Here is a 1,069,426-nt window from a genome sequence, read left to right as displayed (position 1 = left end):
TACTTTTTCTGGAATGCCACTGGAGGGGAGTACATAGTAATGTGGTCAGAGGAGAATTTGATAACTGGGTGGAGGAAGGACTGGGCTGGGGGGAGAATTGAATCAGCTAGACCAAAAAGCAGACTCTCAAACTACCTCAGGTTGTGTGGTGACTGGGGTCTGAACCAAGAAAGTAACAATATTGAGAGACTAAGGGGTATATGTGAAAGATGTCAGAAAGGTAGAAATAACAGGACTTTGCAACAGATTGAACATGGAGGTCAGGAGTGTGAATGTGTTGATGAGGAGTGCAGATCATTTCGTTTCTGAGCCTGGACTATTCAGAGGATGCTTTGGATAACATTAGGAATATAAGAAGATCAGAGGGTTGGAGGAAAAAGAATCCATTTTCTTTTGGATTTAGCAGAAGTACAACCAGGAGAGCGTAATGTCACTAAAATCTAGACAGTGGAGTGTCAAGAAAAGGGGACATTGACAGTGTCAAAGCCTACAGAGGAGTCATAAAGGATTAGGATTAAGAGACAGCCATTTAATTTTAGCAGTTTTGAGATTATTGATAATTTCTGAGATATAGGTTTCAGTTGAGCAATGAAATTGGGAGCTAGCATGCAGAGAGTTTCTTTTTTCTTTTTTTTTCCTTTGGACTATTATAAATACCCAAATTAACTATGAAGGACAAATGAAGAAAAATGCTATCTGCATACTGAGAAAGAACTGATAAATAGGAATATGTGTAGAATGATTTTACATAGATATACTAATTTGTGTCTAATGGTGGCTATATCTTTTGTGGGGATTGGTGGGGGGGGAAGAAAGGGGGAAAAAGAAAATGGAGAGTTACAAAGAAAGCGAGGGAAAGGAGTTGGAGATACCAATTGAAAATGGCCATCTCTAGCTGTTTACCCATAAAATGGGGGAAAAGATATTGGACACCATTTCCTGGGGATGCATGGATCATGTGAGAGTGTTTTAAGGGTTAGAGGGAAATGATTTTATTTGTGCTAATAGGGAAAGGGTCATTAGTGTGACCCTTCCACCCTGGAAGCACAGGTCTACTTTAACAAACACTTAAAAGTCAAGTAATAGGTAGGAAAATGAGCAAACAATGAAAAAAACTCTATGATGACAAGGAAAATCAAAACACACATGCAGAAGAGAATGACAAAGTCAAAGTTCCAAGAAAAATATGAATTAGTCTCAGGCCATGGAAGAGCTCAAAAAGGGTTTTGAAAATCAAGTAAGAGAGATAGAGGAAAAATTGGGAAGAAAATTAAGAGTGATACAAAAAAAATCATGAAAAAGGAGTCAACAGCTTGGTGGAGGAGACACAATAAAATACTAAAGAAAATAACACCTTAAAAAACAGACTAGGCCAAAAGGTGGAAGCCAGTGAGGAAAAGAATGCCTTAAAAAGCAGAATTGGCCAAGTGGAAAAGGAGGTCCAAAAGCTCATTGAAGAAAACAATTCCTTAAAAATTAGAATGGAGTAAATGGAAACTAATGACCTCATGAGAAATCAAGAAACAACAAAAGAAAACCAAAAGCAAGAAAAAATAGAGAACTATGAAATATCTCATTGGAAAAACAACTGACTTGGAAAATAGATCCAAGTGATATAATTTATTTTTTTCTCTTTTTTTAAAATGTTATTAATTTATTTTGATTTATCAATACTCACTTCCATATGTTTTTGAGTTTAAAATGTTTCTCCCCCTTCCTCCCCAACACCCTCCCCAAGATGGCACACCATCTGATATAGGCTATACATTGACATTCTTATGAAACATATTTTCACATTAATGGTGTTGTAAGTAATTAAAACGAAAAGGAGTAACCATCAGAAAGAGGAAATAAAATTCAACAGAAGAGAAAAAAATTAGCCATTGAACTTTCATTGTTCTTTCTTTGGATGTGGATAGCATTTTCCATCACGAGGCCTCTGCAGATGTCTTAGATCCTTGTATTGCTGGGAAGGGTTAAGTTTATCAATATTCGTCACTCAATGTGGTTGTTATTGTGTACAATGTTCTCTTGGTTCTGCTCATTTCACTCAGCATCAGACCATTCAAGTCTTTCCAGGTTTTTCTGAAGTCAGCCTGTTCATCATTTCTTTTTTTTGTTTTGTTTTGTTTTGTTTTTGTTTTTAGGCAATTGGGGTTAAGTGACTTGCCCAGGGTCACACAGCTAGTAACTGTCAAGTGTTTGGTCTGAGGCCAGATGTGAACTCAGGTCCTCCTGACTTCAAGGCTGGTGCTCTATTCACTGTGCCACCTAGCCGCCCCCTTCATCATTTCTTATAGCACATGTGTGCTGTAATGTGTGTTCCATTACATTCATTTACCACAACTTGCTCAGCCATTCCCCAATTGACGCGCATCCTCTCAATTTCCAATTCTTTGCCACCACAAAAAGAGCTGCTATGAATATTTTTGTACATGTGGGTTTCTTTCCCACTTCTGTGATCTCTTTGGGGTATAGCCCTAGAAGTGCTATTGCTGGGTCAAAGGGTAGGCACATTTTTATAGCCCTTTGGTCATAATTCCAAATTGCTCTCCAAAATGGTTGGATCATTTCACAACTCCACCAACAATGCACGAGTGTTCCAATTTTCCCGCATCTTCTCCAACATTTATCATTTTCCTGTTTTGTCATGTTGGCCAATCTGATAGGTGTGATGTGGTACCTCAGAGTTGTTTTGGTTTGCATTGCTGTAATCAATAATGATTTAGAGCATTTTTTCATATGCCTATAGATGGCTTTAATTTCTTCACAAGTGATATAATTTAAAAATTATTGGGTTATCAGAAAGAATCGAAGTATTATGGAGCCAAAGTCAGGATCACACAAGATTCAGTAGCTTTTGCCTTAAAGGATCAGACAGTTTGGAATGTGATATTCCAAAGGACAAAGGAGCTAGAAGTACAACCTAGAATCACCTACCAAGAAAAACAAAATGGATATATAATGAGATAAGAGAAGCGTTTCAAGCATTTCTGATGAAAAGACCAGAGCTGAATAGAAAATCTGACTTTCAAATGCAAGACTCAAGAGAAGCATAAAAAGGTAATAAGTAAAGAGAAATGATAAGAGACTTCATAGGTTTAAACTATTTCTATTCCTACATGGGAAAATGATATCTGTAACTTATAAGACCTTTCACATTGTCAGGGTAATGAGAAGAAGTCTATATAGACAGAGGGCACAGGTGTGAGTTGAATATGAAGGGATGATATCTAAAAAGTAAAATTAAGAGGTCAGGGAGAATGTACTGGGAGAAAAGGAGAGGGGAGAGTAGGGCAAATTATGTCACATAAAAGGCTAGAAAGAGCTTTTACAGTGAGAGGAAGAAGAGGTAAGTGAGGGGAAGTGAGTGAACCTTATTCTCATCAGAATTGGTTCAAAGTAGGAATAACATACAGCTGCAATTGGGCTTAGAAATCTCTTACCCCACAGGAAAGTTGGAGGAGAAGGGGATATGAGAAGGGGTAGGGGTTATAGAAGACAGGGCAGATTGGGGGACAAAGTAGTCAGAAGCAAACACTTTTGTGGAGTAACAGGGTGAAAGGAGAGAGAGAAAAGAATAAACAGGTGGAAGGAAATAGGATGGAGGGAAAGACAGTTAGCAACAGTAAGTGGAAAAATTTTGAAGAAAGTTTCTCTGATAAAGGCATCATACAGAACTGAGGCAAATTTATAAAAATTAGAGTCATTCCCCAATTGATAAATGATCAGAAGATATGATCAGTTTTCAGATGAAGTAATCAAAGCTTTCTATCGTCATATAAAAAATAATCTAAGTCATTATTGATTCAAGAAATGTAAATTTAAACAATTTTGAGATACTACCTCATGACTATTAGATTGGCTAATAGGATAGGAAAGGGAAATGATATTGTTGGAAGGGACATGGGGAAAATGAGACATTAATGTACTGTTGGTGTAGTTCTGAACTGATTCAACCATTCTGTACAGCCATTTGGAACTATGTCCAAAGGCCTATAAAAGCATACATACCCATTGACCTATCAATACCACTACTAGCTCTGTATTCCAAACAAGATTAAAAAAATAATAAAAGGAAGACCCATATGTACAAAAACATTTATAGCAGCTCTTTTCTGAGGGCAAAGAAGTAGAAATTGAGGTAATGCCCATCAATTGAGGAATGGCTGAACGAGTTGTAATATGTGATTATGCTGGAATACTATTGTCATAATGAGCTGGATGCTCTCTGAAAAAGGAAAGACTTGCATGGGCTGATGCAAAACGAAATGTACTGTGTACAAAGTAACAGCAATATTGTAAGATGAATGACTTAGCTATTCTCAGAAATACAATGATCCACAACAACTCTGAAAAAGACTTATTTATGGTGAAAAATGCTATCTATCCCCAGAGAAAGAACTGATGGTGTGTGAGTACAGAGTGAAGCATACTTTTTTAAACTTTATTTTTCATGAGTTTTTTTTTCTTGTTCTATGTTTCATTTTACAACATGACTATTATGGAAATGTTTTGCATGACTACACATGTATAATCTATATCGAATTCCTTGCCTTCTCAATGATGGTGCATGGAAAGGGAAGAAAGGAGAGAATTTGGAACTCAAAGTTTTGAAAATGATGTTAAAAATGTTTTTTAAATGTAACTGGGGAAAAATAAAATATTAAATATTTTTTAAAGGAGAGCAGAAAATGGGAGGAAATAGTCAAAATCAAATAAAAGTAATAGCTAGAGTTTAGACAGTACCTACTATGCATGTGTCATGCACTGCATAAATATTGTCTCATTTTATTCTCATGAGAACCCTAACAGTTAGGTGCTCTTCTTATCCTCATTTCGCAGATTAAAAAAAAATTGAGACAGAATTCGTGTGATTAACCTAATGTCATAGAGCTAGCAAGTTTGTGAAGTGGGGTCAGAACACAAGTCTTCCTGATTTGAGGCCCAGCATTCTATCCACTGCACCACCACTTGTATTCTGATTTTTAAAGAGAATAGGGTGAAAATGCTCACTCCATGGATGAGGTGAAAAATGGAAGGAGAATTTGACAAGCTTCTGGTAAAGGATGGAAATTAATTTTTTTTAAACTCTCTAACATTAAGTCAAAGCGAACTACTAATTACTATTACAAAGATTTCTTTTTCTATTGGCTCAACATAGCATTAAATAACAGATGTACTTGAAGGTCAATTGCAAATATTGATTTAGGGGGGTTTTATTACTAATAATTATATACAAAACAATCTTTGAAAGGATAGAATTTGTTTAGACATAACTTTGTTTTTTCTACTACTGATAAACTAGCTATACATTCAGTGAAACTCTACTGAATAACTAACCCACATTGTCAACCAAGTCCTTTGAAAAGTTTGGATGGAAAAAGTAACATAAACAAAGGAGAATTTCAAATTAGAAAACAACCTTACTGTTTCCATGGTCTGTTTTTATAGAAAGGTTATGGTGGTCCATAATGGTTTCATGATGACCTTTACCTTGCATGCCTAGTGATCATGATTTTCAAATAGCCTGCCATCACTGTTGTAAGAATGCAAACCCAAGTAAGGTCTGGATCTGGCAATTACAAGGTAGACCAAGAATGAGAGAACTACTCTGGTGCAGTGATAGCCATGATATTCTCTGTATTCCTGTGACACATGAATGTCCAACCTTTCTGGAAGTTTGGAAACAATTTGATGTCAGGTTGAGAAACTGTAAGAATATGTTGCATATAGTCAGAAGCAGTCGGAGTTTGAGTTACTTGCTGCACAATTCCCAAAAGCAGTGTAGTCCAGATCATTGTATTTTGGAATCAGTGCAGAAAGACTGCTGTTAAGGTTGAAACATTCACATACTTGATGTTTCAGAAGATAAATATCTTTGTAACCAAACTGGACAATTATTTACCACTTAAGGTGCCACTGACGAATTTTTAGCTCAAATCTCTTGAATCGTTGACACAATCCTTGAAGGGGTTTGTGAACCTTGAAGGGGGAAGAAGTGCAAGAGGTCCAGTATTGAAGCACTCTGTCCATTTTTGTAGAAAAAGATGATGAACTAAAATTCCTATATCAGACCCATATTTTCAGATATGGGCAATGCCATGCATTCTTTTAATTGGGTATTTTAGAAGGATTTTAATTTTATTTTATTGAGCAGATAAATTTAATGATTTTTTTAAAAGAAATAAGTAATGGCTATCTAAAAAAATCAATGGGTCATAGGTTCAAGTCCAGCCTCAGACAGTTCACATTAGCTGTGTGACCCTAGGCAAGTCACTTTACCCCAATTTCCTCACCAAAAAGAAATTAATGGGTCAGAGCAAAATCTCTTATGCCTCAGGCAAATAAAAAAAAAAGTTGGCATTCTACATGTGACATCAGATAATGCGAGAGAAAAAATAAGATTGAAATTGATCACCAGGGAAATTATATTTGGCTTACAGGTAGGATAGATCATGAAATAATTTGAATATTTAGTATATGTGCACCAAATGACATTGTGTCTATGAAGAAAGGATTGAAAGTGCAGGCAATGAAAGGGAAAGGGAAAGATTAAAGTGGAGATAATTAATCAAATACTGTGCAAAGAGCGTGGTCATTGATGATATTTGAATTCTAGTCTTACCTGTTGGGATTTTGGTGAAGTCCCTCAGACATTCTGAGCTCATAGTCTGAGTGGTGAAAGTGATGAGAATAATGGCCTTGCCTGGGTCACAGGTTTGTTGTGAAGATCCATTGTGACTATGGGTGAAGCTCTTTGTAAATTAAATCATCTTTGGGATATGAGCTAAGGGCATTTTAAATTATTAGTTCAGCCCTTTTTAGATTGTTCTCTTTGAATGAGGAAATAAAAAAGTAAATGAGTTTATGTTCTGCAAATGAAATGAAGGTAATATAAATAGATTTATGCATGTGGATAGTTTCTGTATTTGTTTTATTGTTGGGTTCTTTTTTTCAGAAGGAGAGAGCAGTCTTGAAAAGAAGGAAACTACTGTAGAGCTAAGAGTTTCTGTGGAAGAAACTCAAAAGCAAAGATTCATGAATGATGGTCCTGTTCACATCAATTGCAGAGAAATCTGTGCTACACTTGAGAGAATCCACACGAGAGAGAAATCTTATGAATGTAACCAATGTGGAAAGACTTTTACATGGAAGGGTGGTCTTGTTCAACATCAGAGAATCCATAGAGAGAGAGAAACGTTATGACTGTAATCAATGTGGAAAGGTTTTTAGAGACAGGAGTGTTCTTACTCGACATCAGAGAATCCACACTGGAGAGAAACCTTATAAATGTAATCAATGTGGAAAGGCTTTTACAAGGAAGTCTGGTTTTATTTTGCATCAGAGAATCCACACTGGAGATAAACAGTATGAATGTAATCAATGTGGAAAGACTTTTACATGCAAGGGCACTCTTGTTCAGCATCAGAGAACCCACAATGGACAGAAACCTTATGAATGTAAACAATGTGGAAAGGCTTTTAGGGAAAGCAGAGGTCTTATTGTACATCAGAGAACCCACACTGGAGAGAAACCTTATGAATGTAAGCAATGTGGAAAGACTTTTACATGGAAGGACAGTCTGGTTCAACATCAGAGAATCCACACTGGAGAGAAACCTTATGAATGTAATCAATGTGGAAAGGCTTTTAAGTGGTCTACCAATCTTACTGTACATCAAAGAATGCACACTGGAGAAACACCTTATGAGTGTAATCAATGTGGAAAGGCTTTTAAATGGTATACCAGCCTTACTCTACATCAGAGAATGCACACTGGAGAGAAACCTTATAACTGTAATCAATGTGGAAAGGCTTTTAGGGAAAGTAGAGCTCTTACTCTACATCAGAGTATCCATACTGGAGAGAAACCTTATGACTGTAATCAGTGTGGAAAGACTTTTAAAAAGAAGGCTCAGCTTGTTGTACATCAGAGAACCCACTCTGGAGAGAAACCTTACAAATGTAATCAATGTGGAAAGGCTTTTAAATGGTGGAACAGTCTTACTCTACATCAGAGCATCCACACTGGAGAGAAACTTTATGAATGTAATCAATGTGGAAAGACTTATACACATAAGGCCAGTCTTGTTCAACATCAAAAAATCCACACTGGAGAGAAGCCTTATAAATGTAATCAATGTGGAAAGACTTTCAGATGTAGGAAGAGCATTCATTTACATCAGAGAATCCACACTGGAGAGAAACCTTATAAATGCAATCAATGTGGAAAGGCTTATAAATGGTGGAACAGTCTTACTCTACATCAGAGAATCCACACTGGAGAGAACCTGTATGAATGTAATCAATGTGGAAAGACTTATAGACGGAAGGACAGTCTTATTCAACATCAGAGAATGCACAATGGAGAGAAACCTTATAAATGTAATCAATGTGGAAAGACTTATACATGGAAGGACAGTCTTGTTCAACACCAGAGAATCCACACTGGAGAGAAACCTTATAAATGCAATCAATGTGGAAAGACTTTCAGATGTAGGAAGAGTATTGGTGAACATCAAAGAATCCACACTGGAGAGAAACCTTATGAATGTAATCAATGTGGAAAGGCTTTTACGTGGAAGGATGGTCTTGTTCAACATCAGAGAATCCACACTGGAGAGAAACCTTATGAATGCAATCAATGTGGAAAGGCTTTTAAGTGGTGTACCACACTTACTGTACATCAGAGAATCCACACTGGAGAGACACCTTATGAATGCAATCAATGTGGAAAGGCTTTTAAATGGTATACCAGTCTTATTCTACACCAGAGAATGCACACTGGAGAGAAACCTTATGACTGTAATCAATGTGGAAAGGCTTTTAGGACAAGTAGAGCTCTTACTCAGCATCAGAGAATCCACACTGGAGAGAAACCTTAGGAAATTGATCAATGTGGAAAGGCTTATAAATGGTGTTCTAGTCTTACTCTTCATCAGAGAATCCATACTGCAGAGAAACCTTACAAAAGTAACCAATGTGGAAAAGCTTTTACATGGATGGACCACACTTACTCTACATTAGAGAATACACATTGGAGAGGGTCATAGGACTAACAAATTTATGATGTTGGCTTGGAACTCAGGTCTTTGTGATTTGAGGCCCAGCATTCTATCTACTGCACCACCAGTTGTATTCTGATTTTTAAAGAGAATAGGGTGAAAATGTTCACTCATGGATGAGGTGGAAAATGGAAGGAGAATTCGACAAGCTCCTGCTGAGAGATGGAAATTCTCTTTTTTTTTAACTCCCTAACTAGTCAAAATGAATTGTTAATTACTATTACAAAGATTTTTTTTCTATTGACTCAGAAGTACTGCATTAGATGACAATTGTATTTCAGCTTCAGTTGTAAATATTGATTTTTTTTTATTATTTATATACAAAACAATCTTTGAAAGGATAGAATTTTTTCAGACATAACTTGGTTTTCTCTACCACTGGTAAATTGGCTATACTTTCACTGAAACTCTACTGAATTACTAATGAATAGTCTAACTCACCTTACCAACCAATTCCTTTAAGAAGCAGCAAGAAAGAAGAAGAGTAATATAATCAAGGGAGAATCTCAAATTAGAAAACAACCTTAGCATTTGAGTGGTCTGTTTTTGTAGAAAGATTGTGGTGGTCCATGATGATTTTGTGATGACCTCTACTGTGCATGGCTGGTGATAACGGTTTTCAAATAGCCTGCCACCACTGCTGTAAGAATGCAAACCTAAGTAAGATCTTGAACAGGTGATTTCAGACTTGATGAGATGTGATTACAAGGTAACACATGAATGAGAAGTACTCAGGTGCAGCGATAGGCACTGAAGGTCTTTGCATTCCTGTGACCATGTGCACATGAATGTCCAACCTTCCTGCAAGTTTGGAAACAATTTGATGTCAAGTTGAGAAACTGAAAGAATATGTTGCACATAGTTAGAAGCAATCAGAGTTTGAGGTGCTCACTCAACAGTCTCCCAAAGAAGTGTATTCCTGATCATTACAGTTTGGAATCACTGCAGAAAGACTACTGTCAAAGTTGAAACATGTACATACTTGATGCTCCAGAAAATAAATATCTTTGTAAACTAAATTGGACAACTGTTTACCACTTGAGGTGGCCCTGACATTTTTAGCTCAAATCCCATGGACCATTGACACAATCCTTGAAGGGGTTTGTGAACCTTGAGGATCAATAGTGAAGTACATTGGCCACTTCTGTACAAAAGTGTCAACTCAAATTCCTGTATCAGACACATTTTCAGACATGGGCAATCCATGCATTTTTTTAAAACTCTTTTTTAGAATGATTTTAATTTTATTTTAGTGACCAGAGACACTTAAAGATATATATTTTTAAAAGAAATAAGTAATGGCTTTCTTAAAAAATTAATGGTCAAAAGAATATCACATGCCCTGAGGTAAATACAAAAAAAACCAATGTTGGTATTCTGAATGTGACCTCAGATAATGGAACAGAAAAAAAAAATAAGTTTGAAAATGACCTTCAGGAAAATTACATTATGCTTATTTAGCTTATGTCCACCAAAGGCATTGTATCTATGAAGAATGGGTTTAAACTACAGATAGGGAAAGGGAAAGATTGAAAGTGAAGATAATTTATTGAGTACTGTGGATACCGCATGCCCATTCTCAAGGTTTGAGTTCTAGTATCAGCTGTTGGAATTTGGCTTAAGTCACTCAGCCATTCTTATCTCATGGCTAGAGTTGTGGATGTGATGAGATGATGGCCCTATCCGTGTCACAGGTGTGTTGTGAAGATCCAATGTAATGGTGCATGAAGCTCTTTGTAAATTAAGTCATCCTTGGCTAATGGCATTTGCAAATCATTAGTTCTTCCTATTTAAGATTTTTCTCTTTTCCTGGAGAAATAGAAAATTGCTGAGTTTATATTCTGCTGATGGAGGGAAGGGAATATAATGTGTGTGTATGGTCTGTATTTGTTTTATTGTGATTTTTTTTTAAGAAGGAGAGGGGAGATCAGACTACAAATGAAGGAAACAGAGCTAAGAGTTTCTTTGGAAAAAAATTACAAGCAAAGATTCATGAATGGTGGCCCCTGTGGCTTCAGTTGGAGAAAAATCTGCTGCGCATGAGAGAAGCCACAGTGAAGAGAAACATTGTGACTGTAAACAATGTAGAAAGGCTTTTTACAGAGAAGAGCTATCTCATTGGACAACAGAGAATACACAGTGGAGAGAAATCATATGAATGTAATCAATACAGAAAGGCTTATACATGGAAGAACAGTCTTCTTCAACATCAGAGAAGCCATGCTAGAGAGAAACCTTATAAGTCTACTCAATATGGAGAGGCTTTTGCATGGATGAAACATCTTACTCAACATCAGAAAGTCCATACTAGAGCAAACCTTTATGACTGTAATCAGTGTTTAAAGTCTCTCAGATCTAGGTCCAAATTTGCTGAACACAGGAAAATCCACACTGGAAAGAAACCTTTTGAATGTAACCAATGAGGTAAGGCTTTTACACCAAGGGATCATCTTACCTGATATCAGAGTACATACATTGGCAAGAAACCTTAAGAAAATAATCAATGTGGTAATGCCTTCAGGCTAAAGACAGTCCTTGTTTACCATCAGAGAATCCATAGGAAATAAAGGAATCTTATAACTGACCTGAATGAGTAAAGGCATTGAAATGGAGTACAGAGCTTCTTAGCAGAAAATTCACTCTAGGTACAAGCCATCTATGGACTTCATATGGGAAGGCTTTTAGCCAGAGATCATCTCTTATCCTCTCATCAGGGGATTTGTAATGAAAAGAAACTTTATGAATGTGCTCAGTGGAACATGCCTTTCTCTAGAACATGAAGGTAACTAGTGAAGGTTAAATTTGGGGTCTGACTATAATAGGAAGGTAAGATAAGGAAAATAATCCATGCCCACCCTCCTGGTTGCAAAACCAAAAAAGGAGGCAATAGGCCCATAAACCGCAGAACTGTCTGAGAATCCATCTGGTTGTTCTCAGAAATAGAATGTCTTCAGAATGAGGAAAAGCCTTTGTGTCAATACTGTGTTGACTGGGAAACAATCTTTGGTGAAGGGAAGAAATCGGATTTGTTTGATCAAGGATATAAAAATTGGGGCAATTTAGGGTAATTTTGTGGTCTCCCACAGGCCACCTATATGCACTTATTCATCTTACATCCAGGCCACTACATGTGACAGTTAAGAAAATTCTCATTAAGTTGAGATAGTTTCTGCCTCCTGATTTTTGTGATGGACTTAAGAACAGAACCATTGTGTGAACAAAGCAGCCACTGCTAAACAGGTAAGAGGCCTGGCAATTTCTATCTACAAAGCTTCCCTCAGTTGGAAGGGAAATCTGAAGGAACTGAGTTCCATGTCAGAGGCATTTGGGCTACTTGTCACATGCTGTCTATGAATGAGTGAAAGGCTCAGTTCCTGATGATAGCACCCTCATCAGAGTAATGGTTTCCAGTTCAGAGACCAACAGGTTGGACATAGGGAAGCAATTCAAGAGGCACTATAGAAAGTCTCCATATCCTCCCACCAAGGCAAGTCAGAAAAGGCAAACACTGATAGGAAGAAAGGTTTCTGATGAAATTCATCTGGAGTCTAATGAGGACCCAAGCCAGCGTCTTGTTCCCTTGTCACTGAATTTATCAGAGAATCTTGAGTTGGAAGGGCCCTCAGAGGCCATCCAGTCCAAACTCATGCCTGCAGAGGCCTTTTTAAACCTTTCTCCTTGAAGACCTGCTAGGAAGGCAGCCCATTATTAGGACACTGTTCATCCCATCAGGCTGACTCTGCCTCCTGCAGCTTACACTCATCGTCCTGGGTCTTCCCTCTGGGCTCAAGCAGAACAAATGTGATTGGTCTTAGATGTGACAGCCTTTCAGGTATTTGATGAGTATTTTGTGTTGCCTGCCAAGTTTTCTCTTCTTCTGGATAAGCTGCCTCAGTTCTTTCGACTCATTTGGCATGGTCTCTAGTCCATCATATTCACAGCCCTTCTTTGGATGTGTTCCAACTTGTCAGTGCCTCTTTTTGATTATCTCCAGTTTATCATAGATAGATAGAAATAACTCCCTTGTTGCTCCATACTTATTTCTGGAGGTAGCTGCCAAAGGTGCCATCAAACTGGAATAGAAATTAGTTTATAAATCGATTCCTCAGTCATGTAACCACAACTTTGGGATCCTAAAATCTGTCAGTCTATCAGCCAGGATGATGGCATTCCTGGAAATATTGTTTCTAGGTGTTTTTGTACAATTAGAGGAAATTTGTTATCTATCATTAGTTATTTCTGCAAGATCCAGGTGGAAAGTATCAATATTTTCAAGGTGAAAAGAGGGGCTGTTTCCAGCCCACATTTCAGACTTTCAGCCAATCACATTGTCCCTGCCTCCATGATGCTGTCAGTTCTTTAACCATTTATATTGTTTTCTCCACCTATCAACTTCTGTTCTTTGTTTTATTTTTTCTTGAATATGTATTTTTTACTGAAAAACAAAATCATTCATAAATTAACATACGAAAATGTCTAAACACATGAGAAAATAAGATAATGACAAAGGACTACTTTTGTGAAAAGTGTATGGTCTGTTTGTTTTTTAAACATCTTTAGAATTCCGTGCAAAAAATGTACCCCTGGCACCTCTTGAAAACATAAAGGTCAAGTTCAAAAAACCTAGTGGTGGACAAAACTGCCTCTGGCCCAGGACTTTGAGCTCAATGGGGAAGCCATTGGCCCTCTTTTTCAGTAAATTCATGTTGACAAATAAACTGCTAGTGCTCAGATCTTTGTACTTCAGTTGACTTGATTTTCCCTGTGACAATCGTGGTCCAGACACCACTAATGCAATCTCTCCTGAAGGAAGGCTTTAGCTTATGGTATCTAAGCATGGAAACCATTGTCATCAAAATAGACCTGATTGCCTTGAGGCCATCATGACAGTCCTGGCTGATTTGTTGTTCAGTCATTTCAGTCATATCTGACTCTTTGTGACCCCATTTTGGTAGGAGTAGAGTTCTTGGCAAAGATGCTGGAATGGATTATTTCCTTCTCCAGTTCATTTTGGAGATGAAGAAACTGAGGCAAACAGGGTTAAGTGACGTGGCCAGGTTCATACACTTAGTATCTGTGGCTGGATTTGAGCTGATTAAGTTGAGTCTTTCTGATTCCAAGCCCAGTGTTCTATGCACTTTGGCACCAATTAGCTGCTCATAGTCTCACCTTAGAGGAGCCTGTAATCTTATATGACATTTCGGTTTAGGATTTAAAGTTATAAATGGTACCATACAGAATCTCCATTTGCCTAAGGGCCATTTGCTATCAGCACCTTAAGTTATAGAGCCCACTGATTTCAGTTAGACAGTGTCTGGTTCAAGGTACCTGGTACATATCAGTCATAAACTTGAGAATGCTCCTGGTCAACTCCATCTAGTCTTGTGGATACTAGCACAGCAAGGAGGATTTGGAATTCAATAAGAGGTCATCACCTACTTTGGGTGAGCCAAAATGTATGAGCTGCTTCGAGCAGCTTTCATATTTCCATGCTTTTGGTCAAAGGGCAGCCAATGGCACCACCTGCAGAGCAAGGAAGGTATGGGGAAAACCTTACTCTTCATCAGGGATTAGTTTGCAAACAGGCAGGAGCAGTCTGAAAAAGGAGTGCCAAGGTGAGAGGCATAAAGCAAGCAAAAAACAAAAGCTAGAGTTCCCAAAAGATATCGGCAAACAGCTTTAGGCATACACAGAGCTCAAGTGGGGGGGGGGGGAGCCCTTTTTCTCACAGACCCAGTCAGGACTCTTGGGAAAGACATCAGATGTTGTCTCCTTCAGGCTCCTACAGAGCTGAAGAGCAAGGTCTCCTGTGGGCTTAGATGTCCACTCAGTGGAAAGGTTTTAGGTGTGACAGGTTTAGGAGTCTATTCCCACAAGTTTGGCAGCTCTAGGCATGGTCAGAAGGACTTGATAAGGGGCCCTTAGAAGACATATGGGTTGACAATTGAGAGAAAACACCATAATGTAGGTCCTTGGTTAAAGGCACATAGAGATGGTCCAGTTTTCCAGCCACACAGGGCTAGGTTCAAACAATGCAATAAAGTTTTTCTCACAATTCCTAAAAGTGCATGATTAGATTAAGTCTGTTATTGATCAGGGTCTTCAGAGGGCTCACAATGAACTAGTTTTGAGAATGGAGATTTACATGCCATCAAGGTAACCAAGAAAGCAGATGTAAACCATGCAAAGCAATACAATCGTTAATACTAATGTTACCTAAAATCAAGTCACCTTGTACCCCAGTAACCCATTCTCAATGTCCATTTAAGTAGCACCTTTTGAATCCCAGTTGTCTCATGTAGTTATCTGGTCCCCAGATATCTTTTCTTGGACAATAGGTTTTATTCTCAGGACAGCTCTAGTACAGGGTTCTGCTTCTCTGGTTCCAAATCTAGAAGTTCCTAGTTAATTCTGAGTTAGTACAATTTAGTACAATCACTTAAATTTGGTTCTCCAATCTTGAAACTTCAGAGGATTTCAGTTTGCTGTTTCTATCCTTACCTAAATCCTGAACCTGATATAAGAATCTTTTAAAAACTTGAGGGTCCAATTATAAAATGAGCTCTTCTGCCTTTTAAAATTATCAGACAGATGCTTTAATAGTGGAAAAATAATTTCACTTTCTTCACCTTTATCCATACAATTTGTGTATAAAATCCAACTTTAAGAACTTATTACCAAAACATACTCAGTCTGAATTTCCATGATAGATAAGCTTTGGAAGCCAATAAGGTATATCCATATATAATTTTTTTGGGGAAAAAATCTAATCTTGTTGCTTTTCTCAAAATTTACTATTCCATTTAATTAGGAAAAAAACTATCACCTTACAGGTTTCTCATAGTACTTTGAATAATCATTTCCCCTTCAGAGGATATCATCCCTATATTATTATTTGACCACAAATATAGGTTAAAATTGTGAGATATTCATAACTTGGCATCCTATTATGGTAATGCAGAGATGTTCCAGTATCCATTATTCAATAGATTTAGTATAGTACTTAAAAAACTTCTTGATTATAGAATTTCTTATGAAAGGAGAAAGGAACATGGCTATAACAATGTCGTATGTCATAACAGAAGGGGAAAACTTCCTTAGCTCTATTTGATTCCAGGCATGAGTCCTATCTGGCAACCAACCAAGTATCTAAAGCAGGGCTCAGAATTGACCAGGTAGGGAATTTTTCTTTTCAGATAGGAAATAGCACAATGGGGAAATGAGTCAGGCGGCTCCTATGTAGGTCATGCCAGGTCATCCTGAAAAGTTTTCCCAGGTTCAGATATCTACTTTTTGGTTTTCAGGCTGTAGCACATGCTGTTTTCTACTATTGGCTTTATGACAATTCAGAAAGTTATCTCCAATCAAAGCTCAAAACAGTCGTAAATTACAGTCCCATAAAGTCTTGAATAGCAAGTTCCAATAAGCAGAGCTTCAGGTGGTCACATGTCTTAGACAGTAAATATTCACTATAATCTCACATTGGTAACAGTCACAGATTTATCACATGCAAAAAAACCCCAAAACACTACTGTTCTCAGAATCCTTTTAAACAATGGGGACATCTTTAAAGTGAGTCCAAAGTAGTTTGCACACATTTCTACACATGTTCTAATTCCAACATAAATCACAAACATAAGTGAAATCAGATTTCCCATCAGGATAACACAAGATAGCTCGTTAGTTACTACTCTTTACTAACATGACTGCGCTGAAATCCTATTTCTTAAAACAAATACAAAAGAGGTTCTTGACTTTAACCTCACAATTTAATAGATTTACATCTTTGTTTCACAAGTTTGTTTATCCTTCTCTAATTATACTTATTCTGAAAGAATGAGATATTTTGGGAATTGAATCCCATACATATTACAAGTTCAAACACTAATTTAACTGCTGCTTAGGCCATAGAATGACTACAAATTTCAGATCAAAACAGCAAGATCTCTCCCATTTACAGCACACTACAGTAATTTAGCAATATATTAGCTTCCAAGTGAAATTTAGTAAAAATCACACAATTTTTTAAAACATTTCTTCGTAAAAGTCCCTTTCTTAAAAACAGCTTAAAACTTATCTTGATGTTAAAAAAAATACAATCATTAAACTTTTATGAAGTAAATTACTTGGAAACCTCTAAAATGACTGATATCTCTCTTTGCAACCTTAAAGCAAAAATAAATCTTTAAAATGGGAATTTATCAAAATGAGTTGGGGTAGAATGTCTTTAAGTAACATAAATAAATCCCTGAAGTGCTATAACAAACTAAATTCCTAGTTGCCACAAAATTCCTATTTACTACCTCCCTCTAGTCAAAAAGGTGTTTGTAATGGGGAGGAGTTCAGTTTTTATAAGCCAAGAGAACATACCCAATTAAATTAGTTTTATCCTAATAACAAAGTTCACCACAACTTTAAAATTTATTTATTATCTTTTCCTCCCTTTGTCTTTTTCTTTGGGGAGGGGAAGGTAGGCAATGGGGTTAAGTGACTTGCCCAGGGTCACACAGCTAGTAAGTATTATGTGTCTCAGGCCAGATTTGAACTCAGGTCCTCCTGAATCCAGGGCCAGGGCTCTATTCACTGCACCATCTAGCTGCCCCACTCCCTTTGTCTTTAAATATATTCCTAGAAATTAAGAAAATAATGATATTCTGGAATGTCACAAAGATAGTGAATACGATAGTTTATAAACCTCCAGATTAACATACAATATACATATACACATACATACATCCATACATATATATATACACATATATATATATATATATATATTTGTATATGAAGCAGACTTGAAGATTATACCCTTGTTTTGGGCAAGGATTCCCATTTACTCAGAGGGATTACACAACACGGAAAACTTGCACACATTGTTAAGAACTTCAGGTGAAACTTCCTCTTAAATATAGACAAAACTTAGGAATTGGTATTAAATTACAGTACTTTAGAATATTACAGCACATGGTTAGCAGGGCTGACAGAATTGCTTAACAGCTTCCTAACTCATTTATTCTCCCTCCCTCCTTTTTAGGTACAATTCTTAACATATAGACTATAAGAGGAATTACTTCCTAAAAACAAAACAAACTGATACAGTTGTTTCCCAAATCACACAAAGGATTTGTTCTGTAAAACTTGGACTCAGTCAAAAGGCTGCACTCGAGGACCTAGAGGGTTACATGTGGCCTTGAGGCCACAGGTTCCCCACTCCTGCATCTAAGCAATATTACATATTTAAAATTTGAAACAAACCAAATATCAGTTTAGGTAAATGCACTTCCAAATTACCTTGCACAGAAAATCATTCATATCATCATTACTATGTTGAAGCTACGTCTTTAAACCACCTTACATACTTTCATAATAGCCAAGATTTTAAAATGAAAATTTGCTATAGTAAATAATATTATTCTCTGTTTAGAACTAAATATACTTCACTAAATATTTAACAGTTTTCAAATTATCTAATTTTATCATATCCATTTAAAAACTCAATTCACATGCAATAAAATACAGATTAAAAATTGCTTTGTTGACTTTTGGGAGCCAAGATGGCAGAGTAAGCAGGAAGTAACTCTCACCTTCCCTTACTGACCTTGAAAAACCCAGAAAATACCACCCCAGAAAAAATCCTGGAGTAGTGGAGCCAGCAGAAAGATGGGATACAGCAGTCTTTTAGCTTGTGAAGCTAGGGGGATTAACCAGAAAGATCCCTTTTGCTGTGACTGAAGGAGACCAGTACAGGATGGGAGGCATCCCATTAAGCTTGTGGCAAGCCTCACCTCAGCAAACCAATGGGAGATCCTCAGCCCTAGGGTGGTGGAGCAGGCAAGTGCCAATACCAGGATTGCCAAGTGCCTTGGCACAGCCAGGGGAACTGACAGATGCCAGCACAGAGAACCACCATATGCACTGGCAGGCATTCACCAGCAGGTGAACCTACCCATGCTCTAGCACAGCCCAGGGAAAGGAGGCAACCACCAGTGGCCAGACCACCCCCTACCCCATCCCACACCCACCCTGCAAGCTTCAGTGTAATCCCAGGGAAATGCAGAAAACCCCCACCTGGGCTAGGCACACACCAGCAAACACCACCAGCTCCAGCTCAGCACCAGCTAAGCTACTACATCCCTACAGCCTCCAACTGCCGGCACCTGAGGCACTAGCACACAAAGCCAGTAACCAGACCCCTAGCCCCCAGCACACGAAGTGTGGGACAGTGCCTCCTGTGCCCCACAAGCAGAGATCAATTTCAAAAGGCAAACACCACTGACTCGGACATCTTTTTCAGATATTTCTCAGTAGTGGCTTTCTTTGTCAGTCACTGAATCACTGAACCTCAGTTTCTCTACCTATAAAATGAGGGTTTGGACTCCATGGCCTTTCAGCTCCCTTCCAGGGATAAATCCATGATCCTAAAAGAAGTCATTGTTTGGAATTTGGGGGCATGGAATTCTTCTGAAAGTACAAAAAAGGATTAGGGTATCCTACATGATTTCATTCCTAGACTTTCTTCAAGTCAACAAACATCCAAGTGCCTACCCTGTTCCAGACCTTGTGCACAGGACCAAGCACACAAATTGATGCAAGGAACATCCCCTGCCCTAACGGAGCTCACAGTGTGGTGGGGCAGAGAACACTCCAACAGCTATGTAGAAACCCACTGTGGACAGGATAAAGAGGAGCTAGTCACAAGAGGGAAGGCTCTAAGTTTAAGGAGCGCTGAGAAAGGCTTATTGTGAGAAGTGGGTTGTAGCTGGGGCTTCAGCGAAGCCATGGAGAGCATTCTAGGCAACAGGGATGGCAAGGAAAACCATGAGGTCTAGAGGTGGAACATCCTGTCCCTGGGACAGAAAGGAGGCCCAGACCAATGAATTATAACATATATGGGAAGGTGGAAGGGTGAAAGAAGACTGGAAGAGTAGAAAGGGGGAGGTGATGAAGTGCTTTACCTGCCCTAGAGAGGGTTTAGTATTTGATACTTTACCTGGGGAGGTTGTGGAGAAGGTGGGGACATGGTCAGGTGAGAGTTTTAGGAAGATGAACTATATACCTGGGTGGAGGAAGAACTGGACTGGGGGGAGATAGGCAGCTGGACCAACCAGCAGGCTCTGACATTATCTCAGGTGTGGGGACAAGGGTGTGCACCAAGAAAGGGACAGCACTGAGAGACAAAGAGATATATGTGAAAGATGTCACCAAGGTGGAATCAACAGGACTTTGCAACAGATTAAAGATGGGCATCACAATTGTGAATGTGTAAGAGTTGATGAGGAGAGCATGGCATTTCATTTCTGAGCCTGAATGAAAGGCCACTTGATAGGATTATAGCCCCAGGTGAACTGCAGAGATTTGGCCAAGTGGGAAAGTCCAGGATTTTTCCTTTCTAGCATCCAGATCCCAAAGATATGGCCTTTTCCTTTTAGGAGTTCAGATCCCTTCCCCATTATTCCCCCTCAAACAAATGAGACCCAAATTACTTTGGGGTAAGTGATGAGGGTCTTAGTTTCTGAAACTGCTTCTTGCTGGCAAGGGGTGTTGAGCTGCAGAGCTATATTTTAAGAAATCATGAATGAAGATGACAGTTCATTGTGCCAATTTTTTAAAAAATGATAGAATAAATGAGTAGAGAAGGAATAAATGTAGCCCCAGGGACAGCTAGGTGGCACAGTGGATAGAACACCGGCCCTGGAGTCAGGAGGACCAGAGTTCAAATCCGGCCTCAGGCACATAACACTCACTAGCTGTGTGACCCTGGGCAAGTTACTTACCCCCAATTACCCTCACCAAAAAAAAAAAATGTAGCCCCCAAATTCAAGATATTTTGGGAGGTTTAAGCAATCAACATTAATATTCCTTTGGATAGAACACTCACACTTAAGGCTATGACTCCCTATGAGGGAGGGAGAAAGGGAGGAAGGAAGGAAGGAAGGAAGGAAGGAAGGAAGGAAGGAAGGAAGGAAGGAAGGAAGGAAGGAAGGAAGGAAGGAAGGAAGGAAGTTAATAGCAGCATTGCCCAACTGGAACTGGCCACTTGGTCCCCAGTGGGGCAGCTACTACTACTCATAGACTGTTGTTCCTCCTTGGTTCTCAATACAAGAAGGGCAGAGTACCAGCTGGAGGGGCAACTCTGATTCTGGGGACACTGAGGCTCTGAGTGCTCTCATCCCATCTGGGATCCCAAAGTCCCCTGTACCTCTTGGGACTCTATAGAAGGATGAGGAGAGGAGTTAGAAGAGTAAGAGAGGGAGGGAAGTAGTCTCCCCTTTCAGACCATCTTCGTATCCAAGCCTGACCCTACCTGCTTCCTCACTCCCTCTGTAGCTTGGAGTATTACTTTCAGTTACTCTGGTGCTGCAGTTTTATCCTGGCAGTCTTTCCACTCAGGAAGAGGGAGGGAGTCTGGAAGGGAGGGAGGAAAGGGTGGAGACACTGGAGAGGAGGAGCCCACAGAGATCAGCAGCCTCATGGGTAGTGGCCCAGCTGGAATTTGAGCCCTGGGGTGGAGTTTGGAGGCCTGGGAGGAGTTTAGGACTGCAAAAGGCATCACTGCACTGGAGAGGCATTCCATGTGATGGAGGGCAGGGCTTAGGGAGGAGAGCAATCAGGGTCTCTGAGTCCTAGCCCTGGGTGTGATTGGTGGAAAGGGCCCAGCCATCCAGGGGCCTTCAGGGGCTGGACAAGGTGGCACTCTTGGGAATAGGAAGACCCTCCCATAGTGGGCTGGCCAGAAGGAGGAAGTCTTTGAGCCTGGACTGCTCTGCTTTCTGGCATCTCAAATCTTTTTCCTTTCTTCCTAGTAATCTGAGATCTCTCTGCCTTCTCCGGAGCTCATTGCTCTGCCTTTTGGATGCCAGCTCTGTGCTTGCAGGTCCCAGGTAGGTCTAAAGCAGAGTTCCCCACCCTCCACCCCATATTTCCAGGCTTCTTCTGGCTGATCTTGCCATTGGGTCTCATTCTCATCTGACCTCTTGGTGAGTGTATTAAAAATTGGCCAGTAGCACACCTTCCTCCCAAGCCTGGCTATTGAATGAGCTCCCTGCCCCTAAACCTTCTCCAGATTCCCAGTAACTTCCTAAATTCCTGGCTCACCTTCCCCACAGTTACCATTGGATAACACTTTTTCAGACTTCAGACTTTGCCTGTAGGATTGTGGGAATCCTGATTTCAGCCTTCCTATCCAGATCCACTAATCTCTTAAGTTCTTGGTTAGAAATTCTGTTGTCTTGCCTTCAGATCCTGCCTCCTTTGAAGATCCAGAAATCCTCCCTTACCCCCCAGGATGCCACCTTGGACTCAGTTTCCAAAACTCTTTTCTGATCTTTCTTCTCTGCACCCATGGCTCTGGGGCTGGTTCCCTATCAGATCCCAGGCACTGGCTCCCTGTCTCCAGTTTCCCTTTAGGGATTCCAAGCCTAAGCTCTACCAGAAAATCTCAACAGTCCTCCTTGGCTCCTAGTTAGACCTCAGGACACAGTCATCCTGCTTCCCCAGGTTCAGTGTGCATCTGGAGCCCTTCTATCAGTCCAGTGTTCCCCACCTCCCTGCCATGAGCTATGTTAGAATGTCTTGCCTCCCAGACCATAGTCCTTCCCCCCTTACCCAGGCTTCAGGCTTCCCTGCCTCAGGTGCCATGCCAGGGGGCTGAATTCCAGACTGGATTTTGTGTCCTAGTCTCAGGCTTCCCCAGTCATTCCTTGGTATCTCCATTCAAGAGCCTTCCCAATCCTCAACCTTGCTTAGCTTCTCTCCTAGATCAAGGAGTCCGTTTCTTTCTTTCTTTTTTTAAATTTTTTAAATTTATTTTTTTTTAAGGAGTCAGTTTCTTATCTACATAATGTGTGAGTCAGACAGAGGGAATTCAGGGAGGGCAGAGGGCCAGTTGGAGGGAGAGCTCTAACTTAAGAGCCACTGAGGCTCTGACCTCATCCCATCTGGGATCCCAAGCCCCCTCAGGCTTTTGGATCTCTATGGGAGAACGGAGAGGGGAAGGGCAGAAGAGAAGGAGTAAGAGAGGGAGGGAAGTAGTCTTCCTGTTCAGGCCATCTACATTTTAAAGCTGGACCCTCCCTGCTTCCTCTTCCCCCGGTAGGTTGGAATTTCTCCCCTGAGGGCAAGGCATTGGCTTTTGTAACTCCTCTGGGACTTCACTCTCTGGAAAGCCCTGCAGGCCAGCCTCCTGCCTAGGAAGAGAAGAGAAAGACCTACCCCATAGGGATTCTTCTCCTCCCTGCCCAGCTCAATCTGCCAAGCACCAAGGCCAGGCCCAAAGCAGGAGCCTGGAGCCAGAGGGAATGGCCCCTGGGAGCCACAGCCCCCCACCCCAGGTGAGTGCAGTCTTCTGACTAGGGTTAGGGTTAGACATGGAGGATGGTCTATGAAGTTGGGAATACCTTCCTTATGGACCATTTCTCTCCAAAAATAGGCATGAAATTGAATAAGGCAGTAACAACACTGCCCTGCTCTCTGCTTCTCTGTGTTAAACTAGTTCACTGACACTCTGGCATATGGAGCACAGACTCCTCCTTCCCTTGTTTGTTCTGAAGTTCTCCCTCGTTAGAATGGGTCAGGCAAGTTTCCCAGGTCTCCCTGAATCCTTCCCCTTTATCCTTTGTTGGGTCCAATCAGTAAACATTTGTTATTGTTGTTGGGGTTTTTTTTAGTTCTGTCTGACTCTTTGAATCTTCATGATTCCATTTGGGTTGTTTTTGGAAGAGATCCCTGTTGCTATTTCTTTCTTTAGCTCATTTTATAGAGGAGCACACTGAGGGAAATAAGGTTAAGTGACTTTCCCAGGGTCATACAGCTGGGAACTCTAGGGGCCCCAAAAAGCCATTTTATGCCAGGCCCTGTTCAAAACTTCCCTGGACACAGAAGAAGGAAAAAACAGTGCCTGCCCTCAAGGAGTTCATAGTCTAATGAGAGAGACAACATGTCACCTTGTTGTTCATTCATTTTAGTTCCATTTGACTCTTTGTGACCCATATGGAGTTTTTTTTTGGTAACTACACTGGAGTAGTTGCCATTTCCTTCTCCAATTCATTTTACAGATGAGGAAACTGAGGCAAACAGGGTTAAGTCTGACTTACCCAGGGTCACTCAGCTAGTGTCTGAGGCAATATTGGAGCTCAGGTCTTCCTCAGTCCCTGACCAGCACTCTATCCAAAGTGCCACTGAACTGCCCCAACAAGTCACCTGCTTTGTCCAAACAAGCTCTGTAGGGTATAAAATGGCATTAAGTCTGAAAGGGAAGGTTCTAATAGTTTTGGGGACCAGAACAATAATTTTTTCAGAAAGTGAAATTTTAGCTGAGACTTGAAGGAAACCCAGACCAGGCATTTTTGTTTAGGGTTAGGGTCAGGATAGAGAACTTTCCAATCATGGAAGAGAGCCATTGGAAAGGTATTTCACATTGCCTTCTGTTTTTCTTTTTTTCCCCCCACTTTGTTTGATTGTTTCTTGATGTTTCATAGTACCAATAGCTTCCACTTGCTCAATTCTGATTTTTAAGGAATTATTTTCCTCAGAGACCTTTTGTACCTCCTTTTCTGTTTGGTAAATTCCACATTTTAGGAAGTTCTTTTCTTCAGGATTTTTGTGTACCTCCTTTACCAAACTTTTGACTTGTTTTTTATGATTGTCTTGTATCACTCTCCTTCCTTTCCCAATTTTTCCTCTACATCTCTTGATTGATTTTTAAAATCCCTTTTCAGCTCTTCCATGGCCTGAGACCAGTCCAGATTTGTCTTTGAGACTTTGGATGTAGGAGTTTTGACTTTGTTGTGTTCCTCTGAGTGTGCATTGATCTTCTTTGTCACCACAGTAACTTTCTATAGTCATAATTTTTTCTGTTATTTATTCATTTTTCCTCCCTATTCCTTGACTTTTAACTTTTCACTGAAGTGATGCTCTGCTTTCAGGGTGGAGGGCTCACTGTAAGTTTTCAGTTCTGCCAAGGTGGTATGAGCTAAGGAGGGGTGTGTATACTATCTTCCCATTCCCATCTAGGAGTTTTGAAGTCCTGAAATAAATCAAAGGTATGAATTGAGGAATGAAGCAACCTACCAGCCTAGAGGATGTCCAATGTATTTCCCAATCAAAGAGACCCATGAAAAAGTTTTTATAGTTTTAGGAGAACAGAGGGAGGAGGCAGTATGAAGTAGCAAGCCTGGTCATGAGACCCCAGTGGCCCTTAGCAATCCAGGCAAGGAAAGCCACCTCATTCCAGCTGCTCTGCCCTTCATACCTTGAATCCCAATGTCAGAGGGCAAAGACACTAGAAGCTGAGCTCTTGAGCTGGGCTCCCCACAAGGCAACTTCCCTGGGTAGGGGTGGGAGGGTGGGGAGATCTTAATGTGTGGTTCAGTTCAACCTAATCAAAAGTAAATTTTTTAAGAGTATGAAGGTTAGGACATTACTGAAAGCTGACCTTACAAGGATTGTTTAAGGGAGTGGAAATCCACATTACATGTTGTATTAGTAATTTATGTCATTATATTAACAATTTCTGTCAGAGTCATCCTGGCCTTCTGTTTCCCCACATATCCATTAAGGTGCAAAGGCCTGTCAGTTTCACCTTTGCACCATCTTTAGAATATACCCCCTTCTCTCCTCTGACACTACCACCATTCTAGTGCATGGCCCCATCTCCTATGCCTGGTCTACTAATATAGCCTACTGGTGGGTCTGCCTCCCTCAAGGCTCTCCCCACTCCAAGCCATTCCCCATTCAGCCACTAATCATTTCCTACAATGCAATTCTGATTAAGTCACTGCACTACTCAATAAATTCCACTGACTCCCTATTTGTTGCCTCCAAGATCAAATAGGAAATGCTCTTGTTGGCATTCAAAGCCATTTTCAACCTACTTCCTTCCCCCTGCTCCCAATAACCTTTCTAGTCTTCTTACAGCTTACTCCCAAACATTTATCCTTTAATCCAATGGATCTGGCCTCCTGTCTTCTCTCAGCTCTAGGCATTTTCAGTGGCTGTCCTCATGCCTGGAATACCCCAGCTCAGACTACTAACCTCACTGTCTTCCTTTAAATTCCAATCAACAACTAAAAAGCTAAGGGAGTATTTCCTAACCCCTCTTCATTCTTATTCCTTCTCTCTTCTAATTATGTTCTATTTGTTCTGGACTTAACTTGCTTTGTATATATTTGTTTGCTTGATGTCTCACCTATTAAATGGTGACCTACTTGAGGCAGGGACTGTCTTTTACCCCTTTTTGTGTCCTCAGTTCTTAGCATTGTGCCTAGCACAATGTAAATGTATATGGAATTGAATTGACAATTTCTGGTCTTTGATGAGACCTTGTCATATCACTCTCTTCTTCCTGTCCAGTCTTCTCCTCCTCCCTTTCATGCATCTTCCCTTGGTGTAATGTAGTGCCACAAAAGGACCTTCTGCTGTGTTGCCAGCAACCAGATTGTACACCGAATGGAGAGGCGTGTAATAACTAGTGACATGGGCCAGGCGGAGCAGAATTACTGACTCAGTTTATTCATCTGAGGGTACAGTATATATAGAGAAAATCTAGCCTAACTTCAAAGAGTCCTCCCCATGAGATACTCCCAGAACATCTGCTGAGGATGTGACAACATGAATTTCCTCGTTATCAGGGTTCCTAGATTGGGTTGCATTTTCCAAGGTTTTCCCAGGTGCCTTGGTGCCACCTGCATAGAGGAGTGAATGTGTAAATCTAAGGTTCAAAGAGTGAGAAGGAATGTCTCAGGGGCCTCCTAATCAGGAAGGGATTGAAGAGCCGTACCACTTAATCATGGAGCCCTTACGGGTAAAAGCCTGGGCAGAGGTCAAACTCTGCCTTGGATCTTAAACCCTTATCAGACTCTTAAGATCAGCCCTCAACACTGCTACAGGCAGGATGTCAGAAGATTCTGTCCATAATCCCCCCTGTCATCCTCTACACTGGTACCTCCACCAGATTTCCTCCTTCATCCCTGTCTGCTTGTGTACTTTGAGAAAGAAATCTCTTATTGGTCTGCCTGTTGTTACTCTGCTACTGCTGTTGTCTACATTTGTTCACTGCTCCTGTATTTGTTCAGTTTGGGTTGTTCTATAAGCAAATAATCTTCTTTCTGGTTTTCTTTCTAAAAATGTTTCAGACTCCTCTTCATTATTGAATATCCACTTTTTGTCCCATATTGTTAAGCTCACATCTTTAGGATAGGTCATGCTGGGCTACATCTTGTACTCCAGCATGCTCTGGAACACATTCCATTTCCTCTCCATTTCTAGTGGGTTTGCATTAGTCTTGCATTATTTTTAATCATTATTAAATTTCAATTTTTGGAAGAAAATAAGCATGTCATGTCCATAACACATTACAATAAAATTTTCTTCCTTATGGTTTTGTATCTCTCTTCCCAAATGGTTTCCTTTCTTTTCATAATTTTTTCACTTTCTTTTTCTTCTAATTTTTCCTCATTGTCTTTTAACTCCTTTTAAGTTCTTCTAAGATTTCTTTTTGAGTTTGTGTCCAATTGACTTTACTCTTCAGGATAGGAGTGGCTTTTGTAATCTCACTATTTCCTTCTGAATATGACCCAGATCTTCTTTCATACCAAAGTAGTTATCAGTGGTTGGGTTCTTTTCCTTTGCTTACTCATTTTTTGTTTTAAATTTGTCTCATTTTACTTTTAGCAGCTTTAGTATCACAATCAAGTTTTAATCCAAATCTGATGGGTAATGTTACTCTAAGCCTCAGGTCCTCCTTACTCTTGTTTTCTGAATTCTCTCTGGGGGCTCCACCTTAGGACCTCCTCTCTTGCTCCCCTAAGCCCCAGTCACACTGTCCTGAAAATGTTCTTGCTCCCTGTGGTACCACACTCACTGGGCTTCTTCTAGCTCCTCTCACCCACAGCCACTGCTCAAGGTCATGTCTGCTCAGCACTGCTAGGCTTGACTTCTGGAAACATCAGTGGGTCTTTCTAGCTTCCCTCACTGTCTGCTCTTCCTCAGATGGAAGTTTGTGATGTAAAATTTCCAGAGGTGAAATTGAGGCCTAGTCTCCTAGGACTACTGTTTGTTAATTCAGGGGAGTCAGCCTGGTGGTGTCTACTCTTCACTCAGCCCCTGGGGTCTTCAATGAGGTGCTCTCAAGTTGCCCTCCAACTGCTTTTTGCCTTTATTTTTGCTTTTCTATATTCATTTTGTGGTGATTTTCTGTTTGTGGAGGAAATCCAGAGAGCCTGGAAATTTCTGACCTATACTGCCGCCTTCTAGAAGGCATCCAATGGGTTTTTTTCTGGAAGTGATTTCTGAATTCTTTGAAAATTGGAATGTCATTTTCTATGTTCAGAAGTTCTGGCCAATTCTCTTTGAATATTTCCTCCATGGTTGTTTCAATTTTTTTTTGCCCAGTCATTTTGTACTGGGAGACCTGTGATCCTTGGGTTGTCTATGAACTATTCAGTAGGTTTTAAATTCAGCTATGCAAAATATAGAATCCCATTGGTTGACATAAGACTCTTAAGCTATAAGAAGCAAAAATGATCTGTCAGCAGGGTCATGAGTTGTGTGAAGCAGGGAATATCTCCACTGATGAAGTGGTTATAAGATGGATGGGCTCCTCCTTAGCTTAAGCAGGAGGAGATGGGACAATCTCTACATACATTCCAAGTACATATAGGAGGATATGGGGGGACTTTTTATACCATGCCACCACCCATGCTTGGTTTGGTCATGGAATTTGAGCAAAACAGAACAGAGATATCTTTGTCAGCATTCTTGTAGTTATGCAAGTGAACTTCATAGCTAGTAAACAAGTAATGAACATTGAATTGAAGTTTGAGGCCTATTATAGGGCCCTTTTATTAGAATTTATATTCATATGTGACTTATACAAGGTATGGATTAATACATTGTTTATTCTTACACTTAATATTTGATGATTGACTAGATGAATATATTAACATCATTACTAACGATCATTACTTCTTATAAAATCATAATGAACTGACTAATGCTGTTTGAGTCGGGGTTCTCAATGAATCATTTTGTTTCTACAGTTCTCTATGTATAATTAGATCATTTATTTCTCATAAAGAAACTGGCAACATTTTTCTGATGAATTAGCTCAAAGAAAACCCAAGGTAATTGAAGATTGCTTCTATTTTAAGCAATGAAGGAACTCCTCTTTCCAACATTGTTGTTGTTTAATCATTTCAGTCATGTTCAAGACTTTATGAACCATTAGGAGTTCTTCTTGACTGAGATACTAGAGGGGTTTGCCATTTCCTTCTCAAGCTCATTTTACAAATGAGGAAACTGTGGCAGGCAGGGTTAAGTGACTTTTCCAGGGTTACACAGCTAGTAACTTTCTAAGGCTACACTTGAATTTATGAACATGAGATCATCCTGATACCAAGTCCAGTGCTCTATCTACTAGAACACCTAGCTTACCCTTCTTCATAATTGCTTTCATTTCTAGGTAATGAATTTTATAATTAAGGAATATGTGTCATACATAGACAAATAAAAGCAATTCTAAAGCAAAATCATGAGATGTTTTGGCTATGACAGAGTGACCTCAAGCCCTCAATGTAACAACAGATAACTCTCCTTCACTTGGCTGGAGACCATCTCTTTTGAGTCACAGCAGTCTAGATTTCACATATTTTCATCCACATAAGACTTTATTTCAACCACTCAGGAAACAAACCAGATTTTTTCTTTAACTTTGTTCTCTTTCAGGTGATCACATTAAATGGGCTTTTTTCCCCCAGAATGTTATGCGCCTGCCAGCTTCACATAGACTTTTCACAGAATTTTCTTTAGAACATGTGACTTACAAATAAGAAATTAAGGAAACGTACCTGAAGTTCTAGAACCACAAGGTAAAGTAGAAAGAGAAAAAATCCACCATTCACTACCTGAAAGTAAAGCTAAGAGGAAAACATACATGAATGTCATAGCCACATTTCAAAATTCCCAGGTTGAGGAGAATATAGTGCAAGCAACCAGAAAAAGAAACAATTCAAATATTGTGGAAATCTAGTTAGGACTTCACAAAACTAGCAGATTACCCTCTAAAAGACTGAAGGTTTGGGACATTATATTTCAACAAACAAAAGAGCTATGATTGCATCCAAGAATAACTTACTTGGCAAAGTTAAGTATAATCCTGAAAGGGGAAAAAAGGGGCTATTTGATGAACTGAAAAACTTTCAGGTTTGTAAAAAAAAGAGCAGAATTCATTGGAAAATTGAAAATAAACGATCCAAAAGAAATATAAGGAAAATATTAAAGACTGATTATTAGGCCCCATTAAGATCAAACTGTTTACTTATTATTTATATGAAAAGTTATCAGTATTCTTATAACTGTCATCATTACTAAGGTAGTTTGAAAGAAGTGTTGGCTAGTTGTGTATGATGGGGTGATTATAAAAGCAAAACTGGGTAGGAAAGTCAAAAGAGAAATGATATTGGAAAAAGGGGGTGTGAAAAGAACTAATACAGAGGAAGCGAGTAGGGGTAGAGGGCTGATAATGTTGGAACCTTAGTCTCATCTGGGTTGAAAAAAAATGTATATCTCAAATGGTGTAGAAATCTTCTGAATATGTAGAGAGGTGAGAAAATTGGGGAAGAGGATCAGGGAAGTACTTTTTAGAAGGGTGAGTGAAGTGGGATTTAGGGGGATGGGGAGAATTTTGGAGGCCTTGTGGTTTGAAATTGGGGGAAGTGGAGGGAGGACTCTTAGAATGGTGGGTGAATTGGGGGGTAGGAGGATGTGAAGTGAAGAAAAAGTAAAAGCAATAGGGTAAAAAGAGAGGGCAAGAAAGAAAATCATGAGTAAAAATAAGATGGACAAAAATTGAAAGATAGTAATTATATCACTTTGAATGTGATTGAGACATCTACAGCAACTTGCTTTGTGATGACAAAGAAATGGAAATTACAGGGACCCCCTTCATTTTAGGAAAGGCTGAATGGGTTTTGTGTGGTTGCGATGAAAGGGTATTGTGCTGTAAGAAAGGATGAGCTCAATGATCTTAGAAAGGCATTGAAAGCCTTGCACAAACAGATGAAGAGTAAAGTGAGCAGAACCAAGACAATGTTGCATACAGTAACAGCAATATTGTATTCAGAAGAGTTTGATCAAATCAATCATTCTATTACAAATACAAAATTAGAAATAAAGGGCATATAAAGACAGAAGGTATCTGTATCCAGAGAAAGAACTGACAAATAGTATGTATGGGATAATTTTGTGTATATACACACATATATATGGTTATATATTTGCATGTACATAAATATACACACATATAGATATATATGCATACACATGGCAGATGTCGCTATGGTTGTGGCAGGGAAAGAAAGAAAAGAAATTTACATGGTAGCTTTGTTGCATATGTGAAGGGAATACCAACTTGTACATAGTAGATTGGCAGTTTCATGAGCAATCATTTTTTTTTCCATTGTAGTCTTATGGAAGTGCTTGTTTTGTTCCCAGTATTGTAAATAAAATGTCTTTTGTAAAAGGTGAAACACAGTTCCTAATACTAAGAAGTTCACATTCTTGTGGAAGAGATAATATGCAAATAATTTGGTACATATGAGATCTATTATATGAAATATTGTTATATGTTCACATATAATTATGTATGTATTTAGACTTAAGTATATGCATATCTAATATGAATTTGATATGGGGCTTCCCTTTCCTCCGATCCATAAGTGCTCTAATTTATTTGGTGTCTTTGTCTTTGGATTTAAGTAAATCTTCCTATAACTCCATTAACTATGAAAGGAAAGAAATTCTAGATTTTACCATTGATATGCACATAAGAGATTTTTTAAAAGTAACTTTTTTTTAAAAAAAAGAATATATCACTTATCGGTTCTCATAAGGAAAATATTTCCCATCACCCTCTCTCATTCTCTTCTACAGAACCAACCACCTCACAGATAGAACAGAAACTTTCTCCCTGATTCCACAGAGAAATACATTTCAAAGGAAAATATTTCTCAGCTTTATTCCAAACGATCATATAAAATGCTTTTCTCAAAATTCAATTGGGATCTTAAAGACCATGGTTTTAGGAGTTGACTCTGACTTTCATAAAGGGTATGACCTTTGGGCAAATCCCTTCTCTGTGCTTCAGTTTCATTCTGTAAATTAATGAGGGTTGGACTATTTAAATCTGAAGTGTCCTTCATCTTTACATTCTATGACTTTTAATGATTCAGGGTTTGGTGACGTTCAAGGATGTGGCTGTGGACTTCACCCATGAGGAGTGGGGGCTCTTGGACCATCCTCAGAAGGAGTTGTACAAGGGAGTCATGTTGGAAAATGCCCAGAACCTGCTCTCCCTGGGTAAGGAGACTTCCTCTGCTAACACTGAGTCTGCAATCAAAGGAATATCTTCATTCCTTAGTGTGCAGGATTGGGAGCATTTATCAATTATTGGGGAGGGAGTAGTGTTGGTCTCCTGCCTTATTGCCTAATGGTTCCTACAACCTGAGGGTTTCCTCTGTTGCTCCTGAAGCTGTCTCTTACCACTTCTAGGTAGCTTCAAGTCAAAGATCAAAATACTATGGAAGAATCTCAGACATGGAACTAATCTCAGAGGTTATTTGATCTAACCTCTCCCTGGGCATGAATTTTTGTCTGCCAACTATCTGAAAACTGCTCAGGTGGCTTTCCCCTACAAGCTCTTCCTCTTTGGGATGGGTCTAGTATTTGGCATATTCTTTTTTTTAACAAGCATCACTTTGTAGCTCATGGCTTCTACTTGTCCTTCATATAGGAAGTCTGTCCTTAATCTCCTTTCCTATTGCCCTCCAATTCCAGCAGAGATGATAGGAAAGGAAGGGAAGAGAACAAGCATTTATATTCACCTACTATTTGGCAGGTGCTGGGCCAAGGGCTTTCTTTACAATATTATGTCACTTTATCCTCACGACAACCTTTCAAATTAGGTGATAGCATTATCCATTTTTGACAGTTGAAGAAACTGAGGTAAATGGAGGTTAAGGGACTTTTCCAGGGACATGCAGCTAGTGAATTTAGACTCTGGCATGCCTCACTCTAGACCCAGGGCTCTCTCCACTGCACCATCAGCTGCCTCTAATCTCTACAGAATGGAAAGTGTGCAATGAGTTCATTTGTCTATGAAGTTGAACCAAGACCAAATTTTCAGATTCCAATGTGGTTCCATGATCTTCTCTCCACCTCTCCCCAAAGCTCAGAAAATAAATGCTATGAGACTGTAGTTTAGGAGTCCTGGGAACCACCCTGGGACCTTTGCTTGCATGCCCCTGGCATTCCCAGGAATAACAGACTGGCTAAGAAATAGAATTTGGACCAACTAGGATTTCTTGAATTTGCCAGCAAGAGAATCTTACCTGAGGAGTCAAAGACACCCAAGATAAACAGTACACAAGGTTTCTACAGGTGCCAGGGAATGAGGAACAGGGGAGGAGGACAGTGCAAAAGCTGAGTCATCAACGTCCCCTTTTCTGGGGCTTGAGGTTGGTCTTGCACAATAACCCTTTTTTTAATTTATTTTTAATTTTAGCCCATATTAGTCCATTTTTGAATTAGGAATTTTTACCTGAATGGAACTGGACAGGATGGCGGGCAGAGGTTTGGCTCTTTCTCAGAATAGGTTGTACAACAGGATAATGTGGCACATCCTATTTTAGGTTACTTGCATTGCAAGCACTAAAGAGTGAGTACAGACCCGTGTGTGGACATAATGGAGTGAATCTCAAAATGGAGTAGCTCAGGGTTTGAATGCCTTTCCCTAAAGAGAAGTAAACTACAAGTTTCTTTAAATGCTCATTCCTAACTGACTCCCCATGCCCAGGGCTTCCAGTTCCCAGGGAAGATGTGGTCTCCTATTTTGAACAAAGGGAAGCACCATGGATGCTGGAGCAAGAAGGCCTGAGGAGGTGCCATCCAGGTGAGTGAGATGAAAGTTGTGATTACAAGTGGCTCCTATGTGTTAGAGTGAAATGACTGATTCATTTGTGGGCAGGAAGACTTGACTTGGAATTCTTTTTCAGATATTTCTCAGTAGTGGCTTCTTGGATCAGTCACAGAACCACTGACCCTCAGTTTCTCCATATGTAAAATGAGGGGGTTGAATGCCATGGCCTTTCAGCCTCCTTCCAGGGATCATTTTATGATCTGAAAAGATGTCATTGTTTGGAATTTGGGGGCATGGAATTCTCCTGAAAGTACAAAAAGGGGTTAGGGTATCCTATAGGAATTTTTTCCTAGACTTTCTTCAAGTCAACAAACATCTTAGTGCCTACTCTGTTCCAGACCATGTCTAAAGGACCCAGCACATAAATAGATGCAAGGGACTTCCCTGCTCCCATGGAGCTCACAGTCTGGTGGGGCAGAGAATACTATGCAGAAACCTACTATGGACAGGATAAGTTGGAACCAGTCAAGAAAGGGAAGGCCCTAAATTTAAGGAGGACTAGGAAAGCCTTATTGTGAGAGGTGGGCTGTAGCTGAGAATTCAGGGAAGCCATGGAGAGCATTCTCAGCAACAGAGATGGCAAGGAAAAGTCACAGATGTAAGGTCCTATTCCTTGGACAGAAGGGAGGCCCAAACCATGGATTATAACATATGTCAAGAGGGGGTGGGGAATAGGGTCAAAGAAGACTGGAAGAGGAGGTGAGGGGTAGGTGATGAAGTCTTTTAACAGTCCTAGAGAGGGTTTTATAGTTAATACATTTTCTGGAAAGCCACTGGAGGAGAGTACGTAGTGATGTGGTCAGAGGAGAGGTTTAGAAAGAATTTGATAACTGGGTGGAGGAAGGACTGGGCTGGGGGGAGAATTGAATCAGCTAGACCAAAAAGCAGACTCTCAAACTACCTCAGGTTGTGTGGTGACTGGGGTCTGAACCAAGAAAGTAACAATATTGAGAGACTAAGAGGTATATGTGAAAGATGTCAGAAAGGTAGAAATAACAGGACTTTGCAACAGATTGAACATGGAGGTCAGGAGTGTGAATGTGTTGATGAGGAGTGCAGATCATTTCGTTTCTGAGCCTGGACTATTCAGAGGATGCTTTGGATAACATTAGGAATATAAGAAGATCGGAGGGTTGGAGGAAAAAGAATCCATTTTCTTTTGGATTTAGCAGAAGTACAACCAGGAGAGTGTAATGTCACTAAAATCTAGACAGTGGAGTGTCAAGAAAAGGGGACATTGACAGTGTCAAAGCCTACAGAGGAGTCATGAAGGATTAGGATTAAGAAACAGCCATTTAATTTTAGCAGTTTTGAGATTATTGATAATTTCTGAGATGTGGGTTTCAGTTGAGCAATGAAATTGGGAGCTAGCATGCAGAGAGTTTCTTTTTTCTTTTTTTTTATTTGGACAAATACTTAAATTAACTATAAAGGACAAATGAAGAAAGATGCTATCTGCGTACAGAGAAAGAACTAATAAATAGGAATATGTCTAGAATGATTTTACATAGATATACTAATTTGTGTCTAATGGTGGCTATATCTTTTGTGGGGATTGGTGGGGGGGGAAAGAAAGGGAAAAAAAGAAAGAAGAGAGTTTCAAAGAAAGCAAGGGAAAAGAGTTGGAGACACCAATTAGAAATGGCAGTCTCTAGCTGTTTAGTCATAAAATGGAGGAAAGATATTGGACACCATTTCCTGGGGATACATGGATCATGTGAGAGTATTTTAAGAATTAGAGAGAAATGATTTTATTTATGGTAATAGGGAAAGGGTCATTAATGTGACCCTTCCACCCTGGAAGCACAGCTCTACTTTAACAAACACTTAAAAGTCAAGTAATAGGTAGGAAAATGAGCAAACAATGAAAAAAGCTCTGACTATGAAAAGTTGCTATGATGACAAGGAAAATCAAAACACACATGCAGAAGAAGATGACAAAGTCAAAGCTCCAAGAAAAATATGAATTGGTCTCAGGCCATGAAAGAGCTCAAAAAGGGTTTTGAAAATCAAGTAAGAGAGATAGAGGAAAAATTGGGAAGAAAAATAAGAGTGATACAAAAAAAATCATGAAAAAGGAGTCAACAGCTTGGTGGAGGAGACACAATAAAATACTAAAGAAAATAACACCTTAAAAAACACATTAGGCCAAAAGATAAAAGAGGTCCAAAAAACCGATGAGGAAAAGAATGCCTTAAAAAGCAGAATTGGCCAAATGGAAAAGGAGGTCCAAAAGCTCATTGAAGAAAATAATTCCTTAAAAATTAGAATGGAGCAAATGGAAGCTTGACCTCATGAGAAATCAAGAAACCACAAAAGAAAACCAAAAGAATGAAAAAATAGATAACTATGAAGCATCTCATTTGAAAAACAACTGACTTGGAAAATAGATCCAGGTGATATAATTTAAAAATTATTCGATTATCTGAAACAATTGAAGTATTATGGAGCCAAAGTCAGGATCACACAAGATTTAGTAGCTTCTATCTTAAAGGATCAGAGGGTTTGGAATATAATATTCCAAATGGCAAAGGAGCTAGGATTACAACCTACAATCACCTACCCAGAAAAACTGAGTATATTCCTTCAGGGGAAAAGATGGATATATAATGAAATAAGAGAACTTTCAAGCATTATTGATGAAAAGACCAGAGCTTAATAGAAAATATGACTTTCAAATACAAGACTCAAGAGAAGCATAAAATGGTAAACAGAAAAGAGAAATCATAAGGAACTTCATAAGTTTAAACTATTTCTATTCCTACATGGGAAAATGATATTTGTAACTTATAAGACCTTTCACATTATCAGGGTGATGAGGAGTATATATAGACAGAAGGCACAGGTGTGAGTTGAATATGAAGGGATGATATCTAAAAAGTAAAATTAAGAGGTCAGGGAGGAATGTACTGGGAGAAAAGGAGAGGGGAGAGTAGGGCAAATTATCTCACATAAAAGAGCCAAGAAAGAGCTTTTACAGTTGAGAGAAAGAAGAGGTAGGTGAGGGGAAGTCATTGAACCTTATTCTCATCAGAATTGGCTCAAAGTAGGAAAAACATACACCAGCAATTGGGTTTAGAAATCTCTTACCCCACAGGAAAGTTGGAGGAGAAGGGGGATATGAGAAGGGGTTGGGGTGATAGAAGGCAGGGCAGATTGGAGGACAAAGTAGTCAGAAGCAAAACACTTTTGTGGAGGGACAGGGTGAAAGGAGAGAGAGAACAGAATAAACAGATGGGGGGAAATAGGATGGAGGGAAAGACAGTTAGCAACAGTAAGTGGAAAAATTTTGAAGAAAGTTTCTCTGATAAAGGCATCATTTCTCAAGCACATACAGAACTGACGCAAATTTATAAAAATAAGAGTCGTTCCTCAATTGATAAATGATCAAAAGATATGTTCAGTTTTCAGATGAAGTAATCAAAGCTATCTGTAGCCATATAAAAAATACTCTAAATCATTATTGATTCAAGAAATGTAAATTTAAACAATTTTGAGATACTACTTCATGACTATTAGATTGGCTACTAGGACAGGAAAGTAAATGACAATTGTTGGAAGGGACATGGGGAAAATGAGACATTAATGTACCGTTGGAGTAGTTCTGAACTGATTCAACCATTCTGTACAGCAATATGGAACTATGTCCAAAGGGCTGTAAAAGCATGCATACCCTTTGACCTCTCAATATGACTATTAGGTCTGTATCCCAAACAAGATTTAAAAAAAACAAGAGGACTTATGTACAAAAATAGTTATAGCTGCTCTTTTCTGAGGGCGAAGAATTAGAAACTAAGGTGATGTCCATCAATTGAGGAATGGCTGAACAAGTTGTAATACGTGATTATGCTGGAATACTATTGTAATGGTGAGCAGGATGCACTCTGAAAAACCTGGAAAGACTTGCATGGGCTGATGCAAAATGACATGTACTGTGTACAAAGTAACAGCAATATTGTAGAATGAATGACTTAGCTATTCTCAGCAATACAATGATCCACAACAACTCTGAAAAGAACTTATTTATGGTGAAAAATGCTATCTATCCCCAGAGAAAGAACTGATGGTGTGTGAATACAGAGTGAAGCATACTTTATTTTTCATGAGGTTTTTTTTTCTTGTTCTATGTTTCCTTTTACAACATGACTATGATGGAAATGTTTTGCATGACTACACATGTATAACCTATATCAAATTCCTTGCCTTCTCAATGAGGGTGCATGGAGAGGGAGGAAAGGGGAGAATTTGGAACTCAAAGTTTTAAAAATGAATGTTAAAAATATTTTTTAAATGTAACTGGGAAAAATAAAATACCAAATATTTTTTAAAGGACAGCAGAATAGGGGAGGAAATAGTCAAAATCAAATAAAAGAATAGCTAGAGTTTAGACAGCACCTACTATGTATGTGTCATGTATGTATAAATATTGTCTCATTTTATCCTCATGAGAACCCTAACTGTTAGGTGCTCTTATCCTCATTTCACAGATCAAAAAAAATAAACAAAACGGAGACAGTCCTTGTGACTAACCTAAGGTTATAGAGCTAGCAAGTTTCTGAGGTGGGATTAGAACTCAAGTCTTCTGATTTGAGGCCTAGCATTCTATCCACTGCACCACCACTTGTATTCTGATTTTTAAACAGAATAGGGTGAAAATGCTCACTCATGAATGAGGTGGAAAATGGAAGGAGAATTTGACAAGCTTCTGCTAAAGGACGGAAATTGATTTTTTTTAACTGTCTAACATTAAGTCACAATGAATTGCTAATTGCTATTACAAAGATTTCTTTTCTATAGGCTCACCATAACTACTGCATTAAATGAGAAATGTACTTGAAGGTCAATTGCAAATATTGATTTGGGGTTTTTTTTATTACTAGTAATTGTATACAAAACAATCTTTGAAAGGATAAAATTTACTTAGACATAACTTTGTTTCTTCTACCACTGGTAAACCGGCTATACATTCAGTGAAACTCTACTGAATGACTAACCCACATTGCCAACTAAGGCCTTTGAAAACTTTGGATGGGCTCCTTTCTTTTTCCACACTGCAGCTGCAGCCATGAGTATGCTCAGGCTTCAGAAGAGGCTTGCCTCTAGTGTCCTTAGATGTGGAAAGAAGAAGGTATGGCTTGACCCCAATGAGACCAATGAAATTGCCAATGCCAATTCCCATCAGCAGATCCAGAAGCTGATTACAGATGGGCTGATCATCCGGAAACTCATTACTGTGCACTCTGGTGCCAGATGCCAGAAAAATGCTCCAGCTTGATGGAAGGGCAGGCACATGGGCATTGGTAAGAGAAAGGGTACTGCCAATGCTCGTATGCCTGAGAAGGTGACCTGGATGAGGTGAATGAAGATTGTGCTCCATCTGCTCCAAAGATATCGTAAATCCAAAAAGATTGATCACCATAGGTACCACAGCCTGTACTTGAAGGTGAAGGGAAATGTATTCAAGAATAAGTGGATCCTCATGGAGCATATTCATAAGCTGAAAGCAGAGAAGGCCCAAAAGAAGTTCTTGGCTGACCAGGCTGAAGCTTGCCGGTCCAATATTAAAGAAGCATGAAAGCATGGGGAAGAATGTCTGCAGGCTAAGAAACAGGAGATCATCAAGACTTTCTCCAAGGAGGAGGAGACTAAGAAATGATCCTCCCCTAACTCCTCTATACATACTACCCTTCTATTTGGCTTATACAATAAATCTTGAGAGACTGTCAAAAAAAAAGTTTGGATGGAAAAAGTAACATAAACAAAGGAGAATTTCAAATTAGAAAACAACCTTACCGTTTCAATAGTCTATTTTCATAGAAAGGTTATGGCAGTCCATAATGGTTTCATGATGACCTCTACTGTTACACTGAGTGACTTCACCAAAATCTACTGTTGTGAGATGCACAGCACTTACATTTTGTTTCACAGGTTCAGATCTATACCCACAAAGACAGGTTCACACTTTTCCTAGCTTGAAAATGATTTAATAATAATAATCCTAAACATACACGCACATAAATGTGATTACATATGATTATACAATCTTAGAAACAAAGACTATTAACAGAAAGACAGAGAGATAAAGAAGAAGAAATACATCACCAAGGAAGCACCAAGTCCTGAACATCTGGCTGGGGGAGTCCTGTATCACAGCCTTCAGGGTCTCAGTTGGGAAAGTCTCTATGGCAGAGCATCCTTTCTGAGGGGAGACTCCCTAAGAGCCCCATTTCCCAAGAGAGACCCTTTTTATCATCCTTACACAAAGAAGACAGGGAGCCAAGGGATAGGTGATTGATCCTAAGGACCTGAGAGTTTTGGCTGAAACTCTCCAACCTCAAGAACAATGTTTGTTATGTCAAATATTTCTCAAGTCAATACCCAGGAACTGGCCAAGTCCCTGGGTGTTTACCTCGAGACATGTTTCTGAGGATAGTTCCCCAAGGTGGGTCTGGGTTTAAACAAATCCCAGAACAATATATTAGGGAAGTTTCCTTGTCTTTTGGCTTGGGCTGTGGATTGGGAAGATATTATACATTAACCCTTCACTCAGCCATTCTAAGCTCATGGTCTCAGTGGTGGAAGTGATGAGAATAAAGGCCTTGCTTGGATCACAGGTTTGTTGTGAAAATCCATTGTGATTATGCATGAAGGTCTTGGCAAATTAAATCATCCATGGAATGTGAGCTAAAGGCATTTTACATGATTAGTTCAGCCCTTTTAAGACATTTCTTTTTGAATGAGGAAATAGTAAAGTAAATGAGTTTATGTTCTGCAAATGGAATGAAGGTAATATAAATAGATTTATGTGTGTGAATGGTTTCTGTTTTTGTTTTGTTTTTTCAGAAGAAGAGAGCAGACTTGAAAGGAAGGAAACAACTGTAAAGCTAAGCTTTTCTATGGAAGAAACTCACAAGCAAAGATTCATGAATGATGGTCCTGGTGACATGAATCACAGAGAAATCTGTGCTACACTTAAGAGAATCCACATGAGAGAGAAATCTTATGAATGTAACCAATGTGGAAAGACTTTTACATGGAAGGATGGTCTTGTGCAGCATCAGAGAACCCACACTGGAGAGAAACCTTATGAATGTAAACAATGTGGAAAGACTTTTACATGGAAGGACAGTCTGGTTCAACATCAGAGAATCCACACTGGAGAGAAACCTTATGAATGTAATCAATGTGGAAAGGCTTTTAAGAGGTCTAACAATCTTACTGTACATCAGAGAATGCACACTGGAGAAACACCTTATGAGTGCAATAAATGTGGAAAGGCCTTTACATGGTATACCAGCCTTACTCTACATCAGAGAATGCATACTGGAGAGAAACCTTATAACTGTAATCAATGTGGAAAGGCTTTTAGGGAAAGTAGAGCTCTTACACTACATCAGAGTATCCATACTGGAGAGAAATCTCATGACTGTAATCAGTGTGGAAAGACTGTTAAAAAGAAGGCTCAGCTTGTTGTCCATCAGAGAACTCATTCTGGAGAGAAACCTTACAAATGTAATCAATGTGGAAAGGCTTTTAAATGGTGGAACAGTCTTCCTCTACATCACAGCATCCACACTGGAGAGAAACTTTATGAATGTAATCAATGTGGAAAGACTTATACACATAAGGCCAGTCTTGTTCACCATCAGAAAATCCACACTGGAGAGAAACCTTACAAATGTAATCAATGTGGAAAGACTTTCAGATGTAGGAAGAGTATTCATTTACATCAGAGAATCCATACTGGAGAGAAACCTTATAAATGCAATCAGTGTGGAAAACTTATAAATGGAAGGACAGTCTTGTTCAACATCAGAGAATCCACACTGGAGAAAAACCTTATAAATGCAATCAATGTGGAAAGACTTTCAGGTGTAGGAAGACTATTAGTGAACATCAGAGAATCCACACTGGAGAGAAACCTTAGGAATGTAATCAATGTGGAAAAGCTTTTACATGGATGGATCACCCTTACCCAACATTAGAGAATACATGCTGGAGAGGGTCGTAGGACTAACAAATTTATTATGTAGGTTTGGAACTCAGGTCTTTGTGATTTGAGGCCCAGCATTCTATCCACCACTTGTATTCTCATTTTCAAAGAGAATAGGGTGAAAATGCTCACTCATGGATGAGGTGGGAAATAGAAGGAGAATTTGACAAGCTTCTGCTAAAGGATGGAAATTAATTTTTTTAACTGTCTAACATTAAGTCACAATGAATTGCTAATTACTATTACAAAGATTTCTTTTTCTATTGGCTCAACATAACTACTGCATTAAATGACAAATGTACTTGAAGATCAATTGAAAACATTGATTTGGGTTCTTTTTTATTACTAATGATTATATACAAAACAATCTTTGAAAGGATAGAATTTTTTTAAACATGACTTTGTTTTCTCTACCGCTGGTAAACTGGCTGCACATTCAGAGAAGCTCTACTGAATGACTAACCCACATTGCCAACCAAGGCCTTTGAAAAGTTTGGATGGAAAAAGTAACATAAACAAAGGAGAATTTCAAATTAGAAAACAACCTTACTGTTTCCATGGTCTGTTTTTATAGAAACGTTATGGTGGTCCGTAACGGTTTCATGATGACCTCTACTGTGTATGCCTAGTGTTCATGATTTTTAAATAACCTGCCTTCACTGTTGTAAGAATGCAAACCCAAGTAAAATCTTGATCTGGTGATTATAAGGTAGACAAAGAATGGGAGAACTACTCTGGTGCAATGAGAGCCTCTCTTATTCTTTCAATGAATGTCCAACCTTCCTGGAAGTTTGGAAACAATTTGATGTCAGGTTGAGAAACTGTAAGAATATGTTGCACATAGTCAGAAGCAGTCGGAGTTTGAGTTACTTGCTGCACAATTCCCAAAAGCAGTGTAGTCCAGATCATTGTATTTTGGAATCAGTGCAGAAAGACTGCTGTTAAGGTTGAAACATTCACATACTTGATGTTTCAGAGGATAAATATCTTTGTAACCAAACTGGACAATTATTTACCACTTGAGGTGCCACTGACAAATTTTTAGCTCAAATCCCTTGGATCATTGAACAATCCTTGAAGAGGTTTGTGAACCTTGAAGGGGGAAGGCATCCAAGAGGACCAATATTGAAGCACTCTGTTCACTTTTGTGGAAAAAGATGATGAAGTAAAATTCCTATATCAGATCCATATTTTCAGATATGGGCAATGCCATACATTCCTTTAATTGAGTGTTTAAGATTTTAATTTTATTTTATTGAGCAGATGAATTTAATTATATTTTTTAAAAGAAATAAATAATAGTTATATAAAAAAAATTAATGGGTCATAGGTTCAAATCCAGCCTCAGACACTTGACACTAGCTGTGTGACCCTAGGCAAGTCACTTTACCCCAATTGCCTCACCAAAAAAAAATTAATGGATCAGAGCAAAATCACTTATGCCTCAGATAAATAAAAAAAAAATGTTGGTATTCTGCATGTGACATCAGATAATACAAGAGAAAAAATAAGATTGAAATTGATCACCAGGGAAAATATGTTAGGCTTACAGGGAGGATAGATCATGAGATAATTTGAATATTTAGTATATGTGCACCAAGTGGCCCATTAATACCACACTGTTCATCCCATCAGGCTGAACTCTGCCTCTTGCAGCTTACACTCATTAGTTCTATGGGTTGCTTCCTTCTTTGAATGTAAAGGCTTTATTTTTTTTAATTATTATTTTGGAGGCAATGGGGGTGAAGTGACTTGCCCAGGGTCACACAGCCAGCTAGTGTCTCAGGCTGGATTTGAACTCAGGTCCTCCTGCCTCTAGGGCCAGTGTTCTATCCACTGTGCCATCTAGCAGCCCTCGAATGTAAAAGAAAAAGCTAACATAATTAGGCAGAGAACATTAGGAGAGGATGTGGCGGTGCTGATGCCTTCCATAATTACCCTGTTCTAGCTATAACCCTACGGGGAGGGAGAGGAAGGGGAAATAAAAGATTGCTTATATAATAGCTTCTTAGGCATATTGGATCCTTCCTTTCCACGTGGTCACCTGCTTGAAAGGCAGTATGGTGGAATAGATGGGGAGTCAGAGGACATGGGTTGAAATTCTGGTTCTATACCTCTGTGGCTTTGTGAAAGTAATTCAACTTAACTGGGTCTCAGAGAATATCAGACAAGGTGATCTCTATGATCTCTTCCAGCTCTAGATCCCTCCATCTTGTGGATCCAAGAAGCCGAAGGGGAGCTTACAGATGAACCCAACCCCACCCCACCCCTGCCCCACCACTTATTGGTGAGGCCCCAGCTGCAGGTTAGGGCTAATGCCTCAGATGATTTCACCAAGCTTTCTGGGTGTGCCTGGTGATTTGGAGAGGCAGCAAGATGGGGAGTTTTAAACTAGATCTTTGTTGAGTTAGTAAACTTGCATGTCATTGCTAACTGAGAAGCTCTTTCTGTGCAACCAGTGAAGTAGGTTTCTTGCCATATTTATTCAGTAGAAAATATAAGATGCTTTTAAGAATGAAAAGTTTCAAGTCTGAGGTTAAACCTTACATCCATCAAGTTGGCAGAGATAACAAAAGATACCAATAGTGTTAGGAGGCTGTAGAATTGGAAGCACAGTAACACAATATCTGTAGTTGTGAATTGGGCCAACTATTCTGGAAAGTCATTTGGAATTATGATTTATTAAAAGGTCATCAAATACCCACACTGTGTGAAACAGAGACCCTACTGCAAGATACAAATTCTCAGGACATCAGAGAAAGAAAGGTTTGATCTACACTAAACTATTCATTACAGTGATTTTTTTTTGGTAGCAAAAAATGAAGTAGATACAAAAGAGAAATAAAATAGATATTCATCAATTGGGGAATGTCTAAACAAATTGTGGCATGTGAATATATTAGAATATTATTGTGCCATAAGAAACAGTGGATAGGAAGAATTCAGAGAAGGGTAAATGAACTGAGACAGATGGAAGTAAGCACTATATGCAGGGACTCACTCACATACTCTGATGGCCAGATCTGTGGTCTCTTCAGTGTGGAAGCTCCTTCCAGCAAGGTAGATCTCAAACCATCCATGTCTGGCTCTCCATCCTGTGTGACTCTTACCTGTATCCTCACATAAGTTCACCACAGAGGATCCATCCAATATGATGGAGTCCTTCCTTCCTTCCTTTCTCCTGACATCTCAAGAGGACTTGTGGAGTGTTCTGGCTGTCCACCTATCAGCTCTCTTCCTTACCCTGTGGCCAGCTCATCTTCTCCTCTTATATGATTCTTTAATGAGAAATATATGCAAGGCAAATTATCCCCACAGAAGAGACTAAGAGAGTTCAGAAAGTGGACTGATCAGCAGACATCTGACTTCTGTGACAAATGGAGACAGGTAGCTGGCAAAGGTGACACAAAACTGAACTAAAAATTAGTTTGTAAAGTCATAATTCTGTAATCTGTTCTGGGACCCTCAAATCTCTCAGTTGTGGGTATGTTTATAGATTAGGTAGAAATGGAGGGCCATCACCAGTTGTCTTGCCACTGGTTTCTGATAATTCTGGGGGAAAGAGTGAGGCTGATGCCTTTGCACAGTTCTGTCTCACTTAAATCTGACTCACTAGCAAAGAAAGAGACAGCAACAACAATCTGTGTGAAGAAGCTCAGGAGTTCCGAAGTTCAGTGTTCCTCTCTCAGAGTTTCTCAGCGTTCTTCAGTCACTTTTATTTGAAGAAAAACTCTGAGCTAAGTTTAAAAGTGCAGTGCTGGAGAAGATGTGGGAAAATTGGAACACTTAATATATTGTTGATGGGGTTGCTAACTGATCCAACCATTCTAAAGAGCAGTTTGGAACTATGCCCAAAGGTCTATAAAATTGTGCTTACCCTTTGACCCAGCAATACCACTTCTAGGTCTGTATGCCAAAGAGATCATAAAAATGTGAAACATGTACAAAAATATTTACAGCAGCTCTTTTTGTAGTTAGTGGTCAAGAACTGGAAATTGAGTGGATGCCCAACAGTTGAGGAATGGCTGAACAAGTTGTGGTATATGGATATAATGGAGTACTGTTGTGCCAGAAGAAATGATGAGCAGGCAGACTTCAGAAAAACTTGGAAGGACTTATATGAACTGATGCTGAGTGAAGTGAGTAGAACCAGGGGATCACTGTACACAGTAATAGCCACATTGTGAGATGACTAACTTTGATAGACTTAGCTCTTCTCAGCAATACAAGGATCTAAGATAACTCCAAAAGACTCTTGATGGAAAATGCTTTCCACATCCAGAAAAAGCTATGGAGTCTGAATGCTGATTGAAGGATATTATTTGCCCCCTCTCTCTCTTTTTGGTTTCTTGTTTCTCATGGTTTCTCCTATTTGGTTCTAATTCTTTACAACATGACTAATGTCAAAATATATTTAATATGAATGTATATGTTGAGTCTATATCAGTTTACATGGTGTCATGGGGTGGGGTGAGGGGAGAGATGGGGAGAAAATTTGAAACTCAAAATCTCATGGAAGTGAATGTTGAAAACTAAAAATAAATTAATAATTAAAAAAAGAGGATGGCTTGATTTCACCTTTTTGCCATCCAAGGAATTCTGAAAAGTCTTCTCTAGCACCACAATTTAAAAGTGTTGATTCTTGGTGCTCAGTTTTCCTGATACTGCATCTCTGACAGTCATATTACTGAAAGACTATGTGACCTTTTGTTGCTGTTTAGGGTGCTGTCCAAATTTGCCATTGTTTCCTTCAAAGAAGGAGGCATCTCTTAATTTCATGGCAGCAATGATCCACCAGCTCTACCAGAGGATCTCAACAGTCTTCCCCAGTTCCTGGTTAGACATCAGGATGCAGTCATCCTGCTTTTGAAGACACAGAGTCCTTCTGAAACACGTCTATCACTCCAGTGTCCCCCACCTCCCTGCCATGCACTGTGTTAGATTGTCTTGCCTCCAGATCCTGCCCCTGCCCCACATACCCAGGCCTCCTGCTTCCCTGCCTCAGGCCCCCTGCCAGGAGGCTGAATCCCAGACTGGATTTTGTCTCCCAGCCTCAGGCTTCCCCGGTCATTCTCTGGTAGCTCCATTCAAGAGTCCTCCCCAACTGCAGCCTTCCCTAGCTTCCCTCCCTCCTAGATCAAGCAGTCAGCCTGTTGTCTAGATAATGTGTGTGTGTGTGTGTCTGGGAGAGGACCAATTTAGAGGGAGAGCTCTGACTCCTAGGTCACTGAGGCTCTGACTGGTCTCACCCCACCTGGGATCCCAAGGCCGTCTGCTTCTTGGGTCTCCATTGCTATTCATTCTTCTTTCTCTAACAGAACCAATGACAGCAAGAGGATGATGTCTTGACTTGCAAGTGAATTACATTGAAGCGGGGCAGAACAGCCCAAAGCCATCATCCCCACTCTCTCCTCCAGAGTCATTCAGAGTCCAATGGCAAGACATTGGTCATGGCCCTGAATGCAGTGGGAGACCTTGGTTTTTTTTAAGCTAAGGTCATTCCCAGGTGTCAGTTTGCCTGAGACAACACCCATTCAGAGACTAAAGGTTAAGTGAGAATTGAGGCTAATGATTTGCCTTCTTGGAAGAATCAATCTGGAAGGGGAAGACCTTCAGGGTTTCTGACAAAAAAAGAAAAAAAAATGCTCTACATTCACTCTGAACCATCAAAATCCAAAAAAATGAGTGAGGTTTGGGCTGAGACCTCTTCTTGGCCAGTCAGTGAGAGCCAGAGTGATTTGAGTATAAAGGCATCCTCAAGTAGCTCCATTTGAATCCCAACAGGCTTTAGCAAAGCCTGGCTTGGCAGAGCTATATTTCATTCTTTTTTTTCAGCCAAAGACAAGGTTTATGAGAACGTCCATCATATTGAGCAGACTCTTAAGGAATCTAAGCATTTGTATCACTAATGGAAGCAGGTCAGATCTTAAGAATCTGAACAGTGGCTAGATTTTAAGAATCTCAGTATTTAGCTAGATTTTAAGAATCTGAGCACCTAAATGGAGACAAGATAGACCTTATATACAGAAAGACTGTGGGAGGGACCTAGGAGTGGCCAAGTAGTTTGGGGTCACTAGAAAGGCAGGGACCTGGACCATGGGGGCCAAGAAAAATGGAGTCTAGATAGGATTAAAGTTAGAAAGTGGCCAGGGGCAATTGGGAGGTAAAAGAATAGAATTGGGAGATTGGCCTCAGCCTCAATGAAAGGCCAGTTGATAGGATTATAGCCCCAGGTGAACTGCAGAGATTTGGCCAAGTAGGAAATTCCAGGATTTTTCCTTTCTAGGGTCCAGATCCCAAAGATATGGTCTTTTCTTTTTAGGAGTTCAGATCTCATCCCCATTATTCCCCCTCAAACAAATGGGACCCAAATTCTTTTGGTGTAAGTGATGAAGATATTGGCTTCTGAAACTGCTTCCTGTTGGCAAGGGGCATAGAGCTGCACAGCTATATTTTAAGAAATCATAAATGGAAAACTACATGAGATGGGAGTTAATTGTCCCATTTTTTAAAAAAATGGTAGAATAAATATATAGGGAAGAAAAAAATCTAACCCAAGATATTTTGGGAAGTTTAAGCAATCAGAATTGATATTCCTTTGGACAGAACACCCACACTTAAGTCTATCACTCCCCATGAGGGAGGGAGGAAGGAAGGAAGGACAGAAGAAGGAAGGGTGGAGACAGGAAGAAGTGGTGGATGAAGAAAGGAAAAAAGGAGAAGCTGAGGAAAGAAGGAAGGAAGTTAATAGCAGCATTGCCCAACTGGAACTGGCAAGTTGGTCCCCAGTGGGGCAGCTACTTATTACTACTCATAGACTGTTGTTACAAGGAGGGCAGAGTACCAGTTGGAGGGGCAGCTCTGAGTCTGGGGCCACTGAGGCTCTGACTGCTCTCATCCCATCTGGGATCCCAAAGCCCCTTGTACCTCTAGGGATTCTATATGAGGGTAGGGAGAAGAGGTAGACAGAAGAGTAGTAAGAGAGGGAGGGAAGTAGTCTTCCTGTTCAGACCATCTTCATATCCAGGCCTGACTCTCCCTGCTTCCTTCATCCCTCTGTAGCTTGGAGTATTACTTTCAGTTACTCTGGTGCTGCAGTTTTATCCTGGCAGTCTTTCCACTCAAAAGGAGGAGGGAGTGAGTCTGGAAGAGAGGGAGGAAGGGAGGGGGTGGAGACACTGGAGAAGAGGAGCCCACAGAGATGAGCAGCCTGGTGGGTGGTGGCCCAGGTGGAGTTTGAGCCCTGGGGTGGAGTTTGGAGAACTGGGGGGAGTTTAGGACTGAAGAGGGTGTCATTGCACTGGAGAAGGCATTCCATGTGATGGAGGGCAGGGCTTAGGGAGGAGAGCAATCAGGGTCTCTGAGTCCTAGCCCTAGGTGTGATTGGAGGAAAGAGTCCAGCCCTCCTGGGGGCTTCAGGGGCTGGGCAAGGTGGCACTCTTGGGAATAGGAAGACCCTCCCAGAGTGGCTGGCCAGAAGGAAGAAGTCTTTGAGCCCTGACTGCTCTGCTTTCTGGCATCTCAAATCTCTTTCCTTTCTTCCTAGTAATCTGAGATCACTCTGCCTTCCCTGGAGCTGAGATCTCTCTGCCTTCTGGACACCAGCTGTGTGCTTACAAGTCCCAGGTAGGTCAAAGCCAGAGTTCCCCACCACCACCACCACCATATTTCCAGGCTTCTACTGGCTGATCTTGCCATTGGGTCTCATTCTCATCTGACCTCTTGGTGAGTGTATTAAAGGTTGGCCGGTAGCACACATTCCTCCCAAGCCTGGCTACTAAATGAGCTCCCTGCCCCTAAACCTTCTCCAGATTCCCAATCACTTCCTAAATTCCTGGCTCACCTTTCCCACAGTTATCATTGGATAACGCTTTTTCAGACTTCAGACTTTGCCCATAGGATTGTGGGAATCCTGATTTCAGCCTTCCTATGCAGACCCTGTGTCCTGTCTCTTTGTCCCCTAATCTCTAAGTTCTTGGTTAGAAATTCTGTTGTCTTGCCTTCAGATCCAGCCTCCTTTGAAAATCCAGAAATCCTCCCTTACTCCCCCCACGATGTCACCTTGGACTCAGTTACCAAAACTCTTTCCTGATCTTTCTTCTCTTGTACCCACGGCTCTGGGGCTGGTTCCCTATCAGATTCCAGGTATGTGGCTCCTTGTCTCCAGTTTCCCTTTAGGGATTCCAAGCGTAAGCTCTACCAGGAAATCTCAACAGTCCTCCCCAGTTCCTGGTTAGATCTCAGGACACAGTCATCCTGCTTTTGCAGACACAGAGTCCATCTGAAGTAAATCTGTCACTCCAGTGTCCCCCACCTCCCTGCCATGAGCTATGTCTTGCATCCCAGACCCTACCCCTGCCCCATTTACCCAGGCCTCCTGCTTCCCGCCCTCATGTCCCATGCCAGAGGGCTTAATCCCAGAGTGGATTTTGTCTCCCAGTCTCAGGCTTCCCCTGGTCATTCCCTGTTGTCTCCATTCAAGAGCCCTCCCCATCCTCAACCTTCTTTAGCTTCCTTCCCTCCTAGATGGAGGAGTCAGTCTGTTGTCTAGACTATATGTGCCTGAATCAGGGAGAGAGGATGCAGGGATGGCAGAGGACCATTTGGAGGGAGAACTCTGACTCAGGGGTCATTAAGGCTCTGACTGGTTTCATCCCATGTGGGATCCCAAGCCCCCTCAGCTTTCTGGGTCAGTGTGGGGGGATGGGAGGGCAGGGAGCATAAGAGAAGAAGTAACAGAGGGAAGGAAGTAGTCTTCATGTCCAAACCATCTCCATTTCTAAGCTTGACCCTCTCTGCTTCCTCCCTCCCTCCATAGAGTTGTCTTTCCCCTGAGGGCAGGGCCTGGGACTTTGTAACTCCTCTAGGACTTCACCCTCTGTAAATCCCTGCAGGCCAACCTCCTGCCTAGGAAGAGAAGAAAAAGACCTTACCCTACTGGGATCCATCTCCCTGCCCAGCTCAGTCTGCAGAGTACCAAGGCCTGGCCCAAGCAGGGAGCCTGGAGCCAGAGGGAATGGCCCCTGGGAGCAGCAGCCCCCTAGCTCAGGTGAGTGCAGTCTGTGCAGACATCAGCCAATGAGGACATTGCCATAGACAGAGAGGATGGTCTATGAAGCAGGCTGTACCTTCCTTATGGACCATTTCTTTACAAAAAAAGGCATCAAATTGAATAAGGCAGTAAAAACACTGCCCTGCTCTCTGCTTCTCTGTGTTAAATTGATTCACTGGCACTCTGACATATGGAGCACTGCCTTCTCCCTCCCCTCTTTGTTTTGAAGTTCTCCCTCATTAGAATGGGTCAAGCAGGTTTCCCTGGTCTCCCTGAATCCCTGAATCCCTCCCCTTTACCCTTTCCTGGGTCCAGTCAGTAAGCATTTGGTATTGTTGCTGGGTTTTTTAAGTAACGTCCGACTCTTTGAACCTTCATGACCCCATTTGAGGTTTTCTTGGCAGAGATCCTGAAGTTGTTTGCCACTTCCTTCTCCAGTTCATTTTACAGATGAGGAAACTGAGGAAAATAGGGTTAAGCCTGACTTGCCCAGGGTCACTCAGCTAGTGTCTGAGGCAAAATTCAAGCTCAGGTCCTCCCCAGTCCACGGCCAGACTCTATCCACAGTGCCATTTAGCTGCCCCAACATGCTAGCAGCTTTATCCAAACAAGCTCTGTATGGTATAAAATGGCATTAAGTCTGAGAGGGAAGGTGCTAACAATTTTGGGAACCAAGAAAATAATTTTTTCAGAAAGTGAAATTTTAGCTGAGACTTGAAGGAAGCCCAGAGCAGGCATTTTTAGTTAGGGTTAGGGTCAGGATAGAGAACTTTCCAATCATGGAAGAGAGCCATTGGAAAGGTATTTCACATTGCCTTCTGTTTTTCTTTTTTTCCCCCCACTTTGTTTGATTGTTTCTTGATGTTTCATAGTACCAATAGCTTCCACTTGCTCAATTCTGATTTTTAAGGAATTATTTTCCTCAGAGACCTTTTGTACCTCCTTTTCTGTTTGGTAAATTCCACATTTTAGGAAGTTCTTTTCTTCAGGATTTTTGTGTACCTCCTTTACCAAACTTTTGACTTGTTTTTTATGATTGTCTTGTATCACTCTCCTTCCTTTCCCAATTTTTCCTCTACATCTCTTGATTGATTTTTAAAATCCCTTTTCAGCTCTTCCATGGCCTGAGACCAGTCCAGATTTGTCTTTGAGACTTTGGATGTAGGAGTTTTGACTTTGTTGTCTTCCTCTGAGTGTGTGTTGATCTTCCTTGTCTCCATAGTGACTTTCTGTAGTCAGAATTTTTTTCAGTTATTTTCTCATTTTTCCTGCTTAGTCCTTGACTTTTAACTCTTTACTGAAGTGGGGCTCTGCTTTTAGGGTGGAGGACTCACTGTAAGCTTTCAGTTCTGCCAAGGCAGTAAGAGCTAAGAAGGGGTGTGTGTACTGCTCTGCTAGCCTGCACTCTTCTCTGTGACCACAAGCATTGTTTTCTGCCCTGCAACTGTGAGGAGAGTCCCTTACTCTCCAGAGGCTGGAAGCCCTGATGTGCTTCTCCTCAGTGGGATTGTCACCCAGGACTTCAACCCACATCCTAGCATGGGCAAAACAACAGAGTCAACTTATAATTGATTTAGGAGTTGCTGACATTCAGAGATGTGGCTGTGGACTTCACCCAAGGAGAGTGGGGGCTCTTGGACCATCTTCAGAAGGAATTGTACAAGGGGGTCATGTTGGAAAATGCCCAGAACCTGCTCTCCATGGGTAAGGACACTTCCTCTGGTAACAGTGAATCTGCAATCAAAGGGAATATCTTCATTCCCTAGTGTGTAGGGTTTGGAGCATTTACCAATTATTAGAAGTGTTAGTCTCCTGTATCCAAGAGACAGGGTTCTCCTGCTTCCTGGTTTTCCTATAGAAAGTCTTTACATTGTGTGATAGGAACCTGAAGGTTTCCTCTGTTGTTCCTGAAGCTGTCTCTTACCACTTCTAAGTTGCTTCAAATTAGTGTGGAAGAATCTCAGACACAGAACTAACCTCAGAGGTTATTCAGTCTAACCTCTACCTGGACATGAATTTTGTCTGCAACTATCTGAAAACTTCTTAGGTTGCTTTCCCCTACAATCCCTTCCTCTTTGGGGTGGGTCTAGTATTTGGCATATTCTTTTTAACAAGCATCACCTTGCAGCTCATGGCTTCTACTTGTCCCTCTTATAAGAAGTGTGTCCTTAATCTTCCTTCCTGTTTCTCTCCAATTCCAGCACAGTTGGTACAAAAGGAAGGAAAGGGAATAAGCATTTGTTTTCACCCACTATGTGCCAGGTGCTGGGCCAAGGGCTTTCTTTACAATATTGTATCACTTTATCCTAACAATAACCTTCCAAGTTAGGTGGTATTATTATCGTATTTTGACAGTTGAGGAAACTGAGGCAAGTGGAGATTAAGTGACTTGTCCAAGGACACACAGCTAATAAGTGTCTGAGGCTGGATTTGGACTCTGGCATGCCTCACTCTAGACCCAGGACTCTCTCCACTGCACCATCAGCTGCCTCTAATTTCCAGAGAATGGAAAGTGTGCAGTGAGTCCCTCCCTGTATGAAGAAGGTGTGCCAAGACCAAATTCTTTGATTCCAATCTTTTTCCATGATCTTCTCCCCCACCCCTTCCAGAGCTCAGAAAACAAATGCTATGAGATTATACTTCAGGAGTCCTGGAAACCACCCTAGAGTCCTTGCTTGAACATTCCTGGCATTGCCAGGAGTACCAGACTGGCTGAGAAATAGAATTTGGATCAACTAGAATTTTTTGAGTTTGCCAGCAGGAAATGTCACCTGAAGAGGCTGAACAGTACACATGGTTTCTGTAGGTTTCAGGGAGTGAGGAAAAGGGTAGAGGGACAGTGCAAAAGCTGGTTGGTCAAGGTTCCTTTTTCTAGGACTTGACGCTGGTCTTGCACAATTACCCTTTTTAGAATATAATTTTAATTTAAATTTAATTATTTTATTAAATATTCATTATATTTATATAATGTATATTTTTATTACCTTTATTATTTATTTTACATTTATATATAAATGAATATTTATTCATATTAAATTTATGTAATTATTAATAAATGTAAAATTTACTTTAAATTCATTTTTTGAATTAGGAGTTTCTACAACAATTGTACTTGCTGGGATAGGAGGTAGAGTTTTGTCTCTTTCTTAGAACAGGTTGTATAACAGGATAATGAGGCACATCCTGTTTTGGGTTACATGCATTACAAGCGCTCATGGATAAGTATAGGGTCATGTGTGTGAACATGATAGTGTGGATCTCAAAATGGGGCTTCTTAGAGTCTGCACGCCTTTCCCAAAAGAGAACTAAATTACAAGTTTGTCTTCCTGCTCATCCCTAACTGACTTCCCATGCCCAGGGCTGCTAGTTCCCAGAGAAGATGTGATCTCTTATTTTGAGCAAAGGGAAGCATCATGGATGCTGGAGCAAGAAGGCCTGAGGAGCTGCTGTCCAGGTGAGTGAGATGAGAGCTGTGATTATAAGAGGCTTCTAGGTGTTGTGATGAAGCAAGTGCTTGATTTGGGGGCAGGAAGACCTGACTTTAAATTCTTTTTCAGATGTTCCTTAGCACTGAGCCTCAGTTTCTCCATCTCAATAAGAAGGGTTGGAATGCCATGGCCTTTCAGCTCCCTTCCAAAGATCAATCTATGATCCTAAAAGAAGTCATTATTTAGAAATTGGGGGCATGGAATTCTCCTGAAAGTGCAACAAGGGGATCAGACTATCTTATATAAGTTCTTTCCAAGACTTTCTTCAAGTTAACAAACATATAAGTGCCTACTATGTTCCAGACCTTGTGCAAAGCACCAAGCACATAAATAGATGCAAAGGACATTCCCTGCTCCCAAGGAGCTCACAGTCTGATGGGTCAGTGAACACGTGAATAACTATGCAGAAACCCACTATGGACAGACTAAATAGGAGCCAGTCAAAAGAGGGAAAGCCTTAAATTTGAGAAAGATGGGGAAAGGCTTATTGTGGGAGGTGGGCTGTAGTTGGGGATTCAGGGAAGCTGTGGAGAGCATTCTAGGCAACAGGGATGGCAAGGAAAACCCATGGAGTGAGGAGGTAGAGTGTCCTGTTACTGAAACAGAAAAAAGGCCCAAATGAATGGATCATGCCAAATATTGGGACAGGGGGACAAAGGGTGAAAGAAGACTGGCGGAGTAGAGAGGGGTTAGTGATGAAGTGCTTTGCCTGCCCTAGAGAGGGTTTAGTATTTCATACTTTACCTGGGGAGCCACTGGAGGTTATGGAGTAGGTGGTGACATGGTCAGGTGAGAGCTTTAGGAAGATGAACTAGATACCTGGGTGGGGGAAGGACTGGACTGGGGGGAGATGAGGCAGCTGGAACAACCAGCAGGCCTCTGACACTATCTCAGGTGTGGGGGACAGGGGTCTGAACCAAGAAAGTGACAGTGTTGAGAGACAAAGGGGTATATGGAAAGATGTCACAAAAGTGCAATCAACAGGATTGTGAACATGGGAGTCAGAAGTGTGAGTGTGTGAGAGACAATGAGGAGTCCATGACAAGAGTTTCTTTTGTTTTTCTTTTAACTATTATAAATACCCCAATTAACTATGAAGGACAAATGAAGAAAGATGCTATCTACATAGAGAGAAAGAATGATAAATAGAAACACATCTAGAATAATTTTGCATAGATATACCTATTTGTGTTTAATGGTGGCCATATCTTGGGCAGCATGGTGGGGTAGAAAAAAAAAAGAAAAAAGAGAGAGTTTCAAAGAAAGCAAGGGAAAGTAGTTGGAGACACCAATTGGAAATGGCCATCTCTAGCTAGTTAGCTATAAAATGGAAGAAAGATATTGGACTCCATCTCACGGGGATACATTGATCATGTGACAGCGTTTTAAAGATTACAGAGCAATGATTGTATTTGTGGTAATCATAAAATGGCTACTAGTGTGGGAGAGAGTGAGAATTAGTGGGGAAAAAAGGAGATACTAGAAAGAGAATGTATGGAGGTAGTTGAGGGGGTGGGATGAGATTATTCGTACATGAAAAAGGATTTTCTTTAGCAAGCAGAATAATCTTTCCATCTAAGATGGGAGGATAAGATAGCCCTTGATAAATGTCCAGTTTTCTCAGTGGTTGAGAGGGGGGTGGAAGCAAGCCATAATGGAGGATTGGGGATGAATAAAACAATTTGAAAGAGCTACTGTGGTGAGTGGTATAGAGAGTCAAGGAGATGGCAAAGGATTGCCTTCCCCAGTGAGGACCCAGCTGAAATTATGTAGCCTAAAGTGGTACTGGATCTGGCAGCCTGGTTTCATGACTCTCTCTCTCCATTTAACTGAACATGAGGAGTAGAGAAGGCTTTTGCCTCATCAGGAGTCTTCTGAGGCTAAACTTTGCATAAATCATCAAACCAAGTCCCTTTCCTATTTTCTATGGCTAACCTCTGTCCCTATTCTTGGAGAATCATTGGACAGGTTCAAGTAGGTGACCATTACATCCATTTAGAGAACTGGAAATTGGAGACCCACAGGTGTTTTGTAGCATGAGACACTTCAGGAGCCTAGAAAGAAGCTTCTATAATCTTCAATATTGGTTCTGGTCTGGTTCCATCAGGGTTAAAACCTGACTAAGGGAATTATTTTGAGGCAATTGACTACAAGAAAGAGATAGAAACAGGGCTGAGGCCTAAACATGCATTCAACAGCTGGGAGAGAGACCAGAATGTAGGGAGCAGAGGTGGAGGTTAGGGACTGCTATCAGCTCTGGATCCAGTCAGGGAATCAATAGACATTGCTCAAGTGCCTTCTGTTTTAGGCACTGTGCTAAGCCGTGAGGATACAAAGAAAAGCAAAAGACAGTTTCTGCTGTCACAGAGTTCAGAATCTAGTTTACAAACAAAAACTGATACAGGGAAAAGGGTATTTTAGAATGGAAATACATTTAGTTCAACAAGGAAATAAGGGAATAAAAGGAGTGAGGATAATACTGGTTTAAGAAGGAGAGCCTTATTGGGGAGAAAATAGTCAAAAGCAAATGAAAGTAATAGCTAACATTTATGCAGCACCTCCTACGTGTCATGCACTGTACAAATATTGTTTTATTTTATCCTCTCTAGAACCCTAGGGATTAGATCCTATAATTATGCCCATTTTACAGATAAAAAAATTAAAGCAAACAGAGGTCTTGTGACTTCCCTTAGGTCACAGGAATAGCAAGTTTCTGAGATGGAACTAGAACTCCCTGATTTGAGGCCCAGCATTCGATCCATTGCACCACCAGTTGTATTCTGATTTTTAAACACAACATGTTGAAAATGCTCACTCGTGGAAGGCGAATTTGACAAACTCTTTCCAGCAATGGAAATTCATTTTTTTTTTTCACTCTCTAACCAGTCACAATGAATTGCCACTTACTATTTTTAAAATTTCTTTTTCTGTTGGCTTATGAAAATGGCAAATGCGCTAGAAGGTCAATTGCAAGTGTTGTTTTATTTTTATTGCTTGTTTTTTAATTAGTATTTATATACAAAACAACTTTTGGAAGGATAGAATTTCTTCAGACATAATTTGTAATTTCTACCACTGGTAAACTGGCTAGACCCAGAGACCCTCATCATCAATGTGGTAAAAGAGGACAAGCTGATATAATTCTGGGTGACTTTAATGCTAGACTAGGCTCACACTAATGGAAGAGAGTCCTTGGGAGTAATACTGGAAACAATAGCAGCAATGGTCACTTCTACTGAAGACTTGTGCATCTCATGAGCTTCTCATTACCAAAACTTTCTTCTTTTTACCTAAACACAATAAAATTTTGTGGATGCACCCTTGCAGCAAACATTGACATTTAATAGACTGTGTTTGTAAGAAGAGGCAGACAGGATGTGAGAGTGAAGACTTTGTGTGGTGCAGAGTGCTGGACTGATCATAGACTTATCCTCTCCAAATTAAATATTTGTTTCCAACAAAAGCAGTAGCCCTAAGGCAAGATGACTATCAGAAGACTTAATGTCAACAGATTAGAGCACTTCTCTTAGCAGGTACAGTTTGTTGCTAACTTGGAGGGAAAGTTGAGTCAACACACAACTGGCAACAGAGGAACAGAAAAAGAATGGGCAGCTTTCAGAGATATGGTGGACAGCACTCTGTTTACTCATCTGGGTCAGAACTCTTACCAACATCAAGACTGGTTTGATGAAAATGATGGGGAAATTCAGAACCTGCTAAATGAAAAACAGGAACTCCACAGGTTTTACCAGCAGGATAGTTCATCCATCTCTAAGAAGGCAACATTTGACTGCACCAAAAGTAAAGTACAAGTGAAACTCAGAGAGATCCAGCATGCTTAGCTCAATAACAAGGCAGATGAAATTCAGTTTTGCACTTGTAGAACAATCTAAAGTGCTTTTATGATGCTCTGGAGGCTATTTATGGGTCAAAGATGTATGGTGCATCTCAACTACTCACTGCCACATTGATTACTGATAAAGATATGATCCTGAAGAGATGGGCTGAATGTTTCTGTAGTATTCTCAACAGACCATTTCCAATCAGAAGTATTAGTCTTTCCTGAACACATTTTACACCCATAGGGTGTATTAATCAAAAAATGATAAGCTAAGTAAAACAGAAAGAGGAGATGGACAATGAAGAGAAGGAGAGAAATCCTTGTTGGAAAGGGGAAGAAAAATGGATGAAATTTAAAACTATCGCACAGGACTAGTTGAAGGGGAAGAAAGAAAAGGAAATCTTTATGAGAAACTGAGAGGAAAAAATGAGAAGGAAGAAATGTAGAATGAGATGAAAGCAGAAGAGATAAGCAAGTTTCTGGAGAAACTAGAGTTAAACGATTTATGGCATCTTCTAAATGAGACAACAAAGGAATATGCATATTTCTTCGCAACACATGGAACTTCTATGAAAATTAACCATGAAGGCACAGAGATACTAGAAACAAATATAAAAAGACAGAAATAATCAATACATCCTTTCATTCCATAATGAAATAAGAATGGAAATTGATTCATGGACCACAAACAAAAGATACAAACCCAAAAGGAGACCTAACAAAGATAGTAAAGGACAAGTGAGTCAAAGAACAAATCACAGAAATGATAACTTTGTAAAAAGCAAATGATAATGATGTGACAACATGCCAAAATATCTGAGATTCAGCTAAAGCAGTCCTCAGGGGGACAACATATCCTTACCATCATGCATTAAGAATATAGAAAAAGAGAAGGTTAATAAATTTAATATGTACTTTAAAAATTAGGAAAACTAACCCAAAATAAACACAAAAGGGAAGATATAAAAAGTATAAGGGAAATGGATAAATTGGAAACAGAAAATAAAAATGACAAATAAAACTAAAAATAAATTCTCAAATGAGTGATGAAGTTAATAAAACCCATAAAACCCATTTGGTTAAAAGAGAGCAGAAAATCAAATCAATAAAATAGCCAATGATAAAGGTAAAATCACAGCAAAACTGGAAGAAATAGAAAGGATCATCAGAACATAATATGCACAGTTTTATTCTACAGAAACTGAGAACATGCACAAAAATGGAGAAACACCTCCCAAAACAGGAAATGCTCCACTGTCTGGATACCAGATAGAGAACTTGTATAGCCTGAGCACAGAAAAGGAAATAGACTTAAATGTAAAAAGACCAAAGGAAAAAACAGCTCCAGGTTCAGATAGATGCATAGAAGAATTCTCTCAAATTTGGAAAGCACTGGTAGTACCTGTACTTCACAAATGATTCCCCAAATAGGAAGGTATCCTACCAAGACTAGTATAGACCTCATCCCTAAACCAGTGAAAGTCAAAACATGGAAAGTAAACTCCAAGCCAATATCATGAATGAACATTGCTCCCCAAATTTTAAGCCAAATCTTTTCAAAATGGCTATATATGACGTCTGTGGAACAGAAGGTCACTGGTGTCTATCTCTATTCACAGATCATGTTACCCTCTCAGCGGATACAAAAAGGGTCAGTGTACCTGCCTGGCTACAAGCTGTGCTGCCTTATTTGGGCTGTTGCTAACAAGGACCCTGACAATTCTTTAACAGCATCAAATCAAAATCAAAGAAAACGGAGAAGGTAGATACAGTGACCCATAGTAGGTTCATATAAGCAGCCTTAATCCCCTTTCCAGTCTTCCCACACCTCACTCCCCTCCTCCTCCTTTTCTCTCACCCAGGGACACTGGCCTCCTTGACCAAGACCATCCTTCTCTGGACTCTGTGCTTTTCCAGTGGCTGGCCCCCATGGCAGGAATGTTCTCCTTTTTCACCTCAGCCTCCTGAATTCCATTAAGTCTCAGCTAATGTCTCACCTTCTGAAAGGAAAACTCCAAAACTTTTCCTTGTCCCTGAAACTATAAGAGCCTTCCCTCTCAGACTACCTCCAAACTACCCTATATAGAGCTTGTTTGGACACAGCTGCTGACGTGTCTCCCCTGATGGGATGATGGGACCTGGATGTCTAAAAGGAAAAGACTATGGTTTTGAAAGCAACCCAGTCCCTGAATTTTCCCATACATTTGAGCAGCCTAGATCACTGGAGCTTCCACCTAGGTCAAGTGGCCCACCCCAGCCCACCTAGATCACCTAATACTGTTACCAATTTTATTTTGAGTTGTCTGATGGACCATAATAATCTATCCATAATCAATAGTCAATTATCCACCATCTGAGAGAAATGCCACAAGCTATTCAGAGAGAATGTAATACAGTTAGAGGCCGAGAATAAAACAAATACAGACACCATACACACACAGACAGACAGACAGACACACACACACACACACACACACACACACACACACACACACATTTGTATTCCCTTCGCTCCATAAGCAGAACAAAAACTCAGTTCTTTTCTATTTCTCCAGGCAAAGAAAAACATCTTAAAAGGGCAGAAACAATCATTTTTAAATGCCCTTAGCTCACAACCCAAAGATGACTTAATTTCCAAAGAGCTTCATGCATGAATTTATATTGGATCCTCACAACAAACCTGTGACACAGGTAGGGCCATCATTCTTAATAAATTCACAACTCAGACCATGAATTCAGAATGACTGAGTGACTTGACCCAAATCCCAGCAGCTGACACCAGAATCAAAACCCTGTGAATGGGCCTGCTCTGTCCATAGTACTCCACAAATTATCTCCATTTTCAATCTCTCTCTTTCATTGTCCACACTGAATGCCATTTGGCACACATATACTAAATATTCAAATTATTTCATGATTTATTCTACCAGGAAACATAACCTAATTTCCCTAAGGATCACTTTCGATCTTTGGTTTTCTGTTGTATTCTCTCAGCTAATATGCAGAACAGCAAAACCTTTTTTTTTGTATATATGTGAGGCATAAGGGATTTTATACTGACTCATTAATTTCTTTAGATAGCCATTACTTATTTCTTTTTTTATTTAAATATTTATTTTTCATTTTCAAATTCACTTCCACAAGATTTTGAGTTCCAAACTTTCTTACCATCTGTCCCCTTCCCCCACCCCAAGACGGCATGCATTCTGAATACCACTTCCCCTAATCTGACCTCCCTTCTATCTCCCACCCACCCACCCTTCTCTTATGCCCTTCCCCTTCTATTTTCTTATAGGGCAGGATAGATTCCTATATCCCATTGCCTGTATATCTTATTTCCCAGTTGCATGTAAAAACAATTTTTAACATTTGTTTTTAAAACTTTGGGTTCCAAATTCTCTCCCTTCCTCCCTCCCTACCCATGCCCATTGAGAAGGCAAGCAACTTGATACAAGTTATACATGTATAGTTATGCAAAACACTTCCCAGCAGTCATGTTGTGAAAAAGTAATTATATTTCCCTTCATCCTATCCCACCCTCTGTTTATTCTATTTTCTCTTTTGACCCTGTTCCTCCTCAGAAGTATTTGCTTCTGATTACCCCCTGCCCCAATCTGCCCTCCCTTCTATCATCCCCACTTATCCTCTCCCCCCCAATTTTCCTGTATGGGAAGATAGATTTCCATACCCAACTGAGTGTGTATGTTATTCCCTCCTTAAGCCAAATCTGATTAGAATAAGATTCACTCATTCCCTCTTACCTTCCCCCTCTTTCCTTCCACTGTAAAAACTTTTTCTTGTCTGTTTTATATGAGATAATTGACCCCATTTCACCTCTCCTTTTCTCCTTCTCCCAGTATAATTCTCTCACCCTTTAATTTTATTTTTTAGATATCACCCCTTCATCTTCAACTCACTCTGTGCCATCTATCTATCTATCTGTCTATCTATCTATCTATACATACATATATTTTTTCCCTCCAATTGTCCTAATACTGAAAATTCCTGGCCTGTGCTCTGGTCTATGATTGACCACAAGCACTCTTTTCTGCCTTGGAACTGTGAGGGGGATTCCTCTTCACTGCCACCACAAACTCCACCACGTCAACACTATAAAAATGTACATATCTTTTGACCCAGCAATAGTACTTCTAGAGCTGTATCTCAATGAGATCATACAAATGGACAAGGGGCTCACATGTACAAAAATATTTATAGCAGCTCTTTCTGTGGTGGCAAAGAATTGGAAATTGGTGGGAGAGGCAGAGTCAAGATGGCAGAGTAAAAGCAGGGACTTGCTTGAGCTCTCCCTCAAACCGCTCCAAATACTTGCAAAAATGGCTCTAAACAAATTATAGAGCCACAGAACCCACAAAAAGACAGAGTGAAACAAATTTCCAGCCCAAATTAACCTGAATGGTTGATAGGGAAGATCTGTTGTGCCAAGCTGGGAAAGGAGAGCATGGGCCTCATGCAGGCAAAGTCTGGTCTTCAGCAAACCTGGAGCAGGCCTCGGGGGACTGAATCACCAGCAGTTGTAGCAGTTTCCACACTTCTCAACCCACAAACATCAAAGACAACTTAGAAGGTGAGTAGGAAAGGTCTGTCAGACCTGGGTGAGAGAGGAGTGTGGTCCGGCCCAGGTCCTGGCATAGCCCCAGGGCAGCAGCTGCTTCCAGAGCTCTCGGCCCACAGACAAAGGGGGGGATCAAGGAACTGATCAGAAGGGGATTGCAGGAATCTCTTTTCTGGTGCTAAGGCAGGATTCTCTTGCCTTGTCCATGCTTGGATCTAAGAAAATATTGCTAGTAGCTAGAAAGAAACAATTCAAGTATTGTGGAAACACAATCAGGATGAGACAAGATTTTAGCAGCTTCTACATTAAGGGACTGGAGGGTTTGGAATATGATATTCTGAGGTCAAAGGAGATACGAGTAAAACCAAGAATCACCTACCCAGCAAAACTGAATATAATACTTTGGGGGGGGGGGGGAATGAACAATACAGTGAAATAGAGGACTTTCAAGCATTCTTGATGAAAAGACTAGAGCCCAATAGAAAATTTGACTTTCAAATACAAGACTCAAGAGAAGCATGAAAAGGTAAACAGGAAAGAGATGTCATAAGGGACTTATTAAAGTTGAACTGTTTACATTCCTACATGGAAAGATGATATTTGTAACTCATGAGACCTTTCTCAGTATTAGGGTAGTTAGAGGAAATATGTATAGACAGAGGGTACAGGGTGAGTTCAATATGAAGGGATGATATCTAAAAAATAAAATTAAGGGATGAGAGAGGATTGTACTGGGAGGAGAAAGGGAGAGGTAGAATGGGGTAAATTATCTCACATAAAAGTGGGAAGAAAAAGCTTTTACCATGGTGGCAAAGAGGGAGGAGGTGAGAGGGAATAAATGAATCTTACTCACATTGGATCTGGCTTAAGGAGGGAATAATACACACTCATTTGGGTATGAAATTCTGCCTTACCCTACAGGAAAATAGGAGGGAAGGGGTTGAGGGGGGGATTATAGAAGGGAGGGAAGATTGGGGCAGGGGTAATCAGAAGCAAACACTTCTGAGGAGAAACAGGAGAGAATAGAATAAATGGGGGGTGGAACAGGATGAAGGGAAATATAGTTAGTTTTTCACAACATGGCTATCAAGGAAGTGTTTTGCATGACTACACATGTATAGCCTGTATCGAGTTGCTTGCCTTCTCAATGAGGGTAGGTGGGGAGGGAGGAAGGGAGAGAATTTGGGGCTCAAAATTTTAAAAACAAATGTTAAAAATTGTTTTTACATGCAACTGGGAAATAAGATATACAAGCAATGGGGAATAGAAATCTATCCTGCCCTACAGAAAAATACAAGGGGGAGGGGATAAGAGCAGGGAGGAGTGATAGAAGGGAGGGCAGATCAGGGGATAGGGTATTCAGAATGCATGCCATCTTGGGGTGGGGGAACGGGACAGATGGGGAGAAAATTTGAAGCTCAAAATCTTGTGGAAGTGAATGTTGAAAACTAAAATAAATTATTTAATTAAAAAAATTGGAAATTGAAGGGATACCCATCAATTGGACAATGGCTGAACAAGTTGTGGTATATGAATGTAATGGAATACTATTTTGCTATAAGAAATGATGAGCAAGGAGACTTCAGAAAAACCTGGAAAGTCTTGTATGGATTGAGTGAAGTGAGCAGAACCAGGAGAATGTCGTACATAGTAACAGCCACGTTGTGTGATTACTAACTTTGATAGACTTAGCTTTTCTCAGCAATACAAAGATCTAAGACATCTCCAGGTCTCATGATGGAAAATACTATCTGCATCTAGAGAAAGAACTATGGAGTTTGAAAGCAGATCGAAGCATACTATTTGATCTTTTTTTTTAATCTGTTTTGTTTCCTCTTTCTGGTAGTTCCTCCCATATGTTCTAATTCTTACTCACGACATGACTAATGTGAAAATACGTTTAATAGGAATGTATATGTACAGCCTATATCAGATTGCAAACCATTTTGGGAAGGGAGGTAGGGGGAGAAAAATTTAAACCTCAAAAGCTTATGGAAGTGATTGTTGAAAACTAAAAATAAATTAACAAAAAAATTTTAAAAATTTAAAAAATTATCATTAAATGCCTCTGCTCTCTTAAATAAAATTAAAAGCCTTCTACAAAACACAATTTAAAAATGTATGGGTTGTTCATGTCTAAAAATAGGTATCTGATATAGGAATTTGAGTTTATCATTTGAGTTTTTGAGCTCTTTTTACAGAAGTGGACAGCATGCTTAAATATTGGTTCTCTTGCACACTTTCCTCTTTAGAGGTTGGCAAACCCCTTGAAGGATTCTGACATTTGTCCAAGGGATTTGAGCTAAAAATTTGTCAGTGGCACCTTAAGTGGTAAATTATTGTGCAATTTGGTTACAAAGATATTTATCTTCTTGGATAACAAGTATATGCATGTTTCAGCCTTAACAGCTGTCTTTATGCAGTGTTTCTTGCAACATGTTCTTTTAGTTTCTCAACTTGACATCAAATTGTTTCCAAATTTCCAGGAAGGTTGGACATTCATGTGAAAATGGCCACAGGCATACAAAGATCCTTGTTGGCTATCTATCACTGTACCAGGGCTTACTTGTAATCACAACTCATCAAACCAAATCTCACTTGAGTTTACATTCTTGCAACAGTGAGGGCAGGGTATTTGAAAACCATCATCACCAGGCATGCACAATACAGTCTATCATGAAACCATCATGGACCACCACAGCCTTGTTACAAAAACAGACCTTAAAATAGCACTCATTGAAATGTTAAGGTTGCTTTTTAATTTGACCTTCTCCTCTTTTCATGTTACTCTTCAGGGTCTGTCATGGTGGGAGCATAAGTGCTGATGGTGGTGGTGTGACATTTTCCTGCAAGTGGCACTCACATTGTCAGGAGCCTGTTGTTCATTCCTTTTGGTGGGCATACAAGCTTGTTGACTAAATTAGTATTGATTACAAAAGCTACACCAAATTCCTGGTGTTTCCCTTCACTGAGGCCACTCCAGAAAAACACGTATCCAGCTTCAGTTTCAGTAAGCTGGCCTTCATTTGCCAGCCTTGTTTCACTTAGGGCTGCTATTTGGTTGTAATACCTGCTGAATTCTCTTGCAGCAAGAGCTGTTCATCCTTCAGGTCCACTGGATTTTGTGTTGATCATAAATGTGTGAAAATTCCATGTACTGATAGTAAGTGGAATCATCTTTACAAAAGTTTTTGTGCATTTTTTTGCATATGTTTTAACTGTAGGGCAGGATTCCTGCCTGCCAAGGTAATCAGGCTAGGGTTGGGTAAGTAAGCAATGTTTAGGTCACCTTTTCTGACCCTTTCATCACACCAGGGACAGCGAGGTACTTAAAAGGCTGCTCAGACACCCATGGAGCTGCCAAATCCCACTGCTGCTTCCAGTGAGAAGACAACCCTATGTCCTGGGCCACTATATGCAGGGTTGTGAGCATAGCTCCCAGTGTATCCTCACCTGCTGTTTCATCACTTGCCTGTCACCACAGGACTTTGAGGTCAGTAAAAATGGTATGAGGGATGTCTTTTGACTCACTCACAAATTGGACTTAAGTGAGATAGAGTTGCACAAAGTCATAGGCCTCACTCTCTCTTCCACAGATGTCACAGTCTAGTAGCAGGACAGAGTCAAGATGACTGGTGATGTTTCTATTCCACCTAAGGGGCAGCTGTGGGACAGAAGATGTCAGATGTGCTTTCAGAAACAATGCCTCTGGAAGCTAGCTGTGTGACCCCAGGCAAGTCAGTTAACCCCATTGCTTAGCCAAAAAAAAAGAAAAGAAAAGAAAAGAAAGAAAGAAACAATGGGTCTGCATCTTGGCTTAGCAGCCTGTGTGTGTGTGTGTGTGTGTGTGTGTGTGTGTGCGTGTGTGTGAGTGAGAGAGAGAGAGAGAGAGAGAGATCTGAGCCTCAGTTTCCTCATCTTCAAAATAGATATGGATGGGGTGGTCTTCCCAGCTCAGACTCTCTGAGCCTGTGCTCATGGGTGAATCACCAGTGTTTCCTCATTTCCACAATGAAAGGACTGGATCACACACATGTGTACATGCACGCACACACACACACACACACACACACAGAGGTGACTACTGGTGATGGTTCAAGATGCAGTGGATGACCTTGGTGTCAAGCTGTAAGCACTCCACAGCCCCTGCTGCAGCTGTCTTCATGGCCCTTGGAACAAATTGTTCTCATCTGCCCATTCCACCAGAGGAAGTCTTCACACGCTTGGAGTAGGCACCCCCTAACTCAACGAGGAGTCTGAGATCCTTTGGTTACCCTCCACCTGGTTTAGCCCACTTGATGAAATGGTTTACGGGGGTTTGGCCACTGCACTTGATACAGCTTCTTGGAACCACAGGTGAGAGTTGGGTGGATCAAGTAGACACCCAAAGTGGAAAGCAGCCCTGAAACTCAGTAGCCCCCCGTACAGGAGGTACAATTCTTCCCTGAACACACCCTACACCCCAATAAGATAGAGTCATTCTGATCCAATTACCTTTAATTCTTTTTCTTACAGTTCCTAATCACATTGCCTTAATGCCCAATTTTAAGTGTATTTTCCCTTAAAGTCTGGTCTCCTTGTGAACGTCACAATTACAATGGTCAAACATCACAATTACAATGGGAGAACTCAGTCCAATCCGATCTGGATTTACTGTTACAAATAGCATAGAGAATCGCATTTTCCCAGGAGCCATTTGCTGCCAGCTCCTCAAAGAACAGGGTCCATCACTTTCAGTGAGTCTGGTGCTGTAGCTTTTTCCTGGCAGTCTTTCTCCTCAGAAAGAGGAGGGGGTGAGTCTGGGAGGAAGGGATGGAGGAAGGGGGTGGAGACACTGGAGAGGAGGAGCCCACAGAGATGAGCAGCCTGGTGGGTGGTGGCTCAGGTGGAGTTTGAGCCCTGGGGTGGAGTTTGGAGGCCTGGGAGGAGTTTAGAGCTGAATTGAGAGGTCTTTGAACTGGAGAAGGACTGCGTGGTGCTCTTGGGAATAGGAAAGCCCTCCCAGACTGGGCTGGCCAGAAGGAGGAAGTCTCTGAACTGAGACTGCTCTGCCTTCCTGGCAGCTCTATTGTCGCTCTGCCTTCCCTGCTGGAGCTGAGATGGCTCTGCTTTCTCTGGAGCTGAGATCTCTGTGCCTTCCCCTGCATCCAAGGTCACTCTGCCTTCCCCTGCATCTGAGATTGTTCTGCCTTCCCTGCTAGAGCTGAAATTGCTCTCCCTTCCCTGCAGCTGAAATCACTCTGCTTCTGGAAGTCAGCTCTGTGCTTACAGGTCCCAGGTAGGTCTAAGCTAGAACCCCACCATATTTCCTGGCTTCTGCTAGCTGTCCATGTCATTGGGGCTCATTCTTCTCATCTGACCTTATGGTAAGTGTCTCCCAGGTTTGCCAGGAGCATACCTTCCTCCCAAGCCTGGCTACTGGATGAGCTCCCTGCCCCTAAATCTTTTCTAGACTCCCACTCACTTCTCAAACTTCCTGGCTCAGCCTCCCCAGATATACCATTGGATAGCTCCTTTCCAGACTTCAGACTTTGCCCATAGGATTCCAAGGGGTCCTGATTTCATCCTTCCTATCAGGACCCAGGTTTCTTGTTTCCCTGTCCACTGTCTAAACTCTTGGCTAGAAATTCAGTTGTCTTGCCTTCAGACCTGGCCCCTTTTGAAGATCCAAAAGTCCTATCTCCTTGCCCCCAATACCTGACCTTGGACACAATTGCCAAAGCTCTTTCCTGGTCCCCCTTATATGCACCCATGGTTCTGGGGCTGGTTCATTATCAGGTCCCAGGCTTGTGGCTCTCTGACTCCAGTTTCCCTTTAGGGATTCCAAGCCTAAGCTCTACCACAGGGTCTCAGGAGTCCTCCCCAGCTCCTAGTTGGACTTCAGGACACAGTCATCCTGCTTCCCCAAGCTCAGTGTCCACCTGGAGCCCTTCTGTCACTCCAGTGTCCCCCACCTACCTGCCATGAGCTATGTTAGAATGTCTTGCCTCCCAGACCCTACCCCTGCCCCCCTTACTCAGGCCTCCTGCTTCCCTGCCTCAGGCCCCCTGCCAGGGGGCTGAATCCCAGACTGGATTTTGTCTCCCAGTCTCAGGCTTCCTCTGGTCATTCCCTGTTGTCTCCATTCAAGAGCCCTCCTCATCCTCAACCTTTCCTAGGTTCTCTCCCTCCTAGATCAAGCAGACAGTCTGTTGTCTAGATTATGTGTACCTATGTCAGGGAGAGAGTATGCAGGGAGAGCAGAGGGCCAGTTGGAGGGAGAGTTCTGACTCAGGAGCCATTGAGGCTCTGACTGGTCTCATACCATCTGGGATCCCAAGCCTCCTCTGCCTCTTGGGTCTCTGTGAAACAATGGGGAGGCGAAAGGGAAGGAGTACGATAGGAAGGGAAGTAGTCTTCCTGTTCAGACCATCTTCATTTCCAAGCCTGATCCTCTCTGCTTCCTCCTTCCCTCTGTAGGTTGGAATCTCTCCCCTGAGGGCATGGCCTGGGCCTTTGTAACTCCTGTGGGGGTCTGCCTTTAAATCCCTGTAGGTCAGCCTCCTGCCTAGGAAGAGAACAGAAAGACCTTATCCCACTGGGATCCTTCTCCCTGCCCAGCTCATTCTGCAGAGCACCAAGGCCTGGCCCAAGCAGGGAGCCTGGAGCCAGAGGGAATGGCCCCTGGGAGCCACAGCCCCCCTGCCCAGGTGAGTGCAGTCTTGATCAACATTGGATAATGAGGCCATTTACATAGGATGGTCTATGAAGCTTATGGACCATTTTTTAAAAATTAATTTTTTTTATTTTTAGTTTTAAACATTCACTTCCCTAAGATTTTGTGTTCTAAATTTTCTCCCCCTCCCCAAGACAGCATGCAATCTGATACAGGCTCTACATATACATTCATATTAAACATATTTTTACATTAGTCATGTTGTAAAGAAGAATTAGAACCAATGGGAGGAAGCACAAGAAAGAGGAAACAAAAAAAAAACAACAGAAGAAAAAGAGAGCAAATAATATGCTTCCATCTGTATTCAGACTCCAAAGTTCTTTCTCTGGATGTGGACAGCATTTTCCATCATGACTCTTTTGGAGTTGTCTTAGATCTTTGCATTGCTGAGAAGAGCTAAGTTTATCAAAGTTAGTCATCACACAATGTTGCTGTTACTGTGTACAACGTTCTCCTGGTTCTGCTCACTTCACTCAGCATCAGTTCGTGTAAGTCTTCCCAGGTTTTTCTGAAGTCTGCTTGTTGAAGTTTAGAGGTTTAGGGGTGATAGGACTCCAAGGGTCCTGCCCAAATGAATTTGACCCAAGCCTTCTTTCAGCCAAAGATAAGGTTTATGAAAGATCCACCATATTGGCCAGACTCTTAAGGAATTTGAACATTTTTGAGCTATTGGTTAAATTATAAAAATCTGAGCCCTTGGCTAGACTCTTAAAGAATCTGAGCCCCTTAATGGAAACAAGATGGACCTTATATACAGAAAGACTGTGTGAGCGATCTAGGGAAGATCTTGATGGGAGTGACTGGGAGGTCAAGAATGAGGAGCCATCTGGAGGTAATAGACAATGGAGGACTGGGCTAGGTTTAGGGTAACAGAGAATTGGGAGATCTTTGGTGATTGTGAAAGGTTAGTTGATAGGATTACAGCCTCTGGAGAACTAGAGACTTTCTTGATCAAGTAGGAGAGTTCAAAGAGAGTCCTGAGACAAATGGGATGCAAATTTTTGGGGGGGTCAGAGGCAAAGGACTTAGCTGGGGCCTGTACTCCATCACGCCTGTTTTTCGTTTCTTTCAGAACAATAGTATTCCATTACGTTCATATACCATAACTTGTTCAGCCATTCTCCAATTGATGGGCATCCCCTCAATTTCCAATTCTTGGCCATCACAAAAAGAGCTGCTATAAATATTTTTGTACATGTAGGTCTTTTTCCCTTTTTTATGATCTCTTTGGGATACAGATCTAGACGTGGTATTGTTGGGTCAAAGGGTGTGCAAAGTTTTATAGCCATTTGAGCATAGCTCTTACAGAACATTTCTTTACAAAAATAGGCATGAAATTGAATAAGGTAGTAACAACACTGCCCTGCTCTCTGCTGCTCTGTGTTAAACTGATTCACTGGCACTCTGGCATATGGAGCACTGCCTCCTCGCTTCCCACATTGCTGCCCTCCCCTGCTTGTTTTGAAGTTCTCCTTCATCAGAATAGGTCAGGCAACATTCCCCAGTCTCCCTGAATCTCTCCCCTTTACCCTTTCTTGGGTCGCTCAACAAACATTTGCTATTGTTTGTAGTCATGTCTGACTCTTTGATCCCATTTGAGTTGTTCTTGGCAGAGAGCCTGGGGTGGTTTCCTTCTCCAGCTCATTTTAGAGATGAGGAAAGTGAGACAAACAGGGTGAAGCCTGACTTACCCAGGGTCACTCAGTTAGCCTCTGAGGCAAGATTCAAGCTCAGATCTTCACAAGTCCAGGGCCAGCACTCTATCCACAGTGCCACTTAGCTGTCCCAACATGCCAGCGGCTTTGTCCAAACAAGCTCTGCACAGTAACAAATGGAGTTAATTCTGAGAGGCAAGGCTCTAACAATTTTGGGGACCAGGAAAATAATTTTTTCAGAAAGTGAAATTTTAGCTGAGACTTGAAGGAAGCCCATAGGTGAGATTGGAGAACTTCCCAATCATGGTAGGAGATGGCCGGGGGGGGTCTTGATCCAGAATCAGCCACAAGGCCAGTGTCTCTGGGTCAGAAAGGAGGAGGAGGAGGGGAGTGAGATGTAGGAAGACTGGATAGGTTATATGTACCTACTATGCACCACATTATTCAGCTCATACATTTTCTCTCATTTGATCCTGCTGCAAAAATTGTCAGGGTCATTGCTCATCATTTCATATAGCACAATAGTATCCCATCACAATCATATACAGCAACTTGCTCAGCCATTCCCCAACTGATGAGCATCCCCTCAATCTCCACTTCTTTGCCACCTCTAGAAGGGTTGCTATAAATATTTTCTGCATAGATGTCCTTTTCCTTTTTGTTTTTTCTCTGTTTGGGACACAGACCTTCTAGTGGTATTGCTAGATCAAAGGATATGCATGGTTTTATAAGTCCTTTGTGCATGGTTCAGTTTACAACTTCACCAGCATCAATTTCTCACATCCCCTCCAACATTTGTCATTATCGTTTTTTGTCCTATTAGCCAATCTAAAAGGTTTGAGGTGGCACCACAGAATTGTTTTAATTTGCATTTTTCCAATCAATAATGATTTAGAGCATTTGTTCATATGGCTATAGATAGCTTTGATTACTTCATCTAAAAACTGACTCTTCATATTTTTTTATCATTTATATTGGGCAATGGCTCTTATTTTTACAAATTCAATTTATTTCTCTATCTATGTGAGAGATGAGGCCTTTTTCAGAGAAACTTACTTCAAAAGGTTTTTTTACACTTATGTTTGCTAACTGTATTTCCCTCCATCTTATTTCCCCTTGTTTATTCTATGCTCTCTCTCCTTTCACCCTGACCCTCCTCAAAACTGTTTTGCTTCTGATTACAGGCTCCCCCTCCCAACCTGCCCTCCCTCACATACCCCTCTCTTCTCTTATCCCTTTCCTCTCCTACTTTCCTGTAGGGTAAGATAAATCTCTATACATAAGTGAGTCTGTATGTTATTCCCTTTTTGAGCCAATTCTGATTAGAATAAACTTGAAGCATTCCCTGTCTGATCCCCCACCTTCCCTTATACTCTAAAATATCTTTCATGCCTCTTTTATGTGAGATAATTTACCACATTCGACCTCTCCTTTTCCCTTTCTCCCCATTCATTCCCTTTTCTCATCTGTTAATTTGTCCCATCATATTCAACTCACACCTGTGCTCTCTGCCTATATACTCCTCCTAAATGCCCCCATAATGAGAAAGTTCTTAGCAGTTCCAAATATCATCTTCTCATGTAGGAATGTAAACAGTTTAACCTTCAAAATAAAAAGTGCACAGCGAAGAACAAAATAAAACTTACAAGGAAGCAAAGAAAAAATGGACAGCACTCAACACAATGCCTAGTATTTATAGTATAGGCTTTCTTGAAATGGAAATTTATTTCTGTATATTTTGAATCCTCTCTCATGTCCTGCTGTGTACATGGCAATGTATTTTTTTATGTTTTTTTATTTAAATTTTTTTAAGGCAATTGGGGTTAAGTGACTTGCCCAGGGTCACACAGCTAGTAAGTGTGAAGTGCTTGGTCTGAGGCCACATTTGAATTCAGGTCCTCCTGACTTCAGGGCTAGTGCTCTATCCACTGTGCCACCTAGCTGCCCCTCAATGTTTTTTTTTTAATTTTGCATTATTTTAATTTTAGTATTTAAGTTTGTTTATTTTTTCTTTTCTTATTTTTGCTTAAGATTTTTAGATTTACAATTAAAAATAGTTTATCCTAATTGAATCCCTTATGAAATTTCTCCTTCTTGTTTATCTTTTTATGCTTCTCTTGAGCTCTGTATTTAAAAATCAGATTTTCTATTCAGCTCTAGTCTTTTCATAAGGAATGCTTAAAAGTCTTCCATTTCATTGAACATCTATTTTTTCCCCTGAAGAATTTACTCAGTTTTGCTGGGTAGGTGATTTGTGCTTCTAATTCTAGCTCCTTTGCCCTGCAGAACATCACATTCCAAGTCCTTTGATCCTTTAATGCAGAAGCTGCTAAATCTTGTGTTATCCTAGCTATGGCTCCATGCCTATTTTGTGTCTATTTTTATTTTTATTTATTATTGTCTTTTTTTTTTTAAGGCAATGGGGTTAAGTGACTTGCCCAAGGTCACACAGCTAGTAAGTGTTATGTGTCCTTGGTTGGATTTGAACTCAGATCCTCCTGAATCCAGGGCCGGTGCTCTATCCACTGTGCCACCTAGGTGCCCCTCTCCATGCCTATTTGAATTGTTCTTTTTCTGGCTGCTTGCAATTTTTTCTCCTTGACCTCAACCACTGGAATTTGGTTATAATATTCCTGGGAGTTTTCATTTTGGGATCTCTTTCAGGAGTTGATTAGCAGGTTCATTGAATTTCTATTTTACTCTTGGCTTCTAGGATATCATGGTAGTTTTCCTTGATAATTTCTTGAAAGATGATATCTAGGCTCTTTTTTTGATAGTAGCTTTTAGGAAATAGAATAATTTTTAAATTTGTCTCTCCTGGATCCATTTTCCAAGTAAGTTGTTTTTCCAAAGAGATGTTTCCAATTTTCTTCAATTTTTTTCTTTTTTAAAAAATTTGTTTTGTTGTTTCTTGATCTCTCATAGAGTCAGTAGCTTCCACTTACACAATTCTAATTTTTAAGGAATTATTTTCTTCAGTGAGCTTTTGAACCTTCTTTTGCATTTGGCCAATTATACTTTTTAAGGAGTTCTTTTCTTCAGTGAATTTTTGTGCGTCTTTCTTCCATTTGACCAGTTCTGCTTTTAAAGGCATTCTCCTCATCGGATTTTTGTACCTCTTTTACCATTTGTCCTATTCTGTTCTTTAAGGTGTTATTTTCCTCAGTATTTTTTTTTGTGCCTCCATTACCAAGCTGTTAACTCTTTTTTCTTTTTTCTTGCATCTCTCTCATTTCTCTTCCCAGTTTTTCTTCTACTTCTTTTAATCAACTTTATCAATTCTTTTTCAGTTCTCCCATGACCTGAGACCATTTCGTATTTTTCTTTGAGGCTTTGCATGTAGAAGTTTTGACTTGGTTGTCTCCTGAGTGTGTGCTTTGATCTTTCTTGTCACCATAGCAACTTTCTACAGTCAGAATTTTTTCCATTGTTGGCTCATTTTTTCCAGCCTATTTCTTGGGTTTTAACTCTTGGCTAAGCTTTTAACTTTCTTGGCTGAAGTGGGGCTTTGCTTTCAGAGTGTAGGGTGTACTGTAAGTTTTCAGTTCTGCCAAGGTGGTATGAGTTAAGGAGGGGTGTGTTCATTATTCTCCTGGCCTGTGCTGTAGTCTATGAGCAACCACAAGCACTCTTTTCTGCCCTAGAACTGTGAGCCAAACACAAAAAAGCTTTGCTGTGCTAGTGCTCCTCCTCACCCTGAGATTGCTGCCCCGGACTGGGACCCAGATTCAAGTAAAGGCAAAGCAAAAGAGTCCTGCCCTTGGTGCCAGCAAAGGGAACCACGTAATCGCCTTCTAACCAATTGTGTGACCCCTTTACCAAGTGTGGGCTGAGAGGTCCAGAAGCTGCCACAGCCACCATTGTTTTTATACTGGGGTCCAGTATGGACTGGTGCAGCCTGCAGTGGACTATGCTCCCCTCCCCTCCAGGTGCGACACACCTTTCTCCATTTTGCCTTCAAAGCAAGGCCTTCTTTCTTTCTCCACCTTTCCCCCTCCTCCTCACCCACTCTTCTGTATGCTCCTCTCTTTTTAACACCATACAGGTCACCTTCTCCATCTTCCTTCTCCTTGACTTCTCCCCAGCCTTTGACAGTGTTGATCACTCTCTTCTCTCTAGGTTTTTAGGATACCACTCTCTCCAGGTTTTCCTCCTCCCTATCTGACTACTTCTTCTCTGTCTTTTCTGGATCTCCCTGAGGTCAAACTCTTGAATCAAACTGTCCCTTGGGGCTCTGTGCTTGGTCCTTTTCTCTTATGGTCAAACTGTTTACTCATTATATATGTGAAAGTGTTATCAGTATTCTTAAAACTGTCATCATTACTAAAAAACAAAACTGGGTACAGTAAGGCAAACAGGAGAAACTATATTTGTCCAAAGAATTTTGAGTGCAGTCCAGAGTGGACCAGTCTCTAACCTGTAAATGGCTGGAACTGAAACAGAGCAGCCAGAGGTAGGTGTGTCAGGAATTGAGTAGTCATTTAATTAGTTTCAGAGTGAGAAAAATACTTGTTGGTGGAAGTCCTCCTGAGTAGGAGGACTTAACATGTTGGGATACAGACAGTCCTTATATACATAATGAACCCCAAATGGGCTGGACTACAACAGTTTGTCATTCTTGACTTACTGTGCCCGGGGGTCCTGTGGGAACAGTTCTTCCTACAAGTCTTAGGGGTCATGAATACTCTGTGGGGTATAGGACAAGAGTTCTCTGAGGGGAACAGGAGTACAAGGAACAGGGAATGTGCCCATGTCAGAGACATGATAGATGTTGACTCTCAGGTCCCTGTGAAATAGGAGGAGTGAGCACCTGGTGCAGTACACTTTGCCAGAGGGTGAGATCAACCAGAGTACAAAGGATTATTGCTATGCCAAGCTTGGGGCACAGCCTGCTTGCTTGGCCTTAGCTCTAGGAAACAGTATATCTCCAAAATATTTGGACATTTCTCCCTTTTGGCCGAAGGGAGAGGGTCTGAAAGAACCCCTACCTTTACAGCCAATAAAGAAGAGGCAGGTATATACCACAGGATATTGCCCAGGGGGTTAGTTCCATGAGGGGACCTATCAGGGAAGTATGTCCCATGTAATTTACTGCTAGCCATTGTTTAAAAAGTTGGGGTGTGGGTGTGAAGAATGTCAGAGTGAGAAGGTGCCAACACATGCTTGAATTAGGGCCTTGGTGATTGAGCAAAAGAGGAGAGGGAAAAAATCTAGGACAGTAGACTCTGTCTGCCCTTGTCCAGAATCTTGGATCAGCTGTCTCATCTGGATGTTGGCTGCTTCCAGTTCCATCCACTCAGAAGTGCAGGCTTTCATTAGATGATCCAGTTTTCTAGCCACAGAGGGCTAGGTTTAAACAATGCAATGAAGTTTTCCTCTCACTTCCCATAATTGTATAATTACTTTAAGTCAGATACAGACCAAATTACTTAGAGGGCTCATGATGGACTAGTTCTGAAAAGGGAGGTTTACATGTCGCCAAGGTAACCAAGAAAACTTAAACATTAACATCTTTATTCTCAAGAAAACTCTAAAAGGGATTTTGCTTCCCTGGTTCCAAATATCGAGGTTCCTAGATAATTCTGACTTAATATAGTTTGGTACAATCACTTAAATTTGGTTCTCCATTTTTGAAACTTCAGAGAATTTCAGTTTATATATCATTTGTTATTTCTATCCTTACCTATATCTTATAACTGATATAAGAATCTTTTGAAAATTTATGAGTGTCTAACTGAAAATGAACTTTTCTGTCCTTTAAGATTATGAGCCAGAGGGGCAGCTAGATGGTGCAGTGGATACAGCACTGGCCCTGGAGTCAGGAGAATCTAAGTTCAAATCCAGCCTCAGACACTTGACATTTATTAGCTGTGTGACCCTGAGCAAGTCACTTAATCCCATTGCTTAGCAAAAAAAAAAAGGGGGGGGGAGATTATAAGACAGATACTTTCTGTACCATTTTCCATACCATTTTTGTGTAAAATCCAATTAATCCTTAATTAATAAATCTTTAATCCAATTTTGAGAACTTATTATCAAAACATATTACTAAACTTAAAGTTAAAATTCAAAGCCTGAATTTCCATGAGAGATAAATGTTGGAAGCCAATCATATACATCTGTACATAGTTCTTGAGTTCCTATTGGTTTCTCAAAATTTGCTATTCCATTTAATTAAGAAAAAGCTCAACCACATATAACAACATCCGGATTAAAAATTGTTTTGTCTAAAAGCATTTCCGTTACTATGGTTTCTCAAATTTTACAGTATAACAGAACTTTAGAAATACAAAACAATTTAGAGATATAATAATAAAACAAACAATAAACTTCAGAGGATATCAGTTGTATTTCCAAATTATCACATATAAAAATCATTGATCTTATTACCTTTGGCATTTTAAAACTACTTTAAAGTTATCAGGTATAGAACAATTACATTAAATTAAAGAAATAATAATAATGTAGTACTTGGTAAGCATTTTACAATCATTACATCATTTTGATCTCACAACAGCCACCATTATTATTTTTCTCTTTACAAATCAAGAAATTGGGGCAAACAGAGATAAGACATCTTGCCTAAAACTGCACAGGTAATAAGTTTCTGCAATTGGAATGGAGCAGGGTAGACTCCCCAGGGACAGAGGCTAGCTGTCTCCCCAATTCTGTATGTCCATGCTAGGTGTTTCCAGGAGGACCAGAACCCTCCCAGGCAGCAGCTGGTTGGGAACTGCTGAGGGCTGGCCCTGTCCTGGAGACACTGAATAACTGAGCTCTGGCAGGGGGGAGGAGGGGTGGTCCTGGGGTGGCAGAGGGCACTGCCTGGGGACTGGGGTGGCTGGTGCCAGGACCTTCCCATTGGTGGTAGTTCCATGTTGCAGGACAAAGTGAATGCTGGCTGCGGGGCCCAAGCCCACCGCACAAACAGCTGCAGGTGCTGCTGGGATTGGGGCCACTTGCAGCTGCTAGGACAGGGTGAGTAGCATGTCCAGGGGCACAGGACTTTTGGGGTCACTACCAATGTGGGGCCCCCACTGCAGCTGCTACTCCCCCTCCACCAGGTTGGGCAGAAAGTTTCCCCCACTTCTGCAGCATTCTCTTTCCCCAATGCTTGCATTTGGGAATCTTATCTGGGATTACAAGGGTTAACAGAATAAAAGATTGGGTCTATGAACTGGGAAGGAGGGTTAAGCAGAGGGTGAACTAAGGTGCAAACCATTTACCAATTTTTTTTCTTTACTCTCTCCAGTCTGCCATTGCTGCCAAAACTAGCTTTCCTTCATTGCCCTAGAACAGTGAAACTATTCATCTTGCCAATTACTTTAAAAAAATTTTTAAACCTTTTACTAGATTTAAGCCTTATTTTTCCTTAAAACAAATTCTACAGAGCGATACTCCAAAACTAACTGAAATGTTTCAGAAATTACCCCAATGTCTCAGGAGTTCTCTCCTGCAATCTTAAAATGACTAATTGTCAAACACCTGGATGATTAATCTCAAAATCTTCAGAATCTGCCAAGATGTTTTTTAGCAGTTCTGCATCTTCAATTATCTAACTTTATCTTTGTAGTTCCAACTTGGTCAGTGCTGTAACAACAGGGGGAAAAAATGTCTTACGGGCTTTTCCTCTTTTCTTATAACCTAATCTCCTGCAGAGAGCATAAAGTGGGACCAGTCCTACTTACTGGGGCAAGAGCTTCAGCTATGAAAGTTTATTAATCTTCCCTTTGAACTTTTTCTGTCTGGCTGCATTTTAAGTCTTTCAGGGTAACAGAATCTAGTTCACAACACAAACATTCTGCATCTTATTCATTTTATTTTTTTGGCAAGGCAATGGGGGTTAAGTGACTTGCTCAGGGTCACACAGCTAGTAAGTGTCATGTGTCTGAGGCCAGATTTGAACTCAGGTCCTCCTGATTCCAAGGCCAGAGTTTTATCCACTGCACCACCTAGCTGCCCAACATTCTGCATCTTAAAAAGACACACAGATACAGACAAAATGATAAGACATATACAAAGCATGCAATTAAAATTCTAATTGCAACCAATTCCAGAAACACACAAACCAGAGCCATAAGCAATTAAACAGACCTGATGCTTACTCAGATACAAATTTACCAGATGCATGCAAAAACAAAACAAAGGCATGCAATTAAGTCAATTAGCCCATGTGCAAAAGAGGCCTTACTAGAGCAGTTTGGGACAAATCACTGTGTCAGGAAAGGGGCCCTGGAGTTTTTCCTCACAAAGAAATGTGAGCTCAATCAAGGGTGAACAAATAATGGAGTGGCAGTAAGAGCAATGAACTTGCTAGAAGTGGTGGGGCGGACTCTGGAGAAACTTCAGTGGTGCCTAATCCATCCCTCCTCTACAGGAGAGTTCAAGGCTTCACCTCCATGTTCCCCCTTAAGACTGATGCCACCAGTAAATGTCAACAGAACTTTGAATGAATAGTGGACTGCTCCCTAACCTGGGAATGGCTGGAGCTGAAACAGAGCAGCCAGAGGCAGGTGTGTCAGGAATCAAGTAGTCATTTAATTAGTTTCAGAGTGAGGAAAACACTTGCTGGTGGAAGTGCTCCTGAGTGGGAGCACTGAACACGTTGGGGTACAGGCAGTGCTTGTATACATAATGAACCACAAGTGGGCTGGACTATGACATAATCATTCTTAGGGCCTAAGTTACTGTTCCCAGGGGTCCTGTGGGAACAGTTCTTGTCTCAAGTCTTAGGGGTCATGAATACTCTGTGGGGTACAGGATGAGAGTTCTGTGAGGGAAACAGGAGTACAAGGAACAGAGAGTGTGAGTGTGTCAGAGACGTGGTGGATGTTGGCTCCCGGGTCCCTGGGAAATAGGGGGAGTGAACACCTGGTGCAGTACACTTTGCCAGAGGGCGAGATCATCCAGAGGGCAAAGGATTATTGTTATGCCAAGCTCAGGGTAGAGCCTGCTTCCTGGGCCCTAGCTCTGGGACACAGGGCATCTTCAAAATATTTTGACATATTCTGAAATGGGGCATGAAAAGAAGAACTCATACAGAGGAGACAAGAGGGGTGGGGAGAGCTGCTAATGTTGGAACCTTACTCTCATCTGGGTTGAAAAAAGAACACGTACATCTGAAAGGGTATAGAAGTCTTCCAAAATGTAGAAAGGTGAGAAAATTGTGGAACAGGGTCAGGAGGTACTTCTTAGAGGGGTGTGTGGATTGGGATTTAGGAGGGAGAGGGAGAGGATGGAGGGACTTTTGTAGGCCTTATGAATTGAAATGGGATGTGGTTGGAGGGGATGGAGGGACTCTTGGAGGGGTGGGTGAATTGGGGGTGGGGGAAAAGACAAGGTGAAAGTGATAGGGGAAAAAGAGTGACTGAGAAAGAAAATATAGAGTAAAAGATCAGATGGAAAGAAATTCACATTTAGTAATTATAACTTTGAATGTGAATGGGATATTTAATACAACTCTTTGTGGTGACAAAGAACTGAAAATTGCAGGGATCTCCATCGTTTGGGGAAAGTCTGAATGGGTTATGCTGTGTGGTTGAGATAGAATACTACTGTGCTATAAGAAAGGATGAGCTCAAAGAAAAAAGAGTAGCCCAGTGATCTTAGAAAGGCACAGAAAGACCTGCACAAAATAACAAAGAGCAAAGTGAGCAGAGCCAAGAGAACATTGTATATAGTAACAGCAATACTGTTTTCAGAACAATTTTGAGTAAGTCATATTGAATATCATAAATACACAACTTAAAAATAAGGGACATATGAAGACAGACGGGATCTGCATCCAGAGAAAGAATTGATAAATAGAAGTATGTAGAGAACAATTTTTTTACATGTGCCTATTTCTGTCTTAACGGTAGCCATCTCTAGGGCGAAAGGAGGAGGAGGTGGGAAGAAAAAAAGGAAAAGAAATAAATTTAATATGATAACTTTGTTGTATATTTGGAGGGAATGACAATTGTACATGGTAGACTTGCAGTTTATTGAGCAATCTTCTTTTCCACTGTATTCTTACGGAAATGTTTGTTTTGCTTCCTGAATTGAAAATAAAATAATTTGAAAAAAAAAAAGGCATAACACAGTTCCTAATCCTGAGGAGTTCACATTCTAGTGGAGATGATAACATGCAGATAATTTTTTACGTATAAGATATATGTGTTATATACAATATTGGCATATACACAGATACATATGTGTATATTGTATACACTTGGTCTGGGGTTTCCCTGTTCTCTGATCCATAAGTTCTCTACTTTGTTTGGTCTCTATGTCCTTTGGATTTAACTAAATCTTCCTGTAACTCCAGTCAACATGATAGGAAATAAATTCTAGAGTTTACCATGCATATACATGTAAGAGATAATTAAAAGAAAAGAAATTAAGTTTAGAAAAAGATCACATCACTTAGTTCTGATAAGGAAGATATTTCCCATCACCCTCTCTCATTCTGCTCCACAGAACCACCTACCTCACAGATAGAATACAAACTTTCTCCCTGGTTCCACAGGGAGATACATTTCCAAGTAAAATATTTCTCAGCCTTATTCTAACTGATCATATAAAATGCTTTTCTCAAAATTCAACTGGGCTCTTAACGACCGTAGTTTTAGGAGTTGACTCTGACTCTCATGTAGGGCAAATCACTTCTCTGAGCTTCAGTTTCATTCTGTAAATTCATGAGGGTTGGACTATTTAAACGTGAAGTATCCTTCATCTCTACATTGTTTGACTTTTAATGATTTAGGGGTTGGTGACATTCAAGGATGTGGCTGTGGACTTCACCCAGGAGGAGTGGGGCCTCTTGGACCATCCTCAGAAGGAATTGTACAAGGGGGTCATGCTGGAGAATGCCCAGAACCTTCTCTCCCTGGGTAAGGATGCCTCCCCTGGCAACGCTGAGTTTACAATCAAAGGAATATCTTCATTCCCTAGTGTTCAGGGTTTGGAGCATTTACCAATTATTAAAGAGAGAAAGTGTTGGTGTCCTGTGTCCAAGACACAGGGTCCTCCTGCTGCTTGGTTTTCTTATAGGAAGCCTTTGCATTGTGTGATAGGAACCTGAAGGTTTCCTTCGTTCCTCCTGCTGCTCTCTCTTATCACTTCTGGGCAGCTTCAAGTCAAATATCAAAATATTATCGAAGAATCTCAGCCATGGAACTAATCTCAGAGGTTGTTTGCTCTAACCTCTCCCTGGGCATGAATTTTGTCTGCCAACTATCTGAAAACTGCTCAGGCGGCTTTCCCCTACCAGCTCTTCCTCTTTGGGATGGGTCTAGTATTTGGCATATTCTTCTTTTTAACAAGCATCACTTTGTAGCTCATGGCTTCTACTTGTCCCTCTTACAGCAAGTTTGTCCTTAATCTTCCCCCTTATTGCTGTCAAATTCCAGGACAAATGGTGGGAAGGGAAGGAAAGGGAATAAGCATTTATATTCTCCTACTATTTTCCAGGTGCTGAGCCAAGTGCTTTCTTTACAATGTTATGTCACTTTATCTTCATAATAACCTTCCAAGTTGGATGACATTATTTTCCCCACTTGACAGTTGAGGAAACTGAGTCAAATGGAGGTTAAGTGACTTGTCCAGGGACATGCAACTAGTAATTGTCTAAGGCTGGATTTAGACTCTGGCATTCCTCACTCTAGACCCAGGGCTCTCTCCACTGCACCATCAGCTGCCTCTAATTTCTACAGAATGGAAAGCGTGCAATGAATTCGTCCTTCTATGAAGTTGAACCAAGACCAAATTTCTGATTCCAACTTGGTTCCATGATCTTCTTCTCCCACCTCTCCCCAAGGCTCAGAAAACAAATGATATGAGACTATACGTCAGGAGTCTATACTTCAGGAACAACAGATAGGCCAAGAAATAGAATTTGGACTAACTAGGGTTTCTTCAGTTTGCCAGCAGGAGAGTCTCACCTGAAGAGGCACAGACTGCCCAAATGAACAGAACACAAGGTTTCTATAGGTTTCAGGGATTGAGGAACAGCGGATGGGAGAGTGCAAAAGCTGGCTTATCAAGGTCCCTGTTCTGGGGCTTGAGGCTGGTCTTGCACAATAACCCTTTCTAGCCAGTTTTACAGTTAGGAGCTTCTACCAGAATGGAACTTGACAGGATTAGGGGGGAGGGGCAGAGGGTTTGGCTCTCTCTCAGAACAGGTTGTACAACAGGATAATGTGGCACAACCTATTTTGGGTTACTTGCATTACAAGCACTAATGAGTAAGTATAGGCTCATGTACATGAACATAATAGAGTGAATTTCAAAATGTAGCAGCTCTTGGTCTGAATACCTTTCCCTAAAGAGGACTAAGTTACAAGTTTCTCTTCATCCTCATCATTTACTGACTTCCCATGCCCAGGACTTCCAGCTCCCAGCGAAGATCTGATCTCTTATTTTGAGCAAAGGGAAGCACCACGTATACTGGAGCAGGAAGGACTGAGGAGCTGCTGTCCAGGTGAGTGAGGTAAAAGCAGGTAAGTGACGACAATTCTATGTCTTAGAGTGAAGGAAGTCCTCGATCTGGGGCAGGAAGACCTAACCTGGAAATTTTTTTCAGATATTTCTCAGTAGTGGCTCCCTGCGTCAGTCACTGAATCACTGAACCTCAGTTTCTCTACCTGTAAAATGAGGAGTTTGGCCTCCATGGTCTTTCAGCTCCCTTCCAGGGATAAATCTATGATCCTAAAAGAAGTCATTGTTTAGAATTTGGGGGCATGGAATTCTCCTGAAAGTACCAAAAGGGACTAGGATATCCTACGTGAGATCTTTCCTAGACTTTCTTCAAGTCAACAAACATCCAAGTGCCTACCCTGTTCCAGACATTGTGCACAGGACCAAGCACACAAATTGATGCAAGGAACATCCCCTGCCCTAACGGAGCTCACAGTGTGGTGGGGGCAGAGAACACTCCAACAGCTATGTAGAAACCCACTGTGGACAGGATAAAGAGGAGCTAGTCACAAGAGGGAAGGCTCTAAGTTTAAGGAGCGCTGAGAAAGGCTTATTGTGAGAAGTGGGTTGTAGCTGGGGCTTCAGCGAAGCCATGGAGAGCATTCTAGGCAACAGGGATGGCAAGGAAAATCCACGGAGTCGGGAGGTGGAACGTCCTGTCCCCGGGACAGAAAGGAGGCCCAGACCAATGAATTATAACATATATGGGAAGGTGGAAGGGTGAAAGAAGACTGGAAGAGTAGAAAGGGGGAGGTGATGAAGTGCTTTACCTGCCCTAGAGAGGGTTCAGTATTTGATACTTTACCTGGGGAGATTGTGGAGTAGGTGGTGACATGGTCAGGTGAGAGCTTTAGGAAGATGAACTATATACCTGGGTGGAGGAAGGACTGGACTGGGGGGAGATGAGGCAGCTGGACCATCCAGCAGGCTCTGACATTATCTCAGCTGTGGGGGACAAGGGTCTGAGCCAAGAAAGTGACAGTGCTGAGAGACAGATATGTGTGAAAGATGTCACCAAGGTGGAATCAGCAGGACTTTGCAACAGATTGAACAAGGGCATCACAAGTGTGAATGTGTAAGAGTTGATGAGGAGAGCATGGCATTTCATTTCTGAGCCTGGACTGTTGGGAGGATGCCTTGGATAGCATTAGGAATGGATGAAGATGGGAGGGTTGTGGGGATCCTTTTTGGATATGGTAGAAGATGAACCTAGAGAGAGTAATGTCACTAAAATCTAGGGGATGATCAAAAAGGGGGCAGACTGATAGTGTCAAAGACTGCAGAGAAGTCAAGAAGGATTAGGATTAAGAAATGGCCACTGAGTTTTGGCAAAATTGCTACTATTGGCAGATTTTTAGAGATACAATTCTGTTGAACAATAAAATTGGGAGCTAGATTGCAGAGGGTTTTTTCTTTCTTTTTTTTTTTTAACTATTATAAATACCCAAATTAACTATAAAGGGCAAATGAGGAAAGATGCTATCCACATCCAGGGAAAGCACTGATAAACAGAAATATAAACAGAATAACTTTACATAGATATACTTATTTGTGTCTAATGGTGGCTATATCTTAGGCAGTGGGCGCAGGAGAGGGGGGAAAATGAAAAGAAAGAAAGAAAAGGGTTTCAAAGAAAGCAAGGGAAAGGAGTTGGAGACATCAATTGGAAAGGGCCATATCTAACTGTTTAACCAAAAACTGGAAGAAAGATATTGGACATCATCTCATGAGGATGCCTGGATCTCATGAGAGTTTTTTAAGGATTAGAAAGAAACCATTTCATTTGTGGTCAGAGGGAAAGAGTCGCTAGTGGGGGAGAAAATGAAAATTAGTAAAAAAAAAAATGGACCAGTGGAGGAATATATGAAGGTAGATGAGGGGGTGGAATGAGATTATTTGCACATGAAAAGGGATTTTCTTTGCCAAGCAGAAGAACAATCTTTCCATCTGATACAGAGGTCAAAAAAGAGAAGACATCTGATTTATGTGAGATGAGGAGGACAAGATAGTCCTTGATGAATGTCCAGTTTTTTTCAGTGGTGGGTGGGTGGAAGTGGAGGGTGGAAGTAAACCATAATGAATGGTTAGGGGTGAATGAAAAGATCTGGGAGAGTTGCTGTTCTGGAAAGCAAAGGATTACCTTGCCACAGTGAGGGCCCAGCTGAGTTTATGTAGCCTTAAGTGTTAGTGGATCTGGCAGCCTGCTTTCATGATTTTCTCTGTCTCCATTTAGCTGCACATGAGGCTAATGGTCTTAATGAGGCTACCAACCTTACTCGAGAGTCTTCCAAGGCTAAGCTTTGCACAAATTATCAACTGAGTCCCTTTCTGAATCTCTATGGCTCAATCTCTGTCCCATTCTTGAAGAGTCATGGGTCAGGTTCATGTAGATATCCATCACATCAGTATAGGGAGCTGGGAGTTAGAGATCCACAGGTGCCCTATAGCATGAGACCCTTCAGGAGCCTAGAAAGAGGCCTCTGTGATCTTCAGTATTGGTTCTGCTCCAATTCCATCAGGGTTAGAACCTGACAAAGGTGACGACTTAGAGGTGATTGAGTATGAGAAAGGGAGAAACAGGGCTGAGGCCTAAACATGCATTCAACAGTTAGGAGAGGGACCAGAATGTAGGGAATAGAGGTGGAGGTTGAGGACTGCTGTCAGCCCTGGGCTCAGTTAGGGACTCAATAAACATTGATTAAATGCTTTCTGTTTTAGTCACTGTGTTGAGCCATGAGGATACAAAGGAAGGCAAAAGACAGTCTCTGCTGTCACAAAGCTCAGGCTCTAGTTTGCAAACAAAAGTTGATACACGGAAAAAAGAATGTTGGAATGCAGATATATTTAGTCCAACAAAGAAAAAAAGAAAAGAAAAGGAATGAGGATAATACTGATTTAAGAAGGAGAGTAGAATTGGGGGAAAAGTAGTCAAAATTGAATAAAAATAATAGCTAGCATTTATACACCACCTACTATGTGTCATGCACAGTACAAATATTGTCTCACTTTATCTTCATGCTAATCCTAAGTCTTAGGTCTTATTATTATGCTCACTTTATAGATAAAAAACTGAGGCAAACAGAGGTCTTGTGACTTCCCTAAAGTTACAGGACTAGCACATTTCTGAGGTGGGATTGGAACTCAGGTCTTCCTGATTCGAGGCCCAGTATTCTATCCACTGCACCACAGTTATATTCTGATTTTTAAATGGAATACAGTGAAAATGCTCACACAAGGATGAAGTGGAAAATAGAAGGGGAATTTTACAAGCTCCTGCTGAGGGATGGAAATTCATTTTTTATAAACTCTCTAACCACTCACAATGAATTGGTAATTACTGTTTACAATACTTATTTTTCTATTGGCTTATGACAAGTACTACTTTAAATGATAAATATATTTGAAGGTCAATTGTAAACATTGCTTTGGGGGGGGTTGTTTGTTTTGGGGTTTTTTTGTTTTTTTTGCTGCAGCAATCAGGGTTAAGTGACTTGCCCAGGGTCACACAGCTATTACGTGTCAAATCTGAGACCAAATTTGAACTCAAGTCCTCCTGACTCTAAGGCCTGAGCTCTATCCACTGCACCACCTAGCTGCCCCTAGGTGGTTGTTGTTGTTTTATCAATGTTTACATATGAAAAAAATCCTTTGGAAGGACAGAATTTTCTCAGACATAGCTTTGTTATTTCTACCACCAGTAAAGTGGCTACACATTCACTGAAACTCTACTGAATGAACGACCCATGTTGCCAACCAATTCCTTTGAGAAGTTGCCAGATAGAGGAAGAGTAAATGAACAGAGGATAACTTCAAACTAGAAAACAACCTTAGCCTTTCAATGAGTGGCATTTTAAGGACTGTTTGTGTAGAAAGGTTGTGGTGGTCCATGATGGTTTCATGATGACCTCTACCATGCATGCCTGGCAATCATGGCTTTCAAATAGCCTGCCTTCATTGCTGCAAGAATGCAAACCTAAGTGAGAACTTGATCTGGAGATTTCAAGTTTGATGAGATATGATTACAAGGTAATCCAGGAATGGTAGAACCACCCAGGCGCAGTAATAGACAGCCACTAAGGATCTGTGCATGCCTGTGACCATTTTGCATGCACACGAACGTCCAACCTTCCTGGAAGTTTGGAAACAATTTGATGTCAAGTTGAGAACCTGAAAGAACATGTTGCATAGAGTCAGTAGCAGTCAGAGTTTGAGGTACTCACTGCATGATCCCCAAAAGCAGTGTACTCCTGATGATGATAGTACGGAATCACTGCAGAAAGAAAACTTATGATTGAAACACGCACAAGCTTGTTGTCCCAGAGGATAAGTATCTTTGTAACCAAATTGGACAATTATTTGACACTTAAGGTACCATAGACAAATTTTTAGCTCAAATCCCTTGAACCATTGTCACAATCCTTCAAGAGGTTTATGAACCTCTAATGGAGAAGGGGTGCAAAAGGACCAATAGTGAAGCATGCTGGCTGCTTCTGTAGAAAAGGGTGATAAATTCAAATTCGTGTATCAGACACATATTTTCAGACATGAACAATGCCATACTTTTTTTCACTGTGTTTTTAGAAGGATTTTTATTCTACTGAGCAGGGGCATTTAGAGATAATTTTTTAAAAAGAAATGAGTAATGGCTATCTCAAAAAATTAATGGGTCAGAACAAAAACTCATGCCTCAGGTAAATATGAAAAACAGTGTTGGTATTCTCCATATGACCTCAAATGAGACAGCAGAAAAAATAAGATTAAAAGTGATCACCTGGGAAATTACATTACGCTTACAGGTAGGCTAGATCATTAAATAACTCGAACATTTAGTATATGTGCACCAAATGGCATTGTATCTATGAAGAAAGGATTGAAAGTGCAGGCAATGACAAGGGAAAAAGAAAGATCGACTGTGGAGATAATTTGTCAAGTACTGTGGATAAAGCATGGTCATTAACAGAGTTTGGATTCTAGTCTCGGCTGCCAGGATTTGGGTCAAGTCAATCAGCCATTCTGAGCTCATGGGCTGAATTGTGTGTGTGATGAGAATGATGACCCTACCTGTGTCATAGGTTTGTTGTGAGGATCCAATGTAATTTTGTGTGAACCTCTTTATAAAGTAAATCATCCTTGGAATGTGAGCTAATGGCATTATGAAATGATTGGTTTTGCCCATGTAAGGTGGGGTTTTTTTTGCCGGGGGAAATAAAAAGTAACTGAGTTTATGTTCTGCTGATGGAGAGAAGGGGATATAAATATATATGTGGGTGCATATTGTCTGTATTTGTTTTATTGTTTGTTTTCAGAAGGAAAGAGCAGGCTGGCAATGAAAGAAACTACTGCAGCACTAACCCTTTCTGTGGATCAAACTCACAAGCAAAGGTTAATGAGTGGTGGTCCCTCTGACTTCAATTGGAGAGAAATCTGTGTAACACTTGAGAGAATCCACACTGGAGAGAAATGTTATGGCTGTAAACAATGTGGAAAGGGTTTTGCAAAGAGGAGATATCTTATTGCACATCAGAAAATCCATACTGGAGAGAAACCTTATGACTGTACTCAATGTGGAAAGGCTTTTAAAAAGAAGGCCCATCTTATTGTACATCAGAGAACCCACACTGGAGAGAAACCTTATAGATGTAATCAATGTGGAAAGACTTTTACATGGAAAGATGGTCTTCTTCAACATCAGAGGATCCACACTGGAGAGAAACCTTATAAATGCAATCAATGTGGAAAGACTTTTACATGGAAGGACAGTCTTGTTAAACATGAGAGAATCCACACTGGAGAGAAACCTTATGACTGTAATCAATGTGGAAAGGCTTTTAGAGTGAGGAGAACTCTTACTCTACATCAGAGAATCCACACTAGAGAGAAATCTTATGACTATAATCAGTGTGGAAAGGATTTTAGATGTCAAAAGAATATTGGTGAAAATCAGAGGATACACACGGGAGAGAAACCTTATAAATGTAGTCAATGTGGAAAGACTTTTACTTGGAAGAATGGTCTTATTCAACATCAGAGAATCCACACTGGAGAGAAACCTTATAAATGTAATCATTGTGGAAAGGCTTTTAAACAGAAGGCTCATCTCATTGTACATCAGAGAACTCACACAGGAGAGAAACCTTATAGATGTAGTCAATGTGGAAAGACTTTTACATGGGAGAATGGTCTTGTTCAGCATAAGAGGATCCACACTGGAGAGAAACCTTATAAATGCAATCAATGTGGAAAGACTTTTACATGGAAGGACTGTCTTGTTAAACATCAGAGAGTCCACACTGGAGAGAAACCTTATGACTGTAATCAATGTGGAAAGACTTTTAGAGTGAAGAGATATCTTCTTGATCATCAGAAAATCCACACTGGCAACAAACCTTAAGAAAGTAATCAACATGGTAAAGCCTTCAGGCTAAAGTCAGTCCTTATTTACCATCAGAGAATTCATGGAGATACAGGAATTTTGTCTTATAACTGACCTGAAAAAGGAAAGTCATTGAAATGGAGTGCAGAGCTTCTTAGCAGAATATTCACTCTGGGTACAAGTCATCTATGGACTCCATGTGAGAAGGCTTTCAGCCAGAGATCATCTCTTATCCTCTCATCAGGGGATTTATAATAAAAAGAAATTTCATGAATGTGCCCAGTGGGACATGCCTTTCTCTAGAACATGAGGGTAACTAGTGAAGGTTAAATTTTGGATCTGACTTTAATAGAAAAGTGAGATAAGGAAAATAATCCATGCCCATCCTCCAGGTTGCAAAACCAAAAGAGGAGGCAATAGGCCCATAAACTGCAGAGCTGTGTGAGAGAATCCATCTGGATGTTCTCAGAAATAGAATGTCTTCAGAATAAGGAAAAGACCTTGGGTCGATATTGTGCCTACTGAGGAACAATCTTTGGTGAAGGGAAGATATCAGATTTGTTTGATCAAGGATATAAAAATTGGGGCAATTTGGGGGAATTTTGTGTTCTCCCACAAGCCACCTCCATGCATGTATTCAATCTACATACATCCAGGCCACTACATCTGACAGTCATTAAGATAAGATCATTTCTGCCTCCTGATTTTTGTGACCCAACAGTCGTGGTGACGAGGCAGGGATTCCCCTGATGGACTTGAGGCAGAGCAGAACCACTGTGTGAACAAAGCAGCCGCTGCTAAGCAGGTCAGAGGCCTGGCAATTTCTATCTCCAAAGCCTCAGTTCGATGTCTCAGGCATCTGGGCTGCTTGTCACATGCTGTCTATGAATGGGTGAAGGGCTCAGGTCCTGATGACGGCACCCTCATCAGAGGAATGGTTTCCAGTTCAGAGACCAACAGGTTGGACATAAGGGAGCCATTCAAGAGGCATTGTTGGAAGCCTTCATATCCTCTCATCAAGTCAAGCCAGAAGAGTTTTGCTTTGCCAGAAAAGGCAAACACTGATAGGAAGAAAGGTTGCTGCTGGAATTCATCTGGAGTCTCAGGAGAACCCGAGCCAGCTTCTTGTTCCCTCGTCACTGAATTTATCAGAGAATCTTAAGTTGGAAGGGCCCTCAGAGGCCATCCAGTCCAGACTCATGCCTGCAGAGGCCTCTCTTTGAAAACCTTTCTGCTTGAAGACCTGCTAGGAAGGCAGTCCATCATTAGGATGCTGTTCATCACGTCAGGCTGAACTCTGCCTCTTGCAGCTCATACTCATTGGTTCTATGTGTTGCTTCCTTCTTTGAATGTAAAGACTTTATTTTTTTTTATATTTTGGAGGCAATGGGAGTTAAGTGACTTGTGCAGGGTCACACAGCTAGCTAGTAAATGTCTGAGGTCAGATTTGAACTCAGGTCCTCTTGATTACAGGGCCAGTGCTCTACCCACTGTGCCATCTAGCAGCCCTCAAATGTAAAGGCTTTAAAAGAAAGAGCTAACCTAATTAGGCAGAAGACATTGGGAGAGGGTGTGGGGGTGCTGATGCCTTCCATAATTACCCTGGTCTAGCTATAATGCTATGTGGAGGGAGAGGAAGGGGAAATAAAAGATTGCTTATATAATAGATAGCTTCTTAGGCATATTGGATCCTTCCTTTCCATGTGGTCACCTACTTGAAAGGCAGTATGGTGGAATACATGTGAAGTCAGAGGACATGGGTTGAAATTCTTCTGGTTCTATACCTCTGTGGCTTTGGGAAAGTAATTCAACTTAAGTGGGTCTCAGAGGATATCAGACAAGGTGGTCTCTATGATCTCTTCCAGCTCTAGATCTCTTGATCCTATGGATCCAAGAAGCCAAAGGGGAGCTTACAGATGAACCCAACCCCCCCTGCCACTTATTGGTGGACCTCAGCTGCAGGTTAGGGCTAATGCCTCAAATGATTTTACTGAGCCATCTGGGTGTGACTGGTCATTTGGAGAGGCAGCAAGATGGGGAATTTTTAACTAGATCTTTGTTGAGTTAGTAAACGTGCATGTCATTCCTTACTGTCCAATCCGTGGACAAAAGCAGGCCAGGCCCATCAATCCTCCACCATGTCTCAAAGTCTGTCCAAGTTCATGTTCATTGTTTTTGTTTTGTTTTGTTTTGGTTTGGATTTTCTGGGGTAAGCAACGGGGTTGACTTGTCCAGGGTCACACAGCAAGTGAGTGTTATGTGTCTGAGGCCACATTTGAACTCAGGTCCTCCTGACTCCCGGCCCAGTGTTCTATCCACCGCACCACCTAGCTGCACCCCAAGTTCATTGCTTCCATGACACCATCCATCCATCTCATCCTCTGTCCTCCTTTGCTCCTGTTTTCTTCTATTTTTCCCAACATCAGGGTCTTTCCTAATGAATCTCATCTTCTCATTATGCGGCCAAAAGTATTTCAGCTTCAGTGTTTGACCTTCCCATGAATAGACTGAATTAATTTCTCTAAGTATTGCTTCATGTCACCTTTTTGCTTCCAAGGGACTCTCAAAAGTCTTCTCCTGCACCACAATTTTAAAATGTTGATTCATTTCCAAACTTGACCCTCTCTGCTTCCTCCCTCTGTCTATAGGTTGGAGTCTCTCTCCTGAGGGCAGGGCCAGGATCTTTGTAACTTCTTGGGACTTCACCCTGGTAAATCCCTGCAGGCCAGCCTCCTGCCTAGGAAGAAAAGAGAAAGGCCTCTCTCCCTCTGGGATCCATCTCCCTGCCCAGCTCAGTCTGCAGAGCACCAAGGCCTGGCCCAAGCAGGGAGCCTGGAGCCAGAGGGAATGGCCCCTGGGAGCAGCAGCCCCCTGCCCCAGGTGACTGCAGTCTGTGCAGACATCAGCCAATGAGGACATAGCCATAGACAGAGAGGATGATCTATGAAGCTGGCTGTACCTTCCTTATGGACCATTTCTTTACAAAAATAGGCACGAAGTTGGATAAGGCAGTAACAACACTGCCCTGCTCTCTGCTTCTCTGTGTTAAACTGATTCACTGGCACTCTGGCATATGGAGCACCGACTCCTCCCTCCCCTGTTTGTTCTGAAGTTCTCCCTCATTAGAATGGGTCAGGCAGGTTTCCCTGGTCTCCCTGAATCCCTGAATCCCTCCCCTTTACCCTTTCCTGGGTCCAGTCAGTAAGCATTTGGTATTGTTGCTGGGTTTTTTAAGTCACATCCGACTCTTTGAACCTTCATGACCCCATTTGGGTTGTTCTTGGCAGAGAGCCTGGACTGGTTTGCCATTTCCTTCTCCACCTCATTTTACAGATGAGGAAACAGGCAAACAGGCTTACACCTGACTGGCCCAGGGTAACAGCTAGTGTCTGAGGTAAGATTCAAGCTTAGGTTCTCCTGAGTGCAGGGCCAGCACTCTATCCACAGTGCCACCTAGCTACCCCAACAAGTCACCAGCTTTGTCCAAACATGCTCTTTGTGTGGAGGAAATCTGGAGAGTCCGGAAATTTCTGACCTACACGGCCATCTTCCCAGAATGCATCCATTGGGTTTTTTTCTAGAGGGGATCTGTGAATTCTTCGAATTGGAATGGCATTTTCTATGTTCAGAAGGTCTGGCCAATTTCCTTTAATGTTTCCTTCATGACTGGGGCAACTTTTTTTTTACCTAGTCATGTTGTACTGGGAGACTTGTTAGAAAAACCTGAAATGAAAATGTACCACAGTGAGTGAAGGAAAGCCTTTATTACACCTCTCACAAAAGAAGTGAGCACAACACACTCTAGGAGCATGTGGGTGCTGGTTCAGTGGTAGGATTGACTTTTAAACCATTAGTAAGATCCATACTCCACCCACCAGGGCTGTGATTGGTCTAGTTCATCTGAGTTATACTCTTCCTGGACAGCTCATTGAATGTTTGCCCATATTCTGTTAACTCCGCCCACTTCATGGGACCCATGTTCAAAAACGGCGGCTATCTCTGCCCTTGGTGTGTGTCAGTTAATATTCAATAAGTTTATTAAGCAAGGGCAATGGAGAAAAGCCTTTGCCCAGTGGAGGCCTAGCCTCCAGGGCTCTTTCTTAAGGAACTAGTCCTATGCGGAATGTTTGGAGTACTTTCTGATTGGTTGAGGGACTGTCCACAAGGGCTTGGAATTTCTTATCCTGCTGTGGAAGCCCAGCCCCCTAAAACCTTTCTTACAGAGCCCTGTGGTCCTTGGGTTGTCTGTGAACAATTCAGGATGTTTTAAATTCAGTGTGTTTGCTTCATTAAAGGACAGGTTTGCTTTTGGCTGTCCTTGGCTTTTGTTTGTTTGCACTCTCTATTGTGCTATCTTGTGTTTTCTTCTGAGAGGCTTGCCAGGGCAGATTCCAGTTTTCTTTTCCTTTAGCCTCAAGCTACCAACCATTAACAAAAAGAGATCACACACAAACAAAGGATTAAGAGGGTTCTGGATGGGAAGAAAGTGCCCACTTCTGGGGTCTGGGGGAGAAGTCAGTCAGAAAAGTCTCAAAGAAGCTGAGTCAGGTGAGAAATGAGGAGATGGCTGAGGTTAGCTTCCTCTTCAACCTGAGGTTGGGAGTTCACAGCCCCACCCCACATAGGTGAATGGGAGGTGTGGGAGGTGTTTGAGGAGGAAGGAGGTTTGGAAGAGCTTCTTTTGGGTGTGAGGGAACCAATTAGAGATCAGTTATCCATCAATACAAGGACTGCCTTCCTTTAGTGAGAACCCACACTAAGAATACTATGCAGTGAAGAAGAGTGAGTCCAGAGAGCCTAGAGAAAAGAGAGATTTAGAAATTCTTTGGAAGCTCAAAAAGTGTAAAAGAGCAAGAAATTCCTCAATCACTCAGAAGTCAAACAATAGCCAATAGGAAGTGAAAGGTAAAATGTGGATTACAAAGAAACCCTAAATCCATGTTTCAAAGTAGAAATCACAGTGATGAAAAATGAAACGGCCATTTTGTGTCCAGGATGGAGAATTGTTGCCAAATATCAGAATCTCTGATAAAGTGTGATAATCATTTAAGATCCTTTGAGCCCCAGTAAGGGCCAAAAACCTGAATTAATCTTTTCTGTCTGAGTGAACTAAAAATGCCCCTTCCTGTGTCAGCAAATTCCAAGACAAGATGGAACTGACCAGCATTCTTCCTGTCTGTGATCACTAAGGACAGGATACCTGGGACCAGACACTCTCTTGAATAGTGGGATTTTTCTTATCTTGGTATCCTGTGCACATATGTTATGTAGGGCAAACACAGATATCCTGGATCTATAATTTCAATTGACACTTTGACAACCTATTCAACTAAGAAATGTCCTTTGCCATGCTATATGTTAAAAAAATATATGGAGGCTGTATTTTTTTTTCTGGTAACACAGACATCCTGAGTCAGGGTTTAAATGTCCTCTAGAAATTGCTTGAGTTAATCAGAGTTAAAGCTCTGATTCCCTGTACATGTACTACTTAAGGGAATAAAACAACATGAATTTACTAATCACCTAGCTTGTTGTCTCTTTAACCAACTTTCAGGTCAACAATAATGGTGCTGTGATATCAGATTGGAACAGAAGAAGTTGGAGAAAACACCTTATCCCAGCAATGCTCTGAGGCTCAGGTGCCTCAGGATCCCTTTTTTCCTGGAGTTCTAACTTTGAGGGGGTCGGGTAAGTTTCTCCTATTTCCAGCTTCCATGGACCTCTCACTAGTTTATTTGAAGTCCGAAAGATAATTCCCTTTAAGTTAGCTCTGGGGTTGGGGATCAAGTTGAAGTTCAGAAACTCTGGCTACTCTATCAGGTCCCCTCTGGTAAGGATCGATCTAGAGAAATTGGCTATGGGTCAGTCAGAAACTAAAACTAGAAATCCGGTAATAATACTGCCACCTCTTATATGTCAAGCCATTGCCAATCTGGTGATCACAAGTACTGCTAGCACTGATATCAATTAACTAAAGATAGCCCCAAATTATGTTGGCCACAATGGGTTTCTTCTGACCAGTCAAAGTTACTTTATCTTAAAACCAAATTAAGTTCAAAGGCCAACAAAACATCTAACCAGGAGTGGGAATGTTTTCATCATTGGATAGCTGAGGGAGAAGGAAAGGCAGAAGCCTCTTCCCTTAAGGCTCACAAAGCCCCTTCAGCACTCTTTCCCAGGCTCTGAATAATCCCCTTCCTCCTCCCCTTTTCCCTTAAAGGTTATGGTCCTGATGGGGACTCAGATCCCCAAACTTAACTTTATTGGGGCTTGCCCCTTTAAATCTCCAACCTCAGGGGCACTCTGAGGGAGGCTAGCAAGATCCAGTTACACTATCAGACCTTGGATCCTTGCAAATTCCCCAACCCCCCTTCTCAGAAGAATAATAATAGCCAATTCTTGTTGGGGGCCTTCTAACAAGCCTCTAATTCCCTCTCCCTCTGTCATTAAGTGTGCACTATGTCACTATGTTTGTATTGTATTTGTCCCGTCAATTTGTCTGTCGGTGTGTGTCTCTGTATCTGTACCTTATAAGATTTTAAAGGCAGCTAGAGACTTGTCTAAGGGCTGCGGCTAGGGAAACAACAAACTGTAAAACTCCTTTCCTTGTGGGTCCAGGCCTGGCCAGCCTAGACTTACAGTGAAAAGGTAGATACTGCTAAAAACATCTTAGCAGATTCTAAAGGTTTTGAGATTAATCATTAAGAAAGGAAGTTGTTCATTTTGGGACTGTTGGAGAAAACTTCTGAGACTGGGGGTAATTCCAGGAGCTCACCCTCTGCTAAAACACCTCCTTCCAATCCTGATTCCTCAGCATTCCCCACTCCCCTCAGAGATAAGCATCTCAATAAGGGGACTGAAATGCTGGAGAATTGTAGGGAAAACTTAAATCAGCCTTCCCTATCTGGCAAAAGGAGGAGAGGGGCAGCTAACACAGACTAGCATGATTCTGCTATCAGCCCTATGCCCCTGGGCATCTTGCAGCCCACCCTTCTAGGCAAGACCTGGGACTAACATCCAGGTTCATACATTCTGCCCACCCTGCCCAGCAGCTGCAAATGGCACCAGCCTCAGTAAATTATGCAGCTGTGGGGAGGAGAGAAGTGGACAGGTCAGAACTATGATAAGATTCCAAGCCCTGCCACCAAGAATTATCACCACTGGAAGCCCTGGTATCAGCCACCCAAACCCCTGGAAGGCCTGGCAATAGCATTATGAGGTGAGAAGCCAACTTCTACTCTTGGTAAGCCCCATACTTCTCTGTTCCAGTTTGGAATTTATGGCAAGTTATTTTATCTCTGTTTGCCCCGATTCCTGATTTGTAATGGGAAAAATAATAATGGTTGTTACAGGATCAAACAATATAATGATTGCAAAGTGCTTAACATAATGGCACATGTTAGACAATATCATTATTATCTCTCTAATTTAATGTAATTGTTCCATGCCTGATAACTTTAAAGTGGTTTTTAAATACCATGAGTAATAAGATCAATAATTTCTATATGTGATAATCTGGAAATGCAACTGATGTCATCTGAAGTTTATTGTTTGTGTTGTTAGTATGTTTCTAAATTGTATTGTATTTCTAAAACTTCTTAGATTGTAAAATTTGAGAGATCATTGTGAGGTAGAAATGGTACATATGGATTGTCTTTTAAAAGGATGTGATAAAATTGGATAATTTGAAAACTGTTAACATTTAATGAGGTATATTTGGTTATAAGCAGGTAATTAATTGGTTCGTTTCAAGTTTTAAATACCTGATAATTGTTTATGGTATATATTTCTGAGACTTTTTTATATGGTGTAATCTGGTAACCAGATTGTATCAGCTATGTTGTTGAAAAAAAGCAATTTCTCTTATAATCCAGAGATGTTACATCAAGAATTGCTACCCCTCCAAAATTAAATAAATGAATTAATAGGGGGAAATGAATGTGTTAGAATAAACTTGCAAGTTCTATTTGCTTTTAAGAGGAAAATTCTTATCAAATCTGCATAAAAGTTTCCTGTGTTGTGGAATTCCTGAGTAAATGAGAATCCTTGAGATATGTTAATTTGGAGATTTATGGATTACCACATTCACTATCTACGTGAGATTCCAGAATGTAATAGTTTTTCCTAATTTCTAGTGATATATTTAAAGACAAAGGAAAGAAAAAAATACTGAGTAAATTTTTAAAGGCTTGATAATATATTTGTTATTGTGATAAGGCTAATTTAATGTTCTTCATGCATTATAAAAACTGAATTTTTTCTCCATTACAAACACCTTTTTGACTAAGGAACTTTGTGATATCTATGAATTCTGTAAGAACTAGGAATTTAGTTTGTTATATTACTTTGGGAATTTATGTTACTTAAGGACATCTTACATCAACTTAGTTTTAATGAATTCCAATTTAAAAGGTTTATTTTTATTTTAAGGTAGAAAAGAAAGATATCTATCACTTTAAAAATTTCTCAAATGTTCTTCATAAAAGTTTAGTGATTATTCTTCTTAACATCAGGACAAATTTTAAACTGTTTTTAAAGAAGGGAAATACTTTTAGAAAAATGTCTTGTTTTTTTTTTGAGGCCTACAAAATTTTCATTTGCAAGATAACTTACTGCTAAATTATTGTAATGAGCTGTAAAGCAGAAGAGATCTTGCTGTTTTGATCTGAATCTGTAGTCATTCATGGCCTAAGCAAGAGTTAAATTAGTGTTGAACTTATATATATAAGATTCAAATCCTGAATATCTCATTCTTTCAGAGTGAGTATAATTAGAGAAGAATAAACAAGCTTGTGAACAAGGACATAAATCCATCAACTTGTGAGGTTAAAGTTAGGAACCTCTTTGTTTTGTTTAAGGAATAGGATTCCAGTATAGTTATGTTAGTGAAGAGTAGTAACTGAGTTCTTTTGTGTTAACTTAATGGGAAATCTAATATTATTAATCTGGAATTCAAACATGCAGAAATTTATACAAACTTCTGAAGACTTGCCTTAAGATGTTCCCATTGTTTAAAGGAATTATGAGATCAGTAGTATTTTTCTGTGATCAGTCTCTTACTGTTACCAATGTGAGATTAAATTCTTATTATCTAGGATATGTGACTTTATGGGACAGCAATTTACTATTGTTTTGAGCTTTGATTACCAGGATAATTGTCTGAGTTGTCATGAAGCCAATAGTAATGGCATGTGCTGCAGGCTGAGAACTGATAAAGGTGGATGTCTGTGCCTGGGAAGAGTTTTGAGGACGACCTTGGACACAGCCTAGGTAGGATCTTCCTGACTCTATTTCCCAATTGTGCTATTTCCTTTCTGAAAAGGAAAATTCCCCACCTAATTAATCCTAAGCCCTGCTTTTAACATCCAGTGACTACATGATTGGCTATCAGATATGACTCATGCCTGGAATCAAATAGAGCTAAGGAAGTTCTTTCCTTCTGATATGATATATGACCTTGTCCCTCTGGAACATCTCTGAGTTACCATAATAGGATGCAAGTATGAATAGCTTACAATTTTAACTTACATTCATGGCCAAATAATAATAATATAGGATACATCCTCCTAAGGAGGAAATGTTTAGACAAAGTAATAAGACAAAGATGTAATGTGATAGATGTCTAATTAAATAGGATAGCAATTTTGAAAAAGCAACAGGATTAGACTGATTCCTCTAAGAATTATATACAGATGTATATGATTGGCTTCCAAAATGTATCTATCATGGAAATCCAAGCTTTAAGCATGTTTAGGTAATAAGATCTCAAATTTGGATTTTTACCAAAAATTGTATAGGATAGTGGTAAAAGTAAGTGAAATTATTTCTCCTTTATTAAAGTATCTGTCTAATAATTTTAAGAGGCAGGAGAGCTCATTTTGTGGTTGAATCTTCACATTTTAAATGATTCTTATACCAGGTACAGGATGTAGGTAAGAACAGAAGTAGCAGATATCAAAAATGAGAACCAAATTTTAGCGATTGACTAATTTAACAAAACAATTATCTGGGAACTTCTAAATCTAAACCAGAGAACAGAACTCCCTTTTTGAACTGCCTATGAATTAAACCTATTGTACATGAGCAAGGAACTTAATGTTAGTTAACATTGGTAATAATGATTGTATTGATTTGTATGGTTCATGTTTAAGGTTTTCTTGGTTATCTTGGTTACATGTAAATCTCTCTTCTCAAAACTAGTCTATTGTGACCCTCTAAGTATTTAATCTGTACCTGACTTAATGTAATTATGTGATTTTGTGAATTGTGAGAAAAACTTTGTAGTATTGTTTGAACCTTGCCCTGCATGGCTGGGAAAACTGAATCATCTCTATGTGCCTTTAACTAAAGACTTATGTTATGCTATTTTCTCTCAATTATCAACTCATACGTCTTCTAAGAGCCCCTATCAGGTCTATGTGACTACTCCCATAGCTGCCAACTTCTGGATGTGGACCGGATCATCTGAAGACCTGCTCCAAGTGGACATCTCTTCCATCCCTGAGGAAGAGAAGGTTTTTCCCACACCTTTCTTTGGTCTACAGGTGAAGCCTTCAGCTTACCTTTGACCAAAAGAAGGAAATGATAATCATTTAAGATCAATTGAGCCCCAATAAGGGCCAAAAACCTGAATTAATCTTTTCTGAGTGAACTAAAAATGCCCCTTCCTGTGTCAGCAAATTCCAAGACAAGATGGAACTGACCAGCATTCTTCCTGTCTGTGATCACTAAGGACAGGATACCTGGGACCAGACACTCTCTTGAATAGTGGGATTTTTCTTATCTTGGTATCCTGTGCACATATGTTATGTAGGGCAAACACAGATATCCTGGATCTATAATTTCAGTTGACACTTTGACAACCTATTCAACTAAGAAATGTCCTTTGCCATGCTATATGTTAAAAAAATATATGGAGGCTGTATTTTTTTTTTCTGGTAACACAGACATCCTGAGTCAGGGTTTAAATGTCCTCTAGAAATTGCTTGAGTTAATCAGTTAAAGCTCTGATTCCCTGTACATGTGCTACTTAAGGGAATAAAACAATATGAATCTGCTTATCACCTAGCTTGTTGTCTCTTTAACCAACTTTCAGGTGGACACTCATGATGGAAATGGAAAACCATCAGATTGCCAGTGCATTGGCCAAACACATGCTGTGTATGTAACAATTTGGAAACAGAGATGACCCCTTCCAAGTATCAGGGTATTTATGGGGATTAAAATTGTCCAGCCTCTAATAAGAGACTGAGACAGAGCTCTGAGCCAATGGCACTACATCAAGGGACCCATGGTCCCCTCTAATGACAGACCTCAGAACTTCCTCAGGATTTGAGATGCACCTTCTTCTGAGGCCTTGTTTTTATAGGGTTAGAGACCAGATTTGTTACCTGGACATTCTAAAGAGGCTATACAAAATTCAGCATCCCATTTGGTTGACACATGACACTTAAACTAAAAGAAAGCTGAAGGGCCTATTTTCGGGAAAGCAGTGGCCCTAAAGTGCTTTGGGGAGACCACAGAGCATGTGTGAACATTCTAGAGTTCTTTCCAGTTAGCTAACCACATGACAAAGAGGAGGCTCTTGACTCTGTGGAGATATCCAAAAAGAACTGTCAACCTTGGCCTAGGTACTCTTGGGGGATCAAGGTTATTCCTTTGATCACAGCATCCAGTGACAGACCACCCTGTAAAGGGAGAGGCCTTGGAGCCTTCTCCCCTTTGAGGCCACAAGGCCATGAGAAAGGTCCTAATTTCTTGTCCTCTATGTTTGTTCTTTTCAGTTAGAGGTGAAGGAATTTGGTGCTTCCAACCTTAGGAGTTTTGAAAGGTCAGGAGGGCGCCTCAGCATCCCAGCATTCCAGAATGTGGGTTTGCAGAGAAAGTGAACTGTCCTTCCAGACCCCAGCCCAGCAGCAGCTGATAAGGCCTCATCCCGCATCAATCTCAGCGTGGGACATGAATTTAGTAGGAACTGAGCTAAGTTGAGATAACTTCCCCACATCCCTAGAGACTGAGATTCTGTAGGGGAGAATGGGCCCCAGATGTATTGGGAAAGACATTTTTTCCTTACGATTTTTGTGAAGTGAATATTCCTTTGTAAGTGCTTGTGGGGTCCCAATTGGTGAAAGCTGTAACAAGGACATAGTGGCCAGCACACAACCTTGAGTGCCTGGGCACATTTACCAAATAGTGCTGGGTAAATGCCTAGATATCTGAGAATTGGACCCAGTACTAAGTATAAACTAAAATATTAACCAAATCATTAACTGAGCAGAAAAACCCCAAATATCCACCAATCCACGATGAAGCACCCTATGGCTCCTCTTCCCTTTGTCTGATTTCTATAATTACCATGAGGATTTCTGGGAGGTCTTTGTGGAGATCCACTGAATTATCTTGCAGCCATCCTAGATTGCCCCTTCTTGTAAGTACTTGTAACGATCGATTAAATGCCTATAATCAATCTGGAGCCCCTTGACCTCCTCCTTTGGTATCAAACTCATCCTGCGGTACTGGGGGAGGTACAGGGTTCCCCAGCCAGGGGAATTCCAGACCTTACAGTGTTTAACAAAGATGCCAGTTACAGGTCCCTAAAACAGGAGGAACATGGGCATGGGAGCACAAGACAATGAAAATTAAAGACACCTCATAAGTCCCTTAGGGTATACTGGCCCTGAGAGAGAGGCTAAAACATGCCACACTACACCTACTGTTATCCTCTCTGCCAATCACAGCTTGCTTTTTAGGAAATTGCTCAGAGCTCCAAAGTTATAGTCAATGAGATAAGGTTCTACATGTCTGTGAGGCTTGGTTAGGAATGTGGTATGAGCCCATCACCTTAAGGTCTGGATTTCTCACAGGGTTGTCCTACAAATGCTGCCACTCTTCACTTAGAAAATTAAAGTGGGTTTGAGAATTTAGGCAAGTGGCACTTCCAGATTAAGCTGTGCCCTTCTCTACGTCTGTAGGTGGGGCTCCTGGTGATGAAGACTCTCAGTGGGTCTGGTGAAAGGCAGCGTTGAAGAGGTGGTCGAGCAAATACACAAGCCTTGGGTGCAGCCTCAGGTGCTGGGCTTTCATCAAGTATTATCTGTCACCACATTCACTAGACTCCTTTGCCTGGGTAGCTTTTGTGGGGCTTGTTAAGCAAGAAGGGGCCAGGCATGTGAAGCATATAAGAGTAGGAAGAAGTGATGATAGGACTGTTTCATCTACGTGACTTGACTCCCAAACAAGCCTGATAAGGGAGTGGTATCCCTGTGTCATATGCTACCAGCACAATTTAAGTTTTAAGACTAGTGCAAAGAATGTGGATGCAACCCTGCATGACTATGTAGAAATGAGAAGGTGCAAGAGCTTTGGAGAGGAGAGACATTACTGCTTCAAGAGAGAGCTCACATGGTTTCAGACTCTTATTCTCCAGAGGAAAAGGGGGGAAAAAATATGTTGTGAGCAAAAAATATATATGTAAGGAAGTTAGCTCCTGAACATGTCCCCAATTTGCAGCTTGTCTCTCTAGAGTTTGGGGAACTCCCCCTTGGGTAAGATTGGGGTGCCTCTTGGTTATCTTACTCCCATGGTGAGAATTTATTCACTCTGTAACTTCTGGCATATTCTAATCTGTAAAATGCTATTTCCTATTTGCTTGGTTAAATGCTTAATTACTATTCACTACTTGTGATAGTCTTTTGTGTATCTAGCATTTGTTGGAAAGAAACCAAACCTGCAAGGTGTAAGCTTTGGCTACCCTCACCCAATAAAAGCAAAAGCTAGAGACTTTGTTGGAACTTTAAAAGTCCCCTTTTCTTGCTTCCCTGTAGGCAGAAATACAAGTCTCCCTTGGAAAGGGCGGGCCAAACTCCAGACACATCCATCAATGTCTACCTTCTAGCTGCTGTCTATAGATTCTGCTATCCCATAGAGGTGTATCTTACATGGGCAGCATACAACATACTGATATCCCCAGTTACTTTGATGTTGTATGCTTTTAGATCCTTTTCTGGAAGTCCACCCTGTAAGTGCACCTTGTTCATATTTGCTGGGGTTTCAAATTCACAGATTCCCTCTAATCTTGCATTTCCTCCCTCGTGCTGGTTTTCAAATGCTCTTTGGCTTGGGAAATAGCAAAGCCCTCACACACACTGGTCATAACAATTATCATTAATATTTATAACCCAAGTAGAATGAAACCAGATAAGTGGTGGAGAGCCATGAAGCAGCTGGCTCTTATATGAAGACAGCAACACTGAGATGAGTTAAAAAGTGGAGTTTTTACTCTGTGTGGTCAGGGCTCATTTCACTCTACATCCTCTTCAGCTTGAGTCTCTGTCGGTATTTCAGTTTTCCTTTGTTGTTTTGTTTCAATTATTGGTGCCCTTTCCTATTGTGCTTTTGGCACAGAGATAACAGGTTGGCTTAGGCAGAAACCACAGGCTAGTCTAGCTTGACCCCTTGGAAAGCTCCCACTGTCTAAGGATGATTGTGCATTTATGTTTCAGATCCAGAGTAATTGTGGCATACAGACAGGAGCAGCATGAAGATGCTGGTGTACCACCAGGCCCAGAACATCCTGACCTAGAGGACTCTGCACTGCCCATGGGAAGAAGTAGCCATAGCTTTTGAAGATGGCAGCTACTCACTGACTGCTGGCTCTGAGCAGAGTTGTATTCATGGGTAATGGGATGGATGAAAGGATGTGCTATCATTTTCAGGAGCAGAAACTTCCTTTGATGCTGAAAAGCTTCTAGTGTGTGAAGCAAAGACTTCTCAGTACCCTGTCATGATTGTCACTGATAGATAGGGAGAGCCTACCTTACTGTCCCCAAAGGGCAGAAGGGAGTTCCCTGAGGGCCTTCAAAACATTTTTATCTTAAGCCTGTTAAGAGTGGGAATGTTCCTGATACACTCTAGGGAGGAAGATTGTGAACCCAAGTGTGAGGAGCCTGGAGAGTTACAGTGCCAGGTCACACCCAAGCCCAAGGATGGGTCAGAGTAGGGAATGAGGAATAACAGTAAACGGGGCAGGACTGGGCTGTTGAGGAAATAAAGAAGAATGATGTGCGGCATTCTTTTTTGCAGGAAAAACTTTAGTTCTACTCTAAAGCTTCTGCCATAGCTATCGTATACATTGCCCCTCGATTTATTGGGAGTTTGGTTGGGGTGATTTTTGCATGCTAGGGATTTCTCTCAATGATCTGCTGCCTCCCTAACCTGACACCACATGCCCAGGCTTCTTTCCAGTTGGAGACACAGAAACCATGCCCCCTGAGTCTGTCCTAGCATAACTGTACCACAGAAATGCCTAGCTCTGGAGATGTCTCCTTGGTTTCAGACCTAAATTCTCCATCTGAAAGAAAAATTTTTAATAGAAATATCCCCTGCATTCACCTACTATACACTTATTCCTACTTCTCAAAACAATTATTGTTATACTTTAAAGTAGGGGTCAGCAAACTATGGTCCCTGGGTTAAACCATAAGCTAAGGGTGGTTTTTACATTTTTTAAATAAAGCAGGGCTTTAAAATGTAAGAACCATTCTTATTTTGTGGACTGTACAAAAAAAAGGTGGCCACCTCAAACTGGATGTCCCAAGTACTTCTTAAAACAGAACTCATTCTCTTTTTCCCCAGACTCTTCCTTCTCTATCTTCCCTATTACCGGTCAAGAACACCAGTTCCCCAGGCTCATAACCTAGGTGTCACCCTCCACTAGTCACCTCCCCCACCCAATTCCCAATTGGTTGCCAAGGCCTGCCAATTTTACCTTCAGTCTCTTCTGTATGTGCCTCCTCTCTCCTTTGATGGCATCCCCATCCTGCAGCTCATCACCTCACACCTGGACTACTGTAATAACATGCTAGCTGTTCTGCAAGGTTCAAGTCTCTTCCCTCCCCTGTAAATCTTCCATTCAGGTGCCAAAGTGATCTTCCTAAAGCACAAGACTGACCATGTTATGCCCTCATTCGAGTGGATCCTGATCACCTCCAGGATCAAACATAAAGCCTTCTGTTTGACATTCAAAGCCTCCCAGCTTTCCCGTCTTCTTATGCCCTATCCTGTGTTCTCTGAGATCCAGTGACATGCTTTCTTGCTGCTCCCCTACAAGACACTGCATCTCAGTTCTGAGCATGTTCACTGGCTACTGCTGATGCACGACATGTTCGCCTTCCTCATAATTGCCTCCTGGCTTCAGCTCCAAGATCCCATTTCTATAGGAAGCCTTTCCCAATCTCCCTTAATTCTACTGCCTTCCCTCTGGTGATTACTTCTAACGTGTCCTCTACATGTCTTGTTTGCATGTTGCCTCCCCCAGTAGACCATGAGTGCCTTGACAGCAGGGGCTACCTTTCGCTTTTCTTGGTATCCCTGGGGTTAGTACAGTACCTGGCACACAGTAGGCACTTACTGATGGGATAAACTGCCCAAGGTCACACAACCACGTGGCAGAGGCACAGCGCAATCCTGGGAAGTCTGCTAACCTCCATCCCCCTGGTCTTCTTGCCACACCTCACTGCTACCCTGCCACAGAATCACCTCACAGCATCCAGAAAGATGCAAATGGAGCCTGGGTGCCCCTCACCTGAGAACCTGGAAAGCATGTCTTCATTGAGGGGGAGGGGCTCACTGGCCTGCCCCTCAGTATCCTTGCAAATCCCACACTCTGTGTCTTTGTTCTGCTTCGAACACTGAAAGGATGAACACTGGGACTGATTAACTGTTTCCTTCTCTCATGGATGTGCAGTAGGAGGTATTACGTGACTTGGAAAGGCACAACCACAGGCTGTCAGCCTGTTTTAAGAGATACAGATTAACATTATGGCTCTGAATGATACACTGTAAGCTTGAAGATGATGCAGTGATAAACAAAGCCTTATGCTGGTGCAATGAGGGTTCTTGATCCAACTGCCCATACCCTCCTCACCTCTGAAAGGCCTCTTTGTTGCCATTACTTGTGCTTGCATATGGGGATGTCTCTCTCAATAGAATTAGAGCTAGCACCCTGAAGAATGTAAGCTCCCTGAGGGAAGTGACTTTTATTTTGTCTGTTTTTGCAGGATCTAGCATAGATAATATGCTTAATAAATGCCTGATTGCTTAGCATCCTCTTTCCATATTTCTGTACGATTCTTGCCTCTTTTCTATGCAAATGGAATTTAAATTGCTTCTGCTTCCATAAAGAAGCACTTGGCATTCTGACTGGCAAGGTGACTGATTTTATAAGTAGTCCTTACTACTTTAATGCCTTCTCTGCAGCAAAGAGGAATGGCCTGGAACCATGCAGACTGCTCAGGTTTAAAGCACCACTCCTCTCTCAAGACAAGGGAATGCCACATGGCCAGAGAAGGAGAGGAGAACATTTGTGCAACCCGCTACATCTGCTAAAGGCTACATTTTAATGGCTTAATCTTACTTCTCATCAATTCCTGTGGTTGACTTAGACACAAAAGAGCCTTGTGTCTCGGGATTCTTGGCAGGGATAACTTTGGGAGCAACACCACAGACAAGGACATTTTCTTATGCAGGGCTTGGATCCCAACCCCTAATTTACTGTTAGTCTTTTGTTTTCAACATGGGGCCATACTCATGAATCATACAAAGGATTCACAACAAAAGGAATGCAAACCTGTGCCTTTCTTCTGTCTGCCCTTTCAATAAGTGCATAGTGATGCCATTAAGTAGCCTTTATTTACCTGACCCATCCATTTGGTATACACTGAATCCATTCCAGCTACTTAGCTTTTGCTTTATTCCACTCAGAGCATCCTAAATGTCTTTACATAGGCATAGTGTAACCCTAGGTAGGTTAATTTCCAAAGGTGGAATGACTTCTATTACTCTGATGGCGAGTAAGTGACCCTTTCAGGCTGAAGGTCTTCTCACACTTATGACATTCATAAGGTTTCTCTCCAGTGTGAATTCTTTGGTGCAGAGTAAGCTGGCCTCTCCTACCAAAGGCCTTCCCACATTCATGACATTCATACGGTTTCTCTCCAGTATGAATTCTCTGATGTTGAATGAGGGGATCTCTCCGGCTAAAGGCCTTCCCACAGTCATTACATTCATAAGGTTTCTCTCCAGTATGAATTTTCTGATGTCGAGTAAGGTGTGCACTCTGGCAGAAGGTCTTTCCACACTCATTACATTCATAAGGTTTCTCTCCAGTATGAATCCTCTGGTGCCTAGTAAGCTCTGTGCTCACATGGAAAGCTTTCCCACAGTCATTACATTCATAAGGTTTCTCTCCAGTATGAATCCTCTGATGTAGAGTTAGGTGTTCTCTGAGGCGAAAGACCTTCCCACAGTCATTACATTCATAAGGTTTCTCTCCAGTATGAATTCTCTGATGTCCAGTAAGATGTCCTCTCTGGTTGAAGGCCTTTCCACATTCATTACATTTATGAAGCTTTACTCCAGTATGAATACTGTGATGTAGAATAAGGAGTTCTCTCAAGTGGAAGGCCTTCCCACATTCATTACATTCATAAGGTTTCTCTCCAGTATGAATTCTTTGATGACGAATAAGGTGTGCATTCTGGCAGAAGGCTTTCCCACACACATTACATTCATGAGTTTTTTCCCTAGTATGAATCTTCTGATGTTGAGTAAGGTGCGCACTCTGGCAGAAGGCCTTCCCACATTCCTTGCATTCATAAGGTTTCTCTCCAGTGTGAATTCTCTGATGTCGAGAAAGCTGTCCTTTCAAGCGGAAGGCCTTCCCACATTCATCACATTCATAAGGTTTCTCTCCAATATGAATCTGCTGACAATGAAGCTGTGCACTCTGGAGGAGGGCCTTCCCACCTTCATCAGGTTTATTCCCTCTAAGACCACTTTCATAGGAAGTAATAGAGGAACTGTGGGTTAAAGGCTCCCCACATTCACTATGTTCGCTATGCTCAATCGGTTGTGGTACAATTTGGGGAGAAGCCTTCTCTAATGTGTTACATTTGGGATTTTTTTCTCCAATATCAGTTGCCTGATAGGAATTAATGAATGGACCAAGAGTGATGGCCTTTCCACATCTGTTAGTGTCATATGGTTTCTCTCCAGCATGTTGTCCATGATATTCATTACACTCTGATTTAGAATTGAAGGAATCCCCACATTCATCATACTTAGAAATTATCTCCTTTGAGCAGACTCTACTACATTCCGTATCACATTTGTGGAGACTTTTTTCCATAGACACTCTCTGCTGTGAGAAAAGTTTTGGTTCTGGCCTGGAGCTCTGGCCATAACTGTGCCATTCAGGGCCCCTCACTACTTGCTGAGGATTTCTCTCCTCAGTGCTCTGCTGCCTCCCTAATCTGGCACCACGTGCCCAGGCTTCTTTCCAGCTGGAGACACAGAGACCATGCCTCCTGAGTCTGTCCTGGCCTGATGACTGTTCCACAGAAATGCCCAGCTCTGGGGGTGACTCCTTGGTTTCAGGCCTCACCTCCCCATCTGAAAGAAATAAAGAAAATGGAAACATCACCTGTACCCACCTGCTGAACACTTAGCAGTCCTCTTTTGTGTCTCTTCCTGAAATAATTATTGAAAAACTTTAAAGAGTAGGAAAAAAATGGGGTCTTTCTTATGTTTGTCAGATTATGCAGAGTTTAGGAAAAACTTTCCCACTGGTCCACACCACAGCTTTGGGAGGAACGGACGACAGCTAGTACATTAAAAGAGAAACCTGAGGCTCAGAACGATTCAGTGATTTGCTCAAGGTCACACAACTCAGTAGCAGAGGCACAGCACAATCCTGGGAAGTCTCCCAACCTCCATCCTCCTGGTCTTCTTGCCACACCTCACTGCTGCCCTACCATGGAGTCAGCTCACAGGATCTGGAAATATGCAAGCACAGCTAGATGACCATCACTCGTGGGGAACAGGGAAAGAATGTCTGCACTGAGGGGGGAGGGGCTCACTGGCCTGCCCCTCAGTGTCCTTGCAAAGCTGATTCTAATCTTCTTTCTGCTTAGAACGATGACAGGAATTAATGGCTGGTATAGCCCATTTCTTCCCCATGTGGACGGGGACTCAGGTCATGACACAGGAAGGCACCTCAGGCTGTCAGTTTGTTTTAAGAGACACAGATTAGACACCTCTAGGTGACACAGTGCGCAGAGGACCTGAAGCTGGAGTCAAGAAGTCCTGAACTTGAATCAAGCCTCAGACTCGATTCAGACACTTATTAGCTGTGTGACCCTAGGCAAATCCTTTAACCCCTCTTGGCCTCAATTTTCTTAATGGTAAAATCAGGATAATAAGAGCATTGCCTCCAAGGGTTCATTGTGAAGATCAAGCCAGATAACATGTAAAGAGTTGTGCAAACCTCAACACGTTACATGAATTGCTGCCATTGGTCTGAAAGACCTATTGCAAAGATGAAGACTGAAATGATGCCCAACACCCGCCACTAGGAGGACTGGGATTCCTGATCCACCCACTGCCCATGCAAATCCTCCCTACTGGCCCTGGACTGGATTTTCTGTTCATTTCACACCTATTTATGCTATCTGTATTCCTAATATTAGTGTCTATTTGCATATGAACATACATAAATACACATGCACCCATACCTGTGCAAAGACACAGACATACAGACATGAATGAACACACACACACACACACTGCATCCCCTCTCAGAACGTGACAGTGTATTTAGGGTAGGGATGGTTTCATTTCTATCTTTGTAGAGATGCAGGCAAGTAATAAAATGCCAGGATCAATAAGAATTTTCATTCCATGTTTCTTTGCAATTCTCCCCTATATGTTTCTTTATATAAATGGAATTTTAAGTCCATCCAATACCATGAAGAAATCTCTTAATCTTCCAGCTGGTCACTGCATTAAATATATAAATTTTAGAAGTATTTATTTTGCTTCCCACTTCATTCATCTGACCCATCCATGAACACTTAATTCCCTCCCATTATTTAGCTCTTTATTTCAGAGTTGTCCTTCTATATTCCCTAAAGACTCCTTGATAGGATCATTTCAAATGTTGCAATAACTTTGGTTATTACCCCAGATGAGGTTTCTTTTTTTATGATGCCTTCTTGAACTTTATGGCTAGTAAATATAGATGAGTTTAATCTTGTATTCTTGTAGCCTGAAAATTGGATGATCTAATTTAGCTTCCTCATGATCTAAGAGAACTGGCAGATGTCTAAAAGATCTCAGGGAATGGGAGGAGTGTGCCAGGATTAGAGAAAGGTAGCAGAAAGGAAAGAGAAGCTAGCCTGAAAAGCTAGCCAGGTCAAGGTTCCTCACTCCAAAGTCAGGGAAAACTTCAAAATGTTAAAGGGAGACAGTTTTCTTATTAAAAGGATGGTGAGTGCCTACACAGAGCACCACGTTCTAGGGAATCACACAGACAGAACTTCATCTCTGAAGAAAAGGAAAACTGAAGAAAACAAGTTTAGGGGCTCCTTAGTCCCCACTGGCTAAGGTGACCCCTGAGTGCGCTGATGACGACAGAGCCCCTTACCAATACTGTACATCATTCATCTATTGTGTCATTTACTATGATAAGTATACATTCATACATTTATTACAAAGTTAAATTTTATTAAAAGTGTCAGGCTACACACTCTCTTTGGGAATGCCTCTTCCTTGTCTCTTCACTATCCAAACTCAGTCATGTGATTTTCATTATATCTTGCACTTTTCATAAGAAAAAGAAATCCATGCTGCAGTGATACCAGTGCTGAGAAGACTTTGCACAGGGTGTGAGATACTCATCTCCGGCTCCTAGAAATGGCACATTTGTATAAGTGCAATATGTTGTTTTCCTTGTTTTGTGTGTTAAATAAATATGATCAAAACTATTTTTAAAAAAATAAAGTTTGGGGCAGGCCTAGAGTTACTCATGATTTTTCACATTCATGGGGGTCCCTGAGCCCTGCAAATATCGAGGGATGACTGTACATAAAATCTATATTTAACAGTTCCGCCATAAATACAAATGCAGGCAGAACTGGAAAAGTTATGGAAGTGACAAAACCCCTTTGCATCAAGACACTCTAAGAAATGCTTGACATCCAAAGTGCATCAAAAATCCACCCATTTATAAGATGGAAAGTCACCCCCAGCAGGTAAGTGGCCCAAGTTTAAGGATGAAACTGGGGTTAGATGTGGAATTCCTTTATTTAAAAAAAAAGGGGGTCCCAATCAAAAATAACAAATATACAATGAAAACAACCCTGAAATTTATCACCTCATTCTCATTAATTTGGCAAAAATGGTAAAAGATGGATGGAAAGAGCTATGGTTGGAAACACCCAATACACTGTTGGTGGCACTGGGAATGGGCACAATGCTGTGGAAATCATTTTACATTATTAGACAAAAACAGTTATGGCTGATAACCTCGATCCAGCAAACCCACTGCTAGGCATGATGATACAAAGAAAAGTAACAAATGGACCAAAATACTCCCCGCAGAACTATCTACAGCAGTGGAGTCAGACTCCAGTGGAGATGGGCCACATGTTAACTTAGAAAACCACAAATTAATGTTAACGTATTTTTATTTTGTTCACCATTTCCCAGTTCCATTTTAATTGGCAAGTTCTACACCTCTGATCTTTACAGGAGCAAAAGCTACCTCTTGTTTGAGGAATATCTAATGAAATAGGATGCATGAATGTAACAGACTGCCACTGAGCTGTAAGGAACAAGTGTGATGAAATCCCAAAGGGGAAAGGCTGGCAAGGACTGATCCTCAGAACAAAGAAGGCAGAAACTGGAGAAAAGCACGCTCCCCAGGGACAACACACAGCACGGAATTCAGACCCAAGGAGAATGCTGGTGCCCAACCAGTGACGCTACAACACTCCCTTTCCGGTAAGACCAGGGCAACCTGAGAAATGGGGAGCGGGTCCGGCTGCTGAGGATGCGCCATCACACCCAAGTCCATACACCGTGGCCATGGGGCTCTAACCAAGAAGGGCTGGGTTTGAATCCTGTGACCCCGCACAAGGTGCTACCCAGCCTGGGCCTCTAAAACAAGGAGGCGGGGCTCGATGGTCTAGCCACATCTAGGCTCCCGGGAGCCATCCCCAACTGGAGGTTGTAAGTCACTCCTGAAAGATGTCGGGAAGCTGGACTTGTTGAGGTGACAGTGAAGGGACTTCCTGGCAGACAGGCAGCCTGGGCTGTTTGTTCTCCCAGGTCTGGGCAGCTGGGAAGGGGAAGCTCCTGTTCAGTACTGTAAGGGACTTCCCCTTACTGATCTGAGAGGCTGCTAGAGGCAGCCCATAGTGCCCAGGGTACTGGGCTTGGAGTCAAGAAGGGCTAATTTCTTGCGAGGCAGCTAGAGGGAGCCACAGTGTAGGGAGCACTGGGCCTGGAGGCAGGATGGGCCAGTTCCTTGTAGGGCCACTAGGGGGTACCCCAGTGCACAGAAGGCTAGGTCTGAAGGCAGGAAGGGCTGATTCCTTGTGAGGTCACTAGGGAGTACCCCAGTGCACAGAGGGCTAGGTCTGGAGGCAGGATGGGCCAATTTCTTGTGAGACCACCAGGGGGTGCCATGGTGCACTGAGCAGCGAACCTAAAATCAAGGAGAGCTTAAATCAAATCCAGTCTCAGATGCTTACTGGCTATGTGACTTTGGGCATGACAATTACCTTGTTTGCCTCAGTTCCCTCATCTGCAAAATGGGGATCATAACAGCACCTACCACGCAGGGTTGCGGTGATAATTAAAACATATTTGGTGCTACGTAAAGTTCCCTCCCTTCCCTTCCCCTGCCAACTCCCACCAGCAGAGACCCTTCCCGAGGACTCCCCTGCCTGGGGGTCAGTCACTCACTCACCTGGATGGCTGCTCCCTGGGACTCTCCCCTCTGGCCTCCAAGGAGCCTCCCCTTGCTCCAGTTGGCAGATTACCTCGGGCTTGGACACGGCCAGTCCTGCCCAAAGGAAATGGAAGTCTCAGGTAAAGATGGAGGCATGGAAGGTCCCAAACAGGCCCGGCATTCTTTCTAGGCTTGCAGTTGGGGGGGGGGGGAGGAGGATCTTATCTTATCTTATCAATCATCTATCATTCCAAGGGAGGCTCACAGAACAGGAGTGACACAACCCACCAGTAGGAGACAGCATCGAGAAAAGAAGGGCATGAGCTGGACAAAAACCCTGCACATCCACATGGTTCCCAAAATGGAAAATGTTGCCCCAGCTCCAAACCTGCCCACTCATTTTCCCCTTTAACAGTGACTTTCTCCAGAATTTTCAGAGTCTCCTAGTTCCAAAGCCTCCTTAGCACAGACAAGATGAAGAGCTCCATATACCATATTCAACAAGAAATTCAAAGTATGTAGGAGAACTGGATATTTAAAATCATATCATCAAAACATCAGAAGAGAAGCCGATCAGAAACCTTTCCCAGCTATGGCTGGGACACGAGTTCTTAACCAAAAGATGGAGGCAATTACCAAAGCTACAAAAGATATATGCAACTGAAAACCTTTGGTAAACAAAATTAGTACACATGAGACCAGAAGAGAAGCAGAGAAATGGGAATAAAATCTTTGTTATCAAATTTCTCAGTTAAGTGTTTGGTATCCAAGGCATAAAGAAAAATAGCCAAAGCACTGAAGGCCAAAAGCCATTCTCCAAGACACACCAGCATTCAAAGGAAATGAGCAAAGACTTCACATTTTTGTAACGTAAACTATTAACACCTGTGTGAAAGCACGGTCCAAAACACTAATTAAGGGATGCAAATCCAATCAGCTCCAAGGCTTCCTCTCTCATCCAGCAAACTAGCAAAGGAGACAAAAGATGGGTCCAGTTCATGCTTAAGAGGCCGTGGAACAATGGGCCCACTTACACACCACAAGCCGAGCAATGAATTACTATGAAAATCAATGCACAGAAAGGGGCCCGACTGTACAAAATGCCAGAGACTACAGAGCCAGGAATGAGGTCACAGATGAAAAAGAAAGTTTCCACATACACAAAATACTTCTAGCAGCAGTGCTTCTGTGGGAGCAAAGGGCCAGAAACAAAGGAGCTGCTCATCCACAGGAGAATGGAACAGAACATTCCTGGGTTAAGGAACGACAGACGAGACGAGTCCAGAGAAGCCTGGGAAAACCAACATGAACTGATGCAGAGTCAAGGAAGCGGCACCAGGAACACAACGTCCTCAAACACGTGAAAAGGGAAGAATCACGACCACAAAATTCCCCAAAGCAAATGCTGGAAGGCTGTGAAGGACAAGTTTGGCAGGACAACACCTCTCCCCTCAACCCCTCAGCAGAGGAGTGGGGGAGGGGATCAGAACAAGGCAGAGGATGTCAGCATCTTTCCAAATGCTGATCAGTTTGGGGGAATTTTTTTCTTTTTTAAAACAGAGTCCATTAGGCAATGACACTGACGCTTGTTCCTGCGACATCTGTCCACGCAGAGGATGAGAGCTGGAGGAATATGGAAGCTGGGGGCCATGCTGTCCCTCGGTCTGGTGGCTTGGAAGAGCCTCTGATGGCTGTATCCAGAAGGCCTCAGATAGCTCACCCCACCCCCACTCTTTACTTCAGTGAGCCAGGAGGGAAGTAAACGCGAAGCCACCTGGCCCCCAATCAATGGGTCTGGGTCCTTCTTGGCCTTGTTATTCTTTCTATGGAACTATGGGAAAATGACCCATAGGAATCCAAGATTCAAAAGCCAGGCCCAGTTCTGCAGGGGCAAAGAAAATGCTACTCTTGGACATGAGCTTGGTGGGATCAATACCAGGTAGGAGCTAAAGAGGCACTTACTTCCCTAGAGACTGAAGTGGTCCAAGCGAGAGTACACCCCACGGGTATCAGAAAATGTTTGTGCATGGTTCTCGCTATAGCTTTGAAGTAAATATTCCTTTGTGAAGGCTACTTGATGCTAAGTGTTAAGTTAAAAGGAACTAGGGCCCCTGACAATGGGGGACACAGCCAGTGGGGGCCCAAGCACAAGCCTCTTGGCATTAAGGTCAGAATTCCATATCTAACCCCACATCTGACCCTAAAGCTACCTGAGACTGAGGAACACCACTAAACCAGACTGAGTGGGTCCACCCCATCCTTCCAAGCAGTTGCTCCACATCTTCCCTTCTTCACTCCAGCCTCCCTCAGCCCGTCCCACCCCATATGCTCTCAGCTAAGGCCTTCGCCTCAAACCAAGGCCATCTGCCAGGGCTGAATGGGGTTTTTTTTGCCCTTATTTTATTCCAACCACTATTATTCAGTTTAGTGATTCCATTGAGGAGTGATTATTTCTATTATACTTGCCTATGAATACATATTTAGTCAGCTTAATCAATTAGTATTAATTGTGTGTGTGTGTGTGTGTGTGTGTACATCTTATAATTAGAGAAAATTAGACAGATAGATCTTATATTTGGATATAATTAAGTAAGTTTAGATAGAGTCTTTCTTATATTAGGCCCTAAAACTTTAAACTACAAGTTCTAAGTTCACTTGCCTAACCCCAGAATTCAGGCTAAAGGACCTCCCCTCTTTTGGCCTGCAAGGCCAGGGTAAGATCTCTGGACAGCCACCTTTCTTTTTTTTCTCGCCTAATCATTGTGACCAAGCCCTCTGGGGCAGAGATGATACATGGGAAGTCCCCCATCTATTTTTTTCCCTTCCACCCTCTGTCATCTCTCTATTGCCCAATGTTAAGAGGCGCCCATTTTACAACCACTTAGTCCATCTTGTGACTGACCATGTAAATGCAGCATCTCCAGCCCTTGTGGAGAATCGAGGTACAGGCCTATCAACCAACGAGGTTCTGTATTTGACTCTGCCTCATCTGTATCATCTGAGTATCAGGCACTACAAAACAAAGACCCTGCAGAAAGGAGGCATCTCAGATCGTGAGGAAGATGAGGTGCCCTCCCCCTCAATAAATGGTTATTGGCTCAGAGTTCCACCTCTGGTTTTTCTTGCAGACTGTACATTTTTGTGGCCCACAGCCGCAAGCTCCGTCTTCTTCTCCCATCGCCCTACGTCATTCCCCACTCTCTCCAGCAAAGAACAGCCCTCTAGTAAAACAATTCTATACACAGCTTTGATCCCTCCCCTTTCCCCTTCTCCAGAGAATCACCCCCATTAGTATCACTCACCTCCAAATCTTCAACCTGTCCCTCACCCTAGTGGTTCCTCCCATTGCCACCTACAGACGCACCTCAGTCACCCGATACTTAAAATATTCCCTGAATCCTACACCTAGAGCTATGCTCCCCCTCTCTATGAAGCTCCTCTAATAAGCCACTGACCCTCATGGGCTCCAGCTCCTCTACTCTGCTTCTCTTCTCAACCCTCTGCAAGTCCGGCTTATGACCACCTTACTCAACTGAAACTGTCCTCTCCAAGGTTCGCTGATGACATCTTCCTTGCCCAATTTCACATAACTGAGCACTCTGGATTGCCTGGTCCTCCTCTCTCCCCTGGGGGTTTGGTGTCCCAGCTCCCCCAGGCTTCTCCTCCCTCTCTGACCACTCCTCAGTCCCCTTTGGTGGATCTTCATCCAAGATTCTGTCCTGGGCACTCCTCTCCCTGCATAGGATCCCAACCTGATCAACTCCCACAGGTTCAATTATTACCTCTATGCAGGCCATCTCAGGGCGACATAACCAGCTGTATGGGAGGCCATCTCCTCTCCACTTACCAGCTGCCTTTAGACATCTCAAACTACAAGTGTGGTAGGTGCCCTCTTTGACCCGCCTTGCCCTTCTCTAACTTCCCTGCCGCTGTGGTGGGCACCACACCCCCAGCTCCTAACACGAGGTGATCATTGCTGGGTCCAACTCTTCATGACTTCATTTGAGGTTTTCTTGGCAAAGATACTTGAGTGGTTTGCCATTTCCTTCTCCGGTACATATTACAGATGAGGAAACTGAGGCAAACAGAGTGAAGCTCAGGGTCCAACAGCTAATAAGTATCTGAGGCCAGCTTCGAACTCAGGTCCTCCTGAGTTTAGACCCAGTGCTCTACCCACGGCACCATTACAAGGTTTTCACTTAGGCCTTCTCTTCTCCCTACACTCCATCATCAGCTCCCACAGATCCAACTCTCATCTCCCAGTCTGTATGTATCCACTACCAGCTTCTCAATAGAGCGCCAGTCCTATAGCACCAATGATGGGATATTTCCAACTGAATGTCCCGTTGGCATCTCTAACTCAACATGCTCAGAACTGAGATCATCTTTCCCCAAAAAGCTTCCCTTCTTTCCGACTTCAGGATTTCTTTGGCAAGGACCGCCTTCCTTCAGGTACACTAACACACGATGCTTGACTCACCTCTTCAGGGGCCACCCTCTTCTCTCTCTCCCGGTTCTCCCCCTGCCTCTATGACCACTCCTTCTGAATCTTCCTCCAGACTATTCCATCTTCTCTCCTTCTCTAACCTACTTCACTGGGTGACCTCATCAGCTCCCTTGGATACAATTATCATCTCTATGCAGATGATTCTCAGATCTATTTAGCCAGCCCTAAGCTCCCTCCTACTTCACCTCCCCAACTGCCTCACACATCTTACACTGAATATCCAATAGACATCTTAAACTCAACCTATCCAAAACAGAACTCATTATATTTACCCTACACTCCTTTGCTGTGATTGCAGAGGGCACCACCATCCCCCAGTCCCTCAGACTCACAACGTAGGATCATCCTGGACTCCTCACTATCTCTCAGCCTCCAGATCCAACATGGTGCAAATGTCTGCCAACGTCACTTCTGCAGCACCTCCAATATACCCCTTTCTCTCCTCTGACACTGCCTCAAGCCTGGTGACATAGGACTGGAGCTCCACAGAGAGGTACAGACACTGATCACCTCACGCCTGGCTTACTGCAATAGCTCCTGGTGGGTCTGCCTGCCTCGAGACTCTCCCCACTCGAGTTTATTCTCCATTCAGCCACTGAAGTGATTTTCCTCCAACCAGGTCTGATCACATCACCTCCCTACTCAATAAATTCCAGGGGTTCCCTATGGCCTCCAGAATAAAGTACAAAATGCTCTGTGTGGTGTTGAAAGCCCTCCTCCCTTTCCAGGTTTCTTACACCTTCCTCCCCACCAGGAAAGCCCCCAGCCTCCTGCTGTGTCCCTCTCTCAGCTCGGGGCATTCTCTTTGGCCATCCTGGACCATTCTCCCTCCTCTTCTACACTCATTGACCTCCCAGGCTTCCTTTAAGTCCCGACTGAAACTTCACTTTCTGCAGGATGCTTTCTCCACCCACTCTTTATTCAATGCTTTCCAGTTTAGCCTGTAGAGTTCGTCTGTTTTTGCGTGCATGCAGTCTCCTCCATTAGACTGTGAGCTCCCTGAGGGCAAGGGCTGCCTTTTACCTCTTTTTGTATCACCAACACTTTTTGAATCCTATAGTGCCTGGCACACAGTAGGTGCCTAATAAAAGCTGAATGACTAACTCTGTTTCCACCTACCCAAGCAGCTTCTAAATGGTGACAATTCTGTCTCCACAGGTCTCCCATTTATGCCCTTCTCTCCACCCTACTCACAAGGCCATCACCTTGTCTAGGCCACCATCACCTCTCTCCTGCACCACTGCGACAAACTTAAAATGGCCTCTCTGCCTCTGCTTTCTCCCTTCCCAACCCCTCCTTCCCAGAGGTTGCCAAAGAAAAACTCATAAAGTATAGGCCAGACCATGGCACTCCCCTGCTCAGGAAGCTCCAGAATTAAAGGCAAACTTCTCCATACAGCAAGAGGAGGTTATCCCCAGGAGTTCAAGGATGCCTCCATTGTCCATCTCTAATAAGGAAAGGGAAATAGATCATCCTGAGACAATCATAAGGGGGTCTCTTTCTTAGTTACTGCCAGTAAAAGTCTTGCCAGAGTCCTCCTAATAGGTTGATCCTTCACCTGAAAGACAGTCATCTACCTGAGAACCGCTGTGGCTTCAGAAAGGGCCAAGGAGGGGCAGCCAGGTGGCGTAGTGCATACAGCACCAGCCCTCAAGTCAGGAGTACCTGAGTTCAAATCCAGCCTCAGACACTTGACACTTACTAGATGTGTGACCCTGGGCAAGTCACTTAACCCCACTGCCTAGCCAAAAAAAAAAAGAGAGAGAGAGAGAGAGAGAAGAGAAGAAAACAGAAGGGCCTAGGAACAGTCAACATGGTGTTTGCTGTCTGACAACCCCAGGAGAAATGCCAGGAGCAGAACAGAAATCTATACACAACATTCATCAATCTGATCTGGGCCTTTGATACTGTCAGTCATAGGGGCTTGTGGAAAACCATGTCAAAATGTGGTTGCCCAGAGAAGTTCACCAGCATTGTAGGTCAATTCCATGACAGCATGTTTGCCTGGGTTCTGGATAACGGACGATGCTCTCATACTTTCCCAGTCACCAATGGAGTAAAACAAAGCTGTGTGCTTGCTCCCAAGCTTTTCAGCATTATGGTTTCAGCCATGTTGTCAAAGGATGACCATGGCATCAAGGTCAGCTACTGCGCTGATGGCAAATTCTTCAACTTGAAAAGGCTACAAGCCAAGACCAAAGTGGAGGGAGTGTTGGTGCATGACTTTCTATCTGCAGATGATTGTGCACTCAATGCAGCCTCTGAAGCTGAGATGCAGCAAAGTATGGATCAATTCTCTGCTGCTTACGCTCATTTTGGTCTAACAATTCTCACCAAGAAAACATAAGCTCTCCACCAGCCACTACCACACCATTCATTGGTTACAGCAAATGGAGATGTTTGGAATGCTGCGGTAAGTTCACTTACCTTGGCAGTGTACTTTCCAGAGATGTGCACATTGATAATGAGGTTGAGGCATGCATTGCCAGAGCTAGCTCAGGGTTTGGGAGGCTCTGAAGGACAGTGTGGGAGAGGAGAGGGATTAGACTGCCTATCAAACTGAAGGTCTACAGAGCCAGTGTGCTGACCTCATTGTGTACACCTGTGAACCCTGGGCAGTCTACCAGCACCATGCCAGGAAACGGAATCGCTTCCATGTGAATGGTCTCAGGAAGATTCTGAAGATCACCTGGCAGGAGAAGGTGCCAGACACTGAGATCCTTTCCCAAGCTAGCCTGCCAAGTATTCAAACTCTACTGCAGAGAACGCGACTCTGATGGGCTGGCCATGTTGCTCGAATGCCAAATGTACGCTTGCCATAAAGACTATTTTAATGGAGAACTCACAGAGGGCAAGCCCTCACATGGTCATCAGAAAAAGCGATACAAGGTCACTCTCAAGATCTCTTTGAAGAGCTCTGGAACTGATTGTGTGACATGGGAGACCCTGGCACAGGACCGCCCAGCACGGTACCCTCATCAGAGGAGGTACTGCGCTCTATGAGCAGAGCAGAACTGAAATAGCTCAAAAGAAACATGAGATTCGAACATTTAGAGACATCTCCATTCCAAATGTTCATATGGACTATTTGTGCCCAAGCTGTGGTAGAGCTTCCACACCTCCACACAGTGATACCATTTTGGTCCTCTTCACCAGGACCAAAGACATATGACTGACTGATGCCCCAGTGGCCTCCATCCATAGGTGACCCTCCATCCCCAGGCTCCACACCTCTCTCCCCTCTACACTTGGCAGGATCCCTTTAAGGTTCTGCACAACCCTCACCCCTTGCTGACCCCCCCCAAGGTGCTGGTGCCTTCTCCCACCCCCACCCCAGAAACAATCAGCACTGACTCAGCAAAGGTCAACATCCCCCCCCACCCCAGCACCTCGCACAGCGCCTGCCACATTGTCTAAGACCAAGGGACAGACTCCTTTGGTCCAAAGTGTGTCACACAGTCACCTCTGGGCCCTCAGAGGCCAAAGGGTTTTTACCAAAGGAGACAAAGACCCTTCTAGGGCTGAGGAGGGGAGAGGAGACAGTGCCCGAGTTCCAAGGGAAGCCGTCCTCACCCAGGCAGAGCAGATTCTGATAGTTCTCCAGCATCACGTCCCGGTACAGCTCCTTCTGGGAAGGGTCCAGGTACCCCCACTGCTCCTGTGTGAAGACCACGGCCACATCCTGGAAGGTCACTGGGTCCTGAAACACCAAAAGGCTTTATTTGTGCTTGTCCAGGGTCTGGCCCTCAGATGGCCCTGGGGGTCCACGGGAGGGGCCAGAGAGCATGCAGGGGGGCTTGTTCTCGGGGGTCTGGCTTCACCAGGGGCCAAGGCAATCATCACTGCAGGAGCAACACGGCGTGGCAGAGAGAGGGCAGAGGACCCGGGTACAGCCTCCTGATCCTGCGACCCAGCATGCGTAACCTTTCTAGGCCTGTTTCCTGTCTGTAGATAGCTGGCCTGGGTGGTCTCTAAGGTCCCTAAGGTTCTGCAATTCTAATATGTGCCACCTGTGTCTTTCCTCCTACTTGTGCTATAAGTCGGCGTAGTAACCCCATTTCACAAAGAGAAAGACTGAGCCTAGGAGAGATAATTGGCAAGCTCAGGGCCATACAGCTAGCATCTGAGCTGAGGCTCAAACCCAGGTCTTCTCACTCATTGCCAGTTCCCGATCTTTCCACTAAACAAGTCCATGCCCCCCCATATTCGTCTCCCCAGAATAACATGACTGAGCCAAAAGTTTGCTCTGACTCCCCTACACTGGTGTCTGCCTCCTAACCTCTCATAACAGTTGTCCCACTCTAAAGAGGGATTCTCTGTGCGAGGCAAAGTCCTCTGGACACTCCTATGAACAAGCCACCTGAATCAGATCTGGACCGCGGATCCAGACACCAAGGACTGCGGCACAATGATGCACGCAGGGACAGCCCAGGAGATGAAGAAGGTCTCTGGTGCCAGAGGAGGGACATTGTACCTAAGGCTGCTCGTACAGGCTCACTGCAAAGGACCGTGAGTTTGACCCAGAACTGAATGAGGGCAAAGAGAGGAGATCGTCTCTGGGTTGCCGCTGAGCTCTTCTAATGGCCCCAGCCTTCTCAACTGAACACAGCTGGATCATTTTGTCCCGAGGATGCTCCCTACTCATTCTCCCAGGAGCAGGAGGCTGACAACTCTTCATCAGAGTTCTAGGGTTTGGGTTACATCTCCTGACTAACACAAGAATTGGATTTTAGAGAGGAATATTCATTTCAAAGCCACGGCAAGCACAAAAGTACACACAACTCCCCCAACACTTTAGGAGAACACTCATCCCTTTTCCATTTCAGTCTCTGGGGAAAGAGGCATCATCCCACCAAGCTCAGCAGCAGACACGGCCTCATCCCAGCTCCTGTTAGGCTAGGAGCTACACAGAGAATCTGGCAGGCTCACTCTGCTGACCCAGCCAACCTCTTCTAGACTAGGAAAGAGTGAAAGGCCTGGTTTTCCTGGGGCCACAGACTGGCCTCAGAGGGCAGAGGCAGCCACCAAAGAAAGTGAGAACAGGCTAAGGCCTTTGGAAGTCATTCCCAGGTCTGACCGGCTGCTGGCCCAAACATGCAGACTGTCCACACAGGTTCCAATGTCTCTCAGTCATCATGACACTTCCAGTCTCTTCCACGTGGACAGAGTCTTATCAGGGGTGCTCTAGCAACAGGCCAGTCTGTCCCTATCCATTCTTCGGGGATCTGGAGGGACTGGGAAATCAAAAACAGAGGTTTAAGATCACTCCAAGGGCAATGCAGAGGCAGCCTCTGGGGGGGAGCAACAGCGCCACTTCATAAACACAGAACTGGACCCAGGCTGTCATCAAAGAAAGGAATGATAGAGACAGAGGAGGGCAGAGGATAACTGGAGTCCAATGTACTGGGTGAATTTGCCTGGCAAAACCCTCAGGAGATGCAGGAAGGGACAGAGGCAATCCCCACTGACAAAAGAACACCCACCCCAGGGTGATCACAAACCCTTCACAGTTCTCAGCACCAAAACAACATGGCCATGAATCTCCACCAGCAACTGAGTACTCTTCCTATCAGGTAACAAATTCGCTCTAAAATGCACAGTGTCAGACTAATTGCTTCCTATAGGCCCCATCTCCCTCTACCCAAAAATGTCCCCTTTAACCTACGTATCCTGGGCCACCAAAACCAGAAAAGCCAGTTAATGGCACTCTCAGAAACTGACTCGTCACTTCTATGTTTCAGCCACGTATTTGCAGGTACGTTATCAGACCTTGCCCAGACAGAACTGACTATGGGAGGCAGCTTGATGCAGCAGCAGGTGGGGTGAATCGGAGGCCCAGGGCCTGAGTTCAAATGCTGACTCTGAAGCTGGATCCGTGTGAGACTATGGCTAAATTGCTTAAGCCCTCTGTGTGCCCATTCCCTCATCTACAAAATGAGAAGGGCCTTTCTAGCTCCAGAGTTAAGACATCACGACTAAGAATGTTTTCATCTAGGCTCCATCTGAAGCCCTCCAGCACTGGGGAGCTCCCCACCATGAGAGCCCATTCCACCCGCTGGGAGACTGCCATTTCCGTCTCTCTTCCCAAACAGAGCCCATGCCGGCCCCATAGAGGGCCTTGCTAACTCGTCCGGTTTTCCCAGAAGCCCTCCTCAGAGGATCTGCCCAGGAGGGAGGCCAGTGGAGCACAGGAGCTGCCCACCATTCGTGCCAGTCACAAGTCAGTGCACAGAAGGCACTTACAACATGCCAAGCCAGTCACTCCCTGATAACCCTAAAGCCCAACTTGTTTGTGGGTCAGCTCCACTGATGCCCTGGGTTACCCACAACTTGGAACCCTAATCCTGAACCTGCCACATTACCAGATGTGGAACCAGATGGTGCCACGAGGTCTACCTGCTGAAGACGGGTTTTTGAGAGCCTTTAAAAAGAAGCTCAGATGGGCAGCTAGGTAGCGCAGTGGATAGAGCACTGGCCCAGATTCAGAAGGACTTGAGTTCAAATCCAGCCTCAGACACATAACACGTAAAAGCTGTGTGACCCTGGGCAAGTCACTTAACCCCACTGCCTACCAAAAAAAAAAAAGAATAAGCTCAGAAAAGGGCACCAACACCTAGGGCAGCTTTGTGCCTACTGAGTTCGAGGTACTTTTTTAGACCCAGATCAGGACAGAAATTCCGTTTCACAACAGAACCATTTGTCCTGCTCTTTGTGGCCTGTGTTTGCTGGTGACAAAGTTCATAACAACTCATTCCCCTCACAACACTAGCTCAGCATCATGCCACCGTCCATGGTCAATCCAGCTCGTCCTCCTGATTCATCCTCTGCCCTTCTGCGGCACCTTGGCAAAGAGCAGCCCTGATGTGCCCAATGAAGGGGCTGCCCCCACCCCACGTACCTATCTGCACCCTCTTCTCCCAGCACTTGAATCTCCCAGAAGAGGTCCTATGCTTCATGGGATTAGGCCAGCCCTAGAAAATCCCTCAGGCATTTGGACCCTGGGTAGCTGAATGTCCAGGACACAGCTGCCTTTCCTAAGCCTCACCTGACACGAACAGTCACAGAAGAACAAGGTCACCTTGGGGTTTCAGGGATCAAAGAACCATGCATCACCATGAGGTTCTACCCTTAAACCATCAGACAGACAAAGAATGACAGATGTCAAAGGGGCTACATTGGACCAGCCATTCTGGAAAGCAACTGGGAATGAGGGAACAAATTGGGAACTGTGCCCCAAAAGTGTTTACTAAAATGTGTGTTCCCTTTGATCCAGCAAGACTGCCACAGGGCCTATCCCCCAGAGAGATCAAAGAAAGAGGGAAAGGCCCCTATGCACAAAAATGTTTATGGCAACTCTTTTGGGAACAGCCAAAAACTGGAAATTAAAGGGGTGTCTTCCTCCTGGGAAACAGAATATTATTGTGCCAAAAGAAAGGATGAAATGGGCAGTTTTAGAGGAATCTGGTAAGTCCTCTATGAACGGATGCAGAGATAAATGAGCAGAACTAGGAGAACAATGTGTACTATGACCCCACTGAAAGCTTTTCGAACTGCAGTTGGCAAGTCCAGAAGACGGAAGAGCAGTGCCCCTCACCTCCTACTGGAGAAGTTTCAAACTTAAAATGTAGAGGAAAAAGAAACAGCCAGCACTTTCACACAGCTCGGCGGAGGGGTCCTCAAAGGAGAAATCTCACTCTGACTTAGGGCAAGCATAAGGAAATCCTCATCTCTGCTGCCAAGCCACAGCCAGGCAACACACATTTGCCCGATAATCATAACAACAGCTCCATTTATTTTAACATTCCCAGTTTTCTCATAAGCAAATGAGCAACTGTAACATCAGAGGTGGAAAGAGACTTGGCCACAGCCCGGAGAAATTCGTGCTCTTCCCTGCAAATCTCACGTTTCTTTTCATCTTTGACCTTTGTCAACCGTGTGAAAGGTCACCACCCCCCCCACTCACCTCTTGGGCTTTGGATCTGGGAAACAAAGGGGCCATGGCTATTGCCACAAAGTTCACTTCTCTTGAGCGATGAGAAGGCGGAGCGGGAGAGGAGCTCAGCACGGGCTTGGCCATCCCCCGCTCTGGACAGGGCTAGCAAACCAAGGAGGGCTCCAACAGGGAGGAGAGCTGCGGGGCGGGAGGCCCTGGAATTCCATGGGGCTCCAGCTGGGTGGGACACCTCATATCCTCAGCCTCAGTTTCCGCATCTGGACAGTGGCGAGGAGTAGCACACGCCTTAAGGATCACTGTGGTGAACAAATGAGATAAGCAAATCTGGGTGCCGGGGAACAAAGATGCAGAGGAGGGGAGGGGGCAGAGGGTTCTCGAAGGAGCCAAGCCTGGAGCCGAGGCTCCAAGGGCGAAGACGGAGAATGCCCTTCCTGGCACAGCCTGAGCAAATGCACGGAGGCTAGAAACGCAGGTCGTGGAGGCCCAGGGAGTCAGCTAGCGAGGCCAGGATTCTGGGCTTCAAGGAACGGCCTCAGGAGGGGGCGCTCTGCCCTGGACCAAAAAGAGGGAGGGAACGAGCACTGATAGAGCGCCTACAGGTTACGCCAAGGGGGGAGGGGACAGGGGAGGGCGGGCACGGGGCGTGGCCTGGAAATGGCCGCTAGGGCGGAGCCCGGGAGGCGCCCGGGAGGGCCGGAGGCTCAGGCCGTGGCCTCAGGTCTCTCCCAGGAGGCGCCGCCTTCCTCGCCCACCCCACTTCCCGCAGCCGCACGCGGTCCCGCAGAGCCCAGGCCGCTCCGAGAATCGGAGGGGGAGGGGCACGAGGAGGAAGCGGAAGCCACGTGAGGCGCGTCCTCCAATCCCCGCCCCTCTAAGGGCCAGGCGTAGCGCCACTTTCAAGGCAACCATCGTCCTGGAAACGCAAGACCTTCTGGGAAATGTCGTGCGGCGGCGCGGGCAAGCTAGGCGCATGCGCGGAAATCCCTCCCTTGGCCTCGCGCAGTTCGTCTGTGGGATGGGGATGTTCTGGAGGCTGGAAGCTCAGGTCTGGGGCACCTGCGTGCCTGCCACCCCGCGGTGACCACCGCTAGGCGTCGCCTCTGCCCCTGGCACTCTCAGTTGTGGGTGAAGCTCTCAGGGTGCCCTGCCAGGCCTGCCAAGGGAGGAGGGGGAGAAAGATGCCAGGTTTTTTAATCTTCTAAACAAACCTCTTCCCTCTCGGAAAAGTGCGCCGGGATCCCCACCCGGGGAGTTGGACCCCGCCGGCCCTCCCATCGTCCCTTTATTTCTCCTCATTCAGAGCCTTCACTTCGGGCTGCCCGTGTCCCAAAGAAGCTCAGAATCCAAGTGCCCGCGTGCAGGCGTGAGGACCTGCCTACAATAAGGAAAACTCTTACAAAACTACAAAACTACAGACCATGAAGCGGTAAAGCTACAAAACAAAACTACAGATATTTCGTGCGGGGAGCTCTGTGAAAAGGAAAAGACGTCTTCCAGGGGACAGAGCCAAGATGGCAGCGTAAAAGGAAGCAGGGCGCTCGATGGAGAAATCCAGAGTCACCGAGAGTCCTTGGTCCCGCCAGCGTCGGCATAAGGGGACAGAGGGGTCTGCGGACCCTTGGAGAGCCTATGCACAGCACAAAAGGAGGGCCCAGACTCACAGCAGGACACTGTTACGGGCACAGATGCCAACTGGTAACTTTGTTGCCTCCTACACCATGCTAGGTCGAAGATGTAGGACCAAGTGAGGGGGAAGCTCAGAAGTGACTCAGAGTTCAGGTGCAGAGCAAGGTCTGTCTTCCAGTATCTAGCTCAGCCTGCAGAAAAATAACCAAGGCAGAAAACCCATACCAGTCTGCCTCCTTGAACCAACAGAGCTTTCCAGTTGACTGACAGGGTCAGAGTCCAGCCCAAACCCAAACCCAGGTCAGGAACTTGTAGAGCTCAGACCAGGGAAGCCACAGACTGCTCTGGATCAGATCCCTTTGGGAGCACATATCTCCAGCCTGCCCCAAGAAAGCAGTGATAGGAGCAGGCCAGACATTCCCTGCAGAAGATGGCAGAGCCAAGCCCTAACGTCCAATCTGAAGTCAGAAAGTAGGCTAGAAGAATGGGGGGGGGCGGGGAGAGCCACACTATAATGAGGCACGAACTTGGCTAGGTTCCTACAGGAGATGAAGCAAGAGATTTGTTTTGTTTTTTAAGAGTTTAAAAAAAATTTTAATAAATAAAATGGGTGCTTCAGAAAAAAAATGGAAAAGGAAGGAAAGCTATGAAAGAAAGAACTGAAAAAGGAATTAACACTTTGGCACAGGAGGCACAAAACCTCTTGCCTAAGAAACAAACTTGCTGAAAATTCGAATGAACCAAAGAGAAGGCAATAACTTTGTGAGACAACAAAAAGTATTAAAACAAAGTTAAATGGCTGAAAAACTGAGGGGGAGGGCAAGGATGTAAAATATCTCAAGGCAAAAACAACTGACCTGGAAAACAGGTCAAGGAGATTTTTGAATCATTGGACAATCAGAACAAGATTTTTTAAAATTAATTTATTTTGAATTATCAACAATCACTTCCATACGCTTTTGAGTTTTCAATTTTTCTTCCCCTCCCTCCCCAAGACAGCGTGCAATCTGATATAGGCTCTACATATACATTCCTATTAAACATTTTCAGATTAGTGATGTAAGGAAGAATTAGAACCAATAGGAGGAACCACCAGGAAGAGGAAACAAAACACAACAGAAGAAAAAAAATTAGCAAATAGTATGCTTTGATCTGCATTCAAACTCCATAGTTCTTTCTCTGGATGTGGATAGCATTTTCCAACATGAGGCCTTTCCAACATGAGATGTCTTAGATCCTTGTATTGCTGAGAAGGGTTAAGTTTATCAATATTAGTCACCGCTATGTGGCTGTTATTGTGTACAATGTTCTCCTGGTTCTGCTCACTTCACTCAGCATCAGACCATACAGGTTTTTCTGAAGTCTGTCTGCTCAGCATTTCTTATAGTACAATAGTATTCCATTACATTCACATACCACATCTTGTTCAGCCATTCCCCAAGTGATGGGCATCCTCTCAATTTTCAATTCTTTGCCACCACAAAAAGAGCTGCTATGAATATTTTTGTACATGTGGGTCCTTTTCCCATATGTATGATCTCTTTGTGATACAGCCCTAGAAGTGCTATTGCTGGGTCAAAGGATATGCCCATTTTTATAGCCCTTTGGTCATAGTTCCAAATTGCTCTCCAAAATTGGATCATTTCACAACTCCACCAACAATGCATTAGTGTTCCAATTTTCCCACATCTCTAACATTTATCATTTTCCTGTTTTCTCATCTTGGCCAATTTGATAGGTGTGATGTGGTTCCTCAGAGTTGTTTTGATTTGTGTTTCTCTAATCAATAGTGATTTAGAGCATTTTTTTTCTTTCTTTTTTTTTTCTTTAGGCAGTTGGGGTTAAGTGATTTGCTCAGGGTCACACAGCTAGTAAATGTCAAGTGTTTGGTCTGAGGCCGGATTTGAACCCAGGTCCTCCTGACTTCAGGGCTTTTTTTCATATGACTATAGATAGCTTTAATTTCTTCATTTGAAAACTGCCTGTTCATATCCTTTGAGCATTTCTCAATTGGGGAATGACTTGTATTCTTATAAATTTGACTTGGTTCTCTACATATATTTAGAAATGAGGACTTTATCAGATACACTGGTTGTAAAAATTCTTTCCCGGTTTTCTGTTTCCCTCCTAATCTTGGTTGCATTGACTTTGTGCAAAATCTTTTCAATTTAATGTAATCAAAATTATCCATTTTGCATTTCATAATGTTTTGTATCTCTTATTTGGTCATAAATTCTTCTGTTCTCCACAAATCTGACAGATAAACTATTCCTTGCTCTCCCAGTTTGCTTACAGTGTCAGCCTTTATATCTAAATTGTGTATCTATTTTGACTTTATTTTAGTATATGGTGTAAGATGTTGGTCTATGCCTAGTTTCTGCCATAATATTTTTCAGTTTTTCCAGCAGTTTTTGTCAAATAGTGAGTTCTTATCCCAGAAGCTGGGGTCTTTGGGTTTATCAAACAGTAGATTACTATAGCCATTGACTACTCTGTCTTATGTAGCTAACCTGTTCCACTGATCCACCACTCTGTTTCTTAGCCAGTACCAAGCAGTTTTGATGATTGCTGCTTTATAATGCATTTTAAGATCTGGTATGGCTAGGCCACCTTCCCTAGCATTTCTTTTCATTAGTTCCCTTGACATTCTGGTCCTTTTGTTCTTCCAAATGAATTTTATTATTATTTTTTCTAGCTCTATAAAGTATTTTTTGGTAGTTTGATTGGTATGGCATTGAATAAGTAAATTAGCTTAGGTAGAACTGTCATTTTTATTATATTAGTTTGGCCTACTCATCATCAACTGATGTTTTTCCAGTTATTTAGATCTGACTTTATTTGTGTGAAAAGTGTTTTGTAACTGGGTTCATATAGTTCCTGGTTTTGTTTTAGTGGGTAGTCTCCTAAATATTTTATAATTTTTTTTTAAAAAAGAGCCTACAAATAATATTTTATTTTTAAATCTTATTATTTATTTTTGACATTTTGTGTTTTGTTTTGTTTTTGCTTTTTGGTGAGGCAATCGGGGTTGCTTGCTCAGGGTCACACAGCTTTAAGTGGGGCTAAATTTGAACTCAGGTCTCCTTGACTTCAAGGCCAGGGCTCTATCCATTGCGCCACCTAGCTGCCCCAATTTTTGACATTTTAAAAAACAATTTTGAGTTTCAAAGTCTCTTTCCCAACTGCCCTTCTCCTACCCACTGAGAAGGCAAACAATATGATCAATTATATATGTGACATCATGCAAAGCATATTTCTATATTACACGTATCACACAAAAAGAAAGAAAGAAAGAAAAGAAAGTGAGAAAATTACACTGCAACTTGCACTCAGAGTTCAGCAGTTCTCTTTCTGGAGGTGAAAAGTAACATTATTCAAAATGAGTCCTTTGGGTTAGGGTTAGGATTAATTGTCTTGCATCATTGTCTTGATCAGAGTAGCTAAGTCTTTTGCAGTTGATCATTGCTACAATATTGCTGTTGCTATGTGCAATATTCTCCTAGTTCTGCTCATTTCAATTTGCATCAGTTCATCTAGGTCTTCCCAGGTTTTTCTGAACCACCCTCTGTCATTTCTTAAGGCACAATAGTATTCCATCACAATCCTATACCAAAATTTGTTCAACCATTCCCCAATTGATGGGCAACCCCTCAATTTTCAATTATTCACTACTGCAAAAAAAAAAAAAGCATAAATATTTTTGTACATATAGATTCTTGTCCTCCAGAATAGTTAGGCCAGTTCACAACTCCACCAAGAGTTCATTAGCATACCTATTTAACTCATCCCTTCTAGCATTTGTCATTTCTGATAGGTATGAGATGGTAGCTCAGACTTGTTTTAATTGGCATTTCTCTAATCAATAGTGATTAAAAGCATTTTTATATGACTATAGATGGCTTTGATATCTTACTCTGAAATCTGCCTGTTCATATCCCTTGACAATTTATCAATTTTAGAATGGTTCTTATTTTTATACATTTAACTCAGTTCCCTATATATTTGAGAAAAGAGGTCTTTAACAGAGAAACTTGCTGTAAAACTTCTTTTTTCTATTACTTCATTGCCTGTGGTACCTTTTGGTACTTTGCCTAATTATCTCTTTTAATCAGATCTGTTTTTGTTTTGCTTTGTCTGGGACCATGATTGCTCTCTCTGCCTTTTTAACTTCAGCTGAAGCCTAATCTATTTCCCGTGTATCTTTTGTAAATGACATGTTGGATTCTGTTCTCTAATCCATTCTGCTGTCAGTTAAAGTTGAGTTCTGCTCACCTCAGGGTGGGGGGAAGCACTTTGCCAAGCTTCAGGCTTTTCTGTGCTACTGTTTTCAAAGCTAGTTCTAAGGTTCTGCAAGTTTTTGGTGTTCCCAATATGATGTGATCCAGAATGAGATGTGGTCACTGATCTCCTGGTCTGCACTCAGGTCTTTACTCAGAAAAGACTCTTGCTCCTCTGCAGCCACAATCACTAGCGCTCCTCTTGGTCCTGGAACTGTGACCTGGGCCTCTGCTCCCCTGTGACTAGTCACAAATGTTCCTCTCCACCCTGCAATCGTGACCCAGAAATGCACATGGGCAATAGTGTTGCCAATCAGCACCAGCTGTACTCAGTGCTGCAGAGGGTCCCCATTATCTCTTCCTGACCAGCTGTCTAACCCCTTTACCATTGCTGGACTGAGAGCCCCCAAAGCTTCTGCTGCTGCTGTCACAGCCACCTGCAAGACCTGCCACCGCTTGCTGCTGCCTTCACACGTACCTCAGGCTGGCCCCCACCCTGGTGTCACAGACCTCTCTTGTCAACCTCCTAAGTTGTCTTGAGCTGGGAAAATGTCTCACCCTGACATTTTGTTGGCCCTGCCACTCCAGAATTTGATTCAAGGCATTATTTTACGTTATTTGGAGAAAAATGTTGGGAGAGTTTGGCTAGGTTCCTGCCTCTACTCCACCATCTTGACTCTGCCCCTATACGTCCTATTTCAAGAATACTGTCCACATCTGTTACAATCAGAGGGCAAAGAAGAAAGAGAAAGAATATACCTCCTCCTAAAAGAAAACACAAAATGAAAACTTCCAAGAATATTGTAGCCAAAACCCAGAGCTTCCAGGTCAAGCAAAAAATACTACTAGTGGGCAGAAAGAAAGAATACAAGTATTTAAGAGCCAGTTAGAATCACACAAGATTTTGCAGCTACTATTATAAAGGAGCAGAGAACTTAGAATATGATATTCCAGAAGGCAAAAGATAAAGGCATAAAACCAAGAATAACTTATGTAGCAAAACCAAACACAATTTTGCACGAGGAGAAATTAAAGAAACTGAAGTGGAGGACTTCCAAGCATTCTTGATGAAAAGACCAGAGAAGGGGAAAACTTTGAAGTTCAAAAACAGGAGTGCAGAGAAACATAAAAAGATAAACTCGAATGAAGAGTAATAAAGACCTAAATAAAGATAAATTACTTACATTCAAAAATGGGGACATGATCCATGTGGCCCATCTGATCCCTAACAGCATCAGAGGTCATAGATGGAGTCCAATTAGACAAGGCCTGTGAATGGGTCTGTTATGTCTTGGTGATGCTAAGAATAGAAAGAGAAGTACACTGGGAGAGGAAAGGGAATGGAAGGTTAGGGGAAATTTCTCACAAAATCAAGGTACACAAGTAGACATCTATACATACAGAGGAGAGATTGGAGGAGTGGCTGACCTTTGAATCTTACTCTCATCTGAAGTGATCAAAAGAAGGAATACACATTCACACACACAGGGTTCAGTACAGAAATACATTTCATGCACCAGGAAAATAACATGGAGAAAAGAGAAGGGAAATTAGACAGTACAGTAAAAGAGGGATTACAGATCAGGAAACTTGAGGCAAACAGAGGTCAAGTGATTTGCCATGGGTCACATGTCTCATGTCTGAATTTGAAGTCAGGTCTTTCAGACTACATGCCCACTGCTCTATCTACTGTGCCATCTAGCTGCCTCATGCAAACATCTTACAAAGACAATTAAATTGTCTAAGTTACAAATGTCATTATCTCATCTAATTGCAAGGTATAACTTTCACTTTTGGAACTCCTTTCTATTAATTGATTCAGCATCATCAAACATATCAACTGTATTATTAGAGATAGGGATCATCTCTGACTTCTTCATGGAATTGTTGCCAAACGTTCACTTGACAATTACTTTGATGTGTAGCAAAATTCATTTTTTGGCAATAGCATGAACTTCCCCATTTTGAGAACTTACTAAATACGAAGATTCAATTGCTTTTCGGCTTTCCTGTTTTTTCACGAAAATAAATGAATCATTATTTGGTGTTTTCAAATTTTATTCTTTCAACTTAAAAAATCCCACTAGGCTTATTGATGTGACTCATACAAGTGGAGTCAAAAGAGAAGGTTTGAAGTTACAATTTGTAACTTTTCCACAAATTGTACATGGCGGTTGTAGATGTTCATTATTTCCAATAAATGAAAAACTAAATTTAATTACTTCATTATGTTTCCTCTTTTTCATGACCATTGTGGTATCTCAAATATTTTTATCTTATTTCAGAATTATGACTTTTATTCATTTCCCAACCCCTGTGTGCTGAATCTGAATATTTTAATGTGTTAATATATTTTTCAACATTTTTTGTATACTACCAGTATAAAAAATATATTTAGTGATCCATTGGGACTGCTATAATTTAAAAAATAAACTGTACAAAAATTTCATTTTTTATGTTTAGTATTCTCTAAATGTTGTTTAGTACAATTGATGTAAATATGCATTCTTCCAAGTGACTTTGTTTTATAACAAAAGATTGGCATCTGTACTCTCCTCTGTACCTAAACACTGCCATAACCATTATACGTGGACTCCAGAAGTCATGGCTAGCTTACCAAGCCACAAAAAAGAATAGCAAGCTTCCATTTAAATGTTTACTTTTCTACTGGCTTCTGTATCAATGACAAATGTACTTAAACTTCAACTGCATAGACTGCTTCATTTTTAATTATGTGTGTATATCTATCTCTGTCTCTGCCTTTCATAACATCTCAATCACATGAACACCAGCTGATGAGCTATGATTACAGGGGAAGAGAGGGAAATGAGAGAGCAACTCTGGGGCATCATACAGAGATATGGTATAGAACATCAATGAGAGTAGGCACATTGACCCAACCATCCATTGAAAGCCATTTTGTGCTCAAAAAGTTGAATAATTTATAAACAATTTGATGACCAGTTAAGAAACTGAAATAACATCCTACCCTCCATCAGAAGTTAGTCAACAGCAAATCAACATGGATTAAGTGCTTGGTGAACGTCAAGAATTTGCTAAGGAGAAATCCTAGATTGATGTAATTGCTAAACAAACATCAATATTGTGTCCATGATCATAAAAGTTTAGAATCACGACTGAAACAAACCTATAATGCTTCAAACATGCACAAGCTTGTAGTTATAGAGGAAGAATTTATTTGTATAATTAGGTGGCCATTAAAGAATTTTCTGTGAACGCCTTGGACCATCATCATGAACCTTCTTGGAGGTCTGAGAATCTCTAAATGGGAACCATTAGCCTACTATCCCTGGGACAGAAAGTTTGGAGTGGTCGCAAAAGTCAGGCTGAGTAGTGTCCATTGCTTCACCCTGTTATGAACTACTGACCACCTTTCCAAGTCCTTTACAGACCTCTTTCAGCATCCTAAAATGTGTCCATGTTCTTACACTCAGAATCTAATCACCCCTACGATTAAGCAACTTCCTTGTGTCTCTGTGTCTCAAAAAACTTTCCCAAAATTTCTGACTCCATTTTGTTCAAGTATCAATGTGGCAAGTGCACTCTGGCTTGCTACATCAGACCCAGGAAGGCCACATCTCCACTTCAGGATCCTATGGTACCCCAAGGTGTTTGGAGAAGTTGCTCTTTTATTGCCATTGGTTGGAGCACCACTGACTGCATTCCTCTCCATTGCTAGGTGTCAGGGATTAGCACTCTAATTCCATTTAACCAGTTAACATTGAGCAACTTTTAGAAAGTCAGTAAGCATTTAGGAGGTGCTTACTATGTGCCAGGCATTGTGCTAAGCCCCAGAGACAAAAAGAGAGACAAAAGACAGTCTCTACTTTCAAGGAGCTCACAATCTAATTAAGGAGACAACAAGCAAATAAGTATGTGCAAATTAACACACACACACACACACACACACACACACACACACACACACACGATAAATAGTAAATAATTAACAGAGTGAAGGCATCAGAATTAGAAAAGGGTTTGGAAAGGCTTCCTGTAGAAAACAGAATTTTAGTTGAGAATTGAGGGAAATCAAAGACATCAGCAGGTGCAGATGAGGAGTAAGAGCATTCCAGGTGTGGAGGACAGCCTGTTGGGATTCAAATTATCCAATTTGCAAAAAGACCGAGGCAGAGCTCTGAGCCAATGGCGCTTTATTAAAGGTCCATAGTCCCCTCTAATGAAGTGGACTCAGATCTTCCTCACAATCTGAGATGCCTCCTCCTTCCAGGGCCCTGTTTTTATAGGGCTAGATATCTAGACATTCAAGAACAGCTATCCCAAATACAGAATAATTCCATTAGTTGACATATGATGCATAGGCTAAGATAAGCAAAAATGATCTGTCAGCAGGGCCACAAGTTGGGTGAAGCAAGGAATATCTCCACTGACTACTAAGTGGTCACAAGATGGATGGGATTTTCCTTAGTTATATATAGCAGGAGCTATATAATTGCTCCAAGAATATATCAGGGGGACTTTCCATACCATGCCACCACCCATGCTTGCTGTGGTCATGGAATTTAAGCAAAATGGAATCGAGATATCTTTGTCAGCATTCTTCTGGTTGTGCAAATGAGTTCCATGGCTGGTAAACAAGTAATGAACATTACATTAAAATTTGAGACCCATTATAAAGAAACTATATTCCTATGTAACTTACAAAAGTATGGGTTAATACATTGCTTATTCTTACCCAAATATGCGAAAGAGGTTTGGCAAAATACAGACTCTAATTGGTTGACAGACCTTGCTCTTGAGGCCCAAAAAATGACACATTAGCAGAAGGGTCATGGATTGAGTGAAACATGGGGCATTTCCACTGATGTGGTCATAAGACAGTCATAAGGTGACCACCTGCTCATGTTGGGCAAGAGAGAATGGCCCAAAGGTATATAAGTAAATTGGGGGACTTTCCATGTAGCTGAGTCACCTCTATCACACTGGGCTTGGTCACCATGACAAGGAAAAACAAGGGTGGAGGGCCTCTAGTCAACTTCCTATGATTAAGCAAGTGATCTACAGCTGACAGCTCTGGGGCCAAATATACAGAACTTATAATCACTACCCCTATAGAATCATATCAAATTGATACCGATTGAAATAGAGTAGGGGTACTCAACAAATCAATTTTCTCAGCCCGAGATAATGCCCATTCTGATGATGGAGTGTCTTTTTCATAGAACTGCCAGGAGGCCAGTGTCTCTGGATTAAAGAGTATGTAGGGGAATGTGAAGGGAAGCAGAAGGAAAGATGAGAGAGGCTAGGTTATGAAGGGCTTCAAAGGCCAGAGGATTTTAAAAGGATATTGACTTCAAAGATATAGCAAGAACATAGTACAAACATTTCCCCAGCAACCTTGTCTCCTATTCCACCTCAGTCTTGGGAGGTGGGGTGGAGTGTAAGCTCTCTCTTAGCACAGTTCCTGAAAAAGATCAGTCCCACCAAGTTCATGTTCATATGCAACCTGAGTGCTAGATGGACCTTGACTCAGCTTCCATTGAGTTATGAACTACTCCCAAACAAAGGAGTTCTCCTAACTCATGGGAAGAATTCCCTGCCAGGTATCTGTGGGCACCCACTCTTCCCCACAGATCCAGAGTACATTGATGGGAGAGTGTGACTTACATATATGTATGGATTGGCACTATTATTATTCATGCATTTGCTTTAACATGTGAGTACTTGTGGTGTGATTTCCTTTGCCTTATTGCTCAGCAGTTACATATCATATCTAAAAGTGTTGATTGTGAGTGGATGGTTTTTTGTAAATGGAAGCGATTCATTGAGGGCTAGAGAGCTTGAGTAGTATGAGCAGTGTATTAATTCCCTTCAACACAGAGGTCCCCCTAGGACTTTCAGAGAGTCTAAATAGAGTCTCATGGCAGAGATCCTTCCCTGGGAACCTAGACCTGCCAAGGTGAGGGCAAGTTGGAATGAAGGAGCCAATCAGAGAGAATGTATGTCTATACACACAGATCAAAAAATGTGATGCACCATATATGTGAATGGGGTGATTCACAGATTAGACTTGACCAACATGTTGATTTGTTCTGCTTGACTCAACTTATTTGTTGTAAGGAAGGGATCTGTTGGGGTGGACTCAGAAGGGACTGACTTTTTTGAGGAAGAGAATCAATTCAGCTGGGGCAGGGCAGGAGGTGAGGAGAAAAGTGTGATGTGGACACAACTGAGGATATCTCAGCTGGATCTATGATGAGGGGAACTGTCTTGCTCATATCTAGAGACAGTGTTCCTCCTAATAGGGACAGGTTCCCCCTCTGAGTTTCCCTCAGCCTACCGTCTGAGTTGGGGAGACAGCCAGAGTGGCATAGCATCACAGAACCTCAGTCACGCATCCTGTTTCAGAGTCCTGGGGCACTAGCACTGTCTCATACCTCCAGCCTAGGGCATACTGATTCCTGTAGTCAGAGTAGGAGTCTCATCTACATTTCTCCATTCTGCCCCAGGAAAGGGGGTTAGTGTTGCCAGAGGACCTTTATCTGTCTGCAAACATGCAAATACACACAAAAACATACTCAATCCAAACTTGGATTTCAAGTGTTCTCTTGTATCATTCAACACAAGGGCTGAGGAGTCTACAGAAATCCCAGGGAAAAGCTTTGATAGTTACTGAGCCTGGGCAGAATGCCCACTTCCTTGACTGTCCAGCCTCACCCTCACCACATCTTCACCCCTGAGGCAGCCACCAAGGGACCTCAGTATCCAAGGATGTGACTGCATCCACTTCTGACCCTGCTTCTGTGGTGGGAGAGGCAGGGACTCTGACCTCAGAATGCATGAGACTGGAGAGACAGCGACAAGATTTGGAGTCAGAGGGCTTGACTCCCAGCTCAATTCTGTAGGACTTTGGCAAGTTGCTCCACATCTTTAGACTTCAGCATCTATCCTTTTCTATAGAGCAAGGAAGTCTGACCAGTAATTGCTCAAGTTCATTATAGCTCTAAGTCCTGCGGCTCTAGGACATCTGTTGCAGAAGGGAAGCCCAGAAGATTTTATATTTTACATGACTTTGGTAAGTTGAAGCAGTAAGGGTTGTGAAAGTGGATGTTGGATGTATTAGAGATGGAGCCTCAGTACTGTGAAGGGAATTATGATTTTCATATTAACCAATATGATGTGTAATGAATATACTAATAATTTAGATTTTTAAAGGGACTCTGGCTTGGGAGTCAGACTTATAGTGCAGCTTGAAATGATCAATCAAACCCTTGACAACACTCTCACAATTACTGAATTCATGTGCCTGTATACCTTAAGTGAAGTACATCAAAGATTGTAGAACCTGTGCCTACCACAGAACTCTGGTCTTATGCCCCACCAAGTAATGACCCCCAAGGAGTTGAAACAATACTGTTCCCACAGGACTCCAGAACATGTGTATTGCGGACTTGTGGGCTTATCATGGGAAACCACTCAGGCCCTGAGAGATGACTATAATCCACCTCCCTCTCCTCCTTCCCACTTGCAATTTATATATCTCTGCCTTCACTAAAGCAAGGGGGAATTCTGATGAGAATTCCCGATTTGCAAATCTGTTCCACTACTTGATTACAGGCACCTTGTCTCTGGCCTGATGTCTTGTCATTCCCAGGTTAGAGACTGGCTCAGTAAAATTCTGTTAACATTTACCCTTTATGCTGGGCTCTTAAGACTTAACCTGGGGTCATTGGCCTTAGTACAATAACTAGATAAGGGATTCTTTTTTTTTTTTTTTTTTTTGCTGAGGCAATCGGGGTTAAGTGACTTGCCCAGGGTCACACAGCTAGTAAGTGTCATGTGTCTGAGACTGGATTTGAACTCATGTCCTCCTGACTTCAAGGCCAAAGCTCTATACATTGCGCCACCTAGCTGCCCCTAGACCAGGGATTCTTGACTAGGGGTTCTGAGAACTTTTTAAAAAATATTTTGATAACTCTATTTTAGGATAATTTATTTTGTGATCTTATGTGTTTTATTCATTTAAAAACATTGTTCTGAGCAGCCCATAGTCTTCATGAGAGTGACACATGGATCTATGAAATAAAAAAGATAAAGAACCTCTAGCCTAAGTCTATGAAGTTTTTCTCAGATATGAACACAGCATCGGAAAAACTGGATTTTCACATGTACTGGTATCCTAGGCTGGGCCTGAATGACAGCAATCCCACAGTGGTTTAGGTTTGATATTGAAACAAAATGAGTCACTCATACATAGTTCATTCAACAGTTAACAAAAAGATTTACTTAGGAGGCAGATCCAAGATGGTGGAGTGAAAGCAGTGACTTGCTTGAGCTCGCCTCCAAACCTCTGCAAATACTCATAAAAAATGGCTCTAAACAAATTCTGAAGCAGCAGAACCCACAAAAAGACAGAGTGAAACAAATTTCCAGCCCAAGACAACCTGGACGATTGATCAGAAAGGTGTATCACGCTGGGCTGGGAGCTCAGCGCAGCACGGTGTGGGCACGCAGGCTGCTGTGAACCTGGAGCAGGCCTCAGAGGACTGAATCAGAGGTTTCCAGACTCCTCAATCCACCAATGCCAAAGACAACTTAGAAGGTCAGTGGGAAAAGTCTGTTTCTGTCGGTGCTGAGAAAGGAAGGCGGGGTTTCAGCTCCATTCCCCAAGAGCGTGGCCCTGGGGGGGCAGCTGCTTCCCAAGCTTCCAGCCCACAGACTGAGGGGGAATCCAGTGGCTGATCAGAGAGGGATTGCAGGGATCTCTTTGCCAGTGCTGAGGCAGGAATCTCTTCCTTTGCCCGTGTTTGGATCTGGGTCACAGTTCTGGGAGCAGCGCTGGTGTGGTGGAGCTTGTAGTGATTGTGGAGAGTTACACAGAACACAGTTACAGGACAGAAAGGAGTACTTGTAGTCACAGGCCAGGAAAGGAGTAAACATCTCGCCCCTTATCATACCACCTTGGAAGAACTGAAAATTTACAGGGCCCTGCAAGTATCTCTGAAAACAGCTGTACAAACCCCTGAAGCTTGGGACAGTACATTCTCCACATTGGAAGCAGACTCTTACCTTAACAAAGAGTTTAAAACTCAAGTAATTGGCTGGGATCATGAGCAAGCAGCACAAAAAGAGTCAGACTATATTATCTTACTTTGGTGAAAAAGAAGATCAAAATATACAACCAGAAGAAGACAACAAAGTCAAAGCTCCTACATCCAAAGCCTCCAAGAAAAATATGAATCAGTCCCAGGCCTTGGAAGAGCTCAAAAGGGATTTTGAGAAGCAAGTAAGGGAAGTAGAGGAAAAACTGGGAAGAGAAATGAGAGTGATGCAAGAAAATCATGAAAAACAAGTCAACAGCTTGCTAAAGGAGACCCAAAAAAATACTGAAGAAAATAACACCTTAAAAAATAGCCTAACCCAAATGGCAAAAGAGGTCCAAAAAGCCAATGCCCTAAAAAGAAAAACTGGCCAAATGGAAAAGGAAGTCCAAAAGATTACTGAAGAAAATACTTCCTTAAAAATTAGAATAGAGCAATTGGAAGATAGTGACTTTATGAGAAATCAAGACACAGTAAACAAATCCAAAAGAATGAAAAATTAGAAAACAATGTGAAATATCTCATTGGAAAAACAACTGACCTGGAAAATAGATCCAGGAGAGAGAATTTAAAAATTATTGGACTATCTGAAAGCCATGATCAAAAAAAGAGCCTAGACATCATCTTTCAAGAAATTATCAAGGAAAACTGCCCTGATATAGTAGAACCAGAGGGCAAAATAGAAATTGAAAGAATCCACAGATCTCCTCCTGAAAGAGATCCCCAAAGGAAAACTCCTAGGAATATTGTAGCCAAATTCCAGAGTTCCCAGGTCAAGGAGAAAATATTACAAGCTGCCAGAAGGAAACATTCAAGTACTGTGGAAACACAATCAGGATAACACAAGATTTAGCAGCTTCTACATTAAAGGACCGCAGGGCATGGAATGTAATATTCCGGAGGGCAAAGGAGATAGGATTACAACCAAGAATCACCTACCCAGCAAAACTGAGTATAATCCTTCAGGGGAAAAAATGGTCATTCAGTGAAATGAGAGGACTTTCAAGCATTCTTGATGAAAAGACCAGAGCTGAATAGAAAATTTGACTTTCAAATACAGGACTCAAGTGGAACATGAAGAGGTAAACAGGAAAGAGAAATCATAAGAGACTTATTAAGATTGAACTGTTTACATTCCTGCATGGAAAGATGATATTTATAACTCATGAGACCTTTGTCAGTATTAGGGTAGTTGGAGGAAAAAAATTATATGTATGTATATGTAGATAGATAGATAGAGGGCACAGGGTGAGTTGAAGATTAAGGAGTCATATCTGGAGAATAAAATTAAGGGATGAGAGAGGGTAAGAAGAAGAAAGGGAGAGGTAGAATGGGGTAAATTATCTCACAAAAAAAAACAGAAAAGTCTCTTACAGTGGAGGGGAAAGGGGAAGGTGAGAGGGAATGAGTGAATCTTAATCTCATAGGATTTGGCTTAAGGAGGGAATAACATACACATTCAATTGGGTATGGAAATCTGTCTTACCCTACAGGAAAATAGGGGGAGAAGGGGACAAGAGAGCAGCGGGATGATAGAGAGGAGGGCAGATTGGGAAAGGGGTAATCAGAAGTAAATACTTCTGAGGAGGGACAGGGTCAAAAGAAAGAATAGAATAAATGGGAGGGCAGGATAAGATTAAGGGAAATAGAGTTAGTTTTTCACATGTCAACTATGGACGTGTTTTGCATAACTGCACATGTACAACCTATATTGAGTTGCTTGCCTTTTCAATGAGGGTGGGTAGGGAGGGAGGAAGACAGAAAATTTGAAACGTAAAGTTTTAAAAACATGTGTTTTAAAGAAAAATGTTTTCACATGCTACTGGGAAATAAGAAATACAGGAAATGGGGTACAGAAGTCTATCCTGCCCTACAGGAAAATAGAAGGGGAAGGGGATAAGAGAAGGGGAGAGAGGTAGAAGAGAGGACAGACTAGGGGAAGGGATATTCAGAATGCATGCCATCTTGGGGTGGGGGGAGGTGGGAGATAGGGTAAAATTTGGAACTCAAAAACTTGTGGAAGTGAATGTTGAAAGCTAAAAATAAACAAATTTATATTAAAAAAAAAAAGAAAAGAAAAGATTTACTTAGCCATAACGAAAGAAGGATATTCAATAAGGATCAACATTGTGGACATCTCAAGTTGATTCAACTGAGTGAAGCTCCTTTGCCCATCATGGTCCACCAGCTAAGCCCTCAAAAGATATCCCCTCAAATCACTAATAATTAGAGAAATGTATGTTAAAACAATTTCGGTACCACCACACACCTGTCAGACTGGCTAACATGACAGAAAAGGAAAATCATAAATGCTGGAAGGGATGTGGGAAAATTGGGACACTAATGCACTGTTGGTGGAGTTATGAACTGATCCAATCATTCTGGAGAACAATTTGGAACTATGCACTAAGGGCTATCAAACTGTGTATACCCCTTGACCCAGCAATATTATTACTTGACCAAAATTAGCACAAGCAGCAGAGAATCGATCCATACTTCCTTACATCTCAGCTTCAGAGGCTGCACTGAATGCACAATCATCTGCAAACAAAAAATCATGCACCAACACTCCCTCCACTTTGGTCCTGGCTTGTAGCCTTTTCCAATTGAAGAATTTACTATCAGCACGGTAACTGACCTTGATGCCATGCTCCTCCTCACTGAAGGTGTCTGACGTGGCTGAAAACACCATGAACACACACGTGCTCCATCAGCCAGCACCACAGCAGCCCGACAAGAAACCAACGGTTACAGCAGATGGAATTTAGAATGCTATGGATAAATCTGCTTACCTTGGCAGTGTACTTTCCAGGGATGTACAAACTGATGAAGTTGATGCATATACTCACACATTGCCAGAGCTAGCTCAGTGTTTGGGAGGCTCCAAAGGAAAGTATGGGAGAGAAGAAGTATTAGACTACCAGACTGAAGGACTACAGAGCCACTGAGCTATTGCTGACGTTGTTGTACGCCAGTAAAACCTGGACAGTCTCCCAGGGCCATGCCAGGAAACTGAATCACTTCCATCTGAATTGTCTTATGAAGATTCTGAAGATCACCTGGCAGGAGAAGATAACAGACACTGAGACCCTTTATCAAAATAAACTGCCAAGCATTCTACGGCAGAGTGCAACTCTGATGGGCTGGCTACGCTGTCTGAATGCCAAATGTATGCTTGTCAAAAAGACTATCTTATGGAGAACTCACACAGGGCAAGCACTCACATGGTGGTCAGAAGAAGCGATACAAGGACACTCTCAAGATCTCTCTGAAGATCTTTGGAATCAATTGTGTGGCACAGGACCACCCAGCATGGCTTGCCCCCATCACAGTAGGTGCTATTTTATGAGCAAAACAGAATTGAAGTAGCTCAAAAGAAATGCAAGATGAACAAATTTAGACAATCCACTTCCAAATGTTCATATGGATTATTTGTGCCCAATCTGTGGTACTCTGAGCTTGCACTGGTCTGATCAGCCAGTCAGATGCACTATAACTTGACTCTAGCATAGTGACGTCATTTTGGTCCTCTTCTAGAACAAAGAACAACCACCAAACATTACTAAGTCTGTACCCTAAAGAGATCAAAGGAAAAGGGCCCCTATGTACAAAACATTTATAACAGTGTTTTGTAATGCCAAAGATTGGAAGTTGAGAAGATGCCCATCAACTGGGGCATAGCTGAACAAAATGCGGTTTATGAGGAAAAACAATTGTTAATAACTGACTATTTGGGGAGATGCAGTTTCCTCCCTTTTTCTTAAGTTCTCATTTCATGGCTCAGCCTCAGAAGGACAGAACTGATTGATAACAGATAGGATTGACATTCTCCTCAATCTATGCATTGCTACCCAGGTGGGGGGATATAGATCCTTAGTCTAGATTTCCCTAGGCTGAGGGTGATTTGGAACGAAATGTGATGATCAAAGTCACATCCCCAATCCCCTCATTAGGACAGGTCCTCTCTTTATTATTTTCACTCTCTCTCACTGTTAACCAATCAGAGTTGATTATCACCCTCAGGAACATCCACTCTCACAAGGGCATATAAACTGTGAGCCCACTACCATGAGTCATCTTTGGATTAAGAGAGATGGTCAAATGACCATCCTTTATATTAATAATATGCTAGCATGATTAATAAAATAATTACCCAGAAAGTATGTCTCTCGAACATTTTAAATGTCATAATAGTGTCAGAATACTGTTGTGCTATAAGAAATGATAGAAGATGGTTTCAGAAAAACCTAAGACTTATATAAACTGATAAAGCAAAGTGAAGTGAGCAGGACCAGGGGAACATCATACACAGTAACAGCAACATTGTAACATTGATCAACTGTGAAAGACAGCTACTCTGATCAAGACAATTATCCTCAAGAATTCCAAAGGACTCATGAAGGAAAGTACTATCTGCCTTCAGAAAACAGATAAACTCTGAGTGCAGATTGAAGTAGATTTTTTATCCTTTCTTTTTCTTTCTTTTTTTTTTTGCAACATGCCTAATGTGGAAATGTTTTGCATGATTTCACATGTATAATGGGTATCATATTGCTTGCCTTCTCAATGGGTGAAGAAGGGACTGGAGGAAGAGAATTGGAACTCTAAATTTTTTAAAATGAGCATTAAAAAATAAACATTTTTAAAAAGACACACTCCCCCCTTCTAGGTCTTCATGACTGCTTTGTACTCAGAGGCTGAGGAAGTGACATCAGTAATCAAAAGTCCTTAGTCCCCTGAGCCAGCCAAGACATGAGAAATGTCCATTTTTAAAGGAAAACAAGCCTAACCTGCATGGGGGTGGGAGCAGAGGTGTAATATAGTGCTCCCACAATCATCAGCCTTTCCATATTACACTCAAAAATTTCTCTATGGAACTCTCCAATGTTTGGTAAGCTGTGTGCTCAGAAGATGGGCTTTCCTGCATAAATTACATTATGAGACTTCACTCCAGTATGAATACGCTGATGTTGAGTAAGGTGTGTGCTCTGGCGGAAGACCTTCCCGCATCGATTACATCCATAAGGCTTCTCTCCAGTATGAACCCTCTGATGTCGAGTAAGCTCTGTGCTCAGTCGGAAGGCCTTCCCACACTCATTACATCCATAAGGTTTCTCTCCAGTATGAATTCTCTGATGTCGAGTGAGCTCTGTACTCAGTCGGAAGGACTTTCCACATTCATTACAATCATAAGGTTTCTCTCCAGTATGAATCCTGTGATGTACAGTAAGATGGCCCCTCTGCCTGAAGGCCTTCCCACATTCATTACATTTGTGAGGCTTTTCTCCAGTATGAATACGCAGATGTTGAGTAAGCTGTGTTCTCACTCGGAAGACCTTTCCGCATTCTTTGCATCCATAAGGTTTCTCTCCAGTATGAATTCTCTGATGTTGAGTAAACTGGTCTTTCTGGTAGAAGGCCTTCCCACACTCATTACATTCATGAGGTTTCTCTCCAGTGTGAATTCTCTGGTGTCTAGTAAGCTGCCCTCTACGGCGAAAGGCCTTCCCACATTCATTACATCCATAGGGTTTCTCTCCAGTATGAATCCTCTGATGCCTTGTAAGTGATTCTCTCAGGCAGAAGGCCTTCTCACATTCATGGCATTCATAAGGCTTCTCTCCAGCATGAATTCTCTGGTGCTGAGTAAGCTGGGCACTCCAGAGGAAGACATTTCCACATGCATTGCATACTAAAGGTTTCTTATCAGTATAACTCCTTTGATGGGAAGCAAAAGAGAAGCTGTGATTGAGAGGCATCACACATTCACTATATTCATAAGACTGCAATCCAGTGTGAATTCTCTGACACTCCATGAACTGAATATCCTGGGTAGAAATTTCCCCCAATTCATTACAGTTAATGGTTTTCTCTTCAACCTCATTTGTCTCAAAAGAATGAATGAATTGGCTGAGGCTGACAGCTCTCTCGAAGTCATTATAGTCATTAGGCTGCTTTCCAGCACATAGTCTATGATATTCAATAAAATCTGGGTTAGAAATAAAGGATTCTCCACACTCATTATCATGGGAAACTATCTCCTTTGAGGATATTCTTTGACATTTACTTGGGTCTGAAGACACAATGAATTTCCTTCCATGTGCATCACATTCGTGAAGACTCTCTGCTATAGAGATCCTCTGTTTTGAGAAAAGCATTAGTTCTAGCCTGATGCTTTGGCCACAGTCACAGCCTCTCACTTTAGCAGGAGTTTTCACCTGGGTCATTTTTACTTCTTGAGAATTCTTCTCTTCACTGCTCTGCTTGAGTCTATGCTGGGATGAAGGCTCCATAAAAATAACCATCTCTGGAGGGAAGTCCTTGGTTTCAGGTCTGGATTCCACATCTGAAAGATAAAGAAAATGGAAATATTGTCTGTATCCATCTGCTGAACACAATCCTATTTCATATCTCTTTTTGACAGAAGAGGAAACTAGGCATCAGATTTGCAATCAGGAAGACCTCAGCTCGAATCCAGCCCCAGATGCTTACTAGTTAGATGACCCTGGGCAAGTCATGTAATTGCTGCCTTCCTCAATTTCCTCCTATGTAAAACAGGGATCATAATAGCACCTGCCTCTCAAGATTGCTGTGAGGATCAAATGAGATATTTGGAAATCATTTCATAGCGCCTGGCAAATAGTAGGCATTAATAGATTACAGCATTCCAAACCACAATTATTGCCACAATTTAAAGGATAGAATTAATGATACTTAGCTGGTATTATCACTCATAGGTTTTGAATGCTTCCACTGATCCTCACATCAGTTCTTGGGAGGTAAAGAAAACAGTTACTAAAGTGTCTAACCCTATCCTCTGGCTCAGAACAATTCAGTGATTTGCTCAAGGTCACACAACTAATTAGTAGTAGAAGTAAAATGAAATCGTTCCGCTTCTGGGAGCCAAGATGGCGGAGTGAAAAGGTAGTTGCTCTCACTCTCCCTTATCAACCTCTGAAAACCCAGAAAAAAAACCCTGGAACACCTGAACTAGAAGACAAGGAGCAGCAGTGCAGCAGCCCAGCAAACGGGTCTCCCAGTGCCTCAGCAAAAACAAGGGGCCCCAGGCAGATTAGTACCCTGTGGCATTCATCTGAAAGGAGGTGAAGAAAACAACCTAAAGGCTTCCTAAAGCCCCGACCTTGCTGATTCCAGCCCAACACCAGGTGAGCTGTAGGAGCCCTGAAGCCCCCAATTGTGAAGAGATCCTGAAGCCCAGGTGGTAGAGCAGGCAAACACCAACACCTGGACCTCCAAGTGCCTCAGTGAGGGTGGGAGGAACCGGTGGAAACCAGCTCAGAAAACCACCAGGAGTCTCGGCAATCCACCGCAAAGGAATCTCCTGGTGCATTAGCAGAAACGAGGGAGACAACACTGCAGGGGGCCCCAGGCAGATAAACATCCTGCAGCAGCCATCTAAAAGGAGCGGAAGAAAGCTAAAAGAAAGGAAAAGCAGGCAACCTAGAATTGCCTGAAAGTTCCAGCCTTGCTGATTCCAGCCCAACATGAGGTAAGCTGCCAGAAACCTACAGCCTCCAATTCCCAGCATAAGAGGCCCCAGAACGCAAAGCCAGTGACCAAAACCTAGGCTCCCAACACAAGAAGCTTGGGTCAGTACCCTCTGTGCCCCAGCAGGAGAGCTCAATCTCTTTAAAGGCCAGGGAATAAAGAAACACCGTGAGTAAAAAGAAACGTACCATAGATTCGTATTATGAGAAGAGTGAAGATCAAGACAGAAATTCGGAAGAGGACAACACTGTCAACAAACCCACATCTGCAACAACAAAAGGGAATATGAACTGGTCTGAAGCCCAAAAAGCCTTCTTAGAAGAGCTCAAGAAGGATTTTAATAGTCAAATGAGAGAGGTAAAAGAGTCCTTCAAAAATACAACTGGCCAGTTGGAAAAAAATACACTGAAGAAAACAAGTCTCTAAAAAACACAATTAGCCAATTGAAGGAGGAAAGACAAAAACTAACAGAAGAGTACACTGAAGAAAACAAGTCCCTAAAAAACACAATTGGCCAGTTGAAGAAGGAAGTACAAAAACTAACAGAAGAAAACAATCTGTTAAAAACTAGAATTGGACAAGTGGAAACTAATGTCTCTATGAGAGAGCAAGACTCAGACAAACAGAAACAAAAAAATGAAAAAATCGATGAAAATGTAAAATACCTCATCAGTAAAACAACCAACCTGGAAAATCGACTCAGGAGAGACAATTTAAAAATTATTGGACTACCTGAAAATCATGATGAAAAAAAGAGCCTGGACGGTATCTTTCAGGAAATCATAAAGGAAAACTGCCCAGAAGTCCTAGAACCAGAAGGGAAAATAACCATAGAAAGAATCCACCGATCACCATCTGAAAGAGATCCCAAATTGACAACGCCAAGAAATATAATAGCAAAATTCCAGAAGTAGAATGAAATCCTGGGAAGTCTCCTAACCTCCACCCTCCTGGTCTTCTTGCCACACCTCACTGCTGCCCCACCATGAAGTCAGCTCACAAGACCTAGAAATATGCAGAGCCTGGGTGACCATCACTTAGGGAGAATACGGAAAAGATGCCTGCATTCAGTGTCCTTGCAAAGTTCAGATTCTAGGTCTTCTTTTTGCTTACAATGATAGGAATTAATGGCTGATTCAGCCTGTTTCTTTCCCATGTGGATGGGGACTCAGGATATGATATTTGAAGGCAACACAGATTATCAGTTAATTTAAGAGACACAAATTAAAGCCTCATTGAGATCTGATGGATACAGAGCAAGGATGGAGACTGGGATAATGACCAAATCAAGCCTTATTGTAATATGACTAGGTTTCTGCTCATGTTTTCCTTTCTCAATCTTATATTTAATGACCTTCCGCGTATTTTGTATGTATCCTAGATCTAGTTAGTATGCACCTCCTTAGCTATGTGCACATTTCCTCCAATACAGAAGCCCTTGAGAGCAGGGATTATTGCAGTTTTCACATCCCCAGCACCCAGAACTTTGCCTGGCACATCATAGGTGCTTAATTAAAAGGTTCAGAAACCGATAAGTATAGTCAATTCTGCTTTAACTTTGGAAAGTTCAAATTTGTTCCAACATACTAGTGAATATCCTGACTTTTACTCAAATTTCACATTTACTTATGCAAGATTTTGTCCAGATACAGTGAAAATGCAGAAAATAGCATTTTATAGTAGCTCACAAAACCTGCAAACTTCTGAGGCCCACTTCCACATGCAAACTTCAGGTCTTTTTCCAGGTAGATGTCATAGTCCATATCTTCTGGTGCAGTAGGAGTGCTGATCTGTACCCACAAACTCCACCCCCTCCTACATGCTGCCATGGCCAAGGCCCCTCCCTTTCACTCTGAAGTTATGGCCCACTGAGACCATCCTCTTTGACTTCATCAGCATGGATCCTGTGGGACCCAGGGTGCAGGCTGAGCAGCAGCCTGAGACCTCAAATACCAGCAGTATTGTATTATACGTATTTTTCAATCATTTCACTCATATAAAGCTATGTTACCGTTATTGTTTGTATTTTTTGTCAGTGACAAAGTTTTGAGTGTTGTCCCCATAACCCCCATAAACCCTGTAGTTTTTACTGTGATTTGCAAAGCACAGTGACTTTTAGGAACATCTATGTTGAGTTATAGTACTAAATATCCCCCAAGTTACTTCAGAAATACATAGCTTAAACATTAGACTGCTAACAGATTTAACATGAAGATTTTTTTTCCCACCAGTTTCTTTACATTGTTTTTTCTTGGCTTAAAAGTTTTAAAATTTCATGGGATTAAATGTTTCTTACTTTTTTATTTGGTTATGAATTCTTTCCCTAACTATAGGTGTGAAAGGGGCATCATTCCATCCAATGACAATTCTTTTTTTCTAGCTTTTTTTTTTTTTGGCAAGGCAATCGGGATTTAGTGACTTTCCCAGGGTCACACAGTGAGTATCATGCATCTGAGGCCAGATTTGAACTCAGGTCCTCCTGACTCCAGGGCCAGTGGTCTATCCACTGCGCCACTTAGTTGCCCCTGATAATTCTTTTTCCCCAAAAAATATTACTTAGGTAAGAGATTCATTTGAAATTTGCTACAGTAAGATGCTGGTCTGTCTCTCTTCTCAGTCAGGATACTGACCATTTTCTCCAGGATTCTCGTCAAATAAGGAAGAATTTCTCCAATTGTTTGTGTTTCTAGAGTTGTATTACTTTTGCAGGAGGGAGAACGCTTCAGTGGAAGGAGATAATAGCTGATGTGAATGAGATGATAGGAGAGAGTCCCCGGCTCTTATTTCTGAATCCCCATTTCCAAGTCCACGTGAAACTTGAGAGATCTGGACATTGGGCATGCTAAGTCACTGGCAGAGATGGCGGAGACATGACAGAGATGGCATAAGAGGGAAGGGGATCTTCAAGAATGGGAAGAAGGCCAATCTGAAAATTCCAGGCCAAGGAGGTTGACTCCGATTTCTGGCAAAAGTCCAACATACATTTTCAAAGTAGCATTGAGTGCCCAGACAGACCACCAGGCTGTGAGGATCACATGGACAAGCCCGCCAGGGCCTTCTGAATTCACCGTATTTCCTCATTTCTCTCACTGGAGACTGGAAGAACTCCAATTACCAAACAGGGCTTACAGAAATAAAGAGCAAAATAATTGGGGAAGACTGTTGGCATGTGTGGTTCATGCATCCCCTTGAAAAAATGACATGACTTGATCTAAAAACTGAGTGTCACAGACCAATCAAATCAACACAGAGATGCCTGCCAGAACCTGAAAATCAATGATAGAAGTCACAGGAATAACTAGATGAGGAATTCAAGGAAAATAATAAAAAACCTTGGGATTAAGGGACCCTAAGCATTCCCCTATCTCGAGTTATCAATCAATGACCAGTTTAAAGCTCTAATTCTGCATCAGGCAGTCTGAGATGTAGGCCTGGAGCACAGAAGGGAGACAGGGATAAACACTTAAACCTGAGTCATCTGAAGAGATGATGAAGATAATGATGTAAACCATGACAACCAATGAAATTCCCCCAAGTGAGAGAGTATAGAAAGAAAAGAGAAGATGGACCAGGACAGAACCTTGAGAAAATCACAAAACCATGTTGACGGGGTCCACTTCACTTTTGTGTTTCATAACTTCAACTGAGCCATCACTAAAGAGGGGCAATGTGCTTTACACTTCCCTAATTAACTCACTCTCCTACTCACCATTACACTTCTAAACCTTTACATCTTTCCTCAAACCTCCCTTGGCTCCTGCTGTCCCATAGCCCCTCAAATGAGAATCTTGCCTATTCTAGTGAAAATAATGAAGTCGTTTACCATGAGCCTCTCCTCCTGCACATCTCACATCACCCAGATGCCTTTTGCCACTCTCTCCTTAAGCCATCTCACTCAAAGAGGCAATCCTTCTCCTTGTTAAGATAAACCCCTCTACACACACAAGTGTTCCCATTCCATCCCATCTCCTCCAACAGAATGCCTCCTCTATCATCCCCACTCTCTTCCTGCCTACTGGCTCTTTCCCTACTACCTACAAACAGACCCATTATCTCCCTCATTCTCAAAAACCCTCCCACAATCTATCCCCACTATCATCCCATATCTCTCCTCCCTTTTGTGGCTAAATTTGGGAATGCTGTCTACAGTAGATGCTTCTATTTCCTTTCCCCTCACTCTCTTCTCAGTTCTCTACAGTTTAAGCTTCCAATTTCATCAATCAAAACCGCTACCTCCAAAGTTACTAGCAATTATCTTTATTCCCAAATCTAATGTCCTTTACTCAGTCCTCATCCTTCTTGACCTTTTAACAGCTTTGACAGAAATAAAGGAAGACCAAAATAATTAGGGAAGACTGTTGATATGTATGGTTCATGCATCCCCTTGGAAAAATGACATGACTTGAAATGATCTAAAAACTGATTTTTAGGATGTTATTCTCTTCTCCTTTATACTCCTTTTCTCTGTTGTCTGTGATCCAACTCTTTCCAGAGTCTCCTCCTGACAGCTCCTTCTCAGTCTTCTTTACTGGACCTTCATCCAAGTCATGGCTACTAATTGTGAACGGTCCACAGGTCTTTGTCCTGGGCTGTCTTCTCCCTCTATACTATTTTGCTTGATGATGTCATCAGTTCTCATAAATTTATCATTTCTATGCTGATGATTTTGAAATATGTTTATTCAGCCTTAACCTCTCATCTCCAAACACTTACTGGACCTCTTGTACTGGATGTTCCTTAGATATCTCAAACTCAGTATGTCCCAAACTGAACTTAATATCTTTCACTCTAAGCCCTCCCCCACCACACACACACAAGGTCACCTCTATCCTCCCAAGCCCCAAGCTCATAGCCTTGATGTCATTCTAGACTCCTATGGCATCCCCATAGCCATTCTGTTGCCGAGTCCTATCTCTCCAACATACCCCCTTCTCTCCTCTTTCAGGTGGGTCTGTCTGCCTATCTCTCCTCACTCCAATCCATTCTCCAGCCACCAAAGTGATTTTCCTAAAGCACAGGTCTGATCATGTCACATACACCCCCACTCAATAACATCCAGTGGCTCCCTATCACTCCTAGAATCATAGAAAGTACTCTTATTTGGTGTTTAAAGCTCTTCATCAACTGTCCTTCCTACCTTCTGGACTTCCTGCACTTTATATTCTCCCGTATGCTCTTCAATCTAGCCTCCTCGTTTCTTTAACAACAAACTCCTGTCTCCTGACTGGGCATTTTCACTGACATTCCCTCCTGCTTTCCTTCAAGTCCCAGCTAAAATCCCCCCTTCTTTCCTATTCTCCTTAATTCTGGTGCCTTTTCTATGATTATCTCCAATTTGTCTTTTCTACAGCTTGTTTGTCCACATGTCATCTCCATCAGACTTCGAGCTCGAGTCTTTTGCCCTTCTTTGTAGCTCCAGCAGCCAGTGAAGTGCCTGGAACATAAGTGCTTAATAAATGTTTACTGACTGATACTCGTGGGTATGACAAGAAACCACAAAGACTACTGAGAAGGAATGGTCAGACAGGAAGGAGAACCAGGAGATAACAGTGTCACAAAAACCAGGTGAGGAAGGAAACAATGAGTGTCAGAGGCTGCAGAGAAATCAAGGATGAAGTCTGAGAAAAGACCATCACATTCAGCAATTAAGAGAGCCCTGGCAACTTTGGAGACACCAGATTCAGACCCAAAAAATAAAGTCAGAAGAAAGACTGCAGAGGGGTGAAAGGGAGAAAGAAGAGGCTCTAAGGGAGACAGGAGCTGGGAAGGGGAGAAGGAAGAGACAATGTACAGCAGGGATATCTAGCAACATAATCTTAGTAAAATATATACAAAAGTGAGCATTCCAATGGGGGTTTGGAGATACAGAGGTAATGTGTTATTTCCAGCCAAAGTTCCTATACACACTGAGAGACAAGTACAGAGAGGAAGAGAAGAGAGAGACATAAAAAGGAAGGAGAATGGCTACTGGGGATGTGCCATTACTCACAGGTAGAAAAGAAATACAACATAACTTGAGACCTGGATAATGTGTTTGGGTCATTGGGAGCAGGCAAATGATGAGAGCTGAGGATGAATAAACACAAAACATCAAGTGCCATCATGGGCTGAGGACCTGGCCAAATAAGACAAAGGCTTACTGGTCAGCAGCCTCTCAGGACTTCTGGGAACCCAAGTACCAAGAAGAGAGAGGGCAACCCTGCTGGGAAGTGCTAAAGCTGGGTCTTCCCTCTATTAACCACCTGCACATTTTCTCTGACTGACTGTAATGATTCCACTGAATTTTCTCTTATGACTTCTTGAAATGTGGTATTCAGGTGTTTTTGTCGTATGTGTCTGTGTTTGGTTTGGTTTTTTTTTTTACACAATGCTCCTCTGTTCAGCTAAGTGGTGCAGTGGAGAGCGCTGGTCATGGAGAAAGAATCATCTTCCTGAATCCAAATCTGGCCTCAGACACTTACTAGCTGTGTGACCCTGGCCAAGTCACTTTGCCCTGAGGGCCTCAGTTTCCTCCTCCGTCAAATGAGCTGGAGAAGGAGATGGCAAATGCATCCAGTATCTTTGCCAGGAAAGCCCAAATGGGGTCACAAAGAATCAGACACAACTGGAAATGACTGAACAACAGGCTCTTCTGGAAACACCATGATTCTTAAGATTTTCCTCAGCTCTCCATAATCATGAAATACCCAGAAAAAAGGCTTCTCACCACCAAGCTACTCAGAATCAGCCAAGCCACTCAAACTGACAGATAAAATCAAGCCAATCCGTGGAGTGCCTGATATTGCTGACGGGGGAATCAGCCAAACTCATCCCTCCATAGCCCTAAACCTATAGCTAGGAAGGAATGGCAGACATTAGGCCTCTTCCCATCTGGCTCCTTAAACACCACCTTCAAGGTCCCTCCTCCCCAAAGGTGAAAAAATACACACACACACACACACACACACACACACACACACACACACACATGTACATGTGTAAAATAAATTGAGCCACACTTACTTGGAGCTACAACCATGAATCTATCTCCTCCCCACATCTTTATATAATACCACTTCTAGACCCTCATTGAAATAAATGGTTTCCTCAGCAGAAACTTCTCCTTTCTTAGATGATTATTCTATAAATCAAGATCACTAAATCCACAGGTTGGCTCCTCCTACATACTACTGTATCATTCTTTCATTTCCATTTTTATTGTGACTTTAACAACATATATGAACATTCCAGTATACAAAGAACACAGATTGCATGTGAAACTGTAAATCTCTAATATGAATAGATTGTTTTTAAAGTGTGTTAACTGAAACATACAATGTCACACCACACAAAAAATAAAAATCCTCCCTTGTAAAACATAATTACAGCAAAACAACTTCACATGTTGGCTCTGCCTGACACCAGACAACATACACCTCATCCTGCACATCCCTTTTCTGCCAAAAGGTAGGAATAATGCTTCATTACCAGTCTTCTGAAGTTGATTGGTCATTTCACTGATTAGTCTTTAGGTCTTTCAAAGCTCTTTCCCATACCATTTTCTCTCATCATACTTAAGATGTGGTCTGACCAAAGGAAAGTAATTTGAAAACATCTCCCAATTCTTTGAAGCTCTGCTTCTAAGCAAAATGCTGACTTAAAGATTCTCTTCCAACCACATCTCCCATTACCACATCAAAATTGTGAAAAATGCCATGAAACCATGTTTGATGACCCTCTAGAGTTACTATCAGGTGATACACAAAAGAGGGAGACAAATCCTCCCAAAAGGCACTTATTTTTATTACTGTCATGAAGAACATCCAGCACCAAGAGTCCAAGGTGAAGAGATTCCTGGAAAGTGCTAGCTGCATCTAGCCCCTCAACCCTGCAGAGACACTTAGATAAGATCTATAACCACTCAAGAGTGTAGTCTAAGCATTCATAGTGAAAAACCATGTGGATGAAGAACACCTTTTGTCTAAATGCTAAGTTAGGTGGCTAGCCTATACAGCTTGACCATCAGTGTATGTGCACATGTGTGCATTTATATATGTATGGTTATATACAGACACACAGACACACACACACCTTAGAAAGACGCTGCAAGTACGCAAATGGATGAACTGGGCCCAGAATTATACAACCTAGCACACAGGGTATCATCTCTTCCTAATCAAATACATGAAAATAAACAGCACTTCTGTAGTGGTAAAATAGTGGAAACTGGATCAGTGTAAATTGACTGGAGGAATGGCCAAACAGTAGCACTAAAATGTAATGGAATATTATTCCATGGCATGAGAAATCATGAATATGAGGAATTCTAAAGACTTGTAGGCACTGCTGCAGAGAAATAAAAAAATGGAACCGTTGAAACTGACAAAACAATCTTCCCAGTCTAGTCCTGCCTTCTACAGCAGAAGTTCTAAACCTGGGGCCAAAGAGCTTCTAAAATTTTTTTTTCATAATATTTCAATATAATTTATTTCCCTAGTAACCCTATGGATTTTATGTTATTCATTCAGCAACATTATTCTGAGGAGTCCATAAGCCAACAGGTACCCATGTCAACACAAGAGATCCATGACATAAGAAAAAGTGAAGAATTCCTGGGCTAAAGGAACATCTCCAGAACATTTGATATTTATAAAATTTTTATCAAGAATGAATTGCCTTGTGTGGAATGACGCATTCATTCAAGCAGAAAGTCTTCTCAAAGTCATTACAGTTAATACTTGAGGCCAACAAAGTTCTGTATTTGGTAAAAGATCTTCTGTTATCCTTGTCCTTCTGTCTACTGTGGCATTTGTGCCATTGGGTGAGCTGTCCAGTCAAGCACGTGGCCTTTTCACAGTGGTTTCTCTCAGCTATAAACATAATTTTGTAAGTTTTCTCTCCAGGATGAATTCTCAAGTATAGGTTGAACAGCCTCCATGTAAGTCTTCCCACAGTCATCACATTCATAAGGTTTCTTCCAATACAAATTCTCTAATGGCAAGTAAACCCTGTGCTCAGATGGAAGGCTTTCTACCTAGATTTTTCATTAAGTTCTTCTCCAGAAGGAATTCTCTTCTGCGGAATAAGGTGATCTTTGAGGTGGAAAGCCTTCCCAAAGTCATTACATTGATGTAGTTCCTTTCTTGTTTTTGTTTTTGTTTTTTTAGGCAACTGGGGTTAAGTGACTTGCCCAGAGTCACACAGCTAGTAAGTGTCAAGTGTTCGGTCTGAGGCCGCATTTGAACTCAGGTCCTCCTGACTTCAGGGCTGGTACTCTATCCACTGTGCCACCTAGCTTCCCCTGATATAGTTCCTTTCTAATAAGAATTCTCTGATGTGGAATAAATTGTGTGCTCAGATGGCAACTCTCCTACATATATTTTTAAAAGGTTTCTCTGTATATAAATTCTCTGATGTTCAGTAACCTGTCTTCTGAAGCCAGAGACCTTGTCAATTCATTAGATTAATAAAGCATAATTCTGGTATGAATCTTCTCATGTTGACAGTGATCCCTCTGGTGGAAGACCTTCCCACATTCACTCATAAAGTTTCTCTCCCACAGGAATATTCTGATGTCTGATAAGATTTATCTTCACATAGAAGACTTTCCCCTCACACTCTCTGCAGTCATTAGGTCTCTACCCCATGAATTCTTTGATGTTGGATAAGATGTATTTAAAAAAGACACATAACACTTACTAGCTGTGTGACCCTGGGCAAGTCACGTAACCCCAATTGCCTCAGACACACAAAAACAATTTTTTAAAAAGATGAATTTAAAAAGAAAGTCTTCCTCACATTAATTGCATCTAATAGGTTTTCCTCCAATATGGATTCTATGGTGTCAGGTACATTCTGTTTCAACAAAAAGTCTTCTGAAATTTGTAACATTCATTTAACACTTCCCTCCAGTATGTCTCCTCTGATGTTAAAGTTAAACTCTCTGGCTGAAAGACCCCCACCCCCATCCCCCAACATTCATTACATTCCTAAGATTTCTCTTCAGTATGGATTTTTTCATTCATACTGTCCTCTTCAGCTAAAGACCTTTTCATACTGATTACATTCATAAGTTTTCTCTCCAATATGAACATGTTCAGTAGGCTGTCTTCTCCCACTGAAGGCCTTCCCAACTTGATTACATTCATAAAATTTCTCTCCAATATGAATTCTCTGGTGTCTTGTACACTCTTTGCTGAGGCGGAAGGCCTTTCCACATTGTTTACATTCATAGGGTTTCTCTCCAGTATGAATTCGCTGATGTATAGTAAGCTGTGTCCTGTGGCCAAACGCCTTCCCACACTGATTACATACATAAGGTTTTTCTCCAGTATGACTTCTCTGATGTATAGTAAGATGTGTACTGTGGCCAAAGGCTTTCCCACATTCATTACATTTATAAGGTTTCTCTCCCGTATGAATTCTCTGATGTTGAATAAGGTGATGTCTCAGGCGGAAGGCTTTCCCACAGTCTTTACATTCATAAGGTTTCCCTCCAATGTGAATTCTCTGGTGTCGGTTAAGATCTCTGTTCATATAAAAGGTCTTCCCACATTCCTTACATTCATAAGGTTTCTCTCCTGTATGAATTCTCTGATGACGAATAAGATCTGTACTCACAGAAAAAGTCTTCCTACATTCTTTGCATTGATAAGGCTCCTCTCCAGTATGACTTCTCTGATGCTGAATAAGGTGATCTTTTAGGCGGAAAGCCTTCCCACAGTCATTACATTCATAAGGTTTCTCTCCAGTATGAATTCTATGATGCCCAATAAGATGTCCTTTACGACTGAAAGCCCTCCCACATTCAGTACATTCATAAGGTTTCTCTCCAGTATGAATCCTCTGATGTCGAGTAAGATGTCCTCTCCGGCTGAATGCCCTCCCACATTCATTGCACTCATAAGGTTTCTCACCAGTATGAGTCGTGTGGTGTTGAATAAGATGTCCTCTCCCACCAAAGGCCTTCCCACATTCATTACATTCATAAGGTTTCTCACCAGTATGAATTGTCTGATGTCGAGTAAGTTGTCCTCTCCCACTGAAGGCCTTCCCACATTCATTACATTCATAAGGTTTTTCTCCAGTATGAATTCTTTGGTGTCGTGTGCGCTCTTTGCTCATGCGGAAGGCCTTTCCACATTGATTACATTTATAAGGCTTCTCTCCGGTATGAATTCTCTGATGCTGAGTAAGATCTGTTCTCACACAGAAAGCCTTCCCACATTCATTACATTCATAAGGTCTCTCTCCAGTATGAATTCTCTGGTGTAACGTAAGCTTGGTTTTGTAGCCAAAAGCCTTCCCACATTCTTTACATTCATAAGGTTTCTCTCCAGTATGAACTCTCTGATGTACAGTAAACTGTGTCCTGTGACCAAAAGCCTTCCCACATTCTTTACATTCATAAGGTTTCTCTCCAGCATGAATTTTTGGATAGGATGAACTATGAGCTAAAGATTTCCCACATTCATTATGTTCATAAAGTTTCTCTCCAGTGTGAACTCTCTGGTGTCCAATCAACTGTATATTCAAGGGAAAAGTCTTCTCAAATTCATCATATTTAGAGGTTTTCTTTTCAATGTCAATTGCTTGACTTAAATTAATGGATGGGCTTAGTTTGATGGCCTTCCCATATTCATTATGCTCATGAGGTTGCTGTCTATTATACAGTCTATGATAGTCAACACAATCTGATTTAGAATTGAAGGAATCCCCACATTCATTATACTTAGAAAATATCTCCTTTGAGCAGACTCTACTACATTCCGTATCACATTTGTGGAGACTTTTTTCCATAGACACTCTCTGCTGTGAGAAAAGTTTTGGTTCTGGCCTGGAGCTCTGGCCATAACTGTGCCATTCAGGGCCCCTCACTACTTGCTGAGGATTTCTCTCCTCAGTGCTCTGCTGCCTCCCTAATCTGGCACCACGTGCCCAGGCTTCTTCCAGCTGGAGACACAGAGACCATGCCTCCTGAGTCTGTCCTGGCCTGATGACTGTTCCACAGAAATGCCCAGCTCTGGGGGTGACTCCTTGGTTTCAGGCCTCACCTCCCCATCTGAAAGAAATAAAGAAAATGGAAACATCACCTGTACCCACCTGCTGAACACTTAGCAGTCCTCTTTTGTGTCTCTTCCTGAAATAATTATTGAAAAACTTTAAAGAATAGGAAAAAAATGGGGTCTTTCTTATGTTTGTCAGATTATGCAGAGTTTAGGAAAAACTTTCCCACTGGTCCACACCACAGCTTTGGGAGGAACGGACGACAGCTAGTACATTAAAAGAGAAACCTGAGGCTCAGAACGATTCAGTGATTTGCTCAAGGTCACACAACTCAGTAGCAGAGGCACAGCACAATCCTGGGAAGTCTCCTAACCTCCATCCTCCTGGTCTTCTTGCCACACCTCACTGCTGCCCTACCATGGAGTCAGCTCACAGGATCTGGAAATATGCAAGCAGAGCTAGATGACCATCACTTGTGGAGAACAGGGAAAGAATGTCTGCATTGAGGGGGAGGGGCTCACTGGCCTGCCCCTCAGTGTCCTTGCAAAGCTCAGATTCTAATCTTCTTTCTGCTTAGAATGATGACAGGAATTTATGGCTGGTTCAGCCCGTTTCTTCCCCATGTGGACGGGGACTCAGGATATGATACATGAAGGCACCTCAGGCTGTCAGTCTGTTTTAAGAAACACAGATTAGAGCCTAATTGAGCTTATTGATGGATACAGAGCAGGGATGACAACTAGGGTGTCAAAGAAGGTTAGTGGCACTAGCTGACATCTCAACAGAACAAGGAAACGCCAGTTCGTCTTCAGTCCCAGGACTCATGGCTTATTAACTGCACTGCTCAGAGTTCTGACTCTTTTCAAAGTTGTTCTTCTCTACAGTGCTGTTGTCAATGTATAAATTGTCCTAGTTCTGCTCAATTCCCTCTCCAACTGTTCAGAGAGGGAACTCTCTTTCTCCTGAAACTGTCCGTTGTGTCATTTCTTAGACTATTCCACTCCATTTATTCAACATTTGGCCTTTTCCCAATAGCTTCCCATTTTCAGCTACCACTAAAGAGCTGCTACAAATATGTTCACACACATGAGTCCTTTTCCTCTTTCTTTGACCTCTTTTAGTATAGGTCTAGTAGTTAAGTCAGTCAAATAAACATTTATTAAGCACTTACTGTGTGCTAGGCACTCTGCTATGCACAGGGGACACAAAAAAAGGGGGAATGATAGTCCCTGCCCTCAAGGAGCTCACAATCTAATCTTAGAATCACTGGTTCAGTGTTTAGTCATTTAGGGGGCATTGTTCCCAATTCCTTTCCAGAAGGGTTAGACCAATTCACAACTCCACCAACCACGCCGGGGTGCATGTTTCCCCATGGCTCCTCCAACACTCACCATTTTACTCTTCTGTCATCTTTGCCAATCTGACTGATGTGAAGCAGAACCTCAAGGTTGCTTAAATTTCCATTTTTCTGATTATTAGTGATTAAGTATACCTCATCATAGCCTTTGACCATTTATCAATTAGAGAACGGCTCTTGGTTTTATAAATTCCAATCAAATTCTGATCTATGTTTGATAACACACAAATATATAATTTATGATGACCTTTTTTTCTGTTGTGAGTTTCCCTTCTAATTTTAATCACATTAGATTTGTTTGTATGAAAATTTTTACATTTTATATAATCAAACTTGTCCATGTTATCTTCTCTGACCACGTTTTACCACTTGTCAGGCCACAAACCAACTCCTTCCCTCTCCACAGACCTGAGAGGTTACTCCTTCCTGACTCCTCTACTTTATTGGCGATGACAGCTTTTATATCTTGGTCATGTATCTACTTGCAAAGGACATTTCTCTGATTATTATTGCAAAATGAACACAGGTAATTTGGGAAAGTTAATTTTGTATGTTGGCCGCAACATTGATCACCTAAGTTGTTGTCTCCATTAAATGTTTTGGTTAAGATTAGGGCATTTTTAAGATATTTTTTATCAAAATATTTTACCTATGAAAATTTTACCTTCAAGTATCCTGGCCTCTTCATTTCCAATGTTAAGCAAGCTAACAGGTCTTTCTCTTTTAAATTGGCACTCATCTTTTTTTCTGTTAAAAAAATATATGTTTTGTTATATGGAATAGCTCTCTGAGTGGAGGTAGGGGAAAAGAAAGGGATGAGGGGGAAACTTGGGTGATGTAACAACAAAAATTATCAACAAAAAACTTTTACAATTAATAAATAGGCACTCGGAGATATCAATTTAAGGATTGTTTTAGCTACGTGCATAAATTTCTACATGTGCCATTACTGTCATTCTCTTTTAAATATTCTGTTGTTTTCAATTCTTTATTTAACCCTAAACATTTAATAAACCATTTTCAGTTCCTATCTAGTTTTTGAACTTTTATTCACATAATTTCATGCTGATTTCATTATAGTCTGAAAATAATTTGTCTCATTTCTCCCTTACCAAATTTTGTTAAAGGACCTCTCTTTGAAATAGCGTTTGGTTCTTAGAAGCATTCCATTATCTGCCTTGTTTTTTTACATACACAAACCAAGTCTAATCGAATAGTCAGATCTGGGAGTTCTTTGTTGTTAATACAAATCGTTATAAAATGATAGCAGAGTGCAAAAGTCCAAATGTGTGTGTAAATATATATGTACATGTATCATCGATGTTTCTTTGAATTTATCTGTCAAACTTTTGAATACATATAACTTGAGAACTGTTAATTTATTTGCTATTCATTTCCCTTTGGCTATTTTGGAACAGTCTTAGTCAACATTTTCTAGTTTGAATTCCACATTTCAATACCAATATTACTACTCCTATAATATTACAACTTAAAGCAGTATGATGTACTTTGGACCAGTGGTATCAAACTCAAGTAGAAATAGGGACCACTAAACCATAGGTCAAGATCCTTGAAGGCTGCTTATTGATTTAATTTTTAAAGGTACTATGACTTATGTTTTACTGAATTTTTATTTTGTTAAATATTTCCCAGTTCAGGCTGCACTTAGCAGTCTTATGGGTGGCATGTGACCCGCAGGCCACGTGTTTAACACCTCTGCTTTAGAGCAACCTCTTAATTTAAATCTACATTCACATATGTGTGTGTATACTTATATACACACACACACAACACACACACGTACATACACATGTATATGTATATGTGCACATATGTATTTACATATCCTTTGATAGCAGATGTTTCTCCCAGCAGGTAACATGATAGATGGGCTTTGTTTCGTGATTGTCTGTAACTTGTGCTCTCAATGGGAGAACTCAGACCATTCACATTTCCTGTTTTAAGACCTATACGGGATTTGTCAACTAACATTTTATTTTCTAGCTGTTGTTCTTAGTGTTTTCCACAGTGGAAGCTAGTCTACTTTTCTAATTCTATTTCAACTGTTAAAACTGGGAAGCGAAACGATGGTGGTTCTTGGACTGTGTTAGACATGTTTTCAAAAACAAGATCTAGATGCCTAATCGTTTCTCTTATACATTTTAATACAGATTCTATTCTAATCCTGCCAAAACCATCTATTTTATTCTTATGTGTCTGGATGTATCTTGTTATTGAAAGGAGTATGTCCATTCATTAAAGTGACTTACGCCTTTTGATGACCATCAAAATCATTTCCAAATACGCCCACACACAACAAACCCTCTCATAAAAAGGAAAAAGTTGAGCACAATCCAAGAGACTAAACGCACAACCACTTCAGAAAGTGTGTGCCCCAGGTGACACCCACGGCCAGCAATACGCACCTGCCGAGAGGCCGGCACCGCCACTCCTCTTTCCTCCAGCACAAGACTGGCCCGTATAATTTGTCAGAGCTCCTCAGCCCTCAATCTGGGTTTAGCTTTCATTTACCGCTTACCCCTGTTTGCCGGGTAGGTTTTCTCAGTATCTCTCTCTGAAGTCCTCATATTTTTGTCATAGAACTCCTTGGCAAATACACCCAAGAGGGGGATCATGGGATCAAAGGGAATGTAAGAACCTAAGAGAGATTTCTTGCATAATTCCAGAGGTTTTTCAGAATGGCTGGACCATTCCACAGTACCTCCAACAGTGAGCATAACCACCAATTACTGTCTCAGCTAATCTGACAGGAAGATATGCCGTCACGGGGCTCTGACAAAGGAGGGCTGAGTCTGAATCCTGTGACCCTGGACAAGTCCCTAGCCCATCTGGGCCTCTAAAGTGAGGAGGTGGGGCTCGATGGCCCAACACCACACCTAGGTTCCTCACTCCTCAGAGATGTCAGGAAGCTGGACTTGTTGAGGTGACAGTGAAGGAACAGCCTGGGCTGTTCTCCCCGGTCTGGGGAGATCCCTGTCCAGTATGCTAAAGGGGCTTCCCCGACTGACTGGTGGAGATGCTGTCCCCATGGACTCACCTGCCTGGTGCTCAGTCACTCACTCACCTGGACAGCTGCTCTGTGGCCCTTTCTCTTCTGGCCTCCAAGGAGCCTCCCCTCGCTCCAGCTGGTGAATCACTTCAGGCTTGGACACAGCCAGCCCTGCCCAAAGGAAATGGGAGTCCTGGGGTAAAGCTGGAGGGTTCAGGTAAGGTCCCAACCAGGCCCAGCCCCCCACCCCACACACACGTAACTACTCCCCAGCAAAGAAGAAAAAGAACCCAAAGAAGAAAACCAGGGAGCTCCCCCTGCCCAGTCCAGAGCTTCTGAAGAGAATGAATGAACATTTATGGGAGATATGTTTGGGCAGGAGTCTCGGGAGCTGGAAGGCAGCGAGACCTTGGGCCCATCAAGGTGCCCCTATTCCAATGCTACATGGCCCTCCAAGAAATGCCAAGTCAATGTGATCCCTGACCTTTGATCTCTCTGGACTGCAGCAGGGGTCCAAACAGAAGGACTTCCAGGAGGTCACCCCTGGGGCCTAGGCCAGTGTCCATGGTGGGACACAAGGGAGAGAGGCCAAGCCAGGGATTAAGGCAGACCCTCATGAAGCTGAGGCAGCATGGCAGCAGGGAACAGGCCTCATCCTGGGAAAAGCAACCCAGGAACAGGCACTGAGCTGAGCACTAGACAGAGAAGACCAAAATCACGGTCCCTGCCTTCAAGCAGCTCACATTCCGACAGGAGAGACAATGCATGAAGAAGGGGGCACATGCAAGATGCAGCCAGAGTTCACGTGAAGAATGTGAAGAGAGGGAAGGGGGGAGGGAGGAGAGGAAGACAAGGGGGAAAGGAGGCAGAAGAAAGGGGAGGGAGAAGAGGGGAAGGAGGTAGGCAGAGAGAGCAAGGAGGAAGAATGGGAAGGAAGGGGAAAAGGGAGGGAGGAGAGGAAGAGAAGGGGGAGAAGGTAGAAGAAGAAAGAGGAGGGAGGAGGGAAGAGAGGGAAGGAGGTAGGAAGAGAGGGCAAGGATGGAGAATGTGAAGAGAGGGGAGGGGGAGGATGAGGGGGAAGAGGAGAGGGAAGGAGGATGAGAAGGAAGGGGAGGGTGAAGGGGGAGGAGAGGGGAAGGAGGAGAGGGAGGGAGGACAAGGACGAGGGAGGAGGGAGAAGGGGAGGTGAAGGGGGAGGTGAAAGGGGAGGCGAGGGTTCAGGTAATCCCTGAGGAAAGGACTAACAGTGTGGAGGCTAGGAAAGGCCTCTTGCAGAAGGTTGGACCTGAGGAAGGAAGGAAAGAGACCAAGTCACTGAGCTTCAAAAAGAACACTCTGTGAATGGAGGGGAGGAGGGAAAGACGGAGGAAGAGAGGGCAAGGAGGGAGAATGGGAAGAGAGGGGAGGGAGGAAAGGGGAAGGAGGGAGAAAGAGAAGGAAGGGGGGAGGGAGGAGAGGAAGAGAAGGGGGAGAAGGGGGAAGAAGAAAGGGGAGGGAGGAGGGGAGAGAGGGGAGGGAGGAGAGGGAAGGAGGTAGGAAGAGAGGGCAAGGAGGAAGAATGGGAAGATAGGGGAAAGGGGAAGGAGGAAAGGAAGAGAAGGGGGAGAAGGGGGAAGAAGAAAGGGGAGGGAGGAGGGAAGAGAGGAGAGGGAGGAGAGGGAAGGAGGGAGGAAGAGAAGGCAAGGATGGAGAATGTGCAGAGAGGGGAGGGGGGAGGATGAGGGGGAGGAGGAGAGGGGAAGGAGGATGAGAAGGAAGGGGAGAGTGAAGGGGGAGGAGAGGGGAAGGAGGAAAGGGAGGGAGGACAAGGAGGAGGGAGGAGGGAGGAAGGAGAAGGGGAGGTGAAGGGGGAGGTGAAAGGGGAGGCGAGGGGAGGGAGGAGGGAGAAGGGGTGACACCTAGGTTGTGACCCTCAGAGAAGAGGAAGAGTCTGACGTCCTCGACAATAACAGGGAAATTCAGAAGCAGGGAATGGAAGGTTTTGGAGAAACGACAAGATCTGAGCTGTCTACAGACTATCCAATTCAAGATGCCCAACAGGGAGCTGGTGGGGCTGCTAGGAATGATCCAGAACCCAGGGAGAAGGGAGGGAGCACAGAGAAGGGCCTGAGACACAGCCTTGGGAACAATCCCAGGTACAGGGTTAACGGAGAGGAAGGGGATGGACAGGAGATCAAAGAGGATGAGGGCTGACAAGAGGCCTCTCAGGGGTCACTGGTGACTTTGGAGAGGGCAGGATGAGGCTGGGACTGCAGTGGGCTGCTCATAAGGGAGTGAGGGGAGAAAAAGGGGATGCAGATGGCCTCCTCCAGCAGTTCTACAAGCCAGGGAGCTGAGACACTGGATGACAGCTCCCAGGGAAGACAGACCAAGTGAGGGTTTCCTAAAGATGGGGCAGACCCAGGGGTCACCGAGGCAGTAAAGAAAAGAGGAACATAATGCCTATGCCTACTTTCAGGCTTTGTCTTAAAGGAAGGGTCTTAGCATTTCTCCTATAATTAGGGTGTGCCAAAAGGAGAGGCTGGCCATGAACATGAAGCATCCTCTCCTCTCAATGGCCACAGGAAGGCTAAGCACCCAGGAGCACAAGGGGTGATGCAGAAATAGGTAAGAAGAGTTATAAGCCAATGCCCTCTGTCCCCGGCGGGGGGGGGGGGAAGAGGGGAAAGAGTGCCATTCCATCTCTTTCCCTACTTCCTTTTTCTTTATAAAGAGAAGGGCAAAGAGCATAGAAAGGAATGTGATGTGAGAAAAAACACAATTCACAATCACAAACATGGATGTGAAGGGAAGGGACTCACTCAGAAAATGGAGAAAGACAAAAAACAAGCTAAAAACAAAGAATTCATGCCGTGTTGAGGGGAGGGGGTAAAGAGCAGCACATCAAGTCTCAGGTGACTGATCAGGAAGACAACAAATGCTGCAATAGAGACCAGGCCCATACCCCTCTTCTGCAACTACTGGTCTCTGAGCTGCCTAAACAATCTGAGTTCTGGAGTCACAGAACTCACAGGCATCAGAGGCAGAATTCATATCCAGGTCTTCCCAGCTCTAAGGCCAGTCCATTATCATGAATCTGTGAAGTCCCAGTATACTTATGGGAAAGCTAATCAAACTATGGGGAGCAGACAGTAAAACAAAAATTCTTGGGGACTTCAATGTACTTCTTTGAGCTTCAGACAAATCCATCAAAAAGATAAATAAGAAAGAAGTTAAACACTTAAAAGGATTTTTAGAAAGTTAGACATGAGGGTGAGAAGTGGCACAGTGGATGGAGCACTAAGCCTGTAGTGAGGGAGGCCTGAGTTCAAATCCTGTGTGACCCTGGGATAAGTCATCTCATCTCCCTCTGTGCCTCAGTCTCCTCATCTGTAAAAAAGGGATAGAAAAAGCACCTACACTACCCAGGGTTGTTGTGAGAATTCAATGGCAGCATACATATCCGGCACTGTGCAAATCTCAAAGCACAATAGAAAAATGGCCACTATTACTGTTCTGATTGGATGGACCTCCAGCCAACGAAACTGAAAGGAGTCCACATGTTTCTCAGCAGTGGGTGAATTACAAAAACTGAGCATATGAAGAAAAACAAATGCCAAACATGCCCTTTTTCAACCACAACACAATAAAAACTAGACTCGGTTTAGGGGGCATGAGAAAAAAGGGTTCGAGTGTAAATGGAGACCAAAGAAGAGAACTCTAAAAAAATGTGTGGGTGACACCTCTGGGCCACCAGGGAATGGAAGGGATGAGAGCTGCAGCCAGTATGAGTGTCTGTTTTGTTTGACTAAAGTTTGTTTGCTACAAATGAGGGCTTCCGGAAGGGAGAGGAAGAGGAGGAGGAGACAGTGAGAATGAAGCCCTTTTAAAACCATAAAGAAAAAAACAGCAATACAACATTTATCTCAATGGACATAAAAGAAAAGGAGGGCATTTGAGGCAAGGGGCGGGGGAGGGGGAATGACAACATCAGTATAGCTTTGGAATCTGCTTTAAATCAGTAATAAGAGAAATGCATATCCAAACAACTCCGAGGTTCCATCTCCCACTCAGCAGCCTGACAAAGACAACGCAAGAGAAAAATAGTGGCTACTGGAGGGGCTACGGGAAGACGGGCACACCAGGGCATGGCAGGAGCTGGGTTTGCTCCTAACATCAGGAAGCTGTCCAGATCCCAGCATAAGCAACACCGCCATCAGGCATCTACTTCAAAAAGGGCAGAGCAAGAAGAAAAGGACCTCCGGGGAAGAAGTGCTGACTAAACAAAGATGACAGACGACCAGAAGAGATGAAAAGAAACTGGACGATTTGATGACATCAGGTTCAAAAGCTTTTGCTCATCCAAAACCAGAGCAGCTAGACAGGAGATGATTAACTAGGAAAAATTCATTGCAGTCAATTTCTGTTAAAGGTCTGACAACCAAGCTATATAGGAAACTCATGTGAAAGTTCATAGGAGTTACTAAGTATAAGGCCCAATCCTCAATAGACAAAGGACAGTTTTCCAAGGAAGAAATCTAAGCATCAACAAAGATACTGAAAAATGCTCTAGTTCACTCAGAATTAGAGAAAGGTGATTTTAAGGTTCCATACTTACCTGACTATAAATTACACAAAAGGAAAATGACAATTGTTGGAGGGGCTATAGGAAAATGGGCCCAATAGTGCATTCGCACTGGAGCTAGAATTGGTCCAAACATTCTGTAAAGCCATTGGGAATTATGTCCCAAATGTCCATTAAACTATGGACAACCTTTGACACAGCAATTCTGATATCGACCATAGACCACCAAGAAACCCAAGAAAAAGGAACAGGACCTATAATGAGAAAAAACTGATAGCAGCTCACTGTGTGGTGACAAAGTCCTGGAAATTAGAGGAATGGTATATGAGTGTCATGGAATAGTACTGAGCTGTTGGCAAGGATGAAAGCAGAGTGGGAGAACCATCCCCACACTAATGAACAAACCACACCGGCAACTGTTTTCTAAAATGGTTGAGCCAACAACTGACCATGATGTCAGGGGACTGTGGCAATTAAAAGGTTCATGAGACAGTTTCTTGATAATTTAATCATTTTATTACGAAGGCTGGCACGTTTATTAATAAAAGGATGGTCATTTGGCTGTCTCTCTCTTAGATCAAAAACCATCATGGCAGTGGGTGCACGGCTCACACATCCTTTTGGAAGAAGAGTGTTCAAAATTTATAAGAATGAATCTTACAACGAGGGACTGGACCTGAACTTCAATGATGTTATCCACTTCTAAGTTCCTCCCAGCCTTGGGCAACCTATTAAAAGAATTTATGCCCTACCCAAGCCTGAGCAGAACACAATGCCTTACTAGAGAGGGGTTCTGAATAAGAAAGTTAGTCCACTCTCATTCTCAGCAATGTCCTTCAAGAGACTGAACTGTTTAAAATCAGGACTTCAGAAAAAGGGGAAAACTCTGGATCTCCCCAAATCATTGGTTCCTAATAATCATTTCTCTCAGGGCCAAGGAGGAGGAAGGCTGCCTATTTCCTGACAGAGGACTGAGCGATGGACACTGTCTTACACAGCCGACACGTGAAACAGACCTTTACTTGTAATGAGACTTTTTCCCCTCTTTTCCAAGAGCGAGGTTGGGGTGCCCAAGGAGGGTAAGGGCCGAGTTCCAAAAAGCGGGTAAGAGGGCCCTTGAAACAATTAAAGGCAAGAACAGGAGCTTGGACCAGCAGGGCTGCTCTGGAAGCTTCATGCTGAACTCAACCCTATAACCAGGAGGAAAAGGCTCCAGGTTCCACTGTCTGTGGGAAAGGTCACTTGAATTCCGTTGGCCCCACTGTCACCTCAATGACCACCCCATGTCCATCATCCACTTTACAGCCAAACCGCCCACACCTCGCTGCTCTCCCACATCACCAGAGGTCTCTCACTGGGCAAACTGTATGGTCTATGCTCACACCTCGTTCTCCCTGAACCCACGGCAGCCACTGGTACTGTGACTGAGTTCTCTGGAAACTGCTCCTCTCTCCCCAATCTGAAGTAACACTCATAAGGTACAGGTTAGACCGTGATGCTCCTCCAGGATGAAAGGCAAACCCTGATGACCTCTCCCAGGCTGATGCCCCACTGGTCTCCATCTGTAGGTGACCCTCCATTCCCAGGCTCCATGCCTCTCTCCCCTCTATACTTGGCAGGTGCTGGTGTCTCCTCCCAGCCCCACCCCAGAAATGGTCAGCATTGACTTAGCAGAGGTCAATGTCCCCCCCCCAGCGCCTCGCACAGCGCCTGCCACATTGTCTAAGACCAAGGGACAGACTCCTTTGGTCCAAAGTGTGTCACACAGTCACCTCTGGGCCCTCAGAGGTCGAAGGGCTTTTACTAAAGGAGACAAAGACCCTTCTAGGGCTGGGGAGGGGAGAGGAGACAGTGCCCAAGTCCCAAGGGAAGCCGTCCTCACCCAGGCAGAGCAGGTTCTGATAGTTCTCCAGCATCACGTCCCGGTACAGCTCCTTCTGGGAAGGGTCCAGGTACCCCCACTGATCCTGTGTGAAGACCACAGCTACATCCTGGAAGGTCACTGGCTCCTGAAACACCAAAGGGCTTTATTTGTGTTTGTCCAGGGTCTGGCCCTCAGATGGCCCTGGGGGTCCACGGGAGGGGCCAGAGAGCATGCAGGGGGGCTTGTTCTCGGGGGTCTGGCTTCACCAGGGGCCAAGGCAAGTCAACATCAGACTTCCTGTACCCCAGGTGCTAACAGTCATTTAATAAGCATTTACCAGGTGCCCACTATGTGCCTGGATCCAAAGAGAAGCAGAGATCTGGTGGGGGAAGCAGCCTCCCTTCCATCCCGTGTCCCCCAGCAAACCGCCACCCCCCCAACCTCTCCTAACCCTGCTGCCTGCAAACTCACCCATGGCTCTCGCCCCCATCCTTTAGCCCACCAGCCCCAGCCCCATCATCTTTCCTCGGCCACTCCTTAATGATAACCAGAAAGAGAACTCGCATTTATACAGTGCTTCGTAACTATCCTAGGAGGAGGGAGGATCCCGAAATTACAGCTAAGGAAACCAAGGCAGGGGTGAAAGGGACATGCCCAGATTCATCTGGCTAGTGTCTGAGGCTGGATCCCTGTCACAGCTATGAGTGGGCGCTGTGTTGTTAAGCAAATGAGATGGATATTACCAAAGGTCAGTAACAACTCTGATTACTTCACACTGAAGAGGTTCTGCACAGACAACATTAATGCATCTGAGACAAGGAGGGAAGAAGCCGAATGGGAAAAAAAACCTTCGTATCAAAGTCCCCAGACGAGGGCTTACAACCAACAAACATGCACAAAGCTAACAGCCAGTAAGTAGGCAAGACAGAAATCATTCTCAAAAGAACAACTCCAAAGTCTTCACGCGAAAGACTGCTCCAAACCACCAATGGTAAGAGAAATGCAAACTGGCAGGAAGATAAGTACTGGCAACAGTCCAGGTGGAGGGGCTGTGGATGGACAGGCGCACTAACACGTCGTTGGTGGAGATGCAAAACGGCACCGCCACTCCAGAAAACAATCTGGAATTATGCAAAGAAAATTACCACAACATCCATAGCCTCTGAACCAGGGACTCCAAGTCTGGGCTCATACCACAACGAAGCCCTCAATGACAACTCTGCCATACACTCCACAACATTGATGGCAGCATATTTTGTGAGAGCCAAAAACTGTAAACAGAGGAGATGCCCGTGCACGAGGAATGGCTCAACACACCATGGCACATGAACATGATGGAAACTTAAAAGCAACGATACGCGTGATGGAGACAGGGAATCCAGGGAAGAGTCGTGTGAAACTCGCAGTTACACAAACCACACACACCAAAACCAAAAGGGAACGCTGCCAAATCCCAAAGCACTCTGCTGGCTCCAGAGGAGAAATAAGAGAGGGCCCCCCACTGCAGCACCCCCACTGCAGGTGCGGAAGCATGGCAGGACACGTGCAGCACATATTTTTTCAATTTTTCTTCCAAGTATTGATCAGTTGTTGGTTGGGTTTTTTTTAAATAGCACTTGTTATAGGGACCAGCTCTCTGGAAGGGGGAGAGCACTGGAAGAAATTCTGGCAATATAAAAAAATCAACAAAAGATGATTTACAAAGGAAACCAGAGACAAAGAGCATCTGTCTATGGATCACTGGGACCAGAGGCTGCTTGAGGCGGGAGTATGCACACCATTCCTCTGTATCTACATGTCTTATCATCACCAAAGGACCACAAATTTGGTCCAGAATTGAAGAGGAGGAACAGGCATAGATGGCACTACCTTCCCCTTGGAATCATGTCCCCAAGCCCCTCAATTAAACATGGGCCCCCCCTCTGAATTCCATTGCTGTTCTGAACATGGAATGGAGCCCAGGCAGGTGGGGAAAGGCCCACGGAGGAAGGGGTGGGCCAGAAGACCCAGCCAGAGATGATTCCATGAAGTATGCTTTATTCCCATCAGGGGGCTGCACCCTCTTTTCAGTGGTGACTTCAGGGGTGGGTGTGACTCAGGAGGTGGCCACAGAGTGAAGAGCAGAGAATGGAGAACAGCTGGAAAGGACCGTGAAAGGCTTCAGCCCCGGGAGGACATCATCTCTGTCTCCACGAATCCTCCAGGCAGTCCCATGGTGGAGCAGTGGGTGAAAATGACCAATGGAGGCCAAGGAAGGAAGAGATACTAGACAAGCAAAGGGCTCTCTGCTGACTCCAAGCCCAGCTCGATTCTAGAGGCTCTTTATCCAAGGACTTCTCTGTCAGGTTCTGGTTTGAAGGCCAGGAGCCAGGAACTTTTCACTCACCTGGAGAGCCCTGGCCATCAGGAGCACAGATGCCATCCTCCCTTCCACAAAGGCTGCTCCTTCTGGGGAGAGAGGGAAACAAACCATGAGAGGGGCTGATCTTGGCCAACCTTGGCTAGAATCCCCCCAAGGACCCTCCTCCCCACTTGGCCGGCGCTTGCTAGACACACCAGGCACAGGGCCAGACACTTGTAGAAAGGACACTCAGGGAGCACCTTCTCCACACACTATATCCTTACAGTTACCCAGAGCAATGAGAAGTGACCACCACCACTCTAAGGCAGAGAGCCCTAGCCTACATGATGAGGCCTGCCCTCAAGAGGCTTCCACAATACACTGTGGGATGGACAGTATTAATCCCCCCCCCCGAGCCTCAGTTTCCTCATTCAGAAAATGGGGGTAAGTAGCACCTACCTCACAAGACAATTCTGAGGAACAAATGGAATACGTGCAGGGGCCAGCACCATAAACCGCCCGCTGTCCAGTGCCCAGGAGAGCTGGCAGAGGCCGACCCGCCAAGATAGATGGAAGAAAGAATCGACTCCAGCCCTAGGGGGCAGGGAAGGTCCAGCCTACACCCCAGTGGAGTGGGGCCCACAGCACATCGGGGTCTTTCCAGAGATGGGGGAAGGGAGAAGACACGGAGTCAGGGACGGAGCGGGAGGGGAGGCAGAGGAAAGCCTGAGAAAACTGAGGAGGGGGCTGTGGTTGGGGGGGAACCATCAAGGAGAGAGAGGCTAGTGGAAGGGGACTGGGGGAAAGTCACTGGTGGGAGAGGAGAGAATAGGGGAGAGGTAAAGGAGGAGGGGGAATAATGGAGGAGAGGAAAAGGGGAGGAAGGTCACTCGTGGGGGAGAAGAAGGGGAGGTGTAAAAGGGGGGGAGAACAGGCTAGCGGGAGGAGGAGAACAAAGGGGGAGGGAAAAGAAAAGGGCAGTGGGGGGAAGAGTGGGGGAGGGGGAAAGCAGGGGGAAGAAGAGAAGGTCCGTGGAGGGAGGGGCGAGGAGGACAGTGGGGAGGGGTATGTGGGGTGGGGTACGCGGGGCGGAGAGCAGGGGGAAGCCACCTCTCCGCGGGCACCGACCACCCCGCCTCGGACCCCGGAGAACAGCTCGAAGCCACAGGGGTTCCACGGTGGCCCAGTGAGCGGAAGAGCAGGAAGCGGAAGTCACGTGGGCTCGCCCTCGCCTACGCTCCGCCGTTGCCCCGACAACCGACCTGGGAGTGCCGCTATTTTCCTCCGGGTGCCCAAGGCCTTCTGGGAAATGTAGTCCGTCGGAGCCTACCTCCCTCCCCCTTTTAGGCTCCTGGGAGCAAAGCCTGCGGGCACCCTCAACCCGCCCCCTAGCACGTTCCCCAGAAGTCGTCCAGCCTGTTTGTTTTTCCATATGGCAAGATAATGTTCATAACTCTAAGAACTTTATTCCTGTAAGAGCAATTAGAAGGAGTATATGCAGACAGAGGGTGTGAATGTAAGGTGACTTTGATGGGATGATGCGCCAAAAAGAACAAAATAAAGAGGTGAGAAAGAAAACTGCATTGGAAGAAGAAGGGGGGAGAGATTGGATGGGTAAATTATCCCACATAAAAGAGGCATAAAGAGCTATTGTAATGGAGGGGAAGATGGGGGGAGGGCAAAGCTTAAACCTGACTCTCAGCAGAATTGGCTCAAAGAGTGATAACATACACTCAGTCAGATGCAGACATCTGTCTTACCCCATAGGAAATAAAAAGGGACGGGGATAATAGAAGGGGAGGGGGACTGATAAAAAGGAGGGCAGATTGGGCAAGGCAGTGATCTGAAGCAAAATGCTGGTGAGGAGGGAAAGGGGGGTAAGGGATGGGGGCGAGAAACAAGAGAAAAATAGCATGAAGGGAAATACACAGTTAGTTATCATAACTACAAATGTAAGTGGGACAAACTCACCCATGAAAGGGAAGCAGAGAGCAGAATGGATTAAAAGCCAGAATCCTACAATTCGTTGTTTACAAGAAACACATGTGAAGCAGAGGTACACACAGGGTCTATTATGCCTCAGCTGAAGCAAAGAAAGCAGGGGTATCAATCATGATCTCAGACAAAGCAAAAGCAAAAAAAGTAGATCTAATTAAATAGAGATTAGGAAGGAAACTACATCTTGCTGAAAGGTACCATAGACAATGAAGTCCTATCAATACTAAACACATATGCACCAAATGGTCTAGCATCTGAATTTCTGAAGAAGTTAAATTTAAGTTACAGGAAAAAATAGATAATAAAACTGTACTAATGGGGGACCTCAACTTTCGCCTCTCAGAACTAGATAAATCTAACCAAAAAATAAACGAGAAAGAAGTTAAAAAGATGAATGAAATTCTGGAAAAGTTAGATATGATAGATCTCTGGAGAAAATTGAATGGGAATAGAAAGAAATATACCTTTTTCTTAGCAGTACATGACACCTACACAAAAATTGACCATATATTAGGACATAAAAACCTCACAATCAAATGTAGAAAAGCAGAAATAGTAAATGCATCCTTTTTGGATCATAATGCAATAAAAATTATATTCAGTAATAGGCAATGGAAAGAGAGATTAAAAACGAATTGAAAATTAAATAACCTGATCTGATCCTAAATAATAAGTGGGTCAAAGGACAAATCATAGAAACAATCAATAATTTCATTAAAGATAATAAAAACAATGAGACAATATGCTAAAATTTATGGGATGCAGCCAAAGTGGTACTTACAGGAAAATTTATATCTCTAATTGCTTACATCAATAAAATAGAGAAAAAGCAGATCAATGAATTGAGCATGCAACTAAAAAAAAAAGCTAGAAAAAGAACAAATTAAAAATCCCCAATTAAACACTAAATTAGAAATCCTGAAAATCAAAGGAGAGATTAATAAAATTGAAAGTGAGAAAACCTTTGAACTAATACATAAAACTAGATGCTCGTTTTATGGGGGGGGGGGGAAATAAAATGGATAAACCATTGTTTAATTTGATTTTTTTTAAAAAGGGAAGAAGAAAACCAAATTGCTAGTATCAAAAATAAAAGGGGTAAAAAATGAAGAGGAAAGTAAGACAATTGTTAGGAGCTATTTTGCCCAATTGTACGCCAATAAATTTGACAATCTAAATGAAATGGATGAAAATCTGCAAAAATATCATTACCCAGATTCACAGAAGAAGAAATGAAATAAATAACCCAGTCTTAGAAAAAGAAATTGAACAAGCCATCAATGAACTTCCTAAGAAAAAATCCCCAGGATTAGATGGATTCACAAGCAAATTCTACCAAACATTTAAAGAACAATTAATCTCAATACTATACAAACTATTTGAAAAAATAAATTAACAAATAAAGAGTCCTACCAAATTCCTTTTACAACACAAGATACCTAAACCAGGAAGAGCCAAAACAGAGAAAGAAAAGTACAAATCGATTTTCCTAATGAATATTGATTCAAAATTTTTAAATAAAATATTAGCAAAGAGATTACAGCAATATATCACAAAGATCATACACTATGACCAAGTGGGATTTATACCAGTAATGCAGTGCAGGTTCAATATTAGGAAAACTATCAGTGTAATCGATCAGATCAATAACAAAACCAACAGAAATCATATGATTGCTTCAACAGCTGCAGAAAAAGCCTCTGACAAAATACAACACCCATTCCTATCAAAAACACTAGAGAGCATAGAAATAAATGGAACTTACCTTAAGATGATAAATAATATTTATCTAAAACCATAAGCAAGCATTGTCTGTAATGGGAACAAGCTAGAAGCCTTCCCAATAAGATCAGGGGTGAATAAGGATGCCCATGTAACTATAAATGTGGGGCTCATTTTATTACCTTTGAGTCTCAGGATATATCTTTATAAATCTTTATCAGAAATTCAGATTAGTTCTAACTTATCATTATTTATGAATTAAAAGAAAATTTGTATTTTCCCTTGGACAGACTTCTAAAATGCCAGGATTAAAAGAAAATAATTAAAGATATCAACATTAAAAGAAAGAGAGAAATGCAAGGATTACATTCTTAGTTGCATATTTTCCTCATTCAAAGAGAAGAAAGTTTTAGTAAAATGAGAAACATGGAGGAAAGGAAAATGCAATGATAGGTCTTGTATGAAATTTCCCATTATAGTGATTTCTATTTATCATTCCAATGATGGAAAAAAAAACACCATAGAATATTGGAGTTGAAATAGACCTAAGTGGCTAATCAGTACACTATTTCTCTTTTTGCTAACTTTGTTTCCAAAGTTTATTCTTGAAATCTATACATGGAGAGTACAACAGATCCCAAATCCCACTATGACAAATGTCAGGTTCAGAAATCCCTTAAATATGTATGAAACCAATATGAATAATATGACATTTTGGCAAGAGGATAAACCAGAAAACCTTTAGGTTTTCTTGAAGAATCTGTTTCTGCAATTTCCTTTTTCTCCATCCCGGATCTTTTCCAGTGGCTTGATTCAGAGGCTCTAGCCATTGTCACCACAACATTACCATCCCTTTTAAGTCATCAGCCTACTTAATCTCACAGCAAGGTCTCCTTCCAAAATGAATTGTCTATGGGAAAGGGCCCTAAGTGTATTTCTATAGGAATTTACAATAGAAGCAGGATTGATTCAGTCCTCTGAGGCCTGCTCCAGGTTCACTTCGGCCTGCTCACCCAAGCCCAACTGTGCCCCTCTCTCCGCCCAGAGTGATATGTCTTTCTGATCAACCATCCAGGCTGTCTTGGGCTGGAAATTTGTTTTACTCTGTCTTTTTTGTGGGTTCTGCTGCTTTAGAATTTGTTTAGAGCCATTTTTTATGGGTATTTGGAGGGGTTTGGGGGAGAGCTCAAGCAAGTCACTGATTTCACGCCACCATCTTCGGATTTTGAACTGTCTTTAGAAGCAGGATTGAAAAAGCTGTAAAAATATACAATTCAATTTCAAGATCTAATTTACACGTGGAAAATGAGAATTAAAGGTTAAAATTTAATTGTACTATTTTTCTACTGGGAATAGCACATATTAAGTGGGAATGAATACTTAAGAGTGCAAAAGAAATATATATATACATACATGGTGTTGGAACTACACGGCATGATCTGAATGATGTTGGCTTCAAAATATCTCTCCCTCCTGCCACTAATCCCTGTGCCATTTGAGATTAATTCCTTTTGTCTTTTTGTTCTTCCAAAATTTTTCCTGGATGGGCAGTTCTTTTCACCCTTATTACCTGACGTGTCACCCAAGGTTAGTTTAGTATATCACTGAGAAAACCTTAACAGGTAAGAGGCTTGATGGGGACTCACTGGGAGCTGTGAGAGAGCTCTGAAGACAAACTTTCCGAAGAACATAGATCTGCTTAGAAGAGTACAAGCAGGTCTTAAATCTCTCTACAGTAAACATAAGTTTCAGCTATTGAAATGATGATTTAAAATTGATCAGTTGTGAGTAATTTTACATTAGGAAGACACTATAAAAGTTTATAAAGGAATCCAACTTTTCAAGTACTCCTACACAGACCTAAAAAGGGCACTGGATCAAATAGTGATCAAGAAATTAGGAATGAACCACAGAAGCTACTTCATTCAGCCCAACCTGAATGCACAAAAAAAGGATGGCACAGAAAAGACAGACTCGGATGGTAAAAAAGGAGCTCGACCTCAGCTTAGGTAAATGGCTGAAAGTTGTCTAGCCCTCTAATCAAAGACAATCTTGGAGGACTTGAAGTCACCAGCACTCAAACCACTGATGACCTAAAGGACCAGCAGCTTTCTTTTAAAAAGCTCTGAGAGGTCAAGAAACCTTTAGTGAAAAGATATTCCTTGGGAGCCTGAAGCCTGCCAGTGTCTTAAGTCCGTATATTCCAGAAGAGATGGAAGCTAGAAGCAGGAACCCAAGAAATTGGGAACAGCACCAAATTAGGTCTGATTTCCCAATCTCAGATAATGGAGAAGGGGAGGCACCAGGCTCAGAGACAAAGTCCCAGATCAGGAACTGAGGATAGGGGTATGAATAAACAAATAGAAATATGTAGGCACTCATGCACACACACACACACACACACACACACACACACACACACACACACACACACACACACACACAATTAGAAAATACTCAGGATCAAGAGATGCCCAGAAGAAAAGAAGCCCATAAAAAAGTACAATCAGATCATTGGAGTCGGGGGAAGGCATGGGCACAAGGAGTCCCAGAGAAAGATTTCAACTACCAAGAAACAAGAGTCAGGCTCACAAAAGACTATGTTGTGACTTCTATAAAAGAGTGAAAATCTAGGAATAACATATTCCTAATGACAAAAGACAAATAATGTTCCTTTCTGAATTGAGTATAATCCTTCAAAGAAAAGTGGCCCTTTAATAGCGCAGAAGTCATTCAAACATTCCTTCCTGTTGAGGGCACCTGTTTGCAGTGTTCCTTTGGACTAGAGTGCCTCAGAGGTCCCTTCAACACAAAGACTCAGCTCATCACAAATTCACTAAGCATGGGTTTTGTACTAGGCACTGGGCACCTAGAGGGAGATCAGTCCCTGCTTTCAAGATACTTACATTCTACTGCCATTGTTTGTGCATGGGATGGAGGAGCTGGCCTATTCTCAACTGACTCCAGGTCCCTGACAGTCCTGTCTGGAGGCCCCACAACAGTCCACCATCTTCCTGCCATATTCACCAGTAACCCAGAGAAGAAGAGGGCCGTCCTGGGGTTGGGCTGTTCACACTGTAAGGGATGAAATCCCTGGAACAGTGAAGTCTCCTCAGGGATTTAATATAAACCATTAAATCTTGTTGCATATTTTGGAATAGCATATGCCCTACCCCAATCTCCAAGAGAGAACATTGTGCAAACTTTGCAAACATTGAAACTGTTCACCCTTGCAAGGCTAACATTTGCAAAAACAGCCAATCTGGCCTTGAAACTGCCCAGATCCTGTTTTTGAGCCCAGAGCAAACAGCTATTAAAAGACTTCCCACCTTTTCTTGTCTCTGTGCAAACCTGTGTAACCACCTTTGTTCTTTGTTGCTGGGGGAGATTTCCTCGAATAGATTGTGCACCCTGAAGCCCAGCCAATGGGATAAGGGGACGGGGGTTAGGGAGGGTGAGGAGCTCGCATCAGGGTATAAGAAGACTTGCTTTCTGTAACCAATTTGCGCTCCCTGGCCAGCGCTTCTCTAGCAATGAGTGGCATGCCCTTTTTCATGAGAAAGTAATAAAACTCTTTTCTGCTTTTCAATAACTCAGCCTCTGAATATTTTATTTAAGTAGTGGTCTCTCTCCCACACAACACCCTTGCCCTGGTGTAGGTGGAGACTAAGTGCTGTGGAGTCAGTAGCTCCCCAATGGGGAGGCACAGAGCGGGTGGGGGGGGGACAAGGTATGGGGTGCTCCCCCCTTCATTGTTCAGAGTGGTCAGTCAGCCAGGCTGCTGCAAGGTTCCTCCCTAGCATTATGTGAAACAAAGACAGAGAGCTGGGTTAGCTTGGGAAACCCTAGAGCTCCAAACCTGGGCATGGAGGGAGGCCTCTCCAAAACCCTGCCCCCTTTCCTAGGGCAAGCAAGGCTTGATCTGGAAGTGGGGGAGAAGGGTTCTGGAATCAGCCAAAGGTCTCGCTCTAGGGAGCGAGCAGCAGGAGGCCAGTGGAGAAGAGAGGTCCCCCAGTGGTTTACCAATTTCAGTGGCAGTATAGTCCCAACCACCCTCAATTTAGTGGTGATAACCTACCAAGGTGCCTTGGCATCTGAAATGTCTTTCTAAGGAGATTAACTTGCAAAACAAGGCATGGCTCCAAGGAAAGTTAGCCAACAATTGCATCAAGCGGGTTTTTGTTTGTAGGAATGGCTATAAGTTAGTGGATGAACAGAGCTCTGGTCCTGGAATCAGGAAGGGCTCATTCCTTGTGAGGCCACCAGGGGGCTCTGCAACAAGGGGAGCACAGGGTCTGGGGTCAGGAAGACACATCACCCTAGGTGTGTTGCTTCACCTCTGTCTGCCTCAGTTTCCTCATCTGTAAAATGGGGATCATAGCAACAGGGTTGTTGTGAGGATCAAATGGGATAAGTCATGTCAAGTGCTTAGCACATCTTAAAGTGTCATATGAATAGTGCCTGTTCTTGCCTGAGGAACTCCATGCTCAAGGTTATTGACACAGGGGATGAGGGATGACCCATCGGGCCTGTCTGTCCAGAGCCCTCCTAGCACATAGAAGAGCCCGTCTCATAGCAGAGCCTGGATCGACATCCGCCTGTTACCAGCCCTCTGCAGAGAGAGGGGGAGGCAGGAAGAGGGCCCTGAAGAAGCATCTGCAGACACCTGTGTCCAAACTCCTAAAGCCAGGGTGAAGGAGGCTCTGGAGCAGTCCCTGTGGGAAAGAGGATGGCATGGCTTCATCTACAGGCTTCCCTTTAGTGAGAATGCTCTCCTTTTCAGTGAAGTCTGTGCTCTGACTAAAATTGTTCCAGTGTTCATTATTAGGCTCTAAATTAATAAGATTTCTATTTGTGTGATTTCTCCAATGTTGAGGAAGCTCTGTGTTCAGGCCAAAGGCCTTCTCACACATGTCACACTCATAGTTTCTCTCTAGTATGAACTCTCTGGTTTTGAATAAGTCCTACCCTGTGGCAGAAGGGACTCCCACACCCATTCCACCATAAGATTTCTCACCAGTGTGAATTGCCTGATGTTGGGTAAGGGCTGTGCCCGGTGGAATGTCTTCCACATTCATTACATTCATAAGGTTTCTTCCCAGTATGGAATTGCACAATGTTGCCTGAAGTCTGACCTCTAGAAGAAGGCCTTTCCACATTCATCACGTTCAGAAGGCTTCTCTCCGGTGTGAAATCTCTGGGGTCACCTAAGTTGTGAGCTCTGCTGAAAGGCCTTCCCACATTCATGACCTTCCTAAGGTTTCTTGCCAATGTGAATATTAATGTTGAGTAAGTCCAGTCCACTGGCGGGTCTTCCCACATTCATAACATTCATGTGGCTTCTCCTCATTCTTAATTCTATAATGTCAATTAAGAGTAGAAGGAAGGGTGCTTGGAGACCTTTCCACATTCTTTGCACCAATAAGGTTTTTTTTCCAATAGAAATTCTCTAATATGGCACACGTTTTCCAGTCTTCACACACTTGTATGGTTTCTCTGCAACAAGAAGGATCTCTCTGTGTTTCCCACTTTTATGGAGACTCCTCTCCACAGACAGGCCCTCCTGTTCCCCCGGAACTGGCCCCAAACTGAAGTTTCGGCGGCTGAGATTATTGCATTTTTGGCTTCTCACTTGGTTGAGAGGTTTTCTCTAGGTTGTTTTTGCTCCCCCAGAAGCTTTCTCCTCATCACTCTGCTGCCTCTCTGGCTGGGGCTTCTCTCAAGTTGGAGACCCAGGCTCTGGTCCTTGGGAGTCTTTTCTGGGATGGTCGTGCCATTGAAATGCCCAGCTGTGGCACTGCCTGTTGGTGCCAGGCCGTAGTGTGTCCTCTTGTCCCCTGGGTTGTGGTTTTAGTCCCATTGTCTGTCTCTTCCTTCAAGAAAGATGCGGTCTTTAAGTTCCCCCACCCACCCACCCACCCATGCTGCCTCCCTGTAAGGGAGGTAAGCTCACTCCATCTGGAAATACGGTAGCAGCTGCCCCTTTAGAGATGATGGGGAGAGGACACCAGCATGTGGGGAGGTGGCCGCGGACAGTTCCTCCATTCCCTTCTAAGTCTGAAGCTCTACGTGTCTACACCTTTTTCCTGCATCACAGACACGCTTCTGAGGCTCCGAACAAGGAAAGGAAGAGCCAGAAGGCAAAGAAGGACAGATGGACGCCTGCGCCCTTCCCAAGCTGCATTTGGCCTTCCCTCTGCCCTCGGGGCTCTGAGCCGCTTTCTGCCGCCACCTGCAGGAATCGGCAGCAGAGAACGAGGAACGAGCCGAACGCAGAACACCAGAGGGGCACAGAGGAATTGGGGAATCAATTTCCAAAGGCTGTTGAGGAAAGATCCACATTAGGGAGGGAGGGTGGATACCCCAAAAAGAAGAGAGGCTGGGGCTGCTCAGCTCTTCTCCACGACAGAAGAACGCGCCGGTTCTAGTCTCCGCTAGGACCTAAAGGTTCTGACCAAAGGGATGGCCACGTCACTGTTGGCAATCTCGGGAAATAGCGGCGAAAAAGGAGAGGAGCCGAAGGAGAAGGGCCGCCACGAAGGGAGGAGAACAAAGCACAGAGAACAGAAGCCGATGCCCAGAAACGTTCTAGAGCTTCCGCTGAAAGACGACTACGAACAGCCCATAAATGACGGCAGGGGCGAAAAGAGCAGGTCACGAGAGACTCCTATCCTTTGCCGACAGGGCTGGGAGACTGGTCCAAGTGGTGCCCAAGTGAGCAAAGATGGCCGATGCACGGCCAGTTACTAATGTGGACAAATAGTGTGTACACGACACACACTAGGTATGCATGCACACCCGTATACATACGTGCGTATGCCAGTGTGTGTGTGTGTGTGTGTGTGTGTGTGTGTGTGTAGCTGACTAGAATAAGGTCTTTGAGGGCAGGGAGTATTTCCTTTTTGGATTTGGACTCTTAGTGCCTAGCACAGTGCTTGGCTCCTAATAGGCACTTCAATGCTTATTGATTGGTGGATGGATACACACAGGAGGCTCATGATGTCAGCACCTCGAAGAACAGTCCGGAAAAGAAGAGAAGCAATTGTGGCCGCCCTCAGATTCTGAGAAATAATTCAGTAGGACCCCTCCTCTGTTCCAATCAGTTGGATATTTTACAGAAATCATACAGTGATACTTATATGAGATAAGTTCTTTTGTAAGCCTTTATAGTGGCCCTCAAACCTTAAGGTCATGTTCACTATTTGTTTACTAGTTATGAAGCGTACTTGTACAACCACAAGAATGCTGACAAAGATATCTCCATCCTGTTTCACTCAAACTCCACCTCCAAGCCCAGCATGGGCGGCATGCCTTGAACCTTTGGAAAGTCCCCCAATTTATTTATATACTTCTGGACCATTTTCTCTTGTCCAACATGAGCAGGTGACCATCTCATGACCATCTTATGACCATTTAGTCAGTGAAGATGCCCAATGCTTCACCCAACCTGTGACACCCCCCCACCCTCCCTCCCCCTCCCCCATATCATTTTTCGCCCTGAACAGCAAGATCTATCAACCAGTTAAATTCTGTATTTTACCATGCCTCTTTTGCATATTTGGGAATCAAAACCTGTAATAACAAGGTCCCAGGGACCAAGGGTGTTAGCAACACAAGTTCATGATGCTTTTGGTGAACCAAAAAACAAACAAACAAAGCCATTTTATTAACGGCCTAGCAAGGCCGGGTGTCCCATGTGGGAGAACACCTTACAGAAGAGAGAGCAAGGCTTTTCATTCCTAGGCCTGAATCGCAGTTCCCTCCCCTGTTTCCCCATTGGCTGAGTAATGCAGGGTTTACAGCCTATCCAGAGTGCCTGATTTCCCCACCTGAGTCTCTGTCCCTAATTACATCTCCCACTCCCCACATTTCCTTGTCAGCAGCCCACAGCTGTCAATACCCCAGCAGCTACTCATCACCCTGATGATGATATGCAGAAGCAACATTCCCAGCCACATTTTCTACAAGGCTGTCTCAGATCATGAGGAAGATCTGAGGTCCACTTCACTAGAGGGGACCTTTTAATAAAGTGTCATCGGCTCAGAGCTCTGCCTCAGTGGCTTTTCTCGAAGACTGGGCAATTCTAATCCCCACAGAATCCCCTCGAAGCCAGTAGAAGCCATTGGCAACAACAGGTCCATACACCTACTTTGCCATCCTTGGAAGATGTGCATGAGCTAATCTCACAATCTGCACCATGTCTGTTGTGGTTGAGGGTTTCCCAAGCAGGCTTTTACAAATTATCTTGGGGCAGCTAGGTGGTGCAGCGGATAGAGCACCAGCCCTGGAGTCAGGAGGACCTGAGCTCAAATCCGGCCTCAGACACATAACACTTACCAGCTGTGTGACCCTGGGCAAGTCACTTAACCCCACTGCCTAGCCAAAAACAAAAAAACAAGTTATCTCAATCATTTCCCCTAAAGGGCCTGAAAGAGGTAGCAGAACCAAACTCTCATTGGGCCCACTGTCTGTGACAATAAATGAGTATTTTATTCTAGAGCAGAACTCTACCCTCAGGGCTCTGTCACCAACCAAGCATCTCCCATGCACATGAAAAAATCATATTTTAAAAAATCGTGGTTAGATGAAAAAATCAGAGCAGGGGTAAACTTTGCTACACTCACTGGTCATTAACACTAAGTAAAGCAGAAAGCAGGAAGACCTCTGTGTCCTCCCCGGAGGTGCTTAGCAGGGTCCTTGCTCAGCTGATGGCCCCAAGCCCCAGAACATTTCAGAAGCTCCCACGTGAGAGCTGTACCCGCTCCAAAGAGTTTGGCCCAACCATCCACACAGAAATAGTCAAGTGGACAAAGAAGGCTAGTCTAGGGGATGCAAGACCACCTATGAAGCTCTTCCATCAGTATGTATAGGCCTTCTTGGGCAGACTTTATGTGTCAGGTACTGCTAAGTGCTTTACAAATATTAATTGTTTAATAAACATTTATTAAGTGCCTCCCACATGCCAGGCACTGAGCTAAGTAATGTGGATACAAAAAGAGGCAAAAGACAGTCCTTGCCCTCAAGAAGCTTACAATCTAGTGGAGGAGGCAACATGCAAACAAATATGTACACACAAGCTATATACAGGATGAACAGAAAATAATTAACAGAGGAAAGGCACTGGAATTAAGAGGGCTAGGGGACTTTAGTTGGGACATTGGGAATTGAAGGAAGCCAGCAAGGTCAGTGGGCAGGCAGAGGAGGGGATTAAGAATTATCTCCTTTGATCTCCACAACAGCCATGGGAGGTAGGTGCTGTTATTATCTCCATTTTCAGATGAGGAAACTGAGGCAAATACAGGTGAAATGACTTGCCCAGAGACATAACTGGTAATATCTGAGGCCAGATTTGAACCTAGGTATTCCTGACTCCAGACCCACCACTCTATGCACTGTGGCAGAGCCTCTGTAGAAAGTGGGAGAGGGAGTTGATGAGGGAGGGAGAGCAGGATTGCCTGGTAGCCGTGAGGGCTCACTGATGTTGTGTGATATTGCTTTGTAGTGGACCTGATCAGAATGGCTGTGTGATTTTCTCCAACTTCATTCAGCAGCCTGAGTAGGCATGAAGGCAGCAAGCAGCAGGTGGGAGGGACCCAAGGCAGAAAGCTGGCAGCAGTGGAGTTGGGGAGGGTGCAAAGGAGTGGCAAGAAAGAGGCAAGGTCGAGTTGGACTGGTTCGCCAACAGATTGAAATGAGGAAGGAGTTGCATCTGAGTACCAAGGGTGGCAGCTATGGGGTAGAGTGACTGGAGTACCAAGAACCCAGGGAGATGTGGAATGACGACAAATCAGGTTCAGATAAGAGGAATTCAGAGTTCATGCACATGGAGGTGGTGTCTGTGTCAGTGAGGTTAAGGTAGGACCATCTTTGGGCATGGCTCAAGTTGGGGAGATGAGCAGGCTGAGGATTGTTAGGGTGTTCGAGAGTCAGTCAATAAATAGGTTGAAGTCTCCTAGTATGAGGGCAGGAGGTGGGAAGGGGAGACAGACCTGTGAGCCTTAGTCTCCTCTTTTGTAAAAATGTAATACCATTGACCTCCCCAGGCTGTTCTGGGGGTCAAATGAGATGACTTCAAGAAAGCAATTTACTAACCCTCAGGCACTGTAGAAACGTGAGCAATTATTAGCTATTGTGACTGGTCAGGTGCTGGCAATCCCATGGTCACCATGGTTGTTGGGAGCTCCAGCTAACACCAGGAGGAATTTGGGGAGAACACCAAGTGAGGCAGCATGGAGCCATGGACACCAAGAAAGCCTGTGTTCAAATCCTGCCTCAGACACTCCACTGGACAGATGACCCAGGGCAGGTCACTGCCTCTCCTGATCTCAGTTCCTCATCTGTGAAAGGAGGGTGAGATGAGAGGGCCAATCGACCAATATTTGTGAAGTGCACACAATGGGGCGGTGCTGTGCTGTGCTCTGGAGATACAATGAAAGGTAAAATACGGTCTCTGCCCTCCAGAAGCTCCCGTTATAATGGGGGAAATAACATGCAAAAAACTATATACACACATAGATAATATACATTTTTGTTGTTCAGTCTTTTCAGCCATGTCCAACTCTTTATGACCAACTCTTCATTTGGGAGTTTCTTGGCACAGATACAGGAGTGGTTAGCCATTTTCTTCTCCAGCTCATTTTACAGATGAGGAAACTGAGGCAAACTGGGTTAAGTGACTTGCCCAGGGTCATACAGCTAGTAAGTGTCTGAGGCCAGATTTGAACCCTGGAAGATGAGTCTTCCTGACTCTAGGCGACACTGTATCCACTGCTCCACCTAGCTGCCCCACACATTACATACATGCATGCACACACACATACATGTGTAGCAACACAGGTGTGGGCCTCACACATATGGTAAGGCTCATATGTGGTGGGGAGGACACTGTCCTTGGGTGTGGCTCAAAGGGAGGCAGAAGAGACATCTCCAGCCTTTTCTCTCCCCACCCCCCTTCTCCAAGGGAAACTTTCATTCCTGCCAAGAGGGGAGGTGAGAGGTTGGGGCCAGAGGCCACTACTGTGCCCTCGTTAGAGAGAGGGGGGACCAGCCTAGAAACATATCTAAATGCTCCCTTGAATATGATTGGGTTCTGCCATCTTGTTATCTCTGGGGGTAAGAGGAGCCCCAAGCTCCATAGCTAAGGCTCAACTCCTTTCCCACCTAAATACCAGTTTCACAATGACCACATACATAGCAAATGGCAATGAAGCCCATTTATCCAAATCGTCACAGAACAGAGAAGATATACATAGGAGAATACATACATACCTACCTACCTACATACATACATATATATATCAGACAATGGAGAGTAAAGGAATTCTCCCATTGGGAGCAAGGCAACAGCTCCACCAAGAGGGAGGGCCCTGGATTTGACCCAAGGTGAAATCCCCCCCCCCAGTCTCAGGGGTAGCAAGCTGGGAGTAGGGACATGATGGAGACTGCCCACTCTTCTCATGACTTCCTAGGGTATTCCTTCGGCAGCCTGAAGGGGGATGGCCTCTTCCATCTTCTCTTGAAGCTGGAAGCCAACTGGACACTACCTGTGAAGAAGACTCTTGCTTGGAGAGTCCTCAAAGTGGGAGGGAGGGGCTGTCCTAGAGCTTCTTGAACATATGTGAGGCAGGGCCTTCATCTCTACCATTGAGGACAGTGTTCCATGGCAAGGGGCTTTGGGACAGGGGTTACACATACATGCATACATTCATACATACGTATATACATGCATACCTACATATGTACCATATATGTACATGCAGAGAGATATATGCAGGGTAGAAGGAAGGCACCAGCAGTTGTGCTTGGGGTGGGGAAGGAAAGGATCTCAGAAGCAGCTGCGGTGTGAGCTGAGTAGCTAACAAAGCTGGGGAAGGCAAGAAGGAAAGGTGAGCAGGGAGAGCTTTTCAGACATGGAGCACAGCCATCAGGAGATGATAGCAAGAAGCCTGGTGTTGCTGGATAATACAGTACATGAGACAAGGTAAGGTATAAGAAGACTGGCAAGGTGGGGAGTCCCAGGCAGAGTCTCTTCTGTTTGATCCTGGGGGTAATATGGAGCCTCTGGAGTTTATTGAGTAGGGGTGGCAAAGTCAGACCTGCATTAGGGCTGTTACCTTGACAGTGGGGTGGAGTATAGATTAAAGTGGGCCCAACCAAAAGGCTACTGCCAAAGTCCAGGTGTGAGGTGATGAGGGCCTGCCCCAGGATTGGAGGAGAAGAGGCATCAAGTACTTAAGCACAAGCTCTGTGCCAGCACTTTACCAAGCACTAGAGATACAATGAAAGGCAAGAAACAGGCCCCACTCCCTAAGAGCTCAGTCCAAGGCAGAATTGATAGGACCTGATGCCATGATGTGAGTAGGAGAGAAGAACTGAGGATGACCCCTAAGTCGTGAGTCTCGGTGACTAGAAGGATGGGGGTGCCCTTGAGAAGTTGGGAAAACAGTGAAGTTATCTGCACATAGATGATAATGGAACCTAGGGAAATGTTGAGGTCAATCAAGGCAGAAGAGGGCCCAGGTCCCCTGATGTTAGTGGGCGTGACCAGGAGAAAGAAAGAAAAACCAATAAAGAAGACTTGGAAGGAATAGTTAGGCAGGTAGGAAGAAAGCCTGGAGAGGAAAGAGGATCTAGGAGAAGATGGTGATGGGGCTCCTTCTAAATCTACAACTCTTGTCAGTTTCTTAATGGTTCTCTAAGGAGATATAACCACTGTCATTCACCATACATATGGTCAGTATGGACTTGTCAACTTAGAATCTTGGTCCAAGGCCCCATCTATCAGAAGAACCACCCTTCTCCTTGGTCAGATTTATTCAATAAACCTCATTCACAAGAACATTTCATAATATAGTGAACCACACAAACTTTGCTTCCCTGTATGTAGTCTTTATTCATGACCAAAGAAGTACACACACACACACACACATGTATATGTATATATAAAATCAAACTGCATTACTACAAACCTTATGTGGGCTATATGCCTCCCACTTGTCTTGCGACAAAGCAGCCCTCAACCAATTTACAAGTAGAAGCCAAACCAATACATTTCTGGAAATTTCTTACAGACTTGCCCTCCCCATGAGTGCTTGGCACACAGTAGGTGCTTAATAAAGACTTTTTCATTTATTCATTTGTTCTAAAGCTGTTCCACTTCTTGGTTTCTGTACATTGAGGGATCTCCTGCTCCCAAGTGACGTGGCGGGTCTCTGGTCCCTCCTCTGGGCAGCCATCAGCAATCTGAGTTCAGACACTGAATCTGTATTCTTCTCTCCTTTTTCCTTGATGTTGGCTACTCTGCTCTAGCCACTGCTCAAGCCTCTCCAACCTCACTGGAGTCACCCTTTGAGTAGGGAAGAACAGAATGATGGGCCAGGAAAAGGAATTAGCCTTAGCAAGCAAAGCGTGGAGAGCTATTCCCCAGGGACTAGAAGGGAAAAGAGGCCAGATAATGATGCTGAGAATTTTTTAAAATGGAGTTGAGGAAGCAAGTTCCTGTCACATCAACACAATCTGCAAAGCAAATTAGCTGAAATGTGGGAGTTGTTGGAGTAAGGCGATGGGGGGCTTAACACAAGTGAAAGGTTTAGAAAAGCTAGCATAGGAAAGTCGACCACCATTACATGCATTGAATTCCCCAATTTTCCCTGAAGTACATGACCTGGCCAAAATTCTTATAACCATTTCACTCATAAGGATTTAAATTAATAACATTTCTCTTCAACATGAATCGTCTGGTGTTGGATAAGCTGCTTGTTCAGGCAGAAGGCCTTCCCACACTCATGACAAATGTAAGGTTTCTCCCCAGTGTGAATCATCTGATGGCGTGTGAGTGTCACACTTCGGTTGAAGGCCTTTCCACATTCATTGCATTCAAAAGGTTTCTCCCCGGTATGAATTATCTGATGTCGAGAAAGGGTAGTGCTACAGTTGAAGCCCTTCCCACACTCATTACATTTATAAGGTTTCTCACCAGTGTGCATTCTCTTATGTTGGGTGAGCTTTCGCCTCTCAGAGAAAGCCTTCCCACATTCATTACATTCATAAGGTCTCTCTCCAGTATGAATTCTCTGGTGCAAATTAAGAGTTGAACTGCACCTGAAGGCCTTCCCACATTGATGACATTCATAAGGTTTCTCTCCAGTGTGAATTGTCTGATGTCGAGTCAGAGCTGAGCTGCAATTGAAAGCTTTTCCACACTCATTACATTCATAATTATTTTCTCCAGTATGAATACTCTGATGCAGAATCAGCTGTTTGCTCAGGTAGAAGGCTTTCCCACATTCCTTACATTCATTTGGTTTCTCTCCAGTGTGAATTCTCTGGTGCTGGGTAAGTTCTGTTCTCTGTCGGAAGGCCTTCCCACATTCAGTGCATTCATGAGGCTTCTCTCCCGTGTGGATTGCCTGATGATGGGTGAGCAGGGTGCTGAGGCGGAAGACCTTCCCACACTCATGACATTCATAAGGTTTCTCTCCAGAATGGATTGTCTGATGTCAAGTGAGCAGTGTGCTTAGGTGGAAGGCCTTCCCACATTCCTTACACTCATAAGGTTTCTCTCCAGAATGAATTCTTTGATGTTGAGTAAGCTTAGACCTCTCACAGAAGGCCTTCCCACATTCACTACATTCAAAAGGTTTCTCACCTGTATGAACTGCCTGATGTCGGATAAGCTGTGTGCTCAGACAGAAGGCCTTCCAACATTCATTACATTGATATGGTTTCTCTCCAGTGTGAATTCTCTGATGTACAATTAGTTCTGCCTTCAAGAAGAAGGCCTTTCCACATTCATTGCATTTATAGGGTTTCTCTCACGTATGAATTGTTTGATGTTGAGTAAGATGTGCCCTCTGGAAGAAGGCCTTCCCACATTGACTACAGTCATAAGGTTTCTCCCCAGTACGAATTCTCTGGTGTCGAGAGAGAGTTGTGCTGCAGGTGAAAGCCTTCCTACATTCATTACATTCATAAGGCTTCTCTCCAGTGTGAATTCTCTGATGCTGAGTAAGCTTTGACCTCAGGCGGAAGGCCTTCCCACATTCATGACACTCATAGGGTTTCTCTCCAGTATGAATTCTCTGATGCAAAGTAAGAGTTGAACTGCACCTGAATGCCTTCCCACATTCATTACACTCATAAGGTTTCTCCCCAGTATGAATCACATGATGGGAAATAAGAGATGAGCTGTTGTTGAAGGCCTTCCCACACCGATTACATTCATAAAGTTTTTTCCCCACTATCAATTCTCTGGTGATAAATCAGGCATGTTTTCTGACTAGCCTTCCCATTCCCCCTGAGTTTTTCTGAAGTATGAAGACTCTTTATGTGTTTCTCACTTTTTTGCAAACACCTTTCCACAGAGACTCCTTCTTTGGGAAATAGGATGTGCCGTTGACTGAAGTTTCTGTCATACATATTAGATTCCCGGCCTCTCACTTTAAGAGGTGTTTTCCTTTGGGAAATTTTCACTTTCCTGTAATGTTCCTCCTCAACCCTCTGCTGCCTCATTAATGAGGCCTCAAGTTCCCAGGATTCTCTCAGGTTGGAGACACAAGAACTGTGCTTTGCTGTATCTCCTGGGATATTTGATCCACTAAAACACCGTGCTTTGGAGCTGACTCCTTGGTTTGGGGATCAGCTGTGCAATCTGAAAGAAAGAGAAAGTGTCAATAACCCTTGTACCCTGCGCTGTACTCTTAGGAATCTACCGTCCAACTGTAAGGGTACAAACACAACACCACCTTGTTTGTGGCGTCAGCTGCCATTTATAAAAAGCTTCTACCTTCATTTCACAACAGCCTTGGAGGTCAGTTATTACACTTTGCAGAGAAGGAAAGCGAAGCTGAGAGTGACTTAACGACCGACTGAAGGTCGTGCAATTAATAAGCAGCAGAGGAAGGATTGGAACCATCATCTCCTAACTTCCATTCTTGGGGTCTTTTTCCCACAGCCTGAATTTTGTTCTCCGGCCTTACCACTGTCTCTGCCATTTAAAGAATGACATCCAATACTGGTGAAAGAAGGGGGTGCCCTTGCTTTGGCCTCGTTTGTGCGGAGAAGGCTTCTAATAACTCTCCATTGCAAATCATGCTGATTCTTAGTCTTAGCAATAGACTTGATCTTAAGAGAAGGGCCTTTCCATGCCTCCAGTATAAAGGAGGGATGTATTTGGTCCGAGGCATTTTCTGAGTCTGTGGTCAATCTGTCCTGTGGTTCCTGTTGTTTAGATGATTGCCTACGCGTTTGACCTTGAGAGGCAGCAGGGTAAAATGAGATGCCCTTAGGGCTGGGGTGACCAGACACAAGCCCTGGCTCCATCATTTGGCTGAGTCACTTCAGATCTCAGGCAATTCTCCAAGACCGCAAGCTGCAGAACAATTGATCAATCCACAAGGACCCTAATAGGCATGTCCCAAACACGGCTGAGGCCAAGGTAAAAATGAACCATCCCTACCTTGAGGAGGCAGGGGTGAGGAGGAGGCACTTCCATGGATGGGATAAAGGCATGAAGATGGGACACTTTGTGGGAGGAAAGGGGAGAAAGTGAGTTTGGCTGGACCACAGGCCAAGGGGTGTGTCAAGAGGAGGAAAGAGGGACTGGAGCCCAATTATGACGAACAAGGGGCTGGGCCTCGAGGCAGGAAGGAGCCATGGAACAGGGGATGACCTTGCCCTGGTCAGACCTGGGCTTTAGGGAGATCCTGGCCTCCATGTGGATGCACCAAGACAGAAGAAAGCAGAAGCAGGGGGCACAATGAGCCTCGGGGTGCTCCAGGGTAGCCCAAAGAGGGTGGATGCAGAAACGTTAAGAAGGCAGGATCAGTGAGACCTGGGAGAGCTGACCATGACTCTGGCCTCCAGAGAAGGGTGGAGGGGTAGGAAGCCAGACGTCACTAGAAGGAGTTTCTTCACGAGGAACCAAGTCCTCACCTGACACCAAAGAAATCACAAGTCCAGGTGAAGCTGGGGTAAAACTTAAATTCCATAGTTGGGTTCAAAAATCAGTGTCACAGGGGGCAATTAGGTGGCACAGTGGATAGAGCACCGGCCTTCCCATTAAATCGTTGATAGCTGAAAATCACACAATGAAATGTTGCCTGAATTGTGGGAAAACGAGACAACAGGCCGCTGGTAGGAGAGGTGGAAAGCTGACCAGGGCCTCTGCGGCCTCTAAGCCAAACGGCCAGAACAAGACCACCTTTAGCACCTCCAACGGGGCCTGCCTGGAGAAGACCATGGGGAAATGCAGTGACTCTGCTCTGAGAATCACACCCAGCAAGAAGTCACTGAAAGAAAGCAGGGTCTTTCCTCTAAAAAGATACTCACAGAAGCTTGACCAGGAGCAGGAAAAGCCTGGGAAGAGGCCCAGAGACTGACAGCCAGACGAAGGCACCAGGCCAGTCAGTGGGGCACACGCTGCCCCCACCCAGTATCGGCCAGAGCCTCAGCCCTGCCCCAGCTTCCCACGTCCCCAGGGCCGGCCACTGGCCTTTTGGCTGACCCAGCCTCAGACGTGATGCTGGGGGCCATCCTTAGGTCTTGTGTCCCTGCCCCCTGGGACAAGAGCTCCTGCAGAGAAGACACAGTCTCCCTATTTGTGTCCCCAGCCTCTGACACAGGGCTGGTCACACTGTTGCTGGTGGTGCTGTTTCAGTTGCCCCATTTGGGGTTTTCTTGGCAGGGACACTTTGTCATTTCCTTCTCCATCTCGTTTGACAGATGAGGAATGGAGGCAAACAGGGTGAAGTGACCTGCCCAGAGTCGCTAGGGCGCTAGGAAACGTCCGAGGCCAGATTTGAACTCGGGTCTTCCTGACTGCAGGCCCAGCATCACTCGGGTAATGTCCTCTATAAGCACAGCCCCTCCAGGGCCAGGGACTGACCCTCACCAAGTCAGGGGACTGACCTGCTAAGGGGAAGGAAGAAGCCTCAGTCCTTCCTCACAAGCCTGGGGACCTTGGACAGCTCCCAAGCCAACACTTTGCAAAGCTCCCACCCACAGGGCCTCCTCATATCCCTGGCTTTCAGGCACTCACCTGTTCGACTGCTTCTGGGGCTCTGTTCGTAGCAGTGGGGGAGAATGACCCATCACAGAGGGCCTTCCTCTGACCTCTCCCTGCCAAGTAGAAACCTCTGCCCGGAGGACCTGCTCCGGGACTCTAGGGGACAACGTGGGGCCTGAGGGAGGAGAGTAGGAGAGATGCTCTCAGGCTGCCAATGTCCAGCCTCACAAAAGCCTCTCCCCCAGGATCGGGCAGCACTAGCGCCCCACCTGGTGGACACAAATGGACTGGGAATCTCCACATGCCAAATGACAACCACTCAACACCCACATAGCCCTCAGCATTTACTGTATGGAAGAGAGGAAGCCCACCCTCCCACGGGCTCGACCCGGGTCCCAGAGGCAGCCATCCTCACCCAGGCACACCAGGTTCCCATAGTTCTCCAGCATCACCTCCCTGTACAGGGCCTTCTGAGGAGGGCCCAGTTGCTCCCACTCCTCAGGGGTGAAGGTCACGGCCACGTCTTGGAATGTCACAGACTCCAGACCCAATGACCGTCTCTGAGGGGAGATTGGCAGAAATTTCAGGGGAAGGGGTCCTCGAAGTAATACAAGTTGAGTATGGAGTGGTTGCTCTGGGGCCCTCCATCGAGGGAGCCCCAGACTGTGGAACACATAAGGAACAGTGACAACAGTCTGGGAAGCAGGTGTAGAAGCTAAGGGAGAAGGGAACTGAGCAGAGGAAGTATTCATTACAAATACAACCTCACTGGATCCTCATGCCCATCAGGGACGGAGGTGCTGTGATGAGCCCCATTTGAAAACTGAGGAAACTATGATCCATGACAAGCCCAAAGGAGCAATGATGAAGCCAAAAGAACTGATATGGACTGACTTCAGACTGAAGCAGACTAGTTTTCATTTTCTTTCTTTATTTTTTTTATTTCAGTCTTCTCGTATAAAACGACTAATATGGAAATGTATACATAACTGCACATGTATAACCTATATCTGATTGCTTACCATCTCAGGGAGAGGGGAGGGGACAGAGGACGGAGGGAATTTAAATTAAAATGTTTAAAAAATTGAAAAAAAAATTGAGGAAACTGAGGCCAACAGTTAAGTGACTTGCCCAGAATCACACCACTGGGAAGCATCTGAAGTTGAATTTGAACTTGGTCTTCCTGACCCCAGGCCCAGGGCTCTATGCACAGTGGCACCCCTAGCTGCCTATATCAAGGATTCTAAATATTTGTAGACTGATTGTTTTTTCCACTTGATCAAGGGTGAGCTCAAGAGATATTTATATTCATTGACTTAATCCAAGACTTCTTCCCTCTCTTGGTCTGGGAAGAGTCCTTTCTAGACTGATCAGACCTCTCTTTAGAAACTGGCTAGATGGGGCAGCTGGGGGCACAGTGGATAGAGTACTGGCCCTGAAGTCAGGAGGACCTGAGTTCAAATCCAGCCTCAGACCAAACACTTGGCACTTACAGCTAGTGTGACCCTGGGCAAATCACTTAACCCCAATTGCCTAAAATATACATTTAAAAAAAAGAAACTGGCTAGGCCTTTGATGAGAATGAAGTAAAAATATTTCAGGAGACTGTTCCAGAATTCCTAGTTTAAGACTGTTTCCTCATTTAAATTGGGCTTTGGCCCAACTGGACTTTAGACTAAAGTGCCATTTTTACATTATTTGTCAGAGGGAAGGCAGGTGGTGGGAAATGGTGGCGCTTTATATATTTTATGTATATTTTTCTGAGGGATTCAAATAAACATGGGAAAAGTTATATGAACGGATACAAAGTGAAAAAGTCAAAACCAAAAGGACAACATGTACTCAATAACTAATAGATAAAAAGGATTAAAAGGAAACCAAACTCCCAACAAGTGGAAAATCCATAATGGTCCTACAGAACAGATAATGCAATATGGCTTCCATGTCACAGAGGTGGGGGACTACCAGGACAGAATGTTGTATACACTGCTGGTACGGTCCCTAGATCGGCTATGTTTGTTTACCTGCTTTTCTTTGTTACCAAGAAAGGTTCAAACTGGAAGTGGGAGAATGGGAAGGGTATTCCCAGAGGTGACTGAGATGTGAAAATGAAAGGTGTTAGTAAAATGGATTTTTTTTAAGGGGGAAAGTGGTCTTAGGCAAAAAGATGTAAGATTAGTGGCACTATCACTTCATAAAACAGAAATGTCCTGCAGTGTTGGGGGTCAATCACACTCACTTGTAGCCTCTGTGGGATGGTCATGCCTCAGGCTACTACAAAACTGTTCTCTATTCATTCTCTCATCCTGGGTTCCAGGATAATCCAAGGGCATATTTTGGTATTTCCTCATTACTTGCTAAACTACAATACTGCTTATTAAATAATAAATTAGCTCAGAGCTTCCCCCCACCAGTTTATTAAATATCTAATAAACTGGAGAAGCCTCCTTTCCCATAAAGAGTTGAAGTTCAGAACTCTTGACAAATCAAACCTTCTAATCTCTCAAGTTTACATAAATATCAAAGGTACTGGTCATACCATTTATTAACAATATAACCAGTAATCTCACAAAGCCATGTCATTATTTACAAAGCTATAGCTTCAAAAACGATCAATTAGATTCACCCCTAAACCTTCACAGTGACTACAGTGGTCATCCTCACTTCTGGAAACAAAGTCCCATCATGCAGTTCACTCTGGATACCAATTCAAGTCTAACCTCAATAATCCTCTTCCTAAGTTAAAGGTTAATTACAGAACAGGAGCCAGTATCTGAGGTTTACAAAGCCCTTACAGATGTTATCTTATTTTATTCTTGCCACAATCCAGGGGGTGAGGGGTGGGGTAGAGAGGTAGGAGATTTAATATCCATTCTCTTAGGAATGAAGCTTCTCCTCATTTTTTTCCTGAGTCTTCTCCCATTTTATCTCTTCAGCCAGGACAGGCATGTCTCTTCAGAAGACCTGTTCCATACAGACCCTCCCGTCAGGGGCTGTTAGGCTGGGAGCCCCTCAGCAATCTGCTGCTATACTCGAAGATACAGCCTAAGGGTCTCTGATCACTGTGGGACAGTTTGATGAGGCCAGTGTTACAGGAGCAACACCCCCCCAGGGCAACTCCCCCAAACTTACACCAGACCCCCTGAAGGTAGCTACAACTTCTGTCCAGGGGCATCCCAGAAAGACCGCGGTTCCCAGCACTGCTGCTCGCAAGCCCCAACCAGTGGGATCCCCATTGACAATCAGCCATTACCAGAGGTAATGAGCTCTTTAGAAAAGATATTTATTGAGAAAGTATAGCAAGAACTTCAGGTACATAAAGCAGCTCCCCAAACCTGGGCTACATGTGGCTCTGTGTGGGAGCCATGCTCTGCCTCTGTAGGACCCTCAGGCTCAGAGGTGGGGGAGGGTCACCCTCCCTGAAGCTGCCTTTCGTTGATGGCTTTAGCTTGTCCTTTGTGTCTCTCAGCTCCCAACACAGATGCTGTCATCAGCCCCTGCTGCTCAGGGGGTGGTGGAGATAGAGAAACAGACACACAGGGCAGGTCTGGAAACTCTGGATCTTGGGTCCTTTTGAGGTTCACAAGGTCATAACCTGGACAACTGGGGTAGGAAGAAGAAGACAGAGAAAGAAGGGAAGAGAGAGAAACAAAGAGAGATAGGGAGACAGAGAGAAAGAGAGGGAGAGACAGAGACAGAGGTAGACAGAGACAAAGAGAAAAAGAGAGACAGCTACAAAGAGACAGAGAGAGACAGAGACAGAGACAGAAGAGACAGAGAGAGACAGAGGTAGATAGAGACAAAGAGAAAAAGAGAGACAGCTACAAAAAGACAGAGAGAGAAACAGAGAGACAGAGATAAAGAGACAGAGAGACCAAGAGAGACAGAGACCAACAGAGAGAAGCAAAGAGAGACAGACAGAAACATAGGAGACAAATAGAGGCAAAGAGACAGAAAGACAGAGAAAGAGACAGAAATGGAGACAGAGAGGCAGCAAGCAAAACAGAGAAAGACAACAACAAAGCTAGAAGCAGAGAGTCAGAGACAGAGACAGAGAGACCCTCTCCTCTCTCCAAGAGCAAGCCCCTCTCCCAGCCCTTTGGCTCTCCACTAAGTTTCCAATTAGCCTAGACCCAGAGTCCTTTGGGCCTGACTCTTTAGGCTACTGGGAATTTTCTCCAATTGACAGAGGACTTGGTCATTCCTGGTCTGGCCTTTGGATTACCTCATTCAATAGAGGTATAAGGCCTTTGGTCAGCAAGTGAAGCATAACTTCACCCTTACACTAACTTGGAGACCCACTTCAACAAGGGAACCAGGGGCCATTGAGGAAGACACTGGAATGGAAGGCTCAGGGCTAATCCCCACCTCTGCCAGGACTTCGGTGACCTTGGGCCAGCAGTGTTCCCAAATGCGAAATGAGGGAGCTGGATGGCCAGCTCTCATACCAGGAATCTCAAGTTCCTGGCCTGCCACAATCAAAAGAGAAAAAACAGAGGCAGGGAAAAGGACACTCACCCTCAGCTGGTGGGTCTTAGCCTTGAGGACCAGGAGGGCCATAGAGTCTGGCTGAGCTCACACCTGTTGGGGGCGAACAGAAGCTTCCAAAGGCAGAGCTGGGGAGGAAAAGGGAACACACCATGAGATGGCCTGGCCCTGTCTTAGAGTCCCCAGAAAACTACTGTGTCCTTAAGTGCCCCATGGAGGTCACTTCTCCTTTACTGGCTGCCTACTCTATACAAGGCATACACTCACCCACTGGGCTCAGTACTGGGTGAGCAAAGACAAAACCATTCCCTGCTTCTCAGGAAGCTTGTGATCTAGGGCAAGGAGTTTGACACATTAACAGGGAGAAACAAGATAGTGGAAGGCAGGGAGAACACCAGGAACTCAGAGGACCAGACAGCCAAAAAGGAATCTAAGAATTCTCAGAGCCAGAGAACAGCGGTGGGCATCTCAGAGGCAGTGGCAGCAGGGCATGAACACCCAATAGGCTGGAACATGGAGCTTAGGAAGGTTAGTCACCAGGAGAAAGAGCTGAAAAGCCTGGGCTGGAGCCAGAGGTGATGGGAACCTCTTGTCTAACCCATGGGCAACAAGGTACTATGGAAGGTTTTAAAGGCCTATCAATTTCATCTCTGCAGAATCTCTGGTCCATTTCACCTCTGCAGCATCTCTGGCCAATTTTACCTCCCTGTCTCTCTGGCTGATTTCTTCTACAGCATCTGCCAAATATGCCCCTTTCTCTCTTCTGCCTCCCCACGCTAGTGCAGAACCTTAACCCCTTAAGCCCAGGCTATTGCAATAGCTACTGGGGAGTCTGCCTGCCTCAAGTCTCTTCCCCATTCCAGTCCATCCTTCATTCAGACACCAAAGTGATTTTCCTAAAATGAGATCAAGCACGATACCTCCTACTCAATAACCTTCAGTGGCTCCCTACTGTCTCCAGAAGCAAATACAAAATGCTCAGTTTAGCATTCAAAGTCCTTCATAACCCAGCCCCCTCTTCCCTTTCCAGTTTTCTTACACCTTATTCCCCCCACATATTCTTCAATCCAGCGGCACTGGCTTCCTGCCTGGTATTATTTTGACTAGTTATGATAGCTGACATTTATATAGCACCTCCTATGTACCTGGCACTGTGCTAAGTGCTTTACAAGTATTTTCTCATTGGATCTTCAACACGGCCCTTCAAGGTAGGTGCTCTTTATCTCCATTTCACAGATGAGGGAACTGAGGCATAGAGGTCAAGTGATTACCTAGGATCACATAGCTATTAAGTGTCTGAGATTGGATTTGAACTCAGGTCTTCCTGACCCTGTTCTCTATCCACTGAGCCACCTACAAGAGCCTCCATCTCCCATCTCCACAGCATTTCCTCTGGCTGACCCCTTACCGCCTTCCCTGCTTCCTTAAGTTCCAAACCAAACCCCACCCCCTGGGGCAGGAAGCCTTCCCCGGTCATTCTTCCCTCCCCGTCCTATTTAGAGCTGGCCTTGTATAGACTTGTTTGCATTAAACGGTGAACTTCAGGAGGACAGGGACTGTCTCTCACCTCTTTTTGTGTCCCCAGCCCTTCTTGGCACAGCGCCTGGCATACAGCAGGCATTTAATAAATGTTTATGGAAATAAACCGAATTGCCCATTAGGAAGATCTGGAAAGGGAGAGGAGGAGGAGACAGAGGAGGGGGGCGGAGCAGAAACAGGAGCAGTTTGGGACCAGAGGAGGAGGAGGAGGGGTGAGAAAGAGGGAGGGATCAGAGGCTGAGGTCGGACCCACCTCTGACCCCTTCCGCACACACCTCCGAAGCAGAACAAGGTCACAGAGCAAGAAAAGGAAGTGACGTCGTAGAGCGCATGCAAAGAACCCCGACTTCCACAGGCCTCGCCCTCTTCGTTTCCATATCAACCCGCCCAAAATCCTAGAGGAAAAAGGGGCCAGGATGAGGCAAGGCTTTCTGGGAAACGTAGTTCAGTTGCCTCCCCCTCTTCCCCTTTCCCCTCCTCCCCTTTTCCCTGCCCGCTCACACCCACCCAACCAGACTGTCACAGGCGGGGCGGGGAGGGGGGGCGGGGTACAAGTATCCTTTGGGGCTCATTGGGTGCGAATTCTGCAGGGGGGTGGGGAGCGGAGGGGTAGCTGGACCTGGGGTCAAATAAGATCTATTACTTACAAGATGGGTGACCCTGTTTGCCTTGGTTTCCTGAACTGTAAAATGGGTATAATAACAGCCCCTCCCTTCCGCAGTTGTGGGGATCAAATGAGGTCCTATTTGTTTAAAGGAAAAAAAAGTGCCTGGCACATAGGCCCTCTATAAATGCTTTGTCTTCCTCCTTGGCCTTGACCTTGCTGCCCCTTGAGCTGGTCAGAGGCCCCACATGATCCCCAAGGATCACGGGGTCATCACTTCTAAGTGACAGCCTGGGAGCTCCCACTGGTACAGCTGCCTTTAATGGTCAGCCAACAGATACTATAGTAGAATGATTAGGGGGCAACTAGGTGGCGCAGTGGATAGAGCACTGACCCTGGAGCCAGGAGGACCTGAGGTCAAATGTGGACTCAGACACATAACATTCATTAGCTGTATGGCTCTGGGCAAGTCACTTAACCCCAAATGCCTCATAAGAAAAAAACAAAAACAAAAGCCTATAGTAGAATGATTAGCAGCTACAAAACATTCTCCTCCAAATCTGGGGAACGCTGCCCCAGATCCACCCAGCACAAATTTAGGGTCACCTGCACCATGGAAAGAGTGAGCACCATGGTAGTAAGGGACACTTGTAGAGAGTTGCATGTGGACACAAGAGGGGAGAGAAGGGGAGGAAGAAAGAGGAGAGGGACACGAGAGGAAGAGGAGGGGACAGAAAGAGGGAGGGGGCACAACAGGGGGAGGAAGAGGGGCAGGGGAGGAGAGGAGGGGGGCCTCAGGGCCTACCTTTGATCATTAGGTCCTCACAGGGCTTCTCCTTGGACACAGCATCTCTGCTGGCAGGGGCTGCCCTGCCTGGGCCTGCTCTTGAACTGGCTAGCTCCAGGGAGAGTGTATATCTGCTCCCTGCTGGGCATTCTTAGACTACCCAGGCTACTTTTTTTCAGCCAATGGCCAACTCCTCTCCCTATCGTTTGTACTTCATGTAGGGATGAGAAGGCATTAAGTACACTCATAACTCAGTACTTCTGCTGTCTGCTCCTTCCTTTCCGTGATTCCATCAACCAGCTAGGTGGGGCCAATTCCCCCTCAATGTGTACTTAGGGTTAGGCTTTGCTAGAATCTCTTTGTTAGGGCAGAGCTCACCCTTCTCCTACCCTGTCATCCGTGTTCTCCCATCCTACCTCCCAAATGTGTGGGGCCTTCCTCCTGCAGTCCTGCAGATAGCTACCCCCAAAGGTAAACGACTAAGGGCTGGGAACACACTGGTCATCAACAACTTGATGAAATTATTCCCTTGATCCCAAAGAATGAGAAAAAGGCAAATTGTAGCTACTCCCACCCATCAGACTGGTAAAGATGCGGGAAATGTGGGAAAACAGCCAGCGAGTGGGAACTGGGCCCAGAAAGTTCCTGAGTGGCAGTCCCAGCTGCTGTGCTGAGGCTCAGCAATACCACTCCAAGCTTAAGCCTGGAACAACCAAGAGAGAGGAAAAGGACGCAGGTGTACAAACACTCAATGATGGCCAGCCGCAGGCTGGAAGCAAAGGGTGCCCAGAGAGGACCTGAGAGGGCAGAGAAGGGGGCAGCTGCAAGGACACACCTTTGATTCAGGCTGGCACCAGCCAGTGGGAGAGGAGAGGGAGGGGAGTGAGAAAAGGAAACACAAAGCATTAATCGCATGGATAGCGAGAAAGGAAGGGCGCTACTGGCTGATGGGCAGCCATGTCCCCCAGAAACTGGCTCAGTGTTTTACTTTAAAAAAAAAATGCATCTATTAATTTGAGGGTGGGGCAGCTAGGTGGTGCTACAATGGATAGAGCACCCCCCAGCTGTGTGACCCTGGGCAAGTCATTTTGCCTCAGTTTCCTCCTCTGTAAAATGAGCTGGAGAAGGAAATGGCCAACCACTCCAGTATCTGTGCCAAGAAAACCTGAAATGGTGCCTTGAAGTCTCATTCACAACTGAAAATAACAACAAAGCTATTAATTTTACACTTAATGATAATTGGTCCCACTGTCCTCACCACCCCCACCCCCAGAACCAAAAGGAAAAACTCACCCTGAAATGAAAAAGAAAATTCTCATCACAAACAAAACCCACTCCCGCACGGGCCATGCCCCAAATATCTGGCTCTCGTCTCTGTTCGCGTCCCTGCCTGCCCTCTTCCCCTCTGTCTGAACTTTCAGTCCATCTCCCCAAAGGCAGGAGATGAGTGGCTAGTCCGTGTGAGGAGTGACCAGTCCATGTGACGAGTGGCCAACCACGTTCAGTCCTCCGGATTCTGAGAGCGCCATTGCTGCACGTTTTGGTGACCCCCAAAAAGAGCCGCTGCTTTTGTACCGCTCTCCCTTAGCGGAACAGTGGCGGCAGGGTCAATGGACCGCAAAGAAGGGACTTTTGCAGAGGTGGGGAGACCGCTAACCCATCAGAGAGTGTTCCCCCAGGAAGCGCAATGAGGCAGGACTTTCCCTAAGGAGAGTACTTCGGGGACCTGGGGTGGGGGGAGATCAGCCGCACCGGGGGTACTGCGGGGCCCCAGAGGACTTTTATGGAGGTGGGCGGGGCCAAGATCAAGGGGAGCCTAGGGCATGTGCACACGATGACTAGGATATTAACCACATTTCCCAGAAAGCCTTGCCCTGCGCCAGCGGCTGTGGGTAGTCATGGAAACAGGGGACAGGTGGGCGGGAGCGCTTATTTCTTGCGTCACTTGTGCTGCTGCCCCACCTGTCCTGAGTCTGGAGCCCTGACTTTGAGGAGAGAAGGCGGCATAGCAAGGTCAGGGTGGGCATTATTCCCGGAGTCCTAAAGGGACACTTGGAGGAAGAGGAGGGACGTCACGCTGAGGTCACCCTGGGGTGAGGTGCAGGAGGGGTCTGTCCTCGGGGGTCACTTAAGGGTCAGATGAAGATCAATTCCAGAATCACCATGAGGTCACTGGGGAGTCACCTGGGGCAGTTCAGTCCCAGAGTCACCATGGGGTCACTATGTGGGGGAAGTCATTACCACGGTCACCATGTTCATTCGGGTCAGAGAGTCAGTCTTAGCTTCAGCAGTCACTAAAGGGTCAATCACAGGGGTCACTTTGGGGAGTCATATGGGGTCAATCCCCAGGTCATCACAGAGGTCAGGTGGGGGGGTCAGTCTCAGGGTCATTCAGGGGTCAGGTGGTGGTCCATCACTGGGTCACTTAAGGGTCAAGTAGAGGGTCAGTTCTAGGATCACCACAGGGGTCAGGTGGGTTAGGGTTAGGGAGGGTCAGTCCCAGTGACCCAGGGGTCACCATGGGCTCTGCCTCCAGACCTACATCTGTTGTCCATGGCTTAGAGCTGAACAGGCCTGGGGATCACTCACTGAGACCGCCCAGGGAGGGGAAGGAATGTGCCCTTGGGCCCAGAGGTCAGGGAAGGTGAGGCTCCTCCTCTTGAAGCCTGGGGTAGGGCTCATGGCCCTCAGGTCTCCCAGAGGAGTGACCCTTCCATGGGTGACAAAATGGGTCCAAGGGCCCGCCCCCCCAGGTTAGTGAGCTGAGCAATGAAGCCCTGAAAATGGTGCTGGGTCCTCACTACCACCCAGGAGAGAGATGCTACTGTTGTACCCTTTTTACAGATGAGGAAACTGAGGCTGACAGGGGCAAAGCAGCTGACTAGCAGCAGAAAGCCTGAGATTGAGTCCCAGCTATGATCCTAACTGATCTTGTGACCAGGAGCAGATTCAGCTGCAAGAGAGGCCTGGGCCTGGAGACAGGAAGACCTGAGTTCAAATGTGACCTCAGACCTTTATTAGCTGGGTCACCCTGGGAATGTCACTTCACCACTGCTTGCCTCAGTTTTCTCATCTGTAAAATGGGGACCCTAACAGCACTTGCTTCCTCCCAGAGTTGTGGTGAGGATCCAATGAGGTGATCATTATAAAGTGCTTAGCCCAGTGCCTGACACACAGGAGGCTGTCACTATTCTTATCCGTTCCATTTTCTCTACTTCCTCACTGGTAACATAAGAAATGGGAAGCTTGGTGGCACATTTAAGGTTAGCAGATAACAGTGGACAGAGCGCTGGGTCTGAAGCCAAGAGACCTGAATTCAAATCTGGCCTCAGAATTGTATTAGCTGTGTGACCCTGGGCAAGTCACTTCACCCTGTTTACCTCAGTTTCTTCATCTGTAAAATGGGCTGAAGAAGGAGCCAGTAAACCCCTCCAGTATCTCTGCCAAGGAAGCCCCCAGTGAGATTGCAGTCAGACACAGCTGGAAAACAACTTAACAACAACATGGGGAATAAGAGAAATTCTCGAGGGGAGCCCACAAAGAAAGGGGCCAGTAGCCTTCTGATACCCCCCATGGTGCGCTCCCCTCAATATACACCATCCCTGATATCCATCTGAGTCAGCTATACTCAGCATCAAGAAATAGGTGTTGGTACAAAGGGTCCATCCCACCGGGGCACACACAGTTCACAGCTCCTGCCTGCGGCCTCCAGGGTTCACAAGGTCAATCTCTGGTAGGGGCAGAGGGGGAGGCTGTCAAGGCTGGGCCAGACACTCAGGTAAGACCCACAGGGCATAGCCGAGTCTCTGGTGCTCCCCAGAATTACCCAGGGAGCTCATCCTTAGCAAAATGCCTTTGATTGAATTCTTGGTGGATTCAGTATCGTGTGCCTTGTTCACACCTAGGTCATCTCTGTGAGGAGTGCTAGGGGTGTGGGTCCCTCATGTCCTTATCTTGAATGTAGACTGAAGTATATTATTTCTTTCTCTTTTCTTCTTTCCTTCCTTCCTTTCTTCTTTTCTTTCAATCTTCTTGCACAAAATGACTGAGACAGAAATGCTTTACATGATTGCACACGCATAACCTGTATCAGATTACTTACCATCTCATCCTCACGTCTGAATGTGAGGGACCTGCTCTGAGGGATTGTCCAGGGTAACCCCTCCCCCATTTTACAGAAGAGGCATAGGAACTGCCCTAAGGTCACAAAGGCACAGAGCTAGGGCTGGTCTTTGGCATCTCAGGAGTCACTGGCCTTCAAGGACATGGCCACAACCACCCCAGAGGAGTGGGGGCATCTGGGCCCACCTCAGAAGCAGCTTTACCTTGAGGTAATGCTGGAGAACTACAGCAACCCTGTAGTTGAGGCTCCCAGGCTGCCCTGGAACAAAGAATCAGGCCAGGGAGGTGTCTGTGTCCTTCCTCAGTGTGCACTGTGGGAGCTCTTGGGTGCAGATGGGCTATTCACTGTTTAGAAGGCAGAGACCAGGGATTTGGGAGGAGTGGCCCCCACTCATCCACCTGTTTCCAGGTGGAAGGGCTTTGCTTTGTAAAACTGGATTGTTTGGCCTTTGAGATTATACCTGCCCCTTATCCCGTTTGGAGTTTTCTTAGCAAGGATACTTAAGTGGTGTGCCATTTCCTTCTCCAGCTCATTTTACAGATGAAGAACTGAGACAAAATTAGGTGACTTGCCCAGGGTCACCCAGCTAGTAAGTGTCTGAGGCCAGATTTGAAATCAGGAAGAGGAGTCTTCCTGACTCTGGGCCGGTGCTCTGTGCGCTGTGGTGCCCCTACCTGCCCCAGTTAGGGGACAGTTGCCACTAAATGTGGAAAATAATATGAATAGGACTATCTATTAAGTTTCTCTTTTCAATTATTTTCTGTGGAGTCCCAAAATAACCCTAACTCATTTGTTTTATTTTATTTTCAAATTATATTTTTCTCCTAATTACATGCAAAAACAATTTTGAACATTTATTTTTTTTACATTCTAAGTTCCAATTCAATCCCTCCGTCCCTCCCCTCTCCCATCCCTGAGATGGTAAGTAATCTGATACAGGTTACACATGTGTAGTCATGTAAAGCATTTCCATCTGAGTCATTTTGTGCAAGAAGATGGAAAGAAGAAAAGAGAAAGAAATGACATACTTCAGTCCACATCCAGATAACATCAGTTCTTCATCCTGAGTCCTTTGCTGAGAGGAGCTAAGTCATTTGCATCTGATCATTGCTACAATGTTGCTGTTACTGTGTGCAAGGGTACAATGTTGTCCTGGTTCTGCTCACTTCACTTTGTATCAGTTTGTGTAAGTCTTTCCAGGTTGGTTGTTTTTTTAATCATCCTGCTTGTCATTTGTTACAGAACAGTAATATTCCATTACAATCACATACCACAACTTGTTCAACCATTCCCCAGTTGATGGGCATCCCCTTGGTTTCCAATTCTTGGCTACCACAAAGAGAGAGCTGCTATAAATAATTTTGTAAAAATAGTTTCTCTCTCTCTCTCTCTCTCTCTCTCTCTCTCTCTCTCTCTCTCTCTCTCTCTCTCTCTCTCTCTCACACACACACATACACACACACACACACACACACACACACACACACACACACACACACACACACACACCCCTCTTTGGGATATACCTCTAGCAGTGGTATTGCTGAATCAAAGGGTATGCAAAGTCTTAAAACCCTTTAGGCATAGTTCCAAATTACTCTCCAGAATGGTTGGATCAGTTCACAATTCCACCAACACTGAGTATCCCATAACTCCACCATTAGTGCCCCAGTTTTTCCACATCCCCTCCAACATTTATCATTGTCCTGTTTTATCATGTTAGCCAATCTGATAGGTATGAGGTGGTTCCTCAGAATTGTTTTAATTTGCATTTCTCTAATCAATAGTGATTTATAGCATTTTTCCATATGACTATAGATAACTTTAATTCCTTCATCTGAAAACTGTCTGTTCATATCCTTTGACTATTTATCAATTAATCCTAACTCATTTGAAGGGGGGAAAAAAGGCAGGGAAAAGCCAAGTAAATACAAAATATCTCCCAAGCATGGAGTGTCAATTCTGCTCCTGATAAGTTGTGTAGGCAACCCTTAGGCAAATCTTCCCCTAGTGTAGGGATCCATGGGAAAGCTTTCTATACACCAGAGATGATGCAGATGTAAGGTGGCAGTATCTAACTTGCATTTCATTTCATGGAAGAACCAGGAAGCAGGACTAATTATACACAGTGGTGAGTACAGGGGAAATTTGCCTTCACTGTGTCTTTCAGATTGGGAGACAAGGCCTGGGACCAAGGAGTCACCTCCAAGCAGAGCATTCTTTAGAACATCCATCCCTAGGGGGACTCATGATGGATTGTCCCTGCATATCCAACCTGAGTGACTCTGAGGGATGTAATGCCAAGTCACAGAAGATGTAGAGCAATGGGGAAGCTCACCCAGAGGCCCTGAAGGCAACACATGGGACAGAAGTGGCAATCCAGGGCCAACTGTTCCCATCACAGAAAGCATCTCTAGGGGGCAGCTAGGTGGTACAGTGGATAGAGCACCGGCCCCAAATTCAGGAGGACCTGAGTTCAAATCCAGCCTCAGACATATAATGCTTACAAGCTGTGTGACCCTGGGCAAGTCACTTACCCCCAATGCCTAGCCTCCCCCAATAAAAAAGTATCTCAGAAGCTCAGATTCAAATAAATGTAATACAGTCGATTCCAAGAAGATACTTTTGTTACTTACAAGCATGATGAATGTGATAAAGGCTTCAGTCACAGTTCAATCATTTCTGTCCACCAGACAATTACTACTGGAAAAAACAACATAAATATGTGGAATGTGGAAAGGCTGCCAACTGCAGTTCATCCCTTACCTGCCACCACAGGATTCACACTGGAAAGAAATCTTACCCATGTAGTGACTGTGGGAAGGGCTTTCACCTGTGGGCAGGACTTATTGAATATCCGAGTGTCCATCCTGGACAGAAACCATATAAAGCTCATGAATGTGGGAAGGCCGTCAATTGGATCTCATCCCTTACTTGTTGTCACAGGATTTGTACTGGCAAGAAACCTTATGAATGTAATTAATGTGGGAAAACCTTCTGCCTGAGGGCTGAACTTACTAGACATCAGATAATTCATAGTGAATAAAAACATTTTGAATGTAATGAATATGGGAGGGGATTCACCTACAGCTCATCCCTGAGTTCCCATTAGAGGATTCATACAGGAGAGAGACCACATAAATGTAGTGAATGGCCTTTGGCCAGAAAACAGTACTAATTTATCATCAGAGAAGTCATACTGGAGAAAAACCTTATAAATGTAATGAATGTAGGAATGCTTTCTTCCATAGGTCAGAACTTATTTCCCATCACAGGATTCACACTGGGGGGAAACCTTATAAATGTAATGAATGTGGGATAGCTTTCAACAGAACCTCATTCCTTACTTCCCATTTTAGGAGTCATTCAGCAGAAAAAAACATATGATTGTGGGATAGCCTGAGCGGATGGATGGGTAAGTGGGCAAAACAAAACAAAAACCATTAATCATTGACCACACGCTAAATGCTGTACTGGGGATACAAAAGGAAAGACAGCCCCTAACCCAAGGATCTTATAATGAGGTGAGATAGAAGGGTAGTGCCCAAAGAAAGGCCCTTTGGTCCTCAATGTCACGGGCATGGTGTGTGGAGCCACGTGGGAATTGTCTGGGCTACTGAGAAGATGGCAGGGAGGAAAGAGTGAAATAAAGCATGGCTGGGGCCTTCCTGAAAGAATGGACTAGGACAGGTAGCCCCCAATCAGAATGCCAGGGCTGCAGAGCTGAAAGGATTAACTCCTGGGTACCTTTTTGGGTCTCTGGTATTGGCTGAGATGGCTGCTGGAGAGTAGAGTGGCCTTCTGCCATTAGGGCAACTTTATAGGAACCTATTCATATTGGAGAGAAACGTTACGAAGTTAAGGCCAGAGGAATGAATTTCCTCTGACTGGTATACATTTCCACATGTATGACCTATTGGCTTCTCCTGGGAGGCAGCAGAGTGTGGTGATTTTGAAGCCAGAGCACGTAGGCTCAGCCAACCTCAATGGGCCTGAGTTTCTACATCTGTAAAATGAGGGGCTTGGACCAGGTGGTCTCTGATGTCCCTTCCAGCTCTAGAACAATGATCCTATCCTGACAGAGACATGGTGTGGAATGACGTGTAGATTTTTTTAAAGTTCTATTTTTTTACAATCTTTTTTTTTTAGGATTTCGAGTTCCAAATTCTCTCCCTTCCTTTAGCCTCTCCCTCACCCATTAAGAAGGCAAGCAATATGATATCAATTACATACATGAAGACATGCAAAACATAATTCCACATTAGCCATGTGAGGCATACCTTTTCTACATGGTAAGTGTGTTGGTTTATTTTGCTTAATTAATACAAGGAAGAGATCCCTCAAGGACTCATGGGAAGGTGAAATTTTTTAAAGCCTCAATAAAACGTGATTGAAATAAAACAATTCAGGCAGAATTCATCTATCACTGAAAACTGAAGGATTCAAACCAAAGGAGAATCAAAGGAGATATTTGTAAAGTACTTGGAATAGTGCCTGGCACATAGTAGGCATCATAAAAATGTTTATCCCCTTTTCAGTGTCTTAAAAACCTAAGAAGAAAATATCCCAGAGAAGAAAGTGATCAGCAGTGCGAAAGGCTGTAGAGAGGTCAGGGAGAATAAGGACTGAGAAAAGGCCCTTGGATTGGGCAACTAAGAGATCACTGTTGACTTTGGAGACAGCAGTTTTGGTGGAATGAGGTCAGAAGACAGATTGTGAGGGGTTAAAAGGAGAGTGAAAGGATAAATGTTGGGGAAGATGTGGAAAAATTGGAACACTGATGCATTGTTGGTGGAGTTGTGAACTGATCCAACCATTCTGGAGAGCAATTTGAAACTATGCCCAAAGAGCTATAAAACTGTGCATACCCCTTGACCCAGCAATACCACCACCAGGTCTGTATCCCAAAGAGATTTAAAAAAAAAAAGGAAAAGGACCTATATATACAAAAATATTTATGGCAGCTCTTTCTGTGGTGGCAAAGAATTGGAAATTGAGTGGATGCCCATCAATTGGGGAATGGTTGAACAAGGTGTGGTATACGAATGTAATGGAATACTATTGTGCAAATAAGAAATGATGAACAGGCAGATTTCAGAAAAACCTGGAAAGACTTGTACAAACTGATGCAAAGTGAAATGAACAGAACCAGGAAAACACTGTACACAGTATCAGCAACATCGTGTGATGATCAACTATGAATGACTCAGCTCTTCTCAGCAATACAAGGATCTAAGACAACTCCAAGACTCTGGATGGAAAATGCTATCCACATCCAGAGAAAGAACTATGGAGTCTGAACACAGCGAAGCAGACTATTTTCTCTCTTTTTTGGGGGGGTATTCTTTTTTCTCATTTTCCCCTTTGGTTCTAATTCTTCTTTACAACATAACTAATGTGAAAATATGTTTAATATCAGATTACACGCCATCTTGGGGAGAGGGGAGGGGAAGGAGGGGGAGAAAATTTAGAACTCATGGAAATGAATGCTGAAAACTAAAAACAAATAAGTAAAAATTTTAAAAAGAAGACAGGGAGAGGAGAAGTGAAGGCACATTGTAAAAAGCCTTTCCAAGGAGTTTAGCCATGAAGGGCAGAAGAGATATAGGATAATAGCAGAGATGAAAGAGACAAGTGAGGGTTTTTTCAGGATGGGGGTGACATGAGCATGTTTGTAGGCAGTGGGGGAGGAGCCAGTAGACAGAGAGAGATTGAAAATAAGGGAGAGTGGGGATGACAGAGGGGCCGATCTATTAGGGGAATTTATATAGAACTGGATGCAATTTTTTTTAATTTTTAAAATTTTTTAAAATTTATTTTGATTTATCAATAATCACTTTCATATGCTTTTGAGTTTAAAATTTTTCTCACCCTCCCCAAGACAGTGCACAATCTAATATAGGCTATACCTTTATATTCCTATTAAACATATTTTCACATTAGTGATGTTGCAAGTAAAAATTAAAACCAATAGGAGGAATCATCAGAAAGAGGAAACAAAACTCAACAAAAGAGAAAGAAAAATAGCAATTCAACTTCCATAGTTCTTTCTTTGGATGTGGATAGCATTTTTGATCATAAGCCTCTGGAGATATCTTAGATCCTTATATTGTTGGGAAGGGTTAAGTTTATCAATATAAGTCATTGCACAACATAGCTGTTATTGTGTATAATGTTCTCTTGGTTCTGCTCACTTCACTCAGCATCAGACCATACAAGTTTTTCCAGATTTTTCTGAAATCAGCCTGTTCATCATTTCTTATAAATAGTATTCCATTACATTCATATACCACAACTTGCTCAGCCATTCCCCAACTGATGGGCATTCTCTCAATTTCCAATTCTTTGCCACCACAAAAAGAGCTGCTATGAATATTTTTGTACATATGGGTCCTTTTCCCATTTGTATGATCTCTTTGGGATACAGCCTTAGAAGTGCTATTGCTGGGTTAAAGGATATGCACATTTTTATAGCCCTTTGGGTATAGTTCCAAATTGCTCTCCAAAATGGTCAGATCATTTCACAACTCCACCAACAATGCATTAGTGTTCCAATTTCCCCACATCTTTTCCAACATTTATCATTTTCCTGTTTTGTCATGTTGACAATCTGTAGCAAGTAGAGGGGTTAGTCTTGGTCAGGAGTGAGATCACTACATAATGTTATATGGGATGAAGGGGGAAGAGAGGGGCAGAAAGTGCCTGAGTGAAGGGAGATGATGATGAGGGGAGAAGAGAGAGCTCTTGAGGAACAGCCTCAATTTTTTTTGTAAAATATGAAGCAGGGGCTCAGCTGACAGGGTGAGGGAAGGGAGCCATGGGAGGTTTAAGGAGAGATGAGGTTCTTAAGAGCCACTGAGGAGGGTGAGAGCGTGAGCTGGTGAGGGAGGTGCAGGAGGGCCGTTGAGCAGCACCGAGGGCCCAGGGACATACATTTGTAGTGCAGCCAGCCCAAATGGCTGCATGATTTTCTCCACCTTCGCTCAGCAGCATGTGTAGGAGTGTTCCAAAGCTGAGGCTCAGCTGGGCATAATCGGGGACATAATGGGGTGAGGGATTCAAGATAGGAGGATGGGGTAGAATTGCAGAGAGCAGCAAGGACAGGGTAGATGGCCTGGGAGAGAACTGAGGGGTCCAAGGGTGGAGATGAATCGATAATTAATTTGTGAAAGTATGAAATGGGGGCAGGTATGCCCAGTTCTTTGGGTACTTGCCAGGAAAGCCATGACTGGCAACAAGAAACAGGACAGCAATCACACATACCTTTAATAAGGCCCAGAGAAAAGTGGTGAAAAGTGGGGAGGGAGACAGAGGCTGGACAGGGAGATGGTGAAGGCAGGCAGGTATAATGGGAAGGGGGAGAAGCAGAGAGCATCACTCCCATCCATCACTGTGTATCAGGAGCATCGGAAGCACTGTGCAGCATGGACCCCATGGAGGTGGACGTGGGCTGGGAGGCAGGAGTTTGAGGTCTCATTTTTACAGGGTCTTGTGGGGAAACAGAACAAGTGCTCTCTGCCCCACCTCAGGATTACTTCAGGGACGCATCAAAATCCCCTCCGAGTTACTGCTAAAACTTCAAAGTTCTCGGCACCTTCTTTATGCTCTGGTGGTCTGGAGCCATGGACACGTTTAAATATCATAGGACGAGGAGCCTGGATAATCAGTCCCTAGGTGGTTTTTCCTTATTTGGCACGTTACCAGGACGTGCATTTTGGTTAATACAGGGTACAATTTGTACATTATGCTACAGTTTGTTTGTGACTTCCTGGTTCCCCTTTGCAATCTTATTTCCTGCTAAAATTTACCAGAAGGGGACTGGAAGGGTAGTGGGTGCTAAGGGGGACCAGGACAAGATACAATTTTCATACTAGATGTCATGGTGTAGATGAAGAGTAGGGGGAGATAAGGGAAGGCAGAGGGAGTGGTGGAAAGCCAAGCAATTAGGGTTGGATAAGGGGGTTTCAGAATTCTTGAGCCTGGAGGTGGCACATTTGTGGGTAATAACATCTCTGTGGCTGAGGTAGGGTGGAGGAGGAGCTCATGGCAGGTGAGCAGGTTGAGAATGAGGGTTAGGATGGTTGGGGTGTCTGACATTAGGATTAGTGGTTAGGGTGTGAGGGACAGGCATTAAGTAGGGGAGAGAACAAGCATGTGTAGCATCCCTACTATGTGCCAGGCACTGAGCTAAGCACTTGAGGAATATCTCATTCCATGAGTGACCAGAGAGGCTGTCCATTTCAAGTTCCCTCTTCTTCCCTCTACTCTTCTTCACTCATCACCCATTCTTTCCTCTGTGGCTGTAGAGTCATCATGCCCTGAGTCTGAGGGTAAACAGGCCCAATGGCCACCCTCCTGTGGACACTCCCATCTGCTCGGTCTTCCTCCTCGACCCTTTGGATGCCCAGAACTGGACCCCCAGCATGCTTCAGATGGCCTCTAAACAGGGCAGAGATCAGTAGAACCGTGACTTTCCACTTCTCACATCTGCGGCTACTCCATTTCCTTTTGCTACGCTGGTGTCTGAAGTATCACCCAATGACCATCATTTCTATTTCTCCTCTCATGGATGCCCCCAGTCAGGCTTCCCACATGTAGGACACCTTATTCCTGTACTTGGTGATCTCACTTCCACTTGGATGCATCTTGGGTCTTCTGACTCTAGCCACCCAGATCCACATCCAGTCTTGGGGCAGCTTCTAGGTCAAGAAGAGGCTTGAGTCTGAACTTAAGCTCTTGAGAGTTCACCTTTTCCTTCCTTTCCTGTTCTCAGCAATCCACTTTTGCTTACATCTAATGAGTAAAGACAACACCGGTGGAGGAACTGAACAGAGCTCGGGGAGGATGCCAATGCCCAAGCCAACGAGCAGGGGCATCCAGGGAAGTTCTGAGAGCTCCCAGTGAAGCCGGAGAGGAATGAAGAGGGGCTGTCCTGAGTCCCACCTCAGAATGGAGACCCCTGGGGGAACTCACTGATAGGAAAAAGGAGGAAGGTTCCAGGGTGAGATGGCAGGGGAGGGAGATGGGTGCTGAAGCCCAGTGGGCAGAGCCAGGAGCAATGAGGGAAACTGCACAGTCCAATTTAGGCTGGAGCTGAGGTTGCTTGGGGCAGCCCCCCTCCCCTCCCCTCCAGCCTGAAGATCTAACAGGAGGATGACCACTTGACGTAGCAGCTGGACTCAAGGCTCCACTGGGAATCTGCCCTCTCTTTGAGTCCTCCCTCTCCTGAGGACCTTCCTCCTTCTTGATTCTCCTCCTCCTCCTCTCCTTTCAGAGTCTCCTCACAGAAGCTGGAAGTCAAACCTGAACCTAGAGATTATTCCCATTCCTCAGGTCTCCTCCAAAACCCTGCCTCCAGCCTAGCCACACAGTGCTCTTCTCCTCAGCACTCCATGCAAGTCCAACTTGCACACTCCCCCCTCCCTCCCCGCTGTTTCTTTTCTCCTTCCCCATCAGACCTACAAGCCCATCCAGGTTTCCTTCCTCGACCCAGCCCTTCCCTCAAAGGCCCAATTTCTCCTCCAAAGGTCCAATTTATGTTGAAGACACCACTGTCCTCCAAGTCACCTTGAGTTTGAAACACATGGTCCAGGTGGCCTCTTCCGCCCAAAAAGGGCTCAGGCTCTGGACCTGGCACACTAAGTGCATCCACTGGGAAGCCTGACCTCTAAAAGCTCCAGGGGGATGTCTGGCTGCTCTTCTACTTTGTTGTGGGGGTCCACAGTGATGGGGTGCTGTTCCCATGGCCCAGGTCCCTGGCATTCACCAGAGGCTATGATTCTTTCTACTGTCCTTGCATTATGGCTTTGACCCTGCCCCAATCTCTAATTCTGTTATTTCTAACCTAGCCCAACCCTTTATTGTCTGTTATCTCCAGATCACCCCTGGCCAAGTTCCACCTTTAATTCCATCTAGCCCCCTTCCAAGTGGCCCAGGTCCCTAGCATTTGCCTGGGGCACCCAATCCTTCCAGGTCCTTCTCTGTTACCTCCCGGTCACCCAAGCTATTGGTCACTCCTTGGTCACATCCAGATCTTCCCACAGTCTCTGTATATGAGTCCACCTTGCCCCCATTAGATTACTAAGTCCTCATTACAAAGGCTCAGATTCTTAAAATCTGGCCAGTAGCACAGACTCACTAGGAACCTTGCTCACCCCAATCGGTGTTCTAATAAACCGTGTCTTTGGCTGAAAGGTTAGATCCAATTCATTCGAGGACCTGTGTCACTTGTCCTTGAATTTTGGGGTTCCCACCACCCCTAGACCTCAACAATAGTGTCTCTACTGCAGCGTAGAAATTTGAGGACATTCTTTAAAACAAAATTCAGGTAGTGACTTATGACCAGAGTCAAGATAAACAAGGATAATCCAGAAAAGGGTCTCAGTATACAAAATATCAGGTTTGTTTTCTCCACCAGAAAAGATTCTTAAGTGTAAATGAACACATAGGTAGTGATGGGGTGCTTTGGTGCTTGTGTTTGGGTACTTGTGCTTGTACCCCAATTTCTCCCTAGCCTCAGAAACACTATCCCTGACAGTTTCTCCCCAGCCCAAGGACACTGTGCCTAGCAGTTATTCATGCATGGACCTCAGCACGACCCTTATCTCTATCCCTGGTACAGCTACACAGAGCTGGGCTGCTCAGGCCCCAGCCCTCAGATCATGTCTCTGGAAGCCTCCCAATTCCTTAGTAGTTCCTGTCTTGTAAGAAAGCTTTCCCTTGTTCCACAGCATTCTCTCATCAAGACAGAGGGAGAGGGGTGACTTGCCCAGCCCAAGGAGTTTTGTCCTTGGCCAGCCCAAGGACTCTTCCTCCTGCCAGACTCCAAAGATCCATACCTCTGTCATCTCCCTCCCCATCCGGTATACTCCCTGTACTTTCCCATCCATAGCCCCCAAAGATGCCTGCACCTTTGGATTACCTCATCAGTGTCCCTGGCATTACTTTCCCATGCTCTTTTCCATATAAACCCTAGCTGCATTCTCAGTCTCTCGCAGGATCCTTTAAGAATCCTTGCCCGCGGAAAAGCGTAACAATAAACTTTGCCACCTTGAATTAAAGAATGCTTGAGTCTGTGAATTCATTCCAGACGACCTGTCCTGTACAACGGTCTTTGAGGGTTCACAACTTCTCAACCTCTCACACCACAACAGTAAAACACACTGTACTAGAAAAGTAAGGCCAACTCGGGGGCCTTGCCTTTGTCTTTTGCCCAGACAGCCATGGCTTGGGCTTCCATAGACCTTGTGGTTCCCGAAGAAATCCCCAACTCCGGAGCCCAGGTCTCTGGGCCATGACGTCACCCCTGGAGATGGAAACAGCTAGTCCACAAGGTTGCAATGGTCCAGCCTCAGGCTCGCCTAGGCAAGCCCTAGCTATCGCAATCTTGACATCCCGACCCCCACCCAGCCCCAAGTAAGCCCCGCAGGGAGAGTAAAGATGTGGGGGATGCCCCCGGAGCCTGTCCCACGTGACCCCGTTGGCCACAGCCTCCCTGTGGGTGCCCCCTCGCCCTATTGGCCTCCTTGGCGCTTGGCCCCACCCTCTGGGATAAGTGGGTCTTTCCTACCCCTCCGGTCTCGAGCTTTCCCACACAAGAGGTGTTCATTGGGTGGACCCGCCCCCCGCTCATGTTTTCATCCCCACGTGAGTCTCTCACATTGGCCATCCTGCTCATGATGTCCGCCCTCTTGGGGCCCTCCTCAGGCGCCAGTTCCACGCGACCTGCTTTCATTGGTCTGCTCAACTGCCAGTCGCCCGACCACTTTACGCTCCCTGCTCTTATGGGTTCATTTTTCCAAGAGCCCGCCCTATGCCACCTGCTGATTGGCCACCCCGTCCTCTATTTATGCCTTTCCATCTCCAGTCACTGGATTCACTCAAGCCACTCTACCCACCTTTGATTGGCCCTGGCCTCCCGGATCCCACCCCCTTAACCTGTTTCGCCCTCTGATTGGCCACCACGATCATTCCATGCCAAAGTAATCTTTGTGTGGGATGGCTTCGGATTGGCCAAAGAGCGCGTCACGCAAGGGGCGAGGCCTCCTGTATCTAGCTTCTTTGCATTGGTCCATTTATGTCTGAGGAGGGACGAGTTCCACTCCCCCAATGCCCATTGGCTAATCACCACCAGGGCGCGAGGAGGGCGTGTTCCCTTCTTGTTCGTGGATTGGCCAGCTGGCCGGGAAGGACGGGTGGGCGAGGCTCCGTTAAAGGTACAGAAGGCTGCAGGACCGGCAGCGACACCTGCCAGGGCAGCGGCAGCTGGGGCAGAGATGGCGCAGCGGGGCCTGGCGGCCGAGTTCTGGCAGGTGCCGGCAGTGACGCGCGCCTACACGGCGGCCTGCGTGCTGACCACCGCGGCCGTGGTGAGGTCCTGCCCCGGGGGTCCCTCACCCGAGACCGGCCCCCCACTTCGCTACTCCCGCTCCCTCCCAGAGCCCCGCGTGTTCCCAAACCTGCGGTTCGCACTGTTCCGTCCCCCACACCCAGGGTCTTCTCGTACCCTCCCCCACAGTCTCATAAGACACCCCCGTCCCCTCCCCCAGACCCCAGGTCTTCCTGTCCCCTCCTCCACAATCCCCAGTATGACCTCCCCCGTCCCCTCTCCCACACCCCCACACCCCCACACCCCGGGTCTTCTCGTACCCTCCCCCACAGTCTCATAAGACCCCCCCATCCCCTTCCCCACACCTCCAGACCCCGGGTCTTTTCGTCCCCTCCCCCACAGTCCCGTATGACCCCCTGTCCCCTCCCTCACACCCCCAGACCCCGGGTCTTCCTGTCCCCTCCCCCCACAACTTTCCCCCGCCCCTATCTCCACGTCCCCTCCCCCCAGGCCCATGGGTGGCCCAAGAAAACCCTGCCCCCACCTCCACCCCGGCCTACCTGGCCTGCCCCCACTGGGGTCTTTGTTGTGTCCCCGCAGCAGCTGGAGCTCATCACCCCCTTCCAGCTTTACTTCAACCCGGACCTCATCTTCAGGAAGTTCCAGGTGACTGGCCAGGGCTAAGGGTCAAGGTCAGGGGAGCGGGAGGGGGTCAGGGAGGGGCCCCCCTCCCTCTTCGCCTCCCCCAAGCCCGCGCTCCTCCTCCCCGGCAGGTGTGGAGGCTCGTCACCAACTTCCTCTTCTTCGGGCCCCTGGGATTCAGCTTTTTCTTCAACATGCTTTTCCTGTATCCTTTGCAAGCCCCCCTCCCCCCGCCCCAAGCCGGGCAGAGCCAAGACCCTCAGGCGCCCCATGGCCACAGCGTCAGAGTAGGAAGGAGGGACTGGTGCAGACGGGGGCTGGGGCCAACCAGCCTCAGTGCCTTCTTTAAGTCTCTTCTGCGTGCCTAGGCCAGGGGGAGAGCAGGACGGAGGGGCCCCCTCCCATCCTCCAGCAGCGGGTGTTCTCAGTGAGATCCTCAGGAAGGGGGCGGGGCCGGGAGAGGGCGTTAGTTCCAGCAGCCAGGCCTTTGCAACTACCTACCCCGCTCCAGACTTTCCGGTTGGGATGTTTCCGATAGTGCCCCTAGGTACAGGTACTGCCGCATGCTGGAGGAAGGATCTTTCCGGGGACGGACGGCGGATTTTGTCTTCATGTTTCTCTTTGGGGGAGTCCTCATGACAGTATCCTTCCTACCCCATTCCTCCCGCTGGGTGCAGAAAGGCCTGGGTTCTAGTGCTGTCTTTGACATGTCCTACAGGGCCCTGCTTAGACTCTTCTCCGGACTGGAGGTTACAGCCGTACCAAGGGGGGGGGGGCGCACCTCCGCGCCCAGAGTCCCCGGCACCGCTGCCCTTCCCAAAATAATAACGATCTGAGCTGAGGAAGGGGTGATGAGGGGCCTGTCCCCTCAGAGAGGCAGAAGGGTGCTGCTCACAGGGCTGCCAGGGTCGGCCAGCACCCGGCCCCAGAGGACCTCATGTGCCCGGCGAGGGAAAAGCCCGTGGCAGTGAGGTCTGGTGGGAACGGGAGGTGTGGATTTTGCATCCTCTTCTTTGCTTCCGTTTGCCCAGTCCTCTCAGCCCCACAGTCTCAGGCGCATCCCACACCCCCTTTGAGACCCCTGAGGTGAGCCTACTTAGTGGACAGATGGAGAAACTGAGGCCCCAAAATGAAAGTGACTAATAGAGGCAGACAGCCTTTGTGAAGATTATTCTGCTAGCGCTGTCTCCATTTTGGAGCTGGGGAAACCGAGGCAGGCAGCATTGCCCAGCCAGGAAGGATCTGAGGCTGGATTTGAACCCGAGCCCAGTATTTCCGGGCCTGTAACAACAGGAAGATCTAGGTCCTGGATTTCCTTGCTTGTGAAATGGGGAGGCACGCCCTTTGCCCGGACCCTTCCTTGACTCAGGAGCTTCCAGCTCTTTGGGCTCCTGGCCAGCCTCTTCTTCCTGGGCCAGGCCTTCACCATCATGCTGGTGTATGTGTGGAGCCGGCGGAACCCGGACCTTCGGATGAACTTTTTTGGCCTCCTCAACTTCCAGGCGCCCTTCCTGCCCTGGGTGCTCATGGGCTTCTCGCTGCTCCTGGGCAACTCCGTGCTGGTGGACCTGCTGGGTGAGCAGCCATTTGTGGCGGGGAAAGGGGGTCCCTGGTCCTGGAAGGACTCCCCTGCTGGGTGCTGGGGCCAGGGATGACAGGGTCCCAAAGTGCAGGGGATGCCCAGTCCTGGAGGGACCCCTCTACTGGGTGCTGGGGCCAGGGATGGCAAGATCCCAAGGTGCAGGTGGGGGTCCCCAGTCCTAGAAGGACCCCTCTGCTGGGTGCTGGGGCCAGGGATGACAGAGTCCTAAGGTGAATGGGGGGGGTGGGGGATGGTCTTTCTCCACTGCAAACCTGCACTGTCTAGGGAACAGTGCTTCCAGTAGAACCCACCCAAGCTATCCCTCCAAGTGCCCATACTCTCCAGACTTGCTGTCTTGAGCCTTCTCTTTGCCCGTCCCCTCTCCTGCCAGACCACTTAATGAGCCAGCTCTCTCCTGCTCAGGGATTGCTGTGGGTCACATCTATTACTTTCTTGAAGATGTCTTCCCCAACCAGCCTGGGGGCAAAAAACTACTGCTCACCCCTAGCTTCCTGTGAGTACAGCGGGCTTGGACCTGCCTATCTCTGGGGCTAGGGCCACAACTCCCTCCCCGCCTCCCAATCCCAAAGCTCTGACCTGTGGGGGACTTCCCCAGACCAGACATCCCTTCTCATCCCCTGGCCATCCAGGAAGCTGATCTTTGATGACCCTGAAGAGGACCCAAATTACAGACCCCTTCCTGAGGAGCAGCCAGGCATGGACCCTGTGGACCGCCAACAGTGACCACTTCCTCCTTCCAGCCTGGAAAAGGTGGGCCCACGGCTCTCACCAGGAGGCTTGCCTCCCCTCCCCTGTCTATCCCACATGCAGCTTGGGAGCCCAAGTACTGTGGCTGAGCACTCGGGGGGTCCCCACTTCTCTCTCCATCTCTAATGGCCCACAAGAGTGGCCCTGGCCTCTCTCCCCCACTCCAGGAAATGAGATCGATGGGATGATCCCCAAAGGATGAATCTAATAAAGACTTGGCAGCGTCTGTGCAAGTCTTGGCCTCCTGCTGCCAAAGGTCACTTAGGCCTGAACCCACCAGGGCTTCCTTGGGCAGCCTCCAGCCTGCGAAGCCTTTGTCACACCTCTGAGTGGGAAAGGGAATTTCCCACCTCTCCAGGCTGCTGGCTGTCCTCCTGGGTGGGACTTCAAGCTTAAGGAGTCTCTGCAGCTTCTCCCAGGGTTTCAATCTTCAGGGCAATTTTTGCCCTATTTGGTGCTACCCTCGTGGTACAGTGGGTCAGCCCTCTCCCAGAGCTGGCCTAGGAGAATCTTAAATGGGGTTCAAAGCCAGAGGGGGCTCCCTGAACACGTGGAGTCTGTTACTCACAGAGAAAGTGCCAGGAGCAATGAGAATGTAATGCAGTCTCTCCAGCCTGGGGCCAGACCACCCAACTGAGCAGTGGAGGCAACAGTAGGGGGCAGGAGGCAGGAAGTACCTCTGTTTCTTTAGCTATAAAATGGAGACATTGGTCTACAGTGCTTAAATAAGTCTGCTGCAAGATGGTGCTAGGGGAGTACCCGTATGAGGACCCTCCCCTGGCCTACCTAAGCCGAGCTGCTCCTCTCATCCCCAGGACTTTCATCGTCCTTTCTGGGACCACTGCTGCAAGCATCCCACACTCCTGCTTCCCCTCAGCCCCTACTCAAGTCCCATCCTTCCCTCCATTCATGCCCTGGGAACAGGATCCAATCAACTTGGCCATGGTTCTTGGATGAGATGTGCCAACCTGCTCCAGGCCCCAATGACTATTCCACAAATGAAACTCAGCCTTTATGAGTGTAAGCCCCCCGAAAACAGGGACTTCTTTGGTTTTTGTACTTCAGTCCCAACCGTGCCTGACACAATAAATGCTTTGTTCACAATTGATCCCAAACCTTGGGGCAGGAAGGGGTGGTCTGAACCAGCCTCCTCCATGGGTGGCTGTGGTGCTACATAGCCATTACTGCGTCTTTTAAGACTTGGCTGCCTGGGCACTCAGGCATGTGGGACTTCTGCTGCTCCTCCATTGGCACAAATTTAGGGCTAGCCCAGGGACGGGCACTTGCTAGGTTTTTTCCTGATCTCCATGACCACAGCTACCTCTCTCCTCTGGGAGCTGGGGGGGGGGGAGGGCATCCAGGCCTCTGATGTACCCCACGGACCATCTGTCCATCTCTGCCTGCTTTGACAAGGGAGTGGCTGGGATCCAGCTGGGGGTCATAGCCAGTGGGCTGCCGGCCCCCTCAGAAAGCCACCTTGGACCCGTGGTGGCCATGCTGACCAGGCCTGGTCTTGGGCAGCCAGGATAGATGATGGCTAGAGGGTCTGGCTTTGGATCCTGGGCGTGTCACTACCAAGGTGGTGCTAACAATTGGCTGGTGGAAACAGGTCAGCCCCTAACCTGTGGGGGTAGAGGATGCTAAGGCCCACGGACCTCTCAGGATATCCCAGCTCCAGTGTTCTGAGGAAGCCACTCAGTGGACATGGACCTGGGCACAGGCAGGCTTCCTCCACACTCTTGTGGTCAAGGCCAGTTAGTCCCAAGTTCAGATCCAGCCTCAGACACTAGCCACAATTTGCCTCGGTCTCTTCAGAGGAGATCATACCGGCACCTACTTCACCAGATTTGCAAAGCACTTAGCCCTTCCTTAGTCTCCTCCCACCAGACTGAGAACCCAGGGTCAAGAAGGGTTTGAGAAGCATCTGGTTGATGGGATGATCAACCTCTTCCAGAGAGCTAAGGTGCCCAAGGAGGCCAGGAAGAGGGACCTCCCCCCTCCCCCATCAGATAACTGAGAGGCAGGAAGACGCTCACCCCCCCCAATGCCCCTGGCAAGTGCCAAGCAAGTGATCACCCCACATTCTCTTTATTTAAAAAAAATCTTCCTAGCTGTGCCCTGGGCACCTAGACACACAAAACAAATCCTATCAGACCAGAAAAGCCCTTCTGCACCTCCCCTGACCCCGGGCCAGGGACACGATCCACAGGCAGACTGAGCAGGGCAGTGGAAGAAGGGCCCCAGTGAAGGGCTGCCTCCCTCCTCCCTGCCTGGGGCACCCACCCAGCCTCTTCTGCCCACAAAGAAAAGGAAAGAGGGTCCCATCTTCCAGAGACTCCACCGCGAGGGGATAGTGGTCTACCACGCTGGGGCGGTGTTGGCCAAACGTCTCATCCGCCTGTGGAGCAGAAGAGACAGTTAATGAGGGAAGGAGGTGGGAGCCTAGGGATGACAGCCAGGCCCTCACTGAGCACCCAGTCCAAACGCAGCCCTCCCTCTAGCATCCATAAGTGGGCCGAGCTGGGGCCTAAAGGACCCTGGGAAAGGCTGAAGCAAGCTCAGAGCCTGACCACCATGGGGAGGAAACCCTGGCTAGCTGGGGGCAGTCCCTCCTTTGGCCCAAACAGAGCCCTGGGGCTTGGAGTCTGGACAGACCTGGGTTTAAACCCAACCCCAGACACAAGCTAGGTGACCCAGGGGAAGTGAGTTCATTTGCCTGAGCCTCAGTTTCCTCATCTGTAAAGCAGGCATCCTAATAGGGGCCCAGAGCGCATGACAGAGGCACCTGGTATTCCTGTCCTGGTCTCTGATCTTTTTCTCCATCTCCGCATCAGTCAAGGTCTCCAGGAGTGGGCACCACTGGTCAGCATCGCCAGTGTTCCGAATCGCAATCTCTACTGTGGGCAAAGGGTTCTCACTGAGGAGGAACAGACACATGTGTGAAGGAGATGCTCTGGACCTTCGGGTCCTCCTCCCTCCTGGCCCCTACTGGGGCTGCCTCAGTGCTCCGCCGCGGGTTTGTCTTCAAAGGATGCCCTCTGTTCTCCCCAGAGAGGGCGGCCTGAGCCCACGCCACTGAGAGTAAGAGTCAGCACCAAGGCAGCAGGGAAAGCACGAGCCCCCGCTGGTGTGACCCAAGTTCACGAGAAGTCAGGCGTGCACCACTCTGGGTTCAGCACTGCGCGTGCGCACATACCATGCACGCTCATGTGCACACACATGTGCATGCACATGCACATACACATACATGCACGCACACGCACCCACATAACACAAGCACACATACACACTAGCGCACACGTACACGCGTGGACACACACACACACATAAATGCCCACACGTGCAGTGTGCACATACACATGCACACATACATGCATGCTCACATACATGCTCACGCACACACACACGCCCCTGGGGGCGGGGGGCATAGCAACACGCTGAACCTCAAGGACCCCAGGCAGGGCCAGCCGCCCACCTTGCCACCCTCCACGATGGCCGGCCTGGTCTTTCCTCCAGCACCACATCTGAGGTGGGGAATCCCTGGCCAGCTCAAATACCTCGTCAAGGCCTCCACCCTCACTAATCCCCCTGCCCCCACACCCTCCCATTTTTTCCGGATGTGTTTCATAGATGCATCTGTGTGACCTGCCTAGATCATAAGCTCCTCGAGGGCAGGGGCTGACTGGTCTCCTCTTGGCAGCAACCCCCACCGACTCATTGTCCTGAGGAATCAGCATGTGCAGAGACACAGACACAATCGATACAAGCATGCTGAGCTGGGGGCACTATGCTGAGTCTGGGAGGAAAGCAGAGTTTCCAAGGGGGAGACGAGGGAGACGCTGCCACGCATGGGGACAGCAGGCGCAAAGGCGCCAGGACGCCATTCTGGGAGTTATGGGAGCTCAGGCCTCAGGCCAAAAAAGCACTCTGTCTTCTCTCCCCCGTCAATAGGGAACCACTGAAGGTTGTGGAGCAGAGTGGTTATCTGGGCAGACCACGCTCTAGGAATATCAAGTTAGCATCTGCACCGAGGATGGAAAAAGGAGCCGCTGGATGCAGGAAACTAAGCCTAGGCTAGGGGATGAAAGGTGAAGCCATGGCAATGGAACATGGCAATGACACAGGGAACGGCCCCCGTGGGGTCATCCAGGGGACCAGCAGGCAGTCAGAGATACGGGCCTGGAGCTCGCGAGAGAGGTGAGGGCCAGACAGCAAAGACCTGGGCTGAGGCCTGCGCTGACCCATCTGGCTGGGTGACACTGAGCAAATCGCTGAACCTGTCTATCCCAGGCAGCTTCTGTCTCCAGATGCGCCACGGCCTGCCTTGGGAGGCTCCTCGGCGAATGCAGAATGGCTGTTTAAGGGGTGCGGTGTTCAGGAAGGAATGTGCTAGGTGCCACTAAGGTTCTTCCTCTCCCCTGTGCTGCTAGGATCTGTGGCCATGAAGGGCATTTCTGTACTAGGAATTCCCTATGCAGAAGAAAGAGTAGATCTACACAAAAAAAAGGCCTTTGATTACACTCCTCCCAAGGGAATTCCTAACCCATGCTTTCAATCCTAAGGCCACCACAACCCAGGCCTGTAACGCTGACTCAGAGGCAACTGGTGGCACAGCAGGCCTGGGCCTGGAATCCTCAGTTCAAATCTGCTGCTGGCCATGTGACCCTGGCCAAGTCACTTTACCCGTCTGTCTCAGTTTCCTCAACTGCAAGATGGAATAACAATAGAACCTTCCTTGCAGGGTTGCTGTGAGGACTGAGCACTCAGGACCATGCCTGGCACACAGCAGGCACTAGATAAGTTCTTACGCCCTTTCTTCTGCCTTACCCAAACCCTGATCCTGACGGGCACAACGGAGCTGCCCTCTCCTGGCCCTCCCCTCCTCCAATATGCGAGTGACCAACTAGTACGTGTGCAAGTGCCCAGCCCACTCCTAGATGGGAAGCTCTACGAGGGCAGGCAGGCTTGGCATCCCCCCAACCTACCATCTAGCCCGGCACTCTGCACAGAAACCGGCCTGACCTGAAGCAAAGCTGATGACCCTCATCTCTACCCACGTGCGCACATCCCCGGCCAAGGGCCAGGCAGAAGCGGCCTGGGGAAGGGAGCATCGAATCCAGAAAGAGTTCCAGCCATCCTCCAGCTGGTGAGGACATGCTCAAGACGGAGGGGCTTGGCCCCAACTATGCTGATCAAGGTCACCCCGTCCTGGAGGCTGCAGGCGACAAATAAGCTCCAGGCGCCGATGGCCGACTGGTGGGACATCAGTGGCCTGCTGTGGGCTTGGGGCTCTGGGAACTGACGACAAGCCCACACGTGAATCGTGCCCGGGGAGGAAGGAGTGGGGACCAAGCCAGCCAAGCACACGCCTGGTGCTCTACTGAAACTAGCCAGAGGCCGGCTGGCCTGACTCTGGAATCTGTACCCTTCAGCTCTCCCAAGACCCACTTAAACAGTAACAGAGCAAACCACCAGAGTCCGAAGCTGGGCCAGCTGGTCAGATGAGGTGTCTGCAAGACCCTCGGACCTGAAGGAGCCTCAAGTAGGGCCTGGGAAGTGGCAGGCAAGCTGCTGATGGAGCCAGGAAGGCAAGAGGACCCGGGAAGGCCTTCTGGCCCAAGCCAGGCCGTCCCCCCACCCCTCCCAGCCTCTGCAGGAATTACCCTGGGCACAGAGCCCACCCACCCTGCCCTCAGGCCTCCTTGTAGCTCCCGTATCCCCACTGCTCCTGAAGGCAGGCTGTCTAGGCCATTGGACGTCCGACAGCTTCTCAATGTCCAGATGGGGCCCCTTTGGCCACCCAGCTGCACCTCAACAAGACTGTGGAGCCTGCACCCCACGCCTCCTATTTCATCCCTGGGACAACCCTTCTGCCTCAGTTCATCTTAAGCCCAAAGGCCACACCTGCATGTCCTCCTCCACCAGGTGGTGTGGTTTGGGACAGTGAAGAAAGCTGTGGTCTCCAGAAAGATGACACTGTACAGAAGCCCTCTGAGCCAAGACCCGCACTGAACAAAACCAGGAAAGGGAGGTGGTGGCCAAGCTGACAGGCGAGGGAAGCTGGGCCAGGGAAGAAACACCTTCCCCTCTCCGCCACCCTGTGGACCTCAGCTTCCCATCTGGGAGGGGGAGAGGCTTAGCCAGCGCCAACTCCCTCCTACTGGGCCTCCCTCGCCCCAGGAACCACTCTGGGAGGAGTCACACACAGGGACTTTTCTGGGCAACTCCAGGCAGGCCTGGATGCCTCCAGTGCCCACCTACCCCTCGCCAGCTGCCAACAGGGACCCCACCAGTTTGATGGCCCCAGAGAAACGAGAATTCCTCCCATAAACCTCCGGGGGCTTTATGCCAGGCTGTCAAGGGGTCACTGTGGGGCCAGAGCAAGCAAGACCTTGTCTGTCATCCGCAAGCCATGGCCTCCAGCTCCCTGGCCCCTGGGCTCCAAGGGAAAAAAGGCCCTGCCAAACCAGCGCCCCTTCTGTGGCCCCACCCCAGAGCAGGCAAATGACAGACAGAGCCCACCTGCAGGCCCTGGGGGCACTCCAGGGCCCACTGCACCAGGCAGCAAGCAGCACCCCTTGTGGCAGAAGGAAGAGTCATCCCGGCGAGCTGCTGGACCAGACAAGTGGAGGATCCCCACCAGCCCCGCGCGCGCGCACACACACACACACACACACACACACACACACACACACACACCACGCACACGCACACGCACACGCACACACACAAAATGAAGCTGTGCTGGGCCTCCAGGAGAGAGAGGGAGGTGGGCTGCTGCCGCCCCTGCTCACCTGGGCTCCGCCTTCCTTGCCCTGTGGGAGGGGGGAGGGAGGTCCCATGGCAAAGGTCAAAGAGACAAAGGTCAGGCCCGCCCCTGCCTGCCATGACGCCTACCTGAAAGCGTAGGTCTTCTGATGCCAGCTGAGCTGGCCCCGAATGCTGTAAGCGATGGTGGTGACGAACTCCCCACCGAGGCCGAGCTCCGAGCACAGCTTCAGAGCAAACTTTTCCGGGGAGTTCTCCTTCTCAGACATGTCCCACTCAAACTGGTCGACCAGAGAGATGTTTCCCACGTGGATATTCAACTGGACACCAAGACCCAAGAGAGAAGGGGGAAGGAGCTCAACGCAGGCCCGCCCCCAGAGGCCCCACACACTAAGCAGCAGGGCTGGAATTAGAACCCAGCTCTTCTTCCAGTTCCCCACCCCCTCCCCATCTGCTAGAGAACGAGGGAGCCAGGCCCCACGGTCTGTAACCTGAAGATGTCTGGGGTCACATCACTGTCAGAAGGCACAGACCTGGGTTCTGTCACGACCATAATCTAGTCCATGCCAAGTGTTCTAAACTGGCAAGAGCTGCTGCTCCCCTGCTTGGTGGCCCAAACAGCCCTGAAGGGGACTCCAGGCATTGGGGAGAGGGCAACAGGCCCCACTAGGCACCTGCTGCGGGCAAGCTGGCCACGGACAAGACAGGAATCAGACCTTCCTGTCCCAGAGCCCAGCACCTAGAGGCCGAAGGCCCAGAGTCCCTCCCAACCTTAAGGGGCCTTTCTACTCCTCCTCATGCCTCCAACTCCTGAGCCTGAGTCTGCAGCAGGCCGGGGAGCACCCTCTACCTCAGAGGGTCTTTCAACCCCCCCCAAGTCCTGAGCCTGGGTCTGCAGCAGGCTGGCGGGCTCCCCTCTACCTCAAGGGGTCTTTCTACCCCTCCCCGCCCCAAGTCCTGAGCCTAGGTCTGCAGCAACCAGGGGGCCTTCCCCCTTACCTTGATGATGACTCGCTGGTCTGACTGGTCCTCCAGGAGGCTGTCCGTGGGGTAGGACTCTATCTGCTGCCGGATGGCCGAGGCAATGGCAGGGACAAAGGTCAGGGGGTTCAGATCTAAGTCATCGCAGAGAATTTCTGAGAACATTTCCGGGGTCATCAATTTCTCTGAGATCAGAGGCAAGAGGCGGCCAGTGAGTGTCCAAGCAAGGAAAGAACCCCTCCTCCCAGGACCCCTGCAGGGGAGCCTGAGGCCTGTCACACTCACTACATGACCAACAATGTTTGTGCAAACGATAAGAGAGCCAGGCCCCAAAAGCCCAGAAGCTCAGAGCAAGAGGGGGCCTTGGAGGCCCCTGGCCCTCCTGCTGGGAACCACGTCCTGACCCCAATCTTTCCAAAGGCATTCACCGTCCTCCAGGCTCCAGCAACCCTGGGCTGGTGCGCCACAGCAGGAGACTTTAGACTGAGGCAGGGCACTGGCCCCAGCCTCCCTCCCCAGTGGGCCCTCCTCCTATTTACTTCGTTGCCCCGTTCAGATGCCCTTGTCTGCCTCTATGTTAAAACATCAGCTCCTTGTGAGGATCAGTCAAGGAGGGAAGAATATGCCAGGAAGGCCCAGGCTCTGGACCTCTCTTTTCTCACAGAAGGCTCTCAGTCTCAGAGCTGGGCCTGAAGTTAGGAAGACCAGAGTTCAGATCTGGCCTCAAGACACTCACTAGCCGTGGGACCCTAGGAAAGTCACTGAACCTGTCTGTAAAATGGGGATAATAACAGCACTTGCCTCCAAATCCGCGTGATTCTATTAGTACAGTTCCTGATACATAGTAGGTGCTCTATAAATACTTGTTCCTTGGACAGGCAGACTGAGACTGGTCTCAGGGACATTCTTGGCCCCTTGAAAACAATCACTATCCTGTCCTGGCCCGTCCTCTCTCCTCCTCCCAAGCGCTTGCAGGTGGGCCTTCAGAACCGCCATCTTGGGCCAGGCCATGGGATCTCAGCCGCCTTCTTTCCACCCTCTGTCACCTCCTCGGGGTGGAGTGTGGCAGTCTCTCAGCTGGCCGGCCTCTCTGAAGATGGGGCAGAGTGGAACTCAAGACCAGCTCTTCATTCCACTGGTCAATCCAGACAGCCACCAGCCAGGAGGTGCTGCTTCACTCGTTTGCCATGGCACCATGTCAGATGCCAACTTTTTTTGGGGGGGGGGCTAGGCAATGGGGTTAAGTGACTTGCCCAGGGTCACACAGCTAGTAAGTGTTATGCGTCTGAGGCCAGATCTGAGCTCAGGTCCTCCTGAATTCAGGGCCAGTGCTCTATCCACTGCGCCACCTAGCAGCCCCCAGACAACTTCTTAAGTTAGGACCCCAAAGGATGCCCTTTTTCAAGGCTCGAGGCTCTGCTATCCTGACCCTCTCCTAAGGCAAACACCTTAACAAGCACTCATCAGGTCAGCCATCTTCTCCCAAATGTCCTGGTGATGGATGGAGGACAGATGGAGGGATGATGGATGGATGAGTGGAGAGATGGACAGACAGATGGACAGATGAATAGATGAAGAATGGATGGAGGGATAACGGATGGGTAAATAATGGAGAGAGGGATGGATGAAGAGATAGATAATGGATGGACAGATGGATAGATGGATGGAACAGGGGACAGATGGATGGCTGACAGCTGGCTCTGCTTCTGGTTTCCCCTAGCCAGGCCCTGCCTCTCCTAGGTCCAGGACTTCCTCAGGTGAGTCTAGTCTTGTCCAGAATATGCCACTGCTCCCCTGTAATTTCTGGGGAAAGCCCCAGCCCCGCACTCTGGGAGTGCCGCGTCCGTCCTCTGAGCCCCTCACTCCTCAGGCAGATACCTACAGCGCCCTGAGGCCAATCTCCGGGCAGCCTCTCCCTGGTGCTGCTGCTGCGCGCCACAGGGACCTCCAGGTATCCACCCATCTCCCTTTGGCCTTCCTCCCGGCAGCCCATCTCGAAGTGCAGGCTCCACTCCTAGGAGAAGGACCTGGACACGTGTTTTATGGCCTTCCCAGGCCTTCCCCTCCTAGGGGCCCTTCCCAAGAGCACAGTTCCTGCCTTCTTCCAGAATGTGACAAGCCGTGAGAGGAGCCTCCAGCACTTTCCTTGAGCGGCCAGGAGGCAGCTACCCTCCCTTCGGGGAGATTGCGGTCTGTCCCTGCACTACCCACCTGCCCCATGCCGGCTGATGCCTGCCCACCTGCCCTTCTCACTGGCTCCCCAAGCAAGACTGGAGCCTTGTTCTCCCAAGGGGCTCGTCCTGCCCTTGGCAGGCCATGGCTCCATTTCCCAGGCACCCAGTTTTTCTGGGTCATCTGCCCTAGTCAGGCCCCACCTGGAGCAGTCAGCTTAGCCCCAGATGGCCCATTTTAGGAATAGAAGGTGTCTAGAAGAGGCCAACCAGGCCATTTAGCGAGTCTGAAACTCAGGCCACACGCAGAATAAGCTAAAGGTAGGAAGGTGAAGATGGGGAGACCTGACAGCCAGCTGTGCCCAGGTAAGACTATGCGCTCAGCCCCAGGGGGTCTGCCTAACGCCCAGAGCTCCGCAGTGAGGGCACAGTCTGTGTCTCTCAACCAAATGCTACCTCGAGCACCCCACAAGGGGTTGGTGCCCTTTGCCATCAGAGGCCCTCTGTTCAATGCACACATCTGACAGTGATGTTCTGAGCAGGGTCCCTGGGCTTCTTCCCAAAGGACCCAGGACCCAAGCAAAGCCCATATGCCTGGCCTGGGGCCAGATGTAGCCCAGGGCAAAAGCCCCCGCCCTCCACACACCGTTCATGTTCCACGTGAAGGCATCTCTTAGTTTCTGCCCATCGATCTCCATGTCCAGCCTGATAGGAACCAGAACCTCGGGCTGGGAAGCATTTTCGTGAATCACCGCAGGGTCGTGGTCGTCAAAGCTGAAAAGAGAGAGTAAGGGGTTCAGCAGCACAGCCATCTAGCACCCCAAGGGCACCTGAAGAGACCTAGAAGTGTACACCAGGCAGATGCTGCCCCTGGCCAGAACATAGGGCTCCTAAGAGATCCCACATGCAGAGGATGCGGGGAAGGAAGCCCACACCGCCCATCACAGCCAGCAGAGACCGCCAGCTGACCACATGGATTCTCCAGGGCAGAAGTCTGGCCAGGTCCATCACATGCAGGCCCAAGCCTCAGTTTCCCCAGCTGGACATGGGGGATCGCAACATGGGCACTATCATACTCCTACTTCCTTAGCCGCAGTCCCCTCATCTGTACAGGGATAACAAGAGGTCCATGGTGAAGACCAAGTAAGATCATCTATCAAGAGCTTGAGGCGGCAGCTGGGGAATCAGGACGCCCCACATTCAGATCCAGCCTCAGACACTCACTAACAGTGTCGCCTGGACAATCGGCCTCAGTTTCCTCATCAATACGACGGGGATCATAACAGCAACCACCTCCTAGGACTGTCACGAGGACCACATGAGTGGATACAGCGCTTGGCACGCCTTCCGGTACCGGAAAAACCCAAGCCACCGTCATCCCCATCATCGCCGTCGCCACAAGCGCCAGCCGCCACTGCCGTGACCAAAGGCTCACCACAGGGGAAACGTCCTCTTCTTGTCTCTGCCCATGCGGTTCCTGTTGATGGTGGTGGAGCAGGGCACGGCGTCCAGATGGTGGGAGCTGTTCGGCAACGTCGGGACCCACTGGTTGTTCCTCTTGGCCTTCTGTTCCCTGGAGGAGGGGGGGAGAAGGCAAAGAGCAGTCAGTCAGGGGGCACTGGTGTCTCGGGGCACCCCCCCCAACTGCATCAACAGACATCCCCATGGCAGGACCTGTGCTAGAGCAGAAGTGGGAAGGGGGGAAACAGGAATGAGAACCTGGGGGCAGCTAGGCAGTGCAGGGATGGAGCACTGGCCCAGGATTCAGGGGGACCTGAGTTCAAATCCGGCCTCAGACACTAACACTTACTAGCTGTGTGACCCTGGGCAAGTCACTTAACCCCACTGCCTAGCCAAAAAAAAAATAAGTAGAGAAACGGAAGGACAGAGGGACCGGCCCGGCTTCATGCCCTGCGCTGCCTAGGATGCTGAGGGATGACGTGATGCCCCAGTCACACAGCTGGCCAGAGCCAAAGGCAGGATTGAGCCCAGAAGACCAGGTCGCCTGCCGCAGCACCCTCATCTGTCAGAGCGTGACCGTCTCAGCCCCTCCCTGCCCACAGAGGACGGGGCTCAAAGACCACAGCTGCTAGCATGGTGGCAGCTTCCAGCCCAAGTCTCTGACTCGGAGTAAAGATGGTAGGATTGAATTTGCCCTCTGGTCCTTGTGCTGCTCTTGGTCTTCGAGGCTGCACTGTGGGCACCAGGCACCCTCCTCCCTCAGAGGACAGTGGGCTGCCTTGCACATTCGGGGGGGTTTGGTGACCTGGCACTCACTTCCCATGCCAACTCCGTGCCAACCCTGACAGATGACCTGCTGCTGGCGTTGGGGCACCACCCGTGAGGCTCTGGGCAGCCCACCTCCCTTGCCTCCCTGTGGGTTGAGCCTGTTACCTGAGATAAGTGGGAGGTTCTGTGCTGATGGACACAGCCTTGTACTTCTCATCATTCCCATCGAGTATTTCCTCAACTTCCGAGGCTTTTAGCAGGGTTACGCTGGTGGCCAGGGTGGTATAGCCATGATCTAAACCCAAAAAGACGTGGCAGCCGTCACGCAGGACGCCACAGCTGGAGGGCCAAGAAGGCGCATCCAGGCGGGCATGCACCCTGGAGGCAGGACTGTGAGGCGTCAACCCTGGTCCAAAGGAACCTCCTGCCCACCCCACGGGCAGCCCCTGTGATCGGTGCCTCAACACTCAAAGGAGGCCAGGCGGGGTCTGGGGGAGAGCCTCCCCTGGATGGCAGGAGTGAGCTCACTGCAGTCAGAAGGGAACACAAAGTGGTGGCCAGGAAGCCAGGCTGACCGGCCGACCAGCGAGCCAAAGACTGGCTCCCGGGCACCCCCACCTGCCACCCCCATGGGACATCCCCAAGGCAGGCCCACAAAGCACCACAGACACAACCACAAACACAGACATGGTCTCCAGACAGACGGACAAGGCCACAAAACGACAAAGACACTCCCAAACCCCCTAAGCACAGGCATGCCATGCCACTGACATGCGTCTAAGCCCGGCGTGGTTGGCGACGCGAGCCTCCCCAAGCGCGCCGTGGGCTGTATCAGTCACCGGGTACGTCGACATGCCCACAGCCACACGGGAAAGCCTCTGAGCTCTCCTAAAACGCTTTAAGGACCAGGGCGTCTTCACAGCCCCAGCCCCTGGCCCACCCCTGGTCCCCCACCCATGGGCCTCCCCCCCTCCCCGTGAAGACACCCCGGGGCCCTAAAACGCTTTATCATCTCTCTCGAGGCAGTTTGGAAACAGGCTTACAAACCCTTGTGAAGACGCACCCTTAGCGCTAGGTTTGGATTTTTTACCATGTGATGACGCCACAATTTTCTTCCTCTCCTCCACGGTGGCGAGGCGCCTCCACAGGGAGGGGTACCTCTTGTACAGAGACCCCCGGAACATGCGTAAGTAGTTCCCCACCTGCCAAGAGGAGACAGCATCAGAGACGGAGGCAGAGAGGGAGACAGAGGGAGACAAAGAGAGATGGAGATAGAGAGAGAGACGGAGAGGGAGACAGAGATGGGGATAGAGACAGAGGGAGACAGAGAAAGATGGAGATAGTGACAGAGGGAGAGACAGGAGGGAGACAGAGACAGAGATGGAGGTGGAGAGAGAGACAGAGATGGAGATAGAGAGAGATGGAAAGGGAGACATAGATGTAGATAGAGACAGATGGAGACAGAGAAAGATGGAGATAGTGACAGAGAGAGACAAAGAGAGAGATGGAGATAGTGACAGAGAGACAGAGAGACAAGAGGGAGCCAGAGACAGAGATGGAGGCAGAGAGCCAGAGAGGCAGCCAGAGATGGAGATAGAGAGAGAGATGGAGAGGGAGCCAGAGACAGAGATAGAGAGAGCCAGAGATGGAGATAGAGAGAGATGGAGAGGGAGACAGAGATGTAGATAGAGACAGATGGAGACAGAGAAAGATGGAGATAGTGACAGAGGGAGAGACAGGAGGGAGACAGAGATGGAGATAGAGAGAGAGATGGAAAAGGAGACAGAGATGTAGATAGAGACAGAGACAGACAGAGAGAGATGGAGATAGTGACAGAGGGAGAGAGAGACAGGAGGGAGACAGAGACGGAGAGGGGGAAACAGAGGAAGACAAAGAGAGTGACAGTGAAGGGGAAAAAAATGGAGCCAGGAAGGGAGGGCTGGGGGAGGGGAGGCCCCATGGGGGGCGGGGCTCGGAGTCCCCACTGTGTGCCGGGCGCAGGGGGGGCTTCCCTGCCCCCACTCTCCCCACACCCCCCCCGTCCCCTCGTCCCCAGCGTCCCCCCAGATGGTCGGGCTCCTCTCCTCCACCACCTCCGCCTCGGAGTCCACCATGCGGACCTCGCCACCTCCTCCCCCCTCCCCCCGCCGCGGACCCCTGGGACCCTGGGGCTCCTCCTTACCTCGGACCCGATCATGTAGAACTCGCCGTCCTCCTCCAGCTGGAACTTCACCGGCTTCTGCCCGAACGTCTTGCTCAGAGCCATCATCATCATTGCGCCGAGGCCCGGTCCCCACGGACCCAGGCCGCCCAGCTGCCCTGCCGCCCACAGCCTTCTGCTCCAACCCTCGCCCGCCTCAGCCGCCGCCCACACCCGCCAGGCCGCACCACTCACTGCTCAGGCGCGCGCGGAGACGACGGCGGCAGCGGCAGGGAAGCGTGCGCGTGCGCACCTCTCCGCGGGCCGTCTGCGCCTGCGCGCTGCCTCCGTGCGTGTCTCGTCAGTGCGTGCCGACGTCTATGTGCCTCATTCGTGAGCGCGCTGGGGCGGGCGTCCGCGCAGACAAAGAGCCGGCCCCGCCCCGCCCCCAGCCTCCCCGCGGGACTCGTACAAAAGAACCGGGCGAGGCCCCCCCTCGTCCCGCCCCTGGATCCGCCCCCGCCAAGCTTGGACCAGACTCAGGCCCCGCCCCTTATATCCCCGCCTCCAGCCTCCCGCCTGCCCAGGGCAAGTACAAAACAATTGGGCGTGGCCCCGCCTCTACACCCACGTGGGGGCTTTTAGGGGCTTGAGGGTGCTAGGCTCTGACTGGGTACAGACTCCTTCCTTCCCTGCATCCCTCTTTCCCGACGCCTGTCTAAGCACCAACAGTGATGTCTGGGTCTCCTTGGGCTAAATACCCCTTCCCAGGCATCTGTGGGGAGGTGGGCCCTGGCGCCCCCCAAAACTCACAGCCCCCACCTGCTCTTGTTCCCGCCTTGACCCCTACCCTAGCCTTCCCCTGCCGAGACACCTGCACTGACCTGGACACTTCACCCCTGGGTTCTGGGGGCCCCCCAAGGCCAGCTAGTCCAGTGAGCCGACCCAGAGGCTGAGAGCCCCCACCTAGGCAGAGCGCCACCGCCCCAACTCTCCCCCTGCCCAAGCTGCTCGGCCCACAGCTCCCAGCATGCTCTCCCCTGGCCTGTTCTCAGGGTGGCCCTGCTCCCCTTGCCCCCTCCCTAAACTCTCAGAAGCCTTAGTTTGTAGATGCCGGATAGGATACAACCTCACTGGGCCCTCACTACTGCTCAGCAATCCTGCTACACCTGCTTTATCGATCCCCTCTCCCCAGAAGGTCTCCCACACTTTTTCATCCCTCCTGTGACCTCCCATGGCTCCCCCTCCCCTGCCATGCTGGCTCGGACCCCTGCCTCATCTTTTCAGAACAAATGGAGGTCATTCACACAGAGATCCCTCTTCTCTTTTCCCCCCTGTCCCTTCACTCAGGTCCTTCTGCCCCCTGTCCTCCTTCACCTTGTCTCCCAAGTCAAGGCAGCCTCAGTCCTGTGCCTCCTCAGGTCATCCCCCTGAACACCCCGCCTTCCCCCACACCCTCTACGTACCACATCTGCCCAGGAATTTGGAAGGAGGGTTCTAGGCTACTCACTGCTTGCCACTAAAACACTGAAACATAGCAGGACTGTTGGACAGTCAGTCCAATGTTCCATCCTTGGAGAGAAGCTCTGGAGCTCCCAAGGCTGTTTCCAAGTTGGAAAGGACACCCATGAGCCAGCAAACAGGGGGCCTGCAGAGCCTGACTCAGGCTTATCTGAAGGAGCCCCTGTGTCATCAGCCACATGTGGAAGGGAGAAAGGGGTGAGGAGAGAGAAAGAGACAAGAGGGAGAGGGAGAGGGGAAGGGGAGGGGGAAGAGGAAGAGGATGAGGAAGAACAGGAGGAGGAGGGAGAAAGGAAGGGAAGGAGGAGGAAGAGGAAGAGGAGAGCAGAGAAAAGAAAGGGAGAGGGAGGGGGAAGAGGAGGAGGGAGAGGGGAAGGGGAGGAAGAAGAGGAAGAGGATGAGGAAGAAGAAGATGAGGGAGAAAGGAAGGGGAGGGGAGGGGGAAGAGGAGGAGAAAGAGGGGGAGGGGAGGAGGAGAAAGGAGAAGGGGAGGGAAGAAAGACAGAGAAAGACAGGGGTGGGAGGGGAGAGATCCAAGCTAAGTTCAAGAGGAAGATGAAAGGGAGAGAATGGAAACTGGCTGCCACAAGAAAGCCCCAGGATAACCAGAAGCCTCCAGTGTGGACCCTGGATTTCACTTGCAGCCCCAGAAAGCAGTGCAGGCCTGAGACCAGGCCACCTAGACCCAGGACCTCTGAGGTCCCCAGTCATCTGTCCTGAGGAGCCATGCAGTGGGGATCAACCCTGGGAGATGGAGGTCAGCACAGGAGCCAAGGTGACCCAGGGTAAGTCCAAGGAGGGTCAGCTCCTCCACCCAAAAGCACAGCAGGGTGCAAAGCCTGGCCTTCACCCAAAGCCCCAATTTAAGAACTAAGGCTAGAGAGAGGAGCAGACAGAGGAAGCCAACAACTGCCCCAAAGAATTAGAGTAGACCCAGAGATAGGAGCAGCCCATAACCCCTGCAAGCAGACACCGAGAGGAGAATATACAAAAGAGAAAGTGGCACCCTGACCCAGGAAATGGACTCCTTGGAAAGGCACCATGAGAAAGTAAGAAGGATTAGAACAATATCAAAAGATTGAAACAATTGAAGAAAATGTGAGGTATCTGCTAGCAGAAAACAGGTCATGGGAGGCAGGAAAGAAGCATTTGGAAAGTGCCCATTCTGTGCCAGGCACAGAGCAAGACACTTTTTTACAATAATCTTTTCTTCCTCACAACAGCCCTGGGAGGTAGGTGCCATTATTACCCCCATTTGATAGCTGAAGAAACTGAGGCAAACAGAAGTGAAGGGACTTGCCCAGGGTCATACAGCTAGGAAGTGTCTGAGGCTGGATTGGAACGCAAGTCTCCCTGATTCCAGGTCCAGCACTCTATCTACTGTACCACCAGCTGCTTCAATCATATATCTTTATTTTCCCATCTTTGTTCTCTGTGAGGTCATTTCTCTTATCTCTGTAACTTTATCCAGAACTGTGAGGGCAGTGCCACTGTCCTTGGTGGAGAAGACAGTTTGCAATGGTGATTTTTGCAGATCTTTTCCATTTTTCTTCTGCTTCTCATCCTCCTCCTACATTCTTCCTTGAGTATTGGGGCTTAGTCAATCTCTGTCGCTTTGTTTCACCTGGCTTTAACTTCCGGGCTTCTTCTTTATGAGACATCATTCTCCTAATTGCCCATTATCCCTTCTAAGACGAATTTTCTCCTAAGGCCGTTGTCTGTTCTAGGCAGCTAGGTGGCTTCACAGATATTATACTTGGTGTGGAGAAGACCCAAGTTCATATCCAGCCTCAGACCTCTCTCTCTCTGTCTCTCTGTCTCTGTTTCTCTCTGTCTCTCTCTCTCCTTCCCTCCCTCCCTCCCTCTTTCTTTCTCTAGGTCCACATAGAGTGTCACACCCTTACCTGTGGGTGCTCTGCCCGAAGGGAATGTAAATGTGTTTAATCTCTGAAACTTTTTTTGTTTTGTTCTTTTATAGACCAGCCTTAACCCCAAATCACTGGGCTCTATCTATCACTCAGGTAGGTTCCAGGCCAATCCCTACTTGGTCATTGATTTGGTCCCCAGTTGGCTTAGAATGAATGTAAATAGCAATTGTTTCTGTTTCCCCCTCCCCTCCCAGATCTTTTTTTTTCTTTTCTTTTTTTAAGAGGCCATTCTCTACCTCATTTCTTACCTAGCCTTCATCACTGAATGGGCTTTGCCTCAGTCAAACTGAGACCTGTTAAAGACCTTAGCTTAAAAAGCCCAAGGTCTCCCACTACATTCTGGGCCATCTCCAGTTGCCCAAAGTGACATCTGGCCACTGGACCCAGATGGCTCCGGAGGAGAAAGTGAAGCTGGTGACTTTGCACAGCCCTCCTTCACTTAAATCCAATTGACTTGTACGTGCTGGCATCACCTCTCTGATGTCACGGTCCTCTTCCAGAGAGGACAGACAGCAAAATCACCTTTAAAACAAGTGTTGTTGAGAGGATCAGATGAGATCATATTTGTAAAGTGCTTTGTTAACCTTCAGGCACTCTCAAAATTATTAGAAATCTATTCTTGCTTAGATTTCTGGATAAAATTATCATCAATGTCGATGGCCTTCCCAGTGTCCACCTTTCATTTCCAATCACTTGTTCAGTGGTTCTGGGGGAGACATTTCAGTAGCCTACCAGATTTCCTTTTTCTAGAGTTTTTTACTCTTTCTCTGCTGAGACTCTGATAAGCTGACTGCACAGACAGCAGCTGCCTCCGGAAAACTCCCATGGCAGGGACCTGCTTTCCTTGTCCATTCAAATAGGACCTCTTTTCACATCTTACCATGAGAGCAGCAATGGATGGGGAGGTGCCTGCTGGGCATGAGCCAGTGAGGAGCGCCAAGGAAGGACAATGGGAATTAAAAGCAATGGATGCAGGAGGAGGAGCCTGGCTGCTTCCACAAGGGCAGGAGCAAGGGAGGACATCTGGATGCCACACAGCTCCCCTGGTTGCTCCCAAGGTCAGGAGTGGGTGGAGAAGGCAGCCAGCCCATCGGGTGACACCTTGCCTTTAGCCCATCTCATTGGAGGGAGTCTTCACATTAAGGACATCTCTGCTTGTCTCCACTTACTGGTGCACGTCATCTTTCCAGACAGAACATAAGCCCATGACCCTGCTGCCTGTGCAATCTCAGTGCCCAGCAAGACACGTGACACAGTCATAGCAGACACAGGGTCTCTTCGTTGGCTGCATGACTTGTATGCTACTCTCCCTGTGCCAATGCCTTATCCTTTGTCCTCTCACCAAGCCCACCTGGCGAGTCCCCAACCCTGCCCAACCTGGGCTTCCTCTGCTCTGACACTCGTGTTGCTGAAGGCGGGCCGGGGGGTTGTTATCTCATGTGTTTGGGGCCTTCAGAATGGAATAGACTCCCGCCTGTGCCAGCAAGTTCCTTCCCTTCCAGCTGGGGACCTCCCCTTCTACTTTAGGGAGATGCCATGTGGCAAGAGGTGCTTGTTCCAGGCTCCAAAGCTCCTCACCCATGCCATCCATTTGCATCCCCTCCTCACAGCTCCAGCCTCCATGACAGCCCCACTGCTGCCTCCTCAAGGCCGTGCCTTCTCTTTCTTCCTCATCTCCCACCTCTCTCTATCCACTGGTTCTTTCCCTGCTGCCTCCAAAGAGGCCCAGGTCTCCAGACTTAAAGTGTCCTCATTGAACCACCACTCCCATCCTTAGTTCTCTTCCCTGTCACTGTCAACTCCCAGAGGATGGCTGCCTTCATCTCTTCTCTCACCACCTCAGTTCCCCACACTCACCTCCAAGGTTACTAAAGGTCTCCCCAATGGCTAAGCCCAAAGACCTCTTGCCAGCCCTCCCCCTCAGTCTCCCTGCAGTCACTAATGTGGCCACTCCTGCCCTTGTCAGGGACACCACTCCTCATTGGCTTCCATGGGCCTGTCTTCCTACTCCTGTCTGATGGATCCATTAATGGGTTGGACCAGGCTCAGGGTGGGAACAACCCACTTCCTTCTCACTGCCTGTCCATAGACCCCAGGCGGCTCGTGGGAGCCAGGAAAATCTGTGGACAGTTGGCTCTTTGGTCAGGCCTTGCCAACCTGTTCTGGGGATATTGGTTTCTTGGACCCAAGTGAAGGATTTTACATTTGTTTCTCACTCACCTAAGTTGGGTCCAAGCCTTCTAGCATGTCAAGGCTGTTTGGATCCAGACTGTCATCTAGGGTATTCAGACCCTGACTCTTACACTTGAGTCTTCACTGCCCCACATCCCTGAGCAAGGCCTTCTCCACCCCCACCAAGCTTTGTTTGCTCCTGGTGAGATGGGGCTAACCCCACAACCACAGAGCTTGCTGGACTGTCATGACAAAAGCTGCTTGCTAGCCCTAATACTATGTTTAGGGCCAAACCAACTAACTTGCTGTGTGCCTGTGGACAAGTCCTCTGCCCTGCTCTGGGGGCTGGACTAAATGACTTCAAAATTCTCAGTCTCGTGCTCTTTGTCCAAAAGGGAATCCAGGGCCCCAACCTTTGGAGGCTGTGCACGCTGGAGTTTGGGCCAATGGTGGCATTCCTGAGATGGCCAATGGACAGAATAATAAGAAAAACTGACATTTCTACCAAAGGTACATTTCAGTCATTATCTCACAAAGACCCTGTGAGGTAGGAATGCCAACTACATTTTACAGATGAGGGTGAGCCCTGAAGCTCAGAGAGGTTTTGCTCAGGGATTTGCCTGAGGCCACACAGCTAAGTAAAGGTCTAAGACATCATTTGAACTCAAGACTCCAAGACCCCTCCTCCATCCAATGTTCCCCTGCCTTTCCTAACATCAGCAGGGAGCTGAGTTCAAATCCCACCCTTTCAAACCTGGCACTGATTGTGTGGCTGCAGGCAATCCATTGTGTTCTGGCTCTGGGTCATCAGTGAGAAAGGCAGCAGAGACCCACCCAGAAAGGAAGCTCAGGTAATTTCCAAGGAGGAGGCCAGACAGGTCCAGTAGAAAACAGGCCGTGTTTAATCATCAAATGGACGGCCCACTGATACAAAAGACACTTTTCATACTGTACACAGTTAGCACTTCTTTGGCAGAGAGGGCAGAGGAAAGGCCCCCGAGGCCTACCCCATCATAGTGGAAGGGTACCCAGCCAGGGCACTCTACAGCTGGCTCCATCTGCCCTGGGGCCCAAGCTCTGAGCCGGACACACTTCCTTCTCAGACTCCCAGCTGCCTGTTTCCAGGCCCTGAGGGCCTAATGGAGGGAGAGCAGAGTCAGGTTTCCCTTAAAGGCAGCCCTGTTGGGCCTGGCCCTCTTAAGCATCAGGCCCAGGCCTTGTGAGCATGTCAAGACTTAAGGGAACTTTTATGAGTCTAGGGGCTGGCTGTCCCAGACTGGCCGGGTAAGCCTACAAGGACCAGACTTGGCATGAGGAGGAGGCTTGCCTTGAGCTCTGCCTCTGGGGACTGTTGTCCCTTGGAGCCCATACCTCAAGCAGGCCTGTGGACACTAGGTTGAGGTTAGGGAAGGAAGACACCCTTGTACCTCAGGATAGAAGGCAGTATTTGCATGCAAGAGATTGCTTTCTCCAGACTGGATACAAGGGCCACCCTTTCTGCCCACCACCCCTCCCTCTCTTCTGTGGATGGGGACTCTGAGGGGGAGCCAGACTAGAGGGGAAACACAGGGGAGGCATTCCTGGGCTGGGGGACTGGCCAGGCATCTCTCCTACCATGAAAAGGGTGAGCCAACATCCCCGCGAAGGGCCAGCCCAGCATCCTGGGAAGTAGGACAGGTCAGTGGGACTTGGGGTTGCCAGGAAGGCTGGGACAAGGAGCAGGAAGAAAGGAGGAAAAGGAGGAATTGGGAAGGCCAGGTGTTGGTAGCAACTCCCTGCTAAAGGGGCCTGACTGAGAGCGGAATGCCAAAAGGCCCACTGTCTGCCTGGATGTGTCTTCAGGATTTGACCAGGAATGTCCCGAGATGCCTGGGGTGCCAGGAGGGGCTAGAAAGTACAGCCAGCTGTAAAGCACACTGGTGGGCAGGAGGTCGAATAAAACCCAGGCCTACAGTAAGGCCCGAAGGTGGATAGCATGCAAGAGCAAGGGGACATCCCAATAGGTGAGGGGCCACGTCCTGCCTCCTGAGATCACTGAGAGTGGATGGGATGAGCCTGCCCACCTCAACTGGGATCCATGGCTTGGGACGGACATGCCCCATTCAGAAGAAACAGCTTAGGGAGAAAGGAGAGGCTTCCGAGTGGGAAGGTGTGGATAGAGGGTAGAAAGAAATTATGTATTCAACGCTCCCCGGGAGAGTGGGTGGCAAAGGACTCTGGGGGAAGGGTAAGCCACCTCCATGGCCTTCCATGATGTCCCCCTGGGAACAGCAGTCAGTCCAGGGGGAGAGGCAGTTCTTCAGTGTGGAGCAGGTTCTGAGAATCCAAAGAGAACTGACACCTAGGAGGAGTCCCCAGGGGGCAGGGTATCCCAGCTGAGATTCTGAAAGGATGTATCTGGACAATGACAGAGAAGGCAGGGTTCAGAACTGACAGTGTAGGCCACAACCAGAATAGCCTGGAGTCTCTCTGCCTCCAAACACATGGACTCTCAGGCTACGAGACTCCCTAGGCCTGCATGAAAGCCCAGCTGGCAGCCAGCTGCCTCCAGCTGAGGGCATGGGGGAGCCTGAGCCCAGCTAGTTCATCCCAGAGCCTTCATTTCCATCCCTGAATAAATAGTGCTGCCTGGTTCAGGGTCATCCCCATGGGAGGCCGGCTCCCAAAGAAGGTTTGGGGGAATGCAAGGCCTCCAAGGCCAGTGCTTAGAGGAAGGCATTGGAGGGAAGGGTGACAGGTGCAGCACAGCTGAAGAAGTCCTGGCCAATGAGGCGCGGGAAGCCCTCCAAGACTCTCACTTTTACTGGGTCAAACTTCCAGTATTGGCGACCATGGAGGAAGTAGGCATAACCTAGAAGGAAAGGTGGGGGAGGGGTCAGTGAGAGGGATGGGCCCCGGCACCCCAAGGGGCATTTAGCTTGCTCCTCCCAGGCCTGCATCTGGCACAGTGTAGCCTCCTTGAAGGCTCAAAGGGGACATGAGAGCTGTTTCCACATGTATGAATCAAGGGCTGCCATGTCTAGGAGGGCTTAATCTTATTCTGTTGTTTTGTTTTGTTTTGCAAGGCAATTGCGGTTAAGTGACTTGCCCAGGGTCACACAGCTAATAAGTGTCAAGTATCTGGTCTGAGACTAGATTTGAACTCGGGTCCTCCTGACTCCAGGGCCAGTGCTGTATCCACAGGCTTAATCTTATTCTGCCTGGCCCAAGGGGAAGAAGGAGCAATGAGTTTGAAGGATCCTCCCCAGCCCAATGGGCACTTCTCTTCCCGTAGCCCAAACCCACCATGGCTGTCTTGGAAGGCAGCACTGATCTCAGAGGGTACTCCCCGCCAGTCAGTGGTCCTTCTCGGGGAAAGGCCATCAACACGCCGTGTGCTGGCATGGAAACGCCAATAACTGCCCCCATGGAAGAAGTAGATTTTGTTCTTCCCTGTCCCCCACACCAGTGCTGCATGGATGGCTGAGGTTGTTAGACCAAGGTCAGAGAGTGGCGCTTGGGCCCAGGACACGCTGCTCTCCAGCATACACCCAATATTGAGGGCCTGGGCAAAAGACCAGAGGGGAAATGTTCAGGGCAGGGGGCACTGGGAGCTCCTCCCTTCAGAGAGGCTGTGGGCACCATCCTGAGGCAGGGCAGGCCCCCAAACAATCCCTCTGTGGGAAAGCACAGAGGGAGATGAGCCTGGGAAGTGAGAAGCTTGAGGTACCGAAGCAGATGGAGACAGGGAGAGGCATGCTGAGAGCAGGGGCTGGGCATCTCCCTGCCAGAGTAGGGAGGAGGAGGTCCCTTCCATTGCCCTGTCATGAACAAGAGGAGGAGCCTCTACTCTCCAGGCACTTCAGCTGGAGGTATGTGGGCCCATCCCAAGGGGATAAGGTGAGCATGGGCCCAGGAGTGGAAGGAAGGAGGGAGGGAGGGAGAGGGGAGGAAGGGAGGAGGAGGGAGGGAGAAAAGGAAGGAAGGAGGGAGAAAGGAAAGAAGGAGGGAGGGAGGAAATGAGGGAGAAGGGAGGGAGGGAGAAAGGAAAAAAGGAGGGAGGGATGGGGGTGGAAGGGAAGGAGGGAGGAGGGAGGGAGAAAAAGGAGGAGGGAAGGAGGGAGAAAGGAAAGAGGGAGTAAGGGAGGAGGGAGGGAGGGAGAGAGGAAGGAAACAAGCCCTTGTTAGGTACTTACTGGGGCCCTGTGGCTAAGTACTCTTTACAATTATGATCTCAGTGGATCCTCACAGCAGTCCTAGGAGGGACGGATGGTTATTTTCCCCATTTTACAGCTGAAGACACTGAGGCACAGAGCTGAAGTGGGCAGGGGCCCAGGCTCCCACAATAAACTTGACCTCAGGTCCTGATGACTCCAGGCTAAGGACTGTTAGGCTCCATGGTCCACAGTGGCCCTGGCTGCCTCCTTTTCTGGCAGCTTACAACCTGTGGCCATTCTCTCTTCTCTAAGTCTCTTATCTCCTTGAATCTTCCCCACTGTCCCTCTCACCCACTCCCATCACCTCTGCCCCCAGCCCCTGCTCTCCCATAGCTCAGTCAGCCTGGGAACTTGCATGGGCAGCTGCCTGCCCGTGGAACACACCATCAGGCCCTGGCCCCATCCTCAGCCCCTTCCTGACCACCCTACTGAGCCTCACCCTGGAAAAACCAGATGTTGCCCTGTGGATCCTCAAAGGCCGCATCAAGGCTGGTGGGCAGGCCGTGCCAGTGGCGAGAAGCCAGGGCTGGGTAGCCGGGCTGCAGCTGCCCGGCCCTCAGCCTCCAGACAAAGCCCGACTTGAAAAAGAACAGTTCTCCTCGGATGGTGGCTGCAGCATCAAAGTCTGTGTCGCAGGCATCTGGCTGCAAGGGGGACATTGAGGCAGGATTGCGGGGGAGGCATTCGCACTGGCGAGCAGTGGCATTGGGGCTGGGTAGGCAGCCAGGGCCTCACCTCCAAGGAGATCTCGTTGGTGTCTATGTCACCTGGCTGGGGAGGGGGAGGCACTTTGGGGTGGGGCCTGGTGGGGCCTGGAGCTGGAGGGGCCAGGCCCGGGTGGGGCTCTGGGCTGGGCACAAGCCGCCGTCCATAGAGGTGCTGGATCCCCTGCTGGTCATCTGGGCTCAGGCTCAGAGGGTAGCGGAAGGTATAGAAAGGGGACATCAAAGCCTTGGCTTCGTTTGAGTGCTGGAGGCCCAGCACGTGGCCAAACTCATGGGCAGCCACCTGGAGCAAGTCTGTGCCTGGCAGGGATGGACAGAAGCAGGCACAGGAGCTTGCAATCTTGGGGCCTTGATACCCTAGCACCCAGCCTGGAGGCAGGGATCCCCATCCAGGGGACAGCCAGTCATCTGCCCCATCTCAGTTCCCCCAGGCCTAGCCCCCACCCATCCTGCCTTATTTTCCCCCAGCCTCACCATGCATCTTGCCTCTGATTCTCCCAGCCTCACCATCTTGCCCTGCTTCCATTTCCCCCTGCCCAAGGCTCTCATACCCAGGTTATTCCCAATGGTCCAGGTCTCATCGTAGTCAAAGTGCACATCCCCCTCCCGGTGGGTCTTGGGGAAGAAGGCATGAGCCAAAATGCCTCCAGGTCCATCAAAAGGCAGATTGTCTCCATGCCAGTACCTGAGGAGAAGCTGAGGTCAGGAGGCTCTGCTCAGCTACCTCTGGCCTGGGACATTGACAGGTGATTCATTTCTGTAGCCTAATCAGGAACCAGGGGCCCCGGAGTGGTTCCCCCACCCCCACCACTGGGGTCAGGAAGAAGGGTGACCTCTGGCCTCCAAGTGCAGTTCTTGGGTTCTAGTCTCTCTGGGTATGTGACCTTAGACAGGTCTCTAGTCCTGTGAAAGTGGGATTCTCCCCCTGCCTCCACCTCCTTAGAGCTGTCACTGTGACCAGCTCAGTGACTTAGACTTGCCTCCCTGTTCAGTGCCAGGGCCACCCCACAGAGCCCTAGGGAGCTTCAGTGACTCACCCAAGGTTCTCCTGGGCACATTCAAGACCTGGCAGCCACTGGAAGCCAGGTGTCCTGGTCCTCATTTCCAGGACAGGTTTTCGGGATCCTCAGCACACATGACATAGAGCCAACCTAAGGCTAGGGGTGGCACCAGGGCCCCTGCCCCTACACTGGGCGCTTACCTGGTGAAGTCAATCATGATATCTGCCCTGCCTTCTTGCACCTCCGTGAAGGTAAGTGGGGTCACATTGCTCCATACCCGTAAGGCCTCGGCCATCATCTGCTGTACTTGCTCCTTGACCAGCTGCCAGGGGAACCGCATGATTCTGGACAACATTGGAAGACATATTGGGGCTGGACCACGAGTCAGAACCCCCCAACTCCAATCATGTCCAGGAAGGAAGGAGGGAGGGAGGAGGGAAGGGAGGGAAAAGGAAGGAAGGAGGGAGGGAGGGAGGGATGGGGGAGGAAGGGAAGGAGGGAGGAGGGAAGGAAAGAAATGAGCATTCATTAAGTGCCAACTGTGTGCCAGCCTCTATGCTAAGAGCTTTTACAAATGTCTCATCTGAACATCACAACAACCCTTTGAGGCCGAGGCTATTATGAGTCCCATTTCACAGTTAAGGAAACTGATGCAAATGGAGGTTAAATGACTTGCCCAGTGTCACTCAGCTAATAAGTGTCTGAGACTGGATTTGAACTCAGGGCTTTCTGACTCCAGGCCTAGTGCTCTGTGCCCTGTAGCACCTCCAGGTGCCTATAGGAGGCCTCCAGCCTCGTCCAAATGTCTGTGCAGAAAGGCTGTGTGTGGAGGGAGACAGTATGAGACCCAGTGAAGGCTAGGCCTCCCTCCTGGCCTCTCTTCCTTATCCCCCTCTCCTGGAAGGTTACACTGGCCTCCTCCCATGCCCTCCCCAGCCTCATCTAAAGAGGAGAGGCACGTATGCCATCCCACTGCTGGGGCCTTTGGAAACACTGCCCCCCTACCTGTAGGTAAGGTTGACCTTCTCCCAGCGCCCACCAGACAGCACAAAGCGTTTTTGCCGGTTCTGGAGGCGCAATCTGTGAGGCAGGTTGGGCACACCGCAGCGGGGGCGGCCCTGAGCTGTGGCCCACCGAGGAGCATCCTGCATGGGAAGGATTGGCTTGGAGGCTGCAGCCTGGGGGCCAGCCTCAAGCCAGGATCCATCCTCCTTGAGTGCTGAGTCCTGCATAGAGAGCAGAGGAGCCTCAGAACCCTCCTCCTCCCAGGTGAGTGCCCCTTGCCCTCCCAGCTGCCCTGGGCTGGATCTCAATCCCAGCTCTCACTCCAGCAAAATCACCCCTTCCTCACTCACCAGCTCTCTGAATCCCTCTCATAATCTGTTCAACCCAATAAACCTTAATCACTCCCTGCTGTGGGCAGGGCTCAGCACCCAGCCACAGAGATGCAAGTTAGCCAGGACCTGCCCTTGAGGAGCTTCCATTCCACCAGAGGTCAGGACTGGGTCGCCCTCCCACAGACTAGATATGGCTGCCTCATAATTAAAAGGCTATCAGTATTTTGAGAGATTGGCTGGTTAACTGTTCTCCCGGAGATCCTCCTGCCTGTCAGAGGGAAAGAAAGACTGAGCAAGTAATAGAGAGAAAGAGGAGGCAGGTAAATTTCCTGAGAGCTCATCTTGTGAGCAGATTCTAAGAGAATCCTTGAATCTTCCCAAGAAGGTTGATAGATAGAACTGTATTACACAAGGCAAAGGGAAGCAGCTCAGGGTTGGGTTCAGGACCTTGCTCACAGCTGAAACATTGTAAACCATCATGTACAGCTGTCTTTGACTACTTGCTACAATGTTAGTAAATTGTAGCATCAGTAACTTTGACTGTTAATTTAAGCCTGGGAAAGGAGATAGACATAGAGAGTAAGTAATTGCATTCTTTAAGGGAAAGAAGTTTCTCCAGTTTTGAAAATAAATAATCTTTAATAAACTGGGGGTGGGGGCTCAGAGCTAATTGTTTAATGAGAAGATGTTTTGGTAACCAATAAGAACACACCTGCGGGTTACCTTGGGACTCAAGGTGATAGGAGTGGATGTAGTTTGCTCTAAAGCCCTGCCACGCAGAAGTGAGGACACAAGAGCAGACAAATAGTGAGAGCTCTTCCCAAAAGAAATGGACTGCCTTCCCTAAGTGGTGGGCTCCTCTCACTGAAGCTGGGTAGCCACGTGTCCTCAAAGTTGTTGAGGGGATCCGTGTGAAGGGAAGAGTTGGGACAGATGCTTTCGAGGTCCCTATCGATTCTGAGGATCAGAAATTCTATGTGTAAATTTGTATGCCCTAAGAAAACACCATAATTGGGATGGGGAAATCCTGAAAGACTTCTTGGAGGAGGCTCCAAGGACCATGGACCCAAACACAAATAAATAGGTTAGGAGGGTGGAGATGGGTAGAGGCATTCTAGGTGAAGGCCAACCTGTGGTGGCTGGAGAGTAGGGAGTAGAAATGGGGATGCTATGGCCAGAAGGAAGGAGAACCCTGTATCTATTATATCCCTTTGTCAAAGTGAAAGCACCACATAACCACCAATGGAAGCTACTGGAGTCACTCACCAGTGCTTTCTTTATTGCTATGGCTGGAGGGCACCCCAGGAGTACTCAAGTACAACTCTCTTTTTATAGGAGGGGAAACTGAGTCCCAGAGGGAGATGGGATCTGCCTAGAGCCACACAGTGGTGAAGCTGGGTCCTCTGCCCTAGGGTCTGCCTGCCTGCCCAGCCAGAAGTCACCCCCAAGCCCTGGCCCTCACTTTCCATTGCCCAACTACACCACTCAGGCTACCATCACACTACTGCAGAAGCCCCTCAGGGGCTTCCAGCCTGGGCTGCCAAACCAGCATCTGCTGGCCAGCTGCCCATCTACCTGGAGGCCCCTTTATACCCTACACTGAGTGACAGGGGAGCTGAATGTTAGATGGCCACGTGAACACAGAACAGGATACAATCCTCCTCCAGCCCTGGCCCATGGCATGGTCTCCCCTGGCTTGGGGTTTCCTGCTGTAGCTGAGTGGGACCACTCTATGGTTCAGCCTTCCTACCTGAAGAGAGGAGACCAGGTCCCTTGGTCAGACAGGCAGCTTGGCTGTGATGGGGGAGCATACCCAGGCAGGAGCCAGGATGCTCACAGAACACATTCCTTCTCCTTTGAAGATCTCAGTTTTCCCTCTGGGAAGCAGAATGGCTTGCCATACCTGGCTTCCCAAATGATTTCTTGGACCTAAGCATGTCTCAGGAATGAGGATACCCCCCCTCCTTGCCCCCACACCTATGCCTGGTAACTCCTGCCCAGCATTCAAAGCCCATCAGGGAGGCCCTGCAAGTAAGTCTACACCAATTGTACAGATGAGGAAACTGAGGCTGTGAGAGCAGACATGACTTACTTCAGGTCATACAGGGAACACATGACAGGGTCAGGATTCAGACCTAGGTCTGTTGGTACCAGATCTAGCCCTGGTAGGAATCCATCCAAGGCAAGCTGGGGTCACCCACAATAGAACAGGCCTGCCCCAAGGGCCTCCTGGGATGACCTCTGGAACCCTACCCCCATCACCTTCCCACTTCTGCCACCCTGGCATGAAGCTGGGCTGGGGCACAGTGCCTCCTGGAGTGCCACCCCCCCCAACTTAGCCAGAGGGTTTCTTGGCTACCTCTTTATAGTGTGTGTCTTTTGGGGGGGGCAGGGGCACGATAGTGAGCTGGCCCTCTCTCCACCTCCCTCATCCTTGGCTGGCCACACCAGACTGAAAGGGGAAGAATAAATATTTTCAGGCCCCTCTCACAGCATGGCAGCCTGGGATAAAGAGACCTGGAGTGAGCCCTGGAAGACCGTCAGACTGAACAGAGGAGCCAATGGTGTTGATGAAATGGAGCCTAGTTCTGGTCCTGACTTGGCCACTACCTTGCTGGGCAACCTGCAGTAGGTGTCCTCCCCTCTCTGGGCCCCACTCCCCATATTTCTAAAATGAAGAGGCTGGATCAGATGACCCATTTCTAAAGTCCTGACTAGCTGGAAATTCTTGGGTCTTCTGCTGTCTAACATCCAGTGACCAAGAAGCCTGGCACAGCTGGCCAGTGGCCCTCTCCCCAGGCTCCTGCAGGGCCCTCCTGCCAGACCCATGCTGAGCCCAAGGGGCCCCTTTTTGTCTCCTTCACTGCAAGCCCCAGCCCTCTGCTCTGCCTCTCTCTCCAAGCCTCTGTGAGGCCCTGAGGATGTCTTGCAGAGGGGGCTGCTGGAGCAGGGCCAGGCCAGCCCCGCCAGTGGACTCAGCTGGGCACCAGGACATGTGGACAGGCTCTCTTCTCTAGGGCCTTCTGTCTCAGGAGTTAGAGCAGAGACACCTGCTATAGGCCCCATGACCCTGGCGGGCTCCTAGCCCAAAGCTCGGCCACAGGCTGCCTCAATCAGCCATTGATGCTGTGGAGGCCCGGGAGGGAGAGGAGGAGGGAGAAGAGGCAGCAGCCCCAGGGCGGGCCTTTGGGGCAGGGTGGTAAAGGTAGCCCCAAGTCTCCCCCTCCCGCTCTTCTCCTTCCTGCTCCCCAAGAGCCTCCAGAAAGGGGGGAGGGGCGCTCAGAGACAAGGGCACCGAGGCAGAGAGGGAGCCGAGAGCAAAGTGAAAGGCTGCGGGAGGGGCAGGACTGAGGAGGGGGAGAGGGAAAAGGAGGAGGGGGAAGGGGAGGAGCAGGGGGCTGGGCTAGACCTAGGCAGGGAGGACACCCACAAGGGCATAGAGCAGTAAGCCGGGGCGCAGCGCCTGGGGGCCCCGGCTGGGGGATCTGGGTGCCCACCCCCAAACTGATGCGCCGCAGGAAGGAACCCTCCCATCTCACCCCTAGCCTCTCTCCCTCCCGGGGACCTGGTGGCACGGCCGAGTGGGGGCTGCGGGGGCGGAATGGGGCCGGCCTGAGACTCACAGGTAGTGGCGGGGGCGGCCGAGCCAGAACTCGGTTCAGAGACGCGAGCAGCAGCAGGAGCAGCAACAGGAGAGCTCCGGGGAGCCGGAGCAGGCGGCGGCTGTGGGCCAGGGCTGGGGCCATCCCGAGGCGGGAGCCAGGGGCCTGCGGGGCGGGCCCAGAGCCGGGGTGACTGCGGCCCTTTATAGGCTCTGCCTGTCCCGCCCCTCCGCCCTCCCCCCCCCCCAGCCCGCCGAGGTCTGGAGGCTCCCCTTCCCCCTCCCTCCCCTCCCTGCTGCTGGGGCCTAGAGGCCCCCCCTCTCCCCTGGCTCTGCCCCCCTCCCCGCCTCCCTGGTCCGGGCCTGGCCCTGCCCCCCTCCACCAGCACCCAGTCCGCCTTTTGTTCGCTCTCCCTCTCTTCCTACCCTACTCTGGGCAAGGAGGGGGAAGCCATCAGGTCGGCCTGCTCTGCCCTCTCCCCCTCCCAACTGGAGGGCACCCTACTGCAGCCCTAATCATTAACAGACATTCCCCTCCCCCCGCCCCCCACTACTGGTGGTGCCCCAGAGGTTGTAGCAGGGGAGGCCGATGGCCCAGAACCCTAGTGGGGAGAGCCAGGCTAGGGGCATAGAGCCGAGGAGGTCAAAGGCAGGGCTGAGGGGGAGAGGACTAGGGGCGCTGGGACCGGGCAATAGGCAGTCAGGGAGCAATGGCTGATCCTTGCCCCCCAGAGAGCTAGGCTGGGGGGTGGGGTCACTTTCTGGATAACCTCCAAACAGGAAACATCGTTGTGGCCACAGAAGGCCCCTTGTCAGAGGATGCTGGGCATTTGTGGCCAGTCCAAAGCAGACCTGACCTGGAGAGACCCAACTCCTGAGGATGCCCCTCACCCTGGACACACACACAGAAGGAGCTGGGCCTGAAACTAGACCAGAGGGAGCCCCCAGTGCATAGTCTTTGGGAAACCCAGTGGGGCTGGCTGAGATCCCAAGCTGCCCCCAATGGGCCTGCCTCCCTCTGAGTCACAGCTCCCAGGCTCTCCTGGTCTGTTCTGGCCTCTGAGCTCTGTTCTTTGGAGTCTGGCCACCTTGTCCAGTCTCCTCAAGCCTCAGCCCCTTCCTGCTGCTTCTACTCTTCAGCTCTGACTCCACTGGCCTCTTCTCTCCTCCACGGGTTTCAGTTCTACTCACCACCCTTTTCTGGCCTGTTTCCCAGGGTCCTCTCTGGCTTCTGGTCTTTTCTGATGCCCTCTGCCTCTGACCTCTGATTGCCCCCTCTCCCCTTTGGTCTCCTCTTCCAGCCTCTAGCCTCTTCCTCTCATCTCCCTTTCTCACCTTTGGCCTCCTTCTGTGGTCTCCTCTTTCTATCTCTGGCCTTCTCTTCCCACCTCTGGCCTCCTCTTCTCACCTCTGGCCTTCTCTGTTCACCTCTCATCTCTAGCCTCCTCCTCTGGCTACTGTGTGGCAGACTTCCAGAGATCTCCACAACATAACTGAGTGATCTCACATGGCTGACTAAGGTCAGAAGAGGCATCTTACTCTAGTTTCTATAGCTCTCAAAGGTGTACCCATTGTCTCTTCCATGTGGGTGCAGACTCTCCCCTGCTGCAGTTGGTGACCCATCCTCCTCTCTAGGATTCCAGGTCAAGTTCTCCTCCAGAGCCTCTGGACTCTCCCCTGGGTTCTGGGTCCTCCCTCTGGGGCCAGTTCCATTCCGTAGGGACTGGTGGACAGACTGGTTGTCTGCACTCATCTTGCCACCCACCAGCCTGTCTCCCTGGGAGGTACCGAGGTCCAGGCAAAGCATGCTGGCTCTGCCAGCAGAATGTGTGACTTTGGGCCGAGTTCTTCGCCCACCAAAGGAGAGTGGTCACCCTTGTGACCTCATTGCCAGGCCCTTCCAGCCCTGAGCCGTCTGCTCCTCAGTGACGTCCCTTCCAGGTGGCAGACTGCTCTCGCCAGCTTTCCTGAGTCCACAATGTCTCTGTTGTCCTATGGGTCACCTGCATCCTGGACTTCTCAGAGACTGTGGCACTCAAAAAGTCCCAGCTGCACGGCTGCAGGAGCCATTTCCAGCAGAGGATGTGCCAAATGAGATGAATGGTTTTCAACAAAAGGATTCCAAAAGATGCACTCTCCGAAAGGCCGGTATGTGGAGAAATGCATAAGCAAGGCTGAGGCTTCACCTCCTGCTCTGCAGACTGGCAAAGATGATGGATGGAGGTCTAACATGGCCCAGAAGGCCGGGCCATGGCCCCCACTCCCCTTCTGCTCTGGGCCTATGCGGGTGGCTCAGTCTCCAGTGCATTAACCCACCCCATCCTCTGGGGACAAGTTATTTGAAGCTTAGATTATGACTCATGTCATAATTTCCAAAGAGGAAATGACAGGGTCCTTAATAATAATAGCATGCATTTATAAAGCATTTTAAGGTTTGCAAAGCGATTTACAAAGATGATTTCATTTGATCCCCACAACAGCCCTGGGAGGTAGGTACTATTACTACCATCACCTTATAGATGAGGAAACTGAGGTAAACAAGGTCAAATGACTTGCTTAGGGTCCCAAAGCTAGTAAGTGTCTGAGGTCAAATTTGAACTCAGATCTTCCTGTCTCCAGGCTCCAAGTTCTGTGTCCTATGGTACCACCTGGCTGCCTTGTATGATGTGAATATGAATGGGACAGGTATTTATTTCCTATACAGAAGAGAAATGTTAAAGAATAGGGCACTCCCAGAATACACTGGGGCTAGGTGGCACAGTGGATAGAGCACTGGGCCTGGGGTCAGGAAGACTTGAGTTCAGATCTGGCCTCAGACACTTGCCAGCTGTGTGACCCTGGGCAAGTCACTTAACCCTGTTTGCCTCAGTTTCCTCACCTATAAAATGAGCTGGCGAAGGAAATGGCAAACCACTCCAGTATCTTTGCCAAGAAAACCCCAAAAGGGGTCTCAAAGAGTCAGACGTGACTGAAAATGACTAAACAAAAAAAGAATACATTGATGGAAATGCTTGAAAACAGGATTCTGTAGCTTAACTTACTCCTCCAGTCTGCTAGGAGGCTGGTATAAAAGCCAGGCAGAACATGAAGCAGTATGCTGCCATGACACTTGGCTTGGCTTGACTCTGCACTGTCCCCTCAAAGTCCATGTCTTTTGGCAAACCAGGCCAGGAGCTCGAGCTGTCCCTCTGCAGGTGGTCAGCTTCTCTGATGCAGAACCTTCCCTTCCTGCCAGGCAGCTCCATTCATTGACCCAACAATCTCTGGACCTGTCAAGAATAGGCTGGCTGTGGTTTCTTCTTTTTAAATGGTGCAACTCCTTTCCCCACTATTGTCCTCATGGGGTGGGGGAGGACAGAAGGACCCTCCTCCCAAGATTTTCCATGCCATACAAATACCAAGTCCACTCAATGCTGGGCTTAAAGTAGCCTGGGAGTCTGTTAATTCTAACATGTCCAAGAGACAAGCTGAGTCACATGTGGGCTTGGCAGGAAGCAGGCAGGGAATGTCTGCACATGCTCAGTATGCCCCATGTTTCAGTGATAATTGCCAGTGTTGGAAGGGCTGTGAGCCTACAGGCATGATGGTCCACTGTGTGCAGAGCTGGATCCAGACCTTAGGGTCCCAACTGGAAACTGTGGCAGAAATGTTCCTAACTCTAACTCACAGTTTTGTCCTGCGAGCTCCCTCAGGGCACTCTTTCTCAGCATGTATTCCAAGGGAGGGAAAGCCTGAAAGAAAGGCCCAATGTACAGTAGCTATTCTGAGAGGGTGACCTATGTAAAGTGCTCTCTACATGTTATAGAAGCTACCAACACCACCAAGCTGGGTCCGCAGAATGCTCATCAACTGGGGGAAAGGCTGTCATGGAGGAATGTAAGAGAATAACATTGTGATATAGCAGGAACTTAGACATATGAGGAATTCTGAGAAATCAGGGACAACTTGGGTAAACTGAGGCAGGGAGAAAGCCCAAGCAGTCCACATCCTCCACGGCCTACTGTGCCTGTCCCTTGGGAGAAGAGGAAGAGGAAATTTGGTGGAGGCTGACACTTCTTTCTCTTTCTGGGCAGGTTTGACTGCCATCCGCTGCTGTGCCTTTTTCTGCCTAATTTGCAGCCTTTGGAGGGAAGAGGTGCCGTGAATTGAGACCTCTGTCTGATCATCTGCCCATGGGCCTCCCATCTTGTACCACACTTGCCTCCAGCCTCCTTTGGGAAGAGGAGTGGTGTCCTCCACTAAATGATGAACATTCTGCCATCTCATATACCCTTCACATCCCAGTGACTCTGAACTCTGGACCATTTTTCAAACCTCACTCAATACCCACCTCCTGATTCTTCATTCCCGTTGTCCTTGAAGCTTGAACTGAATAACTTCCCAGCCCTTCCACTGTGCCCTCTGGAATGCCTGTTCTGTAGGCAACAAACTTCCTTTCATTTTCAATCTTTCTCTCTTCCCTTCCATCTACTAGCTCCTACTGAAACCTGAATATACTCAATGACACAGCCTCCCTAGCCTCCCTTTCCAGTACTGGCTGAACCTTCACTAATTCTTCTCAGCTCACTGGTTAAGGAAGGGGAATTGGAATACTCCTTGCTCCCTATGGCCACTTCCAGGGTTCTCCCCATTCCTCTTTCACTCAGAAATGTCTCTTCCTTTGAGATTCATGCTATTCATATCTGCCACTCAATTAGATCCTGGTAGCTGGGCCCTCACTTATCAACTTACCCTGCCACTCTCCCTAGTGGCTCTGCCCAAACCTCATCCCTCATCAAACCTCCTATGGCTCTCCCTCCCCCCATTCTCTCAGCTGAGAAATTTGTCACCTATTTGACAGAAAAAATGAAGGCCATTAGCTTTGAGCTCTCTTCCTTCCCTCTTCCTCATCTTCTATCACTCCAGTGCCTTCAGCCACTCTCTCTTCCTTCATCCCTGTCCCCTATGATAAAGTGGCCTGACTCCTGACCAAGGCTCACCCTGCTACTTGTTCAAGTGATCCCATTCCATCCCATGTCTTCCAACAGGTTTCCCCCCTTCTCTGTCATCCTTCCTCTCCCCCCTTACTTATCTTCAATCTCTCCCTCTCTACTGGCTCCTTCGCTACTGCCTAAACATGTCTCCCCCATTGTCAGAACCCTTCCATCCCTGCTAACTGTTCTCCCATGTCTCACGTGTCCTATGTTACCAAATCCCAAGAGGCGACTCCACTTTCTCTCCTCTCGCTCTCTTCTTAACCCTTTACACTCCAGTTTCCAATATCATCATTCCACTGAAGCTGCTTTCCCCAAAGTTACCAGTGATCTCCTGGTTGCCAACTCCCATGGCCTTTTCTCCACCCCATTCTCCTGGGCCTCTCTGCAGCCTTGGACACTGCTGATCACTGTCTCCTCCTTGATATTTGCTTCTCTCCAGGTTTGCAGGGCATCTCCATTCTCTCCTGCTTCTCCTGCTACCTCTCTGGCCACTCCTCTGTCTCCTTGGCTGGATCCTCTTTCACATCACACCCTTTAACCAGAGGTGTCCTTCAAGGTTCTGTTCTGGGCCCTCTCCGCTTCTCACTCTAGACTACTTCACTTGGTAAGCTCATTAGCTCCCATCAATTTAATTACCATCTTTATACAAAGAATTCTCATGTGAGGCCACATGAGCTCACAGGACAAAACTGTGGGTTAGAATTAGGAGCATTTCTGCCACAGTTCCCAGTTGGGACCCTAAGGTCTGGATCCAGCTCTGCACACAGTGGACCATCATGCCTGCAGGCCCACAGCCCTTCCAACACTGGCAATTCCTATTGAAACATGGGGCATACTGAGCATGTGCAGACATTCCCTGTCTGCTTCCTGCCAAGCCCACATGTGACTCAGCTTGTCTCTTGGACATGTTAGAGATGACAGGCTCCCAGGCTACTTTAAGCCATGTGGTGGCCCAGCATTTGAGTGGACTTGGTATTTGTTATGGCATGGAAAATCTTGAGGGGGGTCCTTCTGTTCTCCCCCCACCCCATGAGGACGACAGTGGAGAAAGGAGTTATACCACTTAAAAGGAAGAAACCACAGCCAGCCTATTCTTGACAGGTCCAGAGACTGTTGGGTCAATGAATGGAGCTGCCTGGCAGGAAGGGAAGGTTCTGCTTCAGAGAAGCTGACCATCTTCCAGAGATCTACTTTATCCTGCCCCCAACCTCTCTGCTGATCCCCAATCTTGCATCTCCAACTGCCTTTCAGACATCTCAAACTGGATGTCCAGCAGACATCTTAAATTCAGTATGTCCAAAACAGAACTCATTCTCTTATCCCCCTAAAGCCTCCCCCAAGCTCCCTGTAACTGTAGAAGGCACCCCATCCTCCCAGTCCCTCAGGCTCCCACCCAGGAGTCATCCTGGATTCTTCACTATTTCTCATCCCCCACATCCAGTCTGTGGCTGAGGCCACATGCCCCCCTTTCTTCTCTGACACTGCCCCCACTCTGGTGCAGACCCTCATTGCCTCATCCCAGGACTATTGTGGTAGCTGCTGGGGAAGGGGGGTCTGCCTGCCTTCAGTCTCTCCCCACTCCAGTCCATTCTCATTCAGCCACTAAAGTGATTTTCCTAAATCAAACGTCTGACCCTGTCACCCTCCTACTCAATACACTCCCATGGCTCCTACTGTCTCCAGTATCGAATACAGAACTCTCTGTTTGGCATTCAGAGCTCCTGGTAACCTAGTGCTCTCCTCCCCCTCTAGTCTCCTGATGCATCCAGCCTCCCAGCTGTCCCACCATGAAGCCTCTCCATCTCTGGCCGGTCCCCATGCTTGGAAGGCCCTCCCTCCTCCACTCCTACTACTGACCTCCTGGGCTTCCTGAAAGTCTCAACTAAAATCTCATCCTCTCCAGGAAGCCTTCCCCAACCCACAGCTCTGATTCACTCTTAATGATTTCCTGTTTATCCTGGAGAGAGCTTGCTGGTACTGATTTGTTTGCTTTTTGTCTCCTCCCTTAGAGTGGGAGCCCCTTGCAGGCAGCAACTGTCTTTACTCTTTGTGCAGCTCCCCGGCTTAGTCCAGTGCCTGGCGCATAGTGGATGCTTAATAAATACTGATTGATTGATCAAAACAAGGAGGCTACAGTGATAGAAGATGAGCTCTGAGCAACTGAAACTCCAATAATGTCACTGGAAGACAGATAATACAACAGCTGGTCATGACTGACCCCTCCCACCCCCCACCCCAGCCTCTCCTCCTTTAGTCCAGCCTCTGAAGACAAGGCAGTCTCCTCTCTGCGCCACCTTGCCCCTCTCCCCAATATTCATTCTCTCCTTGTCCACTGGCTTCTTCCCTACTTCCTACAAATGCAGCTGTATCCCACATTTCCCTATTTATTTAGTTGCTTTATACCTTTTGTTGTCTTCAATTAACAAGCATTTCTTTTTTCTCCTCATTTCCCTCCACCATAGGGGGGGAAAAGAAAGAAAGAAAGATAAAATCCTTGTAAGAAATAGGCAAATCCAATAGAAGGGGAAGGGGATAAGAGAAGAGGGGCAGAGATAGAAGGGAGGGCAGATTGGGGGAAGGGGTATTCAGAATGCATGCCATCTTGGGGCGGGGGAGGGGTAAGATGGGGAGAAAATTTGGAACTCAAAATCTTGTGGAAATGAATGTTGAAAACTAAAAATAAATAAATTTTTTTAAAAAGTAAACTAAAATAAAAACTTTTAAAAAAGAGAAGTAGAAGCCAAGCTCCTGATCCCAGTCCAAAGTCCTAATTAAAGTTTTCTGTCACATCTCATGAGCACACATGTCAAATCTGTATGATAGCTGGTGTGGCATCTGCACATTAAGAGAGCTGGACTTGGAGTCAGAAAAGATGTGAGTGGAAATCCTACCACTGATACCTATTCGTTGTGAGACCCTGGACAAGTGACAGAACCTCTCCGAGAACTCCATTTCCTCTCTGTAAAGTGAGGAATAAATAGTAGCCTTGTAGTAGTTACTGCACAGGGCTGCTGTGGGAATCAAATGAGATCATCTCTGCAAAAACCTTTTTGTGGCACTGAAGGTGCTAGATAAATGTCAGTTATTATTATTAAAAACATCAATGGGGACTATGGCACCCCGGGCTGAGACACAGCAGAGAAAGCCAAGGAAGCCTTTCGCTTCTAATTGGTTAAATATTTTTCTACTGCAAAAGTGATGTGTCTGGAAATACTGTAGAAAAACAACTTTATATTTCCTTGACCGCTGATTTCACAGAATTTTGGCTTAGTTTCCTCCCTGACTCACACCACCTGGCCCCCACCAAGATGTGTAATCTTTCCTTGGTTTATATTTTGGGTCCCTGCAATCACCTGGGAAAGTTAAACGTGATGAAGTTTTAACCATTTAACTTACTGCTGTTTCTGATAATGGATCACCTCCTGCCTTAAGAAAAAAAAAATAGGCAAATCCAGGGAAGCTAGGTGGCACAGTGGATAGAGCTCCAGCCTTGGAGTCAGGAGGACCTGAGTTCAAATCTGCCCTCAGACACTTGACACTAAGCTGTGTGACCCTGGGCAAGTCACTTAGCCCCAATTGCCTCATATATACACACACCACACACACATATATATACATACACACACACACACATACACACACACACATATATATACATACACACACACACATACACACACACACACATATATACATACACACACATACACACACACACACACACATATATATACCTACACACACATACACACACACACACACACACACATATATATATATATATAAATAGGCAAATCCCCACATTGGCCTTGTCTAAAAATGTAGGTATCATTCTGCCCCCTGAGTCCACCTCCTCTCTGGCATAAGGTGAAGAGTCTGCCTTCTCATGAGTTCTTGGGAGTTATAGTTAGTCATTGCATTGATCTGAATTCTTCAGTCTTCCCAAGTTGTTTGTCTTTACAATATTGCTGTTATTGCATCCATTGTTCTCCTGGGTCTGCTCATTTCACCACGTATGAGTCTTCCCCCATCTCTCTGAAACTTCCTTCCATCATTTCTTACAATACAGTAATAATCGCTCACTTCTATATGTCATAAAATTGTTTAACCATTCCCTAACTGATGCCCCCCTTAATTTCCAGGATTTTCCCCCATCACAAAAAAAAATAGTATAAATATTTTTGTGCACATGCATCCTTTTCCTCTTTCTTTGGTGTCTTTAGGGTAGAAAGTTTAGTGAGTAGAGTTCCAAATTGCTTTTTCAGAATAGCTAGATCAGTTCAAATGTCCACCAACCACATTAATGTGCCTGTTTTCCCACAGCCCCTCCAGCATTTATCATTTTCCTTTTTTGTCACCTTTGCCAGGGGCGTGAGGTAGAACCTTATAGTTGCTTTATTTTTTCATTTTTCTAATTATCAGTGACATGGAGAGTTTTTTCATATGGATAGCGTGGTTTTTTTTCTTTTCTTTGTAAACTGCCTGTTCATATTCCTTGGCCACTTAGTAGTTGGGAAATTCAGCTCTGATTCTTTAGAAACTTGAATCAATTCCTTACATGTCTTGGAAACCAGGCCTTTATCAGAGAAACTTGCTGCGAAGGTTTCCCCACCCCCAGTCAACTATTTGCCTTCTAATCTGCATTCATCCTAAACTTTCATTTTCAAAGTTAATTTGCATCTCTCCGCACAGTGCCTGACGCGTAGTGGATGCTTAATAAATGTTGATTGATTGATTGAAATAATTTGTTTATTTCTTCAGTTGACAAAGATCCACCTTCTCTCCTTCTCAGTTCACAATTGAAAAAGAAAGAGAAAAAAACCCTCTTAATACATCTGCGTAGTTAAGTAAAACAAATACCCGCGTTGGCAAAGGCCAGAAAAAGAGGCACCTCGCTGTGCATTGCGGACGCTCTCGGAAGGTGCCGGAGCTCCCAGGCTTTCTGCGTCCTGGTTGCGAGGGTCTGAGCTGATCGCACTGACTGACGGCTTGCACTGAATGCTGCTCGTGCCCTCTGGAGGGCCAGGGGCATAGTGCTGCCTACTGGGACTGCGGAACGCTCCCGCTCTCAGAAAGCACGTTATGAAAGCATTTGTTGTTGGAATTAGTGGTGTGACAAACGGTGGGAACACGGCCCAAACGGCTTCCAAACTGCAGCGTCATCGCATGGGATGATTATTTTAAGCCAGAGTCTGAGATTCAGATCGATGAGAATGGATTTCTATAGTATGATGAACTTGAAACTCTCAGTCTCAACATGGAAACACTGATGTCTGCTGTCCACTCCTGAATAAAAACCCCAAGAAATTCCCTAGAATCAGCTGGCCTGGAAAATGCTGAGGAAGGCCCTATTTTAATCCTTGAAGGTTTCCTTCTACATACTTAGAAGTCTCTTGATACTGTATGGAATAGAAGCTATTTTCAGACCATTCCACATGAAGAATGCAACGGAAGAAGATGCGCCGGGATCCATGAACCACTAGATCGGCCAGGATACTTTGTCAGGTACGGGTGGCCGATGTTTCTACCACACAGAAAAGAAATACAAGGCATCACAAGGAATATAGTTTATTTAGATGGGACAAGATCTGAGGAAGACTTTTGTCATGAATCTGCAATGAGCTGATAGAAGAAAGAGCAAAGCGGAATGTTTGCAGATAACCCCCAAGGTGTCTTCTAGCTAAAACCCAGGATTCTTTGAGAAGCACCAAGAGAGATCCTTCAGAATTCTCTCCAACCTGGGTTAGAAGAGTCTAAAGAAGCTATTCAGTTACATAACCAAGAGAACAACACTCACAATCACCACCACAGGGTAAAGGAAGACAGTACTAGAAGACTTCACATCACTATAGCAACCAGTCTTGATTCCAGAAAACCGATGAGGAACGATGGAGCAAAGGTGTGAAAGCTTCATGTCTGTATGGACCATTCTCTGATGGTCAATGTGTTGGGGGTCAGAGGGTGGTCAGGGGCTTGCTCAATTATTTTTGGTTTTTTATGAGGGAGGGTTGCATGAGAGGATCAGGAAGTGACAATGATGTAGAAAAAAAAATTAAAACCACCAGTAGGACATTGAAAGAGAGAACAAAATTATTTTTATTCTAAAAGTGCAATATCTTGGTACTATTGTCAGTCCCAATTAAGTCTTGTCAGCCTTGATGTGGTGACACATATATGAAAAGCAGATAACCCCTTTAAGCAAATAAAAGTATCATCTTCCACTACCTGCATGCACCATTAGGTGTGGAGAACCTGCTGCATGGAGGCCACAAGTGGCCTTCTAGATCCTTAAGATAATTTTTAAAAATTATCTGTGTCATTTGTGGTACTTCTGGAATAATTTTCTTCATTCCCCTCTCCTCTGCCTGGTTTTCTTTTAATTTTGTAAAATTTGGATTCAGTCAAAAGGACGCACTTAAGGATCTAGAGGGCCACAGGTGACCTCAAGGCTGCAGGTTCCCCATACCTGCAGCAGGGCCTCCACAACTTCCCCACAGTTCGACAATGTGCTCAGGCATCTCTATCTTAAAAGGCATTCCACTTGGCCCTACTACTCATTGACATCATCAACCCAATCACTCTCCCCTGCCTTCACTGCCAAAAGTCTAGAAAGAAGAATTAATACCTGCTGTCTCCTTTCACTCAGTTCCTTGCAATCTGGCTTCCATATCCCCTGCTCTACTAAAACAACTCTTTGCAAGGTCACTAAGGAAGCTAAACTCAATGGCTTTCATGTAGATCCTATTCCTCCCTTGATTCTTCTGCCTCCATTGGACGACCTCTCTTTCTGGGTAGTACCATCTCCCTTGGCTTCCCCAACACCTAGCTGTTCTTTCATTTCGCTGACCATTCATGTCCTGTCTCTTTTGCTGCCTTCTTCTCTGGGATTTTAATGTAGATGTTCCCCAAATGTCTGTCCTTGGACCTCATATCTTTTCTTCCTATACCTAGTGATGTCATCCACTCCCCTGGTTTCAATTATCACCTCTACAAATAAAACCCAAATCTATATTTTCAGCCCACCCCCTCCCTAGAACTTCCATCCCATATTTCCACTGCTTGCTAGATGTCTCCCTGGATAGCTCAGCAGTGCTTTAAATTCAACGTGTTCAAAACTGAACTCATGTCCTCCAAAATCTAGCCCTCCTCCTAATCTCTCTACCTCTTTTGATGGTGCCTCCATCGTCCTGGCCACCCAAGCTAGGTGCCTTAGAACTGAACTCCTCCCTAACCCTGACCCTCACATCACATGCCACACATCCTCTCCTTTGCCAAGCCCGTTGATTTGATGTCCACAATATCTGTCCAGCCCAGTCCCTCCTTTCTACTCCCACTAAAACTGCACCTGTTTGTGCTCTTGACTATTTTCATTAACGATTGTAATAGCACCCTGACTTGTCTCCCTGCCTACAGCCTATCACTACTGCCCCTGTACTCTTCCTAACATTATGCCCCACTCTGGAAGCTTCTGTGGCTTCTTTTCTCTGCCACTAAACCAGATATAAACTCCTAATCCTAGCATTCAAGTCTCTCCACAATCTGGTTCCAACCTACCTGCACAGCTTTCCATTACAGTCCAGATCCCAAATAATCTGGGCTGCTTTCTGTCCCCTGCCCTGGGCCTGCCTTCTCTCATCTCCATTGCCTTTGCTTCCACAAGTCCCTTCACCAGTAGTGGGCTTCCTACCTCCATGTCCAGCTGTTAATGTCCTTCAAGATCCAACTTAGGTGCCACCTCCCCTATTTGCAAACCTCCATCCCAAGTGAAAATGATTCTTCTCTCCTTAGATTTCTCCTAGCGTTTTACCTGGACCTGTCCTTTCTATTTAATTATTTATGTTAACTGTCTCCCTGATCATCAGATTTTAAACTCTTTGAAGTAAGTTCTGGTGTGTGTGTGTGGGGGGGGTGTCATTGTCCATGTCCGTGTCCATGTCTGTGTCCAGCCCCTAGCATGGCATCTGCACAAATTAAGCCCTTAATAAATGTTTTCTGAAATTGATTGATTCTTCTAGTCTGATCATCCAGATTCTTCATGCCCTTCTTCTCCCTTTCTGATTTCCAGTGAAAGTACCCACATAATGTGAATTAGTCCAAATAGTCTAGAAAACAATTTGGAATTATGCTTAAAAAAAAAGAAAAGAAAAGGTGCCTAAATTGTCCAAGCCTGGGGCAGCTAGGTGGCACAGTGGATAAAGCACTGGCCCTGAATTCAGGAGGACCTGAGTTCAAATCCGACCTCAGACACATAACACTTACTAGCTGTGTGACCCTGGGCAAGTCACTTAACCCCATTGCCTAGCCAAAAAAAAAAAAAGGAAAAAAAATAAATAAAATAAATTGTCCAAGCCTTTTGACTTAAGCTTCCATCTGCTAAGCTTCCATACCAAAGATGTTAAAGATGGAACAGAAGGTCCAAAGGATGTGCCTAAGTGAGGGGCTGAGGAGGAGGAAGAGAAGGAGGAGAAGAGATAAGCTGCTTCATAGAAAAACAACGAACTTGGAAAGCTAATTTAGAAGGAAAGTCTTAAGAATCATTGAAGTACCTAAAAGCCATGACCAAAAACAATAGTTTCACTCTATTTGAAGGCATCTGAAATCTACCCAGATCTGTTGGAACCAGAGGCTGAAGCGGGGATAGAAAAATCCATTGGAAGAAATCCCAAAATGAAAATTCCCAGGAGCCATATAGCTAAAATGCAGTTTCCAAATCAAATAAAAAATATTGCATTGCAAGCAGTCAGAAGAGGATTCAAGTAGCAAGAAGTCACACCTGGGATCACACATGATTTGGCAGCTACTACTCGAGGTGAGTGGAGAGCTCAAAATAAAATGTTCCAGAAGTCAAAGAACATAGGCTTAAAACCATGAATTACCCAAGAAAATGGAACCTAATCCCCAAGGGGGAATAAATGGATCTTTAATGAAGTAGAAGATTTCAGCACATTCCTGACTAAAGACCAGAACTGCATAGAGATGTATACACAAGAATCGAAAGAAGCACAAAAAAGTAAACATGAGTGAGCAATCCTAAGAGACAAAGACAAGCTACTGATGTTCTAATACGGGGAGATAATCCATGTGTCCCCTCTGAACCCTATTATCACAAATAGAGGAGGACTGAGAGCGATTCTGTTGTGTCTTGGTGATCTTTAAAAAGAACAGAAAGAAGAATACACAAAGGAGAATAAGGAAACAAGAAGTAAGCATTTATGGAGCACCTACTATGTGTCAAGCACTGTGCGAAGTGCTTTTCAAGTGTACTCTCATTTGATCCTCACAGCAACCCTGGGAGGGAGGTGTTATTATTATTCTCATTTTAGAGTTGAGGAAATTGAGACAAACAGATTAAGTGACTTGCCTAGAGTCACACAGCAGTATGTGTCTGAAGCTAGATTTGAACTCAGGTCTTCCTGACTCCAAGTCTAGCACTGGGCCTATCTAAGACCCATTCATTGGACTATCTAGCTGCAATGGTTAGGATAGAGAGACAGAAGGGTGAGGGTAAGGAAAATTATCTTACATAATCAGGATTTGCAAGCAGAAATTTGTACAAACAAGGAGATAGGCTGTCATGTACTGAGAGAGAAATTATAGACAGTCCGAGCATTGTCCTAAGGCAATAAAACATTTAAAGTCATAGAACAAGCTTTCCAGTGCATTGGTAGAACATCCTTGGAGTGCTTCTGGAAGGAGAGGGATTAGAACCATACCAGAGAAGAAAGCATGGGTGCCCCATGGGGGAAGGACCCACATCAATCAGATCATAGGATTTAGAGCTAGAAAGGATCTTAGACATCATCCTGTCCAACCCCTTCATCTTACAGATGAGGAATGTTAGGCAGAAAGAGCATAGATGAGTTACGGTCCAAGAGGGGTGAGACCTGAACCCAGGTTTATCCTGACTCCGCGTCTAGTTTCCTTACTGAATGCACCATACGACCGCCCTAGTGAAGGACTGACATTTAAAACATCAAAATACGAGCTCACAGCTCTAATGAAGTACTGAATATCAAAATATGCGTTTCCAAGATATTGCCCAGAAAGGGGAAGGTGTACCTTTAAAAATCCTGAAGGCAGATCATTTCCAAGAAAGTGGAACGGTCTGCCTTTCCCAGGGCTAGGGCAATATTCGATTGCTTTTATGTCAGTCATGGCAATAATACCGTATGGAAATTTATGCTGTTCTAAAATGAACTGTCACTGAAAGAAAACAGTTTTCAAGAAGTAGGCGTATACAATGACTTCTACAATGATTGCCTCTTAAGCAGCACAGAATTTGTCTCCTGGGACTGAGTATAATTTAAAATCTAGAGCGCCATTGGGACAACTATCACTGCTTTAGAGACTCGGGTTTGCAAAGCCATCGCTCAGGAGTGATTTGGGTCATCCCAGACATTTTGCTGCATTTGAGCTTTGATGTCGCCAAGTTGAAGGTAATGTGGATGGACACTGTGCCGAGCCAGGAGTCAGGAAGAGGTGAAGTTGAATCCCTGCCTCTGACACACACGAGCTGGGGGATTATGCATAAGTCATTATTCTTTCTGAACATGTTGCCTCTGCAGCAAAATGGTGATAATAAAATATGCAGCATCTTCACAAGAGGCTTACATGAAATAATGTATGTAAAGTGCATTATAAATGTAGTCTGGGTTGTCAGCCTAGATACAGATGCTGTGGAGACTAGACTTAAGGAAACAAACATTTTTTTTTAATTCTATTTTTATTTTGATTTATTAACAATCACTTCCATATGCTTTTGAGTTGAAAATTTTTCTCCCCCTTCCTCCCCCCCACCCTCTGCAAGACAGCACACAATCTGATATAGGCTTTACGTTTACATACCCATGAAACATATTTTCACATTAGCGAAGTTGTAAGTAAAAATTAAAACCAATAGGAGGAACCATCAGAAAGATGAAACAAAACTCAACAGAAGGTAAAAATAAGTGATAACGATTCAACTTCCATAGTTCTTTCTTTGGATGTGGACAGCATTTTCCATCCCCAAGGCCTCTGGAAGTGTCTTAGATCCTTGTAATGCTGAGAAGGGTTCAGTTTAACAATATTAGTCATTGTATAACATGGCTGTTATTGTGTACAAAGTCCTCTTGGTTCTGCTCACTTCACTCAGCGTCAGACCATATAAGTCTTTCCAGGCTTTTCTGAAGTCAGCCTGTTCATCATTTCTTATAACACAATAGTAGTCCATTAGAATGTAATTATTCTTGAGCACAATAATAAAACCTAGGTGTTTACCTCTGTAAAAAGGGAAAGAGGCAGCTTATTCTGGGCTACTGCCACCACTGCCTCTTGTGCCAGGAAGTGCATATTGCATCCCATGGCCTTGGGCCTCGTGTCTGCTCATCGTCTGCATGAGTGTCCCACCTCGTCCTTATAAATACCAGAGTGGAGAGGGAAGAGGATGGGGAGCTCCGGCCTTCTCTCTTCCTCATCCAGAGCCCAGGGCCCATTTGTTAGCCTCCCTTTCCTTTTCACCTCTTCTTCTCTAACCACCCTCCATCCCCATGGTGAGAGTTTGGTTTTAGCACAGGACGGATCTCTCCCTTATTCTATCCTCCCTCAGATTCCCCCTTTTCCTCTTTCCTGCCTATTTCCCTGTTGAGTGAAATGTATTTGGCAATTCAACCACATTCAAGCCTGCACATTGTGTGTATATGTATGTGCAAGTGTATGAGTATGTGTCCATATGTGTGCATGTGTGTCCTTCCATCTTTTGATCAATTCATATGAGAGTGAGGTTCAGGCTTTGCCCCCTCCTTCCTCTTTGTTTTTCTAGGGTTCTGTGAACACAACCTGATCTGGGGTGATCATTTCCTCTGGCCCCTCCTGAATCTTTCAGAAACTTCCCCATGACCCAGTTGTTCTCCCAAGCTAACACACTATTCTTGTTTGCCGCAGCCAAATGCCTAGGAAAAGATGCCAACGCATGTTGCTTCCTATCCTCAGTGACAGGAGAACTCTCACTGATTTCTCAGTCCCTAGCAATCTGACTTCCAGCCACACCACTCAGTTGAAACCATCCTCTCTGAGGTCACCAATAACAACAATAATAAAAGATGGCTTGGAGGCTAAGAAAACATTTTCTACATGTTATCTTGTCTGGTCCTCACTACAGCCCTAAAACCCACACATAGAAGTTTAATGCCAGTGGGTGCTCCTGGAAAGGGTAGAGTTGGCTGGCCAGAATGCAACCTTGTCTTCATCCTCCACCCTGCTGGACTGAGGAAGAGCTGAATCCTTTCTAGGCTTTTCCTGTCTCCTTCTGGGAAGAGAGGGGGAGTTACAGTATAAACTTTTCTCTAGTCACTGCCCTCTCCTCCTTATTGCCTTTCTGTCAGATGATGTAATAGCCACATTTTGTTATCAAAAATTGGTGCTTTTTTTAGTTTAAGAATAACATAATGATCTTCAGATTCATTCATCCTTTTCTTGATTTTATGGCATGTTTTATTCAATAAAAAGTTACTAATGTGATCACAATAGCTCAGAGCCCCCAGTTAGGAAAATGCCTAACATTCAGATAGATGTTTGGCTCACTACCCAAACTTAAATTTCTGTGTCTCTTTAACTAACCCTTGCCCTTTTTATGTTTGAGGCAAAAATTAAGGTATAGAAAATGGTTTGGTTTTTTGTTTGTTTGTTTGTTTGTTTGGCAAGGCAATTGGGATTAAGTGACTTGCCCAGAGTCACACAGCTAGTAAGTGTTACGTATCTGAGGCCAGATTTGAGGTCCTCCTCACTCCAGGGCCAGTGCTCTATTTACTGTGCCACCTAGCTGCTCCTTAGAAAACATTTAACTAAAAGAAGCAAGTTGAGTTATTGGGAGGGAAAGTCAGGGAAGGCCCATTCTTTTTGTGAGATGCCCCTCAGCCCTTGAGAGGTAGCTTCAGTACTTTCAATTTCTCCTATCAACCTCTCTTTAGTTTCTTCCTTCACTTGCTGCTCCCATGCCACTAATTCCTTCTTTTATGCCCCAGCTTGGTTGGGAATGTTCTATGCTGTTGCTGTTTCTGCTTAGCTCCTTCTCTTGAGGACCATGTGTGTTCCTTTAAGACCTCCCAGGCATGGAGGTCTTAACTTGACTTTGTTGACTCATTGTTGACTCAAGTCAATGTTTTGCTTGACCTCATAGGACGGAACCAGGAGCAGTGGGAAGAACTGTCTCCGAACCCAGCCTTGGAAGAAAGTGGCAGCCCCCTTTTCAGATGTCCTCAGACAGAGCTGCATGTCCACTTTTGGGGTGTGTGGTCGAGAGTGGAGATTTCAGGCATGGGGGGGTTCAAATGAGCTCTGAGATGCCATTCCGGAATTGGGGACCTCCTTATTCACAGGGAAGTCCTCCTTAATTCAGACCATGTGCCAGCCCTACAGGGATAAGGCACCTTGGTCAATACAAGTATGGGGCCACAGAACCTGGTGCCATCTGGGGAGGGCATTTATTATGGCTATAAGATGTTTAAGAAATCTGACCAGAGGAGATCCTCTGAGGCCACCTCCATTCTCCAGAGGAGAATGAGCCAAACACAGGGGCCCCTGGGTGTCTCTGTGCCCTTCAGACAACTGTGTGGTAGTAGAGATAGATCAGCTGTGGCCAGAGATTGGCTCAGACCTGGAATGAACTGGCCAAGTGCCTTCTCAGATTTCACCTCTCAGAGGGTGGCTGCCCTTAGAGTTGTAGGTGTATCTTTGAGGTGCAGGGGTTTCTAGTGTAAGAGTTGGGGGGGGAGGGGTTGATGGAATCAGGCATCCCACTCCACCTAAAGGAATTAACAAAATAATGTAGATGCAAAACTTTTTTTCAAGTGAGAACACTTCTCCTGAATTAATCAATAAGTCAGTCAGTCAGGAACATTGACATAACTGTGAGCAATCTAGTGAAATGGTAAAGAAAAGATGAAGTAGATTGAAGGGGGTAGAGCCAAGATGGTGGAGTAAAAGCAGGAATTCACCTGAGCTCTCCCCCAAACCCTTCCAAATACCTTTAAATAATGCCTTAAAACAAATTCTGGAGGAGCAGAATCAACAAAAGGATGGGGTGAAACAATTTTCCAGCCTAAGACAACTTAGAAGATCAGCAGAAAAGGTCTGTCTCACAGGGCTGAGAATGGAGTACAGTCCAGCACAGGCAATGCCCCAGTGAGCCAGCAGCACTAGGGGCTTCTCAGCCCACAGATGGGAAGGGGGTTGGACAACTGGTCAGAAGGAGATTACAGGAGATCCTTTGCTGGCACTGGGAGCAGGACTCTGTTTCATTGACCATACAAAGTTCTGGGTTGAAATCCTGGGTGAGGAGGAGGATAAGCAGGAACAGAGTGGAGAAGAGGGCTTATGGTCACTCACAGGCCAGAACACAGGTCAGTAGAGCAGTGACCACACCTCTCCTTAGATCATACCACGTTGGAAGAATTGAAAACTTACGGGGCCCCAGAACTAGCTCTGAAAACAACTGCATGAAAAACCTGAAGTTTGAGACAATGCCCCCTCTACCCCAGGAGCAGAGCCCAACTTTAACATAAAATTGAAAGTCAAGAAAAAGGCTAGAAAATGAGCAAACATCAAAAAAAGAACCTGAGTTACAATGGTGACAGGGATAATCAAAACACAAATTCAGAAGACAATGAGACCAAAGCAGCTATATGCAAGGCCTCAAAGAAAAATGTGAATTTTTCTCAGACCCTTGAAGAGTTCAAAAAGAATTTTAAAAATCAAATAAGAGAAGCAAAGGAACAATGGGGGAAAGAAATGAAAGTGATACAATAAAGAGTCAGCTTGGTAAAGGAGGCACAAAAATACTGAAGAAAATAACACCTTAAAAAAAACGGAATAGGCCAAATGTTAAAAGAGGCACAAAAATCCACTGAAGAGAATTCCTTAAAAAGCAGAATTGACCAAATGGAAAGAGAGGTACAAAACTTTACTGAAGAAAAGAATTCCTTGAAAAGTAAAATTGACCAAATGAAAAAGGAGGTACAAAAGCTCGCTGAAGAAAATAATTCCTTAAAAATCAGAATTGGACAAGTAGGAGCTAATGACTCCATGAGACATCAAGAAACAATAAAACAAAGTCAAAAAATGAAAAAAAAAAAAGAAGAAGAAGAAAATGTGAAATATCTCATCAGAAAAACAACTGACCTGGAAAATAGATCAGAGAGAGATGATTTAAGAATTATTGGACTAGGGGCCGCTAGGTGGTGGAGTGGATAGAGCATCGGCCCTGAAATGAGGAGGACCTGAGTTCAAATCCGGCCTCAGACTAAACACTTGACACTCACTAGCTGTGTGACCCTGAGCAAGTCACTTAACTCCAATTGCCTAAAAAAATAAATTGTTGGACTACCTGAAAGCCATGATCAAAGAAAGAGCCTAGACATCATATTTTAAGAAATTACCAGGGAAAACTGCCCTGCTATTTTAGAAGCAGAGGGTAAAATAGAAATTGAAAAAATCCACTGATCACCTCCTGAAAATGATCCCCAAATAAAAACGCCTAGGAATATTATAGCCAAATTCCACAGCTCCCAGGTCAAGGAGAAAATACTGCAAAGCTGCCAAAAGAAACAATTCAAATATCATGGAGCTACAGTCAGGATAACACAAGAGTTAGCAGATTCTACATTAAAGGATCAGAGGGTTTGGAATATGATATTCCAGAGGGCAGAGGAGCTAGGATTACAACCAAAAATCACCTACCCAGCAGAAGTGAGTATAATCCTTCAGAGGGGAAAATGGATATTCAATGAAATGGAGAACTTTCAAGCATTCCAAAAGAAAAAAACAGAGGCGAACAGAAAATTTTATTTTCAAATTCAAGACTCAAGAGAAGCATAAGAAGGTAAAGAAGAAAGATACATCAGAATGGTCTCAATAAGGTTAAACTGTTTACATTTCTACATGAGATGGTGATGATACTTGTAACTCCTAAGAACTTTTTCTTTATTAAGGCAGATAGAAGGAGTCTGCGTAGACAAAGGGCATGAGTGTGAGTTGAATATTATGGGATGATATCCCAAAAAATAAAATTAAGGATGAGAAAGAGGAGTGCACTGGGAGAAGGAGGAAAGGAGAGGTAGAATGGGGTAAATTATCTCATATACAAGAGGTACAAAAGAGACTTTGTAGTCAAGGGGAAGAAGAGGGGGTGGCAGGCAATGCTTGGATGAAATGGAGTGACCACACACAGGAAGTACATTGGGACTGACTCAGTCACACCTTCTAGGTCTTAAAGAAAATGACAAACTAGTTGGGATTGCAGCCCTGAGTACCTGGCCAGCAGTCCTCTGAGAGAGGAGGCTTGTGGGGGAGGAGAAGAGCCTCAGTCTCCTTCCTTCTCCTCCTACCAGACATTGATCCTGTAAACTTTAAAGGGCTGGAGGCTGCAGACTTCTCATTGGGGTCCTAACAGTGCCCCTAGAACTTCAGTGACTAGTGGCAGTGTTTACACTGGAATTGGCAGGCAAATTAGGTACCTGTGGGAAGGGCAGCTTGGGGATTCTACAAGAAGCCTGGGGAAAGCTATGCCACGCCCAAAGAGAACATCTCATGATGGCCCCTATGGAGGAGCCCCAGCAAAGGGGCTTCCTGAGGTGTGGGTTACCACCTCAGCCAGGTATGATCTTCACTGGATCTACCTTCCCCTATCCTGGGGATTCTCAGCCCTTTTATAGTGTCAGAGATACCTTGGGTAGTCAGTCTGGTGAAGTCTGGTTCTCAGAACCAGTTGTTGTAATGCATAAAAGAAAATACACAGGATTGCAAAAGAAACTCATTATATTGAAATATAATTTTTTTTAAAAGTCTGCAGACCCCAGAGTCTACAATCTGCCTCAGTGCCTCATCTGAAAAATGAGCTGGAGAAGGAAATGGCAAACCACTCCAATATCTGTGCCAAGAGAGGAAGAGCTGGACATGGCTGAAACCACTGAATGAGACCTCAGGGTAAGAACCCCTGCCCTACACTTGGGGAAGAGTGTGCTCCCAGGAATTTTTTTTTGGGGGGGCAGATATCTTGTACTAACTGTTCCTACTCATTTCTAGAAGCTAATTGAGTCTGGCTGGCTAACAGATTTCAGCTGGTAGTCCGTGGAGGCAGCATCACTAGAAAGGCACCCTCCAGACCTGCCTTCTGAGTCCTCTGGAACATTGAGGGAAGAAGGAAGAACCATTTTCTGGGGACCTGCCTTAGCACTGAGCAACCATTGGGATAATAACTCCAGAGCATGGAGTCCACTAATACTGAGTCTCTTGAGCTCACATCACTTTCCTTCTTACTGATTGATAATAGCAGTTGGGAATTACTGAAAATATCACAGTTGGTATGAAATATTCCTTTCAGCAGTCAGTCAATAAACATTTATTAAGCACTGACTATGCACCAGGTACCATGCTAAGTGCTAGAGATACAAAAAGAGGCAAAAAACAATCCCTGCCCTCAAGGAGCTTGCAATCTAATGGAGGAGAAAACAAGCAAACAACTATGTACAGATAAGCTACATACAGAATAAAATAGGAAATACCTAACAGAGTGGATGCACTGAGATTAAGAGGCCTTGGGGAAGGCTTCCTGGAGGAGGTGGGATTTTAGTTGGGACTTAAAAGTCAAGGTGGAGGAGAGAGAGTATTCCAGGCATGGGGGGCAGACAGAGAGAATGCCAGGGGCCTAGAGACCCTAGCAGGTCTTGTTCATGGGCCAGCCAGGAGAACAGGATGACTGGCCCCAGGAGGAAGTGGTGGGGAGTGAGCGGTGAGTGTACTGGAAGGGATGAAGGAGCTAGTTTATGAAGGACTTTGAATCCCAAGCAGGGGATAGGGAGCCCCAGGAGTTTACTGAGTGAGAAGGGGCAGGGCAATGTGATCATACCTGTGCTTTAGAAAATCACTTTGTTCACTGAATGGAAGATGGGCCAGAGCAGGGAGGGACTGAGGCAGGCTGACCCACCAGCAGCTACTGCCATCATCCAGATGTGAAGTAATGAGGGTCTGCACCAGGGTGTGGACAGTGTCAAAGAAGAGAAGGGGCATATTTGAGAGACACGGCAGCGTTGCAGTGGACAGGCCTTGGCACCATATTGGATGGGGGGAGGAGTAAGAGAATGAGGAGTCCAGAATGACCCTGAGGATGAGAGCCTGAGGCACTGGGAAGATGAGGGAGCCCTCTGCAGTGATAGGGAAGGTAGGAGGGGGAAAGATCATGGATTCCGTTTTGGACACACAGAGTGGAAGACGTGCACTGGACGTCTAGCTGGAGATATTGGACAGGCAGCTGGCGAGGCTCCATTTTCCAGCAGCAGCAGCAGCATCTCTGCCTGGTTTTGACTCCAGAGAACATCAGGTCTCCTCCAGATGCTAACTGACTCCGTTTTAGACTCTCCACACCTTCCCTCTGCCTCCCATGGGAGGGCTGGAGGCAGAGCATTAACTTCCTCCCCAAGCCTTTCTTCAGGGGGAGCTCAGAACATGTGTGGGACTCTCCATTTCCCATCACCCACTCTGCTCGGCTTCTGCTCCACTGAACACCCTGCCCCCATCCTGGGTACCCCTGCAGGACCCTTGCTTTTCTGCTTCCTTTTGTGACTGGTCTTCCCCTATTCAATGGTAAGCTCCTTGAGGGCAGGACTGTCTTTCTTTTTCTTATTTGTATGCCCAGCACTTAGCACAGTGCTCAGCACATATGTGGTATTCAATAAATGTTTACTGGGTTGAGCTAAATTGAGTTAAAAGATGTGAAACTGGGGGTCAGAAGAGAGGGCAGGGCAGGAAAGGCAGATTTGAGAGTCATCAGCCTAAAGCTGGTCATTCAATCCATGGGAGCTGATGAAATCACCCAGTGATCTCATCTCCCAGAGGGAGAAGAGCAGAGGGCCCAGGACAGAACCCGAGGGACACCCATGGCTAGAAGGCATGGCCTGGAGGAGGGTCCAGAAATGAAACCTGAAGAGAAGCAGAGAGGAAGGAAGAAAACCAGGAGGTGTGGGAGTATTCTTGAAGACCCGAGAGAGGAGAGGGTCCAGGAGAAGAGAATGCCCAACAGTGTCCAAGGCAGCAGAGAGACCAAGGAGAATAGGGATGAGAAAAAAGCCACCGAGTTCAGAAAAACTAAGATCATTGGTGGCTTTGGAGAGAGTAGTTTGGGTGGAATAATTAAGGTGAAAGCTGGATTGTAAGTGGTTAAGATGAGAGTGAGAGGAGAGACAGTGGAGGCGCCAGTGTAGATAGTCTGTTCAAAGAATTTAGCTACAGAAGAAGAGATACAGGACACTAAACAGTGATGATGGAAGGGTCAGGGAAGGGGTTTTGAGGTTGAGGGAGACATGGGCATGTTTGTGGGCAATAGGGAAGGATCCAGTAGAGAGGAAGAGATTGAAGGCAAGTGACAGAGAGAAGAGGACAGAGGGGGCGATCTGTTGGAGGAGACAATGGAAGGGGATCCCCTGAGCAGAATGAGGGTTGGCCTTGGTCAGTAGTGAGGCCTCCTCATCATGGGAGTTGGGGATGATGGAGGGGAGGGGCAGAAGGCACCTGACTGATGGGAAGGGAGGAAGAGGTGGCGAGAGGGGGTTAGGGTTAGTGCTACTTGCACAGAGGAGGTCCCTGGGGGAGAGTGAACTAAAGCTGAAAGTACCATATTGAGAATATGTAGAGTGAAGGGGGTACCTCCTGACTCTCAGCCCTGAATGCCCTTTTCTCCCTTGATGGAATCCACATGGAGTTCATTGGAGGTGCGGCTCTGCTGGGTGGGCCATCCACTGCAGGGCCAGGTCCCTCTACTGATGCTGGTTCTGGGGAAGAGGAGGATACCAGCTGTTGCTTGGAAGCTCCTCAGTGCCCCTGTGGGCTTAGTTGCTCCTGGGTTAAGCTGCTCAAGTGCCACCCTGCACCTTGTGCAGGCTGTGTGATGCCCGCAAGGTGGCTGCCTGGGCATGCATCTCCCTTTCCTGCTGAGTTACCTCCTGGCTCTGGGGGCTCCTGCTGCTGACTCCAGTTACTGGAGAGCCTTTTGTCTCCCAGCCCATGCATTCCCTTGGGGATTTTGCTCTTGAAATCCTTCTTGCCTAAAGATCAGGAAAGAATAAACACAAAAGAAATAGGGGGCCACAAAGAGATTTCAGAAAAGGGGGAAAGAACCTCTTTGTACACAAATGTTTATAGTAGCTCTTTTTGTAGTGGCCGGGAATTGGAAATTCAGGGATGCCCATCAGCTGGCTGACCCTGGATCCAACCAGTCATGGGGAGGACCCCATCCAGGGCTGCAGTTTGATTGTGACATGGCCAGGCTGGCCAATGAGACCCCCATACTTGGAGCCAGAGCAGATAACCCCCACCTGATCCTAGCCTCCAAAGAACAGCATGGAAATCTGGTCTGAGGGCAGCTCCAAAGCTTCATGACTGAGACATGTGGTATTATAAAAATGAAGAGCTCCCTACTCGGCAACTGAGCCCATCAGTGGATGCCTCAGAGAAGTCTGCTGGAAACTAACCACTTTGCCTTCCTTCCAGAGGGGAAGCCAGGACTGCTCTGAGCTGCTGGGGAGAAGAAGGGAGAAGTAGCACACCATTTCTTTTTTAAATACTATTTTATTTTCCCCCAATTACAAATGATTGTTTAAGATCATTTGAACCCCACTAAGGGCCAAAGCCTGAACTATCAACCAGAAGAAGCACCCCAACATAATAGATATGCTTTTTCTTTGTTCTCTGAGTGAACTCAAAATGCCCCTTCCCGTGTCAGCAACTACAGGACCAGATGAAGTTGACCAGCATTCTTCTGTTTATGATCGCTAAGGTGCCTTAGAGCTGGACACTACCTTGAATAATGGGACTTTTCTTATCTTAGTGTTTTATGGACATAATATGCTGTGCCATGTCATGGCATCCTGGATCTATAATTTCAATGGACACTTTGACATTCAGGAGAATCTTATTGTATTTACAACCTATTCAATTAAGAAAATTCCTTTCTCATGCTATGGTTAAACATATATGGAGACTGTAAATCTGAGTAACACAGACATCCTGAGGCAGGGGTTAAATGTCCTCCTAAAATTGCTTGATTCAGTCAGAGTTAAAGCTCTGGCTCACTAACTTCAGGGAATAAACAATATGAATTTACTTATCCCCTAGCTTCTTGCCTCTTTGGCCAACTTTCAGGTCGACCCCTCTTCCGTGGTGAAGCAGCTCTGATTAGAAGGGGAAGCTCTTCCTGCGCGAAGCCTAATGTGGCCAGATTTCTGCCATCTTTCTGGTTCTGCCCTCTGGGACCAAAGAGAATAAGTCTCACATGTTATCGTTATTCAGTTATTTTCAGTCAAGTCCAGCTCTTCATTTCCTTGGCAGAGATACTGGAGTGGCTTGCCATTTCCTTCTCCAGCTCATTTTGCAGATGAAGAAACCAAGGTCAACAGGGTGAAGTGACTTGCCCAGGGTCCCACAGCTATCGAGTGTCTGAGAACAAATTTGAACTCAGGAAAACAAGTCTTCCTGACTCTAGGTCGGGTGCTCTGTGCACTATGGCGTGCCCAGCGGCCTGTCTCTCACATAACAGACTTTGAACACTGGAAGACAGTTATCCTGCTGCCCCCTCCCCCTCTTCTGCCCAATTCTGTCGATCTTAGCGTGAACTCAAAGGCACTCGCCATCCTGGAGGCCCTTACTGGGCGCCCTCCAGCTTTTTAAAGCTGCGGTGCCCAGAACTGCCCAGAGGTCCAATGAGGGCCAAGGACAGAGGACAGAGCATCCCCCTTCTCATTCCTGGGATCTATGTCTTTCTTGCTATAGTCCAAGGTGACAGGATTTTTTATTTTTGGCTGCTATATTGTGCTGCTAGTTCCTGTTGAGCTTGTGGTCCACTCCTACCCCCACATCCTTTTTGAGAAAACTGCTGCTATCCTTGTCTACCTCTACTGGTACTTGTAAAGGCAATCTTTTGTGCAAGAATTTAATTATCCCAACTGAATTTCACTGTATTAGACTGAGCCTGAGGCTCTAGCCCAGAGATGGGGAATCTGGGGCCTTGGGATCACATGTAGCCCTCTAGGTCCTTGGGTGTGGCCTTTTGACTGAGTCCAAGTTTTGCAGAACAAATCCTTGTATTAAGGGGATTTGTTCTGCAAAGTTTGGGTTCAAAGGGCCGCATTTGAGGACCTAGAGGACCTAGAGGGACATATGTGGCCTCGAGGCCGCAAGTTCCCCACCCTGCATCTGACCTGTCCAGAGCCCTGTGGATCCGGACTCTCTGGACTCTGGTCTAATCCTATGTCCACTCTCTCTAATGCCCCTTTGGGTCATCTGCAAATTAGATAAGTGTGCTCTTCCTGCCTTCAGCCGAGTCATTGGGAACAGGCCAAACACAGATCCCTGAGGCACAGCCATGGCCCTGAACCACTGGCAGACATTCTGAGTCGGACCAGTGCTGAACCTAGGGAGTGTCTCTTCATCTAGCCGGTGTTTTATCTCCATCTTCTCCATGAGAATGGGCAGAGCTGGCTGGTCAGGTACTTGGTTAACACCTGGGTAAACTCAAACCCGCACCCTTCTTCCCTTCCCAGCTCACTGGTTTAGGATCCTGGCCAAAAGGAAGCGGGCTGGTCTGACTCAAGCTATCGGCCAGGCTGGCTCTGGGTAATCACTGCCTCCCTTTCTGGAGGTTTGGCGACCATCCCTTTGTTCCTTGGTCCTAGTGCACAATGGGGACACATTTTGGATACCTCATAAGTAACAAGATCAGCAATGATAGGGAGTGACTGGGATGTTCCCATGACCGCTGCTCCCCAAACAAAGGTTTTGGGGACATTTGTGGACATCCCATGTCACACAAAGCACCTCAGGGGCTCACATGCCACCAGCCAGAAACCAAGAGTCCCTACAAACAGGCCTCGACAAGCGAGAGTGAGATATGTGATGTGTCCACTAGGTGGCACTGTACCCAAGCCAGTAGCTTAATGTTTTCCTCATGATCTGTAATTCAGGTCCCCACAGTTTTCTTTGAAGCTCGAGTGGCAGACCCCTCCCCAAGGGCTAGCTAAGAAAGAAAGGATCAGGGTGGCACAGTGGATAGAGCTCTGGCCTTGGAGTCAGGAGGACCTGAGTTCAAATCCAGCCTCAGACACTTGACACTTACTAGCTGTGTGACCCTGGGCAAGTCATTTAACCCCAATTGCCTCACCAAAGAAAGAAAGGACCCCTTGCTTCTTACTGCTGCATCCTGAATTCTAGCCTCAAAGGTGAGGGGGGAAAAACTATTGTTCAAGAATACAAAAACCAAAGAAATCTCTGATTCTGCCCCTCCCTCGCCTCTGGGCTGCTAAGTTCAGGTCCCATCCTTCAAAGTCAGGTCAAGCCAACAGCCATTGATTTAGCACCTACTACGTACTTGTATGGACTGATGCTGAGTGAGGTGAGCAGAACCAGGAGAACATTGTACACAGTAACAGCCATGGCGTGTGATGACTAACGTTGATAGACTTAGCCCTTCTCAGCAATGCAAGGATCATCATAAGACATCTCCAAAAGTCTCATGATGGAAAATGCTATCTACATCCAAAGAAAGAACCATGGAGTTTGAATGCAGATAGAAGCAGACTATTTGCTCTTTTTTTTCTTCTGTTTTGTTTTGTTTCCTCTTTCTTGTGGTTCCTCCTATTGGTTCGAATTCTTCTTTACAACATGACTAATATGAAAATATATTTAATAGGAATGTATATATACAGCCTATATCAGATTGCATGCCTTCTTGGCAAGGGAGGTGGGAAGGGAGGGGGAGAAAAATTTAAAACTCAAAAGCTTATGGAAGTGATTGTTGATAAATAAAAATAAATTAATAAAAATAAATAAATGAAATTTTAAAAAATAATTAGCAGGCAGATTTCAGAAAAACCTAGATGGAAAGACTTCTATGAACTGATGCTGAGTGAAGTGAGCAGAACTAGGAGAACATTGTACACAGTAACAGCCACATTGTGCGATGACTAACCTTCGTAGACTTGGCTCTTCTCAGCAATGTAAGGATCTAAGACAATTGCAAGACTCGTGGTGGAAAATGCTGTCCACATCCAGAGAAAGAACTCTGGTGTCTGAACGCAGATTGAAGCAGACTATTTGCTCTCTTTGTTTTGTTTGTCTGTTTTTCCTTCTTGTGGTTTTTCCCTTTGGTTCTGATTCTTCTTACAACATAACTAATGTGGAAATATGTTTAATATGATTGTACAAGGATAGCCTATTAGACGCTGTCTGAGGGAGGTAGGAAGGGAGAGAGAGAGAAAAAAAAATTAAGAACTCAAAATCTCATAAAAGTGAATGTTGAAAACTAAAAATAAATAAATGATCATTTTCTTCATACCAAAAAAAGAACATAGGAGATGATTCAATATAAAACAATGAATTTCCATGTCAAGAAAACCTATGTCATCAACACTACACATTGTTTTCAAAGCTACCCAGTTTTTCTTGCTTTTTTGTGGGTTTTCTTTTGTTCTCGGCTGTGCACTTTTTACTTTATTTTTTTCTCCCTTCCCTCCCCCCCAGGCTACAATTAACCTCAGATGTGTATACACACACACATATAGATATCTATAAACACACACATATACCTTCATGCACACATATGTAAGACCATACTGTGCATATTTTCTGCTGTCATCTGGTTCTCTGAAAGTGGACAGCATTTTCCTTCATAAGTCTAAGTCTTTCTGTGTTTCAGCAGTATTCCAACCCAAACACATCCTGTCTGAGAGATTGTCTGTGAAAGGTTTTTTTCCCCATTTTTTCTGCATTCCTTCTATTCCTGGCTGTGTTGGTTTTATTTATACAAGATTTTAAATTTAAAATCAAAATGATCCGTTTTCCCCTTCACCACCCCTCTTGCCTTTTCACATAAGGTCTGACCCTGATGAATCTCCTTGGTTTCTTTAAATTCTTGACCTTTTGTTCTTCCAAATGAATTTTATTAGCTTTTCTGACTCAGTAAAATGTTTTTAGTAATCTAATTAGGTTGGCATTGAATAAATAGATTAGTTGGGTAGAATGGTCATTCTTACGATATTGGCTGTACCTCCCCATTAACAATACATATTACCCTGGGCTGCCCTTGGGAGCTCGTCTTTCCAAGGCCCTCAGAACTGGCAGGGGAAAATGGAGGTCAGGATGGGCCCCTGCGTCCGAGAACCGGGGGATGCTCATGGAGCCCGAGAGAGCGGAACCAGGTGGCCCAGCCCCTGCTACGTGGATCTCCGAGCCCTGGCAAGACGCTCACCTGAAGACGCCAGCCCCAGGAACAGCCCAGAGCTTGCGGCGCAGGAGCTGTCCTTACCCCCCAGCGAAAGGCTGAGGGTGCAGATGGTCATGAGGCCCCGCCCCCTCGGCCAGGCCCCACCCCCACAGCCTAGGCCGCCGTTACCTCAGGGCCTGTCCTGTCAGATCCCTCGGACCCTGCTATGCCCCGCGGAAGCCGCAGCACCGCTGCGTCTGCCCCGTCGGGCAGGTGAGCCCCAGGGGCTGGGTGGGGGGCGGCCTGGGGACTGCGGGGGGAGGGGCTCAGGTTGGGCAGTCGCGGCAGCCTGGCCAGGTCATGGTCAAGGTCATCGGGGCAGGAGGCTGAGGGAGCTGGGGAGAAAGGGAGAGGGTCCTCCCCTTGAACTTCTCTCGCTCCGCAGCCGCCCGGCTCCCCCCACGACCCCAGCTGCACCCCCGGCCCCTGCCCCGAGTGGCGGGCAGCCAGGCCTCCTGTCCCAGATGGCATCCACGGCGGCGGGGGTGGCCGTGGGCTCGGCTGTGGGCCACGTGGTGGGCAGTGCCCTGACAGGGGTCCTCGGAGGGGGCAGCACCCCCGGGCCAGAGCCGGCCCCCCGCCTGGAGCAGGTGAGTCTGGGCCGGGAAAGAGGGACGGGGTTGGAGGGGTGAAGGAGGACAAGCCCCTGAGCCGCCCCTCCTGGCTGCCCCTTGCTCTGGGCATTTGGGATCCCATGTGAGCCTCACCCAAACCTAGGGAGGTAGGGGCTATTGTTGGGCCCATTTTACAGTTGAGGAAACTGAGGCTTAGAGAGACATAGTCACACACACACGCGCGCACACACACACACACACACACACACACACACACACACACAGAGCTGAAAAGTATCTGAGCCAGGATTTGGCCTCCCAACTCCTTTTAAACCGTGGAGCAGCCCTTTTTCAGACAGAAAACCTGATGGAGTCCAGGGAAGGGCCACTAGGGGGCAGTGAAGGACAGGGCCAGAATTGCCCCCGTGCAGCGCCAAAGGTGAGAAAGCCACAGGCTTTCAAGGATCACAGGCTGCCCAATCCCTGGAGGTGGTGCCATAGCCCACGGGACTTGCACTCAGCAAGACTACTTTCTGAGTTCAAATCTGGCCTCAGACGTCTGGGGCAAGTCACTTCAAACTGTTGGCCTCAGTTTCCTCATCTGTCAAAGGGGTCACAAAGAGTCAGACATGGCTGAAAGGACCCAATCACAACAACAAAAGTGCCTCTGGGAAGCTGCCCTAGAGAGGGCAAATGAGGGGAGTGGCAATGGCCCCAAGGACTGAAGGGGCGGGTTCAAGTCGACAAGCACTGGTGAAACACCTACTATGTGCTGCGCACTGGCTTGAGTGCTGGCAAGGAAAGCAGCACACAGGCCCCACCCTTGGGGAGCTCCCAGTCTGAGGGGGACGGTGTGGAGGGAACCTAGGCAGAGAAGGCAGAAGGACCTTATGGGAATGGGAAAGGTGAGGCAAGGAGGTGAAGGTGAGGAGGGCAGACAGCCTAGGCAAAGCCTGGGAGGTGGGAAATAGAGAGTCCAGCCCAGTGCCCTGGAGGTCTCTGAGCAGAGGCTGGGGTGGGGTGGGGAGACGCTATCCATCCTGCTGCTAGAGGGAGGGTCAGCTGTCCTCGGAGCTCCCTCCCCTCTCTAATCCTCTGTCTGGTGTCTCCCCAGGCCCCCAAGGCAGCACCGCTAGTCCCTTCAAGGCCCTGCTACTATGAAATCAAGCAGTTCCTAGACTGTTCTACCAGCCAGAATGACCTGACCCTGTGTGAGGGCTTCAGTGAGGCTCTGAAGCAATGTCAGCGCAGCTATGGTGAGGAGGGAGACACAGGGGCTGGGGCTGGGTTAGGCCTGGGCCTGGGCCTGAGGCTGGGCTAGGGCTGGGCTAGGCCTGGGCCTGGGCCTGAGGCTGGGCTGGGGCTGGGCTAGGCCTGGGCCTGGGCCTGGGCCTGGGCCTGAGGCTGGGGCTGAGCTTGAGCTGGGCCTGGGCCAGGTACTAAGGCTGGGCTGGGCTGGGCCTGGGCCTGGGCTGGGACTGAGGCAGTACAGACACGGGTAGCAGACCCTCAGCAGGGGCCTGAAGACAGGCAAGGCCCCCAAAGCTCCTCCATCCCCTGTCCTCGCCTATAGTTTCTCTCCTTGCAGGCCTAACCACACTTCTGTGAAGCCAGAGGCTGCAGCCTGCCACGGGGTCCCCTCTGCTGACACCTCTGTTGCACATAGCTCGAGATCAGCTGAGACGAGTCCAGCCGACGGGGGCCAGTCGCCTTTGGAGATGTTGGGAAAGACACGAGCCAAGGCCCACGTCTGATTAAACAGGGTCTCTCTTCCTCCATCTGTGTCCAGATCTGTCTGTACCCGCGGGCACCCTTGCCTTCCGCAGGGCCCGCTCTGGACACCAGGGCTGGGGCTGCCTGCCTCATGCCCACTCAGGCTGCTGTCCTTGGAAAGCATGAGCTGCTGCTCACTGGGCTTTCGGGGAGATGGCCAGGGCTGGCCCAGCTTCCCTGACCAGGCCTTCCCAGGCCCTTCTCACCACCTCCCCACCCCCAGCCGTTCTCATCATTCCCGTGAGCCCGCGGGTTTGGGGCTAAGCTTCTCTCATAGGGTCCTCAGGGGTACCCCTGGGCAGGGTGGGCACTCAGGCCCCAGGTGTAGGCACTGGGTAGACACTCCCCTAAATCCCATCCACTTCTGTGCCCCCCACATTATGGTGGAACAGAGAGCAGCTTCAGAAAGCTGGGCCTTGGGCTGTCCTGTGTGGGCCTAGGGCTCAGTTTGGCTCAGGGCCCTTTTTTCCACATGTGGCATATAACGGGTGGAGAGGTCTGAAACAATTGATTGGTGCCTCCCTTGGGGGCCACCCCTGGGCGAAAAGGTGGAGGTTGGGAGGCAGATGGGCTCAGGGCTGGGCAGAGGTCCCACAGGGACCACCCACTCTTTGCCTGGCCACCCTTTTTGCACTGATGGCTGCCTCTGCTCTCTGTAAGATCAGCTGACCTCTCCTAGGTCATCAGCCCTCCCCTGTCACTACCTCTGAGTCCTGCCTAACTGGGCCTTTCCCCTTCAGTACAACCCAATTCGGCTGATGCTTATAAAGCACCTATCTCCTTCAGTGTGCCATGTTTGACAGAACCACCAACATGCCAGGGCCAACTAAGCACGGTGATTGAGGACGGAAGCAGGGATGAGTGGTTGGGCTCTAAGGAGAAAGAGGAATTGGAGCTGAGGAAGGGAGGGAAGGAAGGAAGAAAGGAAGGAAAGAAGGAAGGAAAGAGTGAGGGAGAGTAGGAAAAAAGGGAAAGAGGAAGGGAGGAAGAAAAGAGGGAGAGAGGAAGAAAAAAGGGAAGGAGGAAGGAAAGAAAGGAGGGAAGGAAGAAAGGAAGGAAAGAGGGAGGGAGAGAAGGAAAAAGGGAGGGAGGGAGGAATGAGAGAGTGAGAGAGGAAGGGAGAGAGGAGGGAAGGGAGGCAGGGAGGAAGGAATGAGGGAGGGAGAAAGGAAGAGAAGAAGGAAGGAAGGAGGGAGGGAGAGAAGGAAAACAGGGAAAGAGGGAGAGAGGAACAAGAGAGTGAGAGAGGAAGGAAGGGAGAGAGGAGGGAAGGGAGGCAGGGAGGAAGGAAAGAGTGAGGGAGAGAAAGAAAAAAGGGAAAGAGGGAGGGAGGAAGAAAAAAGGGAAGGAGGAAGGAAGGAAAGAAAGGAAGGAGCAAGGGAGGGAAGGGCACAGACATGGGGCTGTAGCCTTGCTCTGGGAAGCCAGAGCCCTGGCTGAGGAACCCCTGTGCCCACCTCACTGGGACTCAGAGGGTCTCACCATGGCTTTCCGAGGTCCCTCCTTGCTCTGAGGTCCTACCTCATAAAGGGCACAGTAGGATCCTGGCCTCAGAAGGTGGTCTCACCACTCCCTTCTCCTCCAGGCCCAACCTTCTCCCAGCTCCCTCCCACTTCAGCCAAGGGCTAGCTGGGCCCAGGATTGGCACCCAAGGGAGGATGGGGGTGGACAGCAGGGTTTGTGGCCAGCCTATGGTTGGAGGTGGTGAGCTTTGTGCCCATGGGGCAAAGGGCTCTGGAGGGACCCTCAGAGGTCAGCTTGCCCAACCCCCTGGCATTGAGATGGGAGGAGGAAGCCCAGAGAGGACAGGAATGGCCCAAGGTCACCCAGACCTACATAAAGTAGCCGTGCTCTGAGGCCAGGACAGGTACTCTGCTTCCTCAACCTCTACCCTACATGGGCCTTCTGTGAGGGGCTCACCACTGAATGGGCAGCAGGGGCCAGGCTGAGGCAATGGCTAAGTCCAACCCAGAAGCTGAAATCGGGTGGGCACTGGGGGCTGGGAGGGCAAGTAGTGCCAGGGCTCTGGCAAGGGTCAAGGGCAGGGGTCAGCTCAGGGTCATCCTGAACCCACACTGGGCCTGAGGCTAGGGCAAGACTTAGGGGGAGTCTGGCGGCACCATCATTGGGATCCAGGTGGCATTGAGCCTCTGCTAAGACTTGGGGTGGAGCTCAATGGGGCCAGGGTCAGTCTGAGCCAGACAAGGGGTTCAGGGGCCAGACTCCTCCTCAGAGCAGGTCTCTGGTCAGTGTGGGTCTGGGGACCACATGGAGCTCTGAAGCTTAGGGTTCCGATGGTTGAGGCTAGTGTGGGCCAGGACTCAGGGCTCGATAAGGCTGCTGAGTCAGGGCAGGGCAGTTAGGGATCAGCCTCATTCCAATCCCACCCAACATTTGGCAGCCACGGGGATTCGGAAAACCCTCGGGGTTCATTCAGGACCCCCCCTTTTCAGAGATGGAGCCAGGAGGACTTGGTCCCATTGGCACAGTTGGCAAAGCAGCAGAGTTGGGGTTGGTGCCAGGCTCTCTGACCCCCACAACCTGGGCATTTCTTCCCCTGGGCTGCCTCCTTCAGAGGCGGAGATCGCATGGTCTGCCCCCTCACTGGGCGGCCATTCTCCTTTGCCCCAGGCCTCCTCCTGGTCTCTCCACACCCTCTGCTCTCACCCATCCCATCCTGGGGCATCAGTCCTACATCAGTTTCCTTGCCATGAATGGCCCAAGCCCCCGACCCCAGCTCAGGGGCCCTGATCAAGGGCCTTCTCTTTGCTGCTGCCTGGGTCCCAGGAAGAGGGCCCTGGCTGGTCCCTGAGGACCCCTGCCTCCCAGCTGCCAGGTGCTCAGGACAGGCAGGAAGTGGCTGAGCCCAGTACCCAGCAGGGGGCCAAGCCCACCTGCCTCTCAGGGCTGGACTGTGCCCCTCACTGTGCCATTGTGGGCATCACTGGGTATGGTAGCAGTCCCTGCCACCTTGGGGCTTCAGCTCCTCCCTAGCCACTCAGTTATTAGGACCCAGAAGGCCCTGGGTGGGGCCTGGTTTGGGGCACAGCCTTCGGCAGGACCTCTTCCTGTTAGCCAGCGGAGAACAAATCCCCAAAACAGAGGCTCACAGGCCGGGGCTGGACCCTAGAAGCTCCTTTGGTTTCTAGAGAGGGCCAAGAATGTCTCAGGAAATTGCAGATTGCTTGTGGCCGGGCCCTGGGGCCTCCTCTATTCTGAGGGTTCTCAGACCACTGGCTCTGTTCTCTGAGCATGAGTCCCATTTCCCAGAGGAGAAGGCTGAGGCTCTGAGAGGGGATTACTGTTCAGGAAAGGGCTGGGCTAGGGTAACTGCTGAGGACATTCTAGCATTCTGGGAGAACCCAAGGTGGGAGATGACCCAGAGGGGCTTCAAAAGGCCTCAGTATTTACTCCTGGAAAGGGCGAGGACCGGGAGGCTGCAATGAACCACGGGTCCTGGTGCCCACAATGACCTTCAGACATGGTGCCAGTGGTACCCACAATGACCTTCAGACATGGTGCCAGGTCCAGGTCCTGATGCCCCTGATGACCCTCGGACATGGCGCCAGTGGTGCCCACAATGACCCTCAGAAATGGCGCCAGGTCCGGGTCCTGGTGCCCATGATGATCCTTGGACATGGTGCCAGGCCCAGGTCCTGGTGCCCCTGATCACCCTCAGACATGGTGCCAGTGGTGCCCACAATGACCCTCAGACATGGTGCCAGTGGTGCCCATGATGACCCTCAGATGTAGTGGCAACCCTGGGTCCTAGCACCCACAATGGCCCTCGGATGTGGTGTCAGGCCCGGGGCCTGGTGCCTATTATCACCCTCAGACATGTGTCAGTGGTGCCTACAATGATCCTCAGATGTGGTGCCAGGCTGGGTCCTTAAGGCCCATTTCATTAAAGCCCAGGGAGTTCAAAGGAAGGAACCTTCAGAACCTCGAGGGGACAAAGAGGGCGGAAGCCAGGCCTCCCTCCTTCCCTCCTCTGGTTCTTGCTGGGGCTGCAGGAAGGGCCGGGGGCGGGTCGGGCAGGTGGGTCCAGCTCATTTATTGCCTCATTCAGCAGCTTGTAGCAGACACAGGACCAGGGACACCCTGCTCTGCCCTGCCCTGCCCCTCATCCTCATGATGAGTCCTTGGAGTCCCTGAGTCCTAGGGCCCCTTGCCTGGCCCAGCAGTGCCCCAGACCTAGCTCAGTCAGTAACCAGCAGGCACACCCCCCTTGCGAGAGTCCGAGGCAGCCGCCCAGCCATCAGGGGTGCTCACGATCGCCTGAACCACAGCGATGAAGTCCTCGGTGGTCTGGGTGTTATGATTCCGGGCCCTGAGCTCGGGCCCCACAGCCTGCAACAGAGAAGGCCAGCTTCAGCGTGGCAGGACGGGGGCCCAGGAAGGCACATTGTGGACCCCTGCCCCCACCCCCACCTCCCAGCACACACCCATCTCACAGGTGAGCATCGAGGGGCCAGGCGGCCTGCCCCAGGCCTCCACCTGTCTCTGCCTGTCTGGCTGACTGTCTGTCTCCGTCTCTCTGTCTCTCTCCCCCTTACTCTGCCCACGCACCCCCCCCCCGGCTCAAAGCCCCTTCTGCCTTGGGGACAGTGGTACCCGAAGGCTCTCTGGGGCCTGGTTGGGGCCCCTCCTGCCTGACACACCTCTTCCAACTGGTCCTCCAGGGTCGTGGTGTTGGGGAGGAGCTGATTGTGAAGCCGTGGCTCTTCCACAGCCCTCTTCACGTCATAGCCAAACCACAGGTGGCTGATGATTACCTGGGGAGGGAGGGACAAGGCCCGGTCGGACCAGCGCACCTGCTGAGTGATGCCCATACAGGGCCTCCAGCGCTGCGTCAGCCCAATCTAACAGCAGGCCAGTGGTGTGCGTGCAGGGCTCCCGGGCTGGTGAGCGGCCTTCCACCCCCTAGCCCCACAGGCTGTGCTGGCACCTCTTAGGTGAGGACCATCTTGGGCCGTGCAGAGGCCCAGCTTCTGTCACTGCACCTCATCTTAGGAAGGACAGGAGGGGCCTTGAGGGCTGTTTCCTGGAAGTGAGCTCAGTTGGGCCCAGGCAGCGCCAGCAGCAATGATCAGGCTTCCCAGCCATTTGCCCTGTCCAGAAGTGGAAGGGCATGAGCTCCATCAATGAATGCCCACTCTGGGGCATGGGCTTTCTCCTTGCCTTCCCTCTTGGGAACTGGAGACAGAGCCCAGATCTGAGGAGGGCGGAGGCCCGCGGCAGCCCCACTGTGCTGCTCAGACAAACCACTGACTATGCCCCACATTTATTACAGGCCTCCACACAAATCTCTGCAGATCTCTTGGAGACTGCTTCTGCCCTCCAGCAAGGCTGGGTCATCCCCAAATAAGCCAAGCCTGCCCTCTGGAGCTCTCTCCAAGCTGCTGATCCTGGGGCCCTGATCCCAAGCCATCTGGCTGAGGCATTCTGGGCCCATCCGAGGGGATGCCCACCCCACCCCCCTTCTCTGCCTCCTCCTAAAGATCAGCACGAGGGGGTTGCCAAATGCTTGGCTGGAATCTGCACTTCATTCCCCCATCCCCCGCCTCGCAGCCCTGGCACAGGAAGAATAGGGCATGGGAAGGGCCTGAAAGAGAAGCACAGGGTGGGCATGGGCAGGAGGCATGGGGAGGGCCCACGGAGCTTCCTGTGCCCAGCTCCATTGACTCTCTTGGGCACCAGCCCCTGATGACCCTGCCTCGCATACCCTTCGGTGTCTGTCCCCACATTCCCTCTTATGCACAGATCTGGCCACGTTCCTCCTCTGCTCAAAACCTTTTGATGGTACCCTCTTGCTGAGAGAACTTGGCATTTGAGGCCCCATCTCATACTGCTCCCTCCCACCCCCACAGCATTCCAGTGTTCACACCCCTCAGCCTTCCCAGGGCACCTGAGCCACCCCTGGCCTGTGGTGGTCAGGGACAGGGGCCTCCTTCCTGCTTTTGTGGGGGAAGTAGGGGTAAGGAGCAAGAGGGACAGAGGGCCACAAGCCCACATGGCAAGTCCACATCCAAGAATCCATCTGGGGTCGTGAATGTGGGGCCAGAAAGGACCCGGGGGAGGCTTCAAGGGAGCCAGGAACCAGTCACATGCACCGACCCCCAGCCACCTCACCCGCCGCCAGGGCTGCCTACCAAGGCTGTGGCTGTGGTGATCTGGGTGCCCCCGGATGCGCCAACCACCATCCTGACCTTCTTGTCTTTGTCCACCACAATCGTGGGGCACATAGAAGAAAGAGGCTGCTTGCCTGCAGGTCACAGAGATGCCGTCTGTCACAGACGTGGTCTCATGTGAATGCTACACACATCATGGAACTGACCACACATGCACACATGTATACATGTCCTGTATACATACATGCATACCCCATCATGTGCACACACACCTGCCCCTGCACCCCAGACACGCCATTAGACATACACACTCACACACACACATACACACACATCCCTCCTCACACTTACCTGCCCCTGCACCCCATACACACTCTCAGACACACAGACACCCCCTCACATACACACCTTCATTCTCACCCTCACTTGCCCCTGTATCCCAGACAGACACACACACACATCCTCACCCTCACACATCTGCCCTGCACCCCAAATATACACACGCATACCTTCACCCTTACCCTCATCTGCCCCTGCACTCCAGACACAGACACACCCTCATATACACACATACACACACACACATACACACACCCTCAGGCACACACACACACATCCTCAGACACACACACACACCCTCAGACACACACACACATACCCTCAGACACACACACACCCTCAGACACACACATACCCTCAGACACACACACACACACATACCCTCAGACACACACACACACACCCTCAGACACACATACACACACACATACACCCTCAGACACACACACACACACACATACACCCTCAGACACACACACACACACACACCCTTCAGACACACACGCACACATACCCTCAGAGACAGACACACACACACACCCTCAGACACACATACACACACACATATACCCTCAGACACACACACATACACACACACACACACCCCTTCAGACACACACGCACACATACCCTCAGAGACAGACACACACACACACACACCCTCGCCCTAGTCAGACACACACTCAGGACAAATCACTGCCTCTCTTCTCCCCTCCACCTCTTCCACCCAGGTCCCTCCCAGGCCCATCAGGCTGTTCTTGCTGATTCCCTCCCTACCCTACCCAGGAGCACCTGGTTCGATGAAGTTGGCTGGGGACGGTGGGAGCCCAAACTGGTTGATGATGTTGGGGGAGCTGAAATCATCCATCTCATCATTATACACGATGCCATTGCTCTGGGACAGAATCTTGGAGCCAAAGCTTCAAAGGCAGCAGGGGAACAGAGAGGCCACTGGGGAGGTGACCTGGCCCTGCCCACCCTTCCCACCCCACCCAGTCCCCACCCAGACCAGCCTAGACCCATTTCCAAGCTGGGGGGTCAGCCCAGGCCCCCCCAGATGACACTGAGGCCCCATCCCATCCTAAGGTAGGCCTCTCCACCCCACCCCACCCACAGATGTCCCCAGGGCCTACTAGAGATTGATGGTGCTGGTAGCAGACACAGCAGAGCCATCCTCGGCCACCACGGACAGGTGAGCAGTGCCCCCGTCAGTGGGTGTGAAGTACTCTGGCTCATAGTAGTCAGCCTCGTGCGTTTGGTTGTCTGTGATCCGAGCCCGGAGCTCGTCAGCAAAGTACTCTGAGGTCATGTTCTGGATCACCTGCTGGAAGAACCTGAGGTGAGGAGCAGGAAGGCCAGGGAGCCACCGTCTAGAGGCCAGGGAGCTGCAGTCTGTCAGCCAGAAGCCAGGGAGCCGCAGGCCAGAGGCCAGGGAGTCTCTGTCCAGAGGCCAGAAGCCAGGGAGTTGCAGTCCGTCAGCCAGAAGCCAGGGAGCTGCAGGCCAGAGGCCAGGAAGTTGCTGTCCAGTGGGCAGTCCCTCATCAATGACACCCACCACATGCTAGCCCATAACTCAGCCTGAATAAGGAGAAGGCTGGATAGCTCAGTAGTCAGCAGGGAGAGGAGAGGAGGGGAAAGGGGCGAGCTGGCTGATGGATGGAAAGCTTGCTGGAGCCAGCTGTCAGCTGGGTGACCCTGAGAAAGTCACTGCCCTCTCAGAGGCTTGAGGATCTCTGGGTAATATCCCACCAACTCCGAGGCTGGGGGAGCAAAGTACTTTGCATGCAGGGGCAGCTTCAGCCTTGCCAGAGGCAGGGGGCTTCCTGGCCGAGATTACCCCACTGCCCTCAGAGGCCCCGTTCTTCCTGGAGCTGCCTCTAGAACCGATGCCCTCCCATGCCCCACGTGAGGGGGTCACGAAGCCCCCGGTACCCTGAAGCAGGCTCTCCTCCTGCCCTGCTTCCTTTCTGGTCCTCTGCTGCCCTGCCTCCTATCTGGCTGCACCCTGACCTGGTGCCCTCCCTCCCTGGGAACCTCTGCGGTCCAAACTAGCCTGGGAGTCACTCCCTGAACTTGACCCTCCATCTCCCACCTCCATACCTTTGCCCAGGGCTGCCCTGCCTGGGATGCCCCCCTTCAATAGCAGTGACATCACCTCCATAGCACTGTCTACAAAGCATATCATGTGCTTCCTCTCCCACGAGCCAGGTGACAACCCAGGGCCTTCCAGAGGAGGAAGCGGGCTCAGCAAGGGGCAGTGATTGGCCCGAGGTCACCCTGATGGCTTCAGGATCAGGATTCGAATCCTGGGCTCTGCAGCCCACAGCCCAGCCCCCACCCTGCCGCTCTCTGGGGTCAGCTCTGATGCACTCTTTCCGCAATCACCCTTGCTCATGCTTGCACCCCCCGCCCAGCTGAATGTCAGCTCTCTGAGGGCAGGAACTCTCACTTTTGTTTTGGGCTCCAAAGCCCGGAGCCCCACTCGGCATCCAGAGGGAACTGACTGGCTTGGTCCTGGCTTCCTCCCTCCCCCCAGCCCAACTGGGCCGTGCCCTGGGCCTCCTCCCATGGGCAGGGCCCACACATCTTACCCCAGACACATTCACAAACTTGGGGTCCCCTAGGAGCGTCCTCTTGGCGTAGGCAAAGCGGAAAGCTTCCACAATGCGGTGGTAAGTCAGGCCCTTCTGCTCTGGTGTGCTCACACTTGCCTCTGAGAAGTGGTACCCTGGCCCGGGGAGGAGTGGGAAAGCCAGCTCAGGACGGCCAGGCTCCCCCATCACCCCTGAGGGGCCTGAGCAAGAGGAGGGGTCAGCCCTGGAAGGGGGGTTCTAACTGAGCCTCTGCCCATCCAGGGGCCAGATAAGAGGATAGGAAAAGCTGCTGGTGGAGGGCCAGGGCAGGAGAGAGGTTGGCATGGCCTTGGTCATCAGCCCTGACAGTAGAAGGGCCAGGCAGGTCCAGGGTCCTCACCAGCAACTGGACTCCCCCTCTCCCACCCCCATGTGTTCAGAAGCCCTTCGCCTGGCCTGCAGAAGTAGTGGCAGCCCCTTGGTGGGGCTGAGTGGGGATGGTGCCAGAGAGCAGGGGCTGCTCACCCTTGAGGATGTTGAGGATGAGGCTGAGCACGGGGCCACTCAGGGGTGCGCTCGGCGTGTAGACAATGTAGTCGCCCAGGCTGAAGTTCAGGGGGTTCTCGATCAGCTCGGCCTGGTAGCTGTTCAGGTCCTCCAGACTCAGGATCCCACCTGAGCAGGGAACAGAGAGGCCACATCTCCATTGATGCCTATAGTTGTGAATTGCCTCGGGGTTCCAGCAGCATTAGCCTGGGAGAAGTGAATGTGTGTGGGGGGTGGGGTCATCCTCCAAGGATGGAGGAAGGGTCCCTTTTCTTCTTCTTAGCAAGCAGAGCTGTTCCAAAGAAGAATGGGCTGGATTGGAAGGTAGTGAGCTCCCCATCCACCAGAGGCTGCAGGTTTATCCACATGAGGTCCCAGGAGATCTCAGCATCAGTCAGGGAGCTCAGACTGGGCCATCTTGTCCAGTCCATGTTGAGTGAAAACTCCCTTTCCAAGGTTCCCAAGTGCTTAGAGACCAGCCTCTTCGAGAGATCTCCAGGGAGAGGATGATGGTGGCCACCACCTCCACAAGCCATGCCTTCCCTGCCGGGGGTGATTCTGATGGCAGCCAGCTTCCTCCGCTGCTCCTGGCTCTGCCTCCAGAAGCTTGCTCCTTCCCCCACATGGGGATAGCTCCGCATGGCCAGGAGGCCCCTCTCTGAACAGGCTGGGGCTCGCCCCTGCCCTTCCTAATGCTGACCGCCTGTTGTGGTCCTTGGTGCTCTTCTGAGACCATGGGATGCCCGGGACTCCCAAGACCCATCCCTCGGGGTGCAGCTTGGGAGTGGCTCAGTCCCCCCCCAAGAGCCCCTGATTCCTCTGGCGCCTCAGCCTCACCTGCGCTCTGCACGTCTTGGACAATCTGTCGGGCCAGGCTGCCATTGTAGAAGACGTCCGGCCCCTCCCAGGCCAGCTTCTCGTAGGTCATGGCCAGCTGGGGCATCTTCACGGTCTCTCCCTGGTGCAGAATCCTCCCGTCCCGACAGAACACTCTGCTGGGGTTTGGGAGGTGGGAGCAGAGGAAGCTCTTCATTAGCTCATGAGGGGGCCGGCAGCAACCCTGATTGTTGGTGCCAACCGAGGACAGCTGGCCCAAGCCGGAGACCGAAGGGAGGAGGCGTGGGGGACACCCCCCAGCTTAGAGAGGGGTGTCAGGGCGGATGGCCGGCTGAGCTGGGGCTGGATGGAGCGGCCCTGGGAGTGGGGAGGCTCATCCCAAAGCCTTTCGAGGAGTCTCCAGCACCAGGGCTAGCTAGAAACCCCTGCGGCCAGTAGCATTTCCAGGAACACCTTGGTGGTACAGTGGTAGGGCTTACCAGAGCTCTGGGCTGCTCTCAATGGTCTCCTGCTGCTTGACCAGGGCGCTCGCCAGGCCCTTGCCCACCGGGAAGCCCTCGCGGGCCAGCTGGATGCTCGGCTGGAACAGGCGGGACCACGGCAGCTTGCCGTGCCGTTGGTGGGCCAGCTCATAGCCACGGATCTCCCCGGGGACGGCCACAGACAGGCCTCCTGGATGGCGAGGGGGCAGAGCTGTTAGCACGCTGCCCTCCCACCCACCAGGACAGCTGGACTGGGGGGGCCAGAGCCACAGAGGCCTGGATCCAGCACCAGGCTGCCCCTGCAAAGCTGGCCTCTCCTCCGGGAGACTCTCTTCTTGCTAGGTTCTTGGGACACCCTCGGTGCTCTGTACTGGTTCTCCTCCTCCCTCTGTCCAACCATGCTGGGTGGACCTCATCACCTCCCATGCATTGAATGACCTTCGCTACACCCCCACCTCGCTGCTGACTTCCAGCCTCACATCTCCAGCTGGACGTCCAGCTAGTGGACACATCACACCCAACATGTCCAAAGCCAAACTCGTTCTCTTTGCCGCCAAGCCATTCCATCTTCCAAGCTTCCCTGTGACTGCCAAGGGCACCACCATCCCTCCCTCCTGGTCAAACCAAGTCAACAAGCATTTATTAGGCACCTACTATGTGCCTGGCACTGTGCCAAGGCAAAAGATAGTCAGGGGCTCACCGTCCAATGTGGGGGCCTAACACGCAAACTCCAGGCAAATAAGCTAATGACGGGGTGAACTGGGGACAGCCTCAGAGGGAAGGTCCTAATATTTAGGAGGCGTGGGAAGGCGCAATTTAAAGAAGAGAAGCTTGGAGGTGGAGATGACTGGAGAGTGAGGATCAGCCCAGAGCCTCTGGACCAGAGGGGATAAAGTAAAGAAGACTGGAAAGAAGGGCTCAGGCCAAGCAAAGGATTTTATAGTTAATGATGCCCCTCTCTCACCACGCCCCCTCCCCCAGCTCCAAGCTGTTGCCAATTATTTAGATGCTGATCTTGTTAACTAGGCTCCCTCATCTCCTCTGACCCTGCCCCCCACCCTGGTGCAGATCCTCAAGCTCACTATTATCTCAGCTGCTGGGAGTGGGGTCTGCCTGTCTCAGGTCCTCTGTCTTGCCCCTCCAGTCTACCCCTCTATTCAGCCGCCAAAAGGATTTTCCTAAAGCCCAGGTCAGACCATGTCAGCCCCTATTCAGTAACCTCCTGGGGCTCCCTAAAAGGTCAAATACAGAATCCTCTGCTTGGCATTCAAAGCCCTCTGTAATTCGGCCCCTTCCTACCTTTTCACCTGTTATTCCATGATTCCATTAGTGAGACTGACCCTGTGACTGTTCCTGACATTCGATGCTCATGTCCCGTTTCCACGCCTCTGCTCTAGCTGTGCCCCATGCCTCTCCTCTGCCTCAAGAAATCCCTGGTTTCTTTCCATGTGGTCTCTCCTTATGCCCTTTCTGCTTGTGCCCTCCCTCCACAAGGGAGGGTCCCCTCCACCCAGTTGTGGAGGCCCAGGATGGCAGGTGGCATGGTAGATAGAACACTGGACCCAGAGTTAAGAAGACCTGAATTCAAATTCAGCTTCAGACTCCTACTAGCTGTGTGCTATTGGGTAAATTATTAAACCTGTCTGCCTCAGTTTCTTCACCTGTAACATGGGAATAATAATAGCACCTGGCTGTCCTCACATGAGAGATTTGTACAGTGTTTTCCAAACCTCCTACAGAAGCTCTACAGAAATGCACGCTATTCTTATTATCCTAATGATGCCTTTATGCCCTGATCTTGCCCTCGTGAGCATTAACGGCATTAGCAACCTCATCCCTACAGGGTCATCACAGAGGAGCCTCGCCCCCAGTGTAGCACCCCTTCTTGGCTATCCCTCCACAGAGGCTGCCATTCTCAGGTTCTGAAGGTAAGCCAGGCAGGGGCGAGGGGGAGGCTCTACTCCTATGACTATTGTTCATGAGCCCCCACCAGCGTGATTCCCACTAACAATCAGCTAGTAGATACAATTAGCTTGTAGCAAAAGCACTTAATAAGATGACAGAGGAAAAACAGTAGCTACTAAACATTTTCCTCCTTCACTTGGGGGTGCATTCTCTCACAAATACACATGTGCCCACGGGAAGGATGAACTTGGACTAAAAGCACAATAACAGTGCATCACTTGTGTAGGATACGTGTGCAGCAAAGGTTCTATAGGACCTGGAAACCTTTTTTTCTCTTTGTAGAGTCTTCATGCTGGGCTCCTAGGTTCTGTTCCTCTCCATAGCAGGCTCTCTTCTCTGCTGCCAAGGTCCTATTCCATAAAGCTACTTTGTCCCTCAAGTGACTGTCTCTCTGTATCCTTGTCTGTCTAGAGCAGGGGGTCTTAACCTGGGTTCTGTGAATTTTTTTAAAAAAAATTTTAATTACATTTGGTTTCCTTTATAACTCTATGTATTTTATTTTCTACATTTAAAAACATGGTTCTGAGAGGGGGTTCATAGGTTTCACCAGAAAGACTCCCCAAGGGGTCCATGACACAATATAAAGTCCCCCTGGTCTCTTAGAGTGTGCGTCCCTGCTCCTTACTGGATATAAGAGCTCCCCTTCAAACCCTGGCTGCTATGGGGGGGCAGGGTGGGGAGAAATGCCCTCTTCTTTCCCCCTCCCACCTCCTGCAGGGATGCCCCCATTCCCACTCGATCTCGAAAATTCATCCAGGGCCTAACTATTCACAGCTCTCTGAGGCTCAGGCCCACTGGTCTCCGTCTTTAGCAAAGCCTCATCCAAGGCCGTAGATGCATCTTTGTAGCCGGACAGCACAGGGTGACATCCCGGGGCTGCTGTGGCTATGCCGCCTGAGTGGGGTAGCAGGGAGTGGAAGAATCCCTTCCTGACCCTCACATGTGGACAGAACTGCTTAGCACATACAGCAGGCTCTCAATACATGCTCACTGATTTGAACTGAGCTGGATATAACTGGTCGACACGGTTGGCACTTCTGGTGAATCACTTTCTTTGGTCTTTTTCCTTCTGTTTCCTTCTCTGTACAAGGAATGGCCTCTGCTGGAGAGCAGGGAAGAGGCACACAGCCCCCCCAAAAAAGGATGGAAAAACCAAAGGTGTCCATACAGAAGGATTCAAGAGCTTAAAAGTCCTTGCTATATGTGTGTGCATTTGTGTGAGCATGTGTGTGCATATACATGTGGTATGCAGTGTGTGTGCTTTTGTGTTTTGTGGGCATGTGTGCGAGTGTCTGTGTATGTATGTATGGCGTGTACTGTGTTCCTGTGAGTGTGCACACATGGATGCATTTGTGTGTCTGTGTGCATGTAGGCATGGTGTGCAATGTATGCATGTGAGAGTGCACACTGTGTGTATGCATCTGTGTGCACGTACATGTGGTGTGCTATGTGTTCATGTGAGTATGCATACACGTGTGCATTTATATGAGCATGTACGTGTGTGTATATAAATAGGGCATGCAGTGTGTACATGCTGTGTGTTTGTATGTGTGCACATGTGTGTGCATTTGTGTATTATGTACATATAGTTGTGCGTTCACATGCACATATGTGTATTTATGTGAGTGTGTGAGTGTGGCATGCAGTGTGTTCATGTGAGTGTGCACATGTATGTGCATTTGTGTATGTGTGCACACGTGTGCATATAAACAGGGCATGCAGTGTGTACATGTGTGTGCTTTTGTATATGTGTGCATGTGTGCGGTGTGCAGTATGTTCATGTGAGTGTGCACACGTGCGCATTTGTGTATTGTGTACATATAGTGTGTTGTGCGTTCATGTGCATGTGTGCATATGTGTATTTATGTGAGTGTGGCATGCAGTATGTTCATGTGAGTGTGCATGTGTGTGCATTTGTGTAAGTATGGGTATGTACATGTGTGCATTCGAACAGGGTATGCAGCGTGTACAGGAATGTGCTTTTGTATATGTGTGCACGTGTGTGGTGTGCAGTGTGTGCATGCATTTGTATTGCTCACATGTATCGCACATGTGCATGCACACCTGTATGTGTGCATGTGCGTGCGTGTCTATGTGTGTATTCCCTCGTGCTGGGAGCACAGATGTCAGTACCTAGGGTTCTCCGTGCTCTAAGCTCAACCGTCCCTCGTGACTCTGGTCCCCTCTGTTGCTCCTGAATTCTCCCTCCTCCTAGGACCCTGGGCACACCCAGACAGTCTATCTGTGCAGCCTCACTCACCTTTCTGAGACTGCTCGGAGGTATTGAACATTCTGGCAAATGAGAGTTTCGGGGCCACCTCTCTGGCATTGATGATTTCGGCTTTTCCTGGAAAGACAGGGCAGAGGGATCCAACCCTCAGGGACGCCCTTCATCGCAAGGGGCACTTCTGACCTTGGGCTCCCCTCTCCCCCCCACCCCCATTCCCAGGCCTGCCCCCTTCAGACTCACCAGTGCTGCCGTCGTAAATGGTGAAGAAGAGGCCCCCACCAATCCCCATGCTGTGAGCGTTCATTAGCCCCACGCAGAGGAGCGCCGCGATGGCCGCATCCACCGCCGAGCCGCCGTCCTGCAGCACATCCCTGCACAGCCCCAACGGGACCGGGTCAGAACCTGAACTAGCCCGCCAGGCTCCCCTTCCTCACCCACAAGCACCGACCCCCCCCCGGGAGCAGCAGCAATGTCAGCGCACAAACAGGGGCAAAGACCCTTCAAGCCTGGGGATGAGGACCACAAGACGCTGCTCAAAGACAAGAGTGGGTAGTCTTCCTCTGGGGGGGGGCTGCACTCCCCGCTGCTCGAAGACCCTGCCCATGGGCACAAGTATTGGCTGATGCAGCGAAGGCAGACCCGGCATCATATAGAAAGGTTTGGCCTGACAGAGAGAGAGGCCAGCTGGCAGCCCAGAATTCGAGATGGCGCACAGGCTCCCGCGATGACAGAATGATGGCAATGGGAATGACCTGACACAGACCTGACTTCAGCCCTCGACAAGTGACCCCCGGGCAATGACCCAAGAGCCCCTGGCACTGCTGGCAGAGGCTCCCAGGGTTGGCCGTGTGGTCATCTCCAAGCCCTGTGCTCAGTGTGACACGAGAGGGTCCCTGCCACCTCACAATGACAAGTAGAGTCATCGCTAGCCTCCAGAGCGCTTTAAGGTTGGCAAAGCATGGAGAACCTCACAACAATAGGGGAGATGCGTGATTATTATCCCCATTTTACAGGTGAGGAAACTGAGGCAGGATTCAAACTTGTGTCCTCCTGACTCAAGGACCAGTGCTCCATGCCCCGTGGTAGCCCATTGCTTCCTAGGTGCTATGATAGCAGCATCCAGGCAACTCATTTAAACAAAATGCCCAGAGATGGGCTTCTCTGCTCTTCCCATTTGAGGCGAGTTTGACTGAAGCCAAGCAGTGACCACAATACAGGGGCCAGAAGAGGACAAAACGGCTTCCACGCCGTGGCAGCAAGAGCCCCACTACAAGCTCATCTGCCGGACGGTAGGAGGGCGCAATGAAGGCAATCAGGAGCGTGACGGACAAGTGATGATGAGTGATGGAGGAGTTCAGAGAAGTATGGGAAGATTGCTACAACAGAGACAGAGCAGACGAACAATGGCCACAATGCAGATGAAAGTAGGTGGTTTCCAGAAGGTCCTGGACAGCAGATCATGCTCCTTCCACCACAGAGAAGTGGGGGGCTGCTGGAGCAGAATGTGGCCTGCACGGAAGATGGCACCACACTTAGAGCTGTGGTTTCTGCTCTTTGTCACAAGGCCGGATCACTGGGGAGGAGTCCTCCCCATCCCACAGGACAGAAAAGGACAGAATGTGCAGTGCTTTGGAAGACGCTTCAGACGGAAACAGAATCAGGGTCTGGCTCTGCTTGTAGGTGATCCCCAGTCCAGTTCCACACATACTGGTCACGCAGTAGCTGGGCGCAGACCCAGGCAGGCAGCAAGAACGAGGGATGTCAGTGGGTAGCTCCAACCAGACCCCCGGCTCTGGGGTGGATCTCCAGCAGAAGATCGGGGGCAGGACAAGGGGGTCACTGGGTAAGAGGACCCGAATAGCCACAGCCTGCACTGTCGGAAGGAGCGTGTGCATCAGAGAGCTCGCGGGTCCCTCCAAATGCCATCATGGGAGACCCACCAGACAACGGTGCTAGCCTCCAGGAGGGCTCACCTCCTCTCTTAGCCGACCTTGCACGGATCACACGGGACCAGCCCCCAGACGCATGGCCATTTGGAAGGACTCAGCCTTACTCACCACTGGAAACACCGCCCAGGCAGGGATGCTTCCCGGCCAGGCAGCTGGAGGGACAGTCCCCGGGCCTAGCCTTCTGGACTGACTTCTCAAACCACATGGCCTAGGAGGTGCCGCGCTGGACCTGGAGGAGCTGGCCAGGTCGCTCCACCTCCCCGAGCCTTAGCTTCCTCATCTGTAAAGTGAGGTGGCTACACCAGGCTCCTTGCCTCCCTGGCCACTGCAGCTCTCACTCCCCAAAGGGCAGTCATGGATGTCAGGAGGGAGGGAGCTCGCAGGACCACCCGGAATGCCACGATCTCCAAGGCATCCCGACGGCCCAGAGTGCTCTAAGTCTGGCACGTACGTGACGTGGGGCCTCTGGACTCCTCTGCCTTCCTTCTGTGAGCGTCAAAGAGCCAAACATGCCACGTGGACTCCGTGGCAAAGTCCTGGGCAAATGTGGACGAGTCACCTGTGCATGAGGGGCTGCAATCTGATTCAGCAGAAGGAATGCCCACACAGGGGAGATCCCAGACCCAAGGCAACGCTCCTGGGAACACAGACGGAACGGCTGCTTCCTTTCAAAGGGACATCACAGCAGGAATTTGGCTTCCATCTGAGGCCACTAAACATTGGCGTGTAAACTCTTTGAGCCCAAGACCGTTTTCACTTTGTCAGAAATGTGTATGCCAGGTGCCTAGCAGGGTGTTAGGCACACAGTTGGTGCCTAATAAATGTTTGCTGGTCTAGTGACTGATTTGGACCAAGACAGTAAATGATCCCAAAATGGTGAATCCCAAAGCCCAGAGAGACAGAGACAGACAGAGAAGGACAGAGGGCACATAGAGAAGGGGGGACAGAGAGGCAGACAGAGGGATGGGAGAGAGATGGGAAGAGATCCTGTGCCCAGTTTCCAGGGCCTAACAAAGAGAGGCTGGCCACCAGGAGGTCATCTGGTCTGCCAGTCTTTGGTCAGCTTTACAACAGGAGCTCTGACCCCAGGGTATAAGCATTGAGGAAACCCATTCCACAGAGGAGAAAACTGAGGCTGCGCAGAGAGCAGAAAGGACTTGTCCAGAGGCTCCAGTGAGTTTGCTAGGGAAGACAGGATGAGGCTGGGGGGAGAAAGCCCTGGGCTGCAGATCGGCGATCCCCTGCCAGGCTCTGTGCTGGTGCTGGGTGCCATGATGGGCCACCAGCAGGAGGGAGGTGGAGGGTCTGGGGCCCAGCCTGGAGAGGGGCTGGATGCGGGCAGGGCAACTCGGGGGGCGGGGGACTGGCCTGCAGCTGGGCCCCAGGGGCCTCAGGCTCATGGACTCACCTCCCAATCTCAGAGCACTTCTTGGCATCGGCAGCCACAGCGGCTCTCCCATAGATGTGGGACTCCACTTGGCTGTCCTGCAGGCTCAAGCTGAGCCCCAGGATCAGGGCCACAATGACAGCAGTGACCAGGATGACCAGTCCCACCACAAGCTTCTTCTTCATTGTCCTGGGGGCAGATAGAGGAAAGCCAAGGCTGGGAGGAGCCCTGGCTGGGCCAGCAGAGGGGAGAGCCTGGTCCTGCTGGGGTCAGGGTGGGGCCCTGGGGCTGCAGGCAGCGGTGGGGCAGGGGGCGCAGGACATAGGGCCCCTGGCCAGCCTGCCGGAACTTCTGGGGGGGACTTACTGGTTGTGTGGACCCGGCCTTAAGCCTGGGTGGAGATCTTAGTGCAGAGGGTTCAGAGAATTCGGCCCAAGCTGCGGCTGAGGCCTGGGAGCTCCCAAACACCTTTCTGCCCTGACTCAGCTCTGGGGACCCACTGCTTTGTCCCCTGAGGGCAGAATCCCAAGCTTGTTGGGGTACCTGGTCCTGCAAAGACAGAGAGACAGTGCTGGGTGGATGGTGCCCCCAGGCCTGCAGTGGGCCGGGGGGGGCAGGGCGTGCAAGATGTCCAGGTCTTTCTAGGCCTGGGGAATGAGGACCTGTCCCACACCCAGCTCCCGCGGAGAACAGTCATCCTCCCTCCTCCCCCGAGGATACAGAGCCATCATCTCCCAGCTCCCAGAGGGGAGACAGACCTGTGCCCTGGGCCCCAGGTCCCCAAAGTTTTATGCTCCAGCACCCTGTCCCCCCTACCTATACATCCTGACACCCCACACACACACTCGTGGCCTTCTGTTTGCCAGCAGCACCAAGGAAAGGACGAGGCTGAAGGCCCCAAGGACAGCACTCTCCAGAGGTCCCTGCAGCTCTGTGACGGTGCCCTGGGCAGCTGGGCTGGGTGAGCTCTGGCCCATGAAGTGAGGGTGGGCCCCGCTTAGCAGAGAAGATCGCTTGTCGGGGCACAAGGGACAGGGAAGGGGCATGAGAGGACCCCATGTGATGGCAGGGATGCAGTTCCTTCTGGGAGGCTGGACGTGGGGTGAGGAACATCCCAGGTCATGGCAACTGACCCAGACTGACCATGGCCTTCCTCCCAGAACAGGGCTGACCAGCGACCCACTCCACAGGGTGCAGACCTCAAGCAAGTTTAGAGAGGCAGGCAGGGGAAAGTCAAAGTGGGCCGGACCAGGCCAAGTGTGAGCTGGGACTTGAAGGTGGCCTGCCTGCAAGGACCTGTGGGGCTCCCTAATGCCCACAGGGAAAAGAGAGACTCTCCTCTGCTGGGCATTTGAAGCCCCTTCCCAGCCTCCCTCACTTCACAGTTCAGTCACGCTGACCTTGCTGTTCTGCATACCCAAATCTCCATCTCCAGCCTTTGAACCTTTGTCCAGGCTGTGTCCCCTTCACCTCCTAGAACCCCTCACTGGCTTCCCAGCTCAGCTCTTGCCTGAGGCCTCTGATGCCTCCCCTGCCTCCAGTTATTCTCTGTCCCCTCTGCATCTCTATCTCCTTCCCTTTCTGTTCACAAGTTGCTTGCTGCCAACATCCTGTCTGCCTGGAGGGCTGAGGCTACACCCTTAACCCTGGAGGGCCTGAGGCCCAAGTCCTCCCTTCCTCAACAAAGATGGGTCCTATCAGCCTCTGGCAATAAGGGGGTGAGGAGGCAGCCAGGCCCACCTGCTCCCACTGAGGCCCACGGGAAGTTTACCCACATGCCCAGCGGCCAGGAATGTGGGGTCCTTGCCCACAAGTCTCTGCTTCTGTCTTGGACTCAGAATGGGAAAGAGCAACTCAAGCCCCAGAGGGACACCTTGGACAGCTCCCTTCCCCCAGGCAGTGGCGTGGCTGGCTTGGCGTGGGCAGCTACAGCCGCCCAAAGTAGGGAAGATAAGACTGGGCAAGTGTCTGGAGACGACCAGAATGGGGAAGGGCCAGGAGGCCAGGGTGCAGGACAGGCTGAAGGAACTGGAGGCATTTACCCCAGAAAAGAGAGGGCTGGGGGGCTGTCCTGTGGAGGAGGGAGCCCCAAGGCAGGACCTGGAGCAGCAAAGGCAGGGAAGGTGCCAGAGGGCACAGCTGCCTCCAGAGGTGGTGAGCTCCCTGTGTTTGGAGGGATCTGTGGAGAGGGGAGCTGCCGCCAGAGCCACCTTCAGCCAGAAGCTGTCAGGGAACCCTTGGGGTGGGCCTCCAGGCTAGGAGCCCCCCACCTTGAGTCCCAGCCCCACACTAACTCCCTGGAGGCCTGTGGACATGAGCCTCAGCCTCCTCATCTGCCCCCTCCCCAGTGGGCTCCAGTGGCACCCCATTATCTCTTCAGATCCAATACAAAATGGCTCTGGTCGGCCTTTGAAGCCCTTCTCGAGTTGGGCCACTCCAACCTAGACAGCCTCTTGTGTCAGGCTTGCCAGAGTCCAATTCATCTGGACTTTGGGCCGCTTCATCTCCCATTGCCATGCCTTTGCACTGAGTGGTCCCCATGCCCACAGTGCCCTCCCTCCTCAGCTCCCCCTCTTAGAATCCCAAGCTCCCTTCAAGGCTCAGCTCAGGCCCATCCAGGCATGACTTTTCTAGACTTCCCCCCCAAAACACCACTGCCCTCTATTTCGTATGTTCCTGTATATGTACAGGTATGTGCGCATGTACATACTTCATACACGCAGAGCATAAGCTCACTGATGGCAGGGCCTGTTGTCATTTTGTCTGTAACCTCAGGCTTGCACATAGTAGGTGTCTGAGAACCGCTAGGGGGCGCACGGATTGACTCAGCCCTTCTGCTCTAAACTCAAGGATTCCACAAAGCCTCTGCATGTCATCCCCTGTCAGTCAGGCCCTGTGCCCGGAGCAGATGCTGCCCCTCCCCCTTCTTTTCATGTTTCAGGGGTGAGCATCAGAGACCCCCATACACCCAGCTCCAGCCTGGCTTTGGCTCTGGGAGCCAATTGCGGCTTCCTTTTCAGGGCCACAGCCAGACATTGGGCGGGGGGGGGGGGGAGGTTAGATCTGGCTCCCCCATCCCCCACTCCAGATCACCCGCCAGATGTTGCCAGGAGTACAGCTGGGACTCCCTGCTGATACACATCCTCCACTGTTCCAAAAGGATCTGACAGGGGAGGGGGAGAGGAAAGGGGCTCAGGGAGCAAGCAGGGCACTTCCCTTTCCCACCCAAAGGTTTCAAGAAGGCTCTCAGGACAGAGTCTTTGGAGATCAGCATGGAAGCCCAGAGGAGGTCAGTGACTGGCCCAGGGTCCTACAGCAAGGTCTCTCATCTCCCAGCCCAGTTGAGACAACAGAGGCACTTACCCAGCCCTTCGGACGTAGATGGGTGCAGGGCTTCCCCAGGGGCCCCCTTTCCTCAGGGAGAGACCCTAGTCTGTTGCAGTCTGTGGAGAGGGAGGGGTGGGAGTGGACGTCAGTGTGGGGCCTGCTCAGAGCATCACTGGGGGGGAGGGGGAAGAGGAGCCAGGCCTGGCCCTGCAGAGCAAGAAGCTGGTAACTTGAGGGAAGACTGAACCTCGCCGTCCCAGAGCCCAGCCCATAGGGGAGGGGAGGGACCCCAGGAGCTGGGAAGGGCTCCACAGGATATGGCCCAGTAGAGACTGGCTAAGCCTCCTGAGGCCTGAACGCCCAGCCCAGCAGCATCCGCCAGGGGTCTGCCCAGGTTCAGCCTCCAAACTTGCCCCGGGGAGGAGTTAAAGGGAGAGAGGGCTGTTCTCAGTCTACAGAGGAGGTGGACACACTGCTGGCTTCTGAGACACCCTCACACACACACACATGCTCTCCCATCACTGTGTCGGAAATGGCCTCATCAGACTCAGAGATGCTCAGAGATTCCTAACATCAGAGCAGAGCCCCAGACACCTTTTCTGGGAAAGGAAGCCAAGCCCCTGCCTAGCCCAGAATCGGGGCCTCGGAGATTGCCCTGGCTGTGTTTCTCACTAGGGTCAGGGGGACACAGACAGACCCATGGGACATCCTGGCCTGTTGTCCCTCAAATCTCCCTTGGGGCTCAGACCACATGAACATCCCACTTGGAGTTTCACAATATAAGGCCCCTCCTCAAAATGAAAGATCACCTCTAAAAACAAAACCAGAGGAATGCAGATGGATGAAGGCTATCTTTCCTAACTTTAGCTAGGGATTGTAAGCAAACAAGAGAGGAAGGGAGGGGGAGAGAGAAAGAGAGACAGAGACAGAAAGAGAGACAGAGACAGAGACAGACAGACATAGGAAGAGACATGGCAGGAGAGAGACATATGGAGGGAGGGGGGAAGAGGGAGGGAAGGAGGGAGGGAGGGAGAGAGGGAGAGAGAGAGAGAGAGAGAGAGAGAGAGAGAGAGAGAGAGAGAGAGAGAGAGAGAAAAGGAGGGAGGGAGAAAGAGAGACACAGGAAGAGAGGGAGAGGCACGGATGGAGAGAGATGCACAGGAAAGAGAGACATAGAGGGAGGGAGGAGGAGAGAGACAGAGACAAAGAGAGACATGGAGGGAGGGAGAAACAGAGACAGACAGATATGGAGGGAGGGGGGGAGAGAGAGAAAGAGGGGGGCGGGATAACAACTCTGGGATTAGAGTCAGGAGGCCATGAGTTCAAATCCAGCCTCAGACACTTTCTAGCTCAGTGACCCTGGGCAAGTCACTTAATATGGTTTGCCTGCTTTCCTCATCAGTAAAATATTCTGGGGAAGGAAATGGAAAACCCTTCCAGTATCCAACAGAGACACACCCAGGGTCACCCCGCAAGTGGATTTGAATGCAGGTCTTATAGGCTCTTGGCCAGAGCCTCTTGCTCTCTTGGGGGAGATCACGGAAGATGCCATTTTGGTGACGTGAAAGTGCAAAGCTTTTGTCCAAATAAAATCAGTGCAGGTAAGAAAGGGGGACCTGGGACCTGGGAACAAATCTTTCCATCAGCTGTCTCCGACAAAGAACATCGCTGATGTCCAGATAGGGAAGAAGGAAGGGCTAACATCCTGGCCCCCAAAAGCGCAGGGGTCAAAGGAGAGGAGCAAGAAATTCTCCGCAGGCCACCTGATGCTGGTCCAGGCCTGCCGCCTGGCAAAGAAGAGAGCCTCGACTGATGATGGAAGGGCATGCTGACAAGCCTCCTCCCCACCTCCTCTCTCCCCCATCCCTCCTCTCCCCTCCCCCTTCCCTCTTCTTCCCTCCTCCCCTCCCCCTTCCCTCCTCTCTCCCTCCTCCCTTCCCCCTTCCCTCTTCCCCTCCCCCTCCTCTCACCTCCCCCTTCCCTCCTCTTTCCTCTTCCCCTCCCCTCCTCCCCCATCCTCTCCTTTTCAGTTCAGGCACCAAAACAGTGTTCACTGGTTTTGCTGAGCCATTTCCATCCAATTCTTCTCTTTGTTAGAAGAGACAGTTTGCCCACTGGGGGAGGCATTGGTACAACCATTTGGTAAAATAAAAGATGGTCCAGATATATAGTCAGAGGAGGTCCTGATAAAAGCCCTCCTGGGGCCATCTGGATTACTGGGGAAAGGACATGAGCCTGAGGCCCCAATCAGGGACACCCTTGGGAGAACCAGCCCCAGGTGGGTCAGTGGTCTTGGGCCCTTGCCAGGAGGGCAGGGCAGAAAGTATGGCAGGCAGGTGTGGGGTGAGGGCAGGGAGATCAGCCTCCAGGTCCCCAGGGCTCCTTGTCCTGGGTTCATCTGTCACATGGGCTCATAGTGGTAAAGTGCTGAGCCTGGACAGTGCCTAACACATAGTAGGTGCTTAAGAAATGCTCCCTTTCCCCATCAAACACAGAAGCAGAGACTGAGCAGCACCTCCCCTCCTGGTCCAAAGAAAGTGACTGCTGGCCAAGCCCTGGGTCACCAGCAATTGAGGAAGCTCCCAGGAAGGCCACCGGGATCTCTGGCTTCCAAGGCACCCTCATCAGCATTCCCTTGCAAGTCTGACCCTTCCGCTTGCCCCATCCTTTCAGCCTCTTTGCCTGCCTCTCTGGCAGGCTCAATCTAAAGTCTGCCTCCTCCAGGAAGCCCAGCTCTGAGGGAAGGGAGCCAGGGATCCCCCCAGAACTTTGGGCTGCCCAGGCCTGGCCAGCTGCTGCTGACCAATGTGGTCCCTGGACTCCACAGAGGGAAAGGGTCTGGCTGGGGTCAGACCCACACATCTGTAGCCTGGGCTGGAAGGCTCTGGAGAGGCCGGCGAGGCCAACCCCCAGGAGACAGTCAGGATTTGAACTTGGTCCTCAATCTCCTGCTCTTCCACAGGGACAGGTTGGACTCAGCACCCCCTGAAGGCCCTTTAGGCTCAGACTGTCATCATTGCTTGAAGGCTTAGTTCTCCCCGGGGCCCCCAGCCTTAGGACTTCTCTGCTATCTCCCTCATACACTTCCCCCTCTTCACCTTCCTTTGGTGTGTGTAGTCTCAGATTGGAAGCTCCCTGAGGGCAACAGTTGTCTTTACTTTTTCGAATTTGTGTCTCCTGTGCAGAACAGTGCTTGGCACACTGAGGGCCCTTAATAAATGTTTATTGACCATCAGCTGTTGGCTTGGAGACAGCTCCAGAGCCTGGCTCTGGCTTGAGGGCCCTGTTCCTTGAGGAGGGACCACAACCCAGAGCAGGAAAGCCCGAAAGACACAGTGGGAAACTGAGGTCTGGAGCGGTAGAGGAAGCCACAGTGGCATAGGCAAGACTGAAGGCTGGGACCTGAGAAGGCTTCCCTCACTCCTATGGAGACCATGCCGCCCCCTTTGCCCCTACTCCCACCCTCAGATAGCTACCACTGGGCACTGAGAAGCCTGAGGCCTCAGGAATCCTACAAATCTTGCTTCTTAAGAATGTTCTGGAAAGCTAAGGGGCAGCAGACAGTAGGGGGGCTCCCAACGGCAGGCTGGACTCACTGCCCCTGGAGGCAGTTGGCATCATAAGAATGGATACCACCCAGGAGAGGGATTGGCCCAGAGAGCCAGGGGAGGTGAGGACTGCCCACTAGGTGGGGGCAGAGCTGCCACCCTGCAAGGACATTGGGTACAGATAAGAAAGCACACGATGCCAAGACACACTGCTCCAAGCAGCAGTGGATAGCACCTAGCTGGCAGGGGGACAGGCTGAGATAGTTTGGAAGATTCAGATCGACAGCAGGTGGATGGGGTGAAGCAGGGTCAGCAGAGGAGAACTGAGGTGACAGGGATGGGGGACCCCCAGCTGGAGGGGGTTGGGGCAGGGGAGAAGCCTCCCTACTACAAAGGTAGTGTGGGGGCCAGCAGCCACCACCTTCCTGCCTGGCCAGTGCCAACAGGAGCCCCAAGGCAGGAAAGAACATGGGCTCAGCCAGTTCTGAACTTCCATGTAGCCTCTGGGCCTCAGGGGCCAAGGGCAGGCAGTGGGCAGGACTCTCTGGCACACAGACCTCAAGTTTGGGGAGGGATGTCTAGCTGTGCAGTCTTCTGGTGCTCCCAGGGAAGCAGGATGCTTGGCAAGGCATGGGATCCACCACTGGCATGGGGGAGGACAGGCTGGCTACCCCCAAGCATCCTTTGGCTACAGGTGGAGGTTTCTTAGATGCTGGGGCACTCTTTGGGACCTCTGAGACCACCCACTAGGCAGGCCAAACAGCTGCCAACATGACAGCCTCCCACACAGTTGGGCCAACACTCTACAGGTTGGACTAGAGGCTGCCAGGGACCCCTCTGGCCCTGAGATGATGGGAAGACCACGGGGTCAAGCCACCGGCAGACTGGACAAAATCCTGAGATTAAATCCAAGATTGAGAGAAAGAAAGGCCCCTACCCATCACAGCAACCACAGCAGCCTGTGCCCTTCTGCCCAGGGAAGATGGCTCCACCAGCTGGAGCAGCAAGACCCTCACTCCCATGACTAGGGGTGAGGAGACATTGAGGGGAATGGCTCTGACCCAAAGCAGAGTGAAGACAGCCAAAACACAAACTGAAAACGGGGTCATGATGACCAAGCCGGGCTAGATGAGGAAAGGAGCCCAACTCCCTCCTTGGACAGTGAATGCTACTGAGCCGTAGCCAGGGAGCACTGTGGTGCCCAGACCTACTAGTCCTAGAGTCCCAAAGACCTGAGTTCATGCTTGACCTCAGACATTTAACCAGCTGTGTGAACCCTGGACCATCTGTCTGCTTCACTTACCTCCTCTATTATCCTTATCATTTGTCCTTTGTTTTCAAAGAGGACCAAAGACCTCACAGGGTGAGGTCTTGACTTGCCCATGAATTGGATTTAAGTGAGGCAGTGTTGGGTGAAGTCATCAGCCCCACTCTCTCCTCCAGAGTCATCAAGGTCCAGTGGCAATACAAGAGTCAAGCTGACTGGCTATGGTCCAGGAGGCAGTGGATGACCTTGGAGTCTTCCATGCTTGACCAAGCTCTAAGCACTCCACTAAGCTCCTGCTTCAGTTGCCTTCATGGCCATTGGACAAATGGTTCTCATCTGCCCATTCTGCCAGGGGAAGTCTTCACGTCCCTCTGACTCACCGACAGATTTGAGGCCTGTGGGTTTTCTTCAGCCTGGTTTAGCCCATCTGCCAAAATGGTTTACCAGGGAGTGGCTGCTGTGCATACTACAGCTTCTTGGAGCCATAGGTGAGAGTTGGGTGACAGGTGATCACCAAAAGTAGATGAGCAGCCCTTACCCCAGAGGGGCTGGTCTTTCCTGAACATCTCATACTCTCTAACCTAAAATTGTTTCCTCATCTATAAAATGGAGATCAATAATAGCACCTACCTCCCAGGGCTGTTGAGAGGTTCAAATGAGCTGTGTGTAAAACACTAGAGAAAGGCCAGCTCTTTTTACTACCAACCTTTTCCCCTCTCTCTTTTTTACTCTTTGCTCCAAGGGATGGCTCTCTTGGGAAGGGAGGGGAAGGGATACCTTTGGAAAGGAAGGTGAGGTAAAATTTTCCAAAGAAATTTACATGGAGGATGAATAAATATGAAAATATGGCAAAGCTGTGGACAAATAATGACTCCTTATCTGTCTTGGGCACCACAAACTGTAAGTCCGGTAGACCACTCCAACTTGACATGTCCAAAACAGAACTTATTATCTTTCCCCTAAAAACTCCCCCATTCTTACCTTCCCTCTTACTGTGGAGGCCAATGTCATCTTTTCAGCCCCTCAGGGTCCCTGCCTTGGAGTCCTCCTGGACTCCTCACTCTCTCACCCTTGTATTTAATATGGTGCCAAGGCCTGCCAATTTCACCTCCACACCATCTCTGGTGGATTTCACCTCTGCACCATCTCTGGTGGATTTCACCTCTGCACTATCTCTTCTCAATTCTTTCTTTCCTTCTTGCAGCATCTCTGGTCAATTTCATTTTTGTAGCATCTCTAGTCAATTTCACTTCTTCAACATCTGTCTTAGATTTCACCTCTACAGTATCTTTCTAATATGCCTTCGTCCCTCTGACCCTACCCCCACCCTGATGCAGACCCTCATCACTTCATAGCTGGACTATTACAATAGCCTGCCTTCAGTCTCTCCCCACTCCAGTCCATCTTCTATGCAGCAGTCCAAATGATCTTACTCAAATGCAGCAGTTCTAGATGCTTCATGGGCTTTCCCCTTCCCTTTGGGCTGGAACGCTGACTCCTGACTTAATGGCATTTAAAGTCTTTCCTCACCTGGCCCCTTCCTACCTTTCCAAACATATTCCTCTAACCCTCCTACCATCTCCCTTCCAACCAAACTGGCTTTCCTGATGTTCTGTTCTCCAGAACATCATCTCCTGCTTCCACGTCTGAGACTCCATTTGGGGCCTCCCCAGTGGTTGACACCTTTCTCACCACCATCCAGTCACCTGGCAAAGACTATTTCCTCAGTCAGGTCCAGAGGCAGAGCAGTGGGGGGAAGGGGAGGGGTTGGCCAGGGCTTGTCTGGCTCTAGCTCTATTCTCTGAATCCCCACTCCCCAGCTTACTGCTATGGGCAAAAGGGGCTGGAAGCAGATCCTTACCCAAAAAGCCTTCTCTGTCTGCCGTTCCTCTAACTCTAAGCTGCAATGGATATGACAAAGTGGAAGGGAGTAGGGGGGAAGAGGGCTGAGCCACCCCAGCTCCTTCTAGAGTGTCTCAACTACTCAAAGACAGAACCAGCTCTCTCTTTCCCCAGACTGCACCTCCTGCCAAAACTGCAAACTGATCTTGTCCTCCCACATCCAGAAGCCCAGAGACGCCAAATACCTTCCCTGGAGTTGCATAGCAATGGGGGAGGGGGGAGTGAAAAAGGGCTGCTAAGGATCTCCTCCAGGAAAAGTTCCACAAAATAAGAGAGCTTCTCCCTTCCATGGAGCACTTCCCCTATAGGATGCCATACCTATTCAGGGGATCCCCAGGATCCAAAGGAGGAGAGTTCTAAGTCAGGGGTTGGGAACCAACCAGGTCAGCTAAAGGGATCCCCTCCCTTTATAGATGAGAAGGAGGGTGGATGTTGCCCAAGGTCAGGCAGGCAGTAAGTGTCCAAGGCAAGATTTAAAACCAGATTCTTCCCGGGAAGGCTTCAAGGAAGCTGAGGATTCATTCCCAGGGAAAGAGAGTGAGGACACTCTGTGCCTGGACTCAACTCCAGGGGTGCTGGGGCTGTGATACAGATCTGGGCAGCACCTGCATGCAGGTGATGATTAAAATAATGAGAACTGGTGACATCACCATGAGAACAGTCTGGGGTGGGGGTGGGGGTGGGGGTGCACCTGGAGTGGGCAAGACCTGGAAAAAGATCCAGCCAAGAAGCTAGAGAAGGAATGGTCAGAGAAATAGGAGGAGAGCCAGGAGTTGGACAAGGACAATCAGAGAAAAAGAGGAGCCAGAAGGGAGCTGAGTCATTCAAGCTCAGACAGAACAGAAGCACTGGCCACTGCCTAGAGATCAAGAAGGGCCCAAAAGGCCCAAGGATTCACTGACCACAAAGAGGACTGGCTGGGAGAGAGCCTGGCCCCACTGTAGGACCTGAGCTCAAGCCCAGCTTTGTGCTGTGGGGGCAGGAAGCACAGGGGACTGGGGGAGGGTGGGAAGGTCCACTGGGGTGCTTCCCCTGGAGCACAGGTGGGAGGGGGAGCTGTGCCAGGAAGCACCCCAGTGCCCCTAATTACCCCTCATTAGAACTTGGAACACATGCTCCATGAGTAAGAAGCCAGCAGAGCCTATGCCTACGCTACCTGGGCAGCCCAAGCTCCTTACTGGTGCCAGGCTGGGGGCTCCAGATCTGCACTACCCGCTCCAGAAGCCCAAACTCCTGCCAAAGCCTTCTGTGTCTTTACTATACTCCTACCTCTTACTAAGTGCCCCCCAAATCCTTCACTGACTGAGCCCCCCTGACTTTCTCTGAGGCCTCATCCCCCTCACTGAGCCCCTACCCCTCACTGAGCCCCCATCCCTCACTGAGCCCCCATCCCCTTCACGGAGCCCCAATCCCCTCACAGAGCCCCTATCCCTCTCACAGAGCCCTCATCTCCCTCACTGAGACTCCATCCCCCTCATGGAGCTATCCCCCTCACGGAGCCCCTATCCCCCTCACTGAGCCCCCATCCCCCTCACAGAGCCCCCATCATCAGTTAGAAGAACTGAACGTATCAGCCAGAAGAGACACCTCAGGTGTGAGGGAGAGTAGACAGGAGAGTTAGAGAAGAATCTGAAGGAGCTTTCCTAAGGAGGAGGAACCAGCCTTGGGCTTGCTTGGCCCCAGCAGGCAGGACCAGGAGCTCCAAAGGGAGGAATCTAGTTGGGCCTCCCAAAATGGAGTCATCTGCCTGGGCTGGGGATGTGCTCCTCCTCACTAGGGCCACTCGCTGCAGACACATGGGCGCTTGTGGATTTGGGGGCTGGGTGGCCCCATTTTCTCAGGCTCCTTGTACCTCTGATGTTCTGAGATTCTATCACCCCCTGCGCATAGACTCTCTGGAACGTGATTTCAGCCATCTCAAACCCAGGACTGGAGGACACCCAGAAGGGCCCAGAAAAAGAGCTAGCCATGCTTTTCTCTCCACCCCACATACACACAACTTCCTCCTTACTTTTCCTCTGCTGGCAATCTGGGAAACACTAAGGTTTGCCTAAAACTGCACCAAGAACATGGGCAATGCCCTAAATGCTCCATCCAGTGGGCTTGTCAGCCCCTCTCCTCCTGGCCTTTCTGCTGCTGTCCCTCATCTTCTCCTCTAAGACACTCTCTCCTCTCTGGATTGCTGTGACTGCTCTGTCCTGGTTCTCTCCCTGCCCGTTGGACTGCCCCCTTGGAAATCCCCTTTTCTGGCTCTTCACCCAAGTAACTCCTGTTAAACCTGGGCATTGCCCAGGGCTTTGTCCTGGGTCCCCTTCTGTTTTCTCTCTCCTTTCTCTTCCTTGGCAATTTCATCCACTCTCATGGATTCGGTTTTCAGCTCTTTGCTGAGGACACCAAGGTCCAAATATGAAGCTCCAGTCTTTGCCCAGAGCTCCAATTCCATATCACCAGCTGCCCATTAGACACCTCAAACTGGGTATCCTTGGCCCCCAAAACTCAACAGGTCTAAAATGAAACTCATGATTGTCCCCCCCATCCCTGTTTCTCTCCTGAGCTCCCTGTTACCAAGGAGAATGCTATATTCCCAGTCACATAGACTCACAGCCTTCACTCTGAGTGAGCCGCTAGGGGGCGCCACAGTGGATAGAGTGTTGGGCCCAGAGCCAGGAAGACCTGACCTGCTTCACACTTCCTAGCTGTGCAACCCTGTGCAAGTTAGTTACTCAGGAAGTTTTCCTGCCTCAGTTTTCTCAACTGTAGAAACGGGGATCACAATACAGCAGTGTGTTACCAGCACCATTCCCTGGTCACTCCCCATCTCCATATCTAATCCAGTGCTGGTCACACCACTCAGGTCCATCGCCTCCTCTCCTGCCCCGGTCCCGCCCTGCATCAGGCCCTGATCACCTCCATCCTGGAGCGGGTTTCCCCAATTCCAGTCTCTCCTTACCCTCCCCATGGATAGTGCTGCTAAAACGTAGATCTGGCCTCTGCCCCAGGAACACCCAATCTCCTCTGTTTGGCAGTAAAGCCATCTACAAGCCCTCTCTCTTACCTCCCCAGGCTGGACACACATTACTTCTTTCACACACGTCTCCACATTCCAGGAAAATAGGCCTCCTTGATGGTTCCCATACAAAGCCTTGTCTCCCACCTTCCAACCACTGCCCAGGCTATGCTCCATCCCATGGCAACAGTGCTCTGCTTCCTCCTCACCTCTGCCTCCCAGAATCCCTCATTCAGACTCAGCTCCAGCCCCGCCCTCCAGAGGTCCTTTCAGCTTCACCATCCTTAGTGCCCACCCCCATTTATACCTATCCCTCACCAACTGTCTCCTCCCCAGAGGAAAGACTCTCACCTTCCTCAAGGCTGGCTCAAGCGACTCAAGTCCCTTTTGGACCGTAAGGATTGCTCAGCTGGGGAGGGGGACTCCAGATGGGGAGGAGGCCGCATGGATACTTTGCTTAGGCTTTGGAAAGGCTTTTGACAGAGTGTCTCCTACTGGTTTCAGCACCAGCTGGACAGCCAGACTCCAGGATTCTCTGTTAATGGCTTCCTGCACACAAAGCAGAAGGTCTCCAGGGGGTGTTCTGGGGTCTGGGCTGTTTAACTCACTGATGACAGATGTGGACAAAAGCCTAGAGGTCACTTTCTCCCAGACTCAGTTTGCAGGAATCCTCCCTCATCCCCCCTAAGGCTAGCAGTGCCTTCCACTGGGAGATCCATCCAAGGAGCTTCTTGAGGACAAGGCCAGTGTTTGTGCCTTCAGAGCTTAGCACAGTGCCAGGCACACAGAAAGTGCTTAGTAAATGCTCAGGGACCGATGGACTAGATGAAGTCAGGGTGGAAAAGGCTCTTGACACGCTGGAGCCTTGGGCTGAGATTCAGAGATTGATGTCAGCTTCCGTGGTTGGGTCTGAACAAATCAGCTCCATAAGGATCAGACAGGAGAGACAAGGAGAGGCACCAGGTGTTCTGAAGATGATCTGGGGATCTGGGTGGAGTGTTGGCTTCCAGGAAATCAGGCTGACTGTGCTCAGCCCTGGTCAGCCCTCCTCTGGGGGCTGTGTTTGGTCATTAAAGAGCTGGCTACACCCCCTTCACACTGGGCATGATCACTGAGGGTCTCCCAGGGCCCCCTGGAAAGTGACTGGCACCTAGCAGGGGCTTAATGAATGCTTGGGGTGACTCTCAGAATCACAGGAACTAAAGGAGGTGTTTCTGAGGTCCTTCCTACCTTGAAGGATCGCTAGAAGCTGCCAGGGGCCTGAAGACCATGTGGCCCAGTGAGAGCCCATGGAAAATATTTTGGCAAATGAGTTAGAGGCAGGGTAAGGCATTAACTCCAAGTGACCCATTAACACCTACGCAAGGCTGTGAATGTCCCTGTGCATTGCCCTCAGGAGCAGGGAGGGAGGGCAGAGGGGCACTAGCCTCCCCAAAGGCTGGTTCAGTCTCCCGCTTCCCCCTCATTTCCCAATCAGAATCTGACCATTAGTTCAGGGCTTTGACTAGAGTTGATTCTCCTGGAGCCTGGGGTAGGGGTGGGGATGGGGGAGAGACAAAGTCTAGCCAACAGCACGTTCTCAGACAGGGACAGGATCTCCAAGCACTGGCCCCTGGCACTGACCCCAGAAACGCTGCCACTGCCCACAGCCAGACCTTGACCATGGCCCAGTCCCTGCCCCTTCTTCTCTCTGGGCAGCTTCAGTTTTCCCCTCTGGTCCACTCATCCCTCAGCCTCATCCATCTTCCTGTCCCCAAGCCCTCACTTTCCTCCTTCACAGGCTGGACTGCAGGGCTGGCCAAATCAGCTTCTTTTCTCCTTGAACCCTTGTCTTCCCTCCCACCAGTCAAACTTTAGCCAACTCCAGCCCTGGGTTGCCTCCCCACCATCAACCTTAACTATTTCTACTCCTGTGCTGCTCAACAGTTTTAGAGGAAGTCAGGCCATCTAGCTGGTCTGATGGGCCTCACTGTATCCCAGCAGCCCCAAGGCTGGTCCTTTGGACAGCAGTGTCAAGACTTACCCTGTGCAATCTGGCTTCTTAGGCAGCTCAAAGGTTACTGTTCTCCCCAAGGTTACTACTGGTGAGCTCGGAGCTGGTAACACCACAGCCCTTTCTCAGGCTTCATTCTGCTGCCCTCTCTGCTGATTTTAGCACTATCATCAACCTCCTTCATCCCCTCCCCAACTTCCTCCCAGAGGCTATAGCCTCCCAGGCCCTCCTGGCCACTGCTCCTTCCTGGTTTTCCTCCTTCCTCTCTGACTACTCCTTCTCAGTCTCCTCTGCCTTCTTGCCTTCCTGCTCTGGCTTCCTCAGTATGGGAGCTCCTTCCCCTTTCCTGGTGACCTCCTCTTCAGCCACCATGGGCTCACTTGTCTTTTCTATGCCCCTGGTCTCTCACCTGCACTCCAACCCCACTTTGCAGAGCTCCCTGTCCCTGGAGGTACCAGCAGCATCTCAGACTCCCTACTCATTCTATTGAACCAGCATTCATTAGGCACCTAGCATAAGCCAGGTACTAGTGGAAGAGATGGGGATATACAAAGCGGAAAAAAAAAAGACAGTCCCTACCCTCCAGAAGCTTCCACTCCACTGGAGAAGCTTTGTCTTGCTCATACTTCTCTCTAAGATACCACCATCCTCTCCTGGAAATCTCAACCCCAGCTAGATGGTGCAGTGGATATAGTGCTGGATCTGTAGTAAGGAAGACGAGTTCAGATTTGTCCCCAGACACTTACTAGCTGGGTCACTTCACTTTCACTGCCACAGTTTCCTCTTCTGTGAGGATCAAGTAAAATTGTTTGTCTTAAAGTGCTTAGCACACCACCTGGCACATAATAGGCACTTAATAAATACTTGTTCCCTCCCTCCCCATCCAGTAGGATTTGCCATTGTGCTATCAGAGAAAGCAGAAACAAAAATTTGAAATATCAAGAGAAACTGAGAATGTTGTGTTTAACCCACAGAAATTAACTAGTATCAATTCTAAATGGAAGTGAAACAGATGGAATTGCATCTAATAAAAGGAAAAAATGAATTGCAAAAAAAAATAATAATGCAATAACTGTTGGAGACTTTAATGTTCCTCTCTCAGAGCTAGACAAATTGAACAGAAAGTTAAATGAAAAGAAAATGTAAAGCTAAACAAACATTGGAAAAGCTAGAAATAAATGACCTTTGACAGGAGCCTGGGTCATACAACCAATGAGATAGTGTGCTAGACATTTTCTCTGATCCCCATGACCTCTCAAACCTGTCCATAACAGAAATTATGCACCAACAATAAAGCAACTTCAGTTGTCTCTAGGGTTTAGGATACCCAGAATATAAAAGGTGGTAAAAAAAAAAAAAGTCCATGAACTTACACTTACCCTGAGCTCACTCAGCACCCCTTGAACCACCACTCACCACCCTACTTGCAGCAAGATTGCACTACCCCAGCCAGGAGCCAACAATAAAAACCAACAACACGCCCTGACCCCCTTCCCTCTTTTCAGGGCTGTGGACAGTCAGGCTTCAGACTAGACATAATTCTGCGTTGCAAAAGATCTCACAGGAGAATAAAGGAATGGAGGAAAAAAGCATGTCATGTGTCTGGGCTTGAAATACAGCTTAAGCTCCCCACCCCCCCCCACCAGAGATTCGGAGACCTAAACTGTAGAAATCAAGGGAATACCACCAGTTCAGCAGGCTCTGACCTGCCAGTGCTGGGCCAGAAAACTGAGGAACAGAGCAAGCAAGGCAGGCACCAATATTTGGGAGGGGGAAGGGGAAGAGTCTATGCAACAACCCGCCAAGCCTGAGGAAAAGAACCCAGCATCCAGTTGGGGCCAGTTCTGACCACCCAAAAGTCAACTGGGACAAAGATCTGTGAATTGTCCAGCATGGGAGGAGGCTGAAACACTCTGAGATCCAGCCCAAAGGAAACCACCATCAGAGGGGAGAAAGTCAGGAAGTGAGAAAAATGGGAAAATAAGATGGGGGCGGGGAGGGTAATGAAATTACCAAAGATCTCAGGAAGAAGAAATCTCAAAGACTTTGAATATCAGTCAGCAGATAAATCAACAGAGAAAACATTAACAAGCAGAAGGAAATGTGGCCTCCAGCTCTAGTGAACAAGTTCATTGCTGGTGTTCAGTCATTCAATCATATCTGTCTCTTCTTGACCCCGTGGACTATAGCACACCAGGCCTTTCTATTCTCCATAATCTTCCCATAGTCTGTCCAAGTTTATGTTCATTGTTTCTATGATATTATCTGTCTTATTCTCTGCCATCCCCTTCTCATTTTGTCTTCAATCTTTCCCAGCTTTTCCAATGAGTCCCATCTTCTAATTATGTGGCCAAAGTATTTAAGCTTCTGCTTCAGTATTTGACCTTCCAGTGAACAGCCTGAATTAATTTCTTTAAGTATTGACTTATTTGACCTCTTTGCTGTCCAAGGGACTCTCATAAGCTTTCTTCAGCACCACAATTTAAAAATATCGATTCTGCAGCACTCAACTTTCCTTACAATCCAACTCTCACAGCCATATATTGCTACTGAAAAAAAAAACATAGGTTTGATTATGTGGACCTTTGTAAGCAAGGTGATGCCTTTGCTTTTTAGTATGCTGTCCAGATTTCCCATAGTTTTCCTTCCAAGGAGCAAGCATCTTATAATTTCATAGCTGCAATCACCATCTGAAGTGATCTTTGAGCCCAAAAATATAAAATATGACTCTCTTCCATTTCTCCTCCCTCTGTTTGCCAGGAAGTAATAGGACCAACTGCCAAAATCTCGGGTTTTTTTTTTTATTTAAAGTTTTGAGTTCCAAGTTCTATCCTTTCCTCCCTCCCCTCTCCCCTCCCTAAGATGATAAGCAATCAGATATAGGTTATACATGTGCAATTATGCAAAACATTTCCATATTAGTAATTTTGTATAAGAATCCTCAAAAGAAAAAAAAATGAAAGAAAGTGGAAAATAGCATGCTTCAGTCTGTGTTCAATCAATATCAGTTCTTTCTCTGAAGGGTGGGTAGTATGTCCTTTGGGAATTGTCTTGGACCATTGTATTGCTGAGAATAGCTAAGTCATTCACAGTTCTTCATCAAACAATATCACTGTTACTATGAACAATGTTCTCTTGGTTCTGTTCACTTCACTTTGCATCAGTTCATGTAAGTCTTTCTAAGTTTTTTGGAAATCATTCTGCTTGTCATTTATTCCATTACGATCATATACCACAGTTTGTTCAACTATTCCCCAGTTGATGGGTATCTCTTTGATTTCCAATTCTTAGCCACTACAAGAAGAACTACTATAAATATTTTTATACAAATAGGTCCTTTCCCCTTTTTTATCTTAAATTTTTTATATTAAGATTCAAGCTAGCTTTTACACTCTCCTCTTTAAACTTTTGCCCTCATCAAGAGGCTTCTTAATTCTTCTTCACTTTCTGCCATCAGAGTGGTACCATCTGCATATCTGAGATTGTTGATATTTCTCCCAGAAACCTTAATTTCAACTTTCTGGTTCATCCAGACTGGCACTTTGCATGATGTACTCTGCATATAAGTTAAATAAATAATGTGACATTATACAGTCTTGTCATACTCCTTTTCCAATCTTAAGCCAATCAGTAGTTCTATGTTCAGTTCTAATCGTTGCTTCTCGATTGTGTACAAGGTCCTCAGGAGGCAAATAAGATGATTTCCCATCTCTTTGAGGACTTGCCATATTTTGTTGGGATGCACACAGTCAAAGGCTTTAGTGGAATCACTGAAGCAAAAATTGATGTTTTTCTGGAACTCCCTTGTTTTCTCCATAACCCATCAAATGTTGGCAATTTGGTCTCTAGTTCCTCTGCCTCTTTGAAAACCAGCATGCTCTTCTGGTAGTTCTCAGTTCACCTATTGCTGAAGCCTAGCTTGCAGAATCTTATGCATCACCTTGGTGGTATGTGAAATAAGTGTAATTGTTCAGTAATTTGAATATTACTTGGCATTGCCCTTTTTTTTTTTGGACTAGGCAATCAAGGTTAAGTGACTTGCCTAGGGTCACACAGCTAGTAAGTGTCAAGTATCTGAGGCCACATTTGAACACAGGTCCTCCTGACTCCAGGGCCAGTGCTCTATCCATTATGCCACCTAGCTGCCCTCATTGCCCTTCTTTAGGATTAGGACATCAACGGATCTTTTCCAATCCAGTGGCTACTGCTGAGTTTTCCAAATTTGCTGGCATATTGAGAGCAGAACTTTAACAGCTTCATCTTTTAAGGTTTAGAATAGCTCAGTTGGAATTCTATCACCTTCACCAGCTTTATTGTTAGCAATGCTTTCTAAGGCCACCTGACTTCATTCTCCAGGATGTCTGGTTCTAGATCAGGAACTGCACCATTGTGGTTACTGGGGATGTTAAGATCTTTCTTGTATGGTTCTTCTATATATCCTTGCCACCTCTTCTTAATCTCTTCTGCTTCTGTTAAGTCCCTACCATTCTTGTTTTTTCTCATGCCCATTTTTGCATGAAGCTTTTCTTTATTATCTCTAATTTTCTTGAAGAGATTTCTTCTCTTTCCCATTCTATTGCTTTCTTCTATTTCTTTGCATTGCTCATTTAAGAAAACCTTCTTATCTCTCCTCGCTATTCTCATAGTTTCATTTTGCTACACAAGCCCCTCCATCACAACAAGGCAGTGATTTGGGGCAGAGGGAGGGAGAAGATCAAGTTCAGAGATCTGTGAAAAAACACTGAGACAAAAAAGAAAGGAAATGATCCAACTGTCATTGAGGCAGAGGACCCTGTGAAAGATGAGGGGAATGTGGAACCACAACATGCTGTTCCTGAACAGGTTAAAGAGAAATGAGAATGACAAGAATAGAATTTCTAGCCTGCACAGCAGAAATCATGAGCAGAACAGAAACACTGGTATCTGCACTGGCAAGATTCCCCAAAGAAACCAAAGGTAGAACAACGGATTGGGAACATAAAAACACAGAAGTGAAAGACAATTTAGAAGAAGAGAAACAAAAGACAAGAACGTTCAAAGAAAATGGGCTCACTCTGTGGCCAAACACGCAGATCCTGAAGACACCCTGAGGATCACAGACCTCCCAGAACACAACCAGACAAAGGAGCTTCGCACTGCGATGAACAAAACCATAGGAGAGAACTGCCCAGAACTTCTAAACACAGAAAATGAAATTCTAATGCAGAGAACTCACAGATCACCTTCAGAAGGAAAAAAAAAAGCAAGGCTGTGAACTCCAAGACATGTACTAGTTAAATGTAATAATTCAATTCAGAAGAAGTTCTGAAAGACATCAGGAGAGAGATCTCCAAATGCAAAGGAAAGGACATTTGAATAACACAAAATTATTTTGTGCCCACCAGAAAATGTAGGAGAAAATGTGTTCTGGAGAGCAATGGAGCTCAGGATGCAGCCCAGGCAGACCTACTCTGCAAATCTGACATTACTAATAAATGAGAAAGGTTCAATAATAAAGAGATGTTGGAGACATCCCTTAAAAAAGCAAGACCACAAGGCATTATTGCTTCTCAAATATCCCAAACAACAGAAATGCTGGAGTGAATAAATGCAACAGCCAAGGACAGCAACAGCAATGACAAATGACCAGGAAGAGACTTCCTTCTAAATGTACACATGGAGACAGGCGAAAGTGGAGATCAGATGGAGACAATGGCAAGGATCTGGGACTGGGCCATCGTGCCTGCAGCTGAATCAAGGTTTTTTGTGGGACTAAATTACAAAAGAAAAGGGTGTGTGGAAGGGGGGACACAGGCAGGTGGATGAAGGGGGTGTGATGTCTCTAGGTCGAATCAAGGGCTAGCAATGAGGGTGATCCCTGTGGTCTCTCAGGAAGAGATAAGTCTCTAAGAGAATGGGTCAGGAGGAGAAAATCATGGAGGGTGCTTTGGCAGTAGGAAGGGGTTCTACTAATGAATTCTCCTGTGGATAAAAAGATGTTCTGTGAAGAGAGATAAGGATCTTGGGTTAGGGGTGGTCAGAGGAATTTAGTGCTTGAAAATTCTACTTGGAAGGGGATGCGGGCTGGAACTCCTGGAGGCAAATTGTACCTGGGAGAGTGCCAGGGCATGGACCCAGGGAGGAGATCTTAAGGCAAATCAGGAAAGAAGGTAACCAGGAGGAGAATATAGGTCAGTGGTGGATTGAATAATCTGGAAACAAGAGGAGGGGAAAGAGAGTTCTACCATGGGGCAGTGCCCTCTCTGTCACCTGCAGGAACTGGCATTGTTTTGGGAGTGAGGGACAATAGAAAAGGGGGATCTTTGTAAGGCAAGCCTTACAAAGCAGTGGCAGAAACTGCCTAGAGATGAGATCTTAGAATGGAGACCATGGGAGCTCTGATTTTATGATGGATATAGAGATTAGATAATTATAGCGGTCATGAATCAGAGAATAAGGGTCTAGAAAAGAAAGAAAGAAAGAAAGAAAGAAAGAAAGAAAGAAAGAAAGAAAGAAAGAAAGAAAGAAAGAAAGAAAGAAAGAAAGAAAGAAAGAAAGAAAGGACAGATAATAAAGAAAGTGAGAGAAATATTCTCTGGAAAGAGGCATAAAAATGAAATTTTAAAAACTAATGAGCAGAATTAGTTGAAGAGGAGGAGAAAGAGGAGGAACCTATTAACTGAGAGGAAAAATAGGGGAAGAATTAAATAACCGGATAAAAGCAGGAGGGAAAAAGGAGCTAATAAACAAAACTCCAAAGGAAAAGGGATTTTAAAATGGGAGGAGGAAATTAGTGGTGAAGGAAGGAGAGTAAGTGGCAACAGGGCCGACATAAAAAAGATGAAGCTAAGGGAACTGAAAAAACAGTCGTGTTTATAGCAATCAAAATTTGAAAATCAACATTAGAAAAAATGGAGGAAAATACAAACCTAACTCTCATAACTTTAAATGTAAATGGTTTAAACAATCCAAAGAAAAAATATAACAGATTAACTAAGAAAACAAAACCGTACAATCTGTTGCTTACAAAAAATACATTTAAAAACAAAGGCATGCACAGAATAAAACTGAGATGATAGGAAGAAAAAACTTACTATGTATCAAGTGAATCCAAAAAATTGCAATCATGCTGTCTGGCAAAGCAAAAACAAACCTTAAAAAAATAAAAGGGGATAACCAGAACTATATTATGCTGAAAGGAACCACAGACAACAAACTAGTATCAGCAATAAACTTCTTGAATCCAAATGCCTAGCATCCAAATTCATAAATGAAACATTAACTAAGCGGCAAGAAGACATAAACAGTAATGCAAAAATGACAGGAGACTTCAATAGCCCTCTCTCAGTTTTGGAAAAGTCTAACAGAAAGAGAAACAAAAGGGAAAATATGGAACTGAATGAATTACTGGAGAAACTAGAGTTAAAAAACGTATGGTATCTTCTAACTAGAGTTAAATAATTTACAGCATCTTCTAAATGATAGCAAGAGAATATGCATATTTCTCAGGACCATATAGAACATTTTTTAAAATTGACCATGTTTTATGTCAGAGAGATATTGCAAACAAAGGTAAAAAGGCAGAATAATAAGTATGTCCTTTACAGACTATAATGTAATAAAAATAGCCATTGGTTCAGGGGACCACAAACAAATGACACAGAGACAAATGGAAACTTAATAATGAAATCTTAAATAATGAGTGAGTCAAAGAACAAATCATAGAAACAATTATAATTATGTGAAAGAAAACTATAATGATGAAACAGCATGCCAAAATTTCTGGGATGCAGCTAAAGCAGTCCTCAGGGGAAAAATTCATATCCTTACAAATACACATTAATGAAATAGAAAAAAGAGAGGATTGATGAACTGAATATTCATTTTTAAGAATTAGAAAGCTAAAATATAAATACAAATAGCCTCAAAATAGGAGATATTAAAAATGTGGAGAAGAAATAGGTAAATTGGAAACAAAAAATCATAGAAATGATAAAACTAAAAGGGAGTTCTTTGAAAAAATTAATGAAATTGACAAACCCTTAGCTAATCTGATTAAAAAGAATAGAATAGAAGATAAATCAATAAAATAGCAAATGAGCAATGTAAAATCATAACAAAACCAGAAGAAATAGACTAATCAGAATAATCAGTTACATGCTAATGAAACTGAAATCATAAGAGAAATAGAAAAATACCTTCAAAAATATAAAATACCCAAACTGTCAGAAGACCAAATAGAGGTCTTAAAAAACACAATCTCAGGAAAGGAAATATACCTAGCTGCAAAGGGGAGAAAAAATTTCCTGGTCTTGATGAACACAGGAGAATTTTATCAAACTTTTTCTTTTTTGGAGGCAATTGGCGTTACGTGATTGCCCAGGGTCACACAACTAGTCTGAGGCTGAATTTGAACTTAGGTCCTTCTGACTCTAATGCCTGTGTTCTATCCACTGCACCATCTAGCTGCCACTTTTATCAAATTTTTAAAGTACTAACAGTGCACAAATTATTCTCAAAAATTATGAAAACAATCACCCTGCCAGACTCCTTTAATGAAACAAATACAGTCATAATACCTAAATCAGAGAAGTGGAGAACATAGAAAGAAAACTATAGGCAAATATAATTAATAACAAAATTTTAAACAAAATTCTATCAGGTAGACTACAGAAATTTATTCAAGAAATTATTCATTATGACTGAATAGAATTTATATCAAGATGCAAGGATGGTTCAACATTATGAAAATAATCAGCATAATTAACCATATTAAATATAAAGACATCCAAAACCAGATGATTAGCAATATATGAAGAAAAATCCTTTAACAAAGTATAGCACTATTTTATGCTAAAAACTCTGCAAAGTATAGACATAGAGACCTTTTTTAATATCATAAAAAGCACCTATCTAAACACAAAAGCAAGCATCATAAGCCATGGGAATACACTAGAATCTTTTCCAGTAAATATAGGAGTAAAGCAAGAATGTCCACTCTTCCTACTATTATTTGATATGCCTATCAAATATATATACAAATACATATACAAGTCACTTAACCTATCTCTCAGTTTTCTCAACTATAAAACGGGGATAACAGCACCTACTTCATGGGGTTGTTGTAAGGATCAATGAGATATTATTTGTAAAAAGTGCTTAGCAGAGTGACTGGCACATAGTAGATGCTATATAAATGCTTATTCCTTCCCCTTTTGGAAATGCTAGCAACAACAATAAGATAAGAGAAAGAAATTAAAGACATAAAGATAGGCAAAGGGGAGATAAAATTATCCCTATCTGCTGATGATTTAATGGTTTACTTGGAAAATCTGAGGATATTAGCGAAGATACTGAGACAATGACTTCAGCAAAGTTGCAGGCTACAAAACAAACCCTCAAAAATTAACAATATTTCTTTTTTTAATAGCATTTCTATATGATAACAAAACATAAAAAGCAATAATAGAAAGGGAAGTTTCATTCCAAATACTGACAAAGTACATAAAACTATCCAGGCATCAACCTCCCAAAACACATGAAAGACGTGTATAGATTCAACTACAAAATGCTCGTTAAAGAACTAAAGAACAACTTAAATAACTGTAGGAACATTCAGTGCTCATGATTAGGCTGTGCCAATATAATAAAAGTGACAAAATTATCTAAATTAATTTACACTTTTAATCCAATACCAATCAAATTATTAAGGTAATACTTTACAGAACTCGATAAAATAATAACAAAATTCATTTGGAAAAACAAAAGATCTAGGATATAAAGGAAAATGATGAAAAGAAGTAGGGATGAAGAGGGAATATCACTTCCAGAACTCAAACTCTATTATAAAGCAGCAGTCATCAAAACCATCTGGAATTGCTGAAAGAATAGAGAGATAGATCATTGGAATAGATGGGATAAGGGAGGTTCAGAAACAATAGAACTCACTAACCCAGCCTTTGATAAAATAGAAAGCATAAATCACCTAGAAAAAAATTCCTTATTTGTCAAAAACTGCTGGAAAAACTGGGAAACAGTCTGGCAGAAATAAGGCTTTGATCAACATTTTATATACCACACTCCTCAATACATTCTATGTGGATATGTGATCTTAATATTAAAGGTCATACTATTAAAAAAAGTTAGAATAGAAACAGATCATGTACTTCTCCCAACTATGAGTTAAGAGATATATTCCTAATCAAACAAAAGATAGAGGCAATTACAAAAGACAAAATAGATACCTTTGGTTACTTGAAACTGAAAAGCTTCTGTACAGATGGCATTAATGCATCTAGGACATGAAGAGAAGTGGTCAAATGGGGGGAAAAGTCTTTGTGCCAGATTTTCCAAGAAAGAAAGGGGATTAAAGAACTGGAAATGCAATGTATAATCCTAGTATTCAACTACACCCCCATATATGGTTGGGAATCCTTCCTTCTCACAGCTGCTCTTTAAAGTCCAGGCTTCCCTCAGTCATGACCACATTGGGGTTTTCTTGGCCAAGACCCTAGAGTGGTTTGCCATTTCCTTCTCCAGCTCATTTTTAAGAGAAACTGAGGCAAATAGGGTGAAGTGACTAGTCCAGGGTCACACAACTAGTAAGTGTCTGAGGCTGGATTTGAACTCAGGAAGATGAGTCTTTCTAACTTCAGACCCAGCACTCTATCCACTCTATCCCTAACAGCTACTTGATTGAACAACAGCTTCCCCTAAGACCCAGATCAGGCACTTCCATCTCCTCTCTGAAGTCTTTCCCTGGATGCCCCTTCTTTTCAGAAACCCAACACTCTGGCTCAGGAGGAAAAGCAGGCTCATTGCTCACCCCTCCACTCCCACAGGGCCTCAACAACCTCTTCTCCTTTGCGGTTCTCTCCCTCTTGATACATTCTCCTCCCATCCTCTTTGGATCCTGGTCCTCATGTCATTCTGCCTCTGTCTTCCTCCCCAACCTGCAGTTTCCATGCTTACATCCCCTCCAACATCATCCTTACCTTTCTGTACCTGACACACAGTTGATGCCTAATAAATACTTACTGACTGACTCATGATCTAGGACCTGCGCCTTCCCTCCAGTCCAACCACATCCACGGAGGGTCCTCAATCTTGCCATTGCCCACAAATATTACATGTCTGTAAGGCCTAACAGACCTATCTGACCACAGCTTCTGGTCTATCCAGCTTTCCTTCTGTCTCACCCCTCCTAAACCCATCCTCACCACAGCTTCTGCTCCCTCCACCCCTCTCTCCTTTGTCAGCACTTCTGAACTTTGACGAACAATCACCCAATGGCACCACTGGGTCCACTAAAGATGTGTGGGGGTCTTCCCTCCAATGGGCCCTCTATGCTGCCTCTTCCTTTCTTGACTCTCACAGCCTTGTTCTAAATTTCATCTTTCTTTTTCCTCAAGCCACTAACACTACCCTTTCCATCCCCTCTGAGTACAAAACTTCACTTCATCCTTTTGTAAGGGTAAGGCTTCCATCACCACCTGGATTACTGTAATCAGGGTAACAGCATGAGGGGAGTGCCAGTCCAGGGGTTGGTCAGCACAACAATGGAGGGACCTCAGTTAGGAAAGAGTGAAGACAAGTCATTCTATCAGTCTCAGAAGGCAACAGTGGGGTGGGGGCAGGGGAGAGTAAGCCCAGAGCAGGGTGTTATATTCTCCCACTCCCCACTATTGATCTTGCTATGGATGGAGAGACCCTGCACCAATAGGAGACAATCCAGCCAGGAGCAAAGAGACATGTGGAGGACAAACATGAATATAAGAGATAGTGCTTCAAAGAGTGTGCACCTTCATGGTGGAAAGGAGGCCATGGCTGAGCAGGTTGTGGTGTATGAATGTGATGGAGTACTGTTGTTCTGTAGGAAATGATGAGCAGGCAGACTTTGGAAAAGCCTGGAAAGACTTGTATGGACTGATGCTGAGTGAAGAGAGCAGAACCAGGTGAACATTGTACACAGTGATAGCAACATTGTATGGTGACCAACTTTGATACACTTAGCCCTTCTCAGCGATGCAAGGATCTAAGACATCTCCAAAAGTCTTGGGATGGAAAATGCTATCCACATCCAGAAAAAGAGCTATGGAGTCTGAATGCAGATCAAAGCAGACTATTTGCTCTTTTTTTCTCCTGTTTTGTTTTGTTTCCTCTTTCTTGTGGTTCCTCCTATTGGTTCTAATTCTTCCTTAGAACATGAATAATGTGAAAATATGTTTAATAGGAATGTATAGGTACAGCCTATATTAGATTGCACACCACCTTGGGGAGGGAGGGAGGGAGGGAGGGGGAGAAAAATTTAAAACTCAAAAACTTATGGAAATGATTGTTGATAAATCAAAATAAATTAAAAAAAAAAAAAAGGAAAGGAGGCCATGGGCTCAGGAAGAAGCACATTCTGAATGGTCCATCCAGCAGAGAGCTCCACCTAAGGGGAACTGCTCAACGACTCCATAGAGGCAGAAATGACTTCCAGCAGCAGGAATTATATGTTACCTGGTGACAATGTATATACTACATGTAAGCCTTACTACCATATCCTTTGGTGCTGATCACATGGGTTGACTTTCCATGGACGCAACATGTATTTGTAAAAGAGTGCTCCCTACACATTAAGGGAGGGGGAGGATGCTGTATACTAACTATTCCTACTATACCATCTTTGTAATGCCTTTGCTAAAACCTAATTGTCTACTGACTGATGGCTAGGAAGCACACACCAGTAGAGGCTTGTGAACTAGCGTTAGGAATGAAGTGCCACAGGGTTATTCCTAGATTCCTGAGAGTAAGCGCGCACACGCGCACATACATGGGCACACACACACACACAACTTCAGTGCAAATTGAGAATTAACCCCAGGGGTGTTTTTACACTTGACTGAAACAAGGCCATCCATCCTCCTTCTCCTCCCTAGCTCCTTGTCATAGTTTCCCATTCTTTTCTTCACTTGATCCAGTCTCAAGGGATTAGGTGGCTTTGTCTTTGCCAAGGCCTGTCTCGATATTAGTGTCTCTCATCCATACCAGGACTTTGCTTCTTCTATCATGCCCCAGCCCCAGTCCCCCGCAGTTTTCAATCTCTCATTATCCACTCTTTCCTCCCCTGAACCCACCTCTGTCCTCAGGAAGCTTCCCTTTCCCTGGCCTGAGAAGCCCTCCCACCACCGCTGGCTGGAGCCTAGAGCTCTTCTCCCCTTCCCTGTCAGATCCCTGCAGGAGGCCGCCTGCATTCCTCCTCTTAGCTGTTCATTTCTATCTAATCAGGATTCTCTAGCACTCAGCTGAACTCGCTTTCTCTCCATCACCAGAAGAAAATGGCAAACCACTCCAGTATCTTGGCCAAGAAAACCCATTAAAAATCCGGCACAAAGAATCAGACATCAGTCGGACTGAATCCATGCCTCCCTCTCTCTCCCGGTTCTGTTCCTACCGATCTGACCACTCCTTCTCAGCCTCCTTCACTGGCGCACGAGCACACTACTGCCTCCTCACCCTGGGTGTCTCCTAAAGCTCAGTGCTGGCCCCCCCTTCTATCTACGCTCTTTCACTTGGTGATCCCACTAGCCCCCATGGGTTTAATTGGCTCCTCTATGCAGGTGACCCCTAGATAAAAGGATAGAGGATAGAGATATGTGGAGGAGGAAGAGAGGAAATAGGGGCAAAGGAGAGGGAGGGGACAGAGGGAGAGGGAGGAAGACAAAAAGGAGAAAAAAGGGAGAATGGGGGGCAAGGGAAGAGAGAGAGGAGGGAAGATGGGGCAAGAGAGAAGGAGAGGGAGAGAAAGGGAGGGAAGGAGGAAAAGAGGGGGAGGGAGGGAGGAAGAGAAGATGAGGGGGAGGGAGAGACAGAGGCAGAGACAGAGACAGAGACAGAGGCAGCGGGAATAAATGCGTAAGTTCTGACTACAGGCCAGGCACTGTACTAATTGCTGAGGACACGTACCAGCAAGCAGGGGAACTACAAAGGAGGAATGGAAGAGACAGGGAGCTGGCCGGGAGGGGGCAAAGTATCAGGGTAGAGAATGAATGGATTACCGTGGTCTCCCTGGCATTCTAGCCCTCCTCTCCAATGGCCTTCTGGGTATCTCCACATGAATGTCTCATGAGCATTTCAAATTCAACATATCCAAAATAGAACTCATGCTCTTGCCCTGTAAGCCCACCTCTCTAGCCCTCTTTGGAGGTCCAGGGCACCCATCCTCAGGGCTCTCAGGTTAGTCACCTTGGTACTACCACTTGGTGTAACCCAGTGGAGCATCAGACTCACAATGCACTGCACATAGTAAGTCACTGCCAACGTGATCTCCTGCTCCAGACACTTCCATGGTTTGCTATCGCAACCGGGAACAAACTCAAATTTCTCTGCTTGTCTTTTAAAGCTCGTTATAATCTGGCCTCAGACCACCTTTCCAGGCTGATTACACATCTGCCCTCTGTTCCAGCGCACCTCACCTAATGACAACGATGTTCTCTCTCTTCCTGCAACCCTGTACTTCCTTCAAGGCTCAGTTCAAGTGGGATTTCCTTTCCAGATCCCCTTCCCATCCCTATCAGATATCTTTGGGTATTTCTTTTTTGTGTAGCATCCATCAGTGGTATTTATTAAGCACCTACTATGTGCCAGAATTGGGCTAAGCTCCTGCATTTGGCCTATCCTGTCCCCTCCCCCCCTACAGTCCCCCCCCCCACATGTCAGAATGTTAGCTTTGAAAGGACAGGGAGTGCCTCTTTCCCCATCCTGGCACAGGGCCCAAGGGGCTCGTGGGGGGGAGGACATGACAGATGGGGAGCTTAATGATCAGTGATGGAATGGCACAGATTGTCTCTCTGTCCTCACACTCTTTCATTGTCTGCTCTAGTCTCTTCCTTGCTAACATTCCAGGAATCTTGAATTTGGCTTTAGCCACCCAATTGGTTATCTCCTTCCTGGACCACTCCCTCACAGGGGGAGATACACCCAGAGCCCCCCAAATACCTGTGCATTCGAGATACCCCTCAGGTCCCCACACACACACACACACAAACACAGCAGGTTTCAGTAAATTCCCCAACTCCAGGCAGGGTTTGCATGCGATGGGGAAGGGGGAAAGGAGGGACTGGCTGAGCCAGGCCTGCTCTAGGCCCCCATCCCAGTCTGGCCTAGCCAATCCTTCATTCCTAAGGCTGCTGGTCATCAGAAACAAGAGTCTGTGAGGATCCTGTCAATGGGGCCCGGGCTGAATCCAGCTTCTCAGGGTTAGAGCTAAACTCCTCCCTGGAGAAGGGACCAGGTCTCAGTCTCTTCTTCTTTTCCTTGAAAAGGAAAGTGGGGCAAATAGGCCTGGGGCCAGGGGCCTAGGAGGGGCCTCTGTCTCTGAGTTGAAGAAACCCTGCTAGGGAGGAGAGAGGGGACGCAAGGATGTTCAGCCACATGCAGCGGCCAGAACAGCAGACTGGGGGAGGAGGCTTGGGGATGAGCAGCTCCGGGACGGCAAGACTGGAGGACATGGGACAGGAGTGGAGAGAAGGGGAGGAGAAGGGGGAAAGGTCGGTAAGAAAGCTGCCGGGCCCGATGGAGGGTTCGGGGCAGACACGTAGACAGACGGGCTGGGGAGGGGAAGGCCAGCCAGATACACGGAAGGCTGGGATGGACAAGGACGCCCAGACACGGGGTTCTGACTGAAAGGAGAGAGCAGGGCTTGCAGGTGGGAAGGGACCGACAGAAATAGACGCCCGAGGGACTGGGGAGGGAGGGCGGCCCAGCGAGGCTGGGGGCCAAGGAAGGGACCGACGCACCGAGGGAAGGAGAGAAGAGGCATCTGTGGCCAGCCGCAGAGAGGGGGCGCTCACCTCGGGCAGGCGCCGGAGGCGGGAAAGGACGGACTTAACCCCTAACCCCCTCACCGCAGGGCCGGGACTGGGACAGGGGGCTCACAGACAGGCGGGGCTGACGGACACACGGACGGACGGACGGACGGAGGGAAAGGAGTCACCTGTGGCTTGCTGCTCACCGCAGGCAGGGCTCGGAGGATACTAGGTGCACAGTCCCGTCGGAGCAACGGAGGAGGTTCGGCCGCAGACTGGCTTGCTCCCTGGAGCCTGCTGGGGCTCGCACTGCGGCCAGTATTTGCAGGCGCCCGTTGTCCGCCTGTCTAGCCCCTCTTGGTAACCGGCCGCCTCCCGGTCTGGAAGGTCTCCTCTCCTCCGCCCAGAGGACCAAAGTGCTCTCGAGCTCTGCGGGGGGGGGGGGGGGGGAGCCAGGTAGGGGAGAGAGGCGGGGCGGGGTGGGGTGGAGTCGGGCTGGCCCTGCCCTGGGGAAGGGGCGAGTTGGGAGGGTGCCTTCCAGTCCAACGGGGGACAGAGCGCAGCCTCCGCTTCTGGCTCCGCTACTAACCCCCTGGTGTGACCCAGGGTCCGGGTGGCCCACTGCGGGCCACCTGTTTCCTCCTCTGAGTTGTGGTATTTGCTTCTCCAAGGTCCCTCTCCGAGCCTGTAACTGCCTTCAAGGCCTATTGCAAGCCGCACGTCCTCTCTCAGGTCTTCCCTGATTTTCCCTCCCCGCCCCCCAGGCTCTAGCCAGGCTGCTGGAGGGGGACTGCCCTTCCGTTCCCCCTACCCCCCAGTCTTGGTCTGCCTTCCCTCTCCTCTGCATTCCTCCTTCCAGATATAGCTTTGCAACGATTGACCTGGTGCCATGGGAAGGGGCCTGGCTCCAGCCTCCAGATGTGAGTTCCAGTGACCTTAGGCTATTTCGGGCCTCAGTTTCCATATCTGTAAAATGGGCAGATGGACCCTAATGACCTGTCTCCAAGGGTCCTCCCGACTGTGATGCTCTGATCCAGGCCAGGGAGTGCAGCGCACCAGCGATTGGGAGGATAGCAGCGGGGAGGGCCAATCAGAGGCCAGACCCTCGGGAGCAGGGATTCTTAACCTGGCGTGGCTGAAGGTGCTTTGTAAAATGTCTGTTTCGGCAACTATCCCAATAAATTTGGTTCTCTTGACAGTGCTCTGGATTCTGTTTTCTGGATTTGAAAACCTGATTCTCAGACGGGGCTCTTACAGGTCTCCCGAGTCCAGGGGAAAACCAAGGCTGCCAGCACTGCCCTCTGCCACCCCAGCCCCTCCTGGTCCCCCAAGGAAGGGACGGAGGAAAAGGGAGAGGGAGCCCAGACCACGCTGAGACCATCCCTTGAAGTCTGGATGTGAGTGAGGAGGAAACTGAGGCCAGCCAGTGCTGGAGCTGCCTCCAGCCCTACGTCCCCCAGCTCCATCCCCAGCGCCCATGTGACAGCCTCTGGCCAAGTCAGCATCTCAGCCTGGGCCCCGGGAGGCTGCCAGTCCTACTCCCTGAGTCAGTGGGGGTGAGGTGCCTGGGCCAGTTGGAAGGAACTTCAGAGGCTGCCAACTGTGCGCTTATCAACCCAGGCACTTTTGAACAATCCCTCAGTCTGCTCATTTTGCCCCATATTTGGCCTGAAAAGTTACCAAACCAGCTTCTCCACTTCCCCACAGGAAGGAGGGCTAAAGGTGGCAGCGGAGGAGGAGAAAGAGGAAGACCCAACTCCAAGACCTCCTGCCCCAGGGCAGACCATGGCCCCAGACATAGGCCTGGGTGGGAAGAGGTCCTGGCAGCCAGGGGAAGCCATCCTCAAATGGAGTCAAGCCAAGTGCCACAGAGAGAGGTCTTCGGGGAACTGGGCCCTCCCTAGGTCTGCTGTCCAGGTCCCACTCTGGTCGAGTCTGACCTTGGCTGCAAATGAGACATTTGACAAAGAAAACCTAGAGGGAGGGGCCAGCAGATATTCTGAAAAAGAGCCAGGGACCTGTGTGGTACCCTGGCGTTGTCAATCATCTTCAGGGCCCAGCTTCCAGGGCTAAGCAGGCGGGATGCCTGCTGGGCTGTCCTCAGGGTGAGCACTCCTGGAAGGCAGGGCCTGGTTTTGCCTTTGGCTGTATCTCCAGAGCTCAGCGCAGTCAGCATCTGGCGCACTTAGGTGCTTAATAAATGCTTGATGGCTGACCGAGTTACCATCTGCAAAGGCCCTTACCAACCCTGAAGTTCGAGCTAGTTTCATCAAGATGGGCAGATCTTGTCTGAAGATGTGGGTTTACTTCTGGGCACCCCTGTCTCAGGGGGATATTGGGAGGAGGAGGGCTTTCAGGAAGGGAAAGGGCCAGGAGGCTGCATCCCTGAGCCCCTGAGGATGCTTAGGGAGGAGAAGAGAATCGAGGGTCCATCACTGCAAGGGCCTTCTGAGGTCATCTGTCCCAACCTGCTTAGTGTACGAAGGAGGAAAGTGAGGCCCCCAGCAGGAAGTGAATTGTGAATGGCAGAGCTGGGATGTGAAGCCAGGTCCAAGAGGGAAACCAACAGGGACTGTCCCCAAATGGAATGGGCCAGTGGGCTGCCTGGACAGGTGGTGAGCTCACCTGCTTTCGGTAGATTGCAGTCGAGGCTAGACAGCCCTGGACAGAAAGAAGGAAGCTTCCGGCTCAGATACTCTGTGACTTTGAGCTCAAGCCTCACGTCTGAGCAGCGGCACTGGGTTCTTGCTTGGAAGTAGGTGCTAATCTGACCTGGACACCCCTCTCCTACAGGGGACAGGGAACCAGACTGAGGATCAGAAATCTTGCCACTAAGAGTTCTCAGAGCCCATGCAAGACACTCAAGGTAATAGGAATAGACTGGGTATAGGACAGCCATCATTCCACACCACAGAAAAGGCAGAAAACCCTTCTCAACACTAACGCTGGCCCCCAAACCAACAGGAGGGTCCCTTTTTTCTCCTGAGTCCCACATTTCCCAGAGACCAGCTGGCCTCCAGACTCATAGTCCCCACTCCCTGCTCCAGGCTTTGGACTTCCCTTGAAAAGGGCATCTCTGTCCTTCCTCCTGCTACCTCCTCCCCCAATAGCCTAGTGAGCCCCAAACATCCAAACTGCCTTCTAGCCCCACAGTTCTACTCTGGGTGGGACAGCAAGGATTAGGGCTTTTGGGGGGGCCATGGCCTGTCTTGGAAGGACTACTGTGGGATAGACAGGCAACTCACTCCCCCCCCCCCGAACTGCAGTGTCTAAACAACTCATGAGAATAATGGAGGGCCAGGTTTGGTTCTGTGCTTCCCTGCACAGTCTAGACTCCCTTGGGACATCAAGAACAAAGACTAGGCCAAGCAGGGGGAACCACAAAGGAGTTCCCTGCCCTCAGGGAGCTCCCAGTCTGCCAGGGGAGATGGTATGCAAACAAATCTGCCCATAGGATCCAGCCTGGAAGGTTAAGCCACCTCAGGGGAGGCCCTGGGGTGGCCCGAGGGAAGGCACCAGTCCCGCTCTTTTCTGGCTTGCCCCCTTCTCCTGTTGTTCAGGCCCTTCTGCAGTTAGCCCAGCCTTCACTCCCCTCCCCCGCCGTTCTTGGTCCCCAGACTTCCAGACCTTGCTGTCGGATGCATCCTCAGGGCCTAAGGCCTTCTCCACATCATGGAAGGCCCAGCCTTTTCTCCCATGGCTGTTTCCAAAATCTCTGGATCTGTATTTGATGGTCCCCCTGTCTCTCCCGGAGCCTTGAATGGAGCCCTGTCCTTCCCCCGCCATGAGAACTATACTAGCCACACTCCCTACTTCTAGCTCCTCCCCTCACATCCCAGTAGCATCTTCCCTCACTTTATCCCCCTTTATTCCTGATGAAGAAGGGGTCCCTACCCTTGCCAAGGCAACCCTCAGAACTCTTTCTGCCAGGCCCCAGCTCTTCACCCTGAAGCCTCGCTCCAGTCCTGAACTTCACACATTGGGGGGCCTTCCCCTAAAACAATGGCTCCACCCAGACCCTCCATTTACAGAAAGCACCCAGGCCCACCAAGGTTTAGGCGGCACTGCAGACTTCTCCTACCCTGCCCCCACACATTTTGTCCCCCACCCACATACCTTCACATCTTTTTTTTATGTCTTCCCCCATTAGAATATAAGCTCCTTGAAGGCAGGGCCCATCTCTGCTTTTGCTTGTGTTTGTACCCCCAGCTCTTAACTAGTGCCCAGATACAAGAAGTGCCTAATCAATGCTTGTGGACTGACTCATTCCTCTAGCTTTGGGGACTAGATTTATGGTCCTCCCTTGCGCCAAAGTCACCTAGGAGCACTTGGCCGGTTGCTTTTACTTCTTGACCAGAGGTCATTTTTCTCTCTGCTGCTGGTTTTAGAATCAATTTGCTTTCCAATAGCATCTACTGGGACCCTTGCACCCCACCCAAGCATTTATGTATGGTCATGTTTGGTATTTGGTGCCCCCAGTGAGAATGCCACATGGTTTATGACTTCTTTGATTGTCTGGGCTGTTACTCCAATGCTGTTTGCTAGGACTCCTTGGATACCAGATTTGATTAGATTGTTTAGTCAGCTGTGTGTTCTTGGGGAATTGGCTAAATATTGACCTTATGGGCGTGATCTTCCCATTATTATTGGCCAGATCTTGCCACCTCAAAAATATTGATGTGCCAATCAGGGCTTCCTGATGCTTGGGACAGGCCTGTGAAAGGTCTAAGGGTACTGGGGAAGGCTGGAGGGATCACTGTTGTTGGGTTAGGGGACAGAAGGCTAGCCCACCTAGGAAGAATTAGGGTCAACCTGGGCCACTATGGATGTGCCATGGGAATGCTCAGAACATGGGAATATAACAAGTTACCAGGAGTCAGATAGAAAACAGCTATTGGATGTGAGTTTGTGACATACACATACAGCCCCTCCTCAGCCCTCGGGTGAGACAAGGAAGGCTTTAATAAAAGGGTGCCTCCAGTGAACTAAAGAAACAATAAAGGCTCAAGCTTGAAAAGACATTTGGCTTCTCACCTGTTCAAGGTGTTAAGGAAGTGGACCAGCGGCAGAGATACCAAACACGCTGGTGAGAGGGAGAGAGGCTAGAGGGAGGTTGTGGGGAGGATGTCTCCCCTGAGCCTGATGTCACTGTAGCATCAAGAGAACAGCCCGGTGCCAGGCTCATTAGGTCACTGGAAAGCAGAGGGATAGAGCTCGTTTCCCTGCAGCACCCTGTGAAAGCTCTTCTCAGCATGAAGAAGAGAAGGGCCCACGGAGTGGGACAGAGAGCTTCCCCCAACAGCACCACTCCTCACGCTCCATGCAAGCTTTGCCGATGGTCAAAATGTGCAGGGCTGGCGTCCTGGCTTCTCGACTGCAATATTCAGTATTCCGAACAGATTGGAACTGGTTCTGACTAATGCTGGCATTCCACTACCACCTAAAGGTCTGGACAAAGCAGGGGCAGAATATGCACCAGCAGCATCTTCAGAAAATCCCACAGCTTCTTCCATGTATCTCAAGCATGGGTAGTTTGGGTGATTGAGTCCTCCAAGCCCTGGCACTTCCCAGAAGCAGAAAAGATTTCCTTCAACTCTCTGTCACGGAGTGACTGGCACACAGTGGCCACTTGTGCTCCACTGTCCAGGACCCATTCCCAACTTTGACCTGTGCCTCCGTGTGAGGTCCTGTGACACCAGGTAGAAAAGAATTCATAGGAACTGCTGATGAGGCCATCGTCGATGCTCGATAGGCCTGGGGTGAACTCTGCCTCTGAATCCCAAGGGTCCACTCTTCTCCAATGTATTTAGCCTGGGTGTGGGGCTTTTTCTCCTCAGTTGTAACAAAAGTCAAGTCAATCCCCCCAGTTTTCCCCAAATGTTGGTGTAGTGCATCAGGTCCAGATCTTTTCCAGGGAGACCAGAGATATCCTTGGTACTCTCCTTCATAAGCATCCTCTACACAGAAGCATCTTCCTTGTAATTTCTGTATCCCTAGAATTATCATTCCACCTTGCATCTGCCATCCTTGTTTTGACAAGTTCCGGTACTATTTGCATATGGCTTTCCAGTGGGTATCCTTCCAGGCATTTCTGGGTCTATTTTTCATGTTACTAAAAGTGCCTAGAATTATCCTCTGTGTTTCTACACTGTCAACCTCTGTCAGCTGTCATTTTGCTTGCTTTGAAGCCTACAGATTGTCTACCCATTTAATCTGAGAAAATGGAGACTGAGCAGCCAGAAGAAACCTTCCGCGATACTGAAACCAGTGGTGAATTTGGTAAGCATCCTGCTGAAGAAATGGAGGAGGAGCAGGCCTTGAAAAGATCCAGAAACACCACTGAGATGGTTTAATTGTGCATTTTGCTTGAAAGCAAGAATGCTGGAGCAGTGATTGAGAAAGCAGGCAAAAGTAACCCTAAATGCACTTCATATAGACTGCAATGCCAGTGTTTCAGTCCCAGACAGCAGTGACCCCAAGCACATACTGAGTACCAGTGCAGATACTGAAACAATTGAAGAAATTCTGAAGAAAACCATCCCTACCTTGGAAGAGGGCCTGCACTTGTCATTACTCACTGCAACCAGCCAGCTGCCACTTGAATCTGGTGCTGTGAAATGTTTAAATTACCGACACTATAAAAGAAAAGACTTTAACTGCAGGTTAAGACTGCTAATTCACCAGAGTCTGGCAAGAGGAACTGTTAGAGTGAAAAGTACTAAAATCAGAAAACATATGGACAACTTTTTTCAGATAGAGTTGTTCTTAATAGTAGAAAGCCTGACAGGGTTGTAGAGTGCAGAAATACTGCATCTCACTAATGCATTGTTGGTGGAGTTGTGAACTGATCCAGCCATTCTGGAGAGCCATTTGGAACTATATACCCTTTGACCCAGCAATATCACTGCTAGGTCTGTATCCCAATGAGATCATAAAAATGAGAAAAGGACCCACATGTACAAAAATATTTATAGCAGCTCTTTTCGTGGTGGCAAAGAATTGGAAATTGAGGGGATGCCCATCAATTGGGGAATGGCTGAACAAGTTGGGGTATATGAGTGTAATGGAATACTATTGTGCTATCAGAAATGATGAACAGGCTGACTTCAGAAAAACCTGGAAAGACTTGTATAGTCTGATGCTGAGTGAAATGAGCAGAACCAAGAGAACGTTGTACACAATAACAGCCACATTGTGGCATGACTAATATTGATAAACTTAACCCTTCCCGGCAATACAAGGATCTAAGACATCTCCAAAGGTCTCATGATGGAAAATGCTATCCACATCCAAAGAAAGAACTATGGAGTTTGAATGCAGATTGAAGCATACTATTTACTACTTTTTTTTCTCTGCTGTTGAGTTTTGTTTCCTCTTTCTGGTGGTTCCTCCTATTGGTTTTAATTCTTACTTACAACATCACTAATGTGAAAAATATATTTAATAGGAATGTATATGAAGAGCCTATATCAGATTGTGCACCGTCTTGGGGAGGGTGGTGGGGGAGAAAAATTTTAAACTCAAAAGCATATGGCAGTGATTGTTGATAAATCAAAATAAATTAATTTTAAAAAAAGGAAAGAAAAACCTGGGAAGACTTACATGAACTGATACTGAGTGAAGTGAACAGAATCGGAGAATACTGTACACAGTAACAGCCACGCTGTGCGATGACTAACTTTGACAGACTTAGCCCTTCTCAGCAATGCAAAGATCTAAGACACCTCCAAGACTCGTGATGGAAAATGCTATCCACATCCAGAGAAAGAACTTTAGGTCTGAATGCAGATTGAAACATACTATTTTCTCTTCTATCTTGTGGTTTCTCCCATTAGTTCTAATTCTTCTATACATCATGACTAATGTGAAAATATGTTTAATATGAATGTATAAGCAGAGCCTGTATCAGAATGCACATTGTCTTGGGAGGTGGATGGGAGCGGGGGGGGAATTTAAAACTCAAAATTTTATGAAAGTGAACGTTGAAAACTAAAAATAAATAGTTAAAAAAAAAAAGAAATACTGGATCTTATATCTGAGTCTTCATCAAAGGACGTGCACAACTCTATGATTCCATTTTCTATGATGAAACCTATGACTACAGTTTCACAATGATGTTTGATGATAGATAAGGAAGCCCTGTAGGCTTTCACATGCAGGGAAGAGGAGGCTTTGATAGAATGCCCCCAGGTCGTGGTGAGTGTCCTATGCCCCCATCTAGAAGAGATCATGATGACCACAGCCCTCACAGAGGACTCCCACCAACTCCTGCAGGACACGGTGGCAGGGATGGCAGCAGAGCTTGAAATCTTCCTCTTCCTCCACCACAACCACCTGGAGGAGGAGATCTTATGGCTTATGACAGAATATGAAGATCCACCGACTGTTACAATGGCATGGTTGGTTTTAGTGCTGATGAGACTTGGGACTCTGCAATAGATACATAGGGTCCTTCTGAATGGCAGATGGCTTATGAACCACAGGGTGACTCCAGATACTTAGGCAGTGGGTCATGGCTCATACAGTGACCTTGGAGGACCCATTATTACAACAAAAGTTATTATTCCTGAAGATTTGGCTGGATCTAGCATTGGCAATGCTGGTCAGCAAATCAAACAAATACATCATGAATCTGGAGCATCAGTCAAAACCGATGAGCCTTTAGAAGGATCTGAGGATCAAATCATTACCATTACGAGAACACAGGAAGAAATGCAGGATGCACAGTATTTACTGCAAAACAGGGTGAAGCAGTATGCAGATGTTGAAGGATTCTAATGCAAAATATTTTTTCTCTTTTATAATGTGGAGCAGTGTTCTGGAAAGTTTTTCTAAGGCGAGTGAAGAACTAAAGGAGTCCTGAACCTTTGTTCTATTTGCTTCTGTTTAAAAACCAACATTCCTATGCTTCATAGATGTTCTGCATTTGAGGTACAATGATGTAATGTTTTAGTTCTTTACAAACGGGGCGGGGAAGGGGGGAGGAGGGGAAAGGCATGCAAAACTGACATTGAAATTTTGAAGCAGCAGCAGAGAGTGAATTTTATTTTTGTTCATTGTTGGTGGTAGAAATATATATTTCCCTCCTGTAACTATTGTGAACACCTTGCTTTGTGGTAATTTTTTTTGGGGGGAGGGGTTGGGACAGGGGAGAAAGAGTATCAACAGTCTCTGTGTCCCTGGCATCCATTCAGAGCAGTGTGCAACGTGTAATGCTCTTTTGTAAGAAATGTTTTGTGATTTTTAAAATAAATTTAGTGAACCTAAAAATAAACAAATAAAATAAAAGTATCTAGACACTCTTCTATACTGGGTGGATCCCCTTCAAGTCTCGGCTACTCCGTGTGAATGGGATGTGGGATGGGCACAGGGCACAGATTTTACAGACCTGAGATAGCAGCAGGGGTGTCACCAAGAGGTGGAGGCCCAGGCTCCTGGCGTACAAAGAGCTGCAGAGCCAGCGCGTGCTCGGAGAATACAAGTAAAAGCAAACCTCTGGAACTCAGTTGCCCAACTTCCCTTCTCTGGGCAGAGATAGCAAGAACGTAAGTCACAGACTGGTGGCAATGGACGCTGCGCGACACCCCCGAATATAGCCCACGAGGAACTAGAAAGCCTCAGGTGTGGCCCGAGTGTCGTGGGGGGAGGTTTTCTCAGTGTGTGGACTTCCTGCCAGGACCCACTCAGACCAAGGGAGAGACCCAGGAAATACAATGTCCAGAGAGATTGGCTCTGACCGGCAGTGAGCCGTCCAGGGGAACACCTCGCCCTCCTCGGGGGGCCCACAACCTCTGACCAGAACAAAAACAGCAGCGGAGCCGGCGCGTGGCTTTGGGTGCCTGCCTCCAGTCCTACCAAGAAGGACACCCTGCCCGCTGAGGTTTGGGCATCCCCTTCCTATTGACTCGTGCTCTGAGATCTCTGAGGACAGAGGAACTGCAGCTACTCGTGACCAGTATGTCTCCAAGTCCAGGGAGAGTCAGGAGAAGCTCATCTAGCTCACCATCAGCCCGAAGAAGGCTGAAAGAAACAGATCGGGCGGGGCCCTACCCCCAGGTAACAGAGCCCTGCTCCGACATCTTGGCGTTGGCCAATCCCTGGCTGATGGAAGAGGCCGGGCCGCTCACCTGTTGACAAAGCGGCCCCTGAGAGTGGTGGAGGCCCAGCAAAGACAATTCATCGTGACCACTTATTCCAGTTGGCAAGTTAGCTGGTCTCCCAGATGGGCAGCTTGAGATTGGGAGATGTTTACCTCAACGGACTCTAAAAACCAGTTCATCTTCATGTCATGTAAAGATGATTCTGGCAAAGAGACAGACCTTTCGGGGTAAGAAGATCCTCTATGTACCATGTCCCAGTCATCATTTCAGGTGAAGGGAGACAATGGAATTCAGCAGCAACACCTTTTTCTGCCTAATACTTTAGCCCAAGTGAGGCCTTTTCTTGGAGCCAGACAGTTTCCTCAGATCATAATAACAATAACAGTACCAACAGTAGCTGACATTTATATAGTGGTTACTATGTGCCAGGCACTTCACAGTTACTATCTCATTTGACCTCACAACAACGCTGGGAGGTAGGCCCTTTTATTATTCCCATTTTATAGTTGAGGAAACTGAAGCAAAGTGATTTGCCCAGGGTCACACATCTAGTAAGTGTCTGAGGCCAGATTTGAGCTCAAGTCCTCCTGAAACCAGGCCCAGAACTCCAGGTCCTGCAGTCCCCACCCCCTCTCTGCAGCTGCCCCTGGCAGTGCTACTAGCAGCCTGAGGCCTTTCTACCGCGACAAGACCAGCCCCTCTCATTCCTGAGCACAGATGTGGGGCAGAGAGGTCAGCAGGTCAGGGAGGGCTCCCAAGGGTGTCCCAAGTGACCACATAAGAATGATAGTGTTTTTTCTTGCAACATGAGCCTTGGGCATAGCTGCAGACGTCAGTGGTCCCAAATATACCCCTGCCTTTAGGTTTGGGCTCTAGCTTTGCCTATAGTTCTGTTTGCTTGTGACCCTGGCTGTGTCTCCTGCTGCTTTGTAGGTCTCCTTTTGTTACTATTTCTATGCTATTTGCTGTTATTTTGGTCACAGACATGCCACTGTGAAATGTGCTCATGACATGTGTAACCTGACTGGGCCTGGGTGCTCTGCTCTGGACTATGAACTTTGGGACTCCCTGTGGGGCTGGCTTTGGGTGCTATACGAATACAGACATTGGTCATGGTGGAAGCTGATTTTGCACGGGACTAAAAATTTCACACCCTGGGGAGGAATGTCACCACCCAGGGTAAGGTCCACAAAACTCTGGGATTGTAGCTCTTGGGAAGAGTTGGGAAGAGAGAGACTCAAGGCTGGACCAGGTGTACATTTAATCTGGAGCACTCCTCATTAAGGAGCCCTGGGAGAGAGGGACGAGGGAAGGCAAGCTTTGCCCTGCTGCCCCAGCCTTACTTCCATTTGTGCTTTTGTTAAATGTGGTCTGTTAGAGAATATATTTCCCAGACCTTAGATTATTTCCTAAGTCCCTGGTGGCCCACCCTGTCTTTGTGTTGCCCAGTGACCTTTTGTTTGTGCAGGAGAGCGTGATGGCAGCCTCCCGCGGAACTGGGAGGGAGCCCAAACCCCAGCCCTTTCTCAGTTTTTCTTCCCAACTGGGGGGATGCAAGCATGATCTACCTCATAACTATCCTTCTGAATATAAAATCACCAGGCATTTAAGCATCATTCTATCCCACGTTACACAAGGAAGGCTGGAGTAGGCCTCCTGCTCCCAACGTCAGTCTCCATATCTTTGGGTTGGGGGGGTGCCCTAGAAATTCTGGTACTGAATAAAGTCATGCCAGAAACCCCACATGGGAAGGGTCCTGAACAAGAATTCTCATGTGTCCAGTAGCGCACCTGAGAAGGGTGGTCCACTGCCTCTGCTCTGAGCCCTCCAGGAAGGGCTCCCCCCTCAGACTGCCCCTTCCATGCTGAGACATGCAACAAATAGAACCCAGGACTGCCCTTCAGATACTTCAGGACAGCCATTCCATGCTCACCTCCCCAGCATTCCCTTCCACAGGGCGCCTTCAGCTTGGGCTCCCCTGCTCTCACCCTCCTGTGGACCCTTCCCAGATTATCAGAATTCCTCCTCAAATGGGGGGCCAGAACTGAGCAAGCATCTGTGAGCTCCTGCCCAGAGCTGAGCATATCAGGCCTCCCCTCCCCTTCTTCTTCTTCCTCCTCCTCCTCCTCTTCCTCTTTCTCCTCCTGTCCCCCCTCCCCCACCTAACCCTCCTCCTCTTCCTCCTCCTCCCCCCTGCTCCCTTCACTATAGACCTGGGCTTGGCCAGACCAGCCCCAGAGCTTAGGCCTAAGCTGCCAGGGGCCTGAGGTTTCCTGCCTCCTTCCCTCCTGACTTAGCAGCTGGCTTCTTGCATTGCATCACCTGGAGGCCAGCCCTCTGGGGAGGAGCCTCCCTGAGCTCACTGCAGAATCTGTGGCCCCCTGCCATCTGAGGCTGGTCCTGGAATGACAAGCACAATCCATGCCTTGGCCTGAGCTGGCAGATCTGACCTTCTGCTGCCTCAGCCCTGTGTAATCCACCAGGTGGTGTGGGGAAGGGAAAGGAGGCAGACTGGGGGGAGGCCCCACCCTGCTGACTCACAGAGCTTGTGGGCCCCCAAAGTCCCTAAATCTTTTTGGAAAAGCTGTGCCTCCACACGTTGCTGATTCATGAGCTACAGGCTGGATCTGAGGATGGTGGAGGAGACAGAATGGGGGCCGCCAGCTGGTCAAGAGCACAACCACCACTCCCCAGCCCTCTGCCTGCCCCCTCCTTCATGCTGGCTAGCTATCTGGCGGCCAAGTCCATCTTCCCTGGCTCCATCCCCTGCCTCACTCACTGGGCCCCTGAATGAACTGACTGCCTGACTGAAGGGATGATACCAATTATGGAACTGGGGCCTGCCTGAAAAGCTGGTGAGCTGCCTATCCTTGGAGGTATCCAAGAGAGTTGTCCAAGGAAGATGTCAGAGACCTTGTAGAGGGGAATGCTCAGCGTGATATCGGTCAGAAACTGTGGACCACAGGCAATGATGAGATTCTGCCCTGTCATCTCATCCCCTCCATCCTTCCCTCCCATGTCAATGGCAGTCAGGGGGGGGGGGAGGCAGAAGAGAAAGGAAAAGGGAAGAGAGGGAGGGGATCAGGGAGAGGGGGAGGGAGGTAAGGGGGGCAGGGGTAGGAGGGAAGGACAGAGAGAAAGTGTGAGACAGGGAGGGGGCAGAGATGGGGGGAGGCAGCCAGGGAAGGAAGCCCACAGTCTTCTGCTGGAGGATGGTGGAGGGCTCCAGGGGGTTTTGGCAGCAGGTGATAATTACACGCAGTCTACAAATGCTGGGGTTCAGCCAGGTTTGCTGCTATAGGCAAATCGTGCTTCTGCCAAAGAGGAGCGGGGATAAGGGGTCTGCAGTCCAGAAGGCCCTCGGGGTCCTGGGTTCCCTTCTGCCTCTTTACACAATCTCCTTTCCTGAAGAGGCTGCCCAGGCAGTGTGCCCTGTGGGTATGGGTTTGCGCTCCCCAGGGTGGTCATGGAGACATGTTCCATCCTGTCCTGTTCTGTCCTGTCTGGGCCTGGCAGCTCGGGCAGAGCAGATATTGAGGCGATTGAGCCAAATGCCAGGCTTAGCTGTCCATGGCAGAGGCCTGGCCTTCCACACCCCAAGGGTGCCCCTCAGTGGTGGCCTGGGGACAGCAGGGCATCAGGGAGTGGCAGGAAGGAGAGGGGGGCAGGGGAAGGGGGTGCCCAGAGTGCAGGCCCAGGAGTCAGGAAGATCTGAGTTCAAATCCTGCCTCTGATATTTGTGTCCCTGGGCAAGTCAATGAATAGCTCTCTGCCTCAGTTTCTTCATCTGTTAAATGAGGGTGTTAGACTTGGTGATGTCTAAGGTGCTTTCCAGCCCTAAGTCTGTTATCCTGGCCCTTGCACAGCTGCCTGTTAAGGGCAAAACCCCCCAAAAACCTAAAGCCTCATTTATTAAGAAATTCTGTGGCTGCCGCTGAAAGCCTCCTGGGCTTTTTTCCTCAGGGAAAGTGGACAGAACAAAGGAAGGGCCTCCCTTTGAAAAGGAGTAAGACATACAGCCTGCGGTAGACGTCTGGGGAGGGGGAGGGGAAGGGGAAGGAGGGGGAGAGAATTTAAAACTCAAAATCTTATAAAAGTGAATGTTGAAAACTAAAACTAACTAAATAAAAAGAAATGGAGTAAGGGAGTCACCAAACTGCCCTGAGGCCTGGAAGGGGGCATCAAGTGGACGCCCCAGCAGGCACCCACCTGGAGGGGTTAGAGCCAGGACCCTCCTGGGTACAGTCTCCATCCTCCGGAAAGGTGAGGTAGAAATGGGATACTAGGAAGCAAGGAACTTGGCGGGAGGGGGGGCTAACTCTTCAAGAAGATGAACCCCAATCAGGAGCTCTTCCTAACCCAAAATTCCTAGAAATGGGACCTGCCACCTGGCTCTCCTCCCCCAGGCCTTTCTCTCCTATGCTGGCCAGAGAGAAGCCTTTCCCCAGGAGCTCCTCTAAGTCTCTGGCATTCACCTGAAGCATTGACCCATTCCAACTGACCTTTCATCAATTCTCTGTTACCTCTAACCTAGCCCAGCCTTACCTCCAAGCCACTTCCCACCACCCTTAATTCCTTCTAAACCCCTTCTCTGTTCTCACAGTCTTCTGTATAAAAGATCTATCTTGCCTCCATTAAAGTACTCAGATTCCTTAAGAGTCTGGCCAATAGCACAGATCCTTAGCATCTCGCCCACCCTGTCCAGCGTTCTAATAAACCTTGTCTTCGGCTGGAAGAAGGCTCAGGTCGAATTCATTCGAGGCAGAACCTGTGTCGCTTGCCCTTGAATTTCGGGGCCCCAGCACCCCTAGACCTTGACACCTTCACCCCTGGACTCCTCATCCCCCCTGGAAGCTCACTCTACCCTGGCCTCTTTCCTGGCTGTGCTCCCACCCCCCTGACCACTTTTCAGTCTTCTGTGTGGGATCCTCTCTCACCACAGGCATCCCTCAGGCTCTGTCCTGGGTCCTCTGTTCTTATCCCTCTGTCCTATTGCATTGGATGACCTCATCAATCCCCATTTATTGAATGACCATCTCTACTCTGGTGACTCTCAAATCTGCCTGTCCTGCCCTGACCTCTCTGCTAACATCTCCGTCTCCAACTGGACATAGTGGACATCTTACACTCAATGTGTCCAGAATAAACCATTTATCTTTCCCCCACACCCTCCCCACTCCTACCTTCCCAATCACTGTCAAGGGCAGCCCCATCTTCCCAGTCCCTCAGACTCCCAGCCTCGGGGTCCTCCCGGGCTCCTCCCTCTCGCCCCCCAGATCCAATATGGCACCATGGCCTATTGACATCACCTCTGCAGCATCTCTCCAGTACACCCCCTTCTCTCTGATGCTGCCCTCCCCCTGGCATGGACCCTCATCTCCTCACCCCTGGATTATGGCAGTAGCTGCTGGCGGCAGTGTGTGTGTGTGGGGGGGGGTCTGCCTGTCTTGGTCTCTCCCCCCTCCAGTCAGCCACCAAAATGATTTTCCTAAAGCACAGTTCTGACCATGTCACCCCCTACTCAATATCCTCCAGTGGTTCTCTATAATAGCTCACATTAGTAGAGTGCTTACTATGTGCCAGGCACTGTGCTAAATGCTTTACAATTATTGTCTTATTTGATCCTCCCTACAATCTTGAGAGAATAGGTGCTATTATAATCTCCACTTTACAGATGAGGAAACTGAGGCAAGGAATGCCAAGTCACTTGCTGAGGGTCATACAGCTGGTTCGTGTCTGAGGCCCAGCTGTGTGTCCCCTTCACCACCAGCTGCTTGGCATCCAAAGCCCTTCACAACCTGGCCCCCTCCGACCTTTCTAGCCTCCTTACACCTGACTCCTTGACATGTATCATTCGATGCAGTGACCCCAGCCTCATGGCTGTGCAGGAACAAGCCACTCCATCTCTGGGCATTCTCTCTGCCTGTCCCCCATACCTGGAATGCCCACCTGGCCTCCCTGGCTTCCTTCAAGTGGCAACTGAAATCCCACCTCCTAGAGGACCTTGCCCATGCCTCTGCTCCAGTTAATATGTCCTATTTATCTGTATAGAGCTTGTAGGCATATTGTGTCCCCCATTCTGCTCTGCCAGGGCAGGGAATGTCTTTCTTCCTCCTTGTGTTGGTAATCCCAGCACTTAGGACAGTGCCCAGCACAGGTCAAGCCCATGACTGACATCTCAAAGCACAGTTATACTAGAAGGCAGAGACAACTTGGAGGCTTTGGACATCTCCCTAAGCAGCAACAGCTCAGATCTGGAGTAAATACAACTGTTTCTGGCAGAGCTGAGCCCAAACCACAGAGCATGTTGTGAGTAGGATGAGTGAGAGCTGCAGAAATCGTGTCCACCAAAGCCACGCCTGGAGTTTTGGCGTTGGGCAGCTCATGTCTCATCAGCTGAACCTGGCATTCAAGGCCATTCACCCACTCCCAAGCTTTGTTTCCTCCTCCTCCTCTGAGGCCTCCCCAGACTCCTGCCATCTTCGTCTATTTGTGAGGGATGCCAGACACATCCTGGGCACTGTGATGCCCAGCCTTTACTAAGCCATTTTCCACACTGTTCCATCTCTGTTGGCCTTCAAGACCCAGTCCGAGCCCTACCTTCTTCAGGATGCCTTCTCTAACAACCCCTACCCTGTGCTGACCTCTCCCTCCCATCCTTAGGTGGGTTACCCCAACCAGGGAGGCAGAACCATAAAGCTGTGGGCGCTGGAAGGCAGGGGCTGCTGTGGGTAGGGCCCTATGAAAGGCATCAGTCTCTTTACCCCAGGGAGTTTCCTGTAGGCAGAAGGTCAAAGCCAGGGGTACCCAGGCTGGGGCTCTGGAAGGAGGGGAATGGAAGCTCTTCAGCAGTCTGGTCATCATGCCCACTCTCCTGCCTTGGGTGTGTCCATAGGAAGGTCTTGTGCCTGGGGCTATGCAGTCTTGGGTACAGAGCTCAGGAAGGGCAGGGCTGGTCACTAATGGCTGTGTTTCACAAGATCAGTGATAACTATTTCCTTAGTCATACCTTCTGATGCCTCCCTTACTCTCTTAGGGGTGCTCATAAGATAGTGGTAGTCAGTGGTCATAGGACCTTGGCCTCTTGGCTGTATCAGTTATCTGTCCTTTCACCATCCCTCCTCCCCCACAGAGCCCTGCAATCCACATCTCTACCCTCCCTCTCACACGCCCTCTTCCTACCCTGCCCAAGGCCTTGTAAACAGCACAGCTCCTCAGAGATGTTTACCTGCTGGTTATGACCTCTGGCAGCTGTCTGGAAGTAGCACCATTCATCATTCTGTTGGAAGAAGGCCCTGTCGCCTGCCTGGTCTATCAATGAGTGGCCATCACTGCCCATTAGCCCCTCCATGTCACCCTGAGCACAGGGACTCCCCGTCTCTGACAAAGGCCCATGGCACCTTCCTAAAGGCCCTGCTCAGATCATGTCGCTCCTTTGCTCACACACCATTGCCTACCAGACCTCGGCATTCAAGGCTCTGGCTCCAACACTCTCCACCACTTCTCCACCCTCCCCACTCATTCTTGTCTTATGCCCTCTGCTGCCTTTGTTCACACTGACCCCAGAGTCTGAGGATGGTTTCTCCCTCCCTCCATTACCACTTATTTCCTTCTGTTACTGTCCAGGACTGGAGGCACAGATGAAGACCCATCGCTCTGCCCACCCTCCCCTTGGGCACACACTGGAGGGACCTCTCTGTCCTCTGGTCCACCTTCTCCTTTGTACCTCAGACACCGATGGATGTCTTTCCTTGTCAAAATGTCTCAAGGAAATGCCTGGTGAGGAGGACAAGAACTGAGGGTCTTCCTTCCCCAGGAGTGCAGAGTGTGTGAAGTCTGTGTTCCTGCCTTATTCTTATCCCTGCTACCCGGGCTCCCCTCCCCCTGAGAAAATGGCCAAAGGGAACTCCAGCTAGATGTGGCCTCAGGGGCTTCTGACCTAACCTATAGCTTCACCCTCAATCCCTCCCCGCTCCTACCTTCCCAGTCACTGCAGAAGGCACCCCCATCCTCTCAGTGCCTCAGGCTCCCACCTACATACAGTCATCTGGGCTCGCTCTCTCACCCCCAATATGGCGTCAAGGCCAAGGCCCGTCTATTGCACCTCTGCACCATCTCTTACACCTGCCCTCTTCTCTCCTCTGACCCTGCCCCCACCCTAGTTCGGGCTCTCATTGCCTCAAAGAATTCCCCCCCCCAACAAGTGGGTGTCTAGCCCCTGGACCTCCAAGGAGGTCTCAAGGGGCAGTCCTTCCCACACTGGGACAGCTCTCACTGTGAAAAAGTTCTTCCTGGCATCCCTCCAGCCTCCCGTTGCCCCTGTCTTGTCCTCTGGGACCCGGCAGACCAAAGCTAACCCTGGGCCACGTGATGGTCCTGGAGATACTTGCCCAAGCCTTCCCCATTGGCTTCTCTGGCCCTCTTCAGTGCACTGTATGCAGAGGAAGCAGCTGTCTGTCCTCCAGACAAATGAGAAAAGCAAGCTGTGGTGCTGTCAAGTGGCCCTACTAAGTGGAAGGCATTTGTCAAGCATTGTCAAGCTGCCTTCCTGGGATGTGGATTTAAGATGCATGGGGGTGGGGGCAGCGAGGTGGCCCAGTGGATAGAGCTCTGGCCTTGGCGTCAGGACACCTCCAGCCTCAGCCACTTGACACTTACTAGCTGTGGGACCCTGGGCGAGTTGCTTAACCCTGATTGCCTCACTTAAAGGCAAAAAAAACAAAGAAAAGAAAAGAAAAATGCATCGGAGAAACCCAAAGGAAAAGTGGATAGATGGAAGCCTCTCTGCCTCTGGGGACTCCCTTAGGCACAAGGGAGCAGCCAGGAGGACCGATTAAGAAGTCCTGGCCAAGGACTGAAGACCCTAGGAGCACCATGAGAGACAAAAGAAAAAAGCAGATTTAGGAAAGGAACCCTGCTGGCCAGAAGATGTGGATGGAGGGTGCCTTCCTGGAGACCAGCTCAGCTGGGGGCACCTGATCCTTTTCCTCTCCCGGCACACGCTGATGACGAGTAACTGAACAAGCTCCCAAAATGGGCCAGAACGGGGCAAAACCAGTCTGCTTCTGCCTTTGGTTTTACTGCAGTCTGGGTCAGGCCAAGGTTCATTACCAAGAGGTTCTTGGGTATTTTAAATTTTGTTCACTAATCATTTACATCTTGAAACAAAGACTTACTCAATAAAGACAAGATCATTTTAACGAGTATTCTGAGTGTGTGTTTCTGCTCTAATGAGTGTGATGGGAGGAGGGAGGACATAAATCTGTGTATAATGGAGACACTGAATTCAGCTGCCTGAGAGAGCTCCTTGTGACTTGTCCGCCAATCAACAGAGGGCTTGGGGACTCAGAGAATTTACCAATTTTGTTTTTGATTTGTATTTTATACTAAAAAAAAAAGCTTTGTAAAGAAAGCAAGCCAGACGGAACTGGGACTCTTGCCCCAGACTAAGACCCTGAAGGACTAATGAAATTATCTCCAAACACACAAATTGCTATGTGCCAGAGTAAGCCCTCTCAGCTTTCCTCCACCAGAGAAGGGCAGGCCAAGCCAAGCACCTGGGGACGAATCAGCCGTGGCCAATCCACCCACTCTCCCCAGAGGCGCAGGGGAGGCCAGGCTGGGGAGCACGTCTCATCTCAACTGTCCTCCGGGGCGACCTCTGCCGGCCTTCGCACCCATAGACTGTACCTGGGCCCTGACGAGGGAATGTAAGGGGACCAGAGCGATCCCCCAGAGACTTCGCTGGATAAGGAAGCAGGTGAGACCTCAAGAGTGCTCAGGAGAGAGACCCCAGGGAGGACAGTCAGCGGCATCGGATAGCGGGAAAGCACTTAGCCCAGAGCCTAGTACTTAAATGTCCGTTCCTTTCACCATCTCTGCACAAACATACAACGCACTGTAGTGACCTGGGCCTGGAGTCAGGAAGATCTGAGTTCAAATCCAGCTTCAGACACCTTCCAGCTGTGTGACCCCGGGCAAGTCACTTCACCTTGTTTGCCTCAGTTTCCTCTTCTGTAAAATGAGCTGGAAAAGGAAACGGCCAGCACGCTAACCGTCCCTCCCTGCGTGGTATCCTCTGCCCTCTGAGGCCTGGGGGGGGGGTGTGGAGAAACCTGAGGCTGGCTGGACAGTGGTGCTCCCACACTCAAAAGAGACCCAAAAGGTGGGTAGGAGGATGGGGGAGGGGAAGGACAGCGTGATCCATGACCTCAGACGAGGTCATCACAAAGGGTCCAGTCAAAGCATTGGGGCCCTCCCTCCGTTTCCCTGATTCACGACCTAAAGGCCTTGTTGGCCTCAAATACCGCCCTACAGCAGAGGGATTCCCACTATGACCCATCTGACGAGTGGTCATCCAGTCTGCCTGGAGACCTCCCAGGAGGGGAAGGCCACCTCCTCTAGAGGCAGCAGCCTCTTCCACTTGGGAGGAAGGCCTGTCTGGATCTGCTTTTTCACAGCTTCCCCCCAGTACTGTTGGTTCTGCCCGTGGGGCAGCCCTCCAGATATCTGAGTGTAGCCATGCTGCACCAGAGGAATCTCCTCTTCTCCAGCCCAAATGGGCCAGCTCAGTCACCCGATTCGCGCTTGCTGTCCCTTCCTTGTGGTGGTGGCCCTCTTCTGGACATGGCAATTTCCCAAGGTCCTTCTTAAGCCATGGCCCCCCAAAACTGAAGACAGGAGTCTAGATAAAGTCTAACCAGTGAAGCAGAAGACATACAGTGCCTTAAAGGTTAAGAGAATATTACTTTTCTAGTACTTTGTGAAACTCCAGTTTATTCTATACCTTGAAAGGTGTCCTAAAGTCCTTTCCCCCTTATCTTGAACCAGTAGCAAAAGAATTGCTTTTGTGTCCTTTGGCTTATGTTCTCCCGTCCTTTCATTTTTAACCTGCGCCCTCAGGCCCTGTAAACCATGAAGAATTCCCTTCATCTCCCTCCTCCTATGCCGTAAGAGCTTTTCTTGACCCGTCTCTAATCTTTAACCCCCATAAAACTTCTACAACTGTCTTGTAAGCAACCATCTTCCTCATCCCGTCCTTGTAAAGCTGTCCCTACCTCTCTTTAAGTAGCTAGTCCTCTTTCCAGAGCTAGCCCACTGCTTTTGCGGCAATAAAGCTCCCAATGGTTACAAAGGTCTAAGTGAATTCTTTCACCTCTGAACCAGCTCTCCCAACTCTAAACCTCAACCCTGGGGCAGAGGACAGCTGAGCGGGTCCCCTTCTTTTGCCTGGGGGTGTGGCGCTATTGACCCATATTGAGATTATAATACACTGAAATCTGAGGATCGGGGATCCTTTTCAAAATGACTTGTGTCTATCCATACATGCCCCATCTTATGTTAGTGGAGCTGATTCCACACAGCTTAAGCGTGCCAGACTTTACATTTACCCCTGCTGAATCTAATCTTATTCATTTTAGCCAAAGGCTCCAGCCACTCCAGAGCCTTTTGGGTCCTGACCATCATACAGGGTAGTAACTATCCACCCCAGCTTGGCATCATCAGCAAACTGGATGAATGCGCTCTAGGGCCCGGCATTGCATTGATCCCTGGGGCCCTCTGCTGCAAACCTCCTGACAGGAACACTCCCCTATTATCTCCCAGGCCACATCTCTCTATAGTCTCCACAAGAATAATTCAAGATACTTTGTAAAAAATGAAATCTAGTGACGGACTGTTTAGGGGAGCCAGACGAGTGGGCGCCTGGTGAGCTCATCCTTATGGGGCTGGCCACCTCTCTGGGGGATCCGCCCAGCCAGCCAGCCCTGCAGAGACACTCCACCTACAACCCCACTGGACAAGAGAGCACCCTCCAGCCATCTTGAAGGTGGGGAAGGGGGCAGGAATAAGCATTAATTAAGCTCCTACTACATGCCAGCACTGTGCTAAGCACCTTACAAATATTATCTCACCAGATCCTTACAACAACCCTGGCAAGTGGTGCTATTATTTATTATCCCATTTTGCAGATGAGGAAACTGAGGCAGACGGAGATTCAGAGACTTACCCAGCTCACCAGCTAGGAAGCGTCTGAGGCCAGATTTGAACTCGGATCCTCCAGATCCCAGGCCCAGTATTCTATCCACTGCACCACTAGTCCCTGGGCAGCCAGGAAGGCACTTTAGGAAGGTGAATGTGGTCCCATCTGAGGCCAGACCCGCAGGCTGCACTGTGGGGAGGCAGGCCTAGCCTGAGGCAGGCACACGTTTGGCCCAGGCTCAGCCAGGGAACAGCAGCCTGTGACCCGGCACCCTCTTACTTCTCTCCATCTATCTCATGTGGCTGCTGGGGGGCCAGTCCAAAGGGCAGCGCCCACACCTCAGCTCACATCCGTGACTGGAGCCCTCCAGGGAGTCTCCCTGGGTCCTCCAGGTCTGTGCTGTCCTCAGCGCATGTGTTAATGGGTCACCAGGAGTTAATGTGTCACCCTTCTAGCTAACTTATTGGAGAGGAAGGCCTGGGGAGCGTCCCCCCTCATCCTCCTTCCCCCACCCTAGGATGCTGAACTCCTCAGCCTGCGCCTGACACTCCCCCCACCCCCACCCCAGCAGCCATCTGCCTCGAGAGGTCACCGTCACATGCTCCAGGTTTTGGACCATAGGCCTCTGCTCAGAGCATCCCCCTCCGGGCCGCTCCGAAATGTGAGGATCTCAGGCCTGGGAGGGCCCCCGGGCCATCTAATCCAAACCAGTGCTGACAGGAAGAGAAGGCTCTCCACCTCACCACCCTCCCCCCACACTCCTCCCCAGACACCCTGGGACCGCCCTTGGTGGGGAGTCTCCCCAGCCAGAAATGCTGACTCCAGCCCTGACCAGTTTCCAGCCTCCCCAGACTTTAGAGACTCTGCAGACAGCCGCGGAGTCCCCCAGGCTAACCATGGCCAGTCCCTTTGACCACTCCTCAAGTGCACTGAGCTCCAAAGATGCCCCCTGTACGCTGTCCAGCCTAAACAAGCGTCCCCTGAGTTAGGCCACCATAGGTACCCTGTGTCATGCCCTCCCTGTGAGGTGGGCCAGCACACACACATGCCAGTCAGTCAGTGAGCACTTGTCAAATGTCTACTGTGTGCCAGGCACTGTGCTGAGGGCGAGGTGCCCTCCAGGAGCTGTCACAGTCTACTGGGGAAGGGAAGGGAACGAGGGTTTACTGAGTGTTTACTATGTGTCAGGCCCCGTCCTGAGAGCTTTACAAATACGATCGCATTTGATCCTTCCAACAGCCCTAGGAGGCAAGTGCTATTATTATCATCCCCATTTTACAAATGAGGAAACCGAGGCAGACAGAGGGTCTTGCCCAGGGTCACATAGCTAGTAAGTGTCTGAGGATTTGAACTCAGGTCTTCCTGACTCCAGGCCCAGCACTCTATCCGCTGAGCCATGGACCACTAGAATGAAGAAGGGCCAGGGAGGCTTCCTGGAGGAGGTGGGATTTTTGTGGGACTTGGAGGAAGCCCAGAGTTCGGTAGTGGGAGCGGAGGAGGGAGAGCAGTCCAGGCTTGGGGACAGTCAGAGAGAACGCCAGAGCCGAGGGACTGAGGGGCTTGCTCACAGAGCAGCCAGGAGGTCAGGGCCGCCGAATCGAAGGGCACATGTCAGGGAGTGAGGTGTATAAGGAGACTGCAGAGGGCAGAGGGGGCAGCTAGCAAGGGCTTCAAAGGCCAGACAAAGCCTTCTGTATCTGCTCCTGGAGGCCACAGGAAACCATCGGAGCTCACTGGGCTTTAGGGAGATGGCTCTGGGGGCTGAATGGAGGATGGATGGGAGGGAGGGGAGGAGAGACAGACAGACCCCCAGCAGCTACTGCCACAGTCCAGGCATGAGGGGATGAGGGTCTGCTCCTGGGCAGTGTCAGAAAAGGGAAGGGGGAAAGCCATCAAGTCAAACCCCATGAAAGGTGGAAGCCCATGGTGGCTTGTTAATGATCATAATTCAGATACTGAATCATAAATTCAGAAGCTGACTCATAACTCAGATAACGTATCAGGTAAAAGCCATGACAAGAAAGGTTGACTTATTTGTGACCACGTTGTGACCTGTACACAATCTCGTGCTTGGGCATTTACCTATCAACATTGGCTTAACACCCAAGCTCGGAAATGAGTGCCTTGCTCTGCAGAAATCTGAAATAGCCGCCAAGAAGCCGGGATGTGCTCTCCAGCTCTGCCTGCCTTTGTCTGCTTTCTATAATCACCACTGGGCTTTCCTGGGGTCTTTGCGGGAAGCCTCTGAATGTCTGGCAACCCCCCCCGGATTACCCATTTTTAAGTATTTTTAATGATTGATTAGACTGCTCTAATCAGCCTGGAGGTCCTTGGCCTCTTCCTTTGGCATCAAGAACATCACCCAGGTGTGGGGGAGGTGCAGCATTCCCCAGCCAGGGAACCCCAGACCTTACAGAGCCATGTTAGAGGGATGCTGCAAACGTGAATTCCACAGGCCTCGGCACCATGTTGAATCTGGGGGTGAGAGAGTGAGGAGCCTGGGATGACTCCAAGGGGGAGAGCGTGAGGGATGGGTGCATGGGGCCATTCCATCGGAAGACCTGTTCACTAGTCCGTGAGCTCCTACGGGGCAGGGACTGTCTTTGACTGTACTTAGCACAGTGCCCAGCACCGAGCAGGCATTCAATAAATACCAACCAACTGACTAGTGTCCTCAACATTAATAGGGGAAGTAGGAAAAGGGAGGATTTAGAGGGCAAGAAAACAAGGCCAGTTTTGGATCCGTGCAGTGTCAGATGTCTCTGGGACGTGCAGAGGAAGACACAAGACTGGGGTCAGCAGAGATGGTCATTAAATCCATGGCATCTGATGAGGTCACCCTGAGAAGTAGGAGAGAGGGAGAAGAGCACTCCAACTGGTCCAAGAGGCCCCCCAGGATGGCCGCACAGAGACGGTTTGGCGGCTCAAACAAAAGAAAAGTAGGTGTGAAGAAACCCTCCTTTAGTCTAAGAGGATCATGGGGGCTCTGATTCACTGGGCGCAGGGGTCATCTTGGGATCACTTGGAGATTAAGTCACGCTTCTTGGGCTGCCTAGCAAGGCAGCAAGCCAATTGAAAGCCAGTTGATCTAGTCAGAGAGGACTCCACATTCAGGAGCTGAGGGCTCCAGGCCCCTTTGAGGGAGGAGGGAGGAGGGAGGAAAGAGCACCCCTCCCCCAGCCCTCATCCTTATTCACCCTGAGTAGCAGGACATACATAACTCGTGCTGGGAGTAGTGGGAGGCGTGCCAAGGGCAAAGATAAGCTTTGAGAAGTCATTTGAGTTTCCAGAGTCATAAATAATCCGTTTATGACCTTGTGGACTTTGGAAAGTTGCAAGGCCTGAAGGTCCTGCCCTGGAGCTGGGAGCAGCTCCACCTGGAGCAGCAGCAGCTTCTGCTCTGGGAGCCGAGAGACAGCAGAAATGTACTAAACACAAGGATGCTGTGAGGTGTCCAATAGAAAGCTCCATCTAAAGGGGAATTCAGGAGGACTCCATGAAGGGAGAAAAGAACTCCCTAATCCAGCACTGCGCCTCCTCCTCTACATGTGTCTCACTGTCACTCTACCACGGTTTGAGCCCATGCTCCTCAGTAGCCTTGTGTGTGCAAGGGGAGAGTGCTCTTCCAGTCTGGGGAGACTGTTTTTATTACCCCTGCTTAGTAAATACCCTTTCTAAAAGCTTATTGAGTCTGGGTGATATTCTATGGGAAGCACACCGGTGGGGGCTCACGAGTGATGATTCTAAAGAACCAGAGCAGGGGCAGCTAGGTGACTCAGTGCATAGAGCACCAGCTCTGAAGTCAGGAGGACCTGAGTTCAAACCCAACCTCAGACACATAACACTCACTAGCTGCATGACTCCGGGCAAGTCACTTAACCCCAAATACCTCACCAAAAAAACCCAAACAAACAATAAGGAACCAGAGCTTTCAGGGTTATCCCCAGAACCCAAAGGTGGCAATAGTCGGCTGTTGCCCAGGACTCAGCTACCAATGAAGTCAGATGGTGGGGAAGTGGCTGGGGGCAATGAGGACCTCTGAACTTCTGGAGGGAACAAGGAATGTCAGGGTCGCATTTTGGTATGAAAGGCTCACTACCGGGGTCAGAGACAAGGCGTTGCCAGTGTGCTTTCGGTCTGAGGAGGCCTTGCTCTGACGGGTGAGGGGCTGATGGCACATCTGTGCAGGGGAGGAGGCCTGCTGACCGTTCCTGTCCCTCTCCTCAAGGCCCTGTCCAGTACTCTGGCCAACTCCAGGTCCCTAGACTTGATACGAGGCATGAGACTCAGGACTGGCCCGCTGGCCTCTGGACTCCTCCTTGTTCCCAGCCAAGCCAGATTTCCCTGTAGCTGATTCTCCCCACCCTCAGCCACGCTCAGTGCCCCTGAGAAGCCACCGAGAGCCAAGGTCAAAGCCGCTCAACTGTGCAGGGCATCCTGTTTGCCCTCCGCTGCACATGCCAGGGCACAGAGGCAGGATGGCCAAGAGTCCTGACCCCTCCGCCCTCTGCTTCCCCAGGAAGAGCCAGCTCCTTCCAGCCCAGGCTGCTTCAGCTCCATCATGGCTCCAGGATCTCACACCAGAAGCATGAAGCCAAGTTAATGTTTAAAGAATGTGAGTGATTGTTCAATGGTTTTTGTTCCCTGTGCTGCCAAACTGACTTCGTCAACGCCCAGGGGCGTAGGAAGGAGGGTCACACATGGGGGATCCTGGCTCAGTTTTCCTTGGCTTCGTTCAATCCAACCAGACTCCATACGCCAGGCCTCGTGCTGGGCACTGGGGGCACAAAGACAAAACACTGTCCCTCGTCTAGAAGAGGGGCTGGGAGCAAGATGGGCACAGATAAATGGGCCCAAGAAAGGCCTGATGGAGGGAGGGGTGCCCAAGTGGAGCCTGGAGGAGAGCTGGGATTCCAGCAGACCGCAGCAAAGATGGGGACGATCCCTGCAAAGAGGACGTTCTGGGCCAAGGCCTGGCGGGGCTGCTGCAGAGCAAGGGGAACGGCCAGCCAGCCAGGCTGGCTCGAGGACCAAGCAAGTGAGGCCCAGGGTGGTGGGACCAGTCTAGAGACAGAGGCGAGAGGCAGGCTGGGAAGGGCTCTGGGGGACAAGCCCAGGAGAATGCTTCGCAAGCCTGGGGGAAACGGTCGTGGGCAGCCCGGTCAGCACTTGAGGAAAATCGCTCTGGCAACCAAGTGGAGATAGATTAGAGAGTGGGGAGGCTTGGGGCCGGGAGACGGGTGGGGCAGAGGGATGGGGAAGAGGGGGAGGAAGAAGGACAGAGATGGGGAGAGGAGTGAGGGATGGGGGAGATGGAAAGGGAAGAGCCATGATGGCCCTGCATTTCGAGCCTGGGTAATTAGGAGGATGGTGGTGCCCGCCACAGAAATGGCGGCCTTCAGAAGAGGAGAGGGTTTGGGAGGAAAGGTGGTGGGCCCTGTATCAGGCTGCTGTCTGTCCTTTTCCATCTTATACTGGGAAGTGACTTTCCAAAGCCATGAGAGAGCCTCTGTGGTTCCCTCCTAATTTCACCCTCTGAGGTTCAGTGCACAACTTGCTGGCTGTCACCCAGGGCACTGGCTGCTGCCACCACTGCCAGCTTTGGGGCTTGGACACACTCACTAACGTGATGAAGTGCCCTCACGCCTTCAGCCCAGGGCCATTCCCCAGACCAGCTGCCACACCCGCCTCCTCTAACTACAAAGGCCTAAACTTCGAGTCTGACCATTCTCCCACCAGCTCTAAGCCCATCTTACAGGCCCACATCTCTCCTTTCCGCAAGACTATTTTCCTGAGCCACACCCTTCCCTCGCTCTGCTGTGGTCTGGGCTGGTTCCTTGGGATGCCCCCCTTCCATCACATGCCCTAGAACTTCAGGTCCTGGCTCCCAGGCCTGGAGTTTGCCAACTCTGTTCTTTTCCTTTTTAGGAGTCAGGATGTTTGCCTGCTCCAGTCCTGTGGTCCTGCTCCTCTTCTCCATGCCTCCAAATACCAGACAGGGGCTCTTCCCCAAGGCTCCCTCCCCGTGGACCCTCTGCCTCCCATTCTCCAGCCAGACACCAAAGGCATCTTCCTGAAGACTGTCCCTCCCTGCTCAACAAACCGTTATGGCTCCCTATTACTCCCAGGACCGAATGCAATCTCCTCTGGCTTAAAAGCCTGCTCCAAGCCGGCTCTCGTCGATTCCAGCTCTATCCCTTAGTTATTACTCTCATTCCCACACTCAGAGACCTGGCCAGAGGGGCCTTCCTGATGTTTCTCTCTCTCCTCTCCTTTCCCTCTCTTTCTCTCTCTGTCTCTGTCTCTCTCCTCTCTTCTCTTTCTCTCTTTTCTCTCCTCTCCTCTCCCTCTATCTCTTTCTCTCCTTTTCCCTCTCTTCTCCTCTCCTTTCTGTCTCTCGTCTCTCTCCTTTCTCTCTCTCTCTGTCTCCTATCTCTGTCTACACACACACACACACACACACACACACACACACACACACGCTGCTTCATTTCCCATCTCTCTGTTTTTGCCTGTGCTGTATCCCTGCAGGTACACTGGAGGTACCAGCCCAAGTCCTCCTCCCCATACTGTCTTTAGTATACTAAGCCGCCATTTGGCAAGACTTGGGCTGGCCCTGGTATCTTTATCTCTGGTACCTGAAGGCCTAGAGGGCAGGGACAGGGCCCCTCCGAAGCAGCTCCCTTCAGTGGGGTTGCCCCAAAGCTCCAGCCTTGGATGCCAACCTGGCACAGTGGGAGCATCCACGGCAGGGTGGGGTTCTCATGGGGAGCCTGGAGGGGAACAGGGCTGGGGAGGGGGCAGGCATGACCAGGTTGTCTCTTGTGGAAAAGCCCTACCACAGGGGCTGGGCCAGCCACCTCTCTGTCCTGAGATTAGCTCCTCAGTGAGAGTCCCAGCCCTGCCCCTTTCTCTTCCCAATGTGGCCTGGCCTCTCTACACCTCATCCTCATCACAGGGTCTGTCTTAGGGGTGTCAGAGGGACACACACACACACACACACACACACACACCCAGCATCTGGAGAAAGGGCCCCTGGGATGGCCAGGTGCCCACACCCCTCCTGCCCCCTGCCTGCCCACCTGGGCAGGAGTCCTGGACAGTCCAGACAGCAGCTGGGAGGCCCAAGCTTGCCTCCTGGCAGGCTGGCATGGTGCCAGCCAGGGAGGAAGAAGAGATGAGTTTCCTGAACCTTGCCCAAGCCCAGGACCCTCAGTGGGGAGGCTCCTGCAGCCTCCTCCCTGCTTCCCTTAAGGTAGTCATGGATAGATAGCTGGCCCCAGCCTTGGCTCTGGGAAGGAGGTGGGGAGGAGAGGCTGTTGGCAAGGCCAGCATCCTGAGTGGTCAGGTATGGGGCTGGGAACCAAGGTTCCCCAGGATAGGGCAGCTGCATGCCTTGAGCCCAGGAGCCACTCTACCCAGAATGCACCCCTTCCTCTGTTTGTCCAAACCACTGAGCCACTCTCCAAAGCTTAGCTCTTCTGCCACTGCCTCCACCAGTCCTCCTGGATTGCACCTAGTCTCCCTCTCAGGCAGCTCAATCCCATCGTGCCTGGGCCAGCTGCCTGGCTGCAGTAGGGTAGGGAGGAGGGCAGGGGAGGGACACGGATCTCTCTTTATCCGTGTGTCCTTGGGTGAGCTAATCTCAGAGAAGGACTAGGTAAATGCCCAAATGGATAGAATTCAGAAGAGATTGGGGGCTGCACAAAAAAAGGGCCCTGGAGGGTTCTGGAGGGGGTCAGACCCACAGAGGCCGTGGACCGGGACTCATGACAGCAGGAATGGAAGGGAGCCCAAGGCAGGCAGATATGGGGGGGGGTGTTAGACATATCAGGGGCGTGGCCTGGGAGGGGGAGGCCGACAGAGCCTGGCAAAGGGCAGCTGCCCCAGGCCCCTTTCCTTCCCTGGAGTCCAGGCTAAGGTCCTTCTTGAAGCTCTCCCCTCCACCCAGCCCAGGGCCCCCAGCCCCAGCAGCAGTCTGTGTGTGTAGGGGTGCTCCGGCCCCCTGCCTCAGGGCGCTCCGCCTGGGAAGCCAGACCGCTTCCATGGTCAGGGGAGCAGAGCCTGCACAGCCCCGGGTCTGCCTGGGCGGGCTTGGGAAGATGGCAGGGCACCAGCTATTCACCTGCCTGGACGAGTGCTCGGAAGGTGCCCTCACTTTACCTATAGAGTGTGAGTCAGGTAAGGAGGCTGGCTGCCCCGGGATGCCTTCCTCCAAGGCACCGAGCCCTGTGCCCCTCCACTAGAGACCTGCTTCTCAGCTCCCCTCAAACCCCAGAATTTTGGCATCTGCCTATCACTCCATCCTCTCTTGCCTGGCCCCTCCACCCGGCTGGCGGGGCTCAGCAGCGCCACCTGCTGGAATTCACCCAGCAGCGCAGGAAGGGCTCTGTCTTGATGAGGCAGGCATAGACTGTTATCAGGGATCGTGGATGGGACCTGAGGGGCCACTGAGGCCAACTCCCTCATTTTACAGACGAGGAAACTGAGGCATGAGGAGCATCAGTGACGTGCCCACCATCACAAGGCTAATATGGTAAGGGACTGAGGCAGTGTTTGAAGCCAGGTGTCCAGTGCTCTGGCCGCTGGCCCACCGTGCCCTGTTCGCCATGTTTGCTGTATGTTCATTAAGCACTTTCTGTGGGCACAGGTCATCCTTCCCGCCTTCTCCCCCCATGGCCCACTGTGATCCTCTGTCCTCCTGAGACAGGTATGCTCAGACCTCCTTGAGAACTAGCTGCTTGTTTAATATCTAACGCCGACTGTCTATCGAGACGTGATGGAGGAAATGTTGCTAATGCTGACTAAACTAACGTGCATTGTACTTACACAGTCTTTTATCTTTTGGGAAGCTGGTTATCATTCCCGACCCCACTATGGAGCTGAGTCCTTGCCTGCCTACGTCAGAGAACAGAGCCCAGACCCAGACAAAGCTTGCCTTCCCTGCCCACGAAAGGGCCTCGGGTTAGCGGTGGTAGTAGTGCAGGCAGGAGCAGTGTCCTGACGTTCCCAACAGCTCAGCCAACTCCCCTGCCCTCTCCTCTGTCAGGGAATGGGATGGGACAAGAAGTGTGTCTCAGTGAAGCCAACAAACCCTGGCAACCCAGCAGAGTCAAACTCCAAAACCCCTCCCAGCCCTGACATCCTCTGTTCTCAGGGCCCTCCCAGCCCTGACATCCCCTGTTCTAGGCAACCCCCTCACTCCAACTTTAGAGGAGGAAACCCAGGCCCATAGGAAGCCACACAAGTGACAAATAAGAGGGGGGCCTGGATCCACACGCATCAGCTCCTTCTGCTTCCCTCCGCAGCTTCCTTCTGTAGGAGCTAGAGAGGCCCAGCGACCCTGGAGCCACCTGACTAGCCTGGCCTGGCCCAGCCCATGGAAGCTCAGGCATCGCTGCCCCATTTTGCAGACAGGGTTTGCTTGCTAGAGAGAGTGCAGGAGCCAGGGCCAGGGCCTAGGTCTCGTGGTGCTCCTCCCTCATCCCACTGCTCTAGAATGGGAGCTGAGAAGAGAGCCGAGGGTCCCCTGCTCAAGACCACCTTCCTGAAGTTTAGCTTCCCCTCCTTCCTTGGCACTGCAAGCACAGGATTTCCTCCCTCTCCAGGTAGCCCAGGATGGCTGCTGGGTGACCTCTCCCAGGAACCTAAGACAGTGCCCCAGCACCTGGGGGCTACCTTCAAACATGAACCCGAGCTGGTAAATGCCCCTGTTCTCCAGAGAAGAAAACTGCAGTGCAGAGAAGGCAGTGCTCTGGCCACAGTCACAGCAGAGGAAAGAGGCAGGAAGAAGGTGGGCCCCTGTGCTGAGATGCCCACCAGAGGTGAGGCCAAGTTGTCAGCACGTGCCACCCTGAGAAGCCAGTGCCAAGTCCTGGCAGAGTCCCAGGGGCTAGGAGGAATGGAGAGAAGCAAGGGTAACTGATTGTGTTTGTTGGCAGAAGGCAGCAGCAGTCTGGGCCCCATCTGGGCCTCCCCTGGTGCCCAGGCCTCGGTGTGTGGCTCAGCAATGAACCCAGTGAGTCAACCCCAGGCCAGCCAGGCGGGTACCAGGGACGTGGCAGCAGCAGCAGCAGAGGAGGGAACTCAGGGGAAACAGATGGAAACAAAGGAGCAGTCATGAGCCAGGCTGGAGGAGGGGGCAGGGAAGGAGGGGCTCAGGCTGGGACACAGACACTTTATTAACAACCCGAGGGGACCGAGGAGGAGGAAGAGGCTGGCACCTCAGCCCGCCTACTGGGGGCCCCGCCTCCTGTCCTCCCTCTGTCTCTCTGGGCCTCCATCCCTCCAGAGAAGCAGCCAGGGCCTCCTAAGCTGGGACCGTAAGCGCGGCTGGGGCCACTTACCAGGCTCTGAGGGGAGAAGGCACCAGGGTCCAGCGAAATGCAAGCTTCTTTTCAGGCTTGCCCACTGACCCCCTGCTGGGGAGGTGGCCCCAGGGAGTCCCGCCCCTGCCTGGCTGGGCAGTGTCTCGAACAGAAATCTGGAGGGGGGGCCCCCAACCCCAGGCAGACACAGGGGGCCTGGTGAAAACCCAAAGAGCCTCAGGGATGGCTGGGGTAAGGCTTCGTGTTCTAGGCCTGGCAGGCCAAGCCCAAAGAGAGCCTTCAGATGGTCAAAAGATTGACCCACCATGCAGACAACCCCAAGGAGCCAGGGGTCCCAGGCTTGAGCCCCAGCAAGCCAGAGACAGGGAGCCAGGACCCCAGCGGCCCCAGAGACCTGAGGGTCTCAGTCCTGAGGCAGGGCAAGCCAGAGGCTAGGAGCCAGTCTTCCAGAAACCCAAGTAGACAAAGTCCCAGACCTGAGCTGGAGCCAACTCATGGAATCATGGCATGATTGGGCCCAGCAGGCTGGATCCCCAAAAGGATGGAGTGTCTTCTACGAAGGTCAGTGATAAGCCGGATACAGAGCCTGGAGAATGGCCCGGGAAGGATGGGGTGAGGGGTGGCAGCACAAGCTGGGAGGCTGAAACTCATCTAGGACCCAGGCAATGTCTGCCTGGGGGCAGGAGAAGCAGAGACCCTTGTGGAGGGAGGTGTGATGCCTCCCTGCCCTGCCCAGGGCCTCCTTCCCGGGGATGGGCACACAGAGCCCCCTGGTGGGCAGCCAATGGGCACAGGCCTCCAGAGTCAGCCAGGAGACATGGAGGGGAAAGGTTCCTTCCCAGCCATGGGACAGTCCCACATTACAGATGAGCACAAAGAGTTTCAGGGCCTGGCCCAGGGTCACACAGCTAGGAAGTAACGAATTCACTGGCCATTGGTGGAAGACAAGGTGAGGGAGTATGAGGCATGTCCTTGGGATCTGATGGGGCAGGAGAGGCCATCAAGCTCCCTGCCACCAAGAGGTACCTGGGAGGCTGGTAGTCGATGTGTGGCCAAGATATGGTGCTGGCTGACCGGACACTGGCCCAGAGGCGGCCCAACTCCCCTGGCGGGGGCTGGCACAAGCTAGGGCAGACTGCTAGCCACATGGGCCATATGGAGACCAGGGGGGTTTGGAAGGGGAAGGATGCTGGAACCAAGGGCCTGAGTGACTTGAGCTGGGCCAGCTTCATCGAGGCCCTAAGGCTGGCAAACTCTGGACGCGTGAGATTCTCAGACACTCTGAGCAGAGCTCCAAGCCGCTTCATGTTAAACATTGGATCAGAGCCCAGATTCCTCTTCCACAACACCCACACCCTCCACAAGTGGTCAGCCAGTAGCCTGCTTGCAGACCTCCAAAGACGTGGGGCTCACCACCTCCCCACCAGCCTCTTGCACTCTGGATTTGCTGACATCCAGTAGCTCTTGGCTCTGTCCTCTAGGGTGGAGGAGAACAAGGCTGATGAGGCCGCTGCTCCTGTCATGACTCAGCAGAAGGAAAGAGCCGTCCACCCCGCTGGTGGCCAGGGCTGGCCAGCCCACTTCTGGTGAGATGTTCCAGCTCTGCTGAAGCGGCCTCTGCATTTGTGGGAGCAGGGCTCCCTCCTCCTTGGCCACCAGCCCTGATGGCAATTGGGGTGGGCTCTGCTGAAGGCCCTGGTCAGGGGAGTGGCTGGGGGGGGCGGCAGAATGTGCCGCCACTGACCCCCCTCCCCACCCCAATCCAGGAGGAGATTCCCTCTGCCAACACAGGTAGCTCTGAGGCAGCGGGTCTTTTCCCCTGGGACTGTTTTCTCCTCTATAACCGGGGTTCCTGTCTTCTTTCCCCTTCCTTTCTCAGCCGTTGACACCCACTTCCTCCCCTGCACTCTCACATCCTCACCCTTCTGCAGCCTTTGAGAAAGTCCCATGACCCCCTCCTCCCTCTGTCCTACTGCACTGGATGGCCTCATTGGCTGCCACGGACCAAGTGCCTGTCATGGCTCCAGGGCTGGTGTGCCACCCAGCTGCCTGTCCCACCCGGGCCTCTCTACTGCCCTCCCCTTGCATCTGGATGTCCAGCATGTCCAAAACAGACCTCCTGACCCTTCTCCCCAAACAGTCAAGGGCAACAGCCCCTCCCTGGGCCCTCTGCTGACTGTGCGTCGTCCTGTTCTCTGTAGCACTTAGCACAGTGTCTGGCACTCGCTGACTTGCCCCCCTCCCCATCTCTGATCTGTTGTCCAAGTCTGTGGACTTCCTCTGCAGCATGTCCCAAACGGGCCGCCACCCCGTACCAGCCTTCACCACCTCATGCTGCTAGGGTGGGGGTGGGGGTCTGCCAGCTTCACTCTCCCCACTGCCCCTCTCCAGTCAGTCACCAAGGGCCTGATGTCACCCCCTACTCAACACATTATTCTGTGGCTCCCTATTCCTCCAGCATCAAGTCCAGGATCCTTCATATTCCGGTCCCCTCCCACCCCGCCAGTCTCCTTACACCTTCCTCACCCCCATGGGCCCTGGCCTCCCAGCTGTTCATCACACACAACCCTGCATCGATGGGCTCTGAGCATTTCTCTGGCTGCTCTTCCTCCTCACCTCAGAGGACGCCTTTCCCAATCCCTTTCTCCAATCTCCTGACCTCAACAAGCCTCCCTAAGCAGAGGAGGCCCATTTCTCGATGGCCAGCCCCAACACCCCCCAAGTTTCAGGCCCACATCACCAGTTACGTGGTAGGTACCTCGAAGACGACGTCCCTACAGCCTCACGCGTCTGACCTGCCTGTGCTGGAAGTCGGGAGCTTCCTCTCTTCCTTGACTTCCAATTCTATGGGATTCACCTCCATCTTTCAGGCCCCCAGACTACCCTGTCACTGTCCTGGACCCTTTCCTCTGCCTCGACCCCAGCTGTGGTATCGGCTGCACCTTGCCATCATCTCCCACAGTCAAGGCCTTCCCTCCACTCACAGGCCTTCATCCCTCTACCTCAGTCCCCCAGACCAGCACCTCCTCCTCCAGGGCAGCTCTGACCGAGCGCCTGGCCTCCAGATCAGCTTCAGTGGATGCTCAAAGAGAAAATTCTCTGTCTGCTTTTTAAAGCCCTTCAGAGCCTGCCCTGAGCCTCCCCTTTCTACTTCAAACAGAATGACTGCATGCATGAACATACTTTAAACACATTAAATAACATAGCTGTTACCTCCCCATTAGAACTCACGGCTCTTTGAGAGAAGTTTCACCGTTCCCTCCCCGGTGCCTAGCACAGTGTTCAGTGAGGAACTGCCCACCAGCCCCAAGTTCCCCAGAGCTTTGGACATCTCAACAAGTCTCAAAGGGACCATGCTACCCGTGTTTCCCCAGATCATCCCCCCTTTGTGTGGAAGGCCTCCTCACCCTTCCTGCCTCCCGGCTTGACAACCTTGGTGTTATCCTCCCACAGCCGCCCCTTTGGGTCAGGCCCCGAGCTGTGGCCACACATCTCATCCTCCCTCCACACTGCCTAACTCAGACCACATTCCCTACCTCCACAACCATCTCCAGTGACTCCCTACTGCCTCTAAGTGTAATGAAACTCCTACCCAGGCGTCTTTCCAGCACTGAATGGTCCAGCTAACACAACACTCATCTCCCACCTCCAAGTCTTTGCACTGGCTGCTGTCTGTGCTTGGAAGGCACTCCCTCCTCATCTCCCCGGTCTCTTCCTTCAAGAGCCCCACAAGCACCACGCTCTGCATGAAGCCTCTCGATTACTCTCCCTGGCCCCACCCACCCAGCTCTGATTTTGTGCACAGTTATGTCCCTCTGGTCCCCCCATTAGACTCAGCTCCTTCTGGGCAGGAGTGGTTTTATTTATCCATTAGCCGTGTCCCCAACGCCCAGCGGCAGATGCTTGTTGACCAGACAGCCTGTCCACGCCTTACCTGAAGAGTCAGACCCAGCTTAGCAAGAACTCTAGGCCCTTCTCTGTGGTCCGTTAGAGAACTCCCCGAGACTGGACAAATAGGAAGGTCGACAGGCCCTTCCCAGGACTGCTCAGAGGCCCAAGTCAGAACTGGGAGTGGGATGGGCAGACTGAGGAAGCCCAGAGAGGGGAGGGGCCTGGTCTAACACCCAGGGCTCAGAAGAGCTGCTTACAGCGTCGTCAGCACCCGAGGAAGTGTCCCTTTGACCCCCACGGGCTGCCTTCCCTCCTCCTTCCGGCCTCTGCCACATCTCCTACCACCCAAGGTCAGCCCCTCCTCCCCTCTCACCGGGACTACAGCAACAGCCTCCAATCCTGTCTCCCTGCCTCCAGCCTCCGCTCTCATCTCCCATCCGCCCATTCCCCAGGTGCCCTACGGAGCCTCTGCTAGCAGCCAATACAAGGGGCTGAGCCCTGGAGCAGACCTCTACATGCCCTCTATGCCCCAGCCCAGCACTCCATCTCTAGCTTCCTTCAAGCCTCAGAACAGGAGGGCGGTCGGATCCCCAGCTGCCTGAAGGGGCCATTGTGGGGAAGCACTCTCTATCCCCCACCCCCAGCCCTGGCCTTCCCAGCAGCACCCCAAGGAAAGGGCAGGACCAGTGGAGGACCGCATAGGCTCAAGTATGCCAAAACACCTTTTATTTGGCTGGTGAGCCTCTTGCCCCTCCCTCACCTAAAGGAGAGGTGATACCCAAAGATGGAGCTCCAAGCCCTCAAATCGGACCACAAGCACAGAGTCCTGCTCCTCAGAGGAGATTATCTTCGTTTCTGGAAAATATTGCCCCTGCCCATTCCACGTCCTCTTCCTCTGGCAGCCACTAGACAGGGGGAAGAAAAACCAGAATAAGTGAGGCCAGGCATGAGGGTACACACACATGCAGGTGAGCGAGTGTGTGGCCTCCCTTCCCTTCCCCCTCGGGCCCAGTCAGACCTTCCCAGAAGCCTCCCCCACGTTTACATCTGGGCAAAGCTGAGAAAGCCCATGCCTCAAAGCCCAGGGCAGGCTGGCGGGTGGGCGGGCTGGCTGGCTACCCACCCTGGGCCTTCAGAATGGCTGCTTTCCCCCGGCCGGCCCCGGAGCCTTGGTTTTTATTCTTCATGCTTTTCAACATCGGGGCATTCTTCAACATGTCCGGCAAGATCAGGAAGCGGATTTTGCTCCCACGGATGTAAACCTGCTCCAGCTGGGCAACTCGTCCATCTCTGTACGTGACTGTGATGTTTGACATCTGCAAGGGAACCCAGTGGCCAGTCAGGGGCCCTGCCCCTGCCTCTGAGGGAAAGAAACTGACAACACATTTGGCAAAACAGTCCAGAGGCACAGCAAGGTAAAAGGTACAGAGGTGGGAGACGGACAGAGCTGGTCTGGCTGGATCACAGCTCGCAAGGCTAAGTAAAGTTAATGAGGTTGCAGGGGGCCAGATTATGAAGGGCGTCAAATCCAAATAAAGTCTGTCTGACCCCAGAGGCAACGAGGGGCCTCTGGAGGTTGAGGAGGGGGGCAATGAGGTCAGATCTGTACACTCTTTGGCATGTGTGCCCGGGATAGAGTTCAGGCAGGGGGACCCACCAGCAGGCCCCTGGCACAGCACAGGCACGAGGCGGTGCTCCCGGCACCAGAGTGGTGGCCATCACAAAAGTAAAAGCAGGTCTTGGCAGCACACTGGACCCAGGGGCGATGGGAGCTAAAGCTAATGAGGCCAAGGGCAGGAGCCTGGGAGGATGGCGCTGAGGAGGAAGGGGGACTGGGGAGGGCCACGTTCAGTTTAAGATGCTTATGAGTCATGACATCCAAATGCAATTGGTGATGTGGGACAGAGCACCCAGAGGTGCAGAGATAACGGAAGCCACAGATATTGGGAAAATCACTGAGGTGGGGGCAGAGCCAGAGGGGACATCTACCGCCGGCCTTAGGAGACCCCTTCCAACGCTGAGATTCTGGGTGCCAGACGCCCCCCCACCCCCACGGCACCTCTGCTTCCCTGACCCGGCACACTTCCAATGAGGCCCCTGGACTCCTCCCCCTCCCAGATCCAATGGAGTACCAAGGCCCATCCATTTCACCTTGGCAGAATCTCTGACCCTGCCGCTCCCCCTGTACAGACCCTCCTCACAGTCTCCCTGCCTCGGTCTCTCCCCTCTCCAGGCCGTGCCCTGTTCAGCCACCAAAGCGATTTTCCTAAAGTGAAGGTCTGACCACATCACCCCCTCCTCTCTACTCTACGGCCTCCAGGAGCATATACGAGAGGCTGTTTGGCCTTCAAAGCCTCTATGATTAGGCCTCTCCCACCTCTCTTGGCACCTTCTGCTTTCTCTGCTCCTCATACTCTATGATCCAGCTGTAAATACTGTTCGTCAAACAAAACACTCCACTTCCCACCTCTGTACCTTTGAACTCATTGGCCCTCTCCATGCCTAGAACACCCTCCCTTCTCCCCACCTCTGGGAGTCCAAACGCAAGGTTCGAAGCCCACCTTCTCTGAGAAGCCTCTGCTGGTCCTCCCCTCTGGGAGGACCTTCCCCTGTTGTACAGAGTCTCATCCCTGTAAGTTCCCTCAGGGGAAGGGCAGAGTCTGCCCTGTTCTCCCCAGCACTGACTCCGCCAAAGCCTGCCTGCCTGCTTTTTAGTCAGCTCCTCTCATCGTGTTCCCTGCTTCCTGGCTTGCCCACCTCCTGTCTCTGGGCTCCGGTTCACAGCCTGCAGTTCAACTGTCCAGCCCCCTGCCTGCTGGCACCACCATCCAGTCCCTGAACCTGCAACCTCAGGGCAGCCTTGGCTCAAACCATTCCCTCTCCAACCCCTCCTACCACCTCCTCCTTGAAACCTTCCCTGCATCCTCGCACTGGGAGCACTAGGCCTGAGTCAGGGAAGGCCAAATTCAAATCTGACCTCAGAAAACAGGCAGGTGACCTTGGGCATTAGTTGGGGTCCCCAACCGGGAAATGGGATCATAACAGCGCCTGCTCCAGGCTTGCTGTGAACCTCAAAGGGGATAATTAATACCTATCAAGTGCTCTGCAAACCCAGAAGCATGACACAAACGTTATTACTGTTATAATTATTATCACTAGGGAGGACACCTCCAAGGCCACCAGCCCCTGCACCTGGCCTGCCACCAAAAAGACCTCAGCACTTGCCTGCATGGGTGGCCGGGCCCAGCAGTGCCCCCTCCCACAAGGAGGCTCAGGCCTTCCACCGGCACCAAGTGAGAAAACCCCCTCTGCCTGCGCTGCTTGCTACCTGTACCTGGGGCGTGGTAAGGCTGAAGTCGGCAGGGGAGGGAGGGAAGCAAGACTCGAACCCAGGTTCTCGGGCTGTTTTGGGGTTGAATTCCATCACCCCAAAAGACGACATTCACAGAGAGAACAATGATCGTCCCTCATCACAGTATCAAGTTTGGAGACTCCAGCAGCCTTGAAAAGAAGGTAAGGAACCGGGGCCGAGGTCCTGGGGGGCCACAATGTCACCCTATCTGATGCCCTTGGCTGTTGCTGCCAGTGGACTTCCTCTTCAAGGTTTCCTGGGTCTTGGTTACTAACTATGGGAACTCTCTCCACACATGACCTTGTGTCATCAGGGGCCACATCCCCAACCGTGGCCTGGGCCCTACCTACCTATCCCCCTGGCACACAGGGCACCCGTAACCCAAATCCCCCTCACCAAATGAAGGTGGGGAACAGACCAAGGCTGTGCCATCTTCCACCAAGGTCAAGTGGAGCTGCGATGAGGTACCTGGCAGTTCATGTTGTCCTCGGCCTCGATCAGCTTGCCGCGGTATACCTCCCCAGTATTGGTTTCACAAGTGACGATGTGTCCCTCCGCTTCATGCAGGACCTTGATTGGGACGCCAATCGACATTCTGAGACAAAGAAGCTGCAGGCACCAAACAGGGAACGCTGGTAAGGAGCGTCAGGAAACCAGGCTCTGCTGACCTGTGGGCGCTAGGAAGCCACTCAACCAGGCGGTGCGGTAGCCAGGCCTTCTCCAAGCCTAGCACCTTCCAGAGCTGGGGGCCCCTGGCTCAGTGCTCACCAGGACCCAAATCAGGCAGGGACAGCCCAGAAACCCCGAGGGTCCCCTCCAGCTCTCCGTACCAAGGCCCAGGCCCAAGGGAAAGGAGGCTGTCACACAGAGAAGACTGACAAGCAAGGGCAATTCTGGGGGCCAGAAAGAGAAGGGGGCCCCATCTCACCAGATATACCCCCTCCCTACCCTGGGGAGGCATCCAGAACCAGGAGGAGACAGACATTTCTGGCCAAGATCAAAAGACTCCAAATGTCTCTAGAGGGGGCATCTTAGTGGCGCACCCCTATGCCCAAGGTCCAGGAGGCCTGGGCAGCACCTGGGATAAGGAGGAGGAAAAGAAGGAATAAACATTTATGTAGCACCTACTAAATGTCAAGCACTATACGAAGTAAGCACTTTGTAGATACTGCCTCAGCTGACCTTTGCAACAACCCTGAGAAGTAGGTGCTGTTATTATCCCCATTTTACAGAGGGGGAAACTGATTCATACAGAGGTGATTCAGAGCTTGTAACAGAGCTAGTAAGTGTCTGAGGCAGGACATCAACTAGTTGATCAGGAGCCCACTAGGAGCCAGGCACCATGCAGAAAGAAGGACGCTTGCCATCTAGGGAGACCGAGCTCAAACAACTCTACACAAAGCAATCTACCGGCAGAATAGATGGGAAGTGTGTAGCAGAAATAGGGCAGTTAGGGAAGGCAGCCAGTGTGTGGAAGGGGGATTGGAAGCCCGGGAGACCAGCAGCAGGCAGGGAGAGGAGGGGGAGGGGGGAGGAAGGAGGGGGGGGAACAGGAGGTGGGGAGAGGGAGGGAGGGGCCGGTGGGGGAGGAGGGGGCTCGGCACGTCAGCACAGGGCTGTGCAGTGGGGGGCGACAGGGGCGGCCTGCGCTTAGGGAGATCCCTCTGGGGTCTGAGTGGAGGATGGACTGGAGGGGGAGACTAAGGCAGGCAGCCCTCGCGCCGCCCGCGCCAAGGTCCAAGGGAGAGGGGGTCTGCACCAAGGGAGGGAACAAGGCTTACGGCGTGGGGTGGGGCGGGGATGGGGCTCCACCCCCAGCCCGGCTCCACCCCGGCCCCTTCCTTCCCCGGGCCCAGGGCATTCCCTGAGGAGGCGCACAGAGACCCCGAGGCCGCTGGGGAGAGGGAGGCCCTGCCAGGCAAAAGCGCGGGGGCGGGAGGCATGGCCTTGAACGCCGAGCCAAAGCCTCTGGCCCACGCACTGCTCTCCTCCTCCTCCTCTCCCCGCCCCCCAGTTCCCATTCCCCTCCACCCCCACCCCGGGCCGCGCGGACCCCTCGGCCCGGCCTCACCTGCAGCCCCGGCCCCGGCTGCGGTTCCGGCTCCGGAGGCGCGAACGTGCGACGAACAGGGGTAACTGAATGGCGGGCCTCGCGGTCCCAGCATGCACCGGGCCCGGAAGTGGGGCGGGCACTTCCGGAAAGCCCTCTGCCCCTAGGCGGTCCGGTGGGGGCGGGAGAAGAAACTCGAAATGATGCCGGGGTGGGGCCTGGGGCGCGTGCGCGAGAAAGGGGCGGGGGGAGGAGGACGGGAGGGGCGGGGCTCGGGCGTGCCGCTGCGCCGTGCGTAAGCGTCGGCAGCGTGCTGTGCGCTGGCGCATGCGCCGTGTGCGATATCGCGTCCTCCCGGGAGCGGCAGTGGCGGCGGCGGGGCCGGAGAGGGGCTGAGGAGCCGAGGCAGGGGCCGAGGCCCGTGCAGGAGCGGATCGGGCCGGGGCCATGGCCGAGGCGCCCCCACAGCCCGAGCCCCGGCCCGTCCGCCCGCAGGCGACATGAGGGAGGAGGCCGAGGGAGCCGGGGCCGAGCCCGGTGAGGGCAGCCGGGGAGACTGAGGCACGGGCAAGGGGAAGGGGAGGGATATGGAGTGAACCCCTTCTGACAGCCGGGGAGACTGAGGCACGGCGTGGGGGTTCATTTACGGGCTCCTAGACTGCTTTGACCGCGGAGGAGACTGAGGCAGGCACGATCAGGGGGGTCCATTTACTGGGTCCTACACCGTTCTGACAGTAAGGGAGACTGAGGCACGGACAGTAGGGGCGTGTATGAAGTCAGCCTGTTCGGAGGGGAGGAGACTAAAGCACGATCTTGGGGCCCCATTTACGGGGTCCTTGACCGTTCTGACAGCCGGGGAGACTAAGGCACGGCCTGGGGACCCATTTACGGGCTTCTAGACCGTTCTGATGGTGAGGGAGACCGAGGCACCGTGGGGATTCATTTACGGGGTGCTAGCCTGCTCTGACCGAGGCTAACGAGCATTTTATGAGCATCTCCTGGATGCCCAGCCTGGAGCTCTTCGGGAGATCCGGAGACAAAGGGCAGAGGAGCCCCGGGACTGGGCAGGGCGGGACTGGGCAGGGGCTGGAGCTGAATTTGAACTCGGGGCCTCAGGCTGACGCTCCCAGGGCGGAGCCAGCACATTTGGAGGGCGGGGCGGGGCCACTGTTGGCCATTGAGGGGCCCCCACCCCGCCCTCCTCCGATGCTCGTTCTCTGTCCCAGGCGACTTCGTGCAACTGAAAGTACCCATCGTGCAGCAGCTGTACCACTGGGACTGCGGGCTGGCCTGCTCCAGGATGGTGCTCAGGTGAGGCGGGGCCCGGGCCAGTGACCCCTCCCCTGGGCGCTGGGATTGGCCGCTGGCCTACCCTTCCCGCCCCTCCCCCGAGCTCGATGCCACTCCTGCTCCGTCCCTTTCCGCCCCCCTTCTCCCTTCAGAGCTCGGTAATTGGCCAGCGGCCCACCGCCCTCTGTTCTTCCCCCCCGCCCCCCTCCCACGCTCCTGGACATCGTGATTGGTAGCTTCCCCACCTGGCCCCTCCCTTGTCTTCCCCTCCGAGCTTGGTAATTGGCCGGCGGCCCACCCTTGCTTGCTATCTCTTACCCCGCCCCACCCCCGCTCCCGAAGCTCGGTGATTGGTCGGTGGCCCACCCGCGCCCTCCCCCACTCCCAGGTACCTGAAGCTCCTAGAGGACGACTCGGCGTTCGAGCAGGCCCTGCAGGAGCTGCAGCTCACCCGCAGCATCTGGACCATCGACCTGGCCTACCTGATGCGCCACTTCGGGGCCCGCCACCGCTTCTGCACGCGGACGCTGGGCGTGGACAAGGGCTACCGCAACCAGGTGGGGCGGGGAGAGGGGGGATGGGCAGGCTCTGCTGCCCCCCTGGCAGCCCCACCGCCTCCCCGGCCGGGGCAGTACCAGGCCAGTGCCTGGCAAAGCCTGAACGCCGCCTTCTCCGGTCAGTCCTTCTACAGGAGACACTTCGACGCTGAGGAGAGCCGGGTGAACCAGCTGTTCGCACGGGCCTCGTCCTGCAAGGTGTTGGTGGAGAAGAGGTGAGGCCCCTCACCTGCCCCTGGGCCCCCCTGAGCCACCGATCGCCCCAGGGCTAATAGAGAGAGTGGCGGCCGGCCCGGGCTCCGGAAGGGCCGGAGGTACTGAGGTGTAGAGAGGACCTGAGTTCAGATCCTGCTGCATGCCCACCTTGACAGCGCCAGCTGCTTTGCTGTCCCAGCTCTGACTCCCTGGTTGGAAAGTGTTGGAGAGTGTAGCCTTGATGCTGATTCTACAGATGGGGAAACTGAGGCTTAGAGAGGTCACCCAGCGAGTAATCATTGCCTTAGCTCTCCCTGCTGGGCAACTTGGCCAAGGAGCACCTGCCATCTCACACATGGCAAAGGGGCACCCACCGCCTCCACTGGCAGCACCTTCCCTCAGTGACCACTCTGGTGCTATCCCTGCCTCCTCCATCCTCCCGACTCTACCCTGAGCCCTCCTACACTCTCAGCTCAAGGCCTTTCACTGCCCTGACCTGACCCCAGACTTCACCAGAGCCCTGGCAGTGAACGCTATCAGCCGCCAAGCTCTGGGATCTGGCTGTTGTCATTGTAGAACTTGTCCGTGGGCTTCTCTGCACCCACCCCTTCCTCATTTCTTATAGGCCCATAGTATTCCATCACATCTACGGCCCAGCTTGTCCAGCATTCCCCGGGTGAAGGGCCTTGCCTCAGTTTCCAATTCTCTGCTACCACACACAGAGCTGTTATAGATATTTCTGTACATGTGGGTCCTTTTCCTCTTGCTTTAATCTCCTTGGGGTAGAGACATAGGAGCAATACTGGTGGTTTCCTCTCTTTTGGGGCATCATTGCAGATTGCTTTCCACCTGCCTGGGCTAGCTCCCAGTTCCCCCAGCTGCCCCAGCCCCTCTCACACTGCTCACTTTTGGCCAGCTTTGCCAGTCTGACGGGGCTGAGATGGAACCTCAGAGTTGGCTATTTCTCTAATCAGCAGTGATTTAGAGCATGTTTTCACGTGGCTCTTAATGACTTGGATTTTTCTGTTGAAAACTGCCCATTTATCAGCTGGAGAGGGGGCTCCCAGTTCCATCTCTGTAATCTTAGACATGAGACCTTTATCAGAGAAACTTGCTCTCTCGGAAGATCTCCACCCCCCCCACCCGCGCTATGCTGCTTCTCCTCTGGGACCTTTGGGTCTCTATCTGGCGTGAGCCCCACTGCCTGCTGGGCAGCCTCCCTCTGACTCCATCGCATATTTGAGAGCTGGCCCTGTCAGGATCCTCCCTCCCTTTCCCGCTCTCTGTCATTGTCTGGCTGGCCATGACCTTTGTCATCATTCCACCAGCCCATCTCTCCCATCTCACTCTTTTCAAGGTGATTCTTGGTGCCCAGACCCCTCCCTGGGCTGTCGGGAGCTTCTGAGGCAGTGGCAGGAGCTTCGCAAACCCAGGCTGCTGTGACCCCTCCCTGCTTTGTGTCCTTCCCTGGCCGTCTGTGCCTTGGTCCAGACCATCGATGTCAGATCCCTGGGGCTCTCCACGGGAGACCTCTTCCCACATTTTCATCAAACATCCAGGCTTCTTGTTTGACCCTTCAAGCCCATTCTGAATTCGTTTCATGGTGTTCTCTAGTCCATGGGGGCCCACTAGGTGGCGCCATAGTGCACAGAACCTGGGTTTCTGCGTTGAAATCCAGCCAGAGACACTTCCTAGCTGAGGCACTATGGCCAGGTCACTTCACCCTGTTTGCCTCAGTTTCCTTATCTGTCACATGAGCTGGAGAAGGAAATGACCAACCCCTCCAGAATCTCTGCCAAGAAAACCCCAGAAGGGTCGTGAAGAATCAGACGTGACGAAACCACAGAAAAGTCCACATCTCTGCCTTTAGCCCAAAATTAGCATGACATGTGATGTCAGAAGCTTCGATCGAGGCAAGTTCTGCGTCCCAGCGGCGACCCCCCACTTCTAGCTGTCCACAAAAGGCTGTGGGATTACGGGGACTTGAGGACAGCTTTGCCAAAATCAGCCTTCACTTTGAGTTTCCTGGTTGCTGGCATTGCGCTTTTCACCCCCTCCCTTTCTCCTCTCACAGAGCCATCCTGCAAAGGGAAGAATGGGGAGCGGGGGTGGGGGAGCCTGGCATTGGCTGCCCACGGTCCATGCCTGTGACCCCTTCCCTAGGGGAAGGTAGCTGATGGACCCAGTGGCCTTTGCCCTGCTACCTTTTCCTTCCTCATGCTTCTCCTGGAGGTCAAACGCTTTTCTTCTGCAGCTCTAACCATATCTCGCCAAGGCCTCTCAAATGCCCCCTCCCCAAATCCAGTCTCCTGCCCAGCTCTTGTGCCCTCCAGGTCTCTTTCCTAGGGGCATCCTTCTGCTCTCGTCCAGCTCCTTTTCCTGGGAGAACCAGGAGTGGTCTCCTGCTGGTCTCCTGCTCCCAAGGCTGGCACCCCAGCCGCCTTGTCTGTTTTGGCATTGAAGCCCCTCTTCTCCAGTTTCACTTATGTTTTCCATCTCTCTAATGAAGTGCCCAGTGGAGAGGATGGCTTCTCCTTTCCTTGAAGAGAGGACAGCTCTCACTGTCTGCAGGGCACCAGTGCATTACCTTACCTCTGCCTGCTGGCTGGGAGTGGGACCCTCAGACTTTTGTACTTCTTGCCAGTGGCTTCCTGGAGAGCATGTCATTGCTCCAGCTTGTCTTCTCCCCCAGGGACCCTCCTGTGACCCCGTGGCCCTTTCTGCCTGACCCCCTTGAAGGGTCCCTCAGCGGTGAGAGTTTCCTTGGAGTTTCAATAGCTGTCTTCACTCCATGATCAGAATTTGGAGTTTGCAGGGGAGGGCAAGCTTGGGAGGTCAGCAGAGAGCATTATGGGGCCAGTGGATCACCTGTGCTTGGCAGCCTCCTTAGACACCCAGACCGCCAGGTCCCTGTGATGGCACAGGAAAGAGCCTGCTCTGTGTCCTGAGTGTGGCTCTTCCTTTTTTGGGGGGTTTCTGCACCTTCCTTCTCTGCCTGCCTGTCAGTGAGCATGTCTTAGCCACGTACTTTGTACTGAGCACTATGCGAGGGGCTGGGGAAACAAAGGATCCAACAAGCCTTCCTCACAAGAGCCCTCCAACCCCAGCCTGCACTGACTCTGGGAGACAGCCAAGCAACAGAATGAGGTAGACAGGGAAATCTGGCTGCATGCAGCAGCAAGGGAGGAGGGCCTCCAGGAGGCAGAGGGGAGGGAATTTGAGGCCTGGGAGCCAGACCATCAGCGTAGAAAGCGTTATGGGAGAGGGAAGAGGAGCCTGGGATAGCTGGGTGGGACTGTGGGACATCCCCTCTACATTGGGACTGTCCCCATCGCAGTTTCGATGTATTGAGGGTCAGCATAAGAAATGGAAATTTAGGGGAGGTTTTGCAGAAGCCGCAGACACACAAAGGCCAGCAGACAGCACAGAAAAAGTTTAGAAACTCTGAGGTGCATAAAATGTATGTATATTGTTGTAAAATATCAACATATTTTATCTTTTAATACCATAATAATTGAGACTTCTTCTCTGATACAGAGGGAGGGCCAAAACATTTTACGCAGATTATCCAGAACGCTGGGGGGGGGGGACCATGCCCTTACCGCCAGGATGTGGAAAGGATTACTAATGTCCAGGGAGACTGGGAAAATAGATCAGGGCCAGGCGCTGAAGGGCTCAGAAAGCTGAACAGAGGAGTTTCTGAGGAGAGAGGCGATAGGAAGCCAGCGTAGTTGGTCGAAGGGGCCAGGCGCGTGGTCTGAGCTGCCCTGAAGGAAATTACCTGGGCAGCAGTGTGGGGGATAGCATCTGGGGGGAGGGGATGAGGACTGTGAGGCTGCAAGAGGAGGGCAGAGTTGGGTGCTCAAGATAACGGAAAGAAACAACTGGTAGCGTGGATGGCATGGAGAGAAAGGCCGCGGATTGTAAAGCCATGGGGACGCCAGCTCGGGAGACAGACTCACAGCACCACTATTGATTTGTTGGGTTTTTGTTTGTTTGTTTGTTTTTTAGGCAGTTTGGGTTAAGTGACTTGCCCAGGGTTGCACAGCTAGTATCAAGTGTTTGGTCTGAGGCTGGATTTGAACTTGCATCCTCCTGACTTCAGGGCCCATGCTCTATCCACTGCACCACCAACTGCCCCAAGTAATCATAGAATTGCTCTTTTTATTTTTTTGCTAGGCCATGGAGTTAAGTGACTTCCCCAGGGTCACACAGCTAGTAAGTGTTATGTGTCTGAGGCCAGATTTGAACTCAGGTCTTCCTGACTCCAAGGCTGGAGCTCTATCCACTGCGCCACCTAGCTGCCCACGTCTATTGATTTGTGTCTACTCGCCCTACAGATGTTACTGAGCCATGGGAGCTGAGGAGCTTACCAAGCGAGAGTCCTAGGTCAGTGTGTTGCAAATGTTTGGATCTCAGGATGGCTTTACACTCTTAAACATGATTGAGGACCCTTCCTCCCAAAAAGCTTTTGTTTAGCTTGAATTATGCCTTTTGATATTTACCATTAGAAAGAGAAATGTCTGTAGTAGTATTGTGAAAACAGATTTGACCTTATGGGCCCTCTGAAAGGGTCTGGGGAAGTCCCCAGACCACACTTTGGACCCAGGAGAGAACCTTAGGGGATAGAGGGGTGACAGTGACACCCACAGTTAGTGGGTAAGACCTAGATGAAGGTCCATCCAAAGAGACTGAGAAGGAGCAGCCACACAGGGAAGAAAATCGGGAGAGAGCCGAGTAAGGAAGACCTAGAAAGCATCCAAAGGGGGTGCTAGGCGGTTTCAGAGGAGGTCCAGGAGAATGACCATGGAGAGAAGGCCCTGAGGCTAACTGGGATGGTGGGCCTCTGTAGAGGAAACAGCTCCAGGTGAATGATGAGGTCAGAAACCAGACGGCAGAGTTAGGAAGAGAGGAGATACCAAGAGTGGGCGGACTTCTCCAGGATCTCGGCTGCAAAGGAGAGGCCCACAGCTTCAAGGAGATGCATGGGAGCACAGAGGGTGGATGGAGGATGGACATGGACATGTTTGTAGGCAGCAGCCAGAAGATGGAGAGAGAAAAGGTGAGGGATGGGCTGAAGGGTTTGCCTTGGCTGGGAGAAGGACATCAGCCAACAAGCACCTATTCTATACAAGGCACTGTGCTAAGTGCCAGGGATACAAAGAAAGATAAAAGACAGTCACTGCCCTCAAGGAGCGCTCAGTCCAGTGGGGGAGCTAGCACGCAAATAACTGTGTGCATACTAAGTATAGGCAGGTTAAATTGGGAGGTAAGAGAGGAAAGGCCCTGTTCTTAAGAGGGATGGGAGGAGGCATCTTGCAAAAGGTGGAATTTAAGCTGGGAGTTGAAGGAGGGCAGGAGACCAAAATGAGGAGGGAGAGCACTCCAGGCATAGGGCACCTCCATAGGAAATGCCCAGCGCCAGGGATGGACGGTCTTGTGTGAGGAGACCCAAGGAGACCAAGGTCTCTGGATCACAGAGTACATGGGATGGGAGTAAAGTGTAAGAAAGAAGACTGGAGAAGGGAGGGGCTGAGGCTATGAAGGGTTTGGAAGGCCAGACAGATGATTTTCTGTTTGATCCTGGAGGCCATAGAGAGCCACTGGAGTTTATTAAATTAGGGCAGGGAGGTGTTACATGGTTGATCCTGCACTTTAGGAAAATCACTTTGGTGGGTAAATGAGGATGGCTTGGAGTGGAGAAAGATAGGCAGGCCTCCCCAGCAGCTACTGCAATAGTCCAGGCATGGAGTGAGGTTCTGTGCCAGGGTTGGGGCAGAGTGAGAGAAGGGACCATATTGGAGAGATGCTGCAGGTGAAATGGACCAGAACTGTAGTAGAGGTGAAATGGACCAGAGATGTAGCAGAGGTGAAATGGACCAGAGAAGCAGCAGAGGTGAAATGGACCAGAGATGCAGCAGACGTGAAATGGAGCAGAGATGTAGCAGAGGTGAAATCCACTAGAGATGCTGCAGAGGTGAAAGGGACAGGCTTTGGAAAGATACTGAATGTGGGGGTCAGAGACAGTGAGAAAGCCTAGGTTGACTCCCAGGAGAGGAAAGAAAGGGAGGGGTACCATGTGAAGGGGTTTTGGGGTAAATAAAAGGAGCTCATCTAAGGGCATCACCCAGCTCAGATCCTTAATTTAAAGTCTATGAGACAGTTCCAGAAGATTAGATTGTTGTTCAGTTAGAGGACAGTCCTTGAGAGAGAGCATGTGTTTAGTCCAGAGGTCAGAGCACACTAGCCCTAGGGGATTGGCTGGGCTTAGGAATCCAGGCCATCACAGGGCACTGTTGAAACTTGGCCCCATGATGGGGATATTTAGCTTGGAAGAGCCAAGGGGGAAAGCGATGGAAGCTGTCAATGAAAAAGGTTCAAGCTGTTGTCCCTTGCCCCAAAGGGCAGATAGAACATGAGAGCTCTCCTAATGTGGAGCAGCCAGGCCAAGGAGGATCTGTCGCCTCAGTGCTTCCAGATGTCAGAGCCACACAGTATTAGTGCTCATGTGGCCCAGTTACCCCCATCTGCCAGAAAAGGTCAGTAAACATTTGCTGTGGACACAAAGAAAGGCAAACGACAGTGTGTGCCCAGGAGGGGCCCATAATTCCACGGGGCAGACAGCCAGCCTCCTTCTGACAGGTTGGTGGGGCTGGTGAGGGAGGCTTTGAGAGGCCCACGCCCCCCCCAGGGTCAGGGTTTCCCCAGGACTGAGCTCAGGCTTCCCCTCCCCCAGCACAGTGACTGTCCGAGACATCCAGGAGCACCTGGCCCAGGGGCATGTGGCCATCGTCCTGGTCAATGCAGTCCTGCTCTTGTGTGACCTGTGCTCCAGCCCCGTCAAGTACTGTTGCTTCCTGCCCATCGGCCAGAAGTGTTTCTGCAGGGGTCCTGACTACCAGGGCCACTTCATTGTGCTGTGTGGCTACAACAGAGCCTCCGAGAGCATCTTCTACAATAATCCAGCCTACGCAGACCGTGAGTAGCTTCTGCCAAGCCATGCTGGTGACGGGCAGCTCACTAGCTCAGAGTCAGACAGGCAGAAGGGAAGATGTACGTGGGCTGGAGTGAACCTTACTTAAGAAGGGCTTGGGGGGCCGCTGTGACAGCCCGGCACCTGAGAAGATGCATGTGGGCCGGAGTGGCCTTAAGAAGGGCTCGGGGGGCCGCTGTGACAGCCTGGCGTGTGGGAAGATGCACGTGGGCCGGAGTGGGCCTTAAGAAGGGCTTGGGGGGCTGCTGTGACAGCCTGGCATCTGGGATGTTTTTTCCACAGGCATGTGCAGCACCAGTGTGACCAACTTTGAGGAAGCCAGGACTAGTTATGGCACTGATGAGGATATCCTTTTTGTCTACACCGACAGCTGACCTCCGGCCTGGCCAACACCCAAGCTGCTGCTGCTGCTGAACCCTCAGACAGCAGGTGTGGACAGGGAGCCCCCCAAGCCCCAGGCTTTGTGCCTACACCCACTGCCCGGCCTGCCCCCAGCAATGCTGCGGCTGCCCCCTGGGGCTGGGGGCCCACACAGAAAGGAGTGGCCCCAGCAGGCAGAGGGAGCCTCTCCCACAGCTCGACAAACCGAGATCCACATTCATTAGGTCCCAAGAGGATAAGCCCATCGGCTTCGTCATGGCCGGCCAGCACGTCACCTTTGCTGTTTCTGTTGTGAGAGGAGGGGCCCCATCGCCCAGCCTGTGGGTGGAGAGGGCCCAGCCCCACCGTTCCCCTCATGCTCCACACAGTGACCAGCAGGCCCGCCCGCCATCTGTCGTCCGCTCTTTACTTTGCCTTGTCTCCATCAGGGAGGAGGTCTTTGGGCACCTCCACTCCATTGTGCCTGGTCTTGGGGCTGCCTCTGGGAGAGGCTCCCCTACCCCCACCCCAGCACACACACACACTGGAAGTCTCGAGATAGAGGCCAGTAACCACTAGTTTAAACCAGCACGTCGGGAAGTCAGAGGGGAGATCTCTTCTTGGTCGGTCCCTGCTGGGTTAAGTCAGAGGCCCTCGAGGTGCCTTTCCTCCAGCTCAGAGATTCTGGGCTTGCCCAAGGAGCCAGGGTTCTGCTCTGAGTTGGGCTCAAGCCTGGCCCCTTTCTGTAGGAGATGGAGACAAAGATGCTGAGAGCTCTAGGGTGTGGCTGGCTGGTAGGCAGGAGGAGGGGACTTGGGTTACTGCTCCAGACAGAAAAGCAGAGGCCCAGCGGGCCCCATGGGATGGCCAGGAGACAGGCACAGGAGCCTCGTGCCGCCAGCCCAGCTGCAGTCCCACAGCCAGGGTTGATTAAGGCTGATTCCAAGGACGCCTTCATGGATCTGCTGACTGCTCGTTGGCTGATTCAGCTTGCCAGGGTTGTAGTAGCCTTTATTGCCAGGATGTGGCCAGAAGGTGTGCCCACAGAGCAGCCCCTGACACTGGCCACCAGTGCAGACTCTTGTCTCAAGTGGGTCCAGCAGCAGGGAGCTGAACCTCAGAGCCCCTCCCCAGTGGGATGCCAGGGCACAGCCAGGTTGGGCTCTGCGGTTGGGGGGCTGGCTGCTGCCTGTGGGAAAGCCCCATTCTTTTTAAAGAGAAGTCACAGGGAATGTGAGGCTGGGTGCCAGCCCGATGCAGGAGGCCCGAAACCTCTGTGGTTGTCAGTTCTCAGCCCCAGCAGCAGCTGTGCAGACAGGTTCAGATGCTCTCCTGCCCCGGCAGGGTAGTGGCTCGTCCTGTTGAAAGCTCAGAATGCTGGTCAAAGGTGGCCAGTTCTGAAGGGCCTCTGGGCGTCCCCCTTAGCTCCTCTCCCAAGCTGGGAGCCAGCTACTTTTGAACCCAGGCCAGTGGGGCTGCAGGTACTCCTTGGCTGGGGCTGGGGCTGGGGCTGCAATGAAATGGGTCCCTTTCAGAGCATCTAGAGTGAAACAAAACTGGTTAATCAGGATAGGCCAAGTGAGCCAGGCTCAGAGCATCATCTTCATGGCCAAATTCAAGGCTGAAAATACAACTACGGAAAGAGAAATGGTGGCCAGAGGCCCTGGGATCCACCAGCCTGCAAATGTGCGTGCCTTTGTCCTGCTGCTGGGAGCTGGGTGGGGGGCGCCTGTGCCAATCTGGAAGCCTGGCTGGGTGAGTCCAGGGCGGGCAGCTACTTGTGTCCGGATCCAGAGGGATCACTGCCAGCCAGCTAGGGCCGTGGATGGGTGATCATGCTGGAAACCTGCACTGCCCCATTTGCTATTGGGTGGGTTTTGTTTCCTCTGACCACAGGAAAGGGATATTTTACATGCAGAGAAATTTTATACATAAATATATTTTGTTTGTAATGAGCCATTCAATAAACACCACTGATCTCTATATTAAAAAAAAATCCCTCATCAACTTTGACAATTGTAAGCAAAAGTGATACACAGAGACAATGAGAAGGGAGGAGGAAGAGGAGATAGGAGGAGGAGGTTGGGGAGAGGGCCTCTTCAGAGAAAAGTCAGATTGGCTGTTGGAGGCAGAGATGCACAAAAGCTTGGATTCTTTGCTTTAAACCATAGAAAATTCCGAGGCGGGGAAGGAAGGGAAGAAGCAGCTCTGGAGGCAGGTTTTCGGTTCACATAGTCCGTCAATCAGCCCCAAGGGCGCCCTGACTGCACCAGTAACTTGGGACTCCTCTGAGGCCTTGGGAAGTGAGTTGGAGAGCAGAGGGGTGTGGTGGGTCAAGCCCTCCTGGAGCAGAGCCATGAGAGGAGCCAGAGTTGCCCCGGATGGGTAAGAAGGGAGCCATTCTAGGGATGGGAGACAACTGGTGCAGAGACAGAAGAGTATGTGTTCTTAAGGCAATGGGGAGTTTGCAAGTTTCTCTGACAGGAGAGTGACATGGTCAGACCTGTCCCTGTGCCCCAGAGACCAATTAAGAAGCCATTGCAATAGTCTAGGTGAGAGGTGAAGAGGGCCTGCACGAGGAGGTCAGTGGTCTTGTGAATGGAGAGAAAAGGCCATAGACAAGGGAAGTAGGGAGAGAAAGCAGAGGCAGAATGTGCAAGCCGGGAGTGGGGCACGAGAAGGCTCCTCGGGAGGTGAGCCCAGACAGGCAGAGGCCGGATGCTCTGAGTGCACGCTCACTCGCTTCTCCCTGGCTGGAGACCTTTGGGCGCCTCCTACCGATAAGGTCCTAAAGATGCTGTTCAGCCTCCTCCACATGATGCCCCAGTCATGCCCTTATCCAGCCTTCACCTCGCCATCTTTTCTGCAAGGACAGTGGGGGACGTTTGTCAAATGCTTAACTCGTTTCTAGGGAAGTCGTGCCCCCAGCCTGCCCTGGCTCACCCATCTAGTCATCCTGCCAAGCAAAGGAAGCAGTCTGGCTGACGCAACGCTGCCACTAATCGCTGCTTCCTTTTCTAAGGGGTCACTAACCATCCTTTGAATAAATGATGCACACGGACATAGTCTCAGGAACAGAAGTTGGGTTCTGGCCTACAATGTGCATACTCTGCCCTGACAGGCAGAGCCGGAATACTCCTTGCTCCCCATGGCCGTTTTCAGAATCCTGCCACCATCCCTCGGTAACCTCTGCTCCTCTCAAGTTCCTGCTTGTGGAAGCTCCCTCAAGCGGCCCCAACTGCCCCACCTCAGCTACCCATGGAAATGATCTCGCCCTTGACCACCGGGGCTGCACTTGGAGTGCTCCTGTGGTCCAACAGTCCTTTCTCAGTCCTAATCCCCACCATTTTCTCCCTTCTGAAGACCTCTCTCCATCGCTGTGGCCTCCAGGCCCTCGGCCCCTCGGTTTTCTCGTGTGCCATCTCCCCTGCAGTGGCTCCACTCTCCTCTCATCCCATCGTGAGCCCCAGGCACACCAGCCCAACTCTGTGCTCAGTCCCTGGCCCCCTCTTGCCTGGTGTGGCAGCCCTGCCTCATCCTTGGGTCACTTTTTGCCACCTTCTCATGTACACACAGGCTCCTGATGGAAGATGGAGAAAAGCTCCCCTGCCAACCTGTTACGCGACCTCGACAGGGCTGTCATGGCTGCCAGGCAGTCCCGCTCCAGCCCCTCGAGCGGTTCTTCCAAACCTCCTCCTCCCTCCTCAAACCTCCCACTCTCTCGGTGAAGAATCTGCCTCCTGTTTTACAGAAAAATGGTGCCATTTGCCAGAGCACCCCTTCCTCTCTCTTCGTCATCTGCCATCACCCAGACACCTTCTGCCCCGCTCTCCTCCTTCTGGGTCTCCCATGACTAGGCGGCATCACTCCTGACCAAGGCCAACCCCTCCATTGGCTCAGATTGTCCCCACTGTCATTTACCTTCTGTCAGCTTCTGGCTCCTCACCTGCTGCCTACAAATGCCTCCATGTCCCCAATCCTGAAAAACTCTCCTTGCTCCTCCCATCCCTGCTAACCCTCATCCTCTCTCATCTGCATCCTCGCTATTTCCACGTGGAAGGCAGATGCTCAGCACTGGGGATGCAAACAAGAGGCCCTTCCTTCCGGGAGTGAACAGTCTTGGGGGGGGGGACCTTCCCTTCCCACTAACAAAGTCTCAGACAGATCCGTGACCTGATCCACCCAGGCAGATCGCAGCCCATCCCCTTAACCTGGTGACCACCAGCCTAGGCTTGAGAACACATTCCAATCGTTAGGCTTCAATCTAGATGTGCAGTCCTTCCCCTGGAGGATGGTGCTCGGGCGGGCCAGGAAACTTAGCCACATCCCACAGGTCATCTATACATTGCCAAGCTAGTCAGGATTGGATCTAACCAAAGGGTGGAGCAAAATCCCCTAGAAAGGAATTGTTTGGGGAGGGGAGAGAAAGAAGAGGCCTCAGCTGGGCATTGGGGGGGCGCCACTATGCACAGAGCACTGGGCCTGGAGTTAGAAAGACCTGAGTTCACATGTGGCATCAGGCACTTCCTAGCTGTGTGACCCTGGGCAAGTCACTTCATCTGTCTGGCTCAGTGTCCTCATCTACCCAGTGGGCCCCTGCTTGAGGAGAAGGAGCTCACTCACTACCTGTCTAGGCAGCTTCGCCCTCGGGGCTCAGCGATCCTTCTGCTACCTGAGGGCCTTTGGAACGTTTGAAGCCAGCTCCACACACATGCCTTCTCTTGTCAGTCCACAAGCACTGAGCACACACTTACTATGTACCATACATCATGTGCTAAGCACCAAGATAACAAAGGAAGCTGACCTGACTGAAGAGGAGGTGAGACGGGAGGAAGGCGGAGGACCGTGGGCTCTCACCTCCCTCTGGGCCCCTCTGTCCTCCCCACAGCTGTCTGGAAGGTTGGGGTCAATCGGGCTTTCAGAAGGCCATTGAGGCCAGGCTAGGGGGCGCCCAGAGGAGGCAGCCATGCTGGAAGGGAACCGGAGCCCATGCCCCAAGAGGAGGAACCAACTTGTGTAGCTGGACAAGAGAAGACTTGGGGTCATGGTGGCATCTTCAAAGTTAGCCTGGGGGCTGACTGAGGCTGGATGTCAAAGAAAACTTCCTAGCCATTCCAGTGCAGAATGGGCTTTCCTCCAGAAGGGTAGCCCTGCCCCATTCCCCAAGGTGGAGGTCTTTTTGCCAAAGTCGATAGAGATGTTGTCTGGACTAGAGGCTGCTATGGCCCCTTCCATAGAAGAACCTCCAGTTGTGTGGTTTGGGGTTCCACGCCAGCCCATCTTTTTCAAGCTTGTGGCCCACTAATGCCCCCTGATCCTCTTACAACTGCTGTCTCTCCACACCCCCTCTGTACTTGTGAGGCTGCCCTTTTTTGTAACCAAGGGGGAAGGCTCTGCACTTAGCCTTGATAGATTAGATGGGTCTGAGTGGAAATGGAACCACGATCTGGTAGAAAACTTCACCTTGTCAGGGTGGCCGGTTTGGGGCCACATAAACTGGTGAAGGGTGCCTGGGCCAGCAGCCGGCCCATCCCCACCTCCCCACCCTCACCCCCAGGTAATTCCCGGTAACCCAGTCTGCCCAGTTCTGGCCTGGGTTTGGCCAATCAGTGCTGGTAAGGGGAGCAGCCTCGCCCCCACCCCTACCCCCGGTCTGGCCATTCTCAGCTCTGACCAGTGGCTTCCCAAAAGGCCCCAGCCCAGCACCTTCTCATGACCCCACTATGGACCACACAGGAGACAGAGGCTGAAGGCATTACTGGCCCAGCCAGAGGCGAGACTGGAACCTGTATCCTGACTCCAGGCTGGGAACAGTGGCCCCTGCATTCCCCATGATTCTCAGATCTGGGCTGGCACTCTGCCTTTGTTTCTGCATGTTTATTAGGTGCCTCCTGTATACAAGAACCAGGCTGTCCCAGAGCCTTTGCACACTGGCCAAGAGGAGGCCAGGAGCCAGGGCTTCTGCCTGGGTATGGGATGGGGCGGGGTGGGGTCAGGGGGCATTGGGCTCTTGGGCTCTCACTGTTACCCTCAGTAGGGGGCAGTGCTCTGGAGCACAGGATCAGGTCCCAAGCTTGTGCTGCTAATACCCCCCAGGGCTTCCGGCAGCCCTGGGACCCGGGTCTGCCCTCCAGGCTGCCAGCCAGCATGGGCTAAGGCTGGCCTGGAAGACGGAAGTGGGGAGGGAAGGATGGAGATGATGAAGATGGAGACAGGGTTCTTCTGTGAGGCCAGGAGACCCGCCTGGCCTGGGCTTCTACTCCTTAATGATGTGGGGCCTGTAGTCCGGCTGGGATGCCTTGGCCAGCTCCTCTGCATACATCGCATGTCGCCCAGTCATCTGAGGGGCACAACACAGACGGTCTCCCCCTGTCCAGGCCTGCCCCAGGCTCTCCCCCGAGGGGCACAGCCTGATCCTCCTCCCAGGGGATGGAGGGGGGACCGTGCGGAGCTGGGCCTTCCACCCTCTGTTGCCCTCATCCTGTCCTGCCCTTGTGGCCAGGGTGCTCCCTCCCTGCGCCATGCCAGGGTGAATCCTCCCGCCCCTCGAGATCCACTGCCCCACTCTCAGCTCCTGTGGATGGACTTTCTTCCCCCACTGGAAGGGAAGCTTCTCAGGGACAGGAACGGTCTTTGTTTTTCCTTGTGTTTGTATCCCCAGGACCTTGCTTAGCACAGAGCCTGCCACACAGTAAGTGCCTAATCCGTGCCCATGCCCCATCTCTGCCCACCTGCAGGGGTGACCTTGGCCCAGTTCTCATGTCTCCAGCTTCCCATAGAATGTCACTCACTGTCTTCCCCCAAACCCTCCCTCCTGGCTCCCCTCCCTTGTCTCTGCCCAACTGCCTGCCTCCAGCCCCGCATCCTCCAGGCGGCCTCCAAATGGAATCGGCCTGTCAGTGGCTCCCTGTGGCCCCAGATCAGAACCCCGCTTATTCTCAAGGCCTTGTGGGCCCGGCCCCATCCCAGCACCTCCCCACAATCCTCCCCAGCCTTCCCAGAATCCCTTTCTTCTTTAGGACTAGCTCAGCACCCCACCTCTGTGCCCCGCCCTCCGCCCCCACCACCACCACCCCAGGGCCCGCCCTGAGGCAGCCTCCCTGGGGCTGGACCTTAAAGTTCCAGAGGTCACCCATCTGCCGGCAGAGGTTGAGGTCCAACTGGGCCACCAGCAGTCCATCTCTGGTGCGGGACAGTCCGGGGGTGCGGCGGCCATCCGGGGCGCTCACGTAGCTCGAGCCGTAGAAATAGCCGAAATCACGGTGCGCTTCAGAGATGCAGAAGAGGCCAGGGCACCTGGTGGGGCTGGTCCTGGCGGGCACTGGGACAGGAGGGGGCTCCCGGGACCTCCCAGACACCCCCAGAGCAGGCACATGCCCCCCGAAGGGCCTGCCCCTCCCCCAATCCCGCTGAGGCCCACCAGATACTTGGGACACGTGCAGCACCTGCGCACCTACCTGGCTTTCCGTCCCCAGACGTGAACTCTCTGGGAAAGTGCTCCTGCGCAGAAGAAGGTGCTGACCAGCCCCAAGTCCTCAGAGCCCCTCCCAGCTCCCAGCCCCTCCAGTCCTTAGAGTCCCCCAAGTCCTCAAAGCCCCTCAGCCCCCTGAGTCCTCAGAGACCCCTACAGCCCCCCAAGTCCTTAAGGCCTCCCATAGCCCCCAGAGCCCCACCCCTAGTACTCAGAGCCTTCTCATAGCCCCCTGAGTCCTCAGAGACCCCCGTAGCCCCCCAAGTCCTTAAAGCTCCCCCAGAGTCCTCAGAGCCCCTCCCAGCTCCCAGCCCTCCCAGTCCTCAAAGCTCCCTCACAGCTCCCAAATCCGGAGTCCCCCCACAGCCCCTGAGTCTTTAAAGCTACCCCACAGCTCCCCAGTCCTCAGCCTCCCTACAGCCCCCTGAGTCCTCAGAGCCCCCCCCATTCCTCTGAGCCTCCCTATACCCCCCAAGTCCTCAGAGCACCCCCCACTCCAGCCAGCCCCTGGATCAGCTACAGGGTTTTCAGAGGTATCTTACTATCCCCAACCTGCCCAGACTGGGGTATGTCCAATGTGTCACCCCAAATATGAAATGAAATTGTCCAGTCCAGGGGTGGGGGGCCTGTGGCCTTCCAGGTCCTCGGTGTGGTCTTTTGACTGAGTCCAAGTTTTACAGAATAAATCCTTTTATGAAGGGGATTTGCTCTATGAAGTTTGGATTCAGTCAAAGGGCTGCACTTGAGGACCTAGAGGGCCACATGTGGCCTCGAGGCCACACGTTCCCCACCCCTGGTCCAGTCTGACTGACCCTAGAGGCAGAGAGGGTCCTTAGAGAAACCTGAACCCTCAAGCCCACGGACAAGGGGAATCATCCAGGACTGGCATGGAGCCTTCTAGTGATGGAGAGCTCACTACCTCTGGGCCAGCACACTCCACAGAGGGACAGCTCCCTGTTAGTACAAATCAGGTGCAGTAAAGACCCTTTACCCTGGCAGCAAAGGAGAGCCATGGATGGGGGGGGAAGGGGGGAGGAAAGGTGGGCAGGGAGTGAGGGGGGGTCCCTCAAGGCTCCAAAAGTGAATGTTCTCTCCTAATCACAGAGAATTCAGCTGTGGATCACGCACACCACACACATGCACACACACATTCACACACATACACACACATAGACACTCACACGTGCACATGCACATACACATACACCCAGACACACACCATGCACATATACACTCATATACACATCTGCACTCACACAAACTCTTATACAATCATACCCACGCTCAGACACACCACACACACATACACATATTTACATACATACACATGCTCACACAGAAGCACTCATGTGCACCACGTATGCACACATGTATACACTCACACACCACACATGTACTCTCCTACATATACATGCTGTCACACATACACACCACAAATACACACATGTGGACACCACAGTGCACACATACGTGTACTCATGTAGAAGTACACATGCTCACACATATGTACTCATACATACACTACATACATAGATACGTGTATACACTCACACAATATGCTCTTCTACAAAATTACACACACACACACACACACATACACATGACAAGATGTGCCACTCCTTACCACGCCCACGCGATTGATGGCGCAGGTGAAGCAATGGTTAGCGATGGCAGCATTCCTCGCCTCAATGGGCCACAGGGACTCACTGCAGAACACATGGGGGACAAAGAGAGAGCACTGGGCCTTCTGCTGGGGGCCAGGCCCTCCTCCCCTGCTGGCATGGCCCATGGGCAGGGCCCATCCTGGGCTCATCCCTGTGACTCACCCCACAGCTAACCCTAACCCTAAATGCCCTCCTGCTGCTGGACACTAACCAAGGCCCTGTGGCCCTTCTGCCCAGAGGCTCTCTCTCATTCCCATTTCCAGCCCCTTCACCATCTAAGCAGCCATGGTGTGCCAGGCCTCTGCCATGCCCTGGGGGAAAGATCAAAGGAGCTTAAACTCTACTGGGGGAACAAGGCCATGGCCAGGCTGTGGGGCAGAGGCGGTGGGGAACCACGAAGGCTTCTGGAGCAGGGCAGGCAGCCGGATGGCAAGGGAGGAGGGCACTGGAGGCTGGAGCCCAGTGATGAGGCCTGGCTGTCCCTCCCCACCCCCCCACCCCAGGTAGCTCTCATGGCCCCCAGGAGGCCTCTCTGTCCTTTCCCCCTCGTCCTTAGCAGCTCCTGGCCCTGCCCTCTGGGGCCTAGCGGAGCCAAGCTGAGACCTCCTGCCCAGGACAGCCACGCCTCTGGGACCCCAGCTCACTGCTGCCCCTAAATAATCAGGAGGAGGCAGCTTCCAGGGGCCCCCGTGGGCCAGGAGCCGTGAAGGGAGAGGGCCAATCCCCAGCCCGCCCCCATCCTGGCCCCCTAAGGACAGCAACGAGCCACTGGCTTGTCTTCCCAGGTATCTCTGGGCTGGCAGCTGAGCCGCCTCCGTAGGCAGGCTGAGTGACAGGTGGGGGCAGGGCTGTCATCTTCCTCCTCGTGACAGTGACAGACAGAGGCTGGCAGGCCTGGCTCCCACCCCCACACTGGAGGGGGCTGCAGTGGGTGGCTGGGAACATGGCGCATCCTCCCTGGAACCCTGAGTTCACTGCTCTTCTCAACCCTCCCGCCCCCCACCCACCCGCCAAGGCTAACAAAACTTTCCAGAAAGAGTTTGATGGAAGTGCTCCCCACACAGCATCCTGGGGTGTTCAGGAGGGGAGCCTCCTCTCTGGGCCGGGAGTCAGTTCGGTGTGAATTTGGTGCTCAGGGCAGGGAAGCTGTAGCCTCCAGGGCCTTCCCAGCCCCCAGTGGTGGAGGTGGTGACTGACCTACTGACCTGTGACTGACCAGTGTTTATGTGCAGATATCTAGGCATCTCCCCATCTGTGACCTATCCACATCTCCGTGTGTGACCCATCCACATCTCCATGTGACCCATCCACGTCTCCATGTGTGACCATCCATGTCTCCGTGTGTGACACATCCACCTCTCTGGGTGACCTGTCCACCTCTCTGGGTGACCTATCCACGTCTCCATGTGATCCATTCACCTCTCCATTGTGACCCATCTGCCATCCATCTTTTTCCTAAGGGAAGCTATAGGCAGAGCCCCTCCCCACAGGCCCCCTTCACAGACAGCCCAGCCTTCTTGCCACCCTCTTCTGCCTCTACTGGTCGCTGAGGCCAGAGTTTGAGCACTGCCTAGGGCCCCTCCCTACCTGAGCTCCCCAGTGGTGGCTGAGGGGTTGAAGATGATTTCAGCCCCATTCAGGCTGTACATGAGCCAGTTGAGGGGGTGGTGGCGGCCATAGCAAATGTTCACAGCAATCCGCCCAAAGGGTGTCTGGAAAACGGGATGACCCAAGGTACTTTCCATGTAGTATGTGGCCTGAGGAAAAGGGAGTGTCCTCAGTAGGGGCAGCTGCTCGCAACCTTCTCTTCTCTCCCCTCACCTCCCTGTCAGCTAGTGTCTCCCCCAAGAAATGCCTGCTGCCACAGCTCCCCAGGTCTGGGCCTGAGAGGCCAGCCCCCTTTCTTCTCAGTGCCATTGACTGTCACCTCCCCTAGCTGCTCGCAGCTGCAATCACCCCCTCCCCTTCTCCTTAATCTTCACCCTCTCCCAGTCCTGGCTGCCTCCACAGCCGGCATCTCCCCAGCCCTTAAAAAGACCTCTTCTGGTCCGAGAATCTGCACGAGTTAGCATTCGGTGTCTCTCTTCCCTTAGAAACGCTGTCCACACTGGCTACCTCCACTCACTTCTCAGCCTTCTACAGTCTGGATTCTGATCTTATCACTCAAGTGGACCTGCCCTGCAGAGGCAGTACTGACCTCCGATTGTCTGGTCAGGCCTCGCTCTTCCTATCCTCTCTGACCTAGGCACTCTGTCCGTTTTCCTGCTGTGACTCTTCCTCCCTGGTTCTCCTCCTATGGCTCCTCTGCTGGACCTCCTCCAGAACAGGACCTCTAACCTCGGGCATCCCCCAGGGCTCCGTTCTGGGCCCTCTGCCCTTCTCCCTCTGTTGCACTGCCCTGGGTGATCCCGTCAGCTCCCAAGTTCTGAATGACCTTCTCTGTGTTCATAACTCAGATCTTCCTGTCCTGCCTGACCTCTCTGCTGACCTCCACCTCCTATCTCCAGGTGCCTCAGACATCCTCAACTGGACATCCAGTGGACACCTTACACCCAACGTGTCCAGAACAGAACTCATCCTCTCTCCCCCTCCCACCTTTCCTATTACCGTCAAGGGCAGCCCCACCCTCCCAAGTGCCTCTGGCTCCCAACCTGAGGGCCATCCAGAGCTCCTCACTGCCTCCTCCCCTGGATCCAATATGGTGCCCAGACCTGTCGATGGCACCTTTGCAGCATCTCTCCAATATGCCCCCTTCTCTTCTCTGACCCTGCCCCCCCCCCAGACTCCCATCACTATCCCTGGACTAAGGCAATAGCTTCGGGGCTGGGGGGGCAGTCTGCCTTCCTTGGTCTCTCCCCTCTCCAATCCATCCTCCATTCAGACACCAAAGAGATCTCCCTAAGCCCAGTCTGACCAGGTCACTCCACTACCAATAAATTCTAGTGACTCCCTCTCACCTCCTGAATCAAATATAAAATGTTCTTTGGCATTCAAAGCCTTTATAACTTAGCCCCCACCCCCACCCCATGGACTCTGATCCTGCTGCCCTGGCCTCCCTTCCCAGAGCCTTTCCTCCCAACCTCCCCTTCCCTACACCCCCACACCTGCCCCAGCCTCCCCTCCCAGAGGCCTCCCCCCAGCCTGGCCTCCTAATCTCTCCTCCCAGCCTCCAGAGGCCTCCCCCCTCCCAGCCTCCCCTCCTGGCAGCCTCTTTTCCCAACATCCCACCAACAGCCCTTCCATCTCTCAGCTCCAGGCATTCTGTGCCCCTGGCCTGGACTGCTCTGCCTCCTCTGCTCTGATCACTGACCACCCCAGCTCTCTTTGCCGCTGGTTCATACACCTGCCTCCTTTTCCAGACTTTTCCTGATTCTCTCCGCTGTATTCTCCCCTCTTCCCCTGGGCCTGCCCATTACCAGCATTTAAATATTTTGTATCTCTATGTACTGGGGCGACACAATGTTTCCTCCACTAGAATGGAAGCTGCTACCAGGAGATGGGGGCCCTCAATAAATTCTGACCGTTTGATCGGTGTCTAGGCTATCCCCCATTTCCCCAAGTGGGTGTGTCTCCCCTTCCTCCACAGATGCAGACTGAGAGCCCTCCTCCCCAGAGCGCCCCACCCTCAGGGCCTGCCTGCCCACTAGCTTCCTCAGGGAAGTGCCTTTTGCAGTGTCGGTTGCCCTCCCAACCCGGTGGTGGGGCTCCCCCAGGCCACCGCTGCTGGGAGCAGGCTAGGAGAAGGGCCCAGGCCACAACAAGGGCAGATGCCCATTGATGAATAGGTGCCTCTCTGGGACTCCCTGTTGGGGGCGGTCCAGTGTCCATGGGTAAAACACAGGGTCGGGGCAGCCCCAGGGAAGGGGCTCAGTCATCTCTGGAAGGCCAAAATCCTTGTGAGATCCTGGGGAACGAGGCTAAGCATATGCTACCCCTAGACTGCACTCTGGCCAATGTCGACGTAAGCCCTCGGTTCTCAACGTTAACTGTGGTGTTCGTAGCAAGGGCTTTGGAGTGGGTCAGCCAGTCAGTTAGTCAGTAAACATTTAGTAAGAGCCTATTCTGTGCCAGGCACTGGGCTAACCTTAGACGTGTCAGAGAACAAAGAGGGGGTGTAATTTGTTCAATGTCCCAGAGCTGGTCTGATGAAAAGATTCCTTCCCCTGTTCTCCCCTCAGCTGGAGACCTGAGGAAGGAGAGACCAGAGGGGGGCCAGGCCAGGCTGGGCTCAGGGGGGGACCAGGTGAGGAGGGCAGCTCCACTTTGGGGCTCTCACCTCAGATCCCTGGGCCTCTGCCCCTTGGGCTGATTCATCATCTTGGCTGCCCTCTTCAGCCCTAAGGACCCTTCCCTCTTGTCTGGCACAGCCCCAGATCAGGGAATAGGCTGGGCAGAGTCCTATGCCTCCATAACTCAGCTATGGCTCCTCTTCCCAGGGCATTCCCACCTGGCTTTGCCTCGGGTTCAGGTCCTGGTCCTCCTTCAAGTCTTTGCCCCATCTACTCATGCTTGGCGGGTCCCTTGCTGCTCCCCTCAGGCCCCCTTTTCCTCATCTGCCCCCTCCCCCCTGCCCCTGGGCTATCCTCAGTGCCCTCTTCTGGAGCTCCCAGCCTTCTGACTCTGAATTCCATCCCTCATCGCTGCTGTAAGCAGCCCTGTCCAGGCCCTCAGCCCACCAGTGTACTGTCCTGTGCGTTGGGCAGAGCACCTCACCCAGTCCACAGCTGAACAGGCATGGCCCCAACCACATGCAGAGTTTCTGCGGTGCTCAGACCTGCCAGGCAGCTGCCCCACTAGCATCCTCCCAGGAGGAAGGGAGGACCAGCTAGGGATGGGCAGTGGTTCCCAGACACTCTGGGATGCTGGTAGCATCCTCTGCAGGGCCTTTGCTTCAGGGAGGAGCCTGGGCTCATCAAAGGAACCCACCTAGCCCACGCACCTCCTACTGTACATTTCAGGTCCAGCTCAGTGTCGAGGGACTCTGTCATACACGTCAATACACGCATGCGCACACACTTATGCTGATAAATAACTCTAACTTGGGCAATAGGCCTCCTTCTTCATCCACTTGGTCTTTCCAGTGTGAATGGTCAGATAAAACTCCTTGGAGTGATGATCACAGAGCTCTCCCAGAAGGCTCGGCAGTGCCCTGGGGCTTGAAGCCAGCAGCACTATGTCCTCCACAGTGGGCAGCTGGGGGACCTCCCCAGTCAGGGGGAGAGAATCAGGCCCCATCTCTGACCTAGCAGAATCTGTGTCAGACCTCGTCCACCCCACCTTCAGCAAGCATCCTGAGCAGTAGCTTCTTGGATGTTTGTGACCTGGGGTCATCTCTGTTGTTATAGCTTCCCAGGAATCCAGAATGATCTTGACTATGGGGAGCGGATGGGAGACACCTGGTGGTCCAAGCTCCTATAAAGGGGCTGTTTTGTCCAAAACAAATTCCTCTTTAAAATCAATAGGGAAGAGGCAGTGGGAGCTTCCAGGCCCTTGGCGTGGTCTCTGGGGAACGTGGTCAGGAATGTGGTGAGTATTTGGCATGAATAGGATCGTGGACACACAGGTCAGCCATTGTCTACGCTCCCTCCCTCCTTGGTTCTTTCTGCTCTGTGGGAACTTTCAGATGGCAGAGAAGGGAGGCAGATCCCCCAGCCTCCTCCTGCTGTGCTCCCCAGGTCCGATCTGGCTCCTTGTACTCCGCCATCAATCTCTCTGGTCACCAAGCTTCTGTGAAGCACCTCCTGTGTGCCAAGCACACTAGCCATTGCTGCTTCCTCATTAAGCATGTCTGAGACTGATGGTGGAGCAGTTCCCTGGCCTTGATCTTTGCAGATCTTTTCCATCTCTCTGGTTGTGTCTTGATTCTTAAATGCCTCGGCTGCTCTGCTCTGTGAGACTTCTCACCAAGCTGTCTGCAAGCTGTTCTCACCTTCTTCCCCCCCACCGCCCTCCTCCCTTCTCAAACAAACGAGCTGACACTGTCCAGCATTACCCTGTGTGCTTCTCTCCATCTGATGCTGGCTGCCTGGGGTTTTGGGGGTGCCCGGGGGTCTCCTGGGTGTGCTATTCATAACCACTGGCTCATGTTTGAGATGAATTAGTACCGTCTGCGTGTGGAGTCTTTATCCACTGGCCATTCACCATGGTGATGGTAACCTGCCCAGCTGGATCATGAGGAACAGGCTGTTCTCTGGCACGTCCTCTCTCCCCCTCTCCATAGTTCCCCTGGCCTTGTTCTCCTTCTGAGTCTTGCTGTGACAAGTGCACAGAGCGACCGGAGGTCGGTGCCCACGTGCGCAGACACTTGTCTCTCAGATGACTCCCGTGTTGTCAATGAGGGATGGCATTTCCTGTGTGCTCACAGAACCAGCTTTGGGCTCTGTGACATCATTCGGGGCTGGCCAAGACCAGGCCCCACCGAGGTCTTCCTCACCGTGTGAGGAAGGCACTCAGGATGGAAAGGCATGAGGTTTCCTGTTCAGTTCAGCCCGATGCCAGGCTGTTGAGGTCTTTTTGGAACCTGACTTGGTCACACAGAAGACTGTCTCCCTCCCAGCCTGATGTCCACGTGCTAAGCAGCCCAGAGCCCAGGTCCAAGCCCTGTGGCACTCCACTACAGACTTCCTGCCTCAATGGCCTTGCAGAACTACCGTTTACACATGGTTTGAAGGTTTCACCAAGCATTTTGCAAACATGACCTCATCTGATCCTTACAGCAGCCCTAGGAGGGAGGTGTTGTTATGATTCCCATCCTACAGATGAGGAAGCTAAGGCAGGCAGCAGGGAAGTGCTCTGCCCAGGGACACCACGCCAGGAAGTGTCTGAGGCTGGATTTAATTCAGGCCTTTCTGATTCCCAGACCAGCGAGCACTTTGGGCACCATAGGGTCACCTTTGGGTCTGACCAGCTGTAAATGTATCTGGCCATGTTAACCTCTTTCTACAGGAAGAGCCGGAGCTGAGGGGACAGGATGTGGCTGGGGGCAGGGCATCCTGGCGTGATGGCAACGGTGGCTGCGTGGCATGGGCCAGGCACAAGGAGCCCCAAACGGATCCAAGGAATGGCCTGGAGGTGGCCACCGTGCCCAGGATCAGCCGCCTTCTCCTGCCGCAGCATGGGCACTGCCCAGCAGCTGGTTCCCTCTGTAAGCATTCGGCGGATAAGGAAACTGAGGCTCAGAGGAGGGAAAGGACTGCCAAGCTCCCACCAAGGGCGTGTTCCTGTGGCCCCTTCCTGTGGCCCGCTCCTGTGGTCCAGGGTGTCCCCCACAGGCCTGCCCCAGCCAGAGGGACACGAGGGGGCTGTCCCCCGGAAGAAGCTCACCTCGTTGAAGTCGCCCACCCGGGGGATGTGGTTCTTCCGCGTCTTGCCCAGCACAGCCCCGGAGTTAGAAATGACCACCGCGGTGTTCCACAGGACATCCCCATGAGCCTCGTCCCGCTCCAGGATAGGCGACACCACCACCATGTTGTGGGTCTTAGCCAGCTGCAGAAGCCAGAACAAGCATGGCATGAGGGGAGGGCCACCAGGGGCGCCACGGTGCCCAGAGTCTGGAAGGCCCGGCCTCCGAGGAGGCCCCCGCAGCAGAGGCTTCCTCCAGCCTTCGCCTCCTTTCCCAGGTCCTCTGCTCCTGGCCACTCAAGTGGCCGTGAGGCCCCGGGCGACTCGGCCAGCCCCCGAGCCCTCGGTCCCCCGGCTAGACCCCTTGCAGGTCCCCACTCGTGGCAGGCGTGTGCCCTCCATGGGGGCGCTGTGGGGGAAGGGGAGGCAGGCGCCTGGCCATCGGTCCCTCCCGCTGCGCTGGGGGCCCCGGGTCCGCCCCAGGTCATCCAGAGCGCCTGACAGGAGGCCCGGGTCCCACCTTTTGGCAGAGCCTGGTCGTGGGGCCGTCCTCCGCAGATTCAGCAAACTCCGTCCAGGGCAGCTTCTCTCTTGTGCAGAAAGCAAAGGGCATGGCTAGAAAGAGAAGCGGGGCGTCAGGGCCAGGGGGCTGGGCGGCCTGGGGGTGGTGTTCCTGGGAGCCTGTGCCCCTGGCAGTAGGGCCGTGGTATTGTCCTCGGTTTATGAAGGCGGTTTTGCCTCTTGGCAGGATTCGAACCCAGGGCCCTTGTCTCTGAGTGCAGCATTCTTCCCCATCCCCTCGCCGATCCAGCTAATGTAAACAAGCTGGGCGGTTTGTCCAATCCCGCGGCCAAGGCACGGGTGGGCGCGCTGGGGCCTGAGGACCACTGGCACACTCGCTCAGAGAGGGTGCCAGACTCGCCGCGGGTCACACAGCTCTGCTGCCCCGCCCCCAGCCTGCATCCCGGCCTCGGCGGCCCCAGGTGAGGGAAGGTGTCCGAGGGGGCCGTCTCCCTGACGGGACCCGGGCTCCAGCAGCAGGGCGCCCCCTAATACAACCACCCAGGGAGGGAGGCGCTAGTATGATCCCCGTGTTACAGCTCGGGAAACTGAGGCAGGCAGAGGGGAAGTGACTGGCCCTAGGTCACACACCTAAGTGTCTGAGGTTACATTTAAATTCAGGTCTTCCTGACTCCGGGCCCCCTAGAGGGCTCACAAGGAACTAGCCCTTCCTGACTCCAGACCCAGCGCTCTGGGCGCTGCAGCGCCCCCTTGTGGCCCCACAAGGAATGATCCCTTTCTGACTCCAGCACCCTCTCCCTGCGCACTCTGGCGCCCTCCAGCGGCCTCTGTGAGTGGTGGGGTCACTGGCACGTTTGCTCAGTACCTGCTCCCTACTGGCCCCAGGAGTTAAGGACCGGCTTCTTCCTCTGGGAGCATCCAGGCCACCCTTGCAGAGAATGCCTAGCCCCAGCATGAGGACGCTATATGCAGGGGAGCAGTATGAACCCCAAAAGATAGAGAGCTGGGAGGGAAAGAGCACAGGGCCAGCCTTGGAGGCTGTAGAGGCTGGAGGACCACTCTGAACCTCAGTTTTTTCATCTGGGGAAATAGTGGGCTATTGCCTGCACTGCCTCCATCCCTGCAGACCTGGAGCCCAGGAATCCTTGCTCTGCCCCTTGGGCTTTGAGTGCTAAGGACCGTAAGGTGGGGTTAGGGGCAAAGATGGGGCTGGCCCCTGAGCCAGGGACATAATGGATGCTACTCACTCCATGCCTCCTGGAAGCAGACAATGTTCACCCCGCACTGGGCAGCCACCTCCACGATCTCTGCAATGCGTCTGTGCAGGGCGCCCACCTGGGGGGACAGGCATTCACACCTATGGAAGTCTCCAAGCTCTGGTTCTGGGGAGCTCCCCCCTCCCCTGCCCAGCAGCTCCAAGCCTCAACCTGGATCCAAAGAGCCAAGCAGCTTGGGGACCCAGCCTGAGAAGGTCCCTTCCCTGCTCCAAAGCCTCCCATTGCCCACAGGATAACCCAACTCTTCCTTCCCAGCCTGGCCTTCCTGTGACCTTGTGGGCTCTCTGCCACCCCTGTGCCCTGGATAGTACATTGGAGATGGATTCTTGAGGGGCTCACAGCTAGAGTAACCACTGCACATGCCAGCTGCCTCTACCCTTTCAGCCACTGGCGAATCCTAGCCCAGGGCCTGGGGGAGGCAGGGCAGCTAATTCAAGGTTCTGACTGGCACGAGAGATGCTCAGGAGACTGAGCCCACACACCCAACTATAAGGCTGGGGAGCCCATATCTGGCAAGTCTGGAAAGAGCCAACTCTAGAAGGGGGACCTGGAAATTGGGCCTATGGGCAAGAAGGCCCCAGGTGTGGACACCAGACATGGGAAAGATGGTCTGGGTGTAGACACCAGGCCCAAGGGGAGGCTGGTGGGGAGGGTAGCCCCTAGTGTAGACAGGTGCAGGGGAGTGTTTACACGTTGAAAATTGGCCCACTACAAGTCAGGGCTTGGTTGTTTGGACCTAACAGTGTGGCCTGTGTACATGTGGGGGAGTCACTAGTTAAACAAGGACCCGCCCAGCCCCTCATGGGGGGGAGGCAGCCACTCCCCATAACATTGCCCCCAGCTGTGCCAGCAGGCTTTCTTTTAGGCAACACAAGGCAGAGGGCACCTGGAGGCACGTGGGGGCACATGATCTACCCCGCCCTCCCAGCTGTTAGCTAGGGCTGCTCCATCGGTGAGCTCCTATGCTGGCCCGGGCTTGGGGACAGCCAGATGCTGCCAAGAGGGACAGCTCCACCCCAGACCCCAGGGAGTCTGGTAAACAGCAGCCTGGGGAGCCCTATCCGGCTGGCAGGGTTGCCTACCTGCTCAGACACTGGAGCATCTGGAGGAAGTAGGATCCGGTTCTGCACAAGCCCCACGCGGATCAGCCTGGCTGGTCTCAGCTGCTCCTCAGAGGCCTCAAAGGCAAAGGCCAGCAGCTCAAAGTCCTGCTGAGAGGCATTGACCAGGGCACTGAGGGGCAGGTCGAGCTTCCTGAGGGGCAGAGGAAAGGCATGGAAGGGAAGGGGCTCGGGAGGGCCTTCCACTTGGCCTCAGTCTACCTGTCTGCACTGCCCCTGTTCCAATGGGCACATGCCACACCTGGTAGCCAGCTGCCCCTCATTTCCACGTGGAACAAGGACAAGATATAAAAGACAGGGAGGCAGAGCAGGGGCTGGGTGCTGCTGGGTGCCCCCACAGTGCTCAAATGGACCAGAAAGCTTCCTGGCCTGGGAGCCTGGCCAGCATGAAAGGCTGCCTCCTCCCACCCCCACACTCCACTGTGGCTCCCTTCCAGCACGCTTGAGAGGAGCCAGATGGCCCAGTGGATAGAGCACCAGGCCTGGAGCCTGGGCCTCAGTTTCCTCTGCTGTGAAAGCCTGGCTCAATGGGCCTATCTGCGGTCCTGGGCCTGAGGGCTGGTAAGCAGGAGTCCCTGCCTGAAGTACACCCCGATTCCCCCAGGCACCGGTGGCCATTCAGCCTCCTTATGGTCCTGCTGATCTGGTGCCCAGCCCAGGCCTGCTCCTGTTGGAGGCAGCCTGCTGTCCAGCCCTTCTGGCCTCCGCCCCAGAAGGAAGGCAGGCCTGTCTGGAGCCCTGTTCTCAGCCCCTCCATTTGGGAAAGCCATGGATGAGCTGCAGAGGGGCTCCAGTGGGGCAGGCAGGCTAGGGAAGGGGTGGAAAGCAGCGACAGAGGAGTCCCAGGTCAGGGACAGGGTGGGGGCGGGAGGGGCTGGGGGGCAGTCCTGGAGAAAAGAAGAAAGAAGCAGGGGCTGCTGGGGCAGGAAAGATCTTAATGTATTGGCTTGGTTATAGAGGGCAGAGCCCGCTGTGGAGGAAAAGCCAGAGTGTGGACTGAGGCCCCAAACAGAGCCCAGGGCCCCAGCCTGGGGGTACCACAGGGGTGCCAGGGTCACAGCTGGCAGAGCCTCAGAGGGAGGACAGAGGAGAGGGCACAGAGGCCCCAGACAGAGCCCAGGGCCCCCAGCAGGGAGGTACCATGAGGGTGCCAGGGGCACAGCTGGCAGGGCCTTCATGGGCATCCCCTCCAAGACATCTACTTTGCAGACGCTCAGAGGGGATTTGGGGCCTGTTTGCTATTGGGTCCCTATTGGTGTCAGGAGACTCAGTCCAAATCCTGCTTTGGAGAAAGCTTCCAGACCCAGGTGTCTGGCAGGCACTGGAAAGGAGCTGTGTGATCCCATGTGTGCGTGTGGGTGAGCACATGTTCACATGTGCGTGTGTGTGTGTGTACTCGTGTGCCCCAGTGCACAGACCCTGGGCACACACACACACACACACATACACACGCAAGTTTATATCTGTGAGAAGGCAGAGCTGGGCAGCAGGAGGGGAAGTCCAAGGCCCTGGGTTCAGATCCTGACTCTCCTGCTGAGTGCTTGAGGGACCTTGGGTATGTCCCCTCTCTCAGGCTGCTTCAGTGCCTTCCTGGGACCTAGCCCAGTGTTTACTCTGTGGTATCTGTGCACACGCACATGCACGCGCACACACACACACACTCATATACACTCACATACCCATTCACACCTATGCACACATTCACACTCACATACATTCACACACACACGTCCCCACTCACATTCACACAACCTCACACACACATTCACACAACCTCACATATACATTCACGTTCCCACTCACACAACCTCACACACACACAAACTCACACAAATTCACACATATTCACACACTCACACAGACACTCGTATCCACACAGCCTCTCACTCACATGCATTCACGCACAGTCATATACTCACATACACATTCACACCTGTGCACACATTCACACTCACATACGCACACACACTCTCACATACATTCACACTCACGCACATTCACACAGACACACGTTCCCACTCACATTCACACAACCTCACACACACATTTACACACACACATTCCCACTCACATTCATGCAACCTCACACACACACACATCCCCACTCATATTCACACAACCTCACACACACATTCACATTCCCACTCACACATTCATACATATTCACACACTCGCACACTCATATCCACACAGCCTCTCACTCACAAGCATTCACACATAGTCATACACTCACATACCCATTCACACCTATGCACACATTCACACTCACATACTCACACACACACTCTCACATACATTCACACTCACACACATTCACACATACAGACACACGTTCCCACTCACATTCACACAACCTCACACACATTTATACACACACATTCCCACTCACATTCATGCAACCTCACACACACATGTTCCCACTCACCTTCATGCAACCTCACACACACATTCACACACACACACACGTTCCCACTTACATTCACACCTCACACACACATTCACATTCACACTCACACATTCACACATACACACACATACCTTCCCACTCACATTCACACAACCTCACACATACATTCACACACATGCACGTGCACACTCACTCCTCTTCACACACCTGGTCTCTCTCCCAAACAGGATTCGCCGGACGTTGCTGAGGTCAGCCGGGGGAAGATTCTCCTCTAGGCTCTGCTCCAGTGATGAAAACTCAGGGCTAGCCATGGCCACCAGACAGCAGCCGTCTCCCTGCCGGGCAGAGAAGTGGCAGACAGGCTGGCCGCCTGCTGGGGCTCCCTGGACTTCGGCCTGAGCTCTACCCCACCCCACAGCCTGGCCTGTCAGAGCCTCCCAGGCCTAGTGACCACACCCAGGCAGCCCCAGCCCCCAGCTTACCTGCCCTGGAAGCCTCCCTGGGCCAGCAGGCCAGGGTCACCTCTGAGACACCAGGTCACACAGGGAGTCTCTAACTTTAGGCCCGATAGTGCCAAAGGAGAAGCTTCTGCTAGGGAGCCAGCCCCTCTGAGGAAGTCGGTGCTCTGTCCCTGCCCTTCAGGACCCTGGGCCAGGGTCACAGAACCACAGGACATTCACTCCCACAAGGGTGCACCAAGTACCAATCATGTGCCAGCCTGTGTTCTGGGTGCTGGGGTCACAAAGACCAAAGTGAGGTAGCTCCCACCCCCCCGCGGGCTGAGCTCAGCAAGCCAGAGGCCTGGGGCCGAAGAAGAGCAGTGCAGGCTGGACATCATGTATCAGCAGAGAGGTGGGAAAAGGAGGCTTGTGCACGGGCACCGGCTAAAGGGCCAGCCCGGCAGCCCCTCAAGAGAGCGCTCAGGGCCCGCGATAATGGGTCATCCCCGAAACGCCTGGGCAGCACCAGGAAAGCTGAGCACAAAGGCCTGCAAATGTTGGCCTAAAGTCAGTCAATCTGCCAGCATTTCTTAGGCACCAATGGTGTGCCAGGCTCCATGCTAGGTGTTGGGACCGTAGTCCAAAATGCAGTAGTCCCTGTCTTCAAGAAGCTTCCATTCTATTAACAAGGATGCCTGGGGCCCCCTGAGCAGTGGTAGAGTGACCCGGTGCAAAGGGGTCATACTGAGCACGGTCCCTGGCACACAGCAGGTGCTTAATAAATGCTCGTGGACCTGGTGCACCTGCATGACACAGCTGAGTGAAGCGTGGATTGTCGTGGAGTAGAGCTGGAACACGAGAGGCAGGGGACCCCAAGCCGCAGCCTGTGGTGATGGACCACGCAGGAGAGAGTGGGTGGTGTAAGGCGTGTAGAATCAGCAAGACTTGGCCAACAGGGCGCCCAGAACGCAGCCTTGGACTCACCATGAGCCTGGCTAGGGCAGAGGACACAGGGATGGACCCCAGGAGCTTTTCTGGCTGCCCCCCATGCTGCTGACGTCTGTTCTGACCATGACCCTCTCGGATGATCCAGCTTCCCAACAACCAGAGCTGCTGTGAGAGGGGATGCTGCCTTGGAGATCTCCCAGCAGAAGCCAGATGGCCCCTTGTGGTGCAGGACTTCAAAGGGCCCCTTCCACTCTGGTGTAACAGGAGGCTGGCAAGGGATGGAGCACCCTGTGGGCTGTGTTGGGAGAGCAGAGGGTTAAATCTTCAACTTGGAAAGGAGCGAACACTACACGTCGACTGATTTACTGTCTGTTGATCACTGAGGCTCAAGTCAGTGATGGAGAAATGTCGTGGAGATGCTTGAAGAGCATCTAGCAAAGGCTGGCAAGAAGGGATTTGCCAGGCGGTTCTTCTGAGCCAACAAGGGGAGAGGACGAAGAGATGCTATCGAGGACAGCAGCCAAGACATTGAGGCTCATTTGGCCTCAGAGACAGAAGTGGCCTGGGGCCTGGGAGTCTCGGTTTACTCCTCCACACAATGGGACATCTTTACACTCTGCCTCACAAGGCAGTATGAAGGAAGATGCTCCAAGACCAGCAGAAGTATAAGTCATTACTGGACTCCACCAAGCCCCACTCCAATGCCATTGAGGCCTGGGGGCGATACTGCCCCCAGAAGGCTCTGCGGGAGACACCAGGCTGCAAGGGCTCTAGGAGCCGCCGTCTTGGCATCAGCCCAAGTTGGCTTTCTGAGGCTGCCATCACCTGCAGCTGGGGCTGGAAGGGGCAGGGAGCCTTTGGCCTGGGTCCTCACTGACCCTGGTGCTGACCAGCTGAGCCTTCAGCCCCAGCTTTTGTTAGCTGCCAGGATGGCCCAGTGACCAGGTGAGGTGGGGTCCTGCTAGACATGCGGAACCAAAGCAGTCTTGTTGCAAACGAGGCCAAAAGGCCACAAGGAGGCCAATCTCCTGGGAGGGGTCATGAAGCCCCAAAATCCCCAGTCACAGCTTCAGAAAACGAGAAGAGGCAATTTGGGGCCTTCCCAGCCTTGGGTCAGGGAGGCTTCCCAACCAAAAACATGAGAAAGGTGATCACACTTGCACAAACCAACTCAATGTAGGTAGTGTAAGAAGAAAAACTGATGACTGGAAAGAAAAAACACTTGCCACAAAAATCCCCAGAATGGGTGTGAAACCCAAGATACATAGAAAATGGCCAGGCCAAGGGGCCATTCCCCACAGAAGCAGGCAATGATTAAAAACCAGATGAAGATTGAACCAAAAAACCTCCGGGCAGGGCACCTGTTTCCCATGGGAGATGAACCAGAGGGCCCCCCAAGCCTCCCCTCTTCTGTAACACCCTATCCCGCTGCACCCCCAAGGCAGGGACAGAATTAGGGTTAGAGGGTCTGGCAGCGGCCACCAGGGCTGCAGGAGGCCAGAGGGGAGGCCAGAGAGGGGGAGGGGTGGGAGAGAGGCCTGCACAACTTCCTGGCCTCATTCTCATCCGCATTCCTCCCAGCAGCCAAGCACTTATCTCTTCCCTAGGAGACTCCTGGGAAGGAAATCGGTGGGAGCCCAGGGGCTGAGAGAGTCCCATCAGCACTGGGTGGGGCAAGGGCCAAAACCTTGTTGCCTTTGGCCCAAAGAGGCCGATGGCCTGCCTGAGCAGCAGAAATCCAGGGGGCTGGCTGGGAGGGGAGGAGAAGGGGGCTAAAGCTGGAAGGGGGGGGCATGCTGGGTTTGAGATGCCTCTAGGACAGCCGCCAGGCACACCCAGACCCCAAGCCTGAAGCTGGGGAAAGAGGCCAGAGCCCAGAGCAGAGGCCCTGGGGCCTCCAGGCTGCCCTAGCCCAGGTCATCTGCCCTCTCTGGGCTTCCTCAGTTTCCTCACCTGTAAAATGGGGGGATTGGCCCTAAGGCCAAGGACCTCAGAGGGCTGAGCTGTTAAGATGAAGGCCGGTAGGTGTATCATAAGGGAGTGAGGCTCCTGAGGACTGTGACACTCTGTAGCTCCTACTTGCCCCTGGCCCTGGGAGAGGGGACCCTCTTTTGTAAGTGACCTGGCTGGCCACCCATAGCCACCTACAGTCAGGGAATGAGGGGGGAAAGGGAAGGGTACTGGCTCAGGGGGTCCGGAAGTCTCCTTAGCTCTGGGCCTGAGCCCAGGCTGTCTAGTGTCCTGCAGAGGAAGGGTAGGCAGCCAGCCAAGGTGAATGAGGGAACTGCCCCGGAGCCTGCTGGGGCCTGGACAGCTGCTCAGTGACAGGGAAAACTCACAAAACTCCATCTCCCCTCCACTGTGACCCCAGAAGGATCTGGAGCTGCGGAGCCATCAGCCAGCCTCCCTCGGAGACCCCCAGGATAGGAACTCCTCACCCCCAGAAGAAGCCCTTTCTGCTGGCCTGGCAGCTTGGAGGAAGCTCCCCCGCCCCCTCCGCCCCATCTCCTTCCCTACAGCTCGCGTCTGTCCACGGGGCCAAACGGAACCAGACTGATCCCTTGGGAGGCACCCGCACTTAGGGCCCTGGCCTACCCTGGGCAACCCCTCTCTAGGCTAGTCCCCCCGGGCTCCTTCAACCCTGGGCGAAATGATGTCCTCCTCATACCCCCATGGCTCCCGGAGTTCTCTAAGCCAGAAGGAGCCATGTAGGCCTGCTGGACCCATCCTCCATGTAACAGGCAGGGAGCCTGAGGCCCAGGAGTGGAGTAGAGAAATTCTTCCTGTGGCTGCCCTGGCTGGCAGGTGTTTGGTCACTGTGGGCCATAAATCTTTGGGCTGGGCAGCAAGGTCCTGTTACACCTGGGATGGGCCAGTGGGCTCTCCTTCCCCCAGGGTGTGTCTGCCCCTGAGAGCCTTTCCTACAGCTGAGGCTGGTTCTGGAGGGCAGGGACAGGGCCTGGGAAGGGCTTCCCACCTGCTGGGAGTGCTGCCTCTCCTGGGGTCCATGGATCAGGTGAGGAAACTGAGGCCCCTGGGGTGTGTGGGGGAGTGGGGTTACTGTGGGGCCAGAGGGGCTGGCCCCACCCCTGGTCCATTCACTGCTATTCTTAGCCCTCCCCTCCCTTTGGCATGCCCAGCCTCCCTCGCTGCTTTGTTCTGGACCAGGCTTGTGACATGTCCTGATACGAGGTTCTCTGAGGCCTATCGGAAGTGGCCCCAGCCCAGCCAGTGCCGAGGGAAAGACAGGAAGGAGGGCCGGGAGAGCAAGGGCCTGCCCCACTCGGGTCCCTGGACCAGCACCCTGGGATGCGGCAGGCTGCCTCCTCCCCCACCAGCTAAGCCTGGGACCAGACTAGGGAGGTGCCCTCCAGTCCTATGGATGCTGCCTGCCCTGGGGGCGTGTGCTTGCATGTGTGCACGCTGTGTGTGTGTGCGTACACGTGTGGTGCACTGCGAGTGTGCATTGTGTGCGTGCATGTGTGCATGCTGTGTGTGTGTGTGCACGTACACGTGTGGTGCACTGAGAGTGTGCATTGTGTGTGTGCGTGTGTGCACGCTGTGTGTGTGTGCATGCACATGTGTGCGTGCATGTGTGCATGTGTTGCACACTTATGTGTGACTATTGTGTGTGCACATGTGTATTAAATGCGCGTGTTGTGTGTAGGTGTGCAGGTGTGTGTGTGCGTGCATTATGTGTGTGCTCTGTGTGTGTGCGCCCATGTATGTATGTGCATTGTGCGAGTGGCATTGTATGTGTGAGAGCATGTGTGTGCATGCATTGTGCGTGCGTATAGACAGAAAGCACAATCCCCCCAGTGGTGGAAGAGAGTCAGGAGGGCCCTGCCTTCCAGCCCAACCTCTGACATTGCTTTGCTAGGTGCCCAGGACCAAGCCTCCTGGGGCTCAGTGGCTCTGCCTCTAAGATGGGCAGAATTAGCTGTGCAGGAGAGTTTGGGACAAAAGGCAGAGCATCACTGTCCTTTTGGGGCCCCTGAGCAGCCCAGGCTGGACAGACAAGGTGACTGACTTCAGGGAGGGGTGGGCTCTTGCCCAAGGTCACAGAGCTAGGCAGAGTCCAAGGCAATGATCCTGGCCTCAGGCTCAGGAGGGGGAGGAGGGCATTCTAAATCCCAGGCTGGGTAAAACCTGAGCTGTCTTAGCCCTCCCAGAGCGGTGCTGCCCTGCCCCCCTTCAGCTCCTCCCTGCCCTAGAACAGAGACTACAAGTGACCAGCGCCAGGGCACACAGCAGCCAGCGGGACAACCTGACCCCCTCCCCCCAGAGTTCCCCTGAGCTGGGCCTGGGTTCATCTCCCTTCGGCCCCTTCCAGGCTTGTGGCATCCTGGCTACTAACCTCCTTCAAGAAGAGGAGGGGTAGGGACAGGGGCAGGGAGGCACGGCAGGACAGACAGAGCCAGGCACTCAACACTGATTAAGCACCTAAGGCCCTGCACTTTGGCATTCAAAGCCCTTCCTGACCTGGGCTTAGGTTCCCAGGTTGATTACCTCTTTCTTCTCCTCCTCCTCCTCCTCCTCCCCCTTCCTCCTCCTCCTCCTCCTCCTCCTCTTCCTTCCCCTCCCTCCTCTTCTTCCTCCCCTCCCTCCTCCTCCTCCTCTTCCAAGACTCAAGGACATTCAAACCAGACCAGGTATTCCCTGACTTCCGTGTTCCCTTTCCCATCTCTGTGCCTTTGCCCAGGCTGTGACCCATCCCTCCTGCCTGCTAACTCCTGGAGCCCCAAGCTTTGTCCCCAGGTCAGCTCTGGCCCCCACACAAGGTAACAACCTTTCACCTCTCCTCCCTGGGTACTGATGCCTCCCCTAGGAATTACTTAGTATCTCTGTTCGGACACTTTGTATCCACATGCTGAAGGGCCAGAAGGGCAAGAGCTACTTCCTTTTGTCTTTGGATCGCTGCCCAGCAGGTGCAGGTGCTGAAGGAGTGAACCATGTGTGAGTGCTTGTGGGATTGAAGAGGGGAGAGAAGAATGGGGAGACAGGAAAGCTGGGTTCAAGTCTCAGAAGGAAGAGGGATCAGCCTGGCTCTGGCTCAGGGGGCCATTTATGCTGGATGTAAGGAAGGTCCCGGGAGGAAGGATTGCCTTGAGCGATAGTGAGCTCCCCGTCCCTGGAGGTGTGCAAGGAAAGGCTGGGCAATAGTGAGTCTGGATCAGACTCCTGGCTGCTGAGGTCCCTTCCTACTCTACGCCCACCCAGGTCGGGCCCAGAGGGGTCTCCCTGGCCAGGGCTTGCCCCCAGCTCACATAGCCTGAGAAGTCCCTAGAATTCTGGCAGGGGCAGTGAAATGCACTCAGCCTCCCTGGCTTCCATGCAGGCAGACCCCACATCTGGGTTGGAACTCTCACCCTCTGCCTTCTGCCCACTGGCCCAGGCTCAGGGGTGGAGGCGGGAAGAGGCAAGCTAATTCCTCGCACTCTGTCAGAGCGGAACAGTCAGGTCCAAAGTCTGCTGGCCAGATGGGGGTTGGGAGGGTGGCTCGTGCAGGCCGGCAGGCCAGAGTCCTCTGCTGGTAGTGCCCCTTGTGCCATCCTGGCTGGCATGTTTCCCAACACTTCCATGGGCCTCTTACTTCTTTGTAAGTCAGGAAACGAGGGGCACAGTCTGACAGGAGCTCTTGCCAGCTGTGGCTCCCTGGGCCAGGCCCTCGTGTCCCTGCCACTCCTGCTTCCTGCTCCTCTCCCTTCCTTTCCCATCCCCAGTCCAGGAGGGTGCTTCCAGGGGATGGGGCTTCACACCAGCTCTGGCCCTGGGCCCACCCATATGCTAATGTTGACATAACCCTTCAGGTTGGCAAAGGGCCCTCTCCTGTACAAGGGTGCCACCTGTGTCCCAGCTGTGATGGCTGGCACAGTCAGCCAGCCTGTCTTACCTCCACGGTCTCCTCTGAGCCATAAGCCAACCCTGGAGGTGTCCAGCGTTTATGGAGCATTCACAAAAGCAGGGACCACCGATCTGATTGTCCCCATAGTACAGATGAGGAAACTGAGGCTGAGGAGGGGGAAATAATGGGACTGGGGCACACAGCTAGCAAGGGCCAGAGGCAGGATTCAAACTCAGGTCTCTGGACAGAGCTCCAGGGCAGAGCCCAGCCTGGCATGGCCATGGAGGTTGGCACTGTCCAGATGCCCTCGGGGCCACTGTCCCCTTGCTCCTTTTCTCAGAGGAGACTGCCTGAGGCGATCTGGCGAGTGGCTTCAAGCCAGCCCCTGGCCCTTCCTGGGCCTCTGCTCTACAGCCTCCATCATCCTTCCTCCCTCCCCAGCTGTGGAGGAAAAGCTTAGCCCTGCTACTTCCTTCCTGGGTGACCTTGGGACAGTCCCTACTGCCTCTGGACCTCAGCTTCCTCCATGGAATAATGAGAGGGTCGGACGGTCTTCCACAAAGAAGCAGGCCTTCTCCTTGCCCAGGTGCCCCAGCCACCTGCATGAGAGATTCCAGGCCAGCCCTTCTCTTCTCTGCTCCCCCTCCCCCAGCTTCTCTTCTCTGTCTCCCCCCTCCTGGCTCCTCCTGCCTGCCTCCAAACACACACAGGCCTCCCCCATCCTCCAAACACCCTCCCAAGATCCCTGCAGCCCCTGACTGGTCCTGTGTCTCTTCTGCCCTTTGTAGCTAAGCTTCAGGAAAAAGGTGTCTACACCCGGGGCTTGCTTTCAGCTCATGCTTTCTTAGTGATCTGTAGTCTGATTTCTGACCTCAGTCCACCAAAAGTGCCCTCTCCAAAGTCACCAACAGCTTCTTAGTTGCCCAATCCAAAGGGCTTTTCTTCATCTTCATCCTCCTTGGCCTCTCTGCAGCCTCTGCTCTCTCCTCCCCCCTCCCCTCCTTTCTCTGTCTTTCTCTCTCTCTCTCTCTCTCTCTCTCTCTCTCTCTCTCTCTCTTTGTCTCTCTCTGTCCCTTTGTCTCTGTCTTTCTCTCTTTCTCTGTCTCTCTCTGTGTTTATCTCTCTGTCTCTGTGCCTCTTTGTCTTTCTGTCTCTGTCTCTGTCTCTCTGTTCTATCTCTCTGTCTCTCTTGTCTGTCTCTGTCTTTCTTGTCTCTGTCTCTCTCTCTGTCTTTCTGTCTCTGTCTCTGTCTCTCTGAGTTCTGTCTCTGTCTCTGTCTTTGTCTTTTTCTGTCTCTCTGTCTCTTTGTCTTTCTGTCTCTCTGTCTCTGTCTTTGTCTCTCTATCTCTCTTGTCTCTCTCTGTCTCTGTCTCTGTGTCTTTCTCTGTCTCTCTGTCTCTGTCTCTCTGTCTCTCTCTCTGTCTCTCTCTCTGTCTCTCTCTCTGTCTCTCTCTGTCTCTCTCTCTCTGTGTCTCTCTCTCTCTCTCTCTGTCTCTCTCTCTCTGTCTCTCTCTCTCTGTCTCTCTCTCTCTCTCTCCTCTCTCTCTCTCTCTCTCTCTCTCTCTCTCTCTCTCTTTCTTCTGGTTCTCCTCCCACCTCTCTCATCATTCCTTCTCTGTCTCCAGCCTCCTCCAGACCAGGAGGTTGTGCCAGAATTGAGTACCAGGCCAAGAGTCAGAAGACCTGTGTTCAAATCCAACCTCAGACACTTCGCTAGCTGTGCCTCAGTTTCCTTCCCTGCAAAGTGTTGTGAGCAGACTCAGAGGTCCCTAAGGCCCTTTCCTGCTTAAAGCTACGATCCCAAGGAGGCACAGTGGGCTCCCAGATCATGCTGGAAGGTTTCCTCTGCTGATGCTCCCTCGACTCTGCAGGGACCCTCTGGACCCTCCCAGTCTCTGGCGTGGGAGCTCTGCCTGTCCCTTACTAACTCACAAGATCAGCCTGTTTTTCCCAGCCATGGCATTTCTCCCAGACTGCAGAAGCCCCCAGGGAGTTCCAGCCCTCCCAGTCCTCAGGCACCAGTCCAGCCTCGGCACTGGGCACCCTGGGGGGCCGGAGGAGTGCTGAGAGGGTCTGTGGGCAGTACTGAAGGTGGCAGAGCAGGCGGCCCCCCTCCCCCAGGCAGGCCTGCCAGCAGCCCCTATGGGAGATGGATGCTTCAGTGACTGGGCAGGAAGGACAGGCTTCCTAATGGGGTAATTGAATAATCCTAAGCCCCGGGGGCCTGAGAGGCCTCAGCTGTGAGCTTCGGCCACAAATAGCCTGAGAAAACACAGGCTAGCCAGGCCAGGAAGGGAGCAAAGGGGGGAGGGGCAGGAAGTCTCAGGGCTGGGGGGAGAGGGAGGGCTTGGCTTTCTGGGGCCCTTCCTCAGGCTCAGAGCTTTCTGTGGCCCACCCCCATTCCAAGGGGACCAGGGCCACTCTGTTCAGGAAAGGGCCCCCCAAATCTACCTCTCACAATCCACACCCAGAGGACCAGCATTCTTGTCCTCAGCACTGAACCCTCGAATGCTGGGCACAACAGTACTCCTTGCCCCTCCCTGCCCTCCCCTGGATGGTCAGGCTCAGGCCTTGCAAAAGTCACATGACCCCCCCCCAGGGAAGATCTCCTCAGCCTCTCCACAAGTTGGGGGACCTATCCCCATGGGTGGAGTGGGTCCTCAGTCATGGCTGGCCCCCACAGAACAGCAGCTTTGGGGTCCAGAATGCTTGGGTGAGGGGGGAAGCCTGAACCCCAACACAAATCGGGAAAGCTGGGGCTAGCCTGCCTGAAGTCCCCTCAGAGCTGGTGCGTGGGTGGGGGAAGGGAGGGCAGAAGCCCCTCCTCCACCCACCAAGGTTCCCCCCTCTTGGTCTCTGGCTGGGTAGCCCAGTGGCTTCCTCCCTGGCACAACGCCAGCCAGTCTGCCTGGCTGCCTCTGGCACCTGCTGTCCCTGACACCAGGTGACCTTGGGCAAGGCATTAGCTTACTCTGACCTGCATTTTCCTCATCTGGGCAATGGGCACATTGTCTCAGGTCCAGCTTGTCCTGGGGCAGAGGGTGTTTTGCCAGTGTTCTGCTAGCCTTACCAGCCAGGGCCTACATATCCAGAAAGGCCAGCCCAAAGCCCTGGCTAGAATGCAGATGCCCACAGGGAGGGAGCTCTAGGCTGGCTGGGCTGCCTAGGGGTGCTGGTGCAGCTTCCAGATTTCCAAAATTGCACTGGCCTTCATTCCTGTATCTGTTCAGTTGACCCCCATATCTCATAGGGCAGAACCAGAAGACATGGGGTTGGGGGGAAGTGGGCCAAAGCAGCCGATCTGGGCCAGTGAGGTCCAGGAGGCTGGACCTGATCTCTGACCTGGAAAGGTGCTGAGCTCTCCATGACTAGAGGGGACTACATCCAGGGTGGGGGTGCTGGGGGGGCCAGTGAGCTCAGGTCCTTGGCCCAGGGATGCTGGGATGATGCCAGGCACCCTCCAGCTGGAGGTGGTTCTGGGACCCCACCCCCCACCTTCTCCTTCCTCCTTCCCCCACCTGTGAGTGGGTGTCTTGGAGCAGCACAAAGAAAGATCAAAGCGTGACAGTCACTGACAACATTTTAACTGGAAAATTGCCTCCAATTGGGGGGTGGGGGGAGAATGGGCTTGTGGTTGGATGGAACCACGTGCCAGCCCCAGGCAGGGCCCAGCACACTGGGGGAGGGGGAGTTGAAGAGGGTCTGCTTGGCGACCCAAGGCAGGGTCCTGGACCCCAGAGGTCACTGACCCAGCCCCCCCCCAGACCCACTGGCAGGAGGGGAGGCCTTGGGGGGCTGAAGGAGGCTGCTGGGGCCCAAAGCAGGGTCCTGGACCCCACAGGTCACTGACCCAGCTTCCCCAGACCCACTGGCAGGAGGTGAGCCCTTAATCACCTTCTCCCTTCTGTGCCCTGCGTCCTTGTAATGCCCCAAGAAAGAGACCCATGGAGCCAGGGAGCCCAAGGGCCCTGCTTAATCTCTTCCTGTGCCAGGCCCTGAGCCTACAGAGAGAGCTCTCCTTTTGATGGACAGGCCACCAGTGGGGACAGGGCAACTGGACAGTGCTGGAGAGGTGTGGGGGGGGCTCCCCAGGGCAGATCCGGTCCCCAGGTTTCCCCCCAGGCCCACTGGCTCCCCAGGTCTGCCCCCCTCTTCTCTCCTCTCTTCTTTACCCCTTACTCTGGCTTCTGACCTCATCATTCCACTAAAACCAGCCCTCTCCAAAGTGACCGAGCAGCTCTTAGCTGCCAAACCCAACAGCCTCATTTCCACCTCAGCCTCCTTGGCCTCTGCAGCCTGGGACAGTGGGGGCCACCCCCTCCTCCTGGACACTCTCCTCTCTCTGGGTTTTTGGGACACCCCACACACACACACTGTCCTGGTTCTCTTCCTCCCCCTCTGACCACTGGATGCTTCTCTGGCTCCGTCCTTCCCCAGATCAGGCCCTCTCTCACCACAGGCATCCCCCAGGGCTCTGTCTGGGGCCCTCTGCCCTTCTCCCTCTGTCCCACTGCTGTCTCCCATGGATTGAATGACCTTCTCTATGCTGATTATTCTCAAATCTACCTGTCATGGCCTGACCTCTTTGCTGACCTCCAGACATCTCCAAGTGGACATCAGTCCAGTGGACATCTGAAACTAGACATGTTCAAAACAGAACTTGACCTTTCTCCCCCAGCCCTCCCTGCCTCCTACCTTCACTATCACTGTCCTCCCTGGCCCCCAGGCTCCCAGCTCAGGGTCATCCTAAAATCCTCACTATCTCTCAGGCGCCATACCCAATATGGTGCCATGGCATGGTGCCTGGCGCTTGGCAGGGGCTTAATAGCTGTTTGCTGTCTGTCTGGCCTGTGAAGCGCCCCATACCTGGAGTCACAGCCAGCTTAAAGGCAGCTCAGCCTAGGGCAGGACCAGGTGAGTCTTCCAGGTTCTCCCAAGCTGCCCAGGGAGCGCTCAGGGTACATTTCCAGGCCCTCATTTCAGTATGGAGGAAAGACCTCGGAGAGGGTATGATGGGCCCTGGCTTCCAGTCCTGCTTCTGGCCCTCACTAGCTCTGGAAACTTGGGCCAAGCCCTCCTACATCTGGGCCTCAGTTTCCCCATGTGGTATGGAGATCAGGTATCCTTCCCAACTCTGCCATCACTTCAGACTGTGTGATTTCCCTCATGTGGGCCTCGGTCCCCCACCTCCCTCCCGCCTCCCAGAAGCATCTGATAATTTGGTGAGATGAAGGGTGTCAGTAAGCCCCAGCACCCTCCCCGCCCCCCTCCATGATTGGCAGAGTAAAGGTCAGTGCAGCCCCCTCCCCTGGGTCCCAGAGCCATCTGAGCTGCTTCACTGCCTGGTCCTATAGGAAGCAGAGGGGGGCCCTCCAGAGGGTGGGGAGGGGACCAGGGTTAAGGCTGGAGCCCAGGGAAGGGCCCTGGAGACAAGCAGCCCCTGGTATCATAGGCCCATCTTGAGACTGGTGAGGGAAACCCTGGGGTCCAGGGAGGAGCTGGGGGAGATCCTTGTGGATTGGGCTGGCCCTGTGGCTGTGGCTTCTGTGCCCCTCAGGCCTCAGCTCCCCAAGGAAGGGGGGGGGGGGCTGGCGGTATTCTCCCTGCACCAGCCTTCCTACCCCAGGTTTAGTGAGCACAGCCCCGGGAACACAGTAGGTGACTAATAACAGCGCGGGCTTGCCTTGTTCACTTAGCATTATTGCTGTTCTTACTGCTCACCAGCTGTGTGACCCTGAGCAACTCACTCGATCTCGGCCTCATTCTCCCCATCTATGAAACAGGGAGAATCATGGAGCATCTACCTCCCGGGCTCAAACGAGAGATTTCTGAAGCTCTCGGCCCCCGGTTCCAGCGCCACATAACCATGCACTGTGATTGGCCACAGTCATTAAGTGGTCCACTGTTCTCCTCTGGCTCCCTAGGCAGACTCCATTCTTCCTATGAGGGGAGACAACGGCAGAGATGGGATGGGAAAAGCCATGGTGAGGGGATCTCTGAGGGGCCACCACACAGCATCTGGCAGATTCTGGGCCCCACAGAAGCCCATCCAGCCAAAGTCAAGAGCCAAAAGGAGAGGTCATCCCCCATTTTACAGATGAGGAAACTGATCCCCATAGTAGCAAAGTGACTGGGCCCTGTCAAAGTCCCAGAGGATGTGATAACCGGCAGAACCGGGGACTGTGGCCACAGCTGCTCGGGAATTCTCTCTTTGGCTGCCCTCTCCATGGCAGGACAAGTCTGGAGAAGTGTGAGCCACACTACCATAGGTGCAGGCTGCGATCAGGGAGAAAAGGCGTGGCTCCCACCTCCTAGGAAGTCCCAAAAGCTTCCCCAAAGCTTGCTGGGGTGACCATGGAGGGAAGGATGCCAGGGCTCTGCCTGGGACTCAGCTTCATCCCTGCCACAGAGCCCCAGGGAGAGCCCAGGCTTCCTGGTGTGATTCAGAGGCAGGGGCACTACCAGCAGTCTCTCTGCAAATGGCCACATGAGCTCCGAAGGGCTTTTAGGACGCTCAGGATTTCTGTTAGGATGGCAGGGGGCAAAGCTGCCCCTCTGTTCTCCCCCAGCAGTCCCTTCATGCCTCTAGGGAAGCTCAGGGTCTCTAGGAGGTCTTTAGACAGACTGGAGGGTAGTGGAAAGGTGGGCCAAAGGCCCCAAAGCCCTCTTCCCTGAGGGCCCAAAAGCCCAGAACCGGGCACGAAGAGAAGTACTGTCTGCCCACCCAGGGCTGGGTCTGCTTCTTCTGGCCTCTGGCCCTGGCACTTCTCACAGAATGCCCTAAATGTGGCAGGTTCCCAGCCAGCGAGGACGGAGTGGGCAGTGGGGGTTCAGGGGCTGGCTGCCTCCAGGTGAGCGAAGGGTGCAGAGTGGCCAAGCTGGGCACAGACACACATACCACAATGTCACACAGTCCCATTTAATTGTCTCTCTAAACAAACATTACCAGTGGCTATTAAGACAGACAGAAGTTCCCGGGAGCTGGTCAGCCCCCAACTCCACAGACCCAGGGCCAGCCTGGCCTCCCCATGCACTCCCCTGCCCACCCCTGCCCACTCCCTCCCAGCCCCTCCGCCTGAGGGCCAGGGCCAGGGCCACCTCTGCTGCAGGACCAGAGGCACCCAGGAGGGCAGCCAGGAGCCAGAAAGCACTCTGGGGGGTCCTCCCCTCAGTCCACCTCCTCCTGAAGGCCTCCCAGCTCCCTGCTCCCCAGGCCCACTCTGGGTCACTGAGGCAGGACACATTGTCCGGTGGTGGCCAAGAGCCGGGCTGGCTCAGGAGGAAGGTCCCCCAGTCCCTAGCTGGGCACCCCCCATCCAGGCCAGACCTCCTCCTGGGATGCAGACCCACTTCTCCTCTGGCCACCAGAGGGTCAAAGATTCTCTTTCAGCCAAATCCACGGCCAATGTCAGGAGATGCCGGCTGGTGGGGGCCCCTCCAGGCCAGGGCTTGTGGGGTGAGACCCCGGGAGCTCCAGGCTCAGGAGCTCCACGTCCTGGAAGCCACGGCTGTCTCTCGAGTCCTCGGGCTCCAGGGCTGCGGCTGCCCTGCTCGGGCGGGGCGTGCCGCCATTGGTCCAGATGCCAGCTCCGTGCCCGTTGAGCCGGAGGCTAATGCGCTCCTGGCCCTGGACGCAGTCCCGGCCGTGTGGGGTGGCGGCCCGGGTCACGTGGCTGCGGAGGATCTTGCGGAAGGTGTGCCGGAACTCGCGGATGCGGTAGGCGTAGATGAGGGGGTTCACCACGGAGTTGGTGTGCGAGAGGACAATGGCCAGGTACATGAGCCAGGGGGGTGCGTGAGGGCACTCTGGGCAGAAGAGGGTGAAGCAGTTGATGATGTGAAGGGGCAGCCAGCAGATGGCGAAGAGGCCTACGATGATGGCCAGCGACTTGGCCGCGTGCACCTCCTTCTGCAGCGTGGAGCGGGAGCGCTCCCCGGCTGCTGGCTTGCTGTCCATCTGCTTCAGCTGTCTCCGGGCCGCCATGAAGATGCGCAGGTATATGGCCAACATGAGCAGCAGAGGCAGCAGCACACACGCAAAGAAGTTGTAGTAGACCATGTAGTCCATGGGGACCACCGCCTCAAAGAGGCAGGGCATCTGGCCCGCGCTGCAGTGCGGGGGCTCGGAGCTATTGCCCACCACTGCGGCCTCCACGCACCGGCTCCAGCCCAGCATGGGCGTCAGGCCGATGATGAAGGACAACACCCAGCAGATGGCAATGATGCCCTTGGCCCGTGTGCCGGTCACCAAGCCGTTGTACCTGGGGAGGAAGAAGGGGAGGTCAGGATGGCCAGGGGAGGTAAGGCCAGTGAGGAGGAGCAAGGAGCCCGCATCTGGCTACCGGGTGGGGCCAGACACCCTTCTCTCTGGGCCTCAGTTTCCACTGCCAAGCCAGCCATAAACCCTAGGCTTTGGACCATCGGCTCCTTGAGGGCAAAGAGCCTCTGCTTCTGTTTGGGATGCTGCCCCCCCCCCTTCCCCAAGTACACATCTTGTCTGCCTCCATCACCGGTGTTGATTCGATGTACTGTCTGATCTTGCCCTGTCCAGTGCTGGGTGCCAGGGAAACAGAGACCACACAAGCTGGACAGACCCTGCCCCCAGGGAGCTGACGTCCTCCTGCGGGACCCAAGGGAACATGCATCCCGAGGAATAAAGCCCGAGATCCAGCACAGGTGAGGAAGGGATTGCAGTGACTAAGATTCTGTGAACCAGAGCTGAGGAGGAAGAATATGCCAGGCTGGGGGCACAGCCTGGACAAAGATGAGAGGGTTTGGAAGAATGGGCAGATAGGATCACTGTGCCCATCAGGGAAGGATGAGAGACATGCTAAACTGCAGTGGGAAGGTTGTCATGTGGGATTCTCTGTGGGTCAGGGTTGACTAGAGACCACTGGGATCCTTATCAAATCTCCAATTCTGTAGTTCTGGGTAAGGCTAGAAGACTATCCTGATTTTATCTTTAAGGGGAAGAGAACAGAATTTGAACTCTAGTTCTGTGACCTTGGCTTTTACTCCTAGGAAAATTCTAGAGTAGCTCATTAAAGACTTGCAAAGAGCCGGCCTGGCTGGCTCAGCAAGCACAGGTTATGCCAGACTTAGCCCATTCCCTGGTTGGCCAGAATGATGAACCTAGCAGATGGGGCAAATGCTGGGGTTAGATTTACCTCAATTTTAGCAAAGCTTTAGATAAAGTAGCTCCTACTGTTCTTGGGGAGAAGATTAAGAGATGAGGACTAGCTGATAATACAAGGATTCAGAATTGTTTGGATGGCCAGTCTCAAAGAGTACCTGTTAATAATTCAGTGTCAGCAGGGCAGGAGGTTTCTGATGGCGTGTCCTAAGAATCTGTGCTTAGCACAAGGCTTGGATAAATCAATGACTTAGATAAAGGCAGAAATGGCATGTTTAGCCAACTTGAAGACAACACTAATCAGGGGAGAGAGTTAAACACTGGGTGACAAATTCAGATCCAAAAGTATCCTGAGAGACTGGAGTATTGGAATTAGATGGAAATAAGTGTAAAGCCTTACACTTGGGTCTAAACAATCAACTTCTCAAGTATAAGATGAGGAAGGCCTGGTTAGGCAGGCAGCAGTTTGTCTGAAAAAAAATCTAGGGGGTGGAGGGGACAGGAAGTGGAGCCAACAGTGGGATGTGGCAGCCCCCAAAGCTCCAGGGCCTGGGCTCAGCTCCTGGGCCCCATTCAGAGGTGCAGAGCTTCCTGGAACAGAGCAGAGCATCCATCCCCCCATCCTCTGCCCTGGTCAGGCCTTCCCTGGAGTGCTGGGGTCATTTCTGGGCACCACAGCTTAAGAAGGACACCAGTGAGTTGGAGAGTGTTCTGAGGACACAGCCAGGCTGGGGGAGGACCTTGTGGGGTCAGCATGAGAAGATCAGTTGAAGTTGGTAATATTTAGCCTAGGGTCCCACAAGAGCTGTGTTCAGGTATCTGAAGGTCCATCGGGAGAGGGGGGCATTCACCTTGTTCCGACTGGCCCCAGGGGGCAGACCCAGGAGCATTTGGGGGAAGCTACAAAGAGACCAGTCTAGGCTCTGTGTCAGTAAGAACCTCCTATCCACATCCCTGTGTGGAACAGGCTTCCCCTAAGAGCTGGTGATGGCCCCTCCCTGGAGGGCTTCAGGCAAAAGCTGGACCTGCCTGCCTGTCCCAGATGCCATGAAAGGGATTCTTAGTGAGACACACCTGTACACTAAAGGCCTCAGGATCCTTTCTGATCTTGAGGTTCTGTGAGTCTGGGATTCTCTGCCGGCCCCTGGTCACAGCCCTAGCCCAGCCCTAACCCCAGCTACCGATGGTCTTCAGGGAGCCCAAGTAAGAAGAAGTGTCCCCAGCCCAGGGAGGGGGCACAGCTCTGACCACCTGACCTCCTGTGGGCAAGCAGAGGGCAGCACGATTGCGGGGGAAGCTCGGCCAGTGGCCTTGGCTCAGGATCGGCCAAGCCGGCGGACAGCTCACCTGAGGGGGATGCGGATGGCAATGTAACGGTCGATGGCAATGGCCAACAGGCTGAAGATGGAGCTTTGAGTGAGGACCAGCACAAAGCAAGCTATGAAGAGGCAGCCGTGAAAAGCCGCGCAGAAGCCAGTGCTGATGGTGATGGCGAAGGGGATGGCGAGCACCCCCACGGCAATGTCGGCCGCCGCCAGGGACACCACGAAGTAGTTGGTGACGTTCTGCAGGTTGGTGTTCATCGAGACTGCCCAGCACACCAGCACGTTGCCCAAGACTGCCAGCACGGCAATGACCACTTCCACCACGATGTAGACCACGTCCCAGGAGATGGAGAGAGCCATGGTGCCAGGAGGGGCGGGAGGGCCGGCTCAGAGAGACCGAGGGCCAGGCCAGCTCCGGGTCCATAGCTGCAGCCCCAGCGCCGGGGGTGTCACAGGCTGGGGGGCTACGGAGGGCAGAGGCTCTGGGGGGCTCTGGCCTGCCCTGAGGTGCCAGCCCCCCTGGACCGCTCCCCAGCTCCTGGGGGCCGGCATTAAGAAGGGGGGAAGGGCTGTCCTCACTGCAGAGATTCCTCCCGGTCACATGGCCTTAGCATCAGGAGAAGAGCGGCCTCACGTGATGGCAGCCCTACTCTATCTTGGAGTGACGTCGGAACCTAGGAAAGAAGACACCCCCGTGAAAATCGGAACCAGGGGCCGGGCGTAGGGAGGGACAAGGCTGAGGCCCGGAGGCAGCCCCCCTGGCTCAGCTGGCCAGGCCTCAGACACCAGTGGGATAGCTCCCTCCCAGAGAGACGGGAAAGGCACAGTTGGATCACACACATACAGGCAGATCGGCCAGCCCCCATGCTCAAGGAACGATACCTCAAGAAGCCTCCGGGTATCTCAAGGGCAGGCGGCTTAGGAATCCAAAGCAAATTCATTGTCCTTCATTAAGGGTCTCCTTCCCCCACTGGGGAGGCTCCTTCCTGCAGGCAGAGCCCTACCTGGGCTCTCCCCAGCCCCACTCCACCAACGCTTCAAGGCGAAGCTTAACATCAGAGAATCTCAGGGAAAGCTGGGAGCTCAAGAGAGGATCAGGCCAAGCCCCCTGCGCGCCCTCAGAAAGGTCCCTCTCGTCCCCCTTTCAGAGGAGCTGACTGGGGGTGGCCCAGAGGTCCGGCACCAAGAGCGGGGGTCGAGAAGGGCCTAGAAGTAGGTGGTGCGCTTCCTTCTGTCGGCCCCGGCTGGTCTTTCCTGTGCACTCCCTGCCCCTCCCGCCCCGTATGAACCTACCAGGCCTCCCACACATCATGACTTCTGGACTGACTCGGGAGAGCTGGGTGCTGCCCAGTGCACTCTGGGACCTCGGGGAGTCACCCTCTGTAAAACGGGGAGGGGGGCTGAGAGGGCATCCAGTCCCTCCCCAGCGAGGCCTAGGAAATGGTCACCACACCGGAATCGGGTCCTGGGCCATGCCGCTTCCCCTAGGGTGACACCCCAGTGCCAGCGGGCAGGGATGCCTCTGAAGACTGCAGCCACGTCGAGGGCTGCCAGCGTGGAATGAAAGAGAAGGAAGTGCCGGCATTTTGTGAAGAGGCCCGTGGGAGGGGGTGCAGCTTACTGGCCTACGGAGAAGGCCATCGGAGCCCACACCTGCCTCACCCCAGGACCCAACCCTTCTCCAGCTAGCTGTCCTCCTCTCCTCATCTGCATCAGACCCCAAATGGACTACCCTGGGCCAGCCACTCAGTGCCTGTTTCCTGAGCTTCAAAATGGGGATGACAACAGCACTTCCTTTTCGGTGTTGTTGGGAGGGCCAAATAAGATCATATTTGTAAAGTGCTTAGCACAGTGCCTGGCACACAGTTGTTGCTTACTAAATGCTCCTTCCCTCCCTGATCGCCTTAAGTGAGGGTGGGGTCCCACACTGAGGGAGCTGCTTGGAATCAGGAGGCACCTTCAGATGCCAGGGTCTAGACATCTCAGAGCTGAGGCTCCATCCTATGCTAAGGGTCACTGCCTTTGTGGCTAAGAGCACAGAAATAGCAGCAAAGCCATAGAGGGATGGGGGGAGACCAAGGCTGCCCACCAAGAGGGAGCCAAGGGAGAGGAGAGAATCAGCCCAGCAGAGTCACCGTCCCAACAAAGAGCCAGCCCAGAGGAAGAGCAGCCTGTCCCGCTCGCCCGGTGGCCAGGCAGCATTCCCTGCCCAGCTCAGTGAGTGGAGGCTGGCCTTCCTGCCCCACTCTTCAGCTCCTGTTTGGACCCTTCCTGGCCCAGCCCATGGCCAGGAAAAGAGCCAGGCCAGCAGCAGAGTGACCCACTGAGGCTGGCCCCCTCACAGACTGGCCCATCCAGCAGACACATCATGCCCTACAAGGAATGAGCCTAGCTAAGCTGCCCATCTCACAGGGACGATGTGCCGTGAAGAGAAGCAGCCCTCCTGGCAGGAGCCCTTCATCCTCAACACCAACACATGGCCTCAGCAGAGAAATAAAAGAAGAGGAGACCCCGGTGTTCCAGCACTGTGAGCTGCCGTGCAACATGTGTTCTCTGTGCGCACCACACCTCACCACTACTCTTCTCCAAACCCACACCCACCCTTCTTCCTTGGGTTCGTAGGCTTTGCAGTAGTGCGCACCCCAGGCTTCTGGGGAAAATGCTTTGGAACTGCTGTTCCTGCTGTGCCATTTGAGTAAATGCTTTTTTCCCCCAAAAGCTAATCAAGTCCTCTGGCTCATTGTCAAGGGGAGGCACACTGATGGGGGCTCTGTAAATTGCAATGGTTACCCTTAGAAACAAAAAGAGCAACTGCTCTTTTTTGGATCCTACCTGCCAGTGCCAGTAGGAGTTAGGGGAGGGGTCCTTGGTGGAGGGGCTGTGCTGATGTTCAGGGAAACCTCAGAACCTCTACAGGAGGTGAGCTGCCAGGGAAGGGAGGTGGGAGTTGACAGTGACATCCAGCAGGAGGGAAGGAGGCAGGAGGCAACTCTGCCCTCTGCACTGAGGGACTGCACATGCAGGGCTATCCTCCACCCTGGGACTTAGGACCCTGATCACACTCTGCCCTCTTCATTTCCTCCCCTCCCCATTTCCCCTTCTCCATCTCCCCTCTTCCCTTCCCTTTCTCCCCCTCCTATTCTCTCTCCTCCCCTCCCCGTTTTCCCTTCTCCTCCTTCTCCCCTTCTCTTCTCCCCCTTCTCCGTCTCCCCTCCTTCCCTCCTCCCCTCCCTTTCCTTCTCTTCCTCCCTTTTTCCCCCTCCCCTTCCCCTTCACTTCCTTCCCTTCCTTCCCCACCTCCCCCTCCAGCAATTGTCCAGGAGTCCTGCCTCCCACTCCCCCACCCACCCATGTCTGTTTGCAGGTGTTTCCTCACTCTCCCCTTATCGCCCGCTGGATCAGCCACTCTGGATCGGCAGAGCTGGGCACAGTAGTGCTTTCCTTCAACTTGATGGGTGAGAAGGTCCAACAGGCTGGGATGGACTGCACTCATGCCAGTGAGATGGGGCCCTAATAGTGGCATTTCAGGCTGCCCAGAGCCTTGAAGGACTAAGGCAAGGGTGAGAGGGCTTCCCTCCTGAGGCTGAGGGGCTGGGGAAGTCCCCCTGCTGGCCAAGAGCACGACTGGAGAGACTGTGGGGGATGGGGGGGTGCAGCTCTCCTCCTGAGAATGCGGAATGGAATCACATCTGACCTGTGTGGCCAGCTATTGTGGTGGGGGGAAGCCCAGTATCACTGGACCCTCCGAGGCCCTGTGGTCAGAGAGGTCATCCAGCCTCGGTGGCCATCTGCAGCCACCTGGGGCTCCGCGGAGGACCCTCCATACAGCCCCCCTCCTCCCTGCCGGCTCTGCAGCCCCACAGGCCGTCGAGGCCCTACTTGCCCCTAGCTGACATTCCTTCCCACACAGGGATCCAGAGCCCCCCAGCTGCCATTGTTCAAACCCTGTTTGTTTACCCCGTCCCCTCACTGCCTTCTCCCTCCTCAGCATCACATTCCTCTCAATCCCCAAAGCCCCCTCTACAGCTACCAGCCCCCAGGGAGCAAACCCGCCTTCATGTGCAGCCTTTCACTCTGCTCCTGTCCTGACTCTCACAGTGTGGGCTCCGCCCTGGCTGCCACCTCCACACCGGCTGCGCCTTGCTCCCCTTTGCCCCCCCAAACCTCCCAACTACCTCTCCTCCTTGGAGGTCACTGGGCCCACCTGGACCAGCTGCTCCAGAGCCTGGTAGCCACCTCTGCTGAGCTCCAGGGCGCCCGAGGACCCTCCCCACCCTACCTCAGTGAGCTCAGAGCCTGACTCCGGGTCAGCGTGCCCTTTTCTCCCCTCCCCCACTTCCCACCCTCATGCACTTCAGCCCCCATGTGGATGCCCCTCCAGCACACTTATCTCACGGTTCCTCAGCCCACTGCCTCAGCCACACACAATTAGTGACAGCTTCCAAGGCCTCAGTTTCCTCTCCTGTCAAGTAGGTAGGAAGTGGACTGGGTGAGTTCTGGTCCTGCTTCTGCTCTCATGTCCCACCCATGCTGGGTCCCTCCTCCCCTCTTCTGCCTCACACCCTCTAAGTCCCCCCCCAGATCTCCCCAGGGAGGCCCCTCACTCCCCTTTCCCTTCCAGGGGCCAAGCTCAGGAAGGAAGCCCAGGTCCTTGAGCACGGGGTCCCCTCTTCTGGTGTCTGCCCTCCGCTCTTCTCCAGCCTGGCTTCCCCCATCAGGCCTTGTTGCTTTGGGTTCTGAGGAGAGAACAAGTGTCTCATGCCCTGGAGCCCAGAGCCCAGTGGGGGAAGCCACTACTTCCAGTGTCCCAAGGTGTCCAGCCCTCAGGAGGACCCTCAGCCCCTAGCCATCAGTCCGCCTGCCTGCCCTGAGCACTCCTGTTAACGGGGACATATATGAGACAGTGCCCATGACAAGACAGGAACAGCTGAGGTGACTGACTTGGAGGAAAAAAACAGACCTATGAGCTCTAATCCTGGTTCCCAGGACCCCTGAGAAGCCCCAGCTAGAGCCCCGGCCCCTGGCTTCAATCAGAGCCTTGACCTTGGTCCAGACAGGCTTAAGAGCCTAGAATGGCAGACCCAAGGGTGGGACTGGTAGCCCTCGCCCCCAGCACTTTATCTTAGGCATATGGAGGTGGGGGAAGGCGGTGTGAGGGACGTGGGGGTCCTTGACCAGAGGGAAGCAAGCCACCAGGACAAGTCCGGCATGTCCCTAATCTTTGCCCCTGTCCTGGGGGGGACAGGTGGGTAAAGGGCAGCCTGGTGGCTGCCAGGTCCCTGGTAAGCTTTCTCTCAGTAATTAATCCCTGAATCACGTACCGCCGATTAAGAAAGGAAATTGAGTATGAACACGGAGACGTTTCCCGGGTGAGCAGCCCTGCCCGGTGCTGGGGGGGAGGCTTGAAGTGTGAGGAGGGGGAACCCACACGGTCCCATAAACATGCAGCCGAGTCAATAGAAGTGGCTTCTGGCCCTTTAATTAAAACACTCCGTCCTGGAGCTTGCTCCCTCCAGCCCCAGTGTGGCAGGCTGCCATCCCTGGACCATGAGAGCTCCAGTTGGGGCAGGGACAGCCCAGGAGAACAGTGGAAACTGAGGCAATAGCAGCCTCTGGGATCTCATGGGATCCTCCCAACACCTACAGAAAAGGAAAATGAGGCTCAGCACCTCGCCCCAGATGCCATAGCAAGTTTGGGTCTGAGCATGGAAGGCGGGCCAGGTGCTCTGGCTCTGGGCCGCCCCAAATGTCAGCGCTGGCCTGGCTTGGCTCCTGGCCCGGGGCCCCTGCCAGAGTCTGTGCTCTCGGCTCCGGGAGCCGGTGCCCTGGAAGGCTGGCCCTGCTTTAGCCTGGCTGCTCTCTGGCCCTGAACTGCCCCCTTCACTTCCCCTGCTTCCTTCACGATCCAGGGCTTCCCTCACAGAAACCCTGGAGTGGGGCCGGTGAAGGAGGAATCATTGCCTCCACTCTACAAAGGAGGAAAGGAGGCTCTGCTGTATTCCTCCTTGCCCCCCAGATTAGCTCAGGGCAGGAATCCCAAAGGATGGGATGGGAAGCCAAATGGAGGGGCCCAGACCCACAGGCAGGATGTAGGGGGAGGATGGGAAACAGACAAGGGAGACAACAGTGTCGGGGACAACATGGGCCCGTCTGGCCCCGGAGACTTCCGGCCTGGGTCTAGAAAGGTGGGTCAGGCTGCTGCCCAAGGCTGAAGCCCTGCAAACGCTCTCTAGCCAGGAGACGGGACTGTGGAAGCCCAGGCCCACCTATCAAGGCCTCACTAACAGGCTGGCCCCCAGCCCAGGGAGGAGAGCTCTGCACTCCCCCAGGGGTCTCCCTCTGGTGAGCAAGCGCCTTCTGGCCATGAGGAGGATCCCCTGCTCCCAGCCTGTCTGTCCCCAAATAAGCTGCCCCTCATCCCAGTCTTTGGCCTTCCCAGGGCATTAGCTAGGGCCCTTCCCCCTCCACCCCCCCACCCCCCCACCCCTGTTATCCCACAAGGACCCTCAGGGGGCCATCCATCTCCATCTCCTACCGGTTTCACAGAGGAGGCCACGGAATCCCGGTGACCAGAGCCAGAGGGCCTGGCTTCCTAGCCTACTTCTGACATCATAAGCTCTGTGACTCTGGAACAGTCACCTGCTGTCTCTGAATCCCACTCCCCTCAGCTCTCAAAGGTGGATCCTAAGTACAGTGTTGTTCTTAAAGGAGCCCATGCCCACCTGAGCCCCCTGCCCACGTGACCGATAAGAAGCTAAGGTGCTGAGATGTTCGGTCTGCCCCTCGGCACAGCCCCCAGGTGGGCAGGAGGTCACCAAGCGGGGATGCCCCTGCCCTAAATGCACACCCCTGCTTCTCCCAGAGACTGAGGCCTCGTAATGGAACTGCCCTCGGCTCCCTCCCCCACACACTCACCTGACCACAGAGGGTCAGAGTGATGGGTTCTGGTGGGGTTAACCCAACCCTAAGCCTTCCCCTGTGCCCTCTGCCCAGCAAGCCACCCTAGCCACCCCCACATATGCCCGTCTCTCTGGTCTCTGCCTCTCCATCCCCTTCTCCAGCACTAAAATAACCTTCCTAGCTGCCTTCTCCCTCAGCCATTCCCTCCCCAGCTCCTCCAGCTCCAGTACAATCCAATTCCTCCCTTTCTCCACCCAACATTTGAAAAGTCCCTAACATCTGTAGGAAGGGTGTGTGGGGCAGACTGATCAAGAGAGTACTTACTAGGTGCTAGGCACTGGGCTAAGTGCATTTAAAATATTACCCTATTTGATCAGAATCAAATAAGCTCATCGGGAAAGAAAAGGTTGGGTGAGCCATTGGTGAAGCATGGGAGAGGGGCCCCCAAACTGAAGCTGCTGAGAATGGGCACCCCCATCCTCCTACACCCCAGTAGTGATCGGGGGCTCCTCACCCTCTCTCACCCCCAGATCCAATATGGTGCCACGGTCTGTCAATTTCACCTCCACAATTTCACCTCTGCTACATCTTTTGTCAATTTCGCTGTTTCACAGCATCTCTCCCAACAGGTCCCTTCTCTCTGACTCTGCCCCAACCCTGGTGCAGCCCCTCTTCACCCCACATCTGCACTATAGCAGTAGCTCCCGGGGGCACTGCCTGTCTCCAGCCTGTCCCCCCTCCAGTCCATCCTTCATTCAGCCTCCAAAATGATCTCCCTAACACACAGGTCTGATCGTGTCACTCCACACTTACGAATCTCCAGTGGCTCCCTATGGCCTCCAGGAGCAAATAGAGATACCTCTGCTCTTTCCCTTCCACATTCCAACCCTTCACCACCTGGTGCCAAGCTGCCTTTCCAGCTGGTCCCACACTGCTCACCTTTTCCTCAAAGGCTCCCCTCTGTGTATAGCGGTTTGTTGCCCCCTCTGTGAGCTCCCCAGGGGTAGCAACCATTTATTTTGTTTTTCCTATGTAGCCCGGGACCCAGACCTGGAACACAGTCTGAACTTAATGAAAGCTTGTCATGTGGCTGATCTGGCACCTTGAAGGGACGGGCAGCCTTTGGCAAAGTGGAGGAGAGGTGCAGACCCCCTGTTCCCGCCCTCCCCAGAGGTAGCACAACTGGATGGATGGTCTTGGAGGTGGCTGAACAGTCATACTTCACTCAGAGTTTGTCTAGGTTCCGTGTCAGTGTGGCTGGAGGTCTCCAGGGAAGAGCCCTAGGGATCTGTGCTGTTGAATACTTTTATCCAATGACATGGAGCAAAGCATGGATGACAGACTCATGAACTGAGGGGGATTGATAAAATAATGAGCGACAGAGTCAGAATCCCAAAAGATCTCAGCAGACTCAAGCACTGGGCCGAGTCCATGAAGATAAGCCACAGGGCTCAATGGCTTATGCTTCCCAAGTTGGAGGATGGGAGAGGTCTAGTTAGACTTCTGCATAAGATCTGGGGGTCTGAGGGGACCACAAGCTCAGTAGGAGATAGTAGAATGTGATATGGCTATCAGAAACCCAATGCCATCTCGGGAAGCATGGGCAGGGACAGAGTTTCCAGGCCTAGGGAGGGGACAGGAGGTCTGGCAATCAGAGTAGTGAAGGGTCTGGAGTCTGTGACATGAGGATGAGTTGAAGGGATGTTTCTCCTGGAGAGGACTGAAGGGATGGGGGTGGGGAAGAACCATGATGGTTTTGCTCACGTACCAAAGGACTGTCCTGAGGAGGAAAGATTTGCCTTGCTCTGCTTGGCCCCAGGAGAAGCCCCTCCGCTGATGCTGCTCCTCCAAAGCTCCCTGGAGACCTTCTGGTCACCACCATGGCCTCCTTCGGTCCAACATTTCCCCCTTCGTCCGGAGTGCTGCTGTTGGCCACCCCTTCACCTGATCCTCTCCTGCCTCTGCTTCAAAGCCCCCTCATCTCCTGCCTCTGCTGTTGTGCTTTCCCATCTCCATCTTAGGCCCCACATCCTCTTTCTCCTCCCCTGACCTTGTCACCCTCTGAGCCTGTCTGAGGACTCCCCTCTTCCCTCTCTGCCGCCAGCCTTGACCTCTCTCCCAAGCTCCGGGCCCGCACGACTGGCCATGGGCCGGACCCTTGCCACCGCATCCCATTGCCTGCTCCAGCTGAGTCTGCGTCCCTTCCCCTTCCACCTCCAGACTCCCTCCCCCTGCCTCTCTCCAGCTTCTGCACTCTCCCTCTGGGCTGGCTGTGGCCCCTTCCTCCTTTCCAGCCTTTGTTCCCACTGCTTCCTATGCTTCTGAGGTCCTCCTACACTCTCCTCACTGGCTAGGCTCTTGCCACCCCACCCTGAGCTGCCCCATGGACTAAGTGGTCGGAGCCCAAATCCTTCTCAGGCTTTCACTGGAGCCAACGGGCTGCTGTCAGAGGCTCTGGCTGGACTCTGGAGAAGGAAGGCTTCTGCCCTGAACCCTGCTGGATACCGGGCACCCACCTCCTTCTTCTGCCTGAATGCTGTCCCGGCCCCCTTAGAATCCAACTTCCTGCACCCATATCTGGACAAAAAGCTCCCCTCTTCCCAAGAGAACTGACTCGTTCTGTCTGTCCTGTTCATTCATCTATCTGTCCATCATTGGAGCCTGGCACACACCTCCTAGACCCTGGTGCAGGAGGGCTCACTCCGTGTCTAGCTCGGGGCTTGGCGGCTTGGCTGCCCCACCACCACCACTTGTCATTGAGGAAACAGACCCCTCAAGGTCTGGCCTGCCCAAACTAGCAAGGCAGGAAAGCATTTGGGGACCAGCCAGTCCCACCCTGACAACCTAAAGAGCAGGAAACTGAGGCTCAGGCTGGAAATGGGAGTGAGTCTCCCAACTCTCCAGCCCAGAGGGCCAAATAGGCCTGGGAGGTGGTGGTGGTGGTGAGTGAACCTAGCACCAGCCTAGAAAGTGTCTCTGTTGCCTCCCTCCCTCTCTTCCCCTTAACATACCTGCTGCTTTAGTGCAGCAGAATTGCATTGGAGTACAGAAAAGCTGGGGAGTGGGGGAGGGCTGGGGGAGGATCCCAAAGAAGTGGGAAGGGGGTGGGGATGGTCTCTGTCTGTCCTCCCTGACCCTTGCTTCTCCAGGGTGATCCCAGCCTGCCCTTGGGCCCAGAGGCAAGGGTCCTAGGTCCCCGTGAGTGTCAGGGCCTCCCAGAGACCCTAAGCTCTTCCCTCTCAGCAGACACCCCCACACACACACAAACCGGGCAGCTCCCATGGCTAGGTTCAACTCTCCCAGGGCAATCTCCTCATATCCCTGGGTGAGCCTCAGTTCCTTCTTAGGAAAAAGCGGGTAATGTGGACCCATTAGACAGATCCCATGAAATTTGTTGGGGGGAGGGGTCCAGGGTTTGAAAGGTCAGGATGCTTTGCCCGCCTTTCCCCATCTCTCTTTGGGGTCCTTGCAAGCCAGGCTACCTCCCTAGGGGGGATTAGGTGGGGCCCCCTCTCTCTCCAGAGCCACTGCGGTTGCCATTAGCTCCAAGCCCCCATATTTCCACTCTGTGCCCACCCACCCGCCCCTGCATCTTGGAGTCCCGTTGTGCGAAGCCTCCTCCCAGGGCGCCCCCCCTCACCAGGAGTCCTAGGAGGTATGGGGGGAGGAAGCGGCGGGGGGGGGGGGAACGGCGGGGCGGAGGAGGTACAGAGATGCCCAGGCGGGAGTGACACTGCCCGTTTCCAGGATACCCAGGGCCGGCTCAGGGGGGAAGCCAGAACCCTCTGCCGGGAGACCGAGAGGTCCGGAGCCTCTGGTCCAGCGCACCTGCCCCCACCCCCTCATCCCTTAGCTTTCCTAGCCTTGGGGCTGAGACGGCTAGCAAGGCGGCAGCTACCGGGGGCCTTCTGTCCCAAGCTGGCCGAGGTATCCTGGGGCCAGGAGGGCTGCGGCGAGACCCCTTCCCCCCAAGCCCTCAAGCCTAAGCCGTCGCTGGCGTCCTCCAGCCCCAGGGCCACCCCGGCGGGTCCCACTGCTGCCACCGTCTCCTCGGCCCAGAAGTCCTTCACTCAGTCCCGGCCGCCCCCTGCTCCGGACGGCCCGGCTCCCCGCTGCTGGGAGGCAGCCTGGGGGACCCCGAGCAGTCCTCCCTCATGTGGCCCGGGGCTCCCCAATCCCGAAGTCGTCGCAGCCCCCAAGTGGGGCAGGGATAGGACGGGGAGCCCATCCTTCCCATCCCCCCTCACCCTTCCCCGGCCCGGCCCCATCGCCCGCCCAGTCCAAGCAGCCCGCCCCGTCTGTTCGTCCCCGTCAATCCGGTCTCTGGTCCCCGCAGCTGCTAGACGGGGCGGGCGATGGGACCAGGAAGCTCTGGCCCTGGTGGCCCAGCCCCAGCCCCAGCCCCTTCGTGCACTGACCTGAGCCGGAGGCCTCCTCCTCCGCCCCCGCAGCCGCCTCCGCCCGCGCCCGCTTCCTCCTCCTGGTCCTCGGCAGCCCTGACCGCAGCTGCCGCGCCCGGAGCGGAGCCCGCGCCGCCCTTGGGCGCCCCCTGCAGACCCCGGTCCGAGCTACACCTCGCCCCGCCCCGGGCCCCGCCCCAGGACACCCCCCACCCCTTATCCCGCCTGGGCTTCGGGCTCTGGGCTCCAGGCTCTGAAAGCTGCTCTCCGGCTCCCCCTCCGGGCATCCCGGAGGATGGGGCAGCAAAGTCTGGCGGGGCTCCAGGCGCTAGAGGATCTTCCTCCAAGGCTGGGTCTCCCTCTCTCTAGAACTCCCAAAGCGCTCCGGGCCCCCTGCCCAGCATCCTAGGAACCTGCCAGTCGAGCCGGCAGGAGGAGATTCGCATCCTCACTGGACACAGGGGGGAAACTGAGGCACAGAGGAAGGGACTGGTTGGAGCTGCGTTGGACTTTAGGGAATTTTGAGCTCTCGATTCCCCACCCCAGCAGCAGTGCCACGCCGGGGTGGGGCCGAACTGCATCATTTGCTCATTCATTCGTTCGTTCACTCATTCGTTCACTGCCTCCTCCACTGGACACACATTAGGGTGCGCTTGAGAGGGCGGCAAGTGCGGGGGAAGGGGACGCTGGCGAGGGTGCTTCGAAATTAGGGACTGGACACCTTGGGAGTCTCCTTCTCTGGGCCCTGGGCAAAGGAGTCTGCCCTGAATGGAGACAGAGCAGAGAGGGCAGCTCCAGTCAGTGCCGCCACCCCGCCCGCCCCGCCTCCCCAGCCAGGTCTAGAATACCCACGGGCTGGGTTCAGAGTGACCGGCAGGAACCCTGCGTGTGTGATAGTGGGGGGAAGAGTCTTCCCACCTCCCTGCAATCGGAGAGCTGGGGGGAGGGGTGTCCCCAAGGCGCACCGAGGCAGCTGCCTCGGGACCCACGAGGGTCTGGCCTGGAGCGTTGAGGCCCTGGAGGCCCGCCTCCACCCAGGCCCGGAAGACAGCGCTGGGACCGTGTCCTGGAAGAATGCTCAGTGGGCCTGGCTGTAGCCCCATCTCTTGTCCTGGGGCTCACAGGAACCTAACCTTTACAGGACGCTTTAACTTTTGCAAAGCAATTCATATGTGCCCATTCATTTGATCCTCACAACTCTGCTCTTTGTCCCCATTTTACAGATGAGGAAAATGAGGTAGATTAAGTGACTTGCTCACAGTCACAGCCAGGAAGTGTCTGGTTTTCCTGACTCCTTGTCTACCTCTTTATAAAGGCACCAAGTAGCAGTCCTCTCTCCCTCCCTCTCTCCATCTGGGCATCCTTCCATGCAACCAGCCATTCATACAACTAGCCAGCCCTCCCCCTCTCTTCAACCATCTCTCTAAGTATTCATCCTTTCTTCCATCCATACATCCACCCACCTACCTACCATAGGTACCACACCTACCACTACTCCTTTATATAAAACCCTCCATTCTTCCCTCCATCTACACATCTATCCATCCATCCATCCACCCACCCACCCATCCATCCATCAATCCGTGGATCCATCCCTCCATCCACCCACCTATCATTCACCTATCCACTCATCTAACCAGAAAGACAGTTATCCTTCCTTTCTTTCCTTTTGAGGAATTCACTTCCTTATACCATACCTCCATCTACCCTTTCTTTCCTCCATCTATATACCTACCCACACATCAGTCAATGATTAAGTACCTACTCTCTACTCAAGTATGTTGAGGATGCAATGACAAAAGGAAAACAGTTCCTTCCCCCAGGTAGTCTGGGGTTTTCTTGGCAAAGATTCTGGAGTAGTTTGTCATTTCCTTCTCCAGCCCATTTTATAGAAGAGGAAACTGAGGCAAACAGTGTGACTTGTCCAGTATCACACAGCTAGTAAGTGTCTTTGGCCAGATTTGAATTCATCTTTCTGATTCCAGGCCCAATACTTCATCCACTGCTCCACTCATTTGCCTACATAGATAGAGACAAAATAAATCCAGGCATATTAGGGACAGAAGTCACCAACAACTGGAGAATTAGGAAAGGCTTCACACAGACTGAGGTCATTGAGCTGAGCTTTGAAGGAAGCCAGAGATTCTCAGATGAAAATGAGGAGTGAGAACCTTCCAGACATTGGGGACAGCCTGGGTGAATTGTGTGTGATTTTCTATTTGATCCTGGAGGCAATAAGGAGCCAATGGAGTTTATTGAGTAGGGGAGTGATGTGGTTGATCCTTTGATTTGGGAAAATCACCACAGTGGCTGACTGGAGGATGAACTGGAGTAAGGAGAGACCTGAAGCAGGCAGACCCATGAGCAGCTACTGCAATAGTCAAGGCATGAGGAGATAAGAGCTTGCACCAGGGTTGGGGCAGGGTCAGAGGAAAGAAAGAAGCAGATTGGCAAGATGCTGCAGAGCTGAAATGGACCAGAGATGCTGCAGAGGTGAAACGGACCAGAGATGCTGCAGAGATGAAACGGACCAGAGATGCTGCAGAGGTGAAACGGACCAGAGATGCTGCAGAGGTGAAACGGACCAGAGATGCTGCAGAGGTGAAATGGACAGGTTTTGGCACCATATTGGATTTGGGAGTGAGAGACAATGAGGAGTCCAGGATCCTAGGTTGTGAGTCTGAGGGATTGGGAGAATGGGGATGCCTTCAAAGGTCAGAGGGAAGGTAGGTAGCAGGGAGATAATGAGTTCAATTTTGGGCTCATTGAGTTTTTTTTAATTGTTTTTTTTAAAATTTTTTATTTTTGGACTAATTGAGCTTAAGATGTCTGCTGGACATCCAGTTGAGATGTCTGAGAGGCAGTTAGCGATGGGAGATGGGAGATCAAAGAGAGGCTGGGGCTGGATCAGCTCTGAAAATACCTTGTACATAGGTGATAACTGACGCCATGGGAGTTGAGGAGATCCTACAGAGAGATAATACATAGGGAGAAGAGTGGAGGTTCCAAGACTGCACCCTGGGGTCAGCCACTGAGGGGTGTGACTTGCTTGGTGCACAGTGAGACTCTCGACCATACCTTGCATTCCTGACTACCCTGGAATCTCATAACAGCCCTTGGAGGGGGGCAGGACGAAGCATGCCCCCACTTTTAAGATGAGGAGGAAACTGAAGGTCAGAAATGGCAAATGACCAGCACCCCCTTTTCTCCTTCCCCCAGTCAGCAGAGGTCAGGACCACCCCCCAGACCTAGTCTGGATTCTCTTCCACACGGAGACAAAAGTCCAACCCAGGGCAGCTGAATCTTTTTTCATGGTGCCCCTCCAACATGGGTCATAAGATTCTCCAGCCCTGGAATACCCCAGGTCACACCCTGACTGACAAGGTGTCCCCCTCACCATACCTCAGGACCTAGGCCAAGCCTGATTCACCTAGCTGTCAAGTGATCAGCCACCTACCATTGCTTATCCCCTTCCAAATCTCTGAATGTCCAAACCTGTATTTCTAGCGCTGATCTCTCTTTTGCTGACATCTCCCTCCCTGGGACCTGCCTCCAAGTTGCTCAAACACTTTGCGTCCAAAATTAGGTTGAGTACCTTGTTTCCCCAGCCCGCCTCTAGAACAACACCTCCCCCCTTCTGTCCAGGGCTCTTTGTTCTGGTGCAGAGTCGCCCTCGAAAGGCCACAAGTACCACTTCTGCCTGACTAGGATCCTGGCCTCCTGCTTGGCCTCCTGGTCTCCAGCCTCCAGGCTCTCTCCCATGTGGGCTGCCACATACATACACCACTGCCCATGTGCCCCTGCCATGGGTACTCCACAATCCAGAGACTCTGGCCTCCTTGGGTCTCCTCCATCTCCTGGCTTCCTTCATGTCCCAGATTGAATCCCACCTCCTACAGGAAGCCTTCCCCAATCCCCTTTAATGCAAACACCTTCCCATTATGAATCATCTCCTGCTCATCCTGCCTATACCTTGTCTGCGTGTTCTCTCCCTCATTAGAGGGTCCTCGAGGGCAGGGACTTTTACCTTTCTTTGTATCCCTACATGACTGGACCAGAAGGGGTTCAAGGCTTCCCCAGCAGGGAAGAGCCCAGCAACCTCTGCCCTAAGGCTAGAACAGGAAATCTCTGCACTCCTTCCAGATCCCCCTCAGAGGTCTCCAAGGAGGGAGTACCCACTGCCTGGGACAGCTATCAGGGGACCTGTCACACAAGTACAATGATAAGCATCAGGCATGCATGAATCCTCTGGACCCTCTCCAGAGCACCGTTCTTAGGCTGTGGTGCCCAACCTAGAGCCCCAGGCTCTCAGCGCGCTCCCTAGCTCTGCCATTGCTGACTTCTGCAAGCTCATTCCCCCCTTGTTGCATGAGAGGGCTCCAGCAGCTCTGAGCCCTGTGACAGCCTGTCACCCTGACCTCTGGAGCTGCCTGCCCTGCTGGCAGCTGGTGGGTGGTGGTGGCAATGGGGCTCACTCCTGGTGCTCCCTCTCTGGACTGTGACTTTGTTCTGGCTGAGCCCTGTACCTAGAACGCTCTTCCTCCCTACCTCAGACTCCTGGCTTCCCCTGCTGAGACTCAGGAACTCAGAAGCTCCTGCCTCCTACAGGAAGCCTTTCCCTGTCCTGTCTCTCTAGCCCAGCCCACCCAACACCACTGCTAGTGTCTTCCTTTGGAAGCATGGATCCTGTATCTGCAGCTTGTTTACAGGTTGCCTTCTCCATTAGAATGGCAGCCCCCTAAGGGAAGGGACCATGCTTTTGCCTGTCATATCCTCAGCACATAGACGGTGCCTGGCATACAGTAGGTGCTCAATAAATGTTTCTTGTCGCCTAGTTGCCTGATGAAAGGTGCTCCCTGCCTCCAGCCAGAGGTTGGTAGACTCGGGGTCTCCCAGAATGAGACATACAGGTTTGAACATCTCCAATGGGGTGGGAGAGGTGGGGGGGGTGTTTTGTGAATTTGTTATTTTTCTTTCTTTTAGGGGGAGAGGGAGTGGTGTGGGAGAGAAAGGAGAATAGGGGTAGAGTTGGAGAGGGAGAGGAGAGAGGGAGAGAGAGAGAGAGAGAGAGAGAGAGAGAGAGAGAGAGAGAGAGAGAGAGAGAGAGAGACTGAGCCTGAGGACAAGGGAGCCCAGTTATGTAAGGCAGGGCTTTGGCATCTGTGGAATTTCTGCTATACTATAAAGGGAAAACCAGCTGTCCATCAGTGTCAGGATGACCACTGGTTTTCTATTCAACTTTGTGTATGAGATGCCCATTTTATTTGGTGTTGGGTAAGTCCGTAATAACCCAAATTCATTAAAAGTATTATGGGGGGAGGGCAGATAGGTGGCACAGTGGGTAGAGCACTGGCCCTGAAGTCAGGAGGACCTGAGTTCAAATCTAGCCTTAGACACTTAACACTTACTAGCTGCATGACCCTGGGCAAGTCACTTATCCCCATTGCCTAATCAAAAAACAAAACCAAAACAAAACAAAAGTAGTATTGGGCTGGGGCTGGGGGAGGAAGGACTCCTCCCTCCCCCAAATCTGGCTGGAATATGGCATTCCCCAAGCTTCCACAAGCTTGTGTGAAATGCCACCTGAGCGCACTCCAAAGGGGATGGAGCAAGTGGTCACCACTCAGTAGAAGAGCCTTCTTCAGCCTGTCTCCCTCTGACCCAAGGGGAAAGGCCTGCAGATAAGGGGTCAGTCCTACTTTGGGGATCAGGTTCCCAAAATGGGAGAAGCTTGAGGCAAGAAGGAGCCTAGAGGCCATGCAGTCCAGCTGCCTATTCAGGGCAATCTTGCTGAGGAGGACTTGTCCAGGCTCTGCTTGGGCACTCCCAGTAACAAGAAACTCACTATCTCTTTTTTTTTCTTTTAGGCAATTGGGGTTAAGTGACACAGCTAGTAAATGTCAAGTGTTTGGTCTGAGGTCAGATTTGAACTCAGGTCCTCCTGACTTCAAAGCCAGCGCTCTATCCACTGCGCCACCTAGCTGCCCTAGAAACTCACTATCTCCCAGGCTGAACAACCCATTCTACGGCTGGACAGATCCAGGTATGAAGGGAAGCTGGGGCAGGTGCAGATCAGCAGAGATGGTCAACTCCCCACTGGTAAAGACAGTGGGCACTTGGAAGGCAAACGTGCATCTTGTGTTATTATCTCGGTAAAAGTGATGTCAGATTTTTAATGAATTTGCACTTATTTGGAGAGAACTTGGGAGGACCTCAGAGGCATTGTGTGTAAATGGGGATAAGAATACCTAGCGATTGCACCGCTCTCATTTGGTCCTCACAACAACCTTGGGAGGCAGGTACTGTTACTATCCCCATTTTGTAGACGTGGAAACTGAGGTAGACAGAGGTCAAGTGATCTGCAGAAGGTCACCCAGCTGGGAAATGTCTGAGGCAGGTTTTGAACTCGGGTCTTCCCGACTCCAGGTGCAGTGCTCTATCTCCTGTGGTGCCCTCTAGCGGCCTCCAAGGATAACGGTATCTCCCTCTGTTCTGGGGGTCAGTGAGCTAGGGTATGACCTCCCTGCTCCCAGACACGCATCTTTCAGAAGGTAAACCCGAGGACAAATCCTACAGAGAAGTGAGGGGCCCAAGATCAGAGATGAAGCCCTGCCAAGACCTGGATCAGCATCTGCCTCTGCATCAGTGTCCTGCTTATTGCAAAGAAGGGCAGGGTGACCCAGTAAGTCAAGCAGGCAGATACTCACTGGACCCATATCGATCTTAATCAGAGGCTTTAAGTGAGAAAGTTCCTTGGGCACATAGCGAGGTTTAGGGGAGGCCAAGAAAGCCTGGCCGTGCCCCACGTCCAGGAGCTCCAGCCAGCAGTGGGAGCTCAGGTGCTGTACCTGCATAACCTCTGAAGACAGAGTGAAGAGGAGGCCTCAGCCCTTGCCCCTACCCTTTGGCCCAGAGGAGGACCCTGTGAGCTTCCGAGGGTCCGGAGCTGCCAGAACGGACTCTCCCCGTTGGGGTCCTAGCAGCATCCCTGGATGAGCTGATGGGGCCGCTGGGCTGGAGGTCAAGAACAGATTGAGAGAGCTGAGGATCCCCGCAGCAAAGCTATGCCGTGTCTGAGGTGAACGTCTGGAGCAGCCCCCGAAGGGCAAAAGGTTGTCCAAGAACCGTGAGCTGGGAGTCATCCTCTGGCCTCTGACGCTTCCCAGCTGGCACCTACTTGCCCCGAACTACTTATGGGAGGATGTTCTGTACCAACCGTTCTTACTGCACCACCTTGGTAAACACCTTTCTAAAAGCTGCTTCAAATCTTTCTCAGCAGATAATCCTTGGGTGGTGAGGGCTCGAGCCAAGAGCATCAAAGAATCCTCTTCTGGCTCTTCAGGGGTTGTCCTGGAGCCTTAAGGGGAGACAATCTCACAGGTGGGCTACATCCTAATTAGAGCCAGTTTTAAACATGGATGAAATGAGTCCTGGAGCCCACCTCTGGGGGTCTGGGGTGAGCATTCCCACCTTCCAGGGGCCCAGGACTGGAGGTGCTGCCCTGAGGCCTTTCCCTTGGCTAGACCTTGGGCTCTCTTCTGGGCTTATGAGGGTCCTGCCTGGTTGGTCCAGCTCCACTCTGCCCATTGTCTGCCTCCACGAAGCCCTTATCCTGCCCTGGCTTCTTGTGTGTGGACTCAGGACCACAAAACCAATCAACACATAGTACCTGTCATGGAGGCCCCACCTCTGCAGAGGAGTGCAGAGCATCTTCTCCTTCGTCCTGGGGGCAAGGCTTCTTCAGTATAATTGTGCAACCTTCCCTTTGGATTGGTTGGGTGGTTGGGGGGATGAGTTTCCATGGACATTAGTGTAGTCAAGACATATGTTGTTTTCCTGGTTTTGCTGACTTCCCTCTGCATCAGTCCACAGAGATCTTTCTATGCTTCTCTGTATCCACCATACACATCAATTCTTACCATGCAGTCCATCCCATTCCCACTCCACAATTTATCTAGCCATTCCCCAACTGATGGGTACCTATTTTGTTTCCAATTCTTTGCTGTCACAAAAAGTGCTGCTATAAATATTTCAGTATATATAAGGACTTTTTCCCATTGTTGATGGCTTCCTTAGAGTATAGGCCGAGCAATGGATTTTCTAGTTCAAAGAATAGGGACATTTGAATTACTTTATTTATATCATTCCAAATTGCTTCCAAAAGGGTCGATCCACCAACAACGTATTAGGGTGCCCACTTTTGTAGGAACTATGCCCAACTTGTGTACCTTGATTAATCCCATCTTTTGTCATCTTTGCCAATTTGTGAGTGGGAGCATTTTTCATGCAGTTGTGAGCAGTTTTCAATTCTTTTTTTTTAAGATCATTGCTTATTTATTTTTAGCATTCTTTTTTAAAATAAATTTTGAGTTCCAAATTCTTTCCTTCCATACAGCCCCTTCCTCACCCATTGAGAAGGCAAGCAACATATCAATTATGCATGTGAAATCATGCAAAACGTATTTCCACATTAGCCATGTTGCAAAAGAAAACTCAGACAAAAAGAATAAAACAAGAAAAATAAAGTTAAAAAGTATGCTTCAATCTGCATTCAGAGTTCATCTACCTGGATAGCCACTGCTCTCTGGAGGTAGACAGACTTTGTCATCATGGATCCTTTGGGATCATCTTGGCTCATTATCTTGATCAGTGTAGCTAAGTCATTCACAGTTGACCATCACACAATGTTGCTGATGTTGCGCACAATATTCTCCTGGTTCTGCTCACTTCACTTTGCATCGGTTCATGTAAGTCTTCCCAGGTTTTTCTGAGGGCATCCTGCTCATCATTTCTTATAGCATAACGATATTACAGCACAATCATATGCCACAAGTCGTTCAGCCATTCCCAACTGATGGGCATCCTCTCAGTTTCCAGTTCTTTACCACCGTAAAAAGAGCTGCTATAAATATTTTCGCACCAATTGACCCTTTTCCATTAATTTCTTTGGGATACAGACCTAGTGGTGGCTGTCACTGTTCATCCTTTGCACTTGAAGGAGACCAAAATGTAAGTCCAGCTATGGCTGGTCAGACCAACATGAGCTCAGAGTGCTCTACCACATATCAGGCACAAATGAATATTCGAAGTGGAAACGTCTCCAAATTTGCACATCTCACGTTTCTTTTGAGCTATGGCAATTCTGCTTTGCTCATAGGGCACAGCACCTTCTTTGATGTGGACACGCCATGCTGGGTGGTCCTTCGCCAGTGTCTCCCTCCCTTAATTCCAATGTTCTTCAGAGAGACCTTGAGAGTGTCCTTGTATCACTGCTTCTGACCTCTGTGTGAGTGCTTGCCTGGTACAAGTGAAAGTGGGTCATTTGTGCATGAATTGGATTTAAGTGAGGCAGAGTTGTGTGAAGTTGCTGGCTTCACTCTCTCTTCCTGTATCATCAAAGTCCAGTGACAAAACAAAACTGGGCCACTGGCAATGGCCCAGGATGCAATGGATGACCTTGGCAAGTTTGATGTCTGATCAAGTTCCACCGCCCCACAGTGCCTGCTTCAGCCACCTTCCTGGCAGTTGGAACAAATTGTTTTCATCTGCCCGTTCTGTCAGGGATAGTCTTCACGTGCTGAGGGTAGACATCCTCCCAACTCACCAACAGGTTTTAGGCCCTTTGGCTACCCTCAACTTGGTTTGGCCCATCTGCCAAGACAGTTTTACCTGGGGTGTGGCCACTGAGCATGCTACAGCTTGCCACAGGTGAGAGTTGAGAGACAGGTGGACACCAAAGGTGGATAAGCAGCCCTCCCACTAGAGGTCCCGGTCCTCCCTGAGCACCCACGCATAGTTGGCTAGCCCCTTGGGCAGAGTTCCAAATTATTGCCCAGAATGGTCAGGCCAGTTCATTACTCCTCCAACAGTACACTAGTGTCCCAATTTTTCCACATCTCCTCCAACATTTGTCATTTTCCTTTTCTGTCATGTTAGCTGATCCGATAGATGTGAGGTGGTACCTCAGAGTTGTTTGAATTTGCATTTCTCTAATCAATAGCGATTTAGAGCACTTTTTCCATATGACTGTAGATAGTGTTGATCTCTTCTGAAAACTACCTGTCCATATTGTTTGACTATTCATCAACTGGCGAATGGCTCTTATTTTTATGAAGTTGGCTAAGTATTCTATATACCTGAGAAATAAGGACTTTATCAGGGAGAAAGTGGCTGTACAAAGTTTCCCACCAGTTTCCTGTTTTCCTTCTGATTTTGGATGCATTAGTTTTGCTTCTGCAAAAGCTTTTTAATTTTGTGTAATTACAATTTTCCAGTTTACATCCTGTGATCCTCTCTGGCTCTTGTTTGGTCATAAACTCTTCCCTTATCCATAAACCTGACAGGCAAACCTTTCTATTTTCATCTCATTTGCCCACAGTGTCACCCTTTATGTCTCAAACATGTACCCATTTTGATCTTATCTTGGTATATGGTGTAAGATGTTGGTCTACACCTAGTTTCCACCAAACCGCTCTCTAGTTTTCCCAGAAGTTTTGTGAAACAGTGGGTTCTTATTCCAAAAGCTGGGGTCTTTGGGTTTATCAAACGCTAGATTACTGTGGCCAGTTACTACTGTGTGTTGTGTACCTAATCTGTTCCAGTGATCCACCACTCTATTTCTTAGCCAGTCCCAGATAGTTCGGAGCATTACCCCTTCATAATACAGTTGGAGATCTGATATGGCCAGATCATCTTCCTTCACATTTTTTTTCCCCTTTGAGTCCTTGAATATCCTTGCCCTTCTGTTCTGCCAAATGAATTTTGTTACTATTTTTTCTAGCTGTATAAACTGATTTTTGGTAGCTTGATTGGTATGGCATTGAAGAAGTGAATGAATCTTGATAGAATGGTCATTTCTATTATCTTAGTTTGGCTTACCCATGAGCAATTAGTATTTCTCAAGTTGTTTAGAACTGAGTTTACTTGGGTGAAAAGTGTTCAATTGTCTTCATACAGTTCCTGGGTTTGTCTTGGCAGGCAGACTCCCAAATATTTTATCTCATCTACAGTTATTTCAACTGGAATTTCTCTTTCCAGCTCTTGATGTTGGATTTTGTAAGTAATGTATAGAAACGCTGATGATGTGTGGGCTTATTCTATATCTTGTAACTTTGCTAAAGTTCCTCATTGTTTTGACTAGTTTTTTAGTTGATTCTCTAGGGCTCTTCATATTATCTGCAAAAAGTGATAGCCTTGTTTCCTTGTTGCCTCTGTTTTATTCCCTCAATTTCTTTTTCTTGTCATATTGCTGTGGCTAGTATTTCTAATATAGCATAGAAAAACAGTGGTGGTAATGGGCATCGTTGCTTCACCCCTGATCTTACTGGGAAGCGTCTTAACTTGTCCCCATTACAGATAATGCTTGCTAAGAGTTTTAGATAGATACTATTTATTATTTTGAGGAATGCTCTCTTTATTCCTATGTTCTCTACTGTTTTTAATAGGACTGGGTGCTGTATTTTGTTAAAGGCTTTTTCTTCATCTATGAAGATAATCATATGATTTCTGTTGGTTTTGTTATTGACATGATCAATTCTGCTGATAGTTCTCCGAACATTGAAGTGGCCCTGCATTCCTGGCACATGAGCCTTCTCATATAGTGCTGCAATCTTCTTGCTAGTATTTTATTTAAAATTTTGCACCAATATTCATTGGGGAAATTGGTCTATAATTTTTCTTCCTCTGTTTTGGTTCTTCCTGGCTTAGGTAACAGCACCATATTTGTGTCATAAAAAGAATCTGAGGGGGCAACTAGGTGTTGCAGTGGATAGAGCTCTGGCCTTGGAGTCAGGAGGACCTGACTTCAAATCTGGCTTCAGACGCTTGACCCTTACTAGCTATGTAACCCTGGGCAAGTCACTTAACCCTGATTACAAAAAAAAAAAAGAAGAAGAATTTGGTAGGACTCTTTCTTTACCTGTTTTTTTCAAACAGTTTATATAGTATTGAAATTAATTGTTCTTTGTTTGGTAGACTTCTTTCTAAATCTATCTGGAGATTTTTTTTTCAAGGAACTCATTTATGGCTCCCTAAGTATTTGTTTAAATTAAGAATTAAGTGAAGTTAAGCACTAACCATTTATAAAATAAAAATTATATAATATAAAGTATATTTTATATCTGTAACATATTTCATAACAGAAAATATATAATATATGACATTATAAAAATTAAGTATTAAGGATTTAAGTATTCAATTTCCTCTTCTATTAATCTGGGAAATTTGTGATTTTGTAAATATTCATCCATTTCAATTGGATTGTTAGTTTTACTGGCACATAATTGGGCAAAATAGCTCCTAATAATTGTTTTAATTTCATCTTCATTAGTGGTACGTTCACCCTTTTGATTCTTGATATTGGTAATTTGGTTTTCTTTCTTTTTTTAATCAAATTAACCAATGGTTTGTTTATTTTATTCATTTTTTTTCCATAAAAACAGTTTCTGGTTTTATTTATTAGTTCAATGGTTCTTTTGCTTTCAATGTATTAATTTCTCCTTTGATTTTCAGGATTTCTCTTTTGGTATCTAATTGGGTATTTTTCATTTATCCTTTTTCTAGTTTTTATTTTTAATTTCTGCTAAAACACAGATATGACCTCTGCCCCAAGAACACATAATCTCCTCTGTTTGGCAGTAAAGCCATCTATAAGCCCCCTCTCTTACCTCCCCAGGCTGGTTACACGTTACTTCTTTCACGCACGTCTCCACACTCCAGGAAAATGGGCCTCCTTAATGGTTCCTGTGCAAAGCCTTGTCTCCCACCTCCCAACCACTGCCCAGGCTATGCTCTGTCCCATGGCAGGAGTGCTCTGCTTCTTCCTCACCTCTGCCTCCCAGAATCCCTCATTCAGGCTCAGCTTTGGCCCTGCCCACCAGAGGTCCTTGCAGCTTCACCATCCTTAGTGCCCACCCCCATTTATACCTATCCCTTACCAATTGTCTCCTCCCCAGAAGAAAGACTCTCACCTTCCTCAAGGCTGGGTCAAGCGACTCAAGTCCCTCTTTCCTTTTGGACCAGAAGGATGGCTCAACTGGGGAGGGGAACAACAGATGGGGAGGAACCACATGGATATGGTTTGCTTAGGCTTTGGAAAGGCTTTTGACTGACTGTCTTGTACTGGTTTCAGCACCACCTGGTTGGCCACACTCCAAGAGTATCTGTTAATGGGTTAATGTGGATGAAAATGGCATCAAAGTCAACAATCGCACTAACCGTAAATTCTTCAACTTGAAAAGGCTACAAGCCAAGACCAAAATGGAAGGAGAGTTGGTGCACGACTTTTTGTTTGCAGATGATTGTGCATTCAATGCAGCCTCTGAAGCTGAGATGCAACAAAGTATGGATCAATTCTCTGCTGCTCATGCTCATTTTGGTCTAACAATTCACACCAAGAAAACATGGGTTCTTCACCAGTCACCACCACACCATTCATATGTGGAACCATTGGTTACAGCAAATGGAGATGTTTGGAATGCTGCAGTTAGTTCACTTACCTTGGCAGTGTACTTTCCAGGGATGTGTATATTGATAATGAGGTTGAGGCATGCATTGCCAGGGCTAGCTCAGTGTTTGGGAGGCTCCAAAGGACAGTGTGGGAGAGAAGAGGGATTAGACTGCCTAGCAAATTGAAGGTCTACAGAGCCATTGTGCTGACCCCATTGTGTATGCCTGTGAACCCTGGGCAGTCCACCAGGGCCATGCCAGGAAACTAAATCACTTCCATTTGAATTGTCTTAGGAAGATTCTGAGGCTCACCTGGCAAGATAAGGTACTAGACACTGAGGTCCTTTCTCAAACTAAACTGCCAAGCATTTAAACCTGTGGTAGAGCATTCCAAGCTCGTACTGGTCTGACCAGCCACAGTCGGATGCACTGAAGCTTGAACCCAACATAGTGATGTCATTTTGATCCTTTTCAAGAATGGACAACAGCCAACCAACCATTTTTAACTGCATCCCCAAGTCTTTGATTGGACTTTGCTCTTTTTCTTAGTAATATAAGCATTTAGAGCTAGAAATTCCCCCCCCAAGTACTGCTTTGTCTGCATCCCATATATTTTGGTGTGTTGATTCATCGGGAGCCAAGATGGTGGAGCAGAGGCAGGGACTTGCCTGAGCTCTCCCAAATTCCTCTCCAAATGCCTCCAAATGAATTCTGAAGTGGCAGACCCAACAAAGGACAGCCTAAGAAGGTCAACAGGAAAGGTCTGTCTCACTGGGGTGAGAGCGGAGTCCGGTCCAGTGCAGGCCACCCCCCCAGTAAGCCAGCCACAGGCCTTGGGGGTGACTGAATCAGTGGCAGCTGTGGCTTCCAGAGCTCTAAACCTACAGATGGTAAGGGTCTCAGACAACTGGTCAGAAGGACCCTTTACTGCCCTGGAAGCAGGACTCTGTTGTGCTGCCCACATGTAGTTCTGGGTCTCAGTCCCAGAGTGAAGGGGAGCACCAGCAGGAGCGAGATCCTGGTCACAGTTCCAGGATGGAAAAGAATGTGTGCGGTCACTCACAGACCAGGAGAGCAGTGACCACACCTATGCTTAGAGAGCATATCACCTTAGAAGAACTGAAAACCTACAGACCCCAGAGCTAGTTCTGAAAATAGCAGCACAAAAAAACCCAAAGCTTGGGATAGTGCCCCCTTCACCCCAGGCACAGAGCCCAGTCGTAACACAAATAGGCTGTAAAGATGAGCAAACAACAAGAAGAACCTGACAATAGGGAGGATCACAATGCAAACTCAGGAGACAACAATGTCAAAACAGCCACATGCAAAGCCTCAAAGAAAAATGTGAACTTCTCACAAGGCCCTTCCCTTCCCCCCCCAAAAAAAGAATTCCTAGAAGAGCTCAAAAAGTATTATAAAAATCAAATAAGAGAGGTAAAGGAAACATTGGGGAAAAAATGAAATGGTATTGATAGAAGAGAAGGCAAGATTGTAGGAGGTGGTGGAGTGAAGCACAATACTTTTGAGGAGGGACAGGAGGGAGGGAGAGAGAGGAAGAGAGAGGGAGAGAGAGAGGAGAGAGAGAGAGAGAGAGAGAGAGAGAGAGAGAGAGAGAGAGAGAGAGAGAGAGAGAGAGAGAGAGAGAGAGAAGGATAAATAGGATAGAGGGAAATAAACTGGTAGTAATTATAATTGTGAATGGGAATGGGAAATTAAACTATAAAACAGAAGTGGATAGTGGAATGGATTAGAAACCAGAATCCAACAATATATTGTTTACAAAAGAAACACTTGAACCAGAAACATACACAGAGAGTTGAAATAAGGGGCTTGAGTAGAATATATTATGCTTCAGCTGAAGTTAAAAAAAAAAGCAGAAGTAGCCACCATGATCTCAAACAAAGCAAAAGTAAAAATAGTTTAATTAAAAGAGAAAAGCAGGGAAACTACATTTTGATAAAAGGTACCATAGACAATTAAGTACTATTAATACTAAGCACATATGCACCAAACGGCTTACATAGCATCCGTATTTTTAAACGAAAAGTTAAATGAGTTTCAGGTGAAAATATATAGTAAAACTTTACTACTAAAACTTTCCCCTCTCGGAACTAGATAAATTTAACCAAAAAAAGAAAATAAACAAGAAAGAAGCTAGGGAGATGAATAGAATTTTAGAAAAGTTAAGTATGATAGACCTCTGGAGAAAACTGAATGGGAATAGAAAGGAACATACCTTTTCTCAGAAGTACATGTTACCTTTCTGGTGGTTCCTCCTATTGGTTCTAATTCTTCCTTACAACATGACTAATGTGAAAACATGTTTAATAGGAATGCACATGTATAGCCTACATCAGATTGCATACTGTCTTGGGGAGGGAGGAGGGGAGGGAGGAAGAGAAACATTTAAAACTCAAATGCTTATGGAAATGATTGTTGATAAAATAAATTAATAAAAAAGATTTTTAAAAATTGACCATGTAGTAGGGCATAAAAACCTCACAACCAAATGCAGAAAAGCAGAAATATTAAATGCATCCCTTTCAGATCATAATGCAATACAAAATTATATTCAAAAAAGGACTGTGTAAACATAGCAGAAATATTAAATGCATCCTTTTCAGATCATAATGCAATAAAAACTATATTCAAAAAAAGGCTGTGTAAAATTAATTGGAAACTAAATCTAATCCTAAAGAATGAGTGGATCAAAAAACAAATCACAGAAACAATAAATAATGCCATTAAAGAGAATGACAAGAATGAGACAACATACCAAAATTTATGGGATGCAGCGAAAGCAGTACTTAAGGGGAAATATAAAATAGAGAAAAAGCAGATCGATAAATTGGTCATGCAGCTAAAAAAAACTGGAAAAAGAACAAATTAAAAATCCACAGTTAAACACCAGATTTCAAATGCTGAAAATCAAAGACAAGACTGATAAAATTGAAAATAAGAAAGCCATTGAACTAATAAATAAAACTAGGAGTTGGTTTTGTTAAAAAAAAAACTAGCAAAATCAATAGAGCATTGGGTAATTTGATTAAAAGAAGAAAGAAAACTAAATTCCGAGTATCAAAAATCAAAAGGATGAATTTGTCATCAATGAAGATGAAATTAAAGCAATCATTAGGAGTTTTTTGTCAAATTATATGCCAATAAATCTAAAAATCCAAGTGAAATGGATGAATATTTATAAAAATTTAAATTGCCCAGATTAACAGAAGAGGAAATAGAATACTTAAATAACCTTATCTTAGAAAAAAGAAATTGAATAAGTCATAAATGAGTTCCCTAAGAAAAAAAATCTTCAGGACCAGATGAATTCATGAGTGAATTTAACCAAATATTTAAAGAACAATTAATTCCAATGTTATATAAACTATTTGGAAAAACATTCAAAGACAGAGTCCTACCAAAATCCTCTTATGACATAACTATGGCGCTGATACCTAAACCAGGAAGAACCAAAACAGACAAAGAAAACTATAGGCCAATTTCCCTGGTGAATATTGATGCAAAAATCCCAAATAAAATACTAGTCAGGAGATGACAGCAATATATCACAAGGATCATACACACTCTGATCAGCTGGGATTTATACCAGGAATGTAAGGCTCGTTCAGTACTAGGCACGGGCCGTTTGGAAGAATGGAGGCAGGCTCGGGAAGCGTCCAGGCCGTGCTGTTGCCAACCTCGGGACGTAAAGCCCAAGACCTCAGGCAGCTTGCAGTCTGCCCTGACATGTTAGTCACCACCCTGGGTCCTGCCACGGTGCTCAGTGGAGGAGGCCCCGGGTTCTCCCCTTCCCCCGCTTCCAGGACGAGTCGACCTTTCCTGACGGATTCCCCTCCTGCTTCTTTGCTCTGTCTCAGCCTTCCTTGTTGGAAGCTTCATCAGCTCTCTCTTCTCTTCTCTGTGATCCTTCTGGGTCGTTGCATCAGTTCTCCTGGATTCTGTTTCATCTTTGTGTACGTGACCCCCAGATCTGGACACCCACACGTCGTTGCTCTCCTGAGCTAGACGGTAGGCAGCCAGCTCCCTGCTGGACAGTTCCACTCGGGCTTGGTCCGGAGGCATTTCCAAGTTCACGCTTCAGGCAAACCCAAACTCGTCCTCTCTCCCCATAGTCCTCCCACACCTGCATCCATCCCCTCTGCACTGAGACAGCTCTCTCTGTTAACCACCCTTAGCTGGCTTCTACCCTTGGGGCCGAGCCGAACAGCCCCTGCTCTGAAGGTTACGGTTTGGCAGGAGGAGAAGACAAGCACACAAATATTCTATCAATTAATCAATAAATATTCATTAAACATCTGCTCTGTACCAGGCTCTGTGCTAAGCACCGGGAATAGAAAAAGAGGCAGAAGCCAGTCCCTGCCAGTCTCATGGGGCAGACAACATGCAACCAAATGCCTACGGAGCAATCTCTGCACAGGATAAAGAGGAGTTAACGAACAAAGGGAAGGCCCTGGCATTCAGGGCAGGTGGGGAAGGCTTCCTGCAGAAAGTGGAGGTCGGTGCTCAAAGCGGAGAAGGGAGGGCGCTCCAGAAAGGGGGACGGCCAGAGAGAAGTCCTAGAGCCGAGGGGGCGGGGTCTGCTTCCAGCTGTAGCACTGGATGGAAGAGGGCGACGCAACGGGAGGAGGCGGAAGAAGCCCGGCCATCTGTCATGAAGGGCTTTGATGCCAAACGGAGCATTTTGTATTTGACTCTGGAGACAATAGGGGGCCACTGGAGTTTATTGAGGAGGGGTGACACAGTCAGACCTGAACCTTAGGAAAATCACTTTGGTCACTGAGTGAAGGATGGACCAGAGAGGGGCGGCTGAGGCAGGCAGCAGTTACTGCAACAGTCTGGGGGGTGATGGGGGTCTGCGCCGGGGCCTGCGTGTGGGTAGAGGAAAAGGGGGCATATTCAGGAGACGTTTGGGGGCCGACGCGGGAAGAGGCTGGAGGCAGGCAGCAGACGGGCCTGCCATCTGACAAAGGCAGAACCGAAGACAGATGTTGTGGAGTTAGAAGTAAGATGTGGCAACCCATTTTATAATGGATTCTGCATAAGTCCACAGTTATTGGCAAGTTGTGTCTCCCATTAACGTGAGCTCCTGGAAAGCAGGGAGCTCGGTGCCCATCGCTGGTGAGTGCTTGCTTAAATACCTGGGGGACCCCGACTGCCCCACCAAAAACAGCACCAACCCAGGACCCCTGTGGCTCTTTCTAGTTTTCAATCCATGATTCTGTAGTTGAGAGGGCTCAGCTTTTGGATAGGATTTTCCTGAGGGACAAAGGGTTTAAAAGTAGGCTCTCCATTTTATAAATGAGGAAAGTGAGGTCCAAAAAAGATCTTAGGGTCTTGCCCAAAATCACACAGCTAGGAAGTAATAAAGTAAGGCCTAGAAGCACGGTCAGGTCTAGAGGAAGGATAGTTATTCTTTTCCCAGGGGGTTGGGATTATTATTGCTTTATCACTTGCCTCCCAGGATCCCAATAGAGACAAGTCCCAAGGAAAAAGAGTGTCACTGACTTTTTTTAAAAAATAAGGTTTTATACAACCATAAAAGAATTGATGTTGTCTGAATACAGATTGAATCAGACCATTTTTCATTTTCTTTTTTCTTCCTTCCTTTCTTTTTCTTGAGTTTTCTTGCACAAAATGGCTGATATGGAAATGTTTTACGTGATTGCACGTGTGTATCAGATTACTTGTTGTCTCAGGGAAGGAGGGGGGAGGAAGGGAAGAAGGGACAGAATTTGGAACTCAAAACAAAAAAACGATGAATATTAAAAGCTGTTTTTATATGTCAATTGGAGGAAAATAAAATGTTATTTAAAAATTAAAAAAAAATACTTCTTGGTTGATGACTGATTTATGTACCTGGGCTCCAGGGAGGTGTGTGTGTGTGTGTGTGTGTGTGTGTGTGTGTGTGTGTGTGTGTGTGTGTGTTTTGTGGTGTGAAATAAAACCTGTGCTGTATCCAAAGTATTGTTAGCCTTAGTGCTTGCACGGGAGCAGAGGGCCCTCTTATCTTCTCTGTGGAGTCAGACACAAGAGTGATATTTTGATGCTCTCAGTGGAGACCCTGGAGGGGTGAACAAACCAGAGAATAACAGAGCCCCCTCACTTGGGCCATGGGTTCCTCAGCTCCTGACTTGTCCCACCGCACAGTGGACCGTCAGCTCGTTGAGCCTTCCTGGTGTGTGGTTGGCGCTTAGCAAACACCCCAGCCTCCCTCGAGGCACAGCCCAGGGACCTCCTGACCTTCCCAGCCTGATTTCTCCCCCTATCCCCATGGGGCTGTGGCAGGAGGTGAACCCCTCGTCCCAGACAGACACAGGGTTCCTGCCTGAGGGAGTCAGGGCTGCGCGGGGAAGGGTTCCCATTGCTCTTATATCCCATGAAAGGCTCTCCCCTTTTCTTCTGTGGGGCTGGGCAGGAGGCTCTCCTCTCTCTAACCACTTCCTCCTCTCTGACCCACAAAAGGAGGCCCAGGCACTGGGCTCTCCCCCTGTCCACAGGCCTTAGCAGGGAGGACCGGGGGCTTTCCCCAGACCCAGTGTGGTCGGCCCTCTTCCCTCACTCCCCTCCTCCACAGGGAAGCCGCCCCTCTATCTCCAAGCTCTTCTGCTGTGGCCCAGCCCCTAGACCTGTCCTCTCCTAGCACAGTGTACCATCAAGCTCTGGAGCACCACGTCCCAGGTCTGAGAGGAAGTAGTTCAGCCCCTCCCAGGAGCCAGCGGGCTCCATCCCCCTCCACAGGGAACAGAGTAAGTCTCCCCACTCCACCCCTGCCCCCATCTCCAGGGGCCCTTCAACCTCTGCAATGGGGGCTCACCTCCCCCACCATGTCCTTTCGGGCGGCTGAGATCATCTCCTCCCGGCTCCGCCTGCTGGGGCCAAACTGAATAGAGCAAAATCTCCCCTCCTGCGATGGTCCGTGTTTGTCCCTGGGGATCAGAGGACCCAAACAACATCACAGGGTCGGGGTCAGGGTCAAGGTAATGTGCCCGACTCTGGCTGGTCAGACCAATATGAACATCTGGAGTGGAGAGGTCACGTGTGTTTGAGCTGCTGCAATTCTGCTTTGCTCACCGAGCCCAGCGCCTTCTGTGATATGAGCACGCTATGCTGGACTTTCCTACTACCTGTGCATCTGCTCCTGGCAGTCACAGGTGCTGTCCTCCCTGGGCAACCTGGCCCTGAAAGCTGGAGGCTGAAATGGCCCAGTTTCCCCCCCTCCTCTTCATGTCAGAGAGGAAGGTTGGCTGGGGAGAAACTGAAGGACTCCTTGCCAGTGAAGGCTGGTGGCACGATCTCTCTCACCTGACCCTGGACTGCTGGGGAAACACCAGGAGAGAGCCAGGGCAGGGTTGGGGTTGGGGGGAGATACACGGGCCTATCAGACTACAGGCCAGCCAGCAGGACGAGGCTGCAGCCTCCCCAGGATCGGGTAGACTGGAGAGGCAACTTCATTGAAACCTTACTCTGGCTTCAAGACTGTACTTTCAATTCTAGGCAGCGAGTGGAATGCGCTTTACAAAACCGTTGCTGTTCAATCATGGCCGACTCCTGACTGCATTTGGAGTTTTTATGGCAAAGACACTAGAGTGGTTTGCCATTTCCTCCTCCAGCTCATTTTACAAATGAGGAAACTGAGGCAAAAAAGGGTTAAGTGGCTGACCTAGGGTCAAAGATAGTGAATGTCTGAGGTCAGACTTGAACTCGTCTTTCTGACTGCGGGCTCAGTACTCTTTTCACTACACCACCACCCTGCCTTACACTTTTGGGTCTTTTTACACTAACAACCTTAATGGGAGTGGGGGTGCACGGCAGGAAATCAAACATCTTTATATTTTCATATTCCCAACCCTAAACTAAGCAGCCACAGCCAGAGCCTTGGGGAGGAGGGGAAGGCAGGGCAAAGGGAGGTACCAGGGACTGGGAAATTGCCAGGCCTGGAGATGCCCCACAGGCCCTGTCCTTAATAGACTCAAGACCCCTGGCCCAAGTGACCAGCATCCTAAGTTCTAAAATACCCTGAGCCACCTTCCTTGATGGTTGCAAGATCAGAGAACCAGGGCCATGCTGATGCTGCTGAGTCACATTTCCTGCTGTATTAAGGAGCTGCATGGCTTCCTGGACAGGTCCCATTTCTGTTTTTCAGACTTCTTTATGTATGGAAATATTTGTGTTTCATTTTCTAGCTCACAATAAAAAATAAAGATGATGGAGAATAGAAGAGACATTGAGGCACTGGAAGCATAAACATCCTGATTTTCAAGAAAGTCAGTTAATAAACATTTATTAAGCACCTACTATGTGCCAGGCACTGTACTAAGGCAACAGACAGTCCCTGCCCTCCAGGAGCTCTCAATCCAATGGGGGAGACAACATGCAAACGAATATATACAAGACAAGCTCTGTATAGAAGAAACAGGAAATAATGAACAGAGGGAAGGCACTGGAATTGAGAGGTTGAGGAAGGCTTCCTGAAGGAGATGAAATTTTAGTTGGGACTTAAAGGAAGCCAGGGAAGTCAGTAGTTAGAGAAGAGGAAACAGAGAATTCCAGACAGGGGGACAACCAGAGAAAGTGCCCAGAGCCAAGACAGAGATGGAGGGTGGAAGCCAGTGTCACTGGACTGAAGAATATGTGTTGAGGAGAAAAGTGTAAGAAGACTGGGAAGGGTGGGGGACTGGGTTATGAAAGGCTTTGGGTTTTTTTGTTGGGTTTTTTTTTTTGATGAGGCAATTGGGGTTAAGCAACTTGCCCAGGGTCACACACCTAGTAAGTGTCAAGTGTCTGAGGCCGGATTTGAACTCAGGTCCTCCTGACTCCAAGGCAGGAGCTTTATCCACGGTGCCATCTAGCCACCCTCTTATGAAAGGCTTTGAATGCCAAACTGAGTATTGTTGTTGGTCCTGGAGGCAACAGGGAGCCACTACAGTTTATCTAGTGGGGGTGAACATGGCCAGAATTGTGCTTTAGAGAGATCACTTTAATGGCTGAATGGAGGATGGACCGGAGGAGGGAGAGACTTAAGGCAGGCAGCTCTCCCAGCAGCAATTGCCATAATGCAGGCATGAGGTGATGGGGGCTTGCACCAGGCTTGGGGCAGCAACAGAGAAGGAGGCAGAATGAGGAGATGCAGCAGAGGTGAAACGGACCAAAGATGTAGCAGAGGTGAAATGGACCAGAGATGATGCAGAGGTGAAATGGTCCAGAGATGCAGCAGAGCTGAAATGGACCAGAGATGTTACAGAGGTGAAATGGACCAGAGATGCAGCAGAGCTGAAATGGACCAGAGATGCTGCAGAGGTGAAATGGTCCAGAGATGCTGCAGAGGTGAAATGGACCAGATATGGTGCAGAGATGAAACAGAAGTGAAATCAACAGGCCTTGGCACCATATTGGATGGGGGAGAGGGGTGACTGTAAGGAGTCTAGGATGACCCCTAGTTTGGTAGCCTGACAGACTGGAAGGATGGAGTGCCCCTGACAGTAACACGGAAGATAGGAGTTGGGGAGGAGGGTTTGGGGGAAAGATAAATGAGTTCTCTTTTGGATATGCTGTTTGTCTACTAGCCATCCAGTTTGAGATATCTGAGACGTATGTGGAGATGTGATACTGGAGGTCAGCAGAGAGGATGGGGCAGGAAAGACAGATTTGAGAATCAGCAGACAGTAATCAAATCCATGGGAGCTGATGAGATCACCACAGTGAAGCAGGTTAGAGGGAGAAGAGCAGAAGGCCCATGAGGGACACCCATGGTTAAAGTGCCTGGTCTGGAGGAGGGCCCAGCAAAGAAAGAAGAAAAAATTGTCAGAGATTGGAAGAAAAGCAGGAGAAAAGGGTTCCCCAAAAAACCTAGATAGAGGCTCAAGGAGGAGGGAGTGATCACCAGTGTCAGAGGCTGCAGAAAGGTCAAGGAGAATGAGAGAATGAGGACTGAGAAAAGGCCATTGGATTGTGTGTGTGTGTGTGTGTTTTGCCTCCCCCAATAGAATACAACCTCCTTGAAGCCACGGCTGCCTCACTCATTCCTTTATTCCCATGAATAACATTTAAGAAGGATAAACATGAGGTCTTGCCCTTGGGTTCAATTAGAGACCCTTAGGGAATCCCAACAGGATAGACAGGGCTGAGGAGGGAATCCTCCCTGTCAGCCTCTGCCCCTGTCAGACCACAGGGGAGGATTGTGGTCAGTTGTAGGCAGCCTGGTTAATGAAAGCTGTGTCGAGTGGGCAGCCATGATAGGGAAGGGCACAGAGAAGGCATCGGCAGGGACACAAGGCCACTGTCTTCAAGCACTCCCAGAATTTCCCATTCAGAAGGGGTCTCAACGGCCACAGAAAAACCTTAACTCTTGATGGTACACCTGCAAGGCATCACCCAGCCCGTCCCACAGAACTTCCAAAAACCAGGCCAGAACCTCTGTGGGCAGCTGTACCCTTTGACAAGCAGACTGCTCTCTCACCCCTCACCTTCCCTTCTCCAGCCTGGCCCAGCTCATCCATCCTTCCTAAGGCCAGAGTGACGATGACGATCCCATTTATCAGCACCAACAGGCCACCCTCAGGGACCACCTGGCATTCCTTGCAAGTAATTCTGAGGATGCTGCTAGGTCGAGGAGGGGACTCTTACTTGGGCTCCACAGGAGGCTTTGTAGAATTCAGAGTCCTGGGCATAGAGCTGGCGAGCCCTGATGCAAATCCAGCCCCACCCCTCTTCAAGCCTCACTTGCTTCACCTGTAAAATGGAGCTCGCGCAGGGAGGCTGAAGCCTCAAAGCTAGTCAACTGTCTCCTATTATTGTTGTTGTGAAGGAGCAGTGGGGGCAAGGTAAGGAGGCACAGTGGATGCTGCTGGGAGTATGAGTGGTACTGGGACAGACTTCCACGCATGGGCAAAGGTGTGGTGGTGGGAGATGACACACCAAGCATGCCAGTGTGGGAAGGGCTTTCATGACTGAGCTGATCTGAGGAAGGGCATGGTGGGAAGAGGACAGAACCCGCAGGCTGGAAGGACACACAGGGAAAGAATGATCATGGTCTAACACTGTGACGACAAAAACAAAGTTATCTCCAACTGGGGACAGGCAACAGAGGGATGGGAAGGGATGGTCTGAAGGGAGGCCCAGGGGACCCAAGGATGGACAGAGGCCTGCCTGCACCCCACTTATAGGGTGGTGGGCAATGCACATGTGGGGGAGGGCCAAGTCCTGAAATGTCTGAGCAATGAGTGAGTGAATGCAGGAATGAAAGGCAAGCAGCCCACCCCTAAAGTGTGTAACCGTTTAATACATTCAGAAAGAGTTAACAAAATAAAAAGGACAGTCCATGAGAAGCTTCTCGGTGGTTGGAAACCCCCGTGGCCCAGGAACCGTGGCTGTGGCCCACACCAGGGGAAGGGTCTGCTCATTTCTGATTGGGAACTCCCTCTTCCTTCTGCTCTGGCCCCCAGGTGACGCCATGGGTGGCTCCAAAAGTAACCCCCGGAAGGTGAACACTCCTCCGTCAGTGGAACCCAGAACTTGTTGGCGCTGAAGCCTGAATCGGGCCATCTGGGCCCAGGTCCTGGTACCAAGAGCACGCACCATCCATCTGTCACACAAGCACCCCTCCTCTTTCCCTCCTTCCTTTGCTGGACCTCCCAAACACATGTTGGCCGGGCATCTCGGAGAGCAGGCCAAGCTATGGCCTGGGGGACCCACGTGCAAGGGAGGCTCCTGCTCAACAGTTTCTGAGGTGAGTGGGCATGGGGAAAGGGCAGGCACACACAGCCCGTGGGCTCTGGCCTGCCAACGTCCCTGGGGTGAGGCCAGATCTCAAGGAAGCCGCAGGGAGCGGCTCAGCCTCCAAGGAGAGAGAGGAAAGGCACTTTCTACAGCTCAGGCCCAGGTGGGGTGAGCCTCCAGCGATCCCACTCAGAGTTCCCAGAGGGCTGGGTTTTCCCTTTTCTTCCTTCCTTTACACCTACTCCCTGGCTCCGGTGCGGCCACGCTGTAGTAGCTTTATCATTACTAGAATGCTATTGAACTCTGGTAGGAGTACAGCGTGGGCTGGTGCCAGGACCAGAGCCTGCTGGGTGCGAGGAGCAGGGCAGGGGTCGCGCATCACGGAAAATGTTCTTCATTCATCCCACGCATTTATCTCTATGGCAGCCACGCCAAAGTAAGTGGGGAAGGCAGGTGAGCAGATGAGCTCAGGCCCTGCATGGCACACCCCCCCTTCCTGGGGTCCTTCCCGAGGACCGGATCTGCAGCAAGGTCTGGATGAAAGGCACGGCCGGCTCTTGGTCCAGCCAGGGCCCAGCCAGGACCCTGGGCTGGCCAGTAAAAGGGTCCCACGGGGACCCTCGGCCAGCAGCATCAGGTTTCAAAGTACTTGTAAATGGCCGTCACGTATTGCATGACGCTCTGCCAGTCCGGACGCTCCGTCCGCACCATCTCACAGATATTCTGCCACGGAAGAGAAAGACAGGACATCAGGATTCACGCCCAGCCCAGCGTGGCCACTGTGAGTGGGGCTGCTCACAAGGGGCACCGAGGCCAGGGCCCAGACCAGGCCTCCAACAGAGGCCTGGGCCAGGAAGGACAGCCAGGACAGCTCTGAAAAAAGGTGGCAGGAAGACCACCCAAGGGGAGGAAGGGCTAAGCTCCTTGGGGCCAGAGCTGATAGGCAGGACAGAGGTCTGGGGTCATGGGCTAGTGAGGGCACCCAGAGAAAGCACGACTCCATGGCTGGTGAGGTGGGGGAGGGGGCCAGGGAAGGTGGGGCAGTTCTCTCAGCTCCTGTCCAGGTTTCAGAGGTTCCCACAACCACTTCTATTGTGAACCAAGACAATGGCTGGGCTGAACCCTAGCAAAGAGAAAAGTCTATTTTTAAATCAGGGCCTAAATTGTATGGAAATGCCGCCCACTCCCCTTGGAGGCTTCTTCCTTCAATTGCTGGAAACAGGAGCTCTGACCCTCCAGAGAGCTCCCACCTTGGGGCTTGGACTGGCCCCCCAAGCACTTACCAGGGTGGATTTAATGCCAACACTTTCTGCTGCCTGGAAGGCCAGGGAGAAATTCCTTCTCTGTAAATAAAACCAAACCTGGTCAACCAAAGGAGGGGAAACAGTGGGGGGGGGGGAGCTGCTGGGCTAGGGGGGCAGGATACTGCTTACTGCCAGACCACTGGACCCCCCCTCCGCCCCCACTAGGGGAAACCCAGAGATGCGGAGGCCAGACTAAGGTGAGCCAGGGGCAGGATCCCGGGGATGGAGGGGGGCAGGGCCACCCCCTCCAGCTGGTCTGAGCCTCTGGGCCCCCTTCCTGCCATACCTTGTCTTGGCTGGTTAGCTCTTGGTAGGGGATGTGGGCAGGCAGGTAGGTGTGCAGGAGGGCACAGAAGGCCAGGCCGTCATTCCAGCTGCTGCTAAAGTTGGTAATGTCGATGTTCTGGGGAGAGATGCAGGCAGAGGTGTTCAGAGATGCAGGCCTGGGCGCTGAGGCTAGCCAGGGACTCGGCCTCTCCCCTGGGCTTAGAGCTGGGGCTCCTGGGCACTGGAGAAGGGGCAAGGCCTCAAAAGGCCCAGACGGCTGCCCATAGGAGGGCACCTGCTTGGAAGGAGGTCACTGCCTCAACTTCCTCCATCCCCCTGGAGCCATCCCAGGAGGGGCGGGCAAGGCTTCCACAACTGCATGCACCAAAATGAGCCTCTCAAGGGCCACAGAAGACCCCAGACTCACTTCCCTCAAGTCTAAATATTTCCCACACAACCACAAGAGTTAAAGACTAGACTTGAGGGATTCTGGTCAGAAAGGGAAGCCAGAACAATCTGGATGTGGCCAGTAGGCAGTCGCTGCCTCCTGCGGGCCACCTGTCCCATTCGTGGCCAGCTTCCTGGTCCTGCCCATGGGGGCCCAGCAGGCAGGGGGGCCCTCTGGGATGACAGCCTTTCAGCTGCCCCCTGAGCCCCACCATCCCGATGCCTCCAGGCCCTTCCTGTCCTGGCCACCCTCCTGGGGACTTCTCTAGCTCCCCTGTGATAGCCAGAATCAGGGAGCTCTGCCCCTGGCCACCAGCCTGTGGGCCACTGGGACTCCCAGATCTTTTTTTCAGACAATGCTGTATAATCAGGACTCCCCACCATGCTGCACTTGTGAAATGGCTCTTTTAAATCAAGGTCTCAGAAGACAGATGTGACTCAGGAGCCTGAGGTGCCTTGTCAGAGAAATGGAGGGGGAGGGGACAGGGAGCAGACTGGCATCGAGTCTGATGCCACTTCCCCGCAGGAACGGCATCTTCGTTCATCCCGGTGGGTGAAGGAGACTTTCCCACTCCTCCCTTTGGAGGAGCTGTTTTTGATCGACATCATCTTGTCCCAAATCCCTGGCAGATGGCCCGGCCCAGACCCTCCCTGGGACCTCCTACCAAGCCGACCCTGAAGCAGTAATGACTGTTCTTCTGAATCTACCTAATAACTCTGTGATCACATGGTCTTCTCTATCTTCACGAGATCACACTGACCAAAAGCTTTGCTAAAACCCATGTCAACTCTCTCCACGGCATTGTCTTCCATCCACCATTTTGACAGCCCTGTCAAGAAAGCATGAGGGCCAGTCTAGAGTGACCTCCTGGCTCCCTGGAGTCGCGCCTGCCTGCTCTCAATCTTGGCATGCCTCTCCTACTTTCCACCATCTTTTGGGTACCACTGATGGGGGCTCGGCCATTCTCTTGTTGGTTTTTTTTTTTGTTAGGCAATTGGGGTTAAGTGACTTGCCCAGGGTCACACAGCTAGTAAGTGTCAAGTGTTTGGTCTGAGGCCAGATTTGAATTCAGGTCCTCCCGACTTCAGGGCTGGTGCTCTATCCACTACGCCACCTAGCTGCCCCTCGGCCGTCCTCGGCCACTGCCAGGGCAGATGGCACACATGTGAAAGCTGTCCTCCAGCTGTAACACAAGGGCAGACTGGCCTCCTGTTCCAGAAGGGCTGCCCTCATCAGCTCATTCCTAGGTGCCAGGCCTTCATTACCCCTTCCCGGGGCCACAGAGAGCAGAACCAGGGCCCCTTGAGAGAAGGTGCCGGCTGGCCTTGTCCGGCCCTCGGGTGTCCTGCTGTGCCCAGCTGCACAGGTCAGTATGCCTCAACCAGCATGTCCCCAGCCTCTGAGATGGCGCTCCATGAGTGCCCCCCCATGTGGTATCTGGTCCCAGCCACGACCATGGAGGGGCCTCCTGGCCAGCCTTGCCCCAGGGCCTCTGGGGTCTCTCTTCCCAAAGCCAGCATCTTGAATGGTTTAACACAAATTATCTCACTTGAGCTCCCTCCACACTCCCCCCAGGGAGGTGTCATCACTACCATCTTTCCACAGATGGGAAAACTGAGACTCCAAGAGGCAAACTTGCTGCCTTGGGCCTATCTCATCTTCACCAGTATCATGTCCCTCTCTCCATTAGAACAGAAACTCCTCAAGAGCAGGGAAAATGTGGCAGCTAAGGGGCTGCAAGCTCCAATCCAGCCCCAGAGACTTCCCAGATGGGTGACCCTGGGAAGGTCACTGAGCATCAGTCTCCTCATCAATAAAATTGGGGGGAAAGCCCTCAGCCCAGTGACGTTCTACAAGGCTTGGCCATCAGCCCACATCCATGTTTGAGGCCAGACGCTGGCTCTGATTCCTAAGAGGCCGGGTGGGCTGGCAGCTCTCATGACACACCCCTGTGCCCCTGGTCTCACAAGGCTTTGCGCACCCAGGCCTCACACCGGCCCCCCTCCCCGGCTCCATCGTAAAGGAGAAAGGCGAGGCTTCCAGATGGGCCTCTCTCCCACCAGGACATTTCTTGTGCCGTTCCAGGGACGGCCAAAGGTAGAATCGGCAGGGAAATGCCCATAGGAATAAACACCGACTCCTGGTGCAGAAGGTCAACCCCATTTCTGGGGAAAACAATTCTCTACTTCCTGCCCCAGTCAGCCTGCTGTGTGCAGCCCCCTGCCAGCCGGCCCCTGGCCCCCAGCTGGGGAAGCGGGAAGCCTACGTGCTCAGACACACAGTGTCTTTGGCCCGCCCTGGAGGAAGCTGCTCCTGCCCACCCCTAGATGGGTCCTCCTGGAGAAGCGCAAGTCTGGCCCTGGCTCTGGTTCACTGCAGGTGGTGGGGTGCAGGGAGGCCAAGTGGGCCAGCTCCTTCACCGGGACCCCTCACACTTTGAGGGTAAAGGGCCTGGCCTCTCTCTCGCCCGGCAGGCTCCGGGCCACAAAAACGGGACTGAGAGCCCAAGATCGGCCAGCACCTCCTGTGTTCACAGCATTCCAGACTGATGAGCTGGGAGGAAGCCTGGCTCTCTTCACAGGCACAATTAACCTGCAAACCCCGCAATAAGGACCAGCAAAGAAAAGAGAGGCACCTGCTCGGGGGTGGGGGCGAAGGTGACTGAGGAGTGGGCCCCAGTGGGAGAGCAGGGAGGAGGGGAGGGGAACAGTGCATGGGCTGGGCCAGGCTCTCCAGCATCTGTGTGCTGGACAGGCCTGGGGCACCAGAGTTCATGGAGACATGACCCCACCCCCTGGACTCCCAGCCAGCATTACAACAGGTTCCTGAACCCTGGTTGGGCCCACCAGACCTCCTTTCTGGGGGGATGGGGGAGGGGGCCAGACTCCCCCCCCACACACATGAGGGCAGCCCACCCATTCCCTCTCTCGATTGCCTCCAATTTATCCCACACGCTGTGGACTGTGACCATGGAGCACGTGCCGGTCAATGCTACCTGACCGACCAGTCCTTCTCCTCCGCCTCCATCCTAAGCTCATGCTTGGCCACGCTGGACACTCCCATAACCCCTTCTTGTCAAGAGCGTCAGAAGACCCCATTATTGCGGGGAACAGGGCTCTGCGTGGTGGACAGATAAGGTCAGGAAGGTCACCCCCAGGTAGCATGTGTGGACCTGAGGATTCAGACCCCAAGTGACCAAATAGCGGACCCACAGCACCTCCCGGGCCTCCCGACGAATGCGGCCCTTCCCATCGCCCACCAAGGGGCCTGCTGGGGTGTGCTAAGGGACGGGTGCTTCGCCAGCTGTGCCCATCACTGTCCTGGGGGCCACATCCCCCAGCCCACTCTAGGAGTCCCTCACTGGAGGTGCAGTCTCTTCCTCATTAATTTACCAATACTACCCCCTCCCACCAGTCTACAGACCCCATTTCGTAGCCCCTACATTCCTGTGCCCACCACTACAGATTGGGCTCTTGGGTCCCTGTATTTATCGTGTGCGTGGGGCATGGCACAGAGCCAAGTTCTCAAAAGAAGATGGGGAACCCAGCCACCCAAGGTCTTCTTGACTGAAGTTTGCTGAGGACAACTAAATACCCCCCCCATCCCCTGCTCTGGACCCCCAGGACCAACTCTTTAAACAGCAACTAGACACAGCTCTGTTCAAAGAAACCCGTTTTCATGGACGAGGTGGCAAAGGAGGCTACTCCTATTCCCACCGATACCACTCCACCCAATGGGGTCAGAGCAGCGCGGTTCAGGCACAAAGGAAAATGGTATCTTCCATCTACTCTCTAGGGCCTGAGGAAGAAACGCCCAGACCACGGAAGTCAGGATTCTGGACCTCACAGAAGAGAGAGGGAACTTCCACATCCCGCACCCCCCACCCCATGCCGGCTTCTCTTCTCCTGCAGCTAGAGGGCGCCCCAGGGCACAGAGTCCTTGAGTCCCAAGGTCAAATCCAGCCTCAGACACAGACTAGCCAGGGAACCCTGGGCAGGTCATTCAGCTACCACCTGCCTCAGTTTCCTCAACTGTAAAATGGGTATCCTAACAGCACCTGCCCCCCAGGGTTTTTGTAAGCGCTTAGCCCAGTGCCCCGTACACAGTAGGGGCTCTATAAATGCTTATTTCTTTCTCCTTACATCCAGCTAAGCTTTCCTGAGGACAGTCAATGAATCACCTAGGTCAAGCCCTTAAGGAAGGAGAGAATCAGAGCGTGGCCAAGGACCATCCCTCAGCCAGGCCACCAAGGTCCCCTTCCTTGGGCAGACAGTCCCTGGAGCTTCAGAAGTAAATCAGGAGCAGGGGGAAGCCGGGAAGGGAAAACCAGCTTACACCCAATGAAGCTAACCCCACCCCACCCAGGGCACTCTGAGGGCACTGACAGACGCAGCCCAGGCCGTCGCCCCCGAAGGCCCAGGAGCAGATGGGGCAGAACACAGACAGAAGCACCCACCTCTCCCCGGCTGAGGGCCCTCTGATTTCACATGTGCTATGCCTCACCAGAGGACTGGGGATTCGAATCTGGATCTCCGAGGAGAAGAAAGATGGGACTGGGCTAAGCATGACCAGGGAAGAGGTGGCTGTGAGGGGCTTTTATCTAAGGGTGAAGGAGTGAGCAGCTCACAAATGGCTCAACTCACAGGAGGCATTGAAGGGTAGGCCCAGCACCAAGGAAAGGCAACAAATGCCAATATTAAATAAATTATATGGAATAAAAGGCAGAGGAAGCGTCCTACCAAACTCCTTTTATGACACAACTATGGTGCTGATACCTAAACCAGGAAGAGCCAAAACAGACAAAGAAAACTACAGACATATTTCCCTGATGCATACTGATGCAAAAATCCTGAATAAAATACTGGGCAGGAGATTACTGCAATGTATCACAAAGATCATACTCTGGCCAGCTGGGATTTATACCAGGAATGCAGGGCCAGCTCAGTACTGGGAAAACAATCAACGTGATTGACCACATCAATAGCAAAACCAGCAGAAATCATATGATTATCTCAACAGATACAGAAAAGGCTTTTGACAAAATACAGCACCCTCTCCCACTAAAAACACTAGAGAGCACAAGAATGAAGGGAGCATTCCTTGAAATCATAAGAAGTATCTACCTAAAGCCATAAGCAAGCATCATCTATCACAGGGCAAAGCAAAAAGCCTTCCCCACAGCTCAGGAGTGCAGCAAGGATGCTCATTTTCACCAACATTATCCAACACTGTTCCACAAATGCTAACAATAGCAATAAAAAAAGAAAAAGGAATGGAAAGAATCAAAATGGGAAGGGATGATATAAAACTATCTTTCTGCAGATGATATGAAGATATGCTTGGAAAATCCTAGAGATTCAACTAAAAAGTTAGCTTAAACATTAAGAATTTTAGCAAAGTATCAGGACATAAAATAAGCCCACATAAACCATCAAGATTTCTATATATCACCAACAAAACTCTAAAAGAAGAGCTAGTAAGAGATATTTCATTTAAAATAACTATAGACAAGAAGATGGAGGACTGAAAGCAGTGACTTGCTTGAGCTCTCCCCCCAAATCCCTCCAAATACTCATAAAAAATGGCTCTAAACAAATTCTGAAGCGGCAGAACCCACAAAAACACAGAGTGAAACAAATTTCCAGCCCAAGACAACCTGGGTGATTGATCAGAAAGGTGTATCGCGCCGGGCCGGGAGTGCAGCGCAGCGCAGCATGGGCGCGCAGGCCGCAGCAAACCTGGAGCAGGCCTCAGAGGACTGAATCGCGGGCAGCTGTGGAGGTTTCCAGACTCCTCAATCCACGAATGCCAAAGACAACTTAGAAGGTCAGTGGGAAAAGTCTGTTTCTGTCAGTGGTCAGAAAGGAAGGCGAGGTCTCAGCTCCATTCCCCAAGAGCCTGGCCCTGGGGGGGGCAGCTGCTTCCCAGCTTCCGGCCCACAGACTGAGGGGGAATCCAGTGGCTGATCAGAGAGGGATTGCAGGGATCTCTTTGCCAGTGCTGAGGCAGGAATCTCTTGCTTTGCCCATGTGTGGATCTGGGTCACAGTTCTGGGTGGCAGTGCTGGGGTGAGGAGGAGCGCTGGCGTGGTGGAGCTTGTAGTGGCTGTGGAGAGGAACCCCTCCTCACAGTTACAGGACAGAAAGGAATACTTGTGGTCACAGGCCAGGAAAGGAGTAAACACCTCGCCCCTTATCATACCACCTTGGAAGAACTGAAAATTTACAGGTCCCTACAAGTATCTCTGAAAACAGCTACACAAACCCCTGAAGCTTGGGACAGTACATTCTCCACATTGGAAGCAGACTCTTACCTTAACAAAGAGTTTAAAACTCAAGTAATTGGCTGGGATCATGAGCAAGCAGCACAAAAAGAGTCAGACTATATTATCTTACTTTGGTGAAAAAGAAGATCAAAATATACAACCAGAAGAAGACAACAAAGTCAAAGCTCCTACATCCAAAGCCTCCAAGAAAAATATGAATCAGTCCCAGGCCTTGGAAGAGCTCAAAAGGGATTTTGAGAAGCAAGTAAGGGAAGTAGAGGAAAAACTGGGAAGAGAAATGAGAGTGATGCAAGAAAATCATGAAAAACAAGTCAACAGCTTGCTAAAGGAGACCCAAAAAAATACTGAAGAAAATAACACCTTAAAAAACAGCCTAACCCAAATGGCAAAAGAGGTCCAAAAAGCCAATGAGGAGAAAAATGCCCTAAAAAGAAAATTGGCCAAATGGAAAAGGAAGTCCAAAAGATTACTGAAGAAAATACTTCCTTAAAAATTAGAATAGAGCAATTGGAAGACAGTGACTTTATGAGAAATCAAGACACTGTAAAACAAATCCAAAAGAATGAAAAATTAGAAAACAATGTGAAATATCTCATTGGAAAAACAACTGACCTGGAAAATAGATCCAGGAGAGAGAATTTAAAAATTATTGGACTATCTGAAAGCCATGATCAAAAAAAGAGCCTAGACATCATCTTTCAAGAAATTATCAAGGAAAACTGCCCTGATATTTAGAACCAGAGGGCAAAATAGAAATTGAAAGAATCCACAGATCTCCTCCTGAAAGAGATCCCCAAAGGAAAACTCCTAGGAATATTGTAGCCAAATTCCAGAGTTCCCAGGTCAAGGAGAAAATATTACAAGCTGCCAGAAGGAAACAATTCAAGTACTGTGGAAACACAATCAGGATCACACAAGATTTAGCAGCTTCTACATTAAAGGACCACAGGGCATGGAATATAATATTCCGGAGGGCAAAGGAGATAGGATTACAACCAAGAATCACCTACCCAGCAAAACTGAGTATAATCCTTCAGGGGAAAAAATGGTCATTCAGTGAAATAGAGGACTTTCAAGCATTCCTGATGAAAAGACCAGAGCTAAACAGAAAATTTGACTTTCAAATACAGGACTCCAGTGGAACATGAAGAGGTAAACAGGAAAGAGAAATCATAAGAGACTTATTAAGATTGAACTGTTTACATTCCTGCATGGAAAGATGATATTTGTAACTCATGAGAACTTTGTCAGTATTAGGGTAGTTGAAGGAAAAAAATTGTATGTATGCATAAATAGATAGAGGACACAGGGTGAGTTGAAGATTAAGGGGTCATATCTGGAGAATAAAATTAAGGGATGAGAGAGGATGATACTCAGAGAAGAAAGGAAGAGGTAGAATGGAGTAAATTATCTCACAAAAAAAAACAGAAAAGAAAAGTCTCTCACAGTGGAGGGGAAACAGGGGAAGGTGAGAGGGAATGAGGGAATCTTATTCTCATAGGATTTGGCTTAAGGAGAGAATAACATACACATTCAGTTGGATATGGAAATCTGTCTTACCCTACAGGAAAATAGGGGGAGAAGGGGACAAGAGAGCAGGGGGGTGATAAAGAGGAGGGCAGATTGGGAAAGAGGGTAATCAGAAGCAAATACTTCTGAGGAGGGACAGGGTCAAAAGAAAGAATAGAATAAATGGGAGGGCAGGATAGGATTAAGGGAAATAGAGTTAGTTTTTCACAACATGTCTACTAAGGAAGTGTTTTGCATAACTACACATGTACAACCTATATTGAGTTGCTTGCCTTTTCAATGAGGGTGGGTGGGGAGGGAGGAAGGGAGAAAATTCAGAACTCAAAGTTTTAAAAACACATGTTTTAAAAAAAATGTTTTCACATGCAACTGGGAAATAAGAAATACAGGAAATGGGGTACAGAAGTCTATCCTGCTCTACAGGAAAATAGAAGGGGAAGGGGATAAGAGAAGGGAGGGGGGGAGAGATAGAAGAGAGGGAAGGCCAGGGGAAGGGGTATTCAGAATGCATGCCATCTTGGGGTGGGGGGAGGGGTGAGAAATTTGAAACTCAAAAACTTGTGGAAGTGAATATTGAAAACTAAAAATAAATAAATTTAAAAAAATAACTATAGACAATATAAAATACCTGGGATTTTACCTGCCAGGACAAACCCAAGAATTAATAATTATAATTATAACATAATTATAAAACACTTTTTATACACATACAGTCAGATTTAAATTGGAGAAATATTAATTGTTAATGGGTGGACTGAGCCAATATAATAAAAATAACAATTCTACCAAAACTAAGCTATTTATTCAGTGCCATCCCAATTAAAATACCAAAAACTTTTTTCATTGAGCTACAAAAAATAACAAAACTCACTTAGAAAAAGAAAAGGTCAAGAATATCAAAGGAATTAATGAAAAAAACAAAATATAGAGGAAAGAGTTTTAGCAGTACCAGATTTTAAATTATGTTTTAAGGCAGTGTTTACCAAAACTATCTGGTACTGGCTAAGAAACAAAAAGGTATATCAGTGGAACAGAGTACTCACAATATATAGTAATAAATGATTATAATAACCTTGTGTTTGACAAAGACAGATTTAAGCTTTCAGGATAAGAATTCACTATTTAGCAAAAATTGTTAGGAAAACTGGAAAGCAGTTTGGCAGAAACTAAGTATATAGGCCAGTATCTTACACAGTTTACCAAGATAAGGTCAAAATGGATACATGACCTAGACATAAAAGGAAATATAATAAATAATTAGAAGAACATGGAACCTTATTACCTATCAGACTTATGGATAGGAGAAGAATTTATTAATAAACGAGAGAGAATATTATGAGATTTAAAATAGATGTTTGATCACATTAAAATTAAAAGTTTGTAAATAAAACAAACTGTAGCCACGATAAAAAGGAAAGAAAACGGGGGGGGGGGATTTATAGCTAGATTCTCGGATAAAGGCCTCATATTTCAAACATACAGAGAAGTGAGACAAATCTCTAAATATATGAGTCATTCTCCAATTGATAAATGGTCAAAGGATATAAACACGCAATTTTTGGAAGAAAAAAGCTCTCTATATTCATGAAAAAAATGCTCTAAATCATTGATTAGAGAAATGCAAAGTAAAAGAGCTCTGAGGTACCACCTCACACCTATCACAATGGCTAAAATGATAGAAGGAGAAAATGAGAAATGCCAGAGAGGATGTGGAAAAAATGAGACACTAATACACTGTTGGTGGAGTTGTGAACTGATTCAACCATTTTGAAGAACAATCTGGAATTATGACAAAAAAGTTATAAGACTGTATACCCTCTGACCCAACAACACCACTATTAGGTCTGTTTCCCAAGGTTATCAGACAAAAAGGAAAAGAACCTATATATTCTTTTTTTTTGGGGGAGGGTGTCAGGCAATGGGGTTAAGTGACTTGCCCAGGGTCACACAGCTAGTAAGTGTCCAGTGTCTGAGGCCAGATTTGAACTCAGGCCCTCCTGACTCCAGGGACAGTGCTCTATCCACTGTACCACCTCGCTGCCCTAGAACCTATATATTCTAAACTATTTAGAGCAGCTCTCTTCGTTTGACCAAGAAGTGGGTCAAGGGGAGGCCTATCAATTGGGGAATGGCTGATGCGGTCTATGATTGTGATGGAACTCTACTGTGCTGTAAGAAATGACCAGTGGGGTGGCTTCAGAAAAAGTGTGGAAAGACTTGCATGACGGTGTGAAGAGTGTAATGAACAGAAACGAAAAATAAACAAATACTTGAAAAAAGGGCCCCACTCAGGGCCCCATGATGGCACCCGCCATCTCTGTATCTCTGCCCGGCCTCCTGCACACACCCCACATCTGTTGGAGGAACAGCCTTCTTCCTCCAAGTTACTCAATTCTGAAAACAATATGTTGTTTCTCCTTCCCTCCACTCTTGTAGCCACCCCTTCAGAGACCCATGTTACCTCCCAATCCATCCCGCCACCATTGTCAGAACAAAGTGATTTTCCTAAAGCCCAGGGCAGACCACATCACTCCCCTTGCTGCCTCTGGGATCAAATTAATTTTTCTAATTTAATTTAACTTAATTTTCAGTTCTAAATTCCCTCCCTCTTCTCTCCACACCCCTTCCCCATCGTGAAGGCAAGTCACACAAAAGAGATTCCTGAGCTATCCATGTTCAAAGAAAAGAACGTGTTTCTCTCCCCCTGGAGAAGGGCAGCAGGCTCCATCCTGAGTCCTCTGGAATTGGGGGGGGGGGCATTCTTAAGTCTTCCATGAGCCACTGTCCTTCCAAAGGGGTTGGCCGTCCTAGCCCAGCCCCCCACCCCACACATCACCTGGTTGTATCCCATCACCTTCATAAACCAGAACCCGTTCGGCTCCCCCTCGGAGCCTTTCACAAACTGGGCACAGTCCAGTCAGCCCGGCCATCCTGCTGTTCCTCCCTCCTCATCTCTGCCTCTCAACATCTCTTCTTTCCTTCGAGACTCAGTCAAACACAGCCTGCTCAATGATGCCCTTGCCGCCATATTGGTCTCTGTAAGTGCTCTGAGGTCAGGGACTGTCTCTGTACCTCCAGCACCTACTGGTTGGTCTCACGAGAAGGCCAGAGAGGGCATGGGGAGGGTTCCAATGAAGATCAGTCAAGGCTGGGTTGGTCATGAGTGGTAGAAAGGCCGGGGGTGTGAGTCCAAGCCTTCCAAGGTTCACTCTGAGCCCCAGAATCTTTCCAAGGCCAAAGGGATCACCTCAAGTCCAATCCATGGGTTTTGGAGGATAAGAGAACTCACTGACCTGTCCCCAACAAAGCTGTGGGAAGACCATGGGTCTGCACCCACATGGCATTCCCAACCTAAGCCACCAAACCAAGTGAAGTTGGTAACACTGGGTACAAGGCTGGGGGCCCACAGCCCAGAGGGGTCTAGAACATTCTGTGGGCTCTCAAGTCCATCCCTTCCCTCACTTCTCAGAGTCTTTGGGCACTGCTTACACACCAATGACCGCCCTCCTGCCTGGAGTAAGCAATTAGTTACACCAAGAGCCCAAGGGCTGGGCACAACAGCATCATGCGGGCTGCCTCTCAGTGAGTGCCTCAGCTATGCCCTTCATGCCAGTTCGTCAGCATGGGCGTGTGCTAGACAGAGGGGGTGGGACGAGCAATCCAAAAACATGGGCAGCCCTATCTGAAACGTGCTGAGAAACCTGGGGGGGATCCGTCGATGAGAGCACATCAAAATCTGAACAGACCAAACAGCAAAACGGAAACCACTAAAGGGATATTCAGTGCTCATGGCTGGACTGTGCTAACAGCATAAAGGATAACACTTAAGATACACTACAGACCTGGTGTTTTACCAAACTAACGGAACCAGACCAAACATTAAAAAAATTCATTTGAAAAAACAAAAGACCTAGAATCAAGGGGAAAAATGAAAAAAGATTAACAGTCAGAAGAGGGAATAGCATTTCCAGACTTCAGACTACATATAAAGCCACAAGCATCACAATCATTAGGTAGAAAAGTAGATCCATGGAACAGACTAGAAAAGGGAGAATCAGAAACAATACAACTCAGCTGCCTGTGTTTGACAAAACTAAAAACATTAATTACCTTGGAAAAAAACTCCCTTGTTTGCTAAGAACTATTGGGAAAACCTGAAAGTAGACAGGCAGGAATTAGGCCTGGACCAGCATCATACACCATATTCCAAAGACATCTACCTGTAAACAAGGAGGAGCAGAGCAGCGTGCTTCTGCAGCTACGAACCAGGGAGGAATTCTTAACCAAACAACCAGAAAAATGGCAATTACAGACATAGAATCAATCCCTCTGCACCCAATATCTCTGATAATGGCTTGATATCCAAAAACACTGTAATTTCCCCAATACACAATGGTTGGTCAAAGGATACAAATGACCATTTCTCAAGAACTGCAAACTCCTAACAACTGGATGGGAGAATGCTCTGAATCACTGGGAGAATCGAAAACCAAAACTACTCCATGTCTAACTATCCCCTGGAGAAGGGGACAAGAGAGAGCATGGTCAGTGTAGGAGGAAGTGTGGAAAGACGGGCGCTCCGACCAAGACAAAGACTCATGACGAAAAACGCTGTCCCCATCCAGAGAAGGGGCAGATGGACCCTGAGGGGACAGAAGCAGACTTGTTAAACTGCGTTTTTCTCGATTTTTTTTGGTTTTCTTTTGCAATGTAGCTAATATGGAATTATGTCTTTCATGACTTCACATGTAAAATGGTCACCTGGCTTTCTCAAGAGGTGGCGGAGGGGCAAGAGGGAAGGAGAGAATCCTGGAACAGAACGCTAACGTTAAAAATACTTAGAGACATTTAACAAAATAAATAAAAATGTATTAAGAAAAAAAAAGAAAGATAAGCCAACTCCTATTAACAGATAATCAGGACTAGGGTAACCGGGTTTTGAAAATTATCACTCAGTTGACAGGCATTTCAGAGGCCGTGCATGTTGGGATAAAAGAAAACCCAACAGTTCCTGCTCTGAAGGGCTGATGGTCTAACAGGGAAATAGCCTCACATGTCCAGACCCCTTCACACTGGACACTACTGCCAGGCCCACACCCCAAGGTGGTGAAGGAATAAACAAAGCTTTCTGTCTGCCAAGCGCTGGGGCTGTGAAGAGAACAGTCAGATGGCCCCTGTTCCCCAGGAGCGCCCGTTCTGATGGGGAAGATGCAGCCACAAGTCAGGGGGAAAGGTCCCCTGGGCCTCGCAGAGCAGTGGCCAAGCGGCCAGCGAGACATCTCCACTGATAAAATCCCATCAGTATTAAGGATACTGGTGACGAGGCCCTTCCCTTCTGAGCCCTGCAGCCCCTGCAGCAGCGGTCAGTTCCCAGGCCGCCTCTCCAGAGGGCCTGCCTCCCAGGATGGTGGCTGAGGGTGCTGGTGGGAAGCCTGGCCATTCCCAAGGCTCTCGGGCTCAGGGTCCGAGGGGCCTGACTTGCTTGGCACAAGCCATCTCTTGTCTCCCCTTGGGGAGTTAGTCCAGCTTCCTGGCCTTCTCCACTCCTCCTGGAGTGGCTGCCATGGACGAGGCCCCCAGAGCTGGGCTGGACACAGGGACGGTGGCCCAGCAGGGCTCCAGTGTCTGCTCACCTGGGCGCAGCGGCTGAGGCAGGGCTTCAGCCAAATCGCTACAGACACATCAAACTGTCAATGGCAGCAGGTTCTGAAGTGCCAAAGACCTCGACATGGAGGTCTCTAAGCAGACTCAGGAACTAGACGGAGTAAGACTGCGCCTGACAAAGAAACGTGGGCTGTAGACCTGTGAGCCATCCAAGTGCCCCGGGCAGGATTTGGGAGAAGACCAGTCGAACCCACGGAGAGCGGGCGCTGCCAGCCGCCAGACACGCTCCTAGGGACGGTGAAGGGGCAGCTGCCCACCCCCTCTCCAGGGCGCCGCGAGCTTTGTTCCACTTTCCCTTGATCTGTTTGGCGCCATCTTCTGGCCTGTCAAAGCATTTCTGGATCCTTACTTGGCGTTAGTTCCTGGAGAGCTCCTCATCCGCCAATCTGAGACACCGATAATTATGTCTTTACCCAAGTCACGAACCCCACGCAGATCCCTCAGTCCTCCGCTGGAGATCACAGACAGATCCCTCGGTCCTCCACTGGAGATCTCACACAGATCCCTTGGTCCTTCGCTGGAGATCACAGACAGATCCCACAGTCCTCCGCTGGAGATCTCGCACAGATCCCTCGGTCCTCCGCTGGACATCACAGACAGATCCCTCGGTGCTCCGCTGGAGATCTCACACGGATCCCTCGGTCCTCCGCTGGACATCACAGACAGATCCCTCAGTCCTCTGCTGGAGATCTCACACGGATCCCTCGGTCCTCCGCTGGACATCACAGACAGATCCCTCGGTCCTCCGCTGGACATCACAGACAGATCCCTCGGTCCTCCGCTGGACATCACAGACAGATCCCTCGGTGCTCCGCTGGAGATCTCACACGGATCCCTCGGCCCTCCGCTGGACATCACAGACAGATCCCTCAGTCCTCTGCTGGAGATCTCACACGATCCCTCGGTCCTCCGCTGGACATCACAGACAGATCCCTCGGTGCTCCGCTGGACATCACAGACAGATCCCTCGGTCCTCCGCTGGACATCACAGACAGATCCCTCGGTGCTCTGCTGGAGATCTCACACGGATCCCTCGGTCCTCCGCTGGACATCACAGACAGATCCCTCGGTCCTCCGCTGGACATCACAGACAGATCCCTCGGTCCTCCGCTGGACATCACAGACAGATCCTGCGGTCCTCTCTTGGAGATCTCGCACAGATCCCTCAGTCCTCCGCTGGAGATCACAGACAGATCCCGCAGTCCTCTGCTGGAGATCTTGCACAGATCCAGGGCCTGTGCCCACGTGGAGAGCCTCTTGATGTATGGTGTGAGCCGCTGGCCCTCGCCTCACTTCGGCCAGGCTGCTGTCCGCTGTCCCCACACATCCCCCACAACCAGGGTCTTGCTGTGCTCCACTGACCAACCCCTCTGCTTTTTACCTGCTGACGGACTCTGCTCGGCCACTTCTCTTCTTCCCTTGCGTTCTTCTTCATTTCCCTTCAAAGTCTAGACCTTTGGTTCCTCTCAAGGAATCACATCATTACCAGATCTTTTTCACAGGCAATTTAGCCCACACTCCTTATCATACAGACAAAGAAACAGAACCCCAGGAATTTGAGTGAGGGGCCCGACAATATCACACAGAGAGTGAATGACAGCCAGGCTTCAAGCCCACATGCTCTCCTCCCCTGGACGCCTCTCTGTCTCCCTCCCTCTCCCCACCCCGACATCTGTCTGTCTCTCTCATCACTGTACCAGAGTAGCCACAGATAAATGTCAAGCCCCCCCTTGGGTTCAAACAATCAATTTCACGAATGAGGCAGGCCCAGTGATAAGAGGAGGTGCAGGAGCAGATGCTGGACACATGGACGAGCAGAGGATACCCACAGCTGCTCCCAGAGAAGAGACCGAGTCCCCTGAGAGCACGGTTTGTACAGGCGGAAGGAGGGGTCTCTCAGTTCCTCAGCAGCACAGGGAGGGAGAGGTCTGGTACAGCCCCTCAGGAAGGCCATCCTTTCAGGCTCGCCCCACAGCCCATCCCAAACACCTTCTCGGAGGAAGGGCCAGCAACTGCACCTGGAGACCCTGAAAGCTCCTTCCCAACTGGCAGGCAGACCCAGACCCTGGCAGGGGAACCAGGAGGGTCCAGTCCAAACCCCGGAGTATTGGGGGGGCACTCATGGTCACCCAGGTCCAACACTCTGCCCAGTGTACCAGGCTGCTGCCAGGATCCCTGGATGTCTGTCAGCCAGGGCCTGGAGAAGGTCTCATTAAGACCAATGGATCCACATCAGTGTGAGGGTAATAGAGAGGGGGAGCACAGTCGTGATCTGGACAGAGGCCAGGAGGAACAGCTAAGACACTGGACGACAGAACAGTCAGCTACCAGGATGAGCCAACACAAGCTGACCCTGGCCAAGGGGCAAGGAGAGCAAAAGCCTGCAGGGTCTGAAAAGGGAATGGCCAGCGGGGAGGAAGCTAAGGGGACTGAACTCGGGCCCTGTGACTCACAAGAAAGAAAAACAATGAGGGCCTCAAATGGTCAACTTCATGTCTGCTTCCCACCCCATCGACACCGGAGAAACAACTGCTCGCCACTGAGTCATGACCGCCCCCCTCTGAGCACAACAGCTGCTCCAGACCCCACTGTTCCTCGGACAGCCCAGGCTGGGGTCCCTGCCCTCTCGTGCCCAGCTCACATCTGAGGAAGGTCTCCTGCCTGGGAGCCCCTTCTCGCTTCCCTCATCTTCCTTCTCGTGCTTCAAAACAGAACTACCCAGAGAGCAAGCCAGCCCTGACTGTGACGAACCTTTGCCATAATTTAATAAAAGAGACGATAATCAGTCACCTTCACAAATGACCTGCCTCTGCCACAGTTAAACAAGAAATCAAATTAACTTGTCCAATTAGACTCCCTCGGGACACAGTCAACAACCCCGTACCACGGGGTCTCAGAAACTGCTCATCTGCCATGGTGGGCCTGTATGCCTGGCTGACGCAGGCCTGGCACACAGTGGCTGGCGGCCATGGAGGGGGCGCAGAGCGCAGGGGCCAGGTGGCTGGATCCCCTCTCCAAGCTACTCCTCAACCACTCAGGGAGGAGGGGGTTTAGTCTTTGCAAGGAGAGGCCCCTCCCCACACAGGACCCCCATTCTCCCAGCAGCCTCTTCAGGTGCACTCACGCCCAGGGCCCAGCCAAGCCTGGCAAGGGGCACTGCCAGTAGGCAGCAAGAGCCCTGATCCTCTAAGACCCTCCCCGGCCTCTGGCCTCGCTTCCTCACCCTAAAGCTCTCACTTGAAACATGTGGAAACCCCAACGTGACCCACGGAGGCCGGGGAGTCTCCGCAGGCCACCGGCCCTGATGGACACCCTGGCCAAGGGTTCTCTGCAGACAGGGGACATCTCAGGCCAGCGTCACCCCAGCTGAGTGAGAAATGCCTGGTGGGGAGGAGGAGAAAGGGAAGGAGGAAGAGGGAAGGAGGAAGGGGGGATAGAGAGAGGGAGGGAAGGAGAAAGGGGTAAGGGAGAGAAGGAAGAAGGGACAGAGAGGGAAGGAGAGAGGGAAGAAGGGACAGAGAGAGGCAGGGTGAGAGGGAAGGATGAAAGGGGGTGATGGAGAGAGGGAGGGAGGGAAGGAGGAAGGGGGAAGGGAGAGAGGGAAGAAGGGACAGAGAGGGAGGGAAGGAGGAAGCGGGGGATGGAGAGAGGGAGGGAGGGAAAGAGGAAGGGAGGGACGGAGAGAGGGAGAAGGGAAAGAGGAAGGGGGAAGGGAGAGAGGGAAGAAGGGACAGAGAGAAAGGGAGAGAGGGAAGGAGAGGGGGAAGAAGAAAGAGAGAGGGAGGTAGGGAAGGAGGAAGCAGGGGACAGAGAGAAGGAGGGAGGGAGGGAAGGAGGAAGGGACAGAGAGAGGAAGGGAGGGAAGGAGGAAGGGGGAAGGGAGAGAAGGAAGAAGGGACAGAAAGAGGCAGGGAGAAAAAGGAGGAAAGGAGGCGATGGAGAGAGGAAGAAGGGACAGACAGAAGGAGGGAGAGAGGGAAGGAGGAAGGGGGAAGGGAGAGACAGAGGGAGAGACACTGCTCCCCAGCCGCCACCTTTGGCCTCAAGGAGCCCCATTCAATTGGGCAGGGATGGAGAGACCCCAAGCTCCCAGGTGAGAACCCCCATTTACAGCGTGGTCATGCATCATCTCCTTGCAGAGCTCCACAGAGGAGAGGCTCACTACCTCTGCTGGCAGAGCTCCATGTCACCTCCTCAGTGGGACCCTGCCCTCAAAGGAGGCAGACTGCAGCCCACCTGCCTCCCCGGCTGGCCTGCTAGATCTCCCCGTCAGCCACAGCAGTTGGACACCCTCCCCTCCCCATGGCCTGCTCCTGGACACACCAGATCCCTTGGGGGGGCTGTGTCACCTCCCCACCACAAGCAGAAGCACCGGGGAGGACAGGACAGAGGGGAGAGGCTGGGGTGCAGGGCCTGCCTTGGATGGTGAGAGGGAGGGTGGGCACAGGGCTTGTCTGCAGACAGGCCGGTCCTCTGGCAGCAGGCAGGGGGGACAGAGTACCTCTCATGTGTCTGGGGAAGGGAGGGGGGAGAAGGGACCACTCGGAGCCCCGACACGGCCTTCTGCCACAGGCCTTCAAGGATCCTCCACCCCAAAAGGGGGCATGGGCACGCAGGAGGCTCCAAGGTGACAGGGATGTCCCAGAGAAGGAGCAGAGAGCCAGGCCACGACACGCTGCCCCTTCCCCCTCAACACACATCCGCTCCAGGCTGGAGCCAATGCCAGAAAGCTCAAAGGGACCTCGGAGGTCACCGAGTCTGAACCTATGGGGAAACTGAGGCCCAAAGAGGTGACACGACTTGTTCAGGGTCACCAATGTGACCTCCTAATTAGTCTCCATTACTTTCTAACAAACAAAGACTATTATCCAAGGTCTGCTGGTAAATGTTTAACAACCAGCTCTCTGGGGGGGAAAGGTATGTGCAGGACGCACTTGGTAGTTGAATATCCAGTACTAGCATTTTCTTCATCACTTTCTTAAGACTGGACAACATTGATACAATCAAGCTCCCATTGGCAGCATTTGCCAATGTCCGAGGGGTAAATGCTCACACTGAAAATTTAACAACTGGCTCACTGCTGCACACCCCAGCTATCTTCACAGGCTGCTGGTGCCACGGTCCTAGCCCTTCCCACCTGCCCGCAGAGACCACCCCACGACCAGCTCTCCTTCGGACAGTCAACCTCGGTGCAGCCACCCAACTCTGTAAGAGAGCAGGGGTCATGGCGGAGGGGAGGAGACAAGAGGAGGCATCGGAGAGGGTCAAACTCCACGGCCTGGGACCAAGGCTTGCTCCAAAGAACCCCCTGGCACGGCAGGGCTGGAGGCCAGGCAGCCGGTCAGTCGCAGCCACAGAAGCCGCCGATTCTGGCCCAGGCTCTGCCCAGACACCTCCCAAGAGGAGAGGCCCCTTACCTCTGGGCCAGCTTGGGTTTCCTCACGTCCAGCCCACACCGGTCTTTGCAGCTTCCTCCCCATTCACCGTCCCTGGCCATATCCGTGGGGACTGGGCGGAAGGAGGCCAGGGCCACTGCCCCCCAGGAATAGCACGAGGGCCTTGGTTCAGATTTTTGCCAAAGCTGCGCCTGGCAGCTCCCTCCCAGACGACGCCTGCCCCCACCTGGTAGCCCTCAGTCTTCTTCTGGCACCACTTCAGCAGGGCGTTCCTCTTGGAGCCTCCATACTCTCGGGCCAGGGCTGACAGGGGGTCCTTCCTCTCCTCCCTGGGGGGCACCGGAGGGAACCATCATTCACCAGCATGTGGACGGCCAAAGCCAGGGTCACTGTGACCTCCTGGGACCTCTGGACTGTGACCACAAGAGGGAGCAACACACAGAGAGCAGCAGCAGTGCCCTGCGGGGGACGCCCACCCTGTGCCCCGCTGACACGGGACGCCCACCCTGGGCCCTGCTGACACGGGACGCCTGCCTTGGGCCCCTCTAACACGGGACGCCCGCCTCAGGCCCTGTGGGGGACGCCCGCCCTAGGCCCTGTGGGGGACGCCCGCCCTGGGCCCCACTGACACAGGACGCCCGCCTTGGGCCCTTTGGGGGACACCCGCCCTGGGCCCCACTGACACGGAACGCCTGCCTTGGGCCCCGCTGACATGGGACGCCTGCCTTGGGCCCCTCTAACACGGGATGCCCGCCTCAGGCCCTGTGGGGGACGCCCGCCCCGGGCCCCGCTGACACAGGACACTCACCCCAGCCCTCCCAACTCACACACATGGAAGGGGGAGGCTCCCCACAGTCTGGAGTCGCCTCCAGGGCTGGGGCCGTACCTGATGCGGCTGCGGGCGGTCGGGGTCACGGATGCTGTGGGGGAGGGATGAGAGAGCTGAGGGGACGCTGGGCCCATTGCCATCAGGGAGGCTGCAGAGGGTCCATCTGGCTTGATTTCCTCACTACTCCGGCGGGAAGATGCTGAACAGGAAAGAGGGAGTCAGTGGTCTGGCCACAGCCCCCGGGGTGGTGTCCCCAGCCCTGTGCCACAGCTGCCACCCTGGTGGCGTTTGTCCCGACCAGTCTTCATGGTCACCAGCACTCAGGGCTCCCCTGATCCGTGGGGGACTTCTGCAATTTCAGGCAATTAATGGGGAAGTACCCTGGGGGTTCACAGAAGGGACCTGGAAATCCCCCAACCTTACAGAGGAACAGCCTGAGGGTCAAAAAGACCTGAGTTCAAATCTGGCCTCAGACACTTTCTAGCCGTTTGCTCAGTTTCCTCAGCCATAAGAACCGCCCCCCCCCCTCCCCAGGGTTGTGGTGAGGATCAAAGGAGATCTACTTGCAAAGCACACAGCAGGTACCTAATAAATGCCCATTCCCTCCTGTCCCCTTCTCAGGAGCCTCTGACTGAGGTTCCTGTTACCTGAGATAGACTTGGTGCCCTCCATGGCCGGGACTCTCAATAATGGCGCCGGCCTGCTGACTGACCCGGTGCGTAACAAACGCTCTGCAGGGAGAAGGACAAAGCCGGCAGGCTAGAGGTCACCAGCTCAGGGACAAGCAGAGGCAGGCTCCAGGACAGGAGGGCACCCCGGGGGCCAGGAGGACCCCCCACAGCCCCTCTCCCACCTCCACACCTTTGCTCATCACGGCACCCTCCACCCACGTCAACGTGGGCCTGTCCTGCTCCTGCTTCAGGGGAAAGGCCAGGAGGCCCAGGTCTCCATGGTCAGAGGAAGGAAAGGCCCCACAGCAAGGGACAACAGGGGCTGACCCAGGACAGGCCATCCTCACGCACTCCCCAGACGCAGGCCCGGACTCCTGGGCTAGCAGAGCGAATGTCTGGGGGTCTTGGGGCAGAAGCAATCATTCTTGCCCGTCAGGGGGCAGTGGGGTCTCCCTAATCTTTCAAAGTTAGCCACCCCCGACCACAGGACAGGAAACTGCCCCTTGGCTCAAGGCTTCGATGCCCCCCTCCATGGCGGCTCTGAGGACATGCGGGAGCACCAGGCAGGCCCTGCCCTTGTGGGCAGGCAGTGAGAGCTGGGAGACGCTGGTCAGAGTCCAGGCTGACGTCCAGCCATGCCTCCAGAGTGCCAACCAGGGCCTGGCATGGGCCAAAGGGCTCTGATCCTCACCACAGCCTGGGAAGGAGGCACTGTCACCTTCCCTGCATGACCAAGGAGGACACTGAGGCAGAACGTGACCCTCGGGTCTTCCCACTCTGTCTCAGTGGCCCAGGGCCCCCCGCCCCCCACTGAGCCAGGCAGGAGGGGTCCAACTAGGAAGCTTGTGCCCCGAGTGCTCACCCTGGCAGGGAAGGTCTCCGTAGTTTGGCCTCTTGTCCGACAGAGCAGGCAGGGGCTTGGTGGTAGATAAGGAGCCGCCCATAGAGTGCCTCTGAAATGACCAGATGGACACCGTAAGTCACCATATGACCTCCCCCTGCCCCCACCATCTCCAAGGGGGCGATTGCTGCGTGCACAGAATCAGCCTTAGGCTCCTCACACACGCACACACACACATCACGTATTTATACGCCCTCTGGGCCCCCTTCAAGGAAGGACTGCAATCTCACGAAGAAGACTTCACTCTGAGAGAACCAGCAGAGCTGGGGTAACTAGGCTCCACCCCCCCTCAGTGTTCTCTTCTGTAAAATGGGCACCCAGGACAGGCAAAGGCCTGGAGCCTGAGAGCCAGCTCTGACCTTGCTTGGCCCCACAGGGCCTCCCTCCACACCCCTTGGACCCTGCCAAGGCCACGGGCCCTCCTGGCTACCCCTTCTGTCCCTACCAGAGGCCCAGCACGGGGCTCTGAACCCAGCAGGGTTACCTGTTTGCTCCCCCGACCCCTGCCCCCATGCAAGCTGAGGCCCACAGGGAAGATGATGGAGGACAGGCTCAGCTCACCCTCTCGCTCTCAGCCTGCCAACTGCCCCACCCTACCACCACCTGGCAAGAGAGCCCAAGAACAAGAGGATGGGAGGAGACAGGCCTGGCTCCCTCTGGGCCCATGACGGTGGGAGTATGCCCATCACCAGACCCGAGAAATCACAGAGCCTGCTAGCCCTGATGCACAGAGAGCCCCCCCTGCTTTGCATCCTAGGAGCCCGGGGCCGCTGCCTGCGAGCTGGACAGAGGGAGCATCTGCCCTTACCTGCATCGGGGAGACAGCAGCAGCTGGGGGGGTCTTCATGGGACTTGGGCTTAGGGGGGTTCGAGGCATTGCGGCAGCCGGGGTTGGGGTTGGTCCTGTCAGATGAGAAAGCAATGTGTCAGGGCCTAAAATAGAAGCCCAGAGATCTGCCTGGGCCCAGCCTCCCAAGCATGCTGAGGGGAGCTGGGGGCACTCAGAAAACAGGGCCACCCAGCCCAAAGACAGCCTTTGGCGGGGACCCCCTCACTGCCCCTCGGCCAGAGCCCCCCGCCTACAGCCCCCCCCCCGCAGACCTCAACCTGGGCCACAGCCCCCAGGACTCTCAGCCAGAGGCCCCAGCCTATGGCCCCCAGGCCACCCTGGCCACAGCCCCCCAGACCTCACCCCAGCCACGGCTCCCAAGCCCCTCGGCTAGAGCCCCCTACCTACAGCACCCCCAAACCTCAACCTGGGCCCCAGGCCCCCAGAACCCTCAGCCAGAGGCCCCAGCCTACAGCCCCACAGACCTCAACCTGGGCCACAGCCCCCCAGGCCCCATCCCAGCTCTGGCTTCTCTCAGCTCCTGACGCCCCCACGGCCAGCGACCATCACCTTGTGACGCACTGTCGAAAGACTTGATGAGGGTCTTCACCGTCGGGGTGGGCTCAGAGGACGCTGACGACCTTCTGCTCAGGCCCATGCCCTGGCGTAAGGCGGCCAGGTCTCTCTCCACTGTGTTCATGTAGTTGTAGACGCGGCCCCGCTCCTCCTCTTGCCTGCGAACAATCGAGGCAAGGGAGCGTCTACACTAGCCCATGACATGTGGGGCTGGGGGGCCCAGGTCGTCCACCTGGTCTGAACCCGGCTCCCCTGAGCCCCGGCAGCCTCAAACACGTCCTCAGAAGGCTGCCATTCCTAACACAGGGCAGTGGCAGACAGCCCTCCGGGGCCCCTCACGGGGGCTGGATGCTCCGCTCACGCCTGGCAGGCGGACTACTGGCTGCCCAAGGAGCCGGCCTCTGCCCTGATAGCAGCGTGGGCCCTCCTATCCGCCTAGCCCACAGCCGGCCTTGGCGGGAGGGGAAAACAAAACAGTCCAAAAAAGTCTAGACCTAGCCTCGAGGAGCTCCTGCTCTAAAACCAACCCAGGCCTCTCCTTCCCCTTCAGCTGCTCCCCCAGCTGGCCCCTGCCTTCCTGCCCTGGGGCCTCCCCAGAGCTTCAGTGCTCCTCACCTCCTCCTCGTCGCCACATCACTTCATCTCCTAACTGCCCCCCCTCCTCACCTCCTCCTTCTCACCACGTCACCTCTTCTTCACTTCATCTCCTGACCGCTCCCCCTCCTCACCTCCTCCTTCTCACCACATCACCTCTTCTTCACTTCCCCACTACCTCCTCCTCATCACCACATCTCCTCTCCGTCACCTCCTTCTCACGTCGCCTCTTCTTCACTTCATCTCCTGACCGCTCCCCCTCCTCACCTCCTCCTTCTCACCACATCACCTCTTCTTCACTTCCCCACTACCTCCTCCTCATCACCACATCTCCTCTCCGTCACCTCCTTCTCACGTCGCCTCTTCTTCACTTCATCTCCTGACCGCTCCCCCTCCTCACCTCCTCCTTCTCACCACATCACCTCTTCTTCACTTCCCCACTACCTCCTCCTCATCACCACATCTCCTCTCCATCATCACCTCCTTCTCACATCGCCTCTTCTTCACTTCATCTACTCACCTCCCCATCCCCTCTTTCTGCCTGCCTCGGTCTCCCCACCAACTGGCTCCTCCACAAGCTCCATGACTTGCCCAGGGTCACACAGCTAGTGTAAGTGTCAAGTGTTTGGTCTGAGGCCGGATTTGAACTTGGGTCCTCCTGACTTCAGGGCGGTGCTCTATCCACTGCGCCACCTAGCTGCCCCTCTCCATAAGCTCCAGAGGTTCCCTCCGGCCTCCTGGAACCAATACAAAAGGCTCTGTCTGGCCTTCAGAACCCTCTCTGACTCCCTACCACATCCTCTTGCATCCAGAGGCTCTGGCCTCCCTCTCAGCCCCAGGCTCTCAGGCTGTGCTCCCTGCCTGGAATGCTCTCCTTCCCCCCCCCACCCGGGTTTCCTTCATGTGCTGACTGAAAGCTCACCTCCTCCGGGAAGCCCTCTTCAACCCCTCCTAATTCCGAGGCCTCCCTTCCCCCATCAGACTAGGAGCTCCCGGAGGGCAAGGTCTGGCTTTTATTGTTTTTGCCTATGTTTGTGGGCCCGGTGCTTGGCTGTAGCAGGAATCCCAAGAAGCTGCCTGTAGGCAGAGGGGGCCTGGCAGGGTTCCCCACCCAAGGAATGGGAATGTCTCTCTTTGATGACTCCATCTCAAGGCTTTGCCTCTGCCAGCTGCCCAGGCAGGGTTAGAGAAGACGGGAGAGGAGACCGAACCACAAGGAATGGTGCACCAAAGGGGGACAGAGGAGCCAGTCACCCCCCACGAAGACACCATTTTCCCAAATGTCAGCCAGTCAGAAGAGGCAGCCCGCCCATCTGCGCTGAGCCCAGCGCCTTCCCTCTGCATGCCCCAGACTCTTGGCATGCACCCGCCAGGACCTACTTTCTGGACTTTATTTCCTCCAGCTCCTTGGTAAGCTTCTCGTTCTTCTCCTGGGCCTCCTGGAGGCGGCGCTTCAGGTCCCCAACCTCCTCCTGAGCCTCAGATTTGATGTCATTGGCTATGACCACAGCCGTCTGCAGGTCAGCCTGAAACTGCCGCCACTCGGCCGACTCCTCCTGGACGGAAAAGGGGGCAGGTTCAGAGTGGACCAGGCCAGGCCGGTCCCTCCCACCCCCAGGCACCCAGGTGCCCCACCCATGAGAAGGCAAAGGCTCCTTCCTACCCGCAGCCTTCGATGAAGCGTCTTGACCTCTCTATCCATGTCATGCTTTTGGTCCTGGAGTTTCTTGACAGTGTCTGCAGAGACAAGGATAGTGACAGCTTCACCTGATGGGAAATGGTCGCTGGCACATAAGAAGCCCGTGGCATCAGGTCACCAGCCCAGCCAAGCTCCTCGGCAGAAAACACTGTCAAGGTCCCAAGCCGGTCCTCCTGAGCAGCTCTATTTCCCAGAAAGACTGACCCAGAGCACGTGGGAGACCCTGAACATGTCAGGGATGAAGCTCGCCCCGCCCCGACTGATGTCATGTGTTGTTTGTGCCCCAAGCTGGAGTCACGCCAGACGCACTCAGTCTATGCCAGAGTGGCAAAGTGCTCAGGCAGCTGGGGCCCATGTGGATGAGCAGACCTCCTGTCTTCATGACCTAGTAGTTCCCAAGGAAAAACAACAGGCCTTCTAGCATCTTAATTATTCATGATTTCTCCTCCCATTTAGGTGGAGATTTCCATTTCTCCTCCTCTTTCTGGCACTTACTTATGGTTCCACAGACACGTACATTTCTCTTGTGATAAATCTAGCTGTAAGGCTATGCCTCAAAGAAACACACAGCAAGGCCCCAGGAACCACCCCTTCTTACTCACTACTTTTTAAAAAGGGCTGTTTTCCTTGTGGGTCACCTAGGAATAAAACCTACACCTTTTAAAGAGCTATTTCTCCAGTAAGTCATAGATACAGGGCCTGGTTCTGTGATGGGTGGTGTGAAGTGACCTCTGAGGTTTTTCTTACCTTTGAAATTCTTTTAAACACACAAACACACATGAATGTACACATGTGTACACACACAGAACCCTCATATGACTGCTTGTGGAGGGGGTACAAAGCATTACAGAATCTCACAGATGAAAGGGGCCCCCATCCTCCTCCCCCTCTCATCCTGCCCCCCTGCTCCTATCTACTGCCTGTCCATTTCACCTCTGCAGCACCTCTGGTCCATTTCACCTCTGCTGCATCTCTGATCCATTTCACCTCTGCAGCACCTCTGGTCCATTTCACCTCTGCAGCACCTCTGGTCCATTTCATCTCTGCAGCACCTCCGGTGCATTTCACCTCTGCTGCACCTCTGGTCCATTTCTCCTCTGCAGCACCTCTGGTCCATTTCACCTCTGCTGCATCCCTAGTTGATCCCATCTTTGCAGCATCTCTCCAATACACCCCCCTCTTTCCTCTGATGCTGTCCCCACCCTGGTGCAGATCCCCATCTCTTCACACCTGGACTATGGCAATAGCCACTGGGGTATCTGCCTACCTCAGTCTCTCCTCCCTCCAGTCCATTCTCCAAAGTGATTTCCCTAAAGCACAGGTCTGACCATGTCATTCCTCTACTCAATAACCTCCAGTGGCTCCCTATTGCATCCAGGATCACATATAAAATGTTCTCTTAACCCAGCCCCCTCCTCCCCTTCCAGCCTTCTTACACTTTATTCCCCTCCAACATCTTCCATCCCACTACACCAGCCTCCTGGCTATTCCTCAAACAAGACCCTCCATCTCTTGGCTCCAGCATGCCTGGAATACTCTTCCTTCTTCACTCCACCTACTGACCTCACTGGCTTCAAGTCCCAACTAACATGCTACCTCCTACCTGGCCTTCCCTAATTTCCCTGAATTCCAGTGCCTTCCTTCTGCTAATTATTTTCTATTTACCATATACATAATTTGCTTTGCACATATTTGTTTGCTTGTTGTCTCCCACACTAGACTGTGAGCTCCTTGAGGGCAGGGACTGTCTTGTGTCTTTTTTATATTCCTAGCGCTTACTTAGCACAGGGCCTGGCACATAGTAGGCACTTAATAAGTGTTTACTGAATTGCATGAATTGCTCCAATCCATACCTAGAAAAAAGATTTCCCCTCTACTGTATACCTGGTGAGAGGTCATCCACCCTTTACCAGAAGACCTCTAGTGAGAAGCCTACCACTTCTCAGGGTAGCCTATTTCACAATGGGAGTGACATATCAACTTTCCCCACTGCTCCTCATCCTGCCCTCTGGGGCTAAGCAGAGCAAATGGGACAGCTGTCTTTGGAGTACTGGAAGGACAACCACGTTCCCCTTTGTTTTCTCAAGGCTAAACCCTCCCAATTTTCCCAAGCAATCCTCAAATGTCCCGGACTTGATGCCCTTCCCAGTCTGGACAATAACCAGCTCATCAACATCCTTTCATGGCAAGGCCAACAACTGATGTTCTCATCAGTGGCCACAGCAGCTCCTAGGAGGCCAAAGGCCAATAGAACATCAGTGGCCACAGCACCTCCTATGAGGCCAAAGGCCAACAGAACATCGGTGGCCACAGTGCCTCCTATGAGGCCAAAATCAACAGAACATCGGTGGCTGCAATACCTCCCATGACACCTATGATTCTACAGCCAGTCAACAATGCGTATAAAAAATGTTTGCTTCTTTGAATTCTGGGCCTTTGAAGAAAGGCTGTCCTTCCTTGCTCTGGGAATATGCAGGACCTGATATTGCTTACTTCTGACTACCTAGTCAGTCAATAAACATTTATTAAGTATCTACTGTGTACTGGGGCAACATGCTAAGCCTTGGGGATATGAAAAGAGGGAAAAGACAATCCCTTAGGGTTGTCCTTAAGGGGTTCACAATCTAATGAGGGAGACAAGTAAACATGTACAATGAGAGAAGGAAAACTGGAAAGAAGAGGGGTTGGGGAAGGCTTCTTATAGAAGACGGGATTTTAGTTGGGACTTGAAGGAAGCCCAGGCAGTCAGCAGCGGGAGCAAAGACGGGAGGGACACCCAGATGTTCAGGCCTGGGGGACAGCCAGAGAGAATGCCCAGAGCAGAAAGATGGACCAGGAGGCCGGTGTCACCGGACAAAAAAGAACATATAAGAAAAAGAGGTGAGGTGTAAGAAGGCTGGAAGGGCTTTGAAGGCCAAACAGAGCATTTTGTATTTGATCCTGGAGGCCATAAGGAGCCCGAGGGTTTACTGAGTGGGGAGGCCTGCACTTTGGTGGCTGAGCGGAGGATGGCCTGCAGGCAGGCAGACCCTCTCAGGTTACGTATGCCTGCACCACACATTAACCCCAAGTTACTGCTCATTTGGGCCCATTTTTGGCAGATTCTTGAAAGAAATCTCCAGTCCCCCTGGACTCTTGGGCCAGGTGGGCCTGAGGGATGGGTATCACAGAATTCACCAATGAAGGACATAGAGACCTCACCCCCAACAGGCCAGTCCTGTCCTCACTGGGACTCAGTGCAGAGTCTCTGCGATGGTGCAAACGCCCTCCTCGACGAGTCAAGCCTGGCTTCCTGGCACAATCTTGATTCCCCCTATGGACACTTGGCTGGAGAGGAGCCTCCTGGGGCATCTTGCCTTTTCTACCCGTCTCAGTCCACTGTGGGCTGAGTCAGATGTCTTCTGTCTACTGGGGAGGGAGCAGAGGCTCTCCTGATCCAGCCATCGCCTGCTCGACTGGCCATTTCAGAACCATAATGGGGAACCTGGGGAAGGGCCTGCACTGGAGGGAGAACAGGGCATCTGTTCCAGCTTCATTCATGGAGGCCCTTGTGGCCGACTTCCTCTGGCGTGCTTCTGTCATCCGTGCCTGACTTTACCACAGAGTGGTGTGGGTCCTTGGCTGACACGTCTCATCACCAGTGGGCAAACTCCACCTCCAGGAAGTTAGCGTAAGAGTGCACACATACAGCGTTGCAAGGTCTCACAGAGCGTTTTACAGTTATCACCTCAATGGATCCTCACAACCACCCTGGGAGGAAGGTGCCAGTACGATGCCCATTTTACAGATGAGGAAACTCAGGCAGGCAGGTCAGGTGACTTGCCCAGGGTCCCAGAGCTAGGGCATGCCTGAGGCTGGATCCAAGCTCGGTCTTCCTGACTCTAGAGTGGCACCCTCTAGCTGTCTACTGACACAGCCATCGACAGCAATGTTCTTTCCTCCATCCATCAGGGTCAACCCCTTGTTCTAATAAGCCACACTGGTGGGGCAGCTAGGCAGCACAGTGGCTAGAGCTCTGGCCCTGAAGACAGGAGGACCTGAGTTCAAATCCAGCCTCAGACACTTGACACTTACTAATTGTGTGACCCTGGGCAAGTCACTTAACCCTGACTGCCTCAAAAAAAATAAAATAAGGCACACTGGAGGTGGCCTTGTCATTTTTTAACGCTGCCATCCCTGCTCTCCTCTCCCGTGCCCGTGGTCCAAGGGTCGACGGCTGCCTCAGGAAGGACTGTCCAGTCTCAGGAAAGTCCTCTCCTTGTCCTGACAGAGGATCACTCTATTTCGGGGGGTGCTCGGAAGGGTTCATCACGCTCCCTCCTGCCTCGGCAGCCAGTCTTCAGTCATTCCGTGTCCAGTCTCACCAGGTTCTTCCTAAGCATTCTCTCTCTCTCTCTGCTTCTCCTCTCCAATCATCCATCGGCCAGATCCCCAGCCCGTCTTCCAAGAGACACCTTCACAGAGAGCAGGTTGAGTCAGAGAAGACCCCGCTCCTCTTGGAGTCTGTCTGCATGTTGGCAACTGGACAGGGATGTGCCAGCTCAGGTGATGGCCTCAGACTGCTGCCCACAGCCATACCACAGGGGCATCTGGGAAGCAGGATGTCATCAGCAGCAGACACGTACACACACACACACACACACACACACACACACACAGAGGTATTTTCTAGGCTGAGCTGACCTGGGAAGGGTGCGGGACGACCACAGAGCAGCACAAAGCCAAGGAACGACACGGAGCCGTCAGGGAGGTCCCCACTTGTGGAATGTTTGGTGTCCAGGGCAGGGAAGCTGAGCTGCTGAGAGCACGTGGCCAAGCAGTGCTCACCACCTCCTCAGCAGCGTGGCCACAGAGAGCTGCCCAGTGCCCAAGTGGGAGAGCAGTGACCAGATCCCCTCGGGAAGGGACCTGTGTCCGTGGCAACACACATCGGCCTGCCTGGCAGAAGTAAGCGATGAAGCTAAAGCCACTGGTGTCCGCGTCACGGCAGCCTCACCTCTGCCCCTTCTAAGCAGAGAATGGCTCTTGGGGCTGTAGTAAAGCTCCCCAGCACAGGCCCACAGGAGACTGGGACCCTGACATCTCACGCCCTACCCTGGGCTTCACTGAGTCAATGCCCCTGCCCTGGGTTCCCTCTCCTCCCTTGACCCAAGACTTCTCCCTGGCCAGCTGACAACCACACATCACCAGACCTGGGCCCCACGCGGCATCACCCAAGGAGGTGGCTCCCAAGCTAGGCTCTCCCCACCACAGCATCACCTCCACCTGGACTCTTCCAATGGCCTCCTGCTGACACAAGTCTGACTGGGACACTGTCCCCGAAGCACCTCCAGAGCTCCCCATCACCTCCTCCTACGTTTCATACCATTTTTTTGCCCACAGGCAAATGGACAGGCTTTCTCATTTAGTCTGTCTTTGTCTCTGCTGCCTGTGTGCCCCATGGGCATCGCACAAACACCTGGATGTGGTCACCCCAATTACTGCCCCCTGCCAGCTGGGCCCAGGCCCAAGCCATGGTCCCCAGCTCAGAGGGTCCTCCCTCAGCCTTCATTCACTGGCTGCTGAGATGACTGGGGGGGGGGGGTCTCCCTCAGGCACCCTTGGGGCACACACCCAGTGATGCAGGAGTAGCAGCTGAGCTGCCCTGGAGATCTCTGGTCTGTCCCTGGCCCTTCCGTCTGAGACAGATTCTCAGAGTGGGAAGGAAGGTCCCTGAGGAGACATACCCACTGCTTACAACACCCCAGCCTCTGCTGGGAGGGCTCCGAGAATGGGAGCTCACAAGTGAACCCGGGACGGTGCTCCCATGAGCGACCTCTGTCTGGCTTCAAGGCTCCATTCACACTTCCAAGGGAGAGAGTGTGCTTCAGGGAATCTTCTCTTTCCTAGGTTAAGGTCACCAGTTCCTTTGCCCTGCCCCTGCGGTCCCCCTCAGGGCACACCTCAGCTTGTCTGTGTCCTTCCTAAGCTGCAGGGTCCAAAGCCTTAGGGCCCATATCCTGGAACCTCAGCCGCTGGCTCACACAGCCAAAGCTCACATCAGCTTTTTGCCACAGATTCCTGTGACACTCCAATGGAGACCTCCAAACAGTATGACAGCCTTGTGACTGTATTATCATTTAATCCCCATCTTTCCATCCTTTCCCTGGAAGAACAGTATGAGAAATGTGATGAAACGCTTTGCAGATTTTAGCCTTTTTGAGTGTCGTGGATCCTTTGGGCAGACAAGGGAACGCTATGGACCCCTTCTAAGAATGTTTTCAAATGTATAAAGTAATACAGGATTACAAAGAAAATTAGTGATTTTGAAATACTTATAAAAAATTTTTAAAAGTTGATGGGGCCCAGACTGAGGACCAGACCTCCCCACCCTAGTCTAAGTAAACTCTCAATCAATCAAGCATATATTAAGTGCCAACACAGAAAGACACAAAACAAAAAAAAAATGAGAAGAAAACACTTCTGCCCTCAAGCAGCTGACATTTCACCTGGGGAGCAAATCTGTTTGCAAATCATTATGAAAGCATGGGCATGAGAGATGGAGTATCACAGGAAGGAAGGGCATGAAGATCAGTTCAGATGGGCTGTGCAGTGAGGTGTGGGGGCTCCCTGTAACCAGGTAGGAAGCAGGCCCTCTGAACACCCCCTTCTACCTGCAGCACCCCGACTCGTCACTAGTCAACCTGTCGGAAAAAGCCACGAGCCCAGCACGACCTCTGCTTGCTGAGCCAGGCAGGCTGGCTGTTGGCAGTCACCACGGCCCTTAGCAGAGATTCACTAGCCGGCTCTTTAATGAGCCACTGGAAAAGACAAAGTCACTGGCCAAGAGGCCACTGATTCTGTTCTCTTCCCTGGTCTGAAAATCAAGACACTCACACCCTTCCAATGCTGGGGTTCCATGATCTTTCAACTGTCACTGACAATGGCTAGGTAGGGCTACCTGACAGTTCTTTCCAGACCCCAGGGGACTGGGTGCATGACACCTGGGCCAGGGGATATGAATTCATCTAGGGAAGCTCACAGTCCCTTCCTCACCAATCTCAGGCATCACCTCCCCATCCGCATGTTTTCATGTGGCTGATGAAGCCCACTATTCTTGTACCAAATAGGTCACCACATGAGCATCACACATCTCACTTGACAAAGGAGCAAAGAAAGGTCAACTGACTTGTCCAAGTTCACACAATCAAGCGTCAAAGCCAGGACTAAGAAAGCCAGGGTGGCACCATGGACAGAGCACTGGACATGGAGTCAAGAAGACACAGGCTCCAATGCCAGCTGAGACACTCGCTGAGTGATCCAGGCAGGTCACTCCATCACTACCTCTGTGAGACAGAAACAATCACCTCTGTACTGCCTGCCTCCCAAGGTCGTCATGACACTCCCACAAGCGTACGGATGTCACATACATGAAGCCAGGGCCACCTGCCCATGCCCTGAGCCCCTGATCCTGGCCCACCCTGGTCCAGCCTGAGCTACCCCAGCTTTCTGGTCAACGTGTGAATCAAACAACCCTAGAGTGGGGAAATCTTCAGCCCTAATGCCTCAGAAAAGAGATGGGCTGGCCTGAGGTCACGCAGCCTACAAAGTGCAGACTCCTTAGCTCAGGCATCCCGACTGATTTTCACAGCTAGGTTAAACATGAGAAGTCCTAGCTTCCTTCTTAAGCTAGGCTTTGGTCCAGGCACTCACAGAAGTCACTTCTAATCTTCATTTGCTACCCTGTGGTGTGCAAACTTAAGACCTGAGGCAAAGCCCTTTCTTCAAGGACCCCCATGACCCTCTTCTCTCTCCAAAGACACAGAGAGTTCACTTCATAATTCTGCCCGAGACCTCATGCACACAGGCCCAGCTTCCCAGCCTCCCACAGGCCCTGCAGAGTCCCCAGGCAGCCGATGGGAGCCCAGGATTCATTCCCAGAGGCTCCCTGGCTGGCTGTTCCTTCTCTGCGGGTCCCCCCTCTCAGCCTTGATAAGCAGCATGGAGGCAGACATCTGAGCGCACACCTGCATCCCAGGAGAAGGAGTCGAGGACAAACACCACCTCTTAAGGCCCTTCTAATCCTGACAGCTTCCAGAAAAGCAGCTGGTTCAATGACTTCTAATTCCTGGGGCCACGAGGGGGCGCCACAGTGCCCAGAGCACTGGCCCTGGAGGCAGAAAGGGCTAATTTTATGTGTGGCTGTGAGGGGGCACCAGAATGCATAGATCACTGGGTCTGGGCTTAAATCCTGGCTGGGTGACCCTGGGCCAGTTACTTAAACAGCATGCCTCCGTTTCCTGAATATAACAAACAATAGCATGATCCTCCTAAGGATGTTGTGAGAATCAAATGAGATAATAATTATACATATTATAATAATTATAATATATATATTATAACATAGTTATAATAGTTATAGAGTACTTAACCCAGTGTCTGGCACACAGCAGGTGCTCAATAAATGCTGCTACCACTACTATTCCTACTACTGCTGCTACTGCAACTACTTTTGGAGTTGTCTGGTGAGACCAGCATTCTCAGACCCAAAGGAAGACCAGCCGACCCACAGCTGACACTCCAGGAACACCTCCGCCCCCACAGCTGAGGGGGCAGCTGTGCCCGTGGGGATGGGGATCCCTAGGACTCCCCAAACACTGGCCCCTAGGGAGGATGAGGAAGGTGGGCCAAGGTAGCAGCAAGGTCCCCTCCCACCCCAAGACCCCTATGACCCCCCAACCCTTGTAATCCCTGCAATCCCCACAATCCTCATGACCCCCACAACTCCTGTGACCCCCATGATCCTCGCAACCCCATGACCCTACCACCCCTGCAACCCTATGATCCCCGCGACCTCACCAATCCCTGTGATCCCCATGACCCCTGAGGCCCTCATGACCCCCACAATCCTTGAGACCCCCATGATCCCCATGACCCCATAACTCTGGTGACCCCATGATCCCCATGACTCCCGTGACTGAGGCCCCATGAGCGCACACACTCACTCTCCAAGTCGGAGATGACGAGGTTGTCATGGAGTTTCACGGCTCGGTGCTGCTCCACCTCGTCCTCCAGCTCAAAGATGGTCTCCTTCATGTCTCCTCGCTCTGTCTCTTTCTCCTCCAGCTCGGAGCGCAGCTTCTCCAAGGCCATATTCAGCTCTCCCATCTTCTTCTGGGCCTCTTCCTGGAAGCCTCCATACTCCTCCTGGACCTACAGCCAAGAAACATGGGGAGGAAGTGGCCTGGGTCCCACAAGAGCGACCCCCTGGGGGCAGCTAGGTGGCGCAGTGGATAGAGCACCGGCCCTGAAGTCAGGAGGACCTGAGTTCAAATCTGGCCTCAGACCAAACACCTGACACTTACTGTGTGGCCCTGGGCAAGTCACTTAACCCCAACTGCCTAAAAAAAAAAAAGTGACCCCCTGCAGAATGAGGACTCAGGGGATTCCTTTCTGATGTCCCCACCCTGAGGACCAGAGGACCGCTGGCTAAAGGCCGATGAGGGCCCAAGGTTGCAGTCTGACAGGAGTGAGCAGGCACCTAGAGGAGTAGAAAAGTGAAGAAAGTCGGGAACCAGGGATCTGTTCATTGGGCCTGAGAGAAGGCTCTTCAAGGAGAGAGACACACCTGCCAAAGGAGGTCTAAAACCGACCCAGGCCATTTCTGCTATTACTCCACTACGAGATCTGAAGAGGCCATTAGGTGGGGATGAGCACCAGGCCCCACCCCTCCAGCCCCACTCTCTCACAGAGGAGAGGCCCTGGCACCCTGCCTGGCTGGCGCAACCAAGCAATGCCTCAGCATACCCTGGCAAGGGCCTGCACCAGCAGGTTATTCTAGACCCAACCACTGTGCACACAGAGTTCTGAGGGGCCAGGGGGCTGATTACTGGGAAGTGAGGGTGACAGAAAAATCAAGGGCAGAGCATCCCCACCCCCACAGACCCACCCGGGGAGCACTGCCAAGCCCAAGTGGGAGCTGAACAGTCAGCCTGAGACCCAGGGTGAGCAGGGCGGAGTGATCATCAGCTCAGTGTGATTGTCAGACCACTGGTGAAATGAGGAGAAGACCGCCAATAGCCTGCTGGCTCCAGACCCCAGAGCATGCCCTCTGACCACAGACGTCGCGACCCACAGTTCTATCCTAGGCCTTCCTCTCTTCTCCCTCTATACTACTTCACTTGCGGATCTCATCACTTCTCTTGGATTCAATTATCATCTTTATGCTGATTCTCAAATCTCCCCAGCCTGGTCCAATCTCTCTGCTGATGCTCTTCATTTTCACAGCTCCAACTACCTTTCAGACAACCCAAATTGGATGTCCTGTAGACATCTAAAACATACCATGTCCAAGACAGAACTCATTATCTTTCCCCCTAAACTCTCCCTGCTCCACCTTCTCTATTGCTGTTGAGCGCAATACCCTCCCCTACCCCAGTCCCTCAGGCTTCAACATAGAAGTCATTCTGGTCTCCTCACTCTCTCACCCTCCCTAAAGCCAATAAGCTGCCAAGGTGTGTCCACTAGACATTTGATCTGGTCCATTTCACCTCTGCCACACCCCTGGTCCATTTCACCTCTGCAATGTATTTGGTCCATTTCACCTCTACCTCTGCAGCATCTCTTCAATATGCCCCTTTCTCTTCTCTGATACTGCCCCCACCTTGGTACAGACTCTCATTGCCTCATACCTGTTCTACTGTAAAATCTGCTGGCGGGAGGAGGGTGTCTGTCTGCCTCAACTCTCTCCCCCTCTCCACTCCACCCTTCATTCAGCCTCCAAAAGTGATCACCTTGAAGCACAGGTCTGACCACTTCAGTCAATAAACTCCAGCACCAAATACAAAATGCTGTTTGACATTTAAAGCCTGCCCCCTCCTACCTTTTCAGTCTTATGACGCCTCATTCTCTTCCCCACCACAAACACTCTCTTCCTCACAGTGACACCAGTCTCCTGGCTGCGTCCATCTCTCAGTTTCAGGCATTCTCTCTGGCTGTCCCCTCACCTGAAACACCCTCCCTTCTCAGCTCTGACTACTGACTGACCACCATGGCCTCCTTTAAGTCTCAGTTTAACTAAAATGCCACCTTCTACAGGAAGCTTTCCCTGATTCTTCTTAATGCTAGGGCCTTCCTTCCACTAATTATTTTTTATTTATCCTGTATAAAGCTTGTTTCATATCTATCTGTCTACACATTGTTTCTCCCATCAGACAGTGAGCTTCTCTGTCTTTTTGCCTCTTTTGGTATTCCCAGTACCCAGCACAGGGCCTGGTATACCGTAGGTGCTCAATCCCTTCTGCCACCACGGCTATCTCTTCCTTTAGACACCTCATGGGTCAGCTCCCAAGCCTGCCTCCCCTCCCACCTCGGGCTGCCACCTACCTTGGCGATGGCGTCCTGCAGACGGGCAACGTCGGCCCGGGCGTGGTTCAGGTCCTCCTGCAGGCCGCTAGCTAGGGCTTCGGCCTTGTCCTTTTCCAGGCGCACGCCATCCAAGAGGTCCTGGATGTCCGACTTGTCCCCTGCACTGTGGAGGGAATAGAGCTCAGCCACGCGCTGCTTCTCGCTCTCAAGCTGGGCACGCAGGCGGCCCAGCTCCAGCTGGTCTCCAGCCATGGTGGCCTGGTGCTGCTCAAGGGCAGCAGCCAGGGAGGCACTGTTCTTCTGCTCGGCCTCCAGGGCACGCTCCATGTGCAAGTTGCGCTCCTTGAGGGCGCCGACGAGCTCCTGCGCGTCCTTGTTGTCCTGCTCGGCCATCTGCAGGGCGGCGCTGAGGTGCTGCTGCACACCCAGCAGCTGCTCGCGCTCAAAGCGTGCACTCTCCGCCAGCTCCAGGAAGCGCTGCTCCAGCTCCAGGTAGCGGCCGCTCTTGACATCCTCGTCGAGCACGTAGGCGACGTGGTGCTCGTCAAGCAGCGAGCGCAGGTACTCAAGCTGGCGGCCCAGGAGCTCGAGGCGCTCGCTCTGCTGGCACAGAGACTGCAGCAGCAGCAGCCGCTCCTCGCCCAGACGCTCGTTCTCGCCACCCAGCTCCTGTGAGATCTGCTGCAGGTCGGCCAGCTCCTGCAGTGTGGCCTGCAGCTCCTCAGATGTGCTGTGCTGGTTCTCCTCCATCTGCTGCAGACGCTCCGTCAGGCATGCCACCGAGGCCGCCTCACCCTGCTCCCGTGTCCCCCGCCGCTGCCGCCCCCGGCCCCGTGGACCCTCGGCCTCCGAGCCTGAGGACGAGGCCGACGGGGAGCGCGAGGAGCCCTGCGCGTCCAAGGCGTCATCGCTCGACGTCAGCGGCTGGTACACCTCGCTGCACTCGCTGTCCAGGTTGTCCAGGGACGCGCTCTGCGGGCGGCCCATGGGCGCCGGCTCATCCGGGCTCAGCAGGTCCTCCAGGGAGCCCTGGGCTGAGCCCTCAGCCGACGAGGCCAGCGCGCCCCCACCTCCGTCGCCGGGGCTGCCGCTCACCAATGCCACCGGCGCCGTCATGTCAGGGCTCAAGGACTGGCAGGCAAACAGCTTCTCGGGCTGGTCGAGCCCCTGCTCCAGTGAGAAGCCCAGGGCATTCAAGCGGTCCTTGAGCATCCTGTTTTCGTTCTTCAGCCGGCTGAGTTTCTGGTGGACGGTGGTGTTATGGTCCTGGAGCTGCAGCAAGGTGGCCTCCACATGGGCCGCGCCCTCTGGGGGCTCCTCGCACAGCCCCAGCTGCCCCCGCATGTCCCGCAGCTCGTTCTGCAGGCGGAGGATCTCCACATCCTTGGCTTTGGCCAGCCCCAGCAGGTCCTGCACCTTGGCCTCCAGGGCCGCCTTGTCACTGATCTGGTTGTCTGACTTGGACTTGCTCATGCGCACGTCCGTCTCGGCACTCCCGCGGCTCCGGGAGCGCTTGGTCAGTGCCAGTGCAGGATCGCCAGGGCCCTGGCCTGCGGCGGGCACCCTCTTGCTCAGGCTCAGACGAGGCCGCTCCCGCAGCCGTTCACGAGCGGAGCTGGGCTCTTTGCTCCCGGCAGACGTGTTTCTTTTGGAGCTCGTGCCTGTGAGATACAGAGAAAACAAGCCTTCACCCCATGTCGTGGCCCACACGACCCCTGACTCAGAGAAGTGATGTGACTCCCTCCCCTACAGGACAATGGGGGAAACCAAGGAAGCCCTGAAGGGTGAAAGGATTCAGCTTCCAAAGCTGGGCTCTGAGGAGCCAGCACAGCCTTGCCCTGGAGGGCATTTCAGGCACCAGGGTCAGTCACGGGCAAGGCCCGTAGCCCTCCCCGCAGGGAGCAGAGCCTCAGCAGTCAGCACACCTGGTTAAGAGCCAGGAATGGGCAGGGCAGGGCAGGGGGCTCACAGAGGCCAGACTGGACAGACACTGCTCGGCTTCTTCAGTTTTCTCCTCTGGTAAATTCAGGTCAGGTACCGGGCAGGATGAGCTCTGAGCTCCCCACCCAGTCTAAACCGAGGGTCCTTGAAAGAAGCCAGACCCCAAGCCCTCCTGGAGCAGGGGGAGGAGTTCTGGGCTCCACGGACAACCTCCAAGAGGAGACTCAAAATCGCATCAACAGAGCTCAAGGCCACTCATGAGGCTCAGGCGGGGAGAGGGCACGTTGCCTTCTGTCCTGCCAAGGGCTGTCAACGGGCCTTGATGTGGCCTTGTTCTCACTGACTTCACAGAGGAGAACCGAGGCCAAAGGAGGCTGAGCTGGACAGAAGAGTGAATTCCCTAATCGGAGACATTCAAAAATGGAAGCAGCTGCCTGGAAAGGTAGGGAGCCTCCTGCCCCTTCCCACTCGACACAAGAATGCTGCTGAGGCTGGGGGGCCAAGCTATGCTGCAGGCCCAAGACCCAACAAGTCCAGCCAAGCTCCCAAGGAAGCTCAGAAGGCCAGCCAGCACCTGCCAGTGCCCAGGGCCGTAGGGCAGAGTGAGGACAGGAACTCATCCGGCCGCCCTCAGGACAGCAAGGACAGAGGGACAGGTGCGCCCTGCCTCAAGGGCTTGCCTTTCCCGGGGAAAGGCCTCACACAGTCTGGAATAGGACCCCAGATTTCTGGGAGTGCCTCCTGGCAGGCCCCCAAGCCAGAGGGAGCCAGCGCATCTTCATGAACAAGGGAATGATAAAGGATACGCTCTTTTGGGGAGCCCATCTGGTAACCACAGGTCAACTGGACAGAGGGAAGTGAGGTGAAGAGCAGTGAGGAAGCCAGGAGGGGCAACGGAGGGTCCCAGGGACCAAGCTTGGGCTAGGGCCGAGGGAAAGAAGCCCAAGAAAGGAATCCTCCGGGGACGACTTGGCACCCGACGGACAAGGGGAAGGGGACAAGGAGAGACGAGGCGCCTGCCCGCTCCCCTTGATGGACAGCCCCGTCATTCACCCGCAGAGGGACCTTCGTGGAAGGAGAAAGGGCAGAACTGGCCAAGGAGGATGAATCCCCAGGGATGAGGAAGGGAGCACAAAGCAGACAGGAGGGAACATGAGACAAGGTCTTGGCGTGCCAGGATGGAGGCGGGGGAGAAGAAGTGTGGAGACCCAGGCAGGGGCCAGGGCCAAACTCCTCCTGGGGTCCTCACCCCGTCTGAGAGGAAGAGCAGGAGTGGCCAGGGAGCCAGGGTAGTATGGCAAGACCGAGAGAGTGCTGGGCTGCAGCAAGCCCCTGAGACTGACCCAGACATCCAGGACTCTAGAACTTTCTAGAGCAGAAACTGGGGGGGCAGCTAGGTGGCACAGTGGATAGAGCACCGGCCCTGGATTCAGGAAGACCTGAGTTCAAATCCAGCCTCAGCCACATAACACTTACTAGCTGTGTGACCCTGGGCAAGTCACTTAACCCCATTGCCTAGCCCAAACAAAAACAAAAACAAAAACAACTACAGCAGAAACTGGGCGGGCTCCAGCCAGCACTCACTAAGCAGCTACTCAGTGCCCAGGAGTCAGGAGACAAAGACAAAAAAGCCAGGAGAGCCCAGTGCTTGGGGCAGGAGCTTGCCCAAAGGCACTCAGGGGTCAGAGGATAGTACAGCCTAGGCAAGTACCCAGAGGCAGGAGAGGGAACCAGCTGTGGGCTACAATGCGAGGCAGGAGGGTGGGCACCAGACGGGCAGTGAAAACCACGGGAACATCAGTGTGGCGAAGGGCCTGAACGGGGAGACCAGGCAGGCTGGGCGGGCCAAAGTGGCCAGCTGGACTTAGGGAAGATGGGAGGGCTGGGGGCCCAAGCTCTGGGGGGGGACCTGCCTCTCCACCCCCCAAGCCCAGGCTGTGGACAAAGAGAAGCCCGCTGGCCCTGGGGCCACAGAGGGCAGGAAGGAGCCAATACGCTCAGGACCTGTGCTGGGCTTGGCCTTGTTCTCCACAGCGCTCGCGGCGAGGACGCTGGAGGCCGAGGCCACCGCCGGGCATGTCTTCTTCCCTTTCATGCTGCTTGTCCCTGGCGCTCCAGCCATGCCGGCCAAGAGGTCATCATTGCTTTTGGCCTGTGAGAGAGAGCAAACACACAACAGTGGCGTATGGGCACAGAGACGCCCCCTGGTGCGGGCTCGGGGGCAAGTCCTGCGGCCGCTCAGCACTCTGTGTCCACATCTGGGAAGCAGCCCTAATGCCCCATAACCCACCCCTGCCCGGTGCCCACGGAGCAACAGCCCCAACAAGAAAAAGTCCCATCCACGGGGATATCCAGAAAATACATCCCCAGCACACAAGTGAGGGCGTGCATCATGGAGCACGCAGGACCAGGCTCGGTGCACCAAGCCAGAGAAGGAAGCCTAGGAGAACTGCGCAGGGCAGCAGGGAGAGGGGCAGAATTTGGGCCGGGGGCCAAGCCTGGGAAAGGCCTAGAGAAGGGAGGCTGGGCAGGCAGACCAGCAGGCCTGGTCACTGCAGGGGCTGCCTCCTCCTCCAATCTTGGGGAGTTCCAAAGGCCCCCAGCGCAGGTCAGTGCCCCTCTCTCCTCCTCCTGCTCCTCCACCCCCCCACCTTCGTCCTGACCTCAGGGGGCCCATTCCATCCCATCTCCTCGAAGCAGCGAGGCTGCCCTTGTCTCTCCCTCCTCTTCAGTCTCTCCCTGTCCACTGGACCACTTCCCACAGCCTGTAGACATGCCCAGGGCTCCCCCACCCTGAAGACACCTCACCTGGCCCTGCCTCCCCCTCACCCGCATTGTCCTCTCTCTTGTGCCCTGAACTGTGGTTAAACTCCTCCAAAAGGCGTCTACACTGGTGCCTCCACTTCCTTCTCCCCCTCTCTTCTTAATCCCTTACAGTCCGGCCTCTGACCCAAGTCCCCAGTGATCTCTTAGCTAATGGGCCCGGCTCCTTCACCTCTCTGCAGCCTTGGGCGCCCTCCTGGACACTCTCTTCCCTCTCAGTTTTTGGGACACCTCCCCCTCTGACCATCTGAGCCTTCTCGGGCTCCTCTGCTGAATCCTCCTTCAGACCAGGCCCTCTTCGTCCCCCAGGGCTCTGTCCTGGGCCCTCTGGGTGATCTCATCAGTCCCCATGGACTGAATGATCATCTCTGTGCTGGTGACTACAATCTACCTCTCCTGCCTCTCTGCTAATCTCCAATCTCACATCTACACCTGACATCTCAAACTGGACGTCCAGTCAACAGCTTAAACACAACATGTCTAAAACAGAATCCGTGGGGCAGCTAGATGGCACGGTGGATAGAGCATCAGCCCTGAAGTCAGGAGGACCTGAGTTCAAATCCAGCCTCAGACCACACTTGACACTTACTAGCTGTGTGACCCTGGGCAAGTCACTTAACCCCAATTGCCAAAAAAACCAACACCAACAACAAAAAAACCCAGAATCCATGACCTTTCCCCCCAAACCCTGCCCTTTCCTCCCATTCCTATGACTGTCGAGGGCAACACTCCCCCCAGGTCCTCAAGCTCCCAACCTAGAAATGCCTGGCACATAGTAAACGCTACAGATAGCTTAGCAATTATGATGACTGCTCTTATTTTCCAACGCAACATGCGGGCTTGGGAGCCCTCCTCCTTGGGCCCAGGGACCCTGGCCTGTGGGGACCCACCTCACACTAGGCCGCGTGGCATCTAGATTTCTCCAGAAACATGAATGAGAAATGGACATGCTCCCTCCACCCCACTCCCAATCACCCTGGAGAAAGAGAAATGCTGACTGACAGGCTGATGGACTGGCCCCCAGCCTGGCCAGAAGAGGATTCTCTGAACCAGAGGCCCAGATGCTTTACAAGAGGAAGGTGAATTACTGGGCCCACCCCAGCCCAGCAGCCCATCCCCCCATCCCTGTCAGGGATGCCCCTTCACAGCCCAAAGGCCCCGGCCACCCAGCCCACGTCCCACTCCAGCCACTTAACAATGATGCAGCTGGCTCCCCAGGCCTGCAGCCGGAGGAAGGCGTCTTTGGCTCCTCAGGGCCAAGTCAGTCTTCCTTCTGAAGGCTTCCCCACTAAGAGGGGCTTCTTAATGGCTCAAGGGTGCCCTGAAAGGAGCTCAGGCACCAGGCCCGCCCCTAACCCTGTGGAGAACCAAGGCGCTCACATGGCTATGGCAGTGCTGGGCCAGACCACAGCAGGTCCCCAAAGGCTAGGTCATGGCCACCCCAGAGGCTTCTTACCACACCCACTGAGTCAGCAAAAACCATCAACACTGGAGGTGGCTTGGGAAGACAAGCCCCCTCCACACAGGTACACATCACTCTTGGTAGAAGAAAAGAACTGGAAACAAAGCGCACAGGGCCAAGAGGATGAGGGGGGCGTCAAGGGAAGAGCAGCGAGGCAGCCCCCAGCTCCTCCACGCTGACCCATAAGACACACCTGAGAGTCCTCCTGCCCAGCCAGGCACAGCCAGCAACACAGAGGTTTGAGGAGCTAGGGGCCAGAGAGGCCCCAGATGTGGGCAGGCCGCAAGAACTGGGCCCCCCACCTCCTAGCCAGGAAGTCCCGAGGAGGGGCCTGTGCTTGGATGGACGTTGAGCAAGGTCATCTAACTCCAAAAGGGCCCGAGGACAGGGCAGCCGGCCCGCAGGCCCACTGCTCAGACCCAAGGCCAGAGCAGAGCTCAGACCGCTCTAGTGGGGCTCTCCCTGAGACTCTGGACCACACCAGCCCCAGCACCCAACAAAACAGCAGCTGCAGCCAGCACCCTACAAAGTCAAGAGGGGGCCCGGAAGGGCTGCCACCCAGAGGAACTCCTCGTCCATGGCAGCCAGAATTAATGCTCCCTCCACATGTTCACGAAGGGCACGCGTGCAGACACTGGAAGAGAACCAGCCACAAGGTGTCCAAAGCAAAGAGAAGGCCAGAGAAGTGATCCCCAACACCCCATTAGACAGAGGTGGCCTTGGAATGGGACTGAGGAGGGGAGAGGGGGAAGAGGAGGGGAGGGAGGAGAGAGGAGAGAGGGAGGGGAGAGAGAGGAGAGAGGAGGGAGGGAGAAGAGGGAGAGGGGGAGAGAGGAGGGGGACTTTGGGGAGGAGAGAGGAGGTGAGGGGGGAGGGGAGAAGAGGGAGAGGGGAGAGAGAGGAGGGGGACTTTGGGGAGGAGAGAGGAGGTGAGGGGGGAGGGGAGAAGAGGGAGAGGGGGAGGAGAGAGGGGGGAGGGGAGAGGAGGGAAGGGGAGGTGAGGGGAGGGGGGAGGGGAGGGGGTGGAGACTGGAGAGGAAGAAAGGGAACATGCACATACAAATACCTTCCACCGAAGAGGGAAATGTGGGGGAAGGGAGTCCCAGGGAGGAGTCTCCAGCGGCTGATTCTGGGGAGCCCTAGGGGAGGCTGCCTGTGAGCCTGGTGGTGGTGTGGCGTGCAGTAGGAATGCAGGAGAGGGGCTCAGAGAGGCCTGCACAGTCCCAGATGACCCCAGGCAGGGGAGCAGAGGGAGCCAGAGGCATCTACACCAGAAGCCCACTGAGGACTAGCCTTGGGACACCAGGCTTTGGGGACAGGGCAGAGGGAGACAGCCCTTTCTGGGCCAGGTTGGAGGTGAGGGGATTTGCAGGACTCAGTGTTGGCTCCAGGGGCTGTTTTGATGTAATCTTTTCAAAGAAACAAGGCCACCAACGCCCAATGGCTTGGCCCCTGAACTGAGGGTCCAGGAAGCCCCGCAGAGACGTAGGCAATGCGGTGATGCTGAGGACAGGGCCTGAAAAGCTCACAGAGCCCTCTCTTCAGCCCCTCGGGGATGCAGCGCCTCCTGGCTGCCCTTTGCACCCATGGGCTGCCATCCCCCAACCCCTCTGTCCCCCCTGGCCCAGGCTGGACATCGGAGAGCTCCTCCCAGGCCCTCGGCCCCCTCTCCCAAGCCATGAGCCTCTCACCAAAACATCCCTACCACGGAGCCCAGCACCTGGCCTGGCACACAGGGTACCCACTTTACAGATGAGGGAACAGGCCCAGAGACACACAGATACCAGTAATAATAGCTAGTGCTTCTACAGCAGTTTAAAGTGTGTAAGGCACTTTGTGAATAGGACCTCATTTGGACAGTGAGGCAGGCAGCAGCAGTAAAGTGATTTGCGCAGTGACACACACAGCGGGTGAGTGTCTGAGGCCGGATCACAGGGCAGGGCCCTCTGGCCCCTCAGCTGTGTCTCCCCCTCCCTCGGACACCCCCACTACCTTGGTCAACGAGGCTGTGCTGGGCTTGGAAAGCTTGCCTCCTGTCAGGCCGTCTGGCTTGCTCTTAGCTGTCCCCGCCGGTCTGGGTGCTGACACGGTCGTCCTGCTAGCTTTCTTCATTCTGGGCTGCCTGGGGGTGATGCATTGACGGACAAATCTGAGGGAAGAAGCAGGGGGTCACATGGCAGCAGATGAGGGGCTGAGGCGAGTCCTGGACACACGGGCCAGGGGACGGCCCCACTGGGTGCTTCTTGTGATCTCGGGAAAGCCAGAAAACACGGAGGAATGTTTCCAATGAGAAACCCATGTCCAGCTATTCCTCTCTGGGCATCACTAACTAGAAATGTGGGCTTGACCCACACTCCAGCCCAATACACACCAGATCTGCCCCCCAAGGATGACCCCAACGAACCCTCTGGCACGAGTCTCTTTACCGCGGCCCACCTGACACCCGCCAAGTGCAGCAAACCCTTCTCTTCTCTCCAGGGTATTCCCAGGGAGGCCTTCCCACCCCTAGCACAGAGCTCGGCACATAGCTAAGGGCTTCACTGTCAGCAGAGGCACTTGGTACAAGCGTCTGACTCACCAACTGATGATGAGAAAGAGTAAGCCAGCCAAGGAAACCCAAACGGTCCCTAGTTATCTGGTGGCCTGGGCACCGCCAGCCAGCTGGACTCTTACGGCTGGGCGTGGCAGAGGCCGGGCCCCGCTGCATGTGGCCAGGCAGTTGGGGGCAGGGACACAGCCACCATCCTGCTCTCCCTTAAGGTCTATCCCAGTGAGGGCATCACTGAGGCCTCTTCGCACGTCTGCAGCAGCACGTCCAAGACGTTTCACATCTGAAGGAATGTGTTCTAAGGGTTACCTTATGCAGTCTGCCCAGCACAGATCCAAATGTATTTCTGTCCCCAACAGCCTGGGAGGAACGGCTCTGGAGACCACGGGCAGGCCAAAGGCAGAAGAGCCAAGATGGTGCCAATCTCACCGTGGAAGGACGCTCAGAGAATACACCTGCCCCCGCTGGTGCCCCCAAGGACCTCAGGAGGTCCTCCAGCCCAAGGCAGCTCACTCAGCCTGCGCCCTGCTCGGGTCAGGCAGGTTCTGATGCCAGGGGGCAAAAGCTGCCCTCCCTGCAGGCAGAAAAGCATAGGCTTGGCGTGCTCTCCTCCAACGGTGCTAACCCACGAGTGCCGATTCGAACCCCCAACGTGGGCCTGTCTGAGTGTTGGAGAGAAGAAGCCCTGAAGGGTCAGCCAGGAGAGACACCCTGATTTCTAGCAGAGGCTCTCGCTGGACCCCAACAGGCCACACTACCAGTCCTACGAGGTCAGTGACCCCCAGCTGGGGCCCACAGCACCCTTAATGCTGCTGCTGGCCCTCCAGGCAGCATCTCAGGCTAGCCTGCCCACAGCTTGTCTGCCCACTTGCTGTCTCCTCCATTAGACTGGGAGTTCCTCGAGGGCAGGGCCTGTCTCTTCTCTTTCTCTGTACCCCCAGTGCCTGGCACACAGTTGGTGCTCCACAAATGCTTACTGACTGAGGGGGAAGGCCTGTGGCGTCCAAGAGCCACTAAACACCCAGAGGAAGACGGATGGATTCGATGCAGCCCAGCCCTGGACACTGTCCTCAGGTTTTCCTGATGGGCCCATGGGCTCTGCTCCTTCCTTGTGCCTGGCATGGCCACCCAAATAGTTCCCCACCTTGGCCCCAGGCACCCCGCCAGCACAGGCCAGAGGCTGCCTCTGAGCCAGCCCTTCCCACGGCACCTCTCCCCTCTCCTGAGGTGGCAACCCTTACCTGAGGGCGTTCTGCCCAAAGGAAGAGAATTGTCATGGCTGAAACCTACCCAATGAACTTAGGTTTACTGGCTAGAATTCCTTCTCAAAGACCAAGCCTTAAACCCAGTTCACTCGGGATCTCACTGATTGGACAACAATAGGTCCCTGCCCAAGCACCCCTCAATGGTTACTTTTGGGACCCTCCTGGCTCAGAGTGAATGTAAACAGTAACTCCTAGCGTGATTTTTTTTTTAAATTAAAGGGGCCATCCCTTGACTCGCTTCTTAAAAAGGCCTGTCCACTGAATGGGTGTTGCCTCAGTCAAAGTGAGAACTTGAAAAGACCTTAGCTTAAAAGGGCCAAGGTCCCCAGCTGCATCCTGGGCCATCTCCAGGCGTCCTGATCTATACCTGACCACTGGACCCAGATGGCTCCGGAGGAGAAAGTGAGGCTGGTGACTTTGCACAGCCCTCCCTCACTTAAATCCAATTCACTTGTACATCATGTCATCATTTCCCTGATGTCATGGTCTTCTTCCAAAACGAAGGATGAACCACACACAACCTGACACCCGCTGGACACCTCCCCAGAGCACCCTGTGGGACCTTTGGTTTCCTCACCTGGGGCCTCTCAGTTGTCACTGGTGCAAACCCCAGGGTCCACGCGGTGGGGTCCCGGGCACCACTTCTGTCAGGCGCTCCACTCGTCTGGTGGCCCAGCTTCCCAATCTCCCCTGGATCACGAAGCCCACCGAGCCCTCAGGTCGAGTCGCCTTCCCCTCGGCTCTGCTTCCCTGCAGGCTGATGAGCAGGACTCCCTCCCCACTCTCTGCTCTAGGGACCAACCAAAAGCACCAGATCAGAGGACAGGCCCCGGGCTGCCAAAAAAATCAGTCTCCAAAACGCTCACAAGCCCCTGACCGGATTTCAAATACGGTCCAAAAATGCAGGGACCCTTGCCAAGGTTTGCTAACGGCCATTTCGCAAGTCGGTTGTTTTTTCCCTGCAATTGAACCAGATGAGCTTGGGAGCTATAAACAGGCTGAAAGGCCCCATCAGTGCTGCCCGTTCAGCGGCCACGAATCACGGCCTCCTGTGGCCACGAACCACGGCCTCCTGTGGCCAATCAAAGACACAGGCAAGGCAACGTGCAGCAGGCTGGGGAGGATCTGCTTTCTCAACCAAAATACAGACAATAAACTGAAGAGGAAAAAAAAAATCCTTCACCTTCTGGCAATGGCTGACCAGAGCTAAGCAGAGGCGACCGGGGCTGACCAGAGTTGACAGAGGCCAGTCAGGGCTGACTGACCGGGGCTGATGGGGGCCAGTCAGGGCCAACTGACCAGGGCTGACCAGAGCTGACAAGGGTCAGCACAGTGCCTGGGCACACTGGGAGCACTTGCTTCATCAATGCTTGCTACCCAGCTGACTGACTGCAGATGGTCTACACAGAAACACCTTCCTGTATACACAGTGGACTCTTTCTTGCTAACACATGCTGAGCAGACTCAAAGCAGGTGCCATAAACCTAAGTGTGCCCCATCCCTGGAGGACAGCCTCTGCCCCTCCCTGAACTGGTCCTCCCCAGCCCCTTCTGCCCCAGGGGAACCTCCTCATTTCTGTGGTCCTTTGTGGCAAATTCTCCTGCTCCTTTTGTGAAAGTCGTCACTGTCTGTCTTTTTTTTTTTTTGGCCAAATGAGCGAATGGCTTGTCTATTTTTTCCCCCAAAAGCATCTCCTCCTTTTACTCAATAGGTTTTTCGCTTTCTGCTTCGTTGGTCTCTTCCTTATTTTTTCAGAACCAGGAAACTCCTCTCTAAGAACAAAAGGTCAAGAATCACGAGGGAAATGCTGACCAAAAGAGGGAGGGGAAGAAGCTAGTAGGGCCGATCTCAGATCTCAGACACGGCCCCAAGCATGAGGCCGGAGGCTCAGAACACATAAAAGAAACCCATTCTACTGAAATGGAGCTGTGCAGGATAGGCTCACTGAAATCTGGCCTAGAAAACCCAGGGCCAGCCAGGCAGGGGCCCATTAGCCACATGACGTACGCTCACAAAAGCCCAGAGTTTGAGAGACCTCAAGATGCCAGGCGTGGGGCAAAGGCTTCGGTGTCTGACAAAAATTGTTGGGAACACCAAACAGTAGGTTGGACAAAATGAGGCAAGGACCTCCCACAAGGACATCCAAAGGGACACTGGACCTCAATATCAAAGGTCAAGGATAAAATGGCCTGCCCCATCCATGGACAGGGAGACCTCAGAGGGAAAAGTCTAAGTCAAAAGGTTTTGCATAACACACCCAATGCAGGCAAGACTGACTGGGAAACTGCAAACAGGGAATCCTGGCAGTGCCTTTCAGACAGACAGAGAGGTCGGTCACAAGAAGCAGAGCCCTCCCCAGTCAGCCGCCTTCTCCTGCTCCTCCTCAGGACGGCAGACACCACAGAAGGGATGGAGGGACTTGGGGGAACGTTCCCATGCTCTGGGTCCCTGGGCAGGGGAGCCCACTGCCCGCCAAGCACAGGCCACACATGCACAAACACACATAGATCACTCACACACGCAGACACAAAGGGATCACTCGTATACACACGGATCATACACACACACTTGCACATGGCCACACATGCACACGAGTGCACCCCGGATCTCTCTCTCTCTCTCTCTCTCTCTCTCTCTCTCTCTCTCTCTCTCTCTCTTTCTCTCACACACACACACACACACACACACACACACACACACACACACACACACACACATACAAAAACACACCCATGCATGTAACAAGCCGTCCTCAATGTATGGCAGAACAAGCATGCAGGACATGCTTCATGGGCTCCTCCACAATCCTCTACACCCCGACACCACAAGCCATGAAGGAGGGAGGAGTAAGGTGCCCACTGGGGCAGCAGCCCTGCCCAGCACCCCAGCTGGACCTCAGGCTCTTCCTCATGCCTCCGTCTGGACACAGGCCCCTCCCCCACACCCTTCTGGCCCACCCAAAAAGAGGGATGCCGCAGAGCCCCCATCCACTGGGCAGAAGAGGAGAGAAGGCAGGTGAGGACTCTCTCCTGCAAGCCCTGCTCCATGCCTCTGTCTGTCTGTCCAGAATGCCAGTGAATGGCCATGGGCCCTCTGCTGACCCACTGTACCAGGCCACTGCACATGGAAGGACCCAACCCTGACCAATCACGAGAGTGGTGGGACGAGGGGCACAACCAGAGGAAGGAGCCAGAGGGGAGAGCCCCCCACCAGGGGGAGGTGACGACCCCCAGACTGGAGTCAGAGCCACAGGAAGGGAAGGGCTAGGAGGCAGAAACCACAGGCCCTTGGGGATGTGGGGGGCCCAGCACAAACCAAAAAGTTCAGACGAGGGCCCAGGTCTGGGGGGAAGGTCACCCCGAGGCCAAGAAGCCCAAGCCCAGAGCCTCCTGAGTGGGCCTAGTGTGGGCCGCCCATGACCCCCGCCCTCCAGGGAGGGCGCGCCTTGGCATTGATCAGGCAACGCCATGTCACACCCAATCAATAGCAGATACTCTATGCAGGAAAAAGGTGCTCATCCCAAACTGGGTCCGAGGTGGACGCCACCTGCCCACGCCGAGGTGGACACCACCTGCCCACGCCACAGTGGCCGCCAGAACTGTCCTCCCGGACATCCCCAAGGCCACCACCTGTGCTCAATGACCATGCTCAGCGGCCGTCCTCAGGGCACAGTGACTGTTTCTGAGTGACCATTCTCCCTTTAGGGCTTCCTGGGCCGTCCTCACTGAGCAACCTCACTGTCCATCAGTCTTCAGGGTTTGTCCTCACTATCCATCCTCACTGTCCGTTAGTCCTCAGGGTACATCCTCAGGGTCCTTCCTTGCTGTCTGTCCTCACTGCCCGTCTGTTCTCACTGTCCGTCTGTCCTCACTGTCCGTCTGTCCTTACTGTCCATCCATCCTCAGGCTCCATCTTCATTGTCCGTCTGTCCTCACTATCCATCCACACTCTCCATCCATCCTCAGGATCCGTCCTCACTGTCCTCCATCCTCACTGTCCGTCCATCCTCAGGGTCCTTCCTCGCTGTCCATCTGTCCTCACTGTCCTCCATCCTCACTGTCCGTCCATCCTCAGGGTCCTTCCTCGCTGTCCATCTGTCCTCACTGTCCGTCTGTCCTCACTGTCCATCTGTCCTCACTGTCCATCCATCCTCAGGGTCCGTCCTCACTGTCCGTCCTCACTCTCCTTCCTCACTGTCCGCCTGTCCTCACTGTCCATCCATCCTCAGGATCTGTCCTCACCGTCCATCAGTCCTCAGGGTTTGTCCTCACTATCCCTCCTCACTCTCCTTCCTCACTGTCTGTCCTCAATGATCATCCTCATGTCCCTCCGTCCTCAGGGTCCCCAAAGGCGCAGACTCCTGGGGGTGGGGGGTCCTTAGCTGACCCCAAAATGGGACCCACCCCTGGCTCTCCCCCAGGGAGCAATCTCCCCACCCTACAGATGGAGAAACTGAGGGCCCAGAGAGCCGGGGGCGGCCACACCTCTGGGCGGGGAAGGGGAGGCTGGGAGCACTGAACACCAAGACCAGCAGACCCAGCAGGGCCAGAGGGCCTGGCGAGGAGGGCGCGGGGCGGAGCGGGCAAAGGCGCGCGGCCGGAGAGGACCCCCTCCCCTCCCTTCTCCTCCCCCTCCCCTTCCTCTCCTCCCCTCCCCCCTATGATTGCCATCCCAGACCCCCTCTCACCTCAGGCCTCCGCCTCCTCCTCCTTCTCCTCTAGGCCGCCGCCGCCAAGGGCGCGGTGTCGGGGCGCAGCGCGGGCGGCCTCCCCTCGGACCCGGACCGGGACCGGACCCCGCGGCGCGGCGGGCGAACGAGGGGGCGAGGCGAGGGGCGCGCGCCGGGCCCGCGAGGACGCCAGGGCGCAGGCGCGGGGGCCCGCGGGGACGCGCCTCAGCCGACAGAGGAGGCGCGCATGCGCGAGGTGACGCGCCAGGACTGCCACCGTCGCGCAGCTGCGTACTGCCCCCCCCCAGCCTCCGGCCTGCCGTAGTGGGCCTAGTGGGCACGCATGCGCCTCAGGGCCTTCGCGACGGAGCCGCTCTGATACGCATGCGCCTCGCCTCCCTGCCCCACATCGAGGGAGGAACCTGTTGGTGCGCATGCGCTTCGCTTTGGGCTGGCCCTGGGAGGCAGGCTAGGGGCTGACTAGTTTTTGGAATGGTTGCCACAGAGGTCGTTGGGTGGGATGACCCCGCCCCCAGACCCCTTCTTCCCTTATCCCTAGTCTGATCTTCCCCCTATTATTCACGTCCTCGTTCCCTCTCCCCACACCCCTATCCCTGATCTCTACCGCAATCATGAGCCCCCAGCTGTGCCTCCTCTCCGTCCACCTCCCAGCTCCTCATCCAGAGCCTTTTCCCACCAACTCTCTCCTCCCTACCCCCTTCTCATCAGCCCCACCCTCATCTCCTCCTCCCCCGCCCCTCCCACCATAATTAGCAGTGTTATTAAGATCCCCTGACCCCCACCCCTCATAATAATCCTGTTGTTAGCCCCTCACCCTCCTCACCCTGCGGTGGGTCTCCATGGCCCCAGGCTCCTCTTCCATCCAGGCAGCCCCATCCTCACTTGTCTGCCCTTCCAGCCCCCATAAGGCAGGACGTTGACAAAAGGGGCTTGGCCTGTGCACTGCCAAAGGCCTCAGACTTCCCTTCGTGGACCTTCTGCTATCAAGCCCAGGACTTCAAAGACTGACTGTACCAATACCTTCCTAGGGACTGCAGAGACTCATGCTTCACCCCTTTCTAAAGAAAACTGACCCAGGAATGTAGTGGGCATGGACGTCTAGAGCCAGGGAGGAGAAGCTGGTGTCTTATACGGGTCCCTGGATTTCTGGAAGTGAGTCCCCCAGAAGGGGAGCTGAGCACACACACGTTTAGTGACTGACTGACCAGAGAGACCCTGGGCCCTTCCTGGCTGCGGGAATCTGGCACTGGAGTCCACATCTGATCTCCAGGCAGAGCCCCTGGAGCAGGCATGAGGGTGCACAATGAAGGGTCAGGACCGATGAGCCGGGCCAAGGCCACCAGGCGGAGCTGGCTCTCCCATCGCCTCCTCTTCTTCCTCCCAGCGGCCACCCTCCGGCCCTCTGGGCCACGCCACCAGCATTAAATGCATCTGTCTCCCAGTCCCTGTCCCAGCTGCTTGCCATCCTGGGACAGCCAGGGGATTTAGAAAAAGGGAAAGAGCCCCAGTTTCACTGGAGGACAAGACAAGTTGACATGCTCCCAGCTGCCTCCCAGCAACCAAGGGCTGTGCAATAGGAGATTTAACATCTGCTGGCTGCCCCCAGCCCCCAAGCTCCTTATGGCCCTAGGCTGGGGACACTGGTCTGAGGCCTAGGCATGGCAGGACAGCCCCAGTAGCAGGCCTCACAGCATGGCCTGGTCTGTTTCCTCTTACACTATTGCTAGGGCTCTTCCAAAGGCAAACGAAGGTCCTTAGGGCTGGGGCTGCTGGCAGGGAGCACCCCTCTGGCTGCCTGTGGTTAACCCTGAGGAAGATGTATAGGAGAAGAGACTGGGTCTCCACAAGGGAAAGGCATGTAGGTCCTGCTTCAGGGACACATGGGCTCCAGGGAGGCCTGGCTAAGTGCCACATGGGAAGTCTAAGGCTACCACAGTCATAGGGGCTCCCCAAAAAGAACAGAGAGGAGAAGGGGGGAGGGGAGGGAAAGGGAGAGAGGAAGGGGGAGAAGAAGTGAAAGGGAGAAGGGAGGAAGGAAAGGAAGAGGAGGGGTAGGGAAGAGTAGGGAGAGGAGGGTAGGGGGAGAGGGGGGAAAAGGGAAAAGCAGGGGAGGGAAAGGGAAAATTAAGGGGAACTGTCAGTTTACCTTAATTTTCAAATGTTATACAATAAAGGGAAGGGCCTGGAATTAGGAGAGGTTGGGGAGAAAGTGAGATTTTACCTGGGACCTAAAGGAAGCCTGGGAGGTCAGTAGTTGGAGTGAAGGAAAGAACATTCCAGGCAGGGAAACAGCCAGAGAGAATGCCCTGGAGCAGAGAGATGGAGGAGCTTCTTGATGAAACAGCCAGGCCAGGGTCTCTGGATGGAAGAAAATGTGGTGGGGAGTCAGGGTGGAAAAAGACTGGGAAGGTGGGAGGGGGCAGGTTATGAAGGGCTTTGAATGACAGAGCCTTTTGTGTTTGCTCCAGGAGGCCATAGGGAGCCACTGGAGCTTCATGAGTGGGGGAAATCACTTTGGTCACTGAATGAAGGATGAATTAGAATGGGGAGAGACTGGAGGCAGGCTGACCCCACTGCCCTCAGCAGCTATTGCCGTTGTCCAGGTGTGGGAGGGTCTACCTCAGGAGGGTGGCAATGTCAGAGAAGAAGAGGGGGCTTTTCTAGAGATGCTGTAGAGGTGGAACGGACCGGAAGTGCTACAGAGGTGGAACGGACCGGAGGTGCAGCAGAGGTGAAATCAACAGGCCTTGGCACCATATTGGATCTGGGGGGTGAGAGAGTGAGGAGCCCAGGAAGATTTCCAAAGGCGTGAGCCTGGGGGACTAGGAGGATGGGGGTGCCCTCTACAGTAATAAGGAAGGTAAGAGTTGGGGAGGGTTTAGTGAAAAAGATAATGAATTCTGTTTTGGAAACATTGAATTCATGATGTCTGTTGAACATGTCTGAAAGTCCAAGTGTAAAATGGGAATAATAATAGCACCACCCTCCCAGAACTGTGAGAATCAAATGAGATAATATGTGTAAAGCACTTAACACAGTGCCTGACATATGGTAGGTATTACATAAATGTCCCAGCTATTATCATTATGGTTATTGTTGTTTATTATTATTATTATTACCACAGACAGTGTCAGAAGCTACAGAGGTCAGGGAGAATGAGGACTGAGAAGAGGCCATTGGGTTTGGCCACTGAAAGACCATCGGTTACTTTGAAGACAGTGGAAGGAGGAGGTCAGAAGTTGGACTGTAAAGGGTTAAGAAGAAAGTGAGAGGGGCAGGGAGAGAGAAAGAGTAGAGCAGAGGCACCGATTGTAGGTGGCCTTTTCAAGGAGTTTGACTGCAAAGAATCAAATGAGCCTGTTTTCAGGATAGAAGGGACATGAGCATGTCTGGAAGTAAGAGGGAAGGAGCCAGTAGAGAGGGAGAGATTGAAGATGAATGGGGGGAGAGGGTGACAGAGAGAGTGATCTGCTGGAGAAGGGACAGTAAGTGCTCAGTGCTTCTTTACTGACTGACTGATGCCCATCCTTCCTCTGCCGTACTATCCAGGCAGGAACCATAAAACTGGACTGTCAGAGATGGAACCTTTTCTGTACAAAAAGGAAAACCCAGTGAACCCTCTTTGGCGCTGCCTTTTCCCAGCTACCCACCTTCCTCCACTGGCTGATCCGGGACCCCCAGCCTCTCTGACAGAGACCTGAGGAGTGAGTGTCCCCAGTGTCATGCCCAGCCTTTGGACACTAGAGACCATGCCAGGGTAGAAATTGCAAGTCCTTGAGTGTGTAAGGAAACTTTCCTTTTATTAATTTTTATTATGCCATTCCTCCTGGAACACTTTGGCTAACCATGGTCTGTTTTCTGTTAATGTTAACCTCTGCATTGTGGTAGGGTTATTGGCCAGCAGCAATGTTCCATATGAGACATTTCTCCCACACCAAGAACCAGGATTCTTTTGTCTTTCCCTCCCCAGAGTCTGGTCCAGGGCTTGACGTGTCTTTGGTGCTTCATAATCACTTGTTAAATGATTGACTGATGCAAAAACTGCCCTTCACCAAAGCCCATCTGCATTCCTCAGTTCTGGACTTTTCCTCTCTGGGGTGTGGGAGGGAGGTGGCCATGAAGTGCAGGCAGTCATGAGGCCCAGAGAAGCCAAGCCATTCCACGCCTCTGTCATTGCTTCCAGACCCCTGTCCCCTCCAAAGTGTCCTCGTCGCCTTCCTGTGGCCACTCCCCATCTTCTCCAGTCCTTCCTGAATTACAGTCAACTCAGACATCCCGGGGGGATCTGGATGGGGCAGAGGACCCAGACTTGACTGTCACCTCCCTGTTCCCTGGCCAGGGCCCTCCCTCCACAGTTCAACACTGGGGACGCATTCCCACCCACTGGCCAGCCCCAAAGCACTCTGCTGCCATCCATTCTTCATTCATCCAGTGGGAATGGACACCGAGGGATGCTGACAGGGCTTTGCCAATCCCGGGGGGGTGGGGTTCCTGTGGCCTCTGGCTTTTGTGCCCTTTGAATGTCTGCTGACTGCCATTGGAAGTGGCCTAGAAAAGCTACTGGGCCCTGGAATGAGGCAGCCAAAGGCCCTCTCCCCATCACCCCCACTCCCTTACCCTCCTCTCCTCATGTGCCTGATATGTATCCTTCCTGAAGAATTCCTGGCTAACCCCAGAAAAGGGGTGAAAAGCCCCCCCCACTTCACCCAGTGCTCAGGAGGCCTTTTCTGGCCTCAGGACGGGTACCCGGGGTGAATCAAGGCCTCCAAGGGAAATCTGCCCAACTCCAAGAGAAACGTGGTAGCCTTGGACTGGATGCTGTGTGAGGCTGGACCAATCACTTTCCCCTCTGGGCCAGTTACCTCAGAAATGGGGAAAAGGGCTGGAGCTGAGGCTTCCTGAAAGTTCCTACCAGCAGGCCATTATGTGATGACAGGGGCCAACTGTGGGGTGCCCATGATTGGTTCCGGCCCTCCTTCCAGCTCGGACCTGATGTTACTCCTTCTCTGTCTCCTCCTCTGGCCCCTCCTCCAGACCAGGCCCTCTCACCATGGGCGTCCCCCAGGGCTCTGTCCTGGGCCCTCTGCCCTTCTCCATCTGGGTCATCTCATCGGCTCCCATGGATTGAATGACCATCTATGCTGATGATTCTTAGATCTCCCTGTCCTGCCCCAACCTTCTCACATCTCCAGCTGCCTCAGACGTCTCCAACTGGACATCCAGTGGGTGCCACACTCAGTGGGTCCAAACAGAGCTCATGACCTTTCCCTCCAAACCCTCCCCCCTCAGCCTTCCCTGTGAGTGCCCTGCCAGGCCCTTGGGCCCCCAGCCTCGGGGTCATCCCAGACTCCTCACTCCCTCTCACTCCCTAGACCCAGTGTGGTGCCCAGTCCTCAAATCCTCCCCCTCCTCTTCCCTGACACAGCCCCCACCCCAGTGCAGGCCCCTCATCACTTTATGCCTCGATTACTGCCGTTGTCACTGGGAGGGGGGTCCTGCCTGCCTCAGTCTCTCCCTACTCTGCTCCATCCTCCATTCATACCCTAAAAGGATCTCCCCAGAGCTCAGGCCTGACCATACCACACTCTACTCAGTAACCCCGCAGTGGCTCTCTCTGGCCTGCAGGAACAATACAGACAGCTCTTCGGGGCCTTCAGAGCCCTTCCCGGCGGCCTCTCCTCCCCCCGGGCTCCCGCCTTCTCCCCAGGAGGCCTCTCCTGACCCCCTTCGCCCCTCCCTTCCTCTGACCATCTCCATTGACCCTTGGCCTGTTTCTAGCCCCTTGTGTGGGAGCTGCTGCTTCCACTTGCCTCGGATCTCCCCAAGGCCAGGGACCCCGGCACTTAGCATGCTGCTTGGCACATGGTAGACACTTCATAAATGCTTGTTGCCCACCTGACGCATGCAGAAGACACCAACGCCCTCGGTCTCCAGATCTGTCCTTGGGGCAGCCTAGCAAGGGGCCTGGAGAAGACTCCTGGGACATTTGGTCAAGGCCCCTGAGAGGAGCAGGAAGCTCCCTCGGCCAGGAGGCCTCTGTTTCTGCAAACCCGAGTCTTTGGGGAGACCGTTCCTCCCCAAGCTGAAGAGTCTCTGGGCAGCAGGTGAAGGTCACCGCTGGGTCGGTGACTGAGGTCGTCAGGGGCCAGGACTGGAAAGAGCATGGCTGAGCCTGGCCAGGCGCTGGGGAAGAGGCTTGGCCGTGCCCTGGTGGTCTGCTGCCTGCGGAGGGGCTATGGACCCTCCTGCACCCAGCCCCAAGGCAGGGACTAGACTTCCACGGAGGCCCGCAGCCTTTCCCTCTGGGCTCAAGAAGGCCGTTTCTTCAGTCCTTCATCTTTGTTTCAAGTGTTGGCTTCAGCTCTTAAGCCCACGGTCGCAATGAGCCATGTGACTCAGAGGCATGGGGGGGTCTGGATGTGTGGGATTGGGAACCCATTTAGGAGAGGGCCTGAAGGGAGGGCCTCTGGAGAGGAGTGTTTGCCAGAGGGCTGTCTCTGGCTGGGGGCTCGGAGCACACGCCCGCCCTCCCTCTGTGTCTGTCTCCCGTTTTGTGTGTCTGTCCGTCTGTCCATCTGTCTGTCTGTCTGTCTGGATCAGGCTGCCTTGGTCATTGCCAGCCTTCAGCTAATTGTGTTCATTGCCTGTTAAAGACGAACTCACTAGTGGGGGCCCCGAGCTCTAGTTTTAGGGGTGTGAGTCAATGCACACACATACACACGATGTTTGACTGGTGAATGGGGGCTCTGTCTCCCCATCTCCCCCCAGCTTTGTTGATGGAAGGAGTCCTTGGCCCCTCCTGCTGGCCGGCCACACGAGTACAGTCGCGGGACGTTCAAGGCTTTGTGGGGTGTGCCTCCCCCACTTCTGCCCAGGGGCAGTGGCAGGGCAGGGATCTTTCTCCTTTGCCCCTGCCCCCACCCTGCCCCAAGCCAGGGCATTCTGCATCAGACCTGCCCTCCCAGGAGGAGCTCCCCCCCTGCAGGGAGTGGGCAGAAGCAGTGTCACAGACCACGAGCCCTGGCAGCAGAAAAGAGAGCCAGGTCTTCTGGCCAGTCACCTGTCGGAAGCGCCCTGCCCGTTCAGCCTTCCCCTCTGATTGGAGGGCACTGGGGCCAGCCGGGTCTCAGTCCTCTCCAGACTATACACTGGACAGCCTTCACCAGCCCCCGGGTACTTGGCCCTATCCTAGCCTCCCCTCCCCCTCGGCAGCTTCCTGGCATGTGTGATCGCCCCCCCCCCCGTGGGAATGGAAGATCTCTGTAGGCAGGGACTGTTGGCACTTTCCTTGTATTTGCGTTGAGTGCTTAGCACAGCACCTGCACATCATGAATGCTTGAAGACCATTGAGGGTCAGGCTGAGGAGCACGCCCGTGGAACACACCTGAGTACCCCACCCCACCCAGCAGAGATGCTATGTGCCAGCCGGAGAAGCAGCACAGGACCACTCTGAGGAGAAGCTAGAGGCTGCACTGCCCTGGAGCCACGCCTGCCTAGCTCACTAGCAGGGCATCTACCTTGCCTTCCCTCAGGGAGTGTATTTGTGGGAGGGTGCACCTCAGGGCTGCTGGAGGCGGCTAGGGTTCAGGCTGCATTGTGCTTCTTACGGTAAATGCCTTTGCTTTGAGCTAAATAACTGTGGCTACTGGCTGACTGTAATAGGGAAGGTCACCAGTGGGGGCTCCTGGGCTCCAGTTTGAGGAGCCCCTGGAAACCAAACCCCAGGTCTGGGGCATCACTTCTGGAGGTGGGCACTCAAGGATCGCAGCTCCTGTCTGCCTGGGGTTCTAAGTTCTATGAGCAAGCGAGCTCATAGGGGAGGAAGAACGGGCTTCAGGCAGTCACACGACAGCCCAGGCAAGACAGCCCACCGTCCCATGACAATGGCAGCCTTGGCTTCCTCCCTGTTCTCAGAGCAAGAGCAAGAGATGGAAAGGGAGGGCTAGTGGTCTGGCTGGAGGGGCAGGACGGCCCCGGTGTCCGGGGAGGGCATCACCTGGCACACAGTGGGTGCTTAATAAATGTTTATTGACTGGGCGAACTGGCACCTACTCCCTCACCACCCTTGCGGACAGTGTGAACCTAACAGGAACAGCTCTTGCTCCACGCCCTTGCCAGCTGGCTGGCCCCAGAGAAGCCATGTAAGCTGTTGGGGCCCTCACATGGCTCCCTGCTCCACCCCCCCCCGGGAGTGGGCAGGTCTCTGGAGAAGAGCAGCCCATGACCACCCTGCCCCACTGCGGTGGGAGGCTACCTCCTGGTGCCCCTCTGGGCTGGCCCCCCACGTCGGCCCACCCCTGCCCCACGGGAGCGGGCCTAGGATTCCCTCCCAAGCAGAGGAGCTACCCAGAGAGAAACCACAATGACCATCACAGCCCTCAGCCACCTGCCAACTGACAGCGCTGGCGAGAGAGGCCAGACTGCCCCACATCAGAGGCCCTCCTGGCTGGAGAGCTCAGGGGTCATCGCATCTGAGCAACGAGTGCCCCCACACTTCTGGGTATGGGGAGGTGCCTGAAGAGCTCGGCGATGGGGAGCTCACTACCCTACAAAGCCGGCTCTTCAGGGAAGGAGGCCCTTCCTGGTCCACACTGGTGCCTTTCTCCAGGGTCCCCCAGCCGGGGGCTGCCCTGGGATGGCAGAAGCGCAGAGTGATAAGGGGGCACGTCGCCTGTGAGCTAGTCATGCACAGATGCACAATAAAATCTGTGGTTTAATAGTCAACATTCCACGTCCTATATAAATAAGAACAAAGTAGGGCAGGAATGGGCACAGGCGGGGCACTGCCTGCTTTCTACAAGCCGCCAAAGGAGATGGGAATGAGGATGAAGGCCCGGACCGCACACATGTGGAGGGCAGGCGAGGGTGTGGCTGCCGCCAGGAGCCAGGTGGAGGCGAGGGTGGGTGGGGGCGGGCGAGGGCGGGGTGCCGCCAGGAGCCACAGTGCCCAGAAAGGAATGGGAGGCCAGAGGCTGCCTTCAGGCTGCCCCCTCCCTGGACTGGAGATTCAAGTATCGGACTCTCTTCAGACACAGGGTGAGAACACGAGTTAGTCAGCAAGCGGGCGCACTGGTCACGGTAGCGGTGCTAGCAGCAGTGACTAAGGAAGGAGAAGCCTGGTTGTGGCAAAGAAGGCCAGGAGATGCGCACGTGACGGGGCCACAGTAAGAGCGAGGGGTGCTGGCGGGACCCTCGGCCGCCTGGCCCTCCGCCAGGTCCCAGACAGCCCAAAGAGGAGGCAGGAGAGGAAGGCGCGTGAAGGGTTTGGGGGGTGGTCCAGGGTCAGGAGTCCTCCTGGGCCAGCGCAGTGGTGGAGGGCTCCCCGCCCATTCCTCCTGCCTCCCTGACGAGCCTCGGTGTCGTCCCTGAACTCTGCGCTCAAACCCTTCCCAAGGGATAAGAGGAGGGCGGCCGGAGCTTCGGCCCAGGGTCTGAGGGGCTCACTCTGCTCTGCTCGGGGCCCCTGGGGCCTCTGGCCCACTCTCCCAGGCTCCTGCTACACAGAGTCCGGCAGTCAGACTTCAGTAGAAAAAAGGATGCTCTGTCTCTTGGTGTCCGGAGCCGGGAGCGTCTCCAGCTGCAGAAAATAGAGCAGCACCTGCACCTGTGGCAGAGGGGGTGGGGAGGAGAGAGGAGGGAGGAGGGTGAAGAGGCAAGTCTGCAGGGTAGCTTCAGGCTGGCCACAAACCAAAGGGGCGCGAGCAGAGCACCCAGGCTGAGGGGCCCCAGATGCGCCCCGGGACAGGCAGGGGGAGATGGAAACTCTCGGCTCAGCCAGGCTGCTCTCTAGCTTGGTACCCGGGGAAGATCAGTGAATGGCGGATGGGCTCCTGGTGCCCGCCCCACCGCCTGGCAGGCACCCCCCCTACCTGGGCCATGACCTCTAGGGACCAGCTCTCGGCCATGGTGATGGGCTGGCTCGGGGTCGGGGGGACCTTGCTTTCCTTCTCCGAAGGCCTCAGCAGGGTGGGGCCAAAGACTGTGGCCAGGTTGTGGAGGGACATCTTGTTGACTGTCTCTTTTTCTGCCACCCTGGAGGCACAGGCAGGCAGGTGAGGGCAGAGCCCCGGGAGAGCAGCCGCTCAGAGCCTCTGCCAAGGGCAGGAAGAGGCAGAGGTCCGGCTGTGCCTGTGCTGGGCCTGGGAAGGGCACCCCAGGCTCCAGTCTGGACGGGGAGGCCACTGCCTCGGCCAGTACCTTTTCAAATGGTCCAGAAGGAAGAGAAAGGTGAGAAGGCTGGGCTCGGGAAGGGACAGCAGCAGGTTCAACATGCAGCTCTCTTTGGCCACGGGGTCCGAAAGTGCTACAGAGAGAGTCGGAGAGAGAAGAGTCAGGGCCGCCTCAGACAGAGGTCTCCAGTGGGCTGCCGCAGGGCTCTGTCCTCAGCCTGTCTTAACTGTTTAAGGCTTTGATCGAGGTCGGGACGAAGACTGAAGACTGAAGACGTGGGCAGCCTGCGGTGGGGAGGGCCAACCTCTGCCCATGTCTAGACAGCTGAAAGGGAAGGGGCGGCCACATCCAAAAAGAAAGACTCCACTGAGGATCATTCACTTGTATTCAGCAAACCACTCCACATGGGAGGACTGGGGGGACAGCAGATCCTCTGAAAGGGATCGGAAAAAGGAGCCAAGGGGAGCCCCCAGCATGACGCAGGATTGGGAAAGTGAAGAGGGCCTGGCCTGCCTCATGGCAGCCTTCCACGAAGCCCACAAGGGCCCGGACCCCCTGAGGGGCCAAGGAACCTCTGAAGGGCCCAGGAACCCCTAAAGGGCCAAGGAACCCCTGAAGGTCCCAGGAACCCCTAAAGGGCCAAGGAACCCCTGAAGGGCCCAAGAACTCCTGAAGGACCTGGACCCCCTGAAGGGCCCAGGACCCCCCTAAAGGGCCAGTCTCCATGTACCAGCTTGAGTAGGAAGCTCCCCACCAGCTGGGGAAGAGAAGGAGGGAAAAACAGTCTGGGCAGGAGAGCCCTCTGGGTGTGGCCCAGACTGCCCCAGGAGCTACAGAGGTCTCTGGGCAGAACCCAGGAAGGCCTATGGTCAGGGAGGCACCCCAGAGAAAGACCCTCCAGGTGTGAGGCTGAGGCCCGGCCTGCAGCCGCCTTGGACCCTGGTGTGGGGCAGAGCACCTGCACAGGAGCCCCCACAGCATGCACGGCTGCTGGGCTGGGGGACTTACCGATGCCCTCTGCAAAGCTGGGGTAGAGCTCATCAGTGAAGAGGGGCTCCGGCAGTTCTCGGAAGTACAACTTGAGTGTTCCCGCAATCGCATTGACATCCATCTCACTCATCATCACAGATACATCTTTATTATCTGAAAGCACATGCAAAAGGCAGGATTCAGGCTGATTTTGAGGGGTCTCCAATAGGCTGGAAGTTTCTCCTCATCCACTCCCTCCAAGGCCTCGCTGAAGCCCAGCAGAGGCACCAGCCTGGGTTTTTCCACCAACAGTGGCAATCAGGGCTCTGTAACACTCTCATTTCCCCTTAGCCCCGAGCCCCCATGTGCCCAGTCAGCCCAGTGAGTAGAGTCGACAGAAAGCCTGGGAACAGAGCTGATATCTAGGCTGAGCTCAGAGCAGACAGGCTCTGCCCCAGGGCAGTACTGGTGAGCAGGCCCATCTCTGCCACGGGCTGAGAGGTTCACCGGGGTTTGGTTCCCCATGTCCCAGCTCTGTGCCCCTCCCAGGGCTCCAGCCTACAGACCTCCTTCCTTTCCCAGCTCCTCTCTATGACTGCCAGGCACATTCGACAGCAGGGAAAGCCCCCGGGATGCAGCTCCCTGGCCGCCCAGCCTGACCCCAAAGCCTCCACTCTGACCTAGGCCCATACTTGGAGGACTGGCCTTGTTACCCTAACAGGGTGGGGCCTTCCTCTGCGTGGGGGTCAGGACAAAGTCTCCTGAGCCCGATGAAAACTGGGGAAAGAGGTGGCAAGCAGGGCTCAGCACAGTCTCCATCCTGAGGGACATCCTTCAATGTCCTGCCGCGGCCTCTGCCCAGGGCAGGGAAGAGGAAGTGAGGGGTTGGCCACCAAGGCCAAAGCCTTCCCACTCCCCATCTGAGGCAGCAAAGGGGAGGGTCAGGGTTGCAGTCACTCCTGGTCTTGGCTGTGTTCACAGTTCTCTGAAGGCCAGAGCAAAGCCATGAGGGTGGCAGTCACACGCTGTACCGCTGTGGCCCCAGGCAGATATAGACACCTTCTCCCCAACCCAGTGAAGTGCCTCCTTCGCACTCCTCCTGGGGATGGGAAGCATGAAGCCAGTGACCCTGGGAGGGCTCTGGGCAACCACCACCTGGGAGCCTTGGTGCACACGTCCTTCCCACGTTACGTGAGTGCGTTCTCTGATTCTAAACTGCCCCTGTCTTACTGGGGAAACAGACACTTCGATGAGCCTGGTTCAGGGGAAGTCCCTGGCTCTGGGTGGGGCCCTACCGGCATCCCCTGGCCTGGCCGAGGAAACTGAGGCCAGCCGGTGCCCGGAGGAGCAGCATCAGGGCCAAGCCTCACCCTGACCTCCCCATTCCCCTCAGTAGGGCCTCTGGGGACTCACTGACGTCGAAGGCGGCCTTCAAGGCCTGGATGTCGGTGGCCACGCCTGACACGCGGTAGATGCCCACTTCCTCCATTCCCCGGCGCTCGATCTCCTCCACGCACTGGCGCACAATATAAGGCACCTTGGACCTCTCCCTCCTGCAAGGGACAAGAATGGCATTTGGACCAAGTGGCCAGGAGGAGCGGGAGTGACCATCACGATCCTTTCTGGCCTGCCCTGAAGGCTGTGCTCACTACCTCCCTGGGCCACCCACTCCTCTTAAGCTTTTCCTGCCCCAGAGGCCAAATCTGCATCTGTGAAACTTGGGAGCCTGGCCCCAGGACTGTGGAGCTGGGAGGGCCCCCCAGGGCACCTGGTCCCTCCTCTCTGGACAAGCAAAGTGAAGGCCAGAGGGTCCCATCCAGGGACATGCCAGAGTGGGCCCAGGTGGAAGGGCCCTAGTCAGCCACAGTGCGTTGGCTCTCTGGCTCTTTCCACCAACAGAAGGAAATGGCGCAGGGAACAGGGCGCGTGGGAAGATGGTGAGAGAGCCAACCTCCGTCTGACCAGGGCCATTCTGCCCCATGGGGCCAAGCCCCTAGAGATGGCAGCTGGGCGTTGGGATGGCCTCTCCCTTGCAGAGCCTTCAAGAGACAAATCCCAGAGTGTGCTGTGTGAGCCTGGGCCAGCCTCTGGGGCTCAGTGACCTCATCTGGATGATGACTGCAAGTGTCTGGTCCAGGCCAGCGAAGCCCTAACCAGGCCACCTGGGCCTCGGTGACCTTGTCTGGACGACAACCACAAGTGTCTGGCCCGGGCCAATGGGGCCCCAGTGAGGCCGCCTGGGCCTACCTCAGAGCCCAGGAGAGAAGCAGACCCTTGCAAGAAGGAGGATGACAGCACCCGTCCCTTCGTGCTGGACTTCTAGCCTGTCCCCATAAAGGCTGGGGCCAGGCCACACCTCCCCCATCTGGGCCGGAGCCCAAAGGTAGGGCTTGACATCCGTCCCTGGGACTCCCTCTAAGGAGGCCAGAGCACTCCTGTGGTCAGCCAGTGGAGCAGCCTGGGGGAACCTCCTTCTGCTAATGATTTTAGCAGCCCTAACTCTCCTGGCCCCATGCCCCGCTCCATCAGAAACCTTGAGGACTTCCCTCCTGAGACTGCCAGACAATTCTGGCAACTTAGATCTGGCGAGGTCCCTCCTGTGCTCAGCCATCTGCTGTGGCTCCCTGCTAACCACTGAGACCAGCCCAAGCTCTGTTCCCTGGCATCCAAGACCTTCCCACCTCCCCTCGCCTCCTCGTCACAGAGGAGTTCTGGGAGTCAGCCCCAAAACAGACATTAGGAGCCATCGAGGCCAACTCCCCCGCTGAATAGTTGAGGAAACTGAGGCACAGTGAGATTAAGTACCTCCCCCAGGGCCACAGAAAAAGCAAGTGTCTGAAGTGGGATTTGAACCCGACTCCACACCCAGGGGTCTCTCTGAACCCCTACACACCCCGCAGGGGCTAGCCGAAATCCCGCTTCACTGCAGGCAGGGCCCTCCCTTCCCTCCTCCCCTCCTTCTCTGGCTGGCTCTGCTCCAATCCTAGTCTGCAGGGGCAGGGCCTCCCTGCGGTGGGGGCAGCATCTGCCTACACCCCCAGGCCGCTGCTCTGAGCTTGCCGGCGCACCCAGCCAGCCCTCGCGTCCTGAGGGTCCTGCACACTCGCAGGGCATTCCCGGTTCACCCTGTCCACTTGCTGGCCTTGCTCTGCAGTCCACTTACTGAATGTTCATTGCTTTGACCGCACAACCAACCGGGCCCCCCGCCGGAACCCCATGGGGAGCTAGCCCCTTGCTGCATGCCACGTCTGGGGAAGATGCCACGGGAAGTGGGGAAGGGCGGGAGGCAGGGTCCCGGGGATACCTGTCCTGGAAGGCACAGGACAGGGATGCCAGGTTGTAGTCAGAAGGAGCTGGTGCCCATGACGAGTTCATCATGAGGGAGGACCGACCCTGGAGGCCAGCCCAGGAGGCCCAGCTGGGAGTCAAGCCTGTAGCTGGAACCCCCAGGGCACCCGCCCTATCCAGGAGCAGAGCCCCCAGCCCCGGTTGACCCCCGTGCTGGCTCCCCTCAGCAGCGACGGACGCCACTCACTTGGTGACGACGCCAATCTTGACCCCGAAGACGCCGGTCTGCTTGCGGGAAGGCATCCTTTTCAAGCTGAATTCCCGGCTGGTGAACTTCACGGACAGCTTCACCTCAATCTGCATGGGCCAGGAGGCAAAGGTCAGGGGTCAGCCCTGCCATGGCCTGGGCCTCCACCCCCGCTCCCCTTCTGGCCTCACACTTACACCATTCATGACGATGACGGCACGCTGCCAGTCTTTATCCTGGAGGGCCTGGGGGTCCAGCTGAAAGACAAGCAGCAGCCTTGTGACCAGGCCGTCCGGGCCCCCCAGAGCCACTCCCCCACGCCAGCCTGGACCTCAGGGCTCAGGCCAGTGGGGAGGAAGGCGGTGTCAGCAGGCTCCTAGAGGCTCCAGGGGGTTACCCAAGGGAAGCCCAGGTCGGTGCCCATCTCTAACAAGGCAGCCCGGCTCCCACGGCTGCAAGCCACGGGTGTGGGGAAGGCTCTCCCTGAAGTGCCAGAAGCACCCGGGGAAGGCCCTGGCATCAGGCCCAAAGGTAGATATGACCAGCATGTGGGCGGGGGGGGAGGGTCTGCCCCCAGATGGGGGCTGGCCACAGCAGACTGGTCCCTAGCCCCAGCCACGCTCACACAGGCAGGAGGCTGGACAGCATCTGGGCCTTTAACCCTGGCACGCTGAGGGCTTGGGGTGCATAGGGCATCTTCTTCAGCCGGGGGCATCTGAGCTCAGTGTGAGCTGAGGAGGGACCCTGAGGAGGCACCCTCTCTCACCAAATCCTCAGGAATTCCTGCCCAGGCAGGGCTGTGAGGCAGGGCTTCTGGGAACGGGCCCAGCAGTCATTGAGGTCATTCACCTTCCAGCCGTCCCTGAGCACAGGAAGCCCAAGGCCCAGGGAAGGCAGAGGCCACCTCAGGTCATGGGCCCAAACACCACAGAGGAAGACTCATACATCTAGAGAGAGGAGGACCCCAGAGACCATCTCGACCAGCCTTTCCATCTTACAGATGAGGAAACTGAGGCCCACGAGGCTTTACCCAAGGTCTCAGAGAAGCAGAGGCAGGTGCCCTGGCCTGAGGGCTGAGGCTGTGTCCCCTGCACCACATTTTGGTGGCGGTGCAGAGAGCGTGGCGCCCCATGGATGTGGCCTCGTAAGGCGGCCCCCTTTCCCTAGGCTTACTCCACAAGCCTCCTTCACCCCCTGCCGGCCCCAACGAGAAGGCTCCAAGCCAGAGGCTGGCCTCCCTCCTGCTGCAGACCACACTGCTCTGATCCCCAGGGGAGGCCTTCAGGGCCCCGCGGCACCTCCTTGGGCTGTGCTGGGCTGGCCCCCACTTCTCCATCCCACGGGACCCACCGCCTAAAGAGGACCTGTAAGGCCCCCAGAGGCAGGACTGGGCAACGATGAAGCCCTCCTCCAGTGAGAGCACCCTAACGGGCCGGCCAGGCTCACAAAGGTGAGCTCCCCATAAATCCATGTGTCCAAGTGGTTGCTGGGAGGCCCCCGGTGTGGAGAGTTGGCCCCGAGGACTTCCAGGGGCCTTTCTCGGGACAGGAAGCAGCTGGGACGAGCAAACAGTAACTGCCCCCATCAGAGCATCCCCAGCCACACTAACCTTGCCCCTGCACATTCGGTGGCGGATGTGGGCCCACAGCGTCCTGCCCTGGCCCCGCCAGCTCTGGCAGAGCCCCAGCACAGCCGCAGGAATGGTGGGCACCTCCTTCATCCTCCCCCTCGGGGCGCTGGAGCCCAGGAAGGAGCCGGGCAGTGAGTGGCGGTGGCGGCGATGCCGAGGGCTGGCGCGGCCAGCTTTAGGGCGCGGACTCAGGAAGGCCCCGCCCTCGCTCCAGACCAGGCCTCCCTCTCTCCTGGGTGTTTGTTTCCCCCCACAGCTGACAGTTACGGGAACGTATATCAGGACGCTATTTGTTGTCAAAAATAGGAGCAGGTCCGTTTCCTTTCTGAAGGGCCTGGCTTCCATTCTGGGGAATGCCAAGTAACATTTTCTGTCGGGTTTCATTACGGCTAAGCTCTGCCGTGCAGGGTCAGAAGGGGCCACGGAGGAGGCTAGACCCCACCCCCTGCCACCTTCCACATCCTCAGAAGAGGGCTCCTCCTTCTTGGAGACCTCCAAGACGGGGAGCTCACTACTTCTGGCTCCTGCTCCTGCCCCCAGGGCCCCCAGAGGCTGGGCTGGGGCCTTCCCTCTGACCCTTATCTCTTGCACAGTCTGTTGGTGGATACCATTTGCAGGCTGTCTGCCCCAGCAGGCCAAGCTCTTGGAGGAAGGATGGGGATGGCCCCTTTTTTATCCCCAGCACTTTGCGCAGTTCCTGGTATACAGTAGGCACTTAATAAATGCTGACGGCTTGATTGAAAGCCCAGCCTCCATGTCACTAAGCATGTCCCTGGGGGCACCGGCTGCTGCCTGGGGCTGAGAGCAAAGCCCACCCACCTCACCGAGTGTGGGCACAGGCACCCAGCAGCCATGCCAGCCGGATGGCTTCTCTCCGGTCCCTGCTGTCTGAGTCCCAAGGCTGCCCTCTAGAACAGCCCGGGCTTCACAGGAAGGACTCTGGATGAGAAGGCTGAAGTTCATGGGCCAGCGGGGAGGGACAAACAGGAAATCCCTGGCCAAGGGAAGCCCTGGGGCCGCCTGGGACTTGGGAACATCCCAGAGGGGGACAGAGGTCCATAGGAGGAGGGGGCAGGAGAAGGGGAATGAGGAATGAGGAGGCCAGCGCTGGACAGGGCTGATGGTCAGCTCGGGACAAGCAAGGCCCCTGGGGCCACGGCCTTCCCCAGACTCCAGCTCTGGCAAAGTCAGAGAACAGGCGGCGGCCCTGCCCTGGTGGCCCAGGCTCTGTCTCGGGGGAGCCCTGGAGCAAGTCGCACAGAGGGACCTCAGGGCCTCCCCAGCACAGCACCCCGCTGGCTCCTTCCATTCCACACCCAAGGGACCGACTCTGCAGAATCCTGGCCTCTGGCGGCCCAGCCCAACACCAAAGGAATCCCCACCCCCAGCCTCCCTGACACCTGAGTGGTGCTCATCTGGCCACGCCCCCCCCCAGACCTCCCTCCATGGACAGGGAGCTCACCCCCTCCTGGGGTGGAATGGATCTCCTACTTCCTAACATCCAGCTCCAATCAGCTCCCCCCTCCACCCCCAGCCTGTGGCTCCTGTGCTTAGCGCAGGCCTGGTACCTAGCACACAGGAGTTCAATATGCAAGGGTGAGCTGACTGGTGGATTTGGACCTTGGCTCTGGGACCCGGGTGGGACCGAGGCCCCTTCTACAGGGCACCCTGCCACGGGACTGATGTAGGAAGGCTGGCGATGCCCACACTTTGGACGCTGCATAAGGAGACCTTCTGCCCACGCGGGGCCAAAAAAACAAAGAACTCATGGAAAACTGGCAGTTCCCACCCTCCCTGGCCTGGCCTGGAGGATTCCATCCCCCCCCCCCACTCCTTCCCTCAGTCCCTGGGTCTGTCATTTCCTCTGTCAACAATGCTGCTGGGCCACGCCTGCTTGCTATGGGCTGTCCAGGCAGCAGGTGATTCACTCTCTGCTGGGAAACCATGGGAGGGAGGAGGGGATGGTGTTCAAGGTCCAGTTTGGTGCTGGTCTGCCTCTGCCTGACAGACGCAGCTGCTGTGGAAAAGATAAGCCTGACCTGGGGGGTCCTGGGTCTCAGCCCTCGATGACGGATCCTCTTCCTACCTTCCGTACTCCAGAAACGTCCGTAGCTCCCTCCTCCCTCGAGGAGACAGACACACAGTCCTCAGCTTGGCATCGAAAGCCCTGCTCAGTCCAGCCCCAGCCAACCCTCCCCGAGTGGAGTCTCCTGCCTTCCCAGCCCAATTTTCTGGAGCCCTGGGTCCAAAGCTAGCCTGGGATTCTCCCTACTCTCCTCTTGAGGACAGCTTCCCTTGAGGCTCAGCTTTGGCGCCCCCCACCCTGCTTCTAGACTCCCCCCAGGCTGTCGGCCCCCCCCCCCAGCCACACACCAATTGGGGCCGATGCTGTCTTCCCTCAAAGGGGAGTTTTCCTGTCCCCCCGGTAGCCTCAATGTGCCTCTCCTACACGTATGTCAGCCAGTATAATAAATGTGAATAATGACATAAACAAGAACTGCTGGTACATTGGGCAGCCGGGCCCTCTTCTCTCCTTAGCTGCTGGCTCCTCCCTTACTCCACAAACACGCTCAGGTCTCCCCTCCTTAACCTTTCCAATGACTCCACTGTTCCCACAAGCTGCTGTGGTAACATCACCAAGTTAGGAGGCCACCAAGGAGCTAAGCAGAGGTAAGAGCCATGTCCAAAGTCACTCAGGAAGTGGCAGAGCAGGGATTCCAACTCAGGACCTGGGATGCCAGTACTCCTTCCACTGGAGCACACTGCCTCCAACATACTTCCTGCTTTTCAAACTCTCAGAGAGCACGTGCTTACCAGCCTCTGGCTCTGGGGCCCCTCGCTTTGAGAGGACGGCTCTCAGGAACTCTTCCTGGTCATCCTCAGGGATTCTGCAGGCTTCTTCATCGTTGACCTTCCTCCTTCATGCCACCAGCCCCATCTCCCTTGGCCTTGGGTCTCCACCTTCTTCTATGACCAATGCCTCCCAGCCTCCTTTGCTAGGGCACCTCCCTCATCTTCCCCAGCCTGCATGCCCCCCAAGGCTCTGCCACAGACACCCTCCCCTCTGTACCCCTCATTCCTGAGTGATCTTATCTCCTCTGTCACCACTCCTACATGGCTCACAGCCCGACGTATTCAGCCTCACAATTCAGGTCCCACATCTCCACCTGCCTGCTCCTGCCCTTACCATCCTTGAGATGGATCATCCTCCCAACTCCCCCACACCAGGAGCCCACCAGCCTTCCTCAGAGTCATCCTTGACCCTTCCTCTCCCTCCCGACCTCATAGCAACGCCCCCCATGCTCCCCTCCCACACAATAAGGAGGCCAAAGGGCCCAGAAAACTCTTCAGCCAGCAAATGCGCCATCTTCTCACTGCGCAGCCAAGGCTGCATGGGTTTAGAATGTATAGACAACTGAATTCTAGAGAAAGAGAGTGCCAGGAAGGAGCAGAACTCCCTCAAGGAAAGAGGAAGCCAACCAAGCCGAGTTGTCCCAAGGGTACAAAGGAGGCCACAAGCAGGGAAGAACCCAAACAGATCTGGTTCAGCTCACCTGGCCAGCCAACCGCCCCCCAGAACTCACCCACCGTGCCCAGGAGGCACCCATAGAGAGAAGGAGGAAACAAGAAAAGGGAGGGAAGAGGACATCTGGGCTGGACAGGTGGCAAGTCCATCGAGAGGCACCGTGGGGTCTGCCTTCGTGGCAAAGGAAAAGGCAAGGAAGATCAACCTGAATCCTGTCCAAAAAATCCAGACCCTGTCTGTGAGGATCCAGACCCTGTCCACAGTGAACCAGACCCCATCTGAGAGGATCTCTGGATTCTGTCTGAGAAGATTCAGACCCTGTCTAGAGCAATCCAGACCCTGTCTGAGAGGATCGAGATCCTGTCTGTGAGAATCTAGACAGTGTCCGGAATGCTCTAGATCCTGTCCAGAGAGCTCCAGATCCTGTCTGAGAAGATCCAGACCCTGTCCAGGAGGATCTAGACTCTGTCCAGAAGTGATCCAGATCCTGTCCAGCGAGATCTCCCTGTCTGTAGAGATCCAGAGCATGTCTGTGAGGATCCAGATCCTATCCAGAATGAACCAGACCCTGTATGTGAGGATCCAGACCCTATCCGTGAAGATCCTGACCCTGTCCAGAGTGATGCAGACCTTGTCCAAGAGGATCTAGATCCTGTCTGTGAGGAACCAGACCCTGTTCAGAGTGATCCAGATCCTGTCTGCAAGGATGCAGACCCTGTCCGTGAAGATCCAGATCCTGTCCAGAGTGATCCAGATCCTATCCAGGGTGATCTAGACCTTATCTGAGAGGATCTAGGCCCTATCTGCAAGGATCCAGACCCTGTCTAGAGTGATCCAGACCCTGTCCATGGAGGTCCAGACCATGTCTGTGAGGATCCAGATACTGTCCAAGAGGATCTCTGGATGCTGTCCAAGAAGATCCAGACCCCGTCCAGAGTGATCCAGGCCCTGTCCATGGAGATCCAGACCATATCTGTGAGGATCCAGACGCTATCCAAGAAGACCCGTGTCTATGAGGATCCAGACCTTGTCCAAGAGGATCTAGACCCTCTCTGCAAGGATCCAGAGTGAACCAGACCCTTTCCAAGAGGATCTCTGGATCCTGTCTGTGAGGATCCAGACCCTGTCCAGAGTGATCTAGAGCCTGTCTGAGAGGGTCCAGACCCTGTCCGTGGAGATCCAGATCATGTCTGAGAGGATCCAGAATCCTGTCCAGCGTGATCCAGAACCTGTCTGTGACGATCCAGACCCTGTCCAGAGTGATCTAAAGCCTGTCTGAGAGGGTCCAGACCCTGTCCATAAGGATCCCAAGAGAACACCGGTCCCTCTGCCCAGGGCCTGCTTCCCCACCTGGCCACATTGGCAAGCCTATCACCAGCCTCCTTGGCGGTCCGTATCTTAGCCATCCCTCGGTCGATTATGAGGAGGCAGACAGCAGGCCCTCGGGGCTCTGTGTGCACCCACCTCAAACCAGACGAGGCACCCTGCACGCGCATGCCGCCACCACACAAGGGTCACTGAACGGTGGAACACAGAGCGCCATTCAGTCAGTCACCCTCAGGTCTCCAGTTGGTAACAAACAAGGAGACGCCTGCCGTTTCCTCCCCGTGGGGGTTTCCAGCGCCCAACCCAAGGCCCTCCAGGGAATCCCACTGTGCCCTAGACCATCACAGGACCTTCTTGGGGGGAGCAGTCCTCATTTGGAAGAAGAGCTTGGCCGCACCATCCACACAGGAATGGCCGAGTGGACAAACAACCCCAGAGTGTGGAGGGATGGACGGTGCCCGGGAGCGGGCACCCTCCTCCTGAGGCCCCAGGTCCCTCTCTACTCCCACACCGCCCCAGTCTGCGCCAGGTTCAAGTCAGAGTAGCAATCTTTCCAAGCCCTGAGAATCCCCCGCGGGCGTGGCTGAGACCGTAAGAGGAAGGACTGGCACGGACATGTGTGACCCCGAGTCCGTGGCATCCCCTGCCACCCTGCATTGGGCAGGCCATAAGTGTCACGGCCCCTCGGGCCTAGAGCAGCCTGTCAGGAGCCCAGACCGACCAGGAGGAAGCGCTGCCAGCAGCGGCCCCGGGGGATGTGCACCCACAGAAGGAACCACAGAGGAGACCGGGGAGGAGGGGCAGCGCTGGACACAAGGAGCCCCCAAGTCCTCATCACACCGAGCCCTGCCTGGACGGCCAGGGGAATGGTGGGAGAAATGGGGGGACTCCCCAGCGCTCTCAGCCCCTCCGCCCCCACCCCCACCCCGAGCTGGGCCTGCCGGTGGCTGCGTTCTGGACGACGGGCAGAGGAGGGGCTGCAGCGCGGCCTCACCTGCAGCTGGCCTTTGCCCATCATGCGGTCGCTGGGCTCGCCGTCGTCCTTGCTGAGCTTGGCCTTGTGACATTTCTCATAGCACAGAATCCGGAGGGTCTGGGAGCCCTCCAGCTCGATCTCAAACTCCTGTGGCCGGGCAGGGAGAGAAGGAAAAGCCGGGCATGAGCAGGAGGGCCACGACAGCGGGCGTCAGCTGGGCAGAGCAGGCAGGGCCCTGGCGCGGCCCCGCCCCCTCGGGCGTCAAGGAAACCATCTCCCAGGGAAGAGACCGTCCTTGGCAGAGACGTGGTCGGAAGAGACGCCACTTCCTGGAGAAGCTGCCCTCCTCTCCCTCCCCTCCTGTGCCCCCCCTCCCCTCCTGTGCCCCCCCACTCCTTCTGTGCCCCCTTCCCCTCCTCCCCCTTCCCTCTTGTGCCCCCTCTCCCCTCCTATTCCTCTCTCCTCCCCCTCCTCCTCACCTCATTCCAGTTGGGCTCAGTTGTGTCCCTATAGACCCGAGTCTTGGCTTTGTTCACAAAGTACCCAAAGGAATCCACTTCTAATGTGCAGTAGAGATCTGAGGAGGGCACATGGGGGGCGGCCAAATGGTCAGGGCATGCGTGGTGTCCTGAGGCTTTGCCTCAGTTACAGTCAGGGCACAAGGGTTAAAGCTGAGAAAGGCCCTTCCCCGGGACATCACCCAGAGCCACGTGACGTCACAGCTGGCCAGCCTCTGGTTGGAGACCTCTGGGGATGGGGAGCTCATTACCTGTCACAGCCCCTCAGGGGACAGGGTCCTCTCTGACACTGAGCCAGAACCTACCGCTCTGCGGTTCCCTGCCCCCCGCCATCGGGCCCGGCTTCCGTCCCTGGGACGGCCCTCAGACACTAAGGACGCTCTCCCACTTCCGCAGGCCGACATTCAATCTGAGACTAGGCTCTACGCAGCGGCTCACTGGCCCCAGGCGCAAGCGTAATAACAGCGATGATACCAGCAAATGGAAGCTAATGAAGGTTTGCAAAGCACGTGGCAAGTGTTATTTTGTTTATCCTCATGACAGTCCTGGGAGGGGAGAAGCAACTGTGACCCCCATGTTACAAATGAGGAAACTGAGGCAGGCAGCAGTGACGGGCCCTGGCCAGGGTCACCCTCCTGCTGCTCCCCAAAGAAAGAGGACAGCAAAGGAAGACGAGCAGGCTTGGGGAGAGCTGGGAGGCCCAGCGGATGAGGAGCCCAGCACCAGGCCCAGGCCCAGCCACCTGGGAACCCATGGGGTGGCCAGCAATCCAGACCCCCACTGGAGCGCTCTCGCTAGGCCTCACAGACACAGGGGACCCCAGTTATCCAGACCCCCACTGGAGCGCTCTCGCTAGGCCTCACAGACACAGGGGCCTCAGTTATCCAGACCCCCGCTGGAGCGCTCTCCCTAGGCCTCACAGACACGGGGGGCCCCAGTTATCCAGACCCCCACTGGAGCGTTCTCACTAGGCCTCACAGACACGGGGGCCTCAGTTATCCAGACCCCCGCTGGAGGGCTGTCCCTAGGCCTCACAGACACGGGGGGCCTCAGTTATCCAGACCCCCACTGGAGGGCTGTCCCTAGGCCTCACAGACACGGGGGGCCCCAGTTATCCAGACCCCCACTGGAGCCCCCTTGCTCTACCAAAGACTTGGCAGTTTGGGGAGCTTAGGATGGCCCCACTCGCCTCCTTCATCTTTTGCGCTTCCCAAGGTGGAGGAAAGGGTCCCTGGGACCCAAGCCTAGACTGGGCAGCACAGGGGAGCAGATGTGGGCCCGGTCTGCCCTGCACCCCGCACGGGAGGGCAGCAGATGTGAAGGGGAGCCAGGACAAGGCTGAGGGCCCCGAGCGGCCATATCCCTAACGTCCCTTTTGTTTCTTCTGATGAACGGCACCTGCTTCATCTTCATCTGGCCCGGGCGGCAGTGCCCTGGGGGTGACATTCTCAGGGGTGCCGGCCCCGAGCTGAGACTCACTTCTCCAGGGGCTTTCTTCATACAGTGCTCCCCGGCAGTCACCCCTGCCCAGGCTCCCTCTCTGGCTCCCTCCTCCTCTGGGCCACGTCCTCTCCCCCCAGACTGTGCCCTCCCCCCTCGGTCCCACTGCTCTGGGTGACTTCATCAGCCTCCATGTACTGAACGACCACCTCTGGGTCCTGCCCCAACCTCTCTGCTGACCTCCACCTCGCTTCTCCAACTGGACACCCAATGGACTTCTTAAACCCAATATGTCCAAAGCAGAACTGGTTCCCTCGGTCTCCCTGGCCTGTCTGTCTTCCACGCTTCCCCACGACTGGAGAGGGCCCCCCATCCTCCCAGGCCCTCGGGCTCCCTGCCTTGGGGTGATCTGGGGCTCCTCCTGCTCTCACCCCAGATCCAAAATGGCACCATGGCCTGTCAGTGTCACCTTGACCTCTGCAGCATCTCGGGAACTCCCCAGCCCCCTCCTCTGCCCCTGCTCCCAGCCTGGCGCAGACCATCATCCCATCCATCTGGACTGTGCTGATCACTGCTGGGGGCAGGGCTGCCTGCCTCGGTCTCCCCCCTCCACTCAGCCTCCAAAGTCTGACCATGGCACCCCCTACTCAGCCCACTCCAGTGGCCCCCTCGGGCCTTCAGGACAGATTCGCCACGGTCCATCCCTTCTCCCTTCCCCATCACACTTTGTGTCCTCTGGCTTTAAGGTAAGCTACTCATCTCCCTCCTCCGAGCCTTTGCAGAGCCTTCTCACCCCACACCTGGAGCCACCAGTTACCATGTGCCCGGGGACAGGCCAGTGCCCGCTCATGTGGGGGACCATGGGCATCCCTGCTGTCACCTGCCTGGGCGTGGAGGGAGCTCCCACACCCAGGCCACATCCTCAGTTCCACGTGAATTGGGAAAAGGCCCAATGGCTGCTGCCAGGCGTGGCTGGTTTATGAGGTGTTGCTCCGCACCCCAAGAAGCTGGTGGGGAGCTGCCCCCTTCCCAGAGCTCTCACTTACTTGAGCTCTGTTTGAATCCCGTGGCTGAATGGACAATGACGTTCAGGAATCCATAGAGTCCGGCGGATTCGTCATCTGGGCAAGAAAAGGGGCTCAGAGTGAGGGACACAGTGATGGTGGCCTGGGGCAGGGGAAAGGGGGAGGGGGAGGGGGAGAGAGAAGAGGGAGGGAAGGAGGGAGGGAGGGAGCCATCCCTGGCGGCCTGGGCTGTGGGAAGGGGAGCAGGACGAAGCCGAGGCCTCCCTACCCTCCTTGTTGATGGTCAGAGGGATGTGGTGGACCGTCTGCAGCTTGACACAGGAGTTGGTCAGCATCTGGATCTCCACAGAGGTCAGAGAGAAGCTCTTAAAACCTGTGTGGGGAGAAGGCAAAGCTGGGGGCAACGGGCAGAGCCGTCAGACACGGCCTGTGCGGAGGCCCCCGTATGTGGCTGCCCAGCCGTGGGGGCCCCTCATGGCTCCTCCTGGGGGCCGGAGGGGGAGGCACGGCGGAACACACGGACAGGCCTGCCGGGGGAGGCCGGTGCCCCAACCCAGGGGCCCAGAGGGTAGTTAGGGGAATGGGGAGGGGATTGAAGACCCTCAACCAGAGTGAGCAAGAAAGTGAAGTCAGACAGCTGGGGGCAACCAGACAGGCCAAGAAGAGGGGACAGAAGGTGGTCCAGGGCGGCAGGGGCAGGGCTCTCTGCTCTTTCTGGGAGACCCTTGGCAGGAGAAAGCAGCCCATGTGAGCGGTGGGGCCGGGCCTGCGCGACACAGACCCAGCTGGGGCTCGAGCTGCTGGCCAGACACCCACGGCCAGCATATCTGTGGCATCCTCTGGCCTCTGTCTGTGCCTCTGCCTCAGGTCACAGCCTTGCCCGGGCTCGTGCACACGTGCCCCCTGCCCCTATGCCAGCCCGTCCCCCATGCTTAAAGCCCCCTCGTCTCTGGACCCGTCACCAGCTTCCAGCTAGATGTGTACCCAGAGGGGGCCCTCCTGCATCTCAGACTCACTCCCCTAAAGCCAGTGGGCTGGCCAGTGTGCCAAGGCTTTGCAGCCAGCCTGGAACCTGGCTCTTCCCCCACCTCCAAAGCCTGGCACCCTGGGCCTGTGTCCAGGCCTGGGGAGGGCAGGGACAGTCCCTGTGGCCCCTGCCCCGGGCCAGACCCCTAACTGTGGGAGTGGCTGCTGGCAGAGACTCCTCCTGGCCACACCCTCTCGTCCCCCAGAGGGTCCTGGGCCCTCTGCCCTTCTCCCTCCGTCCCACTGCTCTGGGTCATGTCAGCAGCCCCCATGGATTGAATGACCATCTCTGTGCTGATGATTCTCAAACCTCCCTGTCCCGCCCCGATCTCTCTGCTGACCTCCAGTCTCGCATCTCCAGCTGCGTCTCAGACATTTCCAAGTGGACGTCCAGCGGACACCTTACACGTCATGATCTTTCCCCCTCCTACCTTCCCTATTTCTGTCTTGGGCTCCGCCTTCCTCCCAGGCCCACAGGCTCCCAGCCTAGGGGTCATCCTGCACAACTTGGCCTCCACACCTCCTCCTCCATCGTCCCCTTCTCTCCACCCACAGCCGCTGTCTGGCACCCATCCCCTCCAGCGCTCAGCGGGATGCCTGGCACGGAAAGGGTGCGTAACAGATATCTCCCCTCTCCTGGCCCATCATGGTAGCCTCTGCTCTCCCTGCCACAAGCTGACAACAGCAGCCGGCCCAAAGCAACAGGTCTGACCACGTCCCTCAGCTTCAGCGGCTCCTGCGGCCTCCTGGGTAAATACAGACCGACTCGTCCGGCCCCTGCTGCACACCGGCATCCCCTCGCCACTCCTGGCCGTAGCCCTGCTGCCCCGCCAGTTCCTGCATCTGTGCCTCTGCTCAGGCAGTGACCCTGCCCTGGCATGCATCCTCCCTCCTCCTGCCCCACACAGTCCCGCACTCCCTTTCAGACCCGGGAGTGACGTGGCAGTTATGGAGACGTCTTCTGCATTGACTCTCCTACTTTCTGTGGTTCCCCTACTAGAATGGGAGCTCCATGAGGGCAGCAGGGGATGGTTCCTCTGCCCTGGTGTCTCCAGTGCCCGACTCAGTAGCTGGCACATGAGAGGCAGGCTCAGACAGTATTAGGGTGACGGACGGACAGATGGACGAGATAGATGAACGGATGGACAGATGGATGATGGATGGGACAGATGGATGGACAGATGGCTGGATGCATGGATGGATGGAAGAGATAGATTGACAGACGGACGGATGGATGGGAGAGATAGATGGATGCATGAATGGACAGATGAATGGATGGATGGGACAGATAGATGGATGGACAGATGGACAGATGGATGCATGGATGGATGGGAGAGATGGATGGATGGATGGATGAGATGGATGGATGAGATACATGGATGGGACAGATAGATGAACAGATGGATAGATGGATGGATGGATGGATGGATGGATGGATGGATGAGATGGACGGATGAGATACATGGATGGGACAGATAGATGAATGGATGGACAGATGGATAGATGGATGGATGGATGGATGGATGGAAGGATGGATGGATGGATGGATAAATGGATGGATGGGTCAAGGCCCCATCACAGAACAGGGAACCCTGGACAGCAACTACAGGGACAGAGTCAGGCTAGATGTTAGCACAAGCTTGCCAGTAGGGAAAGCAGTGCCAAGGTGGACCAGGAGGCCTCAGAGGCAGACGCCCACTTCTTCGGAGAGGCATCCAGGAGCCCCTTGCAAGAACAGGAGGGGGACACACTTCCTACTCTATGCTTCTGCTTCCCTGACTGAGGGTTTCTCCAGGCAGGCAGTGAAGGAACCAGATACAGGAAAGAGAAAGAGACAGAGACATCGAGAGATGAACAGAAATGGAGACAGAGACAGACAGACAACAGATGAGGGAAGGAGGTCTACAGAGGCCTGAAGGCAGCAGCAGGGGGTGGGACTAGGCACAGAGGAGTGGTTGTATCACAATGGAAGGACATCCCAAGGCCAGGACAGAGAAGACACTGAAAAGTCATGAATCTGGAGCAAGGGGGCCAGAGGGTTCCACCCAACACCCTCTGAAGGGGGTCGGGGTCAGGAGCCAGGAAGCCCAAGGCGCTGAAAAATGACACGTGGCAAAGTGGGGCTGGCAAGGACTGGGGCCATCCCCCTCAGCCCAGCCGTGGTGACCTGACTGGGCCTTTCGGGAAGGGAGGCCGGTGGCTACTCCGCAGTAAGAGGCAGACTCGAGGCTGGGGGTCGGGGCACAGCCACTCACATTTCTTCTGCTGCTCGCGGACATTCTCCCTCCACTCTGCGCGCTCATAGTCAGAGGAGATGAGGAAAGTATAGCTCTAGAACAGAACACAGACCCAGCCCCCATCACTGTGGGCTCGGCCAGGCCGCCAAGAGCCCTTTACAGACCGCGCCTCATTGGGTCCTCACCACTGCCCCGACAGAGAGATTCTATTGTTGGCCCCATTTTACAGGTGAGCAAACTGAGGCTGTCCATCGCACCTGGAACACTCTCCTGTCTCTGCTCCCTCTCCTGACCTCCAAGTCGCAGCTCCACTCCCACCTCCTCCAGGAAGCCTCCTCAGCCCCTCCTAACCCCAGGGTCTGTTCAGCCTCTGCATAGTTGGCTTGGGATCAGTTTAACTGCCTGTTGTCTCCCCATGGAGGGCAGGGCTGGCTTGGGGCTCTCTTTGTGTCCCCAGCACTTAGGACCTGACAAGACTTGCCCAGGGTCCCATGGCCTAAGGCTGGATTTGAACTCAGGTCTTCCTGACTCCAGGCCCAGCAGGTGGTGCCCATTCCCAACCCTTAACTTCAAGTACATCCTCTAAGGGAAGGGCTGGGTCAGGCAAGGGTGGGGAGGGAGAGCAGAGAGCAGAAGAGGCTTCCGCATCCCTGCCTCCCTAAGGAACTGCCTGTCAGGGCGCTGCCTCCACGTCCCAGCCTCTCCTCATCCCAGCCTCTCCGCCTCTGCATCCCAGCCTCTCCTCATCCCAGCCTCTCTGCCTCTGCGTCCCAGCCTCTCCGCATCCCAGCCTCTCTGCCTCTGCGTCCCAGCCTCTCCTGCATCCCAGCCTCTCTGCATCCCAGCCTCTCCTCATCCCAGCCTCTCTGTCTCTGCGTCCCAGCCTCTCCACATCCCAGCCTCTCCGCATCCCAGCCTCTCCACATCCCAGCCTCTCTGCCTCTGCGTCCCAGCCTCTCCTCATCCCAGCCTCTCTGCATCCCAGCCTCTCCTCATCCCAGCCTCTCTGTCTCTGCATCCCAGCCTATCCTCATCCCAGCCTCTCTGTCTCTGCATACCAGCCTTTCCGCATCCCAGCCTCTCTGTGTCCCTGCCTCCCTAAGGAGCCCTCCCTGGCTTGTGATAAGACTAGAAGGGCCTTGAGGGCAGGGACTGCTCCTTTCTCCATCTTTGACTCCCCAGTGGCAGCAGTATGCTGGCCCCGTCGCCTAGCGGGCCCTGTCGCCTCGCCGGCCCCGTTGCCTCGCAGGCCCCGGCCGGCGTGCTCTCTCCTCGCCTGAGACCTCCTGAGACTCGTCATCTCTCAGTCTCTCCTCTAGCACAGCCAGTGCAGGGCCGGGCCGGGCCACTACCTGCGCGTGGGCCTACCTTGCCATGGCGGCTGTGGACCCTGAATGCCATGCTCGGGGACATCAGCAGGAGCAGAGACTCCTGCTCCGAGAGCTTCTTCCTGAGTCTCTCAACGGCCCTGCTGCCTTTGTTTGCCCTCTGAGGAAGACAGAGCCTGGGTCAGCCCGCTGGGGCGGGAGTCACTGGGGGGAGGGGGAGGGGCTCAGGGATGGTTCGGGGCAGCCCCTGGCTCCCCGGGGAGCTGGGCTGGGCCTGGCGTCAGTGGCCAGGGGGAGGAGAGAGGCAGGAGGCACCTTGGGTCAATGTGGTCTTCCATTTGGCTCCAAAGGCCGGGGGAGGCTGGGGGAGGCCCGGCTAGGGCCAAGCTTGCTGTGAGCCAGCAGCTTCCATGGCCACCCAGAAAGCCCCCCCCCCATCTTGGGCTGAACTCCTGGGGCTGGGGAGGGGGCAGTCCCACTGTCCTCTGCCCTGGTCAGCCCAGCCATCTGCAGGACGGGCTCGTTGTAAGATGGGGAGGGCACCGAGAGGGGCGCTACCAGGATGGAGGAGGGTCTAGAGTCCAGGCCAGGGGACGCTGAGCCTGGAGAAGGGATGGTTTGGCTGAGCTTGGGGGGGATGTGAGGACCAAGGTCCAAGGTTATGTGGAGGGGGGTCAGCCTGTCCAGCTTGGCCCTGGAGGGCCCTGGAGCTGTGGGAGGGAGTGCCCCCCAAGGGGAAGGTCCTGGCCCCCAGAATCACACAATCTCCCCACTGAAGGGACCTCAGGGGCCCACTGGCCCAGGCTGCAGCCCAGCCAGGGGCTACCCGGCAATCATTCAAAGACACCCCCCCCCCATGGTTGGACAGCAGCCACCGTCCCACCATAGCACCTCGGGAGGCCCCCTGCCCCTGCCCCCCCCAGAAGGCCCCTGCCCTCCTCCCCCAGAAGCTGGCCAGCCACTGGCCAGCTGGGCTATGGAGGAGACTCTCAGGGCAGGGTCCTCTGGCAGATGCCAAGCGAAGGGGGCTGGGGTCTGACATTCAGCAGCAGCCCCATGCTCCACCCCCTACGAGGCCTCCCTGGGCCGGCTCTGACCTTTTCTCGCTGAATGTCACTCTTGATCTGAGAGATCTTCATCTTCATGGCGTCCAGCTCCTCATCTGGCACCAGGGGAATGGTGGGCACCGCTTCGGCCTCGTCCAGGGGGTCTGGAAGCTGAGGTCCGTGAGGGGGATGTACCATTTGCAGTCATACTGCTGGTTTTTCCTGGAAGGGAGACAAGATGGAGGTTCACCGTGGACCTTGGGCACGGGCCGCCCTGCTGAAAGGCCAAGGCCCGGACTGCCCTGAAGGTGGCATCTGACATGGCAGAGCTTGGAGATCATCTGCTGGAAGCCCAGCCTGCCTAGGGCATCCTGTAACTCAGGGGCCTCAGTTTCCCCAGATGTAAAGAGTACAGATTAGGGGATCCACTCTGGACCCCAGTAGTTCATAGCATGAGGCCCTACCTTGGGCCCCCTCCCACTGTGGCCTGGAAGGCTCTTGGCACTGGCAGTGCTGGGGAGAGGGGCAGTAGGAGCCTGGGGCCTAGAACTAGACTCTGACGTAACAGAACTGATGGGGCTGTGGGCAGAGTCCGGGGCGCTGGGCTGAGAGCACAGCCTAGGGGTCAGGGTGGACCAGGGGCAGAGGCCAGGGGGTCAGGGTGGGTCAAGGGCAGAGGCCAGGGGGTCAGAGTGTGCTGGGGGCAGAGCCCAGGGGGTCAGGGTGGGTCAAGGGTAGGGCCCAAGGGGCTGGGCTGGGCTGGGGTCAGGGTGTGCTGGGGGCAGAGCCCAGGAGGCTGGGCTGGGCTGGGTCAGGGTGGGCGGGGGGGGGTGCTCACCCGGCCATCTGCTTCTTGAGCTTGGCACACAAGAAGAGGTCGGTGAAGAGGAAGACATGCCTCAGCTTGCGCACCCCCTCCACCAGCTCCACCATGAAGCTGTCCTTCAAGAGCTGCCGGTGCTAAGCAAGGGAGCAAATAGCCGGTGAGGAGAGGCTGCCAGCATGACCGCGGAACGAGCTGCCCAGAGCTGGCAGCTGGCAGTGGGGGGGCCCATGCCTGGAGCTGGGGGCGTGAGTCTGACGGAGCCCACTGATGCCACGCATACACACACGTGCACACATCCCCTCCCCACCAGCACACACATGTGCATCTACACCCACAAATAGCCACACCTGCACCCAGGACCCACCCCCTCACACACACATGCAAGGTACCATGGCACGGGATGGCTGCCCTCAGAGAGCTCCTGTTCTCTGGAAGGGGAAAGGTCTCTAGCATGGTCTGAGGAGGAGGGGGGAGGGGGGCAGTAACCACTGCAGAAAAGGGGCCTTCCCATCAGAGCAGGCATCTAAGCTGAGCCTTGAACGATGCTGTGATTCTAAGAGGCAGAGAAGAGGGGGAGCATGTTCCAGGCCAGAGGGTCGGCCAGGGCAAAGGCTGAGATGGGACAGCAAGCACAGACCAGGACACAATTAGCATGGGGGAAGGGGGAACCACGGGAAACGCACCCGCAGGCCTACTCTGGAGGCGCCTCCCTGGCTCTGACCCCACTTGCAGTAGCTCACACCTAGGGAGCCCAGCCCCTGGCCAACCCTGGGGGCCGACTGCCATCCACCTCTGCCCAAGGACGGACATTTCTCTCAGGCCTGTGCTTGCTGCACAAGGTAGGCCCTCACATCAGGGTTCCCCAGATACCGATGTCTGCCCTGCTGGTCAGGCGAGGCAAACTCTGATCTCACCCAGAGGCCACTGAAGCAGGAGCCAGAAGCTTGGTCCTGCACGGGCCTCTGTCTCAGTTTCCCTCTCTGCAAACTGAGTGCCCAATGCCATCTGTTCAAATCCGCTAATCCTGGGCTGAAAGATGTTTCTGGAGACAGGACAGAGGGATCCCCGACACCGGGCCCTCCAGATGGGACGGCTCATGCTGCTGGGGCCAGGAAGCTGGCGGGTCAGGGTTGGAGCTGCATTCTCCTGTGGACATCCCTGACTGAGGCCCAAAGCCCCCTCTGCCCGCTAGCCCAGGATGGGGACTCCTGTGGAGGCTGCAGGCTTGACAAAGCCAGCCATGGGCATCCCCTCCCACTCAGCCACCTCGCTCCCCCATTCCGAGGTCCGCCGACGAAGCGGCCAAGGGCCGCGGGTGCCAGGCTGCCCTCACGCATTGGGCACGCACTCCTCATGATGGACGTGAGAAGACTGCTAGACACACAGCAGCCTCGTGCCCATTTTATAGATGAGGGGAAGGGACATCTTCAGGGTGATACAGCTAGTGTCTGGGGGGGATTCACACCTAGGACTCCCAACTCCCGCCGCATCTCGGATTATCCATGGCAAAACCCACCAGGGCAGCCCTCCACGCGGTCTCCCTGGAGGCCAGCCATGTCCAGCCCTGGCCCTGGGCCTCCTTCCCCTCTGGCCAGTGACCCAGTACTCCACGGTCCCACGACCCCGACTGTGTCACTGCCGCCAAGCAGAGTAACCCCCGCCTGGATCACACGGCCGACGTCCAGCCAGGATCACACGGCCGACGTCCAGCCAAACCGGACCAATTCTGTATGCATCTCCCCATCTCCAGCCTGCATGCCTTTGCACTGGCTGTGCCCCACTCCAGGATGCACCCTCCGTTCCCCTCTGCCTATCAGAACCAGCCTCTGTTCCTGGGCCCACTCCACCCTGAAGCCTGGCCTGATTTCTCCATCAGCAACCTCCCTCTCCCCGCTCCAGAAATCATTCTGTTTTGTCCATAGCTTGCGCCGACCTCTCTGTGAGCATGCTGTCTTCCTGGTGAATGTCAGCTTCCTGAGGACAGGGAACAGGGCCCAGCACACTGAAGGTGCTGAACAAGTGTTTGCTGGCCGACTCATTGATCCACAGTATTTAATGCACTCCAGAAACAGAGTGGGCAGCTACTTCAGTAGATCGTGAGCTCCCCATGAACGAAAGCATGCAAGAGGGACTGGGGAGAGCATAACAGGAGGGATTCAGCTCAAGGGACGGACGTGCAGGCCCCAGCTCTCTGAGCACTTAGTATCCTAGTAAAGGCCAGCTTTGCACACAACAGCCTGGGGAGGAGAATCAAGTGGGCAGACACGCACCCAGCCTCTGTGTCCCCAGACCTCCCTCCCTCTCTGGACCGCCTGAGCCACGTCGGGCACCTCCCCCAACCAGAGCGTGGTTCTGGCCTTGGCCCTCCAGGGAGGCGATGAACGCCAGCCCTTGCCAGCACCCGGACTCCCCTGATGTGCCCCATCGCTGCTCGTGGGCTTCCTCACCTGCACACCTGCTCACTTCCTTACTTGCACACTTGCTCACTTCCTCTTTTTGCTCACTTCTTCACCTGCACACTTGCTCACTTCCTCACCCACATGTCTGCTCACTTTCTCATATGCTTGCTCACTCATTTGCATGCTTCCTCACTTGCACACCTGCTCACTTCCTCACCCTCACACCTGCTCACTTCCTCACCCGCACACTTGCTCACTTCCTCACCCTCACACCTGCTCACTCCCTCACCTGCACACTTGCTCACTTCCTCACCCGCACACTTGCTCACTCCCTCACCTGCACACTTGTTCACTTCCTCACTCACATTTGCTCACTTCCTCACCCTCACACCTGCTCACTCCCTCACCCGCACACTTGCTCACTTCCTCACTCACATTTGCTCACTTCCTCACCCGCACACTTGCTCACTTCCTCACTCACATTTGCTCACTTTCTCACCCGCACACCTGCTCACTTCCTCACCCACACACTCCCTCACCCACACACTTGCACACTTGCTCCCTCGCACTGCTTCCTCACCTGCACATTTGCTCACCTGCACACTTGCTCACTCCCTCACCCACACACTTGCTCACTTCCTCACTCACACACTTCCTCACCTGCACTCTTGCTCGCGCGCACACTTCTTCACTCACTCACTCACTCACTTCCTCACTTGTTTGCTTGCTTGCACACGTGTGCAAAGGCGCACTCACCTCGCCCTTCTTGACCGTCATGGACTGCCTCCGGGGCGTGATCTCCTCATTGATGCTGGACAGGAAGTTTTGGGAGATCCTCAGAGCGTCCTGCAGCAGGGGGTGGTCGGGGTGGCTGGGAGGGGTGTGCTTCAGCAAGTCCTGTGCCCAGGGAGAAAACACGGCGATGAGGGGGTGAGGGGGGTGGGCAGCAGGGCCTCCTGCCCAGAGGCCGGGCCTGTCTCCCCTGCAGCATCCTCCATCAGCTGGTCTGCGCCTCCTCAGTCCCTAGTGATAGCAGGGCATCCAAAAGGCGTTTAATCAATGCTCATGGATGGACTGGAGGGTTTCCTGGCGGGGGTATGGCAGAGCTCAGTCTGTCTGTCTGTCAGACTCTGTCAGGCTGCACTCTACAGAAGCTGGCTCAGATTCTGCGAGCCCCCGCCGGTGGGTAACCATGCCACGAGCTCCAGTTCTGCTCGGGCCTCGGAGGCTGCCGAGTCTATGGTGGAAGGGGACCGCGAAGCTGAGGGAGGGGAGGGGCCACGGTAAGCGGTCAGCAGAGCAGCAAGTGGCAAGCCCACCATGGCAACACAAGCAGGCGGGAAGAGAAATGGAAAGGAGACGCAGCAACCCTGAAAGCTGGCCAACGTGGGGGGGGAGGGGGCGCAATCTTTCCCTAAAGATGTCCTGGTGTGATGAAGATGGCAGAGATGGCGCGCTACCCTCCACTGTGCTCACCCAGTAATGCCCACCCCTGCACCCAGGACCCAGCCTCATAATGCACAATACACACAAACACACCCACCCTCCTTCTCTGTGGACTTACATGGAGGACCAGGGTACTGCGGGTCACTCGGTCTACAGGCTTGTAGAGCAGAGCTGAGGACAGAGGGGAGGGGGGAGGATGGTCAGGCCAGCCTCTCCCTTGCGCCCTGGCCGTGAGGACCCCTAAGGACTGAGCAGGACAAGCTGGCTGGGCCTGCCTGCTCTGGGGGTCATACGTGACTGGGAAGCGGCTTGCTTTTAGCCTCAGAAACGAAGGCTCGGAGAAGGCCTGGCTAGGGGGATGAGGGCCCTGCACAGCCCGGCCTGCTCACAGAAAGGCACCCACTCTCACTGCTGAGTGGCCAGGGGCCTCAGGTGAAGCAGCTCCATTCTCACTGCCTTACTTTCTTCCTTCCAACAAAGTAATGCCACCCTCCCAAGAGAAGGAAGCCTTGCCCCAGCCCCAGCACCCCTACCCCTGAGGGACCCTCTGGCGGATGGCTGACACTCACTTTCCAAAGAGTTTTTGGTTGTCTGATCCTTGGAATCCTTCATGCTTCTGGCTCGTAGATTCTGAAAAGGAAATGACTGAGGTGGAGCCGAGCCAGGCCAATGCCAAGCCTGGAGCTCAGGGGGGTCCCAGGGGCAGGGGCGGGGAAAAGCCCCAGGGACAGTGAAGGGGGGGGGGCATCGCCAGCCCACCCTGCCTAGGTCATGGCCGGAGAGCAACAGATTGGGTTATCCAGGATGCTCAGAGCTCAGCCAGGCCCCGGGGGGCTTCCTCAGTGCTAGGGATGGGGGCCAGCCCCAGGGACAGCTAGGCCCCAGGGGGCTTCTTTAGTACTAGGGACGGGGGCCAGCCTCAGGGATGGGGTGGGAGGCCAGGTCCCGGGGATCTTCCTCAGTGCTGGGGACGGGGGTCAGCCTGAGAGACAGTGGGGGGGGGCCCCCGGCTGGGCAGAAGCCTCAGCAGGCTCCATGCAGCCCACTCTGGGCTGCTGAAGCAAGGAGGTAAGGTCCTCCTGGATCACCTCCATCTCCCACCCCAGGGTCTTTGCCCTCGCTGTCTTTGTGCACCTCCTCCTTAGAATCCTGGCTTCCTTCTAGACGCAGCTCAAGGCTCCCCTTCCTCATACATATAAGCCAGGGCTGAGGAGGCCAGACAGCAGAGGGGTAGGGGGAGAGTGGGGAAGGGCTGGCAAATACCCAGGGGCTCTGGAGGCCAGTGAGGAGGCAGAGGGCAGAGGGCCAAGGTCAGGGGTCACTGAAGGCTTAGAGGCATGATCAGAGCCAGGTCTGGGGGCCCAAGAAAGGCTAGAGGCAGAGGGGCCTGGGGCCAGGAACAGGGCAGAGGGGTCCGGGGGTGGGGCTGGGGGCCTGGGAAGAGGCTGGAGGCAGGGGGGTCTGGGGCCTGGAGCAGGGCAGAGGGGCCTGGGGTGGGGCAGGGCAAAGGTGGGGGAGAGAAGGGGGGGAGCTGGGGGAGGGCCCCTGCAGGTCAGGGACCAGGGCTGAGCAGAGCCAGAGGCACACGGGTTCACACCTCAGCGGGAGAGCACTACCTCAGAGATTTCGGCAAACTGGGCGTTGGCCTGGCAGCACTTGTCTGCCATCTCTATGGCGGCCTCATAGTTGTCCACAAAGGCGCGGTACACTCCGAGCTGGCTGGCCTGTGGGAGAGAGGACAGGTGAGGCCAGCATTCAGCCGGAGTGGGGCTCCACCTCATGGCCAGAGGGCCAGCCAGAGCCCTGCTGCGTCCTGCACCCAGATGACGGGTACAGATGGCCACTGGTCCTGTGGGCAGGCGCTCCCCAGGACTGACCAGGCCTTTCCACAACAGGGGAGGTGCGGAGCTGGGGTAGCTGACTTGCCCTCTTCCCTCCATGACCCTCCCTGAGCAGCCACAAAGGAAAGGCAGGTGTCTGCATGGAGGGCGAGGGGGTCTCTGCCAGGGACCAGGGACTAGAAAAAGTCCAGGGGAAGCCACCTTGCTGGAGCGGGTCAGGATGGGTGCCCGTCAGAGTTCTGGGGTGGCCAGAGAGCAGGATCCCCAGCATAGCCCAGCAATGAAGGAAAAGACTCAAGCAAGGGCAGGGGAGGGAGGGGCTGACGGGCAGCTTCCGGCTTCACTGTCCCTCTGGGGGCCTGAGGCCCCCCCACGAGTAGCACACACTCGAAGGGTGGCCCAGGTGGTCAGCGGCCGAGAGGCCCTGAGGAGGCTGCCTCAGTTGACCCTATCTTCCCCACGCCCCCTGCACTGGAGAGGAGCCCCAAAGCTAGCTGACCACAGCAGGTTTCTGGCGATGCCTGGTCGGCTCTTTGGAGAGAGCTCAGGCAAAGAGAAAGAACCCAAACCACTCCAGCTTTTGCCCCTGCCCCACCCCCACCTCCACCCACAAGCATGCTCTCCTGCCCGGGCCTGGGGTCCAGGGACAAACAACCTGGCATAGTGTGGGCCACCCTGGGCAGCCCCTCCCTGGCCCTGCCCATGGACTGGCATCTGCCGCCGGCCACAAGGACTGGCCTGTCCCTGTCCCCACCCACAGCTGGCCAGGAGCGGCCTAGAGGAGGCCGCCTGCCAGACCCCTGGATGCCGCAGCTGGGAGCTATCAGGCCTTCTCCTATGAGTCTAAACATGTCCCTGGCTGCGTTCATCCGCCAGGAAGTCGGTCCACTCACCCTCGCCCACGCTGGTCTGCTCATGACCCCAGCGCTAACAAGGGCAGGAGCTTTGGACACCAAGTCCAGGGGGGAGTCAGAGGCCCAGGGTGCTTCATGGGCTCATGGGTCTTCATGGCACTCACTCCAGGGCCAGCAACAGGGATGACTGGGCCCCTGGGGCAGGGGCAGTGCCTTTCCTGCAGGGAGCCGCTCCTCTGGGGCACTCTGCCCTCCACCTTCCCTACTCCTTCTCCCTACTCCCTCGTCCCCTGGAAAACCTGGCAGTGGTGGAAGCCCCGCTGGGCCGCCAGCTCCATCCATCCAGAGGACAGGTGGCAGCGTTGCAGAGGGATGGAACGCAGGATCGGGGCTCTGTGGGCAGCAAGGCAGGGCAGCTTCTCTTCTGTAAATAGGGCTGCAGGCCTGAGCTCCTGGGACCACGCTGACCCAGCGATGTCGGCTGGGACCGGGTGTAATCACCACGGTTCCTCCGCTGGGGAGATGGGAGGAATGCCTCGGGAAGCCCCCCGACCCTCCCACTGTGTCTGGCAGGATCCCGGCTATTAATGGGGCAAGGCCTTGTGGGCAGGTGAGAGCCCTCACCAGCTTCTGGAAGAGGTCGCCAACCCGCTGCTGCTGGCTCCAGCGCTCCACACGGGGCCCCAACCCATCGTAGAATTCCTTGTGGATGTCGTAGAGCTCAGGGACCTTGAAGAAAATGGTTTCGATCTGCTGCCCCGTCAGCACCGGCTGGGACGTGGTGGCTGCGGCCTTGAGAGGCTTCATGGGCTGTGGGGCAGAGGCAGTGTGCACTGGGGTCAGTCCCTGCTGGCCCCACCCTGGCCCCCGCCAGCTTTCTGGGGCCTGGCCCGGCACCCCAGGCTCTCCGCTCAGAATCAGTGCCAGCTCACGGATGGGATGATGTCTCCCAGAGCACTCGTCTCCCACCTCTGAGCCTTTGTCCGGGCCATTGCCCACGCCAGGAGTACCTCTCCCCTCCCCACCCCCTCATCAAAGACCTCTGTTTGTGGAAGACTCAGCTTGGGCACCACCTTCTCTACATGGACCCTTTCTGGACTACCATCCCCCTCCTGCCCCAGTGTCGGGCGAAGCCCTCCCCTCCCCGGGCCTCACTTTCCCCCTCAAAGAGAAGTGGTTTGGGCCAGGCAGCTGCCGAGCAGGGGAGGGGGCCACAGGCCCAGGCCCAGCTCTGTACGTTAGAATGGAATCTTCTGCAGGGCGCGGTCCGTTTCCCTTTCTCGGGGCCAGCTGGCACAGGGCTCAGGATTGACGCAGCAGGCAGGCACGTACCAATGTGCCACCAGGGCCGAGCCAGAGTTGGGCGAGCTTGCTCAAGGCCTCCGGGGGGGGGGGCTGCCACCAAGGGAGAGGCCAGGAGGGGCTCCACTGCGAGCCAGGCCCAGCACCACTTTGAAGGCTGAAGGAAGAGGAGCAGCGGCCCCACTCCCACCTTCCTGCCTCCCAAGCCCATTGGCCTGCCTGGAGGTTCCCTCTTCTGCACCAGCCTCCGGGAAAGACCTTCCTGCTTTTGGCTTCTAAGGGCCTCTGGGCCCTTCGCAGGGCCCGGTACACAGTGTCTAACAAATCCTTCCTTTCTTCCTCCCCCTCCACAAACTCCAGGATACGCCCTGCAGGTTCCCACTGCCAAACTTTTGCTACCTCAGATCCTAAGGCCTCCCCCCCCCCGCCTGCTTGCAGAATGTTTATGGAGCCTTTAAATCCCAAAGAAAATGCAGCTGCCCCTCTGGGAAGCCCTTGGTCAAGCCCCCAGGGCACAGGGGCCGGCTTGGAGACATCTCACATGTGCACCGCCTTTACATCTCCCCGAGACTGTCAGCTCCACGAGAGAGTGGCGGGACCAGGCCACAGCTGAGCTGAACACTGGCCTCTGCACACACTGAGCACCAAATAAATGCAGGTGCTCTGGTGCTCCTCTGCACACACCAAGCACTGAATAAACGCAGGTGTTCTGGGGCCTCTGCATACATCGAGCGCCAAATAAACACAGGTGTTCTGGGGCCTCTGGACACACTGAGCGCCGAATAAATGCAGGTGCACACACCGAGCGCCGAATAAACGCAGGTGTTCTGGGGCCTCTGCACACACCAAGCATCAAATAAAGGCAAGGGCTCTGCTCCTGCACTCCCCAGGGTGGACGCTGGCCCCGTCTCAGCCCGCCCTGCCCGGCCTCTGTTCCTACCAGCAGCAGGGCCTCCAAGTGGCCCAAGTAGGTTTTTTCGCTGTCCAGGATGGCAGACAGGACCCATCTTCTCATCTCCAGGCCCTTCTCCAAGTCCAGCTCACTCTATGGGAAGAAACAGGGACAAGGAGAGGTCACGGTGGGGGGCAGATGAGGTCAGCAGCGAGAGTCTGGCCACGGGAACCCCACCAGCTAGCAAGCACGCCTCCCCGGGCCATTGTTCCTGGATGGGGCATGTCAACCCCCTCGGAACCCCCTTCCCATCCCTAGAACTTTTCCAACCAAAGCTGGGGAGAGGCCAGAGACCTTTAGGGCTAGGGTGAGGATCCGATTACTCCCCTTCCCAAATAAGGTAACAAGCCCTCCCACGCCACCCCAGAGGCAGCCAGCAGCTCGGTGGACAGAGCGCCCGGCCTAGAGTCAGCAAGCCATGAGTTCAAATCCACTTCCAGGCACTGCCTCACTGAGCACGGCACTTGTCGGCTGCCTGCCTGGTTCCTCAAGTGTAAAACGAGGGTCATGACAGCACCTGGCTCCTCCCAGGGCTGTCACACAGATCAGATGAGGTATGTGTAAAGACTGCTTAGCCCAGTACTCGGTACACGGTGGGCATCACATAAGTGCTCATTCCCACAAGAGCGTGGAGTCAGAGCCTTATCGCCCTCCTTTGTGGTCCCTCCCCCCCAGCATCACTGTGGCGGAGGCGAGCACACCAGGCTCTCCCAGATCAGCAACCTCCGGGCCCCCAGCCGGCCAGGACTCACCGTGCCGGAGGTCAGGACCTCCCGGCTGACCCTGCTCTGGCCGCTGAGACGGGGGGAGGAGGAGGGGGAGTCGTCGATGTAGGGCATCCGCTCCTGCTGGCGCCTCCGCTCCTCTGCATGGTCCACGTCACAGGAGTAGCCTGGCGGGGTGCCGAACGCCGTGTCTGCACAGGTAGAGAAGCAAGTGGGCTCAGAGAGGTCGAGGGAGCGCCCATGGCCACACAGCAGGGGCGTGTGCCTGGGCCGATCAGTAATGGGACGTGCCCGGCTTCTCTTTTCACGCCTCTCACCCATGGCAGCTGGGGCATTTGTCCCCTCTGCCTGGACTGCCAGGGCGGGCAACACCGACCCTAGCCAGGGCAGCCACTGCCCCACGCCGAGGGCCTGGGTGCAGAGCTGGCCAAATCTGCTGTCCCCTGATGGGCAGTACTGGTGCATGTGGAGCTTCACACCAAGCGCGTCAGAGAGGAATGTGGTTGGGGGCCACACGCCCTTCTGATGGACCTCAGGCACATTCCAGGCAACTGCTCACCTCTCTTAGCTCAGAAAGTCTCAGGAGGGAGGCGGCCACGCTAGGGGAGCACCCTGCCTATCCCATCTACCCGTCCACGTACACTAATTAAACACCTACTATATACACACCCCAGGCTCGATGCCAGAGGAGGCCAAAGAGAAGGCAGACCCTGGCCTGGCCTCCTCGGGCCTAATGGGGCTTCCCAGCATCTGGCCTCCATTCCCCCAGATGCACCTCAAACTGCTATTTCTGCCTCAAGCGGAGACAGACAGCAGGCAGTGACCCCCGCGCCTTAGCTCTGTGCTTCTGCTCTGACGATCGCCTATGGATGGTACAGGTAGGGAAACTGAGGCTCCGAGAGGGAAAGGAGCACAAGGTTCTCAATGAATGTTTATTTTTTAAAATAAGAATCTGCCCTCTGTCCTGGTGGGCCAACACTCTGGTGCTCATGACCCCACCCAGCTTTGGGCACAAGCAAGCCGCTGATTGGCCAGACCCCCCCCCCTTTCTAGGTCCGGCTCGCTTTCTGGGCCTTGCCCATCGCAGGCAGCCGAGCGGCTCAGTGTGGGCGGGCCCCCCAGAAGGCAAGTTAGACGGATCTAGGCTACAGACAAGGCATCCAGTCTCGCCCTCCCACCGATGCCCAGAGAGAGCCCAGGCTTCACAGGCCTCCTGCCCTGCACATCAAACACACCCTGTCCCTCACAAGCACGGTGGTAACTATGGCCCTTCCTGGCCAGGCCGGGCACTGTACGGGACTCAGGATTAGAGTTAGAATCCCTGGTGAGGGGCAGTCAGGAGGCAGGCCCGAGACAAGCCCCTGGGTGGAGGGCAGACATCAGCGCCGGCTTCCTTGAGCCAGCTGGGCCCCTGGGCCTGAGGCCAAAGCCAGCAGCCTCCCCCAGAGATGCACCGGCATGCAGCTGCTCGGGATGCTGCCTCTGGCTCTGGCTGGCTCTCCACCATCTGTGGGTTATCTCTGGCATGAAGAGGCCAGGCCCAGGCAGCCACACCCATGATGATGGGCAGTCACCCCCAGGGACACCCCCAGATGTCAGAAATAATCCAGCCCTACCACATAGCTGACCAGCACAACCAGCCTGGGCCTGCAGACCCCCCCGGGGTGGAACAAGAGTGGCAGGCCCTATGCTCCAGGAGTCCTGCCCACCGGGGCCAAGAAGGGCTGCCCAATACAATCCCCTTTCCACCCAGGAAGGCCTTTCAGACACAGAGCCCTGGGATGGGCCAACTCACTCAGCCCCTTCCCCTACACAGCCCCAGCCTGGCTGCCCAGAGCCCACTGGGGAGTGTCACACAGACACCATCTCCGGCAGTCACTCCCATGGTGCCTTACGAAGTGCCTGCTGTGTGCCCGGGCAAAGCCCTGGGATGCGCAAAGACAAAGCCAAGTCCCTTCCATTCTGTCAAGGCCGCCACATAGCTATCTCCACAGGAGAGGCAAGAGGCGAGGGTGCCAGCAGCTTGGTGGGCCTTCTCGGGGTGTGTGGGGGGAGGGGAGGACAGGCATTCCAGGCCCAGGGATACAGCCAGGGCAAAGACCCGGAGATTGGAGATGGATGCTGGAGGGTCACGGGCCGGCTCCCTTCTACAGCCGTGTCTGAGAGGTCCCATGGTTGTATGTGTCCGGTGCCAAGGGGCTCCCTCCTCCCCAGGCAGACCCCCACTCCTTTGACCCCACGGAGATGCGTGGAGCCCTCAAGGACCCCCAGACACCAGATCACCATAATGTGTGATGCTGGGGGGCAAGGCGGGGGGCAGCACCCAAGCTAGGCTCTGGAGGACAGGAGTGACCGGAGTTAGGGGGGCAGGAAGGAGTCCGAAAAGGGGAGGTGAAGATGGATCCAGGAGGGCCCTGAATGTCAGGAAAGGAGACTGGCCCAGACTTGGCCAGCAGGATGGAGGCTGACACTGATGAAGGAAGAGGCGGACCATGAATGGCCAAGAGAAGTCAGACAGTCACTGACTAAGCCCCTACTATGTGCCAGGAACTGGGCTAAACCCTAGGGATGTAAAGAAAGGCAAAAGCCAGCCTGGCCCCAGTTCTCAAGGAGCCCCCGGCCTCTCCTCCACATGTTCCCCCCCATGCTTGGTTTCGTCAGCCCCAGGTAGTCCTCTACACCTTCCCCCCAATGCCTGGCCTTCTCTCAGCCCCAGCCTCCTCTCTGCCCCAGCCTCCCCTCCACACCTTCCCCCCATACCTGGCCTCCTCTCTGCCCCAGCCTCCCCTCCACATCTTCCCCCAACGCCTGGCCTCCTCTCTGCCCCAGCCTCCCCTCCACACCTTCCCCCCACGCCTGGCCTCCTCTCTGCCCCAGCTTCCCCTCCAGCCTCCCCTGGCACCTTTCCGACACACAGACTTCACGTGTTACCCTAGGCCATGGGACAATCCTCCAGACACTTAAGCATCATGCCTGCCTCCTCCCCCAGGTTTCTCCAGGCCAAACAGCCCCAGGTTCCCTCGAAGTTTCCCATGACATGGCTCAGCCTTCCAGCCTTCTCCCTCCCTGTCTTCCACAGCATCCGAGAGCTCAGAGGTGACCATAACCCAGCAGGTGCAGTCTGGCCAGGGCAGAGGAGGTCGAGACTGGCCTCTCTTGGCACGTGAACCAACTGCTGTCACCTGGATGGGACAGAGAGGAGGCTGGACAGGTCCCAGCCTGTGGGGGCTGCAGAGCTCAGACATCTGCAAAATGGGCAGTAATTCTGGCCAAGGTGTGGTCCCCGACCCAGCCTTGGACTGACAAGGTAGTCAGCCATGTTGGAAAGAGCCTCAGATCCGGGGCCAGAGAGACGGGGCAAAATCCTGCTTCTGACTCCTTCTGAGGAGCGGTGTGGCCCTCCACAGGCCTCCTCCCTACCCCCCCACCCGTGTCCCCATGTGGGGAGCCACTTCCAATCCCTCCTTGTCCTCACACATGTGGTTCTCCCACTGACCACAGGGGGGCCCCCATGCCTTGGGTACTAACAGCACCCTCCTCTGAAAATAGCACACAGGTGAAATCAAGTGAGCCCAGCCTCCCCCCGGAAGCCAGAGGAGCCCTCTGGCTTCTTCCCCCAAGAGGATTGCCCTGGGAAGGGCCGGGCTGTGATCTCCCCCAGCACTAGGGGGGCAGTATTCAGCCCCTGTACCCCATGAGGAAATGGGGGCTCTGTCTCCATAAATGGAGATAGCAGAGGTGATGGTGAGGCAGAGAGGCCCTGGCCTGGTCCGGGGACCTTGGCTCAGGCAGGTGGCTGGATGGCTGAGCATGGCCTTGTCGATACCTCAAAGCCTGTCAGTCTACAGAGCTCGCCTTCCAACCAGGACAGCAGCTGGACCAGCATGAACCCCAGAAATCAATAACGCCAATCAGCAAGCATTTATTAGGCACCGACAGAGTGCCAAGCCCTGAGCTGGGGATACAAAAAGAGGCAAAGGACAGTCCCTGCCTTCAAAGAGCTCACAATCCAATGAAGCAGGAGCAGAGTCAGGGGCTGCAGCTGCCTTAAGAGAAAGAAAATGGGAAGCGGGCTTGGCGGGGTTTGGACTTGGGAAGGAGGCCAGAGATTTAGTGTGGGAGTGATAAAAAATGATGAGTGTGCAAAGCCCTTTACAAGTGTTAATTATCTGCTGCTGTCAGCCTCACAAACACCCTGGGGAGGGGCTCTTATGATTCTCATTTACAAATGAAGAAACTGAGGCTGAGAAGCGTCCATCAAGGCCCAGGGTCACCCAGGTAGCGGGTGTGTGAGGCTCCAGGCTCGCCTGCAGAAATGGCCGGGTATGTCCAGGGGCATGGAGAGTGGGGAGGGCTGGGGGTGAGGGGTGAAGGCACTGCTGTCCTCATTGCCCCCCCCTTGAGGTCAATGAGGGAGGGGCTGGGGAGCACGCTCAGCACTCCGGGTATTTAGAGACAATCACACATTCCCTTTTTAGAGCCAGAGCCAGGCCTTCCCTAAGGTCTGAAGCAGGAGAACAAAAACGTGACTGCTTCTGTCAGGGGGCTGGCAAATGAGGGGGAGGGGAGGGAGGCACAATCACACACCCAGGGCTAGGTGACACATGTGAACAGCAGTGAGGGAGAGGAGGGGGGAGGGGAGAGGGGGGAACAAGTGGGAGAGGAGAGGGGGAGAGGGGGGAAGGGAAGAGGGGGAAGAAGTGGGAGAGGGAGGGGAGAGAGGAGGGGAAGAGGAGGGGGGAGAGGGGAAGAAGAGGTGGGAGAGGAAGAGGAGGGGGAGGAAGAAAGAAGAAAGGGAGGAGGGAGCCCTTCACCCTCTGGGGAATCACTCAAGCAAAAACCACCTGCAGAGGGCACCCCAAGAGCATGGTCCGCGGCAGAAGGGACAAATGGGGCAGGGCTTAGCTTGAGCTCAGCGAGAAAGGGAGCAATCCGTCAGGCAGATGACGAGTCCTCATGTGGGCACAACCCACCCGCCAAAGAGAACCCAGAAGCCCACTGCCAAGGACGCAGTCATGGCGAGAGGCTAGAAGCACCTCCCTCGGGCAGGGCACTGGGCAGTGGGCAAGGACAACCTTGGCACCCAGAAGTGGCCAAGAAGGTGCTAGCAGAGAGGGGGTTGGGCCACGGCGGCAGGGTGGCTGGGAGAGGGGCTCCTCCCAAGGAAATCTGGAGAGAACGAGGGGGGGTGCACCAGGAGACAGCAGGTGGCAGCGCGTGGCTGACCCGCCATGGGAAGAGCTGACGCGGAAGTGAGAACAACGCACACAGAGACACGAGGCACTCAGAGAACAGAGAGGGCTTGGCATCAGGCTAGTGGCCCTGTGCCACCTACCTCCCCCTGCCAGCAGAGGACTGGCACTCCACGGCTCCGGGCCTTCGTCCCTCTTTATTCCCCGGGAGGGATCGTGGGGTGGGTAGGGAGATGAAGGAGACATGGGGCGGGAACTTGGAAAGCTCATATTTGTCAGCTTGGCCACAAATGACCTTTAATCTCCAAAGGAGGAAGGGGAGAGGAAACTGCTTCTGAACCCACCAAGCTAGAAACCAGAACCAAGCGTGGAGAAGGAAGGAGGTGCTGCTGAGACAGCCGGAGGCTCCACGAGACAAGAGCCCAGAAAGGAGCCTGTCACTCCTACCCACAGCCTCGAGCGCCCCGACCCGCACACCCAGCCCTGGACGGAAGGGTCCCTGCCACAGCCTCGAGCGCCCCCATGGCACACCCAATGCTGAGGCACATCTGAGCATCACTGAGGCTTGGTGTGAGAAAACCCACAGCTGGGCCATGGCTCTGGGTGGGTGGACTTTATTCTAAGCAAATAGAGCAGGTAAGGGGTGGGGGGAAGTGCAGGGATTCCTACTGTCTATTAAGAAAGCCTACTCATGTGAGAAATCCAGGAAAGGAGGCCAGAGTATTTGGGTAAAGGCCAAAGGAGGGAGACCCAGGAGCATCTTTGGCAGGAAAGACGAGGAGTTTGGGGAACAGATGGCGAGCCTGGCAGGGAGGTGCCTTTAAGGATCCAGCCAGACGTGTGCCAGGGCTCTCCCTCAACCAGAAACAACCCCCCAGCCTGCCTGGGGAGAGGAGGTGGAGGGCCGAGGGTACATTCTATTCTGGATGCGATTCTCACAATAGGGAGGAATGGGGGGGGGGAAGGACAGAAGCCTGGGAGTGTCTGTGATGATGTGGGAAGGAGGGTTCAAAGGGTCCAGGGGAGGGACAGGTAGGACCCCCAGTGGGGACCGGTGGCAAGGGGAAGCAGAGCTGCTCCATCTTCCCTTCTCTCTGCCAAGAATGACTTTAGCAGAGACTTAGCACTCAAAGCAAGGAAGGAGGGAGAGAAAGCCCTGAGCTGAGCTGTCCTGGGTGACCCAGGTAGAAGAGAGCCTTGTGCAGGGCATGAAAACACTGGCAGCCAGCCTGCTGAACCACCCCCAGTGCAGATGACCGAGAGACTGTGGGCAACAGGAGATGTGCCCCAGGACCAGAGAGGGGCCACAGGATGGGGGATGGGCCATGGGACCAGGAAGGGGCCAAATGCTGTCCCCATTCTCAGAAACGGGAAGAGAACAGTCTGTGAAGCAGAGGCCAGTGAGTTTTCTTGTCTACCTGCCATCTCCCTCATCCTCCCTCAGCGTCTTCCTGTCTCACCTCCCAGTGACTCACTCTCTTCCTTCTCCACGGGTCTGGGGCTCTCAGTCTTCTTTCAGTGAGCACAGTGATGCCCCTTCAGACACCCCCATGACCCACCACACCACCCCAGATCAGGGACCCCCAGGGCTGGTCTTCCATTCGCTCTCATCATCGTCCTCACCTCGGCCCCCTCAGGATTCTGCCTCTTCCTCCTCAGCCTTTCTTTTTGGTCCCCACTCTGGCTCGCTTCATCGTCCTGACCTTTATGGCTGACCAGCTGGACTGGCAGTGTCCTCCACCCCCGACCCTGCTGCCCCCTTGCCCTCCTGCCATTTATTCGTGGCCTTCCAGGCCAATCAGCCAACTTCACAGGAACCAGATGGGGGAGGTATGGTCAGACTGCTGCCTTTCTGGAAAAGATCTAGGGGGCTGAGTGGCCCTCAAACTCAGTATAAGTCAACAGTGGGATGCAGCAGGCAGGCTGTTGGGCTACATTCAGTGGATCAGAACATCCATGATGAGGCATGGGAAAGTCCCACTGGCTTCTGTCCTTGTCACACCTCCACTGGCATTCTATATCCATTTCTAGAGGTCAATTCTCATTCATTCATTCACTCATTCATTTGAGAGTGTCCAGAAGGCGGAGCCAAGATGGCAGCATGAAAGCAGTGACTTGCTTGAGCTCTCCCCTAAACCCCTCCAAATACCTTTAAAAAATGACTCTGGGGGCAGCTAGGTGGTGCAGTGGATACAGCACCAGCCCTGAAGTCAGGAGTACCTGAGTTCAAATCTGGCCTCAGACCAAACACTTGACACTTACTAGCTGTGTGACCCTGGGCAAGTCACTTAACCCCAATTGCCTAAAAAGCAAAACAAAAACAAAAAAACAAAAATATTGGGGGCAGCTAGGTGGTGCAGTGGATAGAGCACTGGCCCTGGAGTCAGGAGGACCTGAGTTCAAATCCAGCCTCAGACACATAATACTTCCTAGCTGTGTGACGTTGGGCAAGTCACTTAACCCCAGTTGCCTCACTAAAAAAAAAAGACTCTAAACAAATTCTAGAGCAGCAGAACCCACAAAAAACGGAGTGACAAAGACAATTTGGAAGGCTGGCAGGCAAGGTCTGTTGCATCAGGGTGAAAGTGGAGTGCAGTCCAGCGCAGGCCAGGCCCCAGCAAATGGAGCAGGCCTTGGGAGCCATTGAATCAGCAGTGCCGCTTCTGGAGTTCTCAGCCCACAGACACTAAGGGGGTTGAACAAGACCAGGAGAAAATTACAGGGGTCTTTTTACTGGCACCGAGGCAGGACTCTGTTGCTTTGCCCATACTCGGATCCAGGTGGCAGTCCTGGGAGGAGGAGTACAACACAGTACAGCTTGCAACCACAGTGGAGGGGGGGACTCTCGTCACAGTTCCAGGGCAGAAAAGAGTGCTCGTAGTCACTCAGAGACCAGAGCACAGCTCAGAAGAGGAGTGAGCACACCTCTCCTTAGATCAGACCACCTTGGAAGAACTGAAAACTTAAAGGTCCCTAGAAATATCTCTGAAAACAGCTGCACAAAACCCCTGAAGCTTGGGACAGTGTGCCCTCCACCTTGGAAGGAGAGCCCTTACTTTAACAAAAACTTAAAAGTCAAGTAATGTTCTGAGAGAATGTGCAAACAACAGAAAAAAATTCAGACCATAATAAGTTACTACGGGGACAAGGAAAATCAAAACACACACTCAGAAGAAGATAACAAAGTCAAAGCTCCTATATCCAAAGCCTCCATGGTCTCAGGCCATGGAAGATCTCAAAAAGGATTCTGAAAATCAAGTAAGAGAGGTAGAAGAAAATCATGAAAAATGAGTCGATGGATTGGTAAAGGAGACCAAAAAAATGCTGAAGAAAATAACACCTTAAAAAACAGACTAGACCAAATGGCAAAAGAGGTCCAAAAAGCCAATGAGGAGAAGACTCCCTTAAAAAGCAGAATTGGCCAAATGGAAAAGCAGGTCCAAAAGCTCACTGAAGAAAATAATTCCTTGAAAATTAAAATGGAGCAAATGGAAGCTAATGACTTCATGAGAAATCAAGAAACAATAAAATAAAACCAAAGGAATGAAAAAAATAGAAGACAGTGTGAAATATCTCACTAGAAAAACAACTGACCTGGCAAATAGATCCAGGAAAGAAAATTTAAAATTATTGGACTGTCTGAAAGCCATGATCAAAAAAGAACCTAGACATCATCTTTCAAGAAATTATCAAGGAAAACTGCCCTGATATTCTAGAAAGAGAGGACAAAATAGAAATTGAAAGAATCCACCAATCACCTCCTGAAAGAGATCCCAAAATGAAAACTCCTAGGAACATTATAGCCAAATTCCAGAGTTCCCAGGTCAAGGAGAAAATGTTGCAAGCAGCCAGAAAGAAACAATTCAAGTATTGTGGAAACACAATCAGGATAACAGAAGATTTAGCAGCTTCTACATTATGGAATTGAGAGCTTGGAATATGATATTCTGGAGGGCAAAGAAGCTAGGATTACAGCCAAGAATCACCTACCCAGCAAAACTGAGTATAATAATTCAGGGGAGAAAAGGGACATTCAATGAGATAAAGGTCTTTCAAGCATTTTTTGATGAAAAGACCAGAACTGAATAGAAAATCTGACTTTCAGATACAAGACTCAAGAGAAGTATGAAAAGGTAAACAGGAAAGGGAGATCATAAAAGGACTAAATAAGGTTAAACTGTTTACATTCCTATTGGGAAGATGATATTTGTGACTCATAAGAACTTTCTCATTATTAGGGTATTTAGAAGAAGTGTATATAGACAGAGGGTACAGGTGTGAGTTGAATATGAAGGGATGATATCTAAAAAATAAAGTTAAAGGGTGAAGGAGGATTGTACTGGGAGAAAGGGAGAGGTAAAATGGGGTCACTTATCTCACATAAAAGAGGCAAGAAAAAGCTTTTATAGTGGAGGGGAAGAGGGAAGAAGTGAGGGGGGAGTGAGTGAACCTTATTCTCATCAGAATTGGCTCAAAGAGGCAATAACACACACACTCAATTGGGTATAGAAATCTTTCTTACAAGGGCAGCTAGGTGGCACAGTGGATAGAGCTCTGGCCCTGAAGACAAGAGGACCTGAGTTCAAATCCAGCCTCAGACCAACCACTTGACACTTACTAGCTGTGTGACCCTGGGCAAGTCACTTAACCCTAACTGCCTTAAAAAAAAATCTTTCTTACCCTATAGGAAAATAGGAGGGGAAGGGGATATGAGAAGGTGGGGGTGAGAGAAGGGAGGGCAAATTGGGAGAAGGAGTAGTGAGAAACAAAACACTTTTGAGGAAGGAGAGGGTAAAAGGAGAGAGAGAATAGAATAAACAGGGGGGAGGAAAATAGGATGGAGGGAAAGACATTTAGTAATAGCAACTGTGAAAAAAAATTTGAAGCAAGTTTTTCTGATAAAGGTCTCATTTCTCAAACATATACAGAACTGAGCCAAATTTATAAAGATAAGATTCATTCCCCAATTGATAAATGATCCAGAGATACGACAAGCTGTCAGATGAAGTAATCAAAGCTATCTATACGATGTGAAAAAATGTTCTAACTCACTATTGATTGGAGAAATGCAAAGTATAACAATTCTGAGGCACTACCTCATATCTATTAGATTGGCTAATAGGACAGAAAAGGTAAATGACAAATGTTGGAGGGGACTTGGGAAAAATGAGACATTAATACACTGTTGGTGGAGTCGTGAACTGATTCAACCATTCTGTAGAGCAATTTGGCACTATGCCCAAAGGGCTATAAAACCATGCATACCCTTCGACCTAGCAATACCACTACTAGGTCTGTATCCCAAAAGAGATTAAAAAAAAAACCCCAAAAATATTTATAGCAGCTCTTTTCTGGGGGCAAAGAATTAGAAATTGAGGGGATGCCCATCTATTGGGGAATGGCTAAATAAGTTGTGGTATGTGATTATGATGGAATGATATTGGACTAAGAAATGACGAGCAGGAGCTCTCAGAGATGCCTGGAAAGATTCACAGGAGCTGATGCAAAGTGAAGTGTCCTGTGTACAAAGTAAGAGCAACATTGGAAGATGATCAGCTGTGAACGACTTAGCTGTTCTCAGCAATACAACAATCCATGACATCTCTGAAGGACTCATGATGAAAAATGCTCTTCATCCCCAGAGAAAGAGCTGATGGTGTCTGAATGCTAATTGAAACATACTACTTTTGCTTTATTTTTCTTGAGGTTTTTTGGTCTGGTTTTTTTCAAAACATGATTATTATGGAAATGTTTTGCATGACTACACATGCATAACCTATACAGAATTGCTTGCCTTCTTAAAGGTGGGGGTGTGGGAAGGGAGGTAGAAAATTTAGAACTCAAAGTTTTAAAAACAAATGTTAAAAATTGTTTTTACATGTAACTGGGGGGAAATAAAATACTAAATTAAAAAAAGAAAGTAAAAAAAAATTTTTAAATCCATAGTACAGTAAAAAAAGAGAGAGAGAGAGAGAAAGTGTCCAGAGGAGGGCAACTGGGCCGGTAAAGGACCCAGAGTGTGGAACTTTTAAAGATACCTGGAAAGAACAACCATGTCTATCCTGTGTCTATCCTGGGAAAGAGAATACTAAAGGGGGCTGTAACAGCTAGGTGGCGCCACAGTGCCCAGCCTGGAGTCAGGAAGACAGGAGTTGTTCAAACTAGCTGTATGACCCTGGACACCCACTTCACCTCTGTCTGCCTCAGTTTCCACATTTGTAAAATGGGAATAATAACAGCACCTCCCTCCCAGGGCTTCTATGAGGATCTAATGAGATCATATTTGTAAAAAGTATTTAGCACAGTGCCTGGCACACAGTAGGCACAGTACAAATGCTAGCTATCATTACTAGCCATCTTCAAGTGTCTAGAGAGCTGTGGCAGTGGGGAAGTGGCCCACAGGCAGAAGCAGGAGTGAGGAGGGGGTAAGGACAGGCAGCCGCCGCTAGGGAAGGGGTGGGCGTGGAGCAGAGGTGGGCCAGCCTTTGGGCAGGGGGCTGTTGAGGGATTCCTTTCACAGAGGGCCTGGATCCCATGGTCACTCTCAGATTCCGCCGCTGGACCCTTCTCCTTTCCCAAGCACAGGGACAAGATTCTGATCTTTCTCTTCAGCAGAAAGAACTCTGCAGCTTCCCAGATGCCAGATATGGGGGCAGCGGTCCATCTGGGCAGGTTCTGAATAGGTTTGCAAGCCTGCACATGGCCCCAAAGGGAGCCCGCTAGCCACCAGCCATGCCCTGCTTTGAATCCAGCATGGCTAAAACTGCAGTAAGACGATAAACTCATGGAAAGCTTCCATCTCTGGATCTCAAGCGATCACAGTTCACGCAGCTCCAGCTGGCATGCTGGAAGCCCCCACAACACCACAAAAAACACCGGGTATGGGTGAGATGCCACAGTCAGGAAGGGGAAAATGCACTGAGACCATGGTGGTGACCAAGTCTGTTTCAAAGAGATGTGATGACAAACTTGCCCAGTGGGGACAGATACTCTTCTGAGCTGGAAAACACTCTAGATTTATATGCTATATAAATGGGAGGGAATGGAAGAAGCATTAATAGAGCTCCTGTTGTATGCCAGGCAACGTGTTAAGCACTTTACAATTATTACCTCATTTGAGCCTCCCAACAGCCCTGGGAGGTAAGTGCTATTAGGATCCTCATTTTACAGTTGAGGAAACTGAGGCAGATGGAGGGTATATGACTTGCCCAGGGTCACTCAGGAAATGCCTGAGGCGGGGCTCCAGGCCCAGCACTCTATGCTCTCTGGGGCCACCAGCACCTTCAGACAATACAGTCAGCCCCCCTGAGGTATCAAGGCTTTACCTGTCCCTACACGACGCTAGCTATTATGGCCAGCCAGTGTCCTCAGGACCCCCTGACTGTTCCTAAGACTACATTGGGTCAAGGATCCTCCATCTAGCTTATTTACCCAGGTCAAAAGCGCTCCAACAAGGACAGGCTACACCCTGATCTTTCCAAGAGACACGAATCCAGGCAGGGCAGTGCTCAGATGCTCTCCTGGAACACAAGTGGGGAGGGGGCTCAGGTAACCCATGGCATCGGGGCCGGGCTCAAGCCAGCTGAGACCCACAAGCTGAATCTTGGAGCTTAGAGTTTGCCCAGGCAGCTGGTCTGACTATCCCAATGATCCCAACACAGGGATGCTCCACATCCTTGGTAGTGGTCCACTGATGGAGGTTCCAGGCCTCAGGCCTCTGCCCTCCTGAAGCTGCCCAGGCCACAGCCTGCATGTAGGGGTAGGGCTCCCCTGACCAACCCTGTTCCCAGATCTGCCTCAGCTACAAGCAAAGCAAGGTCTCTCCTTTCTCAAAATGTGGGACAGTTCTTCAAATACTCCTGAACCAGACAAACATCCCCAATAATGTTTCTTTTTCCTATAACTAGACACTTGATTTCAACCCAAACTCATTATCTTTTCTCCTAAACCATATGAGTGCATACACACACATTCTCCCAGTCCCTTGGCTCCCAATCTAGGAGTCATCCCCAGCTCTTCACTCTCTCTCACTCCCAGATCCAATATGGTGCCAAGACCTGTCCATTTCACCTCTGTTTCACGTCTGGTCCATTTCATCTCTGCACCATCTCTGGTCCATTTCACCTCTGCTGCACCTCTGGTCCATTTCACCTCTGCACCATCTCTGGTCCATTTCACCTCTGTATCATCTCTGATCCATTTCAGCTGTGCTGCACCTCTGGTCCATTTCACCTCTGCACCATCTCTGGTCCATTTCACCTCTGTACCATCTCTGATCCATTTCAGCTCTGCATCATCTCTGATCCATTTCACCTCTGCTATATCTCTGGTCCATTTCATCACTGCTGCACCTCTGGTCCATTTCACCTCTGCTGCACCTCTGGTCCATTTCACCTCTGCATCATCTCTGATCCATTTCACCTCTGCTATATCTCTGGTCCATTTCACCTCTGCATCATCTCTGATCCATTTCACCTCTGCTATATCTCTGGTCCATTTCATCACTGCTGCACCTCTGGTCCATTTCACCTCTGCTGCACCTCTGGTCCATTTCACCTCTGCATCATCTCTGATCCATTTCACCTCTGTATATCTCTGGTCAATTTCCTCTCTGTCTCTGTGGCATCTCTCCAATAGCTCCTTTCTGTCCTCTGACCCCACACTGGTGCAGACCCTCATCCCCTCACAATGGCAAAAGTTGCAGGGGGTAGGGTCTGTCTTCCTCAGTCTCTCCCCTCTCCAATCCATCCTCCATTCAGACACCAAAGTGATTTTCCTGAAGTCCAGGTCTGATCACGTCACCCTTTGTTCTATAAACTACAGAGGCTCCCTATGGGCTCCAGGAACAAACACAAAATGCTATGTTTGGCATTCACAGCCCTTCCTAATCCAGCCCCTTTCCTCCCTTTATGGTCTTCTCACCCTTACTCCCCACCTGCATCATAAGTACTATATAATTCAATGACACTGGCCTCCAGGCTGCTCCTCATACATGATCTCCATTTCCCAATCCCTGACTTTGCATTGGCTCTCCCCCATGCCTGGAATACCCTCCCTCCTCACCTCTAGGTCCTCATTTCCCTGGCTTCAAGACTCAGACCAAACTCCTTCTTCTCCAGGGCTCCTAGCTCTGAATCCCCCCAAAAAACATCATGCCCCCCCACACACACCAGTGCCTTTCCTCTGCTGACTCCCCCAGTTAATCCTGTCTGCATCTCATCTGTACATAGTTGTTGGCATATAGACTATGAGCTCCTGGAGGGCAGGGCCCATGTATTTGCCTTGTGCCTAACACACAATAAGTGACCAATAAATGCTTGCTGACTGACCAGAAGTAAAGAGGCCCTGGTAAGTAATTTCTTCTCCCAGGTGGGTGCAGGCTGGCACCATCCAGTCTTTGAGAGCTGCCTGGACTTGTCCAGGACAATAACACTAACTGTGAGCCTTGGAGGTTTGCAAAGGGTTTTAACTAGGTTATCTCACTTGATTCTCACAATGACCCCCTAAGGTAGGTCCTGTCATCTCCTCATTTTCCAGACAAGAAGACTGAGGCTCAGAATGGTCAGGATCCCACAGCTAGGATGTGTCAGGGCAGGACTTCATCTTACCCTGTTTTGTGCCCAAGTGAGCCCAGATACTCTAAAGGAGGTTGCAGCGAGGGTCAGAAGACAGTCTGACCACCAGCCTCCTCCTGAACATCTCATGAGGCAGCCCCATGTCTGCCTGCCTATTTGGCTGGGATGCCTCCCTCCTGGCTCCCCAGGGTACATCCCCTGACTCTAGGGGCAGCTGACGCCCACCTTCGTTCCCCAAACCTTCACACACATGGTCTTGCTTGATCCATACAAGCCCCTCTGCCAGGTTTTACTATTCCTGTTTTCAACTGAGGAAACCATAGTCAACAGAGTTAAAGTGACTTGCCCAGAGTCACACATCTAAGTAGTATCTGAGGCTGGATTTGAACTCAGATCTTCCTGACTCTGGCCCTGGTGGTCTATCCACTACACCACCTAGCTACCCCTAGGTTCTAGTATCCAGACCAGGGACAGATGGTCTGGGAGTCAAGAACTGCAAATGTCATCCCAGTTTCCAAAAAGGGAAAAAAGACCACTTTGTTTGATAGAGGCCAGCGAATTTGGTTTCCATTTGTGGGAGAATTCTAGAATACTTTATTAAAGAGGATTAGTGGACGTGTAACAAAACAAACGAACATGAGAATGATAACACTGATGTGGCCTAGGTCAATTCATTTAAAGAGTGATTGCCACGTAGCAGCAGAGCATCTGCAGGAGATCCGGGACAAGCAGGCAAAGACCAGGATTACTCCACCTGGACTTTTGAGAAAGTACCTCAAACTGTTACCATCCTTGTAGAGACAGATGCCAGACAAACCAGAACACAACTGGACAGTAGTGGAGTGCAGGAGTGCTTGGTCCTGCTTCACACCTAAGCCTGCCTCAGTTTCCTCATATGTGAAATGGGAATAATAATGGCACCTCCTCCCTGGGCTGTTGTGAGATCATATTTATAAAGAACTCTATGAACACTTGCTACTAAGTGTCAAGTCTTACACTTAGGTATTAAAAAAAACCAAACTCACCCAAATCCATAAGTATAAGATGAGAAAAGCATAGTTAGACAGCACTTTGTCTGAAAAACAATCGGGGGGGTTTGAGTGGACCACAAGCTCAAGCAGGTATCTGGGATGAGGTGACCAGAAGGGCTAATATGATCACAGGCTGCACTGAGGAGGCCAGCCCTTCCAGGACAGATGATCTCACTGTCCCGTGCCCTCCTAGATCTCAGCTGCAGGCCTTGGGTCAGTTCAGAATGCCAAAGCTTGAGAAAGCCATTGATGAGACGGACGGCATCTAGAGGAGAGTGACTAGGCTGGTGAGGGGACCTGGGATCCATGGAAGGCTCTGGGCACGTTGTCTTCAAGTAGGGAAAGGCCATCATCAGGGAAAGCCGAGTGACCCTACAAAGGGGCAGGTATGAGGAGACAGCAGGGGGGAAAGGCCTGCCTTGGGAGGTTGTGGGGACCCCCATCACGGGCTCCAGGTGAAGCCCGACACCCACTTTTCCTGTCACTGGTAGAGGGGGCGCTCCCTCCCATTCGGTTCTGAGTGTCTGGGATTCAGGACCCCTCGGGACATAGTGGGATGAGGGCCAGAGCTCAGTTCTGCTTGACATAGGGACCAGCCAACCTTGCCTGGCCTGGGGAAGCCAGGCAGGTCTGGGCCTGGCCTAAGGAAGGGTCAGGGCAGCCCACAGCCATCTCCATCTGGAATCCAGCTTCATGTTAGGCCCGCCCTGAGGGTCCCGGGCTGCGGGGTGGGCCCTGGGTCAGACATTAATTACCCCAGGCTGGCTTGGCTCTCCAGAATGCTCCCCACCCCCAACTCCTACCATCTCCCCGTGACCTCTGCTGTTGCTCCTCCCCCTAGCCCCTACCAATCACCAAACACCCCAGGTGGGGCAGGGAGAGGAAGGCACCCAGACCCTGCTGGGGAGACCTTTGGAGGACCAAGGTTAGGAAACCATCCTGACAGCCACTGGCCCCTGTATGTCCCCCGACCCCCCCAGTGCCTGGCACCAAGCAGAAGAGGCTGATCAGACCCCCTCAGGACAGCGCCATCTCTGCCCCTGAGCCTTCTCTTTCCAGGTCCCCCAAGTCCAGTCCCTTGACTGAATCCTCCCATGGTTCTCCCATGTGGACCTTGGCCCTTCTCTGGCCCCTTCCTGGAGACCCAGGGAGCCTACCCCATGCCACCAGGCACCTCCAGCACCAAGACCTTGCCAGAGCTGCCCTCTCAGGCTGTTTCTGCATCTGCAAAATGGGTCTATGGCCAACCCACCTGCCTCTTTCCCAAAGGCCCAAATACAGGCTCTGGCAGGCGGGGCAGGGGAGAGTGCCAGGACCTGGTGACCTGGAAGGCTATCACCACCTCCAATCTCGCAGGCCTGGCAGGAGGATGACTATACCCCCTGGGGGACTCCTGGACTGTTCCCAGAGACTAGGCCGCGGGTGACAAGGCCAGCTCCCTGCCCGCCAGCCGCCGTGGCCCTCAGCAGGTCCCTCCTAACAGACACCATCATAAAGAGCTGGCCCAGCTCCAGGCTCCAGGAAATGCTTTTATCCCTCAGTTTTCCCACCAGTGAAATGGGATAATGATCTCCTCTCTCCCAGTGCCAGGCCTGCAGGGGGGAATGGGCAGGTCCCCACCCCATGGGAGGTGATAAAACAGTCCCCTTGACGCCTGGGCCCTGCCCATCCGGGCCTTGCCCACCCCCTCTTGGCACCTTGCAGGGAGAAGGCCTCCCACAGGCTGGGACTAGGGGCCTCTTAGGGGCCAGAGGCCTCTGGGGCATGAGCAGGCCCTCGGCCTGCTGGGCCTTCCTTTGGCCAGAGGCAGGCCTGGTGAGAGACCAAGCAGAGTCCTGGGAGCAAGGCTGGACAGGGTGACCGTGGGGACAAGGCAGGTGGGTCCTCGACTTTGTACCAGTCTCCTCGGGGGCCGGGCTTCCTCCCAAGGCTGAGGTCTCACCCTGCGTCTCCAGCAACAGGAACAGGGTAAATGGAAGCAGAAGGTATGCAGAGGATCCATGGGCCCCAGAGGACCACTGCATAACCACACGCTCTGGGAGTCAGCAGCAGCAGGCAGCCCCTGGCTGCCTACCACCATGTCCTTGCCCACATGATGCAGTGGGGACAGATGCCAGGCAATGCTGGCAAGGTGGGGGTGTGAACAAGGGAAGGCCGTGATACAGGGAGGAAGACAGGGTCCTAGAGACAGGCCATGGTGGTTTGGGTTCTCCACACTGGCCTCTGAGGGTAGAGAGGACTGGAGGCCTCCAAAACAACAGAGGTGGAGGTGGTGATGGAAGATTCACCAGATGCCTCCTGGGAAACGCACCCAATGACCAGTGTGGAAAGAGGACAGCATCAAATGTCAGGAAACCCTGGGCATTCAGCTGCTAGCTCAGCTGGTGACAAGCTCTGCCTGGCCAGGCGCCTGGCCCTAAGTGCCACCGGAGGCCACACCTTTGATCCCTCTGCCATCCAGACCCACTGACCTCTGCAGAGTCCTCAGCTGCCTGGCTCTCAGCAGCACCCCCTGCATTTAACCACTGAGCTGCTAGGTCTAAACCCTCAGCCCAGCTGGTCCCAACCCCCTTCTCAGGGTGTGCACTCAAAGCCCTTTCCTAGCAGGGCCATGCTCCTCTGGACTATTCCCAGAGTATCAATGGCCTGGTAAGGTGCTGTGCCCAGGAAGGTGTGGTCCCAAGAGCAAGACCAGGGGGCTGTCCCCACCTCTGGCCTAAATGCGGTCTCTCTAGCCACACAACCCGAGGCGGCATGAGTTTTCCTGGCTATTGTATGGCCATGTTGATGCATACTGAACTTGTGGTCCACTAGGATTCCCTGACCTTTTCCAGACACCTTTCTGTCTAGGCATGCCTCCCCTCCCCTCCCCTAGACTCCAAGTATTTCTACTTGAAGGGGAGTTTCTGGGACCCAAGGGTCAGACCTGACATTTATCTTTGCTGACTGCCTCTGTCTTAGAGGCCAAGGCCTTTGCCCACCCAGATCTTGCTGGGGCTCCCCGCTCCTTGGCCTTCATCCTGACACTGCTGACTGGCTATCTTCCTAAAACTCAATTTCCTCCTAGCGGCCTCTGGCTGCCAACTTAGCTGTCTTGCTAGGCTCCTGGGGCCCTCATCTGCCTGAGGTTCTGCTCTCTCCCCCAAAACTCTCTAGGAAATCAAGGCTTGGAAAAGGAAGCCAGAGTTGGGTCTAAGAGCAAGGGTCACAGGGAGGGAAGCAGAGGGTGGAGGGAGGGTCTCACTGGGGTCCACAAACTGCTCCAAACAGCCCAGCCCAGGGTGAGGGCTCACAGGCGAGCTCAGGGTTTTCCCCCACACCCCCATGGATCTCCCCCTGCCTGTCCCTCCAGAGACACCACATGACTCCAGGGGAAAATCCAAGCCCAAAACCACTTGCCCCGCCCCTTCCTGCCAGCCAAAGACCCTCGGCCTGCCCAGCCTGACACCCAGGGAATAAGGCCGGGCAGGAGCAGTCCGGCTCTTCCCGGGTTAGCTCAGAAACCACCTTCCTGTTATTCCTGGCCCCAAAGAAAAACCAAACCGACCCACACAGACGGACAAGAAACAGGAAGGCAGTATTATGGTTAGCGTCAGAAATTCCACCTGCCGGGAGAAAACAGGCATTCGGAGCCAGGCAGCTCGAGAGGCAGAGCCCCTGGAGCCTGGCCACTGGGCTACGGGGTCAGGGAGGGGCTTGGTGGGATGGCCAGGCTGGCCCAGAGCCACCGCCCCTTCTCCAGGCACGTTCTCCACAGCACCCAGGCAGCCTCCCCGGACAGAGCCAAAGGATGGAGCTGAAGCCTCCTCGGGCTGCACCGCACTGGCCCTGCGTTGCATCGCCTCCTCACAGGGCAGGGCCCTGATGTTAGGAAATTAGACCCCTGTCCACACACTGTGTGCTCCCACTACATTAGCTGTTACACACAAGCTTCATCCCCCACCTCCGAGACTTTGCGCCAGCTGTCCCCCACGCATGGCACGCCTTCCATCACCACCTCCACCTCTGTCTCCCTCGTTCCTGAGACTCAGCTCGAACCTCACCTTCTGCCTGGGGGCCACGAACACAGGGTAGGACCCTGGGATGAACGCTACATTCCCAGGCTGCTCAGAGGAAGGACGCCTTGTTCACATACCCAGCTACTGGAACAGAAACCAAGAGGAGAAATGGGGCAAAGGAGCGTGTGTGGGCCTGAGCGGCCCCACTCAGCCCGTGCCTCAGTTTCCAGAACATGCCAGCACTCCCCCTCAGGGTCACTAGGAAGGTCCAGCTAAGATAAGGATGGAGAGGGAGCCCTGTAGGGGAGGAGAAAGAAATGGGCCGGTCCTGCCCAGCCTCTGGCCCAGGGATGGAGATTCCCCAAAGCTGAGACGTGGGCCAGTCGCAGGGACCACGGGCAGGCATGGCCAGGAAGTGGGCAGACTTAGCGCCCTGATGGGCAGAGGCAACGCCGGCCCCCTCCGCCAGGGCCCGGGGCCCGTTGGGGCCAGCCGTGCCCAGGAGATGGGAGGGGTCCGCCAGCTGAGTCAGACCAAAGAACACAGAGAGGAAATCCCAAAATAATCACGATATCGTGTGTGCAGGTGACGTCTCTGGCTCGGGTCCAAACAGCCACACCTCCTTCTCCGTGTGGACACAGGGATTGGAGACCCGAGACACAGAACAAGCAGAGGGAGCCCGGAGCAGGATACTGGGCCCTCACCCAGGGCAACAGCCACAGGCGGGACACCCAGAGCCCACCCTCTGTACCTTGGCAGGAGCAGCTCTAGATGGCCTTGAGCCACAATGGCCAGGAGCAAATCCTGCCTGAATGTGACAGGCCACTAGCCTGCCCCAAGTCCAAGGCTCCCAGCCAGCTGCCTCTCCTCCTGCCCCATGGGAGCTCCCGTCGATCCCCTTCACCCAGATGATGGAGGACCCCTATGGCCCCCCGCCAGCAAGGCTCTGAACCTGGGGTAGCATCTTACGGGACCAGGGACTGAGGAGCATTGGGTATCCAAGGCCTAGCAGCCGAGCAGCACCAGGAATCCTCCCCAAGCACAGTCCTCCCACTTGCCCCTCGTCACCTCCGGGAAAAGAAAGTGGATCTGGGGGCAGCTAGGTGGCGCAGTGGATAGAGCACCAGTCCTAAAGTCAGGAGGACCTGAGTTCAAATCAGACCTCAGACCAAACACTTGACACGTACTAGCTGTGTGACCCTGGGTAAGTCACTTAACCCCAATTGCCAAAAAAAAAAAAAGTGCATCTGGCTCTTGGGTGAAACCCTTCCCCATAACGCAGAGCCCTGAGGGCACAGAGCAGGTGTGGGAGCACAAGGCCAGCCTCAGTTTCTCCATCTGCACAAACTCCCCAGCTCCCAGTAAATGCACCCGCCAACCTGAGCAAGGGACCCTTCTCAGTGTGCGCTGCTTCCCCCATTGGGCTGGGAGCTGCCTGAGGGCAGAGGGATGGCTTGGGCTTTCTCTATACCACCAGTGCTGAGCACAGGGCCAGGCACAGAGTGAACACGTGCTGGCTGACGGGTCAGAGGGAGACTTTCCTGGAGAATCCCTGCGACCAGCAGACTAAAGATCCACTCAGTGCCCCAGTGACCCTGGCCTCCTGGTGCTACCTCCTGACTCCAGGAACACCCCCTTCTTCATCTCCACCTCGGGGCTTCCCCGGCTTCTGGCAAGACTCAACTCAAGCCCCGCTTTCTGAAAGAGGCCATTCTGACCTAGAGCTTAAGTGCCGCCCCCTGCAGACTAGGGCTCCTCCAGGGCAGGAGCATCCCCAGCACTTAGCACACAGCAGGTGCCTACTATACATGAGCTGACTGGCCACATGCTATGAACACACAGTAGGTCCTTAATGCACGCTAGCTGACTGCCTACATGTTATGTCTGAAAGGAAGGGAATACACACCCAAAAACAAAGATGAACCAGCACCACTGACCATGACGGGGGATGGGGGAAAGCAGTGCCAAGGCTGAGCCTAGAAATGAGCCAAGGGTGAAGAGACAGCATTCCACACAAGCAGCCAGCCTGAGAGAGCTGCATTCAGGCAGAGAAGCCACAGGCAGTCACTGGTCATGGTCAGTCTGGAGTGAGAAAGCTCCATGGGCAGCTCTGAGAGGAGAGGGCTGGAGAGGGGGCGATGGGAAGCAGGGAACCCACTCTGGAGGTCAGCTCACCATCAGCCTCGAAGGCCAGGCAGGCCCCATGAAGGGCCTGATGTCTCTCCTGCAGCAATAACGCGGCTGGCCTCCCCCACTGGCTTCTCCCTCGCTGGCCTCCCCCACGCTGGCCTCCCCCTGCTGGCCTCCCTGCCCCAGGTGTAGGCTCCACATTCTCCAAGGCCCGGGACACCTATCCCAGCAGACCAGGGAGATCTCCCCAGTTTCAACCCTTCCCGCTGCACATTCCTGGAGGTCCCAGCTGGGCACAGAGACCTTCCCTCCCCCCGACCGCCAATCCTAACCTTCCCAGTCCCACATTCCCTAAGGTCCTGGATGGCTTTTGGAAAAGCTCAGGTTTCATGCTCAGCCCATCTGTCGGTGGTCATTAGAGCTGGTGGGAAGAGCAGCCACGGGCTGGCCTGTCCCCAGGGCTCTGCCAGCTCAGGCCCAGGCTCGCTAGACAGCTGCTCACCCTCCTGCCTCTTACACTGAAGACTGAACACCTGCCCCCAGCAGAAACTCTGTGACCACGAGGGCGTGAGAAGCAATGGGGTCAGGAGGAGAGCAGGCATGCCTGACTGTGGGAACGCGGAGAAGCCCCAAGAGTGTTGAGTGTGGACCCAGGAAACCTGGGTGCAAATCCTGCCTGGGCTCCAGGTGGTGCCTGAGTGACCTTGGGCAAGTCACCTTCCTTCTGGGCTTCCTCAGTTTCCTCTTCTGTAAAACAAGCCCTGAGGTTCCTCCCAGCTTGAGATCTGCGATCCTCTCGTATACATCAGAAGCTCGTCACTTCTAGCGTCCCTTCATTTCTCCAATACGCCCCCTCCTCTCCTCGAACCCTGATATGGGGCCTCAGCCCATCACACCAGCAATAGCTGCTGGCGGGGTCTGCCTGCCTTAAGCCTCTTCTCACTCACATGCATCCAGTGGCTCCCTCTCTCAAATTAGATAAATAATTAATTACTAATAAGTAATTATTATTTACAAGTCTACTTCATCTCCCCCATACACAAGGCTTTTTTTTTAACAACAAAGTTTGTTCAATCATATTGCTCTCAATCAAAATAACCATAGTAGTTTTAAATTTCCAAAATTGCTTTGACTAACTAATAGCAGTTTTTTTGGTCTTATTCACTATTTTTCAGTAAAAGTACAGAAAGTTTTGTGCTGTTAAAATAAAATTATAATGTAATTTCATTTTCACCTCATCCTGATAAAATTTGTTTTTGTATGTATTGTTATAACGTCAATCTGGAAGGACATATAACATATATCGGGGGAGAGACGTTCAGCATCTTTACTGACTGGAGGATATGATTTAAAAAATTTTAAAGAATACCTGCTTTAAGCAATAATGAGTCACTGGAGTTTGAGGTATGTGTCTGGGGTGACAGGGTCAGACCTGTGCTTTAGGAAAATCACTTTGGTGGCTGAGTGGAGGATGAAGTGGAGGAGGGAGAGATTTTAGGCAGGCAGACCCCCCCCAGTAGCTACTGCCATAGTCCAGGGGTGAGGTGATGAGGGTCTGCACAAGGGAAGGGGCAGTGTCAGAGGAGAGAAGGAGGCTGAAGAGGTGAAACAGACAAGAGAGGCTGCAGAGGTGAAACAGACAAGAGAGGTTACAGGGTTAGCTAGGTTGGGCAGTGGATAGGGCACCAGTCCTGAAATCAGGAGGACCTGAGTTCAAGTCCGGCCTCAGACACATAATACTCACCAGCTGTGTGACCCTGGGCAAGTCACTTAACCCCACTGCCTAGCCAAAAGAAAAAAAAAAGAGGCTGGAGAGGTGAAACAGACAAGAGAAGCTACAGAGGTGAAACAGACAAGAGAGGAGAGGGTGAGAAACCAAGAAACACATGGAAATCATCTGCGAAACCCCTGGCATGCCCAGCCAGCCTGCCCTTCTCAGGGTCACCACAGTGACACCTCCACTTCACAGGGGACGGGACAGAGGGGAGATGATGTGCCCTAACAAGAGGAGAGGTCACATCCGCAACAGATGTAGAGGTGAAATCCACAGGCCTTGGCACCATATTGGATATGAGGGTGAGAAAGGGGAGTTCAGGATGAGCCCACGTTGGGGGTCTGAGGGCCTGGGAGGATGGGGGTGCCCTCAACAGTGATAGGGAAGGTAGGAGGCAGGGAAGATTTGGGCGGAAGGTTCGTGTAATGAGATCTGAGTGGTAGATCACAAAGTCCATGGCAGCTCATCCAGGGTGACTCCTTCACATAAGGTTCCCAGGTGGGGAGAGTTTGCCCAACAACACCTGCACAGCTGGCACTGTGGGTCATGGTAACTGCCCTTAGGGCCTGTACCTGGGCCAGAAGTTGGGAACATGGGGGAGAGGCAGCTAATGGGTGACAGGCAAGTGGAGCAAGCCTGGCTGGCACACATCAGGAAAAACCTGTAACTGGTTGATCCCATCCTGCCTTGGGAGCAGCCTAGAGCCTTCACTTTGGAGACCCCCGGACAAAAGGATAAAAACCAAACAATGCCTTGGCATGGCATTCAAGGCCTTCTACCAGACTACCCCTGCTTTGAGAACCAGGCTTCAAACTTGAGTTTGGCATCTCCTGTCTTATCTCCAGCTCTCAGAAATGTTATCTTTGTCCTCTCCCAGCCATGTGCAGAGCCATGGCAGGATGTAAGCTCCCAAGGACAGGGACCGTTTTCCTGAGTGCCCCTCAGGGGCCTCTGGTCCAACCCAATCTGCACCCCAAATCCCTTCTACAACAGACCTAGTAAGTAGTTATACCACCACTGCTTGGAGATCAGGAAGGAGAGCCCACCTTCTCCAGAGGCAGCTTCTTCCACACTGGGATGGTGCTCATAGGAGGAAGTTTTTCCTGATATCCTACGTAATCTGCCTCACTCCAGCTACCCCCATTACTGCAAGGCTCATCCCTCCTCTACACCCCTGAAGCCCTCTCTCAGATCCCACCAGGCTTGGTTTCGTCTCTATCACCAGTACCACTGAGTGCCCTGCGCAGAGCAGGCTGTGAACAGATGCTGGCTGAATGGATCCCAATTCCCCACAGAAGGACAGTGCTCTGAATACTAATGGGCCCTGTTCTGCAGCCAGCCGGCCAGTGAAACCAAGAAACACATGGAAATCATCTGCGAAACCCCTGGCATGCCCAGCCAGCCTGCCCTTCTCAGGGTCACCACAGTAACACCTCCACTTCACAGGGGACGGGACAGAGGGGAGATGATGTGCCCTAACTCACGCAGGGGGGGATTAAATGGTGGGCAGGCCCTCTGAACCCAATGCAAGATGTTTGGGAAACAGGGTATGGGGCGAAAGAGGAGAGAAGGCCAATGGACAATGAGGAAGAGATGACCAGAGCCTAGTGGGACCTGAGGGATAGAGGCAGGGGAGCAGAAAGGAAGGGGAGAGGAAGAAAGGGAGAGAGAGAGAGACAGAGACAGAGAAAGAGAGAAAGAAATAAAGGTGGAGCAAGCTTTGCTGTTTGTCCACCACACTCGCCCTCTGTGCTCAGGCCATTAGGGAGATAAGGGGCTCAGAGGAGGCCAGAAGGGCAGACCACAGCCCTGAAGGACAGGAAAGAACAACGTCCTTGGCAAAGGGGCCACGTCTGTTAAGAGGGAGACAGAGACAGGACAAGAAGGCAGGCTCTGCCCTCCTCCAGTTCCCAGCACCCCAGGGATAACTGAGGAGGGAGGCAGTCACAGGGATGAGCGAGAGCCCCAGGCCCCAGGCATCCCCAAGGAGCCTGGAACCATCAGACCAAGGCAACTCCTGAGCACCACTCACCCAACAGGCATTCCTGAAAACCAGTCTTTCCAGACTCTCACTGGCCTCCCTGCCCAGGTGAGTGAGGTGGCCAACGGGAACTGGCTGGATCTCAGCAAGGCGGGTTATGGGGCCCGGGCTGGGGGGAACCAACCCTTGAGAGGTCCACCGTGGGGACTGATGGGGCCAGGGAGGGCCAGCCAAGACCCCACATGGACAACATGGGACCCAACAAGATCGGGAGGCAGCGGGTCAGATCTCACACCTGAGCTCATGGGCACAGCGCACAGCCATAGGGCAGGAAGACATGGTCACCTAAACACGCTGGGCACTGACTGGCACCAACCTGCTGACCCCAAGCTCTGGACACCCAAAGGCAGAAACCAAGGGGTCCCTGTCTGTGGGAGCCTCCCTCCTCTGCTCATGGGAGCCTCCACTCTCCTCTGCCTCCCTCCTCTGCTCATGGGGGCCTCCATCCTCCCCTGCCCGTGGGAGCCTCCATCCTCCTCTGCCTCCCTCTTCTGCTCATGGGGGCCTCCATCCTCCCAGGCCCATGGGAGGCTCTACCCTCCTTCCTCTGTCCATAGGAGCCTCTATCCTACCTTCTCTGGCCATGGGAGCCTCCGTTCTCCTGGGCCTGTGGAAGCCTTCATTCTCCTCTGCCTTCATCCCCCCAGGCCCATGGGAGCATCTGTCCTCTACCCATGGGGACTCTGTCCTCCTCCTCTGCTCATGGGAGCTTCTGTCCTCCTAGCTGGGTGAGGGTTCAGGGGCACAGGGCCTAAGTCAGTGTGGGCACAGCAGTCTCACCTCTGCTTAGCCACGGTTTCCCACTAAGAGAGTCCTTGGTACCCCCAGGGAGGGCAGGGCTGGTCCCTGCTGCCTCTGTTCTGGTCAGGCCCTCCCGCCCTCAGAACAAATACAGGGTCCAAACACCAGGACACCAAAGGGAGGGCGGTGGAGCCAGGCCGATTCCTCTGGATGACAGGTAGCCAGAAGCCTTGGGGGAATGGAGGGCCATGGGCAGCCTGAGGAGAAAGCTCGGGGGGTCTGCAGATACACCAAGGGCTGCCAAGTCTGATCTGCTGACCAGAAAACGTGGAAGCAGATTGGTGGCCCAGGGCCACCAGCCTGGTGGGATGCCTGCTAGCTGAGGGCAGGGCTCTGGGTTCACCTACCCCATGACTTTTGGTTGGTCCCTTCCTGCTCTACCTGGCCTATCCCAGGCAGCTTCATCTTGGCCTGCCTCCTCCTCCAGGCAGACTTCCCTGGCTGTCCCCCAGGTGACAGTGATTTCTGCTCCTGGGAATTCCCAGCATTTTCTCTGGACTTTCCCCAGGCTCTTCTCCTTGTCCCTAGACAGAGGCGCTGCCCCATCCATCCCCACGCTTCCTCCCTGTTACTTTTCTGCTCCTCCTCTCCCACTGGCCATCAGCACACTCACAAAACCTAAAGCAGTTTCACGCTGAGCAGTGGATGTCCTGGAAGGCACATCAGAAGATGAAACTGAGGGTCAGAGAGGCCAGAGGACTCACTAAAGTCATGCGACTGTTACTGACCTGGGACCAGAGGCCTGAGCCTCTTACAGTCACAGTCCGGGTTCTATCCACTGAACCGCACAAACATCACAGGCCCCGCATGTGCCGCCCAACTCTAGTCAGGCACCAGGCATTTGCTAAGCACCTACTGCAGGCTGGGACAATGCGAGGCTGAAGGGATTCAGATGCAACAGGGAAAACTGGCCACAGCAGTCCATCAGGACTGGAGCTGGGTGACATCTGAGGCGGCAGATAGGCCAAGGGAATGCCAGTGCTAAGGAGGGAGGACGGAGGGAAGAGGAGAGAGGGGGGAGGAGGGAGGGGGGAGGAGGGAAGGGAGGAGGGAAAGGGAGAGAGGAGAGGGAGGAGAGAAAGTGTAAAGGGGGAGAGGAGAGGGGGGAGAGGAGAGGGAGGAGGGAAAGGGGTAGAGGAGAGGGAGGAGGAGGGAGGGGGAAGGGGGAGAGGAGAGAAGGGGGAAGGTGGAAAGGGGGAAAGGGGAGAGGACGGAGGAGAGAGGAGGGAAAGGGGAGGGAAGAGAAGGAGGAGGGAAGAGAGGGAAAGGGAAGGGAGAGAGGAGGAAGAAGAAGAAGGATGAGGGAGAGGAAAGAAGAAGGAAAAGGGGAAAGAGAGGGGAAAAAGGAGGAGGACGAAGGGTGGGAGGGGGCAGCTAGGTTCAGAGGCTGAGGCGACTACCGGTCAGTTGGGGATGGGGGCGGGGGGAGTCAGTCCCTGGCATCAGTGAAGGGGGAGGCTGGAGGAGGCAGGAGCAGTGACCTGGCGGTGGGATCGGTGTCCTGGCAACCCCTACACAGACGCCCACCTCTCTGTGGCCAGCCCTGGCACCTCTCAGGGCCCCGGGACATTCCTCATGGCCATGTGACTTTCAGCAAACACTGGTCAGCCTGGTACCAAATGCTGCCCAGCTCCTGCCCCTGCCCAGGCCCATTCCCTGCCCCATGAGGCCCCCGCCCCGCCTGGACGGTCTCCCTGAGGCCTAGGCCCTCGTGCCTTGGGTGGCAGGGATCCCAGAGAGAGCACAGGCATAGGGCCTGCCCTGGGCAGCTGGACCTTCTGCCACCAGGACTGACTTCCCCAGGCCCCTGCCCACTCCTCCATACGAACACAGGATGAGCCTCTCACTCCTGGCTCTCCTGAGGGCAGCCATGGACAGCAGAGCTGGGGACTTCGGGGTGCCCTCCTCAGGCACTGATCCCTTAGCCTCAGCAGGGACGTGGGGAGGGGGCAGAGGCGGCGAGGTCTAACACCTGCCTCCCCGTGAGACCCCAGTCAGCAAGGACTCCCGCTTCCCCCTGTGTGAACAGCTGAGGCTGTAGGAACAAGAGAACGCGGAAGGCCTCTGAGGACGAAGGAGGACCACGACCAGGCTGTGGTCAGCAGGCCCTGAGCGCAGAAGGACTGCGCCGCCCACTGGGGATCACCGCTCACCACCACAGGACAGGAGGAGGAGGGAGCTGTCCCAGCCCCGTGCTCAGGCCAGACAGCCACCCAACGGGATTCATCCCTCCATGTGTCTGTGTGGAGGGTGGGGCTGGGTCTGGCTCGGACCCCAGACCAGCGGCACCAGCAGAGCCAAGCCCAGCAGCCCAAGGCTCTCCCCCCACTGTCCCCCCTACAGGAGGCCGGCTCTTGGTGGAAGAAGCGCAGAGCAGCCATCAGTGACGGTAGCACCTCAGCCACCAGCCCCCCGCCCCCATTTCCTGCCCAGCCCCCTGAAAACAGGACCTGCTGTCTTCTGGCACGTCATGAGCACCTAAGAAATGCTTGCTGACTCTTACCAGGAACTTTAGACTCTGAGTGCGCCTCCAGACCCTGACCCATCCTGGCCATCAAACCAGTGTCCAGTGGCCAGGTCCCCAGTCAGCTCCAGGTGTGGGCCTCCTTCTCCTCAGCTGGCTGCTGAGCGCCCACACCAGAGCCACAGGACCCTACCAGCTCAGGCCAAGTCTGAGGTCCACCAACACAGCAAGATTTTTTTCCCTTCAGTCGCTGCCGCCCGAGACCGAAGGTCTCCCTTACTCTAGCGGGAGACCTTCTGACTGAAGGTGACTGTCCACGTATGGGGAAGGTAGAGGGGAGGAAGGTCAGTGTGGGCCATGGGCCCCGCTCCCTGGCCCCCCCGGGGAGGCTCCAAATGGCAAAGGAAGGTCTGCACCCCAAAGCCGCCTTCCCACCTCCAGTGACAAGCCTCCCCCAGCAGCATCTGCCCTAGTGATGCTCCCAGTGCCAGTGACCAGCAGCCAGAGATGAGTGGCTGGCAGCCAGCGGCCAGCACTCAGCAGCTGGCCTGAAGGCGCTGTCTCCGGCTTCCCCTGTTCACGGCTGGGGCCTGGACCGGCACAAGCAGCGGCCAAGCCCTCTGTGGTCACGCTGTGTTCTGGGCACCTTCCACTGCCCGGCCCTACACGCCTGCAGAAAGCCCCAGCAAAGACTCATCTGTTCTTACCGAGCTTTCCCCAAACCCCAGGGGATGCCCAATGGGGAGGCCGGCAGGGCTGGGCAGACAGCCCAGGAAGCATCTGCCCAGAGCCTGCCCTGGCCTCAGAGGACAAACGGGTGAGGGCAGAAAGCCAGTCTGAGCCAGAGGCCCTGCTTAGCTGCCTCCGAAGATGCCCCCGATGCCCTGGGCTCTGCTGCCACAGAGGCCAGAGGGATTTGGAAACACAGAGCCCCTAGAGAACAGCCTCAGCTCAGGGCCTCAGAAGAGGTGGAGCTTAGATCCAGTCGCCTGGGGGTTGGCCAGCTCTAGGCCCTCCAAGGCTAGATATGGACCAACAGGCACTTACGACGTGCCTGGTGTGTACCTGGCGCCAACAAGCACTGACAGAGCACTCCACCCCACCCCCTACACCTGGCGCCGACGAGCGCCGAGCCTCCCGTACACCTGGAGCCGATGAGTACGGAGGGCTCTCCTTTTCTCTCACTGCCTTTTCCTCAGACTCTGTCAGTGCCTCAGTCACCCTTTGGCCAGGGTCTCAGAACAATCTGAGTTTGTGGGTGCACTCTAAGGAGGTGAGTCCAGGGGCCATTTCCTTGTACCCACAAGCGCTCAAAGGCGGAGCCTCGGTCACTTGCTTGCTTGTATGCCAGCCCTTGTGTGGCCAGGTCCAGCCATGCGTGACAGACCAAGGCTTTTCCCTACAGATGGTCCTTGCCAGGCTCATCTTTGAGTCAGTGACAATGTGTATGGTTGGCAAGCCATTTCCAAGGGCTATGTGCCTAGCTATCTGCATGCCCATGGACAGTGAGGCAGCTAAGAGTGTGCGGACTCGCCGTCCTCGGACCCAGACCTGGCACTATCACAGAACCCAGGAGGGAGCCCCAGACCTAGCACTGGCACAGAACCCAGGGGGGACCCCAGACCTAGCACTGGCACAGAACTCAAGGGGAGCCCCAGACCTAGCACTGGCACAGAACTCAAGGGGAGCCACAGACCTAGTACCATCACAGAACCCAGGGGGAGCCCCAGACCTAGCACCACCACAGAACCCAGGGGGGAGCCCCAGACCTAGCACCATCACAGAACCCAGGGGGGAGCCCCAGATCTAGCACTGGCACAGAACCTGGCGTGGGTAGAGAGTGACAGGAGGTGGGTGACAGACCATCTTGGGGGATGCAGGCAGAATGAGGAGGATAAAAGCTGAGAAGAGATCCTTGGAGGTGAATGAGGGGACAGGACAAGCGACCCATCCCCACCCAAAGATTCCCCCCCTCCATCCCCTGGGGAGGTACCAACTTCTAAGAAGCAAAGGCAAAGTGGGGGCCAGTGCTGGCCCACCTTCAGGTACAGGTCTCCGCCAACCTGGCCAGTGGGTGCCCACCACAGACCCTCCTCACCCTGACTGGCCGGCCAAGCCTTAGCCCAAAGGGCCTCCACTGTGGGATGTCACCCCAGATAGCCTGAGCCTCCCAGGGGAGATGGAAGGGCCTAGGAAGACAGTGTCTCAGGAAGGCTCAGGAGAACACCAGCAGAAAAGCATATTCAGGCTGTGCCTGCCATCTCCACTGTGCGAACATGGGGGAGGAAAAGGGCCTCCTCCCCCATTCGGTTGCCAAGGGGAGCTTTGGGGAGACTGTCAGACTCAAAGCTTTTCTCTAAGAAACATGGAGACGCCAGCCAAGGCCTAAGGAGAGCCCCGAGCACCAGCCTCCATCCTGGCACACAGTAGGCAATTAATAAATGCTTGTTGGCCTGGGAGAGGCGAGCAGGCCCTCACCGGTCCTGACCTCCTGCCCTCTCCCCGGCTGGGACACCAGCTTGAAAAGTACTTTGATATCTCCAGCAGGAAAGCACCAGAGAGAGCCCAGCACCACTTTCTAGGGTGCGTTTGTCCTTCATTTGCTTCCAAATTCCTCCTGTGTACAGAGGGTGGCAGCCTTGGCTGGCCTACTCCCCACCCTCCATGAGCTCCACCACCTCCAGGAAAGTCACCAGAAAGAAAGGTTTAACCTTGGAGAGGCTGCGGGGGGGGGGGGGGGGGGCGCAGGGGACAGCGTCCCAAAGGTTCCAAGGAAGGGGGGCGTCACTAGGCTGAGGGGGGCATGCAGGGCTCAGAGGACGGGCAGCAGATTGGGGGGATCATCAGGCTGGAGGGGGAGGGGCAGAAGATGAGGGGAGGGGTCACCAGGCATGGGGTTGGGGTGGGAGGGGCAGCAGATAAGCCCATGCAGACCAGCAGCCTGAAGCCTTCACTGCACAGGTCACTAGCATGTGTACTCAAGGACAGGCAAAACACGCTGGCTGCCTGTGAGGGGCTTGATTCCCTGTCAAGGAGGAAGCCCACCACATATGCACTGGGCCAAGCCCAGGGTTAAAAGTAAAAAGGAAGGGGGCCTGGGGATGGGGCCCAGGGAGGAGTGGGGCAGCAGGGGTGCCTGGGGAGGGCCTTCCTGCCTGGGGAAGGGCAGGGCGGCCACTCCTCAGCAGCTGGTTCTCACCCTGGCCTGCCTGCTGGGTGGGCGGCGGGGTGCCATTCGGCCCATCGGGCCACCTCCTGCTAGAAAGCCAGTCCTGAGGCCAAAGTTTGGGCCATTTCTCCTCCCAGACAAATCCACCCCAGACCCCATTACACGGGCCTGCTATGCATTCACACACACAGAGGCAGGAGCCAGACACTGGCCTCCTCTGCCAGGGGGGCACAGGGGAACCAGCTATAGGTGCCAACACATGCCCTCACCCACAGAAGAGCCACCTTCAAGAGTCCCCTGAGTCCTAAGACTCAATACTAGGTGCAGAACCACCTGAGAGTGCCCACTGGCTGACAGCGTATGGAGGAAATGGGCTGACCCCCCAGCCCAGGGTGCTCAGGGTCAAAAAAGGCTTCACGGGCTGAGCCCTGAAGGCCAACATGAGAAGGGGCCAAAAGAACGCCCAGAGGTGAGAGACAAGGGAAGGGCCAGACACCCAGCTTGACAAGCTTTGGGGGCAAACAGGGGAATCCTGGGACATGAGGCTGGACCCAGAGTCTAGCAAGCCGGCATCAGCAGGCTTGTCCTCCAGGCAGCAGGGAGCCATGGGGGTAAGGGGCAAGGGGCAAGGGGAGGGACGCTCTCTAAAGGAAGGATGGGTCAGGGAGGACGGTGGCAGCAACCCCTGGTGCAACCTTTACAAGGAAAAGCCCCTGGGAAGAAGGCGGTGTGCCCATGGGAGGTATTCAGCACAGCGGACAGGGCTTGGCCCCTGGCAAGTGAGGGGAAGGTTGAGAGCGAGCCACCCAGCCCAGGGCACATGGGAAGAGGGCAGGAACAGAGGCAGCAGGGACAAGAGGTGAGGCCAGAGACGCGCCCTGGGGGAACATGCAATTAATGCACCGCTGGGGTCGGTCCTTACCCGGCAAGGATGTGGGGAGGGGAGCTGCCCCCCCCCACCAGGCCCCCACACAAAGACTAGCCAGGGAGCTCCCCCCAGAGCTCCAATGCAGGCAGGCAGAGAAGACAGCACCCACCCACATGCTGCCCACCCCCCTGCTGCCCATCCACCCAACTGCTGCCCACCCACATGCTGCCCACCCATCCACTGCCCACCTGCCTTCCTTGGCAGATCCCCACCTCAGGATGACCAAGGATGATGAGGTGGGGTGGGAAGCCAGGGGCTAAGGTGACTCACTCCTTGCTCACCTAGTCCCCCTCCCCCCACTCTCTCCTCTGGGCTCTCTGAGGAGGCCGATCCCACCTGATCGCAGGCTGAGCCTGCCACCAGAGGCCAGCTAGTGCTTGCTGACTCGGCAAGAGAAGGCCGGTGGCCCAGGCAGACCCCAGACCAGGGACTGAAGTCTGCCACAGAGGGCATGGCTTGGGGGCACAAGGGACGAGAACCCATCCCCTTCTACAGCTTTTTTAAGGGCAGTAAGGAATTCACAATGGGACAAGCACCCAGCCAGCTGTCTACACCACTCTCCTCAGGATCCAGACCAAGGTCCCTTGGAAGGGAAGTTTAGAAGGGCTAAGTCCAACAGGGCTCCCTCCATGGAGCCCCGTGGGCAGCAGGCAATGTCTACGCAGGGGCCTCCCTCCTGCGGGCAGCAGAGGTCGCCAAGGGCCTCACCTCCTGCGGGCAGCAGGGCACACCTCACCTCTGGCGGGCAGCAGGGCACTGGCTATGTGGGGGCCTCACCTCCCATGGGCAGCCAGGGGCCTCGCCTCCTGCAGGCAGCAGAGGCCGCCAGGGGCCTCACCTCGCATGGGCAGCCAGGGGCTTCACCTAGCATGGGCAGCCGCGGGCCTCGTCTCCCTCTTCTCTTCCCAAACAGCTGGCCTGCTCAGGCTGGTGCAGCACCCTCTCCCCCTGCCCTCTCCAACCCCTTGATTCGGATGTTTGCCTCTGGGTCAGTTTTCCTCATCTTTCCTTTTCTGAGAAACTTCAGCAGGCCCCTGAGTGACCCCCAGAAGGCAGGCCAGGTGCCCGGCTCCCTAGCAGTGAGCCCACACACACAGTGACACTGAGCTAGACACTCAGAACCCTGGGCCAACAGGTGCTCCAGGCAGAGAGTATGAGCACCAGTGAGCCGCCTCTACAGAGCCACAGATTTCCTGGCTGACCTCTCCCCCCCTCGCCCTGGCCATGTAGTCACCCTTCCTCTGTGGTCACCTCCCTCCCTTACAGAGTCCTAAAACATCGTGCCGGGGCAGGGTGCCTGCTGGACAGGCCAGAGAGGCGCAAGGGGGAACCACAGGGCACAGACCGCTGGCCTAGGAGTCAAGAAGACCCAAGTTGAAATTCAGCCTCAGTCGCTAGCTGCATGAACTAGCTGCAAATCGCTCTACTTTTGTCTGCCTCAGTTTCTTCCTCTGTAACATGGGGATAATAACAGCACCTCCCTCCCTCCCAAGGTTGTTGAGAGAATCAAATGAGAGAATGTTTGTAAAGTGCTTTACAAACCTCCAAGCGTAAGTAAATGGTATTTATCATAGTAACAATTCATGTTATTGACAACTTCAGCACATACGACAGCTCCCAGCATTTCCTGCCTGTGCTCTGCCTACACCGGAGGCCTGCCCATGCCCGCTGCCCCTTGGCCACTGCCAGCCTCCAGGCGGCCCCAGCTGACGGAGAAGGAAGAGCTGGGCCAAACCCAGAGTCAGAGCACAGACCAACGACCATGGGAACTCAAACCCTCTTGTGGGGTGCCCGGCTTCAGCGCCCGGGACCAGAGCCTGCCCCCAATCTGGCCACCCTGCCACGCAAGGCCTCACTGCTCCCAGACTCCTGGGGCAGCCCTGCTCTCATCGTCCCAAGCTGTGCACGGGCCGGCTCCCTAACTTTGAGCTCCATAAATACAGGCCCAGCAGGCTGGGAGACCACTGCCTGCCCTGACAGGCCTGAGCCCCATAGGGAAATGGTCCGGTCCCACGTGGGAAAGCCATTCAAATAGGTGGGGAGAGGAGCCCTGGCCTGCGGGGAGGGGGCCCACCCCCCCATTCCTACTCTACACTGGCTGGCCAGGTCACCTGACATCTCATCTCCCCCTCTTTCTCCACAGGCACCCCCACCCCAGGGCAGGCCCAGAGCCCACCTGGGTCAAACGCAGCTGAGTGAGTCAGGCCAGAGGAGAAGAATGGGTCTGTGCCAGGCCATCCCAGGGGCCAGAACCAGGAAGGGGCTGCAGAGGGAAGGACAAAGAGGCAGGTTAGGGTGGGCGACCAAGGAGGTCAGGTGGCCTGGAGGAGATCCCAGCCTGGGCATCTCCAAGAAGAGGCTAGCCCACCGCTTGTCAGGCATGAGGGGAGGGACCACAGGCACTGGGGCACAGGAGAATTCTGCTCATCCCAAGGGAGAGGAGGCAGGGAAGGTGCCAGGCTAGAGACCTCCTGAGGGCAGAGGCCTGGTTTCCTTCCAGCTCAGGGCCTACAAAAGCCAGGGGAGATTACAAAGCAGATTCTACTCTCTGCTGCCCAGAGATAACAGGGCTGGCCCCCAGAGGCTCAAGAAGCCTAGCAAAGCTTGCTCCAGGGGAAGGGACAGAACCAAGCTAGGACACATAAGCAGAGCCAGCCTTAGGCCAGAGTCGGTCCTTTTACTGCTATACAAGCACCCACCTGCCTCTTGTCATGGGCTAGGCCCCCAGCTGCCTCTGACCCCTGCAGGCCAGGCCCCCAGCTGCCTCTGACCCCTGCAGGCCAGGCCCCCAGCTGCCTCTGACCCCTCCATGGGCCAGGCACACCCCTGCCTCTGACCCCTCCATGGGCCAGGCCCCCACCTGCCTCTCATCCCCCCCTGCCAGGGGCCACAAACCTACAGGCATCCCTCCTGCACCAAACAGCCATGGTCATGCCAATTCACTCCCTCCTCTCCCCATTGAGTGCCCTCAGTACCCACCTGGGTCTCCACGGAAAGCTCCATCCTGGGCTCCTCTGGCCGGGTCGTCACTGGGCCAGATCTGGCCGGTCCTGCGGACCCCCACAATGGTTGCCTCGGCCACGACGACCTGGCCTGGCCTTGGCCGCTTCTGGGCCTGGGGGGTTGGGGGGCTGCTGCTGTCCAGGGACTGCTGAGAGTTCTGGGAAGGGGAGCGGCTCTTGTCACGGTCCAAGCGGCCGGCCGTGGGGCTCGGCCCGGAGGAGAAGTCCTCCTCGCTGGAGGTGAGGTTCTCGTTGGAACTGCAGTCGGGGGTGTACCCGCCCCCGATGTCCTCGAAGCTCCGAGGGGAGTAGGACCTGCGAGGCCAGGTGAGGGGCTTGTCCTGCTCCCGCCAGGCTGCCGGTCCCCGGCCCTCGTCCCCCATCAGGCCCCCGATGTAGATGCTCTGGTAGGGCTGGTAGTCACCGGGCAGCCGGGCGCTGATCAGGTTATCCCTCAGGAAGCGGGGATTCAGCTCAGCGTCCTCATACTCCCCTCCAGGCTCGCAGCAGCCCGCCCGGGCGGCCAGCCCGGCGGCAGACCCTGCGAGGGCCATGGCAGGTGGCTGGGCAGCCTGCAGCGAAGTCTTCTGGCGTTCCTGCTGCATGGCCTGGCTGCCCAAGCAGCTGATCCGGTCCGAGACTTCTTTGTCGTTGACCTTCACCAACCCCCGCTCGTGGTGGTACTCCACGTTCACGTAGAAGGGCTTCTCCTCCCCGCAAGTCCCAGGGCCGGAGCGGGCCCTCTCGAAGGTGGACCTGAGAGCGGCCACGCTGGGCGGCTGGACCCGGCCGCCGCCGCCGCTGCTGCCCGCGCCGCCGCCGCCGCCGCGCCGCCGCCGCCGCCGCCGCTGCTGCTGCGGGGAGGGGCCCGCGGGTGCTGGGGCGAGCCCTCCGAGTCCTGCGGGGCCCGCGGGAGCTTCTCCCGGCCTCCCTTGTCGGCCGGGGGCTCGTCCTGCCCTCGGCCCTGGCCGCCGTCGTCTTGCCCTTGGTCCTGGCCGCCGTCGGGGGGCTCGGGCCCCGGGCAGCCCCAGCGCCGCCGGTCGTAACTCTTCCTCTCTTTGGCCAGCAGCGTTTGCAGGTAGATCATGCGGAATCGCTCCTGGTTCACCTCCAGCTCCAGCCTCCGGATGGATGCCTGGCAGCGCTGGAGTTCCTGTTCGATGGCGGTCACCGAGCCCAGCTCCATGTGGGGAGGTTCCGAGGTCGGGAACTGAGCCCGCCACGCCTCGGCGAAGCCCACGGGGTCCACCATGGCCGCGGGAGCCCCGAGAGCGAGAGCGCTAGGAAAGGAAGAGCACCTGGGAGGGAGGGGGAAGGGGAGCTGGGGCAGGGACACCCGCAGGCAGGGGGAAGGGCTGAGGCAGGCTTGGCTCAGAGGCCCCAAGGGGGGACCCCCAGACCCTGCCCCGGAGGCAGAGGGGGCCAGGCCCCCATGGCCCCGCCCGCCAGCCTCCCGTCTGGACCTTCCCAGGGAACAATGCCCCCGGCCTGGGAGGCGGGGAGGGGGACCTCCCAAGGGGGGGGGGCTGCTGGGGGGAGGGGCGATGAGGGAAAAGAACCTAGCTGGGGATGAAGAGGAGGGGCTTCTCTGGAGAAGAAGAAGCAGAGAGGAGGATCTTGAAGTGGGGGAGGGGGCTCCGGAGGGGGGAGGGGAGCCTGGCTAGGGGCGGGGGAGAGGTGGAGGGCTTCTCCTCCCCCTCCTTTTCCTCCTCCTTCTTCCTCGGTCAGCCTGTGTCTGGATCTGGGTCTGGGTCTGGGTCTGGGTCTGGGTCCCTGCCGGCCCTCTCAGCGTCAACTTGGTCCCGGCCTCAGCCCCGGCCCTGGCTTCAGCCCCGGCCCAAGCTCCACTGCCCGGGTCGGCCCCGCCCGCCTCCAGCGCAGGAAGGGGCGAGGCCTCGGTGGGGCGGGGCTCTTAAAGGAGACTAGGATGCCGCTGCAGCCGTGCTCGCCTCACCAAGGCAACCCCTGCCCTTCCCCAGTGCTGATAGGGGGCGAGCGCGCGCGCACACACACACACACACACACACACACACACACACACACACACACACACACACACACACACACACACACACGCGCGCACACATGCACACGCACACGCACACGGAGACACACTCATACTCTCTCACGCATACACACACACACACAGACACACTCACACATACTCTCACACACACACACAGACACAGGATAGAAAAGCCAGTGTTCAGCTCCAATGCATCCCCAAGTGGTCTTTCTGCTCAGACTTCCCAAGCTCCAGGGGCACAGGCCCAAAGGCTGACGGGCCCAGGATGCCCCCTCTCTGCCCCCCCCACCCCGCTGTGGACAACCATGGCTGCCTGTCTCCTCCTACTAGCCCAACCACAGGCCTGGGCCAACTCCTTGGAAGCACCTAGCATGTCCCCAGGGCTGATGGGAAAACTGCCTTGGTCCTAGTGACCCCTAAAGCAGAGATTCTCAGAGCAGTTAGCGGAGCCATCCAGGGGCATTTCAAAGTCCTGTGGTCAGGAATGGTAAGCCAGGGGCACCTGTCCGGAAACCCTTGCTGCCTCCCACCATATGCCTGGAGGGCCAGCCTCCTGGGCTTGGAGTCAGAACTCAGCCTGACCTGTAGTCTCTCCCCCTCCCCCACCAGCCCTGCATGCCTCCAGCATCTCCCCAGGGCTCACCTGCTCCTAACTCTTCCTAGAGTTCTGTCGGGTCGGGGGAGGAGGTGGTAGGAGTTTTCCACTTTGATGAAATCACTAGTCCTTTGCTTATTCACATAATTATTAGGTTTTTCCATACATGGAGCCAAAATCTGCCCCTGTACCTTCCACCCACTGCTCCCTGTCCTGCCCCAGTGGGGGGGGGGCTCAAGAAGAACAAGGTCAGTCTCCCTCCCCAGCCGCCAGCCCTGCCCAGAGCCCTCCTTCCCTTCTCCAGGGTAAATATGCCGAGGGGCTTCTGCTCTGTTCCTTTGCCCTTGGGTAGGTTCCCAGCTCTTTCTCTCATCTCTGAGGACCCACTGGCCCTGAGGGACAAAAAGAAGGCAGGAAACCAAGTGAATGGGCAGAGGAGGAGAAGGAGGAAGAGGAGGAGGAAAAGGAGAAGAGAAGGAGGAAGGAGGAAGAAGAAAGGGGAGAGGAGGAGGAGGAAAAGGAAGAGGAGGAAGAAGAGAAAGAAGAAGAGGAAGAGGAGGAGAAGGAGGAAGAAGGGGAGGAGGAGGAAGAAGAAAGGGAAGAGGACAAGGAGGAGGACGAAGAAGAGGAAGAAGAAGAGGAGGAGGAGGAAGAAGAGGAAGAAGAAGAGGAGGAGGAGGAAGAGGAGGAGGAAGGAGGAAGAAGAAAGGGAAGAGGAGAAGGAGGAGGAGGAGGAAGAGAGAGAAGGAAAAGGAGGAAGAGGAAGACGATGAGGAGGAGGAAGAGGAGGAGGAAGAGGAGAAAGAAGATGAGGAGGAGGAAGAAGAGGAGGAGGAAGAAGATGAGGAAGAGGAAGAGGCAGGCTATGCAGAGAGGGCAGAAGAGAATCTGTGATAAGTCCTCTCTGCTGGCTGTCCCAGCCAGCCTCTGATCCCCCCCCCCCCCCCCCCGCCCCTCATGGACAAGCTGTCAAGGAAGCTTCCCTTGAATCTGTCCAAGCCCAAGGGAGCAGGGCTCAGGGGCCTTTTAGAAGTCACTCGGGCTCCAGCCTCTCTGCTCTAATTCTGAGCTCTCCCTTGGGGCTGGCACCACCTGACCAGCACCTCGGGATGTGCTTCTCTTGCCAGCTAAGGACCAGAACCTTCTTAAACCTTTTCACCTGTTTGTGGTTTCTAGACTAAAACAAAGGCTGGCTGAGGCCTGGGCTTTGGACAGGGCCTTCAAGGCCAGGGGCTCAGCAGACCCCCCTCCAGTATCTTGGCCCCACCCCCTTTGAACATAAAGATTAGTGGCTCAGGCCCCTGAAGGGTGCCTGGGCCCGCAGGACCCTGATGAGTCAGACATCATCTTTCTCTGGTTGGGCTGTGCCAGGTCTGGAGGAGGAGAGAGGTTAGCCAGGAGGCCGAGAGGCCTGCCACCCATCCAGCCAGGATTGGGAACACCCCAAGAACCCGTAGCTTCCCTGTTCAGGTCCCAGAACAGCCACCCAAGGAATGCCAAAGGCCTGGCTCCTCCAATGAGGAGGCTGGGCAGCCCACTCCAGCCCTCTCTCTGCTGGAAGGCACCTTGCAAATGTCACCTCTCCCAAATCTAGGGACAAACCCTGAGCCTGGCAAACCAAGCGTTTGCTCAGCTCAGTGCCCAGCAGCCTCCCTAAGGCCTTGCCCAGCAATGATGCCCACCAGGGCCAGCAGCAACCATAGTGATCCTGGCCTGGCACCTTCCTTTGGAAGCTTCAGAGAGCCGGACTGCCCGCAGATGGTGCCCATGTGGCAGATTCACAGCGGGGCATCATGAGGCCTACCCAGGAGGGGTCACCTGGCTGTGCTGGCCTGTCTGGGGAGGGGCCCCCCCCCAGTGAGCCTGGAGCCTGCCTGGACTCAGCTGGGCCAGCCTAGGGATCCATGCTCCCTGGAAAGGGCTTTCCCTCAACCCTCTCCCATCCTTTGTAGGCTGAGCTGTGGTCTTGCCCCCTCCCCTCCTCCAGGCAGGCATCAGCATGTGACCAAGCTCTCTGTCAAAGGAAGAAGTGGGAGCTCCCAGCTGGCTGCCCTAGGGAGCCGAAGAGAGGAGGCCTAGTCTGCCAGGCCCCAGGAAGGCCTGGATCAATGACTGACTGCTGGGGTGGCTCAGCTGCGGCTCGGGGGCCTTGCAGTGGTGCTCTGTCTGACGGCCTACCCCTTCCCCTGCCCCTGCAGTTCTGGGCAGCTGGGCTCCAGGGCCCCCTGCCTTTGAGGGGAGTCCTGCCGCTTGAGGAGAGGTCAGGGGGCATTGACCCTACCCAGGCAGCCAGGGATCTTGGGGCCCCTAGTGCTACAGAGCCTCCCCTAAGGAAAGCCCTGCCCCAGCAGCTCTGCCAGGGGGTGCCCAGCCATGGAGGAGGGAAAGCTGAGCAGGGCCCAGGCAGGACCCCAGGCCCTTCCCCTTACACGGAGACCTGCCCCTAGGGATTCAAGGCAGGAGAGGCTGGACAAGGCAGCTTTGTTTCCAGCAGGGACAGCCCTGAGGGAGCTTTGGGGGCCTGACTCACAAGGCACTGGACCCGTACCCAGGGAACCTGGAGTCTAGCCCAGGCTCTGCCTCAGCCCTGGGCCAGGCTCTTCCTACCCTGGCTTCCTTTCCTATTTTGTAAAGGAAGACATCAAAGATTATAAACACTGCTTGTTCCTTCACCCACATCTCATGTGAAGAGGTGGCCACCTCCAAATCCACGCCCTCCCTCCACCAACACAAGCTGGGTGCATCCATCCTGCCTGCCAGCACCAGCAGAGTGCTCCCTCCATCATCCCCCCTGCTGCAGAGTGCTCCCTCCATCATCCCCCCTGCCAGCTCCCACAGAGTGCTTCCTCATCTCCCACCTGCTGCAGAGTGCTCCCTCCCTCATCTCCCACCTGCTGCAGAGTGCTCCCTCCCTCATCTCCCACCTGCTGCAGAGTGCTCCCTCTGTCATCCCCCCTGCCAGCTCCCACAGAGTGCTCCCTCATCTCCCACCTGCTGCAGGGTGCTCCCCCCGTCATCCCCCACCTGCCCGTTCCAGCACACTGCTCCCTCCATCGTTCCTCCTGACTGCTCTAAGAGAACAATTTGCCAAGAACCTCAATCTCACCTTGCTTTAGGTCACAGACATTTTCTGAAGGTCTCCCCACCCAGTTAGTGAACATCTATTAAGCAGAAGTCATGTGCCGAGCACTGTGCTAGGTGACAGGCTCAGGCTCCAGTGGAGGTCACACTGTCTTCGTGAGAGCTTCTTCCAGGGTGGGCCTTCAGGATGGACACTGAAAAGCTGGGACACCTCAGAGCACAGTTACAGGGAGATCTCAGAACCAGAGCCGCCATTGGCCCAGCAGACAGGGCTTCCACATTGGGACTGGAAGACAGATCAGGGCAATGGGACGAAGCTGGCTAGAGGCAACTTCAAACTTGGTATCACAAAAAAATGCCTCCAAAACTGAGCCGTATGCCAATGGTGCCAACTCCAGGGGAAGAGGAAGTGACCATCCCTCACTCATCTCCCAGCAGATAAGCTGCTCCACCAAACCTCCAAATGTCTGGGTAGCCCCAGCCTCCAGAGCAGGGGCAGTGAGGCTGTTCAGTGGATAGAGCACTGTGCCTTGAGTCAGGAAAAACCCAAGTTCAAATCCAGCCTCAGACACTTACTAGCTGTGTGACCCTGGGCAAGTCACTTAACCCTGATTGCCTCTCTTCCCTTCCCCCCCAAAAAAGAGCAGTTCTCAGTCAGAGGCAGAAAGCCTGGGACCCAGCCCAGGCAAGCCCAGCCAGGCCCTTTGTTTGTTTGCTTCCTTGTTCCGGCCCAGGGTGGACTCCCTCTCGAGGGCTCTTGGCTCTGTTTCAAGATCTTTCCTTTAACAAGATGCAAACGTGGGAAAGGATGAAAAGTTAGACTTCCACAGCAGAACAAGGGAATTCCAAGATCTTGCACATAGTCCCTCAACCAATCAGAAAGTGCCCCAAATATTCTACGAGCAACGAGTTCCTTAAGAAAAGAGCCCTGGAAAGGCAGCTAGGTGGCACAATGGATAGAGCACCGGCCCTGAAGTCAGCAGGACCTGAGTTCAAATTCAGCCTCAGACCAAACACTTGACACTGACTAGCTGTGTGACCCTGGGCAAGTCACTTAACCCCAATTGCCTAAAAAAAAAAAAAAGACCAGAGCCCTGGAGGCTAAACCAGTCACAACCCATCAAGGATGGGGCAAAGGCATTTCTCTACTCACTTGTTTAATAAGCTTAGGGGGCAGCTAGGTGGCATAGTGGATAGAGCATCGTCCCTGAAGTCAGGATGGACCTGAGTTCATATCCAGCCTCAGACCAAACACTGACTAGCTGTGTGACCCTGGGCAAGTCACTTAACCCCAGTTGCCTAAAAATTAAAAAAAAAATTAATAAGCTTATTGAATATTAACTGACCCACCCAGAGGGTGGAGATAGCCTCCATTTTTTAACATGGGACACATGATCTGGGTCAGAGATAACACGTCAAGGAGCAACATGGGATGGGTGTATAAGGAAGATCGTAACTCAGAAGGGCTAGGACCAGTCTTAGCCCTGACAGGGGGAGCAGCATCAGACTAACAGTATAAAAGGTGGCTCTCACTTCTGTATGGTGTGCCTCTCCCAACAGGGGGCTCACCCACTTTTTGCAAGAACCGTAATAAACAATTCTTCTTTCACTCCAGACTTAGTTTCGTTATTGAGAGCAAGACTGTAATCAGCTTTGTAATTGGGAAAGCAACGGGCTGCAGCAGCCCGACGGGGCTAACTTCCCAACCCTGCTGAGGAGGTCCAAGGGGCTCTACTTCTAACACAAAGATGGGGACCTTGACAAATAATGGACGTGAAAGGACACATTCCGCTCTGTCCTAACATTACCCCCTTCAGCTATCTCACATTTGCCCCCTTCTCTCCTCCATCACAGGAGAGAGGCAGCTGACCCTGGTGTCAGGAGAACTTGAGTTCAGATCTGGCCTCTGATGCTTATGAGCTGGGCTCCGTCAACTCTGACTGCCTCAGTTTCCTCAGCTCTATAAGAAGAATCATGACAGCCCTCTACCTCCCTTTGTCGTGGGGCTCAAATGAAATGCTATTCAGCAGGGGCCTGCACACAGTAGGAGTTGATCCTTTCCTCTCCCTCCCCTCTGGTACCACTACCATCCAGGCACAGGCCCCCCTCTCCCCTGCTCTGGGCTTGGACAGGGGCCTCCTGACCCCTCCCAGTCCAACCTCCACCCAAGTCATCTCCCTGAAGCCCAGGCCTGACAGGGTCACTCCCCTGCTCAATAAACTCCAATTGCTCCCTGTTATTGCCAAGGTCAAAGACAAGCTCTTGGGCTTAGCATTTAAAGCCTTTAAAGCTGGCTCCAGCTGACTTTGCCAGGTTCCTTACACTTCCCACCCTCTTCCTTCGTGTCCCAGACGGCAAGACAACACACCACCCCCCATCTCCTTGACTTTGCACAGGATTGCCTGGAAAACACTCCCTCTTCACCCCTCCCTTCAGAGCACCTTGCACATTTGGGCCCAGATCAACAGCCGCCTTCTAGAGGCAACCTGCCCTGTTCCCTCCAGGTGTTAGCCCCTCCTCCTCTTCCTAATCTCTTTGTATTCACTCAGACAGAACCAGGCACTCTTTAGTTTGGTGGCCCCCCAGGAGACCCGTGTCTCCTGAGCCCCCCCCCCCCCCCCGGGAGCTGCTTGCTGGCTCAAAGCCTCTCTCAGTTCCTCGGAGCACTGTGGCCACCCCTGCCACCCCTGGCCCTTGCCAACACGGCCAGGCCCTCTTTTCTTCTTTCTCAACATTGCTTGGAGCAGGCCTGTCCCTTGGCACCTGGAGCATGCTTACCTTTAGTTCTTCCTATTCTTGTGGTCTCCACACCTCGCTGACATCCCATCCCAACATATGTGGAGAACGTCAAGATGGGCCTTTGATGGGGGGGCACCCTGCTCCACAGGACACCCTTCCTGTCCCCCTCCATGTTGGTCCTGTAGGCTGGACAAAGTTGTTTGCTTATCCCCTCCCCTCCCCCATTAGACTGGAAGCTCCTGGAGGGCAGGGCCTATCTAGCTTATTTTGTTCCTATTTGTATGCCTAATACTTGCACCCACAGCCACAAATGGTTGTTTCTTCATCAGTGGCTTCTGCGACCTCATAGGCCTCATCGGCCAAAAGCTTTTCCACCTTTACTGATTTCTTCCTGAGGAAACTGGATACAATAGCAGCAACTTGGTTATTTAGTGTCTAGGAAAAGTAGGTTTACCAAGTTTGTAACAACCTACCGAGAAGGTTTCCCCCAGGATGTTTTGTAAACAAGTAACCATCTTAGTTGCAAATGTAGACATCCAGGAGCCTCCAAAGAAGGGGGCCTGAGGGCCTCAGGGAACCCCTGTTTGACATGGGTGCCTCCTGAGCTGGCCCTGCTCCGTCCCAGAGGTGACCTCCTCCCTGTCCCTGTGCTATGCCCAGATGGATGTCTCTGAGCGGAGGGTCACAGAAGAGGCTGATTGTCGGTGTCCTTTCAAAGAATCTTGAACAAACGATGGGGCTGAATGGATGGATGGCAGGCCTCTGGCTGGAGGAAGGCCTTTCACAGAGCGCTCTGTTCTGATGAATCAAATGCTTGTTCCTAATCAGCAGCTGGCAGCCGACAATCAGCAGGGAGGGAGCTTTCTCTGCAGGGATAGTGATGGGGTCAGTAGTAGAACAATGCTAAAAACCTGCCGCCAACCTGGTGATGCCCTCAGTTCATGGCGGACAAGGCTCCTGAGAGTCCTGTGGGATAGGAAAGTGGGCAGAGAGATGCCACAGCGGGTAATATCCACTCACTTGGTTTGGGGGCATTATTAAGATTTCCCCCATCCTTCAGACACCTAGTAAACTGGCCCTTTGATGCCCTCAGAAGTATATCATTGCAGCCCAGATCTTCCCTCTATGTCTTGGTCCAAATCCAAGTGCTTTTCTATCTTTGAGGAGAAAATGTTTTTACAAAAACCTTTGAATACATTGTTGGTGGAGTTGTGAAATGATCCAACCATTTTGGAGAACAATTTGGAACTATGCCCAAAGGACTATAAAAATGTGCATAGCCTTTGAACCAGCAATAGCACTTCTAGGGCTATATCCCAAAGAGATCAAACAAATGGGAAAAGGACCCACATGTACAAAAATATTCATAGCAGCTCTTTTTGTGGTGGCAGAGAATTGGAAATTGAGGGGATGCCCATCCATTGGGGAGTGGCTGAACAAGTTGTGGTATATGAATGTAATGGAACACTATTGTGCTGTAAGAAACGATGACCAGGCTGAGTTCAGAAAAACCTGGAAAGACTTGTATGGTCTGATGCTAAGTGAAGTGAGCAGAACCAAGAAAACGTTGTATACAATAACAGCCACATTGTACAATGACTAATATTGATGAACTTAACCCTTCTCAGTAATACAAGGATCTAAGACATCTCCAGAGGCCTTGTGATGGAAAATGCTATCCACATCCAAAGAAAGAACTATGGAAGTTGAATTTCTACCTTTTTTTCCCTTGTCTGTTGAGTTTTCTTTCCTCTTTCTGGTGGTTCCTCCTACCGGTCTTAATTTTTACTTACCACATCACTAACGTGAAAATATGTTTAATAGGAATGTAAATGTAAAGCCTATATTAGATTGTGCGCTGTCTTGGGGAGGGTGATGGGGAGGAAGGGGGAGAAAAATTTAAAACTCAAAAGCATATGGAAGTGATTGTTGAAAAATCAAAATAAATTAATAAAATTTAAAAATTAAAAAAAACCTTTGAAGTTCCCCTCCTCCTTTCTTTTTTACTGTCTGCTGTCCTTCTTCCACTTCTGCCTGAATTAGATGTCTTTCCATTGGCTTCTCACCACCACCACCAGCACCCCTGCCCCCCAAGGACCGGCATGGGACAGCCCTTCTCCTAATCAGCCCATTGTCTTTGTCACGAGATTGTAGAAGAAACAAGTAAATATTGTAAAAAGAAGTGTTGCTTTTGGGTTGCCATCTCTCTGCTTGGCAGGAAGGCGAGTATTTGCTGTTGAAGGTGCTTTGGGGCCCTTGAAGACTCCGTTCTGGAGACTGATGTTTTTCCATTAAACCTCCAAGTAAAAAGATCAGAATTGGTGTCCATGTCGCTTCTGTTGTCCTCTATCCGGTCACCCTGATCAATGACTGGCTTGAATAGTTCTAGCTTGAGGTGTCCCATGTGCATATCCTATCTCTTTCTCATTATATTTTCTTCTAGCTCCTCGTTAACTCTGACCTTTGTTCTGTCCAAGGTCAGAGGGCACCCAGGCAGCTGAGGCAGGGCTGGGCCCCACCTCCACCCCACCCCCTCAGTAATGAGATTTTTCCTGTCTGTTTCGTGAAGTCCTTTGACAATGCAAGCTGTGCTGGGCAAGAACGATTTAGCGGATGATGTCAAGAGTCCAATGTCAACATCAGTGATTATTGAACCAGTGAATGTCTCCTCAATACCAGTGATAATCAATGAACTTCATCTAGTTTTTACTAAGAGATATTGGAATGTAAATTCATTGAGAGGAGGAATGATTTCATTCTTCGTACTTCTATCCCAAGGGCCTGGTGCACAGTAGGCATTTCATTAATACTTGTTGATATAATTAGATGTATACTGAAAAAAATAGCAAGTTCTAGAGTGTAACCACCTCTGAAACCAGGGATGCTCTTTCCGCTCCACACTCCCCTGGGTCCTGGAGAGAGCAGGCTCAGACTTACAGGGATTACTAAGTGTGAGGCTTCAGCCTCAAAAGGAAGGTGACTTCTGGGGGCAGCTAGGTGGCGCAGTGGATGGAGCACTGGCCCTCGATTCAGGAGGACCTGAGTTCAAATATGGCCTCAGACCAGACACTTGACACTTACTAGCTATGTGACCCTGGGCAAGTCACTTAACCCCATTGCCCAGCCAAAAAAAAAAAAGATCACTTCTGGGTGTTGTGTAAATCAGCTTCTGGGCCAGGTCAGCGGCTCCTCCTTGGGGGGCTGGACTCAGCTGCCCTTGCAGTTGTTGTTCATTCGCCCCATTCTTGATGCCCCCATTGGGGGTTTTCTTGGCAGAGACAGTGGAGCGGTTTGCCGTGTCCTTCTCCAGCTCATTTTACAGATGAGGAAACTGAGGCAAAAAGGCCAAGTGACCTACCCAGGGTTACACAGCTAATGAGTATATCTGAGGCTAGATTTGAACTCAGGAAGATGAGTCTTCCTGACTTCTGCCACCTCGGTACTGTAGCTTGGCAGATTTGACTTAGACTCTAGTGCCTGGCTGTTCTAACCTCTCAGACCTCGAGGAGTTACTTAGTCTGACGTATCTTCTCTGCTCCTACATCCCAGAGCAGGAAAGGATGAAACACTAAATAGAGAAAAAACAGCAGTGCCGAAGAAACCTGGCTTCACAATACCTAGCTCCTCAGGGAGGTGAAGGATCCAAGATTGGCCAAACACATCTGTCTTCCTCCTTTCTCTCTCTCTCTATCTCTCTCTGTCTCTCTGTCTCTGCCTCTCTCTGTCTCTCTCAGTCTCTGTCTCTCTCTGTCTCTGTCTCTGTCTCTCTCTGTCTCTGTCTCTGTCTCTGCCTCCCTCTGTCTCTGTCTCTCTCTGTCTCTCTCTCTGTCTCTGTCTCTCTTCTCTCTCTCTCTGTCTCTCTCTCTCTCTCTGTCTCTCTCTCTCTCTCTCTCTCTCTCTCTCTCTTCTCTCTCTCTCTCTCTCTCTCTCTCTTTCTCCCTGCCAGCCCCAGAGCCTTACAGCATTTCGTCCTCTCTTACTATCATAGAGAGAGATTGGGTCTCTTTATGACCTCAGGGCACACTCAGTTCTGGCTCAGTAGCCAGAAGGCTTTTCTTCACTGTGCAGACAGGGAATAGTTACAGGATGCCTGTGCTTGTTCTGAACCTCTGCCCCCTGAACACAGAGCCCTCCATTACCTAGAATCCTGCCCTCCAAGAAGCAGGTTCCCTAAAGGCCCACGAGGGTTGGCAGCAGGCAGAGCTGACTGAGTATGCTCCTGGGGAGGGCCCTTATTGACCAGTCTCCCTCCATCCCCCCGCCACACACAACAATGGGGCTAGGCAACCCAGTAAGTAGAGCCCTGGTCCAGAAGACCTGAGTTCAAACCATGACCTCAAAACCTTACTAGCTGGGCAACCCTGGGCAAGTCACTTGATCTCTGCCATCAGTTTCCTCATCTGTAAAATGGAGACAATAACAGCACCTACCTTCCAGAGTTGTTGTGAGGATCAAATTAGAAAATCTTTGTAAGAAGTGCCTAGCCCAGTGCGTGACCAGAGTAAGCAGACATTAATTCATGCCTGTCCTCTCTGTGTGAATGACTGGGTCTTTCAGGTCAAAGTAGGAAGAGAAACCAACATTGTATGGGATGGGAGCCCAAGCCACACTCCTTCTGATGATGATGGTACTGAAGGGTGCCCTTGGGGCCAAGGCTTTGGGAGGATGTTGGCCCAGCCTGGCATTTTATACCATCAATGGTGCTTTAATGGGGCTCCCCCTCCTATATTCCAGAACTGCTGTATCTTTTTTAGGATAACCCTCATTATACCAGGATGTTGTAATGAGCAGGATTCCTTTGGGGTAGGTCCCTTCTGACGGCTGGTCCTTGATTTTCCCTGTGGCATTGGACATAGCGACCCAATTGGTGGTTTCGAGCGCCACCTGGTGGCCTACCCAGAATCAGCCCAGCACCTGTGGGACAGACTGGGATGGGTAAGAGCTCTCCCTTCAGAGCTGGGGGTTATGGAAGGTGTCCATGCCAGGCAGTGGCAGGCTCAGACCTGTAAGGTGGGAAGGTGGTTTGGGCAGTTCTGGAGTGCGGAACGGGGAGCGTTAAGGTGCGGAACTGCCTCTGGAGTCACTGGCCCTGCTCACAGCCTTCTGCTGATGCTGTGTGTGTGTGACCTCAGGCAAGTCCCCCGAGCCTTTCAGGGACCCAGTTTCCTGAAATGTAAAAATTAGAGGCTTAGACTCATGGCCTCTGGGCTCCTTTCTCTGTGTGCCCCTCTCCCATTCGCCGTCCCATTCTTTATTTCAAGGTATTGATTACTGTATGGCCGGGGTGGGGGGTGGTATATTTGGAAATGAAGGTGCTATAAATGATAGCAGTCAAATTTGGCCAGGAAAGTCTTCATGAAGCCGGGACAGACCAGCTGCCTCCAGGGCAGCCTTAGGGCAGCTACCGTCAGGCTCACAGGACAAAGAGAATCTGGGGTCTCTGGGGATGGTGAGAGAGAAGCCTGAGGCTGGCCCAGGCCCAGCGGCCCTAGCTTCTGTGCCTTCTTCCTTGGGAGGCAGGTGTGAGTGAGAAAGCCCCAGGAGGGCTAGGTCCTCAGCAGGCGCTGGCTGGGGGAGAGGTGCCCTCCTCATCTGGGCACTGGCTGACTGACGGATAGTAGAAGGAAGATCTCCCAGATGATCAGAGCTGCCCTGACTCCCAAGGGAATAGAAAGGAGCAGGCAAGAAGAAGGCTTGGATAACAGCAGGGGGTGGCCTGGTCTTGAGATTCAAACCACCAGAGTGAGTCCTGTCTATGTGGTCCCTGGCCTGAGAACCAGAGCCAGGCTAGAATCGGCTCCAGTTTCTGAGAAACCGGCAGGCTCATCGGTGGGGGAAGCTGAAAACAGCCAGGCCCTTTGTTTGAGGGGGGACTAAAAACATCCAGGCTCCTCATTTGGCGGGGAGCCCAAAACAGCCAGGCTCCTCTTTTGGGGGGGGAGCCAAAAACAGCCACACTCTTTGTTTGGGGGGGGGCCAAAACAGCCAGGCTCATGCTGGGATCACTTAGTTGATGAACACATTTGGGATGCATCACTCCTCTGCCAGAAAATGCCCTGCCAGCCACTCAAGGCCTGGGCAGCCTGAGGCCCTCCTCCCGTTGCACCCTGGAGCCTACAGGCTCCTTCCTCCAGGGGCTCTGTGCTTTGGCTATAGTCCCTGATTCCCCGCATGATTCAGTCCTTTCCAGAACCCACCCTCTGGTTTCCCAGCCTGGGATGCTTCCCTGCCCCCATTCTGCTGGGTCTTTAAAGGCACCTCAGGTGAAAGCACACCTGCCTGCCACACCATCCCTAGTCACCTCTTAAATGGCACATCCTCTCTCTCTCATGGGTCACACACGGCCTGATCTCTGGGATGCACCCATCCATCTGGTCTCTTTCTGTATGAAGGTTTCTCGGCTAAACTGTCAATGTCCTGAGGTCAGGCACCAGGCCTCTCACCAGATGGGACACTGAGAGTCTCCTCAAGTAAATGTAACCCCCTGTTTATAGTAGAGGGTTCCAGCAGCGGAAAGGCATGGGAGGTCTGCCTGCAGAAGCTGGGGATGTGGCCAGAGCGGCCCCAGGGCCCCACCAGAGCCATGAGGCGTGGTCTGTGAGGCTGAGCCAGGCCAGTTTGTGTCTGGGCCTTTCCTTCCCTCCCCCAACCCCAGCATATGCACTGATGGGGTAAGGGAAGGGGTCACCAGCAGAGGTCTAACCAAAAGACGTCTCCCGGGATGTCCCCCAAACAGGAATCGAGCACAGCCAGTCAATGAACAAGCATTTATTAAGGGTGACTTGCCTGGCACCTTGCAGCCTGCCGCCCTGAGTAGGACTCACTAGAGAAGACCTCACCTTCTTGTGACTACAAGCGGTGCCCCTGGGCCTCTGCCCTTGCCAGCCTTGGCCAGCCTCCTTTCACTGACTTCCTCCTGGGACAGAATCCTGCTGCTGGGGCTGGCCCAGGTCCTGGCAGTGACCTCAGCAACAAAAGTTGTGATGCTGGCTCACAACGTGATGTCTGCCTGTAACCTCCTGTGACCCTCATCACAGCCCTGTGTGGTCTTATCATGTGGCCTTCAATAGATGTGGGACCAGGCGGACACTGCCACCCTCACTCTCCTGATGGTCATGTAAGTGGCCTGTGCAGAGGAGGCCCCTCTGACCCTCTGGGCCTGGGGCGTGGGGCCCCAGGATACCACGCTCCAAGCACCCCGCCTGCTCTGAAGACTGTGGGCATGCCACGTGTGCCCTCCGCAGCCTGGACACACAGTAGGTACTACAGAAATGCTCGTTTTCTCCCTGCTAAGAGCTGGGTCCCACCTTGGGGAAAGGCAGACACCCGCTGGATTGGGAAATGCGTTGTCCCAAGGGGGCTAGACCAGCTTGTTACAAGAGGAAATTGGTTTCTTGGAACCATTTGCCAGCCTGCTTTGGTCATTGGAGCATGGGGCTTCATCCAGCCTGACCTGTGCTCTAGGTACAGAGGCGTCCTTGGGGCTGCCTGGGTCCCAGGGACCCTGGCACCTTCCCCTCAGAGCTGGGGGTCCCTGTGGCTCTCTTCCTGAGGTGTGCCCCTTCCCAGCAGGGCACACGGTGAGTATTACAGGAGCGATCCCTGCGAGGACATTGAAAGGGCCGGTTGATGAGGCGGCTGTCGGTGCCTGAGCTTCTGCTGTGCATGTCCAAGCAGAAAGCATCAAGGCAAACTTGGGGGAAAGGGCTCTGCTCTCAGGGCCTCCTTCCTAATTGGGCCTCCCCCTACCACCGTCTCAGGCCAGGAGCTACCCCAGCGGTCTGCACGCCCAAGAGCAGAGGAGACAGGACCTCGAAGGACAGCACCACAGCGGGGACTGAGGATGACAGGGAGAAGGCAGAGCCCCTATGCAGATGTGGCTTTCCTTTCCTCTGCAGCCATACTGGTCTTTGGACTCCAAAGGAGAGCACAAATACAGATGGCAGGGCAGGGCTTAGCAGCGAGGAGATAACAGCTGCCTTTGTGGAGAGGAAGGTGCCCCGCACCAGGTAAACTGCATCCTGCCAGACTAGAAGCTGGGGGGGGGCAATGACCAAACAACGGCAGGGAACAGAGCCTGCAGACTACAGCCAGTGTGCCTGACGGTGAATCCTGGCCTTCGGAGTCGTGGTTAAGGGGTGGTTAGCAAACAGCTAGAAAAGGAAGCAGTCATCACTGGGGCACCGGGGCCTGAGCGGGGCCTGGCCAGGCCCCCCAGCCTCGGCTCCCTTTCTTGACGGGTCATGGAAATGGTAAAGCAGGGGAACGCTCCCTGGATTTCAGGAATGTGTCACATTCTTCATCATCATCAGGGCCTCCATCCCCTCCCCTGCTCAGATGTTCTCAGTCCTGCTCTCCCTTTCCCTTTCTCCCGATTTCCAGCCAGGAGGACCTTTCCAGCTCTGAAGCCCTTATCCCCTTGTCCTACACCCACCTTTTGACAGACTTCACCACAGACTCCTTACCCCCCCCACCTCTTTTGCTCCTACTTATGAATCAGGCTTGATAGCCAGCCCTGAGGACCCTCCCCTCCACCCTCTCCTCCTCCCCTTGGGTGGCTGATGGAGAGCCAGCCCTCTCTAGGTGCACTGAGCCCAGCCCCTCCCATCTTCTCCAGCAGATTGCAGCCTCTCCCCCTCTCCAATCTTCAACTTCTCCCTATCAAAGGGTACCTTCCCTGTCTCCACCCTTAAAAGCCTTCCCTAGACCCACCTCCCATCCCCTCAGGATGCTGTCCCATATCTCTCCTCCTTTCCCAGACAAGCTCTCTGAAAAGCCCCTGCTTCTCATTCCATCCCCAACCCTCCAGGCTGGCCTTCATCAGTCAGCTGACAGTGCCTCCCCAATCCGGGGTCTTTCCTCCAGCCTCGCTGTGCCACCCTCTGCTCCTACGGACCCTCTCCTCTGACTGCATGTCATGCTGGGCTCTCCTGACCTCCGCCTAACTCTCTGACCGCCCCTTCTGGGGCCCCTCTGCTAGAGGCTCAGCCACATCACAGCCCTGTCCCTGCGAGAGGGTGTCTGTCCCCAGGGGTCTGCCCAAGCCTTCTCCCTCTGCTCTCTATGCCTCTCTCCTGCCTCTGTGCCTTTCCCTCTCTTTCTCCCTCTCCGTTGCTCTCTTCTCTTTCTTCTCTCTCTCTCTCACCCTCCATAGCCTCATCAGCTCCCTCCCAACTGGCCTCCCTACCTCAGGCCTCTGTCCACACCAGCCCATCCTCCACACGGCTGCCCATCTAGCCAGGGGCCTCCCCTTCTGGTCAGCCCCAGGATCAAATACCAACTTTTCTGCTCAGTTTTCAGAGCCCTGATGCTCCAGCTCCAGCCTCATTGGGCATGACTCCTCCTCCTGTGCTCTGCATTCAGCCGCACTCCCTCAGGGTGTGCGCTGGCCGCCCCCCAGGCCTGGAATGCTCTTCCTCCTCCAGGGCGCATCCGGATTCCTTCTCTTTCTCTAAGGTGCTGCAGCTCCCCCGCCGCTGTCTTCCCGTGTGTGTGCCTTTACGCATGTGTACACATGTATAGGTGCTCATGTACATATGCACGCCTGTACAGCCCTTCCACTGATGTGGAGTACACTTTTCCTTGCACCTGGATGTGGAGCCCATGAGAGTGACCCCAGGAGCCTACGGAACTGTCAGCTCCCCGCAAGCCGGGGTCGGGATCATATCTCCAGTGCCCAGCACATGCCTGGCACAGAACAGGCGTGTAACACATATGTGTGGAAAATCGAGGCACATGAATGGAATGCAATATTATCGCGCCCTCAGAAATGACCAAATGGCCACCTGAGGCAGCAGAGCAGAACCCAGAGAACAGCTAACCCGCCGACGACCAGACTGTAGGGACTGCCATCAGTGACTGCCCGGGGACCCCAGAGGACCCGCCCCTGACTGAGAAGGGACAGATGCACAATGCAGGAAACACCGCCTTTTGGGGGTAGCTAGGGGGCGCAGCGGAGAGCAGGCGAGGCCCGGCGTAGTCTCATCACTTCTGATCGGCTGGCTGGGTGACTCAGGGCAAGTCCCTCACTGCTGTGTCTCAGTTTCTTCATCTGTAAAACGGGCACAACAGCACCCACCTCCCGGGATGGTTGTGATTCTTCAAAAAGACGCTTCTTTTTAAGGAGACCTTAAAGGACATGCCCACTAGTGTTATGGTCATCTTTGGATCCAGCCAAAGAGAGAGAATTTGCTTTAACATCACATACTTGTTAGGAGAATTTTCTCTTCCCTTTCGGGCTGGGGGGGGGGCGCTGGGTGGCACAATGGTTAGAGCTCTGGGCCTGGAGTCAAGAATTCCCGAGTTCAAATGTGGTCCCACATACTTGCTAACTGTGTGACCCTGGGCAAGTCACTTCACCCTGTTTGCCTCAGTTTCCTCATCTGTAGAACGGAGATAACAAAAGCACCAATGTCCCAATGAGATTACCATTGTAAAGTGCTCTGCACATGCCTGGCACACAGTAGGCCTACATAAATGTGAGCTATTATCATTACAAGAGTTCGGCGCATGCCTGGAACACAGTAGGAGCAACATAAATGTGAGCTATTATTATTATTCTTTATTAGAAGAGTTCAACGCATGCCTGGCACACAGTAGGCCTACATAAACACAAGCTATCTTTATTATTATTTATTACAAGAGTTCAGCACATGCCTGGAACACAGTAGGAGCAACATAAATGTGTGCTATTATTATTATTCTTTATTAGAAGAGTTCAACGCATGCCTGGCACACAGTAGGCCTACATAAACACAAGCTATATTATTTATTACAAGAGTTCAGCGCATGCCTGCCACACAGCAGGCCTATATGAATGCACATTGTTATTATTTCGTTGTACTTCAATGGGGGGGGAGAAGTAGAAGGGAAAGAATATGCAAGGAGAAGATGCTTGCTGATCGATGCTATTTTTATGGACAGTGCGGGACAGGCCATGGACAACTGGGGGGGCCCAGAAGGGCCTGACTGGGCGGTAAGAAGAATGAGGAGTAGCACGGAAGGCTCGCCTCCGTGTGGAAGGAGGTCTGCAGTGTGGGGCCCCAGGGATCTGTCTGTACCAAAGCCTAACACAAAAGCATTACCAGCCGCTCAGCCAACTGCAGACGGGAGTCTGGCTGGCAGAGTCTGTGCCCAAACAGAGCTCCACAGGCTAGAATTTGGGGCTGAATCTAAGAAGACAGAATTTAATAGTGATAAATGTGGCTTAAAAAAATCGATAAGTACAGGAGGAGGGGGGAGATGGGTATAAATTTGGAACTCAAAAACTTGGAGTGAATGTTGAAAGCTAAAAATAAATAAATTTATATTTAAAAAAATTTTTTAAAAATCGATAAGTACCAGAGAGGGATGGCCATGGTTGGAGAGTAGTTTGTCTGAAAAAGATCTGGGGGTCTGAGAAGGCCACAAGCTCAGCGAGAGCCAAGAGGGGGAAGGGGCGGCCAGGAAAGCTAAGACACCCTGGGCTGCATCAAAGAAGACACAGCCTCCAGGGGTGGGGAGGTGATTACTCAGCTGTCCGCTGCCCTGGTCAGACTTCCTCTGGGTCATGGGGTTCAGTTCTGGGGTAAATGAAGGGTGAGCCAGGGAGGGTAATCAGGATGGGGAAGGGTCTTCAAGTCTGGCTGCAGGGGGCTCAGCAGAAAGAATGGGGGTCACCCAGTATAGAGAAGGCTCAGGGGGCCCTAGGGAGCTGCCCATTGTCACACAGGGAGGAGGATCGGCCTTGTCTGTGGCTTGCAAGGACAACTGTCCCCAGGCGGAATGGCTGTCTGCGCAGGTGGGGACCTCCTCACCAGGCCCTCCAGCAAAGGCTGGCTGACCGCCCATCTAGGCTCACGGGGATGAGACCCTGGAAAACAATGGGGAGTTTTACAAGGGGCTGGAGCGCAGTGCTGGGCCGGGGGCCCAAAGTCACAAACCAGAGCGGACTTCTACGACTCCATGACGGCTCCATGACCTCACCCACAGTCGCTCCCACCAGGGGCCACCTTGCGGGGCACCTGCTCCAGCCCACACTGCCTCCTCGTGCCAGGGATGAGGCCCAAGGCGATGGTGCAGGATGGAACGGTCTGGAGGTGACGGCCCCGGAGGTGGTGGTCCCAGGGCTGATGGTCCAAGAGGTGACAGTCCTGGAGGTGATAGTCCTGGAGGTGAGGGCTCCAGGGCTGATGGTCTAGGAGGTGATGACTCTGGAGATGACAGTCCCGGAGGTGATGGCCCCAGAGGTGACAGTCCTGGAGGTGATGGTCCCAGGGCTGATGGTCTAGGAGGTGATGATCCTGGAGGTGACAGTCCTGGGGGTGATGGTCCCAGGGCTGATGGTCTAGGAGGTGATGACCCTGGAAGTGACAGTCCTGGGGGATGGTCCCAGGGCTGATGGTCTAGGAGGTAATGGTTCTGGAGGTGACAGTCCTGGAGGTGATGGTCCAAGGCTGATGGTCTAGGAGGTGATGACCCTGGGGGATGGTCCAGGAGGTGATGGCCCCAGAGGTGACAGTCTTGGAGGTGATGGTCCCAGGGCTGATGGTCTAGGAGGTGATGACCCTGGAGGTGACAGTCCTGGAGGTGATGGTCCCAAGGCTGATGGTCTAGGAGGTGATGATCCTGGAGGTGACAGTCCTGGGGGTGATGGTCCCAGGGCTGATGGTCTAGGAGGTGATGGTCCTGGAGGTGACAGTCCTAGGGGTGATGGTCCCAGGGCTGATGGTCTAGGAGGTGATGACCCTGGAAGTGACAGTCCTGGGGGTGATGGTCCCAGGGCTGATGGTCTAGGAGGTAATGGTCCTGGAGGTGACAGTCCTGGAGGTGATGGTCCCAAGGCTGATGGTCTAGGAGGTGATGACCCTGGGGGATGGTCCAGGAGGTGATGGCCCCAGAGGTGACAGTCCTGGAGGTGATGGTCCCAGGGCTGATGGTCTAGGAGGTGACAGTCCCAGAGGTGACAGCCCTGGAGGTGATGGTCCCAAAGCTGATAGTCTAGGAGGTGATGACCCTGAGGGATGGTCCAGGAGGTGATGGCCCCCGAGGTGACAGTTCTAGAGGTAATGACCCTGGAGGTGACAGTCCTGGAGGTGATCGTCCCAGGGCTGATGGTCTAGGAGGTGACAGCCTTGGAAGGCTCTGGGATCAGATGGGGGGCTGGCAGTTTCTGGCAGGGTTTGGAGCTGGGCAGTGCCCAGGGGTGGTCTTGGGCAGTTCCCTCCCTGTTCCATCCTGGATCAGGTGACCCTAGGGCAAGGAAGAGGCAGGCTCAGGTGGGGGAGTGGAGGGCCGGGTGCCCTGAGTGCCAGGGGCAGATCCGGGGCAGCTGTCCACAGCTGGGGAGGTCTCAGCATGCTGGGGAGCTTGCCCTCAGGACCTGCCCCTGAGCTAGATTGGGGCTCCTCTCCCCCAGGACTGCCTTGCTCTGCCCTTTCCCAGGCCCAAGGTCTCTTCCTCAGCTTCTCAGAGAGTAGAAAGCAAACATGGGGGCGGTTGGATTTGGCCTTTTACAAACTCAGACTGTAGGGTGACCGCCCCCATTGCACAAACGAGGAAACCGAGGCGCAGCTCCTTGGAGCCGCCAGCCAGCCGAAGCCGAAGAGTCCACAGATCCTGAGGATAGACAAGACTTCGAAAGTACTCCGTCCACTGCCAGACTGTGCCTGGTCACCAACCCCCAGGCACTGCGGCCCCACTGAGCGTGTCCTGGGGGCAGCCCTGCCTAGCAGCACCCAGGGCTGCTGGCGCTGGCACCCTCCTGGCTCGCAGCTGAGCTCTCCTCCCTTCCTGTAAAGAGACAGGATAAAAGGACATTTACAGAAAGTAGCCTTGGCTTGTGCCTGCAGGTCCTGCTGGAGCCTGGGGGAGATGTCGTGGTTTGTTCCTTCTTTCATTCCTTTGATCATTCATTCATTCATTTGTTCATTCATTCCTCATTTGTTCATTCATTCATTCATTTGATCATTCATTCACTGCTAGGTCTCAGGCTAGGCTCACAAAGATAAACCAAAACAAGGCCTTGGGGAGAGGAAGCTGAAGCCCCTGCAAAGGGCATGTACTTAATTTCCCTTGATTTTGGCAAAGCCCTCGCTAAAGCTGAAGGCTGTCCATCGGGGTTCAAACGGGTTGTGAGGGGCTGGACACGACAGCCAGCTCTCCAGGGCCCACATCAGCTTGGCCAGAGGTCTCCAGCAGAGGGCCCCCGCGTGCCAAGCTCCGCAGGGTGCAGATGGCCCAGAGACAACCCCTGGCGACAGCATCAGCAGCCAGACATATCTGGGCAGCCTGAAGAAACAGCCTAAAACGCAGGAGGGCCAATGGAAAGGTTCTCCCTGAGCTCCCAGAACCAGCTTCACTAGGATGAGATGAAGGTTTCCAGAAAAGATCTGGGGGTCTTAGTAGACTATCAGCTCAGGCTCAGGAGTGTGATGTGGCCATCGCATGAGGCAGAGGCCACAGCCTACGAGGGCCCTCTGGTGAAGGAATGAGCTGCCCCGGCCCGGGGGAGGAGGGCTCCCCCAGCCCCGCATGGCCACCAGCCAATGTGACAGGCATAATCGTGACCAGCTGGGGCCCATGGCACAGATGAGCAAACTGAGGCAGGTGGTGGGGAAGGGGCTTGGCACGTACTGATGCTGATGGAGGCCCCAGTTCCGATCTGGGCATGCCAGCTGCCCTTCTTCTCCAGTTCTTGTAACATGGACTGCTCAAAGGCCAGGGCGGCAACCCGGGTGAAAAAGGCCTTCACGTTCTCCCCTGTGGGAGGACAGGCGGCGGTGACCGGCTGAGAGAGCCATGATGCTGGGCAGCAGCCTACTGAATTCACCCTCCCCACCAGCACCGACCAGGCCAGGAGACAAAAGGAAACCCAGGGCCTGAGAGTGAGCTCTGGGCACAGGCCCACCCTCCCTCTCCTCCTACTGGGTGGGACGGATAGATGGGGAAACTGAGGTGCCAAGGGGCCAGTGACTCATCTCCAAGACCACACAGGCTGTGAGTGGCAGGGCTAAGATTTGAACCCAGACTCTGTGACTGAAGAAGTCAGTTTTTGCAAGGTTGGGCCCAGCAACCCCCACCCCATCTCCCTGCAGCACTCCCCTCCCTCCTCCCATCTCCCCCCAACACCCCCTCCCTCTTCCTGTCTCCCCCCCAGCACCCCCCACCCCATCTCCCCGCAGCACCCCCTCCCTCTTCCTGTCTCCCCTCCAGCACCCCCCCACCCCATCTCCCCACAGCACCCCCTCACCCCGTTTCCCCCCAGCACCCCCTCCCTCCTCCCGTCTCCCCCCAGCATCCCCTCCCTCTTCCTGTCTCCCCTCCAGCACCCCCCACCCCATAGCACCCCCTCACCCCGTTTCCCCACAGCACCCCCTGCCTCATACTCAAACTCACCTGTTTTGGCCGAAACTGACCAGTACTCGGCCTGCATCTCGTTGGCCAGATGGACAGCGTCCATCTCTGTCTGTTCACAGGCAGGCCCTGACTGGGGGAGAGAGCAGATGGGTGCAGGCCATAAGCCACAAATGGTCAGCCCTGGCAGAGGTGGGGAAGTACAAGAGACTGTGCACCTCCCCCTCCACGTCAGGCAAGGGGAGATGTCGGGGGGAAGGCTGTCCAGCTTAGGAATGTGGGAGGGGTACCCTTATGGCTGCTGGAAAGGCCCAGGGTGCGTGCTCGGCCCAGCCGTGGGGCCGTGTAGGGGAAGGAAACGGGGAGGCTGGGGGGAACACCCGCAGGATGCCAAGGGAGCCTGTGAGCTAGGACCGATGCCTTCGGGAGAGGCCAGAGAGACCCCCAGGTAAAGGGAGGCTGCCCAGGGAGGTTGCACAGACAGCAGAAGAGGCAGCGGGGTCCCGACTCCCTCCGAGGGCCTGAGGGAGTAGCCAGGCTGGAGAAAGAAGGCGCCCCAAGGCAGGCTGGGAGACAGGGCCTCAGCTAGGGGGGATGGGCACAGGTGGGGAGCGCTCCCTGGCCCAGCCTGCACCTGCGGGCAGTCGAGATCTTGCCCCCAACCCCCAGCTGGCCACCAGGAAGCCCCCCTTGGACCCTTCTCCTCCTGCTCCATGAGACCTGGGGCAGAGGACCTGGGTTTGAATCTCAGCTCAGTACTGGTATGAGCCCAGGCAAGCCCCTCCCTCTCTGGGCCTCAGTCTTCCTCTATAAAATCTGGGGGATGGGTGAGATGAGGTCCATCAAGCTCTAGCTGGGGATCTGGCTCTGCCTCCTGGCTTCTAGCCTCCAGGCTCGGCTCCAATCCAGGTTCCCCTCAACACTGAGGCTTCTCCTCTGAGACACCTCCCCCTCCTCGGTCTCTGGCTCCCGTCCCCCCCCCCCACCTCCCCCTGGCATGGTGCCCGGCACAGTGTTGGGAGGCTGGTGGCCCATCCTTCGCCTCAGGGCCTCCTCCTGTCCACAGCCTAAGGCTGGCAATGGCCCCAAGACCTGGGAAGCCCCATCGGCCCCTGCCTCCGAGGAGCCAAGCAGCTTTGGGATCCCAAGCCCTGGGAGGCTTCCAGGCTGCTGGGCCATGAAGGAGGAGGCCCAGAGCCTCCGCCCCCAGCGGCGGGCTCCCAGGGAAGCCCCATCAGAAGCTACTGACCGTGTGACCTTGGGCGAGCCTCCCCCCACGCTGCAAAGCTGGAGCTCACTCCCTGCTGCCCCGCTGGACCTGCCTGCCCGGGCCCTAGACACCGTGCCCAACCTGTGCAGCCCTTCTCTCCTAGGCCTCGAGCCTGAGCTGCCCCTCCCCCACCCCGGCTCTGGGTGCCGCCCCGGTGCATCCACTCACCAGCAAATCCTTCTTTGTCCCAACCAGAAAGACAAAGCTGGAGCCAGGCTCGTTCTCCCTCTGAGCCTCCGCCAGCCACTGTCTGGGGCATGAAAAACAGGGGCAAACTGAGCTGGGGAGGGGGACAGGGGGAAGGGGGAGGGAGGGGAAGGGGCAGAGAGAGGGAGGGAGGGAAGAGCCTGGGAGTACCAATCACACCCCCTCCTCAGGGCCAAGAGATCAGGCAGTGAGAAGCAGGAAGGTCAGGATGGACCCCACTGGTGGCAAGCACAACCCTTTGGCTGAGACCCAAGCCTGCAGCGGCCACAGTCCTCACCACAGTCGGGGCCCGGGGGGCAGGGGGGGGGCAGGCACGCTGGCCAATGGCCGTCTGTGGGGTCGTCACCTCCAGGAGACCGTGAAGGCCACGTTGGAGACGGGGCGATACTGGACGTCTGACAAGGTGTGAGGGACCTCCAGCCCCTTCCTGCATGGGCCAGTCACACATGCCTGGGACAGTCACTGGGTGGTCAGGTGGGCACAGGCCGGGACTCTGGCAGGAGACCCCACGCCAGGGCTGAGCCCCAAATGGCAGAGACACCTCAAGGAATCTGGACACTCACCTGGTGTGGCCAAGCGTCTGGATATCCGCTAAGTCAAACGCAGTGATTATAACTGCCCGGACACAAGAAAGGGGGGGGTTAGAGACGTCCCAGAGGCACGGAGGGAGGGTTGAGGGCACCCGACCCACCTAGGCAGAGGGCAGAGCCAAGGCCCAGGCCAGTGGGAGTCTGCAGCCCTGGCCAGCTCTGCCCCTGCACCACCTACCTCCAAGCTGTCTCTGGAATGCCTCCTCCAGGCAGAAGGCCTGTCCACCCCAGACCCACAGGTGCTGCTCAGGCCCTCTGCAGCCTTGCTGGGCCCAGGGAGAAGCTGTTCTCAGGGGCAGGACCATAAAAGTGCCAGGACCTGACCCCTGAGGGACGCTCCCCCAACCCCTGAGGGGAGAGGGGAGGGCAGGGGGAGTGCTCACCCTGGGCGCCCCTGTAGTAAGCTGACGCGATGCACTTGAACTTTTCCTGTCCAGCTGTGTCCCAGCTGTAGGGGGAAAAGAAGAAAGCGCATTTAGGGTTAGACCAGGGGCCAGCCTGGTGCTGGGAGGGGGGAGGAAAGGAGCTGACAGCCCCCCCACCCCCGGCTCCTTAACAGCTGTGGCTGAGCCCTCAGCCCATACCCTCAGAAAGGTCAGCCCAAAGCCCAGCCACATGCTGGTGACCTAGCCTGTGGGTGCCAGAAGGGACCTCGACCCACTCCCTCATTTTAGAGAGGGTCACAAGAGTACCTGTCCAGGCAGAGGCTCCTAAGGCGGGCTGCCCGCCACCCAGCCCACTGCTCCAGGACCGGGCCCTTCTCCAGGCAGCCGCCTCATGCCTTCCCCACCAGGTCCTGACTCCTGAGCCCTTGAGGGCAGGGTCTCCCACACCTCCCCACTTCTCAGAGATACTGTGATCAGATGTCACCACTTCACGTGCTTTCTTCTGGCCAGTGGTGAGCCAAGATGGTCAGTGTGGTCTGAGGACAGGGCCTTTGGCTGCCCCCCAGGGCCAAGCTCACACTTCCTGGCCTCAGTCAGAGGGCAGCAGGTGGAAAAGCCAGGCCCAGAGGGAGGGAGGGAGGCATGGAGACCACGGGTCTAGGGCAGGAGGAGGGAAGAGGCCCAGGCCCACTCACATCTGGAGGCTGTAGGGGATGCCGGCAATCTGGAACCTCTCGATTTCAAAATCAACACCAATAGTGGCCTTGTAGTCCCGATCGAAAGCGTCTTTACAGAACCTAGGAAGGAAATGGGGCTGCTTGTAAACCCAGGCAGGAGTCTCCACCCTCATCCCCCTGGGCACTGCCTGCCTAGCCTCGTGCCAACCGTGGGCAGGGGGATGGAGGTGGGCACACCAGCCCTGCCACCCCCACCAGGCCTGGTTACTTCTCTCCCCACTTGCTGCCTCCCCCGGCTCCTGGGGCCAGGGCAGGTCCCTTCTCCCCAGGATGGCCCTTCAGACATTTCCTACCATGGCCCCAAGACCACACATGCCCGGTTTGTCCCCCCAGGCCTGTCTTATATTCAAGTGTCCTCCTCCGGACACTGTCCTGGCACAGGACGCCAAGGAGGTGGCGTGCGTCCCTTCCGTGCCTCACTTAATGGAGCCTGAGAGCCTGTGGGACTGTCTTAGCTGCCACATCCCACTATTGACTTATATTGAGTTTGAGGGCCACTCAGCCCCCCAGATCTTTTTCAGAAAGACGGCAGTCTGACCACACCTTCCCTATCTGGTCCTTGTGAAGTTGGCTGATTGGCCTGGAAGGCCACAAGTAAATGGCAGGAGGGCAAGGGGTGGAGGACACCGGTCAGCCCAACTGGTCAGCCGTAAAGGTCAGGATGATGAAGTGAGCCAGGGTGGGGACCAAGAAAAAAGGCTAAGGAGGAAGAGGCAGAATCCTAAGCGGGCCCAGGTGAGGACGATGATGAGAGCAAATGGAAGACCAGCCCTGTTCCAAGCCATCTGAGAGGGGCTCCAAAGGATAGGGAGGAGGAAGGAGGCAAGAGCCTGCACCCAGGCCCCAAGGGGCAGATGAACGGGAGCCAGCGTGCGAATGTGACCCCCAGAGGGCACCGAGAAAGTTACAGAGTCAAAGATTTAGTGACCTGTGGGGGTCAGCCTAGAGAGGGCAAGACCCTTGCCCAAGGTCACACAGCACGGACCACAGAGCATCTGGGTGGAGACGCCTCTCCACGGACCTAAAGGCAGCACCACGGGCACGGGGCGGCAGCCCCTCCACTGATAGGTGTCCGCCAGGACAGAGTACCTGTTGATGAGGCTGGTTTTCCCCACGTAGAGATCTCCAAGGACGACCACCTTAGACACCTTCAGCCTGGGAGGGACACAGTAAGGTCAGAGCATCACTGAGGGGCTGGGGGAGGGGAGGGTAGATATCCGTGTTCATCATTCATCCTCCACCCAGAAGCCCCCAGCCAACACAGGGGCAGGACAAAACTGCCTGGCATCAAGCCCTCGCCCACCAACATCTGCCTGGGCAAAGGCTTAGCAGGAGGCCCAGGCCCAAGCCTACAGCTGCTGAAGACACAGCCATAAACACGGCAGCCCCACCTCAAGGGGAGCCTGACTACACACAGAAGTGCGCCCCCCCCACACACAGACGGGTATTTACCAAGCACCTACTGTGTGCCTGGGGCGATGACAAGACAAGCTCCCCCACCCCCCAGGAGCTCAATTTAACGCGGGAAATGATGAACAGAGGGAAGGCCCTGGGGAGGCTTCCTGGAGGAGGGGGGATTGCAGCTGGGGCTTACAGGAAGCTAAGGCGGTCAGTGGTGGGATCTATCCAGAACGCCGAAGGAGAGCCCCAGGGCAGAGGATGTGCTGGGGAGTCAGGGTGTGACAAGCAAGGGAGGAGAGGCCAGGAGGGCTCCGAATGCCAAACTGAGTATCTGGCGTTTGCTCCTGAGGGGATCAGGGACCACAGGAGGTCATGGAGAGGGGAGGCTGGGCATGGCCGGGGCCAGACCCAGGCTCTGGGATTTCTGAGAGCCAAGATGGTGCAGTAAGCAGGAGATCGCTGTCCCTCTCCCATTCTCATCCCCAAACACCCTCAAAACAGTGCCCCAGAACAGACTGTGGAACAGCAGAGCCGGCAGAAAGGCAGGGTGGAGCAGACTTTTGGTCCAGGAGACTTAAGAGAATCGGCAAATGAGGTCCATCTTGCTTGGGTAAAAGGGGGCGCAGCCCAGGACAGCAAGCATCCCAGCAAGCCCGTGGCAGCCTCTACCTCGGCAAACCGGCAGGAAGTCCTGAGCCCCAGAGCCACGGAGCAGGCAAACGCCAACACCAGGACATCCCCACATGTCCTAGCCCAGCCAGGGGAACCGGCAGACTCCAGCTCGGAGAACCATCACGTGAGCTGGTGTAGACCCAGGCGGGCTGGTGTCCTCCAATGGCCGGACCTCCCCACGCTTCAGTGCAGCCCTGGTGGGCAGGTGTCCTCCAACTGCCGGACCTCCCCACGCTTCAGTGTGGCCCTGGCGGGCAGGTATCCTCCAATGGCCGGACCTCCCCACGCTTCAGTTGGCCCTGGCGGGCAGGCAGGCATCCTGCAGCAGCCGGACCTCCTCATGCTTTGATGTAGCCCAGGGAAACACAAAAAAAATGCCACCTGGCCTCAGCACACGCCAGACACCACCACTAGGACCCCAGCTCAGCACCAAGTAAGCCACCAGACCCCTAGAGCCTCCAGCGGCTGGCACCTGAGGCCCCAGCACACAAAGCCAGTGAGAAGGCCCTGGCCCCCAGCACAAGAAGCTTGGCCCAGTGCCCCTGTGCTATAGCAGGAGAGCTCAGCTTCAAAAGCCAAGAAATAGGAAAACACCATGAGCAAGAAGCAGAAAAGAACACTGACCATAGAGAGCTTCTGTGGTGACAGGGAAGATCAAAACACCAGCTCAGAAGAGGACAACACTGTCAATATACCTACATCTGAAACCTCAATGAACTGGTGCCAAGCCCAAAAAGCCTTCTTGGAAGAAGCTCAAGAAGGATTCAAAACTCAAATAAGAGAAGTAGAAGAAAAACTGGGAAAGGAAATGTGAGGTATGCAAGAGAGAGTCAATAGCTTGGAAAAAGAAGGACAAAAATTAACTGAAGAAAACAAGTCCTTAAAAAGTAGAACTGGCCAAATGGGAAAGGAGGTATGAAAGCTAACTGAAAAAAATAATTCCTGAAAAATTAGAACTGGGCAAATGGAAGCTAATGACTCTATGAGACATCAAGAAATAGTCAAACAAAATCAAAAGAAGAAAAAAAAAAGGAAATGTAAAATACTTCATTGGAAAAACAACTGAAGGGGCAGGTAGGTGGTGCAGTGGATAGAGCACTGGCCCTGAAATCAGGAAGACCTGAGTTCAAATCAGGCCTCAGACCAAACACTTGACACTTACTAGCTGTGTGACCCTGGGCAAGTCACTTAACCCCATTTGCCTAAAGGAAAAAAAAAAAGCTAATTGAAAAACAACTGACCTGGAAAACAGATGCAGGAGAGATAATTTATGAATTACTGGCTTACCTGAAAGCCACAATCAAAAAAAGAGCATGGACAGCATGTTTCAAGAAATTATCAATGAAAACTGCCCTGAGGTCCTAGAACAGAGGGTAAAATAGTCACTGAAAGAATCCACTGATCACCTCATGAAAGAGACTCCAAAATAAAAACCCCAAGGAATACTGTTATCAGGTCAAGGAGAAAATACTGCAAGCAGCGAGAAAGAAACAATTTAAATATCATGGAACCACAGTCAGGATTACGTAGGACCTTGCAGCTTCTACATGAAAGGATCAGAGGGCCTGGAATACGATATTGCAGAAGGCAAAGGAGCTTGGATTACAACCAAGGATCAACTACCCAGTGAAACTGAGCATAATCTTGAAGGGGAAAAGATGGAAAGTCAGTGAAATAGGGAACTTTCAAACTTTCCTGATGAAAAGACCAGAGCTGAACAGAAAATTCAGTCTTCAAATACAAGGCTCAAGAGAAGCATAAAAAAGTAAACAGGAATGGAAAAAAACAAATGTTCTTCAACAAGGTTAAACTGTTTAGATCCCTACACGGGAAGATGATACCTATAACTCTTGAGAACTGTGTCTTTATTGTGGTGTTTAGAAGGGATATAGACAGAGAAAGGGTGGGGCAATAACCTGAATTTGATGTGATGATAAAAATAATTAAGGGGTGAAAAAAAAAGGATTGTACTGGGAGAAGAGGACAGAAGGAGGCAAAATGGTGTAAATTCCATCACACAAAGAGGCACAATGACCTATTATAGTAAAGGGGAAGAAGGGAGGAGGCGAGCACTGTTTGAACCTTAGTCTCATCAGATTTGGCTCAAAGAGGGAATAACATACACACCCACCTGGGTATAGAAATCAATCTTACTCTGTAGGGAAGTAGTAGGGGAAAGGGTTAGGATTATGGGCTGACAGAAGGGAGGGCAGACTGAGGGAGGCCATGGTCAGAAGCAAAACACTGGTGAGGATGGATAGGGTGAAAGAAGAAAGAAAAGTATAAATAGGGGAAAATAAGACGGAGGGAAATGCACAGTTAGTAATCATAACTGAATGTGAATGGAATGAACTCTCCCATAAAATGCAAGCAGATAACAGAGTGGATTAAAAATAAAATCCTACCATATGTTTTTTACAAGAAGCAGAGGGATACACACAGAGTAAAGGCAAAAGGCTGGAGCAGAATATATTGTGCTAAAGCGTAAAAACAAAAGCAGGGGTAGGAAGATCATTCTGGAATTTGAGAGGAGGATGGACTGGAGGGGGAGGGACTGAGGCAGGCAGACCCTCCCCCCAGCAGCTATTGCCATAGTACAGATGTAAGGAGATGAAAGGCTGCACCAGGGTGGAGGCAGGGTCAGAGGAGAGGAGGGGGCATATTCAAGAGATGCTGCAGAGGTGAAATGGACAGGCCCTGGCACCTATTTGGAAATGGGGAAGGGGAAAGAGAGAATGAAGAGCCCAGGAGGATGGGGGAGCCCTGGACACTGATGGTGAAGGTGAGAGGGTGAAGGGCTTGGGGGAGGGATGAGCTCCATTTTAGACATGTTGAGTTTAAGATGCTGACTGGACATTCAGTTCAAAATGTCTGAAAGACAGCTGGAGATGCAAGAGTGGAGGTTGGTAGAGAATTTGGGGCAGGACAGAGAGATCTGAGAATCACCAACATAGAGATGGTCATTCAATCCATGGGAGCTGATGAGGTCACCCAGTGAAGAGGGAGAAGAGGATCTCAGAACAGAGCCCTGAGGGACACCCGTGCTCAGAGGGTGTGATCTGGAGGACAGAGAAGACAGAGGAGTGGTGAGAGGGGGGAGGAGAACAAGGAGAGAGTGGGGAAGAGGGAGGGGGGGAGAGAGAGAGAGAGGAAGGGGAGGGAGAGAAGGGGGAAGGAGGGAGAGACAGAGAAGTCGGAGGGAGAGAGAGAAGAGGAAGAGGAGAGGTGGGAAGGGGAGAGAGAGAAGTGGGAGGGAGAGAGGGAGAGGGAGCGAGAAAGGTACGGGGGGGCCCTGAAAACCTGGAGAGAGGAGAGTGTCTAGGAGTAGTGACCAACAGTGTCCAAGGCTGCAGAGAGGCCGAGGGGAATAAGGACAAGGAAAAGGCCATTGGACTGGGCCTCTAAGTGGCGGTTTTGGGGAAGACGGGTATGGTGCCCGACTGGATGGGGTAAAGAAGAGAGGGGAGGCACCGCCAGTGGGCCACCTTCCTGGGCCGGGCAGCCATGAGGCTGACAGCCTGGGGGGACCAGGGCCGGGTTTCTGGGGTGCTCTTCCCTCCCCTGCCCCCACCAATGCAGCTGCAGATGACACAAGGTGCCTGTGAGGCTGAGGTTGGGCCTCCAGGCTCTGGCTGCCTCTGCAGTTTGGGTTCCTCTGCCCAGGCACAGGTGACCAGACAGTGACCCTGAGAGCTGGTCCCAGGCCTAGCATGGATCTCCATTCCAGGGGTGCTGACTCCCCAGGGGCAGGAGCTTTCTGAAGCAGCCTCTCCCTTCTCAGAGGCCGAGCTGGACCCCGAGCTGCTGCTCCCACGTCCATGTCCCGGACTCCTGGAAGTCTCAGACATAGAAGCCACAGGTTACAGGCTGTGCTTTTCTGAGTGAAAGTGCACAGAGAAGTCCTTATTCAAGGAGGTCTTTGGAGGCAGCGGGTGAGGCTGACCCTGAGTTCAAATCCAGCCTTGGACACTTGGGACCTGTGTGATTCTGGGCAAGTTACTTGGCCTCTATCTGCCTCAGTCTTCTCAGCTGTAAAATGGGGATCACAGTAACAGCTGCCTCCCAGGGTTGTCAGAAGGATCAGATGAGATAGGCCAGGGGCAGCGCACAGGAGGCACTATCTGTGCTTTCTGCTCCCCTGCCCTGCCGGCTCCTCCTCAGGCAGAGCCGAGGAGGGAGAACTGGGCTCCCCCAGGCAGAGGAACCCTGAGAGGTGAGACCTTGGGACGGGAAGGCCAGAGCCTGTACGTGGCACCTAGCTTCCCTGGATGGGCTCATGGCCTGCAGCCTGATGGACGCCATCCTCTGGTCTGGAAAAGCTGGCCAGTGAGACTGCTGACCTAGACCAGGGGGGGACAGGAGAGGAGCCCCTGGCCTCAAGAACAGCAAACATCCAGACACAGAAAAAAGGAACAGGACTGTGTGGCCAGAAGCCCGGCTCACAGTGTGGCCCGAGGCCCGAAAGCCAGGGAGCCCTGGTCAGTGTGGCCAGAGGCCCAGAAGCCAGGGAGCCTTGGTCAGTGTGGCCAGAGGCCCAGAAGCCAGGGAACCTTGGTCAGTGTGGCCAGAGGCCCAGAAGCCAGGGAGCCCTGGTCAGTGTGGCCCGAGGGCTGAAGGCCAGGGAGCCCTGGTCAGTATGGCCAGAGGCCCAGAGGCCAGGGAGCCTTGGTCAGTGTGGCCAGAGGCCCAGAGGCCAGGGAGCCTTGGTCAGTGTGGCCAGAGGCCCAGAGGCCAGGGAGCCCTGGTCAGTGTGGCCCGAGGGCTGAAGGCCAGGGAGCCCTGGTCAGTATGGCCAGAGGCCCAGAGGCCAGGGAGCCTTGGTCAGTGTGGCCAGAGGCCCAGAGGCCAGGGAGCCTTGGTCAGTGTGGCCAGAGGCCCAGAGGCCAGGGAGCCTTGGTCAGTGTGGCCAGAGGCCCAGAGGCCAGGGAGCCTTGGTCAGTGTGACCAGAGGCTGGGGAGTCCAAGGGCATAAGTAGAGGACATGCTGTTACAGGAAGTTAGACGTTGTTCCCTGCAGCCCCAAAGCAGGCTCTTCTGGCCTTTTCTGCCAGAGGAAGGAAGGCAGTAGGCACAATTTATCTGGGCTTTCTTGTGGAAGATGAGAGGGACACAGCATAAACAGCCCCCTAGCCACGTGGAACTGGGGTGCATCAAACAGCTGAAACCCAAGAATGATCATTAATGGCTCAATACCAACGTGGCAGAAAGTCTCCAGTGGGGGGCCGCAGGGATCTGTGCTTGGATAAAGGCACGGCTGCCATGCTTGGCAGATCTGCAGATGATACAAATCAGGAGAGCAACAAACCGAGCAACAGTCTGGAATCTTGGCAGGTGAGAACTCGGGGCCAAATCCAAGAAGACGAAATTTAAGAGGGAGAAATGCAGAAACCAAGCCCCCAGCCACAAGCTGGCGGAGGCCTGGGAGAGGGTGGTCAGACCAAGCAAGGCTCGGGAGCCAAGCCAACCTTGGGCTGCCTTCAGCAAGGCACAGACAACCTGGAGAGAAGCCCAGGGTCCAGCACTTAACGCTTAATAAATACTCACTCCTCCACTCAGCCTCCAGGCTGGCCTAACACTTACCTGGCAGAGTCCACTCACCTGCCCTGCTGTCACCCAAGGCCCTAAAATCTGCTGTTGCTCCCCCGCCTTGAGGCCAAAGCGGCCTCTCTGCAGCCTGGTCTTTTGGGCTTCCCTTCCAGGCTGCCCCCCTCCTCCAAGGCTTGGCTCAGGGGCCATCACTCCCATCCCCCTGAGGCCCCCGACTGGCTCTCCATCCTGCCTCAGATCACCACAGATCACCATGAGTCACCTGTCTCCACGCTGAATCTCCCAGGAGAACGCAGGCTGCAGGCCAGCAGACGTTTTACAACCTAGCACGATGCAGGGCACACAACAGGTGCCTAATTCATGCTGGTTAAGTTGACCTGAGCTGCCTCAGCAGGGTGGGTGTCACCAGACACCCTGCTTGCTGCTGACCTTGGTGCTGACGCCCTACCTAGGGACACAGGGCACGGCAGGTGACGTTTCCGGCCCTTCCTGCTCAGGATCCTGCTCCCTGGCCTGATCAGTCTCAGGGGCACTGCTGAGGTCCGTCAGCCTTCCCTCCTCCAATCTGCTGAGAGAGGCCAGGCCTCCTCTGCCTCCACATCTGCTCTGACACCCACCCTCCTCCCACCGGGCCAGGCATTGGGTTGTCCCTGTCAAAGGCCAAGGCTGAATCGCTGCTTTGGGGACGACTTTCCCCTCTGTCCCTGAGGCCAAGCACCCCCCCCCCCGGCCTCTGAAGATGAGCCCAGGGGCCCACAGCACCGACATTTTGTGGTACTGGCCTCTGGTGTTCTGACCTCAGCTGGGCCCTCACTGCTATTTGGCGACCACTCCACACCACCCTTATCAACTCACTCCCCACTGGCTCCCGCAAACCTCCTCAGCCCTCCTCAAACCTTCCATGGCTCCCCCTCTCCCCATCATCTCAGCTGGGACCCTGCCCCTGTTTTACAGAAAATATGGAGGCCATTCGCCTGAGCTCCCCCCCTCCCCATCTCCCATCACTCAGGTGTCAGCATCTCCTCACTCCCCACCAAGGCGACCCCTCCTCCTGCTCAGCTGATCTCCTTCCATCCCATCTCCACTGCTGGGTGTCCAGAGCCCTTCATTACAGGCCCCACCCTCCTTACGCTGACCAAGCGAGCCTGGCCTCCGGGCTGCTGTCCACCTCCAGATTTCCTCCTTCCTTCCCTCCCTCTCCTCCCACCCATCCTATTCCCCATTACTGGGCTTCTGGCTGGGATCAGCTTTCAGGGCCCCTACCTATAGCTCAGCTGTCCAGTTACTGGCACATCTATCATCTCCCCAATTCAAGCACAAGCTCCCTGAGGGCAGGGACTGTGCCTCTGCCTTGCTTTGTATCCTCAGGGCTCAGCACAGGGCCTGGCACGCAGAAGCCTTCTTCAATGCTTGATGACTGAAGACTGACCTCCCAGGATGCATGGAATGTTGGCCTCACCCTCCCAAGATTGAAAGGTCCACCCCTTCACTTTACAGATGGGGAAACTGAGGCCCAGAGAGGTAACCACAAAACATGCCAGTGTCTGGCAGTCTCCCTTCCAGGCTGGATGTTCTCACCCAGGCTGGTTCTGGAGGAGGGGGGGGGCCTACCTGTCCCCTTCTCCCCTGTGCCCAGGGCGAGGCAGGGGTAGTGGTCTCCATCACTGACCCCACTGTGCCCAGCCTCCATCACTCACCCCACTGTGCCCGGCCTCCATCACTCACCCCCTGTGCCTGGCCTCCATCACTCACCCCACTGTGCCTGGCCTCCATCACTCACCCCACTGTGCCCGTCCTCCGTTCCTGGCATGCAGCTTGCACCTGCCCATGGAAGTGGTCCTTGAGTTGAAGGCAGGCCTCAGGCGTGTACCACTGCAAAGGCACAGAGATGCGGGTCTCTGAGCGGCATAGGAAGGTGGGCAGGTAGGCAGCTGGCACCTGGGAGGATGGCAGGCCAAGGCCCATCCTGATTGTGCCCACAGTGGGCACCCTGGTCAGCAATCTCTGGTCCCTGCTGGGAGCCCTCCCCCCAGAGTTAACCTCCAGGGTCCCCCAAGGCCCCAAGGGCTAAGACAGGGGCAGGGAAGCCCCTCCCCTGGAGGCCTGGGCCTTCTTCCTAAGGCTCACAGATTGGCATCACTCCCTCCAGCTCCAAGAGGAAATGACGAAGCCCAGAGAAATCCTTTCTAAAGCTTGGGAATTCAGGGCCTTTTGGAGTCCGGATGACAGCACACAGGGCTGATCCCGTAACAAAGTGCTGACCTATGACATCAGCCCTGTGGGGCAGTTCCAGTGTGGGACTGCCCCACATCCATGCACAGACATGAAGAGACTCTTTGCTCTGGGTTTCCCTGGGCCCAGGCCCTCCCCAGTCACTCGCGGCTTGGTTGTCCCCTGGGCCTTCTGGCAGCCCTCGTCCCAGATGCCTCCTTCCATGACTGGGCCTCCCCAGACCACATTCGCCTGTGCCGCTGGGCCAGGAGGAAGAGGAGGTACTGCCCAGGCCTCGCACCGGGCTGCTGGCTCTCAGGCCCCCTCTCCCCCATACCCAGGCCCTTCCATCATCCCCATTCTCCCTGGTCCCTTCCCTGCTGCCCACAAACGCCCCTTCACTGGACCTTCTCTCTCTCTCACTCCCTCCAGCTAGTCCCTGCTGGACAGCTCCCCAGTACGGGGTCTGGGACAGGTCCAGAGCAGGCTTCCTCACCTTCCCTGCCCTGGGGGGACAGCACATATGCCCCTCCCAGTCAGTACAAAATACCGACTCTGAGTGTGGGGGTCCAGGGAGGCTATGACCTCAAAGAAATGAGGCGGGCCAAGAAGTGGGGATAAGGGAGAAGAGCATGCCTGGCCCAGAGGCCAATGACCTCCGCAGGAGACAGACTAAGACTGGAGGCCAGTGGGGACCAGACCCAGGCTGCCCAGGGCTGTCAGGCAGGCCCTGGAGGACACAGGGAGCATGGGAGTTTACGGAGCAGGGGATGACATGCTCAGATCCGTGCTGTAGGAAGATCACTTTGGTGGCTGCAGTGGGGACAGGCAGACCACCAGCAGCACCTGGTGCAACACTCTGGGCATGAGGCGATGAGGGTGGGGTCAGAGGAGAAAGGAATTTCCCGTATTTGAGAGAGGAGATGGAAGGGGAGGAAGCATGAGGGCCCTCAACGGTTCGAGGAGACGGTGGCACGCGGGGCTTTCGGGGGACAGATGAGGAGCCCTGCTGCAGCACGCTGAGTGTGAGATGACGGGTCAGGCAGTCAGAGGGGTCTTGGGGCCTGGTCTGCCTGGAGCCCAGAGGGCAGGGAAGGGAGAAGGGAAGTGGGGAGAATGAGGCAGGCTCCACGCAGGGCCCTAACAGGGGCCGTACCTTGGGAAAGTCAGAGATGACTCGGTCCCGGCTGACAGGCGGCCCCAGGAGCATCAGGTGGGATTCCATCCTTGCCAAGTCCCTGTGAGACACAAAACAGAGAGTGGAAGAAGCCAGAGGCACAGGGGGCCGGAACCCCACAGATGCCCAGGGGCACAAACGCACTGATCCTCCCTGTCACATGCCTCCCATCCTTGCCGGAAACCTCGGGAAGAGGTCACAGGGAGAGAGGCAGATCCGGCCGACAAGCCAGCCAGCCCCACACCTGCCTGTCAGCCCAGGTAGCAGGGCATCCCTCAACCCAGAACGGTCGTGGAAGGTCTGGACCCAGAACAGAGCCAGCCCACGGAGCACTACTGGCACACAGAAAGGTCAGGAAACGGAAGCTGGCCTGCAAGCACGGAGGATGTCGGGGCTTCTTCCAGCCGCTGGCCTGCGCCCCTCCTCAGAGCTGCAGGCCCAAGATGACCCAGCCAAAAGGGCCCCCTCCACCTCGGTGGGGGCCCCGTCCTCTCCCCACCGGCCCGTCTCCCAGGCACCAGCTGCCCACAGCCCTCAGGCATCCCTCCCTTTCCCCCCTTCAGTCTCTCTCTGTTCACAGGCCTCAGCCCCTCCTGGCCTCCCATTTCCAGGCTCGAAGCTTCCTTCCACTGGGTCTGTTGGGGATTTAAGGTAAGACTTGGAAAAGACTAGAGATGGGGGAAGGAACAAGGATTTAGAAAGCGCCTACTGTGTGCCAGGACCTGTGTGTGCTGACTGCTTGTTCCAACAGGATCTCCTTGGATCCTCACGACCACCCTATTATGAGTCCCATTTTACAGATGAGGAAACTGAGGTAGGCAGGGGTTAAGTGACTTGCCCAGGGTCACACAGCTTTATTAGCTGTGTTTGAGACCACATTTGAACTCGGGTCTTGCTGACTCCAGGCCCAGAGCTCGGTGCACTGGACCAAGTGAACCATAATTTGTCAGGAAAAATCCTACACGATCTGGGTGGGTTTTTTGGTTGGGTTTTGGTTTGGTCTGGTTTTTTTGGTGAGGCAATCAGGGTTAAGTGACTTGCCCAGAGTCACACAGCTAGTGAATGTCAAGTGTCTGAGGCTGGATTTGAACTCAGGTCCTCCTGACTCCAGGGCCGGCGCCCTATCCACTGCACCTGCCCCTGGGTGGTTTTTAAAAGGAAGAAATTAAAAGAGGAAATTGAGGTCGAAAGGTACAGAAGTGAATAAGGAAAAGCCTGACCCATCGTCAGGGAGAACTTTGGGTCCAGAGGGCACAGAGGAAGACAGCTTGGAGGAGGTGCCAAGGCCTCAGGGAAGCAGGCACAGTGCCACGGGCATCGCTGAGACTAAAGGCTGCCAGCCCCTCTTCCTGAGGAGTCACGTTCAATTGGTGGCCAACTCACAATGAGCACAGACAGCCCCCTGCCCTAATAATCAAAGAAAAGCCCACTGAGATAGCCCCACGCTTCCCTCCCCGTGTGCCCTGCACAGGGGCAAAGGGCCAATGGTCAGGGTAGGCTGGAAAATGGGAAGGAGAATCCAGTGCAGGTCACCAAGTCCAAATGGTAACTTTGGAGTGAGGCTTTTGCCAATGGGAGACTCAAAAATCCATCCCCTCCCCCACCCCCACCCTGTGCTAGGCCCAGAGCCTAGAACGAGGCCCCTGGAAGCCCGACCGTACAGAGACGCCTTCTGTGGTAGTGACAGCTGGGCACCCAGGGATGCCTGGACGGGGCGGTGGACACACAGAAAACAGGGGCACCCCAGGGCCGCGGAGGGGTGTGGTCGGCAGAGCCAGGAGATCAAGACCCAGAGGCCAGGCGAAGGGCCTTCTGCCCCCTCTTCACTGCAGAGGCCAGTGTGACTTTAGAGGGCCCATGGGAAGCATGCTCCACCCTGGGTAGAGGCAGTGGCCCACGGGTGCAGAGTCTCAGAAGCACTGAATCTGAGGCATCTCATCGAACCCAGGCCCCAGAGGAATCCCACTGGAAAGCATGCAGCAATGGCCTGCAGCCTCCGCTATGAGAGCACACAGCTCCTTGACAGGCAGCCTTGATGGCCCCTGTCCCCCTGCTCCTGATGCCACCTCCCCAGGAGAACTGCCCTGCTCTGACTCCTCTCCTTGCCAGGCCAGTCCAGCTGGGATCTCACGGCTCTGGATGCCCTCTGGTAGATCAGCATCCTCCTTCAGAGGTGCCCAGAACCAGACAGGACACGGAAAGGAGATCAGACAAGGGCATGGGAGAAGGGACCGCCTCCTCCTGGAAGCCTTCCCTTCTCAGGACCTCCAAGGTCTCCTCAGCTGTTCTGGCTGCAACATCCCCCCGCTGACACCACAGACAACTCAAAGCGCCAACATTTTTCAAAACCTGCTGCCTAGCCGAGCCTCCACTATCTCAAGTGTGCAGCACTCAGTTCTTGTTTGTTTGTTTTTCGCTTTCTGGTGAGGCAATTGGGGTTAAGTGACTTGCCCAGGGTCACACAGCTAGTTAAGTGTCAAGTGTCTGAGGCTACATTTGAACTCAGGTTGTCCTGACTCGAAGGCCGGAGCTTAATCCCCTGCACTACCTAGCTGTCCCTTAACATTGAGTTTTTGTACCCAAGGGCGAGACTTTACATTGACACCCGCTGAATCTGACCTCATGGGAGTCAGCCCAATGCTCCAGCCTGTCCACCAGATCCTTTCCACCTCAGCCCTGTCCTTCAAGGCCTTAGCTACACCTCCCAGTTCGCTTCCTGCAGATCCCAGGGGCCTCCACTGGGGACTTCCAGCCACAGAGAAACTGTGGCTCCTCTTCAGTCTGGCCACGTCCCCGTCCTGAATCCCCAGAACCACACGCCTTCCAGCGCACTCCTCCACCTGAACCGTCTGAGACACTTTATCGACGGCTGCTAAAGTCCAGAGCACTCCACTCACTGCTGAGTTTAGCAGTTCAGTCCACAACGGAAGGGGGGTTAGTCCAGTGTGACTACCCTGTCCTCGACAAAGCCAGCCTGGCTCCCAAGAATCACACTTCCCTTTGTACACGGCTGCCACTCATCTTTTCAGGAATGTTCCCAGGAACCAAAGTCAAGCATGTGGCCTATGCTTGGCGGGCTCTCTCCTCTTCCTTTTTTTATTTTTATGTTTTGTTTTGGCTAGGCAATGGGGTTGAATGACTTGTCCAGGGTCACACTCTCTTCCTTTTTTTTTGAAAAACAAGATGGCCACACACGTAGACTCTGGGGGTCCTTGTCTAAGCTTTCGCTCTAATTGACAAGTCAGGCCCCTAGTGTTCTATGCTTAGCCTGAGGAGCTGATGAGGGGGAAGAATGTCCTTCTCATGCTATACCTCAAGAGCCTCCACCAGTGTGCTTCCATACCAGGATTATCAGTTCATAGAAGTTAGCCAACTGCCAGCCAAACTCAACTTCGAGAAAAAGTAATTTTACTGTGGTAACAACAGTAGCTACAAGCATTCCCCACCCCCCCCAAGCTCACAAAGTCCCTGCACCCAAGGCGAGCGAGCCCTCCTCCCCACCCCATGTTTCCATCCCACCGAGTTCTCTTGCCTCTCCACACCCAGATGCTCAAGTCCCAATTCTGGCTGGCTCCAGACAGGCCTTCCCAACTGAACACCAGGATTGTACCAAGTCCCCAACCAATCCTAGCAGTCTTCCCGGGCAATGTCACACCAGCTGATCAAAGTCTTTTCAGACTGAAGGAGTCAATATTCTTGGCACTGACTTGAAATGGGACAGGGCCAATATCTGGGCTCCTCCTTTGTTTTCTATGGTCTTTCAAATCTCCCAGACAGAATCCCACAATCCCACCCGGCACTTCTGTCAGAGCCCAAGGACAGACAGAGTTCACCTGGGCTCTCCCTACTCATTTGGGGTATTAACTCCCTGTCACACGGGTCATTTTTGTTGTGCCACACCCAGGACATAGGTCCAAACAATCGTTGGGCAGCTCCGCCCTCTCTCTGCTGTCAGTGGTCCCTGTCCCATTCACTGCAGCGAAGGTCCTAGTCCTTCTCTGAAGTTCCCTCGGCCACCAAGGGGGCTCCTTGCCGTGCCCCTTGCGTTTCAGCTCATTCTGAGCTCTAGTGCTCCTGGGCCTGGAATCGAGAAGACCTGAGTTCAAATCCAGCCTGACACTTGGTAGCTGTGTGACCCTAGGGAAGTCACTTAACTTCCACCTGAGTTTCCTCACCTGCAATACGGGGATAAGAACAGCTAATAATTGTAAAGCACTTAGTAAAGTGCGGGGCACACAGGCACCATATAAACTATTATGTATGATTACAGGACCAGGCCCTGCTCCTACATCTGTCTTCTCTTCCCTGCCTCATGGGTATCTTACATTCTTTTTAACATCTTGGTTGGCACGTTCACTGCACAGCCACATCAGTCTCTTCAAACAAATCTCATTTTTCCTCATTGGAATTATTTCTCTGAGTCTTTGGCATTTCACTCCATCCCTCCCGGGCTGACCTTCCCTGAAGCAATGCCCGGCCTGAGACCCCATCTGTCTTTTCTTTAGAGGCAGCCAGGTAGGTGGCACAGTGGCCAGGGTACTGGACCTGGAGTCAGGAAAACCCGAGTGTCTGGCCTCTGACGCCTCCTAGCTGTGTGACCCTGGCCAGGTCACTTTACATCTGCTGCCTCAGTTTTCTCAACTGTAAAATTACAATAGCACCTCTTCCCCAGGGTCCTCGTGAGGAACAACTGAGATATTTGTAAAGTGTTTGGCACTGGGCCTGGCACAGAGCAGACAGTGACCACATACCTATTTTCTTCTTTACTTCATTTGAACTCACTGAAATCTGCTTTCCCCAACCCTAGGGTGCACGTCAGACTTTGCCTAGCACCCTTCTTTTTCACCACAAACTCCAGAAGCTGTTCTCAAAGCACAGCTCGAATCTGGCCTCAAACGCTTCCTTAGCTAGGCCAGTCTCATCCTTGCTCCCCGCCTCAGTTTCCCCAAAGCTGGCACGCTCAGGGCACGTCAGTAAACCTAGAATTGCGCTGCGCAGGCTGGGGGAGGGGGGAGAAAGACCTCGTTCTGTGTGAGCATGCCCAGTGGAGGGATGGAAGGAGCCCCGCCCCCACGAGTCTGGATAACTGAAGTCCCATCCCCCATCGGCAGAACCGAGGTCCCCAGCACCCATCGCCCTCTCCCCTACTTCCCCGGGTATCTACCCCGTCCTTTCAACAAGAAGGTAGGCCCAGCCTGCAATCAGCCAGCCAGGATCGGAGCTGCAAGCCAGGTGCCAGGGGAGCGGTCCCCGCCTCCACTCCACCCTGTCCCCACTCCACCCTGTCCCCCTCCACCCGGACCCCAGCCCAGGGCAGGAGGGTGGGGCCACTTACCCCGGCTGCCCCGTCCAGCCGGCCGAGGGCTGCCCGAGGGACTCTTGGCGTCACCATAGCAACTGGAGGACAAGCTCAGGGTGTGCCTGCTAAGCGCAGGGTGGGGGGGGGAGAGCCCGCACCTGCGCACTTGGAACGGAAGGGGAGGGGCACCTTGTGTGCTTGTAACCGACGCGAAGTGCTGCTGTGCTGTGGAGCCCTGGGGGGCGGGGTCCTGGGGCACCGGCCACGTGATCGGGGAGCCTTGAAACCGTGGCGGACCGCGAAAGAGTCCAGTCTTTGAGCGGGCGGGGCCACCCTGGCATTTCTGTTCTCTGGGCGTCTCCCCCGCCCTCCCCATCCCTCACCACAGACCCCTCCCCCCCCCCCGGCCCAAATCTGTTCTCTGGGCACCTCCACCACACACTCCTGTCCCTCACCATAGACCCCCCCAAATCTGTTCTCTGGACCCACCCCGCAGACACTATGCCTGCTCCACAGACCCTCCACCCCCATTCCTGTTCTCTGAGTACCTCTCCCACACACCCCCATCCTTTTGCCACAGACTCCCCCGCCCAAATCTGTTCTCTGGCCTCTCCTGCAGACACCATACCTCTCTGGGCCAGAAGAGCCTGACCAAGGGGAGCGGGGCCCAGCAGGCGGCCAGGAAGGGGCCCGCCCGTGCTAGGCCAGGCAGGAAGCAGGTGCCCTGGCTCCTTCTCTCTCTTTCCGGTTCACTGGCCCATGGCCAGGGAGAGAGGCTCTGGTGGGTGTTGGAGCCCTGCTGACGGGGTCTCCTGGATTCAGAACCCCCCAATCTGCTCCCGACCCAACCGGCAGACCCTCACCAGGTCCCTGGGCTTGGGTGAGCCATGGGATGGGCGCTGGTGGGCCCCTGAGCTCTTCTCAGCCTCAGTCTGGAGGGGGGAGGCCCAGAACGCCCTGAGGTGTGGCACGTGGGCCCCTCTTTTCAGAGGAGACACAAGCTCAACAGTGGATAGGACCCCCCCAGAGTCCCAGACCCCATCAATGGTGAGGGCATCCCAGGATTCCCTGGAGTGGGCTTTTATTCAGGGACAGCTGGGCAGGAGGCAGGAGAGGCAGATGTTGGGCGTGTGGGGCTTTCTCAGGGTTTGGTGCTGGGAGTTGGCTCTGGGCACAGGCCAGGGCTGGAAGGGTCTGAGGGCAGCCTGTGCCCTCGGAGCTCCCTGCTGAGGAAGAGAGCAGGGGCCCACAGAGACCTTGGAGAGGGCAGGAGAAACAGGGGGCTTCATCCAGTGGTGGGACCTTAAAGAGGAGGAGGGGCTGAGGGGGGCTGAGGGATTCTTGTTGCCCAGGGGCCATGCTGGAGGGGACAAGGGAGAGAGGAAGCCCGTGACAGCAGAGGGGAGGGTTTTCACAGGAAATGAGGCAAGAAAGAGACTGCATCCCCACTGTGGAGGGTTTCAGGGCAATAGGGAACTGTGGAAGTTTCTGGAGCTGGGCAACAATAAGGTCAGACCAGAGCTGGAGGAGGGTGATTTGGGCCAGCCAGGGGTGGGCCAGGGAAGTCATTGCAACAGTCCAGCTAAAAGCCCTGGAGGAGCTGGCTAGGAGAGAAGGGGGTGGTTCTGAGGAATGCTGAAGAGGTGAACTCAGCAGGCCATGGCACCACATTGGATCTGGGGATGAGAGAGTCCAGGACAAGTCTGAGATAGGGAACCTGAAGGCCTGGACAGGGTAAGAGTCTGGCGGGAAGCCCAAGGGCCTGAGGGGTGCTCCAGTGCCTATGGGGGGAGCCCAAGGGCCTGGGGGAGGTCCAGACATCAGAAGGAAGGTAGGATATGAATTCTGCAGGCCTTGGCACCACATTGGATCTGGGGCTGAGAGAGTCCAGGACAAGTCTGAGATAGGGAGTCTTCAGGTGGAGGTGTTCCAGGGCTAGGGTGGGTGAAGGGCTGGGGAGGGAGCCTGAGGGCCTGGGGGGACAGCCCAAGGGCCTGGGGGGTGTACCAGGGTCTGGGGGGTGTTCCAGGGCCTGGGGGAGGCCCAGACATCAGAAGGAAGGTAGGAGGTGAATTCTGTAGGCCTTGGCACCACATTGGATCTGGGGGCTGAGAGACAGTGAGGAGTCCAGGATGAGCCCTAGGCTGGGAGCCTGAGGGCCTGGGGGCTGGGTGCCCTCGACAGTGACAGGGGAGTGGGGAGGTAGAGTTGGGGGGAAAGATGATGAGCTCAGTTTTGGAAACGGGTATAAGACATCCACCGGACATCCAGTTGGAAATGTCTGAAAGTCAGCTAGAGATGTGAGATGGCCGTCAGCAGAGAGGTCAGGGCAGGAGAGGCAGATTTGAAAGTTAGTGCAGAGAAGGTCATTCAATTCATGGGGGCTGATGAGATCACCCAGAGCAGAGGACAGAGGGCCCAGGACCAAGCCCTGGGGGATGCCCATGGTAAGAGGGCCTGGTCTGGAGGAGAATGGAGACAGAGAAGGAGGGTCCAGAGAGGGAGGAGGAGAACCAGGAGAGGTGGAGTGGAGGGTTGTGGTCCTGAAGACCCAGAGAGAGGAGAGTGTCCAGGAGGAGGGAGTGGTCACCAGTGTCCAAGGCTGCAGAGGCCAAGGAGTCTGAGGGTGGAAATGAGGCTGTTGGGTTTGGCAGCTAAGAGCTCATCAGTCACTTTGGAGAGGGCAGCTTGAGCAGCCGGAGGTCAGAAGCTGGATGGTTGGGCTTCAGGAGAGAGCAGGAGGAGGAGGAGGGGCAAACAGCTATGGCAGACGACTTTTTGAAGAGATGGTTACAGGGTTACACAGCTAGTGTGGGTTGAACTCAGCGAGGTGGGTCTTCCTGACTTCAATCCACAACACCAATCCAGTGGATTATTACCGCGCTGTAAGAAATGATGAGCGTGATGAATATTGAGATGCAAGACACATGCACTGATGCAGTGAAGTAAGTGGAGCCAGGAAAACAATACACACAATGACAATCATGTGAGCAGAAAGACGAACAACCACAAACCAGTCTAGGCGGAATGTTGTGAGATCATAAAAACCAAGCATGGCCTCGAAGAAGAGACATGAGAAGACGCCTCCCCTTCACCCAGTGGACCACGAGTATGAAACACAATATATAAATTCAGATGTTTTCAAAAAGAAAAAAAGAAGAGATAGTTAAGGGGAACAAGAGGGATGGGGTGGAGTAGGGGTGGTAGAGAGGTTAGGATGGAAAAGGGGGGTGAGGGAGGCAGCTCTAGCCTGTTAGAGGAGGAGAGGGAAGCCGGGTAGATCTGGGCAGCAGCTTCAGGGCTAGTCCCGGGGCGATGTCCTTTAGGGGGAGCCCTAGTTGCCAGCTAGGCAACAGGGAAGGAGCCAGCGGGTGAGGATTGAAGGGCTGGGGCTTGCAGTGAGAGCCCAGGCTGGGTGAGGACCCAGGGCCAGGGCCAGGGCCAGAGCTGGCGTGGAGGGCCCAGGCCACTGAGGCTGCAGCTGCGGGACAGCTGCTAGAAGCCGTAAGACACAGAGCAGTAATAGTCAGCATCGTCTTCAGGCTGCACAGGGGAGATAGTCAGGATGCAGGCGTTCTGTGCTGTGTCCTTGGAAGCTGAGAAGCGCTCAGGGAGCCCAGGCTGCCGGTTCTGCTCTTCTTCCGAGTAATAGTAGAGCAGGAACCGAGGAGCACTGCCCGGATACTGCTGGAACCAGGAGACCCCATGGTCGCGGATGGCAAAGTCTGGCTTCAGGGCACACAGCAGGCTGGCGGTCTGCCCCGGAAACACCAGGAGGGCCTCAGGCTGGGTAGGCCCCGGATGGGGGTCTGGGGGGAGACACAGATGCTCTCAGGGCTGGGTGGGCCCTGGGTGGGGGTCTAGAGGATCACAGGTGCTCTCAGGGCTGGGGGAGGGTCTGGGGGATCACAGATGCTCTCAGGGCCAGGCCATCACTCCCCTGGCCAGCAGATGCTCCCATCTCAGGGTGCAGCCCTCCCCCTCCCCCTCAGCATCTTCCTTCCTGCCTCCCAACCAAGAGCCCTGGGGAGGTTCTAGGGGTCGACCCTCTGGGGAGCCCAGCTGGGCTGGCATCACAGGTGTGGGGAAGCTTGACTGGCCACAGCTCTTTTTCAACCCCCTCCCTCGGCACTGTTCTCCAGGAGCTGCCCCTCCCCCCTGCCCTCTCCCCCCACTCCCAGAGGTCCCTGGCCCCAAAGGCTCATCACCATCTCCTCTCTTGTCTTCAGGGAGTGTGTCATCTTCCCCCCCAACCCAGCTGGGGATCTTGGTCACTGAGTCCCAGCAGACCGTGACCGGCAGGCACTGGGCCTCCCTGAGCAGCCTGAACACTGCGGGTAATGAGGCGCTCACTACCTTCCCAAGCCGATCCATTCCTCTCTGGGATGCTCTCGCTGTTGGGTCTTTTTAATGGGCCCCTTCACCTCTTCCACCCCCTCCTCCAGGGGCCCAATCTCCTTCGCACAGCTGACAGATTGCCCCCATATCCTCTATGTGCCTTCTTCTCCAAGCTAAACATCCCGCTTTCTTCCCCCAGTCCCCCCTCAGCCCCAGAGCCTTCTCCAGCTTTGGACACGGCCCTCTCCTGGACCGTCCTCATTTAGCACAGACGGGGGTGCCCAGAAGTGATTAGAAGCCTCCCCCTGGGGCCTGACTGGCCCAGAGTCTGATGAGACCTGCTCCCCCTGATGCTACTGAGCCATCTAACTTGAGGGCTGCCGCCTCCCGTGCAGCTCCCAAGGAGCATGCAGCCCACTCAGACCCTCGGATCTCTTTCAGGACAACTGGTACTCATCCAGGCTTCCCCATCAGTGCTTGGTGAGGCTGCCCAAGAATGAGGGTTGACAGATGGCCCATGGAACACAGATTCAGCCTGTCCTGACCCTGCCTCCCCTCCCAGCCAGGGACATGCTATGCCTTTATCCAAGCCCTGGCCCCTGGCCCTTCTTCCCTCCTGTTGGCTACCTGCTGCCAGCCCTCAGGCCCCAGACCCCGTGTAGCTAGAAATGCCCAGTGAGGGCCTCTGGCCTGAGCCCCACAGCTTCAGGGCTGAAAAAGAGGAGGCCACCACCCCTAGCTCTCCCCAATCCCTGCAGGACCCTGGACAAGGCCCTTTGCCTTGGCTTCTTCTTCTACAAAATGAGGGGGTCAGAGCGCATAAGCCATAAGGAATCCTGACCCAAATGGAGCCAGACCCAGGAGCCTCTGGGGGACGCCCCCTCCTCCTGTTTCCCAAAGAGAGGGTCACTCACTTGCCAGGAGGGTTGCCACAGCGTTGGCCAAGAGCAGAGCCAGCAGGTGGGGGGTCATGGCTGTCAGGAGGCAGAGCAGGCTGGGACTGCCTGAGTTTCCCGGGGGCAGCCTTTGGGGCTAAGCTGGGGCCCCTCCCACCCCCAATAGCATGGCCAGCCACCACAATGCATGCAAATAAGATGGGGAAGTGGAGGCAGGCTTGGGCCCAGACTGAGCTAGGAAGGAGACCTTCCGTGAAAGACAGGATTGGGGCCCAACACAGGGCCCCAGTAACTCTCCTCTCCCAAGGGAAGCCAGGCCCTCCCCAGGCCTGCCCAGACTACAGCGGGGACAGCTCAGGCTCTGGAGACTCACAGGGCTTTTCTAACCACTCCTATAAGGAGCCTGCTGGCCCTCCCTTCTCTCCAATCACCCTCCACCCACTAAACATTTAGCCTGTGCCGGGGATGGGGACCCAGGCATGGAAGACAGATGGCCCGTGTCCTCCAGGACCTTTGAGTCCCCAAAAGGCCCCCAGAGAATGTGCGTGCTGAGAGGGTGCTCCCATGGGAGGAGGTACTATCGGACCTGAGCCCCAGAGGCTGCTGGAGCCTTGGAGCGACATGTTCCCCTTGGCATCCCAGGGTGTACAGAACAGCAGCTAAGGAATCAGAGCCTGGGTGGGTGGAACTCCCTTCTGCCTCCTGTGTTCATGCTGGCTGCTGCTGTTGTAAAACAAGCATTTATTAAGCACCTACTGTATGCCAGGCAATCTTGCCTTTAAGCACTTGACAATTATGATGCTCATATTTCAAGGTAGATGGTATATTTTACAAGAGAGGAAACTGAGGCAGGCTGCAGTGAAATGACTCACCCAGGCTCCCCGAGCTAGGAAGGATCTGACCAGATCCTATCAGCTTCCCCGAGGCTCTTCTCTGACTTGGTTGGAAAGAGCCCTTCCCTTTGGGGAGGTCTTCTTAGCCTGCCCCCCCTTTTCCCTCAGTCTGGGCTGTTTTCTGAGTGTCACCCCTGCTCCAAATGGTGAGAGGGTGCACTGGACTCACCCGGATGCCTCGGATGTGTAGTTTTTGTTCACCTTCTGAAGCCAGGGAACCTGGCATGTTTTTAGGGCCGGGGGGGAGCCTGAGAAAGAGCCGTGGAAGGTGAAGAAGAGAGGAGGGCACCGGGAGGGTTCCCCGAGTGCTCCTGGAGCCAACAAAGCCCTTTGGGGGCTAATGGGCACACAGATGTGGGGGGGGCGGGCCTTTGGTGCTGCAGACAAATGCCAGCTTGGACAGCTTGAGACACTGAGGGTCAGGGGAGACCAGCAGAAGTGTAGGCAGCCCATTTGCAAGCAGGAGCCATCAGTTGATATGGAGCAAAGGCACCTGACGGCTGGGGACTTTCTGGGGGAAGGGCAGAGATCACAGGCAGCTCTAGTTCATTCTGCCCCAGCCATCGTGTCACTGCAGGGACCGTAGGACAGCGGAGCTGGGCTAACGCTACCCGAACCGCCAGCAGACGAGGGTATGCGGGGAAGGCTCCATGGCAGCTGTGGAGGGACGCCAGTCTCCTTCACTGAACCAGCCTGCCTCGCCGCAGTGGTAGGTGGGTGACTGGGGAAGGGGGCAGGCAGCTGAGAAGGCTCAGGCCAAGCTGTGAGGTGGTGGTGGCAGAGGACCCCAGAGGGCGTCTTTGGAGGCCTGTCGGCAGAAGTGGGAGCTGACCACAGCGACTGAGCCCCCTCATGGCACCAGGAGGCGGGTGATACAGCCCCAGGCTGTGGCCGTGAAAGCTCAACCAGGTGATTCTGCACAAGAACGGCTCCCAAGCTGGACAGAAACGGATTGTGCGGGCCCAGCATGGCAGCAGGGGTATCACCAAGAAGTGGAGGCCTGGGGTCCTGGCATACAAAGAGCTGCAGACGCCGGCACTTACTGGAAGAATACAAGTAAAAGCAAACCTCTGGAACTCAGCTGCCCGACTTCCCTTCTCTGGGCAGAGACAGCAAGAACGTAAGTCACAGACTGGTGGCGACGGATGCTGCGTGACACCCCCAAACATAGCCCACGAGGAACTAGAAAGCCTCAGGTGTGGCCCGAGTGTCATGGGGGGAGGTTTTCTCAGTGTGTGGACTTCCTGCCAGGACCCACTCAGACCAAGGGAGAGACCCAGGAAATACAATGTCCAGAGAGGTTGGCTCTGACCGGCAGTGAGCTGTCCAGGGCAACACTTCGCCCTCCTCGGGGGACCCACAACCTCTGACCAGAACAAAAACAGCAGCAGAGCCGGCGCGTGGCTTTGGGTGTCTGCCTCCAGTCCTACCAAGAAGGACACCATTGTTCCCAGTATTATCGACACTGACTTCAGCAATGTGGTGGTCCAAGAAGAAGAAAACTTGATAGAGCCAGTTAAGAAACTATTTGGAATGCAGAGGATTGGACAACCAGAAGAATGTGCAGGGCTTGTGTCTTTCCTGTGTTCTCCAGATTCCAGCTTCATCACTGGACAGAACATTGTAGTAGCTGGCTTCTCTGCCAGCATATAAGGCAGCCTGTCAAGGAACATGAAGCTATAACTCTGGGTGTTAAATAGTACATGTGATCTTGGAAACTGGACAGAAATTGAGTAAGGGTAGAAGAAAATATGGAAGAAGCTCAGGAGGGCTTCATTAGCAGCTAGAGCCTAGAAAAAGGAGAGGAAGGGAATGAGCATTCTTATAGTACGTAGTACATGCTGGGCACTGTGACTGTAAGCACTTTATGAATCTGAAGCTGGAGCTGAAACGTAGCTAATATGTAAGTGTTCCGAGGCCCATAAGAGGAGAATCATTTGCCACAGTTGTTTTCCTGGTAATCACTAATTTAAACTTACACCACTGGGCTCAAGGGGAAAGTGTACGACAGATCAGGGAATCGAATCTGTTTCTTCATAAAATATATGAGCTGTTGTTTCTTAGTATCCTTGAACCCAATTCAGTCCCTTAGTCTGTTCCCCAGTGTGTAGCTGATCTTTACATGTTGAGATCTGACCGTTAATGGGAGTCCCTAGATAATTAGACTACAGTTAGAGTATGATAGGGGTTATTGTTCATTAAGGGACCTAAGAAAAGAGAAGGGTACCTTTGTAAGTGCTGAGGAATCATTGTTTCTGTCTATCTGTTTAAAGGGTTTTTTTTAATTTAAAATAAACTTGTCTGGAAATTTAAAAAAAAAAATAATGCCACAGGCTTTATGCCCTGCCCGCTGAGGTTTGGGCTCCCTTCCTATTGACTCGTGCTCTGAGATCTCTGAGGACAGAGGAACTGCAGCTACCCGTGACCAGTACGTCTCCAAGTCCAGGGACAGTCAGGAGAAGCTCATCTAGCTCACCATCAGCCCCACTGCGATCGCGGGGCCCTACCCCCAGGTAACAGAGCCCTGCTCCGACATCTTGGCATTGGCCGGTCCCTGGCTGATGGAAGAGGCCGGGCAGCTCGCCCGTTGACAAAGCAGCCCCCAAGATGGCGGATGAGCCTGGAATTCTTCCAGTGAGGCTTGGAATCAGCCCAGGCGTGGGGAGGGTGACTCGCCGCCGGCATCAAGTACAACAGACCCTAGCGCCAATGCCGTGCCGTGCCACGTGTGTCTCAAGTTTGTCCTCGTACCCACATGTAGTCAGAGCCGGGTGCCGCGAGGCTCCCTTCGCTCGGTCCGGTCTCTGGCCAGCTATAGTCCTTAATGCTCATCACTGTCTTGGAGATCTGCCATCATGGAAGAGGCCTGGGGCGGGCACTGGGCTTTTTCCTCCATAGTATTTTTTTCCAATCCCATGTAAAGAGTTTTCAGCGTTCATTTCTGTAAGATTCTGAGTTCCAAATTTTTCTCCCTCCCTCCCCTCCTCAGTCCGCCCTTCCCAAGACAGGGAGCAAACTGATACAGGCCATACATGTGTGTACAGTCATGTTAAACATATTTCCACATTAGTCACGTTGTGAAAGAAGAATCAGAACAGAAGGGAAAAACCACGAGAAAGAAAAAACCCCCAAAAGTGAAAACGGTCTGCCGATCCTCCTCCCCAGGATGTGGACGGCACTTTCCATCATGAGGCCTTGGAATCCTCTTAGATCCTTGCATTGCTGAGAAGGGCCAAGGCCACTGGAGCTGGTGTGGCGCTCTGTGATGCTCCCTTCACTCAGCATCATGTCAGGAGGCCTTGTCTGTGGAGGGTGGTGTTGATGCTGCTGGGTGTGGCAGCCTCGGTGGGGTCTTTGGGGTGCTGGGGAGTCACTGTTATACACTGGGCGGCAGCATTACAGTGCCAGGTTTTTTGTGTAAGGCAGCTGATTTTGCAAGGGACAGCAAAATTCCAGGCTCCCCAAAGGAACGTCCCACCTTCTCTAGGTGAGGAGGAATAGCCTAGACTTGCCTTGGCTCTCTGAATTTGGAGTTTTTACTTATCTGCTTAACCCAGGAAATCTCACCTGATCTAGACAGGGGCAAGAGTGAAGAAGAACCCAAGAAAGGAAGAGTGACCCAGAGGAGGCATCAGAGGGGCAGAGACTGCAGACGGTGGAGGGGCTGAGGGCGGCAGCTCCAGGCCCTCCCCTCCACAGCAGCGCCAGGCCTCCTACCCTCCCATCCCCCTCCCGGCCCAGGTTCTGCCAGACAGGCAGGTTAGCTCTACTTCCCGGGCCACGACTGAGCTGGCTGCTCACAAGCTGCCTGTTCGGAGCCCCCACCCCCACCAGGGCCCCTGTTCCCAAAAGCATCCCCCACCCTGTCACAGACTGGTTTTGTGGACCTAGCTACTCCTGGCAGAATGTCGTGGTGAAGCCAAGCACAGCTATTTCCTCTGTCCATTGGTGTGTGGCATGAAGGGGTGGGGAGCTCCGGGAGCCACCCAGGGAGTGGTAGCCTTCCCAAGCTCAGCCGCCCAGTCCCAGTCCCCTGGGCTCCGGCCTGACTCTGCTGCCACTCCCAGAGACCAGACTCTAGGGTGACCCCACAGTGGCCATCTTGGAACTCCCTACTCACAAGCCCCTCCCCATGCTCACCTTTAATCAGCCAATGGACTCAGCCTTTAGTAAAAGCATTTACTCAGAAAGTACAGTAAGCACAGTACCAAGCATTTCCCCAAACCTTAGGGACATCCGCACCTACCAACACAGCCAGAGTCCAGGAGATTGGGCAGGACTGCCAGAAGCTCGGAGTCCAGCCTGTGTAAAGGACCTGGGTACTGCAGGGCCTTTCTCCAGAGGGTCCCTACGAATGACAGCAGGCTCCTCCCAGTGCGGGGCGTCTGGGCTGCGTGGGCCAGTCTGGGCCCGGCCCCAGGCTGGGCAGACTGCTCGGCCACAGGGCTTCTCTGGCATGGTAGCTCTGTTGGGTGATCGCTTGGCAGGTTTTCTGGGCAGCTGCAGTCTTCTCCCCTGATAGCTGGGGGGGGGAGTGTCTGTTGGGGGAGGGGGGGCTCTGGGCTCTCTTCTGCTGGGGTAGTTGGGAGCTTTTGCAGCTTTGCTACATTCTCCCTCCCTCCCCAAGGCACTCCAGGTAGCCCTAGAGCTATTAGTCACTGCTTGGGGAGAGTTCTGGACCTAGGGGTGAGTACAGTCATTCCCTGGAGGCAAGCTCCACCACAGGCCTCTTCCTATGCAATTAAGCTTTCCAGCCTCCCGCCTTCTACACCTTCTAAGGAGGGGCACTTGCATTGCTTAAGCCTGGCTCCCAACCCAGGCTGGCCCGTTAGAGTGGGTCCTTCTGTGTCTCTGACCCCTTTACTCAGTCTCTGCAGGTGAAGGGATCAGAATTCCCAGCTGGTCATCCTTTTCATTACAAACCTGGACCTTTCAGCAGGCCCCATGTGACCGTGAGCCATCCGATGGCCTGGCCCTGTAACTCTCAGGGAGCGGAGGGGCTCCATCCAGCCCCCTCCTGGCCTCGTCACACAGTAATGTCCAAAGGTTTGGCTGGGCCTCGAGGCGAACAAAGCAGCTCCTCAGCTCCTCCTGGAGGCCCTGGGATGTGCCAGGCAAACACTTCAGGTACGGGTGGGGCCGGACAGAATGCCCTGGGGAGGCCATTGTCCCCACCTCAAACCCTTTAGCCTACATTTCTGCTGGGACCGGTACAAAAAGAGTGAATGTTTATGTAAATCTGCAGTTAATCTCCAGAGACCCAGGCCCCAAAGAATCAATCCACCTAAAGTGACAAGGTGCGAGCAAGCCTTTTGGGAAAGGCTTTGATAGCTGACGCCCCAGGCTTTAGCCCCCAGCACCCTTTCGATCCAGCCCTGTGGGGAAGAGCTGGGGGGAGACTTGCTTAAGGGGGAGGAGAGAGTTTCTCCTCTGTGCCCCCCACCTCGCGGTAACCCCAGAGGGGCTGACAACCGAGGGAGTGGCCGACCAAGAAGATGGAAAGACCCAGCCCGACTCCTCAGCACAGAGAGGGCGGCCCCAGTGCACCCAAGAGAGGCGCAGGCCCCCCAGACCTAGAAGACAGCCACTCCTGAAGGGGCCTCGGGAGGACTTGACCGAAGAGCTTCCCTTGCTCACGTGTCGGAAGAAAAATCGTCATGAGAGCTTCACCCTGATACATCAAGCCGGAAAAATGGAGCCAAGGAGATTGCGCATTGCGTGGGCCTGGCCCCCAGCTCAGGCCAGGCTTAACCTTTGAAAGACAAACTTGCATAGCCGGAGAGGTTCGTTCTGATAGGTTAAAAGTAGAAAAGGGCGTGGGCTAGTGTGTGGTTGTCCAGAATCCAGGTGGGCTCCTGCTTGCTGAGGGGAACCCAAGCCCACGTGGCTGCAAGGCTCAGTCTGGGACACTCCCTACCAGAGGGCTCTCAGGCATATCTTGAAAGGGAACGGAAATCCCGGTGCACTCAGACTTCCCTGTTGGTCCTGTGTAAATGCGGTTCCCTCTCAGTGTGGGGTGCTTGGGTGCTTGTACTTGGACCCCAATTTCTCTCTGGCCTCAGAAACACTGTCCCTGACAGTTTCTCCCCAGCCCAAAGACCCTGTGCTTAGCAATTACTCATGAGTGGGCCCCAGCAAGACCCTTATCTCTCTCCCTGGTGCAGTTCCAAACAGCACCTGAAGGAATTATTAGTTTGAACTGGCTTTACACTGGTTCATAAAGACATTCTTACCCACTACTGTACTAGCCTACCACCCTACCACATTATCTACATTCTGGGCTCATTAACTGTATTCTAGACTTAAGACATATGTATACTCCCTACATCTATCTTGTCAAACGAGACATTGATTGGTGGCAGACTGAACAACTCTCAGTTACCCCTGAACTCTAGTTAACTTAGTGATATAGGAGGCCTAAAATCACACCTCCATGTGGCCCCCCTTGTGGGCTTTTCCCAGTGAACTCTGGGTAAAACACCTGCGCAGTAGGTACGAGAAGGGCCTGTTCTTTTAAGAACTGACCACTCCCTAATCCCACCCTGAATCCCCTGGTTAGCATGTTTGGCACATGTTTTATTGTATTTTACCCTATATAAACTTTAACTGTACCTCTCTAAGGTTGCAGGATCCTTTAAGAATCCTTGCCTGCTGAAAAGCGTAACAATAAACTTTGCCACCTTGGCTTAAAGAATGCTTGAATCTGTGAATTCATTCCAGATGACCCATGTACTTCAGTCTTTGACGGGTCACAACCTCTCAACCTCTCACACGGCAACAGATCCACTTTCTCTAGGGAACACATAGGTGCAAAGAGAGAGCACACTTGGGGTCTGGGTTTGGGGGAGGGGACCACAAGATATTTTGTGCCAACTTTTCTTACTACAACCTTTCCCAAAAGCTAATTGAGCCTACTGGCTGATTCTCCCCAGGAAGTACACTAGTGGGGGCTTGTCAGTGACTGATGGAAGCTCTGGCCCTAAGAGTTACTGTCCAGGATCCTGAGAGAAGTCAGGGCAGACAAAAGATAAAGTACTTAGGGACAGCTGAGAGAGGAGGAGAGCCCTCAGCCTGCAGTCCCTGAATCTGGAAGAGACCAGCCTCATTGTGTTGTAGGAGGGGGACTGCTATTGAGGAAGGCTTGGATCAGGTGGCCTCAGAGGTTCCATCTGCCTCTTTACCTCTGCCTCTGAGGCTCAGCCGCAGGAAGGATCCAGAGTCATCTAGGCTTCTGGGTCCCTCCGAGGACAGCACTCCAGGGGCTGCTTCTTCAATGAGAAAGAATGGCAGTGCTCCCTTTGCTGACGCACTTTGCAGACGATTTGTGATTGGGGGCCGTAGAAGGGACTAGAAAGAATGTGCAATGCTTTCTGAGCCTTTCCATTGGATCTCGGAGTGCTGCGTGAAGCTTTGAAGACTGGCTAGTTCACACTCCCGTCTGACCCTTATTCTCATCTGATGCCCCGAACCTATGTTGTGATATTCCGGCTGTGTTTCCATAGCTCCAAAATTGGTGGCATTTAAGGCCTCTGTTTGTATTTGATAAAAGGGCTCCGGACATGTGAGGTAAGCCGGCCTGATGGACTCACCCTGCCAAATAAGCTTGGTGCCACCTTGCCTGGGTATGTGTGGATCACTCGTGTTTTATGTGCTTCTAGCCCTCATCACTTTTCTATGTTTATACTTCCCATGTTTAGAGACTGTTATAAAAACCCCAGACTCAATTCAGAATTCAGCCCAAGACTGGGCCCTGTAAATTCCCTGAACAAGAGTTAGCTGGGTCATAAAGAAATCACAATTGTGGAGTGAGAGAAGAGATACCTTTATTAACAATTCTCACGAGCATTGGGTGTGTTCCCTTATTGGAATGACACACCTATACAAGAGCAGGGCAAGTGGTTATATAGGATCACTTGGCTTTAACCCCCAACTTGTCCCAACATTCCTGCACATCCCATTTAACATCTGTGTTTGCAATGCAATATCTGTTGTTTCTATAGAGTCTGTGAAAACCAATCTCCCCCTCATCTTGTTTACATATTTGTGTAAACCAATAAACCAATTAATCAATAACCTAATCTCCCCCTGTCCTGTTTTCTTATCAATTCGGTGGGAATCAAACTGTTAGCATTTCTCACAAGACCACTATTTACATGCTATGATTGAACATGTTTGATCCCAGCCATTGGGAATCAGGTTAAAGCAGTCAGAGTCTTGAAAACGATTTAGGATATTTAAGGCCCAGTTTTCTGGACTTGAGAAATAACATTGAGTAACCCTGTGGCAATATCATGGACGTTGGGCATTTTTAATACCTTGTTCACATCGTCTGAGACCAGGGTGAGAATGGGCTGTTAGGAAAAAAGGATCTTGATGCAGGAGGAGAAGGAAAATACTATCATTGTGTCAAAGAGAAAAGATGCCTGTTCCAGTTTCAAGATATTTTACTTTGTATATCCAGGAAGATTCCCACATAGGACCAGAGTCACTTGCATAGCACCTGCACTAAAATTTCTGAGAGATAGCTGCAGAGATAGAGCTGGTCTCAAGACCATTAGCCTTGCTCTCTGTGATAAACGCTCCTTTCATGCTATCCAGACACAAATGAATAAAGGGAGATTCTGCAACCACATCTTCCAGACATACCCCTTGCTTTTATGAGGTCAAACTGAAAAGAATGGAAATTTCTGAAAACGTGGGAATTTCATTCTGGTGATTGAAAGTAAATTATTCTGCTACAGGAAGAACAAAGGAAGCAGAAGTGGCTTGGTTAAAATGGGCCTTTTTTTTTTCAAACATTGATTCACTTCCTTATTACAACCACAACAAAAAAAAAGAAAGAAAGAAGTGGCATCAGGAAGGAGAAAAGGAGCTACCTCAGAAGGTTATACACAAACAAAACCTGCGAGGTGAAAATAAGAAAGCCCCTGGGAAAGGAGGCTGTGCCAAAGCTTTCATCACAAGGGCCTGATGTCTGGGATACCAAGGGGCCATCCCCACAGTAGATGAGTGATCAAAGGGGACACACTTAGGACTACCCTAGGACAAAATTGCTCCAGTAATAATTGCAGAAATGCAAATGAAAACAACTTTGCTACACCCCCCCCCCCACTGGTGAGGTGAATTGGAAAGCCAGCTGCAGAGGAAGGTAGGGGGATGGTTCTAAAGACCAGAACAGCCAGAGAAGTCCCTGGAGGCTGGCTAGCTCCCCAAGATAAAGCCCCAGGAAGAATTCACTGTCAGGGGAAGGAAGCCAGCTTGGCACACAAGGGGCATTCCAGGGTGAGGAGGCCCCAAGCTCAGAGGACTTTGGCTGAGCCAAGCTTTCAAAGTCCAAAAAGTACAGAGCAATCTGGAACCATGCCCCCAATGTTACCAAATTATGATGCCCTTTGGCATAAAATGAAGAGACTTTGGAGCCTGTGTGGACACTTTGCCCCTGGTTCTGGTCCCCATGGGCTCAGCCTTGGAGCCTGGCTGTGGTTGCTGAATTGGGTGGAGACCTGCCTTCCAGAGGCTCAGTCACCATTAGACTTCCTGTCTCTGGTAGGTGAATGCCTCCTTCACAGTCTGGTGAGAGGCAGTGCTATAAGGGAGAGCCTTGGGCCTTGTCCCTCTGAGGAGGCCAGATTTCAGTTCTTTGCTGACTTCAGTGTTCCTTCTGTCCATTTAGATGGAGTTGGAGTCTCTGACCTTGTGAGAGTCCAAAGATCAAGAGAGCGAGTCTTCGAGGTTCTGGGATTCTTTGGTCCAGCCAGCCCAGCCTGGATGTGATGAGGTGGCTGAGATGAGGAACACTCGTCCAGCATTAATGCTACATTTGGTATGAAGTTAGGGGGATCAACAGTGCTGTCAGAAGCCTTGCCAAACCTGAGCCCACTCACCCCAGAGACTGAGGGGGTGGGGGGGAATGTACTGCCCCCAGGAGCTAAGCAGGAATGTTTGGATCTTAGAAGTAAATATTGCTTTGTGAAAGCTAAGTGATGGAGCTAGGGCGCCCAGCAGTGAGAGGGACAGCACTAGTGGGGGCTCCAGCCACAGCATTAGGGGAGAAACGCCCCCCACTCAGGCCCAGGAGGGGCAGGTGGGAGGTGATAGAGCAGCCTGGCTCTGGGGCTCCTATGTCTGTATGAACTGATGAAGCTGTCTGATAATGGTGCATTTTTGTGTGACTTGAAATGGGAGTTCCCTTTCTATGACTGCTTCTTGGATTTTGTTATTGTTACATAGAAATGCGGTTGATTTTTGAGGATCTATTTTGGAGTCTGATACTTTGCTGAAGCTCTTAATTGTCTCAATTAGTACCTCTGCTGATTTCCTGGAATTTAAGCTGTCATATCATCAGCCAATAGGGATGGTTTTATCTCCTCTTTACCTGTCTCTTACACCTTTAATTTCTGTCTCTTGTCTCAGGGCTGTTGCTAGCCTTTCAAGGATGATATCAGATAATAGTGGGAGAGGACCATCTTTGCTTCAACTCCACATTTACTGGAAAAGGTTCTAGTATATTCCCACTGCATGCCATGAGAGAGTTTGGCTTTAGAAAGCTGTTTGTTAGGAGATCTTAAAAAAGTCTCTCTAAGCATATATTTTGTAAGGTTTTTAGCATGAAAGTGTTATATTTTGTCAGAGGCTTTTTCTGCCTCATGTGGTTTGGGATGTTTCGAATTTTATTTTATTTTATTTTTTTCTGAGGATGACCTTTTTAAATTATATATGCAAATGGGCATAGCATGTACAAAATGATCCATCTTTAGGCTGTCCAGGGTGCAGTAAAATTGTAGTCACTGATGCTCAGCATAATCACTGAAGCGAGATTCACAAATATAACTTAGTCCAACTTGATGAAGCCGATGTCCTTTGCGTACGGTCGGAAGCACTGGCAGCACATGTTCAGGCTGTACTTACGGATCAGGCCATGCCAGTTCAAACACATGCAGCACAACCGAGACCCCTGGCTGAATTTTCGAAGGTGGCTCCAGTAGAGCTGCTGATGACCCATGGTGCCACCAGCAAAGACGGGAGACAAAAGCGATGTTTCAAATTTTAATAAGATTATGTTGATTGTTTTTCTAATGTTGAACCATCCTTGCAGCCTCGGTTACAAAGTCTACTTGACCTAATGAAGGATTTCTTGGATAAATCCCTGTAGTCTGTTTGATAGGATTTTGTTTAAATTTTTGAGTCAACGTTTATTGGTGATATTAGCCTAGGGTTTTCTTTCTGTGTTTTAGCTTTCCCTGATTTAGGTATTAGGGAAATATTTGTCTCATAAGAGGATTCTGGTAGGGTGCTGCTTTCTCAGTTTTTGAGAATAACTTGCAAAGCATGGGTATTTGAAACTTTTTGTATTTTCCCAATTATAAGTAAAATGAATTTTTGATATTCAGTTTTTAAATTTTGAGTTCCAAATTCTCTCCCTTCCTCCCCTTTCTCCTCCTTGAGAAGGCAAGCAATTTGATGTAGATTAGACACATGCAGTCGTGCAAAACATGTGCGTGCACTCACTTGTTAAGAAGTTAGCTAGAAGTCTGTGACACTCTGGCCAGGGTACTTTCTTTGGTGCCTCCCTTACAGCCAGATCAAGTTTCTTTTCTGAGACTCAGTGACTTAGGATCTCTCTGGTCTTCCACTAGTTTGGATTTTGTTACTGTACCACTAACTGTGCATAATGGGCTCTGATTATTCTTCTCATTGACTCTGGTCTAGTTGTGATTTCACCCTTCCTACCCTGAGGACCTGACATTCTCCATACTGGACAGGGGGACCCTGGCCCCTGGCCCTGCTGTGTGAGAGCAAAGGAAATCTTTGATCGATCAGTGCTTAAAAACTCATAACAGCACTTGGCATCAATCTGTCTCATCCCATGGCCAGGCCTGAATTAAAAGGATGCTGGCCTTTCAGCCCTCCCCCAATGCCAGAGTTGAGCCAGATAATGTTGTCAGCTGTCTGGAGGAGGAATAGGGGTGAGGAGACTCGGTCAAGGCCACTGATAAGGTGATATTGCAATGATCTGGGCCAGAGGTGATAAGGTGCTGAAGTGGGGTGGGGGGCTGCCTGCCTCGGCAAAGAAAGCTGATGGGCCGGATGCTGAGGGTGGAAGGGCCAGGGCCCTTCCATGATTAGATGTGGTGAGAGTGAGGAGCTGGGGCTGAGAGTGAGCTGGCCAACAGGAAGGTTCAAAGAGCAGGGCACGGAGGGGAGAGGTAATGAGCTGGCTGTGCCCGGGAGGATGGGGGATGTCTCTGGGCATCCCTCAAAGAGTCCCATGGCGGCTAGGGGGAGGGGCTCTCAGAGAGTGGGGTGAGAGCTGGGCAGAGACCTGGGAATTACTTCATAGGTACTGACTGGGAGACAAACTAGGTAACAGGGCTGGATGAAGCCTGGAAGCCCAACCCCTCAGTGATCATCTTCCTGGGGCACACATGGGAAGCCCTTGAGGCTGGCCCTTCCCTCTACTGATGATCTCCAATTTATGCTGTTTCAATTCTATTCAATAAACCTTTATTAAGCATGTGTGGGACAGCAACCCTAACCCAAATTAAACTCAGAGACTTCACAAGGTAGAAAGCAAAGGTTACCTTTATTACAATCTCGAGAGATGGCTGTCTGCTACTTCAATACACGTGGAGAGAGAAAGAGACCAGTAACAGGGGCCGCCTTATAAAAGCAAATGTCTGCCCACCACGCAAAATCTCCACCCACCACTATCCCTTACCCCCTTAACTGGGAGTGGGCTTATATTCTAACTGGGAGCTGGGGCTTACATTCTAAGCTCAAAAGTTTCTTCCTCCCTTAACTGGGAGGTGGGGCTTACATTCCAGGCTTGAAATTCAAAGACAAGGAAAGAGGTGGGAAGCCAAGGGCAAATGGCTCAGGTTGGGGGTGGGGCAGGGCTTCTTTTTTTCTGTTAAGTGCTTAAAAATAGGGTCTGAGTGGGGGAGGATTTTGAAAGTAATAATCAGGAATTATTGACCCTTTGAGGAGGCTTCACTTCTGAGAGTTCATCTCTCACAAGCGCCTACTAGGCAGCAGGGACAGTGCTAAGCACTAGGGATACAAGAAGAGGCAAAAGAGCTTATGGAGCTTATAATTAAAAAACATACCCCCCCCAATTACATATTAAAATTTTTTGGCATTTTTTTTTTAACTTTTGAGTTCCAAATTCTATCCCTCCCTCCTCCCCTCTCCCTTCCCTAAGATGGTAAGCAATCAGATATAGGTTTTATATATACAATTATGTAAAACATTTCTGTATTAGTAATTTTATGTAAGAAGACTCAAATAAAAGAAAAAGAATGAAAGACAGTGCACAGTAGCCTGCTTCAGTCTGTATTCATTCAGTATCAAGTTCTTTCTCTGGAGGTGGATAGTATGCTTCATCATTAGTCTTTTGGGAGTGTCTTGGATCATTGTATTGATGAGAATGAGTTTATAATTTATTGGGGGATACAAGACAAGCTATACATAAGATAAATAGGAACTCACTAACAGAGGGAAGGCCCTGGAATTGGGGGCTAGGGAAGGCTTCCTGTAGGAGGTAGGATTTTAGTTGGGACATAGTCAGGGAGGTCAGTAGTTGGAGCAGAGGGAGAGCATTCCAGGCATGGGGGGCAGCCAGAGAGAATGCTGAGAGTTGGAGGCTTTGGGGGTCACTGGATGGGAGAGGATTTTATATTTGCCTCCTAGGGAGCTAATGGAGATTATAGAGTAGGGGATGACATGGTCAGATCTGTGTTTTAGAAAAACCACTTTGGTGGCTGAATGGAGGATGGGCTGGAGCAGGAAGAGACTGAGGCAGGCAGTACACCCCCTCCACCCTCAGAGGAGGGGGAGTAATTGACAAGTGTTATTGCAAAGATGAAATGGATTAGAGATGCTGCAGAAGTGAAATGGACCAGAGATGTAGCAGAGGTGAAATGGACCAGAGATGCACAGCAGAGATGAAATGGACCAGAGGTGCAGCAGAGGTGAAATGGACCAGAGATGCTACAGAGGTGAAATGGACAGGCTTTGGCACCACATTGGATCTGGAATAAGAAATAGTGAGGATTTTAGGATGACCCCCAAACTGGGAGCCTGGGGGCCAGGGAGGACAGTGATAGCGAAGGTAGGAGGCAGGGAGGGCTGGGGGAGAAAGGTCAAGTTCTGTTTTGAACATGTCTAGTTTCAGATGTCCACTGAACTAATGTCCACTTGGAGATGTCTGGAGGTCAGCAAAGAGGTCAGGCCATGACAGGTAGATTTGAGAATCATCAGCATAGAGAAGGTCATTCAATCCATGGGAGACAGCAGTGGGACAGAGGGAGAAGGGCAGAGGGCCCAGAACAGAGCCCTGGGGGATGCCCATGGCGAGAGGGCCTGGTCTGGAGGAGGGTCCAGAGGAGGAGACAAAGAAGATCCAGAGCCGAGGGAGAGGAGGAGAACCAGGAGAGGCGGGGTTGGGGGAGAGAAAGTTAGAGGGTAAGGGGGTGGGCAGGGCGGCGGGGAGGGGCTGGTGCACCCGGCTGCTAGCGGGCAGACACGCACGGAGGCGGAGTTCCGGAGTCCAGACAAGACCCCACCTCCTGGGCCGGCCCCCCGCCACCACGCGGGCCTCTGGGAGTCACGTGGGCCGCGGCGCCCCGCCCCCTCCGCGCGTGGTCCGTCGGGGCGCTTAGTGGGTGCGGAAGTGCAGAGGCTCATTCGGCTTATCCCAGCCCCGCTCACTCCTCCCCGTGCCGCCGCCCGCCGGAGCCGCAGCCAAGATGCCGATGTTCGTGGTGCAGACCAATGTGCCGCGCTCCGCGGTGCCCGACTCCCTGCTGAGCGAGCTCACGACGCAGCTGGCCAAGGCCACGGGCAAGCCGGCCCAGGTTGGGGGGGCCGGGATGGCGGGAGTGGGTGGGGGGGAGCCCGGAAGCCGGGATGTCGGCGAGGGGGCCCATGGAGGCCGGGATGGCGGAGACGGGGCCCGGCAGGGTTTAGGGGCCCGGGGCGGGTCGGGCGGTGGCGGCTCCTCCTCAGGCCCCCCTGTGAACGCTCCCCACCCTCCCCACGCAGTACATCGCCGTGCACATCTCGGCCGACCAGCTGATGGCTTTTGGGGGCTCCACGGACCCGTGCGCCCTCTGCAGCCTTCATAGCATCGGCAAGATCGGGCGGGCCCCAGAACAAGGCATACAGCCAGCAGCTCTGTGGCCTGCTCACCAAGCACCTCAAAATTCCCGGGGACAGGTGAGATGGGGAGGGGCAGAGGGGGCCAGGCTCCACCGGGGCACCCAGTGCCCCCTCTCTAGGCCTCAGTTTCCTCCTTTGTGATGTGGGGGGGGATGTACTGGGCGGAATGACCGCAGACTCTTGCCCCCAGCCTGGCCTTTTGGTTCGGGGCCTTCTCTCCAGCTTAAACTTTAAGCTAGCTGGAGGCCCCGGGGTGGGGGTGGAGAGGGGAAGGACTCTGGGCCTGGAGGTGTTGGGGGGAGGGGAGACACTGCCCAGGGGATGGGGGGAGGGGAAGATGCTGCCAGGGGATAGGGGAATTCTAGGGCCTTGGGACCGAGAGGTAGGTCCCCAAGGTGGGGAGGGGCACACAGGGGTCACCTCAAGGCCTAAGCACCTCCTTTTTTCCCGCCAGGATCTACATCAATTACTACGACATGAACGCAGCCAATGTGGGCTGGAATGGGTCCACCTTTGCCTGAGCTCCCCTGCTGTGTGTGCTCCTGTCCTGGCCCAGGCTCCCAAGCTAGGTCCCTTTGCTGTCTGGTCACTCACTGCCTGGTTCTTGTCTAGTTGAGAAACAATAAAATGCTTTTAGGTGTCTGTTGGTGTGTTGAGGGGTACCCCCCCTACATCCTTGCCTGCAGCCATGCTGCTGGGGTCTGAGGGGGGCAGGGGGGTACCTCCATTTCCCCCCAGCTGTGCTCAGAGGCGGCAGCATGGCCAGACTGCTGCCAGAAGGCTCAGCCCCTCCCAAGGCTGCTGCTGCCCAGTCCCAAACGCCAGGGGCTAGCTCTTCCCAGAGGCAGGCCCTCTGCCCACCTCATCAGGGGGACTTGCCGGGTTTGGAGGAGGGGGATGAGCTGGAATGTACCTAGAAAGGTGGGTGGTCTCCAGGATGGTTAGAACCTGGAGTCCTGGCCTTGGGATCTGGGGGGTGGGCACATTGCTGTGGCCTTCTGCTCAGCTCCCAGACCCCCTGGAGAGGTTGGACCAGAGGCTGGTCCCTGAGAGGCCCATTTTAGCCATTGTGTGACCCCTTCAAGGACCAGGGTATCTGAGCTACATCTGCCATTGCCTGCCTGGGAAGGAGCCCCAGATTGCCCCTTAGTCCCTCAAGGTAAAGGCATGCATGGAAGGCCTGGGTGGCCTGGGGCTAGAGACTGGCCACTGGGCCTGCCAACCTTTGCTCTGGACCCTTACCCAACTTCTAACTGGTCATGCACAACTGAGGGGGTAGGGAGAGTTTGCAAACCTCTAGGCCTCCTGTCCTCCACTCCAGCCTCTCCCCAGCTCGGGCCTGTGAGGAGGCCCAGGTTCCTGCCTCTGGTCCTTCCAGGAGAAGGGCCTGTTTTCGGTGAAGCTTGCCGCTTAGATCCTCAGAGAGGGGGCCAAACTTGGGTTAGTAATGGAGGCTGGCCTCTAGCACCCTAAGAGGCAGGGAGGCCCATCTCCCAGCCACTTAGAGCTGGGGAAACCAGCTTGGGCCCTAGCCTGGGACCACGCAGTGGGGCAGGATCAGGATGGCCAGTCACCTGGTCGTTTGACCATCAGGAATATTAATAAGTAGGCAGACCGAAGTGTAAGTATTCTGGGGCAACAGAGACCAGACAAAGGGCAGCCCCTGCCCTTGAGAGACTTAAGGTCCATGGAAAAGGCAGCAGCCAAAGGGTTACCTGGGAGGGGGGTGTTGAAAGGGGGCCAGCCCAGTAAGTAGGGGTGGGGGGAGGAAGGATGGTGGCCTGCCCCCGGCAGAGGGATGTGCTGACTGACTTTGCCCAAGGAGGAGGAGGGAGTGCTTCCATCCATGTCTCTGGTCCTGTGGCCTGAGAAATGGGGATGCGGACGTCATTCTCCACATTCTACAGTGAAGCAGGTGGCTTCCCAGAGGCTTGGTGACCAGCTCCGCCATGGCCTGGGGATAGGGACCTGGAGCTGTCCGAGCCCTGTGTGTTGTTCACCTGCAGAGAAGGGGCAGATGGTGCCTGGGCCAGCCCAGTGGGAGGTGGGAGCCTAGCCCGAGTGTGTGTGGGGGAGCATCCCTGGATCCCCCAAGGTGCAGCCCGAGGCCCGGACAGGACAGACAGAACTGGGGCTAAGGCCAGCCTGAGTGGCAGGGGAAGGGGGTGGAGCACCCCCAGCAAGGACGGCCAGAGCCAGGGGTTCCACCAGCCCAAAGCCCCGCGTTGGGGGGGAGGGGCGGACTCAGGTCCCAGGCGAGCTCCTATCCTCCCATCCTATTGACAAGTTCTTTTTTCAGAGGCCAGGGGGGTAGACAACTCTGTAAGATGAACCACTCAGGGCTGGGCATCTGAGACAGAGACCAATGAAGCAATCAGCACGCATTTATAAAGCGCCAGCTGCATACTGGGCTCTGCAGGAGAGCCCTTGGTCACCAGGGTAGAAGACTAGAGTCCTAGAGAGCAGCTGAGGAAGCATGTGCTCACACTCAGCGCTCTTATGCATTCCTTGGTGCCCCAGTGCACCGAGGGCTGGGCCTGGACTCAGGAAGACCTGAGTTCAAGTTCAGCTTCAGATGTTCAGATCTTGGCCAAGTCACTTCATGTCTGTCAGCCTCAGTTTACCTGTAAAATGGGGACGTTGGAAGCACCTGTCCATGCTAGCCGTTGTTATAGTGGGCTTCTCCTTGAGGCCCCTTCTGAGGGCTGTACCCCACCCTCCAAGCAGAGTCCTGCTCCTTCTCCTGGCTCCCCTTCCAAGTTTACCAGTGACTAGTGTGAGGGGGTGGGATGGCTCTATTCAGGCTGGGGGAAAGGCAAGGTCACCTTCCTCCCTTAAAGGGATAGTTCTTACCTGGAAATTTGGAAGAGGCCAGGGTGTGGTAGGCTGGATTGGAGCCAGGCTGGGGGAGAATATATATGCATCAGGGATGAAGAGGTCCACACCCGGAAGGCCAGCATGGTGGACCTCTGATTGGGAGGGCAGTGGCAGTGGGCAGCTTTACCTACCCAGTTGAGTTATTGACTTGCCTCCGGAATCCTCTTCCTTGAAGGGGCCCCACTCTCCTTCATCCCAGCCTGGCAGAAGAGAGCTCCCATCAGTGGGCCCAGCAAAGGCCTCCCTGATCCTCGGCTGCGCCTTTTTTAGGCACTGGGTGGCACCAGCTTGGTATGAAGTCATGCCAACCTGTTTGGCCAGTTCCAAACTGGCATTGATGAACCACCTACTATGTGCCAGGCAGTGCATGGCTGCTTTCAGGGATTTGCTCCCACAAGTAGTGCCCTGGCAAAGGATTCACACCTTGGGGTGACTCTTCTATGAGAGTGGGCCAACTCAGGAGTCAGCTGAATTCAATCCAATGGACATTTAGTAAGCACCTACTGTGTGAGAGGCGGCGTGCTGAAGTGGGCAGAGAGGACCCTGGGCTTTAGTCCTGTCTGGGCCCTATTTGGGCTGTGTGACATGGGCAGTGGCCGAAGTCCTCAGTGGCCCCAGATAAATGATAGTAGCAGAGCTGGTGGTACACGGTGTTTCCTTACCAGGAGCCCCAGACCAGCGCCTTCAGGATTACCTTCTTTGGGGAGGGTGGCATGGAGGAGGCTAAATGGATGAGATATGGTGATTTGGGGTGGGAAGGGGGAGCAGGAAGGGCCTCCTGGAGGCCGATCCTCCTGGCAAAACTTGGCCAGCCTAGGAATCTTATCTACTGGACCTATGGGTGGAGCCAGGTGAAATTTCAGAGATTTGATTTTCTTCTGCCTTTCACTCCCCTCTGGTTCTTATCTCAGTGACTGGGGCTCACCCCTTATCTTGGCCTTCAAGGACTCCATCTGCCCCACCCTGCTCTCTGGCTTAATCTCTCCCACAGCCCATTCCTCTGGTCTTCTGCCCACTTGATGCCTGGACAGCTCTACCTTCTGGCTGGCCTGTCTACAGGTGGGCACATTTGTGGCCACTTTACTGAATACTGTCTCACTAACCTGACCCTTCTCTCATTGAGCCCAACCTCACCTACCCTTCAAGGCCCAGCCCCCCAGGCCCCATGGACCTCCCTCTGTCCTCTCTGCCAATGATGAGGTCTAGAGGTGAGGGGTGCTGGAACCCCAAGATCATGACACTGCCTGAAAGAATTTGACCCAAGCCTTCTTTCAGCCAAAGACAAGGTTTATTAAAGATCTGCCATATTGGGCAGACTCTTAAGGAATCGGAGCACCTGTGAGCTAGTGGGCTGATTGTAAAAATCTCAGCAGTGGCTAGATTATAAGAATCCCAGCCTCTTAATGGAGACTACATGGACCCTATATACAGAAAGACTATGGGAGGGATCTAGGAGTGGCCAAGTAGTTTGGGGTGACTGGGAGAATGGGTCTAGGGAGGATCTGGATGGGAGTGGCCAGTAAACTGGGGTGACTGTGAGGTAACAACACCAGGGACCTGGACCTTGTGGGCAAGGGAGAATGGAGTCTAGATAGGATTAAGGGTGGGAAGTGGCCTGGGGACATAAGGAAGTTTAAGGGTAACAGAACTGGGAGACTGGGCAAAGCCACAATGAAAGGCCAGTTGATGGGCTTATGGCCTCAGGTGAACGCCAGGGATTTGGCCACATGGGAAAGTCCAGGGTTTTTCCTTTTCAGGGTCTAGATCCCGTTCTTATCACCAAGACATCTTTCCCTCTCAACAGCCCACTTTAGAGCCTTTCTGTAGGGATCAGTGCTGAGGGCCAGGTGCTGGCAGCTTGCCTCTCCTTACTAGCTGGCCCCTGCCTACCTCTGAGCACTGAGACCGCTCAGCCTTGCATCTTTGATGAGCACACAAGGTCAAGAGCAGGTCCCCAGAGCCCAGTGGCAGGAGGAGTCAGCTAGCTGGGGTGGGGGTGGGGGGGAATGGGTACACTAGGCCCATGCCACCTTTATGGAAGGGAGAGAGGATTTGATGTCCACTCCACTCTTCCTTCCACTGTCCTCCAGCTCCCAGCTATGTGGATGTCTCCAAAGCATCATGGAATCCCAGATGGGAAGGGTTAATGTGTGAATTCTTTTCTCCTTTTATGAAGTATGAACCCCTCTGTCCTACTGAGTTGGGGGGGCACCCAATGATTCACTGCTGGGCCTTGGTGGTCCTTTGAAGACAATGATAGTTTGAATTCAGGCAGAGGCAAGACTGGGGAAGGACTAATTTTCCGATGCTATACCCAGCACCCGGAGCAGAGAGGCCTCAAGAAAGCTGGGGGGTTGGGGGTGGGAGAGCAGCAACAGGCAGCTGCCATAAGGACTGGGATCAGGACCAAGAGAGGAAGGGGCTGATCAGGCACATGGAGTGTCAGATGCTCTGCTGCTGAACTTCCCACCCAGAGACCATGGGCCCCAAGGGAGCCATTTCCTTTCACCCCTTGGGTTCCCTCTGCTCCTGGGGATAACAAATAGAGATTTAGTTGTGCCACAGTGCTATTTCTGACTGGGGGCTCAGAGCTAAAACTAGAGAGAATTATAGAGATCCTTTTGTTCAACTTTCCACAGGAGTCAACCAGCCAGCTGACAAACATTAAATGCTAATCATGTGTCAGGTACTCTGCTAAGTGCTGAGGAAATAAAGGCAAAAACATAGAGTATAGGGAGAATGTTTATAGATATAGAGGCAGCTAGGAGCTGCCATAGTGCACATAGCACAGCACCCCAGGAAGTAGGAAGACCTGAGTTCAAATTTTGCCTCTGACACTTCCTAGCTGTGTGGCCCTTGTCTGCCTCAGTTGTGGGGATCAAATAAGATGATAATCGTAAAGTACAAAGTGCTGGGAACATAGTAGGTGCTTCATACCTGTTTGCTAGGCCACAAGGCCTGGAGCCTTAGAGGTGTCGCATAAACAGGGGGTCTGGAGGCAGGCTGGAATCCAGGTCTTGGTGACTTGGAGGCCAGCTCTTCTCCATCCCCGACCCTTAGGCCGCTTCCTGCCTCCACTCATTGGGTGGGACAAGTCCAACCTCCCCTCCTCCCAGTCATAGGGTCCATCAGCACATTGCTCCTCCAGTTCAATTCAGAGCATGAATTTGGCAAACATTTATTTGTGTTTTAGCTCCCTCCTCCTCTCCCTGACCCCATCTGGGGTTTTCTTGGCACAGATACTGCAGTGGTTTGGCATTTCCTTCTCCATCTCATTTTGCAGATGAGGAAACTTAGGTAAACAGGGTGAAGTGACTTGTCCAGGGTCCTACAGCTAGGAAGTGTCTCAGGAAGATGAGCCTTCCCAATTCCAAGCCCAGTGCTCTATTCACTTCACCAGCTTGCTGCCCTAGGCATTAAGTTGCCTACTATGCACCAGGCTAACTGTGCCCAGATTCTTCCACCCCCGAGGCCAGCCCCACTTTTTGGGTCTCCACAGTTCACAAGAGAGTCCTGGGTTCACCCCCAGACAGCCTTCAGATGTGCTGGCATCTAGTCAGGCCTCTCCCACGGGCCCAATTGGTTGTTAAATGAGAAGGAGTAAGCATTTATCTAGTGCCTGCTGTATGCCCTCAGGCACTGTGCTAACACATATTAGCTCATTTGACCCTGGCAACTGCCTGGGGAGGTAGGGGATATTATGATCGCTATTTTTCAGTTGGGGAAACTGAGACAAACAGATGAAGTGGCTTGCCCTAGGAAACACCCAAAGCTGAATTTGAACTCTGGGCTTCCTGAGACTGGCCCCAGGGCTCTATGCACTGAGTCCTCAGCAGCTTCTGGTGGGTTACAAGGTCTTACAACCAAAAAGAGCCTTCTTGGGGCAGCTAGGTGGCGCAGTGGATAGAGCACTGGCCCTGAAGTCAGGAGGACCTGAGTTCAAATCTGACCTCAGACCAAACACTTGACACTTACTAGCTGTGTGACGCTGGGCAAGTCACTTAACCCCAATTGCCTAAAAAAAAAAAAAAGACAAAGAGAGCCTTCATACAGAGGGGGATGGCACTCTTAGGGAAATGGTGAATGTGAGCAGCTGGAGTAAAGTGGGTCCCCTATTGTCTCCAGTACCAGCTTCCCCAGGGGCCTGGGTGCCCCCCATTCTGCCCAGCTGGCTGGGCTAGCAAAGAGGGGAGCTCAGGGAGTACATATACCATTTCAGGAGGGGGCCCTCAGCACCTCCCACCCACCTGCACTGGCCCCTCCATGAGCACTCTCTCCCTCTGTTTCAAGTTTCTCTTTATCTGTGGTCTCTGGGGTTAGACTGGGAGCTTCCTGAGGGCAGGGCCTATCTTTGGTCTTTCTTGGCATCTCTGGCACTTAGTTAAGTGTTTAATAAACACCTACTGACAGATGGACTTCTTCCCAGGGTCCAAATGCAAGCAATCCACAAGCCAGAGAGCCCCCAGGTGGCTGGAGGTGTTGGGAAAAGAAGCCCTGGAGAAATTATGACCTGTGACAGCACCAGGGGCCGGGATCAGAGACTAAAGAGAATGTGGGATAGACATAGACAGATAAAACAGAGACAGACATAGACAGAGAGGAGAGAGACAGACTGACAGGAGCAAGAGAGACAGGGAGAGGGAGACAGAGAGAGACACAGAGAGAAGGAGACAGAGAGAGACAGAGAAAGGGAGAGAGAGAAGAGACAGAGATAGAAAGAGACAGACAGAGACAGCAGAGAGAGAGAGAGAGAGAGAGAGAGAGAGAGAGAGAGAGAGAGAGAGAGAGAGAGAGAGAGAAAGAGAGAGAGAAACAGGGAGCTACTGCAGGAGGTAGGAAATGGGAGAGGGAGGAAGAAGGGTTGGGAGGATGCCCATCAGGACATAGCAGTTTCCTACAGGCCCTGACCCTTAGGGAGCCAGGGGTATACTGAGCCCAGGCCATTGGCACCAAGGACACACACGGCACAGAAAGGCAGAGCGGATCACCGGATCGTCGGCCGCAGCCCTGGGGGGGAAGTAGCAAAATCCCACCCGGCCATCCCCTCTCCCTCCCCAGCCCCCAGCGTTTCTCAGACACCCGGTGTACTACCGGGTAGGAGGGGGCGTGGCCGCTCCGCCCAATCGGAGGCGTCCGCGTCCCCGACCAGCCAATCGGAGCCTTGGCCCGCCCCGTGCCGGACTCACTCCTGGACCCAGACCTCTTCAGCTCCAGGGGTTCAAGACCCACCGGCCTTGCTCTGCTCCTCCAGCCCGCCCCAGAGCTAGCGTTCGCAGTCCGCTGAGTCCTGCCCTTGGGGCCCCTCACCGAGTGGGCTCCACCCCCGTCCCCTCCCGCCGCCCCTGGGGACCAAGCGTCAGTCCCTCCGCCAGACACTCCTTCCGCGGAGTCCTTTACCAGCCGCCCTGGGAAGGGCGCTCCCGGAGCTCCCGCCGCGCAGTCCCAGCCCATCCGGCCGCCATGCCCTACGTGGAGCTGGACACCAGCCTGCCCGCCGCCCGGCTACCCAGCGGCCTGAGCCAGCGCCTGTGCGCTGCGACCGCGGCCGTGCTGGGCAAGCCCCAGGACGTGAGTGCTCCCCGGGCGCCCCTGGCTGCCTTGATCGGGCCTCCAGACTGGCCCCTGACCACCTTGATCCGGCACCCCCTCCCTCCCCCCCTACTGGCCCCAGGCCCCCAGAGCCCCAGCCCCCAGAGTAGCGCCTGCCTCCGTACCCCGTAACCTCCATCCTGGCCCAGTCCCTGGTGTGCTTGACCCTGGCCTCCGTACTGCCTTCCTTGCCTGGCCTTTCACCTTCTGGCCTCTCTCTCCTCCTGGGCCCCTACTGCCCACAGACCTGGCTCCTGGCATTCATGGCCCAAGATTCCTTCCCTGGAGGCTTTATTGGCCTCAGTGTCTGTCCTTGGCCCCTGCCTCTGGTCCTTGCTCCATGGCCCAGGACTCCCTCTTGTCTCTTTCCTGGCCTCTACCACCCTGGGCTCCTGCAGCTTCTGTCAGCCTCAGCTTGGCCTCCCTCCTGTCTTTCTCCTGCCTTTCCCCAAGTCCCGGCCCTGGCTCCCGTTTCTGCCTGGGCCTCCCAACTACCCTCTACTGCCTAGTCTCTGGTGACCTTCTTCCTCCTTTTCTCTGCAGAAAGTGAATGTGATTGTGAGGCCAGACCTCACCATGATACTGGGTGGTTCAGGGGACCCCTGTGCCCAGCTCATAGTCTCCTCCATTGGCGTGGTTGGCACAGCGGAGGAGAACCGGGACCACAGCGCCAAGTTCTTTGAGTTCCTCACCAAGGAACTGAGCCTGAGTCAGGACCGGTAGGTCCCAGCCCTGGGAATGGGGGAAGATTTTAGGGGGATCCCCAAATGCCTGGATTGGAGTCCCAAGTCAGGACACTTACTCTCTTGTGTGACCTTGGCAAGTCACTTATTGATTCTGGGCCTCAGTTTCCTTATCTGTGAAATGAGGCAATTGAACTAATTGGCCACTTAGCTCTAGAGCTAGGACCTTCTGACTCTTGGATGCTTGGAGTCCAAAGATCCTTCCTACTTAACTTTCTGGGGTATTATGAAAGAAATGTCCAGGCCAGTCCCACATCTTAGCCTGTCATTCCAGGTTCTAGAGTCTCTAGCCTGGACTCTGGCCTCCTTTTCTGGGCTTACTTCTGTGTTTGCTGACCTGGCCCTTCTCCCTCCTGCCTACCTGGGTGCTGTATGCATAGGCTCCAAAAAGCAGCCCTAAAAAAACCCAAACAAACAACCAAGGGGCAGCTAGGTGGCACAGTGGATAGAGCACCGGCCCTGGATTCAGGAGGACCTGAGTTAAAATCCGGCCTCAGACACATAACACTTACTAGCTGTGTGACCTTGGGCAAGTCACTTAACCCCACTGCCTAAGCCCAGCAAAAAAAAAAAACCCTCAAACCCCCAAAAAGCAGCCCTAAGTCCCCTCCCCCAGGCCACTTTGTGACCTTTTCTCCTGTGCCCCAGCCCAGGGCCCCAGGGCTGAGCTCCTTTGGCAGGGCCCACTGAACCAGCTCAGTTGGTGCCCCCAGAGAAATCCTGCCGACTGGAAATGATGAGGATAACAATAATGCTAGCATGTGAAGATGTGTGAGCACTTTATAAATACTATCTTATGTGGGTCTCACAACAGTAGGTGCCTCTATTGTTGCCCCATTTACAAATGAGGAAACTGAGGCAAACAGAGGCTAAGTGGCTTGCCTAGGATTGTACTCAGGAAGTGTCTGAGGCAGGATTTAATTCAGGGCTCGCTGACTCCAGGCCTTTTGCTCTGTGCACAGTGGCGCCCCCTCCCTGTTGGGGGAGGTGGTGGTGAGCCACAGTGACCTGGGCTGGTCCGGTCAGGGGTGTTTGGGGGTAATGATGACAGGATTGAGGTCCAGGCCCCTTTCTATTTCCATAGTTACAGGTTTCTCTGCTTCAGTGTATGGGAGTGTAGCTGAATGAGAAGCTCCAGCCAGGAGGCCAGACTGGGAGCTGAGACCTGAGTTCTAATCCTAGCTCAGTCTCTGACTGCCTCTGCCCATGACAAATCACTGAATCTGTCTGGGGCTCACTTTCTCCCTGTGTAGAATGAAGGGGCAAACCATGGTTTTCTGACAGGGCAAAGCTTTCCTGAGGTGTGAAGGCCATTTCCTGCTGTCCCCTCCCCACCAATGGACAGACAGATGGCTGGCAGAGGGCAGCAGACATTGCTGCTTGATTCCGGGCCCAGGGAGAATCCCTGGGCTCTCTTCTTGTCTGATCTACAGACCCAGGAGGAGGGAGAAGGTTGTGCAGTGGTCAGGGGCTAACCTAGCTAGCAGGCAGAGGCCTGACCTGGCCCCTCTCCCTCTCCCCTGCCTTCCTGAGTGCTGCATGCACAGGGTCCGAAGAGCAGCTTGGGAGGCTGTGGGAGCAGGGATGGAGGGCTCTGTGTGACAGGTGCTGGAGGGTGAGACCGACAGTGACTGGAGACAGCTGGCCCATCCTCTTCCTTCCTGCAGGATTAACATTCGGTTCTACCCCCTGGAGCCTTGGCAAATTGGCAAAAAGGGCACAGTGATGACATTTCTGTGAGCAGCCCAGAGATGGTGCTGATGGACCAGTGGGGTCTCTGCCCCCACACGAACCAAGGATCTCTTTAGGGCGCACAGAATAAAATGGAGCCCCATGTTTGGCTGAGCATTGACTCATTTTTCCCAAGCCCAGAGGGGGAGGCTGATGGGGTCGGGGTTGGCTGGAGGCATTCACAAGGTCCCATCTATGGCAAGGGCAGGTCACCAGCAGAGCTCACCCCCAGGCCTTTGGATCCCGAGGAAATGGCCATCCTCGGGGCTGCGACCACCTTGGAAAGCGGCTAGGTGCAGAGGGTTCAGATGGACTGACTCCTGTCTTCCCTCTGGGAGGGACAGTGGACATCTCCACTCTGTCCAAAGCCCCGGCTGCTCAGCCTGAGTCATGATGTGAGAGGGCAGCCAGGGCTGGTGAATGTAGGAAGGCCAGGAGTGGGTCTCCAAGGTAATGTTGATTCAGCTGGAGTCTGGGCCCACCCCTGGAGCTGGCCTGCTTAGCTGGTCTACAGTCCTCATGAGGCCCTGGTAGAGCCCAGACAGCTCCTGTGACGGGGATGATGCAGCTGGGTTGTGCTGTGCGCTGGGACAGTATCTCAGATGGGGCCTGAGGGTCTTGGGGCCAAAGTCTGGCAAAGCAGTTTACTGTTGGTGTGACCGGTCCCTGGACTGCCTCAGTTTCCTCCTTTATCATGAAACTGTCCCCCAAGGTTTCCTGTGTCCATCTCATTGTCACGATCTCATAGCCTTTTCTCCATCCTCATCCTCCTTGACCTGGCAGCCTCTCCTCCCAAAGCTGGCCAGATGCTGCTGTCTTCTATCATCCTCCCCTTTCAGTCTCTCCTCCTTGTGGCTGGTCCCACCCCTCCCCCATTGGCTCAGGCTGGATCCCTCCCCTCCTTTCTACCCCCCTGACATTCTCCCAGCTGCAGTCCTCTGTGCAAACGACCCCCTAGTCCATCGGTCCAGCCTTCATCTCTCCAAACTCCAGCATCTCCAGCTGACTCCCTCTTCCTTGAGGGGCCCAAAGTGACCTAAGTCAAAACCAGAAAACATGATGACAGGCCAGAGCAGAGGGGTCAGCAGAAAAAGACGGAATGAAGTAGGGATGATGGGAAGACTTTCTCGTGCTTGAGTGTAAAGGAAAGATCACCTTCACGGGAATGAGGTGGGGGACACTGGCCTAGGCCTAGACAGCGGCATCTCTGAAAAAGCCGGAGGGCCGGCTCCTGGCTGGTGCGGGTGTGGGCTGTGGCACCCTCAAAGTGATCCCCATCATAGAAGAGGCATGGTGGGCGGGGCCTCCCGATGGCCCATGGAAGGCATTCAGGATGGGGATTGAAAACAGACGCCGCAGGCAGGGGCGTGCTGCTGCACCCTGGCCCCCTCCTCTTATTGTACTCACTAGAGGAGAAAAGCAGGCACTGAAGAAACGCCACAGTCTGGGGTCATAGAGCAGAATGACCTAAACAGAACAAAGGGGCGTCAGTCCCCAGGACGCACTTCCAAAGAGGCCAAGGGAGAAATGGTGGGACATGATTTGAGCAGCTTCATTTGATACTGGAGAAAAACTGGCAGAAATTAGGTTGACAACATCTTCGCCACACGCCTCAACAGACGAGAAATGAATTCAGTACAAAAGTCGGGAAAAGCAGAGTGGAGAAGGGAAGGCGGCGCCCCCGCGGCCGGCTCTGCCCTCGGCCGCTATCCGAGTCAGTGGCTCTGCCCCAAAGGCCCGCCAGACCGCGAGTGGGCCGAGGAAGCCGATGCCAGTCTGTGGGAGGCGCGCATAGAAGGCCAGCCTGCGGTCCGAGCCGGGCAAGCCGTTGAGGGCGGCAGTGCACAGAACCGAGGCCTCGGACGCTTCCTAGCGGTGTGACCCTGGGCGAGGCCCTTGAGTTCTTCACTTGTTTCCTCTCTGGGAGCCCCCCCCGCCTCTCTGAGCGTCCCCGGTCTCTCTGGGCGCCTGACCCACGTAGCAGAGGTGGCCCTCCCTTTCCCCTACCCCTCTCTGGGGAGTAACCTAGGCAAGTCCTCCCTCCCTGACGGCAGGTCCACAATAGGCGCCTAATCAATGCTAGCGCTGGCAGGCCCAGGCCCTGGGGAGTCTCCAGAGAGGGGCCCGGCCCGAGCCTCCCCGGGGGCGGCCAGCCCTGGGGCTAGTCCAGCGGCTCCTGGTGCCCCACGGCGCCACAGGTACACGGTAGGCCGCCCCAGACCAGGGGCATCACACAGAGGTAGGGAAGGGATGGCCAGAGTCGCGCCCACAGTCAGGCCTGTGCCCGCCCCCTGAGGTCACTTCCTGTCATGACCCCTCCTGCTTCCTGCTCCCCTCCCCCAGCGGAGAACGAATGGCCCCTCCCTCCCACCGCGAGCGCGACTTTAAGTCAGAAGAGGGGCCTAGCTTTGGGTGATGGGGGGAGGGCTCCTTCCCCGCCTACCCCCGCTGTGAGGTCAGTTCCTCTCTTTTTCACGCCTCCTTCCTGCGAGGGGACGCTCACTTCCGGCCGTGGACCCGCCCTCTGACCTGGCTCAGCAGCCCGGAAAACAAAGTCTGAACGGCCCCTCCTTCCCCGGTTAGAGCTATGACGTCACCTATGGTACCGCCCTTTTCCCTCCGATTGGCCTAAGTCATCTGCAGCAGCAGCCAATCGGCGTGCCCGTTGTTGGCCAGCTCCCGCGCCGGCTTTTGCTCTCCCTTCTGCGCCCGCGCGAGGTCTCACTGAGCCGGGAGCAACCGAAACAGTTGTCAGGACGCCTAGGTGGGTGAGGTGGGAGTGGAGCTGGTCGGGGTTACGGGGTACCGGGGCCGCGGTCCTCCCCTCCCCCGTGTCACAAGAGGGTCCTGGGCTTTGCAGTCCATTCCTGCCGTGCCTCAGTTTCCCCCTGTGTCACAAGAGGGCCCCAGGTGCTGCAGCCCCTGCGGCCTGTCCCGCCGTGCCTCAGTTTCCCCCATGTCAGTACTTTAGTAAAGTGGGCGCCAGCAGTCAGGATCTCAGCACAGGGAGGACATTTGGGGTCCAGGGAAAGGAGAAGACAGAGACCCCAGGGGGCAGGGGGTGAGGCCCCGTGACCAGTCCGTCGGCCGTCCCCCCCCAAGCCCCGCACCCCCTTCTTTTCAGAGGGGCTCAAGAGGTCGGGAAGGGAGGGGCTGGGAGGCCGGCCCCAGGAGAAGAGGCAGCGTGAGCAAAGGCGCGGAGGCCGGAGAGCCGCAGTCCGCAGGGGCAGAGCTGGCGGCCGGTGCACACGCGCCCACCTTTAAAAACGATGAATTCTGTCCACCATTTCCCGGCTCCCCCAACAGCTGTGGCCCCTCCTGCCCTGGCCGTGTGTCTGCAGGCCCCCTCCGTCCCCTCCACGCCGTGGGGGGCACCTCAGGACCCTCCCGGGGCCCCTCAGGGGGCGCTTCCTGAGGCCAGGCTGGCCGGTGGCCGCAGGGCTCCCTGGAGGCCGCCACCCTGCTCCCCGGCCCACCTCGGTTTGCAGTCCTCCGCTGTCGGCCCTTTGGGCCCCGGGGTGGGGGCTGTGGGGTGGAGGCTCCACGTCATGTGAACTCCCCAGCCCCTGCGGCCTCAAGCCGCTCACCACCCCCTTGGCCCTCGGGCCTCACCCCCACCGCCCCTGGGTGTGTGTGTGTGACTGTGTGTATATGTGAGTGTGTGTGTATGTGAGTGTGTGTTTATGTGTATGTGTGGTCACCACCCCATGTGTGTGTATGTGAGTGTCTGTATGTATGTGTGAGTTTGTGTGTGTGTATGTATGTGAGTGTGTGGTCACCACCACCCCGTGTGTGTATATGTGGTGTATGGGCACCCCCCTGAGTGTGAGTGTGTATGTATGTGAGTGTGTATGTATGTATGTGTGTGTGGTCACCACCACCACCCCGTGTGTGTGTATGTGAATGTGTATATGTATGTATGTGAGTTTGTATGTATATGTGAGGGGGTGTATGTGTCTGTGTATGGGCACCCCCCCGTGTGTGTGTGTATGTATGTGAGTGTGTGTTTGTGTGTGTGTGTGTATCTGTGTGCATGTATGTGAGTGTGTTTGTGTGTGTGTGTGTGGTCACCACCACCCCGTGTGTGTATGTGTGTGTGTGTGTATGTGAGTGTGTGTATCTGTGTGCATGTATGTGAGTGTGTGTATGTGTCTGTGTATGGGCACCCCCCTGGGTGTGTGTGTGAGTGTGTATGTATGTGAGTGTGTATTTGTGTGTGTATGTGTGTGTGTGGTCACCCCCTGTGTGTGTATGTATGTATGTATGGGAGTTTGTGTGTGTATGTGTATGTGAGGGAGTGTGTGTATGTGTGTGCGCGTGCATGTATGTGAGTGTGTGTATGTGTCTGTGTATGGGCACCCCCCCGTGTGTGTGTGTATGTGTGTATGTATGTGAGTGTGTGTTTGTGTGGGCACCACCACCACCCCTGGATGTGTGTGTGTGTGTGTATGTGCACGTATATGAGTGTGTGTGTCTGCGTATGGATACTGGCACCACCACCCCTGGGTGTTTGTGTGTGTGTATGCGTGCGTGTGTGTGTTTGTATGTGTTTAGAGGGCCGCAGCCTGGCAGGGAGAGAAGAAGATGGTGGCGGGCATTTCTCATGCACCTACAAACAGGATCTCATCTGGGCCTCATCATCACCTTGGAGGCAGGGGTGGGGAGGGCAGTTAGGAGCTCCCATTTTATGGTTGAGGAAACTGAGGCCGACAGGGGAGGCGTGGGGGCAGATTTCCCAGACTCTGAGACTGGTTGCCTTACAAATGAGGGCTAAGGTGCCACCCTGGTGACGCGGGACGGAGGGAGAGATTGTGTATTTGCTTCACAGGGTGGTGTGTTGGGGCTTTCTAGCAGTGGTTGGAAGGTCTAGGGGTGTTCAGCCTGAAGAGAAAGGACTTTGGGGGGCAGGGACTGGGAGGGACATGATAGCCACGGTCAGGGACCCGGAAGGGGAGCCTGCCAGAGCCACCTGGGGCTGAAGTTGGAGAAGAGCTTCCTCCCAGGGAGGGCTGCCCCAGCGTGGGATGCAGTGGCTCGCCATTCTTGCAGCCTGTCCCCAGAGGCCCCAGCTCGCCATCAGGGAGGGCCTGGCCGGATGGCCAGGGACGACGGGCAGGGCCCTGAGAGGAGTCCCGGCCATTCCCAGGTCTCTTTGGTTTGCTCTCAGATGTGACCTTCTGCTGGCTCAGGGGATGGTCCATAGGAACAGTGCCTCTGCCCCTCTGTGAAGATGGTGAGTGCCTAGTGGCTCGGGCAGGGCTCTGAGGAGACAGCTGTCCCTACTGAGCCTGCAGCAGCTCATGGGGAAAGTGGGAGGGAATAAGCATTTGTGGGGCCCCTGCTGTATACCAGGCCTGGTGCTGAGCACTTTGTGAGGATGACCTCATGTGATCCTCACAACAGCCCCGGGAGGGAGGGAGGTGCCATTACTATCCTCATTTTACAGATGAGGAAAATGTGGTGAACAAAGGTTAGGTGACTTGCCCACCTCGGAAGTGTCTGAGGTGGGATTTGGACCCAGGTCTTCCTGACTCCAGACCTTCAGTCCAGGTGCAGATGGGATGTGGGACATGCCCTCGATGATAATGGCATGCCTGGACTCCTGAAGTCCAGACAGGTCCTTCTGCTGGCCTCCATGTTGGCCGGCCTTGGACGGGCAGGCCTCGGACGGGCAGGCCTCTCCTGGCTTTGGGGCCCTGGCCCAGGCTTGCCGGAGTCCTCGCAAAAGCTGTGTGTTTGCCGTGGGTTTGATGTTGGTGTCGCCTTGAGGGGGTGGCCCTGGAGCCCACACCTCCCCCTGTCACCGTGTCATGAGGTCTCCCTGCAGTGCCCAGACCAGGTCAGCGTTCGGTGCGCCAGCCGTCACCTGATCAGTAGTTTGGGGCACCTGCTCGTCTCGTGTTGGCTTTTGTCCAGCAGGGGTTCAGGGCACTCTGGCCTGACTGGTGTCTGAGGGAAGGTACAAAAACAGCCCTGTGCATGAGCTTCTGTCTCTGTGCCATGGCTCTCTAGATCCGCATTGCAGCCTTGAATGCCAGCTCCACTGTGGAGGATGACCACGAAGGGACATTCAAAAGCCACAAAACACAGACCAAGGAGGCACAGGTAAGTGGGTGGCGTCTGGCTCTCCTGCTTCTTCCGGGCCTCAGACTGTGGCGCTCCTGCTGATTGCATTCTCTCATCGTGTGGCCTGCCAGGAAGCAGCAGCTTTCTCCCTGTATCACAAAGCCTTGGACCTACAGAAGCATGACCGGTGTGAGGAGTCGGAGAGAGCATACCAGGAGCTGCTGGAGATCCGCCTGCTGCGTGAGGTGAGAGCCCGGCCCGAGGGAGGAGATCCTGCTCATCGTTTCTTACAGCCCAATGGTATTCCATCACATTCATGTACCGCTTCTTGTCCAGCAGTTCCCCGACTGGTGGGTGTCCTCTTGATTTCTAATTCTTTTCCATCACAGAAAGAGCTGCTCTGTATTTTTGTACACATGGGCACTTTTCCTCTTTCTTTGATCTCTTTGGGATACAGCCCTAGTAGTGCTATTGCTGGGTCAAAGAATGTGCACAGTTTGATAGCCCTTTGGGCATAGTTCCAAATTGCTCTCCAGAACGGTTGGACCAGTGCATTACTCCACCAGCAGTGCGCCAGTGTTCAGTTTTTCCACATCTTCTCCAACATTTATCATTTTCCTTTTCTGTCATTTAGCCAATCTGATGGGTGTGAGGTGGTACCGCAGAATTATTTTAATTTGCATTTCTCTAATCAATAATGATTTAGAGCATTTTTTCATATGACTATAGTTGGCTTTAATTTCTTCATCTGAGAACTGTCTGTTCATATTCTTTGACCGTTTATCAATTGGGGAATGACTTGTATTCTTATAAATTTGATTCAGTTCTCTTTAGATTTGAGAAATGAGGCCTTTCTCAGAGACACTGGCTGTAAAAACTGTTTCCCAGCTTTCTGCTTCCTTCCGAATCTTGGTTGCATTGCATTTGTTTGTGCAAAACCTTTTTGATTTAATGTGATCAGAGTCATCCATTTCGCACTGCATAATATTCTCTATCTCTTGTTTGATCATAAATTCTTCCCTTCTCCATAGGTCTGAGAGGTAAGCTATTCCTTGCTCTCCCAATTTGCTTATGGTTATCACACTTTATGTCTAAATCATGTACCCATCTCAACCTTATCTTGGTCTATAGGGTGTGAGATGTTGCTCTGTGCCTACTTTCTGCCATACTATTTTCCAGTTTTCCCAGTAGTTTTTGTCAAATAGTGAGTTCTTATCCCAGAAGCTGGGGTCTTTGGGTTTATCAAACAGTAGATTACTATAGTCATTTACTGGTGTGTCTTTTGTACCTAACCTATTCCACTGATCCACCACTTTATTTCTTAGCCAGTACCAAATAGTTTTGATGATTGCTGCTTTATAATATTGTTTTAGATCTGGTATGGCTAGGCCACCTTCCCTAGCATTTCTTTTCATTAGTTCCCTTGATATTCTGGACCTTTTGTTTTTCTAGATGAATTTTGTTATTATTTTTTATAGCTCTATAAAATAAATTTTTGGTAGTTTGGCACTGAATAAGTAAATTAATTTAGGTAGAATTGTCATTTTTATTGTATTAGCTAGGCCTACCCATGAGCAACTGATAGTTTTCCAATTATTTAGATCTGACTTTGTATGAAAAGTGTTTTGTAATTGTGTTCCTATAGTTCCTGGATTTGCCTTGGCAGGTAGAATTCCCAAATATTTTATGTTGTCTATAGTTATTTTAAATGGAATTTCTCTTTCTATCTCTTGCTGTTGGACTTTGTTAGTAATATATAGAAATACTGATGCTTTATGTGGGTTTATATTACTCCTGCAACTTTTCTGAATTTGTTAATTATTTCAAGTAGTTTTTTAGTTGATTTCTCTAGGATTCTCTAAGTATACCATCATATCATCTGCAAAGAGTGATATATTTCCTCATTGCCTATTCTAATTCTTTTAATTTCTTTTTCTTTTTTTTTTATTGCCAAAGCTAACATTTCTACTACAATATTAAATAATGGTGATAATGGGCATCCTTGTTTCACCCCTGATCTTATTTGGAAAGCTGCTAGCTTATCCCCATTACAGATAATGATTTCTGATGGTTTTAGGTATCAGCACCATCTTTGTGTCATAAAAGGAATTTGGTAGGGCTCCTTTGCCAATTTTCCCAAATAGTTTATATAGTATTGGAATTAATTGTTCTGTAAAGGCTTGTTAGAATTTACTTGTAAATCCATCTGGTCCTGGAGAATTTTTTCTTAGGGAGTTCATTGATGGCTTGTTTGATTTCTTTGTTTAAAATGGGGTTATTTAAGTATTTTATTTCCTCTTCTGTTAATCTGAGAATTTATATTTTTATAGATATTCATCCATTTCACTTAGATTGTCAGATTTATTGGCATACAGTTGGGCAAAATAGCTCCTAATTATTGCTTCAATTTCCTCTTCATTGGTGGTTAATTCACCCTTTTCATTTTTGATACTGGTAATTTGGTTTTCTTCTTTCTTTTTTTCTAATCAAATTAACCAAAGGTTTATCTATTTTATTGGTTTTTTTTATAAAACCAGATTTTAGTTTTATTGATTAGTTCAGTAGTTTTCTTTCAATTTTATTAATCTCAGCTTTGATTTCCAGAATTTCTAATTTGGTGTTTAATTGGAGATTTTTAATTTGTTCTTTTTCTAGCTTTTTAAATTGTATGCCCAATTCATTGATTTCCTCTTTCTCTATTTTATTCATATAAGCATTCAGAGATATAAAATTTCCCTTAAGAACTGCTTTGGCTGTTTTGCTATAAGTTTTGCTATGTTGTCTCATTATTGTCATTCTCTTGGATAAAATTATTGATTATTTCTCTGCTTTGTTGTTTGACCCACTCATTCTCTAGGCTTAGATGATTTAATTTCCAATTAGTTTTTAGCCTATCTTTCCATGGCCCTTTATTACATGTAATTTTTATTATATCTTCATCTGAAAAGGATGTATTTAATATTTCTACTTTTCTGCATTGGACTGTGAAGTTTTTATGCCCTAGTACATGGTCAGTTTTTCTGCAGGTGCCATGTACTACTGAGAAAAAGGTGTATTCCTTTCTATCCCCATTCCATTTTCTCCAGAGGTCTACCATGTCTAACTTTTCTAAAGTTCTATTCACCTCCTGAACTTCTTTCTTGTTTATTTTGTGGTTAGATTTATCTAGTTCAGAGAGAGGGAGGTTGATATCCCCCTCTAGTATAATTTTGCTTTCTCTTTCCTCCTATAACTCCCTTAACTTCTCTAAGAATTTGGATGCCATACCACTTGGTACGTGTATGTTTAGTAATGCTATTACTTCATTGTGTATGGTACCTTTTAGCAAGATGTAGTTTCCTTCCTTATCTCTTTTAATTAGTTCTATTTTTGCTTTTACTTTGTCTGAGATCAGGATTGCTGCCTCTACTTTTTTTACTTCAGCTGAAATATAATATATTCTGCTCCAGCCTTTTACCTTTATTCTTTGTGAATCTCTCTGCTTCAAATGTGTTTCTTGTAAACAGCATGTTGTAGGATTCTGTTTTTTTATCCACTCTGCTATCTGCTTCTATTTTATGGGAGAGTTCATCCCATTCATATTTACAGTTATGATTACTGTGTATTTCCCTCCATCCTGTTTTTCCTCCTGTTTATATTTTTCTCTCTTCTTCCATCCTTCCATCCTTTCCCTCCTCACCAGTGTTTTGCTTCAGATCACCATCTCCCTCAATCTGGTCTCCCTTCTATCAGCACCACCCCCTTTCCCTTTTTCCCCCTTTCCCCTGGTACTTCCTCATAGGGTAAGATAGATTTCTCTACCCAACTAAGTGTGTATGTTATTCTTTCCTTGAGCCAAATTCAATGAAAGTAAGGTTCAAACAATGTCACCCCTTCCCTTCTTTCCCTTCACTGTAATACATCTTTTGCCTCTCTTCATGTGATGTAAGTTACCCCATTCTGTCTCCCCCTTTCCTCTTCTCCCACTGCAGTCCTTTTTTCACCCCCTTTTTTTATATATCATCACATTAAAGGCTACTTATATGCACACTCTCCATCTGTGCCTATTCCTTCTAACTTCCCTAATAGAGATACAGTTCTCAAGAGTTATAAGTATCATCTTCCTGTGTATGGATGTAAAGAGTTTAATCTTAATGATTTTTCCTTTCCTGTTTACCTTTTTATGCTTCTCTTGAGTCTTGTATTTGAAGACTGAATTTTCTGTTCAGCTCTGGTCTTTTCATCAGGAATTTGAAAGTCCCCTTTTTCATTGACTGTTCATTGTTTCCCCTTTAAGGTTATGCTCAGTTTCACTGGGTAGTTGATTCTTGGTTCTAATCCTAGCTCCTTTGTCTTCCAGAATATCATATTCCAAGTCCTCTGATCCTTTCATGTAGAAGCTGCTAAGTCCTGTGTAATCCTGACTGTTGCTCCTTGATATTTAAATTGTTTCTTTCTGGCTGCTTGTAGCATTTTCTCCTAGACTTGATAATTCTGGAATTTGGCTACTATATTCCTTGGACTTTTTTTTCATTTTGGAATCTCTTTCAGGAAGTGAATGGTGAATTCTTTCAATATCTATTTTAGCCTCTGGATCCAGGATATCAAGGCAGTTTTCCTTGATAATTTTTTGAAAGATGCTGTCTAGGCTCTTTTTTTTTGATCGTGGCTTTCAGGTAGTCCAGTAGTTTTAAAATTATTTCCCCTGGATCCATTTTCCAGGTCAGTTGTTTTTCCAACGAGATATTTTACATTTTCTTCTATTTTGTCATTCTTTTAATTTTGTTTGACTGAAGAGTTAATAGCTTCCACTTGCCCGATTCTGATTTTTAAGGAATTATTTTCTTCATTGAGCTTTTGGACCTCCTTTTCTACTTGGCTAATTATACTTTTAAAGGAATTGTTTCACGCTGTCATCTTGTGGGTTCTGTGGCTCCAGAATCCCTTGTAGAGGCTTGATTTAATGTTTTTTTTTCAAGGGAAACCAGGGAGACCTCAGGCAACTTCCTGCTTTTTCTCCACCATCTTGGCTCCCCCCATCAAGATGAGTCTTCTTGGTTCCAGGCCAAGCACACTATGCTCTAGGGTGCCACCGAGCTGCCCTGTGGTCATGATTTCCACTTTGTAATAAACAGTTAGAGATCTGGTGTTGCTGGATGCGTTTCTTCACATTTTTTTTTCGTTGATTCTCTTGATAGTCTTGACCTTTTATTCCTCGAGATGAATTTTGTTATTATTTTTCTAGCTGTATTTTGTTGGTGGTTTAATTGGTTTGACACTGAGTAAGTAAATTAATATAGGTAGAATTGTCATTTTATTTCATTGGCTCAGCCTACCCACGAGCAATTAATATTTCTCCTGTTTAGATCTATTTTTATTTGTGTGAAGAATATTTTGTATTTGTGTTCCTACAGTTCCTGGGTTTGTCTTGGCAGGTGGACTCCCAAGTATTTTATATTGTCTGCAGTTATTTTAAATGGAATTTCTCTTTCTATTACTTCCTGCTAGGTTTTGTTGCTGATATATTGAAATGCTGAAGATTCATGTGGGTTTATTTTATGTCCTGCAACTTTTATTTCAAGTAGTTTTTAGTTGCTTCTCTAAATATACCACCATATCATCTGCAAAGTGGTTAGTTTTATTTCTTTGAGGCCTGTTTTTTAATGCCTTCAATTTCTTTTTCTTGTCTTGCTGCTGCTGTTAGCATTTCTAGTACGATATTGAGTAACAGTGGTGATAATGGGCACCTCTGCTTCACCCCTGGTCTTGTTGGGAAAGCTTTTAGCTTATCCCCATCACAGATAGTGCTTGCTGATGGTTTTAGATAGGTATTGCTTATCATTTTGAGGAAAGCTAAATTTATTCCTATGCTTTCTAGTGTTTTTTAATAAGAATAGGTGGTGTATTTTGCCAAAAGTTTTTTCTACATCTATAGCTTGAATCATATGGTCTTTGTTATTTTTGATACTGATATGGTCCATCATGTTGATCTTTTTTTCTTATTTTGAACCAGCCCTGCATTCCTGGTATGAATCCGGTTAGAACATATGATCCTTGTGGTTTATTGCTGGAGTCTTTTTGCTAGTATTTTATTTCAAATTTTGCATTGATATTCATTAAGGAAATTGGCCTATAGTTTTCTTTCTGTGGTTTCACTCTTCTTGATTTAGGTATTAAAACCATATTTGTGTCATAGATGGAATTTGGCATGACTCCTCTATCTATTTTTTCAAACGGTTTATGTAGTATTGGAATTAATCATTCTTTAGGTATTTGGTAGAATTCACTTGTAAATCCATCTGATCCTGGGGATTTTTTCTCAAGGAGCTCATTTATGACTTGTTCAGTTTCTTTTTCTAAGATGGGGTTATTTAAGTATTATATTGCCTTTTTGGTTAATCTAGGCAATTTGTATTTTTGTAAATATTCATCCTTTTTACAGATTACCAGTTTTACTGGCATAGGATTGGGCAAAATATCTCCAAATATTTGCTTTAATTTTATCTTTGTTGGTGGTGCATTTACTCTTTTCATTTTTGATACTGATAATTTGGTTTTCTTCTTGCTTTACAAAAGTCACATTGTACAGTGGTTTTATCTTTTGTTGGTTTTTCTAGAAAACCAACTCCTAGATTTATTTTTTTAGTTCAATGACTTTTTGTCTTTGAATTTTATTCAAAACCTCTCCTTTAATTTTCAGGACTTTTATTTTGATGTTTACTTGGGGATTTAAAATTTGTTGTTTTTCTAGTCTTTTTTAATCTAGTTTTTTTTAGTTGTATGTCCAATTTGTTGATCTGTACATTTGCCCCTGAGTACTGCTTTCATGTATCCTACAAATTTTGGCATGTTATCTCATTAATGTTATTATCTTTAATGAAATTATTCATTGTTGTTAGGATTTGTTCTTTGACCTATTCATTCTTTAGGATTAGATTATTTAGCTTCCAATTAATCTTTAATATATGCTTCAAAGGCTCTTTATTGAATGTAATTTTTATTATACTTTGGTCTGAAAAGGGTGCATTTTGTATTTCTGCTTTTCTGCATTTGCTTGTGAGGTTTTTATACCCTAATACATAGTCAATTTTTGTAAAGATGCCACGCACAGCTAAGAAATAGGTGTATACCTTTCTATTTCCATTATATGTTCTCCAGAGGTCTGTCATCTAACTTTTCTGAAATTCTCTTCATCTCCTTAACTTCTTTCTTGTTTATTTTATGGTTAGATTTATCTAGTTCTGAGTGGGGAAAGTTGAGGTCCTCCCACTAGATGAATCTCTGTATCCAGCTGGGTGTGTATGTGTATTCTTCCCTCCTTTAACCAGTTTAGATGAGAGTGAGGTTCAAGGCCCAGCCAGTCTTCTCTCCCTGTTTTCCCCTCTATTATATAAACTCTTCCTTGGATGCCTCTTATGGGAGATAATTTTTCCTGTTCTCCCTCTTTCCTTACCCCTCCCCCGGGGCATCCTTTCTTCATCTTTCCTGTCTTCTGAAATTATCCAAAAATAATGGAGTTACACCTAAGTCCTCTGTCCAATTAGACTCCCTCTAAGACTCCTGGTGATGATAAAGTTATGAGGAGTTGCAGTATCATGTTCCCATATAGGAATGTAAACAGTTGAACCTTAATCAGTCAGTCTCTTGTGATTTCTCTTTCCTGTTTACCTTTTATGCTTTGTTTGAATGTTAGGCTTTCTCTTTACCTCTGGTCTTTTCATCAAGAATGTTTAAAAGTCCTCTACTTCATTAAATGTCTATTTTTCCACCTGAAGGATTATACTTAGTTTTCCTAGGTAGGTGATTCTTGGTTGCAATCCTAGCTCCTTTGCTTTCCAGAGTATCATATTCCAAACCCTCCATTCCTTTGCTGTGGTGGCTGCTAAATCTTATGTGATCCTGACGGTGGCTCCATGGCATTTGAATGGTCTCAGTAACAATATTTTGTCTTTGACCTGGGAGCTCTGGAATTTGGCTCTAGCATTTCTGGGCAGAGGAAGCAGTGCGAGCCCTCTGCCTGCAGACCCTCGGTCCCAGCACTCGCTGCTGCTAGCAGAGGGCCCCAGGGGGGAGTCTTAGGACCCCCCTGTTGAGGCAGTCACCTAAGATGGACCCAGCTCGGTACAAACTGTAGGGTTTTTTGGATGATTGGAAATTGCCTGAGCGGAGAGGAATGGGGTGGCAGGCTTTGTCTCGGGTCTGGTGACTGCGCTGATGAGTGTGCTCATGGCTCTGAGATACCATAAGCCATTTTTACAGGAGAAGCCGTTCTCCTGGTCTGTCCTGGTGGTCCTTCCACCTGGCACCCTGGTGTCCTCAGGCCACAGTGGCATGTGGCCCTTCCCCTTGGGGATCCAGGGTTTCAGTTTGTTAGCTTCCACCCGACAGAGAATGGCTGGAAGTATTTCTGTACAGATCTTTAGTTTATGTGATGAAAGTTATCTGTTTCATCTTCTCTGCTGCTCCATCCTTTGTGTGGGCAGGAATTCCTTTCCTACTCCTAGACTGGACAGGTGCCGTCTTCCTTACCCCTCTGATTTGTTGAGGACGTAACCTTTTGTGTCCAGGGCCCATGCCCAGGTGGAGAGCCTCTTGATGGCTGCTGTGAGCCACTGGCCCTTGCCTCACTTTGGCCAGGCTGCTGTCCGCTGTCCCCACACATCCCCCACAGCCTGGGTCTTGCTGTGCTCCACTGACCGACCCTTCTGCTTTTTACCTGCTGACGGTCCGTGCTTGGCCCCTTCTCTTCTTCCCTCACATTCTTCATTTCCCTTCAGAGCCTAGACCTCTGGTTCCTCCCAAGGAATCGCATCATTACTGGATCTTTCTCATACAGCTCTCAAAGCTTGGCTCCCCTTCCCCACCATTCTGTGCTTGTGAAATTGATTGTTTGAACCTAAGGGGAGGCTTGACATTCATCTGTGGCTACTCTGGTACAGTGATCAGGCAGACAGACAGACATCAGGGGTGGGGGAGGGAGGCAGGGAGGGAGCTGAGGAGGAGTGGGAGAGAGAGACAGACAGACAGGGAAGGTAGTGGGAGGGAGAGAGAGAGAAGACAGACAGGGAGGAAGGGTAGTGGGGGGAGAGAGAGAGGGAGGGGATTGGGAGGGAGAGAGATGAGGGGGAGTGGGAGAGGGAGGGAAGGAGGGAGAGAGACAGACAGACAGGGAAGGTAGTGGGAGGGAGAGAGAGACAGACAGGGGAGTAGGAGGAAGGGGGGAGGGAGGGAAGGAGGGAGGGAGAGAGACAGACAGGGAGGGAGGGTAGTGGGAGGGGAGAGATGAATGGGAGAGGGAGGAGGAGGGGAGGGAGGGAAGGAGGGAGGGAGAGAGAGACAGACAGGGAAGGGAGTGGGAGGGAGAGAGAGATGAGGGGGAGAAGGAGAAGGGGAGAAGGGAGGGAAGGAGGGAGGGAGAGAGAGTAATGGGGGGATGAAGGAGGGGAGTGGAGGGGGGGAGACAGACAGACAGGGAGGGAGAGGAATGGGGGGAGATTGGGCACTAGTGAGCATGCACTGGAGCCCCTCTGATGCTGGAGCCTGCCTCACTTGTTTTTGCTCCTGCACAGGGGGCAGAAGTGCCTGAGGTCAGAGCAGGTCAGGGAATGCTGCCGTCCAGCTCATCCACCTGTTTCCTCTGTCGTCGTCCTTGGCCTGTGTGCATATTTCTTTCCTTTTCAGGCGGTTTTGTCTGGTGATGAGAGGGAAGGCTTGAAGCATCCTGGGCTGATGCTAAAATATTCTACCTACAAGAATCTGGCACAGTTGGCGGCCCAGCGGGGTGACCTGGAAACAGCCATGGAGCTCTACTTGGAGGTAACGTCTGTCTGCAGCACCCACGGCCCCAGCGACTTGTGGCCACTTGGGGGTTGCTTGTCGAGGTCTGGGGGGTTTGGGGATCCCCACGGCCAGATGCAGATTGGCTCAGAAAACCCCGTCCCCACGATCTGTGTTCCCAGAGAGTTTTAATCTGGCTCAGCCCTGCTAGTGCCTCGATGGGCCTGGCCCATCTGACACTTTCAGCTCTGGTGATACAGAGCCTTCCCAAGTTCTGCCTTGGCAGGTGAAGAACGTGGCAGAGGCGCACCTCGCACTTGGTGATGGTGGTATTTCATCCCAACCTTGTCCTCAGAGTGGTCCTTGAGAGCTAGCTGTCCACTCCCAAATCTGTGGTTTTCTTCTGCATCTGTTTGTCTTCAGTGACAAGGGAGACTGGCTCCCCTCACCGCGCCCCCCCCCCGCCATGGCCTCTCTTCTCTGGGTAGATCTCCCTCGTCTTCGCATCATCCTAACGAGGTTCAGGGCGCTGCCCTCCTCTACCTCTGGTGCCCTATCTGTCCTGATGAAGCCTGGCCCATTTCCTTTGGGGGCCTTCTTGCCCCGTCCCCGTGGAGTGCAGAGGGGCTCAGCAGGCTCTTGTCCTGGGGCGGGGGTGGGGGTGGGGTGGACAGAAAGACAGAGAGTCCCTGCTGATACCTCCATGCTCACTGCCCGCCCCATATCAGCTCTAAATGATGTGACAGCCCCGTTCAGCTTCCTCTGCCTGGCCCTCAGCCCCCTCCCCCCCTCAGCCCCCTCAGCTACCTCCTCCCTTCAGCCCCCTCCTCCTCCTCTTGCCTCCCTTCTCCCCTCAGCCCCTTTCCCCCCAGCCCCTCCCCCTCTCACCCCCTCCCCATCTCCCTCCCAGCCTTCCTTAATCAGTTGGCTCTGCCTTGTTGGCTGCACTGCTCTGGGTTCTTGGAGTCGGGCTCCCTGATCCTTCCATATCATCCTCCACCCTCTTGTGCCCTTTGTCCTGCTTCTCACGTACTCCATGAGTAGAATCGGGGCCAGGATCTGGGCCAGGAGAGGCTTTGCCTTTACATTTTCCGAGCTCTCTCCTCCCTCCCTCCCAGTCACTTGCATGGATTCCACCCCTCACTAGGCCTCCTGCCTTTGAGGGGAGATGAAGGCAGACAGACCCATGCATCTGCCTCCAAGCGATGTTGCCCACCTCACCTGCACCCTCCTGCTGCCTGGCTGGGCCGTCCTGTCACACCTTCCGTGTTGGCTTCCTCTTCCTCTGCCACACCTTCCCAGCCCCCCTTAGCCACCCATGGCTCCCCCTCGGCTGAGACCCTGTCCCTATTTTACAAAAAAATGGAAGCCGTTTGCTGGGAGCTCCCCCTCTCCCCTTCTCTTCCTCATCTGCCATCAGTATCTCCTCCCACAATGAGGAGGCCTCACTCTTGACCAAGGTGACCCTCCTCCTGCTCAGCTGATCCCTTCTGTGCTATCTCCTCCAGCGGATTGTCCCCCCTGTTCCCCCCCCAGCCCAGCTTCTCTTCTCTCTCTCCCCCCTCCTGGCTACTCCTTCCTGCCTCCAAATACGCGCAGGCCTTCCCCATCTACCAAACACCCTCCCGAGATCCCTGCAGCCCCTGACTGGTCCTGTGTCTCTTCTGCCCTTTGTAGCTAAGCTTCAGGAAAAAGGTGTCTACACCCGGGGTTTCCTTTCAGCTCGTTCTTTCTTAATGATCTGTACAGTCTGATTTCTGACCTCAGTCCACCAAAAGTGCCCTCTCCAAAGTCACCAATGGCATCTTAGATGCCCATTCCAGTGGTCTTTTCTTCATCTTCATCCTCCTTGTCCTCTCTGCAGCCTCCATGGATCCCTCTGTCCTCCTAGATCCTTTCCTCTTTCTCCTGGTTTTCCTCTTCTCTCTCTGGTGCCTCCTTCTCTATCTCCATCCTCCTCCAGACCAGGCCCTCTCATCATGGGCATCCCCCAGGGCTCTGTCCTGGGTCCTCTGCCCTACTTTTCTGGGTGATCTCATCACTGCCCATGGATTTAATGACTGTCTCTGTGCTGATGACTCTCAGATCTGTCTCTCCTGCCCTGACCTGTCTGCTGACCTCCAGTCTCAAATGACCCAACTGCCTTTCATAAATCTCCAACTGGACATCCAGTAGACATATTACACTCAATGGGTCCAAAATGACTCCTGCCTTCCTCAGTCACTGTCGAGAGCACCCCCGTCCTCCCAGGTCCTCAGGCTCCCAGCCTCGGGGTCCTCCCGGGCTCCTCCCTCTCGCCCCCCAGATCCAATATGACTCCATGGCCTATTGACATCACCTCTGCAGCATCTCTCCAGTACACCCCCTTCTCTCTGATGCTGCTCTCCCCCTGGCATGGAGCCTCATCTCCTCATCCCTGGACTATGGCAGTAGCTGCTGGCAGGGCAAGGAGTCTGCTTGCCTCGATCTCTGTGCCCTCCAGTCCATCCTCCACTCAGCCTCCAAAGGGATCTCCATCAAGCTCAGGTGTGACGACCTCACCCCCTACTCAGTCACCTCCATTGGTTCCCTTTGGCCTTGACAAGTCACAGCCTTTCATGGCCAAGCACCCAGTTCACCTGTCTAATCTTGTACCCCATCCCCCCAGTATGCCTCATACAACATGCTCCATTTCCGAGGCCAGCTGGTGGTGCAGGATAGAGCCCTGGGCCTGGCGTCAGGAAGACCTGAGTTCAGATGCGACTTCAGACTCTCAGTGGCCCTGTGACTCTGGGCAGGTCACTTCCCTCTGCCTGCCTCAGTTTCCTCAACTGTAAAATGGAACAACAATAGCACCTCACTTTCAGAGTTGCTGTGAAGACTAAAAAGATAATGTTTGTCAGTTGCTTAGCCCCTTGTCTGGCACAGAATGAGGCACTTCCTCCTGCCCCCTCCTCCCCTCCCTTCATTCCTTCCTTTCCCTCCGTGACGTCTTCTCATTCTGCTCAAGGCCTTTCTTTCCCAGTGGACATCCTTGCTTTGCCCCTGGCCTTACTGGAAAGGCCTCTGGTGTTCCTTCCTTGCCTGTGATGTTGCTCTGGAGCTCTGAGCAGGTGGTCTCTGTGCCCTGGAACAATTAGACAGCTTATTAGGGAGATCCTGCCCCTTGTCTGTGGACTCTCCTTTTCCCTGGAACTTTGGGCCTTGGGACAGATGTTGCCAATGTTGTCTAGACCCTGGTGGTGTAGAGTGACAGTGGTCCTCACGAGTCCCAGGCTCCCAGTCATCCCTGCATATGTGCCATGGCCAAGCCTTCAGCCGCGTCTGTCTCCATGTTTCTAGGCCGTGATGCTGGACTCCACAGACGTCAACCTTTGGTACAAGATTGGCCGCGTGGCCCTGAAGCTGGTGTGCATCCCACTGGCTCGCCACGCCTTTGAGGAGGGGCTCCGCTGCAATCCTGACCACTGGCCCTGCTTGGACAACCTCATCACGGTCCTGTATACCCTCGGGGACTACACCAGTGAGTCCTGCCCCTTCTGGGGTAGGGAGGCGGGGCTTTGCCCTGAAATGTTGTTGGCCCTGAGGGACTGTCCTCCATAGGTAGCTTACCTGTCCACCCGGGCTGGAGGCCTTTTGCTGAAGAGGGGGTGCTCAGGGCTGCCCACAGTGCTGTGCCCCAAGCCTGGCAGGCTCTGCTTCCCCCCCTCCACCTCCAAGGGGCCCGTTCTGGCTGCCCTGGCTCCTGCGCCTTTCTCACACCTGCTGTGTACGACTAGCAGGACACAGTCCTCAAGGCCAGCGGGTTTCTTGCCTTTTGCCAAATCTTAGAGGAAGAGATGTGTGGCAGGGCATCAGAGGGATGCGCTTTGAGTCAGGGAGGATGGAGCTTCAGGGAGAGATGGAAAACAGGCTGGCAGGAGGGCTCCTTAGGAGACCGCCCTGTCGTCCCAGGTGGCCCAGTACCTACCGGCAGGAAAACCCAACATTACTTACTCGCCGTTGGGCCCTGGGCAGGCTAGACCTCTCTGGGCCTCGGTCTCCTCATACGTAAAAGGGGATTGGGACAGCTAGGGGGCGTGATAGTGTACAGAGCACCAGCCTGGAGTCAGGAGGACTTGTCTCCTCGAGTTCAAATCTGGCCTCAGACACTCACTAGCTGAGTGACTCTGGACAAGTCACTTAACCCTATTTGCCTGAGTTTCCCCATCTGTAAATGAACTAGAGAAGGAAGTGGCAAACCCCTCTAGTATTTCTACCAAGAAAACCCCAAATGGGGCTGTGGAGAGTCAGACACGACCATAGGACCGAAGCCCCAGGGTTGTTGTGAGGACTGAGAGACAGAGCTTACAGTGCCTGGCACACAGTGAGCGTCACCTCTGAGCTCTGCCCTTGGCTTCAGGCCTCCCCTCTGCCCCAGTGACTCCCCGGCCATGTCCTGGCCAGCCGGGGGAGGGCCTCAGCCCCTTGGGTCTCCCTTCCAGCTGGTCCCTCTCCTCCCTGCTCTGTCTTCTGCCCAGTTGCCTGAAGGACCTTTCTGAGCTATGGGCTTTGTTTGTTGTGTGCGCGTGCCTGCACCAAGTCGCCGCTGGTCTCCTAGGGGATGGTGTGGTCCATGTGCTGTGGGGGGCCAGTCTGGGCCAGGCATTTAGCCCCCTCAGCCCCACCCGCGGGCACCTGTGCGGAGGAGGGTCAGGGGCGCTGTGGCTGAAGGGTCAGCGTGAGACCAGCCAGTGCAGGAGAGCACATTCCTGTGTTCTTGCCTTGGTTTTTGCTTGCTGGGTTTTGTCTCTTCTTTTTCATTTAGGCAGCCCCAACCCTAACCCTAACAGCAAATGCTACCAACACAATGGAAAAAAAGAGTAAAAAGCCCATCTGTCCAAGATCCCCTCCTAGGCCAGTGAGAGGAGCAGGGAAGTGGAGTGAAGGCCCGCCTTGGGGCCAGGGAGCGGCCCACGAGGGCACAGCTCTGGATGAGCATCAGCTTCCTGTGGTCCCCCAAAGCCCCCAAGTCCACGATTGTTTGGCTGTAATTTCTCAAGGAGAGAACGAGGAGGGGAAGAGAGGGAAGAAGTGTTTCTGTGGCACCTTCTGGGTGCCAGGCATTGTGCCCAGCACCTTCCACGTATCACAGCCCTGGGTGGCAGTCGGGGGAGCCATGCTGACGCTGTCTTGGGACTCCGTTCTGGAGCCGGCTCAGTTCCTTTTCTGTTCAGTTGTGGTTCTTGTGAGAAACCTTTATTCGGTTGTGGGAACAGGGAGGAAACCTCATTGCAGTGTCTGCCCCTTGTCCTGCTTGGCTGGGAAGCTGGAGCCCCTCTCCCTGCTGCTCAGAGACCCTTAAGCAGGACCTCGGTGACGCCAACCAGAGCTGGTCAGATCTGAAGGTTGGGGCACAATTGTCCGTCATAGGTGGCCGTGGGCCTTCTCTGTGCCCAGTCATAGTATCTGTGTCCCTTTGATTGAGCACAGACGCTGGGGGAGCAGGGGATTGCACCTGTTGGCTCTTCTCTTCCCAGCTTCTGATGAGATGGACTGCCAGGAAGGGGGCGTCTGGCTGGGGCACCAAGGCACAGCAGGGAGGCCCAAAGAGCTGGGGGTGACGCGGGACATGCGTGGGGCCCTGCTGGAGGGGCGGGATGGTGACGTTTGGGGCTGCAGGGATGGGCCTGACTGTCTCCTCTCTGTCTGCAGCCGGCCTGTATTTCATCTGCAAAGCCCTGGAGAAAGATTGTAGGTACAGCAAAGGGCTGGTGCTCAAGGAGAAGATCTTTCAGGAGCAGCCATGCCTCCGCAAGGACTCCCTGCGCATGTTCCTGAAATGGTACCTCAGCCTCCCGGGTCTGCCTGTCCCCAGCGCGAGCGCCTGCCCCCCCGTGTCTGCCTGTCCCTGGCTCAAGCACCTGCCCCCTGTGCCCATTGGTCCCTGGCTCACACGCCTGCCCCCCCACAGGCCCTCCTACCGCGGTGATGTTTACTCACCAGAGTGGCCCTCTGAAGTCTGCCGGGCCCTTGGCTCTGGCCCTGTGGCCCTGCCTTGCTCTGCAGGGTGGGTGGGTAGGAGGGCAGGCCATGTCAGCCGTGGGAGCCTCTGCTCAGAAGCTCTGCTTGCTTTCCTTTTTCCCGTTGCCTCTCCTCATGGGGCCTATTCTCTCTCCCCCAAGCTCTGGACATGATCGGGGACCCCTGACCTTGCCCTTCTCCTCTGAGGGCCCCTTGGGGAGCCTGGTTGGCATGCACCGAGGACATGGGGTGGTACGGCCTCTGCTTGTGGACCCCCAGGCGGGGGGCCCTTGCTGGGACAGCTTGTGGCAGTGGGAAGCGCTCCTTAGTTGGCCATTTACTGCTCTGCCCTGTGGGGCGGGCCCTCTTGGCTCTTCCTCATCCTGCTTGTCCACCTATAGGCCCTCTCTGGCCTGGCTCGGACCCTTGGGCTGAGCGCAGTCCTCTGTAGGAATCTCCTTCAGGACTGCCTTCTCCCATGCTCTGTCCCAGACACCATAGCAGAGGGGGGCCCAGTCAGCAGCAGAACATGAGTCTCAGGTCCTTCTGGTGCCATGTTTATTATGGCATCGCGGGACGGGCCACAAGAGGTTCGTCCTCATGCCAGAGGGACCATGGCCTGGCATGACTGCTCTGCTTTCCCACTCGCGCCACACTTGGTCTCCATGCAGCCCTTCCCCGGCCCTGTCCTCCAGACCTGTTGTCCGTGCTTTCTACCCTTCTGTCCCTGCTCCCATCATCCATTCTCCAAACCGAGTATGCCAGACTTAGCCCACTCACTGCGCCTCCTGGGGGGGTCAGTCAGCACACACCGTCACTGTCCCTCTCAGAGTGGGGACGTACTCTCCGGGTGGGCTCTCCTCAGCCCCAGGGCCTGGGCCTTCTCCCAGTCTGGCTCCTGGAGCCAGGACTGTCACACCGACCTCTGCCTGTTGCCCTCCCCTCTTGAGCCTTTGAAAAAAACTAATTTTTTTCAATCAGCAAAGGTCCACTTTGTTCGTATTTCCGTTCTCCTTCCTCCTCCCCCCAATTTGAGAAAGAACCAAACCCCATTACAAGCGAGCAGTCCAGCAAAAACCTGGTCCACAACATGCTTGTCTCCTCCCGCCCTCTCTCTGAGGAGGGCAGGGCAGTCCTCACCCTCTGAGTCATCCTTCTTGTAGAAAGGGTTCTTTTGGCTCTGCTCACCTCCCTCAGTGTCAGTTCATCCACATCTTCCCCACCTTCTCTGAGGCCGTCCATGGCACAGTAACGTTGTGTCACATTTCTGTGCCATCCCTTATTTGGCTGCTCCCTCGGGTCCCACTTTCTTGCCACCATGAAAAGAGCTGTTATAAATATTTTGTATGTCCTTAGAGTTTGTTTTTGAGTAGCTAGGTGGCCAGCTATAGGGTGCAGTGGATAGAGCGCCAGGAAGACTCATCTTCCTGGATTCAGATCTAGCCTAGCTGTATGATCCTGGGCAATTCATTTTACCCTGTTTGCCTCAGTTTTCTCATCTGTAAAATGAGCTAGAGAAGGAAATGGCAAACCACTCCAGTATCTTTGCCTAGAAAACCTCTAATGGGGACGAAGAATAAGACATGACTGAAAGGGGTAAACAACGAGTTTGTTTTGCTTAGGACTAATCCCTCCCTTACTCTACCCTCCTATATTTCCTCCACCTCCTTTTCCTCTTTTCCTACTGTTTCCCTGATGAATGAAATGTATTTCTGAGCCCAGCTGGGTGGGCATTTTCCCTTCTTCCCTGTCTTTCGGTTCTTGAGCTCATCAAGCCCCAGTGGGCCTACTCCCAGGCTCTTCTGTAACCCTGATGCAGATGGAGCTCCAAAGGGGCCTCACATTGGAGTAGGCTGTTCATTCTTGATCCTTGGTCACTCCAATTGACTTGCCTCTGCCTCCCTTCCCTCCTGGGTCTGTGCTTCAGAGTTTCTCTGCACCTCTGCTCTTTTCCTCAGCTAGGCTCAGAAGTCCTCTGCTCGTCCAGGGCCCATTGCTGTCTCATGTGCCCAGCTCTCTGCTCCTGCGTGACAGTGGCTGCTTGGTCTTGGGGATGCTGATTGGAGCTCTTCTTCCTCTGTGGGTGCTGGCCAGTGGCCTTTCTTTGAGCCGGATCGATGCTTGGGGGGGGGTGGCTCAGGGGTGGGGGGGCGTCTTCTCTGGGTCTATTCCTTTGGGACCCGCTTCGTCCCGCTTCGTCCCCCTTACCCTGAGCCATGAGTTCTTTCTTTCCCCTCAGCTGCTCTCATTTCAATTCTCTTTTGTTCCCCTTTTGCTCCGTCTCTTCCAGAAAGTCTGATTGTGCTTGTGTGTGCGTCATGTTCTTCTGCATGTGTGTCCCGGGCATCCCAGCCACCCGAAGGGCTCCTCAGGGACCTTCCTTTTGGGTTCGCCCATTCTGGGCCTGCTGCTGCGAGGCGAGGTCAGGGGTTGGGGCAGGCCGGGGGGGCGGCAGCGTGTCTGCCAGTTCCTGACGTGGGTTAGATGCTGCTGCCCTTGGCCTCTTGGCCTGGGATTCCTGCCCTGGCTCCTCCTCTGCAGCTTCCATGCGCGTCGGGTGCCCTGGGGTGGGCCCAGGAACTCACCGTGACCTGCTTGGGTCTCCTGACCAGGACTGTTGGGTGTTTTCTGGTCACGTTTGGGGGAGGTTTGGGGGGGAGCACCTGCGTTCCTGCTTCTCTGCCCTCTCGGTCCCTCCTGCAGTGAAGCTTCCAAGGCTTTTGTGGACCTCTCCTCCCTGCCCAGCTGTGCTTTCTCTGGAGGCCCCCGGGTTCTGTCCTCCGTCCTCCTCGTCTTCCTCCCATGAATCACGCCCAGCCCCAGCCTCCATGCTCCCACCTTTCTACCACTCCCGAGAAGCGAGGGTTGTTAGGCAATCCCAGCAGGGCCGGCCTGCACTTCTTCACTTTGTCCTTCCCCAGCACTTGCTGGCTTGACCCTGACTTCCCTCCAGGGATGGTGGCTGTTCCCATGCCTCAGTCACCCCCTTGGGGCCCTGAGGAGGGCAGGTGTTCCTGCCAGCTAGAGACCCCTCGGCTTTATGAGCATGACTGCCCACTCCACGCTCCTGCTGCCCCCTGGTCCCACCCCCCATATCTCCCTCACAGCGTGTGCTGTCCGGCCCGTCATCTCTTGCCTGCTCCTTGAGCTCTGGCTTCCTCCTCCAGACACTTGGTCCCCCTGCCAGCCTTGCATGGAGTGGGTGCTCAGGGGTCTGCTGGACAACTGTTTTGAGCTTGGGGTTGCCTCTCTTCCAGGAGTCTGGGCTCCTGGCACGTGACGTCGCACTTTCCTGGTGTGTTGCAGGGTCACCCCTGAGGGCCCCTCCCCAAGGCAGAGACGGCCCTGAATAAGCCTAGGGCAGGGTCGGTCCGATGGCCTGCACCCACAGACGCTTTGGTCAGCGCACTCCCCTTGGGTGCACGGCAGACTGAGGCGGCCCAGAGGGGGCCCTGTGGAGCTCCACCTCACCATGGTCTTTTCTGTCTCTGCCTGGATCCCAGTGACATGTCCATCCATGACGTGACTGTGAGCACCATGGAGACAAAGGCCATTATTGATGAGGCGCTGGACCTGCGTGAGAAGAGGCAGGCGCTGCTGCTGCGCGAGAAGGAGGCGGACCTCCACCTGACTCAACCTATCCCCTTCTTCACGTAGGTGCTCCTCAGTGGCCTTGGCAGGCTTGGAGGGTGGCCCATGGCTACCCCGCAGGCCCTTGGGGGCGGGGACTTCTTTGCCTGAGAACAGAAAGAGCTGCTCAGTTCTCCCTTTGCTTCTGTCTGTGCTGCTGGGAAGAAAGACCTCGGGACTCTGACAGAATCTAGATGTACACTGGGAGCTGACCCCCAGGGTGATGAGAGATCCCCTCGCTGACCCCTGGGTCGTGAGGGGGCCCCTGCCTGTCCTCCAAGGTGGTGAGGGGGCCCCTCGCTGTCCTCCAAGGTGATGAGGGGGCCCCTCGCTAACCCCCGGGCCATGAGGAAGCCCCTTGCTGACCTCATTCTTTTGGAAGCCATGTGGGTCATGTGACCCTCTGTCAAGAAGCCTCAGCAGTGGTCCAGTGGCTGTCCCCATGGGTCCCTCCTCCCTGGAGGTTCGCTGTTGGCTCAGTCATGGCATTTGAGAGGAGGAGGTGGGACCTCCTTGTTAGGAGATGTCTGGCCTCTGCTGCTGTTGACCCCTTGGGCCAGTCACTTGAGTAAAAGCAGAGACAGGGCCTCCCCGCCAAGGAGAATCCACGATGCAGTGCCAGAGGGTGCTGGTTCCTGGGATGCGCTGGGACGGCGGGAGCCCCGAAGTTCGGCCTGCCCCTCTGCCCCTCCCAGTCTCTGAGCCCACAAAGGGCTGCTCCCTGGGCCGGGCAACCGACCACCATGGAGGGGACGGGCAGTGGGGCCGCGGCCCCTTTGAGGCTGTGCTCAGAATCTGGGGATGCGGCGTGGTGAGGGGGAATACCGGAGGAGTATCTCTTCCCTCATGTGAAGGGGCAGGGCCAGGCCTAGCCTCCTCCTTGGGGGGGCCGGACCTGGCTGTGATGGGGCCTGCTCTGAGTTTGCCTCTTGCTGTCCAGGTGGAAGTGCCTCGGGGAGAGCTTGCTGGCCACCTATGCCCACTTCACATCCTGCGACCCCCCTCAGCCCAGCTTGGGCAGGAGAATCGAGCTTTCGGAGTACCGAGACCCTGCCATGCACTCTGTGCCCACCCCGCCTTCTGCCACCGTCAGCGTCCCCCTGCCCCCCCCCGTCGTGGCCTCGGCGCCAGAGCCGCTGTTCCCCTATGCTGCCGTGGTGCCCAGTTTTTCTCTCCCCAGCCAGAGCTTGTTGGAGGCTGTAGCTCCACTAGGTGAGTCAGGGCTCAGCATTTGCCAAGAGAAGGTGGGCACAGGGCCAGAGTGGGGGAGCATCCCCCCCCAGGGCTGGGGGTGTCCTCAATTCATGTTGGACATGAATCTCCCTCCTTTCTGGAGATTGGTAACAAGCCACGTTTCTAATGCTTCGTGGGTGGTGCCTTATGGTGGGCCAGTGAGACATCCTTTGCAGTGAGGGAAACTGAGGCTCAGTTAAGTGAAGGGTCATTCCAGGGTCACACAGTCAGGAAGTATGTGTGTGTATAATTGTGTGGCATATGTGGTATGCGTGTGCGTATGTGTGGCATGTATGTGTGGTCCATAAGTGTGTCTAGTGTGTGCATGTGGTATGTATAAGTAAGTGTGTCTGCAGGTGTGTGGTGTGTGTATAAGGTGTATGTGGTATGTGTGGTGACTGTGTCTGTATGTGTCTGTGGTGTGCATGTGCGGAGTGACGATAAAAAGGATTGACAGACACAGTTTCTGGGTAATGTAGCCATTTTATTACTAAGGCCGGTGCGTTTGTTAATGAAAGGACGGTCCTTTGGCCGTCTCTCTTAGCCCAGAGACCATCATGGCGGCCGGCTCCCCATTCACGTGCCCTTGATGAGCAGATGTTCCGGAGGGTGGGACTCCGCCCTGATTGGATAAAAGTTAACGAGGGGCTGAGAGTGACATCATGTCCCCCTTGGAAAGAGAGGTTCCCCCACACACAGACCACCTGCAGCCTGGGGCAGTGCCCTAGGGTACCCCATCCTTCACCCCCAAGCCTGAGCAGAGCCCCAGGGCTGCTCCTGGGGGGGAGGTCTGAACAAGAAAGTTTGTCCACTCTCATTCTCAGCAATGTGCTTCAGGAGACTGAACTTTTTAAGATCAGGATTTAGAAAATGAGGGAAACTGCATCTCCCTGAGGCATGGGTTCTTAGTATGTGTGAGTGTGTACGCGTGGTGTGTGCGTGGCGTGCACGTGTGTGTACTCCCTGGGCGCTCCGCCCTGCCCACGGCCCGCTCTGACCACCGGCTTGGCCATGCAGGGGACTCTTCTGGGGGGGACAAATCCAAGAAGGGTGTGAAGCGGAAGAGGCCGATGGCGGAGGAGAGCGGGGAGACGGCCAAGAGGCGGTCCGCACGTGTCCGCAACACCAAGTGTAAGAAGGAGGAGAAGGTCGACTTCCAGGAGCTGCTGCTCAAGTTCCTGCCACCCAGGTGCTGGGGACAGACTGACGGACGGGGGGGGCAGGGTGGGAGTAGGGCCGGGCAGCCCCTTTTCTGCCACCTGGCACCATCCCTGGGGCAGCGAGCCATCCCTGATGCTCTGGGCCCCTGCCCTCAGGGAGGCCCGGTCGGCACCAGCAGTGTGGGTGTGGGTGTGTGTGGGAGGAGCAGCCAGGCGGCCCCCCATCACCAGCCCAGAGGTGGGGAGAGACACACAGGGAGGGGGGGGTTGTCTTTGTGGGGGACCCTGGCTAAGCCTTTCCTCCCTGAGCCTGCGTGTTAGACCCATCCTTGTCCAGTGATGCCTTCAGGATCCCTCCTGGGGGCTCACCCTCAGTGGGGAGGCCACATGTGTGTGCTGCATGCCCCCCAGGCCGTCCATCTGTCCTTCTTGAGTGCACTTTGTGCTGGGCTGGGCTGGGCCAGGGAAAGGTCATTATGGAGGCAGGGCTCAGGGCCTCCATATGGGCAGGGAGGGGCTGCAAGGTGATGTGAAGAAGGGATGGGTTGTGATGGAGGCAGCGGCAGGGAGGCCTGCCATCCCAGGGAGATGGTGAGGTGGGATGGCGGCAGACGGGCCCTCGCTGGCTTGGGGGTCAGTCAGTCTAGAAAGCCAGCTCCCCCCACACCACTGGGGGCTCTCAGGTGATGGAGGCATCAGACTTGGCCTTCCTCCTCGGCACAAGGTTCTGTCAGGCTAGGTCACAGGCACAGAAGAATGCGTGCCGCTGCTCCCTGTGTGCCCACACTGTGCAGGGCACCTGGCCCATGAGGACCACGGTGAGCCAGCATCTGGCCTCTGAGGTCTTGAGCAGCAAGGCCGATTCACCAATAGGTCACACGAGTCCATAGATGGCGGTAACTGAGGAGGGGAGACCGGGAACGTAGGAAGAGGCATTGAATGCTGCTCTCGCTGACTGCAGGGAAGACAGGGAAGGCTTCCTGGGTTGCGCCAGCGGAAAGGAGGAGGAAGCCAGGAGGGAGGGGCAGCCAGTGCGGCAGCTGGATTGGAGCCTCAGATCCTGCCAGGCCCCGGCGGTGGGTGGCTCTGTGGGAAGTGTTTGGGAGCGCGAGCCGGGGTGATTACTCAGTGTGGTCCTAGTGGAGGCGACGACGGTCACACTGTGAATCTGCACAGAGGAAGATCAAAAGCGACAATGACCCAGAGGAACAGGATTGGGAGAGTGGCGATGGCGGCCCAGGTGCTCCTCGGCAAAGGGCCCAACTGAGGGGCTCCGAGTGGCCTGAGGGCCACGGCGGCTCTGTTTGAGGGGATGGTGAAGGGCAGACTCGGAAGCTCATGAGAGAGAGATGCAGGTTCTGCCCTCATCCTAGCTTCTGTCTCTGTCCCCGGGAGTGCCCTCCAGCTCCTGGACAGGCCAATTAAAAGGACACCAAGCGGTGGCTGCTTCTCCCCCACAGCCGATCCGGGCTGTTCTCTTAGGGACGCTGAGGATCAGGGTCAGACGTTACCCTCTGTTGGAAAGCTGGCCAGTTATCCAGATGGCTGTACAGAAAAGGGACGTGGAGGTGAGGGCCTTGGCCCTGGGAGCCTCCTGACTCCCGGCTGAAAGCTCCAAGGAGGGGAGAGTAAATCAGTGGTGTCTTGGGGGCCCTCGACGGAGGGGAGAGGGTATTTAAGAGCCGCTGGGACAGGTGGTTCATTCACAGAACCTGGCTCTGTTGTCAGTGTGCCCCATCAAATGAAGCGCTGCCCATGTCCTCTGACGTGGTAGTCCTCAGCTGAGCAGAGCTGCCAGAAAAAAAGGGAGATTTGGGTAAATTTAACAGTTCCAGGACTAGGAGAGAGAGGCCTTCACACCAGACTTACTAATCTTGGACCATAATGAATACTATCCTTTCACTCTCATAGCTGTTACCATACCCCTTGAAAGCAGATAGTCTGTCTATAGATATGAAAAAAAATGCTCCAAATCAATATTAATTAGAGAAATGCAAATTAAAACAGCTCTGAGGTACCACCTCACACCTGTGAATGTTGGAGGGGATATGGGAAGTTGGGGCAACTCATGCACTGTTGGTGGAGTTGTGAACTGGTCCTAGTATTCTGGAGAATAATTTGGAATCATGCCCAAAGGACTAGCAAACTGCATCCCCTCTGACCTAGCAATGCCCCCAATAGGTCTGTATCCCAAAGAGATTAAAGGGAAAAAAAGGAAGAGGATATCTAAATATTTGTAGCAGCTGTTTCTGTGGTGGCAACGAATTGGAAATTGAGGGAATGGCTGAACAAATCATGGTATATGATGTGATAGAATACTGTTGTATTATGAGAAATGACAAGCAGGAGGATTTCAGAAAAACCTGGAAAGACTCATGTGAACTGATATAGAGTGAAGTGAGCAGTACCAGGAGAATGCGGCACACAGTAACAGCAACATTGTACAATGGAAGAACTGGGAACGATTTGGCTATTATTAGCAGTGCCCGAGAGTTGTGAACTACCTCCAGAGAAGGGACTCATGGACTCAGACTGCAGATGGAAGCAGACTTTTTTCCTTCTTTTTTTCCCTTGACATGGCTAAGGTGGAAATGTTTTGCAAGATTTCATATGGATGATGGGTATCATTGTATTTCTTACCTTCTCAATGGATGGGGGAGGGGTTGGGAAGGAGAGAAGAATTTGGGACTGAAAATAAAAATTAAAAAAAAAAAGGAAGACAATAGGTATTCTGCCTTCCAATTGGCGACAGCCAGTCAGACTAAGAGGCCGCAGCTTGCCGCTTCACTGACAGTGGGGGCCCGGCTCAGGACATTGGGTCAGCCCACTGATGGCACTGATGGTGCGGGACTCCGGGATGGAGTGGGGCCATGTGCATCGAATGCCAGGCCGGACCAAGAATGTGCTTGTCTCTCCTTGGGACCCTTCTGTGGTGGAAATGTGCAACCATGTTGCCTGTCTAATCTCAGGTTAATAACAGCTGGCATCGATAGAGCACTTGTGGGTTCGCTCATTTTGTCTTCATGACCATTTCACAGATGAGGAAGCTGAGGCAGGGAAAGGGTGAATGAAGGGTCATCCAGCCAGTAAATGCCTCAGGCTGGATGCCAGGCTCATGCCCCCAAATGGCATATTGTGAAGCGTTGCAGATTCAACAAAAAGCTCGTCTAGAGACCCATTGCAAAGGCTTTTTGGGATGAATCTGGAAAGAACCATAAACTACTGAAAAGTGGGAAAAATCTGTAAGCTTTCATCTCTTCTTTTGAAATGTGTTGCTATGGATGCCTCTTGTGTTTAGATCAGCGCGTTCCCCCCTCCCCATGCCCAGAGCCGTTCTCTGTGAGGTTCTGAGCCTGGGCTGGGGAGGAAGGTGATGAGTTCTACTTTGGCCCTGTGTGGTAGAGCTGCCTTTGACACCCCCCCCCACCCCTGGGCAGTGTCTAGCCTGCGGTGGGCAGTGTGGGATGGCCGTCTGCCTTGGGGCGGCTGCTGCTTGTGCAGGGCCTCGTTTTATAGGGGAGCTAGGCTTCTGAAGCACAGAGACCCAAAAGAGAGGGAGAAAGAGAAGTGTTTCAGGGCTGACAGAGCGAAGATTTCCTCCTGGGTGGGGTCAGCAAATGGCCCAAGGTCAGGAGTGGTGGGCCCAGGGGCTTGGTGATGCCTCCTTTCTCTCTGAGAGTACCCCTGACCCTGTGTCCCTTCCCTTGGAAGCGTGTACATCAGAGAGCAGTGGCGGCTGGGGTGGACCTTCTCCTTGACTAGGCCTTCTGGGCTGTGTTTGTGCAGGTTAAGAAAACTGGACCCCGAGGAGGAGGATGACCCCTTCAGTAACTATGAAGTCCAATCAGAAATCAAGCAGGAGAACTTCCCCAGTGTGGGCACGCACAGACTGTCATTTGACTCCACCACGTTTGTGGAATCAGGTAGGAGTCTGGCCGCCTGCTCTGCCCTGCTTGTCTTTTTTATCCCTGCTTGGTTTCCATGTCCCTTTGGCACAGGGTCGTTTTGGGCCCTTATGGCCCTCCCAGGGGCCCGTCCCTCACTGCAAACCAGCTGGCTTTGGAGTTTGCTGCTAAGCTGACCTGTGGGTGGGCAGGGAGCACCTCTGTCCCAAGGGCCCTGGGACTCAGGCTCTGGCTAGGCCTGCCCCTGGGAGATCATGGCAGTGAAGGCTGCTGTTTCATAGGCCCCAAGTGGCCCCTAGGAGGCCCCAGCATGGATAGCTGCTTTCTCGTGGGCCCTGAGCCCTGGGCCAGCCCCTGGGAGATCCTGGCAGGGAGAGCTGCTGTTTCTCTGAGCCTGGGTCTTGGGCTGTGGGAGACCCCGTCTGGGAGAGCCCCTCTCTTCTGGGCCCTGGGCCTTGGGCTGTGACCTGGCTGGCCTCAGGGAGACGCCAGCTAGGAGACTCCTCTCACATTGGAGGGGAATGACTTTCTCTTCAGAGCAGCAGGACGTGCACAAGTTTCTTCTGGACAACATGAACAACGGGGGGCTGCTGGAGCTGATGATGAGGTATCTGAAGGTGATGAGCCTGCAGTTCCTGGTGAAGTGGCCCCCGGGCTTGGGCCAGGTGGTCCTCAGCATCTATAGCAGCTGGCGAAAGCACAGCAGCGGCCTGCCGAACCCTCTACTCCGCGACTGTAGTAACCAGCACATTAAGGTATGGAACAGAGCCGTGCCCCTGGGGGCCCACCTGCCTCGCTTTGGCAGCCAGGGCCTTGGCCCTGGGCACACCCTTTGGGGCCTGACAGCTCTGCTGTGCCTCAGCCGGGCCCTGGGTCCCGTCCCTGTGACCCTCCCTCCGCTAGGGCCCTTGCTCCTTGTTGGAGAGGGTTGTGGCGATCTGGCCTCAGCCCTTGGGGCTCTCCTCCCTTTGCCACCGTGCCCTGATCCGCTCCTGTCCCATCTCTCCTCTGGGAGCTCGAGGCCGGTCTCTTTCCATCTGTGCCTCTTTGTTTTTGCCTCTGTCTCTTCTCTTTCCCGTTCCCCATTTCCTCTCTCTCTCTCTCTCTCTCTCTCTCTCTTTCTCTCTCTCCGTCTGTCCCCTTTTCTCTCTGTTTCTCTTCTGTCTGTCCCTTCCCTCCTCTTCCTCCTCCCCTTTTGCTCTCCTTCTCCCTCTCCCCTGCCTTCCCTCCTCTATTTCCTTGACCCTGCTGGCTCTGCCAGGCCGCCCTCCCTACTCCGCTCCCAGCGGCAGTGGCCACCCTTTTCCAAGCGTTCCTTCTCTTTACACCTGCTGCCTCCTGTGCCCACTTCTTGGGGCCTCTCTTCCTCCACTTTTATCTCATCCTTTACCATTTGCCTTTTCTTTTTTGAAATGTTCTCAAAATTAAAAATGTTAAATAACAAATCTATATTTTTCTCCTTCCTCTCTCCCACCACATTGGAAATTAAGACTAAAATAGATGCTTCGTAGCCCATGTATGTAGTCAAACAGGACAAGGGCCGGTGGCATGTCTCACTCTGCGCCCTGAAGCCACCCCTGTCTTTTGGCGGGGTGGGGGTGGAGAAGGGAGAGGAGAGCTTGTCCTTTGTCAGGCCTGGCACCGTGGGGGCTGCTGTGCTCATTGGAGGTCATCAGCTCCCCCACTGCTGTGCAAGACGTATCACTGGGGCTGCTCGTTTCATTCTTTTTAATTGAATTTTTTCAATCAGCAAAAATCGACCTTCTCACCCTTCTTTCACCACCCCCCAAACTGAAAAGGAAAGGAAAACTAGTCATTGACTGCTCTTGACTTGCTCGGCCATCCGCCACTCAGGGGCCCTGTTCGGCTTCCATTCTTGGCTGCTGCATATCGAGCTGTCAGTATTTCTGTACATCCTGAATTACAGTTGGCTTGCTCAGGACTCATCCCTCCCTTCACCCTCTTCCCTTGAATTCTCTCTTCTGCCCTGTTCCTCCCGTTTCTCCATTGACTGACATGTTTTTCTGTATTCACACTGTGTATGTGCTGCTTCTTCCTCCTTTGACCAGATTCTGGTGTGAGCCTCTCTCTCCGCCTTGTCCTCATTGTTTGTGTGGATGTTTCCTTGTGTACCCTGATTAGGTGGGATAATTTCCCTTAACCTTCTCCCCCAACCCCAGATGTCTTCCTCCTCTTCTCCATTTCCATTAAGTTTCTCAGAACATAAGAGACCCACTCCCAGGCCTTCCCTGTCTACCTGGACTCCCTCTGTGCACCTGATGATGATAGATAGGGCTCTGAAGGGGCTCATGGATCATCTCTCCATATGTGAATAGAGACAGTTTGTCCCTGTTTAGATCTGCTCATTCAGGTTTACCTTTTTATGTTTTTCTTGACACCTGGGTAAGACATTGGAAGGTGAAACACAGGTGTCAGGATAAGCCCTGGCGGTCCTTTCTCTTTGACCTGGAAGCTCTGGATCTGAAAGGCTGGAATATTCCTGGCAGTTTTCTCTTAGGATTTTTTGACATATGATGCCCTGCACTTTTTCTTTGGTTGTAGCATTCAGGTTATCCAGGGAATCTTGGGTCTAGTTTCCAGGGCAGTTGTCTTTGCTAGGGGATACCTCGCATTTCTTTTCTGTATTTTCAGGCTAGCCTGGGGTCAAGGTGGGAAGGGTCATGAGAGGGCATGATTAGGCACTGAGTGGGGGTTCCGTGAGGGGCAGGGCCTGCCTGTCTGGGGGGAGGGGTCTTGCGCGGCCTAGGCCATGGCACACACTGTCAGGTGCAGGGAGGCTTTGGTCTCTTGGCTGGGATGGAGCACATTCAGAAAGGAAAAGGAGACGACCAAGTAGGATGATGAAGGAATATGGCCCTGGGAGGGCTGCCTGAGCTGAGCATGGGTGGTAGGCCCATCCACAGGGTGCGCGAGGTCAGCACTGTTGCGTGCAGGACTTCAACCAGTCATCCGCCCCATCCCTACCCCCCTCTATCTGTCCATTCCCCCATTCCTCCATTTCTCTATCCATCCATCCATCCTTCCTTCCTTCTGTCTGTCCATCCCTCTGTCCATCTCTCCATCTGTCCCTCCCTCCCTCCATCTATCAGTCAATCCCTCATCCCCCCATTCCTCCATTTCTCCATCCATCCTTCTTTCTCTGTTCCTCCCTCCATCTATCTGTCCATCCCCCCATTCCTCCACTTCTCCATCCATCCATCTTTCCTTCTCTCTGTCTGTCCATCTGCCCATCTCTCTGTCCCTCCACCCTTCCCTCCCTCCATCTGTCCATCTCCCGTTCCTCTATTCCTCCATCCATCCTCCAGCTTTCTTTCTCTCTGCCCATCCCTTTATCCGTCTGTCCGTCCATCCCTCCCTCCCTGCATCTGTCCATCTGTGGTCTTCTTTTCTGCCTGGGGGGCTAGCCTGCTCCCTGCCCACCATGTGCCGCCTACCAGGCCTTGCTGTTCTTTTTTGCCCCAGGACATGATGCTCATGGGTCTGTCATGCATGGAGCTCCAGCTGGACCAGTGGCTACTGGCCAAAGGCAAAAGCTGTGCAGGTAGGTACCCCTACTTCTGGGACCCTCCTTCTCCCCCCTGGGGGGAGCCCTGCCTGCCTGGATTTGGGCCTTCCTGCAGTGGGCAGGCGTGGTGGCCCATGGGATCGAGTGCCCAGAGGGGGCCACGTATTCTCCCAGCCCACTTGTTTCCAGAGGCAGAGACCTTGGGTGCCTTCAGGTGTGTCCAGGCCGCCTCCGTCCCATTAGCGATGCCACCAGTTTGGAGGCCCGAGGGGGCCTGTCTTTCCTCTGTGGCCATCTTGGGGTTTGTGCCCAGCCAGAGTATGGCCAATGACTGCGAATGTGGCGAGCTGTTCAGGCAGATCCAGGCCACTTTCTGAATCACAGCCAGCTTGTAGCTGGAGGTAGGCATTCCTGGGGTGAGTTTCCTCCAGTCCCCCTAATACTGACTAGTCCCTTGTCACTTTGAGGGCATTCCTTCCGACAGTGGGCTTGTGTCCTAGGGCCGTGGCCGTTTTGGGAAATCAAGGGCCCTGTGTGCCAGAACCTGCAGATGCTGCCTCTGTCTCAGCTGGTCAGGAGGAGGGCATTGACTGGGGGCCTCAGCGCCCTCTGCTCTCACCCATACACAGGAGAGACCCTCACAGTAATGTCCTGACATGTGCTTGAAGGTCTCTGGAGAGGGGCCACCCCCTGCCTCTTGGGGTGGCCTAGGCCACACTGGGACAGCTCCCTAGTTTCCCTCCATTGCAGCTCCTGGGTCTGCCCTCTGGGACCAAACAGAACAGGACTGCTCCTTCCTTCACATGGCAGCCCAGATATCATGGCCCCCCATCTAAGGCTTCTCTCCTCCAAGCTCCTGGCCCTTCTCTGTGCTGCTTGTGACTTTCTATAAGCTATCCAGCTTGTCTTTGTATCCTGCTACCTGATACTGACCTTAAGATGCTAGCAGAGGGCTGACAGTGGCAGGTGATAGTAGGACTCTTCCCTCCAGGCTCCTGGCATCTTTGGCCCGCCGATTGCGGCCTCAGATGGCGTCACCATTTTAGCCTCCCTCATGGGGAGTTTGCAGTGCCCTGAAACCCCCAGATTTTTTTCAGAAGAATAGCTTGCTGACCAGGCCTCTCCCACCACGCACTAGCGAAGCTGATTTCCTATACTGTAGTGCAAGATGTTATCCATCTTGCTGTTAGATTTCCTCTTCTTTGATTCAGGCCAGTGCTGGAGCCTGGCAGGAACTTTTCAGATTCTGACTGTACCGCCTGTTGGCGCAGGTATGCCTGCCAGGCCTGTAGCTAAGCCATTGATTGAAATGTTCAAAAGCCCAGGGCCAGGTGCAGATCCCTGGAGCGCCCCACCGGAGACCTCCACCAATGCTCACAGTATGTCAGCAGACACTCTGGCCTGGCTGGCTCAGCAGGACAGAATCCTTTGAATTGCTTCTGTCACCTGGTCCATTTCTCTCCATCTTCTCCACCAGAACAGCAGGAGAGCCAAAGCTCTAGGTCACCTAGGTCAGCTCTAGTCACTCCTTCCCCTCATGCTGCCAGCTGTCGTCATGACCTGTGCTTACTGAGCCAGGCAGGCTCCTTCTTTGTCATCACCATTGAGGTTTCTTAAATGAGGCATGTTAGAGTTTTCCCAGGACCGTGGGGTTGGCAGACTCTCTTCTTTTCCCCTCCTTTAAAGTTGTTTTAAATTAGGACATTTGCCCTTGTCCAGGCCCTCTCTTATTTGTCATGACCAGATCCAGGGTCTGGGCTTAGCTGTGCCATTGACCAGTTCTCAGGGATGTCTGGCCTCTGAGGAGGCCCTGGACTTGTCCAGAACAGTTTTCAAGCACTGATCAAGTGCCTCCTGTGGACAGGCACTGGGCACAGTATCGGGGAGAGCAAAAGACAGGCTCTGCCCTCAAGAGGCTTACGCTCCAGTGGCGCAGGATGGCACATAAAAGGGAGGCAGCAGGGGCATCCTGGCAAAGCAAGTTGAGGCACAGTAGGAGGGAATGAAGAATGGAGGCTCTGGTGAGAAGAGCTCAGCCGGGGGAGTGGGTGCGGCTGAGGCGCCTCCTGGGTTTGAACACCAGCTCCCCAGGGGTCACTTTGGCCTGACTGGCATTTCCCATGTAGAAGGGAACCTGAGTGATCGCCTTCTGCCCTTTGTATTCGAGGGGGGAGCCCGTAGTGAGTGACCCCGTCAAGGCCAGATACCTCAGCTATGAAATAGGGATCATGAAAGCCCCTCCCTCCCCGCATGGTTGTGAGGCTCGAGTGAGCAGTACTGGAGGGTGCTTGGCTCAGCGCTGCCTGGCTGGGGGGAGGCGTTCTGTAAATGCTTGTTTGCTTTCTGCCTGGAATCTGGACTGGTTGGGGAGTTCCCTGTGCAGCTACATTGGTCTCTTGAAACAAACCTCACTTTTCTTCTCTATTGGAACTGTTTCCCTGAGTCTTGTTGGTATCTCCTTCCTGGGCTGACCTCCCTTGAAACTGCATGGCCTGGGAGCCTTCTCCACTTTCTTCTGAACCCTGGGAGGGAAAAGTTCCTTCCCCCCGGGGTTCCCAGTGCTCATGTCCAGGGACTTGTTCCTGCCTAGTGGTGAGACTCCCCTGTTGGCCCCTTGATCTTTGGGAAGGTGACAGGCTCAGTCAGGCCTGTTCTGAGATGCTGGGAGGAGAGAGTCACAGACAGACAGACAGACAACGTGGAGGGTCCAAGGGCAAGCGTGCCAGTGCCCACAGACCTCTGGATGACTGATGTTGGGGGCCCTACGCAAGGCCCTGGCTTGGTCACATATGGGCTTAGGGGTTGGGTAACGACCGTGTTGCCCTACCTCTGAGTCACCTGATATCTTCTTATGTGTATTGTAGGCACAAGGGCATGACTGTGTGCTGGGCATGGGGCTGCGTGCGGGGGACACAGACCTAACTGGGGTGGGCAGTATGAGCTGGGCCCCGGGGCATGAGCTGTGCAGGTGAATGCACTGGCTCTTACCCCTTCCTCAGTTACTCCTGGCCAAGCCCCACCATCCACCTCCTTCTGGCCCCCCCCTCCGGTCAGCTTCCTCTCCCTCTTCCATGCCTCCCCAGCGCCCTCAAACTTCCCATGGCTCCCCCCTCCGCTGAGACCCTGCCCCGGTTTTACAGATAAATGGAGGCCGCTCACCGGGAGCTCCCCCTCTCCCTTCCTTGTCTGCCATCTCTCAGGTGTCAGTATCTCCTTCCATGATGAGGGGGCCTCACTCTTGACCATGGCGACCCCTCCTGCTCAGCTGATCCTTTCTGAGCTGTCTCCTCCTGCAGATTGCCCCCCTCCCACTTCTCTTTGATCTTCCTAAGGAAGAAGGAGGAGGGGAGGGGGAGGAGACTACCTTGGCTCCCCCTGACAGATGGGGAACCCGAGGCAAGCAAGGTCACAGGGAAGGCAGCCTACGGACTCTCTGGTCTCTGCTGGCTCCCTCCTGTGGCCTACAAACATGATCCCCCCTCCAGTCAGCCACCAAAGGGCTCTCCCTAAAAACCTTGTCTGCCTGTGTCACCCCCTGCTCAGTGAGCTTCCTGTGGCCTCCGGGAGCAGACACGAAGTGCTCCTTTGTTACCCAGCCCCCTCTTCTTATACCTGATACCTCCCTTTCCATCCATCTTCAAGCCTCTTCATCTCTGGCTGTGCCCCTCTCCTCCAGGAAGCCCACCTAGACCCCTCCTCACTGCAGGCCCTTCCCTTTGGTGATTCTCTCCATTGTCCTGGCTGTGTATGGGGTAGTGGGCATGTGGCCTCCCCTGCTAGGCTGGGAGCTCCCTGAGGGCAGAGGCTTGGTGCACAGCAGGCTCTGAATCCGTGTTCCCTCTTCCATCCCTTTCAGTGTCTCCCCGGCATTGCCCGGCTGGGGTGGTGAATGGCCGCTTCGGACCCGACTTCCCGGGGACTCACTTCCTGGGGGACCTTCTGCAGCTGTCGTTTGCCTCCTCCCAGCGGGACCTCTTTGAGGAAGGCTGGTTGGAGTTCATCGTTAGGGTGTACTGGCTGAAGGCTCGTTTTCTGGCTCTGCAGGTGAGTTCCCTGTCCTTGGAGGTATTCAAGAAGGTTTTGGCTGCCTGCTTAGGATAGTGATGGATTGACCTCTGGCAGGGACCAGAGTCACCTCAGCCTGTTCACGTTGAGATTGGGGCCCCAGGGGAGTCTGGGGGTTAGCATTGGGCCCTCGGGGAATGGTTCGGTGGGTCTGGGGGCCGAGATGGGCCTGGGGGTGATGCTTGGTTTTTAAATTTTCCTTCTGGGCAGGAGTTTGAATTCTGCCTCAGACCCCTTTCCTAGCCTTGCAACCAGGTCTGCCTTGGGTCCCCCATTTGTCAAAGGGTGGGAAGGGTAGCCCCCTCCTACCACTCTTACTATTTTCCTTCCTCCCCTTCTCCCTCCTCCCCTCTCCCCTCCCCCTCCTTCTTTCCTTCTCCCTCCTCTTTCCTCCTCCTCCTCTTCTTCCACCCTCCTCCCCCCATCTTCTCCCCTCCCCATCTTGAATTGAACTGAGTGCATTGATAACTGCTCTAAAAACAGCTCTTCTGAGATCTACATTACACACACAGTCAGTCAACAAACATTGTGAAGCAGGATTCATACAGAAAGAGGAGAATGATGGGAGAAGGCAAGGGGTGCTCATAGTGAGCGGTGTGGGAGAAGTCAGTTGGCAGCATTTCTTAGGGGTCTACTGTGTGCTGGGTCCTGGGCTAGACACTGGGGGTCCGCAGAGGGAAGGGCCTGGTATCTGAGGGGGCAGGGAGGATAGATTGTAGCAGGGCCTTCCAGGTAGCGTGGTGGAGTATGGCCGGAGAGGGAGGGGAGGCCAGGGCAGCTGGAGGGAAGAGCCCATGGGCTGGGGGTGGGATAGCAGGGTCCCCAACAGAGCATTGTGTCTGCTTGGAGGTTATTGGGTCAGGCCCAGGCTGAATGGAGAGACCAAGGCAGGCAGGCGCATTTAGGCTTAGGGTTAGGTGCCAGGAGCACTGGATGAATGAAGGACTGAAGCGGGGGGCAGGGGAGGGGGGCCTTCCACAGGAAGAAGAGATTGGGGCAAAGATCCCGCGAGTAGGTGGAGGGGGCAGAGGAGGACGGGGGTGGGGGGAAGCACGAGGCAGTGAGGAGGGGGTGCAAGGGTGAGGAGATGGGGAGGGGGAAGGGGTCAGAGGAGAGGAGGGGGCACATTGAGAGATGCAGCCCAGGTGAACTGGGCAGGCCGCTGCATAGTACAGGATCTGGGGGTTCAGAGAGGGAGGACTCTGCGGTGACCCTGAGAGTGGGAGCCTGAGGCCCTCGACAGTGATGGGGAAGGTGGGGTGGGTGGAGATAGCCACGTCCATTCTGGACACGTTGAGGTTTGGCTGCCTCCTGGGCTGAGGCAGGGGCAAGTGCTGAGCAGAATCTGTCTGGGTGGGGAGGGCTGAGGGGCCAGGCGCAGGGGCTGATGCCACTGGTTGGCCTCGTTGTCAGGGAGACATGGACCAGGCCCTGGAGAACTACGACATGTGCACGGAGCTCCTCCAGAATGCGGCCGCCGTCCAGGCTGGCAGCAGCCACGAGCCGAGGAGCCTTCTCATCCGGCTACCCAACCTTCACCTGGATTCTGTGGTTTCCCTCGAGGAGGTGAGTGGGGCACTGGGGGGTGCGGCATGTTGCCCCCAAGCATCCTGCCTGAGCTTGCCCCGGCCCCATGGTGAACAAACCCGCCTTCATCTGCAGTCTGTCCCTGGCCCTCCCCTCCACACCAGCTGCACCTTTGCTGTGCCTTGTTCCCCTTTGCCCCACCGCTCCTCCTTGGAGGTCACCGGGCCCACCTGGACGTCTGCTGACCTCCAGGGCGCCCCAGACCCTCCCCTGCCTACCTCAGCGAGCTCAGAGCCTGGCTCCCTCCCCACGTCAGCCGCCACGTGGATGCCCCTCTACTGTGCCCATTTCATGGTTCCTCAGCCCTGCCATCGCACACACACAGATGGTCATACCCTTGATCTTGGCATCACCCACAGACCTCCACGTTTGTGAGCCCTCAAGTCGCCCCTCTGCCCCCTGCCCTGTTCTTCACCCTCACTTCTCTCCGAGGCCATCCCCTCTGCATCTCTGTCCACTCTCTTTGTCTCCACTTGGGGAACCAGCTCAGCGCCACCTTGGCCCTTTCTCATTTCGGGGTCACGCCCTGCAGGGCCTCCCCCTTCCCCCACAGCACTGTGCTGCCCGGCCCCCCCAACCAACCCTTGTGGACAGGGGCCCCAGAGCTCCCCCCCACCCCCACTCGGCCCCTGTCCTCCGCTGCCCCTGTCACCTGCTCGCGGGATCTTTGCCCAATCTCTTTGTCCTGTGGAGGGTCCCCCCACCCCCGCTTTGGTCCTTCATTCGTTCAGTTCTCCTGGCAGCTGTGGCCTCCGGCCCAGACACCCCAAGAGACTGGGGGCTGGGCTGTTCCGAACCCACCCATGGTTGTGACCTTTTCAGATCGATAAGAACCTGAAGTCCCTGGAGCGGTGCCAGTCCTTGGAGGAGCTGCAGCGGCTCTACGAGGCGGGTGACTACCAGGCCGTGGCCCACCTGTTACGGCCCACCTTGTGCCTCAGTGGCTATGACCGCACCAAGCACCTGGAGTTTGTCACCTCCATCCCGGAGCGCCCCGCCCAGCTGCTCCTGCTGCAGGTGAGTCCTGTGGGGCCCCGACTCATCCTACCTCAGACACTCAGCAACCCCTTGGCCCGCTTGGTGAAGTCCCCTGCACGCCTGCGTGTTTGTGTGTATGTGTGTGTGTGTGTGTGTGTGTGTGTGTATGTGTAGCCAGGATAGAGCCCCGGGGACCCCCACCTGGACAGAGTATACAAGGTCATTTCCCTCCAGTAGCTTACGCTCCACCAGGACAGGTCACTGGCAGACAGGTGACCCAGAAGGTCACTGGGGCTCTTTGGCCTCTGCTTGGCCCCAGGGGTTTGGAGCATCAGAAGAGGTGTCCTCCTGGGCCCCCATGGGGCCCTCGGGCCTTCTCTTCTGTGGGTGAGAAGTGTCATGTAGAATGTGCAGGGTCCCGTCGGGGAGCCCTTTCTGGAAGGGACCCCACTCGAACCAAGGGCCTGGGGGCCCCTGGGGGTCAGCTCCTGGGCCCCCCGCTCTGCTGGACACAAGGGGATCTGTTCCAGTGGCAGTGTGGCCCCTGGCTCAGGGACACCTGGGGGCAGAGCAGGGCAGGCTGCTCCCTTTTCCGCCCAGAGCCTAGCGGCCCCCTTGTGGAAGGACGTGGCCGGGGGGGTCCCACTGTGCCCCCTCTAACTGCGCCTGCCTCCCCTCTCCCCAGGACGCCCTTCTCAAACTCAAGGATTACACGCGCTGCTTTGAGTGCTCTGAGGTCGCCCTACAGGAGGCCATCCAGCAGATGGTGAACCTGACCGACCCCTCTGCCAAGGAAGAGTGGGTGGCCACGGTCACTCAGCTCCTCCTGGGCATCGAGCAGGCCCTCTCTGCAGACAGCAGCATCCTGGGCGAGCCCCTTCGCACCCCCAGCCTCGTCCGGCTTGCCAACAACCTCATCCAGGTAGGTGCAAGCCCCTCCACCCACGCGGGCCTGCCTGGGGCGGGGTGTGAGTAGAGGCCCCAGACCTCAGCCCATCCTAAGGCGGCCGTCCCGACTGCCCTTGTTGGTGGTTAAAACAAAGAGTGGTCAGTGGTGCAGGCTGGCCAGGGAAGACTCAGGGATGGCAGAACTGAGGAACTGTTTGATAAAGGGGGAAGCAGCTGGCAGGAGCGAGGCTCAGCTCTCACAGCCCATGCCTCTCTCCCATCTAAACAGCTACGTGACTTTCACGTGCACCAGTTAAAAGAGAAACGTCACAAGCCTCTCAGCTCTGGCTGACTTCTGTCACCAAAGAGCTTTTGCACAGGCGACTTCAGTGCGTCTGCAATAGGAAGGGGAGCAGCGAATGGGAAAAAGCCTTTGCATCAAAGCTCTTCGATAGCTTCCATATCCAAGATGTACAGATGGCAGATAATAAGTTTATAAATATGTATGCTCCACATGGCTCACAGCCATCCCCTGCAGAGAAATGGCCACGTGGGGACAAGTGGTTCTCAAAAGAACAGCTGCAGAGTGTCCACAGCGGGTAACAGAATGCCCCAAGTCACCAGCAGTGAGAGAAACACGAATCAGAACCAACCCCCCTGAGGTTTCCCCGCACACCCTGCACATCGCAGCAACGACAGAAAAGGGCGGAGTTGGGCTGTGATGCGCACACTGATGCATCGTTGGGACAGCTGCGAAGTGACGTGGCTGTTTAGAAATGATGCTCGTGACGGCTGCAGAGAAGGCTGGGAAGAGCCGTGTGAACTGGTGCAGAGCTGAGTGAACAGTCGGCACCACTGTGAGGATGTGCCAATGTGTAAATGGAGAGGAGAGCAGTGCCCCAGGAATTCAAAAGCAAACGTAACAAAATTGTGAAAACCGAGCGAGAGGAGCAGAGCGGGAGGCCCCCGGGCTACATGGGGGGCCTCTCTCAGGGGACTGATCGTCGGAGCTAGTTTTGTCCTCTCTTAAAAAACGTGATTTGTCACACGGGTAGCCCAGATTCTGGGGGTGCCCTGGTAATGTAACTAGACGGAGGGTCTTAGTGGATTGCCAGCTCCAGGGGAGTCACCAGGGGGGTGTGGCTCTTAGGCTGCTTTCAGAGGGGCACAATGAGGTGAGAGGCCCCCTGGCCTCAGGCCTCAGTGCCCAGGATGTGGAAGATTGGGACTGGAGAAGATCCCGATTGGGGAATGTTGTGGGGAAGACAGGAAGCATGGTTCAGCACTCCACCCGGTGTCTGGCACATAAGGGGCACTTAAGAAATGTTAGTTCGTTGATTGATTTTGGGTTAGGGTTAGGGATTGCGCCATGTGGGTCCCAGAGGGTAAGCCTCTGCTGCCGAGCTGCCTCCTTCTTCGGATGTCTGGGGCCATGTCTGAGCCCCGGCGATGCCCCCTGTACCCTCCTGCCGTGGCTCACAGGGTCATGGGGGAGCAGCGGGAGGCTGAGGCTGGAGGCCGCTGTGAGGCTCCTCTGCGCCATCCCTCATGACCCTGGTTTCTGCCCTGGCAGGTCATCGACTGCAGCATGTCTGTGCAGGAGGAAGCCAAGGAGCCGTACGTAGCCTCGGTGCTTCCGTGGGTCATCCTGCACCGTGTCATCCAGCACGAAGAGGAGGGCTTCCGGACCCACTGTCAGCAGCAGCAGCAGCTGCAGAGCCCCGAGGACAGTGAAGGTCAGGGCCTGGCCGGGGCTCCCCGTGGCTCTGTCTGGGCCCTGGCCATCCTTCTGGCCTGCAGAGAGCAGGGCTGGGCACAGATGAGGAGGCTGCGGGCCCGTCACAGCCTCTGAGAGCTGCCCCTGCCCTCCTGGGCCCAGCTGAAGGCTTTGCCCTTGGTGGAGGCTGGGGGAGTAGAGTGGAGGGCAAGTGCCCCAGGGTCTTCTCCCACACAGTGAATAACCCTTCTGCTGTGGGAACTCCCTGCCCACATCGTGGTGGAGTCTGACATGTATCCATCACAGTGTACATACCCTCTTCTCCTAGTGTGTGCGCATCTGGTGTTTCTCTGAGCGCCCCCATCTCTTGGGGCTCCCGGCAGAGCAGCTGCCTTTGCCACTGTGTGTCCAGCGGGTCCCTAGTCAGCAGGCACTCACGGCAGCCCTCGAGGCAGCAGACGCCACGGGGAGGCCTGCTGGCAGTGCTGGGGTGTGTGACATTGTGACATGGCAGTATCACAGCCCAGCCGTGGAGTTCCTGTGCTTGCATTAGTGATGACAAGGAAAGGGAACAAGCATTTATTAATCACCTATGGTGTGCCAGGTCTCATGCTAAGCGCTTTATGAAGAGGATCTCCTCTGATCGCCAGAACCAGCCTAGGAGGAGGCAGGTGTATTTTGATCTCCATGTGACAGACAGCTGAGGAAACTGAGGCAGGCAGAGGGGCAGTGGCTTGTCCACAGTCCCCCACTTAATGGTGTCTGACTCCATGCTCCTCCTTGTCTTTCACTGCCCCCCATCCACTCTGTGGCCCAACATCTCCCCTGTGAGCCTGCTACCTCCTGGTGCAGACTTCATCTGCTCCCTCCTCTGGTCCCTCCTGTATTAGCAAACTGTGCTGGTTCCCTCAGGCCCCCAGGGTTCAAAGCCCTCTGTAACCAACACCCGGCTGCCCTTCCTGGTCCCTGCCTTGGGCTCCGGCCTGTTCCACCGACAAGCCCTTCCTGTCTCTGGCATTCTCTCTGGCCATCCACCGGCCTGGCCCGTGCTCCCTCCTCTGCTGCCGCTGCTGACCTCATGGGCTTCCCGTCTGTCGCCCCTTCCAGAGCTTGCTCTAAACAGATTTATTTGTCTGCTTGCTGTCCCCTGTTAAACCAGGCGCTCCTCTAGGACAGATACCACCTCAGCCTCCTTCTGTGTCGCCAGTGCTTAGCAAAGGGGCCGGTGTGCGGGAGGTGTTTAACAGATACCTAGTGACTGACTGGGTGAGGTATTGGGGGCGGCTTCTGAACCCAAGACCGGTGGGTGCCAAGGGCTTGTATCGGTGCCTTCCTCCTGTCTGTTGGCATTTTTCTTCATTTTCAGAAGTGCGTGCTTTGTTGACATGAGGTGATGAGACGTCAGCAGGTGCCTCTCCTCCCTTGCTTCCCCCCACCCAGTTTCCTTTCCTTCTTGCAGGAAGGCCAGACACCCCCCTGCTCCCGTCTTCTCTCATGTTACTCAACACTGCCCATGAGTACCTGGGAAGGAGGTCCTGGTGCTGCAACTCTAACGGGGCACTCCTGCGCTTCTATGTGAGTGTGAGGACACGCTTTGGGCAGCCCTCTGTGGGTGTCTGCTTGGGTGTGAGCGTGCCAGTGTGACTGCATGCTGGTGAGCGCATGAGTGAATGTACGTGGGAGTGTCTGAGTGCATTTGTGCAAGTGTGAGTGTATGCGTGTGAGTGTGCACGTGGGTGCTCATGTGACTGAGTATAGGAATATGTGCACGTGTGAGTAAATGTGCATGTGAGTGCATTTGTGCAAATATGAGTATGTGTGCATGTGTGAGTGTGAATGTACATGTGAGTGTGTGTACTCGTGTGTGCGAGTGTGAGTGTGCATATGAGTAAATGTGCATGTGAGTGCATTTGTGTGAGTGTGCATGCGTGTGTATGTGTGCATGTGTGAATGTACATGTCACTATAAGTGCATTTGTATGAGTATGCGTGAGTGTCCGTGTGTGCATGCAGGTGTTTGAGTGTGAGTGTACAAATGTGTTTCTGTGAGTGTGCATATGAATGTGTGCATAAGTGCATGTGCGTTTGTGCAGGAATGTATAATTGTGTACTTGTACGAGTGTGCACACGCGTGTGTGAGCGTGACAGTGTGTGCTTGTGTGTGTGCATGTGTGCTCATGACTGCTCATGCAAGTGTGACTGCGTGTGTGCTGATGTGGGTGTGACTATGTGTGCGTGTGTGCTTGAGTGTTTGCATTTGAGCGTATATTTGTGCATGTTGGTAGGAGTGTGTGTGCATGGTGTGCAAATGCGTGTGCCCAAGTGTTCAGTGCTTGTGCAAGTGAGTGTATGTGAGCCCACGCGTCAGTTCTGCCCCAGGGTCTCCCCCGCCAAGGCTGGCTGTCGCGGCCCCCTCCTTCCCCCTTCCCAGTTCCCCCGTCTGTCCCCAGCGGCTGTGGGGGCAGGGCGGTGACGCTGTGCCTTGGCCCTAGGTGCGAGTCCTGCAGAAGGAGCTGGCAGCCTCGGCCTCGGAGGACACGCACCCCTACAAGGAGGAGCTGGAGACGGCCCTGGAGCAGTGCTTCTATTGCCTCTACAGCTTTCCCAGCAAGAAGAGCAAGGCCCGTTACCTGGAGGAGCACTCTGTGCAGCAGGTGGGGGTGGTGTGGCTGCATGCCCCCCCGCTGCCCCTGCGCCCCCCCCTTCCCCTCCCCTGCACCCCACTCCCCCCAGTGGAAGGGCCTGGGCCCCGCCACCTGCACGGCGCCCCTCCCCTCCCCAAGCAGAGGGGCCTGAGCCCCATCCTTACCAGCAGGCCTCTCTGACCCCTCCAGGTGGAGCTCGTGTGGGAGGACGCCCTCTTCATGTTCGACTACTTCAAGCCCAAGACCCTGCCCGAGTTCGACAGCTACAAGACCAGCACGGTGTCGGCCGACCTGGCCAACCTCCTCAAGAAGGTGGCCACCATCGTCCCGCGGACGGAGAAGCCTGCGCTCAGCCTGGACGACGTATCGAGCTACATCGAGGGCACCCTGAGCAAGGTCGGCCCTGCTGCCCTCCCGGGGTGCCCTGGGTGCGAGGGGGCTCGGTCTCAGGGACTTTTCTGGCCACGCTCCCGGGAGGCCGTGCAGGGAAGCCTGTGCGTTCCCTGAGGTATCCCTCCCCCCTCCCGCCTCAGAGAGCCGCCCCTCAGCACGGGGGCCAGGCCAGGCTGGGCCCTCTGCCCACTTGCCGCTGTGGAGCATCGGGGGCTCAGTGCTCACCTGGCCCACAGGTACCGGCGCTACCCGAGGGCGCTGACCACTCACCGCCTGCGGTGAACGAGCTCTACTACCTCCTGGCTGATTACCACTTCAAGAACAAGGAGCAGTCCAAGGCCATCAAGTTCTACATGCATGACATCTGCATCTGCCCCACCAGGTGCGTGCCCACCCGGGCTGACCCCCCCGGGGAGCCAAGCCTCAGCCGCGGCCCTCTTCCTGAGCCCCGCCCCTCCCGCAGGTTCGACTCGTGGGCCGGCATGGCTCTGGCCAGGGCCAGCCGCATCCAGGACAAGCTGAACTCCAACGAACTCAAGAGCGACGGTCCCATCTGGCGGCACTCGGCCCCCGTGCTGAACTGCTTCAGGCGGGCCTTGGAGATCGACGCCTCCAACCTGTCACTGTGGATAGAGTACGGCACCATGTCCTACGCGCTGCACTCCTTTGCCTCCCGCCAGCTCAAGCAGTGGAGGGCAGAGCTGCCAGCCGAGGTGGTCCAGCAGGTGGGAGCCCCTTCTCCAGGGAGCAGCGGGCAGGGTGGGCTGCCTCCGTGTGCTGTTAGGAAGCGGGGACCTGTGGTGGGGTGCTGTCAAGGGGATCCCATTTGTGAACAGCCCTCGTCCTCCGCCTCTAGCCTTGCCACCGACCTGTGCCTTCATGGCCTGCCAGTGGGCACTGGCCCTCCGGTTGTCCTGAGGTCTGTTGAGGTCTGAGTGCACAAGGACTCTTGCTGCCAGACCTACTCCTGTGAATGTCTCCTGAGCTTTCTAAAAGATCAGTCACTCTGATGGCCCTTACCAAGCCTGCAGTCCACTCAGAGCCCTGGATCATTTTTTCAGAGTAGCTCCTGTTTCCCATTCTTGTCCTGAAGGAGGTTTGTTGCACCCAGTGCCAGACTTGACACTCATCTCCATTGTATTCCAGCGTATTAGATTTGGCCTAGTGTTGACCCTGTCATCTGCAGGGAGGGGTATTGCTGGTCCGAAGGTGTGCGTGGTCTTAGAGCCTTTTGGGCATAGTTTCAGATTGTTCTCTGGGTTGGTTGGACCAGTTCACTGTTCCTCCAGCAGTGCATTAGTGTCCCAATTTTTCCATATCTTCTCCAGCATTTGTCATTTTCCTTTTTTGTCACATTAGCCAATCTGATATGTGTGAGGTGGTATCTCAGAGTTGTTTCGATTTGCGTTTCTCTAATCAGCAGTTATTTAGAGCATTTTTTCATATGACCATAGTTAGCTTTGATTTCTTCCTCTGAAAACTTCCTGTTCGTGGCCTTTCCTCATTTATCGATTGGAGAATGACTTGTGTTTTATAAACTCGATTAGTTCTCTGTATGTTTGAGACATGAGACTTTTATCAGAGACACATGCTATAAAGTGTTCATCCCATTGCTCTGCTTTTCTTCTCCTCATGGCTGCATTGTTTTATGTTTGTGCAAACCCCGTTTTACTTAATGTAATCAAAATCATCCATTTTACATCTCATAATGCTCTCTGTCTCTTGTTTGGTCATAATGCTTCTCTTATCCATAGATCTGACAGAGAAATTGTTCCCCTAACTTGCTTGTGGTATCACCTCTTATGTCTAAGTCACGTACCCATTTGGACCCTTTCTTGGCACATGGTGTGAGATGTTGGTCTATATGGAGTTTCTGCCAGACTGTTTTTGTCGCATGGTGAGGCTTTGTCCCCAGAGCTTGGATCTTTGGGTTTGTCAAACCCTGCGTGACCATGGTCATTTATTGCTTTGTTTTGGGTACCATTACCTCTTCTGTTGATCCACCATGCTATTTCTTAGCAAGCACTAAATTATTTTGATGATCGCAACTTTGTAATACGGGTTGAGATGTGGTACCGCGAGGCCACCTTCCTGCATGCTTCTAATGTAGGTTGACGGTACTTTTTTTCTTAAAGAAAGCTTCATTTGTTCTTGTGCTTTGCAGTGTCATTAACAGGGATGGGTAGTGTATTCTGTCAAAAGCTTTTTCTACATCTACTGAGATAACAAGATGGTTTGTTTTGTTTCCGTCATTCACGCAGTCAGTTCTGCTGATAGTTCTCCTAGTATTGAACAGACTTTTTGTTGTAGTCATTCAGTCATTTCAGTCATGTGCAGCTCTTTGTGAACATGTTTGGGGTTTTCTTGGCAAAGATACTGCTGGTTTGCCATTTCCTTCTCTAGTAGATTAAGGCAAACAGAGGTTAAGTGACTTGCCCAGGGTCACATAGCTAGTAAGTGCCTGAGGTTGGATTTGAACTCAGGTCCTCCTGACTCCAAGTCTGGTGCTCTATCCATTGTGTCACTTAGCCTAGTTCTTTCGCCTTCTGGAATATCGTATTCAACACCTTTGATCCTTTACTGTGATAGCTGCTAAATCTTGTGTGATCCTGACTGTGGCTACATGATATTTGAATTGTTTTTTTCTAACTACTTACAATATTTTCTCCTTGACCTGTAGGCTCTGGAATTTGACTGTAATATTCTTGGGAATTTTCATTTGGGATCTACTTTAGGCAGTGATTGGTGAATTCTTTTAATTTCTATTTTACCCTCTGTGTTCTAGGATATCAAGGCAATTTTCCTTAATAGTGTTTTGAAATATGATGTCTAGGCTCTTTTTTGATCATGACTCTCAGGTCGTCCAGCAATTCTCCTCAATCTGTTTTCCGGGTCAATTATTTTTCCAATGAAATATTTACCTTTTTTTATTTTTTCATTCTTTTGATTTTGTTTTATTGTTTCTTAATGTCTCATAGTCATTAGCTTCTGTTGCCCAATTCTAATGTTTTTGTTTTAGGCAATTGGGGTTAAGTGACTTGTCCAGGGTCACATAGCTAGTAAGTGTCAAGTGTTTGGTCTGATGCCAGATTTGAACTCAGCTCCTCCTGACTTCGGGACTGGTACTCTATCCACTGCACCAACTAGCTGCCCCCCACTCCATTCTAATTTTTAAGGAATTATTTTCTTCAGTGAATTTTTGTACCTCTTTTTCCATTTAGTCAATTCTGCTTATTAAGGTTTCTTTCCTTCAGGTGATTTTTGTGCCTCTTTTACCATTTGGCCAATTCTGTTTTTTAAGTTTATTTTCTTCAGTATTTTTTTGTGCCTCCTTTAACCTTGTTGCGTGTTCTAATTCTTTCCATTTCTTTTTCTTCTCTTATTGCTGTATCTGGTATTTCTAGGACAATACTGAATAAGAGTGGTGATAATGGTGATAAAGCAAATCTTTGCTTTGCCCTGATCTTACTAGGAAGGCTTCTAACTTATCTCCATTACAAATAATGCCTCCTTTAACCAAGCTTTTGACTCTTTGTATCATTTTCCTGCATCTTTCTCATTTCTTTTTCCAATTTTTACTCTACCTTTTTTATTGCATTTTTTTTGGACCTCTTCTAGGAAGTCTTTTTGAGCTCTTGCAGGAATTCTTTTGGGGCTTGTGTTCAACTCACGGTTTTCTTTGAGGCTTTGCTTACAGCTATTTTGACTTTGTTGTCGTCTTCTGACTTTGTATCTTGATCTTCCCTGTCACCATGATAACTTTTTTTGTTGTTTGATCATTTTTCTAGCCTAATTTTTTACTTCTAACTTTACATTAAAGTTGGGCTCTTCTCCTGGAGTGGAGGAAGCACTATCTCAAGCTTTAGGCTTTTCATGTTGCTGTTTTCAGCTCTAATTCTAGGAGTACTTTTAGGGTGGCGTGACCTAAAGGGAGGGGTGTTCTCTGTTCCCCTCTCCTGTGCTCTGGTCTGTCCGTGACCATCACGCTGTTCTCCACCCTGGGATTGCGACCATGGCCCCTGCTCCTCTGCAGCGGAGAGTCCTGAGCGATCTCCTTCCGACCAGCTCTCTGACGCCTTCACCGTTTGGGGGCTGAGAGCTTCCGGAGCTGCTGCTGCTGGCTTCCCCTGGCTCTGCCTGCCCTGCCCTGTGCTCTCGGCTCAGCCACCACCCTGGTTAGGCAGACCTTTCCTGCTAACCTCCTGGCTTGTCTTGGCCTGGAAGATTGTTTCAGCTGACCATTTGCTGGTTCTGCTGCTCCAGGATTCATTTTGAAGTATTACTTTAACGTTGCTTAGAGGGGAATCTGGGGAGATTTCAAGTGATTTCCTGCTCCTACTCCTCCCCCCCCTTTGGCTCTGCCTCTTGCCTTGAATCTACTTTGAGCTGTACTATCATTGGGAGCACTAAGACTTTTAGAATACCCTGTATTTTCATTATTTCTCTATCCCTTTGATAGCTGACCTTAATGACGGATTCCTTCCCCTCTCCCCGATTTGTTTTCCTTCTAATTCTAACTGATTTTGTTTGTGTAAAAGCTTTTCTGTTCTGTGTAGTAAAATTGCATGTTTCGCTATTTGTGATCTATTTTAGTTAAGAATTCTCCCCAGTTTGTAACTATAAAAAGCATCTCTTTTTGTCTGATTTGTTTAAAATATTTAGGTCATGTATCCGTTTTTGTCCTGTTTTGGCATATGGTATGAGAAATTGGTTTCCACCTAATTTCTGCCAAGTTGCCTTCCAGTTTCACCAGCAGCTTTTTGTTGATGAAAGTGTTCAGAGATAAAAATCTCCCCTGTTGACTACTTTGTTTGCATCCTATAAGTTTTGATTTGTCATCTCATCAGTATCATTTTATTAGCTCAAGTGTATCATCATTTCTATAATTTGTTCTTTAACTCACCCACCAGTTCTTTAGGATTGAGCCTCTACTAACATTTTTTAAAATTATATTTTAATTTTTAAAATTAATAAGCATTTATTATCTGATTAGTTTTTACTTCTTTCCTCAAAGGCCGTTTTCCAAATATAATTTCTATTTCATCATGGTCAGTAAAGGATATATTTGTTATTTCTGCTTGTATACATTTTTGGGTGAGTTTTTTGTGCCCCACTACATAGTTTTTGTAAAGGTGCCAAATATAGCTGAGAAATATGTAAATTCCCTTTTCTTGCCATTCAGTGATTACCAGGGATCTTTCTCTCTGTCACCTCTGATTTTTTTTCTTTTTTAATTTTTTTATATGAATTTATTTATTTTTAGTTTTCAACATTTACTTCCACCAGATTTTGAATTCCAGATTTTCACCCCATCTTGCCCCTCCCCCACCCCAAGATGACATGCATTCTGAATACCCCTTCCCCCAGTCTGCCCTCCCTTTTATCTCTCCCCGCCCCTTCCCTTATCCCCTTCCACTTTCCTGCAGGGCAGGATAGATTTCTGTACCTCATTTCCTGTATTTCTTATTTCCCAGCTGCATGTGGAAACATTTTTTTTTAAAAACGTGTGTTTCTAAAACTCCAGGTTCCAAACTTTCTCCCTTCCTCCCACCCCACCCACCCTCATTGAAAAGGCAAGCAACTCAGTACAGGCCATATATGTGCAGTTATGCAAAACACTTCCATAGTAGACATGTTGTGAAAAACTAACTCTATTTCCCTTGATCCTATCCTGCCCCCCACCATCTATTCTATTCTTTCTTTTGACCCTGTCCTTCCTCAGAAGTACTTCCTTCTGATTACCTCTTTCGCAGTCTGCCCTTCTCTCTATCATCCCCCTGCTCTCTTGTCCCCTTCCTCCCCTATTTTCCTGTAGGGTAAGACAGATTTCCATACCCAATTGAGTGTGTATGTTATTCCCTCCTTAAGCCAAATCCTATGAGAATAAGATTCCCTCATTTCCTCTCACCTTCCCCTGTTTCCCCTCCACTGTAAGAACCTTTTCTTGCCTGTTTTGTGCTAGGTAATGTACCCCATTCTACCTCTCCCTTTCTCCTTCTCCTAGTATAATCCTCTCTCACTCCTTAATTTTATTCTCCAGATATCACCCGTTCATCTTCAACTCACCCTGTGCCCTCTATCTATCTATCTATCTATCTATCTGTCTATCTATCTATCTATCTATCTATCTATCTATCTATCTATCTATCTATCTATCCATACATATAATTTTTCCCCTCCCACTACCCTAATACTGACAAAGGTCTCATGAATTATAAATACCATCTTTCCATGCAGGAATGTAAACAGTTCAGCCTTAGTAAGTCTCTTATGATTTCTCTTTCCTGTTTACCTCTTCATGTTCCACTTGAGTCTTGTATTTGAAAGTCAGATTTTCTATTCAGCTCTGGTTTTTTCATCAAGAATGCTTGAAAGTCCTCTATTTCACTGAATGACCATTTTTTCCCCTGAAGGATTATACTCAGTTTTGCTGGTACACCTCTGATTTTTCTAAAGTTCTGTTTAGGTCCTTTACTTCTTGTTGAGCTTTTTATTCAACGTGTCTGCGTTTGAAAGGGGCGTGTTGAGGTTGCTTATTTCTCCCTGCAATTCAGGCCTCAGTCACCCTCTTTGTACCTCCTCTCTCTTGCTCCTAGAGCTTGGAAGAATGTCTCTTTTCCCCTTGGTGCCTCCTTATGTTCAGAGCTGGGGTCCAGGGTGGGCAGTAACAGCCTGGGAGCAGCTGTAGCGGGATGGGGGGAGCAGAGGGGACAGACCACTGAGCTCCGCGCCCCCCCCCCAGATGGAGGAGCGCCGCGACAGCATGCTGGAGACGGCCAAGCTGTGCTTCACATCTGCCGCGCGCTGCGAGGGTGATGGTGACGAGGAGGAGTGGCTCCTGCACTACATGCTGGGCAAGGTGGCTGAGAAGCAGAAGCAGCCACCAGCCGTGTACCTGCAGCACTACCAACGCGCTGCTCACTACCTGCATGAAGAGGCTGCCCGCTACCCCAAGAAGATTCACTACCACAATCCGCCCGAGCTGGCCATGGAGGCGCTGGAGGTAAGGCGGGGTGCAGCACGTGCTCTCCCACACTCAGTCACACTCATTCACACTCGCCCTGCACACGGCCGTGGGCACAGTCTCACACACACACACAACCACCCGTGGCGATTTTCAGGGATTTCCTGGACCATAGAGGCCTCTGGGGTCACGCTTCCCTGGGGCCAGAGCAGCCAAACGCCCGCCCCAGGAACCTCAGCAGAACGTGGGTCTGGGGGTTGCCCGAGGGAAGGAGCAGCCTGATGTGGGGTAACCTGGGATGGTTCCCCACCATCTGCTCCTCTGAGGAGGGATGTGTCGGGGGCTTCCCACTCCTTACTCTCTGCCTGGTTCTCCCTGGACCCGAGGCAGTAATGTTTGTACAGGGTGTCAGCGCAGTGCCTGGCACACAGCAGGTGCCTAATCCATGCTTGTTCTCTGGAGGGCTGGCCACAAGGCCGGTTGGGGAGGGAAATGCGGGGATCCCGGCCAGCCAGCACCTTGCAGTGGGTGCCCTGTGCACTCAGGGGCTCTCGGGGTTGTGTCCAGGGCAGACCTCCGGGGCCCGACGGCCTGGACTTTGTCTCGCCAGGTCTACTTTCGCCTGCACGCCTCCATCCTGAAGCTCGTGGGCAAGCCCAGCACTGGGGTCGATGCTGAGAGTCTGCTTGCCTTCATGAAGGAGGCCGCCGAGGGGCCCTTCGCGAGGGGCGAGGAGAAGAACACTCCCAAAGTTTCTGAGAAGTGAGTAGTGCATCCCCCAAGGTCGGTCATGGGATTCTGGGGCCCTGGTGGGCATTTAATGATGAGGGGCTTGAGTGACCTGCCCCCTTGTCCCACATGCCCTGGGCTCCCTGCATCGGCCTCGTCAAGTGGCTCACGGGAGTGGGAGGCCCACAGTCACTGTGCTCACCTCCCTTCACTGCGCTCTGATATCAGGATGGCTTCCTAATGCCAGGCGACCTCCCAGGGTGAGATGGGCGCCCTCCTGCGGGGTCCTGGGTAGGGCTGCCTGCTGAGTCAGTCAACAAACATTGAGTAGGTAGCTCCAGGTGCCCTGCCCTCCAGGAGCTCACACTCCATGTGTCCCACTGTGGACAGAGGTGATGTGTGCCATCAGAGGAGGCCAGGGGCAGCTCCCTCCAGGAGCCGCTCACTCCCCTGGAGGTCATCTTGTCACACTAGTCACGGGAATGAGTGAGGCTCCTCTTGGCGTCCCTTCATCAGGGTCCCTCTTGGGGTGCCCTGTGTGCTGGGATCTCAGGGTATTTCCTTCTGCTGGAGGGGCAACATGAGGAAGGAATGTCAGGGAAGACTTGGGCAAAGGCCCACAGGCAGGAAATGGGGCTTGTGCCTGGAATGTGGAGGCTCTGCAGGCCCCAACCTCAGGCGGAGGCCTGAAGAAGCAGTCAGTGCCGGGGGATTGTGAGCATGGGGGGGGGGGTGGCAGCCACTGGGAGATAGAAGAGAGACAGAGGCAGAGGAGAGAGGGAGATACAGAGACAGAGGAGAGAGACACAGAGAGAGGAGAGAGAGAAATAAAGAGAGGAGAGAGAGAGAAATATGGAGCCAGAGGAGAGACAGACACAGAGCAGAGAGAGGAGAGAGAGAGATACAGAGACAGAGGAGAGAGAAATACAGAGAGAGAGGAGAGACACAGAGAGAGGAGAGAGATACAGAGACAGAGGAGAGAGACACAGAGAGAGGAGAGAGAGAAATACAGAGACAGAGGAGAGAGACAGAGAGAGGAGAGAGAGAAATACAGAGACAGAGGAGAGAGAAAAATACGGAGACATAGGAGAGAGAGACACAGAGCAGAGAGAGGAGAGAGAGATACAGAGACAGAGGAGAGAGAGGCACAGAGAGAGGAGAGAGAGATACAGAGACAGAGGGGAGACACAGAGAGAGGAGAGACACAGAGGAGAGAGATACAGAGACAGAGGAGAGAGGAGAGAGAGAAATACAGAGACAGGAGAGAGACACAGAGAGAGGAGAGAGAGAAATACAGAGACAGGAGAGAGAAAAATACGGAGACATAGGAGAGAGAGACACAGAGCAGAGAGAGGAGAGAGAGATACAGAGACAGAGGAGAGAGAGGCACAGAGAGAGGAGAGAGATACAGAGACAGAGGGGAGAGAGACACACGGGAGAAACAGAGAGAGAGGAGAGACACAGAGGAGAGAGACACAGGAGAGACAGAGACAGACACAGAGAGAGAGGAGAGAAATACAGAGACAGAGGACAGAGAGACAGAGAGAGAGAGAGAGAGAGAGGAGAGAGAGAGAGAGAGAGAGACAGGAGAGAGAGACACAGAGACAGAGGAGAGAGACAGAGACAGATACAGAGACAGACGCAGACAGGAGGGAGAGAGGTATGTGAGGGGGAAGGGGAAGGAGAGGGAGGGAAGGGGGGAGCCTGTTCTGGAAGCTGAGGTAGCTTTGTCTCTTGTGGTCCAAGGAAATACAGCCATGGATGAGAAGGGCCCTACCCGCACCCCGTGGCGCCCACACAATGCTGCTGCCCCTCAAGCTGGGCCACTGGGCCCCCTCCTCTCCCTTGTGCTAAGCTCTTTACAAGTAACTCATTTGAGCCTCACAGTGACCCCTGTTTTACAGTTGAGGAGGCTGAAGCGAAGGGCCTCACCCAGGCCCCGAGGGCCCATGTATCCAGGCGACTTTGGCCTCCGCCCCGCTCCTTTCGGGGCCCTCATACTCTGTCTTCACCTGTTGCCTCTGGCTCCGTCAGTCCTCATGGGCCTTTTCTTGGCCGTCCAATTCACCAGGCAGCTTTGGCCTGGTCTCATCTGTGCCCAGGCCCTTCCTCTTCTCTCTCCAGACTCTATTCTGGGGGTCTCCTCCTCTTGGGGCAGCCGGCCTTTGCTCTCTCTCTCTCAAGCTCCAGCTGCTGCTGGGGCATTGGGTCAGCATCTCCCCTGTGACCCTGGCCCCTCCAAGGCAGCGTTCTCCACTTGCTTAGGGAGTTCATCATGACCCCCTTGGCCCTCAGATGAGCTAGAAGAGAGAAGATGCTTGGCACGCTGTAAAGAGCTGTGCAAATAGGTGCATGCGTGTGGCTCGCGAGCTGGAAGCTAGAGCTGTCCCCCAATGAATGGACCCCAGGCCTGGTGCCATGTTCGCCTTTAGGCAGCCTGGGGCTCCCCGTGGCTGACCCCCCGGGCCCCACGAGGCCCCTCGGAGGGCCCATAGCTCACTCGCTTGGGCCGTGACACGCCCACTGCGTATTGGCAACGTTGACCTTTTGAGCACTGTGACAGATCTTTGTCTTCAGCATTGTTGAGTTCATCTGTTTTGGCCCAGTGCTCAGGCTTCTTTGGTCATTCAGCATGTGAGTTAGGGTCTCCCCTACCCTGCAGCTTTGTGCTGGTCACTGACAAAGGGCAGACCCCTGGGGCCCTCTACCAGAGACCTGCTTCTTCAGCCGTCCTCTTTTCCATGAGGATGGTGTGAGCAGCTGGTGTTGCCAGGGTGGGGCTGCGCTTCCGTGGGAAGTGAGTGTGGAGTGAGGGAATGAGGCCGCAAGAGTAGATGATTTGGGAGGTGAATTCTCAGCAGCCAGGGCAGATGGCCCAGGACAGTCTGGAGGATGCTGGAGGATTTGGGCAGGGCCGCCGCGTTGGGCCCTTCCGGGTGCTGGTGAGCAGGGCAGGGGTGTGGCCATCAGCGTTCCTTGGAGGCCCTCGTGGGTGGAGCATGAGGACCAAGGGGTCCCCAGTGTGAGAGCCAAAATGTCCATCTCTGGAATGCTGAGCTGAATTTGAGGGCCCATCCACCAGGCCTGTCATCGTTCACGTCAGCACCCATGGCAGCTGCAGTCAGGATAGAGTGGGGCTGGCCCCCAGGACTCCCGGTCTGCTGCTGTCCTAGGTCCTGCCAGCTCCCGACTGGGGGAGCGCTGGGCTGTGTCGGAGCCTGGAGAAGGCTGATGTCAGGAGCAATGGGGGCCCAGGGAGTTGGGGGCGAGGTCCCTTTGGCCACTGTTCTCAAGCTGCAGGTGAAGGTCAGCTCCGCAGGGCACCCAGCCCAGTAGCGGCTTCATCCACATGTGTGCAGTAGAATCTGGTCCGGTCGACTTGGAGGCCCCTGTGGCCAGGAAGCTCCTCATCCCTTGGAGAGGGTCTGAGAGCAATCCCTTGCAGTCAGGTTGGGGTCAGAATGAGCCAGGCCGACCATGGGGCCTCCAAGAGGCGGTGGGGGCCTTCCTGCTTTGGGTGTCTGTCCACAGCCTTTGTATTGTGTTCTGTCCTCTAACTCTTACAGGGAAAAGGCCTGCATCGTTGACGAGGACTCCCACTCTTCTGCGGGGACGCTTCCGGGCCCTGGGACTTCCCTCCTTCCCTCCTCCGGCCCAGGTCTGACATCCCCACCTTACACAGCTACTCCGATCGACCATGATTACATCAAATGTAAAACCCCCCGCCAGCAGGCGACGCCCGACGGTACAGTCCCTGTTCTCAATCCTGCCCACTCGGGGGGAGGCTGGAGGGCTGGGGTGGTGGTAGGGCTCAAGACCCAGATCTCAGCGATCCCTGGCGCCCTGTGTGGGAGGAGGCTGAGGGCGCCTGCTCTGAGACAAAGCCCTGGGGTTTCCTTCTGAAAGGACTTTGGGTGGTGCCTTTGAAGGTCTTCCTTAGGAGGCCCTGGCCCTGCCCAGGCTGGGACACAAACTGGGAGAAAGGTTGGGGTTCCTTGGCTCAGGCTTGCTTCTGTTAAGTGGTTTACTAAGAAGAGCATCTGGGCCAGAGATGGGGGGAGATGGAGTCTGGCCTGGCTCTTCCTCAGCCCCCTGGCTGTGTCCCTTGCTGAGGCCTGAGCTCTCTCCCTGTGGTCCCTGAAGTGGCAGGGCCTTCCAGAAGTGCGTGAGCACCCCTCACCTCTGTGCTCTCCCCATCTGTCTGAGCCTTGGCCTATTCCTGGTCCCCCGGGGCTCCAGCCCCCAGCAGCTTCTTTTCTGGGACTCAGAAGTGCTAGGAAGTGCTGTCCCATGGGCAGCCGTCCTCAAGGCCTTCTGTGCTGTGGGGAGGCCTGGGTGGTGCCCCAGCCCTAACCCTAAATGTGCGCCTTGCCATTTGCAGACTTGTATGCCAGTGGGATTATTGGGGGCGTCTCTCCAGACGAGGGGAATCGGTCTAGGGGATGCAGTAAGTGCAAGTTTCAGGTTCCTGGAGGCATGAGCTGGGCATGTCCCAGGTGACAGGGAGCTGTAAAACAGTGGGTTTGCAGCACGCAGCATTTTCTATTTGACCCTCACGTGGAGAAGGCGGTGGGAGCCTGACTCCCCAGGATATTTCATCCTTTAAATTTAGTGCTGGCGGGTGGAGGGGCCGGGGCAGGCTGGGGTGTCTAAGAGGCTCTGGTGTCAGCTGGTCAGCCCAGCTGCTGGTCTGGGCCTGGACTCGGTCAGCGCGGGACCACAGCTGGCGTGGCTGCAGCTGGGCTTTCCACGAATCCCTTTTCATCACTCCAGGTGGGGATGGGGTCCAAGGGTAGTGGAGGAAGCTTGTAGCTAAGCTCTGCCACCTTTTCACAATCAGAGAGCGCAGCCTCCTCTTGCTGGGAGTGAGTAGTGTTCAGCCCCACTGGCTCTCTGGGGAGATGGAGCAGGGCCCCGGCTCATTGGCAGTTGCTCGTTTGCCTTGATCCGGCCAGGGCTGGGACCTCCTCCTGTGCAGCCCGACTTAGCATCATGCCCGGCCGGCTTTACCATCCACCTGCTTGTGACTTATGGCAGAGGAGAGCATGGCTGTTTTCTTGCTGGTGTGCTTTTCCTATGAAAATCAAACTTTTTATTGAGAAAACATCCTAGAATTGCTGGATTTAAAGGAATGTCGAGTCCTGGGAAATTGTCACAAACCCTTAGCTGTCATCTGGTGCACTGAGGGGTTCGCAGGGAAGCGGCTCTGCTCTGAGCTGCTGGATAGAGCTGCTGGCTCCCAGACAGTCCTCAGAGGAAGGGTCTGCTGCACTTCCTCGTCTTGAGGAGTCCTGACGAGTCTTGTTATGGGTGAAACGCTTGGTGCTGCCCCCAGACTTAACCCGAGAGCTTCAGCTGGTCAGTACAATGGAGAGAGCACTGGGCCTGGAGCCAGGAAGACCTGAGTTCAAATCTGTCCTCAGACACCTAGAGGCTGTGGGAGCCTGGACATGATGCTTCAGCTCTGCCTGCCTCATTGTACTCGTTCGTAAAATGGGGGCGACAGTGGTTGGGAGGACAAAAGAAGATATTTGCCGAATGCTTTTCAAATGTATTTAGCATTGTTGGCATGTACCCCATCCCTGCTGGCGCACCAGCGGTCTGCAGATGGCGAGAAGCAGCATCCCCAGTGGCCTCCCTGTCCAGTCAGCCAGGCCACCTACAGTGTGAAGGGTGCACGTCTTCCGGGGCCCAAGAGCCTCAGGATCAACAGCCCCCTCCAGCCCAGTCCCCAGAGAGATACGGCTCCTGCCGTGGAAGACCATGAGAAACCCTGCCCCTAAGTCCTTGATGCCATCAAGCACTTAAGCTTTGGAAATGGACAGGGCTTCACCAGTGAGCAGGACATGAAGAAGAGGCATCATTATTCCCATCTGCTTGGCATCTGCCCCCTAAGGCCCAGGGGATCTGCCCATGTGCCAGGCACCTGAAACCTCCCCTATTTGAGGGGCATTCCACATCTGGATGTCACGGACTGTCCTGGCTTCTGTATTTGTATCCTTGGTGCTTGGCTCAAGGCCCAGGCCTGCTACTCTGGGCTGGCTAGTGGCCACCACCCCAGGTCCAGGCCGGAGGAGCTGGGCGCATTGCTTCCTTTTCATCTTTCTGACCAAGGCTATTAGGGGACACCACAGCGGACGAATCCCGGGTCAGGAAGAGCTGATTCCCTGTGTGTCCACGAGGGGGCTCCAGGGTGCATGGAGCCCAGGGGGGAACGCTTGAGTTTCAACCCAACTTCACGAGATGAGTTTGGCGCAGTCACTTTTTCTGCCTCAGTATCCCCAGCTGTAACATGGAAATCACAGTGGCACCTGCCTCCTCCAGCTGTTGGGGGGATTAGAGGGGATCCCATCTGTAAAGTTCTAGAAATGCTTGGTATCAGTAGAGACTGGGGTACTGGTTTACCCCAATAGCCCAGCACTGCCTGCCCCCCAGTCCCTTCCCCAGGGTTCAGTGTCATAATAACAGCTGACATTTACAGAGGGCTTTCTATGTGCCAGGCACTGAGCTAAGCCCTTTATCGTCCTGGGAAGAGGCAGGTGCTATTAGGATTCCCAGGTTATAGATGAGGAAACTGAGTGAGGCAAGAATAAAGTGACCTGCCCAGGGTCATACTGCTTGTAAGTATCTGAGGCTGGATTTGAACTCAGGCCTTTCTGACTCCAGGTGTCCCCATCACTCTCAGGGATCTGACTTATCCCGTTCCCTGCTCCTGCTGAAGTCCCAAAGGGAGAGCCCCCATGATCTTTGAACTTCCTGTGTGCCCCATGCAAGCCTGTGCCTTGATCTTGGGATGACTTTGGTGGCTTCGCAGAGCCCTGCTCCAACTCACGTGGCTGGCCCAAGCCTCATTCACGCCCACCGGGCCTGTGCTCTCCCTGAGGATGGTCCGGTGTGGCCAGGAGGCCCTGGGCTCTCTGAGGCTCTACCGAGAGAACCAGTGAGCCCAGAATAGGACTGATGACCTGAATGCTGTGGCTTTGGAAAAGGCCTGCTCCTCATGGGACCTAGATATGTGGAGAGGTGGAATTGGGGGAGTGCCTGGGTGATGTTGCAGATGGCCCTCCTGGAGCATAGAGCCTGCTGGGGGAGACTCTGTGGGGCTCCCGGTCCTGTGCCGTCCTCGCCCTCTTCCTTTGGGGGGTGGGGCGCCAGGTCAACACACTCCAGGCGTGACCTTCTTCCTGCTCCTTTAGTCCAGCACAGTCTGTCCGGCCAGTCTGGTGCCCGGCCGGTGGATGCCTGTTTGAGAGTGGCAGGTGCTTGGTCCAGGGCTCCCAGGCTGAGAGCTGTGGGCAGAGGAGCCCTCGCGTCTCCTGCTGGGGCCATCTTGTCCAGGGGGACTGGCTGTTGGTGTGTTCCTGCTTTCTCTGTGTCCCCGGTGCCTAGAAAGGTGCCTAACTCCTAGCAAGCTCCCCATCAATGTTGGATTAATGATGTTGCCAGGCTCAAGGGTGTGAGCCCCAGGGTGCTGCCAGGTTGGCTTCCCCGGCTATGGCTGCTGCTCCCCCGTCGCGGGCCACCATCTGCAGGGGCTCTGCTCTGGCTCACCTGTTCCTCTGGCTGGACGTTGTCCTCAGGTTGTCAGTGCTGTCCTGGTTTCAGGCTCAGGTTACTTGTTTGGGGCCTTGGTGCCAGGAGGTAGATCTGAAAAGCTTGGCGTGTGCCTGGCTGGGGTTCCAGACAGTGTTCTGGGCACACTGCCATCAGGGGAGCCTCCAGCTCTGTGGGGATGGGCTCTCACGCGGGCTGGCTGGGGCCCGGCTTTCTGGGCAGTGGTGCTGCTGGGGAGTGGCAGGTTCACAGGGTCCTCTTTCTCCGTTTTCTAGAGAGGAGTCAGGACAGCACTGCAGTGGCCCTCTCTGATTCCAGCTCAACTCAGGATGTCTTTAGTGAGCCCCCCAGCTCCCAGGAGAACTCCCGGAAGCCTTCCCTGGAGAAGCGGCCCCTGGGGTCCTGTGCCTCAGCTGTGCCTCCAGGGCTGGTCCTAGAAAGAGGTGTGTGCGTTGGGGTTGGGATTTCACTCTGGGGAGGCTCTCTGAGGGAGCTCCTGACCCTTAGGGGTCTTAGAGAACTCGCCTGCCCCTTGGGCTTGCAGGCCAGCATGTGGCCAGCCTCACCCTCTGGGTGGGCTGCAGGGTATTGTGGGGTAGCGCATGGCCCGAGAACCAGGCCTGCCTCCGCTTCCCTCCCTTGGAGAATAGCCCCTCACTGGGGCCCTCAAGCGGGATCGTGTGCTCTGGGGCAGCCCTTCCTAAAGCTGAGGCTCACATGGCCTTTTGGTAGTTTCTTCTTCTCTGTAACCCATCAGAAGAATTCGAACTCCTTTCCCCTGGCAGCCCCTCCATCAGCCTCCGTGACGGCGTCTCTCCTGGCACCAGATCCCTCTCTGTGCCTTTCAAAGCCCTGCCCCCTCAGAGAAGCCCACCCTTGTCACCTGTGCCCCCTTCCTGATTCCCATCTCCTCTGACCCGTTGCTAACACCATGTCATGCCCCAGGAATTGCCTGGGCTCTTCTGTAGATGCTTTGTTTTTGCTTGTTCTGAGGCTTTATCTGAGTCCTTGGTGAAAGTGTGAAAGAACACCAGGCTAGAGGAGGGCTTCCCCGCCTGCAGCCCCCTAAGCTGGGAGCACCGAGGTGTGCCTCCACCTCCAGGCCCTGGGCCTTCGCATGGGCAGACTCCTGTGCCGAGCACGCGCTCCCTTCTCCCCCTCCACCTCTGGGTCCCTAGTTCCTTCAAGGCTCAGGTCAGGGTCTGCTACTTCATTCTTGAAATGCTCCCCACTTGCTGGTGATCTCCCACCCCAAATTACTTTGTATTTACTTTCTGCTGTGATGGCAGAAATGGTGGACCAGCCCAAGAAAGGGGGAAGCGTAAGCAGACTGCCTTAGCTCATTCAAGGCTACGAGTGCAGCGAGAGCAAAGTTAACTGCTGAGTCCTGCTGCGGGTGCCGAATGGCGATGACCTTCCCAGGGGGAGAGTGCTCACTGTGGTGGCTGGTCGGGGCCTGCCTCCTGTGAGAGAGCCAATAGGCCAGAGAAGGCACCGAGCCCCTCGCACGGGGGGCGCTTCCCAGGGCTGGCGTCTTCACCTTTCTTGTCTCTCTGTCTCTGTCCCCTTTCTCCCTCCCCCCTCCCCTCCCCCCCTCCCTCCCATGACAAACATGGAATTAGGGTCTGGCCGGCATCAGGGGTCCAGGAGCTCGGCTGAGATGTGACTTCCCTTTTTCAGGGAAAGGCGAGGAGCCTTTGGAAGGTGTAGAATCTTTGCGGGCTGCAGGGGAGCCCGGGCTCCTGAGAGCTGTGGCTGACATCGTGGCCAAGCCTGCAGCCTCCACTCCTGCACCCTCCACCCCCGCGCCATCCCCATGGGACAGCAAGAAGAGAGGCGAGCCCCTTGGGGAGCGGGCGGAGCTGTGCCAGCGGCTGCCCACCGATGCCGAGGGCCAGCGCAAGTTTCTGACAGAGCAATGCGTGGCCTCCTTCCGCCTCTGCCTGAGCCGCTTCCCTCAGCACTACAAGAGTCTGTACCGCCTGGCCTTCCTTTACGCGCACAGCAAGACCCACAAGGTGAGGGCAGCCCCGGGCCCTCGCAGAGAGGGTGGGCAGGCAGATGGCGGGGCAGTGCTGGGCCCTAACCCTGAGTTCAAATCTGGCCTCCTCAGATGCTTATTGCCTGGCCAACCCTGGGCTAGGCACTTCACTGCTGCCTGCCTTGATTTCCTTAACTCCCCCCAGGCTCTTCAGGCCTCCTCCCATGTGGACCCTGCACAGAGGGTGCCCCCTTGCCCTCCCAGTTGTCTTATCTGTGCAGTGGGGATGATTATGCCTTTAAAGTCTATTTGACCCAAGCCTCTGGAGCTAGCCAGTCTGGAAGGGCTGGAAGGGCCACCACGATGCCAGCTCTGCCCAGTCCCTCCCTCCTCCCCTCTGCCCTGACTTGGGTGGCAGGCATCCTGAGAAGGGCAGGGCTCCTGCTGGGTGGAGGGGAGGCTGCCTGGAGAGCAGAGGTTTCAGACAAGGGGCCCTCGGGCATTTGGAGCCACCCCAGCACTCCAGAGGGCAGCCCAGATGAGCACGTTCCTGGGAAGTAGTGAGCAGAATGCATAAGAATACAGTAGAACATAGATAATAGGAATGTGTGGTTTTCTAAGTACCTGCAAGAATCCTCGGCAGCCCCATTTTTACCTGAGCTTTGGAGAATTGAGGAGCTTCCCGTGGCCGTCCCGTGCATCCGTTGTGCTGCCTCGGGGGCAGGTGGGGACGGCACCCCTGAATGTACCTCGAGAAGTCCAGAGAGGAGCCCCGTTTTGGGGCTCACAGCCGAGGGTGGGCAGTGGGCCTGGGCCAGAGGTGGTGGGCTAACCATGGCTCCCTTCTGCTGTCTCCTCCTCCTCCACAGAACCTGCAGTGGGCCCGAGACGTGTTGCTAGGCAGCAGTAACCCGTGGCAGCAGCTGCCACACATGCCTGCCCAGGGCCTCTTCTGTGAGAGGAACAAGACGAATTTCTTCAATGTAAGTAGCACTTTCTCGGCTGCCTCGGGCCGTGGGGGGCTGGCAGCCTGGCTTCTCCAAGAGGGAAGCCAGAAGGTTAGAGCCTCCTCCCTGGGCTGACCAGTGTGTCTGGGAATGAGTGGGGGGTGGTTCATCGGTCAGCCAGCAAGCATTGAGCGCCCACCATGTGCCCAGTGCTGGGACACAAAGGACAAGCAAAGCCAATCCTTGCCTGCCCTCAGGGGGCTTCCCTCCTTACTGTGCCCACTCCGTTTTCTCACCCCTGAAATGGGAGAGGAAGGCAGGGTCTGCACTTGACGATCTTGTTGCTCCATGTCCAACAGCCCTGGTTTCAGAGTCACAGTTTTTGGTATGGCCTGCTCCCTGAGCCTGTGGAATGAAGGGCGGTCTGAAGCCTTCCCATTCTAAGCCCAGCAGTCTGTTCCAAAGGCTCCTTCCTCCTGCCCTTTGAGAACCCCAGGGCGATGGTCCTCGTTTTTTAAAACCATCCCTTTTGGGGGTAGCCCCCCCCCAACCTTGGATAACTGGGGAAAACAAGGAAACCTTAGAGGTGAGCAAGCAGGGGTAGAGAACTCCCTGGGAGAGGCAGGTGTCCCAGAGCTAAGACGCTGAGGTGGGGGTATACAAGGGGTCCTGTCACCACAGTCTCATCAGAAGGGCAGAGACATTTCTCAGCAAAACAGTGACTTTGAAAAGAAGCAGAAATGTGATTAAGCGAACCAATCCCCCGCCCCCAGAATAAGTAGGAGGCGAGGATTGTCAGGAAGACTCTTCCTGCATGAGCAGGAATGGCAGGTTTTGTGGCTGGTGACCAGTAGACGTTGGTGGCCTTCTCCCCACGGCAGAATCACAGCTAGGGGAGCCGGGGACCGATCTCTTTTCAGTAGATTTGGCTGCGAGGGCCCTTGGAATTGGCCAAAATGACAAAAGAACGAGGCTGTGTGCAGAAGGATGGGCTGCCCGACGCCCTGTATGGAGGTGCGGGCTGGGCCAGCCAGCGCTCAAGGAAGTGACCCATCCATGCCCATTGTCCCAAGTGTCCTGCCCAGTGAAACATCCCTCGTTTGGCCCAGAGTTCATAGTAGCATAACTGTGTTCCTGTTGTGGTTAATACTTTCCCAGCCATTAGGCGGCGCCACACTGCACAGAGTGCAGGGCCTGGAGTCAGGAGTTAAATCCTTGTGAGGCCACTAGGGGGTGCCAAAGTGCACAGAGGGCTGAGCTTAGAATCAGAGAGACCAGAGTTCAAGCCTAGTCTCAGACACTGACAAGGTGACCTTGGACAAGTCACTTCACCTCTGCTTACCTCAGTTTTCTCATTTGTACAATGGAGATCATAACAGCACCAGCCTCCCAGGACATTCTCACTTGTTGTGAGATCAGATGAAGTCATATCTGGGAAGTGTTTAGCGCAGTGCCTGGTGCATGGCAGCTGCTGAATAAATGCTGACTATGGTATTGTTATATAGACTTGAAAGGTAGCCGAGTTGTTTCTCTTCGAAATTTTAGTATGATTTCAGATATTTAGTGTGCTGGGTGGTGTAAGCGACTGGTCTACGCCTCCTTTCCGCCGGACTTCTGATGGGTTTCCCTAGCCGTTCTGCTCAGCTGGGGAGTGCTTTCTCAGGTGACTGTTGTTCTCTGGCTCATTGACTGTTGAGCTAGTTGAGGTCTGTCCTTTCAGACCCTTCCTCCTGTCCGGTCTCGTTCTTTGACCTAGAATCAGACAGCTTTGACGATCACCAGCCTGTCATCAGAGCGCGCCTGCCCCTTCTTCCTCCTTTCTTTCTTAAGAAGTGTTAGTCCCCAGGGTGATTGGATTGAAAAGCGCCTGTTCCGTAAAGCGCCGTGGGCAGCGGCAGCACCCTTGTTCCCTCTGTTTCTTTGAGCAGTGTTTTTTCTGACTAGGTCTCTGGGGTGGGGCTCCATAGATTTACTCAGTTTGGTGGCAGTAGCACTTCCATTTCCATAGTTTCCTTCTGGATTTTATTCTTGCTACGTAGAAAAACTATTTTGGATGGTTATTTTGTTTCCCGAAGCTTTGATCTGTCTTAGTTTCTTTGCTAATTCTCCAGGATTTTCTAAGTAAAATCATATCATCAGCAAATAGGGACAGTTTTGTCTCCCCTTTGCTGATGGTTTTCAAAGCCTGTGAGATATTTCTCTGGCCTCGTTGCTGTGGGCCCAGTTTTGAGAACTGTGCCAGGATTTAGCGGAATTGCTTCCACCTTAACTTCAAACACTTATACATCAGGAGAACCAGCCGAAAAATATACATGGCAACAATGACCATGACTTCAATGAAAAGAGCCCAAAATGGAAACTGAGGCCGGCAGAAGCAGTGACAGAGCGTGCTTCCCCCCTTGTGTGCGGGGAAGGCGGAGGCCTGCAGGGGTGGGGTGCATCCACAGCAGCTGGTGCCTCGTTCCGGCGTGGCCTGCCCGGGCTGTCTTCTCTCTTTTTCTTTGTTACGAGGGATGGCTTGCAGAGGAGTGGAGGTGAAAGAAGGGGTGTATTTGGAGACAAAGACAGAAACAGAAGCTTAAGATGTATCGGGAGAGCTCTCTGCTCGCCTGAAGGCTCTGACATCTTGTGCATGAGGTGAGGAGGGTCAGGCCTGGAGTGGGGTGTGGGGAGCTGACCCTGATGAGCCCCGGAATGCGCTGCCTTGACATCTTGGCTGCTGGTGATTGGAGGCTGGCCCCGTGTGGTGAGGGGTGGGCTGGGGGGGGGGCCAGTGCTGCCGTCCCCGATGGGGGTGAAAGCTTGACTGTGGACTCGTCCCGCGGGCAGGTGGCTGAGGCTGCAAGGGGTTGTTGGCCTATGAGGGGCCGGACTGGGATCGGAGAACTCAAAATTCAGATTGAATCCGTGTTGGACGGCAAATACAGAAGCCGGTAGCACGTCGTCGGCATCAGTGTGCGCGGCCATGGCTGGCAGTACCTTTACTGAAGCGGGTGGCTGGAGATCAGGGAGTGATGCCTGCTGTGGGCTGTCACCTGTTGGTTCCCCAGCAGGTCTGGGGAAGAGCAGAGGGCCCCGCCTGCTTGGTGTGTGAGGACTGCCTCTCTGGGCAGCCTCTTCAGCTCCGGATGGGTGACCTTGGGCTTCCAAGGGAGTGAGCAAACCTCAGTCTGTTACTGATGGAGGCTTGTACAGGAAAAACAGCATGAAATAAGTGATCCAGGAGATGCTCAACCATCTGCAGAGCTGACAGGGTCCCTGAAAGAGGGGCCAGGGACAGAAGGAAAGAGGGCCCAGCACAGAGCCCGGGGACGCCCACACTGAGAGGGCATCTGCCGCAGAGTAGGTGCTTAATGCACGTCTATTGGCCGATTGATTGAGGAGGAGAAGCAGGTGATCGTGAGTGTCACAGGCGAAGAAGGGGGAGCGTGGATAGCAGGCAAGGGATTGTCAAGCACTTTGGAGGAAAGGGGGAGGGCGGAAGGCAGATTGAAGAAGCTAAGGAGAGACAGTGGGGAAATGAGGGCAGATGACTGGTGAAGAGAGGAGGGACCCCACTCTGCTGGAGTGGAACATCGAGCCCCCTCCCTCATTTTACGGGTGAGAAGAAGCTAAGGGGCTTGTCCTAGAGATATCTGAGGCAGGATTTGACTCCAGGTCTTCTGGACTTGGGAGCTGTATCCCCAGGGGCAGCGAGCATGGATTTGGTAAGGAGAGGTGCCACCTCCTCATCGGACAGGAGGAAGGGAAGAGAGAATGGGGGAGATGTCAGAGGGCTTTGAGATGGAGGGGGAGCTCCTGGAGGTGCAGAGGGATCTGGAACCTGCAGGCCACCCCTTTTCAGAGTAATGCTCCAAAGTAAAAGACGTTGGGATTACCAGGAAAACCATTCCTGTGGAACACCTATGCATGAACCCTCCTGAATCAGAGTCAGGGGCAGCAGGCAGTGGGACCCAGGGGCCCATCCTCCAGGGCTCTAAGGTGAAGGCTCAGGGGAGGGGCCCAGCTTGCCCCCAGGACCGCGGGGGGGGAGCCTTGGGTGGGGGCTGCCTGGCTCACCCCTTTTCTCTGTCCAGGGTCCTTGCCAGGGAGCCTGGGCACGGCGCTCGCAACGTCGGTCCTGGTGGCCCAGTCCTGGGAAGGCTGGCTTGTGTCTCGCATCCTGCCCCTGCCCCTGCCCCCACCTCCACCTCCCCCCAGGAGCCCTTTCCCACACAGGCCAGGATTGTCCCCGTCATCCACACCAAGGGCACGCTTGGAACTCTTCCTTCTGGTGGGGATCCTGGGTGTTGCCTTTGGGTGTTCTCATATCTGCCAGTCAGTAAGCATTTATTAAACATCTACTGTGTGCCAGGCACTGTGCTGAGCCTTGGGCATACAAAGAAAGGCAAAAGACAGTCCCTGCTCTCGAGGAGCTTTCAGTTTGACAGGGAGACAAGCAGACAAGCTAGATACGAAGTGAGCTCTGGACAGGATAAATAGGAGATAACAAACAGAGGGAAGGCCCTGGCGTTAGCAGGGATCAGGGAAGGCTTCCTGGAGAAGGCGGTTTTGTAGCTGGGACTTGAAGAAAGCCGGGAAGGTCAGTAGTGGGAGCGTTCCAGGCCTGGGGGATGGCCAGAGCCCAGAGTGGGAGGGGCTTGTTCATGGAACAGCCAGGAGGCTGGGTCAGCTGGTCAAGGAGTCTGTGGTGGGGAGTGAGGTGGGAGGGGGCTCTGATTGGTAGGCGAGGGTTTTGTATTTGCCCCTGGAGCTTGTGGGGAAGGGGGTGGCAGCTCCTGAGTGGAGGATGGGCAGCTAGCCCCACCCTCTTTGGTCCCTAGTGACCTTTGGCGAGCCAGCCCGTGGGGCTCCGTGTTTGAACAGCCCAAAGTGGGCATCCCAGAGACGTGAGGTCTACTTCATGGAAAGGGGCAGGCTGGCCCTAACCTCTGGCAAGCTCCCTTGGGGCAGATCCCTGCAGGCCGCTGGCCCGTCGGGTGCCACCTGTCAGCCTCGAGACCCGCATTGTCTCTCGCCTGGGCAGCTCCAGGGTCTTCTGCGTGACTCCAAGAGCTTTGTTGTTCAGTAGTTTCAGTCCTGTCCGGGTCTCTGGGACCCCATTTGGGTTTGTTTGGTTCATGTGGGCACAGACACTGCAGGGCTTGGCAACCTCCTTCTCTAGCTCATTTTACAGATGAGGAAACTAAGGCCAACAGGGTGAAGGGACTTGTGTAGGGTCACACAGCTGGTGCACGTCTGAGGCTGGTCCAAAGCTAGCGCCGTATCCACTGCGCCACCTGGCTGCCTCCAGAGGCTGTATGCACCCACATAGTTACTGACTCCTAAGAGCTCCTGATGTCCCTTCCCACACCCTCCATTGAAGACTGTTGTGCCTTGACAGACTCATCTTCTATAGCTCAGTCAATATTAAGTGCCTACTGTGTGCACTTAGCTGGTGTGGAGTAGGCCCTTCTACAGTTGGCTAAGTACCAGGGTTACAAAGAGAGGCCAAAGGCTTCCCTGCCCTTGAGGAGCAGGGTGGGAGAGAAGAAGGCAGGGGTCTCTGTGAGGCGATGATAGAGCGGGACCCACAGGTGCTGTGGCTGGGCTGTGGGCCCTGTTTGAAGGCCCCAGCTGACGCCCTCCGCAGATGACGAGTTTTTCCTGGGAGGGAAGCTGTCGTCAGGCGTCCCTTGGGAGCAGCTGCTTTTGGAACCCTCTGGGGCCCCTTGAGAGCCAGATGGGGGCTGCCAGGGCCCCTTCATCCCCATTCCCCAGGGCTGTTTGCTCCCATAACCCCTGCCCCCACCTCCCCAGAGTAGGCTAGAGACGTTCTCTTGGCTCCTCCAGTGAAAAGCTCGCACTCTCTGCTTCCCACCTTCTGGAGTCTGTTTTGGTCAAAGAAAGAAGAGAAGCAGTGGGTAGAGAGGGGAGCATGGAGTCCTGGGGCTAGGGCCTGGGCAGCCCTAGCCCAGCGGCCCCTGCAGCATGCACTTCTGCCAGAGGGGGCTGGTGGGGGGGGCAGGGGCACTCGGCTGTTGAATGCAGGCTCTCAGGCCTCACCTTGGAAAAAGCGAGCTCATCAGTCAAACATGCTCCCGTCTGGAGCTCGGCTTCACACGCTGTTCCCTGGCTAGCTTGGCTGGCATTCAAGGTCCAGCAAGTCGAGGAGACACCACGCTGCGTTCTCTGGGAGCTCGGCCAGGGCCTTGTTTTCCAGGCGAGTTCTCAGGAAGCGGGCCCTCTCTTCTGACAGCCAAGATAAATCTCGTGTCCCAGGAGAGGCAGAGAGCAAAGGGACGGGCCTGAGGCGGGGCAAGCGTCCAGGCCTGGCCAAGCGCTTGGGTGGGAAGCATCTGGCCCCTAATCCAGTGCAGACCCCTCCAAGGAAGCCCACACAAGTGATGATCCGGCTTCTGTTAGAAGACCTCCAGGCACGGGGAGCTCCCTACCTCACAAGGCAGCCTGTCCCTCTCTGGATGGAAAGTTCTTCCTGACGTACAGCCCCTGCAGCCCTTGAGAGGCTTCTGTGAGTGCCTGTGCCCAGCGGACACGATGCAGAGAATGGGCCTCTCTTCTCTCTGCTTGGCCATCAGCTCCAGGCCTTTCCCGACCTGACCCACACTCTGCCGTCTCCCCTCTCCTGACCTTTGCCCTGGCTGTGCCCTGGGCCTGGAATGCACCACCCAGTCACTCCAGTGGGGCTGTGGTCTCTTCACTGGTGCTGATGACAGCCCCCTTTCTGGGGCTTTGGCCTCACGCTGGTGGCAAGCCGGTGTGGGCTCACGGCCCCATCGAACCAGCTCAGATCTGGCATCCGCCAGAGGGCCCCCTCGCCAGTGGTCTTGTGTTCATTTCATTGGTGTTTGCTTAGTATCTGCATCTACTTATGTGTGTACATGTTGACCCCTCCAAGAGAGTGTAGACCCCTTGAGAGCAGGGACTATTTCCTTTTTGTCTTCTGGCAGCCGGGGGCACCTCTGTGTACAGAGTGTGTCTCTGGGGGGTGAGAAAGACCAGAGTTCAAATCCAGCCTCAGACCCTGAGCGAGTCCCTTTACGACTGCCTGCCTCAGTTTCCCCAGATGTACCATGGGGATTGTTCCAGTGCCTCCCTCTCCAGGACGTTGTGGGGATCAAATGAGCTCATATTTGTAAAGCACGACTGGCCTGGGGCTCTCCACAGTGCCTAGCCCAAGGCCTGGCACCTGGCAGGCACCCAGGAAGTGCTTTGGATTGGCCCTGTGTGCCTTGGCTTCATGGCCCCCAGCGTTTGTGCCCATTCAGATTCTGGGTGGCAAGTTCGGGGCCCCTTCTGCCCACCTGCCTCGGCTGAGGTCCATAGAGCGCCACCAGGTACAGGGGGTCTGCCAGGTTGCAGGGACCTGCCTGGGGGCCAGGCCTGATCCTTCAGGAGCTCTGGGGTCAGACAGACAGGAAACATTTGCCCTGGCTCATGCAGCTGGTACGAAGAACTCCCAGGTGAGGGGAGTCCTTCTGCCCATGCAGCTCAGCTCCTCCTGCACTAATGGAGTGCCAGGTCCAGTCCCCCCTCGCTGTCCAGATGTATAGCTGGCTCGAGGCGTCATCCTCACCCTCAGATGTCCTGCTGCACCGGGCACAGCTGGTGCCAGGAGGGCTTGGAGAGGTCAGGACAGCGCGTGGCTCAGTCGGTGTGTGCCAGGAATGGTGTGCTAGGTGGGGACCTTGCTCTGTCCTTGGGGGCGGCCACAAAGGTGTCCTGACATCAGCAGGAAGTCAAGAGCGTCACGCCTTGTGATGGTAACATATCATCTGTGTAATAGGAGGCTCGAGGGGCCTGGTATGCTCTGGTCCAGGGGTCACAAAGAGATGGACAGGACTGAGCGACTGAACGGCATGCACACGTGTGTGCGTGCACATGCACAGGAAGGCAGAGCAGCGAGTGAGCAGGGGCTGCAGCTCCTCAGAGGAAGAGAGGGAGTCTGGGGAGCAGCAGTGAGGAGAGAGAGCGTGGAGGACGGGAGGAGGCGGCAGCCTCTGAGGGCCGAGCAGACAAGTTGCTGTTTGATCCTGGAGGAGAGAGGGCCCTAGGGGCTGACCCGGTCAGATGGGCCTGGGTGGGCTGAGGCCTTTGTGGTAATGACCTAGGGGCATGGGGGAGGTCCAGGGCATCCCTCTGCAAGAACAAGCATTTATTAAGCTCCTACTGCATGCCAGGCACTGTTCAGCTCTTTATGACTATGATCTTGTTTGAACCTCGCTACAACCTTGGGAGGTTGGTGCGATTATCATCCTCATTTTACAGATGAGGAAACTGAGGCAGACAGAGACTTATGTGCCTTGCCTTGCCCGGGGTCACCTGGTAAGGAGGTTTCTTAGGCTAGATTTGAGCTCAGGGCTCCCTGACTCCCGGCCAGGGGCACCCCTGCTGCGGGCTGCCTTGGACCCTCCCCTGGATGAGGGTTGTGCAGGGGGACAGCCCGTCCTTGAGGGTTTGTACATCAGGGCTTCACTGGAGCCGTTGACAGCCTGGGAGCCCCAGTTTACTGAGGCAGGCAGATGGTCACCCGGCTCGGGAGCCAGGAAGCCACAGTTTGCACCTGGGTCTTCCTCCCTCCCCTGGTGTTTCACCAGTGTAATAGCTGGATGTGTTTTCCCTTCCCAGATGTGAGGTTTGTGTTAGCTTTCTTGGGCCCTGGTTTGTTTTGAAATGTCTTTGTCATTTTGCCAGAACTGTGAGAGACTGGCCTTAGCCTGCGCCCTGTTTGTTTTTCTTCGGTGTTTGGAATGTGGTGTTTGAACCAATTGAAGAGTCATTTGGCCCATGGGCGGGTGGCATCTCAGTTACTTACCCATCACGGGTTTGCCAGCGTCTTTTTTTTACCCTGTTATTCCTGATGGGGATGGGTACAAGACCATTTACAGCAAAAAACAAGCCACGCCCGAACTTGGGAGCCCCTGGTGGTGCTTAGAGACAGCTCAGTGGCCCAAGGGAGAGAAGGCAGGGCTCCTCAGCCTCTGCGTGCCGCAGTTTTCCTCCGCTGTAAAATGGGAGCCATAATAGTACCTGTCTCTCAGGGTCATTGTGAGCTGTTTGTAAAGCTCTTTGCCAACCTTCAGACGCTAGAGAAAAGCACACTCTTTCTTACTCTGATATTGTTCTAACTGCTGCTAGCTGAAGAGGATTCCAAGTTCCTCTGCCCACCCCGAACCTGGGTCCTCGCTCAGACCTGGACTGGCCATGCAGTGATGGGGGAGTGACTGAGGTGCTCTGAGGGGGTGTTTCTTTGGCTTGGACAGACTCCAGAGACCCTTGTCTTTGCCTGGCCTCTGGCCCAGCTTGGACTGAGCTGGGATGTGCCCTCTGACCCTAGGCCACTCCCACCATCTTCCTCTGTGGCCGCTGCTACTGACTTGTGGCCTTTATCCACCTCGGTCCTCCCCAAGTCCTCCCCAGGGACTCTTCCCAGCCCTTATTGCGTCATCCCCAGATCACCTCGAGTATGAACCCCGCTGGTCTCCTCTTCCTTGTTCCTGACTGAGGAACATTTCTTCTTCTTTTCCTCAGCCCTGCCCGCTTCCTCCCTCTCTGCAGAAGGGTGTCAGCCCAAAATCAGGGTTAGGTTTTTGCTGCCCCAACTCTTCCCCTGGATCTCCCTCATCCAAAGGAAGCCAGACCCCAGTGGGACCTTTGCATGGTGTGGATGGGACAGCAAGAGAATTGGCAGGTGGGAAGGGACATTGGAGAGGTCCTGGAAAATGGGAGCGGGACCAGACATTCTCCTGATTTCCAAAAAAGGGAAGAGAATGGAGTCTGCAAACCCCAGACCCATATACTTGCCTTTGATTCTTGGGACAGTTCTAGAGTCTCGAGGCCACAGGTTCCCCACTCCTGCTCTAGAACGTCTCATTGAAGAGATGGTTAATGAGCCTCTAGAACGAGCAGTACAGGAGCATGACCACGAGCCAGCGCAAGCACGGGTCATGCCAGACTGATCCCGTGCCCTTTTCTGACAGAGTGATGTGGAGCAGCTTATGAGTGGCATGCTGTGGGCATGGTTTTCCTAGATTTTAACAAAGCTTCCACTCAAGTATCTTCTAGTCTTGTGGAAACAGTAGGCATGAGCCTGCTCAGGGCCTTGAAGAGAAGCAGAGATGGGACACTCACCCAGGGGTTAGATGACAGAAAACCGAGGGGGTGAGAATTATAAAGGGTCTTCAGAGGCTAGAGCCCAGCACTGAACCTGCTGAGATGAAACTCAGGGGAAGGAATGGAGAGCCTGGCACTGGGCACAGAAATCAGCAGTACCAGTACAAGATGATGGAGGCAGGGCTATATAGCAGGTATTCTGAATAAGATCAGAGAGGCTGAGTGGACTGCAAGCTTGATAGGAGACAGCAGTGGGAGTGAGTTTGTTCCAGTGGTCTCTGCTCTGAGCAGGCTTCATCTGGAAGGTTGGCTTCACTTCCAGATTCAGAGTAGGGCCAGTAACACAGTGACGAGATGGAGAGGGTCTGGAGGATGGTCAATGAGACTGTCAATCCCCAAGCATTTATTAAAATGCCTCCTGGGTGCCGACTGCCCTCCAAGAGCTCCTTCTACTCAGTGAGACAGTAGCTAGTTCATGAGATGGATTCTGAAGGAGGGGAGTCCAGAGGCAGCTGGGGCTGGCTGGAGAGATGCGGGGCTCCTGCCTCCCAGCCCCCATTGTCCTCACGCAGCACCCCACGAGGGGCTTGGGATTTCATCCATGCTTCCTTCACTGTCACTGAGGCTCTGAGAGCCACCATCGGAAAGGTCTGAGAGGTAGGGGCTATTATTATCACCATTTTGCAGGTAAGGAAACTAAGGCAGACTTGCCCAGTTAGTCACCCATCCATTCAGTGTTGGAGGCTGAATTTGAACTCTGGTCTTGCCGTCTCCAGGCCTGGCACTCTGTGCCCTGGAGCGCCCCTACCTGCTGCTGGGAGTTGCCCAGAGACACATACAGGATTCAGGTCAGTGAATGGAGGGTCAGCCTCACGAGGCCTGGAGGGTTCTGAAGAGGTCCGGGCGCATCCTGGAGCCCCTCCTGGGGAGTGGAAGGGCCCTGCCCTCGAGGAGCTCACACTCCTTGTCTGAGTAGGTACCAAGGATGCACAGAATAGAGACTCGGGGGTTTGGGAAGCATTGATTAAGTGCCGACTGTGTGCCAGGTACCCCCTGAGGGAGCTTGCATTCTGATGGGGAAGATTTCCAGGCGGAGGGCAGTGAGGACTGTGCCGGAAGGGTCTGTACAGCACAGCGCCCAGGCCTGAGGCACTGCTGCTCCCGGGGAAGGGTCCAACAACTCCTGACGACTCCCCACCGGGAGGAGCCACTCTGCACACACTTCGTAACTGCCTGCTGGGTGTCTCCGCTTCCTTTCCTCTGCTACCCCTCATCATTCTGGCTGCCAACTTCAGCCACAGTTACAGACCTGCAGCCAGGAGCCCTGAGTGTGAGTCTGCCACAGACACTACCTAGCTGGGGACTTGCCCACTGCCCGCCTCCATTTCCTCAGCTGTCGGGGGGGTTGTAACAGCACCTCCCTCACAGAACTGTTGTGACAATCAAATGAAACAAGACTTGTAAAGCACTTAGCGCATGCCTGGCACACAGTAGGCATCGGTTGTTTTACTCTTGTTCAGTGATGTCTGACTCTCTGTGGCCCCGTTTGGGGTTTTCTTGGCAGACACTGGAGTGCTTTACCACTTCCTTTTCCAGCTCATTTTACAGATGAGGAAACGGAGGTAAATGGAGTGAAGTGACTTGCCCAGGTTCCCACACCTAGTAAGAGTCTGAAGCCAGATTTGACCTCTGCAGAGGAGTCTTCCCAATTCCTGGCTGCCAATAAATGCTCATTCCTTTCCTTCCTAGCGGTCTCTTGGTGGCCAGGTCCAATGGCCTTTGCTTGTCCTCCTGGGCTTTGGATGCTTGCTGTCCGTCACCCACTCCTCCTGGACACTGTGCCTTCTGGGACGTTTTCATAGTGGACAGAGGCAGGGAGCGTGTTTTGGAAGGGTCTTATGGACTTGGCAGTCCCCCCGAGGGATTCACGTGGCTGGGGGCCTGGAAGTCCTCCGGTGAATAGCTGTCCTGGTGATCACAAAGGGAGTTTTGAGCTTCACTGGCTCGGTGCTCTGGCGACATGCTGCCACGGTGCATGGAGGGCATGCTGCGGTGCGGCCGCAGGGCAGTTTGGGGGCATCGTGTCTCTGACCTGCGAGTTAGAAGGATGGATGTGGACGGAGAGGGTTTGGAGATGGACACAGAGGAGCCTTCAGTGAGCTGGGCTCAGCTGCGTTGGGGCTTGGGGCAGAACCCCATCTTTCCCCTCCTCCACTTTCCATGCTCCTTTCTCAGGGCCTTCCTCAGTGCTGGCCAAGCAGCTGGCCATCCCCCTCTTCCCTTCCTGCCCACCCCAGGCCTCTGGGAGGGGCCCTCGGCACAGCGGGGCAGGGAGCTGGAGCAGCCTCACCCCACCCAAGTGCCCAAGTGCTGCCTGGCATTTCCCGAATCCCTGTTGGGTACAGAGGCCGTGGTAGGCCTCTGAGGGAGGGGACGCAGCGTGCGCATGTGAGTCAGTTAGCATGCATTCATTAAGCACTTAGGATGTGGATCCGAATGGACCTGAGAGGTGCGGATGAGGCGGCAGAGCATGCTGGGCCTGTACGAGGGCCAGGAGATGGGAGCAGGGTGGGCGAACGGACTGCCTCAGGGCAGCAGGGAGCCATGGAGCTTCTTGAGCTGGGGAGTAACAGGTTCACTCTGTGCTTTGGGAAGGTCACTGGCTGGCTGAATAATGGCTGCTCGGCAGCCTGTGGTGATCCGGGCTTTTGCGGTACATCTGCTCCCTTACCGTCGGGGCGTGGCCATCTGAGCTGCAGGGCCCTGTGGTCCCAAGGGCCCTCCTTGATCCCATCTGTCTAGGGCCCGCCACACCCCAGGAGCAGCTCCCTGTCTGGGACTAGCACCCGCCTGCTACCTGGGAGCCCACACCTCTGCCAGAAGCATGGGCAGTGTCCTGTGCCAGTGGGGGAGGGGAGGCGTCCCTACCCCGGTGCCCGCTGTCATCCGGTGGCGCTTCCTTCTCTGCATCCGTCTAGACGAGACTTCCCAGGCTTCTCGCAATGGGAATGACCCCGAGTGTGCAAAGGGGTACAAAGAACCAAGCCTGGAGGGGGAAACGAGGGACCTCCTGCAGCCACCGCCCTCTCAGCTTGTCGGCCTTTCTTTTGAATCCCATGGAGCTTGGGGTCTGCCGTGACCCCCAGATCCTTTTCATAGGAACAGCCACCTAGTTGTGTGTCCCACATCCTCTGCTTAGGAAGGGAACAGCTGTGGATGGAGATGCCCATCTGGAAGCCGGCAGCAGACACGAGTCCCTAAGGGGCTGGGCAGAACGCCAGGGAGGTGCTGGGCTGAGTGCTAGGGGTACAGAGAGAGGCAGAAGGGTTCGCATTGTGATGGTGGAGACAGTGTGGAAACACCCATGTCCGGGCGAGCTATGGGTGGGAAGGTCCGCCATGAATGGGGAGTGGCCAAGGCTTCTTGGAGCTGGGCCCGATGGAAGCCAGGAGGGTGTGAGCAGAGAGGCAGCCAGAGAAGAGGGCCAGAGCCTGGAGATGGCGGGTGGGAGCCCTCGGAGATTACTGAGTCTGGGGAGGAGGAGTGGCCTGCGCTTTAGTAAAATCACTCTGGTGGCTGAATGGAGGATAGGCTGGAGAGGGGAGAGACTGAGGCAGGTTCTACCTCGCACTGCCGTAGTCCAGGTGTGAGGAGATGAGGGCCTGCTCCGGGGCAGGGACCGGGGAGAGGAGGCATATTGGGAAGATGCCACTGAGGTGAAATCGACAGGCCTTGGCACCATATTGGATGGGGGTGGGGCTGGTTAGAGGAATAGTGAGAAACAGGATGACTCCTAGGTTGGGAGCCAGAGGGCCTGGGAGGATGGAAAGTGGGGAGGGGGGAAAGGTCAAGTTCTGTTCTGGACATGTTGAGTTTAAGAGGTCTGCTGGCCATGCAGTTTGACACCTCTGAAAGACACTTGGAGATGAGAGATTCATGGCCAGCAGAGAGGTCGGGACCAGACAGGCAAATTTGAGAATCACCAGCATGGGGAGAGTCACTGAGTCCATGGGAACTGATGAGCTGATCCAGAGCAGTGGGACAGGGGGAGAAGGGCAGAGGGCCCAGGGCAGAGCCCTGGGGGATACCTGTGATTCCAGGCATGGCCTGGAGGAGGGTCCCTCGAGGAAGAGAGGCCAGATGTCCTGAAAAACCGAGAGAGAAGAGCATGACCAGAAGGAGAGAGTGATCAGCAGTGACCGAGGCTGCGGAGAGGCCGAGGAGAAGAGACCGTCGGTCTGGCCGCTCCTGGTGACTTTGGAGATGATGAGGCTGGAAGGCAGACCACAGGAAGTTGTTTAGAAGGGAGAGGGAAGGATGTGCTGGAGACCCCAGTTACAGATGGCATTCTTCAGGAGGTCAGCCAGGCAGGAAGAGATGGATGGTTTTGAGGATGGGGGAGGCAGGAGGGAAGGAGCCAGTCAGCAGAGAGCTGAAAATAGTACAGTGAGAGGGGTTGCGGGCAGGGGCGCTCTCTTATAGGAGAGGGGTGGAAGGCGCCATCATGAGAGATGGGAGAGGAGGGGGAGCTCATTGGCGGGGCGTGCAAGGGTCGCTTTGTGGATATCTGATAATTACAGAGGTTTCCACTTAGAGGCAAAGGCCCGATGTGGGAGGGGGTCCTCTCACAGAGCTGTGGCGGTCAGCAGCTTTCGGGGACCATCTGAATGCCAGCTCTTTCAGGTCAGCCCAGCCCTCTGGCTCAATCTCTTGGATCCAGACTGGCGGGTTAGTGAGGTCGCCTCGCTCAGTGTCATCTGCAGATTTGATGAGCGGGTCCTTTGCACCATCATCCAGGTCACTGAGGACGATGTTCCGTGGCCTTGGGCCAGCATTGCTCCTTGGGATGCTCCATGGAGACCTCCTGCTCGGGCTCTGGCTGCCCTTTGAGTCCGGCCACAGGAGGCGCTCTGTCAATGCTCACTTAGCTGCTCAAAGAGGAAGTGAGGTGGGTTTGGTAGGCGCTGTCCTTGACAACTCCAGACAGGCTCCTCGCGGTCATCTCTTCTTTCCCAGAGGCTCAGCAGCCATTTCTTTCATGGTCCCAGCAATGGGGAAGGACAGAAGGACTGCAGAGACAACACTTTGTCTGGTTAGGGTCAGTCGGTGATCGGGTGTGTCGGCCAGCCTCGCTAAGGGGTCTCGGTTTGTAGGAAGGGTCTCTTTTGTAAGCATTGGGAGGTGATAGTCCAGCTGCCTTCTGCCAACCTCCACCGGATTGGGAAAAGGCATCCAGAATGCAGGACGATAGGCTGGAGGCACCAGGCATCCCCCTCTGAGTGTGAGCCAGGCAGTTATCTCACCTGGCTTCCTTTTCCCATAAAAGTAGCGTAAGGATGTTATCAAATACTTTGCCCACATCTAGGTCAGATCTGTGTACACCCTTCTCCCAACTGTCAGGAGCTGCAGATCTCCCAGGCGAGCCATATTTCTGTGATCCCCAAGACATGGACAGTGTGACAAAGAGAATGAGGATCAAGGGTGATCCAGTGTCTTACTGGTAAATGACTGCTGCAGAAGGGGTGGAGAGGATGGGGATCAGAATGTGGGGAAAAGGGGGGCATCCTCAGTCGGGTTCTTGGCCTTGGCATCTGTGCCTCCATTAACTTGAGGAGCTGCCCTTTCATCATGTCCTCTCCTCCTCCATCCCACTGTCTCCTTCTCCATCCCATTCCTCATCCCATCCCATCCTATCCCATCCCATTCCTTCTCATCTCTTCTTGTTTATTGGCTACTTCCCTACTGACTACAAACATGCCCAGGTTGCCCCCCACCTTAAAAACACAACCCTTCTCTCGTCCTCATCTCCCTGTCAGCTGTTTTCCTACGTTTCTTTTCCCTGTCACAGCCACAGAGCTGTCAACAACAGTCCCCTCCCAACCCCCTACAGGCTGGCTTTGTTCACTGAGGCAGCTCTCTCCCAGGTTGCCGATGGTCTTTTGGCAGCCAGAGCCGTGGCCTTCCCTTGATTTCTCCTGGACACTCTTGTCTGGGTCTCCTGCTTCTCCTCCTGTATCTCTGACCCATCATCTCACAGAATTGTCACGCCAGAGGGGACCCCAGCAGCCTCTGAGATGGCCTCTCATTCCCCTGGGCCCATGCTGGCCGCTCTCCTGTGGACACCCTCCCGCCCTGCCACGCCCCTCCCAATGGAGCTGCCGACTCCTGTCAGGTCCACTCGGACCCCCAGATCTTTGTCCCTTTCTTGGCCCATGACCTAAGTCTCTCACAAATCCCAGATCCCCCTGCTCTTCTTGGTGACCTCCTCAGCCCCTGGGGATTCCATTCTCATCTCAATGTGGGCATCTCCTAAACTCTCTCTGCCGGGCATCTCTGGGATGTCCCTACATCCTGTAGCTGGCCCACCTACGAGCTGGAAGCAACTTTCCTTAGAGGTCGTGCCTTCCTTAAGCACCTCCTGTGTGCCAAGCTTCGAATGGGGAGAAAACAAGGCACGTCCACACATCTTTATGGTGGAACTAGGGCATCTGCATCACTGGGAGGGAGCAGCTCTGGACAGCGGCTCATCTGCTGCTGGTGAGAAATCGCACTGAGAGCCTGGGCCACCCACTCTGTTGTGCCCAGCCCCAGCGACCAGGACACCCCAGGAAAGCAGTGGCCCAGAGTGGGGAAGAGACTTGCCCAGGATCACACAGCTAATAAGGATGGCTGGAACCTGCTGGTCTGCCTGCCTCTTAAGTCCCCTGCACATCGAATCCGTGTTTCTGTTTAGGCTTTCTATTCCATTTTCTAGCCCTAATTCATTCTCTGGCAGGTGCTTCCCCTGGACAGCCTGGCTGGCACGCTGATAATCCCTGCAGGCAAAGGGAGGGGTGCAGCTCCAGCTAAGGCCAGGTGGCTGGAATTGGGATGCTGAGTTGGCCACAACAGAGCTGTGTTAAGAGGGGTGGGGACTCAATAGAGTGGATCACTGACTGGTGCTTATGGAGTTGAATTGGATTGAATGAGATTCTGTTCTGGCTCTCAAGCCAGCCTGAAGACAGGGCTAGTCTCCCCACACCATGGGGAGCCCTTGCAGGTCACCCCTCCTTGGTGGGGCCCTGCCAAGCCTGTCCTCACTGGGTCCCTGATCTGGGTAGTGGGGGTAGGAAACCAGAATTCTCTGATGTGTAGCCCCTCCCTTGGGGGAGGGGGGGAAGAGAGAGAGACAGAGGGAGGAAGAGAAAGAGATGAAGAGAGTGAGAGAGGAGAGACAGGAGAGAGGGAGGGAGGCAGACAGAGGAGAGAAGGAGAGACAGAAAAAGAGGAGAGAGAGGGAGAGGAGAGACGAGGAAAGAGGGAGAGACAGAGGGAAGGAGAGAGAGGGAGGGAGAAAGAGATGGAGAGAGGAGAGACAGAGGAGAGATGAGGAGAGAGGGAGAGACAGAAAAAGGAGACAGAGAGATGCAGAGAGAGTGAGAGGAGAGACAAAGAGAGATGGAGAGAGAGAGTGAGTGTGTTTGGGGAAAGGGAGGGGAGGACCCAGCCGGCTGGGGCGGGGGCTGCTCCTTTGCTTCCCTCCTCCATGCTGCCCTTCCCCCTTCTCGCCTTCCTCCTCCACTGCTGGGGCAGCCCGTGGGCGGGTAGATGTCTCCCCCCTCCTGATTGGCCGGCGCTGGCCCCTGGGCGGCCTGAAAGAAAAGAAGCCGGAGGGAGAGGAGAGAGAAGGAGGAAGCGGGCTCTCTTGTGGCTCAGGACTCCTGGGTGCAGGCTCCCGGCCAGGGGTGGGAGGGGAGGGGGAGCCCCAGTGCCCCCCCTCCGTGGGCAGGGTGGGAGAGGGCAATGGAAGAGGGGCTTCCCCCGGCCCTGCCCTTAGTGCTGCCCAGGCTGCCCCTGGGGCCGTCCTCTCCCAGCCCCGGCCGCTGACTCCCCGGGAATCTCAGGAGCTTGGTGGGTAAGCCGTGGTCCCCAAGCGTTGGGGCCCTGGGACAGGGGAAGTAGCTGCCTCCCGTGATGGTGAGTTCTTGGCTAGCCTGTGGGGCAGGGCCTGGGCTCCCCCTGGCACCTGGACAGCCGTGATGAACTTGGGAGAAGGCTCTGCTGCTCCTTGGCCTTGGCCCCAAGGGTAGGTGTGGCAGGTGGGTGGAGCTGGCATGGGGAGAAGGAGCCCTCGGAAAGGGACAGCCTGGCTGCTGGCATGCAGTTTGGGGCCCAGGGACTGGCCTTGTGGGAGGCCCCAGGGCTATCCTGGCTTCCTGGGCCTCAGCCTACTCAACTGGGGTTTGTGGACTGCCTCAAGCCCTTTTTTCATGGGCCAAGAATTCAGTGAATTCTTGTCCTGATCAGTCCAGACTGAAGGGAGAGTGCTGGGCCCAGAGAGGCCAAGATGGGCCTTGTGGCTGGAGAGAGGTACCTGTCCTGTCCTGGGGGGATGGACCCACAGGGGGCTGTTGCTGCCTGGCCTGTCCTGGGCGTTCTGACCCTGGAGGCACTGACAAGTGTTTCCTGCTACTTTCCTGGGGCTTCCCCCTATGCCCATGCCTTCCCTCTGGTGATTACTGCAGTTATAGCCTGGGAGCTCCTCCAGGGCAGCGGCCCTTTTTTGTCTTTCTTTGTATCTCCAGTGCCTGGCACATAGAAGGTGACTCTCATGGTTTACTGTTGGGGCAGCTAGGTGGTTCAGTAGATAGAGCTTTGAGTTCAAATCCAGCCTCAGGCACTGAAATTGCTTAACCTCTGTTGGCCTCAGTTTCCTTAAGTGTAAAATAGAGATCAGAACAGTACCTCCCTCCCAGGGTTGTTGTGAGGATCAAATGAGATCCTGTGTGTAAAGTGCTTAGCCCAGTGCCTGGCACATAGTAGGTCCTCTAGGAACATTCATTCCCTTCTTTCCCTTCCTGTCCTGAGCTTGGGTCACTGGTCCATGCACTTCCCTGGAAAGTGCCCAGCAGTGTTCCCAGGAGGGTGGGCTTCTCCTGAAGCTGCAGTCTCCCCGGCACACAGGCAGGAGACGCCTGGGATAGCAGGCAGTAGGCCCACAGCGTTCAGCCCCCGGACTTTCAGGATGCCCTGGTCAGGGAGCTGCTCAGGCCTGGGAGCCACCTGGCCAGGTGCACGTGTCCCTTTCTCCTTTATTGGGGCAGGGAAGATGGTTTGATGGAAGCCCAGGATGAAGAGTGGGGTTTGAATAGAGGGCAGTTCTGTGCTCCAGGAAGTGTACAAAAATAACAGTAGTAATGAGGAGAGCTAGTATTTACATAGGTAACTCTCTGCAGATTGTAAAGTGCTTTACAGATAGAACCTTGTTTGATTTTCACAACAACCCTAAGAGATTGGTGTTGTTATGATCCCCATTGTACAGATGAAGAAACTGAGGCAGGCGAGGGAAGTGACTTGCCCAGGGTCGCACAGTGAGGGACTCTGATGCTGGATTTGAGCTCAGGTCTTCCTAACTCCAGGCCAGGTGCTCTATCCACTGGGCCACCTGGCTGCCTCTGTATGGTACATGGACTGTGAAGTCCTGCCCTGGGGTTTAAGGACAAGATGGGAGATGTGTGACACTGATTGAGGTGTGTAGGGGCAGGTCAGAATCCACCTGGGAGCCTCTTAGTGGACACGCCTCTATGTGAGAAATGGGAAGGAGCAGGGACAGCTGGGGTGGGGGTGGGGCACTTACTCCCTGTTTCCAGCCTTTGAAGGGTCTTGGGAATGTGCCCTCTCCTTCCTCAGCTCTGCCTTCCCAGCCCTCTGAGTGCTGGTGCCTCCCCTCATCAGTATTCTCCAGTTTGTCCCATTCTAGCTCTGCCCTCCTGCCCCCCCCCCCAGACTGCAAGTGCCTCTTTTCTTTGGATCCCCAGTGTGTGACAGTGCCTGGCACATAGTAAGTGCTTAATGAATGTTGATTGAATGATTGACCACTGGATGGGAGTTGGAGAAATGAGAGGCAGGAACTCAGAACAATTCCAAAGCTCTCTCTGGAGATCCTGAGGAATTGGCTGGCCTAGAGGCTAGGGAATGGGGTGGGGGGGCGAGACTGGCAGACACCTGCGTGGGCAGAGACAGAGCTGGCAGAGAGAGTGAAGGGGAATTAGAGGAAATGATGCAGGAGAAGGAGATGGGCCGCAGAGAGCATTGGAGAGGGAGAATGGAGGCAGTGGGGCCAAGCAGGAGGAAGCATGGAGGCTCATTGTCCAGGCCTGGTGGTCCAGGGAAGTTGCGGAGGGCTCTGGCCCCTCTCGTCTCCTTCTCTGGCTGTCTCCCGTGGCTACTGCTCCCCGAGAACAGGAGGGCCACCCAGTGGGTCTCTCAGGAGTCCTCCTCTGGCTACAGAAGGGGTCACCTCCACTGTGTGGCTGGTCAGGGGTGAGGCCCACCCCTTGCCAAAGCTCCTGATTCTGCCCTGTGAGTTCCTTGAGCTGTTTGACAGGGGCTCTCCAGATCTTTTCTTCTCCAGTTCCCTGACGGTTCTCCTGCCCTGGCCCAGCCTTCCTGACTCAGGCACAATCTCAGCTTGTCCAAGGGCCAACCCCAGCCTGCCCTCCCTTGGCACTTCTTACAAAAGTCCTTTCTCTTTGACACATGTCATCATGGCAAATGCCACAAAATGCATCCCCAGCAAGCTGAGCAAAGCCACCCAAGGTTGGGGGTGTGTGTGTGTGTGTGTGTGTGTGTGTGCGTGCACACTGTCCTTTGGGCTCTGGTCTCCCTTTCCTCATTTTCTTTCCTGCTCCTGGCCTTCAGGTCTTCCCACCCAAAGCCCTAGGACAGTAGAGATCAGGTGGTTCAGACAAGGAAGCTGGGCCTCAGAGGGGCTAGTTGCATCAGAGAAGGGCATTTTGTCTGGTCCCCTCGCTGCCTCCTTCTCACTCCATGGGTGTCTGCAGGAAGGGCCTCTCCCACACCTCTCCCTGCTCAAGCACCTTCAAGCAGCAGGTGCTGCCTCCAGGAAGCCTCCCCTGGTCTTCTCCACCTGCCCCCACAATTAGCAGAACTTGAAGAGAAGGAGACTCATCCGGCAGGTGCCCATGAGAGCTCGGGCATACCCTTTGCTCCTGCTGGGACCCAACATGCATCCAGTCTTTCTGGACTGGACCTCCCTGAGGGCAGCAGCCATTGTGCTCCTGGGGAAGTCTGGACACATTCTGCAGACAAGGTCTGTGGAGGACAGAATGGAGGGACTGGGGACCCTCCCCATAGAGCCCAGGACCAAGGTGTCAGTCTGCCACCTACCCCACCCTGATGATTGCTCTCGAGCTTGGGGTCACTGAAATCTTTGAATCTTTTTCAATCTGACCATGCCTTTCCCCTGCTCCCCCTCCCCCCCATCTTGTACTTATGAAGATGATCTTCTGAACCCAAATATAGCACTTTGCCTTTATCCTAATTAATCTTTTGGATAATCAGTCAGAAATCATGAAGCCCCTCCTAGGCACTATGCTGACCACACAGAAGTCAGATAGTGTGTACTCATGGGATGGGAGGCTGCAGGAAGCCCTGTATATAAGAATGCACCAAATATTTTTAAAATGACTGCCAGGTAGTTTGGGGAAAGAGGACCCCAGCAGTGGGGGGAGAGGAAAAGCTTCCTGCAGAAGGTTCTGCTTCCCCTGAGCCTTGAAGTAAACCAGGAGGTGAAGGGGAGGAGGGAGCACAGCCGGTGTAAAAGCGTAGTCTGGGGATGGAGGATCTTGTCATGGAATTGAGGATGTGGGGGGAGTGAGGCACGAGAAGATTGGAGAGGTCAGAGAGGTGAGGCTATGAAGGGCTTTGAATGGCAAGCAGAGCATTTTCTATTTGATCCTGGAGACAACAGGGAGCCACTGGAGTTTATTGAGCAGGACGCTGACATGATCAGATCTGGGCTTTTAGAAAATCACTTTAATGGCTGATTGGAGAATGGACTGGAGTAGGACGCTGACATGATCAGATCTGGGCTTTTAGAAAATCACTTTAATGGCTGATTGGAGAATGGACTGGAGTACGGAGTGACTTGAGGCAGGCAGACCTTAGAAAATCACTTTAATGGCTGATTGGAGAATGGACTGGAGTACGGAGTGACTTGAGGCAGGCAGACCCCCTAGTGGCTATTGCAATAGACCAGCTGTGAGATGATGAGAGCCTTCACCAGGATGGGGGCAGTGTCAGAGGAAAAGAAGGGGCATATTGGAGATTCTGGAGAAGTGAAATGGACCAGAGATGTACCAGAGGTGAAATGGGCTAGAGATGCTGGAGAGGTGAAGTAGACTAGATGCAGCAGAGGTGAAATGGATCAGAGATGGTGCAGAGGTGAAAAGGACCAGAGATACTGGAGAGGTAAAATGGACCAGAGATGCTGGAGAGGTGAAGTAGACCAGAGATGCTGCAGAGGGGAAATGGGCCAGAGATGCTGGAGAGATGAAATCAATCAGAGATATTGGAGAAGGCAAATGGAACAGAGATACTGGAGAGGGGAAATCGACCAAAGATGCTGGAGAGGTTAAATGGAGCAGCAGTGGTGCAGAGGTGGAATGGACAGGCCTTGGCAACAGCTTGGATGGGGTGGGGTGGTGGATGGTGGGCAGTGAGAGACAGTGAAGAGCCCCATGTGACTCTTAGTTTGGGATCCTGAGGGATGGAAATGCCCTCAACAGTGAGAGGGAAGGTAGGAGAGGCCAACACCATGGCAAGAAGATCTGAGTTCAAATCCTGTCTCAGACACTTAGTTGGCTGGCCTTGGGCGTGTCATCTGATGTCTCTTAAATGAAGATAATAATAGATTGGTTGTTGAAAGGATCAAAAGAACACTTAAACCCTGGGGTGTTGTGGAAAGATTGACTGTTATTCTTAGTGATTATCAGGTGAGGAAGACAGGAACTGGGCAGGTCCCCCAAATGGCAGAGGAGCAGGGACCCAACACTCTGACAGAGAGGTACAAGAGGGCAGTGTCCCACTCCCCTCTCAGGCGGGCAGGCAGCTGGACATCAGATGCAGGAGGAAGGCTCGCTGCCACCCAAGCCTGGGTTCCTATTTCCCATGCAGAGTCTCCTGGCAGCCCCTCTGTGTGAGGGAGATGGGCTGAGGAAGGCCCACTGCTGTGGGTGCAGAAGAGCCCGGCAGAGAGCCCAGGCCTCTTGTCACGGCTGCCTCCCTGGCAGCCCCTCTCACAGTCTGCTCAGGGCTTGAAGTAGCGTGTTTGCTGAGCCACCTGGCCCGCATTCCTGGAACGTCTGTAACTACACTATTGATTCCTACTCTCCCTCAGTCAGCCTAATACCTTGATGCTAAAGGGATGGGAGCCCACAGAGGCCATCTGGTCTGAGTCTGTTGGGAGCAGAAACACTTTGCTGAGTGGGCCCAGCCATCTCCCTTTCTGTCCATCTGCCTGTCCATTTGTCTGTCTGCCTGTTCATCTGTCCATCTCTTTGCCTGTATGTCCATCTGCCTGTGCATTGGTCTACCTATCCATCTGTCCATCTCTCTGTCTTTCTTTTTTTCTGTCTTTATGTCCATCTCTCTGTGTCTGTCTGCCTGTTCATCTATCCATTTTTCTGCCTCTGCCTGTATGTCTGTCTGTCCTCCTGTCTAGGAGATATAGATTCTGAGAAGGTCACCCCCACAAGGTTGGCCAGAGGGGAGTCATCTTTTTCAGCTCCAACAGTTCCCTGCAGCTGTCGAGAATTGGCCATCGCTGTGTTGGTGAAGGGAGCCCCACACTACCAAGGGCAGATTCCTGTTTCTTCTCCCAGCTTGGTGTCATCTGCCCATCCAATGAGCTTGCCAGGAGCCAGCCCAGAGTCCCAGGCCACTCCCCTGGGCTGGCTTGTGGCCTACACTTTGTCAGGCCCCTTCCCTGGCTCCGTCCCAGGCCCTGCACCCATCCTAGGCCCTGGCCCTGGCCCTTAGCTCTCCCCTGGATCGTGGGGGTACGCGGCCTGTGGAGAGGTCTCTGGGCACATGCCAGCCTCAGCCCCCGTCAGCCGGCTCCTCCTCCTGTCCTCACTTCCTGGCCTGGTTAAATGCCCTTTGTGGCTGCCTTGTTTTTTCCTTTGAATTATTTCACCTTCACCTTTGCCCTCCATGCAGATGTGCTGTTCAGCTGACTTCTGTGAATGCTTAAGCTGCTTGCAAGGAGGGAGAAGGGCAGGGGGCGGGCAGAAGTATTTGTTAAACACCTACTGTGTACCAGGCACTGTGCTCAATGCTTTATAGTATGATCTCATTCAGTCCTTACACAACCCTGTGAGGTGGCTGCTATTGTCGTCCGTGTTTTATGTTTGAGGAAACTAAGTGTCTGAGGCTGGATTTGAACTCATCTCCCTGACTCCCAGGCTCCATGGTGGTGGCCTTGTGTCCCTTGGACAGGTCTGTTGTGGGGCTGTGGTCGGCCTGGGCCAGAAAAGGGAGCTGCCTCAAGGGCAACCAGAGACCTTGGGTCAGCAGGGTAGGTCAGGCTCCACTCGGGCTGACCCCCATTTTCTCTTATTTCCCCAGTGGGTATGGCTTCTTCAGCCAGTCTCTCAGTGACCCTGGGCAGGTGCAGCCCTGTCCTTGTGAGGGAATATGCCTTGCCCAAGGTCTCGCAGATGCTCGATTGGAGTATGGGCCCTTGGCTGGAATCTTCCAAGCACAGCAAGTGGTCCAGGGGAGGGAGGGCCCAGCCATTGGACAGAGCTCTATTACCTGGCTTCCCTTCTCCAGGCTTAGTTATGCTGATCTTTTATGGTGTATCCCAGCATGGTATGTGCCCCAGACTTCTCTCCAGTCTAAGGCGGCACCCAGCCTGGTAACCCCTAAGATCTATTGACTTCTCAGTCCTGGCTGTCTCCCCCAGAGCTCCCAGAGGGAAGCTCTTTGCAGCCAGGGACCGCTGCCTCTGTGGAGTACAGATTAGGCACTTCATACTTAGCCCATGAATACCTGGGCGAGAGGCAATGTCAGTCGGCCAAGAGCGTCAGGGTTCGCAGGGGCTCTCTTCTCTGCTGCCAGGGCACACATGACTCAGAGCTGACTCCAGATTCAGGCGTTCCAACCACACTGATGCTGCCCTTGCCCACCCCCAAACCTGAGACCTCACCCTTCTTCTCTCTGTCCATTCAATGTGTCTGCCAGACCCTCCAGACTGGCATAGGTGTGCCGGGAAGGAGGATGGCCACCTCTAAGCCACTGAACTCTCTGGATTCCTACCTCTGGTTGAAAAAGCCCCCTTGTCCTCTCTAGTATCAGATTCTGTGCCCACAGAACCCCCGCCAGTGGCAGCGTCTTGGGAACTTCTGCCCTGTGTGTGTGTGTAAAGCCATTGTTCTGGGCATTCAGTGTTCTGGGGCCTGCGGGAGGCTGACCTGCCCAAGGCCGGAAGGCCTCTGGGGGCCCCAGGAGCAGGGGCCTCTCTGGCGGGTCATTCCTTCTGCCTCGGTTTCTTTGTAGGGAATCTGGCGCATCCCCGTGGATGAGATTGACCGCCCGGGCAGCTTTGCTTCTCACATGAACCGCTCCATTGTCCTGCTGCTACAGGTGCTCTCCCAGCTAAAGGACTATGGTACGCTGCTGAGAGTGTCTTCAATGCTGCAGAGGACCCCCGACCAGGGGAAGTAAGTGGGCGAGGTGGTGAGGCCTGTGGCTGGAGAACCATGTGCTGCCTTTGGGGGCAGTGGGGGGCTTCCGGCCATCTGTGGGGAGAGGCAGCGAGCTGCCTTGGGGGTGGTGGGCTTGGGTCCATCTGGTTACACAGAGTGCTCCCAGGAGCTGGTGACATGTCCCATTTCTAAGTGCGCAAGGAGTGCCATCCCCAGTACGAAATGCAGCAAGAGGCCCGGGAGAGAGGCAGGGGCTGACCTGTGTGATCCCAGGACTGAGGGGGAAGGGCCAGAGCTGTCCACAGCACGAGGTGGCCTCCCTGCTGTCTGTTTCCTAAGAATGGACCTTCCCCTCACTCCCTGGCTCATTGCCTGTGTGTGGAGCCCACGTGGGAGGGAGAGAGGGAGGGAGCCAGCCCATCTGAAGCACTGGCTTTGGGAGCCCCTAGTGTTCATGGCTGTGCTGGGTTTCAGTGGGCACTCTGCCCCGCGTTGGTCAGGGTGTGGAGACTTGAACCCCGGCTAGGCAGCTTGACATGCAATATCGCCATGCCATAGGAAATACTTGCGGGATGCAGACCGCCAGGTCCTGGCACAGCGGGCCTTCGTCCTTACTGTGAAGGTGCTGGAGGAGACGCTGAGTGAGCTGACTGAGGTGAGTGCAGACAGGTGGTACCATTGGCCTCCCGAATCAAGCCTGTTGTGTGTTGGGGCCTGAGCCTGCCCCTTAGCACCCAGCCCAGCCTGTGGGTGCAGGAGCCTGCGATGAGTCCAAGTTTGGGAAGGAGATCTCCAGACCACCCAAGTGCCACAGGAGGGCCAAGTTGGAAGGGTCTTGGCAGAATGACCCCCATGGAGAGGGAGCTTCCTTCTCCTGAGGCTCCTCTTGGTGCTGAGCCCTCCTCGCTCAGCTGCCCGTCTGGTCTGCCGCCTTGGTGCCAGTCCCGTCCTCCTCAGTCTCGCCTCCCCTCTCCAAGCCTTTGTGCGGCTCTGCCCTATCCATGGCATGTCTATCCCGGAGCTCCCTGGGGGCAAGGGCTGAGGTTCTGTCTGTGTCCTAGAGGCTGCTCAGACAAGGCCCACTGAGTCTCTGGGAATGAGCCCCCTTGGGGTACTCAGCTTCAGGCAGGTCCTTGCTCACCAGGAGAGCACCCTGCCGGCTGGGCTGTGACCATCCTCTGCTCTTCCCCAGGGGTTGGAAGGCCACAGGATGACGACAGACGTTTCCAACAAGCCCAGTGCCGAGGACGGTAATGAGGTCCTTCCTAAGAAGCCAGCTCTGTCTGACGGTGGGGGCGGGGGCAAGGGGGCAGTGCCCAGCTATGGCCCCTTGGCCGTGGACGTCGCTGACCCCAGCACTCTGAAGGAATGTCCCCGGGCGAGCTCCACAGAGCCCATGGAGCTGGAGACAGAGAGGACTGATGCGGCCCTCCGGCGCCCCGAGGCAGAGAGGCCTTCGCCTGCCCGCACACCCAAAGACAGAGGGCCCGATGGCCGCCCCACCGAGCTGTCCCTGGAGGACCTGAGCATCAGCTCTCGCCAGCCGCAGCCACTGCCGCAGCCGCTGCCGCTGCTGACCAAGGGCTCGGGCCAGTCAGCTCTTGATGAGGCTGGACAGAGGCCCAGCCGCAAGAGGAAGTTACTGGATAACCCTGAGTCTGGGAAGAGCCTCCTCCTGGACGCTTACCGAGTGTGGCAGCACGGCCAGAAGGTCATGGCCTATGACTTGGGAAAGATTGAGAAGATTATGTCTGAGACCTACATGCTCATCAAGCAGGTAACTGGGGGTCCAGAGTTGGCTTTGGGGTCCCTGTAGGGAGTTGGGACTGAGAACTGGAGGTGCATAGAGGAGGAGGGGGAAATTGGGGCCAGCTTTGGGGCTTATGACACTGGTTAATCAGAAGGCCCCATCAGGTGTTAGGATGGGAGCACTCATGCTGCTCTGTTAGGTCAGAGGTCCCCAGAGGCAGTTGGGACGGGGGGCTAAGGGCACCCCAGGGTGGAGGGAAAGAGCCAGAGTAAACCTGGGGACTCATGACACTGTGGTTGGTCAGAGGCTCCTAGCCAGAGTCAAGGCTGGGGTCCGGGAGTCCCAGGGGATGTGCATGGAGGAGCCAGAGGCCTCTGTCTGGAGTTCAGTCCTGTTGGGCTCCCGGGTTCCTGTCCCTGCTGCCTCATTCCCTGCTCTGTCCTCGGGGGACTCGCTGACTTTGGTCAGAGCTGTGCCCTCAATGGGCCCTCTCTCCTGAGCTGACCTTCCTTCCTCCCTTTGCCCAGGTAGATGAGGGGGCTGCCCTGGAGCAGGCGGTCAAGTTCTGTCAAGTACACCTGGGGACGTCAGCCCAGCGACAGGTAATGAAGACCAGAGCTAGCTGCCTGGCCTGGCTTTGGTGGCCACACCGTCGACCTCACTGGGTAGTGCTGTTTCAGCAGGAGGCTGGCATTCTCCTATGCCTGCTCACCATCCCTGCCGCTGAAAAGATTCTGGGCCAAGGAGAGGGGTCCATCTCCCCCTGACGTCAGCCCCTGGCTGGGTGGTCTGAGCACGGGGCTAATCCTAGCTCACATCTCTGAGCTGGGAGGTTTGCTAAGCACTTTATAAATAGGGTCTTGTCTGATGTTGACCCCAGCGTGGGGAAGGGGGTGCCATTCTTGTTCACATATTACTCATGGGAAAATTGAGGCAGGCAGCAGTAAAGTGACTTGCTAGGGTCACTGGGAAGCCAAGAAGTGTCTGAGGCAGGGTTTGAACCCAGGTCGTCCTGACTCCAGGCATGCCACTCTGTGCACTAACTGTGTGCACAGCCTTATGCTTGGGCCCAAGGTGTTCAAACACTATATGACATGGTGGGTCGCTTATAGAGAGCACGTGAAAGTCAAGAGAGGGCACACCAGGCAGTCTGGGCAAAGGCTTGCAAGTGTGGGGTTAGGGGCTGTGCCATACAGGGCCTTGAAAGCCGGGTGGAGGGGCCATAGCTGGTAGCTGAAGGTCTGTGGGCCTGAAAAGGGGCAGTCCTGGGTGGAGGGACTCCAGAGGGGCCTCCCAGGACTGAGGAGGCAGAGACAACCCTGGGCGGGTGAGCCCAGGGGATTGGTTTGGGGATAGCTGGGCACGTACCCTTGGGCCCAGACCGAGGGCTGGCCTGCCACAGAGAGCAGTTGAGCTGGGGCTGGACCAAAGGGATGGCAGGTCTGGGTGCTCCGGGCTGCACGGCCTGGGCAAGCACCAGGCAGACGTCCCAGGATGATGGTGGGCCCCCTGTGCTGTTCAGAGGCTGCGGTCTCCCTATCATCCTTGGCTGTGACTGCTCTGGTATTGGACTTCTTGGCACATGTACCTCACAGGGGTGTCTCCAGCTAAGCAGGGACAGGCCTTGTCACCTGTGTACAATTGCTTTTGCAGCTCCACCAACGATGCATGGCCGAGGCAGCATCTGCTTGTGTCTAGAGCATGAGGTTCAGCCCTGGGCAAGTCCTTTTACTCCTGAGCCTCAGTTTCCTCATCTGTAAAGGGGGGGGATTGGATTCTATGACCTGAGACTGCTTCCTTGTGGTCCCCCCCTCGAACCCCTCCACAACTCAGGGATTTTCCCTTGTACTCGCCTGTTGTTCCCCTCCTGATTCCCATCCCATCTAACATTTCTGCACACACACACAGCCTCCCATCTCCATGTCTTTGCATTAGCTGAAAGGCCGTCCCTCTTCCCCTGTGCCTCATAGCATCCCAGCTCAAGTACTGCCTCCTACACGAAGCCTTCCCTGATTGCCACCCACTGCCCTTGCATTTAACTGTTTTGTATTCATTTAGGGTTGGGTCCATCCGCGCCTTTGGGGCCTACAGACTTCCCACTTCCCCTCTTTGTAGATGGAGGGCGCTCTGTCTCTAAGGGTGGCTGAGAAGACAGGTAGGAAGCCTGGGGTGGCCAGCCAGCACAGGTGCAAGGCAGACCCGTGTCCTCCAGATCCCAGGACTATGAGGATTCACAGAGCGTCTGACGCGCATGCACAAACCTGCTCAGCCCAGGCTCTCTGAGACAGCTGTGGTTGCTAGTGTGGTTGTCCCCATTTTTCAGAAGAGATACTGAGGCTCATAGACATGAGATGGCCTGCCCATGATTGTGCTCCTAGTGAGCAAGTGCAAGAGGTGGAATTCAGACTCCAGCTCTGGCTGGCCAAGAGCCAGATGAGGCACAGGCCGTGCCTTAGGCTGCAATAGTGCGTGCATGGGGGCAGGCTCACAAGTTGAAGAATCCCAAGATTTCTGTTGGAGGGGCAGGTCCTCGGCACCATCTGGTCTAACCCAGTTAGATCAGGAAGGTGGAAGTAAGGAGAGTGACCGTTCCAGGGAGACGAGACAACCTGTGTGCAGGTACATACTGTGGGGAAGCCCAGCAGATTGACCTGGCTGCCAGAAGCGTTGAGTGCCTAGAAGGGCTGCAAAGGACTTAGAAGGCCAAAGGGGTTTGATCCCGGAGGTCATAGAGAGGCCTGGAGCTTATGAAGTTCGGGATGATGTGGTCAGGCCTGTGCTTTAGGAAAATCGCTTTGGTGGCTGAATGGAGGACATATTCAACAAGGAAGAGACTGAGGCAGGAAGATACCCCCTCCTCTCCTAGCAGCTAACTCACTAGTCCAGGTGTGAGGTGATGAGGGCTTGCCCCAGGGTGGGAGTAAGGTCAGGAAAGGGGGCATATTCAAGAGATGCTGCAGAGGTGAAAGGGACCAGAGATGCTGCAGAGGTGAAATGGACCAGAGGTGCTGCAGAGGTGAAAGGGACCAGAGGTGCTGCAGAGGTGAAATGGACCAGAGGTGCAGCAGAGGTGAAGTGGACCAGAGATGCTGCAGAGGTGAAATGGACCAGAGGTGCTGCAGAGGTGAAATGGACCAGAGATGCTGCAGAGGTGAAAGGGACCAGAGATGCTGCAGAGGTGAAATGGTCCAGAGATGATGCAGAGGTGAAAGGGACCAGAGGTGCTGCAGAGGTGAAATGGTCCAGAGATGATGCAGAGGTGAAAGGGACCAGAGATGCTGCAGAGGTGAAGTGGACCAGAGATGCTGCAGAGGTGAAATCAATAGGCTTTGGCACCATATTGGATCTGAAGGGTGAGAAGAGAGTGAGGAGTCCAGAATGACCCCAAGTTGAGAGCCTGAGGGACTGGGAGGATGGGGGTGCCCTCAACAGTGATAGGGAAAACAGGAGGGGGATGGTTTAGGACATAGGGAAAGTGTTGCCCTTTACCAGTTGTTGCTTGTCCTGAGTGGAAGAAATACCTACCCTGATGTCTAGTATCAGCATGGCTTAGATGTCCAGATTATCTTTGGAAAGTGTCATTAGGAGGAAAAACCAGACTCTAAAAGCGTATTGCAAGCCTCATGACAGAGTCTTTTCCATGGCTAGGGGAATGTAAGTGAAGTAAACTAAATCATGAGAGGAAGAGTCCTAGGTTCCCCTCTTGTGGAGCTGGGGAGCCAGCTCTGAGCTGGGCCCCTGCTGCCTACCCCCTCTTTAGGGGCCACTGACCAGGGGTCCTCAGGGGCTGGGGCTCTGCCGGAGTGTCCAGGAAGGCAGGGTGGGGGACAGTGGGGCCCAGTGCTGCTCGCCCTCCTCCCAAAGACCAGCCATTTTGTTTGCTGTTGCTCTTCCCAGTTGCCATGACACCCCCTCTCTCCTGGAGGTGGACTTCTGGGCCTCATTAAAACCGCATTTTGCTCCCTCTGCCCGCTGCTTGGAGCAGTCGGGACTCAAACACAGGGAGGAGACGGGCTTCACCCTGCCTGCCTTCTCTTTTCTTGTCTTTCCCATCCTTTCTTTGCCTTCCTTTTCCTCCCCTCCCTCCTTCCCTCTCTCCCTCCTTCCTTCCTTCTTTCCTCCCTGTCTCCCTCCCTCCCTCCTTCCTTCCTTCCTCCTTCCCTCCCTCCATCCTTCTTTCCTTCTTCCCTCCCTTCCTTCCTCCTACCCTCATCCCTCCCTCCCTTCTTCCTTCCCTCCCTTTCCATCCTTTTTTCCCTTTTTCCTTCCTCCCTCCCTCCCTTCCTTCCTCCTGCTCTCATCCCTCCATCCTTCTTTCCTTCCTTCCTTCCTTCCTTCCTCCCTCCCTCCCTTCTTCCCTTCCTCCCTCCCTCCCTTCATTCCTTCTCTTCTTCCCTTCCTTCCTTCTCTCCCTCCTTTCTCCCTCTCTTTCTTCCTCCTTTCTTCCCTCTCTCTCCCTTCCCTCCTTCTCCTTCCCCCTCTCTCCTCCTTCCCTTTTCTTTTCCCCTCCTTTTTGCCTGCCTTTGGCATCTCTGTGTCAGACCCCAGGTGGAGTCCTGCACCCTGCGTGTAAGAGAAGACAAGGTCTGTGGGTGAATGGGTGACGCTGTGGAGGTTGGCTTACCTGGCAGGTACTCAAGGTAGAAGAGGATGGAGGGGGCAGTGCTGGGGAGGGGAGGGGGGATGTGGCCAGGCAGAGCAGTGCTGAGGACGGATGTGGAGAGCGATGCAGGAGGAAGTGGGAGCGAGCCCTTCTCTGAGTGGTGGGTTTGGGCGCCTCCTCGCTCTCCCACCCGCTGCCCAAGGGCCCCGGGGCCAGGCTGCATTGTCACAGACCCAGGGCAGCTGCTGCTGCATCTCAGGCCTCCATTGTCTCTGCCTCCGCTGTTGCTCCCAGCAGCCGCGGCTGTGGGAGGAGGAGGAAGCTGTGGAAGCCGCCCGCCATCTCTTGTAACAAAGGATGAAGCTGCTTCCTCTGCGGTCCCTGCAGTGCCCAACCCCCACCCCCACTCGCTGCAAGCCGCTGCGGTCGCCGGGCAGCTTCTCCTGGTTTGCTCCTGGTTTGCTCGGCTCCCCACCTCATCGGTTCACGCGAGTCTTCCGGGGCTTCTCGGCGTTTCCTTGCTTCTCACTGCCCCTCCCTAGCCCGCCGCCCTCCTGCACACGGGCTCTAATGCTCTGGGAATATTGCTTGTGTGCTTCAGCTGGGGAGAGCAGCATGCCCTGGGCTCGCCACCCCCCCCCATCCTTCCTTGCCCTGTTTGTCATGCTGGAGTCAGTGCTTCTCTTATTAGGAGGGGTTTGGAGCCACTTTCCTGTGGCTGTCAGTACTTGGTGGTGTTTTTCTGAACACTCTCAGCTCCCCTGACCCCTCATCCCCTGTGACACAGCTCGTGTCTTACATTTCTGTGTTGATATCCTAGAGATCATGACTTTCAGGTGGGCAGCAGAAGGGATGCTTCCTTCCTTATCCTCACTGTGTGCATCCCCTCCGTGTCTCAGCATTGCCTCCACTCGTTTGGTGGAGACCTCGAGGGAACACAAGGGAAGAGCCTTGAGTGATGGCCCTGCGGGTCTGGTGTTTGAAGGGTGAGAGAGTGCGAGTGGCTCCCCGTCACCTCACCAGGCCTGGTGAACCTAGGGTCAGGAGCTGTACCTGTGAAAGCTGAGTGTGGAGAGCCCATCCTTCCCCCGGGATCGGGAGGTGGACACTTGTCCTTGCAGGCCGTCACACCTACTGGGGCCAGCCTGGCAACAACTTTCTCCTTGACTTAGCTGTGTTGGTCCTTGCAGGGCAGGACCTGTGGTGGAGAGTGGATGTGAGCCCTTGTGGGGTCCCTTCCCAGATGGCCACCAGCCTCCCAGCCCTGAGTCCCCATGACTCTGAGACGTGTGTTGTCTGACTTTGTAGAGAAAGCCTTGGCAAAAACCCTTATGCTTGAGGCTGGAAAGTTTGGAGATGGAACAAAGGGAGACTGTGGGGGTGGTCGCTGGCTTTGAGCATCCCCAAGGACAGGCAGGAAGGCTACCCTGGATCCAGAGCTAGGAGAGGGCCTGGAGGGAAGTCCAGGGGTTAGTACAGGGCAGAGCCGTGGCCTGGTAGACAGGCACACTGGAATTGCTTCCCAGGCTGGGACATGCCCAGGGATTTGGTGCCTGGTGGGGAGTCCCGAAGGCTGTGCTTCCAAGGAAGGCTGGGCGCCTTGTGGCCCCTGCCAGGCTGCAGAGACTTCTGGAAAGACCACAGGCTGGCAGAGGGCTGCCTGAATATGAGGAGAAGGGATGGACTGAGGGATGAGGATCTGAAGGAATGAATAGGTGGGATCTGCCAGCCTTCCCTGTCAGGACCCAGGCAGGAAGTCAGAGTAGAGGCTCTGGGTCCATGTTCTTTACTTGTAGAAGAGGCCCTCATTCAGTGCCTGTTTACTCTTACTTTACATCCAGTTCTAATTATACTGCTTATCTGGTTCTCTAGTCCTTAACAGATGAAAGCAAATAATGAGAACAGGCCTGCAGGTTTGCTAAAGGTAGAAATTCTGAGAACAGAGAGCAGGAAGAGTCTGCAAAGGACTCTTCCCACACCAGTGGCCCCTGGGGTTATCTCCCAGTCTGAAATGCAGTGGTCCTGTGAGGCCCAGATTGGGCTTGTGTGGGGCACATGGTTTTGTGGCAGACCAGGAGTTGGCAAGGGAAGTATGAAATCCAGGCTTTCTGGCTTCTATCGTGTCAGGAAGGCCTGAGTTCTAATCTGGCCTCAGACTCTCCCTAGCTGTGTGACTCTAGGCAGGTCACTTTACCCCTACCTGCCTCAGTCTCCTCATCTGTAAAATAGGCTTCCCCCACCACTCCCTCAAGCTAGAGGGACTGTCTATCCCTCTAAGCTAGAGGAACTGTCTCTCCTCTAAGCCTCCACCCTCATCTGACCTCCCAAAGAAAGCTTCTGACAGGAAACTCCCCCAATCTGATGGAATGAACAAACATGTATTTTTTACTATGTGCCATGACCTGGCCTACAGGGGTTACAGAAGCAAAGATCTTTCTGCTGGGTGCACATCAGGGAGTGGTAGCCACAGAGGCACATCATGGTTAGAGAGTGACCAGGATGGTGAGTCCGTTCTTAGGGGAGTGGGCTGATACACCTTCTCCAGGAGTAAGGAGTTGATTAAATTTTGGTTCCAGAACTGGGGCTTGGGGAGGAATGGAGGGAGAGACTGAGGTCACTACTGAGGATGGGAGTTCCAGACATGAAGGGGTGAGGTCCTTCAGGGCTTTGTTTCCGGAGGCACACAGGCTACTGCCATGGCCAGGCATGAATCTGATTTGGGGTCTTATTATCTCCCCCCAAACTGCTCTCTCCAAAGTCATCCACGATCCCTTAGTGGCCAAATCCACTGGTCTCTTCTCTATCGTTCTCCAGGACCTCTCTGCGCCCTTTGACACTGTGGATCATTTTTTTTTTTTTTTGCTTTTTGGTGAGGCAGTCAGGTTAAGTGACTTGCCCAGAGTCACACAGCTAGTAAGTGTTTAAGTGTCTGAGGCTGGATTTGAACTCGGGTCCCCCTGACTCCAAGGCCAGAGCTCTATTCACTGCTCCGCCTAGCTGCCCCATGGATCAGTTTTTCTTCCTGGATCTTCTCTTTCCTCTGGGTTTTCAGGATACCTGTTCTTTCCTGGTTCTTCTATTTCTTCTCTGTCTTCTCTGCAGGATCTTCTCCCAGGTCATGTCTCTTAACCTTGGGTATCCCCTCATGAACTCCCTTGGGTTAAATTATCATCTCTGTGCAAATAATTCCCAGACATATATATTTAGCCCTGATTTCCGAACCTCCAGTCTCCCATCTGCAACTATCTATTGAACATTTCAAACAGGATGTTGCAGAAACATCTCAAACTCAGCATGTCCAAAATGGAACTCCTTAACTTTTCTCCAAACTTTTCCTCTTCCAAACTTCCCTGACACCCTTAGGTTCCCAACCTAGAAGTCATCCTGGATCCTCACTCTCCCCCACTTCCTCATTCAAGGTCTGTCTACCGCACCTCTGCTGCACCTCTGGTCCCTTTCACCTTGGCAGCATCTCCCAAATAATCCCCCTTCTCACCTCTGACACTGTTCCCACCTTGGTACAGACCCTCATCATCTCACACTTGGACCATAGTAATAACTGCATGTGGCTCTGCCTGTTTTTCCACTCTAATCTGTCCTCCACTCAACCACTAAAGTGATTTTCCTAAAGCGTGGTTGGACTGTGTCACTCCCCAACTCAGTAGTTACCCATAGCAACCTGTCACCTCCAGGATTCAATACAAAATGTTGTTTGAAATTTAAAACCTTTTACAACTTGGCCCCTTCTTCACATCTCCTTCCTCTTCACCCATTCTACTCACCTGCTCCCCCAGGCCCAGAATGCTCTCCCATCTCACTCTCTTTCTTAGAATCCTTGGTTTGTTTCAAGGTTCAGTTCAGATTCCCCTTCCTTCAGAGCCTCTCTAGGCCAACCTGATTTTTATTTATGCTCTGTGGGTTTCATATTTGCCTCTACATGGATGTTTTCCTAAAGGGATATATGGTCCTCAAGCTGGCCATGCTTATTTGTTTTTTCTTCCGCTCCAGGGCCTAGCCCCTGGTTGGATTCTAGGGGATGAGACAAGATTGATACACTCCTAGGGTGGGCCTGTCAGTGATAGGTCTTGTCCAGGATTACCTGGCATGTTGGCAACAGATCAGACCAGGACTCAGGTCCTAAAGATGCCCTTGCCACTTGATTCTCCTGCCTCCCAATCCAGAGCCAGGGGCCCAGAGTCAGGAATGGCCTGGAGCCAAGGAGGAGCCTGGCTGCCTCAAGATGCCCATCATGGGCCTTCTGAAAGCCAGCCCACCAGGATGCTCCTTGGATGGAGCTCTGACTGCCAGGCAGGTGCCGTCCGCCCAGGATCTTGACTGTCCTCTGGCCTGGCAGGATCCAAGAGACATTGGCTCAGTGGTGGCAGAGGATGGCTCACCTAGAGGGTGTAAGAGTAGGCCAGATAAGTCTATAAAGGGCCTTGAATGCCCAAAGTGAGCTGTACCTACCAAAGGCACGTGAGCAGGAGAGTGACTCAGGCCTGAGGAATGCCCCCCTCTCAGAGGGGGAGGAGGTGCCCTTTGAGTGATTTGGGGAGTGCCAGATCTGGAGCCTCAGGGCTACCCTGGCCAGCTGGGAACAAGAGGGAGGGAGCCAGAGGCAGCTTGGGGGTACAGTGGGGAAAGTCCTGAGCCTGGAGGCAGGAAGACAACATGACCTGCCTGCCACTTCACTGCTGTCTGCCTCATTTTCCCATTAATAAAAGAGAAATAATAGCAGCACCTATGAAGCAAGTTGAATTAGGTGAGGTAGTATTTACAAAGTGCTTAGTATCTGTTCCCACCCTCTTCACCTTCTCTTTCTTCGTGTCCACAGGCCACAGGAGACACCCCCACCACGCCCAAGCCCCCTAAGGACAGCAGGGAGAGCTTCTTCTGGGCCAACACAACGGCCTCCCCGGCCCTCCAGCCTGTACCCTCAAACTCTGACCCAGCCCCCCCTGACATCCCCCCCAAGGCCAAGCCAGCTGCTGCCTCCAAGGATCCTGAGACCCCTCCCAGCATGGCCTGTCCGGCTCCAGGTAAGGCAGCCCTCCCTGTCCAGCTCTACCCACTTCCCAGGAGCCTCGAAGTGTCATTGCACCTGATTTACAGAGTCAGAGAAAAAAATGGGCACCCAATTCCTGGTTGGCTGAGCCAGAAGCAGAGCCCAGGTCTCCTGACCCCAGGTTCTGGGGGTGCCAGGCAGAGAGTGGCCAGAAGCCGAGTCAGTACCAGGCTACTGATGGGCTCTGCACGTTGAGTCTCTCAAGGGAGCCATCCTGGGCCGTCCCAGACATTCCCAGCCCTGCTGCAGGGTCATGCAGGCAGGGACTAGGGGAGAGGCTGGAGCAGCCCACGCTGCATTCCACACCCTCATGTGTGCCACAGTCAGTGAGTCCATCAGCAAACACAGGCCGAGGCCCTGGGCTGGGGACGTGGGCAGAATAAGTGCAGACGCGGACATCGTGGTTATATCTGGTGGCTTGAGAGGGATGGCTCCAGCAGGGGGTGAGGAGGGGGGCCAGCCTGTGCCTCAAACAAGGCCATAGGGAGCCCCTGGAGAGTATTGAGGAGGCGGTGGCATGGTCAGTCCTCTGCTTGAGGAAGACCAGTTGTCCAGTTGAATGGAGGGTGGACTGAGACAGGCAGCTACTGCCATAGTCCAGACGGGAAGGGATAAGGGCCTGCACCGGGATGGGGGAAAGCAACAGAAGGGAGAAGGGAGCTGTTGGGGGAATGCTGAGGATGGTGACGCCTTTACCAGAAAGGGGCATTTGGAGGAAAGAGTTGTTCTGTGTCGCACCTGGGGGTCTGGGAGTCATCGCAGAGGGATGGCCGTGAAACCCACGGGAGTGGAAGAGAGCCGTGGGGGGGCACTTCGGGTCAGAGGGCATGACCTGGAGGAGGGTTGAAGAGAACCAGGAGAGAGAGGCTGGTTAGGGGTCAGTCCACAAACCTTCAAATGCAGTGGATTTGGAAGGGTGAGAACTGAGAAAGTGCCCTCCACTTTGGCTACTAAGAATTCATGAGGTCAGAAGCCACATTGCAGAGTCAGGACAGGGTTGGTAGGGCCTGCCTAGAAGTAGACCTGGGGGTCCTAGTGAGCCGCGAGCTCCATTCGGACTCCCCAGTGCAGAGTCTTCTTGGGACCACCCTGCTTTCCATTGGTGTGTGACTGGATTCTGGGGCACTGGCGACTTGTCCTGGAACAAGGCCAACTGGTCTTTTTTGGAGGCGGGGCTGAGTCTCCAGTTCTGAGTCTGCCAGCCGCCATGTGCAAGCCACTTCTGGCCCCAGACACACTCAGAGCCAGGGGTGGAGGCCAGTGAGGGTTTTGCTAGAAGTTGATCCTTCTGCATTGGGGCTGTCCCACAGCAGATGGGCTGCCTCAGGAGGTAGTGAGTTCCCCATCTCCGAGGCTGGCTGCCTCCCCTGGGAGGACTCTGGAAGCTTGTTCTAGGAGAGAAGATGCGTGAGCTCTGTCCCAGCTGGGCTTTTGTGCAGTCAAGAATCTGGGTCAGCCAGAGTGGGCGGATGAGAGTGAGCAGAAAGGGCACCTGCTGCAGGCTCAGAAGGCCTCATGGCTCAGGGCCATTGCAGCCCCAGACTCCCTGCGGGCTCTCCTTAGCAGCTCAGTTCACGCCCTCGGATTTGGGAGGGGCGCCCCGGCTCCGGGCTGGATCTTTCTCCCTCTCTCCATCTTTCTGCCTCCCTCCCACGCTCTCTTCTCCATCCTCTCCTCCACCATCTCTGTCTCTGTGTCTCTGTCTCCCTCTCCCATGGGTTTCCCCACCGTCTGATCTCAGTATGTGCTCAGCATGGGTCCCTCTCCACCAGTCTGCCACCAGCCACTCCATGGACCCCAGATGTTCCTGCTAAGTCCCATCTGCTTCTCCTCTCCCATGTGGACCAGGCAGGGCGGAGCACAGGCACTGAGTGATGGCCCTGCGGCCCATCTGTGCCTGCGGCTCCCTGAAGGTGTCTGGGTGGTTCTCTCCTCATCACCGGGTACGCCGCTTCCTGCTCAGGCCTCAAGCCAGGTCCACTCACTTCCTCTCACCTGGTGTGCGCCGCTCTAGGACCCTCACCTGGTGCTGTTGTCCCTGAGCTCCAACCTCATCCGGAGATCCGGGGTTCCTTCTTTCTTCCCATTCCAAGAGCCCTGTGGAGTCCTGCTCTGGGCATTTGGTGGCCTGAGGGCAAGGAATCTGGACGTTTCTAATGCCCTTTAGTGCTTCCAGCCCCTTCTTGACCACCTCCAGTTTGCCTGAGGCCGCTGATGCTTTCCTAATGATGCTGGGCCAGGCAAGGCATCGCTTCTTAGGCCTCATCGGTGCTGACCAGGCTTCTGGCTCCTCCCCTCCCCTCGGGAGACCCTTCTCTGTGTCTCCTTGGCCAGCCCAGGCATGGCCAGTGGCCTCTCAGAAAATGCGCCCAGTGCTCTTTACTGAGGGCAGAGACAAGGGGGACGAGGCGCCATACCCCTAGGAGGCCAGCCCCTACGCATCCTGTGTGGACACTCTGACTCTCTTCGGTGTTAGGGGAGGAGCCGGCAGCCAGTGGTCGAAGAGGTGCCTTGGGACCTCAGCAGCAGGAGACCCATGTTGGGCTGCAGGTGGACGCGGCTGCCACGCATGACCCTGAGCTCGGGCATGCTGACTCCATGACCAGCGCCATCGCAGGACGCTCTTGTGGCCAGGGTAAGGGTGTGCCCCCCGTGAGGCTTCGGGGACACTTCTGCATGCCACTCACATCCTTCTGAGTCCCCTTAGGATGGAGGGAAAGCCAGGTTCTGGGAGGCCCTCTTTGGACAAGCAGGTGCCCAGACTTTCCCAAGACATCATCAGGTCCACGGGTTCCAGGCTCCTAGTCAAGCCCTCTGGGAGGCAAGCAATAAACATTAAGCACCTACGTTGTGCCAGGCCCTGTGCTAAGTGCTGGGACACTGGGCACTGTGCGGGTCGCTGGGGCTCCCTCGTCCCCTCCCCAGGGACGGGACCTGACACCGAGGGGCCCAGTGTCAGTGCTGCCCCAGGTAGGGGGTCTTCAAGGGGGAGGGGCTCCACCCAGAACTGCCAGGTCCTGGCCTACAAACTGCCCAGACTTGTCCTCAGTGCTCCCCTCTCCTCCTCCCCCTTTTCTCTTTCCTCCTCCCCTTCCCTTTCTTCTCCTGCCTACATCTGGGATTCTCCCATCTTGGAGCTTTCTCTGTCTTGGTCCCAGACCTCCAGGCCTGGTGGCATCACACCGTCCCATCCTCCCCCTTGAGCTGATTATTGAACATGAAGCCAAAGGGAGAGGGAGGTGGGGGACAGGCCAGAGGAAGGGGCAGTCCTGGTGACCAGAGGGAGAGACTGAGAGAGCCCCAGCCCCAGCCAGAAGGAAGGACCATGGGCCTGAATGGCACTGCCTGTCAGTACACATGGATTAAGCACCTACTGCATGCCGGGCCCTGTGCTAAGCGCTGGCCTACAGAGAAGGACGAATGGTCCCTGCCCCCGAGAAGCTCCCAGTCTAGGGGCAGACAGCATGCAGACAGTTTTGTACAAACAAGCTCCTCACAAGACAGAGATAACTTGAGGGAAGGCCCTGGGTCAAGAGGGAGCAGGAAGGGCTTCCCGGAGGAGGTGGGATTTTAGCTGGGACTTCCAGACGACCAGAACAGGGACGGGCTTGGTGGTGGGACAGCCGGGAGGGGAGGCCAGGCAGCTGAATGGAAGAGCCAGGGCAGGGAGGAGAGGAGAGGCCCAGGGAGCTGCAAGGGAAGGCCACTGCGGTTTGAATTGGTCAGCGCAGGGGAGAGAATGGAGCAGTTTTAGAGAGAGTGTGGTCTGACGAGGGTGTGGTGGAGGTGAGCAGGTTGAGGAGCTGAGTGGTTCAACCACCCAGTGGGTGTCCCCTATGAGGGGAGGAGGTGGGGAGGCATGGGAGGGCACGCTGACCCGGAGCCGGGCTCCAAGCTCACTGAGATAGGTCGAGGAGGGTGCTGGGACGCTCTGGAGCTCAGCAGAGGCGGCTACCAGGCTCTGGAGCAGCCGTTCTGGGTGGGCCCAGTGACCTCCAAGGAGGAGAGGTGGCTGGGAGGTTTGGGGGGGCAGAGGGGAGCAAGGTGCAGCCAGTGTGGAGGTGGCAGCCAGCGTGGCACCCGCCCCGTGAGAGGCTGTGGATGACGGCGGGTTTGCTCCCTGGAGCTGGCAGCTGTAGAGGGGTCTTTGGGGGCATTGAGACGAAGGGTGGAAAATGTGGGGGCCTGCATGCTGACAGCCGTGGCAGAGAGTCGGAGAGCACTGGGGAAGGAATTTGGCTGCAGGGTGGCTGTCGGGCCACCTTGGGTGGTGCAGGTGCTGGGCGCTAGGCTGCCCAGGGAGGGGCTGGGGTTAGATGGGAGGGCTGGGGGCCAGGCACGCAGGCTGTGGGGCTCACTCCCTGCAGTGCCTTTGTGAACACACCATTCACACACATGCACACAGCACATAGATCACCCGGGCAGACATAGATGGCCATGCACACATGCGCAGTCCTCTCGCGCGTTCTCAGCCAGCCAGTCCGGCTTCCTTGCTTTTCCTCACTCTGCACCTTTGCCTAGGCTGTCCCGGATGCCCAGCCCTTAGACTCCTGGTCCTCTTCAAGGCTCTGCTTGCGGCCTTTTAGCGGGACCAGAAACGAGCTGAAAGGGACTAGCCCGAGTCCTGGCAATGAGTGAGTTCCTGAAGTGCCCCGGGGCCTGAGCATGTGGGCCCCCTCCCCCCCAGGCAGCCCCTTCACCTCCAGGCTCCGCTTTCTCCTCAGCCTCCAGCTCGAAGCCTTCAGGAAGCCTGGCCGCCCGGGCAGAAACCCCCCGGGTCAAAGCCCGCCTTCTGCCCACCATGCCCAAGCTCGTCATCCCCTCCTCCATCTCCAAGTTCCCCCCAGAGATCACGGTCACTCCCCCGACCCCTACCCTCCTCTCCCCGAAGGGCAGCATCTCAGAGGAGACCAAACAAAAGCTGAAGGTAAATGAGACTGGGGACGGGAGTGGGGGGGTTAGGGGTGGGAGTCTGGCTAGCCTCACCAGCTGGGGGCGCCAGGACAGCTGACCTGGGTGGCACCAGCCGGGGAGGGGGGTCACCGGGGCAGCCAGCTCCCCTGGGAGGCCCCCCCACTAGCTGACCTCACTGCGGGGGGCGGGGGTGCAGCTAGCCAGCCGGTCTGGGGGGGGGGGGTCGGTCACAGGCCTCACCCGTCCGGCCCCTTTCTGTCTTCAGTCGGCGATCCTGAGCGCCCAGTCGGCCGCCACCGTAAAGAAGGAGAACCTTTGCCAGCCTGCCCTGGAGATCCTGGAGATGTCCAGCCAGGAGTCGTCCCTGGAGAGTGAGAGCGATGAGGATGAGGACTACATGGACATCTGAGGGGCGTGGCCTCCTGGCATGGCCCCGCCCCACCCCAGAGGAGGGCGTGGCTGGGCTTTTCCTGCAGACGGACACAAGGGGGCGCTTTTTGTAAAGCTCTGGCCCAAGGGATCGACCCGCTATTTCTACACAGAGGGACGGTCCCCAGCGCATCTTTTTCTACCAAGTGTTAGTTTTGTAAGACAGCGGATGCAAAGTCGCCAGAACCGCCTGGGCCGCGGTGGCGTCCTGGCAGCGCCAGCCTCCAGCTGGACGGTTTTCCTTTTCTAATAAAGTGGAAAGTGTGGCTGCGTGTGGCTGCTTGAGCTGACTGTCGGTCCTGCGGGCCGCCGTGGGGGGCCCTGGCCCTGTGCCCTTGGCTGTACCCCTCCCCCTCTCTGGGACTCAGTTTCCTCATTTGTAAAGTCACATTAGACTATCCTAGAATGAGGAGTGGCCTGCCAGGATGGGGAGCTCACCCCCTCATAAGACAGTCCAGAGAGAAGTTTTCCCTGAGGAGGCCCCTAAATCTGCCTCTGTGGCTCCTGCCCACTGCCCAAGTCTGAACCCCTGGCAGGATCGGAAGGAAGCCTCCCTTGCCCCAAGTCTGCTCTTGTCTAGGCTAACTATGCCTCATTCCTTCCAGCAAGCTGGTCGCTTTCCTCTAGACACTCAGGCCACAAGCATTGACTGCACACCTACTGTGTGCCAGGCACTGTGCTAGGATCCACACCAGCTTCTCAGTGTCCTTCTGAAACCCAGTGGTCCAGAACCGATCCCAAGGCAGAAGAGGCCTGTCCTGCCCCTCTTCCCTTATTGCAGCCCGAGGATAGACTACTGCTGAACTTGTGGGCCACTCAAACCCCCTGATCTTCCTTGGGGCCCCTCCACGCACCCTCCCTCACTTTGTGCTTATGAACTTGATTTCTTGTACCTGAGTATGAGACATTTATTCCTGTTGAATTTCTGCCTGTTAGTCTCCACACTGTCGGGATCTTTTGGGATCCTGTTGCCCAGTGCGTTGGTCAGCATGCCCTCTGCTTTTAACCAAGCCACAGCCATGGGCCTGGGGCCCTTGTCGCCTTCCACCATAGAGCGGTGCTCTGAGGGCAGCTGTCTCACCTGCAGCATTCCCTTCCCGTACAGTGAAGGAAACGAGCATTCATTAGCTGCCTACTGTGTGTCAGACTTCGTGTTCAGATGTATCTCATTGTTTCCTCACAACAGCCCAGAGAGACAAGTGCTGTTATTTCCCCCATTTTACAGATGGCGAAAGTCAGGCAAAGGGACTTCGTATGACCCAGCCAGGGTCATGTGACTCCACAGTGTGTGAGGCTGGATTTGAACTTGGGTCTCCCTGACTCTAGGCCCAGCACTCTGTGCACTCCTCCTCACTCCAGGTCTGGCACTCCATTCACTGTGCCACCCAGCTGCCACAGCTAGGTAGGCAGATGGAGCATTTATTAGGCATCCCCTGTGTGTACAAATGCAAGGGAAGAGGAAGTCCATCCCCTTGGGAGCTCACAGTCTCATGCAGCTGACAAGCGAGGGTGGGATTGAGGTGGAAAAGTTGGGCTGAGCCAGGTCTGAAGGGAGACTGGCAGGTGTGGACATTCCCTCCAATGGAAGCTCTGCTGTGAGGAAGCTCAGTGTAGAAACCCTGCCCAGAAGGGAAATGAGGCGAGTCTGTGGTGAAGCCAGGCTCCTCTGAGTGATCGCCACTTCTCTTTCTAGGAGTTCACTAAACAGCTTTGTTTAGCTCATTTCTTTCCATCAGCAAAAATTCTCTTCCAACCCTAACCCAGATCAAGAAAAAAAGAAAAACAAAACCTGCTACAAATGATGGTTGTTCAATTCTTGCATAGGCAATACCCCCCCCCGTGCCCCCAAAGGAAAGATGGCACTATCTGGACTCTTTCCCTTCTCTTGGGAAGGAGGTGGGTGGCAGATTTCCTCATGGGTCCCCTGGAATTGTGGTGGGTCACTGGGTAGGTCCGAGTTCTCTCTTGGTCACTTCCTTTGCCTTGGTTCATCCAGATCTTCCCAGGCTTCTCTGAAACTGTCTTCTCTCTCCTTTCTTACAATACTCCATCACACTTATGGGTCCCAACTTGTTCAGTCATTCCCCAATTGATGGGCATTGCAGGAAGAGCTAGGAGTTTCTTGGGACTGACCCTCCATCTACCCTGCCTCTAATTCCTCCTTCCCTCTCTTCCCTTTTCTCTCCTATTTCTCTATTGAATGAAGTGCGTTTCTCTACCCAGCTTTGTGTGAGTGGAGTTAAAGGATCAGCCACTCTCCTTTCCCTATACCCCTTGTGCTTAGACATCTACTTGTGCACCCCAATTATGTGAGGTAATTTGCCCTGAGCTACCTCTCCCATTCCTCCCACCCTGTAGTGTATTCTATCCCCCCTCCCTTTCCAATTTTCATTTAAAATCATCAAGATGTAACAAACTCATTCCTGGACTTTGATTAGATTAATTAGTCTAATTAGATTCTCTCTGTGATACCTGATGATGATAAGGTGTGAAAATACTTATGTACAGTCTCCCCATATTAGGAAGTTGGCAGATTATCCCTCTTCAATCCCTTATGACTGTTTACTTGTATTTGCTTTTTTCTGTCTCTCTTGACTTCTATGTTTGACCTTCATAGTTTCAATGCAGCTCTGTTCATTTCATCAGAAATTCTGGGAAGTCCTCTACTTCACTAAAGGTGTATTTTTTCCCCCTGTAGAAGTTTTGCTGGGTCAACTTTCCTTGGCCATAAGCCTATATCCTTTGCCTTCTGGAGTATCATATTCCCAGCTCTCTGTGCCTTTACAATTGTGGCTGCCAAATCCTGTGTGATCCTGACTGTGGCTCCTTGAGACTAGAATTCTTTCTGTCTATCCGCTGCTTTCTGTCTGTTTCTTCTTTGACCCAGAAATTCTGGATTTAGGCTATGATGTTCCTGGGAGTTTTCATTTTGGGGTTTCAGAGGGTAACTGATACATTCTTTCTCTTCCTACTTTGCCCTTTAGCTCAAAGAAATCAGGTCAGTTTTAAGAATTCTTTAAATAGAATATCCAAGCTCTTTTTTTTTGGGTCCCAACATTCAGATAGTCCAGTAATTCTTTAATTTTCTCTCCCTAATCTCTTTTCCAGGACACTCACTTTACATTCTCTTCTACTCCCCCCCACCACCCCAGGTTTTTTACTTTATTTTAATATTTATTCTTTCATGGAGTCATTGGCTTCTGTTTGGTCCATTTTAATTTTCAGGGAGTTTGTTGGCTTGGGAAGGTTTTGTACTTCTTATCTTGAGCTGTTAATTCTCTTTTCAATTATTTCTTCCTTACCTCTCATTTCTATTTTTTTTTCTGCTAGCACTCTTACTTAACTTATAAAAAACTTTTAAAATCTCTTTTTGGGGGGCAGCTAGGTGGTGCAGTGGATAGAGTACCGGCCCTGGAGTCAGGAGGACTTTAGTTCAAATCTGGCCTCAGACACGTAACACTTGCTAGCTGTGTGACCCTGGGCAAGTCACTTAACCCCATTGCCTAGCCTCCCCCCCCCCCAAAAAAATTCTCTTTTTGGAACTCTTGCTTCATCTCTTCCAGGAATTCTGGTTGGATTGATGCCAAGCTGTGCTTTCCTTTGAGTCTTTGTGTGTAGCTGTTCTAGAGTCACCCTCTTCTGGATTTGTGCCTTGAGCATCTTGGCCACCATAATAGTTTTTTGTGGTAGGATTCTGTTTGTTTGTTTGCTTGCTCATTCTTCCAGCCTCTTTCCTAACTTCAGACCGACCACTTCTGGAGGGAAGGTCTGGGATGTGAGTGCAGAATTTGATCCTTGCTTGCTTCATCTGAGCAAGTGCCTGACCTAGGTTTCAGGCTGAACCACAGTCCTGTGGGCCCTGTTTAGAGATTCAGCAGACTTGCTGGTCTAGTTAGTTCACAGTGATTGCAGGGCCCAGAGTCACCGCCCTGGTTATGCCTCTGCAGGCTTTGGCCTGGGCTGGAGGCTGGAAATAGGCCCTGCTGTGCTCCTGGGGTCTGAGCCACACAGCTGCTGCTGGTTTCTGGACTTGCTTCTTGCTCAGTATATAGCCAAGGGCCACACCCTGGAATGCCACCCCTGAGGTCCCATTTTCACCCAGTCCTGCATCTGTGGCCCAAGGAGGAAAGGACAGAGCTCCCAGTCAGCACCTGTCCAGGTTTAACCTCCTCTCTGCCCTGGGGCACAGCCTCTGCCTGGGGTGCTTCTGGCCAGACTCCAGCATCGCCAGCATCCGTAAGCATCTGTCTCTGTCTCCCCATGCTGGCCTGACTGCAAAAATGACCCCTGTGATTCTCTCTTGGGTTTTCCATTCAGTATTCAGTCTGATGTGTTTTCCAGGGTTGCTTGTAAGAGGTGGGAGAAGGCACTTTTTCCTGCTTCTCCATCATCTTGGCTCTCCACCATCTTTTTATTGATCTGCTTGGCTCTAGAATTTTTCCTAGAATGAAAGTCAAGTTCACTGGCCTGGCCTTTGCAGACTTATTCTCTTCCACCTTTTTGTTTGTTTGTTTGTTTATAAATAGTATTTTATTCCCCCCCCAATTCCATATCAAGAAAATTTTCAGCATTCCTTTTTACAGGATTTTGAGTTCTAAATTTTTCTCCCTCCCTCTTTTGAAAGTAGTAGGTAATCTGATATAGTTTCTACATGTGCTATCATGTAAAACATTTCCCTGTTCATCACAATTGTGGAAGAAGAAGCAGATCAAAAGGAAACAATCATGAGAAAGAATAAAGTAAGTGAAAAAAAAAAGCTTCAATCTCCATTCAGAGTCCATCAGTTCTTTAACTGGATGTGGATAGCATTTTCATTCCTGAGTCCTTTGTCCATGTCTTGGATCATTGTGTTGCTGAGAAGAGCTGAGGCATTCATAGTTGATCATCAGACAGTGTTGCTGACACTGTATACAGTGTTTTCCTAATTCTGCTCATTTCACTCTGCATTAGTTCGTGCAGGCTGTTCCAGATTTTTCTGAATCTCTTCCCTTTTCTTTGAGTTGATTGCCACCCTCAGGAACACTCACCTTTCCAAGGGCATATAAGCCATGAGCCCACCACCATGATTGTCTTTGGCATTCAAGAGTGCCACTGGCCTTTTATTAAAATGCTGGCATTATTAACAAAATGACTGATCACCCAGAAATTATGTCCCTTGAACTTTTTAAATGCGACATAGTGCAAAGGTCTTTCTTGGCAGAGAAAATAGAAACCCAGTGAGCCTTGAGCATCTCTGCCTCCCCTCTGAACGCTTGTCCTCTTTCCATCTACCCCCAGTAATGGTCCTACCCCTTCTTTATCTTCCCTTTGCTCCCCTTTTATCTAAAACCAACCTTTTCTGTTGTTCTTAGAATCTCTCACCTACCCAGGTGTTGTGTTCAGCCTTAGCATTGCTGACACTCTCTGTAGGGCTGGGCCAACCACTTCTATTCATCTAACCTGGCCTTGCTTCTATCTTCTGTACATTGCCTGTTAAAAGTTAAGTTGGAGGGGGCAACTAGGTGGTACCATGGATAGAGCACTGGCCCTGAAGTCAGGAGGACCTGAGTTCAAGTCTGGCCTCGGCCTCAGACCAAACACTTGACACCTACTAGCTGTGTGACCCTGGGCAAGTCACTTAACCCCAATTGCCTAAAAAAAAAAAATTAGAAAAAAAAAAGTTGGGCTGGAGAAGGCCCTGTGCACTCACATCTGTCTCTTCAGACAAATCCCCTTTTCCTTTAATGGAATCATTTCCCTTTCTGTCCAGAATTTCACTGTTGGGCCTCTCCCATTGCTGCTGGGCAAACTCTCCCCAAAGCATTTTCCTCCATGACATCCCTCACGTCTTTTTACTGAATCCATCAAAATCTCACTCTAAATCTAAGGAACATGTCAAGTGTGCCCAGATTTCCTCTTCTCTACCACAAAAATCAGTGAATCAATTACATGGCAATAAATCTAAGGAGGATATTTTAAATTAATTAATTAATTTATTTTTAGTTTTCAACATTCACTTCCCCAAGATTTTGAGTTCCAAATTTTCTCCCCATCTCTCCCCTCCCGCACCCCAAGATGGCATGCATATTCTGAACGCCCCTTCCCTGATCTGCCCTTATGGAGGATTTTTTTGAAGTCAGTTTAAACAAAACCTCTTAGCAAGAATATAGAGTCATAATAGTTGCCAAAACACAATCTATTCCTACCCAGCTTTCAGGGCTATCGTTTTGAAAAGTCATAATTATTTACCAAAAAAAACAAAAAACAAAAACAAATTCATACCTAGAAGTGGGCTGTGGACTTCAAGAGTAGAATCTTCAATCCTAGAGTCAGGAGGACCTGAATTCAAATCCAGCCTCAGATACATGACCCTCACTCTGGACAAATCACTTAACCCCGATTGCCTCAGCAAAAAAAAAAAAAAAAGTAGAATCTTTGTGGGACTCAAGGTGCTCCCAGCCACAGACTGAGACATTGTTACCAGTGATTTTATAAGGAACTGGAACATGGAGGACCTGGGTTTAAACTTCCAGTCTTGAATCCATCGCCTAGGTCTTAATCTTCTGAAAGGATGACAATCAGCAATGCACAGAACTCTATAATGAGGTCGACAAAAGGAATAGGGAATGCTTTTTTGGGGTTTGGGTTTTTTTTTTTTGTTTTTTTTGGTTAGGGAATGCATTTTAATGTCCACTTAGACAACAGGCTTCTTGTCATCTTGGGCTTAGCTGTCTACTTCATGAAGTCATCTGCTTCCAGGAAACATTTTCCCTTGGAAATTCTGAGTCAGAGGCGTCTGTCCCAGACCACTGTTCACAAATTGTCCAACTTGGCCCCCTTGCACAGAGATGGACTTCTCCGTTTGCTTTCTGGGGCAGATTTGCCGAGGGTTTTTTCCAAAAGATCCACTTGCCAGGTTCCAAATTATGCAATGTCCCTTGTTGAGGTTCCCAGGGTAATAATGCTGCTCAAAGCGGCTATTGATAGGACTTAATATGCTTGAGTAAGGCCTGACAAAACCTAATTATATTGGCCTTGCAGTAATTAGTTTATATGAATTATGTTCATGAATGCTGAGTAAACTTTGTGGGGGCTAGAAAAGCATCAAGCCAGGATATCTGCACCTTAACATTTTGGATTTCCATATGAACTACATCATTTGTTCTTTTCTCCTCAGCCAGAGGGGTCAAACACAAAGCAGGTTTGAAACAGGATTTGGGAGGATGGAGAGACTAGCATTAAGGAAAGAGAGGCATAGAATCAATGTATGGAGGGAGAGGCAATCTGGCAGTTTGCAGAATTGTCATCTAATGCTTGGGGAGAAGGGAAAGACAGTTGGAGGAAACTGGAGGCTCCCTGCCCAGACACAGCAGAGATGTGAAGCTTAATTTTAGTGGGGCATGGCAAGGATATAAACATGCTCTTAGGAGGAGAAAAATATTTTAAATCCATCTCGATTTTGATTCCCTGACAGCAGGTGGCATGTAGGAGCAGTGGTGACTTTCCACCTAGCCCTCATCTTTGCCAGCAATCAGAAGATTGAGGGAAGCGTTGCCCAAAGCCCAAGGCTGATCGAGACCTCCTTGAGTGAGGAGGAGGATCTCGAGATGCCAGCCCAGAAAGCTAGAACTCCCCTGGGAGAAATGCTTGTTGCTTCTTCAGGAAGTTAATTCTGAGATTTTCTTCTCATGATTTCTAAGTTCATTTTCACAGATTTTGACATTCTTGCGCTGTGGAAAAGTAGCTAGCTCATGAAGCACAATCAAAAACCCCAAACAATTTAGGGGCAGCTAGGTGGCACAGTGGATAGAGCACTGGTCCTGAAGTCAGGAGTACCTGAGTTCAAATCCGGCCTCAGACCAAACACTTGACACTTACTAGCTGTGTGACTCTGGGCAAGTCACTTAACCCCAATCGTGCCCCCCCCCAAAAAAAAGTCAAACAATTTAAGATTTAGATTTCAATTTGGCTTGATAAGTGAATTGGGGAAATTATTATTCAAACATGGTCAATCTACCTCTGAGTGGTAGCTGCTAGGGCCACACCTTGTAGCTGAGACCAGAAAGATGGCTAACCCTCAGATTTTCTAACCCTAGTAAGATGATAAACCCTCAACAGCTCTGTGAAAAAAGCTGCTTTATGTAAATGAGAGCCTTGTGAAGGCTACCCTGAGACCTAAGGGGAGGATGACTTGAATGTTTGCTTGTTTATGTGTTGAATTGTCCAACTACCGGTCAGAAAATCTATGGAAGTGAGCTGGGTGAATTGTAACTCGTTGGCAGATGTCAGTGTTGCCACTTTGGATCACCAGCCAAGAGCTGAAAAGGTTTCCCTTTTGTCCTCCTACGTAGTACTGGCATTAAGCTCCCCAGGCTAACTACAGCCAGCATCTCTCTTGGTTCTGAGGGAATTTTCATGCATTCACTTCATGTGTAAAATCCCAGAATGGGATGATTTTCTTCATATCTAGTGATTGATTTTTGCATCAGTCTGTGTAAAACTAGAGGAAAATTGGAAAACTTTTGGAAAGATCTTGTATATTCTTAATATGTATGAAGGAAAAATTTTGGTTTTATTGGGAATTTGCTGATATTGCTGTTAACCTGAGATATTCCTGGTCCCAAATTGTGATGGGTGGGCCTTGCTATGGTAATTTGACTTGCTCCAAGTTTTGGATCTAGGTATAAGTGTTTAAATTGTTGTTAAACTGGTCAGTAACCATCATTGGAAGGAAAATGCCAAGAACTGACGTCAAAAAGAGAGCTGCCTCCACATGCTGTGTGTGGATGGAGAGCAGGTGGAAGGCAGAGAAAAGGCCACACAAAACTAGCAGAAGGATTTCCATGGCTCAGTTTCCCCACTGCACAATTCCCTTTTTTTTTTAGCCCAATCTTCTCACTTCTTTCTTTTTTTTAACCTCACTACATTTATTTATTTATAGTTTCCTATGGTGTGGTTTCCCCACACACACGCTTAACAGTTATTTTTTTTTCCAATTACATGTATAGTTTTCAACATTCATTTTTATAAGATTTTGAGTTCCAAATTTTTCTACTTCTCTCTGTCCCCTCTCCCCTCCCCAAGACAGCAAGCAATCTGATATAGGTTATACATGTACAATCATATTAAACATATTTCCACATTAGTCGTGTTGTGAAAGAAGAATCAGAACAAAAGGGGAAAACCATGAGAAAGCAAAAAGCAAAAAAAAAAAAAGTTAAAAAAGTCGGCTTCGATCTGCATTTGGACTCCGTAGTTCTTCCTCTGGATGTGGATGGCATTTTCCATCACGAGGCCTTTGGAGCTGTCTTGGATCACACAATTTCCTTTTTTGAATAGGAATGTCGATGTTGTTATTCAGCTGGTTTTTAGGTGCGTCTAACTTTTCATGACCCCATTTGAGGTTTTCTTGGCAAAGATACTACAGTGGCTCGTCATTTCCTTCTCCAGTTGATTTTATGGATGAGGAAACTGAGGCAAACAGGGTGAAATGACTTGATCAGTATCACACAGCTAGTAGGTGCCTGAGGCAGGGTTTGAATTCAGGTCTTCCTGACTCCAGGCCTGACGTTCTATCCACTGCACCTCTTAGCGACATTACTTCTTACCCATTAGATTCCAATTCCCTTTGAATAATGTGGGACTCTGTTGTATGACCTGCTGGTCCAAAAGGTATTTATGACTCTTACTTGAAATCAAAAAGAGCTAAGGAACTTTTGTCCTATAACACTTATTATAAAAGGCTGTGCCTCTAGGCTTGGCCTAAAGGAACAGTCTTGATAATGTTACAACTATGTCCCTTCCCCCCCTTGTAGGAAAATTCTCCAACCATGGCAGGTGGACTGCAAAAGGTTTTGTTTTATTTTAATTGTGAATCATATTGTTATGGGCATCTGGCAATGCTGAACCTACTGTAATGTGATGCAGGCATAAAAAATCCTATTGGATGGCATTCCTACAATTTTGAACATATGGCCATCACTTATCTCAACCTCCTGATCCAAGCAACCAGGACAAACGGGTTCCTAAATTTGCCATCTCCCTGCTCCTTGGTTTGATAATTATATAGTCATGTATATGATGGCATCCTTGTAGTCTCACACTCTGTCAAAATAACCCTTCCTCCAAGAATGGGGCAAAGTGTCTTACATCAAAGAGGCACCCAAAGAACAGTTTTTATCAAAGAGGGGGCTGACACTTGAACCTCACTCTTATCTGAACTAGTTCAGATGGAATAAACATACACACTCATTTGGGAATGGAAATATTTCTTACCCAACAGGAAAATGGTGGGGGGAGTGAACATAAGAAAGGTGATGGTGGGGTTATAAGAGGGCAGATTAAAGTAGGTAGTGATCAGAAGCAAAACAGACTTTTGAGGAGGGAAAGGGAAACAAAGAGAAGGAGAGAGAGAAAGATAAACAGAAGAAAAAAGGTCAGAAGGAAATACACAGTAATCATAACTGTGAATGTGAAGGGGATGAACTCGCCTGTAAAATGGAAGTGGATAGCAGAATGGATTAGAAACCAGAATTGAACAATGGTTTGTTTATAAGGAACACAATTGAAACAGAAAGATGCACAGATGCAGAGTTAAAATAAGGGACTGGAACACAACCTATTGTGCTTCAGCTGAAATAAAAAAGGCAAGGATAGCAATGATGATTTTAGACAAAGCAAAAGCAAAAATAGACCTAATGAAAAGCAATAATCAGGGAAACTACATTTTGCTACAAGACTATTAGGTCATAGCAACACAAAATCTATAAAATTAAATGGCACAGCATCCAAATTATTTTTGTAGTCTTTTACTTTTTTCCCAATTACATGTAAAAATATTTTAAATATTCATTTTTTAAAAAATTGAGTGTCAAATTCTTTACCATCCTCCCTACCCCCTCATTTGATATAAATTATACATGTGCAGTCATACAAAACACATTTCTGTGTTAGTGATGTTGTGAAAGAAAACACAGGAACCCCCCCCCATACAAGAAAAAAATTTTGTAAGTATGCTTGAGTCTGCATTCAGACTCCATCAGTTCTTTCTCTGGAGGTGGAGAGCATTTTTCATCCTGAGTCCTTTGGAATTGTCCTGGATTATTGTATTGCTAAGAATACCTAAGTCATTCAAAGCTGATCAAAGTACAATATTGCTGTTACTGTATACAATATTCTCCTGGTTCTGCTTACTTCACTTTGTATCAGTTCATGTAAATCTTTCCAGGTTTTTCTGAAATCATCCTGCTTGTCATTTCTTATAGCACAATAGTATTCCATCACAATCATGTACCACAACTTCTTCAGCCATTCCCTAATTGATGGGCATCCCTTTGATTTCCAATTTTTTGCCACTACAAAAAGAGCTTCTATAAATGTTTTTGTATGTGTAAGTCCTTTTCCTATTTTCATGATCTCTGGGATACAGATCTAGAAGTGGTATTATTGGATCAAAAGGTATGCACAGTTTTATAGCCCTTTGGGCATAGTTCCAAATTGCTCTCCAGAATGGTTGGATCAGTTCATAACTCCACCAACAATGTATTAGTGTTCCAGTTTTCCCACATCTTCAAATGGAGTCTTTTTTGGTTTGTTTGTTTTGTGAGGCAATTGAGGTTAAGTGAATTGTTCAGTGTCACACAGCTAGTGGGTGTTATATGTCTGAGGTCAGATTTGAACTTAGGTCCTTCTGATTCCAAGGCTGGTGCTCTATCCACTGTGCCACCTAGCTGCCTCCAAATGGAGCCTTTTATTTATTTATTTGTCTGTTTTTCAGGCAATTGGGGTTAAGTGACTTGCCCAGGGTCACACAACTAGTAAGTGTCAAGTGTTTGGTCTGAGGCTGGATTTGAACTCAGGTCCTCCTGATTGCAGGGTTGTTGCTTTACAAATGGAATCTTTCTTAAAATGATAAATAGTATCTACCTAAAATCAAGAGCAAGCATTATCTGTAATGGGGATAAGCTAGAAGCCTTTCCAATAAGATCAGGGGTGAAGCAAGGATTCCCATTATCACCACTATTATTCAATATTGTACTAGAAATGCTAGCTATAGCAATAAGAGAAAAGAAAGAAATTGAAGGAATTAGAATAGGCAATGAAGAAACAAAACTATCACTCTTTGCCAATGCTATGATAGTATATTTAGACAATTCTAGAGAATCAACTCAAAAACTACTTGAAATAATTAACAGCTTTAGCAAATTTGCAAGATACAAAATAAACCCACACAAATCATCAGCATTTCTATATATTACCAACAAAGTCCAGTAGCAAGAGATAGAAGGAGAAATTCCATTTAAAATAACTATAGGCAATAGAAAATATTCAAGAGCCTGTCTGCCAAGAGAAACCTAGAAATTATACGAACGCAATTAAAAAATGCTTTTCACACAAATAAAGTCAGATCTAAAAAAGTGGAAAAACATTAATGGCTCAGGGGTTAGCCAAGTCAATATAGCAAAGATGATAATTCTACCTAAATTCATTTGCTTATTCAGTGCTATACCAAAAAAGGTATTTTATAGAGCTAAAAACAAATCATAACAAAATTCATCTGGAAGAATGAAAGGTCAAGAATATCAAGGTAATTAATGAAAAAAATGGTAAAGAAGGTAGCCTAGCCATACTAGATCTCAAACTGTATTAAAAGTAGTAATCCTTAAAACCATCTGGTACCGATTAAGAAATAGAATGGTGGGTCAGTGGAATACGTTAGGTACGTAAGACAGCAGAAAATTATTATAGTAATCTACTGTTTGATAAACCCAAAGACTCTAGCTTTTGGGACAAGAACTCACTATTAGACCAAAGCTGCTGGGAAAACTAGAAAACAGTATAGCACAAACTATACATATACCAACATCTTACGCCATATATTAAGATAAGATCAAAATGGTTACATGATTTAGACGTAAAGGATGATAGCATAAGAATATTAGGAGAGCAAGGAATAATTTACTTGTCAGATCTATGCCTAGGCTCTTTTTTGATCATGGCTTCCAGATAGTCCAATAATTTTTAGGATTATCTCTCCTGGATCTATCTTCCAGGTCAGTTGTTTTTCCAATGAGATATTTCACATTGTTTTCTAATTTTTCATTCTTTTGGATTAGTTTTACAGTGTCTTGATTTCTCATTAAGTCACTGTCTTCCAATTGCTCTATTCTAATTTTTAAGGAAGTATTTTCTTCAGTAATCTTTTGGACTTCCTTTTCCATTTGGCCAATTTTGCTTTTTAGGGCATTCTTCTCATTGGCTTTTTGGACCTCTTTTGTCATTTGGGTTAGGCTATTTTTTAAGGTGTTATTTTCTTCAGTATTTTTTTGGGTCCCCTTTAGCAAAGTATTAACTTGTTTTTCATGATTTTCTTGCATCACTCTCATTTCTCTTCCCAGTTTTTCCTCTACTTCTCTTACTTGCTTTTAAAATCCCTTTTGAGCTCTTCCAAGGCCTGGGACTGATTCATATTTTTCTTGGAGGCTTTGGATGTGGGGGCTTTGACCTTGTTGTCTTCTTCTGGTTGTATGTTTTGATCTTCTTTGTCACCAAAGTAAGATAATATAGTCTGACTCTTTTTGTGAGGTTTGCTCATGATCCCAGCCAGTTACTTGAGTTTTAAACTCTCTGTTAAGGTAAGAGTCTGCTTCCAATGTGGAGAATGTGCCTGTCCCAAACTTTGGGGGGTTTGTACAGTTGTTTTCAAAGATACTTGTAGGGACCTGTAAATTTTCAGTTCTTCCAAGGTGGTATGATAAGGGGCAAGGCGTTTACTCCTTTCCTGGCCTGTCCTGTGGTCTATGAGTGATCACAAGCAGTCTTTTCTGTTTTGAAACTGTGAGGAGAATTTTCTCTCCCCAGCCACTACAAGCTCCACCATGCCAGCCCTCCTCCTCACCCCAGGACCACCACCCAGAACTGTGACCCAGATCCAAGCATGGGCAAAGCAAGAGATTCCTGGCTCAGCACTGGCAAAGAGATCCCTGCAATCCCCCTCTGATCAGTCACCTGATCCCCCCTCTGTCTGTGGACCAGAAGCTCAGGACACAGCCATGGTGCCGGTGCCGAGCTTGCTTACTGGGGAACTGAGGCTGAGACCTAGCTCCTCTCTCACTGCAGAAACAGACTTTTCCCACTGACCTTCTAAACTGTGTTTGGCGTTCGTGGATAGAGAGGTCTGGAAATCGCCACAGCTGTCTGTGATTCAGTCCTCTGAGGCCTGCTCCAGGTTTGCTGTGGCCTGCACGCCCATATCAAACTGTACTGCACTCCCAGCCCGGCGTGATACACCTTTCTGATCAACCATCCAGGCTGTCTTGGGCTGGAAATTTGCTTCACTCTGCCTTTTTGTGGGTTCTGCTGCTTTAGAATTTGTTTAGAGCCATGTTTTATAGGTATTTGGAGGAAGGAGAGCTCAAGCAAGCCACTGCTTTCATTCTGCCATCTTGGCTCCGCTACTCTTGTCAGATCTATGGAGAAACAGAGAACTCATACCAAACAAGAGATAGGGAGTATTACTAGATGTACAACAGAAAATTTTGTGTGAAATTTTAAAGTTTTTGCACAAACAAAACCAATGCAACCAAGATCAGAAGGAAAGCAGAAAGCTGGGAAACAATCTTTGCAGCCAGTGTCTCTGATGAAGGCTTCATTTCTTAAATACATGGAGAACTGATTGAATTGATGAGAATACAAGTCATCCCCCAATTGATAAGTGGTAAAAGGACATGAACAGGCAATTTTCAGATGAAGAAATCAAGGTTGTCTATAGTCACATGAGAAAATGATCTAAATCACTATTGATTAGAGAAATAAAAATTAAAACAACTCTGAGGTCCCACTTCATACCTATCAGATGGGCTAATAAGACAAAAAAGGAAAATCATAAATGTTGGAGGGGATGTGGGAAAATTGGGATAATGTTGGTGGAGTTGTGAACTGATCCAACCATTCTGGAGAGCAACTTGGAACTATGCCCAAAGGGCTATAAAACTGTGCATATATCTTTTGATCCAGGAATACCATTGCTGGATCACCACCCAAAGAGATCAAAGAAAAGAGAAAAGGACCTATTTGTACAATTTATAGCAGCTCTTATTGTAGTAGCAAAGACCTGGAAATTGAGAGACTGGCTGAGCCAGTTATGGTCTATGATTGTGATGGAATACAATTGTGCCATATGAAGCGATGAGCGGGATGCTTTCAGAAAAACCTGGAAATACTTACATGAACTGATGCAAAGTGAAGTGAGCAGCACCAGGAGAACATTGTACACAGCAACAGCAACATTGTAACAATGATCAACTGGGAGCCAGTTGGCTATTCTCAGCAACATAATGATCTAAAGAAGGATCATGATGAAAAGTACTATTCACCTCCAAAGAAAGAGCTGGTGGAGTTTGAAGCATACTTTTTTTCACTTTCTGTATTTTTGATGTGTTTCCCCCTTTGAGTCTGTGTCTTTCACAACATGACTGACATGATAACATGTTTGTGTGATTGAACATGTGTAACCTATATCAAATTGCTTACTGTTTCAGGGAAGGGGGAGGGGAGGGAAGGAGTGAGAAGAATTGGAACTAATTCTTTTTTTAAAAATAAATGTTAAAAGTTGTTTTACGTCTAACTGGTGGAAAAATAAACTATTGTTTAAGAAAAAAGATGCTAGCTACATAGCTCTTTTTGTGGTGGCAAAAGGATTGAAAATTGAGGGTATACTCATCAACTGGGGAATGACTGAACAAGTTGTAGTGTATAATTACTATTGTGCTATAAGAAACGATGAACAGGATGCTTTTGGAAAAACCTGGAAAGAGTTACATGAACTGACGCAAAGTGAAGTGAGCAGAACCAGAAGAATATTGTATTGCAATATTGAACCATGATCAACTATGAATGACTTAGCTATTCTGATCAATACAATGATCCAAGATAATCTTGAAGGACACATGATGAATAATGCTATCTACCTTCAGAGAAATTCAGAGGTGGAGTCTGAATGCAGATTGAAACATATTTTTTTAAGCTTTGTTTCTTTTTTTTCCTTTTTGTTCTGTGTTTTCTTTCACAACATCACTAATATGGAAATATGTTTTGCATAGGGATAATTTATATCAAATTGCTTGCCTTCTCAATAAGGGAGGAGGTAAGGAAGGAAGAGAATTTGGAACTTAAAATATAAAAATATCAATGTTAAAAATTGTTTTTCATGGAATTGGAAAATATTTTTTTTAAAAAAATGCTAGCTATAGCAATAAGACAAGAAAAAAATAAATTGAAGGAATAAGACTAGGTAATGAGGGGGAAAAAATTATCTGGAGATGATATGATGGTATACTTAGAGAATCACAGAGAATCAACCAAAAAGCTATTCAAAACAATTTAAAACTTCAGCAAAGTTGCAGGATACAAAATAAACTCACATAAATAATCTTTCATTATTCAGTAGTGTCTGACTCTTTGTGACCCTATTTGGAGTTTTCTTGGCAAAGATACTGGAGTTGTTCTTCTCCAGATCATTTTAAGATGAGGAAACTGAGGTAAACAGGGTTAAGTGACTTGCCCAGGGTCACACACCTAGTAAGTATCTGCGGCTGTATTTGAACTCAGCTCTTCCTGACTCCAGACCTAGTGACCTATCCACTGCACCTCACTGCTCAACAGAAATCATTAACATTCTTACAGGAAGTAACAGAAAAATTCCATTTAAAATAACTGTAGACAATATAAAATACTTGGGAGTCTATCTGCCAAGACAAACCCAGGAACTATATAAATACAATTACAAAATACCTTTCACACAAATAAAGTCAGATCTAAACAATTGGAAAAATAGTAATTGCTCATGGTTAGGCTGAAGCAATACAATAAAAATGACAATTTTACTTAATTCACTTTGTAAGTATCATACCAATCAAACTACTAACAGATCAGTTTATAGAGGCAGAAAAAAAATAACAAAGCTCAGCTGGAAGAAAAAAAGGTCAGGAACTTCAAGAGAGTTAATGAAAACAAAATGTGAAGGAGGGTAGCTCAGCTGTACCAGATGTCAAAATGTATTGTAAAGTTGTAATGGTGAAAACAATCTGGTACTGCCTAAGAAATAGGTGATGGACCAGTGGAATAGATCAGGAACACGACACACAGGAGTAAATGACCACAGTAATCTAGTGTTTGATAAACCCAAAGATCCAAGTTTCGGGACAAGAACTCACCATTTAACAAAAATTACTGGGAAAATATCTGGGGTGTGTTTGATGATGAAAGGGAAGTCTGATGCTGTAAAGATCAATATTGCATAGGAACCTGGAATGTAAGATCTATGGACCACTGGATGTGATCAAACAGGAGACAGAAAGATTAATCATCAACATCTTGTGTGTCAGGGAACTTAAGTGGGCAGGAATGGGTGAATTTAATGCAGGTGATCATTACATATACTACTGTGGCAAAAACCCCTCAGAAGAAATGGAGTAGCCGTCAGAGTCAATAAAAGAGTAAGACAAGCAATACTTTGGTAAAATTCCAAAATCACTGAATGATATCCGTTTGGATCCGAGGGAAATTGTTCAACATCATAGTCATAGAAGCTTAGGCTCCAACCACTGATGCTGAAGAGGTCAGAGCTGATCAGTTCTATGACAGCCTATAGCATCTTCTTAACACCAGACGAAGCTGTCCCATTCACCATTTACTTCCTAAGGTAGGAAATAAAAAGACAATTGGAATAAGAGGCAAGTGTGGCCTTGGAGCACAGAATAAAACAGGGCAGAGACTAATAGAGTTTGGTCAAGATAACCATCTGGTCATGGCCAACACTTTTTCAACAACCCAAAAGGTGACACTGCACATGGATGTCACCAGGAGGTGAATAGTGAAATCAGACTGATGATATGTGTTGCAGCCAAAGGTGGAGATGCTCTATGTTGTCAGTCAAAAGAAGACCTGGAGCTGACTGGGGCTCACATCATGAGCTTCTTCTTGCAAAATTCAGACTTAATTGAAGAAAGTGGGGATGCATCAGACCATACAGGTCTGAGCCAAATGGTGGATTGTTGTCCTTCAGTGTTGAAGAGGACCAAAATGACATCACTGTGTCGGGGTCAAGGTCCAGTGTGCCCAGCTGTGGCTGATCAGTCCAATATGAGCTCGGAAGGCTCTGCCACAGGCCAGGCACAAATAGTCCATTATCCAGAAGCAGGGTAAGCAGGCCATCGTGAAACTGACACACGATATTCATGAACGTCTCCAAGTTCTTCCACAGGCCCTCGTGACTGACAGTATCAAAGGCCTTGAACGTTGTGTACAGACCTCTGTTCTGCCCCTGACATTTCTCCTGGAATTGCCAGGCAGCAAACATCATATCAATTGTTCCTCAGCCCCTTCTGAAGCCACACTGGCTCTTGGGGAGGTGCCCATCTTCCAAGTGAAGGATCAGCCCATTAAGGAGGATTCTGGCAGGAATCTTGCCAGCAATGACTGAGAGAGACCTCCCTATGATTATCACAAGACAACCCACTTCCTTTACCTTTATGGAGATGGACAGTGGAGACATCCTTGATCTCTGGGGGATAGCCTTCTCTTGTCATATAACCCAGATGATTTCTGTCAACTTTTGTATAAGCAGTGGACCCCCTGCCTTATAAATCTCAGCTAGAATAGAATCAGCACCAGTGCTTTGCCGCGTGAGAGGAGCCCAACAGCATTCAAAACTTTTTCTTCAATTAGAAGTTCAGCTCGAGAGGGATTGCCTTCAACCTGAGGTAAATGATCAGTAGCTTCAGCATTGGTTGATGAAGGTCTGTTAAGAACACTGTGGAAGTGATCAGCTCATCTCTCCAGAATTATGTCCTTATCACTAATCAATGTGCCTCCATCAGCACTGAGTGGTTGAGATGTACCACAGGTCTTTGGCCCATAGGGAATCATAGAATCACTTTGGATTGTTACTGTCAGCATAAAACTGAAGTTCATCTGCCTTCTTACTGCTGCCTCTCTCTAAGCTTTGCTTGCACTTTACTTTTTTTTTTTGAGTAGATAATGGGGTTAAGTGACTTGCCCAGGGTCACACAGCTAGTAAGTGTCTAAGGCTAGATTTGAACTCGGGTCCTCCTGAATTCAGGGCCGGTGCTCTCTCCACTGCACCACCTAGCTTCCCCTGCACTTTACTTTTGATGGAGTTAAATGCTGCCTTCTTAGAGACAGATGAACTATCTTAGGGGTTAACCTTGTGGAGTTCTCCTCTTTCATTTAGCGCTTCTGAATTTCCCCATCATTTTCATCACACCAGGCTTGATGTTTCTGAGTGTTCTCGCCGAGACGAGCAGCGCTGTTCGCCAAATCTCTGGAAGCTGCCCACTCCTTTCCTGCTCCACTGTTGCCAACAGTGAGTTGGTTCGGCTCTCCCTAGCTAGCAAAGAACTGTGGACACTGGGAGAATTGCTCTAATCTGCTGGGGTTAACTCTTCTGGTAGTCATCTTGCTTTGGGGCTGCTACTTCTGTTGAATGCAAATGTTTAGCTTGGAGAGGGTAAGTCTTTGATTAGTCCAGCACTCATCCAGTCTGTCTCTTCTCCTTACAATCACAGAGTCTTTTAAATGCCAATGTCTATTGAGAGGATCCACCCACAAAGTTTTATTGTATTTAGGTAAATGGAAGCTAGTGTTGGTGATGAGAAGGTCATAAGATGCACAAGCCTTCGGTCACTGTTGTTTGCAACGCACTTCCTCCCAAGGACTCTCTGCCATGTCCGATAGCCTGAGCCTGCTCTGACATTAGAGTCACCCCGAATTACAACCTTGTCTTCTTTCGGCACGCTGATGATAGGGGTCTCCAGGTCTTCATAAATTTTCCTTTGACCTCATCAGGGTTTGTCATGGTGGGAGCACAGGCACTGATGATGGGGGTGTGGCATTTTCCTGCAAGTGGCAATTGCATTGTCATGAGCCTGCCACTCACTTTTTTTGGGGGGGCATACAAGCTTGTTGACTAGATTAGATGTGAGTACAAAACCCACACCAGCTTCATTTCACTCCCCTTCACCTCAGCCACTCCAGAAAACTGTGCACCAGCTCCAACTTAAGCTGGCATTCCCTCAGACCGAACACTTGACACTTACTAGCTTTGTGACGCTATGAAGAGGTCTAGGGGTTTTAGGGTGCTGGGACCCCAAGATCACGGTACCGGGCCCGGCCTGAAAGAATTCAACTCAAATCTTCTTCAGCCAGAGGAAAAGTTTATTAGTGGTAAAACATATAGGCCAGGTGACGCCCATAAAGATGAGCGGGCATGAGAGGTTCTCAGCCTTGTGGGCCTGAGATTCTCAGCATCTGAATGAGGGCCAAGGTGGATCTTAAATACTAAAGTAACTTTGGGTGGCCAGAGAAGGGGGTTGGGGAAAGGGTGTAGGTAACAATTCTAATTGGGGAGGTCAGCCAGACCGAATAGACAATGGGAATAGATAATGGAGGAACAGGAAGGCAGAAGTTTGAAAGGCATCTGCACAAAATCAAGGTGGGGCTAGGACTTTCAAAAGGAGATAAAGTAAGGCCTTTCGGGGGCCTATAGACAAGAGGGAGCCTAAGGCTTTTAGGGCGCATCTGAATAAGATTAAAAGGTAAAGCTAAGGCTTTCAAAGGGAGATGAGGGCCTGGGGCCTGTGAGTCAGATTCCCTTTGAGGCAAAGGGTGAAGATCTTGGCTTGGGCCCCGCCCTTATCACCTAGGCAAGTCACTTAACCTCAACTGCCTAAAAAAAAAAAAAGGCAGCTAGGTGGCACAGTGGTTAGAGCTCTGGCCTTGAAGTCAGGAGGACATGAGTTCAAATCCAGACACATGACACTTACTAGCTGTGTGACCCTGGACAAGTCACTTGACCCTGCTTACCTCACCTCAAAAAAAAAGGCAAAAAAAATATTTTAAAGGGCAGCTAGGTGGCGCAGTGGATAGAGCACCAGCCCTGGAGTCAGGAGGACCTGAGTTCAAATGTGTACCTCAGACACATGACACTTACTAGCTGTGTGACCCTGGGCAAGTTACTTAACCCCAATTGCCTAACAAACAAAAAAAGAAGCTGGCCTTTATTTGCCAGCCTCGTTTCACTCAGGGCTGCTATTTGGAAGTGAGACCAGCTGAGTTCTCTCACAAGAAGAGCTGTTTGTCTTTCAGGTCTGCTGGATTTCCGGCTGTCCACAAGTGTGAACACATTGCATGTACCTGCTGTGAGTGGAATCATCTTTGCAAAAGTTTTTATACATTTTTTTTTTTACCGTGAAATGGTATCCCTGCCTGCCGAGGTAATCAGGCCAGGGTTGGGTAAGCAGACAATTTTAGGGCACCTTTTCTAGCCCCTTCCTCACACCAGGAGGCAAGCAATGAGGTCCTTAAAAGGCTACACAGACATCCAAGGGGCTGCTGAATCCCACCGCTGCTTCCAGTGAGAAGATGGCCCTATGTCCTGGGCCTCCTGTGTGTAGGATTGTGACTACAACTCCCAGTATTCTCACCTACTGCTTCATCACTTGCAGTCACAAGAGTCTGAGATATGTAAAAAATGGTAAAATGGTGTGGGCGATGTCTCTTGATTCGTGCATAAATCGCATTTAAGTGAGGCAGAGTTGTGCAAAGATATGAGGTTCACTGTCTCTTTCAGAGTCATCAAAGTCCAGTGGCAAGTCAAAGTCAAGGTGCCTGGTGATTTCTCTGGATGCGGCAGGTGATCTTGGAGTCTTCAGTGTCTAACCAAGCTCTAAGCACTCCACAGCGCCTGCTTCAGCTGCCTTCATGGCCGTTGGAACAAATTGTTGGCTTCTGCCCATTCTGCCAGGGGAAGTCTTCACAGGCTTGGGGTAAACACTCTTCTAACTCACCAATGAGTTGGAGGCCCTTAAGTGACCCTCGACCTGTTTTATCCTATCTGCTGAGACAGTTTTAGGGGTGTGGCCACTGCATGTATTACAGCTTTCTGCAGCCACCAATGAGAATTGGGTGTGGACTGGCTGGATACCAAAGGTGGAAAGCATCCCTGAAAAGGGCTCAAAAGACTTTACACCAGAGGTGCTCATCTTCCCTGAACGCCTGCACACCCAAATTCTGGATAAATTTTGGAGGAGATGTGGAAAAACAGGGACACTAATGCACTCTTAGTGGAGTTGTGAACTGATCCAACCATTATGGAGAACAGTTTGGAACTATGCCCAAAAGACTATCAAACTGTGCATACTCTTTGATCCAGCTATACTACTATTAGGTCTATATCCTAGAGAGATTAAAAAAAAAAAAAGGAAAAGGACTCACATGTACAAAAATATTTATAGCAGCTTTTTTGTGGTGGCCAAGAGTTGGAAATTGAGAGAATGCCCTTCCATTGGAGAATGGCTAAACAAGCTGTTTACATGTGATTGTGATGGAATAGTATTGTGCTATAAATAATGGAAAAGAAGATGGTTTCAGAAAAACCTGTGAGACTTATATGAACTGATGCAAAGTGAAGTGAGCAGATCTAAGAGGATACTGTACACAGTAACAGTATTGTACAATGTGAAAGGCTTAGCTGCCCTGAATGATACAATGTCCAAAGGACCCATGATGAAAACTACTCTCCATCTTCAGAGAGAGAACATAACTCTGAGTGTAGACTTATTTTTTTACTTTCTTAATATTTCTTTTTTTTTTCCAACATGGCTAATGGGAGTGTTAACTGTGACTTCATGTGCATAATGGGTATAGTATTGGAGAAGGGAGGGGCAGGAGAGAGGGAGATAACTCAAAATGTAAAAAAGCAAATGCCAATAAATAAATAAACAAAAGGGAAAAACAAATCAAACAATTAAATGAAGGGGATGAATGAACGAATGAATGAATGAATGAATGCCCCTTCCTCCTCCCATGAAGATATCTTCAAAGAGGGGAAGTGGTAAAGATTTAAGATGTCTTCTTCATAGCAACTTGGTTGCAAAACGTAATGTTATCTACATTTTGCTGTATTTTTCTTTCTTTGCTCACTATTTCTCAATAACATTTTCATCTGGTTCAGGCCCAGCTCAGACTGTCATGGCCTGATGGTTTGACACGTCTGTCCCAAGAATTTCTGCTGGACTCTTGCCCTCTACTATTTTGGGGAATGATGTGGATGAAGTCAGAGCACACCACTCCTCACATGAATGAATTTGCTGACAAAGTCTGGATCTCAAACCTTGTTGTTGGAGTGGAAGCAGCTGGGCATAACAAGGATCTGATACACAAAGCAGCCCCACAAATGTAAGGTGGGGGAGATTTCAGTTCATCTGAAAACAAAAAGATGGTGGTGCATAAAAGCTAATTACTGAGCCACATGCTCAAATCAGTCCTCCGTGACTGGATGGAGGCCAAGCAAACCCACGGGCTCTAGGGTCCAGGGTCCAGGGATGGCCAGAGAGGCTTGGGCACCACAGTTTAGTCAGGACATTGCGGGGGGGGGGGCAGGGCAGGTTGACAGTTGTCTTTAAATATTTGAAGGTCTCTCCATGAAGAATATCAATTAATCTAGAATCAATAAACACTTAATACATGCCTACTATGTGCCAGGCACCATGTCAAGGACTGAGAATACAAATACAAGCCAAAAGACCGATGGTCTACCCTCAGGAAGCTGACATTCTAAATGAGATATTTTTTAATTTTTTTTTATTTAAGCTAGGCAACGGGGTTAAGTGACTTGCCCAGGGTCACACAGCTAGTAAGTGTTATGTGTCTGAGGTTGCATTTGAACTCAGGTCCTCCTGAATCCAGGGCCGTTCTCTATCCACTGCGCCACCTAGCTTCCCCGCTGACGTTCTAGTAAGGGAACACAACACACATAGGAGGGAGCTAAAAAGGCCAGTGGGGGGGGAAAGTGAGGGGTAAGAGCACGAAGGAGGGGTTCTGGTCCCAGCTGGGCGGTGGATGAAGCCACAGCTCACCTGGCCCCCTCCTTAAGTGGAGGTTCTGGGATGAGCCCTCCCCCCTCTAATCAGAGGTGGGAGGGGCTGCAGGAGCTGAGGGTACTTCCAAGGTGTGAGTGCCAGGATGGAGATGGGAGAGTCCAGAGCAGTGCAGCTTGGGGAGAAATGCAGAGACTGACTCCCGTCCTTTGTTCAGGGGCAAGTCCCATGACTGGAGCTTCAAGCCTGATTCTTCTGCCCATTCTCCACCATCTAGCAATAAATGCTCGCTGAGCAAGTCAGTTACTTGGTAAGATGCTTAGTGACCAGGAGAGCCCGCGGTCATCTCCAGGAGAACTATATGCTGTTCTCGGATACGGGTAAAAATCCTGGCTGTGGGTACCTGGGGGAGAACCTTTAGCAGAAATGAGCAAGAAAAGGGAAGAGTCCCCTCTCCCTTTGACGGGGGCATTTCCGCTGGCTCCAAGTGCAACAGAAAGGTTACAGTAAAGCCCCGCTGATACAATGTTGCCTCGGTTCTAGAGGGTGTCCCCGCCTCTGCTGCGGGACATGACTAATAGCAACAGTAACAAGGCCCGCAGCCCCAGCCGGGCAGGCTGACTCCTCATTTCCCCGTTATGTCTGGGCTGGAAATGCACTCCGGTCCAGGGCTAGCCCCCGAGGTGGGGCCAGTCTGGCGGGCAGCCTGAGAGGGCCAAGGGCCAAGAGGCTGGCTACCATACGCCTTCTGACCAAGGGCTGCTTTTCCTGAGTGAGGGGCTGTCTAAGCAGAGAGCAATGGGCTTCCTTCCCTTGGGTAGGGGATTTTAGGGCAGACTTGTTTTCAGGGACAGCCCTTAGGCATATTGCCAACTCTAGGCCTGCTGCCCCCCAGCCAATACTCTTCCCAAACCCGGGCGCCTGCAGCTAGATGCAAGGCTTTCCAAAGATGCTGCGACCTCCTTAAGACTCTCTGTCTCTAGTAGTCCTGGCCTCTACATGGGTCTGGAAGGCTCTGAGTCCACCCTAGTGATCAACAAGGGACCCCATGGCTGAAGCCTACCTAGTTGTCTTGGGCTTTACTGGCTAGACTTCTTTCTCAAAGACCAAGATTGGACAACAAGCACCCCTTAATGGTTATTTTGGGGCCCTCCAGGATCAGAGTGAATGTAAATAGTAATTGTTTCTCTTTTGGCCAGCAAGCCTGAGAGTCTTCCTCTCCCAGTTTGACCTTTTGGGTTTTTTTTTTTATTAAAGGGGCCATCCCTTGACTCACTTCTTAAAGAGGCCTGTCCACTGAATGGGTGTTGCCTGTCAAAGTCAGAACTTGAAAAGACCTTAGCTTAAAAGGGCCAAGGTCCCTGGCTGCATTCTGGGCCATCTGTAGGGATCTTGATCTATACCTGGCCACTGGACCCAGATGGCCCCAAACACCGACTGGCAGCTTTAGTGTTCACCCTCCTGCTGCCCACTGGGTGAGGGTTTGTGCTGGAGGGAGACTTCCTCACCCACCAAAGCAGGGGAGACTAAATGGAGTTGCCATTCTCCAGCTCTCTGGCTTTTTGGCTCCTCGAGTCTGGGGGTAGTGGAATTAACCCTTCTTTGTAGCCCCCACTCCGGGCTCACTCTCCTAAGTCACACTGATTCCCACAGGCCATGACTGCTGCTCTTCTCCAGGTTTTCTAGGCAAACCTGAAGGGTTGGGAGCTCATTAGCATTGCTCACAAGCCCCCATATGGTGTGCCATCCCATCCTGATCTAGGAACTTTTGTGTGGATTCAGCAACGATTACTACTACTACTACTACCACCACCACCACCACCATTTTTACAAGAGGGCAGTCACTGAGGTGTGACCAAAACAACCCACCCCTCCCAGATACCTCGTCTGGGGAGAATGGTCTCAAATGGTCACAGAGGGAATGAAGCCCTCACATTGGGAATATATGGCCCACAGGCTATTTCCTGACTCCTGGGCCTAGAATCCTTCTTTCCCTTCCCAAAGTCACAAAGAAGTTTGCTTAGGAGCAGGACATGGGTGATGAATGACCTGCCCCCTTTCCTCCTCTGAGTCAGCTCCTTCTAGGGCTTGACCTCCCAATTGATGGGTTGTTGCACTTTATTACGTCTGCCTCCAAGTCTCACCCAAAGAACCTCAACCCCCAGATCAGCTTCACCCAGTTTTGTTAGGAAAAAATCCCTTCTCTCTCCACTCAGGTACCTAGCAGAATCTGTTAAAATGTATGTCAAGTTTTAGATAACAAGGCGAGAAAATGAAATCCTTTGAGAAATAGTAATAATGCTGGCTAATGTCTACATAGCCCTTTGAAGCTTTGCATAGGACCGCATTAGACAGTATTCTATCCCAGGAGGGAGATAAGATTATTTTTATTCAGATTTTATCCAGGAGGTGCAGTCACACATGATCTTTGCACAATGTGATCACATTCTTATCCTCACAACTACCCAGGAGGGAGATAAGATTGTTGGGATTTTATGGTCCCTGAGATAGTAAGTGTCAGAGGTTAGATTAGACCTTCTGCCTGGTGACTCAAGGTTATGATATTGCCGTTTTTGTGCGACACTGAATGTTCTGATGTCTGGACTTGGAGGCTGTGTCCTGGGCTAAGGATCCTGAAAATGTGGGCATCAGTTACAGCCTCTAGAGACCAGAAACTTGGCCTCCACCTGCTAGATCCTTGTCTAACCTCAGGTGGCAAGGGAAAGAAAAGGTGTTGAGGAGCTTAAGAGCAGTGGGCAAATCTGCTTCTCCAGGTGTGGACAAAGAAGGGGCAGGAAGGGGCATTTAACTGGGCTGAGGTTGTCCACTGCCCCCAGAGCTATTTCCCTCCTTCCTCCCTCCTTCCCTCTTTCCTTCCTCCTCCCCTCTTTCCTCCCTCCTTTCCCCTTCCTTCCCTCTTTCCTCCTTCCTTCCCTCTTTCCTCCTTCCTTCCTTCTCTCCTCCCTTCCCCTCCTCCCTTCCCAATTTAAACCTAATCAGCAATGCTAGGGCTATTGCTCTATTACTCAAGACCACATTATCCTCACCATAGCCCAAGCACTTGTTTTTGCCAAAACCACCCAACCCTGGCATCTCTATTCTCAAGTTCAATGTTGCAGCTACCTGGGAACTCTGGGTAATCTGTTCCAGGTTGAGTGCAAAGCCCAAGGACCAAGGGCACTCTGAGAAGTCCTGCTTTCCTACAGTTCCCATGGCCATACCTCTATGGCTGTGCCAGGAGAGGGTACTACACATGTGGGAGTCTGCTCTGGGCCCCTGTCACAGCTGGCTGCATACATCTGCCCTTGGGTACCCCAAGGATTTACAGTCATGGGGGGGGTTGTCCTATGTACCACCATAAGGTTGACCCGCCCCCCCAGCTGTGCACCCCAGGGCCAGGGGCTGGAGCCTCGGGTCCATTTAACCACAACATCAGCTGCCTCTGGAGCAAGGACAGACAGAAATGTTTCCCAGCAATGCCTCGGAGTGCGCTAGCTGGTCCCACACTGCTTGGGCTTCTCTAAGTATTGCCTTCCCCCTCTGAAGTCAAGGCAGGCCATGACTCCCCTGCGGGCAAGAGGAAACTAGGCTCAGCAGGCTCACCTTAGCAGACACTCCGGCACCTGGATCAGCCCTGAGCTCACCCCAGCTCCAGCCGGCTGCTTCACCTCTTGCTCTAACTTGAACTACACTGAAGATCTGGGACCAGCTCCCCTTGGTCCAGCAGCCCTGAGGCTACAGCCCCAGAGGTCTCAGGTCAGGGTGGCCTGAGGCACAAGAGCCCAAGGACACGGCCCAGGAGGAGGGCCCTTGCCAGGGCTGGCCAGCCTCACAGTGTCTGGTTCAGCTGCTGGCCTCCTGGATGTCCATGTGCTAGAACATAAGCTCCCAGAAGGCAGGGTTTATTTGTTTGGTCCCTGTATCCAATGTCTGACTCAAAGTGAGGACTTAACTTCTTGAAGCCTGATTAGTGGGAAAGTCTTTGGTCTGACTATCCACATGGGAAAAACTAGGTAGATGAAAGCCAAGAGCAGTCTAGCCTGCCCCAGCCCAACAGCACTGCGCACATGGGTCTCAGATAAACCACCAAGAAGCTGGCTAAGTGGAGCAGCCAGGCCACTGGGGAGAGGCACAGGCCCTGCCACAAACTCAGGCTTATCCCCAAGCTGCCCATGGTCTTGGAAGCCTTGAAGGGTGGGATTAATTGGCCAGAGACCAGGGAGAAGGCCCAGAGGCTGTGGAGGAGGCCCAGAGAGGCCATGGAGGAGAGGCCTGGTACTGAAGAGGAACAATCTATGACCAGGGTTAAAGCTCAGAAGTCCAGGAGGGTGAGGCTTGGGAGGACCAGATCAGATTAGATCTACAGATTTAATGACAACTAGGCCCAGGCCAGAGAGGGGGGAGGGTTGGGGATTTGCTTGTTTTCCCCTATTGGGAGTCCTCTCCAAAGCAGAGGGAGAAGTGAAAGCCCCTTCCTGAAGCCCCATTATGTCACCAAGGTTACAGGACTATAAGCTGTAATGGACCTTAGAGACCATCTAGTCTAAGATTTCATTTCATACAGAAGGAAACTGAGGCACAGAGAAGGGTTTTCCCGCTAGTCAGTATCTGAGGCAGGATCTGAACTCAGGGCTTCCTGATTGCAGACCTCTTCCAAAATGCTATTCCAATTCTACCTCTATAACGATCAGAAAGGTTCATTGGTTTCCCAGCTTCCACATAGCTATCAAATAGACCCTCCTAAAGCACAAAGTTGACCAGGTCACTCCTCTGCTTCAGAACCTTCAGGAGCTCCCTATGGCTCCTGGGAGAAAGTCCCCAACCTTTCCTTCTTTCCAGCCTGCTGGCCCTGCCCCATGGAGGAGATCAGATGGTGGGGATCCGAGAGAGGGCAGGTGTGTGAGATGAGTGGGTGTGGAGGAATGTAAGTGAGCAACATTGCTCTAGCAGGCAGCAAGGCAAATGACCTTCGCTGTGTTGTGGGGCCAGGTCGTGGTGGGCTCTATGGTCCTCCCTCCTCAGCTGCAGGACCCACGAGGAGAACTCCACCCCAGGTGGTGAAGGCTCTCTCCCGGGGCTGCGCTCCCCTTTCCTCTTTCCTCTCTGTTCCCAGGCCTTCTTGTTGTGAAGCTACCATGCCTCCTCTCTGGAGAATCGCAGGGGGCGTTGGCCTTTAGGGGATCATGGCTCAGGCTTCCGCTTTCCTGGTCTCAGCCCATTTTGGTTTGAAGCTTGGGATTTCCCCTGGCATTGCACAAACTCGACAGGTTACAACTTCTGCCGAGCTGGTGACTTCCCACTGTGCTGGCTCTGGGCCTGTGTTTCGGTTCCCAGCCGCACTGCTGGCCTGGGTCTAGAAGCCCCAACTCTTCCAGTCCCCCCAAACCAGGGGGCAAGCACTCAGTGACCCCTGCAGTAACTGGCTGCAACTGCTGTCAACCAATTCCCAGGCGCTTGCTTCAGGTGCTCCGGCAGCTGCCCTGACGTGACCGCACGTTTTCTACCAAGCCCCAGCCTTGCTCATCCTAGGTCAGCTCTCTAGCTTGCTCTGGTCTTGCGATGTGATTCCCAGGATTGACTATGGGATTAGACACTAGAGTCAGGCTGGCAGGGACACGGGCAGAGAGCCTGAGTCTTCCTCCTGGGCCATGGTGGTGACCACTTCTGTTCGTGGACCCCAGGCAAGGTTTATTGACAGTCATGGTTGCTGCATCGATCCCTCTGATCTTTTCCAATTGCCATCTGACGAGCCCTCCCCTTCCCCACTACTCTTGAAGCATGTTTTTTGGACCTCACATTTCTCCCTATTAAATTTCAACCTCCTTGCATTCAGCCCAATGCTCTGCACGCTTGGTGAGCATGCCTTCCCCATCCACATACCCGTCAGGAATCCAAACGTTACTGAGTGCAGAGCTGAGCACAGATCCCCAGGGCTCTCCACTGGAGACGCCTTTTCCCAAGCTGATATTCAGCCATCCAGGGAGCTCTCTGGGCCTCTCTGGTTATTTACTATGTGATCAATCTATTTGGTTGCATTGCCCATGTCTAGACCACCCCTAGATTGAGAAAAGGAGACTTTCACAAATGCTTTCCTGAAAAAGAGGTGAGTCTGGCCTGGGTTCTTCTTGGTGAAGCCCAGCCCCCCTTCCCTTCGGAGATCTTCACCAGCCATCAGATTCATGATCCACTCTAGACTGTTCCCAGAAATTGAAGTCAAGCTCTCCGGCCTCTCCTACATCTTGAAGATGCTGATCGCATGCTGTTTGTGGAATTTGGGCTCACTTTTGCCCTTTTCCAGCCCCATGATGCCTCTCCTGCTCTTCAGAGACTTTCACATGACCCTGCTAGGGGCTAAGACCCTTTCCCCTCCCCATCAGGTAGTTATTCCCAGACCTGAGGGTGTCACAGGGGGGAGGGGAGGGGACACAGTCTCTTCGAGGACAGCCCGGGGTGTGCTTCTCATCTTCTTACTTATCTCGGGGCTCAGCCCCCATGAGTCATTTGGTTCTGGCATTTCTAGAGCAAAGGTTGTTCGTTCTTCTTAGCACAGAAAACACAAACAAATGACTGGATTGCTCCACCTTCTCTCTGTTATCTGGCAGTCAGCTCCGATCTTGGAGCCTCTGTCCCTCCCCCCGCCACAGGTGGTGTCGCCTTCCCCCTCACACACCTTTTAGAAGTCACCATTGCTTGGGGAGCTTCCTGGGGTGTCCATCCACACCAGCCTCTTAGGCAGAGCTCCCCCCTTTCCTCCTCCTCAGAACTGTCTCCCTGGCTCTTCAGCACTTCATTCAGGAGAGCTCATCCTTCCCTCAGGCTTACTCCCCCTGTAGAATGTTAGCCCATGGGCTTCTCTATGCCCTCTCTCCCACTGTGCGAACCCCTCTTTCCTGGCATTGTCTCTGCTTGATTTTCCCCTCCTTTGCCAGACCTTTCCCACACCCCGAGCACTTGTTTCCTTTCCCCTGGTGAACTGAGGGATTGGAAAGATTAGATGGTAATCCCTGGGGAAGATGAGTGCAGAGATGGCTTTCTTTCTTTTTTTTCCCTAAGAGTTTTAATCCTCATGAAATATATGTGCTCATGGTCTATTTAGCTTTGACAAAAGCCATCAGAGCTCAGATAATTGCTGAGGTTCCCAGTTATACTGGGATGGAGGCTCAAACCAATGGAGTTACACATCTCCCAGGATTCCCACAGTAAGATCAGGAGCTCACATAAGTTCAGTGTCGAGTGACCCACAGGCTATACCTGTAATGGGGGCGCTGTGGTCTGCCTTACAGCAGCCCAATGAGCAGAACGGGGCAATGAGATGGAGAAGAGAAACTTCTCCTTTGGATAGATCAGGCTCAGACATGGGGCCAAGCCACCTCTCTCCTCCTACAGCCCTGACCTACATTCAGACCCTCATTACTTTTGTCCTCAATCAACAAGGATCTATCAGCCTGGTATTATGTGTGTTGTGCTAGGCAGTAGGGGTATAAATACCGAAGTCAAGTATTCGCTGCCCTCAAGACACTTTCATTTGGTCAAGGAAGGCACATACACAGTTATATATGGATAGATAACTCTGGGCTAGACTGGGCATGCCCAGGCACCTTGAAGGGTCCATACAAGGTGACCAGGACTAAGGGTGGGGCTCATGTAACACTCTCCTGAGAGCCAGCTGTGTATTGTCAACTGATCATTGGATATTTCCAACTGCGCATCTCAATGTGATCCAAACAGAACTCAAGCTCTTTGCCCCTCCATCTACCCTTTGCAAATGTTCTTCATTTCTTCTTCTTCTTCTCCTTCTCCTCCTCCTCCTCCTCCTTCTTCTCCTTCTCCTTCTCCTTCTCCTTCTTCTTCTTCTTCTCCTCCTCCTCCTCCTCCTCCTCCTCCTCCTCATGAATCTTTGCTGAGCTGTTGGCTCTCACCCCCTCCCAAAGAGCCATCCTTCATGATGAAGAATTAGAAAGGAGCAAACCAACCAATGTGTAAGAAGTTCTCCCACCATTGCCACCCCTGTGTGCAGTTTCCTGAGGCTGCTGACTGCACATTGGAGACGTCTTCCCAGGCTTTTCTGTCTTCCTTGTGCTCACTGTTTCTTCCAACATAGTCCTTGGACATAACCCAACTTACTTAGTCACTCCCCAGATGATGGGCACTAGCTTTCTTTCCAGTTCTTTGTTCCCACAGAAAGTGCTACTAGAAATATTTGTGGAATCTGGAGTCTTTCTTTCTATCATTAACCTCCTTGGGGAACTATCCCATTACTGTAGCAGAGATCACCATCCTTCTGGGCAGCCACATTTGCAACCTCAGAGTCACCCCCAATTCTTCACTCTCCCTCATGGCAAATCCATCTCCAAATCTTGTTTCTATCTTCACGAAATCTCCCACGTGGGTGCCCTTTTCTCTACTCTCAGGGTCACCACCTTAGGTTAGGACCTCATCCTCTTTTGCCTGGAAGAAAACTCTGAAGAGAAGCAGGCCGGCTCTTTCTCACTGCTTCTGGCTTCCTGTTGCCAATCAGCTCCAGCTGAGGGAGTCACTCTCTCAGTATCACAGGTCTGTCCCAAGGCTGCAAATACACACTCAGGATTGCTATGTGGTCATCTGTGATCCGGGAAAGAAATACAAGGAGGAAAGGCAGGCAGAGGCCCAAGGCTCACAAAGGCAGCATATATTGCCATGGTTGCCTGGATGAAAAGGTGCCCTTCTCCTCTCCCCCCTCCCATGGCAGACCATTCCCACCTCATCATCAGGACCACCATCCCATCACCCCTACCCTCCCCCATACCACCAGTAGCAGCAGCACCACCCACTGCTGTTGTGGTTTTATGGTTTGTTGTGGTGACACAGCCTCAAATAATTCAGTCACCTCTACTTCAAGTATAGGCATCTATTGAGGATTGACACCTCCCAGAAGTGGGCGAGGTTCCAAGAGGAACCAGCTACTTTGTAAAACAAGACAGACAATTTTGTAGTATAATGATGCTGATTACACAACAGAAATGATGAATATTAAAAAGGCAGGAGAGCATTTGTTAAGGGATTAGGTAATAAGGGAGGGGTCGCTTCTATGGTTCAGTGCTCAGATATCCTGTCGTGTTGCTTTCTGAGTGGCTAGCCATTGTGGTCCTGTCTGGTCAAGATGGATAGTTAGGCATTGTGGTCCTGTCTGGGGCTAAATGGATGATGTGATTGTGGCTGAGTACAAGACACACCTGTTCAAATGTGTGGATTGGATCTGGGGGCCAGCCTTATTAGGATTCCACCACTACCGTCACCCCCACCATCATCCCCCACCCCACCCCCACCATCACCACCACCACCACCACCACCACGGCCACCGCCACCTGTCTCACACAGTTCCATGCCACCCATTGCAGAGAGGAAGAAAAGGTAGGCCGCTCTTTTTTGCTAATAAGTAGATTGCTGCATCACCCCAAAACACTGGGGGTGGCTTTGGGTCCTGCAGACCCTAGGGGCTCACCTGTTTATCCCCATTCCATTTCTAATTGGTTTCCTGGCCTCAAGCCTCTCCCTACTCCAGACCATCATCCCCACAGCTGCTAAAGTGACTTTCCAAAGGAGCCAATCTAACCAGGTCACTCTGTTGCGGGTTGAGAGATTGAGAGGTTGTGACCCCTCAAAGACGGGAGTACAGGACGGGTCGTCTGGAATGAATTCAGACTCAAGCATTCTTTAATTCAAGGTGGCAAAGATTTATTGTTACGCTTTTCAGCGGGCAGGGATTCTTAAAGAATCCTGCAACCTTAGAGAGGTACAGGTAAAGTTTATATAGGATAAAATACAATAAAACATGTGCCAAACAACATGCTAACCAGGGGATTCAGGGTGGGATTAGGGCGTGGTTAAGGAGTGGTCAATTCTCAATTGAAACTCAAGATAAGAAAAGTCCCATTATTCAAGAGAGTATCTGGTCCCAGACATCCTGGGCCCAGCGATAACAAACAGGAAGAATACTGATCAGCTCTATCTGGTCCTGGAATTTGCTGACACTGGAAGGGGTGTTTTTAGTTCGCTCAGAGAGAAAAAGATTAATGTAGGTTTTTGGCCCTTAAATGATTATCAAGGGACAGTGTTTCTGAGGCTAGGGGCCCAAGTACAAGCACCCAAATATAAGCACCTCCCCTCCTCAATAAACTCCAATGGCTCTCTGCTGCCTCTTGGGTCAAGCTCAAACTCTGTGTAGTTGTGACACCCTCACAAACTCATTTCAGCCTCTCCAAACTTTATTGTGTTGTTACTCTGCTTCCTGGACTTTTTCAGCCAAGCCAATCAGTCTTCCTGCTGTTCTTCACACATGATGCTCCAGCCCCCTTTGCACTGGCTGTCCTCCATGTGCAGAATAAACCCCCTTCTCTCCTCTGCTGCTGAGAATCCCTCACTTACCTCAAAACTCGGCTCAAGGGACACCTTTTACATGAAGCCTTCCCCGATCCTCCCATGCAGTGCCTTCCTTTCAAAAGATTTAACAGGAAAAGGACTGCCCATAGAGTCCTTAAAGTATGCCTAGATTTGCCCTTCCTGGTGGATTAGACAGAGCATATTTCCTGCCTGGCACCAACATTTAGCATTTGCTAAGCCTATTTCCAGCCATGTGTAGCTAAGCAGTTTATCCTGGGTGATAATGAAAAATTTTCTAATTTGCTTTAGAGCCTGGAGGGTCAGGAGGCACTTAGTGCACCCACTTATAAGGCAAAGACTGCTGGGAGCTGCTCTGGGTGGGGGGGAGTGTCAGCTGTCTGCATCCCCCCCCCCAGGCACTGTGGCTATGTGAGCAAGATAATTCCTTTCACAAAGGGAAAAAAGATGTCTCAGAATCAAGTCTTACGAGTTTACCCTTGGGCCACACTTGTTCTCTACATGTATTTTTTACCACCATCTCTCAAATGTGAGCCCACTTTTTCCAGGAATCTTTTGTGAGAGAGAGAGGAGGGAAAGTGTACTCCTCGTTTGGCGGGAGATGATCAATCATTTTTGTTATCAGCTGTTCTTAATGGACCATTTTAGTAAATACTTTTTCTAAAAGCTAATTGAGGCTACTGGTTGATTATTAATGGGAAGCACACTAGTGGGGGCTTGTAAGAAACAGAACCCAGCTTCAGGAGAGTAGTCAGTTGTCCTCTGGGGACCGGCCCCAACTGTGTGAGCAGGAGTTGGAGAAGTAACTCTGAAGACAGTGGGGGGGGTTGGTGGGGGGGGAAATACTAGACCTTGTGTGCGTTTTGTATGTGCTTAGATACATTCATGCCATTTCCTGTGTTAGAATGTGAGCTCCTTGAGAGCAGGGACTTTTGTCTTTATATATACCCCTGGCACTCAGCACTGAGCCCCACGTGTGGTAGAGACTTAATAAATGCTTGTTAGTTGATGGATGGCTGGATTGGCTGGCAGGAGCAAAATTAGGGTTAGAGAGCTGATCTCAGGGCGGTCAGGCTCCAGACCTCCAGGGAGGCTCCCAAAGCTCCCCAGGGAAGCCGCTTCCTGCAGTAGGCTCAGAGATCTGCTCAGTACAAGTCTTCACGATGGGAAGGTTTTCTAAGGTCGGTCTGACTCATTCCTTCCCTCATAGATGCTGGCGTTTTGTCTTTGCCACTAGACTGGAAGCTCCCTGAGGGTAGGGCAGGGACCGTCTTTTGCCTTTCACTGTATCCCCAGGGCTTGGCACAATCCCTGGAAGACAGTAGGCACTTAATACTGGCTGACTGACTCACCTCGTGGTTCAGTTGTTCAGTTGTCTGACTCTTTGTGACCCCCACAGAATGCCAGGCCCTTCTGGCCTCTACTATCTCCAAGTCTCCATGACACCACCCATCCATCTCACCCATTAGGCAAACTCTTTATTACAAGTTAGCGTTTAGATAGTGCTTTAAGGTGCAGCTTTGCTATGCATATTTTCTCTTCCATCCTCACAACAGGAGGGGCTGTTATTATCCCCATTTTATAGCTAAAGGAAATTGAGGCTGAAAGGTGAAGTAGTAATAGCTCCAATTTGTGTAGCTCATTAAGGCTGGCAAAACACATCAGGACCTCGAGGCAGGTTACTAACCCCAGGCGAGGAGAGGTTAAGTAGCAAATGCCCCCGGCAGAATTTGCATTTAGGTCTTCCAGACTCTGGGCCCACTTCTCTGGCTGCCTTCTAGAGACAGCCAGGTGGCCACAGTGGGTCCGATGGGCTTGAAGTCAGACCTAGTTCAAATCCTGCCTCAGTCGCGTACTGGCCGAATAACTCTGGGCACGTCATTTAACTGCTGTTTGCCTCAGTTTCCTCATCTGTAAAAGGGATAGCAGCATCTGCGTCCCAGGCTCGTGACGATCCAATGAGATATTGAAACAGCACTTCGCAAATCCCAAAAGCGCTCCAGCAGCGCTAGCAGCACGATGCCAGACACACAGCAGGAACCTTGCACGTTTTTGCTGCTTGACCCATAGGTTCTGTTCCTCCTCAATCAGTCTAGCTGCAGAGGTCTCCCTGTCCATGATGGGCCTCGGGGGAGAGGGCGGGCCTAGTCCTGCTTCCGGCTTTGCCTCTCCCCGTGCCTGGCACACTGCCCCGGCACGCAGTAGGGGCTTAAACCGACGGCGAGGAAACCTCTCTGGCTCCAAACTCCCTGCCTAGCCCCGCCCCCTTCCAGCCTACTGCCTCTTTCTGCCAGGCAATGGGCTCAGGTCAGCCCCCAAACAGACCCCCATCCTTCCAATCATTCTTCAAGGCTCTTGGCTCAGAGACATCTGAGACTGACCTCTCAGAGTGACCTCAGGCACCAGCAGCTCGGCCTGGAGCCCCTATTTTGGGATCTGTGCACCCCAAAAGTCAGGGAGGGAGGGAAGGAGGCTTCCCCTTTAGTCCTCAGGGGCCGTCTCTGGCAAGCCAGGGCAGTCATTGTAGGCGTGGGGAGCTCCCCCCAAGGCAGCTCAGTGGGTTCCAGGACTTGGGAAACACCTCCCAGTGCTTGCGCTTGTATCGAGCTAGGCTAGGAAGGCAGATAAGGCTAGGCTGCCTGCCCTCCTGCAGCTGGCATCCTCCTGGTCGTTGGTACCTGGAGCGATCGCTCCTAGACCTGCATACCTGCGGGCTCGCCTCAGAGGGTGCTCCCGGAGAGCGGGCAGGTCCTTTCCCCTCTTCTCCTAGCCTGGCTAACGCCCCATGCCCCCAAGGGGTGGATAAGCAAAGGCCCACCTCCAGCCCTGCCCCCCGCCACTCCCCGCATGGGATGATTAGGATGGGGGTCACTGCCTCCCCGGAGTACAGCAGGGCCGCGGGGGTCCCCCCTTCCCCCTTCTCTTCCCTCAGCCCAGACCCTACCGGGACACGAGACTCGAGACTGGTGGCCGCCCAGCCCCAGCTTCACCCATTCCTCCTCCCTTCTCCACACCTCCAGAGACCCAGTGCCTTGGACTTGGTGGGGTGGGGCCCTGGGGGCGGAGCTTGGGGCAAGGGCTCCTCAGTCCGGACCTTGGGGGGGAGGGGCTGGAGGAGGAGGGGCGGTGCTCCGAGTTGGAACCGGCCTGGGGCCAGGCTTTACGAGCCTGTCCGGCAGACCCACTGAGGCCCAGGGATCTTCTGGTTCCTTTTCTCTTCTTCCATCAGTCCGCCAGCCCATTGCTCGGGGCTGGAACACTAAGGCCAGCCAGCCATGTGGCTTTGGTGGTTCGCGATCCTAGCCAGTGGGGCTCTCTGGCTGCCCGCAGGTACTCGAGGACCTTCCGGTCTGCTGTGGAGCAGCTGTCCCGGACCCGGGGACTGGTGTGCATCTGAGGGCTGGAGCTCAGCCCTCGCGGGCCGGGGCGGTGATGGCGGGGTGGTGGGGAGACGCACACCACTGGACAGGCTGGACACGAGCGCCCTCGGGTCTCTGGGCTGGAGAAGCTTAGAAGTAGTGTTTGGTTTCGAATCTCAAAGTGGACACTGACCCATCTGGGTTGGGGGGCTGCGCGGGCCGCCCTCGCCCCTCCCAAGGTTGCCGCAGAGGGTTCAGACCCCTTCGTCCCTCCGGAGCCTTCTGCGAAGCGGCCTTGGCTCAGAGACCCCTCCGCCGAATCCCCTCTACCCGCACCTCCCCGGGCCACCGCCGGGGGTTTGTTTGCACTCAGCAGTCAATTATTTCAGTGGGAGCTTGGCCTAGGCGCAGGGTGGGGAGGGGGGCGTGCTTACGGAGGGGGGCGCCCTGGGGGAACGGCTGCTGAGGAAGCCAAGGCCCCATCCCCCGCCCCCCTGGACTGGGGCTGTCGACTCCCCCCCCCCCGCGCTGAGCTCCTGCTGTGGGGGCTCCCTGCGGGGCTCAGCAAAGCCAAGTGTCAGCCGCCGGGCTGATCGCCACTCTCTCGAGCAACCAATCCCCCACCCGGAGCCCAGCACAGAGCCCCTAAGGGCAATCCTCCGGAGAAAAAAGAACTGGGCAGGAGAAAGCCGAGAGCTTTGCCCAGCTCACCCCTATCCAGCCCAGGGCGCCCGAACTCAGTGGAGGCGCCTAGAGCCCCAGACCGGGAGGAAACCGTGAGGGAGCAGGCTGTGCTGGGGAAGGGTGCCCAGCCCGAAGGGCCCCGGACCCTCCTGGTGAACAGTGTGAATGTTACTGGGGGGAGCTCCCCTTGGTCGAGACCTGGGTGTAAATCCTGCCGTTGACATCGAGGGCCATGTGACTGACCAGGTCAGCGGCTCCTCACGGGTGAAAGGAGGGCTGTTGAGGTGTCCCTGGAGGGCAGGGGCCGTGCCTTCCTTGCAGGTGAATGCCGAAGAAGACAGACTATTGGAAAATCTCTGCCAGGTGGGGCCTTTGGTCCTCAGAACTTTAATTTAGTCATCATCAATTGGGAACCTTCCACGCCTTGGGCTGGCCTGAATGTTCAGAGGTCACTCTCTCACTCACTCATGTGCCTTCCTCTCCGCTCATCTTACTGGGTTTTAGTGCCCCAAGGAACCTGGACTGCTGGGCCCTGTGCTCCGCTGGCACAGAACATGGGCGTCATGGCCCATGGCCCGATGTGTCCACTCTCAGGAAGGCTTACTGGGGCCCCTTGGAGCCTCCCCTTCCCTTTGGCCTGGGGGAGCTGAGGCTCAGCTCCTCGAGGTCTCTCTCTTTTCAGAGGCCCTGGAGTCTTGTGCTGGGCACTGCAGGGATTTCAGAGGAAACTGCTCCTGCCATGTGACCTGTCCATCCCTGAACACCTGCTGTCCTGATTATCTGCAGTTCTGTCTGGAGATCTCGCCCTATTCAGGCTCAATAATGGGTGGCAAAGACTTTGTGGTGCTGAGTGAGCCATGGGTCTCCTCAGCCTCAGTGACCTCCGTGGTCTGCAGGTGAGTCATTTCTGGAGGGGAAAGCATGGCCATCCAAGGGAAGGGCACATTCCTGAGAGGTCTGGCCAAGAAGGGAGCCTCTGAGCTCAAGTGGGAGGCTTGAGAGGGAGGGAAGCTTCGAGATGAAGGAGGGAGAGATGAAGAGGTAGGGCAGCTGGGAGATGAAGGAGGGAGAGGTGAAGTGGGAGGGCAGCTGGGAGGTGAGGAGGGAGGGCAGCTGGGAAGTGAGGAGGGAGGGCAGCTGGGAAGTGAGGAGGGAGGGCAGCTGGGAGGTGAAGAGGGAGGGCAGCTGGGAGATGAAGGAGAGAGAGATGAAGAGGGAGGTCAACTGGGAGGTGAGGAGGGAGGGCAGCTGGGAGGTGAAGGAGGGAGGGCAGCTGGGAGGTGAGGAGGGAGGGCAGCCCAGACCTCAATATGCCTGCCTTCAAGGGACAAGGGACAGACACATGGGGCTGACACTCTGTCCAGGCAAGGGAGGGAAGCAGGAGTCAGAAGGGGCTGGAGGGGGCAAGTGACCCTGCTTACAGCCCTCCCCCAGCTGCCCTGAGTCTTCCCTCTTTTTGCCCAGGAGAAGCCCGCAGCCCTCTAGAATGACACTGGTTTGAGCTGGTTTGTGTGGTGAGAGCCCACATGGGAAAGAAGAGGAGGAGGAGCCATGCCTGGGGAGAGTCCCTGGCTGGGGTTATACTCGTTCTCCTTGTCAGACAGGTGTCAGGTCAAGCCAAATTAAATCACCAAACATTTGTTTAGCACACAGTAAGGGGGCAGAGAAGTGTCGAATCTGAGTGAGCTGAGACTTCCAAAGTGTCCTGTATTGACCCTTCTAAACAGTGATGCCTGGGGGAGTCTTCTCTCTAGCACCTGAGAGCTGGGAGCTGGGGTGAACGGCTCCCAAGGTCAGAGCCAGAAGGGTCGTAACAACCCTTAAGTCTGACTCAGAAACCAAAGGAATACTCCCTAGAGTAGACTCAGCCACTGGGCCTCCAGCCTGTTTATGGGGGGAAGCCAGCAGCTCTTGAGACAGCCCTTTCCACATTGGGACAGACGATTTTTAAGAAGGTTTTCCATGCACCTAGCCTGAAAGTACCTCTGGGTAGCTATCCCCCCACCTCAACCCCTCCCCCACACATGTTGTTCTGTTTGTAGAACAAAGCTAGTATCTCCCTTCAGGATGACCCTTCAGACACAGGAGCCCAGTTCCCATGAGGCCCCTGGGTCTCTCTTGTTTGGGCTGAGCATGCCCAGTTCCTCCAGCTGATTCTCTGCGGTGGCCCTTCCCTGACCTGTGCTGGCTGCCCACCCACCTCTTCCCTGGGACCCTTCCCCCTAGCAATGCCCTCCTTAAAGCACAGTTGGCTCAGAACTGACCGCAGGACGATGGGGCCTGTCTGAAGAGCACAGAGGCCCGGGGGGCCGTGCTGCTCCCGCCTGCCTCTCCGGGCGAGTCTCAGGGTTTCTCTTAAGCTGCCTTCTCCATGCTCTCTTTTTGGTGGTCAGGTTTCGAGAGGCCATCCACACTCAAGGCTATGTGGATGATGAGGGCAGGATCCATTGTGTATCACCCCTCCTGTACGAAAGTGGGCGGATTCCATTCAGCGTGTCCCTGGACGGAGGCGAGACGTTCCCTAGCTCTGGGACCTGGCTGGCAGGTAACAGCACCCTGCTCCGTGGGGCTCACAAGTGCCCCACAGGAATGTCTCCTGGGCATTCCCCTCATCCATCCTCCTTAGCGAGCCTGCAGAAGGCCTCATGCCCATATCACAGAACGGGATGCTGAGGCCCAGGCAGGGCCAGGCATGAGCTACAGCTACACTGCCCCCTTCACTTATCAGAGTCAGGCCAAATGACGCTCCTCTCTTGGTGCCTGGCTCCTGAGCCTGTTCGCCACATGGTGGGACCATCTTGGACTCCTAAGGACTCTCTTAGAGCCAGTGGCAGGGTCCTCAGAGACCCCTGAGACCCAGAGAGGGAAAGGGACAGGTCTGAAGGCACACAATGTAGTAAGGAGGGCCCAGCCCAGAACAGAGGTGTCTGAGGCCCAGCCCACTGGCTCACAGTTTCTCCTAGGCCTAATCCCCTTCTCTTAAACCCCTTCCCTGCCCCACTCTGACTCCTGCTGTGGACTGGACACCTGGCTCCCCTTGCCCTGGGTGGGGCACAGAATGGTGGGAGGCTTCTAGTACAGCTTCAGCACATATGGCTAAGGGAGGCTGGGCAGGGGTCCCAGATGCTTCCCAGATGAGCCAGGCCCCTTCCTCCTCAGCTGCCTCTTGGCGCCAGGGCCTCTGAAGGGACTCTTCCAGAGTGGAGGGGCAGGCCCCAGGTGCTGAGCCACAGCGCGTTTCAAGCCTTGAGGATAACTCAGTAAGCCACATCTCCTGTCAGACCAGTCCCAGGATGGGACCAGACCTAAATCAACTCTTCCTGGCACCAACCTTCCCATAACGTAGCCAGAGCTGGCAGGAACCTCAGAGGGAGAGGGAAAGGGTCTGACCCAACCTCTACTCCACTTGGCAAGTCTATGTGACCATGGTACATTCCACTCCCCACCTGGCCCTGCCTCAGTTTCATCATCTGTAACATGAGGAACTTAGGCTGGATGAACTCCAAGATCCTTTTCTGTTCTCAGTCTATGACCCTCTTTACTGGGCTTTTGCCTCTCCTGGCCTCAATTTCCCCAAAAGGAATCCAGGTTCTCTGATCTCAACTCTAGGATTCCTTCCTGTAGCTACCTTGTATGGTCAGATGAGGGGGCCTTTGGTCTAAAGCAGACATTCTTTTCCCAGCAGCCCTTTCACTTCCCGGCTCCCAATTTTCTCCTATGTCAGGTGGGAAGGCCTTAAAGCACCTTCCTAGACCCCTGCTCTTTTTTCTGACGTCAGCAGCTCCACTGAGTTGAGTGATTGTCTCTTGTCAGGGGCTCACGTTCCCAGCCTCATCCTCTGCCTAGGGCTTCTGTTCCCCATCACGAGCTGCTTCACAGATTCCCCAGGCACACCTCAATCTCACTGGCTCCCAAACTGAACTTGTTCTCTTCCCCCAAGCCCACCTCCTGTTGATATTAGGGGAAACTTCCCAGTCTTGCAACTTGGAGATCTTGGTTCTTCCTTCTCCCACATCCCCCATATCCAAACTGTTGCCAAGGCCTGTCCATTTCATCTCTGTTACATCTCTGGTCCATTTCACCTCTGCAGCACCTCTGGTCCATTTCATCTCTGCTACATCTCTGGTCCATTTCACCTCTGCAGCACCTCTGGTCCATTTCACCTCTGCAGCACCTCTGGTCCATTTCATCTCTATTACATCTCTGGTCCATTTCACCTCTGCAGCACCTCTGGTCCATTTCATCTCTGCTACATCTCTGGTCCATTTCACCTCTGCAGCATCTCTGGTCCATTTCACCTCTGCTACATCTCTGGTCCAATTCATCTCCGCAGCATCTCTTCAATACCCCCCTTCCTCTCCTCTGACACTGTCCCCACCCTCATCACCTCACACCTGAACTATTTTAATAGCTGCTGTAGGGAGAGGTCTGCCTTCAAGTGTCTCCCCACTCCAGCCCATCCTCCAGTCTCCTACTTAATTCTAGTGGCTCCACATTGTCTCCAGGACCAAGTACAAAATGTGCTCTTCAAACCCTCAGCCCTTTGCTCAGCAGATGACATCCAAGGGTGTAGATGCTTGTCACATTCCTGTTATGGGGGAAGGGGACAGGGAGGCACTTGTTGCTCAGTAGCAGGGATTCAGAGATAAGCATGATCCAGGCCCTGCTCAAGTCCTGCTAGGCAGAGAAGGGCGGGGATAGGGAGTGAAGACTGTATGAGAGCAGGGGATGGAGAGTCCTGGTGGAGAGCAGGTGCTGAAACTAAGGCTGGCCCCCACAGGGAGCCCCCTTGGAGGCCAGGATTGCAGGCCTCTAGCCCCAGACCTGGCAGGGCCCTCCCAGGCCAGTGTGGTCACACCCATCTTCTCTCAATGAAGCATTTCTGCCCCATGGAGGGGAAAGGCCTAGGCCAAGGTCACAGACACAGAGGCTGTAGTGTAGCATCAGGATTCCAATCCCAGGGCCTCTGCCCATGGGTTTTCCTTTTCTTTGGTCAGCCTTAGGGAAGGAGCTTCTGAAGGTTACTGGGCAGAGCAGTTGCCCAGGGTAAGTCCTGTGCTTTGAGAAGGGCCTGTGGAGGGAGGGAAGGAGGGAGGGAGAGTCCTTGGACCATCTGCCCTCCAGGCTTTGACCCCTTTCTGAAGCACCTGAAGGGACTGGGTCACTGAGCTCTCAGTGGCTCTCAGCCTAAGGGACCTTTTTCTCTTGCTCCCTTCCTCACTCACCGTCCCGCCTACCTTCCCCCAGTCCATCCCAACAAAGTGTCAGGATTGGACAAGAGTGAGCTGATCAATGAAACCATGTGGCAGTATTATGGGACTCCAGGGGTCACTGGCAACCTCACCCTCTCCTGGAACAGCTCCCTGCTGCCTGAGCCCAGAGTCAACATCGAGCTGTGGGGCTATCAAGAAACAGGTGAGGCTGGGCTGGAAAGGGTGCGGCAGCGTGGGCAGCTGGATATAGGTGGTGTACAATGGGGGAGCATAGGACTCAGAACCATGCTAGAACTGAGGGGCCTTAGAGGGCATCAAAGCTAGCTAATAAGGAAAACTGAGGCTGAGAGAAAGAATGGATTCAAGGGCACTTAGGCAGATAGGAAATGACAGACAGGTTTGCTCAGAATGGCCTCGGAGGTTTGGTGAGTAGGAGGCACTGAGAGGCCAGGCCTGGGGCTGAACTCTTTTTGTCCCCTTTCAGGCAAGCCCTACTCTGATGAATGGGAGGCTGAGTGGTCGTACCTCTACACCCTCGCCAGGAACTTCCCTAACGGGAACAACTTCACCTTCACACCAATGCCAGCCACACCCCAGTACCAGGCGTGGGAGGTGGGTGCCCTGCGCATCTCTGGGAGCAGCCACACTGATGGCAAGAGGTGAGGCCTGGAGGGATCTACTGGGCCCTGGAGCCAGGAGCTGGCCAGGCCCCCTCTTTCTGGGTCTCGTTCTCCTGGGACCAGTCATTTGGCGTGAGTGCTGGTGTTCAGTAGCACTGGAAGAGATTTAGACAAGAGCAGTGGTGGAAGGCCCCAGACCTGAAGGGTGGCAGGCCACAGCCCGGGAGCGGGACAGAAGGACAAGGACAGTCTAGAAAGAGGACAGAGTAGTCGCCCTGAGCAACTTGAGGCTCAAGACTAAGATGGAAGAGAAGTGAGACTGGAGGACCAAGGAAAGCCTGGCAGAAGAGGAGGCTGGGAGTGGGAGGGGGAGGGGGAAAGAGGCCAAGGGTGGGCTGGCAGACCAGGAAGCCACTGAGGCTGGGAGAAGGGGCAGGTGTGGAGGAGAGTGGGGGTGGGGTGCTAAGGGATGGCTTCCAGCTCCCTGGGGGTGGCCAGGGGGTGGCGGGCATCTCCTTGGGGCAGCCAGTTGGGAAAAGTGGGAGAGAAGCAGACAAGGATAAAAGATCCCTAGAAGATGAGCTCTCTGAGGGCAGGGATTTCTAGACGCCTAGTGCCTAGCACAGTGCCTGAGAAGGAGCCCGACCCACCTGGGAGAGGGGGCAGGAGTGTTTTTGTCCGGCCTGGGGAGCTGGTGTCCCTGAGAGCCAGTCACTGAGCGTGGAGTCCCAGGAGGGGCACTGGACATGGGGGGCAGCGATGAGGCCACAGGAAGAGAAGGCATGGGCAGACCTGGGTGGGGGTCAGCCCAGGAGGGAGCTGGGGGGGGGAACTGCGGAGAGTTCAACCAGGAAAGCTGTGCCAGCTTGGGCTGTGGGCCTCAAGAGGAGTTGGCTCAACATCGCTGGAGGCCTCTACTTAGATACTGGGTGCTCATGGCTGGGCACTGAGGTGGGGGGCTGTCAGGGGAGCCCACGGATGGATGCTCAAGGTGGGGGGGTCTGTCAGGGGTGGGGGGGCTGTCAGGGGCACCCATGGATGAATGCTCAGGGTGGGGAGATCTTGTCAATTGCACCCCCATTGGACCAGAGCCCACCAAAGTCCCTGTGGTTCTCAAGCCTGTGTTCTCCTTCCAGGTATAGCTCAGGGCCCCCTCCCCCTGAGCAGCTGAGTTGCCCCCTCTGTTACTTGGTGCATTCTGTTCCCGGCCCCACGTGGGGCACACAGTTGGCACCTTAGCAATGCTCATTGAAGGAAGCCAAGGGTCTCTGGGGTCCTGGGCAAGAACCATAGGGGGTTCAGGTGCTCAGGGCCAGCCTCACTGGGCCACTGCCTGCGTCTCCTGCAGGGACGTGCCTGCAATCTGGAGCAATGAGCACGCCTTAGCCTGGCACCTTGGGGAGGATTTCCGTCGGGATTCTGCTGCCTGGGCCACCGCCAAGTGCATGAACTGGGTGGCGCTGGACAAAAAGCTGCCCAACTTCCTGACAGAGTTGATGGATTGCCCCTGCACCCTGGCCCAGGCTCGGGCTGACACCGGGCGGTTCTTTGTGAGTGTTGGCCGCGGGAGGAGGGGAGTCCAGCCTCAGTGTTCAGGGTCGCAGAGCTTATGGAGGGGAGGTGGAGGCTGAGAGTGGCTGGTGACCTTGGCCAAGTCACTGAGGCCCAGAGTTAGGAGGGTCCCCCAGGGGCCTTCACTCAAAATGGGCTGGTCTCCAGGGTCCTTCCTGCTCCAAGGGCCAGAGGCTGCATTGATGCTTCTAGGAGGGGGCAGAGGGGAGGGTGAAGTTGGGCTGGGGGCAGCTTAGCTGATGCCTGTGTCTCCTGCAGACCGATTATGGCTGTGATATCGAGCAGAAAAGTGTGTGCACGTATCACCCAGGGGCCGTGCACTGCGTGCGGAGCGTACAGGGGAGGTAAGGGGCAGCTTGGGGGCATGGATCTCCCCTCGCATGTGGCTGCCAGCTTGTCCTCAGCTTAGCCAGATTCTGGGAGAGCCCCAAACTCAGCTGTGATGGGGGCATTCGAGGCTCCCTTTAGCTGGGCCCTGGGTATTCCCTGCAAAGCTGTCCCCATTCCTAAGCCTAGTACAGCAAATGACCTTGACCTCATGTCCCCTTAGTTTCCCCGTCTGTACGTGGCCCACCTCATCTAGTCTGCCCAGGTCTGGAGTCAGACAAGTGAGGGGAGGGCTGGCCAAACTGGGGGTCACTCTTGTCCTGGTTGTCATGCTCTGATCCCCTTGTCCACTCAGTCCCCGCTACGCCTCGGGTCAGCAATGCTGCTACTCGGCGTCGGGGACACAGGTGCTGACGTGGGACACGTCGAGCGGAAGCACGCCAGACCGTGGCCATGACTGGGGCACATACCCCTACAGGCGCCCTCCTCGGGTGCCTGGCCTCTCCCACTGGATGTATGACGTCATCACCTTCTACTACTGCTGCTTGTGGTCCCAGAACTGCAAGCTCTACTTAGATATGCGGCCCTCAAGTGACTGCCACACATACAGTCCTCCTCACCTGGGTGAGGAGCCTGGGGCCATGCCAGGGAGCTGCTGGGGGGGGGGGACAGATGGACAGGGAGCTGCTGGTGGGGAGGGGGCAGTATGGACAGGCCAGGGAGCTGGAGAGGTGGGGTGTGGGACAGGCCAGGGAGCTGGAGAGCAGGGGGTGTGAGACAGGCCAGGGAGCTGCTGTGGGGAGGTGGGAGGCAGGACAGGCCAGGGAGCTGGAGAGCATGGGGTATGGGACAGGCCAGGGAGCTTCCAGGGTGTTGGGGGGGGGTGACAGACAGGCCAGGGAGCTGCTGGGGTGGGTTGGAGCTAGATGGGGAGCCTGGTTAGGTGAGGAAGGGTCATATACAGGGAGGCAGCATTGCTTGAGCAGGGACAGTCCATGCCGGACCACTCCCCTTTCATTGAGGCAGCTGGAGACATCTTTTACTTGTATTTTAGCAGAGTTTGGTTAAATCTCTCATATTCTTATGAGAAAGGAAGATGAAGATGTGGAGTCTAGGCACATTCTTGGTGGGACTTGGGACTGGTCAAAAGGTCAGCGTCAAAGAGCGGGTCTGTGACCATCTTGGCGAGGGCCTCCAGGGAGGCCCGTGGTCTTTGGGCAGGCAGGGGGTGTGGAGGCTGCTGGGGGAGGGAAGGGCAGGTGGGATCCCTCCCCCAGAGGTCCAAGCCATCCCCTCCACTGTGGAGCCCTGTGGTGCCCGACCCCTGCCCATGACCAAGAGTTGTTCTGTGTGCCAGCCTCGGCCTTTGGAGACCCTCACTTCCTTACGTTTGACGGCGTTCACTTCACATTCAATGGCCTTGGAGAGTACGTTCTGGTGCAGTCTGACCTCACCAAGCTGATGGTGCAGGGCAGGACCCAGCCACCCTTGACATCCAGTGGTGAGTAAGGGACGCTGCTAACCTGTGGTTCCTGCCCCCGCCCCCAACACCTCACCTTCCCCAGCAGAGAATGATCAGTGGTGTTTGCTGTTAGGGTTTCCCAAGAGTTTTATAGGTGCCATCTCCTTGGCACAGAGAGGTTAGGTCCCTGGCCAGGTGCCAGACACCTGCTAGAAAGCCTCACACAGGATGTGAATGCAGGTCATCCTGACTCCAAGTCCAGAACTGTAGCCCCTCTTGGCTGAGACCCGCCCGGAGGAAGGCAGAGAGAGCCAGGGCCCAAGGGCAGAGCTCACGTCAGGGAGTCTTCTGGAGGGGACAGGCAGGTTCTGAAGGAGGTGGTGGGAGATTGCCCCCCTCAGGGAAATTCCATGGGACTCGAGAATCCATGAAATGGTGGGGGGCAGAGCCAGGAAAGAAGGACTTCTCCACCATCAAGGCTGGACAGAGGTGCAGGCGTGGGCTGAGCTCAGGCCTCAGGGCTTGCTCCAGAGTGGGGAGGGTCACACTGGCCCAGCCGGGGCCTGGCCAGTAGCCTGGGCTCTCCACCCTGCAGGTGCCCAGGCCAATGCTACAGGCCTCTCAGCAGTGGTGGTGAAGGAGAATGCCTCGGATGTAGTGGAGGCCCGGCTCGGGGGTCCAACTGGGAGGACTCTGCAGGTGTTGCTGAATCAGGAGATCCTGAACTTCAGTGAGCAGAGATGGGTAGACCTGAAAGGTGAGACTCCTGGTAGGGAAGGGACGCTGCTGGGCCTGGGAGGGGCTTCTGAGCCCGCTCCGCTGGTGGGGCCCTATAGCCTCGGAGGCAAGGAGAGGGCAGGAGCAAGCAGTGGGGCCAGGGCTGTGGGCACTCAGTCCTGACCAAGGTGCCCAGACATCTGCCAGGCCCTTGGCCACCGGACTTCCGAGCCCCGACCTGGGCTGGGCAGCAGCCACCCGTGGGGAGGCCAACATTCCTCAGGAGGCAATGGCTCAGTTTGGGGAGGTGGAGTAGGGCAGCTGGATGTGGGTGGATGACAAGGCGGCCCCAGGCAGAGGGGTCCCTCTGTCCCCAACACAGCCACAGCAGCGTTCCTCATTCAATGGTCCCTATGCACTGATCGTGGTCTGGGTCCTGTGTCCCTCAGTTCTCCCTCCACCTCCCCTGCAGGGCCTCATCCCCCTTCTGACTGGCTCCCCCAGCCCCTGCTCTGCTAATCCAGCCAATATTCCTCCTTCCAGCTCTCAGGGACCTGATGTGACCCTTGCAGGTCACACCTGGCTGCGCACCTACACCTGCCGCAGTGCCTAATACCTCCCATATGGGCGGATGGAGACTTGCCTACTTTCTGCCCTATTCTTACTTGTAGGTCTAGGAGTCACTCAAATTCTCTCAGGGTCCAAGGGATAACCTGGTCATGGAGAAATGCAACCACCCCCTTTCCCCCAGCTCACTACTTTAGTTCATGAGACCCCACTGATGTGTTTTCCATTTACACAAACCTGCTACTCCTGATGACACTTTGCATCTTAAACATAGTAATTTACTTTGCAAAAGAAACAGTCACATTGTGGGTGCTCATACATGAAAGGAAATGTGTGAATAATCAAAAATAAGGCCACAATGCACACTTCAACCTTGACAATATTCTCCCACAAATGCACTCAGAATCTGTGGGAGAGAGTGGGTATATACTACAGAAACCTCGCAGATAAGGAGGCAGACAGGCAGGAAAACCCATGTGCTCAGGATAACTCACAACTCTGGAACTGTCAGCTTCAGGGTGCTTTCTGCCTCGAGGATTGCCCAGAGAAGTCTCTTGATGCACACAACTTGTGGTCTGAGCAAATGCTTGAGGCACAACACTTCCCTGGCCACCGTAGTTTGGGACCCCAACTGGATATGTTCCTTCTCCACAGCAGGTGCTGTGCACATCACTGCCAGCCCTGGACGTAGCTGATAAGAATTTCCCTTCCCCTTGTCTCTTTCTGGGTTCAGATTCTGGGTCCTTATCGCCAGGCCAGTGACCGCACCTTAGCTCAAGGGCAGTAATCAAGTTCTCATTTTCATCTACACAGAGGTCACTTGCCTCTATCTCAGAACTCTTGAGTCAGAGTAACTTTGCTAGCTGGCTTGGAACCCTGTCCCCAGACAGAGCAAGTGAGCTATCAAGGCAGACATAAACTGCCCCATGTGAAAGGGCTAGTGCTGCACACTGAGCAGTCTCTGCCCCACTGGTATCTGAGTAAAGATCCCAGAGGAACGGCCATTCAGCCTCGGCTTGGGGCCCTCTAAAGAAGGAAGAGTCCAGGGGCCTGGGTTCAGATGCCGCCTCTGACATTTACTGTCTGTGTGGCCTTGGGGAAGCCAACAAGCTGCCTGGGGCTTGGGCTAGATGGCCCTAGGATTCTGTGTCTGCTAAGGCAGCCCAATCTACTCTGGAATGGCCGTCTTTGTGACACCCAGCCTCCCTCCCTCCGCCCTTCCCTCATTGCTTCTGTTTTCTGCACACCTTCCAAGGCTGAGAGGCAGCCAACCCACCCTTCCCCAGCCTTCTCATCTGCAGACTGAACACGCCCATTCCTTTGGCTGGTGGTCCTATGGCGGGTGGTCTTCTGGGCCCTTTGGCATGCTGGCTGCCTGCTCTGGATCCTCCCCTTCTTAATCTTGGAGGCCCAGCCCCTCTACAGCAGCCCAAGCCTGGATCTGTTCTCTTAGCTTCCAGGCTGCTGCTCTCTCTTAGGGAGCTCATAGGCCCCTGGGCCCCAGTGCTTTTTCTCAAGTTTCCCATCTTCAGTCTTTAGGGGGTTGGCTCTTTCAAGAGGTCCCTGTTATCCCACTGACAATGTGGGGGCACCTCAGGCACTAACCACAGGAAGAAGGGCTTGGGGTGCGCTCTGGGCCTCCTCAGCTGCCTCAGGGTCCTCTTGGGGACCCTTGAGGAAGGGCTGCCCATCGCTGAATGTCCTTGGGAGGGGCTGATGTTGGCAGACTCATCCTCCCCACCTCCCTGGGCTGGGCTAAGGAAGATGGGATGAAGGGAGGGCCCACCACCCATCCCCCATGCCCCCAGCCTGAGTCCCTATTCCTTTCCCAGGCATGTTCCTGGCGGTGTCTGGGGACCGGAACGTGTCGGTGATGCTGAGCTCAGGGGCTGGTGTGGAAGTCCAGGCCCACGAACACTTCTTGAGTGTGAACATCCTTCTTCCTGAGGAATTCCTCAATCACACTCAGGGCCTCCTGGGCACCCTGAACAACATCCCGTCTGATGACTTCACCCTGAGGAATGAGACGGTCCTGCCCCCTGAAATCACTTCTGAGCCCCACAAGCTGTTTGAATTTGGAGCTGACTGTGAGTAATGCCATGTCTGGGAGGCAGGCCATGATGACCTCCTGCTGGGCCAGGGCCACGATGGACAGGCAGGGTGGGTACTGCTAGCCCATTTAAGAGATGAGGAAACTGAGGCAGACAGGGATGCCATGAAGGGTTGGCCAGCTCTGGCCTTGCTCCTGGCCCTTTGGAGCTAGGAAAGGCTTCAGAAGCCATTGCTCCAAAAGAATGACCCGAAAATCATCCCCAGCAAAGGGTCTTTTTTTTTTTGCCTGAGACAGCCCTCCTGACCCTCCCCCCCACTCCCATTCAAGTTCATTGAGCATTTATGGAGCACCTTCTGGATACCAGGCTCTGCTTGCGCCAGGCACAGGGCATACAAAGACAGAGGAAATGGGTCCTGCTGCCTCTGACTTGTCCCTTTTCCACATGACGGCTTAGAGACTTGGGCACCTGGCCCTTCCCCTGAGCCTTCTCTTTCCAGGCTAAACCCCCAAATATCTTCGGTTCAGTTCAGGGAGAGGCGTCCTAGTTGCCTACTGTGTGCTCGGCCCTGGGGGTCAGTGGGAAGTCAGGAATGCAGCAGCTTACCCTCAGCCAAGAAGCGTTCACACATCCAGCTCAGTGCTGGGGACGCGAGAAGAGGTAAAGGCAGTGCCGGCCCTCAAGGCAGTCCCCCTCTAATGGGGAGTCAGCCAGCTCACAGCTGCGTACAAACAAGAGGCTGACAGAGTGAAGGGGAGAGGGTCCGGGGGAAAGCAGCAGTCTAGCGCTCTGCTGCTCCCATCCAGGATGCTGGGAGTCCACTCCTCCCTGCTCCAGGGCCAGATGTCCCGCCTTCCCCTTGGGGGAAATTCCTGCCATGTTGGTCCTGATAAACAAGGGTGTCATCACGTGTGGGGAACATGGCCAGAGGCCAGGCAGTGCTGTGCCGGGGCAGTAGGTGTTGTGGCCCCGGGGGCCTGGGAGTTGCCACAGATCAGATGTGTTCCCATGGAATGAGGCATGTTTCTGAGGTTTGTCTTCTCTGAATACCCCATTAGGGGTAGGGGATCTCCTTTGAGATAGGAACACTGTGCCGAGCTCTGCCCACGCAAGCCCAAAGCTCTCTCCTCAGCCTCCAGGGTGACCTTTTCTGGGGTCAGAAACTCCTCTCCTTCCCCTCCTCATTGAAGATCAAGTAAGACATGAGCCCCCACAGAGCCTGGATTTGTGCCAACCAGCCTTGGGGCCTGGAGTCTCCTGGTCTTTAGACTGCCTCCCACTCTGCTCTTCTCTGTCTGACCGAGACCAAATGAGGGGAAAAGAAGGGGTGGAAACAGCCACCAGCCGTCAGTTCATCAGGAGACATTTATTAAATACCTACTGTATGCCAGCTGGGTGGTGCCAGTGGATAGAGCACCGGGCCTATAGTCAGGAAGACCTGAGCTCAGATCCAGCCTCAGATGCTTACTAGCTGAATGGCCCTCGGTTTCCTCATCTGTAAAATGAGGTGGAGAAGGAAATGGCAAACCCCTCCAGTATCTCTGCCAAGAAGACCCCTGGTGGGGTCACAGGGAGTCAGACATGACTGAACACCAGGTGTATGCCAAGCTTTCCGTCCTTGGCCAGGCCCAGCCCCTGGACATATTGTGGCTGCCCCAATGCTGGAGGGGCCTGAGCAGGGCCCGGGGGGGAAGGGCTCATCCTCCCCATTCTGGCACCTTGATCTTAATGAGTCCAAGATGATTACACCAGCTTTCTCAGCGCTCTTGCTGACAGTAGTGGGGGCTGAGCCAGGCCACTGGGGCTCTAGCCGAGACAGAGGGAGAAGGGCTGGGGGGGACCCTTGCTGCTCTGGCTCCCCCTTCATCAACAGCACCCGTGCTGTGCGTGTCTCCCTAGGGGCCATTCGGAATGACTCTTCCCTGTTTACCTACGATTCTCCCACTCTGGTGGACAACTACTTACGCCCGCCCAAACACGACTCCGCCTTCCTGCCTGTGTTCACACAGGGGCCCCTGACACCCCAAGTAGCCAGCCTCTGTGGGGGCGACCTCTTCTGTCAGTTTGATGCCCTTGTCACTGGGAGTCTGGACATTGGCAATGCCACAAGGGTAGCCCACCTGCAGCACCAGCATCTGCAACAGAGCCTGCAACCAGGTGAGAGGGGGAAGTGGGGAAGGAGTGGTAATGTGAGGGGGCAGAACCTATGGTCAGGTGGGGGGATTACCTGTGATCAGGTAGGGGGCACATGGTCAGGTGTCAGGAAGGGCTCCGGGAAGCTTCCTTTGATTCCCCAGCAACAGGAGATGAGGAAGAGGGGAAAGGAAGGGGCTCATGCAAATAGCCTCCATTTTCAGCAAAATATGAGGCAGGTCTCAGCTGAGAGAGTGGAGGGAGAAGCACCATGGGAGGTTTGAGGAGGGCTGAGGAGGTGAGGCAGAGCTGCTGGGGAGCACAGGGAGGGCGTGGAACAGCAGTCATTCATCACTAGGAATGAAGGAAGAGGAGGATGGTGGCCTGCTCCAAGGCTGAGGCTTGGTTGGAGGCTCTCTAAGGGTCCAGATGGGGAAGGGAAGAGAGTGTGGTCAGTGCAAGGGAGACAGTCTGGGAGAGAACCAGAAGCAAGGGGCCGGTGAGGTTTAAGACCCAGCGTAGGGGCTGCACCTGCATGGAGAGCTTGTGTCACATAAGGGTGTCCTGGGGTTCGTGGGCTCCCCGATCTTTGGGCAGTGACTGAGCCTTTGCGGTTCTGACCTCCTGGGCTTGGGTTGACTTCCCAGTGGTGTCCTGCGGCTGGCTTTCTGCACCAGAGTATGGGAAGAAAAATGGAACCAGCTACCTGGAGGGCTCCACTGTCAAGTTCAGCTGTGAACCAGGCTATAAGCTAAGAGGCTCCCAGGAGCAAACCTGCCAGCCCAATGGGCAGTGGTCAGGAGTCTGGCCGCAGTGCAAGCCAGGTAAGGGCTTGGCTGCTTCCCCCTCCCAGTGGGTGGCCTGGAGCCTGGGCCCAGGGGGTCCTCCCCATCGTGGCCTGAGGGAATGGCCATGCACAGCTCCGTCCCCTGTATGTAGGCTTCCCTGCCCCCAGCCCCTGAGCAGCCTTTTACCTTGCATCTTTGCTCAGATGTCCCCTATGCCCCTGGCCAAGATCCAGTGACCGTAGCTGGGTGCTAATCATAAAGGCTGCCTCCTGGGAGGGGAGGGACATGTCTCTCCAGAGGCTGAGGGCCAGTGGTGTCCCAAGAGGTGCCCCTGGGAGGGCCCCAGGACTCAGGCTGGGATGGGGTCTCTCTCACCCCACGCCTTTCTTCCATTTCTCTGTGTCTCCTTTAAACCACAGATCATACCGTGCTACTGGGAGTCATCTTTGGTGTGCTATTGGTGGTGGCTCTGGCTGTCCTGGGCTACGTGATGCTGAAAAAGAGGAGAAGGAGGATGTAGGGCATCTTGCAGACATGGATTCCATCCCACACCTGAGTATTGTGCCCACCTGGGGACTCATTCCTCACTGGGGTGCTCATCCCTCACTGGGGGCTCATCCCCCACCTGATTACCCCTGTCCACCAGGGTGCTTATCCCCCACCTAGGGGCCCAGCCCCCACCTCGATGCCTATTTCTTACCTGGACGGCCAGCCCTAACATGACGCATATTCCCCACCTGGATGTCTACCCTTCCCCCGCCCCAGTCCTTCTCTTTATGGTATTTATCTCCAGTATTGCAACCCCGCTCCTGACACGGACATCCATCACCAGCCTTGTATCTGTTCCTAGCCTGGCATCCATCCTTCGCCTGGGCAGCCATCCTCAGCCTTGCGTGCACCCCTAACATGGTAGTCATCCCCAATTTAGCTGTCTGTCCCTCATGTGGCATTCATCCCCGATGTGGGGTTCAACTCCAACATGGTGTCCATCCATCCCCCGCCTGGTGCTTGTCCCCAAGATGATGCCATTCACCAATCCCCAACACTGCCCCGCAGGAAGGAGCTGGACTCTTTCTGAGTCTCCTTCAGGAGTGAGAAGACTTCCCCTTCACCCCAGAGGAGGCAGGGGCCCCTGCACCGAGCATGCTAGGGCTGTGCCCTCTCTTTCTCCCGAGGAGGAGGGAGTGGGGAGCTGAGACAGTCCCTCAACTTGGGAAGGACCCCTCCCCCCTACCCCTGCCAGGCTCTGCTATTTTGAGCTGTTCTTCCTGGGAGGGCCTGGAATGTGTTGGAACTGCACAGTCTCAGTGGAGAGCCATGATTCCGTTCATTGATTTTTTTAAAAATAAAGATATTCCACAGTCACCATTTCCTGAGGCTCTTCTTTCCAAGGCTAGTATGTGAAGATGGGCAGGGGTCAGAGAGCAACCCCTTGCCCTTGAGGGAGCAGAACCAAATACTAACAATGTACTAACACCAAAGGAGTTAGTACATTGAGGGGTTGGGGAAGGCAGACAGTGTACAGGATGGGATGAGGGCACACTGACAGGTGGGGGAAGAAGGTTGCATTGGAAGTGGTTCCTGAAACACGAGGGAGAATTAGGCAGAGATGAGAGCAGCTAGGGGCACAGTGGATAGAGTGTTGGACCTAGAATCAGGAGGACCTGAGTTCAAATCCAGTCTCAGACCCTAGCTGTGTGATCATGGGTAAATCATTTCCTCATCTCTAAAATGAGCTAGATCACTGCGTTGTCATGGCGGAGGGACTCGCATTGAGCTAAGCCATGCAGGGTTACCCAAGACGAATAGGTCTAGGAGAGATTTCTGACAAAAGGTGATCAATCCACTGGAGATGGAAATGGCAAAGGACTCCAGTGTCTTTGCCAAGAAAATCCCATGGACAGTACAAAAATGATAAGAGATGCCGCTCAAAGATGAGCCCCTCAGATTGGAAGGTGCCTCAGACACTGCTGGGGAAGAGCTGAGGACAACTACCAGCAACTCCAGTAGTAATGAAGTGTCTGAGCCAAGCTGAAAGGATGCTTGGCAGTGGATGTGTCTGGTGACAAAAGCAAAGTCCGATGCTGTAAAGAGTAGTGGTGCACAAGAACCCGGAATACGAGATCTCTGAACCGAGGTAAGCTAGATGTGGTCACACAGGAGACGGGAGAATTAAACATCGACGTCTTGGGTGTCAGGGATGGGAATGGGTGAATTTAATTCAGGTGATCGCTGCTGTGTGGGCAAGAATCCCTTAGAAGGAAGGGAGTAGCCCTCATGGTCAATAAAAGGGTGAGAAAAGCAACACTTCAGTACTGCTGTCAGTAAAATGACTGAATGATGTTGTTTGAATCCAGGGGAAATCGTTCAACATTACAGTGATACAAGTCTAGCCTCCAACCACTGATGCCAAACGGGCCAAAGTGAATCAGTTCTATGACAACCTACAGGATCGGTGGTGCTAGAAATAGCACCAAAGTGTCCCATTCATCATAGGTGGTTGGAATGCTAAAGTAAGAAATCAAAAGATAATTGGGATAAGAGGCAGTTGTGGCCCTGGAGTACAAAATGAAGCAGGGCAGAGAATAAGGGAGTTTGGTTGAGATAATTCTCTGGGCACAGCAAACACTCTTTTTCAACAACCCAAAAGAAGCTGCTCCAGGTGGGGAAATCAGATGGGTTATACACTTTGTAACCAGAGGTGGAGAAGCTCTACAAAATCAGTTAAAACACGACCTGGAGCTGACTGTGGCTCAGATCATGAGCTTGCAAAATTAAGACTTCAATTGATGAAAGTAGGGGAAACCATCCAACCACATAGATATGACCTAAAAAGCATCCTTTATGAATATGGAGATGATGAATAGATTTAAAGGATGGGATTTGGTAAACAGTGTACAAAAAACTATAGACAGAGGTTTGCAATAGTCTATAGTAGGCAGCAGCAAAAAACATCCCAAAGAAAAAGATCAAGAAAGCAAAACGGCATCTGATGAGGCTTTACAAATAGCAGAGGAAAGAGGTAAAGGGAAAGATATGCCCAACTGAATGCAGAATTCTAGGAAATAGGAGGGAGAGATAAGAGGATTTTCTTAAATGAACAATGCAAAGAAATAAAAAAAAACAATAGAATGGGAAAGAGAAGAAATCTCTTTAAGAACATTAGAGATGTCAAGGAAATATTTCATGCAAAAATGGACATGATAAAAGACAAAAATAGTAACAGAAGTAGAAGAGATTAAGAAGAGGTAGCAAGCTTTTCACACAAATAAAGTCAGAGCTAAACAACTGGAAAAATATTAAATGCTCATGGGTAGGCTGAGTCAATATAATGGAAATGACAATTCTATTTAAATCAATCTATTCATTCAGTGCCATACTAATCAAACTATCAAGAAATCATTTTGTAGAGCTAGAAAAAATAACGACATTCATCTGGAAACACAAAAGCTCCAGAATGTCAAGGGAATCAATGAAAAACAAATGTGAGAGAAGGTGGTCTAACCATACCAGATCTCAAACGGTATCATAAAGCAGCAATTATCAAAACAACCTAGTACTGGCTAAGAAGTACAGTGGTGGATCAGTGGAATAGATTAGGCACATATCACATTATCGTAAATGACCACAGTAATTGAGTATGTGATAAACCCAAACATCCAAGCTTTGAGGACAAAAACTGCTGGGAAAGCTAGAAAACAGTGTGGCAGAACTAGGTATAGACCAACATCTCACGTTGCATACCAAGATAAGGTAAAAATGGGCACAGGATTTACAAATAAAAGGTGATACTATAAGCAAATTAGGAGAGCAGAGAATAGTTTACCTATCGGACCTATGGATAAGGGAAGAAATCAGAATAAAACAAGATACAGAGAGCACACAAAATATAAAATAGATCATTTTGATTATAGAAAATAAAAAGATTTTGCACAAACAAAAGCCAGTATTACCAAAATTGGAAGGAAAGCAGAAAACTTGGGGCAAATTTTTGCAGCAAGTATCTCTGATAAAGGCCTCATTTCTCAAATATGTAGAAAATGGAGTCCTATTTATAAATCATTCCCCAATTGATAAATGGTCAAAGGATATGAACAGGCAGTTCTCAGAGGAAGAAAACAAAGCTATCTATACTCATTTGAAGAAATGCTCTAAATCACTATTGATTAGAGAAATGCAAATTAAAATAACTACCTCACACCTATCAGATTGGCTAATATGATTTTAAAAAAAAGGAAAATGTTGGAGGTTGGAAGGGATGTGGGAAAACTGGGACACTAATGCACTGTTGGTGGAGTTGTGAACTGATCCAACCATTCTGGAGAGCAATTTGGAAGTATGCCCAAAGGACAATTTAACTGTGCATGCCCTTTGACCCAGCAACACCACTGCTAGGTCTATATCCCAAAGACATCCAGAAAAAAGGAAAAGGACCTACTTGTACAAAAAAAAAAACCATTTATAGCTGCTCTTTTTGTGCTGGCTAAGAACTGAAAATCAAAGGGATGCCTATCAATTGGGGAATAACTAAATAAGCTGTGATATATGATTATGATAGAATATTATTGTACTATAAGAAATGACAAGCAGGATGATTTCAGAAAAGCCTGGAAAATCTATGTGAACTGACGCAAAGTGAAGTGAGCAGAACCAGGAGAATGTTGTACACAGTAACAGCCACATTGTGTGATGACTGACTTTGATAGGCTTGGCTCTTCTCAGCAATGCAAGGATCTAAGATAACTTCAAAAGTCTCACGATGAAGCAGACTTTCCATTTCCAGAGAAAGAACCGACATTGTTTGAACACAGACTGAGGCGTGCTATTTTTCACTTTCTTTTTTTCATTTTTTTCTTTTATTTGAGGTCTTCTTGAACAAAATGCTTAATATGGAAATGTTTTACGTGATTGCACATATGTAATCTATATCAGATTATTTACCATCTCGGGGAAGAGGGAGTAGAAAGGAGGGAGGGGTAGAATTTGGAACACAAAACTTTTTAAAAAAGCAATGTGAAAATTTTGTTTTAACGTGTAATTGGGGAAAAAGTAAAATATTTAGAAAAAAGAAGAGGTGGTAAGAATACAGCAAAGAAGTATACAAGAAAAATCTTAACATAATTAATAACCTTGATGGTGTGGTTCCTGATCGAGAGTTGGACGTCCTAGATAATAAAGTCAAGTGGGCCTTGGGAAGCATTGCTAATGATAAGGCTGGTGGAGGTGATGGAATTCTACTTGATCTATTTAAAACCGTAAAAGATGATGATGCTGTTAAAATGTTGCACCCAATGTCCCAGAAAATTTGGAAAACTCAATAGTGGCCCCTGGATTAGAAAAGATAAATTTACATCCTAATCTAAAGAGAGACAATGTCAAGGAATATCACCAAACATTTGTACTCATTTCATATACCAGCAAGGTTATGCTTAAGATTCTGCAAGCTATGCCTTTTCAATGAGGGTGGGTGGGGAGGGAGGAAGGGAGATAATTTGGAACCCAAAGTTTTAAAAACACATATTTTAAAAAAAAGTTTTTGCATGCAACTGAGAAATAAGAAATACAGGAAATGGAGTACAGAAATCTATCCTGCCCTACAGGAAAGTAGAAGGTGAAGGGGATAAGAGAAGAGGGGGAGAGATAGAAGGGAGGGCAGACTAGGGGAAGGGATATTCAGAATGCATGCCATCTTGGGGTGGAGGGAGAGGCGAGATGGGGTGAAAATTTGGAACTCAAAATCTTGTGGAAGTAAATGTTGAAAACTAAAAATGAATAAATTTAAAAAGAAAAAAAAGAGATTCTGCACGCTCGGTTTCAGAAATATGTGAACTGAGCATTACCAGAAGAGCAAGGGAGCTCCAGAAAAGCATCTACTGCTTCACTGACTCCACTAAAGTCTTTGACTGTGTGGCTCCCAACAAAACGTGGCAAGTCCTCAAAGAGATGGGAGTACCAGGCCATATTACTTGTGTGAGGAGCCTGGCTGCAGGTCAAGAAGTAGCAGATAGGGGACAGGTAGGTGGCACAGTGGATAGAGCACTGGCCCTGGATTCAGGAGGACCTGAGTTCAAATCCGGCCTCAGACACATAACACTTACTAGCTGTGTGACCTTGGGCAAGTCACTTAATCCCATTGCCAAAACAAAAAACAAAAAAGAAGCAGCAGATAGAACCGAACATGAAGCAACCTCTTGGTTTAAGATTGGAGGAGTGTGACAAAATTGTATATTGTTACCTTATCTATTTAACTTTAGCTAAAGCAGAGTTCATCATGTGAAATGCCAGGCTTAATGAATCAAAAGCTGGAATTAAGGTTGCTCGGAGAACAATCTCAGATATGCAGATGATGACACTCTGATGGCAGAAAGTGAAGTGGAATTAAGAAGCTTCTGGATAAAAGTGAAAGAGGAGAGTGTAAAAGCTGGATTGAAACTTAACATAAAAAAACAAAACCAAACCCCAAATGTAAGATCCTGGCAACTGGTCCCATCACTTCCTGGCAAATAGAGGGAGAAGTAGAAGAAGTCTTCGATTGAGTGTTCTTGGGCTCAAAGACCCCCGAAGGTGGTGACTGCAGCTGTGACATTAAAAGATGCTTGCTCCTTGGCAGGAAAGCCATGGCAAATCTGGATAGCCAACTAAGAACAGAGACGTCGCCTTGCTGACGAAGCTCTGCATGGTCAAAGCTATGGTTTTTCCCATAGTGATGTGTGGCTGTGAAAGTTGGACTCTAAAGAAAGCCGAGCGCCTCAGAATCACGCTTTTGGATTGTGGCGCTGCAGCAGACTTTTAGTGATCACCTTGGACAGCGAGGAGATAAGTCAGTCAATGCTTAATAAGAAATTAATCCAAGCTGCTTACTGGAAGGTCCCATACTGAAGCTGAAGCTTAAACACTTTGGCCACATAACGAGAAGACGGGCCTGATTTTGGGAAAGATCCAAGGCAAAAGGAGAAGGGGACGGCAGAGGAGGAGACGGATGGATGGTGTCATGGGAGCAGTGAACATGAGCCTGGACTGACCAAGGGAGATGGTAGAGGACGGAAGGGCTGGCATGCTGGAGTCCACGGGGTCACGAAGAGTCAGCCATGACTGAACAGCTGAAGAATGACAAATGTGCCCAGTGCTGGGCTAAGCACCGGGAAGAGTCTAATGGGGGAGACACATGCAAACAACCACGTACAAATGAGAAATAGAAGGGCTTGATTGAAGAGACTCCATAAAGGGGTAGGGCAGCTAGGAGGTGCCATGGCACACAGAGCTGTGGGCCCAGAGTCAGGAAGACTCACCTTCCCGAGTTCAAATCTGGCCTCAGACACTTACTAGCTGTATGACCCTGGGCAAGTCATTTATACCTGCCTGCCTCAGTTTCCTCATCTGTAAAATGAGTTAAAAAAGAAAACGGCAAACTGCCCAAGTATATTTGCCAAGAAAACCCCAAAAGGCATCACAAAGAATCAGACATGACTGAAACAACTGAACAACACAAATCCTCAGTAGGAAGGCTCTCCCTTGTGTTAAGGGGCACAGGGAAAGGCCTCTTGAAGAAGGTGGGATTTTAGTAAGGACTTGAAGGAGGCCAGGAGGCAGAGCGTTCCAGCATGTAGGATGGCTAGGAAATGCCCAGTGCTTAAGCACAGTACCTCGCACACAGTAGGAACTTAATAAATACTTATGGACTGACTGTTACTTGAGGAACAACCAGGAGGTCAGTGTCACTGGCTCACATGGTACGTCAGTGCATGGAGGGGAGCAGGGTCTCAGAAGACCGGAAAGGGGTGTGTGCATGTGTGTGCGTGTGCATGTGTGTGCACAAATATATGTGTGACTGTGTGTGTTATATGTGTGCATGTGCGTGCATGTGTGCATGTGCGTGCACAAGTGTGTGTACGTGGGCATGTGTGCGCGTGTGTGCATGTGCATGTGTGCACGTGCACAAGTATGTGTGTGAATGCATGTGCATATGTGTATGTGTACATGTATGCCTGTGCCTGTGTGGGGGGGTTGGGGTTATGAAGGACTTTGAACCCAAACAAGGCCACTCAGCTCTCTGGAGTATGTCCCCCATGGCTTGGGGTGAGGGCATTTGGGAAGAAGAGGCTGGCGGTCAAGCCAGGGAGAAGCAAGCTGGCTCTGTGGTTCAGAGGGGCTACACTGTAATAATAATGATGATAATAATAATAGCAATGATAACCCCAGCTAGTCTAAGTAGCGCCTGAGGCTGGCCAGTGCTGTGTGGAGGGCTGAATGCCTGGCCCCAGTTTTGCCTGCCCAGGTCTGGTGGTTACACCTGATTTTGAGGGACGGGTTGTAGGGGAGCAGGGCCACTGCCAGGCAGAGGGGCACAGCTAAGGGGGCTTGAGAGTGTGGGGCCTAGGGTGACAGGCAGAGGCTCCAGGCCCTCTGGCCCTCCAGAGCTGGGTGGGGCCTGGGGCTGGCCCTGCCCAGGCTGGACAGCTCCCAAAAGCCCCTCCAGCCTCTGACCTGGCAGGGAGGGCAGGGAGGGCTCGGCCTGTGCAGGGTGTCCCCTGTGCTCACACCCTGGCATTGCCAGTCTGGCCGAGCTGTTGGGACTGGGGAGTTGGCCAGGCTTGCTGGGGGATCACCTCAAGCAATGGAGAGGAGCCAGGTTTCAACCTTCCCATCTGGATCCAGGGTCAGCTCTCCCCTCCTCCCAGCACACTGCTCCCCAGCACCCCCGCCCCACCCCATGCACAGCTCCTGGGGTGCCTCTGCCCGCTCGTGGGGGCTCCCAAACTTGCAGACCAAAGAAATGGGGTCTTTGTTTTGTGTGAAAGCAGGAAATGGGAAGACAAAAGGCTGATTCAATGAGTGACTTGTTGAATTGGCCCAAGGCCCAGCTAGGGAAAGAACTGTGTGAAATCCCCTTCCCTGAGCTCCGAGGCCCCCAGCTTCCAGGAACAAACCGTCTGGGAAGGAATTGTGTAAAAACCCCAAGAGACAATCTAGGGCCCCATTTTCAGGATGTAGGGACTGAGACACTCCCGGGAGGGAAAGAGCTCCAGTGGAAGGAGATGGGCATAGAAGTGGCCACCTTCCATCACTGCCTTACTTCTCTGGGTCTCAGGCCTAGGTCAGACTCTCCTTAGCCATCCCTGAAGTCAGGGGCAGGGGCCGCCTGACCTGGGCCTCCGTTGTCGAGGATGACCCCCTTCCCTGGACCTGGGGGCTCAGGTCACCCAGACTCATAAGCCCAATGCCCATGAATGAGATGCCAAGGTCAGAGGGTGAGGGTCGGCGGAGAACCATGGGGAGGCACCAGGAGCTCATGGACAGGGCCAGGTTTTAGGGAGATTCCCCTAGAAGACGATGTGTCACTGTGGGAGGTAGAATTTTGTCAGGATGGGGTCTGAGAAGCTCTGTATTTATTTTTTTTCCATTTGCTCCATACTAATTTTTAAAATTTTTTTGAATTCTTTTTTTTATTAATTTATTTTGATTTGTCAACAATCACTTCCATAAGCTTTTGAGTTTTAAATTTTTCTCCTCCTCCCTCCTCACCTCCCTCCCCAAGACAGCGCACAATCTGATATAGGCTCTACATACACATTCCTATTAAACATATTTTCATATTAGTCATGTTGTAAGGAAGAATTAGAACCAATAGGAGGAACCACCAGAAAGAGGAAACAAAACTCAACAGAAGAAAAAAAAAGAGCACATAGTGGGCTTTGATCTACATTCAAACTCCATAGTTCTTTCTTTGGATGTGGATAGCATTTTCCATGATGAGACCTTTGGGGATGTCTTAGATCTTTGTATCGCTGGGAAGGGTTAAGCTTATCAATTTAGTCATTGCACAACGTGGCTGTTACTGTCTACAGTTTTCTTCTGGTTCTACTCATTTCGTTCTGCATCAGACCATACAAGTCTTTCCAGGTTTTTTCTGAAGTCTGTCTCTTCATCATTTCTGATAGCACAATAGTATTCCATTACATTCATATACCACAACTTGCTCAGCCATTCCCCAAAGGATGGGCATCCCTTCAATTTCCAATTGTTTGCCACCACAAAAAGCTGCTATGAACATTTTTGTACATGTGGGTCCTTTTCCCACTTATGCGATCTCTTTGGGATACAGCCCTAGAAGTGCTATTGCTGAGTGAAGCTCTGTATTTATAATGACCAACCCAGGAGAGGGGGAGAAGGGAAGGGAATCCAGAAACCTCTGCAAGGGCAGAGATGGGAGACTGCCGGTGTAGAAGGTTGAATGCACAGTTGGGCCTGATTGGTGCGTTCACTTTGCTGACCTGCTTTGGTTTTGTCTTTCTTTTATTTTTTGTCCTGGGGCTGGCACTCTGGGTAGGCAAGGAGGGAAGTATATATTTGGAAGTAAAAGTGTTGTGGGTGCAAAATTAAAAACAAGAGAAGAGAGTACTTAGGCAAGCAGGCTCTAGAGCTCAGAGCTAGTAAGAAGCAGACAAGGAGGAAGGCTAACAGCAACCTCTATCGCCATCTGTCCTGAAGCCAATGGAATGTTAAGAAGGACTGAGGACTGCACCCGGGATCCAGTGGTCTGCATAGGCTGGGATCAGGAAACAGCAACGACCAGCCACATTTAAATTCCTGAGGTCTTGAGGACTCAGCCTGACGCCCCACTCCTCTTCTTTCAGTTTCTTGGCTCCTGGTATGGGGAGGACATCCTGGCAGCAGATGGGTCTCCCAGAGCAGGCTTGTCCTTCTTAGCCCAGGTCCACCTCAGGAAGCTCTTAGGTGGAAAGAAAAGAGGCCTGTGAAAGGCCTTCCTTGGGTGAGATGGGATGGGTTAGGATGGACATGGGGAGACAGGCCTACCTGGGGGAAGATGGGACGGGACAGGCTGGATGCGAGGAGACCGGCCTACTTGGGGGGAGATGGGATGGGAGAGGCTGGATGTGAGCAGTGGTGATTGCCAGTGATTGGACTGATTAAGCCCTTCTGTGTGCCCAGCACTGCACTGGTGCTGGGCATGCAAAGACCAAAGGGAGATAGGCCTTGCCCTCAGGCACCTTACGTGGGGATACAACATATGACTGGAGTTAGAAACACAAAGCTGTGGCAAGCCCTCTCAAGCAGAGAGCACCAATAATGAGGGCCTGGAGAAAGCCCTCAGGTTGCAGGTGGCACTAGAGCTCTCTGTGCTTGGAAAGAAGCTAGGAAGGGGTGAAAAGGGAGGGAATCTGGGGCCTAAGAGCTCATCTACACAAAGGCAGCAGAGGCAGGAGATGGCACTTTCAGTACAGTGAATAGCTTCTAGGCCAGCTTGCCTGGTATGGAAAGTGCAGGAAGGGATAGAATGGGGAATCAAGCTCACAAAAAGCAGGCTCTGGGAGCTCACCCTTGGCCTAACCCTAACCCCTCTGCCTAAGAAAATCATCTGCAGTGGAGAAATGAAGGCACAGAAATGGTTCATGGGGACGTGGACCTGAGTTGATAAGGAGCTAACAATAAGGGTCTAGGCCCCCAAGGAGCTCAAGTCTTCAGGCCAGGGTCAAGAACACCCCATCCTGAAGGGACATGCCATGTTGGGAGAGGGGAGGTGCTGTGGATGGAGGTGGGAGCTGAGGATGACCCAGCGTTTAGACCACAGACTGATCTTGTATTCCCATGAGGCAGGACATCACAGAGCTGTCTGGTGGGTGTCCAGAGCATGTACTGCCAGGAAATGGGACAGGCCTCAGAATCAACGAGCTGGCTGGCCAGCTGGGCCTTGGCGCAAATCATGCATCATGTGACTCTCCATTCTGGCAGCCTGATCTTGCTCTGACCTTTACACACAGAGCCCCTATTCACAGTGTGAGAAGGGGGGTGGTGCCAGGGTTCTGGAGTTCTATGGGGGAAGGGCCAGCCTAGGCCCCCTGCAAAACAGATTTCCTAGTATCAGGGCAGTCAGGCAATCACTGGGTAGGGCTCCTGGACAGCCTGGCTTCAGCCCTGGTCACTCCCTGTTGCCCTGGACTGAATACCTCTATGGCTTTCATGGCTTAGCTATCTTTCACTCTCATCCTTTCTGGTCTTAAAAACCCCAGTGGTCCTCCAGCCTTTGCTGAAAGACCTTCAGAGGCAGCTCTAGAAGGAAGGAAGAGAGGGAGGAAACATTGAAGAGCTAACTATATTCAGGGCACTGTGCTAAGAGCTTCACAATCTCATCTCCTGAGCCTGCAGGCTAAGCAGAGCCAGGATCATCCTGCCTAGGTGGTCCTTCATCTTTACTGGTTCCTCCCTGAGTCTTCTCCCAGTGTAGCACCCCCAGTTTCTTCTTCTGATCCTTCCTTCTCTCCTGCTCCCTGCTGGCTTTTGCCACCTTGGCAGACACAGATGCTGGCTCCCCTCCCTGAGCACCTGGGCAGGAGACTGACATTGACCTAGTCTGGATATGGGGGATGAAAGAGAGTGAGGAGTTCAGGATGACTCCTAGGTTGGGAGCCTGATCTCTCAGGATGGCAGTGCCTTCCACAATGATAGGGAAGACAGGAGGCGGAGATAATTTAGGGGGAAAGATAATGAACTATTTTGGACTATTTAAGATGTCTACAGGACAACCAGTTGGAGATGCCTGAGAGGCAGTTAGACATGCAAGACTGGAGGTCAGCAGTGAGGCTGGGGCAGGAAAGGGAATCATTAGCACAGAGATGGTCATTTAATCCATGGGAGCTAATGAGATCATCCAGTGAGATAATAGAGAGGGAGAAGAGGACTCAGCACGGAAACCTGAGGGACACCTATGATTAGAGAGCATGATCTCCCCTAAGTTCTTTCCTGCGAAGCTGTGGGGAAAATATTTTGTGTTTATTATACTATCTTAGAAAATGCCCTTTCCAAAAAGCTGATTGAGCTTCCTGGCTGATCATCAATAGGGAGTGGAGCGTGCCAGATTGGGGCTCCTGAGTGACAATACTAGAAACCCCAGCCTTGCACCAAAAACTCTGAGGATAAATTGTGAGCTGCTCTCTAGCTGTGTGTGTGAGTGGAGACAGTGAGCCTTTGTGGGGGGCATCGATGCTATACTTTGAATACTGTCTCCTCTGCCTTTCGGAACTTAAAATGTTCTTCAAGGCGCAGCTCAGGTATCGATTTTCCTTAGTTCCCTAGATCTGTCTCCCTTCTCAAACTACCATGAATTTCCTTAACTGTGCACATGTTGTTTTCTCTCAGAAGGATCTAAGCTCACTCAAGGCAGGAACTGTTTTTATTCCACCCCCCCCCATAGACATTGACCTTCTGGGAGGGGTGATGGAGTGAATGGGGAGATGGTGGGACAGATCTCAGCTGATCGGCCTTTGGCCTCCAACCTCTAATGCAGGAAGCTTCCCTTTTGCCACAGGCTGGGGGGACTTTGTCCCTAGACCTAGGGTTCTGTACTTTCACTATTTGATTTCTAAAGCCTAATCTGAGGCAGGTGGCTGCCTCAGTCTTCTGGAGCTGAACCTCATGGGCCAGCCCCTGGCCTGAGAAATGTGTTGTGCTATGCCCCACCCTTCTCCTCCTGCAGCAGGGATGGGACAGTGAATTTTCCTTCTAGCCCACTGAGGGCTCAGGACTGGGAGATGGGACATAAGGACTCCAGGAATCCTTGGGGGAGAGAGAACCCAGGGCTTTTTTATGTGGGGGGAGGACTGCCAGAAAACTTAGAGGAGCGAGGGCTTGGGACATCCTTGGGAGATGGGGCGTGGAGCATTCACAGGCCTGGGGCATCCTTATAGGGCTGGGGGAGCCTCCAGATAGTCTTTAGGAAGCTAGACAGGCAGGGCGTGGCAAGGCTGGGCAGAAAGCAAGAATGGGTTCAAGGAGGGGCCCTGCCCTGCTCATCCCTCCCCCCTGCACAGGCAGTGGCTTGCCCGGCACACTTGTCTCCTTGTGGCTGCAAGTGAGCTCCAGGCTGTGGGTCCTAAGTCTAGTCTATCGGTCCTCCGTGCCCTGGACACATAGATTCTTAGTTATGGCTCTGCTTGAACATGATGGCTCCAAATGTGGGCAGAGGAACTGTGGATGGATGGCTAGAGGAGCCACAGATGGCTGGCCAGAGGAGCCACAGATGGCTGGCCAGAGGAGCCGTGCATGGCCAGAGGAACAAGCCCAGGTCCTGTGCCCTTACATCCTCCTTGCATGGTGTGTTAGTTTTATGTGTTTGTGTCCATTTCCGGTCCCATGTAGTGGAGAGCCTGAGGGGGCCACTCTAACTGCAGAAGCAGGTGATGAGGCTGGGAGTAGACCTGGGGGTTGCTGACCTATGACACCAGTTGTACTTTCTCCCTCAGGAAGGCTTGCCTGACTAACAGGGGTCAGAAAGCATAGGACTTCTGCTCTCACCAAAGCTGTTGCCTGAGTCCCTGGACAGGGGATGGAGATGGACTTAGCTGGAGATGGCCATTATGAGGGGAAGGTGGAGCTTCCCACTTTGTGCACTGTTCCTCTTGTAACTGGCAATCTTTGTTAACTCTACCCATTTTTATTATGGGCTCTCTGAGAATTCCTGAGGCATGGGGGAAAGGGGACTGTGAGACCAGGGGAAGAGCAGGCTCATTGCCAGGAGCGTCTGGGGATTGAAGATGCTTAAGAACACAGTGTATCTAAATGGAGCTGTGGGAGTGAGGTGAAGGGCGAACTGAAGGAATTAGAGGCAATTAGGTGGCATAGTGACACAGTCCTGGGAAGACCTGAGGCTAACTCCAGCAGCAGACATTTACTAGCTGTGTGACCCTGGGCAAATCATTTTACCTCTGTGCCTCTGTTTCCTCATCTGTGAAATGGGGGTAATAATAGTACCTCTCTCTCAGGGTGGTTGTAAGGATCAAATGAGATGATATTTGTGACGCACTGTGGCACAGTGCCTGGCACACAGTAAGCACCACCTAAGTGTTGGCTAGGATTATTACTAGATATTGTGCTAGAGACTATTCTCCTCCCCAGCTCCACAAGCTCTGGGCCTCACTGCCTAAACTGGGGCCAGACTTCACACCCTTGACACGGTTCCAGCTCTCTCCTGACTACCTGTGCCCCTGCCTAAAATCAGAGGCAGCAAAAGGATGGGGCACCGGCAGGGCCCAGCTCTGGCTCCTGGCTGGGACATAGATGCTAACTTATTAGGACTTTTGGAGTCCCTCCTGGCTTTGAGCCTCAGTCTTCCTGTCTGTAAACTGGGGAGGAGGATCCTTCTCTACCCAACCCTTGGGTCTGGAACAAGTCTCACTGTGCTTTTCTAGTCTTACACACACACACACACACACACACACACACACATGCATGCAGGGCACACACGTACATACACATATGCACATGCACGCACACACACACACACCTGCCCATGCACATACTCTTTAATCCAATGGCCTCCAAGCTGTCCCACAAACACTGCCATTCTCTCTGGCTATTCCCCCAGGCCTGGAATGCTGTCCCTCCCTCCTGTCTGCCTCCTGCCTCCCCCTTACCCCTCTGCTTCCTCTCAGTCCCATCTAAAACCTCACCTCCTACAGGAAGCCTTCCCCAACCACTCTTGATTCTGTTACTATCCAGTCCTAGCTACTTTGCTGGTCTCTCCCATTAGATTGAGAGTTCCTTGAGGGCAGGGACTGTCTTTGGCCTTTCTTTGAATGCCTAGTGCTTAACACCATGTTAAGCACATAGTAGGTGCTTAATGGGGTGGGAGCTAGTGGATAGAACTCCCAGCCTGGAGTCAGAAAGACCTGAGTTCAAATCTGGCCTCAGACTCTTGCTAGCTGTGCGACCCTGGGCAAGTCACTTCACCCTGTTTGCCTCAGTTTTCTCATCTGTAAAATGAGCTGGAGAAGGAAATGGCAAACCCTCTCCATTGTCTGTGCCAAGAAATGACTTAACAACAAAGAGTGGTATTTAATCAATGTTGATGGCTGAGTAGATAGACGGAAAGTCTCCTCCCCCAGGTTGGGGTATGGGCTTGTATATATATGACAAATCTGCAGCCTCCCAGGCATGGCCTGCCTGCTTTGACCCAGATCACTGTCCCTGATCTCTGAGAGTGGCAGCCCCCTGAGGGGAAGCCTCCCAGATTTAGCCCAGGCTGGTCTTCACCAAGTCATTCTGGAAGCTTGGACTTCATTGGCCCATTTCTGATAGCCCAAGGTCCCGAGGACACGCAGGGATGGGTCATCATCACCCTCCTTTCTTATCCTTCTCTAAAAATCCAGCGCGGGCAATGGTCCCGTGGCTCCTGAGCTGGGGGGACAGGCAGCCGCAGGGAAGCTCCGTGACCTCTGGTGGCCACTGCTGGCTTCTCGCTGCCCAGTGGGCCGGGCGACTCTGATGTGGATGAACTGGCCAGCTGGGCATGGCTAGGGTCTAGCCCGGGCTCAGTAGCCAGCTGCCTCCCCTTGCTTCCTGTCATCTGATTCGGCGTAGATGCAGCCCAGCTTGTCTCTGGCCACAGCTTGGACCACGTTCAGCCAGAAGTGTTTTTTTTTATATTCATGTCCACAGTTAATGAGCTCATTCTGGACCTCCTGCAGCAGGAGGCAGTGGGCAGGAAAGACCTGGCCTGAGGGCTGCTAGATACCCTCCTCCCTCCCATGTCCATGAGCAGGTCCCCTTCTCCACCCTGGCAGCTACCTGGGGACGAGGGTAGTCCGGGGGGCACTCCAGGACACTTGGGGGGTGGCACCCCAGGGAAGCCAAGGCCCAGCGAGGGGCTCAGTGGGGGGGGCAGGGCTGGGGTCCTGGAGACTCACCTTGTCGAAGCCTTGCTCAAACTGAACCTTGGTTGTGGGACTCACGTGGAGAATTTTGGCCTTGATGGCTTCATGAAGGTCCAGACCAAACCACAGATTGTTCATGATGGCCTGGGGACAGGAGGGAGTGGCTGCCGTGATGGAGGCTGTGGACACTGGCCAAGAGACCAGGTGCAGGGCCACAGCTGCTGGGCACAGGTACCACACACTGGGCAAGGCAGGCCTGTGCTGCCAGTGGTCTAGCTGGAGAGGCCCTTGGGCCCACTCAGGCGGGCCACAGCAGCGCCAGGACCCAAACCCAGCTAACCCGTCCCAGCATTGGACACCAGACCCTCATCAGTGGGCACCAGGAATCTGGGCTAAGGAGAGCTGCGTGCCTTGGGCAGGTGAGGCAAGGGGTAGGGCTGGGGTTGAGCAGACACATGGGGAGGAACCGGGGCCCCTCTAACTCCAGCATGTGGCCTGCCACCTCTAGGCTGCCTGGGGATAGGCATGGGCATGGCGTGGGGCTCAGTGCCCAGGCTGTCAGGGAGGACAGAGGAGATAAGCGTGGCTGACTCACTCACCAAGGCTGTGGCTGGAAGGATTAATTGCCCTCCAGAGCCCCCAATCACCAGCTTGGACTTCTGATCTTTGGAGATCAAGATGGATGGCACCATGGAAGAGGGGGGCCTTTCCCCTGGAACTGACAGAGAGATTCTATCTCACTGACCAGCAAGCCCTCCTTGGCCTCTCAGAATCCCCCTTTCCCCAGGAAGAGAAGACCAGAGGGGTTTCTCAGGAGCTTCCTTCCCTAAGGGGGAATGCCAGCAGACCGGCTCTGATGGCCCAAGGTATCAAAATCTGTCCTCTGCAGTCTCCACAGGGGGGGAGGGGAGCCCTGCAATCAAAGACAAAGCCGTCCTGCTGACTTGGGTCCAAAGCACTGTGAATCGTGGGCAGCTGGGGTGTCTGCCTTCGGCTGAGAGCTCACCCCTCTGCTGCAGATGCTGCTGCTGCTAACTGGGACCCTGCTGAAGAAACTGGGTCTTTCATCCAAAGTGGGTGTGGGGAGAACATGACTGGCTCCATTTGGGGCACCCTGTGCCGGCATTTGATTTCTTTCTACCTCCCTTCCCTCAGTGGAAGGACTCTGCATAGTGCCAGGGACTCATCCACTTCTCTTCATTTTGTCTGGTGCTTAGTAGGAGCTCAGGGAGAGAAGATTCTGCTTGAGCTGCTTATGAGACAGACGGAAAGACACGGGCGATGGAGCGTCTTGGGTGAGAAAAAGAGCCAAGGAGAGCTTGGCAGGATTGCAGAATGCAGGACAGGGAGGGACCTCCTCCTGCCTTCGGGTCCTCGGGGCAATCCCGAGGGCTGGAGGTGTTCTGCTGCTCCGGCTGGCAGGCTCCCAGCAGGGGGCCTCCCTCTTGGCGATCAGCTGCTATCCAGGAGCTAGCCGGATTTAATTAGCTTTTAGAGACAGGTCTTCCACACGTCCAAGAACATCTCAAAGTTCGGGATGCACTCTCCGACAAGTACAGACAGAGTCCAGGGAGCTCAGAAGGCAAAGGAGGTAAAGCGCACAGCTCCTGGTTGGAGAGAAAGCCTTTTCTGCCAGCCCGGGGTCATCCCAGAGTTCTTCACTATGGGATAGCTTCCTGCTGGCTCTTTGGAGTGACAATGGCCATCTTGTCCTTGACTCCTGGTGTAGACTGTCTTGGCTGTTCCCAGAGTGCTGCCAGGACCCCATGAGATGTCCAAAATCTTCTGACCTTTTCGTGGTCATCCTCTGGCCAAAGAAGAGGGGAGGGTGAGGAGACAGACCCTGCCGGGGCTTTGCCAGGGGAGGCAAGGGCTGAAGCGGGTCTCTGCCACACCAGTGCCTGGTCTTCCAGCCAGCTTGCTCTTGAACCCCAGCCCCACAAGATGGGACTGAGTCTCTAAGGGATGCCCATATACTTCCTGTGTGTAACACTTTTCCTCCTTCCAAATGGCTTGAGGATTTGTTATGCCTCTGATTGATTGAGTCAGAAAGGATATTGTCACCTCATAAAGTAGGATGGGGGCCCAATTATTCACTAACTCTTCAGCTTTACACTTTCTCCTCCTACCTCATCCATGACATTGACTATTTGCTGTCCTCAGCAAATCTGCTGGAGTGAGCTTGGCGGCAGCCCCAGATCCAGAGAGCTCCTTAGTGATCCAGGCAAATTTAGGGCTTTTGGACTGTCTTCCTTAGCGTTTTGTTCCAAAGAGTTTCAGGAAAAGTCTATAGGGCACATTTGGTAATTAACATTCTTCCACATTCTTCCCAGTCCATGGCAATACAACTTAACAAATGATAATTTTGCAAAATTCTGATCAGTTAGTGCTGGTCTTGGGGGTTGCAAACAGTCTTCTCTGACCCTGAATACAATATGGAAAAGAAAAAAAAGGAAAAGAAAATCACATCTCCTTTCTCAGAAGAAAATCCTGGCCCCTTGGAGCGTCTCCACCATATGGAGCTCTCTCCACAGGGATGGGCAACGTAGCATCTCCTGGAAATTACCCTGTTATCCTTCAGAGGAGAAGATAAACTGTCCTGAGGGAAAATTCTTCCATAATTCTCTCAGGGAATGAAACCACAGAATAGCTTTTGGGGGCCTCAGAGTCCAGACCAAATTTCTAGTTATCCCTTTCTATTGTCATTCAATTGTTTTTCAGTGTGTCCGACTCTGTGACCCCATTTGGGGTTTTCTTGGCACAGATACTGGAGTGGTTTGCCATTTCCTTCTTCAGCTCATTTTGCAGGTGAAGAAACTGAGGCAAACAGGGTGAAGTGACTTGCTCAGGGTCACACAGCTAGTGTCTGAGGACAGATTTGAACTCAGGAAGATGAGTCTTCTTCATTCCAAGCCCAGTGCTCTGTGCACTGCTGCGCCACCTGCCGGTCCTACACTGGGCATGTCCCTGTGCCATTTCAACATTCAAGCACATTTCCTCTGGGTCCTTGTACCAAAGGTCAGAAGACTTTGGCCCCCTCGTGCGTGTCCTGGCAGTGTCCTAGGAATAGCGATGACTGTCAGCAGAGTCTACACCGGGAGCCAAGGACACCTCCGATTCTTCCCAGAAGATCCTGAATGGAGTTCCTAACTCACCCCTCAAAAGGACAAACATACTCAGAAAAGTCCTCCAAGAGGTGTGGGGCTCCCCAAAAGGGTTAAGTACTTAGGGTGGGCTCCTGAGCCAGCAGGCAAACCTTATTCTACAGACTGGTAGACCATGAGGAGCGCAAGAAAGCTGCTTCAATGCATGGGACAATTGGGCAAGCCTCCCAGGTCTGCTTAAGAGTGTGAAGACAAAACCTGAACATTTGGAAGTTATCTCTGGGCAAACTGCTCCATTTTCATAGGTAGGGGTGCTCTGAGCCTCCCCCCGGGGATGGCCCAGAACAAATATTGCATAAGCATTCAAGGAGGCAAAAGTCTGACTTGCACTCGCGCCGAGCCACAGGGGAAAACTCGGTGCTGTTGAGTTACAGTTTAAAGGAAAAATTGAGGGGCCGTATTCTCTCTCTCTTGGACCCTGGAATCTAGGCTATCCATTAACTAGAAGCCCAGGGGGAGAATCTCCCTCGTGGACCTTAGCAAGCGTAACACGATGAGGACCTCTCCCCTTTGCAGCACAGGGTCTGGGGCTGCCATCCCCACCCCCCCCCTTCCATGGGCAGGCTGAGTCCAAAACAGCAGCAAAGCAGTGGGCAGCAACGGCATGTGCCAAGACCACTAGCACAGGCATGGCTGGCGATGGGGCAGCTCCTCTCTCCTGGTAAGAGGGGAGTCCTTCCTCGTGGCTTGGGGACGTAAATGGGATGCCCGTAGCAAGTCCAAAGTCTTCTGCCATTGGGAGGTTATCAAGGTTGGGGAAGAGATGGAATCTCTTTTCTCCACATCTCCCCAGAAGGGATTCCTTCTCTTCAGGCTGGCTGGACAGATGTCTCCTCCAGGATGGCTTGACCCCCAAATACTCTAAGCCCAGCTTCGGAAGTGGCTTGCTGTTTTATCCAAGACCCACAGGGCCCGACTGAGGCTCCCTGATACACTTCCTGTACGGTCATTTCACTTCAACCTGTGGCTTCACAGGCACCTAGTTTCATGCCTGACCTTGCTTGATAAAGGTGTTCTCACTTGGTAAAGGTAGCTCCTTTTAGGGGAGTAGGTTGGGCGACTGAGTTGACGCCCTTCCGTTTACTTAAATATGCGTCTCATTGAGGGTCTGGCATTTAAGACACAAGAGCAATTAGCACAAATGTAAAAGACCGAGGCCCATTCCCCAGTGACTAAATGGTAGAAGGATAGGAATGAGCCAGTTTCAAGAGAAGAACTGCGAATTGCTAGCCACGAGAAGAGAGATTATCCCAAATCACTAAGAATAAGAAAAGTAACTCTGACTGGCCCTGAGGTTTCGCCTCCCGTCCAGCCAGTGGGCAAAGGTGACACCAGATGGCCAGAGGCAATGTTGGAGGGGGTGTGGAAAGACTGGCCCGCCACTACGGGGCTGGCAGAGCTGGGGATCGGTCAGTCCGTTCTAGAAGGCAAAAATCAGCTGAAGACCCTCAGTCTGACCCTGAGAGGCCGCGGCTCGATGTGTGCCCCAAGGAACGTGCTCATTCCTCGAGAGCTGAGAGAGCCAGGCGTAAAACACTTGTGGGCAGGTGAGCTCCTTTGGCTCACCCAGGCTCCTCGGGGTCCGGGAAGGGTTCTAGCCGCCTGCCTGCGCACACAGTAGGCGTTTCATAAATGCTTGCTCTTACCTGGACCCAGCAGCGGGCTGGAGCCTGGAGCTGTCCTCCAGCACAGGTCTAGTAGCTGGTTGTTGAGAATGAGGCCAGTCTTTGGGGAATACACCATGGAACCGAACCTGGGGAGACAGAAGCAGGCTCCCTCTCCTTGCCCTCCTGGGGGCTTCTTTATCCCCTTGGAGCAGCTGGCCTCAGTCTGTCTGACCTTGGGCTCACCCCTCTATGCCCACTTCTGTGTTTAGCCAGGCCAGGGACTCCTGCCCAGAGTCCTTTTTTTTTTTTTTGGTTAGGCAATGGGGTTAAGTGACATGCTCAGGGTCACACAGCTAGTAAGTGTTATGCGTCTGAGGTTGGATTTGAACTCAGGTCCTCCTGAATCCAGGGCCAGTGCTCTATCCACTGTGCCACCTAGCTGCCCCCAGCCCAGAGTCCTTGACGTGGGTCCTGGCTGGGGGCCACCTCCTTCATTCAGCCTCCTTGGATGGATCTCACTCTAGCCACTGGGGCTCCCTCCCTCCTGGAATCTTGCCTTGTTCCTCCTCTGCGCCAGCATGGCTTCAGTCCTAGGTGACTGTCTACCTGGAGAGCTGGCATAATCTTTCCCCAAGGCCAGCTCAGGTGCCCGCCCCGGCTCACTCCCCTGACTTTCTGGGCCCCTCTGCCATGCTCTTATCTCACTCGCCCTCCCATCGGGCTTGTCGGTCCTCTTGCTTGACCACCTTCAGCTTGTACTTGTCCCGGGGGCCTCCCACAGCCTTGCCTTGGCCCAGGACCCTTCCTTCCCCTCAGCTCTCCACCTGTACTCCTCTGGATCAGAGTGGGAACTCCCTGAGGGCAGGACCTCTACTTCCATCTCCTAACCATGGGTCCTCCTGGTTGCACAGCATCTCTCCCATCCCACCTGGGCTGCTGTTTGTTGAGTCCCACAATGTCACATGGGAGGGAGCCTAGAGTTCATCTCATCCCAGTGCCCTCCTGTTACGGATGAGGGAACAGAGACTCGGAGAGGCTGAGAGCTGGGCCCCAGGCCATTGGGCAGCGAGTGCAGAGGCTGGGTTCCAGCCTGGTCCTCGGACCCCAAAGCCGCTATCCTTTCCATTGGCCCGTGAACCTGTGGCAGGCTACAGGGAGACCAGAGTCCTGGTCTCAAGTTTGGATTCCCCGGAATCCTCCCAGCCCTCCTTGAACTGCCCCCTTCAGGGAGGGCCCCAGACTTTCTGAAAGGAGGAAACTTAGTCTTGCTAAACGTGGGCATCTGCTGCCTTAATCCTCATGGGGGGCATCTTTGTCTGCCTTGAATCAGCTTAATGGGGCAGCAGGAAGGGGAGAGAATTCTGGGGGCTGGCTGAGAGAGCCTTTCCTCAGGGGTGCTGGTACCCGAGATCTACTCTGTCTGTCCTTTGTCTCGCGACCATGTCAGTGAGTGGTGTTGGGCAGGGGACCCCTTCGCAAAGCAGGAATGCTTCTCTTTGGAGGGCCCTGGCCGCGAGGCAGAGTCGGGCCTCGGTCCTTCCCTCTCTACTGCCACCTTTCCCAGGAATCTTCCAGGGCCCCTGTTCTTCTGTCCACGATTGCAGCCCAGCGGGTAGCCATAACAAGTGGGCGTTTCACTGCTCAGCGTCTCGGGGACCGTCCCTCTTCCATCATGCATGAGCGACTCCTGCTGTCCTCTGCTTCTTCCGGCTCTCCCGCTGGCCACACACTCCACTGACCATCCTGACCCAGCAGCTGATGTTACCAGCTGCACATGAGCTGCACCTTCATCTTGAGTTGCTGTGGCTCCCACCTACCTCCACACACTGCACATGCAGGCCTGACCGGCCTCCCAGCTGTTTCCAGGGGCCTCCTTGGGCAGTGCCCACCCTCCTCATGTCCGTCTGCCTTGGGCATCCCTTCCAGGCTGCCACCTCCTATGGGAAGCCTGCCCTGATCTGAGGGAAGCTGGATTTCTCTCCTGCAGATTTCCAGGAGCCCATATTACTAAATACCTTCTTGTGTGGACACACATCCAGCCCACCTGGACAATGGAAGGTCCTTGAGACGGGAACTCTGTCCTGAGTCACTGCACAGTTAGAAGCACAGTTGTTTCTCCATCCACGCAAAGGAAGAGCACACAACCCATCCCCCAGCCAGTTCTGGTGGATTGTGGCTCAAACCCTCTTTGTCCTTGGGGAGATCTCTGACCTTAAGACAGGACGGTGCTCATAGGCCAGACAAGGGCTCCCAGGGGCCTTGGTTCTCAGCCATTCCAGCTTTGTAGGGCTGTGGCAGCAAAGCCTTCGAGAAGAGCCCATGGCTCATAGGGTGGGAGGAGGAGTGTGTGTGGGAGTCCTTGCACAGGAAGGTGATTTGCAATGACCAGTGTGGTGCCACCCCACGAGCTGTCACATACCTGCGTCCAGCCTTTGCTCCTTCCCCCGTGTTTCAGAGAATGGGAAGCCCTCCTTCTGCCTGGCCAAGGCTAACCCCTTCCTCATCCCTGCAAGCCCTGCCCTCCCCCTCCTGCCGCGAGGAGGTTGCCCCTTCCTAGCCAGGCCTTTTGTACTCACGGGGTGTTGATGGTGCTGGTGGCAGACACAGCACTGCCATCCGGGCCTAGGATGGCTACATGGGAGGTACCAGTGTCCTGCCCCGCCATGCTAGGAAAGCTGATGTTGTAGTAGCTGGGGGTGTGGTTGCCCTGGGGGCTGATCAAGTCACGGACCTTCTGGGCCAACTCCTCAGTTAGCAGGTCTAGGTACACGTCCTGCACAGGGCCAGAGGGGCAGCTGAGGCGCTGGGAGCCTTGTCTCAGGCCCCCCCAGAGGGGATCAGAGCGCCCCACACACATACTTTACAGACCAGAAGACTAAGGCAGCCCAGGGAGGGGCAAGCCCATGCCCAAAGTCACACTGGGAGGAAGCCTCACGTAACAAAGGAACATTCCCGCTGGTCTGAGTAAGTGGGAGAGTGGGCTTCAGCCAGGCTCACCAAGTTAGGGACCTTTATGGGGTCAACCCATTCTTTGACAGCAAAGGCTCAAACCCAGGTCCACTGAGTACAGCCCCAGGGCTCCCTCCCCCTCTGGAGCACTCTGTGAGAATGACCATAGCGACAGGTGTGTGTTCTGGGTTCAAATCCCGCATGGCCCAGGCTCAGGACCACAGACACTCCCACAGGGGTGGCCAGTGATAGACAGCCCCCCAGCTGGAGACATTCTGGAGCCCTGGCCTCCAGCAGGGCCATGGTCCTGGGACCCGAGGGCACAGAGGAGACCTTGACAGTCCCAGCCTCTTCAGAGACACTGTCCTCTCTTTCCTCTTCTCAGGAAGAGGTCACAGGGAACCGGCTTGGAGCTTCAGGGCTCCATTCTCAGTGTGACCTCGGGCAAGTCCCTGTGCATCCTGAGCCTCAACTTCCCCCTCTGTAAAATCGGGTTTGGTGCTGCAGGTAGGGCTCCAGGACCACCCTCCTGGCCCCTGCTCCATCTCCTCACCGGGCACCCTGGGCAGCTCCGAGGATCCCTCAGCTTCCACTTCAGCCCATTGGCAAACTTCAGGGTCTCCACCACCCGGTGGTAAGTGCTGACCTTCCCCTGGAGCTGGGCCAGGGAGTCCTGGGGGAAGTGGAAGCCTGCAGGAGGAGGGAGAGGATGGCGCTGGTGCCCCCGGGCTGCCAGGATGGGCCAGGCTGGGCCACGGGAGTTCCTGGGATTGCCAGCCTCCTCCCAGCGCTGGGACCATGCACCAGCTTCCACCGCCACCTTGTGGCCATTCGGGGAACTGTGCCCATCCCGGGTGAGCTGCCTGGTCAGCCCTGACATCTGCTCCTGCCCCTCGCCCTCCACTCCCTAAGGTCCTCCTGTGAGCAGGGGCGCAGGGGAGGGAGGCCCTTAGGAGACAGAAGAGGGTGCCCTGAAAATGCCAAGTGGAGAGTCACCAAGGTCCAGGTCTTGCTGCATGAGTGGGACATTGGATGAATGACTTCAGCTGGAAAATGGAGATCTCAGTCCTGTCCCTACCTCCCTCACAAGGCCGGCGCTGGGTAACAACCCTCCAAGAGCTTTGGAAATGAGAGTTATTTTTATGGGTTCAAGCCTCATTTAGGCATGCATCCTTCAGTCAGAGCCTCGCTGATACACCTCAGGGACCATCTAGATCCGCTCATCCTGAATTAGGAATCTAGCCCCCTACAACAAGCCTCTTGAATACCTCCAGTGACAGGGTGCTCACTACCTTTCCTTATCTCCTCTGACACTGCCCTCACCCTGGTGCAGACCCTCATTTCCTCATGCCTGGACTATTGCAATAGCTGCTGGGGAGTGTGGGGGGGTGTCTGCCTGCCTCAGTCTCTCCCCCTTCACCCACAAAAGTGATTTCCCTAAAGCCCAGGTCTCACCATGTCACTGCCCCAACTCAATAACTCCAGTGCCTCCCTATCACCTCCAGGATCAAATACAAAATGCTTAGTTTGGCATTCAGGGTCCTCCATATCCACCCCCTCCTCCCTTTCCAATCTTCTAACACCTTCCTCCTCTCCAGTGCCTGAGATGACTGCATCCCACTGCTGTCTCTCTCCGCCTGTGCCGTGTGGTGGACCGCTCCCACCGCTGATTGCCCTGGCTTCCTGTAAGTCCCAGCTACAATCCCACCACCTCCAGGAAGCCTCCCCAGCCCCTCCAAACCCCAGGGCCTTCCCTGTGTTCACTAATTCCTTTATCCTGCATGGAGCTTGCTTGTATAGATTGTGAGCAGGGCCCTTCTGGCCTTTTTGTGTGCTTAGCATTGTGCCTGGCACACAGTAGGAGGTTAATAAATGCTTGTTGACTCATTCCTCCAGGTCTCTCTGCCTTCCTCATTAAGGCTCTAACCCACTGCAGATCCTGACAAACCTTTCCCTAGGACTTCACCTCGAGCTTCACTGAGATAATGGAGGTGGATGGGAGAAGGCAGCGAGCGCTTACTGAGCACCTACTACATGCCAGGCTTTAAGCCCTTTCCACATACATCTCCTTTGGTCCTCAGGACAACTCTGTGAGGGAGGCACTGTTATTATCATCCCCGTTTAGCAGATGAGGAAACTGAGGGTCTTTTCCAGGGTCACACCGTTAGTGTCTGAGGCTGGACTGGAACTCTGTCTTCCTGGCTCCAGGTCCAGCGTGCCCCCTATCTGCTGCACTGCCTGGAGGTCCCTGTTCTCCCTTCTCTGTGTCTCACCACCCCTAGACATCACCCCTCACTCTCTCCTCCTCTCCATGTCTCATATCCCCTCCAGCAGTGGCCTTCATGGCAAAGGGCATCTGGGAGCATCTGGTCTGGCAGCCAAGTGTGAGCCTCCGCTTCAGCCTCCGTGGGAGCAAAAATGGGGGCGGAGGAGGGAGGCGGCCGGGAAGGGGGGAGGGGGAGGAAGCCCGGGGGGGAGTGGAGGCCTGTGAGCCCCGCCTTCCTCCTGTCTCCGCCCCCTCCCCTTTACCGAGCAAAGACTGAGCCAAGGCTGAGCCCCACCTTCCTCCGCCCCCTCCTCTCCCTGCACACCCTTCCGCCGCTCCCCGCTCCCAGCTCAGTCCTCCCAGACTGCCCCGCCCTCAGGGGGCTTACCCTCTCCAGGGCAGGTGGAGCAGCCAGGCAGGTGGACACCTGAGCCTCGCCTTCCCCTGCCCCCCTGCCCTGCTCACCTTTGAGCACATTGAGGACAAAGCCGAGAATGGCTCCTCCAGCGGGGGGTGGGGGCGAGTACAGAGTGTAGTCCCCCAGGCTCAGGGTCAGAGGCTTGACCAACTCGGCCTGGAAGCTGGCCAGATCCTCCTTGGTCAGTACGCTTCCTGAGTGGGGGGGGCGGGCGGGGGGGCAGGAGGCAGAAGGGTCACTTCTAGGGCCCCCATCACCCGTCTCAGCCAGCCCTGGATCTCCTCCGAACCCCCTGAGCCCTCATCTGGGAGTCTCTATACCCAGCCTTCCTCCAACTGACCCTGCCCCCTGCACACCCTCCCCCGAGGAGGACCGCGCCCCGCAAAGCCGCAGCTCCTCTTCCTCTCCCAATGCCGTCGTGGCCGGCCGCTGAGTGACAGCTCAGCCCCCTCTGCAGGCCTGGCACACACGCGCAGTAGGCACTTAAATGCTTGTTGACTGACTGACTGACCGACCTCCTGCCTTCCCAGCATCACTCTCCCTCCCTCTCCACCAGGTGAGGAAAGGCCAGGAATCAGGCGGGAGGGAGCAAGGCCCCCTGGCGGGGCCGCGGGACACCGCCCATCACCTTCCCGAGCGCCTTTCATTCTAGGATCTCAAAGCACACTCTCCCCAAGGGCAGCGTGCAGCTCCAGAGGGAGCACAGATGCTGTCCAGACAGTGGCTTTCTCTGGCTGTCTCTCGTGCTCCCGGGTGCCCTGCCCAGACCGGCTTCGAGCCCCAGCCACGGCCCCACGCCCACGTGCACGCGTCAGCAGTAGGGCTGAGACTGAGGATGGACCCTGGCGCAGGCATGGAAGCAGCCGTGTGTCTGGTGCGGCAGAATTAGCCCCAGATGGGTCAGGAGGCTGGGCTTGGTTGGGGTCGGGCTGCCGGCTCCCGAGACCCTGGCAAAGGACCTAATTTCTCAGAGTCTGTTTCCTCTTCTGTGAAATGGGACTAATTATATTTGCCCTCCTTCTTTCTCTGGATTACTAGAGGAAAACACCCTGCAAACCAAGGTGACCAGGGACTAGGATGCTCCTGGGTGCTTTGAGATCCTAGGATGAAATTTCCTCCATGGGAAGGTCTTGGGAATATAAGTGGGGCCCTCCTGGGGACACGCAGCCGGTGGCAGCAGAGGGAGCCTGGGAAGAGGTGGGGGGCCCTCGGTCCCAGTCATGAGGTCCTGGTTTGGGGGGCACCGAGGAGGCCTTGAGTCAGGGTGCGAGGAGCAAAGCCTACCTTCCTTGGCGAGGTCAGCCAGAAGATCCTCAGCTAGAGAGCCCTTGTAGAACTCATCAGCGCCCTTCTCGGCCACACTGCCCAGGGTGTGTACCAGCTCGGGCCATAGCAGAGTCTCGCCTTCTGCCAAGGGCTTCTCCCCATTGAAGAAGAGCTGGCTAGGAAGGCAGAGGGTAACATCCCCTGGTTGTCAGGGGCACAGAGGGCACTAGAGAAGCCAGGGAGGGAAATGAAGCCCCAAGAGGGCACGTGACCTGCCCAGGGTCACACAGTGACTCACTGGCAAAACCTGGGCTGGAACTCACATCTCGCAACCCCATCAGGGCCAGGTGTCCCAAGGACGGGGGTGATACTTACCAGAACCATTCTGATAGGTTGGCCCCTCCAGCTGGCTGCCTCCTCCTTCTCTTCCTCCTCTTTCCTCTTCCTCTGCCTCCTCCTTCCCCCTCTTCCTCCTTTCCTTCCTCTTCCCTTTCCTCCTCTTTCTAATCCCTTCCATCCCCCTCCCTGCTCCCTCCTCCTCCCTCTTCCTCCTTCTCCTCCTCTTCCCTCCTCCCTCCTCTTTCTCTTTCTCCTCCTCTTCCCTCCTTCCTCCTCCTCTCCTTCCTCTTCCTCTTCCTCCTCCTCCTCCTCCACCCTTCAAAGGTGAGGATATTGCTGACCTGGCCTCCCCATTTTGGTCATTCCCCTCCCTCCACTTCTGAGGCTAGCACCTCCTCTCCTGAGTTTCCTCCTCCCTCTCTGCCCACTCCTTTGCTGTCTCCTAGGTAAGATCTGTATCTTCTCCTCAAGCTGTCAGCATAGGTGCCCCCAGATCTCTTCTGGGGTCCTTTCCCTTGGTTATCTCTCTTATTGCAACCAGTTTGCAGATGATCCCCAGGAGTCGCATCTGCATCCCTGACATCTCTCCTGGGTTCTGGACCTGTTTCCATCTGTCCTGGCTGCCAGCTTCTCGTTCTGTCCTGTCTGTTCCCAGATCTTCTCTAATCTGGCTCTGCAGTCTCCTGTAGCCACTCTCTGGCCCAGAGGAGGTTTTCCCACCTCCTTCCTCTGCCCTCCAATCCAGCTTTTGGCCGATAGCAGGCTCCTTGTTACATACTGATGTATGTATCCCTCCCACCTCATCTTACCTGGCACCCCCCCATCTTGCCTGGCGCCCCCTCGTCTTGCCTGGTGCCCCCCATCTTGCCTTGCACCCCCCCATCTTGCCTGGGGCCCCCTCATCTCTCCTGGCACTCCCTCATCTTGCCAGCCTTATTTCATGTCCTCCCCCCCCCCCGCCCTCTTTGCTTCAGCCAAAGGGGAAATCTCTCTGCCTCTAATCAAGCTTGGCTGTCAGCCTCCTCTGGGAGCTCACTGGAACTGCTCCCTGTACCTGGGCTGTCTTCTCCCCTCTTTGCCTGCATCCTTTGCCTGCCCATTCTCTAAATTCCGGTAAAGATGACGCCTCCATCAGGAAGCCTCCCCTGCCTGCCCAGTGTCCCCTCAGGCCACACCAGTGCTGTTTTCCCCTCTCCAATGTACTCATCTCCTGCTAAGACTCCCAGTGTGTTCCTCTGTCCCTCACCCCCGTGAGACTGTAGGCATGGTGGGGAGGGTCAGGGGCCTCAATTTCTCCACATTTTGGGTCTCCTCCAACTACTAGGACAGTGTCCTGCACACAGGCATCTTGTGAGGCCGCCATCTGCCTCTCCCTGGGTTCAAGCTGATTCTCTGCCCACTGTTAGCTACTGGCTCTCTTGCTGCAGGGACTTGCATGACCCACAATACCCATGCTCCTTGCCCCCAGTTAGCACAGGCAGCTCCCTGTTTTTGCTCCACTGACACCCAAGCTGAGGCACACTGCACTCTCTGCCCCAGAATGTCTCCTAGTGGCCATCCCTGGTGACGCCCACTCGGCAGCTCCCACCTAGAGCTGATCAGTCCCCGGGGTGTCTGGCGGGCATCTAAAGCGAGGGGCAGGTGGGGACAAAGGAGAGACAGAAGTCAGAGCTCTGCCACCATTCATCCTGTGCCCGGGCTTTGCTCACTTGCAGACCCTGGGAGGGGACCGCTGCAGGAGCTCCAGTCTCCATAGGGGTGCGAGTGGGAAGCCTTGAGAGGCCAGAGACGCAAGCCTCAAGCATGAGCATCAGCCTGGGGCCGGTGGGGCTGGTAGCACATTCTGTGGCCCGAGGTTGCTAGAGAGAGACCCTGAGGAAGGAGATGGCTGATCTTGCTGCCCCCAACCCGCCTCTCTGGGGTGCCTCAGTTTCCTCATCTGCAAATGAGGGGCTTGGACCTTCTGTGACCCCCGCCCCATCCCCCGTTCTGCTCACCGAAGAGAGGAGCTATATATGGCATAGGAAAGAGAGCTGTTGAGGAACAAGTTCAGGACCTTGGAGACTCGGAGGCCTTCCTGGAGGAGGCGGATGGTGGGCTTGAACAGCTGGGCCCATGGCAAGCGACCATGGCGCTGGTGTGCTAGCTGGTAACCTCGGAGCTCTCCTGGGACTCCAATCCAATAGGCCCCTGTGTGAAAAACAGCTGAGTGTGGGAGACCGCGGGGGGAGGAGGGGAGAGCCAGCAGGCCCAAATGCCTGCCAATCCAGAAAGGGGGGATTCACAGGATTTTCCATGTCTGAGTGGGATAGGGGAGGCATGGAGGCCAGCCCAGACCTGAAAACCACTCCACAACATACTCAGCAAGGAGCTGTCCAATTGCTGCTTGGACACTGCCAGGGATGGGGAGCTCACTACCTATCAGAGTCAGCCCATTCCACTCTGGGATAGCTCCCATAAGTAGGAGGTTCAGCCTCGTGGTAGTTCCTGGCTCTGCCCACTGGGGCCAACCTTTCTAATGCCTGAAATAGCCACCATGCCCTGCCCCTGCCTACCTCCCCCCCAGTCTCCAGGCCAAACAAGCCTGCTTCCTTCAACCAATGCTCTTCTCATGTGGACTCTGCATGGACCTTCCCATCCTGGTGGCCCTCCTCTGGAGCCATGCCAGCTCAAACATGCTCTTCCTAAGCTGTAGCACCTGGAACTGAGTCCAAGCGTTTCGGTGTGGGCTTACAGGGCAGAGCACAGGGACATTGTCCCCTGCCTAGTCCCGGAAGCTCTGCCCCTTCCCACACAGCCCAAGATGGCATCAGCTTTCATGCTGACTCCTAAGGAGCTTGTGGTCCTCTCAGACCCCCAGCTCTGCTGCCTAACTGGGTCTCCCCCATGCCTTATTGGGATGTTGACTTTTTGTACCCAAATGAAAGTTTGTGATCTGATAGACTCCAGGATCTTTTGGAATCCTCACTGTGTCAGCCACCCCTCCCTGATTTGTTATCTGCAGATCAGGCAACTATGTCCTCCCTGCCTTTGGTGAGCCCCCCAGGGCCAAGCACAGATCTCTGTGGCACTCCACAGGAGACCTTCCGTGCTGCCGGACCTGGCATAGATACTGGCCATTCCTGTCTGGGCAGCCACCTCTCACCCCATTTCTCTCCATCTCCTCCAGAACAGCTGGGAGCCAGAACAGGTGGGGAAGTCACTGAGGACCCAGGAGGACATTCAGAGAACCTTCCCAGAAAGGGAAGTGCCCCATGCAGCTCCAGACTGGGAGCTTGTCCCGTAGGGCCCCACACCTTCACGCTGATCTCAGAGGCCACAGGTGGTCACACAGGCAGGGAGCTGAGGCCAGAGAAGTCGGGAGGCCTGGGTTGGAATTCTACCTTGAACTGTGTAACTGGGCACCTCCTGGACTTAGTTTCCCTATTTGTAAAATGGGATAATCATTGCACCTGACAACTTGAGGCATCACAGATATGGACATTACCATCCTCCTCTTCCTCCTGACAGGCCCCACCCCCATGTTGGGGCCCTGCTGAAGCCCAGGGAAGGGAAGAGGGCCTCTTTGGGTGCCTGACAGACCTCACCTTTCCCCGGCAGCTTATCTGTCTTACAGAACTCCTGCAGAGTCAGGGGGATGGTCTTGGGCACGGTTTCCCGAGCGTTGATCACTTCTACCTCTCCTGGAGAAATACAGACTGTCAGCCTTCCCCTAACCCCCACCCTTTCACCCACTGTGGCCCCCACTGGGGCCAGACAGCCCTAGAGGGACCCTGCCACCCTCCGGGCCAGAGACGCCTTCTCCCCCCAGGGCCGTGACCCCCTCTGCCCCCTGCTGGCCGTGAAGGAATTGAAGGGAGGTGGGATCAGATAAAAAGCCCCCCAACACCCCATGTCGCCATTACCTTTTTTAAATTAATTAATTTATTTTTAGTTTCCAGCATTCTCTTCCACAAGATTTTGAGTTCCACATTTTCTCCCCATCTCTCCCCGCCCCCACCCCAAGACAGTGGGCATTCGCTATTAGCTCTAATGTAATTGGCGTATGGAGCCTCTCTACTGTTGCTGGTGGCACCCCTTCCTCTCAGAGGGCCCTCAGAGGTTCAGTGATTTCAGCCTCATCCTTCCACACTGGCTCTCCAGGTTCTTTGAAAGGGTCTGGGATCCAGGGCAGGCAAGGATCTACCAGTCTCTCCCTTCCCTTATTTTACGGAAGAGGAAACTGATCCCAGAGAAGGAGGAGGGAGGGGCAGCCCAGGGCTCCTTCCATGCCCTTACCCTGTCTACCGAGGGCCAGAATGGCCAACGCAGTGAGGGAGCCTCAGGATCAGGCCAGAGGACTGGGGGCTTGGGCAGGGGAGGACCACAGCCCAGGGCAGGCAGGGGACACACTACCTGTGCTGGCATTATAGATGGTGAAGATGACCCCACCTCCCAGGCCCATGCTCTGAGGATGGATGACCGAGGTGCAGACCAGGGCAGCGATGGCCGCATCCACTGGGGAGCCAGCTTGCTTCAGTATATCCCTGGGGGAGGTCGAGAGAAGCTGTCAGCAGCAGCCGCGGGGACATGGCCTAGGCTAATCACGAGAGGCAAGGCCACGGGCTCTGCTGGACCCATCGCCTCCTCCAGCCTTATTGTTAGCAAGGATTCCCAAGGCCCAATGGGCTTCATTCTCCAGGATGCTCTTGGGGGTGCAGCAAATGGAGCGCTGGGCCTGGAGTCGGGAAAACTCATCTTCGTGAGTTCAAATCTGACTACAGACACGGAATAGCTGTGTGACCCTGGCCAAGTCACTTCACCCTGTCTGCCTCAGTTTCTTAATCTGTAAAATAAGCTGGAGAAGGAAGTGGCCAATCCCTCCAGTGTCTCTGCCAATAAAACCCCAGACGGGGTCAGGAAAAGTCAGACATGGCTGAACAACTCAGCCCTCTTCTATGTGGGAGATACCCTTTGGTGAGTGACGCCTTTGTCGTTGGGAAGTGCCAGGTACCAGGGCCCTGAGCCTGGCTTAGGAGTCCAGCCAAGCAGGAGCAGGTCTGGGAGTCTAGGTCAGGTGAGGAGTGCCCAGAAGAAGTAGTGGTGGTGGCCATCCCGGAGAAGAGAAAGCTCAGGGCTGAGTTCAGGTGTGGTGAGGAGGGGTCACTCCTGTTTGGTTTGGCCAGGAATAACGGGGCTGGGGGCAGGGAGAGAAGGTGGTTATACATTGATACAGAGCTCAAAGTTTTCCAAAGCTCTTAAATGTGTAATCTTGTCAGTCCTCACACCAACTCCGTGCCTCAAGAGCTAGTATTATCCCCATTTTACAGATGAGGACACTGAGGCACAGAGTTGGGGTTGTGCAGGGTCACACAATGCAGAAGTATCTGACGTGGGATTTGAACTTGGGTCTTCCTGTCTTCAAGTCCAGTGCTCTAAGCACCTAGTGTGTGCTAGGCCTTGCCTTCCAGGGGCCAACCTTCTCTGGGTGTGGGAGATCCCACCTGGACAGAGAGAAGATAGTATGTGGCACTTTGAGGAAGGAGTCCTGAAGGGAGATGTAGCCAGAGCTGAGCTTTGGAGACCCAAGCTGCTGGTGGAAGTTAGGCTCCCATGGACTAGCCTCGCTCATCTGGACCTCCACTATCCAGAACAAGGCTGTCCTAAGACGTGTACCATCCAGAATTCTGTCTCCCTCCAGCCTTCTCTATGGAGAGCTCAGCTTGGGCCAGGGAAATAGCCAAGACTTTCCTCAGGACATTCTTGGGCCCTAGCTCACCTCTGCGTAGGGGAACCTGGACTCAAAGTACAAGGGCAGGGTGCTGGCCTCATCCCCTCCCTGCCTCAGGGGAAGGTGAAAGGAGAGGCCAGGGAGCTGATCTGATTTCTGTCTGACCCACAGGAAAGTCCAGGAAGGATGACTTCTCAACACTGAGAGGGCAAAGCTGGAAGGAAACAGCACTGGGGAGCCCAGGCTAGTGTTAGAGGGAGCTCCAAACTGTCTGATCCAACCCCTATTTTACAGATGAGGAAACTGAGGCCAGAGAGGCTAAGGTCCGTTTCAAAGATCTGTGCGACCATGGGTGGGTCATTTAAGCTCTGCGAAAAAGAAGGAGATGGACCAGGTGACCACCGGCATCCCTCCCCAGTCTAGGGAGGTGAGGTGCAAAGGTCCCTCAGAGGCTGCCTCATCCAGCCCTTCCCTAAATCCTCATCTTCACCTTGACAGACCACTTTAAGGTTGGCAGAGCACTTTACAAACATCATCTTCCTGGGAGGGAGCTCTGCTTATTGTCCCCATTTTACGGAAGAGGAGACAGAGGCAGATGAAGATGAAGTGACTCGTCTGGTCCCCAGCTAGTTAGTGTCTGAGAGAGAAATAGAACTCAGGTCTTCCGGACTCCAGGTGCCAAGCTCCACATACTGTGGGGCCCCAGACACTAACTAGCTGTATGACCCTGGGCAGGTCACTTAACCTCTGTTTTCCTCAGTGTCCTCATCTCTAAAATGGGGAAGACAATAGCACGTCCCTCCTGGAGTTATCATGAGGATGACATGAGATAAGCGTGAAATGCTTAGCACGGTGCCTGGCACATGGAGGTGCCATATAAACGTTAGGCATCCTCCTCCACGTCATCAGTGGAAACAACACTAAGACAAGATGGGGCCTCATGCTCTGCTACTGCACCCTCAGGACCATGGGACCTTTCCACGAGACTCTGCTGAAACCTCCCCCGGGGTCACCTTGGAGCGCTGGCTCTTTCTGGACAGAGACAGCCCAGAGCCTGGCACTCAGAAGTACCAAAGAAACGCGTCTTCACTCACTCACTCATTCACTCATTCATTCATCCACTCACTCACTCATTCATTCATTCATTCATTCACTCACATTCATTCATTCATTCACGTGCTCATTCATTCATTCACTCACTCGCTCATACTTTTATCCACTTATTCATTCACTCACTCAACAAATGGGATGGCTGCCTTCTTGAGGGAGTGACTTTGCTGTCAACAGAGACAGGACGGCTGCCTGCCATGGATGGAGGTGCAGTCTGGATGAGATGCTCTGCCTCTGCTTGTCTGGCCCCACCCTCTGACTAGGGCAGTTGGTTCAGGGTGATAGTGATATGATTCAGGAAAGATGGGGCAGGGACATGCTGATGCTGGATGGCACTTAGAGGCTCAGAGCTCCCTTTTCTCCCTGCTGGGGGGTGGGCAGCCACCCAGGTTTCCCTGAGGCTTCCTGCTGGCGCCAGACTGGTGAGCTCCCTGGCTGGGACTGCGCCAACTGCTGGGTGCCGCGGCCTAAGGCTCTGCCTGTGGTGACCACGAGAGGTGCCCGGGGTCGTTGGCTATTGTGAATCCTAGTGGCCTGGGGAACTGGGCAGGAAAGCTGCCTTCTCTGTGCTTCCCTGCCCCCCCCATCCTCTGGCCCGGCCACACATTGTCCCCCACTCCCCCATTTCTTTCCCACAGTCTTGGAGCCTGAGAATCCCCTTGGGAAGGTGAGTGGGAAGAGTTAGCTTTGGGAGAGGCTGGAGGAAGAGAGCTCCACGGGGTGGGGGGGGTGCTGAAGGCTAGAGAGTCTGAGGCTGGCATGTGTGGGGAGGAGAGAGAGGCAGCCATTCAGAGTGAGAAAAGAGCTGACGACTATAGACAGGTATAGACCCCCATTTCATTATGTGGGGAGGCATTCCGCCTTTTCCCCACACCAGACCACGCAGTGTAGGTGAGCAATGCAGGCATTAGGCTGTCCCGGTGGCCCTCTGGAGGGGGCCAAGCACGCATCTCCCAACGTAGTGGCTGAGGAGCCAGCGAGGCCATGGCTGCCGCTGGAGGCTGCCCTGGAGTCCACACCAAGTGGTCCAGGAGCGTTGGATGGGGAGGCTGAGATGATGCTAGCCCAGGACACAAGATGGTGATGGTGATGGGGTGTGTGAGTGTGTGTGTGTGTGTGTGTGTGAGTGTGCGTGCGCATGTGTGTGCATTGAATGTGTGTGAGTGCGCTGTGTGTGTGTGTGTGTGTGTGAGAGAGAAAGAGAGAGAGAGAGAGAGAGAGAGAGAGAGAGGGAGGGAGACAGAGAGAGAGAGAGGGAGACAGAGAGACAGAGACAGAGATGGGAACGGGGTAGGTCATGAGACTCTCCAAGGCCCAACAGTACCGCAAACACTAGCTGAACTGACCGTCAGGGTGCAGGGCATCCCAAAGGTCCCCAGGTTGTGTGAGGGGAGGGAGCTGCCCCCAAGCCTCACCCCCATAGCCCTGGCTTGTGCCCGCCACTGACAGAGGAAACAATGGGGTCACTGAGAGGGGACTAGGTTGAGCTGTCTCCAGGTACTTTACAGTCTCTGGCTGTGGCTGATCCTAAATCAGGGGAGGACTGGAAACCACCTTTGAATGTCCAGGGATACCCCATCTTCACAGGCCTGGGGCCAGCTGGCAGAAAGCCAAGGGAGGGCGAGGGCAGGGCAGGGCAGAGCCAGCAGCCCTGCCCTGGCCAGTCAGTCAGTCAGTCCCAGAGGGCTCCCAGGAGGAGGTGGCATGGGGATGGGAGAGGAGTCTGCCAGGCTGGGAGGCCGCAGATGAGACATGGCTCTAACTTAATAGCAGTTAGTACTCGCACACACTACCTCAAGGTTGCAAGGCACTACAAATACGATGTCAGGCAGCGGGGGCACTAAGCTACCCCCATTTTACAGAAGCAGGGTCATGCAGCCAGAGGCGGGCCTTCCTCCAGACTGGAGAACTGGTGCTGCCTCACAAGACTGATAAGAACGGTTCCTCTTTCCATAGTGGGCATCATCGCCTTGGGGCCTTCCCTAAGCCGGGGGCTGTTCTGCGGCCTTTCTAAGAGCCCACCCCCCATTAAGTGCCTGGTGTGGGAACGAGGAACACAATGCTGCTGCCGCAAGCAACAGACGCCAACCACCACAGCTGCCTCAGGCTAGACACGCAGGATCTCCCCTCCCCTGGAGCTGGTGGCCGGGAGTCCTGGGTCCCAGGTCCAGCCTCCTGGTGTCTGAGGGAGCCGAGGGGGGAAGTTGGAAGCCAGCAGCCCAACTGCCCAGCCCAGCGATTCTGCTCTGCCCCTCCCTGCCCCCCCATGGCCGCAGCCCACCTCCAAGGCCAGGTCTGCTGGTGGGGGTCCCTGGGGATGGAGCTGAGGGGCAGGGCACAGTCTGAGATTTAGGGCACAAGGCCCACCCCCTCATTTCATAGCTGAGAAAACTGAGGCCCTGCCACACAGCCCACACAGCTAGTGGTGGGGCGGGGGAGATCCCGAATTCAAACACACACACACACACACACACACACACACACACGCCCTCAGAGAGCTGGCATAAATTCTTTGTATGTCCTTGTCCAAGCCATTTTCCCACTTGAGCCTCAGTTTACCCAGCTGTAAAATGACATTCTCGCCTCCCAGAACCAGCCTGTCAAAGGGAGCAGAAGGAGACCCCCAGGGCAGCTCCTTTGGGGCTACCTGACACCAACCATCTGGAGAAGTCCTTCCCTGCCAGGCCAGCAGGCAAATATCTCAGCCTCGGCAAACAAGACTCAGAATCAGTGAGGGACTCTTTCTCTTCATCAGCTGTGTGACCTGCCTTATGGAGCAGGGGCTCAGAAAAGAGGGAGCAGGGGGAGGGTTCTGGACAGGTCAGCCCTGGTTTGCCCGAGGCATCTGACCGAGTCTTTCCTGGGTGAGCCGGAAGGGATGGAGAGGTGTGGGGGAGACGCTAGGACAGAGAGGGCTTAGGAGCTGGCCGCAGGTAGGAATCAAGAAACTGTCCTGTCACTGTGGAAGCAGGTGTCTAGGGGAGGGTCCCAGGGATCTGTGCCTGGCCCTGTGCTGTTTAACTCATCAAATGTGCTGGTCCAGGGGGGAGGGGTTAGTAGTATTCAAAAAGATCCTGTCAAGCCAGAGGCTTGGACTGAATCTACAAGAAGATGCTTTGATAGGGATAAATGTAAAACTTTACACATGGGTTCAAAAAGTCACCTTCACAAATATTAGATGAGGGAGATGAAATATGAATAGACAGCAGCTGATCTGAAGAAGATCCTGGGGTCTTTGTGGACTGCAAGTTCAGCCCTGGGTTGGGCAGCAAAAACAACGAATCCATTCTTGGGCTGCACTAGGAGGGGAGAGTTCCCAGAAAGAGGGAGGGGAAGGTGCCTCTGTCCTTTTCCCTCCTCAGGCCTTTTCTGGAGCACTGGGGTCAGTTTTGGGCCCCATGGTTGAGTCCAGAGGAGGTGACTAGGATGGGGAGGGCTTGAATTCATGCCCAATGAGGAGCAATTGGAGAAAATGGGCGTGTTTAGCCTGAAGGAGCGACAGGAGAGCTGTCTTCAGGCAGCCCCAAGTTGGAGGGGCTAGCCTGGTTCTGCCAGGCCCACCCTGAGCACTGTCCCAGGGCAGACCAGGCTGTCTGACCCTGGAGGCCTCCACACTGAGGCGGGGTGTCCTCTCACCAGGCCCGCTCTCGAGGGGCTTGGCGGTCAGGGACAGAGGGGCTGGATGCGGCTGAAGTTCCCTCCTGTTCTTCCGGTCCTCTGCTCTCTGTCGTGGAGGCTGCTGATGTCAGAGCCTGTGCCCGGATTAGAGTGGGCAAAGGAAGCTGGGGACCTGGCCTGAGTCCCCACTGGAAATAGTGACTGAAGCAGCAGCCAGACCCCGGCAGGTGATGGAGAGACAAGCTTATCCTCGTGTCCTCGGCCATTGGGCTTTCCTTGAAAGTCCCTCAGCCGGGCTCCAGCTGGTGACCCAGCGTGCCCCAAGAACAGTGCCTGAGCTCCCCCCAATGCCAGGGAGAGCAGGGCAGGTGGCTGCGTTGGATCCGAGAGGCCTCTCGGGAATGCCAGTGGGTTTTTTTGTTTTTGTTTTTGTTTTTGTTTTTGCTTTTAGGCAATTGGGGTTAAGTGACTTGCCCAGGGTCACATGGCTAGTAAGTGTCAAGTGTTTGGTATGAGGCCAGATTTGAACTCAGGTCCTCTTGACTTCAGGGCCGGTGCTCTATCCACTGCGCCACCTAGCTGCCCCAGTAATGCCAGTGTTTTAGGAGGATGCCTGGCAGCTGGATGGAGGCTTAAGTCAGGGAGGCCAGTTGGGACAGGTCATTGCACTGATCCTGGCTAGAGGTGGCTGTGGGAGCAGAGGGAACCCCCTGTATGTAGGAGAGATGGGAAGCTAGACAGGAAAGGGCTTGGCCATGGGAAGGGTGGGGATGACATCAGGGTCATGAAGCTGGGTGACCGGGGGGGGGGGGTGGGAGTGCCCCTGACAGAGGGAAGAGAGTGGAGTGGGGGAGGGAACTGGCTGAAGCCTTCCTGCTCTCTGCACGCTGTGTTTGATGTGCCCTGGGACACCACGGGCACCTGGCGATGTGTGCCAGGAGCTCAGGGAAGAGGCTGGGGTGGGGCTTCAGCTCTGGGATGTGTGAGCTGCTTGAAATGAAGTGAATGAAACCAAACTCCTGAGACGTTCCATGCTCTGGGCTGTCAGGCCCGGGGTCCCTGGACCCAGAAGCGGCCTCTTGTCAGACAAATGATGTTAGGCCCTTTCCTTTCTGATGAGTCTTTCTCATTCTTTGCCCTGGTCTTGGTGAGGGGGTCCTACAGACCACCACCCACCCGAGTTGCCCACTGGCTGCTGGCAAGTGGGAGTGTCTGTGTTGCCAAGCTAGGCTGAGGAGACCCAAGGTTCCGGCTGGGCAGTGGGCACGGCCATGGGCTTGCTCCTGCCCTTGAATGAGCCCAAGCCCAGATACTAGTCCTGACCGAACCAGACCCCAGCCCTGAGCAAACTTGGACATTGGTCCTGAGAGAGCCCAGACACCTGAGAGTGGACACCAAGCTGAGCAGCCAGTCCTGAATGACCCCAGGACCCAGCCTTCGTCCTCTGGAGTCAGCTCACACTCACCTGCCGATGTCCGAGCAGCGCTTGCTGTCTGCTGCTACAGCCGCGGTGGGGTAGCTTCTCTCTGGGCACGTGCTGCGCAGGGCCAGAGTGCTGGCAAGGACAATGATGGCTACCAGGATTGCCAAGGCTAGCAGTATGACGCAGGCCGTGCGAACCCCAACCTTGGCCATAGCCAGGGCGGACGGACTTCCTGCAAGGATAGAGCTGGGGTGAAAAGCGAGTAGGGAGGATCTGAGGATCTGAGCTCCAGCGGCACTCCCCCCGCCCCGCTTCTCCTCCTCCTCCTCCCTCTCTCCCTCCTCCTCCTCTTCTTCCTCCTCTTCCCTCTCTTCCTCCTCATCCTCCTTCTGTCCCTCCTCCTCCTCCCTCTCTCCTTCCTCCTCATCCTCCTTCTCTCCCTCCTCCTCCCTCTCTCCCTCCTCCTCCTCTTCCTCTTCCTCCTCCCTCTCTCCCTCCTCCTCCTCCCTCTCTTCTTCCTCCTCTTCCTCCTCCTCCTCCCTCTCTCCCTCCTCCTCCTCCCTCTCTTCCTCCTCCTCTTCCTCCTCCTCTCCTCTCTCTCCTCCTTCTCCCTCTCTCTCCCTCCTCTTCCTCCTCTCTTCTCCTCCTCATCTCCCTCCTCCTCCTCTTCCTCCTCCTCCTCCTCCTCCTCCTCTCCCTCTTTTCTTCCTCCTCTTCCTCCTCCTCCCTCTCTCCCTCCTCCCTCTCTTCTTCCTCCTCTTCCTCCTCCCTCTCTCCCTCCTCCTCCTCCCTCTCTCCCTCCTCCTCCTCCTTTTCTTCCTCCTCTTCCTCCCTCTCTCACTCCTCCTCTCCCTCCTCTCCTCCCTCTCTCCCTCCTCCTCCTCCTCCTCCCTCTCTCCCTCCTCCTTTTCCTCTTCCTCCTCCCCCTCCTCCTCTAGCCCCCAGGAGCCAGGCCCCCCGTCTGTGGTACCTGCCTGGGAGGCTGCCTGGGAGCAGCAGCAGTGGCAGCAGCAGTGGCAGCAGCAGCAGCAGCAGCAGCAGCGGTGGCTGGCAGAGGCTGTTTCCCCTTCTGCATCCTGTCTCCAGCTTCCCTAGGGTGCAGCCCCAGCTCTGGGCGGGCAGAGGGAAGGCTTTGGTGGCTGTTCCCCTCCCATACTCTGCTGGCCAGCAGCCACCACCAACCCTGGGCGTTTTAACCACTCCTCCCCCCCGCCCCTGCCTGACCATGAGCTTCCCCCATCCCAACCTTCCACCCAGCTGGGGGCCTTTCCTGGCTGCCCCCTCATGGGCCCCCCGGCTCTGTGTAACTTTGGGCAGGTCAGTCAGTCAGTAAACATTTGTGAAGTGCCTACTGTGTGCCAGGCATGGTGCTAAGCCCTAGGGACACAAAGAGAGGCTCGAGGCAGCCTCTGGCTCAGAGGAGCTCACCATCTGATGGGGGAGATGGTGTGCAAACAGCCCTCCACTGACAAGCTAAAGGCAGGAGGAATGGGGGATCGGTAGCATCAGAAAGGGGGAAGGGCTTTCTGTGGAGGGTAGGAAGCCAGGGAAGCCAGCCCCTCTGTGGGCCGCCTCGGTGTCCCCCTCTGGAATGTCAGTGGTTTGAGAGAATCCAGCTCGGGGTCCCTGCCCATCCTCCCCTTCCCACCCCCATCATCCTGTACCCCCTCCCTGCCACCCCCCCAGAGGGAGGGAGGTCACGCACTAGTTCACTTGGTCTGTATCTGCCCAGCTCCAGCCCTGCCCCGGGCACAAGGGCCAGTGATACAACTGCTGCTGCTGCTGGTGGGTTGGGGCTGCTGGGGACTGTGGGTGCTGAACCGGAAGGGGCCTCAGGGCCCATGCAGTCCAACACCCTGAATTCACAGGGGAGCTGACACAGCCCAAGGTAACCCAGCTGGGAAGGGGCAGGTGCCCTGGCCCTGAGACCAGCACACTGGATTCCCTCCCTGTACTTGGAGACTTGGGAATGGAGGAGGCCCTGAGGAGAAAGAAGGAAGCGCTGGGGAGGGCTGTGGGCCAGCAGGAAGGGTGAGGCCCAGGCTGCCCTACACGCGTTTCCGTTTTTGATACGGTTAACAACCCAGCAGATGCGGGAGCATGGTGGCTCTTGCTTTGGCGAGACCAGAGACAGTTTTGCTAAGGGTTCTCCTACCATTCTTGTGGAGAAGATGGCGGTGGGGCGTAATGCATAGCTCAGCCTGAAGGGCAGGAGTTCATGCTGGTGAGCTGAGTGAGGAGGTCTCCAGCGGAGTGCCCCAGGGATTGGTGCCTGGTCCTGGGCTATTTAACCTCTGTGTCAATGGCTTAGACAAAGGCGGAGGGCAGGCTCCTACAATTTGCCAATGACCCAAGCTGGGAGGGATCGGTGACCCCCTGAGAGACAGGATCAGGATCCTGAAAGATTGAATAAGATGAAATTCATTTGGGAGAAATGTTAAGTCTTGTACTTGGGCACAAGTTGACAAGATGGGGGAGCCTACTTAGAAAGCAGCTTGTCTGAAGAAGAGTGGAGGGGGGTTGTGGGAGTGGACCACAAGCTCTCAGGCCTTGCGCTGCCTGGGGAAGGCAGAACTTTCAGAATCAGGGAGCTGAGAGCCCGTCTCACTGGCCTCTACTGTCCTCAGACCTCCTTTGCAGCTCTAGGGACCACAGTAGAGAAAGATCCTTGGTAAATGGAACATGTGCAGAGGAGGGTGACCAGGCTGGGGAAGAGCCTGGACTGGGATAAGGACCAGGCGAAGGCACAGGGGTGTTCAGCCCAGATTGGAGAAGGTTGGGGAAGACCCAGGGGAGAAACCCAGAAGGATGGCTCTGCTCAAGTCTCTGAGAGCTTGTCACTTGGGGCAGTAATTAGCTTTGTTCCTCTTGGCCCCAAGATACGTGCTCCAAAGGAGGAAGGGAAGTCTGGGCTGCCTTGGGAGGTAATGAGCTCCCCATCCTTGACTGTCTCCAAATAGAGGAGGGGCCCGCACTCCTCAGGGATGCTAAGGTGGCTCTCCTCTGAGGCGTAGGTTGGCCTGAGGCCCCTGCTGGCTCTGAGGCTCTGGGCCTCTGGAGATGCGAGGCAGCAGTCACTGGCCATCAGCCTGAGCCTCTCTGTCCTGAAGTGACCTGGAGGACTTTCCCAGGGTCAGGAGCCTGTATGGCCACCACAGCCCCCCAGGGCCAGGCAATGTGGCGCCGAGCTGCATCACCACACAGCATATTCCCAGAAAGGCGTGATGTGGTCTGTCCTCAGCAAGTCCCTGGACTGCCCTGCCTGTCTGGCCCTCCCTCAGTCTCAGCCAGGCACAGCTCACTGCAAAGGGTGGTGAAACCCTGGCCAGCTCACTGCCCCCACTAGGCTCCATCCAGGTGGTATCTGAGGCCTGCCCTTCCCTGAAACTGCAGCCAGCAGGTGCAGGGCATGGGGTCCTGCTCAGAGTCTGAAGAGAGAGCCGAGGCTGGAAGGGGGAGGGGCAGCAGGAGCCCTTGGAGCCGGAGTCAGACCCACAGGGCCCTCTCCTGGTGCTCCTGGCCTGGAACAGCAAAGTCCTCTTCCTGCCGAATTCATCTGGGCAACAGGGAAAGGGGCGGATTTGGACCAGATCAGCACTAGGGTCTCTGCTCCTGTGCCTATGTGCCCAGCACCCCTGCACTTGGACCTATCATGGACCAGGAACATCACTGCCCCCTCTGTGGATGGGGAGCTCACTACCTCCACTGGGAGACAGCAGGGCCTGTTATTGGTGGGGATGGCGACGCTGCCCTTCCCTTTTCATATCAAGCTGAGAAGCTGCTCAGAGATGGTAGAGGCTATTATGCCCATTGGGAAGGATCTGAGGAAGCGGAGCACCGGCGGTGGCGCTCAAGGAGCTGGGCCGCCTGGCCAGGTACCTGCAGATGGCTTGGGGACCAGGCCTCCATGAGCTCACAGACTCCTGACCCCTGAGAGCCTGGATTCTGGGTCCCAGGAAGTGTCTTGGGGCTGACTGTTAACAGTGCCCCCCAGGGACCCATTGTCCTGCTCTGGGCATCAGACTTCTCCTCTGGGACACGGGCCAGAGGCATTTTTTTCCCTCTGATGGGTATTTGATATTCGTCAAATGAAGGGTGCTGTGCCAGGGATTGAGAACCTGGGCTCCCTGCCCCCCAGTGGTGCCCAGGCAGCTGCCCCCACTCCAACACGCAGTGCCTGAGACCACAAGGAAGCAGGAGAGAGACAGGACAGGCTTCTTAGAGGGCTGGGGGCTAGGGGAGGCAGGGAGTTCCAGGAATTAGAAACAGCCAGAGTCAAAGGCCAGATGCAGAAGGCTCCAGTGCTGGAGGGCTACAGGGTAGACAGCCCAGAAAGGAGGGACCCAAAGGGAGGGAGGGGCCAGGTGGGGCAGGGCCTTGAGTGCTAAGTAGAGGAGTTTGAAGTGGGTCCTAGGGGGAGCCCTCAGAAGGGATCTCTTGGCAACCTCGCCTGCTGGAAAGGGATCCCCTCCTAGGACACACCAGATAGTCTGGTCAGGTCTGACCCATCCTCCCCATGGCCTAGAATTGTCTATAACTCCCTATGGCCTTCTTAATTGTTCATCGCCAGCCTCAGCCTATTCTGAGCATTAAAACTCATGACCTCACAGAACTGCAGCAGAGATAAGGCGATGGGCCGGACCAGAGCCCTGAAGGGTGGATGTAGCCCAGACTTCTCATTCTTCAGGAGAGGAAACAGGCCCAGAGAGTAACCCTGGTAGGCAGAAGGACTCCATCACCCCGAGCCTCCTGGCACCCCTTCCCCTTTTCAGATTCTTTTTGTGTGTCATCTTCCCCAATTAGACTCTGAGCTCGTTGAGGGCTGGGACTGTCTTAGCCTTTCTTTGCACACCCAGCACCGGATCCAGGGCCTGGCATGTAATAGGTGCTTAGCAAATGTTGCCTCTGACTCTGAGCTGGCTGGTAACCCCCCTGGCATCCATTCCAGTCTTTTCTTCCTCAGCAGAATTGTTCTCCTTTTTATTCTGAGGATTTTGTTCCGTGCTGCAGGGTTTCAGGGCCTGGGATGCTCCCTGGACTTCTTGTGAAATCTGTCCAGCTGAAAGGCCTGTCTCTCCCTGGCTTTCCTCCTTGGCTCTGGGACAGAACTGTGATGGATCCTCAAGGCTGCCCCCTCTCATCTCTTTCCAGATCCAGTTCCCTGCCTTGGTCAGAACTGTGCCGCCCACGTGGCCCCTGCTCCTGCTGATGACTGAAGGTGAGGCCAGGCTTCTGAGAGCTCCAGCAGGTGAGTGGACCCAGCTGGCTGGGGACGCATCGACTCTCTCTGGTCTGTAGTGTGTCGCGAAAGGGTGTTTGCTGGAGGACTGGAAAGGGCCCGTACTCCCCCTCATTTTATACAGGAAGAAGGAAAGGCCTGGGGAGGGCAAGGGGCAGATTAACATGGGGCCTCTTACTCTAAACCTTGCGGCTTCCCTCTCCTCTGAGTTTCCATCCTTTGATCTTCACCCAAGCTCTCTGCACTGAGCTTCCTGCCTCTTCCTCCTGTGTTTCCTCACTTCAGAATCTCCTTTCATATACTGGGTTCTTTTCCAGTCCCTTTGCATCTCCCCTGTGGGTTTTTCCAGGAAGGTCCGTCCACCCAGGGCCTTATCCCAGTTATGGGTTAATTCTACCATTTCTTGGGATGCCTCTGGAGGTCAGATTTGCCTTTTCATATCAGGATGTTGAATCTGCTCTGCTTGCCACCCAGACTTTGCAGGTTTGGACTTCTAAGATTCTGCTCCTTGTCACTGGTGGGCTCCTTTCTTGGATTCTCTGTCTCATGAACTCTTGGTCCACCTTTCCTACTTCTGGAGCACCTGCAGGGCCCTGCCCAGGACCACTGGGTCCTCATTTTAAAGTCTCCACACAAATGTCCTTCTACCCCTCCCATCAGGTGGGAGACTGTCACTCCTGTATTTTAATCTGTGGTCTGGAAATCCAGAGGCCATTCTCAAGTACCAAGTTCGCGTGGCTGGCCATTCACTCCATTTCTCTCGTTTTCTATAGGTAGGAGTGAGGAAAACACCTTCTGGACCCAAAAAGCCCTCTTGGTCAACAGTTACTAATGCAGAGATGTTTTCTAGTTCCTTCTGGCAATATCATTGTGTCCACATGACCCACTGGAGTCACCAGGCTGAACAAATCTTCAGTTTCTCTCTGCCAAGTCCCAGATTTATACCCTGGAAAGACAACAGATCCCCTCAGCATCATGGCCTCAGGACTCTTCAGCAGGCAGTCATCAGCTACTGCCAGTCAATCAGTCAATCAACAACCCTTTATTAAGCTAAGCGGTGCAGCTATGTGGAGCGCCAGGCCTGGAGTCAGGAAGACTCATCTTCCTGAGTTCAAATCCAGCCTCAGATACTTACTAGTTGGGTGACCCTGGAGAAGTCACCAAATCCTGTTGGCCTCAGTTTCCTCATCTGTCAAATGAGCTGGAGAAGGAAATGGCCAACCACTCCAGTGTCTTTGCCAAGAAAACCCCAAATGGGGTCGCAGAGAATCAGACGTGACTGAGAATGCTCCATGCTGGGAATACAAACACAGCAGAAAGCCAGTCCTCACCAGGGGTGCGCTCTCCACAACGTGTAGGACACACTTCTAAGTTTAATCTGAATCACAACATTTTCCCCATTTTTGAGCTGGCTCCAGCATACTCCGGGTTCCTGCCCTCAAGAAGCTTACATTCTAATGGGGAGAGACACCACATAAAATCGAGCTGAAGTGGGGGGGGGTGGCAAAAGTACCCAATGTGAAGGCATGGCAGAAGAAGAGTATGCCCTAGAGAGGGAGGAGACATGGCTGGCCTCAGCAGACTCCTGAAGGGGAGGTTCTGGGAGGACCATCCAATTAGAGGAAGGGCTGCCGGAGCCAATGTGTGGGTTCCAGGGCTGGAGGGAGGCTCTAGGGGGAGGGCTTCTGGGGGATGGCAGAGGAAGTCTGGGGTGCAGCCCTGGTTCTTCTTCCTCTGACCCTTCTGTAGATAAAGCACAGGCCGTTCCCATGTGACTTCCCTGCTCAGAAAATTTCAGTGGCTCCTTCTCTCTCTGAAATGTCTAGGAGGCAATTGGTGATGGCAAGTGGAGCTCAGGAGAGAGGTTACGGCTAGACACATAGACATGTAAGTTGTCTACACAGAGATGATGGCCAAAGCTAAGATAGCTGATAAGATTACTGAGAGAGTAGGTGTAGGAGAAGAGGGTCCCAGACAGTCTTTCAGGGACACTCATGATTAATAGATGTGACCTGGAGGAGGATCCAGCTAAGGAGACTGAGAAGAAGCGGTCAGACAGATGGGTGGCATTGCAATAGAAATTTAGCAAAAAGGCAAACTGAGGCAAATTTCTCTGAGCAAAATAACATTTATTAATGGGGCGTTCTGCCTGTCAATAAATGGGGCAGTGATTTGCCTCCATTTATGCTAAAGACCCTGAGGAAAAGGACAGTTCCCCTTTTATAGGTTTTGGGGAATACAGAACAAAGAACAGAACAGGTAGATGACATCATGAGATTGAGAATAACATGGTTAGTTACAGAGCTGAGGTGCAGGAAACATGATTGGTTAAAAGTTTGGTAATGAGACTTTCAGGAGTCAAGATGGTAGAATAAGGCAGGAATTCACCTGAATTCTCCCAAATTTACCTTCAAAAAACTATAAAATAATGCTTCAAAACAAATTCTGGAGACAGAACCAACAAAAAGATGGGGTAAAACAATTTTCCAACCTGAGAGAACTTAAAAGGTTGGCAGGAAAGGTCTTTTTCATGCAAGTAAAAAGGGAGTACAGTTCAGTGCAGGCAATGTCTGTGCAAGCCAGCAGGCAGCCCTGAGCCCCAGCACAAGTCAGTGACTGTGGCTCCAGTGCAAGAAGCTTGAGACAATGCCCCCTCGACCCCAGGAGCAGAGCTCAATTTTAAAAGTCATGAAATAGGTTGGAAAATGAGAGGGGGAGGGGAAAGAACCTGACTATAGAAAGTTACACGGTGATAGGGAAGATTAAAACAAACTCAGAAGAGGAAACTATGTCAAAATGCTTATATGTGAAGACTCAAAGAAAAATGTGAATTGGTCTCAGGCCCCAAAAGAACTACAGGAAGAGCTTAAAAAGGATTTTAAAAATCAAATAAGAGAGGTAGAAGAAAAATTGGGAAAAGAAATCAGAGTTATGAAAGAGAATCATGAAAAAAGAGTCAGCAACTTGGTAAAGGAAGCACAAAAAATGGAAAAAAGATATACAAAAAAATGACTGAAGAAAACAACTCCCTAAAAAGTAGAATTGGGGGGCAGCTAGGTTGCACAGTGGATACAGCACCAGCCCTTGAGTCAGGAGGACCTGATTTCAAATCTGGCCTTATACCAAACACTTGACACTTACTAGCTGTGTGACCCTGGGCAAGTCAGTTAACCCCAATTGCCTAAAAATTTTTTTAAAAAATTTTTTAAAAAGCAGAATTGGCCAAATAGAAAAGGAGCTATAAAAGCTAACTGAAAAAAATAGCTCCTTAAAAATTAGAATTGGACAAGTGGAAGCTAATGACTCCATGAGATATCAAGAATCAATCAAACAGGGGCAGCTAGGTGGTGCAGTGGATAAAGCACCAGCCCTGGAGTCAAGAGGACCTGAGTTCAAATCTGGTGTCAGATACTTACTAGCTGTGTGATTCTGGGCAAGTCACTTAACCCGGATGGCCTCAAAAAAAAAATCAATCAAACAAACTCAAAAGAATGAAAAAAATAGAAGAAAATGTGATCTATCTCACTGGAAAAACAGCTGACATGGAAAATAGATCTAGGAGAGATAATTTAAAAACTCTTGGACTACCTAAATAAGCCATGACAAAAAAAAAAGATGCTTGACATCAAGAAATTATTAAGGAAAACTGCCTGCATATCCTAGAACCAGAGAATAAAATAGAAATTGAAAGAATCCACCAATCACCTCCTTAAAGAGATCCCAAAATGAAATCTGTAAGGAATATTATAGCCAAATTCCAGAACTCTCAGGTCAAGGAGAAAATACTGCAAGCAGTTAAAAAGAAACAATTCAAATATTGAGGAACCACAGTCAGGATTACACAGGATATAGCAGCTTCTATATTAAAGGATCAGAGGGCTTGGAATATGATATTCTGGAGGGCAAAGGCACTAGGATTATAACCAAGAATCACCTACTCAGCAAAACTGAGTATGATCCTTTAGGAGGAAAATAGATATTCAATGAAATAGAGGACTTTCAAACATTCCAGATGAAAAGACCAGAGCTAAACAGAAATTTTGATGTTCAAATACAAGATTCAAGAGAAGCACAAAAAAGTAAACAGGAAAGAGAAATAAGATTGAACTATTTACATTCCTACACAGGCAGATGATACTTGCAACTCTTAAGAACCATATCACTATTAGGGCAGTTAGAAAGAGTGTACATATGTTGTTTTTGTCTACTTTTTCTTTCACAACATGACTATTATGAATATGTTTTACATGACTACACATGTATAACCTATATCAAATTGCTTGCCTTCAAAATGACAGGGAGTGGGGAGAAAGGAAGAGAGAGAATTGGGAACTCTTAAGTTTTAAAAATGAATGTTAAAAATAGTTTTTACATGTAACTGGTAGAAAAATTAAAAAAAAATAAACAAATGAATCAATCAATCAATCTCCACCCCCCCAAAAAAGGGAAAGTGTGTATATAGATGAGGATATATATAAGTTGACTTTGATAAGATGGTATGAAAAAACACCACAAAACAAAATTAAGGGGTGAGAAAGAGTATTGTACTGGGAGAGGAGGGAAGGGAGAGGTATCTCATATAAAAGAGGCACAAAAGAGCTATTACAGTGAAGGTGAAAATGGGGGGTGGTCATCATTTGAACCTTACTCTCATCAGAATTGGCTCAAAAAGTGAATAACATACACAACCAGTTGGGTATAGAAATCTATCTTACCCTATAGGGAAGTAGAAGGGGAGGGGAATAAGAAAAGAGGGGGACTGACAAAAGAGAGGATGTATTGGAGGAGGTGGTGGTCAGAACCAGAACAGTGATGAGAAGGGATAGAGTGAAAGGAGAGAGAGAGAGAGAGAAAGAGAGACAGAGACTGAGAGACAGAGACAGACAGAGAGAGAGACAGAGAGACAGAGACAGAGAGAAACAGAGACAGAGAAAGAGAGACAGAGACTGAGAGACAGAGACAGAGAAAGAGAGACAGAGACAGAGAGAGAAAGAGAGACAGAGACAGAGAGACAGAGACTGAGAGACAAAGAAAGACAGAGACAGAGAGACAGAGACAGAGACAGAGAGAGAAAGAGAGAGACAGAGACAGAGAAAGAGAGACAGAGACTGAGAGACAGAGACATAGAGAGACAGAGACAGAGAAAGAGAGACAGAGACTGAGAGACACAGAGAGAGACAGAGAGAGAGAAAGAGAGACAGAGACAGAGACAGAGTGAGAAAGAGACAGAGACAGAGACTGAGAGACAGAGACAGAGAGAGACAGAGAGAGAGAGAGAGAGAGAGAGAAGGAAAAACAGGGGAAAATAGAATGAAGGGAAATACACAGTTAGTAATCATAACTGTGAATGTGAATGAGATGAACATACCCATGAAACAGAGGTGGATAGCAGAGTGGATTAAAAACCGGAGCCCTGCAATATGTGGTTTACAAGAAACACACTTGAAGCAGAGAGATACACATAGAGTAAAGGTAAAAGGTTGGAGCAGAGTCCATTACGCTTTAGCTAAAGTAAAAAAAAAAAAAAAAGAAGAAGCAGGGGTAGCAATTCTGATCTCAGACAAAGCAAAAACAAAAATAGATTTAATGAAAAGAGCTAAAAAGGAAACTACATCTTGTTAAAAGGATCATAGGCAATGAAGTAATGTGAACACTAAACATATACGTATCATCAGGGGTGGGGAACCTGCGGCCTCGAGGCCACATGTGTCCCTCGAGGTGCTCAAGTGAAGCCTTTTGACTGAATCCAAGGTTTGCAGAACAAATCCTTTTATTAAGGGTATTTGTTCTGTGAAGTTTGGATTCCGGCTGCAGGTTCCCCACCTCTGCACCAAATGGCATAGCATCCAAATCTTAAAGGAGAAATAAATTAATTACAGAAAGAAATAGGCAATAAAACTATACTAGTGGGAGACCTCAACTTTCTCCTGTCAGAACTAGATAAATCTAACTACAAAATAAACAAAAAAGAAGTTAAGGAGATGAATAGAATTTCAGGCTGAATGTAGATTGAAGCATACTATTTTTTACTTCTCTTTTGATTTGTTTCTTTATTCACAACACAACTAATATGGAAATATGTTTTACATGATTGCACATATATAACTATATCAAATTGCTTACCATCTTAGGGAGGGGGAAGGTAAGGAGTTCAGGAAAAAAATTCCTTTACATGTAATTGGGGGAAAAAACCTATTTTTTAAAAAAGTTTGGTAATGATGGGTTAGCAATGACCCCTCCCTCCTTCTTTCCTGAGACTAAGAAGTGCTCATTGTCTGAGTGCAGGTGTGAGATAGTGAGCCAGACTTTTGGACAGCAAACCAGACAGTAGGTTAGCTTGATGGCGTAAAGATTAGATCCAACTCCCTTGTGCTCATATGCATCCTCCAAGGTCAGCTAAATTCCTTAAGGTAAGAACAAATCAGTGATTAGCAGGGGAGCTGGGATTTTTAAATTTAGCCCATTATGGGCTGGCTGAATTCTGAACCAAGTTCAGAGACAGAGAACTATGACTTAAGTAGTTATAGGACAAAATAAATTAATTTTAAATAGGATCAATAAATTAATGATACAGGATCAGTCTTAATCTTCTGAGAGGGGAGCCAAGACAGAGCAGGGTTACAGGCCTAAGCGAGAGTGTGCAAGTGATGGACAATATCAAAGGCTGCAGAGAGCTCAGGAGCAGTGAGGATTAAGAGAAGCCCATTAGATCCGGCATTTGAGATACAGAAGAATTTAAAATTTACAAGTATTTGCTCAAACAAAACCCATGCAGCCAAAATGGAAAAAAAGGTCTGAGGACATTTTTCTGATAAAGACTCATCTCCAAGATGACTTACGGGGCTGACTGAAATGTGAGGCCAAATGCTGTTTCTCCAGAGAGAAAAGGCCAAAGGGTGCACTCAGGCAGTTTTCAAAAGGAGAAATGCACGCTCCCAACAGCCCTGGGAACAATCCTGAATGACTGATACAGGGGACACATGGAGGCAGCTTTGGGCTGACGTGGGTCAACGCAGGCTTCTGGAGCTGCCTCTGGTCCTGTCCTCAAAATGTTGTTGAACTGTGCATACCCTCCGACTCTCCAGAGAGATCATGAAAGAAACAAAGGATCCGTAGGGACAAACATATTTAGAGCCCCAGTGAGAAGCCCTAAAAATAGGGAGAGGAGAGGAGAAGGGAGGTCGGCAGGGGGCACAGACAAGCAGGGTTGTGGGGGGCCAACCTCCTTGTTGAATTTAATGTGTGGGTAAAAAAAAAACCCAAGCTGTACAGCCCAGAGGCTTACAGGCTCATCCACAATCCTCTCTGTTCTTCTTTTTCAGAAAAGTTTGTGTTGGGGTTACGGCTATTAAGTTCATAACAAAACAAGTTCTTTTTAAAAGAAAAAACAATACAAGCTATTCGGAGGGGAGGGGGAAGGGGGAAGGGGTAGTATTTAACATGTGTTTTCCACCATGAGATTCAGTCCTGGTCTCCACCCTACCACCACCACCACCACCCACACACCCACACACCCTCTTTCCTCCTCAGTTCAGGCCATTGTCCCAGTTACATTCCACACTATGTTGCTTGGTCTTCTGCCCTCCAGGGAGGCAGCCTGGTGCCTTCAGGCGTCTATGTGGAAGGGAGGGGGATCCAAGCCCCAGTCCAAGCCCACACATCCACACATCCCCCCTGAATCCAATGAGGTACAAATAAATCCTCAGTTAATCTGAGAGGACCAGAGTGGACTTCAAAGGGTTCAGATAGCTCTGGGCTGATGGAGACCAGTCAGGCCAGCAGAGCAGTTCTGAGTTCTGCCCAGCAGCAGACTACCAGGTTGAGCATCGCTTGTGGGGGCAGAGCATCTCTGTTCTCTGTTTCTGCCTCTCTCTGCCTCTGTTTCTGTCTCTCTCTCCTCCTCCCCCTCCTTATCAATGCTGTTTTCAGGCTGGATCAGTAGGAAAAGTGCGCCCAAGAGCAGGCAGACCCAGGAACACACCCAGATGGGGAGGAGGCAGGTTCCAGAGTCGTGACCTGAGGAGACCTCTGGCTATGAACCTGAGCAAAGGCTTCTAGGTGTTATGAGGTCTACCTTTGCCACATCTTCCCTAATGTGTATTTTGCTTCCAACATATTGTACTTGTGTGTTAGTGGGAGGGCGTGCCCCAGATCTGGGGGAGGATTTTTTTTTGGTGAGGTAATTGGGGTTAAGTGACTTGCCCAGAGTCACACAACAGCTAATGAGTGTTATGCTAGCGAGTGTCATGCGTCTGAGGTCGGATCTGAACTCAGGTCCTCCTAATTCCAGGGCCAGTGCTCTATCCACTGTGCCACCTAGCTACCCCTGGAGGAGGATCTTTCAACCAACTGCTCTTACTGAAACATTTTTGTTACTACCTTTGCTTAAAAGTTCATTGAAGCCACCGGCAGATAACAGATGGGAAGCACACCAGTTGGGGTTTGGAAGTGACAGGAGAGATCCCAGTTACCAAACAACCCTCTGGGCATCCCAAGCTGGGAGAGCCAGTGCGGGTTAGGAGAATGGGCCCAGAGGAGGTGCTTTTATCTGAGCCACTAATAACATGTTAAAGAGCACAGGGCCAAGCACAGACCTCTGGGGCATAGTCATTAATCACCCTTGCTTCTTGTATTGCCATGTTTCCTGCCTCGGTTTCCCCTTTTGTAAAGTGGAGATAATAATAGCATCTACTTCCCTCCCAGCTCATTACCAGGGATGGGTGGGGTTCCCGTTCATGGGGGCAGAGAAGCTCAGCTTGGACCACTTCTACTACAGCTCCTTTACATGGAGGAGGGAAGCAGCTGGACACACAGGAAGGGAAGGGCTGTGTGTTTCTGTTGCAGTGGGCAGCCCGTTCAGGGTCTGGCTGGCCTTGATGGTTTCTGAGGAGTTTTCCAACTCTCCAGTGTGAGTCTGTCAGGAAGACCAGGTACTTCTCAGGGACATGTTTCTGGAACCCTGCCACCAGGCCTGGGCCTCAGGGTGAGACCCTGATGCCTCCCTCTGTCCTTAAGCATTCAAGAGGGTGTCTGTCCAAGGTCTCTGATCATGGGAAGTGTGAAGAAGGGGATAGAAAACTTGCCCTTCTGCTGGCTCCAAGGGGACCTGGGAAGACTCCTGAGCCCTGGCCTCAGAGAAGGCCTCTGGGAGGCCCAGCTGGCTCCCTCCTCCCAGGGCCCATTCAGTAAGGGCTGATTAAGCACCTACTGTGTGCCAAGCCCCCATTCTTTTGGGGGAAGGGAGAGAAACACACTCATTGCTGACTAGACAGAAAACAGAGTAAAGACCAAAAGTCATGAGCAAACAGTTCTCAGAGAATCACAGTGATGATGGCTACCATTGTTATAGCATCCACCACGTGCCAGGCTTTACACACGCTACCTCATGTGAACCCCTCCCCAAACCATGTGGAACCCTCAAGACCTGAGAATGGCCCGCCACCTGGACTGGCCGGTCAGGAGAGACATTCTGGCCTACTCTGAGCTTAACCGACCATAATGCTCTGCGGTCTGTGGCCTAACAGACACGCTTTACTTTGCTCTCTGAGGGAGACCACAAGCTCCCCCAATGCATTGTTCTGTGTATGAATGCCAAGGACAGGGCACCTTGAACCAGACGCCATCTTGAATAATGGGACTGTTTTCATGCTATATTGTGTCATGTTCGTGATAAAAGAACCACAGACATCCTGGATCTATCATTTCAATGGACACCATGACATTCTCTTATCTTATTGTATTTACAATCTATCCCATTAAGAAATTCCTGTCTCACATCATGGTTAACACGGATGGAGACTTTAATTTTGGGCAGACACAGGCATCCCGAGTTGGGATTGCTCTAAGCGAATAAAGGGTCTCCTTTGGCTTGTTTACCTCAGAATTCAGAATTATTTTCTGACTCCATCAAGCATGATTCTCTGGCTTAATGAGAATAAATAAGCATGTGATAGCATGTATACAGCCTGATTCTGTTTGTTCCTTGGTCAAACCCTTGGTAAGGCAAACCCCATTCTGTTCGTTTTTGAACAAACCTTTGGTTAAGGGGGAAACTGATTCTGTTCATTACTTTGGACCTAACCTTTGGTAAATGGTTGACACTCATTTGATCTGGGATGGAGGGATTGTTGTTATCATCCCCATTTTGCATTGAGGAAACTGAAGCAAATGCTGAAATGCCTGGGGTCACCCAGCTAGGCTATATCTGAAGCCAGATTTGAACTCTGGTCTCCCTGACTCCAGGCCCCTTGCTCTGTGCCCTCTGGTGCCCCCTGGAGGCCAACCTTGAGGTTTTACTTCATACCCTATGAATTGGCAAAGATGACAAAACAGGAATAATCAATGCTGAGAGGCACACTGGTGCATTATTGGTGGAGCTGCGAATTAGTACAAACATTATGGGAAGCAATTTGGAATTTAATCACTTAAAAATGGTTTAAAGTTCCATACACTTTGACCCAGAGAGGATGCAAGGCAAACAAATGGCACTTAGAGGCCCATTGTATGCTAGATCTATACCCCAGGAGGTCAGTGATAGAAAAAAAGGCTGGTATACAGATAAATGCTTGGAGCAGCACTTTTGGTGACAGCATTTCTATCGACTGGGGAATGGATCAACAAATTATGGCATCTGGATGGAATTTCTGTGCCTTAAGAAATGATACAACTGAAAATAAATCCTGCAAAATCCCAGCAGTGGGCCCAAGAAGAGCTTGGGTGGTGGTGGGGAGGGGGCACAGGGTGTGGAATGCTGCATATGTTGTCAGATTTGTTTGATGTAGAAATCAGCTTTGTTGATTTTTTTCTTTCTTCCTCTTTAAAAAACAATTCTTTCAGGAAGAGAGGTTGGGACATGAGGGAGATGAAAGTGAAATAAAAACCAAATACATCAACAAACATTTATTTAAAAAAAAAAAAGGCTGACCTGGATGCTTTCAGAAGCCTATTCCAGTGTTGAGATTCTGTGATGCTCTTTTTGAAAGAGAACAAATATTTCTTTTTTTCTTTTTTTGCCAGTAATTCAATAATTTATTCATCTAAAAAAGTGTGTAAAAGTATATAGCTCTCATCCACAAGGTATATATGAATGACATTTAAAATGGAGGCCTTTTATTATTGTTTCTTTTCATGAGTCTTTTTAGTGTATTGTACCAGTTTTTTTAAAATGAACTTCACATATTTTGTATTCTTTCAAATTGTCTGCTATATATAAAAGAAGCTCACTGCAAAATGCTTGAAGGAAAAAAAAGACAAAAATTCAGAACTTCCCAGGAATGTACAGCTTTTACATTTAAAAAAGAGAACTAATATTTCTATTGAGCAATGAGAGGTGCTAGTTCTTCTAGCCACATGTTTCTGTATCAATGTCATTAATTTAAAATTAAAGATAAAAATACTTGCCCCTCCCACCCAGTAAGTATAAGGCCATTTCAGTAGCTATGAAAGTGGGCATGGGGTGGGGTGGGGGAGAGGAATGGGAAAAGCCTTTAGGAAAAATAGTGTTTGACCTGAGGGCTGAAGGAAGGCAGAAGGCAGAAGTAAGGAGGGCAAGCCCTCCTGGCAGGGGAGACAGCCAGGGCAAAGGCATGGAGATGGGAAGTGGGGGGTTGTGGATGAGGAGAGTGTGAAAGGTTGGAAGGGGCCAGATCGTGAAGGGCTTTAAAAGCCAAACAAGGTTTTCATTTTGATCCTGGAAGTCATAGGGAATCACTGCAGTGAGTTTCTCAAGCTCGGGAGAGGCACCATGCTACAGGAAGATCCCTTTGGCAGCTGAGTGGGGAGACGTGCAGAGCAGGCAGACCCAGCTGAATGCTCTGAGGGCCCCCTAGCACCAGGGTCTTGAAGTATGGCTGGAGAGAAGGGGGCGTATTTGGGAGATGCTCTGAAGGTAGAAACGATGGGATCTGGCGACAGACTGGATGTGGGGGTAGGGAGAGCATGAGAGTTGGGTGGTGAGCAGGGAGAGGGGCCTAGGAGGATGGGGGGGCACCCTCAACAGTGACAGCAGAGGTAGGAAGAAAGGAAGGTTTTGGGGGAAAGGTTAGGTGCTTTGTTTTGGACGGACTGAGCTTGAGATGACCAGGAGATAGCGAGTTTGATAATCTTTTCTCAGTCCTCAGTGTCCAATGTAGCCAAGAGCTCAAGGAGGATGAGGATGGGAGAGACAGACATTGGGAAAAGCAACTAAGAGATTGGAACTGCAAGTTAAACAGAAAACTAGAGTCAATGTATAAGACCAAGAGGAGTCAAAGGACAGGAGGAAGCAATTCTCAAAAGAGAATTAAAGTATTCTCAGCCTTATGGAAGGTCATTCCAGGTCAATAACAGTACAGGAAAAGCAAAAATAAACATAAAAATCCCTGAAAAGTCATCTCATACCCAGGTCTCATACCCAGGACATTAGCAGAGATCACCAAAGAGAGGGAGAGTTGGTGTTGGAAGGGCTGCAGGAAGACTGGAGCACGAATACATTGTTGGTGGAACTGTAAGTTGTCTCAACCATATTGGAAAGCTAATTGGAATGGTAATGTTTTTAAAAAGAAAGTCTTTGGATGCAGAGATCCCTCTGTTGGCCATGTGCCCCAAGGAAGTCCAGGACAAAAAGAAACATCTCAGAGATGCCAGAATATTCCTGGGAGCCCTTTTGTGGGAACAAAAAAAGGAGATGCCCATTGCTTGGAGAATGACTAAATCCGGGGCAGTGAGGTGGCACAGTGGATAGAGCACCGGCCCTGAAGTCAGGAGTACCTGAGTTCAAATCTGGCCTCAGACCAAACACTTGACACTTACTAGCTGTGTGACCCTGGGCAAGTCACTTACCCCTAGTTGCCTAAAAACAAAAACAAAAATAAAAGAGAGAGAATGACTAAATCCATCATGGGTGTGGGGTGTTCAGGGAGGGCTGGTTCCTCTGGTGTGAGTCACCCAACTCTCACCTGTGGCTCCAAGAAGCTAGAGCATGTGTAGTGACCATACCCCAGCAAACCATCTCTCTTTTTTTTTTGGCTAGGCAATGGGGTTAAGTGACTTGCCCAGAGTCACACAGCTAGTAAGTGTTATGTGTCTGAGGCCGTATTTGAACTCAGGTCCTCTTGAATCCAGGGCTGGTGCTCTATCCTCTGTGCCACCTAGCTACCCCGCCCAGCAAACCATCTCGACAGGAGGAGATGTCTGCCCCAAGCATGGGAAGACTTCCCCCAGCAGAATGGGCAGATGAGAACACTCTGTTCCAATAGCCATGAAGGCAGCTGAAGTAGACAATGTGGAGCACTCAGTTTGGTCAGACGTGGAAGACACCAAGGTTATCCACTGTATTCTGAGCCCTCAAAGTCCTCCTGACTTTTGTCTTGTCACAGAACTTCAGTGAGTCTGAAAGGGAGACTTTGGGCAGCTCTGCCTCACTTAAATCCAACTTATGTGTAGCCAAGACATCCTTGATCCTCTCTGACAATGAAGGACACACAACAATGAATCCACTGCGGGACGTACGGGAAGGGGATATTACTGACATACAGTGAAGGATAAATCCAAGACCACCTCTTCCCAACCCACAAATCATGACAACAGTCTGGACTCAGTGTTCTCTATGGACCCTTTCAGCCCTTGATCTCCAAGTATACACAACATATATACAGATTAAATGAAGGCAGGGGATGCTAGGGGCATCAGGAAAGGGTTCATACAGGAGGCAGCCCTTGACCAGAGTCCCAAAGGGAGTAAATGATTCTAAAAGGTGGAAATGAGGAGAGAGAGCATGGCGGGAGGGAGACACAGCCTGGGCAAAGGCACATAGGTGGGAAGGGAACATTTTCTGAGAAACTTTGGTAAGTGTGACTTGGAGTAATGTGCAGTCAGCCTGAAAGGGAAGGCTGGGGGCCAGCTTGGGATGGCTTTGACCCCAGGCAGACCCCAGGCAGAGGTGGGTTGTGTTGGACCCTAGAGGGAATGGAGAGTCACTGAAGTTTTGTGAGCAGAAGAGTGGAGTGGCCAGAGCCACTTTGGCATCTGCATGGAGGGTCAGGCTGGATACAATTCAGGGGCTATCCCCAGGACAGTTCCCCCTGCCATGGCTGCAGCTCACTAGAAGAGAATGGGGGGGGGCAGTATGCCTGTTCCAGCTGCTGCTGATTAGCCACCCCACCCCACCTCAAGGGTCAGAGGGGAAGGAGGTGACCAGGATGAAGGCTGGGGGTCCTGGGGCAATGCCATGTAAGCACTCCCCTCTTCCCATGTGGATGCCTGGTTATACTCACAGCTCTGCTCCACGAGGCCTGATGTCAGCAAACACTGCTTAATGGTGTGAGCTGTCCCAGTGTGGAGTAAGTGGCTTTGGGAGGGAGTGAGCTCCCCATCCCTGGAGGTTCTCAGCAGAAGGACCCTTCCTCGTGTGTGCTGCAGATGAAGGGATTCTTGCTCAGGCCTGGGTGAGGCATCAGAGAGGGGTTCCAGCACAAGTGCCCCCCCCCATCCCCTAGCAGGGCAGGAGAGCAGCCTGATCCTGAACCAAGCCTCCAGGCCCCTGGGATGCTGTGATCCCTGCACCACCCTGCTGGAAAGGGCCTGTGCCAAGCTAAGCCTCAGCAGCTAGAAGAAACCTGCAGATGTCCCCAGACAGGGAGGGGCCATCCCTGTCCCACTTGGGGAGACAGAGGGTCTTTACTGTTGTAGGTCACTAAAGCCCCTTCTTGCTCTGACCACTTAAGGCACAGACAACCAGGGCCACATGCAGAGGCATAAACAAGGATGGGGAGGGGGAGGGGACTGTCCTGCCACGTGGGAACATTTCTAAGAAAGGAAGCTAAGTATGGAAAGATGACCCAGGCTGGCCCCCGAAGAATGGGTCTGCGGTCAGCTCCCAGGAACAGTCTCCCCCTCTGTGCCTCAGTCTCCTCCTCTGAATAATGGGGCTAGGGGTTTGAGCCAAATGAACACTGAGTTCCCTTTCAGAAAAAATATCCTGTGATTCCTGGAGCTCAAAACTCCATCATTACAGACATTTCTTTGAGTTAACAGTTCTCTATAGTGAAGTGGTATGTGTGTGTGTGTGTGTTGTGTGTGTGTGTGTGTGTAAGTGTGAAAGTATGAACGGGTGCGAGTATGAGGGAGTGCATATAGATGTGTATAAAAGTGTGTGTAAATGGACAGGTATGAGTGTGACTATGGGGGCACACTAGTGAGTTGGAGGTGACCAGGACAGAAGGCCTCAGGATCCTGTCATATGAAGACAGTCACAGGCATGGTCAGCCTTGGCCCCAGGGGCAAACCCTAGAGCATAGGGGAAGCAGCAAAGCAGCCCATTGGGGCTGGATGGGAGTAGGATGGGAGTAGAATGGGGCTGCCTCCATAGGCAGAGAGCTCCCTGTCAAAGGCAGGAAGACCACTTCCTTGCATTGCCTGGGGCTCTCTGCCACCACCCCCTGGGTCCTGCCTAGCTCTCAGGTCTTCTGACACACTATGTGAGCTGGAGTGAGTCACTGCTTCTTTCTGGGCCTCAGTTTCCCCATCTGTCAGAGAGATGTTAGGCCTGATGGTCCCTTAGGTCTTGACAGTGTGACACCTCTGGGATTCTCTAAATAGCGTTAATAGGGGAGAGGAGATTGTCGTAGATGAAGGGTCTTTGGAGAGGTAGACTGGGGAACAGGACCTGACTCTCAGGGACATGGGCAGGAGGTGACATAAAGACCCTCCCTGTCCCTACCCCAGGACCCAGATTTAAGAGCCTGACACAAGATGATGTCACAAAAACCAGGAAAGACTTACATGAACTGATGCTGAGTGAAGCAAGCTGAACCAGGAGAATGTTGTATACAGTGACAGCAACGTTGTAACAATGGTCTGCTGTGAATGACTTCGCTCTTCTCAGCAGCACATGATTGGAGACCATCCCAAAGGACACTTTGTAAGAAAGCGTGCTATCCACCTCCAGAGGAAGAACTATACTGACTGGATACGCTGAAGCAGCCCATTTTTCACTTTCTCTCCTTCATTTTTTTTTATTTGAGTCTTGTACAAAATGACTAACATGGAAATGTTTTTCATGATTGCACATGTATAACCTATATCTGATTGCTTACCATCTCAGGGAGGGGGGAGGGGAGGAAGGGTGGGATAGAATTTGGGACTCAAAATTTTAAATAAAAATGTAAGGAAAAAAAAAGAGCCTGCCATGGCCTAGCTAGGTGATCTTGTCATTTCATGTTTCTGAGCTTCCTCAGGGATGGTCCCTTTGACCTTTGCCTAAACCCTGGGATTAGCTGGGCTTGGCCAGGATCCCAGCCCTTCCTCTTCTGAAGTGCAGTGAGGGGAGGGGAGTGGTGCCCCATTGCTGTCCCAGCAGCCCCCTCCCCTTCCTTCCATGGCCTGGCCAATCCCTTCCCAGATCCCAGGGAGCCTCCTTCTGCCAAGAGGCTTTTCCTCTTGCCAAGGACACATACTTCGAGGCTTTCTCATCTCACAGTGGGAGAACATTTCTGGTTCAATGACTCTAGGGGGAGCCAAGGGGAGGACCAGTGGGGATCATTGTGGGGGGTGACTCTGGGCTCCCCTCCCTGAGTCAGGCAGGCAGGCAGGCAGGGAGGATGCTGTGTGCCTGGGAAGAGTCCTGCACACACTGGGATACCCCAGCACCCTTTCTGGGAACTGGTCCTTGGGTTAAGGCATCATCCCCCCAGGGCCCAGATAACTGGCTGACTCTGCTTCTGACAGATGGAAGGACCTTGGAGATTTTGCAGGCTAGTTCACCGTGGCCAGATATAGAAGGTTCTTGCTAAAAGTCACTCAGGAAGCAAGGAATGAACCAGGAAGGATAGAGGTGTTAGTCCTTGGGGGAGCAGTTGGGGGGGTGAGGCGGGCAGACTCCCAGCTCTGGAATCTCCTGTCCTAGGATGCTTGGGAAGAAAGGCTGTGCCCCTCCCCCTCACCCACAGCCATTCCCACAGGGACCCTGACTGCTTCTTGTGAGTTCAAGAGGTCCTGGGATCCTGGGTCCGTGAGGTGGAGGTGAGTCACACTAAGGGAAGCTGTCAACCACCCACCAAAGGAGGAGTGAGGATGCGGAGGGAGACAGTGCCAGGCCGAGATGACATCCTGTCAACTGCCTCACATGCAGGTGGCTTCCCAGCTCTGGAAGGTCACCGAGTGACTGCAGCAAAGGCAGCTTTTGCTTTAGCTCAGGCTCTGGTTTACCAGACGGTTCACGAGCATTTTGGTGTTTTAGCACTTCTTCTGTGGGTGTAGGCATTGAATGCCCGCAGAACTGCAGGGACAACAGGCGTGTAAAAACCAGCCATTGTGACAGATCAATGTAGAGACCAGCTGTAATAGGCTGCCCACTTCCTGCCTAATGGGGAGTGGACTCGGGGTGAAGAATGAGATGTGGATATTTTGGACATAACCCCCATGAGAATTTGTTTCGCTTGGCTCTGTTCAGTGGTTTTCTTTTTCTTTTTCCTTTTTCAATGCTAGGATGAAGTAGGGAGCAGTGTACATGAAAAAATATATTTTTGTTAATTAAAAAATAAAATTTACCTTTTTCAAAAAGAAATAAATAGCTGTCCACTACCTGGTTCATATAGTGCACTACTCACTTTTTGATGAGACCCCAGACTTCAGCCTAAACCTAAGCTTTAAGGAATTTGTCCTCAGGAGGATGACCCGACTGAGGAAGTTCAGTCAGAGTTAGCTGTGAGATTCCTCTCCATACTGGAACCTCAAGAGAATTTCAGAGGAGGCATTTCAGAGGTGTGGCCCAAGCAAAGAACATGCTCCCTGATCCAGCTGGCAGAGGAGGGTGGTGAAGTGGTCGCATTTGGCACAAATCTCCCCAGATCCCAAAGGCTCCTCATTCTGCTGTCCAGCTAAACTCTGCCTTACATCGCCCTCTGCTGGTCACAAAAAGCTACTAAGCTGGAGAGTGTCCGGAGGTGGCAACCAGGATGGGAAAGGGCTTGGAGTCCAGGCCATCCTGAAGACTGTTTGAAGGACCTGGGAAGGTTTTGCAGAAAGGACAGAAAACTCGGGTAGCTAGGGGGCGCCACAGTGCACCTCTAGAGCCCTGGGCCTGGAGTCAGGAAGACCTGAGTTTAAAGCTGACCTCAGACACTCACTAGCTAGGGCAAGTCACACAACAGCCATTTGTTTGCCTCAGTTTTCTCATCTGTAAAATGGGGATCCCCAAAGCTCTACCTGCCAAGGCTGTTGTGAGAATCAAAGGAGATAATAATTATGAAGCTCTTTGCACAGTGTCAGCATGTAATCAGATCTTCTGAGGACTCATGGAGGGTCAGGAGAGCTGCCTTCCAGTGTGGGAAGGCAGGTTCAGGCCAGATACGAGAAGAGACTGCTTTACAAATATGATCTCATCTGATCCGCACAAAACCCTGGGTGGGCAGTGGTATTATGGGCCCCATTTTACAGTGGAGGAAACAGGCAGGTAGAGGTTCAGTGACCTGCCCAGGGTCACAGGCCTAGTCAGTGTTCAAGCCCAGAACTCAGGTCTTCTTGACTCAAGGCCAGCGCTCTATCCACTGACAGCAGACGGCAGAAGGTGCCCTAATGCGTTTTATTTCTTTATTTTTTTTTCATATTTTATTGATTTATTTTGATTTATCAACAATCATTTCCATATGCTTTTGAGTTTAAAATTTTTCTCCCCCTTCCTCTCCACCACCCTCCCCAAGATGGTGCACAATGTGATATAGGCTATACATTTACATTCCTATTAAACATATTTTCACATTAGTCAAGTTGTAAGTAAAAATTAAAACCAATAGGAGGAACCATCAGAAAGAGGAAACAAAACTCAACAGAAGAGGGAAAAAAAAGGTAGTGTTTCAACTTTCACAGTTATGATTACTATCTGTCTTTTTCTCCATCCTTTTTCCCCTGTTTATGCTTTTCTTTCTCCTCTCTCCCTTCCCCCCCTCACCAGTACTTTGCTTTTGACACCACCTCCTTCAGTCTCTCCTCCCTTCTATTATCCCTCCCCTCTTCCCCTTCCCCCCACTTCTTCCCTCCCTTCCATCCCCCTCCCTTTTCTTTCCCCTTTTCCCTCCTACTAGGGCAAGTTAGATTTCATACCTAACTGATTATGTTATTCCCTTCTTGAGCCAAATCTGATGAGAGCAAGGTTCAAACAATGCTCACCCCCTCCCTTCTTTCCCTCTGCTGTAATAGGATTTTCTGTCTTTTCCTGTAATGTAATTTACCCTTGTCTGCCTCCTCCTTTCTCAGTACATTTTCTAAGATCAGACTAATCCACTTACTTGGATCCATTTAACCCACTTGATTAGATTTTTTTTTATCATTACATCAAAGTCAACTAATATCCACCCCCTTTATGTATACTCCTTTAACATGGTGTAATAACAATACAGTTCTCAAGAGTTGCAAGTGTCATCTTCCCTTGTAGGGATGTAAACAGTGCCCTTATTAACAACATTTTGTATCTTTCTGTCCCATTTACCTTTTTATGTCTTTCTTGAATCTTGTACTTGAAGATCAAATTTTTTGTTGAGCTCTGGTCTTTTTATGAGGAAGGTTTGGAAGTCCCTATTTCATGAATATCCATCTCCTCCCTTGAAAAATCATGCTCATTTTTGCAGGGTAGTTGATCCTTGGCTGCAATCCAAGCTCCTTTGCCTTACAGAATATCATGTTCCATGCCCTGGTCTTTTAATGTAGAAGCTGCAAGGTCCTGTGTAATCCTGACTGTGGTTCCATGATATTTAAATTGTTTCTTTCTGGCTGCTTGCAGCACCTTCTCTTTCATCTGGTAATTTTGGAATTTTGCTATTATATTCCTTGGCGTTGTCAATTTGGGATCTCTTTCAGGTGGTGAGCGTGTATTCTTTCTATGGTTATTTTACCTTCTGGTTCTAGGACTTAGGGCAGTTTTCCTTTATGATTTCCTGAAAGATACTGTCCAGGCTCTTTTTTCATCATGATTTTCAGGTAGTCCAATGATTTTTAAATTGTCTCTCCTGGATCGATTTTCCAGGTCGGTTGTTTTACCAATGAGGTATTTTATGTTTTCATCCATTTTTTCATTTTTTTGTTTCTGTTTGACTGATTCTTGCTCTCTCATAGAGTCATTAGTTTCCATTTGTCCAATTCTAGTTTTTAACAGTTTTTCTTCTGTTAGTTTTTGTACTTCCTTCTTCAATTGGCCAATTGTATTTTTAAGGGATTTGTTTTCTTCAGTGTACTTTTTTTCCAATTGGCCAATTGTATTTTTTAAGGACTCTTCTACCTCTCTCATTAGACTTTTAAAATCCTTCTTGAGCTCTTCTAAGAAGGCTTTTTGGGCTTCAGACCAGTTCATATTCCTTTTGATGTTGCAGATGTGGGTTTGTTGACAATGTTGTCCTCTTCAGAATTTCTGTCTTGATCTTCACTCTTCTCATAATATGAATCTATGGTAGTTTCTTTTTACTCATGTGTTTCTTTATTCCCTGGCCTTTAAAGAGATTGAGCTCTCCTGCTGGGGAACAGAGGGCACTGACCCAAGCCTTGTGTTGGGAGCCTAGGTCTTGGTCACTGGCTTTGTGTGCTGGGGCCTCTTATGTTGGCAATTGGAGGCTGTAGGGTTTCTGGCAGCTTACCTCGTGTTGGGCTGGAATCAGCAAGGCTGGAACTTTCAGGCAATTCTAGGTTGCCTGCTTTTCCTTTCCTTTAGCTTTCTTCAGCTCCTTTTAGATGGGTGCTGCAGGGTGTTTATCTGCCTGGGGCCCCTTGCATGCTGCCTCCCTCGTTTCTGCTAATGCACTGGAGATTCCTTTGGGTAGAGTGCTGAGGCACCTGGTGGTTTTCTGAGCTGGTTTCTGGTTCCCCCACCCTCACTGAGGCACTCGAGGTCCAGGTGTTGGTGTTTGCCTGTTCTACCACCTGGGCTTCAGGATCTCTTCCTGGTTGACAGCTGGAGGTTCTGACAGCTTACCTGGTGTTGGGCTGGAATCAGCAAGGCTTGGACTTTAGGAAGACTTTAGGTTGCTTTCTTCAGCTCTTTTCAGATGAATGCTGCAGGGTACTTATCTGCCTGGGGCCGCTTCCCTTATTTTTGCTGAGGCACTGGGAGACAGGTTTGCTGGGCTGCTGCACTGCTGCTCCCCATCTTTCTTCTAGTTCAGGTGTTCCAGGGTTTTTTTTCTGGGGTGATATTTTCTGGGTTTTCAGAGGCTGATAGGGGAGAGTGAGAGCGACTACCTTTTTACTCCACCATCTTGGCTCCCAGAAACGGAAGTCCCTGATGCATTTTTAGTCTGGAGCAAAGGAAGAAATTCCAGATCCAGATTCTGGTCCGCTCTTCTCCCAGATCTAAGCCAGCCACATCTGCTCCCCCTCCAGATTCCAGGGATATCGAGAGGAGCTGGGATTTGCTTCTCTACCTCCTTCTGCTCAAGGCCCCACTGTCCCAGCTCCATTTAATCACCATAGGGATATTGACTTCAGAGACACAGCAAGAACAGTGCCTTGGGGGCACACAGTGCATGGCCGGGTGGGGGAACTGGGGAGAATTAGAAGCCCCAGGAGAGGAAAGAAGGAAGATAGCGATCTTGGGCCATTCCCTAGTGCAGAGGTCAGAAACCATATGGTTTCTTGTGTTCCTGGGGAAGGAAGCCCTTGAAAATCCACTGGCTGAGTAGTCTTCTGGAGGGGAGCTCACTACCCCCTGAGCCAGCGCTCTTCACTTTGGGATGGCTTTCCTAGTTCTTAGGATGGCTTTCCTTCCAGAAAGACTAAATGTTTCACCTACTGCTCTTGTTACACCATCTGGGGTCTCTCTTCCATGTGGTGACCCTTCCAATACTGGGAGCCAGGCGTGTGCTCTCCCCATCCTGTCTCCTCCAGGCTAACCGTCCTGCTCCTTTGAAGCCTTCCTCACCTGGTCAGCCCTGCTGGGACCTTTTCTAGATGCTCTCCACTCTGCATTCCATGGGTGATGGTTGGGGCTTTTGCTAAATTGTCATGTCCTCTTTTTTTATTCTTTGTTTTAAGAGATGACTGAGTAGGGGAGGGATATGTTGGGAAGTGAAGGTGAGAGAAAACAAAAGACATCAGTTTAAAAAAACACAAGGCAAACACAAAAATCATTGGAAAATAAAAATAAAATAAGCATTAAACATCTACCATGTACCAGGCACTGTGCTAAGTACTTATTACAATACTATCACGTGTGATCCCCTAGAGGAAGGGACTGCTAGGATCTCCATTTTGCAGTTGAGGAAACTGAGGCAGAGAGAGTCAAAGTGATTTGTCCAGGGTCGCTCAACTAGTAAATGTCTGAGTCTAGACTTAAACCTGGGTCTTCCTGAATCCAGGATCAGCACTCTATGTGTTAGGGTGCCCCCTAGCAGACTCAAAATAATGTCTTTTTAAACTGTGCTGCCCAGATTCAGTGCTCCTGATAAAGTCTGGACAGGACAGAGGCCAATGGGATGGACTCTCTTCTTGTTCCAGGAAGCTCTGCCCCTCCTAAGGCAGCAGAAGAACTCAAGAACTTGGCTGTTAAACCCACTGCTGGATCATACAGAGTTTGTGGCCCACTCAAACCCCTGGCTCTTTTTCAGACAGACTTCTGTCTAGCCACTCACGTCCCTCTCGCTCTTGTGAATTGATCCTTGAATCCAAGAGTAAGACTTTACATTTATTCCTATTACATTACCTTTCATTTTACTGCACTCGGTCCAATATTCTAACATCTTATGGGTCTTAACCCATCATCCACTGTGTGAACTAACCCTCTTCTGTCCTTCCATGTCTTTATTCAAGTCACCGATAAAAATGAGAGCCAAGTTCAGAACCAAGGACAAATTCTGGAGGCACCCCAGTAGAGACCTCTTTCCAACTGTGTCTCAAATTAGCGAGTACTTTCTTTGGCTAAGTCCATTCGACCAGTTCAGGACGTGACTCCATTTCCAATGTCATTGGTCAGTTCTTCACAAGAACAGGATGAAACACCTGAATATCAAAGCTTTGCTAACATCTAAGAAGCTCTAGCCGCAGCATCACCTTCTGCTGCCAGTGAGCCCCCCAGTCAGAACAGGCAATGGGATCAGTTTGGCCTGATCTATTTCTGATGAAATTACGCCGACTGTTTTCGCTGCTTCCCTTTTCTTGGATCTTCATTACAGGGTGAGTTCTTGGTATATCCCAGAAACCTTCCATTTTCCCTCCTGCCTTGACAGTTCCCAAGAGAAGTGTTTCCCTTGATTCCTGATTATTGATGGTTTCAATCAGAAAAAAGCAGCCTTGCTGTGTGTCATTGTCTCATGGAGTCATTGGCTTTCGCTGGGTCTGTTCTCACTTTCAGGGAGTTTGTTGTCCAGGGGTCTCTCCATAGTCATTTGGGCAGGCAGGTTTTGTATTTCTTGAACTGAACTGTTACTTTCCTTTCCAAGTCTTTCTTCCACAGCTCTCCTTTCTTTTCCATTTTTCCTGACAGTTTCTCATTTAATTTATAAAAGCATTTCAAACTCTTTAAAAAACAAACCAAAGCAAAACTTGCTTCATCTGTTCCGGGAGTTCTAGCTGACTTTGTGCCCAAGCTGTGTTTTTCTTTGAGACTTTGCTTGTGGATGTTTTGGAGTCCTCCTCTTCTGGGTTTGTCTTGAGTGTCTCTGTCGCTCTTCTGGTGGGATGCCTTTTGTGTTTACCGCTCTTCCAGCTTGTGCTGGACCCCAGACTTACTGTCAGGGCCAGCCTGCTAAATTTCTGGAGGAGGCCTGGCTGGTTCTGGCGCTGCTTTCTTGCAGTGTCTGAAGCCAGATTTCTGGCCTCCGTGGCTCAGTGCTCCATGCACTGTGGCAGTCCCTCACAGCCTCTATCCCCAGGGAGCCATCATGGCTAGACAGTGATGTGCATGAAAACAATCTGGGTTTTTTTAGTAGACCACAAGCCCAATAACAGTCATGAGAGTGAAGTGAGGCTCAGTCAGTCAGCAAACACTCGCCATACACCAGGCACTGGACAAATCCTTGGGAATATTGACACATGTGAGAAGAAAGACGGTCCCTGCTGTGGAGGAACTTACCTTAGCCCAAAACACTCATGGGATCTTGGGCTGCATTAAGAGGGGTCAGGCCCAGGGAGGCAACATCCTGTCCTCTGCCCTGGCCAGACTTCACTCGCAGCACTGGGGTCAGCTCTGGGCTCGATGGAGACCAGCAGAGGGAAGGGCTTGTAGGCTGTGTCCTGGGAGGACGGGCTGAAGGAATGGGGGATGTCGGGCCAGGAGATGAGAAGATTCAGGAGGACCTGAGAGCTGTCTTCAAGGGACTAAAGAGCCGCTCACAGAACCAGGAGCATGGTGGGGAGGGCAAGACAAAAGGTGGGGAATGTGGACTTGAGTCTGGAAAAACTTCCTGATGGTGAGGGCTGTCCCAGTGTGGAAGGGACTTCCTCAGGAGGTGGTGAGCGCCCCATCCTCAGAGGTCTCCAGGCATCAGCCACACCCTGCTTCTTAGGGGTATTATATTGGGGGTTCCTGTGTGGTTTGTGTTGATCTCCAGACCACCAGGATCCCTTGAAACCCTGACACTTTGTGATCCAGAATTTCACACATTTGGGCTTTCTCATCCCTAGCAACCCAGCTCCCCTCAGCATTTAGCCTTTGGGGTTGCCCTGTCTTTCTCTCCAAGGCTTTGAATCCTGTTCTGCCCACCCAACCCCTTGAAGACCTAGTGGCCCCATCCTCCCAGGCTCCCATTGTTTCCAGCCAGCATCTAGCTCCTCCTCCTTTTTGGATAAAGTAGCTGCTGAATAGAAGAGATGGAGATTTCTATCCCTGGCTGCCCCCAGCTTCTGGTCCACCCTGCCCTGGGCAGATGGGGGTGGGGGGCTCAGCTTAGGATCGCCTGGGGGAGTGACATGACCCATGGGGGCCTGGAGCAGACTCTCTCTTGCTGCCTTTCTTGGCAGCAAACTCAGGGGAACCCTGAGAAGCCAGAGCCCCACTGGGCCCCTCTGGACCTCCTGCTCAGCCCCAGACATGGCCCCGTCATGGTAACTTCTGAGGTAGTGTTGGACTGGGCCTTGCCCTCACCCCAGAGGCCATTCCAGAGGGGAAGCTTCCCTGAGGGGTAAAGGAAGAGTAAAGGAGCTGTCAGTCCCTGCCTCTGGCCTCTCCTTGCCTTCCGGCTGGGCTCAGTGAGGCAGAGTAGCTCTGATCCCCAAAGTGCCCTCACACCCAGAGAGGGCAAGGGACTGGTCTGAGGTCACACAGCAGAGACAGCACTTGAACCCAGGCCTTCTGCTGGGAACGCACAGCAAGGAGCCAACAGCTGGGTCAGCTCCCACAGTCACCAGGCCCATCCTACCATGTCTCCAGTGAGGCTGTTCCCACATGTAGAGTGGGGGTTTCATGGTACGGCTCAAAGAGAGACAGAAGAGACACCCCCAGCCTCTTACCTCCTTCCCCCACCCTATCTCACTTCTCCAGGAGCGACCTTCATCCCTGCCAAGAAGGGAGGCTGGACATCAGGGGCCAGAGGTAGCCACTGTGCTCTCCTCAGAGGGAGGGGTACGGGCCTAGAAGGGCTCTCTGCTCCCCTAAATGGTATTTATCTCTGGGAGCTTTTCAGGTTTGCGCTAAGCCTCTGCTGCTCACTAGTGGGGAAAAGGAGGATTCGGGCTTCCTAACTAAGGCTAACCTCCCTTCCCACCAAACAGCAGCACCACCATGAGCCCACGTCTAACAACAATCACAGAAACTCACTTATCAAACCGTAGCAGAACTGAAATCAGAGACTGTGCACCAGACAACCTGGAAGGAAGGAGGGAGATAATGCAGTGTGGTCCGGACACAGGAGCCCAGATGGCAGCCAAGGGCTGGCCCCCAAAGTCTTTCATGACAAGCTGGGGAAGTAATGCTGAACGTTATTTTACCATTTAGGTAGTAGAGTTCTTTAGGCCACAGAAAGCAGAAGTTGGTGCTTAATCTTGCCCCAGACCTCTTTCCTCCTAAATCTAAACAATAGCGAAATGTACTCTTGCATAGCTTAAGCACAGCCCATACCTCCAACACAAATGGATAAGAAAACTTGCAATATAATGGCTTTAGATAATTATGTTTATACCAGAAACCAGGACACCTGGTCTGGTTTGTGTGATCCCTGACCTGTAATGATGGGGTGCTCGGATGCTTGTGCTTATACTTTTGCCCCCAAAATGCCTCCCTAGTCTCAGAAACACTATCTCTGACAACCACTCCCCAGCCCAAGGACACTGTGCCTAGCAGTATTTATGCATGGGCCTCAGCAAGACCCTTATCTGGCTGCTCAGGCTCCAGCCCTCAGATCATATCTCTGGAAGCCTCCATTGTGAGAAAGTTTTTTCCTTTGTTGCAGAGCATTATCATGTCTAGACAGAGGGAGAGGGGTGTCCTTGACCAGCCCCAAAACTCTTCCTCTTGCCAGACTTCAAAGATCCATCCCCTTCCTGTCCTGTATACTCCCTATATAAACCCTAGCTCGACCCCTGATGGGGGCTGCTTGATTTGGATGTGAATATCCCTGGCAGCCGTGCGCTAACATAATAAAGTCCACAATTTAAATTAGTCTGGGTCTAACTCGCTAATTTCTCGGTATAACAGGGATGGGCCAGGAGAGAGACGGCCGGCTCCTCTCACCTTGGCTTCTTCCCAGCGTAGCTGGAGGGGAGCTGGCATGGTATCTTCCCTCTGGACATCAGAAGTGCCCAAGGGAGACGGCAGAGCCCAAAGGGACTCGCAATACCTGAAGAGATTCAGAGAAGGTCAAGAGAGCAAAGAGACTGGCATTCTGTCACGCCCCACACACAGGCTGGGGAACAAGGGTTATGTGGCCCAGGTGCTCACTGCTGCCAGTCACCTCGAGGTGACTGGGCCATAGCCAGAGGTGGGAAGTCTACTAGGAATTAGGACAGACTGCCTGAAGACCATCTGGGGAACGGGAGCTGGAGAGAATTCCCTTCCTCCCCTAACCCAACCTGAAGCAGACGTAGCCCACTGAGGAGGCAGGACAGTGCAGTGGGGAGCCCCTGGGCTTTGGTACTGGTGGGGGGGGTCTGGTCCTAGCTAGAACTGGCTAAGTTCTCTTGATGACTGGAGGACCCGAGGGCCATGGGCTCAGGGCTCTGCCTCAGGATCCTTTCCTTGGCTTCTGTTCCTTGTTCTGTTCTGTCTTGTTTTTCCAGAATTTCTCAGGAAACACTCCTGTGACCAAAGAGAAGAGCCACTCAGCTGATCTCTGGGGAGAGTGCCCTGCCCAGACTACCTCAGCCACTAGCCTTGGCCATCCCTGGGCCCCCTGCAGCTACTGGGTTAGGCTCAGGGTTAGGGAAAGGCCACATTGGATTGTTCCCTCATATGCTGCAAAGCTTCCCAGCCTGCCTTGGTACCAGGGCGAGGTCAGGGCCAGCCCAGGAGGCTTTGATGCAGACCCTCTGCCTGCATGCTTGAGAATTCTCAAGCTTGAGCTGGACATCTAGGCCTCATTTTACAGATGAGGAAATTGAGGAAGGCCAGAGAAGGGAAGTGGATCTCCTGAAAGCCTCCCAGATATTGAGTAATGGAGGCAGGATTAGAACTGAATGGGATGTCCCAGTGAAGACTTCTCAGTGTAATTAAGGTAATGAGTTCAGAAGGTAGTGTGAGAAATGAACTCTCAGAAGTGAAGGCTCCTCTAAGGGTCAAATAATTCTCGATATTATTACTTTCAAAATCCTCCCCCACTTAGACCCTGTTTTTAAGCACTTAACAGAAAGAATAAGCCCTGCCCCACCCCCAACCTGAGCTTCCAGCCTCTTTCCTTGTCTTTGAATTTCGGGCCTAGAATGTAAGCCTCACCTCCCAGTTAAGAGGATAGGAAGAAACTTTCAAGCTTAGAATGTAAGCCCACCCCCAGGTAAGGGGGTAAGGGATAGTGGTGGGTGGAGGCTTGTTTGCGTGGTGGGTGGAGATTTGCTTTCATAAGGTGGCCCCTGTTACTCCATCTCTCTCTCTCTCTCTCTCTCTCTCTCTCTCTCTCTCCTCTCTCTCTCTCTCTCTCTCTCTCTCTCTCTCAACGTGTATCGAAGGAGCAGACAGCCATCTTGCGAGATTGTAATAAAGGTACTTTATTACAATTGCTTTCCACCACGAGGTCTCTGAGTTTAATTTGGGTTGGGGTCGCTGTCCCACACAGAACCTAGGTCTTCTGCCTCCAAATCTAGACCCCTGCCCACTACACCACACTACCTTTTCTTGGGGAGGACTTCTCCATTGGCCTCTGTGGATAAGCCCGTCAGCCTCCTGAGGCAGGGGGAATTGGAGCCAGAATGCCTGAGTCCAAGCCTGACTTGGGAGAGTGAGGGGGGAAAAGGAGATTCCCAAAGCCCTGGGAAGCTGTCCTGGAAACCCCATCTGCCTGGCTCCTCAAGACAAAGAGGAGAGGGCAGCTCTCAGGGATCAGAGAGCTGAAGGCCCCCTGTCTCTGACCCTTCTGAGCTGGGGGAACTTGGGAGCATTGAGCACGGTAAGTCAATACATCTGGGACCACCATCCTGTCGGCCTGGGCCAGGACAAGGCCAGAGGAGCCCAGGGAATTGGAGACACACTTCCCTAGCTACCCAGGAATAGGGTGGGACTTCTCTCGGGTATTTGGCTTGGAAATCCCCCCCCCCCAGCTGAGCTCTGCCCAGCAACCTTGCACAGCCAGGTTCTCTGCTGGGCCTTCCTGCCCATCATTTGCAGCCTGGCCCTGACCCAGGCCCCAGGCTGACCCCTCACCTAGGGCTCCCTACAAAATGGCTCAAGGGAGATGGCTTTCTAAGCCCAGCCCCAAGGTGACTCCTGATCAGGCTACAGATGGAAACGCCCCCCCCCATCCAAGTCAGACACTGCCCCCTCCCATTGGGCAGGCCCTTTGCATGAACCCTCACCCCAGATGGATCCTTGAACCCTGGCCAGGGAGTCTGTCAGTCAGTCAATACACTTTTATTCAGTACCTACTGTGTGCCAGGCACTATACCAGCCGAGCTGTAGGAACACAAAAAGAGGGAAGAGATAGTCCCTGCCCTCAAGGAGCTCCCAATCTAACAGGGGAGACAATGTGCAAACAATAGGGTAGGCTTAGTTACATACAGGGAAATGGAAGGTAAATGCAGAAGGCTGGGAGGGAGCTGGGGAGGGAGGCTCATGTGGAGGTGGGATTGGAGCTGAGTCTTGAAGAAAGCCAGGGTAGATTAGGGGTTGGAGATGCGGAAGGAGCCCATTCCAGGCAGGGTTACGGGGACAGCCAGAGAGAAGGCCCAAAGATGGAGCGTCTTATTTGTGGAAGCCAGGAGGCTGGTGTCCCCAGACTGCAGAGTAAGTGTCGGGGAGTAAAGTGTAAGAAGACTGGAAAGGGAGGGAGGGGGAGGCCGGTTGTAAAGAGCTTTGAACACCAAACATTTTGGATTTGCTCCTGGAGGCAATGGGGAGCCACTGAAGTTTACTGAGTAGGGAGTAATGCGGTCAGATCTGTGCTTTAGGAAAATCCCTTTGGTGGCTGTGGAAAAGGATATGAAGTTAGGCTTCCTCAGAAGAACAAGGGAATTCTAAGATCTTGTGGACAGTCCTTTAACCGATAAGAAAGTGCCCCAAACATTCTGCAAACAACTAGTTACTTAAGGAAAAGCCCTGGAGGCTAAACCAGGGGCAACCTGGGGACAGAGGCTTTTCTCCACTGCTTAGAATGAATTTTGAATTCAATTGAATATTAACTGACACACCCTGAGGGCAGAGACAGCCGCCATTTTTGAAGATGGGACTCATGAATTGGGAGGAACATGGGATGAGCAGTTCAGGAAGACTGTAACTCAGATGTGCTGGACCTATCCTAGCCCTGACAGGAGGAGCAGCATCCTACTAACAGTATAAAAGCTGGCTCTCGCTTCTGTACAGCGTGCCTCTCCCAGCAGGGGACACACCCACTTCTTGCTGTAATGCAGAACATTATTTTGCCATTTAGGTAGTAGAGCCCTTTAAGCCACGAAAAGCAAAAGTTGGTGCTTAATCTTGCCCCAGACCTCTTTCCTCCTAAATCTAAACAATAGCGAAATGTACTCTTGCATAGCTTAAGCACAGCCCATACCTCCAACACAAATGGTTAAGAAAACTTGCAATATAATGGCTTTAGATAATTATGTTTATACCAGAAACCAGGACACCTGGTCTGGTTTGTGTGATCCCTGACCTGTAATGATGGGGTGCTCGGATGCTTGTGCTTATACTTTTGCCCCCAAAATGCCTCCCTAGTCTCAGAAACACTATCTCTGACAACCACTCCCCAGCCCAAGGACACTGTGCCTAGCAGTATTTATGCATGGGCCTCAGCAAGACCCTTATCTGGCTGCTCAGGCTCCAGCCCTCAGATCATATCTCTGGAAGCCTCCATTGTGAGAAAGTTTTTTCCTTCGTTGCAGAGCATTATCATGTCTAGACAGAGGGAGAGGGGTGTCCTTGACCAGCCCCAAAACTCTTCCTCTTGCCAGACTTCAAAGATCCATCCCCTTCCTGTCCTGTATACTCCCTATATAAACCCTAGCTCGACCCCTGATGGGGGCTGCTTGATTTGGATGTGAATATCCCTGGCAGCCGTGCGCTAACATAATAAAGTCCACAATTTAAATTAGTCTGGGTCTAACTCGCTAATTTCTCGGTATAACAGGGATGGGCCAGGAGAGAGATGGCCGGCTCCTCTCACCTTGGCTTCTTCCCAGCGTAGCTGGAGGGGAGCTGGCATGGTATCTTCCCTCTGGACATCAGAAGTGCCCAAGGGAGACGGCAGAGCCCAAAGGGACTCGCAATACCTGAAGAGATTCAGAGAAGGTCAAGAGAGCAAAGAGACTGGCATTCTGTCACGCCCCACACACAGGCTGGGGAACAAGGGTTATGTGGCCCAGGTGCTCACTGCTGCCAGTCACCTCGAGGTGACTGGGCCATAGCCAGAGGTGGGAAGTCTACTAGGAATTAGGACAGACTGCCTGAAGACCATCTGGGGAACGGGAGCTGGAGAGAATTCCCTTCCTCCCCCAACCCAACCTGAAGCAGACGTAGCCCACTGAGGAGGCAGGACAGTGCAGTGGGGAGCCCCTGGGCTTTGGTACTGGTGGGGGGGGTCTGGTCCTAGCTAGAACTGGCTAAGTTCTCTTGATGACTGGAGGACCCGAGGGCCATGGGCTCAGGGCTCTGCCTCAGGATCCTTTCCTTGGCTTCTGTTCCTTGTTCTGTTCTGTCTTGTTTTTCCAGAATTTCTCAGGAAACACTCCTGTGACCAAAGAGAAGAGCCACTCAGCTGATCTCTGGGGAGAGTGCCCTGCCCAGACTACCTCAGCCACTAGCCTTGGCCATCCCTGGGCCCCCTGCAGCTACTGGGTTAGGCTCAGGGTTAGGGAAAGGCCACATTGGATTGTTCCCTCATATGCTGCAAAGCTTCCCAGCCTGCCTTGGTGCCAGGGCGAGGTCAGGGCCAGCCCAGGAGGCTTTGATGCAGACCCTCTGCCTGCATGCTTGAGAATTCTCAAGCTTGAGCTGGACATCTAGGCCTCATTTTACAGATGAGGAAATTGAGGAAGGCCAGAGAAGGGAAGTGGATCTCCTGAAAGCCTCCCAGATATTGAGTAATGGAGGCAGGATTAGAACTGAATGGGATGTCCCAGTGAAGACTTCTCAGTGTAATTAAGGTAATGAGTTCAGAAGGTAGTGTGAGAAATGAACTCTCAGAAGTGAAGGCTCCTCTAAGGGTCAAATAATTCTCGATATTATTACTTTCAAAATCCTCCCCCACTTAGACCCTGTTTTTAAGCACTTAACAGAAAGAATAAGCCCTGCCCCACCCCCAACCTGAGCTTCCAGCCTCTTTCCTTGTCTTTGAATTTCGGGCCTAGAATGTAAGCCTCACCTCCCAGTTAAGAGGATAGGAAGAAACTTTCAAGCTTAGAATGTAAGCCCACCCCCAGGTAAGGGGGTAAGGGATAGTGGTGGGTGGAGGCTTGTTTGCGTGGTGGGTGGAGATTTGCTTTCATAAGGTGGCCCCTGTTACTCCATCTCTCTCTCTCTCTCTCTCTCTCTCTCTCTCTCTCTCTCTCTCTCTCTCTCTCTCTTTCTCTCTCTCTCTCAACGTGTATCGAAGGAGCAGACAGCCATCTTGCGAGATTGTAATAAAGGTACTTTATTACAATTGCTTTCCACCACGAGGTCTCTGAGTTTAATTTGGGTTGGGGTCGCTGTCCCACACAGAACCTAGGTCTTCTGCCTCCAAATCTAGACCCCTGCCCACTACACCACACTACCTTTTCTTGGGGAGGACTTCTCCATTGGCCTCTGTGGATAAGCCCGTCAGCCTCCTGAGGCAGGGGGAATTGGAGCCAGAATGCCTGAGTCCAAGCCTGACTTGGGAGAGTGAGGGGGGAAAAGGAGATTCCCAAAGCCCTGGGAAGCTGTCCTGGAAACCCCATCTGCCTGGCTCCTCAAGACAAAGAGGAGAGGGCAGCTCTCAGGGATCAGAGAGCTGAAGGCCCCCTGTCTCTGACCCTTCTGAGCTGGGGGAACTTGGGAGCATTGAGCACGGTAAGTCAATACATCTGGGACCACCATCCTGTCGGCCTGGGCCAGGACAAGGCCAGAGGAGCCCAGGGAATTGGAGACACACTTCCCTAGCTACCCAGGAATAGGGTGGGACTTCTCTCGGGTATTTGGCTTGGAAATCCCCCCCCCCCCAGCTGAGCTCTGCCCAGCAACCTTGCACAGCCAGGTTCTCTGCTGGGCCTTCCTGCCCATCATTTGCAGCCTGGCCCTGACCCAGGCCCCAGGCTGACCCCTCACCTAGGGCTCCCTACAAAATGGCTCAAGGGAGATGGCTTTCTAAGCCCAGCCCAAGGTGACTCCTGATCAGGCTACAGATGGAAACGCCCCCCCATCCAAGTCAGACACTGCCCTCCATTGGAGGCCCTTTGCATGAACCCTCACCCCAGATGGATCCTTGAACCCTGGCCAGGGAGTCTGTCAGTCAGTCAATACACTTTTATTCAGTACCTAGTGTGCCAGGCACTATACCAGCCGAGCTGTAGGAAACAAAAAGGAAGAGATTAGTCGCCTCAAGAGCTCCCAATCTAACAGGGAGACAATGTGCAAACAATAGGGTAGGCTTAGTTAATACAGGGAAATGAAGGTAAATGCAGAAGGCTGGGAGGAGCTGGGGAGGGGCTCATGTGGAGGTGGGATTGGAGGAGTCTTGAAGAAAGCAGGGTAGATTAGGGGTTGGAGGCGAAGGAGCCCATTCCAGTTACGGGACAGCCAGAGAGAAGGCCAAGATGGAGCTTTATTTGTGGAAGCCAGGAGGCTGGTGTCCAGACTGCAGAGTAAGTGTCGGGAGTAAATGTAAGAACTGGAAAGGGAGGGAGGGGGAGGCCGGTTGTAAAGAGCTTTGAACACCAAACATTTTGATTTGCTCCTGAGGCAATGGGACCACTGAAGTTTACTGAGTAGGGAGTAAAGCGGTCAGATCTGTGCTTAGGAAAATCCCTTTGGTGGTGTGGAAAAGGATATGAAGTTAGGCTTCCTCAGAAGAACAAGGGAATTCTAAGATCTTGTGGACAGTCTTTAACGCGATAAGAAAGTGCCCCAAAATTCTGCAAACAACTAGTTTAAGGAAAAGCCTGGAGGCAAAAGGGCAACTGGGACAGAGGTTTCTCCACTGCTTAGAATGAATTTTGAATTCAATTGAATTTAACTGACACACCCTGAGGGCAGAGACAGCCGCCATTTTGAAGATGGGACCATGAATTGGGAGAAATGGATGAGCAGTTCAGGAAGACTGTATCAGATGTGCTGGACCTATCCTAGCCCTGAAGGAGGAGCAGCATCCTACTAACAGTATAAAAGCTGGCTCTCGCTTCTGTACAGCGTGCTCTCTCCAGCAGGGACACACCCACTTCTTGCTGTAATGCAGAACATTATTTTGCCATTTAGGTAGTAGAGCTTTAAGCCACGAAAAGCAAAAGTTGTGCTTAATCTTGCCCCAGTCTTTCCCTAAATCTAAACATAGCGAAATGTACTCTTGCATAGCTTAAGCACAGCCCATACCTCCAACACAAATGGTTAAGAAAACTGCAATATAATGCTTTAGATAATTATGTTTATACCAGAAACCAGGACACCTGGTCTGGTTTGTGTGATCCTGACCTGTAATGATGGGGTGCTCGGATGCTTGTGCTTATACTTTTGCCCCCAAAATGCCTCCCTAGTCTCAGAAACACTATCTCTGACAACCACTCCCAGCCCAAGGACACTGTGCCTAGCAGTATTTATGCATGGCCTCAGCAAGACCCTTATCTGGTGCTCAGCTCCAGCCCTCAATCATATCTCTGGAAGCCTCCATTGTGAGAAAGTTTTTTCCTTCGTTGCAGAGCATTATCATGTCTAGACAGAGGGAGGGTGTCTTGACCAGCCCAAAACTCTTCCTCTTGCCAGACTTCAAAGATCCATCCCTTCCTGTCCTGTATATCCCTATATAAACCCTAGCTCGACCCTGATGGGGGCTGCTTGATTGGATGTGAATATCCCTGGCAGCCGTGCGCTACATAATAAAGTCCACAATTTAAATTAGTCTGGGTCTAACTGCTAATTTCTCGGTATAACAGGGATGGGCCAGGAGAGAGATGGCGGCTCCTCTCACCTTGGCTTCTTCCAGCGTAGCTGGAGGGGAGCTGGCATGGTATCTTCCTCTGGACATCAGAAGTGCCCAAGGGAGACGGCAGAGCCAAAGGGACTCGCAATACCTGAAGAGATTCAGAGAAGGTCAAGAGAGCAAAGAGACTGGCATTCTGTCACCCCACACACAGGCTGGGAACAAGGTTATGTGGCCCAGGTGCTCACTGCTGCAGTCACCTCGAGGTGACTGGCCATAGCAGAGGTGGGAAGTCTACTAGGAATTAGGACAGACTGCCTGAAGACCTGGGGAACGGGAGCTGGAGAGAATTCCCTTCCCCCCAACCCAACCTGAAGCAGACGTAGCCCACTGAGGAGGCAGGACAGTGCAGTGGGGAGCCCCTGGGCTTTGGTACTGTGGGGGGGGTCTGGTCCTAGCTAGAATGGCTAAGTTCTCTGATGACTGGAGGACCCGAGGCCATGGGCTCAGGGCTCTGCCTCAGGATCCTTTCCTTGGCTTCTGTTCCTTGTTCTGTTCTGTCTTGTTTTCCAGAATTTCTCAGGAAACACTCCGTGACCAAAGAGAAGAGCACTCAGCTGATTCTGGGGAGAGTGCCCTGCCCAGACTACCAGCCACTAGCCTTGGCCATCCCTGGGCCCTGCAGCTACTGGGTTAGGCTCAGGGTTAGGGAAAGGCCACATTGGATTGTTCCCTCATATGCTGCAAAGCTTCCCAGCCTGCCTTGGTGCCAGGGCGAGGTCAGGGCCAGCCCAGGAGGCTTTGATGCAGACCTCTGCTGCATGCTTGAGAATTCTCAAGCTTGAGCTGGACATCTAGGCCTCATTTTACAGATGAGGAAATTGAGGAAGGCCAGAGAAGGGAAGTGGATCTCCTGAAAGCCTCCCAGATATTGAGTAATGGAGGCAGGATTAGAACTGAATGGGATGTCCCAGTGAAGACTTTCAGTGTAATTAAGGTAATGAGTTCAGAAGGTAGTGTGAGAAATGAACTCTCAGAAGTGAAGGCTCCTCTAAGGGTCAAATAATTCTCGATATTATTACTTTCAAAATCCTCCCCACTTAGACCCTGTTTTTAAGCACTTAACAGAAAGAATAAGCCTGCCCCCCCAACCTGAGCTTCCAGCTCTTTCCTTGTCTTTGAATTTCGGGCCTAGAATGTAAGCCTCACCTCCCAGTTAAGAGGATAGGAAGAAACTTTCAAGCTTAGAATGTAAGCCCACCCCAGGTAAGGGGGTAAGGGATAGTGGTGGGTGGAGCTTGTTTGCGTGGTGGGTGGAGATTTGCTTTCATAAGGTGGCCCTGTTACTCCATCTCTCTCTCTCTCTCTCTCTCTCTCTCTCTCTCTCTCTTCTCTCTCTCTCTCTCTCTCTTTCTCGTCTCTCGTATCGAAGGAGCAGACAGCCATCTTGCGAGATTGTAATAAAGGTACTTTATTACAATTGCTTTCCACCACGAGGTCTCTGAGTTTAATTTGGGTTGGGGTCGCTGTCCCACACAGAACCTAGGTCTTCTGCCTCCAAATCTAGACCCCTGCCCACTACACACCTACCTTTTTTGGGGAGGACTTCTCCATTGGCCTCTGTGGATAAGCCGTCAGCCTCCTGAGGCAGGGGGAATTGGAGCCAGAATGCCTGAGTCCAAGCCTGACTTGGGAGAGTGAGGGGGGAAAAGGAGATTCCCAAAGCCCTGGGAAGCTGTCCTGGAAACCCATCTGCTGGCTCCTCAAGACAAAGAGAGAGGGCAGCTCTCAGGGATCAGAGAGCTGAAGGCCCCTGTCTCTGACCTTCTGAGCTGGGGGAACTTGGGAGCATTGAGCACGGTAAGTCAATACATCTGGGACCACCATCCTGTCGGCCTGGGCCAGGACAAGGCCAGAGGAGCCAGGGAATTGGAGACACACTTCCCTAGCTACCCAGGAATAGGGTGGGTTCTCTCGGTATTTGGCTTGGAAATCCCCCCCCCGCTGAGCTCTGCCCAGCAACCTTGCACAGCCAGGTTCTCTGCTGGCTTCCTGCCATCATTTGCAGCCTGGCCCTGACCCAGGCCCAGGCTGACCCCTCACCTAGGGCTCCTACAAAATGGCTCAAGGGAGATGGCTTTCTAAGCCCAGCCCAAGGTGACTCCTGATCAGGCTACAGATGGAAACGCCCCCCCCATCCAAGTCAGACACTGCCCTCCCATTGGGCAGGCCTTTGCATGAACCCTCACCCCAGATGGATCCTTGAACCCTGGCCAGGGAGTCTGTCAGTCAGTCAATACACTTTTATTCAGTACCTACTGTGTGCCAGGCACTATACCAGCCGAGCTGTAGGAACACAAAAAGGGAAGAGATAGTCCTGCCTCAAGGAGCTCCAATCTAACAGGGGAGACAATGTGCAAACAATAGGGTAGGCTTAGTTACATACAGGGAAATGGAAGGTAAATGCAGAAGGCTGGGAGGGAGCTGGGAGGGAGGCTCATGTGGAGGTGGGATTGGAGCTGAGTCTTGAAGAAAGCCAGGGTAGATTAGGGGTTGGAGATGCGGAAGGAGCCCATTCCAGGCAGGGTTACGGGACAGCCAGAGAGAAGGCCCAAAGATGGAGCGTCTTATTTGTGGAAGCCAGGAGGCTGGTGTCCCAGACTGCAGAGTAAGTGTCGGGGAGTAAAGTGTAAGAAGACTGGAAAGGGAGGAGGGGGAGGCCGGTTGTAAAGAGCTTTGAACACCAAACATTTTGGATTTGCTCCTGGAGGCAATGGGGAGCCACTGAAGTTTACTGAGTAGGGAGTAATGCGGTCAGATCTGTGCTTTAGGAAAATCCCTTTGGTGGCTGTGGAAAAGGATATGAAGTTAGGCTTCCTCAGAAGAACAAGGGAATTCTAAGATCTTGTGGACAGTCCTTTAACCGATAAGAAAGTGCCCCAAATTCTGCAACAATAGTTACTTAAGGAAAAGCCCTGGAGGCTAAACCAGGGCAACCTGGGGACAGAGGCTTTTCTCCACTGCTTAGAATGAATTTTGAATTCAATTGAATATTAACTGACACACCCTGAGGGCAGAGACAGCCGCCATTTTTGAAGATGGGACTCATGAATTGGGAGGAACATGGGATGAGCAGTTCAGGAACTGTAACTCAGATGTGCTGGACCTATCCTAGCCCTGACAGGAGGAGCAGCATCCTACTAACAGTATAAAAGCTGGCTCTCGCTTCTGTACAGCGTGCCTCTCCAGCAGGGACACACCCACTTCTTGCTGTAATGCAGAACATTATTTTGCCATTTAGGTAGTAGAGCCTTTAAGCCACGAAAAGCAAAAGTTGGTGCTTAATCTTGCCCAGACCTCTTTCCTCCTAAATCTAAACAATAGCGAAATGTACTCTTGCATAGCTTAAGCACAGCCCATACCTCCAACACAAATGGTTAAGAAAACTTGCAATATAATGGCTTTAGATAATTATGTTTATACCAGAAACCAGGACACCTGGTCTGGTTTGTGTGATCCCTGACCTGTAATGATGGGGTGCTCGGATGCTTGTGCTTATACTTTTGCCCCCAAAATGCCTCCTAGTCTCAGAAACACTATCTCTGACAACTCCCCAGCCCAAGGACACTGTGCCTAGCAGTATTTATGCATGGGCCTCAGCAAGACCCTTATCTGGCTGCTCAGGCTCCAGCCCTCAGATCATATCTCTGGAAGCCTCCATTGTGAGAAAGTTTTTTCCTTGTTGCAGAGCATTATCATGTCTAGACAGAGGGAGAGGGGTGTCCTTGACCAGCCCCAAAACTCTTCCTCTTGCCAGACTTCAAAGATCCATCCCCTTCCTGTCCTGTATACTCCCTATATAAACCCTAGCTCGACCCTGATGGGGGCTGCTTGATTTGGATGTGAATATCCCTGGCAGCCGTGCGCTAACATAATAAAGTCCACAATTTAAATTAGTCTGGGTCTAACTCGCTAATTTCTCGGTATAACAGGGATGGGCCAGGAGAGAGATGGCCGGCTCCTCTCACCTTGGCTTCTTCCCAGCGTAGCTGGAGGGGAGCTGGCATGGTATCTTCCCTCTGGACATCAGAAGTGCCCAAGGGAGACGGCAGAGCCCAAAGGGACTCGCAATACTGAAGAGATTCAGAGAAGGTCAAGAGAGCAAAGAGACTGGCATTCTGTCACGCCCCACACACAGGCTGGGAACAAGGGTTATGTGGCCCAGGTGCTCACTGCTGCCAGTCACCTCGAGGTGACTGGGCCATAGCCAGAGGTGGGAAGTCTACTAGGAATTAGGACAGACTGCTGAAGACCATCTGGGGAACGGGAGCTGGAGAGAATTCCCTTCCTCCCCAACCAACCTGAAGCAGACGTAGCCCACTGAGGAGGCAGGACAGTGCAGTGGGGAGCCCCTGGGCTTTGGTACTGGTGGGGGGCTGGTCCTAGCTAGAACTGGCTAAGTTCTCTTGATGACTGGAGGACCCGAGGGCCATGGGCTCAGGGCTCTGCTCAGGATCCTTTCCTTGGCTTCTGTTCCTTGTTCTGTTCTGTCTTGTTTTTCCAGAATTTCTCAGGAAACACTCCTGTGACCAAAGAGAAGAGCCACTCAGCTGATCTCTGGGAGAGTGCCTGCCCAGACTACCTCAGCCACTAGCCTTGGCCATCCCTGGGCCCCCTGCAGCTACTGGTTAGGCTCAGGGTTAGGGAAAGGCCACATTGGATTGTTCCCTCATATGCTGCAAAGCTTCCCAGCCTGCTTGGTAGGGCGAGGTCAGGGCCAGCCCAGGAGGCTTTGATGCAGACCCTCTGCCTGCATGCTTGAGAATTCTCAAGCTTGAGCTGGACATCTAGGCCTCATTTTACAGATGAGGAAATTGAGGAAGGCCAGAGAAGGGAAGTGGATCTCCTGAAAGCCTCCCAGATATTGAGTAATGGAGCAGGATTAGAACTGAATGGGATGTCCAGTGAAGACTTCTCAGTGTAATTAAGGTAATGAGTTCAGAAGGTAGTGTGAGAAATGAACTCTCAGAAGTGAAGGCTCCTCTAAGGGTCAATAATTCTCGATATTATTACTTTCAAATCCTCCCCACTTAGACCCTGTTTTAAGCACTTAACAGAAAGAATAAGCCCTGCCCCACCCCCAACCTGAGCTTCCAGCCTCTTTCCTTGTCTTTGAATTTCGGGCCTAGAATGTAAGCCTCACCTCCCAGTTAAGAGGATAGAAGAAACTTTCAAGCTTAGAATGTAAGCCCACCCCCAGGTAAGGGGTAAGGGATAGTGGTGGGTGGAGGCTTGTTTGCGTGGTGGGTGGAGATTTGCTTTCATAAGGTGGCCCTGTTACTCCATCTCTCTCTCTCTCTCTGTCTCTCTCTTCTTTCTCTCTCTCTCTCTCTCTCTCTCCTCTCTCTCTTCTTTTCTCTTCTCTCAACGTGTATCGAAGGATGCAGACAGCCATCTTGCGAGATTGTAATAAAGGTACTTTATTACAATTGCTTTCCACCACGAGGTCTCTGAGTTTAATTTGGGTTGGGGTCGCTGTCCCACACAGAACCTAGGTCTTCTGCCTCCAAATCTAGACCCCTGCCCACTACACCACACTACCTTTTCTTGGGGAGGACTTCTCCATTGGCCTCTGTGGATAAGCCCGTCAGCCTCCTGAGGCAGGGGGAATTGGAGCCAGAATGCCTGAGTCCAAGCCTGACTTGGGAGAGTCAGGTGGAGATAAGGGTGGAGGTGTTTACTCCTTTCCTGGACTGAGCTCTGGTCTTTGAGCGACTAGCCACAAGCAGTCTTTTCTCTCTTGGAACCGTGAGGAGGGTTTTCTCTGCACCGCCACTACAAGCTCCACCGAGCCAGAGCTCCTCCTCTCCCCAGGACTGCCACCCAGAACTGTGACCGAGATCCAAGCATGGGCAAAGCAAGAGATTCCTGCCTCACAACCAGCAAAGAGATTCTTGCAGTCCCCCTCTGATCAGCCACTTGATTCCCCCTCTGTCTGTGGGCCGGAAGCTCAGGACACAGCCACCACCCTGGCACTTGAGCTCTGTGCTCTGGAACTGGCTCTGACCTAGCTCTTCTCTCACTGCAAAAACAGACTTTTCCCACTGACCTTCTAAGTTGTCTTTGGCGTTTGTGGATTGAGGAGTCTGGAAGCCACCACAGCTGCCCGTGATTCAGTCCTCTGAGGCCTGCTCTAGGTTCTCTGTGGCCTGAGTGCCTATGCCTAACTGAGCTTCTCTTCCCACCTGTTGCGATATGCCTTTCCAATCAACCATCCAGGCTGTCTTGGGCTGGAAATTTGTTTCACTATGTCTTTTTGTGGGTTCTGCTGCTTTAGAATTTGTTTAGAGCCATTTTTTTTAATGGGTATTTGGAGGGGTTTGGGGGAGAGCTCAAGCAAGTCACTGCTTTCACGTTGCCATCTTGGCTCCGCCCCCCAAACTAAACTTCTGATTGCCATTTATTAATGGAGGAGACTGCATTAAGACTCAAGCTTTCTATTCAAGGCTTGACTCTCTTCCCATGAAAGACTAGTTCCACAATGAACAGATATAGCAATTAGCAAAGAAACTAATTTAAGTTGACAGCAAAACAGAAATCAGAAAATACAGAGGAAAACATACACCAGACAGTACAGAATGAAGGAGCGCTCCCACTGGGAGAGAAAAGTAAAATCTCTCTGAAGTCCTTCGGCACCAAAGGGCTGTTGGCGTCATCTGCCTTCTCTCTCCAAGACGGAAGCCAGAAATGCCCAGAGTGGCTGCAGAGCCCGAAGGGACTCAGGAGACTTGGGCAGACTCAAAGAGTAAAAAGAAAGAAGAGGCTGCAGCCTTCTCTCCCATTCTTGCCACATCCTGCCCCACCCCTCACCAAGCATGGGGCTTCGATTGGCATCAAAGAGGAGAGTCCCATATGTACATGGGGGCTTTGGGACTCGGGCTACCCATAAAAAGTATGAGCAAGTTATAATAAAACCTCATGGTTTGCAGGCTTAAGAGGAACATCTCTTGGAAAACATGCACTTGGATGAGATAAAAATGCATAGAATCCTGTGCATTTTATTTTGTGCATTTAAAAACACGGTTCTGAGGAGTCTTCCTCCCCCTCCCCCGCTTCAGTTAACGCCAGAATGCCTCTCTGGGTGGGAGGACAGACGGACAAGGACGTGTGTCTGACCAGAGACCCCTCTCCCCACCGTGCAAACGGACTTTAAACACAATACGAGGTTTTATTGTACTTTGCAATAAGCCTGGGGATCCCCAGTCAGCCTGCCTTCCAGATTAAGGATGGGGTCTCCTTCTAGAGGGAGAAGGCAGGGCTCTGGCCGGGATAGGGGACCTCCCGCCCTGGGGCAGCCAGGCCAAATGCCCGGCGTCGGGAGATTGAGGGTCTAATGGCAGGAGTACCCGGGAGGCCAGGGTCCTGGGTGCGAGGGCGTTCATGGAGGGCAGGTGGTGGGGGAGAGGAAAGGCTCTTGAGGGCTTTGAACGACGAACAAGAGAATTTCCAGTTGAGCTGATGGGGAGACGGAGGACAAGACCGGGGGGTGGGCTAGAGGGTGGCGGAGTCCTAAGGACTCTATTTCCCAACAAGCCATGCGGGCGCCTCCGTTGGAGGCGGGGGACGCATCAGTGCGGACGTCTCTCCCACCCTTGCGCTGGTCCCAAGTCCGGTGAACTCTGTTTCCCAGAAGGCCACACGACGTCTCTGTGGGCGGGGAGGGGAGAGGCGGAGGGGGTCATTTCCGGTGCAGCTTCGCCTTCTCGCGCCTGCGCTCCAGGATCCCCTCGGCCCGAAGCCTTGTCCCTGGCTGAGGGGTAGCTGGCCCGGAGAGAGTAGCGCGTGCGCAGTTCGAGATCCGCACCACCCCTTTCACTAACGGACGCTCCCATAGGTCGGCCCCGGAGGGAGGGGCGCAGGGGGAACCAATCTTCGAAGAGTTGCGGTCCCGCCCCAGGCTGTCCCGGGTGAACCTCGGGTCACAGGCGCCTGGGGAGCGAGCGAGGGGGATGAGCTAGGGGGGAAGAGCAAGGGTGACATGGCCACTGCGCCCAGGCGGGTGAGCTTGGGACCAGGGGGCGGGGCTAGAGGGCCGGGTCCGTGTCACGTGGGCCCGAGAGCTAGGGGGCGGGGCCCGCGGGCGGAGGGACACGGCCACGTGGTCCAGGGGTGGGGCCGAAGAGCCCTGGGCTCGGCTCCCTGCTGTTCTGAGCTCCAGGTGCGGAGCTGGTCTAGGAGGCTGGGCACGTTGGCTGGAGGCTCCCTGCGCCCAAAGCGGGTCTAGGAGGCCGACCCCGGGTCCTCCACTGTGCCACCTAGGTGCTCCGTCTGGAAAGCCCTTGAGCCTCACAGCACGGGCAGCAGTCCCGAAGCCCATAAGGAGCTTAGTCTAATGGGGCCACATAGAAGCCACAGGCACAGAGCTTCTTCAAGAAGAGCACCCCCAGGCACCGGGAGAGGCCATGATGAGATGTTCAGTCCTTTCAGTCTGTCCCACTCTTTGTGACCCCTTCGGGGGTTTCTTGGCAAAGATCCTGCAGTGGTTTGCCATGGCCTTCTCCAGTTCATTTTATAAATGGGGAAACTGAGGCAAACAGGATTAAGTGACTTGCCCAGGGTCACACAGCTGGTAAATGTGTGAGGCCAGATTCAAACTCAGGAAGCGGTGACGGGCAGCTAGGTGGCTTGGGCTCGGAATCAGGAAGGCTTACCCCAAACGGGCCCTGAAGGGTCGGATGCAACTGAAAGGACTGAACAAGATGAGTCTTAGAGCAGATCGTGGCAGCCAGCCACCCAGTAGAGAGTCAATAAAGGTCAAACCTGAAGCATCCCCAAGAGCCATACTCCTCCGCCCCCACCCACCTCCCCTTCCAGGAACACAGGAGATGGTCCCAGGGCTAGCACAAGTATCTTTGTGTTTTAGGAGGCAGTGACGTTCCAGGATGTGGCTGTGGACTTCACCTGGGAAGAATGGGCACGTTTGGCCCCTTCTCAGAAGGAACTGTACAAGGATGTGATGCTGGAGAACTACAGGAACCTGGTCTGCCTTGGTAATGACAGCTTTCTCCCTGGACTCACAGTCTGCCCAGGGGATCCTGAGTAAATGCTCTTGGCGTCTCAGGGCTCCAATGGCTATTACTTAGCAGAGATGGCCAGCCTTTTTGTGGCCAGGGGACAGAGCCTCTTGTTGCCTGTTCCCAGGTAAGAGCCTTGCTCATACACCTGGCACCTTGAAGCCCTGCCTGAGGTTGTACTTCCCTACTCTCTATTTTTCCTGGTCCCATCTCTCCTTTAACATCCCAGGGAAGTTTGTGTGAAGACAGGCAAGAGGCCCATCTTAGCAGAGAAGGGATCATATCAGCTCCTCATCTTTCTGAGCCCAAACTCAGTTTCCCTGTCACCATCAGACTTCCTAGAAACACTCCCAAGAGCATCCCCACACACAGCACGTCCACTTTTCCCTGAAGAGACAGGGGCTGGGATCGCATTGTGAGTAGGTTCTTTGTCCCTGGCATTTTCTCATTTCTAATGAGCAGGACTGGCAGTGTCCAAGCCCAGCTGTTCATGGCCAGGTGGACCAAGGGGAAGCACTTTGGATGCCAGAGAGAGAAGAGTCAGGGGGCAGCCTTCAAGGCAAGTGCGTGAAATGAGGGAGACAAGGCAATGTGAAACATCTGGATCTTTGTCAAAGCCCCTGGGCCTTGGAAGAAGGTCCTGGGAAGGCTCGTCTGCACCTCAACAAATCAATGCCCAGACATCTCTCCACTCACATTATCTTCTGCCGTTAGGGGAAGATGTTTGCTTGTAGGGGAGAGATTTAATTCAGCAGACATTTAGTAAATACCTGCCAAGTGCCTGGCACCTAACTAGGCCCAGAAACCAAACAGCCCCTGCCCTTTTGGTAGAGAGGAGGGATTGGGACACAGTGCTTATACAAATAAGTAGCTGTGAAACATAAAAAGGAAGCTTGGGTAGAGAGAGGGCATTAAGAAGTAGGGAGGTCAGGAAGAGCCTTGTGTGTGATGTGGCCCCCTGGAGGAAGAGCATTCTAGTATAGAGAAATCCTGGGCAGAGGCCCATAGGTAGGCTTCTTTGGCTGGAGCCTACAGAGTATGAAGGAGAGTGCAGTGCTCCATCCATGCCCTCTTGCCATCTGAGCACTTCTCACCTTTTATCATCAGACTTTCTGGCCCATGCTAAGACTTGAGATTGGGCCCCCTCCATTATCCTCCTAATGGGATGATGATTCAGTCAGTATCTGACCTGGCACTGTGGGCAGAGCTTTCCCTGGGAGCCAGGAAGGATGAGTAAATCTACTGCCTCATGACCAGAGAGGGCCCAGACGTAGGCCTCCTGACTATGTCTAGGTCCCGAACCTCAGCTCTGCCCTTCCTCCTCAAGTCAGATCAGCATCTTAACTGAGGGCTGGAGTGGAGCTGCTCTTTACTTGCCAAGGGGGGAATCACCATCTCATGTCCACCAAACGTTCCCTTAGAGATTTGTTTGGAGTCTGGGGCTGCCTAAGCTAAAGCTCCCTTGACTTTTGACCCCTCCTTTGTCTCCATCCATATCGTCTTCTACCATCCCTAGGTCCCTACCTTTCTGACTTTCTCTCCCCATTATACCCTTGGGAATCCCTATTCGCTTGTTAACAAACAGCCCTTCTCCTTCTCACAGTCCTTCCATTTTCTTGTAGTGACAGAATTTCCCAAGAAATTGAAATCCAAGCTCACCAGCCAGTAGTTCAAGGCCAGTCCTTCTCTAGTCCTGTGGTTCTGTCTGCAGTCTTCCAGCTATTACTGACAGTGGCTCAGCAGTACCATCCTCCATTTCTTCTAGGACCTGAGGCCATCATTTCTCCGGGCCTGGTGATGCATCCACCAAGGGTAGCTGAAGTGCTTTCTGACTACCTGCCCCATACTTATCTTTGGCAGTCATTTTTGTTCTCTCTGGTCCAGCCCAAAGATCATTCTCCTTGGTAGGGAAAAGATCCCATCTGAGGTGCTCTGCCTTCTCTCCATCATCCTGCCCCCTCTTTGACCCCCTTCTTTCCCTCAGGATAACTATCAAGCAAACCCTTTGTGCTGCCTCCTGATGCTCCTCCCACAGGACCGCGCCACATTTGCACATCCATCCTCAGTTCTCTGGCCTTGCTCCAACTTTCAGTGCCCACATGGAGGTCCCTCCTGCAGCCGCATCACTTTCTGCAGACATCCCTTTGTTCCCTCTTTTTGGAATCGCTTCCCTTTGCTGCATCAGGATTTCATTCTTTAAACAAAAAGTTTGATGCATGGTTTTTGTCTTTCCATCACAGTCACTTCTACTTCCTTCACTCCAGATTGAACCCTCTGTGGTGACTAAGGCAACAAGTCCAAATATAATGGATATCCATTGTCCTAGCTGCAGCTGGCAATGTCTGCAGCGTCGGGCCTTGTCTTCCTCTGCTCTGCTGGGAGGCCGAAGATGGATTGAATTGTCTGTTCTCTGGGGTCGTCCTCGCTTTCTTGGTTCCTAGAACTTGTGGCCATCTTTTCATCTACACCCTTGGAGTCATTGTGATTGTCATTCCTTGGTTCTGCTCATTTCAGTCTGCATCAGTTCACAAAGATCTTCCCAAGCTTCTCTAAAGTTCTTTCCTCTCTTCTAACAGCACAGTAATTTTCCACTGCATTTGCCTCCCTGGTTTTTTCATCCCTTCTCCAGGGGATGAGCAGGCACTCACTTGTTCCAGTTCTTTGCTGCCACAGAGAATGTGGTTGTAGATGTTTTGGTCTCTGTAGACCTTTGTTTCCACGTGACTTGCTTGAAGTGTGTGACTGAGGGAGATTTTTGGATCTTTGGGTATCTGTGATCTGTCACTTTTCTGGCATAATTTGAAATGGGAATCCAAAACAAATGAAATCAATTTATAGCTTCATTGGCAGTGCATCCCTCACGGTTCCTGTCTTCCCGCAAACCCTCCGACAGTGGTGGTTGTATCTTTGACTAGCTTGATTAGTTTGCAGGATGGAGGTAAAAGCTCAGAGTTGTATTCATTTTCATTTCTTTTATTAGTGATTTGAAACCTCTGGTCAAGTACAGTTTGTAATTCTTTGGAAAATTCTTCATTCTCTTTGACCACATGCTTCTTGTGGGAAGGGCCGAGGGGGCGATTCTATTTATTTTCTACTTCACTCCTTAATTTCAGCTTCCCTGATTTTACTCATGCAAACAGTCATATTGGAAGTAATCAGAGTTATCTAGTTTTCTCCTTTATGACCTCAGAATTGTTAAGGCTTTCCCATCCCTCCCACCTGTAGAATTTGATCCATTTTTTCTTGCTTGTATCCTTCCTGTGACCCCTTTGAGCTGCTTTCCTCAACTATGATTCATGTCAGCCTTTGCCTGTCCTCCTCTCCTCAATTGCAAACTCTGGAATTCTGAGATTCCTTTCAGAATCTCAGGAATTCAGATTCAAAGCCTCTGTAGAGGAAAAATCTCTTTCTGCTCATTCCCCACTTCCTCTTTCCCATTCACCACTAAAGTAGGGAAGACCTGAGGTTGAGTCCTGCCTCAGGCACTTGCTAACTATTAATTAGTTATTTAACAGCCCTTGGCCTCAGTTTCCACATCTGTAAAATGGGTATAACAATAGCACCTATGTCGCAGGGTTATTATGAAGATGAAATGCAATGTGGACTACATGAAGCATCTTGTAAACCTCAAGGCGGCATGTAAAGGTTAGCTCTTATTATTATTGATGGCCGCTCTTCCCATCCCCCCTCCTTTCCCTCTCCCTCTCCCCTCTCCTGCCATGTGCCCTCTGAAGCCCCAGACCATCCCCAAACTTTTCCTTCCATCTCTGCCCACAGGAGATACAGCATCCTGGGCACCTTCTCCGGTACTGGATGCAGCTTCTCTTGTGCCCTTCAGTCCTAGTCCTGAAGGAAAATAGGCTGCTCCTGACCTAGCCCCTACATCCCTCAGCAGCCTCTGGTCCTTCCAGAGCTGTCATTGTATCTGAATCCTGATGGCAAGTTGCCCCTCCCCCAGCTCCCACCTGAGTCACCCTCTTCTTCTTCTCAAAGAGTTTGGTACTTGGCAGAGTCTTCCTCTCTAGTCCAGCCCCTGCTCTTAGAGTTCATTAGATATTTCACTATGCATGTTGACATCTACCCAAGCACTAGCCTCCTCGATTCTTTTGACCTACACCTTCCTTCTACTGCAGCGTATTGACCTCGTGTCATCCACAACCCCTTCCTCCTCCTTTTTACGCTATGACATTCCTTTTGCCCTTAGAACAGAACCAGTCTCCCTGGGGCCTTTCTTTGTCCTGTTTTCTCCCCTGACTAGAATATTAGTCCTATAGCATTATACAGTACCTTGCAATTTCTCAAATACACTTGCCTTCTAGGGGAGAGAAGGGAATAAGCATTTATGTAGTGTCTACTACATACCAGGCATTGTGGTGAGCACTTTTACAAATATTTTCTCATCTGATCCTCACCAAAACCCCAACTTTCTCTTGACTCTTGTGTTTGTCTTTCAGAGTTCCTACTTAGCTTTGGGCTCTTCATTAGAAATGCTTGAAAGTTCCTTATTCCATTAAAGGTTTATTTTTTTTTCTATAGGATTGTACTCAGCTCTGCAGGATAAATTATTCTTGGTCATAAGCCTATCTCTTGCTTTTGGAATATTGTATTTCATGCTCTCCTTTTGTTTATAGTAGATGCTGCCAAGTCTTATGTGACCCTGGCTGTGGATCCTTGGAACTGGAACTGCTTCTTTCTGGAAGCTTGCTTTATGTAGGATCTTTTGCTTGTGGAACTTTCAGGATGTGATAGGTGGGTTCTTTCCATTGTCACTTTGCCCTCATCTGGTTCTGATAGATCTGGGAAGTTTTCATTTATGGATTTCTTGAAATATAGTGTTCAGGCTTTTTGATTGATTATAATTTCAGGGAGCCTAATGCTTCTTAAATCATCTTTCTGACCTGTTTCCCAGGCCAGTTGTTTCTGAACTTTTCTCTTACATTTTCTTCTATTTTTGTGATCTTTTTGATTTTACTCTAATATTTCTTGCTGTCTTGTGGAGCTTTGGTTTCTGAGCAGTCTGTTCTAATTTTTAGATTGGGTCAGGTTGATCACTTTCTCTTCTGAGTTAATTAATCTCTTCTCACTTCTTTCTTCAGGAGTCTTAATTCAATCTTCACCTTCATTCTTCATTCTTCTAGACATTTGTGTTGTCCAAGGATTTTTAATTTGGGGTCCGTGAACGTGTGTGTGTGTGTATTTAGTATGTTGACCACTGTTTCAATATGCTTGATTTCCTTTGGAATCTTATGTATTTAAAAACATTATGCTGAGGAAGGAGCCATCCATTTCACTAGACTGCCAAAGAGGTCCATGACACCCAAAAATGAAGACTTCCTGATGTAGTACTTGTGGAAAATCCGTGTTTTAAAAATTGAGTCTCTGGTTGCATGTGCTGTAGAGTTATAGCTACAATAATTGTTGATCCTGGTGGGGGTTTTCTTTGATTTCCTCATCTTTCTAGGTTTTATTCCTGAACTGGGGCTTTGTGCCAGGGCCAGGCACAGAGGAGGATGGAGGGGCAAGTCTTGCAGGAGTAAGGAGGTGATAATCTGTCTGTATTCTGCACAGTAATTGAGGAAGGATGTTGTTAAACTGGAGAGGGTTCAAAGGAAGACAGCCAGGCTAGTGGAAAGGCACCAGGAACATTTAACCCTGGAGAAGAAAAGAGTCAGGAGCCAAGATGGCGGCATTCCAATACTGCAAGGCTGTCACAGTAGAAGGGCAGAGGCAGGACCAATGGCTGGAAGCTGTAGAGATGCACATTTAGGTTTGTGACAAGTTGCCTTGAGAAGGAGCCTTTAGCCTAATCTTCAAGGAATTTCCTTTTGAGGCTTGGTGGCTGCTTGTTTGGTGAATTGTAGGGAGGATCTTCCTTTTGGGCTGGGAGGTGGATTCCTTCCAACTCTGTAGGTTCATATTTCTATTTCTTTGACCCCTGGGAGTTCAGAAGTGAAGAGTTCAACCCCTCCAGTAATCAGCTGTGACTCGATGGAAGCTATTTATCTTTGTAGCCTTAGTCTCTGAAAGGAGATTAGACTAGGTGAATTCCCGGGTCTGTTATATCCCTAACATTCTGTTAAATAACCCATTTACTTTAGCTCTTCTTGTAATATTCATTCTTTAGGTTGAGCTGAAAGTGTATGCTTGTTTGTAGAGAGGCTCTGGGGGACAGGGGAAAAGGTATTATAAATCAGAGTTGGAAGACTTGATTCACACTCTGGCTTTGATGCTTAACAACATCATTTTGAATGAGTCACTAAATCAAGGTAAGCTGCAGTTTCCTCTTTTGGAGAAATGTAATGACTGAGAGTATAGGGAGTTTGAAGGTGAAAGCTTCATTTTAATAAGCATCCAAGCATCTACATAGAAGGAATGAGAGTACAAGTACAAGGTGGTGTCTATGAATAATGTGATCATGACTGTGGTAACAATATTAATTAGTAGTAATAATAATTATATGTTTTCTTGTTATTTGTTCTTCCTGTGAAGTCTGACAGTTGTTTTTCTTAGGAGACAAAAGGTAGGACTGTGCATTCAGCAGGGAGATGGGATATTTATATTTTTTAAATGTTTTCTTTCAGGTTGGAAGAATAGGTCTGACACAGAGGAATTGGCTCCAGACGTAGAAGCCTGGGAATGTAAAGCCAGGTTACTGAAGCAGGAGCGCAATGAAGATAAACATTCTAGACTAGACCCAAGAAAACAGAATCGAATCCGCTCAAAGAAGATATTTTCTAAATCTAGTGAATGTGGGAAACTCATCAGTTATAATTCAGACCTTACTAAGTGTCAGAAAGTTGACATTATGAAGAAAACTTATGAATGTAATGAATGTGGTGAGATCTTCCAGTGGAGTTCTCATTTCACTAAACATCAGCGAATATGTACCAGAGAGAAACCCTGTGAACATAATAAATGTGAAAGGGCCTCTTGTTCAAGCAGAAGACCTTCTGAACGTCAGAGGATTCATAGTGGAGAGAAATTTGATGAATGTCACATATGTGGGAAAACTTTCTGCCAGTTCACAGAACTTACTGAGCATCAAGCAGTTCATAGAGGAGAAAATCCATTTGAATGTGTTGAATGTGGAAAGAACTTCAGCCGGAGTTCACAACTTATTGTGCATCAGAGAATTCATGCTGGAGAGAAACTGTATGAATGTAATGACTGCGGGAAGGCCTTCCATTGGTGTTCACGGCTTATTCAACATCGGAGAATTCACAGTGGAGAGAAACCTTTTGAATGTAATGAATGTGGGAAGGCATTTCGCCAGAGGATACAACTTACTGTACATCAGAGAATTCATACTGGAGAGAAACCTTATGAATGTAAAGAATGTGGGAAGGCCTTCCACCGAAGCACAGGACTCACACAACATCAGAAAATTCATACTGGAGAGAAACCTTATGAATGCAAGGAATGTGGGAAGGCCTTCTGCCGGAGCTCACAACTCAATCAGCATCAGAGAATTCATACTGGAGAGAAACTTTATGAATGTAGTGAATGTGGGAAGGCCTTCTGCCGTAGGTCACAACTTACACAACATCAGATAATTCATACTGGAGAGAAACCATATGAATGTGGTGAGTGTGGGAAGGCTTTCCACCAGAGCTCACAACTTATTCGACATAAAGTAATTCATACAGGAGAGAAACCTTTTGAATGTAATCAATGTGGGAAGGCCTTCCATAGGAGCACAGGACTTACACAACATCAAAGAATTCATACTGGATGGAAACCTTTTGAGTGTAATGAATGTGGGAAGGCCTTCCACAGGAGCACTGGACTAATACAACACCAGAGAATTCATACTGGAGAGAAACCATATGAATGTAAGGTATGTGGGAAAACCTTCCGCAGGAGCTCACAACTTACTCAGCACAAGGTAATTCATACTGGAGAGAAACCTTATGAATGTAATGAATGTGGGAAGACCTTCTGCTGGAGCTCACAGCTTACTCGACATCAGAAAATTCATACTGGAGAGAAACTTTCTGTATATAGGATGTGTGAGAATGCCTTCCACACAGAGAAACTTCTTAATCAACACCACAAAATACATACTGGAGAGAAGCCTTATGAAGTTAAGTCCTTATGAATATGATGAAAGTGAGAAGGGTTTCAGACAGAGCAAACACTACTGAAAACTAGATAAGTCGAACTAAAGCAAAATCCTATAGATTTTTTCACTCTCCGGAAGTCCCAAGCCGCTTCCTTTGTCCTGTCTCACACTTTATAGCAGACACTGTTGTGCACTCTTAAATTACTGAGAAAGTTGTAGAAATATGGGAGGCACTTTCTGTATTTACTCATCACAAATGCCCAGGATTCTGAACTACTTCCTCCTTCCTGTTACCATGGCAAACACAGTCTTTTCCCTCTTCTTTCCAAAGGCTGATTCCTTTGCCTGTGCCTTGATGCCACCACTTCCTTTTTACTCCAGGGCATTACTTTGGCAATCATTCCCATCTTTCTTTGAATCTTAAATCTCTCCCACTGGCTCTTTCTGAACTTTATGTTCAGGTATCCTGATTTCCCAAAACCAAAAAATCTCTATCCATCCATTCACCAACCCATCTCTTTGTTTCATTGCCAGACCTCTTGAAAATTCTTCTGATTTCCAATAATAGTAAATGGCATTTACATAGCACTTGAAAGTTTACAACAACATTAACATATCTTAGTTGAGCCTCACAAAAATCCTATGAAGACATGATGGCAGGCATTATGATCCTTTTTATAGATGGAGAAAAGGGTGACTTGGGTTTAAATGACTTGTATGTAGACATTCAGTAGCAATTGTTCCCTCAGAGGACACTGGTGACTTCTTACTTGCTAAGTAAGATGGCCTTTGTAGTACGCCCTTGTTCCTCTATATAGTATTTGATGTAGTTCATCGTCTTTTCCTTCCAGCTGCGCTGTGCCCTTCTGTATTCCAAAATGCCACACTCCTGTGGCTTATAATGACAACTTGAATTTAAATGATGCCTTCAAGATTTTTAGAATGCTTTTCTCCCTGCATCCAACAATCCTTTGAAGGAGGCTGAACTAGTAATAGTCATCCCATCTTAGAGACCAGGAAACTGAGAGGGTTACTTGCTTTTGAGACAGTAGTTATTGAGAGTCTGATGTGGACTTCAGATCCAGGGGTCCTGACTTCCAGGCCTTCAATCTTTCCACTATATCATGTTGATTTCCCTCCTTTATCTGTACCTGCTTCTTTGATTTCTTTGTTGATGCATTTTCCCACTCCCTTAAATAGCATGTTCCCCCACTAGTCCCTGACTAGAACCTAAGATTTATGCTGCCATGATGCATGGCCCAACAGACTTCTTCATTTTCCACACCCGGAAAGGGTACAGAAAATGGGTATACATGTTAGCTAGGGCTCATGGAAAATGTAGGTATGGGTATCCATGTCAGAAGCAAAGGCGAGGAACCTCTGAAAAGCCCTGACTACATGTAGACAACTACATACATGCGCACATATAGATGCAAACAACTACATGCATATGTACATATATACATATATATATATATAAATTGGAGGCAGTCTTAGAGGAATGCAGTAGCATCAAGGGGAATTGGGAAAGACCTCTGACAGAATGTGAGATTTGAAGGAAGCCAGGGAATCCAGGAAGTGGAGGTGAAGAAGAAAAGCATTCCAGGCATGGGAGACAGTCATTGAAAAGGCACCTTCTGGTGCAAACCCTGTGGTCCATCCAGCTCAGTCTCTTTGCTATCCTTTAGACACAACACTCCATTACTTTTGTACTCACTGACTATCAACCATGCTTGTAGTGCACTTTCCTCACATCCACCCTATAGAATCCCTTCCTTTTGAGCAGACTTGGCTCATGCACCGTATTCTATGTTGAGCCTTTCTTGATTGTCCCAATTATTAGTGCATTTGCTCTGAAAACTATATTATGTTAATTTGTGTTTATTCTGAATAATCCTCTCTCCTCGAGGGAAAGGACTCTTTTTTTTTGTATCCCTAGGACCTAGCACAATGTCTGTGACATAGATGCTTAATAAATGCTTGATTAGTAATGATAATTGGCATTACCTAGTGGCTTAAGGTTTGCAGTGTACTTTATGAATATGTTCTCAATAGATAACTTCCAATTATTCCTATTAAGGAAATCTTACCTGAGTAAAATCATTGAAATGTCAACATAGGAGCCAAGAGAAACTAAAAAAGACAAACTCAGAGCCTAGATGTGTCTATTACAATAGTCCATACAGATGATAGTGAGGGCTTGGGGGGGTAGGATGGTAGAAGTAGGCATAGAGAAGTCAGGACAGGTGTGAGAGAGATTATTGGTGACTAGGTAGGGCTTGGTAACTGGTCACTCAGAGACGGGAAAGGTCAGATCCTAGGTATGGTGTTATTCTGGCTTGTTTTAAGAAAGAAAAGAAAAGGAATCCATTAGGGGGAAAACCAGGAAGAAGGCTGAAGAATTTATTATTTTTTATAACTGGGATATATCAGAAGATGTACATTAGGAAGTGGAATAAAGTCCAGACATTAAGAAAGTAAACTCTAGAAATACAATAATATGAACATGGAACTAGGGACCAGGATAAAGAAAGGGGAGGAGGGGGTTATTAAGGAAGACAGTAGAATTGAAAATGGAAATCACAAGCAAAGCAAGCTTAAAACTTCAAAGGGCTGATCAGAAAGTGGGGAGATTAAAAGGAAAAAGAAAAGTAACATCCAGTGGTCTGGGTTGGGTGAAGAGAGTGCAGAGGAGTAAGATCAGACAGATTCTAGATTAGTATTACTCATCTAATTCTCCCCCTAATTTCCCACCAATGTCTGCCCACACATGGTTATTCCCTACTCTCCCTGGGAGAACAGAGGAGGTTTTATAATAGAATATGATCAACAAGCATTTATTGTGTACTATGTGCTGTGCATGATGCTTGTGACTGGGGGTAGAAGACAAAAATCAAAGTCCCTTCCCTCAAGGAGGGAAAGCACTCCTAAAAATCATGATCACAAACAGAATAAACTCAACTATAAAATGGAGGGGAGTAAAAGAAGAGATTAGCAGAATTCAACAATATATTTGTAAGAAACATGCTTAAAACATATTGACAGGCAAAATGAAGAGTTAAATAGAATTTCTCAGGTAAATTTTGAAAAGCAGAGGTGACAATCATGATTTCAATCAAGGCAGGAGTAAAAGTAGATATTGTTAAAAACACACAAGCAGGGGAAATTGCATTATGTTTAAAGGCAACATAGCATCTGAGTACTTAAAGGAAAAATTAATTAAACTACTTGGAGAAATCGTAAAACATTAGTCGTTGAGAGACTTTAATGTGTCCATTTCAAACCTAGAGGAACCTAACATAAACAAAAAATTGAGGAATTGAGAATTTTAGAAAAGTTTGTTAGGATAAACTCCTGGCAATTATTGAAATTTTAAGGAATATACATATGTCTTAGCTTTGTATTAGCACCTTTATAAAAACCTATCATGTAATGGTTATTAAAAATAATTACAGAAAAGCAGAAATAATAAATATCATTAACTGACCAAGCACAATCAAAATCATAAATCATTTGAATAAAGGGTTCACACTTTAACAGACTAAATGATTAAAATCCTAATAAGCAAGTGGCTCAAAAAGCAAATCATAAGAACAATAAGTAAATTTATCAAGGTTAGACAATATTCCAAAACTTTTGGTATGTAGGCAAAACATTCCTTCGGGGAGAAATGCATACCTCTAAACACTTTCAATCAACAAAAAGAACAGATTGATGAATTGTCCATACAACTAAAACTAGAAAGGCAACAGATAAAAATAGAGAGTCTGAAAATCAGAGGAGATAAAATTGAAAACAAAAAAAAATACTGACAAAATCAGGAGCTGAATTTTGAAGAAAATAATAAAATAAACCATTAATAATTTAATTTTAAAAAAAGAATGGAAAGCCAAATGTGAAAAAGAAGTCCAACAGATCAAGAAGAATGTAAATGAAATGTAGGAATATTTGTAAACAAAATCCCCAAATTAATAGAACAAGAAACAAAGAACTTAGCACAGTCTCAGAACAAGCCATTAAGGAATTCCCAAAGAAAACCCCCAGGCTCAGGTATAAGGGAATTCTATTAAATATTCAAAGAACAGTTAACTGTAATATTGCCTAAATTAATTGCAAATATAGAGAATGAAGTTACCTTGATGAACTTTTATGAAACAAAATATGTTCCTCATATCCCAACCAGGAAGAGATAAATACAAGAAACATTAAAAAATTAAAATGACATGATTATATCAATAGATGCAGAAAAGCCTTTGACTTATTTAACGACAGTCATTTTTGTGTAAAAAATAATTTTAAAGTACAGCAGTAAATGGCCCGTTCTGTACAATGGTAGACAGAGCCTAAACCAAGAGTTAATATTTTAAATGAAAGAACACTGGAGGTCTTGAGTAATGAGTAATTGTAATTGTAAAAGGTAATGAGTAAAACAAAGATGTCCATTATCACCGCTACTATGTAATATTCTAGAAATGCTAGTTATAGCAATACAACAAGAAAAAGAAATTGAGGGGAAAGTATAGACAGAGGTAAGTTAACAGTGATCTCTATTTGTAGATAATATGGTTTATGTAAAGAATCTTTGAGATTCCATAAAAAATTAATTGAATAACTTCAGTGAAGTAGCAGGATACAAAATAAACCTGCAAAAGCACCAGTCTTTCTGTATATTACTAACAAAACTTAACAGAAGGAGATGGAAAAAAATTTCACTTAAAATAATTGTGAGTACACACACACACACACAAACACAATCTCAAAAGTCCTGGTGCAGCTAGAAGCTATTCAAGCATTAGCAACTGGGGGAATTGGAAAAGGCTACATGTAGAAGGTGGCATATGAGCTGACTTTTAGGGAAACCAGGGATTCCAAAGAGTCAGAAGCAAAGAGGGAGAGCATTCTAAGCATGGGGAACAGATCTAGTGCTATATCAATCGAACTACCACTTTATAGAATTAGACTAATAATAAAATTCATCTGGAAGGACAAAGGGTCAAAAATCTTAAGGAAAATAATGAAAAAAGTAGGGATAAAGAGCCCAGCATGACCAGATCTCAACCTATGGTATAAGATAATAATCACCAAATGTTCACCAGGTTAGAAAATAGAAAGGTTGACAATAGAACAGATAAAGCAAATGACCTTAAAGCAATCAAAGTTAGCACAAGGGCACCAATACTGGCAATTCCAGAGAAACTGGAGTGCAGTTTAGAAGTAAATAGGTTGAAAACAACATCTCACACCATGAGCTAAATAGAAAAGGTCACATCCTCCCTTCCTCATTCCCCAAATTAGGACAGAGGAGTCTTTTACAACCATGGCTAGTGGTTGTAACTAAGCAAGGGATAGTGGGTTAGAGGTGATCAAAGAAGATAAAATGGACAGTTTCCATTACACAAAAAAAGAAAAACATTTGCAAAACAAAATTAGTGGAGTGAGAGTTGAAAGGAAAATAATTTGGGGAAAGCTCTATAAGAAATATTCTGACAAAGGTCAGATATCCAAGATATTTAGGGAACTGATGCAAACATCAAGAGCCACTCCCAAAAAAGTAGTCAAAAGATATGAAGAGACAGTTTTCAAACGAAGAAATGAAAGCTGTCGGCCATATGAAGAAGTACTACTCACTGAAGTAAGAGAAATGCAAGTTAAAGTAACTCAGATGTGTCACCCCCACATTGATCAGATTGGCAAAGATGACAGAGATGAAAATGACAATTGTTGGAGGGGCTGTCAGAAAACAGCCACACTTATGAGCTATTGACATAGTTGTAAAATGATCCAACCATTCCGGAAAACAGATTAAAACGGAAACCAAAAGGTCACTAAAGTGTTCATGCCATTTCACCCAACATCAACACTCCGCCTACAGTAAAAGATCAAAGCACAAGAACACATGTACAAGAATGTTTTTAGCAACAGTTGTTGATGTAACAAGGACTAGCAACAAAGTATGTGACCATCCACTCCAGAACTGCTAAAGAAATGGTATGATAATGTAACGGCATTTCACTGAATCATAATGAAAGATGAATATGAAGAAGAATATTCAGAGAAGCTTGGGGAGATTTGCATGGACTGACCCAGTGAGATCCAGTGACAGAAGAACAATTTGCACGTCTTTGCATTTTGATCACGATTCTAAGAGACTGGTGATGAAGCGTGAGTCAGTCTCCCCTCCTGGCAGAGAGCTGATGAACCAGGGGTACAAATGAAACATACGTTTTCAGACATGGCTGGTGCGTTGATGTGTCTTACTTTACAATATTTGTTACAAAAGAGGGTGGCTTCTATTTAGGGTTGGACGGGGGTGGGAGTGTGCTCATGGGTATGGACAGGGATACAAACAAGTATTAATAAAATATTTTAAAACACACAGGAGAAAACAAAAAAGTTTGGAAGAGGACCCTATTTTATTACTGCTTTGTCAAATACATACTTAAACCTTACAGAGGTCAAAGAAAGGAAAAAGACCCATATGGACAAAAATGTAGCTGAAAGTAAATATGTTTTTCATAGAAGCCCCAAATTGTAAAGTAAGGGGGTGCCCACCAATTAGGGAATGGCTTAAAATTATGATATATGAATGTAATGGAATATTATTATGGTGCCATAAGAAAAGTTGAAATAGTTTCAGAGGAAATTGTGAAGACCTCTCTGAGAGCTGCTACAGGGTGAAGTGAACAGAACCAGAACTCTCTCTCTCTTTGTTTCTCTTTCTCTCTCTCTCTCTCTCTCTCCACCTACACACACACACACACACACACACACACACACACACACACACACACACACGTAATTGTATCAATTAATCTTTCAAAGTTGTTTTTCTCTGTAATATACATACATATATATGTGCATATATATATATATATATATATATATATATATATATATATATATATGCAATGATAATATAGAGAAAAACAGCTTTGAAAGACTGATCGATGCAATGATAAACCACAAGCCCAGAGGACGTGCCATCCCACACCCTGTCTGATAGGGCCATGAATTTAAAAACATTTTGGGACATAGCCAATGTGGGAATTTGTGTTTTGGATTATACATATTTTTATGTGGGTTTTATTTATAATTTTTATTGTCCAATGGGGACAGTGGGAGGGAGAGATAATGGATGATAGATAAAATAGAAATTTTTTTAAAAATAGATTAAAATTTCAAAAATAAATGTACAGATAAAACAGGTCTTATAAGCAGTTCTTTTTGGTTCCTTGCATACTGAAGTGACTGTGTTTATGGATTGTTAAGTTCATAATAAAACCCCCAGTATTTTGAAGTTGATCAGTAGAACAGGCTAGATTAGATAAACGTGGTGCAGTGGATGGATAGAGTGCTGGACATGGAGTCAGGAAGACCAGAGTTCAGATCCAGCCTCAGATACTTACTAGCTGTATGATCCTGGGCAAGTCACTTAACCTCTATTTGTCTCAGTTTCCTGGTCTGTAAAATGGGGACAATACTAGCACTCCCTCCCAGGGTTGTTGTGAGGATCGAATGAGATAATAATTGTGAGGTGCTTGGCACAGTGCTTGGCACAGTGCTTGGCACATAGGGAGCACTATAGAAATATTATTATCATTAAACACGACCCAGAAGCCTGGAAGCCCAGTATCAGGAAACGCAAGGACCACAGCCACTGGGGTAGATTCCCCATTGGACATCAATGTGGCAGAATCGAGGGTTATACCAACAGCTAACTCCATGCAGCCAGGTGGCACCGTGGTGTTAGGAAGACACATCTGGCCTCAGACTCTTGCTTGCTGTGTGACCCTGGGCAAGTCACTTCACCTTGCTTGCCTCAGTTCCTCATCTGTAAAACGAGCTGGAGAAGGAAATGGCCAACCCCTCCAGTGTCTCTGCCAAGAAAACCCCAAATGGGGTCACAAAGAGTCGGATGGGACTGAAATGATTGAATAACAACCACCACATTCCATGTACCATACTGATGCCAAATGAATGCGTCTTCTACGTATAAAATATTGCATCATAATTTTCAAAAAAGAGAATTGAAAGGGGCTGCTGGTACCTTTCAAAACTATGGCTGGGGGCGGGGAAGAATTCTTAACTAAACAAGGGAAAGAGGTCATTTAAAAAGATTAAATGAACAGTTTTAATTGTATGAAGTAGAAAATCCCTTGCACAACAAATAGTGAATTTAGACTTGGAAGAGAAGCAGTTAATTGGAGAAAATCTTTGTAACAGTATTTCTGATGAAGGTGTGATATCCGAGTTATATAGGGAATTGATGTAGATATTTAAGAAAAAGCCCAGTTCCCCAGTTGGTAAGTGGTAAAAGGATATGAACAAGCATTATTTTAAATTTAGGTTAATTTTCATCGATATCTTTTATTTTACATCATGTAAATTTCCCCCTATAGCTCCCTGCCACTCTCCCCATTCCCTCCAAAATAAAGGGAAAAAATAGTTCAACAAAGCTGACCAAAACATAATTGTCTGACATATATAATATTCCACACCCTAGTCCTGCCCCCACCACCTTCTGCAAAGAAGGGGAGGAAATTACATTCTCACATCTCCTCTTTGGAGCCAAGCTGAATCAGAATTTTGCAAAATTATGGAATATTAGCGTTGGAAGGTACTTCAGAAGCCCATGAGTACAAGAAAGGCATCCCCACTGGACAACATCTGATAAGTGCCATTCAACTCACCCAGAGACCTCCAAGTTGGGGTGGGCTCCTACAGCTCTGGGAGGCAGCCTCACCTGCTCTCCCATGCATCTGTGGTGCTCAGCACAGGAGCTGGCATACATCAAGTATTCCAAAATGGCTTGTTGATTGATTAGGGCAAAGAGAACTGAGGTTGGTATGACCCAAGCCATTCTTGATGAAACCACGCTGGCTCTTCATAGTCACTGCTTTCCAATTTAGATATTTGCCAACTTTCAGAATTTTATTTTAAAATTATCCTCTTTCAAAATGAATTGTTCAGGAATCCAAGCAAAGCTCTCTGACCTATGGTTAGCAGACTTTTATCTTCTCTTTTAAAAGAATCATCAAATTTACTCTCCTCCAATCTTGTTTCTCTATCTCCCTCTCCCTTCCTCTCCCCATATCCTCCTCCTCTCTCCCTCTCGCTGTCTCTTTCTCCCTCTCTTGCCTCTCTGCTATCTCTCTCTTTCTCCTGTCTGTCTCTGTCTCTCTCTCTTGTCTGTATGTCCCTCTGTCTTCCCCTTTCTGTCTCTCTGCTGTCTCTGTCTCTCTCCTGTCTCTCTCTGAGCTGTCTCTGTCTCTCTCCTGTCTCTCTGTCTCTCTCTCCCTTTCTCTCACCCTCTCTGTCTCTGCTATCTCTGTCTCCCTTTTTCTTCCCCATCTCTGTCTCTCCTGTCTCTCTGCTGCCTCTCTGCTATCTCTCTCTACTGTCTCTGTCTCTCTCCTATCTCTGTCTCTCTCCTGTCTCTGTCCCTCCTTGTTTCTCCTCCTCCTCCTCTCTCTCTCTCTGTGCTGTGTCTGTCTGTCCCTCCTTTTCTCTCCCTGCCTCATGTCTCCTATCTCTGTTTCTGTCTCTCTGTCCTATGTCTCTTTCCCTCCTTTTCTCTCCCCCTTCTGTTCTCTCTGTCTTTCTCTCTGCTGTCTCCATCTCTCCCTTTCTCTCCCCATCTGTCTTTCTGCTGTCTCTCTGCCATCTCTCTCTCTTCTATCTCTGTCTGTCTCTCCTGTCTCTCTGTCTCTGTCCCTCTTTTTTCTCCCCCTTTCTCTGTCTCCTATCTCTCTGTCTCTGTCTCCTGTCTACGTCTCTGTCCTTCCTTTTCTTCTCCCCCCATGTCTCCTGTCTCTGTCTCTCTCTCTCCTGTCTATGTCTCTGTCCCTCCTTTTCTCTCCCCCTCTCTCTGTGTCTCCTGTCTCTGTCTCTCTCTCCTGTCTATGTTTCTGTCCCTCCTTTTTTCTCCCCCCTTTTTCTGTCTCCCATCTCTCTGTCTCTCTCTTCTGTCTATGTCTCTGTCCCTCCTTTCCTCTCCCCACTTCTCTCTATCTCTATCTGTCTCCCTCTCCCTGCCCCACTATCTCTCTCCTGTTTCCCATTATCTTCCACATATCACTGAGAGTGGCTCAGCAGTTCCACCTGCCGGTCCTGAAGGTCACTCTGAGCTGAGCCAAGTGATTTGAATTCATCACCATTCACGAGGAGCTCTCTTATGTTCTTTTATTTTGAGTGTAAACTTCATTAGTCTTCTTTATTCAGTCCTTTTCCGTGCAAAAGTCATCTGGGGGGGGGCTGCTAGATGGCACAGTGGATAAAGCATCAGCCCTGGAGCCGGAAGGACCTGAGTTCAAATCTGGCCTCAGACACATGATACTCACTAGCTGTGTGACCCTGGGCAAGTCACTTAAGCCTGGCTGCCTCACAGGAAAAAAAAAGTCATCCTGGGAAGAGAAAGTAGGAGCCCTGCCCTCCAGCTCTTGCCAGTCACCCCCCCCCCCATGCAAACATCCCATCCCAGGTGCAATTCAATTCAGCATACATTTATTAAGCACCTGCTAGGTGCCAGGCACTGTGCTAAGTGCTGGGGATACAAAGGAAGCAGAAGATAGTGCCTGTCCTTGGGGAGCTTACAATCTGTCATCCTTTTTTATCTCAATATAACTAAAGAAAACGCAGGCCTTTTTTGTGGTCTGTGACACTTTTTACAGCACTGGTTCACAGTCATGCTGCCATCTCCTTCCTTTTTTTTTTTTTTTTTTTGCTTTTAGGCAATTGGGGTTAAGTGACTTGCCCAGGATCACACAGCTAGTAAGTGTCAAGAGTTTGGTTTGAATCTGGATTTGAACTCAGGTCCTCCTGACTTCAGGGTTGGTGCTCTATCCACTGTGCCACCTAGCTGCCCCCATCTCCTTCCTGTACCACTCTTTTTACAGCCTTGGTTACCGTTACACATCAACACTGGTCAGCAGACAAATCTTGCTTTTCTTTCTTTTTGGAATCATTTTTCTTTATATTTTCATCAGCATCTCCCATCCCTCCTAGGCAAAGCTCCCTGAGAGCTTTAGTCCATGAAATCTTGTGTATCTTTAAGTGACACCTTCTGCAGGGGGCTTTTCCTGGTGTCCCCAGCTGCTAATACCACCCCCTACCAGTTATCATTTTATACACATTCCTATATGTGTGGATATTGTCTCTCCTATTGGAACGTCAGCTCTCTGCCGACAGTGAGTGTTTGTTCAGTTGGTGTCTGTGCATTCCCAGCACCTGGCATGGTCAAGTCACAAGCTTTTATTGCAGTGTGGGCATCTGCTTGGAGAATGGTTCATGTGCCATCATTCTCCTTTGACCAAAGGATCCTGCCCCTCTTGGCTTCTACATCATGACTCCAACCATCTTCACAACTGGTTCCTTTTACTGCATTGAGTCTCTCCTCTGTAAGGCACCTCACTTTTCTTGTATCTCCAATCCACTGTCAAACTTTACTCTTCCCTGATAAGAATGAAAACTTGAAGGCTTCCTGACGCTTCTCATTTTACCAAAGAAGATGCTTTCTATTGGCCTTCTTACTCAAGAGCTTGCAAATGCATGGTCTATTTTAATTCTTTTCAGGTGACTTTGCTTCTAATTTACCGAGGCAATTAAATTCTGCTAAATCATTCCCAGAAGACCACAGTGGCAAGGGAAACTACTCCCCTAAACAGAAATTCTGTTTATTCCCAAATTATTTGCTTTTGATTTAAACCAGCTTCTTTCTTTGCAACTTGGAGAGAAGAGTTAATAGCTTCACCAGGCAGTTCTTAAGCACCAGATAAGGATCCAGAACTTCTTTTTTTTTCTTTTTGCTAGGCAATCAGGGTTAAGTGACTTGCCCAAGGTCACACAGCTAGTAAGTGTCCAAGGCTGCATTTGAACTCAAGTCTTCCTGACTCCAAGCCAGTGCCCTACCCACTACTCCATCAGCTTCCTTTAAAGCAATCAAGGTTTTCATTCTCTGGGGAGAGTCATAGATGGATCAGGGTGCTGTTGGTATGCAAATTGTGGAAAGTGCCCACTTTTTAATGTTTAAAAAAACCCTACATTTCAGGATATATTAAAAACATTCAAACCACATTCCCATCATAATTTAGAAATGCATATTAAGCAGATCACACTTTAGTTACACATTAATTTTTCTTAAGTTTGTGATACCATAAATTTCTGCAAATGGGGAAAGCATCTCCTTCCCTGTGATGTCTCTTCTCTGTCTCTTTCCCTCCTCCGCCCCACTTTCTCTCTTTATCTTCAAAAGGCAAAATTCCCAACTTGGTCAGAATTAGGAAGGCAGAGATGGGACTCTATACATCCTCTGAAAGTTTTGAAATTTTCTGCAGAAAAGCTCTTATTCTTTCCCCTCTTTTTCCTTCAGCTGATCAGACCGCAGGGACAAGGTCAGCTAAACTGTCCAGGATACGGCACTCAGACAATGCTGACTCCGGTGGCATGTTCATGCTATAGTAATGTCTGTTCCTTGTTTTTCATATTTACTAATGCTTATGGCTAAGCTGTAATCTTACCTATAGGCCTCTTGATAATGTTATTGTTGCAGGGATTTAGCTTTGTTTTGTTGCTGTGTGCTCTGGATGGACACATTCTTTGGAAATGTCTCTGGGTTATGTCTGCTATACACTTAGGCATGTTGTCCATGTAGTATCCCCTCAGTTGAAGCTTTATATGGCGCCATGTTGATGACATGTGCTATTAATGAGCATTTGTTTCCTGAGACACCAGGAAAATCACCCGTGTTCTACAGCACAGATGCTTGTGTTTATGCTGTGTAATTACAGATTCCAAACTTACCCCCATGGATTATTGCAAGGAATTGCAAAAAGTTTTGACCCAGGGAATGAACGTAATGCTTGGCTCAAAGCCCATTAGCAAGGGAGTCTCCTTATTGGGGACTGATTACTCTGTGCTCACATCTGCATGAAGAATGAGCTTGTTGAGAGCTTGGGGGAGGAGAGATCCCAGTCTTTTGGTTTCCAGTTTCCTGAGAGAAGATGGAGTTTCAGGCTGTCTTCAGATCCCTGACAGAAAAGACTGTGGAAAGAAGCCAACAGGAAGGGGAGCTGGCACCTCCCTCCTCCCTGTCCCCAGCTTACTACCCTGGAGACCTCAGGGAATGTCTCCTTGGCCGGCACCCAACTGAACTGAGAGCTCTTTCACTCTCTACTGTTTAGTACAGTCTCAATGGTATACTTCCTCTGATTTCTGTTTTGATTTTGACTTGGATAAATGGATTTATTTGATATTTGTATTTATTGCAGAGCTGTTATTTCATGGGAAAGGAGTCAAGCCTTGGATATATAACTTGAAGTATTCCTTCTCCACTAAGGGATAATGATCATGAACTCAGCTCAAACCTAAAAATTATTTCCCTTAGACTCACAACATTTAGGGGGGCAGATAGGTAGAATTTTGGTCCATTGCCTCCTCTCTCTGAGAACAGAATAGACATCCACTGGCCCTAATCTTCCCCTTCCCCTCCTAGCTGGAACCAGTCTACCCTAGAGGAAGCTAAGCAGAGGAGACTTTAAAGATATCCACTCATACGACATCTAGAGGGGTCCATGTGGATACACATAACTTACATGGCCAACACCATTGGTGGAGTTGTGAACTGATTCAACCATTCTGGAGAGCCATTTGGAACTATGCCCAAAGGGCTATAAAACTTTGCATATCCTTTGATCCAGCACTACCACTGCTAGGTCTATATCCCAAAGACACCCCAAAAAAGGAAAAGGACCTATTTGTACAAAAAACATTTATAGTAGCTCTTGTTGTAGTGGCTAAGAATTGGAAATCAAAGGGATGCCCATCAATTGGGGAATGGCTAAACAAGCTGTGGTATATGACTGAAATGGAATATTATTGTGCTCTTAGAAATGACAAGCAGGATGATTTCAGAAAAACCTGGACTTACATGAACTGATGCAAAGTGAAGTGAACAGAACCGGGAGAACATTGTACACAGTAACAGCAATATTGTTTGATGAAGAACTGTGACTGACTTAGCTCTCCTCAGGAATACAATGATCAAGACAAACCCAAAAGGACTAATGATGAAGTATATTATCTGCCTCCAGAGAAAGAACTGATATTGAATGAATGCAGACTGAAGCATTTTTCACTTTCTTTCTTTCACTCTTTTTCTTTTATTTGAGTCTTCTTGTACAAAATGATTGGTATGGAAATGTTTCACATGATTACGCATGTGTAACCTAAATTGGATTATTTACATCTTGGGGAAGGAGAATGGAAAGAGGAAGGGAAAGAATTTGGAGCTCAAAACTTCAAACAACACAACAACAACAACAACAACATTGTACTGTGGGGTAGGAGAAGTGACATGATAAAACAGAATGAGAGTATCATGAGATCAGCAGGTCTTAAAGTGTAGGCAAAGAACTCCTGGAGGGCCTTATGACCCATTCAGGTGGTTGACAAGATCCAAACTATTTTCATAATAATACTCAGATAACATTTGTCTATTGAAATACTCCTTACTTTCCCAAATATATATCTATGTGAGGCTGGATCTTCTTCATATATTTTGACCAAAACAACATATTTACAGTAGATTGAATGCAAAAGCAGATATGAGAATACAGCTGTTTCCTATTAAGCCAGACATTAAAGAGATTTGCAAAAATCTTTTAAAATGCCATTCTTACTCACTTTTTTGTTTTGGAAAATAGTTATTTTCATAAAATATTTTATTAATATGTAATGAGTTTATTGTTATTTTAAAGCAAAATATTAAACATTTTAAAATGTATCAGTTTTAATTTCTAACATGGTAAATATCAGAAGGGATAGCCCAACAAGAAAAGCTCTTTGGGGTCCTCAATAACTTTTAAGAGTATTAAAGGGTCTTAAGACCAGAAAGTTTGAGAACCCCAGGTATAGAGGGAAGATCCAACAAAAGAGACTGAGAAGGAGTAGTCAGACAGGTATGAGGAGAACCAGCAGAGAGCAAGGCCATGAAAACCTAGAGATGAGAGGGTATCAAGGAGAAGATGGTGATCAGTAGAGTCACAGGCTGCAGACAGGCCGAAGACAATGAAGACTGAGGAAAGGCCATTAGATCTGGCCAGGCAGAGATTGCTGGCCATGTCAGAGACAGCAATTTTGGTTGAATGTCAGAAGCCAGATTGCTGAGAGTTGAGAATGGAGTTGGAGGAAAGAAAGTGGAGGCATCCATTGTGGGTGGAGTTTAAACTTGAGAGAAATGACTAGATAGACAGATAGATGAGCTTTCTTATATTAATGACCAATTACTGAATTAGGATTAAGAGTTTTCCACTTCCCTATCCAGAAATCAACCATTGTAGGAAATCTTGAGAAAAACTTACCCAACCAGGCTGAAAGAATTGGTGAATTCCTGTTCATTGTGTTTGGTCAGAGAGGTCTGGGGTAGAAGTGGATTCCCTCTTTGGTATATATGTTGATAAGTCTCTTTGACCAATATTTGGGTGATCTAAGTCAAGTACCCCCAAGACCCTCATCAGAATAAGCCCACATCGCATTATAACATCTATTTTCTCATTAGTTGTTAACCAGAGTTGATTGCCACCCTCAGGAACACCCACTTTTCCAAGGGCATATAAGTTGTGAGCCTACCCCCATGAGGGTCTTTGGCATTTGAGAGTGCCACTGGCCTCTTTTATTAATAAAATGCTAGCATTATTAATAAAATGACCCATTACCCAGAAATTATGTCTCTTGAGCTTTTTTTTTTAAATATCACAAATTCTTCATAGAGTTTATATACAAAAGGGAGGAAGGATAAAGGACAATGGCTAGCAAGAAATGGATGGATAATCTACCGTGAAAGACAAGTAATGAGCTTTTAAAGCTTTTATTTTCATTTTTGGTTCCAAAAACTCATATTAAAAAAAAAGAACCCTTCGTGTCCAAATCTCCCACCCCTCAAAGCCCACCCCCAAACCTAAACCTCTGCCTTGCCCCATTACATCCTTTTCAAAAGCTTAATGTTTCTGGGTACGTGTTTTTCTTTGAAGGCTGCTGTCCAAAGCCATACTTCAGGAATGTCCTAAATTTGACTTTTGTCTATCCCCAGAGGCCCATGTTTACAGTAGAGCTTAGAGAAGTTTGGTGGCAGGAAAATCTCCTACATATTGTTTGGGGAAATGTTTGAAAAGACTATTCTCTTGGCCCCATATGTATCTCTTGCCCCTTGGCTAGGGAGAGTGAGCCTGACTTTAAGTGGAGATTGGCCAAACTGGTTTGATGTCCTGGGTGGCATTGGAAGCAAGTCTCCCCTCTGAAGGCTGGATGGGGATTTTCTTCCTGCACTTTCCTTTTTCTCCTGAAATGTTCTCCCCTTCAGTCAGGCTCCAAGTAGCACATATGGGGCATATCCCAGGAGGTCAATGAAGCAATGATTTCAAGAGGAAGGAGCCTGGGAAATGTGGATCCTGCTGTCCTGTGCTGCTCTGCTCCTCTGGACTTGAGCTGCCCTGTCCACTTTTCCTTCTTTTGGATCACTTTCTTACCCCTCCACCCCACTTTGTATGGTCTCTTCATACTATCCCCCTACCCTAAGGGATTAATGTCAATAAATACAGACTCTGAACAAAAATAAAAGTGCTTGTTCAAAAAAGAAGTCGGGGGAGGTTATAGCAGATGTAGAAAATTGGAATGTTGTCAAAAACACAGAATTTGAGTTGGAAGGACCTCCACAGCCATCTCACCCAAGCTCTTCCTACAACAGAAGTCCCAACATGAGCTGCCTGACAAGTATTTATGTGGCCTTTGCCTGAAGGCCTGTCATGAGGAGGAAGCTGCTACCTCTGGAGGTGTTCATTCCACACTTGGGCAGCTTTAATATTCATACAACAGGGACTCATGAGCCGCCAGTCACTCTCTTCCAAATGCTCTCCCGCTTCTCAATTTCCTGCCCAAAATTTGGTGCCCAAACTGAACTCAGGATGTGATGTGAGGTCTGACCAGGGCTGAATACAGAGGGACTGCCAGCTCCATATTCCTGGAAGCCAGGATTACATTTGGTGTAAATTCTAATGTTCAAGATCACCTATAGCTATGATAGAAATCCTTCCTGTTTTGTTATATACACAAATCTTCTTTTAAAAAAGCTCTTATTTTAACTTTTTTTCAACGAGCATTTATTTCTCTCCTTCCTCTTCCCTCCCCTCAATGAGGGCAGAAGACCTTGATAACAATATATGTAATCATGCAAAGTAAATTCTCAAATTGGCTACATTCACAAGTGTATGTCTCATTCTTCACCTCTGTCAGGGAGCGGGCAGCACAGTCTACCATCAGTCCTCTGGAACCATGAGGTCATTGCATTGATCAGTCACCAAGTCCTTCAAAGTTGCATATGAATATTCTGGTTTTGCTCACTCTGGGCTGAATAATTTTTTGTGTCTTCCCAGGTTTCTCTGAAACTGCTCCTTTCAACACTTCTTAAGATACAATGTATTCCATTGTATTCATATATCATAATTTATTCAGTCATTCCCCATTTAATGCACACCACCTTAGTTTTCAGTTCTTTCCCAGTATATACATACATACATATAAATATATATGAAATACTATATTTTTGCACATATGGGTCTTTCTCCTGTTTCATTCATCTCTTTGGGGTATAAGCCTACTTACGATATTAATGGGTCAAAAGGTATGCACAATTTCATGGGGGCGTGGTTCCAAACTGCTTTCCAGATGGCTGGATTAATTCACAGCTCCATCAACAATGTGTTCATGTTCCTGTTTTCCCACAGGCCTCCCAACAGCCATCTTCTTTTGTTTGCCAATTTGATGGGTGTGAGGTAGAATTCTAGAGTTGCAGTGATGTAATTATTAGTCATTTGGAGCATTTTTTGTCCTATGTCTGTTGATAGCTTAGATTTCTTCCTTTGTAAACTGCCATTCATATCCTTTACAAATCAATGGGGACACAAAGCTTCTTTTCAGTATGACTCTGATATTGAATAACATCTGGGTGGTGACTGAACATTTTGCTACATTCATTACATTTATAAGGCTTCTCTCTTGTGATTCTTCTGTTTAGGAAGTACTGAGTTGTAACTGAATGCGTTCCCATATTTGCTTCATTTATAAATCTTCTCTCTAGTATTAAGTATCTATGTTTTCCCACATTCATTATATTTATCAGGTTTTTATCTGATGACTCTTTTCATGTACAAATAGAGTTAGAACAATTACTAAAGCATTTCCCACTATTATGTGTAAAAGGTATCTCTTCAAAGTGACTCTCCTTTAATGTTAAATAAGGCCTGAATTGCATACAAATGCCAGGATGCACAATACAATGTTCAGCTTGACTGAAGGCTTTCCCACACACATTTATATGACTTCCATTATGAATTCTCTGATGTTAAGTAAGGTGTGAACATTATTTGAATAATACTTCTGCCATAGGAACCTTCTGATGTTAAGACCCTTTTCTCACACCTCTCTGGCTTTACCTGCTATACTTTTAACCAGATCTCAAATTTTCCCATGCCCCAAAACAGAGTAGCAAAGAAAAGCTTCCTTACTTGTCATCACTTCCTGGGATGATTCTTTAGAAATGTTATTCTTTGGACTTGTCTCCTTATTCTTCTTCCCATCTCCAAATCCTAAAGAGACTGATATAAAGTGTAAATGCTTTGGATCTTTAAGCTGGATGAAAAAACTGCTGTGGTGTAAATGAAATAACATAACTGAAAATGGGGCATCCATCCAGGAAGCAGAAACACAGCATCTTAACCTGGGCTTTTGGTCTGGCAGAGCACGGGAAAGGATGGGAGAGAAGAAATGGAGCACCAATAGAGTTCAGAGGGGGGCTTATTTGTGTGCCAGGTGAAAACCCAAATCACTTGGCTTTCATGGAATGGCCAATAACAGACCCCAGCCCAAGCCCCTCTTGCTCATTGTTTGGGTTTTGATGGCTAAGAGTGAGTGTAAATAGCAATTATCTTCTGTTCTGGCCAGAAACTCTGAGGGTCTTCCCCTCCCAGATTGATACTTTTGTAATGGTAAACTAGACATCTTGCGTTCTAACCTAGCCCTTAGTCATTAAAATGGGTGTTGCCTCAGACAGACTGAGACCTAAGAAAGACCTTAATTTAAAAGGGCCAACATCATTCACTGCGTCCTGGGCCAACATCATTCACTGCGTCCTGGGCCATCACCTAGACTCTTGTCTTGCCACTGGACTCTGATGACTCTGGATGACAGAGTGAGGCTGATGACTTTGTGCAGCTCTGCCTCACTTAAATCCAATTCAGGAGCAAGTCAAGGCATCACCCTCATGATGTCATTGGTCTTCTTCCAGAATGATAACAGAAGCAACAACAGCAGCAACAACAGCGGAGGGAAAAACCGTCTAGGAGTTCCAAAAGTTAAGGTACTCAAATATTGACTAAAGAAATGTATGTTGAGATAGGATTGCTACCTGGGTTTTGATGCATAAAAGATCAAAGAGTCTAAGGGAAAAAACCTGAGGGAGAGCAGAGATCAGGGTAGATCATCTAGAATTAGGACCCACAGAGAGAGTTGGGAGGGGCATTTTAATCCAAGCCATACATAAATGGAATCCCCCCACATAACACACCTGCTGAGTAGTCACCCAGCCTTTGCCTGAACATCTCCCCAAGGAGGAACCCAACTGATATGGTCTAGAGGTCAGGGGTCCTGGAATGCCAAAATAACAACATACGGGTCCTGCCCTAAAGAATTCAACCCAAGCCTTCTTTCAGCCCAAAACGGGGTTTGTTGAAGATTTGCCATATTAGCTAGACTCTTAAGGAATCTGAGCATCTGTAGGCTATTAGCCATATTGTGAAAATCTGCGCCATGGCTAGATTATAAGATTTTAGGAATCTGAGCAGTGACTAGATTATAAGAATCCCAGCATCTTAATGGAGACAAGATGGATGGTATATACAGAATGACTGTGGGAGGGATCTAGGAGTGGCCAAGTAGTCTATGAGATAATAGAATTCCAGGGAAATGGAGCCTACATAGGACCAAGGGTGGGAAGTGGCCTGGGGCCATAGGGAAGCAAGACAATGGAGGGCCAGGCTAGGTCAAGGATAACAGAATTGGGGGATTAGGTGTAGCCAGAACTACAGGGGAATGCCAGAGATCTCCTTGATCAAGTGGGAGAATTCAAGAACAAAGGTTTTCTAGGGCCCATAGGCAAACGAGGCCCAAATTGGAACAAAGGTCTCACTTTGGTCTCACATCCCATCACAACTACTTTTAAGGCAGCCAATTCCACCTTCGGGCAGCCCTAATTTAGAAATCTTTTCCTGACATCAAGCTTACATTTGTCTCTGAAATTTCTGTTGTGAATAAATTCTTATTGATGTTTTTTATTTTGTTTTAAACATTACCAATCATCTCCCCAGTATCCTTCCCCCTTTTTCTCTCAGACAGCCATCTTATATGACAATAAATGATGTCAAAGCCAAAAAGGGAAAATACCCAAATCAAGTGTCAACAGACACTTCTCACCTTACATAAATTTGCATTATTCAAATTCAATTTTATGTAAAGAATTCTGAAATTTTAGCCAACCATTAATGATAAAGGCTACCTGCAGCAAGTGAATGGACAACAGGCTGCACATCTATGTTAATTTGACAGTCATGAGCATTAACTTTATCTTTCATTCATAATTGTGGACTCTTATGGTACCACATTTCATGTCTGCATTTTAGTACATTTTATAACTTGTGTAAAGGTATTGTGTATATGCCTTTGTTATACAGGCTAAGTGAAGTGGGTAGGTAGGGGCAAACTTTAGCCCTAAGTTTACATCCACCTCCAACTCTAACCCTTGGACTCTCACCCTAAATGCATCTTATTTCCATTACGTAAGAATCCCTTTACGTATTGGTCTGAAGAACGGTTCACTTATGTAAAGTGAGAACGGTTTGTACGTCACAAGTGGGAGAACATGCACGATGCCTTATATTCACAGCACTCCCTCCTCAGCAACAGGAACATCTTCCACCTCTTCTTCGGAGCCATGCTCGGGCTTCAGAATTTTGACTCATTCATTTGTGATTGTTTTTTTTTTTTTAAGGAGGGAGAAGTTATTTTTTCTGTTTACATTGTTTCAGTCATTATATATAGTGTCCTTGGCTCTGCTGACTTTATTCTGAATCACTTCATTTACAACATGCCAGACTCTTCTGTATTCATTGCATTCATCATTTCTTATAGTACAGCAATATTCTGTTATATTGTCGACTACGGTCTGTTTAGCCATTCCCTAGCTGATAAACAGGCAGCTAGGTGGTGCAGTGGATAAAGCCCTAGGCTTGGAATCAGGAAGATGTGAGTTCAAATCCAACCTCAGACACTTACAAGCTGTGTGACCCTGGGTGAGTCACTTCACCCTGTATGCCTCAGTTTCCTCATTTGTAAAATGATCTGGAGAAGGAGATGGCAAACCACTCCAGTATCTGTGCCAAGAAAACCCCAAATGGGGTCAGAGGCAGACAATGAACAAACAACAGATGACAAACATCTACTGTTTCCGGTTCTTCACTAATACAAATAGTGTAGCTAAACTTTGGTGTACATGGGGACTTTCTTCTAATCTATGGCCTCCTTTGGATGTAACCTCAGCAGTGGAGTCTCTGGGTCAAAGGGTAAAGATATTTTAGTAACTTTATTTGCATAATTCTAAAGGGCTCCCCAAAAGGACTGTACTGATTGACAGGTCTACAACAATGCACTCGAGTGGGTAACTTCCCCTAACTATCCCAACATTGACTATACCAACTTTTGGCATTTATGCCAACTTGTAGTATGTTAGGTGAAACTTCAGGGTTATTTTGATTTGCATTTCTCTTTGTGGTTTGCAGTATTCTTCCATATGGCTGTTAGTTGCTTGCAATTCTTTTCAGAACTGTTCATATCCTTTTGATGGGGTTGGGATCCAGGCCCCAGAAAGGAAAAACCCTGGACTTTCCCACATGGCCAAATCTTTGACAACTTATCTACTGGAGAATAGCCTTGGGTTATACACACACACACACACACACACACACACACACACACACACACACGAATGTGTGTGTCTATTTTTGTTCATACATCTTGTATGCCAAATCTTTATCAGAGAAATCTGACACAAAGATTTATTCCCATTTAACTGTTTCCCTTATTACCCTGGATGCATTTTGTTTGTGTTGAAACCTTTCAGTTCCATATAATCAAAGTTATGTATTTTAGCTTTTGTAATTGCCTCTGTCCCTTATTTGGATAATCCATGTCCTACTCATACCTAGGAGAGGCATATGATCTGTTTCTTTTCTAATGATTTCATGGTATTTATTTTTAATATTAAGGTCAAACATCCATTTAGAATATATCATGGAATATGGTGTAAGATGTTGGTCTAAACCTAATTTCTGCCAGACTGCTTTCCAGTTTTCCTCATTTTAATCAAATAAGGGTTCTTTCTTAAGTACATAATTTGTTTTAAAGTTAATCAAACATGGAGTTACTGAGTTCTATTGTTTCTGACTCTCCCTTGTTTAATCAGTTTCAATGATCTATTTTAATTTTTTAAATATTTTTCCAATTACATGTAAAACAGCTTCTAACATTCATTTTTTAAAATTAAGTTCCAAATTCTCTCCAACCCTCCCCTCCCCCTTCCTTGAGAAGGCAAGCAATTTGATATAGATTATACATGTGCAGTCATGCAAAATATATTCTCATAACAGCCACATTGCAAAAGAAAACACAGATTTCCACCCTCCCCCCCCCAAAAAAAAACCCAAGAAAGATAGCTTAAAAAGAAAGTATTCAAACTCCACCAGTTCTTTCTCTGGAGTTGGATAGCATCTTTCATCGTAAGTCCTTTAGAATTGTCTTAGATCACTGCATTGCTGAAAATAAGTCATTCACAGTTCTTCATTGCACAATGCTATTACTGTGTACAATGTTCTCCTGGTTCTGCTCACTTCACTTTGCATTAGTTCATGTAAGTCCAGGTTTTTCTGAAACCCTCCTTTCTTATAGCATGAATTTTTCATCATGATCATATACCACAACTTGTTCAGCCATTCCCCAATGGATGGGCATCCCCTCAATTTCCAATTCTTAGCCACCACAAAAAGAGCTGCTATAAATACTTCTGTACATATACATCCTTTTCCTTGTATCTCTTTGGGATACAGCCCTAGTAGTGGTACTGCTAGGTCAAAGGGCATGTAGTTTTGTAGTCCATTGGGCATAGTCCCAAATTGCTCTCCAGAATGACTGGATCAGTTCACAACTCCACCAACACTGCATTAATGTCTCCATTTTTACTACATCCCCTTCAGCATGTCATTTTCCTGTCATTTTAGCCAACCTGATATATGTGAAGTGGTACTTCAGAGTTGTTTTAATTTGCATTTTTCTAATCAACAGTGATTTAGAGCATTTTTTCATGTAACTATAGATAGCTTTGATTTCTTCTTCTGAAAACTGCCTGTTCATATCTTTTGACCATTGCTCAATCAGAGCAGACAAACCGAGACCTGGGAAAGACTTTAATTTAAAAAGGCCAAGGTCACTCCCACATCCCAGGCCCTCACCAAGTCATCTCAAATATTCTTTTCCCTGGATGGGAGTGAGGCTGATGCCTCTGCACAATCCTGCCTCACTTAAATCCAATTCATGAGCGTGCTGAGACATCACCCTCATGACACCATTGGTCCTCTTCAAGAATGAAGGACAGAAAAACAGCAACCAATTGGGAGGTGGCTCATATTCTCACAGATCTGACTCAGTTCTTCATATTCTGGAGAAATGCAACCGTTATCAGAGAAACTTGCTATGAAAGTATTTCCCAGTTTTACGCTTTCTTTCTAGTCATGACTGCATTGGATTTGTTTGTGCAAAGCCTTTTTAACTCAATGTAATAAAAAAAAATTACCCATTTTACTTCCTATAATGCTCTTTTTCCATCACAAATTCTTCCCTTACCCATGAATCTTTTCTCTTAACCATTACAAGACAGTTTTGATGACTGCAACTTTTATAATATACTTTGAGGTATGAGGTGCTATATTCCTCCTCGCCCCTATTTCTCTTCATTAATTCTCTTGATATTCTGGACCTTGCCTCTGTGCCATTTTCACTGGTTTTTCCTGGTTCTGCCCCTCTGGAGACAGAGCAAACGTAATCCCTCTTCCACAGAGCTAACATGCCACAAGTCTTCTCTTCTCCACACTAACCATTCTCAGATCCTTCTACTGAGCCTTGTCATATTTAAAATGTTTTCCACATTTTCAATGTCCTTCCTAAATTGTGATGCCCCTAGCAGAACCCAATACTCCAGATATGGTCCAACCAAGGCACAATGTAAAAGGACTATTGCCTTCTCATTCTTGGAAGCTGAAAGATTACAAGATTGCTCAAATCCTAAAGCAGTATTCTGGCTGACGGATTTTTATATTTGTTATTCATGTGGGTTTTCTCAAAAGTATGAACAGCCTGATAAGGTGGATGCTCTGAAAGATATTTTCCCTTCAAATATTACCAATCTCTCCACTATTTCTTTGATGATTAAATTATATGCTCCAAAGAAAGGCATAACCCCACACTCAACACATTTATAAGTTTTATCTCCAGGATGAATTATCTGATGTGCAGTAAACATCATGCTCCAAAAAAAGTGTATGCATATTTATTATTCTTCTAAGCTTTTGATGAAATATGGTTCTCTAATGACCAGTAAGTCAGTTTTTTAGATGGAAAGATTTCCTACATTGATTACATTGCTATGTATCATATGATACTGAGCAAAGTTTGTGCACTGACAAAAAGCCTTTCTCATATTAATTTCATTTTCATGGTTTCTTCATTATAAATTCTTTGATGTACAATAAGATGGGATCTTCCGTGGAAAGACTTTTCACATTCTTTACAATCTCAAGGCTTTTCTCTAGTAAGAATTATCTGATGATCACAAAGCCCAGAGTTCATGCAAAAGCCCTTCCACTTTATATTCATAAGTTTTCTCTCCAATATGGATTCTCTGATCAGCTATAGTCCTAGACTATATCAAAAAGCTTTTCCCCATCCATCACATTCATATAGTTTCTCTCTACTATGATATCTCTTATGTCCAATAAGATGGGATCTCCTGCAAAAGGTCTTCCCACATTCATTACATTCATAAGGATTCTTTCCAGTATGAACCTTCTGGTGTGAAGTAAGCTGTCCACTGAGGCGAAAGGCTTTCCCACATTCATTACATTTAAAAGGTTTCTCTCCTGTATGAATTCTCTGATGGACTGCAAGCAGAGACCTCCACTGAAAGTCCTTCCCACATTCATTACATTCATATGGTTTCTCTCCAGTATGGATTCTCTGGTGTGAAGTAAGCTGTGACTGTAGTCGGAAGGCTTTCCCACATTCAGTACATTCAAAAGGTTTCTCTCCCGTATGAATTCTCTGATGTACTATAATTAGAGACCTCCACTGAAAGGACTTCCCACATTCATTACATTCAAAAGGTTTCTCCCCAGTATGGATTCTCTGGTGTACGGTAAGCTGTGACTGCAGACGGAAGGCCTTCCCACATTCTTTGCATTCACAAGGTTTCTCTCCAGTATGAATTCTCTGGTGTAAAGTCAGCTGTCCACTCTGGTAAAAGGCCTTCCCACATTCATTACATTCATAACGTTTCTCTCCAGTATGAATTCTCTGGTGGACAGTAAGTTTTGTCCTGTGGCCAAACGCCTTTCCACATTCATCACATTTATAAGGTTTTTCTCCAGTATGAAGTATCTGGTGTAAAGTCAGCTCTAAGTTCCGGCGGAAGGCCCTCCCACATTCGTTACATTCATAAGGCTTCTCCCCAGTATGGATTCTCTGGTGGACGGTCAGCTGTGACTGCAGGCGGAAGGACTTCCCACATTCCTTACATTCACAGGGTTTCTCTCCAGTATGGATTCTCTGGTGTACGGTAAGTTGTCCACTCAGGCGGAAGAGCTTCCCACATTCATTACATTCATAAGGTTTCTCTCCAGTGTGAATTCTCTGGTGTGCAATAAGCTGTGACCTCATGAGGAAGGCCTTCCCGCATTCATTACATCCATAAGGTTTCTCTCCAGTATGAATTCTCTGGTGTACTGTAAGCCGTCCACTTAGGTGAAAAGCCTTCCCACATTCTTTACATTTAAAAGGCTTTTCTCCAGTATGAATTCTCTGGTGTAGAGTAAGTTGTGAGCTCAGCCTGTATGCTTTCCCACATTTGTTGCATACAAAAGGTTTCTCTCCTGTATGGATTCGCTGGTGTAAAGTAAGCTGTGACCTCAGTCGGAAGGCCTTTCCACATTCTTCACATTCAAAAGGTTTTTCTCCACTGTGGATTCCCTCATGTAGAATAAGCTGTGAATTCCAGCGGAATGCCTTCCCACAGCCTTTACACTCAAAAGGTTTCTCTTCAGTATGAATTCTCTGGTGGTGGGTAAGTTCTGTTGACCAAAGGAAAGTTTTCCCACATTCATTACACTCATATGGTTTCTCATCAGTGTGTAATCTCTGATTTTCCATAAGGTCTGGATGATTACTAAATGATTTCCCGTTTTCATTATCCTTAGGAACAATCAATTCTGAAAGGACTGATTCTACACCGAAGCTTCTACCGTTCTTAGTATATTCACGGTTTTTCACTTTGCTTCGCCGCTTCCTCTGGGTGATTTTTACTTTGTTAGAATGTTTCTCCTCATGATTCTGTAGGCTCTTTAAGTTGGTATCACATTCCCAGGCTTCTCTCAAATTTAAGACACAAGGACTGTCTACTTTGAGTTTTTCCCTGGAAGATTCTTCTATAAATTCGTCCAGTGAGGAACTTAACTCTTTGTTTTCAAGTCTAGTTTCCCAATCTGAAAGAAATAAAACAAGTAAACATTCCATGATAGCCTTGACACATATGGCCTGTCTCCTGTGTCTTCTATTAAGAAATAAGATTGTAATATTGTAAAAAGTAAAACAAATTATACTATAACCTTAAGTTTGGAGCCTTGAAATGTCCTTTGAAAACTATGAACTTGGATGGGAAAAAATACATCTTTATTTCAACATAACTGGTTCCCCTTGTAACTCTACATAGTTTTATTGCATGCATTTAAAAATATGACTCTGAGAAAAGGTCTTTTGGCTTTACCAGCTGGCCAAAGGCATCCATTATACACAAAGGATAAGAAGCCATGTGGTAAAAGGATTATGTCAATGATTATTATAATTAGAGTCAGATACACTATATGAAATCTTTCCCATGGATAAAAGACCCCGGTGAGACAGGTGGAGCAGTTATTACATGTTACAAAATAGGAAACTGAGGCTTATATAGATTTTTTTGTGACTCCCCTAAAGCATACTGCTAAGTCAGCGAATCACAGAATTTGAGAGGGAAGGGGTGATGGGGTACAGGCCCAAGCCAAGACCTTTGCCCCTCATCCCAAAAAAGGAATTTGGGTCCCATTTGTCTAAAGGAGTCTCCTTGAATTCTCCCACTTGATCAAGGAAGTCTCTCAGCATTTGCCTAAGGCTATAATCCTGTCAACTGGCCTTTCATCTCCTATACCCAATCTCCCAATTCTGCTACCCTTAAGTAGCCTAGCCCTCCACTGTCCTGCAGATGGCCCTCTCTCCCACCCTTGATCCTATGGAAACTCCATTTTACGTCCCAGTCACTCCCATCAAGATTCTCCACTCCTGGCCCTCCCATAGTCTTTCCTTATATAAGATTCATCTTGTCTCCACGAAGCTGCTCAGATTCTTTAAGAACCTAGCCAAAACTGAGTTCAAATCCAGCCTCAGACCAACACTTAACATGTACTAGCTGTGTGACCCTGGGCAAGTCACTTAACCCCAACTGCCTAAAAGCAAAAAAATTAAAAAAAGAACCGAGCCAATAGCTCAAACTTTTACAATCTAGCCAATAGCTCACAAATGGTCAGATTCCTTAAGAGTCTGGACAACATGGTGGATCTTCAATAAACCTTGGCTTTGGCTGAAAGAATGCTTGGGGTCGAATTCTTTGGGCAAGACTCATGTCTCTTGCTCTCAATATTTTGGGGTCCCAGCACCCCTAAACTTCTAAACCTCAACAGAAGGATCTTAGCAGCCACCCAGTCTAACCTACACACAAAAGGAATCTCATAATATCTGGTTGTTCGTCCGTCATACTGGAAGAAGACCAATGACATTATGAGGGTGATGTCTTGACTTGCTCCTGAATTGGATCTGAGTGAAGAGCTGCCCAAAGTCATCAGCCTCACTCCCTCATCCAGAGTCACCAGAGTCCAGTGGCAAGACAAGAGCCAAGGTGACTGGTGATGGCCCAGGATGCAGTGGGTGACCTTGGCCTTTTCAAATTAAGGTCTTTCCTAGGTTTCAGTCTGTCTGAGGCAACACCCATTTTAATGACTAAGGACTAGGTTAGAACTGAGGCACAAGGTGGTCTAGTTTACCATCTTGTTTGATACAAAAGTATCAATCTGGGAGGGGAAGACCCTCAGAGTTTCTGCCCAAAACAGAAAACAATTGCTATTTACACTCACTCTTAGCCATCAAAATCCAAACAATAAGCAAGAGAGGCTTGGGCTGGGGCCTGTTACTGGCCATTCAATGAAAGCCAGAGGGATTTCTATTTCTTTTTGTTGTGGTGGTGGTGAGGACAATTGGGGTTAAGTGACTTGCCCAGGGTCACATAGGTAGTTAAGTGTCAAGTGTCTGAGGCCGGATTTGAACTTAGGTCCTCCTGACTCCAGGCCTGGTGCTCTATCCACTGTGCCATCTATCTGCTCCGTGATTTCATTTTAAAGACATAGTCAGGTAGCTCCATCTGAATCACAATAGGCTTTTTAAAGCCTGCTTTTCTAGACTTATATTTCAAGAACTCATAAATGAAACCTTGCAAGACAAAGTGTAAATTGTCCCAGATTTGGGGGGAAAAAATGAAAATAAATAAATTGGAAAAAAAATTAGCCCTTAAACCACAAGATATCTTACAAAATACAAGCAACCAAAAGTTATATTCCTTCGGACAAGGGTACCACATGTAGTAAGGGAAGAAGGAGAAAGGAGGAAAGAAAGTGGGGGAAAGGGAAATGGAGAGGAGGGGAGAGAGAGAAAGAGGGAAAAAAGAACAGTAGCATTCTCCAATTCAAACTGGCAGGTTGGGTCCGTAAGTGAGGCAGAGATGAGCAAAGTCATCAGCCTCATTCTCTCTCTGTCTCTCTCTGTCTCTCTCTCTCTCTTTTGAGGCAATTGGGGTTAAATGACTTCCTAGGGTCACACAGCTAGTAAGTATCATGTCTAAGGCCAGATTTGAACTCAGGTCCTCCTGACTCCAGGGCTGGTGCTCTATCCACTGCACCACCAAGCTGCCCCTGCCTCATTCTCTCATCCATAGTTATAAGAGTCCAGCAGCAAGACAAAAGGCAAAACGACCAGCAACAGCCTGCATCATAATGTATTCAACAAATGGTCACTCAGCCTCTATGTGAAGACTCCAGTGAGAGGGAAACCTACCATCTCCTGAAGCAGAACATTCCACTTTGGGACAACTCTCACTGTTAAAGAGATTTTTCCTGAGAAAGACCCTCAATTTGTCTCCTTGTAACTCTCACCCACTGCTTGTGGTTCTGGTCTCTTAAGCCAAACCAGAACACGTCTGACTCTTGTTCCATGTGACAGCTCTTCAAATATTTGAAGACAGCTAACCCATCCCCCACCAGTCTTCCCTTCTCCAGGCTAAGCCCAGTTCCTGCTCCTCTTCTCTTCTCTGTTTGTACCATTTTGGGTGGTGATCTCATCAGCTCCTATGGATCCAACTATCATCTCCATGACCATGAATTCTAAGCTATTTATCCAGCCCTAATCTCTCTCCTGATCTCCAGTCTCTCAGCTCCAAGTGCCAAATGAACATGTCAACTTGGATTTACCATAGATATAGCAAACCCAGTGTGTTCAAAACTGAATTCATTACCTTTCCTCCTAAACCTTCTCCCAATCCCACTTTCCCTACTATTAGAGAAGGCGACACCACCCTTCCAGTCCTCCACACTCACAACCTAGACATCATACTCAACTCCTCACCATTTTTCAGTCTCCATGTCCAATCTGTTGCTAAGTCCTGTCATTTGTATCTCTGTAACATCTCTTACACATACCCCCTGATTTCCCGAGACATAGCCACTACCCTGGTGCAGACCCTCTCTGCCTCATACCTGCAATAATGGTGTGATGGCAGGTCTGCCTGCCACAAGTCTCTCCTATTCTAGAACCAAAGCCATTTTCCTAAAGTGCAGATCTAACCATGTCATCCCTCCACTTCATTAATTCCAGGGGCTCTAAGACTACTATAATCAATAGTGCTCTACTTGGCCAAAAGGGGGCTCTCATGGCACAGTGCATAGAGCACTGGTCCTGAGGTCAAGAAGACTCATGTTCCTGAGTTCAAATCTGGCCTTGGACACGTCCTAGCTGTGTGATCCTGGGCAAGTCACTTCACCCTGTTTGCCTCAGTTTTCTCATCTGTAAAATGAGCTGGAGAAGGAAATGGCAAACTACTGCAGTATCTGTGCCAAGAAAACCCCAAATGGTCACAAAGAGTTAGGCACAACTGAAATAAGTGAACAGCTGCCACATTTGGCTCCAGAGCCCTTCATATCACAGTCCCCGCCCTTCCTTCCAGTCTGCTTATACCTTACTCCCTTCCATACACTCTCCACGCGGTGACCCTGGCCCCTGCATGATCCTCACACGTGGCATGCCACCACCCCAGCTCCGCATTTTTACCATCATCTCCCCTTTCTAACTTCCCTGGCATCCTGCAAGTCTCAGCTAAACTTGACCCTTCACCAATAAGCCTTTTCTCAACCTCCTGGATGGTAGTGCCTTTCCTCTGAGATCGTATCTGACATGTCCTGTACGTATTGTTTGTGTACTGTTCCCCCAGTGGGCCATGAGCTCTTGAGAACAGGGATTATTTGCCTTTCTTTGCAACCTTGGTGCTAAGCACAGTGCCTGGCACATAGCAGATGCTTAATAAATGCTTATTAACTAGACACAACTATTTTTTAAAAAATGAGAACAGGGAAAGTGGAGCCAAAATGGTAAAGGCAAGGACAGCCTGAGCTGTCCCCAAACCCCTCCAAATACCTTTAAAAGTGACTAAACAAATTCTAGAGCAGCAGAACCCACAAAAAGATGGAGTGAAACAAATTTCCTGCCCAGGTACACTTGGAAGGTCAGTGGGAAAGGTCTGTCACACCTAGGTGAGAGTGGAGCACAGTCCAGCCCAGGACACACTAGGACAGACCCGGCACTAGCAAACCAGGAACAGGCCTTGGGACTGAATAAGCAGCAGCAGCAGCTGCTTCTGAGCTCTCAACCCACAGACATTAAGGGGTCAGAAGATTACAGGGGTCTCTGAGGCAGGACTGTGTTGCTTTGCCCGCTTGGATCTGGGTTGCACTCCTGGGTGCAGTCCGGGACATGTAGGAGCACTAGCACACCAGAGCTTGCTGCCACAGTGGACAAGGGACCCTCCTCACAGTCCCAGGGCGAGGAGGACTATCACACCTGAGATTGTGCCCACAGTAGAGGAGGAACTCTCGTCACAGTTCCAGGGCAAAAAAGAGTGCTTGTGGTCACTCACAGACCAGAACACAGGGCAGAAGAGCCTCAAATACCTCTCCTTAGATCATACTACCTTGGAAAAACAAAAAACTTACAGGTCCCTAGAAATCTCTCTGAAAACAAAACCCCTGAAGCTTGGCACAGCTCACCCTCTACACTGGAAGCAGAGCCCTACCTTAACAAAGAGCTGAAAAGTCAAGTAATAGGCTGGGGGAAATGAGCAAACAATAGGAAAAAAAACTCTCCGACTACAGAAACTTTGATGACAGGGAAGATCAAAACATGCACTCAGAAGAAAACGAAGCCAAAGCTCCTACATCCAAAGTCTCCACGAAAAATATGAATTGGTCTCAGGCCATGAAGAGCTCAAAAAGGATTTTGAGAATCAAGTAAGAAAGGTGGAGGAAAAATTGGGAAGAGAAATGAGAATGATGCAAGAAAATCATGAAAAAGAGGTCAACAGCTTGGTAAAAGAGACACAAAAAAATACTGAAGAAATAACGCCTTAAAAAATTTGACTATGCCAAATGGTAAAAGAGGTCCCAAAAGCCAATGAGGAGAAGAATGCCTTAAAAAGTAGAACTGGCCAAATAGAAAAGGAAAGCCAAAAACTCACCGAAAAAAAAATAACTTCTTAAAAATTAGAATGGAACAAATGGGAGCTAATGACTTTATGTGAAATAAAAAAAAAATAAAACAAACCCAAAAGAATGAAAAAATAGAAGACAATGTGAAATATCTCACTGGAAAAACAATTGACCTGGAAAACAGATCCAGGAAGGATAATTTAAAAATTATTGGACTACCTGGAAGCCATGATCAAAAAAAGAGCCCAGACATCATCTTTCAAGAAATTATCAAGGAAAACTGTCCTGATAGTGTAGAACCAGAAGGGAAAACAGAAACTGAAAGAATCTACCAATCACCTCCTGAAAGAGATCCCAAAATGAAAACTACCAGGAATATTACAGCCAAATTATAGAGCTCCAGGTCAAGGAGAAAATATTGCAAGCAGGCAGAAGAAAACAATTCAAATATCATGAAGCTAGAGTCAGAATAACACAAGATTTAGCAGCTTCTACATTAAAGCATTGGAAGGTTTGGAATATGATATTCTGGAGGGCAAAAGAGCTAGGATTACAACCAAGGATCACCTACCCAGCAAAACTGAGTTATAATCCTTCAGGGGAAAAAATAGATATACAATGGGAGAAGACTTTCAAGCATTCTTGATGAAAAGACTAGAGCTAAATAGAAAATCTGACTTTCAAATATAAGACTCAAGAGAAGAATAAAAAGGTAAACAGAAAAGGAAAATCATAAGGAATTTAATAAGGTTAAATTGTTTACATTCCTACACAGGAAGATGGTATTTGTAACTCCTAAGACCATTCTCATTATTAGGGTAGTTAGGAGTGTATATAGACAAAGGGCACAGGTGTGAGTTGAATATGATGGGATAATATCTAAAAAATAAAATTAAAAGTGAGAGAGGATTGTATTGGGAGAAAGACAAAGAGAGAAGTAGAATAGGGTAAACTGTCTCACTTAAAAGAGATAAGAAAAAGCTTTTATAATGGAGAGGAAGATGGGGGAGCGGTGATGAGGAGAACTGAGTGAATCTTCCTCTCATCAGAACTGGCTCAAAGAGGGAACAACATACACATCAATTGGGTATAGAAATCTTATCTTCCTCTACAGGAAAGTAGGAGGGGAAAGGGATAAAAGAAGAGCAGGATGATAGAAGGGAAGGCAGAGTTGGGGAGGGCACAGTCAGAAGCAAAACACTTAAGGGACAAGGTGGAAGGAGAGAATAAAATAAATGGGACTGGGAGGTAGGGGGAAATAGGATAGAGGGAAACACAGCAATAGTAACTGTGAAAAAAATTCTGAAGCAAGTTTCTCTCATAAAGGCCTCATTTCTCAAACATATGGAGAACTGAGTCAAATGCATAAAAATAAGAGCCATTCCCTAATTGATAAATGATCAAAAGATATGATCAGTTTTCAGGTGAAGTAATCAAAGCTATCTACAGCCATATGAAAAAATACTCTAACTCACTCTCGATTGAAGGAATGCAAATTAAAACAATTCTGAGGTACTCCCTCATACCTATCAGATTGGCTAACAGGACAGAAAAGCTAAATGACAAATGTTGCAAGGGATATGAGGAAAATGAGACATTAATGCACTGCTGGTGGAGTTGTGAACTGATTCAACCATTCTGTGGAGCAATTTGGAACTATGCCCAAAAAGTTATAAAACCACACATACCAATACCACTTCTAGGTCTGTATCCTAAAGAAATCACAAAAATGGGAAAAGGACCCATATGTATAAAGATATTTATAGAGGCTCTTTTTGTGGTGGCAAAGAACTGGAAATTGAGGGGATGTCCACAACTGGGGAATGGCTGAACAAGTTGTGGTATATGAATGTTATGGAATACTACTGTGCTATAAGAAATGATGAACAGGCAAACTTCAGAAAAACCTGGAAAGACTTACATGGCCTGATGCAAAACGAAATGAGTAGAACCAGGAGAAAACTGTACACAGTAATAGCCACAGTGTGCAATGACTAACTTTGACAGACTTGGCTCTCCTCAGCAATGCAAGGATCTAAGACATCTCCAAAAGACTCATGATGGAAAATGCTATCCACATCCAGAGAAAGAACTCTGGAGTCTGAATGCAGATGGAAGCAGACTATTTGCTCTCCTTTTCTTTTGTTGTTTTGTTTCTTCTTTCTCATGGTTCCTCCCATTAGTTCAAATTCTCTTTTACATCATGACTAATGTGAAAATATGTTCAATATGAATCTATAAGTAGAGCCTATATCAGATTGCACACCATCACGGAGAGGAGGGAGGAAACAGAGGGGAAGAAAATTTAAAACTCAAAATCTTATGGAAGTGAATGTTGAAAACTAAAAATAAATAAATTATTTCAAAACAAAACAAGAATACCCTCTGACCTAGCAATACTGCTATTAGGTCAAAAAGCAATACTGCTTTTTTTAGTTTCTTTATTTTTCTTGAAGTTTTTTTTTGTCTATGTTTTCTTTCACAACATGACTATTATGGAAGTGTTTTGCATGGCTACACATGCATAACCTATGTTGAATTGCTTGCCTTCTCAATGAGGGTGGGGAGGGAGGAAGAGAATTTGGAACTCAAAGTTTTAAAAACAAAGGTTAAAAATTGTTTTTACATGTTAACTGGGGGAAATAAAATGCTAAAAATAAAAAGATAAAAATGAGAACAGGAATACAGCATTACAAAATACATAGAAGACAAAGGTTCTGAGGAAATAAGAAAGCAAATGGGACATACTGTGCTTTCTTTTGTTGCAATTAATATATACCTTTAAGAGAGAAGTCATCCAGAAGATGACTGCTGAGAATGAGGTGGGAAGGAAAAGTGCTCTCCCCTCCTAAGGCTGTAGGGGCTGACCGATACAAGGACAGGAAGGACACTTGCCCGTAGAAGTGAGGCTTTCAGAAGCTGCTGGTGCCCAGGGGCCTCTGCTCTTCTCCAGATGCCTGGAGTCTTTGAGGAGAGCTCCCTGGTCCTGCCTGCTCCGAGGGCTCGGGCCTCACTGGCTCCCCCACTCACCTGGACGGCCGCTTCCGGAGAAGCCTTCCCCGGGCCTCCACGGTGCCTCCCCTTGCTCCAGCCGGCAGATCACATCTGGTTTGGATCCCGCAAGTCCTGCTGGGCAGATGAGAAGCAGCTGAGGACATGCCCCTCAGCACCCCGACTCAAGCCCTAGCTTATAGGGTCAAGGCCCACAAATAGAGCAAAGGGCCTGCACAGAGGACAGTGCAGGTCACTGCTGGGGGGGAGAAGCTGGAGCCCGGGGGATGGGCAACGAAGGGGGATGAGGGGGATGGAGAGGGAAACAAAGGGGGGGGATGGGGAGGGTCAACTAAGGAGGGGGCCCTTCTCTACCTCCGGCAGCCCCGGCTCCCAAGGGCGCCCCCTCCTCACCCACGCAGACCAGGTTCCCGTAGTTCTCCAGCATCACCTCCCGGTACAGCTCCTTCTGGGTGGGGCCCAGCTGCCCCCACTCCTCCCAGGTGAAGTCCACGGCCACGTCCTGGAAGGTCAGTGACCCCTGAAAGACCCAAGCCCCGTTCGCTTGCCCAAGGCCAGCCCAGGGAGGGGAGGGCGGGCTGGGCAGCTGCCTCTGGGACCCCGGGGAGCGCAAGCCCCCTTCTCCATCCCCCAGGGAGGGGGTATGGGGACACTAGGCTCAGGACACTCAGGGGTCAAATCAGGCCTCAGGACCCGGGCAGGTCCATCTGTAAAATGAGAAAAAGAGCGGGCGCTACATAAATGAGGGTGGGGCCTGCAGGGGGGGGATCAGTGGGGCAGTGTGGACTAACCACCTACTTTGTGCCGGCCTCAGCAGGCTGAGGAACAAATAGGCATAGAGGGAGGGCCCAGACTCCCTCCCCAAAGCCTCCAGAAGATGGGTGGGGTGGGCGGAGCCCCTCACCTGGCGGGGCTTGGCTCTCAGGTGGGACGTGGGAGCCATGCCTTCCTTCTCCTCCGCCGCTGATTGGCTCCTGCGCCTGGCCCTGCTAGAGTGACCAATGGGAGGGCGGGCCCGCGGAGGGGGCGTGGCGTGGCTAGGCCCAGCACTCACAAGTCACTGCGCAGGCGCGGCCCGCTCCGAGGTGGCGGCCTCCGGCTCCACCAGCCCGTGGCTTCCCAATGTCCCCTTCCCCTTCTGAGCCTCCTCGGCCGGCTGCGCTCCCGCCCCCACTCACGGTAGCCCGGGACACAGGGACCCCGAACTGAGTTCCGCCGACGGAAGGAGGAGCCTCGGGAGCGGAAGTGACGAAAAACGGGAGCGGCTCCGCCCTCCCCGGCGCTGAGGGGGCCGCTGAGCCTCAGTTTGGGCATGAAAGGCCTTCTGGGAGTTGTAGGCCGGTGTCTTAGGGAGGGAGGAGAAAGGAGTGTTCTGCGCCTGCGCATTCTCCTTAGCCTTCTACTCCTGGGCACCTCCCTCCCGTCCCTTAGGTGGAAAGAGCGCAAGTCCTTCTGGGAATCGTAGTTCTCCCTCTACACGCTCTTATAGGGGAAGAGGGAGAATAAGGCAAGGTGGCCTAGGCCAGGTGCGTATTTTTCCTATCTCCCCACCCCCTTCCTCCTCCCTTGTCATCTTCCTCTCTGTCCCTCCTCCTCCTCCTCCTCCTCCCCCCTTTCCTTCCCTCTTCCTTCCCCCCTCCTCTTTGCACCTCCTCCCTTTTCCTCCCTATTTCCTCCTCTTCTTCCTTTTCCTCTTCCCCTCCTCCACCCACTTCCTCCTTCCCTCAGCAGGAGCCTCTAGGCCACCTGGTACTTTTTAGCATCATAGATAGGGAGCCTGGCCTGGAGTAGGGAAGACCCGAGTTCAAATCTAGCCTCAGACATTTACTGGCTAAGTGACCCTGGGCAAGTCATTTAACCCTGTTTGCCTCAGTTTCCTCATCTGTAAAATGGGGATAAGAACGCCCCCTACCTGCCAGCGTTCTTGTGAAGTAATGTTTGTAAAGTGCTTAGCATGACGCCTTGTGTGTAGGATGATCCATGAAAGTGTTAACTGTATTATTATTAACATGTGTCAATGTGGACTGGTTTCCTTCTAGGCCCAATTCTTCAGTCTTCTCTCTCCTTTGGTGCTGTTTCACAAATTCCTTTTTTCAAATTTATAATTTATTTTTTAACATTCTTTTCTTTCTAAATTTGGAGTCCCAGAGTGTCTCCCTTCCACCACTGCCCCACCCACAGAAAAGGCAAACAATTTCACAAGTTCACAAGGACCTGAGGTCCTTGATTTTTTTTAATTTTGAAAGTATCTTATTTTGGTCCAAATACGCATAAAAATGATTTTGACATGAATTTTTAAGTTTTGAGTCCCAGATCCTCTCAATCCCTCACTCTCCTCCCCTCTCATTAAGAAGGCAAGCAATTTGATACAGGATTTACCTGCAGTCATGCAAAACATATTTCCATATCAGTCATGTTGAAAAAGAACATAAAAATAACGTTTTAAAAAATGCATGCTTCAGTCTGTGTTCAGACTCAGTCAATTCTTTCTCTGGAGGCAAATAGCATTTTTCATCACAGTTCTTCAGAATTGACTTGGATCATTGTATTGCTGGGAATAGCTAAGTCATCCTGCCACATTGGGAACTTATACAATGTTCTCCTGGTTCTGTTTACTTCACTTTACCTCTATTCATGTAAGTCTTTCCAGTTTTTTTCTGAAAGCATCCTGCTTCTCATTTCTTGTAGCACAAATAGTATTCCATTATAATCATATACCACAACTTGTTCAGCCATTCCTCAATGGATGGGCATCCCCTCAATTTCCAATTGTTTGACACCACAAAAAAAGCTGCTATAAATATTTTCATACAAATCAAATAGGTCTCTCCCTCTCTCTCCCCTTTCTCTCAATCTCTAGATACAGACCTAGAAGTGGTATTGCTGGGTCAAAAGTTATGCAGAGTTTTATTGTCATTTGGACACAGTTCCAAATTGCTCTCCAAAATAGTTGGATCAGTTCACAACTCCACCAACAATGCATTAGTATCCTTATTTTTCCACATCTTTTCTAGCATTTGTCATTTTACTTTTCTGTCATGTTACTCAAACTATGAGGTGGCACCTCAAAGTTGCTTTAATTTGCATTTCTCTAATCACTAGAGATTTAGAGCATTTTTTCATGTGACTATTAATAGATTTGATTTCTTCTTCTGAAAACTGCTTGCTCATATTCTTTGGCCATTTATCAGTTAGGGAATGACTTGTGTTCTTATACATTTGACTCAGTTCTCTACATATTTGAGAAAAGAGGCCTTTTTCAGAGACACTGGTAAATTTTTTCATAGCTATGATTACTATTTCCCTCCATCCTATATTTCCCTTATTTATCCTTCTCCCTCATTCTATCCTTTCTCAAAAATGCTTTGCTTCTCACCACCAGCTACCCCCAATCTGTTCTCCTTTCTATCACCCAGACACACGACACTTCTTTTATCCCCGTCCCCTCCTACTTTCCTGTAGGATAAGATAGATGTCTATACCCGCCTGAGAGTATATGTTATTCCCTCTTTGAGCCAATTCCAATGAGAGTAAACTTCACTGGCTCCCCCCCCACCTCCCTCATCTTTCCCTCCACTGTAAAAGCTCTTTCTTGCCTCTTTTATGTGAGATAATTTACCCCATTCTATCTCTCCCTTTCCCCTTCTCCCAGTGTATTCCTCTTTCTCACCCCTTAATTTTTTTTAGATAATCATCACATCATATTCAACTCACACCCATCCCCTCTGTCTACCTATACTCCTAACTGCCCTAAAAAAGAAAGTTCTTAGCATTTACAAGTATCATCTTCACATGTAGGAATGTAAACAGTTTGAATTATTGAATCCCTTGTGATTTCTCTTTCCTATTTACCTTTTTATGCTTTTCTTGAATCTTATATTTGAAAGTCAAATTTTCTATTCAGCTCTGGTCTTTTCATCAGGAATGCTTGAAAGTCCTCTATTTCATTGAATATCCATTTTTCTCCTGAAGGATTATACTCAGTTTTATTGGGTAGGTGATTCTTGGTTGTAATTCTGGTTCCTTTGTCCTCCTAAATACCACATTTCAAGGCCTCTGATCCTTTAATGTAGAAGCTCCTAAATCCTGTGTTATCCTGATTGTGGCTCCACAATATTTGAATATTTGTTACTTTCTGTTTGTTGCAATATTTTCTTCTTGATTTGGGACTTCTGAAATTTGGCTACCATATTCCTGGGAGTTTTCATTTCATTTCATTTCATTTCATTTCATTTCATTTCATTTCATTTTAGGTCCTCTTTCAGGAGGTGATTGGTGGATCCTTTCTATTTCTATTTTACCCTCTAGTTCTAAGATATCAGGGCAGTTTTCCTTGATAATTTCTTAGAAATTGATGTCTAGGCTCTTTTTCATTTATTTTTCATTTTTTTGATTATGGCTTTCAGGTAGTTCAATAATTCTTAAATTATCTCTTCTTGGTCTATTTTCAAGGTCAGTTGTTTTTCCAGTGATATATTTCACATTTTTCCTATTATTTCATTCTTTTGATTTTATTTTGTTTCCTCATGCCTGCAAACAACAGAAAAAATCATGCACCAACTCTCCCTCCACTTTAGTCTTGGCTTGTAGCCTTTTCAAGTTAAATAATTTGCCATACTAAGAAGTGGAAATTGAGAGGATGCTTATCAGCTGGAGAATGGCTAAACAAGCTGTGTTATATGGTTATGATGGGATATTATTATACTCTAAGAAATGACAAGCAGGATGCTTTCAGAAAAACCTGGAAAGACTTCCATGAACTTGACGCAAGGTGAAGTGAGCAGAACATTGTACACAGTAACAGCAGTGTTGTACGATGAAGAACTGAGAATGATTTCAGCAATACAATGATCCAAGACAATCCCAAAGGACTCATAATGAAGCATGCTATCTGCCTCCAGAGAAAGAACTGATACTGCTTGAATGCAGACCGAAGTATGCTATTTTTTTTCTTTTATTCTAGTCTTCTTTTGCAAAATGACCAGTATGGAGAACACAGGTTTTCTACCAGCACCACACCACCCACATGTCAAACCATCAGTTACAGCAAATGCAGAAGTTTTGAATGCTGTGGATAAGTCCACTTACCTTGGCAGCATACTTGCTAGGGATGTACACATTGATAATGAGGTTGATGCACGCATTGCCAGAGCTAGCTCAGTGTTTGGAAGGCTCTGAAGGAAAGTGTGGGAGAGAAGAGGAATTAGACTGACTGTCAAAGTGAAGGTCTACAGAGCCATTGTGCTGACCTCATTGTGTATGCCTGTGAAAGCTGGACAGTCTACTAGCACCATGCCAGGAAACAGAATCGCCTCCATGTGAATGGTCTTAGGAAGATTCTGATGATCACCTGGCAGGGGAAGGTGCCAGACACTGAGGTCCTTTCTCTAGCTGAACTGCCAAGCATTCAAACTACAGCACAGAACACAACTCTGAAGAGCTAGCTGTACTGTTCAAATGCCAAAAAGCACTTTACAAATATGATCTCATCTGATCCTCACAACAAGTCCTAGAATGTGCTCCATGATGGAGAACTATTAGAGGATTCTCAGGAGGGACAGCAGTGAGAAGACAGGGCTGTTCACTCCAATCATTACCTTTCAATACGGTTTCAGAAGTGTTGAAGGAGACAAGGGTGGGTAAGGAGGAAGCAAACAGATCTCAATTTGTGGACGTTCAGATATCACAGTCAGAAACCCTGAGACATTCAAGAGACGTCTGACGTGAGCTGCACCCTGGGATCTATGATAAGCCCATCAATATTATGAATTTTTCCACTGGCCAGCAGAAGACACAGACAGGAAGAAAAAGACCTGTTGTGGTCAACACAAAACATGTCAAGCACTTGAGCATTAACCTCTGAAGAGACAGAAGAAACCACTACAGTGTTCTATAAAACTATTTAAACAGAAGCAAAGGCAGGATTGGATTGCAGAAACACCCACTGTCCGGGACTAGGTGGGCCCAATAGAGGACTGGGGTAATACTGCCCCAAATTAACTCCCCCAGTGGACTTCATCACAGAACTGCACAAAGTGATAGCTAAATGTCGGGATGGACACCGAGGCAGAAATATCGAGGAGAACCATGGAAGATTGGGGGGGGGGAGCTATAGGAGTGACAAAAACAAGGTGTCCAGAAAAAAAGGGACGGAAACAGATGTAGCCCCGACATTTGCTATCAATATTCTGCTAAGAATCTGACATCCTAACCAAGCAGGATGTATAAGGGTACAAACCATTCCCCAAAGAACATGTGGTCAAAACAAAACTAAACTAAACCGATGAACAAATGTTCTTGAAAAACGAACAAAAAAATGCACATTATCAACAGCCCCAGGAAAATCTGCTCAAAACCACAGAATTTCATTCCAGGAAGACAGCAGGAACTTCTCCCTCTCTGCCATCTTCAAGCAGCAGCTGTTCAGCCTTAGCTGGAGACTGTACCGAGGGAACCCCAACCGGTCCTAAGGCACCTGTGCCCCTCTGGGAGAGCTCTTCTTGATGGGCAGGTCCCCCTGACACGGAGCTCCAGCTGGCCTCTGTGGGGAAAAGCCCCATTAACGCTCCTGGTCCCTCCTTCTGGGGCAGAGCGCTACTCCACCCAGCGACCCTTCAGAGATGGGAAGGCAACTTGCACGCCCTAGCAGCACCTTGTCAGGTCGAAGGCTTCTCTTCCTCTGCCCCACGATTCTGTCTGATTTATCCCAACTGTATCTTGCTAGTGCCTGGTTGGTTGAATGTTGACTATGAGTGCGACTAGGAGCTCATGGAGGGCAGACACTGGTTTTGCCTTACCAGGCATCCTAAGAGCTTAGCACAGCACCTGGCACACAGTAGATACATAATAAATGCTTGTAAACCTTGGTTTAACTTTGACCAACTGTTCTGTGGCAGGGGCTTGGAGCCTCAGACCACTCTGGCTCTCTCCTGTGAGAACCCATGCAGGTGTCGATGGGCTCCTCCAAATATGGCACCCCGGAAGGACCAGTCTCCCAAGGTGGCCTGCCCAGGAAGAGGATGATGCACTCATTCCTCTCAGGATGCTGCCAGAGGCCTTCTGGCCTTCTCTGACTGCCACCGAGCCCTGTGGACTCCAACGGAGTTTGTTTGTGGTGAATAAGACCCCCAGGAAATCTTCAGACCAGCAGATAGTTCACTGTGCCTTCCCCAAATTATAGCGATGGAGGTGAGCTTGTGAACCCAAACACTGAACATTTGACATATCCTCAGCTTACATTTCATATCGCGATGTAATGACGAGATTCTAGGGCGTGGAGGCCCAAGGATCTGGATTCCAATCCTGCCTCTGACATTTCTAGAATCTTGGGGGACCACAAGCAAGTCACTTCACCACTGCCTGCCTGAGTTTCCTCATCTGTCAAAATGGGATGGAAGGCCTAGAATAGCAACCTCAGAGGGCTATGGGAAGCTCAGTGAGATCATGGGCACTTTGAAAACTTTAAAGCACTGAATTAATGTTATAAGGATTGAGAAAAAAGGAGGAAAGGAATGACCATTTATTAAGTGCCCGCCGTATGCCCAGCCCTGTTTGTGCTAAGTACTTTACAGATACCCTCTCATCTGATCTTCACGATAGTCCTGGGAGGGAGGTGCCATTATTACCTCCATTGACAGATGAGGAAACTGAGGCAGGAAGTGATGAAGTGACCTGCCCAGGCTCCAAGGCTGGGTGTGAACTTGGTTCTTCCTGACTCCAGCCCTGCACTCTGTCTGTGTGGCCCTGCTCAGCTGCCATGTTGTTATTCTGAGTCGGGCCTTACCTCCAGTGCTAGCTGTCACTCCGTTGGTGCCTCTGTGTGAGTCACTGATGAAAACGTCCAATAGCACATGCTCGGCACAGATCCCTTGGGCTTTCCCCTGGGCACCTTTTGCCACCCTGATTTTGATCTGGGGGACTGAGTCTGAAGGGCCTGGCACATAGTAGGTGCTTCTGAAGCATTTGACTGGTTGTCTCCTGGGAATGAATGGTGGGGCAGATGGGGGGGTCTTCCTCCTGCTCTCTGCTCTCTAAGATCTCTGGCTCAGTGGAGGTGCAGGGGCAGGTCTCTCCCTCCCCCTCCTTGGACAAGAGGCACCATGGTGGAGAGCAGGGCCTTGGCTCCAGCTTGTCAGGAATCGCCAAGGAATAGGAAGCAATAAGCCTGGTGCTGAGAAGAGCGAGCAGAAGGAAGGGCTAAAGCCAGCCCTTTGGGAGCCGCATGGCTGCAGCACCGTCCCACGGAGACCTCCAAGAGGCAAGCTGAGGAAAGGAGGAAGAGCCAGAACACGACCCGATGTGGGGAGGGCAGCCCTGACGAGGTCCCTGGGAGTCACAGAGGGGCATTCCCAGAGTCCACAGGGCTGACCAGGCCACCAGAGCAAGGGCTCCTCATCCACCAAGAGGCCAGAACCACTGAGTAGGCCACGGTCACACACTCCCCGGCCTCTACATGTCAGAACCACTGCCCAGCAGGTGACAGACAGGGTCCAGCCTACTGGGAGGATGCCTACTCCTAACAGAAAACCTGGGGCTTCACTCTGTCGGTTCCTGTGGGATTTCTGTGCCTTTTCTTTCCTTCCAGTTGGAAATTGCTTGGATCCAAGAGCTTTAAGACTGGCAGGAGAAACTGCTCCCAAGCCCCTGCCAGGCCAGTCCCTGCCCCCAAGCCCTGGCCCATCAAATGACTAAGTGCTCTGGCAGATTCCAGGCAAATGCTGACAGAGCGGCTTTGATCCCCACAAGTGCACAGGACCTCAATATTCAAGGGAACATACACACTAAGGAGAGACAAGGGTCAAATGAATAAGAGAAGGGGTGCCGAGGACATGGGAACCACAAGAGAAGGTGAGCAAAAAGATCAGTCCCCTCAAAGGGCCTCTCTCCCAGCCCAGCAGGACACACAAGGATAAAATTATCGATATTGAAGCTTTCTCAGAAGCAGATGAGGGTCTATGAAGGAGCTCATCCTGTTCATCACTATATCCTGGGGCCTCCCACATATTTAAAGTATTTCCCCATGGGAGGCAGCGGGGCATGATGGAGAAGGCACAGAACAGTCAAGAGGTCCTGATTCAAAGCCCACCTCACACACTTGTGTCCCAGAACCTCAGCCTCAGTTTCCCCATCTGTGAAATGAAGATAACCCCTGAGGCACTGACCTTCCATGGAGGATGGGAAACTTCATGAGGTCAGCTGTAGACCTAAGAAGAGCAGGCCACCCAGCAGCTGACGGGGGAGGGGTGGTGGTGGTGGAGCTGGCGCTCACTCACCTGGACCACAGCTCCTTGGGACAGCTCCCCATGGCAGCCAAGGCGCTTCCCCTCACTCCAACTGCTCGATCATATGAGGTTTGGAAACTGAGAGTCCTGCTCAGGGGAAATGGAAAGGGCTGGGGCCAGAGAAGACCTCAGCCGCCCATCCCCAGGCCCCCCTCAGGACAGGTGGGCACTGACGGCTTCAACACTTAAGCAGAGCTGGTCTGTGCCCAGCACCTGGCAAGACAGAGTTCGTCCAGGGGGTCTCTACCAGCTACCCTGGCCTGTGTTCAGCCTTGGGGCTCCCCCCTCCCCAACCCAAGCAAGCCATCAAGTGTTCCTTCTCCTACCCCCTGCCTCTCATTACCGATGCCTGGGCAGGCATGTTACCTCTGAGCCTCAGTTTCCTCATCTCTAAAAGGGGGACAACAGCCCCAAGCCCAGGGGACCCATGAGAAGCTGGACAGGGATGGTCTCTGGCATTTCCTGGAAGTATCTGCCAGGAAAGTCCTCCCCCAGAATCAATGTTGGGAGCTCTTTGGAGGCATCCTCCATCAGGGGGCCCTGCCTGACACAGGGTCGGGGTCCCCGCAGTTCCCTAAGGACCACACCCACCAAAAGAAGGACTCCTCATCTACCAAGGCTCCCTTTGTGGGGCTCAGATGGCAGCCCAGTCCTGAACCTGGGGGGCCCAGCAAAGGAGAGACATGGAGTTGAGTCCTAGAGAGGACGTCACCTGGGGGGCCGGGGGCACAGCAGACACAGAGCCCAAGCTGGAGGCCCAGCCCAGGCCTTCCTCCCCAATGTCTCCAGGCCTTCTTCCTTTTCCATTTGGCTAATTCTTCATTTTAAGGAGTTGTTTTCTTCAGAGATTTTTTGTATTCTTATAAATTTGACTCAGTTCTCTATATATTTGAGAAATGAGGCCTTTATCAGAGACACTTGCTGTAAAAATTGTTCCCCAGCTTCCTGCTTTCCTTCTAATCTTTGTTGCATTGGTTCTATTTGTGTAAAACCTTTTAAATACAATCAGCATTATCCATTTTTCCATCTAGTGAAGCTCTCTGTCTCGTTTGGTCCTAAATTCTTCCCTTCTCCATAGATCTGACAGGTGAACCTCTCCTAATTTGCTTACGGTGTCACCCTTTGTGTCTAAGTTGTGAGAGATGGTTCATGATGGACCCCTACTCAAATTCTGATCAGTATTAGTCGGCTCAGTATGATTCTATAAGGGGTAATGACCGTTAGCAATCATTTCACTGCACTTGCCTGGTAATACACAGTCTGTCATCTAATAATAATAGGTAGAATAAGCAACATGTTAATCCATATTTTGTAAAAGTCACACAGGAATACAGGTTCTAACAGAAGGGCCCTATAGCAGATGTCAGACTTTGATGGTGTGTTCACTACTTGCTTACCAGCTATGAGGCCCTCTTGTTTAACCACAAGAAGGCTGACACGGATAGCTTCATTTGGTTTTGCTAAAATTCTATGACCAGACTACCCATGGGTGGCATGGTCTGGAAAGTCCCACCCCCAATCTGTTCTTGGAGCACGTACACGAATTGCATCACCTCTTCCTGCCCAGCCTACAGAGGAGGCCAAGCCATCATATGACCACCTGGTCAGCGGAGACGTTGCTGCTTCACCCGGCCTGTGAGGCAGCTGACAGATCGTTTTTAGCTTATGCATCATTTTTGGCCCACAAAGCAAGATCGGTCGACCAATGGGATTCTGTACTTTGTATCATCTTTAGAATGGTCAGGTAGGAAAGCAGGTATGAAGCTTTATAAAAATAAGGCAGACGGAAAGAGGGGCTATCTCAGACTGTGGGGAAGGTCTGGGGGCCACTTCATTAGAGGGGGCCAGGTCCCTTTAATGAAGTATTTTGGCTTGGCACTCTGCCTCAGTTTCCCTTTTAGTCACTCCGGGTGGTTTTTGTCCCCACAAAATCACATACCCATTTTGACCTTATCTTGGTATATGTTGTGAGATGCCGTGCTATACCTAGTTTCTTTGTGTTTTCCGGTTTGCTCAGCATTTTTGTCAAACGGTGAGTTTTGGTCCCAGAAGCTGGGGTCTGTGGGTTTGTCAAACACTGGGTTACTGTGGTCACTTACTGCTGCGTGGTGTGTACCTGGTCTGTTCAACTGATCTAGCGCTCTAGTCCTTGGCCAAGACCAGATGTTTCTGATGATTACTGCGGTGATCTTAAGGCCCAGGTCTAAGACACATACACGCATATACACACAAACACATACAAACATATACAAACACACACACACATGCACATACAAACACATACAAACACATACACAAACATACACGCACATACACACAAACACATATGCACACACACACACACTCCAGCGCCTCCCTATCACTTCCAGGACCAAATCCTCTTTTTGGCTGCATCACTTGGCTCCAGCCAGCAGACAGAGGAAGCATTGGGCACAGCAGAACATAGGTGAACAGCGCTTTGCAGAGCTGACCCCACCTTTGGGCCCACCCCAGGGTGCGGTGAACACGGCATCCCTGCCCCCGCAGCCCCACCTGTGCCGAGGCCTGGCGCCACCCAGGACGCGGCTGGGGAAGGGATCCGGGAGGGCCCCGTGGAAGTGGGAGCCCAGAAGGGGGCAGGCTTTGCAGAAGGGGGGCGCATGGGCCGGGGTTGGCAGGAGGCAGGAGGGGATCAGAGCACGGCCGGAGCCAGCCCGGCTCCGATCCCGCCCCGGGGGTCTGCAGGGCCAGGTAAGGGATGCTCCGCATGGCCTCCTCCCAAGGTCCAGGCTTGGGATGCTCTTTGCTCGGACTCTGCCGGGCTCACGGTCCTTCCAAGGGCTGCACTGATGCCTCGGCTGCCCGGCAGGGAGGGGAGGGCACAGCCTTCAGCAGGCGCCTGCCAGGCAGGCACTTCACAGATGCGGCGCTGCATCCTCCGCCCACGCCGGGGGGGGGCAGGGGTGTGGTGACCCCCGCTGCACAGCTAAAACTCGCGGGGTCACGCGGCGTCTGAGGCTGGATTCGAACTCGGATCTTCCTAACACCAGGCAGCCCTCTACGTGCGCCAGCTGTCCACCGGGCACCTCCCTCCCTTCGCTGCTGTCTACACTGGGTGCCTCGCCCTCTAGACCGTCGTTCCAGGACCACGTCCTGAGCTGAGGCCCGGGCTCTCCTCCGGCCGCAGCCCGCTGACCTTACGGCGGGGGCTTTGCTAACCCCCTCCTCCCAGCCGACTCTCCCTCCTCCCCCTCTGACCGCTCCTCCTCCGTTCCCTTTGCTGCAACCGCCTCCAGTTCTGATCCAGCCTCAGCCACGCACCAGCTGCGTGACCCTGGCCAAATCATGGCTCCCTGTAACAACAGGATCCCTGACCTCCCACAGTTTGCTCTTTAATAGGGTTGGGCGGGGCCCCTCCTGCGCTCCTGAGCCCCACCCCCGCCTATCTGGGATGGTCAAGGCTCGGGGGAACGCTGGACGAGCATCTTCGTTCGCTGGAAGCGGCGCACGCCCCCTGCCGGTGTGACCGGGGCCCTGCAGCACCGGCCGGCTCCGCTCCACCTCCCTGCGAAGGACGCGCTAGCAGGGATTCAGGACAACAAGCCCCAGCAGGGAGCCGCCAGCACGCACGCGCACCAGCTGCAGGGGGCGGGGCTCACTCCCTGGAGACAGCCTTCCGAGCTGCGAGGAGCGGGCAGAGCTCTGCCCATGCGCAAGGGCCCGGGAACTACATTTCCCAGAAGGCAGTACAAGCCTTCTGCGCTGTACTGAGCAGCGGGCCTCTGGCACTGACTCGGAGGTCTGCGTCATTTCTGCCGCCGCCGCCGCAGCCTGGCCTTCAGCTTGCTGCGGCCGCTTCGGCTCTGCTCCGCCCCTCCCTGAGCCACTGCCGGGTCCGAGTCCTGGATCTCGGCCGGCGTGAGTAGGACCCGGGGGATGGAGCTCGAAGCCAGGTTTCACTGCTTCGGCTCCGGGGAGGGGTGGCTTACCTGCCGGGGACACTGAGCATGCGCAATGCAAGTCAATTCCCTTCTCCCCCACCCCTGCCTCCTGCCTCTGGTGCATGCGCCCTGAGCTCCTGAGGCGACTGGGTGCCCCTGCCCTGGAGCCTGCTGTGGCTCCGTAGCACCCTTCCAGTCCAGTCTGCGCTCTCCTTAGAACCCGGGACACATCGCAGCCCTCCTCTGCAGTCTTCTATGGCTCCCTGTGACTTCGGGGAAGCCTTTCAGCCTAGTCTGAAACCCAGGGCCCCTGGCAGGCTCCTCCCCTTCCTGCTCCTCACCCCCTTCTCCAGCACACCTAAGCTCCGGGCCAGCCTCAGTTTCCTCCCCTGTACGCTGGGAGTATGATGAGCTCAATGCTAGGAGGCCTGAAGCCTGCCTTCTTCTGGACCCCTTCCCAGCATGGGCTTTCTCATGCGCCCATTTTCCTGCTCCTATCTACACCCAAGTGCTGCCCAGACAGGCCAGACTCTCTATCATTCCCATTCCCCCCACAGTTGGATGTCTTAGTGACCCACCCTGCCTGACACCTCTCAATACCATTCCACACACTGCTGGATGTCCCAGTGACCGGCTCTACCTGACCCCTCTCCTTCCCATTTTCTCCACAGCTGGACGTCTTGGTGACCAGCCCTGCCCATCCCCAAGCAGAAGGGGCCTGAAGGAGGACATGGCCCCTGTGTTCCTGGCAGCCAGTGCCCACCAGGTGAAGGGGGCTCCCAGGGTGGCTCCATGGCTCTCCCGTGGCCCTTACCAGGCTTCTGGAGGCAGCCATGGAGGCCTGTGTCCAGAGCAGGAAGGGCCCCACAAGGTCACTTGGTTGGAAGGAAGATGTGGAGACACTGAGGAGGAAGGCCTGGGCTGGGCCTCCAGCTTGGGCTCTGTGTTCACTGTGCCCACAGCCCCACAGGCGATGCCCTCTCTATGACTCATACTCCACATCTCTCCTTTGCTGGCCCCCCCCAGGTTCAGGACTGGGCTATAATCTGAGGCCCACAAAGGGAGCCTTGGGAGATGAGGAGTCCTCCTTTTGGTGGGTGTGGTCCTTAGGGGGCTGCAGGGACCCCGACCCTGTTGTCAGGCAGGGCCCCCTGATGGAGGATGCCTCCAAAGAGCTCCCAGCGTTGATTCTGGGGGAAGACTTTCCTGGCAGATACTTCCAGGAAATGCCAGAGACCATCCCTGTCCAGCTTCCCATGGGCCCCCTGGGCTTGGGGCTGTTGTTGTCCCCCTTTTAGAGATGAGGAAACTGAGGCTCAGAGGTAACATGCCTGCCCAGGCACAGGTAATGAGAGCAGGGGGGAGGAGAAGGAATGCTTGATGGCCTGCCTGGGTGGGGAAGGGGGGAGCCCCAAGGCAGGACACAGGCCGGGGCAGCTGCTCCTCTGCCTTGGGGCAGGACCCCTCAGGAGGCACCTCCTGGGAACCCCAAGAGTCCTGAGCTTTGGTGCCCTCCCTCTGTTCTGGCCATCTGCACCTGTCCTCCTTGGCCTGAGAGAGTGGAAGGTCCCAGTGGGTCAGAGGCATGCCTGGAATCCAGATCCAGGAATCAGCCCAGCGGGAAGGGTCGTCCACCTGTCCAGCTCCCTTCCTGAGCAGCCACGTGTCCTGGGTCTTGTAGGGCTCTGTGACGTTCGGGGACGTGGCCGTGGACTTCTCCCAGGATGAGTGGGGGCACCTGGACCCTGCTCAGAAGGAGCTGTACCGTGAGGTGATGCTGGAGAACTATGGGAACCTGGTGTGCCTGGGTAAGGAGGCTTCCCTGGGATGCGGCCTCTGCTTCCCACAGGGCTGGGCTTCCACCCTGAGTCCGTGCCATGGGGGGCTGGAGGAGTGGGCAGAGGAGCCCCACAGGTCCTTCCTCCCTGGGTGGCCTCAGGGCTTCAGACAGCTGAGTACCCTGGGCTCAGGTCTTTGTCCCCTGCTCAGGCCCCACAGACCCAAGATTCTTCCTCCAGTTAGGGCATTTGAACCACTTGAAGCCATGAATGACTCCCAGGCTTTGAATAGGACCCAGGCCCCAAGAATGAGATGTCTCTCTGGGCCTACCCCTTGCTGGGGCCTGGCACAGACCAGTTCTGCTGAAGCGTTGAAGCCGTCAGTACCCACCTGTTCTGAGGGGGGCCTGGGGATGGGCAGCTGAGGTCTTCTTTGGCCCCAGCCCTTTCCATTTCCCCTGAGCAGGACTCGCAGTTTCCAAACCTCATGTGATCGAGCAGTTGGAGCGAGGGGAAGCGCCTTGGCTACCACGGGGAGTTGTCCCAAGGAGCTGTGGTCCAGGTGAGTGAGCGCCCCCGGCAGCTGCTGGGCGGCTGGCTCTTCTTAGGCCTGCAGCTGACCTCATGGGGTCTCCCATCCACCCTGGGAGGCCAGTGCTACAGGGGTTATTGTCTCCATTTCACAGATGGGAAAAGTGAGGCCGAGGTGTTCTGGGACATTAACAGGTTGGCAGCTAGAAAGTGGGTGAGGTGGGCTTTGAATCAGGACCTCTTGACTGTCCTGTGCCTTCTCCATCATGCCCCGCTGCCTCCCATGGGGAAATACTTTAAATATGTGGGAGGGGGCCAGACCCCCAGGATATAGTGGTGAATGGGATGAGCTCCTTCATAGACCCTCATCTGATTCTGAGAAAGCTCGAATATCGATAATTTTGTGCTTGTGTGTCCTGCTGGGCTGGGAGAGAGGCCCTTTGAGGGGACTGATCTTTTTGCTCATCTTCTCTTGTGGTTCCCATATCCTTGGCACCCCTTCTCTTATTCATTTGACCGCTCTCCTTAGTGTGTATGTTCCCTTGAATATTGAGGTCCTGTGCACTTGTGGGGAACAAAGCCGCTCTGTCAGTGTTTTTACCTAGAGTGTCCCAGAGAGCACTTGGTCATTTGGTGGGCAAGGGCTCTGCTGGCTGTTTTTCCTGTCAGTCTGAGAGCTTTCAGACTCAAGTAGTTTTCAGCTGGCAGGAAACAAGAAGCGAAGAAATTCCACAGTAACAGATGGAGCAAAACATCTGGTTGTCTTTTAGGAGTAGGCATACTCCCTGGGCCAGCCTGGAACCTGCCTCTTGGGCCGTGCTTCTCACTTGCAGAGGCCAGAGAGCACTCAACCTTGATCTGGTCAGCAATTCAAGGAAGACCCAGGACGCTTCTACAGAAACTGGCCTCTTACTTTGCTGAACCAATATATTAAGCCCATTCCCTTTGCCTTTTCTTTCCCCCATTCCTTTATATCCCCAAACCCTTTAGTATCATACTCTCTTCTCTTCTCCTTTAATCCTTTCTCTGAAGAAGTGTCTGTGGTCTATTTCCTCTGGTCCATTTCATCTCTTCAGAGTCTCTGGTCCACTTAACCTCTGCAGGATCTCTGGTCCACTTCACCTCTGCTGCATCTCTGGTCCATTTCACTTCTGCAGCATCTCTGGTCCATTTTACCTCTTCACCATCTCTGGTCCATTTCACCTCTGCTACATCTCTGGTCCATTACGTCTTCACCATCTCTGGTCCATTTACCTCTCAGCGTCTCTGGTCCACTTCATCCTGCTGCATCTCTGGTCCATTTCACGTCTTCACATCTCTGGTCGTTTCACCTCTGCAGTATTCTGTCCATTTCACCTCTGCAGTCTCTGTCCATTTCACTTCTGCAGCATCTCTGGTCCATTTTACCTCTTCACCATCTCTGTTCCATTTCACCTCTGCTACATCTCTGGTCCATTTCACGTCTTCACCATCTCTGGTCCATTTAACCTCCTCAGCGTCTCTGGTCCACTTCATCTCTGCTGCATCTCTGGTCCATTTCACGTCTTCACCATCTCTGGTCCGTTTCACCTCTGCAGTATCTCCTGTCCATTTCACCTCTGCAGCATCTCTGGTCCATTTCACTTCTGTAGCATCTCTGGTCCATTTTACCTCTTCACCATCTCTGGTCCATTTCACCTCTGCTACATCTCTGGTCCATTTCACGTCTTCACCATCTCTGGTCCATTTCACCTCCTCAGCGTCTCTGGTCCACTTCATCTCTGCTGCATCTCTGGTCCATTTCACTTCTGCAGCATCTCTGGTCCATTTCACGTCTTCACCATCTCTGGTCCGTTTCACCTCTGCAGTATCTCCTGTCCATTTCACCTCTGCAGCATCTCTACAACATTCTCTTTCCTCTCCTCTGATGTTGTCCCTACCCTGTTGCAGGCCCTTATCACCTCACACCTGGGCTGTTACAGTAGCAGCTGGTGGGTCTGCCTTAAGTCTCCTCCCACTCCAATCCATCCTTCTTTCAGCCACTAAAGTGATTTTCCCAAAGTCCAGGTCTGATCATGTCACCCCACTTCCGTGCCTCTCTAACTGCAGTGGCTCCCTGTCATCTCCAGGATCAAATAAGGAATCTCTGTTTGGCATTCAAAGCCTTCATAACCTTGTCCCCTCCTACCTTTCCTACACCTTATAACCCAGCACATACTCACCAGCCTCCTTCCACCCTTTTCCCACTTCCAGGCATTTGCTCTGGCTGCCTGCCATGCCTGGAACTCTGTGCCTCCTCATCTCCTGTTACTGACTTCTGGCTTCCTCCAAGGCCCAGCTGGAATCCACCTTGTACAAGGAACCTTTCCCAGTCCCTCACCACTCTAGTGCCTTCTCTCTTGATTACCTCTAATTTTTTCTGTCTGTAGCTTATTACTGCGTAGTTTGTTTGTTGTCTCCCCCAGTAGACTGTCAGCTTCTCGAGAGCTGGGGCTGGTTTTTGCCTCTTCTTATATCCCCAGTGGTTCACACAGTCTTGGCACAGTGTAAGCCTTAATTCTTTTTGCTTTGCGTGGGTCCTGGCATTGAATTTATCAAAGGTAGCTTGATGATCTCTCCATCCTTTTATTTATATTACATATGAACTCTGTGTTAGCCATATTTCTTCTGTCCTTCCCAGTCCATTAACACGGCAGCCACTGAGTAACTCTTTCTCCTCTCAGTTGCCAGTGTCTTCATCCTATGTCCCTGAAACAATGATCTTGCTCTCTGTTGAGCCTTCTCTCTTTCTCATGTCATTAAAACCTGACAAAACCCAGAAGTTCCTTGTCTTTGCCTGTCTTCACCTAACTTCACTCATTGCCAACATTGTCACGCTTGGCAGTGTGCCCATGGCTCTATCTTCTTCCTCTGTTAGTGGTCTTTGCCTTGTCTTCTTGGAACCTCAACAGTCAGTGGCTCTTTTTCAGTTCTCTTACTGTTTAGCTTCTCAGCCGTATCAGACCCTGGTGATCAGCGTGTCTCCTGTCTGGGTTTTTGTGCTATTGCTCTCCCTTTGCTCCCCAGTCACCTGCACGGTTTGCAGGTAGCGTCAGGGAGTTGGGAGGGAGGGCTGATACAGCGGATGACAGAGTCAGGATCCCAAAGGGTCTTGATAGACCAGAGCAGGGCGGCAAACCTTTGGCCTTAAGGCCACATGTGATCTTCTAGGTCCTCGGGCGCGGCCTTTTGAGTCCAAGTTTTACAGAACAAATCCTTTTATTAAGGGGATTTGTTCTGTGAAGTTTGGATTTGAAGGGCTGCCCTTGAGGACCTAGAGGGCTACATGTGGCCTTGAGGCTGCAGGTTCTCCACCCCTGGGCTAAAGCATTGGGAGTAAGATGGAATTGAAGAGAAATATTGCGAAGTCTTGCGCTTGGATACAGAATATCTACTTCATATTGGAGGAGGCCTATGTGGACAGCAGCACTATTCTGAAAGAGATCTGGGCATTTCAATGGCCTTTAGGTCTAAGAATGTCATGCGGCAACTGAAAAGCTAAGTTTCCAGTGGGGTGCATTAAGAGGGGTATAGCTTCCAAGAACAGGGAGGTGATAATTAAGCCAAGTCAGCAAGCATTTATTAAGGGTTTGCTAATATGCCAGGCACTATGCCAAGTGCTATAGGTTCACTGTATTCTTCCCTCCTCAGAATTCAGCCAGGTTTTGTGGTCAGTTTTCAGTGGCATGGTTCAAGAATTATATTGCTGACCTTAAGTGTCCAAAGGATAGCAAGTGGGATGGTGAGGGGTCTTAAATCTGTGACTGAAGAATCTGTCAAAGAAACTGGGATGTTTAGTCTGAATGAAAGAAGACCCAGGGGGCACATAATAGCTGCCTTTGAATAGTTATTAGGCTTATTCTGTTTGGTTCGAGAGGGCAGAACCAAGAGCTGTAGGTGTGCACATTTAGGCTTTATGTCAGGAAAAACTTTCTTACAATTGGAGCTGTCCAGAAGGGAATGACACCCTGACAGGTGTTCAGTTCCTCCGGGAAGGTCTGGGTGACCTCTTCTCAGGTCTGTTGTGGGAGGGGCCCTTTAGTGTGTGGGCTGGACTGAAAGCTGCCAAGGTGCCTTCCCACCTGCAAGCTCCACACGTCCTGCTCCTGTCTCTCGGCAGGCACGATATGTGACACATGCACCTTCAGTCATGGTGAATGTTGGATTTGTTTCTCATAACTGCAGATACTTGTTACAAAGCAGAGTTTTGTTTTGTTTTTAATTAAGTTGAAAGCTGTGTGAAGCGTAGAGGGACAATGAAAGTGATGGTAAAAACTAGAAGTGAACATCAGTGAAAAACGTAACAGTGCAGGTGAGCAAAGGGAGGTCCAGAAGCAGCCACAGACAAGCTAGCCATCGTTGGTGCTGACATGGTAGGGTAGCAGCTAGAGGGCCGGCCTCCCAGCCAAGAAGGTGGCTCCTCTCCGGCCCCTGACCCGTGTTGGCCGTGTGACCCTGGCAGAGTTCTTCCCTTCTCAGTGCCGTGGGTAGCACTCTAAGATCAGCCTGAATTAGGAGGCATTTTCTCCCCTGCCACTGCAGTAATGGGCATGGTCCCTGGCCCCCGGCCCTGCTTGAAGAAGCTGTAAGGTGCCACATAACAGACATTCACAATCTTTTCTTGCCCTCTTCTTGGTTCTTATATACGTATGGAAATATTCATATGTATTGGTGGTTGTCAAGCTGTTAATAATCATTTTTTTAAAGATTAAAAAGGCATAAAGAACAGGAAATATGTGTGTTTGCTTGTTTCAGATTGGGAGGCCAGACTTGAAACCATAGCTTCTTCTCTAAAGCTGGACCTCTCCAGGAAACATTCCTTCCAGGAAGGACTCAGCAGGGATGATGTTGCTGCCTTCAGATTGAGAAAGGCCTTCAGTTTGGATGCTAGGTCAGAAAGGCATCAGATAAATGAGAGAAAGCTCTTCAGCAAGCAAAATTCATCCAAAACAAACTTCCCCATCAAGTACAAAGGCATGAATGTAATAAATTTGGCAAAAACTTCAGTCTAGGACCAATCATTTTTCCAGAACAGAGTATAAGTATGGGAAGCAGTCTACATCAATGTGACATGGATCAAAAGAGCTTTAGCCTGTATTCAGACATCAGGAATTATAACCAAATCTGTGTTAAACAAGTATTTTCTAAGTATAATGAATTTAAGGATTCCTTTAGTTACAGTTCAGACCTTACTGAGAATTGTGTGATACATTCTGCAGGGAAGCCTCAAGAACTTAATGAATGTAGCCCCTTATTCCTGAGCCCACAGCTTGCACCATTTCAAAGAATTCATACTGGATGGGCACCTTATGAATCTAATGAATGTGGGAAGGCTTTCAGCAAGAGCTCAGGGCTTATTGAGCATCAGTCGGTTCATACTGGAGAGCAGCCTTTGGAAGTTAATGAATACGAAAAAGGCCTCTTGCCAAGTGCAAATCATGCTGAACATCAGTTAGTTCATGCTGGAGAGATACCTTGCAAATGTAAACAATGTAGTAAAGCATTTTTCCTGAACTCACAACTTAGTGTACATCAGAGAATTCACCCTGGAGAAAAACGTTATAAATGTAATGAATGTGGGAAAGTCTTCCGCCAGAAAGCAAAACTTAATATACATATAAGAATTCATACTGGAGAGAAACCTTTTGAATGTAATGAATGTGGAAAGGCCTTCCGTGAGAGCTCAGACCTTACTCTACATCAGAGAATTCACACTGGGGAGAAGCCTTATAAGTGTGGTGAATGTGGGAGGGCCTTCAGGCGGAGCAAAAACCTTACTCTCCACTGGAGAATTCACACTGGAGAGAGACCTTTTGAATGCAATGAATGTGGGAAAGCTTTCCGCCAGAGCTCAGACCTTTCTCAACATCAAAGAATTCATACTGGAGAAAAACCTTATGAATGTAAGGAATGTGGAAATGTCTTCCGCCAGAGCTCACACCTTATTCTACATCAGAGAATTCATACTGGAGAGAAACCATATGAATGTAATGAGTGTGGGAAGGCATTTCGCCTGGGCTCACAACGTAATGTACATCAGAGAATTCATACTGGAGAGAAACCATATGAATGTAATGAATGTGGGAAGGCCTTTCGAAAGAGCTCATACCTTACTCAACATCAGAGAATTCATACTGGAGAAAAACCATATAAATGTAATGAATGTGGGAAGTCCTTCAATCGGCGTAGAAATCTGACTTTCCATCAGAGAATTCATACTGGTGAGAAACCATATGAATGTAATGAATGTGGAAAGACCTTTAGCTCGAACAGAAACCTTACCCTCCATCAGAAAATTCATACTGGGAAGATGACATAAAAATGTAATGATTGTGAAAAATACATCCATCACAGGTCAGACTTTATTGAAGATCAGAGAACTCATAGTGGGGAACAATCTTATCAGTGGAAAGAAGGTTGGAACATCCTCCAGAGCACAAAACTTACTAAACCTCAGTCAGTTCATGCTGGAGTGAAATATAAATCTCATAGATATGAGAAGACATTCCCTAACTCACAATTTAGTGTGCACCAGAGAATTCATAATGAGATCCCTTATGAATGGAATGACTGGGAGGTTCTGCCAGAACTGCTCCCTTTGCCATCTGTATTAGAATTTGTGTCCTAGAGGATCCTTATGAATGTTAAAAGACTTTCAGCTGAAGCAGAATCCTTAGTCCTCTTTAGGGAATTCACACCGGAGAGCAGCTATATGAATGTACTGAATCAGCAAGCATTTATTAAGAATTTACAATATGCCAGATACCGGACTAGTGCTAGATAAACAAGCAAAGAAAAGCATAAAGTTCCTCCCTTCAAGGAGTGTACATTTTATTGGGGGAGACAACACACAGATAAATAGCTGTGTATTTGATAGAAAGTAGATGGAAGGTAACTTTAGAAAGGTAAGAGCAGCTGGGGGAGGGGGAGGGGGAGAAGGACAGAGGGGTGAATGGAGGGTGGTGAAGGCAGCATTTGGAGCTGAGTCCTGAAGGGAGGCACAGATTCTGAAATAAAGGGGTGGTATGGGGGATGGGCATTATCGGCATGACACGCAAATGGGAGGTGGAGTTTTGTGTGAGGAGCATAAATCAGGCCAGTGCGCCTGGACTGTAGGATACGTAAAAGGCAGCAATGGGGAGGAAGCCGGAAGAAGCCAGGCTATGAGGAGCAGATCTTCTAGATGTGATAAGATCCATCAGAGTACAATGAGCAGGTCAAAACTGTGCTCTAAGGAAATCATTTTGGTAACAGTTTGGAGGATAGATTGGTCTGGGAAGGGCCTTGAGGCAGAGACAGCAGTCATGAAGAAATTGCAATAGTCTAGGTGGGAGGTTAGGAGTGCCTGAACTTGGTGTCTGCCCCCTCCTGAGCGAAGAGAAGGATGTATGTGAGAGATGGTGTGGAGACAGGAAAGACGGGATTTGGCAACTCATTGAATATGTGGAGTAAAAAAGGACATTTAGGTTTGAATCCGGAAAAAAAGTGGTGCCCCCAGTAGTAATAGGGAGGTTTGTGATGTGTAGAGTAAGTCCGGTTTGAAGTGTCAGACAGGTGGTTGGTGCACATGGTCCTGGACTCTAAGACAAATGGGAGATTTGTTTGCATAGAGATGATAACCGAAGCAGAAGGAACTGATGAGATCATCAAGCGACAGAGTACAGAAGACCCTCAGACCCCTTACCTAGCCACAGTTAATAGGTTTCAAATGGGTGACAGTATGACAAAGGAAACTGAGAAGGACTGGTCAGATGGGATAAGCAATGGAGGCAGTGTCATGAATGCCCAGAGAGAGGCAGATTTCAGTGAGATGTTTTTTTTCTTTTGGCTAGGCAATGGGTTTAAGTGACTTGCTCAGGGTCACACAGCTAGTGTTATGTGTCTGAGGCCAGATTTGAACTCAGGTCCTCCTGAATCCAGGGCTGGTGCTCTATCCCCTGCACCACCTAACTGCCCCTTAGCGAGGTGTTTCACAAACACCAAGTGCTACACAGAAGTCTGCAGGGTTGAGGACTCAAATGGCCTTAAGATTTGACAAGTAAGAGCTCATTGGCAACTTTGGAAAGAGCAGTTTCACTTAAATTATGAAGCTGTATTGCAGGAGGTCTAAAGGAGAGTAAGAATAGATACAGTGTAGACAGCTTTGTCAAGGAGTAAGGACAGAGGAGTTAGATACACAAAGGAGACAGCTTATCAAGGACTTTATCCTCAAAAGGAAGGAGCTAATCTAGGATGGTAGTAGAGATGGTGGGATCTGGTGAGGGTTTTTTAAGGCTGAGAGACTTTGGTATGTTTATAAGCCACAGGGAAAGCCAGTAGATAGGGAAAAGTTGAGGGAGTGATAGGTCAATATAGTTAAAAATGGGAAGGGAAGGACTCAAGGGTGCGCACAGGAGTTTCCCTTGCAAAGAGAATGGCCACCTCTTCATCCAGGACTAGAATAAAGGAGATAGTGGGAGAGAATATCTGAGAAATGTGATAAGAATCATTTGGTGAATGACCCTTTTTTTAAAAGGTTGAGACAAGGTCCTCAGCTGAGAGGGTGGGACTTGGGCTGCTGGGAGATTTGAGTGGAGAAAGTTTGGAATAGCCACTATCATGAGACTAGATTAGAGAAGACTAGAAAGACTGCCTTGCGGCAGTGAGAGCCTAGTTAAGGTTAGATAACAATTTAGCAGTGAGCGTGGTCAGTGTGTTTCATGACATCCTTCAGCTCTGTTCGGCTATACGTGTGTATGACCAGAGGAAGTGGATGTTGGGAATAATCTGTGGGTGTTATTGATAGATGTCTTCAGCAATGGAACACAGACACTAGGGATCGAAGAAGAGTGGATTGTGTAACCTAATCTGACTCAGCAGCAGGTTGAGATTTGGAAGGGAGGAGAGTGTTGCCAGAGTAGGGATTAAGACCTGGGAAAAGCCTGAGGGGTAGGAAGGATAAGAAGTCACAGTTAGGACAAAGAACAGGATTCAGATAGTAAGGCATAGAGAGAGATGGAGCAGTGGAAGGTATTATAAAGGAAATCAGTTCTTGAATGTGAAGTACAACACTTACTATGATAGCAACATCAGACCATGGCTGTGCCTGTGTGTGGCTGAGATGGAGTGGAGGAGTGGGTCCTTGTGTTTGAGAAGACCAAGGGACTGGGGGATTGGGGTATTTGAGGGTATTTGAAGTCCTCCAGTATGAAGTCAGGTATTGGGGTCAAGAGATGTTTGATCCAAGCACTGACCTTGAGAAAATACCCAGGATGTGAACTGAATGATAATTGTGGATAGAATAAACGCCAAGAGAGGAGATATTGAGTGATGGTGGTAAAAGGACAGTCTAAAAGTGTCAGCAGGGAGTGAGGCATAGTGAATGAAGCTGCAGGACCAATGCGGGGGGGGGGGTGAGGATGGGCAGCAGTGAGTTGTCCTGCCTTAGTGAATGGTGGAAGGTGGAAGAAACAAAAGGAAGAGACCTGAAGTAAAAATAAGTTTGCTAATCCTGGAGTGAGGCTTAAGGTGGCGTAGCAGAAGAGGCTGGGCACATTGAGCAGGGAGGACGCTACATAGAACATCGAGCTTGCAGTCAGGAAAACCTGACAGTGTGACCCTGAACACGTCATTGAACCTGTTGGTGCCTCAGTTTCCCCATCTGTAAGATGGGAACAATGAGACTCCCAGGCTGTTAGCGAACCTTAAAGGCCTGTGGATGCTCTGGCTGTCACTAGGTTCAGGCGGATGAGTGGGGAGGTGTTTCTTGGGCAGTCAGCAGTTCACTGTCATTGCAGAAACTAAAATGAAGTCAGCTACATTAGCTGTGGGCAGAATGGTGGTCTGCTACAGTCAAGTCCAAAGTCCAAAGTGTCCCGACTGCCAGGCTGTTGTGTCAGACCACCCGCTACCATTTTTAAACACTCTCTATGTGCCAGGCACTGTGCCAAGTGCTGGGGATACAAAGAAAGGCAGAAAGAAGACAGTCCCTGCTCTCAAGACAGACATCCATATGGAGGAGATACCTGGGGGTCCCAAGAGTCTTGGTGCAGGTCTGTGAAAAGTCTTAAGATTTTTGAAGCATTGTATAGAGGGTAAATTGGAGATGGATCATGGAGAGCACTGGTGTTAAGGGGACTAGGAAAAGCTTCCTGCCAAAGGTAGGACGGGAGGCAGAAGTGAGGAGGAAGGGCATTCCAAGAATGGGCAACAGTACAGTCAGAGTGGGGATAAAGAACGGAGTGTCTGAGGAACATCGAGAATCCCATGCTGAGTCAGGTCAGCCCGTCCATCATGCCAAGCGCTGTGTGAGCTCTGGAGACATAAAGGCCCTGCTTTCAAGGAGCTCACTTGATGGGGGAGACCGCACGTAAATAACGAGGCACGTGAAAGATCCACACAGTGCAAAAGGACTCACAAAGAGCCCCAAAGAGGAACCGGAGATGAGAATTCAAGGACGCTGAGTTAGAGGAGAGAGAACAGTCCAGGTGTCGGGTGAAATTACGTTAGAGTCAGGGACGCAGTGCTATGAGTGAGGCCCGTATAGGGGAGGAATGTAGATGAAGACCGTAGAGAGAAAACATTTTTAGAAGTGAAGCGGGATTTTATGTTTGATCGGGAGTCACTAGAACTTACCAAGTAGAGATCATTGGTGATTTTGGGGAGAGCAGTTTTGGTGGAGTGATGAGGTTGGAAACCAGACGGTAAGGGGCTAAGATGAGAGCAAGAGGACAAGAAGTGAAGGGAGAGACGATCAACAGCTGTTGGAGATAGGGAGACTAGGATCAATAATTGGGCCGGAAGGATCAAGTGAGGATGTTTTGGGGGCTGAGGAGACACAGGCAGGATTATAGGCAGTAGGGAAAGAGCCAGTGGACAGGGAGAGACCCAGGGTGAGTGAGGGAGTGGGGATGACAGAGGCAATCTACTGGGGGAGAAAGGGTGCAAGTGACTGTTATGTGCCAGGCACTGTCCTAAGCACAGGATACAAGGAAAGGCAAAAGGCAGACCCTGCCCTCAAGGAACTTATGTTGTAATGGGGGAAGACACAAAAAGAAGCTGAAAAGGGGGAGGGGGAGAGGGCAGGCCGGGGGGGGGGGAATAGAGGGAAAAGGATGAAGTCTAGAGTGCTGCTGGTGGGAGAGGAAGAGAGTCAGCCTGAGTGGCCCGCGTCAGTGAAGATTCCGGGAGGAACACTTTGAGTCAGAGCAAGGGGCCCCCGGGCCAGAGACTACCGACATGAGATGAGCTCCAGGCCCGAAGTGATCTGCCAGGGTGAGATTTCCTGGAACCTGATGGAGAAGACCAGAGGAGTACAGCCAGGTGAAAAACAGACGTAGCCAGCCCATGTGCTCTCCTTCAGGGGAGGTTCTGGGAGGATCTCCCCACCCTCCAGAGTAGGGGGTTAAGGGCAACACGCAACCAATCCCCTTTCTCCCAATCAACCTCCCCCAGACTGACAAAAGAAAAACAAAACTTAAATACTGAGTAAGTCAAGCAAAACAAAACAAATCCGCACACCAGCCATGTCCCAAAAGGCATGTCTTCCTGGCTAGATAAAAGTGAAAGGCTTACCTGTCAGAGCTGGGATGGGGAAGGGGAGCCAAGGTTAGATGCCTACTTTCCAGGAGGAGGGGGTGGTCAGAGCATTCTTAAATCTTAGGAATAATGTGAAACTCCTTCTGCACTAGGTTGAAGTGCTATGGAGACAATGCTGTGTAAGGGCTGTATGCAGCATTCTGAACAAAATTGAACAAGCTGGCTTCAAAGCTCTTTGCTAAAACTTGCTATTACTACAATCAGGCCCTGGAGGATTCATTTACTCAGAGCTCCAAATGGTCTTTTATTCTGAGTACAGGAATTTCCCATCCTTTGTCCTGGATCCTAGGGAAAGTACTGCTCAGCTCCCTCCATAATCACCTCTTCCCTAGGAGTCTCTGTCAATAGCTTTCCCTTCACAGTGCAGCCAGGATACTCTTTGGCTAAACCTGATCTTATCAAAGCATCCAACTGGAAAAGAAATCTTGAAATTGGGTTGTATCTCCTGGCTAGCTTTTTTTTTGGGGGGGGTTATCTCCCCTGCCTGGGGAATAGGCAGGTCCAATTCTGTAGCTCCCAACTGACTGTTCATTAATGAAATCACCTTTGTACTCCCCCACCTTTTTAAGCAGGGATGTCTTCTATGACCCCTGTGCTATGCAAAGGCCTCAGGTATCCTTCATTCCAGACAATCATGAAGTCTTTTAAATCTAAAAACATGAGGCCTCAAAATGTTCCCATCATCTTAAAAGGCATTCCCCAACTTTCACCGGATGGAGGTTCTTTATTGATCAGCTTTGCCACATCAAAGTCCCTCAAGGTCACTGGAAACTTTGATGAAGAATGAAAATGAAAGTTACCTTCAAAGCCCGAGTATTCCAGATCTAGTAACTATCGCAAACTCCTTAATACATACAAATACAAATAAAGGCTTCCACTGTCCAACAGAATAGGATAAAAGTTCCTTATAGATGTCCAAGAGTAATCTTGACTATAGCAATAATGGCTGTAACAGAAGACATTTTCATTTGGTTGACATTGATAATTAGGAAGAGGAATAAGCGGCTGAGGTTACTTCTGGATTTCCAACCTCAATGTCTTCTCCCCCACCACTACTGCTCCCCTGCCCTCCAAATCAAACATCCATAATGATAATAGCTAGTACTTATAGAGTGCTTCAGGGTTTTAAAAAAAATTTTGTACATTTGGAACATAAATACAAAAAAACAAAGTCCATGTACATAGCACAATAGAAAGAGGATTTGATATAAACCACAAATTTCCATTTCACACAGTTAACTTAAAAAAATTTGTAATACTATACATTTTCATTTGCAAAGCTACCTTGCTTTTCTGTGCTTCCTTCCTAAGTTTTCTTTTGTTCTCTACTGTATACTGTTTTTTTTCTCTCTCCCTCCCCACCCTAGAGAAGGCTACCATCAGACAAAAATATTTGTGTATGTATGTATAGATGTATATGTATGTGTGTGTAACCATACTATGTATACTTCTATTTATCAGTTCTTTTTCTAGTTGTGAATAGCATCTTCCATCAAAGGTCCTTTGTAGTTGATTTGAGTGTAATACTTAAAATGACTCAGTTGTTTGAAGTTGTTCTTAGAAAAATATCACTTTTACTGTGTACAATGTTCTCTTCATTCTGCTCATTTCACTCTTCATTATTTCATGCAAGCCTTTCCACATTTTGTTTTGTTTTTTAAATCACTGAGCTCTGGGGCAGTTAGGTGACAGGGTGTATAGTGCGCCGGCCCTGAAGTCAGGAGGACCTGAGTTCAAATCTGGCCTCAGACACTTGACACTTACTAGCTGTGTGACCCTAAGCAAGTCACTTAACTCCATTGCCTAGCCAAAAATAAATGAATAAATAAAATCATTGAACTCATCATCTCTTAGAGCACAATAATATTCCATCACAATCATATACCACAACTTGTTTAGCCATTCCCTTCCATTTTCAGTTCTTTGCCACCACAAAGAGAGCTGCTATAAACATTTGAGAACATCTAAGTTCCTTTTTCTCTAATCACCTTGGGCAACAGTCCTGATAATAGGACATCTGGGTCAAAGGGTATATACTCAATTTAATAACTCTTTGGGCATAATTCCAGCTTGCTTTCCAGAATGGTTGGATCAGTTCATAATTCTACCGACATGAATTAGTGTCCCAATTTTTCCACATCCCCTCCAACATTTGTCACTTTCCCCTTCTATCATTTTAGCCAGTCTGATAGGTGTAAGATGATATCTCCAAGTTGTTATAATTTACATTTCTCTAATCGATAACAGTTCAGAGCATTTTTATATGACTATGAATAGTTTTGATGTCCTCATTGAAAAACTGCCACTTCATATCCTTTGACCATTTATCAATTGGGGAATGACTCATGTTCTTACAAATTTGACAAAGTTTTTTATATATTTGAGCTATGAGACCTTTATCTGAGAAACTACCTATAAATTTTTTCTCCCAATTTTATTTTCTTTCTAATCTTGTCTACATTCATTTTATTTGTACAAAACCTTTTTTTAAGGGGCAGCTAGGTGGCTCAGTGGATAGAGCTCCAGCTTTGGAGTCAGGAGGACCTGAGTTCAAATTTGATCTCAGACACTTGACACTTACTAGCTATGTGATCCTGGGCAAGTCACTTAACCCCAATTGCCTCACCAAAAACAAACAAAAAACCTTTTTTAATTTAATGTAATCAAATTATCCATTTTACAACTCACAGTGCTCTATATTGTTTATTCATAAATTGTTCAATTTAGGGTCTGCTAGGTAAATATGTTCCATGTTCTTGTTTTCTTATGATATCTCCCTTTATATCTAGGTCACGTATCCATTTTGACCTTATCTTGGTAAATGGTATAAGATATTGGCCTATGCCCAATTTCTGGCAGACTTCTTTTTAAATAATTAATTATTAATTAATTTATTTTTAGTTTTCAATATCTACTTCTATAAGATTTTGAGTTCTAAATTTTCTCCCCCTCTCCCTTCTCCAAGACGGCATGCAATCAGATATAGGCTATACATATACATTCATATTAAACACATTTTCACATTAGTCATGTTGTAAAGAAGAATTAAACCATTGGGAGAAATCATGAGAAAAAAGAAATAAATAAAATAAGAGGGCAAATAGTATGCTTTGATCTACATTCAGACTCCATAGTTCTTTGGATATGGATAGCATTTTCCATTGTGAGTGTTTTGGAGTTGTCTTAGATCCTTGCACTGCTGAGAAGAGCTAAATCTATCAAAGTTAGTCCTTGTACAGTGTTGCTGTTATGGTGTCCAGTGTTCTCCTGGTTCTGTTCACTTCACTCAGCTTTTCTGAAGTCCATCTGGCAGACTTCTTTATAGCTTTCCCAAGAATTTTTTTTAACCAAATAATGAATTCTTTCCCCAAAATCTTAAGTCTTCACACTTGTTAAACACAGGGTTACTATAATAATTTGTGTATTGTGTGTGTATTCTGTTCCACTGATCTATCTTTATTTCTTAGCCAGTACCGCCTTATTTATTCAATTACTACCTTATAATATAGTTTAAGATCTGGTACTGCTAAACCTCTTGCTTGTACACTTTCTCCCATTAATTCCTTTGATATTCTTGACCTTTTGTTCTTCCATATGAATTTTGTTATTATTTTTTCTAGGTCAGTAAAATAGTTTTTTTGATAATTTAATTGGGATAGCATTGGATAGATTAGTTTTGGTAAAATTGTCATTTTTATTATATCAACTCTGCCTATCCATGAACAATTACTATTTCTCATTATTTAAATTTGACTTTATTTATATAAAAATTGTTTTATAATTATGTTGATGTAGTTCTTGGGTTTGTTTTGGTAGGTATACTCCCAGGTATTTTATGCGTCAACTGTTCTTTTAAATGAGGTATCTCTTACTATCTCTTCTTGCAAAATTTTGTTGGTAATATATAGAAACACTGATAATGTATGTGGGTTTATTTTATATCCTGCCACTTTGCTAAAATTATTGTTTCCACTTTTTAGTTGAATCTTTAGGATTTTCCAAGCATATCATTACATCTTCTGCAAAAAAGAGTTTTATTAACTCCATGTTCACTCCGATTTTTTCAATTTCTCTTTCTTCTCTTATTGCTAGTATTTCTAATGCAATAATGAATAATACTGGTGACAGTGGATATCCTTGTTTCAATCCTGATCTTATTGGAAAAGCTCCTAACTTATCCCCATTATAAATAATGCTTGCTGAAGGTTTTAGGTAGATGCTCATGATTTTAAGGAAAAATCCATTTGTACCTCTCCTTTTAATAGGAATAAGTGTTATTTTATCAAAAGCTTTTTCTGCGTCTATTGATATAATCACATAATTTTGTTAGTTTTTTATTGATATGATCATTTATGTTTCTTTTTCATTTATTCAAACATTTATGTAGTACCCATATGCAATGCATTGAGAGCAATACAAACAAAAATGGACATATGGCCTCTGCAAACCAGGAATATAACATTTCTGAGTTCATGCCAACAGCTAATATACTTTAAAACTCTGCCACAAGAGTGAAAGATCTCACAGTTTTGACTACATAGGTTTTCTTTTTTGAGGAATTATATCATATGTACAGTACTCAATACTGCCATTGCTTTTGGAAGAGATGTGTCAATCAACTCCCTGATGCCTCCACTTATTGTCTTCCAGACTTCCCAAACTTAAAGGCCCCTCCTAGGCTACCAAGCCCCTTTAAGTGTGATATTTCCCATTAAAATGCACTTTTAATGAAGGCAAAGCCTATTTGCTTTTTATATTCCTGTCCCTAGTGCATAATATATTGTTGAGGTTCAGTCCTGTCAGACTTTTCATGACTCCATTTGGGGTTTTTTTTTTTCTCTTCTTTTTTTAATTAATTTATTTTGGTTTATCAACAATCACTTCCATAAGCTTTTGAGTTTTAAATTTTTCTCCCCCTCCTTCCCTCCCTCCCTCTCTAAGACAGCAGCAATCTGATATAGGCTATACATATACATATAATCAGTTATGTTAATAGTTTTCCATATGTTAAACTGTCCCTGCATTCCTAGCATAAATCTCATTTGGTCACAATGTATAATCTTTGTAATATATTGTTGTCTCCTAGCTAGTATTTTATTTAGGATTTTTGCATCAATATTCTTTAATGAAATTGGTCTATAATTTTCTTTCTGTGTTTTCACTCTTCCTAGTTTAGGTATCAGTACCATATTTGCTTTATAAAAGCAGTTTGGTAGGACTCCTTCTTTGCCTGTTATTGCCAGTAATTTATTTAGTGTTGGAATTAGTTGACCTTTAAATGTTTGGTAGAATTCACTTGTAAATCCATCTAGTTTTGATGGTTTTTTTTTCCTCAGGAAGCTCATTTATGGCCTGTTCTTTTACTGAAATAGATTTATTTATTCTGTTTCCTCTTCTGTTAATCTAGGCAGTTTATATTTTTGTAAATAACCTTCCATTTCACTTAAATTGTTAAATTTATTGGTGTATTATGAAATTCAGTTTTATGCTGATAGTAACGATCCAAAGCACTTTTATGATACCCTGAAGGCTATTTATGGGCCAAAGACCTATGGTGCATCTCCATTACTCAGTGCTGATGGAGCCACATTGATGAGTGATAAAGACACGATCCTGGAGAGTGGATTGAACACAGAGTATTCTCAATCAATGCTGAAGCCACTGCCTACACCTGAGGTGGAAGTCAATCCCTCTGTAGACAAATTTCCCGCTGCCATTCAAAACCTTCTCCTGTGGTAAAGTGCTTGGTGCTGATTCTATTCCAGCTGAGATTTACAAGGCAGAGGGTCCAACGCTCAGATAAAAGTTGACAGAAAATTTCTGAGTTTAGGAGTTCACGGATGCCTCCACTGTCCATCTCTATAAAGGAAAGGGAAATAGGTTGTCCTGTGACAACCACAGGGCGTGTGTGTAGGATCTCTCTCTTAGTTGCTGCCAGCAAGACTCTTGCCAGAGTCTTCCTTAATAGGCTGATCCTTCACCTGAAAGATGGTCATCTACCTGAGAGCCAGTGTGGCTTCCGAAAAGGCTGAGGAAATGTTGATATGGTGTTTGCTGCTTGACAACTCCAGGAAAAATGCCAGGAGCAGAACAGGGTTGTATATACCACATTCATTGATCTAATGAAGGTCTCTGACTGTCAGTCATGAGGGCTTGTGGAAAACTATGGCAAAATTTAGTTGCCCAGAGTTCATCTGTATTGTATGTCAGTTTCATGATGGCATGGCTGTCCAGGTTGATGGCCAGTGATTTTAAGCTTTCCCAGTCACCAGCAGAATAAAGCAAGGCTTGTGCTTGCTCCTATGCTTTTTATTTTATTTTTAATAGTATTTTATTTTTCCAATTACATGTAAAGACAATTTTAAACACTATTATTTAAAATTTTGAGTTCCAAATTTTCTCCCTTCCTCACTCCTTCCTAAAAAAGTAAAAATTTTAAATAGGTTATCTGTGTGCAACCATGTAAAACATATTTCCATATTAGTCATTTGCGAAAGAAGAAACAGACTAAAAGGGAAAAAAACTACAAAAAAAAGATAAAGATAATGAAAATAGTACGCTTTGATCTGCATTCAGACCCCATCAATTCTTTCATTGGATGTGGACAGCATTTTCCATCATGAATCCTTTGGAATTGTCCTGGTTCATTGCATTGCTGTGAAGAGCTAAGTTATTCATGGTTAAATGCGGTCATTTACTACTTGTAAATACACTGTCTTGTGTATCTAATCTATTCCACTGATCCACCACTCTTAGCCAGTACTAGATAGTTCTGATGATTGCTGCTTTATAATATAGTTTGATATCATGTACAGCTAGGCCACCTTCTCTTGCATTTTTCCATTAATTCCCTTGATATTCTTGACCTTTTGTTCTTCTAGATGAATTTTGTTATTTTTTCTAGCTCTACAAAATAGTTTTTGGTAATTTAATTGGCATGGCACTGAATAAGTGTATTAATTTAGGTAGAATTTTCATTTTTATTGTATTGGCTCGGTCTACCCAAGAGCAACTGACATTTTTCCAATTGTTTAGATCTGACTTTGTGTTAAAAGTGTTTTGTAATTGTGTTCACATAGTTCCTGGGTTTGTCTTGTCAGGGAAACTCCCAAGTATTTTATATTGTTTATAGTTACTTTAAGTGGAATTTCTCTATCTCTTGCTGTTGGACTTTGTTGGTAATATATAGAAATGCTGATGCTTTATGTGGGTTTATTATATAGCCTGCAACTCTGCTAAAGTTGTTAATTATTTCAAGTAGTTTTTTAGTTGATTCTCTAGAATTGTCCAAATATATCATATCATCAACAGTGATAGTTTCCCCCCCCCATTGCCTCTTCTAATTTCATTAATTTATTTTTCTCCTCTTATTGCTATAGCTAACATTTCTAGTTCAGTATTGTATAACAGTGGTGATAATGGACGTCCTTGCTTCACCCCTGACCTTACTGGGAAGGCTTCTAGCTTATCCTCATTACAGGTAATGTTTGCTGATGGTTTAAGAGAGATACTACTTATTTTAAGGAAAACTCCATTTATTATTAAACTCTCTAATGTTTTTAATAGGAATGGGTTCTGTATTGTGTCAAAAGCTTTTCCTGCATCTTTTGAGATACTTATAAGATTTCTGTTGGTTTTGCAATTTATATGGTCAATGATGCTGATAGTGTTCCTAACAATGAACTAGCCCTGCATTCCTGGTATAAATCCCACCTGGTCATAATATATGATCCTGGTAATATATTGCTGTAATCTCCTTGCTAGTATTTAAATTTTTAGCATCAATATTCATTAGCAAAATTAGTCTATAGTTTTCTTTCTCTCTTTTAGCTTTTCCTGGCTAAGGTATCAGCACCATATTTGTGTCATAAAAGGAATTCTGTAGGACTCCTTTTTCACCTATTTCCCCAAATAGTTTATATAGTGTTGGAATTTCTCTTTAAATGTTTGGTAGAATTCACTTGACATCTTATCACATAAGAACAATCTTTAAATTTGTTTTCCAAAATACTCTCATCCTTCTTTCCCCTCTCCCTTCATTTAGAAGGCAAACAATTTGATACCGTATGTGTGCCACATGTAAAACATATTTCCATATTAGTCATGCTGTGAAAGAAAACACAGACAAAAAAAAGTAAAAAAAGTATGTTTCAACCAGCATTCAGACTCCATCAGTTCTTTTTCTGGAGATGGGTAGCGTTTTTCTTCATTTAAGTCCTTCCGAATTGTCTTGGATTTGTATTGCTTAGAATAGCTAAGTTTTTCACAGTTAATCAGCGTACAATATTGCTTTTACTGTGTATCTTCTGATTCTGCTCACTTCACTTTGCATCACTTCATGTAAGTCTTTCCAAGTTTTTCTGAGAGCATCCTGCTCTTCATTTCTCATAGCACAATAGTATTCCATGACATTCATATACCACAACTTGTTTAGCCATTCCGAAATGATGGACATCCCCTTAATTTCCAATTCTTTGCCACCATAAAAGAGCTGTTAAAAGTATTTTTGTACATATAAGTCCTTCTCCTTTTTGTTTTTGATCTAGCTTTGGGTTTTTTGTGTAGTTATTTTCAGAGCTAGTTCTGGGGGTCTGTAAGTTTTCAGTTCTTCCAAGGTGGTATGATCTAAGGAGAGGTGTGTTCACTCCTCTCCTGGTCTGTGAGCAACCACAAGCACTCTTTTCCACCCAGGAACTGTGACCAGGTCCTAGCTCTCCTGTGGCCATGAGTTCTGCTGTACTAGCTCCTCCTCATCCTGGGACTGGGACACAGGAATGCGACCAGGATCCACATATGGGCAATGCAACAGAGTCCTTCAGCTTGTGCCCACAAAGTGACCCCTGTGATCTCCTTCCACCCAGCTGCCAGACTACCATCTGCGGGCTAAGATCTCGGGAGGCTGCTGCCGGACTGCACCCTACTCTTGCTCCACTCTCACCCTGGTGCAACAGACTTTTCCTACTGACCTTCTACATTGTCTTGGGCTGGAAAATTGTTTTACCCTGTCCTTCTGTGGGTTCTGCTGCTCCGGAATTCTTTTTGAGGCATTATTTAAAGCTGTTTGGAGGGGAATTTAGGAGAGCTCAGGTGAGTCCCTGCCTTTTCTCTGCCATCTTGGCTTCCCCCACTTCCACCCCACTAATTAATTTTTAAAACTCTACATTGAGACCTCTGATTTCCTGCATTCACTCCTGGTTTCTTCTTTATGGATTTATCTTTTGAATAATTCTGGAGTTTCTTTCACTGTTTTGTGCTGTTTATGGAGACAACAGGATTATGTCTTTGATAAGTCATTGGTTCAATTTCCTTCATATTTTAATATGAGGAGAGCCTTTTGTTATCTGGGAGGTTTTATCAGCAGTTGTGGTTTTAGGAACCTCAAACCTGATTTGACGCTTGTGTGCTGGTATTTAATGGGAAAGTTTCTCTAGATACCTTTTGTGTCGCTGCCACTTCTGCATTCTCTGCTCATCATTCTTGCTCCTTCCCTCCATCCCATCCAACCCCTCTTCTTTGCCAGTGAGTAAACGTCCAAGGCTTGGTTTCCAAGCTGCCTTAGCTTCATCTTGTAAGGTTTGTTGCCCTGGGTCCTGGAGCTGAACAGAGCCAGGACTAGAATTGGGTTTCTGTTTCCTTTTCTTCAAGCCTGGAACTACTGCCCATGTTGGCACCATGCCCAATTCTCCCTTGCTCTCTTCCTTTCCCTTACAAGGGTGGTAAAGTCATCTGTCACTTGTCATATGGAGGGGCATAAGGAGATACTCCTTCAGAGGCACTGCATTCTGACACCAGCTGTGTGACTCTGGTCTGGACACTCAGCCTTTCACGCCCCAGGCAAATCTCTGGGGTCATAAACTTTAGAAGTTGCCAACTGGCATTTCTGGAGGAGTTTCATCACTGGGAGTTCCCTCTATCACTGAGGTTACAGAACTGGACAAATTCCTATCTGCCCTCTTTGAATCCCTCATAGAAGCAAGCTGAATCATGAGGACAAGGTAAATTTGAATGCTGAGTGGATAGGGGGCATGTGGAATGCAGTGTAGAAGAGAGGAGAGATCTATGTGCAGTCTCAGTACAGAGGGTCAAAGCTCTCTACAGGCCCTTTAACACGGCACTTCCCTCTCCAGAGCTTGGTTTTGAGTTCTTTCACATGAGCAAAGATGACTAAGTTGTGCTCTCTAAAATCTCTTTCAGCTCTAAAGAGATGGTTTAGTGACTGCCCAGCTTCTAGGTTTCTAGGACATGGGAATGAAACAGAGCTACACTTTAAGGGGAAAAAAAACCATGTAGGAAAGCATAAATGTCCCTGCCCTGGTGGCATGTTTCTGGCTGTCAGGGACATGTGGACCAGCCACCCCCACCTCCAGCAGGATTCTTCAGCAGTCATGGGATCCAGAGCTGTGAAGAAAAGGAAATCATGAGGACTGGCCCTACCTAGTTGCCATCTGATGTACAAACTACTGAGCCAGACCCATTGTCTGCTAAGGCAAAGGCCAGAGGGCCATCACAGGCTGCTCCTGGGATCCGAACCAGGGACACAAACATTTATCGAGTCTACACTATGTGGAAGGCACTTCTAAGAAGAGATAGGAGAGGAGAAGTCACTCAGCAGGGCACGATGAGTCAGAAGCAGAGTGCCCTATGGCCGAACCCAAAATGGAAGTCTCGAGATAGAACCATCAATGGGAGAAGGGTGCCAGAGAGGCAGAGGGATGTTCCAGGGTGAGAGAGCAGCTGAGGCATGGGGGTGAAATCTGAAGAGTCAGAAGCAAAAGCGAATGAAGCCTGGCCAGCTTTGAAAAGCAGCACAGGCTTTAACAAACAATAGAATTAATTCAATACCTTCCTTTCAAAGCTGTCCTGCTCATTTCCCTCTGAACTTCCTTCTCTTCTTTTCTGGGCATTTTTAGAAATGCAATAATGAGCCTTTTCTCCACTTTTTAACATCACTATCACTGATCTCTCCTCCCCCTGAAACCTTATAACCCGTGAGTCTGGTCCAGCAAAACGAAGCCCTCCTAGCCACATCAAAAACTCGAAATGCCTTGAGTCCATCAGCCCCCTCAGGGGTGGGAAGCACGTTTCATCATCGGATCTTTGTAACTGTGCTTGGTCTTCACATCGATCAGAGTTAGGTCTTTCCAAATTGCTCATTTTTTACACTGTTGTAGTCACTGCATAAATGATTCCTGTTTCAAAGGAAAAAGCCAAGTGATCAAAATCAGATGCAAAATGCTCTAACTCCAGAATAGAGAAATGCAAAAGAAACCTATCTTGAAGTTCCCCCTCACTCTCATCAGACTGGCCAGTATGACAAAAGGGAAGAATGACAGATGTTGGAGGGGCTGTGGGAAAACAGGCACACTAGTGCATTGTTGGTGGAGCTGTAAATTGCTCTAGCCCTTGTGGAAAATGATTTGGAATTATGCCCCCAAAATACTAAACTGTGCACATGCTTTGACCCAGCAATACCATTAATTAGGTCTATACCCCAAAGAAATCAAAGATCAAAAGGGCTTATGTGTACAGAAGTATTTATAACACCTTCTTTCTGTGGTAGCCAAAATGTGCACATCATAAGGGGATGTCCTCCTGTTAGGGAATAACTAAACAAACTATGATATGTGAATATAATGGAATATTATTGTGCCATAAGAAGTGACAGAATTGACAGTTTTAGGGAAAATTGAGAAAAAATCAGTGCTAAGAACTGATGCAGAACAAAAATAATTGATACAATTATAAAGACATTATGAAGAAAAACAACTTTGAAAGACTTCATTCTTTCAGTGCAATGCCAATGAGTCCACAAGACTGACAATGAATTTCATTCACCTCCTCCAAGAGGGTCAAAGAACTGAAAATGCAGAGATATGAGCGATGTGGGCATTTGCTTTGCTAGGCTCTATATTTATGACAACGGTTTTCTTTTTCATGTTTTCATGTTGTTATTGTTGTTCAGTTACGGGAAGGAATAGGAGAAGAACAAATAAACACATGGAAAACTGTGTTTTAAAGAATTGACAAAACTTGTTCTGGTTCTCCATTCACTCTGCATGAAGTCACACAAATCTTCCCATGTTTCTCTAAATCCACCTCTTTCATCATTTCTTATGGTACAATGATATTTTACAGCTGTTTGAGCAAATCACAACCTCTTTCAGCCTCAGTTGCCTCATCTGTAAAATAGGGATAATAATACCTATCTTCCAGGGTTATTGTGAGTATAAAATGAGATATTTGTAAGGCATGCATAAATACTAGCTGCTATTATTATATTACTTCCACATACATAATTCAGCCATTCCCCAACTGATGCCCTCCCCATTATTTTCCATTTTTCCCTACAACAAAAAGTGCAACTTTCAGTCACTCAATCAGCACTTATTAAACACCTAAGACATGCCAGATATTTCTGCACATATAGATCACTTTGTTTTGTCTTTGCTCTCTGGGGAGTATGCAGCTAATGGAAAGGTATGCATATCTTAGTGACTTTTGGGGCACAGTTCCAAGTTCATTTCTAGAATGGATGAACTATTTTATGGCTCCACCAATAGTGTGTCAGAGTGCCTGTCCTTCTATAGCTATTCCAGCGATTGTCATTCGTGTTCTTTGTCGTCCCTACTAATCTCAGGGATCTAAAGTAGAACCTCAGAGTTGTTTCATTTTTCTCTTGGACACTGATTATCCATCATTGGAATGACTTCCTCCTGCTGCGATACCTTTCTTTTCTTCTCCTTGCTCAGACCCCAATTACGGTTTTTATCCTTTCTTTTTAATCCCCTTTCACAATCCACCCTCCATAGTTTATCTTATTTATGACTAATCTCTCCATGGTTCTGTCCTTCCTCTTAAATGTCCCCCTCTGTTCTTGTGGGTTTCCTGGTTGAGTCTGGCTTCTCCTCCAAACTCTTTGGTGTATTCTACCCTTTGTCTGGTTCAGATGAAAATAAGATTCATGTAACACCTGATTCCCTCACTGCTTCCTCCATATTTATATAGTATTACACATCCCATTGATGTGGAATGATTTTATGGTACAATGCTCCCTCTTTTTTGATTAATGTATTCCTTTTTCCTTTCCTTTTCTTCACTTTTCTGTCAATCATGAGGCTCCTGTGTTTTAATTCCCCTTAGATCCCCAAAGATTCTTGAAGCCTTCTTGTTTCTTCTTCCCACTATTAGAATGCAGACAATTCATCATCACATAGTCCATTCTAACTGGTCAAGTGTATTTATCTTTCCAAATTCCTTCTGACTCCTGTGTTTGCCTTTCAAAGTTTCTACTCAGCTCTAGTCTTTGCATCAACACTATATGAAAGTTCTCTATTTTGTTAGAGGCCCATTTCTTTTCATCATAAGATTATACTGGCTTTGTAGGTAAATTATTCTTGAGTGTAAGCCTTTATCTTTTGCCTTTTGAAATATTTTATTCCAAGTTCTTCAGTCTTTTATAGTAGAAGTGGCCATGTGTTGCATAATCTTGACTGTGGTTCACTGGTAACTGAAATCTTTTTTTGGGGGGGGGCAGGGCTGCTCAGTGACTTTTTTCTCAGACTCATAATTTTAGCCATTTTGTGTTTCAGGTGACTGAAGGATTCTATTTTTCTTTTTGCCCTCTGCCTCAAATAGATCTGACTGGCTTTCATTATTTCTATAAATGTAGCATCCAGACTTTTTTTCTTTTTGGGGGGGGCTGGAGGAGAAAAAGGTAATCTCTCCTTGACCTGTTTTCAAGACCAATATTTTTTGATAGGAAAAACATTACATTTCCTCCATTTTTTCCAGTCTTAATTTTGAGAATTTCCTGATCTCCTATGGAAACAATGATTTCTAGTTGGTCTGTCTTCATTTTTAGACAGTCAATTACCTAGAAAAGGTTTTATACCTCCTTAATAAGCTGTTTGTTCTCCTTCCAGGTCTTTCCTCTTTAAACAAGAGCTTTTGTTTAATTTAGAGTATTATTTTTATCTCCTGCTTCATCTCTTCCAGGACTCCCAGTTTTCTGGCCAACCCATACTTCAGCTAAAGCTAAAGCTGTGACTGCTGTGGAGTTACTCTCTCTAGGCTAGTGTTCTGGATGCCTGATTTCATAAAATTTTTTTATTGTTAGCGTCTTTTGTTAACTCATTTTTCTAGCCTTGCTTCTGATATTGGAACCCTTTTTGGTCAGAGCCAGGCTCCTATATTCTTGGATAGGGTGGTGGGCCCATTCAATCCTGATGTGTATTATCTAGGGTCCTGCCAATGCCCCTCATACAAAGTGCAAAGTGGCAGGCCCACCTGTATGCTTCTCAAGTACAGAGTGGTAGACTGCATTTCCATCAGGGTTAGCTCATATCGGTGTATCTATTATGCTTCTCAAACTAGTTGTCTCAGATATCTTCAACTCAGCATGTCCAAAACCGAACTCTTTATCTTTCCCTCAAAACCCTTCCCTCTTCTTAAATTCCCTGTTACTGTTTTGGGAGCCACCATGCTCTGAGTCCCCTGGGCTATCAGCCTACGTGCTGTCCTTGGCTTCTCATTCTCTCAAGCTACACATCCAATCAATGAGTTGCCACATTTTGTCAGTTCCACCTTCGTGCCATCTCTTGTATGTGCCCTCCTGTCCTCTGGCACTGCCGCTGCTCTAGTGCAGAACCTCATCCTCTCATACTGGGCTACTGTGACAGTCTTCTGGTTGGTCTCCCTACCTCAGTCTCTCCTTACTCCAGGACATCCTCCACTCAGCTATCAAAGTGATCTTCCTAAAATGTAGGTCTCATCATGTCAGTCCCAACTCAATGGTGGCTATTATCTCCAGGATCAAATAGAAAATCTTCTGTTTGGCTTTTAAAACTCTTCAATTAGTGTAGTAGCTCACCAATCCAGGTTTACTAATTATCCCCTTCCTAGTACACAGCATTGCTGCAGGCTCCCAGTGTCCCTGGAATAACTCTGGGGGTTCCACCTACAAGCAGAACACTCATCTCAACTTGTAGCACCCGCTTCCCTGTGGAACAAGATGCCCTTCCTAGAAGAAGTTCATCACTTCTAATCCCATCTTGCTGCTAACACAAGCCTGGATTGACACCACCTCCTTCAGCCTCCTCTTCCTTAAAGGGCAGAACCTGGACTCTGCCTCTGCTGCCTTGCCTGGCTTCAGTTCCATGGAACAAGATGTCCCCATGCTGGGTACCCCTTAGCATCCCAACACTATCCTGCTTTTTGTGTTGCCTTCTCCACTAGACTGGAAACTCCTTGAGGACAGAAACTGTCATTTTGGTCAGTTATATCACCAATGTTCAGCACGGTGTGTTGCACATTTGTTATTACTGTTCAGTCACGTCTGACTTTTCATGACACCAATTGGGGTTTTCTTGGCAAAGATACTGGAGTGATTTGCCATTTCCTTCTCCAGCTCATTTTACATTTGAGAAAATTGAGGTAACGGAGTTAAGTGACTTGCCCAGGGTCCCACAGCTAGTATCTGAGGCTGGATCTGAACTCAGGTCTTCTGGAGTCCAAGCATGGTTCTCTGTCCACTGTGCCATCTAGCCATCTATGTATCCCACCTGGCACATTGTAGGTATTTAATATGTTTATTGGGTTGGATTGAGTTTGCCAGAACACCTTAGTCCTAGCAGGTTTCTGGATGTTTCTTTGTGTCAACTTGGGCTCAAGGTATTTACTATAGTATCTTTGTTTTTAACTATTATTTGGTCTGGTGCTCTTTAAAAAAAAAACTTTGTTGAAATACATGTGTGAGACTTGGGTCTATTCTGCTTCAGTCCACTCCACTGTCTTAACTGGAAGGATCAAGTGATAAAAGTGTTGAGCTGAATAAGAAGCAAACCATAAAAGGGACTGGGATGGATTGGGGAAAGTGAAGTAGATTAGGGGATGAACTTGGGGAGAAAAAAGTGGCAAAATTTGAGAGAATTTGTAGAAGCTTTGACAGAGAAAAATCTCTAGGCCCAGATAATGTTCCACATTTTACTTCTGGTTGAAAAAAAAAAAGATCAGTGAAAATAAAGGATTAAAGCAGGTAAAGGAAGACTATGGAGGAGAATGTGAAGGGTAGAAAGGGAAAGATAAGGAAGCTGGTGAGACAAAGCAGGGTATATAAAGTAATTGGAGAAAATGAGGTCACAGAATGGACTGGTTGGTGGGATGCACCCATGAAGCAGCTAGGACGTGTGGTGGAGCTATCGTTCAGACATGGGAAAGGAAAGGCTGAGAAGCTATAAAAAAAATTTAGCTGATGAACCGTAAGACCTTTAATGCAAGGAGGCAAACAACGTCACCAGTAACACTGAGATGAAATTCATGATTGGGCCAGGTGTGCACTATTCAAAAGAAACAGGATGGTTTTTTTAAAACTTTTTTTTTTATTAGGAACTAAATCATCCAAAAAAAAACCATTTCAAAATACAAACAAAAAAAAAAGATTATAATGACAGGAACTATCAACTTTTGGGGGGAAGATTAAAAATTGGTTTTTGTTCTAACAAGACCACAAATTTCTCATAATAGTCCACTTAATTTCTGAATCACTTTAAAAGTCTGAAACTCTTAACTTTTATAATGTACATTTTTTAAAAGGGATTTAGTTTTAAAAAATTGCTATTTTTCTCTTTTCCTGAATTAATTTTTTCTATCTAAAAATATTGCTTCTGGGGGGAACTTTTATCAATACTCCCTACTCAGCCCTCTATGATAATAGTCCAGACCACCTGTTAGAGCACTCTCATTCTCTCTCTCTCTCTTTCTCTCTGACAAAAGCTGGGAAGCTGATGACTCCTTGACTTGCTTTAATGATTTCATCCTTCAAAAGATGGAGGAACCCACAAGGGCAAATTCTATTCTCAATCTCCTCCTCACAAAGAGGGAGAAACAGGTAAAAACTATGGGAGAGACTTACTGATCACTTCATTTGAAAGTCTGTAATAAAGTAGAGGAAATATGGGCATTCTCAGAAAGGTGTCCTAGATTTTGGGAAAGCAGGTTTTAAAGAGTTCAAAGGAATCCTAGGGAGGATTCCTGGGAGTAAAATGCTTCAAACAAAATCAGCCCAAGATAGAAGGGAAATACTCAAGACTGAAGTTCCAAAGGTGCACAATGAAACCATCCCAATGAGATGATGCAATGGGACATGTGAATGCTAAGGGGACTCACTGACCAACTTATGTTGTAAAAAGAAATGTAAGATACAAGCAAGGCCAGATAACAGAATGAATACAGTGGCAAAGATCTGAGAAAAGAGTATCAGGAATCCCAAAGCTCAGAATGAGCTGAGGCTAGTGAAGGAAGCTAAGGACAAGTGACATTTGGAGAAAAAAAAACATTAAGGAAAGGGTCAGAACTTTGCTTGGAGTGGATGGGATGTTGTTACTTTGGGACCCAGAATGAAGAGTTACTCAAGTCTTGTTTCTCTTATGTTTTCTCTACGAAGGAAGACCCTTGCAATGGAAATGATAAAACAAAAATGTTCAAAAGAACTACATCCTTGAAGGGTCCATGAAGAACTGGCAGACCTAACTCCTGAGCCACTGTCAGTGATGTTAGAAAGATCACAGAAGACAGGAGAGGTACCCCAAAATTGGAAAACAGTGAATGCTGTCTTGGCCTTCAAAAAAGGGAAGAGTAGTCTATATAGGCAAAGAGACTGACTTTGAACCCTTAGAATGGGACCTAGTGATTACAAAAAGGCTGCTTAGCAGCATCAAGAACAGGTCATTTCCTTCTCTGATGGGATTGCTAACCCAGTAGATGCCAGGAATGCTGTGGCCCTAGCTTTTGGCAAAAGTTAGCAAAGTGTCTGCTTTTCTGTTGAGTTAAGTCAGGAATCCTTTACTGAGCAATGACTGTGCCAGACTCTGGATTCATGGAGAAGATGGATCGGATGACCACACAGGCTAGACTCAGGGACAGTTGTTAATGGCTTAGCACTGAAATGCCAGAGGTTTTCCAGTAAAGTACTCTAGGGATATGTGTGACCTTGTGCTGTTGGTATACTCATTAAATTTGTAGATGATGCAAAGCTGGGATAGCCAACACAATGGATGACAGAAACAGAACCCAAATGGATCCTGACAGGTTCAAAATTAGACTAAATCCATTAAGATGAGATTCAGTAGAGGTAAATGTAGAGCCTTGTTCCTGAGTACAAAAAAATCAATGTTATAAGTGTAAGACAGAAAAGAATGGATAGGGAGCAATCGTTTTGGAAAAGACTTGGGGTTTTAGTGCACAAGCCCATTGAGTCAGCGGTGTGACGGACAATCAAAAAAACTAATGTGAACTTGGGCTGCAATAAGAGGCAGTGAGAGGCAGTGGGTGGCTCAGTGGACAGAGTGCTGAGCCTAGTGTCAGGAAGACCTGAGTTCAAATCCAGCCTCAGACACTTCTTAACTGTGTGACCCTGGGCAAGTCACTTACCCTCTGTTTGCCTGACAAAAGGAACTGCTGGAGAAGGAAATGGCAAGCCATTCCAGTACCTTCACCAAGAAAACCCCACAGACAACTAGGTGCCTGACTGAACAACTGAGCAAGAGGCACTTAGGTTGCACAGTGAATAGAACTGGGAGTCTGGAGTCAGGAAGACCTGAGTTCAAATCCAGCCTCAGACACTTCCTAGCTGTGTAACCCTGGGCAAGTCGCCTTAACCTGTCTGCCTCAGTTTCCTCAACAGTCAAATGGGAATAATTAATAGCACCTACTACCCCGATTTGTTGAGAACCAAATGAGATATTTGTAAAGTGCTTAGCACTGTGCCTGGAAAATAGGAGGCACTTAATAAATACTCATTTCCTTCCAATAAGAGTACAGTTCCCAAGAACAGGGAGATGATGGTGTCCTACTAACCCACAGCCATCAGATCTTATCTGAGAAGTACTCTGTTCAGTTCTGGACATCACTGTTGAAGAACAATGATCACTGGTGTGTCCAGAGGAGGCCAGCGGGATGATGGAAGGTCTTTGTGGTGTCTGTGTCACTGGAACATGTGCTTTCATCCTCCCTGGAGATCTTCACGCAGAAGACAGGACAACCATTATCAACAGGGCTCCTTCTGTGAGTGGGCTGGGGTCCACAGCTGCTGAGGTCCCTCATGCTTCTCACTCTGTATGAACTGACAAGGTCCCTGAGCCTAATCCTCTCCCCATGTTCCCTTTCCTGAAAAGCAGGATCACAATGTCTGGCTAAAGTTGAGGATTTCAAACTTTATTTGTACTCAACTAAACATGTCATGATCTAAAATGTTCAGTTACATTCCTGTCTCTGATGGTGAGTAAGACGTGTTAGCAGTCAAAAGGCATTCCTACATCCATTACCTTTATAAGGTAAAGTGTAAATTTTAGTGTAAACTTTCTGATGGAAAGGTATATATTCTGACAGAACACATTCACTCATTCATTACATTCATAAGGTTTTCACTAAAATGAATATATGGTTGAATGAATACGTTCTCATCTCAGGCAGGAATGTCTTCCCACAGTTATTACTTTTATAGAGTTTCTGCCTAGTATCCATTCTGTGGTATTGAATAAGGCCTCAGCTTGGACAGGTCTTCCTATATTCAGTACATTCATATGTTTTCTCTCCAGCATGAAATCTGTAATGTTGAACAAAGTGTGTACTCTGACAAACTTCCCATATTTGTTACGTTCATATGATTTCTCTTCAAAGTGGATTGTCTGATGGAGGATAAGATTTTGGCTGTAGCTAAAAGCCTTCTCACATTCATTTCATTGATAAGATTTCTCCCTTGTATGAGTTACCTGATGTCTAGTAAGGTATGAACTCTGGCAGAAGGCCTTCCCACATTCAATACACTCATAGGGTTTTTCTCCAGTATGAATTCTCTGATGTCGAATAAGGTGTGCGCTCTGGCGGAAAAACTTCCCACATTCACTACATTCATATGGTTTTTCTCCAGTGTGAATTCTCTGATGAAGTGTAAGGTCTCTACTCCGGCTGAAGGCTTTCTCACATTCATTACATTCGTAAGGTTTCTCTCCACTATGAATTCTTTGATGTTGAGTGAGGGCTGAACTCTGGCGAAAAGTCTTCCCACATTCACTACAAACATATGGTTTCTCTCCAGTGTGAATTCTCTGATGCAGAGTAAGATCTCCACTGTGACTGAAGGCCTTCTCACATTCATGACAGTAATAAGGTTTCTCTCCAGTATGAATTCTCTGATGCTGAATAAGGTTTGACCAGTCACTGAAGTCCTTCCCACATTCATTACATTCATATGGCTTCTCTCCAGTGTGAATTCTCTGATGAAGGCTAAGTGTATTGCTTTGGCTAAAGACCTTCCCACATTCTTTACATTTATATGGTTTTTCTCCAGTGTGAATTCTTTGATGGAGAACAAGATGTGTACCCCGGCGGAAGAACTTCCCACATTCATTACATTCATAAGGTTTCTCTCCAGTATGACTCCTACGATGTACAATAATGTGTGCCTTTTGTCGGAAGAACTTCCCACATTCCTTACATTCGTATGGTTTCTCTCCAGTGTGACTCCTCTCATGTACAATAAGATGTGCCTTTTGTTGGAAGAACTTCCCACATTCATTACATTCATAAGGTTTCTCTCCAGTATGACTCCTCTGATGTACAATAAGATGTGCCTTCTGTCGGAAGAACTTCCCACAGTCCTTACATTCATAAGGTTTCTCTCTAGTGTGGATTCTCCTATGGAGAGTAAGGTTTCTACTCTGACCGAATGTCTTCCCACATTCCTTACATTCATATGGTGTCTCTCCAATGTGAATTCTCTGATGGGCAGTAAAGTTTCTGGACGAGCTCAACATGTTCCTTCGTGCACAGGATCCCTGTTCAGTAGGAAATTTTTGGTGTTGTATAAACTGTGAGGTCAGGTGGAAGGCCTTCCCACATTCATTATATTCATGAGGTTTCCCTTTAGAATGTAATCTATTTCCATTAATGTCTGAATCATAATTAAAGGCATCTCTGGATTCATGATAATTAGACAATTCCTCCTCTGAGCAAGTTCTATTACTTTTTGGAAGATCTGAACATGCAGTAAAGTGCCTTTGATTTGTGGCACATTCACACAGAGTCTTCACACTTACACGTCCGGGCTGTGGGAAAAGGCTCGGCCCTAGACTGGAGCTTCCACCACTGTTATGGTATTCAAAGTCTTGCTCTCCATAGGGAGGCTCCTTCTGGGTGAATGTTGTGGGCTGAAAAGGATTCTCCTCATTGCTCTGCTGCTTTTCTGATCTGGCTACAAATCTGCAGGTTTCTCTTAACTGGAAGACACAATCACCAACTTTCACGAGCATTTCCTCAGACAATTTTTCCCTAGAAAGGCCACACTTTAGAGCTGCCTCTTTGACTTCAGGCTCAGCCTCCCAACCTGAAAGAAATGAAAGTTGTATAGATCCCTTGTTTTCTTGCGGCTCTCTTACCAATTTTTTAAAGTTTCATTATTAGCTTGACAAACATCAATAGGAACATCTCCATATACCCAAAAGGTCCCCAACCCAGAGAAAGATTTCATATGAAAGTATTATGCATAGCTTGTTCATTTAAAGTATATCTGAAATTTAACATGGTAGTCTTTATTAACACTCCCCTCCTCTGTGTCTCCTTCTGAAAGTTCTACTCGCTTTGTGTATTATGAGTATTTTAATTGATGCTCATTTCTTTCTTTCTTTCTGGCATTACTATATGTCCATCCCCAATATCCCTACAAATCTTCCCTGCAAAAAATATGCGCAACAGTCAGCCCATGTATAACAAATAAGTTAAGCGAACCAAATCCACAGACTTCCCATATCTTATAAACAACTCTAGTCCCTTCTCTGCTAAGAGGTGGGAAACATGATTCATCAAAAGTCTTCACAAATTACAAGCGTCCCTCCCTCCCAATGTGCTCTTGGCAGAGGAGCGGGCCAAGGGTGTGGCAGACAACAGAAAGTAAGACTTTTTTTTATACGTTGGTTAGTTTTGCTGAGCCTTCCCCCTCTTCCTCCTTTATCATAAATTACAGACAAACTGAAATGTTTAATTTAATATATTATGCAACTCTGTTGATATAACAATTTAACTAAAATGTATTAAAATAAAACAAAATACAAAGGCCTTATTGGCCATCTAGTCTAAGCCATCCAGACACCAAAGGAATCCCCATTACAGTAAACCTGGTAAGTACTGAGTTATGACTGGTCAATGAATTACTCAGGATACCCAAGTCTTTCAAAGTATTTTTCTTTACAATACTGTACTCACTCTATCACCAGACAACCTGAGGTCTGTCCCTTTTACTCTGTGTAACTTAATAAAAGTCTTCTGAAGCTTCTGTGAAGTCACCACATTCCAACCGATGGACCCCAAACTTTGTTTCTAGTACCCGGCCACAACAAGAGGTGTTGCCATTGAGCTCTGTGGTGTATGTGTCTAGTGGTGTTACAACGGAGTGAAAGGGTGTTCCTGCAATGGCCTCCATCCTCCATCAATAATAATGACTGCCACACTTCAAGTAGAAAAGAAAAGCCCACTAGTGTGGTACATGCTTGTACTGTGGTGATGGTTGTGAGGAAAGTGCATCCCCAAGCTTATGGGGCTATGGAAATATAAACTATTAACATTATTACATGGGATAAAATTACAACAAAATTATTGGGCTAGATGATGAAATGGAATGAATTGCACTGATTTCATGAATTTGCCCCAAATCACCCTACCAAGTATTCGAGTGTCCGACTCCAAACAAGTCTAGGCCCAATGCTGCTTTTATCATCCCAGATGCCTCGCCATGAAAGAGGGTGTTTTCATTCTGTGGGGTTCTAACAGGAAAAATGGGAGCAAACATGTGGAAACTAGAGGGAGGCCACTTTCAGCTCAGTGTCAAGGATTTTACTAGAAAGAGAGGACATGGACAGAACTGAGAAGAAAATCACGTCACCACCTGGTATCTTAATGCCCTCAATTCCCTTAAATACAATGGGGAGTGGCCACAGCAAAGAAGAGAGTATGGCTAGCCGAGATACCCAGAACCACAAAAGCCTATGGCTGGGCAGCAGACAAAAGCTTACCTCCTCCTCAGCACCTGGGCCCCTCCCCTGACTTCCCAACTCCCCATTGCCTTTGTTTTCCTCCAGCTCCTTCAGGGTAGGGATGTCTTGTTTGATTGGCTCTGGATCCTCAGCTTTCAGCATCCACCAAAGGAGTCAAATCTGACCTCACTGGCAGTGGAGGAGGGAGTGGTATAGTCTACTAATGAGCTCCAATTCTATGAAGAAATCTAGGACCAGAGGGGAGAAGCAGGATAGAAGTGATAGGTGAAGGCAAAGCAGGGAGAAAGGGAAGTGATTTTGTCACTGGAGTACACCGCTGAGCACCTGGAAAAGGCTAGGAAGAATCACTCCAGAGATGATCGGCAGATAAAACCAAATTCACAGAGGATGCGAAGCTGGGACGGGCCACTGACACCCTGGACAATGCTGCGATGCTGCAATAGCTGCGTCAGGCAGGGAGTGGCTGAAGACATCAGAGCCCATGAATGTAATGGAATACTATTGTGCAAGAAGAAACAATACATGTGATGAAGACACATGGAAAGTGTTCTACAAATGGATGCACAGGTGAACAGAAGAAATGAAAGGACTGACAATGCAAAACAATCCAGGCCTGCCAAAGCTGGTCCCAAAGAAGGGATGAGAAAATAAGCTCCTGCTGCTTTTCCGCAGGGGTGCGAACAAAAGTGAGTTCCTGCATAGAACATTAGTCTTTTTCAATATGAGTTTTGCTGAACTGTTTGTTTTCTTCTTTTATAATTCTTTGCATTGAAAGATTAGCCTCCAGAAGTGGTAAAGACAGATTCAGAGGAAATGTAGGTGATCTCAAAATAAGAGACATTAACAAAAAGATATTCTTGAAAAACAAGTGGGGAAAACAGAGCTGAGAATTGGCACCACAGTACTGGAAATCAATTCAGAAATATAAAGCAAGAATAACCAGCCCGTGGCCCTTGGGTTGTCATCGGAAAGAAGCAAGCACCTCTATCAATCAAAATACTCAGAACGGCTTCTATGGGATAACAAAAGGCTCAAAGACAAGCCAGGGTTCCCACAAATGGGTTAGATCTGAACAAACCAGGATAAAGGAGTCTTATTTCATACCTCCATAAGTGGAATTTCCTAAGAAAATAAAGAATCTGCACTGTGGTTAAGACCTGTATGTAGCAAAGTCAAGTGAAATAGCAGAATCAAAACATATACACTGGGAAAAAAAACCATCAAAAAACATTACAATAAAATCCTAAGACATGGAGAGAAAAAAGAAAAGGAGAGAAGTGTGGAAGTGCTAATTTAGTAAATAAAACTAGGAGCTGGATTTTTTTTAATCCAATAAATCAGATAAACTATTAGCTAACTTGATTTTTTAAAAATTAAGATAACCGAATTATTAGTACCAAAAATGAAAAAGGTAAATTCACAATCAATGAAGAACAAACAAAAGAAATTATTTAGAGCTATTTCTCCCAATTACGTGCCAACAAAACTGATAATCTACAGGAAATGCATAAATATTTGCAGAATTATAAATTGACCAGAGTAACAGAAAATAGAGGATTCAAACAACCTGATCTTAGAAAAAAGAAACTGAATAAGCTAAAAATGAATGCTCAAGAAGGAAGTTCAAGACCAGATGGATTTATAAATGAATTCTGTAAAACATTACAGAAAAATTAATTTTAATACTATATAAAGTATCTGAAAAAGAAATGGGTAAAGAATGGATCCTACCAAATTCCTTCTATGGCACAAATATGGTCTTAATACCCTGATACCAGGAAGAGTTAAAACAAAGAAATAAGACTCAGAGACTGATATCCTTAATGAACATTGATGCAAAAATTTAAAGAAAATATTAGCAAGGAGGCTGTAGCAACATATCACAAAGATTAACACTATCATCAGGCTGCATTTATACCAGGAATCCAGGACTGGCTCAATATTAGGAAAACCATTAACATAACTGATCATATCAATAACAGAAACAACAAAAATCATATGATTATTTTTACATGTGCAAAAAAAAGCCTTTGACAAGATACTCACATATTCCTGTTAAAAACACTAGAAAGCCCTTATCTCCTCGTCAGACTCTTCCCTTCTCCCCTTCCCTCCCCTCCCCTCTTCTCTTCTCCCATCCCCATCCTTCCTCCATCTTTTCTCCTTCCTCCCTTCCCCAGCCCAGATGATGCTGTGGGGGAGATGGCCAAGGAGGTCACAGAGCCCGCCGAGGCGGATGTCACAGGCTGTGCCAGGATGTGTTCTCCAAAAGGGCCCTGTGCCTGATGGGTGAGCAGACAGCCACCAGAGAAGACTCTGGGAAATATGCACAAGCACAATTAGGGTTAGTGACTAGCGGAAGTATCCGGAAATGAAAGACGCTGCAGTGAAGCTAAGCAGAACCCTACGGGCTTCACCCAGACACCTGCAGCACTTCAGCCTTCTCTGGACCAGATCACTCTACTGAGGAGCTAGGAAGAGCTCTGGGCCACAGCTCACCAGCCGCATGCATGTTCACGTCGGCTGCTGCTCCGCTGCCTCTGCTAAAGCCTCCCAACAACCCATGGCAAGGCCCAAAGAGATGGGAGACCTCGGGCTTGTCTCCTGAGACGCCTGCAGCAGCTCAAGGAGCAACAGCTAGAACCAAATGCAGAACAACCGACTGGCTGACGATCAGGAAAGGAGCACAACAAGGCTGTGTATTGTCACCTGGTTTGTTTAACTTAGATGCAGAGTTCCTCAAGTGAAACGCCAGGCTGGAGGAATCAAAGAGCTGGGATTAAGGGCAGCGAGGTGGTGCAGCAGACAGAGCTCCAGCCTTGCAGTCAGGAGGACCCGAGTTCAAAGCTGGCCTCAGACACTTGACACTTACTAGCTTTGTGACCCTGGGCAAGTCAGGTAACTCCACTGCCTCACCAAGAAACAGACAAAAAAAAAGCTGGATTAAGGTTGCTGGGAGAAATAATGCAGATGATATCGCTTGTGGCAGAAAGGGAAAAGGAGTTAAGAAGCCTCTTGAGGAGGGTTAAAAAGGAGAGCGTAAAAGCTGACTTGAAGCATAACACACACACACTAAACCCTAAGACTTTGGCAATTGATTCCATAAATTCCCGGTAAAAAGAGGGAGAAGAAATGGAAGCAGATTTTCTATTCTTGGGCTCAAAGATTACTGCAGATTGTGAGTGGAGCCATGAAATTAAAAGACGCTTGCTCCTTGGAAGGAAATACATGGCAAATTTGGACACACACATCTTGCCAACCAATGTCTGGAGAGTGAAAGCTATGGTTTTTCCAGTAGCAGTGTATGGCTGTGAGAGCGAGACTATAAGGAAAGCTGAGAGCCACAGAACCTACGCTTGAGAAGACTTCTGAGTCCTTGGACAGGAAGGACGTCAGATCAGTCAATACTTAATTAATTAACAGCTTAATCAATTCAGACCATGCACTGTAAAAACAAATACTGAAGCTGAAGCTTAAAAACTGTGGCCACCTAATGAGAAGACAAGACTTACTGGAAAAGACTCTGATGGATGAAGAAATCAAAGCTACCTGCAGTCATACGAAAAAAGGATCTGAATCACTATTGATTAGAGAAATGCAAATCAAAACAAACCCCCTCAACCCCATCAGATTGGCTAATATGGCAGAAAAGGAAAATGACAAATGCTGGAGGTAATGTGGGGAAAGCTGGGACACTGATGTGTTGTTGGTAAAGCCGCAAAGTGGTCCAGCCATTCTGGAGAGTGATTTGGAACTACGCCCAAAGGGCTATAAAATCGTGCACACCCTTTGACCCTGCAATCCCATCACTAAGTCTTAGGTCTAGATCCCATAAAGATCCAAAAAAGGAGAAAAGGACCCACATGTCCAAAAATATTTATAGCAGCTCTTTCTGTGGTGGCAAAGAATCAGAAACTGAAGCGACGCCCATCAACTAGGGAATGGCTGAACAAGTCGTGGTGTGTGAACATGATGGAATATTACAATGTTATCAGAAACGATGAGCAGGAAGGTTTCGGAAAAACCTGGACTTACACAAATTATGCAAAGTGAAGTGAGCAGAACCAGAACACTGAGTACCGTAAAGGCAATGCTGTACAATGATCGGCTGTGAATGACTTAGCTCTTCTCAGCAATTCAATGATCCAAGACCACTCTGAAACACTTACAAAGAAAAATGCTATCCACTTCCAAAGAAAGAACTGTTGAGTCTGAATGCAGCTCAAAGCATACTATTTTTCAATTTTTTTCTTGTTTATTTGTTTGGTTCTGTGTTTTCTTTCACAACAACATGGAAATATGTTTTGCATTACTGCCCATGTATAATCTATATAAAATTGCTTACCATCTCAGGGAGATGGGTGAGGAGTGAGGGAGAGAATGTCGTACGCAAAATTTTTGAAAATGAACACTGAAAATTGTTTTTATATGCAATTGGGGAAAATATTATTAAAAAAAGAAACTAGGAAAAAACAAAACAAAACAGAAACAAAAGACCCTGGTGTTGGTAAAGACTGAAGGTAAAAGAAGAAAGGGATGGCAGAGGACAAGATAGAGAGACAGTGTCATGGAAATGACAGACTTTGGTGGATAATGAAGGACAGAAGAAGCTGGTGTATTATGGTCCAAGGAGTCAGGAAGGGTCAGACACGGCTCAACGACTGGGCAAGAAGTCACTTTTGACAAAAACTGTGGGAAAAACTGGAAAGTGGGCTGGCAAAATTAGGTATAGACCAACACATCACACCACATGCCAAGATGCATTCCAAACGAGTACATGACTCAAACGCTGCAACATCACAAAGAAACTGAAGGAGCACCAAAGGATTAGCTGTCATAGATGTGGATGAGAGAAAAGTTCCCAACCTCACAGGAGACAGAGGGGACCACAGGAGGAAAATGGAAAGTTTCACATTTGTGCACAAGTACAATCAATTCAGCTAAAATTAGAAGAGGAGCACACAAGGTGGGGGGGGGGGAATCTTTGCAACCAGGTTCTTTGATTAAAGTCTAATTTCTGATATAAAAGGAACTGAGTCACGTCTAAATGAGCCATTCTCCAAATGGATGGGAATAGGTAGGTTTCAGAGGAAGAAATTCAAGCTATTGATATATTACAAAAGCTATAAAACACTTACAAAAGCAAATTAAATCAACCCTGAGGTTCTACATCACATGGATCAGATTGGCAACGCTGGCCAGAAAGCTAGAGAGCAGTGGGAAAAGATATATGAATGCACTATTTGGAGAAATGTGAACTGGTCCAGTCATTCTGAAAAGCAATTTGGAACTAGACCTCAAAAGGTATTAAAATGCATATACCCTTTGATCTGGTAGTACCGCTACTAGGTCTATAATCCAAAGAGAAGAAAGAAAAAGGGAAAGGACCTATATGTGCAAAACTGGAAACCAAGGGGATGTCCGTCAAGTGGGGAATGGTTATTATGTTACTCACTTTATATATATGTGATGAAATACTATTGCACTGCAAAAAATGAAATGAAGAGTTAGAGAACCCTGGGAAAAAGCATATGCACTGATGCAAAGTGAACCGAGCAGAACCAGAGAACCATTGATACAATAACACAATACTTTAAAAACAAGAAACTTTGAAAGACTTAGCAGATGAGATTAATAAAAATAACCAGCCACAATTCCAGAGGATTTATGATGAAATGTGCTACCCACCTCCAGACAGAGAAGGGAAGAACTCACAGTGAAGGCAGGTCAGTGGCTCAATGGACAGAGTGCCAGACCTGGAGTCAAGAAGACCTAAGTTCAAATTCACTTTCAGACACTTACTACCTGTGTGACCCAGGGCAAGGTACTTAATCTGTTTGCCTCCATTTCCTCATCTGTGAAATGGAGATAATAACCCCTGTAGCACCGACCTCCCAGGATGGATGGGAGACTCCATGAGGTCAGCTGTAGGCCTAAGAAGAGCTGGCCGCCCAGCAGCTGCTGGGGGGGGGGGCTCACTCACCTGGACCACAGCTCCTTGGGACAGCTCCCCGTGGCAGCCAAGGCACTTCCCCTCGCTCCAACTGCTCGATCACATGAGGTTTGGAAACTGCAAGTCCTGCTCAGGGGAAATGGAAAGGGCTGGGGCCAGAGAAGACCTCAGCCGCCCATCCCCAGGCCCCTCTCAAGACAGGTGGGCACTGACGGCTTCAACGCTTCAGCAGAGTTAGTTTGTGCCAGGCCCCGGCAGGGGGCAGGCCCAGCACCTGGCAGGACCCCGTCCACGGGTCTGGGCTGGCCTTGGACTCAGAGAGACATCTCATTCTTGGGGCCTGGGCCCCATTCAAAGCCTGGGAGTCATTCAAGGCTTCAGGTGGTTCAACTGCCCTGGAACTGGAGGAAGATTCTTGGGTCTGTGGGGCCTGAGCAGGGGACAGAGACCTGAGCTCAGGGTGCCCAGCTGTCTGAGGCCCTGAGGCCACCCAGGGAGGAAGGACCTGTGGGCTCCTCTGCCCACTCCTCCAGCCCCCCATGGCACGGACTCAGGGTGGAAGCCCAGCCCTGTGGGAGCAGAGGCCGCATCCCAGGGGAGCCTCCTTACCCAGGCACACCAGGTTCCCATAGTTCTCCAGCATCACCTCACGGTACAGCTCCTTCTGAGCAGGGTCCAGGTGCCCCCACTCATCCTGGGAGAAGTCCACGGCCACGTCCCCGAATGTCACAGAGCCCTACAAGACCCAGGACACGTGGCTGCTCAGGAAGGGAGCTGGACAGGTGGACGACCCTTCCCGCTGGGCTGATTCCTGGATCTGGATTCCAGGCATGCCTCTGACCCACTGGGACCTTCCACTCTCTCAGGCCAAGGAGGACAGGTGCAGATGGCCAGAACAGAGGGAGGGCACCAAAGCTCAGGACTCTTGGGGTTCCCAGGAGGTGCCTCCTGAGGGGTCCTGCCCCAAGGCAGAGGAGCAGCTGCCCCGGCCTGTGTCCTGCCTTGGGGCTCCCCCCTTCCCCACCCAGGCAGGCCATCAAGCATTCCTTCTCCCCCCTGTTCTCATTACCTGTGCCTGGGCAGGCATGTTACCTCTGAGCCTCAGTTTCCTCATCTTTAAAAGGGGGATAACAATAGCCCCAAGCCCAAGGGGCCCACAGACAGGGATGGTCTCTGGCATTTCCTGGAAGTATCTGCCAGGAAAGTCCTCCCCCAGAATCAATGTTGGGAGCTCTTTGGAGGTACCCTCCATCAGGGGGCCCTGCTTGACACAGGGTCAGGGTCCCTGCAGCCCCCTAAGGACCACACCCACCAAAAGAAGGACTCCCCATCTCCCAAGGCTCCCTTTGTGGGGCTCAGACTGTAGCCCAGTCCTGAACCCGCGGGGCCCTGCAAAGGAGGGGACATGGAGTGTGAGTCATAGAGAGGGCATCACCTTGGCGGCCAGGGGCACAGTGGACACAGAGCCCAAGCTAGAGGCCCAGCCCAGGCCTTCCTCTCCAATGTCTCCAGGTCTTCTTCCTTCCAACCAAGTGACCTTGTGGGGCCCTTCCTGCTCTGGACACAGGCCTCCATGGCTGTCCCCAGGAGCCTAGTAAGGGCCACGGGAGAGCCACGGAGCCACCCTGGAAGGCCCCCTCACCTGGTGGGCACCGGCTGCCGGGAACACGGGGGCCATCTCCTCCTCCTCCTCCAGGCCCCTTCTGCTTGGGGATGGGCAGGGCTGGTCACCAGGACGTTCAGCTGTGGAGGAAATGGGAAGGAGGAGGGTCAAGCAGGATGGACGGACCAGGACTGGGGATGACCCTCCCTCTCTGGCCGGTGTCCAGGCTGACTGTGGGGTCAGCGCTTGGCTGCAGGGGCGAGGAATGGGCACATGGGGGAGGTCCGAAGGTGAACAAGGGTCTGGAGGGGCTCGGGCCTCCTACCAGCGAGCTCCTCTTGCCCCCAGTTTACAGGCGAGGAAACTGAGGTCGGCCTGGAGCCTGGGTGTCCTGGAGAAGGGAGAAGGGGGCCACACAGGGCCGCAGGGGCTTCCCCGAGGCTCCAGGGGCGCGCCATGGGCCCTGGGGCCCCAGGACAGTGTGGACAGAGTTGGGGGGTCCTGGGGAACCCCAATGGGCTCAGGAGGACAGAGCGCGCATGCGCAAGAGACGCAGCCGGGTATGGGGCAGGTTGGCACTGCGCATGCCCACCCTCTCCGGCAGGTAAGCGGCCCCACCCTGACCGGAGCCTGAGCCTGGCGTCAAGGCCCCAGCCCCCTCCATGTCTCCGCCCCACCCCGGGCCCACTCACCCCGACCAGGGGGCGGTGGCTGGGACCCTGAGTGACTCAGGGCGGGGCGGAGCGGAGCGGAGGCTGTGGAAGCGACGCCACCCTCTGAGCCAGGGCTGGAGCCCAGCCCCGACCGCCTGCTGCGCTGCCTTCTGGGAAATGTGGTTCTGCTCACTTGCCGCCCCATGGTGGGCGGGGCGTCCTCTGGGCTCTGTCCAGCGCCTTCAGAGGCAGCTGGAAGGTGCAGCACTGGCCATTGCTATCATGAAAAATGATCGTGTCGTGAAAAATAATTGTCTCCAAGAATTACTACATGATTCCAACTAGTTTTCTAAATTCATAAGGATATTAGCTCTAGTGCCTTGACAGGGAAAACATTTTTAGATTTTATTAAGAAAAAGCAGAACTGAATGTGAGCAGGACCTATATGTACCTCTGTGAGATCAAAGCTAATGTGACTGGGTCCAGCCCTAAGTGTCTGGTATAAAAGGGAGGACCTATCTCAGAATTAGAAGAGATTCCCATCATTTGGATTTGAAAGGTTGGAGTGCACACCTCAAAGCTGTGGCAGAAAAAGGAGATACCAAGACAAGTCCTTGTCTCCATGGGTATTATAGAGGATCAAAGCTGAAGGAAGCTCCTCAAAGTGGCTGGCTCTTTTTCCAGCTTCTCATCCCAGCTGATCAAGAAGCACTTTTGAAGTGACTACATTGGGCTAAGGACTAGGGAAGGCAAACATGGTCCCTGCTCCCCAGGAGGTCACCGTCTAATGAGGGGGACAATATTAAAACAATTATGTGAATCCACTTACAGGATAAATTGGACGTATCTATAATATGTAATCTGCTGTTGTAAAGTTAAGCAGAAAGTCCCCCTTCTGCCTGGGTCTAGGAACTTGGAGCAATTGTGTACAAACTCGAAACTTTGCAGCTGTCACAGACTAAAGAGAAGTAAGCCAAATTGGACCTCTTCAGAGTTACTGCATGACCCTCTCCGCATTTCCTACCTGGTTGCCCTCCTCTGGACTACTGGATTATGCCACAAGAACCTCTTCATCCTGGAAGATCACTGCAGGCCTGGCCCTCACACCTCATCCATCTCCCAGTTCTGATTGGACCTCCATTTTAGGAGGACACCAGGCTGACCATCTTTTCATTTCCCAGGCTGCACTTTTCTGGTCTTCTCCAACATGCTCCTCTCATCTTTCATGTATTGCCTTCCCTATTAGACTAGAAGTTCTTTGGAGACAGGGACTGGCCTTCTTTTTGCTTATTTTACATTGCAAGCATGTTGCTCGATCCCAGGTACCTAGTAAGTGCCTCACAAAGGCTTGCTAACTAATCAAATGATCCTAGACTTATTTAGATGAAATTCAGTCTAAAGACATGCCAAGCCTCTGACCTCTAGTAACTCAATGAGGTATAAAATGTTCGCTTTTAAACTGCTGCCTGTGTTTCTGCAATCTGGGGTTTGTTTTCTGATGCTACTCCTTGTCGACCACTGTTGGGGCTTTTTATTAATCCCTGTTTAAGTGAAGTCACTGGTTCTATCTCCCTGCAGTTAGGCAACCAGAAATGCAAGCCGCTCATCTACAACCCACATTAGTTGCACAGTGGCACTTAAAAGTTACCACTTTCAAGCATCTTGCTACATTTCTTACTGATTTTAAATCTACTTTAAGTCTACACTGTATCAACGTAAACTACCTTTCATTTTTTAAAAAACAGCCTTTAAAAATTAATTTGTCCATCTTCCCCCCCCATACTGCAAAACAAACAAAACCCCGCTTAACCTAAAAAACAAAGGCTTCACTCCACAGCTGCAATGTGGCAAACGGTCAGAAACACGAGAGAGAGAGAGAGAGAGAGAGAGAGAGAGAGAGAGAGAGAGAGAGAGAGAGAGTGTATGTGTATGTGTGTGTGTGTGTGTTATCTATATCCCGAATTCCATGAAGCCATTGTTGAATCAGGAAGAAGCTTTATTAACAACCTGGGAAGGCTGGGCCTGCCGACTGTGACAGAATATGTATGGACAAATGCACACATTTTGATTCACTATTCTCTGAATGTGGATCTAGACCCCCCAAAAAGAAAAACCCTGTACTTTCCCACGTGGCCAAATCTCTGGCATTCACCGGAGGCTATAATCCCATCAACTGGCTTTTCAGTGTAGCTACACCCAATCTCCCAATTCTCTGTTACCTTTAATTTAGTCTAGCCCTCCATTGTCTTACCTCCTGAAGCTGCCCCCCCTCCCCGCCCACTTCCCACCCTTAATCCTAGCTAGGCTCCTTTCTCCCTTGGCCACGTGGTCCAGGTCCCTGGCATTCTATTACCTCACTGTCCCTGCCAACTACTTGGCCACTCCCTCCCCATAGTCTTTATGTATATAAGGTCCATCTTGTCTCTATTAAGGTGCTCAGATTTTTGCAATCTAGCCTATAGCTCACAGATGCTCAGATTCTTTAAGAGTCTGGCTAACATGGCGGAACTTTAATAAACTTTGTCTTTGCCTGAAAGAAAGCTTGGGTAGGATCTTCGTGTCCTGATCTCGGGGTCCCAGCACCCCTAAACCTCACCATTCTCCATTCGAATTTCCCTCTGTTTCCCCATCAGCTCAGTACTATAGAGGTTACTATAGAGCCTATCCAAAGTGCCTAATTTCCCTCCGTGAGTCTCCACCCCCACAATTCAGCAACCTGGCCCTTTTGATGTTAATCTATACCTAACCTTAGAACTGGTTTCTCCCCTTAGTCTATGTTATAAAGAAGACCCCAGACTCAGTTCTAAAGACTGGTGTCTCAAAGACTTTTTATTAAAGAGGTTGAAGTGCGTCCTTTGGATTCTCAAGAAGAGCAGGCACGCCTCCTTTGAAAGGGAGGGTGCGCCCAGTCATAGAAGCCAGAACAAGCTTTATAGCTAGTAATTGCCTAACTCCTCCCTTCTAGATCAGGATTGGTCCTAATCCTTCTAGGTTACAATCTTCCTGATACGCCCTGTTCATATATTTTATATACATGTGATCCCTACCCCTTAACATACATTTTGTGCCTAGAATTGTGTTGTAACTCCCCCCTGGGTGGAGAAGTTAGCCTGTCTGTGCTGATTTCTTATCTGCTTATGTGGAAACTTAACTCTCTTTTATTTCTCACCATTTATTCACCACCAAGAGTGTTTTCTTATTCTAATATAACTCTTTGTTCAACTTCCACCTTCCCCCCCCCCCCAGACTGCATTCTCTCAGGTTTCCACTTGACTTTCGTGGAAATAAAAAACCATTTCTCACATTCCCTCCCACGGTGACTCCAACTGACTCCGATGCTATCACGCAGGCACCCAACCTCTGATTGAGGGATATGCAGAAGCAACATCCCCAGCCACATTCTGCCTGCGTGTGCGTGTGTGTATTTCACATCCAGCCCCCCCCCCCCGAGCAGGAGGCGAGCCTCTCTCATCTCCCTCCTTTCGGACCGGGTCTGCCCCGCCGTGGTAACCGCTCTGCTCCTGGACCCTGACCGGACCATCCCCTCTCCCGGATACCCTCAGACTGGGCGATGTCATTTGAAAATTCTCTTCCCGTCCCTTAGTTGCTCGGAGTCACCCAGACAATGGAGAAGTGCCCTCCTTATTCATTACTTTCAAGCTCAAGGGGTTGGGGCAGAGGGGCCTAGCGGGGGTGGCGGAGGGGTAGTCTTCTCCTCCAGGTCCCTCTGCTCCCACCCCTCGACCACAGCCTCCTCCTTTTCGCGTGCTCGCAGTCCACTTGGACGAAGCTCCTTTATTTTTACAAATTTTTTATAATTAACCCTTCACCCTCTCCTCCCTTGCGGAGAGCCTCCGCAAACTTCTCCCCTAAACCCAGCAAGGCAGGTGCAAAGCCCTCCTCGGCAGCCGGCTCCGGGCATGCGCACATGCATGCCTGGGCCTCGGGAATACATTTCCCAGAAAGCCTGGAGAAGGAATCCCTAACTCCGGGCGGGGTTCCGGCTCACCGAAGGCGTCATTTCCGTCTCAGCCCGAAGGGAGGGGGCAACGCGCGCATGGGGCGTCTGGGGCTCTGGCTCTGTCCTCCAGCAGCAATGCCGCTGGGCCTAGGCCTAGTCCTGAATTCCCGGGCAGGAGCGAGTGGAGGCCACAGCCAAGGCCGGGGGCGGAACTGGGGCGGAGTCGGTGGCGCAGGAGTCCGGGAACTTCCGCCAAACAAGAGGAGAAAGGATGCTGCGGCCGCATATGCGCAGTCTGCTCTTGCCACTGGGTAGTGGCCACGCCCCCGAGGCAAGCGGATGCTCCCATTGGTCAGGTCCGGGAGGCGTGCAACGTGCCTCTGGGAAAGGCAGCGCTTTAGGATCCCGGAGCATTGTTTGTCTGTGCTGGCAGCCATGGCCTGAGCAGGATATGGACGCTGTGCCCAGGACCCAGTGCGGGGCAGGCTTCCCAGCCTGGGATTGAGCAACAAGCATTTATTAGGCGCCTGCTGTATGCATAGGCATGGTACATGCATCTGCCCTTCTTCAGTTGACCCCCAAAGCGAGGGAGAGGAGGACAGAAGTGCACATGCATAAAGACGCAGAAAAGATACCAAGTGACGGGCAGCAGATCCTTGAAGGAAGTTAGGGCATTCCAGGCACAGGGCACATCCAGGACAAAGGCCTGGACATGGGAGGTGGACTGTCAGCAACAGCGAGGAGACCAGTATTCAGAGAGAGACTATAGAGATGGGACGAAGGCCAACTAGGGGGCGCCATGGTGCGCAGAGCTCCAGACCTGGGTCAGGAACACTCATCTTCCCGAGTTTAATCTCAGACACTTCCTAGCTGTGTGACCCTGGACAAGTCACTTCACCCTGTTTGCCTCAATTTCCTCACCTGTATCAACTCCATGGCACCTTTCACCCCAGGATCAAATGTATGTTAAGTCCACTGGTGGGCACTTCGGATTTTGCACATTGGTCCCTTCCCATATTTCTAGCCTTCTTACACATAAGCCCCCTGCATGCATACTACAGTCCTGCCAGGCTGGCCAATGCGCCATTCTCCACACTCGACGCTCCGTCTCTGGCCTAATTCCATACTCCCCAGGCTCCAACAGTGGGTCTAGATGGCCAAAGCAGGCAAGGAATATTTATTTAGCACCTACTATGTGCAAGGCACATGCTAAAACGCTGGGAAAACACATACAAGCAAAGAGAAAGTCTCTGCTCTCAGGAAGCTCGTATTCTAACGGGGGAGACAGCAGATCAGCACGGGAATGGTGGAGCTGTCCCCCAGAGAAGTGCAGCCTGCAGGGAAATAAGAGGAAGGAGGGCTGGCTTCAGAGCAGTCCTGCACCCTCGAGGCAAAGCCCGGTGCATCCGTGTTAAACCAAGGGTCTAGCCAACCCAATCTGAAATTCCAAGACTCTTGTGAATCCGAGCCCTGATATTTCACCTCCTCTCACCATCCGCAGGAAGGAGACAACAGCAGCCAGTCAACAAGCATTTATTAAGCACCTTGTATGCGCCAGGCAGTGTGCTAAGCAGCGGGGTACAAAGGCAAAAACATGAATGCCTGCCCTCAAGGAGCTCACCGTCTAACGGAGAAAGCATGCAGACAACTATACACAAACCGAATACAGACAGGACTGTTGGGATAGTTCAGTCGCCTCATTGTGTCCAACTCTCCATGACCCCGTGGGGGGTTTTCTTGGCAAAGACGCTGGAGGGGTTGGCCATCTCCTTCTCCAGCTCGTTTTACAGATGAGGAACTGAGACAAACAGGGTGAAGTGACTTGCCCAAGGTCACACAGCTAGCAGATATCTGAGGTTGGATTTGAACTCAGAGTAAGTTGGAGATAATCAACAGAGGGCAGCCACTAGCATTAAGGAGGAATTGGGAAAAGCTTATAGGAAAGGTGGGATTTTAGCTGGGTCTTGAAGGAAGCAAGGGAAGGCGATGGAGATGAGAAGGGACAGAATTCCAAGAACGGGGGTGGGGTGGGGATGGATAGCCAGTGAGAACGCAGTGAGGAGATGGAGCATCTTGGTGAGGAACAGCAAAGCCAAGTCACTGGATCTCCTAGTACATGGAGGAGAACAAGGTAGTTATAAAAGTAGGTCCGGATTATATGGAGCTTTAAAAGCCCAATGGAGGATTCCGTATCTGATCCTCAAGGCAACAGAAAGTTGCTGGAGTTTTGGAGGTGGGGCGGGGTGACATGGTCAGAGCTGCACTTTAGGAAAGTCACTTTGAAGGCTGAATGGAGGTGGACGGGAGCAGGGACAGACTGGATGCTCCAGGGACGCACCAGGGTGGGTCCGTGTCAGAGGAGAAGAGGGGGAGTTGATGAGAGATGCTAGAAGTGCAATCCACAGCTTTGGCAACAAATCAGACATGGGGCTAGGAGTGTGGAGTGAAAGGTCCCATCTAGGTTACGATCCTAGGGCACTGGAAGGACTGTTTGGCCTCAATAGGGAAGTTAGGAAGGGGGGAAAAGAGAATGAGTTTAGTTCTGGACAGGCCGAGTTTAAGATGTCCATGGGACATTCAGTTCAAGATGTAGGATAGGCAGTTGCAGATGTGAGACTGGAGATTAAGAGTAAGGTTAGGACTGGACAAGTACATCTGAGAATCATCTGAAAGAGATAACTGAATTCATGGGAGCTGAGATCACAAAGTGAGGGAGAAGAGGGCTCAGGACAAGGCCCACAGTTAAGTTCTGACCTGGATGAATGACCTGTGGATATAGCAAAGCAGACTGAGGAAGGGTCAGATGGGCAGGAGAACCAAGAAAGAACAGTGTCACAGAAACCTAGAAAACACAGCATGAAGAAGGTAAGGGACAGGGCCAAAGGCTGCAGAGAGGTCAAGGATGAGGACTGAGCAAAGGCCACTGATCTGGCAATAAAGAAAGCACGATGAGGTCAGAAGCTGGACTGCAGCATGAAAAATGAGAAGGAAATGGAGGTACCTTCTGCATTTGGCCACAAAAGGAAGGCCATAGAATGGTGGTGAGTGGGATGGAGGAAATGAGTTTTTTGGGAACAGGGAGATTTGGGAATGTTTACAGGCAGTAGGGAAATGGCCAGTAGACAAGAGAAATCAAAGATTAGTGAGAGTAGGAATGACAAAGGGTGAAATATGCTGGAGAAGACAGGACAGAATGGGGTCACATGTTGAAGGATTCACCCTGGCAGGGTCAGTTTGCAAGTTAAAACAAGGGCGGAGGAGATGGTGTCAGACAGCATCTCAGGAATGGGAGGTTGGCAAATGGTCTGTTGTATTTTTTCTTAGTGAAATAGGAGATAAGGTTCTCAGCTGAGAAAGTGGACGATGGCAGATGTGGGATGAAAAGGTTTGGAAGGTCTGCTGAGGTGCTTGGGATAGTGAGCTAAATAGGGAAGCGTAGAAGGGGTGTCTGCGGCCCTGAAAGTGCAGTTGAGGTTATACCGCATAAATTGGCTGTAGCCCTGGCTCCTCTTTAAACACCCCCCCTGACTTGGGGATGGCTTTCGTTGTTAGGAAGTTTTTCTGGAGAGCAAGCCTAAACCTGCCTCTTTCTACTACTACTGCTTCCCCAGATCTCATTTCTCCACGGCCCTTCAGGCCAATCTGCCCTCGGGGTGCTGCCTTTTTCCTGAGATGGAGTCTTCAGGGGATTGCAGAAAATGAAGCAATTGCCGGGACATTCATCACAAACCAGTAACCGGAACACTCAATGCTCCTTAGGTGGCTGCTGGTTTCAGGCAGCCCCAGAGGACCCCAATGCCGCCCAGAATCATCATACATAGCTGCATGCTTTGAGACTGGGGATGTCACTGGCACATCAGAGACACCTGGAGGTCCCTACTGACACACGACCCAGTCCTACCATGGCCTCTATACTTCTGATATATACTTTTTAAGTGTGCACCAAATTTAACTGAATCATTCAAAAACACCCTCTTTACTTCTTTTTATTTCTTCTGGGGATTCTCCAGATTTTGTGGTGGTTGCTGGCCTATTTGCAGCCCGGATGGATGCTCTTGCCCTTACTTTCCCCACTCCATCACTTCCTGGGCATTTTCACGTCCTGTCATTTCTGTCGATGCCATCATATCCATCACCTCCACAGATTACCATTTGCTCAACCATCCCCTCCATCCAGACACTCGTATCCCACTGCTAAAAGAGCAGCCAAACAGACAGTCCTGAAGTACTGATGTGGTCACGTCACTCACCGATAAAGCTTCAGTGGCCCCTTCCCCCAAAGGACAAAACACCAGGTCCTCTTCGGCATTTGGAGACTCCCCTGCTACCTTCCCGGGAGACGACATGACTCCCTCCTGCCCATGCTCCCGCTAACCTCAAGCAGACACTCACTGTTCCCTGAACAATCCATCCCCCTCCTCCTCCCTCCCCTCCCTCTCCTGTCTCTATGAACCCCTGGCTCCTTCCAAGGCTCAGCTCACTTGCCACCTCCGTCCAGCTCATTTCCCAGTTGTGAGGGCCTCCCCACGTGAGATCCTGCATTTGCTTCTCTGCGAACAGGTTGTAAAGCTTTGTGGGGCAGAGGCTTTATCACTTCTGCATGTGCCTCACCAGGGTCTGGCACACGGACTGAAGGACCCTCAACAGCCTCCTGGGCCGGCCCCTGTGCAGGAATCCCCTGGACAGAAGTGCTCCTTCAGCAGTGCTTGTGGCTCACTGCTGCCGCTGCTTCCAATGGCAGCCCATTCCCCTTTGGGCTGGCTCTAATTTAGAATGTTTTCTTGGTATCCAGCTGAAACTGGCCTCCTTGCAACTTCCCCTGCTATTTCTGACCTCCAACAGGCAGGCAAAGAGAACAGAGTGTGGTGTTTCTAAAGGCAAGGGATGAGCGAGTATCCCAAAGGAACAGATGAACAACATTGCCAAGCACCTGACAAAGGTAAAGCAGGACTTAGACTGAATAAAGATCCCCTAGAGCAGTTCCAGATGCCAACCTTTCACAGACCCGGGAGACAGCTACAAGGAAGAAATGACACTGGGAGAATCATGGTCCTTCTGGCAGAAATGACTCAGTTCCACAGGGCTGGATTTACAGGGTTATCTGTTTAGGGTCCACACTTGGGGGTCTAGTCCACCCCATCCCCATTGCCAGAAGAGGCTCCCAGAAGATGACTTGCCCAGGGTCACCACTATTAAGTGGAAAGGGGTGAGTGGTCCCTGGTCCTCTGACGTCAAGGTGATTACAAAAAGAAGAAGTCAAGGATAGGACCTTGGAGAGCACCCAGCTTTCCCTCTGGGAGTTGGGAAAAGATCAAGGACCCAGCAAAGGAGACAAAGAAGGAAAGATAAAGGAGGAATACCAGCATGATATAGTGAAAAGAATGCCAGGCTGACCTGAATTCCACGTCAGCACTGACTAGCTGCTGGACCACAGGCAAATCCTTCAGTGCCTCTCCTGACGTCATCTACAGAATGGGGATATTTGCCCCACCTACCTTACAGGTTTGTTAGAAAGGGATTTTACAAGCCATGCTCTTTATTTATAACATTGGTTCACTAAGAGAGCTAAGCTAAGCTGTTCCTCTCCGAGGATGAAAAGATTATCAGAAAGGAAACGGCGACCATCACTGGGAAATACCTGCTGAAGGCAGAGGAGCTTTTGGATTGAACAGCAATGAAGAGGTTTCCTAGTAAGCTTTGGGGGATCAAAGTGGTTGGGAAAGGAGACTGCAAGGCACGGAGATGGCGAGTGGTGACTTCCTGAAGACATAACATCGATGTTGTTGCCACGGACAGGTCATAACTTCTCCAAGCCTCAATTTCCCATCTACAAGGTGGGGATACTAATACCAGAAGGGTTCTGGAGATGATTACATGAGATACAAAGAAGGGATATGGGCCAGTGTTAGGCCAGACTATCCAGGACTGGAGTTTGTATTCATCTGATCACTGGGGAGATTAGAGAAAGTGTCCAGCGATAGCATCTGGCACTTAGCTCTGCCCTTGCCAGATACCACCTGGAGAACTCTGTTCAGTTGGGAATCAGTGGAAGGACATTAATAGGCCAGAGGTCATGCAGAGAGCAGGCGGGTTACTGGATACTGGGTTGGTGGAGAGAGAAACAGGATCAATATGGTCAAGTATTTGAGCAGAGGGCGAACACGATAGATATAGTCATGTATCTGAAAGGCTAGAACAGGGACTCTTTTCTGTTTGGCCCCAGAGGACAAGTGATAGGAGGAAGTTGTGCAGAAATGGAGAGCATCAAGACAAAATGGCTTCTTCCACTCCCACAAGAGTCCTTCTAGCAAAGCTTGAACGACCAACGGTCAGGTCTGCTGTGGAGGGCGTTCTTGTTTAGGAACAGGTTGGACTAGTGGCTGCTGAGGTCCCTTACAGCTCTAACACTGGCACTACATTTCCATCTTGTTTTATGTGTTCTAGCTAAGGTTTTTCTAAGCTTACAGACTGGACAAGATGACCCGAGGGCCATGTCTCTATGTAGATGCCTTTGTGATTTTCTGTCACTAAAAGGCATGAGAGAAAGCAATTGACATTGATAAGAACTGTATGGTTGTGGAATTTAAGAAATCAGTTCAATTTACTGAGACTTAATTTTGGGGGGAAAGTGTAGCAAAGTCATCTGCTGTAAATGTAGATACTGGAGGAAATGGAAGGCTTGAGACACGAGAAAGGAAATGGTTTGGAATGGCCATGATGGGAAAGGTGATACTGACTTGCTTCCTCTAGAAGATCTCCTTTGGTATAGGTTCTCTACAATAAAGTAATAGTGTGTACTCTGGCTGAAATCCTCATGTTCATTACATTCATATGATTTTTACCTTCCTAATGCTTCTCTCCAACCTGTATAGTGTACTGTGGAGTAAGGTGTTTACTTAGGCAGAGAGCATTCTCACAGATGGTGCATCCATAAGGCTTCTCTCCAGTGTGAATTCTCTGATGTCGAATAAGCTGTGAGCTCTGGCGGAAGGTCTTCCCACACACACTGCATCCATAAGGCTTCTCTCCAGTGTGAATTCTCTGATGCTGTATGAGTCCGGCACTCTGGCGGAAGGCCTTCCCACACTCATTACATTCATAAGGCTTCTCTTCAGTGTGAATTCTCACATGTTCAGTAAGTCTTGTTCTCAGACGGAAGGCTTTCCCACACTCATTACATTCAAAAGGTTTCCCTCCACTATGAATTGTTTGATGTCGTGTAAGTTCTATGCTCCGGCGGAAGGCCTTCCCACATTCATTGCATTCATAGGGTTTCTCTCCAGTATGAATTATCTCATGTCGAGTAAGGTGTTTACTCTGTCGGAAAGCCTTCCCACACTGATTACAGATATAAGGTTTCTCTCCAGTATGAATTATCTGATGCCGAATAAGCTGAGAAGTCTGGTGGAAAGTCTTCCCACATTCATGACATTCAAAAGGCTTTTCTCTAGTATGAATGATCTGATGTTGAGTCAGCTGTGAACTCCTGCGGAAGGCCTTTCCGCATTCCTTACATCCATAAGGTTTCTCTCCAGTGTGAATTCTCTGATGGACAGTAAGCCAAGACTTCTGCAGGAAGGTTTTCCCACATTCGTTACATTTGTAAGGTTTCTCTCCAGTGTGACTTCTCTGATGTTGTGTGAGTCCTGTGCTTCGATGAAAGGCCTTCCCACATTCCTTACATTCATAAGGTTTCTCTCCTGTATGGATTCTCTGGTGTACAAGGAGTTGTGAGCTCTGGCGGAAGGCTTTTCCACAGTCATTACATTCATAAGGTTTCTCCCCAGTGTGGATTCTCTGGTGTTGTGTGAGCCGTGAACTCCAGTGGAAGGCCTTCCCACATTCCTTACATACATATGGTTTCTCTCCAGTGTGAATTCTCTGATGTACAGTAAGCTGTGAGCTTTGATGGAAAGCCTTCCCACATTCATTACACTCATAAGGCTTCTCCCCAGTATGAATTTTCTGATGCTGCATAAGTCCTGCACTCTGGTGGAAGGCCTTCCCACATCCATGGCATTCATAAGGCTTCTCTCCAGTGTGAATTCTCTTATGTATTGTTAGCTGTGAGCTTTGCCGGAAGTCTTTTCCACATTCACTGCATTTATACGGTTTCTCTCCAGTATGAATTCTCTGATGTCCTGTAAGCTGTGAACTCCGGCGGAAGGTTTTCCCACATTCATTACATTCAAAAGGTTTTTCTCCAGAATGGATTGCCTGATGCTGTGTAAGTCCTGCGCTCTGGTGAAAGGCCTTCCCGCATTCATGGCATTCGTAAGGTTTCTCTCCAGTGTGAATTCTCTTATGTATAGTCAGCTGCGAGCTCTGGCGGAAGGCCTTCCCACAGTCATTACATTCATAAGGTTTTTCTCCAGTATGAATTCTCTGGTGGACAGTAAGTTCAGTACTCCAGCGGAAGCCTTTGCCACATTCATTACATTCAAAAGGTTTCTCTGCAGCATGAATGAGTTGATAGTCAATAAGACCTGAATTATAATCAAAGGGTTTCCCACACTCATTATACTTGGAAAATATCTTCTTTAAGCAGATTCGGTGATATCTTCTTCGGCCCGGCTGTAGCCTGAAGCTCCTTCTATGGGTATCATGTTTATGAAGATTTTGTTCCTTATTGTCCGGCTGTCCCTCTAACCTTGACGTACATGCTCCAGCTTTTCTGAAACTAGAGATACAGGAACCACCCTTTGTGAGTCGTTCAAAGGATGCTTCTTCCACAGAAAGGCCCAGCTTTGGAGCTGACTCACTGGTTCCAGTTCTAATGTCACCATCTGAAAGAAAATGCAAAATATAAATATTCCCCATTCTTCCAGCTTCTGTCTCATCCAAGTCAGTTAACAAAAATTTTTTCAGTATCACTCATCCATTGAGAAAAATGATCATTAAACTTTACAGGGTAGAATACATAATAAAAATATGACACTATGTTTTTAGGGTGGCTATGAGGAACATTTATCTAAAACCTTCAAGTTGCCAATATGAAAATGATTATTATAGCCATATACACCACTCTGCACATTCACTCAACTTATAAAAGCTTTCACATTCACAGGCACTACAGCTTGTGTGATTCTCTTTGTTCAGCTTGATTTGATGACTTGCTCAAGGTCACAATGGTAACACTTCCAAACTGAACTGAAAACCACATCTCCACTACCCTTCTGTCAGTCCCAGCCTAACTCCATAACCTCTCAGTAGACTAATCTGATCAGTTCCAAATGGCTGATCTGGAGAAGAGGCCAAAGCTTCAGGGAGACCACTTGAATTCAAGGTGAAGAATGAATATTTGATAATTAGGATCAAAGATTTAAAGGCAGCAGGGAATTCTGAGATCACCTAGTTCCAGGAGCATCCCTAGGGAGGAGGAGGAGGACTTGGGGTGGGGGTTGTGATGGGACAGCTCAGCTCCCCCCACCCCCAGGCCAAGCAGCGACTGGGCAGTCCTAGAAGCATCTCCGGGGACGAGGAGGAAGACTTGGCAGGGAGGTGGGGGGTAGCAGAGGCTGCTGGGTTGCCTGAAGGGGCCATCACACATCCTGTGGGGAGCTATCTCAGAAGCCAGCCTACTGCTGTCTGGTTCTGACCCTGCTCACGGACTTGGGCAGAGAAAGGCCAACCTATGGATCCATGAGGATCCAGCAAAGACCCGGTCTGAAACCATGTCCTGGGCCAGAAGGAGCAGCTAAGGCTACGTGGCTCGGACTCCAAATTCAGTCCCAAGCCTGGTCTGGGCCTGTAAGCAACTGACCAGGCAAGGGCGAACTGGCCACTGTGTGACTCTGAACCTGCAGCACCTTCCAGCTGGCTGATGATAACACAGAAGCAGACTTCTGGAGCTCCAACCAAGGGAAAGCCCACAGCTGTGATGCCCCAACCTAGTCTGAGCTCAGGAGCATACAAAGCTCAGATCAGGACAGGAGCCAGACTGCCCTCAGTTAAACTGCTCAGGGCACAATGAAAATCTGCAGGTCCCCAACCCAAGCCACCCAGAGATCCTCGGGGAAGCCAGCACCGAACACCTAGAGAACGCTGCAGAAGTGCCAAAGAGAACACAAAGCACGACCAAACAAAGTTCTGACGTTCCCTCCAGAAACGCACCAAGCCCGGCCCTGAAGTCAAGTCCCACTTCAGGAACAAAGCCAGAAGAATGAGCAAACAACAAAGTCCCCAGCATGAAGAGCGACTGTGGCTGCTGAGGCTTCCAGACACAAACCTGGAAAAGAGAAAAGCTCCAAAACATCCATAAGGAGCAAAGAATTAAAGAAGAACATGACGTGGGTACCAGGTCAACTAAAACTCCTAAAAGAAATAAAGTGGTTTTTTTTTTAAAAAAGGATTTAAAACGATTTTATGAATGAGGACATTCGAGGAAAGAACTAAGAGCATTACAGCTGAGAAGAAACTTTGAAATACAAGCATAGAAACATCCAAAGGTACAGTGCCTGGCACACAACAGGCACTTAATAAATGCTGATTGAGTGAGGGAGAGAACTACCACGTCACCTAACCCTGTTTGCCCCAGTGTCCTCATCTGTAAAATGAGCTGGAGAAGGAAATGGCAAACCACTCCAGTATCTCTGTCAAGGAAAATTATTTTGCCAATAAAACTGACAATTTAAATGAAACGGGTATTTACAAAAATATAAAATGTCTAACTTAACAGAACCAAAAATAGGGAATTTAAATAATGCTAATCTCAGAAAAAGGAACTAATTGAACGATAAATGAAGTCATCAAGAAAAAAAAAACCACAACCAGATCGATTTATAAGTGAATTCTATCCAACATTTGAAGAAAACTGAATTCCATTACTGTGGAAAAAAGGGGTGTGACACACAGTTACGATACGTAAACCAGGAACCATCAAAACAGAAAGAAAACCATGAACCAGTATCTCTAAGGAACACTGTCAAAGAATGATCAATACCAACGAGAAGGCTACAGTGTGGCTTTATATTTGATGGAGGGATAGTAAAAAGGTTCTCCGCTATTACCAGGCTGCATTTAGAGCAGGAGGGCAGGGCTGGCTGGCGTATTAGGAAAACCACGCACAGCCTAGAATGCTTCAATAACAGAGACGTACATCAAAAACCAACTGATTTTACAGAGATATGCAGGAAAAGCTTGTGGTGAGATACAAGACCCGCCAAGACTGGGGAGCAGCCAGAGAGCAGCCGGGCTCCTCCGCAGAGATTGAGAAACATCGCCAGGACAGACCCAACCAGGAAGACCAGAGGACTTGAGACCGAGGAATCAGTGGACACGAGGGACAACAGGGTCTGGCTGAGGGCCATGACTGGCATTGGCAGCCGTGGGCCAGGGTGGGCAGAGGTGCCAGAGCCACACAAACGGGCACAACCGTGAGCCCGTGGCAGGAGCAAGGCCACATGTAACTCCCAACTCGGCTCCAGGTCACAGACGTGGACCAAGGAGGGGATCTACCCTACGGGGTGGTGTTGTGGGTGAGCAGCTGTTGTGGGCCCAGGCTGTGTGAGGAGCAAGTCCAGAAGCCAGCGAGGCCAAAGGCTCAGACCCCAGAACACAGCCAGGTCTCAGTTTCAGCCTCCAGCCCAGACTGGGGCCTGCACTGGAATAAGCAAGGCTTCTCCATGGGCTAAGCCCAGCAGCAGTCTACTGGAACTCCAAATGGGGGCAAGCCCACAGCTGTGCTGCTCAGACACAAACTCCAGTTAGAGATTGGCAGAGCTCAGACTGGGGGGCAGGGATCAGACTTTGCCCCGGATCAAACCACTTCAGGAGCACTGAAGCATGTAGATCTCCAGCTCTAACTCTCCCCAAGATCCTGGAGCAACACAACCCTTGATCTCCAAGAAAGCAGCAGCAGAGCCTGAGAGGACACAAATTCAGCCCAGATACTCCCTTTGGAAACACCCAGAGCTTGGCCAGAGCATAAAGTCTGAAGTCAGAGTAGAAGAGATGAATGAGGAAGACAAAAAGAATCTGTCATAAAGACCTATTATCTCACCACTGCAGTACAAACAAGGGGGAAAGGCTGAACTAGTCAAGGAAGGAAGAAAACACACCTAAACCCACCCACCACCCATTCACACATACCATCACACACCTACACACTCACACAAATATACCCACTTAGTCCCCCCCTACACACACACACTCACACACAAGGTTGAATATAGAACTACATTTCACTCAAAAGAGAAACAGGAGGAAAATGAAAAGAAGGGAAACAAATAAATAAGAGGGTAGATTAAAGGAGGGATTAGTTCTAGACAAAATAAACCCTAAGACGTCAAAAAGGAAAAAGATAAAACTCAGAATTGGGTTCTGCCCAAGACAAATATAAGTGGGGCAGGGGAGCAGAACCAGACCCACCCAAACTTTGAGCAGAGCAGCTGAGAGCACTTTCCTCAGCACCCCCTTTCTTAGGAAGAGAAGGAAGAGTGTTTGCGAACAGGATGGATTAATGATGGTGAATGTGAATGGGCAGAAAGGATGGGAAAGCAGGATCTAAGGACATAAAGGCCAAGATGCATTAGCCAAAGCAAAGATTTCAGAATTCGGAACAAGCCAGGGACCAACCATGACTGCATATGTGTGACCAGAGTTTTGTTCTGTTTTGTTTTCCATGTAGGGGAAGAGGAGGTGGAAGGGAAAATGAATGCTTGTTGACAGAATAAAGTAAAACAAAATAAGCCACATTAAAAACAAATTTTTTAAAAACTGAAAACAAGAATAAATAGATCCTTCCTTCACAGGATGAGTCAAATCTATCTAAAACCAAAAGCCAGCATTATCTATAATGGGGATAAACCGCAGACCTTTTCAAAATAGGCAGGGGTAAAGCAAAGATGTGTGGTGTCACCGTGACTCTGACATAGTGCTACCTCTAGCAATAAGACAGTGAAAAGAATCACAATAATCACAGGCAAAGAAAACAGAATCAGCGCTTTTTACAGGCGATATGAAGATTTACTTAAGAGTCACTAAAAATGAGTGGAATGATAATTCTAGTGAAGTTGCACTCTACTAAATCAGCAGCAGCATTTCTTCATAATACCAAAACAAAACAAAACCAAAAAACCCAAAACCAAAGCCCAGCAGGGAGAGTTAGAAAGAGAAATTTTGGGTAACACAATGACAGAACACTCAAAATACTTGGGACTCTACCTGCCAACACACGTGGAAACTATATTAATACAATTATAAAACGTTTTATGTAAACAAAGACCTAAATACTGAAGAGGAATATTAACTGATCATGGGTAGGCTGAGCCAATGTAGTAAGAATGACAGTGCTACCTTAATTTATTAATTTATTCAGCACTATACCAATCAGACTATCAAAGAATTACTTTATAAAGCCAGGGGAAGAAAAAAAACTCATCTGGAGAAATGAAAGTTCAAGGAAAAAATGGGAAGGGGGGGGGCCTGGCAGGACCAGATCTCAAACTCCTCCCCAAAAAAGTAATCATCAAAAGGATTCGCGACTGATTAAAAAACAGAGTTTAATCAGGGGAACAGATTAAGTCTACGATGCACAGAAGCAAATGGGCACAGGAGCCTAGAGATCGATGAACCCCAGTCCCCAACGACATAGCTATGGGACAGCCATCAGGCGGAAACTGGGGTTTTACAATGCCTCACACCCTATACAAATAGGTGACGAAGAAGGGGAGGAGAAGCATGAGCTCAGGCCCCTCGTCCCAGGGGAGGCTCAGGCCTCAGCTGCCCAGCTGCCCACCCTGAGGTGCGCACAGTCAAAGCTGTCCATGCCTGGCCCCTCTTCCAGGCTCCCTCACTCACCAGGGTGGCTTCTTCTCGGGGTGTCTCCGGCTGCTGTCCATGGTGTGTCCCCTCGCTCCAGTTGGCCGATCACATCAGGACTGGACACCGTAAGCCCTGCCCGTTGGGAATGAGAAGGTGCGGGGGGCCGCTGGGAATGCAGGAAGACCCCAAGCGTCCGAAAGTGGACGCTGCCCCACTCTTGGGTCACGCGGAAGCCCAAGGCTAATGGTGCCAGCGGAGACTTGGGCTCAGAAGGAGGATGTGCTCCTCACATCCGCTCCCAAAGCGGGACCCCACGGGTCCTCAGGCTGGGGACAGGGGAAGGGGCAGATCCTGGGAAGGGGGTCCTCACCCAGGCAGACCAGGTGCCCGTAGTTCTCCAGCATCACTTCCCGGTACAGCTCCTTCTGGGTGGGGGCCAGCCACCCCCACTCCTCTGCGGTGAAGTCCACAGCCACGTCCTGGAATGTCACGGAGGCCTGCAAGACCACAGAGGCTGGTACCTGCCCACATACGGATCTGGAGGTGTAAGGGACAGTGTGGACCACAAGGGTCTATGTCTGTGTGATCGAGGGTTGGGGACTCGGCACCGCCCCCAGGGGGTGGCAAAGGCCACCAGGAGGAGGGCTTGTCACAATAACATTGCCACATTTCCACCAAAGAGGAAGTAAAAAGCCTTTCCTGGGCACTCCCGGTGAACAGGAAGAATCCTGCCCTCACGACGCTTCCACTGGGCCAGGGTGAGTGGATGGCTGCCACGGGCCAGGTGGGCCATCTGCCCCCTCTCTCTTTCACCCTGCCCCAGGGGCTCTCTATCCATAGACAGGCCTCTCGCTACCAGAAGCACTCAGTTCCTAACCAGACCTCACCCCTCCCCTGAAATAAGCACTGATTAAGTGCCCACTGTGTACAAGGCACTGTGGTAAGCCCTTGGCCAACAGGATTCCACGGTTCATCCATACCACCCTGATTAAGTGTCCGGCCTGGGGGTGACACACCCAGATGGGTGCCTAGTCACCCCCACAACTGCTAAGGATCTTGGGATGCGGTCCGCCCTTTACACGGCTTGCTGCATCATCGCTCTTGCACGGATAAGGAAACTGAGGATCACCTACTTCTCACCAGGGCGACTCTGGGCTTGTCTTCACTCCTCTGCAATGTCGGGAGTCAGCTCCACGTCTCCCTGGCTCCCCCCACCCTGAGGGGACCCCCACAGTGACACCAGGAGAGCCCAGAGCAGGGGCCAACCCGGTTCTGACTCCCGGCCTGCCTGCCCGCTGGCCTCCGGGGCCACAGGCTCCTTGTCTGTCTCACCCGGCTCACCTGAGGGCTACCGGGCATCAGGACCACGGGGGCCATTCTCAGCTCCGGCCAACATGCAGGTCAAACGGAGGTCCCGGGCTGGCTGCCTCCAGGGTCCAAGGGCCGGAACCTGCAGCCTCCTGAGGGTATAAAGGGGACACAAAGCCGCCTGGCCCCCAGGACCAGGGAAGGAATCTAGGCAGGCGTCGAAGGAGGGTCTGCCAACTGTGCCCTGGGGAGGTGACAGGCTCCAGGGAGGGGGGGAGGGGCCATAGCAGGTGAGGGGGTGGGGAAGCACAGATGGTGGGGGGCCACAGGAGGGACAGGACAGGTGTGGGGGGGCACAGCAAGTGTGAGGAGGCATGGGTGGCACACATGTTGGAGGGGGCATGACAGGTTGGGGGGGCCACAGCAGATATGGGGGATCACGGCAGGTGGGGGGGACACCAGTGCTGGCCCCGCCCCTTCGCCTCCCTGGGTCTGTTTCCTCTCGATGCCAGGAGGCAGCGGGGCAGTGGGGAGCCCCAGCAAGAGAGGGAGAGAAGGAGGACCCTTCAGGTCCACCTGCCACTCCTACCCCCATTCTCAGGAAAATCCCTGGCAGCCCTCCCCCCACCATTGGAGGCAGTTCTGGCCCCGCCCAAGTATGGAGGGGCGGTGCTGGAGAGACGTAGGAGCCAATGGGGCCGCAGAGAGGGCGGGGCCGAGGGAGGTGCGCAGGCGCAGCCCCACCCCAAAAGCTCCATTCCGCTCCTAGGGCGTCCTCCCTCCCCCAAAGGCTCCACCACCCGGCGCCGGACGTCCCGCCCCCTGCGCGCTCCCGTCGCCACCGGGTCCCTGGGCCCCGGCTCCCACTCACCCGGACCTGGGACGCGGGCTCGAACCCCAGCAGCGGGCGGCTGAGGAAGGAACCGAGACGGGCGCGAGAGCGCGCGTCCAGGACGCGGCGAGAGGTCGGAACCGGACGTTGCGTCACACGCCCCACCTTCCTCCAGCCCCGACCGAGAAAGCGTTGGCGTCGCGCGAAAAGCCTTCTGGGAATCGTAGTCTATCTGCCGCGCACGAACCGACTCGGAGCTCCGCCCTCGAGCGCGCGCGCCCGCTATGAACCTCGCTGTGCGCGTGCGAAGGAGCGGGCCGAGCAGGGTACACTGAGGCCCGGGAGACTAGGGTTATGTGAGTCCACAAGCATTGATTAAGCACCTCCTGTGTGCCCGTCCTCAAGGAGTTCACATTCTAACGGGGAGGAGGAAGAACTTGCAAACAACTGTACAAACCAGGCGTAGACGGGATGAATGGGAAGCAATCAGCAGAGAGGAGGGACTGGCGCTAAGGGAGATGGGGAAGGCGGGACTTGAAGGAAGCCCGAGGCGGAGGTGACGAGCATGGGGGACGGCCGGGGCAAAGGCCCGGAGTCTGGAGCAGCCAGGAGGACGTGTTGGGGAGTAAGGGATGAGAAGACTGGAAGGAGTGCGGGGAAGTTGTGAAGGGCTTCGGACGCCGGGCAGTTTTATGTTTGGTCCTTTATTAGCACGGGGCGCCGCAGTGCACGGGGCAGGGTGGGGGGCCTGGAGGCAGGAAGGGCCACCTCCTTGTGGGGCTGCAGACGTTGTCTGGGTGGCCCTGGGTAAACCTTTCACCTTTGTCTGCCTCAGTTGGAACATGGGGCCAATAATGAGAGCCCTTACCTGCCAGGGTTCTTGTGAGGTTAAATGATATTTATAAAGTGCCTGGCACATACTAGGCACTTAATGAATCCCTACTCTTCTCTCCCTCCCTCCCTCCTCCTGGCTTTCATTCTGCAGAAGACAAGAAGGAAGTCAAAACAGAAAAGAGCAAGAGAGGCTCAGGGCTCAAGGGGTGGCCTTCGTACCTGTGACCCGTCTCACTGCTGTGGAACGCTGGACAGTCAGTGTTACACATGCAGTAAGTGCCCGCCGTGTGTCAAGCACTGTGGGGAGAGCAGGGGCGAGCACCAGTGCTTGCCCTCAGGGAGCTCCCCATCTATCGGGGAGGATGGCACAAGAAAAGATGGAAGGGGTTGGGGCTGGGGGGGTCTATGCGCGGGACCCTGATGCGGTGCGGAGGAGAGCCGGCCAGTGAGAGATGAAGAGCCCTGACCCAGCGCCCTCCGTAGATGGCCCGTCTGGGAGCATCCACCCTCCCTCGTGGTCATATCCTGCTTTTCCCTGAGGAGTTCGGAGGCTGTGCCCAGCTTTAAGGGAAGGTCGCACCCCATCTGTCCATCCGATTCTCCTGCCGATGGAGAGCCTGAAAAGACGTGGGAAGGGAGAGAGGTTTTAAAAAAAATCCAATCGAGCATCTTTTCAAATGCCCGGAAGAAAACCAAAAGGCAGCAGGATGCAGACAGTCCTGGTACAGTCACACTGGCTTTAAGAAGTAGTGATCAGAAGTTTAGCTTGAACCTGAAAGCCCTGTCCCACAGACTGTTTTGGGGCAGCTAGGTGATGCAGTGGATAGAGTGCTGGGTCTGGAGTCAGGAAGCCTCTTCTTCCTGAGTTCAAATCTGGCCTCCGACACTTAGCTGGGTGACCCTGGCAAGGCATGTCACTCTGCCTCAGTTTCCTCATCTGTGAAATGAACTGGAGAAGGAAATGGCAAAGCACTCCAGTATCTTTGCCAAGAAAACCCAAATAGGGCAAAGGTAGAGGCTGCAGGGAAGTCAACAACTCTGAAAGGGCTTTTGAAAAGCTTCTGAAGCTAACCCAAAAGCCAGTGGCTAGCACGTACGTAATGTCTGGCCAGGTAGGCTCCGTGCTCTCTCTGAGGTATCTTCGACTTCATCAGCCCTCTCCCTGACATGGAAGGATGCCTCTCAGGTGGTCTGCCCCTGCACTCACAGCTCCAGGCTCAGCTCCTTTCTAAGAGGCATTCAGATGCTTCAGAACCTTGGGGGGAGGGGGTGGGGGAGAATAGGACTCACTAGAGATGGAGAAGTACTTAGGGGTTATTTGAAGGCCCTTGCTGTGCTCTCTGCGTTGTGTTTATGGGCTTGAGTTTTATGTGCAGTGAAATAAAGGCTGTCCTGTGCCCAACATGTACTTGTTACTTTGTGTGCTTGTTCAGGAGCTGGGAATGCTGCTGCCCCCATTGGTGAAAACCAGGACGCAAGAGTCTGCTCCTAATCAAAGAAAGGCCATATCCTTCCTATGGATCAAGGAAGAGTTCATGACCAGATGAGAGAGAGGGGATCAGAAAATGAATTGGACTGTGGTTATTACAAAGATATTTAAGAGGTTTTGCACAAGCTGATGTAATTAATACAGTTAAAATGGGAATTATGTGGGGGGAAATCTTTAGAGCAAATTTCTATGCTAAGGGTCTCTTACCCAAAATATAAGGAACTGATTCAGAGTTCTAAGTTTAAGAGCTTTTTCCCAGGAAATGAAATGGTCAATGGATATAAATAGGCAGTGCTCAAAGTAAGATAGCCAAGCTATTAACAGATGCAAGAAAAAACCTCTAAATTGCAAATAAGGCAAATTAAGCATCTCTGAGGTTCCCCCTTACATCCCTCAGGTAGGCAACTTTGACAAATATTGCAGGGACTGGGGGGAAACAGGCATGTATGCGCACTGTTGGTGAACTCCTGAACCATTCTAGCCAGTTTGGAGAGCAATTTGAAGCATGTCCTCAAAGTCGATGAACTGTGCATACTCCTTGACCCAACTATACCTCTCCTAGGCCTATACCCCAGAGATCAAAGATCTTTTTGGGTATACTTTCTCTCTTTCCTCTCTCTCTCTCTCTCTCTCTCTCTCTTCTCTCTCTCTCTCTCTCTTCTCTCTCCTTCTCTCTCTCTCTCTCCTCATTTTGTGGTGGCAAAGAACTGGAAACTAAGGGGATGTCCATCAATTGATGGATGGCTGAATAAGTTATAGGGTATGAATTGTAATGACATTATTATGATATAAGAAATGCTGAATAGTTTTGTGGAAACCCAAGATGACTTAACTGAACTGATGCAGAGAAAAATTAGGAGGACCAGAATCATTTTACTGTGACAACAGTATTATCAAGACAAACTCTGAAAGACTGGAAAAGAGCATTCAGTACAACGCTTTTAACACAGTAGGTACTTAAATCCATAGGTTTTTTAACGGAATTGAATAATACAATGACTACCATGATTCCAAGAGGACCCAGGAGGAAGTCAGCTAGCTACCCACTTCCTGCCAGAGAGGATACCTAAGGAGCAGGAGATGTGATTTTAGAAATGGCTAGTGGACGTTTATTTTGCTTAATTATGTATACCTGTTACTTCTCAATTTAGGGGAGGGCTGAATGTGGGAAGACAAAGGGAGCTTAGCAATAGGAAGGAAGGAAGTAGGGAAGGAAGGCAGTGTGATGATAATTTTTCGATTTCCTTTAATAATTGCTGTTCTTTGGCTGAGATGAGGGCCATTTTTCCTAGTTTGGAGGTTACTGAGTTGGCTGAATCCTGCCCCATGGGCTATAAAACATTATTCTGGTAAGAAGCCAAAAAGGGAGTCGAGGCTTCCCCAAGTAGTGACTTATCTGAGAAAGATTCTCCTGCCTCAGGCTCTGCAGACCTGTGAATTCCCCCTCTTACTATGAAACCTGTAAATGTAGTTTTATCTGTAATCTGATTTAATTTACCTAGAGAATCTGGTGAACTAGCTTTGTTTCCTTAGGAGGTGTATGAGATTTTGATTCTGTTCAATTAAGTTTTTTCAACTTTTATGTCACTAAAGGAAGCATGAGATTAAGAATTTCTCTTTTCTTTAACTTTTATAACCTAAAAGAATGTGCGAGATTGCAATATGTGGATGAATTATTTCGCTGTCAGAGGTAATTTTGTCTTTAAAAACCTCTTTAGAATCCTTTAGAATTTGTTCGTTTTTTAAAATGTTGACTCTGTGCTTAAGTGTGATAAAACCTGGGTTAAAACTTAAAATTGGGCCTTGTTTTGGTCTCCCCGACTGCGCCCTCCCCTTGTAAGTCAGTCAGTCAGCTTTGGCAGGAAATAAGATTTCAGAAGGCAACCTGCCCATCCAGCACTAACTGTCTGGAAGATCGAAGGAGGGTCATTTACACATTGCATCAGACCTAATCAAGTTCGATCCTGGTAACATAAGCGGCATCACAAGGTCCTTCTAGGCATTGCTTGTCAAGGCTTAGGTCCTATGACAGGTAAATCCCAGACCCAAGCCAGACCTCCACAACCCCAGAGCAGCAGAACATCCCAACGTGCCGATAACTGTAACTGGCCAAGTTGAAGTTTGCCGATAACCTTGAGATGACAGGGACAGGCTGATAAGCCGGCCCCAAGGTGGCACAGAGAGGGCTTGGTCTGTTTCTGGAAAAACCTCAGCCCTACAAAAATGAGAGCTGACTCTCCTGGCCCTGCCCCCAGGCCTCCTACATCTCCATAGGGTCCGTGCTGCCTAGCGCTCCCAACACTAGTGCTAGTCCGTGGTTACCTGAGATTCTCTGCCTCCCTCCTCCCCATCCTCTGCCCCATGAGACCTCCCTCCTCGGCCCTCCCTTCCCTGTCTGCCTCAACATCCTTCCCCACTCCTCCTCCTCACCTTTGTCTCTGTGCCGCCGGTCCTGGTCTTTCCCCCGCAGTACTCAAAGAACCCGGCATGCCTGCCCTAGTTCGTAATTTCTGCATTGTGGTAGATTCATTTTGGCAGAAATAGTCTGCCATGGGCACCTAAAGAAAAGCCACTTCTCCCGTAACAGTGAGAAGAAGGGTTATTGAAGCTTGTTTTTAAATGCATAGAAGAGAACGGAATGTTGGATTTATTATACACTTTAAAGGAAAAGAGGCTGTATGTAACAGATTAGCAGTTTCATAACTTTTTTTTTGCATTGTTCTGCTTTTTGTATATTGGACAGCTAAGTGGGCAGTGGATAGAGCAGCCAGACCTGGAGTCAGGAAGACCTGAGTTCAAATTCTGCCCCAGATACTTTATCTGAATGACCCAGGACAAGTCACTTCACCCTGTTTGCCTCAGTTTCCTCATCTGTAAAGCGCTCCTGTATCCTTGCTAAGAAAACTCCAAATGGGGCCACGGAGAGTCAGACGCGACTTAACAACAGTAACAAGTTGGTAGATTGGAATAATGATTTCATTTACTTTTGCTAAATTAAGAATGAAATAAAAGAAACTAAGATGCAAAAGCGTTTCATTAATGAACCAGTTTAGTCCACCTTCCCTCACCCAAGTCAAACCTGGTCTCAGCTGGGGCCCGACCCTCCCCTTAGGCATTTGTGCGGCTACTGCCCAGCTAGGAGGGGGGAAGAGAAGGAGGAGGGACAGGAGTGAGAAGGGAACGCACATATGGGAGGGGCCCAGCTCTGTGCGCATGGTGGGGGCGGGAGGGGTTGGGCCCAGAAAAGAGCGCAAGACATGCGCGCACACGTGGCGCCGGCCTGCAGACTACATTTCCCAGAAGGGTGTGCGAAGGAGTCTCTTTTCCCCAGCAGGGCGGGGTTCCGGCGCGGAATCACGTGTGCATCACTTCCCTTCCCTTCCCTCTGGAGCCGCCTCCTGTGCCGAGGCCTGTGCCAGACGTGAGTGGGGAGGCTGGAGCCTGGCAGGGGCCGGGAGGGGCCCCGACCCTGATTTGGGATCCTAGAGAGAGGAAGAAGGGCCAGGATGAGGCGTGGTGTGGGCGGGGACTGAACGTCAGAGGGGGTACGCCCATTGGTTAGGGCCGGGGTGGGACGTGGCCACGGATCCAATCAGCGGCACAGCTTAGGCCATGCCCTCATCCTCTGCTTAAGGGCGGTACGCCCCGCCAGGCCGCCCCACCCCCTCGTTGACCCCCGCCCCTCGTGCCCGTGGCCCCGCCCCCTCGGTGGGTCTGGCCATCACATGCTGGGGCTGCTTCCAGTGCCCCTCCCGCCCCCCAAGACAAGCCGCCTCCCCAAGCCCCGCCCCAGTCCCCGCCTCCTTTTTGAGCTGGGGGGGGGGCCAGACCTGGTATTTTTCTGGAGCAGGGAATCCCAGTGAGGGAGTTCCCTCCTCCGAGGCAGATGGCCCCGCTCCGAGCTCCCCCCACTCCAGCCTCCAAGCTGCTCGGGGCCCCTGGGCTCCGCCAGCCTGGGTCCGAGGCAGGGCTTGAACCCGCGGTTTCCTAGACAGCCTCTCCCGGTGTGTGGAGGTCCCCGCTCTGCCTGGGCTGCCAGGCCCTCCCAGTGTGTTTGTTGATTGACAGATTGAGAGTAGGCTGGTCTTTTGTGTCTCCCAGGCCTGCTGCAGAATGAAGGAATGAAGGAAGGAAGCAAGGAATGCGCAGCCTGCAGTCTCCGTCAGGCCCAAGCTGCCCACCCTGGCCCTCTCCTGGCAGCCTGGAGGAAGACAAGGAGGAGGAAGGAATGGTCCCCGGGCCACTCCAGGTGAGAAGCCCCCCTGGGGCCTCAGAGGAGGAGGCTGAGGCTGGGAGCATTTGAACTCAGGTCCCCCGGGGGGATGCCCCCTCTCTTCTCCAGCCCAGGCTCAGTACTGAGCTGGCTGTGCAGGGAGGTATGCCAAGAAGCCCCCGAGGCCAGAGCTGCTGGTCCAGGGCTGGCTCCATCAGACAGAAGTGCCAGGAGCTGCTCCTGGCATGGGTGGGTCGGCATGGGTGGGTCAGCACTGGTGCGTTAGGGTGGGGATCCCCACCTGCACGCTGACATTTCCCTTCTTGCCTCAGCCTTGGCTCTGTGCCCTCTCCCATCCTTGGGGTTCCTGGCCCTGGCACTCGGGGGCCCTTGAACCCCAAGAGAAGCGAGACCCAAGGAGGCGGCCATTGGGAGGATCCAGTTCGGGCGCTGAGCACCAAGTGCCACGTTTGTGGCTGATTTGGGAACCTTCCAATGGTCTTGGCCTGGGGCAGGGAGCTCTGGACTGCTGCCTGGCTCCACTGATGAGCTCTGAGCACCGAGAATTGCCAGTAGGGGGTTCCTTAGAGATTTTCCCTGCCTAGATTCCCCTCATACCCTTCTCCTTCCCAGAGAGCCGTCCCTCAAAGAATGTTTGCAAGGAGGGAGAATCTGGAATGTTATATTCTTAGCAAGCATGAGGGTGGGCAGCTGGAGGCTGTGGGATGGAGAGACACCTTCGCACCCAGGGCTCGAGGGAGAAGGCTGAGCCAAAGGACAGAAGGTGACTTGATGCAGGTGATTTCAGTGCAGTGAAGTGGGAAAGCTTTGGGCTGCCGAGACACCATGCCCTGCCAGAGGAAAGCTCTGGCCAAGGCTGCATGTGCCTCTTACGTGGCTGCAGAGGGTCTTCTTGTGCTGGTCTATGAGGGTTTTATGTTGAATTTTTCAATGGAGAAGGGGCAATGGGAGCTAAACATCATTAATACTCATTAAAGCAGTTTTAAAAGAAAGAACAACAATTTTTGGATGAACACAATCAGTTCAGTGAGGAAAAGAAAGGAGGCCTTCAACTGGGAAAAAGATTTGTATCAAACCTCTCTGGTAGGGACGTCGTCTGGGACATTTATATGTTAACACAAATGTCAAAGCCCAGAGAGTGAGAGAGCTTTGACAGATGTCTCCAAAGACAGAAATGGTTTATGGGAATAATAGTGGCAAACCCTTAGCAGTCCCGTGAAAGACTGAACCACTTCCCTCCTGGAAGAGAAGAGAAGCAAACCCAGACACTCTCAAGTTTCACTTTGTGGGCCAATTAGAAAAGGTGGGAATGGCCCGTGCTGGAAGGGCTGTGGAAAGACGGATCCCTGAAGGCACTAGGGAGCCACAGAACGTTGTTATGCAGGGAAGGGACGTGATTCTGGAGACTGAATGGAAGATGGACTGGAGCGGGGAGAGACTGAAGCAGGCAGAGCTTCCCCACCCCCACAGCATCCGCTGCCATAGCCCATGTGTGAGAGGATGAGGGTCCGTGCCAGGGTGGGGGCAGGGCCAGAGGAGAGAAGGGGGCATGTCGGAGAGGGGTTGGGAGGATAGCAACACCTTGGCAACAGCTTGCATGTGGGGGGTGTGAGTATGAGGAGACAGGGATGAGCCTGGGGGCCTGGGAAGAGGAGGGTGTCCTCAGTGGTGATAGGCAGTTTGGAGGAGGGGAGAGTTTGGGGAAAATAGTGATGATGACAATGATGGTGATAGCAGCTAAAATTTCCATGGCGCTCCCCACCTGCTGGGTGCTGTGCCAAGCTCATAACAGCCCTGGGGGAGGAGTGCTGGTACCCCCATCTTACAGATGAGGAAACTGAAGCAAACAGGGGGAATCACTTTGCCCAAGGTCACACAGATAGTAAATGGACTCAACTTCCCGACTCCAGCATGGTGCTGTTCCCACTGCACCATCAGCTGCCTCCCAGAGGAGGAGGGCATGGATTCCAGATGTCCAGGGGACATCTACCCCAGGCTGTCCAGTGGGCAGTTAGAGACGTGGGCTGGAGGTGAGGACGGAGCTTAGGGCTGGACAGATGGACCTGAGAATCTTCAGTGTAGGATCGAGAGCTGGTGAGAGGGAAGGGACAGGGCTTTAGGGGACGCTGAGAGTTAGCGGGCGTGACCTGAGTGAAGATCGCGCAGAGATGAGAAGGGGCCATTCGGTTGGTTACCCAGTGAATATTGAGCCTCGTGTATTAGAACCCCGTGACCCACCCCCACTGCGTCTTCCCCCCTCCCTCCTCAGGGCAGGGCCCTGGGTGAGTACTTGGATCTGCTGTTTCAGGGCTCCATGACCTTCCAGGATGTGGCTGTGGACTTCACCCCAGAGGGAGTGGCGGCAACTCGCCCCTTCTCAGAAGGAGCTGTACCGGGAGGTGATGCTGGAGAACTACAGGAACCTGGTGTGCCTGGGTGAGGACCCCAGGATCTGCCCCAGGGAGAATCCTCTTCCTTCCTTGTTAAATGCTGGTGACTGGAGCTCCCCTACAGAAGGGCTTGGCCTGTACTCCTGGAGCCTGACAGCCGATCCCCTTGCCTGTGAGATTGTCTCTTCTTCCCCTGCAGTCCCAGGACTGACTCCCAGAGCCTCGGGGAGCCCACCCCCACAGGCTGTTGGCTCAACATGGGCCTCCTCTGGGATGGGTTCTCCCAGTGCCCCTAGAACCATAAGAGAGACCTTTGCACCCCTCAGGCTCTCCCTTCCAGCAGGGTCAGAACTGAATTCTGAGCTAGATCTCTGTCCTCTCTATCCCATTTCCAATGAGCAGGACTGGCCCTGTCTACACAAGGTGTGATTGAGCATCTGGAGAGAGGGGACATGCCTTGGATGCTGGAGAGAGACGTCCCAGGAACCCATGGCCCAGGTGAGGAGGCGGGCCAGGCCAGACTGGGCCAGGAGAGGCACCATCCCAACAAGGGGTGGGCAACTCTCAGCCTGTGGGGCAGGGCCGGATCCCCACCCTTCTAGGGCCTCCCATCCTCCTTGGAGACCTGCTGAGGGGTGAGTTGTCCCTCCATCTCCTGGATGTCTCTTTATCTTACACATTTGTGTTGATTCAGTATAGGGTTTGAACTCAGATTCCTGCAGACTCAGTAACGGCAGCCCACCCCAATCTGTTTTTCCTCTTCGTTCTGGATACAGTTGCTTTCACTATACAAAATGGTGATTTTCCTCAGCTAGCTTCAAGAACTGAGCCTCATGGTCCAGATGCAGCCTGACCAGCACAGACGAGAGCCAGATTCTCACCTCCCTCTTCTGTGCTCAGCCTCTCCTGATGTTTGCAGCCCAAGACTGGCAGTCAGTCCACTGGAACCCCCAGATCTCTTTCAGACCAGCCATGGGCTAACAACACCCCTCCCTCTCCCACATGGCACTTGTGAAGTCAACATTTAGACCCATATCAGAATTGACATTTGTCCATATTACGTTTCACAGCGCCCGGCGCCCAACTCACCCCAATGCTCCAGCATGTCAAGAGCTTTCTGGATCCTGGCTGTGTTGTCCAGTGGGTAGGTTAGCTCTTCTTCTTCTTCTTCTTCTTCTTCTTCTTCTTCTTCTCTTCTTCTTCTTCTTCTTCTTTTTTGGCTAAGCAGTGGGCTTAAGTGACTTGCCCAGGGTCACACAGCTAGGAGCGTTATGTGTCTGAGGCCGGATTTGAACTCAGGTCCTCCTGAATCCAGGGCTGGTGCTCTATCCACTGTGTCACCTAGCTGCCCCTTAGCTCTTCTTCCCAATTCTGTGTCGTCTGCAGACTTGATGAGCCAGCCGCCCAAGCCTCTATCCAAGCCATTAATTAAAATGTTATGTAGCGCAGGGCCCTATTTCCTGGGGCCCTCCCCTGGAGACCTCCTGCCCCACATGGATTAAAACCATGACTGGCTGCTCTTCTGGGGGTCTGGCCAACTAGCCGGCTCTGAGTTCAAGTCATTGCCCTGCTGTCCAGGAGAGACTTGTCTGAGAACTTTGCCAAAATCTGGATGAACCCTGTGAACAGCACTGCACTCGTTGGCCAGTTAATTAGGTCAGTCTGGTCTGAGCTGTTCTGGACGAGGCCAGACTGGGTCTCAGGAATGCCTTCTTCCTTTTCCATATGTCCAGTTCCTATCTCTTTAAAAATATGTTCTGGAGTTTCATGAGGACCCAGAGTTAATCCTGTTGGCCTAGGCTTTCCAGATTCTGTTCTTTTTCCTTTGCTGACCATTGGACCACAGGGACCCCTGTTAGGCTGCAGGGCCACTCCCATTCTTCGTCGGAGACCCTCCAGGTGTCAGCCCTGGGCCAGGGTACCATTGCTCTCTGTCTCTTTCTTCATCCTGGGCATCTCTTCCTGGCCGGCCAGCCATTGTTGTTCCGTCATCTCCACGGCAAAGGTTCTTCTCCTGGGCCGGGAAAACAGAACAAAAAAGCATGGAGGAGCCCCGCCTTCCTCTGCTGCCAGTTTTCACCACCCTGACCCCTCTCGCAGTAGAGCTGTCCTCATCCCGCCTCGTCCTTGGCTCCCCTCGATGGCTTCAGCTCACCTCCTGCTCTGGCACGGTCGCTCTCTTCTGTCTTCTGAGGGACGTTTGGGAGTCCTCTACACTTGCATTGGTCACCCCAAACAGCTCCCGATCTTTCTCATCAGGATTGTTTCCCTTCTGGAAATAGTCATGACATCTAATGTTTATGTGGCACTTTGGGGTTCGCCAAGAACTTCTTGTCTCACTTGGTTACTCTACACAATGTATTCCAGGGGCTCCCTCTCACCTGAAGGATCAAATAGAAAAATCCTCTGGCAGTCGATGCTCTTTATAACCTGCTACTGCGCGCCATCATTCCTCAAGTTTCCCAGGTGCTCATCCTCAGTGTAACTCCTTATTCTCACTCAGCTCAGACATCCAGATGTCCCATACATTGGTAGGAATCCTTTGGGGAAGTTTTAGATGCCCTGTGGCAAAGGGACCCAGAGAGAATGTCTCTCTGAACCTCTGGTGGGATTGCCTTGTGTACATAAGGGACCCCTGGAAACGTTGTGTCTGAACCTCTAGTGGGGTGGCCTTTTGTGTTGAAGGGAATCGCTGAGGAATTTTAACCCCTGACAACTTTATTCCTCACTGGAGGGTGATGGAGTGGCTTCCTGTAATCTGTGAGAGTTTTATAAAATGATATCTGTTTTTATGCAAGTACTATGTTTTTGAAGGTAAGGAAGAACATGAATCCCAGATGTTTGTTAATTGTGCTATATAGCTTTTTTCTAGTGACCCTTTAGTATGAGTCAAGTCAGGAAGCGTGTACTGAGTGCCTGCTCTGTGCCAGGCACCTGTCACGTCTACGGAATGGACGAGGTGTTGGAAAAGGACGGTGCTTGGAGCGCCCCACGTCACCAGAGAATTTGCCAGGATTTGGGACGAGGACCTGCAGATGTTTAACTGGGAGTCGGGGGAGGAGAGCCTCTCAGGATGGGAGTTTCTGTTTTGGCTTCATTAAGGTCGTCCCAGATGAGTGACTCAATGAATGCAGAATGTAATTGGCGATGAGTAAACACTGAATTTGAGAGGAAGGAAGTGCTTTAATCATTGAGAGGATGGTGGATGATCCCCACAGAGAACAGCGTGTTGAAAGAATCGGGTGCAGCCAGACTGGTGGTGGTAGAGCTCCAGCCAAGCCCCCAAAGAGGGAAGTTCCATGGGGGGAGAGTTTCTCCCTCTCCTCCTCTCCCCTCGACCTTCCCTCCACAGCCATGTGAATTCAGGGGATCTTAAGGTCCCCTTAGACAACCTGCTGCCTGCCAGGGTCAGAAGCAGAGTCACCAGAGGGGTGGTAGTGGCTGGTGCGAGAGTGAACATCTGCAAACAGATGTGGAAGATTGTCACTAGAGGTCGGTGGCAGCTTCCAGGATCTGACCCCTCGTGATGGACCCTCCAAAGTCACCCAGCAAAGCTTGGGAAAAGGAGACAAGGACTGCAGTAGGCAGGAACTGTGAGGGCCCCCCTTGTGACAAGGCAGCCAGGAGGCGCCCTCGTGCATAAGGCACCAGGCCTGGAGTCACAAAGACCCGAGTTTAAATCTGACCTCACATGCTAGCCAGCTGTGTGACCCTGGGCAAGTCAGCTCTGTTTGTCTCAGTTATCTGTGAAGTGAAGATAATGGCACCCATCTCCCAAGGTTCTTACGGCTCCAATGAGATCATATTTGTAAAGCTCTACCGAAATTCTAGTGATGATGCTGATGTTACTTTGGGTCTGAGCCTGCTGTCCTCAGCTACCTCTTATGTGTAAAAGTAAAGTGGGTCTCTGGTTTGTGGGGAACATCTGATCCCAACTATTTCACTCTACCCATTTAATAAGTGGCCTTTGCTGAAAAGCTAATGGAGCCTGCTAGCTACTTATCAGTGGGAAACACACTTTGGGAAGGCTTGTGAAAGACAGCACTCAATACAGATCCTGACACCTCAGGGTAACCCCCAGTATCTCGAGGGGTATAGTAGTCAGCTGCTGTTGTACCAGTGTGAGCAGGAGTTGGAATGGCTCTGGAGGGTGTGTCATACTGTGACTGAAAGCAGGAAGTAAGAATCAGTGGTCAAAGAATCTTGGACATTTAGAGGAAGTAACTGGGAAAAATTCTGATATTTATATATTGAAATTCATTAACTTAAAATTACTAAACAAATTTTAGTTGTTTATATTGTTGTTCAACATGAGTTTCTCGTGGTTATTTAATTTTTAAAGAAAGTGGACTGGCCTTAGAGCCAACAGGCTTTTCTGATTATGGCAAAAGGAATAAGGAGGAAATATTTACATTTTTTTCTCTTCCTTTCAGTTTCAGAAATAAGGCCTCAAACCAGGGTGTCAGCTCCAGAGCTGAACCTTTCTGGGGCAGTATCCAATCAGAGATTACCAAAGGATAGTCCTCCTGTCCCCAAATCTGGAAAAGTCTGGGAAGGTGATCCTAGGGTAGAAAGAGAGAAGAGCGGTAAGCCGAAAAATCTCCATAAATGTGATAAACATAGGAAGAGCTTTAGACTGAATACAAACAGAAAAAACAGCCATCAGGTCTGCTCAAAGAAGGTCATCTACAAGTATCTCGAACAGGGAAAATGCTCTGATTATAATTCAAACCTCATTCAGCATCAGAGACTTAGTGCTGCAGTAAAGTCTTATAAATGTGATGAATGTGGAAAAGCCTTCCGGGGAAGCACAGGGCTTGCTGGACACCAGAGAATTCACAGAGGAGAGAAACCTTATGAGTGCATTGAATGTGGGAAGGCCTTCCGATGGAGCACCCAACTTACTGTCCACCAGAGAATTCACACTGGAGAAAAGCCATATGAATGTAATGAATGTGGAAAGGCCTTCTGTCGAAGTTCACAGCTTGCTGAACATCGTCGAATTCATACTGGAGAAAAACCTTATGGATGTAATGAATGTGGGAAGGCCTTCCGCCGAAGCACACAGCGCACTGTACATCAGAGAATTCATACTGGAAAGAAGCCTTACGAATGTAGTGGATGTGGGAAGTCCTTTCACCAGAGAAAGGGACTTACTCAGCATGAGATAATTCATACTCAAGATAAAGCTCACAAATGTAATGAATGTGGGAAGGGTTTTCGAAGGGGCTCACAGCTTTCTGAACATCAGAAAGTTCATACTGGAGAGAAACCTTATGGGTGTGATGAGTGTGGGAAAGCCTTTAGTCGGAGCACACAACTTGCTATACATCAGAGAATTCATACTGGAGAGAAACCTTATGAATGTAATGAATGTGGGAAGACCTTCTGCTGGAGCACACAGCTCACTGTACATCAGAGAATTCATACTAGAGAGAAACTTTTTGAATGTGATGAATGTGGGAAGACTTTCCACCAGAGTGCATTGCTTACTCGACATCAGATCATTCATACTGAAGAGAAATCTTATGAATGTTCTGCATGTGGGAAGTGCTTCCGCCGAAACATAGAACTTTCCCGACATCAGTCAGTTCATACTGGGGAAAAACCTTATGAATGCAATGAATGTGGGAAGGCTTTCCGTCTGAGCACAGGGCTACATCTACACCAGAGAATTCATACTGGAGAAAAACCTTATGAATGTAGTGAATGTGGGAAGGCCTTCCGCCGGAACACAGAACTTACTCGTCATCAGAGAGTTCATACTGGAGAGAAACGTTATGAATGCAGTGAATGTGGCAAGGCCTTCAGCCGAAGCACAGGACTTACTGAACATCTGACGATTCACACAGGAGAGAAACCTTATCAATGTAAGGAATGTGGGAGGGCCTTCCGTCTGAGCAAGCACCTCACTCAGCATTACAGAACTCACAATGGAGAGAAGGCTTATGAAGGGACAATCTAATAAATATAATCAGAGGGCATTCGGCTACAGTACACTTTCCTGGAAATTAGAGAATTCATGACACCCTGTGACTTGTTTGGGAATGGCTGACCATACTGGTATGTGCAGTGGAGAACTGTTGTGCACTGAGAAATGATGCGTGTGAGGAATTCAGAGAAACTTGAGAAGACTGGTATGAACTGATTTCAGAGTGACGTAGGCAGAACCAGAAGACTGGTACACACTGTGAATACCACGATGCAAATGGAACTACTGCAAGGAAGTTGAAATTCAAGTAACTGTAGTGACTGAGCTCGGTCCCAAAGAACAGATAATAAAACATGCCTTCCTTCTCTCGGCAGAACGGCGAAGGGCTACAGGCCAGAGTGCTGCGTGTGCTGTTTGATTCGATCACTGCACCTGTCGCTTTTTATAAAAGAGAGTTCAGTTCTGGGGTATATCTAGATATGACTGCTGGAAAAGCACATTCTACCATATTTCTTTCCAAAAATAAATCAGAAACTTAAAACATAAGGGGAATCACTATTAAGTTTCCCACAGTGGAAGTTCCAGCTCTCAAATCCCCAGCTTCCTTCCTCCAACTCTCACACTTATAGCTGATGATTTAAACTCTTAATTTACTAAGAGTGGCAACGATAAGTATTTTCTTTTTCAACTCCACTCATCAACTTAGAATTCTTACCTTGTATCTCTTCAGTCTTTTTCCTGTGACCCTAACTTTACCTCCTTCTGCTCGTTCCAAGGCCTTTCTCTTGCAAGCATCCTTTCCCTCTCCAGAAGCTAAAATCTGTCCCTTTCTGGATCTTTTCCAACTGCCTGCTCAGTTCCCCTCGATTAATAAACTCACATACACATAGGCACACAAAGCAACCTCACAAACCATATCAAACTTTCAAAAGAACCACCAACATGCAATAAAAGCAGGATACTTCATAGATGCTTGGGTGTCTGCTTGAAATTTTACTGTGGAATTGGGGCTGGAGCCTGGAGAGAATATAGGGAGATTGAAATGGGTAATTTAGGAAAAGTCTGGGCTAGATGGGATCTCAGTAAGACCATCACCCTTCCTCATGGTTGGAAGACTTTGTCAGTGATCCCCTTCTTCCTCTTTCCCTAGCTTCCTGCCTGAACCCGAGTTTCAGGCTGCCCCATTCTATGGTCCCAGTGCCTTCCCTCCAAGGCCCTCACCATGTAGAAGTGGTAGGGTCCCCATAAGCTGGGGGACCTTGTCAGAGAAGTAGATGCTTAGCCACTATTTGAGTTATCAATGGGGAGAAAAAGTTTCCTCAGAACATCTTCATTTCAGTTCTGTTGAAAATGTGCCATGCAACAAATAGAGGGAATCAAACACACTTCTGAGAGTTAGTTCCCTCCTCTTTGGATAAGTAGTCAAAAGATAGAAGCAGGTAAGTACAGATTAGCAATAACCCACCTGGAAAATTGTTCACTCTTCTTAAAATTAGAGAAATACAGATTAAGACAATGGGTGTCCCATTTCCTCAGATAGCTTGCCCCCACTCTCATCTTTATCCACTTTTATCTGTTGACTTCTTTCTCACTCTGCACAGATGCAGCCACATGTCACGTAGCTTTCACTTGTCCTCTCTACACCCACAGGCTCCAGACCTGGAGGTCTGCTCCCCTTAGCCAAACTTAAAGGAAAAGCCGTTCACACTTGGTGCCTCAGTGTCCTCATCTCCCATTTACCTTAAGCGGCCTCATGAGCCCATCACTTAACTGAACCTGTTCTCAAGGTTGCCAAGGGTTTACCCATTGTTATAATGCAATGGCCTCATTACAGAGGGCCTCATCCTTTCCTTTCTGCAGCTTTTGACATCTCTTCTTCCTGGACACTTCTCTATCTTGTGTCACTATACTTGCCTGACTTTCCTTCTACCTGCCTTCTCCTTTGCTCTATCATCTTTGTCCCATCTCCTGACTGTGTGTTCTTGAAGACTCCTGTCCTGGACCCTCTTCTCTATACCCTCTCTCAGTTTTTGTCACTGCCCATGTCTATGCCTAGCCCAATTCTCTTTCCAGTCACTCACGTATAGGCATCTCAAAAAAAACCAACCTTCATTCTCTTTCCCTTTAAGCCCTCCACTCCACATTTCCCTTTACAGTCATCCTTCTGGTTACCCAAGTTCTCAGAACCCTTGAGGTGTATTCATGGCCCCATCTTTCTCCCCCAGTCCTCTGCTCCCAGAGCCACTTAGTGGTCAAGGGTGCCTATTCTGCCTCCACCACCCCTCTTGCCTCCCCTTCTCAGCTACATCAGGTGCTCACCAGCTCCTGCTCATAGCACTGCTGCTGTTTTCTGCTTGGCCCCTGCTTCCAGACACCCTTCCAATCCATGTAGCTGCTATGACAACCTTCTAAAGCTGCAGTGTGACTATGTGCCTTCCCTCTTCAGGAGCTCCCTGCTGCCTCTAGGATAACATACAAATTCCTCAGCCTCGCATCTAAAGCGTGTCTGTCTGTCTCCTGCCTGGTTTTCCGGATTGATTTTACTTTAATCCTCTTCACTTACTGGGTTGTTTCAGCCCACTGGCCTATTGTTGCCTGAACTCCCACCTCTGTGCCTTTGACCAGACTGTCCCCCATGCCTGGGGTGCAGTCCCTGCTAACCTCTGCCTCTAAAAATACCTGTGCTCCTTAGAGGCCAAGCGTAGGTGTCATCTTCTATGCAAAGCTTCCTCGAGGTCACCTGTCACCAGGACTCGCCTCAAATTACTCGGCACTTATCATCTGTGCACGTGTTGTACCTGTTGAGTGGAGTGTAAGCTGTTGGAGGGCAGGGACCGTTTTCCATTTGGTCTTTGTGTCCTCGATGCTTCATACATTGGCACATGGTAGGTGCTTGATATTTGTCGAATTGAATTGAAAACTGTTCGTGTCCTTTGGCCCAGTGATCTGCGTTCTAAGACCTGACAACTCTGAAACTGTTATTGTTTGTGAATAAAAATATTTCTGATGAGAGTTCTGGGTAATATAAGCCACAAGATGGTGGACTAGACTTTTTTTTTTTTGGTGAGGCAATTGGGGTTAAGTGACTTGCCTGGGGTCACACAGCTAGTGAGTGTCAAGTGTCTGAGACCAGATTAGACATTTTTTCTGATTTCTGTGACCTCTCACATCCCCCCCCCTCAACAAATCATGTACAAAAGATACAGCAACTTCAGCTGTTTCCATGGTCCAGGAAACCAAGAACCTAAAATAATGTAAAGACAAAAGCCCAGGAACTCACTGGCCCTGAGCCCACTCAGGACCCCTCCCCAGCCTTTCACACTAATGGCAGCAAGGCTGCAGTAGCAGACCCAAAGACATGAGGCAGGCTTACATTAAAACTCACCCCTGCACCCTGGTCTTCTCTTCCTCTTTCTAGTGCCATAGAGACCCTGGCTTTAGGCTGTGGAAGTTTTCTCAGACCTTCACGGCTGGCTTGACAACAGCTCTTCAGGATCAAAAGCCTGTGAGGATGCCACAACCCAGAGACACCAATGCTGCAAGGCTCTGAACCAACAGTGCCTGTGCCAGCAGGCTCAGAATAAGTACATTGGTAGGGCTGTGAAATGGCATAGCCATATTGGAAACACTTTGGAACCATGCAAAATGACTAACACATCTATCTCTTTGAACTAGAAACTGTTACTGGACTCGTGCTCCAAGGAAATGAGTGAAAAGAAAAAAGTCCTCATGTACTCCAAATTATAGCAGTATTTTGTGATAACTAATATCTGGAAACAAATTAGACATCCAGCAATTGGGGAATGACCAAACAAATTGGGGCATGTGAATATCATGTAATGATACTACTGTAAGAAATTATGCATGTGGTAAATACAGAGAAGAATGGGGAAATCTATATGAGCCGAAGCAGAGTGAAGTCAGAAAATAAAAGAAAACAATATACACAGCAACTACAATAATGTAATTGGGAAGAATGACACATCAAACAATCCAAAGTAAATGTAACAAAGTCATAAAGATCAAGTCAGACTCCAATGAAGAGATGTGCAAAGAAACCCCAATCCACCCTGTGGTGGAGGTAGGAGGTCCACAGATATTACACATTGTACATGTTTTTGAACTTTCTCAATGTGTTAATCATTTATGCTGATTTTTTTATCCTAAGAGAAAAAACACTATTTGTCATATGGGATGGCTCTTGGGGAAGGAGAGTGGGAGCCGAAAGGGTACATGGGATAGGATAGTGATGTAAGAAACAAAAAACATCAATAACGTTATTTTAAATTGTTAAAAAAAAAAAAACCTCCAGTGAGAGAACCAGACAAGATGGTAGAGGAGAAGACAATACAGTCCAACTCTCCCCTATAACTACTCTACAAATTCCTAAAAAGTACACCAGACTGATTCCTGATTAGGAATCCAGGGTTTCAGTCTCAGTCCACAGGCTAGTCTGAAACCTGCAGTGAAATAATTGGGGGGGGGGTGCCTCAGACTAAAGTAGAGCCTGTAGGTTCGTTCTGAACTTGCACAGCCTTCCAGCTAGCTGATGGTGGTTGGATCCAGCAACAATCTACTGGAGATCCAAGTGGGGGCAAGCCCACAGTTGCATCATTCAGACTCACACCTGGGTCAGGAGCTTGTAAAGTTCAGACTAGGAACACAGCAATCAGACTTCAGTCCAGCTCAGACCACTTTGGGCGTACTGAAAGTTTGTAGGTCTCCAGCCTGAGCCGCTTCTGCATTCAAGAACAACACGGTGCTTAACACCCAGAGAAAGCAGTGGCAAGACCTAAAAGAATGCAAAACAGCCAGTTGAGACCCAGATATTCCCTCCAAAGCATGCAGAGTATGGCCCTAACACAAAGTTCAAGTTTGGAAAATGAGGAAAATAAAGTAAGTAAATACACAAAAAACAATCTCACCATGGGAGAAGCTAGGTGGTACAGTGGATGGAGTGCTGGGTCTAGAGTCACTAAAATCTGAGTTCAAATTCTGCCTCAGACACTTGCTAGCTGTGTAACCTTTGGCATGTCACTTAGACTCTGCCTCAGTTTCCTCATCTGTAAAATGGGGGTAATAGCACTTCTCAGGCTTGTGAGAATAAAATGGGACTTTGAAAACTTCAAAGTGCTATATCAATGTTCTAGCCATTACAAAGAGCTTTTGTAGTGATAGGGATACCCAAGACACAAGCTCAGAAGAGGCAAATGACCCTAAAACATCTTCAAGCAAAATCTCAAAGAAAATTAGTTTGGACACAAGTCCAATTAGAATTTCCAGGAAAAAAAATAAAGCAAGAGGTTTTTTTTTTCATGGTTTTGTAAATGAAATGAGCATGCCAGCAGAAGGAATTGGAAAAAAATTAAAGTTATGGAGGAAACACTTGGAAAGAGAATTACCAGCTTAGCATAAGAGGTACAAAACATTACACAAAGACCAAGCCCTTTAAAAATGAGAATGGACCAAATAGAAGTTAATGTTTTCATGAGACAAGAAATATTCAAACAGAGAGGCCAAGCCAAGACAGTGAAGTAGCAGGAAGGACAGTTGTGTTCTTCAATACAATTTCTCCACAAAGATCTAGAAAACACCAGACCAAGTCCTCATTAGGAAATCCAAGAAAAAAAAAAAGCATATTTCCACCTCAGATCAGCCTAGACAGAGAGGTCTGTAGACACTGGGGTTGTAGCCTTGTTACAGTCATGCTGTGGGGAGTATTCTAGCACCCAGGAACCGAAAAAGGATGTAGGCTATGCAACAAAATCAGGGGTGGGGAACCTGTGGCCTCGTGGCCACATGTGGCCTTCTAGGTCCTTGGGTGTGGCCTTTTGACTGACAAATCCTTGTATTAAGGGGATTTGTTCTGTGAAGTTTGGATTCAGTGGAAGGGCCACACTTGAGGACCTAGAGGGCCACACGCAGCCTTGAGGCTGTAGGTTCCCCACTCTTGCCCAGATGTTAGTGCACAAGCTGCAATCACTTTCATGCAGGTCTTTTTGTAAATACTTAATAATAAGCCTGCAAACAAGGTGACCAAATGTCCCATGGGTCTTTGCTGCTTCTTGTGCCTTTAGACTTATGATAAAATGAACTCCATCAACTCCTTTCTTGGCTTCTCCAAGGGAAATTTCTTAGTTGTCTTCCCTCGAGCTGCAAAAACTCTCTCCTATCTTTGGGTTTCATTTACAGTGAAGGACATCAAGATGGATACATTTCCATCCCTCCAGCCGTATATCTGCCATTGGTCACTGGATGAGGGTTTTGCATTTAGAATACCAAGAGCTAGGCTATTGACAATCTAAAGTGTGTATGTTGGTTAGTGCTCTCTGGTCCATTTCCTGCCTCTGTCATTGGAAAAGTGGAAGAAGGTTGCACAGGACTTAGCATTATTTGTATTTTTCTTTTTTTTTTCCTCATGGGTTGCCATGGTCAAAGAATTCATCCCCAAATGGCCATTCTAATGGTGGTGAGCCTGTCCATATTCTGCTGGTCCTAAGAAAGTGGAATTAGTTTGTTGCAGGGACCCTATTTGGTGCCTTTCCAACCATGGTAGTGCCGGAGAAAGCTCTTAGTCCACAGTCATAGCCTTCTAGAACCCAGGGTCATGCCCTCACTAACTACAATGAAGTATCAGAGGAAGACTTTGTGTGGGGTCACAGGGAACATTAGTATGGGATAAGCAGGCTTTCACACTATTCCATGGTTAACCACATCTTCGCCATCACGAACTGAAAGCTTTAAGAACACAAGATCCCATGGCTCTTATTTCTTGATTATGCTTTGGTAAGACAAAATAACACCTTAAAAGCTTTCCTACAAAAAGATGTCTCCTGTTCCTACAACAGAATTATTGAAGATTCCTTGAATGATATAATGATATACTCTTTTTTTTAAGGCAATTGGGGTTAAGTGACTTGCCCAAGGTCACACAGCTAGTTAGTGTTAAGTGTTTGAGGCCGGATTTGAACTCAGGTCCTTCTGACTTCAGGGCTGGTGCTCCATTCACTGCACCACTTAGCTGCCCCCAATAGAGATACTCTTGTTCGATGATTCTGTGATCACTAAGATCAGGCAGTATACCACAGGGAGACATCTACTCTCTGATGGTGTTTACCACTGTCATGGAGCAGACCCAGCTTGGAGTTAACATTGAAGTCAGATTCCCATAGCTACAGTCTTCCACAACTGCTGTCTTCGACCAATGTGATGCTTGTTTCATGAATCTAAGAGCATTGCAGAGCCTCCTGGCCCATAATCACTCCAGAGAGGCTGACCTAACCATCCACACAGGCCAAGCTAAATGGATGAATGGCCGTCATCTAGGCCATGACGTGACTGGTGTACATAGGTGGATTGGTTGGTGTCCTTCATGCTCATAGAGGACCAAAATGCATCCCTATGTCAGAGTCAAGGTCCAGTGTGTCTGACTGTGCCTGATCAGACCAATGCAAGCTCGGAATGTTCTACCACAGGTGAGGCACAAATAGTCCATGGGAACAGTTGGGGTGGATTCCCTAAATTTGTACATTTTGCATTTCTTTTGAGCTACTGCAATTCTGCTTTGCTCATAGAGCACAGCACCTTCTTTGATGAGTGGACACCGTACTGGGGAAGGCCATGCCAATGTCTCCCATGTCACACAAACAATTCTAAAGTTTTTCAGAGAGACCTTAAGAGTGTCCTTGAATCATTTCTTTTCACCACCATGTGAATGCTTGCCCTGGTGTGAGTTCTCCATAAAATAGTCTTTTTGGCAAGCATATGTTTTGCATTTCAATGTGCCCAGTCCATCAGAGTTGTGCTCTCTGGAGTAGAGTTTCAATGCTTGGCAGTTCAGCTAGAGAAAGGACCTCAGTGTCTGGCACCTTCTCCTGCCAAGTGATCTTCAGAATCTTCCTGAGACAATTCACATGGAAGCGATTCCGTTTCCTTGCATGGTGCTGGTAGACTGCCCAGGGTTCATAGGCATACACAATGAGGTCAGCACAACAGCTCTGTAGACCTTCTCTCCCACACTTCCCTTTGGAGCCTCCGAAACACTGAGCTAGCTCTAGCAATGCATGCATCAACTTCATTACAATGTGCACATCTCTATCAAGTACCTTGCCAAGGTAAGTGACCTTATCCACAGCATTCCAAACGTCTCCATTTGCTGTAACCAATGATTCCACACATGAATGGTGTGGTGGTGGCTGGTGGAGAGCCTGTGTTTTCTTGGTGTGAAGGATTAGACCACAGTTAGGACAAGCAGCAGAGAATCGATCCATACTTTGTTGCATCTCAGCCTCTGAGGTTGCATTGAGCACACAATGATCTGTGAACAAAAAATTGTGTACCAACACTCCCTCCACTTTAGTTCACTTTTCAAGTTAATAATTTACCATCATTGCAGTAGCTCACCTTGATGCCATGGTCATCCTCATTGAAGATGTCTGTCTTTCTGTCTGTACATAGGTATTTTGGACAACGAGCTGGGCTTGAAATTAGAAACAAGAGGAGGAGGGTAGGCTGAAGGACCAATGAGAATGTGTACAGTGTTTTTAAGAATCCCAAGCTTTCTCCAGGAACAAAACCTTGTATTTTTAATGCCAACATTTTCTGGGTGGTATTATGCGGCACAGAATACTACAGCTTCTGAAGAAGTAAAAATGAGGATCCTCAGAGGATGACGTAGGGAACACCGTAAGTGTGAACCATCTACAATACATTTCATGTGACAGATCAGGCAAGAATAGCCTATCATCAAAGAAATGTGATGATTGGAAAGACAATGTGCTGATCCCGGGAGGAGAGTGAGGAAGCCGTGTGCTCCTTCTGTGCCCTTCAGGTGAAGGAGGAAGGTCCTCGACTGGTGGGGGACACAGACGAGTCACACAGAAGGGGACGGCTTGGACGAGCAAACCTCAGTCTCTGGGGAGAGTGGCTCGCCCTGACTCAAGCTCTACATAGTACTGGTCTCACCAAGTTCATGTCCAAAGGTGGCATCTTCACCAGATGAGTTGTTTCAGCTGCTGCTGGCCCAGGGCTCTGAAGGTGGTCACTCCTTGCTCCTTGGGGCACTGGTGCCAGGTTGACTGCAAACCCAGACTCTGGAACACTGCGAGCCTCCTGCCATTCTAAAACTCACAAGATCAGAGGCTTTACCCCGACCTGACCAGCCTGGAGAAGTAGCAGCCAGGGCCAACCAGACCCTGCCTAGTTCCCTCCCACCCCCACCCAGCCCAAGGGAGCAGGAAAGGTGACTAAGGTCCTACACTCTTGGCTCTTGCTGGACAACACCACCCTTTGGAGACTGTGAGCATTATAACTCATCAGCTACCCACTACTACCCTTAAGACTGACAAACTCCCACCACCTGTTTCCCTATGCACGTATCACTTAATCGCTGACTATCTTAGCATAAACTATCCCTAGCCCCCAGCCCTCCCATTCTATCAAACTCATCCTACTCAGCCATTCCTCACACAGCCCACTCCTAGCCCTTCCCACTGTGTCCACTGGACTTTGTGTCCCATAGAGAACACACATCTCTTCCTTCCAGATCTCTTTCTCTCCTGCGCTTTCTCTCTTCTCCTCCTCCCTGGGAGTCAGCTCCCCCGAGGACATTGCATTGGAGCTGCTCAGCCCTGACATGCTGGTCCTGGCTGGAGCGCTCCTGTTCCCCACCGCCACTTCCACCTTCACCCAGCAATCTCTTCTTTGATGTTCACTCTAGCAAAAAACTCCCACCCATTCGAAATTATGGTGTCTACTGTATACCACCTCCCCCACCATAGACATCTGGTGGCTCAGCAGATAGAGCCCTGGGCCCGGAGTCGGGAAGGCCTGAATTCAAATCCAGCCTCAGATACTATGTCACACTTGGCAAGTTACTTAGCCTTGGTTTGCCCCAGTTTACTCAAGGGTAAAACGGGTATGGATAATAATAGCCTCTACCTTTCAGGACTGTGAGACAACATTTATAGAAGTGCTTCACACAGTGCCTGGCACATAGTAGACACTGTATAAACACTTGTTCCCTTCCCCCTTCCCACATCCCCCTTCCCCCTTTCTCCAACAGCACCTGCTTCACTGAGTTTCCCTCTTCCCAACTCCTACCCTTATACTAGGGGGCATTGCCATTCCTTTTAAGGCTCCTTGAAACCCCCAACTCCTCAGTCTCCATGGCAGAATGACTTGCCTCCCCACTGACCCTTAGCAATGCACGGGAATGGTCACCATTAGCTGGGACTATTCCTCTTTCTCAATCAAAAACGGCCATTTCTCTGACTGAAGCTTCTCTCATTCCACCTCTCCCTCCCAGCCCTAATCTTTGCCTTCATCCTGACCTCTCATTGTCAACTCCTGCTCCCTCTTTGATGTCCTTCCTCTCCAATCCCAACAACTCTGCAGCATCCTCTGTGCCTGCGTTCCTGGTCCCAGGGTCTCATCCCTTGCCCACCTCCGCCCTGGGTCACTCTCTCCTCTGGAGCCCTCTTAGGTCCGGCATGTTCTCTGTGCCGAATCCTTCGTTTCTCTTGTCTACAGCTTGTCTGTACGTTGTTGTTTGTATGCCATCTCCCTTTTAGATTTGGAGCTCCTTGAGGGTAAGGCCTGTCTTTTATTGTTCACTGTATCCCCAGTGCCTGGTACATAGTAGGTGATTAATAAGGGATTATTCACTGACTGCTCTTACCTGTGTGCTTACTAAATGGTGCTGGAGAAGTCCCCACACCCGGCTACCTGGGTGCATTCATGTGAATTCGTGCCATCTACCTTGAGCTGCCCTCTCTTACTGAGAAAACTGAGGTCATTTTCTGTGAGCTTCCACCTTTCCTCTCAAATCTGACACCCTCCCTCACTGTCTCCTCCTCTGCCCCAACTTCTGATCATGCAGAGACTCTTCTCCTTGCCAAGGGCAGCCCCTTGTGTCCCTAGGTGAAGTCAGAGAAAACAGTGCTAAGTAGTGGGAGGAGGTTTGTTAAAGTGAGGAAGCACTTCATTTCAGTGGAGGTTTCAGACATCCTTCTGCTCCTCCCCAGCACCCAGAGCCCCCAGGGATCCAAGAGCAGAGAGAAAGTCACACCTGACAGAGGAGTGGGGGGAGGGGCTCTGCCCACAGAGGGAGTGCTGGCTCTGCTCTTCAGCCAAACATTTCCTCTGTTGTGTGTGTGTGTGTGCGTGCATGTGTCTGTGTCCCAACAAAGAGAGACTCTCAAGGACTTTAAATGGTTCTGAGACCTGGTGACAATGGATTTTAATCCCTGGCATTGGCATATGCTGCGCTGGGCACTGGGCATACCCAGCAAAGTGTGTGGCTTGTCACTGAACCAAGGGCTTTGCTGGCCTGCACTGCGAGGTCCAGGGCACAGTTTGCTGTGGTGCACACACAGGTAGGGAGGAGCAGCCCAGGGTGCTTTGGTCTGGAAAGTCATGGGGGCGGTGGGTGGGGCCAGAAAGGAGCATGGCGGAGTTGATGTCCTAGTGGTTCATGGTTCCAGGATCCAAGAGCGGTTGGGAAGGAAAGGACTGAGTCTCTGATGTGAGTGGTGAGGCCATGTTGGCGAGGTGATTGTGGAAGTAGTAGCAGAGAGAATGCAGTGAATTAAACAAGTGTCAGGCACTGTGCTAGGCACTGGGAATACAAGTAAAACCAGTGAAACAATCCCCACTTAAAAGCTGGGCGGCACAGCAGATAGAGTACTGGACCTGGAATCAGGGAGACCTGAATTCAAATCCTGAGTCAGATGCCTAGTAGCTTTGTGACCCAGGGCAAGTCATTTAACCTCTGTTTCCTCAGTTTCCTCACCTATAAAATTAGGATAGTAACAGTATTTACCTCCCAGGATTGTTGCAAGGACAAAATAATATATTTGTATAAGATGTCTATAAAACACCCAGTTTGTCCAATAGGCAGTTGGAGATACGAGATTGGAGGTCAGGAGCAGGGTTAGGGCTGGAAAAATCTAAGCAGTATCTGCATAGAAATGATAGTTGAATCCATCCATGAGAACTGACAAGACCACCAAGAGAAACAATACACAGGGAGGACAAAAGAGGGCCCAGGACAGAACCATGAGGGACACACTGGGAACGGGCATGATATAATGAAGATCCAGGAAAGGAGACTGAGGAGTGGTCCAACTGGAAGGAGGAAAGCAGGAGAGAGCTAGGTCATGAAAACCTAGACAGGAGGGCAATTAATAGTGGCAGGGGCCACAACCAAGTCAAGATGATAAGGATTGAGAAAGGGCCCCTAGATTTGGCAAATAAGATTGTTGGTAACCATGAAGAGAGCGGTTTAAGTTGAATGGGGTTGGAAGCCAGACTTCTGGGTGAAGGAGAGGATGGAAGCGGATGCCCCACTTCTCCATGGCCCTCTAAGGAGTTGAGCCACGAGAGAAGGATGAGATAGATGGTCGCTAGCAGGAATGGGTGGATCAAGTAGGAGAGTCCTGAGGATGGGGGAGACACAGGCATGGTTGTGGGGCAGTGGCCAGTAGAAGGGAGATTGAAGATAAGAGAGGAGGGGATGGCAGAGGGGACCATCTGCTAAAGGAGGGGAGATAGGATCATCTGTGCATTATAGGGGTTCACTTTGGCTGCCTCTTCCTGTGAGACAAAGGTAATGGAGGAGAAAGCGGTGGAAGAAATCTTAGTGATGTGAGGTGAAGAAGAGGGGGAAAGTGGGAGCTCCCTTCAAATGGCCTTATTTTATTCAGTGAAATATGAACCAAAGTTTTCAGAGGAGAGTTGGGAGATGGGGTTGACATGTGAAGGTTGAGATTAGATTAGAAAATCCACTGAGGTGAGCAGAACAGTGAATCAGTTAGAGAAGTATAAAGGGATTGCCTTGTTGAAATGAGGGCCCAGGTGAGATTATGTACCATAAATTTGTAGAGAACCCAGTCATCATGATTTCTTCCATCTCCATTCAGCAGCAGGAGAGAGGAATAAAGGTAGTAGATGAGAGTCAGAATGAAGAAGGGCAAGATCTTTTATAGAATAATGTGGCAAGGGAATCAAGAGGACAGCATAAAGTTGAACTGGTTCACCAAAGGGTCAAGATGCAGAAGGGAGGAAAGTGTAGCCAGTGAAGGACTCAGGAACTGGTCATGGTGAGGATGAAGAACAGATTTCGTGGCTGCAGTCAAAAGGAGATGTGGAATGACAGCCAATAGTGATCAGATAAAGGAGTCTCAGAGCTCATAAACAAGGAAGTGGTGTATTTATGAGTGATGGTGAGATCAAGGGTAGGACCACCTCTGGGCATAGCTGCAGCAGGTTGTAATAGGTCAGGGAAATCCATAATTGGTAGGTTAGGGTTTTTGAAGGAGTGTTAACTTATTTGACGGATTCCCCTAGAGAAAGAGCATGAGAAAGGCACTGAACTCATTGAGAAGGGAGGAGAGTTTCCTGGAAGTTGAGAGTCAACAGTCACCAGAATCTTGACTAGGTGATTAAAACGGATGGAATGAACCTCAAAGGAAGAAAGGTTACCAGTAGATGGCAGCAGAGGTAGAGAGCGGAAGTGGCACAAGGGAACCAGAAGTATTTTAACCAATGAGTTGGGGATTATGAAAATGCAACCAATACTAATAAAGGTTCTCAGGGAAGCTGTGTCACCGGAAGAGAACCA

At 50.7% G+C, this 1,069,426-nt stretch overlaps 29 protein-coding genes, 5 long non-coding RNA genes and 4 pseudogenes across 80 annotated transcripts; 19 read left to right on the top strand and 19 right to left on the bottom strand.

Annotated features, from left to right (window-relative positions):
- The first annotated feature begins 6,827 nt into the window (after nt 1-6,827).
- On the top strand, nt 6,828-11,651 carry LOC144457170 (uncharacterized). The gene is given in 1 exon segment (XM_078154514.1): nt 6,828-11,651. A coding segment is annotated over 1 exon segment (2,010 nt). The 5' UTR covers nt 6,828-7,045; the 3' UTR covers nt 9,056-11,651.
- A 10,164-nt stretch (nt 11,652-21,815) lies between these two features.
- Nucleotides 21,816-95,703, top strand: LOC110201814 (uncharacterized). The gene is given in 12 exon segments (XM_078151863.1): nt 21,816-21,948; nt 23,163-23,397; nt 32,293-32,419; nt 33,915-34,010; nt 40,881-41,816; nt 41,819-42,044; nt 45,069-45,090; nt 50,942-51,079; nt 69,539-69,676; nt 82,102-82,228; nt 83,722-83,817; nt 89,120-95,703. Coding segments are annotated over 11 exon segments (3,120 nt in total). The 5' UTR covers nt 21,816-21,948; nt 23,163-23,364; the 3' UTR covers nt 90,301-95,703.
- On the top strand, nt 39,062-39,693 carry LOC110201774 (large ribosomal subunit protein eL19 pseudogene; annotated as a pseudogene).
- A 4,999-nt stretch (nt 95,704-100,702) lies between the features above and the next one.
- Nucleotides 100,703-107,289, top strand: LOC110201800 (uncharacterized). 2 transcript variants are annotated; one of them, XR_002322569.2, is made up of 3 exons: nt 100,703-101,346; nt 101,970-103,254; nt 104,688-107,289. It is a non-coding gene; the product is annotated as an uncharacterized LOC110201800 (long non-coding RNA). The 2 variants fall into 2 exon arrangements; XR_013485637.1 differs by having other exon boundaries at nt 100,703-103,254.
- Nucleotides 107,290-107,855: 566 nt separating this feature from the next.
- On the bottom strand, nt 107,856-175,250 carry LOC110201744 (uncharacterized). Its single transcript, XM_078151915.1, is given in 7 exon segments — nt 107,856-108,946; nt 146,303-146,361; nt 146,364-147,770; nt 165,361-165,456; nt 171,732-171,858; nt 174,100-174,161; nt 174,514-175,250. Coding segments are annotated over 6 exon segments (2,679 nt in total). The 5' UTR covers nt 174,136-174,161; nt 174,514-175,250; the 3' UTR covers nt 107,856-107,992.
- LOC110201752 (zinc finger protein 90 homolog) lies at nt 111,727-127,268 on the bottom strand. Of its 2 annotated transcripts, none has more exons than XM_078151910.1 (4): nt 126,448-127,268; nt 122,058-122,184; nt 113,996-114,091; nt 111,727-111,930 (listed from the first exon to the last, which is right to left on the bottom strand). In XM_078151910.1, the coding sequence occupies exons 1-4, from the start codon at nt 126,559-126,561 to the stop codon at nt 111,848-111,850; spliced, it is 420 nt and encodes a 139-aa protein (XP_078008036.1). In that variant the 5' UTR covers nt 126,562-127,268; the 3' UTR covers nt 111,727-111,847. The 2 variants fall into 2 exon arrangements, with proteins under 2 accessions (XP_078008036.1, XP_078008037.1); XM_078151911.1 differs by lacking the exon at nt 111,727-111,930 and adding an exon at nt 112,692-113,731 and having other exon boundaries at nt 126,448-127,264.
- Nucleotides 143,344-612,351, top strand: LOC144456632 (uncharacterized). Its single transcript, XR_013485638.1, has 2 exons — nt 143,344-143,404; nt 612,267-612,351. It is a non-coding gene; the product is annotated as an uncharacterized LOC144456632 (long non-coding RNA).
- On the bottom strand, nt 190,651-193,034 carry LOC110201813 (uncharacterized; the record flags this gene model as incomplete). Its single annotated transcript, XM_020977700.2, is given in 1 exon segment — nt 190,651-193,034. A coding segment is annotated over 1 exon segment (762 nt), but the record flags the coding sequence as incomplete, so codon positions are not given.
- On the bottom strand, nt 193,344-204,936 carry LOC110201783 (zinc finger protein 713-like). Of its 2 annotated transcripts, none has more exons than XM_020977681.2 (5): nt 204,490-204,936; nt 200,297-200,394; nt 196,194-196,338; nt 195,812-195,953; nt 193,344-193,423 (listed from the first exon to the last, which is right to left on the bottom strand). In XM_020977681.2, the coding sequence occupies exons 2-5, from the start codon at nt 200,336-200,338 to the stop codon at nt 193,411-193,413; spliced, it is 342 nt and encodes a 113-aa protein (XP_020833340.1). In that variant the 5' UTR covers nt 200,339-200,394; nt 204,490-204,936; the 3' UTR covers nt 193,344-193,410. The 2 variants fall into 2 exon arrangements, with proteins under 2 accessions (XP_020833340.1, XP_020833339.1); XM_020977680.2 differs by lacking the exon at nt 204,490-204,936 and adding an exon at nt 201,834-202,197.
- Nucleotides 205,092-210,382, top strand: LOC110201807 (uncharacterized). The gene is made up of 2 exons (XR_002322577.2): nt 205,092-205,209; nt 209,490-210,382. It is a non-coding gene; the product is annotated as an uncharacterized LOC110201807 (long non-coding RNA).
- Nucleotides 208,096-210,191, bottom strand: LOC144456633 (uncharacterized). 2 transcript variants are annotated; one of them, XR_013485640.1, is made up of 3 exons: nt 210,123-210,191; nt 209,956-210,022; nt 208,096-208,648 (listed from the first exon to the last, which is right to left on the bottom strand). It is a non-coding gene; the product is annotated as an uncharacterized LOC144456633 (long non-coding RNA). The 2 variants fall into 2 exon arrangements; XR_013485639.1 differs by lacking the exon at nt 210,123-210,191 and having other exon boundaries at nt 209,956-210,037.
- On the top strand, nt 219,381-223,743 carry DERL3 (derlin 3). Of its 5 annotated transcripts, none has more exons than XM_020977659.2 (8): nt 219,506-219,687; nt 220,251-220,313; nt 220,421-220,494; nt 220,837-220,930; nt 221,669-221,864; nt 222,295-222,385; nt 222,522-222,642; nt 223,455-223,743. In XM_020977659.2, exons 1-7 carry the CDS (start codon nt 219,595-219,597, stop codon nt 222,613-222,615), a joined length of 705 nt encoding a protein of 234 aa, XP_020833318.1. In that variant the 5' UTR covers nt 219,506-219,594; the 3' UTR covers nt 222,616-222,642; nt 223,455-223,743. The 5 variants fall into 5 exon arrangements, with proteins under 5 accessions (XP_020833315.1, XP_020833319.1, XP_020833318.1 ...); XM_020977658.2 differs by having other exon boundaries at nt 219,507-219,687; nt 220,248-220,313; XM_020977656.2 differs by lacking the exon at nt 220,837-220,930 and having other exon boundaries at nt 219,381-219,687; nt 220,248-220,313.
- Nucleotides 224,709-237,245, bottom strand: SMARCB1 (SWI/SNF related BAF chromatin remodeling complex subunit B1). Of its 2 annotated transcripts, none has more exons than XM_020977643.2 (9): nt 236,971-237,245; nt 235,852-235,990; nt 234,954-235,083; nt 233,995-234,132; nt 233,206-233,333; nt 230,407-230,573; nt 229,537-229,727; nt 225,425-225,556; nt 224,709-225,037 (listed from the first exon to the last, which is right to left on the bottom strand). In XM_020977643.2, the coding sequence occupies exons 1-9, from the start codon at nt 237,061-237,063 to the stop codon at nt 224,998-225,000; spliced, it is 1,158 nt and encodes a 385-aa protein (XP_020833302.1). In that variant the 5' UTR covers nt 237,064-237,245; the 3' UTR covers nt 224,709-224,997. The 2 variants fall into 2 exon arrangements, with proteins under 2 accessions (XP_020833302.1, XP_020833303.1); XM_020977644.2 differs by having other exon boundaries at nt 235,879-235,990; nt 236,971-237,243.
- MMP11 (matrix metallopeptidase 11) lies at nt 243,429-253,646 on the bottom strand. Its single transcript, XM_020977631.2, is given in 9 exon segments — nt 243,429-245,400; nt 245,835-246,045; nt 246,047-246,093; nt 247,185-247,389; nt 247,481-247,770; nt 248,022-248,155; nt 248,672-248,815; nt 249,477-249,697; nt 253,432-253,646. Coding segments are annotated over 9 exon segments (1,521 nt in total). The 5' UTR covers nt 253,555-253,646; the 3' UTR covers nt 243,429-245,254.
- Nucleotides 263,319-264,398, top strand: LOC110201775 (nicotinamide riboside kinase 1 pseudogene; annotated as a pseudogene).
- Nucleotides 283,748-285,997, top strand: CHCHD10 (coiled-coil-helix-coiled-coil-helix domain containing 10). Its single transcript, XM_020977674.2, has 4 exons — nt 283,748-283,880; nt 284,053-284,257; nt 285,336-285,477; nt 285,810-285,997. Exons 1-4 carry the CDS (start codon nt 283,834-283,836, stop codon nt 285,827-285,829), a joined length of 414 nt encoding a protein of 137 aa, XP_020833333.1. The 5' UTR covers nt 283,748-283,833; the 3' UTR covers nt 285,830-285,997.
- LOC110201755 (glutathione hydrolase 1 proenzyme-like) lies at nt 290,032-371,822 on the bottom strand. 9 transcript variants are annotated; one of them, XM_020977625.2, is made up of 16 exons: nt 357,355-357,666; nt 320,057-320,179; nt 307,797-307,876; nt 304,800-304,982; nt 304,455-304,622; nt 301,338-301,468; nt 301,128-301,214; nt 296,900-297,092; nt 296,421-296,578; nt 295,563-295,712; nt 295,056-295,192; nt 293,598-293,788; nt 293,257-293,384; nt 292,147-292,259; nt 290,656-290,769; nt 290,032-290,344 (listed from the first exon to the last, which is right to left on the bottom strand). In XM_020977625.2, exons 5-16 carry the CDS (start codon nt 304,616-304,618, stop codon nt 290,198-290,200), a joined length of 1,713 nt encoding a protein of 570 aa, XP_020833284.1. In that variant the 5' UTR covers nt 304,619-304,622; nt 304,800-304,982; nt 307,797-307,876; nt 320,057-320,179; nt 357,355-357,666; the 3' UTR covers nt 290,032-290,197. The 9 variants fall into 9 exon arrangements, with proteins under 9 accessions (XP_020833284.1, XP_078008024.1, XP_020833283.1 ...); XM_078151898.1 differs by lacking the exon at nt 320,057-320,179 and adding an exon at nt 305,250-305,446; XM_020977624.2 differs by lacking the exons at nt 320,057-320,179; nt 357,355-357,666 and adding an exon at nt 371,590-371,822.
- Nucleotides 341,439-344,025, top strand: LOC110201761 (heterogeneous nuclear ribonucleoprotein K-like; annotated as a pseudogene).
- Nucleotides 372,251-377,080, bottom strand: SNRPD3 (small nuclear ribonucleoprotein D3 polypeptide). Its single transcript, XM_020977675.2, has 4 exons — nt 376,970-377,080; nt 375,367-375,507; nt 372,670-372,862; nt 372,251-372,451 (listed from the first exon to the last, which is right to left on the bottom strand). Exons 2-4 carry the CDS (start codon nt 375,490-375,492, stop codon nt 372,390-372,392), a joined length of 381 nt encoding a protein of 126 aa, XP_020833334.1. The 5' UTR covers nt 375,493-375,507; nt 376,970-377,080; the 3' UTR covers nt 372,251-372,389.
- GUCD1 (guanylyl cyclase domain containing 1) lies at nt 377,275-388,351 on the top strand. 10 transcript variants are annotated; one of them, XR_013485630.1, is made up of 7 exons: nt 377,275-377,485; nt 378,175-378,259; nt 378,627-378,795; nt 378,919-379,010; nt 383,170-383,208; nt 383,331-383,379; nt 385,732-385,820. XR_013485630.1 is itself a non-coding variant. In XM_020977668.2 (6 exons), the coding sequence occupies exons 1-5, from the start codon at nt 377,449-377,451 to the stop codon at nt 383,338-383,340; spliced, it is 393 nt and encodes a 130-aa protein (XP_020833327.1). In that variant the 5' UTR covers nt 377,275-377,448; the 3' UTR covers nt 383,341-383,379; nt 385,732-385,820. The 10 variants fall into 10 exon arrangements, 6 of the variants coding, with proteins under 6 accessions (XP_020833327.1, XP_020833326.1, XP_020833324.1 ...); XR_013485629.1 differs by having other exon boundaries at nt 385,727-385,815; XR_013485628.1 differs by having other exon boundaries at nt 383,170-383,379.
- On the bottom strand, nt 392,207-408,534 carry UPB1 (beta-ureidopropionase 1). The gene is made up of 10 exons (XM_020977635.2): nt 408,355-408,534; nt 405,702-405,873; nt 404,590-404,677; nt 403,341-403,435; nt 402,803-402,964; nt 397,067-397,236; nt 395,440-395,521; nt 393,802-393,844; nt 393,457-393,611; nt 392,207-392,684 (listed from the first exon to the last, which is right to left on the bottom strand). The coding sequence occupies exons 1-10, from the start codon at nt 408,456-408,458 to the stop codon at nt 392,601-392,603; spliced, it is 1,155 nt and encodes a 384-aa protein (XP_020833294.1). The 5' UTR covers nt 408,459-408,534; the 3' UTR covers nt 392,207-392,600.
- Nucleotides 422,430-437,265, bottom strand: ADORA2A (adenosine A2a receptor). Its single transcript, XM_020977637.2, has 3 exons — nt 437,157-437,265; nt 425,861-426,512; nt 422,430-423,641 (listed from the first exon to the last, which is right to left on the bottom strand). The coding sequence occupies exons 2-3, from the start codon at nt 426,196-426,198 to the stop codon at nt 422,789-422,791; spliced, it is 1,191 nt and encodes a 396-aa protein (XP_020833296.1). The 5' UTR covers nt 426,199-426,512; nt 437,157-437,265; the 3' UTR covers nt 422,430-422,788.
- SPECC1L (sperm antigen with calponin homology and coiled-coil domains 1 like) lies at nt 461,864-515,559 on the bottom strand. 2 transcript variants are annotated; one of them, XM_078151868.1, is made up of 17 exons: nt 515,387-515,476; nt 511,277-511,489; nt 508,879-509,035; nt 504,606-504,753; nt 500,679-502,321; nt 498,299-498,506; nt 489,279-489,352; nt 488,996-489,171; nt 487,016-487,179; nt 486,425-486,519; nt 485,578-485,668; nt 484,692-484,775; nt 484,102-484,243; nt 483,442-483,544; nt 463,911-464,027; nt 463,604-463,663; nt 461,864-463,043 (listed from the first exon to the last, which is right to left on the bottom strand). In XM_078151868.1, exons 3-17 carry the CDS (start codon nt 508,996-508,998, stop codon nt 462,954-462,956), a joined length of 3,315 nt encoding a protein of 1,104 aa, XP_078007994.1. In that variant the 5' UTR covers nt 508,999-509,035; nt 511,277-511,489; nt 515,387-515,476; the 3' UTR covers nt 461,864-462,953. The 2 variants fall into 2 exon arrangements, with proteins under 2 accessions (XP_078007994.1, XP_020833229.1); XM_020977570.2 differs by lacking the exon at nt 511,277-511,489 and having other exon boundaries at nt 515,387-515,559.
- On the top strand, nt 517,514-519,330 carry LOC110201804 (uncharacterized). Its single transcript, XR_002322575.2, has 2 exons — nt 517,514-518,620; nt 518,939-519,330. It is a non-coding gene; the product is annotated as an uncharacterized LOC110201804 (long non-coding RNA).
- Nucleotides 524,085-594,458, bottom strand: BCR (BCR activator of RhoGEF and GTPase). The gene is given in 25 exon segments (XM_020977568.2): nt 524,085-524,993; nt 525,259-525,421; nt 525,587-525,692; nt 526,568-526,702; nt 527,942-528,081; nt 530,064-530,173; nt 530,261-530,320; nt 537,540-537,668; nt 538,001-538,098; nt 540,526-540,600; nt 540,773-540,877; nt 543,786-543,861; nt 545,136-545,255; nt 546,193-546,297; nt 546,300-546,363; nt 546,980-547,101; nt 550,123-550,263; nt 550,931-550,983; nt 551,382-551,442; nt 552,429-552,536; nt 554,132-554,317; nt 555,750-555,854; nt 556,514-556,677; nt 592,569-593,375; nt 593,378-594,458. Coding segments are annotated over 25 exon segments (3,789 nt in total). The 5' UTR covers nt 593,844-594,458; the 3' UTR covers nt 524,085-524,903.
- Nucleotides 612,352-614,438: 2,087 nt separating the features above from the next.
- Nucleotides 614,439-638,667, bottom strand: RAB36 (RAB36, member RAS oncogene family). 7 transcript variants are annotated; one of them, XM_078151905.1, is made up of 12 exons: nt 636,491-638,667; nt 630,543-630,624; nt 628,956-629,113; nt 620,645-620,710; nt 619,514-619,615; nt 618,816-618,880; nt 618,406-618,457; nt 617,804-617,885; nt 616,408-616,498; nt 615,646-615,771; nt 615,075-615,313; nt 614,439-614,802 (listed from the first exon to the last, which is right to left on the bottom strand). In XM_078151905.1, exons 2-11 carry the CDS (start codon nt 630,609-630,611, stop codon nt 615,075-615,077), a joined length of 1,050 nt encoding a protein of 349 aa, XP_078008031.1. In that variant the 5' UTR covers nt 630,612-630,624; nt 636,491-638,667; the 3' UTR covers nt 614,439-614,802. The 7 variants fall into 7 exon arrangements, with proteins under 7 accessions (XP_078008031.1, XP_078008030.1, XP_078008032.1 ...); XM_078151904.1 differs by lacking the exon at nt 636,491-638,667 and adding an exon at nt 635,899-636,262; XM_078151906.1 differs by lacking the exon at nt 636,491-638,667 and adding an exon at nt 635,899-636,259 and having other exon boundaries at nt 628,956-629,047.
- A 106-nt stretch (nt 638,668-638,773) lies between these two features.
- Nucleotides 638,774-641,249, bottom strand: LOC110201766 (pre-B lymphocyte protein 3-like). Its single transcript, XM_020977645.2, has 2 exons — nt 641,115-641,249; nt 638,774-639,671 (listed from the first exon to the last, which is right to left on the bottom strand). The coding sequence occupies exons 1-2, from the start codon at nt 641,170-641,172 to the stop codon at nt 639,358-639,360; spliced, it is 372 nt and encodes a 123-aa protein (XP_020833304.1). The 5' UTR covers nt 641,173-641,249; the 3' UTR covers nt 638,774-639,357.
- An 11,506-nt stretch (nt 641,250-652,755) lies between these two features.
- LOC144456630 (small ribosomal subunit protein uS14 pseudogene) lies at nt 652,756-652,991 on the bottom strand (annotated as a pseudogene).
- A 3,614-nt stretch (nt 652,992-656,605) lies between these two features.
- Nucleotides 656,606-657,790, top strand: MIF (macrophage migration inhibitory factor). The gene is given in 4 exon segments (XM_020977677.2): nt 656,606-656,844; nt 657,032-657,127; nt 657,129-657,205; nt 657,603-657,790. Coding segments are annotated over 4 exon segments (348 nt in total). The 5' UTR covers nt 656,606-656,736; the 3' UTR covers nt 657,670-657,790.
- A 7,403-nt stretch (nt 657,791-665,193) lies between these two features.
- DDT (D-dopachrome tautomerase) lies at nt 665,194-668,202 on the top strand. The gene is made up of 3 exons (XM_020977691.2): nt 665,194-665,593; nt 666,158-666,333; nt 668,025-668,202. The coding sequence occupies exons 1-3, from the start codon at nt 665,486-665,488 to the stop codon at nt 668,095-668,097; spliced, it is 357 nt and encodes a 118-aa protein (XP_020833350.1). The 5' UTR covers nt 665,194-665,485; the 3' UTR covers nt 668,098-668,202.
- A 100-nt stretch (nt 668,203-668,302) lies between these two features.
- Nucleotides 668,303-776,424, top strand: CABIN1 (calcineurin binding protein 1). Of its 4 annotated transcripts, none has more exons than XM_020977564.2 (37): nt 668,303-670,852; nt 673,256-673,321; nt 674,101-674,193; nt 674,286-674,399; nt 683,815-683,949; nt 687,232-687,412; nt 689,584-689,713; nt 693,396-693,545; nt 694,463-694,734; nt 695,773-695,944; nt 699,702-699,838; nt 700,358-700,575; nt 703,304-703,382; nt 707,203-707,390; nt 708,825-708,977; nt 709,821-710,015; nt 710,662-710,898; nt 712,438-712,600; nt 714,041-714,156; nt 715,073-715,234; nt 715,415-715,621; nt 715,855-716,000; nt 716,082-716,343; nt 722,361-722,621; nt 723,193-723,344; nt 726,878-727,056; nt 731,141-731,308; nt 732,546-732,883; nt 733,716-733,829; nt 759,249-759,412; nt 759,956-760,052; nt 760,590-761,174; nt 761,675-761,749; nt 770,585-770,789; nt 773,292-773,450; nt 775,540-775,742; nt 775,995-776,424. In XM_020977564.2, the coding sequence occupies exons 2-37, from the start codon at nt 673,319-673,321 to the stop codon at nt 776,136-776,138; spliced, it is 6,357 nt and encodes a 2,118-aa protein (XP_020833223.1). In that variant the 5' UTR covers nt 668,303-670,852; nt 673,256-673,318; the 3' UTR covers nt 776,139-776,424. The 4 variants fall into 4 exon arrangements, 3 of the variants coding, with proteins under 3 accessions (XP_020833223.1, XP_020833224.1, XP_020833225.1); XM_020977565.2 differs by having other exon boundaries at nt 673,235-673,321; XR_013485626.1 differs by lacking the exons at nt 773,292-773,450; nt 775,540-775,742; nt 775,995-776,424 and adding exons at nt 762,801-764,460; nt 766,571-766,736 and having other exon boundaries at nt 770,585-770,697.
- Nucleotides 776,425-813,526: 37,102 nt separating this feature from the next.
- SUSD2 (sushi domain containing 2) lies at nt 813,527-831,269 on the top strand. Of its 4 annotated transcripts, none has more exons than XM_020977593.2 (14): nt 813,528-813,741; nt 815,137-815,350; nt 816,848-816,999; nt 819,702-819,869; nt 820,152-820,326; nt 821,636-821,837; nt 822,118-822,203; nt 822,542-822,810; nt 823,544-823,687; nt 824,244-824,405; nt 826,765-827,019; nt 828,883-829,140; nt 829,764-829,940; nt 830,324-831,269. In XM_020977593.2, the coding sequence occupies exons 1-14, from the start codon at nt 813,687-813,689 to the stop codon at nt 830,422-830,424; spliced, it is 2,418 nt and encodes an 805-aa protein (XP_020833252.1). In that variant the 5' UTR covers nt 813,528-813,686; the 3' UTR covers nt 830,425-831,269. The 4 variants fall into 4 exon arrangements, with proteins under 4 accessions (XP_020833251.1, XP_020833252.1, XP_020833253.1 ...); XM_020977594.2 differs by lacking the exon at nt 813,528-813,741 and adding an exon at nt 815,919-816,058 and having other exon boundaries at nt 815,260-815,350; XM_020977592.2 differs by having other exon boundaries at nt 813,527-815,350.
- A 14,464-nt stretch (nt 831,270-845,733) lies between these two features.
- Nucleotides 845,734-872,838, bottom strand: GGT5 (gamma-glutamyltransferase 5). Of its 6 annotated transcripts, none has more exons than XM_020977609.2 (15): nt 872,597-872,713; nt 871,412-871,551; nt 870,484-870,687; nt 862,976-863,106; nt 862,168-862,263; nt 860,578-860,770; nt 858,260-858,417; nt 857,023-857,169; nt 854,845-854,981; nt 853,919-854,115; nt 853,387-853,431; nt 851,382-851,488; nt 847,171-847,289; nt 846,605-846,715; nt 845,734-846,379 (listed from the first exon to the last, which is right to left on the bottom strand). In XM_020977609.2, exons 1-15 carry the CDS (start codon nt 872,597-872,599, stop codon nt 846,230-846,232), a joined length of 1,938 nt encoding a protein of 645 aa, XP_020833268.1. In that variant the 5' UTR covers nt 872,600-872,713; the 3' UTR covers nt 845,734-846,229. The 6 variants fall into 6 exon arrangements, with proteins under 6 accessions (XP_020833268.1, XP_078008017.1, XP_078008019.1 ...); XM_078151891.1 differs by having other exon boundaries at nt 870,484-870,669; nt 872,597-872,614; XM_078151893.1 differs by lacking the exon at nt 853,387-853,431 and having other exon boundaries at nt 872,597-872,614.
- A 45,207-nt stretch (nt 872,839-918,045) lies between these two features.
- On the top strand, nt 918,046-933,674 carry LOC110201757 (uncharacterized). Its single transcript, XM_020977630.2, has 3 exons — nt 918,046-918,361; nt 919,226-919,352; nt 925,958-933,674. The coding sequence occupies exons 1-3, from the start codon at nt 918,341-918,343 to the stop codon at nt 927,472-927,474; spliced, it is 1,665 nt and encodes a 554-aa protein (XP_020833289.1). The 5' UTR covers nt 918,046-918,340; the 3' UTR covers nt 927,475-933,674.
- Nucleotides 933,675-948,950: 15,276 nt separating this feature from the next.
- LOC110201749 (uncharacterized) lies at nt 948,951-963,954 on the bottom strand. 3 transcript variants are annotated; one of them, XM_020977603.2, is made up of 4 exons: nt 963,610-963,954; nt 963,099-963,225; nt 962,724-962,822; nt 948,951-954,341 (listed from the first exon to the last, which is right to left on the bottom strand). In XM_020977603.2, exons 1-4 carry the CDS (start codon nt 963,646-963,648, stop codon nt 952,513-952,515), a joined length of 2,094 nt encoding a protein of 697 aa, XP_020833262.1. In that variant the 5' UTR covers nt 963,649-963,954; the 3' UTR covers nt 948,951-952,512. The 3 variants fall into 3 exon arrangements, with proteins under 3 accessions (XP_020833262.1, XP_020833263.1, XP_078008014.1); XM_020977604.2 differs by having other exon boundaries at nt 962,724-962,819; XM_078151888.1 differs by having other exon boundaries at nt 963,099-963,207.
- Nucleotides 963,955-975,797: 11,843 nt separating this feature from the next.
- LOC110201797 (uncharacterized) lies at nt 975,798-985,052 on the top strand. The gene is given in 6 exon segments (XM_078151896.1): nt 975,798-975,883; nt 976,578-976,672; nt 977,588-977,714; nt 978,151-978,246; nt 982,989-983,144; nt 983,147-985,052. Coding segments are annotated over 5 exon segments (1,821 nt in total). The 5' UTR covers nt 975,798-975,883; nt 976,578-976,636; the 3' UTR covers nt 984,553-985,052.
- A 19,132-nt stretch (nt 985,053-1,004,184) lies between these two features.
- Nucleotides 1,004,185-1,041,095, bottom strand: LOC144454177 (uncharacterized). Its single transcript, XM_078151914.1, is given in 8 exon segments — nt 1,004,185-1,010,603; nt 1,010,676-1,010,741; nt 1,021,214-1,021,219; nt 1,031,900-1,033,808; nt 1,038,823-1,038,918; nt 1,039,157-1,039,283; nt 1,040,119-1,040,275; nt 1,040,966-1,041,095. Coding segments are annotated over 7 exon segments (3,588 nt in total). The 5' UTR covers nt 1,040,164-1,040,275; nt 1,040,966-1,041,095; the 3' UTR covers nt 1,004,185-1,009,264.
- Nucleotides 1,041,096-1,046,462: 5,367 nt separating this feature from the next.
- Nucleotides 1,046,463-1,056,777, top strand: LOC110201754 (uncharacterized). The gene is given in 7 exon segments (XM_078151862.1): nt 1,046,463-1,046,670; nt 1,047,351-1,047,498; nt 1,047,795-1,047,930; nt 1,049,753-1,049,836; nt 1,049,838-1,049,919; nt 1,050,276-1,050,371; nt 1,054,307-1,056,777. Coding segments are annotated over 7 exon segments (2,286 nt in total). The 3' UTR covers nt 1,055,839-1,056,777.
- Nucleotides 1,056,778-1,069,426: the final 12,649 nt, after the last annotated feature.

The sequence above is a fragment of the Phascolarctos cinereus genome, unplaced genomic scaffold, assembly GCF_003287225.1.
Source record: "Phascolarctos cinereus isolate Bilbo 61053 unplaced genomic scaffold, phaCin_HiC Scaffold_4;HRSCAF=312, whole genome shotgun sequence".
Taxonomy (NCBI): Eukaryota; Metazoa; Chordata; class Mammalia; order Diprotodontia; family Phascolarctidae; genus Phascolarctos; species Phascolarctos cinereus.
Note: the sequence above shows the minus strand (reverse complement) of the source record. Positions and strands in the feature narration are given on the sequence as shown.

Bases quoted from the DNA above. Each gene is read 5' to 3' on its own strand.
- SUSD2 (XM_020977592.2), top strand. From the start codon at position 815,025: ATGGCCCGATGTGTCCACTCTCAGGAAGGCTTACTGGGGCCCCTTGGA. The intron at 819,870-820,151 runs GTGAGGCTGGGC...GTCCCCTTTCAG, and splicing joins GTGGGGCTATCAAGAAACAG to GCAAGCCCTACTCTGATGAA. The intron at 823,688-824,243 runs GTGAGTAAGGGA...TCCACCCTGCAG, and splicing joins GCCACCCTTGACATCCAGTG to GTGCCCAGGCCAATGCTACA.
- SPECC1L (XM_020977570.2), bottom strand. From the start codon at position 508,998: ATGAAGAAAGCTAGCAGGACGACCGTGTCAGCACCCAGACCGGCGGGG. The intron at 464,028-483,441 runs GTGGGGGCAGGC...ATCTCTCCCCAG, and splicing joins AGAAGACTGAGGGCTACCAG to AACATCGACATTACCAACTT. The intron at 463,664-463,910 runs GTATGGCAGGAA...TTTTATTTACAG, and splicing joins AGCTAACCAGCCAAGACAAG to AGAAGGAATTTCTCCCTGGC.
- SMARCB1 (XM_020977643.2), bottom strand. From the start codon at position 237,063: ATGATGATGATGGCTCTGAGCAAGACGTTCGGGCAGAAGCCGGTGAAG. The intron at 230,574-233,205 runs GTGTGTGGAGGG...CTCTGATCTCAG, and splicing joins CTTCACGTGGAACATGAACG to AGAAATTGATGACCCCGGAA. The intron at 225,557-229,536 runs GTAGGCGTCATG...GTTCCTCCTCAG, and splicing joins CAGAAGACCTACGCTTTCAG to TGAGAACCCTTTGCCCACAG.
- LOC110201766 (XM_020977645.2), bottom strand. From the start codon at position 641,172: ATGACCCCCCACCTGCTGGCTCTGCTCTTGGCCAACGCTGTGGCAACC. The intron at 639,672-641,114 runs GTGAGTGACCCT...GTCTCCCCCCAG, and splicing joins TGTGGCAACCCTCCTGGCAA to ACCCCCATCCGGGGCCTACC.
- LOC110201752 (XM_078151910.1), bottom strand. From the start codon at position 126,561: ATGGCCAAGCCCGTGCTGAGCTCCTCTCCCGCTCCGCCTTCTCATCGC. The intron at 122,185-126,447 runs GTGAGTGGGGGG...TTGGTGTTTCAG, and splicing joins CCAGATCCAAAGCCCAAGAG to GACCCAGTGACCTTCCAGGA. The intron at 111,931-113,995 runs GTGAGTGAGTGA...TGCCATTTCTAG, and splicing joins CCCAGGGAGCAGCCATCCAG to GAGCCGGAGATGAGTATCTC.
- LOC110201755 (XM_020977624.2), bottom strand. From the start codon at position 304,618: ATGAAGAAGAAGCTTGTGGTGGGACTGGTCATCCTGGTCACTGCTGTC. The intron at 301,469-304,454 runs GTGAGTCCATGA...GGGGCTGTGCAG, and splicing joins AAGTGCTCTGAGATTGGGAG to GGATGTGCTGCAGGACGGCG. The intron at 295,713-296,420 runs GTGAGGCTGAGG...TTCCCTGCTCAG, and splicing joins CCAAGACGTGCAGAGCGCAG to GTGGGATCCTGAGTCTGGAG.
- GGT5 (XM_020977609.2), bottom strand. The intron at 858,418-860,577 runs GTGAGCAGAACG...CTGCCTTCCTAG, and splicing joins ATATATAGCTCCTCTCTTCG to CCAGCTCTTCTTCAATGGGG. The intron at 851,489-853,386 runs GTGGGCTGGATG...CTGTCTCCCCAG, and splicing joins AAGGACCTTCCATTGTCCAG to GTTCGGTTCCATGGTGTATT.
- DERL3 (XM_020977656.2), top strand. From the start codon at position 219,396: ATGTCTGAGGAGGGACGAGTTCCACTCCCCCAATGCCCATTGGCTAAT. The intron at 219,688-220,247 runs GTGAGGTCCTGC...GTGTCCCCGCAG, and splicing joins TGCTGACCACCGCGGCCGTG to CAGCTGGAGCTCATCACCCC. The intron at 222,386-222,521 runs GTGAGTACAGCG...CTGGCCATCCAG, and splicing joins CTGCTCACCCCTAGCTTCCT to GAAGCTGATCTTTGATGACC.
- CHCHD10 (XM_020977674.2), top strand. From the start codon at position 283,834: ATGCCCCGCGGAAGCCGCAGCACCGCTGCGTCTGCCCCGTCGGGCAG. The intron at 283,881-284,052 runs GTGAGCCCCAGG...CTCGCTCCGCAG, and splicing joins GCGTCTGCCCCGTCGGGCAG to CCGCCCGGCTCCCCCCACGA. The intron at 285,478-285,809 runs GTGAGGAGGGAG...CTCTCCTTGCAG, and splicing joins GCAATGTCAGCGCAGCTATG to GCCTAACCACACTTCTGTGA.
- RAB36 (XM_078151903.1), bottom strand. From the start codon at position 621,436: ATGAGAATGGGAGAGGGACAGCGATCTCCTGCTTACTGCACCATCTTG. The intron at 620,711-621,149 runs GTAAGCCCCAGC...TGTCCCTCCCAG, and splicing joins ACTGACCGCCTTAGCTTCCT to GCTGAAGGTGTCTAAGGTGG. The intron at 618,881-619,513 runs GTGAGTGGGCCT...TTCCCCCTACAG, and splicing joins ATCCCCTACAGCCTCCAGAT to CTGGGACACAGCTGGACAGG.
- SNRPD3 (XM_020977675.2), bottom strand. From the start codon at position 375,492: ATGTCGATTGGCGTCCCAATCAAGGTCCTGCATGAAGCGGAGGGACAC. The intron at 372,863-375,366 runs GTACCTCATCGC...GTTCCCTTGCAG, and splicing joins AGGACAACATGAACTGCCAG to ATGTCAAACATCACAGTCAC. The intron at 372,452-372,669 runs GTGGGTAGCCAG...CCCCCTGTCTAG, and splicing joins AGCCATTCTGAAGGCCCAGG to TGGCTGCCAGAGGAAGAGGA.
- DDT (XM_020977691.2), top strand. From the start codon at position 665,486: ATGCCCTACGTGGAGCTGGACACCAGCCTGCCCGCCGCCCGGCTACCC. The intron at 665,594-666,157 runs GTGAGTGCTCCC...TTTTCTCTGCAG, and splicing joins TGCTGGGCAAGCCCCAGGAC to AAAGTGAATGTGATTGTGAG. The intron at 666,334-668,024 runs GTAGGTCCCAGC...TCCTTCCTGCAG, and splicing joins CTGAGCCTGAGTCAGGACCG to GATTAACATTCGGTTCTACC.
- LOC110201783 (XM_020977681.2), bottom strand. From the start codon at position 200,338: ATGGCCCTCCTGGTCCTCAAGGCTAAGACCCACCAGCTGAGG. The intron at 196,339-200,296 runs GTGAGTGTCCTT...ATCTCCCCTCAG, and splicing joins CTAAGACCCACCAGCTGAGG to AGACGGTCATTGGGTCTGGA. The intron at 195,954-196,193 runs GTGAGGATGGCT...CTCCTCCCTCAG, and splicing joins TGGGAACCTGGTGTGCCTGG to GCCCCACGTTGTCCCCTAGA.
- ADORA2A (XM_020977637.2), bottom strand. From the start codon at position 426,198: ATGGCTCTCTCCATCTCCTGGGACGTGGTCTACATCGTGGTGGAAGTG. The intron at 423,642-425,860 runs GTGAGCTGTCCG...CTTCCTCCCCAG, and splicing joins GCCATCCGCATCCCCCTCAG to GTACAACGGCTTGGTGACCG.
- GUCD1 (XM_020977663.2), top strand. From the start codon at position 377,449: ATGAGGGAGGAGGCCGAGGGAGCCGGGGCCGAGCCCG. The intron at 377,486-378,174 runs GTGAGGGCAGCC...TCTCTGTCCCAG, and splicing joins GGGAGCCGGGGCCGAGCCCG to GCGACTTCGTGCAACTGAAA. The intron at 385,969-386,266 runs GTGAGTAGCTTC...TTTTTTCCACAG, and splicing joins TAATCCAGCCTACGCAGACC to GCATGTGCAGCACCAGTGTG.
- CABIN1 (XM_020977564.2), top strand. The intron at 703,383-707,202 runs GTAGGTACCCCT...CATCCCTTTCAG, and splicing joins CAAAGGCAAAAGCTGTGCAG to TGTCTCCCCGGCATTGCCCG. The intron at 759,413-759,955 runs GTAAGTGGGCGA...GCCATGCCATAG, and splicing joins AGGACCCCCGACCAGGGGAA to GAAATACTTGCGGGATGCAG.
- LOC110201757 (XM_020977630.2), top strand. From the start codon at position 918,341: ATGGCCACTGCGCCCAGGCGG. The intron at 918,362-919,225 runs GTGAGCTTGGGA...TTTGTGTTTTAG, and splicing joins TGGCCACTGCGCCCAGGCGG to GAGGCAGTGACGTTCCAGGA. The intron at 919,353-925,957 runs GTAATGACAGCT...GTTTTCTTTCAG, and splicing joins CAGGAACCTGGTCTGCCTTG to GTTGGAAGAATAGGTCTGAC.
- LOC110201749 (XM_020977603.2), bottom strand. From the start codon at position 963,648: ATGGCTCCCACGTCCCACCTGAGAGCCAAGCCCCGCCAG. The intron at 963,226-963,609 runs GTGAGGGGCTCC...TGGGTCTTTCAG, and splicing joins TGAGAGCCAAGCCCCGCCAG to GGGTCACTGACCTTCCAGGA. The intron at 962,823-963,098 runs GTGAGGAGGGGG...TCATCTGCCCAG, and splicing joins CGGGAACCTGGTCTGCGTGG to CAGGACTTGCGGGATCCAAA.
- UPB1 (XM_020977635.2), bottom strand. From the start codon at position 408,458: ATGGCTAGCCCTGAGTTTTCATCACTGGAGCAGAGCCTAGAGGAGAAT. The intron at 405,874-408,354 runs GTGTGTGAAGAG...TCTGCCCCTCAG, and splicing joins CTGTTTGGGAGAGAGACCAG to GAAGCTCGACCTGCCCCTCA. The intron at 404,678-405,701 runs GTAGGCAACCCT...CTGTCCCCCCAG, and splicing joins ATGCTCCAGTGTCTGAGCAG to GTGGGCGCCCTGCACAGACG.